At 40.0% G+C, this 1,103,543-nt stretch overlaps 6 protein-coding genes, 7 long non-coding RNA genes, 4 other non-coding genes and 1 pseudogene across 31 annotated transcripts; 9 read left to right on the forward strand and 9 right to left on the reverse strand.

The window, feature by feature from the left end:
* The first annotated feature begins 7,300 nt into the window (after positions 1-7,300).
* Positions 7,301-37,446, forward strand: LOC129654039 (uncharacterized). Its single transcript, XR_008715353.1, has 3 exons — positions 7,301-7,409; positions 7,646-7,743; positions 37,348-37,446. It is a non-coding gene; the product is annotated as an uncharacterized LOC129654039 (long non-coding RNA).
* Positions 11,023-11,124, forward strand: LOC129654355 (U6 spliceosomal RNA). Its single transcript, XR_008715440.1, has one exon. It is a non-coding gene; the product is annotated as a U6 spliceosomal RNA (small nuclear RNA).
* Positions 37,447-43,362: 5,916 nt separating the features above from the next.
* RABGAP1L (RAB GTPase activating protein 1 like) lies at positions 43,363-785,928 on the forward strand. 13 transcript variants are annotated; one of them, XM_055582716.1, is made up of 26 exons: positions 43,383-43,607; positions 127,673-127,843; positions 129,445-129,637; positions 140,782-140,992; positions 145,694-145,868; positions 152,868-153,025; positions 154,979-155,089; positions 185,184-185,250; positions 190,605-190,707; positions 194,213-194,379; positions 219,425-219,566; positions 253,438-253,531; positions 264,883-265,033; positions 474,262-474,375; positions 501,880-501,954; positions 520,943-521,068; positions 523,385-523,528; positions 575,560-575,601; positions 630,241-630,369; positions 748,611-748,703; positions 759,366-759,476; positions 769,373-769,477; positions 771,824-771,907; positions 775,296-775,367; positions 779,021-779,218; positions 780,529-785,928. In XM_055582716.1, exons 2-26 carry the CDS (start codon positions 127,706-127,708, stop codon positions 780,679-780,681), a joined length of 3,156 nt encoding a protein of 1,051 aa, XP_055438691.1. In that variant the 5' UTR covers positions 43,383-43,607; positions 127,673-127,705; the 3' UTR covers positions 780,682-785,928. The 13 variants fall into 13 exon arrangements, with proteins under 13 accessions (XP_055438694.1, XP_055438695.1, XP_055438693.1 ...); XM_055582717.1 differs by lacking the exon at positions 43,383-43,607 and adding an exon at positions 68,550-68,672; XM_055582718.1 differs by lacking the exon at positions 630,241-630,369 and having other exon boundaries at positions 43,382-43,607.
* GPR52 (G protein-coupled receptor 52) lies at positions 308,427-312,155 on the forward strand. Its single transcript, XM_055582729.1, has one exon. The coding sequence runs from the start codon at positions 308,576-308,578 to the stop codon at positions 309,659-309,661; it is 1,086 nt and encodes a 361-aa protein (XP_055438704.1). The 5' UTR covers positions 308,427-308,575; the 3' UTR covers positions 309,662-312,155.
* On the reverse strand, positions 348,832-348,903 carry TRNAC-ACA (transfer RNA cysteine (anticodon ACA)). The gene has a single exon. It is a non-coding gene; the product is annotated as a tRNA-Cys (tRNA).
* On the forward strand, positions 664,265-664,336 carry TRNAC-ACA (transfer RNA cysteine (anticodon ACA)). The gene has a single exon. It is a non-coding gene; the product is annotated as a tRNA-Cys (tRNA).
* On the reverse strand, positions 672,133-672,204 carry TRNAG-ACC (transfer RNA glycine (anticodon ACC)). Its single transcript has one exon. It is a non-coding gene; the product is annotated as a tRNA-Gly (tRNA).
* LOC129653239 (uncharacterized) lies at positions 675,569-685,642 on the reverse strand. Its single transcript, XR_008714996.1, has 3 exons — positions 685,531-685,642; positions 684,614-684,793; positions 675,569-676,317 (listed from the first exon to the last, which is right to left on the reverse strand). It is a non-coding gene; the product is annotated as an uncharacterized LOC129653239 (long non-coding RNA).
* LOC129653506 (replication protein A 32 kDa subunit-like) lies at positions 689,058-740,858 on the forward strand (annotated as a pseudogene).
* Positions 745,248-746,787, reverse strand: LOC129653240 (uncharacterized). The gene is made up of 3 exons (XR_008714997.1): positions 746,602-746,787; positions 746,257-746,353; positions 745,248-745,433 (listed from the first exon to the last, which is right to left on the reverse strand). It is a non-coding gene; the product is annotated as an uncharacterized LOC129653240 (long non-coding RNA).
* LOC129653241 (uncharacterized) lies at positions 767,830-793,376 on the reverse strand. Its single transcript, XR_008714998.1, has 3 exons — positions 793,261-793,376; positions 768,917-769,189; positions 767,830-768,048 (listed from the first exon to the last, which is right to left on the reverse strand). It is a non-coding gene; the product is annotated as an uncharacterized LOC129653241 (long non-coding RNA).
* On the forward strand, positions 790,988-804,354 carry CACYBP (calcyclin binding protein). Of its 2 annotated transcripts, none has more exons than XM_055582732.1 (6): positions 790,988-791,130; positions 797,797-798,016; positions 800,559-800,655; positions 800,885-800,984; positions 802,243-802,340; positions 803,789-804,354. In XM_055582732.1, the coding sequence occupies exons 1-6, from the start codon at positions 791,116-791,118 to the stop codon at positions 803,943-803,945; spliced, it is 687 nt and encodes a 228-aa protein (XP_055438707.1). In that variant the 5' UTR covers positions 790,988-791,115; the 3' UTR covers positions 803,946-804,354. The 2 variants fall into 2 exon arrangements, with proteins under 2 accessions (XP_055438707.1, XP_055438706.1); XM_055582731.1 differs by lacking the exon at positions 790,988-791,130 and adding an exon at positions 793,501-793,713.
* A 6,222-nt stretch (positions 804,355-810,576) lies between these two features.
* MRPS14 (mitochondrial ribosomal protein S14) lies at positions 810,577-862,550 on the reverse strand. Its single transcript, XM_055582733.1, has 4 exons — positions 862,546-862,550; positions 827,380-827,434; positions 815,260-815,418; positions 810,577-810,933 (listed from the first exon to the last, which is right to left on the reverse strand). The coding sequence occupies exons 2-4, from the start codon at positions 827,422-827,424 to the stop codon at positions 810,751-810,753; spliced, it is 387 nt and encodes a 128-aa protein (XP_055438708.1). The 5' UTR covers positions 827,425-827,434; positions 862,546-862,550; the 3' UTR covers positions 810,577-810,750.
* LOC129653242 (uncharacterized) lies at positions 827,155-830,180 on the forward strand. The gene is made up of 3 exons (XR_008714999.1): positions 827,155-827,284; positions 829,228-829,548; positions 829,946-830,180. It is a non-coding gene; the product is annotated as an uncharacterized LOC129653242 (long non-coding RNA).
* A 14,072-nt stretch (positions 862,551-876,622) lies between the features above and the next one.
* TNN (tenascin N) lies at positions 876,623-961,880 on the forward strand. Its single transcript, XM_055582734.1, has 23 exons — positions 876,623-876,693; positions 888,279-888,719; positions 890,152-890,526; positions 891,855-892,118; positions 896,605-896,790; positions 898,089-898,178; positions 908,869-909,132; positions 913,991-914,254; positions 917,267-917,530; positions 919,393-919,656; positions 921,430-921,693; positions 925,842-926,105; positions 928,691-928,821; positions 929,816-929,948; positions 930,611-930,762; positions 936,066-936,162; positions 937,080-937,247; positions 944,282-944,445; positions 947,233-949,633; positions 956,043-956,194; positions 958,603-958,660; positions 959,768-959,875; positions 961,741-961,880. The coding sequence occupies exons 2-19, from the start codon at positions 888,314-888,316 to the stop codon at positions 947,371-947,373; spliced, it is 3,891 nt and encodes a 1,296-aa protein (XP_055438709.1). The 5' UTR covers positions 876,623-876,693; positions 888,279-888,313; the 3' UTR covers positions 947,374-949,633; positions 956,043-956,194; positions 958,603-958,660; positions 959,768-959,875; positions 961,741-961,880.
* Positions 898,757-902,076, reverse strand: LOC129653247 (uncharacterized). The gene is made up of 3 exons (XR_008715002.1): positions 901,974-902,076; positions 900,634-900,833; positions 898,757-898,988 (listed from the first exon to the last, which is right to left on the reverse strand). It is a non-coding gene; the product is annotated as an uncharacterized LOC129653247 (long non-coding RNA).
* Positions 949,179-952,468, reverse strand: LOC129653246 (uncharacterized). 2 transcript variants are annotated; one of them, XR_008715000.1, is made up of 3 exons: positions 952,151-952,468; positions 950,796-951,539; positions 949,179-949,805 (listed from the first exon to the last, which is right to left on the reverse strand). It is a non-coding gene; the product is annotated as an uncharacterized LOC129653246 (long non-coding RNA). The 2 variants fall into 2 exon arrangements; XR_008715001.1 differs by lacking the exon at positions 949,179-949,805 and having other exon boundaries at positions 951,494-951,814.
* KIAA0040 (KIAA0040 ortholog) lies at positions 958,544-962,678 on the reverse strand. Its single transcript, XM_055582735.1, has one exon. The coding sequence runs from the start codon at positions 961,887-961,889 to the stop codon at positions 961,587-961,589; it is 303 nt and encodes a 100-aa protein (XP_055438710.1). The 5' UTR covers positions 961,890-962,678; the 3' UTR covers positions 958,544-961,586.
* Positions 962,679-1,103,543: the final 140,865 nt, after the last annotated feature.

Here is a 1,103,543-nt window from a genome sequence, read left to right on the forward strand (position 1 = left end):
GTTCCTCTCAGTGAGGACTCTATTTAATATTCAAAATAGTAACAGGAAGGAGGACCTGAATGGGAAAAAAGAATGTTGTGACCTAGTTCTAAACATAAACTATTAGATCATCTAAATATCTAGGGATCTTCCTGTAGCAGGTTATTTGGCTCTTTGGAGCATGGAAATTTTCTCAAAGACCAGAGAAAAACTTCCAAATTCAGAGGGACTTTCCAGGCAGGGTGAAAGCGAGCAGGGACATATGAGATAATCTAGTTAAAAAGCCATTATTTGATAGCTTAAAATGCCTCTGACAGCTATTTGAGCAACAATGGCTCTAGCATCTCTGATTTCAGGAAGTTCTGTTATTAATGCATGTATGAATGTTTAACCAAATTGTATGACCTCTCTCTTCTTTCCTTTTTTAAGAATGGGGACTCTTGTAGTCTACATGAGTAAGAATAGGGTTTTCTGGAGAACTCTTGAGCACTGTTTTCACTTCCCTTGTAAGTTGAATGATCATGCAATTTATCTCCCAGATTGAGATGAGATTTTTTTAAATTAAATTATTTATTATTTTTAGTTGCACTGGATCTTCATTGCTGTACATGGGCTTTCTCTAGTTGCAGCAAGCAGGGGCTACTCTCTAGTTCCAGTGGGCAGGATTCTCGTTGCAGTGGCTTCTCTTGTTGTGGAGCACAGGCTCTAGGGCATGCAGGCTTCAGTAGTTGGGGCACACACAGGCTTTCTCCACAGTATGTGGGATCTTCCCGGACCAGGGTTGGAACCTACATTGGCAGGTGGATTCTTATCCACTGACCAGGCAAGTCTGGATGTTGTTTTCTTTAGTAATGTAATCTTTTTTAAGTAATCTTTTCTATTTGGAAAAACCTCATACTCACAGAGATTTAATTTACTGGATAAATCTTTCATAACCTCTCCATTTGATAAAATGTCCCAAGCTTGAGCCATTTATTTTTAAGTAGCATACTTGAGGCCTCACCTTGGTATTAAGTGTTGCTTAATTCCCACATGCTGGGAAGTTTGGGAGTGGTGGTAAAAGGGAATGAGAGTCTTGTTTTCATGCCAATGGAGCATATGGAGTCTACTGTTCAGATGACCTTTTTTACATTTCCACAGTATGTTTGTAGGCATGCTGATTTTATTAGTTCAGGGACTGATTAAATTACTCATGGAACCTCTCCCCACTCTTCTTGTTCTTTTTTAAAAAATTAATTAATTTATTTGGTGGCATCGGGTCTTAGTTGCATCACACAGAATCTTCATTGCCTTGCTTAGTTGCCCTGTGGCATGTGGGATCTTAGTTCTCTAACCAGGGCTCAAACCCACAACCCCTGCAGTGGAAGTGAGCAGTCCTAACCACTAGACTGCTAGGGAAGTCCCACAACCCAGTTTAAAAATGGGCAAAAGATCTGACCAGACACCTCACCAAAGAAGATATACATATGATAAGCATGTGTGAAGAGATGCTCAACATTATGTCACTAGGGCACCACAAATTAAAACAACAGTGATTTCCTACTACATATCCATTGGAGTGGCTAAAATTCCAAATACTGTCAACACCAAATGCTGACAAGGATGTGGAACAATCGGAACTCTCATTTATGTCTGATGGGAATACAAACTAGTACAGCCCCTTTGGAAGACAGTCTAGTAGTTTGTTAAAAAGTAAACATAATCTTACCATCTAATTCAGAAACATTGCCCTAGGTATTTACCCAGATAAGTTGAAAATTCATGTCCACACAAAAACATATATACAAATGTTTATAGCAGCTTTATTCATAACTGCTACTACTTGGAAGCAACCAAGATGTTCTTTGCTAGGTGAGTGGATAAACAAACTGTAGTACATCCATACAGTGGATTATGTTGTAGTGATAAAAAGACATAAGCTATCAAGTCACAAAAAGATATGAAAAACCTTAAATGTTGTTTCACATTGTTAAGTGAAAGAAGTGTGTATAAAAAGCCTGCATACTGTATAATATCAACAATATGACATTCTTGAAAAGGCTAAACTGCGGAGACAGTAATATGATCAGTAGTTGTAAGTGATTTGAAGAGAGGGAAAAAAGAAGGATCGAATAGGTGATGCAAGGGTATTTTATGGTGCCGAAACTATTTTGTATGACACTATAGCGCTGGATACATGACACTGCATTTTACAAAACAAACAAACAAAAAACCTGTACAACACAAAGAATGAACCGTAGAGGAAACCATGGACTTTAATAGCATATCAATATCGATTCATCAATTGTAACAATGTACTCCACTCATGCAAGAGGTTAAGAACAGGAGAAACTGTCGGAGGGTAGAAAAGGGTATTTGGGAACTCTGTATTTTCTGTGTAATTTTTCTGTAAGCTTATAACTGCTCTAAAAATGAAGTTTATTCATAAAAAACAGGTATTAATTTTTAACTAATAGTACAGCCTAAATCAATATTGTAGAAGGAAATATGTCATTGATTAGTTATGCTTCACCCTACCCATATTTTAATGGGTCTTCATTTTTTGTGTGGAGCAACATGCCATTTTTTTCTCTTCATAAGCTCCTACTGGAACAAGAGGAGAGCTATGTTAGCTTTTGATGGTGTCTCTCTGATGATTCTGGTTTGGATTAAATTCCTTTAATTCAGTAGTCTCCCAGTAAAAAAAATAAATGGGAGTTTCTCAGTAAAAGGGAGCACATACACCTAATTTTGCTCCTTCCCGAAACTTCAGTAAAACTAGGTTTTAAAAAAATATAAGGCCATAAACTGACAAGCTAGAAAACAGGAGAATAAACAAAATTAATGACATTTTGTCTGCTATGAAGCAGACAGGTACAGATTGGTGGTTACTGAGAGGAGTCCAGAGAAAGTAGCTTACTAAACTAGCAGGAGGAAAGCCAAGAACTAAACTGACTTGTCCTGCAGAAATGCTTAAAATGCCAGGAATTAGCAAGACTAGGTATCTCTTTAAATGGAAATAAAAGTAGGGGGAATTTTTTAAAAGGAATGTTAGTTGAAAGATAATAAAATACACAGCTAGATTTTATTTCTCAGTCCACGCTACTGATTTATTATCTACTCCCTGCCCCCCACAAAAGACTATAGACTTTTTCTTTGGAGAGGGTAAAACAGAGAGGTCTCCGGTCTGACTGTCATCAGTCACAGTTGAATGTTGAATACTGTACCAAGCATGGGAGAATGTGAGTGCATGCTGACTGCTGAATCCTAAGTCCTCTCACTAGCTTCTCAGGTGGCTCAGTGGTAAAGAACCTGCCTGCCAATACAGGAGACATAAGAGACACAGGTTTGATCCCTGGGTTGGGAAGATCCCTTAGAGGAGGAAATGGCAACCCACTCCAGTATTCTTGCCAGGAGAATCCCATGGTCAGAGGAGCCTGGTGGGCTACAGTCCATAAGGTCGCAAAGAATCAGGCATGACTGAGTGTCTGAGCAAGTACTCTTACGACAGTTGACTCCAAAATACCAGCAATCAGGCCTAGACCTTCTAGGCAAGAAATTGGAAGATCCTTCTCTGAGAATCACAGTGCATAAATAAAGCTAAAGATAATACTTCAGGGATTCCTCAATAAACAAAAAACAACTCAGCCATATCATTTCACACTAAAACTTGAAATTGACATATGCTCAAAGCTTTCAATCAGCTTTCAGTGTCCTACATGAGCAAACAATCAATTTAATACCAGAAGTTGAAGAAATCATAAAACAGATAAAAATAAAAATGAATATTTAAAAAGGAAAAGAAAAAAAAAGTTGAGATAGCAACTAGGCAAGGAGAAAAAAAACTTAAATAAAAGAGATGTTATATTCATGAAACAAGATGCTACATAAAAACAATATTCAGACAGCAAAAATTATTCTTTGAAATGAAAGTCATGGTAGCATGAAAAACTCAACAGAAAGCTTGGAAGATCCAATTGAGGAGATATTTCAGAAAGCAGAGCAAAAAGAGCAAGAGGTAGAAAATAAGAGAGGGGGCAAAAATCCAGAGAACAAGTCCAAGAGGTCTTACAAATGAATAATAGGAGTTCCTGACAGAAAGAAATAAGAAAACAATTGGAAAGGAATTAATAAGGTAATTTACAAAAATTTCCTAGAACTGAAAGCCATGAGTTTTCAGATTGAAGAATCTTACTTGGGTATATATGATCAAGGATGGGAAAAAAAGACCCCCACCCAGACACATGACCATGGATTTTCACTGGGGAAAAAGGTAGGATCCTACAAACTTCCAAAAAAAGAGGACAGACGTTTCATACCAACAATCAAGAATCAGAATGTCTTTTGCTTTTTCAAAAGCAATATTAGAAGCAGAAAGCAACAGTGAAATGGCCTCACAATCATGAAGGAAAATTATTTCCGACCTAGAATTCTATACTCAGTACGCAAGTAGAAGGGGGAAAAGGCATTTTCAGACATGCAAGGTCTCAAAAAACTTATTTTCCATGTATATATCCTTTCTCATGAACTTAATGAAGGTTGTGTTCCAATCAGGACATCTTCATAGGACAGGAGTGAAGGATTCTCCAAGGTGTTTGCCAAGGGAGATCTTAGGACCATAGCTGTGCAACAAGTCCGAGCTGGAGTAGGTCAGAGGCTGGGGATAGAAATATTTAGGAAGATGAAACTGATAGTATACATTAATGAATTTAAGTACCTGACTGATTGTTTGATTGAATTAGGGATTAGAATATTAACTAAACTTACATAGAAGTTATCAACTCTAGAGAAAGCAAAATATTTTGCAAAAATGGCCCTAGTTGACCACTGTTCTGAAAGCATATATAATAATAATAGAAACAGTATACATTTATCTAATCACTATATTGGGATGATGAGGAATGGGAACTCATCATGATTGCGTGTGTATCTGTTTAATTGTGATGGAGTGAGGGAAGACTCTTGATAAAAGTGAAAGAGGAGAGTGAAAAAGCTGGCTTAAAACTCAACATTCAAAAAAACCTAAGATCATGGCATCAGATCCTGTCACTTAATGGCAAATAGATTTGGAAACAATGGAAACAGTGACGCAGTTTATGTTTCTGGGCTCCAAAAATCACTGCAGATGGTGTCTGCAGCCATGAAATTCAAAGACCACTTGCTTATTGGAAGAAAAGCTATGACCAACCTAGACAGCATATTAAAAAGCAGAGACATTACTTTACCAACAAAAGTCCACATAGTCAAAACTATGGTTTTTTCAGTAGTCATGTATGGATGTGAGAGTTGGACCATGAAGAAATCTAAGTGCCAAAGAATTGATGCTTTTGAACTGTGGTGTTGGAGAAGACTCTCGAGAGTCCCTTGGACTGCAAGGAGATCCAACCAGTCAATCCTAAAGGAAATCAGTTCTGAATATTCATTGGAAGGACTGATGTTGAAGCTGAAACTCCAATACTTTGGCCACCTGATGCAAAGAGCCAACTCATTAGAAAAGACCCTGATGCTGGGAAAGATTGAGGGCAGGAGGAGAAGGGGATGACAGAAGATGAGACGGTTGAATGGTATCACCGACTCGATGGACTTGAGTTTGAGCAAGCTCCAGGAGTTGATGATGGACAGGGAAGCCTGGCGTGCTGCAGTCCATGGGGTCTCACAGAGTCAGACACGACGAATGACTGAATTGAACTGAATGAAAATAACAGAGAATCCCTACAACAGAAAGAACATGGTATAGCAATAGTGAAAGTGAAATCCACTCAGTCATATTCGACTCTTTGAGACTCCATGGGCTGTAGCCCACCAGGCTCCTCTGATCCCAGCAAGAAAATTGGAGTGGGTAGCCTTTTCCTTCTCCAGGCGATCTTCCCAACCCAGGGATCAAACCCAGATCTCTTGCACTGCAGGTTGATTCTTTACTGTCTGAGCTACCAGCAATCCAAGTGTGTTATTTGCAGTATGGAAGTTCATATGAAGAAAATCACAAAGAGTTGAGAGTTACTGTCTTTGGAAACAGAGAAATGATAGGTGGAAGGACTTAGGACTCTTCTCTGTTTTAAATATCCTGTAAAACTTACTGACTTTTATAAAAGAAAGACAAAAATTTAATTGATAATCATATTTCATAAAAATTATTTAGAACACTGCAATAGGAATTATTATTTTTTTTTAACCATGCCTTGAACATGGTGAATGGTCTCAATTGTATTTTTGTTTTGTTTTGCTTTTATCCGTAGATAATTTTACTGTTAAAGAGTCATACAGACAATGCACAAAACAGATGTACATTTTAATGAATTATGTTTATATATATGCCTGTGTTCAATTGTATTTTAAATTGAGTCTTTTATTTATTTATTTGGTTGTCCCGGGTCTTTGTTGCAGCATGCAGGATCTTTAGCTGTGGCCTGGGAACTCTTAGTTGCAGCATGTGGGATCTAGTTCCCTGACCAGGGATTGAACCTGGGCTCCCTGCAGTAGGAGGATGGAATCTTAGTGACTGGATCACCAGGGAAGACCCTGAACTGAATCTTTTAAAAATGTGTCAGAAGTTATTGTAGCAAGTCATTACTAGGCTGTGATATCCTTGTGATCAGGGATTATTTCTTATACATCTTTATAGTTCTTTCAGGACATAGTGTGGCATCACCTGCATTCTACTCGTATTAATGTGTAGGGTTTTGCGTGTCTCAGCCTCATGAAGAAGTAAGTCAAATTCCGTCATATTCTTAGGTATTAACAATCCTGAATTGAATATTTAACTCTACAAATAGGATCTACTCTCGTCAGCACTGTGAATCTAAGCTCTGCCTCACAATCAAGAAATCAACCAACAAAAAGTTTTCATCATGAGCAAGACAGATCACATAGTTCTTTATTAACTATATCACATTCTCTATGAAAAGAATCTGAGAGCTCGCCCAAGGTCACCCAGAGAAATAGGCAGTACCAGCTCTGCAAATCAAACCAATTGCTTAAGCCAAACTTCTGTGATAAACACACTTAAAGTAGGTGTGAGAGAAAAGTCAGAAGGGTTTATCCCACTTGAGATTAACAGGCAGTGTAGTTTGTCTTCAACTAAAGTGCTGATGGATAAAAGGCAAAATCTGGTGTGTAAATTCTGCTTTCACTATGTTGAAAGGGGATTAAAAATAGAAAGGAATTCTATTTAGGTTTAGACAGCAAAGGCTAAGATATAGAAAGGACTTTTGTAAAGGAGTGGGATTGAGATATTCTTCCCCTACCCAAGAGCCCCAGTTATGAAGCTGCCAGAATAAGCCTCTTGCCTGCTTGCTTATATTTCTGGTATCTTGATTAATCACATGGCTGTCCTATATCAGCAATTTTTAATCTATAAATTCACAGCTCCAGAGAGTTAATGTGAGATTATCCAGACACTGTTCAAAGGGCCAGCTATCAAGGAAACAAAGGAGCCTCTTCATTGGGGGCATGTGAGTACTTTTCTAGTCCTTAGGCACTTGGTAATTTCACAAAGTAGATATGGTATATTTGTCAAGCAAATCTCTTTCAACAGATTCTCCTCCTCCCCATTTGTTCTTCTCAGTATAAATGGAGTTTACATTCTATACTTCCATTAGGGGGCAATTATTTTAAGTAGAATCATTCTGCTACTATTTCCTGTATTAATGGTTGTCTCTTGTATGCAATCTTATCTTGGACATCTTAGGTTAAAAAAAAGAAAAAACCACAGAAGAGCATCCCCAGGACTTCAGAGACTATAAATATAATTCAGAAAGCTTTTGAAAAAATGGAGTTTAGGAAACGGTAAGTGTAAGAAAACTGAATTAATAATTACCACTTAAAAATCTACCATGCAGAAGATAACTATAAATGTGAAAGGATTTATCTATTAGCTTCTATAATTTTAAATTTATTTTCAGAGACATATTTTCCAGATAAAATAAAAGGAAGCATTCTGCATTTTTAGCACTAAATCCTGAAAGAGTCATTCAATAATAACACTTTGCACTTATTGTTCTATACTTTTAAAAATCTTTTTCTCATATATATTTTGAAATAGTATAGATATTACTATCATTTATAGATCAAAGAAACTGACATGTGAGAATTTAAGTGATATTCTCAAGAATGCACAATTACACCATGAAAGGCAGGACCAGGCTCTGAGTCTGTTGTTTTGTTGTTTATAATCAGTAAAAACTGTATCTTTGATCTATTATGGGCATTTTCACTTTTTTAGTTCAGTATATGAAGATAAGACAACAAAATTTTAATGGGTTTGTTCCAGGTCATTCTGCAAGAGAAATGAACAGCTACGAAAAGTACACAAGCGCTGATTTGAAATTCTTTGCTCAAGTCACTTAACCACAACAAATGTAAGAGTGAAGGCCAAAGAGTTACGCAGAACACATTGTCCATTACTGTTCTTAACATTTGTCCTTGATAAAAGTTTTCCATTCAAATCCATTTCTCCTTGGCAAATATTTGTCTTCTCTAGAAATATTAAAAATATTAAAAACAAAAGAGAGAAAAGATTTCTCCTGAGAAAATAATGAAAAGGGAACAATCCATTGTGGTGGATAAAAAGCAGAGGATTAAACTTTTTACAACCTAAATATAGGATTATTTTTGTCATATAGTTATAAAATTTTTAGCAAACATAAACTACTGTGTGATCAGGTAATTAATATTGTGTGATCAGGTAATCAGGTAATAGTATTACAGTGACATGTTGTTAGTCTGACTTTTAAAACTTAATTTAAATCAAAGAAACTACAATGTCAGCAGGAGCATCCATATCCTTACTGTGTTTGGAGTGCTCTTGGTTCTGAGCGGAAGGGAAGGCCAGAGGGGCCAGAGAAGGGAGGGGCAGCTCTTCCCTCAACTGTTGGTCATCAGGCTGCAGTGCCTCTCTCACCCACTGAATCACAGCCCGGAGACTCACAGCATTCGCATTATTGTGACAGCCATGAACCCATTGCTCACAGCCCCCTTCTGCTTCATCCTTGGTCACCCTGACCTTTGGTTCTGAGTCGTGTTCTGGCCAAAGCACGACGACGAGTGTTTAGGGGTGGGTGCATAAGAGCGGGTTAGGGGGAAGGGATGGAATGAACTTTTTCTGCATTTTGTATTGTATGTTTTCTTTAACATGTAACCAATCAGAATCCTGTCAATATAGTCAGCCAATTGATCGACAAAAAAAAAAAAAAGACAAATGATTGCCTTAGTGTCCTCAAGTAATGTTAGAGAGTTAAAAATAGTAATCATTTGGATTCTGTAGGGGAACTGGTCATTATCTGGGTCACCTGCACTGCTTTCCTCTATCTAGAGAATTCCTCACTGTGTAAGCCTTGGTGGTAAGCAAAGAGGTCTCCCATAGTGGAAGATGTCAAATAATCTTTCTCTGTCTTCCTTGCAGCTAGGGTAAAGGCATATGACCCATGACCCAGGCTTTTCAATCAGATATCTCTGCTGGACTTTTGACTCAAACCTGAAGATATAAGCAACCATCTCTCTCTCTTAATCTCCTGGCAGGAAAGATTACTGCAATCTACCATTTCCGGTGTAGAGGTAGCCAAATGGCAGACTGTGTGGTCTAGCCTGATGTCCCTGGCACTGGCTGGGGGGGTGCGGGGGGAACCCTAGTCTCACAGCTTGCATAGCTCTTACCCAGTCTTAGCATGGAAAGCTCTGAATCTCTGGAAATCATTCGACCCCAGAAAAACCAGGATGGTTGGTTATCCTAGCCAGCTCCTTCATCAGATCAGTTCTGTGGGTGGTTTATCCCTACTGCTGGACTTCAAGCTTAGTTTTTCAAGCATTCCTAGCAATTCTGTGAGGCACTCAATATCATTTTCAAAAATTATGGAAGTATAACCCAATATCCTGGAGAAGGCAATGGCACCCCACTCCAGTACTCTTGCCTGGAAAATCCCATGGACGGAGGAACCTGGTAGGCTGCAGTCCATGGGGTCGCTGAGGGTCAGACACGACTGAGCGACTTCACTTTCACTTTTCAGTTTCCTGCATTGGAGAAGGAAATGGCAACCCACTCCAGTGTTCTTGCCTGGAGAATCCCAGGGATGGGGGAGCCTGGTGGGCTGCTGTCTATGGGGTCACACAGAGTTGGACAAAACTGAAGTGACTTAGCAGCAGCAGCAACCCAATATCCTTTTAATCCACTATTGATCTGCTTAAATCAGTGAGAATTGGTTTCTAACTACTGCTACTGAGAACCTTGGCTAAAACAGACACTTTTGTGTATAGTTTGGAAACCTGCATTTCATGATGACCTATGAATCACACTGCTTTGATATAGCTTATATGGGCTTCCCTGGGTGGCTCAGGTGGTAAAGAATCTGCCTGTGATGCAGGATACCCAGGCCTGACCCCTGGGTCAGGAAGATCCCCTGGAGAAGGAAATGGCAACCCACTCCAGTATTCTTGCCTGGAAAGTCCCATGGACAGAGGAGCCTAGTGGGCTACAGTCCATGGGGTTGCAGAGTCCGACACGACTGAGGGACTAACAACACAACATAAGGGTATTACAGGTGCTGTTTGATGTTAACATTTTGAAAGGTGCTATAAAAGCATCTGTATGATGGTTCTTACTGTATATTTGAAATCTTGAGATATTTCTGATGGTTGAAGACTATTGTGAACCATTTTTCCTTGGTCATGAGATAAACACAGACAGAAGTAAAGCTGCTGACAGAAAATATTTGAATTTCCCCACTCCATCTCATCCTATATCCCCCAATTTATGAAAGTGTAGTTCTCCAGATGAAGAATTTTTTAAGCCAGAAAAATAGAATAAAATGATGACCTAAAAAAATCTTTGCTGAATTAATCAAGTCTGGAGCATGTATACAAGTTCTTCATTGTTTTTCCTGAAAGTTAGACTTTCCTCCTGAAAGTTAGACTCTTGAACACATGCAATTCTTATTCAGCTTCATCTTCTGGACATCCTCACACTCCTGCATTTTTGGAGTGAATGAAAAAAATGATTTTTTTCGTTTTTGGAGAGAAAACCTTGAGTGAAAATACTTCTGTTCATAAAGTAGTCGTTAAAATGTTATTATAGTGCTTACTTTGGCAACATTTACACTAAAATTGGAATGATATAGAGAAGATTAGAATAGCCCCTGTGTGAGGAAGCAAATTTGTGAAGCATTCCACATTTTTTAGACTTATCACAGTAACCATTTCAATGAATATAATTACTATGATGTACAGCTGAAATGAATGATATTGTATATTGATTATGCTTTAATTATTAAAATATTGTTACATAAATAGTACATCTTTATTAAAGAAAAATAGAAAATATCAGAAGATAGAATAGGTATCCATAATCCTGTCACTGCTAACATTTTGGGCTTTTTTGGGGGTAAGCATTCATGTCTATAGTTATAAATTTAAAAAAATTTGAAGTCAAACTATACAATTTCAGAACCTACTTTATTATTAGCATTATGAATTTCTTCCCAGGTATATGCATATAGGTGTAATTTTAAATGACTGCACACTTAATGGATAGAAATATCATCACATTCATTAATTAACTCTTGGACGTTTTCAGCTTTGTAAACAATACTATTAAAATTTTATATCTGGCCTTAAACATTCATGCTAAGTTGCTGCAGTCGTGTCCGACTCTGCAACCCTATGGACTGTATCGCTTCTGTTTATTTCCCCAAAATAAATATTAGAAGTAAAATTCTACATCAGATGCTCGGCTCATTTTTGAGATTTTTCTTATATTTTGCTTCCCAGAAAAGTCATACCTTTTATGCTCCCTCTAGCCACCTGTGAGACTATACAGTTCTACCCTTAACAACCCTGAGCATTATTGTTTTTTTTTTATTTTTTATTAACTTGATAAAGACATTATCTCATTGTTATTGATTACTAGTGAGGCTAAATATTTTAATGTATTTTTTTGGCCTGTTTTCCTTCTTTTTAAAATTATCTGCTCTTAAAAACATGATCTGAAAGGATACACGCACCCCGATGTTCACTGTGGCACTGTTTACAATAGCCAAGACATGTAAGCAGCCTAAATGTCCATCAACAGAGGAATGAATAAAGAAAATGTGGTACATATATACAATGGACTATTGCTCAGTCATTAAAATGAATAAAATAATGCCATTTGCAGAAACATGGATGGACCTAGAGTTTGTCATGCTGAGTGAAGTAAGTCAGAGAAGGAGAAATATTGTATGACATCACTTACCTGTGGAATCTAAAAAGAAATTATACAAATAAACTTACACAGACTCACAGACTTAGAGAACGGACTTAAGATTGCTGGGGGGAAGGTTGTAGGGAAGGATAGTTAAGGAGTTTGTATGGACGTGTACACACTGCTATATTTAAAATGGGTAACCAGGAAGAACCTACTGTATAGCACAGGGAACTCTACTCAATATTATGTGCCAGCCTGGATGGGAGGGGAATTTGGGGGAGAATAGATACATGTAAATGTATGGTTGAGGTCCTTTGCTGACCTCCTGAAACTATCACAACATTGCTAATCAGTTATATTCCAATAAAAAATAAAAACTTTAAAAAAGTGTTTGCTCCTGTCAAGGTACCTGTTTTCTTCAACATGAATGTATGAGATTAACTACTTCATTATGTCATGAAATGCAAAGAAGTAAACTCAGATTCTGAAAATTTATCACCCCCTCCAAGAAATGTCATGATTTGCTTTGTCACCATTATCTACCTATTTGATTTTCACAAATTATTTCCTCCCCGAATTAGGTTTCTGGTTGATTTTCACCCTTTTATTCCCTTTTCAAGAAGTCCTTAGATTTTTAAAATTTATTTTCTCTTATCCCATGAAGTACCATAATAATATTACACTATTTTAAATACAGGTGTTTAGGAGTTTATGCCTTGCAGAGGAGGAAGTCAAGTAGGTGGTACCAAAATGCAATTAATCTAATCCATTTTCTCTTTTTATTTTTATTGAAGCATTGTTGATTTACATTGTCATTAATTCCTGTTATACAACAAAGTGATTTGTGTGTGTGTGTGTGTGTGTGTGTGTATTCTTTTTAAAATATCCTTTTCCATTATGGTTTATCATAGGATATATTTTAAATTGGAGGACAATTGCCTTACGATGTTGTGTTAGCTTCTGCTGCACAACAATGTGAATCAGCTATAAGGATACATATGTCCCCTCCCTCAAGCCTCCCTCCCACCCATCCCTCCATTTTCTCTTTAGGTTAAAAATATTGTTTCCCTTTCAAAAAGAAAGAACATCTTTTGTATCCTGTCTTCTGAGGGACATATAAACTATTAAGTAAAATATTTACAACGCCGGCCTTTGTCACAAGGTGGGAGTTAAGAGAGGTGTAATCAGTATCTTTGCAGCAGGATTTGCTGTCTGTTTCCCAACTACTTCACTGTTTTTTTGCTGACCCTCATGTCCACTGTTGCCTCAAAATCTATCATCACCCACTTCTAAAGCCTACCTGGTGGGCGTTGCTGGAGGCTGTTGATATCTGTCACATCAGAGAGAGGAGAGTGGGTGAGAAACTCTGCAGGGGATCTTGGTTGGCTTCTATTTAGTGCTATTTTTAACTCTCTGAAGTCAATGCTGATGGCTTTAGACATTTGCTTCATCCCAGTGCAGTCACTCACTGTTTCTTTGGCTCACACCTTAGTGCCTTCTCCCAAACTACACCCTGTGCTTACAGTGACCATATGCTGTCTTCTACTGGAGAGTCCCAATTTCAAATATTCTGTCATATTGCCAAATCAGATGTCCGACCATATGCTTCATTTTCTCTGGGGAAATATATTCACCTATCTATGCATCAGTTTCCTAAAAACTCTGCTCATCAAGATTTCTTTTTTTCTCTTTCCTATTTAAAGTTATGGAGGTGTGATAACACATTTACAGAAGACTAGGAAAATACAGAACAAAGTTACATATACTTGGTTTTGCTAGACAGTTTATGGAAAATGTTATTAATCCAAAATGCAGCTCAGATGTCTTCTCCTATGGGAAGCATTCCTTCAGCGCCCTCCTTCCTTAGATGTCACTCATATGTGCTCTCAGAGTTCTCTATTCATCCTCTTCAGGGCACAACCCAAACCTCAGATTTCCCTTGCCCACTCATTGGAATCACCTTCCTTAGTATACTTAGGAAAATGAAGGGTAAGAGGAGTTGCACCACATCCATTATGGATTCACCCACCTGCACTCTGTTGCTCAGAAAGGCATTCTCTGTCCAGTCAGAAAACACTCTTCATTTTTCTGCTGCTAATGGTTTGTTTGAATTGTAGATTATAGTTCACAACCTCCTTTCCTCTCCTGATAGTCTATAGATCTGAGTATCTCCCAGCAACATGTTTCCCCACCTTGAATATTTCAGTCTAGAATCAGTTCAGTCACTCAGTCATGTTCGACTCTTTGCTACCCCATGGGCTGCAGCACACCAGGCTTCACTGTCTATCACCAGCTCCCAGAGCTTGCTCAAATTCACGTCCATCAAGTCGGTGGTGCCATCCAACCATCTCATCCTCTGTTGTCCCCTTCTCCTCTGACCTTCAATCTTTCCCAGCATCAGGGTCTTTTCAAATGAGTCAGTTCTTTGCATCAAGTGGCAAAAGTATGAGTTTCAGCCTCAGCATCAGTTCTTCCAATGAATATTCAGGACTGATTTCTTATAGGATGGACTGGTTGGATCTCCTTGCAGTCCAAGGGACTCTCAAGAGTCTTTTCCAACACCACAATTCAAAACCATCAACACTTTGACACTCAGTTTTCTTTATAGTCCAACTCTCACATCCATACCTGACTACTGGAAAAATCATAGCTTCGACTAGACGGACCTGTGTCAGCAAAGTAATGTTTCTGCTTTTTAATATGCTGTCTAGGTTGGTCATAGCTTTTCTTCCAAGGAGCAAGTATCTTTTAATTTAATGGCTGCAGTCACCATCTGCAGTGATTTTGGAGCTCCCCAAAACAAAGTCTGTCATTATTTCCATTGTTTCCCCATCTGTTTCCCATGAAGTGATGGGACCAGATGCCATGATGGGACCAGTCTAGAATAATACCATGGAAAAGGCATGGGGGTTCCAGGTGTACTTTCTATTCTAAGTCCAGCTGCATAGTCTAGTATCTAGAAAGAGCTTTGTTATTCTAAGGATTTAGTAGACAATCATCAAATCAGGCACACAAACACACATTGATCTGCCAAGGACAAACGTCAGTTTCCAGAGTGGTACCAACAAGAAGGAAAAGAAACATTTTCATAATTTTCCTACATAACACAACTCTCACACACAATGAACTTAGAATTTAAATTATAATGCAGAACAGTCTTAGCTCTTTTATTCATCTTTTTTCCTCTCCTGCTTTTTTAAAAAATTGAACTACAGTTGATTTACAATGTTTCAGGTGTACAACAGTGTTTTATATATATATGTGTATATATACACTTTTTAATATTCTTTTCCATTATAGGCTATTACAAGATTTGAATATAGTTGTCAGTGCTATACAGTATATTCTTGTTATTTATCTATTGTGTATATAGTACTGTCTATGTCTTAATCTCATATTCCTAATTTATCTCTCCATCCCTTTCCTTTTCGTGACCATAAGTTTGTTTTCTATGTCTGTAAATCTATTTCTGTTTTGCAAATAAGTTCATTTGTATTAATTTTAGATTCCACATATACATATTTGTTTTTCACTGTCTGACTTCTTATTGCATTTAATATGTTAGTTTCTAGGTCCATCTATGTTGCTGCAAATGGCAATATTTCATCATTTTTATGGCTGAATAGTATTCATATGCGTGTGTGAGTGCTTAGTTGCTTCAGTCGTGTCCAATTCTGTGCGACCCTATGGACTGTAGCCCTCCAGGCTCTTCAGTCTATGGGGATTCTCCAGGCAAGAATGCTGGAATGGGTTGCCATGCTCTCCTCCAGGGGATCTTCCAGAACCAAGGATAGAACCCACATCTCTTTTGTCTCCTACATTGGCAGGCAGGCTCTTTACCACCAGTGTCGCCTGGGAAGCACACAACAATGTACATAAATTTCAAAATAATTATGCTGAAAGCAAGAAGCCAGACAAAAAAAGAGTGTATGATTATATTTTTTAAAAATTCTAAAAAATACAAGCAATACTTGTATTTTATGTATTTTATACTTGGAATTATGTATTTTACAAACATAATTTGTGAATTACAAACATAATCCTATATTGTTGTTGTTCAGTTGCTAAGTGATGTCCAACTCTTTGGGACACCATGGACTGCAGCATGCCAGGCTCCCATGTCCTTCACTATCTCCTGGAGTTGGCTCAGATGCATGTCCATTGAGTCGGTGATGCTATCCAACCATCTCATCCTCTGCCTGCCCTTCTCTTTTATCTTCTATCTTTCCCAGTATCAGGTTTTTTCCCAAAAAGTCAGCTCTTCACATCAGATGGCTATAGTATTGGAGTTTCAGCTCTAGCATCAGTCCTTCCAATGAATATTCAGGGTGGATTTCCTTTAGGATTGACTGGTTTGATCTCCCTGCTGTCCAATGGACTCTTGAGAGTCTTTTGCAACACCACAGTCCAAAAACATCAGTTCTTCAGAGCCCAGCCTTCCTTAGGGTTCAAATCTTCCATCCGTATGTGACTACTGGAAAAACCATAGCTTTGACTATATAGACCTTTGTCAGCAAAGTGATGTCTCTGCTTTTTAATGTACTGTCTAGGTTGGTCATAGCTTTCCTTCCAAGTAGCAAGCATCTTTTAATTTCATAGCTGCTGTCACCATCCACAGTGATTTTGGAGCCCAGCAAAATAAAATCTGTCACTGCTCCTACTTTTACCCTTCTATTTGCCATGAAGTGATGGGATCGGATGCCATGATTTTAGTTTTTTGAATGTTGAGTTTTAAGCCAGTCTTTTCACTCTCCTCTTTTACCCCTCAAGAGGTTCTTTAGTTCTTCTTCAATTTCTGCCCCTGGAGTGGTATCCTTTGCATATCTGAGGTTGTTAATATTTCTCCTGGAAATACTGATTCCAGCTTGTGATTTATCCAGCCTGGCATTTTGCATGATGTCCTCTGCATATAAGTTAAATAAACAGGGTGACGATATACAGCCTTGATGTACTCCTTTCCCGATTTTGAACCAGTCAGTTGTTCTATTGTTGCTTCTTTTCCTGCATTCAAGTTTCTCAGGAGACAGGGAAGATGGTCTGTTATTACCATCTTTTTAAGAATCTATTTCACTGTGATCCACACAATAAAAGGCTTTAGCAACATAGTGAATAAAGCAGAAGTAGATGTTTTTCTGGAATTCCCTTGGTTTCTCTATGATCCAGCAAATGTTAGCAATTTGATTTCTGTTTCCTCTGCCTTTTCTAAACCCAGCTTGTTCATCTGGAAGTTATTGGTTCATGTACTGCTGAAGCCTAACTTGACGGATTTTGAGCATAACTTTTACTAGCATGTGAAATAAGCGTAATTGCCTGGTAGTTTGAACATTATTTTGCACTGCCCTTCTTTGAGATTGGAATGAAAACTGACCTTTACCAGTCCTGTGGCCACTGCTGAGTTTTCCAAATTTACTGACATATTGAGTCAGAAAGTAAATTAGAGGTTGCCTAGGACAGAAAGCTGGAGAAGGCAATGGCAACCCACTCCAGTACTCTTGCCTGGAAAATCCCATGGGCGGAGGAGCCTGGTAGGCTGCAGTCCATGGGGTCGCGAAGAGTCCGACACGACTGAGCGACTTCACTTTCACTTTTCACTTTCATGCATTGGAGAAGGAAATGGCAATGCACTCCAGTGTTCTTGTCTGGAGAATCCCAGGGACAGGGGGAGCCTGGTGGGCTGCCATCTATGGAGTTGCACAGAGTCGGACACGACTGAAGCGACTTAGCAGCAACAGCAGCAGCAGCAGGACAGAAAGCAAATTAGAGGTTGCCTCGGTCAGAAGCCTGAGAAGGCAATGGCAACCCACTCCAATAATCTTGCCTGGAAAATTCCATGGATGGAGGAGCCTGGCAGGCTCAGTCCATGGGGTCGCTAAGAGTCGGGCACGACTGACTTCACTTTCACTTTTCACTTTCATGCATTGGAGAAGGAAATGGCAACCCACTCCATTGGGTTCTTGCCTGGAGAATCCCAGGGACGGGGGAGCCTGGTGGGCTGCCGTCTATGGGGTCGCACAGAGTGGGACACGACTGAAGCGACTTAGCAGCAGCAGGTCAGAAGCAGACAGGAAGAGATAAGAGGGAGGGATTAAAAAGAGGCATGAGAAAACTTGGGGTGATGGATATTCATTATTTTGATCATGGTAATATTTTCACAAATAATTTCATAAATACATATGTCAAGAGGTATCAAATTGTACACTTAAATATGTACAATTCATTCTGTGTCATTTCAATCTCAAAAAAGCTATTAAATTTTGGAGGAAAAAGAGTGAAAGGAGGCTGTCTCCATGCCCTAACAATGGCCTAAACGTCTTTTTTACCCCATAATTGAAGAGCAAGGCATGGGGCTTTCAATTCAGGTGGCCAGGCTTGGACCAGGTATCTGGTCAAGGCTTCTGATGATGCCCTGGATCTCTTTAGAGGAACTGTTTTTTGGGGGCCAACTGAGATTCTTCACTGTGACTTTAAGTGGTGCTGCCTCTTACTCCTTACTAACCTCTCATTTGCTACTTTAAAGCAAAGATAAGAATGGATGGGTTGAGACTTCTGGTTCTCTGCAGATGAGAAAAGGATGATTAATTGATTACACTGAATAGAGTCTGTGTTCTTTAAGACTGAAAATTTTTTTTGCTTTTTATTGAAATTTATTTTTGGTTGGAGGATAATTTATTTACAGTGTTGTGTTGGTTTCTGCCATACTACAACATGAGTTGGCTGTAAGTATAAATATGTCCCCTTCCTCTTGAACCTCCTTCCCACCCCGCACCCCATCCTACCCCTCTAGGTTGTCAGAGAGCACCAGGTTGAGCTCCCTGTGTTCTACAACAACTTCCCATCAGCTATCTATTTTATATATGGTAATGTACACATTTCAATGCTACTCTCTCAATTCGTCCCACCCTCTTCTTCCCCCTCTGTATTCACAAGTCTCTTCTTTAAGTCTACATCTCTATTCCTGCCCTGCAAATAGGCTAATTAGTACCATTTTTCTCGATTCTATATATGTGTTAATACACAGTATTTGTTTTTCCCTTTCTAAGTTACTTCACTCTGTACAACAGGCTCTAGTTTCATCTACCTCATTGAAACTGACTCAAATCCATTCCTTTTCATGACTGAGTAACATTCAATTGTATATATGTACCACAACTTCTTTATTCATTCATCTGTCGATGGACATCTAGGTTACTTCCATATTCTAGCTATTGTAAATAGTGCTTCAGTGAATACTGGGGTACATGTGTCTTTTGGGATTATGGTTTTCTCAGGGTATATGCCCAGTAGTGGGATCGTTGGGTCATATGGTAGTTTTACTCCTAGTTTTTAAATCTCCATACTGTTGTCCATAGTGGCTATATCAGTTTACATTCCCACAAACAGTGCAAGAGGGTTCCCTTTTCTCCACAGTCTCTCCAGCTCTTATTGTTTGTAGATGTTTTCTTGATGGCCATTCTGACTAGTGTGAGGTGATGCCTCATTGTAGTTTTAATTTGTGTTTCTCTAATAATGAGCAAGCAGAAGATATTAAGAAGAGGTAGCAAGAATACACAGAAGAACTGTACAAAAAAGATTTTCCTAACCCAGATAATCACGAAGGTGTGATCACTCCCACTCACCTAGGGCCGGACATCCTGGAATGTGAAGTCAGGTGGGCCTTAGGAAGCATCACTACGAACAAAGCTAGTGGAGGTGATGGGATTCCAGTTGAGCTATTTCAAATTCTAAAAGATGATGCTGTGAAAGTGCTGCATTAAATATGTCAGCAAATTTGGAAAACTCAGGAGTGGCCACAGGACTGGAAAAGGTCACTTTTCATTCCAATCCCAAAGAAAGGTAATGCCAAAGAATGTTCAAACTACCACACAATTGCATTCATCTCACACACTAGTAAAGTAATGCTCAAAATTCTCCAAGCCAGGCTTCAGCAATGTTTGAACCATGAACTTCCAGATATTCAAGCTGGTTTTAGAAAAGGCAGAGGAACCAGAGATCAAATTGCCAACATCCACTGGATCATAGAAAAAGCAAGAGAGTTCCAGAAAAACATCTATTTCTGCTTTATTGACTATGCCAAAGCCTTTGACTGTGTGGATCACAATAAATTGTGAAAAATTCTTCAAGAGATGGGAATACCAGACCACCTGACCTGCCTCTTGAGAAACAAGTCAAGAAGCAACAATTAGAACTGGACATGGAACAACAGACTGGTTCCGAATAGGAAAAGGAGTACATCAAGGCTGTATATTGTCACCCTGCTTATTTAACTTATATGCAGAGTACATTATGAGAAATGCTGGGCTGGAGGAAGCACAAGCTGGAATCAAGATTGCCGGGAGAAATATCAATAACCTCAGTATGCAGATGACACCACCCTTAAGGCAGAAAGTGAAGAAGAACCAAAGAGCCTCTTGATGAAAGTGAAAAAGGAGAGTGAAAAAGTTGGCTTAAAACTCAACATTCAGAAAACTAAGATCATGGCATCTGGTCCCATCACTTCATGGCAAATAGATGGGGAAACAGTGGAAACCGTGGCTGACTTTATTTTCCTGGGCTCCAAAATCACTGCGGATGGTGATTGCAGCCATGAAATTAAAAGACACTTACTCCTTGGAAGGAAAGTTATGACCAACCTAGTCAGCATATTAAAAAGCAGAGATATTATTTTGCCAACAAAGGTCCATCTAGTCAAGGCTGTGGTTTTTCCAGTAATCATGTATGGATGTGAGAACTGGACTATAAAGAAAGCTGAGCGCTGAAGAATTGATGCTTTTGAACTGTGATGTTGGAGAAGACTCTTGAGAGTCCCTTGGACTGCAAGGAGATCCAACCAGTCCATCGTAAAGGAGATCAGTCCTGGGTGTTCTTTGGAGGGACTGATGCTAAAGCTGAAACTCCAATACTTTGGCTACCTGATGTGGAGAGCTGACTCACTTGAAAAGACCCTGATGCTAGGAAAGATTGAGGACAGGAGGAGAAGGGGACGACAGAGGATGAGATGGTTGGATGGCATCACTGACACAATGGACATGGGTTTGGGTGGACTCCAGGAGTTGGTGATGGACAGGGAGGCCTGGTGTGCTGCGGTTCATGGGGTCACAAAGAGTCGGACACGACTGAGTGGCTGAACTGAACTGAACTGAATAATGAGCAATGGTGAGCATAAGATTGAATTTTTTATTTTATTAAAAAATTTTTTATTTAGAGACCCAAATTTATTTTAGTATTTTGGCCACACTGCCTGTCACGTAGGATCTTAGTTCCCCTACCGAGGATTGAATCTGCACCCCTTGCATTGGAAATGCAGAATCTTTTATTTTTATTTGTTTAATAAGCATTTAGTGAGCACCTACTAAACGCAAGATGTTGTGGACATATTTACTGAGCAAGTTCCTCACATCTTGAATGAGGGCCTCATGATTTTCTGTGAACAGTACAATGTGGTAGAAGTAATATTGAATGCCATTTCGTAGCCTTCACCTTAAAGGACCTGGCTTGCCTCTACTTTCAGTCTTACATAACCTTCATAGTCCATGGGCTAAGCCCGGGCTAGTCTGTGGGAGGATGAGAGACTAGTTTAGTCTAGTCTGCTAGAGGATGCGGGCTCAACTACCCCTATTCCCTAAACTGACAGCTTTTTTAAGTGCCTGAAGTAGGACCTCTGAGCTGCTGGGCTCTTGACTGCAGAGACGTGAATGAATCAAACTGAACCAGAAGACTTAACATGTTTAAGCCCAGCCCAGACTTCTGACCCATAAAACCATGAGTTCAAGAATTGTTTTAAGTCTTACACACACACACATACACACACACACGGTTCCTATTCTGATTACTAGTGCTCGAGTGACTCAGTCAAGTTATTTAACCTGACTGTGCCTCCATTTCCTGATTTTAAAAATGATTGTAAAACATACCTGCCACATAGGATTATAGTTATAATTAAATGAGATGGCACTTGTAAAGTGCCTTACAGAGTGCTGGGCACATAGTATGTATTCAGAATTTGGTGGCAGTGTTTTTATTTTGTGTGTGTGGGGGAATGATTTTTCACATCAGGACCCATATTTTACTCATCTCTGTTTCTCCAACACCTGGCACAGGCTTTTCTTCATAAGAGGAATTGAGTTAAAATTGTGACTATTTAGGGAACTGTAGTAAGTTCAGTGAATATTCTGAGGGTGCTAAGTTGGTTCCGTTGTGTCCGACTCTTTGCAACTCCATGAACTGTAGCCCATCAGGCTCTCCAGGGATTGAACCTGTGTCTCCTGCACCTCTTGCATCGTCAGGCAGGCTCTTTGCCACTAGCGCCACCTGGGGCTAGTACCCTATAGTCACCTGGGGCTTCCCTTGTGGTTCAGCTGGTAAAGAATGTGGGAGATCTGGGTTCGATCCCTGGGTTGGGAAGATCCCCTGGAGAAGGGAAAAGCTACCCCCCCCAGTATTCTGACCTGGAGAATTCCACGGACTGTATAGTCCATGGGGTTGTAAAGAGTTGGACACGACTGAATGATTTTGACTTCACTTCACTTCACTATAGTTACCTAGGGCTTCCCTGTAGCTCAGTTGGTAAAGAATCCACCTACAATGCAGGAGACCCCAGTTTGATTCCTGGGTCAGGGAGATCCCCTGGAGAAGGAAATGGCAACCCACTCTAGTATTCTTGCCTGGAGAATCCCATGAACAGAGGAGCTTGGAAGGCTACAGTCCATGGGGTTGCAATGAAGGAGGAAACAGAACAGGCTCTGTCTTGAAAGCAGGACTTCATCTTGGGCCGGACTGTGGACTTTGAGCTGTATGCCTAGTATGACATACCAATTGGAAAACCAGGCCCCTGGAAGGAAGAGCCCCAGGGCTCTCCATCGCCTAAAAGAATACCCTAATTATCTGTGTAACCGAATAGATCATACATTCTATTATGCTTATTGGGGTATGACCACAAGCCTATTGATAATTGTCTACTGTTAACTACCTAGGCTTAAGGCATATGAATCACGGGTTAACTTTGATTGTATTTTTCTTTTTCCTTTGTTCAGACTAGTTTCAGGGAATTTGGGGAGGTGGGTTTGGGCACCTACGCTTAGGATATATAAGGTTTTCACAAAAACTGGTTGGGGACCTTGGCTAAGAGAAAACTATGCCTTGGGCGCGCTGGTGTAATAAACTGCACTCTACTATCTGCATGCATTGTCCTCCTGAGGGAGGCTACAACAGCAAGAGTTGGACACAACTTAGCAACTAAATCACTGGTGGTTCCTGCAATGCAGGGGATGTAGGTTCCCAGATCTATGGTCTGGGAACTAAGATACCACATGCTGTGGGGCTACCAAGGCTGCCGCTGCAACTAAGAGCTGATACAGCCAAACAAACAAAATAAATAAATAAATGCAGACAAACAAACAAAAAAATTTTTTTATCTTCATTTCATTGAAACTCAGGACTGATACTGAATTGCTCAGTTCTTATCTTCTTGACCTATCAGCGGCATTCAAAACCAGCTGATCATTCCTTTACCTTTGAAACATTATCTTCATTTGGCTCTACGTACACGTGCTTGGTGATGGACAGGGAAGCTTGGTGTGCTGCACTCCATGGGGTCAGAAAGAGTCGGACACGACTGAGTAACTGAAACTCACTGAACACCACACTTAATCTGATTTCTCTTCTACTTCTCTAACCACCTGCAGTTTCCTTTTGAGAATTCACCTTTATTTCTTCAGCCTTTAAATATTGAACTGCTCTAGGGATCGGTCCTTGGTTCTTTTCTCTATTTCTATTCCCTCTCTTGGTGATCTAATTAAGTCTATGGCTTTAAATATTGTCCCTGTATACTGGCAATCCCAAATTTATATCTCTGCTTCTCTCCTGAACTCCAGTTTCATAAATCCAACTTTGTATATCTAAGTGCCTCTTTGACATCTGTATTTGGTTATTTAACAGGCACCTGGAACTTATTGCATCCAAAAATTAAGTCCTGATTCTGTCCACTCCTATGTACTCCTAAATTTTTCCCTATCTCAGAATATAATGATTCCATCTTTCTAGTCCCCTTTTCTGTTAGAAGAACCTAAAACGCAATTCTCCTGGTGTATTTTTCCAATGCTCTGCTTCATATTACACATAGCAGCCAGGGGTAAAGAGGAAGAGATAAGTTGTGACAGTACAACAGTTCTCAGAAGTTGCCAATCTCGGCTTGAGCCCATTCATGACCCCCTGCCTCTGCAGCAATTCTCCAGTCCTAATTTGCTTTTCTTTCTGGTCATTCTAGGTGATAGGACAGATACTATGATAAACTATTAGCCTTAAGGTGCTATTTGTCAACAAAGTGTTTGTCCTTAAAAATCTTCCCTTTATTAGTGGACTTCACTGCTGGTATCTTACGTTGTGGTTCAGTTGCCAAGTCACGTCCGGCTCTTTCTGACCCTATGGACTGCAGCACATCAGGCTTTCCTGTCCCTCACCATCTCCCGGAGTTTGCACAAGTTCATGTCCATTAAATTGATGACGCCATCCAACCATCTCATCCTCTGTCACCATCTTCTGTCTTCAATCTTTCCCAGCGTCAGGGTCTTTTCCAGCATTAAGTGGCCAAACTATTAGAGCTTCAGTTTCAGCATCAGTCCTTCCAGTGAGTATTCAGGTATCTTATAAGGAACCACTTTTCCTTGCTGAATTATTTCAGGATAATATGTACATATTAACAGAAACCTTCAGTGTCTTAAATTCAAAGCAATAATGTTAGCTACTGTAACCTGACCAGTGGAGAATATATTATTAGGCAAGATACTCTTTCGGTATCAGTCAGGGATATTGTACTTGGCCATCTACTTACATTTCTCATAGATGAATTCTCCCTCTCATAGGAGGTAATTCTGACTCAAAAGTATCATTTTAACATTTTTCTATCTTCTTTTCTTCTTAAGAGTCTTATATGTAAGGAGCCTAATTCTCTTTCCAGAAGAGTATTCCTGAATGAAACATAGTCTCTTCCCTTTTTTGTAGATTTATCTACAGTCTGGAAGATCACTCAAAAGAGGAGTTTATTGGCATGGATTGGCTCACATTGTGTAAAGTTTAAAGATTATTTTCCATCTGATTTCTTGTCTAATTCCATTTCTATCCTAATTCTAATACTATTCTTATCCTAATTCTATTACTATTATTACTATTGTATCATTACCACCACTGCCTTTCATCCCTACCATGAACTGGTAACACATCTTTACAAACCAATTTATTGTATAGTTTCCTAACAGAGTCTCTGACTCTATATTCTTTCCTCTGATTCATTATGCATTCCTCTATTTAAAAGAAACCCTGATTTATAGAATCTGAACTACTTTTTCTTCCTTTAATTCTTTCACTTTTGCTTTGTATAAAACTTTAAAATTTTCAAGGAGTTTTCATATTTATTATATTGCCTAATTCTTATAATAACCCTGTAAAGTATTATTAACCTTCCTTTAACAGACAAGGCAACAACACGTAGAGAAACTATTCCTTAAGAAAATCACAGGAAATGTATATCAGATCTGTGATTCAAGTCCAGATCTTTATTTTTTTAAATGATAGTTGATGTACAATATCATATAAGTTATAGGTGTGCATGCATGCATGCTCAGTTGCTTCAGTCGTGTCCAACTCTTTGTAATCCTAAGGACTGTAGCCCACCAGGCCCCTCTGTCCTTAGGATTCTCCAGGCAAGAATACTGGAGTGGGACACTATTCCCTTCTCCAAAGTTATAGGTGTACAATATAGTGATTCACAATTTCTAAAGGTTTTCCTCTGTTTATAGTTATTATAAAATATTGGCTATATTCTCTGCATTGTACATTATACACCCAGATCTTCTTATTCCAACTTGTGCATTTAAAAAAATAGAGATGCTCTTTTATTTGGCCCAAACTGACTCATTCAAATTCTCCCTTCTGGGAAATTGGAAATGGATCACAGAGACTTGATAAATTACTGGAGACTAGTGCTTGGAGACAGAGAAGGCAATGGCACCCCACTCCAGTACTCTTGCCTGGAAAATCCCATGGATGGAGGAGCCTGGTAGGCTGCAGTCCATGGGGTCACTAAGAGTCGGACACTACTGAGCGACTTCACTTTCACTTTTCAGTTTCCTGCATTGGAGAAGGAAATGGCAACCCACTCCAGTGTTCTTGCCTGGAGAATCCCAGGGACGGGGGAGCCTGGGGGGCTGCTGTCTATGGGGTCGCACAGAGTCGGACACGACCGAAGCGACTTAGCAGCAGCAGCAGCAGTGCTTGGAGCTGGGGTGGTTTTTTCCCTATGTGTGTCTTTTTTCTTTTTTTAAAACCTTTTGTATTGGGATATAGCCGATCCTATGTGCATACTCTGATGTTTACCTCTTGGAGGCTTCAGACTGACTCACCAGGGTGGAGAGAAAGAGAAAAGACATAGACAGTGAAAACTAGTAGTGAAGGAAAGATTAATCTTGGTTCTTAACTTTCTTCTTCCTGGTTCCATAAACTTGTCTGGCCCAGATCCACTTTGTACCCATTCTTGAATCTGTGAAAAATTCTTTTTAAACAAATTCTACTTTAAATTTTATCAGTGGATTTTTGCTCTTGCTACCAAATGATATCTAAAACATGTTATTCTTGGGAGCTCCCTAGTGGTCTAGTGGTTAGGATTTGGCACTTTCACAGCTGAGGCCTGGGTTCAATCCCTTGTCAGGGAATTGAGATCCTGTATGCCATGTGGTGTGGCCAAAAAAACCCAAAAGACAAAAACTAAAGGAAATAAAATAACCAAAATAAAATAATATTCTTTCCACTCATTTCCCCCTCCTTATCTCCATGTCTTTGCTCACCCATGCTTTCTGCAGGGAAATCTTTCTTATTCTAGTCTCTGTCTTTCAAAATTCTGCCATCTTCAAGTTCAAATACCGCATCTCCACATCTTCCTTAATAACTTCTTTGTTCATTCCTGGAATGAACAATCACTCTGTATAACTATAGATGCAATGTATATAAACAATATAACACTCATCACAGACTGCTTTATGGACTTATGTGTGTGTGTGTCTCATCTGGCCTACTGTTGAGGAAACCTCTTGAGGGCAGAAAGCATAGTATATTAATTTCCGTGTCCCCCCACTGAGCCAACACAAGGCAGTTGTTCAAGTAGTTGTAAGAGAATATACAATGGATGACTGTGCAAAGACCTTGACCCACCCAGTTCCAAAAGGGACTGAGGCCTAAGGCACATCTGCATGTCCAAAGTGGAGCCATCTGTGATACACACATAACTATTCTCACAAAGTCAATACTAATGGATTTTCTTATTGGCTTATATTGTTTGGAGTGAGATAATAAAATTACTAAAGTAATAGCCATGTAAACTGTTGGTGCCTCAGGACAGAACAGAGGTGAGATGAGTCAAAACAGTTAATAGCTTTCTAGATGCAAAGAGAAAAGTTTTAGCCCAGAATTTCCTAAACTGCATTCAGTTCTGAAATAAGAAACAATAGCTATTTATTACAGAGCTCATGGTTGTATAGTGAAAATACTGATGATTACAGAAATATTGACTTCTGAATTTATTTAGCATTTGTATCTTTTGCACACACAAATAATATTATCTCCAAAAGTGGCTGTCAATTATAGTTAAGAAGATAATATTTTTATCTATCATGACACATATACATTTGGAAAACTATTTTATAATGGTTTAAATTTTTAGTAAAATGCATTTTTAAACATTATATAGCTAATATTGTTTAAACTCTTTCATGAGATGGTTTATACTGTGAGAGTCACACCCTCAACACTCTTTTCTCTCCTTTGGTATTTGCTTGCAGAGCTCCAAGCCTCCCTACCTACTTAGTGCCTGCACCTAATCAGCTAGAGAAAAAAAAATCATGCTGACAGGACTCACTTTAGAATTATGGCCTCAAGTTTCAAGTGGGTTCTCAGCATTATCCAGCCATTCTTTACATTTCTCTAGTCATTTGTCTCTCCCACTCTTCCAGATGATGCCATTCCCCTCAAGCATCTTCCTCCCTTCTCCCTCTCAGCAGATGACCTTGCTTTTTATTTCTGAGTAAAAAGCATCAGTCAGAAGAGAATTTTTACAGTCTCTCACCATTAATTCCACCCCCCTACTTGCATTTCACCTTCCCTCCTATTATGAAGACCGAACTGTTCCTGTTTCTGTCCGAATCCAAACTTTCCTCCTGTGCTTTGGGTTCTAGCTCCTTTTGCTCATTCAAGAATTTTGCTCTTAAAACGATCCCATCTGTTTCCTGTATCACCCTCCCCCCACTACTTCATGGGATTGTTAACACTAATGGGGTGACCCAAGAACGAAAGAGCAGATAAAAACCAAGGAGGGTCTTGGAATGCAGGAACAGAAAAACCAGACCCTTACTGTCCTTCCCTCCCCCATGTTGTAACTATTAATGGAACAGTATAACCAGTCTCTCCTCCTACCCCACAGGGAGAAGGTATTTGCCCTACTCTTCCCCCACCCAGTATACATGCCTCATCCAATCAGCAAATGACCTGCAAGACCCTGATCCCACTCCTCGTACCCTGGGTATAAAAGTGGACTAAGGACATCTGTTCAACATCAGTTCTCCCTTGGGTTGACCTGTTGTTCTAACAGTGTCTCCCACTCTAATAACCTTTATTTCCCTCTCATTCTGTCTCATGTCTGGAAATTCTTTTCCAACTCACACCCAGACCATGACAACCAACATACAAATATATTTAGTATCTCAATTAATAAAAGAAGCCCTCTCAATCTCACAATCTTCTTTAGCCACTGTCCCATTTCTCTACTCCTCTTTACAGAAAAACTCAAAAGAATTTTTTATATGTGCTGTCCCATATCATTAACTCTCATTCTATCTTGAATTTACTCCAGTTACATTTTTTCCCTCACCATTTCACTGGTAATACTCTCATCAAGTATACCTTTGCTCTCCATATGACTAAACCCAATGATAAATTCTTCATCATGCTTCACCTTTTAGTAGTATTCAATGGAGTACATTGAATAAGGGAAATCATAATGGAAATCAGTCCTGAATATTCATTGGAAAGACTGATACTGAAGCTGAAAATCCAATATTTTGGCCACCTGATGTGAAGAACTGACTCATTGGAAAAGATCCTGATTCTGGGAAAGATTGAAGGCAGGAGGAGAAGGGGATGACAGAGGATGAGATGGTTGGATGGCATCACTGACTCAATGGACATGAGTTTGAGCAAGCTTCAGGAGTTGGTGATGGACAGGGAAGTCTGGCGTGCTGCAGTCCATGGGGTCACAAAGAGTCGGACACAACTGAGCGACTGATCTGAACTGCATGGAATATATCTTTTTGGATTTTGGAACACATTCTACATTGGCTTCCAAGAAATTTTACTCTCCTGGTTTTCCCCCATCTCTGGCTCCTTCTTTGCAGTCTGCTTTATTTGTTCCTCCTCATTATTTTGACAATAAATGTCAAAGTTGGAGATCCCCCAAGGCTTATTTCTCCTCTATTCTCATTCTCTAAGAGATCTCACCAGTTTTGTGGCTTTGCAAACTATATATATGACTAAGCCTCTTTCTTTTACTTCCTCTACCTTCCCAAAGCCATTAGGTAAGACAGAGTAAGGCTGGCATTAAGTATGAGATGAGAAGAATCACAGCTCAGAGAAGGGTTTCAGGACCATCTGGGAAAGGAGAGTGCCTTATAAGAGGACTGCCTAGAATGGATAGTCCTAGCCTGATCCAAGTGAGGAGGACATGCATGAGGAAGCAAAGCCTCAGCAATATGAGGAGAAGCTTTATATTGTAGGAGCAGACAGGTATGAGTGTCAGAACCTGAATGGGTGAGGAGGAAATCTATGCAGAAAAGGGAGTGGGGTGACCCTGGAAGATCTGTTACTTATAGGGGAGTTGATTACATAAGTTAATATATTAAAAAGTTGGGACCAGGTTTCCCACTATCAGATGGAAAAAAAAGAAAACTACAATATTGTGGTGTCGGATTATTGTTGGAAGTATTTGTGTGAATTTGTGGTTATATCCAGATAAATTATATTTATTATAGATGGATAGATATAAAGAGATAAAAAATAAATATAGAACTAAAGGTGTGTTTTTGTATCTCTATATCTATATCTCTGTCCACTGAAAGGGCCTGGGAGAAAAAACATTTCAATACAATTGAGCACATCTATTCCCCAGATTTTGGCTTCTAAATACCATTTCCCACAAAAGTAACCAGGATTCTTGGAGAAGTAGCTGGTTCCAGTCCTGGGGCAGCAACAGTACAAGATAAGTTTAGAACATCTAGGTGAACCAGAAAGCAAAGTGTTCCAGGAATGAGGGGGTATGTTGAAGAATCTAGCCTGAAGGGTCTACATGGGCAAACCTGGCACATTTTGAGCATTAAATTAAATATTGATGGAAATAGACTATAACCCATTAAATATTATAAGAAACCATGAGTCAATATATGAAAAACTTTGACTAAGAAAGAAGGGGAGGAATTTGAAGTAATTTTTTTATCCTCAAAAGGTAGAGTTTCAGGGGTAAGTAAAAGTTGTTATATTTTATTCAGGTTAGAGAAAAAAGTAATAAGGAAATCATGCCAGAGAAACAAGTCTACTACATGCCTACATGTTTTCTTCTTTCTGTTTACCCATTTAGAAGAAAAGGAAAGTGTTTGGATAAGAGAAAGTTAAAATATGTAGAAGCAGCAACACATATATCTAAAAGGAATTTTGATTCTTAAAGAGGTGTTTGATTTTAAAGAGGACAGCCAAACGTGTATTCTGAAAGATTTTTTTTACTCTGAGATGAAGAATGCAGGGTTTGTTAGAGGAAGGTTTCTTAGTTCTGAAAGTATTCATGATGGAGTAGGGAAGAGGATGTAGTAATTCAAAGAAACTATTGATAAAAGTTACTGATCAGAGAGAAAAATACCAAAATTTACTTTGAACTGAATGACTAGTCCATTCTGAAGATCAGCCCTGGGATTTCTTTGGAGGGAATGATGCTAAAGCTGAAACTCCAGTACTTTGGCCACCTCATGCGATGAGTTGACTCATTGGAAAAGACTCTGATGCTGGCAGGGATTGGGGGCAGGAGGAGAAGGGGACGACAGAGGATGAGATGGCTGGATGGCATCACTGACTTGATGGACGTGAGTCTCAGTGAACTCCGGGAGTTGGTGATGGACAGGGAGGCCTGGTGTGCTGCGATTCATGGGGTCGCCAAGAGTCGAACACGACTGAGCAACTGATCTGATCTGAATGACTACTCTGGTATTCCTGTTGTTCTAATAAAGGATTTTAATTTTTTAAAGCATAATTATTTGGAAAATATGCTAGTTTTCTCTTGGTTAAATAATTCTGTGAAAAACCTGGCTTTTTGAATCCTGAAGCTATAACAAATGTAACAGGAAGTTAAATAGGAAATTGTGAGTAAAGCACTCCAGTGCAACAGGTGTGATTCTTCAGGGTGAAGTACCAGACCACCAAGCAGAAATTTCAAACAAATTTCCACTGATTAGACAGTTCTTAAAAACCACAAGGGTCAAACTGATGGATAGTAGGACTGAATTTGCGAAGAGGCCTTCTTTAGAAAAAGCCATGCTGTGTACCCTAGGCTCTTTCACAAAGGTGAAGGAGGAAAGGATGCTTGCCCTTTCACCTTCAGCCTAGTGAGTGTGGACTCTTACAGGATTATTCAGAGAAGAGTGGTACGAAGGATGGAGTATAAAGGACGTAGGTCTGACTCCTCCCTCGTAAAATCTAGATGGCTAGAAAGAGATGGCCTGGCAGGCTCTTTGTTATTGAAGAGGATATACTCAATAGTACTGGGATCTGGCTTCTCTGGTAGCTCTGGCGGTAAAGAATCTGCCTGCTATGCAGGACACCCAGGTTTGATCCCTGGGTCAGGAAGATCCCCCTGGAGAAGGAAATGGCAACCCACTCCAGTATTCTTACCTGGGAAATCCCATGGACAGAGGAGCCTAGCGGGCTACAGTCCATGAGGGTGCAAAGAGTCGGACACAACTGAATGACTAACACACTTCAAACACAGTGGGATCAGTAAACTACAGTTTGAAGGATGAAGGATGCAAAAAGCTTTCCACAGAGCAGATGTGGGCTACACAGGGGAGAAAGAATCAGTCCAGAGATCTTTTTGACTCCCTATTCAAGAAAGCTGACTAAAATGTCAACTGGGCTTTAACAGAAAGAACCAAATGATGTAGATGTCCAAGAAATCTGAGGATGAGGGATAAGTGGCAGCAAGAATAGAGTATATGCCCAGTGTCAGGAGTTGCTGACAGAGTTGTAGCTTGTTTGACCAACCATGCAAATCCCTGAAGACAGAGGATCAGTTTTAAACAGCTGCTAGTCCTAGAGAATACAAAATCATCTCACTACAGTAAGACCTTTCTGTTCCCTGTTTCCTATTTGCTCCTTGTACTCCAACCCAGAGGGTCAAGAACAGCAACTACTTAATAGGAAGAAGGTAAGCGGGAAAGATGAAGCAGCTGACCACATTTCTTTTCTCTAATGCTTTCCCTTTTAAATGTCAAATTGAGGCTGATTTTTGTGATTTTAAAGTGATCATAAGATAAGTGAGCAGAAAGGTCATGAGACATGCTGGAATTTTCTTCTTAGTGGCAGAGGGAAAAAATCAAAGAGAATAGTTATGTTTTGACTATATTTCACAAGTCATACCATCTCAGGGTAACTAGTATACAGATTTTCCATGTACAGTTAGTGGAAACCTTTCAGAACTTGCAAGTTCAGGTCTTCGGAGGAAATAAGCATTGCAAATCCAGATTCATAAATTAAAAAAACGTACAACTCCTGTGTTAGTTTTATTCACCAGTCACTGCAGCGGAATCCTGAGATAAATGAGTATAGAATACTCAAACCTTACAGAAGAAATAAATGTAAAATTTGAATGAAAAAATTCAACCTTCCTAAGACAGGGAGAAAATTCAGTGTCCTTTCAGTAAAAAGAATATCAAACCCAAATGTACTTAAATCATACATTTTAGCTATGGTTATTGAGATAAAATAATTACTGAAATTCTTATCCAGCCTTCCTGTATCAGCTATCATAAGTATGATGCATCTGAATAAAGAATTCCCATTTTAAAGGAATTAGAGTATTATGAAACTATTTTAACTCTCTATTCTAAAATCATGTGAATCAATGAAGGAGGATTACCTGAAAATGACTTAAGCATTATAGCAATGTTTCGATTTAGGTTCAGCTGCAGTGAGTAAAACCAAAGTTAAAAAAAATAATAATGGATTAAATATACAAGGTTTTATTCTGTATAAATGAACTGAAGAAAAGCATTTCTAAGACAAATGTGTGAATGTGTTATTTAATTATTCATACAATAAACATTTACTAAATGTTTAGGTACTAGGTGAAAAAAGACATGATTTTTGTCTTCCAAGAGATAGAATCTCAGTTCAGTCAGTTCAGTCGCTCAGTCATGTCTGACTCTTTGTGACCCCATGAATCGCAGCACGCCAGGTCTCCCTGTCCATGACCAAGTCCTGGAGTTTACTCAAACTCATGTCCATTGAATCGGTGATGCCATCCAACCATCTCATCCTCTGTCATCCCCTTCTCCCGCCTTCAATTTTTCAGGGTCTTTTCCAATGAGTCAGTTCTTCACATCAGGTGGCCAAAGTATTGGAGTTTCAGCTTCAGTATCAGTCCTTCTAATGAATATTCAGGGATGATTTTCTTTAGGGTTGACTGGTTGGATCTTCTTGCTGTCCAAGGGACTCTCAAGAGTCTTTTCCAACACCATAGTTCCAAAGTATCAATTCTTTGGCGCTCAGCTTTCTTTATAGTCCAACTGTCACATCCATACATGAGTAGAATCTAGTGGAGATAAATAGTCATGAAAAAATTCAAAGATAAGAAAGTGTTATAGCTGCTGTAAGTAAATGTGTACCAGACATTGTGGGGGTACAGAAGAGAGATATTAATTCTATAAAAGAATTTAAAAGGTATGTATCCAAAGTAAGGCACAAAGTGATAATGGAATTTAACTAAAAATTATTATGCAATTTTAAGTATACTGAAAGACATAGAAAATGACATAATGAACATCCAGTCATCACCAGTTATCTTATAAGATATTGTGAATATGATTATAGGATATACTTTTTTAGAAAAATAATCCTCAAACCTGGATTTTGGTGTGAAATTTAAAATTATTAGTAATAATATATACAGGTATAAATATCATAGATAAATGATCTTCCACAAAAAGTTATTGTCATCAAATCAGGAAATTAAAGGGAAGTGAGAATCTTCCTGAAATTGGGGAAATTTTAGAGAAAGTGTTAGGAATCTTTTAGTATGCTGCTGCTGCTGCTGCTGCTAAGTCGCTTCAGTCGTGTCTGACTCTGTGCGACCCCATGGACTGCAGTCTACCAGGCTTCTCCGTCCATGGGATTCTCCAGGCAAGAACATTGGAGTGGATTGTCATTTCCTTCTCCAATGGATGAAAGTGAAAAATGAAAGTGAAGCCGCTCAGTCGTGTCCGACTTTTAGCGACCCCATGGACTGTAGCCCAGCAGGCTCCTCCATCCATGGGATTTTCCAGGCGAGAGTACTGGAGTGGGGTGCCATTGCCTTCTCCAAATCTTTTAGTATATTCTAAAGCAAAAGTGTCTTTTGATAAGTCTCAATTACTTTAATGTTAGATAGACTCTTATAGAACTTTGACATAAATCTTTTTTGCTTCAAATTTTCAGCTTATTTTTTAACGTGGCAGAGGGAAAAGGGAGTAAGTGAATGTCTTGGGGGAGGGGTGGGAGGTGGTGGAGAGGGCAGATTTCTCTCCACCAGAAGAGGAAAGTGGTAATTTTCCTCCCTTTACCATGAAAGTATTTGTAATTTTTGAAGTTGATTTCCTGCAAAACATATGTATTTAAGAAATATATCTTATATGTCCAAAATCTAAATTCTAGGCCTGTGGCAAGTACTTCAAAGGAATGTGGGGTCACTGCCAAAGCTGTTTGCCTGCCTGGTGCTGGGAATTCATTGAGGAGCAAAAACTCTGCTAAAATGGCTGACACCACATCAACACATCACTCTTTGTATAGCTTCTTTTTTTAAAAAAAGATTTCTTTATTTAGGCTGTGCTGGATCTTCGTTGTTGTGTGTGGGCTTTCTCTAGTTGCAGCCAGCGGGGCTTCTCTTGTTGCAGAGCCTGGGCTCTAGGTGTGCTGGCTTCAGTAGTTGTGGTGCTTAGGCTTAGTTGCTCTGCAGCATGTGCCATCTTCCCAGACCAGGGATCAAACCCGTGTCCCCTGCATTGCAAGACAGATTCCTAACCACTAGACTACCAGAGAAGCTCTGTATAGTTTCTTTACATTGTTAAAAAATAAGAATTTCTTTCCAATATGTGTTATGTTGCTTCAGTCGTGTCGAACTCTTTGCAACCCTATGGACTGTAGACCACCTGGCTCCTCTGTTCATGGGATTCTGTAGGCAAGAATACTGGAGTGGGTTGCCATGCTCTCCTCCAGGGAATCTTCCCCACCCAGGGATCAAACCCATGCCTCTTAGGTCTCCTGCATTGGCAGGCAGGTTCTTTACCACTAGCACCACCTGGGAAGCTAAAAGGGAGTTTTTTTCAATAGTTTTCAAAAACTTTGTTAAAAAATCAATCAAATTCATATTAAAATGGTGAGGTCAAAAGTCAGCTGATAAAGGAAGACACTCTTTTTTGTTATTTTAGTCACTAAGTCCCATCTTGACTCTTTTGCAACTCCTTACCTTTCCAAAAGGGCTTCTCTGGTGGTACTAGTGGTAAAGAACCTGCCTGCCAATACAGGAGACATAGAGATGGGGATTCGATCCCTGGGTGGGGAAGATTCCCTGGAGGAGGGCATGGCAACTCACTCCATTACTCTTGCATGGAGAATCCCACGGACAGAGGAGCCTGGTGGGCTACAGTCCATAGGGTTGCACAGAGTCGGACACAGCTGAAGTGACTTAACACACATGCAGCTTTCTAAAAATACACTAATGCTAGATAATAATGTAAAAAATTGAAAAAAAATATGTTGTCAATTTCAGTATGTTTTGAAAGCAAGAATGGGGAAATTGTCAGATTCTAGAAAAAGGGAAACAGAAAAATGGATTATTAAACTCTACTCAATGCTCTGTAATGGCCTATATGAGAAAAGAATCTAAAAAAGAGTGGATATATGTCTATGTGTAAGAGATTCACTTTGCTGTACACCTGAAACTAACAAGACATTGTAAATCAACTACCATAACATTTTTTGAGAAAAGAAAAACGAAGTATTAGAGCAAGCTGAAGCCACAGGCTCACATGGGTACTGGAGCTGGAAGCATGCCATGAGAAGGCTAAAAAGCAGCTACTGATATCTCACAATTGAGTGACTGAACTGATACGTGGATAGGGAGGATTAATCTCAAATAATTCTGTTGAGGGAAAGAAGCAACATCAAATAGAATACATATTGTGTGGTTCTTATTTATAGAAAACTCTAGAAAATGCAGACTAGTCTAGAATGACAGCAATGCCTGAGGTGCCTGAGGACGGGGGAGAACTTACAAAGAGGCACAAGGAAACTTTTTTGGGTGATAAATATATTTGATCTCTTTACTGTTGTGATGGTTTCACAGGTGTATACATATGTTGGAACTTGTCAAATTGTACATGGTACATACGTAGAATTCACTTTGGCAATTAAACCACTTGAAGCTCTTAAAGCAGCTTCCCGGGTGGTGCTAGTAGCAAAGAACCCACCTGTCAATGGAGGAGACATATGAGTCACGGGTTCAGTCCCTGGGTCGGGAAGATCCCCTGGAGGAGGGTTTGGCAACCCACTCCAGTATTTTTGCCTGGAGAATTCCATGGACAGAGGAACCTGGCGGGCTACAGTCCATAGCATCGCAGAGTCAGACATGACTGAAGTGACTTAGCATGCATGCATGAAGCTTTTATAAACAAGCAAAGAAAATCAAAATTCAAGCAATTTAAACATATTCTCCTTCCTAATTTTATTTATGCAATACATTTGTTGAGGAACTTGGTGGTTTGTCCCATAAATTCTCCCACATTCTGGATTTTGTTGATTGCAAAAAAAAAAAAAAAAAAGAAAATTTCTTACCTTTTAGAACTGTATAATGAAGTATATACATATATTTATTGTATTTTTTTTAATAGGTAAAATCCATATGAGGGATAGGGAAGAGAAGATTGGCCATATGGTGATAATTGTTTAAGCTGAATGCTTGGACATGACGACAAAATACTATTCTGTCTACTTTTTATGTGTTTAAACATTTTTGTAATAAAATGTCAAAATAAAACAAATCCTGAGCTTCGTCCCAGAGTTACTGAATCTCTCTGGGGCTGAGTATAGAAGTCTGCATTTAAAAAATAAACTCCCAAGGTGATTTTGTTATACATGAAAGAGGAAGGCTGCCTCAGACCAAAGAAAAGGACTCTGAGGGGAAGATGAATTTCAGACACCTGCCACAAGGTATGGGAAAAGTTTTGGTAAGTGTCCTTTTTATTTCTTATTGAATCACAAAAGTAGTACATCAGCATTCTTCTTCAGAGAAATATCTATGATTCTGCTTGTCTTTTCTACTGCTGAGGAAATTTTCTGATTCCTATATACATATTGTTTGATTTTGCTCTTAGTCTTATAAGGGTGATTTAACAGGTTTGGTTTATCACGTATAGGCTTGGGCTTCCCATATGGCACTAATGGTAAAGAACCCGCCTGCCAATGCAGGAGACGTAAGAGACACAGATTTCATCCCTGAGTCAGGAAGATACCCTGGAGAGAGGGTATGGCAACCCTCTCCAGTAGTCTTGCCTGGAGAAACCCATGGACTGAGGGGCCTTGCAGTTTATGGTCCATAGGGTCTCACAGAGTTGGACATGACTGAAGCAACTCAGCTCAGAGTGGCAAAATTGTGAGGCTTACACGAGCACCATCATGTAGGCTTAGTATGACTTGCGTGAGTTAGTCTGATGAAGCCTACATGATGGTGCTCATGAATTATTCTGAATTTTGGGCTTCCCAGGTGGTGCTAGTGGTAAAGAACCCACCTGCCGATGCAGGAGATGTAAGAGATGTGAGTTCGATCCCTGGATCAGGAAGATCCCCTGGAGGAAGGCATGGCAACCCCTGGAAAATCCCGTGGACAGAGGGGACTGGCGGGCTACTGTCCATAGGGTAACCAAAAATTGGACACTACTGAAGCTGCTTAGCACGCAGGCACGTGCAATCTGAATTTCAGCTCCACATAGAACTGTGAAATATAAAAATTTGTCTTCTACAATATATCTATGGTCTCTTTTTTTAAAAACATTTTTTTCATTTGGCCGCATCAGGTCTTAGTTGTGGCATGTGGGATATTCTATCTTACCTGTGGCATGTGCAAGCTTTTCCTGTGGCTTGCAGAATCTTCTGGTCACAGCTAGATGTAGGATCTAGCTCCTTGACCAGGAGTCAAATGCAGGCCCTCTGCATTGGCAGTGTGGAGTCACCAGGGTCACCACCACTGGGTCACCAGGGAATAAGTCCCAACAATATATAGTCTCTTCTATCACATCTTTCTCTGTTGAGTCTTTCCTTCCTCAGGTTCCCATTGTCTCTTTTTCTATCTTTCCAATAGTAAAAAACTGCTCCAAACTCATATGATAAACTCATTTACACAAAATTACTGATACTCTTCTCAGTGAAAGCTGATTTAAACAGGGCAGAGGATTGAAGTCACGGTTTTTTTTTTTTTTTTTTTTTTTAATGTAGTGATGGATTCTAAGGGATGAGGTTACCTAGTCAGGGAAAGATTTGGGGGATGGTGGTGGTGAAGTTCCTTTCAAGACCCTGTAGAATTTTATCAAGTAGGTTGTTACCTATTCATCCCATTGGAAGTATATTCTTAGAAGTGTCAAATAATGCAACTATGGCTTTTTCTTCTGTAACATGCATGGAAAATTTAGCTTTGGCTGCAAGTAACAAAAAGCCAAATTCAAACTTTCTTAAATAGATAAGGAAATTTATTGGCTTAGGTAAGTTACTAAATGCAGAGGAAGGTTGTCGATTTCATTCTGGGTTCAAGCTTGTGTGTCATGTCTCAGCTTCAGGCTGGCTTCACTTACGGCAGCAAACTGGCTATAGTAACTATGGGATTCACATTCATCCATCACACTCAGCAAAGAGAGACAGAGAAAGAAAGGTGAGAGGGCACTATTCTTCTCCCAACACAAGCTCAGGCCTTCTTTATACTGGACCAATTTAAATCTGTGTTAGCATCGATCACTGACAGAATCAGGTGAAGACCTGATTAGACTGATTGTGTGCCTCAGTCAGGGTCTACACTTGGAGCTGGGCCTATTCCCATTCAAATCATTAGCTGCCTTATAATTGCAAAGGGCTGGAAATGCACATGTGGGTGGGAATCAATCAATAATACTCATCATAAAAACAAGATAATATTCCACCTCGACTTCCCTGGTGGTACAGGGGATAAGAATCCACCTGCCAATGCAGGGGACATGGGTTAGATTTCTGGTCTGGAAATACCCCACATGCTTTGGAGCAACTAAAGCCCATGTGCTGCAACTACTGAAGCCCATATGCCTAGAGCCTGTGCTGCATAACAAGAGAAGACACTGCAATGAGAGGCCCATTCACCGAAACGAAGAGTAGCTCGCGCTCACTGCAACTAGAGAAAGACTGGGTGCAGCAATGAAGACCCAGTGCAACCAAAAGACAATGAATAAATAAATAAAGCTATAAGAAGATTATAAGACCTTATTTTTTTTAAAAAAAATTCCACCTGCTTAAATACTATAGTTTAAACTCTTCCATTTTTGTTCAACATTGAACTTCTTCCCAGTTTTCGATATTCTGATATTTAAAATTGGGAACTGCAGACCCACATGGAAGAAACAGGGCAATGTGAGGTACAATAAGGAATGCAGAGACTTTGGAAAAGAGACAATACGTGTTCTGTAGCTTTTTGTCCGCATGTGAAACTGTAGTCCCACTATTTCCAAATTTTCTACTTTTTAAAAAGGCGGCTGAAAAGAATGTGGAATCTTCTGGCTTTGAACTTTGGCTAACTTTTTAAGCACCATGCACGCTAAACAAAATACATCTGTGGGTTAGATCTGGATCTAGGCCACTGGTTTCATGTTATGAATCATGTTAGAACATTTTATAACACCTTCCCTCAAAGTGAGAGCCTCAGTCCTCTTATGAACCAGGGCTGCTGGTGTATGCTTAACGCTAAGAAAGCCACAGTGGGGAGACAAGTGAGCAGTACTCATTTTGTGAAGAACGCTTTGTTACTAGTTCTCTGGCATATACTTAGAGCTGTTTTTCTGGTAGTGAGGATGCGTTTGTATCAAATCACCTTCACTGTCTCTTATCTGTGTTCTCTTGTGACTCGCCTCTTATCTAGGTTCTCTTGTGACATCTCTTATCCAAATTCTATTGTGAGGAACAGCTCAGTTTTATAGAATGACTCCTCGTGATTAAGAGGTGTAACATGTGGCTATGGGACAGAGTACTTTTCCTTGTAGCAAGCTGGCACATCAATGACTTAGCTGTTATGCTCCACTTTAATAGGACAATTAACTAGCAACAGCCAATGGTAGACATTCTTATGCTGCCAAAGACTTGTGGTACTGAATATGGGAACACTAGGAACCAAAAGGCCTCTTGATGAAAGTGAAAGAGGAGAGTGAAAAAGTTGGCTTAAAGCTCAACATTCAGAAAACTAAAATCATGGCATCCGGTCCCATCACTTCATGGGAAATAGATGGGGAAATAGTGGAAACAGTGTCAGACTTTATTTTTTGGGGCTCCAAAATCACTGCAGATGGTGACTGCAGCCATGAAATTAAAAGATGCTTACTCCTTGGAAGGAAAGTTATGACCAACCTAGATAGCATATTCAAAAGCAGAGGCCTTACTTTGCCAACAAAGGTCCGTCTAGTCAAGGCTATGGTTCACCAGTGGTCATGTATGGATGTGAGAGTTGGATTGTGAAGAAAGCTGAGTGCTGAAGAATTGATGCTTTTGAACTGTGGTGTTGGAGAAGACTCTTGAGAGTCCCTTGGAATGCAAGGAGATCCAACCAGTCCATTCTGAAGGAGATCAGCCCTGGGATTTCTTTGGAAGGAATGATGCTAAAGCTGAAACTCCAGTACTCTGGCTACCTCATGTGAAGAGTTGACTCATTGGAAAAGACCCTGATGCTGGGAGGGATTGGGGGCAGGAGGAGAAGGGGACGACAGAGGATGAGATGGCTGGATGGCATCACTGAGTCGATGGACATGAGTTTGAGTGAACTCTGGGAGTTGGTGATGGAAAGGGAGGCCTGGTGTGCTGCGATTCATGGGGTCGGTCGCAAAGAGTCGGACATGACTGAGCGACTGAGCTGAACTGAACTGAAACTTATTTTGAACTTATGATTTAAAACTTTTAGTTCCTTTTTTGGGGGGTCCATTTCTTAGCAAGTGCTGATAATTGTCATGGTGTTGCCCTTTTTGTCAGAAAGCTTTTTTCCAGTTAGCAGATATCAGAAAGCAGAAACCATGTCATTGTCACCTGTTGACATCCTTGTGCCCAGTGTAAGTTTACTAGTATTTTATTTAGTAGAGGCTCAGTACATACTTGTTGGCGTCTTTATTAATAGATACAGATGATTTGGGTTATTCTGACCTTAACCTTATTAAATACCAAAAGTTCAGCATTTACTGGGTCAGGCTCAGAGTTAGGTAGTCTCTTGGAATACATAGGTTAAAGGATTTCCTAGGAAGACGCCCAGCACCTAGGGGAAATATTAAACAAATGTAATACTGTTGGTCTGTCCCAGCATCTATGAAAGTGAAAGTCCCTCAGTCCTGTCCCTTGGTCCTGTTCGACTCTTTGCGACCCCATGGACTATACAGCGTATAGTCCACTATACCATACATGGAATTCCCCAGGCCAGAATACTGGAGTGGGTAGCCTTTCCCTTCTTCAGGGGATCTTCCTGACCCAGGAATCGAACCAGGGTCTCCTGCATTGCAGGTGGATTCTTTACCGAGCTATCAGGGAAGCCCCCTAGCATCTATAGACATTTAAATTAGGGATTTCTCAAGGTAGCTTTTGGATCCAGGTGGGGAAATGAGTGCAGAAGAATTTAAGCAGGAGAGAGAATTTTAAACTAAAGAAGTCACTTTAGAGTGGAAATCACGGGACACATCTAACTCCTCCTGCGATGTCTTCACTTATTTATACAATAACATTTATGGAGTACTTTCTCTGAAGTCAGATGCTCTGCTAGGCACGTTGGAAGATAAAAATGAAGCAGAGCCTCAAAAGATTCTTTAATGGGCTAAAGTATCACACAAATTTACCCAGATAAAGCTGAATATATTCGGTGCCACAAACCTTTAGAAACAAAGTGCTAAGGAAATTCAGAAAAATTCCTGGTCTTTTTTTGTTTTTGCCTGTAAGATCTAGGAAGAAGGATATCCACAGTTTAAGGATCAGTACAGTATTAGTCGATGAAAGAGTTGGCTTATTTTTATCTCTGCTAGTTTGTACCCCCAAATTTATTACCCCACAGGATAAAAAGGTGCAAATAAGGGTAAGTTTTTTTCATAAATACATAATAGTGCTTCCCGTTTAATTCCCACTGGTTATTTTCTTAATCTTTCCTGCGTCCCACAGAAGGAACCTTTATAAGCCCACAAGACACCTTGAAAGAGGCACAGAAAAGAGTAACTGACGAGAGAAGTTAGAATTCTTTAAGGTGACTTCCTTGAGGAGTACTGGGCATTAAGAATGACAGTATACGTAAATTAGATTTATGAACAAGAACACAATAGCCCCAAAGTAAGAATTATCTAAGAGATCAGTAATCGCTGGGCAAGGCTTCAACCCAACTCGCTCGGAGATTGGGGTCGCCCTAGCGAACCCGCGCGGCTGGGCTCCCGGCATGGGTAAGCTCTGGGAAGTTCTGAAGCACCGCGAGCGTCTCTAGCCCCTTCCCGGGTCCCTACTCTTCACAGTCTAGGTGGGCCAGGTCTTCACTCACAGAAGTTAACCCAAACACCGCCAGGCGGGGACGTGTACGCGCGTGCGCGCCCGCCGCTCAGGGCAGAGAAGGAGCCTCCGCCGTCAGGAGCGCGCACGCCGCGCCGAGGGGCCCGGACGTGCGCGCTCCCGACACGTCACCACCACCACCACAACCTCCTCCTCCCCGACCCGCCCCCTCCCTCGTCTCTTCCTGCCGGGCGGTCCTCCTCCCCTCCTCTCTCCGCTCCCTCCGCCCTGTTCCCTCCGCCCTCCCAGGGCTTCGGCGGCGGCAGAGTGAACGGGACGGGCCGGGCCGCAGAACGCTGGGCGGCGGGTGCGACGCGGGCGCCTGGCAGAGTTGTTCCGGTCCTTCCCGCGGAGACGAGAGGAGGTGAGGCGAGGGCGGCTTCGTAGGGGCCGGCGGGCGCACCAGCGGCCCGGGGCCGCGGGCTGGGCTGGGGGTGTTGGCGCCGGGGCTGCGCCTGGGGAGGGTAGCTGTGGGGGCCGGGCCGGGACGGGATGCGAGAGGACCGCGGGAGGAAGGCTCGGGACTGTCGGTGGCTCCGCGGACATCGGGGGTTCTCCCGGGCGGCCGCTCCTCGCGGCCGGGGCGGGCCGGCGGGCGGGCGGGGTCGGCGCCCCTCACCTGGGGGCGGGGGTGGTGACTTGGGCGCTCGCCTCCAGATGTGCCCTCCTGACACTGCCGCCGGCTGCTGCCGGGGTCGCCGTCCCAGCAGCCCCACGTCCGGGGGTGGGGGTGGGCGTGTGGGGAGGGTATTTTCTTACCCACGTTCAGGCATCTGTTCGTGACCGCGTCTCGCCCTCGCGCTCCCCCTGTCTCCGCCAGGCACTTTGCTCCGCTCCTGCTGTTGATGCTTGTGGTTTTGCTGGCTGGGATGGGCTGCGTACTGGGCAGATCTCTACCTGTAAAGAATGCCCCGCTTCAAAGTTGACCGCCTGGCCATGCCAAACATCCCTCCTCCAGGTCGTGGGTGTTCAGTGTCCTGATAACTGAGTCAAAGTTTCTGAGACTGGACTAGTACTTTGCACTGGTCGCCAGCGGTGCAGGGCTGGGCAGTGCGTCAGCATGTGGAAAGGGGCCACTGGCCAGCGGGGAGGTGTTCGGGTGCTAGGGAACTGGACCGATAGGATTGTTGCTGATCCCAGGGCAGTGTGTCCAGGTGCTTGTGTATTGTCCCTGTACTTCTTAGATAGGGTCAGTTTAGAAAACGTACCGAAATTTACGTGGTCACTTGTAGAAATGAGAGTTTCATGTAAGTGAGGAGAAATACCAACCTTATTTTGCTGATGGTAAGGACAGCTTTCACTTGCCTGATAGATTTCAACGCTGACTGGAAACTTGATTTCAAGGTCTGCAGTTCTGGTGCTGGAAGGTTTAGGGATTTAAAAAAATACATTTAAATTTTCTTGCATGTACTGGGGAGATAGATAGTTGCTTTTTATAATTCTGGAAACACTGTATCACGGAAACCTGACTTTTCTCATAATAGTGTTTATGTGTGGCTTCCGCTGCACTTCAGTAGAATATCTGAATTTGTAGAATGATGGCAGAAGATACATGAAGTTTGCTTGTGGTAAAATTGGAAGTGGATTTTTGCCCATGGAAAATACTGGTCCACAAGTTGCCAGTATTGGAAAACTGGCCTGTGATTCATTATCTCAACAGAGTCCCATGTGAAACTGACAATGAAACTGCAAAGGAGAAAGACCAGGTGAATTTAATGTATACATTATCTTCAAATTGTATTAAATGCTTTTTTAGTTGGGGAGTTAGTTGAGACTGAGACTGGAGTCTTCAATCAGGTCAAAGTGTGCCCTGATATTTTGTATTGACAGGTCATCTGGGGAGAAGTGATGTAGTTGGTCAGTCTTTATATGTGAATGTGTTACATAGCCTACATTATATTCTAGGAAGCTGGAAACAAAGTAGTAGGTCCCAGTACTATTGGGACATAGTGAATATACCAACTGACATAAAAGGCATGAAAGGTGTAAATGTGTGACTTTTTTTTTTTTTTTTTGACCTGAGTTATTTGATGGTGATTTTTATATATTATAGTTGAAATGTTCTGTGAATTTTTGTGCCCTTGCTAATTGTTTCATAATTCAGATAATTTTCTTTTCACCTTAGTGGTTATTATGGTGTTTTAAAACTTGAGTAACAGAATTTTATTGGGTATGTGAAACAGTTTTTATGTTTTATCAGCTCACCAGTTCTAAATTTGTGATTTCTAAAAACTTAAAATTTTCTTTGCCTTAACCCAAAGTTGAGCTCTTTCAGTTAGTGTATATTTATTTGAACTCAGATGATACAGCATTGAAGCTCAAAGTCTTTTTACCCATTCTTTTGGAGGAATCAAAAGAAGGAATTCTCTTGTGCCAAGTTAAAATATTGTGAATGGGAGCTAACAAGGCTTTGAGAGATTAGCTTTGAAGAGAGTAGTAGCTAAGTAGCAAAACTTTCTTGTTTTGAGGGTGTAGAAATTGGTCTGAATTCTAGCCTGCTGTTGTCTTGAAGTGGTGTGGGGTCTTAATGGCTGAAGAGAGGATGTTTGGAGGATGGAGATACTGTAGGCTATGGGATTCCCAGGCACAGAGTTTCTTTTTGCTGTGTCTCACAAGTTTTAATGAGTTGCTACATGTGCATAGCTCTTGTATGTGTGTTTGTGTGTTTTCAGTTGCTCAGTTGTGTCCCACTTTTTGCCACCCTATGGACTATAGCCCTGTAGACTTCTCTGTCCATGGGATTTCCCAGGCAAGAATACTGGAGTGGGTTGCCATTTCCTCTTTTAGGGACTCTCCCTGACCCAGGGATCAAACCCATGTTTCCTGCATTGCAGGTGGATCTTCACTGCTGAGCCACCAGGGAAACCGAGGTATAGCGCTTACTTTCTATTCATAGGTCAGCCAGTGGACCTGAGCATGACCAGCAGCCCCAGGCTATTCCAGTCTCTGGTACAGCCTCTTATAGAGATGGTCTTATGAGCATTTGGCACCACAGACAGTGGAGGCAAAGAAAATACTGACTAGAGCCAGAGTATGGTAAAACACTCAGTTTTAAAGGCAAAGTTTAATATTGTGACCATGAAGAAAGACATTGCTTGACTTGACTCTTGGCTTTTCAAAGAATCAGACATGACTGAGCGACTGAACTGAATAATTTTCACTTGATGGTCAATATTTGAAATTGGGTAGAAGTACCTAGCAGTGGACCCTAATAAGGAATAGTTAATGGAATTAAGCAGGATTTGTCTCAACATTCTCTTTTTCATACTTCATTTACTTTCCATATTGTACTCATGCAACAGATAGGATACTACAATTGAGTATTGCCAGTTTGTGTTCATGCTGACTTCTATTTTTCATCTTTTGTGTTTTTTGGTGTAATTTTTGGGATTTTCCTGGGAAACTTCTCTGCATATATTCAGTTGATTTGGAGTTAGATTTGAGTTAACATTATTAGCCTGCTTGAAATTCTGAGCCTCCTTGTTTTCTAAATAACCTTAAAAATAGAAAACACAATTCTTTATAAACACTCAGGAAAAATCTGGTTACAGACTGTGTTGTTGTGATAGACATAGTACAGCCCAAAATATATTCAGTAAACTTTACTTCTCACCCAGTTTAGTAAGCTTAAGTAAGAATAAAATAAGAAAGTATGTTTTTCAATAAAAGCCTGATTTTCCGAATATCAAGTCTAACAACTGTTTGCTGTGCTATTTTTCCCCTTGCCTATTCTAAATTCAACAAGTACTACATGTCTCTAGTCCCTGGCAAAAACTTAATTTTAGTAGTAGGGGATTCTCAGTAATGGAAGTCTATTGAGGGATGCAGGCTTATGCTGGAGAATTTAACAGGGAAACATCAGGGATGGAAATTCACCTTTTTATAGCTCTGGTTTTCTTTGTACCCAGGTTCTAAGCAAGGGCTTCCCTGGTGGCTCAGTAGTAAAGAATCCGCCTGCAGTGCAGGAAATGCGGGTTAAATTCCTGGGTAGAGAAGATCCCCTGGAGAAGGAAATGGCTACCCATTCCAATATTCCTGCCTGGGAAACCCCATGGACTGAGGGGCCTGGCAGGCTACAGTCCATGGATTGCAAAGAGTTGGACAGAACTGAGCAACTGAACAAAAACAAGGTTCTTAGTTGGGTGGGTGAAGGGCACATATTCGCAGTTACATGGACCTTTTTTCCTCCTAAGATTTCCTTCTCCTTTCATCCTGTCTCTCCTAACCCTTTGCTGAATGAGCCATTGCAACTAGTAGGAGGATGTTGTAGCCCTTGGTTGTAACTGAACAAAGGCTGAGAACCTTGGTCTTTTGCTAATACTTCCTAAGCCAAATTTTCCTTTCCTGTAATTTGCCTTCTGGTGATGCCAGTAGGGATCTCTCATTTTTGAAGAGACATATAAATTTTGATGTTGAGATTACATATGTAACTAAGAGCGCAATTTATTGCATTGTGTACACATGGAAGAGGACTAGGAGATTGTTTAGCTGAACATTTATGAACGGTTTTGACTGTGACTCGCAGTAAGAAATACATTTTATACCGATTCAACATGCACGTGCGTGCGCGCACACACACACACACACAAACACACGAAGTTGAAAGAAAATTTTGGTGAAGTAATACTTGTCATTTTAGGCCTTTGCTGGAGCTGGCTTATCAGTTGACTTGTAAGAGTAGTTATGCCTCTCTTTCCACCCAGGTGCATGTGTAGCTTGAAATTGGCTTTGGTGGGAGTATTTACACCAGGGACATCAACAGATGTTACAATTCAGAGCTTTTCTCTCTCCTTTGGATAGCCAGTTAAACATTCACAGTGTACCACTTCACTGCCTACAACATACTTTGATATTTTCTATTTTATTTCATTTTATTAAAAAGATAATGCTGGGTTTTGATGCCAAAATTGATTTTACAGCCTGATAATGGATAACCGTCTATGGTTAAAAACTGGCTTAGTCCACCTTCTTGACTGTGGATGAATACACTAAAAAATTGAAGTTCAAGGTCATATAGCTAGTCATTAGCAAAGCGGGGTCTGTGGACTCCTAATCTGGAGTTCTATCTAGTGGATTTATCTCTTTTCCTAATCCATGGAACTCAGAGAGTTTAATATGTGTAAGACGTGTTAAGCAGTTTGAACAGAGATGAATAAGGCATGAACCTTGACCCTGAGGCTTTATGCTTGTGTGGGAGATTAAATATGGAAATGAAGATAATGTAAGGCAGAGAGTAATATGTAGCAAAGAGATAAAGATAAGGAGGTACAAGTTAGAGAGAGGAGGGAGGGATTACCTTTAGTTGTAAGGATATGGGAAGAGGTGACATTTAAACCATGCTTTGAAGAATGGGTAGGATTTGGACATGTGGAAATAGGACGCATAGTAAATAGAGAAAGGTCTTTCTGGGCCAGGGTGATCAAAGGTATAGAGTGAAAGAGCTAGGCAAGAAAGAGTCAGTACCAAATGGTGAAGAGCTTTGAATGGCAGTTTTCCTTTCTGTTTTTCAGCTTATCTTTCACTTTTGTCTCTGCAGTCATTTGGTACTCACTTCTTAACGTTCAGTAAGCTCTGTATGCTTTGCTCCTGACTTGACTATGACCCAGAGAGCACTTAAGTATCCTTAGAGTAAAAGCTGAGGGAAAAATTATTAGTGTAAGAGAAGCAAAGTTGAGTATACCAATCCTAAAACTGTTGGAAAGAAAGGGAAAACATTTTCTTTGTAAGGAGATACCATTATTTTTTGTTTTGCCAAATAGACAGCATCAGATTGGCTGTAGCAGGAAGCAGTTTTGAAAGTCTTTTTAAAGCACCTTCTAAAATGTGCTTTCTAAATGACTGGGTCTTAATTTGGAGGCAGGTTTGGCTTAGGCAGAAAGGCAGTTGATACAGATCCACAGCTGAGCTGACTAGTTTTCAGAATTTAGGACAGCAAAGCAGGGTATTCATACCACAGCCAGTTGTGAAGACTTGCTAGATTCTTTACTCAAGTAGTTACTTTGATTTCAGCATTTATGTCTTTGACAACCTATATGATGGGGGATGTTTTGAAGTCCTGGATGGAGCTTGCTTTGTTCTATAGGGGAATTAGATGGCTGGAAATGAAGACAAATGACAGTATGTTGTGTCTGTTAATGAAACTGATTGTCAAGATTTTCTGCCTGTTGAAGATTTCATACTCACTGCTTCTAATTAAAATGATGCACAGTCAATTTGAAGAAGCTTTACTTCTCTTTGACCTACCAGTTCTATAAAGTAAAAGCCCTTTTAGATTGTTGCCCAGGTAACACATACAGACTGCTGGAAGTGTGTGGAAAATTTTGGTAATCTTGGTAATGAAGTTGCTATAGTAAAAAAAAAAAACTTCTTGGTAATAAGTTGGGCTACTTCTGGATAGTTGATAAGGAATTCTGAGGTTGAGATTTGGTTCCAAAATAAATATGAATGAATGTCTTTGCCATACTGTTTTCCTCATTTAAAGTTCTGATATGTATATTGTCCTGTTACTGTAGGTTTTAGCAGTTTCGCATGAACTGCTTCACAAGATAACACATCCCAAATAGCATGATAAGAGTTTAGAGGCAGCATGCTTCAGATACCTCACACCACTTGAATGGTGCAGCTAATCATGTCAGCACAGAGGTGGTTTTTTTTTTTTTTAACATGTTTTTACAAATTGAGTTGATTAAAATTTTCTACCATCAGTTTTTTTGTGTGTATGTGGTACACAGTGTCCTTAATTTAAACTATGCAAACATTTTCCTAAACACGTACACATTGATGTGTATGTATAACACACACTGCTGCTGCTGCTAAGTCACTTCAGTCGTGTCCGACTCTGTGCGACCCCATAGACCACCAGTTGTTGGAATTTTTGGTGAGAATACAGTCAACCTGGTAAATGACTAAAAGTAAGTGATTTGGCTCTTTGAAGACTGTCTCTTAAGTCACAAATATAAGAGCCATGCATACCCAGTGGGTTTTTTTTTTCTTTGTATGCCACATTTCCAGGAAAGTAGCACATTTTACAAGTCAAGCATAGAATTCATTGGTATCAGTGAAGGAGTTCCGAATTTCACCCTTACCTGTGTTTTACGTGCACCTCTGTTCTGCCCTCATTATCAGCAGTAGGAAACATTGTATTATGCGCTCAGACACGCAGTTTGCGACCCCATGGACTGTATAGCTTACTAGGCTCTTCTTTCCATGGGATTTCCCAGGCAGTAATATTGGAGTGGGTTGCCATTTCCTCCTCTAAGGGAATCTTCCTGACCTAGGGATTGAACCCGTTTTCCTGCATTGGGAGGCAGATTCTTTACCGTTGAGTCACCAGAGAAGCCAGGCAAAATTACAGGACCTAAAAAATCAAACTTCCACCAGAGGGGATGCAAATAACAAACACTATTTTTAGAGAAAATACAAACTTGTGGTTTTTCAGTTTTGAAGGTTTAAGAGAAATGTAACGCTAGTTTTTGATAAACAATGTTGAATGTTTATTCTGTGCTTCAAGATGTACTTTGTCATTTTTGAGCCCCATTTCTAAGAGCATTGTATAAATGCGAATGTTTGTTAGAGTGGTTATTAGGTATTTCCTTCAATAGTTTCTCTTTAGTAAATTTATCTTGATAAGACACTTGGGATGAATTATATCTTTGTTTAGTGAGAAGTCAACCTCTGAAGGGAGACTATACATATACTGGCAGATGATATGGTTTCTTAGGTTGTTTTATAGTAATTTTGTTGTCTCAGCAGCTAATAGCCATCAGACCTTAATCATTTATTATTTTATTTCCACAGAGATCTCTCATGGGCTGTATTCCTTCATTTAAAATCTCTGTCTCATATTTTGCCCTACTGTTAGTGGTCAGGTTTGGACTAATGTTAAAGACTTTGTCCTAGTCTTTCCATGCAAAGATGTTGCTTATCAAGTTGGTACTAAATAGTAATTTAGTTAATGTCCTCTTTCCTGCATCTATTTTTCTCTCTTAATATTCTAGAATCTTCTTTTAACACTAACCCAAGCTTCCTGGTAAACTGAATGGGAAAAATGAAGTTAGATGTTATTATTCAAATCTTTGGACCACCTGTTTGCTAGTACTACTGAACCTATAAAAATTTTTTTGCATAAGTTTGTTTGTTGTTCAGTTGCTAAGTCATATCCAACTTTTTGTGACCCCCATGGACTACAGCATGCCAGGCTCCCATGTCCTTCACTATCTCTCAGAGTTTGCTCAGATTCATGTCTTTTGAATTGGTGATGCTATCTAACCATCTCATCTTCTGCATGAGTTAGGCAGCTTAATTTTTCAGTAATGAGTCTAGGCCTCTAATTATGTATTTATTTTATTTAATTTTTAAATTGAAGAATAGTTGATTTAAAAAATGCTGGTTTCAGGTGTACAGCAGAGTGATTATATCTATAATCACTCTGATTATAGATATAATCAGAGTGTGTGTGTGTGTGTGTATATATATATAATCAGATTATATATATATAAAATCAGAGTGTATATATATATATACACACACACACATACACACACACAAACACACAAAAGATCTTCATGACCCAGATAATCACGATGGTGTGATCACTCACCTAGACCAGACATCCTGGAATGGGAAGTCAAGTGGGCCTTAGGAAGCATCACTACGAATAAAGCTAGTGGAGGTGATGAAATTCCAGTTGAGCTGTTTCAAATCCTAAAAGATGATGCTGTGAAAGTGCTGCACGCAATATGCTAGCACATTTGGAAAACTCAGCAGTGGCCACAGGACTGGAAAAGGTCAGTTTTCATTCCAGTCCCAAAGAAAGGCAATGCCAAAGAATGCTCAAACTACCACACAATTGCACTCATATCACACGCTAGCAAAGTAATGCCCAAAATTCTCTAAGCCAGGCTTCAGCAATATGTGGACCGTGAACTTCCAGATGTTCAAGCTGGTTTTAGAAAAGGCAGAGGAACCTGAGATCAAATTGCCAACATCCGCTGGATCATCAAAAAAGCAAGAGAGTTCCAGAAAAACATCTATTGCTGCTTTATTGACTATGCCAAAGCCTTTGACTGTGTGGATCACAATAAACTGTGGAAAATGCTTCAAGAGATGGGAATACCAGACCACCTGATCTGCCTCTTGAAAAACCTGTATGCAGGTCAGGAAGCAACAGTTAGAACTGGACATGGAACATCAGACTGGTTCCAAATAGGAAAAGGAGTACATCAAGGCTGTATATTGTCACCCTGCTTATTTAACTTATATGCAGAGTACATCATGAGAAACGCTGGGCTGGAGGAAGCACAGGCTGGAGGAAGCACAAGCTGGAATCAAGGTTGCTGGGAGAAATATCAATAACCTCAGATATGCAGATAATACCACCCTTATGGCAGAAAGTGAAGAAGAACTAAAGAGCCTCTTGATGAAAGTGAAAGTGGAGAGTGATAAAGTTGGCTTAAAGCTCAACATTCAGAAAACTAAGATCATGGCATCCAGTCCCATCACTTCATGGCATATGGATGGGGAAACAGTGGAAACAGTGGCTGACTTTATTTTTTTTCTGGGCTGCAAAATCGCTGCAGATGGTGATTGTAGCCATGAAATTAAAAGACGCTTACTCCTTGGAAGGAAAGTTATGACCAACCAAGATAGCATATTCAAAAGCAGAGACATTACTTTGTCAACAAAGGTCCATCTAGTCAAGGCTATGGTTTTTCCAGTGGTCATGTATGGATGTGAGAGTTGGACTATAAAGAAAGCTGAGTGCCGAAGAATTGATTCTTTTGAACTGTGGTGTTGGAGAAGACTCGTGAGAGTCCTTTGGACTGCAAGGAGATCCAACCAGTCCATCCTAAAGGAGATCAGTCCTGGGTGTTCATTGGAGGGACTGTGTTGAAGCTGAAACTTCAATACTTTGGTCACCTGATATGAAGAGCTGACTTATTTGAAAGACCCTGATGCTGGGAAAGATTGAAGGCAGGAGAAGGGGATGACAGAGAATGAAATGGTTGGATGGCATCACCAACTCAATGGACATGGGTTTGGGTGGACTCTGGGACTTGGTGATGGACAGGAAGGCCTGGCGTGCTGCGGTTCATGGGGTTGCAAAGAGTTGGACATCACTGAGTGACTGAACTGAAGTGAACACGCATATAAATGTATATATAATTTTTGATTATTTTCAATTATAGGTTATTATAAGACATTGAATATAATTCCCAGTACTATATATTAAGTCCTAGTTGATTATTTTCTGTATGCTATGCTAAGTCACTTCAGTCGTGTCCGACTCTGTGCGACCCCATAGATGGCAGCCCACCAGGCTCCCCCGTCCCTGGGATTCTCCAGGCAAGAACACTGGAGTGGGCTGCCATTTCCTTCTCCAGTACATGAAAGTGAAAAGTGAAAGTGAAGTTGCTCAGTGTCCGACTGTTAGCGACCCCATGGATTGCAGCCTAACAGGCTCCTCAGTCCATGGGATTTTCTAGGCAAGAGTACTGGAGTGGGGTGCCATTGCCTTCTCCGTATTTTCTGTATAGTAGTGTGTATATGTTAATACCAAACACTCAATTTATCCCTCCCACCCTCTTTTTCCCCTTTGGTAACCATAAGTTTCCTCTGCCTGTGAGTCTATTTCTGTTCTGTAAATAAGTTCATTTGTATCACTTTTTAGATTCCACATATAATATTTGATATCATATGATATTTGTCTTTCTCTGGAATAATTCACTTAGTATGATAATCACTAGGTCCATCTGTGTTGCTGCAAATGGCATTATTTCATTCTTTTTTATGGCTGAGTAATATTCCATTGTATATATGTACACCACATCTTCTTTATCCATTCATCTGACAGTGGATACTTAGGTTGCTTCCATGACTTGGTTTTTTTTTTTTTTTTTTTTTTATTCATGCTCAGCTTTATTTTATTTATTTATTTATTTATTTTTTTTTTTTTAATTTTATTTTATTTTTAAACTTTACATAACTGTATTAGATTTGCCAAATATCAAAATGAATCCGCCACAGGTATACATGTGTTCCCCATCCTGAACCCTCCTCCCTCCTCCCTCCCCATTCCATCCCTCTGGGTCGTCCCAGTGCACCAGCCCCAAGCATCCAGTATCGTGCATCGAACCTGGACTGGCAACTCATTTCATACATGATATTTACATGTTTCAATGCCATTCTCCCAAATCTTCCCACCCTCTCCCTCTCCCACAGAGTCCATAAGACTGTTCTATACATCAGTGTCTCTTTTGCTGTCTCGTACACAGGGTTATTGTTACCATCTTTCTAAATTCCATATATATGTGTTAGTATACTGTATTGGTGTTTTTCTTTCTGGCTTACTTCACTCTGTATAATAGGCTCCAGTTTCATCCACCTCATTAGAACTGATTCAAATGTATTCTTTTTAATGGCTGAATAATACTCCATTGTGTATATGTACCACAGCTTTCTTATCCATTCATCTGCTGATGGACATCTAGGTTGCTTCCATGTCCTGGCTATTATAAACAGTGCTGCGATGAACATTGGGGTACTCGTGTCTCTTTCCCTTCTGGTTTTCTCAGTGTGTATGCCCAGCAGTGGGATTGCTGGATCATAAGGCATGTCTATTTCCAGTTTTTTAAGGAATCTCCACACTGTTCTCCATAGTGGCTGCACTAGTTTGCATTCCCACCAACAGTGTAAGAGGGTTCCCTTTTCTCCACACCCTCTCCAGCATTTATTACTTGTAGACTTTTGGATTGCAGCCATTCTGACTGGCGTGAAATGGTACCTCATAGTGGTTTTGATTTGCATTTCTCTGATAATGAGTGATGTTGAGCATCTTTTCATGTGTTTGTTAGCCATCTTTATGTCTTCTTTGGAGAAATGTCTATTTAGTTCTTTGGCCCATTTTTTGATTGGGTCATTTATTTTTCTGGAGTTGAGCTGTAGGAGTTGCTTGTATATTCTCGAGATTAGTTGTTTGTCAGTTGCTTCATTTGCTATTATCTTCTCCCATTCTGAAGGCTGTCTTTTCACCTTGCTAATAGTTTCCTTTGATGTGCAGAAGCTTTTAAGGTTAATTAGGTCCCATTTGTTTATTTTTGCTTTTATTCCCAATATTCTGGGAGGTGGGTCATAGAGGATCCTGCTGTGATGTATGTCAGAGAGTGTTTTGCCTATGTTCTCCTCTAGGAGTTTTATAGTTTCTGGTCTTACGTTTAGATCTTTAATCCATTTTGAGTTTATTTTTGTGTATGGTGTTAGAAAGTGTTCTAGTTTCATTCTTTTACAAGTGGTTGACCAGAGTTCCCAGCACCACTTGTTAAAGAGATTGTCTTTAATCCATTGTATATTCTTGCCTCCTTTGTCGAAGATAAGGTGTCCATATGTGCGTGGATTTATCTCTGGGCTTTCTATTTTGTTCCATTGATCTATATTTCTGTCTTTGTGCCAGTACCATACTGTCTTGATAACTGTGGCTTTGTAGTAGAGCCTGAAGTCAGGTAGGTTGATTCCTCCAGTTCCATTCTTCTTTCTCAAGATCGCTTTGGCTATTCGAGGTTTTTTGTTTTTCCATACAAATTGTGAAATTATTTGTTCTAGCTCTGTGAAGAATGCTGTTGGTAGCTTGATAGGGATTGCATTGAATCTATAGATTGCTTTGGGTAGTATACTCATTTTCACTACATTGATTCTTCCAATCCATGAACATGGTATATTTCTCCATCTGTTAGTGTCCTCTTTGATTTCTTTCACCAGTGTTTTATAGTTTTCTATATATAGGTCTTTAGATTCTTTAGGTAGATATATTCCTAAGTATTTTATTCTTTCCGTTGCAATGGTGAATGGAATTGTTTCCTTAATTTCTCTTTCTGTTTTCTCATTATTAGTGTATAGGAATGCAAGGGATTTCTGTGTGTTGATTTTATATCCTGCAACTTTACTATAGTCATTGATTAGTTCTAGTAATTTTCTGGTGGAGTCTTTAGGGTTTTCTATGTAGAGGATCATGTCATCTGCAAACAGTGAGAGCTTTACTTCTTCTTTTCCAATTTGGATTCCTTTTGTTTCTTTTTCTGCTCTGATTGCTGTGGCCAAAACTTCCAAAACTATGTTGAATAGTAATGGTGAAAGTGGGCACCCTTGTCTTGTTCCTGACTTTAGAGGAAATGCTTTCAATTTTTCACCATTGAGGATAATGTTTGCTGTGGGTTTGTCATATATAGCTTTGATTATGTTGAGGTAGGTTCCTTCTATTCCTGCTTTCTGGAGAGTTTTGATCATAAATGGATGTTGAATTTTGTCAAAGGCTTTCTCTGCATCTATTGAGATAATCATATGGTTTTTATTTTTCAATTTGTTAATGTGGTGTATTACATTGATTGATTTGCGGATATTGAAGAATCCTTGCATCCCTGGGATAAAGCCCACTTGGTCATGGTGTATGATCTTTTTAATGTGTTGTTGGATTCTGATTGCTAATATTTTGTTAAGGATTTTTGCATCTATGTTCATCAGTGATATTGGCCTGTAGTTTTCTTTTTTTGTGGGATCTTTGTCAGGTTTTGGTATTAGGGTGATGGTGGCCTCATAGAATGAGTTTGGAAGTTTACCATCCTCTGCAATTTTCTGGAAGAGTTTGAGCAGGATAGGTGTTAGCTCTTCTCTAAATTTTTGGTAGAATTCAGCTGTGAAGCCGTCTGGACCTGGGCTTTTGTTTGCTGGAAGATTTTTGATTACAGTTTCAATTTCCGTGCTTGTGATGGGTCTGTTAAGATTTTCTATTTCTTCCTGATCGAGTTTTGGAAAGTTGTACTTTTCTAAGAATTTGTCCATTTCTTCCACGTTGTCCATTTTATTGGCATATAATTGTTGATAGTAGTCTCTTATGATCCTTTGTATTTCTGTGTTGTCTGTTGTGATCTCTCCATTTTCATTTCTAATTTTATTGATTTGATTTTTCTCCCTTTGTTTCTTGATGAGTCTGGCTAATGGTTTGTCAATTTTATTTATCCTTTCAAAGAACCAGCTTTTGGTTTTGTTGATTTTTGCTATGATCTCTTTTGTTTCTTTTGCATTTATTTCTGCTCTAATTTTTAAGATTTCTTTCCTTCTACTAACCCTGGGGTTCTTCATTTCTTCCTTTTCTAGTTGCTTTAGGTGTAGAGTTAGGTTGTTTATTTGACTTTTTTCTTGTTTCTTGAGGTGTGCCTGTATTGCTATGAACTTTCCCCTTAGGACTGCTTTTACCGTGTCCCACAGGTTTTGGGTTGTTGTGTTTTCATTTTCATTCGTTTCTATGCAAATTTTGATTTCTTTTTTGATTTCTTCTGTGATTTGTTGGTTATTCAGCAGCGTGTTGTTCAGCCTCCATATGTTGGATTTTTTAATAGTTTTTCTCCTGTAATTGAGATCTAATCTTACTGCATTGTGGTCAGAAAAGATGCTTGGAATGATTTCTATTTTTTTGAATTTACCAAGGCTAGCTTTATGGCCCAGGATGTGATCTATCCTGGAGAAGGTTCCATGTGCACTTGAGAAGAAGGTGAAATTCATTGTTTTGGGATGAAATGTCCTATAGATATCAATTAGGTCTAACTGGTCTATTGTATCGTTTAAAGTTTGTGTTTCCTTGTTAATTTTCTGTTTAGTTGATCTATCCATAGGTGTGAGTGGGGTATTAAAGTCTCCCACTATTATTGTGTTATTGTTAATTTCTTCTTTCATACTTGTTAGCATTTGTCTTACATACTGTGGTGCTCCCGTGTTGGGTGCATATATATTTATAATTGTTATATCTTCTTCTTGGATTGATCCTTTGATCATTATGTAGTGACCATCTTTGCATGACTTGGTTTTTATAAATAGTGCTGCTATGAACAGTAGGGTGTTCTAATTTTTTTAAAATTTTGATGTGCATTTTATATTTCTTGTTGGCACTGTCAATAGTTTTGATAGGTGAAACAGGTTTCTCCCCTTGCACTTGATTTCACAAACAATAAAATAGCAATCTCTACTATATGAAGATACCAGATAAAGGTTTTAAAGGATAATCCAATAATAGTAGTTCATAGAAGCTAGTTCATTTAGCAGTTGATGTGATGCTTCTCATTTTACTTGTAAGTTTCATTATGTTTACATGCTAGTCATGGTGGAACTTTATTATTATGTGCCATTGAGAATTTATTTTTCTAGATAGAGAACTTTAGTAATTTTTATACTTGTGAAAATTTAATTTGGAAGAAGAGCATGATAGTAGATTTTATAAATTATGGTTGGTCAAAGTGAATGGAAAAAAACATGTGCTTTAAGCCACAAATTACTGAAAACATTTTTTGGTTTTGTGGAAGACAAGGTAGGTAGAGCCTAAGAGCTCAATTCTCGATGTAGTGTTGCAGTGAAATTCTGAGAGCGTAAGTGATTTGCCACAGTTTTTCCTCTTTGCATAATAATAATAACAAAAACATTATTGAGTGTGAATGGGTTAGTTATTCTATAAGATAATGTTCATTATCTAGTTAATCTTCACAATAACTACTTGTAGGTACTGTTACAGTGTCCAGTTTGCAGGTGAAGGAACAGGCTTAGAGAAGGTCATAACTTATGATTACGCAGCTCATAAAAGGCAAGTCTCTTTCGCTACTAAATTACCTCATAGCAACTCTCAACTGCTACTCTATATTGATGATTTCTTTAAATGGGGTTGATGATACTTGCCTTGAGTGTTTCGTAGGGTAATTATGAGAACCTAAAAAGGTAAGATTTACAACAGGAAACCTATAAATGTGCCTGGTGTTTTCATTTTACTGGGAAATTTTTTGAGAAGCCAAAGAAGTCTTTGAAATAGATAAGCACATATGTTACTTTTAATCACTAAAATAAGTCGAACCATAAAATAAATCGAGCAAACAGATTTTGATAGGCTGCTATCTGAACAGCAGAAGACATGTTTTGTGTGGGTCCAGATGATCAGTGAGTGAAAGGCAAGTGGAGGCAGAAATGTAGGGATGTATTGAGTAGAAAGTGGATTGGATCATCTCTAGCAACCTGAATTCTTTCTGCAGTGAGGAGGAGTATTAAATAACATTAGATGACCTCAGAGATGCTTCCAACAGCAAGATCTATGAGTGTTTGTAATGGGTGACTTTTATTTTATTCTTGTACCTCAAAATAGCTAGATATACCCCCAAATGTTTTTATTTTAGCTTTGATAATTAACAATCACTGTTCTTTAAATGTCAGTTTATTTATTTATTTTTTTTGCACTGAGGGTGGAAAAATATATTATGGTTGCCTGGAGAGAATATGTATTTTGCTTTCTTCCCTACAAGATAAACAGATTTTTTTGAGGGTGCAGTGGGTAAAACAGCTTAATAGTATATTGTTGCTTGCTTGCACTGAATACTTTTTTGTGATTTTCCCTCAAATTTAGATTTCATAAGTGTGTATTTCCACATGAAAGTTAACATTATGAGTATGAAACGTCGTTTTTATTGTATGGGGTGTTACAGTTTTATGGCTCTTTATACAGTTGGTTTCATTCTCTGACACTGTTTTATTCAGCAGGCATTTGTAAGGCAAGGAAAGGATTCAATGCTTGAGAAGCAGAGATAAGAGACGGTTAAGGAAATGACAGTCATATTGGAGAAACATACAAGTACAGTGGGGTGTAGCCAGGATGGGGGCAGTGTCGGATGTGTCTTACAGGGAAGCTTCAGAGGGTTCTGTAACCTGGTCTGAGTTGAGTTTAAAGAAGGTGAGAGAGGCCTCTTAGAGGTATGAAAATTTTAAGTTGTAACTCTTTACTTGGGTAGACCCAGTAGTTCCTCATCTTCTTTCTGAAACATGCAGAAACCCCCAAATGGATGTCATTTTTTATAAGTAAGTAATTAAAAATAAAGCTCTCACTGAGAACTTACTTTTATTTTATATATGATGCTGTGGTTTCTAAAGTAGCAGATTAAAAAGAATAATATAGAATTGAAATGGTGTCATAAATATACATACTGTAATAACAGATTGCTGACATTGATAGCAAGGAAGAAATAGGAAAAACTAAAAAAAAAAAAAAAAAAAAAAGAAATGGGAAAAACTATACACACACACACACACACACACCCCCCAACTCTAAAAACCATAGATAGTAAAGGAAAACAGCCTTGCACACCCATTTAGCTTTGGGTATCTGTTGTATTTCTAGTAGTATATATAGAATAATAATGAAAGTTTGTCATGTTCTCTTTTACAAGAAAAGGCTAAATATATGGTCTGTATAGTTCATTTATGAAAACATTAAAGTTTTTTCTTAGGAAGATTTAAAAATATGAAATAGTGTGAAAACCAGAGGGTAAACTCTTACGTCAGTTATCAAATTGTTTATCTTGAGTGATTGATTTCCAAAGGGCTTTGAATAATCTTAGATTTAGTTTTTTTCTTATATATGACACATCTTTGTTGTTGTCTAGTTGCTCAGTCATGTCTGACCCTTTTTGCAACCCCTCTGTCCAGGCTCCTCTGTGCATGGAATTCTCCAGGCAAGAGTAGGTTGCCATTCCCTTCCCCAGGGGATCTTCCCAACCCACATATTGAACCCACGTCTCCTGCATTGCAGGCGGATTCTTTACTGCTGAGCCACCGGGGAAGCCCATATGACACATACTGCATATTTTATGGAATATTAGACATAGTTCAGACAGTAAAGAGTCTGCCTTCAATGCAGGAGACCCAAGTTTGATCCCTGGGTTGGGAACATCCCCTGCCAGAGGGCATGGCAACCCACTCCAGTATTCTTGCCTGGAAAATTCCATGGATGGAGGAGTCTGGCGGGCTATAGTCCACAGGGTCGCAAAGAGTTGGACACAACTGAGAGACTTCTCTTTCTTTTACTTTCAGACATAGTTCAGCACAGTCTTTGCTGTGTAACATTGGCTAGAAATTATTTGCTTATATTGTTCATTTGCTAAGTCCTGTGTGACTCTTCGGAGAAGGCAGTGGCACCCCACTCCAGGACTCTTGCCTGGAAAATCCCATAGGCGGAGGAGCCTGGTGGGCTGCAATCCATGGGGTTGCAAAGAGTCGGACACGACTGAGTGACTTCACTTTCACTTTTCACTTTCATGCATTGGAGAAGGAAATGGCAACCCACTCCAGCGTTCTTGCCTGGAGAATCCCAGGGACAGGGGAGCCTGGTGGGCTGCTGTCTGTGGGGTCGCACAGAGTCGGACACGACTGAAGTGACTTAGCAGCAGCAGTGTGACTCTTCTGTGACCCCATGAACTATAGCCCACCAGGCTCCTCTTCCATGGGTTCTCCAGGCAACAGTACTGGAGTGGGTTGCCATTTCCTTCTCCAGGTATTTGCTTATATAAAATATCAAACTTAGGATTCTTGACCATTTGGGTATCAAGTCCTTTTGAGAGTATGGACCAGGTTGTCTTTCTCTTCTGGATGACTTATAGTTGTCTCTCTCAGTCTAGACGCTATCATCTTGAAAGCCTTCACTGAGATTGTAGACTGTTAGAAATCTGTTAGATATCTCTTATCTGTGTTTTTGAAGCATCTTATTTTCCTCCCTGTTGTGATACTAATAACATTGCATTGTACCTTGTCTGTTTCTACTTTAGACTACAGTATAGGCATTTTGAGAACAAAAGCTATTTTGTCTAGGGCTCTGGAATTGGGTCTCCTCTCGATTTGAATCTTGGCTGTGTGTGGCATTGGGGAAATTATCTGTAAAGTGGGGATAATCGTAGTACATAGAGTTATTTATCTTGAATATGTTAATGAATGTAGAGGATAAATAACACAGTTTCTGGCATATTGTTTAGTTCTCATGTTTCCTCCTTTTTTTTTCTTACTGTGTCTGGCATTTACTTTTAAATGCTTTTAAAAGTATTACTACAGTAGTACTTTTAAGGTGGTTTTGTAAACTGTGTTAGAGCTCATTTGGATCTATCATTAAATGAAATTTTCTTAAAATGAATAATAAATAGTATATAAAAAATACAGTCTTTGAGCTAGATATCAGCAAGTCATGTGGTCTCCAAATTTCATTATCAGCCTGAAAAACTTTCTCCAGGCCTTGTCAAGCATGTAATTATTGTGATGGCAGTGGATTTCAAGTAGGTGGGCCTGGTGCTCTGTCTGTGGTGACCTGGAGGATGGGGGTAGGGAAAGAGGAGGGAAGCTCAAGAGGGAGGTGATATATATGTATATAATTATGGCTCATTTGTGGTGTTGTATGGCAGAAACCAGTACAACACTGTAAAGCAGTTTTCTTCCAATTTAAAAATAAAAAATAAAGATGCTTTTGAATATAAAAAAATTAAGTAGGTGGAAAAGATTGTAGAGTTCCTTTTTCTGAATTTGCTGCTTTCTGACTTTGTTCACTTGTCTTGGTGGCTGTGCCTCTTACAATGCCATCATCTTGGCCTTGTTACTGATCTGTTTCTTGGAAGGAAAGAACCCTGTGTCTGACAAACTTACTAGCTGTGTGACCCTGGGTAAGTAACCTTACTTCTGGGTTTATATATATGTATAATGAAGTAATAATAATACCTCATGACTCTGAAATTTTAGAAATAGGTGCCTGGTGTGTAGAAGGTGCTTCGTAGATGGTAGGTATTCTTAGCTCTCTTTTCAAGCCAGAATCCTTGGTATTCCTTCTTTATTAGTAATTTTGTTTGACAGCAGCAAACCAAGAAATAGGGTGAAGGAGAGCTGGATCACCAGGGGAATGAAAGCAGAGATTTTGCACCAGCACTCTTGACCTCAGATGGGAGATGGGTGGGAAGGGCCTGTAGCTTTATGTGAAGGAGGGTGGGCGAAACCTGATTGGATCAGATGTAGCATAACGTCTGTAGTCTGGCCTAAACCCTCATCAGCTGGTTGGGTGGTTTTTAATTTAATTAAAATTTAAAAGTTTGGTTTATTTTTTAGTTATTAAAATGCTTACAATACTAAACTACTTACTTGATTACAGAATGATTTTTCAGTGAGCTGAGCACAACTTATTCAAGGCTTATGGACTATAGAGCTGTTCCTCTGTGATAGTGTGTTAAGACATTTCTAGAAACGAAGTGTCCCCCACCCTGCCTCCCCCCACCTATCCTTTACCCGCTTAGTGCCACAAGTTGTTGAGATCTATATGACTGCTACTCCTGTTGGGATCTGTCATTTCATTACATCTCTCTGTTGTTTGCAAGGCGTCATGTTAAGTGCTGTGGAGGAATGTAAAGAAGTAAAACCATGTATTTCAGGAAATTGATTGCAATGGGGAAAATGATACATACATGTATTAAAAATAACTAATTTTTAAAAAAGCAGAATTATTAACTAAAACATCTTATTTTCTGAGCCCAATATCCCTAGGGTCATTTAAGGTAAATAGTTTTGCTGGAAAAAAAGTCTTAGGCTGTTGTTATGCAAGTGTCAAACTTGCATAGAAAAGTTGGAAACTGAAGTTTCTGACTAATGTTGATTTTTCCATCTTATTTGTGAATCTTTATTAGCATTATCTTGTACTGATTCCTTCACTAATATCTTCTAACAATTTAAAAAATTATTTGTCACCTTCAAATGTGATAATTGAAAAGTTGGTTAATTATTCTGTGTCTTTCAAAGCAGAATAAGTTAAATCATCATGATTTAGATGTTTTCCTATGGTAGTATTTTATCTTAGTTTGTGTCATTTGCAGCAGATCATCAAGTTAGTGCTGTATTTATTATTAAATCTAGTATAAATGTAGTATCTTTACTGCAGAATGGTGCACATTTAGATCAAAAGAAGCACTGCCACTCTCCCTGTCACCTCCAGCTGTGCCTTGACTAACATTTGGATATAAAGGAATCTAATCAGATTGCTCTCTCCTTTGATTTTCCTGTTGCTGACTTCTGTCATTCAGATCTCTGCTTAAAAAAATTTTTTTGAGTGTTTCCTGAACCACCTAATCTGAAGTGGTTCTTGATGCTCTTGGCTTGCTCTGCCATGTTGCCCTATGTATTTTCATGCAGAATACTTATCCCTGTCATAGAAACTTTCTTCTTTCCTTTCTCCCCCCTCTCCCTTTCTTTACTCCTTCCTTCCTTTCTTCCATTCTCCAGTAGCTTGTATGCTCTTTGAGAGCAAGGACTTAACTGGTTTTTATCACTTCTGTTATCTCTAGAGCTTCAAATAATTCACTCAATAAAGTTTTGTTACTGTAGAATGAAACAGACATTCTTTCCCCTAAGTAGCTTTATGACTGTCTTGAAAGTTCATTTTACTTCATTATGCCTTGGTTTCTTCCATTGCAAAATGGGTGGGGGATGGGAGAGGAAAGAGATTGAATTAGATTATTTCTAAAATCTCTGCTGTTAGCTTGTGGTGAGCTTTGAGTCCTGCTCTAATGGTGTTGATGAAGTTGGGCTTAGCTACTTAATTATTTTCTTACTCTTCTCTTGAAACCAGTAGTGCATATTTATATTTGTAAGATTACTGACAGCATTGGTGAGTTAACTCTGATTGTAGACTCAGTTTTTTGGTGTATATAGATTATTAAAGAGATTAGATCTGCAACATGATTTCTGTTTTGATCAAATTAGGTTCTGTGGCATATCCAAGTATTAAGTTGAACTGATCTTTCTGGTATTTACTCTAAATATCAGGAAATTTTCATATCAGATCAGTCACTCAGTCGTGTCCGACTCTTTGCGACCCCATGAATCGCAGCACCCCAGGCCTCCCTGTCCATCACCAACTCCTGGAGTTCACTGAGACTCAGTCCATCGAGTCAGTGATGCCATCCAGCCATCGCATCCTCTGGCGTCCCCTTCTCCTCCTGCCCCCAATCCCTCCCAGCATCAGAGTCTTTTCCAATGAGTCAACTCTTCGCATGAGGTGGCCAGAGTACTGGAGTTTCAGCTTTAGCATCATTCCCTCCAAAGAAATCCCAGGGTTGATCTCCTTCAGAATGGACTGGTTGGATCTCCTTGCAGTCCAAGGGACTCTCAAGAGTCTTCTCCAACACCACAGTTCAAAAGCATCAATTCTTCAGTGCTCAGCCTTCTTCACAGTCCAACTCTCACATCCATACATGACCACAGGAAAAACCATAGCCTTGACTAGACGAAACTTTGTTGGCAAAGTAATGTCTCTGCTTTTGAATATGCTATCTAGGTTGGTCATAACTTTCCTTCCAAGGAGTAAGCGTCTTTTAATTTCATGGCTGCAGTCACCATCTGTAGTGATTTTGGAGCCCCGAAAAATAAAGTCTGACACTGTTTCCACTGTTTCCCCATCTATTTCCCATGAAATGGTGGGACCGGATGCCATGATCTTCGTTTTCTGAATGTTGAGCTTTAAGCCAACTTTTCCACTCTCCACTTTCACTTTCATCAAGAGGCTTTTGAATTCCTCTTCACTTTCTGCCATAAGGGTGGTGTCATCTGCATATCTGAGGTGATTGATATTTCTCCCCGCAATCTTGATTCCAGCTTGTGTTTCTTCCAGCCCAGCGTTTCTCATGATGTACTCTGCATATAAGTTAAATAAACAGGGTGACAATATACAGCCTTGACGAACTCCTTTTCCTATTTGGAACCAGTCTGTTGTTCCATGTCCAGTTCTAACTGTTGCTTCCTGACCTGCATACAAATTTCTCAAGAGGCAGATCAGGTGGTCTGGTATTCCCATCTCTTGAAGAATTTTCCACAGTTTATTGTGATCCACACAGTCAAAGGCTTTGGCATAGTCAATAAAGCAGCAATAGATGTTTTTCTGGAACTCTCTTGCTTTTTTGATGATCCAGCGGATGTTGGCAATTTGATCTCTGGTTCCTCTGCCTTTTCTAAAACCAGCTTGAACATCAGGAAGTTCACGGTTCACATATTGCTGAAGCCTGGCTTGGAGAATTTTGAGCATTACTTTACTAGTGTGTGATATGAGTGCAATTGTGTGGTAGTTTGAACATTCTTTGGCATTGCCTTTCTTTGGTATTGGAATGAAAACTGACCTTTTCCAGTCCTATGGCCACTGCTGAGTTTTCCAAATGTGCTGGCATATTGAGTGCAGCACTTTCACAGCATCATCTTTTAGGATTTGGAATAGCTCAACTGAAATTCCATCACCTCCACTAGCTTTGTTCGTAGTGATGCTTTCTAAGGCCCACTTGACTTCACATTCCAGGATGTCTGGCTCTAGGTCAGTGAATACACCATCGTGATTATCTGGGTCGTGAAGATCTTTTTTGTACAGTTCTTCTGTTTTAGTCATCTCTTTTAATTAATTTCATTTATGAGAGTTATGATTTCTATGAAATGAACTTTGAGATAATATACATATAAATAAAATGAAAGTTTACATTAAAAGTAACTTGTAGTAATTTCTGGAAGGCAATTGGAAATGTAGATATAAACTAGTTTTTACTTTGGTGCATGTGACTAGAATTTTAGACAGTGGGCTATTTTAGTCTTCATTTGTGAATTTTTTTTATATTGAACAAAAACATTTTTGAAATGGGTAAAGGAAAAGAGCAGACAGTCAATATTAGAGTATATACAACCTGTAAGCAACTGTTAGAAGAATGTGTGATCTTCTCAGTAATCAAAGAAATGCTGACTAAAACAAAATGGAATACTTCTTTATACTTATTTCAGATTTTTTCAAAAACAGTTATATGTAATTCTGGTTAGATATTAGTAAAGCAGGCGTATTCAGATAGTGCTACTGGATTGCAATTTGGTAGGATGTATCTAGAATTTTTAGACTATTCATAATTGTTTTATAAATCTCATCAGTAGCTTTCCTTCTGAGAATATCCTAAAGAAATAACTACAGAAGAAAAAAGGCAAAGATAAGAAACAGGTGTTTGCAGGAGACTAATATTATAGTAGTGGCTTATTGGAAGCAACTTAAATTTTCAACAGTAGGAGACTTTATGGTACACTTATTGCAAGAACCATTATGTAGCATAAAAATAACTAGAAAGACTATCATTTTAAGGAAGAGTGAATGTAACCATTTAAAATTATAAGAAAAATATCAGGAAAGCACTAAAATGCCAACTGTATTTGCTCAATAGTATTATGGATCTTTTTTTCCCCCTAAATTTGTGTAACTTTTATAATGAAAAAAGCATAAGTAAAATCAGATTTTGCTAGCAATGATAAATTTGTTAGTATAACTAGGGTTGCCAGATTTAACAAATAAAAATATGTACACTATTTGGGATGTATATTCCAAATACAATAAAATTATTTTTCTGAGAGTCAACATTAAACTGAGTGCCTTATGTTTTATCTGACAACCCTAAGTGTAACACATTTTGGTTATAGTTGAATGTTGTTGAGAAATGTTGGGACACTCTACCTCCCAAATAATTCCAACAATTGTTTTTAATTTAGTTAAAAACTAGAATTATTTAGCTAGGAAAATTACTCTTATGGTCTAATTTTTTTTCAGAACTTTTTTGACTGATGCTTGAAGGAAGTATGCTTCAGTGTTTGGCAGGAGTAATTAAAAACTCATGTTTACTTAACAAAAACACAATACTGGATACTGCTTTTTTACCTTCGATAGAAGGATGATTTGTTGAGTTAACATTTTTTTAGTTTTAGAAATAACAGCATTTCTGGATTTCCCTGATGATCCAGTGGTTAGGACTCCATATTTTCACCGCCAGCGGCCTGGGTTTGATCCCTGGTTGAGGTCCCGCAAATCAGTAGCTGTGGTGAAGGAAAAAAAAGGCATTTCTGCAGTGAAACATCTTTCTGCATATATCTGGAAAGGTCTTTCCCTATCAGAGACTTATTGATATAATGTTTGAGAGGTCAAGGAAATGAGAATAAGGAGGGAAGTTGAAATAGGATTGTAACTACTCTGCTTTGAAAACTGGAACTTTTAAGTTTCATATTTGAAGTGAAAATAAAATGCACTTGTAAGAAGTTCTGACAGTTTTCTAAATCTTAAGTAATCCTCCCACAGAATAACATGTCAGGACTTTTTGGATTGAAAAAGATGCAATTTTGGGGTCCAACTGAAGATAAATCATATGAAAATGAAGATCAATTTAGTAATTATTGTTGATACAGTTAATATATCCAATCAGGGGCTTTGATATACTAGGTACTAATAACAGAGATACCCTGCCATCATAGATTTTATAGTTTAGGGAGGAGTTAGGCAATTACTGTGCTCTGTGATAAGTATAGTGATAGGCCATTTGAGCTGCAGGGCTAGCTCAGAGGAGGGGCACCTTAGCCAGAGGAGAGATTCTACAATCAGAAGGAGTAGGAGTTAGCCAGGGAAGATGATGTGCGAGTCCTGGAGATTGAGAGCAGATATGAAGGTCCAGAAGCAGGGAAGAACATAGCAGATCTGAAGAGTGAAAGAAGTAAGTGGACAGCAGTGTATTTGAAGGAACGGGGAGAGCACGTGGTGAACACATGAGGCTTAAAGGTAAGCAAGGGCCAGGTGATGGTGGGTCTTACAGATCATTTAAGATGAGGGCTTTATTCTAAGAATGCTGTGCTGTGTTTAGTTGCTCAGTCATGTCTGACTCTTTGTGAACCCATGGACTGTAGCCTGCCATGCCCATGGGGGTTCTCCAGGCCAGAATACTGGAGTGGGTTGTCGTGCTCTCCCCAGGGGATCTTCCCAACCCAGGGATTGAACCCAGGTCTCCTGCACTGTGGGTGGATTCTTTCTTTTTTTTTCATTTCATACATGATATTTTACATGTTTCAATGCCATTCTCCCAAATCTTCCCACCCTCTCCCTCTCCCACAGAGTCCATAAGACTGTTCTATACATCAGTGTCTCTTTTGCTGTCTCGTACACAGGGTTATTGTTACCCTCTTTCTAAATTCCATATATATGCGTTAGTATACTGTATTGGTGTTTTTCTTTCTGGCTTACTTCACTCTGTATAATAGGCTCCAGTTTCATCCACCTTATTAGAACTGATTCAAATGTATTCTTTTTAATGGCTGAGTAATACTCCATTGTGTGTATGTACCACAGCTTTCTTATCCATTCATCTGCTGATGGACATCTAGGTTGCTTCCATGTCCTGGCTATTATAAACAGTGCTGCGATGAACATTGGGGTACACGTGTCTCTTTCCCTTCTGATTCCCTCAGTGTGTATGCCCAGCAATGGGATTGCTGGATCATAAGGCAGTTCTATTTCCAGTTTTTTAAGGAATCTCCACACTGTTCTCCATAGTGGCTGTACTAGTTTGCATTCCCACCAACAGTGTAAGAGGGTTCCCTTTTCTCCACACCCTGTCCAGCATTTATTACTTGTAGACTTTTGGATCGCAGCCATTCTGACTGGTGTGAAATGGTACCTCATAGTGGTTTTGATTTGCATTTCTCTGACAATGAGTGATGTTGAGCATCTTTTCATGTGTTTGTTAGCCATCTGTATGTCTTCTTTGGTGAAATGTCTATTTAGTTCTTTGGCCCATTTTTTGATTGGGTCATTTATTTTTCTTGAGTTGAGCTGTAGGAGTTGCTTGTATATTCTCGAGATTAGTTGTTTGTCAGTTGCTTCATTTGCTATTATCTTCTCCCATTCTGAAGGCTGTCTTTTCACCTTGCTAATAGTTTCCTTTGATGTGCAGAAGCTTTTAAGGTTAATTAGGTCCCATTTGTTTATTTTTGCTTTTATTTCCAATATTCTGGGAGGTGGGTCATAGAGGATCCTGCTGTGATGTATGTCAGAGAGTGTTTTGCCTATGTTCTCCTCTAGGAGTTTTATAGTTTCTGGTCTTATGTTGAGATCTTTAATCCATTTTGAGTTTATTTTGGTGTATGGTGTTAGAAAGTGTTCTAGTTTCATTCTTTTACAAGTGGTTGACCAGATTTCCCAGCACCACTTGTTAAAGAGATTGTCTTTAATCCATTGTATATTCTTGCCTCCTTTGTCAAAGATAAGGTGTCCATATGTGTGTGGATTTATCTCTGGGCTTTCTACTTTGTTCCATTGATCTATATTTCTGTCTTTGTGCCAGTACCATACTGTCTTGATAACTGTGGCTTTGTAGTAGAGCCTGAAGTCAGGTAGGTTGATTCCTCCAGTTCCATTCTTCTTTCTCAAGATCACTTTGGCTATTCGAGGTTTTTTGTATTTCCATACAAATTGTGAAATTATTTGTTCTAGCTCTATGAAGAATACTGTTGGTAGCTTGATAGGGATTGCATTGAATCTATAGATTGCTTTGGGTAGTATACTCATTTTCACTATATTGATTCTTCCAATCCATGTACATGGCATATTTCTCCCATCTGTTAGTGTCCTCTTTGATTTCTTTCACCAGTGTTTTATAGTTTTCTATATATAGGTCTTTAGTTTCTTTAGGTAGATATATTCCTAAGTATTTTATTCTTTCCATTGCAATGGTGAATGGAATCGTTTTCTTAATTTCTCTTTGTGTTTTCTCATTATTAGTGTATAGGAATGCAAGGGATTTCTGTGTGTTGATTTTATATCCTGCAACTTTACTATAGTCATTGATTAGTTCTAGTAATTTTCTGGTGGAGTCTTTAGGGTTTTCTATGTAGAGGATCATGTCATCTGCAAACAGTGAGAGCTTTACTTCTTCTTTTCCAATTTGGATTCCTTTTGTTTCTTTTTCTGCTCTGATTGCTGTGGCCAAAACTTCCAAAACTATGTTGAATAGTAATGGTGAAAGTGGGCACCCTTGTCTTGTTCCTGACTTTAGAGGAGGTGGATTCTTTACCATCTGAGACACACATTAGATTTTGTTCTAGAGAGATTATTTTGGCATGGGTGTGTAGAGTTGATTTGGAGAGAAGTAGGCTAGAGTATGGAATACAATTTAGAAAATTGTTACAGTAATCCAGGTAACTGAAGTAGGATGGGAGCAGTGAAGCTTAAGTTTTTATGAGACAAAATCATTGGGACTTTTGATATGTTTGATTTAGGAGTGAGAGAGGAGTCATAATTCTTGGGCAGGTTTACCAAGAGGGATTAGAGGAGGAGCAGTGTTTTGGGGGAAGAAAATATGAGCTCAAAGTTTGACATTGTAGATGTCTGTAGGCAGCTTGACAAATGGTATAAAATGTGAGAAAGATGTCTGGGTTTGAAATGTACTAATTGAGATTAAGTGGGTAGAGTTGAAGAGACTCGGAATAGAACCCTGAGGAGCTCCCTTTAAAAAAATGTGATTGTTTCGAAAATCTTAGATTTTATTTGTTTTTCTTCCGTTTGTGCTTACTGTATTTACTTTGTTTTTACATGTCTTTCCTCTGTTAGATTATAAGCCCCTTAGGGGCAGGACCATGTCTCTTTTGTTTACCTCTGTATGCACAGTGCTTGGCACATAGTATACACTTGATAAATATTTGTGAAATGAATAATTTTCCCTATTACTTTTGTTCCTCATTTGAGTCTTTAGTTGTGGGCATTTATTTCTGGGATCTCTGTTATATTGTATGATCAGTTTGTCCCCTTTCAGTCAGTATCATGCTGTCCAGTCACCCAGTCATGTCCGACTCTTTGTGACCCCATGGATTGCAGCTCTCCAGGCCTCCCTGTCCCTCACCATCTCCCAGAGTTGGCCCAAGTTCCTGTTCATTGCATTGTTGATGTAGCCAGCCATCTCATCCTCTGACATCTTCTTCTCCTGCCCTAGATCTTTCCCAGCATCAGGGACTTTTCCAGTGAGTCGTCTGTTCGCATCAGATGACCAAAATACTGGTGCTTCAGCATCAGTCCTTCCAGTGAATATTTGGGGTTGATCTCCTTTAAGATTGACTGGTTTGATTTCCTTGCTGTTCAAGGGACTTTCAGGAGTCTTCTCTAGCACCACAGTTTGAAGGCCTCAATTCTTTGGTGTTCTGCCTTCTTGACGGCCCAGCTTTCACAGTCAGTGTCATATAGGTATGTTTTCTTTTAACTTTTCACTATGGAAAATTTGAAATTCATGAGAAAGAAAATAGTTTACTTAATATCCACATAGTAATCTAAATTATGTTTCTCATTTTTGCTTAATCTCTTTTTTTGGGTGTAGCACTGCAAGTTACAGAAACTGGTTTATTTTTATCCCTAATTACTTGAATGTATCTCTCAAAAGTAAGAACATTTTCTTATATAACTATAATCACATTATCACATTATCATACCTAACTAAATTAACAATTTCTTAATATCATCAGAAACCCAGCCTGAATTAAAATTTTGCCAGTTATACCCAAAATGTTTGTGTTAGTTTGCTAGAGCTGCATAACCAAATACCACATACCAGGTGGCTTAAAGGACAGGATTTATTTTCTCAGAGTTTGGAGACTGTAAATCCAAAATCAGTGTATTGCTTCTGAGGATCTCTCCATGGCTTGCAGGTGGCTGCTTCTCTGTGTGTCCTCACGTGGTCTCTTCTCTCTGCGTGCATCCCTGGTGTTTCTGTGTGTCTGAATTTCCTGCTTACAAGGGCACCAGTCAGATTAGATTAGGACCCACCCTAATGGCCTCCTTTTAACTTACCTTTTTAAAGGCCCTATCTCCAAAAATAGTCACATTCTGAGGTACTGGGGGTTAGGGCTTCAAGATATGTATAATTTTTTTTGTGGTGGGAGTGGGGGCCACAATTCAGTCCTAAACAATGTCTTTTATACTGCTGGCTTGTTCAAAGCAGGATTTAATCAAGGACTATGCAGTTGCATTTAGTTGTAAATTTCTTGCTGCTGCTACGTCGCTTCAGTCGTGTCCGACTCTGTGCGACCCCATAGATGGCAGCCCACCAGGCTCCCCTGTCCCTGGGATTCTCCAGGCAAGAACACTGGAGTGGTTGCCATTCTCCAGTGCTTAAAAGTGAAAAGTGAAAGTGAAGTCGCTCAGTCGTGTCCGACTCTTCACAACCCCATGTACTGCAGCCTACCAGGCTCCTCCATCTATGGGATTTTCCAGGCAAGAGTACTGGAGTGGGGTGCCATTGCCTTCTCCCCACATACACTTTAACCTACATACATCTCCCCACTTTGCCCCTTTTCTTCTCTTGACAATACAGACATCTAGCCAACTGTCCTGTAAGATATTCCATGTTTTGAATTTGTCTGACTTATTTCATTGTTTCCTGTTTCCTATAAGCTGAAAGCTAGATCTGAAGAAGGTTTATTTAAGCTAAAACATTTTGGGCACCGGTATTTATGGTTTGTGCTGTATGGGTCATAATGGTTGTGTCTGGAGGCACATGTCTCATTGTCCTACTCTTAGTGATGCTGAGATTGATCACTGGGTAAAGTGGTAACAGAATTGAGTTGTTCTGTTAAAAGTTTATTTTTTTCCTTATCACTAAGAAGTTATCTGTGATACAGCACTGTAAGTATTATATGGTTTTGATCGTTGCAATTTAGGGTAGTGTGGTTGCTTGAGTGCCATCAATAAGGGTTGAATAGTGAATATTTCTCATTTTTTGCTTTCCAGCATTTGAACCCCTTGCCTGTATTTGGCAAATTTTCCCAATTTATGAGGCAGAGCCATCTTTTTACTAGAGAAGCTGAAAATGTTAGGTGCTTTACTCCCAGGCCCCTTTTCATTTAGGGCATGGATACATACCTGGGTTCTATCAGTCAAATACCTATATCCAGTTTTGGACTAGAAGCTTGTAATATAAAGATGACCCTGGGAACAAATCCCTTCCATTGAGGGTTGGTAGCAGTAGCCACTATCTTGTTTAGTTTAAGAAGCAGCAGGGGCACTGATTCTAAGTGTGGCATCCACCCAGTGTCTAGACTGTCGGTAATGTGGGCGGTACGAGCTCTCACATCTGTGCCAGTGGCAGCGGTGTCGTCACTGGAAAGGTTGAGGCTTACTTTCAGACATAGCCTCGGCTGTGTGGCCTTTTACAAGTCCAGTTCCTTGCTTTTCTGAAGATATATTTTAATAAATTCCATTTCTGCTTTGGTAGCTATAATTTCTTTTTCTTCTTAATAACTAGGAAATCTTACTGGGAGAAACACTTTGAGGGGATAATTTAGGTCAGAAGTTGGACCCAGTGTCATCTTAGATCCTCTTTTAATCTGTAGTTACGTTTGCCTACCCATTCTTGGTTTATAAAAGTCATTTTATATTTGTCTTTATTTCCTTTTTTCTTGTTCTTTGAAATACAATTTGCCACCGTTGTTAAGTTTTAGAAGTATTCATTGCAAAAGCATTCATTTTATGCCCACTGTGAGCCTGAGCTGGAAAAACAAGATGAATAGTAATCTGCCCTTGAGGAAGATAAGAGGTGTTAATCTTGAGAGAGGTTCAGATAAAGTGCATTGGCAGTTCAAGTAGGAAGAAATTGTTTGCATTAGGAGGGGTAGGAGATGATGAAAGAGGTATGATTTGAGCTCAGTTTTGGAGGCATGGTAGTGTCTAGGTATAGCCAGATGAGAGAGAAGGGGGCTTTAGGTAAAGGGAGTAGCATGACCAGAGGTAAGATGTTGAATGTGTATATGGGGATATTTATTCAATTAGGAAGCAAAATTGATAATTTAGAATGCTTATTTGTTCATTAACAATAATGGTAAGAAATCCATTGCATGTTGACATAAATGACATACATTTTATTGGAAAGTATTTCTAAAAACAATTTAGTGAGAAAGCATGGTTTTGCATTTTGTGAGTTCCTTTAATGTCTGCCTTAGTAGATGACAGATTCTTGTATCTGCTGCTGCATTCACTTCACGGTAGTATGTTGTTTGGGTTGAAGTATTTGAAGAGAGTCTGGCCATTTTCCTTTACTTTTAGCCACCACTCATCGTGGGGCAAGGAGTGAGGAGCTGAGAGTGCAGGTGTTTGAAGATGATCTCTGCGTACTATTTAACCAGAATTAGATAAACAGTGAAGATTTTGTGGAGAACGTGAGATTTGAGATGAGGTTGTAGGCATTAGATAAACAGGAGGAAATAGAAAGGCATTATTGTTGGGGTCAAATAGTATAAACAAAGTTATGAAAAATTAAATGTCTCAGGATCAAAAGATTGAAACAATTGCCTTGATTTCAAAAGGTAGATCAAAAGTAAAAGTGATCTTCATGTCCTGGGATATGATAAACTCTGGAGGATAATGGAAAGGCCGTGGTACGATTAGTTGGCTCGTAATGCTGGCGAGTAATAGTGGCTTGCCATTTACTGTGTGCTTTCTATGTGTCAATTCCTGATCTAAGTTTAACACATGTATTCATACATGCAAATAACCAGAGAAGGTTGGTATTATTATTATTATCATCATTTTGCATATGAGAAACCTGAGGCACAGAGAAATTATGCTACTCACCTGAGGTCTGACTATTAGTAAATTGCAGAATTGGGATTTAAACTCAGACAACTGGATTCCAAGGCCTATTCTTTTATGGAGCACACTAAATTGCTTCTTAAATATTAAAAAATAAGTTTATATAACAAGGATGGTACTAGCTTCTGAAGGAATATTGAAACTGAGGAATTTAAACTTGTACAGAATCTGTAAATGTTTGTTTTTTTCAGTTTAATTTATTAGAAATTTTTATTTCAAAATATTTATTGGATATGTTAGCCGTTGCGGTGAGGGTGTAAGCATGAATGTGGCAGAGCCTGCTAATTTTTCCTCAACAGCTGTCTGTCCTTTCTTCTGAAGTAATATCTTCTTAAGCTGGGCTCATGGTCATTGATAATAATGACTACATCTCCCAGCCCTTTTTGAAAGCTGGCATGGTCATATAACCAAGTTCAGGCCCTTGGAATGTAAGTAGAAGTACTGTTGGAACTTGGCTTAAGTGATAGATGGTATGTATCCTTTGTTCTCTCTCTCTTTTTTTTCTTTTGATTTGGGCCTTTCCTCAGTCTTACAGCCTGTAAAATGCCAAAGGGAAAAGTGTTAAAAAAGAACAGAATCTCTTTGAATGGAAATTCTTATAAAGGATTTCATAGGAGCTGTCCACGATGTCAAGTGAGGGAGAAAACTCTATGTCATAGGAATTAAAATTTGGTAGCACAGTAAGAAAACCAAAGATGTGTGGAAAACTTTATTAGAAGTACTCAGTTGGTGAATTTGAACATGCTGATCCTGGAGCAGCTAACATCCTTACTCGCAACCTGGCATTCTTAGAAATTTCGAACTCCTAAAGATGCTTGGCCAGAAAGGGCCATGATTATCTATTCGTTTGAAATGTAAGTAAAGCTTGGGCAAAAAGTGGCAACACGACTCAAGTTACACAGGCAGCCCTGCTTTATTTTTTTTCTTTTAACCTCATGATACTATTATTTCTATTTCTTTAAAATATTTGAATAGATGATTTTTCAGAGAAGTTTTAGGTTCCTAGCAAATTTGAGCAGAAAGTACAGTTTCCATAGACCTCTCCTGCCATATCCTCCATGCAGAGCCTACTTCACTGTCAGCATCAGACATCAGAGTGGTACATTTGTTACCATTGATGAACTTAGGTTATACATAATCATCCCCAAAGTCCATAGTGTACATTGGAATCCACTTTTAGTGTTGTACAGTTTATGAGTGTGCATGTATAGCAACATATATCTGCCACTATAGTATCATACAGAATAGTTTTACTGCCCTAAAAATCCCCCATGTTCTGCTTTTTCATCCTCCATCCCACCTGACCACCACTTATTTTTCTTCTGCCATCAGTAATTTTGTATTTTCTCGAATGTTGCATAGTTGGAATCTTACAGTAAGTAGTCTTTTCACATTTGCTTCTTTCACTTAGTATTATGAATTTGAAGTACTTCCATGTCTTGATTGTTGTTGTTCAGTTACTCAGTCATGGTTACTCAGTCATGTCTGAATGGACTGCAGCATACCAGGTTTCCCTGTCCTTCACTGTCTCCCAGAGTTTGCTCAAACTCATGTCCATTGAGTCTATGATGCCATCCAACCATCTCATCCTCTGTTTCCCCCTCCTCCTCCTGCCCTCAATCTTTCCCAGCATCAGGGTTTTTTCCAATGAGTCCATTCATTGCATCAGGTGGCCAGAGTATTGGAGTTTCAGCTTTAGCATCAGTCCTTCCAATGAGTATTCAGGACTGATTTCCTTTGGGATGGACTGGTTGGATCTCCTTGCAGTCCAAGGGACTCTCAAGAGTCTTCTCCAACACCACAGTTTGAAAGCATCAATTCTTCAGTGCTCAACCTTCTTTATGGTCCAACTCTCACCTCTGTACATGTCTACTGGAAAAACCATAGCTTTGACTAGATGGACCTTTGTCAGAAGAGTGATGTCTCTGGTTTTTAATATGCTGTCTCTTTTTAGCACTTACTAATAGTCCATTGTCTAGATTATTTATGAATTCATCTACTGTAGGAATCTTGGTTACTTATACATTTCTGTAAATATAAATAAAGCTGTTGCAAATATACATGTGCAGGTTTTGTGTGGACATACCTTTTTGGTTCCTTTGAGTAAATAACAAGGAGTGTGATCACTGGATCATATGGCTAGTTTTGTGAGAAACCACCAAATTGTCTTCTGGAATGACCATATCATTTAGTATTCCTGCCGGAAATGACTGAATTTCTGTTACATCATGTTCTTGTCGGCAGTTGGTGTTGTCAGTATTCTGGATTTCAGTCCTTCTAATAGGTGTATAGAGGTATTTTATTGTTTCAGTTTGCATTTCCCTGATGACTTAGATGTGGAGCATCTTTTTATGTATTTATTTGCTATCTGTTAAGTTCTTTGAGATAATCTATTTTACCCCACTTTTTAAATGAAGTTGTTCATTTTCCTGTTATGCTATTATTTTCACGCCTTTCTCTTTCTTAGGGAAGTCCCTTAGAATCAGACTGTTAAAATCCTGCTTCCATCATTTAATCACTGTGGTTTTGTGAAAGTTAAAATAAGCTCTTGTGCCTCAGGTTCCTTTTTGGTAAAAGAAGGGTTATAATGTGTGATGGTTAAATAAGTTGATATATATAATATAAAAAGGGCTTGGAGTAGGGCTTGACCTGTGTTAGTATATAGTATTTATTATCCCATCATTTCATATAATTGTTATCAGTCACTGCTCTTTACCACATTCCCTCTAGAAAATTTCTGTTAAACTTATTCACACTAACTTGTGTATGATTTTTAGGAATATTTATATTTTCAGTCTTAATTGAATTTTAAAAATCACGTTGGTACCATATGAGCATTTTCTCTTGGTAAAATGTTTAATAAATACACAAATATATCTAGTTAAAAATAAAGTTTCCTGGCATGTAACACCTCTTCCCCTTACTTCCTCTCCTCTTTCCAGATGCCAAGTACTGTTCACAGTTAATAGTAGATTGAGGCTGAGCAGATAGGCCTATGGTGTTCCATCTTAAACATATTTTAAAATCTGAAGTCTCCTGGCAGCTGTTCTAATCTAGAGTCTCTTGTAGTAGAGAAGTTTCACGAAGCCCTGCAGTGTTAATCTCTTGTACTCTCCTCAGGATTTATTTATAGATCCAGTACCCTGAGTATGATCTACTGCTCTTTGTTTACTTCTTCAGTTTGTGGTCGTCAGGGTATTTCGTTTCTCATCCTGGCAGTTGTATGCTAAGAATTCCCAGCTTATTTAAGAAGATGCTCAGCCTTAGCGGTGTGGAAGTTGATCCCACAGTCACTCAAGGTTGGGGTGGAGTTATGGTGGCAATCTTGGCCTGCTCACGTTGACATTTTCTGTATAAAGCAGTGATTCTTGACTGCTTAGGATTCATGATGGGCTCCACTGAAACGTGATTGTAGAAATAGGAGGCATCAGGAGGGATGTGTCAGTGCTCTGGGCCATCCACCTGTTAGTGATCTGAGAAATGAAAGGAGACCTGGAGATGCCTTACAGTCTTTTAGCTCTAGCTTCAGAGCTTACTGGCTAGCTGCTGTTCACTAAGAAAATATCCAGCTGAGAGGCAGAAAATTGTATGCAGTTTGCTTTGAAAACTATGGTGCTTAAAAGTACTTGAAGGGTAATTTAGAATTTTATTTGTTTTAGGTTTTACTTATTGAAATGAATTTTTAAAAAGATGTAAAATTGTACATTCAAATAATTATTTCCTGAAAATTTCCACCTTTATTTTAAAATCCTGGGTAGTATGTAATCATTGTAATATATTTAAGAGTACAAGTAAAAAGTGAAATCTCCTCATTCATTGTTTACTAAATACACACATTTAAAAATAAAAGAAATGAGCTTGCAATGGATAGTGTATTTTGGATATTTTTCTGTGACAATTATTTGGCAGCATAATACTACATAACTTATGGAACTGTTTCCTTACTGTTGGATAGAATCTGGATCTCCCTTGCTTTCCTGGTGGCTCAGTGGTAATGAATCTGCCTGCAGTACAGGAGATGTGTTTTGGTCCCTGGGTCGGAAAGATCCCCTGGAGAAGGAAATGGCAACCCACTCCAGTATTTTTGCCTTGGAGAATCCCCATGGACAGAGGAGCTTGGTGGGCTACAATCCATGGGGTCACAAGAGTCAGACACGACTTAGAGACTACACCACCACCTCCAATGAAAGCAAATCTAGTGTTCTTGTCATTGTATTTTCTGGTATTAATGGATATTTATCTAGGACAGATTTTTACAGGTGGAAAACAGTGTACCTTTACTTTAAAATTAAAAAAAATTTCAGTAGAATTAAATGTTGACCTCTGTAAAGCTCAAACTCGTTTTGGTAGAGATGAAAAGTGTACATTTAATAATGAAAAATGTTTATCAAATAGACTATTGCAGGTAAAAACTCCCAAGGAAATTTCTACATAGTTGAGTTTCAGGTAGATGAAGATGTGAGGATAATCTCACAAAACAATGGCTAATACTTTTTCATTGTCATTAAAATTAAGAAGAAAAGATTTCTGAAAGACTTGGTGATGTTTTGGCAAGACGTTAAATCAGTTTAAGCTGCTTCCTAGTGAGAGATGTAATAATGATAGTTGATGTTTTGATATAAAAGTGATGGATTCATATGGTTAAAATTTAAGCAGTTTCAGAATGTCCGTATCTTCTGCATAGAGCCCTGCTCCCATTCCACCCTAACCTTCAGAAGAACAACTGAGTTCGTTTATGCAGAGGGTGATTTCCCAATTTGTCATTACATTTCCATGTCCTTTTTTTCCCTTGAGGTACAGTTGATATTCAATATTAGGTAAATTATATGTTTCAGGTGTACAACATAGTTTCACAATTTTTAAAGGTTCTACTCCATTTATAATTATTATAAAATAATGGCTATATTCCCCATGTTATGCAGTATATCCATGTACCTTATTTATTTTATACATAGCATTATAGTTCATACTTCTTAATCGACTGCTCTTTTCTTGTCTTTCCCTTCTTCCCTTCCACTATTGGTAACCATTAGTTTGTTCTCTATATCTATGTGTCTGGGTGTTTTTTTTTTTTTTTTTTATTCACTAGTTTGTTTTATACTTTGGATTCCACTTGTGATACCATACAGTGTTTGTCTTTTCTCTGACTTATTTCACTTAGCATAATGCTCCCCAAGTCCACCCATGTTGCTGCAAATGGTAGCATTTCATTCTTTTTGTGGCTGAGTATCGCTCCATTGTGTATACCACCTCTCCTTTATCCATTCATCTATTGATGGACACTTAGATTGTTTCTGTATCTTGGCAATTGTAAATAATGCATCTATGAACATTGGAGGTCATGTATCTTTTCTGATTAGTGAGTTGCTTTTTTCTGATACATACCCAGGAGTGGAATTTCTGGGTCACATGGTAGTTCTATTTTTAGTTTTTTGAGAAACCTCTATACCCTTTTCCACAGTGGCTGTACCAATTTACTTTCCCACCAACAGTGTAGAAGGGTTCTCTTTTCTCCACATCCTCACCAACATTTGTAATTTGTGATCTTTTTGCATATCCATGTACTTCTAGTCTCCTTTGTTGTTAACCACTTTATTGCTCAGCTGTAGCTCTGCTAATGTGAATGTGTAAAGGGAAAGGGAGGAGTGTGATCATGTCTGGTAGATGATGGATTATTTGAAAAAGTTGTTCAAAATAGGGAATCATGCAAACATAACACAAATACCTTTTAACATGTTAAGTGGAAATCTATTTGTACCTTTATTTACCAAGCTTTTGATGTAGGGCCAAGGCCTTCTGGCATTCTGTATATTGGTCTTTCTTGCATACACCTCACCTATAATGCTTCATTTTAGATTTTTTTAGTGCGCCTAGAGTAAAGCCTTAAACCCTTAAATGTGGTACAAAGCTGTATACAATCTTGTCCCTTACCAGATTCTAAGAAATCTACTCTTCCTTTGGTTTTCTGTGATCAAGTTAGGCTGACTCTTCAATTTCTGAAACCTGCCTTAGAACTTTCCCACATGCTGCTCCCATAATCTGAAATGATCTTTTCTTCAAATCGTTGAATGTGAAATCTTAATCTCAAGTGTCCTGTTTTTAGAGAGGCATCCTTAGTGTTCCAGTCTAAAGCGGGATTACCCCCAACCCCTGCCACCACTAATATCACCTGACTCTTTTCCTTCATTCTACTTGCAGCATTTGATGAGTATAGATCTGTGGGTTTATTCGTTGAATTTCTGCCTTTTCACAAAACTAAAGACTACAAAAGGCAAGGGTTTTATGTGTTAGACTTGTCATAGCCTATGCTTAGAACAGTGTATGGATATAAGAAGAAGCTTAAATATTTGTTGACTTAATTAATCAAATATTTATTAATTGTGTTTTTGTCAGTACTCTAGGGGCATTAATAAAATGCCACTTAGTCACCGTATTGGTAGCCTGTAGTATATTTTTAAATGGAAATGTGTACATTCAGGTATGCATCATGTTTAATAAAATATATGACATTAAAATTTTCAGATGGTAATATTAGAACATGCAAATTTTCTACTAAATTAAATAGAACCCTTTTTAAAACATGGGAGAAAATGTTGCTTATCTTTTTGAAATTAGTTACTCATTCATTTTTCATTGACACTATCTTGAGAATTCTGATCATCTTTGAAAACCTAGAAAGATCATAGGCATTGTAGCCTTTTTTTCCCACCGAAGTAATTAAAGTTTTCTTTGAGACTCTGCATAATGTAGTTATACTTGCCCTCTGGAGAACCAAATAGGTTTAAAGAATAGCACTAGAAGTAAGTCGAGCATGGGCAATTAAAGCTAAACAAACACACTGCAATTCTGATTTGTTATATCTTAAGATCTGTTGTCCTTAATAAGATGTCCTGGGATGAACAGAATGACAGTCATCATTTGTAAAGGTTTTTAATCATAGTTTTGTTTTTGCAGGACCAGAAATTTTCTGATTTGAAAGGGTATACTTTATATAAAAGAACTGTGTGCAGTAAGTGTTCAGCTTTTGTTTTTATATTAAGTCTATGGAATGTAGTTTCTTGACTATGGGTGAGTGGATTAATATTTCAAATCCCATTATAGTGGTAAAGTGGATTTGGGTTAGGTATTTGTATAGGTTGTCTAATGTGATTAACATATTAAAAGATTCTGTGTTGACATGATCTTGCTAGAGAAATTATTTGGTCTTTGAAATGTGTCAGTTTACCCCAACAAATGTGAGGTGGTGTACTATGTTCTTGACATTTTCCTAGGAGTTCTAAATAAAAGACAAATAGACATATGGTTGCTGTCCAGGAGGAATTAGTTGTAATTGATGAGGTAGACACATAAGTTATTATGTGATTGATAAATGCTTAAGTAAGAATATAAAGTCATGTAAAATGCTGTATAAACACTGTAGAGGGAGTGATCTACTCTTTCTGGAAAGGTTGTTAGGCAGGCAGATCAAACTGTTGGGATTTTACCCTCCCAAATTTGTATAAAATAGGGCTTCTTAAACTACCTGAAAAGAACCTCACAGAGGAGAGTACGACTACCCTTTGAATATACCTCAGAGCAACTTGGAAATTTCTTAAATTCTGTTTTATATTAAGAAGTCATGTGAATGTTGCCTTCTATTGCATACTGATTATATAAATGTAGTACTATTTCACTCTCAGAAGAGAAAAAAAAATCCTGCGGGTCTATTAATTTTGGAAGACTGGGGTGAATGAAGAGGACTGACACCGTGTCTGAGACACCTTCATTGTCTTAGTGTATCCCCAGCACGCCTCAGTTTGTGCCTGAGGGTGTATGTATACTGATTGAGAAAAAACAGATTGGTCAGTCAGATCATGGAGCATTGCATTCTCCTTTCTCATTTCCTTCCCACAATCCTGTTGCTTTCTTTCTCTTTTCCTTTACTCTGTTCTTATAATTGCTTGGTATGCCGTGATCATTTTGCTTACTGCCCGGCAGGTCTTTATCAGCCAGTGAATAGAGAACATTGCTACAAGATGTTTGGGGGTATAACCAAGGGTGTTCCTAGAATAACAGAGAAAAGCTGAGTCAAGAGCATTCATTGTACACGAGGAAAGGGTCGGATTTGGCTCATAAGAGTTAGCACAAGTCTAGGAAGGCAAGTATATTAATAAGGGAATGATGGGCCAGACTATAAAGTTTGGGATTAGAAGATACAAGTTCAGTTTCATAGCAACAACAAAGCGGGTGGTGTTGACTTAGTTTTTTCCCAAAGTGGTCAGGGTATTAGACCAAATGGTCTAAAGATTTCATAAATTAAGTACATATTCAAAGATAGATTATCTGTGAAACTTTGTAGTTCAGTATCAAAAGGAATTATGTTACTGGTTTATTTTGTAGATGATAATATCCCTCCCTGTGGTTCTCTTGATGTTAGTGTGTTTCATTAATGACAGCTGCTTGATCTCTAACTTCCTCTGTTTCTTACTATGGTGCACATGTCAGTTGGAGTTTCAGGAAGGTCTGTTGAAGTCACTTCTCCACATTTCCAGGCTCTTAATTCATTGAGAACAGAAACGAGGAGCCAAGTGAAGTGAAAGGGTTAGTTGCTCAGTTGTGTCCAATTCTATGTGACCTCATGGACTGTAGCCTGCCAGGTTCCTCTGTCCATGGGATTTCCCAGGCAAGAATACTGGAGTGGGTTGCCATTTCCTTCTCCAGGGGTTCTTCCCAACCCAGGATCTAACTCACATCTCCTGCATTGCAGGCGGACTCTTTACCATCTGAGCCACCAGGGAATCCCAAATGTGGGAAAAAATTGTTGAGCTTTAGTACTAGTAAGGATGAATTGTGAAATGTAGTAAGGATTCTAGTATTGTATTCTTCCTTGCAAGAAGTGAAAGCCCCCACACAGAAGTAAGAGAACAGAAGAATAGTTCCCCCGCCCCCCAGTGCAATGAATCATGACATCTGCCACAGCCACAGTTCATTCAGATGGAAACTTTGGTCAGGGAACTAGGCAGGCATGTTTTTAATTTGGTTACTTCCCAGACCAACACCAGGCACCCAACCTATGGGCCATCCTTGCAGGAGACACACTGCTATAAAGTGAGATTGATTTGGTTGCTTTGAATCTGGTCTCTGTGTTTGATTAGCTGTATTAACTAGAACAAATTGTTTAATCATTTGAATGTATTTCTTCATTTATAAGGTGGGAGTGCAATTAGTTCAGTGACTGTTGTGAACATAAACAACAAAAAGATAACTAAAATGCCGAATACTGTTTGGTTCATAGTAAGCATTTAGTAAATAATAGTAATAAAATGGTAACTGTTATTTATTTTCAACAGACTAGACCCTGAATGTTTAAGTCTTTAAAAATTACAACTACCACATTAAATACACAGTATGTGATACTTGTTACATTCTAAATTGTACTGTTAATAGACATGTATGCCTTCAAATTAATATTGCTTCTTTGGCTTATTCATTTCATCAAAGCAAAGGTTATTATTTTTATGCTGAAATACCCTTATACTGCAGAGTTCACTGAATATTACATAGACAACTAGGTATAAGTTTTCATTTTCTTGTCAGAATGAAATCTCAGTAATATTTTCCACATTTTGAGGGAAGGGTCAACCACACATTCATGAACACTTGCTTATCTTAACTGTCTTGTGTCATTTGAAGTAGGAGCTTTAATTTCAGACATGTTGATATTTTGTAAGAAAGGTATTATTTATATTAGTGTGTAGCAACACACCCCAAAAGTATTGACTGGCCTTAAACTTTATATGAATGCCTTGCACATAATTATTGTTTAATAAATATTTGTTGACTGGCCTATTGTACATTCATTTTCTCAGATACTCAGATTAAGGGAGATCCTAAAGTACTTCATTAAGATTTGGATATGTATAACAGGGTAAATCGGAGAAGGCAGTGGCAACCCACTCCAGTGCTCTTGCCTGGAAAATCCCATGGACAGAGGAGCCTGGTGGGCTGCAGTCCATGGGGTCACTAAGAGTCAGACACGACTGAGCGACTTCACTTTCACTTTTCACTTTCATGCATTGGAGAAGGAAATGGCAACCCACTCCAGTGTTCTTGCCTGGAGAATCCCAGGGACGGGGGAGCCTGTTGGGCTTCCGTCTATGGGGTCACACAGAGTTGGACACGACTGAAGTGACTTAGCAGCAGTAGCAGCAGCAACAGGGTAAATGGGCTTCCCAAGTGGCTCAGTGGTAAAGAATCTGCCTACCAGTCAGGAGATAGGGCGTTTGATCCCTAGGTCGGGAGGATCTTCTGGAAGTGGAAATGGCAACTCACTCTGCCAGGATAGTCCTATGGACAGAGGAGGCCTGTGGCCTACAGTCCATGGGGTCGCGAAGAGTCAGACATGACTGAGCATTCATACAAGCAAGCAACAGGTTAAAGAGTCCCTGTATCTATGGAATGAGATAAGGTTAAAACATAGTTGTATACAGTCTGTATGATGTGAGAAGTTGTAACAAGGGCTGGGATTCCTGGTACTAAATTATGTTGTTCTTTGGCTGAAGAAGTCAGGAGCTTTTCTCAGAGTAATTACTGTTTACTGATTTGGTTTTAAAAATATATGTGAAGAAGACCATTTAAGACATGGACTTTGCTGAGTTTTCTTAATTGCCTGCATTAAACTTTTCCCTGCTTCTCTCCCATCCTCCTCTCTCCATCCACCAACACCCTCCCCCTCCGGCCCCCGCCCCTAGTAGTTAACTCTGCATTGGAAGTATGCTAATCTTAAATTTTTCTTATTTAAAAGGTAGAAACTACTTCATATTGGATCTGAATTGAAAGGACAGCGGTCCCCCCAGGGGATTTTTAATCGTTACTGGTTAGAAACCAGAAAGTGAAGAGATAGGCACCAGAAGTTAGTATTTACTCTGTGGGAAAATGCCTTTAACTGCAATTAGATGAGGATATCATTTTCATAGAAGCCAACCTTGGTCTACTGTGATGCTCTTCGATGTCTTCTCTGCCGAGGTAGGCTTGGTCCCTGGCTACTCCTTATTGTTAGGGCATGCATGAACTTTTGTACATGTGTGAGTTCATCTCTGTGTGACCTGGAGTTTGAAATACTGTTGTACTTTTGTGAAGCAAGGAGGAGTCTGAGAATTTTTTTCTCTCAAAGTGCAATATGTAATTACTAGGTAGCTATATCTAAAACATAATAGATTAAGATTTACTTCAGATGTAGTGTTTGAGTTTTATTTCTGGATATGTCAAATGTGAGTTTTATTTCTGTGTTTCTCTAGCTGTTTATTTTCCTCATTCTCTTGATAGAACACACTGAAATATGTTCTTGGCTTACAGAAGTTTGATGTATTTTTACAAGACTATGACAAGTTGTAAAAGACCCCATCCTTCCATATTTTAAGCTTTCATTTTCTGGTTTGTCATATCAGGTGTTACTGAATTTGTATGCTTAGTACTCTTATAAAAAAGCTAGTGATATTTAGCATATCAGGTACAAGTTACTTAAACAACACATATAAATAAAAAATAAAGTCAGGGACAGAAAATTTCAGGCCCTGAGATGGGCTTTGACTAGTGGGAGGAAAGTTATTCACTGCTATTTGGGGGAAAAAAAGGAAGTGAAGTTCAGATGTCAAGTTAACTACTCTGGTTTCTTTGTTGATTTTTCTTGGAAACAGCTTCCCATTTGTAGAAATTGATTTAGAGGTGGTAATTTTGAAATCAGATATATGAGTTTTTATCTGAATTCCTTTGTTCAGAAGCAGGAGAGAATCCCTGCCTCATTTTTTACCTTTAGGGAAAAAATATAACAAATAACATTTAGCTATGTGTTAAAAATATAAGCTGGAGAATTTAAGGGGAGGGGGGACCTTTGACTTCTCACTTTGAGTATTGGCTTGCAATTGTTAAATTCCCAAGTGTAAACTTTGGGAATCAAGAGGGGATTGCCTGAATAAAGTAGCATTACTGTGTTTATGACTATGTGTTCACTGTCTGGGCCTATTAGGAATAGTCAATTTTTATTTTGTATTTATAACCTATGATATATTTTTTTTTATGGTAGAAATACTTGTTCATTTCTCTATTATCTCATCTGTGACTGGATTAAGTAGATGCAAAGAAAATACTGGTTAAACTGAACTCTAATCTCCTAACAATGTAGTAAAATAAAAATGCCTTTGGGCAAGCAGAGTTATCTTCCCAACTTAACTAATAAGTAAGTGAGACTGTCATGTTGGAGGATCTGTACCCACTGTTAACTTATTAATTGGTAGAATTAGGGTGAACACTTCGTTTATTTGTACTTGCTCCATGCTTTTAGATGGAGTGCTTTTTTATATATGAAGTTTTGATGGTGACTTTAAAATGTAACAGTAGTCAAACTTTGGGAACCAATTAGATCACTATACTCACTTCTTTAAAGTATTTTATAACTTCCTGGTGGAATTGGTTTTGGTATTGAAATTTAGCTTAGTATAACTAACTGGAACTTTTCTTTTATATCTTTGATTTCATCTCATGTTTGTAAAAATTAGTATAGAGTTGAAAATTGTTATCCTAATGATTGAAGTTGTGAAAGCCTTATTTGAATTCAGATAAGACTGATTTTTGTTTTGTTTAAGTTTACAGAGAAGCTGCATGCTTTGTGACTTGCAGCTGTAAGAGCCAGTATTAAGTGGAGCTGTTTAAATTCCTCTCTCAGCAGTCCTCACTCTTTTGGGCACCAGGGACTGGTTTTGTGGAAGTTAGTTTTCCCAGGCCTGGGGGTGTGCGGGACGGTTTCAGGATGATTTGAGCGCATTACATTTATTGTGCACTTTTTTTCTTTTATTATTACCTCCACCTCAGATCATCAGGCATTAGAACCCAGAGGTTGGGGACCCCTGCTGTAGATGAATGCTTCCATTTGTGAACCTGTTACACGGAAGTAGTGCTTTCCATCTAATTCTTATGCTTCAAAATAGTCTCATTTTGATTTTCTGTCAAGTTCCATAAGTGGGTTGGATAAATGGTTTGCTCCAAGAGTCTAAATAGTATTTTTGGAGAGTAGGGAGAATTACATGAAAGTGCTGAGATTTTTGTTTATTTTTAAAGAGATCATATAATCCCCAAAGCATATGTGGCAGTGGAGAAGCTGCAAGGATCTTCTGTGTTGTTGCCGGTATCAGGGCCTAAAAGAGCCCGCAGGTTTGATTCATCCTCCAGCTTAGAGTGCTGAGTATATAATGGACTTCCGGTAAATGCTTGAATTAATGAATCTCTGTCATGCACATAAAATACTTTAGGCAAGTATTTAATGATTTTTTCTTCCAGTTTGGGGAGATCATTTTCAGAAATTGTGACATATCCTGTTTGTTCCATTTTTTTCAAAATTGGAAAGACATGACCATTTATAGAAGTTTTTAATTTTTATCTGGTTTCCATGTTCTTGTACTTTTTCATTGTTAACCAATTAATCATTTAAGTGTTTCTTAAATAATTCAGATATGGAATGACTAGTTTCTTATTTCCAAGATTTTTCCTACTCTCAAATATATAAGATTGCTCTGCCCTTCCCCCTCTTTCTTCATCTAGATACATCTCTGGTAATAAATTCCCTAGATTTTAAGGTATGAAATAATTTGAGAGTGATACTTTGGAGGAGAATTGAGTTTCCATCTCATTTTCATTGCTTACTGGTTGTGTGGTTCCTAGATGAGTTACTTAATTCCTTTTTAATACCAATTAACTAATTAATTGACTCTTGGCAAAGCAACTGAAAAATAGTCTAATAGTAAATGCTAATAATCAATCCAGCCGAACTATTTTAAAATACTAAAAGATGATGCTCTTAAAGTTCTGCACTCAGTATGCCAGCAAATTTGGAAAACCCAGCAGTGGCCGCAGAACTGGAAAATGTCAGTTTTCATTCCAGTTCCAAAGAAGGGTAGTGTAAAAGAATGTTCAAACTACCACACAATTGCACTCATTTCACGAGCTAGCAAGGTCATACTCAAAATCCTTCAAGCTAGGCTTCAATAGTACATGAACTGAGAACTTCCAGATGTACAAGCTGGCTTTAGAAAAGGCAGGGGAACCAGAGATCCAGTTGCCAACGTCTGTTGGATCATAGAAAATTCCATCAAGAAAATTCCAGAAAAATATCTACTTCTGCTTCATTGACTATGCTGAAGCCTTTGACTGGGTAGATCACAACAAACTATGGAAGATTCTTGAAAAGATGGGAATGTCAGACCCCTTACCTGTCTCCTGAGAAACCTGTATGCAGGCCAAGAAGCAATAGTTAGAACTGGACATGAAACAACAGACTGGTTCCAAATTGGGAAAGGAGTATGTCAAGGCTGTAGATTGTCACCCTACTTATTTAACTTATATGCAGAGTACATCATATGAAATGGTGTATATGAATAGGTACAGCCTGGATGAAGCACAAGCTGGAATCAAGATTGCTGGGAGAAATATCAGTAACCTCAGATACACAGATGACTTCATTCTTAAGGCAGAAGGTGAAGAAACACTAAAGAGCCTCTTGATGAAAGTGAAAGAGGAGGGTGAAAAAGCTGGTTTAAAACTCAGCATTCAAAAAACTAAGATCATGGCATCCGATCCCATCACTTCATGGCAAATAGATAGGGAAACAGTGGAAACAGTGGCTGACTTTATTTTTTTGGGCTCCAAAATCACTGTGGATGGTGACTGCAGCCATGAAATTAAAAGGTGCTTGTTCCTTGGAAGAAGAGCTAGGACAAACCTAGCCATGTATTAAAAAGCAGAGATATCACTTTGCCAAGAAAGGTCCGTATAATCAAAGCTTATGATTTTTCCAGTAGTCATGTACCATGTGAAAGTTGGACCATAAAGAGAGCTGAGTGCCGAAGAATTGATGCTTTTGAACTGAGGTGTTTGAGAAGACTCTTAAGAATCCTTGGACTGCAAGGAGATCAAACCAGTCAATCCTAAAGGAAATCAGTCCTGAATATTTGTTGGAAGGACTGATTTGGCCACCTGATGTGAACAACTGACTCATTGGAAAAAACCCTGATGCTGGGAAAGATTGAAGGAAGGAGGAGAAGGGGACAACAGAGGATGAGATGGTGGATGACATCACCGACTCAATAAACATGAGTTTGAGCACACTCTGGGAGATAGTGAAGGACAGGGAAGCCTAGTGTGCTGTAGTTCATGGGGTCACAAGGAGTTGGACAGGACTGAGTGACAGAATGACAAAAATGCTAATAATAACGATTTGTTTCTAACTATTATGTTAATTAAAGGAAAAGCAGAGTTAATCATGCAGATTTAGAATGTATTCATAGTTGAGGATGAGGGGATATTGCACAATTGATAAAATTGTGGCAACATAGTAAGGATATTGTTAATGTATTGAGGACTTTCTAAATTTGTCTTCTAGATTTAAGTTACTTTTTCTGTTAAACATACCATCTTAAAATTCATTGAAATGGTGAAGTAAAAGGCTGTTTTAGTCGAGGAATAGTAGTTGCTGAACTTTTAGAAATCTAGAGTTTGTTTAGTTGTTCTTGGAGGTTCTTGTGAGAAAGAAAAAGAAAAGTATGTAACACAGTGCCTGCTAAGTAATGAGCTTAATGATTGGCAGCAAATACGTGTGTGTGTGTAGTGGTTAAGGATGTGGTCTCTCTGTTCGAACTGTCGTACTAGTCTTGTGACCTAGGGTGTCATTTAGCATCCTGTTGTTTCTTCATTTATAAAAATAGATTAATGTTAGTTCTATCTCATGTTTTTGGGGTTACATGAAATGGAGTGTAAAGTGCATAGGACAAAATAAGCACTCAGTAAATGTTAGATGTTATTACTGTATATATTTCTTTTGAGAGGCATCATTTCATAGTGGAAAAAGCAGAATCTTTGGGGTCTGGTTAAGTTGGTTTTGAGTTTTGCCTCAGCTGTATACTAACTGTGTCCTTGGGCAAATTACTTAATAAATATTCTTTTCCTGTTTTCATATTTATAAAACGAGACTAATAGGTACTTTGTAGAGTTTTTGGAAGTATTACAAATACACAGATACTCAGTGAATGGTAATTATCATAGGCATGATGTCTGTAATTCAGGCCAGTAGTATTTTCTTGGGTTGGCAATGTGAGCCAGCTGGATAGATTTTTCCCTGACACTGATGGCTTTCTGAATTGAGTACTTAGTCTATAATGAAGTCAATTATGCCTTTTCTATAACAATACAATTTTATAATAACAGTTTAGTATTTACTTATTTATAATATTTTGAAATGAAATACAAATTATGTATATTATATTTTATTTCTTGGGGTTTCTCTTATTTTTTTTTTTTTTTGTAGAACAGAGGTAAAAGCAACACCACTTTGGGCTCAGGATAAAGAAATGCCATTCTGACTTCCCCTAGATGGCTTTTGCCCTGTGTGTCCTGGAAAAGAGAAATCCTGCTTATGTGGGGTTGTTTCTGGGCTTTTGGAGGCTTTAAAGAAGTGACAGTTATCTGTTTGAGGTAGACAGCCTAGAACTTGTCTTGCCCAGAACACAGAACTCCTAAATCAGAAGTGGCAGGTGTCTTTTCTTTATTGTCACATTCTTTGTTGTATGAACAGAGCTGTAGCTGTCAGTGGGATCAGGCAGCCCAGCTCCCAGCTTAGGTCTGCAAAGGTATGAACATTTTTCCCACAAGAGAGGATCCAGCTATTAGAATTTACAGAGCATCAGTGACTAATGTGGAAAAAAAACAACAAAAAAACAGTGATCAGCTACTCTAAACTGAAACTGTAGCAGACTCTCACAAGGTTCTCACACATAGAAACTGTTTATGGAGAATGTTAACAAAGGATTTACATGTCCGTTCAGATATTCAAATCTTGGGGCTTCTTAGGGTGACTAAATATATACTTATGCCCTTTTCCCCCTTTTTTGAGAAGATACATCTTGGAACATATAGAAATCTATGGCTTAATAGTAGATTCTTGCAAAACACAAAATTTCTTATGAATAACAGTCATTTATGTATATTTTCCTTATCTTGGGAGGTTTTGCATATAAATGTCAATTTGACACAAAATTTTTGTTTTTGAGATGTAATTTACCATTTTTTTTTAATTTTTAATTTTTTTAAATAGTCTTTTTTTTTAATTTTATTTTATTTTTAAACTTTACATAACTGTATTAGTTTTGCCAAATATCAAAGTGAATCATGCCGCCACAGGTATACATGTGTTCCCCATCCTGAACCCTCCTCCCACCTCCCTCCCCATTCCATCCCTCTGGGTCGTCCCAGTGCACCAGCCCCAAGCATCCAGTATCGTGCATCGAACCTGGACTGGCAACTCGTTTCATACATGATATTTTACATGTTTCAATGCCATTCTCCCAAATCTTCCCACCCTCTCCCTCTCTCACAGAGTCCATAAGACTGTTCTATACATCAGTGTCTCTTTTGCTGTCTCGTACACAGGGTTATTGTTACCCTCTTTCTAAATTCCATATATATGCGTTAGTATACTGTATTGGTGTTTCTCTTTCTGGCTTACTTCACTCTGTATAATAGGCTCCAGTTTCATCCACCTCATTAGAACTGATTCAAATGTATTCTTTTTAATGGCTGAATAATACTCCATTGTGTATATGTACCACAGCTTTCTTATCCATTCATCTGCTGATGGACATCTAGGTTGCTTCCATGTCCTGGCTATTATAAACAGTGCTGCGATGAACATTGGGGTACATGTGTCTCTTTCCCTTCTGGTTTCCTCAGTGTGTATGCCCAGCAGTGGGATTGCTGGGTCATAAGGCAGTTCTATTTCCAGTTTTTTAAGGAATCTCCACACTGTTCTCCATAGTGGCTGTACTAGTTTGCATTCCCACCAACAGTGTAAGAGGGTTCCCTTTTCTCCACACCCTCTCCAGCATTTATTACTTGTAGACTTTTGGATCGCAGCCATTCTGACTGGTGTGAAATGGTACCTCATAGTGGTTTTGATTTGCATTTCTCTGATAATGAGTGATGTTGAGCATCTTTTCATGTGTTTGTGAGCCATCTGTATGTCTTCTTTGGAGAAATGTCTATTTAGTTCTTTGGCCCATTTTTTGATTGGGTCATTTATTTTTCTGGAGTTGAGCTGTAGGAGTTGCTTGTATATTCTCGAGATTAGTTGTTTGTCAGTTGCTTCATTTGCTATTATCTTCTCCCATTCTGAAGGCTGTCTTTTCACCTTGCTAATAGTTTCCTTTGATGTGCAGAAGCTTTTAAGGTTAATTAGGTCCCATTTGTTTATTTTTGCTTTTATTTCCAATATTCTGGGAGGTGGGTCATAGAGGATCCTGCTGTGATGTATGTCAGAGAGTGTTTTGCCTATGTTCTCCTCTAGGAGTTTTATAGTTTCTGGTCTTACGTTGAGATCTTTAATCCATTTTGAGTTTATTTTGGTGTATGGTGTTAGAAAGTGTTCTAGTTTCATTCTTTTGCAAGTGGTTGACCAGATTTCCCAGCACCACTTGTTAAAGAGATTGTCTTTAATCCATTGTATATTCTTGCCTCCTTTGTCAAAGATAAGGTGTCCATATGTGCGTGGATTTACCTCTGGGCTTTCTATTTTGTTCCATTGATCTATATGTCTGTCTTTGTGCCAGTACCATACTGTCTTGATAACTGTGGCTTTGTAGTGGAGCCTGAAGTCAGGTAGTTTGATTCCTCCAGTTCCATTCTTCTTTCTCAAGATCGCTTTGGCTATTTGAGTTTTTTTTGTATTTCCATACAAATTGTGAAATTATTTGTTCTAGCTCTGTGAAGAATGCTGTTGGTAGCTTGATAGGGATTGCATTGAATCTGTAGATTGCTTTGGGTAGTATACTCATTTTCACTATATTGATTCTTCCAATCCATGAACATGGTATATTTCTCCATCTGTTAGTGTCCTCTTTGATTTCTTTCACCAGTGTTTTATAGTTTTCTATATATAGGTCTTTAGTTTCTTTAGGTAGATATATTCCTAAGTATTTTATTCTTTCCGTTGCAATGGTGAATGGAATTGTTTCCTTAATTTCTCTTTGTGTTTTCTCATTATTAGTGTATAGGAATGCAAGGGATTTCTGTGTGTTGATTTTATATCCTGCAACTTTACTATAGTCATTGATTAGTTCTAGTAATTTTCTGGTGGAGTCTTTAGGGTTTTCTATGTAGAGGATCATGTCATCTGCAAACAGTGAGAGCTTTACTTCTTCTTTTCCAATTTGGATTCCTTTTGTTTCTTTTTCTGCTCTGATTGCTGTGGCCAAAACTTCCAAAACTATGTTGAATAGTAATGGTGAAAGTGGGCATCCTTGTCTTGTTCCTGACTTTAGAGGAAATGCTTTCAATTTTTCACCATTGAGGATAATGTTTGCTGTGGGTTTGTCATATATAGCTTTGATTATGTTGAGATATGTTCCTTCTATTCCTGCTTTCTGGAGAGTTTTTATCATAAATGGATGTTGAATTTTGTCAAAGGCTTTCTCTGCATCTATTGAGATAATCATATGGTTTTTATTTTTCAATTTGTTAATGTGGTGTATTACATTGATTGATTTGCGGATATTGAAGAATCCTTGCATCCCTGGGATAAAGCCCACTTGGTCATGGTGTATGATCTTTTTAATGTTGGATTCTGATTGCTAGAATTTTGTTAAGGATTTTTGCATCTATGTTCATCAGTGATATTGGCCTGTAGTTTTCTTTTTTTGTGGCATCTTTCTCAGGTTTTAGTATTAGGGTGATGGTGGCCTCATAGAATGAGTTTGGAAGTTTACCATCCTCTGCAATTTTCTGGAAGAGTTTGAGCAGGATAGGTGTTAGCTCTTCTCTGAATTTTTGGTAGAATTCAGCTGTGAAGCCGTCTGGACCTGGGCTTTTGTTTGCTGGAAGATTTTTGATTACAGTTTCAATTTCCGTGCTTGTGATGGGTCTGTTAAGATTTTCTATTTCTTCCTGGTCGAGTTTTGGAAAGTTGTACTTTTCAAAGAATTTGTCCATTTCTTCCTCGTTGTCCATTTTATTGGCATATAATTGTTGATAGTAGTCTCTTATGATCCTTTGTATTTCTGTGTTGTCTGTTGTGATCTCTCCATTTTCATTTCTAATTTTATTGATTTGACTTTTCTCCCTTTGTTTCTTGATGAGTCTGGCTAATGGTTTGTCAATTTTATTTATCCTTTCAAAAAACCAGCTTTTGGTTTTGTTGATTTTTGCTATGATCTCTTTTGTTTCTTTTGCATTTATTTCTGCTCTAAGTTTTAAGATTTCTTTCCTTCTGCTAACCCTGGGGTTCTTCATTTCTGCCTTTTCTAGTTGCTTTAGGTGTAGAGTTAGGTTATTTATTTGACTTTTTTCTTGTTTCTTGAGGTGTGCCTGTATTGAACTTTCCCCTTAGGACTGCTTTTACCGTGTCCCACAGGTTTTGGGTTGTTGTGTTTTCATTTTCATTCGTTTCTATGCAAATTTTGATTTCTTTTTAGATTTCTTCTGTGATTTGTTGGTTATTCAGCAGCGTGTTGTTCATCCTCCATATGTTGGAATTTTTAATAGTTTTTCTCTTGTAATTGAGATCTAATCTTACTGCATTGTGGTCAGAAAAGATGCTTGGAATGATTTCTATTTTTTTGAATTTACCAAGGCTAGCTTTATGGCCCAGGATGTGATCTATCCTGGAGAAGGTTCCATGTGCGCTTGAGAAAAAGGTGAAATTCATTGTTTTGGGATGAAATGTCCTATAGATATCAATTAGGTCTAACTGGTCTATTGTATCGTTTAAAGTTTGTGTTTCCTTGTTAATTTTCTGTTTAGTTGATCTATCCATAGGTGTGAGTGGGGTATTAAAGTCTCCCACTATTATTGTGTTATTGTTAATTTCTCCTTTCATACTTGTTAGCATTTGTCTTACGTACTGCGGTGCTCCCATGTTGGGTGCATATATATTTATAATTGTTATTAATTTACCATTTTAAAGTGTACAGTTGGGTGGTTTTTAGTATATTTACAAGATTGTGCACCATTATCTGTTTGCATGTAGAGTATACATTTTAAAGAAATACATCTTTTCCCATAGTTTGATGAATTTACTTATGATTTTCTTTTCTACCTTAAGAAAAACTTGTTTTGTCTTTCAGTTTATCTCTTTTAAATTCTTTGAAGCTTTGTTTTGTTTTAGTTTAGAGGGATTGATCATCTGGTTTTTTCACGTGAGTTACTGTTGTTGTTCAGTTGCTAAGTCATGTCTGACCCCTTGAGACCCCATGGAGTGTAGTACACCATGCTCTTCTGTCCTCCATTATCTCCCATAGCTTGCTCAAATTCATGTCCATTGAGGCGTTGATGCTATTTAACCATTTCACCCTCTGCTGTCTCCTTTTCCTATTGCCTTCAGTCTTTCCCAGCATCAGTCTTTTCCAGTGAGTTGGCTCTTTGCATCAGATGGCCAAATATTGGAGCTTCAGCTTCAGCAACAATCCTTCCAGTGAATATTCAGGGTTGACTTCCTTTAGGATTGACTGTTTTGATCTCCTTGCTGTCCAGGGGACTCTCAAAAGTCTTCTCCAGCACCAGAAATTCAAAAGCATCAATTCTTCAATGCTCAGTCTTCTTTTTGGTCCAACTGTCACATCCATACATGACTACTGGAAAAACCATAGCTTTGACTAAATGGGCCTTTGTCGGTAAAGTGATGTCTCTGGCTTTTAATATGCTGTCTAGGTTTGTCATAATTTTCTATCCAGATAGCAAGTGTCTTTTAATTTCATGGCTGCAGTCACTGTCCACAGTGATTTTGAAGAAAAAATCTGTCCCTGTTTCCACTTTTCCCCCTTCTATTTGCCATGAAGTGATGGGACTGGATGCCATGATCTTTGTTTTTTAAATGTTGAGTTTTAAGCCAGTTTTTTCACTTTCCTTTTTGACCCTCATTAAGAGGTTTTTTAATTCCTTTTCAGTTTCTGCCATTAGAGTGGTATCATCTGCATATCTGAGGTTGTTGATATTTCTCCTGGCAGTTGAATCCAGCTTGTGATTCATCCAGCCTGGCATTTTACATGATGTACTCTACATATAAATTAAATAAGCAGGGTGACAATATATAGCCTTGTCATACTTCTTTTACAATTTTGAAACAGTTACTTGTTCCATGTCTGGTTCTGTTACTTCTTGACCTGCATACAGATTTCTCAGGAAACAGGTAAGTTGGTCTGGTATTCCCGTTTCTTTAAGAATTTTCCACAGTTTGTTGTGATCCACACAGTCAAAGACTTTCGTGTAGTCAGTGAAGCAGAAGTAAATGTTTTTCTGAAACTCCTTTGTTTTCTCCATGATCTGATGAATGTTGGTAGTTTGTTCTCTGGTTCCTCTGGCTCTTTGAGACCCAGCTTGTACATCATTAAATTCTAACAGCTGGATCTTCTTGAGGAAAATTTTTTACCAGTTTCAAGAAGTCCTCAAATATTTCTTTCTGTATCACTTTCATTTTTATTCTATTTCAGAGAAGATGTGGAGAAGGCAAAGGCACCCCACTCCAGTACTCTTGCCTGGAAAATCCCATGGATGGAGGAGCCTGGTAGGCTGCAGTCCATGGGGTCGCTAAGAGACGGACACAACTGAGCAACTTCCCTTTCACTTTTCACTTTCATGCATTGGAGAAGGAAATGGCAACCCACTCCAGTGTTCTTGCCTGGAGAATCCCAGGGACGGTGGAGCCTGGTGGGTTGCCATCTATGGGGTTGCACAGAGTCGGACACGACTGAAGCAAGTTAGCAGCAGGGAAGATGAAATCAATGTCATTTTGGATGACTTTGCCACAAAGCTGAATAATTTTTTTTTTTGACGATGGAACATTTGTTTCATTACTTAATTATTCACTCCTTCCTCCTGCATGAGTAGTTAAGTTTTAATATAAGCATTATTTTTCATAGACCAACTAGAGATGATCAATTTTCTTCCTAGAGAAGCTATACCTCTCTTTCCATCTGGCCAATTTCAGTAAGATTTGTACGGGCTTTATAATTTTCTAGGACATTTACTTTCCCTAGACAATGAAAATGTGCATTTAAATTTTTCATACAAGTAGAAAGAGATCAATACATATAGAATTTAGCTTTATCTATTTAATTTGTCTAGCCTATTATATGTCTTTTTCCTTTTCATACTGTTCATGGGGTTCTCAAGGCAAAAACATTGAAGTGGTTTGCCATTCTCTTCTCCGGTGGACCACATTTTGTCAGAACCCTCCACCATGACCTGTCCGTCTTGGGTGGCCCTGCATGGCATGGCTCATAGTTTTATTGAGTTAGACAAGGGTGTGGTCCATGTGATCAGTTCGATTAGTTTTCTGTAATTGTGGTTTTCATTCTGTCTGCCCTCTGATGGATAAGGATAAGAGGCTTATGGAAGGTTCCTGATGGAAACTGGGTCTTGTTCTGATGAGGGCCATGCTCAGTAAATCTTTAATCCAGTTTTTAATGTCACATGACTCTGATGCTGGGAAAGATTGAAGGCAGGAGGAGAAGGGGACAACAGAGGATGAGATGGTTGGATCGTATCACCGACTCAATGGACATGAATTAGAGCAAGCTCCGGGAGTTGGTGATGGACAGGGAAGCCTGTTGTGCTGCAGTCCATGAGGTCGCAAAGAGTCGGACATGACTGAGCAACTGAACTGAGCTGATTGGCACTTTCAGTCCTCATAACAACCCAGTGATGCTGGTGTTACATCATGACTTGAGAGACACAAAAACTGAGATGCAGAAAGGTTTAGTACTTAGTTTGAGATCACATTAAGCTGAGGAACCAGAATTCAAACCCAGGCAGTCTCTGGCTTTAGAGTGCAGGCACTTACCCACCATCCCAAAGCTTATTTTGTTAAGTTTCACAAGAGCTTCTTTCTAAAATTTTGATGTAGATTATTTTGTTAAGTTTCATAAGAACTTCTTTTTAAAATTTTGATGTAATTTGATCAAACTGGTAAATCAACTTGGAGAGAACTGACATCTTTACAGTCTGTAGTTAGTTACCTAATGGTCTATTTTCTGAATTCTACTCTCCTGAAACATTGTTTCTATTTGTTGGCTTTTTTCTTTTTTGGGTCTTCAGTAGAGTTTACTAGTATTTTTTGTAGGTCTGTATATGTAAGAAGTTTATATTGGGCATTTATTTTTTTGATCCTTATGAATGGGTTCCTCCCCACCTCCTTTTTGACATAGAGTGATTAAAGGCAGGAGGAAAAGAGGACGACAGATGAGATGGTTGGATGGCATCACTGGTTCAGTGGACATGAGTTTGAGCAAACTACAGCAGATGGTGAAGGACAGGGAAGCCTGGTGTGCTGCAGTGCATGAGATCACAAAGAGTCGGACACAACTGAGCGACTGAACAACAAATGAGATACAGCTGGCCTATAAGAAACCTATTGAATTAATATATGTTATGCCTGACAGTCTTGCTTAATAATACAAGCAATACTGATTATCTGCTATCTTCACAGAGAATATATGTCTGAAAATGTTTAAAAATTAAATGTCTAATCGGAACATGATTGATTTATGTGTGTGTGGCGGGTAGTGGTGAATATATTCTATTTATACTTAGCTAAGAAAGTGTGAAATATTTAGATAACAGGCTGAGGAAAATCCTGTAGCTAGTTGAAATTCTTTCCAGAAACTCAGGGTCCCTGGGTTAGGAGGGAGGCCCACTAACTTTCTTAGTACCTGATTGGCCAGGGAGTCTTTGGATGGGACCACACACTTGTCCGTGGTAGTGTGTGGGGGGTGGGCACACTCGAAGGGCACTGCTGCAGAGGAGATCTGACCTTCTTCCTCTGGGGCAGATCTTGTCACCAGAGAACAGGAAATAATCTTTGCCTTGTGGATATAAATTACTGAATTTAGCATAAGAAAGGTAGGCTGAGAGTGTCAAAATTGTGAAATGTGTGAAAATAGAGAAATATCAAAATAACAACAGCTTGCACTATTTTGTGTATTTAATGTCCTAAGAGCTGTTATTTTTTTGGAAATCTTTTACTAGTTTTAATAATTTTTCAGTTGACACTTTCAGATTGTGGCTGTTTGTGCAATAATATTACTGTAAAGGTATTGTGGAACAAAACCAGCAAGATTTTGATATGTAGTAGTCTCATTTTCACATTTTAAACAATCTGTGATGGTAGCTGTAATGTGTTTTTTGGTCCAAGTGTTTAGTGATTTTTAATTTTGTTAATTTAGTACATATTTGGTGTTTACCATGTGTTAGGCAGTCTTAGGTACTTGATGTTTTTATATGTGTTCTTATGTAGGTGGTAGCGAACAGTCTGGTATTCCTAGAATGTGAAACACATATAGTACATCTTACTCTTTGGCAAATTAACAGAGTAAGCTGTCATGAATAACAGTTTCTGTTCCCGATGGGAAAATTTTATACCTTTTTGTACTTAATCCATTAGGTCTTTATTTCCAGTTACTGGAATGTGAATTAAAAACTGATAAACATTTATCTGTACATGAGCATGATGGGTAGCTTGCATCTTGATATTAGGAAATATTTTACTAGAGTAGGTTTAATCAGCTGAGGAGATTGTTGGAACTGCTGCCAGTGTTATAAGGTATGTTTTGAAGAATGCAATTTTATTATATCCAGTTTATATTACCTTAATAGTTGTAAGATTAAATTTTTTTTGTTTACTTGCTCTTTCTGGGATTGAGATAGTATTTTTGTTTCCTGCTATATTTGTTTTCTAGTCAAGTTGGTCCTTTTATTTCTTTTTCTTTTTTTTTTTGACCATGCCTTGCGGCATGCAGAATCTTAGTTCCCTGACCAGGGATTGAACCTGCACTTACTGCACTGGGAGTGTGGAGTCTGAATCACTGAACCGATAGTTGTATTTCTCTGGGGTCGCACAGAGTCGGACACGACTAAAGCGACTTAGCAGCAGCAGCAGTAATTATGCTGCAGTGTTATTTGGTACATAAAATTTCAACCATGTTCTGTTGTCCTTGATAAATATAGTTTGCATTTATATAAATGACCTTTTTGGAATATAGTGCACTGCCTTTTATCTTGGAAAAATATGAAGACTTTTCATTATGTTCCTGTTCTGTCCAAGTCATCCATACATATCTGAAGTCACTGTGACTATCACTTTGAATCTCATTTTTCTTTGAAGGCGGGCCTAACTTTAGTGACTAATTTTTGTTTTAGTCTGCTTGTCATTATGGTGGTTTATAGAAACTATTGTTTAGTTTTGACATATACTTTAGTCTTTCATCATTTATTTATTTCATTTATTATTTAGGTGCCACTAATGTGTTAGATGCTAAAGGTGATATAGGCTTTTGTTTTTGTGTTTTTGTTTTTTTAAAACTTACTCTCCACGTTATTCTTACTTTGCCTTTTTTCTCACAATTTCCAAACATATGCAAAATCAGGGCAAATGATGTAAGTGTTCCTATGACTTTTTACCAATTTAGCAATGTTAAAATGATCACAATCTAGTTTCCCCTGTGCTTATCTCAGATTATATGAAATAAATCTCAATTATCATATCAGTTAATTAATAAGTATTTCACTATGTATTGCTAAAGGCTCCCTCCGATTGATTCCACATATTGACACTCTCAAAAATATCAACAGTAGCTTCTTAATATGACTGACTCTCCAGTAAGTGTTGTCATTTTTGTTGCATAAATGGGAAATTCGGTGAGGAGGTCTCTAACATTTTAATTTACTTTGTCTTCTGGTTATTTCATTAAATCATAAACCCTTGGAAGTACTATGTAATGTCAAGAATGTGTGCTGGTTAGTTACCCAGTAAAAGAGACCAGCAGTGCTCTTATCATGTCCCTTTAGAGATGAAGTCCTGATCAGGCTGGAAGGCATTACAGGGCTCTTTGGGTTTTAGGAACTTTGTGTTTATTCATCTTGGACATTCATTTATTCAGCAAATATTTACCTTTCTGCTACAAGCCAGACATTCTTCTAGGTGTTTGGGCTACATCAATGAATAAAAGAAAGATCGTTGCCTTTGAAGATGCTATTAATACATTCTAGTGTATCAGTAAATATAATACAAAAGTGAAATTGATTGTATGTTAGAAAATAAGTGTTCTGGGAAAAGAGTAAGAGTAGGACAAAGGGGTATGGAAGTTGGTGATGGGGAAACAGGTGGGGAACTGTTATTAAAGTTATGAATAGGGCTTCTGTGTTACCTCAGCTGGTAAAGTAAAGAGTCCACCTGCAATGCAGGAGACCCTGGTTCAGCTCCTGGGTTGGGAAGATCCCCTGGAGGAGGGTATGGCAACCCACTCCAGTATTCTTGCCTGGAGAATCCCCGTGGACAAAGGAGCCTGATGGGCTGCAGTCCATGTGTCTCAAAGAGTCAGACATGACTGAGCGATTAAGCACAGCGCAGCACATGAACAGGGGACTAAAAGTGTTAGTCAAGCAGACATTTGGGAGAAGAGTGTTCTGTTTTGAAACAATCAAAGTATGTACGTCAGGAGTTTTTGAGAGAAAGTCAGTTCAGTCTCTCAGTCAGGAGAAAGTAAGGAGCTCATTTAGGTGGAGTTGAGGCAACCAGGCAGAGAATTGTAGGGAATAAGTCACAAAGGTAAAGTAAGATGAGGTGAGGAAAGTAATGAGGAGGCATAAGTTTGTAGCACAGGCATGTAATGGCATTGAAACTTATTTGGCTTTTGTATGAGTGAAATGGAGGAGTGATTGGAGGGTTCAGAGGACAGGTAAGAACTACATTAAAGGGATCATTCTGCTTGCTTTTGAAAATAGACCATAGAGGAGCAAGTAAAGAAACAGGGAAATGAGTTAGGAGGCTTTTAGAATAATCTAGATAATAGATGATGGTAAAACTGGATAGTGGCAGGGGAAGTAATGAGAAATGGATGATTTCTGGATGTGATTTAAAGGGAGAACCAAGGGAATTTGCTGACAGTGTAGCTGTAAAGTCAAAGGGAGCGAGTGAGGGAAAAAGATTGATTGGTGAAGGAGATAAAAAGGAGTATCGTGACTCTAATATTGGCTGGAGTAACTAGAAGGATGGAGTTGCCATCAGTCAAGATGAGAAAGTCTGTAGGAGGGTGGTGTGGGATGACTTGGTAAGGTTGGTGGGGGAAAGTTCGGAAGTATGATTTTTGAATGTGTTGAGTTTGGAATGTCTCTTAGATACTTGGTATGCCTGTCAAATAATACATGTTCAGCATTAGCAACAACAGCGAAAGGTTCTTAAAAAATTAACTGGATTCTGTGTGAATGACATTGAAGACCATGAGGCTGTAACACTCCATTCTTTACCTACAGTATGGTAGGTACAAGTCTGTTGTGGCTTGTAACCTAGGATTCAAAGACATGACAAATACCAAGATGGATATGTGGGTTTAGGATGGTGAGAAACCATCAAATATTGGGTTTCTGATGGTTTGTATTTTGTCGCATTTTTCCTGTTTAAAATATCAGAAAACATTTGAAAAACATCCTTCATGTAGGATATTCAATAGAAATGGTTATGAAGCCATTGAATAATTTACTCTTCTAATGATATAACATATCACTGGGTTTTGTTTGCTTTGTGAGAGTGAAAACTTGTCAAATAGAAACCAGTACTAGAACACTTTTTATTTTGACTTCTTTTTCCATTGAACAGTGAAAACTGTTTTTAGTTTATAGTTTCAACTCAGCAAGACCCTCTTCCCCTTTGCTTTTGTAGATACATGACATATAATTTCATAGAAACTGTTTTCTTATGAAATTTAATATTTAGGAAATATTAGCTTCTTCAGATTATTCTTGGTATTTTACTTTTGTGCAACAGAATTTGGACATGCTTTTTTTTTTTTTAGTATTTCAGAACTTTTTTTTTTTCACATTTCTTAACTTTCCCCATAAGCATCCCGCTGAGTCATTTTACTGAAGAAATTAGGAAGTAGTATTATATATTATCCCTTTGTTAGAAATTCTAAAATGAAGGAAAAATGGCTTTTCTTGAAACCTAATCTGAGGGATTTTCATGAATTTTAGCTCTTTTATGTGGATCAGTAATTCTGTAGAACTAAGCATATACAAATACATACACAGATACAAACATTCATTCACACTGTATGCCAAGAAGCTTTTGTGTGCTGTACATTTAAATTTCTTCTCATGAGCAGGAAGGTGTTAAGTCAGTCATCTTAGAAATACTCAGTGTTCTGGTATACCCAGAAGGACCTGTGCTTCCAAGACAGAAGTCAGGTCTTTGTTTATGGGCTCTAATGGGGGGGGGGGGGAATGAAAACACTTTTTACTTAATTTCCTAATTTGTGTTGATGCTTGGGCAATGTCTTCTTGGGCAATTACTGAGTCTCCCCTGACTGCTGAGCTTGTAAGGATCAAATAGTTGAAGAGAGCAACAGGGAAACCCTTATTATTCTCCTTAGCTTCAGAAACCATGTCTGGTTGTTCAGTTCATGAAGTTTTGGTTGCTACTTTGAATCTCTCCATGTTAGAACTAATAAATTGATAATGACCATATCTTCTGTTAACTTAGTGCCAGTTATATGGGAAATAAACAGTAAATATTAATTCACTACTTTCCTCTCTTAATTCTGCTTATTGTTACCAAATTCTGCTTCAGTTCAGTTCAGTTCAGTCACTCAGTTGTGTCTGACTCTTTGCGACCCTATGAATCGCAGCACGCCAGGCCTCCCTGTCCATCACCAACTCCCGGAGTTCACTCAGACTCACATCCATCAAGTCAGTGATGCCATCCAGCCATCTCATCCTCTGTCGTCTTCTTCACCTCCTGCCCCCAATCCCTCCCAGCATCAGGGTCTTTTCCAGTGAGTCAACTCTTCGCATGAGGTGGCCAAAGTACTGGAGTTTCAGCTTTCGCATCGTTCCTTCCAAAGAAATCCCAGGGCTGATCTCCTTCAGAATGGACTGGTTGGATCTCCTTGCAGTCCAAGGGACCCTCAAGAGTCTTCTCCAACACCACAGTTCAAAAGCATCAATTCTTCAGCCCTCAGCTTTCTTCACAGTCCAACTCTCACATCCATACATGACCACTGGAAAAACCATAGCCTTGACTAGATGGACCTTTGTTGGCAAAGTAATGTCTCTGCTTTTGAATATGCTATCTAGGTTGGTCATAACTTTCCTTCCAAGGAGTAAGCGTCTTTTAATTTCATGGCTGCAGTCACCATCTGCAGTGATTTTGGAGCCCCAAAAAATAAAGTCTGACACTGTTTCCCCATCTATTTCCCATGAAGTGATGGGACCAGATGCCATGATCTTCGTTTTCTGAATGTTGAGCTGTAAGCCAACTTTTTCACTCTCTTCTTTCACTCTCATCAAGAGGCTTTTTAGTTCCTCTTCACTTTCTGCCATAAGGGTGGTGTCATCTGCATATCTGAGGTTATTGAGATTTCTCCCGGCAAATTCTGCTTAGTTATGCCAAATTGGGGGATTTGGTATACTTTCTAGAGTATATTATGTGAAGGCAGAAGGGATAATAAGATGAAAATGTTTGCAGTACTCAAACAGAGCAGGACCCTATGTGCTTTGTCCTCTCATGTTCTCTGCTTGCCTTTTGTCTTTAGCCAAAGAATGAATTTAGCCAGAGTAAGTTTAATCAAAGAAGTGAGAACATGCAGAAACAAAGGAAAGCAAACAAAGGAGACCAAATAATAATAATCACTAAACATAGTTAAGGACCTTTAGTTCCTTCTCAGGGGCTATAGATAATATTCTGAGCCATATCCTATGAGCTGTGTTGTAGATATTGAAATCCCCACCAGGTGGAAGAAGTTAACTATGTGATGACCAGACTGTAGCCATGACATAAACTGCCACAGTTCTGAGAACTGGCTTCAAGAAATGGAAACAAACCAACCCTGGAACTGAAGATTATCCGTACTTAAAACAATCAAGATGATGCTGGTCAGACCACTGATGACCAATTTCAAGATGCTTATCAGCTCTGACTGTGCTTTTTCTGGATGTAGCCCCCTCCCTCAGCCTATAAAAGCTCTAATCTGCCTTTGGACAGAGTCCCCCATCCCTTCTTATTTGCTGGCATCCAAGATAAAGCAGACTTTTCTTTCCTCCAGCCTCACCTCTTCATTGGCTTTGTTGGCGAGCAGCTGGACCCCACTTTGGGTTATAGAAGGCAATGGCATCCCACTCCAGTACTCTTGCCTGGAGAATCCCATGGGCGGAGGAGACTGGTGGGCTGCAGTCCATGGGGTCGCTAAGAGTCAGACACGACTGAGCGACTTCACTTTCACTTTTCACTTTCATGCATTGGAGAAGGAAATGGCAACCCACTCCAGTGTTCTTGCCTGGAGAATCCCAGGGACAGGGGAGCCTGGGGGGCTGCCGTCTCTGGGGTCGCACAGAGTCGGACACAACTGAAGCGACTTAGCAGCGGCAGTGTAATAGTTTCCAAGTCTTGGAAAGGTAGTTTGCTAGTAAATAGATTTCTTAACAGAGGATTTCTAAATTCTACTTCTGACTCTCTAACTTTTTAGAGAAGTTACTTAATTTCTCTGTGCCTCAACCTTTTCATCTATATTCTCTTTCTTCTTCATCTACAGATATATTCAGAAAATAAATGATGTGTACATTTTTTAGAGCGAGGTCAGTTAGTCAAACCTCCTATTTTCCAGATAAACCAGCATGTTCACAGAAGTGGGATAGATGCCTTTCCCATGAACACAGTGGGGCAGAAAGAACTCAAGATTGTTGACTGTGTTTTGTATTTTTGTGCAGCAGCATACAACATATGAAGTATTAGATGGTTTTATTAGACAAGCGGAGGAAGGGGACTGTAGTTAAGTGGACTCCCTAGTGTAGTCTGTCATGTGATGGATTTTTTCCTCTTGACCATATGTCTGTACTTGCTGGGCATAAAGCTGGCTATTGGTCTTAAGCCAAGTTTCTGGAATAATGACTGAATTGCTTAGCTGACAATCCTTGGTTTTCCAGGCAAAAAGTGACTGTATACTGCATATAACTTCATAAACTTTATTCTTGAATAGATTGCATATATAGTTGTGGTGGAAAAGCCAAGAGGAAAATCTAGAGTTAAAGTTAGTCTTCATTAGAATTTTTATTGTATTTATTTTCAGAATATTTTTCATTTGTATTATTGCCTAAGAGATATTGCTGAATAGGCTTTTCTTTTTTTTTTTTTTTTTTTTTTTTTTTTTAGATTTTTTTTTTTTTTTAATTTTATTTTATTTTTAAACTTTACATAACTGTATTAGATTTGCCAAATATCAAAATGAATCCGCCACAGGTATACATGTGCTCCCCATCCTGAACCCTCCTCCCTCCTCCCTCCCCATTCCATCCCTCTGGGTCATCCCAGTGCACCAGCCCCAAGCATCCAGCATCGTGCATCGAACCTGGACTGGCAACTCATTTCATACATTTTCTAAACTGCAATATAATGCATGGGTCAAAGTTTTACACAACTGAGTATACTTAAGGTTGAATGTTAGTATTAAAAGGATAGACTATTGACGTGCATTGTAATTCAGTGGAATATAAAGGAAAATTATAGAGACCACCAGATTTTTTTAGGCAATAGTTTAAGAAGTATATCAGTCTCGTCTTGGAGATTAACTTATTAGTTGCAGTGATAGCTTTAGCTGATTTGTATTTGAAGATAGTATAATAATGCTGAAGGAATGTAAATATAGTAAGTCTCTGAATTAGCTATTACTCTGGTAATGCTGTGTAACAATGCTGGAGTATTTGGCTTATGACAAACATTTAGTTTTTAATGCATGTTCTATGAGTCTGTGAGGGAGACTCTTCAGGCTATAGATTGGATTCAGGTCTTTTCATGTTGTATTTTGGATTCACTAATTTCCTGGTACATATTCTCCTTACGATAAATGACAGAAATTCAGGAAACCAAGTCAAAAAACTCAAGTACCTTTGAAGTCTCAGGTTTTGTTTATTGATATTCATTGACCAAAGCAAATTACATGGCTAAGCCCAAACCTACTTGGGCAGGGAAATATTTTGCTTCACTTACTCCAATTGGGGATGTTAAAGAATCAACACGGTAAGGGGCATAAATGTACAATTCTGTAATAGGGAGGAAGTAAAAAGTTGGTAACAGTAATGTGATCTACTTCAATCACTCCACACATCTCACCTCCCTAATATAAATTCTTAGGTTAAAATTTTTTTCCTCTATTGCAGTCTGTTTTTATGACATAGGAATATTAAATATATAGCAGTAATCATAATGTGCCAACCATTTAAAATTCCTCTTTGTCCTATTTTGATGGCTTCCTATTTTGGTTATAAAACATTCTTCTATTGCCTTTTAAATCATGCTTTGACTATAAGTACTTGTATTATCTTTTTTTCTTAGAATTATCTCAAGTAAGTGTTTTTATCTACTTTTTCCTTTCTTTCATTTCTTTCACTGTACCATTTATCTGGGAATTATTGTCAGCTTTTCAGATTCTCTTCTTCACTTATATTTCTTTTCCCACAAATATTACTATATGAAACCATATGGCCATCTTCAGCCTATTGAAATATATCTTGTACATCTTATTGCTAGCATATAATTATGTTAGGACTTAGTTAGATGCCATACGACAGAAATGCAATTTAAGCATGCTTATTCAAAAAGAATTTATAAGAAGTGTTAAGTCTCTCAGTCGTGTCTGACTCTCTGCAACCTCATGTACTATAGCCCAGTAGGCGCCTCTGTCCATGGGATTTTCCAGGCAAGAATACTGGAGTAGGTGCCATTTCCTTCTCCATTTATAGGAAGGGAGATGGGTTAATTGGTCTAGTTTGGATTCAGTGTTCACCTTGAGATCTGTTTGGCCACAGGGTTGAGGTTTCTATAAAATACATGTAATTTGAGTAGAGGGAAAGCTTGTTTTCAGAAAAAAAGATTTGGAGAGTATTGCTGGACAAATAGAAATAGGTATCCACTAAAGTGATATGAATTAATAAGGTCCCTCTGTGCCTTGAATCAGAGGCAGGGACACACATACATACACTATTGGTGTGGCCCTTGCCTGATAACTAAAATAGCAGATGGACTGGTTAGTAAACAGAGGTCATGGTAGTTTTTTCTAGGACTAACTTAATTCTTCAAAGCACAGAGGAATTATGGTTGGTAAATGATGTTTTAAATTATTCATGTCTGTTTTCTTTCTGTAAATTAAGACTATTTCCTGTTTCCACTGTTTTAATGGATCTACTATAGTCATTCTAATTTTCATGTCTGGTTATCTCCCAGCTTACCAGTTTTGACTCACACTCATATTTTCAGTTTCCTATTTTAGTTCAAGAGTCGCTTGAAAATGAATAGGTACAAGCCCTCAATCTTAAAGCAAGAAGAAGTAGGCTAACAACCACATTTGGCACAGAAAGAAATTGGACCATGTGTACCACACCATGATTTTATAGTTCTGAATGTGTTTGGTTATTTTGGGAAGAAGATAGCTTCCAGTTAGGCTTTGCTGAATGTTGTACTGTTTATTGTACATGTGAAGACTGTAGTTTTAGGTCTCCAAGTGAGGTGTTAATATAGATATATTGCTCATTTGACAAAAATTATATGGTATTAAAGGAAGAAAAGCTGTTTCACTTAATAGAATTTCTAGAATTACTATGAGCTTGATGCTTTTGAACTGTGGTGTTGGAGAAGACTCTTGAGAGTCCCTTGGACTGCAAGGAGATCCAACCAGTCCATTCTGAAGGAGATCAGCCCTGGGATTTCTTTGGAAGGAACGATGCGAAAGCTGAAACTCCAGTACTTTGGCCACCTCATGCAGAGTTGACTCATTGGAAAAGACTCTGATGCTGGGAGGGATTGGGGGCAGAAGGAGAAGGGGACGACAGAGGATGAGATGGCTGGATGGCATCACTGACTCGATGGACGTGAGTCTAAGTGAACTCCGGGAGTTGGTGATGGACAGGGAAGCCTGGCGTGCTGCAATTCATGGGGTCGCAAAGAGTCGGACATGACTGAGCGACTGAACTGAACTGAACTGAACTGATGCTCAGTGGTTTCCAAGTCTTGGCGACCACATTGACTGTAGCCTACCAGACTCCTCCGTCCATGGGATTCTCCAGGCAAGAATACTGGCATGGGTTCCTCTTCCAGGGGATCCTCCCAACCCAGGGATCGAACTCGTGTCTCTTATATCTCCTGTATTGGCAGGTAGATTCTTTACCATTAGTGCTACCTGGGAAGCTCAGAATTACCATAGGTGTGGGGGAAATGTGTGTTTAAGTCATTTAAGTCAGTCAGTTTATAGAACATTTTTGGGTTTAGAGCAGGGGAGAAAAAGATGGATAGAAGAAACAGTAGACTTTCTGTAGCACTGCTTAGTTTTCTTATTCTCATATACCATTAAAATGCCCTGCTGCTGCTGCTGCTGCTAAGTCACTTCAGTTGTGTCCGACTCTGTGTGACCCCATAGACGGCAGCCCACCAGGCTCCTCTGTCCATGGGATTCTCCAGGCAAGAACACTGGAGTGGGTTGCCATTTCCTCCTCCAGTGCATGAAAGTGAAAAGTCAAAGTGAAGTCGCTCAGTCGTGTCTGACTCTTAACGACCCCATGGACTGCAGCTTACCAGGCTCCTCTGTCCATGGGATTTTCCAGGCAAGAGTACTGGAGTGGGGTGCCATTGCCTTATCCAGAATGCCCTAAAAATAAAAATAAAAATGTTTATGCCTAGACTATAGTTCCCAGTGTTGGTGTCTTTGTTTTTGTTTTCCTTCTTCTGTGCCTGAAGAGATATAAAAATCCTTTGTCAGGTTTTGCGTTATAATTTTGGGGTTATAATAGGCCAGACTTTTAACAAAATGCATTTTAAAAGCAGCTTTGCTTTTGTGTATTGCTGTTTTACATGCTGAGTTGAAATGGATGTATTAGTCTTGAGTTCATAGAACAGTGAAGGTCCATGTTATTTAAAAGACTGAAAATTTTCCAACTGCTATTTCTTCTGATTTGATGTGATAGCAAATCACCATATATAAAGAAAAAGTAACATTTTGCTTAGTGTTTATTCTGCTGCATAATAGTAGACTTAGTAGGTTATATTTTGAATTGACTTGTTGGAATGGAATTCTTCTGCACTTTATGTAGAATGAGAATCTTAAGATTAAGTGACATTAGAATCCATTCAGTACAACTTCCTATCTGATGCATGAGTCTAGCCTGCTATATCCAAAATAATTGACTTGTTTGTTAAACAGATGTTTATTGAGTCTGTAGTATGTATAGGTACTGTGCTGGGGATGTGTTGGTGAATAAAATGAAACTAGATATGGTTCCTGTCCTTGTGTCGATAGGTGAGTGCTAAAGATGTTTATTCAGTCTTAACAAGTTATTTTTTGAATCTACGTATTTAAATAGGAAAGAATCAACATCTTAGCAATACTAAGTTTTCTGATCTATGAACATTGAGTATCTTTTCATCTTTTAGATCTTCTTTAATTTCTTTCGTTAGTGTTTTGTAGGTTTCTACTTACGAACAGATCCTACAGGTATTTTGATAGATTTTTTACATAATTATTTCATTTGTTTGGTGTTATTGTAAATGGTATTGCTTTTTAAAAAATGAAAAATTCAGATTCTTTATTGTTTGTATGTAGGGAAGAGATTGACTTTTGTATATTGCTCTTGTATCCTGTGACTTCTGTACTCACTCATTTTGGATAGATTTTTGGGATTTTCTGCATAGATAAATATGTAATCTGTGAATAAAGACAGTTTTATTTCTTCCTTTTCAATCTTCATAGCTTTTATTTCTTATGATGTTATGTAATTTGTTAATAAAGACAGTTTTATTTCTTAATGTTAATCAGAGGTGAGAGAGAGGGGATATCATTACACGGTTCCCAGTCTTAAAGGAAAGTGTCCAATCTCTTCGGTCTCTCACAGTTAAGTATGATGTTAGCTGCAGGTTTTTTTTTTTTTTGTAGATACTCGGTACCAAGTTGAGGCAGTTCCATCAATTGCTGGTTCACTGAGAGTTTTTATAATGAATGGATGTTGCATTCATGATAGTGATTTTACTTTTGCTTATTGATTAATTTTTGAGCCCATCTTGCATACCTAAGGTATAATTCTTTTTAAACGTTGTTGAATATGATTTTATAATATTTTATCTATAGTTTTCTTGTCTTGTACTCTGGTGTTAGTTTTTAATATTAGGTCAATTCTGGCCTCATAGAATAAGTTAGAAGGTATTCCTATATTCTGGACAAGATTATGGAGAATTGATACTGTTTCCTCCTTAAATCTTTGGAATTGCCAATGAAGCCATTTATGTCCAGTGCTTTCTCTTTTGGAAGCTTATTAATTATTTTTGGTTAAATTTATTTAAAGATATAGAGCTGTTCAGGTTATCTATTTTTTCTGGTGTGAAGTTTGGTACTTTTATGTCCTTCAAGGAACTGTTCCATTTCATCTAAGTTACCAAATTTGTGGGCATAGAATTGTTGGTAATATTTGTTTATTATCCTGTTGATATCCAGGGATTGGTAGTGATGACCTTTCATTTTTGATATTGCTAGTTTGTGTATTCTCTTTTTCTTGTTTAGCCTGGCTAGACCTTTTATCAATTTAATCTATATTATTTATCTTTTTAAAGAACCATCTTTTGATTGTTAAATGTTTCTGTATTGCTTTTCTACTTCAATTTCATTGATTTCTGTTTATTATTTTTTATATGCTCCCCCTCTTTTTTTTTAGTTTCCTAAGGTTTCTAAGGAAGAGTAAGTTTTCAGATGTTTTTTAGATTTTAGATGTTTTTTCTTTCCTAGATGTATGCATTCAGTGCAACAAATTTCTAAGTACTGCTTTCACTATATCCCACAACTTTTAATGTGTTATATTTTCATTTTTGTTTAGTTAAAAGTATTTAAAATCTTTCCTTGTTTCGTCTTTGACTCATGGTTACTTAGGCATATGTTATTTAATTTCCAAATATTTGGGAATTTCTGGGCTATCTGTTCTTGATTTCTAGTTTAATTATATTATGAGTTTGATCATATTTGTATAGTTGCCGAAGAATTGATGCCTTTGAACTGTGGTGTTGGAGAAGACTCTTGAGAGTCCCTTGGACTGCAAGGAGATCCAACCAGTCCATTCTAAAGGAGATCAGTCCTGGGTGTTCATTGGAAGGACTGATGCTAAAGCTGAAACTCCAGTACTTTGGCCACCTCATGCGAAGAGTTGACTCATTGGAAAAGACCCTGATGCTGGGAGGCATTGTGGGCAGGAGGAGAAGGGGATGACAGAAGATAAGATGGCTGGATGGCATCACCGACTCGATGGACATGAGTCTGAGTGAACTCCGGAAGTTGGTGATGGACAGGGAGGCCTGGCGTGCTGCAATTCATGGGGTCGCAAAGAGTTGGACATGACTGAGCGACTGAACTGAACTGAATTTTTAAAAATTTACCAAGGAGTGTTTTATGGTCCAAGAATATGGTCTCCCTTGGTGAATGTTCCCTGTAAGAAAGTACATCCTTCTCTTTTTAGATTAGTATTTTATAAACATCAATTACATCAGGTTGACTAATAATGCTGTTTAGGTCATGTATTTCTTGCTTAATTTTCTGTCTGCTTGATCTGTCAGTTTCAGATAGAGGTGTTGAAATATCCAACTATAATAGTAGATTTTTCTGTTTCTCCTTTCAAGTTCTACCAGTTTTTGCCTCAAGTAATTTGATGCCCTCTTGTTACATGCATACTCAATGCAGATTGTTATATTTTCTCAGAGAATTGACCCTCTTATTATTTTATAATACTCCTCTTTATCTCTGATAATCTTTCTAGTTCTGAAGTCCTCTTTGTCTAAAATCAATGTAGTTATTTCAACATTTTCTTTTTTGAACGTTAGAAATTTCTTTATTATTACTTATTATTAAGTACCAACTAAATATGAAAAAATTTGAAGCCACCCTTCCACAACCCACTGTCCACTCCCACACTCAAGTCCCATACTTAGCTTCCGGCAGTTTGTCAAAATTAGTATTTAAGTGTTCCTTCCAGCTTATGGCTCTAGAAGCTCTTACTTGCTGTCTTTCTCTTGCTTGTCCCAGATTTGAAATGGCAGTTTGTCCTGTGACCTCAGTTTTCTGATGGATCCAAGGAAGCTTTGCTTTTTGGTTTGTCCAGCCTTTTCTTCTTGTGTAAGGAAGAAAGTGATAATGTCCATGCTCTTTAGCTGGTAACAGAAGTTTAATAATTTGTCTTTTTATTATTGACTTGTAAGAGTTCCTCATTTAATCTGGATAATCAACTATTGTAAATATTTTCTCATCCTGTGGATTTTACTTTTTCATGGTGTCATTTTCAGTGCATTTAAAATTTCAATGTATTTAACTGATATTCTTTTAACTGTTGAACTATTTTTTTCTTCTTTCACGTATGCTTTTACTGTTGTATCAGAAACCATCCTTAATCCAAGGACATGAAGATTTACTCCTATGTTTTATGCTAAGAGTTTTATAGTTTTAGTTCTTATATTTAGGTCTACAATCCATTTTGAATTGAGTTTTGTGTATGGTGTGAGGTTGGGGTCCAACTTCATTCTTTTGCATTTTGATATCTAATTTTCCCAACACTATTTATTGAAAAGACTATCCTATCCCTGTTTAAATCTTATTACTTGCTGGTGGAAATATTTTAAGTATTGACTTTTCATTCTTTGCACGTCAAAGTATTGCCTTTCATTGTGTTTGTGTGCAAATTTGATAAGCATGTTGTCTCTATATTGAGGTTCAAAGCAATCTTCAATCCTTTAAGGTATTAGTTGTTGTTCAGTCGCCAAGTTGTGTCTGATTCTTTGTGACCCTGTGGACTGCAACATGCCAGGCTTCCCTGTCCCTCAACATCTCTTGGATTTTGCCCAAGTTCATGTCCATTGAACCAGTGATGCCATCCAACCGTCTCATCCTCTGTCACCCTCTTCTGCCTTCAGTCTTTACCAGCATCACAGTCTTTTCCAAAAAATTGGCTATTTGCATCAGGTGGCCAAAGTATTGGAGCTTCAGCTTCAGCATCAGTCTTTCCAATGAATATTCAGCATTGATTTCCCTTAAGATTGACTGGTTTGATCTCCTTGCACTCCAAGGGACTCTCAAGAGTCACCACAGTTTGAAAGTATCAATTCTTTGGCACTCTGCCTTCTTTATAGTCCAGCTCTCACATCTGTACATGACTACTGGAAAGACCATCGCCTTGACTATCCAGGCCTTTTTGCGGCAAAATGATGTCTTTGCTTTTAACACTCTGTCTAGGTTTGTCATAGCTTTCCTGCCATGAAGCAGCCATCTTCTAATTTCATGTCTGCAGTCACCATCTGCCATTTTAGAGTCCAAGAAGAGGAAATCTGTCACTGCTTCCACCTTTTCCCTTCTCTTTGCCATGAAGTGATGGGGCCGGATGCCATGATCTTAGTTGTTTCAATAATGAGTATTAAACCATTTAAAAATTTTCCTCCTTCACCCTGCCTTAGTAGTGAAGGTACTAGTATTACTAGTACCTTCACTACTAAGATAGGAGTAGTACTTGGCAAACTTATAAAAGTATCTTTAAGACCCTTCAAGGTAGGGTTGTGATGGTTGTATTAAAAGCTGTCTTAATTTTGAGTAGAATGAGAGGTGCCAGGCTATGTTTGGAAGAGGTCACAAAATTACATATGATAAACTATTAGTTTTCCTGTTAGCATGACAGAATATCTGACATTCCCTTGGGATAAAGAAAACCTGTATTAAAAATGGACATCTTATTTGAATAAGTAACCACAATGCACATTAGTATTGAGTTACATGCTAATTTAGAATTAACTGTTAGTTTAACTGTCAACCACTAGACCATTCAGGTATGACCTAAATCAAATCCCTTATGGTTATACAGTGGAAGTGAGAAATAGATTTAAGGGACTAGATCTGATAGACAGAGTGCCTGATGAACTATGGACGGAAGTTCCTGACATTGTATAGGAGACAGGGATCAAGACAAAGAAATGCAAAAAGGCAAAATGGCTGTCTGAGGAGGCGTTACAAATAGCTGTGAAAAGAAGAGAAGCGAAAAGCAAAGGAGAAAAGGAAAGATATACCCATATGAATGCAGAGTTCCGTAGAATAGCAAGGAGAGATAAAAAGCCTTCCTCAGTGATCAATGCAAAGAAATAGAGGAAAGCAATAGAATGGGAAAAACTAGAGATCTCTTCAAGAAAATCAGAGATACCAAGGGAACATTTCATGCAAAGATGGGCTCAATAAAGGACAGAAATGGTATGGATCAAACAGAAGCAGAAGATATTAAGAAGAGGTGGCAAGAATATACTGAAGAACTGTACAAAAAAGATCTTCATGACCCAGATAATCACGATGGTGTGATCACTCACCTAGAGCCAGACATCCTGGAATGGGAAGTCAAGTGGGCCTTAGGATGAACAAAGCTGGTGGAGGTGATGGAATACCAGTTGAGCTATTTCAAATCCTGGAAGATGTTGCTGTGAAAGTGCTGCACTCAATATGCCAGCACATTTGGAAAACTCAGCAGTAGCCACAGGACTAGAAAAGGTCAGTTTTCATAACAATCCCAAAGAAAGGCAATGCCAACGAATGCTGAAACTACTGCACAATTGCACTCATCTCACACGCTAGTAAAGTAATGCTCAAAATTCTCCAAGCCAGGCTTCAGCAATACGTGAACCGTGAAATTCCAGATGTTCAAGCTGGTTTTAGAAAAGGCAGAGGAACCTGAGATCAAATTGCCAACATCCTCTGGATCAACAAAAAAGTAAGAGAGTTCCAGAAAAACATCTATTTCTGCTTTATTGACTATGCCAAAGCCTTTGACTGTGTGGATCACAATAAACTGTGGAAAATTCTTCAAGAGATGGGAATACCAGACCACCTGACCTGCCTCTTGAGAAACCTGTATGCAGGTCAGGAAGCAACAGTTAGAACTGGACATGGAACAACAGTCTGGTTCCAAATAGGAAAAGGAGTACGGCAAGGCTGTATATTGTCACCCTGCTTATTTAACTTATATGCAGAATACATCATGAGAAACGCTGGGCTGGTGGAAGCACAAGCTGGAATCAAGATTGCCGGGAGAAATATCAATAACCTCAGATATGCAGATGACTCCACCGTTACGGCAGAAAGTGAAAAAGAACTAAAGAGCTTCTTGATGAAAGTGAAAGAGGAGAGTGAAAAAGTTGGCTTAAAGCTCAACATTCAGAAAACTAAGATCATGGCATCCGGTCCCATCACTTCATGGCAAATAGATGGGGAAACAGTGGCTGATTTTATTTTTTGGGGCTGCAAAATCACTGCAGATGGTGATTGCAGCCATGAAATTAAAAGACGCTTACTCCTTGGAAGGAAAGTTATGACCAACCTAGATAGCATATTCAAAAGCAGAGACATTACTTTGTCAACAAAGGTTCATCTAGTCAAAGCTATGGTTTTTCCAGTGGTCATGTATGGATGTGAGAGTTGGACTGTAAAGAAAGCTGAGTGCATAAAAATTGATTCTTTTGAACTGTGGTGTTGGAGAAGACTCTTGAGAGTCCCTCGGACTGCAAGGACATCCTACGAGTCCATCCTAAAGGAGATCAGTCCTGGGGTTCATTGGAAGGACCGATGTTAAAGCTGAAACTCCAATACTTTGGCCATCTGATACAAAGAGCTGACTCATTTGAAAAGACCCTGATGCTGGGAAAGATTGAAGGCAGGAGGAGCATGGGATGAGAGAGGATAAGATGGTTGGACGGCACCACCAACTCAATGGACCTGAGTTTAGGTGGACTCCGGGAGTTGGTGATGGACGGGGAGGCCTGGCATACTGCGGTTCATGGGGTCGCAAAGAGTCGGACACGACTGAGCAACTGAACTGAACTGAAGAAGAATCCTTTGGGGGGAGACACAGTTGGAATTGGGGAGGGGGTATATTTAGATAGCCTTTGTGGCAGGGGTGACCTCAGGCTCTCTGCTTTTCTATCTATATTTCATTTCATACCAAGTATAGTTGACCTTTGAACAACATGGGTTTGAACTGTCTGAGTCTACATATACATAGATTTTTTTCAATAAATACTACAATACTATGCAGTCTGGTTGGTTGAAGCCACAGATGACAAATTGAGGATATGGAATGTCAATTATGATACTTGAGCATCTGTGGATTCAGGTGTCTGTGGTAGGTCCTAGAATCAATTCTCCATGAATACTGAGGGACAACTGTATTCGTACCTATACTTATTATTTTGAAGCTATCATGACCTCCTTTCTGTTTCTCAGTAAGCCTTCTCTTAGTGGCAACCCACTCCACTACTTGTGCCTGGAAAATCCCATGGATGGAGGATCCTGTTAGGCTACAGTCCATGGGGTTGCAAAGAGTCAGACACGAATGAGCGACTTCTCTCTCTCATTTCAGTTCAGTCATCTCTGACTCTTGTGACCCCACGGACTGCAGCATGCCCAGGCTTCCCTGTCTATCACCAACTCCCAGAGCTTGCTCAGACTCACGTCCATTGAGTCGGTGATGCCATCCAGCCATCTCATCCTCTGTCGTTCCCTTCTCCTCCTGCTTTCAATCTTTCCCAGCCTTAGGGTCTTTCCCAGTGAGTCCATTCTTCACATCAGGTGGCCAAAGTATTGGAGCTTCAGCTTTAGCATCAATCCTTCCAATGAATATTCAAGGTTGATTTCTTTTCGGATTGACTGGTTTGATCTCCTTGAAGTCCAAGGACTCTCAAAAATCTTCTCCAGCACTGCAGTTCAAAGCACAATTTTTCACTGATTAGCCTTCTTTTTGGTCCAACTCTTACATCATACATGACTACTGGGAAAACCATAGCTTTGACTACATGGACCTTTGTTGGCAAAGTAATGTCTCTTCTTTTTAATATGCTGTCTAGGTTTGTCATTGTTTTTCTCCCAAGGAGCAAGCGTCTTTTATAAAAATTTCACGGCTGCAGTCACCATCTGCAGTGATTTTGGAGCCCAAGAAAATCAAGTTTCTCACTGTTTCCATTGTTTCCTCATCTGTTTGCCATGAAGTGATGGGACCAGATGCCATGATCTTAGTTTTCTGAATGTTGAGTTTTAAGCCAGCTTTTTCACTTTCCTCTTTCACCTTCATCAAGAGGCTGTTTAGTTCCTCTTCACTTTCTGCCATAAGGGTGGAGTCATCTGCATATCTGAGGTTATTGATAATTTCTCCTGGCAATCTTGATTCCAGCTTGTGCTTCCACCAGCCTAGCGTTTCTCATGATGTACTCTGCATATAAGTTAAATAAGCAGGGTGACAATATACAGCCTTGACGTACTCCTTTCGCAGTTTGGAACCAGTCTGTTGTTCCATGTCCAGTTCTAACTGTTGCTTCCTGACCTGCATACAGATTTCTCAGGAGGCAGGTCAGGTGATCTGGTATTCCCATCTCTTGAAGAATTTTCCACAGTTTGTTGTAATCCACACGGTCAAAGGCTTTGGCATAGTCAATAAAGCAGAAGTAGATGTTTTTGTGTGATTTTCTTTTTCTATGATCTAACAGATGTTGGCAATTTGATCTCTGGTTCCTATGCCTTTTCTAAATCCAGTTTAAACATCTGGAAGTTCTTGGTTCATGTACTATTGAAGCCTGCTGCTGCTAAGTCAGTTCAGTCGTGTCCAACTGGGTGAGACCCCATAGACAGCTAGCTTGGAGAATTTTGAGCATTACTTTGCTACTACTCATGTGAGATGAGTGCAGTTGTGTCTGTGGACACACACTCCTGGAGGGCACAGACAAAACCTTGTGTGCACCACGACCCATGAGAAAGGAGCAGTGACCCCACTAGAAACTAAGCCAGCCTTCTCTTACATCTTGGTTTTTGATTGGATTGGCCAAGAAGATTGTTCGAAATATCATCTGGAAAAATCCTAACAAACTTCTTGTCCAACTCAGTATTTGCTGTTTCTTCTACATGAAGTTCTTTCTCCCCAGTTCTTTCCATGATTTGCTCATCATTATTAAATCCAAATGTCGATTGAATCCATATTGCCTCCTGCCTTCTCAGCATCTTTTCCAGTGCTTATTCCAATAGATGATCCTAATTTACTTTCTTCTGTATTATTTAACACATCTGTAAGAATGTTAGGTCTAAGAAAATTGGGCCTACATTCATCTCAGTAACTATTTAGTCTCTAGTTCCCATTATGATTTCTGTCACGTAGTAGGGACTCATTAAATATTTGTTGAGTCTATGAATGGCAGGTGATACCTTTAGGAGTCAGCCATATGAAGGCAGGGAATAAGTGCTAAGACCTAAAGTGGGAAGGAACTTCCCATGACTAAAGAGCTGTAATGAAAAAGTGACAGATGCAAGGGTGTGTCAGGCATTTAAGTCATGGCAGGGAGTTTGGATTTTATTTGAATTTTAGTGAAAATATTTTAGTCTGGAGCTTTAATGTAATCCAACTTAGCTTTCCAGAAGATTTCTTTGGCTGCTCAGTTAGTAGATCAGGGAGGAGAAGACTGGAAGAATGAGATGGGTTGCTGCTGCTGCTAAGTCTCTTCAGTCATGTCCGACTCTGTGCGACCCCATAGACGGCAGCCCACCAGGCTCCGCTGTCCCTGGGATTCTCCAGGCAAGAACACTGGAGTGGGTTGCCATTTCCTTTTCCAATGCAGGAAAGTGAAAAGTGAAAGTGACGTCGCTGGAGACTGTTATAATAGGTTAGATCATGGCTTGGATTAGGTTTGTAAAATGGATGTAGAGAGATAGATGTGGGATTTATTTTGAAAGTGAGATTGACATGACTTGGTAATGAGAGGAATGAAGAAGCAGAGATGACTCAAGGATGATAACCAGATTTTTTTGTTTGTGCAACTTAGTAGAAGGTGGTGTTCTTCAGAAATGGGAAATCTGAATAAGAAACAATTTTGGAGGAGACATTAGGAATTCCACTTGGGTCACATTTTAAGATACTGATAGAATTCCACATGGAAATATCAAAGAGTTGGATTCAAAATCAGGAATTAGAGGAGACATTTGGGTTGGGATAGAAATTTGGGAGACTTTCAGTATATAGATGCTATTTAAATCCTTGGCAATAAGAGTGAGTGGCAAAGAATCAGAGAAAAAAGCTCAGAATTTGGGGAATTTCCAGCATTTAAATGTCAAGTAGAAGAGTGGCAACTGAAAAGGATTTGAAGAAGGATTGGCCATAGAAAGAACACCTGAAGTGTATAATGTCTTGACAATCAAGCTTTCATGGGGCAGCTGGAAGGGTAAAAACTTGCTGCTAATACATACTGCATTTTCAGAAACATATAATATGCAAGGGCGCTAGTGGTAAAGTCCCCGCCTGCCAATGCAGGAAACGTGAGACATGGGTTCGATCCCTGGGTCAGGAAGATAACCTGGAAATGGCAGCCCGCCCCAGTGTTGTTGCCTGGAGAATCCCATGGACAGAGGGAACCTAGCGGGTTACAGTCTATAGGGTTGCAAAGAGTCGGACACAACTAAAGCGACTTAGCACACACACATAATATGCAAAATGAGAAAAACCTTTTAGAGGACAGATGAATATGCTTGAAGGGTTTTAAAAAAGAAGTATGTTTACATGCCTAGCAGAAATAAATGAGAGGTAGGCCTTGTAGTTGGCAGTAATTATTCTTTGTTTTGATGTTATTAGAAACTTTGATTTTTTCAATAATGTTAGGAAGTAGTTTTTTCAACTGTGACTTGAAGGAAAAAGTAATTTTTTTTCCTCCTTTTTTGATGAGAGTAATGGTATTAGTGTCACCTACTGGCAAAATGAGATATTGCAGCCTTTTTTTTTTTTTTTTTAATGAGGAAGTGAACAAAATAACCTAATTAGAAAGAGAAAAAGAACATTTCTGGGGGAATTTTTGGCATGGGTCAGACTTAGCATGGTTATGAGGTCCTACATTCTTCAGCACTGGTCTACTTGTCCGCTGAGAGGGCTCAAACCTTGTGCGCACCAGGACCCAGAGACCCCCACAGAGACTGAGCCAGAATTGTGTTTGAGTGTCTCTTGTGAAATTACGGGTCAGCAGTGGCCTGCCTCAGGGGCAGGGGTTCTGGGTGCAGCTGACCTGGGTATGGCATAAGCCTTCTTGGAGGAGGTCTCCATTAACCCCATCATAGAGCCCCCAGAACTTACATAGGACTGGGGAAGCAGACTCTTGGAGGGCACAAACAGAACCTTGTGTGCTCCAGGACCCAGGAGAGAGGAGCAGTGACCCTGCAAAAGACTGACCCAGACTTGCGCATGAGTGTCCAGGGGTCTCTGACAGAGGCATGGGTCGACAGTAGCCTGCTGCAGGGTCAGGGGCACTGAGTGCAGCAGTGCCAGCATGGGACCTTTCAAAGGAGGTCCCCATTATCTTCATTACCTCCACCATAGTTTGGCCTCAGGTCAAACAACAGCGAGGGAACACAGCCCTGCCCATCAACAAAATTTGATTAAAGATTTATTGAGCATGGCCCATCAGAACGAGACCCAGTTTCTCCCTCAATCTGTCTCTCCCATCAGGAAGTGTCCATAAGCCTCTTATCCTTATCAATCAGAGGGCAGACAGAATGGAAACCACAATCACAGAAAACTAACCAAACTAATCACAGAGATCACAGCCTTGTCTAGCTCAGTGAAACTGTGAGCCATGCCGTGTAGGGCCACCCAAGATGGATGGATCATCTTGGAGAGTTCTTACAAAACGTGGTCCACTGAAGAAGGGAATGGCAAACCACTTCAATATTCTTGCCTTGAGAACCCCATGAGCAGTATGAAAAGGCAAGAAGATAGGACACTGAAAGATGAACACCCCAGATAGGTAGGTGCCCAAAATGCTACTGGAGAAGAGTGGAGAAATAACTCCAGAAAGAATGAAGAAACGGAGCCAAAGCAAAAACAACACCCAGTTGTGATGTGACGGGTAATGGAAGTAAAGTCTGATGTTATAAAGAGCAGTATTGCATAGGAACCTGGAATGTTAGGTCCATGAATCAAGGCAAATTGGAAGTGGTCAAACAGGTGATGGCAAGAGTGAACATTGACATTTTAGGAATCAGTGAACTAAAATGGACTGGAATGGGTGAATTTAACTCAGATGACCATTCTATCTACTACTGTGGGCAAGAATCCCTTAGAAGAAATGGAATAGCCATCATAGTCAACAAAAGAGTCCAAATGCAGTACTTGAATGCAATCTCAAAAGCGACAGAATGATCTCTGTTTGTTTCCAAGGCAAACCATTCAATATCACGGTAATCCAAGTCTGTGCCCTGGCCAGTAATGCTGAAGAAGCTGAAGTTGAATGGTTCTATGAAGACTACAAGACCTTCTAGAACTAACCCCCTCAAAAGATGTCCTTTTCATTATAGGGGACTGGAATGCAAAAGTAGGAAGTCAAGAGATACCTGGAGTAACAGGCAAATTTGGCCTTGGAGTACAAGATGAAGCAGGTCAAAGGCTAACAGAGTTATGCCAAGAAAACGCACTGGTCATAGCAAACACCCTCTTCCAACAACACAAGAGAAGACTCTACACATGGACATCACCAGATGGTCAATACTGAAGTCAGAATGATTTTATTCTTTGCAGCCAAAGATGGAGAAGCTCTATACAGTGAGCAAAAACAAGACCGGAAGCTGACTGTGGCTCAGATCATGAACTTATTGCTAAATTCAGACTTCAATTGAAGAAAGTAGGGAAAACCATTAGACCATTCAGGTATGACCTAAATCAAATCCCTTATGATTATACAGTGGAAGTGACATAGAATCAAAGGATTAGATCTGATAGACAGAGTGCCTGAAGAACTATGGACAGAGGTCCGTGACATTGTACAGGAGGCAGGGGATCAAGACCATCCCCAAGAAAAAGAAATGCAAAAAGGTAAAATGATTGCCTGAGGAGGCCTTATAAATAGCTGAGAAAAGAAGAGACGTGAAAGGCAAAGGAAAAAGCAAAGATATATCCATTTAAATGCAGCATTCCAAAGAATATCAAGGAGAGATAAGAAAGCCTTCCTCAGTGACCAATGCAAAGAAATAGAGGAAAACAATAGAATGGGAAAGACTAGAGATCTCTTCAAGAAAATTAGAGGTGCCAAGGGAACATTTCATGCAAAGATGGGCTCAATAAAGGACAGAAATGGTATGGACCTAACAGAAGCAGAAGATATTAAGAAGAGGTGGCAAGAATACACAAAAGAACTATACAAAAAAGATCTTCATGACTCAGATAACCATGATGGTGTGATCACTCACCTAGAGCCAGACATCTTGGAATACGAAGTCAAGTGGACCTTAAGAAGCATCACTACAAACAAAGCTAGTGGAGGTGATGGAATTCCAGTTGAGCTGTTTCAAATCCTAAAAGATACTGTGAAAGCGTTGCACTCAATATGCCAGCAAGTTTGGAAAACTCAGCAGTGGCCACAGGACTGGAAAAGGTCAGTTTTCATTCCAGTTCCAAAGAAAGGTAATGCCAAAGAATGTTCAAACTATCACTATCACACAGTTGCACTTATCTCAGATGCTAGCAAAGTAATACTCAAAATTCTCCAAGCCAGGCTTCAACCGTATGTGAACTGTGAACTTCCAGATGTTCAAGCTGGTTTTAGATAAGGCTGAGGGACCAGAGATCAAATTGTCAACATCTGCTGGATCATCACAAAAGCAAGAGAGTTCCAGAAAAAAATCTGCTTTATTGACTACGCCACAGCCTTTGACTGTGTGGATCACCACAAACTGTGGAAAATTCTGAAAGAGATGGGAATACTAGACCACCTGACCTGCCTCTTGAGAAACCTGTATGCAGGTCAGAAAGCAACAGTTAGAACTGGACATGGAACAACAGTCTGGTTCCAAATAGGAAAAGGAGTACATCAAGGCTGTATATTGTCACCCTGCTTATATAACTTATACGCAGAGTACATCATGAGAAACGCTAGGCTGGAGGAAGCACAAGCTGGAATCAAGATTGCCAGGAGAAATATCAATAACCTCAGATATGCAGATGACTCCACCCTTATGGCAGAAAATGAAGAAGAACTAAAGAGCCTCTTGATGAAAGTGAAAGAGGAGAGTGATGGCATCCGGTCCCATCATTTCGTGGCAATAGAAGGGGAAATAGTGGAAACAGTGGCTGACTTTATTTTTTTGGGTTGCAGAATCACTGCAGATGGTGACTGCAGCCATGAAATTAAAAGACTCTTACTCCTTGGAAGGAAAGTTATGACCAACCTAGACAGCATATTCAAAAGAGAGACATTACTTTGTCGACAAAGGTCCGTCTAGTCAAGGCTACGGTTTTTCCAGTAGTCCTGTATGAATGTGAGAGTTGGACTATAAAGAAAGCTGAGTGCAGAAAAATTTATGCTTTTGAACTGTGGTGTTGTAGAAGAGTCTTGAGAGTTTTTGGACTGCAAGGAAATCAAACCAGTCAATCCTCAAGGAAATCAATCCTGAATATTCATTGGAAGGACTGATGTTGAAGCTGAAACTTCAATACTTTGGCCACCTGATGCGAAGAACTGAGTCATTGGGAAAGACCCTGATGCCGGGAAAAATTAAAGGCATCACTGATTCGATGGACATGAGTTTTGAGTAAAGTTCAGGAGTTGGTGATGGATAGGGAAGCCTGGTGTGCTGCAGTCCATGGGGTTGGAAAGAGTTGGGTACGACTGAGCAACTATACTAAACTGAACTTGTCTTACCTCCCTGTCTTATTATCCCCTTTGTCACTGAGCAGATTGTTTAACATAAGGTTCCTTTTTTAAATCTTCCTGCTTTCAGCTCAAATATTTCCCTTTCAGAGAGTCTTTTCCTACTACCTCCCTTAAAGTCGTCTGTATACTTCTCCTTACAGCTCCTCTTTGTTATATTAGGCTGTTGTGTTTTCTTCATAGCCTGTTGAATGATTTGGGATTTCCTTCCTTCCTTGCTTGCTTGTTTCCTCACGAGCTGTAAGCTCCAGGAGAGGAGGCATCTTGTTTGTCTTATTCACTCATGTAGCCCCAAATGTTGAGTATAGTGACTCTTACGTAGTGTACATGTTCAGTTTAATTTACTTGTGTGAATATTTGGATTTCTGGAAGTGATAGAGAATGTTGAGTTTCTATGGTGTGAAGTGAAAGTGAGTCGCTCAGTTGTGTCCGACTCTTTGTGACTCCATGGACTTTACAGTCCATAGAGTTTTCTAGGCCAGAATATTGGAGTGGGTAGCCTTTTCCTTCTCCAGAGGATCTTCTCAACCCAGGGATTGAACCCAGGTCTCTCACATTGCAGGCAGATTCTTTACCAGCTGAGCCACCAGGGAAACCCAAGAATACTGGAGTGGGTAGCCTATCCCTTCTCCAGCGGATCTTCCTGACTCAGGAATCAAACCGGGGTCTCCTATATTGTAGGTGGTTTCTTTACCAGCTGAGCTACTAGAGATCTATATAGAAAACAGTATTGAGATCTATATATAGAACATGGTATTTGAATACTGCTGCATGAGTGCAGTATAAAGCTTTGCTCCCCTTGGCACCCCCGCCCCCACTCCCCATTTTCTGCTTCCTATAGATAAGTGGTTTTGTGTTTGGAAAGGAAAAGATACATGGCTTAGAATGTTGAATTCTGTATTAATCAGTCAACTTAAGTGACACAGAAAAAATATTTTAAGGTACAATACTTATTAGTGTGAGGAGATAAGTTATGCAGACATTTGGATTTGGTTATAAAGTCACCAGTGAATGTATTTTTGTTTGTGTGTGAATTTGTACATACTTCTAGCTTATTTCTTATTTGTTTTCTATATTTATTAAAAATAGGACAAAAAGTATTTCTCAGAGAAATATAGAGAGTGCCTTATAGTAGTAAATCCTTTTAGTTGAGATGGGCAGTTTTATGCTGTTGTTCAGGGAACAATATGGTTCTTTTAGTCTGGAAACTCAGGGTACATCTCTATTATGTGGCCCAGTCCAAGAAGGTAGACTCCCTAGTTTTGAGATGATTATCTAGCCAGCAGAATTCTTTGCCTGAACCATGTTTAAAGGCCCCCCAAAAATTGATCCAGGTACTCAATAGTTCATGTTTTTATTCACCAGTTTTTTTCTTAATCTTTGTGGTTTTGACCAGGTGGATGTGCAAAGAGAAGTTTGCAGAACTGAAATGGAGGTCAGAGCTTCATTACAGAAGGTTAGTGGGTCATCGGATTCTGTGACTACACTCAACAGTGAAGAATTTGTTTTGGTTCCTCAGCATGGAGGTGATACTTCTACAAAAGATGATGAAAAACCTGAACTGAAGGTATTTTTTCCTTTTCTACAAATGATATTATTTTAAATTATTCTTTTTAACTAGGTGCAACTTATCTTAGGAAGTGTATACAATCCAAAGTTTTTTCTTAAGTACTCACTTTGAGAATAGAATCAATGTTTGATTTATCCAGAGACTTAATTGTTAGGTTTGTTATTTTTAAAGTTTTTTATTTTTGGTTGTTTATCTTTTAGAATTCAGAAAGAAGAAATAGGAGGGAAAAAAGAAGAGAAAGGATAATTGGCAAGTTAGACTTAATGTTTAAATCTTACAGCAGTTTAATTTATCTGGATACTTTTGTCTCTCTTACTGCTGCTGGGTTTTAAAAATTGCTTATATAAATATGTAGTTATGTATTACTTTCACTTGAGAGACTTTGCTTTATGATTTTTATGCTTTAAGTCAGCTTGTAGCATTCATCTGTGTGATTAACACTTGTCTGAATATTTAAGTATATGTTTTGTAATTTTAGTCATTGAGTTTTTATTTAGATGTCCTTTTTATTTTTCATTTTTATGTTGCATTTTTGTTAGGCAGCATAACGTTTGAGTTATCAAAAAAAAGTCTTTCTTTGAAGCTGTGTACCAATTCAAGTATGTATTTGATATATATATTTTTTTATTGCAAACAGATATATGTATGGTGTTTGACCAAATGAAAACTGTTTTCTTATTTATAAATAAAACCAAACAAACCCAGGTATATATCTATGGGAATTGCATAACCACCTTCTAGATATAGGGAGAAAGAAATTAGCCTAAAATGCTGTATATTATTTATGACTTGTATTTAGTATTACAAAGTTATGATACAAAGGCATGTTAGTATGTTAATCTAATAAAATACCAATCTAATAAAAAATTTTATATCTAATTTGTAAAAATTAGATGATTAAGTACTCATTTTACATTATGTTGAGGATATATAGTTTTATAATTTCATTAAAATAGTCAATAGATTCCTTTAAATTTATTGAAATATCTATATTTAAATAAATAGCTATTTAAATTCATTTAACTCTTTCACAATGTGCTTAAGACATTTATTTACTTATGCTTGGTGTGTCTCACTTGGCTTTTAAGAAAAAGGTCAGCCAACTTAAATATAAGGAAATTACCGATACTCCTTGGCCGCTCAAGCAAAATTTGTAAAGAAATCACAAACATATGTATGTTGTGATAACATAAAATATGACCTTTTAAATGATATTAACACTATTTATTGTCTGTGTAAACCTATCAATTTTTCTCTTTAAAACACATAAGTTTAGGATTACTTGATTTTTAGGATGTGTTACTGAAAGGTAAAAAAAAGAAAGAAAAAACAAAAATCTCTGTAAGTAAGCTCCTAGACCAAATATAGTTGGAAACTGCCTTGGGTGTTTCTGGAGAATCCTTTTCTGAAACTAATAGTCCTCTATTGTTTTTTGTTTTTTAAACTCAGAATTTTCTGTTATATCTCATGAAATTAGGTACAACTAATTCTTGGTATTCAGTAACTATTTTTAAATTTAAATATGTTCTAGAAATGCAGTATTTTGTAGTAGTAGAACCATATTATGATTGAAAGGAATTGTTTTCCTTTGTCTGTAGATAGTTTCTAATGGTGATGAACAACTGGAAAAAGCCATGGAAGAGATTTTGAGAGATTCGGAGAAGGGGCAAAGCAGCCTTCCTGTTGATTGTCCAAGTTCCAGTGAGATTTCAGACCATTCATTTGGAAATATTTCAGCCAGGCAAACAAATAAGCCATCTCTTCAGTTAATTTTGGATCCATCAAATACAGGTACTGTATTGAACTCCTGGAAACTGTAAGAGAAAAACTGATGATGAAAATTTTATTAGCTTAATTTTCTAAGATCAAGGCCACCAACTTTACAGTTCTGGTCGAGAGTTCCCACTTTGGTTCTTAAGCTTCTGTTTGTATCTCTACCTGTAAGATCAGTCTCAGTGTTGCTTGAGAACTGATACTATGTTGGGGTACTCACTTTACTATGGTACTCAGTTTACCCATTAATTTTAACCATGAAATTAAAAGATGCTTGCTCCTTGGAAGGAAACTGTGACAAAACTAGACAGCGTATTAAAAAGCAGAGATGTCACTTTAACAACAAAGGTCTGTATAGTCAAAACTATGGTTTTTCTAGTAGTCATGTAGGGGTGTGAGAGTTGGACCATATAGAAGTTTGAACTCTGAAGAATTGATGCTTCAAATTGTGGTGCTGGAGAAGATTCTTGAGAGTCCCTTGGACTGCATGGAGATCAAACCAGTCGATCCTAAAGGAAATTAACCCTGAACGTTCATTGTAAAGACTGATGCTGAAATTGAAGCTCTAATGCTTTGGCCACCTGATGCAAAAAGCCAAGTCATTGGAAAAGACCCTGATGCTGGGAAAGATCGAAGGCAGAAGGAGAAGTGGGTGGCAGAGGATGAGAAGATTGGGAAGTATCACCGACTCAGTGGGCATGAATTTGAGCAAATTCCAGGAGATAGTGGAGGACAGGGGAGCCTGGTGTCCTGCAGCCCATGGGTTCACAGAGTTGGACATGGCTTAGTGACTGAACAATGACTTGGAGTATAGTAGATCTTCAGTAAATGTTTAACAAATGAATAAATTCTTGGGTATCAAAGAATAATTAATATACACATTCTTTTATATGCTGTGCCTTCTTATTCAGTTTAAATACAGTTATTTTAAATTATAATTTGTGAAAATTCTAAGTAAAATAGCATATCAACTCCATCAGAGTAATAATACTGTAAAAGTGTTTATTACAGTATAATAAATGATAAATACATGCATGAATAAGTAGAATTTGTAGTAGGAATACCAGCCTTATAAGTGAAAATGATTTTGGATCAGGAAAAGGCAAACCCACCTCAACCCAGCCCCTACTGGTTTAAACACTGGAGGTGTGGTTTGATCTGGGCTCTGGTAATATTTCTTTGTAAACTACTCAGCTTTGATCTTCTCCATGTCATGGCTAGTTAGCAGCAGAAATTGATAAGTGAGGGTAAATGATTTGTTTATACCTGGTGGTTGAGAGAAAGGCTCTGGTGTTTTAACCATGGAACAAAAAATTGTGAATTTTACTCTGATTGGACCAACTGAATAATTTTGTTGTGGTCAAGGGAATGACATGAATCAGTACATGCTGGTCTTGGTTATATTCAGATTCCTCACTAAGTCACTCTGCAGAAGAGATAGCATCCCAATTGATTTAAGGCCGTGTGATCCATTTCTGCAGAGAAGGCAATGGCAACCCACTCCAATACTCTTGCCTGGAAAATCTTATGGGCAGAGGAGCCTGGTAGGCTGCAGTCCATGGGGTTGTGAAGAGTCAAACACGACTGAGTGATGGGGTCGCTAAGAGTTGGACACGACTGAGCGACTTCACTTTCACTTTTCAGTTTCATGCATTGGAGAAGGAAATGGCAACCCACTCCAGTGTTCTTGCCTGGAGAATCCCAGGGACGGGGGAGCCTGGTGGGCTGCTATCTATGGGGTTGCACAGAGCTGGACACAACTGAAGCGACTTAGCAGCAGCAGCAGCAGATCCATTTCTGAATGTTTATGTAGGCTAAATGTAAATCTAGGCCAAAGTGCGACAAGCTAGCTTGTGCCTCCTGCAGTGTGAGGACACAGCGAAGAGATGCTGTCTAGAAAGTGAGCTCTCATGAGACAACCATCTGCCAGAGCCTCAGTTGTGGACTTCCCAGCATCCAGAGCTGCGAGAAATAAATGTCTGTTTGTAAGCCACCCATGTGGTATTTTGGTATATAGTAGCCTGAAAGAACTAAAAGGAGACTTTTCAGCTGCCTCTTCATAGTTGCAGTTTTTAAGAGAATTCTTGTGGTCAGTTTAAAATAACCCGTAACTTCAACGGTAAGGAACTACCTGGAAAGTATCTATATTTAAATGGGCTGAAGTGAATATTAAAGATATGTAATTTGCCAGTGATAAAATTGAATAGATAAATGCTTTTGTTTAAACATCGTCAGTTTAACTCATTGGTTAACTTTTTGGTTTTTGTCATTTGATGATCGTATATCCTGGCTACTTGGATTCAGCTGTACAGGGAATTTTTGCTAATTTTCGGCAATTTACTAAAATACTGTTTGGTTACATAATGAGTCTTCTCTTTCATGCTCTTTGTTACTCTTTGCATCTTTCTGCTGAGGAAGGGATAATAGAATTGAAGAAGAATGACTTGTATAAAACTGAATTTATATTTATAAGGATATTAGCTTATTGCAGTGGTGTGTGATTTTACTAGGTCTAAAAGTATTGGCTTGCTAAAAAATATTTGCCTCCTTAACCCAGGATTTCCACTCGTCATGCGTTTTTGTCTACATGGTGGCTGCAGTTATGATACATTTAGTTGTGGATAGAATAGGATCCAGGTGGTGTCCAGAGATGTGTGTTTGCCATTACTTGGTTGTTAAAAGGATCACTAACTCTAAAAAATTTCATTTATTTACTGATCGATTTGTTTGGTGTATTATTGAGTGTTTAGTCTTTTAGGGACTGTTACAAGTGCTGGGAATAGAAAGAGGATAGAACAATTCTTTCCCTTGAAGAGCTGATACTCTTTATAATTAAGAGCAGAATATACTTCATTTTGCTTTTAATTCATTCTATTTTAGACCTTTTTTAGAGATTAAGACATATTTGGAGCTCAGATTAAGACATATTTGGAGCCCAAGAATATTTGGGCAAGTTATTCAACTTCTCTAATGGTAAGTTATCTCATCTGTAAAGTAGAGATAAAATAGAAACCATTTCATAGGGATTTAGAAGCTTAAATGATACCATCGGTATCATCCATAGAAAGTATTTTGTATTAATAAAATGTGTGGCACAAAGTGAGTACCAAGTTAAATGTTTGTCATCATCAATAGTTCTAGAAATCTTGAACCTCAAAGTAAAATTGCACACAATTTTAAGTCTGAGCCCAATAGTTATGCTTAAAACGGGCCCTGGGCAGGGTGTAGGCCCTTTCTCTCCACTGATGTACCTAACCCCTGTAATTCTGTGGCGCAGTCAGTGTTCTTTGAATAGTTGTTTTCTTTGAGTACTGTAAAGATGTTGTTCTGCTGTCTTCTTTTCTCTATAGTTTCTGATGAGAAATCTGAGTCATTTGAATCATTTGTTGTTCCCTTGTTTGTAACATGCTGTTTTTCTATGTCTACTTTTAATATTTCATTTTCCAGCAGTTTGATTATATGGGGATGATTTTCTTCGAATTTATCTTTATTGATGTTTATTGAGATTTTTGAATCTGTAAATTTACATCTTTTATGAAATTCGGAAGTTTTTTTTGTGCATAGTCTTTTCCCCTAAGACAACAAAAATGTTATATTTTCTTACAATTCCTAAGACTCTTCATTGTTTCCCAATCTTTTTTCTCTCTTCTTTAGTTTAGAAAATTTCTGTTGATCTGTGCTCTAGTTTACTGACTCTTAGTTCTGTTACCTCCTTGCTTTTGAGCCCATCCAGTGAATTTTTAATTTTAGATATTCTCTCTCTCGGGTTTTAAGTTTACCTTGTTCCTTTTTATATTTTCTGTTCCTTAGCTGCAGATTTTAATATTTTCATTCATTCTGAATTTTTTCACCTTTATGCCACAGAGCATGGTTATAATACCAGTTTTAAAGTTTTTTTCTGATGCTTCCAGCAACTGCATCTTTTGGGGATCGGTATCTGTTGATTGCTTTTTCCTCTTGACAGTTGGTCACCTTTGTTTGATTTTTTTTGTTGTTGTTGTTAAATAATGCAATTTTCCCCCAGACTTTCTGATTCTTACATTTGAGATTGTGTTTCCAGGTAAAAATCCTCTGAAGAATGTTGATTTTATTTTAGCAGGCAATCCAGTTGGTTGCATCCAGACTGCAAGTTCTGTCTTGCTTTTTGGTTCCAAAGTCAGTCAATTCTAAAACCTTTGCTATGCTTCTTTGGTCTGTTCCACACATGTATAGCATAGTGGTGAACCCCAAGATTTATGTTAGTTCATACACAGAATTAGGGGATTGCCTACTCCAACTGTCCTCCTCACGGTTTCCCCCATACTCTTTGGCTTCTTGGGGCCCATTTTCCTTCTTCCCCTAAGTAGAAAGATGGATTTCTTACTTAGAATTTTTGTTACTTTGTACTGTTATGTGGTCTTGTATGACTAGAGTCAACTTTAGGACAGGGTGGTGAGAGAAAAGAAAGAAAAAAATAGCAGAGGCCTCCTTTTTCTTTTTTGAACCACAAGATCCTTGCCCCTTGCTTGGGTATTTTAACTACTGAGAGGTTTCCTTTCTTCTCCCTGGAGTTGTAGATGCTCCATTTTCTCCCCCAGTCCTCCCCACCCCCCACCCCCCCACCCCATGCTCCCCCAACACACACACACACACACACACACACACACACAGTCCTCCCCACCCCATGCTCCCCCAACACACACACACACACACACACACACACACACACACACACACACACACAGTGGTGCAGCTCTATCATTGGGGCTGGCCTTGTGGTAGAACTGGGAGAGAAGAAAGAGAGAGAGAGAGAAAAATGGTATAACTCCCCAAACACTCTGTGGTTTACAAGGACTCCTTTTTCTGTTTGTTTTGGCCAGATATTGGATTTCTCTCACAGTTTTGTTGCTCACTGCACAGTTCTGCAACTTGGGCTGCCCTTAGATCAAATACGAGATATAAAGGATGAAAAAATATAAAAGGAAATTCAGTACTATACTGGTAGTCCTTCAGGTTTAGACTTCTCTTTCCAATTTGTCTATGGTTATTTGCTTTTTAAAAAAAAACAAAACAAAAACAGTCCTTAAGGTAGTAACTTTTTATATTCTGCCCAGTGTTTTCAGTTATCAGATAGAAGCTATAATAGACTTGTTACTTTGGCTTGACTGACTCAGTGTGAGGGTCTTCAGTTCTGCTAGTTTTTGCTTCAGGTGTTTTGAAGCTCTGGTATGAGGGTCATAGCCACTTTTTAAATTACATTTTTCTTATAAATTGACCTTTTGTTATTGTGAAATGTCTGTTTTTCTCCTGTTACTGTTCATTGTTTTGAAGTCTGATTTTTCTGGTACTGATATACCCATTCTGGTTTTCTTCATATACCCATTCTTTCTTTTTCTTTACATGGTGTATCTGTTTGCATGGTATATCTAAATTATTTCCTCTCTCCCTCCTTTCCTTCCTTCCTCTTTCTTTCATCTTTATGGAAATCTTGGTGGCTGAAGTGTAGGTAATAAATTGGAGAAAAGAAGAACTGAAAGTTACTGCTATAATAATTTGGATAATGAGTATGGAGCCAAAGAAAAGTAGGATGGATTCAAGAGTTATTCGAGATATGAATAGTTGAATAGACATCTAATGAATTCAATTTTAGACATACTAACTTATAAGATTTCCAAATGGATATACCCAGCAGTCTGTTGTATTTTAAAGAAGTTAAACAATAAGAAAAAAGTCATATTTATGACTTTTGGTGCTCTTCAGTTTCCCTCTAGTTTCATTTTTCTTTAACATTCTTATTATGTTCCTTACAATATAAGGAACTTCTTTTAACATTTGTATTTTCTTATGCAAATTAGAATTAGTTATATTCACCAAGAGAATACTTCATTTTAGCTCTTGCATTTTTTGGCTCTGGAATTTCTTTTGGTTCTTTTTTTCCTGCCTTCCATTTTTCTCCTTTTGTTAGGTGCTTTTCTTTAATTCCTCTACCATATTTATAATAGTTATTTTAAAAGGTCTTATCTACTGATTTGCCATCTGTTGTTTTTGGATCCATTGGTGTATTGTTTTTGTATTTGAAGTATACAGAGTTTCATGAATCTGTGCATTACACAGATTTTATAAAATATTTATTTCTTTAGAAAGCTTTTCCTGCACCTTGCCTCTTTTGTAGGACTCCAGTTACACATAAATTAGACCATTTGAACTACTTGATCTACCATGTTCATCAGTCACTGAAGCATAGTTTTACCAGTGGCTCTTGCGTGTAATTGTTTTGCATAAGTACTTGCTCGGTTAACAAAATTCATTCTGTGCACACACACACATAACATATTAACATTCAGCCTTAAATTGTATTTGTAGATTTTTCTTTCTTTTTTTTTATATTGTATTTATAGTTTTTTGTCTCTTTTGAAATACAGTACACTGAACTGATTCAAAGCTGGGAGAAACATGCTTCAGTGATTGAAGAACATGGTAGATAAAATACTTCATTTTGAATGGCTTTAGTTTTTGAATAGAAAAAAAAGTGGTGAAGGGTGCATGATTTAGTATAATATTTGAAAGTTGGGGTGGGGAGGTTGAGAATGGCTTTTATGAATTATATATTAATATCCTGTAAGTATAATCTTGCTAATGAGAATTAGAGCATGCCACAAGGATCTAGTTTGGGTGAGACAGGCATGCTTAATATTGTACAGCATGGATATGGGTAACAGGAAGAGTTGGAGACTAGCTGAATGGGGTTTTTAGGTGCGGATGGGGAGGGTGCGGAGGGGAAGCTTTATACTACCTGATACATGCAGATGAATGCTCTCTAACCACAGTTGGGACTTTGCTATGTGCATCCTCTGCTAGAATTAAAGTGGATTAAAAAAAAAAAAAAGAATTGGGGGAGCAGTCATAGGATAATTCATCAAAATAATTACCTTGAGGAAAAAATTTTCATTGGGGTACTTACATAGTTTGTAGAAGCCAGCAAGCCAGGATGGAACAAAATAAGGAGTTTGACTTTTGTTGATACTAGTGTGAGATGAAATATCTTAACATTGTTGATTTTTGCTTAGGAAATTAGGCTGATTAATAAATTTGATGTTATTTTCATTATTTTTTGGCACTTTTACACTGTCTTGGTATAGTTTTTCTCTTCAATATTTTATATCATTTGAACTCTGTATTTTTGACTTTTTAAAATACGAAGTTTAGACTTTTTTCCCTTTCCTTTAAAGAAGTTATAGATAAGTAAGATAATACTTTGAGAGATCTGCAGTACAAAATGGCCAATTCCAGAACTCATAAGATATAGGATAAATATTAAAATAAATGAAAACATAGAGAGACCTAAATTTTTTAAAACTTGAAAACATTCGCTGGATCATTGAAAAAGCAAGAGAGTTCCAGAAAAACATCTATTTCTGCTTTACTGACTATGCCAAAGCCTTTGACTGTGTGGATCATAATAAACTAGATCACAATAAAATAAAAAAGAAAGAAAATTCCGAAAGAGATGGGAATACCAGACCACCTGACCTGCCTCTTGAGAAACCTGTATGCAGGTCAGGAAGCAACAGATAGAACTGGACATGGAACAACAGACTGATTCCAAATAGGAAAAGGAGTACGTCAAGGCTGTATATTGTCACCCTGCTTATTTAACTTATATGCAGAGTACATCATGAGAAACGCTGGGCTGGTGGAAGCACAAGCTGGAATCAAGATTGCGGGGAGAAATATCAATAACCTCAGATATGCAGATGACACCAACCTTTATGGCAGAAAGCGAAGAAGAACTAAAGAGCCTCTTGATGAAAGTGAAAAAGGAGAGTGAAAAAGCTGGCTTAAAGCTCAACATTCAGAAAACTAAGATCATGGCATCTGGTCCCATCACTTTATGGCAAATAGATAGGGAACAGTGGAAACAGTGGCTGACTTTATCTTTTTGAGTTGAAAAATCACTGCAGATGGTGATTGCAGCCATGAAATGAAAAGACGGTTACTCCTTGGAAGAAAAGTTATGACCAACCTAGACAGCATATTCAAAAGCAAAGATGTTATTTTGCCAACAAAAGTCCGTCTAGTCAAGGCTATGGTTTTTCCAGTAGTCATGTATGGATGTGAGAGTTGGTCTATAAAGAAAGCTGAGTGGTGAAGAATTGATGCTTTTGGTTTTTTTTTTATTATTATAATTTTTTTTTTTTTACTTTACAATATTGTATTAGTTTTGCCATACATCACCATGAATCTGCCACAGGTGTACACGTGTTCCCCATCCTGAATCCCCCTCCCACCTCCCTCCCCACACCATCCCTCTGGGTCATCCCAGTGCACCAGTCCCAAGCTTCCTGTATCCTGCATTGAACCTGGACTGGCAATTCGTTTCTTATATTATACACGTTTTATTTATTTTTTTTTAATTTTATTTTATTTTTAAACTTTACATAATTGTATTAGTTTTGCCAAATATCAAAATGAATCCGCCACAGGTATACATGTGCTCCCCATCCTGAACCCTCCTCCCTCCTCCCTCCCCATTCCATCCCTCTGGGTCGTCCCAGTGCACCAGCCCCAAGCATCCAGTATCGTGCATCGAACCTAGACTGGCAACTCGTTTCATACATGATATTTTACATGTTTCAATGCCATTCTCCCAAATCTTCCCACCCTCTCCCTCTCTCATAGAGTCCATAAGACTGTTCTATACATCAATGTCTCTTTTGCTGTCTCGTACACAGGGTTATTGTTACCATCTTTCTAAATTCCATATATATGCGTTAGTATACTGTATCGGTGTTGCTGTCTCGCATACAGGGTTGTCGTTAACCATCTTTCTAAATTCCATATATATGCGTCGCTGCTGCTAAGTCACTTCAGTTGTGTCCGACTCTGTGTGACCCCATAGATGGCAGCCCACCAGGCTCCCCCGTCCCTGGGATTCTCCAGGCAAGAACACTGGAGTGGGTTGCCATTTCCTTCTCCAATGCATGAAAGTGAAAAGTGAAAGTGAAGTCGCTCAGTCGTGTCTGACTCCTAGCGACCCCATGGACTGCAGCCTACCAGGCTCCTCCGTCCATGGGATTTTCTAGGCAAGAGTACTGGAGTGGGGTGCCATTGCCTTCCCCGATATATGCTTAGTATACTGTATTGGTGTTTTTCTTTCTGGTTTACTTCACTCTGTATAATAGGCTCCAGTTTCATCCACCTCATTAGAACTGATTCAAATGTGTTCTTTTTAATGGCTGAGTAATACTCCATTGTGTATATGTACTACAGCTTTCTTATCCATTCATCTGCTGATGGACATCTAGGTTGCTTCCATGTCCTGGCTATTATAAACATACAGATGGCTAACAAACACATGAAAAGATGCTCAACATCACTCATTATCAGAGAAATGCAAATCAAAACCACAATGAGGTACCATTTCATGCCAGTCAGAATGGCTGCGATCCAGAAGTCTACAAGCAATAAATGCTGGAGAGGGTGTGGAGAAAAGGGAACCAACCCTCTTACACAGTTGGTGGGAATGCAAACTAGTACAGCCACTATGGAGAACAGTGTGGAGATTCCTTAAAAAACTAGAAATAGAACTGCCATATGACCCAGCAATCCCACTGCTGGGCATACACACCAAGGAAACCAGAATTGAAAGAGACATGTGTACAGTAATGTTTATCGCAGAATTGATGCTTTTGAACTGTGGTGTTGGAGAAGACTCTTGAGAGTCCCTTGGACTGCAAGGAGATCCAACCAGTCCATCCTAAAGGAGATCAGTCCTGGGTGTTCATTGGAAGGACTGATGTTGAGGATGAAACTCCAATACTTTGGCCACCTGATGCGAAGAGCTGACTCACTGGAAAAGATCCTGATGCTTGGAAAGATTGAGTGCAAGAGGAGAAGGGGATGACAGAGGATGAGACAGTTGGATGGCATCACCGACTCAATGGACATGGGTTTGGGTGGACTCCAGGAGTTGGTGATGGACAGGGAGGCCTGGAATGCTGTGGTTCATGGGGTTGCAAAGAGTCGGACACGACTGAGTGACTGAACTGAACTGAACTGAATTAATTTGTTTTAATTGGAGGACAGTTACTTTATAATTTTGTGATGGTTTTTGCCATACATTGACATTAATCAGCCACTGGTGCACATGTGTCCCCCATCCTGAACACCCCTCCTATCTCCCTCCCCACTCATCCCTCTGGGTTGTCCCAGAGCACTGCTTTGAGTGCCCTGCTTCATGCATCGAACTTGCACTGGTCATCTGTTTTACATATGGTAATATACATGTTTCAATGCTATTCTCTGAAATCATCCCGCTCCTGCATTCTCCCATAGAATCCAAAAGTCTGTTCTTTACATCTGTGTCTCTTTCGCTGCCTTGCATATAGAGTCGTTACTGTCTTTCTAAATTCCATATATCTCTGTTAATATACAGTATTTATGTTTCTCTTTCTGACTTATTTCACTCTGTATAATAGGCTCCAGTTTCATCCAGCTCATTAGAACTGACTCAAATGTGTTCTTTTTTTTAACAGCTAAGTAATATCCCTTTGTGTATATGTATCACAACTTCCTTATCCATTTGTCTGCTAATAGACATCTAGGTTACTTCCATGTCATAGCTATTGTAAACAGTGCTGCACTGAACATTGGGGTACATCTGTCTCTTTCAATTCTGGTTTCTTTGTGTGTATGCCCAGCAGTGCGATTGCTAGGTCGTATGGCAGTTCTATTCCCAGTTTTTTTAAGGAATCTCCACATTGTTCTCCATAGTGGCTGTACCATTCTCACCCTTTTCTCCACACTCTCTCCAGCATTTATTGTTTGCAGACTTTTTGATGGTGGCCATTCTGACTGGCATGAGAGGATACCTCACTGTGGTTTTGATTTGCATTTCTCTAATAATGAGTGATGTTGAACATCTTTTCATGAGTTTATTAGCCATTTGTATGTCTTCTTTGGAGAAATGTCTGTTTAGGTCTTTTGCCCACATTTTGATTGGGTGGGTTGTTTTTCTTGTATTGAACTACACGAACTGCTTGTATATTTTGGTTATTAATTCTTTGTCAGTTGGAGACCTAAATTTTATTTGCAATTTTTTCATTTGTTTTTGGGCAATAGGTGAAATTATACTGGGAAGTTTTACATTAACTTTTGGGTGTTTCTTTTTTTTCTTCCCTCAGAAATTTCTACACCCAGACCATCTTCTCTAAGTGAAATACCTGAAGAGGATAGTGTTTTATTTCACAAACTGACCTATTTAGGATGTATGAAGGTTTCATCCCCACGTAATGAAGTGGAAGCTTTACGGGCAATGGCAACTATGAAATCTGCCAGTCAGCACCCGTTTCCTGTTACTCTGTATGTGCCAAATGTTCCAGAAGGTTCTGTGAGGTAAGCTCTAATCTTTTTTTACTGCCCTTAGACATGTATGAAGTTTTTTTTTGGATAGTGGTGATAATATTTTATCATAATTGAGGCCTTGGACTTACTTTGAATTCACTTTTACTCTGTAGCTGTGCAAGGCAAACATGTTTAGGTTTAGACTGTATTCCTTATTTGCTTGGGGTATTTGTAAATTTGCTTGGAATACTATAAATGCACCTATAACTAAAAATACCTATGATTTGTGTATCACCTTGTCATTTAACAGTGATTCAGAAAACAACTGTTTCCTAGATTTTAAGCTCTTTACATCAGACTGGAAAGAAGCAAAATGGCTTTTTCTCATATGCTTTGCTGGGAGTAATTTTTAATGTCATCTGAATCTTGAATTTCTTTTTTCTTTTTTTGGCCTGGTTATATTTATTTGTTTTGCATAGTATCTGGAATGAATTCATCACATTATTAGTTGGAGAGAATTATGGCCAGCATATGTGGTGTGTTGTGCTCTGTGGGTATGTAAATACAACCCATTTATTTTATTTGGGCTTCCCCTGGTTCCAAATAGGAAAAGGAGTACGTCAAGGCTGTATATTGTCACCCTGCTTATTTAACTTATATGCAGAGTACATCATGAGAAACGCTGGACTGGAAGAAACACAAGCTGGAATCAAAATTGCTGGGCGAAATATCAATAACCTCAGATATGCAGATGACACCACCCTTATGGCAGAAAGTGAAGAGGAACTCAAAAGCCTCGATGAAAGTGAAAGTGGAGAGTGAAAAAGTTGGCTTAAAGCTCAACATTCAGAAAACGAAGATCATGGCATCCGGTCCCATCACTTCATGGGAAATAGATGGGGAAACAGTGGAAACAGTGTCAGACTTTATTTTTTTGGGCTCTAAAATCACTGCAGATGGTGATTGCAGCCATGAAATTAAAAGATGCTTACTCTTGGAAGGAAAGTTATGACCAACCTAGATAGCATATTCAAAAGCAGAGACATTACTTTGCCAACAAAGGTCCGTCTAGTCAAGGCTATGGTTTTTCCTGTGGTCATGTATGGATGTGAGAGTTGGACTGTGAAGAAGGCTGAGTGTAGAAGAATTTATGCTTTTGAACTGTGGTGTTGGAGAAGACTCTTGAGAGTCCCTTGGACTGCAAGGAGATCCAACCAGTCCATCCTGAAGGAGATCAGCCCTGGGATTTCTTTGGAGGGAATGATGCTGAAGCTGAAACTCCAGTACTTTGGCCACCTCATGCGAAGAGGTGACTCATTGGAAAAGACCCTGATGCTGGGAGGGATTGGGGGCAGGAGGAGAAGGGGACGCCAGAGGATGAGATGGCTGGATGGCATCACTGACTCGATGGACGTGAGTCTGAGCGAACTCCTGGAGTTGGTGATGGACAGGGAGGCCTGGCGTGCTGCGATTCATGGGGTCCCAAAGAATCGGACACGACTGAGCGACTGAACTGAACTGGTGACTCAGACAGTAAAGAATCTGCCTGCAATGCAGGAGACCCATGTTTGATCGCTGGGTTGGAAGGATATCCCCTGGAGAAAGGAATGGCTGCCCAATCGAGTATTCTTGCCTAGAGAGTTCCACGGACAGAGGAGCCTGACAGGCTCCAGTCCATGGGGTTGCAAAACAGTTGGACACGACTGAATGACTAACACTTTATTTATTATTTGTATTAGAGTATAATTGCTTTGCAATGTTGTGTTTGTTTCTGCTGAACAGCAAAATGAATCAGCTATATGTTGAACCTTGAATTTCTTTAAATGTAAATCAGATACTGTTTTCCTACATTCAGCTTATCAGTGTCCTCCAGTCACACTTGTGATTATTTTTGAAGTTCTTCTTACCATGTCTGGCCCTTATGATCTGCTTTGACCTGATCGTCTCTCCCACCCTCTCTGTTCTCTCGCTTCTGTCACTACATGTACTTCATTCATTCGCTCTCTTCCTGTCATAGTAGCCTTTTTGTCCTTTCTCAAAGGTAGTCATGAATCCTGCCTCAGGACCTATCAGTTAGGAGTCCTCCCATGGGGCTTTTGTTTGGTCTCTTTACTTTGCCCAAACAAGCTTTCCTTGGTTTTCCAGTGACTCACTTCTCTCCAGTTTCACCTCAAGAAACCTTTTGTTGAAAGAAGTCTTTTTTTTTCTCCCTGTTTTTCTTAATAAGGTTTACTTTTGAGAGTGATTTTAGGTTCACAGCAAAATTGAGCAGAAAGTACAGAGATTGACCATATCCCGGATAGGCACCCCATCTTCCCCAAACACACACTTCCCTCACCATCAACGTCCTCTTCCATGTGGTACATCTGTTACAGTTGATGAAACTACACTGACATATTTTAGAAAGTCCATAGTTTACATTAGGGTTCCCTCTTGGTGGTGTACATGCTGTGAGTTTGGACAAATATATCATGACATGTATCCAGCATTAGAGTATCATGTAGAGTACTTTCACTGTCCTGAAAATCGTGCCTTCTGCCAGTTCAGTTGTCCCTTCCTGCAGCTCCTGGCAACCGCTAATCTTTTTACTATCACCATAGCTTTTGCATTTTCCAGTAAATTATATAATTGAAATCATGTAATAAATAGCCTTTTCAGATTGGCCTCTTTTACTTAATATTAGACATTTAACTTTCTTTTATTTTTTTTTATTTCATTTTTTTAAATTTTATTTTATTTTTAAACTTTACATAATTGTATTAGTTTTGCCAAATATCAAAATGAATCCGCCACAGGTATACATGTGTTCCCCATCCTGAACCCTCCTCCCTCCCCCCTCCCCATTCCATCCCTCTGGGTCGTCCCAGTGCACCAGCCCCAAGCATCCAGTATCGTGCATCGAACCTGGACTGGAAACTGGTTTCATACATGATATTTTACATGTTTCAATGCTATTCTCCCAAATCTTCCCACCCTCTCCCTCTCCCACAGAGTCCATAAGACTGTTCTATACATCAGTGTCTCTTTTGCTGTCTCTAACTTTCTTACATGAATTTTTGTGGCTTGGTAGCTCGTTTCTTTTTAGTGCTGAATAATGTGCTATTGTCTGGGTGTACCACAATTTATTTATCCATTGGCCTATGGAAGGATGTTGCGATTGCATCCAAGTTTTGGTGATTATGGATAAAGCTTCTGTAAACATCTGTGTGCAGGGTTTTAACTCATTTGAATAATACCAAGGAATGTAATTGCTAGATCATACAGTATGATTAGTTTTGTAAGAAACTGTCAAACTGTCAAAATAAACCTCCTTTGATCTTATCATAACCATCCTTCTTTGTTTTCACTGGGCCTTTTTCCCTTCAAAGAACTTTTCTTTGCCTTGATATTACATATTTATTTGTTTGTTTATTGTTTCTCTTCCTCGCTAGAATGTCAGTTCCATGGAAGCAGGTTATTGGTATTTCTTCCTGCTGCAGCTTCATTGCCTGGAGCAGTTTTGGTCCATAGCAGGTTTTTAGTAAATATTTGTTGAATGAACCCATAAATGAATGAAGTCTAGGAAATTAGGTTAAATGTATCTTCAGTTCAGTTCAGTCACTCAGTCGTGTCTGACTCTTTGTGACCCCATGGACTGCAGTACACCAGGCTTCCCTGTCCATCTCCTTCCCTGTCCAACTCCCGGAGTTTACTCAAACTCATGTCCATCAAGTCAGTGATGCCATCCAACCATCTCATCCTCTGTCGTCCCCTTCTCCTCCCACCTTCAATCATTCCCAGCATCAGGGTCTTTTCAAATGAGTCAGTTCTTCGCATCAGGTGGCCAAAGTATTGGCCTATACTATTCTCTGAAGGCTGATTTAAATCTTTTTCAAAACTGTTCTGATTTGCCTCATTCTCTGAAGTTGAAAATGTGGGAAAAGCACTAAGTACCACAATAATAGCAATACAAATTTACAAGATTTTGGTAAAAATGCTTTCATTTTTCAGGAAAGGGTTTTGTAGATGGACTGTTTGTATAATATCTCTTATAAGTGTCAAAATGCCTTTCACTGTTATCTGTTGAATTTCACAGTGCCAAACATGCCTTAACAAAGATTTAGTGTTTTGATTTGCCTCTCTATTCCTAATGGGTACCCCTTAGTTTTACCACTTGAAATCCTGAAGTAGTCTTGAGGTTTTGGATCAATCCACAACCTTAGGATTTAAACAGGGAAAGTCAGAGAAATATTTGAAAAGTTCCACAAACTCCTTTTACCTCTTAAATTTCATTAAGTTCATCTTTGGAACCACTCTGACCTTTTTAGGGTAAGAGAGGTCTTTGTTGAACAATGAATGACCTGGGACTAGATAAACTTACAGGTATTGCTTTAAATAGAAATGAGCTCTCCAGGGATGGTTTGTTCTGTTTTTTTCTGGGTGTTTCTTTTGCTATAACAGAAGAAGTGTAGTATTTAGGGATGGGCGACATTAATTTTACCAGGCAGAGTATCCTTGGCTTTGAGATGAAGTGAATTGGATCATGGGACACAAAAGTGAAGTAGTTGTGAAAAGAAGGTAAAGAATTTATGTGTGTGTGTATATAATAAAAATATGAAGATAATTTGTTTTCTTGGATTATTATTCAGTTCAGTTTATTAGTACCAGTTTATTTTTGTGATTTTAAGATAATTGTATGTTACTGCCCTAGTAAAACTGCCTTTGTTCTTTGCTAGTTAATATTTAATCTCATTTCTCATAACTGTTTTGCAGAATCATAGACCAATCCAACAATATGGAGATAGCATCTTTTCCAATTTATAAGGTATTGTTCTGTGCACGTGGCCATGATGGGACAACAGAGAGCAATTGCTTTGCATTTACAGAGAGTTCCCATGGTTCTGAAGAATTCCAGATACATGTCTTCTCCTGTGAAATTAAAGAAGCAGTAAGTATAATATTTTGTAGCAATTTGCTATTGAGATGACTCAGTATTTGATTTGAGTCGCACAGAGTCAGACACGACTGAAGTGACTTAGCAGCAGCAGCATAGTTGAAATCAAATCAACTATTTGATTTCACTGTCAAATAATTTAGTATGTATGACCATATATCATATTACATAATAAGTTTGGAGTATCTTTCTAAATAGAAAGTTAATATTTGTGATGGCATAGAATGAAATATGGAAATTTAAATCTGGTTACTCTGTGCTCTGAAGTGGTACTCCGAGTTTAACATATGTAATAGAAAAATCCCACTTGATGAGCTGTCCTCCCATCCCACCATGGTGGTAATTGCTCAGGCTTAGAAGGGAAGAGTACTTTTGCCCCTCTTTTATTGTTTTGCCCTGGTTGTTCTCTGTGACTTTAAAAAATGTCTATAACAATACCTGTTTCTCTACTGAGCCTTCCACTTAGATATTGCACTGAGATTGTGTTATAGATCTCTGTGGTTTTCACTTGTGATCATTTACTGTGTGCAGTTGTTCAGAGGCTGGGTTTTGTTCTATAAAACTGTTTTAATTGTAAATGCAAATGCTCCTATTCAGCAGAACTGTTTGAAGATGCCAATGAGTGCCTCACACTAATGATTAAATGTTAGTTTATTTTTAGACTCAGAGTCAAATGGCTGTTATGTATATACATGGGGAAATTGCTTTCTTTTTGGTATCTATTGAATTCTTAAATTAAAAATAAGTTGCACTTTTAGAACTTTGGTAATTATACAGCAATTTTAGAGGCATTAATAAGTGGGTTTGGATGGACAAATCTCAGTTGTGTTTGCTTTTGGAAATATAAGTTGTCAACAGAAAATGCTAAAAGCAGCAGTTACTCTGTTTTCTCTTTACTGTGAAATGTAAATAAACCATTGTATGAACAGGAGTTCTGAGAGTTTATTTCTGGCCACAACATGGGAACTCATAGAAATGTATATTTCTGTGTGTCTGATACTAAGCATGAGCAGTATGTCACTTGTTATGCCCTGGTGATCGATTCTATTTACACTGAAACAAACATGTACAGACATAGAAGTTCTCTGTCAGAGCTGTGCCCATGTGAGGAGTTCACATTTGTTTTGTTTGTTTGTTTGTTTTAGGCAGTTCTAAATCTATCTAAAATAGTTCTGTTTTATCCATGTGTGTATGTTGCATGTATATAAATATATATAAACGTGTATACATAAATATATAAATAGAGATACATATATCAATACATATACCAGTATGTATACATATATGCATGTACTGACTGCTTGGCCAAGTGTTTGATAGAGTGAATGAGTACAAGTGTGTCTGGTACATAGGAGACAGTGAATATAAATATGTTGAAAGAATGTATGTGTGTTTGTGAATTAGGGAGTCTATTTCTGATCCTTACAACTCCACTACAGAGGTGGGGAAGCAGATGGTAGAATTCTGGCATTTCATGTTGGCAACCATCATTTAACATGCCTGTGTGGATTCTGGATAATTGGCACTCAACAATTAAAAAAATGAACTTTGAAGAATTGGAGAACCTGCTTCTTGGAGAGGCAGAAACACTGCTGTGGAAGGAAATTGAAAGGCACCTGGTTGCAAGCATTTTTCATAACTGTGATGGTATGAAACTCTCTTTTTGAATTATAGCATCCACTTGTTTATGTGGGGGGTTATTTGTCATCTTGAGAGCTTTAACAGTGGGTAAGCAGTGGATAAAATAGTGGAGGGGATTCTCGGCCTATTTTGGCTATAGTATTAAATACTATATTTCTAGAGAGGGTTGGAGAAGGCAATGGCACCCCACTCCAGTACTTTCGCCTAGAAAATCCCATGGACAGAGGAGCCTGGTAGGCTGCAGTCCATGGGGTCGCTAGAGTCAGACACGACTGAGCGACTTCACTTTCACTTTTCACTTTCATGCATTGGAGAAGGAAATGGCAACCCACTCCAGTGTTCTTGCCTGGAGAATCCCAGTGATGGGGAGCCTGGTGGGCTGCCGTCTATGGGGTCGCACAGAGTCGGACACAACTGAAGCGACTTAGCAGCAGCAGCAGCAGCAGCGAGGGTATTTGGTACCTGTAGATTGTGAGAAAGTGATGTTCATGTATTTAGTTTTTTTGAGTAAGTTTTTCAAAGTGTTACATTCTGGGACATTGGTGGTAAAATTGTTTGGAGGAAAATACTTGACAGTCGTCATTCAATTTTATTATGAGTGATCATTTCTAAATACAAATAACCCAGTATAGACATAGGGCTTATGCCAGGCACTATGTTAAATACTTACTTGATACTCATAACATCTCCATAACAGAGATAGTATTTATTTAGACTAGCGATCTTACACTTCTCTTTGCCTGGAGCAGTCATAGATTATGCCTGTTGTCTAAGTATATTATTAAAGCCTCTATTTTATTCTCAAAAGTGTTCTGGTTTGGGTGATAAATTGGTTACCATTTCCGTATCCCAAGTCTAACAGAATAGATAATAAAGCTGGTTTTCAGAGGAAGTATATGATTCTGAAGACCCACGTATTTTTCAGTAACAACTTTCCTGTTACTTTATTATAAAAAGTAAATGTAGATTTTTACCTTTCAGTTATGCTTTATAAAGGGATATCTTGGTCATTCCAGCAACCTTTGGGTTTTACTCATGCCTTTTATAGAAGGTGTCTGATACCTTCCTCTCTCCTCTCAAAAAATAATGACTTGCCTTTTGTCGCATTTACTGGTTGTCTGATTATCTGGTTCCCAGAAGTTTCTTGTTCTATGGTGAAGGGACAACATTAGTTCTTAGTATATGGGCCCCTCTTAATGGGTACAGACAATTGGCAAAGATAGCTCTGGAACAGACAACAGATGTTCTTACTGCTTAAATATGTACCATGCACAATGTCGCTAATTTGTTTTCCATTGTTTGCAGAGTCCCTGGATGAGATTTGAAGAAGTTTGTCAGTTAAAAGCAAGAAGACAACTTCTAAACAGAAAGTTGCAGCACGGCTGCCACTACCATTTGTCACTGTGATATGCTTTTATTTCACCATAAAATTCCACAAGCAGCAGATAACCAGCCGTGGTAGAGGGGAAGCCCAGTGTGGGTGATGGCTTTTTTGGACCTATGACATGAGAATTAGGGGTTCCCACAGGAGAGTTAGGATGTATTTGATCTGTTACCCTGGGTATTCTTCTGAGGGACTCTGCTGGAGTGGATGTTAATTGTCTTTGGCAAAAGAGTTGGGGGATCCAGCCAGAAGTATCTTAATGCTGATGATCTTTGTACAGGGAACATTCTGGTGAAGAATTGCAGACAAAGCATAGTATCAGAAAGCATAGTAAAAAAAGCCATAGAGGCACTTATTCTTGTTGAATCTTTATGGATGTATTATACAAAGCTATTTTTAACGATACAGTTAAAAGTCTTAGTTGACTCTTTTAAGAATTTATTTCTACTAGTCAGTGTAACTGTTTCCTTCAAATCAGATTTTTCTGTTCGGATGTTATACTTACTAGCAGTTCTCAGTGTTGTATTTTAGAAGCAAGTTGTTATCATCTTCTGTTAAAGGCATTCAGCTGTATTTTATGATAAATACCAAGAATATCATTAAGAAGATCTTTATTCTTAATGCTCTGGTTTTTCTTGGGATTGCTGATACACCACTACATAAAAGAAACCATAATTCTTTGGGAAAATATTGTTTCTAAACATATATTTATTGAGATGGTATTTTAGCAAAATACCTTATTTTAGAAATTAATTTGGAAGTTGTTAGTGTTTTTCTCAAATAAGTTGATTTTTATTATTAAAAAATTTCTTGTTTGATAATGCCTTTTTTTTGTTCCTTTTATTAGTATATTTGAGCAAGTTTTAAAAAATTTTAACACATACCTTTCTGGGTATTCTTTTATAGGTATTCTTTTATAGGATTTTTCTACATTTATTTTTTGGGTGAACATTTTCTTGATACTTGTTTTTAAAAGAAGTGATTCTCTTTCACCATTTTTAGTGAAAGGGCTTTATTTTAGAAGAATTGGCTGTGTTATTTAAGTAAATATTTTGTCTAATAGTATTTCTTGAACTGTTAACATGTACTACATATTTGAAAATTTGGAAACTACTGAAATACCAAAGAAAGGTTACTCAGAATTCCACCAGAATTAAGATTTTGGTGTATCTCCTTTCCACGTATCTACCTGTGCCCTTTTCCCCAACTCTTCAAAAACAACAGCTACCACTCCAAGAGATACTTTTGTGTTTAACCAGTGCTTTCTATAGGAACTGCCTCCTGGGGGAAAATTGTACTGTATTATTTGTTAATAAACCTTTTGACATCTGCAAAGAAAATGCCTGTTCTAGATTTTGTGTGTGTGTGTGTATTTAATAGTGTGATGCATATAGAATATTTTCCATGGTATTATGTCTTAAATTTTCTTTTCATGATGAGATCAGTTACCCAATTTGTTCCAATAACTATAGATACTGATAATCATTGTCTTTTAAGCCACTCTACCTTACCCATTCTTGGATCATCCTTCCAGCTTATTCACAGACTCTAGAAGTCACAAATGATTTTAACCTTGTTGGAAATAGCAACTTCTAAGACATAGTCAGGATTAAATGCAGGAGTGGATTAAATTGTTGTTAATGTACTGTTGAGCCCTTCCTTCAAAAACAGCAAGTTGTAGTCTTATTCCACTCCCTCTACTCCCATCATTCTCTGCTACTCTGGCTCCACCACATATACTTAGGTTTTTAAAAAAGAAATTCCTGACCCTTGCCCATGCTTTAGAATTTGCCAAATTCTTTGACTTTTTTTTGGTGTAGACTCAAACGGCAGGCTTGCTGATAGCTCTGATACAAAGAAAATGAAATGACTATAGGAGAGAATAATAAATATGGTTAGGTTCAACTCTACTAATGTATCAAAAATCATAGGTATTCTGTTTTCACATAAAATGTTTTCTTAAAAATATGTTTAAAATTTGTTTTCTTAAAAATAGATAAAGTAAATAATAGACTTCACATTGTATTTGAAGTTAGGAACTGGGGAGTACTCAACTGAAAAAGTTTAAAGCGCATATTTACACTTTACCTAGGCATATTCTTTAGTGACTTATTTCCAGCATATTCTTTGATTCTGTTGTCCTTAACACTTAAATTATTGTGCTAAGTGAATTAAAGATCCAGTTGAGACTGAACATGTCTGCTTTTGTGTTACCTAATGATTCCTTGCCACTCACCCCAAGCACATTCAACTTAACCTGTGCTGAAACTTAAGCTCCATGTTCATTGTTGTATCCCTTGCCCCTAAAACATATACTTAATACACAGAAGACACTAAAAGAACATTGGCTTAATTGTATAAAATTTGAAGTATAAAGTTTTTATTAATATCCTTTAATTTTACTTTTTATATAAAATAATAATAGCATTAACATTTTACAAGCAGTGTTATACAAATATGATGCTGTTGCTGAAGCTCAACTTTGGGATGACAGGCAGCATTCTTATACAGTTAAAATGTATAAGTCAGTTAATTTAGATAACTATTGATTTGGGCCTGGAAAGGCAGTTAGGATAATCATTCAGTACTTAGGTGTAAGTGTGGCTGCTGGAAGTTTTTGAAGTTTGTGATGGAGTGTGTGTATGAGATAAGGTAGGATATAAGAATGTAGCAAAAATAGAAAATTGAGGAAAGACCTCCATACTTTAAGAAGTTCTGTTAATGAGAGTTCTCTTACTTCCAGTGAATTATAAAATATTATAATCTTAGACTAATACCAAGAATAATTTGAATTCACTTTATCCAAAGTAAAGGGTTTGTTAATATTCAGAGAAGTCTCTTTACTAGTACCTTCCAGTGTGAGATTTTGAAAATGTTACTTTTGTTTAAATCATTCTTATTTCATCTTGTTTTTATTTGTTCAATGCGTGGGTGACCTGAGAGATTTCAAAGGTCTTTTGTGCTTCAAGAATACAAATTTGAGATGATATGGTACTTCTTTTGGAACCAAGGAAGATAATAACCTCTGGAAGATCGTGAGATTTAGAGTGCTCCTCCATATTAGGGGAGGGGAGTAAGTCATTTATAATATATATATGCATATTTATATATCAAGTAATCACCAGGGTGGCTTAATACTAATAAATAAAAACGTTTCAGATTCATTCATTTTGTGACACATTTATATAGCAACAGCATTGGGAAACAACACTGGAAGCTCTTTAAATCATGTTGCCATGTTTTGTTTCATTTTGCAAAGAACAGAGTTTATTGTATGGCTCAGGATCTAGCCCTCTGAAGCTGAGGGAAGTGAAAGGAGAAATTGACAACTTGGGCTAAAACCTCATTTGTGTGTGTTCACCGGGAAGATTTAGATGCCAGCATCATTCTAGTAATTGTCTTAGGATTCATTCTTTGCAATATAGTATCTTATGAGTCCTAGAAACATCTATAAGTACATGCAACTTCGTTTGTGACTTTAAACATCTTTATTATGCTGTTTATTAAATGCCAGATTGAAAGAAACAAACTACAGTTGACCCTTGAACAGTGTGCTGGGGAGGTGGAGTGTATTAGGGGCACTGACCTTCTGCCCAGTCAAAAATTCATGTGTAATTTATAGTTGGCCCTCCATATTAGTGGTTCCTCCTTATCCACTGTTCCACATCTGCCGATTCAACCCACCATGGGTCATGTAGTACTGTAGTATTTAGTGTTGAAAAAGTGTAAGTAGACCTAGGCACTTTAAACCCGTGTTGTTCAAGGGTCAGCTGTGTGTGTCTGTGTGTGTGTATACACTATATGTTACAAACTCACTCTCTCTCTCTATATGTATTCATGCTTACCCTATATCTACTTTGTCTATTAGGAACATTGTGACCTTGAGAAATTACAGATTCAAGAATTAGAGGTGATCAAAATGCAGTTAAAATCTTTGTCTAATATTATTTCCACTTTTATTCTTTTAGGTAAGCAGAATTTTATATAGTTTCTGTACAGCTTTCAAACGTTCTTCTAGACAAGTATCTGATGTTAAAGACTCGGTTATTCCTACCCCCGACAGTGATGTGTTTACCTTCAGTGTCTCCTTGGAGGTAAAAGAAGATGATGGAAAAGGAAACTTTAGGTGAGATTATCTGAAAAAAATAAAAATTAGTATTGTGTCTGAAATATAATATTGACTAATATATAGGTTCCAGAAACTGTACACTGTTGTTATAAAGCTTTAGGATGATACAGAAAAACTTCATTGGTGGATGCATGGTTCACTTTTGTCAGGCTTTTCAGATAGTTTATGTAAATTATTTTCTTGATATTTTAAAATACTGATATACTTACTATAGAAAAATTAGTAAGTAAAATTAGAATAAAATTTTTTGGTCTTTTCAGCAATAATCACTTTAATTATTAAAAATAATTTTTAATATAAAAATTTAAAAATTATTTTGTCAAAATTATTAAAAATAAATTTTATTTTATCACAATTTTATCAAAAATATTTGATACTAGGGTGTACTTTTTAAACTTCGTATTTTATATTGGAGTACAGTTGATTAACAATGCTGTAATAGTTTCAGGTGTACAGCTAATTATCTGTATACAAGTCTGTATTCTTTTTCAAATTCTTCTTCCATTTAGATTTTTACAGAATATTGAGCAATGTTCCTTGTGCTATACAGTAGGTCCTTGTTGGTTATTTTAAACATAGTATGTACAATCCCTACTATCCCTCCCCCTCCACCTCCGGAGTGTATTTTTTACAGTTATATATATATATATATATGTAGTTTTTTTACTTTTAACTTCATGTAAGAATTTTTCCATTAAAATGTTTTTATTTATTCATTTATTTTTAAATACTTATTTGGTTGCATCATGTGGGATCTTGTCTTATGGGCTCAGTAGTTGCTGTATGTCTGCTCTCTAGTTGTGGCATGCAGGTTTAATTGCTCCATGGCATGTGGGATCCTAGTTCCCAGACTAGGGATCAAACTTGTGTTCCCTGTATTACAAGGTGGGTTTTTAACCACTGGACCACCAGGGAAGTCCCTAAAATATTTTTAATTAGAATTGTTTTTAATAGTTGTCAGTAGTATTTTGTATGATTTGACCATCATTTAATTATTTCCTTCTGTTGTATATTTGGAATGTTGTTCTTTAGTTCAAAAATAGGCAGATAATAAGAAATAGTTACACTGTTATTGATCACCTATGTGCCTTTACTTTGCCTTTGTTTCTGACAATAATTATTAGGTAGGTATTTTATCTTTTTTTTTTTTTAAGTTATAGAAATTGAGACTTAGGCCAAATAAGTTAGTGAAAGTATTTTTCCTTTTCAAATAAGACAGCTTATATTACAAACACTTACTGTTTTAATGGACTGATTCTTAAGAATTGTCAGTCTGGCCTAGGCTAGAATGTAACTTGGCTTGATCTATTTCTCTTTGTTCATCTTTTATTTGTGTTTTCTTGGATTTGTCACAGTCATCTAATTCTGGATGTTTAAAAGCAAGCTCTTTTTCTCACTTGTTTTGCCTTGGATTTAACTGTGTTAAAAGCATTCATAACCATATAACCAGCTAAACCAGCAATATAACAGTCTTAAAATTAAATAAACCGTGTTCCCAAATTTGTTAAAATTTAAAAACTAAAATTTGAAATGATATAATTTAAAAAGTTTTGATTTAAAACAAACTTACGGTTACAAGGGGGAAAGTGAGGGGAAATGAATCAATTGGGAGAATTGGGGTTGGCATATACACACTGCTATATGTTAAAAAGACAACTAATTAGAACCTATGGTATAGCAAGCACAAGGCACTCTACTCAGTACTCTGTAATGACCTATATGGGAAAAGAATCCAGAAAAGAGTGGATATATGTATGTGTATAACTGATTTACTTGCTGTACACCTGAAACTGATACAACCAAAGTTTGTATTTACTTTGTGTCAAGGTGAAAGTTTTATATATCTTAATAAGGTTGTTAAATACTCTTGTTTCATTCTAACCTTGAAATAGATGACCTTTTTATTGTTTTTAATTATTGATCATTTCTGTTCTTTTTTGCATTTTTCAGTCCTGTGCCTAAGGATCGAGATAAATTTTATTTCAAATTAAAACAAGGAATAGAGAAGAAGGTTGTGATTACAGTGCAGCAACTTTCTAACAAAGAATTAGCTATTGAAAGGTAAGCAGCTTGCTCCTACATACTATCAAAAACTTGTATTGACATTGTTATTGTTTCAAGAGACATACTATTGAATCTCTGCTGTATTACTGACTGTGGCTTTTCACCATGTTTCAGTTTCTCCATTTAAAAGTGAGAATGACAATAATAATGTTTTCCCCACTTAAATAAGTTAGATGTAACTGGTTCATTGAAAATCTCAATTGATGGGGGTAAATAAACATGAAATGGCTTTATTTTTTCAGTAGTAACTGTTTGAATCCAATTTGGGCTTTTTCTTGCTCTTCCTTATTTACATATAGGACAGACACCTTCCCTTCTCAATCATTTTTGATTATTAAAAAGTCCATTTATTTACTGAGATTTTAGAATCTTTAAGAGATTTGTGTTTTAAATATATAAACACACCCATACATACATACACATGGGTGTGCATGCATTTCTATATTTATTTCTGTGTTTAATTTTTGTTAGCAGTAGATACAGCAATGCGTTAAACTTTTTATTTGGAAAAAAATTTCAATTACAGAAGAGTTAAAACAATAAAACTAGTACAGAGAATACATGTATATTCAGACTACTAATAACGTTTTATCCCATTTGCTTTCCAAACATTTTCTTAGTCTATGTCTCAATCTTTCCTTCCCTACACACACTCATACACACACACACACACACACACCCACACACACCAAAAAACATGATTGCTTTCTGAACAATTGAAGAGTAAGTTGTATATACCATGATGCTTTTTCCCTATCTACTTCGTTAGGAAATGTGTCTTTCCTAGGAAAACTACCGGTAGGGCTATCTCTTATTTAACCACATTACATGTATCATCTTCAGTAAACTTATTTTCCATATAATACTTTTTATGTAACCTTCTATTTGATTTTGCCAGTGAACCCAGTAATGTCCTTTCCCACCCATCCAGTTTGAGATTCACGTTAGGGTCAGATACTGCGTTTAGCTGCCGTATGTCTTTAGGTTTCTTTAATTTTGAAAGATTTCCAGAGTCTGTCTTAAAACATGGACATTATTGAAGAATACATCTCTTTTCCCTATTTTTAATATGACATTGCTCAGTTTGGATTTATCTAATATTTCCTCATGATTAGATGCAGATAATTTATTGCTGCATAGATGATTTCTCTCCTTCACAGTGTATCACATGTGGAGGCTCTTGATAACCATCTGTCCCTTTCTGGTGATGGTAATTTTTGATTTCCAGCCAAGATGTCTGATTTCTCCACTGTAATTCCTCCCCCCACTCCCCTGCTTTGTAACTGCTAAGCAGTTTTTTGGGAGATCGAGGAAAATATCTTGCTTCTCATCAAAATTTCCTCTTTGGTTTTGCTTCTCATTAAATCAAAATTTTCTCTTTGGTTTAGCTTTCATTCATAATTCTTGTCTGATCCAATCTTTATCATGATGAATGCAAAGTGGTAATTTTCCATCTTTTGCATTTTCTCTAGGCAGCCCTTGACATTTCTCCTGTAAGCCAGACCTCTCCCTTTTTGTTTTTCCATTTATTACTGTTTGTTTTTGATATTCACTCTTGAATTCCCTCTCTCCTGAAATAGTTCATGATTCACTGTAGTGTTTAATTATCTAGGTGCTCAAATTGTCCCAGAATTTGCCAGGAGCCCAGTCAAACCCCTTGTCTTTGAAAAATGCCCTGAGTACTTTCCTTCTGGTGTAATAAAAGGCATTTCTCTTTGGCATAAAAAAGGGCATTAACCAGTTTGTAGTATATGAATAACACAGGCAAAGAAGTGTTAGGTGTTGGATAATTTAACTTTAAAAAAAATAGTAGTTACAAATATTGAAGTTTTATGATTAAATGATATGTTATGCCTGTACTATAGAGGCCTGTACTATGCTTGTATATAAAGCAGTCCTTCCGTTTACCAATGAGAAGCTCCAAGATGGATTAATTTGAATATAGAAACCTTGGTGAATATAGGTGAAATAGTTGAATGCCTATTTATGTTTTCATTGTTAACTTAAACATTTATACATACATTTAAAATATATTTCACATAATAATTACTTAGAAATGTTGCCTTTGCCCATATTCTCATATTCATAAGACAGCTTAATTCAGGCTCTTCTCAATAATCTTTGACATTAATGCCTTCATCATTACTTAGCTACTTTTTGAGTAACTTTAAGGCATTTTTCCAGAGCATAGTATCTCAACTTCTGCCTAAGTTGTTTGAGATGAAGCACTTTTTGAATGATATATATTGCTTTCATTAGAAATTTTACCTAAACCAGATGTACCCATTTGTATAACAGTAGAATAGTTAAAAAAATTCATTCCATGTATAACTACTTAATATATTGCTTTTATTTTAACATAATTAATGTAGATGGTAATGTCTAACAACCATGTGTTCATATACTCAGCAATAATTACCAAATTTGTTGTTTTTTTTTGGTTCTTTTTTCACACATTCTGTCAGATGACCTCTAAACATCCAAACTAAACCTGACTGAGATTGCTTCTGCTAATGGGACTTGCCCAAGCAATACTTTGTTTAACACAGCAGACATAACTTCCTGTGGCATGGGGTGTTTTTTAAATACTTGAATTTCCCCTTTTTAAAAAAAAAAAAAAAAAAGAAACCCTTGCTTTTTATTGGATTATATTTGTGTTTAAATCACAAAATGTGAATAGTGGAATTTAAGGTGATCCAGTAGGTGGCAGTCTTGTCAAGGGAATTCTTAACCTCTGAATTTTAAGCACTGCTGTCGACAGAGTTTATTTGTAGTATAAAGACATCTGTGTTAAAGTAAATACTTCAAATCACGTAATTTTGGCTTACCTTCTGAGATGGAAAGTGATTTATCATTTTTAAAAACAACTTCTTCTTATGTGAAATTTACAACATACACAAAAGTAAAAGAATAATATATTGGACCCCAGTGCACCCATCACCCATTCTGGATGCTAATTTGCAATATTTTGGGTTTTAAAAATGTTAATTTTTATTATGAAAAATTTATTTATCCTTGAATTCAAGTTCAAGGATTCCTTCAGTTCAGTTCAGTTCAGTTGCTCAGTCATGTCCGACTCTTTACAACCACGTGAACCGTAGCACGCCAGGCCTCCCTGCCCATCACCGACTGCCAGAGTCTACCCAAACTAATGTCCATTGAGTTGGTGATGCCATCCAACCATTTCATCCTCTCGTCCCCTTCTCCTCCTGCCTTCAATCTTTCCGAGCATCAGGGTCTTTTCAAATGATTCCGCCCTTCGCATCAGGTGGCCAAAGTATCGGAGTTTCAGCTTCAACATCAGTCCTTCCAATGAACACCTTTAGGATGGACTGGTTGGATCTCCTTGCAGTCCAAGGGACTCTCAAGATTCTTCTCTGACACCGCAGTTGAAAAGCATCAATTCTTTGGTGTTCAGCTTTCTTGATAGTCCAACTCTCACATCCATACATGACTACTGGAAAAACCATAGCCTTGACTAGACAGACCGTTGTTGGCAAAGTAATGTCTCTGCTTTTGAATATGCTATCTAGGTTGGTCATAACTTTCCTTCCAAGAAGTAAGTGTCTTTTCATTTCATGGCTGCAATCACCATCTGCAGTGATTTTGGAGCCCAGAAAAATAAAGTCTGTCACTGTTTCCACTGTTTCCCCATCTATCTGCCATGAAGTGGTGGGACTGGATGCCACGATCTTAATTTTCTGAATGTTGAGCTTTAAGTCAACTTTTTCACTCTCCTCTTTCATCAAGAGGCTCTTTAGTTCTTTTTTGCTTTCTGCCATAAGGGTGGTGTCATCTGCATATCTGAGGTTATTGATATTTCTCCTGGCAATCTTGATTCCAGCTTGTGCTTCTTAACAGCCCAGCAATTCTCTGCATATAAGTTAAATAAGCAAGGTGACAATATATAGCCTTGATGTACAAGGATTCCTTATGTGTAGATAATTGTATATACCGTTTGGTCTTGACTGCTTTGTAGGCAAGTTCAGTTCAGTTTAGTTGCTCAGTCGTGTCCGACTCTTTGTGACACCATGAACCGCAGCACGCCAGGCCTCCCTGTCCATCACCAATTCCCAGAGTCCACCCAAACCCATGTCCATTGAGTCGGTAATGCCATCCAACCATCTCATCCTCTGTTGTCCCCTTCTCCTCCTAGAGTTTTTCAAATGAGTCAGCTCTTTGCATTAGGTGGCCAAAGTATTGGAGTTTCAGCTTCAACATCAGTCCTTCCAATGAACACCCAGGACTGATCTCTGTTAGGATGGACTGGTTGGATCTCCTTGCAGTCCAAGGGACTCTCAAGAGTCTTCTCCAACACTACAGTTCACAAGCAAGTACTTGTAGGCAAGTACTGTGTAATTTATCCCCGAATCTCCAGTATCTAGCACCATGCTAGGAACCAGTGCTTTATAGTTACTTAGTCCTTCCTTAGAACTTTCTCTGTGCTGAGCACTGTTCTAGATGTTGCCTATGAGGTGGAGATCCTATTGTCTTCATTGTACGGTTAGGGCAACTGAGGCTAGAGAGGTTAAATAGCTTTCTCGAGGTCATACAATCAAATATCAACTACCACATAAATATTCTTACTCTGGTCTTTTTAAACACTTGTTGAGTAGGTGAATAAAAAGTATGTAAAGATTTTATAAAGTTAGAGCATTGACTAAATTCACTGTAATTTGTAGAGAGTAATAGAACGTTGTACCTGATAGACTCCTAACTTGTTTAGAGGATATGTGAAAACTGTTCTCATGTTTTGAAGATTTGTTGTGTTCGTGTTCTTTTGCTTTTTTCAAACACTCATGTTAGATTTTACATATTAAGCTTGATTTAGGAATTGGACATAAGAAAAAAAATATTAACAGGCAACATTTATTGACTTACTGTAATGGCCATTGTAAAATTTAATTGTCATAACAGCATGTGAGAGCGATAATTATAATTATTACCCTATTTTTTTTTTTTTCAGAAGATGAAACAGAAGCTTAATGAAATTAAGTAACTCAGTCAGTTGGCCAGAAACTAATAGAGCCAGGGTTTAAGCCAAGCCATTTAACTTCTGAGTATATACTTTTAAAGACTGTACCCAATTAAATTTTGTTTATATGCTAAATTTAAAATTAAACCAATTAGAAAATAAATGGATTGGTATTCTTTGGTGTATTTCCAGTGGAATTTGAAAGGGAGAGTTTACCTGGGGCATTCAAGTGATTGCTCAGTGATTTCAAACCCCCGGGACACCTTGCCCTGGGAGAAAAGCTGATTTGTTTAGGAGAAGACCAACAATAACAGCTGAGGGGTGAAAGCAAGATGATTGTAATCTGAAATGTGTGAGATGAGCAGCCTAAGCCTAATTATTGAGAGGTTCCAGTTAAAATGTCGAAGCAAATCCAGTCAGGTCAAGCTCTTCTGGTGTTTCCAAAGTGGAGATGGCAATCTTCTCCAGCTGATATTTTCATGGATTTCTGTCTCACTATGTGTAGAAATACTGCAGAAGATTTTCTTTTTACCCTGAAATTGATATGGATTTTAAAGCTTTGTCTAGTATTTGAAATACACTATATACACGATAAGTAGGGTTATCGTATAGTACCCACTTTGATGCTTTGATGGATTTGTTGGTTATGCTACTGCTGCTGCTAAGTCGCTTTAGTCATGTCAGACTCTGTGCGACCTCATAGATGGCAGCCCACCAGGGTCCTCTGTCCCTGGGATTTTCCAGGCAAGAATACTGGAGTGGGTTGCCATTTCCTTCTCCATTGCATGCATGCATGCATGCTAAGTTGCTTCAGTTGTGTCTGACTCTGTGCGACCCCATGGATAGCAGCCCACCAGGCTCCTCTGTCCACAGGATTCTCTAGGCAAGAATACTGGAGTGGGTTGCCATTTCCTTCTCCGTTGGTTATGCTAGATAGCCAAAAAGTGAGTGGGAAAAATTTCAGTTTTTGTTGTATTTGTTTTATGACTAGTTGATTTTTGCTAAGTATTACTTCTTAATTTGTAATAAAATGATTCAGGAAAAGTAATACCATACACATTTGGAAAACTGGCCTCTTCACACTTCCTAAACAAGAAGTAGAGTTGTAATGATGGTAATTTCAGACTTTGTGGAAGGTTAGTTGGGGAGAGATTTTGGCTTCATGGTTTTATGTCTGTCAGATCACTTTGTTCCCAGAGGTCTGCCCTGATGTTTGATGTGTGAGTCAGAATGAAGTATTGATATAGCAAGCAAAGTGTAATTACTAGATTTGTTGTAAGTATGCAGCTTCATTTGTACTGAGTAACATAAGCCATTACTGCTAGGTAGAAAAAATTTCCATGGGTTACTTGTATCTGATCCTAATTTGGGAGAGTACAATCATTACACATACATTTATACACACACACACACACACACACACACACACACACACACACACACATATAAAACACATCACTACTAGACGGCAGTTTGATCATTTGTAGAGTGATTCAGAGATGTGCCTGTTTTGATAATAAATTGTTTCAGTTTTTAATTTGTGCTTGCTGGCTTAATGCAAAAACTATATAATGAGAAGTTGACGTAACTATTGTACAATACACAAACTAGAAAATTGACATTGGTACAGTCTATAGATCTCTGTTGGAGCTCTTTTTGAATACTTTTGTAAATCATAGTATACTTCTATAATAGAATGATAATTTCTTGTTTTTCCAGTGGTAAAAGACTTTTACTTAGCTTTATTTAACTTAAGGTAACTGATCAAGATAGTTGTGGACAAAGAGGCTACCAGGTCCTAGCAGAGAAGAGCTCCAGATTGTTCAAATGCAGTAATTTTTTTGAAAATTGAAATGTATTTGACATATCACATTGTGTAAACTTAAGGTGTATAACATGTTGATTTGATGTTTATATATTGTAATATGATTGCAGTTGTAGCATTAGTCCCTCTGTCACATCACATGATTATCAGTTATTTCTTTGTGATTGGAATGATTAAGATCTAGTCTCTTAACAGTGTTGTCTGTATTAACTATACTGTGTGTTAGATCTTCAAGGCTTATTTACCTCTGGTTACAGGTTTGTACTCCGAAACAACATCTCTCCTATTCCCCCACTCCCCAGTAACCACCAGTTTACTCTCTGTTTTTACGAGTTTGACTTGTTTAGATTCTTCATATAAGTGATATCATGCTGTTCTGTCTGTCTCTATCTGGCTTAATGTCACTAGCATAATGTCCTCAAGATCCACTTTTATTGTTGCAAATGGTGAGATTTCATTCTTTCTCATAGTTGAATAATATTCCATTGTACACCCTTTCTTTAAAAAAATTAATTTATTTATTGATTTATTTTTGGCTGTGCTGGATCTTCGTTGCCATGCAGTCTTTTCTGTAGTTGCAGGAAGCGGGGGCTACTCTGTAGTTGTGGTACGCAGGCTTTTCATTGCAGTGGCTTCTTGTTGGGCTCTAGGTCATGTGGACTTGTGTAGTTGTGGTCATGGGCTCAGTAGCTGCAACTTCTGGGCTCTAGAGCACAGGCTCAATAGTTGTGCCTGGGCTTAGTTGCTCCATGTCATGTGGGATCTTCGCAGACCAGGGATCGAACCTGAGTCTCCTGCATTGCAGGTGGATTCTTTATCTATGAGCCAGCAGGGAAACCCATATGCCACATCCTTTTTATGTATTTGTTGCTGGACACTTAGGTTGTTTCCATATCATGGCTATTGTGAATAATGCTGCAATAAACACAAGTGCATTTATCTCTTAGATATCCTGTTTTCATTTCCTTTGAGTATATACCCAGAAGTGGAATTGCTGAATCATATAGTAGACCTAGTGAAAGGTTGTTGTTGAATCACGCGAAGACACCAGGATTCTTGGCCCCCGGAAGAGAAGAATTCAATCCGGGGCCAGAGACAAGGCTTGATCGCTCAGAGCTTTTGTGTAATAAAGTTTTGTTAAGGTATAAAGGAGATAGAGAAAGCTTCTGACATAGGCACCAGAAGGGGGCAGAAAGAGTACCCGCTTGCTAGTGTTAAAAATGAAGTTATATAATCCAAAGAATATCTGGAGGTTGTAAAGACCTCATCAGACCTACTCCCATAATTTACATTTTAAGGTAACACTGTCCTCAGGCAAGATACATCCTTGTAAAGACCAGGTCTACTCCCATAATTAACATTTTAAGATAACAGAAGGTTGAATCCAAAGACTGTCCTTAGGCAGGATACATTATTGTTATATAATCCTAAGGAATGTGTAGAAAGAAAAAAAAGTTTGTCCTTTCTTCCTCCTTGAGAATTCCAGACCCCTCTTTCCTTGGGGACCCCTAGACTCCCTATCAACCTGCCTAGGAACTGACTCTCTCACTAGTTTTAACTCTTTGAGCCACCTTCATTTTGTTTTCCATGTTGTCTGTACCAAGATCCACTTTTATTGTTGAGTGTATCTGTACCAAGATTTATCTTGAGTGGATCTGTACCAATTTGCATTCTTGATTTACATTAGGAAAAGAAATTTGACTTATGATGTGGATATTAAGTAATTAGAAGAGATGATATATTTTAACTGTATCCTCCCTTCAGTCACTAAGTCATGTTTGACTCTTTGTGCCCCATGAACTGCACGCCAGGCTTCCCTGTCCTTCACTATCTCCTGGAGTTTGCTCAAACTCAATGTCCATTGAGTCACTGATGCCATCCGGCCATCTCATCCTCTGTCACCCCCTTTTCCTCTAGCCCTCAATACTTCCCAGCATCAGGATCTTTTCTAATGAGTCTGCTGTTCACATCAGGTGGCCAAAGTATTTGAGTTTCAGCTTCAGTATCGGTCTTTCCAATGAATATTCAGGGTTGATTTCCTTTAGGGTTGACTGGTTTGATCTCCTTGCTGTCCAAGGGACTCTCAAGAGTCTTCTCCAAGACCACAGTTCGATAGCATTAATTCTTTGGCCCTCAGCCTTCTTTATGGTCCAACTCTCACATTTGTACGTGACTACTGGAAAAACCATAGCTCTGACTATATGGACCTTTCTTGACAAAGTGATGTATCTAGTTTTTAATATACTGTCTAGGTTTGTCATAGTTATTCTTCCAAGAAGCAAGTGTCTTTTAATTTTGTGGCTGCAGTCACTGTCCACATTGATTTTGGAGCCCAAGAAAATGAAATCTGACAATTTCCATTTGCCATGAAGTGATAGGACCGGATTTCATGATCTTCATTTTTTGAATGTTGAGTTTTAAGCCAGCGTTTCACTCTCTTCTTCTAGCTTCATTTCTTCACCTTCATCAAGAGTCTCTTTAGTTCCTCTTCACTTTCTGCCATCGAAGTGGTATCATCTGCATATCTGAGGTTGTTGATGTTTTCCCCAACAATCTTGATTCCAGCTTGTGAGTCATCCAGCCCAGCATTTTGTATGATGTACTCTGCATATCAGTTAAATAAACAGGGTGACAATATACAACCTTGGCGTACTCCTTTCCCAATTTTGAACTAGTCTGTTGTTCCCTGTGGTTCTAACTGTTGCTTCTTGAACTGCATATAGGTTTCTCAGGAGGCAGGTAAGGTGGTCTGGTATTCCCATCTCTTTAAGGATTTTCCAGTTTGTTGTGATCCACACAGTGAAAAACTTTAGCATAGGCAATGAAGCAGAAGTAGATTTTTTTTTTTTTTTTGAATTCCCTTGCTTTTTCTGTGATCCAGCATGTGTTGGCAATTTGATCTCTGGGTCCTTTGCCTTTTTTAAGTCCAGCTTGTACATCTGAAAGTTCTTGGTTCACATTCCAATTCTACCCTCATACTTGATCTGGAGGGGAACGGCTACCCACTCCAGTATTCTAGCCTAGAGAATTCCACCGACAGAGGCCTCGCAAACTACAGTCCATGGACTCGCAAAGAGTTGGCCACAACTGAGCAACTGTCACTTCTTCACTTGATCTTCATTAGTCCAATTTTACGCATTTATTTTTTGCAGCAAGTACAGTATTAAATTCCTGGAGGAGGAAATGGCAATCCACTCCAGTAACCTGGCAGGGAAAATCCCATGGACAGAGATGCCTGGTGGTCTCCAGTCCATGGGGTCATAAGTAGTTGGATATGACTGAGCCACTGAACACACACAATATTAAATTGTGCCAATAGAGGGTGCTGCAGAGATACCCTGAGGAAGGGACTTGTGTTCTCTTGGTTCTGATGTGTTGTGATTGCTCCCTGCTCTTGCTACCAGTGGTGGTGTGCTCCAGCTGTGGACACAGTTCGAGCATTCCCTCTGCGAACTCATGGTCTAGGTCCTAGCTCAGTGAGGTCTTCCTCAGTGGTCTTCCAGAAACAGACACAGGCTCTGCCTCTGAGCTGCCTCCAGGAGTCCTGATTTTCTTTGTTCACCTGCCTGCTGACATTGGCTGCCTGCACCCTAGAGGATGTTTCCTGTTTCCTTGTGGTCCTGCTTTCCCGCGCAGTCCATAAAGCTTCTTTGTTATCCACTGGTCTACAGTCATACCTTCTACAGTGAGATCAGACTGCCAGCTTTAGGGAGAGGATCTTCTTTCTTGATTTGCTCTTCTTTGGGTTTCTCTTCCTCAGCCTTAGGATAGTTTTAAAAATAATCTTTGTAGTCACTCTCTTATTATATACAATTTTTTTTTATTAATATTTCCCTGTTCAGATTATTTTTGTGCTCTCTCCCCTATTTGGACTTAAACTGACAGTAACTAATTGAACTAGTATCTAACGAAATTAGCCAGTCTGGTAGATAAAGTTCCTGTTACATTTCTGGGGGAAAAATGTTTATTTTAGATAGTCTTTTTTTTTTTTTTTTTTTTTTCATCTCCCAAACTCCTTTTATTGGGAAACTATTGAAGAATGTCCTCTACCAAAAAATGAGGTTTTGAATTAAATAAATACATATATGGGGTCCAGGATTCAGAATATTCCATGCAAGACAGAATCAGAATGAGTCCTGAGGGTGACAGTAATGGGGACCCAGGCCAAGAGAACAGTGAACCCACATTTTTAGAGCAGTCTTCAGAAGTGATTTCCTCAAGAAGACAAATTTAACGCAACACCCACATTACCAAAACATTTGTAAAAGAGATTTACATAATTAAGAAAGTGTTTGAATTTGAATTACTGTTAAGTACATAGAAAAATTAAGCCAATATAAAAACACTGTAAAATCATTTCGCTCCAGGGAAAACAAAGTGCAGTGGAAAATACTAATAATAGTATACTATATGGTTCACCTACCCCACTCCAGTACTCTTGCCTGGAAAATCCCATGGACGGAGGAGCCTGGAAGGCCGCAGTCCATGGGGTCGCTGGGGGTCAGACACAACTGAGTGACTTCACTTTCACGCATTGGAGAAGGAAATGGCAACCCCCTCCAGTGTTCTTGCCTGGAGAATCCCAGGGTTGGGGGAGCCTGGTGGGCTGCCGTCTATGGGGTCGCACAGAGTCGGACACGATTGCAGTGACTTAGCAGCAGCAGGAAATAGATGCCGTGTTGTTGTTTAGTCGATCAGTTGTGTCCAATTCTTTTGTGACCCCATGGACTGTAGCCCGCCAGGCTTCTCTGTCCATGGAATTTCCCAGGCATGAATACTGGAGTGAATTGCTATACATAGTCTTTTTAACTGATAGTCTTTTTTTGCTGTTCAAATAAAAACGTGTAATTTAACCCCAGACCTTTAGAAAATACAGTACAAACAGGTCAGAGTTCATTAAAGTCAAAGTTAAATGGAATCATTTCTTATCTCAAATTGTGATTAAAAAAAACTTTTTATTTTTTAATGGGTTATAGCTGGATTAACAATGTTGTGATAGTTTTAGGTGAATAGCAAAGGGAGTCAGCCATACATATACATGTATCCATTCTCTCCCAAACTCTCCTCCCATCCAGGCTGCCACAAAGCACTGAGCTGAGTTCCCTGTACTGTACGTTAGGTTATCTATTTTAAATATAGAAGTGTGTACATGTCCATCCCCAATTCCCTAACTATCCCTTCTCCCCATCCTTCTCCCAACAACTCTAAGTTTGTTTTCTAAGTCTGTGGGATCGTCCTGGATGAGGGATCAAACCCATGTTTCCTGCATTGGTAGGCAGATTCTTTACCACTGAGCCAGCAGGGAAGACAAAAAAATTATCTTTTTATTTACTCTTTTTTGGCAAAGGAAGGTACTAAAGTGTGTTATTTTGCCTGCTAAGAAACAGCTAAAAAAAGGCAGCAGGGCTTCTTGCTAGTCTTCTTAATGCTTTTCTATTTGACCCTTTTGTATGACTTTTTTTGGGGAGAGGAGCTGAGGGAGCTATTGTACCTATGGATACAATTATTTTATATCACTTAGTAAATATTGTTTAATTACTAATATTTTGTTCTTATTTGTAATGGCAACATAGTTTTTCTTTTTTTTGAAAGATTTTGGTTTATTTGAAAGGAAGCAGGAAGAAGAACTACATAAAATGTTCTTTTTATTTAGTAGGAGTTTAGGCAATAATTAACAAACGTGAAAGAAGTTTTCTGTGTGGAATACTGTATTTGTGCTCTAATTATTAACTTGATTTTATCTCTTTTTAATACATTTTACTAAGTTTAGTCATCCTTTTTCAGTTCAGTTCAGTTCAGTTGCTCAGTCGTGTCCGACTCTTTGCGACCTGATGAACCACAGCACGCCAGGCCTCCCTGTCCATCACCAACTCCCGGAGCCTACCCAAACTTATGTCTATCGAGTCGGTGATACCATCCAGCTATCTCATCCTCTGTTGACCCTTTTTCCTTCTGCCTTCAATCTTTCCCAGCATCAGGGTCTTTTCAAATGAGTCAGCTCTTTGTTATCAGGTGGCCATTGGAGTTTCAACTTTAGCATTAGTCCTTCCAATGAACACTCAGAACTGATCTCCTTTAGGATGGACTGGTTAGATCTCCTTGCAGTCCAAGGGATTCTCAAGAGTCTTCTCCAACACTATAGTTGAAAAGCATCAATTCTTCAGCACTCAGCTTTCTTTATAGTCCAACTCTCACACCCATACATGACTACTGGAAAAGCCATAGCTTTGACTAGATGGAACCTTTGTTGGCAAAGTAATGTCTCTACTTTTGAATATGCTATCTAGGTTGCTCTTAACTTTCCTTCCAAGGAGCAAGCATCTTAATTTCATGGCTGCAATCACAATCTGCAGTGATTTTGGAGTCCCCAAAAATAAAGTCAGCCAGTTTCCACTGTTTCCCCATCTACTTCCCATGAAGTGATGGGACTGGATGCCCTGATCTTCATTTTCTGAAGGTTGAGCTTTAAGCCAGCTTTTTCACTCTCCTCTTTCACTTTCATCAAGAGGCTCTTTAGTTCTTCTTCATTTTCTGCCATAACGGTGGTGTCATCTGCATATCTGAGATAATTGATATTTCTCCTGGCAATCTTGATTCCAGCCTGTGCTTCCTCCAGCCCAGCATTTCTCATGATGTACTCTGCATATAAGTTAAATAAGCAGGGTGACAATATACAGCCTTGACGTACTCCTTTTCCTATTTGGAACCAGTCTGTTGTTCCATGTCCAGTTCTATCTGTTGCTTCCTGACCTGCATACAGGTTTCTCAAGAGCAGGTCAGGTGGTCTGGTATTCCCATCTCTTGAAGAATTTTCCACAGTTGATTGTGATCCACACAGTCAAAGGCCTTTGGCATAGTCAATAAAGCAGCAATAGATGTTTTTCTTGAACTCTCTTGCTTTTTTGATGATCCAGCGGATGTTGGCAATTTGATCTCTGGTTCCTGTAACTTTTCGAAAGCCAGCTTGAACATCAGGAAGTTCACGGTTCACATATTCTTGAAGCCTGGCTTCTCACGTTATTTTTTAAATTGTTCTTTACCTGTTTTCTTTAAGGTTTATATGTTTAGGTAAATTATTCTATTTCTCACTGTACATAGAAAATTCTTATCCTTTTGATAACTAGTTAGAGCCTCATATAGCTTGATTCAGCTGTTTTAAGTCAAATTGAGGTTCTGATGAATCCAAATTATTTTACGTGCAGATCATGTTGTTTAGTATTAATTTTTTTTTTTTTTTGCTTCAAATATAAATACCAAAATAGGACTGTGTAGGAAAGAGTTAACAAAGGAGGACTGAAGCTACTGTTCCTGAAAGTTCTGCTCGTAGGGTTGGTTCTTGCCTGGCAATTGGAAACCTGGCTTTGGGGTGGTTTCCACCATTCTTAGAACTGAGACTAGTGGCTTATTATGCCACTTAGTACAAACAATGTGGTTTGCCCTAGGCTCCCGCTTTCCTTATGGAATCTGGAATTTTGGTCTATGCTAGGCAAAGGATGCCTGTGTGATTAGTCTTGAGAAAAACAGACTCTTGTCTGTGAGTGTGTCACATATGTGACATGTGTCATTTCTCTAATGTCCCAAGTTGTTGCTGGGAGAAGGGTGTCCTCTCTGTGACTCCCCAGGGAGAATACTCTTGGAGTTTGTGCCTAGTTTCTTCTGAACTTCACCCTGTGTGCCTTTTCCCTTTGCCGATTTTCCTTTGTATTTGTTCACTCTTCTATGTCCTGAGCCTAAGTACAACTCTATGCTGAGTCCTGTGAATCCTCGTAGCAAGTCATCAAACCTTGAGTGGTGTTGAAGACTCTGACAGAAGAGCATTTTGTTGTGACTAGTTTTTCATCCAGAAATCACATTTAAGATAACTATTTCTGTGTGTGTGTGTGTGGCTTTTATTGATTACAGAAAATGAGTATTTGCCTCATTGAAGGTCTCTTTATGAGGATACAAAATAGCTTTTCTGCACCTTGTCTTCAGAGGAGCAGTAAGAGTTGATGATAATATACAGTAAATATATATGAGTTTATAGTTTTGGAAACTTGGCACCAGATAATGTCTTCAGACATCCAGAATAAGTTTTTCTTGATGCACTTCAAGTAGAACCTCCTCCACACTCATGTTCTATTCCCCTTTCATCTGCCCATCAGAAATAGAGGATACTCAGAACTCCTCGTTACTCTAATCATACTGCCCCTTCCTTGTCTTGTGTACCAGAAGGAGTAAAGCACGGTACTCCTGAGTGCTGCATTCTCTTTCCAGGAGCCTTTTTCCTACACTGAACCTTCAGCATTGCTGAAATGATTCTTTGCCGGTTTCTTGCAGGCTTTGTAGAAGTCCTGGGTTTTCCATCAGTACTCAGATTCTGATTCCCATATGACTCTGCATATCCCCTCATCTGACTCCTGTCTGCACCCTAGCTCAGTTTCCTAAATGATTTAATTGTTCTGGAACTTAAAATCTGTTGTCAGCACAATTCCTTTTATTCCTTAATATCATTTCTGATTGTTCCATTCACTTTGTACAACCTGACTTTTGCCAGAGTCCACCACTTGCCTTATAGTCCTTTCAGATGATGGCTAATTCCTTTCTTGCCACCTCTTGGTATCTCTGTATTGAATGTGGGGAAGTGTCTTTATTGCATGCCCTTGCTGCTCTTGGGCAGAGGATGCATATGTGATTAGTCTTAAGAAAAACAAACTCTTGTCTGTGAGTGTGTCACATATGTGACATGTATCATTTCTCACATGTCCCACTTCATTGCTGGGAAAGTGTGTGCTCTGTGTGACTTCCCAGGGAGAGTACTCTTGGAGTTCGTGCCTAAGATTCCTCTCTTGCCACCCGTTGGTATCTCTGTATCGAAGGTGGGGAAATATCTTTCTTGCATGCCCTTGCTTCTTTTAGACCATGTTTCTCTTTTCTTCTAGAAAACTCCCAGCTTCCAAGTTCATGCTATCAGATTTTAGCATCTGCTAACCTCTCTTGTTGTGGTTATCCACAAGTCCTTGGAATTCCTGTCAGACTTTGAAGATTTTAGCTCCCGACTTCTTGTCATCCTCTAATTAGTAAGCTTGTCTTAATTTGGAAGTTTTAATATCCATGCAGATGATTATTCTAATAACCTCTTAGCTTCTTAGTTTTTTGACCTCTTTTTGTCCAAAGATCTTGTCTTTCTCCCTACCCTAACCACCTATTTCTATGGTCATTCTTTAGAATTTGTCATGACCTATAACTGTACTCCCTTCATAATCTCAATTTTAAGTATCCTATTCACTACCTCTTATTACTGTAAGTCACTTCTGTTTTCTTAATACCATTAATTTTCTAATTAATGTTACTGTTAGTCTATGGTTGGTCCCATCAACCCATACATTTGTTTTAGTGTCCCTTACCCCCTCACTTCATGTTTTTACTTACCTCCTTCCCAACTTAGATTCTGTTATTTATCTGTACAAATTATTACTTCATATACTTCCACAAACTCCTTTACTCTCTTTCTCATCTTCCTACATGCCTGGCATATTCCCAGCTCAAGTTAATTCCAGCTTTCTGCACCTTTGTACCAACACCAGTGGTATAAATGAATGCTACTGGAGAAGAAACAAGACAAAACTGTATATAAATGTGCTGATTGACCATAACCTTAGGTATACCTTAGTGTTGATAGCATTCCTATTTCATTTTACTAGACAAGCTGTTAATCTCTTTCCTAGATAATTTTACACCTTCTCATTAAACCTCCATCATATCTTCTACTGTGTTTATTTTCAGCCAGTGATCTTTTAAGGCAATAGAAGCAGTAAGAATAGATAGAACTTTAGATATTCCCATCACTTTGTCTACCAGTCTTTCTCTTCTGTATTATAGATTCTGCTTTCTCTCTTATTACTGTGGATGAAATGTCCATGTTCCTATGGTCAACTTCCAACTTGTACACTAGATTTTTAATCCATTTTGCCTTCTTGATGATGTGATTATACTCTTTCTGCTACCACACTCACTCCTGAGGTTAACTCATCCAATCTCATTCCTTTAAACATATCTGTAAAATAGGTAACTTCCAACTTTTCATCTTTCACCTGAGGTCTCAGACCTCTAGGTTCCTCATTCATGTATCCTGCAACTTTACTTCTTTGGTGTCTCAAAGTCACTGTGCTCAAAGTCTAGACCCCCTACCCTGTCACAAACCTGTCCCTCCTGTAGTCTCCCCCAGCATTATGATTTATAGTCTGATCTTTCCAGTTACTCAGGCTGAAAACTTGGAGTCATCCTTGACTTCTTTTTCTTTCCCTGCACATCTGATTCATCAGTAAATTATATCTTCTCTACTTCCAACTATATAAAGAAAGATAAAACTCTCAAGGAAAGGGATAAAGAAAAATACGTGAATAGACATAGGTGAAAGAAAATGTCTATAAAAGAAAAATAATTAGAAGAAAAGGAAAAAGGAGCAGGAACTCCAGGTGGAATCACTAGTATTTTATTTTGTTAAAAAGTAAACTTGCTTATAGGGCTTCCCAGGTGGCACAGTGGAAAAGAATCCACCTGCCAATGTAGAAGACAGAAGAGAGACAGATTTGATCCCTGGGTCAGAAAGATTCCCTGGAGAAGGAAATGACAACCCACTCCAGTATTATTGCCTGGAAGATTCAATGGACAGAGGAGCCTGGAGGGCCACAGTCCATGGGGTTGCAAAGAGTTGGATGCAACTGAGCATGCATTTTAACCTGCTTATGCCTTAAACTCTCTCATCAAATTGAATTTATAATTTTTTTGTTGTTGTTTGGCTCAACTCCAGCTTCATTTGCTTTATGTTATGAAAGAGAAAATGGGCCCTTGTTAACCAGCAGTATAGGGAGAAAATGTTATTTTTCTTTGTTTTTGATGTTTTAAAATTATAGTTATGCTCAATTCTAAAAATATTTGTAGTTTGGCTTTTGATTATTTTGATGTGTAAACCTGATACATGCAAAAGCCCAAATGTATCACTACCCAAATTTCCCATATTACTGCTATTGAATAATAAAGCAAAATAATTGATTTACTAAATGTTTTTAACAGTGATTAAGCCAAGTTTTAGATTTTGATTGTTGTAATAATTTTTAATATTATATATATATATTTTTTAAATTTTGTTTTATTTTTAAACTTTACAAAATTGTATTAGTTTTGCCAAATATCAAAGTGAATCCTCCACAGGTATACATGTGTTCCCCATCCTGAACCCTCCTCCCTCCTCCCTCCCCATTCCATCCCTCTGGGTCGTCCCAGTGCACTAGCCCCAAGCATCCAGTATCGTGCATTGAACCTGGACTGGCAACTTGTTTCATACATGATATTTTACATGTTTCAATGCCATTCTCCCAAATCTTTCCACCCTCTCCCTCTCCCACAGAGTCCATAAGACTGTTCTATACATCAGTGTCTCTTTTGCTGTCTCGTACACAGGGTTATTGTTACCCTCTTTCTAAATTCCATATATATGCGTTAGTATACTGTATTGGTGTTTTTCTTTCTGGCTTACTTCACTCTGTATAATAGGCTCCAGTTTCATCCACCTCATTAGAACTGATTCAAATGTATTCTTTTTAATGGCTGAATAATACTCCATTGTGTATATGTACCACAGCTTTCTTATCCATTCATCTGCTGATGGACATCTAGGTTGCTTCCATGTCCTGGCTATTATAAACAGTGCTGCGATGAGCATTGGGGTACACGTGTCTCTTTCCCTTCTGGTTTCCTCAGTATGTATGCCCAGCAGTGGGATTGCTGGATCATAAGGCAGATCTATTTCCAGTTTTTTAAGGAATCTCCACACTGTTCTCCATAGTGGCTGTACTAGTTTGCATTCCCACCAACAGTGTAAGAGGGTTCCCTTTTCTCCACACCCTCTCCAGCATTTATTACTTGTAGACTTTTGGATTGCAGCCATTCTGACTGGTGTGAAATGGTACCTCATAGTGGTTTTGACTTGCATTTCTCTGATAATGAGTGATGTTGAGCATCTTTTCATGTGTTTGTTAGCTTAGCCATCTGTATGTCTTCTTTGGAGAAATGTCTATTTAGTTCTTTGGCCCATTTTTTGATTGGGTCATTTATTTTTCTGGAGTTGAGCTGTAGGAGTTGCTTGTATATTCTCGAGATTAGTTGTTTGTCAGTTGCTTCATTTGCTATTATCTTCTCCCATTCTGAAGGCTGTCTTTTCACCTTGCTAATAGTTTCCTTTGATGTGCAGAAGCTTTTAAGGTTAATTAGGTCCCATTTGTTTATTTTTGCTTTTATTTCCAATATTCTGGGAGGTGGGTCATAGAGGATCCTGCTGTGATGTATGTCAGAGAGTGTTTTGCCTATGTTCTCCTCTAGGAGTTTTATAGTTTCTGGTCTTAAGTTTAGATATTTTTTACTATAGCTAATTTCTCATTTTTTAATTTGAAGAGAGTTAGTAAAAAGTATTCATATTTGAATCATGGTTCTGCATTTCAAATTTTTATCCATTATTAAAGTTAATGGGACATTATTGTCCAAGGAAGGTGTGGAGGTTGTTGTATTTTCTTGAAGCTTATCAACTGACACTTTTTTCAGTAATGGACCTAAAGATACTATCTGTTCTTTCATAACTTTCCTATAGGTTAAATTCTCTGCACTTGTAGCAGATTTAAGACAATCCTAAGCATCTATTAATTGTTTTTTTTTCATAGTAATTAGTCTTAGTGTTCTAAAAATGTTTGGGGAACAAATAAAATTTCCTACCTGATGAATGAAAAGAAAAAAATAACCAACTTTTAAATCTCTCTTGCTGATGAGTATAATTCCTAATGATGAAACTTACTCTTTCTGTTATGGAAGGCACTGAAGCAAGCAAGATTTTTAAAGTTCACATCTATGGAATCCCCTCATCTGGGTTTGAAACCCTGCTCTACAGTGACTTGATCAAATTATTTAACTTCTCTGTGCTTCAGTTTCTAGTTTGTAAATTGTGAATGATACCTCTTAAGAATGTTGGAAGGATAAAATTAGGTGATACTTGTTAAGTATTTGAAATAGTCCCTGAAACAAACAAATGCTTGCTATGCTGCTAATACTGTACTATTGGTATTGGTGGTACTAATAGTACTACTACAGTCATGCTCTTTTCTGAGACTGCTGGTGCTTTGTGAGGGATAACCGGAAATCAGAATAGCCTGCAGAATCAGAGCAAACTACCCCTGTGAGAAGGCAAAACGTTGGTTATATTTATGTATAACCTGTGTGTATATGCATGCAGTCTTTGTTCTGCAGATATAATATGCATGGATTTATGTTACCATGGTTTAATTAAAGAATACCAGTCCCCCAGCCACATGGTTCAGATTTTTGTTAACCATGGTATATTAATTGTGAGTAATTGCATAAAATGTAGACTTTGCTGTTAGCTTTTCAGTTCACAGTCACTACATAAATGCTTATCCAGTGACGGTTAACATCACTTCTTTCAGAGTATGTTGATGATTGGTTATGGTGTATCTGTTATTTAGTTCACTCATAGACAGCAAAGTGTATTGTTGTTTTGCCTCCTTAGTCTCTCAATGATAAACCCATGTAACATTTTACAATAATGAATAATTGAAAGAGGTAGCCAACAAAGATGAATGCAGCAAACCAATGAAAAGTGATAATATTGAAAATGAAATTGCATGTTATCTTAGAAGATTTGAAAATGGTGACTGCAGTAAATCAACTATACTTCAATAAAAAATTAAAAAAAAAAAAGAAAATGATGACAGCAAAATAGAGATAGGATGAGTCCTAGCTCTGCATGAAGCTACAGTATGAAGCATATTGAAAAAGTCTGATAAACAACAAAGACATGATAAAGGCATTTCAACATTTTTTTAGTTTAAATTTCACTAGAAATAGAAAGCTTCTTATGATTGAAATGGAGTGTTTATTTTTATGCTGGATTGAAGACTGTGGTAAAAAATAAAATCCAGGTTTTGCTAGTCTTCATGCCACAGTTTTGCAGTTAGTTGCAACACTGGAATAAAAGGTAATTATAAGAAACTGGAGATCATACAATTTCTTTAGCTGAGTTTTGGAAGAGATATGACGTGAAGGCATACAACTAAAAACATTCACACATCCTGACAGGAAGTAACAGTGAGTTGTATTTGTGTAGTGTGGCAAAACGTTCACTGCACCGTACAGATAACTTGGCAGGATTTGAGTAGGGCATAAGTGGAGTTATGGAAGAAATAGCTGACTGTGGGAAGGTTAACTCTAGGTTTACACTAGGTATACAGCCAGAGGAGCTTAGTGAAGATGAACTTACCAACATAAATAAGGCAAGTCGTTTGATGAGAAGGATGAATGTCCTGGGAAGTCAAACCAGCAAAAACATCATGTTAAAGGAGCTCTTAGAGATGTAAAAGTGCAAAGGATAAAATACTGGAAGCTCATTCAAAGTTAGAATGGAGGATGACTGTTTGCCAAGCATAGGAAAAAAAAGCTTATTCTGTGTTGTTTATCACAAGAGCAGAAAGCAAACACTGTTTTGTTGTTGTTCACTCACTAAGTTATGTCTTGACTCTTTGTGACCCCATGGACTGCAGCATGCCAGGCCTCCCTGTCCCTCACCATCTTTGGAGTTTGCCCACGTTCATGTCCATTGAGTCAGTAATGCTATCCAGCCATCTCATCCTTTGCCACCTTCTTCTCCTTTTGCCTTCAGTCTTTCCCAGCATCAGGGTCTTTTCCATGTAAACACCGTTTAAACTATACTTAATAACTTTTCCAAAGAAATAAAATATTTCAGTGTTGAGTATTTCTAAGTGCTTTAAAATATAAAGTACTAAATAATAGTTTTACGTTTTAAAAAATTTCCCTATGTATTTGTAACTGATGAGAGTTTTTAAAGTTTAGAAAATATTTACAGGTCACAGGACAGTCATGTTTCCCATTGTTTATAAGATCACAATGCAGTTTCAGCTTGTATGGTTATTTTTATGGTTCCACACTGCTGTGTATAGTGAGGAATGCCTGTATATCTTTCTCTACCTGATAACTTTAATAAGGGAAAAAATAATTCCAACAATTCTTATATAGAAGACTTTCCAATATCTTTTTTGCTTTAAATTCTATAAGATGGCTAGGATTCCAATTTTATGAAATTATGTAGTTTTTGGAGTTTTTGTGTATTCTAAAAATAATGATTTAATTACAGCTTTTCTTCTTTGTTGTAGTTCTGTTCATTCTGTCTGTCATACTGTCACTTTCTCATTTTTAATAGCACAAGTTTAGTCTAGTAAGAGACAGTGTTCTTTAACCGATACTGGTCAGTTCCCTGCCTCTTTTCCTTTTCTTTTCCTCCTTTTCATCCATGGTCTTCATGGAGATATGTAGAATTATGATTTTTATAGATTAAAAAAGTAAAATAGTTTCCTATTGCAGGACATTAACATATAATCCTTTTTTCCGCCCTCCTTTTCTCCATCAAATAAGCCTAAAACCATACAAGATATGCAGTTTTTGGTGTTTGTATGGATGCTTTGGTTGATTGGTTTAGTCACTTACTGGTTTGTGACCCCATGGACTGTAGTTTACCAGGCTCCTCCTGTCCATGGGATTTCCCAGGCAAAAATACTGGAGTGACTTGCCATTTCATTCTCCAGGGAATCTTCCCTGCCCAGGGATTGAACCCAGGTCACCTACATTGACAGATTCTTTACCACTGAGCCAACAAGGAAGCCCATATAGATACTAACTTAGTATTAAAAGCTGTGTCAAGCTCTGTTTCGAGTAAAAGACTGGCTGGGCAGTGTGGAAGGTCAAACTTCACTTCTTAATAATACTGGCAGTTATTGTTTAGTCGCTTAGTCATGGCTGACTCTGGGACAGCATGGACTGCAGCATGCAAGGCTTCCCTGTCCTTCACCATCTCTTGGAGCTTGCTCAAACTCATGTCCATTGAGTTGGTGATGCCATCCAACCATCTCATCCTCTGTCATCCCCTTCTCCTCCTGCCTTCAATCTTTCCCAGCATTAGGATCTTTTCCAGTGAGTCAGCTTTTCGCATCAGGTGGCCCAAGTATTGGATCTTCAGCTTCAACACTTCCAATGAATATTCAGGGTTGATTTCCTTTAGGACTGACTGGTTTGATCTCTTTGCTGTCCAAGGGACTCTCAAGAGTCTTCTCCAACACCACAGTTCGAAAGCATCAGTTCTTTGATGCTCAGCCTTTTTTATTGTCCAGCTCTCACATCCATACATGGAAAAACCATAGCTTTGACTATAAGGACCTTTGAAGGCAAAGTGGTGTCACTGCTTTTTAATACGCTGTCTAGGTTTGTCATTGCTTTTCTTCCAAGAAACAAGTGTCTTTTAATTTCATGACTGCAGTCACCTTCCACAGTGATTTTTGGAGCCCAAGAAAATAAAGTCTGTCACTGTTTACATTGTTTCCACATCTATTTGCTGTGAAGTGATGGAACTGGATGCTCTGATCTTTGTTTTTTGAATGTTGATTTTCAAGCCAGGTTTTTCACTCTCTTTTTTCACTTTCATCAAGAGGCTGTTTAATTCCTCCTTTCTGCCATAATGGTGGGGTCATCTGCATATCAGAGATTATTGATATTTCTCCTGGCAGTCTACAGAAATGGTATGGACCTAACAGAAGCAGAAGATATTAAGAAAAAGTGGCAAGAATACACAGAAGAACTATACAAAAAAGGCCTTCATGACCCAGATAATCACGATGATGTGATCACTTTCCTAGAGCCAGACATCTTGGAATGGGAAGTCAAGTGGGCCTTAGGAAGCTTCACTATGAACAAAGCTAGTGGAGGTGATGGAATTCCAGTTGAGCTATTTCAAATCCTAAAAGATGATGCTTTGAAAATGCTGCACTCCATATGCCAGCAAATTTGGAAAATGCAACAGTGGCCACAGGAGTGGAAAAGGTCACTTTTCATTCAAATCCCAAGGAAAGGCAATGCCAAAGAATGCTCAAATTACTGCACAGTTGCACTCATCTCACATGCTAGTAAAGTAATGTTGAAAATTCTCCAAGCCAGTCTTCAGCAGTATGTGAACCATGAATTTCCAGATCTTGAAGCTGGATTTATAAAGGGCAGAGGAACCAGAGATCAAATTGCCAACATCCATTGGATCATCAAAAAAGCAAGAGAGTTCCAGAAAAACATCTATTTCTGCTTTATTGACTATGCCAAAGCCCTTGACTGTGTGGATCACAACAAACTGTGGAAAATCCTGAAAGAGATTGGATTACCAGACCACCTGACCTGCCTCCTGAGAAATCTGTGTGCAGGTCAGGAAGCAACAGTTAGAACTGGACATGGAACAACAGACTGTTTCCAAACTGGGAAAGGAGTATGTCAAGGCTGTATATTGTCACCCTGCTTGTCTAACTTATTGCAGAGTACATCATGAGAAATGCTGGGCTGGATGAAGGAATCAAGATTGCCGGGAGAAATATCAATAACCTCAGATACGCAGATGACACCACTGTTATGGCATAAAGTGAAGAGGAATTAAGGAGCCTCTTGATGAAAGTGAAAGAGGAGAGTGAAAAAGTTGGCTTAAAGCTCAACATTCAGAAAACTAAGATCGTGACATCCGGTCCCATCACTTCATGGGAAATAGATGGGGAAACAGTGGAAACAGTGACAGAGTTTATTTTGGGGGGCTCCAAAATCAACTGCAAATGGTGATTGCAGCCATGAAATTAAAAGACACTTACTCCTTAGAAAAAAGCTGTGAACAACCTAGAGAACATATTAAAAAGCAGAGACATTGCTTTGCCACCAAAGGTCCATCTAGTTAAAGCTATGGTTTTTCTAGTAGTCATGTATGGATATGAGAATTGGACTATAAAAAAAGCTGAGCACTGAAAAATTGATGCTTCTGAACTGTGGTGTTGGAGAAAACTCTTGAGAGTCCCTTGGATTGCAAGGAAATCCAACCAGTCGATCCTATAGGAAATATGTTATGAATATTCATTGCAAGGACTGATGCTGAAGCTGAAACTCCAACAGTTTGGCCATCTGATGTGAAAAATGGACTCACTGGAAAAGACCATGATGCTGGGAAAGATTCAAGGTGGGAGGAGAAGGGGTCGACAGAGGATGAGGTGGTTGGATGGCATCACGGACTCAATGGACATGAATTTGAGCAAGCTCCTGGAGTTGGTGATGATCAGGAAAGCATGAGTCCGTGGGTCGCAAAGAGTTGAACACAACTGAGCAGCTGAACTGGAACTGAACCTGGCAGTCTTAATTCCAGCTTGTGATCCATTGAGCCCGGTATCTCCATGTTGTAATGTGCATATAAGTAAAATAAGCAGGGTGACCATATACAGCCTTGACGTACCCCTTTCCCAAATTTGAACCAGTCCATTGTTCCATATAATGTATAATTGGCAACTACTCTGTAGTTTGTGGAGAAGGAAATGGCAACCCACTCCAGTGTTCTTGCTTGGAGAATCCCACGGATGGTGGAGCCTGGTGGGCTGCCATCTATGGGGTCGCACAGAGTCGGACACGACTGAAGCGACTTAGCAGCAGCGGCAGCAGCTATAGTTTGCAGTGTCCTTTCCCCATGAGACTTTTTCATTTTAACTGTATATTAACATAGTGAAACTATAAGCAGGTATATTTGTGTTTCAGAAATGTGGAAAGTGAGGCTTTGAAGTGTGTGACATGCCCAGGATCACACCAGGAATTTATAATTTTTTTCTGATACGCAAAAGGAGAGGGGGCAGCAGAGGATGAAATGGTTGGATAGCATCCCCTACTCAATGGACGTTATTTGAGCAAACTCCAGGAGATGGTGAAGGTCAGAAGAGCCTGGCATACTGCAGTCCATGGGATTGAAAAGAATTGGTCATGACTTAGCAGTTGAACAACAATGACTAATAGGCCAGAAAGGGACAAATTATAACATTAAGTGACTATGCAGTTTTGGAGTCAGAGTCATGGCCTACTAGTTATGTGGTTTGAACAAATCACTTGTACTTTCTGGAAACCAGTTTTGTCATTTGTTGTATAGAGATTGTTTTTAAAATGTGGATGCAACAGTATAATAAATGCCTGAAAGCATTCAATAAACAGCTGCTATAATATGGTAATTATTAATATGATAACACTATCATCTTATTCTCAGGAGGTTTGATTTCAAATTTTGGGTCAATAAATAATGTTGGATGTGTCTTCTCTGTGCTTTGTGCTCTGTACTAACAGCTATCATAGAACTTACCATACAGGTTGTAATTGTCTGTTATTTTCCTCCCATACTAGATTGTGAGCTCCTTGAAAAAAATAGGTGTAATAGCAGTTTGCTTAAAACATTATTTATAGAGTTAATAAGAGAAGGTTGAATGCTTTGAATTCCCTAGTGAAGCACTTAATATTCACATTAGGTGTTTGTGGTACTAATAATATCTAATTACTGAGATGTTATTCCTAATAGACCCAGCTTGTCTCCATAGGAATCATGTTGTGCTTTAATGAAATATAATTTTGGAAATGACTATTATAGCTTGATAGAAAACAATTATGCAGTTTTAATGCTGGAAGAATCCTTAGAGTTCATGTGTTGTACCTCTCCTATTTTGTAGAAGAGGAAGCAGAGGCCCAAGGGGATAGGTGCTTTCACTAAGGTCACACTGTTGTCACTTCGTGTTGACAAACAGTGAAGTGAAAGTTGCTCAGTCGTGTCTGACTCTTTGCGACCCCATGGACTATACAGTCTATGGAATTCTTCAGGACAGAATACTGGGGTGGGTATCTTTCCTTTCTCCAGGGGATCTTCCCAACCCAGGGTAGAACTCAGGTCTCCCACATTGCAAGTGGGTTCTTTACCAGCTGAGCCGCAAGGGAAGCCCAAGGATACTGGAGTGGGTATCCTATCCCTTCTCCAGGGGCTCTTCCCGACCCAGGAATCGGAACTGGGGTCTCCTGCATTGCAGGATGATTCTTTACCAACTGAGCTATCAGGGAATCCTGACAAACAGTATAAAACTTTAATTTTTAAAACAAGCAAAAGAAAAGCAGGGACAGTACTTTTTAAACCCTTAGTATTGGTTCCTGAAGGGGCTGAGATTAGAGATGAAGGAGAAATTCCCTACACACTTTGGTATTCTTTAGCTTTTTACAGTGACTATATGATAGTTTTGTAACTTAAATGAAAGTGAAGATTGCTCAGTCGTGTCCAACTCTTTGTGACCCCGTGGACTATACAGTCCATGGTATTCTCTGGGCCAGAATGCTGGAGTAGATAGCCTTTCCCCTATCCAGGGGATCTTCCCAACCCAGAATCGAACCCAGGTCTCCCGCTTTGAAGGCAGATTCTTTACCAGCTGAGCTACAAGGAAAGCCCTTTGTAACTTAAAAATGGTATAATTAGGACTTTGTTGGTGATCCAGTGAGTAAAACTCTGTGCTTCCAATGCAGGGGGCCCGGGTTTGATCCCTCATCAGGGAACTAGATCCCACATGCCACAAGTAAGATCCATCACAACCAAATAAAAAAATAAATAAGTAAATAAATAAACCAACCCCAAATCCTGTAATAGAAGAAATAAAACACCCATGAGAGATGCAAGCTGAAGCAAAATATGTAGAGAACGTGAGCCATGTCTTTGTCCTCATTGATCTGATGTTTTAGTTGGAGAAACTAAATTGTTTTAAATTAATTAATTTATTTTAATTGGAGGATAATTGCTTCACAATATTGTGATGGTTTTTGCCATACATCAACATGAATTGGCCACAGGGATACATCTGTCCCCCCATCCTGAACTCCCCTTCCTCCTCCCTCCCCACTCCATCCTCTGGGTTGTCTCAGAGCACCAGCTTTGGGTGCCCTGCTTCATACATCATACTTGTGCTGGTCATCTATTTTACATATGGTAATGTACATGTTTCAATACTATTCTCTCAAATATCCCACCCTTGCCTACTCCCACTGAGTATAAAAGTCTGTTCTTTACATCTGTGTCTCCTTTGCTGCCCTGCTTGTAGGATTGTCATTACCGTCTTTCTAAATTCCATCGGTTCAGTTCAGTTCAGTCGCTCAGACGTGTCTGACGCTTTGTGACCCCAAGGACTGCAGCATGCCAGGCTTCTCTGTGTATCATCAACTCCTGGAGCTTGCTCAAACTTCATGTCCATCGAGTCAGTGATGCCATCCAACCATCTCATCCTCTGTTTTCTGCTTCTCCTCCTGCCCCTAATCCCTCCCAGCATCAGGGTCTTTTCCAATGACTCAGTTTGTCGCATCAAGTGGCCAGAGTATTGGAGTTTCAGCTTCAGCATCAGTCCTTCCAAAGAATATTCAGGACTGATTTCCTTTAGGATGGACTAGTTGGATGTCCTTGCAGTCCAAGGGACTCTCAGGAGTCTTCTCCAACACCACGGTTCAAAAGCATCATTTCTTTGGTGCTAAGCTTTCTTTATAGTCCAACTCTCACACCTACACATGACTACTGGAAAAAAACTATTCCATATACATGCATACAGTATTTGTCTTTCTCTTTCTGACTCACTTCACTCTGTATGATAGGCACCAGTTTCATCCATCTCATTAGAACTGACTCAAATGCATTCCTTTTTATAGCTGAGGAATATTCCATTGTGCATTTATACCACAACTTCTTTATCCTCTCGTCTGTTGATGGACATCTATGTTACTTCCATGTCCTAGCTGTTGTGAACAGTGCTTCAGTGAACATTGGGGTACATTTGTCTCCTTCAATTCTGGTTTTCCCAGGGTGTATGCCCAGCAGTGGGATTGCTGGGTCGTGTAGCAGTTCTATTCTCAGTTTTTAAAGGAATCTCCACTCTGTTTTCCATAGTTATAAAGAATTTAAGGAACAGTTAGAAATAGTACAATGAAGTAGCTGATTAATTAATATTTAATTTGTATAGACAGTGTTTGTTATGTGAGTTCGAAGTTCATAGCAATGTATAGGAAGCATATTAAAATTAAGAGTATTAGGTTATAATTATCTCTATTTTAGTTGATTATATTTTGCTCACAATAGTGTGTTTGGAATGTTTTCCTCAAAGCTTACTGACTTTGTTGTATCTTTATTATATACTTGATCATTTTTACATGACTTCTGGAAGGTATCCTCAAATATTTACAGGAAGTAAATATTGTTTTACCACTTACTAAGCTCATATTTTCATAGGACCACTCTCTGTCTTGTTTATGGAAGGAAAAACCCTGCCACTGGAAAAGTAAACCTTTGGAAAACAAGGATCAGATTTAGTATTGACTGCTCAGCTGCCATTATTTTGAAATTTAAAAAATCTTACATTTAGTTTGTTTATATTCTTTACTCCTTTTATAAAATGCTCCGTAGTGTATTTTTAACATTTGGAAAGCTGTAATAGAAACTACTCTATTCTAGTAAGTGTGGGTATACATTGTTGGCAGAGAGAGGCTCACTGTGGATAGATCACATTGCCTCTTGAGTACAAGAGGTATGTAATAGCCATATGAGTTTAAGTAAATTAACTTTTCTGGAGTTTACGTTTGCTAACAATAAAGAAAAAATAATAATACCATAACAAATATAAAGAACTGTTAGGTGTAATTGAATTTTATAGTTGATGAAAACCCTTTACAAATAAAGTGATAGTGTTAATTGGATTCCTAAAATTTCCTTAGTATCAGGAGGCACAGAATAAGTATTTAATAATATATTATATTCTGGATAGTATCTTCACTAGTATAATAGCATTTTTTAGTAATGAGTTTCATATAACTTTTTTTTTTCAAACTGAAGATACAGTATTGATAGTCTGCTCAGTGAACATGCCTGTGGGGGGCCAGGTGATTGCCTGTATTAACGTGGCTTGATGCAGAGAGTACAGTGTTTCATTCTAATTTTTTAAAGTTTTCTTACTTTTAATTTAATTAGGTTAGTTGATCTTGATCAGTATGTTTGGAATAACTCTAAGGCAAACAATCTCTAATTTTTACCTAGAAAGTAGTTCATGTCTCAGTACTGTATTTTGTTTCAGTTAACAATTTGTGGCTATTTTTATCACAGTTTCTGTTCATTGGTCATCTTTCAGAAGCAGAAATAGAGATCTGGGAATTTAAATAATTTATTTCTGTGTGATTTTATTATGTATCTTGATGGATTCTTATTTGTGGTGTTTCTCTAAAATGTTATTTTTAAGTATAGAGCTAGACAGATTGTATAGTTACTATTAAAAGGCTTTTGCTCACTGGGCTTCTATATATTCTTGATACCTCATTTCTTCTTTTTTTCCCCCCAATATTTTCAGATGTTTTGGAATGTTATTAAGCCCAGGTCGAAACGTGAAGAACAGTGACATGCATTTACTGGATATGGTAATGAAAATCTTTAGCACCTTAACCAAGTATAGATGATAGTTATTTTATGTTCTTAAAGTATATTCTATTTTGAAATCTTGTCATTTTGTCAAAATTCTAACTTTCAGCCGTGTGATAGTAGTCATTTAATTTGGAACCCCATACTTAAAATTTCTAATGAGGGAGAAACTTAGGAGTTAAAAAATTTTGTAGAAAGAATCACATGCAAGTTGAAAGCAGATAAAAGGATAGTGTTATGAAAAAGTTCATCTACTCATCTGTTTGACTTCTTAGGAAAATATCCTTTCTTTGAGCCAAAAATAACAAGTACATGATTATAACAGGCATATCCAAAGTGGATATGGTTCCTTTCATTTATTTTAATGCAGTGTTATTGATATTAATTTGAGTATTATGATGGATGCATTTGTTTTCTTTAAAGCATTTCCTTTTCTGAATTTTTCCTTCTTGATTACCTTTCATTAGCCAAAGTATATTTATTGTGGGAGTGGTATTCATTTAAGGAATGCCCTTGAAGGTTAATATATATTCAAGAGTTGGTTTTTGATGTAAAAATGGCAAGCCATCTTAACTTTTAAACAAATACCTGTTAATAGTGTAGTTAATGAAAACATCCAGTTCATGGTTTAGAAGTGTTGTAAGAAATAGTTATTTTAGTATAAGTATAAAGTTCTTTACTTAAATGAGATTTTTTTTTTTTTTTAGGTAGCACTACATGTTCTCCTTTCAGCTGTATTTTGCAAATGTCATTTAAATATCACAAATTATATCAACTTTTTCTTTATTTCATGATAATTGATTTTTTAGTGGTAGCAGGATAGTTTATTCAGCATTTTTGAGCACCTAATTGTATGCCAAGTATTGTGTGGGGTACTGGCATTATAGGTATGGTAATAAAGTTCTAACGTCTTTGGGTTCATAGTCTTGTGATGGAAACAGATCTTTAAATCTGTAATGATATCATTGGGTTAAATGCTCTCATAGAGTTGGTGCAGTGAGCCACAGAAATAGCGAGGAAGCATTGCTTGGGTAGGTAAGGTAAGCACAACCAGTTACATTTAGCTATTGGTTAAACAGATTAGCTATTGGTTCATCTCTCTTCCATCCATTTTTACAGCATATCAGTAATGCAGGTGGTTTTGCTTAAGGCAAGACATAACATTTTGGAGCCCTGAAAATTCTGTGAGGAGGTAGTTTCAAGGACATTAAATACTTATCAGGTCCTAGACTCTAATTAGTAATGATCTTGCAGAGTTTAAAAGATTAAGATGAATCACTGGCAGAGTTGTAGAGACCTGGCCTGAGCTTCTGATCCCCCCTCACTTGTAGTGCATCCCTCCACCTTGAAGAGGCCATACTGAAATCAAAGGCTTGTCAGCACTGAAGCTCCTGGAGGGAGCAGTGGGCTTACCAGTGCAACAAATAGTTGATCAAGTTGGAGGGTTTGTATGTACAGTTAACAGCAGTTGTGATTTGTTGTTACCCAATGTTGTTAATCTTTGTGGTATCTTAATATGCAGTTATTGAGCTTTAACCAGACTACATCTAATAAAAATGAACTCATTACCTTATAGTGAAGACTGTGGGACAGTTGTGGTTATTACAGGTTACACCTTTGTAATCACCTGAAATCATATTCCTTGTAACTTTGCCTCATGTGTCTTAGTTCTGCCCTCTAAAGCAAGATATTAATACTTCTATGACATATCCAAGTATGTGAACTCTTTGAAAACAGATTTCCCCTTGTACTTTATTCTGATAAACTTTGAAAAAGGGTACAATTGAACTTCAGAATTCATGAGGCTTTTCTGTTTGACTTGAATAATTTTTGAGCAGTGCATACTTTGTTCCCTGAATGCTAAGTGAGCAGGATGAGCTGAGACTTTTCTATACATTTTAAATTTTGTTTAATATAAAAGATACATGAAAAAGAAAGCTATATAAACAAAATATATTTTTAGTCAGCTGAATTACTTATATATATTATGCATAGTATATAAACAAAATCACATATAAATAAAATTAATTAAGTTCTTTTGGGGAGGTGCAGATAATGGACTCTGAATTTTCTCCCAGTAGTGAGAGTAGTTTTGAAGATACTTGTAGTGTAGGAATAAGGAAATGAGAATTTTTGATTTATAACCATCAGTACCTAGGAAAAGCTGAACAGGAAAGTACCAAAAAGAGGTGAAAACTGAGTAGAGTCAGATTTCATGGAACTGGAACACAACTTATAATCCTAGAGATGCCTCAGAAAGTTTGTGAAAGAAGTGAAAGAAAGTGAAGTTGCTCAGTCGAGTCTGACTCTTTGTGACCCCATGGACTGTAGCCTACCAGGTTCCTCTGTCCATAGGGATTTTCCAGGCAAGAGTACTGGAGTGGGTTGCCATTTCCTTCTCCAGGGGATCGTCCCGACCCAGGGATTGAACCTGCGTCTCCCGCGTTATAGGCAGATGCTTTTACTGTCTGAGCCACCAGGGAAGTCCAGAAAGTTTGTGGATCTTCATAATTAACTATTGAGACACTAGACCAGTAGTTGGACTCACAGGAATAAAATTTACATTGTAATCTAACACACTTATAAATGTTAAAAAAGCTGAAGTAAAATTTTTATGAAATAATTCTTAAATTATGAAATTTAAGAAATAGTGAAATTTATGAAATAATTCATGTTTGATGAAATCTGTTATTTTTTTCTTCTACTTGATTAAAAAGTGTGATCATAATCCACTAACTTGATTTTATGATCCACAAATGGGTCACAAACTGCTGTTTGGAAATCGTTAGCCTGTCAGCTCCATTAAGTCAGGACCATTCTCTTGTTTTCTTTGCTGGATACTCACAGGCATAGAGCGTAACTCATAGTAGGCTCATATTTGCTTAAGGAATGAATGGATTAGCGAGAACTTATGTTCCTTTGTTTCTTTGTGTGTTGTCTCCTTCTCCTGATAACATCTGTGTGCTTTACCCTGCTGTCCCTACTTGACCTCATAGCTTCGGCTTACTCATAACTTGACAGTAGTTCATTCACGGCTTTGTATGTGATTCTTCAGCTTATGTTCCATTGCAAAGTGCCATATTCTGTTTCTATTTCCTGGTTTATTTTCTTAAGAGGAGGGCATCTGGTGGTTCCAGCCTGGCCTCTTCGGGGCAGAGGTGTTTGTTGTCCAGATGTCTTTTCCCTGATGTCCCTGATCTTGTCAGCCTTCTTGGGGGAGGGAAGGCCTGCAGAGGAGCTCGGAAAGAACTCTAAAGCAAAGATTGTGAAAGTCTCTTCATAAGGGGATGGGAGCAAGCCAGACTATGTAATAGAAATATCAAGTACAATAACAGAAGTGACTCGAGGAGAAACTTTTATTGAAGGCTTTTAATGTATGAGACAGTATTTTTGTGGTTGTGAAGACTAAAAAGAAATAAAAATATGTTTGATTTGGTTAGGCTGTTTTGCTTACAGGGAACAAAGATTCACTTAGAGCACCTGAAGAACAAGAGGTACTTGACCTTGATGAAATTAGACCTGAACCTGAACAGTGGTCTCTGTCTGGTCTCTTTCTGTCTGCTTCCCCGCCCCGCATGGGCTTGCTCTTTCAGTGAGCCTCTTTCTTAGGAGCTGCCCCTGTTCTCACAGCCTCTGGTGCTCTGCTCCCTTTTCTCTTTCTGCACCACCTTCTCTCTCCTCCTCCCTTTCTCCCTCCATTGCCCGCCTCTTTCCTTTTTTCCCTGTCCTTGCCTTTTCCCTCCTTGTCCTTTCTCTCCCTCTCTGTCTCTTCTCTGCCCTCTCTCTAGGTTCCCCACTCTCTCTGCCCCTTCAACTCACCTCCTTTGTATGTGCCTTTGTTTTTTTGACTACATGATTCATTATTTTTAAGGATTTTTTTTTGTTTTCTCCGTTTCTTGCTTAACACTTTAGCAGTTTCCTAATACTCTGCTGTTCTTTATATATTTACCCCTACCTTAAATTCAGTTATAACTTCATTTTGCATGTGATCTGTCATTTTTGTATCAAAACCTTTCAGCCCCACTGCTGACTGCCCACTTTCTTTGGTATTTGTTAATTGAAAGAAAGAATTTGATTGGTCTAGCTCATTTTTTGGACTCAAGCATAGCATAAGCTCTTGTCCAGAAATGAACTAGATATTTTGGGGTCAGGTGCTCATTCTTGCTTTGAATGGGAGTCTAATTAGACAGTAGAGAGAGAGGATAGGCACATGGAAGGGAGGGAGACAGGGAAAGAGAATGAATATGAATATATAAGTGCGTTGGAGGTACTGAGTGGATTTCCTTTACATGGTCTTGAGTGTTTTTCTCCTCTGCTTTATAGTCTAATCAGTGAACTATCACCAGTACACTAGAAAAATGTACATACTAATTACCACCTGACTGAAATAGTTTCATAAGGATTCAGAGAAGCATCTCTGTGTGGGAAATACTGAAAAAAAACTTTTTTGTCTTTTAGCCTGAACTTTTTAGCGCTCTCCATTCATAATATGAGGAAATTGGTACAGAAAATTGAAAGTATTGTAGATAATAATATTCTTTTGCAAATGCTCTATTTGTATACTGTGTGCTTTTCTCCCTTGGGACAGCCTTTAAGCTCCTCCACACCACATACACATACATATACACAACTGCATGTGGCCTTGCTTTCACTATAGAAGTTTCTGCTTTAGTGAGACTCAAGATCAGGCTTGGTAAAAGTCTTAAGGGGTGGAGGAAGTGAAGAGGAAGAAGAGAAGAGAAGCAGAGAATGGAAGAAGGAGAATAAATATAAGGGTAGAGGAAGATAGTTAACAATCTTGGGTATAGATACAAACCAGTATTAGTCTCCTAATACTGATTTATGATTGTAAGAAAGTGTCTGTATATCTGGCATATAGACAATAGAAAAGTATTAACTTTAAAGGTGTTAATTGTGACAAAGGTAATTAGTTATTTTAAGAATATATTAAAAATTAGAACATTAGAAGAAAAATTTTAATATTTTCCTGTGATTAGCTTAATTCTCACTTCATATATCCTTGTATGTCTGGGTATGTGAGATTTTGACAACCAGCATAAGATAAAGTTAAATAAAACTTCATACCAATACTGTGTTTTTGTGAGTCAACATCTAAGGGCATACCTTTTATCTTAGAGTATGTGTCTCTAAATAGAAATGCTGGAGAAAGCTGCAGGAGAATTTAATATTTAAAGAAATGCTTCTGTAGAGTGAAAAAAATTTACCAAGAAAATAAATGCCCTGAGTGTAAATTCAAATTTAATTAATTGAATTGCTTAAAGTAAGATGTAAATTAAAATGATGATTTTGGGAGTGTAAATATTCTCAGTGATTTCTGTTTGAAATGTCATAGGAATCCATGGGAAAGAGCTGTGATGGGAGAGCTTATGTTATCACTGGCATGTGGAACCCCAATGCACCAATATTTCTGGCACTTAATGAAGAAACCCCAAAAGGTGACTTTTCCTAAAAGATTACTCAATATTTATTATAAAATTTGCACTATGGACAATATTGTTTTTGCCATGTTTAAAAAATATTCTGGTACTTATTTTAAATGGAGTTATTCTTCTTTTCATACTTTATGTATCAGTGGGGATAACCTCCACTATTCAGAAGAAAGCCCTCCAAGGATATGTGGATTAATTTTATTACATTATTTAGGAAAGTATTTGGGCTTAGTGTTTCATGTGTCATAATAGCGTTGTTTTATTTGTAGGGGAAAAGACAGAATATGAAAAAAATGATGAAAGAAAATTCTGGAATTTTTGCATATCTTTGATATCTATTTTAACTTTTTTTCTTTATATTACAGATTACTTTTATATATATATAAATAAATATATATATGTATATATTTTAAATTTACTAATTGTTTATTCCAGTCTTTTGACGTTTGGGAATTTAGTAATGTATATTTAAGATTTAAGATTTCATTTGTGGCAAATACTTTTTTTCAAGCTTTTTATTTTTTCATTTTGTTAATATATCTAGTGTTAAACAGAATTTACACATGATAAATAGGCTCATTTTTCATTTTCTCATTGTTTTTATTTTTATTCCTGCTTTATCTAGATATCTGTTCATTGCCATGTGGTTTTTTGATGTTTTCTTCTCTACTGTCTGCCTTTAAACTAAAATTTAGTTTCCTCTCATGGAGTTATAGTGAAAGTTGTTGAGTTGTGTCCGGCTCTTTTGAGACCCCATGGACTGTACTGTCCGTGGAATTCTCCAGGCCAGAATACTGGAGTGGGTAGCTATTCCCTTCTCCAGGGGATCATCCCAACCCAGGGATTGAACCCAGGTTTCCTGCATTGCAGGCAGATTTTTTACCCGCTGAGCCACCAGGGAAGCCCAAGAATACTGGAGTGGGTAGCTTATCTTTCTCCAGAGGATCTTCCCAATCCAGGGGTCGAACCAGGGTCTCCTGCATTGCAGATGGATTCTTTACCAACTGAGCTACCAGGGAAGCCCTTCATGAGTTATAATCTTCTACTAAATGCTTTACTGTGATTCAACACAATAATTTATATTGAGAAAATATGGATCAGTTTGCTTGATCTTCAGTTTTATACTATTTACTTTATATCCACAATAGACTTTTGGTTAAAGACAGGAGCATTAGTGAATATGGATATGGAAAGATATTAATGAAGAACAGTAAATTATAATTATTCTTGAATTTAACAGGAGTATTTACCACTTCCATAAATTGCATGCATTTGATCACACATCAAGCTATTTCAAAATGAGGGCTAAAAAGAGAAAAATAATGATGACTATGTAAAATTTAGGTTTTCATATATTAGGAATAAATAATCTTTACACCCACAGTTTGTTATTTCTGGATACAGACTTGTGAATATCAGTCTATAAACTCCTTCCTTTTAATCATTCAGAAAATCAACATGAAAATGGAAAAATAAGCCAGCTGATAATTTTAATGAATAAAATACAGAAATTTCAAACAATAACTTATAAAAGCAGTTTTTATCTGTTTTTAATGTAACACAGTTCAGTTTCATTTTGTATTTTAACACCTATTTGGTTGTCAATTAAAAATAATATATTTAAAAATTTATTCAATTAAACTATATAATTCTATATCAAAATAACATCCTGATACAGTGTTGAGAGAATCTCAGTTTCTCTTGACTTGGCATATAGAATTGTACATTTAGTACAAATGTAATACATCTTTTGTTGAGTTTAATTATATTAATAGAAGTATAGTTGATGATTTTAAATGTTGTATAATGGTTAAAAAGAAATTATTGAAGGTTTCTTCTAATGGTAGGCTTGATTATTTGAACTTTCCTTTTAACTGAGAACTGACAATTGCAGATGAAATATATTTTTAAATTTTAAAATAATTTAAAAATAATGCAGTTATATGGAATAATGAAACCACAGGTTCAAAAAGCCCAATGAATTTCAAAAGGGTAAATCAAGTCCATATCAGCCTATTATCAGTTCAGTTCAGTCGGTGAGTTGTGTCCAACTCTTTGCGACCCCATGGACTGCAGCACATCAGGGTTCCCTGTCTATCACCAACTCCCAGTTGTCCATCAACCTATCATAGTGAAACTAAAGAAAACCAATAGACCCTGGCCTAGAAGATTCTAGATTAAAATTTAAAGGCGGCTGTAGCAAGTAAGAGTTTTAAATGGTAGCTGAAATGTTCACTTACAATAGTATACTGTTGTTGTCTAAAAAAGCACTTGCCAGGGCTCTGATATATATTATATATATATTTATAGTGTGTGCTCAGGCTCAAAGTTGTGTCCAGCTCTTTGCGACCCTGTGAACTGTAGCCTGCCAGGCTCCTCTCTGTCCATGGGATTTCGCAGGCATGAATGCTGGAGTATATTTTTATATATATATATATATATATATATAGAGAGAGAGAGAGAGAGAGAGTATATATAGAGTATTTTGTATGCTATATATAGAGTATAGGCTTTCCTTGTGGCTCAGCTGGTAAAGAATCCGCCTGCAATGTCAGAGACCTGGGTTTGATCCCTATGTTGGGAAGATCCCCTGGAGAAGTGGAAGGCTACCCACTCCAGTATTCTGGCCTGGAGAATTCCATGAACTGTATAGTCCATGGGGGTCACAAAGAGTCAGACACAACTGAGAGACTTTCACTATATAGAGAGTATATATTTGAAAATTTCATATATTTGTAGTGTATATATACTATAAATATTATATGTATATTTGTAATATATTTATAGTATGTATAAATATACTGTGTGTATACATGGAGTATATACAGAGAATATTTTATACGTTACGTATGCAGAGAGTGTGTATATATATATATATATATATATAAAATATGAAAATTACACAGAGCTATTTCATTAGAGCTTTGGTCAGTGATTTTCCTGAGAATAAATATATATTATGGACAATGTGGGTATTAACAAATCCCCAGAGACTTCCCTTAAAGCATACAACATTGAATCATTTTAATAAAAATTTTGCAAGCAAATTGAACAAAGTGAAGGTTGAGTGTCTCTTCTGATTTGACATTCCTTCCCATGCAATTCATCAAACAAACGTAATAATTTCTAGTATCTTTTTTTTTATTGAATGAAGGGCAAATTTTTGTGATTTTTCTATTTCTAGTGTTTTTTGTTTGTTTTGTTGGGGGGCAACCTGAAAGATAGTTTTAGTGTAAAAGATATTCGAAATTTTTATTTTTTATATTAAGGGCCTGATTTTGGGAAGGAAAAATTAAAATCGTCAGAGAAGAATTAGTCTTTTCATTAAGATGGGATTAGGAGAATTGAGAAATGTACTTGGGAAACTTGATTACTTTTGTCAATCTATGTGTCAGTAAAACACTTAAACTTAGAGGGTAACATGAGTGTAAAGAACCTAAGTTCTTTAACTTTGTTTTCTCAATCAAGTAGTAATAAAATTAGCATAAAACACAGAACATTTCTACTGCAGATAAACGAGTATACATGACCGTGGCAGTGGATATGGTAGTCACAGAGGTGGTGGAGCCAGTCCGCTTTCTCCTGGAGACAGTAGTACGTGTGTACCCTGCAAATGAGCGATTTTGGTATTTCAGCAGAAAAACTTTCACGGAGACTTTCTTCATGAGGTTAAAACAGGTAAGATCTTTTTGTTCTTTACATATATTGTTTTCTACTATTTTTTCTTTAATGCCAGTGTAATTCCTTAAATAGCAATAAAAAGCAGTAAAATTCTTCAGATAATCAAATGATATTTAGAGTTAACAATAGAGTATTTGTAAAATGCATATGTAAGATTCAGTTCAGTCGCTCTCTCGTGTCCAACTCTTTGTGACGCTGTGGACTGCAGTACGCCAGGCCTTCCTGTCCATCACCAACTCCTGGAGATTTCTCAAATTCATATCCATCCAGTCGGTGCTTCCATCCAATCATCTCATACTCTGTTGTCCCTTTCTCCTGCTGCCTTCAATCTTTCCTAGCATCAGGGTCTTTTCCAGTGAGTCAGTTCTTCGCATCAGGTGGCCAAAGTATTGGAGCTTCCGCTTCAGCATCAGTCCTTCCAGTGAATATGTAAGATTAATGTCAGTTGAAAAAAACAGCTAGTAAAATTATATAGAAATTTGTTTTAGAAACATGTAATGGTACCTGTAAATAATAAACATACTTAATAGAAATATTAAATCATCAAAAACTTTTCTTTTATATATGATTCAGTTCAGTTCAGTCGCTCGGTCGTGTCCAACTCTTTGCGCTCCATGAACTGCAGCACGCCAGGCCTCCTTGTCCATCACTAACTTCTGGAGTTCATCCAAACGCATGTCCATCGACTGGGTGATGCCATGCAACCATCTCATCCTCTGTCATCCCCTTCTCCTCCTGCCCTTAATCTTTCCCAGTATCAGGGTTTTTGCCAATGAGTCAGCTCTTCGCGTCAGGTGGCCAAAGTATTGGAGTTTCAGCTTCAACATCAGTCTTTCCAATGAACACCCAGGACTGATCTCCTTTAGAATGGACTGGTTGGATCTCCTTGCAGTCCAAGGGACTCTCAAGAGTCTTCTCCAACACCACAGTTCAAAAGCATCAATTCTTTGGTGCTCAGCTTTCATTATAGTCCAACTCTCACATCCATACATGACCACTGGAAGAACCATAGCCTTGACTAGACAGACCTTTGTTGGCAAAGTAATGTCTCCGCTTTTTAATATGCTGTCTAGGTTGGTCATAACCTTCCTTCCAAGGAGTAAGCGTCTTTTAATTTCATGGCTGCAATCACCATCTGCAGTGATTTTGGAGCCCCAAAAAATAAAGTCTGACACTGTTTCCACTGTTTCCCCATCTATTTCCCATGAAGTGATGGGACTGGATGCCATGATCTTCGTTTTCTGAATGTTGAGCTTTAAGCCAACTTTTTCACTCTTCTCTTTCATCAAGAGGCTCTTTAATTCTTCTTCACTTTCTGCCATAAGGGTGGTGTCATCTGTAGATCTGAGGTTATTGATATTTCTCCCAGCGATCTTGATTCCAGCCTGTGCTTCCTCCAGCCCAGCATTTCTCGTGATGTACTCTGCATATAAGTTAAATAAGCAGGGTGACAATATACAGCCTTGATGTACTCCTTTTCCTATTTGGAACCAGTCTGTTGTTCCATGTCCAGTTCTAACTATTGCTTCCTGACCTGCATATAGGTTTCTCAAGAGGCAGGTCAGGTGGTCTGGTATTCCCATCTGTTAAAGAATTTTCCACAGTTTATTGTAATCCACACAGTCAAAGGCATATAAAACCAAAAAGAAAGAGCACAGAAATCTATCTATAGAAAGTAATAGTGAAAAAGTTTCCAAGTAATAACTGATTGTTATAGTTCTTTTTACGTATGTAATATTATATGAATGTGTTGTTTGACTTATCAGTAAGGTTATACAGTTATTTTCGGAGAAGGAAGTGGCAACCCACTCCGGTGTTCTTGCCTGGAGAATCCCAGGGACGGGGGAGCCTGGTGGGCTGCCATCTATGGGGTCGCACAGTGTCGGACACGACTGAAGCGACTTAGCAGCAGCAGCAGCAGCATATAGTGATTTTAATATTAGATGAACAAAATTAGGGTTTCTGTGAAATTCTTAAGTTCTTAAGCAGTGTTAGTATGTAAAACACCCTTTTTGTAAATGAAGGGAGAACGTTACTGTGGAATATAATTTGAATTCTAACAGTATCTATTGTATGAAATCAGAATGAAATATTCTATTTGAGTGATAGGAATTTCTCATATCCTGTTTAGTGCTCCCTCTCTCCCAAATTTAAAAATGTTTGTTGCTTCATATACTGTAATATGCAAAAAGTAATGTAAAAGCAAGCATCAGTGCAGTGAACAAATACAGAAACCACTTAACCATTTTCATATTACAAAAACTTATCATTGCTCAGTTAGGCTTCATATGCTATACACATACATCTAATTATGTAAATATATAAATTCCAATACTCCTGTTTATCTTGCAAGAGTACTGGAATTTATATTTACATAAAAATAAAGAATATATGAGTGGATTATTATTATTAAGTGTTATTTTTATATTTTTTAAAATTGCTGATATTGAGTGACTAAGTCATAAGTACCATAAGATTTCTTAGTAATTAGAAAAATAGTATTTGAGGCAAAAAAAAAAACAAAACTATTTGACGTCATTTCATATGAATTAAAAAGATTAAATTAGACTCACTTGTGGTACTCAGCTCCATTAAATGTGAAACTGATTTAAATTAATGTAAAATAAGAAGATGGTTTCTAACTTTGTACTTGGTCGCTCAATTGTGTCTTAGTTTTTTGACCACATGGACTGTAGCCCGTCAGGCTTCTCTGTCTGTGGCATTTCACAGACAAAAATACTGGTATGTGTTGCCATTTCCTACTCCAGGGGATCTTCCCAACCCAGGGATCGAATCCATGTCTCTTACATTGGGAGGTGGATTCTTTACCACTGCACTACTTGGGAAGCCCTTCTGACTTTGAAAAGTGAAAGAAAGTGAAAGCGTTAGTTGCTCAGTTGTTGTCTGACTCTCTGAGACTCCATGGAGTGTAGCCCACCAGGCTCCTATGTCCCTGGAATTCTCCAGGCAAGAATAATGGAGTGGGTTGCCATGCCCTTCTCCAGGAGATCTTCCTGACCCAGGAATCGAACCCAGGTCTCCTGAGTTGCAGGCAGATTCTGACCAGTGGTATAATTTAATTTCTGTAGTAGATGCTATGTTACTCTGTTTATTATTATTTTTATTTCCTCTTGAGTCATTTTTTGGTGATCCTTGTAATCTTCAGTTTAATCAAGGATATTTAATTTATTGCTTAAAATATTCCCTTTTTATTTTTAATGTCTTTAGAATCTCTATGATCTGCTTTTATTTCTGATACTGTTAATTTATATATTCTCCCTTGTGTTTCTTTAATCAGCCTACCTTGAAGTATATTGATTTTATTGATTTTCAGTTTTCCCCATGGAACCAAATTTGGGGCACATTCATTTCTCTATTGTTTTTATGTTTTTTCTTCTGTTGATTCCTTTTGTTTTCTTTTTTATTTCCTTTTTTTGTTCTTTGGATTTAACTTGTTTGTCTAGTTTCTTCATATGAAGATTTTGAAAAACATTTTTTTACTAATATCTTTTTTCCCTAAAATCTTTTAATTTTTAAGATTATAATTTCCTTCTAACTTCTGCTTTAGCTGTACCCATAAAAACTCGATCTTTTGTGTGCTCATAAATTTGAAATGTATATTCTGATTTCCCATGTTATTTCTTTCGTGACATGTGAGTTCTTTAGAAATACGTTGTTTAATTTCCAGATATATGCAAAATTTTTAGATATCTTTCTTAATCTGATTTTTAATTTCATTTTGAACAGAGAACATACTCTGAGATTTGAATCTTTTTAAGTTGTTGAGACTTACTTATCCAAGACATGGCCTATTTTGGTGAATGTTCCAAGAGTATTTGTAGGGAACATGTATTCTGCATTTGTCGGGTGGAGTATTCTATAAATGTCAACTGTGTTACCTTCTATGATGAGGTTTTTCTGTGTTTTCTGCTCCATATTCTGTATATTCAAGGAGATCTCTCCAATCTTGTTGGAAAGAACAATAGCAACTTCCCTGACTGTTACTATGAGCAATAATGAATGCAACCATCATTTAAAGAGAGTGTCCTACATGGTGTACCTCCTCAGTACAACTCTGTTGAGTTGAAGTGTAGTGTTAGTTGCTCAGTTGTGTCTGACTCTTTGTGACCCCATGGACTGTAGCCCGCCACTGTTGAGGTGTAAGTAGCTTTATTAACCCCATTTTTTAGATAAACTGTTAGGCACAGGAGGGTTGTTATTAGGTGATAGATCGGGAATTAAGCCTAAGCAGTTTGCCCTAAAACTTATCCTTCTGAAATGTTTATGAGAAATGGAAAATATGCTAGCTGTAACACTAAAACTAGTATTTTTTTCCTGAAAAATTTTCCATATGAGCAGTGATCATTTTTGTTGTATTTCACTTGTCTTCCTTTGTATCATCTTTGTTGACATCACTGATTAGATTAGGTATATAGTATATGAAGACGTTATAAGAAAATGTAAGGATTTGTAACATTGGAAACCTTGGAAGTGCAGCGACTGATTCTTTTTCTAAGAAAACGGGCTCTTAGCTGCTGAAACTTCTTTTTTGTATAATGCTGATCTGAGAAGAGCACTCTGCTTACATGGAGTCACTTGAAAATGGTTTGCCAAAAAGATCTCTTGCTCTAAAAGCCTTTTTTTTGCTAATGAACATCCCATATTTTACTATTGGATGCTTATTCCACTGTCTTAAAGCTTTGCTGCCTGTTACCAGGAAATAGGCCTTAGTAACTTTTACCAGTCTTATTGACCTCATTGTTAATGAGTTTAATAAGATGCTCTCCTTCAGCTAGGTTTTAGTAGGGGTCAAGATCCAGAAATCAAGAGGGCATTCATGCTTGATATGAAGTGTTACTAAACTAAGAGGGTCAAAGGCCTGTATCATAATAAGTAAAATTAGTTTGCTGGGATACCACTATTCATTTTAGAAATGATTTTCAGTGCTTTGTTTATTAAATATTTATTGAGTACCTTTAGCATGATAGTGTTTGGGATAAGTGAATGAATAATACATGTTCTCTTGTCTTTAAAGAGTGAAGAATGTAATGGTAAAAAGATTACCCTACTAGATGATTCATGCAACAGTGGAAGTGTATGCACAGTGCAGAAGTGACACTCACTAATCATACCTGTCAACTTGGATTGGAGTCAGGTTCCTAGGATTGAATCCCAGCTTCCCCCCATTTCCTAGATATTTAGCCTTAGGCAAGATGCTCCTCATCTCCGAAGTGGGGATTTTTGTTATACCACCTCAGATTTGTGTAAAGAAAACTCTGTTTCCTTTACTACTGTTCCCACCACTTCATTTCTGATACTAGACAGGTGGGTGTTTTTCCTATACCAATTAATTCTCCAACGTGAACCCAACTGGATGGCCTTCAGTTCAGTGATGACAGTACCTGGAGTTAGCATGGACCTCACAGTTTAAGGGCTCAGTCCCACAAAACTGTTCCCCTCCTCCTTACTTCAGATACCAACTGCAGGTTCAGGTTGTCACCTGTGTTTCTGACCAACCAGCTGTAATTTGGAGGTTCCCACAACCTCCCCCTCAGGTTTGATCATTTGCTAGAATGACTCACAGAACTCAGGAAAACAGTTTGCTTAATAGATTACCAGGGTATTAGAAAAGGATACAACTCTGGAACAGCCAGCTAGCAGAGATGCATAGTGCAAGGTATCGGGGATATACAGTCTTGCCACCCTCTACCTCCACTTGTTTACCAACCCAGAAGTTCTCTGAACAGCTAAGTTAGGGGTTTTTTGGATGCTTCATTCTGTAGGCACAATTGAGTAAATCATTGACTGTTAGCTTAACTCAAGCACCAGTCCGTTTCCCCTCCCTGCAGGCTGGTGGAGCGGGGCTGAAAGTTCCAACCCTCAAATCAGTGTGATAGATTCCCCTGGCATCCACCTGCTCTGTTCCCAGCCCGCATGTCCTTAGGGGCTTTCTAGAAGTTACCTCATGAACATAAATTCAGCTGTAGTTGAAAGAAGCTCACTAGAAATAACAAAAAATGCTCATTTTACCTTTATTGCTCTGGAACTATTTCATGGTTCAAGATTTTTTTTCTTTTGGTGGCACCTTGCAGCATGTGGGATCTTAGTTTTCTGACCAGGGATCAAGCCCATGCCCTCTGCAGTGGAAGTATGGAGTCTTAACCACTGGACCACCAGGGGATTCCCTGGAACTATTTCAGAAAATGGATAAAAACCAAATATTGTAACAACAGTTGTTTCTTTCACCTTTATTGCTATGGTGCTGTTTCAGGAGCCAGGATGAAGACCAAAATATGTATTTCTTATTATATACAATATCACAGCTCTCATGGTGATTAAATATGAATTAATGTAAGGCCCATTAGGACAGTACTTATCACCTGTTACATGCTCAATAAGTGTTAGCTATTATTGTTATTAATATTAATTAATACTTCTTGTCTTCTATTTCGTCTGTATTCTTTTTGAACAGATTCTTTTGTATTTTAAGCCTAAAATAAATGAATGAATAAATTAACCAATAAATGAATAACTAACTCTTGTAGAAAGGTCAAGATTTTGAATTGTGGTAAGACAGAGAAAGGCATTTTAGTCAGAGACAATAGTTGAGTCAGTTCATACAGCTCTGATGCAACATGATATGTTGAAGATCTTTAGGAGATTAGATATTGCTATATTGCTGAAGCATCAGTGGGCATGGTGGGTAATTATTCTGAATAGGTAGGTTGTTGCTATGCTTAGTACTTTATCCTCAAGTTAGGAGAATTTTAAGCTCTGAATGACAATATGTTTATAATTGGCAAAGTTCAGTCTGACAGTGGTGAAAAGGATATTGACACTGGAGGCAATGCATATGAGGTAGGAAGGCTGTTGTGGCCAAGATGCGAAATGATGAATGCTTGAAGAAAGGCGATGGCAGTGGGGATAATTGTTGTTCAGTCACTAAGTCATGTCTGCCTTTTTGTGACCCCGTGGACTGCAGCACGCCAGGCCTTCCTATCCCTCACTATCTCCTGGAGTTTGCCCAGGTTCATGTCCATTGAGTCGGTGATGCCATTCAACCTGTCCTCTGTTGTCCCCTTCTCGTCCTGCCCTCATCCTTTCCCAGCATCAGGGTCTTTTCCAGTGAGTTGGCTCTTCACGTCAGGAGACTGAAGTACTGGAGCTTCAGCTTCAGCTTCAGTCCTTCCAGTGAATATTCAGGGTTGATTTCCTTTAGGATGGACTAGTTTGAGCTCCTTGTTGTCCAAGGGACTCTTGAAGAGTCTTCTCTAGCACCACAGTTCAAAAGCATTAGTTCTTCAGTGCGCAACCTTCTTTATGGTCTGCCTCTCACATCCATATATGACTACTGGAAAAACCATAGCTTTGGCTATATAGACCTTTGTCAGAAAAGTGATGTCTCTGCTTTTTAATAATGCTGTCTAGGTTTGTTGTCACTTTTCTTCCAAGGAGCAACCATCTTTTTCATGGCTGCAGTCACTGTCCACAGTGATTTTGGAGCCTAGGAAAATAAAATCTGCTGTTGTTTCCATTTCTCCCCCATCTCTTTGCCATGAAATGATGGAACTGGATACCATGATCTTAGTTTTTTGAATGTTGAGTTTTAAGCCAGCTTTTCACTTTTGTCTTTCACCTTCATCAAGAGACTCTTTAGTTCTTCTTTGCTTTCTGCCATTCAAGTGGTATCATCTGCATATTTGAGGTGTTGATATTTCTCCTGGCAATCTTGATTCCAGCTTGTGATTCATCTGGCCTGGTATTTTGCAGTGGGGTATTAGAAAAGATGAATTTGAGAGACTTTAGGGAAGTAAGAATCAAGATCTGGTGTTTGATTTGATGCGAGGTTGAGAGAAAGCAAAACCTAGGATTACTTCTAAGTGACTGGGTGGTTGTTGATCGTTTTGATTGAAATAGACTTTCAAGGAGAAGTGTTCCCAGGCTCATGAGGAAAGCTAGCAGAGGTTTAGACATGCTAAATTTCACATTTCAAAGGGATGTTTAGGTTTAGTAAGCAGTCAGATATTGGTATCCTACACTTGGGAAATAGATTTTAAAAGTGGTTAATGCTTGAGAATTGTGAATAGGAGTAGGTGAAATTACCCCAAGACCAAATGTTGAAAGAGGAGACATTTAAAAGATTGGTATAGGAAGAGGATTGAGCAAAGTGAATATAGAAGAATAAGCACAGATCTTGGGGTAAAATCACGAGTGTGAGGCCAGGAAAAGCAAGGGGGGGAGATTGTTTTCAGCAGGAGAGAAGGCCTGCAGCATTAGGTACTGCAGGGAGGTTAGATTGGGATATGATTGGTAGATAAGAGATAAAGATCTTAGACTATAAAACCTGAACAACTTGAGAGGAGTATTGGGGCAGAAGTCAGACTGCAGTTGATTGAGGAGTGAGTGGGAGACAAGATGTTTTCATACTTCACCCCCTTAACTGGGAACAGAGAGAGGCTGGGTACAAATCCCAAATATTATGATACATTTTACTTTGCTTTAAATACAAAGTAAAAATTTTTAGAAAATTCACTTCAGTTCAGTCCTCCTGTTGGACTCTTTGGGACCCCATGAACTGCAGCATGACAGGCTTCCCTGTCCATCACCAACTCCTGGAGTCCACCCAAACCCATGTCCATTGAGTCAGTGGTGCCATACAACCATCTCATCCTCTGTTGTCCCCTTCTTCTCCTGCCCTCAATCTTTCCCAGCATCAGGGTCTTTTCTAATGAATTAGCTCTTTGCATCAGGTGGCCAAAGTATTGGAGTTTCAGCTTCAGCATCAGTGTTTCCAATGAACACCCAGGACTGATCTCCTTTAGGATGGACTGGTTGGATCTCCTTGCAGTCCAAGGGACTCTCAAGAGTCTTCTCCAACACCACAGTTCAAAAGCATCAATTCTTTGGTGCTCAGCTTTTGTTATAGTCCAACTCTCACATCCATACATGACCACTGGAAAAACCATAGCCTTGACTAGATGGACTTTTCTTGGCAAAGTAATGTCTCTGCTTTTGAATATGCTATCTAGATTGGTCATAATTTTCCTTCCAAGGAGTAAGCGTCTTTTAATTTCACGGGTGCAATCACCATCTGCAGTGATTTTGGAACCCAGAAAAATAAAGTCAGCCACTGTTTCCCTATCTATTTGCCATGAAGTGATGGGACCGAATGCCATGATCTTAGTTTTCTGATTGTTGAGCTTTTAAGCCAGCTTTTTCACTCTTTCACTTCAATCAAGAGGCTCTTTAGTTCTTCACTTTCTGTCATAAGGGTGGTGTCATCTGCATATCTGCTGCTGCTATTGCTGCTAAGTCACGTCAGTCGTGTCCAACTCTGTGCGACCCCATGGACGGCAGCCTGCCAGGCTCCTGTCCCTGGGATTCTCCAGGCAAGAATACTGGAGTGGGTTGCCATTTCTTTCTCCAGTGCATGAAAGTGAAAAAGTGAAAGTGAAGTCGCTCAGTCGTATCTTACTGTTTGCGACCCCATGGACTGTAGCCTACCAGGCTCCTCCGTCCATGGGATTTCCCAGGCAAGAGTACCAGAGTGGGTTGCCATTTCCTTCTCCTGCATATCTGAGGTTATTGATATTTCTCCTGGCAATCTTGATTCCAGCCCGGCATTTCTCATGATGTACTCTGCATATAAGTTAAATAAGCAGGGTGACAATATACAGCCTTGCCGTACTCCTTTTCCTATTTGGAACCAGTCTGTTGTTCCATGTCCAGTTCTAACTGTTCCTTCCTGACCTGCATACAGGTTTCTCAAGAGGCAGGTCAGGTGGTCTGGTATTCCCATCTCTTTCAGAATTTTCCACAGTTTATTTTGATCTACACAGTCAAAGGCTTTGGTATAGTGAATAAAGCAGAAATAGATGTTTTTCTGGAACTCTCTTGCTTTTTTGATGATCCAGCAGATGTTGGCAATTTGATTTAAAAAATTTTTTTTTTTTTTTAAAATTCAGTCTTTTTTTCTGTTTTTTTTTCTGGATTTGGAAGTCTAGCCCTCTGCTAGTGATTTTGCTGAGTGAATACCTCATCAAAATATGGATGCAAGTGCCAAAAACTTTTTGTTGCCAACATTTAGAGGAATGACATAGCAGATACTGTAAAAGTGAACTCATTTCTTTCTGCTGAAATGCTATAGTTAAGAAATTATGTAGAAACTGTAAATTAGTAGATAAAAAAACATTCTTGAAGTCTAATAGAAAACTTAGTGATTGTAGTCAACAATCTAGTGGGCCCTTTTTCCATGGGTTCCTCAGGGGTGGATTCAACCAATGTTTAGTTGGTCTTTGGATTAGTCCATGGTTCAGTTCCTGGTTGGTTGAATCTGTGGATGCAGAACTTGCTGATACGCAGGGCCAACTGTACTATATCATTTTATTTGAGGTATGTGAGCATCTGTAGATTTCAGTGTCCACAGTGAGGTCCTGAATCCAGTCTTTCCATAGATACTAAGGGTTGATTGTACTGTACTATAAATTTTAAAAGTTGTTAAGGGATTAGATCATAATTATTCTTACCACAGGAAAGAAATGATAACGATGTGAGGTGTTGGCTTATGTGGTAATTTTACAGTGGTAATCGTATTGCAGTATATAAATATATCAAGTCAACACATTATACACATTACACAATGTTATATATCAATTATATCTCATTAAAATAGAAATTATGCATCACTTGGTATTTTCTTTTTTTAAAAACAATTATTAATTATGGGAGGACTTCCAAAACAGCTGGTAGCAAAATGAGAATTTTGGAAGGTTCTAATGCTTAAAATATTATCTGCTTATTACTGTGACATTTCAGAGTGATTTTTTAATGACAGGTTTTTTTTTTTTTTTTTTTTTTTTTGGTTTGCTTTTGTTTTTGTGTTTTTTCAGCCACACCACGCTGCCTGTGGGATTTTAGTTCCCCAGCCAGGGATTGAACCCAGGCCCTCAACAGTAAGAGTGTGGGGTCCCAACCACTGGGCCGCCAGGGAATTCCCTTAAATGACAGTTTTAAAATACCCCAAAATAGAATTCATAATGAATTGAAGATACTCGTGTCTTTTAACTATGGTGACATCACCTGCTGCTACATTAATAAATTGCTTAAGAAGTAATTTGATGAATTATTTTTTCTTTTTTTTCTTATTACTAAAAGTAAATGCTGTGCATTCCATCATCCATAAAGTGTTTATTGGCAGGATTCTTTCATAAGAAGGTTATCAGAATATAACCTTTGTAGTACTATTTTTGTTTTGTTTTATACTTGTTAAAATCATTGAATAATTTTATGTTCTGCTGGTCCTATTTTGCTTAAAGAAAGAACTATAAGACATTCAGCTGTTACCATTTACTTTCAGGTTTGGTTTGTATTGTGCTATAGAGTGTATCTTAATATGAGAGTACATCAAAGGAAATAGAATAAAGGAAGTTTTCATTCTGGGTACTGAAATGAGAATAGATTGTTTATTATAGGCCTTCATTGAAAACTTGAATTTATTTATTCTGAAAAGGATTTATTCTGAAAATTTGTTGTTGTTCAGTCACTAAGTCATGTCTGACTCTTTGTGACTCCATGAACTGCAGCACATCAGATTTCCCTGTCCTTCACTATTTCCTGGAGTTTGCTCAAACTCCAGTCCATTCATTCGGTGATGCCATCCAACCATCTCATCCTCTTGTTGTCTCCTTCTCCTCCTGCCTTCAATCTTTTCCATTATCAAGGTCTTAAAAATTAGTGTTTTTAAGGTCTGAAAAATTAGTATTTTCAGGTACGAAAAATTAGTATTTTAAGTTTTGAAATTGTAAGCCAGAGAGGAGAGACTCCTTAAACATATATGTACTCTTTTTCTGGACATGGAACAACAGACTGGTTCCAGATAGGAAAAGGAGTACGGCAAGGCTGTATATTGTCACCCTGCTTATTTAACTTATATGCAGAGTACATCATGAGAAATGCTGGACTGGAAGAAGCACAAGCTGGAATCAAGATTGCTGGAAGAAATACCAATAACCTCAGATATGCAGATGACACCACCCTTATGGCAGAAAGTGAAGAGGAACTAAAAAGCCTCTTGATGAAAGTGAAAGAGGAGAGTGAAAAAGTTGGCTTAAAGCTCAACATTCAGAAAACGAAGATCATGGCATCCAGTCCCATCACTTCATGGGAAATAGTGGAAACAGTGTCAGACTTTATTTTTATTTTTTTGGGCTTCAAAATCAGTGCAGATGGTGACTGCAGCCATGAAATTAAAAGACACTTACTCCTTGGAAGGAAAGTTATGACCAACCTAGATAGCATATTCAAAAGCAGAGACATTACTTTGCCAACAAAGGTCCATCTAGTCAAGGCTATGGTTTTTCCTGTGGTCATGTATGGATGTGAGAGTTGGACTGTGAAGAAGGCTGAGCACCGAAGAATTGATGCTTTTGAACTGTGGTGTTGGAGAAGACTCTTGAGAGTCCCTTGGACTGCAAGGAGATCCAACCAGTCCATTCTGAAGGGGATCGGCCCTGGGATTTCTTTGGAAGGAATGACGCTAAAGCTGAAACTCCAGTACTTTGGCCACCTCATGCGAAGAGTTGACTCATTGGAAAAGACTCTGATGCTGGGAGGGATTGGGGGCAGGAGGAGAAGGGGACGACGGAGGATGAGATGGCTGGATGGCATCACTGACTCGATGGATGTGAGTCTGAGTGAACTCCGGGAGTTGGTGATGGACAGAGAGGCCTGGCGTGCTGCGATTCATGGGGTCGCAAAGAGTCGGACACAACTGTGCGACTGAACTGACTGACTGACTCTTTTGCAATGCATTTAAAAAGTAATAAGCCAGTTGTGAAGCAAAGCTGGTAAGCACCGTGACTTGGGTTCATTTCATTAAGTACTAGTACCTGTCCCTTGTCTTTCATTTGTGTGGAGTTTAAGAAATCACACATTACCGAGGCCATGTTATCAAGTGGCCTATTAGTGAGGAATAAATGATCCTTTTATCTAAAGATTTATATTTCTTTTAGTGTGTTGAAAATTTAATAAAAACAAAAGGCTTCTCACTTGGAGAATAATGTGACAAGGGTCTGATGGTGAACTAGCAACCTAATTGATATTTAAATAAGGAAATTTTGCTTATTTCATAGTCAAATATATTTTCTTAAGGTATAGATAATATTCTTGCACTTAAGACTATGTTATTGCTCTTAAAATACTAGTTGTTTGAAATGTTGAAATGAAATTATTTTCTCTGTTCGGAGATAATTGATTTGTTGCCAGTAATGGTGTGCAACATTCTTAGCTGTGTTGTCCTTCTTAAAAGTATTTTCTACTTTGCGCTGGTACCAAAATTTCGTAAAAATTGATAACAGTTAAGTTATATTAGGGATAAAAGTGTGAAAGCATATGGAGATAGGAGCTTGGAAAAAGCAGCACTTCAGTGAATTCAGTAATCTTTTATTTCATAAGTTAGAAATATATATAAATAAGATAGTTTCAAGAAAAATAGCTGATTAGGTGAAGTTATTGTAAAATAGAGCTCGGTTCTCAAGGGGTCAGCTGAGTCAGCAGCACTGAAAACATGTAGGAGGTGGTTCTTAAATCCTTGCTTCATTTGTAGATTTATGGTAAACTATAAAGAGCAATCGGAGGCAATTATAGACAAAAAACTGTGTTACGAAGAAAGAGATATTTGTATTCATTTTAAAGGTAATCTTAAGAAATGTTATTTACATTAGGTTAATTCAGGAAATGCAAAACATTTTGAGGCCAGTACAACATACTTTAATGTAGCTTGACATTTCTTGAAATACAAAACATATGTTGTAGAATTAGTAAGGTTTAAGTAATTTAACGGAGAAGGCGATAGCACCCCACTCCAGTGCTCTTGCCTGGAAAATCCCATGGACGGAGGAGCCTGGTGGGCTGCAGTCTATGGGGTCGCGAAGAGTCAGACATGACTGAAGTGACTTAGCAGCAGCAGCAGCAAATAATTTAAATTGAGATTTCTGTAAGCACATCTGATTATTATGATGAACAAATTTTCTGGAAAAGGGTTGCTGATTATTATGGAGATTTTTAAACTCTTAATAATAATAACAAATTAAGTTATGTTTAGTTTTTGGAGCATCTGACCTTAAATGACATAGTGAAATTTACATTTGATTGAGAAGGGGTCACTTATTCTGGTATAGAGATGTAGTGTATATCATATATGTTGGATTTAGTACATGAAATGTTTTGAATTTTTATATGAAATAAGTGTGACAGATAAAGCTTTTTCTCAGTAAATAGTTAAAAAAAATAAACCTATTGGGTGTCCCTTTATGTCTGGAAGCCTTGGTTTTCTTATTATAAACTAATAATGTGGGTTAGTAGTATTACTGAATTTTTTTCTAAAATTCTGTGACATTTGGATTAGTGAATTTTTAGTACAAATAATTTCATGACTGTTGTAGTCAAGTTAATTCAAAGTTAATTTATAATATCTATTCTAGTGGCACAGTGAGAATAAGATATTTCAAATAACAACCTTATCCCCAAAGGAACTTTGTGTCACCTCCTATTAATAAGGAAATGTATAAAAATTGCCATTTTACTTGGAGCGTTGTGATAAATACTAGATAAAAATAATGTACAGAATTCTGTGGGGTTTAGAAAAGGGAGGGACCATAGCAGTAGAATGAAAGAAAGTGGTGGTTAAAAGAAGCCCCTTTGAGGATCTTTGTGAGTCACGTTCTGTGATCACAGTAGAGAAGGAATATTTTAAGGGTGGACAAAATTTCTCTTCTTCCCTTTTACGTTCTTTGGCTGGTCTACTACGTAAATAAATATAAGACGGATTAATAGGAGGAAAATTTAATTATGTGCTTGTGGGAGCCCTAGAAAGATATGAAGACTCAAAAGGCAGCTGGTAATTGAAGCTTGTATTCCATCCTGAGCCAGGGAAAGGGGAGGGATCTGGGAATGCAAAGAGGAGGAAGGTCATTCACAGGAAGTGGGAGGAGATATTTGGGGAATTAAAAAAAAAAAAACAACAGGTAGTCCTGTTATGAAGATAAGTTTCTTAAATAAAAGGATATCCCTCTTAGCAGCTTTCTCCCTTTCTTATGTAAATTTAGGCAATTGAGGGAGAGGTAGAAGAGCTTTCAAGAATCTGCTGAGTTTTGATCGCACTTAGCTCAAAATAGTAATCCTTATGCTTGTTAATGAACTCATGTTTAGCTGCTTGCCTCTCAGTAGCCAATACTCATTGTTGGGAAAGGAAATATTGCTTTAATAAGAAGACTGGCAACTGGGGAGAAGATGGACTCATGTCCAAGAACCATCTCCTATGATTCTGCTTTGTTGTTGCTCAGTCCCTCAGTCATGTCTGACTCTTTGAGACCCCATGGACTGAAGCCACTCCAGTCTTCCCTGTCCTTTGGCATCTCCTGAAGCTTGCTCACACTCATGTCCATTGAGTCGGTGATGCTCATCCTCTGTCATCCCCTTCTCCTCCTGCCTTCAGTCTTTCCCAGCATCAGGATCTTTTCCAGTGAGTCAGCTCTTTGAATCAGGTGACCAAAGTATTGGAGCTTCAACTTCAGCATCAGTCTTTTCAATGAATATTCTGGTCTGCTTTCCTTTAGGATTGACTGGTTTGATCTCCTTGCAGTCCAAGGGACTCTCAAGAGTCTTTTCCAATATCACAGTTCAAAAGCATCAATTCTTTGGCGCTCAGCTTTCTTTATAGTCCAACTCTCACATCCATACTTGACTACTGGAAAAACCATTTTTTTGACTAGATGGTAATTCTTGATAAGAATTAAAGTGACATGAGATAGATTAAAGGAAGAAAATAAAAAGTTTAATAGCACATGTACATCAGGGCTTCCCAGGTGTTGTTAGTGGTAAAGAATTTGCCTGCCAATGCAGGAGACATAAAAGATGTGGGTTTGATCCCTGCACTGTAAAGATCCTCTGGAGGAGGGCATTGCAACCCACCTCAGTATTCTTGCTTGGAGAATCCCATGGACAGAGGAGCCTGGTGGGCTACAGTCTATAGGGTTACAAAGAGTCGGACATGACTAAGCAACTTAGCACACAGCATATACATTGGAGAGACCCAGGAAAACTGAGTAATTCACCAAAATGGCCAAATCCCTCAACTTAAATACCATCTTCAGTTGAAGACAAAAGAGCATGTTGGGCGGAGTGTTTTTGGAAAAAGATGTAGTTCATATGGATCTAGGAAAGCAAATGTTTGGTAAACAGATGTTTGCTGGGCTACGCAGTGACAGTGGGATAGAGGGGACTCTGAAATCTAGGCCCTACTGAGTTTCCCCATCACACCTAGCCCATATCCTTTGCAGGTTGTTGTAGCTGTGTTCCAGGAACAGGCCTGCTATCTAAGTTTAGGCAGTGAGGGGGAAGGTCAAAGCTTTTTCCTGAGTCTTTTGGGCCTTGATTGGTTCCAACTCTAAATAATCTAAATTCCAAAGAGACATTTTGGGGTGGTAAATTTTGCTGGCCTACAAGGGGAAGTTATAGAGAAATGAGAAGCAGAGTCATAATATTCAAGAGATAAGACTGGAGATCACTGTTAAGGAGAGAGGAAAAGCTTCTTTCTTGATAAGCTGTTCTCCAGAGGCCACCATCCTGTTTTGTGTTTTTAGTTGACATCGTTTAGAGGGAGGAGGCTTGCCTGAAGAAAAGGGTAGATTTTAGGGCATGACAAGAGTTCATCATAGCTCTCAGAAGCTCCTGTGGCTTGACCCTTATTAAAAGGAAGGGAGCCATCTCTTCTTTATTCTCTAGGAGAGCATGATCCAGGCTGGAGGTGGAAGTAGCTGCACTTTCTTAAATCTTGTCCTAGCTCAGGCCTCCTTTAGGCTTGTTTTGGGCTCTGGGCTAAAAACAGGTTTAATGTTAAAATAACTATTTTTTGCCCTCCTCCCAGATCTCTTCTTTGCTTTCAGGTGCCTTAACATTCTTTTCACATGGAGGTAAAGCCTTTTATCAGTTACTAGAGTTAAAAAGCATAAGAGGAAGTTTCCCTTTTGAAGATGCATGTTGATTTAAACCTATTTAAATATGATCAGTTAGGGGAGGGATCAGTTGGGAATTTGTGATTAGCTGATGCTAGTACATATAAACTAGATAAAAAGCAAAGAATTACTATATAGCACAGGCTTTCCTTGTGGCTCAGCTGGTAAAGAATCTGCCTACAATGCAAGAGACCTGGATTTGATCCCTGGGTTGGAAAATCCCCTGGAGAAGGGAAAGGCTACCCACTCCAGTATTCTGGCCTGGAGAATTCCATGGACTGTATAGTCCATGGGGTTGCAAAGAGTTGGACACAACTGAGTGACTTTCACTTCACTTCACTGTATAGCACGGGGAACTATATTCAATATTTTGTAATAACCTACAATGGAAAGAATCTGAAAAAGAATATGTATACTTGTATATATCACATATATACATGTATATATACTCATATGTGCATAAAACTGAATCACTTTGCTGTATATGTGAAACATATAAATCAACTATACTACTGAAAGAATACAATCTGTTAATAAATTACTAAGACTATGTCATGTGAAGGATGTTATTGTGGTAGCTATTTTGCAATATATAGAGTGTATCAAATTATTATCATGTACAGCTTAAATTTGGTGCATTTTTCTAAGTTGTACAGTTAATATGCATAGGATTCTTTGCTATATTTATTATCCATTTGATTTCATGAAATATATAGTGATACCCATGCTTTTGTTCCTGGTATTGATAATTTGTATCTTCTTTCTTTTTTGTTTTATGAATTTAGCTAGAGGTTTATCAATTTATTGATCTTTGTAAAGAAACTACCTTTTGGCTTCATTGATTTAAAATTTTTTGTGTCCTCAGTTTTATTGATTTGTGCTGTTATCTTTATTATTATTATTTTATTTCTGTTTGCTTTATTTTGCACTTCTTTTCCTCATTTCTTAAGGTGCGTGTTTAGATTATTGATTTCTGGATGGCTCATTTGAAATACATATATTTATATCTCTAAATCCTAGATGTATCCCACTAATTTTCACTTGTTGTATTTTCATTTTTGTTCAGTTCAAAATATTTTCTACTTTGAGTTTTCCTCTTTGATCCATGGAGTGTTTCAGTTCAGTTCAGTTGCTCAGTCGTGTCCCACTCTTTGCAACACCATGAATTGCAGCACGCCAGGCCTCCCTGTCCATCACCACCTCCCGGAGTTCACTGAGACTCACGTCCATCGAGTCAGTGATGCCATCCAGCCATCTCATCCTCTGTCATCCCCTTCTCCTCCTGCCCCCAATCCCTCCCAGCATCAGAGTCTTTTCCAATGAGTCAGCTCTTCACATGAGGTGGCCAAAGTACTGGAGTTTCAGCTTTAGCGTCATTCCTTCCAAAGAACACCCAGGGCTGATCTCCTTCAGAATGGACTGGTTGGATCTCCTTGCAGTCCAAGGGACTCTCAAGAGTCTTCTCCAACACCACACTTCAAAAGCATCAATTCTTCGGCGCTCAGCCTTCTTCACAGTCCAACTCTCACATCCATACATGACCACAGGAAAAACCATAGCCTTGACTAGACGGACCTTTGTTGGTAAAGTAATGTCTTTACTTTTGAATATGCTATCTAGGTTGGTCATAACTTTTCTTCCAAGGAGTAAGCGTCTTTTAATTTCATGGCTGCAGTCACCATCTGTAGTGATTTTGGAGCCCCGAAAAATAAAGTCTGACACTGTTTCCACTGTTTCCCCATCTATTTCCCATGAAGTGGTGGGACCGGATGCCATGATCTTTGTTTTCTGAATGTTGAGCTTTAAGCCAACTTTTTCACTCTCTCTTTCACTTTCATCAAGAGGCTTTTTAGTTCCTCTTCACTTTCTGCCATAAGGGTGGTGTCATCTGCATATCTGAGGTTATTGATATTTCTCCCGGCAATCTTGATTCCAGCTTGTGCTTCGTCCAGCCCAGCGTTTCTCATGATGTACTCTGCATATAAGTTAAATAAGCAGGTTGACAATATACAGCCTTGCCATACTCCTTTTCCTATTTGGATCCAGTCTGTTGATCCATGTCCATTTCTAACTGTTGCTTCCTGACCTGCATACAGATTTCTCAAGAGACAGTTCAGGTGGTCTGGTATTCCCATCTCTTGAAGAATTTTCCACAGTTTATTGTGATCCACACAGTCAAAGGCTTTGGCATAGTCAATAAAGCAGAAATAGATGTTTTTCTGGAGCTCTCTAGCTTTTTCCATGATCCAGTGGATGTTGGCATCCAGAAGGACCCCATGCCCGAAGGGCGGTGGCCAAGAGGAGTTACCCCACGTCCGAGGTCATGGAGTGTTTAGAAGTGTGTTATTTCCAAGTATCTGGGGATTTTCCAGACATATTTCTGGTGTTGATTTTCAGTTTAATTATATGATGGTCACTAAACATTATTTAGTTAAGTCTAAAAAGATTTCTAAAGTTTGTTTTATAACCAGGACATGGTTTGTTTTGGTGAATGTTCCATGTGCATTTGAAAAGAATGTGTATTCTTCTGTTATTGAATGGAGTGATGTATCATATCAGATCCTATTGTTGATGATGTACAGTTCTTCTAAACATTGCTAAATTTTCATATACTTCTTTTCATTTCTGTGAGAGGAGTGTTGATGTTTCCAATTGTAAATGTGGATTTGTCCATCTCTTCATTTCTGTGAATTTTTTTCTTCATATATTTGAGAGCCTGTTGTTAGCTACATACGTTTATAAGATTCTTATATGTTCTTGTTGACTAGATCTTTTTAACCTAGTGTAGTGTCCTTTATGGGAGAAGGCAATGGCACCCCACTCCAGTACTCTTGCCTGGAAAATCCCATGGGCGGAGGAGCCTGGTAGGCTGCAGTCCATGGGGTCGCGAAGAGTCAGACACGACTGAGTGACTTCACTTTGACTTTTCACTTTCATGCATTGGAGAAGGAAATGGCAACCCACTCCAGTGTTCTTGCCTGGAGAATCCAGGGACGGGGGAGTCTGGTGGGCTGCTGTCTCTGGGGTCGCACAGAGTTGGACACGACTGAAGCGACTTAGCAACAGCAGCAGCAGTATCCTTTATACCTAGTGATTTGTTTTTTCTTGCTTGGTAGTCAACTTTGTCTTTTATTCATATAGTCTCTCCAGCTTTCTTTTGATAGGTGTTTTCATGGTATATCTTCTAACCTCATTTTACTTTCAACTTTCCTATGTCACTGTATTAAAAGTGGGTTTTTTGGTAGACAGATTATAATTGTGTCTTGTTTTCAACATAACCTGAGAATTATGTTTTTCAATTGTTACATTTAGGCAATTTATATTTAGCATAACTATTGATATGTTTACATATAAGTTTACCATTTTAATATTTATTCTGTGCTTGTTTCTTTTTATACATTTCTTTGTTTTTCCTTTGCTGCCATCTTTCAGATTATTTGAATGTTTGATTACTGTTTTCTTTTTCTTGTAATTAATTTATTTTTTAACTGAAGGATAATTGCTTTACAGAATTTTGTTGTTTCCTGTCAAACCTCAACATAAATCAGCTATAGGTATACATATATCCTCTCCCTTTTGAACCTCCCTCCCATCTTCCTCCCCATCCCACCCCTCTAGGTTGATACTGAGCCCCTGTTTGAGTTTCTTGAAACATACAGAAAATTCCCCTTGGCTATCTATTTTATATATAGTAATGTAAGTTTCTATGTTACTCTTTCCCTACATCTCACCCTCTCCACCCCTCTCCCCATGTCCATAAATCTGTTCTCTATATCTGTTTCTTCATTGCTGCCCTGCAAATAAATTCTTTGGTGCCATTTTTCTAGTTTCTGTATATATATGTGTTAGTATATGATATTTATCTTTCTCTTTCTGACTCACTTCACTCTATAATAGGCTCTAGGTTTATCCACCTGTTAGAACTGACTCACATGAGTTCCTTTTTATGGCTGGTTAGTATTCCATTGTGTATATGTACCACAACTTCTTTATCCATTCATCTGTTGATGGACATCTAGGTTGCTTCCATGTTCTAGCTATTGTAAATAGTGCTGCAATGAGCAATGAGATACATGTGCCTTTTTCAATTTTGATTTCCTCAGGGTTTATGCCTGGGAGTGGGATTGCTGGATTGTATGGTGGTTTTAGTCCTAGTTTTTTAAGGAATCTCTATACAGTCTTCCATAGTGGCTGTTATCTATTTACATTCCCACCAACAGTGCAAGAGCATTCCCTTTTCTGCACACACACTCCAGCATTTATTATTTGTACACTTTTTGATGATGGCCATTCTGACCAGTGTGAGGTGATACCTCATTGTAGTTTTGATTTGCATTTCTCTCATAATGAGCAATGTTGAGCATCTTTTCGTGTGTTTGTTGGCAGATGGCTAACAAAGGTCGCATTTCTTCTTTAGAGAAATGTCTGTTTAGGTCTTTTTCCCACTTTTTAATTGGGTTGTTTGTTTTTCTGGTATTGAATTGTATAAGCTGCTTGTGTATTTTGAGAATTAATCCCCTGTCATTATTTCATTTGTTATTATTTTCTTCCATTCTGAATGTTGTCTTTTAACCTTGCTTACAGTTTCCTTTGCTATGTAAAAGTTTTTAAGTTTAATCAGGTCCCACTTGTTTACTTTTGTTTTTATTTCCGTTACTCTAGGAGGTGGGTCATATAGGATCTTGCTTTGATTTATGTCATTGAGTATTCTCCCTATGTTTTCTTCTAAGAGTTTTGTAGTTTCTTGTCTCACATTTAGGTCTTTAATCCATTTCTAGTTTATCTTTGTGTATGGTGTTAGGAAGTGGTCTAATTTCGTTCTTTTACATGTAGCTGTCCAGTTTTCCCAGCACCATTTATTGAAGAGGCTGTCTTTGCCCCATTGTATATTCTTGCCTCCTTTGTCAAAAATAAGGTACCCATAGGTGTGTGGGTTTATTTCTGGGCTTTCTATCCTGTTCCATTGGTCTATATTTCTGTTTTTGTGCCAGTACCATACTGTCTTGATGACTGTAGCTTTGTAGTGTAATTTGATGACAGGAAAGTTGATTTCTCCAGCTCCATTGTTTAGGATCAGAATCAGGGTAGTTGATGGCTAGGGCAGCAGGAAATACAGTTCTCTAGAAGGGTATGGCTATCAGTATTGGCCAATACACTACAGTATTCTTGCCTGGAGAACCCCCCTGACAGAGAAGCCTGGCAGGCCATAGTCTACAGGGTCGCAAAGAGTTGGACACAGCAGAAGACCCCCCGCATGCATAGATGCAAGACTTTTTTTTTTTGCCTGTGGCAGCTGTGTCCCAGTGAGGGTTGAGGGTGAAGGTGGCATGGCTGTTTGGGTCATGGGGACCCTGGTGGCGCCAAGTGCGCAGGGACATGGACTGCCTCAGCCGCAGGAGTTATGGCCCTATCAGTGTCTTTTTTGGAGCCTCTGGTAGCTGGTGATCAGAAGGCCTCTTTGGCTAGTGTTTCTCCGTAGTTCCACCCATTCAGGCACTTAGAGGGCTCCTGTGCCTGGGGTCCTTTTCTGTTGTTCAGTTTGTCAAGCATATAGAGAGTCCCTCCTGGCTGGGCTCCTACCCTGTAGTTTGGTGTGTCAGGCACTTGATGGGCCAGGCTCTGTACTGTTCTGCTGCTGATGCTGGCCTATGGGGAGAGAGAGGCTATGGTGATGACTCCATGCCCTATGCTTGACTCAGCAGTATGGCCTTGCTTCCATGGCTTCCTGGCTTTTCTCCACAGGCATTTCCCACCACAGTCTCCTCCCTCACATCCCCTTGGTCCATCTCTCCAGTCAAGAGCAGCCCTGCCCTGTGATTGCTCCACAATCCCTAAGCTCCAGCTCCCAGCTGCTGCCCCTTCTAGGGGACCTGCATCCTTGTCTGGGGTATGTATGGCTGCAGCAAGAACTGTCTAATTCTCATTCCATTTAGGCTGCCACAGATCAGCTATTTCACTCTCAGCCTTAAATGTTTCTCCTCTGACTCAGGCAATTGCCTTGATGTGGAGATCGGACCGCTGCTTCACTTCCCCCACCCACCAAGGGCAGGTCCAGTCCTTGTAACACTCCTGTTTTTCTTCCTAGTTCTTCCATCCTCCCGAGTTTTGCGTGATTCTACATATTCTTCTCCGCTGCTCAGCTACTCCTGTCTGCTCTCAGCTGGTGGTCTGCATGCACTTCTGTGTCTGAAGGTGTATTCCTGACGTATCCATGGAGAGAGATATACTCCATGTCTACCTACTTCTCTGCCATCTTGTTTTCTAGTATTTCATTTTTATTGTATTTCTTTATATAACTAGTTAGTTGTTGCTTTAGGGATTGAGATCTTTGTTTCCTGAATATAGTAGAATTACAAAAAAAAAAAGTTTGATTTAAACCTAACCATGTAATTTTTCATGGCTGTCTTCTTTTTTTCCCATGTTTAATGCAGTGGACATTTTTACCTTTTATTATTTGCTAAATGGCTTGAAAATGGGCCTGAAATTTGATTTATTGTTCAGAAGAAATTCTTGAAAAGAATGAATAATTAAAGTAGTTATGTTTTTGTAATTTAAATGAATTACAGTACAGGTAGATATTTGAGATAATTATACCTCTATATGTGCCTATACTATTCTTATTTTGTGTTCTTTAGAGTGTAGTAAAATGGTGTAAAAACTGAGATAATAATAGTAATAAAAATTTATTCCCGTCATTCTAATTTCATGTTCTAAGTATTATTATATTTAATCTCCTTAATAAATGAGATGGTTTATTTTGGTTTTATTGATAAGAGGTAATGTGCCTCAGCAAAGTATTTTGTCCAAGACCACACTCTTAACTTGTAGTGAAATTTGAATTCAGACTCAGGTCTATTTGACTTTAAAATTCATGTTTTACCATTAGTCTAATCATTGATTCCACAGATATTTTTGAATACTTACTATGTGTCAGGTACCATATTGTTTCTGATTGAAAGTCAACATGATCTCTGCCCATATAATACTTCCTCTGTTGTGGATGAGATAGCCATTAAACAAATATAATAAAAATATAATGTGTAGTTATAGTAAATGCATTGAGGGAGAAGGAAAAGTTGTGATGAGAACCAAATACATGGGAATGTAGATTCTCTGTAGAAGTAACATTGAGGGCAGGAGGAGAAGGAGGTGACAGAGGAGGAGACGGTTGGATGGCATCACTAACTCAATGGACATGAGTTTGAGCAAATTTTGGGAGATGGTGAAGGACAGGGAAGCCTGGCATGCAGCAGTGCATGGGGTCACAAATAGTTGGACACGACAAAGCCAGTGAACAACATCAACAGAAGTAACATTAAGAAATAAGGATCCAATATTGATGGTAGTTAGCAAAGAGTAGGAGGAAAAGCTGTATCGTCAGAGAGAAAAAGATATCCCAAGGCGTTGGGCGGGTGAAAGAAGAAAAAGTTCTCAGAACTGAAACAAGGCCAGAGTGGCTGAAGAATAGTATTGTAACAGTCTTTGAATATGAGATGAGGCTCATGAGAGAGGCAAGGTTCAGTTTATCTAAGACTTTGTAGGCCATGCTAAGTTGGTTAATTAATGATTGCCTTGGAAATTTTCCTCCTTAAAAAAAGGCCATTTAGAATGTAAGCCATTTGTAAGATGAAAACTACCTACTTTCATGAATTAGTTGATGGATATAGCTGGTATCTCTTTATCTCAGAGCAAGGTAGTCAATCCTAAGAATCCAGCATCACTTGCTTATCTGTCTGCCCTGGAATCTGTGGTGTCTTAGGTTTTCCTGATAAAAGAAATTGAGATTTTTTTCCCAATGGTTAATAGGTTTTATTGTATTGGTTAAAATAATACTAAAAGAACCATACATTTAGAAAGTAATGTGAACATTGCACTTGAAAGGTTTTTCTCAACTTCAGACATGCTGTAGATCAAACATGACCTGCTGCTCTTCTTCATTTTAGCTCTTTTTAATGACCATTGAAATACACCATCTTTCAGTGTTTCCTTCAAATTTCTAATGTTTAAACACATTTTTATATCTTTCTCAGTCTGAGGGAAAAGGCCATACCAATGCTGGGGATGCAATATATGAGGTGGTGAGTCTACAGCGAGAGTCTGAGAAGGAGGATCCAGTCACTCCTACTAGTGGAGGGGGTCCATTGTCACCCCAGGAGGATGAAGCAGAAGAGGGTAAGAAATGAAACTTACTCAGTTTCTTCTCTTTACATAGCTGCTTTACTTGTATCCTCACAGATGTGTGTGTGTGTGCGTGCATGCATCTCTCTCTAAGTGGTAGGGGGAGGAGTGGTGTTTCTTCATAGTCTCTGCTACTTTTAGACTAGATTCTACTAGATGCAGAAGAGAATTTGGTCCCTTTAGTTCCTTGGTTGTGTACTCCTAAGTGCAACTTACACAATTATTTATATTTGATAGCTTAACTTTGCTGTCTTGCATGTTTGAAGTGTTTAATGAGAAGTTTCAAATTCTCCTAAGCATTTTTAGAATTTCAGTGGTTAATGTCATGTCCTACTCCTCATTTGACATAATTCAGTTTTGATTTGTTTATTGTTGTTGCCTTATCACTTACCATTCACTTTTTTGAAACACTAGCAGTTATCTGCTTTGTTTACTGCATGAATCCTGCTGAAAGTTGCTAACCAACCTCATGAGAGTCATACTTCATTTGGCTCTGTGCTGAGTACTTTTTATAGAAACTAGAGCTAAATGATGGATCTTTACTTTTAACCTTTATATTATCTGCTTATAGGATAGGGTTTATTAAAAGAAAGTTTCTTTATATCATCTTTGCCATCTGTTTATCCTTCTTGTCAAGACTCTATTCAAATCTGCTGCCCTTTCTAATATTGGGTTATTTGTCTTCTTGTTGATTTTTAAGCTTTCTTTAAATACACTGGTAAAGGTCCTTTACCTGGAGGAGGAAATGCCAACCTACTCCAGTATTTTTGACTGGAAAATCCCTATGGACAGAAGAGCCTGGCAGGCTGTATAGTCCATTGGGTCGCCAAGAGTTGGACACGACTGAAGCGATTTAACACATACAAGGTCCTTTATTGGATGTGTTTTACAGATATTTTCTTCCACTCTGTAGTTTGCCTTTTCACTTTCTGAACAATGTCTTTTGAGAAACGAAAGATTAATTTTTGTGGAGTTGAATTTGTCAATTTCTTTCTTCTTTTTTTTTTTTGCTGTGCCCTGTGTCTTGTGGGACCTTAGTTCTCTGACTAGGGATTGAACCTGGACTGCCCACAGTAGAAGTGCAGAGTCCTAACCACTGAACTGCCAGGGAATTCCCTGTCAGGTTTTTTTTTTATTTTTTTTTTCATTAATGATGTGTCTGTGAACCATTTAAATTTTTACATGTAGTTGGAAGTAGAGTTCTGTTTGTTTTTTCACTCAGAAAACATTTATTATCTCATGGTTTCTGTGAGTCATGAATTATGCTTGTCTGATCAGTTGTGGCTTCATGTTTATTATGGAGAGTCAGATATTATTTGGGGGATTTAGTTATTTGAAGGTGACATTGATGGGGCTGAAAGCTTGAGGAAGCTTCCAGGGGGCTGATTCATCATAGCTGCCAAAATGATGCTGGCAATTGGCCAAGATACTTCACTTTCTCTCCACATAGGCCTCCCACTAGTGCTGCTTGGGTGTCTGTGTGGTACAATGGTGAGCTCTCCCCGGACAGCAGTCCAGGGAACTAAGGTGGAGGTTGCAATGCCTTTTATATCTTAGCCTTGGAGTCACAGAATATCACTTCCATAGTATTCATCTGCTTTGTGGTATACAGTGTAGTTGCTATTTAATAGACTTACCATGCATTTTGTCTGACATATTATTACTCCATGCCATTCAAGTCTTGGGAGGGTATTTTTTGATCCAGTGAAAATTTAGGGCTCATGAGGTTTGAAAGTTGTGTAGATGTGCAGTGTAAGGGAAGAGCCATTTACTTATGGAAAATAACATAATTAGAAAACTGATATATTTAGAAGTAAATGGCAAACTAAATGATCCCAATTTTGACTTGTTATTAATCAGCAAAATGTTTGGAGACATTCACTGGCAGGATCTGAAAGTACTGTACGAAATATTCGAAGGCCATCATTTTCTAGTCTTAGCAAGAGAGCTGACTTGCGCTCCAAATTCATTTTTGATGCAGCCCTTTTGACAAAGTTCGTTCTGCGCAGGTGTGTCAAAGTGGCTGCCTCAGCATATAAGGAACGAGGGGCAGAAGAGATGTGAGAATATTCCGGTGGTAAAAGCAACGAGGCTTATAGCTGAATTGGATGTCATGGGCAGCAGAAAAAAGAGAAGGGAAGGGACAGAATCATAGATTAAATCTAGGTTTCTAGGTTAGTGACTGGATGATGTTGATGCCAGCAAACAAGATAGGAATACCTGGGAAGAGTGGGTGTGGGGTTGGGGTATGATACATTCAGTTTCAGATAGTGATGGATTTGAACTCACTGTGGAACATTGAAGTACAGCTATTTTTCAGTGATTAGAAATGGTATTATATTGTGAGAGAAGTTTTAAAAATTGGAGATAAAGGTTTGAGGGTCATCAGTGTGAAGCAATGATAACTGGCTGAAATTTCTTTGAGAGAAAATGTGGGAGGGGTGGGTTAACAGTAGAGTTTTGAGAGATCACTAACATTTCAGGGTCGATGCAGGAAGAGAAAGTCAACTAAAAGAGCTGCAGAAGAAATGATCAGAACAGTAGGAGGAGAACTAAAACAAGGTAGTAATGGACCAAGGAGTGGAGATTCAAAAGGAGAAAATGGTGTTGCAGTATTGACAAACGGAGCAAGGAGATTGAGTATAATAAGGAACAAGATTGTTCATTGGATTCGGTAAATCTGAGAGGCTACTGGGTACCTCTGCAGGTCATTTTAATAAAGTTGGAAAAGAAGCCTTCTTATACTGGACTGAGGAATGACTAGAGGTGAGAAAGGGATGTTTTAAATACTTTTCAGACTATTTTTTCAAGAAAGTCAATAGAGAAGAAGAGGAAAGAGCCTGGACTTTAAAACATTGAGTTGCATGTGGCCACAAAAGGGCATTTTTAGGGTGTAAGAGATTTGAGCTCATCTGTAGCAGGGAAGGGAAAGCTAAAAATAGTTACCCACCCAACACTTAAGGGTGCAGTTTCCTAGCAGGCTTCCTGTGTCTTTACAAATGCTGTTTACTCTGCTTAGAGACTTTTTCTACTTAAGGCCACCTGAGTAAGCTCTTCAACAAAGACATGTTAACAGTCAAAAGAAAATAGTGATTTTAGTATACAGGCAGTTTCCATACTTAGCAATGTTTAAAAATATTTTCTATGATATTTTTTAATTGGTTGCTCAGGCAAATTATGTTTAAAATGTATTCAATGCAGGAATGGCTTGAGTGAGAAGCTTGACAAATCTGCTTATGAAAAAGCAGTCATAAATATCAATAAAATGGTCAAAAAACGGGCAGTGAAGGACTTGAGAAGGTGATCAAATTGTATAAAAATATGGAGAAAGCATTTATTCAAGAAAAACCACTGAGCCTTGAGTGAGAACTGTGAATGGTGTTTTAGTACTTGAGGCATCTCCTGTTCTGCTCATTCCCACCACTGGCTTATTATCATGGTGGTTTTGCTAGGATGGGGCGAGCTGTGAAAACTGGTAGCTTTGCTTTCACCCCTGGAAGGGACTCACTCGATTTGGAGCAAATGTAGAAAAAGCACAAATCTCTGGAACATTATTGGAAACAATAGTGATTTTTTTTTTAATGGCGAAAGAATGTGAAGACCAGTGTTTTATGTAGAATGATGTAATTCTGGTTGGGAAAGAAGAAATCTCCTTCCAAAGGAGATTTAAGGAATGACTGGGCCTTGTTAGTTCTGTGTATCACTGGTGGTCTGGGAGGCTGTGTATACATGCAAGGCTGCACACACACTCAGGCAGATTAGGGAGGGTCCTAGCTATTCACAGATATATGCTGGACACGAGGCCTTGCACGTGTACAGCGGTTTTGCTTCTTTTCTGTTCTACGAAGAGAACGTGTTCCAGGTGGAGTAAATGGCCGAAGGCTCATCTTCCCTGTAGGCTTCCCCTGTGAGCAAGTGGCAGCTCCTGGGCTCTGAATCTCAGAATGCAGAATCTACCCTCTCTCTGGTACTATCATTTCTTGGACTGGATTATTGCAGTACCTCCTAACGGGTCTCCTGCATTCCACCCTTGTTCACTCCCCCTTTGTCTGTGGTTCTGCACTAGCCATAGTCACCGTTTTGAAATTTGTCAGATTACATTTCTTCTCTTCTAAAAATCCTCCATTGGCTTTTCATTTTGCTTGCCAAAGTTCTTTACCATGGTTTACAAGGTCGTATGTGATTTTACTTTCTGATTTTAACCTTTCTGACCTCATTTGCTGTCACTTTCAGCCCCACAAATTCCACCCTTGTCCTTTGCTCTCCTTCACAGTTCAGTTCAGTTCAGTTGCTCAGTTGTGTCCGAATCTTTGCAACCCTGTGAACTGTAGCACGCCAGGCCTCCCTGTCCATCACCAACTCCAGGAGGCTACACAAACTTATGTCCCTTGAGTCGGTGATGCCATCCAACCATCTCATCCTCTGTCGTCCCCTTCTCTTCCTGCCCTCAATCTTTCCCAGCATCAGGGTCTTTTCAAATGAATCAGCTCTTCACATCAGGTGGCCAAAGTATTGGAGTTTTTCAGCTTCAACATCAGTCCTTCCAGTGAACACCCAGAATCTCTTTTAGGATTGGCCAGTTTGATTTCCTTGCAGTCCAAGACTCTCAGGAGTCTTCTCAAACACCACAGTTCAAAGGCATCAATTCTTCAGTGCTCAGCTTTCGTTATAGTTCAATTCTCACATCCATACATGACTACTGGAAAAACCATAGCCTTGACTAGACGTACTTTTGTTGACAAAGTAATATCTCTGCTTTTGAATATGCTGTCTAGGTTGGTCATAACTTTCCTTCCAAGGAGTAAGCATCTTTTAATTTCACGGCTGCAAACACCATCTGCAGTGATTTTGGAGCCCCCCAAAATAAAGTCAGCCACTGTTTCCACTGTTTGCCCATCTATTTTCCATGAAGTGATGGGACTGGATACTGTGAACGTAGTTTTCTGGATGTTGAGCTTTAAGCCAACTTTTTCACTCTCCTCTTTCACTTTCATCAATAGGCTCTTTAGTAGTACTTCACTTTCTGTGTGCTTCACAGACACTGCTATAATCTGCCTCTGGGCTGTCGCACTTGCTGTTCCCCCTGGAAGGACACCTTGTTTCCTGGATTGCCAAATGGGTCTCTCCTTCCTCTTTAATAAGTACCACCTTCTCAGTGAGATTTTTGCCTTCTGAGTAAATAGCATGAATAATAATAAATGAAGGAATAAATAAAAGTAAATATATTTATCACAAAAATTACAGAATAAATTAATATGTTTTCTTTTACATTGCTTCAAGATGATTTCATACTGAGAAAGACTAGAAAAACAGAAGTGACATTTCTGAAATTGCACTTGAAAAATGAAAACATAAATAAAATTTTCAATTTCTTATTCTTATATATGGTTTGAATAAGAACAAGTCATCAGATTTCTATTTTTCCCTAAAAATTTTTACTTCTGTTCTTAACAAGTTTTCACTGTTTGAGATGTCAGCTTGTCTTTTGAAAATCTATTAGCCATCACCCATATTAAAAAAGCTACAGAAATCACAGAGTAGGAAGTAATAGTTTCTTTTATAGATTAGACATTTCATACATTTTTCAATACACTTTATTATTAGTTCTATAATTGACATTTCTGTCAACGCAGATATCAAAAGTTAGAGCTGGAGGTGGAATAGAAATGTTTTCCTGCTGGGGGGATTTGGAGTATTCTTTTATTTAATTATTTTCAGCAATTTGCCTGTCAAAGCAAAAGTGGAAGTTCAAGTCACTAAATTGTCTTACCTTAGCCTGTAATTTAACTAAAAAGGGATGCAGACTTTAAAGGACTAAGATTGCTCTTAATTTCCTGGGATAGATCTAAAGTAAAATGAATTAAAGTATCTTTGCATATTTTTCAAATGCTGTTCGAAAAATGAAGTGTGGTAAAGGGAATTAATTTGAATGCAAGGAATCTTTGCAGAAAGTTAGGTCCATCAATGCAACTGCCATAGGGATTATTTTTAAACAACCTTGTCACCTTTGTATACTCCTTCATGTTCTGAATTGCTCCTGCTTTTGAAACTTGAGGTACACTTGATTGTGCTTCATTTGGTTTTCAAGCTGACTTTCTGTTTGTTGACCTCAGACTTGTATTTAGTTACTTATAACATGGATGGTAAATTATAAGAAGACAATAGATGGCAAATACAGGGTGATTTCCTTTAAGACACATGCCCAAGTAATTGTAAAAGACCAGATTCACAGTAATATGAGGCAAGCTTCACACTTGCTTGTAAACTAAATTTTACTGTAATCTGCGTTTTTTATTTTGTATTTAGATTGGTTAAATGCTATCTAGACTAAAATTATGCCCTTTGATCTGAGTGACTGGTAGCTAATACCACTTATAATTCATTTTGTTTGCAGAGCAAAACAGTCTCAAACTCAACTAGAAGTTTATTTTCTTTTAATTTCTTAATTCATAGTCTGATTAAAGATTATAGGCAGCTTTTACTGTAGAAATCAGTTTGCAAATGAGATTTCTTTATATTTGAATGAAAATACAATGGAGAATATAGAAAAGAAATGAGTTTTTTTTTTTTTTTAAGAAATACAGTGATCAAAAAAAAAAAAGAAAGAAATACAGTGATCATACTAGGGTTTCCCTGATAGTTCAGTTGGTAAAGAATCCACTTGCAATGCAGGAGATCCTGGTTCAATTCCTGGATCGGGAAGGTCTGCTGGAGAAGGGATAGGCTACCCCCTCCAGTATTCTTGGGCTTCCCTTGTGATTCAGCTGGTAAAGAATCTGCCCGCATTGTCGGAGACCTGGGTTTGATCCCTGGGTTGGGAAGATCACCTGGAGAAGGGAAAGACTACCCACTCCAGTATTCTGGCCTGGAGCATTCCATGGACTGTATGCTGCTGCTGCTGCTAAGTCACTTCAGTTGTGTCCGACTCTGTGTGAGCCCATAGATGGCATCCCACCAGGCTCGCCCGTCCCTGGGATTCTCCAGGCAAGAACACTGGAGTGGGTTGCCATTTCCTTCTCCAATGCAGGAAAGTGAAAAGTCAAAGTGAAGTCGCTCAGTCGTTCCCGACTCTTAGCGACCCCATGGACTGCAGCCTACCAGGCTCCTCCATCCATGGGATTTTCCAGGCAAGAGTACTGGAGTGGGTTGCCACATAGTTCTGGACTATGCTGGAGAATTCCATGGACTGGTGTCACAAAGAGTCAGACATGACTGAGTGACTTTCACTTTCAGTGATCATATTGCACTTACTTATGGTAGGTGCTGATTAAAGAAGTGCTTCTCAGGTTTTAAGTGTGTGTGTGTATTACCTGGAGATCTTGTTCAAATGAAGTCTTACTTAAAAAAAAACTCTATCAGATGCCATTGCTCCTGGTCATACTGTACTCTGAGTAGCAAGAATTTAAATTGCCTACACATATTAATTTGTTTATTCCTCATATCAACCCCATAAGGTCAATACTGTTATTATATTCATTTTACAGATGAGAAAATATGAGAAAATAATACTGGCATGCTAGATACTATTTATTTTCCACTCAGGTACTTTTTATGTTTATAAAATTGATGTGTGCACTTCTGTGTATATGTGAGAGAGGAAAGAAAGGGCTTCATCATGTTGTTGTCTGATTCTTGAATCTGTTTAAACAAATGAAAGTTATCAAAAATGCATTTGATAAGGGATGGTATTTGAGAGAAAGTAGAGTATATTAGTTAGTTTTATATTGCTCCATAATAAGTTATTTCAAAAATATAGTGTCTTAAAGTAACACCCTTTTATTATCTCACATGGATCACAAGTGTGGCTCTGGATTAGCTGGGTCCTGTCTTCATGGTTTCCTGAGGCTGCAGTCAGAGTTTTGGCTGGGGCTTTGGTCTTATCTGAAACTTGGGGTTCTCTTCAGAGCTCGCAGAATTCATTTCATTGTTGTTATAGTACTCATAGGGGCTTGATTCAAGGCCAGCAGCAAAAGGCCCAGGCCCTCCATTTTTTTTTTTAATGATAGTTCTTGGTTTTGTTTTAATTTTTTTTTGGCCACATGGTGCATCTTGTAGGATCTTACTTCCCTGACCAGGGATTGAACCCATGCCCTCGGCAGTGAAAAACATGGAGTCCTAACCACTGGACAGGCACGGAGGTCCTCCAAAGTCTTTTTTAAGAGTTTACCTGATTAGGTTAGGCCCCTCTTGGGTAGCCTCCCCTTGATTAACTTAAAGCCAAAGTGGTTAGGGACTTCATATCTGCAGAATCCCTTCAGCTTTGCCATGTAACACAACGTTGTCACAGCTGTGACATCTGTCTTATTCATATGTCCCACTCACATTCAAGAGTAGGGATTATATAGGGTGTTTATACCAGGAGGCAGGAATGTTAGTGGTCATTTTAGAACTGGCTGTAACAGAGAGTTATGTACCAGAAATGAAGGAAACTATCCTTTTTCAAGCATCTGTTATATATTGATAACCACCACTTTTGCATACACATTACCTCACTTATTACCATAACCATGCAAGATAATTACCGTTACTCCTATTATTTTCAAGTTTGTATCTTGTTTCTCCTGTTAGACGAGGTCCTGTTAAAGGTATACATACATGCAGTATTAGGTAAACAAAAAATGATCCAGACAATTTCAAAACAGTACATGATGAATTTCCAAATGAATTATAAGAACATTGATTGCTGTAGGTCTCTAGTGTCTTTTATTGAGCAATTTCCATTACATGTGGCATCCTCACCATCTCTGCCTTTTGAAACCAGGGTTCAGCTATCAACTTAAATGTTTTTCTCATGATTGCTGTATTTGTCCCCAGTCAGAAGTGATCTCCTGTTCCCTGGCTGCAGAATTCCACTATATTACACATCTTTAGTGTCATTTATGGTATTCCATATTAAATTATAGTTCCATGTGTCTTCTCTCCCCCTTGTGACTGTAAATTCCAGTGAGAAGCTCAGATTCTTATTCATCTTAGTGGGTTGTCAGTTAGTTCCACACAGTGGGTCTCCCGTAAATACTAGTTTTAATTCATTTTCAAATGACCACACCTGGGAAAGTCTGAAAGAGTTAGTGGATTTGGAAGAGTAGAAAGGAAGAAGCGTAGCATTCTGATGTATGTGAAAGCGGAAAGTACAGACATGAGCAGAATCTTCAGTATGCCCAGGAGACAGTGAGTGTGAGGTCAGAGAGAGATTGAGAGCAGGCCTTCCTTGGAGAAAGTGAGTAGAAACATTGAACAGTATAGACTTTGTATAAAGCAGCAGAGAGTCTTAGAAGGATTTTGAGCTTGGTCATGGCCTGAGTGAAGGTTTGAGTTAGATAGATTAAGCTGTCAGTATATTATGGAAAATGAAGTTAAGAATAGTGAAGAATCTATGATATATATGTCTAATTCGAGGACATAAAGCCTGAACTAGGATGCTGGTCCTGTAAATAGAAAATGACCAATTTTAGAGAAATAATGGGCAGGGAAATGTGACTGCATCACACCTGTCTTTAATTGCCATATTCAAAGGCTCAGGGCTAGGTTAGTTCACCCTGGAAGAGAGCATATTTTTATGTTAATTAATTTCACCCATTAATTAATTTAAGAAATATTTGTGTTGTTGTTCAGTTGCCAAGTTGTGTCCAACTCTGCACCCCATGAACCGCAGCATGCTAGGCCTCTCTGTGCTCCACTGTCTCCTGGAGGATGCTCAGACTCATGTCCATTGAGTCAATGATGCCATCCAACCTTCTGATCCTCTGTTGCCTGCTTCTCCTCCTGCCTTCAGTCTTTCCCAACATCAGGGTCATTTTCAATGAGTCAGCTCTTTACATCAGGTAGCTGAAGTATTAGAGCTTCAGCTTCAGCATCAACCCTTTCAGTGAAGGTTCAGGATTGATTTCCTTTAGAATTGACTGGTTTGATGATCTTGCAGTCTGAGGGACTCTCAAGAGTTTTCTCCAGCATCACAGTTTGAAAGCATTAATTCTTTGGCGCTCAGACTTATTTATGGTCCAACTCTCACATCCTTACATGACTACTGGGAAAACCATAGCTTTGACTATACAGACGTTTGGTGGCAAAGTGATGTCTCTGCTTTTTAATACTCTGTCTAGTTTGTCATGGATTTTCTTCCAGGGAACAAGCGTCTTTTAATTTCACAGCTGCAGTCACCATTTGCTGATTTTGGAGCCCAAGAAAATAAAATCTGTCACTGTTTCCACTCTGTCCCCATCTATTTTCCATAAAGTGATGAGACTGGATGCCATGATCTTCGTTTTTTGAGTGTTGCATATTAAGCTGGCTTTTTCACTCTCATCAAAAGGCTCTTTAGTTTCTCTTTGCTTTCTGTCATCGAGTGGTATCATTAGATATTAAATATGCAGAAGTATTATCTGCATATCTGAGGTTGTTGATATTTCTCCCAGCAATCTTGATTCCAACTTGTGAGTCAGCCAGCCTGGCATTTCAAATGATGCACTCTGCATATAAGTTAAATAAGCAGGGTGACAATATTCAGCCTTGACATACTCCTTTTCCAATGTAGAACTAGTCTGCTGTTCCATGTCTGGTTCTAGCTGTTGCTTTTTGACCAGTGTTCAGGTTTTTCAGGAGACAAGTAAGGTGGTCTGACATTTCGTTCAGTTCTGTCACTCAGTCGTGTCCGACTATCTGTGACCGCATAGACTGCAGCACACCATGCTTCCCTGTCCATCACCAACTCCTGAAGCTTGCTCAAACTCATATCCATTGAGTTGGTGATGCCATCCAGCCATCTCATCCTCTGTTATCTCCTTCTCCTCCTGCCTTCAATATTTCCAAGCTACTGGAAAAACCATAGCTTTGACTAGATGGACCTTTGCTGGCAAGTGATGTCTCTGCTTTTGAATATACTGTCTAGGTTAGTCATAGTTTTTTTCCAAGGAGCAAGCATCTTTTAATTTCACGGCTGCAGTAGCCATCTGCAGTGATTTTGGAGACCAACAAAATAAAGTCTGTTACTGTTTCCGTTGTTTCGCCATCAATTTGCCATTTCCAGCAGTCATGTGTGGATGTGAGAGTTGGACTGTGAAGAAAGCTGAGCGCCGAAGAGTTGATGCTTTTGAACTGTGGTGTTGGAGAAGACTCTTGAGAGTCCCTTGGACTGCAAGGAGATCCAACCAGTCCATTCTAAAGGAGATCAGCCCTGGGTGTTCTTTGGAAGGACAGATGCTAAAGCTGAAACGCTAGTACTTTGTCCACCTCATGTGAAGAGCTGACTCATTGGAAAAGATTCTGATGCTGGGAGGGATTGGGGGCGGGAGGAAAAGGGGACGACAGAGGATGAGATGGCTGGATGGCATCACCGACTCGATGGATGTGAGTTTGAGTGAACTCCGGGAGATGGTGATGGACAGGGAGGCCTGGCGTGCTGTGATTCATGGGGTCGCAAAGAGTCGAACACGACTGAGCGACTGAACTGAACTGAACTGATGGGACCAGATGCCATGATCTTAGTGTTTTGAATGTTGAGTTTTAAGCCAGCTTTTTCACTTAAGCCAGCTCTCCTTTTTCACTTTCATCAAGAGGCTCCTTAGTTCCTCTTCACCTTATGATATAAGGGTGGTGTCATCTGTGTATCTGAGGTTATTGGTATTTCTCCCAGCAATCTTGATTCCAGCTTGTGCTTCATCCAGCTCAGCATTTAGCATGATGTATTCTGCATATGTTAGATAAGCAGGGTGACAATATACAGCCTTGATGTACTCCTTCCCCAGTTTGGAACCAGTCTGTTGTCCCATGTCCAGTTCTAACTGTTGCTTCTTGACCTGCATACACATTTCTCAGGAGGCAAGTCAGGTGGTCTGGTATTCCTATCTCTTTCAGAATTTTCCACAGTTTATTGTGATCCACACAGTCAAAGGCTTTGGCGTAATCAATAAATCAGAAGTAGATTTTTTTCTGTAACTCTCTTGCTTTTTCTGTGATCCAGTGAATGATGGCAGTTTGCTCTCTGGTTCATCTGCGTTTTCTAAATCCAGCTTGAAACTTAAAGTTCACAGTTCATGTACTGTTGAGCCTGGCTTGGAGAATTTTGAGCATTACTTTGCTCGCATGCATAGTGCAATTGTGTGGTAGTTTGAACATTTTTTGGCATTGCCTTTCTTTGGGATTGGAATGAAAACTGACCTTTTCCAATTCTGTGGACACTTCTGAGTTTTCCAAATTTGCTGGCCTATTGAATGCAGCACTTTTATAGCATCATCTTTTAGGATTTGAAATAGCTCAGCTGGAATACCATCACCTCCACTAGCATTGTTTGTAGTGACACTTCCTAAGGTCCACTTGACTTCACATTCCAGGATGTCTGGCTCTAGGTGAGTGATCACACCGTTGTGGTTATCATGAAAGTCTTTTTTGTATAGTTCTTCTGTTTATTCTGGCCACCTCTTCTTAATGTCTTCTGCTTCTGTTAGGTTCATTTCATTTCTGTCTGTTATTGTGCCCATCTTTGCATGAAATGTTCCCTTGGTATCTCTAATTTTCTTGAAGAGATCTCTAGTCTTTCCCATTCTATTATTTTTCTCTATTTCTTTGCATTGATCACTGAGGAAGGCTTTCTTATCTCCTTGCTATTCTTTGGAACCCTGAATTCAGATGCTTATATCTCTCCTTTTCTCCCTTGCCTTTTGCTCCTCTTCTCTTCTCAGCTGTTTGTAAGGCCTCCTCAGACCATTTCTTTTTCTTGGGGATGGTCTTTATCATGAACCTCTGCCCTTAGCTCTTCAGTCACCTCGTCTATCAGATCTAATCCCTTGAATTTATTTGTCACTTCCACTGTGTAATTGTAAGGGGTTTGATTTAGCTCATACCTGAATGGTCTAGTGGTTTTTTCCTACTTTCTTCAATTTAAGTCTGAATTTGGCAATAAGGAGTTGATCTGAGCCACAGTCAGCCCCCAGTCTTGTTTTTGCTGACTGTATGGAGCGTCTCCATGTTTGGCTGAAAAGAAAATAATCAATCTGATTTTGGTATTGACCATCTGTTAATGTCCATGTGTAGAGTCTTCTTTTGTGTTGTTGGAAGAGGGTGTTTGCTATGACCAGTGCATTCTCTTGGCAAAACTCTGTTAGCCTTTGCCCTGCTTCACTTTGTACTCTAAGTTCAAACTTGCCTGGTACTCTAGGTATCTCTTGGACTTCCTGCTTTTGCAATCTATTCCCCATGTTGAAAAACACATCTTTTGTATGAGTTTGTGTGTGTCTGTGTGTCTGTGTGTGTGTGTACACCTAGATATTTTAGCAATAAGCTTGGTTCTGAGAGTGACAAAAATTCCTTTAATGTTACTTATGTTTTAGGTGGGAATAAACATTTTGAATCATTGCAGGAATTAAGTAATAGTATGACACTTCACAGTGTGTATTGCATTTACCTAATCAAGAGTACAATACTCATATAAGCTTATTAGTATCGTTTGGATTTCTGACCTTTTCCTATACAAATAACTGGTGGTGTTTCAGAGAACAGTGCGATCTAACCATGGGATGACTGAGTGTGATTGGGTTCCATATCAACTGAACTCAAGCATTTAATTTCGTCCCCTGTGATTTGTATTTCATTTAGAAATCTAAATACAAACTTACAGTGTTTGTTTCATGAGTAAGATCTGTCAAGGTCTAATCTTATTTCACCTCAATCGTACAGTAATCTTTATATTTTAAAATACCTCCAAAGAGTGAAAATCTGTACCATTCAGTATAAGTAAACTGTATCGTCATGTGTCTAAGCTGCGTGTCTTTTTATGCAGTTTTGAACAGTAATTAACCTTTCAGTTAACAAAGAATATGTTTTAATTCACTTCCTGCAATGTTATTGTGCCTGGGAAGTTTATTATTCTATCTTTAACTTGTGGATTTTCACTGAAATCTGGTGTTTCAATTTGTTTTAAGTGATAAGATTCTTGGAACTGGCAGCTCAAAATCTGATTCTAACATGTTCAATGTGTATGGGAATGATTTCTATTATATTTGAATTGTAAAATAGTCTTTTATATTACTGTAAGTATACCCTTATTCTTTAATGAAATTAATGGCTTTGGAAAATGTAGTTTTGGGCATTTAAAAGATTCTTTCAGCTTTAAGATTTTGAAGCAAATAAGAATGAATAGTTATTCTGAAAGGGCGAACTGTAGCCTACTGGCAAATCTGGTCCACAACTTATTTTTTTCTTATATGGCTTCTGGGCAAAGAATAGTTCTTAGATTTTTAAAGGATTGTAATAACAACTTCCCCCAGTCCCCCATCCCACCACCCCCGCCCCCAAAAGTAAAAGGAAACAGTAACAACATGTGAGTTAAAAATACTGTTTGGCCCTTTACAGAAAAATTGGCCAATCCAAATAGTCAAAGCATATTTGTGAACAGTTTTAAGTATACTTTATGTAATTTCTGAAACTGTGGAATGTTTTGGTATTACTGTAATGTCTTTTGTGTACAAAAATGGGGCCACAGTATAGTTGATGTTCCTTTTTGTTATATTTTATTACATAATAAATGCCCTTTTTATTAGTGTTCCAAAATAAGCTGTTGTTATAAGACTTTTGCTATGTACAGTGTATTAAAGTTTAAGTGTATTTCTGGTAGAAAGTATCAAAAAAAATAAATTATTTTTTTTCTTTTTGCATTTTGAAATGACCTTACGGAGAGCAAAAGAAATTTCATGATTTAACTTCGTTCTTAATACAAAATATATTTGAGAGGAAATAGAAAATGCAAGGAAAAAAAGCAGTACTGCTAGAGTTAGTGTTTGCATCATATAGGTGTGATGGCAAGCACCCATCCTCGCGTTTAGTAACTTCAGTGTGCCTGCAGTTGGTTAATATTCAAGGTACAGTTGTACTTGTGGTTGTTTTGGCATGTCTGAAATACATATTTAATTCAAACTGTTATAAATGGGTAATCTAATAGAAAAGAATACATCTTAAGATCATAAAAATCTTTTTATATTGATCCAGGGAGGATTGTTCTTCAAGGTTAATACAGTGCAGAATCTCTGATAAGAAAATCAGACTCTTAGACATTTTATTCAAAAGTATATAAATCCATTGCATGAAACTTTTTTAACCTTATAGAAAATATAAATTGTGAATATAGTATATATGAGTTGTGGATTTTTATATGGTATGTTTTTGTTAATTTTTTTTCTTTTTGTGTTGTGTGCTTTTAGAAAAGTGTTAATTAGATAAATGTTTTATTTTAAAATACTGTGATTTAGTTATTAAACTTCTATAGGTTTGGTTTTTCTTGGTGTCCCTTTTTTATTCTTTTGGTGTTCTGTTTTTATGCTCCTGTCAAATTTGGTTCATTTAGTACTTTGTAGATACACTGTTTATATTATCTGAAACATTTTTAATGTAAAAATATGCAGTCAAGCATTAAGTGATCATGGTCACTTTTCTTTCGTTCCAACTTATTTGGACTGTAGTCCGCCAGGCTCCTCCGTCCATGGAATTCTCCAGGGAAGAATACTGAAGTAGGTAGCCATTTCCTTTTCCAGGGGATCTTCCCAATCCAGACATCAAACCTGGGTGTCCTGCATTGCAGGCAGATTCTTTACAATCTGAGGCATCAGAGAAGCCTCTAACTTATTTAAAATATTTATTTCACAAGTTAGAAAATTAATTTTGAATTAACTAGTATTCCCACAGAAACTTATCCTTAGTTCTTCCTTAATTAGTGCTATTTTCATGTCAGTCAGATGAGCATACAGCTGTCCTTTATCATTTTAAACTTCAGTGTGATAACTTCATTTTTCCCAACCCCCTGTAAATTCTGCTGAATGCCATCTAATGTGTTACTTCATTGTTGCTTTCATGTCTCAAACTTCTTGAAAGGTGAATGTTAAAATTAATTTATAATGCTTAGAGAGATTGTCCAAATGCTACTTTTGCAATTTCCCTATCAATACTTTCTATAAATATTATAGAATAGGATGAGAATGGACAGGAAAAAGTATTAGGAAATAAGAGGGAGATTGAGTTCTATAAAATCTGATTATGCAGATTGCTCGATATAGCACCAAGGCTAGTGCTGCATCATTTGGGTGAAAATTTGAGCACTTACTCATGTTTCTTATCATATTATTCAGAGTTCACGTTACATAGAAAGATGTTTTTCTTTGAAATCGCAGAAGTTTAACTGAAATGGGATTCCCCACCTTCATTAAGACTTCCTTTTCATACTTAATTCATAGAATAATTGAGAACTGAGGGAAAATCTCACGTATTTATGTGCACAGCAATCATATACTAAATAGAGTTTATACTGGTACTTTTTAAAAAATTGGAAGCCCTAATTTATTCCTATAAATGTCATTGTTGATAGTAGGGCTGACCTTTATAGAGTGGCTAAATGAACTTTGTACTTGAAGGGTCAGTGCTACTGGCTAAATTCAGCACAGTTTTGGTAGAAATCTGACTTTATCTTTCTAGTAACATTTTTGGTGTAATTATATTTTCCAAAGTGGTTCAGTCAAGCATGTGTTTGAAAAGGTGGTTTTGATCCAGCGTACTAAGGGAGATAAGAGTATTTATTCCTGGTGGCTTCAGCTTAATATGATACCAATAACATTTTAAATGGTAGTGTAATAAAGAGAGGAGATTGGTTAGAAACAGGCTAGAAATCTTAAAACAATTACTGTTGTTGACAAATGATGACGCAAATGTAATAGAAAAACCCCCAAGTGAATTTGAGATAAACTTATAATAGCATGTTCTATTTTCCCTTGCAAATACTATTGATATGTTTGTCATTTCAATTTAACCACGCACGTGAATCAACTAAAATGGGTTTTGGCTGAGATAATCATTTACTTAATCAAATCTTTAAGACATTTATATAAATTAACAGTGTGACTGAAAAATTTTCTGTGTAAAGCTAATCATTGATTTATGATTTGGGAAGATAATCATCTTTGTATTAAAAAACGAATACAAAAATACACGAAATTTTCTCTCTCTTTTTCATATTTAAAAATTTTAAATAAATGTAAAACAGACTTCTATTGCCCACCAATACTAATTCTCAAGAGAAATCATTTAAGGAGTTTATGTATTCGTTTCTAAAAGGAACATTGTGTATATCATGTTTGGCAACTCTATTTTCTTTTATTAAACAATCTCTTATGAACACTTCATTAAACCGTTTTTCACTATTTAAAGTTCCATAGTATTTTGTGGCATGGGTATAGCATAACTTACTTTTCCATTTCTCTTTTGAAGGTTCTAAAAGCAATTACCATTTTTATTTTTTGCTATTACAGCTGTTATAAGGAATAGTGTTCTTTGTATATACTCTGACGCACAATCTGGTTTTTGATAGGTAATGCTAAATTGTTTTCTAGAAAGACTGCAAATGTTTTCCCCTTCCAATAGTGTATCTGAGCACCCTTCACCTCTTCCCTTCACCAACAGGAGATATTATTGGTTTTAAAATATTTACCATTCTTACTGGCATCTCATTTTGTTTACATTTCCCTGATTATAAATGAATTGAGCATGTCTTATATGCTTGTTAGGCTAATACATTTGAATTTTGTTAGCACCTATGTGATTGTTAAATCTAATATAAACTGCTTTTCCTATCAAAGATTTAGTATTTCATAATAGCTGTAGTCAAATTCTCAAAATCTTGTTTGGTTTATGTGCCTGCATATTTGTCTAAAGGGAAATGGGAAAGAAAGTAAGCATTATTATTGTGGTAGTGTCAGGGGAGAGTCATGGAAAACTGTTGCTTCTTTCACACGCACTCCTTTTGCATTTTTATCTGTTAAGAGGTGTATATTGTTTTGGGATCCCGTCAAACTATGGATATACGGATCAAAACCACTCTATTTGAAGGGAAAGAATTTTTGCTTTCCCTTTGGATTCTGTCCCTCCCAGATGTTTATTGAGTGTCTATACTCTGTTGGGACTGTGGTCACTTTAGTTGACGTCATCTTTATATCTTAATACTTTTGACAAACTGAAGTGTCTCCTGATTACACTAGAGATCTTTCTCCAGAACGTTTAAATTTCTTCAGTCAGTTGAAGCACGATGAGGATGTCTTCATCTAACACAAATACATTTTGATATGGTCTGTTACCACCACAGCAGGTAAAGCAAGTGCTATCACCCCCTTCTCCTGCCCTCAATCTTTTTCTCCAGCATCAGGGTCTTTTACAATAGTTGTCTCTTCTCATCAGGTGAACAAAGTATTGAAGCTTCAGCATCAGTCCTTCAGTGAATAGCAGGGTTGATTTCCTTTAGGATTGACTGGTTTGATCTCCTTGCTCTCCAAGGGACTCTCAAGAGTCTTCTCCAGCACCACAGTTCGAAAGCATCAGTTATTTGGTGCTCAGGCTTCTTTATGATCCAACTCTCACATCCATACACAACTGCTGGAAAAACCATAACTTTGACTATACAGACTTTTGTTGGCAAAGTAGAATGCCCTTAACACTTGGTAGGTAGACTGGTCTTTGGAAACAGATTGAGTAACCAATTCACAAGGCAGTTAATTCTGTTTTCTAGTTACTAATAATAATGAGCGATCAATGCAAAGAAACAAAGGAAAACAATAGAATGGGAAAGACTAGAGATCTCTTCAAGAAAATTAGAGATACCAAGGGAACACTTCATGCAAAGATGGGCTCAGTAAAGGACAGAAATGGTATGGACCTAACAGAAGCAGAAGATATTAAGAAGAGGTGGCAAGAATACACAGAAGAACTGTACAAAAAAGATCTTCACAACCCAGATAATCACAATGGTGTGATCACTCACCTAGAGCCAGACATCCTGGAATGGGTAGTCAAGTGGGCCTTAGGAAGCTTCACTATGAACAAAGCTAGTGGAGGTGATGGAATTCCAGTTGAGCTATTTCAAATCCTGAAAGATGATGCTGTGAAAGTGCTGCACTGAGACCCTGAGATTAAGTGACAGTGGCTGGACCAGAATGTGATCTGATTACCTTATAATACTTTATAATTGCATTTGTAAACAGTTAACTCCTTTAAGTGAAACAAGACTGAGAGTTTATTAACTATTTGTAGAAAGCTTATGGAACTAATTCATATGCCATTTTCTTTAGCAGCAGTTAGTATCTGAAAAGAAAGGACTTAATTTTTCAGTTGGAGAAATTATGGCTTTTGTTACACCAGGGGGTGTTGTGTTTTAATGCTTTGAATATGGCATTGGGAGTTGAGTGACTCAGATCTCTTATAATGACAGGAGGAAAGCTGAGCTTTCTGAAAACTTAATGTTAAAAATTTCACCCTGCCTTGAATATTTGGGTTCGAGTAAATATTTGTAAAGTGTATGTCAGCAGAAGATCTACGTAATACAGTACTATGAGTATTTTCATTACATTGTAAATAGAGATAGGCAAATTACTCAATAAAAATTCTAAGTTACCCATTTGAATACATTAAAATTTTTTTAGTAATATTTAAATAATAAAACAGAAGTTTGGCTTTAGATAATTAAAGCTTTAATTTTTCTTTTCTCTTTTTACAAAAACCACAAACAAATTTTACATCAGAGAAATAAGGGTATTAGATTTTTTTATGTCTCTTCAGAATTGCCCAGCTATAACCTGCTTAGTCCTCCTAATCATCTCTCTTCTCATACCTTTATGACTCTCTAGTGTTAGTTTTCTCTTCCTTGCTTCTGTCATTCTCAATCTTTGCTCTGTCCTGCTTATCTTTCCTTTTCAGTTTCCATTCTTTCATCCTTCTTGCATTCTAAGTTGCTTCAGTTGTATCCGACTCTTTGGGACCCTATGGACCAGACTTCTCTGTCTATGGGATTCTCCAGGTAGGAATACTGGAGTGGGTTGCCATTTCCTTCTCCAGGGAATGTTCCCAGCTCAGGGACTGAACCCGCATCTCTTTTGTCTTCTGCACTGGCAGGTGGATTCTTGACCACTAGTGCCACCTGGGAAGCCCAGTGTGATTTTTTAGCAGTAAGTTTTCAGAAAGCTCCAGTTGGTAAAGAATTTGCCTGCAATGCAGTAGATCTGGTTTCGATCCATAGGTTGGGAAGATCCCCTGGAGAAGGGAAAGGCTACCCACTCCAGTATTCTGGCCTGGAGAATTCCATGTCCGACAAAGAGTCAGACATGGGTGTATGACTTGCAGTTTCACTTTTCAGAAAGCTCAGCTTTCTTCCAGGCATTATAAGAGATCTGGGTCACTCAACTCCCAATGCCCTATTGATCCTTCTCATATTCAGTTATATTTAGAGCTTGCTATAATCTAGGCATATATTAAGTGCTGTATCAAATGCTTAAGATCCATTCCTGTCTTCCTGGAGCTTACAGTCCAGAGATGGAAAGAGATGTGTAAAATAAATGCAAGATATTAAAGGTACAGACACTCAGATAAAGACAAGTTAGTTGAATTCTAAGAGAATTTGGATACTTCTTGAAGACTTTGTACCTATGATCATTTCCAAAGTAAGATTTCTGTTGAGTATTTATGTCATGTTATGGTTAAGGGATTAAAACTTCATAATTTAAGAAACCTTGAGCTTCATTCTTACTACTTTTTTTTTGAAAATAGTGTGCTGTTTTGCATAAGTAGAATAATATGCCTTAATCATAGAATGATGCAACAAATTTCCATTTCTTTCACTATGACTATCAACTGGATTTTAAGGGCAGAGATGCAGAGACTTTGTAGCTTGATTTTAATGAAGTGACTGACCTTCACGTGAGTCACATTTTATATGTTGGCCTTTACTACATTTTTTTTTAGGAAAAGAAATATAAATATAAATATACACATAAATATACTTATAAAAGAATTAACTTGTCAGTTCTTATGTGATGCTTTCAAATTCAATTAATATATGTAGATCAGTAATTCTCAATATATAGAAGTGCCTTGTTACTTTAGCAGTGTATGTTCTAAGTTGAGAATTCACTGTGTTGAAAAAAATTCATGAGAATGGGCTACATACATGAATGATACAGAGGTAGAAAGAATTGCGAATCATTGATCATGGAAAATCACCTGTTCTGAGATTCAGTGGCCCTCAGTCCAAGTGGCAATACATGGAAGACTCTGACTTCTGCAGTGCAGTTTCATTTTCCTTCTCATTCACCTAAAAAGTATACAGAGCAGCTGATCTTCTCTCATTCACAATGCAAACCACAGGTACATTTGGTACTTGCTGATGATGTCTGTTTTGAAGAGTCTGTACTATAGACTGAAAAATGTAGATAATTGATATTCAGGATGTTCCCTCGAAAGAAAACTAATAATTTATTTTTTAAAGTTTTTCAAGTGTGATTCCTGGTTCAGTTGCAATGGTTAGAAAGCCATCTATAACTCAGATTTGTTTTTGGTAATTTTTATCAAAGTTGTAAAAGTTTAATAAACTTTTAGTGGGCACCCACAGCTTTGCTCATTGCTGTGGACACAAAAATAAGATGTGACTATTACCACTGAGGAGCTTATAGTCTGGTTGAAGAAAAAGACCCATAAATAGATAATTTTAGTAAAATGCAGTAAATTCAGTACAGTCATCCCTGGGTGTCTGGGAGGGATTGGTTACAGGACTCCCTGTTGATACCAAAATCATTAGATGCTCAGGTGCCCTTACAGATGGTCCATGGTTGTTTGAATCTATGGATGCAGATCCTACGGATCAGGGGGGCCAGCTTTAGTAAGATGAGAACAGGGCATAATGTGAGCTGACTAAAAGGAACTTGGTTTGGCCTGAAAATTCAGGGAAGACATTTTGAAAATTATGCCTCTGAGTTCAGTCTTGATTAATGCTATTATTTAGCTGGAAATGTTTGGACACTACCATAAGGGAACCCTTCCAAGCAGAGGAAAACTTGAGGTATGGGAAACCACATTTTGTATGCAATAAAATATACATTCTTCATCTGTAAGGGTGGGAAATGAGATTAGAGAGAATACAGAGGTTGAATAATGGAGAGCCTTTTATGTCATGCCAATTTTGTATTTTCTGATTTAATCAAAGATTGGTATAAGAGATATTTTACAGTTGTGTTAAAAGTGTCTTTTTGGAAATGATTTATTTTATTCAGGGTATTTTTTGTATAAAAGATTTAGGCGATAAATTGGTTACACAGTTTAGGAAAATGTATGTCTATTAATCATGTAACCCTTAATTTTTTTTTTCCATATTTGTGCTGCCCCCTTCCTCACCCTTTATTTTGAGCAGGGTAAGGCTTAGTTTTTCATTTACCTATTGCTTTAGCTTAAGTGTTCTGATCTAAGGCATGTTTACTACCCTATTCCAACCACTGACTTTTCTGTTCCTGTTTCTGTTATAGCCCATATTTTGCTTTCCTCTCATGTGTCTGTGTCCAAGTACTTATTTTCTCCTAGAACATAAATTCCTCAAAGTTAGGAGGCATGTCTCTTTCATCTTCTTAAGTTCGGTCACGTAGTGAGTACTTAGTAAATATTTGAATGAATGAATAGGTAATCAATTTTTGCTTCATTTTACTTGCACTATTTTTAACTTCTGTCTAAAATTTTTTTTTTTGGTAGATGAATAGAGTAGATATGAATGGTATGGTATACAAATGTACTAGAGGTATGGGCTTCATGTATCTAATCTCTAAAATCATCAGTTTCTTAATGCATGAAGAGGGACACGGTATACTAATAGCTGCCATTTATTGAACGTTTAGAATATTCTAAGTATTTAAAGCTTTCTCTCTAATCGACCTTTCTTAGTGTTATTGTGTATGTTATTCTTTGTTTGAAAGGTACTTTGATCAAAACTTCTGCTGTCTGCATTTTCCTTATCATTTAGATCTCGGTTCAGGCTCAAGTATTACTCCTTCAGATAATCTTATAGCTGAAGTAGGCCCTTTCCTCTCTCTCTTAATTTTTCCTGGAAGGGATTTTGTTATATATTGAGGTAGTGTTATTCTTTCCATCATCATGCTCTAATGGCACTTCGTATGCACCACTATTAGTAATTTTTAAAATGCTTTCTTATAAATATGGTCTTTTAAATTAATTTCTGTCACCTTCTAGAGTGTGAGTTCCTAAGGGGCAGATGGTGTTTTATTATTTTTGGAGCTCCCAATGCCTACCATGTATCAAGTGTTAGGTAAATATTGTTTAATGAGTGGGAATTTCTTAGAAATATTCGATTCAGAGACAAAAAAAACGTATTCTTGTTTTTAAAATCTGTTAATGGAAGTTATAATTGGTGATATAGGGGTTGATAAATGTGCAGGAAAAGAGTTAACATAACAAACTTCAGACTTCTGTCCTTAGAAGAGCCTGTTTGCAAGGTTGGCCTTTGGCTGCTATTGGTAAACTTAGATTTTAGGAGGGTTGCCACATTCCCTAACTGAGAAGAGTGATTAACTGTGCCTGAATTGTTTGTACTACAGTATGGTTTATCCTGAACACCTGCTTTTCTTCTGGCTTCTGAAATTTTGGTACATGCTCAGCATAGGGTACTTATGACCAGCCTCAGAAAAAACTTCAGGCACAGAGTCTCTGATGGGCTTCCCTGGTAGATAGTGTTTAACACATGGTGTCACAGCTCATTACTGGAGGGATAGAGTGTGCTTCCCTGGTGGCTCAGATGGTAAAGAATCTGCCTGCGATGTGGGAAACCTGGGTTCAGTCCCTGGGTTGGGAAGATTCCCTGGAAGAGGGCATGGCAACCCACTCCAGTAGCCTTGCCTGGAGAATCCCCATGGACAAAGGAGCCTGGCGGGCTACAGTTCATGGGGTCGAAAAGAGTTGGACACGGCTGAATGACTAAGCACTGAGCACCTGGAAAGGATTCCACTGGGAGAGGACTCCTGAAAGTTTCTGCTTCCTTTCTGCTAGACTTCACCCAGTGTGCCTTTTCCCTTTGCTGATTTTTCTTTGTATCCTTTCACTGTCACTAGTAAATCATGTGTTACAAGTAACTATATGCTGATTTCTGTGAGTCCTCCTAGGGGATCATTGAACCTGGAGTTGATCTTGAAAACCTCTGAAATAATAGGATAGATAAATTTTTTGCTACTTCTAATTGGGAAGAAGATAGTAGATGATAAATAAATAAGAAAAATGTAAAGAACTAATGATGTTTGATTGGTTTGGGTAGCTGCTTTAGATTAGGTGGTCAGCAAAAATTCCTCTGAGGAGGTGACATTTAAATTGAGATCTGAATGACAAGAGAAAGTCAGCCATTGGAGGATGCGAAAGGGCATTTCAGGAGGGAGGAAGGTGGTACAGAGTCTCAGATGTGAAAGTATGCCTGATGATTTTGAAGAAGTGAAAGGGAGGACAGATGACCAAAGGGCAGGGGACAAGCAACTTAGGAGTACAACAGATGTGGATGGGTAGCCAGGGAGACATCATGTTACTTCCTGTAAGCCACAGTGAGGGCTTTCTCTTTTTGAAGACTTTGAAGGGTTGTAAGCTGGAGAGACAAAGATTTGGTTCATGATTTCAAAATGCCACAGCAGCTGGATACATGTAGAATGGAGTTTAGTAGAGCATGGATAGAATCAGGAAGATCATTTATGAGACCCTCATTGTAAGATCTGTCAAAATGTTAGAGGTTAGTTAGAGTTATATTTGGAAAGGGAGAAAAGTAGATAGATTTGAGATAACATATTGGAGGTGGTGTGCACAGGGTTGGGTAATTAAATGTAGGTGATCAGGGTAAAAGAACAACTTGTAGATTTTCAGTTTGAGCAACTGGATAGATAGTGATATCATTTATGAAAACACTGAAGAGGAACCAGTCCAACCAGTCCATCTTAAAGGAGATCAGTCCGGGGTGTTCATTGGAAGGACTGATGCTGAAGCTGAAACTCTAATACTTTGCTCACCTGATGCGAAGAACTGACTCATTTGAAAAGATCCTGATGCTGGGAAAGATTAAAGGCAGGAGGAGAAGGGGATGGCAGAGGATGAGATGGTTGGATGGCATCACTGACTCAATGGCCATGAGTTTGAGTAAACTCTGGGAGTTGGCGATGGACAGGGAGGCCTGGCAACTGTATTCCATGGGGTTGCAAAGAGTCGGATATGACTGAGTGACTGAACTGAACTGAGCTGAAGAGGGATAGGAAATCAGGCAAATAAAAGTATTTGTTTTCTTTGGAGAAATGTATACTTAGGTCTTCTGTCCATTTTTTTTTAGGTTGTTTGTTTTTTTGCTAATGAGCAGCATGGTCTGTTGGTAAATTCTGGAGACTAGTCTCTTGTTGGTTGCATCATTTGCAAATATTTTCTCCCATTCTGTCAGTTGTCTTTTCATTCTGTCTTTGGTTTCCTTTGATGTGCAAACCCTTTTGAGTTTAACTAGTTCCTATTTGTTTATTTTTGTTTTTATTTCCACTGCTCTAGGAGATGGCTCAGAAAAGATATTGCTGCAATTTATGATGTCAAAGAGCATTCTGCCTATGTTTTCCTCTAAGAGTTTATAGTATCTGGTCTTATGTTTATGTTTCATAACCATTTTGAGTTTATTTTTGTGCATGGTGTTAAAGAATGTTCTAATTTAATTTTTTAAATATATAGATGTCCAGTTTTCCCAGCACCATTTATTGAAGAGACTTTTTTTTTCTCCATTGTATAGTCTGCCTCCTTTGTCATGAATTAATTGAACATGGGTGTGTAGGTTTATTTCTGGGCTTTACATCCTGTCCCATTGATTTGTATTTCTGTTTTTGTGCCAGCACCATAATGTTTGGATGACTGTAGCTTTGTAGTATAGTCTGAAGTCAAAGAGCCTGATTCTTCTAGATCTTATTTTCTTTAAGATTGCTTTGATTGTCTGTGGTCTTTTGTGTCTCTATAGAAATGTTGCCAGCCAAATCGCCCAGTACTTTGATAGGGAGGAATACAGTGATGACTATAACACAGTTTCTGACAAAAGTGAGTAAGTTAGTCTAGAAAGGAAGGCAGACAAGTATTTAGGACATCACAGGAAGATGTGTGATCATGAGCCACACAGAATGTTAGCAGGCCCAACAGATGGAACTTAAATTCCAAAACCTTGAGTTTTTCTCAAAAGTCCATTATTTACTATTGTTTTCACAAATATTTTTTTTCCAACTTTTGAATTTTAAAATCCTTGTCTGTATGAGATCATCTATACTGGAGTGGGTTGCCGTGCCCTCCTCCAGGGGATCTTCCCAACCCAGGGATCGAACCCAGGTCTCCTGCATTGCAGGCGGATTCTTTATCATCTGAACCACCAGGAAAGCCCATATTAAAAGCTAACCCAAGTCTATTTTTTCAATTTCTGCTTTTCCCCCTATTGTGTTCTATACTTGGCAATCTCTTCATATACTTAATATGCTTTCTCTTAAAGAGAACCATTTCTTCCACATTTTGTCACCTCTCCTTATTTGGTTACACTTATCCATTTCTCTTTCTCCTTCCGTCCTTCTCTTCCTCTCCTCATACATACACACAGAGAGACATGTGTGTATATATGTACACACTCATGTATGTGTTCATAAGTGTGCACATATATATGTTATTTATATACACACACACACATATATACAGATAGATGGATGGTTATTCAGTCTTCATCATGTCTAGTTATCTAATTTTCTCAGTAACTGAACTGAATTTATATTTGGAATTATAGTCTCTCAATGGAATATATAAACCCAGCTGCAGACATGAACCTAATTTCACTGTTACTTCAACTGCCTGATTTCATATGGCTTCTTTGGCTAGTTTTGTGGGCATTTCCCCTTCCTTTCTTATTTATTTGTGAGTATTTTCTCTTTCAGTTACACTCTTGGTTGAAGAGGGTCGTCTGCTCAGAGGACTCTTGAGTATGTTGTATACCACATGGTAGATGTCAGTGAGTTCTCTTTCTACCACAAGTTAGATTTGACCTAGCCTGATGAATTCTTTCTTCTCTTGCTACCCTTTGTTTCTAATGATCTCTAACTCTTGCTTAATTTTTCCCTCTAATTGAATAGCTGCCTTAAAAAAGTCATTCTTTGAATGTGTTTTAAAACAATTTTTTATTAAATCGTATGTTCTTTTTAAAAAATCTGCCAGATGCTATTTTCCTCTTTTACCACCTCAGCTTATTTTGCAAAGGGTCATAGATAATACATTCAGATAGACATTACTCAAATTTCTTATTCTAGGACTATGCTAACCTCTACAAATACATTGTTTTATACACTAAATATCTACAGTTTTTTGTATGTCACTCATACACACATACAGTTTTAAAATTAGGAAAATTTAAGTAAAATTGAAATGCATATCCAAAGAACTGAAATTCAAAGTGTAAATACATAACTGAATAAATTCTAAGTCATTAATATCCCAGAAAAATGTAAAATGTAACAGTTTAACATTGCTAATTGTCCTTCATGTCAGGTGTATTGGTTGCCCTAGTTCTTTTGGGTGTGGTTGACAGGTTTCAGCAAATAATGATACATTTTTATTAATCACTTACGCTTAAGAACTACAGGTATTATTAATTTTAAACTTGTAATTAGATTCAGAATGACAGTGATGATAATTAAGTTGGAAAGAAGCAAGCAATTTGTGGTCTCTACCTTGAATCTTTTCTCTATCGTAAATCAACTTGCTTTGGACAGTGGGAAATGTTAGAATATTTCAGAAACCAAGGAATGTATTTTCTTTTACATTAATGATTTACATTTGCATATAAGCTTCTATGTAAAACAAGTATATTCTGACTCTGTGATGTGAAAAGTGAGAGCTTATATTATATTCAAAGTCATTAAAATGTGGCTATAGGGTTTGGCCATCAAAATGACATTCTTTACAACTAATTAATCAATGTGGCAGTAGTGGTAAAGAATCCACATGCCAGTGCAGAAGACAAAAGAGACGTGGGTTTGATTCTTGGGTTGGGAATATCCCTTGGAGAAGGAGATGGTGACCCACTCCAGTATTCTTGCCTGGAGATTTCCATGGACAGAGGAGCCTGGCGGATTACAGTCCATAGGGTCTCAAAAAGTCGGACATGACCAAAGTGACTTAGCAGGCAACAGACAATCAAAATGAATCACTTTTTTTACTACTCCAGGCTGGCAGGTGTCATTTTACAGACCTGTTTCTACCCATTTTGCACAGTTAGTAAAATTTTCAGTTTTTTTCTCCCCAGTGTGTTTAGAAGAAAGTTTTTAGCAACCTGTGATTGCCTGTATTTCTTTCAACAAATATTTATTACTTATTAAGAAAGACTAAAATTAAGGGGGAAAATATCTGAAAACCCTCAGTAGCCACATTTTATCTGTGCATACTTTTCAGCTTTGTATTTTATGAGTAATTCTTTTTTTTTTTTTTTTTTGAGTAATTCTTTAGTAGAAAAGAAAACGAGATTTTTGTGCTTATTTGTCCCTAATTTTGTTATTTATTTTTAACTTTATTTGAAAAAAAGTATTTTGTATATCTGTGTCTGTACTTTTTTTCCTTTTATGATGTTTGTTGATACTAGTTCTGAAAACTTCCTTTTATGATTAGGATGAAAAACATCACTAATAGAAACACAATTCTTTTTCAAAGCAGGGAATGGTGCCAAAGTTAAGAAACTAAATTATTTTGATCACAGCATCATACATATTTATTTTGTTTGATCTAAAAATTTACATCAATTATAATTTCTTTTGGCATTGTACGGTTGGTTTCTGCTCTCTGCATACTAGAAATCCGTGGATAAGACAGAACAAACCTGAAATCCTTTTTAAGTTACTTTTAAGTGCTTTGAAGGTAGGCAACTAAGGGCTCAATAACAATAAGAATAAAAATGATAGCTACACTTGAGTGCTATTGTGTGCCAGGCACCCTGTGTAGCACTTCAAATACATTTTCATTTAGTTTTTACAATGCTACCTGATTGATATTTCCATTTCACTGATGTTTAAAGAAAGTAGTAGTCCTACAGTCTGAATCCAGTGACATCTGAAATGCTCTTCATGGTCCTGCTTTCTAAAGGACACCAGTAACTGCAGGGAAATTGAAATTGATGAGGAAAATGTTCATGATAAGGAAGTGAAATTATGCATATTAAGAAGAGTCTCTACCAAATCCTGCTGTGTAAATTAAGCAGAGTCGGTCAGAGACCTCTCCTAAAGTTACACTTTATAGAGGAAGATGAAACTATTACCTACAAATTCCCTCAACTAACTCTCTTAACATTGTCATATTTCTCCAAAGCCTCCCATGCAGTCAAATTAGGAATTGTCCTCCTCTTCAATCAGTACTCTGAAACCTGGGCAATTTCTTGTCTTTACGGAAAAATTGCCTGATTTCTCATCTTTCTTGCTCCAGGGTTTTCCTTCCCAATTGCCTTGTATGTATGAAGGTATTCTCAAAATAAAGCAACAACAAAGTAATCCTTCCATTCATTCCACAGTCCAGTGTTATGTGCTGAGTTTACTATATAAAGGCAAATAAGATACAATCCCAGCCCTGGCAGAGCTTGGACTTCAAGAAAAGGACATGAATGTTACAGATATTAAATATATGACTAAATAATGTAAACAGGCATGGTTTTTAAAAAATTTATTATTTTTGACTGCACTGGGTCTTCATTGCTGCACATAGACTTTCACTAGTCACAGTGAGTGAGGGCTACTTTCCAATTGCTGTGCACGGGCTCCTCATTGTGGTGGCTTCTCTTGTTGGGTTCCAGGGCAGGCAGGGTTCAGTAGTTGGTGGTGTGTGGGCTTAATTGCCCCACCGCATGTGGAATCTTGAGCAGGGATTGAACCCATGTTCCTTGCATTGGCAGGCAAATTCCTAAACCACTGAACCACCAGGGAGTCCAACAGGCATGTTTTCATGGAAGTCTTAAAGATATTATTGTAGGAGTCTGTTTTGTTCGTTTGTTTATTCAGTCACTCAGTCATGTCCGACTCTTTGTGACCCTTTGGACGATAGCCAACCGGGCTCCTCTGTGCATGGGATTGCCCAGACAAAAATACTGGAGCAGATTGCCATTTCCTTCTCCAGGGGATCTTCCCAACCCAGAGAACAAACCCCCATCTCCTTGGTCTCTTGCATTGCACGTGGATTCTTTACCCATTGAGCCTTTGGGGAAGCCCCCTAACTTACTTGACTAAATCCTACTTTTCATCCAAATATTTGGCTCCCGGCCTTCTGTTGTCTCTGCCTTAATTGTTCATCAGGGGTCTGGTTTTACTTCAGTGTGCCCATTTTCTTTCCTTCTCCTTGGAATTCTCCATTGCTAATCTAGTTGCTTACAGTTCTGATTTCCTTTTTTGGTGCACAGTAACTTGGGAGAGTGTCAAGAAGACAAGACATTGTTGTTATCATTCATGGTTTTATGACATAGCAGTAGGGGTTTGTAATAATAAAATAGGTTTTTGTTTCATATATATAGCACAGGGGTCATTTAAAAAATTAAAATCCTTTCCCTGTGCTTTTTATAATTATACATAACTTATTTTAAAAAGATAAAAGTATTACAGAAATATAAAACTTAGAACTGAAAGATGTATTCCCTGAATATTTATTGAGTGCCTACTATGTGATAAGATACTGTTAGTTATTGAAACGTAATTGCTGTTAATAGTTTGGTGTCTATTCTTACAGCTATTTTTAAAGATCTTTGTAATCATATAAGGAATAATATTTACTAAAATAAAACCATACTTAAAATTACTCTCTTATTTTTTTTTATCACAATATATTTTGGATGATTTTCATGTTAGCCTATAAAGATTCACCAATTCTTTTAAACTGCTAGATAGTATTTTGACTGGATAGACCATAATTTAGTTAATAAAACTCCTGTTGATAGATTCCTGATAGTTTTCAGTTTCTTATTTTCACAAACAATGATACAATTAAAATAGTTTTCCATATTTTTTTTTTTTTTTGCATATCTGTTTCTGGATCATAAATTTCTAGAAGTGAAGTTACTAGACCAAATGGTATATGCATTTTAGAATCTTAATAAATTAAAGATTGCTTGTTTAAGTATCAACCTTCCTGTTTCCTGTTTTATCAGCACCAGATATTATTACTCTTTATACTATCTGCCAGTCTAATTGATGAATATGTTTCATTGTTTTAATTTGCATTGAAAAATTATTAATGAGATAGGGCTTTCTTTTTTAGCTAGTTGTATTTTATGTATTTTGCCCTGTACTGTGTTCATGTCCTGGGGTCAATTTTATGTTGGACTGCTCTTTATTTTGATATGTTACACAAAATAGTCCATCATATATTAGATTTTTTTTTTTTGCTAAATATGTACTGTAAATATAGTTTTAAAAAAATATATACTGTACCTTCATAGAAGTTTTAAAATTATAGGTAGTCATATTTCTTATTCTCTCTTAAAGCATCTTGGTTTTGTTTCATGCTTAGGGATTCCTTTCACAGCAAGAATAATGAGTCCAAAAGATTCTCAATATCAGTAGTACCTTTTGAGTTTTTTCATATTCAAGGTTAGTGATGTCCATCGGTGTTTGTTTCCTTGTTTCTTTTATTGTGTTCTTAGATTTTGATCTCCCAACTTAGCAGGTACAACTTCATCAAATAATTTGGCACTTTGGTGTATTATTATTTACTGTGTGACAACTTAGAGTATAATGTGGGATCATCTTGGACCCTGCTTAATTGAATATCAACTTATAAATGCTTATGTTTGGTACTAATTAATAAGAAGGGTGACCGGAAGTCTGTTTGCTTGAGATAGTGTAAGTTTAACCTGTTTTTTAGTGTTATTTTTAATAGTGTCCCTTTTCACTGCTGATGTTAAACAAACAAAACCAGCCAGTTATTTTACCAGCAGAATAAGTTTATTTTGTAATAGGAGAGAATTGCAATTTGAAACAAGCAAACAACAGTAAACGATAGGCGTATCTGGAGATTGGAGGAGAGGGGCTTGCTTTTATAGCGAAAAGGAGGAAATTGGGGAGGGCTACAGGGGTTCTTCACTGACAGTAGGTGGCTAGCAGCTTGACCTTGCTGGGTTGGGAGGAAATCTTCCTTCCTGTTAGTGCCTGTAAGCTGCCACGAATGATACATGTGTGAGAATTGCCCCTTCAGGGTTTCCTGACTTCATTTTAAATGAGATTTCCTTTATTCATTTTTATATTACTCTCAGAAGTGCCTCATTTTAGTTAAAAAATTATAAGGACTATAAAGCATAGTTTTTCATGTTAGGCTATTTTAATATTAAGGCTTCAGTTGTTTCTGTTTACTTTATTCCTCCAATACTTAGTAATACTTCATTTGCTTTAGCTTTAAAAGAAACAGAACCTCTCACTTCTATGTGAGGTATTTCTAGAGCAGTGATGTTAGCATATAGCCTCTTAACCTTCATTACCAATGTCCAGAATAATACTTGCTTTTAGAATAAAATGTCCATCATCGTTCTTGTTGATCTGATGTTGTCCTAAAGATGATAAAGCATTTGTTTGTGTGTGTGTATATAGTTTGTTTATATTTTGCTAAATATGTAATAAAATCTTTTCAGGTGCATATAAGCACATCTTTTAAACCTCACCAAATAAATCTTTATTTATCACATTAATTTTTGGTGTTGAATATATCTACTGATATGAACGAGTTTCTGCTTGGATCACTGGATTTGTCGCATGCTAAGCAATATTGTTTTTAGCACAGATCCCTGTGAGATTCACTTAATGCCAATCCCTATTGTACTGTAAGAGCATTGGTGAAACCTTGGTACTTGCTATCAGCCAGACAGATTTTTATCTAGCTTATTTTATCATTCAATCAGTACTTCTCCAGCCTTTTCTTAGGTAGCACTGTGTCAAAAGCTTTTGTTATAATGTAGGTGAATTGTGCCCATTACATTTCCTTTCTCTACCAAGTCTGTTACCATTCAAAAGATTTATAGAATTTAGAGTTAACTTATTTTCACTACTGATTGTAAACTATAACTCAAGCTGTCTTATTCTTTCTAAAACTATTACTTTACATTTTGCGATGTTTTATGAAGTTGTCATTTTAAAAGATGAAAGTTTCATCTCCAGGAGACACTGGAGACATGGATTTGATCCTTGGGTTGAGAAAGGTCCCCTGGAGCAGGAAATGGCAACCCACTCTAGTATGCATGTCTGTAGAATCCCATGGACAGTCAAAAAAAACTTGTACTTTTCAATATGTCTTAAAAATTTTTTTTTTAGATTTCTGGTTGTGTATTTGTATCATAAATGTTTCTCAGTGTTATATATTGATATATATGTCTGATTCTTTAGTATTTATTTCTCATCAAATATTAGTATTAGTAACTATAATATAAAATGTATAAATGATTTTAATAAAATATAAGAGCTTCCCAGGTGGTGCAGTGGTAAAGAATCTGCCTGCAATGCGGGAGACACTGAAGACGTGGATTTGATCCCTGGGTTGAGAAAGATAGCCTGGAGCAGGAAATGGCAACCCACTCTAGTATGCTTGTCTGTAGAATCCCACAGACAGCAGAGCCTGGTGGCCCTCAGTCCATAGGGTCTCAAAGAGTAGGACACAACTGAGCGACTGAATACACACACACAATATTTGAGAATACTAAACTGATGAACACTAATTAGGAATTTCTAACCATGTTACCATTAAGCTTTTAAATTTTACTTCCTTTGGGTAAAGATATTTGTTTATAGGTGTTTTCAGTTTCATACCATGTAAACTGTGGACAAGAATTTTAATAAAAACTTTGTGCTTTGAAAATATTTATTTTGGCACTGAAATAAAACATATTATTGAAGTTTATACTGTTATTTTTGCAGTGGTGTAATGTAAGCAGAAGTATTTGTTTTATTAGAAACAGTCATGCTTCTTGTTTTATAACACATAAATATAGAATGTACTATATAATATAATCTTTGTTGTTCTTGTGTTTCTTCTGCAGAGAGTGATAATGAACTCTCAAGTGGAACAGGTGATGTGTCTAAGGATTGTCCTGAGAAGATCCTATATTCTTGGGGAGAATTGCTAGGAAGATGGTAAAAATTTATTTTTCTTACTGAAAATTTCATATTTACATGATTGTAAATCTGTTGTATTAATTAAAACAGAATTGTGACATAATGGATAAATGTTTCTGTTAGCACCCAGTGGAAATTTTGGAATGAACACGGAAGTAGAAAAAAATATAATAAACATAATAAAGACAATTCCCAACAAATATTTTAAAGGTGAAGTTGCTATTATGGGGACTTGCCTGATAGTCAAGTTGGTAATCCAGGGGCTCAGATTCACTCCCTGGTGAGGGAACTTCATCCCTCATGCTGCAATTAAGAGTTCGCATGCCACAACCAGAGATTCTCAGTGCCGCAGCAAAGACCAGGCACAGCCAAACAAACAAATAAAAGTAAATACTAATAAAAAATTTTCTTGGAAAATAACTTTTAAAAAAAGAAATTGCCTTTATGATGCTTTTAATTATTTAGAAGGTAATTTTGGAGTTGGAAGAAATTAGCTAGTTAGGACATAACTGCATGGGTTGATGAGGTCTGTACCAAACTCATGGGCCTTATGTATAAAGCGGAGTTCCAAATGGAGTACGAATTCTAAAGTAGAGTTGATGGGATTCCTCAGCTACCATTCAGTGTACATTTTTTCAGGAATATCTTTCTACATTATATTTTTTGTAGTGGACTTCAACCAACTTGTTTATAGAATCTTAGGGAACTGTTTTAAAGAACTCAGATAACTGGTTTTTAGACCTGTAGAAAACTTGCTGAATTTTTTACAGTTGAAGTATTTTTATTTTTACTTGTCTTAATTGTAGTTGTGTCATGACAGTTTATGTGAAAATGATGACATTTGCCTAATTGAGAGAAGTTTATTTCTATTACACAAGAATTGACAAAGTTTTAAAATTGCTCTTGGCATATCTTTTTTAATGTTAATGTTTTTGTGGGTTTAAAACATTTCAGTGAGTCTTAGGAATATTAGCTAGGGACTTAGAAGAAGATATTTTTGTGGTTCAGTTAGGTAGAGCACCTATTGTGTTTCATTTTGTGCTTTGGGGGGAAATTTTTTTTATGAGGAGACAGCCTGTATTATCAAGGTGCTTTTAAATAAAATATAGTTGAAAGTATTTTGAACTTACTGTGAAACAATGAGATCACTATATTAAAATAAATGATATTTTTTATGGATAAAATCAGAACTCAGATAATGAAATGTGTTATTAGAAAGATATAAAGGAAGAGTAATACTAATTTTAAATTATCAGAAAAAATAAAGATATTATGGAAAAGATAATGGAAAACAGACTAAAAATTCAGTGATGGAGGTCTTCATATGAGATTAGAGTTAAGGTGTTTTGAAATACTACATAAAAAAGTGAGCAAACAAAGATTGAGAGAAAAGGAGAGAAAGAGGGCCAGGGAGAGAGGAATTGAGCAAATGTTTGTGATAGAAATTTGGGAAGATCCCCTGAAGAAGGAAATGACTACTCACTCCAGTATTCTTTCTTGGAGTATTCCATGGACAGGGGGCCTGACAGGCTGCAGTCCATGGGGACACAGAGTCGGACATGACTGGGCAACTAACACACTTATGATAGAAAGACTTGAAAACACCAAACTGAAAGTGGCAGCAAGGTTTTTTTTATGTGTTGAATATATTCAGAATGGTAATGCTGATGTCTTGCATGTTAAATAATTTAAGGAATTTAAGGAATTCGGGTAGAATTATTTCTGGAAGACTGTTTCTGGTTTTGAATTGAATCAAAGTTGTTGAGATTCTTCAAGACTAGGAGAACACTGTGCTGACCCTGAACAGTTAGATGTAAGTCAACTTTTGTGACAGAAAGATTTTCTAACCAAAACACTAAGGGAACTTTGAGATAAAAATTGAGTATTGGTTTACTATATATAAATAAAACTACCTTCAGACTATTCATTTACCTTTGTTAGACTTTCAGAAAATTGGTACAGATTTAATAGGCACTTTGGTTGTATTCTTCATGACTATCCTTATTATCAAGGTGGGAAAACATGTTCTTAATCCATGATCTCTCAACCTAGCTGAACATCAGCAGAATGACCCCCAAAATATCTAAACTCGGAAAACATGAAGAATTCAAATTGCTAAGCATGAACATAAATAGCTTCTTTTCTTTTCACATCAGTATAATGTTCAACTTTTTCCACTAATGAAAAAACCTGGTGAAAGCATATACAAATCAGAACAAAATATGTGCTCTTGCTTTTCCTAGTGATCTTTAATCTATCTCTTTTCTTGAAACTTCATGTATCTTGATTAACTTAAAGTGAGACCTCGGTTGACATATAGGTCTTACCATGAATGAGGGAAGGACAAATCCCCAACTTCACTTGATGTTTCCCATCTTTTAGTTTCAGTTCTAAGTATTCCTTTTTCTGAGAAGACCTTTTAAAGTGGGTCAAGTTGCTGCCCTCACATTCTCATATCTTCTAGCCACCTACTTCCACTTCTTCTCTATCAGTTGGGGCAATTGGAATTGCCCCAATTCCATAAGTGACCACTGAGTATCATTCAATGGCTTTTCTTCTCACTTCTTGATTTCTCTGCTGTTTTTGTCAGAAATGGTAGCTCCTCTTTGAAATTCTTTCCTAGACAATCTTAAAAATAGAGAAAGTTCTTATATGCCCGAACAGTTGCAAGAAAAGATCCCTCTTCGAAGGTAACTAGATGAATATACAACTGCTTTATGATGCTGTTAAATCAGTGAGACTGTTTGCCTTTTAAAAAAGCATTCTTTAGCTTAGCCGTATTAGTTGTTCATGTTAATTTAGTCTCATAAATCTATTCTTTTATCTAAAATTACTGAATACCTTGTATATAACAGGCACTGCACTAGGTGCTTGGGATATATAAGTAAAGAAGACAGAGATTCCTTCCCTTGTGGAACTTACATTCATGCATTACAAACTTCTCAGTTACTATTTGTTTAGCACATCTGGTTTATATGTGACTTTTTGAATCATTTGATACCTATATTGCTTCTAGTGCTGAGTTCAACACTTGTCGTAATTAGATGCCTGCTTCTAAGTCTCCTGATAGGTATAGTTAATGTTGTATTAAAGCAATGACTGTATGCAGTTATATTTTTATTAGAAATACTGAAACAATGACTATTTTTATAAATTGTCCTTTTGTTTTGGATCTTCTCTGGTCATAGATATATACTATAGCTTTTGGCTTGGTATCCATTGATATCAGTATCTCTTAAATACAGGGTGCTGTATACACTATAATTAATTACTGTATCATTACCAGAATAATCAGTAATTTAAAGCTGTTAATCATGTTGTATTATGAACGACCCAGTTCTTTTTAAATGTCAGTGTGTAAGTTAGCTCAACTGATGAAGAACCAACCTGCAATGCAGGATACCCTGGTTCAATTCCTGGGTGGGGACGATTCCCTGGAGAAGGGATAGGCTACCCTGGTGGCTCAGAGGTTAAAGCATCTTCCTGGAATGCAGGAGACCCAGGTTTGATCCTTGGGTTGGGAAGATTCCCTGGAGAAGGAAATGGAAACCCACTCCAGTACTCTTGCTTGGAGAATCCCATGGAGGGAGGAGCCTGGTAGGCTACAGTCCATGGGGTCACAAAGAGTTGGACATGACTGAGTGACTTCACGACACGACACAACACGACACAACCCACTCCAGTGTTCTAGGGCTTCCCTGTTGGCTGAGATGGTAAAGAATCCGTCTGCAATGCGGGAGACCTGGATTTGATCCGTGGGTTGGGAACATCCCCTGTAGAAAGGAATGGCTGTCCACTCCAGTATTCTTGCCTGGAGAATTCCATGGACAGAGGAGCCTGGCAGGCTACAGTCCATGGGGTTGCAAAGAGTTGGACACAAGTGAGCCACTTTCACTTCACTATGAAGATAAATAGTGCCTGGGTTTTTAAGAGAGGAGGAAAGACTTTTTTGTTATGCCTGGCCGAATAGACGAGGGCCAGCTAGAATATTGGTTGAGTTGAATCATATTACAGTAAAAGGTGTACTAGGGACTGTTGACTATTAACCTGAAGGTGTGTGTTTGCATGTGTATGTGTGTATGTATGCCTGTGTAAGAAGAGATAGTTCAGATTCAGAATCTTATATAATTGATTATGCAGAGTAATTTGAGCCAATATGATATTTAATCAAGCTGTTTTCCTCTTCATTTTGCCTGCTGTATTGGAAATACATTACCATGTAATAGGATGAGTGGAAGTTAGTAGGTCATTACAGAGGTTGTAGAATGAGTAGAATTGGTGGCAGTGGAGATCGGAGTGCAAGGATTTTGGAGAGGTTGGGAAAATAAAATGCATTAGATTTCTTGATAAATTAGTAATAAATTATGGGATAGAGAGTAATGTGAACATTAACATCTAGGTTTCTAATTTGGTTGAATTGTGGTGACAATCACTGAGGTAGGACACCCTGGAAAACGATCAGGTTTAGGGAGAAAGAATATGAGTTCAAATTTGAATATATTGATTTCTGGAGCTCAGAATTTGTGGGGAAGGGTAATAATGCCCAGAGATGAGAGAGTGGAGAGAATTAGATCATTGAGGGAGAGTGGAGAGATTGACAGCTTGAAACATTTTAATAGAGGAGAACAATCAGCAGTTGGGTTTGTGAGGAGGGAAAAGAGAGTGCTTTGTCACTGATGCCAAGGAAACAAAATGGTCAGCAGTGGAAGGACTGAAAAATGTCTCTGGAATTTAGTGGCATGGAGAGAGGTCATGCATTACTTATATAAAAGAGAGAAGCCATGCTGAAATGAGCTGAGGAATGAGTGTGAGGGAAGAAATAGAGATAATGTACAGTCATCGTTACGGAAATTTGATGTGCAAAGTGGGAAGACAATATGACATCTGGAGTGTTGTGTGGGGTTGAATAAAAAGGTTTCTTTTATATGGGACATATTTATTGGAGTTTTAATAGCTGTAGATACACAGTGCTGGCATTGAGCTCTGTATAACATGTTCAGTTCAGTTCAGTCACTCTGTTGTGTCCGACTCTTTGTGACCCTATGGACCACAGCATAGGCCTCCCTGTCGATCATCAACTCCTGGAGTTCACCCAAACTCATGTCCATTGAGTCAGTGATGCCATCCAGCCATCTCATCCTCTGTCGTCCCCTGTTCCTCCTGCCCTCAATCTTTCCCAGCATCAAGGTCTTTTCAAATGAGTCAGTTCTTTGCATCAGGTGGCCAAAGTATTGGAGTTTCAGCTTCAACATCAGTTCTTCCAATGAACACCCAGGACTGATCTTTAGGATGGACTGGATGGATCTCCTTGCAGTCCAGGGGACTCTCAAGAGTCTTCTCCAACACCACAGTTCAAAAGCATCAATTCTTCGGCACTCAGCCTTCTTCACAGTCCAACCCTCACATCCATACATGACTACTGGAAAAACCATAGCCTTGACTAGACAGACCTTTGTTGACAAAGTAGTGTCTCTTCTTTTTAATATGCTGTCTAGGTTGGTCATAACTTTCCTTCCAAGGAGTAAGCGTCTTTTAATTTCATGGCTGCAATCACCATCTGCAGTGATCTTGGAGCCCCAAAGAATAAAGTCAGCCACTGTTTCCACTGTTTCCCCATCTATTTGCCATGCAGTGATGGGACCAGATGCCATGATCTTCGTTTTCTGGATGTTGAGCTTTAAGCCAATTTTTCACTCTCCTCTTTCACTTTCATCAAGAGACTCTTAAGTTCTTCTTCACTTTCTGCCATAAGGGTGGTTTCATCTGCATATCTGAGGTTATTGATATTTCTCTTGGCAATCTTGATTCCACCTTGTGCTTCTTCCAGCAGTTTTCATTCCAATCCCAAAGAAAGGCAAAGCCAAAGAATGCCCAAACTACTGCACAATTGCACTCACCTCATACGCTAGTAAAGTAATGCTCAAAATTCGCCAAGCCAGGCTTCAGCAATATGTGAACTGTGAACTTCCTGATGTTCAAGCTGGTTTTAGAAAAGGCAGAGGAACCAGAGATCAAATTGCCAACATCCACTGGATCATTGAAAAAGCAAGAGAGTTCCAGAAAAACATCTATTTCTGCTTTACTGACTATGCCAAAGCCTTTGACTGTGTGGATCACAATCAACTGTGGAAAATTCTTCAAGAGATGGGAATACCAGACCACCTGATCTGCCTCTTGAGAAATCTGTATGCAGGTCAGGAAGCAACAGTTAGAACTGGACATGGAACATCAGACTGGTTCCAAATAGGAAAAGGAGTACATCAAGGCTGTATATTGTCACCCTGTTTATTTAACTTATATGCAGAGTACATCATGGGAAACGCTGGACTGGAAGAAACACAAGCTGGAATCAAGATTGCCGGGAGAAATATCAATAACCTCAGATATGCAGATGACACCACCCTTATGGCAGAAAGTGAAGAGGAACTCAAAAGCCTCTTGATGAGGTGAAAGTGGAGAGTGAAAAAATTGGCTTAAAGCTCAACATTCAGAAAACGAAGATCATGGCATCCAGTCCCATCACTTCATGGGAAATAGATGGGGAAACAGTGGAAACAGTGTCAGACTTTATTTTTTGGGGCTCCAAAATCAGTGCAGATGGTGACTGCAGCCATGAAATTAAAAGACGCTTACTCCTTGGAAGGAAAGTTATGACCAACCTAGATAGCATATTCAAAAGCAGAGACATTACTTTGCCAACAAAGGTTCGTCTAGTCAAGGCTATGGTTTTTCCTGTGGTCATGTATGGATGTGAGAGTTGGACTCTGAAGAAGGCTGAGCGCCAAAGAATTGATGCTTTTGAACTGTGGTGTTGGAGAAGACTCTTGAGAGTCCCTTGGACTGCAAGGAGATCCAACCAGTCCATTCTCAAGGAGATCAGCCCTGGGATTTCTTTGGAAGGAGTGATGCTAAAGCTGAAACTCCAGTACTTTGGCCACCTCATGTGAAGAGTTGACTCATTGGAAAAGACTCTGATGCTGGGAGGGATTGGGGGCAGGAGGAGAAGGGGACGCCAGAGGATGAGATGGCTGGATGGCATCACTGACTCGATGGACGTGAGTCTGAGTGAACTCCGGGAGTTGGTGATGGACAAGGAGGCCTGGCGTGCTGCGATTCATGGGGTCGCAAACAGTCGGACACGACTGAGCGACTGATCTGATCTGACTCTGCATATAAGTTAAATAAGCAGGGTGACAATATACAGCCTTGACGTACTCCTATCCTGATTTGGAACCAGTCTGTTGTTCCATGTCCAGTTCTAACTGTTGCTTCCTGACCTGTATACAGGTTTCTCAAGAGGCAGGTCAGGTGGTCTGGTATTCCCATCTCTTTCAGAATTTTCCATAGTTTATTGTGATTCACACAAAGGCTTTGGCATAGTCAGTAAAGCAGAAATAGATGTTTTTCTGGAACTCTCTTGCTTTTTGTATGATCCAGCTCATGTCAGCAATTTGACCTCTGCTTTCTCTGACTTTCCTAAAACCAGCTTGAACATCTGCAAGTTCACGGTTCACGTATAACCATGTAGTACATGTAGTATATTAAACATGTAATATATTTAATTACTCTGAATTACTCTTTTATTATTCATTATGGAACTCATAATTCAGAATACTTTGCATTTAATTTCATGAGAAATGAGCTTAGCCCTTGGCACACTGTTGTTTTTAGTTAGTTTTATTTTATACTAAGAGTTCAGAAACTCACCTTGGCCTCAAATCATTTATGTTTTTCCTATTTAAAAGTATGTTGTTGCTGTTGTTGTTTAGTCACCCAGTCATGTCCGACTCTTTGCAACCCCATGGTCCGTAGCATGCAAGGCCTCCCTGTCCCTCACCATCTCCTGAAGTTTGCCTGAGTTCATGTCCATTGCATCAGTGATGAGACTCAAATAATAAAATTACAAAAATGATCCTTTTATGAAACTGCTCCTGCCTCTCTTTGGTGCACCATTCTTTTGCTAATTTTAAATGCAGTTGGAGATTGAAGAATAAGCAGCTGGAAGGAAACCCATGTGTCATATAGTTTACTCAGGTGTAAGTCTCATCAGGAACAGTTAATAATCTTTCTACCTGACATATTTTTTTAAAACAACTCTTTTTTTTAATTCTTTCATTTTTTGTGGGGTCTGTGCTAAGTCTCGGAGAAGGCAATGGCACCCCACTCCAGTACTCTTGGCTGGAAAATCCCATGGACGGAGGGGCCTGGTAGGCTGCAGTCCCTGGGGTCGCTAGGAGTTGGACACGACTGAGCGACCTCACTTTCACTTTTCACTTTCATGCATTGGAGAAGGAAATGGCAACCCACTCCAGTGTTCTTGCCTGGAGAATCCCAGGGACGGGGAGCCTGGCGGGCTGCCATCTATGGGGTCGCACAGAGTTGGATATGACTGAAGCGACTTAGCAGCAGTGCTAAGTCTCATTGCTGTAAGGGCTTTTCTCTAGTTGAGGTGAGCGGGAGCTGCTCTCTAGTTATGGTGTGCAGGACATAACATTGTAACATTGTTATGTTATGACATAACATTGTTGTAGCCTCTTTTGTTATGGAGCGTGGTCTCTAGAGCACAGGCTCAGTAATTGTGGCAGGTGGGCTTAGTTGCTCAGTGGCATATGAGATCTTCCCAGACCATGGATCTAACCCTTGTATCCTGCATTGATAGGCAGATTTTTTTTACCACTGAATCACCAAGGAAGCCTCTACTTGACGTATTTTAAGGAGCATATTTGGCTATGGTGTTTTTCCAAATTAATTTATTTTTTAATTGAAGTCCACTGGAGAAATTTAAAGACTTGAAATGACTTTTTTTGTGTGTATGATTATAAAAGGATTCAAGATCATTGTAAATGTTTCAAACAGTATAGAAAAATAAAAGGAATACTTTCTCTTAATTCTATTACATAAATATTTTGGTGTTCATTCTTCCATATTTTTTCCCTATGCATGTCAAAAGCAGGTTTCAAAATAGTATGTGTTAAGGAGAGAGTGTGAGAGAGAGAATGCGTTTTTAAAATAATACCATATATGCTATTTTGAAACCTGCTTTTTTCACTTAGCAGCATAATTAAGGTTCTTTAATGGTGCCATGGCGTGTTAAATCGTGTAAGCTCTACCTCTTTTTACTCTGTTTTGCTTCAAGCCTGTCAGTATCATCAGCTTAGGTTCTCTAACTCAGCAATATAAAAGTTTTCCCTTAAGAGGCTGAAAGAAAGCAGAATGGTCACACATTTGATGGTTTATTATAGATATTAATGGGATGAGTTTACTTGAACTTGCAAGTTACAGAAATTGTTACAGTTTTTCTGAGATAGTTGGGTTATGAGAGTATGGGGAAAGCTTGGAACATATTTTCAAATGAAGGACATGCCAAAACTGAGGTCTGGGCTGCATTTGGAAGAGTGTAAAGATAAAGAAGTTGGTAAAGTAGGCAGGAGGCCAATTTCAGAAAATAGACATATGGTTTCTATGACTTCACAGGTTCAGAACCTGAAGCCAAAACCTGGGATGTTAGACCAAACCACAGTGCATCTTTAAAGTTTGGATGGTTACGTTAGGTAAGAGATTAAAGGTGAGCAGCAAATAAAAGTAGAGATAAAGTCTGAACAAAAAGGTGTGGAACATAGCCCCAGGTTCAAGCTAGGCATAGGCTGGGAACTACAATTCAGTTTTGGTTCAGTTGGGCAGGTTATCAGAGTCACATACCTGCTACGTGATCACTGGCTTCATGACAATGTATTTGTCTTTGTTCAGGTTCTAAGCACCCTTCAGTTCAGTTCAGTTCAGTCGCTCGGTCGTGTCCGACTCTTTGCGACCCCATGAATCACAGCACGCCAGGCCTCCCTATCCATCACCGACTCCCGGAGTTCACTCAGACTCACATCCATCGAGTCGGTGATGCCATCCAGCCATCTCATCCTCTGGCGTCCCCTTTTCCTCCTGCCCCCAATCCCTCCCAGCATCAGAGTCTTTTCCAATGAGTCAATTCTTCGCATGAGGTGGCCAAAGTACTGGAGTTTCAGCTTTAGCATCATTCTTTCCAAAGAACACTCAGGGCTGATCTGCTTTAGAATGGACTGGTTGGATCTTGCAGTCCAAGGGACTCTCAAGAGTCTTCTCCAACACCACAGTTCAAAAGCATCTTTTTTTCAGCACTCAGCCTTCTTCACAGTCCAACTCTCACATCCATACATGACCACAGGAAAAACCATAGCCTTGACTAGAGGGACCTTTGTTGGCAAAGTAGTGTTTCTGCTTTTGAATATGCTATCTAGGTTGGTCATAACTTTCCTTCCAAGGAGTAAGCGTCTTTTAATTTCATGGCTGCAGTCACCATCTGCTGTGATTTTGGAGCCCCCAAAAATAAAGTCTGACACTGTTTCCACTGTTACCCAGTCTATTTCCCATGAAGTGATGGGACCAGATGCCATGATCTTAGTTTTCTCAATGTTGAGCTTTAAGCCAACTTTTTCACTCTTCTGTTTCACTTTCATCAGGACGCTTTTTAGTTCCTCTTCACTTTCTGCCACAAGGGTGGTGTCATCTGCATATCTGAGGTTATTGATATTTCTCCCAGCAATCTTGATTCCAGCTTGTGCTTCATCCAGCCTGGCATCTCACATGATGTACTCTGCATATAAGTTAAATAAGTAGGGTGACAGTATACAGCCTTGACGTACTCCTTTTCCTATTTGGAACCAGTCTGTTGTTCCATGTCCAGTTCTAACTATTGCTTCCTGACCTGCATACAGGTTTCTCAAGAGGCTGGTCAGGTGGTCTGGTATTTCCATCTCTTTCAGAATTTTCCACAGTTTATTGTGATCCATGGGTAAAGCTGCTAAGTCTATGTGGCTGGGGAATTGAATAGGTCTTATGAGGTTTGTAGGAAAGGGCTAGTTTCTTCCTTTTGCAAGCACTTTGGATCAGGATTTAGAGGTATAGTCAAGGTGTTAATAGGTCTCTTTTCTGATCCACTCTCAGCATCCCTAGCCCCCAGTCCTTGCTGCACACACCGTACATTCATCTCAGGGGATTCAAATGGCTCTTTTTATGCCTTGAAATGCTGCCTGAGAATATACAGTTAACACATTCATTATTATGAGTAAGTTCTTCTAATGTTTAAAAAGTAAATGAGAGGAAGGAGGGTGGGATAACGTGGTTCACTAATAAGCAAGATGCAGTCAAGAAAAAAAGTTGAAGATGTTACTAAACTTAAACACTACTAATATTATTTCATGCCGCTTCCTTCCATTTGCCTCCTGATTCAGTCTTACACTTTAAAAAAAAAAATATAAACTCACTAATATATTTTCCATAACAGCAGCAGATCAGTAGTGGTGAAGGGAGTATGAATGGTTTATTTTCTGTTTTCTCAGGCACAGTAACCTTGGTGCACGACCAAAAGGACTGTCCACTCTGGTGAAGAATGGTGTTCCTGAAGCATTGAGGGCAGAGGTATGGCAATTATTAGCAGGCTGCCATGACAACCAAGCGATGCTGGATAGGTACCGACTTCTTATCACAAAGGTAGGAGCTCTTTTCATGTTATTCTCATGTGACAATATATTAAGTAAATCCTGTTTTCATAGCTCCAATAAGTCATAAATGCTTTGAACTTTTTGAAAAGCTATACTGCATTGTTCGGTGACTTTGCCTTTTGTTCTGAACACTTGTTGAATAGTGATAAACAATGGACTGTAGTCATCTATGAACACTTAATGCCTTGGCTTTCATTTTTTTCGTTTTAGTGATTGTTATAACTATTTACTACGTCGGAATATACTTATATTTCAAATACTTTCAATTAACCTTTCTTACTGTGTGAGATTTATATACAGTTGTACACAGTATAATTGTACTCTAGTATAATTTTAAAGTCAAATTAACTTGAAATTATGACTGTTTGTGCTTATGTAACCTTACACGTAGATGATGTGGATAGTTGCCCAGATCCTTATCCTGTCAGGAGCCTCTGGTTCCAATGTAAATTCCTCTGCTTATGTCCAAAAAACTGATTTTAGAACATGCGTAATCTTGGCTCCTAGGCTTTCTTCTTAGGTCTTACCTCCCAATTTCTTAATCTAGTCTAAATCATGGATTTTAAAATAATGATAACTTTTTTTAAAAAATAAAATCTCTATTCATAAAGGAATTTTTTTGTTCAGTAAGACTTTACTCCTCAGGCTACATCAGCTTTTAAAATTCTTCAGCCCCTCTAATTCCTTCTCCCCTCCCTTACCTCTTTGCCTCCAATCCTTCCACAGATATTTTCTGAGTTCCTAGTATATTCAGTCACTGCTCAATTCATATATTAAACAACCCTTTATACCATTTGTAATTAGTATTTTCTTTTTTTTTTTTTTTTTTTTTAATTTTATTTTATTTTTAAACTTTACATAACTGTATTAGATTTGCCAAATATCAAAATGAATCCGCCACAGGTATACATGTGTTCCCCATCCTGAACCCTCCTCCCTCCTCCCTCCCCATTCCATCCCTCTGGGTCGTCCCAGTGCACCAGCCCCAAGCATCCAGTATCGTGCATCGAACCTGGACTGGCAACTCATTTCATACATGATATTTACATGTTTCAATGCCATTCTCCCAAATCTTCCCACCCTCTCCCTCTCCCACAGAGTCCATAAGACTGTTCTATACATCAGTGTCTCTTTTGCTGTCTCGTACACAGGGTTATTGTTACCATCTTTCTAAATTCCATATATATGCGTTAGTATACTGTATTGGTGTTTTTCTTTCTGGCTTACTTCACTCTGTATAATAGGCTCCAGTTTCATCCACCTCATTAGAACTGATTCAAATGTATTCTTTTTAATGGCTGAATAATACTCCATTGTGTATATGTGTAGTGGGATGTTCAGGATAATCCGTTGATGTTGGGGGCAGAGATATCTAAAGTTCCATTTGCAATTTTAAATTTGCAAATACAAAATGATGTTAAGCTATGCTCATATTTGCTATGCTTTGGTACCTTACTAAGTCCTTGGGGCTAATGGCCACTTATCCCTTGTGGTTCAGGAGTGAGGTGGGGGAAGAAGGGACTTGCACACTTTGGAATCAAATAACAGTGGTGCCCACACTCATGTATTCACTTTTAGAATATTAAGTTTTCTTGCAGTTTGCATGCATTAGGTTAGGTGGATTTACAGGTTATCTAGTTCTAATCTTCATAGGATAGATGAATGGTTTACAAAGATTGATGTCACAGGATGCTACATATCAAGATATTAAAAAAGAGAAACACACTACTCTTTTCCTTCAGTCAAAAACTAATATTATGATAATGGATGACAAAGCAACTACTTTGGGAAATAAATTCATGTTATAGAAACGGATGTTTGAAACATTTGGCAATTTGAACATCACTGTGATTTTTGTGATTGAAAACTGCATGTCTGTGTTATAAAAAAACTCTTACCATTTTCTTTCTTTGAAATCTGGAATCATAAATTTCAAGAACATTTAAATCTTACGCAAGTAGTTGCAGGAAATTTGAGACTGATTGTTAGAAATATAAAAATTCACTGCCTTCTGATTTATTAAGAACACTTTGAGAAAATGAGGAATCGCCTAGCTCTATTTCATCAAAATGGTTGATGGGTGGGACTGAAACAGGTGATGCGCCTCTGCTCTGTGTTAGTGTTTTCCAGATATGATCATGATTAAAATCATGAATCAAAAACCTGATTTGGGAATGCTTTCAAACTGTCATTTCATAAATTGCTTGACAAACATATTAAAAGATAAGGAGTCATAATGTATGATTCTGTCCATATGAAATGTTCAGAATCGATATGTCTATAGAGACCGAAAATAGACAACTATTTGTCAGGGTATGGAGGAGGGGAGGAATTGGGAGTGACTGCTAACAGGTTTGAGGTTCCGTTTTGGGATGATGGAAATATTCTGGCATTAGATGTGATGGTTTCTCACCATTGTGAATATACTAAAAACTAGTGAATTGTACACTTTGGTGAATATTATGTCATATAAAGTTTATCTTCATAGAAAAGTTACAGAAAATAGAAAAATTAAATGACCCATATTTTATATTGAATAGTATTTTTGTAGTATTTTTGTTAAGCAAACATTTTTCATTTAAAAAAATCTTTTTTATAGTCTGTTTCTATGCTTTATAGTATTTTTATTAGTACAGTAGCACTTGTGAATAATAAACATAAATAATAAATATACATATATTGGAAGTTTATGCTCAGACATTTTTATTAATGATACCCATCAGAGCAAAAATGTCCAGAGACCATAACTCTTGGCATCAAATCACTTTTTCCTGTGAGTAAGAAATTGTATACTTTTAATGACTGTTTATGGGGTAGCAGCTACTGTCATATTCCTTTCTTCGCTAAGAGGCTTTGTTAATTCATACCTTTTAAGATTTCAAACTTTGAGAGAAAAATGAAAATAGTCTGACACAATGATGTTTATAAACTCCAGACTATATAGTATATGTTTTTATATGTGATAAAAGCTTTACTAAGCATATACTTATACACATATACTAAGCACCATGGTGGTTTTGAATATACAGTTTTCAGGAAGAAGATCCAAGAGACAGAATGACATAAATGTTTTCATTGAATAAAATATTCCCAGACTCCTTTCACTCTGGAATTCTGACAGTGGTTTACTTTCTGCCTGAGAAGACTGGAGGGAGGAAAAAGCCATATTGTTTTTCTTTGGCAGTAGTAGGCAGATGCCTGGCCTTTGCCACTTGTGAGATTTTCATCTGCTCTGGACATTCCCTTATGAATCTCCCGCCTTCATTCTGTGTTCCTTTTCCCTGCAGTTTCCTATCTTGATTAGCAGCGGCAACCTCCTGATTCTTTGGGCTGTAGTTGTGGCAGACCTAAAAGCTAGCAGTGATGTTCCCAATCTTTTGGTCTTCCAGTGTTTAAGGACCTAAGTCCTTGTATTAATCCATTTTGAAGTGTTTAACAGGTTCTGTGTCCCTGACTGAACTCTGATATATTTGGTCTATGCTTGTCACCTTGTTGTCTCAAATGACTTCTCTGCATTGTATTGTGTCCAGTTAAGAGGAAAGGAAAGACAAAACCATCCAAACTTGAGGTTAAAGGAATAGTCCTCCATACTGCCAAGTTCTGCCCAATATTTCTGAAATCAGCTGCAAGGTTAGGGATCCCCAGTGCCATTCTCACTTCATACTAGTTGGCTACAAATTTGGGGGTCCCCATAGACTCCTGCAATTCATGGGGTCGCAAAGAGTCGGACACGACTGAGCAACTGAACTGAACTGAACTGAATAGACTCCCCCAGGCATGTAGCAAAGTGTTATACTTATGATTACAAGTTTTTTTTTTTAATAGAAAAAAGATATACATCAGATATAAATTAGAGTCAGCCAAAGGAAGAGATACATTGGAAAGAATCTGCAACTGCAAGGGTTCCGAGGAAGCTTACATTGTCCTCAGGGACACCTTAACTTCCCAGCATCAATCTATAGTAGTATGCATCACCAACCCAGGCATTTCAGCAAGCTTTGGTGTCCAGAATTTTTATTGGGGTTTCTTTATATATATAGTTAGAGACTTCCCTGTTGGCTCAGATGGTAAAAGCATCTGCCTACAATGCAGGAGATCGGGGTTCAATCCTTGGGTTGGGAAGATCCCTTGGAGAAGGAAATGGCAACCCACTCCAGTATTCTTACCTGAAAAATCCCATGGACAGAGGAGCCTAGCAGGCTACAGTCCATGGGGTCTCAAAGAGTCGGACATGACTGAGCGACTTCACTTGACTATATATATAGTTAATCTTTATATATATGAAAGTGAAAGTGAAGTCGCTCAGTTGTGCCCGACTCTTTGCAACCCCATGGATGGTAGCCTGCACCAAGCTCCTCCATCCATGGGATTTTCAAGGCAAGAGTACTGGAGTGGTTTGGCATTTCCTTCTCCAGGGAATCTTACCAACCCAGGGATTGAACCCAGGTCTCTCACGTTGTAGACAGATGCTTTACCGTCTGAGCCACCTTTATATATATAGTTAATCATATATATGGGTGATTGATTGAATCATTGCCAACCATTTGGTTGAACTAAGTTTTTAGTCTTCTTCTTTCCACTGAGATTGCTTTGAAATCACCTGGCTCAACAACCCTATCCTCTAATTTCATGGTTGGTCTTTCTGGCTTGGCCAGCTCCCATGCTTAGTCCTCTTCTTAGAATAAACTATCTATGGTCTTCCATGAGTCACCCAAAATGTAAGCATAAATTGTAAGAGGTGATTGGTGGGTCCCACCGTGAATGACAAAGATGCCTCTGTCATTTGGGAAATTCCAAGTGTTGAAAGGTTACCTTCCATGAGCCTGAACTTTCCTTGAATCTAGAACTCTTTGGCATATCTGGACCAGGTGTGTCACCCTTATAAAGAGCTTTTCCTTAAACCCCCAGACAACAACTTCCACTTAATTTCTTTGACCAGGATTCTGTTACATGACTGTCTCCATGGAAAGCTGGGAAATATTTTTTTTAAATGGTATGTTGTGGCTCCTCTTCATCCACTGAAATATGAGTTTATTAATAAGAAAGAGAGACTTGATACTAGGTAGACATCTGCCTTTCTCTGCAACACCTGCCTATTGATAGTGACAGTGATTGAGCTTTGTTGTGGAATAATTTATAATGAACTAATGGCACCCCACTCCAGTACTCTTGCCTGGAAAATCCATGGACAGAGGAGCCTGGTAGGCTGCAGTCCATGGGGTCACTAAGAGTCGGGAACGACTGAGCGACTTCACTTTCACTTTTCACTTTCATGCATTGGAGAAGGAAATGGCAACCCACTCCAGTATTCTTGCCTGGAGAATCCCAGGGACGGGGGAGCCTGGTGGGCTGCTGTCTCTGGGGTCGCACAGAGTTGGACACGACTGAAGCGACTTAGCAGCAGCAGCAGCAGCAAGCTTAGTAGCTTATTTTAGGACAGCAAATGTTTACTAATCGCCATTTGAGATTGACTAATAATGTATAATTTAAAGATAGTATAATAAATATTTTCACCTTTGGTTTATAAATCAATGACCACATAAAATTTTTAATGTTATTAATATTTCTATCATTAACAATGCCATTTATAAAAAGCATTTTAATATAAACAATGTAGAAATGTGTGGCTCTGATCATGTGCCTTTATTCAGACTCTCAAGTCATAACATTTCTGTGAGAGGAAGTACAGTGGTATATTTAACTTCATTGTCTTCCTTGCTTGATAGCCAAACATAATAAAAATAAGATGAATAATGACAGTATTGTTCTTTCTCTGTGCTTTCGGGTAGAAATCAGACAGCAAATGCTTGTAGCCAAGAACATTAAGAATGCACTTTGGTGGTGAATGCATATGAGCTTAGGAGATGCTCAAGAGAAAGAACATGAATACCTAGAGGATTTTCAGTAAAAAGTGCCTGCGTGTTTAGTCCAAAGCTGGTAGTATTTTCTTTTGGTCCCATTAATCTCTCCTCTCTTATTAAGGTAATGGCAAGAATTCAAGGTCAGTTAATGAACTGGTTCAGCTTGAACAAATAAACTTGCTAAAATCACTCCCAAATATATCAAATAATATAAGGAAGAAGGAAAAGGTGATTGGGCTCTTAGGAGAAAAACTAGTCTGTTTAACATTTCATCCTTTGGTAGTCGTGTGCTGGTTCACTCTTTGAAAAAACAAATCACATTCTGAAGCATTCTTTTCAGGTGAGATGGCATATAGCCAGCAGACTGGATCAGCCTGTCATCTGCTTTGTGTAATCATCAGTACAATACATTAAAGAATAGTATCCCTTGCTCACTCAAGCTTGTACTTCCTGTTTCATAGACATACTATTCCTACTCTTTATTACTTACTTTCTGTTCTTCATTGTAATACCTGACTAAGCCCTGAAAATATGCTTGATTTTGTGACTCCATCATATTAGCATATCAACCTTTGCCTTGGGGGAGGGAGCTGTCACAGTGCGCTTTTAGTCGATTAAAGCACTTTGCAAGCCTTTTTGACTGATAGGAAAAAGACTTTAGGGACCAAAGTTTTAAAAAGGATGGAAAACTCTAGACAGATTTAAGGTGAACCAGGACGGGAGCTGCAGACTAACTGGTAACCTTAATCTGGAGCTGAGGACCAAACAGAACAAGCCAGATGAGCTGATCCATCTAAATCATGGAGAAATTATGTTAACTCCAGTGCCAGGATCAGGGAACTATTAGGTACAACTTGCCTTGGTGAAAGCTATAACTCCACTTTGGGAGAAAATGGTGCTCACTCTGGAGGGAGGATGAGATGGTTGGATGACATCACCAGCTCAATGGACATAGTCTGAGCGCACTCCAGGAGATCGCGAAGGAAGGGAAGCCTGGCGTGCTGCAGTCCATGGGGTCACAAAGTCAGACACGACAGCGACTGAACAATTGGAGGGAGACCATGGGTTCAGATTTCAAGCTCTGCTGGTTACTAGCTCGTGACCTTGGGCAAATTCCTTAATTATCCTTCATCTCATTTATAAAGTGGTCTTAATAATACATATTGTATAGAATTGGGAGGATTGAATAAGATAATAAGGTAGTTTACATAAAGCATTCAGAGTATGCCTAATACATGGTAAGCACGCGTTAGTGATAGGGGATGAGAAAAATTATAAAGCAGTGTATGTTTCAATGTTAAATGAGTAGCATGGAAAAGAAGGAAATATGGAGATTACTATGGGTTTGTGATATCTGTGCAGATTAAGGACATTCTCCTGAGCAATAAAGAGAAAGAAGGAAAATGAAATATGTGTAACACTTTTATGTACTTGTGCCACTGATTCATCCTTTAATTTATTAAACATGCAGGTGTTTTCTCTGTGAAGAGTAACACTGGTATCTTATCTAGTAGAAATGCACAGTCCAGCGGGGGAGTCAGTCTGGAAGGCAGAGGAACGGTGATGACATGGTTAAGTTCTGTGACAGAGATATGAACAAGGTGATAGGGGAGCACGGAGACTGCAGGAGCCAACTCTTTTGCCCAGGGGCCAAGAACAGGAGGGTGTGTTTAGGCTTAGGCAATGCCATACCCAAAGACACAGAGTTGTGAAAAGTTGTGCCATGGTCAGAGGCTGTAGGAAATTCAGTATGAGCCACAGGGCACTCTTCACCATCAACTTTAGGTCAGCAAGGACTGTGAATGGATTTGCTCACTGCTGTAATCTTAACACTAGGACTGCCCTCTAGCAGATGCTAAAACATACTTGTTGAGAGAACCAGTGGAAAGTGTGATGGATATTATGTCTAGTGCTTTCATATGCTCTTTCCAGGTAAACCTGACAACTTCAGCGATGGCAGTCCCATTTTTATCATCGATGAGATGGGAGGTTCAGAGAGTTTGAGAGACCCACAGTTACTAAATAGAAAAGTTAGTATGTGAATCCATAAAGTAGAAAAGTCTAAAATAGATGTGAAGGGGATAGGGCATTCTTATGTTTTGTCTTTTAAAGATCCTTTGGAAGGGAAAACTCTTTCTCTGTATTTTCTCCATCATTAATCATTAAGGGTAATAAAAGGTTAAAGAAATACAAGCAGTATTGTCCCCTTTTCTCTACTTTATGCTAATCATTGTATGGAAATGAGATTTTAGTTTACTTGAGGAATTCTGTTTATAGCAAAAAACATGTATAAACTTTCCATATGATAGAAAATTTCTAACAGTACTTTATAGAATCAGTAATAGAAAAGCTGAAATCACCTAACTTCAAGCCGTCCCTTTTCAAGTGGGTGTTCACACATCTTTCCTAAAGTTGATGTGAGGCTTCAACCACTGTTTGCTGCTACATGGTTTCTGCCAGAGGCTGAGGACGCCGACACTGTTGATGGATCAGTGGCAGACTTGTACCACATACTTCTGAAAGTATAGTTTCTTTATTGCTTATCATTGAGATTTCTTGTTATTTCTATTAAATTAGCATTCTTCATAATATTGAGGTGATCTGAAAGGGCAATGGAAGAATTGTAACCTTGCTGCTCCTTATAGAAACAAAAAGAATTTAGAGCTTCAAAGATTAGGATTAAATCTTTTTAAAAAGAATATTTAATTTTGGTTACAGCGGATCTTTGTTGCTGGGTGCAGCTTTCTCTGGTTGTGGTGAGCTGGGGCTACTCTTCGTTGTGGTGCACGGGCTTCTCACTGTGGTGGCTCCTCTTGTGGCGGAGCTCAGGCTCTAGGTGTGTAGGCTTTAGTACTTGCAGCTTACAAGTTCAATAGTTGTGGTGCATGGGCTTAGTTGCTGCACAGTACGTGGGATCTTCCCAGACCAGGGATTGAACCTGTGTCCCCTGCATTGGCAGGCAGATTCTTGTCCATTGTACCACCAGGGAAGTCCAGAATTAAATCTTAATTGCTGGCTTTAGGAGCCCCTGAGTATGACAGGGTAAGAGTATAAGAAAATGACAACATTTTCACACATTATGAGACATCTGACATACGGAAGATTGTGTGTGTTTTAGGGCAATCTGCATTTTATGTAGCTTTACAGAAATGTATGTACAATTTTTGTAATTACATGGCATGTGTGGTATAGTTTATCGTCTGATTACTGCTTATATAACATAGCAAGTATTAGACTGTAATTCTCTCCTTTTTTGTAGAAGTGATCTAATTGATAACATTCATGCTTTATATTTTGTTAAAATAAGCTTTTAATTGATAAGCTTTCAGAAGTAATGTTATCATAAGCCATTTCCTTCTCTCAATTAAATTTTCTTTTTTCCAAATGAATCTTTTCTTTAAGAAGTGTTTGTATATATATGTGCACACACACAATTTCTTTTTAAAGGATTTAAATTCTAGTGCTAGATTGACCTGAATGTGAGTCTCACCCCTGCCATGTATTAACTTGTGATCTTGAGAAGTTATCTCAACTTTCTAAGCCTTAGCTTCATCATTTGTAAAGCACAGATAATAGTAGTACCTACTAGAATTGTTGTGGGAATTAAGTAAAATGATAAAGTGCATGGTGTATAGTGTGTATTTAAGATACAAATGTATGATATTAGTAATAATGGACATTTGTATCAGTGTATACTGCTACTTTAGTGTTAGTCAACTTCCAGTCACATGGTTTTCATGAGAGCATATGATGTGAACAGTAGCTGATAGAATTAAGCATTAATCTTTTTAGAAGTATGAAAAAATCAGATTTGTCTTTTTTTTTTTTCCTTCTGGCTAGTGAATATCATAGAATGTTTGATCCTTAAACTTGGCTTTATAATGCTTATATGAATTATTATTTAGTCATTATGCATATTCAAGTACATAATAAAGTTAAATGATATTCTCTAAAAATCACTACTAATGGCTATATGATGTAATCAAGACTGCAAGGCAGATAAAGTGTCATTCACTTATTAATTCACTCATTCAGTAACTCATTATTGAGCATCTTTTATGGGCCACACCCTGTGCAGTTTCTAAGCCTGTGTAGACAAAAGGGGCTCACAGCTTTGAGGAGCATGGCCTAGGGAAAGCCAGACCTATATGCAGATAGATCAAATATATAATGATACAGGTTATAACAGGTATTTTAACCAAGTGTGTGGAATATGAAAGAGGTAGTGGCAGTTCTGCTTGGGTGAGTCAGGGAAGACTTCATGGGGAAGTTGATGCCTGAGATGGGAATTTGACATGTCTGAGTGGGATGGGGAGGGAGTAGTCTACATGATGATTCAGGTGCCCTTTGGTGACTTAGCTTGGATTATCCTGGAAGCCTTAGGAAGTGAAGTCAGTGTGTTCCTTCCTTCCCTCACTTCCACCAGTTGGCTAACTGCATCCACTACTTATGGGTCAGTGTTTGTTCCCTGGTAAATGAAAAGAACATAATACAAGTTTATTCTTCTTAGAATAAGTATGTGAAGTGAAAAACCTTAGAAAATATGTCATATCAAAGTGGATATTTATATTTAATTAATGTACCTAGAGTTGATGTAATCATCATAATTGGTTGATGTACCTAGAGTTGAAGTAATAGAATTTGAACAAGTAATTTTACAGTATCTATTCGGTAAATGAGTACCTACTGTGTGTCAGGTACTGTGCTAGGATGGTAATGCACATTCATTTTTAAATCAGTGAACTGAAAAATACCATCTACTGGCTAAGTACAAAACAGTAAAACTTGCAAAGAAGAAGTCTAATTTGACATAGTACAGAGAGCATATGCTTAAACCTCTATCAGCAAGTAAAAAGGGCAAAGTTGTAAGTAGTTGGTAGTTTGGTAGTTGCTGCCAAAAAATATTTTTTGGAATATAAATAAAAAACAGCAGTAAGAGTGGCCTGTTTTAAGATTCTGCAAGTTCTCTGCTTTCTTGAGCATTGTATGGACAGATAAAGCTTTACTGTGTTTATTCTTGTCAGGTTATTGATACTGCTCAGAGTAAAGCCTGTCTTCTCTCTGTTCTCCAGTGTATTATTGTAGCAGATGGCTTTTAATAAAACATGTAGCTAAAGAAAAAATTTTACCCTATTTTAGTGGAATGTACTGTAGTTATAATTACTGGACAGTCTCAAGAGGGAATGTTTAAATTGGTTTTTTTTAATGATCAAATGAAATTTAGTGAATATTTGAAAAGTGAAATTAGGAATCAGTTACATTTTATTTTCAGTTTCCCCAACTAAAGTAAACTTTGTATGTCATTTAACCAGGTAGATATTTGCTTTTTCTTTACGTGGCTTAATTTTTAAAAATTCAATGCTGCATGTTAGTCAAATAACATTCACCACTAGTTTCGTTGAGAGGCAGGGCATTGCTTAATTACATAGCTGTTCTGTTGTCTGTCATCACCTTGTCTGTTTGTAGGAAATGAGCTTTTTGATAGAATGGGGTTACTCCTGCTGAGTCTGTACCATTGGTATTATAAAAGTCACAGAGTCTTGTACGGGTATATTACTGATATTGCCATAAAATTTATACAAACTTCTCCAGAAAATTTATAATTCTTTAAAATTTATTAACCAAAAAAATAAGGGGAGCAAGAACACTAAAGAATACCCACTGTGTTGTAATGAAATGACTTGAACATGTACATACTGGAAGGTCTATATTAAAGGAAACTTAAGAATTATTGAGATTCTTTAAGAAAATGTACCTTTTATTTTCTTTTGCATGATAAGGGTGATGGTTTCTTAATACATAATTATACCTTTGCTTGTTATTTATAGGATAAATTTTATTAAATTTTCTTTGTTCTCATTACCTGAGATCTTTAATTTTCTATCATATCAATATGGACAACCACATGTATAAAAACTATGATGATATTTGTGAATCTGAGACGTCAGAATTTTCCCCCCAGCATCGATTGATATGTTTCTATAAAAAGTTAAAAATATATTCTTAATTGTTTTCATCTACTTAAGTGATAATGTTCTAGTACTGAGTATTGTTTTTGTTATTCTTTAAACATAGTAAATAGTTTTGAGGTAAATTAAAGGAAAAGATGATTTTCTAATGAATTAGAGTAGGAGAGAAGGTGATGGCACCCCACTCCAGTACTCTTGCCTAGAAAATCCCATGGATGGAGGAGCCTGGTAGGCTGCAGTCCATGGGGTCGCTAGGAGTCAGACACGACTGAGTGACTTCACTTTCACTTGTCACTTTCATGCATTGGAGAAGGAAATGGCAACCCACTCCAGGGTTCTTGCCTGGAGAATCCCAGGGACGGGGGAGCCTGGTGGGCTGCCATCTCTGGGGTTGCACAGAGTCGGACACGACTGAAGTGACTTAGCAGCAGCAGCAGCATACTGTTTTGAGAGAAGACTTTTGGGCTATTGCTGAGCATGGATTCAGTGGCATAAAAGCTGTATTTATAGCTATAGAATTAAGGATAAGAGGAAGGCACTAATATTTTTCTTAAATCTCATAATTTTCAAGAGGCTGAGGTTATAATGTGATTCCTGGGTCCCAGTTTTATAATAACTGTGTTGGACTTCAGAGAAGGCAATGGCACCCCACTCCAGTACTCTTGCCTGGAAAATCCCATGGATGGAGGAGCCTGGTAGGCTCCAGTCCATGGGGTCGCTAAGAGTCGGGCACGACTGAGTGACTTCACTTTCACTTTTCACTTTCATGCATTGGAGAAGGAAATGGCAACCCACTCCAGTATTCTTGCCTGGAGAATCCCAGGGACAGAGGAGCCTAGTGGGCTGCCCTCTATGGGATCGCACAGAGTCGGACACGACTGAGGCGACTTAGCAGCAGCAGCAGTGTTGGACTTATCTGCATACATTTCTAGAGCATATTTATATTTTATTGGATAATATAGTGTAATAAGTTTTCTCCAGGGTTTTTCTTTGGCTTTGATTTACTTTTCCATTCAAATTTGTGCTTAGATAAGTTTAATTCCCTGGTGACTCAGACAGTAAAGAATCCTCCTGCAGTGAGGGAGGCCTAGGTTCGATCCCTGGGTTAGGAAAATCCCCGGAGGAGGGCATGGCAACCCACTCCAGTATTCTTGTCTGGAGAATCCCCATGGACAGAGGAGCCTAGTGGGCTATGGGGTTACAAAGAGTCCTGGGGTTGCATGGGGTTGTAAAGAGTCGGACATGATTGAGCGACTAAGCACAGCACATGTTTACTATTAATTAGTGCCAAGGTTAAAAAAAAAAATGAAAGTGGATATCCATGAGGCAGGCACAAAGATCCCCCCTCCTCCAGCATATTATGTATTTCTGCTTGTATTTTAGTGACAGTTTTATTTGCAACTTCTTGCTTGATTACTTCATGACCTTCTCAGTATCTTCTCTTTCTATGTCTCTTTATACTTTATATTTCTTTGTCTCTCCATCATATATTTCATTCTTTTTTATTACCTGCCTTCCTTTCTTAACTGTCATAATGTAGTTCTGAAAAGTGGGATTTTTAAAAATTTGTTGTTTTTTATTTGCTGGGTTTCATGTTACCAGTGCATTTCTCAGATTAGGCTGCTTTTTACTTACATGGCTTTTAGTTGATTTTTAAACTAACAAGACAGTAGATTGTGTCGTCATACAGAAGCTGTCATTTTGTTGTTCTCTGTATTCCCAGAGCCTGGCATTAGTTCTTACTAAATATTTGTTGAATATCTATATGAATTAAATGCTTTAGGTTAGTACTTCATGATTTGAATAAAAAAAGTAGGAGTTAATGGCTGTGACATTGTATGTAAAGAATTGGATTAGAAATTATGAGTGTTGGGTTTTTTTAAATAGAACATTTCAAGTTATAGATCAGAGCTGATTAATTGAAGCCTCACTTTTTTCGTCACATTTAATGAGTAGCTTTTAGGGACCAGACACAAGACTAGTCCTTGAAAAGTTGTCTTTTTAATTTATTCTTTCTTGTTATCATTACTTCTTTCCAGATTATGTAGTCTATATGTAATTTCTGATATGCATACAAAGACCTGAACATTTGACATCGACTATGTCTCTTACTGCAGACTCAATCCTAGTTCCTATTTCCTTTTTTCATCAAATAGGAAAAAAATAAGCAAATAAGCAAACCCAGAAGAAACACTGAGTAAATTTAAGCTTATCATAGCCTTAGAAAAGTTCAGTTTCTTTGTGAAATTTCTTGAACTGCTTCAAGAAAATACTAGGTAAATGCCATGTTGGGGATACTCTTGATGCTGCAAAATTTTTTTAGATTTAAAGCTTTAATGTACAGACTGGCTTTTGTCTTAATATATTCATTTCATAGAGTGTTTCAAACTAAATATTGTAATTAATTCAATATGTTGCAATTTTGAAAGAATAGTTATACCATAACAATTAAATATGATTCTTATTTGTTGCCTTTTTTCTCTATGTTAAATCTTTATTTTTTATAGTATCACAATTTATCGATTATACTTCTATTAAGCACACAAAAGACTTTAATTTTTTACATACAAACTTTTTTTATCCCTATGAATGGCAAAGAAAAGTGAAAGTGAATGCCTCTCAGTTGTGTCTGCTCTTGCCACCCCATGTACTATAATGTAGTAGGTAGCCTTTTCCTTCTCCAGGGCATGTAGGTAAAAGTTGCTCAGAACTTTAAAATTTTTGGATTGGAATATTATAGGTATGCACATTTTCTTCTACAAGAGAGAGCTTTACTTGTTACTACTGTCAGAATAATTCAATCACTTCTACCCTTTAAGAGGATGATCTCTGACATGTTTAAAAAAGCTACTTAATCTTTTAATAGATGACTAATTTTTTGACGACAGCATCATGAAACGTTTACCTTGACACCTGTAAAAATGATGTGAAAAGGAATAATTTCATTGAACTCTTGAACCTTCAGTCCGTGTTTGAAAAAGTATAATTAGTAATTTTTAATTGAATGCTTATGTTAATTTTTTTACCCTCTTTCTAGTTGGTACTTAGGTACACTAAGTAAGGTTCTGTCTTTTCATACAAATTATTTAATCAAAGTCTCTGAGGCTCTCTTGCTTTACTTTCTAGGGACCTCAAATCTTTACTTTTGTTGTTCACTTGTTAAGTCATGTCCGACTCTTTGCGACCCCATGGACTGCAGCACACCAGGCTTTCTGGTCCTACACTATCTCCTGGAGTCTGCTCAAACTCATCCTTTGAATCAGTGATGCTATCCAGCCATCCCATCCTCTGTTGCCCCCTTCTCTTCTTGCCCTCAATCTTTCCCAGCATCAGGGTCTTGTCCAATGAATTAGTTTTTCGCATCAGGTGGCCAAAATATTGGAGCTTCTACTTCAGCATCAGTCCTTCCAATGAATATTCAGGATTGATTTCCTTTAGGATTGACTGGTTGGATCTCCTTGCAGTCCAAGAGACCCTCAAGAGTCTTCTCCAACCCCACAGCAAAAGCATCAATCCTTCAGCACTCAGCCTTCTTTTTGGTCCAACTCTCACATCCATACATGATTACTGGAAAAACCACAGCTTTGACTAGAAGGACCTTTGTCAGTGATGTCTCCGTTTTTTAATACACTGTCTAGATTTGTCATAGTTTTTCTTCCAAGGAGCAAGTGATTTTTAATTTTGTGGCTACAGTCATTGTCCACAGTGATTTTGGAGCCCAAAGAAATAAAATCTATCACTATTTCCACTTTTTTCCCATCTGTTTGTCATGAAGTGATGAGATCAGATGCCTTGATTTTCATTTTTTAAGTGTTAAGACAGCTTTTTCACTGTCCTCTTTCACATTCATCAAGAGGCTCTTTAGTTCCTCTTAGCTTTCTGCCATTAAAGTATTATCTCCATATCTGAGGTTGTTGATATTTCTCCTGGCAATCTTGATCCTAGATTGTGAACCATGCAGCCCAGCATTTTGCATGATGTACTCTCCATATAAATTAAATAAGCAGGGTGACAGTATACCACCTTGATGTACACCTTTCCCAATTTTGAACCAGTCGGTTGTTCTCTGTCCAGTTCTAACTGTTGCTGCTTGTCTTGCCTATAGGTTTCTTAGGAGACAGGTAAGGTGGTCTGGTATTCCCATCTCATTCTAGGCCCCACATCAGACTTCCCAACCTGGAGATCTGACAGAGGAACTGGGAATACCCCGGGAATCTAACTTTGAAGGACAGCAGGATTTGATTTCAGAACTTCCACAGGACTGAGGGAAACAGAGATTCTTAGAGGGCACAGATAAAATCTTGTGTGTACCAGTACCCAGAGGAAAGGAGCAGTCACCCCACAAGAGACTGAGCTAGACCTGCCTGTGAGTGTTTGAGGATCTCCTGTGGAGGTCTGGGTCAACTGTGGCCTGCTGAAGGGACACAGGCCATGGCAGCAGCAGTCCTGTGAGGTGGATGTTGGCATAAGTCCTTTTTGGAGGTTGCCAGTAGCCCTATAATTGAGCCTGCAGACTCTAGGACTAAGCAGCTAACAGGCCAAACAACTAACAGGGAGGGAGCATAGCCCCACCCATCAGCAGACAGTTGGATTAAAGATTTACTGAGCATAACTCAGTCCTCCAGAGCAAGACCCAGTTTTCCCCAGTGTGTCCCTCCTATCAGGAAGGTAGAACTATAATCCCACAGCCTCCAGAATGAAAACCACAATCACAGAAAGCTAACCAAAGTGATTGGATGGATCATAACCTTGTGTAACTCTAGGAAGCTGTGAACCATGCTGTTCAGGGCCACCCATGCTGGCTGGGTCATGGTGGAGAGTTCTGACAAATTGTCACTGGAAAAGGGATTGGCAAATCACTTAAGTATTCTTGCCTGGAGAACCCCACGATCTTTACTTTGATGGGTTTCAAAGATCAAGTATGTGCAAAGATGATTTGCATATGTTTACAAAATTTCTGTCTCATTTAGATCAACTATAGAGTTGATCATGCAGTCAAAAAGGTAATTGATCTTTATTACATACTACTGAAAATCAAGATTTTCTAAGTAAATAAAGTTATTTGAGAACCTTAAGGAAGTGAAGGAATTCCCCTAGATAATCTACATGTTCTTTTTTTTTTTTTTTTCCCCTTTTGGGTCTGATGATAACACCTCTCCATGTAGCTATAGTTTTTCCAACTCACTTTTTGTGAGAGAAGGTCCTTTCCCAGCTGATCAGAAAACAGGTTGAGCTTGATCCTAGAGAAAAGATGATACTTAGTAGTACCGTGAGGAGAATTGTTCATCCCAGTGGCACAGTGTAGTCTTACATTAAGTGTTCTGGGACTAATTAATCAGGAAACTACTCTAATTAAAAGGGAAACTGCTCATCAGCTGCCTGCTCAGCTGTAGACTTATAGCTACTTGCTCTCTGGGTTCTAGCAACGTTCTTTAACTGCTTATGTCTCCTACGGGAAAGGGGTAATTTAAGAATTTCTAGCAGATTGTTTTGTGGTAATAAACTTTGGTATTTGATGGACTTGTTTTCAGATATAAATTTACATAATAGCAATAATTCTGGAGTTAGAATATTTTGGCTGACCTGCAAGGCTTTCTAACTTATAATCTTGTCATCTTACCATGTTTTCTAAAACCCGGAATAAACCATGCTATATGAAAAGTATCATAGTAGATAACTTTTGGGTTTGTATATGCATATGTGCCCAGTCTTGTCTGACTCTTTGCGACTCTATGGACTGTAGCCCTCCAGGCACTTCTGTCCATGGGATTCTCCAAGCAAGGATACTTGGAGTGGGTTTTCATTTCCTTCTCCAGGGGTTCTTCCATACCCAAGGATAGAACCTGGGTCTCCTGTAACTCCTGCCTTGTCAGGCGGATTCTTTTACCACTGAACCATATGGGAAGCCCCGGGTTTGCATATAGATACATATAAGCAAATATATATATATATATATATATATATATATAATGTACAAGATCAAAATAAACATAAATATCTAACAACAATTAGTGAATTTATCTATTTAAGTCATACTGGATTTTCTGTTACTTAACATTCTCTCTTACCTGAAGTCATCTTAGAGAATTACTGTATACAAGAAAGTACTTAACAAGGGTATGTGTTTTATGTATGTGTTATATGTCTTGTTTCCTAGGCCTTTTTATGTTTGTGATGATTATTATATACAGCTAATCAGTTATTTCTTAATTTACCAAATCATAATTGATAAGGGACTACTAATGAGAACTTTATCATTTTTCCTGATGTTGCTTTTGTTAATTTTACTCCCTGTCTTTTGATATTTGTCCTAATACACATATGGGGGTTTATTAGTTTCTAAAATCAGCAGATATTTGGAAGAATTAGGAAGATAAGGGCAGGAAAGCTATCCTTAGTGAGGGCTAGAATTGTAACTTACTCTTCCTTGTATCCTTACCAGCCTCCCATTCCCACCCATTGGCACATGGTAGAGTCAGAGCATACTTTTGTAAAGTTGATTTGAATTGCAGCCTTATGGCAATCAATTTATTCTGTGCAATTATTTCAAATTGGTTGTAGTTCAAGATGGTAAATCTTACACAGATGTTTGCTGATACAACACAATCTAATACTTACAAACCTCATGGCATGCTTAGCCAGGGCAAACATAGTCTCAAGAATGAAGGTGTAATTGCTTTTTAAAGGTAGATGCAACTGGGACGACCCAGAGGGATGGAATGGGGAGGGAGGAGGGAGGAGGGTTCAGGATGGGGAACACATGTATACCTGTGGCGGATTCATTTTGATATTTGGCAAATCTAATACAGTTATGTAAAGTTTAAAAATAAAATAAAATTAAAAAAAAAAAAAAAAGAAAAAAAAAAAAATAAAGGTAGATGCATTTCTTTTAGACCTGTAGTTTGTTTAAACAAAGAGAGAAAAGTTATTAACCTCAGAATGTCACTCACCTATATTGTATGTGATGTGTCTGATGGGAGCAAGTCAGTGTCTTGAACAAGAACAGTATTAAAGCCAGAAGCCATAGCTTTATTCATATCTGGTCTTATTTTTGTTTGGGGTTTTCTTTGAACTTTAGGTAGGTGGATTTGTGTTAATTTGAATAACTGATTTACTCAGATGTTCACATTATTTGAAGTAGTCTGATGTGTTTAATACATTAATTAAAAAATTGATTTAGAAACATTTGTTAATTTATCTTTGTGACTTATCTATGGAATAGATTGATTTCAAGTAATAGTATTACAACTTAATGCAGAAGTCTAAACATTTAAATATTCAGCCCAAAGTCAAAGGTGTGTCCAAATTGGAAGTAAAAACTGGACTTACCTTAATTTATCTGTAATTTATAACTCTCTTCTTAATGTTCTGCATTGAACATTGCTTGGAGCATATAAACACAGAGAATATTTCTTCTTTATATGGTGATAAAACTATAAGCCTATCAAAGTTCTCATCAATAGATAAATACTTCCTGAGACTAAATGCTAAGAAGCAACTTGCCGGCTTTCCAGAGCTGAGCTTTTGAATGCTGAGGCATGACAGCACGTATGTGGAACTCATTTTGTTTGCTCTCTGGGCTGCTCGCCAGTATTGCTACCTACCCTCCTAGGTGTACACATGGCTGTGGATGAAAACTGTGCCTCACTCAGAATGATGCTGCTCCAAATCAGGCACGCAAGTCACTTACTGTTCTTAGGTAAAAGGTCAGATTTAGATTTAGCAAGGGAGTAGGTATTATTCCCACTTGTATTGTTTGTGGATCTCTCCCAAGAATAATTTTATTACCGTTTAAAGAGAGATTCTCTTGGTGTTAAATTCTATCCAGTTTGTACCAAATTTGTTGGTGTCTTAAGTCACTGAAAATTCTTGAGTATAGGGTCCTCTGGTGGCACATTAATACTTTGCTGCTGCTGCTGCTGCGTCGCTTCAGTCTTGTCCGACTCTGTGTGACCCCGTAGACGGAAGCCCACCAGGCTCCCCCGTCCCTCGGATTCTCCAGGCAAGAATACTGGAGTGGGTTGCCATTTCCTTCTCCAATGCATGAAAGTGAAAAGTGAAAGTGAAGTCGCTCAGTCGTGTCCAACTCTTAGCGACCCTATGGACTGCAGCCCACCAGGCTCCTCCGTCCATGGGATTCTCCAGGCAAGGGTACTGGAGTGGGGTACCATTGGAGAATAGTTATAATTAAGTTATGATTATGTCTTTTTATTTTGGAGATAGAGAAGTCCTTTAACAATGCTTGCAGCAGTGAAGCATCCTTTAAAAACAAGAGAAGCCCGTGTCTTGTCTTCCTAATTTTAAAGGTTAAGAACCATATGATGCTCCAGGGGCACCCCAAAGAGTCTTTAAAGAGTGTTTAGTGTTAGTTGCTCAGTCGTGTCCAACTCTTTGCAACCCCATGGACTACAGCCCACCAGTCTCCTCTGTCCATGGGGTTCACCAGGCAAGAATACTGGAGTGGGTTGGCATTCCCTTCTCTAGAGGATCTTCCTGACCAAGGGATTAAACCCTGGTCTCCTGCATTATAGGCAGATTCTTTACCATCTGAGCTAAGAGTGTTTGCTAAGTCACTTCAGTTGTCCCATGGAAATATGTCAGTGAAACTAAATGCCAGCATTATGTCACTTTGATCCTATGTAGAGTATAAACTTTGAATATAATCTGAGATGCCAATTCCATATCCCTCTGCAAGTTTTGATTTAATCATTAAACACCGAGTCATACCTTGAAAATCTGTTTTTGGTTTGTTTGCTTTCAGTTTTAACTTCAACCATTGGTTTTTTTTCTTTTGTCAGAAACATTACCTAAGACAGACATCTGCATTTAATGGGCATTCAGAGCACCTGTCACTCTTGTTAAAACACAGATTCTGGTTCAGTAGGTCTGGGATGGGGATTGTGATTATCATTTCTAACAACCCATCAGATGATGCCAACACCAGTACTTGTCCATGAACCACAGTTTGACTAGGAAAGATCTGGGTCCTAGACCTTAAATACCTTAAACACCGTAAAATGTTTCTGAAGTATTTTTAAAATGATTATTAGCTCAGAGAATGGGTGTAATTATTTCTGGCTTATTGTAGTTAAGAAAGATAAATATATTAAAAGGTCACAGTGTAGTTTACTGTTTAATATAAAATAGTTAATTGTTTATAATCATAGATAGCCTTCATTAATAAAGAGTTTACAGATGGACAGATGAGTCAGTATAATTTAAAAAGTAAAATAGTTATACAGTAGTTCCTTGTCAAAAGAATACTATGTAAAGAAACATAAAATGGGTTAAACATAGTTGCCTTATAAGGTTTACATTTTTTACTTAATTTATGCTTTATATAACAAACAAGTCATGTGATACTTGGCTTTTACTTGATGGGAAAGAAGAAAGGAAAGTCAGAGAATCAGAGAAGTAGAAGATAATTCTTTTGAACAGTTTTTCTCTCCTGGATTTTGGCTGTCCACTTTCATTTTTGATTCAGGCTGCTTCTTTAATGCTCAAATTGTGTGGAGTCTTTTCGGTTTTCCTCTTAAGCCTATTGAACAAGAATTAAATTTTACTTCCATTAATCTTCATTCTGTGCTACTCAACCCATCACATTTAAAACCATAGTACATTTTACTTCCTGGGAACATAAGTCCCATTCCCATTCTTTCCCATTCCTTTGGGTTATATGGGAAGAGAGTCCTTTAGTGAAAGAGCAAACCACATTAATTTTAAATATTCTATCACAGAGATAGTAGCTTAACACAGAATTTAAGGTTATTGGATGGCTTTTTTTTTTTTTTTTCTTTTTGAAATTGGGTGAATATGTAGCCAGAGAGATACTGTGACAAAACAGTCCTCTGGGAAAACCTAGCCAGTGCCTTTGCTGTGAAAGTGAAATGATGCATATTATTATTTAGAGACCATTAGGTTGAATGTTACTAATTTAATTTGTGGGAGTGCTTTTTAACTGACTCTCATCATTCAAGACTTTTTAGCTAAATACCCAAGAAGATTTTTAAAATAGCTTTTGATTTTCATTTCTAATATACCTTTCATCTCTCCCTTTTATGCTGCTTAGCTTTGTCAGAATATCTAATGTGGATTCAGAATTTGGGTGTGAAGCATATATAATTTTTTTTTGGAGGGGGGAGCGGAAGATTTTCAAGGAAAATATTCTTTTTTTTTTTTTTTGCAAATTTTACCAAAGCATATAATGATGTGAACATATTTCTGGGGCCCTTCCAGAACAGAATGAAGCTTAAGCTAAGCTTTATCTTCTGCCAGTATCTCCAGCTGAGAAAATACTTTGTACTTTTTTCCTGTCGAAGTATAGACCAGTGTAGTTGGAAAGAGCCTACTTAGGATTCAAACATGGACTTCCTTCATCTTTGTTATTGTTAGAGTCCTAGGTACATCTTTTTCCAAGACGACAACAGTAACTTTCTTGATGGTCTTCCCACTTCCATTTTTTCATACACCACCAACTTACCTACAGCCTGTTTTCCATATTATGGCCAGAAAAGGCTTTTAAAAAAAGCTTACATTGATGCTTTTAGGATAAAGAACAAAATCCAGATTTTTATTACTGTTTTCAGTGTTCTTCATTCATCCTTGAAGATTCACGTTTTCTCTCTGCTCTCATTTCCCTTGAACCTGAAGTAATTTCTTTAGTATTTGTTATGGCATATATCTGCTGGTAACAGCATAGTTTTCCACTGTCTGAAAGTACCTTTATTTTGGCTTTATTCTTGAAGGATTCTGTCTCTGGATATGGACAGAGTAGCCTGGTGGGCTGCAGTCCATGGGGTCGCAAAAGAATCAGATATGACTTGGCGACTAAGCAGCAACAACCACAGACTATTGGGGTTGATGGTTTTTTCTTTCAGCATTCGAGGAATGTTGTTTACCATCCTTGGCTTCCATAATTCCTGATGAAAGTAAATGATCATTTCAGAGTCAATTTCATAGGCATGTGACCTGTGCAGCTGCAGAGGGCCCCATATTTAGAAAGGATCTGTGATTGGTTACATTTTCTGCTGTTGCTTGAAATCCTTAATAGTTTGGAACAATGAGTCTTGAATATTCATTTTACACTGACGCCCGCAAATTATATAGCTGGTCCCGCATCATTTGTATAATCATCATTCATATCCCCAGTGTGTAATACATTGTCTTTCTTGGGCTACTTTCAAGATAATTCTCTTTAACTTTAGTTTTCAACAGTTTGACTACAATAGGCATGGTTTTCTTCATGTTAATCCTGCATTGGGTCATAAATCCATAAATTTATGTCTTTCATCAGATTTGGAGAAATTGTGAACATTTTAAAAAATATCTCGTTTTTTCCCAATTCTTTCCTCTACTCAATTCAGTTCAGTCGCTCAGTCGTGTCCGACTCTTTGCGACCCCATGGACTGCAGCACGCCAGGCGTTCCTGTCCATCACCAACTCCCGGAGTTCACCCAGACTCATGTCCATCGAGTCAGTGATGCCATCCAGCCATCTCATCCTCTTTCGTCCCCTTCTGCTCTTGCCCCCAATCCCTCCCAGTATCAGAGTCTTTTCCAATGAGTCAGCTCTTCGCATGAGGTGGCCAAAGTACTGGAGTTTCAGCTTTAGCATCATTCCTTCCAAAGAAATCCCAGGGCTGATCTCTTTCAGAATGGACTGGTTGGATCTCCTTGCAGTCCAAGGGACTCTCAAGAGTCTGCTCCAACACCACAGTTCAAAAGTATCAATTCTTCAGCGCTCAGCCTTCTTCATAGTCCAACTCTCACATCCATACGTGACCACAGGAAAAACCATAGCCTTGACTAGACGGACCTTTGTTGGCAAAGTAATGTCTCTGCTTTTGAATATGCTATCTAGGTTGGTCATAACTTTCCTTCCAAGGAGTAAGCGTCTTTTAATTTCATGGCTGCAGTCACCATCTGCACTGATTTTGGAGCCCCCAAAAATAAAGTCTGACACTGTTTCTACTGTTTCCCCATCTATTTCCCATGAAGTGATGGGACCAGATGCCATAATCTTCGTTTTCTGAATGCTGAGCTTTAAGCCAACTTTTTCACACTCCACTTTCACTTTTATCAAGAGGCTTTTTAGTTCCTCTTCATGAGGGTGGTGTCATCTGCATATCTGAGGTTATTGATATTTCTCCCGGCAATCTTGATTCCAGCTTGTGTTTCTTCCAGTCCAGCGTTTCTCATGATGTACTCTGCATTTAAGTTAAATAAGCAGGGTGACAATATACAGCCTTGACATACTCCTTTCCCAGTTTTTTCTCATGGTTTGGAGGCTGGGAATTCCAAAATCATGGCATCGGCAGGTTCAGTGTCTGATGAAGGCCCGTTTCCTGGGGGAGCTTTCATAGATGGTACCTTCTTGCACACATGGTGGAAGGGGCAGGCTTTCTTGGACATAATTATAATCACTTCCCAAAGTCCCCATTTCCTAATATTTCAAAATTCAGGTTTCAAGGTATGAATTTTGTTGTGACATCAGGATTAAGTTCATAGAAATAGCCTTTCATAGTTTATAAGATTTTTTTATATAGTTTCTAATTTTATCCTTATTGAAAGCCTCATATAATATTAAATTAGGCCAGTAATGATTCTCCCCACTTTATGGATGTGGAAATAGAGGCCAAATGGAAGTTATATGAAGTAGTTGGTCAGGTATCCATTCTTCTGAGTAAAATCTTCTTTAAAATATTTTCTTTTAAATATTATTAGTGAAAAAAATGATATTTTAACATACTTTAGAATTGTTTTCTCAGAATGTTTTATAAATATTTTATCAATATTTCAGCTGACCATCTGGGATAAGCAAAACAATTGGTGTATTATTCTATTTTCAAATGAGAAATCAAAGATACAGGAACTTATTTGTAGGGATATATAGTACATACTGATAATTATAAGATCTGAAGCTATAACCTAGATCTCTAACACTAAGTTTGGGGTCCATTCTTCTATACCACACTATCATCTTTTGCTTATAGGTGACTGTGCCCCTATAGAATATATACTTATATCACCAACGTTTCTCCATAATATCTTTAGTATCATTCTCCATAGTATCATTGTGGGAAGCACTTACACTTTATTAAATTGACAATAATGGAAACAAATATTTTGGCATTATCTCCTCCTGTCTTTTGGACTTTTCTTTATTCTCTTCTGGAAAAGTTACTATGAATAAAATTGCATTTTAAAAAAATCTCAGAATGAGCTGCATAGTATTTCCAAAATGCTATGTACCTGTACTTTAAATTTTGAGTCAACTAGTGAAAAAACATTTAAAGACTTCTGGGCCAATGGGGCAATTTGCTGCTGCTGCTGCTGCTAAGTCACTTCAGTCATGTCTGACTCTGTGCGACCCCAGAGATGGCAGCCCACCAGGCTCCCCCATCCCTGGGATTCTCCAGGCAAGAACACTGGAGTGGGTTGCCATTTCCTTCTCCAGTGCATGAAAGTGAAAATTGAAAGTAAAGTCGCTCAGTCATGCCCGACTCTTAGCGACCCCATGGACTGCAGCCTACCAGGCTCCTCCATCCATGGGATTTTCCAGGCAAGAGAACTGGAGTGGGGTGCCATTGCCTTCTCCGAATGGGGCTATTTAAATGCTAAGTAATATGCCTTGGAATTAAATGCATTATAAATATTTATATTTAATAATTTTTCTAAAGTTCCCTTTTGGAAGTCTTGAACATACCTTTCTTTGTTTGCTCCTTTCTTTCCTCCTCTCCCTCCTTCCTTTTTTTCCTCTCTCCTTCCTAGGATAGACTACTATTCTGTAAAAGCTATATTCTGTCTTCTGCCAAGCCCTCATGTCTAATTTTGAAACAACTTCTGTAGGTAATTTAAGTACAGAAGGCAGACTAAGTGTTCATTTTACTTTTGATTTATATGTGACATCTGTTTAGAACTAAACTTTCTCTCTTTTCAGAAACAGGAAAAAAATTATTTTGGGATATGTAGGCCAAAGGCAAATCTGAGAAATAAGCATCCTTGTTCCTAAAGGAAAAGTTACTTCAGTTTATAAGAAAAGATGCATTTGACCAAAACCAGAGGATTTCAAAAAGAAAGCATTGGTATAGTAGGCTTTCAAGAAGTATGATGAATGAATAAAAATGTGTGTCTACATTTTTGTGGCCTTCCTAGAATATAGGATTTATCTTTTTCTTTCTGACCCACTGCCAAAGAGAGGTTGTTAAGATTTCTGTGTTCAATTGTTTTGGCCTAGAGCAGGATGTGCTTATGGTGTGAAAGTAATAACCTCTATGTGTCTTCCTCTCAGACTTCATGCCCTTTGGGTAAGTAGAGATACTGCCTCAGAGTTTAACTTCTGTTGCTTTTGCATTCTCAACCTGTTCAGTTCAGTCACTCAGTTGTGTCTGACTCTTTGTGACCCCAAGGACTGCAACATGCCAGGCTTCCCTGTCCATCACCAACTCATGTAGCTTACTTAGACTCATGTCCATCAAGTCGGTGATGCCGTCCAACCATCTCATCCTCTGTCATCCCCTTCTCCTCCTGCCTTCAATCTTTCCCAGCATCAGGGTCTTTTCCAGTGAGTCAGTTCTTCGCATCATGTAGCCAAAGTATTGGAGTTTCAGATTCATCATCAGTCCTTCCACTGAATATTCAGGACTGATTTCTCCAAGTAATAAGCTGCAGATTTAACCTTCATTTATTTCCTCAAGTCCATGTCATTTCTGTGTTTCTTCAGTTATTAAACTCTTTTTGATTGTGGTAAAATACACATTTTACTGACTTCTAGAAATGTTTTATCATATACTTTTCAGACTTTAATGTAAGTCATCTCAGTCAAGTGTACTCAACCATATTTTAAATAACTAATAACTATTTTAGATCAAAATTTCTGGAAAAAGGTGCTGACTAATGTAAACCATATTCAAGACACTATAGAAGGGAATGGCAACCCACTCCAGTATTCTTGCCTGGAAAATTCCATGGACAGAGGAGCCTGGAAAGCTACAGTCCATGTGGTTGCAAAGAGTCAGACACGACTGAGCAACCAACACAAAATCTCCTTGAAATCACACTCTTTCTGAAATGTGTTACTGTTACTCTGAAATAAAAACAGGAATAAATTCCAGACTTTATTGCATTTCATTGGCATATATATTGTCATTTATGGCACACTTTTATGTCCTATCTATGCCCATGATTAGTGCTTTATTGGCATTATTATTGTTCTAAAATTGTGGTATACAATGGAATGCAAGCTTTTGTGGAATTAAAATAAGCCAACAATAGGATTATGATTTAACATTTAGAACAGAATGGTTAGATCATCCTTGTCGGTCAATGTAATCAAATAACGGGCATTTCCACCTTTCCCCACCCTTTTTCTTTTTTTCTGTTTCAGTTGGTAAGGGACATTGTTACATACTGAGTATTATTTGAGATGCTTAGGTTATCAGCCACAGCATTGGGAATCTTTTTGTCATGCTGAGGTTTTTTGTTTGAATTTGTTATGGCATTTGCTGTAAATAGGATTTGACCTGTATAATCAAGATATACTGTAGTATGTTATTTCTTATTAGTAGTTTTCTTTGGCTTTCATGTCTACAGTCTTTGTGTTCTATCTAGCCCATGCTTATTCTTAATAGGAAATGTTTGGATGTAAAAATTTCAAGGCTCTCAAGAACTCTAAAAAAGGATCTAGTGTTTTTTGTGCATGCTTCATATGTTAAGTATCTCACTTTATATAAATGAGATATGTTAGGCATTTGGGACTGGGAGAAGTCAAGGGGTTTCCTTTATATCATGCAGTACATAAGTGAACTAAAACTTTCTTCTCTCATTTCCAGTAGCATTTGACTAAGACATGAAGAGCATTCACAATACTGTGTTCAGAATTCTCCACAGAGTTGAATTCTTGTGAAAAGCCCCCCAAATATAAGGAGCAAATTAGATATAACCTAATATTTTTTATTTTTAATAGATTAAGAAAGTAAATAAAGCAAAATGGAAGCAAGCACTTTAGTCTGATTGTCCTTTTCACAGTTTTATGTTAATGATGGGGTGTAGACCAATGTTTTCCATAAATGTAGTTAATCCTCATGTTCCCTAGTAATTGACATTTTCCTCTTGATACTGCTTGTGTTAGTTAAACTCATTTTATGCAAGGTTGAAATTGATAAATGTAAAGACATTCCATAAATACTGGGTAAGTTGTCTTTTCCAAAACTTTTCTAATATCCACTTTGTGTGCAGCAAAAACCTTAATTGTAGTAGTACCATTCCATACATCTAGTTTATTAGGAAGCTCAAAGGGTTAGAATTATATTTATAATTAACTTTCATCTCCTTAGAGGGAGGAAACTTTATTGGTGGAATAACATTTATTATTGTAATTGTTATTGCTTGAAAGGTTTAATTTTACTGTACATTGCAATCACTTATCCACCATCCTTCTCATGAAGTTCTATAAAGAATACTTTGTATTTAATACCTTTGCTCTTAAATAACACCAATAATTTAATTTTCCTTTGGGGTATATAGCTGTTTCCAGCCTACTCAGTGTCATGTCAGGGCATAAAATCATCTTGACGGAAAGTTCTAAATTATAAATAGTCTCATAATGACATTCAGCTTGGGCGATACATTTATAAAAGGAGTTATTAAGGAAAATGTCATTCTAACCCGTTACTATAACTAGAATCCTTCACACTTTTGCAGCCATCTTTTGGTACAAAAATTTGGTAAGATTTGCATATGTAAGCATTTAAACAGGATTATTAAATTTATAAATTTAAAGACATACAAGAGATGTTGGATAAATGGTTTCCTGAAATTTTCTAAAACTTTTCTCTCACAAATACATCTTAATCATATTTTTTCCCTGTCACAATCGCTGAAAGACTGGAGTATTAAGACTCCAAGGTTTTGATATTATTCAAATAGCATAAGCACAGGAAGTATATTGATAAAAGAAAAAATATACATGGTCAAAATGTATATGAGAAAAGAAAAAAGAATCAGGTTGATTTATCTCAATTGTTATAAGCAACTTCATAATATTGGGTATTGAGTAAAATTCTGTAAACACTTTTTTTTCTAGTGTAAATGTTGATTATTAAGTACTTAGGATTAGTGTTCTGACTTCTAAATACCCAGTTAATTCTACCCTACTGGCACGTTTAAATCTTATGAGAATCTACTTTTAATCCAAAGCATAGTTTTCTTTAAACAAAACTACATTTTTTTTCAAAAAAATCTGTAACTTTTAAATGTATTTCTATAAATCATCTTTATATTTTATACTGCTTGTGTATCAGGCTATTTCAGCACCTGAAGGTAGGGATAGTTAAGAGACAGTGAATGGGAAAACCAGAGGGTTGTAGCATTTTAATGTGAGTTCATGTACAGCTACGCTTTTCAAGGTTAACCTTTTTACACTTGTCCTGTAAACATCTAAAGCATTGCTGAGTTGAAGCTGGCTTTGTGAAGGTGTCAGTGTTAGATTAATAAGGCATTTAATCACACACACACACGCTGTGTGTGTGCTCAGTGGTAAAGAATCTGCCTGCCAATGCAGGAGACTCAGGTTTGATCCCCAGGTTGGTAAGATCCCTTAGAGAAGGAGATGGCAATCCACTCTAGTATTCTTGTCTGGGAAATCTCATGGACAGAAGAGCCTGGCAGGCTATAGTCAATGAGGTCTCAAAGAATTAGACATGACTTTGTGACTAAAAACAAAATACACGACTCTGTGACTAAAAACAACAAAATATATAAATAAATCCATCCATACATATGTGTGTGTGTGTAATGAATGTCTATAAATACATAGCCATTCATTTTACTTAAAGTCCTATCCCTCAGCTCAGGAGTTTGTAAACATTGTTGCTTGGCTGTACTTAGGGGGCCCCAAATTACCCAACCACCCTGCTAATCCCTACTTCAATCTTCTAATTCAGTTTTTAATCACGTTTTCTTCTTTGATCTCAAATCCTTCTCAGTAGAGACATTTTCTTACAAGCTTCTGCCAGTTTAGCAACATTTATTCCTCGTAGTCATGTCTTGAAAACAGTGTAATAGGTTTATTCTTCCCTGTCTCAGTTTCTTTCTCTTGAAAGTGATTTCTGTCAGAGGTTCAGTATTCTGAGATGTTCTCTATGCTACCTAATCACTTTAGCCACTTAGCTTTGATACTGCCTGGTGAAAAAGTTGTGCTGGAAAATGTAGGTCAATTCGTTTGATTTCTCATTTTCCTCATTCCCCCATAACATGACCCAAGGATAAAGAGACAGTATAATGTTTTTAGCTTTCTTTTGAAAAGCTTTATATGGATGAGTTTAAGCTACCATAATTTCTGATATTTTAAGAGAATTCTGCCGTTTGTTCTAGATTAAAATTAGTTGCTCAGTTGTGTCTGACTCTTTGCAACCCCATGGACTCTTTGCAACCTGCTAGATTAGACTCCACACTTACAAAATAATTTTTATGTTGATATTTAGCAAGAGGGGAATGCAAATCAATTAATTTGATTTATTTAGAAAATACTATTACCTAAGGAAAAGGCAACCCACTCCAATATTCTTGCCTGGGAAATCCCATGGACAGAGGACCCTGGTGGGCTACAGTCCATGGGGTCGCAAAGAGTCGGACATGACTGAGCAACTAACACTTTCTGTAATATGCCAGGCACTGTGCTTGCCACTCAGAGTAACAGTGGTGAAAGATGTTTTCAGAGGAGCTTATAACCTAGTGAAGAAGAGGGTTCAATATACTTAACCTTTTTTTGGTTGGTGAATTAAATTGACAAGTAAATAATTTTTTGTTCCTACAACAGAATCTTAATGACCTTAATACATCCCTGGTCTGAGGGTTTTCATGTCACTCCTTTCTGTGAACTTTTTCTCTTTCATCATATTTTTAATGTGATCTTGAGTAAGCCATAAAATACATTTATAAAGTCAGCAATAATGTCTGTTGATAAAGCATTTTGAGATCTTTGGGAGTGGGGAGTTCTGGATCAACAGAAATATTATCCTTTCAACAAACTTGTTCTGAGTATATATGATTGAAGCACTGTGTACCAGGCTTAAAGAAAAATGAGATGATAGTGTAGGACTAGGAGCTGACAGTACAGTGTATGGGATGGAAATATATCACATTGTATTTCCAGAATATTCATTTTGAAGACTATGCCACACCATTTTATGGGGAGAGAAGTCCTCAACAGTCCCCTTTTACCAGTGTTGACTATAAATATCATTTCATTATTACCTCAATGTGAACCATATGTGATATAAATATAAACTCTTTATACTTTTATTTCTGATGACCATAATAAATCTAACAGAAACAAGCTGTAAAATCAATAAAAATGCACACTTACCATATTAATTTAATGTTACGGATGAGGTTATTTTCCTGAAACTGAACTGCTGGTCACAGTTTGCCTGTGATCCTGACAGTTATAGTACAGATTTTCTTTGAGTTTGGCATGCGTATGGGGCCATGTGCCCTCAGATGACTCAGTTTTCCCAACACACTCTTCTGACCCACTGGAAAACTTCCTTGTACAGTGTGGTGTTAGGTCATATAACCTTTCTTTGGTACATCATTTACATATTAAACCTCTTTATGTTCTGATTTCTCAGCCTGCACAAAGTAAGAACTACTTGGCTCCAAAACAGTGGTAAACACTTGGACAAATGTTGGCACCAGTGTTGTGTAACAATACTTCATTATGAGATAGCCATCAGATGATCAGAATCCACTTCTAGTAAAGCCTTTAAGATAGTTGTGGAAGTAAAAACTGAAAATTAAAAGATACTATTGAATACTCATGGGATCCAAAAGATAACTCTTAAAGATTCGTTGGACTCCAGTTTGAGAAATATTATAAAATGTGTAATGTATACATACACATAGACACTATATATTTGGCATAAATGAATAGAAGTCTAACAACTGTTATACAAGTCACAATATAGGCACTGTGTGGAAATAACTTACTACATTTTTAAATCAAGTTAACTGTTGAATAATTTATTTTGTACATACAATCTAAGCACTTAATACAACTCTATGACTTTAAATTGGGTTTTTTTCCTGGTGTTTTTGAGCGTTTGTATTTTTTTCATAAAAATTATAAAAATAAGATTTTGTTGGATGATACTAATAAACATGGATTCAGAATAAAGCAAGTTATTACAAATCATTCATATAAGGGATCATATCATTTATTTTTAATAAAAAGCAATAGAATTGTATTGGCCTCAGGATCAAAATAGTACCAGTTATCACTAGTCATTCTCTTTACTGGGTAAGGTAGATAAGGAAATGTTTCTGTGTGTGTGTGCGCATGTATTATATGTAACAGGAGGCTTTACTAATCCACAGTCACACCAACAATCCCTTTCTAGGTCTAAGATATTCCTATTTCCCACTGAGCCAAGTCTGAACTTCTCAAGTCTTCATCAGTAGCTCACAGGATAAATCACTGCTTGTTTAAAAATAAGCTGATGGTTTTAGGGTGAAAATACTAAAATGCAGATGGATACAGATAAAACAAGGGAATCAAGAAGTCTATTCCCAGCCAGTTCTCTTCAGTCCATAAATGCTGGAGTTAGCACCAAATGTTACTGTATTTGTTATCTTGGTCATTAGTTATCAAAAAGGAACATACAAAGCTATGAGAATAAAGATGTGTCTTGATAAATCTGCAGTTTTAATTTCTTAATCTGAGCTTCTCTGGGAACAGACAAGAAATTTATGTTACCTCATGGTTTAAATTCTTCAAGGATCCTACCACTGATTAGAGGACCTTTATGAATTTTCTCTTGATAATTTCATTATATTCCATCATTGCACTGTACATTTCAATGGTGGTGACTTGTTTTAGTTCTTCTGTACTATACTGTGAACTCTATGAAAAAAAGTCCTAGAACCTTGCGTAATACCAAGTATGCAACAGGACTTCAATAAATTTTTAAATTAATTGAGCTAATTAGATGAATCTGAGCAAAGCACTTTGGCAATGGGTAAGTTTCCTGCATTTTTAGTGTTTTCTAGAGCAGAACAGTGAAGCCTAGAGGTTAGAAACGAGTTAGAAAATCAGAAACTCCAGGTTTTGTGCCAACTCTGTATGCTGCTGCTGCTGCTAAGTCTCTTGAGTCGTGTCCAACTCTGTGCAACCCCAAAGACGGCAACCCACCAGGCTCCCCCGTCCCTGGGGTTCTCCAAGCAAGAACACTGGAGTGGCTTGCCATTTCCTTCTCCAATGTGTGAAAGTGAAAGTGAAGTCGCTCAGTCGTGTCCGACTCTAGCGACCCCATGGGCTGCAGCCCACCAGGCTCCTCCGTCCATGGGATTTTCCAGGCAAGAGTACTGGAGTGGGGTGCCATTGCCTTCTCCAAGCCAACTCTGTATAGTTGAATTCAATTCAACACACATTTATTGAGGAATCATTTTCTGCTGTTCATGAAGTTTGGTAACTCGTATGGTTAGCAAAGCCACATTGTTTAATATGTATAGAATAGTGAGAGACATGTAAGGAATATAAGAAATACTTCAACTATTATGCCTAAGTTTGTGTGTGTGTGTGTGTTTAATTTGGACTCCAGAGACAACTTGTAAAGACAAGAGCATGAGTACTTCAAATTTTCTTTTGAAAACTGAGTCATAGATGTTGCATTTCAAGCCAAGTAAAGGTTTGATTATTTTATACTTCATGGCTTTTTAAAATTCCAGTTGCTATAACAACTTTGATATTTCTTTATTATTTTTAGCACTTCAGTTGCCATAACAATAAGATATCTTAAAAAATAGCAATTTTCTTTTATAAGGGAAAAATCTCTTTCAATTAAAAATGAATTTGAATCAACATTTCTTTCCTATAATGTGAACCCATTATTTAAAATGAAATTGTGCTGTTCTATTTTCATATAATTTTAACAGACTTTCCTCGGAAATGTTTTAAGGTTTAACTTTTCTTTCTGTGTTTTTATTGTACAAAAATTAAAGGGAGGTGACTGTATTGAGCCCATTCTGAGAGACAGTATTAATACTTTATGGGATTTCATTGATATAAAAATTAAATTTCCAAATTTGTTGTTATATGAAGTAAGAAAAGAACATGAATGATCGATAGCTCTTATGTGAATGTTGTAAGAAAGCTTGGAATTTCCTTTTTTCCTGTGTTGTTTTTCAGTGTATTTATTATGTCTATTGCCATATTAAAATAGGGACCACTTCACTTACCTGGAAGTAACTGACAGTGCAGACCTGAGCTATGACGCTTTTATTCATAGAGCAGTACTTCTGTTTACTGTTGGAGGAAAAAGTTCTTATAAACTTAGTTTCTGATATTTAATCCTCTAGAAAATTAAAGACAGAAAGTTAAAAGAGGAAGGAAGAATACTGCTGTATTTATATATAAAAATATAGGGAGCTATGTATTCTTTTCTGTGCAAATAGAGTCAGAATATATAGGGATGCATATATACAATTTATATAGTCTCTTATAGGTACCTAATTGCTCATAAAAATTAGTTTCTCTTGACTCAGTATACATGTATATTGAATCCAAATTTTGATTTGTGTTATGAGATAGTATTCTAATTGACATTAACAGTGATGATTCCAGCCTACTAGGCAAAAATTAAAGTATGTTCAGAATTCTGAATAAGTGGATGATACATCTTATAAAGATGTAAATGTAAAATTGTATAAAGTAAAACAAAATTTAAAAAATTTAAAAAGAAATATTTGGGAATTGCAGGATCCTTGTAACTGAGATTTTTATGGACCAGGGTTTGGTAATTTTTATATTACTGTGTTGCTAATCACATGAATTTTCTAAGATGTGTGGTCAGGTTCAGATAATGTATATTTTAAGAATATATTTTTAATGTATATTATATTTTAATGTATATTTAATGTATATTTTAAAAATATATATTTTTTAAAAGGACTGTTGAGAGAGATGGCAACTCAAAAGAAAAGTGAGAGTATTGTTTTAATTCTGTAATCTCAGCAGGTTACTGTGGGCATGGTTTCTTGAGGAGAAATGACTAAACAAAAAGCCTGTTTATAGTGACGAATATGTTTAACTTCATTATCAGTGAGAATTGAGTGAACTGCCCTTACGTGCTTTTTCAGGTTTACTTTAATTCCTAATTTTCATAACCGACTTTAAAAAAGTTAACTATTATCTCAGTTTTACATATGGAAACTGAGATAAATGAAGAAAATGACGTAGCTAAGGCCTTAACGGCTATTAAGTGCTGTAGCCAGTGCGAACCTAAATCTGGCTGATTCTAAAGCCTGTATTTTCTTCTCTAAGTCACAGTCTTCAAACTAAATAGATGTTTATTAAAAATAATAACATAACTTGGAGAAATGTGAGGGAAGATCATCCTGTACATGGTTTTATTTTATTGCTCTGCATACTGCTTTTGACCAATTAATTTGATTTTAATTATATATTTGAGCGTTCTCCCCACTGAGTTAAACATGCACATAAATTAGTATTTTGTTTGTCCATTTTCCTTTGTGACTGACTGCAAATACTGGATTGTCGCAAAGGTCTTGCTTTCTCAGCCAGCTGTCTCAGATCCCAGCTAGCTAGGGCAGTCTCAGAGTGTTGTATAACTGGCATTTAATAAGAAGCCTTTTCTCGCTCAGTGTCTCACTTGCATCTGGACTGTTGTGTCTATGAGTACAAACAGTGAGCAGTGAGTCAGGTATGATGATTGAGAGAGTGTGAAAGTAGACACGGGCTGAATGTACTTATTCTGTCCAGCAGTTTCTGTTCTTTCAGATATTTCAGTAGCCTATTTATTCTTAATGGGACATTGCTTCGGAGAATTCTGGTGTTTTTCTTTTTCAACATCAATGTATATGATTTCCTGGCATTGCCTTTAAATGCACTCAAGTAATTTAGGTCTCTAATTTGATGGCTTTGCACCAAAATGGGAGCACTTGAAAAAAGCAAGTGTAATCATCTTTATCATTCTCTTCAGCTGTAACTTACATACACAGTAAACACACACACACACACACACCCCTCAGCAGCCATGTTCTGATTTCTTTCATCAAAGTTTTTCCTGTTGCAGAATTTCATTGTATGGGCAGTTTTGGGCTCTATTCTTTTAAGTCATCTGTTTGCTTATCTTTATGCCAGTCTTAATTATTGTGGCTTTATAATAAGTTTTGAAATCAGGTTGTGCCAGTCCTCCAAATTTTTTTCTAATCCTTCTCTTAGATTGTTTTTGCTGTCCTAGGTCCTTTGTGTTTATATATAAATTTTAGAATCAACTTCTTAGTTCTACCAAAACCTACTTGGATTTGAATTGGAATAGAGAAGGCAATGGCACCCCACTCCAGTACTCTTGCCTGGAAAATCCCATGGGCGGAGGAGCCTGGTAGGCTGCAGTCCATGGGGTCGCTAAAAGTCGGACACGACTGAGCGACTTCACTTTCACTTTCACGCATTGGAGAAGGAAATGGCAACCCACTCCAGTGTTCTTACCTGGAGACTGCCAGGGATGGGGGAGCCTGGTGGGCTGCCGTCTATGGGGTCGCAGAGTCGGATTGAGAAAAATTAATATTTGTAACAATATTGAGTCTTCTAATTTGTAAAGATTATATATCTCTCCATTTACTTAGGACCTTTTATTTTTTTTCAGTGACATTTCGTATTTTTTAGGGTAGAGGACACATGTGTCTTTTGTTAAATTTATTCATATTTTCTGTGTTTTGATGCTGTTGTAAATAGCTTGTTGTTTAAAATTTTATTTGCTGTTCCAAGTGTATAGAAATGCAATGATTTTTGTATATTAACCTTGTTTCTGAAAAAAGTTACTCATTAGTTCTGATGGGCTTTTGGGGTAGAATTTTGGGGGTCTTTCGTACATATACAGTCATGTCTTTCTTTTCCTTTATCACTAAACTATTTGTCATGCCTGTTGTATTGGTTGAGACTTCCAGAATATTGTGCGTGGACGTGGTGAGAGCAGACATCTTTGCCTTGTTTCCAGTTTTAAAAGAAAAGCATTTACTCTTTCACTGTTAAGCATTATGTTAGCTGTGATCTTTCCCATATAGTGTCTTTGTTAGTTTGAGGAAATTTTTTTCTGTATTACCACTAATATTTGTTAAATATTTTTAATAGATAATAACTTGCCTCATAATAAAGTGAATTTGATCTATAAGCTTGTTTTCTGCTCTTGAAGGATCACAAAATCAGTGGATTCTAAGATGTCCCACTTTATATTCATTTTTTTTTCTCTTGGTGCTTAGACCAAGTTGCTTTGATACTACATTTGATAGTACATTTAAAATACATTGATACTGTATTTTGTAGCATTTTTTAATTCTTAAAATGATAATAATCATTATCTCTTCCTAGATAGGATTTTTCAAAGTGGCAGTCAAGTATGCATATTGAATTGGATTTAGGTAGAGGTATAGATGAATAATGGGCTTCCCTGATAGCTCAGGTGGTAAAGAATCAGTCTGCAATGCAGGAGATCCTGGTTCGATTCCTGGGTCAGGAAGATCCACTGGAGAAGGGATAAGCTACCCCACTCCAGTATTCTGGCCTGGAGAATTCCATGGACTGTATATGGTTTCTTTCAAAGCACAGTGGTTTGAAAAAAGCCCCTATAGCCTATGGGGTTGCAAAGCATCGGACTCGACTGAACAACTTTAATAAATAAATAAATGAATAATATTGCCCTTAATTTGAATATATTAGGATTATATATATATACACAATACATAATTATATATTAGGATTTTATATATATATATCTGAATTAACTAAAAAAAGAAACTACGATGTCATAATCAGCAGCAGGTACAAATACCCTGTGGCAAGTAGGGAACATAGCAAATACGTGTGGGATGAGGAAAGGGTGGAGTGGGGGCAGGTAGAGCCAGTTTGGTGGTGGTGCTGCTGGTTTAATCACTAAGTCGTGTCCAACTCTTGTGACCCAATGGGCTCAGGCTCTCAGGCTCCTCCGTTTATAGGATTTTCCAGGGAAGAATACTGGAGTGGGTTGCCATTTCCTTCTCTAGGAGCCTAATTAGCTAATCCTAAATAACAGAAAAGAGAAGTTAAATTGAATAGATACACAGAGATCAGATTTTGTAGGACCTGTTAGAATTGTATACTAAGGGCTGTATGAAATGGCTGAAGCATTTCAGTGAGCATGGTACCATCTAGTTTGCATTTTGAAAAGAATATTCTGTCTGTTTTGCCCATAGTGGTTTGAAAAGAGGCCACCGACCACTCGGGAAGACCAGATTGAAAGCCTCTGTAGTAGTCCACACACACGATGATGGCTAGCTGGCTTAGGATAGTGATGGTGAGGTGGAGAAAAGTTAATAGGTGGGGAGGAATAGTTGAAGAAATAAGTAAATTCTGAGTCCATACACCTTTTTGTATTTTTTAAAAATAAGCTTAAAAATACTTTTTACATTATCATCTGTTTTTTTCCCCCCACAGTATTGGTTTTGCATTTCTCCTTGATAATCATTGCCTATTGTTTATGCTGTTTACCACCAGTGGCTAATGGTTCTCTCTTCTTTTGCTGTTTAACCCCGATTGAGTAGTTGCTTAGATGTCTAATGAAATATTGATTCATATTTGAATTTTATATGTGCAAAGGTTGAACATATAAAACATATATAAGGTATGAATTAAAAATTAAACATCTGTGATGTATCATCTCAAGAAGTTCTAACTTTTAGCTGTTAGAAGTAATTCTGAAGTAATCCCAAATAATGATTCCTCTTAGATATTTCCCAGCCAGTGTTCATAAGTTGAAAGGAAAGGGGGGTGGTTGATAATGACTTATAAGAATGGCAGTAATAAAACATCTAATGACCCTTAAAATGAAGAGAATTATGCATAATATAAAAACAGTGCTTTATGTAATGAGCTGTGTAAATATATGCTATTAGTGCTGTTGTTATTAGAGCTTCACTTTATAAATTAGTTTCTCTTATAATCAGTTCAGAAAAAAAGAATAGAAGGGAAAGAAAGTGAGGGGCTAGTAGTAAGAGTCAGTCTCAGAAAAGAAGAAAATTACCTTGTCAGAACTCCTGAAGCTGGTTTTTGAAGTTGGTAGAAGAAAAGAAGGAAGCTTGGTGGGTCAAATCTATTGCTCCTTGAACTCTCCCTCCCATATTATCATATACCTTTGAATGCATGTACAACTAGGGATTATTTATATTTTTCTTAGATGTAAGTCTCTACCAGTGATTATTTGTTGGAAATAAATGGGTCAAAGTGATCTAGTATTTGAATATCTGTAAGTGACATTTTGGTCATTTCTCTGATTTTTTAAAAATATTATGATTCAAAACTTGAAAAATAATGTATAGTGTATACTTTTAAAATGATTTTTTAAAGATTTTTTTTTAGATGAAGCCACTTTAATAATTAGTAATATTTTATTTCTCAGTGTTTTCGTCAGAAACCTTCATATTTAACTCTTTATGTGGAATGTAGGACCTGTCTACGGTCATGAATATTTATCATCTATAATTTTTATTTTGAATATTTATTATTATTGTGAAAGAAAGTTTTAGTTAAGCCAAATCTTGTTTGCTTTTCATGGTTTTATGTGTCCCTAAAAGTCAGAATGCTTCCCTGTATAATAGAACTTTTCTAGTTTTTATATTAATTTCTCATTTAAATGCTTTCTTCTGCAATCACCCTCTGTGCTTTCCCAGTCTTTTAACCTTCTTGAGGCTTTCAGTGACTAGGTCAGCGATCTCTCTTGGTAAATGTCACATTGCACTTGAAAGTACGTGGGTTATTTTCAAATAGCTTTTGATACTGCTTTCTAACATAATTCCACAGAGATAACAGAACACACTTTGTATAATTGCAGTACCTTTAGACCATAAAATTTTTGCACCTTGTTTTATGTCGCTAGATATGTTCCAGTGTCTTCTGGTTTATCGTCTATGGGAACTTTTTTACCTTGCTATTGTGTGAAAATTGTATATATCTCAATTATGTTGAATAGGTTCATACTGCTTTTCAGATCTACTATATACTTCTGCTTTCTAATTTCTTCTGTTAATTTTTGATAGTTTGATATTGAAATGCCAATTAAAAATTTTATTTATCTACTTAAAAATAGTTGTAATATAGAGTAGAACTGTATGTGACTTTTGTCTGTCTTTTCCAAGTCTCTGGTAAATGTGTTGTCATACTTTCATAATTTAAAAATATTTACAAAATTTACTTTCAAATCTCAGTATGGTACTCTTTCTAAGATTGTTATTCTAACTTATTTTATAAATTTTTCTGGTAATGAGAAATGTGATTTCTTAATTTCACCTAACCTCATGAAGATTTTAGCAATGATACGGTCTTCCTGAAAGTTAAAAATTAAGGAAAAAATAGGGTCCTGTGGTTTAGAAATCATTTTTGAAATCCAAAAATAATTGTTCTTAGACATTTTCTCAATAGCTGCTCTAAGTGGAAAACAAAGACAATGAGGGAGGGGTTCATCAAAATGGTTTTAAGAATGACAATTTTGACCTGTTTCCTTCCTAGTTTCATGACTGTTAGTAAGCAAATTATACTTACTTTCTCTAGGTACCCACTCTCTTCCTTTGGAAGATGATAATGATGGGTATCTACTTTATATGGATTTAGTATTTTTACTGAGAAAAAAATGTAAAGCATATAGCATAATGTTTGGCACATAGAATATGCTCTAAATGTTGGTTATCCGTTTTCATCTTAAATTTCCTGATTCAATTCTGAAATAATGTATAAGTTAATTCTAAATCACTTTTAAGAAAGTTGCTGACCCTGTAAGAAATATTTTTAAAGTTGGGAATGTTTGTCTATAGTAAGTCAAAATAAGTGGAAATGGTTTTAAACATCCATTATATAAATGAGCTTATAAATTAGCTTTCCTGTGACATGGGTATGAGTAGCTCAAGAAATATATGAAAAAGTTCTTTGACTCTTTAATTCTTTTTTCTATTAGGATAAAAAGTGAACTAAGCAGTCATTCTGTTTATTTCTAATGTCTACTTTTCTGAGGTAATATTTGACCTTAAATAGTCCAGCAAGTAGATTTTAGTATAGAGGTATTAGTTCCAGTGCTTTGTACAGTTAAATACATCAGATTCAGCAGTTTAGTGTGGGTGTGGCAGAGGTTGGAAAGATTATAAAGTAACTTCTATTAATCAAAATATAATATATTTTAGAGAGTAAAAATAGTTGCTCTGTCACTTGAGTTCATGAAGACTTAGATGATTTTTAATAATTAATAAGTTTTTTCTGCCAATGAGCATTAGATTACTGCTGACTTTTTAGTGTCATAGTACCTTGTGGTAGTTTCTCTACAGGGTTTAAAGGTGCATCCTAGGGTCTTTTTCCTGTCCTGCTCATAGAAAATAATCTTTACACATGCTATAAGGACAATACCTCTAGACATTCATACATGTCATTAATATGTTATAAGGGTCGGTCAGTTCCATTGTCTTCTTTTGTCAATCTTGATCGGAGCTTGCCGAGTTTAAGTCTATAAGCCTGCATGTGCCTGGCAACTGTTACCTAGTGACAGTTTCAGCTGCAGTGGCCATTGGCTGTGCTGTTGATTGGGGCAGGAGGACCGAGTCACCTTTCTGATGGTGAGTTCTTCTGCATCAGCTCAGGGTGAGGAGGAGGAGGAGCAGGGCTTCGGCTCAGGTGCAGGCAGTGATACTGAGAGATTGTGAAGAATATACTGACAGCATCTCGGTAACTGCATCACAGTAAATTGGACTTCTGAATCAAGCAGCCCAGCCTAGCAGCTGATAAAGAATGAATGTAGGTGAGAAGCATTGTTTTATTCCTGTAACAAGAAAACTACTTTGTGATAAGTGAAACTAGGAATGTACAAGGAGGAATATCCTGTGGATATTATTATGAAAGAAGAAAGACTTCCCTGGATGACCTGGTGGTGCACAAGAAAATAACTTTGAGAAGAATGCTTTCTATTAAGCTCCTGCATTGTTCCTGAAGGAAATGTTTTTATTTCTAATGCATGTTATTTCTTCAAAAGGTATGATAACAAAGACTGACAGGAGAGTCTCTGAAATGCCTGTACTTTAAAAAAGACTTTTGACAAATGCTAACCTGGTATCAGAATGACCTTGGAAGCCTTTTGGATGGATTTTATCCTGCCAATCTTTCAGTATTTCAAACTCTAGGATTTAAACTCATCTCGATGCTTTAGAAGTATTTTAAAACAAGAACGTCTTATAACCTACCTAATGGCCCCTGTACTAATTGAGCACTTGCTCAAAATAGAGTACAGAAATAGAAGAGACATTTTCTTAACATATGGCTGCTATAGAACTGCAAATATAACAGACAAGGTAATATTTTACTTTGAGAAGATTTAGTCAAACTAATGCTTTAATGTATTAATCATTTAAAGAAAACAGAAAAGATACAGCAATATAGACTATAAAGCCTACTAGAAATACCTAAATAATAAATAATAGAAGCATTTCTAGTCAGAAGTTCAGAGCATATAGGAAAGTTTCTATTGTCTAAATTTTATATATATTTACATATATTCGTGAGAGAGAGAGGTGTGGTTGCAAAGGTGAGAATTAACTTTGAGCTATATATTTTATGATCATGCTCCATTATAAGGAAGGTGGCGTATCAGATAATGAAGGTTATTTTCAGTTGTTGATGCTGAAATTAATAGCAAAAATGATTTTGTTTTCCTTTTGAAAAGGAAAAGATATAAATTACAGTCCTGGTGGTAGCATCATTAACTGTAATGGACTAAAACTGTTTTCATCTGAATGCTTAAAAAAATGCATGCAGAATTAAAACTTTCAGAAGTTTGTTTTTCTATTTTTTCAGTGTTGACCCATTGTGTATTATCTTCCTTATTGGAAGGATGCTTTTTTCTTCCTCTCATGAGAGTTATAGGGCAGTCTGGAGTCTGTTACCTCTCTTCTGCTCCTTTGTGCCCCAATAGAGATGAATCTTTTAGAATTAATCTTGTTGGAGAAGGGGATTCTTAGCTTTTGAGATAAGAGAGAGAGAAATGGATCATAAAGTTGACCCACCAGTATCAAACTCTGAACTGAACCTAAAGACACTATTTAGCCCAATGAACTTTTTCTTAGCTTTCCAACCAAATTTGTGATTTTAATTAAGTTCTAAAATTTGAATCCATTTCTCCTGACAGATGAAACAGGAAGCCTGAGACTATTTAGGACTTTTTTTTTCCTCCTCGTTCTTCCTAGTTGATCCCTAAGAAACTACCTTTCTGAAGAGAACTAATGGCCCACAAGAGCTTTTCTTCCTTGGCAATTGCTTCTTTCCTTTTACAGATTTAATTTTTCATAGTGCAAGATATTATTAAGAAGTCCATTTTCTCTAGAAGTGCCTTGTGTCTGCAAAAAGTTGTTTGAAAGCATCAGAGGAAGCTAATTGGTGACCTGTTTTTCACCTCCTTTCTAGCTTATTCCTCTTCCTTCCCCCCCAAAGCTGAGGTGTGTTACTGCTGCACCGAGGCTGATGAAGAGACTTGAGTACTCCCCGGGATGCTCAGCTGTGACAGAAGCACTGCCACTGTCTGCCGAAGCTGACGCTGAGACACTCCTGGGCAGAGTTTAGCAGATGCTAGGCAGGGCACCTGCTTGCTGTAGCTAGGGCTGCAGGTCCTTTTAATTCCAAGCCATGAATGATTCCAGGTGGACTGAATGGAGGATCCTCAACACGAGCAGTGGCATTTTGAATATGTCTGAACGTCACTCCTGCCCACTTGGATTTGGCCACTACGGTGCGGTGGACGTATGCATCTTCGAGACAGTTGTCATTGTCTTGCTGACATTTCTCATCATTGCTGGGAATTTAACGGTCATCTTTGTTTTTCACTGTGCTCCACTTTTACACCACTATACGACCAGCTATTTCATTCAAACAATGGCATATGCTGATCTTTTTGTTGGAGTTAGCTGCTTGGTTCCTACTCTCTCACTTCTCCACTACTCCACAGGTATCCACGAGTCACTGACTTGCCAGGTTTTTGGATATATCATCTCAGTACTGAAAAGTGTTTCTATGGCATGTCTTGCTTGCATCAGTGTGGATCGCTATCTTGCCATCACCAAGCCTCTGTCCTACAATCAACTGGTCACCCCATGTCGCCTGAGAATTTGCATTATTTTAATCTGGATCTACTCTTGCCTAATTTTCTTGCCTTCCTTTTTTGGCTGGGGGAAACCTGGTTACCACGGTGACATTTTTGAATGGTGTGCCACCTCTTGGCTCACCAGTGCCTATTTTACTGGCTTTATTGTTTGTTTACTTTATGCCCCGGCTGCCTTGGTTGTCTGCTTCACTTACTTCCACATTTTCAAAATTTGCCGGCAGCACACCAAAGAGATAAATGACCGGAGGGCCCGATTCCCGAGCCATGAAGCGGCTGCCTCCGGAGACGCCGGGCATAGCCCTGATCGTCGCTACGCCATGGTTTTGTTCCGGATAACCAGTGTGTTTTACATGCTGTGGCTCCCTTATATCATCTACTTTCTTCTAGAAAGCTCCCGGGTCTTGGACAATCCAACACTGTCCTTCCTAACCACCTGGCTGGCTATAAGTAATAGTTTTTGCAACTGTGTTATATACAGCCTCTCCAACAGTGTTTTCCGGCTAGGCCTCCGAAGACTGTCTGAGACAATGTGTACATCTTGTATGTGTGTCAAGGATAAGGAAGCACGAGACCCCAAACCTAGGAAACGGGCTAATTCCTGCTCCATTTGAAGAAAACTCCACAGTAAATCACATGTAATCTGACAGTAGTTTTGGATTGTATCCTTGCTTCATCTGGAAATTTGCCACTAGAGAAATATTTACTTGAATAGTTGACTATGAGAGGAAGGGACTAAAAGTTTCTTTTTTTTCTTTTTTTCTTTTTCATGGGGGAAAAAAACCCTAAAGATATGTAGAGGGTAATCTCATGAGATAATTGTGGTGTGTGAGTATAAATATGCAGTACTAGGAAAAGTGAAGCTCTGAGGATGGAAAAGTACCTCAGATCTTCCACAGGGCATAAGCGAAGCCCCTGGCGTTTTGTCTCTCTCTCTCTTTCTGACTGGACTCTCTCCTCTGTCTCTGCCTCTCATTCTCTTTCTCTCTGTCTCTCTCACTCTCTTCTGTGTTTGTGGAATTACTTACATAAATTGCCCTTTATAGAAAAAAGCTACATATTATATATGTGGTAAAGTATAACCTTTTGCATCAAAGTGTACTTCTAAACTCACTAATCTGCAGTCCTTAAAAGGTCCCTCCATGGAGGATGCATAGCAAGCATTATATTTTATTACCTGCCACACAACCCTTTTGCTTGTGTTTTTATATCCGTAGCACAAATTTCTGCAGTGAAGAAATAGTTTTTTCGTTTGTTTGTTTCTTCTGGGTAAATGTATGCTCCCTCTGCCTTTCTAACAGCCTGCTATTATTTTTCCTCCATTTTTCTTTATCTGCATCCTTTGGTACCTTAAGCCAGAAGTGTCTTAGCTAATGAAAGAATCTATTATATAAAAGTCATAATGTTGAATGGCTTATTCCTTCTAAAAAAGTATTCTATATATTGTTTAAGATATTGTGTTAAGTATTTTTTAATGGGTTTGGGAAACATTTTTATTTAGTTGCTTTTGAAATAATACGTGTGCCCAAAGTGGTGTCCTTTCTGGGGGGGCCTATAGTTAAGCTTTGTTTTTCTTTAAGATAATTCACAATGCAAATGCAGAGGACTCACTTAGAAGTGGGGTATTGCTCCTAAAGCTGCTTGGTGTGTTCCACCTTTTTTTTTTAAAGAGTAAAATATTAGCCTTTTTATGTTAGGTCTGCAAAGCTTACTGTTGTGGTCCACTAATTATTTGTATGATAATGCATTTTCACATACTATATTTTTTACAACAAAGAACATGTAAATTACATTATGTGATCTGTGCCTAATGTCTTCTTAGCACACTATATAGATCACTGTTGCTTAAATCATCAACATTGGACACAAATATATAAAAACTTCTTTTAATAGAAAAATACTTTTGTTAGTTGTTAATTAGGTGTTTCTATTAGACCAAGCTTCATTCCTAGTGATGCTGAGAATAAAGTATACTTAATTATCAAATAACAGGTAAGAACTGTCAATATTTTCTTTTGTAATGATCTGTTTTCCTATTCAGAGATAAATTAACTTATTTTTTTGTGTGCTATATGGAGTTGTGTAATAAATTGTCAGGGGTTTAGATGTAGCAAAATGGCATTTGAGAAATTAATAGTGAAGCAGGTGTAAGTGCTAAAACATCTAAATCTTACTTTTTTTTTTTTTTACCATAAGTCTCCTGTCAGATATTTTAAAATTTATATCAAACTACTGAGTATTCTCAGCATTTTTGATTATTTTATGAAATGCATATAGTGAAATGTGCCTATGACTCTTCAAATTGGAAGCCAACAATGTTTGCACACTGGTGGTTTGACTTAAAGGTCCTTTAGTAAAAGAAATGTCATTGTTTTATTGAGGTTGTTCTGAACCCATGTATATTTTTAAACATGTAAGAAAGGTTTAAAATAAAGAATAAAACAGTATTCTACATATTCAAAATCAGACTTTGCTTCAGTTGCTTCAGTTTAATAAAACATTTAGAATAAGAGGTTACTGTTGGGAAATCAAAAATTTATTTCACATTTTTGTGGTTTGGGTTTTTTACGTTGATTCTCATTCCGTTTGCCAGTGACATCTTGGATAAGTTGAAATGTGCCTTTGAGTTCAGACCAGTTTAAGGAAAATAAAGTTTGAGGAAACATAATACTAACTTTCAAGTTGACTGATATAAATAGAACCTTCAACATTGTGTGTGTTATTTGGGAATCAGATGTTGATTCCTTTAGTTTGGTATGTAAGTATAGTTAGAAAAGACTTCATACATCCTTTGTAATAAAAACCTGAGGCTGTGTTTGTGGCATTTTTTCTTTTTTGCTTTTCCTCATGCTAATAATTCCTCATGTTAATAATTATATGCCAGGCACTGTGAAGTTTTACGTATGTGATAACTTTTAATTCTCACTGCAACCCTTGGAGATAGCTACTGTTTTTATCCCCATACTAAAGATGGGAAAGCCAAAGAAAAATGATTTATCCAAGGTCGGTCTCTCGGTCAGTGGTAGAGGTTCGTCCACACTCACATAACCATTTTGCTACCCTGCCTTTTCCCCTCAAAGCCTTCAAACCTTGTACCTCTGTCTTTACCTTTTCCCTGCAAAGCTTGTTTGAGTTTTTTTTTTTTTCCCCTCACCTAAATCTTTGCTTCAGTTCTTTCCTTGTGATATCTTTTCCCTTGATCTTAAAACTCTCTTTTATTAAAGTAGCAATCTGATAAGCCCACACTTAGTGCTTTAGTCTTTAATCAAACTGAAACCTTGGGGCATGACATTCCCTTGATAGTCCTTTTGTTCATTTCTGTTAAGTTTTCATTGCATATCTTTTCCAAGTCTCTATAAATTTCTTAGTGATTTTTTTGAAGACAAAGGGTGGAGAAGGAAAGCTTTGTTATAGGCTGAAAGGAAAGCCTCTAGAAGGCAAGTCCTTGGTTTAGATTCTTCACTTATATTAAAGTTTTGTGGGCAACGCCAGGATAAGCCAGTTAACTTCCTTTTGATATAATATGTGTTTTGTTATAAGATAATATTTATTTTGAAACTATTCTGCCTTTTTAAGATGAATATGTTTTAAGAATGGAAAGCATAACCATCATTCTTACCACTATACTGTATTCTGTGGTAATTATCCAATTTGGTTATAGATGGCAGCCAAACAATGATGCTGTAGTCTATTTCTAAAGGTTCTGTTATCTGTGGAGTTGTTTCTAAGGTTATATAATGTCATAAGGCTTTGTAACCTACGAGTTTGTGAAGCCTGGACTGAAACCATAGCCCTTATAAGCTGTTTAGCCCTAAGTAGGATTCTAAATGTTCCAAGTCTTCAGTTTTCTCATCTGGATCAGAAAGATCCAGAGACTTGTACCTTCCTAGTAGGCTGGATTTAAAGATTAAATGAGATAAAGCAGTCTCTGTATTCAGCATGGCTGAATACAAAGTGTTCGAATTGTGGTAGCTGCTGTTTTATTGTCTTTGTGGCTGCCATATTTATTGCTATCACAAGTTAAAGATTACTGATTCTGATAAGGAAGTTGTATTTTATAACAATTTAGAGTTATATAAAATGATATATTTTTTTTTTGGGCCGAATCTGTTAAACTGGAATTTGGCCTAAACCCAGGCTTCCCTCATAGCTCAGGTGGTAAAGAATCTGCCTGCAGTGCAGGAGACCCGGGTTTGATTCCTGGGTTGGGAAGATCCCCTGGAGAAGGAAATGGCAACCCACTCCAGTTTTCTTGCCTGAAGAATCACATGGACAGAGGAACCTGGCTGCTTCAGTCGATGGGGTCACAAGAGTCGGACATGACTTAGCGACTAAACCACCAGATTTTTTTAAATGTAGAAAGCTTCCTTAATTTCTGAAAGCTCTTTTCCCAGAAATAGTTGTTCATAAAGACATCATTGGAGATGAAAGGTATCCAGCAAGCAGACGATGAAATGAGACAGTATGACTCTGAGATTAACCTACATCCCTGGTGGCTTAGCTGGCAAAGAATCTGCCTACAATGCGGGAGATCTGGGTTTGATCCCTGGGTTGGAAAGATCTCCTGGAGAAGGAAATGGCAACCTGCTGCAGTATTCTTGCCTGGAGAATTACATTGACAGGGAGCCTGGTGGGCTACAGTCCATAGGGTCGCAAAAGAGTTGGACACGACTGAGCGACTAACACTTTATTGAATATAGTAAATACAAAAATTGTATTAGTTATATATTTAAAACAACATACTTAAACATTTTTCTTTCATCAGATTGGCAGTAGTAGGAAAGCATTGTTGAGTACCTTGCCATTTGTCTTTGCATTTTAGTTTTCCTTGTATACTAACGTGGAATTTAAGGTATTTTGTCATAAACGTATTACCGGGAAGAAACAAAGATTATAAGTAGAGTTGCTCTCTTTATATCATTCATTATATAAAATTAGAAATGAAGTTGTTGCCTTAAATTAAATGACTTTCCTCTGTCTCTCCCTACCCTGGAAGGTAATCATTAGATGTGAAAAAGATATAAATGTGTGATAAGCAGAGGAAATTAAGATGTGGGGAATTTGCTTGTGTAATGTGCTGAGCATAGCATCCTTTCTGTCCAGGAAGGACCGTCACAGTGCACAGGAGCCTTTGTTACTGAGTTGATGCTCTGTTCTGATGTGTAGGGTCCAACAGTTGCTCCTTTCCCTGAGTAAAACTTTAAGATTAGGAAGGATGTGTAGAAAGTTTTAAATCAACAACCAAGTATGTGGACATTGAGGAGAAATGCTTTAAAGAGAAAAAAATAATCCTCCTTTCAGTGTTTCTTATAAATGTAAGTTTTATCCAGTGCTAGTTTTGCTCTATAATTTAAAATATTTTACCTTTATTTAATAGTGCAAACAATTCTTTTAAAATATTAAAAATAATGTGATTAGGTTTTCCTTCTTTATTAATATTCTGTTTAAAAATTTTTTATAGTGAACCTTTACTTCTTTTATAATTGGAAAATTGTCTTAAGTGTGCTGTTTAAAAACTATTTTGATGTTTCACAGTAGATTTGTTGATTTTACAGGTAACATTAGCAAATTTTGTATCAATACAATTTTCATTTAAACACAATTTATGTAGTTTCTGACTTGTATAATATTTGTTATTACATGTAAAATTTTCAGAGACATTTGATGCCTTTCTGTTTGTGATAGTAGATGTTCTTGATATAATTTTGCTTCAGCACAATCATTTTTAAGTGTTATTTGCTGAATCTAAAATGTATCTCTGTTACCTACCACATTTTTTTTAATGCACCATTTTAAAAAAATGCACCATTAATGCGTTTTAAAATGCATTTTTCACATCTTTAAATAACAGAAGGATGACCTTGCATTAGGGAAGTAGAGTCCAGCTTATGTGTTAGCTGCCTATTTCACAGATAGGCAAGATTCTGTTTTTTAGCACCCCCATTCCCAAAGATCATATCTGTAACTTTTTAATGATAACTTTTATTTTATTTTCACATAATGATTCCCTAGTACGGTGAAGAAAATCAGAGTAATAAATTCAGCTGGAGATGGTTATGTCTGATGGGTGTTTAAGGCATATGTGATATCAGTATCTTCACTGTCATAAATAGAATCAGATTAATTGTGGAGATTGTAACATTTCAAAATATGCAGGTGATAAGTATCAAGAAGCAACATAATGAATAGTGATAGAATTTATTGGATGGAATTATTTCCTTAAATTCTAAAATTTCCCCAAATGCTCCTTTATGCAAAATAAATCACGTTTCTCTTTGAGTTTAGAAATCTGACTCCAGTTTTATTTTATGTTCTCTACTTAAGCAAGTGGAAATGATGTTGATGCTGGTTAAAACTACTCAAATATACTCTATAAATTCAAAGTGATGACATTATTTTCAGTGGAAGGCCCACACATTAAAAAAAATCAAGGACAAAGTTATATAGTCTGTTCTTTAAAATTCAAAATGTATCTTTGAATTCAGTGCAGACTGTAGCAAGAAATGACCTGTGCATTTGTCTCAGGTTATGCCTGACAGGAGCAAGTGTTCATGTATATACTCTGTGTAACATACAGTTTTAAAACATTTACTTATATTCCTAATAAAGTCTGAAGTTTAATATAGGTATTTTTAGAGTATACATTTTATAATAACAAATAGCTTCTTCACAATTATTTCATTTACTCCTCCACAGGTTTTGTAATTAAAAATGGTATTTGTAAAATTGATACTATATAAATGATAGGTTTTGCCAAGGTTAAAAGATAATTTGTGAACAATAGGTTAAAAAAATCCTAAAGTTCTTGTTTTAATATTTTAACAAGTTAAATTGTATTTGGATTTTTCTTGTGATTATTTTGGCAAGAAAAAGGTTCAAAATTCTGTCTTTAGAATTCCTTGCCAATTGCAAATTATAATTTCTTATTTGTAAGAAAACAACTTCTGTGTAATGTATATCTAGGTTTTTATGAAATGTTCTTGCCATAAATTAGATTTTCAAATTTAAGGAAAATTACAAATAAATATGCATTTAACTTCTTGCTCTCCAAGATCTCAAAACATTACTGGATTTTAGGTATATTTACTTGGAGATAACTGTGGAAAAGTACATTTTGAAGATTTATATTTAGAATGTATTATTATTAAATGGGTCTTGTAATGGCTTCTGTTATTTCAGTCATCAGCATGACTTATCAGCTCTATCTTCTCAGTTTCTATATGTGATTTAATACTTAAAATTGAACAAAAAATTTAAGTTTATTAGAGGGCTATACCTTGATATACTTTTATAGACTTTGAAGTCCAGAACATCTTGTGGTAGCATTTATTTATGGGACAAGATAAAAAGGTGTGTGCATGTGGATATATGTGTATTTGTTATAATGTTCAACTCTTTTGCAACCCCATGGACTGTAGCCCACCAGACTCCTCTGTCCATGGGAATCCCAGGTGAGAATACTGGAATGGGTTGCCATTACCTTCTCCAGGGGATCTTCCTGATCCAGGGATCAAAACCCATGTCTCCTGCATTGGCAGGCAGATTCTTTACCATTGAGCCACCAGGGAAGCACCTGTTACAGGCTGAGAAAAAATTCCTCTGCTTTCAATTTGCAGTCATTGCAGAGTGTTTACTTTTGCTATAGTTAAAGGTACATATATTTTTTAAATAGAAAACTTATTAGGATTTGAGGTAACATTCTTTGTTGAGATTACCAGTGATGTCTTAGTTTGGGAATGTTAATATGGAATATATTCAAATGATTCTGTGTGCATAGAGGAGATTGGAGACAACTACTTGCCTCTCCTGTCATATGTGTTAAGAAATTAAGTTTTGAAAAAGCTTAAAATGCTTTTGAACATGTATAATGCCCTTGGCATTATGAATTAAATGTATTCTAAAAGCTTCTGTGAGTAAACCCTATCTCATTTTACATGTAGAAATCTGAGATAAGATTTTTAAGTGACCCTCACAAGATCACATAGCCAGACAAAGATATTACTGACCATATACCTTGTGCAGCAACGTTTTTGCCTGTGATAAAGTTCTTGAATAATGTATTTATGGATGGCTGGTCGTTAAGGGATCTGACCCTTTTTCATTGAGTAGAAAATGAGGACTGACTTAGTTAATACAGGAAAAATTCCATATGAAGTTTTAATTGTATATTGAAGGTGGGATTTTGAGGTCATGGAAAATTTTAATGAGATGTATTCTCAGCACTGCTAATTTCTTAAAGAAATTTCTTATCCATAGAGGGTTATAAAATTTACCTATCTTTTAAAAAAATGCAACAGTTTAAAAACATCTGCTGAATTTATTGAGAGATATGTAGACTGAATTGAGCAGTGTTTGGAGAAGGCAATGGCACCCCACTCCAGTACTCCTGCCTGGAAAATCCCATGGATGGAGGAGCCTGGAAGACTGCGGTCCACTGGGTCGCTGAGGGTTGGACACAACTGAGCGACTTTACTTTCACTTTTCACTTTCATGCATTGGAGAAGGAAATGGCAACCCACTCCAATGTTCTTGCCTGGAGAATCCCAGGGACGGGGGAGCCTGGTGGGCTGCCATCTATGGGGTTACACAGAGTCGGACACGACTGAAGTGACTTAGCAGCAGCAGCAGCAGTTATATATTTTAAAACTATAACCTTAATGATGATGATGTTGTTCAGTCACTAAATCATGTCCAGCTTTTTGTGACTCCATGGACTGCAGTACGTCAGGCTTCCCTGTACTTCAGTATCTCTTGGAGTTTGTTCAAACTCACATCCATTGAGTTGATCATGCCATCCATCCATCTTGTCCTCTGTTGCCCCCTTCTCCTTAATGATGAAGAATTGTCAAAAACACTGGTACATATATATATATATATATATATATATATCTGCTTTTGAAAAGTAAACATGTCATAGCTGTTCACTTTATGTTCTGAATATTCTTTATAATGGATTTGCAGTGTTGTTGAAGTCATAATAGGATGTTTTTTTCTGAACCTAATGATAGAAAAGGTCTTGACATTTCTGGCTACCGTGCTTTATGAAGTGCTGTGTTGTGTATAGTCTAAAAAATTGTACTCAGGGAATCAGAGAGAGCAGTCTGAATTAGTGATATTTTTACATAAAACCCTGTTAATGTATAATTCAATTTTCTTTCAGTGAAATAATATGGTTATAGAAAAATTAAAGGAACTCTAATTAGGCTAACACAGGATTGCCTTATAAATGTCCTTGGATGAACTGTTTCCTTAGTTTCTAGTGTATGCATCAACTGAATATAACTTAATTCTACTGAATTGTTTGAAAAGTTTGTTGTCTTAAACATTTAAGGTTTTTGTGAAAATTTTGATCATTTAACTTATGGTACCCATTAAAAAGATTTTCAAGATGAGTCATTGCAAAATTCAAATTATTGAAATCTGAATTAGCTGGATATGTTTGCATTTTTGTATCAATAAATCAGGACAGTAAATATTTTTTTATGTTTTATGTGACATAAATTGCGGTTCTGCAGATACTCCTGGATGCTTTTAAGTCCAGAGAGTAATTTATTGAATTGTGGGAAACAGGCTAAGGGGAAGACTATCTAATTTCTAGAATTTGAGGGAGAGATTGCAAAACAATTTTAGGAGAAATGGAATATACTGAAGAATTAGAGAACTTGATGCATTTTAAAGATGGCAGGTTAGTTGCTAAGTTATGTCCAACTCTTGAAACCCCATGAACTGTAGCCCGCCAGGCTGTCAGTCCATTGAATTTTCCAGGCAAGGATACTGGAGTGGGTTGCCAATTTTAAAGATGAATTGACCTAAATATTTAGCTATGTGTTTGGATGCTTTAGTCTCAGAGGATACCTTGGGATATTTGAAAATTTATTAAAGTGAAAGGGAAGGAAATGTTCAGTGTTCAGCATAGTACAAAAGTGTCGTTGAGTTTAATTAGGTCCCATTTGTTTATTTTTGTTTTTATTTCCATTATTCTGGGAGACAAAGTGAATAGTATCTTGATGCGATTTATGTCAGAGAGTGTTCTGCCTATGTTTTCCTCTAAAAGTTTTTTAATGTCCAGTCTCACATTTAGGTCTTTAATCCATTTTGAGCTTATTTTTGTGTCAGGTGTTAAAGAATGATCTAATTTCACTTATTTACATGTAGCTGTCCAGTTTTGCCAGCACCATTTGTTGAAGAGGCTGTCTTTCCAACATTTGTCATGGATTAGTTGACCATAGGTACATGGGTTCATTTCTGGATTTTCTGTCCTGTTCCATTGATCTATATTTCTATTTTTCTGCCAGTATCATACTGTTTTCATGATTGTAGCTTTGTAGTACAATCTGAAGTTGGGGAGTCTTGATTTCTCCAGCTCCATTTTTCATTCCCAGGATTGCTTTGGCTATTTGGGGTGCTCTGTGTTTCCATAAAAATGGTAAAAATTTTCTTCTAGTTCTGTGAAAAATGCCATTGGTAATTTGATAGGAATTACATTGACTCCATAGATTGCTTTGAGGAGTATAGTCATTTTCACAATATTAATTCTTCAGATCCAAGAACATAATATATGTATCCATCTGTTTGTGTCATCTTTGATTTCTTTTCATCAGTGTCTTGTAGTTTTCTGCCTGCGGATCTTTTGTCTACTAAGATAAGTTTATTCCTAGGTATTTTACTCTTTTTGTTGCAATGGTGAATGGGATTGTTTCCTTAATTTTTCTTTTGGATTTTTTGTTGCTAGTGTATAGGAATACAAGGGATTTCTGTGTATTAATTTTATATCCTGCCACTTTACAGATTTCATTGATTAACTCTGGTGATTTTCTGGTGGTATCTTTAGGGTTTTCTATGTATAGTATCATGTTGTCTGCGAATAGTGTTTAATTTCTTCTTTTCCAATCTGGATTTCTTTTTCTTCTCTGATAGCCCTGCTGGGACTTTCAAAACTATGTTGAATAATAGTCTGCCTCTTCTAGTTCTCATTGCTTCAACATAGCTAATTCCCCTTTTTCATCCTCAGTCAGAATTCATTTTAGTTTTTATTTTTGATCTTTGAACAAGTATTATTCCTTAAGGAAATATGTGTGTGTTAGTTTCTCAGTTGTGTCCGACTCTTTGTGACCCCATAGGGTATAGCCCACCAGGCTCTTCCTTCTGTCCATGGGATTTTCTAGGCAAGAATACTGGAATGGGTTGCCATTTCTTTCTCCAGAGGATCTTCCTTACACAGGGATCGAACCCGGGTCTCCTGGATTGCAGGCAAACTCTTTATGTCTGAGCCAGCAGGAAATATAAGGAGTATTTAAAAGGATATAAAAGAGAGTAAATCACCCATAATTCTATATAATATTAACACATAGATATAAAAACTCATTTGTTTCCCCCTGCCCTGTCATTTTCTACCATGAACCAGGATTTTTTCTATGTAAAGGGTTTTTAATGTAGTTATTTATATCTTAAGCAGTTTTCTATGTTATTGCATACTCTTTATGAACATTTTATAAATAAGCTTTCGTATTTTGTATTATTTTGTTTGAATTTTTAAGAAAGATAAATACTTAATATTATTAAAATGATTATTTATACATGGTAACAAATTTCCTAAAAGAAGAGAGCCAGTTTACCTTCATGCTAACAACTATCAGCCTACCTTTAGGGCTTCCCTGGTGGTTCAAATAGTAATGAATCTACCTGCTTCACCACAGACTTTCCAGCAGCAATTCTACATTAACAAGTAATTTAAGAGAATTGATTTTCACTTTATCTCCTCTGAGCCCCTGAAAGAGGTTGCTTTGTTTAATGTGTTTTTTGTGGTATTTATCTTCCATGCACTGAAAAACAACACGAAAACCCTTAAAACTGGGATGGGTCTGCTGAGCCTGATTTAAACTATGGTACTCAAATTCTTTCCTTCTTTTCTTTCTTTCTTTTTTTTTTGGTGGGAAGCATGTTGTGTGTGTCACACAGCCACCTATATTAGAGTTTGAGAAAGACTTAGAACATTTTCCCTCTTGTATACTTCTGCCTCTGTTATAGCTGTGGGGGAGGATCTTTTCTCAGGCAGACACGTTGGAGGCCTGTGTCTTTGGGGGTGGACCTTAAGACATAAGCTGTTAATGGTTGAGAACCCCAGGCCTGGTTTTGATACTTGGGATTTTTCTAACCTTCAGAACCATCATTCCCACAGTGGTGACTGGAGCTGTGGTAAGCAAGTGAGAGGCTTTGCCACTCTGGAGCTGTGACACCTGGTATGAATGTCTAAGGAGCCAGGGAATGCTTATAAGTCCAGCTTTTCTCCCCATTCTTTTACAGTGCCCTGGTTCCTCAGAGCGCTTGGTACATGGTGGCTCCTCGATTCTTTGTTGAGCTGAATGTAAAGGGCTCTCTATTATAGTACGTCATTTATTTGTTGAGTTGAATAATTTGGCTTAACTGTATTTTGAGGTCTTATCACTTTTCTCCTCAACCCAGTTAAGGGTACAGTGGGACTGAAGATTACTTCAAAATCCTTTCCCTCTGCCTTTCTAGTAGAGTATACCTGAAGGAGCTATGGAAAGAGTATTTAGAAGAAATGAAAGATTATTTAAGTTTTATTTAATATAGCTATCTACCTAATTGAATTCTTCCTTCCAAAACCCACATTAAGTGGACATTTAGGCTTCAAACATGTGTTTTAAAGGAGGGTGAATGATCTTTGGGGTAGCTTTGAATTTTAGATAATTTTTTTATTTATACGCAACTTGAATGAATGTCTTCCTGATTTCTTTTCCTTGTGATTATATGGAAAAAATTAAAACTTCTATTTTACCCAAGAACTTTGTATATATGTTAGTAGAACCATTGTGCCTGTCTCCAGTCTTCTTTTAGTCTTGAACTGTTCCTTGCAAAATATGGTTTTAGAGCTCGTCACCAGCTTTGCCATGAATGTGCTGTAATATATTCTTCTTTAAATGGATAAATATGATTTTCTATATGTGATATGACCAGTAACAGAGGAGAATTGTGCTATTATTTACTCTCGGTTTGTATACAGTATGCTTTTTATTTAGCACAGAAGTAAATTAGGAATCTTTGATAGTTATATCTTACCATTTAATATATGGGTTTATATTAATTATATAATATATATTAATTTAATTATATATTATATTAATATATGAGTTTATTTTCAATAAACCCTGAAGTCTTTTTCATACCTACTTAATTATAAGTTCCTTCTTCCTACATGTATAGTAGCTTGTGTTATTTTTTTCCCCTTCCTCTTTTTAAAAATTTTATTTATTTTTTAGTTGAAGGTATCTCATGGACAGAGTAGCCTGGTGGGCTATATATCCCATGGGGTTGCAAAGAGTTGGACACACATGAGCAAGTAAAACACACAATTGCTTTACAGAATTTTGTTGGTTTCTGCCAACATGAATATGGATTAGCCATAGGTATACATATGTTGTGTTGTTTTTTAAAAACATAATCCTAGACCATCTTATCTCACTTAATTTCATTTTGTTAGAATCAGCTCAGTTGTTGAAGCCTTTTTGTTACTTCACTGTATCTTCCAATACATTCATTAAGCTTTTGCCATCTGCATATGTGATAAGCATCTTTAATGTGTAAATCAATGTTTAGTAATCAAAGAGTCTCAAACTGTCTTTATCATTGATCCTGAGATCATCCTCAGGCTTGGTGTTCTATTGGAAGAACTCATAAGATTTAGTAAATTGTACTCATGGTTAAGGTTTATTAGCAAAAGGATATAAAGCAAAATGAGCAAAGGAACTCAGACAGAAGGTTATAAGAGTCCTCTCCCAGTGGAGTCACATAGTATGCACTTAATTCCTCCAGTGAGTTGTGACAACATGTGCAAAATGTCTATTAATGAAACTAATTAAAGACTCAATTCTCAGGGATTTTACCCAGGGCTGGTCATGTAGGCATTCTCTCCTTGCACCTACCAAAGTTCCAGACTCCCAGAGGAAAACATATTTAACTTAAACCATATTATTTGTACACACAGTCTAGGCATAATGAGTTCTTTATCATTTAGGGGAAGTTTTATATGATTGTAGGGAACTGTTTATCTGCCATGTTCCTAGAAGCTAGCCAAAGGACAACCTTACAAGGAGGCTGTTCAAAGGGTAAGTAGTCTTAGGCTAGCTATATTAACTTTTTTTACACATTATGTTATGTTGATATTTACTTATATAAATGTCACACACATACATATATACATATAGTATAAATGTTTTAGGATAGCGATAGAGTATAGTTTCCTACAGTATACACCAAGGGAGGCATTCAGTTCTTTTTATGCTCATAGAAGTAACTGAATATAGGCCTCTTCAATTAGGTTAGACCTTTTTTTTAAAATTTTTTATAGCAGTAGACATTTTATTTGAAATACACCTTTCCTTACTACTTATTTTCATTTCTTCTAAACAACAGTTTAGTGATGTAGTATTTTGATAAGAATTTGCCTCTCCTTTCTATTCCTGATTACTAATTGCAATATACTTACTAATTTTGTAGTTTCCAGTCTTCCAATTGGGGCTAAATTACAAAGATGCTCTACAGTTTTTAAAACCTAGTTTTCCTGTAATTTTTTTTAATCATTATGTTAACCTTGTTTATGATTAAGTAAGATTGAGAAAAGAATTAACAATAACAACAACAAAAATCACATTTTGGGAAAAAAACAACTAGATCTTTATAATTAAATTTCATTGATTATAATGTCTCAATTTGATCCAGAAAGATACTATTTTAGAACATTGGAGCATGTATGGAAATGCAGAAACCTTTTTTCACCATTTGAGAAGTACTTAATTTGATATAATACAGATAGATATTTTGGACTTGTTAGAAGATAATATGTTATTTTCTAAACTTATGTGTTGAACTACAAATTCAGGAAAAAAGTGTTTTAAGTCCTTCTGCTTATCTGTTTAGCAAATCAAAGTATAATTTAATACTTGCTATTTTAAATAGAAATTTAAATTATTAATTATTTGATAGCATTTGCTAAAAGAAAATTTACCATTTGTATTCCATAACTACATTTAAAATGTAGAAAGATTTTAATACAAATATCTTTACTGTTTGGAATATACTTTGCAGGGGGATTTTTAAGAATGCATTTTGGTGCAGGTTTTTACAAAGATGGAATGACCTTTGGGATTTTTAAGTGAACTTCTGCTAAGTCACTTCAGTTGTGTCCGACTCTGTGCGACCCCATAGATGGCAGCCCACCAGGCTCCCCCGTCCCTGGGATTCTCAAGGCAAGAACACTGGAGTGGGTTGTCATTTCCTTCTCCAACGAATGAAAAGTGAAAGTGAAGTCGCTCAGTCGTGTCCGACTCTTCACGACCCCATGGACTGCAGCCTACCAGGTTCCTCCATCCATGGGATTTTCCAGGCAAGAGTACTGGAGTGGGGTGCCATTGCCTTTTCCCAAGGACAAATGAACAGTTAGTTGGCCTTTAAAAATGGCCCTTCCAGAGCTATAATTTTGATGTTCTCCCTTTCTTTAATTTATTGCTCTCTTTGAATATTTCTGCAGAAAGCTCATCCATTCTCAGGGCTTGAAGTACAATTCTTTGACAAATATTTTCAAATGATGCTCTCCAAATCTGGCCTTCTACCTTTATCTTGTCACACATATTTTGCCTTTTTATTCTGGATTTCTCATAAAATTTTAAACCCAAACAATTACAAAAGGAATTCATTGTTGCCAACTGGTTCCTTATACTACCATCTCCTTTTGTTGTGTTTTGTTTTCTTATTAATTTCATTGGTACCTTCCTAGTGTCTTCCTAGACCTCCAGCTCACAACTCTGAATTTAGTAAATGCTCATTGGACAAAAGTCTATCATAACTTTTTCTTCTCCCTCACTTTCCATTTCATTCAGAATCCAATTTGTATTGATTTTTTTCTATACTGTCTTTCAAGATACCATCTCTGAGTAATGACTTAGATCACTTTCTTTCAGTCTTCATGTATCATCTTATTATATTCTTAATGTACTCTAAATCATAGATTTAAGTTAACTGATAACTTATGGGCGCAACCTCCTACCCCTAGGAATTGTTTTGTGGCCAGTAAGATTGCCCTTTCCATTGTTAGACAGCTGTATGACTTAGAAGATGTTTCTTAATTATGAGCCCAAATCTTTTTTTCTTGAAATGTCTATCATTTAATCCTATGTCATCTTTCAGGGACTTCCCTGGTGGCTCACTCGGTAAGGTGTCTGCCTACAATGTCAGAGACCCGGGTTCAGTCCCTGGGTCGGGAAGATCCTCTGGAGAAGGAAATGGCAACCCACTCCAGTACTCTTTCCTGGAAAATCCCATGGACGGAGGAGCCTGGTAGGCTACAGTCCATGGGGTCATAAAGAGTCGTACACGACTGGTGACTAAACTTTTACTTTCATCTTTCTGCAGAAAACAGAAATAGGTCTTCTCGTTTTTTGATATAGGTCTTTTGATATGTGATAACTGCACTTATATCTTCCTCCTCTTCCCAGATTAAATGTCTTTATTTCCCTGCACTTTGCTCATTTGTTCATTCAATAGATATTTATTGAGTACCCCTTAGGTGCAAGTCGGTTTGAAATACTTGGAATATAGTGGTGATTAGGAATAACTAACTCTCTTCTCTCATAGGGCTTCTGTGCAAATAGAGGTAAACAAAAAGTATTCCAAGTTAAGACTTTGTAAGGTAATTTTGGATTATAATAAATGTCATGAAGAAAATAAAACAAGGTAGCTCAGCTGGTAAAGAATCCACCTGCAATGCAGGAGACCCCAGTTTGATTCCTGGGTTGAAAAGTTCCCCTGGAGAAGGGATGGGCTACCCACTGCAGTATTTGGGAGCTTCCCTGGTGGCTCAGATGGTAAATAATCTGCCTGCAATGCAGGAGACCTGGGTTTGATCCCTGGGTTGGGAAGATCCTGGAGAAGGGAATGGCTACCAACTCCAGCATTCTTGCCTGGAGAATCCCCCTAGACAGAGGAGCCTGGTGGGCTACATTTGCAGGATCGCAAAGAATCAGACATGACTGAGCAAGTAAGCACAGCATAGCACAGGGATTGGTTTATTCGTAGCAGTAATGCCTTGTTTCACCAACTATAGTTTCAAATGAATTGGTAATTCCATTTTACAGAAAAAAAAAAAAAATATATATATATATATATATACACCAAATATATCCCAGATATACTTAGCTGTTTCAACAACAGAGTCATCCTAAGTTTATAGTGAATTTTTTAAGGTCTGTCATTTTAAACTATTTGTCAACCAGATTTTTCATATTCGGAACTTGGAAAGTTAATTTATTGAGCTTAATTGCAGGGCTTTAAAGTCATCCCTGTAAAATTTAATCTTACTAGTTTTTCCTTCTAGTTTTATCTGATATTTTTGAATCTTGTTATAGATTGAAAAGCTTACGTTTTCTGTTGTCCTTCAAGTCAGCAGTCATGATGTAAACAGAATACCAAGAACAGAACTTAACTATAAAGGTTCCTTCTAAATGCTTTATTCAATTAGCACTTTTTGAGCATAGATGTGTATCTGTCTCTTAACTCTGCCCAATATCTAGTTCCTATTGTATCTATTGTTAAGATATAATTCACATTTTTTCCTTATTGTCATTTCATGAGATGTTTGCTAATGAGAGTGAAGCATAGTCATTCAGTCATTCCAGAGTCAAACCAATCTGGGTTTTAGTTTTTCATTTTGTCTCATTATCTGTGTAGTACTGGGCATGTTACCTAACCTCTCTGAACCTTGATTAATAACCTGCTTCATGGGAGTACATACAATAATGAATATAAATCACCTGTCATGATGCCTGGATATGAGAGCGTCCAGTAATGTTAGCAACAGCAGCTGTCATCATTGTTGTCAGCCCTACAGAAATTAAATATGTTCTGTCTCAGGTTTTCCTAATCGAAACCGGTTAAATGCACATGCATGTATACAAAGAAAACACAGTTAAGTTGTTGATATTTTTTTTTCCAGGGGTGAACACAGTGAAACATCTTTGTTTCTTAAATTTTATAAGCCATAGAAGGCAATGGCACCCCACTCCAGTACTCTTGCCTGGAAAATCCCATGGACAGAGGACCCTGGTGGGCCACAGTCCATGGGGTCGCTAAGAGTCGGACACGACTGAGCGACTTCACTTTCTTTCACTTTCATGCGTTGGAGAAGGAAATGGCAACCCACTCCAGTGTTCTTGCCTGGAGAATCCCAGGGACGAGGGAGCCTGGTGGGCTGCCGTCTCTGTGGTCGCACAGAGTCGGACACGACTGAAGCGACTTAGTAGCAGTAGTAGCTGCCTAGAATTTTACTAGATGAAGCATAGAAAGAACTTAGTATATCTGAAATCTGTATATTTGTATTGACAGCTTAAACTTTGTCTTTCGTCTAGTCATCATCTTTCTGCTGGTCCACAATTTCTCAAAGATTAATCTGATCTTTTAATAGCTACCTTAATTTTTCTTTGTTCAAGCCTAGTTGAAAGTGAGACATGGGCATGGGATGCTGAAACTAAAATTGCACGTTGCGGATGGAATGGGGAGGGAGGAGGGAGGAGGGTTCAGGATGGGGAACACATGTATATCTGTGGCGGATTCATTTTGATATTTGGCAAAACTAATACAATTATGTAAAGTTTAAAAATAAAATAAAATTAAAAAAAATGAAAATATAGAAAAAAAAATTGCACGTTGCTTGGATATTTCACTTAGCCATGGATCTCATCTTTTTAAACACAGAAAATAAAATTATAGCAGGGAGCATAACATTGTAAAGTAACTTTGTAAATCAACACTTCAATAAAAACTATATTGAGGATGAGAAATAATACTTATAACACAGCTACTCTGTAACAAGCATTATGAAAATGTCTTCATGTATATTATTTTATTCAACTATTTAGTAAGTCTGTTTCACAGGCAGGTATATCAAGCCTTGAAATTTAAATGCCTACATCATCTCATATCTATTAAGTAGCAGAATCTACAGAATTTAAATCCAGTTTTGTCTGACTCCAAAACCGTTTCCTTCCAACTCCAATAGATGCTGCCTCTCTGTTTCCCCCTTTATTTAGTGGTTAACCTGAAGCTGCTGTTCCTTCCTTTTGTTTGTCATCTCTCCTTGGGAACCTAATAGAGGGTTGCTGTAGAGGAGATTTTCAAAGTCAGAGAATTGAGGAGAATCATGACTAAAGTTGGCAAATTTTCCTCGATAAGAAAATGTTAGCATTTTATAAATACTGTAAAATCATGGAATCTTAAGAGTTAGAAGAGACTTTTTTGGTCATGTGTTTTGTTTTCTGGCATTTCACAGTTACAAATGTCAGATATGTATATTATAAAGTGGTTATTTTAATGTTTTTGTGTCTGAAATATTTTGATTGTCATTTAAGGTCAGCTTTTCTCTTCCTTTCTGATATTTCTCTACAATGCATGTATTTTAAAAGTTTTTTCTGTGTTTCGGGGCTTCCCTGGTGTCTCAGCTGGTAAAGAATCTGTCCCCAGTGTGGGAGACCAGGGTTCGATCTTTGGGTTGGGAATATCCCCTGGAGAAGGGAACGGCTGCCCACTCCAGTATTCTGGCCTGGAGAATTCCATGGACTGTATAGTCCAGGGGATCTCAAAGGGTTGGACACGATGGAGCGACTTTCCATTTTCACTCACTCACTCTGTGTTTCTAAATCTAAAGGTTACATAAAGATACATATGAATAAGGATAAATGAATAGAAATTTTAGTATTCATATTTTGTGTGTGAGAGATACCATCGTGCTCCAGTTTATCTAATGACTTAATGATGACATTCTGTAAAAGAGTTTATACATCAAAAAAATAAGTAGACTGATTTTATATTAAATAATTCTGCTTTGTATGTGTGTGTGGGGTACATCAGAGCTTCTATTAGTAGTTTATTTCATCTTTTTGTCAGCCATATTTATAAAAATTATATTGTAATTTTTAATTAAAAATTAAATTTGCAATTTGATTTTAAACATAAAAAATTACTTTAAAATATTAAAATGCAAATAGTCATTATCCTTATGCTCTTTTACCATCTTTTGCTCTTTTACCATCTTTTACCTTATGCTCTTTTACCATCTTTTCACCTCTAGCTTTTGTAAAAAAGCAATTCAATGCACAAGAAGTTGTATTTGCAATCACACAGAGTTAGAACAAGTTGGGCTCCCCCCTTAACAATCATTTGGGCCATTACCTCCAGCTTTATTGATATATAATTTTATTGAGATATAATTGACAAAATTGTATCCATTTAAAATGTGCTTTAGTTTTTTATGAGAATTCATCCTGATTGTTATTCAAAGATGGATTCACATTCTACATTGGTTTTATAATCTTCTAGTGTTATAGCAGAGTATACACTTACTATTTTGAATTTAAACAGGTATTATTGATGAGGTAAAATATATGATGGAATTGACATATATTTGGTATAAATATTACACAGTGAATTTCAAATAGTGGTTAGTTTTTTAGGCTACCATTGGACATTGGACATTAAAGAATCTAAAAAAAAATTAAAAACCCAGAGGAGAAGGACTGGACATTGACATATGTATGTAAAAATCATTCCAGTTTCCTCTTTCTAGAACCTTCCATCCCAGAGGGACAGGGACTTTCTCACATTCATCACTGTATTCCTGTCACCCAGAGTAGCACCCTACATGTGATAGGTGTTCAACAGGTATTTGTAGGCAATCTATCTTGGATTTCTAAGTGAGCACTATACAAAAATGAGAGTATTTTTGCTTTTGAGTAGATTATACTGAGAATCATTTTGGAGCTTTTCTTGAACATTTCTAAGAATGTATGATTGTTTCCCCAGAATTTCTAGATGCTACTAGCAAAGTGCTTTATACAAAAGCTAAGAACAGGGCATATGTATTTGAGGTAACTGTACCAAACAAATGCTTGTGTGTGTTTATGCTCATGTCTTTTTAACTGATATTAGAAAAATGACAGTTGTAACCGTGTAAGAGCCTCTCATAAATTGCTGATTGCCAGATAAGTGCTGCTTTGATTTATTGTCCTCAATGCTGCTGCTAAGTCGCTTCATTCGTGTCCAACTCTGTGCGACCCCATAGACGGCAGCCCACCAGGCTCCCCCATCCCTGGGATTCTCCAGGCAAGAACGCTGGAGTGGGTTGCCATTTCCTCCTCCAGTGCATGAAAGTGAAAAGTGAAAGTGAAGTCGCTCAGTCGTGCCCGACTCTAGGGACCCCATGGACTGCAGCCTACCAGGCTCCTCCGTCCATGGGATTTTCTAGGCAAAAGTACTGGAGTGGGGTGCCATTGCCTTCTCCGTTTGTCCTCAATAGTAGGCTCAATATGTTCGTGTATATATAATTTTACGTGAATACATTGGTGATAAGGGGTATTATTTTGGTTACCAAATATCAGAAAGTTGTGTTGCCTATATCTTTCTAGCAAAGATGTCTTTACTACTTTCTAATGAATGAGGTCTTTTCTGATGTGAATTAATCACTGATCTAGCATTTTGCAGAAGTGTAGGCTATGAACAGTTTCCATCAGATTTTCTGATAGTGCTTACTAGAACTGAGCATAACCTGAAACCACCTTAGATCCACTGCATCAGAGTATTTGGTATGTAGGTCTCTGGAACCTGATTTTTTTTTTTAATTAAATTTAGTTGATTTACAATGTTGTGTTAGTTTCAGGTGTACAGCATAGTGATTCATTTATACTTATACATATATTCATTCTTTTTCAGGTTCTTTTCCTATATAAGTTATTAGAGAATATTGAGTAGAGTTCCTTGTGCTATACAGTAGATCCTTTTAATCTGCTGCTTTATATATAGCAGTGTGCGTATGTCAATCCTGTTCTCCCGATTTACACTTCCTTCTTCCTCCCCCAGCCCCCCACTGCTGGTAACCATGTTTGTTTTCTATATATATGTGTATGTGTGTGTGTGTGTGTGTGTGTGTGTGTGTGTGTGTGACTCTGTTTTGTAAATAAGTTCATTTGTGCCATTTTTTTTTTTAGATTCCATGTATTGGCAATATCATATGATATTTGTCTTTCTCTGTCTGACTTCATACAGTATGACAATCTCTAGGTCCACCTGTATTGCTGCAATGGCATTATTTCATTCTTTTCATGGCTGAGTAATTTCTTTCCATTGTGTGTATGTACCATGTTGTCTTCATCCATTCCTTCGTTAATGGACATTTAGGTTGCTTTCATGTCTTGGCTATTGTAAATACTGCTGCAGTGAACGTTGGGGTGAGTGTATTTTTCAAATTTGGTTTTCTCCAGTATATGCCCAGGAGGGTGATTGCTAGGTCATATGTTAGCTCTGGTTGTAGTTTTCTAAGATATTTATCTTTCTCTGCCTGACTGACTTCACTTAATGTAATAATCTCTAGGTTCATCTATGTTGTTGCAGATGGCAATATTTCATTCTTTTTTATGGCTGAGTAACATTTCATCATTTATATATATTCCTAGTATATGCCCAGGAGTAGGATTACTGGATCATATAGTAGCTCTATTTTTCGTTTTTTAAGGAACCGCCATACTATTCTCCATAGTGATTGTGCCAGTTTACCTTCCCACCATAGGTGTAGAAACGTTCCCTTTTCTCTGCAGCTCTCCAACTTTTATTGTTTATAGACTTTTTGATGATGACTGCTGTGAGCTGATAACCTCATTTTAGTTTTGATTTACATTTCTCTAATAATTAGCAATGTTGAGCATCTTTTCATGTGCTGTTTTGGAACCTGAATTTTTAACTAAGTATTTCTTCTGCACTCAAAAGATTGAGAGTCACTGTATTAAATATTGCTGAAAGTGTCTGCCCAGGGGAGAGGCTAGATCTTAGAGGCTCTGCAGAAAGAACTCCTCGTCATAAATGCTCTGTCCCACTGAAGCTCCAAACTAATCAGTTTTAAGACACTGATTATTTCAGTGTGAGTTGGAACCAAACATACACTGTTTTCTAAACCCTTTGGACTGGAACAGAACAGGTACATCACAATTGTTCACTAGACCAATACTGAAAGGAAACAAATTTCACTCAGTTCCAATTTCTGACAGCATCCTGGGAAGTGGCTCAGCTGTCTTCACTGGGGATTGTCATTGCCAGACAGACCTTACTTACCCTCCTGAAGCCCAGGAGGGCCAGGTACTATAGAACTAAGCTGCCTTGAGAAGAAAAAACAAGCTCTGATTATTTCACAGCTACAAGAGCAGAGTTCTCAGTGGTACTGAGAACTTTTGCCTAAACATGCCTTGTGTGTTTGATTATTTCTTGACAATGGTTGCATGATCAAGTTCTCTCTATGACCATGACCCACCTTCATGGTCTTACTGGTTGCACAAAATGACTACTGCATTTGGCAGGTACCTACCAAAATGTCCTGGCTCAGCATGACCCTCTTTCACAGAGTGGATTGATACACTTTTTTTTTTTTTTTTAAACCTCTCTTTCATCAACTAGGAATTGATTCTGAATTTCACAGATTAAGTTTGGTACTTTTTTTTTTTAATCCCCTCAAGACTCAGTTAAAAAATGTAAATTGACATATGCACAATCTATGTAAACTTAGTTATATTGCTAAAGTAAATGGTAATGCTGCTACCTTTTATATGCAAAGGTGTTGATTAATTTTCCAGAAGTAAAGGCAGATTTTTAGTTTTATGTCCGTGTTATAATGCCTGACCCTCCCTTGCGTTCAAGGGAATTCTAGAATGTAATGTTCAGGGAACAAAACATACCAGTTGTCATAAATTAAACCACTGACTTCATTGACATTGTGTGCTAGCCAAGTTAACTGAAAGTTGGGTTTTGCATTTCTATTTTATTTTTCTAGTCAGGAGTTAAGAGGGCTGACACTATGTATTAAGCTTCTATAATTCCACTGAAGTAACTGATTAGCATAGTGGTTTGCAGAAATTTAGAAAAAACTCTTGATGTATTGATACTGATTATGTTTCAATAGAAGCACATTTTAGCCACTTTTCATGAATTTCTTTGAGAAGGATTCACTAGGATTTAAAAAATTTATCCCTTTTTATTTTGTCTTTAAATTCAGTTATACTTAGCACTTCGCTGGTTTTTTTGGCTGAAGCTCCTTTCTGTTTGAATGTGATTATTGCATTGATGGTGTATTAGTTATTTTAAAGAAGTAACATTCCTTTCTAGTTCAGTTTAAAAAGTTAAGAGTAAGACAGCGATATGAAGATACAAAATTGAGTGGCTTGGGGATACAAAATTGATATTAAGACAATGTTTACCTTCTTTAATAGGGAAGGAAGGTAAAATATTCAGCTTGCTTTCAAACACTCAAGTATACTTATTAGGGAGTAATTTGTTTACGAAGATGATACTTTCTTCATATATTAGAAATTTTGCAAATTGGACAATACCATAGAAAAGTAGATACTTATTAGAATTTAACACTAGGCAATTAATATTTTTAAAAGAGCTTGAACATATCCAAATCAGAACTAAATACTCTTTCAATTAACTTCCAAAGTAAATCCCATTCAGATGTCAGATACTGACTGGTCAAAGCCACCAGGTTAAAGTACTTGTTTTGTATACCATTGGTGTTGGAGATCCCTGCTTGGTGACTACAGTCCTCCCAGAAAGCTTAATCTGGCTGCAGAATGCAGAATTTATTACAGAAGTCAGAGAGACCAGATACGGGACTGTTATGTTCTCAAAGTTTAACACACATACACCCCAAATCCATGTGTTCAAACTATTAACACCCGGTGTGACTATATTTAGAAATAAACCTGTGAGAAAGTGGTAAAGGTTAAGTGGGGATATAAGGGTGAGGCCCTAATATGATACAGCTAGTCCTCTTATAAGAAGAGGAAGAGATAGCAGAGTGCTCTCCTGTCTGCTGTGTGAAGGCACTCCAGGAAGGTAACTGTCTGCAGACCAGGAAGGGAACTCTCAACAGGAATTGGTCAGCACCTTGATCTTGAACTTCCTGGCCTCCAGAACTGTGAGAAATAAATTTCTGCTGTTTCAGCCACTTCATCTGTAGTATTTTGTTGGGAAGTCAGAGCAGAATGAGAGAGACTGTTGTCATAATCTGAGCTTGAGGTGATCAGGAGAGTGGTAACTGGAAAGAAATCAAGGAGATTGGTCTGGTGGAAATGGAAAGAAAGTAATATTATAAAAAAAGAGAGTCTGCAGGACCTTGTGGCTGACCACATATAAGGGGCAAAGGATGAGGTTAGAGATTGCTGATGAGTCTTCAAGTGGATCATTTATCCACTTTTCCTACAGTGGGCAGAAGTGTTATCATGGTGAGAGTTCCTAAGACCACTGCCAGTTTGGGGATTTGCTATAAGGACTCACAGGATTCTGCATATAGTCACATTCATGGCTATGATTTATTACAGTAAAAGGGATACAAGCGTATTAGCAAGAGGAAAAGGCACAAAGTCTGAAGGAAACCGGGTACAAGCTTCCAAGAGTCCAAGTCCAAGTCTCAGCTGAGTTCTCCAAGACGGGCTCACCTGAGCCTAGAAGTTCAGAGTTTTTTATTGAGTCACATAGACATACTTTATCTGGTGTGTACAGAAATTCCCGATTCCTAGAAGGAAAGTAGGTGTTCAGTATAAAATGTGTGTCTGTACAAATAGTTTAGGTATACTTATCAGTTAGAGTGGTGGGACCCCTCTCCAAATTCAAGTTCCCAGATGCCAGCAAATGGCCAGCCTTGTAAGCTGGCCCTTCTAAGGACAGCAGTCTCAGGCTTGCTATGTTAACTGATTTTTGTACTGTAATATTTTAAACTAGAGAGAGAAAATTACATTTATGTCTTTCTGTTTTCATTAACAAAGTTTATATATAATAAGAACCAGAGAAAATTACATTTATGTCATTCTGTTTTCATTAACAACGTTTATATATAATAGGAGCCGATTTTAACCCATCATTGTCCTCAGTTGGTCATACATATTATAAGGATACTTTTGAAAAGTAGGAGGAGGAAAAAACAAATTTGAGTACAGTGAAATATTGCCATATATTTAAAGTCAAAGCATGGAGCAATATTTTAGGTTGTATCTGCTTATATAGTAAGAATATCTTTACAGTACCTTTAGTAATAAATAACTGCTGCTGCTGCTAAGTCGCTCAGTCGTGTCTGACTCTGTGCGACCCCATAGACGGCAGCCCATCAGGCTCCCCTGTCCCTGGGATTCTCCAGGCAAGAACACTGGAGTGGGTTGCCATTTCCTTCTCCAATGCATGAAAGTGAAAAGTGAAAGTGAAGTCACTCAGTCGTGTCCAACTCTTAGCAACCCCATGGACTGCAGCCTACCAGGCTCCTCCATCCATGGGATTTTCCAGGCAAGAGTACTGGAGTGGGGTGCCATTGCCTTCTCCTAGACAGGTACAAAGAGGTATGGCCACTTTATAATAAATGTCTGTGTTCTTTATCTACATTTCTATTAGAGTGTTTTCTTCATTATCAGTTAGCAAAAGAATTCCTTATGAGGTAGAAATATTAACCACATCATATATTGTTACCTTCTCTCCCCACCCCTGCCAGAATATTATTAAGTCAAAGAACTGAAATCTCTGCAAAAGAAATGACAAACTGATTTATTCCCTGCAAAAAATGAGTGCAGTAAACAAAGTTGGTTAGTCATGTGTCTTTCTTTCTTCAGCATTCTCTTTCATCTATAACCTTCCAGTCATAAAATTGTGTTTCCTACCCATGACAGGGGCAAAAACTATGGTATAGGAATATTCACATGGTTTTTCTGATGCTACCGTATCAGCATTCTCCCCATTGTTTGTATATTCAAGAGCCCAGTTGGTATTAGCTACCTTATTTGATGATGTCCACTTCTGCCGCCTGGTAGGCCACTGCTGTTTGGTGTTTGTGCTGTGAGTTCTGTCCCTTGACAACATAGGACCTCTGTGAAGCATGCTGGTGTGCAGAATTCCTCATATGCCAAGTGGTGTTGTTTTCTCTGGGGTTCTGCAGAAGCAGGCTGTATTCTCTGTTATTTAGTAAAGCCAGCTCTCTCCCCGCTGCCCCGCCCTTGCCACCAAAGCCTTCCCACCTTGTACTCTCAGAGTCTCAAACATACGTTTTGATCAACATCTTGTTTTCTTTTTCTTGGTATGGCATCTGCCATCTGGAACTGGGGGACAAATCCCAGTTAGAACTTGGAGGTGAACTTCGCATAGGCTCAAGAGCCTCCAGGAAACAAGACGCCTTGATGATGTTTTCCCTTCTTACAGTATCTGCGGCCCTTTTTCCCCTTAGGTTGATTTCTTACTTTAGAGGCTCCTTAGCAAGTAATTGAGATAGTCTCCTGGCAGACTAGACTTGCTTTCAGGTAAGCATAATTTGGCATGTATAATTCCACAGTGCTAAAGTGTCTTAAATTTTTAAACTTTCTCTTGGCATTGTAGAATTATATATGCCATATTATGCTTACCTCAAAGCATGTCTAGTCTGCCAGGAGACTGGATGTAGAATTCAGACTAAAGGTTGTCAGGGGATAAGGTAGGGGAGGGATAAGTTGGTAGATTGGGACTGACATATACACACTGCTGCTGCTGCTAAGTCCCTTCAGTCGTGTCCGACTCTGTGCGACCCCAGAGACAGCAGCCCACCAGGCTCCCCCATCCCTGGGATTCTCCAGACAAGAACACTGGAGTGGGTTGCCATTTCCTTCTCCGATGCATGAAAGTGAAAAGTGAAAGTGAAGTCGCACACTACTATATATAAAATAGATATCTAATAAGAACCTGCTATATAGCACAGGGAATTCTGCTCAGTACTCTGTAATGGCCTATATGGGAAAATAATCTAAAAAAACCCAAGAGTGAGTATATTTATAACTGATTCACTTTGCTGTACACCTGAAACTAACACAACATTGTAGATCAACTATACTCCAATAAAAATTTAAAAAACAACAACAACAACTTTCTTTTAAAGCCAGTAAAACCTCCTTTAGATGTGTATACAGAACTTATGATGGCTGAGCTGCTCTATGTGAAGCAGGTTGAGGAGACCTGCAGTCAGCCATTCCCCTGAGGCTCCTGCCTAGAATGTTACAGGTTCTTGGCAATTTCTCATCTCTAACTCCCTTGTTTTACAGACAAGAAAATGAATGCACATGAAATTAATCCATATCAACCAGTTCTTTTAGGGCCTTACCAAACTTTCTTTAGACAGTCTTTGACTAACCCCATTTTCCTGTTTGTGGGGCATGGTGGAGTGGAATTAGCTGTCCCTCTGACATTTTACATACATTTATCTTGTAATGGTTATCGTTTTTTCTTTTATACTTAAATGTTTATACTGTCAGCCTCACAGTCCCTAAGCTCAGAGAATCTATTTTTAAAAAATTAATTTTAGATCCTCATTACATCCTAATGTAATCCTGTCATATATTAAGTAATTAATGTTACATTAAAATGAAGAAATTTATTCAGTACTTTTCTTGGAAATTATGTACTCACTTTGTAAAGTATCATTTTGCATTTGTTGATATTTTAATTTCTTATGGGTATTCTGTTAGTTTATGTGAGCTACCTCTATTCTTCAACTGGATTACCACTCTTTTCAAACCTTCTATGTCAACCCCCACCATAACACTCAGTATAAGAGAAGCGTTTTGATAAACCCAAAAGACTCTGATAAAAAGATGTCAATGTCATGGTACTTTGCTTTATTCCCATGTTCTTATTGTTTTTGCTAAGTCGCGTCAGTTGTGTTCGACTCTGTGCAACTCCATAGACGGCAGCCCACCAGGCTCCGCCGTCCCTGGGATTCTCCAGGCAAGAACACTGGAGTGGGTTGCCATTGCCTTTTCCAATGCATGAAAGTGAAAAGGGAAAGTGAAGTTGCTCAGTCGTGTCTGACTCTTCACAACCCCATGGACTGCAGCCTTCCAGGCTCCTCCGTCCATGGAATTTTCCAGGCAAGAGTACTGGAGTGGGGTGTCATTGTTGCTTATTGTTTAGTTGTTTCCAGCTCTTTTGTGACTCCGTGGACTGTAGCCCACCATACTTCTCTGTCCATGGGATTCTCCAGGTAGAAATACTAGATTGGGTTCCCATTCCCTTATCCAGGGGATCTTCCCAACCCAGGGATCGAACCTGCATCTCCTGTATCCGTGTTGGGGGGGGGGGTGGTGTTCCTTACCTTTGAGCCACCTTGGGAAGCCCTTTCCCTTCTTAGTTCCTCTTAAAATATTTCACACGTTGACAAGTAACAGTTAAGAGTGATTCTTCTTTTCATGAGACCAGCGGTTAGAGAGGCCGTGTATAACTGCAGTAACCTGGATGCTATCTATAACTGCAGTAACCTGGATGCTATCTGAGGTCTATCACCATTAACTTTTGACCATGGCCATCAGGTGGTGCTAGTGGTAAGGAACCTGGCAATGCATAGAAGACGGGTTCCACTCCTGGGTCAGGAAGATCTGCTGAAAGAGGGCATGGCAATCCACTCCAGTATTCTTCCTGGAGATTCCCACAGACAGAGGAGCCTGACAGGCTACAGTCCATGGGGTCACAAAGAGTTGGACATGACTGAAGCAACTGAGCACATGTTACTTAACCTCTGTGACCCCTAATTCTGTCATCTATAAAACAGGGAAAATAATATCTATCATATTGTAATAAGTAAATGAAATAACACATGAAGTGTCTAGGAGTACCATGTTTGCCATAGTTAATGAATATTTAAAATGATAGTTGCTGTCATATTCAAGCAGGTAAAATGAACCTACTAGTTGAGTAGTGTTTAAACTTTAATGTGAGTACAAATCACCTGGGGATCTTGTTAAATTGCAGGTTCATAAACAGGTCTGAGGTGGTACCTGAGATCTTCATTTCTGATAAACTCTTAGGTAATGCTGGTGCTCTGATATGGAGATCACACTTGAAATAACAAATGTGCTAGATTATTTGAGATTCCCATTGTGCGTTTTTTTCTATTTTTATATGTTGAATGGTTGGTTGGATTATCTTTTTCAGTCATTGTGTGTCTTGTTGGATATTGTTACTGTATTTTTTGTTCAATTTTTTTCAACTTTATATTGAAGTTTAGCAAATTAGCAATGTTGTAATAGTTTCAGATGGACAGCAAAAGTACTCAGACATATATATACATGTATCTGTTGTCCCCCAAACTCCCCTTACATCCAGGCTGCCGCATAACATTGAGAAGAGTTCTTTGTGCTATGCAGTAGGTCCTTGTGGGTTATCCATTTTAAATATAGCAGTGTGTACCTGTCCATCCCAGACTCCCTAACTATTCTTTCTGTCCATGCTTTCCCCCTTTTAATCATAAGTTCATGTTCTAAGTCTGTTTCTGTTTTATAAATAAGTTGGTTTGTATCATTTATTTTTAGATTCGGCCTATTAGGTATGCCATATGATATTTTTTCTTCTTTGATTTCATTCAGTATGACAAAAAAGTACAATGGAGATAAGACAGATTCCTCAATAAATGGTGCTGGGAAAACTGGACAGCTACTTGTGAAAGAATGAAACTAGAAAATTTCCTAACACCATGGAAAAAATAAACTCAAAATGGATTTAAGGCTTAAATTAAATGTAAGGCCAGAAATTATAAAGCTTTTAGAGGAAAACAAGCAGTACACTCTTTGACATAAATCATAGCAAGGTCCTCTTTGACCTACTTTATAGAATAATGGAAATAAAAACAAAAAGTTTGCAGTGCTGAGTATCAAGAAGTTAAGGGCAGACATTTAAGGTAAATGTGATGATCCTGTCTATTTTTTGAAATTTTGAATTTGAAAAGATATCAATCAAGGACTTCTAGCACATCAAGTGCTAGGCAGATCAAGTCTGTTGCTCTAAATGCATTACTTTCAGGTCAAGAAATTACAGATGTAAACCTAAATACCCCATGTAAGATGAACTTTATAAATCTTCCTAATTGAAACTGAAAGAGCACCAGGTTGGGAGTCATGTGTGCATGCTAAGTCCCCTCCGTTGTTTTAGACTCTTGGCGACTCTGTGGACTGTAACCACCAGGCTCCTCTCTCCGTGGGAGTCTCCAGGCAAGAATACTGGAGTGGGTTGCCATGCCCTCCTCCAGGGGCTCTTCCCGACCTAGGGATGAAACCCAGGTCTCTTATGTGTCCTGCATTGGTAGGCGGGTTCTTTACCACTGGCACCATGTCAGGAAGAATTCTGGCTTGGGGTCCAACAAAGTTTAGCAGAAGAACCTTGGAAAGGTCAGAATTAATTCTAATTTTTTATGCATTTATGATACTTGGTAAGAAAACTTTTCAACAAAGCTCCCAGTCTTCCGTGTAAGAAAAGATCTCACCTACAAGAATTTTCTAATCTTCAGTATTCTGAATTTAAATTTAAAACTGTTGAGTACTCTTAAAGATTAGTTAATTATGCCTATACTATTTTTATTTTAGTTATATTCATTTTGTTAATAAAATTTAAATAAAATTTGGAGAAATATACTGACCAATCAAATATTTCAGCTGTTTCACCAAAATTTGAATACATGTTAATAAAAATATAAATTAAAGGAAATATAAACAGTTTAAAAACTAACTATTTTCAGGTTATTTTTCTTCTCATATGTACAAATCTATCTATTGATGTAAAAGGCAAACACAAGAGATTTATGAATTTCTTAATATTGTAAAATAGTCTTCTGCTGCTGTGTGCAACTTTTGCAAACACCATGCTCATTTGCAAGTACCTCCAGAACCATAAATTAAAACATCAAGCAAGAGAATGGCCCTTGGCACTCTTGGGAAATGATACGTGGTTAAGCAGGGATTTATTGCATTCATGATGTCTGAGAGGAAGGATTTGACAAGTTAATTAATTTGTCTTTTCTCTTACCTAAGTGCTTTCATCGCTCAAATCTTCCCAAAGCTCCAGAGCAAAATCTGTCTTTGTCTTCCGCAGCAGAGTAGCCTGCACATCTTCAGGGCATTCTGACATAATCTCCTTATATTTTGAGGAGGAAGGATAAGAGATGGAGAGATGCATTTCCTTGGGGCTAAAGGAGTATTACTTGTGAGAGTAGATGTTCAGGGTTAGGGTCACACTGTGTCAGCCATGAGCCCCAGATCCAAGTGGCGGAAGGCATCCCAATGTTCATCAGTAGATTTGGTTTGGGCTATTGGCGATACTAGGATCCTTTGCAACACAGGGTCTGTGGTAGTGTCTCATCTTTCCTGGACCTGAAGTTGGTACTGTTTGAGTACCAGAGGTGCAGGAGCAGAACTGGATGTGCTGAGATACCAAAGCTGTGCATGTGGTCTCTGCCAGATGACTGTAATGAAAGTATTATTATTAAAGATCAAATGCAGAAGTTATTGCTAGGTAGACTTCTTTCACAAATCTTTCCCGCTAATCTATATGTATGAATGGCAGCCAAACTTTGGAAATGTATGAACAAATAGCATCACAAGCTAAAATTATGCTGTTCATAAGCAAATAACCTCCACTGAGCTACTAAGCATCTTGTGGAGTGATTTCCTTGGCTGTAGGCATTGCTGTGCTGTTTACATATAGTAATTATCATTGTCTAAGAGATGGCAAGAGTGAATGTCGACATTCTAGGAATCAGCGAACTGAAATGGACTGGAATGGGTGAATTTAACTCAGATGACCATTATATCTACTACTGCGGGCAGGAATCCCTCAGAAGAAATGGAGTGGCCACCATGGTCAACAAAAGAGTCCGAAATACAGTACTTGGATGCAATCTCAAAAACGACAGAATGATCTCTGTTCATTTCCAAGGCAAACCATTCAATATCACAGTAATCCAAGTCTATGCCCCAACCAGTAACGCTAAAGAAGCTGAAGTTGAACAGTTCTATGAAGAACTACAAGACCTTTTAGAACTAACACCCAAAAAAGATGTCCTTTTCATTATAGGGGACTGGAATGCAAAAGTAGGAAGTCAAGAAACACCTGGAGTAACAGGCAAATTTGGCCTTGGAATACGGAATGAAGCAGGGCAAAGACTAATAGAGTTTTGCCAAGAAAATGCACTGGTCATAACAAACACACTCTTCCAACAACACAAGAGAAGACTCTATACGTGGACATCACCAGATGGTCAACACCGAAATCAGATTGATTATATTCTTTGCAGCCAAAGATGGAGAAGCTCTATACAGTCAGCAAAAACAAGACCAGGAGCTGACTGTGGCTCAGACCATGAGCTCCTTATTGCCAAATTCAGACTTAAATTGAAGAAAGTAGGGAAAACCACTAGACCATTCAGGTATGACCTAAATCAAATCCCTTATGATTATACAGTGGAAGTGAGAAATAGATTTAAGGGCCTAGATCTGATCGATAGAGTGCCTGATTAACTATGTAATGAGGTTCGTGACATTGTACAGGAGACAGGGATCAAGACCATCCCCATGGAAAAGAAATGCAAAAAAGCGAAATGGCTGTCTGGGGAGGCCTTACAAATAGCTGTGAAAAGAAGAGAAGTGAAAAGCAAAGGAGAAAAGGAAAGATATAAGCATCTGAATGCAGAGTTCCAAAGAATAGCAAGAAGAGATAAGAAAGCCTTCTTCAGTGATCAATGCAAAGAAATAGAGGAAAACAACAGAATGGGAAAGACTAGGGATCTCTTCAAGAACATCAGAGATACCAAAGGAACATTTCATGCAAAGATGAGCTCGATAAAGGACAGAAATGGTATGGACCTAACAGAAGCAGAAGATATTAAGAAGAGATGGCAAGAATACACAGAAGAACTGTACAAAAAAGATCTTCACGACCCAGAAAATCACGATGGTGTGATCACTCACCTAGAGCCAGACATCCTGGAATGTGAAGTCAAGTGGGCCTTAGAAAGCATCACTACGAACAAAGCTAGTGGAGGTGATGGAATTTCAGTTGAGCTATTCCAAATCCTGAAAGATGATGCTGTGAAAGTGCTGCACTCAATAGGCCAGCACATTTGGAAAACTCAGCAGTGGCCACAGGACTGGAAAAGGTCAGTTTTCATTCCAATCCCAAAGAAAGGCAATGCCAAAGAATGCTCAAACTACCGCACAATTGCACTCATCTCACACGCTAGTAAAGTAATGCTCAAAATTCTCCAAGCCAGGCTTCAGCAATACGTGAACCGTGAACTTCCTGATGTTCAAGCTGGTTTTAGAAAAGGCAGAGGAACCAGAGATCAAATTGCCAACATCCGCTGGATCATCAAAAAAGCAAGAGAGTTCCATAAAAACATCTATTTCTGCTTTATTGACTATGCCAAAGCCTTTGACTGTGTGGATCACAATAAACTGTGGACAATCCTGAAAGAGATGGGAATACCAGACCACCTGACCTGCCTCTTGAGAAATCTGTATGCAGGTCAGGAAGCAACAGTTAGAACTGGACATGGAACAACAGACTGGTTCCAAATAGGAAAAGGAGTTCGTCAAGGCTGTATATTGTCACCCTGTTTATTTAACTTATATGCAGAGTACATCATGAGAAACGCTGGACTGGAAGAAACACAAACTGGAATCAAGATTGCCGGGAGAAATACCAATAACCTCAGATATGCAGATGACACCACCCTATGGCAGAAAGTGAAGAGGAACTCAAAAGCCTCTTGATGAAGTGAAAGTGGAGAGTGAAAAAGTTGGCTTAAAGCTCAACATTCAGAAAACCAAGATCATGGCATCCGGTCCCACCACTTCATGGGAAATAGATGGGGAAACAGTGGAAACAGTGTCAGACTTTATTTTTGGGGGCTCCAAAATCACTGCAGATGGTGACTGCAGCCATGAAATTAAAAGACGCTTACTCCTTGGAAGGAAAGTTATGACCAACCTAGATAGAATGTTCAAAAGCAGAGACATTTCTTTGCCAACAAAGGTCCATCTAGTCAAGGCTATGGTTTTTCCTGTGGTCATGTATGGATGTGAGAGTTGGACTGTGAAGAAGGCTGAGCGCCGAAGAATTGATGCTTTTGAACTGTGGTGTTGGAGAAGACTCTTGAGAGTCCCTTGGACTGCAAGGAGATCCAACCAGTCCATTCTGAAGGAGATCAGCCCTGGGATTTCTTTGGAGGGAATGATGCTGAAGCTGAAACTCCAGTACTTTGGCCACCTCATGCGAAGAGTTGACTCATTGGAAAAGACTCTGATGCTGGGAGGGATTGGGGGCAGGAGGAGAAGGGGACGACGGAGGATGAGATGGCTGGATGGCATCGCTGACTTGATGGACGTGAGTCTGAGTGAGCTCTGGGAGTTGGTGATGGACAGGGAGGCCTGGCGTGCTGTGATTCATGGGGTCGCAAAGAGTCGGACACGACTGAGTGAGTGATCTGATCTGATCTGAACATTTAGGTAAGACTTCTGAGCAATGAACTAAAACATTGTTAGTATAGCAGGTAGAAAAGGGTATAATGTGACTTTGGAATTTAGTGTTGATTCTGGATCAATATGTGACAGCAGTTTCACTTGATTTTCTGGTATTTGCTTCCTGTAACATGTAACATTGTTTTCAAATTCAGTTCTAAGTTATTAAGATGGAGCAAAGGTAGTAGACATTTTGATACATTTCTTTCTCTAAGGCTTCCCTGATGGCTCAGTGATAGAAGAATCTGCCTGTAATGCAGGAGATGGGGGTCTGCGGGTTCAATCTCTGGGGCAGGAAGATCCCTTGGAGAAGGAAATGGCAACCACTGCAGTATTCTTGCCTGGGAAATCCCATGGACAGAAGGAGCCTCCAGGCTACACTCCATGGGGCTGCCAAAGGGTTAGACAAGACTTAGCGACAAGACAGCAACAACATACAACAGGGACCCTGACATAATGCATGAAAATAGCAAAATTATGTTTTATTATCATTTGACATTTACTTTGTACTTGACTCTACATAAAACTTAACTCTTATTGTACCCACATTACTAAAATTTTTAGCAAATGCTATGAAATAATTTAGTGCTTAAATGGGGGGAAAACAACAGAATGGGAAAGACTAGAAATCTCTTGAAGAAAATTAGAGATACCAAGGGAACATTTCATGCAAGATGGGCTCAATAAAGGACAGAAATGGTATGGACCTAACAGAAGCAGAAGATATTAAGAAGAGGTGAAAAGAGTACACAGAAAAACTGTGCAAAAAAGATCTTCACGACCAAGATAATCACGATGGTGTGATCACTCACCTAGAGCCAGACATCCTGGAATGTGAAGTCAAGGGGGCCTTAGGAAGCATCACTACGAACAAAGCTAGTGGAGGTGATGGAATTCCAGTTGAGCTATTTCAAATCCTGAAAGATGATGCTGTGAAAACCAATACAATATTGTAAAGTAAAAAAAATAATAATTAAAAAAAAAAAGTGCTGCACTGAATATGTCAGCAAATTTGGAAAACTCAGCAGTGGCCACAGGACTGGAAAGGGTCAGTTTTCATTCCAATACCAAAGAAAGGCAATGCCAAAGAATGCTCAAACTACCGCACAATTGCACTCATCTCACACGCTAGTAAAGTAATGCTCAAAATTCTCCAAGCCAGGCTTTAGCAATACGTGAACTGTAAACTTCCAGATGTTCAAGCTGGTTTTAGAAAAGGCAGAGGAACCAGAGATCAAATTGCCAACATCCGCTGGATCATCAAAAAAGCAAGAGAGTTCCATAAAAACATCTATTTCTGCTTTATTGACTATGCCAAAGCCTTTGACTGTGTGGATCACAATAAACTGTGGACAATTCTGAAAGAGATGGGAATACCAGACCACCTGACCTGCCTCTTGAGAAATCTGTATGCAGGTCAGGAAGCAACAGTTAGAACTGGACATGGAACAACAGACTGGTTCCAAATAGGAAAAGGAGTTCGTCAAGGCTGTATATTGTCACCCTGTTTATTTAACTTATATGCAGAGTACATCATGAGAAACGCTGGACTGGAAGAAACACAAACTGGAATCAAGATTGCCGGGAGAAATATCAATAACCTCAGATATGCAGATGACACCACCCTTATGGCAGAAAGTGAAGAGGAACTCAAAAGCCTCTTGATGAAGTGAAAGTGGAGAGTGAAAAAGTTGGCTTAAAGCTCAACATTCAGAAAACGAAGATCATGGCATCTGGTCCCACCACTTCATGGGAAATAGATGGGGAAACAGTGGAAACAGTGTCAGACTTTATTTTTGGGCTCCAAAATCACTGCAGATGGTGATTGCAGCCATGAAATTAAAAGACGCTCCCTCCTTGGAAGGAAAGTTATGACCAACCTAGATAGCATATTCAAAAGCAGAGACATCATTTTGCCGGCAAAGGTCCATCTAGTCAAGGCTATGGTTTTTCCAGTAGTCGTGTATGGATGTGAGAGTTGGACTGTGAAGAAGGCTGAGCACCAAAGAAATGATGCTTTTGAACTGTGGTGTTGGAGAAGACTCTTGAGAGTCCCTTGGACTACAAGGAGATCCAATCAGTCCATTCTAAAGGAGATCAGTCCTGGGTGTTCTTTGGAAGGAATGATGCTAAAGCTGAAACTCCAATACTTTGGCCACCTCATGTGAAGAGTTGACTCATTGGAAAAGACTCTGATACTGGGAGGAATTGAGGGCAGCAGGAGAAGGGGATGACAGAGGATGAGATGGCTGGATGGCATCACCGACTCGACGGACCTAAGTTTGAGTGAACTCCGGGAGTTGGTGATGGACAGGGAGGCCTGGCATGCTGCAATTCATGGGGTCGCAAAGAGTTGGACATGACTGACCGACTGAACTGAACTCAACTGAAGCACTAACTGATTTCAGAGCACTTCCTAAAAATCTTAGTAATGTGGGTACAGTAAGAGTAAGTTTGGAGACTTCCCTGGTGGTCCAGTGGCTAAGACATCTTGTTCTCAACACAGGGGCTCAGGTTCGGTCCCTGCCAGGGAACTAGATCCCACATGCTTTAACAAAGAGCCTGCATGCTACAGCTAAGACCCTGACCAGCCAAATAAATAAGTGATTTTTTTTAAAGAGTAAGTTTTATGTAGAGTCAAGTACAAAGTAAATGTCAGATTATAATAATTATAATTTTATCATTATTAAGTACTTAAATGAGTGCTCGGAGATCATTTTTCCAAAGATACTTTTTAAAGTATTTATATCAAACCTGCATAGTACATTTTATAATAAGCTGCATATGTAGATAGTATTGCCATAGTTGAGTGGTAATATTGTCCTTACCTAGCAATAAATTTTATAACTAACTTAATATGCTTCTGTGATTCAGAAAATAAGTTGTCATTTCTTTGTAGTGTTATGGCAGCATGATATTTTGTCAAGTAGCACAAAATGCATCTAGAATATGCACATTAATTCTTGTTTTTCCTGTCTAGTTTTCAAGTGTATCTTTCTGGACTTTAGTCCTGTCTCTAATTTGTGCCCTACTATGTTTAAAAAAAGGTTCTAAGAGAGCTGTCTCTTAACATTCTGTTTCTGATTCTTTTCATCAAATCTTTTTATTCAGTAAGAAATTGTACCCCAACCAGAAATGCATCCGTACATGGGAAAACAACTTTTAGAATGTGCTGAATTTAATGAATAAGGTTTTGCTTATTCTTTATATAAGTTGAAGTTGGGGACCAGGACAACTCACAAACCCACAAACCATTGCTGCTTATCCAGTCTCTCCTTTTCAGCTTTTGTCTGTTCTCAGTTGTATTTTGAATGACTTCTGTCTTCCATGATTAATAAAATGCTTGGTAGAAGGGAATGGAGAGGATATTATCACGAACATTTAAAAATTCAGTGAAACATACTCAGAATCATCCCTCAGTGATTTCAGCAAGGCTTTAGTTTTGATTGCCTTTTTCACTATAAAGTTTATTTTGGGTGTTTACCATAGTATCCCTAATATACTCTGCTGTTTACTGATGAGAAGTGCCCCAGGACACCTGCCTTCAAGAATAATACTGCTCTAGACAGTACAGCTGTCTAGAGCAGTATTATTAAAGTACACCTCGGGCTTTAATGTAAATATGAATCACCTGGGGAGCTCACCTGGAGCAAATTTTGATTCAGCAGAACTGGAACAGGGCTGAGATCTGCATTTCTAGCAAATTCCCTGGTGTTTCTACTGCTCCTGATCTAGAGATCATACCTTGAAAGTGTAGGTTATATGTGTATGTCCAGTGCTTCTTAATGCATGTACGAAGTGTCACAGGAATAGCTTGTTCTTAGGCAGAGGTTCTCAAACTTGAGCATGCGCCAGAATCTTGTGGGAGGATGTTTGCAAAAAGTTGGGCTCCGCCTCTCTGAGTTCATTTTGGTGGGGCTTTGTAGCCCAGAAATCTGCAATTTTCAAACCTTCTCAGATTTTGGTGCAGGTAGTTTAAGACCACACTTTGAGAAATAGTACTTTAAAATTTGAAGATGCTATGGAAATTCTCAAACCTTTCTGGAATGACAGCTTTTTAAGACAGAGATGCAACCAAAAGCCCATCTGAAAGGTGGGCTTAAAATGCCAATGTAGAATTTGGTTAATGAGGAAGCAGTGGTATGTTTTTGTATGTTTATCTGTCTAGCTGATTACCTCAGGCAGAAGGTTCTTAATTTATTATAGTACATCAGTGGTGAAGATCATAGCTTTCTTTACTTCCTACTCAGCCCTGAAAGTGAAAGTGAAGTCACTCAGTCGTGTTCGACTCATTGTGAACCCTTGGACTGTAGCCTACCAGGCTCCTCTGTCCATGAGATTTTCCAGGCAAGGGTACTGGAGTGGGTTGCCATTTCCTTCTCCAGGGGATCTTCCCAACCCAGGGATTGAACCCAGGCCTCCTGCATTGTAGGCAGACGCTTTACCATCTGAGCCACCAGGGAAGTTAGACTTAGCTCTAAAGGGGTCTTAAATTGGATAGTTGGTTAGAGGTAATAGGTGGGTGGGTAGGTATATTAAATGATGGTGAATGGTTGCCAGTATTCGTTTTGCTCCTGGATATTCTGACCAGGATATTTACTCTGTCTGGAGTACATTTATATCTCTAATTTTGCTATCATATATACCTAGTGTCACAAGTCTAGCCTGTTCTATATATAAAATATAGAATTAGTTTTCACGTTAAAAAATAGGAATTCAGATAACTAACGAGTTATTTGTAATTTTAGTTTAAGGCAGCAGTTAAAATTTAAAAGTATGTCACTCAAAGTGAATTTTTAAAAATGACATCGTTTCATAACTTTAAAATCAGTTCTTCATCTGTTCAAGTCTCTGTTTTAAGGAAGTGGGTGGTATTTATATAATACTTAATTGATTCTATATAGATTATTTAAAACAAAAGGGAGTTACACAGAGGTTGCAGAAACAGTGAGTGCCATTTAGAATACTCTGATCAGCAAACTGTGTAATGTTAACCAAAGTGATTTTGAAGGTTTATTTAGGATTAATCCATTATATGGTTAAATTTGTTATCTCATTTATTCCTTAATTTGCATGTGATTTTGCAATTCAGAAACCTTAAGCAAACAGAGGTGTACCCAACAATGAACTACAGGATGAATTGAAATAAAGCATATTGTAACCAAGACCAGCCCTGGACAGAAACGTGGGATGAGTGAGCCATGATTACATTTTTCCTCTTCTGCTCCTCTGTGCTAAAGAGCAAACTCCTTTGTGCCACTTCTGGATGGTTTTGTTCCACTGCCACAGTCTCCTCCGAGGTCTCTTCTGCCCTTGAGAATTTCAAGGTGTAGAGCAGAGGCAGTTTTGAAAACCATCATGACCTAGTACAGTAAGTGCTGTGTGAGAAGGAGATCTATCACATAGAGTACTTTATGATCACAGAGATTAATTCTGCTTGAAGGGAAAGGGGAGAAAAAGATAGACAAATGTGAGCATATAAACTGCATGACCTTTTTGAGATACCTTTCTGTTGTGAATTTTCTGGTTTATTAATAACCTAAGAACTGTGCTTTACTATCCGTAGTATTCGTACCTCTTGACATGAAGGTCATAAATATTGGGGAGGAAAAACATCTACTAGTTTTTAAAGCAGAGCAAAAAAAATTTCATTGTATGTTAAGAAGTAATTTTATTGAAATTTGAGTACAAATTTTGCGTTAATATTCTCCAACGTGGGTCAGTTGTTAATGCATAGAAAGGCATTATACTTTTCTAGATAGTCCTTTGTATATTCCAGCAGCTCTGAGTTAAGAGGCATATGAATGGAGAAGTGTGAAACCTATTTAAATTCTATCACATTTTTAAGAGCAGTTGATTTCAAATTAAGATGAAATTGAGGATATTTTTTTGTATGAAAGTAGAAAGTGTGTGTTTTAGACCCATTGTCAAATTGTCTTCATCCTCACAACTAACATATTCCAAGTTTCTATAGGCGTAGCTCAAGTTAATCATAATAACATTACTCTGTGTTGTTTAGTTGTTAAGTCATGTCCAACTCTTTGTGACCCCATGAACTACAACATGCCAGGCTTCCCTGTCCTTCACTAACTCCTGGGGTTTGCTCAAACTCATGTCCATTGAGTTGGTGATGCTTTGTTATCCTCTACCACCCTCTTCTCTTTTTGCCTTCAGTCTTTCCCCAGGATCAGGGTCTTTTCCAATGAGTTGGCTCTTTGCATCAGTTGGCCAAAGTACTGGAGCTTCAGCTTCAGCATCAGTCCTCCAATGAATATTCAGGGTTGATTTCCTTTACGATTGACTGGTTTGATCTCCTTGCTGTCCACAGGACTCTCGAGAGTCTTCTCTAGCACCAAAGTTTGAAAGCATCAATTCTTCGGTGCTCAGCCTTCTTGATGGTCCAACTCTCACATCCATATGTGATTACTAGAAGAACCATAACTATACAGACCTTTGTTGGCAAAGTGATGTCTTTGCTTTTTAATACACTGTCTAGGTTTGTCATAGCTTTCCTTCCAAGAAACAAGCATCTTATAATTTCATGGCTGTAGTCACAATCTGCAGTGATTTTGGAGCCCAAGAAAATTAAGTCTGTCACTGTTTCCATTGTTTCCCCATCTATTTGCCATGAAGTGACGGGGGACCGGATGCCATGATCTTAGTTTTCTAATGTTGAGTTTTAAGCCAGCTTTTTCACTCTCCTCTTTCATCCTCATCAAGAGGCTTTTTAGTTCTTCACTTTCTGCTGTTAGGATGGTATCATCTGCATATCTGAGGTTATTGATATTTCTCCTGGCAATCTTGATTCCTGCTTGTGACTCATCCAGCCTGGCATTTTGCATGATGTACACTGCATATAAGTTAAATAAGCAGGGTGACAATATACATTACTGTAGCAAAGTATAGTTATAGGCATGTTTCTTATTAAAATGATGTTTGCAGTTTTACTATATTGTTGTATATAAATTAGGGAGAAGTTTTATATTGCTTAAAAGTAACTCAATTACAGTTTTGATGTTTTTTTAATACCTAGAGCTGTGCTGTCCAATACAATAGCCATTGGCCACATGTGGCTATTTAAATTTAAATTAATTGAAATTAAGTAAAATGTAAAATTCAGTTTTAAATGTTGAAAAACATTTCAGTTTCTCAATAATCACACATGGCTAGCAACTACTTGATCGAATAGCAAAGATACAGAATATTTCTGTCACTCTCTTAGATAGCATTGGTCTACACTTTTGAGTATATGCTGTGTGTGGAATTGTTAGGATATGCATATTGTATCAGGATTAGCTTCACTTTTGTTGTTTAGTCATTAAGTTGTGTCTGACTGTTTTGGGACCCCCTATGGTCTGTAGCCCACTAGGCTCCTCTATCCATGGGATTTTGTGGGCAAGAATACTAGAGTGAGTTGCCATTTTCTTCTCCAGGGAATCTTCCTGACCCATGGATCAAACTCACATCTCCTGCATTGGCAGGTAGATTCTTTACCACTGAGCCACTTGGGAAGCCAAGAGAGGATGGGAAATGTCTTTTAGCTGGGCAGCTATGTGTTTCTTTGAGAGGACTTGCTGTTGTCAAGTTCCTCAGAAGAACCAATGACAAATTAGGTTTAATATTTAGAAATTAATTTAAATGAATAATTTTTCTATGAATAAAACTCATTTGTAGTGTCTTCTAAACCCTAGCGGGGCAATAAGAAGCAAATATTACTTCATTTAACTGAGGCAGAGAGATCATTCAGACATCATAAATTTAATTAAATAATCCCTATTGTGCCTATTTTTTATGTTCCTAGAGTTCAGTACTGAGCTTTTTTTTTAAAGTAATAGTTTATCAGATTATCTGGGAAATATTATTTTATTGAGTTAAGGCTTCAGTTGTGTGAGATTTTGCTCAGATATATAACCAGAACTGTCCAAATTAAACTTTTTTGAGGTTATTGAAATGAGCAAATTAATCAGAGATGATCATTTTCAGAAGAATAGTATTCTTCATTTTATAATTTAATATTTTCTAAGATTTTGTCTATGTTTGTTAATAGGTAGTATAATATACAGTTGATTTCACTGAAAAATGAAAAATTGCCAGTAATATTTTCACTATTTATTGTTTTTCTTTATGTATTTTGTGCTGTTGGAATCAAAATTTTCTTTTTGCCTTTTTCTTAATTTTTCTTTGTTTCACTATTACTGGTGCTTTCAGTAATTCACTTTTTAAATGTCTATCTGCAGCGTCAGGAAATTTAGAAAAGAGTATGAGAAAATATCATAGTGAAGAGAGCACATTCAACTGCCATTCTGCTTTTTGATCACTGGTTCTTGCATGACAGATCTTGATCACCACTATTCTTGTCATTCCTTCGGGGCTAGTGTTGTTCCATGTCTCGTGGGGGATGTAGAAACAGACCAGAGTCATCTTAGAACATGCCGTAGGCTTGTGTTTTAAGTCAAATGTAGTTCCTTAGTGCTACGCAATTAAATATTTAATTGTATTCTTAAGGGCTTTTTTTGTTTTTGTTTTTAAACAGAGGCATTAAAAGACTACATTATCAGAAGGAGATAGACATAAAATAGCTATGACTTATACTGTAAAAATGGGCTTCCCTAGTGGCTCAGATGGTAAAGAATATGCCTGCAATACAGGAGACCTGGTTTTAGTCACTGGGTTGGGAAGATCCGCTGGAGGAGGGCATGGCAACGCACTCCAGTATGCTTGCTTGGAAAATCCCCATGGACAGAGGGACCTGGCAGGCTACAGTCCACGGGGTCGCAAAGAGTTGGACACGACTGAGTGACTAAGCACTGCACAGCATATGGCTTGGTTTATGTCCAGTCATTGGTTTCTTCCTCTTGGCATACTATGTACTACTGAACCTTTTACTATGTCTTCTCAACCTTCTTTTTAAAAATATTTTGCTGTTTGAAACTAGGTTTATCAAAAGAATCATTTACATTTGCACCAGCCCACTTCTGTAAGAGCTGCAACCTGGCTCCTGCCACCAGCACTTGGCTGAATGCTCATTTGAAGTTCACCAATCATCCACTAATTAAAACTCCAGTGACTTCTCTGTCTTTGCATTCCTTTATCTCTGCAACATTTTAATAATTTTTGACCATTCTCTCCTTGGAATTTTCCATTCCCATTGCATCCCATTGAGTGTTCTTCACTCCATCCTATTGAGACTTGTTACACATGTCTTTCTCTTTCTTTTTTTTAAAATCTTCCTTCTGTTTAGTCACACAAAGCCACCACCTGAAATAGCCCCCATTCTCCTCTCTACCTGTTCTGTGGATCTTACCTGTGCTTTCAGACCTACTTTATATTTCATTCTCCCTTAAGCTTTTAAAAGTGTTCTTTCTCATTTCTGTAGTCACCTAGTTACTACTTAGAGTACTCTTAGGATGCATTTTTTTCCCTTGACAGTGTGATATTTGTGTGTGTACAAATTTTTAAATCTACCCTAGCAGATAAAAATCGCAGAAGTATAAAGGCCACCACTGCAACTTCTCAATGCTGTGTTAAATATTCATTGAGTGTGCTGTGGTAGGCAGAGTAATGACTCCCCAGTCATTCTGAATTCCCAGAACCTCTGAATATGTTGGGTTACATGGCAAAGGAGAGTTAAGGTAACAGATGAAATTAAAGTTGTAATCAGTTAACTTTAAAATACAGAGCGATTATCCTGGATTATACTAGTGGGCTCAATATAATCATAAGAGTCCTTAAAAATGCAAAAGGGAGGCAGCAAAGAGATTTAGAGTGATGCAGACTTGATTAACCCTTAATTTAAAGATGGAGGAAGAGAGCCAAAAGCAAGGGATGTGAATGGCCCTTTAAAAATCAGGAAAACAGATTTCTCTTCTTGGAGACTCCAGCAGGAATTCAGTCCTGTCAGCCCTTGATTTCATCCCAGGGAGACCTGTGTCAGATTTACCTACTGAACTGTAAGATGTACATATTATGAAAATTCAGAGGCAGTGGGATAAGAAAAATGGGAAAATAAGTAAAACAGTTATTTGAAGACTTAATTCCTTCTCAGAGAGTTTATCAATTTGACAATAATTACTTTTTGATTGTTTTTCAAAGGAATTGTGTGTAAGGTCATCCTAAGATAAAGAGCCCTTATATGAAGTATTGATTTCCTTTTATTTGGGCTTTATAATTTGAAAAAGAAAACAGACCCTTGCCCCTTGAATGGGGCAGCTGATAATAGAAGCTGTAAAATGACAAAACTAAAACAACTTAGTAATAAATTTGATGTCCTTTGTTGAAGGGAGAACGATCCCTTCAAAATGAGTACAATGTCTTACAAACAGTAGATCTTTGTTCTGGAAGGATTTGGGGCAAAAGCAAGTTTTATAGAGGCAAGTCAGAAGTAGGGCATGATTGACTAAGAGGTCAGGGACTTCCTTATTAGGCAAGCAGGTCCTAGTTTCTAGGGTAAGGTAAGTTAGCTAAAGCTGAGTTGGCGGATTGCAATTAGTGTATGTTAGATTTCCTTGACAGTGAGGTGTTTCCTGTACGTGTATGCTGACTTAAGTTTAGACATGTGATGAGGACTGGGCCAATGGGTGGCCTCCATTTTGAGGGTCCTGATATATGCATTAACTTTGTCAGAGTTCAGTAAATTTTAATTGAATGAATGACTAAGTAGAATTGAGGAGTGAAGGGAGAATGTTTTCATTACATTTACCTGAGAAGTGAAGTACTTTTAGTTTCTCAAAAGCCCTGCCTTCTACCTCCCTACCCTACCCTATGCCTCTCCTCTCTTATATAGATAATTTTTCCTTTATTGGAGCCTTCTTCCTCTTTCCCTTTGAATAAGTCCTAGTGACCCTTAAAGTCCTACTTTACGTGTGAAAACTTTTTAGGAGGGGTCCTAAATTCCTTCACCACTATTTACCCCTCCTGCTCTTCCATACTGGTCAGGTGTTGGGCAGATGAACCTGCTCTGCGGCCCCACTGCATCTTGTACTTCCAGCTTAGCCTTAATTCACTGCAATATTATTACCCATTTAATTCTTTCTCATTGTCATTGTCAGAGACTGTCTTTTTTTTTTTTTTTCTCACTGTTGAATTCCCAGAGCCTGGCATAATGTGTATTTGAGAAATATTTATTGAATGACATGCGTGAAATATAGTAACAATCTCAAATGTGCCCAAAATAGCACACATAATAAGTGTATAAAGTATCATTTTCAAGTTTATTTACTTATCTGTTGAAGTTCATAACCCACTGAACATTAAACTTAATAATAATTTTATAGGCAGAATGCAGTCTATAGCAATAAAATCTACTTTTATTTTTAAATATGACATTGAAATCTATTCAGACTTCAGACTTGACATTTAATCTCAAAGCCTGATCTATTTCATCTTTATATTTGAATTTAAGTATTTCTTGGAAGTTACCATTTTGCACTTAGTCATTCTTTTTTAAGAAATAATTTTATTTTTCTGTGACTTTTTCCCACTGGAGTCTAGCATTTTTAAGAGCATATATTTAGAATATTGCTTGTGTATAAGAATTTTTAGAGAAAAAATGGCATTGATCTGTTTCTTGCCTTTTGAAAATAATACTCTGTTGGAGGCTTAGAAGGGTTTAGGTCAAATTAAGTGGACTTACGTCTGCTGATGCTGTCCTGCAGATAAAGCCACAGCCACCTTCAGCTGGGTTGCTTTTGTGTTGATGTACTGTTTTTCCCTTGGGCCAGTGGATGCTGTTCTTGTAAGATAAGAATGTGATAGGAAAGGAAATTCGCTCTGTGTTGTTCCTATTTAAAGCACTGTGGAACTGGCTGGTAGACTGTGACACAGTTCATTTAATCTTCTGTTGAAGTATTATTGTTGTTTTCCTGGAGGAAAAAGTACCTCTGAGATAATTTCTACCAAGTAGTTATAATTTGCAAGAGATTGTATGGTTTTTTTGCGTGATATGAAATGATTCTCTAGAGATTTGGGCTTGTTTGTATAAGGTTTTAGAATCTTAACTTCTCGATTGTTTCAATTCCAGTTTAAATGATTAAAGTTAATAAAGCTAATTTTTCCCTCTGTTTTCCTTTAAAATTTCCCTCTGAAATTTTAAGTTGGCCATTAGAAAGAATTCCTAGCAGCCAAAATCTTTGGTCTTTTATGATGCCATTTTAAACTACTGTTAGAAGATACGCGTTGCCAGAGGAAGTTGCTCACTTCTGCGAAGCCCATGGGACTCTCCAGCATGAGTTGTAAGGTTGTGGTGAGTGTTTGCCCAAGTCTTTGAAACTCAGTCTTTCCACCCTGTGAGTGTTTGGTGAAAACTGGTTTCCCTCTGAAATGTATGCCATGAAATGTCATCGTTCCAGTTTACCTTCTTTCAATGTCGCAAACTCATGGGATGGAAATATGAAAGTTGGTCTAGTTCCCAGGGCGATGTGAAGAATCTTTTGGGGCTATTAAAAGTATATATTTGTTCCAAGTATTCCCTTGTTCCTGTCCTTCCAGGCCTTCCCCCATCAGTCCATGGAACCATTTACATGCATTGTTTATTTCAGGATGAGGCTAGATGCAGCCTCAATAAAGGAATCATTTGCTCAGCTTTGAGTTTTATTTTCAATAAATTATGTTCTTAATGTGAAATACATGTATGATAGCAAAATCCAAAAGGTACAAAAGGATATCAGATCAGATCAGATCAGTCGCTCAGTCATGTCCGACTCTTTGCGACCCCATGAATCGCAGCACGCCAGGCCTCCCTGTCCATCACCAACTCCCGGAGTTCACTGAGACTCACGTCCATTGAGTCAGTGATGCCATCCAGCCATCTCATCTTCTGTCGTCCCCTGCTCCTCCTGCTCCCAATCCCTCCCAGCATCAGAGTCGTTTCCAGTGAGTCAACTCTTCGCATGAGGTGGCCAAAGTACTGGAGTTTCAGCTTTAGCATCATTCCCTCCAAAGAAATCCCAGGGCTGATCTCCCTCAGAATGGACTGGTTGGATCTCCTTGCAGTCTAAGGGACTCTCAAGAGTCTTCTCCAACGCCACAGTTCAAAAGAATCAATTCTTCGGCGCTCAGCCTTCTTCACAGTCCAACTCTCACATCCATACATGACCACAGGAAAAACCATAGCCTTGACTAGATGAACCTTTGTTGGCAAAGTAATGTCTCTGCTTTTCAATATGCTATCTAGGTTGGTCATAACTTTCCTTCCAAGGAGGGAGTGTCTTTTAATTTCATGGCTGCAGTCACCATCTGTAGTGATTTTGGAGCCCAAAAAAATAAAGTCTGACACTGTTTCCACTGTATCCCCATCTATTTCCCATGAAGTGATGGGACCAGATGCCATGATCTTCGTTTTCTGAATGTTGAGCTTTAAGCCAACTTTTTCACTCTCCACTTTCACTTCATCAAGAGGCTTTTGAGTTCCTCTTCACTTTCTGCCATAAGGGTGGTGTCATCTGCATATCTGAGGTTATTGATATTTCTCCCGGCAATCTTGATTCCAGTTTGTGTTTCTTCCAGTCCAGCGTTTCTCATGATGTACTCTGCATATAAGTTAAATAAACAGGGTGACAATATACAGCCTTGACGAACTCCTTTTCCTATTTGGAACCAGTCTGTTGTTCCATGTCCAGTTCTAACTGTTGCTTCCTGACCTGCATACAGATTTCTCAAGAGGCAGGTCAGGTGGTCTGGTATTCCCATCTCTTTCAGAATTGTCCACAGTTTATTGTGATCCACACAGTCAAAGGCTTTGGCATAGTCAATAAAGCAGAAATAGATGTTTTTCTGGAACTCTCTTGCTTTTTTGATGATCCAGCGGATGTTGGCAATTTGATCTCTGGTTCCTCTGCCTTTTCTAAAACCAGCTTGAACATCAGGAAGTTCACGGTTCACATATTGCTGAAGCCTGGCTTGGAGAGTTTTGAGCATTACTTTACTAGTGTGTGAGATGAGTGCAATTGTGCCGTAGTTTGAGCATTCTTTGGCATTGCCTTTCTTTGGGATTGGAATGAAAACTGACCTTTTCCAGTCCTGTGGCCACTGCTGAGTTTTCCAAATGTGCTGGCCTATTGAGTGCAGCACTTTCACAGCATCATCTTTCAGGATTTGGAATAGCTCAACTGAAATTCCATCACCTCCACTAACTTTGTTCGTAGTGATGCTTTCTAAGGCCCACTTGACTTCACATTCCAGGATGTCTGGCTCTAGGTCAGTGATCACACCATCATGATTATCTGGGTCGTGAAGATCTTTTTTGTACAGTTCTTCTGTGTATTCTTGCCATCTCTTCTTAATATCTTCTGCTTCTGTTAGGTCCATACCATTTCTGTCCTTTATCGAGCTCATCTTTGCATGAAATGTTCCTTTGGTATCTCTGATGTTCTTGAAGAGATCCCTAGTCTTTCCCATTCTGTTGTTTTCCTCTATTTCTTTGCATTGATCACTGAAGAAGGCTTTCTTATCTCTTCTTGCTATTCTTTGGAACTCTGCATTCAGATGCTTATATCTTTCCTTTTCTCCTTTGCTTTTCGCTTCTCTTCTTTTCACAGCTATTTGTAAGGCCTCCCCAGACAGCCATTTTGCTTTTTTACATTTCTTTTATACAAAAGGATATAAGTTTATATAAATCCTCTTCCCCTACTTTCTCCCTAACTGGCCTCCACCCTTTCTCTCCCATTCAGTTTTGTATACACAAAAGGTACATAGTTTACACTCTTGTACACCTAGATTTTTTCACATAATATCTCTTGCTGCCGTTCCATATCAGTATGTATGAAACTACTTCATTCTTACCAGCTATAGTAGCCATATCCAATTGGTCGACAGTTCAATTCCTAATCTTCTGCTTTTACAAATAATGCTACAGTGAATAATTCTGACCATACATCATTTTACATATATATCAGTTTATCAGTATGATAAATTCTTAGGCTAATTACTGGATCAAAGTTCAATGTTTTGAATTTTAAATTAATTTTTGTATGTATACCAAGTCAGGATATTCTGGATTTTATGAGAGAAATAACGATGTTAAATTCTAGAAACTCTAGTGTATAAAGACAAAATTTGAAAATGTATACATAATTTAGCTATAAGCGTATATGTATACACATATATATGGTATATAAAGGATTTAGGATGATGTATTTGTAGAAGGAAATGGCATCCCACTCCAGTATTCTTGTCTGGAGAATCCCATGGGCAGAGGAGCCTGGTGGGGTCCATGGGGTCACCAGAGAGTTGGACACGACTGAGCGATTAAACAACAAAATAGGCAATTTCTGCCAGACCAGAAGAAGAAATCTTTTCCAGGGCAAAGAATAGCCATAGTGTATTCATTCCCCTACCTACCTTTTCAGAGGCTGAAAGTCACAGTAGAAGATACGGAGATATGATGATGATGATAAGAATAATCTGTTGTCTTCAGGAGAGAATCTAAGAACAGCAAGATTGCCTGAAAAAACTGACTCTGTAGTAATAGAGAAATTCTAAGAGTGCTGGTCAGCTGGCCAAAGCCTTTAAACAGAAAGCCTGGATGCTGCAGAGTATCTGGACCTCAAAACCAGAGGGTCTCAAGCCCATAGGCTATAGCAGTATTCAAGGGTGTAAGCCAAAAATTGGCCAGATCTCACTAGACACAAGCATAGGACACACAGTGATTAGGTAGAATGGCAGATGTCTAAGGGGAAGCCAGTCAGTTGCCTGAGCTACATACAGCACATGAATTACCATGCCATAAGATAATTCAATCTCCTCCTTTTAACTAGCTGCCATCCCAAGAAAGAAAAGAGGGTTGGGGAAATTCCTTAAAGAGGTTGAACTTGTAATTGAATGACACAAGAAAGTTAAGGAACGTCTAAGTAGAATTTGAAGTTAGAGTTCACCCTCAACCAAGGACGTTGCATTGGGTCACTCCTTGCATTTTTGTCTTCAGCCCTTGCTTAACACCACTGTACATTATGTAAATTGTTTGTCTTCTTGTGCTCCCTTCCTCCTACCCCTTTGATCCATTGGTTTTCTGGGCTCTCTGTGTTGTATGAATTCTCTTTCCCTCCTTTTATAACCTGGAGGCTTCCTGGTGCACTGCTTTCTGGTTCTCTGAGCCTGTTTTTTATGCACCCTCCCCCTCTTGCCCTTTTGTCATTGGCAGCTTCTTGCAGATTCCCTTGCTCTTTTTTCCTCTCTCTTTCAGTCCGACAAAGACTTGCTTATAAAGATCAGCAGCCTTGTCATTTGAACAGAAGATTCCAAGAACCCTCTGTAGGTTGGCTGTTGATTTGCTTGACTGAAAAAACTGATTAGCCACTTCATCTCTGGTTGAGTATCTCTGTTAATGTCAGAGAGTTGCACATTACATTATTAGTGAAAGTGAAGTCGCTCAGTCGTGTCTGACTCTTTTGCCACCCCATGGACTGTAGCCTACCAGGCTCCTCTGTCCATGGGATTTTCCAGACAATAGTACTGGAGTGGATTGCTATTTCCTTCTCCAGGGGATCTTCCCGACTCAGGGATGGAACCCAGGTCTCCCTCATTGTAGACAGACACTTTACCATCTGAGCCACCAGGGAAGTCAGCTCTGGCCTATACATTAATTTCATTTCTGATATCTGTCTCAGAGGCTATAACTACACAGTGGTCATTGCAGTATCTCCCAGAAGGGAAAATAAAATCCCTGAAAGCATGTTACCTTACAGGCTTGATTTATTTCAAGTGCCTGTAAGTTTTATGGATAAGTTACTCTTATCACATTTGGAAAGCTAGTTTTATATTTTTATTCCTTACCTTTAAAGTTCTAAACCATGCTTAGTAAAGATGGCATAATTTAGCCCATTTTGTTTATTTAGCTTTGAACTAATTAATTTGTATTCTTTGTTTTGTATTGAAATATGGTAATTGAGCAAGTGAGAGTATAATGATTCAGCTAAGAAAGGGTGAGGTTATGTATGAATTTACATAGAAACCTATTTATAGGAATATGTGTACTTTTAGGGCTTACCTGGTAGCTCAGATGGTAAAGAATCTGCTTACAGTTTGGGAGACCTGGGTTTGATTCCTGGGTTGGGAAGATCCCATGGAGAAGGGAATGGCAACCCACTCCCGTATTCTTGCCTGGAGAATCCCATGGACAGAAGAGCCTGGTGGACTACACTCTATGGGGCCCCAAAGAGTCAGACACAACTCAGTGACTTTAACTTCACATGTAATAGTCACATGATGTTGGTTGGGTATATCATTTATAAAGAGAGCTTATTTAAATCAAATATATTTTATAATCTTTCTTTTAATAATTTCCTGATATCATGGTATAGACTCTAGTAAATCTGATCAGTAGGTCAAGAGTAATTGATCCTATGGATATGAAGAATAAGCATTTTAACAGAAACAAAATTTTAATTGTGACTATTTAGCATTGGTTTCTCCTCATAGAGGCTAAGAATTGGCTCTTTGATCTCTATTATCTTATCCCAGACCATGAAATAAATTTGATATAATGTTTTTAATTGATGTCTATATATTTTATCACTTCAAGAAGTCTCTCAGTATGAGTTGATGATGTGCTATAGATTTTTATTGCAGCAAGAGTGTTTCTTTATATTCTGAATTCCTTTTGGGCAGTATTAGGAATTCATAAATGGAATGTGTTTTCTACACATTAATAAGTTGTAATTATTCACTCAGAGTTGTTTTTCTTTCAATCTTATGAAAGGCCAAAATATCACAATACAACATGCAGAGTAGAACTGGGAAAAAATTAAAAATGAGTTCCTTTATGTAAGATCAATTATCACATATACCACATTATGATCCAGGAAATGGCTTAGATTAGAATGTAGTTCATATATTCTTGATGAAATCTTACAGCACATAGAAACTCAAGTTTAAAAACCTGGTTATATTTTTATGGGAATCAATATTTTTTTTTTTTTTTGGGAATCAATATTAAAAAGGAATAGCATAGTATAATCATTATAATCATCAAAGGTTTTAAAATTAGTGTACACAGTTGGTATGACTTAGAACATTCAGGGATGCTAGAGGTATATATTAGTATAAGAAGGAGTACCATGTGAGTGATTGCTTTGTTAGTTATTTGTATGAGGTCAGTTGTTCAGTTGCTAAAGTCAGGTCCAACTCTTTGCAGCCCCATGAACTGCAGAATGCCAGGCTTCCCTGTCCTTCACTGTCTCCTGGGAGTTTGCTCAAACTCATGTCCATTGAGTCAGTGATGCCATGCACCCCCTTCTCCTCTTGCCCTCAGTCTTTCCCAGCAACAGGGCCTTTTGAAGTGAGTTGGCTCTTCACATCAGGTGGCCAAAGTTTTGGAGCATCAGATCTTCCAGTGAATATTCAGGGTTGATTTCCTTTAGAATTGACTGGTTTCATCTCCTCGCTGTCCAAGGGACTCGCAAGAGTCTTCTCCAACACCACTGTTTGAAAACATCAATTCTTTGGGGCTCAGCCTTCCTTATGGTCAGTACTTACATAATTATAAGTGGTGAGATTATTTTCTCTTACACAGAATTAGAAAGCTTATAGGTATCGAGATACGTGTATTCTTTTGTGGGTTTTGGCGTCAAACATACTTTGGCTTGAGAGTTCCAGCTCCAATCACCGTGACTTTGGGCTACCACTCTGAGTCTTAGTGTCCTTGGCTCTAACGGCAGTAATTACTTCATCTAATTCTTGTGAAGATGAAATGATAACGTTTACATGAAGAGTTTAACACAGTGCCTGGCACATATTGAGACTCAGTAAATGGTAGCTGCTCCTAGCAGTAGAGGGCAGCAGTGACAGTTTTGTTTAGTATAAGAAATTAAAAGCTGAAACATGTATTACCTGTCAGTTTATTGGCTTTCTCTGTCTTTTAAATCTCTATTCCTAAAACTTTTTTAAAGTTTATGTATTTAATACAAAATTTTAGACCCTTATAACTTCTATACTGTTGAGAGTTACAGTCGTATAATTACAAAATTTTGTAGCTGGAAGGAAGTTTTAGGATCTTTTAGTCCAAACCTCTTATTTTACAAGTGAGAAAATGATGTCCAGAGAGGTTAAGTGATTTACCCAGTGTAAATAGGTTGTGGTAAGTTTCCTTATAAGTGGAACAGTGTTCATTTTACTATTACTTCCTGATGCTTATGTACCATTCAGTTCAGGTATTAGTGGGTTCTGTTACTATGGCTGACTCATTTGAACCCTTACTGTGTACTGCATACTATACTAAATGCCCAGATACAAAGATGAGGAATATAGAGTTCTAATATGCAAACATTCATAGAGAAAGGAACTGATAGACAGTCAGGACAATGTGGTAAGTATTATGAAAGTGAGGTGCACTTAAAGTGGAAGGAGAGAAACTTAGGTGCATAAAGTACCTGTGGGACAGGTAGCTCACATGCATTGTCACTTAATGATCACATAACCTTCTGATGCGGGTATTACTATCCATAGTTTTGTTTCTTGGCAAAGTACAGTCTCTGGTTGAGAAGGAGCTAGGAGGTACAATAGCTCTGAATCCCAGTGAAAAAACTCAGTGTTAATCAAGACTTGGGACTTCTATAAAAGATTTGCTCAGTATGGTGTTGTGGTTAAATGGGAGTGATGAATCTTTGTGATGTCACATTTTTTATTTGCAGCTAAAATTAAATACCAAGTTGCTTTTTCCTAATTTGTTTTCTATAAGCCTGTTGCCATAATTGAATGGAAGACATGCCTGACTTCTTAGAAGAGCAACTTTGGGAAAGACACAGAAACTTCTGTGTCCTTTTGAGATTCTACATTTTCTAAACTGCTTGGTCTTTTCACCTTATTACTTATTTTTCTCCCTATACCTCCATTAAAATTTTTTTAGTTGCTCTTTGGATGGGTACATAAGGCACTATGAGACGATTTAGTTATTCAGTGTCAACTGTAAGTAGTCATTATTGTTGATTATTTAAAATAAAAACTTTGGGGAGAGCAACTATATACTAACAATTAGGATACTTACTTAAAGTATTTCTATTGCATAATAATTTCTTTTTTGTAGGTGTTTCTAAAACACGTGGTTGCTCTGATTTCCAAGAAGATTTTCAGCAGCAAAAAAAACACATCGATTTAGAAAATATTTATTATATATGCCCCCTTTTTGAGGAGCATACCATTTGGAATTCTTAGAATATCTAATAATTTTTTCTTAACTTAATTTTGAGCAATAATGGAGCAGTTTAGAAAATATTCTAAGTTTTTCTTAATCTAAAATTCTGCTATTTCACTGGAACACTGATTACCTTTGAGTACTATTAATTGATATAAAGATGTGTTTCATGTACAGAAACTGAAAATTATAAGTAGAAAATTATGTTGGTAAAAATGTGCCTCAAAACTTGCTACTTTTCATAATTATTGAAATGTAATTTCAAATAAGTTTCATCATACAGTGAACTTTTTATAAATGAGGTACATAGAAAAGTTCATGTAATTAATATAAGCAGCTAAAATGCCACACAGAATATTAGCAACTGGACTTACACAGTGAGGAAATTGAAGGATTCCTCTCTGGGGAAACTGACCTTTCCAAAGAAAAGTCTCCTAAAGAACCGGCCAGCTACCTGGTCCATCTCAGTGCCACGTGCATATTGCATCGTTCACTAACAGCTGTTTTAAGCCGTGGGGTTGGTTGAGGGGTGCACATGCTATTTAGATGTGTGTATGTAAATACAGGAAGAACTAGCTCAAAGTAAAATGATTTCCTCAGGAGAATAAAATAGGACAAAACACTGCAGATTTTCACTTTATCCTAAGGGTACTATTTTAAAATCATGTACATTCATTGCTTTGATAAAAAGTTTAAGAATATAGTGGTCAGAATTATGTTTGTTGACAATAGTGTTGCCATGTTATACTGGTGCTTCCATTGTATTACTAAAGATATGCTGAATTCACATACTTAAACAAAAGGCATTGTTGTTTAGTTGCTAAGTCATGTCTGACTTTTGTGACGCCATGAACTATAGCTTGCCAGGCTCCTCTTTCCCAGGCAAGAATACTGGAGTGGGTAGCCATTTCCTTCTCCAGGGGATCTTCCTGACCTAGGGATCAAACTCGTGTCTCCTGCATTGGCAGGCACATTCTTTATTACTGAGCCACCGGGGAAGTCCCAAACAAAAGGCATACCATGGGAAATATTAATCTGTAAACACAAAAGTTATGAGTACCTTCTAGCATTCTTTTCTACCAATTTTTATTATCTGTTTTTAAGGGTCAACTGTAGTAGGTAATTGATACTGATAGGTTATTTTCATCTCTTACTTTAATGTTATCTTACTTTAATGTTATTTGTAGTTTCAAAACTTCTATGCAGCAACTTCTTTATACTCTAGCTAGAATCAAGAAGCTGAAACAAAGAAGAAAAGAAAACCAAAAACCAAACCCAAACTGATTTACTCTCATAGCACATTCTTGTGGGGGTGGTGATAGTAAAGAACAAAACAAACAAACAAAAAAGCACTTGAGGGGAAAAATATGCAAGAGTTGCAGTAGCCTTGATGATCCGTAGTCTAATGAATTGGTTCAAATTGAATCAGATGAGTAAACACTGTAACCTAATGGTAGATACGAAGATGTCTCTGAATTTTGTTTTACTGTTAAGTATCTTTAATATACCATATTTTGTACTCACCAAATAGAGCCATTGCTCATGTAGTTAGAGATTCTTTAAAGGCAGAAACCACACTTTATTCCGTAGCTGTATTCTTTACAACATAGTGATGCCAATAAAGGCATGCTCTATCTTGAATGAATTTTCACTGCTTATGAAATAGTATGTTGTATCTGCATTTCAAAAGAATTTTAAAGTTGTAAGTACATTAAAATTTTTATGAATATTATGACATCTTGAATAAATAACATTTCTTTTTCCTGATTCATTATATACATTTGTGCTAGTGACAATAAGGACTCTGCCATTTTCCACTCTGTTGGAAGAGGAACCCATATCTTCCCCACACCACACCAGCTATATGTTCCTATAAAACAAGGCCCAGGATCCCCTATCTACTATTTTTTCCCTAAATTTCACCACCCTGGCAGAAAATATTTTTACAGTTTTCTGCAGGGCTTTCAATGTGCCTTGAAATATATTTCAGTTCAGTTCAGTTCAGTCACTCAGTCATGTCTGACTCTTTGCGACCTCATGGACTGCAGCATGACAGGCCTCCCTGTCCATCACCAACTCCCGGAATTTACTCAAACTCATGTCCATTGAGTCGTTGATGCCATCCAACCATCTCATCCTCTGTTGTCCCCTTCTTCTCTGGCCTTCAATCCTTCCCAGCATCAGGGTGTTTTCCAGTGAGTCAGTTCTTTGCATCAGGTGGCCAAAGTAATGAGTTTCAGCTTCAACATCAGTCCTTCCAATGAATATTCAGGACTAATTTCCTTTAGGATGGACTGGTTGGATCTCCTTGCAGTCCAAGGGACTCTCAAGAGTCTTCTCCAACTCCACAGTTCAGAATTATCAATTCTTCAGCGCTCAGCTTTCTTTATAGTCTAACTCTCACATCTACACATGACTACTGGAAAAAGCATAACTTTGACTAGACAGACCTTTGTTGGCAAAGTAATGTCTCTGCTTTAGAATATCTTATCTAGGTTGGTCATAACTTTCCCTCCAAGGAGCAAGTGTCTTTTAATTTCATGGCTGCAGTCACCATCTGCAGTGATTTTGGAGCCCCCCAAAATAAAATCCATCACTGTTTCCACTGTTTCCCCATCTGTATATTTAGTAAATCTTTTATGTACTTTTGTTTCACAGTCCTTTGCTTTTTCTCTGAATCAATACAATTATGCCCTTTACTTTGCTATTGAATCTCAAGGTTATTTTCTTAATATAGTTTTTCATCTTTTCTGCAATGTTCTCGGAAGAATCTTGATTGCTTTTTAGCTAAATGGTACCATAACCAGAGAAAAAGTGGTTAAGATCCGATGACATATGATGAATTGGCATGTCATTTGCAATTGTGTATTTGACCCAACTGTCTCTTTGAGGGAGATGTTCTCTCCTGGGAGGGCTAGAGAAATTGTTACAGCTTCATTCCTCATAAAAGTTGTTCATAGGAATGTGTCTGTGAGAAAAATCTAGTCTGAGTATTTCTCAAGGAAATGATTGTCCTTTCTGAACAAATGTCACATATTTTTATATGAAGAAATACTTTCTTCTCACCCTAGAGATAATGTTATTAAGCACATTATATGAATCGAAAGAACTGTGACTGATACACAAGCAGTGCCTGTTGTATTGCTTCAGTGTAACATGCACGTGCTGTTTAGTTGTGTTCATTTTGTTAGGAATGAAAAAAGAGCACATTTGTGTTTAATTAAATCGGAGTGCTATAGTATTATACCATCTTTTAAGAACTGCTGGCAAATTTTAAATGTTCAAAGCACTATATAAATAGGGGTGAGGAGAGTCTATTCAAGGCAAGGTAATTAGAACATCTTTGGCTAGAAAATCTCTGAGTAAAAATAGCTAGTCTCAGTGTTGAAAAAAGATAATTAAAGCTTGAAGAATAATGATGAAAACCTTTTGCTCGGATACTCTCTCTTTATTTTAGGTTTAATGCCTTGCATTCAAAATGGTGAACCCTACCTAGAAATCTCTATGTAATCAAAACTGGCCCAGTGGGTACTACAGAGTAAGATAAATTATAATACCTTATATCATATCCCTGCTGAAGGAGGAAAATGCATGTGGCTCAGTAACGTTAACAGCTTATATAAATTAAAAGCATTCATCTTGCGCCTCTTTTGTCATATTTCAACTCTGTATATGATTGTATATATGATCCCCTAACCCCTACTTCCTCCTTTTTCATCCTTTTTCCTCAGGTAATGTACAAGAATGCATTAATTTTTTAATGCTCTTAACTCCCTGACAAAGAATTTATCACCCCTTTTTCTCAAACCTTAAACACAGTCATCTTTCAGTCAGTCCTTCCACCACCCCCTACCCCTGTAATCCATTCCTTTGAAGTACTTCATATTTCTACTTTTGAACCCATTGCAATGATTCCCAAATATATATTTCTGGACTCCAGAAGCTATGTTGCCAGGATAGCTATACTTGAAATATGGTGACATCTCAAATTAAGTGTCTTAAAAGTCAAGAGTCATTCTCTATTCTCTCTAACCCTCTACCCTCTGCTACACACAGTGTTCATTGTCTTACTTCATGGCATGGTTAGTCATGCTTGACAGCTTTTAAAGTTTTTTATATTCAGTGAGACGCATGTCCACTCTACTTACATAACTGCCCTCACCTAATTTATTTCCTCCGTTCTATTTTTTCTACCCATTGCTGAGGTTAAGGTCCATACATCATCTTACTGAGAAAGTAGCAATTGTAGCTATTGGTCTTCACATCGTTTCCTCCTCCCCAACTTAAGTCCATTCTATCCGCCGTTCGTAGCTCTGGTCTTCCTTAAGCTCTCACTTGATAATGCCATTACCCTGTTTAAAAATTTCCCCTGGGTTTTTTTTTAATTAATTTATTTTAATTGGAGGCTAATTACTTTACAATATTGTATTGGTTTTGCCATACATCAATATGAATCTGCCACAGGTATACACGTGTTCCCAATCCTGAACCCTGCTCCCACCTCCCTCCCCATACCATCCCTCCAGGTCATCCCGGTGCACCAGCCCCAAGCATCCAGTATCATGCATCGAACCTGGACTGGTGATTCGTTTCTTATATGATATTTTACATGTTTCAATGCCATTCTCCCAAATCATTCACCCTCTCCCTCTCCCACAGAGTCCAAAAGACTGTTCTATACATCTGTGTCTTTTTTGCTGTCTTACATACAAGGGTTTTTCAGATCAGATCAGTCACTGAGTCGTGTCCAACTCTTTGTGACCCCATGAATCGCAGCACGCCAGGCCTCCCTGTCCATCACCAACTCCCGGAGTTCACCCAGACTCACGTCCATTGAGTCAGTGATGCCATCCAGCCATCTCATCCTCTGTCGTCCCCTTCTCCTCTTGCCCCCAATCTCTGCCAGCATCAGAGTCTTTTCCAATGAGTCAACTCTTCACATGAGGTGGCCAAAGTACTGGAGTTTCAGCTTTAGCATCATTCCTTCCAAAGAAATCCCAGGGCTGATCTCCTTCAGAATGGACTGGTTGGATCTCCTTGCAGTCCAAGGGACTCTCAAGAGTCTTCTCCAACACCACAGTTCAAAAGCATCAATTCTTGGGTGCTTAGCCTTCTTCACAGTCCAACTCTCACATCCATACATGACCACAGGAAAAACCATAGACTTGACTAGACGAACCTTTGTTGGCAAAGTAATGTCTCTGCTTTTGAATATGCTATCTAGGTTGGTCATAACTTTCCTTCCAAGTGCATCTTAAATATAACCTAAGATGATAATTTTCAACCTCACTTGCAAAACCTATCTCAATCTAGTTTTTTAACCTCTTTTTCCACATGTCAAACGCAATGAAGTTTTTCCCTCAAATATTTTACATTCTTTTCCACTCCTGTGTCTTTTCATATCATTATGTATGCTTCATGAGTGCAGTGATTTTCTTTGCAGCTGTTTTATTCAGAGTTCTGTCCTCAGCTCCTAAGACAATGCCTGGCACATAGGAGGTACTCAGTAAATATTGATTGAATGAATAGACAAATGAATGAAAGGAGGAATTGGGAGCTACCTTTCATGGGATTTAGCTATTCTTTTCTGAATTTGCAGAGATTCTGAGTAAAAGTCCTATATCGTTTCGGTGAATTCCCTTTGCCTATGCTAACTTAAGTGGATCATGTTCCTTCTAATCAAACGATCCTTGACCAAGACAGCGTAATAAAGTTAGGAAACACTATTTCAGAATTTGGATAAAGGAACTTGGTTTGGAGACCTCAGGACTCCTGTGGCTCTTCTCACCTTTGCCTTCACAAAGTATAAACAGACAAAATTTTACCCCCAAGGTCAGGTATCCCACAATCCAAGTTTGTGTTGAAAGAGGAAACACCTGCATTTCAGTGAAACTCCTCATTGAATGGTTGCAGGGTTTCCCCATAACTCTATATGCCATGTTTTGTTTACATGAGAACAAAGAAATTTGTCATGTTATTAATTATAAAGCTTACCATAGCTCAACAGACTATTCTGTTAGGATGCTAATTCAGGACATTAATTAGTTGATTTTCAAAGTACACTAATTTGGTTGATGGTCAAACCACAATAGAAACAATACCATGTATCAGTATCCACAGATTTTCTTTCTTATTAAATGACCGAAACTTTAGGCAGAAGGAGGAGCAGAATCTTAGTGAAAATGTTTTGTCAAAACTTTGAAGTTTTAACTAGTAATCATGACTTCAGGGACTCCACATTCCTAACCTGTTATAGAATTCTTATTTGGATAAAAATTTAGAGCATCACTTAGAGGCACACAGCACACGAAAGTCAGCCACATGGTTTTGGTTGTATGCAGGGATGGGAGAGAAAAGGGACCACATAGATTTCAAGCACAAAGTCAACAGAGTTATAATGTAAAGAAAGCTACAGATTAAAGGAGAATGAAACCTGTTTCTTTACGAGCAAAACACTGTGGCAGTGGTGCATGTTTTCAGTGAAAATAGTTTATGACTAATTTTCTTTAGTCATAAAAGAAAGCTACAGATTAAAGGAGAATGAAACCTGTTTCTTTACGAGCAAAACACTGTGGCAGTGGTGCATGTTTTCAGTGAAAATAGTTTATGACTAATTTTCTTTAGTCATAAAAGAATCCAGGAGGCTCACATGTAATGCTACATGTGTACAGTTGAAGTAAGCCTGCTCTTAAAAGCACAAATTGTAGAACACTGGAACTAAAATAAATTAAGCCATAATTTCCACCTAAGAAAAATTAGAATTTCATGCATTTTTTTTCATGGTTCCTGGAATAATTTTAGGTATACTGAGCATGCATCCTTCCATTTGATTATATGTTCTGACTCTCCATCAAGTTCCCTGGTTAATTTCTCTCCTCCTGGACTCTTCAATAGCATGTGGCTTATTTACACAACTAATCATGTTGTGAAGTATATTACAATGTTTTTTAATGAACAGTAAGCCAATATTAATTTTAATTAATAAGAACAAAGGATTTCTCCATGTGTTTATTCATAGCACAAGTATGTTCTTGAGAAGATGAACCTTAACCATTTGGGACAAATATTTCTTGCCTAGTACTCTAGTCATGGTAATAGCTAATAGCTGGCATTATTCTTGGAGACAGCAGTAATGGTAGTAGTATCACTTTCACGTCTTCCATTCTAGTTACTGATTTCTAGCAAACCTGTTCTGTATTTTCCAACTACCACTGCATGTAACTTTTGAAATGTATGATAGTACATATTCTAGCCGATTTTACTGTAATGTGGAAGACAGAGAATAGAGATATAGAAGTGCATGCTTAAGATGTATACCTGTGGCGGATTCATTTTGATTTTTGGCAAAACTAATACAATTATGTAAAGTTTAAAAATAAAATGAAAAAAAAAAAAAAGACTGTACTAGATTTTAGATTATACTCTAAAACATTTGCTACTTGGAAGCACAAGGGACAACTGAAACTTATTATTATTATTTTATATATATATATATATAAATAAGGGCTTTCCTGGTGTCTTAGATGGTAAAAAGCATCTGCCTACAGTGTAGTAGACCTGGGTTTGATCCCTGGGTCAGAAAATTCGCCTGGAGAAGGGAAAGGCTACCCACTCCAGTATTCTTGCTTGGAGAATTCCATGGACGGAGGAGCCTGTTGGGCTACAGTTCATGGGGTCACATCGAGTCAGACATGACTGAGCTACTGACACACACCGTGTATAAAAATCATGTTTCAGAGCATAATGACCACACTGTAAGCCTCCAGTTTTTCTCTAACCCTCTCTCAATTTGCCTGTTGTAGCAGACCAGGAATTCAAAATGAGGTAGCCAGGTAAATTAGAATCTTTGTATGACTCACCTGGTGTATTGGAGAGGCCTCTGTGACAGTGGCGCTAATGTACTCTTTTCTGGAGCCCACATTGCTGAAGACATTGCTTTAGGGTAGATTGTGCTGCTCAGAGAATCAGATCAGATCAGATCAGTCGCTCAGTCATGTCCGACTCTTTGCGACCCCATGAATCGCAGCACGCCAGGCCTCCCTGTCCATCACCAACTCCCGGAGTTCACTGAGACTCACGTCCATTGAGTCAGTGATGCCATCCAGCCATCTCATCCTCTGTCGTCCCCTTCTCCTCCTGACCCCAATCCCTCCCAGCATCAGGGTCTTTTCCAATGAGTCAACTCTTCGCATGAGGTGGCCAAAGTACTGGAGTTTCAGCTTTAGCATCAGTCCTTCCAAAGAAATCCCAGGGCTGATCTCCTAATATTTAAACATGTACATGTATAAAATATATTATTCAGGATGGTTATGTTTTAAGTCAGAGGTGTATGTAGTACTAGTTTTCTTGATCCTGCTAACATTCTGCACCTATAGTGACATTATTGTCGAATCGCTCAATCATGCTTGACTCTTTTGGAACCCAAAATTTCCAGGCAAGAATGCTGGAATGAGTTGCCATTTCCTTCTCCAGGGGATCTTCCTGATCCAAGGATCAAACCCACTTCTGCTCTGCAGGCAAATTCTTTACTGCTAAGCCAGAGGGGAAGTGTAATGGCATTAAGGCAGTGGAATTAAGTCTCCCTGATAGTCACAGTCTTCCTTGAGAATGACTTCTGCCATAGCACTGCTAGAGAGTCATGCAAATACCTTAAAGGAAGGCTTCGTGACAGCTGTTAATATTATAATCAAACTATACTTTCATTTCCATTTTAATAGTTCATATAAGGCCCAGATAGTTAACATTCATTAAGTACTTACAAAGCAATGATTCTACATCATCCCTCAGTAATATTTCTCAATATATTTTAAGTATTATATCCTTTTATCCAGTTTAAAATATATTTAGTATTCAGTAGATCCTTGACTAACTAAAAAATAAACGTTGAACCTAGTAGCTATTATCAGTTGCCACTCATCTAGGAAAGCATGTGATATAGGCTAAGATGTATTACTGGTATCATGTTTTTAACTAGTGTAAAAAAATTTAAAATTTTTAATAGCTTGTCTATTTTGATAGGGAATTTCTCCTAATAGTGTACTGAAGTTATCTAAAATTATTGATTTTACTTATTTAAAATTATCTACAGTAGTATTTAGGACAAATAACTCAGGTATGTAATAGTCTATATTTTAAGCAGTCTTCATATGAAAAATTGTAAAACTAAACTAACACATTTTTATCAATTTGTATATGTGTTTTTTGGGATGATGCATAGTGTGATGAAAATCAAAAGGAGAGAGACTCTTAAAATGATAACAGTGAATGCTTATATCCATTTAAAGATGAAGTTTCAGCTACCAGAGCAGGAAACTGTAGGTAAAATCTGAAATGAATGAATCAAGAAATAGCTGTATAAGCTTATGACTATTTAAGTACAGTGCTAATTATTATTAAAGGAAAAACAGTTGATTCTCGGAAGAGAAATCTTATGAAAAGAGGAAACAGGCTGTTTTGTGCTACTTGACTTTTAAATCATGAAATTGCTGCTACATTTTAAGCTGAAAGAGGGGAGGAGATTCTCTTTTTTGTTGGTGGAGTTCATTTGCCACCTTTCAAATCTAAGAATTTTAGGCTGGGGTAGAAGCCAGTCTGTAAGAAAATGTGAAATGGAAAGAAAGTGGAGTAGCAGCCATAGCTAGCTCCTTCCAGAAGCCTGATCTTACGTTTAAGACTGTGAGATAGAGGAGGGTAAGTTATAAATCATGGAGTTTACAGATTTTTATTATGTAATATAATGATATCTGCTTGTTTAAACATTACACTCTCAGTTGTTTAAATTGATGCAGTAAGTGGCTAAAACCTCTGTATAAGAAGTTGAAGGCAGAACCTTCAATCCCAGAGCTTCAAAGGTTTGGTAGTGAGTCTTTTTTTCCTCAGATAATTTTTCTTTTATTTTGTATTTTTTAAATACTAATCTTGATTTTTTGAGCAAGATGGTAATTTTTTTTTCTTTTCTTTCTTTTTTTTTTTTTTTTTAAAAACAAGGCACTCATTCTGTTTAATCACAGTTTTTTCCTGACGTATTTTTGATTGGATCCACATTTGTAACCCAGATCTTGAGAATCTCATTTGTTTGTCTGTTGTAGCTGTTCTCAATAGTTGAGTGTCAGGACTGCTTTATACACTTAAAAAATTGTAGAGGACCACAAAAAGTTTTTGTTTATATAGGTCTTAGCTATTCATATTTGCCATATTAGAAATGAAAGACTGAAACATTTAAAAAAATTTTAATAATTTATCTAAAATAACATTTAAAAGCTCATTATATGTTGTTATAGCATTTTTAATGAAAAATAATTTTTATAGCATAAAAATAATGAAGCAAAAACAGTAACAGTGTTTTACATCTTTGAAAATCTCTAATATCTGGCCTAATGTAAGACACTTAGGATCTCAGATCTTCTTTGCATTCACTTTGTTACATGTCATGTGGCCGCTGGAAAACTCTACTGTACACTTACAGAGTGAAAAAGGTAAATAGCATCTTAGTATTAGCAGGAAAATAGTTTAGACCTTGAGGACCCTCTAAAAGGGGCTTGAGCCTCCTCTTCACCAGGTTAAATGTTGATACTCTCGGCCTGTTGCCCTCTTCACCCACCAGCTAATTAGCACATGTGTGTGTGCCAAGCTGTTGGCATGAAGCTGTGATTGCTTCATGCTTTTCAGTTATTTACTCCAGTTGTTTTTGGTAAAAAATTTCCTTTCCCTTAACCCTTTTGTCCTTTCTTCTTTCTCTTTGTAAAGGGAGGCTTAAATTCCAGGATTCTCTCTCTATTCTTAAACCCACGCTCAGATAGAAATGAAAGGAATTAAATTCTGGACTGGGTGACAAGAGGGGCCTTAGGTATTCCCCTCCACTGGCTGTTCTGCAAGTTTTTTTGAATGTGTACTCTGGGGTTTCCAGGGTGGTTCACTGGTTAAAAAAAAAAAAAAAAATCCACCTGCCAAGCAGGAAACATGGGTTCAATCCCTGGGTTGGGAATACCCCTGGAAGAGGAAATGGCAACCTGCTTCATTATTTTTGCTTGGGAGATCCCCATGGACAGAGGAACATGGCAGGCTGCAGTCCATGCGGTTGCAATGAATCAGACATGACTGAGTGAATAAATAAGAGCAGCAGTAAAATATATTTGAGCACACAGTTTTAATTTTTGTAAATTTACTTATTTAGAAGTTATATACATATCCTACTGCACTCATATATTTATATATTTATGAGTTACATATGTATGCACTCATATGTTATAAAATGTACATAAGTATAAATAAAATAGATTAAAATAATTGTGGAAAGTTTGAGTTCTTTCTCCATCTAAGTAGATTATGCCACATACCCCACTATAGTCTTTCCCTCACTTTGAAGGCCCAGTCTGCTGTGGCTTAAACCACAAAAGAAAGGGATGAGGAGATGTTACCTTTGAGGTTATTTTCTTTATCTGATCGACTGGAGAAGAATCTATGAAGCGAGTGAAAGACAGAACATAGATAGAGATGAGTGAAAAGTCGTATGTTCAGGATTTACACTGACAAGCAGGAGGAACAATTTCTAACTATCCAGCAAATAGAACAGATTTTGAGATATGAAGTGAAGAAGAGGGAAGTATAGAGAATTGCAGTTTTTAGTAGAGGTGAGATTATCTGCCAAGACTAAAAGTAGGTAAGATGGGGTTTGGAGTTGAAGACAGCAGCAAAAATTTTAAATGACCATCATGGGAAATGTGAACTTGCTTCAGTAGACACAAGAAACGACAACATGGATTACTCAGCTATAACAAAAACCTCACAGCAGTTACTGAGACTTACATTTGTTTTAGCCCCAAGAAGCATGGTTTGGTCACTTTTTTTTTTTTTTTTCTTAATCAGTGCTTAGCATCTATGGAAATGAGAGTAAAGAAACTGACAGTAAAGACAATGGAATAAAAATTTTTCAAGGTTGGAAACTTGTAAGTTTTGCATAGCAGAATTTCCAGAGGAGAAGGAATAGAGGGTGCTATTGAAGACTCATTTGAAATGGTTGCAGATGAAACTGGGTAGAGAGGTAAGTGAAACCAAAAGTGTTTTGATAAATTAATGGGAGATTAAGATGAGTTTTTACAGGAGTGAGGAATCAGATAGAGGGAAGAGAGTTGAGGGCTATAGTGTTCAGAGTCTGGGATACAGAGAAGGTCATAGTTATTAGTAGTAGAGTATTAATGGTAGGTATTTGGAGTAGGTGGAAATAAGACCACTGGAAGTTCAGGAAGTGCTAGTGGTCAGTGTGACTTTTAAGGTCACTTCTGGGCAGAGGGAATAGGACAAAGACCAACCTTTAAACCTGTCAGGTCTGTGGAGCAGGGTTATTAGGGTGGGAATATATATAGAAGTAGGAATTGGTAGAAAAGTTTATGGCTAGGAGTTGGAAGAACAGTCGTCTGTAATTGGCAAAGAAGAACTGAGGAGTGGAGGGTGACACAAATAATTTGTGTTGGAGAGATTGAGAAGGAAAGCCAGATTGTTAAAGGAACAATCAATGAAAACTTGAAGAGCAGGAGAGTTAACTCATTATTCTCCAGAGTTCAGTGAGAGTACTGTCAGAATGGTCTGGGGAAGAGTAGAGTGGGTACAAGTAATGTTAAGTGTTTGGCAGAATGTGCCAAGGATGATAAATAAAATAACAAACAGGAAGGAATTGAGTGAAAACCAGTGTACCCTTGGCAAATTTGACCAACTGGAGCTTTTGTCGTTGGAGACACGTGCAAAAGTAACCAAGTCCATGTGTCTAGATGCAGTGTGAGTTTCCCGGACAGAGCCTCTGCAAACTTTGCTTTGTAGGACCTGAGGTTCTCACTGTGAAAATTAGCTGATGTAGTGTTCCAGGGAACCAGTTTATAGATACTCCTTTTCTGAAAATCAGCTCACCAGTATATATTAAATTTTGTAGTATTACTAGAAAGGACTAGTTGTATGCAGACTTATAACCAGTAGCCTAATCTGATTCATCTCCTCACACCAATTCATCCTCTACCCATAGTATCTGAATTTCTTATTACACCTATATCTATATGATTGTAGGTACTCCATGTTCCTTGAAGATTTTACCCATTAACCCTTTCTTCCCTATGCAGATGACTGACTTATTCTGTTACGTCTGAGTTCTCACCTACTCTAATAAAGAATGTTGCTTATGAAGTACATTATCATTTAACATTCATGCATGCCATCTCTTTGAATAAATTTCTTTGATTTATTTCCTAATATTTCTATTTGTTTTCTAATGCTTCTTCCCTTGTTTCACCGTCTGCTCTAAAGCTCATTTTGTTGAGAAAGTGTTTTCTGCCTCCCCACCTCTAGGTACTTGAATCAAGGTTGATAACCAGCAGAGGAAGCCTGGCTGGGAGGCAGGTTGTTACTCAGCACCCCTGTTTCTCAGGGGTGCACCTTGACTTGGCATTGTGCCACCCACCAGTCCAAGGGGAGGGGTGCTTTTTCCTAATGTGCACAAAGGCACTTGATGGACTAACAGGGCCATGATTAGCCATTCCATAAAAGCTATATTTACTGAATAACAATGAGAAAAAGAATCACTAACCAGCAACGAGCACTTGGTTAAATGATGGTGTTGTGCTAAACCCACTGAAGATTTTTTTCATTTTTATCTCAAAATAATCCTGTGAAGTAGATAATCTAGACGAATGGACAAATACCAAGACCAAGTCAAATTCTTCTGAAATACCCATTACTTTTGCAAAGTAAAATTATCTGCTCCTTTAATAAGATAAAATCTTGAAATCAGTTAGAAGGTACTTGAGTTATTCTAGTTTTGAAAAGTGTGTGTGTGAGAGAGAGAGAGAGTGTGTGTGTGTGTGTGTGTGAGAGAGAAATGCTTTATGCCTTCTTGAATCCTCAAAACAACCGTATGAATTAACTGTTATAATTACGCTCATAGATGAAACTGAGGCTTAATAAGTTTAAATAGCCCTAGTAAGGGACAGCAGAGAAGGCAATGGCACCCCACTCCAGTACTCTTGCCTGGAAAATCCCATGGATGGAGGAGCCTGGTAAGCTGCAGTCCATGGGATCACTGAGAGTCTGACACAACTGAGTGACTTCACTTTCACTTTCATGCATTGGAGAAGGAAATGGCAACCCACTCCAGTGTTCTTGCCTAGAGAATCCCAGGGACAGGGGAGCCTGGTGGGCTGCCGCCTATGGGGTCACACAGAGTCGGACATGACTGAAGTGACTTAGCAGCAGCAGCAGTAAGGGACAGAGCTGAGATTTGAACCCAGTATTTGAACAGTAATTTTTAAAAAATAATAGATGCTGTAAGATGATTATTAATATAGTTATTTATTCAACTGTTAGCTCATAATTCCTTTAAAATGTGCAGCTAATGATTTATTTTAAAACGAGACCTATTGGAAGACCCTGGCAATTTCACTAAGATGAAGATTTCAGATGCACATTTGGGTAATATTTCACTGAAGTATATAACATTATTATCATTAGTGCTATATTATAAGAATGCAATCTAAATTTAACATGATATTAAAATAGGTTTTCTTATGTTGGATTAAGCATGGGAAATATTTACTTTATTTCAAATATGTTTTATAGGGGGAGATGTAGAAGCAGGACTTGGCTGAATAGGACCCATTAAAAGTAATTTGAAAGAAATACTGATATCTTCTTTGTGATATTTTAATGTCTTTGAAAATACCTGTAAGAGCGTCCATTTTTATTTCTAAGAGAGCCATAAATTCTCTTCTGGCAAGTGACTATAAAACGTTACCAATCTATAGTGAACAAGTAATACCCTTCCAGTTCTAGGGAACTACTGATACAACTTTTAGCAAGGCAAGTTTTTTTAAAGAGTCTTAATCCATAGAAATACATACTGTAGAAATACATGGTAACAGTCAGTCAGGGCTGTATTTGTTAAACTTCAGTTCAGTTCAGTCGCTCAGTCGTGTCCGACTCTTTGTGACCCCATGAATCACAGCACACCAGGCCTCCCTGTCCATCACCAACTCCCAGAGTTCACCCAGACTCACGGTCCATCAAGTCAGTGATGCCATCCAGCCATCTCATCCTCTGTCGTCCCCTTCTCCTCCTGCCCCCAATCCCTCACAGCATCAGAGTCTTTTCCAATGAGTCAGCTCTTCGCATGAGGTGGCCAAAGTACTGGAGTTTCAACTTTAGCATCATTCCTTCCAAAGAAATCCCAGGGCTGATCTCCTTCAGAATGGACTGGTTGGATCTCCTTGCAGTCCAAGGGACTCTCAAGAGTCTTCTCCAACACCACAGTTCAAAAGCATCAATTCTTCGGCGCTCAGCCTTCTTCACAGTCCAACTCTCACATCCATACATGACCACAGGAAAAGCCATAGCCTTGACTAGACGGACCTTTGTTGGCAAAGTAATGTCTCTGCTTTTGAATATGCTATCTATGTTGGACATAACTTTACTTTCAAGGAGTAAGCGTCTTTTAATTTCATGGCTGCAGTCACCATCTGCAGTGATTTTGTTAAACTTATTAGGAAGTAAAAAAATTTAGCTAAGCCACTATAAATGCTGTGTGGTTATAGTAGACTTCCAGATGGCACTTCAGTCATCTCACTAAGTTTATTTCTCTCATGAAGCAAAGTGTTCCACCCCTAAGGAATATTTCATGGTCTTACATGTATTATATTGTAATTTCTAATTGCCTTTTTTTTAAAATTTAATTTAATTTTTTAACTTTACAATATTGTATTAGTTTTGCCAAAAGTGACTTTTTTATATTATTTTTGCATCGACATAATGCTTTATATTTGATATTTGCTAGCATCAATCAGTTAAGAATATTACTGATTTTTTGCACATGGAACCTTCTCCAGGATAGATCACATCCTGGGCCATAAAGCTAGCCTTGGTAAATTCAAAAAAATAGAAATCATTCCAAGCATCTTTTCTGACCACAATGCAGTAAGATTAGATCTCAATTACAGGAGAAAAACTATTAAAAAATCCAACATATGGAGGCTGAACAACACGCTGCTGAATAACCAACAAATCACAGAAGAAATCAAAAAAGAAATCAAAATTTGCATAGAAACGAATGAAAATGAAAACACAACAACCCAAAACCTGTGGGACACGGTAAAAGCAGTCCTAAGGGGAAAGTTCATAGCAATACAGGCACACCTCAAGAAACAAGAAAAAAGTCAAATAAATAACCTAACTCTACACCTAAAGCAACTAGAAAAGGAAGAAATGAAGAACCCCAGGGTTAGTAGAAGGAAAGAAATCTTAAAAATTAGAGCAGAAATAAATGCAAAAGAAACAAAAGAGACCATAGCAAAAATCAACAAAACCAAAAGCTGGTTCTTTGAAAGGATAAATAAAATTGACAAACCATTAGCCAGACTCATCAAGAAACAAAGGGAGAAAAATCAAATCAATAAAATTAGAAATGAAAATGGAGAGATCACAACAGACAACACAGAAATACAAAGGATCATAAGAGACTACTATCAACAATTATATGCCAATAAAATGGACAACGAGGAAGAAATGGACAAATTCTTAGAAAAGTACAACTTTCCAAAACTCGACCAGGAAGAAATAGAAAATCTTAACAGACCCATCACAAGCACGGAAATTGAAACTGTAATCAAAAATCTTCCAGCAAACAAAAGCCCAGGTCCAGACGGCTTCACAGCTGAATTCTACCAAAAATTTAGAGAAGAGCTAACACCTATCCTGCTCAAACTCTTCCAGAAAATTGCAGAGGATGGTAAACTTCCCAACTCATTCTATGAGGCCACCATCACCCTAATACCAAAACCTGACAAAGATGCCACAAAAAAAGAAAACTACAGGCCAATATCACTGATGAACATAGATGCAAAAATCCTTAACAAAATTCTAGCAATCAGAATCCAACAACACATTAAAAAGATCATACACCATGACCAAGTGGGCTTTATCCCAGGGATGCAAGGATTCTTCAATATCCGCAAATCAATCAATGTAATACACCACATTAACAAATTGAAAAATAAAAACCATATGATTATCTCAATAGATGCAGAGAAAGCCTTTGACAAAATTCAACATCCATTTATGATAAAAACTCTCCAGAAAGCAGGAATAGAAGGAACATACCTCAACATAATAAAAGCTATATATGACAAACCCACAGCAAACATTATCCTCAATGGTGAAAAATTGAAAGCATTTCCTCTAAAGTCAGGAACAAGACAAGGGTGCCCACTTTCACCATTACTATTCAACATAGTTTTGGAAGTTTCGGCCACAGCAATCAGAACAGAAAAAGAAATAAAAGGAATCCAAATTGGAAAAGAAGAAGTAAAGCTCTCACTATTTGCAGATGACTTGATCCTCTACATAGAAAACCCTAAAGACTCCACCAGAAAATTACTAGAACTAATCAATGACTATAGTAAAGTTGCAGGATATAAAATCAACACCCAGAAATCCCTTGCATTCCTATACACTAATAATGAGAAAACAGAAAGAGAAATTAAGGAAACAATTCCATTCACCATTGCAACGGAAAGAATAAAATACTTAGGAATGTATCTACCTAAAGAAACTAAAGACCTATATATAGAAAACTATAAAACACTGGTGAAAGAAATCAAAGAGGACACTAACAGATAGAGAAATATACCATGTTCATGGATTGGAACAATCAATATAGTGAAAATGAGCATACTACCCAAAGCAATCTATAGATTCAATGCAATCCCTATCAAGCTACCAACGGTATTCTTCACAGAGCTAGAACAAATAATTTCACAATTTGTATGGAAATACAAAAAACCTCGAATAGCCAAAGCGATCTTGAGAAAGAAGAATGGAACTGGAGGAATCAACCTACCTGACTTCAGGCTCTACTACAAAGCCACAGTTATCAAGACAGTATGGTACTGGCACAAAGACAGACATATAGATCAATGGAACAAAGTAGAAAGCCCAGAGATAAATCCACACACATATGGACACCTTATCTTTGACAAAGGAGGCAAGAATATACAATGGATTAAAGACAATCTCTTTAACAAGTGGTGCTGGGAAATCTGGTCAACCACTTGCAAAAGAATGAAACTAGAACACTTTCTAACACCATACACCAAAATAAACTCAAAATGGATTAAAGATCTCAACGTAAGACCAGAAACTATAAAACTCCTAGAGGAGAACATAGGCAAAACACTCTCTGACATACATCACAGCAGGATCCTCTATGACCCACCTCCCAGAATATTGGATATAAAAGCAAAAATAAACAAATGGGACCTAATTAACCTTAAAAGCTTCTGCACATCAAAGGAAACTATTAGCAAGGTGAAAAGACAGCCTTCAGAATGGGAGAAGATAATAGCAGATGAAGCAACTGACAAACAACCAGTCTCGAGAATATACAAGCAACTCCTACAGCTCAACTCCAGAAAAATAAATGACCCAATCAAAAAATGGGCCAAAGAACTAAACAGACATTTCTCCAAAGAAGACATACAGATAGCTCACAAACACATGAAAAGATGCTCAACATCACTCATTATCAGAGAAATGCAAATCAAAACCACTATGAGGTACCATTTCACACCAGTCAGAATGGCTGTGATCCAAAAGTCTACAAGCAATAAATGTTGGAGAGGGTGTGGAGAAAACGGAACCCTCTTACACTGTTGGTGGGAATGCAAACTAGTACAGCCACTATGGAGAACAGTGTGGAGATTCCTTAAAAAACTGGAAATAGACCTGCCTTATGATCCAGCAATCCCACTGCTAGGCATACACACTGAGGAAACCAGAAGGGAAAGACCCCAATGTTCATCGCAGCACTGTTTATAATAGCCAGGACATGGAAGCAACCTAGATGTCCATCAACAGATGAATGGATAAGAAAGCAGTGGTACATATACACAATGGAGTATTACTCAGCCATTAAAAAGAATATATTCGAATCAGTTCTAATGAGGTGGATGAAACTGGAGCCTATTATACAGAGTGAAGTAAGCCAGAAAGAAAAACACCAATACAGTATACTAACGCATATATATGGAATTTAGAAAGATGGTAACAATAACCCTGTGTACGAGACAGCAAAAGAGACACTGATGTATAGAACAGTCTTATGACTCTGTGAGAGAGGGAGAGGGTGGGAAGATTTGGGAGAATGGCATTGAAACATGTAAAATATGTATGAAACGAGTTGCCAGTCCAGGTTGGATGCACGATACTGGATGCTTGGGGCTGGTGCACTGGGACGACCCAGAGGGATGGAATGGGGAGGGAGGAGGGAGGAGGGTTCAGGATGGGGAACACATGTATACCTGTGGCAGATTCATTTTGATATTTGGCAAAACTAATACAGTTATGTAAAGTTTAAAAATAAAATAAAATTAAAAAAAAAAGAATATTACTGATTTTTTGAATGTGAAAGCTAGGAAGTGATTGTAGGTAAAAATTTTTAGAGGGTGAAATCATTTTATCTTGAAAAACTTTGGTACAGATATTGATATTATTAGGCCAGTGATAGTCAGTCCTAACTGTATATTAAATCCACGTGGGGAGTTAAAAACAAATAAACAAAACATACCAAAACAAAACGAAAGCAATCTGTTCTGTTCTCATCTCATCTTAGGCATTAAATATACATTTAATTCTGTCAAGTTGCATAGCTCTAGGGACACTATTCATATTGTGTTCTGTGCCTCCTGGAGTTGGCTGTTAATGATGTAAGTAAGCTAACGGCTTCAGTAATTAATGATACAAGAATATTAGGGTTACTAATATAGGAATATACAATATGACTGTTGCCCTATATACATTCCTCTTCAGTTACAGTATCCAAATGACTTCTTTGACAGTCATTCTCTATTTTAAAATAGGTCGAATGTATGTAATTGCAAGGTTGAGGAAAGGTCTATATCTTACAGTGGCTAAGGATTCAGAACATCCCAAAAGAAATATAGGGAGCTGTGTTGAAATGAAAATTTGCATAGTGTTTCAGCCTGGTGGCTCAGATAGTGAAGAATCCGCCTGCAGCGTGGGAAACCTGGGTTTGATCCCTGGATTGGGAAGATCACCTGGAGAAGGGAACAACTACCCACTCCAGTATTCTGACCTGGGTGAGGATGACATAGAGAGAAGCCTGAGTGAGAATCACACAGAGATGGGGTTGCAAGTACTTCAAAAAGTCAGACACGACTGAGCAACTTTGACTCACTCACTCAGAACTGAGAGTAAGGAAGGATCAGGCACAGCAAAAGTGCTTTTTTTTTTTTTTTTTTTTCAAAAGGGCTTTTTTATCATTAAAGAGCTTATCTCTTTAAAACAGAACAGGAGAATAACCATGATTATAGAAAGAAATGCTTCATTAAACATCATTAGTATAAAAACTACATAGGTCAACTATGGAGCCTCTAACTTGACAAACATATATTGCTAACTGTACTTAGGTTCTTTACATTTTAATTAGTCTTCAGTGATGTAAAATCAGTGGGCTCCAACAATAGTTTGGTTTCAAACTCATTTACAAGGCTGAGGCAAAATGTGGCTTTAGGGTGTCTCCACACCATTGTGTACGCTTTATTGTGGTGAATATCAAAATAGCAGTTAATTATAGTAGTACCATTTCTGTTCTTCACTTCATTATCTCTGTCTTGCACTATTATTTTCTGTTGCTGCTGGCAATACAGCATCAGGCCTGGCTCCAGTGAAGTGTGAACACAATGCCAGCACTGCATTCAGCACAAGAATAGAAAGGCAGATGGCAGATTTTACTATTTATAGTTGGAGCCAATTTGCCTGAGGTGAGCCCTGCTGAAATGGTTCTTATCAAGAATGTTTTCATGTATTAAAGGGATAAAGAAATGAAAGCCAAATAAAAGACTCAGTCCCCAGGACTCTGAGAGCAAAACTCCTGCTATAGATTGGAAAGCAATTCTAAATATTGATTAGACATTTATGAACTGGAAAATTATATAGTTTTCTCCCTATTCTCAAAGACTTCAGGTCGGCAGCATGCTTCATGGCAGAACTTGAAGAATTTATTTTCCAGTGAAGTTATGTTGCCATAGCAACTTGATGTAGAGTGAATTTTAATTATTAAGAATAAAATAGGTTTATGATAACTAATACCATCAAATATATTATTTAAACTATGACTGTCTTATTTTCTGTCATCATTTCTTGACTACCATAGGAAAAAAGACAAAATAACTGCTTTGCATTTTATTCTATGTATTGTTTTAAAGATTGATTACTTAAGACACTGGTAAATACATTATCAGTTAGTAATAACTGATAAAAACTGTTGAAAAAGATTTTATATTCCGAATTCAAATCATATGTGAATTATCTAGGTTTTTTTTATGTTCAGTTCAGTTGAGTCGCTCAGTCGTGTCTGACTCGACTCTTTGCGACCCCATGAATGGCAGCACGCCAGGCCTCCCTGTCCATCACCAACTCCTGAGTTTACCCAAACTCATGTCCATTGAGTCGGTGATGCCATCCAGCCATCTCATCTTCTGTCGTCCCCTTCTCCTCCTGCCCCCAATTCCTCCCAGCATCAGGGTCTTTTCCAATGAGTCAACTCTTCGCATGAGGTGGTCAAAGTATTGAAGTTTCAGCCTCAACATCAGTCCTTCCAATGAACACCCCGGACTGATCTCCTTTAGGATGGAATGGTTGGATCTCCTTGCAGTCCAAGGAACTCTCAAGAGTCTTCTCCAGCACCACAGTTCAAAAGCATCAGTTCTTCAGCTCTCACCTTTCTTCACAATCCAACTCTCACATCCATACATGACCACCGGGAAAACCATAGCCTTGACTAGACGGACCTTTGTTGGCAAAGTAATGTCTCTGCTTTTGAATATGCTATCTAGGTTGGTCATAACTTTCCTTCCAAGGAGTAAGCATCTTTTAATTTCATGGCTGCAGTCACCATCTGCAATGATTTTGGAGCTCCCCAAAATAAAGTCTGACACTATTTCCACTGTTTCCCCATCTATTTCCCATGAAGTGATGGGACCAGATGCCATGATCTTATTTTTCTGAATGTTGAGCTTTAAGCCAACTTTTTCATTCTCCTCTTTCACTTTCATCAAGAGGCTTTATAGTTCCTCTTCACTTTCTGCCATAAGGGTGGTGTCATCTGCATATCTGAGGTTATTGATATTTCTCCCAGCAATCTTGATTCCAGCTTGTGCTTCTTCCAGCCCAGCGTTTCTCATGATGTACTCTGCATAGAAGTTAAATAAGCAGGGTGACAATACACAGCCTTGACATACTCCTTTCCCTATTCAGAACCAGTCTGTTGTTCCATGTCTAGTTCTAACTGTTGCTTCCTGACCTGCATATAGGTTTCTCAAGAGGCAGGTCAGGTGGTCTGGTATTCCCATCTCTTTCAGGATTTTCTTATGTAGGCATCTGATTTAAAGTGTTTTATTATCAAGAACATAATGTGTTTAAAGCTAGAAAAACCTATTACTGAATTTAAAATTTAGGTGGCCTAGATTATCTGAAATATAAGCAGTGGCAGATAAAATGTATATTCCACAGAAAATAAAGAGCCTTTATTATAGGTTTAAAAAATTCATTTGATTCAATCATAAAAAATATTTTAGCTGAATGTATTATAATTTAGCACATTATTTAGTCACATTATATATTCTGCCAGAACATCTATCTATTTTAAATCATGGTAAAATATTTGTCATACTAGTTTAGTGGTTTTATTGAAATAAAATAACCAGTGGTCATACTCAGAAAGAAGGAGCTTATAGAAAGCTAGATTTGGAAAGAGATAGCTGCAGTCTAAATTTAATTTCTTGCTTAGTGAATTTTCTATTCATTATTGAAATGTAGTATAAAAAAAATTGAAAGGATTTCTGGTTAGACCTGACACTTTAAACATACACTGACAGCTCATGTCCTTCCCAAAGCCCCTCTAAAAGGAAACTAAAGGGGCTTAAAAAATAAACTCAAAAAGACAAAGAAAATGGGAGATAAGTTACAAAATTTGAAAGATGAAAAGCAGATGCATGAGTGCAAACTAACTTAGCAGATCTGAGAAAATGCAATTATAAATTGGCAGAGGAGAAAACTGAGAAAACTGATTTATTTACCAGGAATTCATACTACTCAGAGTTGGAAACACTGGGTACCTCTGGAAATGGGAGTTAAAATGGGGTTAAAAACAAGAGAACTGATTTAAAAACCTGTTTAAGCAGTTGGTTTCCAAGATTCTGTCCTCCTCACCATATAGCTGGGTTATCGTGCCTGTCCTACATGGCAGGAGTCTAAAGTCAGCTTTTCTGTAAAGGGTAAAATAAAGGCACCAGGACCGAACACCACAACAGTAAAAGGCAGAAGACAGGTGGGTACTCTGTTGAAATCAGGGATAATAAATGAAAATTTTGCATGTTGAATATTGAGACTTCCAATCTTCTCTGTCAGCCCACATGATGTAGGTAATCAGACATATATTGTCAGAGCAAGAGACCGGAAGAATTTTTTCTAGTGAATGTAAGAAGTCCAAGAAGGAAAGACTTATATATAAATTCTTTGGGGGTTCCCCAAAGACATGGCTTAGTCATATCATTCTTCAGTGAGCACTGTTGTCAGCAAGCCCCATCCATCCTACTGACCTCTCATTCAGCTCTTTATGCCCTGCTCTTCCCCACCCCCAGGCTTTGTTGAGCTGTAGTTGACCTGTAGCATTATGTAAGTTTAAGGTGTAAAATGTGATGATTTGATGGACATTATATATATTGTGACATGATTATCACAGTGAGGTTAGTTACCAATTCCATTACATCACACTACTAACGTTTTTAATGGTGAAGAATTTAAGATTTCTCTCTTAGCAACTTTAGAGTATAATGATAGAATATTGGTAACTATAGTCACCATGCTGCACATTAATTCTCTATAACTTATCTATTTTCTATAATAAATGGAAATTTGTATCTTTTGACTAACATCTCCATTTTCCCCATTTCCCAGCCTCTGGCAAACACCATTCCACTCTGCTTTTATGAATTGGACTTCTTTAGTTTCCACATATGAGTAAAGTCATACAGTATTTGTCTTTGTTGTTCTGACCTATTTTACTTAGCATAATGGCCCCAAGATCCATTCATGTTGTCTCAAATGACAGGATTGCTATAATAATCCATTGTGCATTGTGTCTGTATCAGTCTTCTTTATCCATTCATCCATCAGCGGACACTTAGGTTGATTCCATCGCTTGGTTATTGTGAGTATTGCTTCAGTAACACTGCAGTAAACATAGGAATGCAGATACTTCTTTAGGGTTACAATTTCATTTTCTTCAGGCATATACAGAAGTGGACTTGCTGGCTCTTCTGGTAGTTCTGTCTCTCTCTCTCTTTTTTTTTTTTTTTTTTTTGAGGAACCTCCATACTGTTTTCCGTAGTAGCTGTACCAATTTAACAATCCCACCAACAGTATACAATGGTTCTCTTTTCTCCACATTCTTGCCAACACTTATCTCTTTTCTTTTTGATAAAACCATTCTAATAAGTGATATCTCATTTTAAAATTTTGATGGTGGTTTTGATTTGCATTTCCCTGAGGATTAATGTTATTGGGCATTATTTCATATTCCTATTAGCCATTTTTATATCTTCTTTGGGAAAATGTCTACTCAAGCCTTCTGCCCATTTTTTAAATGGATCTTTTTTTTTTTTTTTTTTTAAACCATCTGTATGTCTTCTTTGGAAAATGTCTATTAAGTTCCCCTTCCCTGGTTGGCTGTTTCTCTGATGTTGAGTTGTATAAGCTCCTTATTTTGGATGTTAACCCCTTATCAGATATGTATTTTGTGAATATTTTCTCCTATTCTACAGGTTGCCTTTTCATGTTGTTGATTTTTTCTTCTTTCTTTGTACAAAATCTTCAGTTTGATATAATCCTGCTTTTTTATTTTTTGTTACTTGTGTTTTTGGTATCATATTCAAAAGAAATTGCCAACACCAATGTCACTGGATTTTTACCACTGTTTTCTTCTAGGATTTTTGTGACTTCAGGTCTTACATTTAAGTCTTTAGTCCATTTTGACTTAGTTTTTGTGAGTGGTGTATGATAGGGGTCCAATTTCATCTTTGTGTGTGTGTGGGCATGCACTTTTGCTAGTGTCATTTATTGAAGGGACCATCTTTTCCCCATTGGGTATTCTAGGGTCCTTTATGAAATATTAGCTGGCTGTATATTCATGGGTTTATTTCTGGTCCTGAATTCTGTTCCATTGGTATGGGTGTCTCTTTTTATGTCATTACCACTGTTTTAATTACTGTAGCTTCATAATATAGTTTGAAATTAGGAAGTGTGATGCCTCTATTTTGTATTTTTTTTTTTTTTTTTTTGCTGTTAGGATTGATTTATCTATTTGAAGTCTTCTCTGTTTCAGTACAGATTTTTTTTTTCTTCTATTTTTATGAAAAATGTTTTGGAATTTGATAGGGATTGCAATGAGTCTATGGGACTTCCCTTGTGGCTCAGCTGGTAAAGAATCCACCAGCAATGAATCTATAGATGACTTTGAGTAGTATGGACATTTTAACAACAATATTTATTTTTCTGATCCATGGACATGGCATATTTTTTCAGTTATATGTCTTTTTCAATTTCTTTCATCAATATATTATAGTTTTCAGTGTACAGATCTTTCACCTCCTAACTATCTTATAGGTTTGAAATGACAAATTGGGTTGCTTAAAAAAATTTTTTTCAGATAGTTCATTGTTGGCATACGTTCAACTGATTTTTATGTATCAATTTTGTATCCTGAAACTTTACTGAATTTGTTTAATTATTCTGTTTTTGTGGTGAATTCTTTAGGATTTTCTATATATATAGGATCATGTTACCTGCAAATGGAGACACTTCTTTCTGATTTGAATTTTTTTTTCTTGCTGAATTGGTCCATTAGGACTTCAGTACTATGTTGTATTAGTAGTGTTGAGATTGGATATCTTTGTCTTGTTCCCGATCTTAAAGGAAAAGATTTCAACTTTTTACTACTGGTATGATTTTAGCTATGGACTTGTCACATATGGCCTTTATTTATATTGAGTTATGTATACAGTTTGTTGAGAGGAAATAAACAAACTTCATCATGACAAATTCATCCTTATCATGAAAGGATGTTTAAATTTTCGAGTGCTTTCTCTGCACCTATTAAGACATCATGTGGTTTTTAGATTTTATTCTTTTAACATGTGTATCACATTCATTTATATATGTATATTTGTGTATATTTCTGAGACCTTCTTTATGGATATGCCTATTTGACAGTCTTGTTCCCTCTTCTGGTGGAATTCTTAAACTTGTGTAACTACTTTTGACCCTACAAAGCTGTACTGGGTGCTAAGAACCTCTTGTTGGCTTACTTTCCCTAGAGCAGTGCTGACCATGTGAGTCTGCGTGGCTTTTCCCAGTCCCGTAGAGGTGGGCCAGTTTTCTTCACATGCACGCTCGTAGCCTGTTGCATTGGGGTTGTGCACATGGAGCTGGCGTCAAGGTGGGAGTGTGTGTGGTTGAGGTGCAGAGAAAATTTGGGTTGTCAACTGGGGACCAGTTGATGGAATCCACCAGTGAGGCATCCACAGCGGTTCATGGACCACTTTCCTAATAGAATCTGTGATGCATTTGTACGATTTACATCCCATTAATGCCCTCTGAGAGCCTCAGCTGCTCTTCTCCCAGCTGTTTACCACTCCCCAGTCATGCAGTACCTCCCATGGATCTTATGGATGAGGCAAGAAAGATGTGAGTCTTTTGGCACTGTTCTGCAGAGCTGGGGAAGCCAGTGCTCTGTTATTAAATACCACTAGGTAGTAGAAGGAAGCATTTAACTTAAAAAAAAAAAAAAAAAAAAAAGACCAAACCAATCAGATAAAAAACCACTTGGAGAACATGGAAAATGTGCAGAGAAAAGAGCAAACATGAAAGTAGAATAAACTAAAATTAATATCTTGAGATGTAAGAGATAGATAAAATAGTATATTCATACACACACATATATGTTCCTATAAGTAGGAACATTCAGGGAATTAAAATGAGCAAAGAGATTTTTTTTTTTAAAAGCAAAATTAAAAAATTATTGTATAAAGAGTTATAAAATGAAGTTGAGGAAGTCCCCCAGCAAATATTCATAAATACAAAGAGGTAGAAAACAGAGTAGATATTTTAATAGAATTAGGTCATAGGATTAAGAATAACAAACTTGCCATAGACAATAACATGAGTGAATCTGAAAGTGCAATTATTGAGTGAAAGAAACCAGTCACAACTGTATAATGCATGTGTCTATTTATATGAATTTCAAGAATAATGAAAACTATGGTCATGAGTAGAATAGTGGCTAGCAATCAGAGGTGGGTATAGTACAGGATGGTTATTAATAGGAATGTGTCTTCCTAGATTTTATACCTTGAATGTAAATGTAAAAATCTTCTGGCCTGCATGCTTTTCTGTACTTTGTATAAGTTAATTCTGTAAAAAATAGAGGAAAAATATCAGATAGTCTAAGAGGTCCATACTTGAATAGTAAGAGGTCTAGGAGAAGGGCTTTCCCGGCAGTCCAGTGTAAAGACTTCATGCTTCCACTATAAGGAGTACAGGCTCAGTCTCTGGTTAGGGAACTAAGATCCCACATGCCATGATGTGGGGCAGAGCCAAAACAAAAATCAACCAACCAATGGATCAGTCTTACTTTTTGAAAGAATTTTAGAAGATAAAAAAAGAGAACAGGAAATAAAGAATTCACAAACATGTTCATGAGTTTCCAGAATGATAGAAAACACCAGATGTCCAGCATATTGGATAAAAAGGTGGAAGAAGGCAATGGAACAACACTTTCAAATATATGAGGGATAATTCCAACCTAGAATTCTATACCCAGCAAAAATTAACAAATAAGAACACAGATTAATAACATTTTAAGATGTGCTAGGTCTCCATTCGTCCTTTCTCAAGCTGCTGTGAAATGTTCACCATGAAAGTACGCAAAAACAAAGAGAAAGATGTAAGATATTGCAGATAGAAGATCTACCATGAAAGAGTGGTACAGAGAACCCTCTGGTTGAGGAAAAGGAAAATTTTAACCTGATAGCTGAATAGGAGGTCTGTTGAGCAGCCAATTCAAATCAGAATTCAGAAGGATCTGGGAGATTTTTTTTTTTTCAAGATGATAAAGTTGATAAAATATTGAGAGTATTTGCATCTACTGAGAAGAGATTTATAAAATTAGGAAAGAGTTTTGGGTATGTAGAAAATTAAATAAAGAAACAGGACAACTATGAACTCTGGGGCTGGGAGAAACAATATGGAAAAGGAAAAAGAAAAGAGATAGTTTATTGTATGATTCAGCTATGAATAGAGTATGTAAGTACATAACTAATAATAGAAATGTCCTATGTAGATGGTACACTGTGAAGCATCAAAAAGTAGTGAAAGACAAACTCCTCAACATGGATACCAAAAGCATGATGTGGCACGAGGAAAGCAAATTTAGGAATACAGGCCACTTGATACCAACTCTATCAAGTGTTGGTATGTTATGAGTTGTTTCTAAAACCTCATAAAAAACTATAGAGAATAATGTAAATATCCGTATATCCACAACCAAGCTTAAGAAGTTAAGTATTACAAATGTAATGGATGACCCTCTCTGGTGTCATCTTTCTTCCTTTTTGCCTAAAGGTAATAACTGTTTAGAAAAAGTTTACATCTGTCATTCCTGTGTATGTCTTTATATCTGTCCCTGAATAGTATTTAGCAGTTTGAATGCTTTTAAACTTTGTGTGTTGGTGGTATACTATATGTTTTCTTCTGCCGTTTACTGTTAAGTTTAAAAAAAGAATTTATATGATTTCATAAAAGGAATAAAAATAAGGATCTTAAAGGCTAAAACAAGCCTTTTGGAAAGATGATGGGGAAAGGGAGAAGAGATAAACCTTAGATTATTTTTTCAAAAGTTTCTGAGCCATGAATTTGATCATTCCTCTTGTAAGTGCTCTTAGGAAATGCCCCAAGAAATAACTAGGAATCATTTATATATCTGGAAGGAAGGAGGGTGTCTCCCTGAAAGAGTATTCTCAAAGCTTGATGAGCTTATGAAAGCTCAAAATACTGGGCTACACCACCAGAATTTCTTTTTCAATTGGAATAGGGCCCAAGATTTTGCCTTTTTTTTTTTTTTTTTTTTTTAAATTAAGTTCCCAGGTGATGCTTCTCTGTTGCTTAACTGAGCTGGTAAGAGAGTGCCCTGAGCTGCCAAGTTTTGGAGTAGCAATTACAACAACTAGCCAAAAATGAGTTAAGCCAGGGAAAGAGTATGATTGGCCAGGGGGCCTGAGTCCTTGAGTGCAACTCCTTTAACACATTGCAGTGCTTTGGCTGTGCATCATATCTGGTATTGAGAATGTGACTTTCTTCATTTTTCCTGGTAAAGCATTTTCTAGATCTGCCCAAAGGCAATCACAAAGCATACATGAATTTTTAACCAGGAGTTGGATTCTTCAGTGCTGATGTTGTTGACTTGGAAACCACACTTGGAGAACTAATGATCTAAATTCTAAAGTATAGCAGTGCTCTTTCGTCTGCCACTCATCAGCTCATGCCTACTTAATATATTCATCACGTTGAATTGTCACATTTTCAAAGTAATACTCATGCATCATTTTAAGACAGCTTTCAACCATTTGTTGACTAGTAAATATTAGCCGTGTTACTAAGTAATCATGTGAAATGTTTGTAATATGATTAAACTCTAAACCTTACTGTGCTTGAAATTATATGTAAACTCCCACAGTTGAAAATTAAAGTGGTTTGAATCCCAATTTGTAAAGCCATAGTCCTTTGTCTTAAATAGAGTTTTCTTTTCTTTTGCATTGTAACAGTGTAGTCCTTAAGAGTTCAGGGTCTGAAGCCAGATTGCCTCAGTTCTTGCAGCTTTACATCTTTCTAGTTTGGACAAGTTATTTGCCCTCACTGAGTTTCAGATCTATAAAATGGTAATAATAATAGCACCTACCTCATAGGGTTGTTGTGAGAGTTACGACATGTAAAGCACAAAGAACAGTGCCTGGCTCCTGGTAAACACATAATTGACATTAACAGCCATTATTAAAACGGCTATCACCATCAATCTCTTTCCCTTTGAGAGGACTTTTGTGTCACATTGAGTATTTTGTTTCATAAAAAATGAATCATTTGTCATAAACAGGTACTTCGCTACTTTTTTTTTCTAAAAGCTACTAGCTGTACTTTGGTGAACTGTGGATAATATTTAGTCTTTTGCAGTGTTGTGTCCTATTGCAGGACACAAAATCAGATCTTTAATTACAAGGTAAAGAGTAAAATCTAAGTATTAGGTTTGAAAGTGAATGGTGGTTTTTATTGCAGTTTGTTTCAAGGTATGTCTGCCATATTGTATCTTTTATTCTCTTAATCCACTTGGACAAGGTAATTTTTGAAATGATTTCAAAATGATTTTCTTCTAATTTTGGTATATTGCATTATAAGGCACATAGGAAAAGAATTTGTGTCCCGCTGAGCAGTTCTTTTTATTTCTAATAAACATATGATTATATTTGATTAATTTACTTGCTGAAGTTTTGGGGTTTGCTGCCCTTGCCCAAGTTAACTGTACCATATTTTTTTGAATATGGAAAATTTTTTGGATTTGATGTTATGGAATCCATATGGATGAAACTTTTCTGCCATGGCCAAAGATCGTAATAATCCCAGGAGATGAAAGTAGATGAATTTAGGGTAAAGATGTTTTTGTTTCAGTAATAAAACTTTTGGGATTCTTGATAAGATTCCAAAGTATTCAGATCCAAAAGGTGGAAGCAATGACTAGAGTATCTTAAAATAAAAATACAGTGAAATGGACTGCAGTTATTGTTGTTTAAAAACTCCAAGAGACATCAAGATAAAGTCTGTCTAGAAAATGAAAACTAAATAATGATAAAGTGAAAGAGAGTGAAAAAGTTGGCTTAAAGCTCAATATCCAGAAAACTAAGATCATGGGATCCGGTCCCATCATTTCATGGAAAATAGATGGGGAAACAGTGTCAGACTTTATTTTTGGGGGGAGCTCCAAAATCACTGCAGATGGTGATTGCAGCCATGAAATTAAAAGACACTTACTCCTTGGAAGGAAGGTTATGACTAACCTAGACAGCATATTAAAAAGCAGAGTCATTACTTTGTCAACAAAGGTCCGTCTAGTCAAGGCTATGGTTTTTCCAGCGGTCATGTATGGATGTGAGAGTCGGACTATAAAAAAAGCTGAGCGCCGAAGAATTGATGCTTTTGAACTGTGGTGTTGGAGAAAACTCTTGAGAGTCCCTTGGACTGCAAGGAGATCCAACCAGTCCATCCTAAAGGAGATCAGTGCTGGGTGTCCATCGGAAACACTGATGCTGAAGCTGAAACTGCAATACTTTGGCTACCTGATGTGAAGAGCTGACTCATTTGTAATGACCCTGATGCTGGGAAAGATTGAGGGCAGGAGAAGGGGACCACAGAGGATGAGATGGTTGGATGGCCTCACCGACACAATGGACATGTGTTTGGGTGTCCTTTGGGAGTTGGTGATGGACAGGAAGGCCTGGTGTGCTGCAGTTCATGGGGTCACAAAGAGTTGGACATGACTGAGCGACTGAACTGAACTGAAGTAATATATGAAACTTTAGCTGTGGAGAGAAGTTAAGTGATTTGCCCAAGGTCACACAGGTGGTGTGACAGGTCTCCATTCTTTATACTAGCAAAGAGGAAACAAGATCTTTGGTTGCTGTGGCCTTTAAACTGTAATCCTCTACTAGTCTCTTTGGAGTTAGGATCCTGGATTTTCAAGTTTTGATAGTGTTTTCATTTGTTCAGAAGGAACTAGATTCAGTAAATGGCAAATACTAAGCATCCAAACCAGAGTCTCCAGATAAAATAGATAATTTTTGGTTAAAATTGAATTTCAAATAACGACTCATAGTTTTTTAGCATGTGTATGTCCCCAGTATTGCATTGCATACATATGCTAAAAAATTATTTACCATTTATTTGAAATTCACCTTTAATTGAGTATCTTTTAATTTGGTAAATCTGCCAGCTCTGCTCATAAAGGTGGCCTAAGGAATCTTTGGGAAAGTTCTGAGGAGGCTGTTCACTGTCAAAGAGTACTGTTATTCCTTGAGCATTGTGCAGGATGGCCCTGCCTGCCTTTTTTTGATCCATGGTACAATTTTTCCCCCTTTCCTATTTGCTAGCTACATGCTCAGTCATGTCCAACTCTTTTGTGACACCATGGACTGGGGCCCACCATACTCTCTGTCCGTGGGATTTCCCAGGCAGGAATACTGGAGTGGATTGCCATTTCCTTTTCCAGGGAGTCTTCCCGACCCAGGGATTGAACCTGCATCTCCTACTTCTCCTGCATTGGCAGGCGGATTCTTTACCTCTGCACCATCTAGGAAGCCCGTTTATAAGCTCAGATTCCTTATATTTATGTATATATAATTGTTCTTTATAATTAATATATAAATACTTATGTATGTGTGAATAAAAAAACTGGAGACTCTAATTTTTGCTTTTTTTTTTTTTTTAAACTAAGTTCCCTAAATTATGCTTCTTTTTCTGGCTTCATATTTATTATAAGCATCTAACTTTTGTAAACCATAGTTCCATCCTCATTCCCCACTAGGCATATTCTTACTAGACTCTAATTATTTCTCTATCCTTTTGGGGAAAAAGAGGTGCTAGTGTGTTAAATCTCTTGAGTTTTTGCCATGATTGTGTTTTTACAAATGATGTGAGAAATAAGCAAGAATGAATTGGTTACTTAAATACTTTAAAAGAAACTTACGATTTCATTGGGTCATTTAGGGATTAAAGGAAATAATTAATCATTAATAGGTACATGTGGGCTTCCCTGGTGACTCAGTCAGTAAAGAATCTGCCTAGAGTGCAAGAGACCCGGGTTCAATCCCTGGGTTGGGACAATCCCTGGTGAAGGAAATGGAAACCCACTCCAGTATTCTTGCGTGGAGAATCCCATGGGCAGAGGAGCCTGGTGGGCTACCACCCATGGAGTTGCAAGAGTCACACACAACGGAGTGACTAAATCACCACACCATGTATAGGTAGAAAATGGAAATATTAGATTATGAGTTTCAAAAAAATGAAGTAAAAAAATGAAATTAATGAGCATAAAACTAAAAATAATCAATACACACAGAATAATTATCTCCATAATTTATAGTACCAATTAAAATTATATTTGAAACTTTTGATTAGAAAGCAATAAGAGCAGGCATTATTGTTAGAAAAAGGTATATGCATCGATATAATCTGGAGGATATAAGTCAGTATGCTTACATTTGTGAGTAGTGTGGAAATAGACTAAACATTGTCCATCCATTGTCATGGATCCTGGCATTCTTTTTTTTTTTTTTTTTTAAATTTTATTTTATTTAACTTTACAATATTGTATTGGTTTTGCCATATATCAAAATGAATCTGCCACAGGTATACATGTGTTCCCCATCCTGAACCCTCCTCCCTCCTCCCTCCCCATACCATCCCTCTGGGTCGTCCCAGTGCACCAGCCCCAAGCATTCAGTATTTAGCATCGAACCTGGACTGGCGACTCGTTTCATATATGCTTATTAGGTATTTGATCTTAAAGTTGGACAGTTCTAAGGAGACGGTTTACTAGCTTTCTTTGTGATGAAGTTTCAAATATACATGAATTTGGTTTTTCCTCTGTAGAGTTTTTATTTTCACTTGGATTTAAACATTGCTTGAGTCTGGATCCAGAATTGGATTTTATTAAGTTTAATAAATTTTACTAAATTTATTAAAAAAATTTATTGTTTTTCAGATGTTAAAAAGAACTAGGCATAAACACACACAGAGAAATGCTTATTCGTTATCCCTTATAATTTAATTGTATTCAGTTTTGCTAGTCTCTTTGGATAAGTGTGTCCATGTGTGTATCTTTCAAAGGTTTTAAGATGTCTTAGTTTTGTCCGTTGCTTTTAGTAGATCATTACCTTTGTGTATTCCAGTAGACCAAGTGTTTGTGTAAAAATGGGGTCATGATCCTTGGATTTCAAGCTTTCATGGTTATTATATGAAATTATGCTTAAATTTTGCTTTCTCACCTTTGGGACTTCGGAACTTTAAAATGCCACTTTCCTGACATGAATGAATGATATTCATTCTAAGAGCACTACTGTGTAGTTAGCACTATTCTAGTTTACCTTGAATTTTCTAAATTAATATTTAGATGTGTTTCATCTCCATAGGATGTAATGTTTATCATGTCTTTCCTCTGTTGCACATATGTCAAAACTAAACAAAAGCAAGCAAAATTTCTATGAGAGCCCTATTTATATACAAATTCCTAGGTTTTTTCAGGATTGTACCCAGTCATTTTTTTTAAAGAAAATCTCCTCTACATATCTTAGGATTTTGGAATGGTCCATGAGGCCCAGAACTTTGCAAGTCCAGATTGTTAGGATCTAAGAGAACTAGTTGCTCTGTGCATTGTAGACTTCCCTGGTGGCTCATCATCTGCCTGCAGTGCAGGTAGACCCAGGTTTGATCCCTGGATCGGGAAGATCTCCTGGAGAGGAAAATGGCTACCTGATATTCTGAATATCTATTCTGATATTCTTACCTGGAGAAGTCTGTGGACAGAGGAGCCTGGGGGGCTACAGTCTAGAGGGACGGTAAGTGTTGGATACGACAGTGATTAACACGGCAGTTAATAAATGATTTGCCAGAGAAAGTTTGTCTATAGTCTGAGTAATGACTGTTAAGAGAGGACGGTAGAAGATGTACTTGGTGCCTGTTAGCTGTTGAGAATCCTTTTGGAAGAACAGAGGTGTTTAGTTCAGTGGGAACATCTTAGGTGTTCTTAGTTACAATTTTGTAGCCCTCCACTTCCCAATTTCTTCAACCTTTGTCTTTCTTGAAAACTGTGTTTTCCTAGTTACGGGGATGTACTTCGTTTTAAGAAACATGCATTTCCTAAATGATTAAGGATTAATTCCAGAGGAAAAAATATTCATTGTGATTATGAAAAGTGCTCTGACAATAGGCTTTCATTTTTCAGAATTGCTTCTCTGGTTTTCATTGAACTAAAATATTTCAATTTTGCCATGGACTTAGTAGAAATATTGAGAATCTTTTAAAATTAAATCAGATGTGTATAATTTTCTAAGCATCAAAAAGATTCTTGAAAAATTCGTCTTTTTATACTTCATTTGTTGTAGTGTCTGCGTGTGGTAGGCAGTTAATGAATATTGTTAAATGAACATGATAGCCTCGTATTAATGGAATTTATAAAGGCTGAAATAATGTGCATGTGTGTTTTCTGTAGAAAATCTTGTCCTTATTTCACCTCAGGTTTTTATCATGACATTTTTTTCTTCTTTGCTAATATCCTTTCATCAGTATTTTAATTATTGATGAGGTCTGCACTTGGAGAATTTATTCAAATGGATAATTTCAGTGTCAGAGCAAATTTAATATATGGCCTGGAAATTTCTCAGTGTTTATATCACTTTCTTTAAAGGTGCAATTTGAGAATGAAAAACTCCAAAGCAAAAATAATCTTAACTTTCTGCAACTCTATAGGAGTGTGTGTGTGTGTATGTTTCTGTATATGTATTCAAAGGTTGAGAAAGAAGGAGAGAAGAGGAAAGGGTGTGGGGATACAGAGACAGGAAGAGTTTTCATGTGACTTCTATGAAACTGTGATATATCTCTAGGATGACTGACAATGATAGGTTGACTATGGGAATAAGTAAACCTTTTTACTTTAAAAAAAAAAAACTAGTTTTCATCAAAACAAGCATTCATAGGTTAACAAATGGCAACTTTTAGTTCAAACTGATAAATGCTTTTAGATAATAGAGTAAGTCAATGACTAGAAGAGGGAAAAACTATAGATATCTTTTGGGAAAAGGTATGTATTATATTAGAAATGTTTTATAGTCACTTTAAGGAAATTTGCTAACATTTAGCAAAAATGTTGTTATTTGTTTTGAGCAGAAGGTAGAGTATCTGAATTATTGCCTGGTATGGTTGTACACTGCTGCTGCTGCTGCTAAGTCGCTTCAGTCGTGTCCAACTCTGTGCGACCCCCTCCAGGCAAGAACGCTGGAGTGGGTTGCCATTTCCTTCTCCAATGCATGAAAGTGAAAAGTGAAAGTGAAGTCCCTCAGTCGTGTCTGACTCTTCGCAACCCCATGGACTGCAGCCTACCAGGCTCCTCCGTCCATGGGAGTTTCCAGGCAAGAGTACTGGAGTGGGTTGCCATTGCCTTCTCCAATGGTTGTACACTAAGATCTTTTAAATAATTTACATTTTTCTCTTAATAGGGAAAAAAAGGCTTAGATGCTACATGTTTATTTTCCACTTTAAAATAATTTTCTTTGTTGATATAAGAAGGAATAGATATAAAGGCAGGGAGATTTTTAAATTGTAGAACATAAAAAGATATTGAAATATTATCTTTCTGCTTCTGAAGTTGACTTTTTAACCTAAAAGGCCACAATCGCATTTATTAATTTCTTTGAAATAGAGTTGCCTTTCCTTTCTCCCTCAAGAAACCATAAAGATAATTTCAGAAATGCATTTCCAGCTGAGCTTTTGTATTTTGTCAGTTCTTCTGTGATTTTGATGAAGTTTCAATTAAAAATAGACTATAAACTTCTATGTGGGAAGCAGCTGAATGAGTTGCTATGACAGTTCATATTATGAGGTTGAACCAAGTGCAAAGTAGCTTAATAAGATTTGAGAAACATGGAGCTATATCAGTGCTAACAAGCACCCTTCTTTAACCTGGGGTGGGTGTAAAGGCATATGTCTTCCTCTCAGAGGACAAAAGGCTAATTAGGGAGTCATTGGAGCCTGTAGCCCTGAACACACTGCTTCTAAGAACCTGTCTTCCTAAGGAACACCCCTCTTTCCCATTTGAGATTATGTGTAAAAGATTTTGGGGATCCAGTCATTTCTATATGGCTGTCTCCCCATTCCTCAGCAGAGGTGCTTAATAAGTGCTACATAGCATGAGCAACTCTTGAACTTCCTGATTCTAAATCAAGGATATTTAGATTTTTCCTTTCTTTATGGAATTTTCTAAGCCAGATTCTGCTATTTCATATACTATTTATTTATCAGTAGATTTCTGGAGTATTGCAAAGTATATCTGTGTGCCTACAAAGAAATTTTAATATTTCATTATTAATGTGCCATTGGACATTAAGCTTAGATATTGGGCAGGAAAGCAAACAGCATTTTAACTGGATCTCTATTTTTATAGAAGATTTCCATTTATAGAACATTGGCAATTAAAAATGAGGAAAATAAAAGAGAAAAAAGTTGGCAGCTGTATTTCCATGAGGAGATGGCTAATGAAATTCATTTGGATAATGAAAATCCAGCTATCAGAAAGCATATATGTATCACATTTATTTCCACATTTTTAGATAGAGCTGTGGTTAGATGAAATGGAAAGATTTCATTCTCCTACTGATAAAGTGTTGGTTGTTCAGAGCGAAAACAGTCAAAACCAGAGATGGAGAGCCACAGGTTTCATATGAGAAATAGGAAATCTCTTTAATTTTCCTAAATTTCAGGAAAAAGCTCAATTCTTCATGGGGGAAGTAGGGCCACCATTCTAACTAATCATGTATGTTTTGTGTATGCTCTGCTCTGCTTATAATCTGCTCTTTTACTTTCACTTAATAAATCATTATACATGTATTTTCCATGCCATTAAACATTAAATATTTTCCATAATATAATGTTTAAGGAGTTTATGTAATATTTTTTGGTAAGGGTTTTATTGTATATATTAAACTTTTCCTATTGTTGAGTGATCACACCATCATGGTGTGATCCAGATAACCACAATGGTGTGATCACTCACCTAGAGCCAGACATCCTGGAGCGTGAAGTCAGGTGGGCCTTAGGAAGCATCACTATGAACAAAGCTGGTGGAGGTGATGGAATTCCAGCTGAGCTATTTCAAATCCTAAAAATGATGCTGTTAAAGTGCTGCACTCAACATGCCAGCAATTTGGAAAGCTCAGCAGTGGCCACAGGACTGGAAAAGGTCAGTTTTCATTCCACTCCCAAAGAAGAGCAATGCCAAAGAATGTTCAAACTACCACACAATTGCACTCATCTCACACACTAGCAAAGTAATGCTCAAAATCCTCCAAGCCAGGCTCCAACAGTAGGTGAACCGAGAACTTCAAAATGTTTAAGCTGGGTTTAGAAAAGGCAGAGGAACCAGAGATCAAATTGTCAACATTAGATGGATCATAGAAAAAGTGAGAGTTTGAGAAAAACATCTGCTCATTAACTATGCTAAAGCCTTTGACTCTGTGGATAACAACAAACTGTGGAAAATTCTTAAAGAGATTTGAATACCAGACCACCTTACCTGCCTCCTGAGAAGCCTGTCTGCAGGTCAAGAAGCAACAGTTAGAACTGGACATGGAACAATAGACTGGTTCCAAATTGGGAAAGGAGTATATCAAGGCTGTATATTGTCATCCTGCTTATTTAACTTATATGCAGAGTACATGATGTGAAATGCCGGGCTGGATGAAGCACAAGCTGGAATCAAGATTGCCGGGAGAAATATCAATAACCTCAAATATGCAGATGATACCACTCTTACGGCAGAAAGTGAAGAGGAACTACAGAGTCTCTTGATGAAGGTGAAAGAGGAGAGTGAAACAGTTGGCTTAAAACTCAGCATTAAAAAACTAAGATCATGGCATCCAGTCCCATCATTTCATGGCAAATATTTGGAAAAACAATGGAAACAGTGGCAGACTTTATTTTTGGGGGTTCCAAAATCACCACAGATGGTTACTGCAGCTGTGAAATTAAAAGATGCTTGCTCCTTCAAAGAAAAGCTATGACCAACCTCAACAGCATATTAAAAAGCAGAGATATTACTTTGGCAACAAAGGTTTATATAGTCAAGGCTATGGTTTTTCCAGTAGTCATGTATGGATGTGAGAGTTGGACCATAAACAAGGCTGAGCGCCGAAGAATTGATGGTTTTGAACTGTGGTATTGGAGAAAAATTCTTGAGATCACCTTTGACTTCAAGATCAAACGAGTCCATCCTAAAGGAAATCAATCCTGAATATTTGTTGGAAAGACAGATACTGATGCTGAAGCTCCAGTACTTTGACCACTTCATGTGAAGAGCTCACTCAGAAAGACCCTGATGCTCAGCAAGACTGATGGCAGGAGGAGAAGGGGATGACAGAGGATGAGATGGTTGGATGGCATTACCAACTCATTGGATATGAGTTTGAGCAAGCTCCCGGAGATGTTGAAGGTCAGGAAAGTCTGGTGTGCTGCAGTCCATGGGGTCGCAAAGAGTCGGACACAACTGAGGGACTGAACGACAACATCACTGATTATTTCTTATAGAATTTTAATATTATACCATGATGTACAAAGAATCCTCTTTTCCTTTGTGAAGTACTATATGCTGCCTTGGTACAATGACATGTAAAGAAAATATTTCTGTTTTCCCCTCATTTTAAATACCTGATGTTGAAGAAAAATTAGTTTCAGAAGTCCACATTAAGTAGTCCAGTTAGTAAACTTCTCTTCTTGACCGCTTTCTTAGACAGCTTTCTTGACGAGGCTAGTAGCACTGAATGGGACACTCATACTTAGTTTTTATTTATTTTTAGAAGGTTGCTTGCAACTTTGCCTATTTGTTCTACCACCAGCATTAATCACATCACTAGAGCAGGTTTCTGTCTTTGCTTCCTCCCTTTTTCCGTATGCTGAGCTCTATGAAAGTTGTCTTGCTTCTCTTCTATGCCTCATTGGCAGCAAGTTTTCTGTTTGTTTGTTTTTCCCTGATGATTCAGGAAGGGAAATAAGTAGGGAAGGAAGGAATGAAAGGACGGTTATTTCTTGCAGACTTCTCAATCTTAAAACCTGTGATAATAAAATTTAACTTGAAGAGAAACATTTTCCCCAGAGTTTATTTATAAATTTAATTCAAGCTCATTAAAGCATTCCTATGTTTTAAGTATTTATGACCCTTATTGTTGAGGTGTTTTTCTGAAGTATTTTAAAAATATTTTTATTAAAAGATTCAATTGAAAATAAACCTGTTGTGACCCTTAAATTTTGAATATTATAATATTATTTGGAGATACAGATATTAATAGATTTACAGGTGGCATACCATTACTCCATTAAGAAATGTTGCTTTAAAACCAGTACATCTAAACTAATATCTTAAAAGTATGTAAATATAAAATTTATATTCACTTTCAAATAAAGCTCCTTGGTTCACTAAGTCCAGAGCAAGCCCTATAATATAGCAGCGGTTGTCTTTGCTGTCCCTACATTACATGCACAGGATAATTCTCCCAACCTCCGTGAACGAGCTCCTGCTCTGTACACATCAGTGCATGTGGCTGCTCTAACTAAGCAGTGGTTAGGGAGGTGGTTAGCAATATCAGAAGGACAATCAAGTGGTTACTGCCAAGAACTCTTCAAATTTGTTTTGAAAGAGTAGGAAGGGTGGTTGAAGGTTTCTCCCAGGCTACCATAGCACACTTTACCTCGGCTGAGAAAACATTCTCATTTCTGATTAAATCTTTGTGAAGGGACAGGATTCTCAAGTCAAATGGATAGGCAAGTTCCTTCCCTCTGTGAAAGGAATATATGAATAATTATGATGTGATTTCATCTGTTGCTTCTATAATTATTTAGTCAGCAGACATTTACTGAATACTTACTAGATGCCAGAAGTTGTACAAAGTATTATGAATACATCTGTATCCCAGGGCAGTCCCTGATTTGGTATGAATTGAGGTGAGGAATACACAAATAGGAAAACTGTCAATTTGGTATAATAAATGCTGAGCCAACAGTGTGCAGTATTCTGTGGAAGTTTGTAGGATGGACACCTAAATCAAATCTGGGCAGAAGGATAAAGAAGGGATGACAGCCATTACCTTACCCCTAATAACTACCCCACCCATTTCCTCCTTGCAGTTTTGCCCATAACTGCCATGTTTTAGACCTTCCTACTTAAATGATTAAAATCTTGTACAGTGTTTGCCAAATATTTGTGACTTAGAACTTTGAACAGCCAATGAAGGAGAAGGGAGCCTAGTTATTGAGTAGAGAGGAGGAGGGTGGTACTGCCTTAGAGCACAACCCTAATGATCTGGCACCATGTGAGTTTTACATGTTTTTCTATATTATTTATGATCACTGTGCAAAGTATGGTTCTATTGCATGTGTAAAGAACTTTTAAGGGGCACAAAAAGTTGTTCTTGTTTCCACCACTCCAGATCTTCTAGTAAAATTACATTTTAAGAAATACCTTCAGTGAATATCCAGTGACTTCACATACCCCAGGCACAATATCATTCAACAAGTATGCAGCCAGTTAGTTACTCTCATCCCTAGTTAATCTTCTAAAACTTTTGCCAGAGCAGTTTCCTTGAAGCTTGCAATCTGTTATGTTATTTCCTTGTTCTTCTTAGTTTAGAAGAAAGCTCAATTCCTTAGCCTGCTTGAAAATGCCCTCTCTAGTCTGCATAAGGGCTTTCCTGGTGACTCAGTGGTAAGGAATACACTTTTCAATGCAGGAAGCGAGGGTTCGATCCCTGGGTCAGGAAGATCCCCCGTAGAAGGAAATGGCAACCCACTCCAGTATTCTTGCCTGGGAAATCCCATCGACAAAGGAGCCTCACGGGCTATAGTCCATAGGGGTCACAAATCGGTCAGGATTTAGTGACTAAACAACAGCACAATCTGCATCAAGCCTTCTTTCCCTCTCTCAGATCTTATTGTTTTCTTCTCTGTAGGTCCCATGGTGCAGCTTCCTCTGAGCTGTTCTTTGGGAAAATCATTTCTTTGTTTATGATTATATAATGCTTCTATCTGGAATGCAGTTTTCTGTACCTTTCTGTGTGAATATTTTAACTGTTCTTAAAGTGAAGTGAAGTGAAGTCGCTCAGTCGTGTCCGACTCTTTGTGATCCCATGGACTGTAGCCTACCAGGCTCCTCTGTCCATTGAATTCTCCAGGCAAGAATACTGGAGTGGGTTGCCATTTCCTTCTCCAGGGAATCTTCCTGACCCAGGGATTGAACCCAGGTCTCCTGCATTGCAGGCAGGAGACGCTTTACCGTCTGAGCTACCAGGGAACGTTCAGTTCAAACGCTAAGTCACTTTGAAAATTTTCCCTGTCTTTCAGCCTGAAAGTGATTTTTCCTGTTTTGGTTTCTTTGTGCATATCATAGAGTTGTTGTTTTTTTTTTTTTTTACTAGTAGTTGCCTTATTCTTGCCTTATGGTTCTTCATACAACTGTCTTTTTCTATAAGATTATTAGCTAAGAATGATTTTTCTTATGTTTTCCCAAACCTTATGTTGTCTGCCATGTATCCTCTATAGTGTATGACCCACAAATGTCTACTGAAGGATGACCTCACAGACTCACCACTGAATTTTCTATGAGTTAGTTATTTTTTACCCACAAAGTGGGTGTAATGATATTTCTCACTGCATTATAAAATTATTTATCGAAGTATAACCTTATAGACATACTACTAATCTATGACTTTTGTATTCTATTCCTAGTGCTGCCGTTTACTCTTTGAATTGCAGCCTGACATTTAATTTTTCTGTGACTTAGTTTTTTTTTACCCACAAAGTGGGTGTAATGATATTTCACTCGGTGTTGTAAAATTATGTTATTTATCAAAGAACTACTTTGAACTCCCTGGGAGGAAAATGGTCAAATTTACAGAAAAAAGTAAGAGGATTTTGCCTTTGAAATATGAAAATTTTGCACACAATTTACAGATAATTTTTTGAAATATCAAATAATCTAGAAATCAGTTCAGTTCAGTCACCAAGTCATGTCCAACTCTTTGTGACCCCATGAATTGCAGCACGCCAGGCCTCCCTGTCCATCACCAACTCCCGGAGGACACTCAAACTTACATCCATCGAGTTGGTGATGCCATCCAGCCATCTCATCCTCTGTCGTCCCCTTCTCCTCCTGCCCCCAATCCCTCCCAGCATCAGAATCTTTTCCAATGAGTCAAGTCTTAGCATGAGGTGGCTAAAGTACTGGAGTTTCAGCTTTAGCATCACTCCTTCCAAAGAATACCCAGGACTGATCTCCTTTAGAATGCACTGGTTGGATCTCCTTGTAGTCCAAGGGACTCTCAAGAGTCTTCTCCAACACCACAGTTCAAAACCATCAATTCTTTGGCACTCAGCTTTCTTCACAGTCCAACTCTCACATCCATACACGACCACTGGAAAAACCATAGCCTTGACTAGATGGACCTTTGTTGGCAAAGTAATGTCTCTGCTTTTGAATATGCTATCTAGGTTGGACATAAATTTCCTTCCAAGGAGTAAGTGTCTTTTAATTTCATGGCTGCAATCACCATCTGCAGTGATTTTGGAGCCCAAAAGTATAAAGTCTGCCACTGTTTCCACTGTTTCCCCATCTATTTGTCATGAAGTGATGGGACCGGATGCCATGATCTTAGTTTTCTGAATGTTGAAATACAGAGTCATTAATAGTGCATGTGTATGTATGTGTACACATTTGTACATGTTACAAGCTCATTTAAAATGTGATACCAATAACAGAGCACAGTAAACTTGTCTGCTAAATTTTTAGCAGGCTGAAATTGTCACAGAAAAATATATTGCTTTAGTGTAGTGGTTGAGAGTCTGGGCTCTGACAGTAGAATGCCTTGGTTTAAATTAATTTTTAGCCTTCTGTGACCTTGGGTAAGTTATTTGACTTTTTAATCCTTTGGTTTCCTCATTTATAAATCAGATTAATAACTTCTTTTAGTTAAAGTATCATTTTTAAGAATAAGTTAACGCTGACACATAGGAAATACATGTTAAAGTAAGGTAAGGTGAAGTCGCTCAGTCGTGTCCGACTCTGCGACCCCACGGACTGTAGCCTACCAGGCTCTTCCATCCATGGGATTTTCCAAGCAAGAGTACTGGAATGGGTATGTTGGTTATTATTATTATGATCTTTTCATGGAAAAATCAAACGTAGTGTGCCTTAGTTGGCAGTCAGGCTGAGGTAGCTTAGCATTAGATAAGCCTGGGTTTTAATTCTTGTTCTTCTTGTGCTTCATGTATAATTTTGTGGAAGTTACCTAATTTTTTCCAATTAGATTTTTTTAGAATTAGGTGAAAGAATACCTGTAAAATGTTTAACATATTGTTTGGTGCATGGCAGTTTTTAACAAACATTGTCAGTTGGTTTTTTGTTCAATCCCTGGGTCGGGAAGGAGAAGGAAATGATAACCCACTCCAGTATTCTTGCCTAGGAAATGCTATGGACAGAGGAGCCTAGCGGTCTACCGTTCATGGGGTCGCAAAGAGTCGGACAAGAATGAGTGACTGAACAACAAGATGTTCTGCCTTTGTCTCAGTCACACAGGCTGCTTCATTCTGTGCGGTATTTACTTTAGCATAAAAACAAACAAACAAACAAAAAACAACTTCTAAGTAGAAAAGAGTTGCTGTTGTAAAGAGAAAAAAAATCTTAAAAAAGAATAGATCTAAGTATACCTATAAAGAAAACAAGGCTCTTCTAGACCTATCCTGAAAACGTTTTTGTTTACTATGAGATTGGATCTTCCACTGACTCTCCTGAGTGTTAGGAAAAATGCCCTTGAACTGCTCTAAGGTTGGATCTGGTGTCAATTCTGGTGAAATAAGAAGCCAGAAAAAAAATCTGCTTCTTTCATTCCATGATCCCCAAAATGAGGAAGGAGTATACTGTATAACCCAGAGGGAAAGGGGACATGTAAGACAATCTATTTACACTTATTTTATCTAAGAATATTTACTATATAGGTTGACAGTAATGCACATAGCAAATGTACTAAGTATAAATATATTAAGGTGGAGCTCAGATGTTCATGCACCCACTCACATACACGCACACACACACACTCTCTACAGTAAGCTCTCAAGTCTCGCTAAATAAAGTAGGAGTTCTAGAATAAACAAAGTTTAGACATTTGCTGGTAGTATAATTTGGGTGTTACTCAGTTATCTAAATTCATCAGATCTCTGATTTCCTGTAATGTGCCATCCATAATATGGGGAATAAGAACTTTGCTCTCAGTCCTTTTCTATAGTTGATTCTTTTAAAGATGCCTCTTTTGGTAAAGGTGAGGTGGAATATTTAGAGTCACTAAAATTGTTTCACAAAAATTGAGGAAAACGACTGTTAAGCCAATTTGTCTGATTATGTTTTTCTTCAGTTGCCTCTGTTGGATTAAGATAAAGCAGTTAAGTGAAAAAGCCAGTAGATGTTCATTAAATCACTTTTGAAAATTGAGTTTTAACACTGTGATTTAAAGTTAAACAGACTTAGATTCAGGTCCTTGCTCTCGGTTGTGCTAGCAGTCGTGCTTCTTTGTGGGAAAAGCTGAGAGTGAAATAAGTAGCTTCCTCCTAGACTGACTGTAAATAGTCAGTCCATGCACAGTGTCTGCCGCAGAGCAAGCCCTCAGGAAATGCCAGTGTTCATTATTGTTATGGTGGTAGAGGTGGTGAAAGGAGTAAACGCTTCTTTTTTTTCTCCCTTCTGATTTATTTATTTATTTTGACATGTAGTTATTTATAATATTGTGTAAGTTTCAAGACTACAACAAAGTGAGTCAGTTTTATATATATATATATATATATATATATATATATATATATTCTTTTTAGATGTTTTTCCCATTATAAATCATTACAAGATATTGAATATAGTTTCCTGTGCTATACTTTGGGTCCCTGTTGTTTGCCTATCTTGTATATAGTCGTGTGTTTATATTCATTCCAAACTCCTAATTTTTCTCTCCCTCCAACTCCTGCAAACCCCTTTCATAACCATAAGTTTGTTTTATATGTTTGAGTTTCATCTTCTGTTTTGTTAATAAGTTCATTTATATTATTTTTTTAGTTTCTGCATGTAAGTCTTTCTCTGTCTGCTCTGAGTTACTTAATATGATAATCACTAGGTTCATCCATGTTGCTGCTAATGGCATTATTTCATTTGTTTTTATGACTAATATTCCTCTGTGTGTGTGTGTGTGTGTATAAATATACACATTACATCTTCTGAAATAACCATTTGTTATACTATAGAGCTTGATTAAAAGAACAAAAATTGCAGGTAAACTAAGGAGAAGGCAATGACACCCCACTCCAGTACTCTTGCCTGGAAAATCCCATGGACGGAGGAGCCCAGTGGGCTGCTGTCCGTGGGGTCGCTAAGAGTCGGACACAACTGAGCGACTTCACTTTCACTTTTCACTTTCATGCATTGGAGAAGGAAATGGCAACCCACTCCAGTGTTCTTGCCTAGAGAATCCCAGGGACGGGAGAGCCTGGTGGGCTGCCGTCTATGGGGTCGCACAGAGTCGGACACGATTGAAGTGACTTAGCAGCAGCAGAGCTTGATTAACTTTAAAAGAACAAAAATTGCAGGTAAACTAAGCAGTTTTAGAGACGGAGAATTTATCTGCAAAGTTTGAATATGTAGTCATAGTATTTAAGCTGACCTCTGATCCATCAATTGATTGCATACTGTATTTGTTTCTTTTTATTAAAGAGGTTATGTGTAGGGGATAATGAAGGTCATGGGTATTTGTGTTTATTTTTGGCTCTGTTGGGTGTTCATCGCTGCATGAGGGCTTTCCCTAGTTGCAGCAAGCGGGGGCTACTCTCTAGTTGCAGGGCTCAGACCTCTCATTGCAGTGGCTTCACTAGTTATACAGCAGAGGCTCTAGGATGCGTGACTTTCAGTAGTTGTAACATGTGCGCTCACTAGCTGCAGCTACCAGACTCTAGAGCACAGGCTCAATATTTGTGGTACACAGCCTTAGTTGCCCCCGCTGCATGCGGGATCCTCCTGGAGCAGGGACCAAACTCGTGTCCTCTCCGTTGGCAGATGGATTCTGAACCACTGGACCACCAGGGAAGTCTAATACTATATTATATTTGAAAAGGATCATATTTATGTTGTCTTTCAGCAAGGTTAAATTTACTTCCACATTGGGAAAAACAGTTTACCTAATCAAAGATGATCTTACAGTCTTGGTTAGGTTCTGTGAAGGTCTCTGTGACATCCTGTCACCAATTATCATTTAACATTACATGAGATGTTCTAATGTCTCACTTTTTTTTGTTCCAGCTCTTTCCTTGAACCTTAATTGTACAAATATGTCCTGAGACACTAGCTTCTTAAGAGACTTGATGCCTGTTAAATTCATCAGTGTTTCTTGACAGCTTGACATGAGCGCTGCTCACTTTGTGAGGGAGCTTAGAGTTTAGAAGTAACTATGGATAATTTCCCCGGTTGATGTCACAAATGTTCACTTTAGAACCTGTATGAATAATCTTTCAGGGTGAAGGTAATTCATGGAAAGCATTATCTACAGAATGAAGTCAAACAATCTAGGATTTAAAAATTTTGCCATATAATGTTAATTAAATTGTTTTACCTTCTTAATGTACTTGTTTGTAAAATTACAGTTTCTGTTGTTGAAGTACTTCATACTCCTTAGTTTAAAAGTCCTGTTCATCAGTATTCTTAGGACTATGAGTAGAAATATTGAAGAAACTCTGAGCTTGTTTATTTATAAATGTATCATGTTATATGCTTAGTATTAGAGATAATTATAGGAATAACCTGATTTTCTCATTCTCTTTTACAAATTAAGCTATCCTCTTAAGTTTCTCAGACGAGTAAAACCTCTACTCTTCATCTGTTTCTGAGATACACTTTCATCACTTCCAAATAGATTTGCAGGAGTATTGGTATGCCACTTATCTTCCAATATTTCAGCCCATGGCTTGAGTTCCCTGATTTTGCTTAACTAATTTATCTTGGTTGGAAAGCTCAATTACTACTACAACTCCATGTTCTGTCTCCTTGTCACCTTTCTCATTTTTAAGTTTAACATTCACTAACTACTTGCTGTTATTTTTGCTGCATATGTTTAAATAACACTAAAAGAATGCCTGAATCTCCAGTTGATATTTTACAAGTTTAGTTAGAAAGTGTCCAAAAGGTTTAAAAAATAGTTTAAAGTGTCAACACTGACCTAGATTGAAAAAAGAAAACCATACAACTATAAAAATATATTTCAGTTCAGTTCAGTCACTCAGTTCTATCTGGCTCTTAGTGACCCCATGGACTGCAGCACGCCAGGCTTCCTTGTCTATCACCAACCTCTGGAGTTTGCTCAAATTCCTGTCCCTCGAGTTGGTGATGCCATCCAAGCATCTCATCTTCTGTCATCCCCTTCTCCTGCCTTCAATCTTTCCCAGGATCAGGGTCTTTTCTTAGGAGTCAGTTCTTCACATCAGGTGACCAAAGTATTGGAGTTTCAGCTTCAGCATCAGTCCTTCCAATGAATATTTAGCATTGATTTCCTTTAGGATTGATTGGTTTGATCTTCTTGCAGTCCAAGGGACTCTCAAGAGTCTTCTCCAGTACCACAGTTCAAAAGCATCAATTCTTTGATGCTCAGCTTTTTTTATAGTTCAACTCTCACATCCATACATGACTACTGGAAAAACCATAGCTTCAACTAGATAGACCTTTGTTGGCAAAGTAATGTCTCTGCTTTTTAATACACTGTCTAGGTTTGTCATAGCTTTTCTTTAAAAGAAAAGAGTCTTTTAATTTAATGGCTGCAGTTACCATCTGCAGTGATTTTGGAGCCCAAGAAAATAAAGCCTATCACTGTTTCCATTGTTTCCCCATCTATTTACCATGGGATGATGGGGCCAGTTGCCTTGATCTTAGTTTTCTGAATGTTAAGTTTTAAGCCAACTTTTCAGTCTCCTCTTTCACTTTCATGAAGAGGCTCTTAAGGTCTTCACTTTCTGCCCTAAGGGTGATGTCGTCTGCATATCTGAGGTTACTGATATTTCTTCTGGCAATCTTGATTCAGCTTGTGCTTTATCCAGCCCGGTGTTTAGCATGATGTACTCCTGCATATAAGTTAAATAAGTAGGGTGACAATATACAGCCTTGGTGTACTCCTGAAAGGTTGTAGCTGAACCGTGAAAAGATGCCAGGATTCTTGGCCTCTGGAAGAGAAGATTTCAATCCGGGGCCAGAGATGAGGCTTGATCGCTCAGAGCTTTTGTGTAATGAAGTTTTATTAAAGTATGAAAGAGACAGAGAAAGCTTCTGATATAGACATCAGAAGAGGGCAGAAAGAGTACCTCCTTGCTAGTGTTGGCAATGGAGTTATATACCTTTTAATTAGTTATTACAATGAATCAAAAGAATGTCTCAAGTTTGTGAAAATTTTACCAGACCTACTTCCACAATTTACATTTTAGGATAACAAGATTAGAATTTAACAATAGAAAGATCCTCTAGACCCACTCCCATAATATACATTCTAAGATATCAGGATTAGTCAGAAGGTTTTCAGGAAGGAGAAACTGCCCTCCAGCAGTACATTGTTGTTGTATAATCCCTAGCACAGAGTTTAAGCTGAGTTGTGTAATTGACTAAGACTAAGGAATGTAGAGGGACAAAAAGTTTGTCCTTTTCTCCTCTTTGAGAATTCCAGACCCCCAATCTCCACTTCGAGAGCCCCCGACCCCTTTCTCCTCCTTGGGGACCCTGAACTTCTTATCAATCTGCCTAGGAATTGACTCTCTCACTCCTTTCCCAATTTGGAACCAGTCTGTTGTTCCATGTCTGGTTCTATTTTTGCCTTTTGAGCTGCACAGATTTCTCAGGAGGCAGGTAAGGTGGTCTGGAATTCCCATCTCTTTAAGAGTTTTCCACAGTTTGTTGTGATCCACATAATCAAATTTGGGTTTTGGAGTAGTCAATAAAGCTGAAATAGATGATTTTCTGGAAGTCTCTTGCTTTTTCTATGATCCAGCTGATGTTGGCAATTTGATTTGTTAAAAATGTCTTAATACTGTGCTTATATGATGAAGATTTTAAAATTCAGTGATTGATTCCTCAGATATTAATAATATAGAAGCATGTTGTTTAGCATGTGTGAAGCCATTTTTTCAGTGTACATGAACCCCTGTCTTTGATTCTCCTGTGAACAGTTAAGCAAAAAACTAGGTTATTGCCCCCCAATCCATCTGTTTATCACCAACTCTGCGTGTGTTAGTTGCTTAGCTGTGTCCGACTCTTTGCAACCCCATCAACTACAGCCTACCAGGCCCCTCTGTCCATGGGATTCTCCAGACAAGAACACTGGAGTGGGTTGACATTTCCTTCTCCAAAAGGAACTATAGAAAGAAAGAAAGTGATGTCCCTCAGTTGTGTCCGACTCCTTGTGACCCCATGGACTGTATCCTACCAGGCTCCTCCATCCATGGAATTTTCCAGGCAGGAGTTCTGGAGTGGGTTGCCATTTCCTTCTCCAGTCACCAGCTCTACAATGGAAGTAAAGCCAAAAGCTACTGTGTAAGCAGCTTTTGCTAATATCTCAGCCTACTGTACCTCACTTTTCTTAAACGTATAACTTTATGTGTGTGTACATTTGTTGTTGTTCAGTTGCTCAGTCATGCCTTACTCTTTGTGACCCCATGGACCACAGCATGCCAGGCTTCCCTGTCCTTCACTATCTCCTGGAGTTTGCTCAAACTCATGTCCATTGAGTCAATGATGCCATTCAGCCACCTCATCCTCTGTTGACCCCTTCTCCTCCTGCCCTCAATCTTTCCCAGCATTAGGGTCTTTTCCAGTGAGTCAGCTCTTTGCATCAGGTGGCCAAAGTATTGGAACTTCAGCAGCATCAGCAGCTCCAAGTAGTTCTCAAAAGCAGATAGAAGTGGCAGCCTTATTTCCATAGGGTGGTGCATTGTTTTGACTGTATTTTCTTTGTAGTGATAATTATAGGAAGTAAAGCTCTACATTTTTTTGGTGTTTGGAGGTTGCTGGCGTGGTTGCTGGAGATGCTTTGTGGAGTAAGAATGCTTTCGAAGGGGAAAATGGATTTAAATATTGTGATGCAGTCCTCTATAGGTATTCAAACCTTGAATGCTTGTGAAGAGGAAAGCAAGTTTGTACAAACTTGGTCACCGTTCTCAGATAAAGTTTAGAATTATGCAGAGATGAAGTGAAAGCTCTCAATGTTTTGGTAATAGCTCTTGAGATCTCAAGAAATGGAAAAACCTGCAGAAGCAAAACCATTGAAAAGCCAAGCCACCTTGTTCCTGAATCCCTAAAACCAAGAATAATTCCAGAAGCTTAGGTTTTTTTCCTATAAATAGTGTAGAGGAATTAGCCTTGCCATTAAGTAGGAATTGAGCACTATACCAGTCTGAAACTCTTGAGACCAAAACTAGCCAGAGACCAAGCTCTGCTTTACTTTACAATCCCTTTCTCTATCCTCCCCTGACCTTTGTTTTAAGAAGTACTCTTATAATAATTGAGGGATCTCATTTTTAATATTTCTCCTGGATCTGTTATATTTAAACTAATTGCCTTCCTGTAGTCATTACTTTCTGGAGAAGGCAATGGCACCCCACTCCAGTACTCTTGCCTGGAAAATCCCACGGATGAAGGAGCCTGGTAGGCTGCAGTCCACAGGGTCGCTAAGAGTCAGACATGACTGAGCGACTTCACTTTCCCTTTTCACTTTCATGCATTGGAGAAGGAAATGGCAACCCACTCCAGTGTTCTTGCCTGGAGAATCCCAGGGACGGGGGAGCCTGGTGGGCTGCCGTCTATGGGGTCGCACAGAGTCAGACACGACTGAAGCGACTTAGCAGCAGCAGCAGCAGCAGAGTGACATCAGCAAATGGCAGACTGGGAGGTTCCAGTGCTCAGCCCCTCCACAGAAACAATGAAAACAGTGAATAAGCAACTGCATATTGATGAAGATATGATGGCTTAAAGCAGGGGAGCTGCAGAACGCAGAAACTGAGAATCCTGCACGAAAAAGCACAGATAGCATTTTGCCTGTGTCACCTCAGCCCCTTGGTCTGGCCTTCTCCCACAAAGAAAAGAACAGTAGGGCCCTAGCGATCCTCATCACCGCTGTAGACGCTGGTGGCTCTCACCGTGGAGGACCTATGCAGTCTTCCTTAACCCTGAACTCAGCTGCCAGAGCTTCCAGAGTCCCATGTTGCTGTGCTCCCCTGCCACACAAACAAATGAGTCATTGCTGTCTCTACCCTCTCCCAGGAGGAGGACCAGTTAGCCGCACCAGACCCTGACTCCACAGTCGCTCAACATGTGCCCACACCTTCAACACCAGCACTACCACTGCAGCAGGTGTTTCTGTTCCCCAGTCCCAGGCACTGTGGTCACTCTGTGTCCCCAAGCCCACACCTTGGACACTGATGCCACTGTCAGTGAGTGTGCTTGTGTTTTCATCTCAGGAACTGTAGTTGTTCTACAGGATCTGAGCTCCTGGCTGCTCCCTGTGCATTCCATGCCCCAGTCATGTATGCCATTACTGGCACAAGCGCCCCAGATCCTACTGATGAAGTAAAGAGGCCTACATGCCACACTCAGTGCCAAGAAAGATTGCTTTGGCCAATACTTCCCCAGAATGGGAAGCAAATGAATAAGAGGATGTCAGAAGCCTTTACCACCAAGGATCCAACAGCTCTTACCCTGAATAGCCAAAGCAGTCTTGAGAAATAGTAACAAAGTGGGAGGAATCACACTTCCTTATTACAAAATATATTGCAAATCTACCTTAATCAAGACAGTATGCTACTGGCACAGGAAAAGGTGGATAGGCCAGTGGAACAGAATAGAGAGTCAAGTTAAAAATTTGCACTCTTTTGGTCAACCAGTCTTTGACAGTGGTGCCAACACAGAATTGGAAAAGGATCATCTAATCAATAAATGGTGTTGAAAAAATGAGTATGCACATGCAGAAAAATGGAGTTGGATTCTTGTATATAAAAGTGTTAGTCACTCAGTTGTGTCTGAGTGACTGTAGCTTGCCAGGATCCTGTGTCCATGAATTTCCCAGGCAAGAATACTTGAGTAGGTTGCCATTTCCTTCTCCAGGGGATCTTCCTGACCCAGGGATCAAACCAGTGTCTCCTGCATTGGCAGGCAGACTTCTTATATCACACTATATATAAAAATCAACTTACAATTGGTTAAAACTCCTAGGGGAAAGCTTCGAGGGGTGGGGGAGGCGTGGTGAGCACCTTGAAATTGGTCTAGGCAGTGATTTTTTTGGATATGACACCAAAAGCACAGGCAACAGAAGCAAAATAGACAAGTTAGATTACATCAAAGTATAAAACTACACAGGAAAGGAAGCAGTTGACAAAATGAAAAGGCAACCTGCAAATTGGAGAAAATATTTGCAATCCATATAAGGGGTTAATGTCCAAACTATATAAGGAGCTCATAAAGCTCAACAGCAAAAAACAAAAAACAAACAAACAAAAAAAACAAATAATCTGTTACAAATGAGCAAAGGACTTCAGCAGATACTTTTCTCAAAGACTTACAAATGGCTAGCAGGTACATGAAAAGATCCCCAGCTTCACAAAATGCAAATCAAAGCCACAGTGAGGTATCATCTCACACCATTTAGAATGGCTATTATCAGAAAGACAAAACAAGTGATCAGAAAGATGTGGGAATAAAGAAACCCTATTCACTGTTTGTTGTAATGTAAATTACCAATGTAAATTGGTACAGTTGTTAGAGAAAAAGTATGGAAATTTCTCAGTAAAAATATAACTATATACCCAAAGGAAATCAAATCATAAACTGGAGAGAGAGCTGTACTCCCAAGGTCATTTCACTATTATTCATAATAGCCAAGATATAGAAACAACCTAAGCCTTCACTGTCAGATGAGTGAAGAAAGTTTTAAAATATATACATCACTCTATACATATATGAAGGAAGTCCTGTCATTTGTCATATCATAGATGAACCTGAAGGGTGTTACAATAATTGAAATAAGCCAGATGCAAAAACACAAACATGGCATGATCTCATTTCAATTAAAATCTAAAATAGTCAGAATCATAGAAGCAGAGAGTAGAATGGTGGTTTCCAGGGCCTGGGAAAAGTAGGAAATTTGATAATGTTAGTTAACAGGTATAAAGTTTCAATTATGCGAGATGAGTAAGTTCTGGAGATCTAATGTAGTGCAATGTGACTATAGTTAACAATTCTTTATTACATAATTGAAAATTGCTAGATGGGTGGCTCTTAAGTGTTCTCACCATAGAAAAAGAAAATTGTGCTAACTATTGAAAAGATGAATATGTTAATTTTCTTGAATGTGGTGATTATGTAACAATTGTAGTTTCCAAGGCCAGCATACAGGAAATTGTATATGCACATTAAATCATCAAGTTGTACACCTTAAATATATACAAACCTTAAATATATGCAAACCCTATTTATCAAATATATCTAAACAGTTAAAAAAAAAAAGGAAAGAAAATTAATGAAACAAAATACTGATTTCTTGAAAGGATCATTATTGGTAAACCTCTGGCAAGACTGTAAAAACAAATTTAGAAAGATAAAACACAAATTGCCTGTATCAGGAGTGAAAAATAAGATATCAGCACAGATCCTGCACACATTAAAAACACAGCAAGAGAATACTTTAAACAACTTTATACCCATAAATGGATAATTTAGAAGAAAAAACCCAATTCTTTGAAAACCACATACTACCAGAACTCAGCTAAGGTGGAATAATCTGAATATCTCTTTATCCATTAAATAAGTTAGACTTGTAATTTAAAAGGTTCTGAAAAGGAAACCTCCAGTTCTGGATGTTTCACTGGAGAATTCTACCAAACATTTGAAGAATTAATGCCAGTTTTACACAGTTTCTTCTAGGAAAGTGGAGGGAACACCTACTGGGTCATATTTGAAGCTAATACTACTTTGATATTGAAAATAGACAAGGCAATATAGAAAAAAAAAAAAAAAAGCATAGACCATTATTTCTCACTTGCTTAGATACAGAGATCCTCAACAGGAATCATAGAACCGCAGGTAATTACAACTAGTGTTCCTCCTTATAGAAAGTAGCAGAATTCGTCACTTAAATGAAAATATTATTTCAGTGCCCTTTTAACGATAGCCTCAAAATTCAATTGATTTATAATCAAATTCAACAGGTTTTTATTGTTTCATTTTGTTCTCTTCATTTATATCCCTAATATTTTCAAGTATAATTGCTTTTACAAATTGAACCAAATCCTCATTTTTATAAATTGAGGCTCCCATTTATCTTTTCTGAAATAGTTTTGCACCTTTTCTTTATTTTTCTATATTTTTTTGTAGTATTCAGTCTGCTTCATCTGAAGTTCTCTTCCTTTTTAAAGAAGGTATCTAAAATGTTGCAATATGTTCATGATTAGGTTAAACCTTCGTCTTTTTGATCTGGTAAAACTGAAATCGGTTTGAGTTATAGTAATCTGTTAAATGGCTTCCCTGGGTGGTTCAGCAGTAAATAATCCACCTGCCAAGCTGGAGACCTGGGTTCTGTCCCTAGGTTGAGAAGATCCTCTGGAGAAAGAAATGGCAACCAACTCTATTTTTCTTGCCTGGGAAATCCCATGGACAGAGGAGCCTAGCAGGCTACAGTCCATGGGGTCACAAAGAGTCGAACATGACTTAGTAACACCACCAAGGTACTAAATTCCCATGACATTTGTACGTGAACTCCTTGACATTTTATGATGGTAGGTTTTCAAAAAGCAGTACATTTACATGGCAGTCAAATATGGAATGGCATGTACCATAGGAGGAAATGCTTAATTTGATTTATACACTGTGATTCCTGTCTTTAAAAAGACACCTTGTACTTGTTTGAAAATAATTTTTTCAGTTTTGAGCATAGTACATTCCTAGAAATTTAACATTTTCCCTCAGAAGTGATGATTCTCTGAAAATAAAATGTTTTAAGGGGGTGGGGGTGTCATATATCTTACCATGGATATTATCTGTTTTAAAGGAAGAAAATAAGTCTTTAAGTTTATTTGGCGACATGACTCTTTGCTTTTTGGTGCTTAATAACTCTTGAGGTCGTAATAAACAGTAGTAGTTGCATAACCCTTTTCACAGTGTTGTATTTTGCTTACACTTGTAGTTTCCAAGGCCAGCATGTAGGAAATTGTTTATTGCTCCTTAATTAGGTTTCCAGCAGTTAGAAGAAGCAAGAGGGTGCCTGGCTTATGGCATTGCAGTATGTCCTGTTAGGCTTCCCTTGGCTGTAGTTAAAGACAAAAGAGAAAACAGCAAGCATTCTTTTACTTTATACCTTTTACTTTCTCTATATATGAGAACTCTTTATTTAGAGTTAAGCATTGGGAATAATATGAACATTAAATAAGTGGAGTATATATTTAGATCCTTTTTTAAAAGATTGTAATTATGCCAAGGTATAAATTATCTTTCATATTCAATTGTAACTGTTTTCCATTGCTGCTTAACTCACCCTTGAGTAATATCTACATTCATCAAGCTTTAAAATGCTCCATAATATGTTAGTAATGTAGGTAGGATACCCTTCAATAGCTTTATGGCAAAAGCCCTTGTACTACAGAATCATGTAAATACTGAATGTTTATCAAGTAGCTGGTTTAATTATATGTTAAAGTTTTTAAGTATGTTTAGGGATTCATGCAACAAACATTCATTGACCATCTATTATGTGCCAAGAAGAAAAATGCAAGTTGTGTTCCTTTAATGTTTAATGAGATTAGTGAAGGTATAAGTAGTATTTACATAGGAAAACAACTCATAATCTATGCCAGTAAATTATCAGTTGGCTCTCAGTTTGCAGAGACATTTTAAGAAAGAGGAAAATTTCACTTTTGGTCTATAGTAGATGTCAGTCCATCAGTCAGTTCAGTCGTGTCCGCCTCTTTGCGACCCTGTGAATTGCAGCACGCCAGGCCTCCCTGTCCATTACCAACTCCCGGAGTTCACTCAGACTCATGTCCATCGAGTCGGTGATGCCATCCAGCCATCTCATCCTCTGTCCAAGGTGATGTAATCTATGAAGGTGAAGATGATTTTGATAAGGGAAGGTGCATTGTGGTAGAGAAGCAAGAACAAATTGCAGGAATGGTAAGACAATGACTTGTACTCAACAAATGTAGATCATTCAATAAGAGTGTAGGAGTCACTGTAGAAGGTCAAATGAATTGCCAGAATGGGGAGGCATGGGGTCCTGGATGGTGGAAGCCTGTGCATTTAGAGTATACTCTGAGAATGAAATAATGAAAGCAGCGTTTTCTTTTGACTGGGAAAAAAAAAAAATAATGTCCTTCTATATGTCCATTGTAGAAGAACTAGAAAGGGCTTCCCAGGTGATGCGGTTGGTTAAAGAATCTGCGTGCCAGTACATGAGACACAAGAGATGTGAGTTCAGTCCCTGGGTTGGGAAGATCCTCTGGAGAAGGGCAGGACAGTCCACTTCAGTATTCTTGCCTGGAAAATCCCATGGATAGAGGAACCTGGCAGGCTCTAGTCTATGGGGTCACAAAGAGTTGGACCCAACTGAGCATGTGCACACATACATAGAATTACAGTGATAGCAAAAAGTAGAAAATAAACATGAAATGGAGGTTTTTAGAAATACTAATTTGGTGATATCCAGGATGGATGAAATAAGGGCAGTAATGACTGAAGACAGGAAACCAAGGATACTATTTCCATGGTCCTCTTTCTCTCACTCCTCACTGTGTACCCTTCTTTTTAGCATACCCTTCAACTGGCTCAGTTCAGTTCAATTCAGTCACTCAGTTGTGACCCCATGAATTGCAGCATGCCAGGCCTTCCTGTCCATCACCAACTCCCAGAGTTCACTCAAACTCAAGTCCATCAAGTTGGTGATGCCATCCAGCCATCTCATCCTCTGTCGTCCCCTTCTCCTCCTACCCCCAATCCCTCCCAGCATCACAGTCTTTTCCAATGAGTCAGCTCTTCGCGTGAGGTGGCCAAAGAACTTGAGTTTCAGCTTTAGCATCATTCCTTCCAAAGAACACCCAGGGCTGATCTCCTTTAGAATGGACTGGTTGGATCTCCTTGCAGTCCAAGGGACTCTCAAGAGTCTTCTCCAACACCACAGTTCAAAAAGCATCAATTCTTCGGCGCTCAACTTTCTTCACAGTCCAACTCTCACATCCCTACATGACTACTGGAAAAACCATAGCCTTGACTAGACAGACCTTTGTTGGCAAACTAATGTCTCTGCTTTTTAATATGCTGTCTAGGTTGGTCATAACTTTCCTCCCAAGGAGTAAGCATCTTTTAATTTCATGGCTGCAGTCACCATCTGCAGTGATTGTGGCAAAAGCTTGAAATATGAATCAGAGCCTGATAAGAATTCAATCTGAATAGAACTTTGATACTAGGTTTAAAAGTTTGAAATAAAAGGAAACACTGCACGTTAAGTTTCTTTGTTGGGTTCTGAGGAAGTTCTTTACTGAGGGCTCGAGAAATTTGGAATTATTTGTAGATGGATGAAGTAAGCTCAGCTTTGAGAGCACTTTTCTGCTAGTCAGCGGTTGTATTTTTATAAACCTACAAGTAGCATTGCTTCTGGTATGAAAGAGGAGTCTGGAGATTTGTACCAATGAGTTAGGGGCGTTTTTGTAAAGGGAGTTTTGTGTCTCTGAATTCTTCAGCCATTCAAAGATTGAACACATCAAGGAATCTTTATCACTGAAAGTCAGCTATAGGATCATAAAGGCAGGATCATATCTCATGTGTATACACTCTTAAATGACATAGATTCTTTGGCAAGTACATAAATACTGCATCGGGACTAAATTACATCCATGTTGTATCTAGAAAGTCAATGGAAATGACTTGTGCCGGACCCTTTGCAGTTGCCCATAGCAAATGATGCTGAGTTGCCCATGATTTCCCTAAGTACTTCAGGAAAAGTTAGCCCAGGCTGAAGCTCGGGGTTCTCTAGTGAATTTTTCAGGGTGATGGCCAGAATAGTATCTTTAGTTTGAAAATTGCCAACAGTTTGGAAATTGCTGAAATTATTGTAAATGCCTTGATTGAAGCTTGGTGGCATGGTATTCATCTGCTGCATCCAACTATCACTTCTGTTTATTTGATAGACATGTGTATCTCTTGCTTAGATGCCAGTTCTTGCCTAAACCAGTGATACACTGTATACCAGAAGACTGTCCTTCAGGAATTCTTCTCTTCACTTCTGTGACCTTATTTCGAACCCCTTCATTCCAGTCTACCACTTTGGGGACCTGTACCTCCATCATGGCCTTGGTATAAAACTAGGTACTTGTGTCCTGCTAAACAGTTCCTGTCTAGATTAGGTCAGAGGCTGTACTTGAATTACATCATCTTACTGCCCTCTCGGTCATATATGAAGACAGTCGGCCCAAGCTAGGATCCCCATGGTTCCTTTTTCTTTATGCCAAGCTCAGATGAACTGGAAATGTTGCCTCAGAATTCTAAGCTTCTCCCTGTAGAAATATGGTGCAAGTTTTTAAGGGCTAGGTTCTCTTATTCCCTGGTGTCTCAGACAGTAAAGCGTCTGCCCGCAATGTGGGAGACCCAGGTTCAATCCCTGGGTCGGGAAGATCCCCTGGAGAAGGAAAAGGCAACCCACTCCAGTACTCTTGCCTAGAAAATTCCATGGATGGAGGAGCCTGGTGGGTCGCAAAGAGTCAGACACGACTGAGTGACTTCACTCACTTACTCATTCTCCTTTGCTTCAGGATATACACACTGGAGAAAGAGGATTGCTCTTCCAGGAGGGCTGGCTACTTTCTGACTGAGAAAGATCATGGGCCCCTGGGAAGCAAATAGACCACAGCAATTTGGGGTCAGAGAACAGACCCAGTGCTATGAACCTTAGCTGGCTTCCTCAGAAGAAAGAGCACTCAGTTCAAAGAGTTACACTGCAACCTTTTGCGACCACTTCCACCTAAAGATGGAGAAGGCAATGGCAACCCACTCCAGTATGCTTGCCTGGAAAATTCCATGGATGGAGGAGCCTGGAGGGCTGCAGTCCACAGGGTAGCGAAGAGTCGGACAAATGATGCGACTTAGCAGCAGCAGCAGCAGCCACCTAAAGAAAGATATAAGGATAACATTCTCCTCTCTCCTTAGAGTTTTCTCCAAAAAATTGAAAGAGAAAAATTTATGTCATGTAAAGACAGTCAAGGACAGTTTACTCCTGCCACTCTTTGAGGCTGTGATAATGTCTAAAAAATCTGTGTTAATCTTCCTACTGTTCAGTTGCATTGTGACCTCCTTTTTCACAGCAAAGGTCCACCCTAGAGCTGCAAGCCGGCCACCCTGGTGCTTTCTGTAAAGGCTGTGATGTTTTGCCTCAGCCTAAGGGAACTCCTTATGCTGTTTTATAGTTTTACTGCCAGATGAAGTTAAAATTTCCATCGAATCAAGTCTATATATAGCTTAATCAGTTTGCTTCTTTACCTCATATAACCTTGTCTCACTTTCAAGGTTTGCTAAGAGTTCCCCTAGAGAGAGACAGATTCTGTCTGTGACATCTATCATTCTGTTGACCTCCATGGTTGATTAGGCTGATCTTTTTGAACAAAGGAGAAACAATTGTTGGTAGAAGTAGCAAATAAATGCTCAAGTTATATTTAGAGATGCTATTCTTAAGTTTTGTTTTAAACCATAATATGTCTCTTAAACCACTGTGCTGCTGCTTACCCATAATTTCCTAATATTTATCATCCCTGATAGCAGAACATTACCGTGGTACCATGGTGTTGGGAAATAAACTCCTGGAGAAGGAAATGGCAACCACTGTGCTTGCCCGGAAATCCCATGGACAGAGAAGTCTGGTGGGCTACAGTTCATGGGGTCGCACAATTCAGACACGACTCAGCGAATATAAACAACAACCACCACCCATTGGTGTATTGTTTGAGGCGATAATGAAATTGGGTGAGAAAGCAGAATTAAGGGAAGGTGAATCTATGAACTTATAACCTAGGCAGGTGTTTTCTTTTGGTTTTATTTCTCAGTCATTGTGAGTCTCCATTTCTGAACAAATGAAGGTGTTTTTCCCTCAGAGAATTTGACGGAAGGAATCTGAAGACAGCAGCCTAGCTCTCTGCTGACAGTGAAAGACGGACTAACCCATTCAGAAATGGGTCACTTAGTCATCTTTTCAAACTATGCTTTTGTTACCTAATTAAGAATTCACTGAAATTTTTAAAATCACATGTTTCATCATTTGTTTTATACTCCAAAAGTTTCATTTTATAATTTATTATTATTTTAAAATTTTAATTTATTCTCAAATTGTTCTAATATGTTTTTGAAGGAAGTACTATATTTTCTCTTGCTCAGTATTGTCATTAACACAGAAGTCTTAGAACTTTTATCGATATATGGCAAAGCATTGATATAAAAATTTCAAGTTCACTGTCTCAACAAAAAGAGCTTAGAAAATCAAATACTGGCATAAACAAACAAACACACACACATCAAACTTTTACTTTGTTAAAAAAAATTGCCAGAAATTGCAAATTCGAATTATTTAATACTGAGTGCAAGAGACCTAGACCTGATATAACTGTACTGTCATGGGGCTTTTCCACGTCTTTGATAATTCAGGATAGATTGTCTTCCTCTGTGCTGGAGACCAAACTCTTCTGGGCTGATAACATATCAAGAATATACTTAAAGCAGGCTCTGAATTGAAATACTACTTTTTAGTTTATATGTCTCTAGTTTAAAGATGGTAGGAGTCCATTTTCTTATACTATTGAGTAGGATTGAAGAGGAAAGGTAAAATTGGATTGAAGAAATAATTTCATTTGAAATCTAGCAGTATTTCATGTCTTTCTAAACTGGTCAGTTTTTCTGCTTCTAGTTCTGGTGAAATCATTTTGATGAGAGCTAGAGTTGATAGAGCCAGAAGTATGACCTGGGAGGCTCCTGTGGGTGCTTAATTCTGCCAAAGTCCACAAACACCAGTGGTTCTGGAACTGTGAGAATGGAGTTGTCATATGTGTTCAAAACGATTTCCTTTGATGGAAGCTATATTTTAGGACAGTTGTTGTCCCATTTAAGTTTCAGTGGAGGCAATACTCTGGACTTTCTTTCTTCCATATTCCCTGATTCTGCAGACTGAAACTAAAGTACATTTCCATTACCATCAAAAATGTGCCTCAGTATAGTGTTCATTGTAGTTCTATGTATTCAGTTCTAAGAAAGGAATTTAAGAACCGTGCTTTGAAAGGAATATTGGGACTGATAGGCGACTCTGTAAATGAGTCAACAGAAAATAGGAGGGGAGAATCTGCTGTCTGAGTTATGTATAAATTGTGATGATTCTCTCCTAGAATATTTTTGAAAATTGATTTGACATTTCTAAATTTCCTTTGTACTGTACCTCCCAGAGTTGAATCTTATTTTTTTTTAATTTCCTGAGGTATTTTTTAAAATTAATTAATTTATTTTAATTGGAGGCTAATTACTTTATAATTACATTGTACTTTGTTATACATTGACATGAATCAGCCACAGGTGTGAATGTGTTACCCTGTCCCGAACCCCCCTTGCACCTCCCTCCCCATCCCATCCCTCTGGGTTGTTCTGGTGCACCGGCTTTGAGTGCCTTGTTTCATGTATCAAACTTGGACTGGTGATCTATTTCACATAAGATAATGTGCATGTTTCAATGCTGTTCTCTCAAATCATCCCACCATCACCGTCTCCTGACAGTCCAAACATCTGTTCTTTACATCTGTGTCTCTTCTTCTGTCTTGCATATAGGGTCATTGTTACCATCTTTCTAAATTCCATATATGTGCATTAATATACTGTATTAGTGTTTTTCTTTCTGACTTACTTCACTCTGTATAATAGGCTCCAGTTTCATCTACCTCATTAGAACTGACTCAAATGCATTCTTTTTTATAGCTGAGTAACAGTCCATTGTGTGTATGTACCACAACTTTCTTATCCATTCGTCTGCTGATGGACATCTAGGTTGCCTCCATGTCCTAGTTATTGTAAACAGTGCTGCGATGAATACTGGGGTACACATGTCTCTTTCAGTCCTGGTTACTTCGGTGTATATGCCCAGCAATGGGATTGCTGGGTCATATGGCAGTTCTATTTCCAGTTTTTAAGGAATCTCCACACTGTTCTCCATAGTGGCTGTACTAGTTTGCATTCCCATCAACAGTGAAAGAGGGCTCCCTTTTCTCTACAACCTCTGCAGCATTTATTATTTGTAGACTTTTTGAGGGCAGCCAATTCAACAAGACCTAAAATATGGAATTCAGTGTTTTTATTAATAGCTTTATATTTTGACAATACAATTATAAAGGCATTTTTTCAAGTTTTGATCTGTTATAAGCATGTCTTAAAATCCTATAAAGTAAGGGGGGATGAACCCAGGTTTTAGGATGTGAGTGTGAGTTTTTGCTCTGATATATAATTGGCTTTGTGAACTGATTTGTATCATTTAGCTTCTCTGAATATTATTTTTCTTCTGTAGAAAATCAGATAAATGTGCCTACTTTATCTTCTTTACAGGGTTATTTCAGGACCAAATAGAAAAGCTGTTTTAAGACAGATAGAAAAGATTATTTATATAAATTATTGTTCTTGAAATCAAAGTTCTTCAACCTCAGCACTATTAGCATTTTGGATAGGATAATTCTTTGTTGTAGGGACTGTCCTGTGTAATATAGGATATTTAGTAGCATCCCTGACCTCTGCCTATTAGATGACAGTAACAATCCCCTACTTGTGACAGCCCCAATTGTCTCTAGATATTGCTCTTGGGGGAAAAAAATCACCCCTTGCTGAGAATCACTGTCTGAACCAGAGAAATTATTTTAAGCAATGTGCTTCTAGTACTTCAGTTGTTCTAACTTTGCCATATTAAAGCTTTTGTTTATGTATATATTGTTTTTATTTAGAGTTGGAATGAGCAAACTAAGACCCTTAAGCAGAATCTGGCCTTCTACTTGTTTCGCAGTAAACTTTGAAATTTATCATTTACATAATATCTGTGGCTGTTTTTGTGCTACAGAGAAGAGATGAATAATTCTTACAGAGGTGTTTGAGCCACAAGCCTAAAATGTTTTCACTCTGGCCTTTTACCGAAAAAAAATTTGTATGCTCCTTATTTCACAGTGTTTTTAGAGTGTTTTAACAGAATGCTTTTTTCCTTGTACTGAACCATGAAGGCTAAGACTTAAAATTGTTTGGTTTATGTAAAGGTTTTGGTGAAAAAATATTTTTCAGTTTGTACAAGCATGTAAATTAGGTATAAAATTAAATTTAACAAACAGTTATTGCATATATCTATGCTGACTGCTATATGGACATACAATACAGCATATTCAGAGAGCAAAAACTTTAGAGCTAGGCTCTTTTGGCTCAAATCCTGGCTCTGCTCTTCTGTGGGATTTAGAACAAGTGACTCAACCTCTCTGTGCCTCAGTTTCTCATCCATGAAATGAAAATATGAGGAATAAGTAAATTAACATATGCAAAACATGCAGAACACTGTTTGGCATCTAATAAGCACAATACTTATTACTGTGATAGCAAAGGTTTCCAAAAATCAACCCAGTTTATATTTAGCCTCTAAGATTCTTTACCTAGCATTGCAGTTTAAAGATATGCATGTGTAGTACTAGTTGTTTTAAAAATAAGGGCAAATAATTTTACTTAATTTATTTCTTCTCCCTAATATCACGATCCTCAGTGACACAGAATGTACATGGTCTGGTCTGCTCAATTTACAGAAATGGATGAATAGGGGAAACTTGTTGAACTGGCATCTAGCCAGGCTACTTGTTTAATTCCAGCCAGAGAATTGTTTTAAGACAAACCCACACAAACGTTGTCACCCCAGGTCTTGCCACTGGTAGAAAATGAATTAAGTCTAAAAACCACAATAGCTTTTTGCAAATGTTTATCACTTTCGGTGCCCTGCCTGGCATGCTTGTTCCAGCTCATATAAAGCTCTGCCCTGTCTCCCTCAGAGTTTAGGAACCACAGGCACAAGCCTCCCTGGCTTCCTAGAAGTACGTATTTTAATACAGTTTTCTATTTATGGAGTATCATTTTGCCCTGAAGCACAACAGTGATTACAGATGATCTTATTAGTCCTCTTGCAAAATGTTTAACAGTTACAGTTTTCCTTATTTTCTAGATAGAAAACTAAACAGGAGGTCAATTATACCAAGAAGAATTTTTTTCCCATTTTTTCCCCCCTTGAACATAATGATTATGTCAAGTTGCCATATATACTATGACTGATCAGCTAGCAACTCTTTTTTGAACTCCTCTGTGTGTGAGCTGCTGCTGCTGCTAAGTCGCTTCACTTGTGTCCGACTCTGTGCGACCCCATAGACGGCAGCCCACCAGGCCCTGCCTTCCCTGGGATTCTCCAGGCAAGAACACTGGAGTGGGTTGCCATTTCCTCCTCCAATGCATGAAAGTGAAAAGTGAAAGTGAAGTCACTCAGTCATGTCAGACTCTTAGCGACCCCATGGACTGCAGCCTACCAGGCTCCTCCGTCCATGGGATTTTCCAGGCAAGAATACTGGAGTGGATTGCCATTGCCTTCTCTGTATGTGAGAGATGACGCTAAATAATATAAAATTTGAAAGAAAATATAAGGCCTGGATCTTGCCCTCAAATGGTTTACTGTATATGAAAAGATCACAATACATTTATAATTGTTTTAATAGCAACATGAATCTGTACAATATTCTAAAAGTATTCCAAGAAATGCTACATAATGTTTTCATAGTAATTATCAAGTGAGCTGTAGAGACAATAAGTATTTTACATTCAGAGAAAAGGCTGTTTGTAATTGATCATAGTGTATTTGTCCTGAATTCCACAAACATTATGGCCTTCTAAGTATGAGACACTGTACTACAAATTTGGGACATAAACAAGATAGTGTTTTTCCTCTGGGCCTTATAATTTGATGAGAGACTTTTTTTTTTTACTATAGACAGGAATATAGTAAATACTTTAATAAAGATTGTGAAAATATAAAGGGTAGAGGGAATGCTTGGGAATCCATGTTTTTAAGTATATTCTAAAATAATCCTTTTCCTCTTCTACCTAAATAACTTGCCATGTAGAGCATTTATCAAATGTTTTGCTTTTTTGAAAAGAGATTTTCATTTTTAAAATAATGTGCACATATGCACTATTCATTACCTCAGTGAAGAAAGCAGAGATGAGAACTGCTTGCTTCTCATTGCTGCTGCGAAGTTGCTTCAGTCATGTCCGACTCTGTGCGACCCCATGGACTGCAGCCTACCAGGCTTCTCTGTCCATGGGATTCTCCAGGCAAGAACACTGGAGTGGGTTGCCATTTCCTTCTCCAATGCATGAAAGTGGAAAGTGAAAGTGAAGTCACTCAGTCGTGTCTGACTCTTAGCGACCCCATGGACTGCAGCTTACCAGGCTCCTCTGTCCACAGGATTTTCCAGGCAAGAGTACCAGAGTGGGGTGCCATTGCCTTCTCCCTGCTTCTCATTAGACAGACATATATTAAACAGAATAAAAACTTCAGAGCTCCATGTTATATAAACTTTACCTATTTGTAGTATTTTTATAGTGGCTTCACATATCTGAGTTTATTTGATTCACACAGTTGGCAAGGTTAAGCAGTTAGTTTTCCTCATCTTTATTTTTCAGGTGTGGAAACTGAGGCTCCCAGAGATTGTGCTTTATTAACTCTAGGTGACATGACCAGCAAGTGAATCCCAGGAGATGTAGAATCCAAGTCTCCTAAGTGCATGTCTGCCCTCTTTCTGCTTGGCAATAACAGTTAAGATTTATTGATCATTTAGGATGCGTTGGCCACTCGGCCAGGTACTTTGCACATGTCTCATTGTTTAACCCCCACAACAGCCTGTGAGATGACTACCATTATTACCATCATTTTGCAGGTAAGGATAGTGAAGCATAGGTAAGTAGCCTGCTCAGAGACATATTTGGCAAAGTATCTTGTAGGCATTACACTCAACTCTGTTAGATGCTGACATTCTCCTATTCTGCCGTGTTTTACTGTCTTCCAGCTTAGTTGAAATGTCTCAGATCCCTTGGGCAATAGAGACAGATATAATTCAAAGTATCTTCAGAGAGGAAAAATGATCTTTCATTGATTCAAAAAAATATTTTTTTTGAGTACTTACTGATTACATGCATCTGAAACCTCTTCCTTGAGGCATTCACAATCTGACTGGGAAGGTAGATAAAGTATCATTGGCTTTTTCATGTGTTACATGCTTAGCTGGAACTTTACAGAGGATGTTATGAGAATAGAGAGGAAGTTATGATTCTCGTCTTAGGGCATCGAGAAATGCTTCCTGGAAGAAATGGTACCTGAATGAAGGGTGAGTGAATTTTGCTGGAGACTCTGTGGCACTCTGCTATGGGAAAGACTTCTGAAAGAATAACTCCTATTTTCAATCCCGAGGAAGAACTTTAGAATAATGATACATTTTCAGTGGTGACAATACTGGTCTCTGTTCCTGGAATCCTTTAGATATTATTAACTATAAGACTACTTTTCTAGGATTCATCCATTGGAGAGGAGGGTAGACAATTCAAGAGCTCACCATAGTCTCTTTGAATCCTGTCTCTTGTGGGAAAGGTTCTGAAAGCTGTTTACAAATGCTGGTCCCGAAGTCCTTCCCCTATCTCTTCCTCATGCTCTTTCTTTCCACGGTCCAGTTTTCCTGTGGTTATGCTTCTGGGCTTCTCTTCTTCCCAGGAACTCCACCTGCCAAAGACTCTGGTTGGATTTCAGGCACCTAAAATGTCTTGGAACTTTTTGCTGGGTTAGAAGTATCAACTTCCGAGAAGTTAAATATATATGGAATTATTGAGGAATCTCTCATTTAATATGTTTAGAACTCTCTAGAACTTATAGGAGGCAAAACTGTTTTAAAAGTGGTAGATCAGGTAAAAAGGTAGAGCCACCTTGAACTCCTGCAGGGATTAACTGTCTTCTACTTCCCCCAAAAACCATACAAGTTTCTAACCACCCGCCAACTCCCCTGCCCCACCAAAAGTTATTTCTGAGCTCATGTTCATCCTTTTGAGCCCTTTAGTCTTTTCCCCACAGAGTATCAGATATTTGCCATAACTTCAGTTGAATGATTGTATTTGAAGTGACAAGAAGCATGTGTCATAGGATATGTAGGCAATGTGCCATGAAGTGAAGGGATAGTCATGGTTAGTGGGAAGATATTAGGAGGAATGGGTTTTGGGTATATGAGGTGTCTGAGGCCAACTCAGGCAACAGGAGCATAAAAGAGCTAGAATCAGTTATTGTCTAACCTAGCACATATTTTCCACTCTTGAGACACATGTCATGAAACATGGTCTTTCTCTATTATCTCCCTGCTTCCAGTCTGTGTAATGAATGTGTCCAGCTATGTTGTGGACACACTACACCACCTCCTCCCAATGGAGGAGTTTTGCTTCCTTAAATTTTAATGATCACCAAGCTCACTGTAGGATTCTCTCACTACTTGGAATCTAGCTAATTGCCTTTGTTTTTTTGACTGATTGCTTTCCTCTTATGACCTGTCTAATATCTCTTGGCTTCTACTTTCCTTCTGTTCCCCCTTGAATTCTTTTTTGTATGTTAATATTCAGTTGATTGTCATAATATCTGTAAAGGATTCATTGTCTGGATTTGACACAGTTTAGAATGTTTCTGTGTATAACTTCTGAAGATAAATCTCTAATATCAGGCAAAGCTGGGCTACATTATAACTTAAGCATCAGCTGCAACTCAAAAGAAATTCTACCTAAGTCTTGTTTCCCTTTGTTCCCCATGTCCCACTTGCTTTGTTTTGAGATTCGGGCATGGGTCTGGAAGATCTGCAGGAGAAGGGATAGGCTACCTACTCCAGTATTCTTGGGCTTCCCTTGTGGCTCAGCTGGTAAAGAATGTGCCTGCAATGTGGGAGACCTGGGTTTGATCCCTGGTTTGGGAACATCCCCTGGAGAAGGGAAAGGCAACCTACTCCAGTATTCTGGCCTGGAGAATTCCATGGACTGTATAGCCCATGGGGTTTCAAGGAGTCAGACACAATTGAGTGACTTTCACTTCTTTTGGTCAAAGGTTGTTAGTAACAGAAAGTGCTATTGTGGTGGGGGTGGGGGGCGAGTGGAAGATGAGATGCTTCAGGAACCTGATAGATCAATTCACTTCTTGAAAAGTTTAGTGATGATTTGGCTGATTTTCAGTGGTATTCTTTTCCTCATATATATAAGATATAACCTTTTGATTGTTTCATAAATTTAAAATAATCCTAAATTGTTCCTCAGATATGTAGGTATGAATAATCTTATGGTATACCATTATATTAACAATTCTTCATTTCTAATTAGGATTCTTAACTCCCTTTAGAATTCATTCCAAGAAATACAAAGATATCTCAGTGATATTTCCAGTTATTAAATGTCCAGTTGATGTATACTTTAGCCTTTATTGCATTCTTTTTCCTCTGGTATGAAGCTTTTAGTATTTCCATGGTTGTTAATCACTTGTACCTTCAATAGAAGTCAAACAAAGAGCAAGAAGAGAAATTCCATGTTTCTGCCCTTGTCAGTCGGAGAAGACAATGGCACCCCACTCCAGTACTCTTGCCTGGGAAATCCCATGGACAGAGGAGCCTGGTAGGCTACAGTCCATGGGGTCCCTGCGAGTCGGACATGACTGAGTGACTTCAGTTTCACTTTTCACTTTCCTGCATTGGAGAAGGAAATGGCAACCCACTCCAGTGTTCTTGCCTGGAGAATCCCAGGGACCGGGGCGCCTGGTGGGCTGCCGTCTATGGGGTCGCACAGAGTCGGACACGACTGACGCGACTTAGCAGCCGCAGCAGCAGCAGCAGCCCTTGTCAGTAATGGTAAAGGGGATGAGCCTGAGTGATGAGAGGTGGGGGAGAGTTTGGCTAGAGAGCCAGTAGTCTCACTTGAGACAAGGTTTTGGAGCGTCTTCATTAGAAGGGGTTCAGGTCACTTTCTTAAAGGACAGATGCTACCTTTGTTTCTTTTCCCATCATGGTCATTGCTGGGTGGGTAATAATCGGTTACCTCACCTGAGTTATGGTCTTCAAATACTCCCCTTTTAGTTTAGAGGGTGTGTTGAATCATGTGGGGGGAAAGCTGGAGGAGGAAGGCTGCGGGTGGTAATCAGTGTTCACCCTGCTCTGATTTACTTACTCCTTAGGCCCTGAGGTTCTCTGTTGCTCCAGCAGTTCAGAGTTGGCGCTCCTGCCTCAGGGGCTCAGGCCTGATCTCAGCGCAGCTGCCAGTCTCAGACGCCTGGGAACCCATGATTTACTCTCTTGGATGAGTGTAGTATCATGGATGATGTTTTGAGGCATTTTTCAAGGTTGTGTGATTCAGTAACTTACAAATGTGAGGCAGCTCTCAGTGTCAGATTTCTAGTTATTAAAATAGTATTGCTTTTCTTCTTCATGTATTATATTTCCCATTTGTAAAATGGAGATTGTAGAATTTCCCTTGAATCCTGATGAAATCATTGCAAAGATTACTTGTGTATTTGTGTCTTTGAGAGGCTTTGAATATTCTATTTAATTAAGCAAAATTTTATTGAGCACCTTGTTTGTGTATGTGTGTGTGCACAAAAATTTTTCTAAAAATACTGTTGATCACATTGGGAAAGCGAGACTTGGTTTTGGATTTACTGTTCAGGTATTTCATGGAAATGGACATTTTCATCTTCTGTCTGCCACAAATTTTAAAGAACATGAACCAACCATGTAAAAATACCCTAGTGCCTCCTGGCCCTAGAAGGTTTTCATCAGCCTTCAAGAGTCTGTGAAGTGTGACTGTCCAATAATGTGCATGATATTTTTTATTGTGGTAAAATATATAAAACATAGTATATAAAAATACATAAAACATAATATATAAAACAAATATATGAATATTTATATAATACATAAAAATATATAAAACATAATATATAAAAATATATAAAAACAATATATAAAACAAAATATATAAAGAACATAATATTTATCATTTTAAACCTTCAGAAGTAGACAACTGTCTTGTCATTAAATCCGTTCACAGTGTTGTATAAACTTTACCACTATCTATACTCAGAATCTTTTCATCATTCCCAATAAAAACTCCATACTTTTGAAATAGTAGGTCTCCTTTTCCCCTGCCCCCGTCCCTTAGTAACCTCTCTTGTACTTCTTGTCTCTGTGAATTTGCCTATTCTAAGTACCTCATGTAAAGGAATCTTAAAATATTTGTCCTTCTGTATCTAACTTATTTCACAAAACATAATATTTTCAATGTCTATCCATGTTGTAGAATGTATCAAAATCCATTCCTTTTTATGGCTGAATAATATTCCACTATGAAAGTATGCCACATTTTCTCTTGTGTGTGATATTTTAATATGTTTAATGGTTATATTGTTTTATAGTATAAGGCTCTATATGATTAAATATCTAAGAAAGAGTTGTGAAACTGAAAGCGTTAGTTGATTCAATTCAGTTCAGTCGCTCAGTCGTGTCTGACTCTTTGCGACCCCATGAATTGCAGCACGCCAGGCCCCCCTGTCCATCACCATCTCTTGGAGTTCACTCAAACTCATGTCCATCGGGTCGGTGATGCCATCCAGCCATCTGTCCCCTTTTCCTCCTGCCCCCAATCCCTCCCAGCATCACAGTCTTTTCCAATGAGTCAACTCTTCGCATGAGGTGGCCAAAGTACTGGAGTTTCAGCTTTAGCATCATTCCTTCCAAAGAACACCCAGGGCTGATCTCCTTTAGAATGGACTGGTTGGATCTCCTTGTAGTCCAAGGGACTCTCAACAGTCTTCTCCAACACCAGAGTTCAAAAGCATCAATTCTTCGGCGCTCAGCTTTCTTCACAGTCCAACTCTCACATCCATACATGACCACTAGAAAAACCATAGCCTTGACTAAACGGACCTTTGTTGGCAAAGTAATGTCTCTGCTGTTCAATATGCCATCTAGGTTGGTCATAACTTTTCTTCCAAGGAGTAAGTGTCTTTTTATTTCATGGCTGAAATCACCATCTGCAGTGATTTTGGAGCCCCCAAAATAAAGTCTGACACTGTTTCCCTATCTATTTCCCATGAAGTGATGGGACCAGATGCCATGATCTTCATTTTCTGAATGTTGAGCTTTAAGCCAACTTTTCACTCTCCTCTTTCACTTTCATCAAGAGGCTTTTGAGTTCCTCTTCACTTTCTGCCTTAAGGGTGGTGTCATCTGCATATCTGAGGTTATTGATATTTCTCCTGGCAATCTTGATTCCAGCTTGTGCTTCTTCTAGGCCAGCTTAGTCATGTCCTATTCTTTGTAACCCCATGGACTGTAGCCCACTAGGCTCCTCTGTCCATGGAATTCTCTAGGCAAGAATACTAGAGTGGCTTGCCATTTCCTTCTCCAGGGGATCTTCCGATCCAGGGATTGAACCCAGGTCTGCTGCATTGCAGGCAGATTCTTTACTATCTGATCCACCAGGGAAGCCAAAAAAAGGGTTACGGGAAGAATATATTTTGTCAGAGAGGAGATAAGGTGTAGAAGATAAATGAATGGCAGTATGGTTTAGTGGTGAAATGCACAAGATCTGCATCCAGGGGACCTGGGTTGGAATCCTGGCTTCGACATCTACTAGCTATGAGAACTTGGGCAAGTTGTTTAGCCTGTCTCAACCTCATTTTCTCATTATAAAATGGGGACTGTTACAGTCTAACTCACAGTGTTGTTGTCAGGGTTAAATGAGTTAGTGTATGGTGCTGAGAATTGAATGCTGTCATATATAATAGTATAAGTGTGATTTTGGTGTTTATTATCTTTATTATTATAATTACTATAATTATTCTTACATTACACTTGATAAGGGGTCATGGAAGAGATCAGAAATGCGCTAGACCTTAATGTGATGTGATTAGAAGAATTTTAAGATGACTCAGGTGTGTACAGAGAATGCAGTTGGTAGGTTTGTGCAAGACACCTGTCACACAGTGGTTAAATGAACAGCTCTGAAGTCCAACAAGACCTCTGTTCAAATCACAGCCGTGTCATATACTTACTGTGTAACTTTGGGTATAAACTTTCTAAGCTTTAGTTGTAATTTATAATGTGGGGATAATAATGGTGATAACCTCACAGGATTATTAGGAGGGTTAAAAGAGAGTTAGCACAGACATAGAGAATAGACTTGTGTTTGCCAAGGGGAAGGGAGATTGGGGAAGGATGAAGTGGGAGGTTGAGGTTAGCAAGTGCAAACTATTATATATAAGATGGATAAACAGCAAGGTCCTACTGGGACCCCTATTCAGTATAGGAATCTATATTCAGTATTCTGTGATAGACCATAATGGAAAAGAATATTTTAAAAGATTGTGTGTGTGTGTGTGTGTGTGTGTATAACTGGATCACTTTGCTGTATGGCAGAAATTAACATAACATTGTAAATCAACTATATTTTTAAAAAAGGAGAGAGTTCATGAGAAACCATAGCACATTATCTGGCAATGACAAAAACTCAAAAAGTGATATAGCCTCTATTAATTTAGTACTTTTGATTATTATCAGGTTTGTAGTTGTTACCATTAGTATTGTCTACATTGGATCATAGTGGGGATATTGTTGAAAAGGTGTTGAAGAGATAAGGAAAGAGGAGTTTTAGAGGTTATTGCATAGATTTAGGAGATTTTTTGCACATGAATTTAGACAGTAACATGCACTAAAGTTTTCTTTGAGAAAGAATATCTCTGTGTGTGTGTGTGTGTGTGTGTGTGTGTGTGTGTGTGTGTGTGTTAGGGACATTAGAAAGAGGAGGGGCCTTGCTGAAAGCAGTGACTTGAGAGGATCAATCTGTTTATTCCATGTTGATAATATGGGGTTCAGGAAAGATCAATAAACTAAAGGGAACAAAACAGTTTCTAAAATTTTTAGCAATTGAAAGAAAATCAGTAAGCAAAAGAAAATATCTGAAGAAAAATAATTATTTACTTTCTTGAGGATTATGTGCCAGACAGTATGGTAACCCTTCTATGTTGATTATTACTATTTCACATTCACAGTAACTTTATAATAGGAGGTTCTATTATCTTTTTCATTTTAAACATGAGACATCAGTGACATAAAGCATTTAAGATCACAAGATAGTGTGGTAGAGACAGCTGAGTACCCCAATATCTGTTTTCGCCTACTCACAGTAATAACAGCTCCAGCAAGTCATGGGGCCTACATTTTCTAACCTCCCTTGTAGTTAAGAGGGCTTCCCTGGTGGCTCAGAGGTTAAAGCGTCTGCCCGCAATGCAGGAGACCTGGGTTCGATCCCTGGGTCAGGAAGATCCCCTGGAGAAGGAAATGGCAACCCACTCCAGTATTCTTGCCTGGAGAATCCCATGGATGGAGGAGCCTGGTGGGCTACAGTCCACGGGTTGCAAAGAGTTGGACACGACTGAGCGACTTCACTTGTAGTTAAGTGTGACTTGTTCATTCACTAAGTCATGTCTGACTCTTGGCAACCCCATGGACTGCAGCATGCCAGGCTTCCCTGTCCTTCACTATCTCCTGGAGTTTGCTCAAACTCATGTCCATTCAGTTGGTGATGCATCCAACCACTCATCCTCTGTTGCTCCCTTCTCCTCCTTCCCACAATCTTTCCCAGCATCAGTCTTTTCCAGTGAGTTGGCTCTTCACATCAGGTGACCACAGTATTGGAGCTTCAACTTCAGTATCAGTCCTTCCAATGAATATTCAGTGTTGATATCCTCTAGGAGGGACTGGTTGGATCTCCTTGCTGCCCAAGAGTCTCTCAAGAGTCTTCTCCAGCACCACAGTTCGAAAGCATCAGTTCTTCAGCACTCAGCCTTCTTTATGGTCCAACTCTCACTTCTGTACATGACTACTGGAAAAACCATAGCTTTGATTATATGGACCTTTGTCAGCAAAGTGATGTCTTTGCTTTTTAATATGCTGTCTAGGTTTGTCATAGGTTTCTCTGATGGCTCGGATGGTAAAGAGCCTGCCTGCAATGCAGATGACCTGGGTTTGATCCCTGGGTCAGGAAGATCCCTTGGAGAAGGAAACGGCAACCCACTCCAATATTCTTACCTAGAAAATCCCATGGACGGAGAAGCCTGGCAGTCTACACCCCATGGGATTGCAGAGTTGAACACAACTGAGCGAGACACACACATACACACACACACACACACACACAGTTTGTCATAGCTTTTCTTCCAGATAGCAGGTATCTTTAAATTTCATGGCTGCAGTCACCATCCACAGTGATTTTGGAGCCCAAGAAAATAAAATCTGCCACTGTTTCCATTTTTTCCCATCTGTTTACCATTGTGGCAAAAGAAAAAAATTGTTGTGGGTAATTTTGATGAACTTTCTTAAGAGATACTTGGCTTGCATCATCTACACCTTCTCCTTCCCTTCTCTACTCCTCCTTTCTTTTGTCGTAAGCATGTGACAGTTGATGCAGGGCTAATCCAACCAGAGCTGCACCTTAGAAGGATAAAGCAGAAAGCTGGAAGGAACTAGGACCTGTGGGCCTTGGAAAGCAGAACGTGTACATCAGCCCTGAACGGCCAATCTTTGAGCATTTACATAAAAGCGATAAATAAACTTCTGTCAAGGGTTTCCTATTATTTTTTTTCAGCCAACAGAATTCTCACTAACAAAGATCATGAGGGAAGAGCTAGGAGTTGGACCTGACCACTGACTAGGGAGCCTGTTGTAACCACTCTGTACACTGCCTCATTGTATTCTTTACTTTGGCAACCATCAAATGTCTGCTGGATTTTGTAAGGAATTGTTAAAAACTAACTGCTGTTGCAGAGCAGAAAGCCAATTTTATCCATGTTAGGCATTTGTCCAGAAATGGTTTTAGGAATCTAGCAATGTTTTCTCTCAGCCAACTAGAGAAACTTAAAAGCTTTTCTACTTCTACCTCCTTATAGATAATATTTCTTACATTTCTCTTTCCTTTGTATTAATGTGTGTAATCTGGAGAAAGCACCCTCCCACAAAAGGAAAGAAATTGAAGAGTATTTTGTTTAATTATCAAGAGCAACAATTTGTAAATGGTTTTTGGAAAACTGATACCTATCTTTGAGCTAAGAATCAATTGTAGTTGTTATTGTGAAAAAATAAATAAATTCTATAAAATCATTGCTAGAAAGTGAATGTGCTCTTAGGTGCTACAGAATTATTATTTTATGATTCTTATTTTGAACAATTACTAAATGATGTTGGAATTGTATCAGTTGATCATTTGCTGATAGATAATCCTGAAGTGTTAACTAGAACTAATGAAAGATTACCAATGTTACATGTTCATAGAAATTCTCAACTTGAAATGCTTTCTAAAGCAAATAATTCAGTTGTTGTCATTGCTTATAGAAGTATCACAGTGGTTGGATAGCTTTGGGCTGGTTTTTGGATATACTGAGTTTTATTTTCACTCTGAACAGATTGAATGAACACAGAGCTTTGTATCTTAGAGACCACTGGATAAGAATTGTATTTAATAATCAGTGGCAATAAAATGCTTTCTTTGAGGATCTCAAGATCTTATAGTCTTTCTAAGTAATATATATACCAGAGCTCTTTGGATAAGAGCTTCTTATACAGTCTAAATTTGAATTCTGTGGAGTCTGAAAAGGACATTACAATTTTGAAATATCCCAAATTTATTAAGCATTATGTAATTTCAGTATAGGGAACAAAATGAATTATCACCTGTATTTACATTGTTTCAGCATGTCTCCACTTTAGCTCCTAACAGAAATACTTGTTTTTATTTATAAGATTAGTCTCAGTTACTTAATTTTTGAGTTATCCTGCATTGTTTTTCAGGAACAGCTTGCAAGTTAAAAAAATGAAGAAATTTTGATGTTGTATTTTGGACAAGATTTTGCTCTTTTGGGACTATAATAGTTTACAGTTAAGCATTTTAAAGCACATACCCTGCTAAATCAAAGTGAGGTCTATCTAGGAGGTTTATATGTGCATTTGAGGTAATATGGTGAACTGGACAGAGCATGGACTGTGAACTCTCCCAATCCTCATGCCATCTTAGAGCTTGACCTTTGCAAAATAGGTAATATAATAGCTCTCCAACTTGTAGAAAAGACTGAATGAGATAACATGTGAAATTTCCTTTTAAACCTTAATGTTAGATGTTGTTAAACCTAGCCTGTATTTATGTAGCATCTTAAAATTTTCTATAAAGTCTCTAACCATTGTGTTTTAAATATACTAAAGTCAGAACATACAGTTTTTAAAGGCCTTATGTGGTGGTTTAATTGCTAAATCATACCAACTCTTTGCGACCCCATGGACTGTAGCCCACCAGGCTGTCTCTGTCTCCATGGGGTTCTCCAGGCAAGAATACTGGAGTGGGTAGCCGTTTCCTTCTCCAGGGCATCTTCCCCATGCAGGGATTGAACCCAGTCTTCCACATCACAGGCAGATTCTTTACCATCTCACCCACCAGGGAAACAAGACTCAGAATGGCCACACTTGGTTGAAGCTTGCTGTACTGATTGGGTAGCAAAGTTTAAGGCAGAACAATCAGTTGAAGATCTCGCACTGTTGAGTTGTAAAACAAATGGTAGTTTTCTACTTTTAGTAATTGTTGTACAGAATGGGAGCAAGTTGGAACTGGGAGAAACCTTGGTAATTATTTTGGCCAATTCCTTCATTTTGTGGCTAAGTAAACTGAGATCCTGAGATAAACTGATTTTTTAAAAGCCATTTAAGTAAGCAATGTCAGAAAGGAAGAAACTCTTGAATCCCAGGCCACTGCCCATTTCACTTTGCCATTATTTTAAAAAATCATTGATTTAGTATACCCAAAACTTCTATTTTTTTTTTTTTTTGGCCATACTCCGTGACATGCGGGATTTTAGTTCCCCAACCAGGGATCGAACCCGCTTGCTCTGCATTGGAAATGTGGAGTCTTAACTACTGGATCACCAGGAAAGTCCTAGTATATGCAAAACTTTTAAGATCATTTTCTAGCGTCAAGGGCCATTTGAAATTCAAATTCAGAAGATATTATCATTCAAAGTAGCTGATAGTTTTCTGTTTTTGATCATATAATATGGTTATGTAAGAACAGATCCTTGCTTTTAGGATTAAAAATATAATAATTACTGAGTACCAATTTTATGCTAAGTACTGGCATCTATTCTTTTAAAAAACTTATTCTTAAGGGAGTTGATCTGTCACCTCCCTGTGATACGGTAAACTTTTGTCTTACAATTATTTTTTTTTTCCTTCTTGCTTTTGAAACATAGGTAGAAATGATAAGAAGTGGCCACTGTTGGTCTCAAACTTGTTTTGCTTCTTTTACCATAATAAACTCTTGAATGCAAACAAACAACAAGAAAACATATGAGGGTAATAAGTGCTCTACAGAGAAAAGTTTAGCAAACGATGAAACCGAACTTAGTAAAGACCTCATTAATTTAAACCCTTTAAGGATTGTGAAACAGCTCCTGAAACGAAATTTGCTTTTGCTTCCAGAATTCTTTCTTCATTGCCTATGACTAATAACGTGAGCCAGGTTAGAAAGGGAATGTTTTAAACGGTTAAGAGAACAGAATGTTTCTGAGCCACCTTCAGTAGTAGGGCATCCTGATTAACGCAGAGAAGAGGCGTGCTAATTACAGCCAGCCTTATCTGGTCATTACAGCAGGTCCCCTAGGACCTTGCTGTTACTGAGTGGAATTTGAAAGTAAGAAATTTGCTTTCTCTGTAATTATTCTGTAATTAAGAATTGTACAAATTTAAATCTTTTTCTCATGATATTACCCTCATTAACTGACTTTAAGCAAATAACCATAAAAGTCCTGATATGTAGTACAAAATAGATACTGATGTTTGATAAAGCAAGATGGTGCTTGTTAGAACTCATCATCCTTTCTAGTTTTCCACAGTACCGTTTTGATGAGAAAGTTTAAAATCTCTTTTACATTTTATAATTGATTCATGTGGTAAGGTTCTTACTGATCTTGTTCTTAATGAAAATAACAACCTTCTTAGATCTCAGGACTTATCTTTTCATTTTTTGATGGAGCAAAGAATAAAGAAATTCTTTTCTCCTATTGATGTGAAGACTGAAGCCTTAAACAGAAAGGAAGTATCATCAGTTTCATTTTTCAGAGAATATAGCTGATATTTTAATTGTGTCAGTTTTGCTTTCCCACATGTACAACATGTCACATATTGAAATAGTATGGTAATTTTATTACTTAGAAAAAGATGTTATGTTGTTGTTATTATTATTACTGTTATTATTACAGGTATTTATGTGGCATAAATGCCACATAACTGTTGAAATCTTCTAAACAGCTGATTGGCTGTTGTACTGTTTAATGTATGGTCATTTCCCCCCATAATATTTAAATACCACGAACAAGTGTAAATAGCCTAAGGGTTATACTTCATTATTCGTACCTGAGAAGGCAGTCAAACTTTTTTCATTAGGTGAAAGGAAGGGTGGGATGAATTCTCCTAGCTTGTTTCGACCTCTCTTTAGAGTTTTTACGGATGTGATAATGTGAAAATATTTGGTACGTGGCTTGTTCCCCACCTCCCTTCTCTGAACCTTGATGCAATATCACTTTGATGTCTGTTATGCCCAGAAACATAGTTAAAACACCTTGTTAACACTCTAATAACACACAAGTGAAGAAATAGAAGATTTAAATTGCATAACACTTGACTGTATTTCCTCCATCATGCCACTGGGAAGTACTGTCCCTCACCTGTATTCTTTAGAGTCAGCCTCAATCTCCTTGTTTTAGTTCTTACTTAGATTTGTGACATTTGATAATAAGTATTCTTTCTTGAAAGTTTCTCCTTTTATGTCCTTACCACTATTCTCTTGTACTTTCTATTATTTGTGCAGTAGGTCTGGTAGGTCTTGGGATTTAAGTGGTGAACAAAGACACATTCCCTGCCCTCAAAGAGGTTCCAGTCTAAAGAAGGAAATGGGTCAGTGCTTTTATCCATCAGAGTCCTTCTAACCTGAGATTTTTCCCTCTCTCCTCGGCTTCCTTCCCCTCTCCTCTCATCCCCTCCCTGTTCTCCCCATCCTCGTTTAGATAAACACACACACTCACACTCATACCCATATGCTCCTGTGCTTTTGAATCTTTAAGACACAGCTCAACTATTAGACAAATGCACGCACAAATTCTTTTTAACACAAAGTCTAAATTCTAATCTTGCCCTGCCATTTTCTAGCCATGTAACTGAGCTCTGGAGATTTTGTTTTCTCATCTTTTAATGTAGTTTAGTAATTATCTGTGCTTCTCGCTAGATTGCTATGCGCAATAAATGAGTAGGAATGTATAGGAAATTCTTAGTAAATTACAAACATTATAATAAAGTAAAGTGGTTTTATCTCTTTCAGTTGGCTTTCTCCCTTACTATCATCCTGGCTGTCTTCTTTTTCAAAGGTCCCTACAGTAAGTTGTTTTTGCCCTAAACGTAGTGTGTTTATTGGACAAAATACAGCTATTAATCTAATCAGAAAATATATAGATTCTTTGTGGCTATAAACTATTTTCAAGTCATTTAAAAACCAACCATTACAACCAGAATTTAATCTGTTTAACACATAAATAAAGCTGTTTCATAAGACCCTGAAACAGATTTATGCTAAGTAGTCTTATAAAATGAAAATGCTGTAGCATCAAATATTAATATTTTGCTAGCAGCAGGCAGCCCAAATGTTAATGGCTGGTATGCATTTGAAGGCCTACTTAACTGTGAGTTTTATTAGGACCATTTCTCAGAGCTAGAGTTATAAATGGGCTTTATAAATGAGAAATTAGCCTCCCCTCTAGGGAGCAGCAGGTTCTTTGAAATCTTAATTAACCAATCACATTGAGCTTCTCTTTTTTCAGTTTCCAACATTTGGTTAAATGCTGAAGAAAACATTATCTGGTGGGAAACAGCTTAAATAATGGGAACACCATTCTTTTGTATGTTGAAATATATGTAAGCATAAAAAGAAAAATGGGCAAAATAAAAACATGGCTCATATATGCCTTTTTGGCTGTTTTCTTTTGTCCACTGTATCTAAAAATCAAACTGTAATATTAGGAAACTTCTTTTAAAATGTTAGAAATAAATATTAAAAAGCATAAACTATTCTGTCTTTATAATAATAATAATTACTTACGATAGGACTTTTGAAGTACCACATTATTTTCTTCCACATAGAAGGTCACAAATTGAGGCAATTTGTGTAAAGAAAGTTAATTTTTTTGTAATGAATAATCAATGAGTTTACTGTACTTGTCATTTCCAAAAAAGAGTGCTTTAATAATAAGAAGTTTATGAAATAGAGCTTGCATTTTATTTAGCAAAGTCTCTTTATTTGTGATTTTGCTTGAACCTTGAAGAAGAGTTGGACTTTAGCCATGCCCTTACGTGTAATTACCAACATTTTATTTCTTTCTGTCCTTCTGCTTGATTAATACATATTACATACATATTAATACATCCACATTCTTGACCCCAGGAATCAAACTGGGATCTTCTGCATTGCAGGTGGATTCTTTAGCAGCTGAGCTACCTGGGAAGCCCCAATGTAACATCACAATCTGTTAATTTATTTGTTAGATTTCTTTAGAAAGAGTTAAAAATGTTAATACCAGTGTTCTATAACTTTTTTCATTAGAGATTTTAGTAAACCTTAAGACTATAAATATAGAAATTTACAAATTTTAGGGGCTTCTCAAGGCAATGGCACCCCACTCCATACTCTTGCCTGGAAAATCCCATGGACGGAGGAGCCTGGTGGGCTGCAGACCATGGGGTCGCGAAGAGTCGGACACGACTGAGTGACTTCACTTTCACTTTTCACTTTCATGCATTGGAGAAGGAAATGGCAACCCCCTCCAGTGTTCTTGCCTGGAGAATCCCAGGGACGGGGGAGCCTGGTGGGCCGCCATCTATGGGGTCGCACAGAGTCGGACACCACTGAAGCGACTTAGCAGCAGCAGCAGCTGGTGGCTCAGATGGTAAAGAATCTGCCTGCAATGCAAGTAGACCCAGATTTGATCCTTGTGTCAAGAAGATCCCTTGGAGAAGGGAATGGCTACTTACTCTAGTATTCTTGCCTGGAGAATTCCATGACAGAGGAGTCTGGTGGGCTATAGTCCATGGGGTCACAAAGGGGTGGACACTACTGATCAACTAATACTTTTACTTCATAAATTTTAAGAAAAGCCCTCCTCAGCTCCCTACAGTTATTTCTTTATTCTTATGCCTTCCCTTAGTCTTAGTTCCACAGATTTCACGTGCTATTCCCACGTAATAATGGCAATACTTGCATACTTTACTTTGATAACTATTTCTCCTTGAATTCACCCAGTTACTCTTTAATTATTTTACATCTGTCTTCCTGAATTTTTCCTCTCAAAGATCTTCAGCGTTTAGAACTAGTTGTCCTATTGTCCTGATTCTTAAGGGTCGGTTCTCAGCTGACATAACACTTCTTGCCCTGCCAAGATATAGCTTTCCTTTGGTGTTAGGTTCTCCCACTCCAGTTTTATTGAACTGCAGTTGGTGTATAACATTAGCTTAAGGTGGACAGTGTAATGATTTGAAGTGTGCGTATATTGTGAAATGATTGCCATGATACTGTAACATCTATTACCTCATGTAATTATATTTTTTTTCTTGTGATAAGTTTTCAAGAGCTATTTATTCTCTTACCAGCTTTCAAGTACATTGTACAGTATTTAACCATGGCAACCATGTAGTATATTACATCCCCAGAACTTATTAATCTTAATATTGGAAATATGTACTTTTCCTCACCTTTACCCATCCCACCAACTTTAGGAACCATAGATGTATTATCTGTTTCTATGAGGGTTTTTTTTAAGTTTCTACATATATGTGAAATCATATAATATTTTTCTTTATCTGACTTATTTCACTTAGCATAATTCTCTAAAGATCCATCTATGGTTTTTTTGCAAATGGCAGAATTTCCTCCTTTTTATGGCTGAAAAATATTCCATTGTATGTATAGGCACACACACACGTGTCACATTTTCTTTATCTGTTCATTCAATGATGATCACTTAGTTTTTTCCATGTCTTGGCTATTGTAAATCATGCTGCAGTAAACATGGGGTTGCAGGTATCTCCTCAAGATAATGACTTTGTTTCCCTCAGATATGTACACAGAAGTGGTAACTTTAACAAAATTTAAGTAAATTGATGCATTTTAAAGTGATGTCTGGAAAGCATCACTGATAGTGGAGTAAACATATCTAGGTGAAAATTTAGTAACTTTTTAACTGAATTTCCTTTTCTAGAGGCAGAACATCATATTTTCTGATGTTCGTTCTTCTGTGTTATTTCACATGAATACATCAACCAGTATAATCTTCCTTAAAAATTTAAAAGAGGAACTTATACAGTGAGTTGGTTTTGCGATCAGTTTACCTTCCCTTAGACTTATTATTGTTCCCTGGAAATTGTCTTGTTCTATATGATTTCCATACATACACATATTTGGATTTCCAATATTAACTATTGAAAGAAGAGATACGGATATAACACCATTGTTTAAGTCACTCAAATTTCTGGAAATAAAATATGGAGTCATTTCCCAACATGCTAAGTGTTTTGTTTTCAAATTTAGCAAACATTATGCCTTCTAACTTCCAGTACATTTGCATAGTTATCATACTTAACGTTTAAAACAGTCTTGTGAGATGAGAAATATGTTTTGGGTGAAAAGAATAGCATGCATGTGCAAAGAAATGTGATGATAATGTAGTATGACATATTAAAAGAGAACTTTTAATGCTAACCTGTGAGAGAGAGTTTGCAGACTGGAAGACAAGGAAGCTAGATGGTAGGTCAGGAAAGATGATAGGGGCATGGAGTGCCAAAGGAGTGCAAAGGGGTTTAGGCTTTATTCTTTGGGCCGGCGGTCTTTGATGGATTTTAGTGTTTTGCTATGCTATGCTAAGTCGCTTCAGTCATGTCTGACTCTGTGCGATCCCATAGACGGCAGCCCACCAGGCTCCCCTGTCCCTGGGATTCTCCAGGCAAGAACACTGGAGTGGGTTGCCATTTCCTTCTCCAATGCATGAAAGTGAAAAGTGAAAGTGAAGTCGCTCAGTCGTCTCCGACTCTTAGCGACCCTGTGGACTGCAGCCTACCAGGCTCCTCCATCCATGGGATTTTCCAGGCAAGAGTACTGGAGTGGGGTGCCATAATACTCTGAAATTACGCACAAGAGTGTGTACATGTATGTTTTATGTGTTAGTGTACACATGCACATATCCTGGGGGTAGTTTTAATCAGTTACTCTAGTCACAAAGTTAAATATCACTACAAAAATATGAAAAGGCCATGTAGAGATTTTAATTATACTTTGATGGCAACAGGAAAAATTGTTTGTTTTCTTTTAAGAAGAATCATTTGAGCAGCAAGACCAAAGGTTGGTAGAGAGGTTAAAAGATTATAATAAAACTCCACCTCATATTATATTTAAAAATTACCTCAAAATAGATGAAAGATCTTAAAGTAAAAGCTAAAACTATAAAACACTTAGGAGAAAACACAGGGGTAGATCTTCATGACATTTGATTTGACAAGGGTTTTTTAGATACAAAGCTAAAAGCACAAGTAACAGAAGAAAAAATGATACATTTGACTTTATCAAATTTTAAAACTTTTATAACACACCCACCAGCACCATGATAGTTCCAACTATGACAATCAAAGATCAAAAAGTGGGTGCTAACCCAGTCCCTGGAATCCTCACCCTTTCCCTGGAAATACTTGAAATAAAACTCCCATTCACTAGCCTATGAAATTGCCCAGCCCGTAAAAACTAACCACGCCATGTTTCGATGATGCTCTCTCCTGCTGAGATGGTCCACATTCTGTCTGTGGAGTGTGTTTCTCTCTAAGTAAATCTACTGTTTCTCTAAGTAAATCTACTCCTTACCTACCTATCAAAAACAAACAAACAAACAAACCACCCAGAACACTTATACATCAAAGGACATTACCAAAAAGGTGAAAAGACAACCCATAACGGAGGAAAACATTTGCAAATCATGTATCTGGTAAGGATCTAGTATCCAGAATCTATAAAGAACACTTTGAACTCAGTCATAAAATGACATCCCAAGTGAGAAATGGCTAAAAGATTTGAATCAATTATTTCTCCAAAGAAGACACACAAATGGCCAACTAGCATGTGAAAAGATACCCCAGATCATTTACTATAAGAGAAATGCAAGTCAAAGACACAGTGAGGTACTGCTTCATACCCATTGCTGCTGCTGCTAAGTCGCTTCAGTCGTGTCCGACTCTGTGCGACCCCATAGACGGCAGTCTACCAGGCTCCCCTGTCCCTGGGATTCTCCAGGCAAGAACGTTGGAGTGGGTTGCCATTTCCTTCTCCAATGCATGAAAGTTAAAAGTAAAAGTGAAGTCACTCAGTCATGTCTGACTCTTCGCAACCCCCTAGACTACAGCCTGCCAGGCTCCTAAGTCCATGGGATTTTCCAGGCAAGCGTACTGGAGTTGGGTGCCATTGCCTTCTCCTCATACCCATTAGGATGGTTATAATCAAAAGTTAAGTTTGGAGAAATTGAATCCTTCATACACTGCTGGTGGGAATTTTAAAATGGTGTAGCTGCTTTGTTGGAACTGATTGGCAGTTCTCAAAAGGCTAGGTAGAGAACTGCCATATGACCTAGCCATTTCACTTCTAGGTATATATTCAAGAGAACTGAGAATATGTTCACACAAAAATTTGTACTCACATGTTCATAGCAGTATTCTTTACAATAGCCAAAAAGTAGAAACATCCCACATGTCTGTAAAGTAAGGGCTGGATAAATAAAATATAGTATATCCATGAATGTAGTATATCCATACAGTGGAATATTATTCAGGAATAAAAAGGAATGAAGTATTGGTACATGGTTCAGGGTTGATCTTTGAAGATACTAAGTGAAAGAAACCAGTCACAAAAAGACCACATATTGTATTATTCTGTTAATATGATTATGTTAATATTATTCTGTTAATATGTTCAGAACAGGCTGATATATAGAAACATAAAGCAGAGGTTGCCTTCTGCTAAGAGGGATGAGGCTAATACAGTGTGATGACTAAATGGCATGAGGTTTAATTACGGCATATGAAGATGTTCTAAACTTAGATTGTAGTGACGATCACATATACTAAACACCATTGTGTATACTGTACATATACTAAACACCATTGAATTGTGTGTTTTAAATGGTGAATTTTTTTTTTTTGGTAAGTCAGTTGTGTTCAAAAAATTATTTTCAAGGGGAAAGAAGGTTATAATATCCTAGAAAGAGGAAGCTCAGTTACTAAAGTAATACTGAAAGATACTGAAATAAGGAGCAATAGTAATGAAATACATGATGGTGATGGATTTGAGGGTCAGTTATGAGAAAGAAAAGATAGGGCTTTGTGATTGGTTTTGACAGAAAGTCATATGGGAGGACACATCTGTGAGGACTCCTAGATTTTTACTTTGAGGCACTAAATACAGAGTGGTACCATTCATCACAAGGGGGAGGGAATATGAGAGAGGCAAAGATGCTGAATAATGGTCCCATCACTTCATGGCAAATAGATGGGGAAACAATGGAAACAGTGACAGACTTTACTTTGCTGGGCTCCAAAATCACTGCAGATGGTGACTACAGCCATGAAATTAAAAAACACTTGCTCCTTCGAAGAAAAGCTATTACCAACCTCAATGGCATATTAAAAAGGAGAGACATTATTTTGCCAACAAAGATCCGATTAGTCAAAGCTGTGGTTTTCCCAGTAGTCATGTATGGACGTGAGAGCTGGACCATAAAGAAGGCTGAGCATTGAAAAATTGATGGTTTTGAACTGTGGTGTTGGAGAAGACTCTTGAGAGTCCCTTGGACAGCAAAGAGATCAAACCAGTCAATCCTAAAGGAAATCAATCCTGAATATTCATTGGAAGGACTGATGCTGAAGCTGAAGCTCCAGTCCTTTGGTCACCTGATGTGAAGAGTCAAATCATTAGAAAAGACCCTGATGCTGGGAAAGATTGAAGGCAGGAGAAGGGGACAACAGAGGATGAGATGGCTGGATGGCATCACCGACTCAATGGACCTGAGTTTGAGCAAGCTCTGTGAGTTGGTGATGGACAGGGAAGCCTGGCGTGCTGCAGTCCATTAGGTCACAGAGAGTCGGGCACCACTGAGCAACTGAAAAACAGCAGCGAAGATATTGAGATACTTTTGGGAAAAGATGCTGCCTTTGTTTTTTCACACACTGAGTTTGAGGTACCTGTAGGGCAACCAGGTGGAGATGCTCAGTAGGCAATTTAAAATGTAGGTCTGAAGCCTGGAGACATAATTTGAGAATCATTCATGAATGGCTTAAAGGTGAGGCCTTATATGTAAATACAAAATCAAAAGGATAGTGTTGGTTAAAAAGGAAAAAGGTTGAAAATATGAAGTTTATATAAGTTATATGAAGTTTTGCTGGCAAAAGAGGCTGAGAAACTGTAAAGAGAGGAGAGGACTATCAGATAAGTGGTATTCAGGAGCCTGTCAGGGAGGAGGTTCAAGAAAAAAGAAATGGATTATAAAATAAATAAGTCCTGGAGATGTAACATACAGCGTGGTGACTATAGTTAATAACAGTAAATTGTACATTTAAGGATCACTAAGAGAGTAGATCTTAACGGTTCTCATCCTACACACACAAAAGGAAGGAACATTTAGCTTTCTCAAATGCTGTCTACTTCACACAGTGTGAACACTGACAAATAGCCTTTGTGCTTGACAATTTAAAGGTCATCGCAACCTCTAAGCAGTTTCAGTGGAGTGTTGAGGGCAGAATCCATAAGGTGTTTGAAGGAGGGTGTCTTTGAAGATAAGATAGAGTTCAGTTTGTTACAGAGAGACTTACTTTCCTTAAGTCTTTTCTGTCTTAATGCTAGAACTTTTTCCTTTAAGCATTTCTAACCCATGGTGCATCATTGTTTAAAAATTATGTGTCTTTTTAATCCATTGTTGGTCTTTCTTTTTCATAACCAAAAATAGCATTGCAAAGTACAGCATCTGTATTATACACATTGAAAGTGAAAAAAATGAAAGTCGGTTAGTTGTGTCCAACTCTTTGCACCCCTATGGACTGTGTCCATGGAATTCTCCAGGCCAGAATACTGGAGTGAGTAGCCTTTCCCTTCTCCAGGGATCTTCCCAACCCAGGTCTCCTGCATTGCAGGTGGATTCTTTACCAGCTGAGCCACAAGGGAAGCCCAAGAATACTGGAGTGGGTAGCCTATCCCTTCTCCAGTGGATCTTCTTGCCCCAGGAATCGAACCGAAGTCGCCTGCATTGGAGGCAGATTCTTTACTATCTGAGCTATCAGGATAGCTGATATTTTGAAGTCTCAAATTATGTAAATCTCTAATTCCTTACACAAAAAGGATTTATATCAAATTCTATTTATAAAGTCCTGTCACTAGTGCATTAAGTTACATATTTCCCAAATGCTTTTATTTTTTTAAATTATTTATTTAATTGGAGGCTAATTACTTTACAATATTGTAGTTGTTTTTGCCATACATTGACATGAATCAGGCATGGGTGTACATGTTTTCCCCATCCTGAACTCCCCTCCCACCTCCCTCCCCATCCCATCCATCAGGGTCATCCCAGTGCTCCAGCCCTGAGCACCCTGTCTCATGCATCGAACTTGGACTGGCAGTCTGTTTCACATATGATAATATACATGTTTCAGTGCTATTCTCTTCAAGTCACCCCACCCTCGCCTTCTCCCACAGAGTCCAAAAGACTGTTCTTTACATCTGTGTCTCTTTTGCTGTCTCGCGTATAGGTTCCCAAATGCTTTTAAAAGGAAATAGCCATTCAGAAAAAATGAGGGGACTTCCGTGACCGTCCAGTAGTTAAGACTCCGCCCTTCTACTGCAGGGGCACAGGTTCTGTCCCTAGTCAGGGAACCCCATGTGCCTGTTCAGTGTGGTAGGAAAAAAAAAAGAAAATGTACAAGTGGTTTTTTTTTTGTTTTTTTTTTTTTAAGAAAAAAATGAACTTGTCTTGCTCAGTGAAGAATGTATATCATCTAGCTTACCAGCTGTGTTTTGTTCTGTAGCTGTTTGAAGGTAGTTGATCTTAATACAACCATATGGATTGAAGCTAGGATTTTTATATCTTTATCCCAGTATCCATGTTTTAGAGCCCATATTTGGCAACTCTGTCTCATGATTGCCCTAAAAATTCCTTTTCAAAGGAGTTAAATGCTCTCTTCTTTCTTGCTTATTTGTGTCTCATAAATATTAAACAGTATCAGGGCTCCTTGAAATCCTAGTGTGTTCTAAGGCAGTGGTAGTCAAACATTTTTGACCGTCCCCATATATAGATCTGTTTGTCTGTCGGAAGCAGAAGTTTTCAGAACATTTGGAGCAGTGGTAAAGAATCTGCCTGCCCATGCAGGAGACACAAGAGACATGGGTTCAATCCCTGCATCGGGAAGATTCTCTGGAGTAGGAAATGGGAACCCTCTCCAGTATTCTTGCCTGGAAAATTCCATGAACAGAGGAGCCTGACGAGGTACAGTCCATGGGTTCCCAAAGAATTGTATATGAGTGAGCATGGTTGCTCCTCCACACTGAATATCAAATCATTATCATGATTCAGAAATGGAGATTTGAAGTTCCCATGGCTTACAGAGAAATGCCAAGAATTGCCATATTTTCACTAACTCCCAGTCTTTTCACCGTAACTCTATCTGAGAAGTTTTGGGTATAATCTGGTTGCCTGGTAGCATCCGAAAGCTTCAGCAGTTACCCAGCTTCCAGGTGCTAAAATTACTGCCCTCATGCTATAGGAAAAAAGCAAAAGGATTTCTGACTTAATGATACCCGCCATGAGTTGAATACCTATTATGTGCCAAGTACTATGATTGGCATATATAATATCTAATCTTAAAAAAAAATTCTGAAATTTAGAATTAGCATAATTGTTTTGTTGGAGAAGTAGTGAGGATGAAGAAAACAAAGGTTAGAGACATTAAGTAACTGGTCCAAGATTATATACTTTTCAGTTGGCTTTAAAACCTAAATTTTTAAAAATTAAATTATTTTTTAATTGGTGGAAAATTGCTTTCTGTTTTGTGTTGGTTTCTGCTGTACAACAACATGAATCAGTCATAATTTTATTAATATATATCCCTTCCCTCCTGAGTCTCTCTCTTGAGGTCATCACAGAGGGCCAGACTGGGCTCCCTGTGTTACTTAGCAAATTCCCACTAACTGTATTACACATAATAGTGTATTTACGTCAATGCTACTTTCTCAGTTTGTCCTGCTCTCACCTTCCCATTGGAAGGACTGATGCTAAAGCTCCAATACTTTGGCCATCTCATGCAAAGAGCTGACTCATTGGGAAAGACTCTGGTGCTGGGAAAGTTTAAAGGTAGGAAGAGAAGGGACTGACAGGATGGGATGATTGTATGGCATCATTGACACAATGGAATGAGTTTGAGCAAACTCTGGGAGGTAGTGAAGGACAGGGAAGCCTGGCGTGCTGCAGCCTGTGGAGTCACAAAGAGTTGGACGTGACTTAGCAACTGAACAAGAATATCTTCCCCTGCTGTGTCCACAAGTCTGTTCTCCTATATATTCCATATATATATGATACTTATTTTTATTTTTCTGACTTACTTCACTGTGTATTACAGGCTCTAGGTTCATCCACCTCTGACTCAAATTTGTTTCTTTTTGTGGCTTAGTAATGTTCCGTTGTATAAATGTACCACAACTTCTTTATCCATTCATCTGTCAGTGGATATCTAGATTGCTTCTGTGTTCTGACTGTTGTAAATAGTACTGCAATTTGAGGTACATGTGTCTTTTAGAGTTGTGGTTTTTCTCAGGGTATATGCTCAGTAATGGGATATATGATAAGGAATCTGAATGCAGTGCAGGAGACCTAGGTTTGATCCCTGGGTTGAGAAGATCCCCTGGAGAAGGGAATGGCAACCCACTCCAGTATTCTTGCCTGGAGAATTCCATGGACAGAGGAGCTTGGCAGGCTATAGTTCATGGGGTCACAAAGAGTCAGACACAACTGAGTGATTAACATGGTAGATTTACTCCTAGTTTTTAAAGGAATCTCCATACTCTTCTCTACAGTTGCTGCATCAGTTTACATTCCCACCAGCTGTGCAGGTGGGTTCCTTTTTCTCTACATCCTCTCCAGCATTTATTGTTCATAGATTTTTTTTTTTTTATGTTGGCCATGCTGACTGGTGTGGGGTGAATCTTCTTTATAGTTTTGATTTACATTTCTCTAATAATAAGCAATGTTGAGCACCTTTTCATGTGTTTATTGGCCATCTGTATGTCTTCTTTGGATAAATGTCTGTTTTGGTCTTCTTCCCCCTTCTGCCCCCCTTTTTTTTTTTTAATTGAATCGTCTGTTTTTCTGATACTGAGCTATATGAGCTGCTTATATATTTTGGAAATTAATTCTTGGGCAGTTACTTGGTTTGCAGTTATTTTTGCCCATTTTGAGGGGTTGTGTTTTCATCTTGTTTACAGTTTCCTTTGCTGTGTAAAAACTTTTAAGTTGTATTAGATCCCATTTAGTTTTGTTTTTATTTCTATTACTCTGGGAGGTAGGTCAGAGAATCTTGCTGTGAATTATGTCAAAGAGTGTATTACTTATGTTTTCCTTTAAGAGCTTGATAGTTTCTGATGTTAAAGTCCTTAATCCTTTACAGTTTCTTTGTGTATGGTGTTAGGAAGTGTTCTAATTTCATTCTTTTACATGTAGCCATCCAGTTTTTCCAGCATCACTTATTGAAGAAGCTGTCTTTCCTCCATTGTGTATTCTTGCCTCCTTTGTCAAAGATAAGGTGCGCATAGGTGCATTGTAGTGAAGCGAATGAACCCAAAGCCTCTTACACAGAATGAAGTAAGTCAGAAAGCGAAAAACCGGTATCATATATTAACACATATGTATGGAACCTAGAAAACTGGTATTGAAGAAACTAGTAGAAAATAGACTTGTGGACACAGAAGCGGAAGGTGAGGATAGAACAAATTGAGAAAGTAGCATTGACATATATATACACTCAAATAGTGGGAAGTTGCTGAATAACACGAGGAACCCAGTCTGGTGCTCTGTGATGACTTTTAGGGGTGGAATATGGGGAGGGAACACCCCACTCCAGTACTCTTGCCTGGAAAATCCCATGGATGGAGGAGCCTGGTAGGCTGCAGTCCATGGGGTCGCAAAGAGTCGGACACGACTGAGCGACCTCACTTTGACTTTTCACTTTCATGCATTGGAGAAGGAAATGGCAACCCACTCCAGTGTTCTTGCCTGGAGAATCCCAGGGACGGGGGAGCCTGGTGGGCTGCCGTCTATGGGGCCGCACAGAGTCGGACACGACTGAAGTGACTTAGCAGCAGCAGCAGCAGCATGGGGAGGGAAGGGAGGGATGGGAGATAAAATTATGACTGATTCACATTGTTGTATGGCAGAAACAACACAAAACTGTAAAGCAATTTTGTACCAATTAAAAAATAAAATTAAAAAAAAATTAAGTCTATCTTATCTGAAAAAAGAATATTTAAGAAATGGATGCTAACATTTATTTACTTAAAATTTTTTTTTTAATTTTATTTTATTTTTAAACTTTACATAACTGTATTAGATTTGCCAAATATCAAAATGAATCCGCCACAGGTACACATGTGTTCCCCATCCCGAACCCTCCTCCCTCCCCCCTCCCCATTCCATCCCTCTGGGTCGTCCCAGTGCACCAGCCCTTCTCCAGGGACTCTTTAATTAAAAAATCATTTAAAATATGAAACCCATAAATTTTCATTTTTCCTGAATTGGAGTTCTATGTAAAAGTTGCTTGTCCCCGGGCCACCATACCCACCAAGCCTTTCAAGTTGTTCTGATACTTCTTCATATCAATATTTGGTATGTAAATATCAGGGGCAATATATTGTCCTTTGATAAGGCAGAGTAGAGTACTAAAAACTCAGGTGCAGGCTTATGTCATTCTGCTAATTTTAAAGCCATTTTCTTCTTAGACCAGAAACGTTTTTCAGATGTTAATTGATCATGTTTTATTTGGCATTTGAACAGAGTAGAGACAATGTTGACTAAGTAAACATTCTGAGCATCTTTGTCTTCTATTCACTGAGAAGAATCTTTATCTGTTCCCTGCCTTCATGTCTTCAGGGACCTCAGATCAATCCGCTATATCTTAATTTGATCTTATTTTCCAGGTCATCAATTCAGTTTTTCTGTGCCTCACAGGCTTGGTATTCACACTAATAATGGTGTCTGTCCATTGTTATCTAGATGTCCTCATTTTCCTCTCAGTCTTTTATAGTTTTGAACAGATCTTTCTAATTCTATTCATATCAATATCTGTGGCTTTTAACTAATATTTTCTCAATGTTTAAGTAAATTTAATACAGCTTTTTTGAGAAGTCAAATGTGACTGGTTTCTATCAAATATGGTACCTTCCTGGGTCAGGAAGATCCACTGGAGAAGGGATAGGCTACCCGCTCCAGTATTCTTGGGCTTTCTTTGTGGCTCAGCTGGTAAAGAATGTACCTGCAATGTGGGAGACCTGCGTTTGATCCCTGGGTTGGGAAGAGTCCCTGGAGAAGGGAAAGGCTACCCACTTCAGTATTCTGGCCTGGAGAATTCCATGAACACAGTCCATGGGGTCACAAAGAGTTGGACACAACTGAGCGACTTTCACTTTCACTCGACCAAGTATTTAAAAGCAACTTGAACAGAATAATATGAGAGCAGTACTCAGAAAATGATCTGCCAAGTACTGTGACAATAGTCATCTGGATAAGACCGCCAGAATTAGCAAAAATATAAATATAGGATGCCCAGTTAAATTTTAATTTCAGATATAAAAATAATGTTTTCAAGTAAGTCAGTCCTATGCAATATGAAATCATAAGCAATTGAACTGGGCATCCTGTATTGTATGTGGGAACCCAAAAGCTGGGCCAGAGCACAGTAGTTTCTAACCCTTTTGGAATTATGAAATTTTAAAACAACTAAAGCTCACATTATAGTTGAGCACATTGGATTCAATACATTTTTTTATATGACACTGATTTTTGTACTAGTCGCCCTATTTAATCACGCAGTAAAATACAATAAAAAAGCTAACAAGTCAGGAGTTCTGCTCATGAAGTATTGTTGAGCCCTCCTCCCCTCCAGTGTCATTCTCTGCTGCTCCTCCCCTTTGCCCACATGGCCTTGATCTCTCTGGGGGTAATTGCATAGTGGTATTGTGATATCTGCTTTCAAGGTTAAAGCCAGACCACTTTTTTTTTTTTTTTTGCCTCATTTACCTCATCCCATCTCCATCTCTTTCCTTACATTTAGAAGTTGTAGATATTCCTCCAGTGGCAAATGCAGAGGTGTCCTCTTGACTGATACCTAGGTTCAGAGTGCTTTATCTTTGTTGTTTAAAGAATCAAAATCCTTCCCCTCTCTGTGGTGCTTAGATTTGCTGTGTTTGTGACAGTGTCATGGTCCTACTGTTCCCGTCATGTTTCAGGGCTGTGTTATTTACCATTGTGATCTTGAACACATTATCACAGCCGTAGCACGAAATGCCAGCTCAGTGGCTTCTTAGGCAATTGCAGCAAACACTATCTTCATAAAGCATTTCAGCCTCTGCTAGGTTGAAGATAGATTTAAGTAAAATGTGTGCTTTCTGATGATCATGATAAATCTGTGTACAGACTTCTTTGATTCTCTTCTGTATATCAGGAAGTTAGCATTATGAACTAAAATGTGATGACTTACTCCAGAGTTACCTCCAAGTAGCCCGTGACAAAGCAGGGTTTTGAATGAGACTATTTCTTGTTCGTAAAAATGTTAACCATGGATTTGGTGATGATAGATAACATCCTTCCTTATGGTGGTTTTTTATCATTCTTGTTCCCAGGGAGCTCAAAGCATTTCACAGGGCAGATATGAGTGACCAAGCACAGAAAATTTACCCCAGCCTAGTTTTCATTTGTGGCTCAGTGTGGGACATGACCCACCCTTTACTTAAGTAGAAATACAAGCTCTTTCTTTATTCTCTGCCCTTTTGCTTTGGTTGACCATTTTCTTGTGTCATAGAATCATTTATTACACAGGTATTTTTGTTTAGCCCCTACTGCATAGGGTACTGTATGGGTTACTATAAAGGACCATCTTTAGTGGCCAGGAGCTTAGCGGAGATAAAATGTCTTACCCCAAGGCAATATATAGTAAGTTTTAGTTAAGTCTATAGAAGTTGGTATTATCAGAGCATAAAGGAAGAGGGTATTATTTTAATTTTGGATCATCAAGAATGTACCAGGGAAGAAATCTGATATGATCCTTTATAAATGGACAGGATTTCAGAAGGGGAAAATGTGGGAAGTAGGGTCATCCAAGAGAGAGGAAAGTACACAAAAGCATTAAAACTTGAAAGAACAGTGAAACTTAGGGACATGAGATGTGATTCAGATGGAATAGAGTAAGGATTTGTTTCTATTAGAGGATAGCAGGCGGGACCATACTGTAGATGGGTTTGAGTGCTGCTGCTGCTGCTGCTAAGTCACTTCATTCGTGTCCAACTCTGTGTGACCCCATAGACGGCAGCCCACCAGGCTCCCCCATCCCTGGGATTCTCCAGGCAAGAATACTGGAGTGGGTTGCCATTTCCTTCTCCATGGCAGAAAAGTGAAAAATGAAAATGAAGCCGCTCAGTCATGTCCGACTCCTAGCGACCCCATAGACTTCAGCCTACCAGGCTCCTCCATCCATGGGATTTTCCAGGCAAGAGTACTGGAGTGGCTTGCCATTGCCTTCTCCGGGATTTGAATGCTACCTAGGAGTAAAACAGTGCTTTATCACTTAGTATATAAAATGGATAAGCAATAAAGACCTACTATATAGCACAGGGGACTACAGCCAATATGAATCATTTTGTTCTGTGTCTGAAACTAATACAATATTGCAAATCAACTGTACTTCAATTTAAAAAAAAAACTATGCATTGCCAAAAAATAAACAGTAAAACATTTGTGATACTATGGAAATACAATGACAACAAAACAACAATGCAGTGCTTTAGGCAAATTAACCTAAGTATTGCACAGCCTGATTGAAAGAGAGAACATTTGTGGGTGATTTAGAGCCCATGGAAAGAGCCTGAGCTTAAAGCGATAATGTCCTGAACTATGGTGATGGTGCCAGAAAAAATATATGTTCTGCCTGACCTAAATGATGCTTGGTTTCTCCGAGGAATAATATTATTTTCATATTATGAACTAGTTACAAATTGTACCTAAGTACCTTGCAAGATTGGAACCATTATGTGTATATAACTTACCAAACACTTAAAGCTCTGGAAAATAAAAGACCTTTTATTTGTAGTTTTGTTGTTCTGCTCAGTCGCTCAGTTATGTCCGCCTGTTTGCAACCCCATGGACTGTAGCCCATCAGGCTCCTTTGTCCATGAGATTTTCTAGGCAAGAATACTGGAGTGAGTTGCTGTGAGTTGTTTAGCTGGAGTGAGTTTCCTCCTCCAGGGGATTTTCCGGACCCAGGGATCAAACCTGGGTCTCTGAGCCTCCTGCATCGACAGGCAGATTGTTTGCCACTGAGCCAGAACTAAGCCTAAATAAAAAAGCAGCGCTGGACAAACACCTGGGAAGAAACCTTTCAGCTCCCATAGCACTGAGTCAAGTCGAAGTAACTTCCACAAATGTCCATTTAATAAATGAGAAATAAATGGAGTTACTTTTAAAATTTCTTAATGTTTATAGAAGTTGCACTTTCTTTCCCTTCATTAGAAATTCAGACTTTAGTTTTTTAGTTTATTTATTTTTCAGTTGAAGGATAATCGCGTTACAGAATTTTGTTGGTTTCTGGCATTTTGTTGGATGATGCCAAACATCAACATGAATCAGCCATATGTAATGTATGTCCCCTCCCTCTTAAACATACCTCCCATCTCCCTACCCATTAGCCCTCTAGATTGTCACAGAGTCCCACCCTGAGTTCCTTGAGTCACACAGCAAATTCCTGTTGACTATCTGTTTTATATATGGTAATGTAAGTTACTCTTACATGTTATTCTCTCCATCCATCTCACCCTCTCCTTCCTCCCCCACCCACTGAGTCCATAAGTCTGTTCTCTATATATGTGTCTTGATTGCTGCCCTGCAGAAAATTTCATCAGTACCATCTTTCTAGACTCCATATATATGCATTGGTATACGATATTTTTCTTTCTCAGAAATTCAGATTTTAGAAATCCTGTCTTAGCAACTTGGGTCTATTAGGAACAAATTACATAAAAATATGTGGGCAGTATAGCATTTAAATCAGAAACAAACATATGTTGATTAAAGCAGAGGAGATGGTGGTGGTTCAGAAGATGACAACCAATGAAAGAGGACAGCCAAAGCACTCTTTCTTTTTCACTGTTTCTCTCTCTACTCTTTCATGCTACTGTTATAGAACTTAAATAGCTAGCAGCTCGAAAGATGAAAAAATTCTCATTTTATGAGTATCATATTCTTATGAGATAGAATAGAAGGTGTTAGTCTTTCTGAAGGATCCTAAAATCGAAGAAGAGAGGATCTGTGTCTTCCTTTGATTGAATTAATACTAATAAAGAAACTGAACCTATTAAATACTCTAATCCAGAGTTACAGTGAATAGGAAACAGTTTCCTGATTGTTGTCTAATGTTGATCTAAGTCTAATACTTCAAGCTATTTTATTGAGAAAGAGTTAACTATAAAGGATACTTCAGATTTCTAAAACATCATACTTAATGTAATTTGCTTCTAACAGGGTTTTGAACACATTAATTATGTAATTCATTTCCTTTCGCTTTTAAAGTAAAAAGACTAATATTTAAAAAAAATGCAGCACTTGAATGTGTCTTTAATCTTTGATGAATTGTCATATAAAATGAAGTAAAACTCAGTGAGAAAACTCCAGATAGCTTTTCATAATGATGATTTTTGGCAATTGCAATAGTGTTAGAATTTCTAACTTCTATTTTAAGATAGATCCATTTTGATTTTTTGTAGTTTATATAATATCTGTAATTATTTTCATGTGTCTCCTTTGATAGTAGGCGCAAGAACATTTTGGTATGCATTTAGCTGTGAATTTTTGGTTTGGATGTTTGTGACTCCTTATCTTTGGTTTTGGTGCAAATTATTTCCTTTTGTCACTGCTCTTGACTAAATGAGGTTAGAAGAGAATTGAAAACTCAGATTTAAAATTATATAACTTGAGTCTCTTCATCATAAAGCACACACACACATATATATAAATATATGCTTCCCGTGCCTGCTTCCCTTTTATGATTCATTCAGCACCCATTTATGAAGCACCTACTAAAGTCTCAGGCCACCAGGGAAACAAAGACAAGTAAGAACTGATTGTCTACCTTGAGGTGCCACTCAAATGGGGATATTCAGACATGGGTACCAATTAATTAGAAAAGCAGAGTGGAAGACTGGAGGACAAATTGATTTAGGGAGAAAAAGAGGGGAGACTTCTAGAATAACTCTTTCCATGTCAGCTCAGGCATGGAAACTCATTCCACTGAGAATCAGAATATAGGAAATTCTGAATTGAATGTTTGGCTTGTTTTAGATGTGGATTGGTAAGTCTGTTAGACCAGTAGTTCCCAAATAACAGTTAGTGGACTTTAGCTCAAGGACAGATAGATCTTTGTTAAAAATACAGATTGTCTGGAAGTGCTTAGAAATATTAGTAGATTATATCTAGGTGAAAGCTGGGTATTTAGCTTCAGAAATACATTATCAGATGATTCTGATAACCAGTAAGATTTGGCCTCTACTTTAGTAAAGATCCAGGAGAGAGAAGACAGATGGTAGTTGAAGTTACAGAGATGGATGTGATTTCCCAGGGAGAGCATGGAGAGTGAGCACAGAACAATGCTAAGGATGTAACACCATCAGATAAGGAGTAGGCAGAGGAGGAATCAGCAAAGAAACTAAAAAAGGAATATACTGTGTCAAGGAGCTGGAATATATTTACCTAGACCTTCCAAGTCTTAGAATAGTAATGCTCATCTGTGAGTCCATATAGAGAGAAGCAGTGCAGAATAAGTCTTTAGTTTCTACTCATTATTTGGCATTATTCCAAAAAGGATTAATCAGATTTCAAATGTACCATGTTGTAAAAAGGATTATACTACTTCCAGAGAAATCTGGAAAAATTGACCCTCTTGAACAGAGAATTATGAATACAATATCAGAAAAGAAAGTTGCTATATTAACCAGAATATGTAAAATAAAAAAAATACCTTATTGTACACTTTCTAGATTGAATTAGAATATTTAATTATTGAAGTGACCTTTGTTATTGAGAACTACAAGTTTTATAGTCTGTCAGGAACAAATTGTTCTGTTCTAGCCCCTTCCTATTTATTTTTATTATTGTTGTAATCAGTGCATCTTCTAGTCCTGCTGCTGCTGCTGCTAAGTCGCTTCAGTCGTGTCCGACTCTGTGCGACCCCATAGATGGCAGCCCACGAGGCTCCCCCGTCCCTGGGATTCTCCAGGCAAGAACACTGGAGTGGGTTGCCATTTCCTTCTCCAATGCATGAAAGTGAAAAGTGAAAGTGAAGTCGCTGAGTCTTGTCCGACTCTTAGCGACCCCATGAACTGCGGCCCACCAGGCTCCTCCGTCCATGGGATTTTCCAGGCAAGAGTACTGGAGTGGGGTGCCATTGCTTCTAGTCCTACTTGAGTAAAATCTTATGTTAATGGAAGCATGTACTGTTACAAAAAGGAATAAAATGGCAATTATGTAACCTGATTTAATACAAAAATGGACTTTTTCAAAACCCACACTCCAGTATAGAGTAACTTTATTGATCATAAAGGATTTTAAAAATATGCATATTATTGACATTTACTTAGAGTTGTTTTTATAGTTTGGGCTTCCCAGGTGGTGTTAGTGGTAAAGAACTCACCTGCCAATGCAGGAGATATAAAAAACTCAGGTTTGATCCCTGGGTCGGGATATCTCATGGTGAAGGGAATGCCTATTCACTCCATTATTCTTGCTTGGAGAATCCCATGGACAAAGGAGCCTGTCAGGCTACAGTCCATGGGCTTGCAAAGAATCAGACACGACTGAAGCAGCTTAGCATGTACTGTTTACTTACACTCACTCTCCTGTGAAGTTCCAGATGATCCTTTATACAAGTTATAGGATCATATCCATAGTTGTGTGACCTATTTTTAATTTAATGGGCTTTACTGATTACATAGAGGTTTTTGAGAAACTCAATGAACAGATGGCAACATTTGAGGTTCTACATTAAAAGTGAGTTTTTGAAAAGTCATCTGAATTGACACGGTATTGGAAGACTATTTTATTGTGAATAATATGTTGTCAAAGACTAAAAGGAAGGCAATGATTCATATCCTTGAATAGGGAAAATTTACTGGTGAGAATACAACAATGAAAACTTTTATTTGTTGATGGCCTACTTGTCAGAATTTAACCAGTTTCAAAGTAAAGAGAGGGAACATAATCCACCCAAGACAGCCCTTGCTTCTAACACTAATTGTGTCAAGGTGTTAACCAAAATCACCCTCAGGTTCAGTAATTCACTAGAAACAATTGCAAAACTCCATGAAAGCTGTAATACTAATGTGTGTGTGTGCTTAGTCTCTCAGTCGTGTCTGAATCCTTGGAACCCTGTGGACTGCAGCCTGCCCGGCTCCTCTGTGCTGACATCATATTACAGCTACAGCATACAGATTAAAGCTTGCCAAGGGATGAAGGATGTTGGGCAGACTCCATGAGAAGTGCCAAGCATGGTGCTTCCTTTGTCCTTTCCCAATGGAGTCATGGACCATGTAGTTTCCTGACATCAGTATGTGAACATGTGCTGGGAGTATTGCCAGTTAGCAAAGCTTACTTGAATCTTGTCCAGAGTTTTTATAGCGGATTGTTCATGTAATGTTTATATGACTGACCTTTAGCCTCCAGCTTCTCCAAAGATAGAACTAATACTCTGTGCTTCAAAAACCCCATGATGAGTCACATTGCTAGGCTATTGGGTGGTCATGCCCACGTGCAAACAAAGACTTCCTGTTAGACTTGGTATCACAGGGGCCTAGAGATCACCTCCTAGAGTCCAATGGCAAAAGCCAGTCCTTTTTTTGGGTAAGGTTACTCTTCACTACACAGCAGTTCTGCAGATGAGGCTCAGCTGAAACAAGAGTTCACAAAACTGACTACAGAGACCATAGCAAATGAAATAACTCCTTGTTGTTTGCAAGGTTAAGTTAAAACATCTTCATTCAAGATTAACTTTTCATAGTTTAAATCCCACTCACCTTGCCCTTTTATAAATTTCCTTCGCTAGTCAGAATCATATTTCCTGGGCATGCCAAGTGCTTTCCTGCTTTGCAGCTTCTACTCACACCACACTTGTCAGTGTGTTCTTCTGAGATCATTTAGCTTTGTTGAGACTGTCTTGTCCACAATGCTCAGCCTAGTCTCCATCTCCTGTAGAAGGTGACTTTTCACCATTTGATCCCTTCTATAATCACTTTCATTGGAAAAGACTCTGATGCTGGGAGGGATGGGGGGCAAGAGGAGAAGGGGACGATAGAGGATGAGATGGCTGGATGGCATCACTGACTCGATGGACATGAGTCTGAGTGAACTCCAGGAGTTGGTGATGGACAGGGAGGCCTGGCGTGCTGCGATTCATGGGATCGCAAAGAGTTGGACACGACTGAGCTACTGATCTGATCTGATCTGATCTGATAATCACTTTCTTTACTGAATTCCTGTAGCCAACATTACTCATATCATTTACTTGGCTGTTAGCATATGTTTCCTTCCATTTTGTCTTTACAAGTAAATCTTAACCTCTAGCAATTTAGGGACATTATGGACTATGTCTTATACCTTTCTGATCCTGTAGATCCTAATACAATGTCTCACCCATAATGTTAAATAAATATTTGAATGGTAAGCTTTCATATAGACACATGTAACTAGGAACACATTATTCAAATATATTAACTGAAACATCTCATAACAGTAATCTCATTTATCCTAACAAATTTCTGAGGTAGCCAGGTTAATCCAGGAGAGTATCAGAGTGATGTTTAAGAATTCATTGAAGACATCTGCAAACATAAAGGTCAGCAAAATGCTGGAGAATGTTCAGAAAAGTATGGGCATCGTGCTCTACCTCAGGGCCTTTCCTACAAAGCTTTTTCTTTAAATATTTGAATTCTTACTCAGAGAAGCAAAACCACTCTACCTGAAATACCATCCCATTCCTCACTGTATCTTGTTTTATTTTTTATAGTAGTTTTCACTAAACAATATTATATACTTGTTTATGTATTTCCTCTATCGAAAGAATGCAAACTCTATAGGGGAGGGACATTGACTTGCTAACAGTGATATCCTCTGCTCCTAAAGCAGTGTCTGATTCTTAGCAGGTACTCAGAAAAGTAGATGTTGAATACATAAACAGATTTGAACTATGCAGCAAATAAAAAGCTTAATTTTTAATGTATATTCAATTTTTATGTTGTCAATTCAAGACAATTAATTGAGAAGCAAAGAGACGCATCTAACATGATTGAAGGAATGATAGAATGTTTTACAAATTATTAAAATATTCAACCTATTACAACAATAACTAGTATGTATGAGGTCAAAGTAAATACAATGATAAAATAATGATTAGGTGAAAATAGGCATATTTATCAAATGCTGGTTATCAGAGGCATTCTTTAAAGTTTTATAGAAAAATGAAAGTTATTCTTACACAATGGTTAGTAAATATATAGCCCTTAAAACTTTTATTTATCTTAAAAGAGTTTAAAGGACTGTTTTGATAAATTTTATAATTAATGATTTAAATAATTTATTTAAATATTTAAACAATAATTATAATAATCTAACTTTGGAAAATACTAGCATATTTTCCAATCTGAACTAACAGAGTTCAGTTATTGTGCTTCATTTTAACCAGAGTTGCAGAATTTATCATTGCCCATTGATACGAGTTTCCAAGACTGTCAAGTACACCAGTTGAACCTTTATTTTGAGACAGTGAGTGGTCAGCAGTCCTGGGAATGAGGGCATACCCAAATATGGCCATAGATGCATTTGGAGTCTAAAAGTAACCCCAGATATTCATCATGGAGAGGTACCTGACTTGGATTCCCTAGGATTTCAGGGAAATCCAGGCTGTTCTCATAGACTACAGTGCTTCTTAGTCTTCTAGTCCCCAAGAAATGCTTTATTCTAATCACATAATTCCCGCTGCACTCCCCGCAGTCCCTTCAAGATTAAGATATTCGTTATGGATATTGACTGGTCTTATGAAGACAGTACTTCCTGTCCCCTCACTTTACCCCTGCTCTTTGTTCTCACTGTTGCTACTTCCCCTAAGAGATTTTCTTCTAGTTGAAGCCAGAATACGGCTTATATTTTTGACCTTTGTGTCAGGCTTTGATTCTGAGACATCTGGCAGCATGTTTGTGCAGTTCCCAGGAAGCAGCTTGCTAACAATATGGTTAAGTTGTCATTTACTTCTTTGCTTCCATATTACCCTGCTGATGCTGAGACTGCCCCTGCCCATATTCAAGAAATGAAGGCTGACAGTGATCCAGCCTTTTTGTGTTACTGTTTCTAGCTCATGATTTTAGTAGCATGTTTGAAACTAGAATGAACTTTTTATGTTTTCTCCTTTCATCTCTGCCTCTTTGGAATTTTGGCAAACATCAAGGCAAGTAAATCAGAGCCACCACTGCAAACCCATCTGCTTTCAGGGACATGTGAGCTGACTAGTTTGTGATGTTTCTCCACAGATCTAGCTCCAGTATAGAACTAAAGGAGGATCCCTGTGGAGTTAGAATAGAAGGCACGTTTTAAGGTCAATTTTTTTTCTTAGGCCCTGAATCATTTATCTGCTGACAGCTTGTGGCTATCTATGCTTGGTCTACATTGGCATCTCTAATAATACAAGTTGACATGGTACTTAAAAGTTGAAATGAAAAGTGAAAATTCACTTCTAGTTTGGATTTGACAATAGAGATTCATAAGAAAAGGTGCAGCGAGAGTTGTAAAAATGTAGCAAATCAGAGTACAGCCAAAGGTGTTTGTTTATCAGGACATTACCTTTTCACTTCATCTGGTGCTAAAGTCACATGTGACAACACTCATCCTCACTAGAATACTTTTCCAGTTGTTGACAGCCTAGAAATTGTTCCATAAAAAATAGTAAGGTATGGTCATCCAAACCTGTCTTCCTAATATTGTTGACACTTCAATGCTGTATTCATTTCTTTCTCACAACAAGTAAGTGAATGATGATTGTCTTCAAAGAAGAATTGAGAGGATTAGAAAGATGTCAGAATATATACAATATACTGGAAGAAAACTTATGTAATCCTCTTGATAACAGGCTGTAAATTGTCTCCACTTAAAATGATCAAGAGTTAATTGAGATACTTATCATACCTCTTAGCAATGGCTTTAAACTGATCTTCAACAAGCTGAATTATATATCCTTTGTCAGGCCATGGATTTTATCACACTAGAGATTGATGTATTGTTAAAGATAAGTTTTATTTTATGACTTAGCAGTTTGGAAATGAAAGAAAATCCTTAAAGGATAAACTCAATAGAAATTTCATTTCTGTGTTGTGGTAGTATCAAGGGAGTGTGGTTCAAGGAAGAAAGAAAAGACTTTCTTCCAAACCTCTCGCTACTGTTTCTGCTCTGAGTCAGCTTATATGTGTGGCCCAAGCTGATGCCTCCTTAGGCAGGATAGAAGATGATCTTATGGACTTTGCCTACCAGTGATTTTCTTGATGGTGATGGTTCAGCAGGGAGACTTGTATTAGAAACGGTGGCATTTGTTCTGTCCCTAACCGTGACTTCAACCCCTCGCTGATCCTCAGATGCTGAATTCTGAAGTAAAGAATGAAAATGGTAACTGTTCTGGCAAATTTAGCTTCTGCTGTACTCTGTGCTTGCCAGTCTCCTTTCAGGGTATATTTTTTTCTTCCATGAATATATGCAAAGCTGGAGCCAGAGTGTTCACACTGGCGTTAGTGGCCCCAGCATTGCATATTGGGTTAAACATCACTTTATCTAAATAATTGTTCACTTTTGCTTTTCATCATGGACTAATGGAAACCAGGATAATATCAGACATAATATACATAAGATGCCTGATAGAAAATTTAGAAGAGGGTGTATATGCATTAGTGCATCATCATGCTGAAAGCTCAAAGGAAATTGGTTTCATAATCACAATGTTTATGATATCTGAAGAAAAACAGTGATTTATTTCATTATTTAAAGTGTACAAATACAGAAGGATGTCTAAAAATAAATTCACCACAATTTTAAACAGCTGAACATGATCCTTAATGAGAAGAAGGAATAATTATTATTTTTTAAATTTATTTCTTTAATGAGTATTCTCAGATTTAGGGACTTCACTGGTGGCTCACTGATTAAACCTGCCTGCCAGTGTAGGAGATGGTGGGTTTGATCCCTGGGTCAGGATGATCCCTTGGAGGAGGAAATGGCAACCCACTCCAGTATTCTTGCCTAGAGAATCCCATGAATCAGGGAGCTTGGCAGGCTACAGTCCATGGAGTCACAAAGAGTCAGACACAACTTAGCAACTACACAGATTAATGTGTTCACTTGATAATAGGCAGTGTGTTAAGCACTTTAAACACATTATCTTATTCTAAACAACATGAATTTGGTATGACCATCCCATTTTAAAGATGAGGAAACTGAGTTTAGTGAGATTAAATAACTTGTCTGAGCTTCTATAGCTGTTACGTGAAGTAGCAGGAAATAGACCCAATGAGTTTGACTGGGCCCAGGGCCACTAAGCCACCATATTGGACTGAAGATCGGAATGGGACATACATCCACGGGAAAGTAAATTGTGGGTAAAGTTGTGAGTCTCTAGATACTGGTGAATTCGCCACCTGTCAGGAAGTGAATTCTTCCCTCTTGTCATACTAAGAGTAATTGTAAGGACTTGAGACTGTTTATGGGGCCCCTCCAAGAACATGACCTCATATCAATTTTGGTTGTGCTTATAAAATGTTTTTGGCCATATTTTAAGAGAGATTTTCACATGAAACTTTTTAACTCTAGATATTTGGATGGTCAGTTACTTGGCTTCTTTTTTGTCCTCTGTTCATTTTATTTGTTTCTTATAATTGGAATAAGTTTAAAAAAGGGATGAATATTGAAGAGAAAAATCATTTTGTCCTCCTTTTGCAGTGTTAGGTTTAGTGATTCCCTGACTCAAATAATTTAATGATTGAGTGGATAAATTCGGGGGATTAGATGTGGATTCCTGAGTATATAACATTCCTATTCTTAACAGTATGGGTAATTGGAAGATGATTAACTTCAGCTTTTGCTTTGAAAACACTATTATTTTCTCTAGCAATTTCATTCATAATAGTCTGTAAACAGAGTCTAGTGTACTTCTTCAGAGAAGGCAATGGCACCCCACTCCAGTATTCTTGCCTGGAAAATCCCATGGACAGAGGAGCCTGCTGGGCTACAGTCCATGGGGTCTCGAAGAGTCGGACACGACTGAGCGACTTCACTTTCCCTTTTCACTTTCATGCATTGGAGAAGGAAATGGCAACCCACTCCAATGTTCTTGCCTGGAGAATCCCAGGGATGGGGGAGCCTGGTGGGCTGCTGTCTATGGGGTCGCACAGAGTCAGACACGACTGACGCGACTTAGCAGCAGCAGCAGCAGCAGCAGCAGTATACTTCTTAGGGCTTCCCTGATAGCTTAGTTGGTAAAGAATCCGCCTGCAGTGCAGGGGACCCCAGTTCGATTCCTGGGTTGGGAAGATTCTCTGGAGAAGGGATAGGCTACCCACTCCAGTATTCTTGGGCTTCCCTTGTAGCTCAGCTGGTACAGAATCTGCCTGCAATGTGGGTGACCTGGGTTGGGAAGATCCTCTGGAGAAGGGAAAGGCAACCCACTCCAGTAATTCTGGCCTGGAGAACTCCTTTGGGGTTGCAAAGAGTTGGACATGACTGAGTGACTTTCACTTCACTTCAGTGTACTTCTTAACCTTCACTTAAATGAAAGGCATCACTGAATAATGTAGGTAAAAATAGCTTGTTTAGTTTATAAAGTGAAGTTCCAGAAATTGTTCCCTTAGTCAACTGAGAGCAATATGTAGGAAGAAAACTCTAGAAACACATATGTAGAAAGCTTTTAAAAGTAATCATAGTAAGGTAAAGTTTATTAAGTGCAGAAAAGTCTATGATTTTTAATGGTTTATCCTTAACATCCTATGGAAAACTCTGAGCAAGCTTTCTGCCCAACCCAATATTTTCATTTGATTTTGCCCCTTTACTTTTTAAAACAAACAAGGAAGGTTCAACTATTCATAGAAAAAATTGACAATATTATGCAGAGTTATAGCCTAGAAATTTTTGATAAATTTCTCTTTCTCTGAATCAGACTGTTGGCACCATTTAACATAGCATGATACCAACAGAGTAGGCAGTTTCTAGGGAATATAGTCCAATGATTTCTTTCCCACAGCATCTCAGAAAGTGAAAAGTAAGTTATCCTGAGAAGCAGTCGACACATGTTAGCCCCTAAAATAGTTCAACTTGGGAGGAGTAACATTTTCATTGGCTGTTTTTTTCAAAGAGTTTGTCAGTGGAGACTTACTGAAAAGAAAACCCACTGATGGAGGAAATCTGGACAGTGAAAACTTATCTGCCCGGTACCAGATTCCCCTGCTTAGACTCAGCATCAGACCAGATAAATCATTCATTTTGTAATATATTTCCATATATACATTGCCTTTATATTTACCTTGTTCTATATCCCCATTTTGCCCCAATAGTCTGTACCATTAGAAACTACATTGGCCATGATAAATGTAAACTTTCTATGTATTCTTTTATTTATGGTATGGTAATTTTTTGAAAGTTTCATTTTTATTTGTCTTTAGCATTCCATTCCTATAAGCCATCAGAATTTCCTCTGGACTGATTTATAATATGTTTGGTGTTTGCTGGTAGATTTGGAATGTTTCAGTTTTAGTTGTTTCTCCACATGATATATGATCTAATTACCACCCAGCATGATATAGCAGCTGAAATGAAAAAGGCAGCAAGAGAAGGCACTGGCTTAACTTTAGAGCTCATCAGCTACTCCTCCTTATATACTTTTCGGCTAGAAAAGAAAGAGAAATAGCATTTATTAAAGTAACTCATATATTAAACATTTTTTTCTTTTTCTTAATTTTCACTGAAAGAGGGGATTTGTTCAAATATGGAAACAAGATATTAAACAACACTTTTAATTTGCATTAGGAATCATTGATACTTCTTTAATTGTGGAGAATATTTTCATTATTGGGGTTGCTAGAAATAGTCTCATTCTATTTTCTTGACATTTAAACATATAAAACAAACATTGAGAAGAATAAAATCAAGTGAATGATTAATCATTTTTTTAAAGCTTAGAACTTACTCAGTTTTGAACTTTTAGATCCTAAATCTGTCTGGAAAAGAAAAGCCTCTGGATTTATATTTAAAGTGTATGTCATCTTAGGATGCTAGTTTGGGGGCTTTTTATTTTCTGAAGCAAATGAGTTGGGTAATTTACCTATTGGGAGGAAAGATTGATAATATTTTGTATTTTTTAAATGACTATGGTCTGAGTTTTCACATATCAGATTCTCTAAAAAGTCAGATAATATTTGGTTTGGGGCAGATGTGGAGAAACACAGACACTATCATTGTTTGGATTATGTGTGGTACAACAACTCTGAAGGGAAAGTACCTTAAATGGAAATGCATATATCCAGTATCCTAGCAATTCCACCTCTAGGAATCTGTCTTGAACATGTATGTATGGAAATATTCCTAGTGATAATATTTGTGATATAAATAGAAAAAATACAAAACATCAGTGATAAGAAAATGTTAAATAAATTGTGGTATGTCTATATCCAGATGTATCTCATTCTTTTTAATAGTTGCTCTTAAAGAGAATGAAATACATTTACATGTAGCAATAAAAAATATTCTATCAGTTATCCTGTTAAGTGAAAAGAGCAGAGAGCTTATGTCTATTTGTGGGTGTATGCAACTTCCCTCTCTCCTCTCCCCCTCACATAAATATGGATTCACACATCTAGAGATAAATGGGTGGAAAGATACAAAAGAAACTGTCGCTGGTATTTATAATATCTCTGGTGAATGGGACTAGGCATCTGGGAAGGAAGGCATGTTTTTTTGTCTTTTTTTTTAATGGAGGAAGTGGCAAATATTTTTTGTGCTGTTTGAAATGTTTTAACATGTACATACTATTTTTCATAATTAAGAAAATTTAAATTAATGACCAACTCTACTGTTTTTAGGACTCAGCCCAGGAGAGTGTTATTACTCGAGATATTCATCGTACATTTCCTGCACACGATTACTTCAAAGATACTGGAGGAGATGGCCAAGAATCTCTCTACAAGATCTGCAAGGTAGGGCCCTCTGCCTTATTTTTTTCTAACTTATTTTTCAGGGCTATATTCTAAGAACGCATCTTAAAGTTTTTTCGATTTTCTTTCTGTCTGCATTTCTTATTTGCCTTGTGCCATTGTTTGTCCTTGACACTAACACCACCAGATCCTCCATACTGAGTCCTGAAGGTGACTTTTGGGCTGCGTGCTCTGTACCTTCTTGTGGGGAGGGGCGGGGGTGGCATCGTCTGACTTCAGTTTGGCTTTGATGCTAACAGGAAAGGCACTGAAAGGTCCTCTTAGGCTACTGCAGTGAAGGCTCAGAGGATTCTCGATGACTCTGTCTGCCTGACAAGATAATGTGGCAGTTGTTGCAGTTTTTGACAGCAGGCAAAAGGAGGAAACAGGCTGGCACCTGTTTTGGATACTGGCAGGTTCTCTGATACTGTTGATATCCTCTGAGTTCTGTCACATCTTTGTGCAGTTTTTAATGTCCCGTTTTGAAATCTTTCTTCTCTCTCATTATTAGTAGACCTGGAAGAAAACTGTTACCTGATTTTCAGTAAATAGGCCTTGCTTAAATTAAAAAAAAAAAAAAAGACTTTATTAGTGGAGAATAGTTATCAGATTATTCATTTCTCAAAGTTCTGTTAGAAATGCAGAATAACTTTTCAAATCATTGTATATCATTAACTTGTATTGTCCATGCTAATTGAGGCTAGAGACTCAAAATTGCAAAATTTCCATTAAAAAAAGTTTTGCCCTTTATCCTCAAAGTTAAAATGTCCTACAAAGTGGGGTGCGTATATTCAGTATTTGTCCTTAGCTGCCATTCCAGTAGAGATGGTTAATGAATAGTGAGCTACACAAAAATCTTGTAATAATATGGAAAAACAACAAACACCATGGCTAATTTTCAAGCCAGATTACACGTTTCTGAATTATCAAATTTAGCCTTTAGTTAAGTATTAAGTAGCAGAGATTAGTAAGTAGATAGTCAGAAATACACTCACATATCAATATCATTTTATATTTACTTTTTTAAAAAAATGACACTTATAAAAGAAGTGCTTACATGTGCTAATCAAGTAGGATTGATGTTCTGCAAATGTTACACTTTGATTAAAATCCTTCTTGCATGTTTGTGTTTTAGCCTTCTACCTACTCCTATCTTGTCTTTTTTTTTCCCCTCATTTCTTTTCTTTTGATGTAGCCATATTGGAGGATTATAAATGTACACACTGATCAGAAGTCTATTTTTATATGAATATATCATTTAGAGCTAGAAATATATTACTAACTTAAAGTCTGACAGTGTACTGATTTCTGGAAGGTGATATGACATCTAGTCTTTAAAATGCCCCAAAACATCAAATACCACAAAAAATGTATCTTATTCATTATATGCTTGTAAAAACGAAGTGTAATTATTAAGATTTTTTTCTACCAGTTTTGAAATTTTACAAGCTAGTGTCTGGCTTGTATCAGGAAGATATAAAAACTTATCTAGTCTCTTAAGTTATTCAGAAAGATCTGGTTTATGGTATATGGAGCACCGTTTTTCTCCTAGACTTTAGTATATTTTCAGCCATTCAGTAACTTTTCTTGCAATTTGTCTCTGATTGAATGTAGAAACTTGTTTCACATATCTGAAACAGATGGCTCGATGTGCTCGCAGCCTTTACCTCACAATTTTGCTCCATTGTAGTGAACCAGTATTTGCCTCCTTATGTAAGATTTAGAGGGGAAACATCCAAAACACTACTAAACACAAAGATAAAAGCTAAATAGTTGGTACATTTAAGTAGTTGATACCCCTTGCTTTTGTATTACGGATAATAATCCAGCCTTGAATTCACTAGAAAGTATTTGGTATACATTCCCACAGCTTGTGTAGCCATTTTAGATTATCAGGGTGTGTTTTGTAATATGATTACACAGTTTTAAACTCTTCCTGAGTAAAAAAATGTTATGAAAGTGTAGCTCTAAGATACATTATAATTGCTAAGTAGCTTAAATCGCACTGAATTTCATGAAAATGTGGAAAACCAAAAAAAAAATTATATTGAAAACGTTTCAGAATTCAAGATAGTAAATAAAAGTTCCTACGGCTTTTAATATTGTACTAAAATATATATTACCCAAATATAACTTTTCAACTGTCTTTGATGATGGAGGAGAGGAGAGATGAATATATGAGAAAATGTTGGAGAAACCAAAATTTGCTGGGGTCCTGCCTTGTGGACCACTTAGTTTGTAACTGACACAATTCCTTTTCCTCTTGAGCTGCTGTGATTTAGTAGTCCAGTTCTCTTGCAGGAAAACCTGTGATGGTGGTGATAATCACAAATAGTTTAGATTAAATATTCTTCTCAAGTTTGTACATCCACTTTGCTTTTTGTATTCAGTTTGAGCCATATGAGCTCTATCCTGCCATGTATGACTTTGAAGGTCACTGAGTATGATGTACCTATTCTATCATTTTTATTTCTAGAATAGTATCTAACATCATACCTCACAGTCTCAGCAATATAACTGAGTTTCCATTCTGGATACTTTGCACAAAGCTGAATAAGCATTAATAAAACCTTGGCATTAAATCAGCTATTTAGTTACATAATCTGTAAATTAGGACAGTTTTGCTTCTTAAGCCATTCTTATTGTTTTCTTTCCTTAATAAGTTTTGTCCTATTGCACTGACCTGAACCTCTATTATAGTGTTAAAATGAAGTAATGATAGTAGACATCCTTGTCTCACTCTTGATTGTAAAGGAAATGCATTTAATGATTTACCACTAAGAATGGTGGTATTCACATAAGCAACACATTTATAGACTTTTTTTTTCACACAATACCTTCCAGGTGTTATAATAAATTCAAATTTGCAGAGTACTTTCACATATATCACCTCATTTATTTCTTTTTTTTTTTAATTTTATTTTTAAACTTTACAATAATGTATTAGTTTCGCCAAACATCGAAATGAATCCACCACAGGTATACTGTGTTCCCCATCCTGAACCCTCCTCCCTCCTCCCTCCCCATACCCTCCCTCTGGGTCGTCCCAGTGCACCAGCCCCAAGCAACCAGTATCGTGCATCGGAACCTGGACTGGCGACTCGTTTCATACATGATATTATACATGTTTCAATGCCATTCTCCCAAATCTCCCCACCCTCTCCCTCTCCACAGAGTCCATAAGACTGATCTATACATCAGTGTCTCTTTTGCTGTCTCATACACAGGGTTATTGTTACCATCTTTCTAAATACCATATATATGCGTTAGTATACTGTATTGGTGTTTTTCTTTCTGGCTTACTTCACTCTGTATAATAGGCTCCAGTTTCATCCACCTCATTAGAACTGATTCAAATGTATTCTTTTTAATGGCTGAGTAATACTCCATTGTGTATATGTACCACAGTTTTCTTATCCATTCATCTGCTGATGGGCATCTAGGTTGCTTCCATGTCCTGGCTATTATAAACAGTGCTGCGATGAACATTGGGGTACACGTGTCTCTCTCCCTTCTGGTTTCCTCAGTGTGTATGCCCAGCAGTGGGATTGCTGGATCATAAGGCAGTTCTATTTCCAGTTTTTTAAGGAATCTCCACACTGTTCTCCATAGTGGCTGTAATAGTTTGCATTCCCACCAACAGTGTAAGAGGGTTCCCTTTTCTCCACACCCTCTCCAGCATTTATTGCTTGTAGACTTTTGGATCGCAGCTATTCTGACTGGCGTGAAATGTTAACACCTCATCAATGAAATCTGTTCTAGAAATGTAATATGCTGTGCTCTTAAATTGATAGAGAAATTATTAAGAGAACTTAAGTTAGAGTAAGTGTAGAAATCGACTCTAGTTTCAAGGATACAGTCTGACTTTGTAGTTAAAAAGTTTTCAGTGACTCTGATGAAATGAGGAATGATCTGAACTGTCAGATTAGAGGGAATACTGGTAAAAACTCACTGTCATGTTTTAATGGCCCTGTCAATTTTAGTGTTTGACTCTTAATATCTTTTTCAGAGTAGGAGGAAATTGAAAAGGTTCAAAGATTCTTCCGTTGTCATAAATTTATGTGTGGAAGTGGAACTGAAAGTATAATAGGATTCATAAGATTCTAGAAAAAAGAAGGTTTTGACACCCTTCCCCTCCTTTCTCTCTCCTCTCCCTGCCTTTCTCCCTTCTCTCCCTCCTTTCTTTCCTATTAATTATGTCAATAACATATTTTAAAATAGTGTCCTTTAAAGGAGGAAGAAGATACAGTCTCCCCAAGTATCTTTAGCACTTTTTTAATTTACATATGATGTAAATCTGGTTTTAGTTGGGAGACAGTTTGGCATAGTTTAAAGGACTAAACTTAAGAGATCCGGTTCTGGTCTTACTTCTCCTATAGGCAGATTTAAGACTTTGGGAAAATCACTTCTTAAATTCCCTCCTCAGTAAGAGTGTGGGGTGTGATAAGATTATTCTTATTACAGTTTGCTTGAGTTTTTTTTTTTTTTTTTCTGAAATATGACATATTGAATGAGGAATCAGTTACTAATAATTCCTATATTAGGTCCCAGCTCTGTTTGTCAATACCAGGACTATAAATGGGTGTGATTTTACTTTGAAATCCTTACCTTGCTTTCTGTTACTGTGTTTGGGAGTGTGTTTCATGCACGCATGACATGTAGTACATTTAGTGATTTACTTCTAGATATACATCTCTTTATAAGACCTAAGACAAGTCAGTCATAGTAATTAGCTAAAACATTGTTCACAACAGATTAGACTGAAGTGACTCTTGTGCAGTTTAATTTGAGGCATGTTGCTTTTTCAAATTTTCTGATTCCAGCAAACTGATTTATATAAAAGAGGCTACTGCTGTGAATTAAAGTAAGGGATTGAGCATATTACAGAGAAATCATACCTCTGTTCATCTGGGTTAATAATTGGATAGAATAATGGTTTATAGAAGGACAAAAATAAATGTAACCCCTGTTGCAGCAAATATTTTTCTCAAAAATGAGGTTGTATTTAATGTAAGAACTAAAGCATTTCAGGAGTTATTTTGATACCAAAATGATGAGTGGTCTGATACATGATTTTTACAGAATACAAATGATTACTGACTCTTGTGAAAGTAGATACAGTTCTGTATTATTTATATTGTTTTCTTGATTTATGGGGGGGTTGATTGAAGATTGAGGGCAGGAGGAGAAGGGGACGACAGAGGATGAGATGGTTGGATGGCATCACCGACTCGATGGACATGGGTTTGGGTGGACTCTGGGAGTTGGTGATGGACAGGGAGGCCTGGCGTGCTGCGGTTTATGGGGTCGCAAAGAGTCGGACATGACTGAGCGACTGAACTGAACTGTGACCAGGGATGAGTTGTTACAGGATTGATAGTACTTTCAATACAGTTTTGTACCTATTTGACTACTTGTAATGCATCTCCCTTCCTTGGGGTTACTGAATGATTCCTAGTTTGAAGGACATTTTCTGAACACATTATAACCTACTATCATCCTTCCTCTAATCTATTAAATTCTTGATTAATGTTGTTTTATTTTTCAATTCTCAGTTCAGTTCAGTCACTCAGTCGTGTCCGACTCTTTGCGACCCCATGAATCGCAGCACGCCAGGCCTCCCTGTCCATCACCAACCCCCGGAATTCACTCAGACTCATGTCCATCGAGTCAGTGATGCCATCCAGCCATCTCATCCACTGTCGCCCCCTTCTCCTCCTGCCCCCAATCCCTCCCAGCATCAGAGTCTTTTCCAATGAGTCAGCTCTTCGCATGAGGTGGCCAAAGTACTGGAGTTTCAGCTTTAGCATCATTCCTTCCAAAGAAATCCCAGGGCTGATCTCCTTCAGAATGGACTGGTTGGATCTCCTTGCAGTCCAAGGGACTTTCAGTTCTAGAATTTCCATTTGATTTTTTTAAAAGTAGATTCTAGTTCCTTGGTTAAATTACTTTTTTCCCCCTTTCATTTTCTTGAACAGATTAATCACAGTTATTTTAAAGTCCAAGTCTGATAAAATCTAGTATCTGATCACCTATGAATGTATTGTGGCTCAGCTGGTAAAGAATTGGCCTGCAATGTGGGAGACCTGGGTTCAATCCCTGGTTTGGGAAGATGCCCTGGAGAAGGGAAAGGCAACCCACTCCAGTATTCTGGCCTGGAGAATTCCATGGACTGTATTGTCCATAGGGTCACAAAGAGTCGGACATAACTGAGCGACTTTCACTTTTACTTTACATGAATGTATTGCTATTTTCTCTTGATTTTTATTTATTCACTCATGTTTTTTGCCTGCTCAATCATATTTAATAGAATTCTGGGTCTTGTGTATGAAAAAGTATAAAGGCTTTGGATGATGTTATTTTATTCCGAGCAGATTCAGTATTCCTCTGTTAAGAAGATGGAGTATGCCGTATCCCTTTGAGTCAGTTTTGACTTTATTTTTTTGCTTGGAAGGTTAGGATCTTCCAGGATCTTAACTAAAAGTCTGAGATATTTCCTGGAGACCTTCCTCTTTGATTGGCCCTACCTTTAATTTTTGTGTACCTGATAGTGTACAACCACTGAAAATCTCTGCTGAACTATTCTTAGTATTATTATAGGCACTTTCCCACAAATTTCCCCTTCTATAAGGTATTACATATCTCCTGTGAGGAAATATGAGAGATCAAACCTTTATAATGTATTCCTTAAACTTTTCAGTAGACATATTGCTAGTTATTAGTTTCAGAGTTTCTGGAGGAGGGGGAAACTCACTGATGATCTTGTTTACAGGGGGATAGTAGATTATCATATTGCTAAGACTTAATCTTTCAGAGTAAGAGCTTGTTTAATTTTCCCCCCTCCTTTAAATCAGTCATTTCAAATTTTAGAAGAATTGGCTATTTCTGCTTCTTTTATGGAAGGACAGTTATGTTTGTAGCTATTCAGAACATCAGGTGCATGCTTACACATATACATACACATAAAAAAAATCTTTGCAACCTAAAGTTGAAAAGCTTCACTTGTGTGTATGGTTGGGGGTTAACTTCATGCTTAGCTTTTGCATAAATATTTTTAAAATATTTTTTATATTTGTTAGTATCATTAAAGTCATACATTAAGGATGTTTGGATATTTTTTCTCTTTAATACACATTAATAGGATAGACTTTGTATGAGTCAGAGCTCAACTGGGAAGACATACTGTTATTTTAAATATGGAGTTTTCTTCTGAAACTGTAGCAGTGAAAAGGTCAGGTTTGTGAAGCTGGAGTTCTGGAAAGAGAAGGAGAGATTTGTAATGCTCTTGAGAGCGTCTGAAGAGGTTTTTAAAATTTCTTTATATGCATAAGCACATAAGAGCTTTTCTTGAAATAGCTTTGTAGTTTCTGTGGAGCCTGTAGTCTTTCAACTGAAAGGCTAATTGAAGCCGTCACACCATTATTAGAATAAAGAAGAGAAATGGTGGGATTATGAGGATAATAAAAATGTATAAAATTAGAATACAGGGATTAGAGTATATCCTAAGGGTTTGATTATAGTCACTCTTTTAAGAAAACATTACTCTTTGAGGAAAAGGAGAAAAGTAAGGTTACTTTTTAAACTAGAAAAGGAAAAAACAAAACTAGCCTGCAAAGACATACACAAAGAACCTTCAAATAAAGTGGTAATCGTGGTACCTCCTGAATTTATGATTTTTCTCACAATAGAGGTGTGTTTCTATACCAGATTCAGATGCCTTAAATATCCTAAGTAATAAACTCTTCAGTTATTTCTGAGTTAGTTAGCTGTAGAACTATGGGCACTTCCTTCCTGTTTACCAATTGCTATGCAGTTGGCAATGTCTTTATAACTCTGAAGCCTCCTCCTTAACCAGACCTCTTCTCACATGTCTTAAAGACCTTGGAAGGGTGTGAATCTGAATTGCTCTCCTCCTCCTTCCCATCTGTCCAATTCTTAGTTGCCCACTTCCCTTGTGAAGCTTGTCCTACCCACTTCTACCCACAGTGATTTAGAGATTAAAAATACTCTCGCACAATTTAGGTTATTATGGATTATATTTTGAACATTATCTGATTAGTTTCATTTATGTCTTTTCTGCAGTGTGTTCAGTCTTGGAGGGAAGAGGCTGTCTCTGACATTTTCTTTTTCTTTGTCCCTGCTTGCTGAGTGCAGTCAGTACTGGTTATCTGGTGTTAATATAGTTGACTCAGCATTCTTGACTTGATGCAGCTGACTGTGTTATTCCATGTCCTGTAGTAAGCCTATCATCCAAACAGGATTAAATATGTAAAAAATGTATTAGGGGAAGTGTTTGTAAGAGAAAATGGGAAGGAAGCTGGGTGAGCCATGCTGGTCTGACTCCAAAAGAAGAGAGGAAGGGAAGAGGGTCAGATGGAAGTGTCTTGGATGTGGTGCACTTTTAAGGAAAGTTTGGCAAAGCCACTGGGGTGGCCTGTGAGCGCCCACTTTTCCCAGAAGCTGGCCTGCCTTTGGGTTCTTGCTGTGCTCAGTCATTAATTGGGAGCAGCCCATGGCAAGTGTGATCTTGATGCAACCGCTTGGGACCCTTGGTCAATATGTTCCCTGATGTTGGAGATCTGAGAGGTGCATTTTCATGGTCACCACACTGATATTTCAGATGAAAATTTAATGTACATAGACTCTGAAAAAGCTCTCTATTTCTACCGTTTCCTTCTGCAGTTTTATTCATAACAAGTATTCAGGTTAAACTTCTTCAGAACATGGCTGCTGCTTTTCTTTATTTTGTAGAGTTCCTTCCTCCTTTTGATGCCCTTTATGTGCCATTTTTTAAAAATCAAGAGTATAAACCCTCCGAGTAACTTACCATAATCACACGGTAGTTTCTTATAACAAGGACATAAAAATTTTTTTTAAGGATATGACAGTTTACTTTACATTTCCTTAAAAACAAAAGGGTATATCAGTTCACTTTTAAGTTGTTGCCAGGGTTTTTTTTTAAAGTGTTATATAAAAGGAAACTTAAATCTAGGAATCTTGCCAGCTATGTTAGATAAGAAAATTGCTTTGTGAGTGAATATTTGTGAGACATCTAGCCTTCTGCATTTATCGTCACCAGTGTTTAGATGGTTTCATATTGCTGAATCTATTTTTGGAGCTTATGTTGATATTCCCTTCTTATCAGCATATAGGAAAAACTTAATAATCTTTTTTTGAGCTCCAAGTTTTTATTATTAGAATCAAGGCAAAAATGATCCTGTCAAATTTATTTATATATATGTATGCTTATTTCTATATTTCTCTATATTTTTTAAACAATCTCAAACTTAGAAGAAAGTTGCAGGTAAGAATTTTATTTTCCTGTACTCTTTGAGAGTGATTCTCCAACATGATGCGACATCACTCCCAAATACGTTAGGATGTTTTCTAACAAGCAAGAATATTCTCCCACATGACTTGAATACAGCATCCAAGTCAGAAAAGTAAACACTGCTATATTGCTACCACTTAAGCCTCAGTCTTTATTAAGGTTTCACTAATTATTTAAATATTATCCTATATAGAGAAGGAATCTAGTTTACAATCACATATTTCCTTCGATTATCTTGCCTTCTTGATTTCCTTCTGTCTAGAACAATTTCTCACTCCTTCCTTCACTTTATTGACCTGAAGATTACAGACCAGTCATTTTTTAGAATGTCCCTCAATTTCACTTGCCTGTTTTTTCCTCATGGTTAGATTTAGGTTGTACGTTTTTGGCAGAAATAACACAGAAGGAATTCTCTGCTCTAACTTCTTTCTCCCAGGTAGCACACAGGTATGGGTGCTTCTCCATTTTTACCTTGATTGTATGAATAAGATACTGTTTACCAGGCTTCTCTGATATGAAGTTACTCTTTTTGCCTTTGTAATTGATAAGTATTTTGTGTGACATAATTTGTAGCTATGTAAATATCTCATTCCTTATCAGACTTTCCATTTATTTATTACTTACTGTAGTCACTTGGACTCATGAATCTTCATTTTATTCAGGGGATTATATTCTCTCACTTGCATTATTTCTTTTGGTGCTCAGATTGTCCCTAATTAGAAAGCAGGAGACTTTTAAGACCTTCAAGTGATAGATGTACTCTGTCATTCTTAGAGCATTGCCTTTCTTTCTGCTTCAAAAAGATGTCCCAAGATTTTTTTCTCTGCCCTAGTTCTACAATTAGCCATTTCTTCAAGGAGCCCTGTTTTCTTTAGTCAAAAATGGTAAGAAACCAAGATCTGCTAGGTGTATTCATTGCTTTGGGATGTCATTTCTCACAAGGCACCACAGTGAACAGGGCTGGGAAATATAAATACACACATAGACATACATAAGCATGTGTATGCACACAAACATACATATTTATTGAGATATAATTCACATCCCATAAAATTCACCCCTTTGAATAAGTGAACCAAGTTAGTGGTTTTTTAGTATATTTAAGAGGTTATGAAAACATCACCACTATTTGATTCTAGAGCGTTTCCTTCACTCCAAAAAAAAATCCTGTATCCATTACAAGTCTCTCCTCATCATCGCTGCTCTCAGCCCTTGACAGTCATTGAACTTTCTGTCTCTATGGGTTTGCCAGCTTTTATTGTTGTTTGTTAATATAGTTTGGTTGGTAACTTCTATGCATTAATTCCGTGAAGTCTATATTTTTTGTCATTTGTGGCCACTGAAGTCTCCACTTGGTGATTAGCTAGTGTTTAGACAGAGATTTCCTTCAATGCCTGTAACCATCAGCTCCTCAGTCTTTCCCGTGGGGCTGTGTGTGTGTATTTAGGTGTGTCTTCAGTACTCAGTCAGTCAGTCAGTTGACTTTCTACTTGCGCAGAATCTCATGGATAGCCAGAGGCAAGATTTTAAAACTGCCTCAGGCCTTTCCTAAAGCATACAGAAAGCTTTGGGCATCTCTAAAACCTTACTCATAGGTATGGCCCTATAAACTCTCAGAAATATATCTGAGTCTTTCATAACCCTTATGGACATCTTGTTTCCAAGCTTTACCTTTAAGCCTTTTGATTAGTCTCTTGTCTTCTCCAACTTTCATCTATCACCTTAGGCATTGGCCATGTTTAACTTGTCTGTAATTGTTTTTGACAAATGCCCCTGGGGAAAAGGCTTTCATCCTGAGTGAACCTTGCAGGTAGACTCTTTGGGGAATTAATAGACAGGTCAAATAATGATTATTTTCTGGGAGTGGGTCTTTACAGGAAGCTCTAGTCCCATTTTGCTCCCTCTGGTGGCTGCCAAGCTGCTTGTTTTCACTGCAGAATGCAAGCTGTTAGTTTTCAAGGTCGTCGTGTTGCTATGGAGCAGAGGATGGAACCATGGCAAGTTAAAAATATCACAGAGTTCCTCGCTCTTACCAAAATTCAGTTGCTTTTCAGTAATAAATGTCCCTCAGGCTGCTGCAAACCTTTGTTCAATATCCAGAGCTCTGAAAAAGTTGATTATAACAGTTTCTGCCATTTTTTTGTTGTTAAGGAGAAGCACATTTTTGGAGATCCTTACTTTGCCTTTTTTTTTTTGCTGATGTATACTGCCCACATTTGTTTTTATATCGGTTTATATGTGTTGAAAACCATGAATTCATAGAAGTACTTCCAACTTCAGTCCAACACCAGAGGATTAATTCTAGTGTCCTGCACCTGTAATTCCCTTCTCTGACAATGAGAAACCCAGCTCCCATTATCCTTAAAATATTAATCCATTAGATCAACATTGCTGTGTGTGACCAATCTCCCCTTGCTGCTGTCACAGAGTGTCTCTTGCACAGAGAGCCTCTTTACCATAGTCAGGCTCTAACGCCTGTGCCAGAATGTCACCCCGCATGTACTCACCTTGTCAGCCACCACTTCCCCACATGGATGGTGTTGTCTTCCTGGTTCAGTTCAGTCGCTCAGTCGTGTCTGACTCTTTGCGACCCCATGAATCACAGCACGCCAGGCCTCCCTGTCTATCACCAACTCCCGGAGTTCACCCAAACTCATGTCCATCGAGTCGGTAATGCCATCCAGCCATCTCATCCTCTGTCGTCCCCTTCTCCTCCTGCCCCCAATCCCTCCCAGCATCAGGGTCTTTTCCAATGAGTCAACTCTTCGCATGAGGTGGCCAAAGTATTGGAGTTTCAGCTTCAGCATCAGTCCTTCCAATGAACACCCAGGGCTGATCTCCTTTAGGATAGACTGGTTGGGTCTACTTGCAGTCCAAGGGACTCTCAAGAGTCTTCTCCAACACCACAGTTCAAAAGAATCAATTTTTCGGTGCTCAGCGTTCTGCACAGTCCAACTCTTGCATCCATACATGACCACTGGAAAAACCATAGCCTTGACTAGACGGACTTTAGTTGGCAAAGTAATGTCTCTGCTTTTGAATATGCTATCTAGGTTGGTCATAACTTTCCTTCCAAGGAGTAAGTGTCTTTTAATTTCATGGCTGCAGTCACCATCTGCAGTGATTTTGGAGCCCAGAAATCCTGGTTAGGGTCTGATATTCCATACCCGCTTACCCTTCTCTGTGTCTTTCTCTCCCTAATGGCATCAGGAAGGAAATGGGTAGAATAATGATGTTTTACAGATGAATTGTATTATCCTTTCTGTCTTTCCTGAGTTTTACTTGTGTGAGTTTATGAAGATATATTAGACTTACATTGGCATATCTGGCTTCAAAGAGTGAAAAAAAAAAAAGGCACAACTTACATAACTAAACCAGAGAAGGCAATGGCACCCCACTCCAGTACTCTTGCCTGGAAAATCCCATGGATGGGGGAGCCTGGTAGGCTGCAGTACATGGGGTCGCAAAGAGTCAGACACGACTGAGTGACTTCACTTTCAGTTTTCACTTTCATGCATTGGAGAAGGAAATGGCAACCCATTCCAGTGTTCTTGCCTGGAGAATCCCAGGGACGGGGAGCCTGGTTGGGCTGCCGTCTATGGTGTCGCACAGAGTCGGACACGACTGAAGTGACTTAGCACATATCTAAACAAACTTGTGAGTTTTTTGAGGGGAGGCATCTATAGAAAACTGATCATTCTCAAGAAGTCAGTGAACCTAAGAATCCATAAGAATTTTAGTAGTAAGACCCCTTTCAGATAGATTCACATTCATTCTGAAGATGGCTCAAATGAGATATTTGGGAAAAGGGCATAATAATCTTTCTTGATGTCAGCTTGTTGTTGCTGTCATTTATTCAGCACTTCACTGTGTACCGGGCACTCTGTTTAATTCTCAGATAAACTTACACGGTTTCTATATTTACCTTTGTGTTATAGATGAAAACATCTGTTCCACTTTATCACAAAAGTCCTCAGAAGATTTGTCTACACTTGCTGTAACCAATTCTTCTTCTCCATCTCTGTCTTAAACTTATATCAGTGAGGATTTCACCTGTATCACTGCTCTGAAAATGGTCTGGTCAGAAAACAAATGTATTCCAAACAGAAAGAATCATCATAGTCTTTTCTGTCTCAGTTAGTACTAACTGCAGGTACTCAGCTAGAAACCTTGAATCATCCTTGACTGTCCTTTCTTTCTCTTACACTACTTGTTAAAAAGTAGCAACCATTCCCTACCCATCAGGGGCAGCAGCCCCAGGATTTCAACCCACTGCATGGTTTGTAGATGTTGGGGTTACTAAGAAAGATACAACTCACACAGGCATTGGAAGGAGCAATGCATTACTCTCACAGAAAAGAGAGAGCAAAGCAGGCTTCAGCAGTGAGTGTCAGCCCCCTGTGGTGAACGAGTCCCACCTGTGCTGTTGCAGGAGGTGGTCTGTGCTGCAGGGATGGGCCACGTTCCATCTTCACTGAGACTGTAGATAATAATGGTGGTGTTGGTCAGGTGCCATATGACACACACACTTTAGCAGAACAATGAAATACACATCAAGCTAGAAAAGGAAAAGATACTCCCAAACAAGACAGTAAGGTCAGCACAAGCTGTGAGGGCCCCTTATTTCCACATGTGGAAACGTTCCAGGCCTATGGTGCTTTTACAACCACACAAAGGTCAACAGGCCGTGCATGACTTCCTTTTCCAATACCACATACCTGTCCTTTAGAAAGCCTTTTTGGCTCTGTCTTCAGAATATACGCAGCACCTGACTGTTTAATCACTATCTCCACTGCAGATACCCTGGTCTAAGCTATAATTATTTTCCTGATCTTTCTGCTTCCAATGGCTTTCTATACTATTCATTGTAAAAACCAAAGTCTTTGTAGTGGTTTACAGGGCTGTAATTTCATGTATTAGTATTCTTTCCATCCTGCATTTTGCACCAGCCATACATGCCAGCTTTGCTCACACACTGGAGTCCTTGCACTGGCTATCCCCTCTGCTTGGAACAATCTTCTCCCAGAGATCTTTGTGGCTTGCTGTTTCACTTCTCTAGACTTCTTGCTCAGAGATATTTGTGGCTTTCTGTTTCACCTCTCTAGACTTCTTGCTCAGAGATCTTTGTGGCTTGCTGTTTCACCTCTCTAGACTTCTTGCTCAAGTGTTAACTTTCTTGGTGTGGCTTGCCCTAACCACCTGGCTTAAAATTATAATCTCCTCTTGACCCAGCACTACTTAGCCCTTTTCCCTGCTTTACTTTTTCCCACTGCACTTAATAATTTCAAACATACATGTGTGTATCTTTGTTCCTATGTTGGTATTTATTTATTTAGGCTGTTATATTTTTCTACTAAGAAGGCTTATTTTATGAGAGCAAAAATTTTTGGCCTTTTTGTTCACTGCTTAGATCGCGTTTTCACATAGTAGATGCTCAATAAATATTTTTTGCCTCAAAAGAATTGAAACTTAGGGAATTGAAATAATTCTGGTAAATGGTAGAGCTGCAATTTGAAATATTTGGCATTCAGATCCACTAGTAGAAAACTTTTGATTAAGCTTTTTCTAACCCAGCAATGCAAAGAAATAGAGGAAAACAACAGAATGGGAAAGACTAGAGAGCTCTTCAGGAAAATCAGAGATACCAAAGGAACATTTCATGCAAAGATGGGCTCGATAAAGGACAGAAATGGTATGGACCTAACAGAAGCAGAAGATATTAAGAAGAGATGGCAAGAATACACAGAAGAACTGTACAAAAAAGATCTTCACTACCCAGATAATCACCATGGTGTGATCACTGACCTAGGGCCAGACATCCTGGAATGTGAAGTCAAGTGGGCCTTAGAAAGCATCACTACGAACAAAGCTAGTGGAGGTGATAGGATTCCAGTTGAGCTATTTCAAATCCTGAAAGATAATGCTGTGAAAGTGTTGCACTCAATATGTCAGCACATTTGGAAAACTCAGCAGTGGCCACAGGACTGGAAAAGATCAGTTTTCATTCCAATCCCAAAGAAAGGCAATGCCAAAGAATGCTCAAACTACGGCACAATTGCACTCATCTCACATGCTAGTAAAGTAATGCTCAAAATTCTCCAAGCCAGGCTTCAGCAATATGTGAACCGTGAACTTCCTGATGTTCAAGCTGGTTTTAGAAAAGGCAGAGGAACCAGAGATCAAATTGCCAACATCCGCTGGATCATGGAAAAAGCAAGAGAGTTCCAGAAAAGCATCTATTTCTGCTTTATTGACTATGCCAAAGCCTTTGACTGTGTGGATCACAATAAACTGTGGAAAATTCTGAAAGAGATGGGAATACCAGACCACCTGACCTGCCTCTTGAGAAATTTGTATGCAGGTCAGGAAGCAACAGTTAGAACTGGACATGGAACAACAGACTGGTTCCAGATAGGAAAAGGAGTACGTCAAGGCTGTATATTGTCACCCTGTTTATTTAACTTATATGCAGAGTACATCATGAGAAACACTGGACTGGAAGAAGCACAAGCTGGCATCAAGATTGCCGGGAGAAATATCAATAACCTCAGATATGCAGATGACACCACCCTTATGGCAGAAAGTGAAGAGGAACTAAAAAGCCTCTTGATGAAAGTGAAAGAGGAGAGTGAAAAAGTTGGCTTAAAGCTCAACATTCAGAAAACGAAGATCATGGCATCTGGTCCCATCACTTCATGGGAAATAGATGGGGAAACAGTGGAAAGTGTCAGACTTTATTTTTTTGGGCTCCAAAATCACTGCAGATGGTGACTGAAGCCATGAAATTAAAAGACACTTGCTCCTTGGAAGGAAAGTTATGACCAACCTAGATAGCATATTCAAAAGCAGAGACATTACTTTGCCAACAAAGGTCCGTCTAGTCAAGGCTATGGTTTTTCCTGTGGTCATGTATGGATGTGAGAGTTGGACTGTGAGGAAGGCTGAGTGCCGAAGAATTGATACTTTTGAACTGTGGTGTTGGAGAAGACTCTTGAGAGTCCCTTGGACTGCAAGGAGATCCAACCAGTCCATTCTGAAGGAGATCAGCCCTGGGATTTCTTTGGAAGGAATGATGCTAAAGCTGAAACTCCAGTACTTTGGCCACCTCATGCGAAGAGTTGACTCATTGGAAAAGACTCTGATACTGGGAGGGATTGGGGGCAAGAGGAGAAGGGGACGACAGAGGATGAGATGGCTGGATGGCATCACTGACTCGATGGACGTGAGTCTCAGTGAACTCTGGGAGTTGGTGATGGACAGGGAGGCCTGGCGTGCTGCAATTCATGGGGTCGCAAAGAGTTGGACACGACTGAGCGACTGATCTGATCTGAACCCAGCAATCAATGATTTTAGAGTTATTGTCCTGGTCACTGTAGTTAGGGACTAATTTTATGATTCCAGCTAATCTGATAACCTAACTATATTATGTTCATGGTAAAACGCATGCTGAGTTTCACAGAAAATAGTGGTTAATGAGGGGTTCATTGGACTACTGATACTGAATAGTAAAGAAACAAATAAAAATATGTCAGTGATAATATTTTAAAGGTTTGCATGAAAAGGAATATGATCAGGAAATTGAGTACTGAAAATTTTTAATAAAATATTGATTTATAATCAAATTTTAAAACTTCAAATTGTATGTGGGGCTACATTCACATTAAGTTTTCATTTACTTGATTGTTCTAATGTTTGCGGTCCTTCATAAAACTAATAATTTATTGTTCCAATCAATAACAATATTTGTTTTATTAATTAAAAATGCTTTGTATTGATTAACTTTTTGTATACTTATCCAGAAATAAAGAAGTTCAACTTAATTTTGGATATGCCTGTGTGTTTTTACGTGTGTGTGTCCAAAAAGATATGTAACTTCAAGAAGATATGTAGACATGGATAAATATAGTTATCAAGACACACATACACAGAGTTGATCCTCATTATTCATAGATTCCATATTTTCAGATTCACCTCCTTGCTACGATTTGTTTGTAACCTCAAAATTGATACTTTTGGTGCTTTTGTAGTCATTACTGATGTGCCTGTGCACAATGTCTGAGTTGCTTGATGAGTGAATACCTGCCGAGTCCAGATGCAGCTAGGTAACACTCTGCCTTCTTGCCTCAGCTTTCATACTACACACCAGTGTCTTTTTTGCAGTGTAGTTAGTACCTTGTTTTTGTGCTTTTCGTGATTTTGTTGTTGGTGATATTGCTGTTTAAAGTGTTCCCCACGTGTTGTGCTGAAGTGCGACCTGTTTTGCTAAGCATCAGAAGGCTGTGATGTGCCTTGTGGAGGAAATACATGTGTTAGATCAACTTCATACAGGCGTGAGCGAAACGCTGTTGGCTGTGATTTCACCATTAATGAGTCAATAAATATTTTAAAAGGTGTATTTAAGTAGAAACACATGTAACACAAGGTTGTATATTGATCAGTTGCTGAAAGTGTTGTGACCAGAGGCTTGCAGAAGCCTAAGACACTGTATCCCCTAGGGATAGGAATTGAGTATATGCTCGATTCAGTGTTTGAAGAAACTTCATGGAGCATAATTAGGGTAAGTAATGAGAATCAGCCATACATGTACAGTTTTCTCTGAGAAAAGCAGTTTTCATTAGTTGTCTGTTTTACTATTTGAATCATTATATTAAACTCCAGCTCAGTGTGTCTTTCATAAATTTATATTCTAGAGATGTCACCCAAATTGAAATCTTAACATAAACCAGTGCTGTGTTCCATTCAGTGAAATGGAATGTTACTTAATTAAATTTTAAAAATTATGAAACGTCATATTTTTAAAATTTATCAAATTTTTAAAATTATGAAATATTTTTAAATATATTCAAATTTTAAAATTATGAAATGTATCATACATTCAAATGAGTAAACATAATTTGTATTTATGATTTTGAAAAATCAATAATAGAAGTAGCATCCCTGTACATACAATTTAGGAAATATATCATTATCAATATCTTTGAATATTCCTAGGTGTTCTTCTCAGATTCAGTGTTCCCTCACCAAAGTCAACCACTGTCCTAAACTTTGTGTTAGCATTCCTCCTCTTTAGCTAAAGCTCTCTCTGTGATTTGTTTCTGAACATTCATTGATTACATAGCAAAAAGAAAACTTTGTGTTTTATCATTAGGTCTTTCTTTTGCTCATGTGAACTGTACCACATATGTCAACAGTCACTGAGATCTAGAGACTGTATACCGACAGTAGCTCAGGCCTTGGGCTCTGAAGCAGGTCTTAGTTTGAAGACTGGAGCTGCCTGAGTCTGGCCTGCTGCTTACTAACTGGGTGACCTTGTACAAGTTGTTTACTTTTACTTTCCCTCAGTTTTTCCTTCTATAAAATGGGGATATTAAGAGTGCTTAACTCAGAGCGTTGTTGTAAGGGTTAAATAAATTACTTACATATCCCAGGTAGCTTAGCTGGTAAAGAATCCTCCTGCAATACAGGAGACCCCAGTTTGATTCCTGGGTTGGGACGATCCCCTGGAGAAGGGATAGGCTACCCACTCCAGTGTTCTTGGGCTTCCCTGGTAGCTCAGATGGTAAAAAATCTGCCTGCAATGCAGGAGACCTGGGTTGAATCGCTGGGTTGGGAAGACCCCTGGAGGAGGGCATGGCAACCCACTCCAGTATTCTTGCTTGGAGAATCCCCATGGACAGAGGAGCCTGGTAGGCTGCAGTCCATGGGCTTGCAAAGAGTTGGATACGACTGAGCATCTAAGCACCACAACACAAATATCTGGAAAAATAGTAGTTATTAATAAATGTTACTGGTTATTTGTTAGAAAAATTAATGCTGAAGAATTATTTGAAAAGCCACTTATATTCTTATGCTATATTAAGTAATCTTTTCTTTAAATGTTATTCTACTTTTAGACAACCATGTGTTTTAATGATTCTTGTCACTTTGTGACCTCTTTTCATTTAGCTTATTGTAGCATTACTTAAAATAGTATTTCTTCGGTATCTCTTTTTTTGTCTCAGATTGTGTGAGATCAGATCTCTTTTTAGTTTGTAAGTGAATTTATTCTACATATTTTATATTTGGATTTTTCTCCCTAGCATACTCATTTAAGGGCTACTGAGCAATAATTCAGAGGCTGATTTGTTTATCTGTTTGTTTTGGTCTCGTGTTGGCAGAAGTTCATTGTAGTGATAGACTTAACAGTTTATCTAATATTAATAAATGAAAAATGGCTTTACATAAATGTCAAGCTCCTATTAAAGTAGGGATATCTGAGTTAGTATTTCCTGTTCTCAGAGCTATATTAAATTGTGAGACAATTCAATATTTAGGTTAGAGTTTAGAGAAACACTTAACATGGCATGGTTAAAACCAATAAACTTAACTTCTGTCTATTGATAGCCAGTAAGTCAGCAACTACATCAGTACTTTAGTAGTATTGAGAAGCTGAATGGGACTGTATTTTAGAGGTTTAATTCCTTTTTGCATGCCCACATAGCAGCCTTTCTGTTTTGTTAAAGAGAATCTTCTGATTTCATTCTTCCTGTGAGTCTGAATTTCCTTCATCTTTATCTGTAAGTGTGATTGTTTAATAAAATCATGCAGTATGTTCCGCATTTCTGAGACAAAAGAGAAACACCATTCTATATTTTCTGTATCAATCTGATAAAGACATGTGAGTGAGAGTGTTTGGGGAGTAACAGTTTGTGGATAAGGCTTTAGACAATCTAGCTCTAAGACTAAAAACTTTCCTTAAGGATTTTAAAATAAGAACAGTAATGGTTATTGTGTATTTTGGATTGACAAAGAAAGTCTCACTACCCTTGGAAAATTATTTTCAAAGTTAGCATCTCTATCTACATAACAGTTACTAACAACGCAAAAAAAAAAAAAAATCAAGTATTTTCCATATTTTTTTCTATTAATTTTTAAGAATTTATTTTTAATTGGAGGATAATTAACTTTAAAATGTTGTGTTGGTTTTTGCCATACCATAGCGTGAAACAGCCATAAGTATATATATATCTCCTTCCTCTTGAGCCTCTCTGCCACTCCACTCCCCCATCCCATTCCTCTAGGTCATCACTGAGCACCAGGCTGAGCTCCTTGAGTTATACAGCAACTTCCCACTAGCTAGCTCTTTCACGCATGGTAGTATATATATTCCAATGCTGCTGGTGCTGCTGCTGCTAAGTCCCTTCAGTCGTGTCCGACTCTGTGCGACCCCATAGATGGCAGCCCAGTAGGCTCCGCCGTCCCTGGGATTCTCCAGGCAAGAACACTGGAGTGGGTTGCCATTTCCTTCTCCAATGCTACTCTCTCAATTTTTCCCAACCTCTCCTTCCTCCACCATACTAATTTTAATAAGGAGAACTTAAATTATATGTGCGTGTTAGCACCAACATGATTAAGCTTTAACAACTATCTGTGTTTTCATGTCTAAGTTTTAGCTTGTAGTCAGTATGTTAATAAACATGCATATTACATAAAGAAATTAAAACTTCTCCTTCCCTAAACCCAGAAGTTATGGACTGAAAAATATTAAGCTGTCCTTGATCAGACTGTCTTTTCTTTTTTCTTGAGAGTATGCAATGTGATTTTCCCTGTCTATTGAACGCCAAGGCAAATCAGAAGATGGACCCTCTTATCTTACGTGGATCCAAACACATAAATGTCTAAGAAGAATAATTCTGCACACAGTCTAAGTGAATGTCTTAGCCTGTTACTATTACAGGAACACCACTCACTGAGGGGCTTAAACAACAAACATTTACTACTCAGAGTCCTTGAGGCGGGGAAGCCTTGGTCGCGGTGCTGGCAGTTTTCAGTGTCTGGTGAGGACTCACTTCCTGGTTCATAGATGGCCATCTCCTTGCTGTGTCCACAAGTGGCAGAAGAAGTATGGGAGTGCTCTTGAATCTTCTTCATAAGAACAGTAATACCATTCATGAGAGCTCTACCTCAGGGCCTAATCAACTCTAAATGGTTCCACCTCGAAATAACCATTACTTTGGGGATTCAACATATGAATTCTGAGAGAACACAGTCTCCGACAGTGATATAATAAAGGTATAATGTATATAGGCTCTGTATTTGAGAAGATTTGGGTTCAGATCCTGGATTTAACTGTTTGACCTTGCCCAGGTTAATTACCTTCTCTCAATATCACTTTTGTCATCTCACAGGCTTTGTGAGGATTGATTGAGAATGTGGGAAAGCATTTAGTACAGTGTCTGACATCGTCTGCCTTTGACCATGCAGCATGCCTATAAAATCTCAGTATTCTTCCTTCAAGAATGTGAGACCAAGCTTGCAGCAATTCAGGTCACATCCTCTTCTTTAAGACTAAGACAGTAGCACCTTGTCTAAGATGCTTCCCTTGCCTTTATCTCCATTCCTTGCAGTATGGCTTGGTTACGCACCCTTTCCCTCTGGTTGGAACTCATCTCACTGTGTACTTTCTCATTGTATGTGCTGAGTTCTTCTATAAGATTCTGAGCTGAGGAACATGGACCATATATTTTCATCCTTGTGTCTACCTCAGCACAATGTTTGATTATATAATAGATACTCAGTAAATAGTGACTTGCTGACTGAAAATATAAAATTCCCTTGGGACCCCAGCCAGAAGAGTAGTCTGTAGTCCAAATCAGAGTGAAGAGAGTATAGGAACAACATTTTCCCCCTGAAAGTTACAAAGTATTTTCAAATACACAGAAAAGCTCAAAGAATTGTACAGTGAACATCCATAAATCTATCACCTAGATTCTATAATTGATATTTTATTACCTCTTTTATCAGATGTCTCTATCCATCTACTCTTGTGTTCACTTAATTAATCCATCTTAATACTTTAAAGTATCTTGGAGTATTAAAGGTGCTGGTTTAGGCATTTGGGGTAGGTCAGGCCTTGGGCTGTGGCAGTCTGCTTGTGGTCTGAGGCCCAGAAGGCTTCTGAAGCACTGGAGCAGGCACTGGAGTGGTCTTCAGGAAGCTGGCCAGCCTCCCATGCAGTTTACAAACCACACTCTGAGTCCTGCTTCAGGAGCAAGCAAATGTGCGCATGCTTCTCACAAGTGGAGTCCAGTCTTCACACAGCCCTCCTGGTAGTCCCGTTGTCCCTCCAACTAGCCACTGGGCTCATCTTCCCTGTGTTGGTCCCCAGGGTTGGGGCACCAGTATGTGGCTCAAACCATTCACTCCCTGGGAGGATCTCTTTCCCGTATAATTTCCATTTTCCTCTGAGTCTGCTCCCAGGGGCACAGGTCTGATCACTTCTCTTCCCTTCCTACTTGATTCTGTGTGGATCTTTCTTACAGTCTTGGTTGTACAGTAGTCTTTCTACCAATCTCCAGTTAGTTTTCAGTGAGAACTGTCCCACATATAGGTGTATTTTTGATGTGTTCGTGGGAGAGGTGAGAATCCTCCATCGTCATCTCCTCTCCACTTGGGCATGTTCCCAATCACCATTCATAGATATTTCTCTGTGATGTATCTTTTCAGATCTTCAGTACGTTTTTAAATTGTTTTTTTTTGATATCAAGTTAGAGGAGTTCTTTATATATTCTGTTCAAGACTTTGTTTAGATACATTTGCAAATATTTTCCCAGTCCATAGTTTACCTGTTTTCTTAATGGTATCTTTTTATCAGTGTTGTTGTTGTTTAGTCACCCAGTCATGTCCAACTCTTTGCAACCCCATGGACTGCAGCACACCAGGCCTCCCTGCCCCTCATCATCTCCTGAAGTTTGTCCAAGTTCATGTTGATTGCATCAGTGATGCCATCCAGCCATCTCATCCTCTGATACCCTCTTCTCCTTCTGCCTTTAATCTTTCCCAGCATCAGGGACTTTTCCAGTGAGTCATCTGTTCTCATCAGATGACCAAAATCCTGGAGCTTCAGCTTCAGTCCTTCCAGTGAATATTCAGGGTTGATCTCCCTTAAAACTCACTAGTTTGATCTCCTTGCTGTCCAAGGGACTTTCAGGAGTTTTCTCCAGCACCACAGTTCAAAGGCATCAATTCTTTAGCATTCTGCTTCTTTTTGGTCCAGCTCTCACAACCATATGTGACCACTGGAAAGACCATAACCTTGACTGTATGGACCTTTGTCAGCAGAGTCATGTCTCTGGTTTTCGTTTTCTAAATTTTGCTAATGTCTATTGTATTCATTTATTTTTTTTAATAGTTAATAACTTCTGTGCCCTGGCTAAGAAACCTTTGCCTTTACCAGGTTACAAAGATGTTCTGTCTTTTCCCTGAGTAGCTTTATAATTTTACTTTTATATTTAGGAGTATATTATATCTAGAATTAATTTTTTCATATGAAATAAAGTTAGGGATAAAGGTTCATTAATTTCCCCCATATGGATTCCAATTGTTTGAGCACATTTGTTGAAACAATGTCTATAGATTTACATTTTTACATATGTAAAAATTTCTCCTTTCCTCACTGTTATCTTGGTAACCTTGTTGCCATTAAATGACTATATGAGGGTGGCTCTACTTCTAGACTTCTTATTCTGTTTTATTTATTAGTCTATACTTGTATCAGTTTTACATTGTCTTGGATATTGTACTTTTACACTAGGTGTGGTAAAGGCTTCTCTTCTGTTACTTTTTCCCTAGCATTTCTACTCTTGCTTTCTAGCTGTTACAGTCATCCTAGTCTGTTCTCTGATTCTTCAAGCCAGTAAGTCTATAGTTTAATATCCAAGTTTTATTCTTCCATCGTGGCACCACTGGCACATGGGCTCCAGCAAAAGCCATAAAGAATGAGAATTTTACCCAGTGTCATTACCTTCTTCCAAGTTTATTCTCCCTTCCAGTTTCTTCCTCCTGCTTTTTGCTCAGTGCTTTCAGATAGTTGTTTTATACATTTTGTCTGTATATAGATTAAATTTGTTACCAGACGGAAGGTTGGTTCAATTACCTCCTCCATTATAGTAGTGCTATTCAGTTGGTTTCTGAAAGTCAGTTTGAGCAGGCATCTGGCCAGAGAAGCAGTTACAGTGAGAAGTGGGACAAGGTGGTATGGTGCTAAAGAGAGGCAAGTTTCAAATGGAGGGAATGGATTTGGTTCCGCTCAGTTAGAGAAGGCTTAGACTAAACCCAAAGAGTGCTTGGAAGAACTCCAAGGGAAAGAACGTACTAGAACATTGTGTTTTTCAAACTGTGAATCATAAAATCGATTTAGTAGGTGGCCTCTGAAAAGTCATTTTTGTTGCTAACCTAATCCAAAGCCATAACACAATTAGAAAGTAAGATCGATACACTGCTGATATGTACTTTTATCCTAAGCTTTCCAGTTAGAGACTAGTTTATGGGGTCTCAATGAATTCATCCCTCCTCTGGTGGACTCTGGACCCTTGTTTTATGTTGGACTTCTCTTGTAACACAAATGTGCATGTACATAGCACACTTCTCAGTAACTGTTAAATATATAAAGATGGATCAAACATTTGTCAAAATTATGTCAGGGCTGATGAAGAATGATTGACTTTAGAAATCCCCAGTTTTAAGGAATCCTCAGCTTAGACTATCTTTTATGGGAAAGGGAAGCCTTGGTGATATATGTGACATGATGTCTTATCAAGAAATCTCAGAGTTCCTTGTTCATGGAAAAAGAAGTAATGGAGAGCCATCAGGGATGCACTAAATAAGGACAGTATTAGAACCTCTCCCCTCTTTCTTTGTTAATTGTTCCTTTTCTTTTCTCTCTATAATCCTTCTACACACACACACACACACACACACACACACACAAACACACACCCCAACCCACCCCGATCCATAAGCTCTGGGTAAAAGTACAAATAAGGACTCATAAATAAAACTATATAAATCAAAGAAAAATAAGTAAAAGGATGGTAATCCATCTTTCAGTTTTTATAATTAGACTGAGCTTGGAAAACTGGTTATAATGAAGAAAAGCTTCTTTAAAATTCATTAGGAAATGATTCGGTGATCTAATTTTTCTCTCATTAGATGAGGGCATGATAATATCACCATTGGCAGAAGGTTAAAAGATAACAACAGTTCCTCAAAAGGCACCATTAAAACAATAAAAAGGCAGACCATGCACTGGGAGAAAATATCGGTAATACATATGTCAGATAATGATTCTGTCAACAGAATGTATAAAGAGTTTTCATGAATCGACAGTGATAAGATAAGCAACTGAATTAAACAAATGAACAAGAACTCAAAGAGATATCCTCAAAAGAAGGTGTATCAGTTGCCTAAAAACACATTATAATACATTCTGTGTCATCATTAGCCATCAGAGAGATTTAAGTCAAAAGCACAGGAATTAATAAAAGGAAAAAGACTGGCAATATAAAGTATTGACAAGAATATGAGCAATGAGTACTCTTCTATTTTGCTGATGTGGAGGCAATAACTGAAAATCACTTTGCAAAATAATCTGGCAATATCTTAGAAAGTTAAACATACACTTAGCATTTGAACCTTGAACCTCCACTCCTAGGTATTTACCCAAGGGAAATGAAAACCTATATACACAAAAAGCCTTGTGTATACAAACCAGCTTTAGTTTGTACTAGCCCCAGTCTGGGGGGAAAAAAACCCATATGTTCATCAGTGGGAGACTGGATAGACCAAGTGTGGTATATTTGTACAGTGGAATACTACTCAGTAGTGAAAGTGGATGACTTACTGATGCGTTCAACAACATTGAAGACTCTCAGAAACATTATGCTGAGTGAAGGAAGTCAGACACAAAAGAGTATATATTAATCCATTTATATGAAATTCTTCTAAAAATGCAAAGCTAATAATTGTGAAAAAATCAGCTCACTGGTAGCCTAGGGTGGAGGTGGTTTGACTTCAGAGAGTCATGAGGGACATTCTAGAATGCTATAAACATTCTATAATGATGGAGTTACATGAATGACTCAACTTATTTAAGGAACTGTGAAATTAAAAGGTATGCATTTCATTGAATATATGCTATATTTCAATAAAGATTTTTTAATAATAAAAAAGAATTCAAGTCCTTATACTCTGACTACCTTGGCATATGGGAGATATGATAACTGTTCCTGTTTATCTTTGATAATCATTGCCCTGGACAGAGAGAATTTTTATACTTATAAAATCACAGTGCATTGTATTATATTAAGTACATTAAATGGAGATGCCTTCACTAAAATGAAGCACCACAGATAGGATACATGGAATGGGGTACATGTCCAGGATTTAAACAGCACAATTGGGGTTGTTTGTATTTTAAAAATAAATGGGGGAGCACCTGAATTATTTTTTTGTTGTTGTGCTAAACCAGGGGTCAGTAAACTGTAGGTATAGCCCACACTGTCTACCTTTGTACTACCCTGGAATCATAAATGGTTTTTATATTGTAAAGGGTTATATGAGAAAAGAAAAACAGTGTACAACAGATATGTAAGTGTCCCTCAGAGTCAGAGAACATGTAGAGGCTAGAGAGGGTGATCTGAGGGGGGAGTCTATTAGGTTATGATATCTGTACTACAAGGTTCCCCCATATAGTGCATTAGTGGGTGATTTTGGGGGAGAGTCTATTAGGTTATGGTGTCTGTACTACAGGGTTCCCCCATATAGTGCATTAGTGGGTGATTTTAGGGGAGAGTCTATTAGGTTATGGTGTCTGTACTACAGGGTTCCCCCATATAGTACATTAGTGGGTGTTTTGGGGGGACAGTCTATTAGGTTATGATATCTGTACTACAAGGTTCCCCCATATAGTGCATTAGTGGGTGATTTTGGGGGAGCGTGTATTAGGTTATGGTGTCTGTATTACAGGGTTCCCCCATATAGTGCATTAGAATTCCAGCATCAACTGTAGAAGCCTTCTACCCTCCTCCACCTTTTGCACTTGCCTCCCATAGTCTTGTCTGCCTGACCACAAACCATAATGGATCTTTAAAAATTAATTTAGGTGCTCTGAGCATGTTTTTATTCCAGATTCTAAAGATGAATCTGGGGATAATGGGCCATCTAGAATTGCTTTAGGAAATGTGCAGCCTCTTTGAAGGATTCCACTGTGCTAATGGCTTGCACATTCAAGATGAGGGATCAGTGAAATTGTGGTGGACAGGCCAGGGATAAGAACAAGTGGCAGCTTGATGTGAACTAGCACTTAGGTTAAAATCTGTGAATGTTTATAATATTTCTTTCCTCTCATCTTTTTCTAGGCCTACTCTGTCTATGACGAAGACATTGGGTACTGTCAAGGACAGTCTTTTCTTGCTGCTGTATTGCTGCTGCATGTAAGTAATTTTCCATGTAATAAATGGCATGGTACTGCCAAATTCATTTTATTTTCTGCTTTTTTTTTCCCCCTCCCTTCCTATTCTCCATTTACTTGATGGAGATTACACATGGCATATCTTTTTAAACCTGTACTTTTGGTGAGAAAATAAGAGATCTGATGTCAAGAACAGGACAGTTAGTTTCTCAATAGAATTAATTTTGCGGGCTGGTAGGGAATACATTGCCTATTTGGAGTTATTTTTAACTAGAACCCACTAGGATTGAGGAAGTCCAGGTATCTGCCCAAATGTGAGCAGGACCAGGAGCGTCATGAAGGAATGTGACAAGGAAGTCTTTTACCTCTTCTGTGATTTATTTTTGTACATTCTCTTTCCTCTTAGTCACCTTCATTTGACAGAACATTTATTGAGGATCAGTTGTCAGTACTGGGCTAAGACGTGGGATTACAAATATGAATAATTTATTGTTTGTGTTCTCAAAGGCCTTATGGGCTGGAATGGGGCACAGGTAATGTAGACACATACCTATTATTTTAATTCTTTCTCTGTATCTGCATTGTTTTTGTGATGGTCACTATAGAAGACTTACGGTGTGCTAGGTGAAAGCAATGCAGAGAGTAAGAGGAGAGCGGAGAGCTTTCAGAAAGGACTTTCTAGAGGAGGTGGTAGCTTTGCCAAGACATAAATGAGGCTGGGGGGTGGAGACAAGATGGATAAGAGAAGGAGTAGAGATTGCTACGTGAGCAAATGTATGGCAAAACAAAGGGCACAATATATAAAGGGAACAGTGAATAACAGTTTCTGTATCATAGCTGTAGAAGGTGAATGGAGAGAAAGAGATGTAAGATGAACATGGTCACATGGGCAGGGAAAAAATTATAAAGACTTCTTAAGATCAAGAAATGTAGGCTTTATAGAGCTTTGTTCTGTACCTAATGAGGAGCCACAGTCAGTTTGAAGCAAGGGAATGACAATCAGATGTTCATTTCAGATAAATTCGTATATCCACGTAGAGGATGGAACTGAAAAGAAGCATGTAATAGCAGAGATACCCGTTAGGAAATATCAGTCTAAATGAAAGATATTGAGACTTAGAGAAAAAGAAAGAATGAAACATTTTTCTGGAGGCAAAATTGGTAGGTTTCATGGATGGATTGACAAAGGAAGGGTCAAAAGTAGCATGTCTTGTTTCATTGCTTAAGCAACTGGGTAAATTATGGTATTTTGAGCTGAGGTAGAAAACACATCCATTGAGATTGAATGGAAGAAAAAAGGTTAGGAGTTGATGATTAATTTAGTTTTAAATTTGGAAAGGGAGGGTATTTGAGGGCCATCTGAGTAGCTGTTCAGCAGCCAGCTGTATACTGGAGACTGACTCTGGGGAGAAATCAAAGCTGAAATGATGAGAGTGGATCAGATCATTTCAGAAAAATAAGTAGAAGAAGAAAAACAGAATAGAACCCAGGAATGCCAGTTATTTAAAGAGCTAATGAGGAAGAGGGATCTTTGAAGAGTTTCTTGATTTTCAGCAGAGAAGCAGCATTGTATAATGTCAGATGCAGCAAAGAGAACAAAGTTTAAAACAAAAGGATTTTTTTTTACGGTTTGTATTCTGAAAATGAAGAACAATTATAGTAGATTCATGGTCCTAATTCTGATCATTTGACTTTAATGAAAAAAATAACATACTGTTGTTCTACTGTGATTATTCACTCTAACTTTGATTTCAGTTTCTTTCTCTGTGGTTATCATCTATTTATGGTCTTTTGATATTCTCTTACTGTCCTTTTTTTGTCATTTCCACACACACAGACCACATTCTTGAGATTTCCTGTGATAATCAAGTACTTTATAGTCATAAATTCTTGGGCCCTTAGTTCTGTCACGCGAGTGTATGTTCCTCGGCTCTTTGTCTCGTCACAACAAAGATTTGGAGTGACGGACATTAAAGCCCTCTCGGTGTGTCACAGTTCTCAGGTCTTAGATAGACTGTGTTATAGCTCTCAGGTCTCAAATGGACCATGTTATAGCTCTTAGACAAATCAGTGTTACAGCTTAGTGTTACAGCTCTATTTTATTTAGAAGATAGCAGGAAAATCCATCTTCGAGGTGTGAGGGCACGTCGATCCAAAGACACAAGGAGAAGAGTGCCCCAGCACGCAGGAGAGAGAGAGAGAGAGAGAAAGCGGGCGCGCGAGCGAGCGAGCGAGCTTTGGCTCTTCTATTTATATGTTTATCTCTCCCTGGGCCTGTCCTTTGTAAATTGGGCCAGCCGGGAGTGTTTGTTTTACCTGAGGTCCTCACTCTGGTCCTCGGACCTTCTTTTGTTTTATTTTCGCGGGCTTTTCCCTTCCTTGTCTTTTAGCCACCCCCATTTTGGACTCCTTTTCCCTATTCTACCTACCTAACAGTTCTATTACTAACGCCACCTAGTAGATCTAGAATAGTCAGGTCCCTACACAAGGGACTGGAGACTGTAAGCAGTGATGGGTGTTTTCACCAAGGTTCAAAACATCATTTTTCTAAAAGGAGTTTTCATGATCACTCTGATGAGAAGCTGGTGTTCAGGCCACAGATAGTGAAGCTTGGTCTTCTACAAAGTAATTTTTGAATATGTCGCAGTTTAGCATTTTAGACCTGTAGCCCTGTGAAACACATTATATCTATTAAACCTCAATGAGAAGAATATCACTTTAGGAAATCTGTTCTGAGACTTAACAGAAGTTTAGTTAACTGTAAGTTCATGTTTACTTGGACACATTTTCTCCCTGAAAAAAAGAGAGTGATTCAGATAGCTAAGAAACTCAAATAACCCAGATTTTTTTTTTTTTTTTTTACATATCTACTCTTCTATTATAAGGGTCATGGAAAGTCAGCTATTGTAAACATATTCAACAAAATTGCCTCCAAAGTGTGTCACAAGATGAATAGAAATGTAGTCTAGTTTCTACACTTTCTCCTTTAATAGAAGTACACAGTTGTTGTCATTGCTTATAAAAATAGCTGGAAATATAGAAATGCCTTCGGAATCCTGGAGGAAAGATAAACTGATAATCAATGTTAGTGAAAAACAGATTAGATTGTAATTTTATTGAAAATATATGTGATAATTCTATTAATCAGCATATTTCATTGACAGACCAATATATCCATTAACCAATTTGAATAAGAGAAGCTAACTATAATTTTTTCTTTTCTGTATTTCGTGTTGTCCCCATGGTTGAAATAGGTAGAAGAATACAGTCTAGCTTAAACAATTCATCAAATACACTATCTCGGATTCCAGGGAGATATGTTATTAGGGCCTTACTGACTAATTTTTTATCAGTTACATAAGCAATGGCTTCTTTTTGCTGCCAGATAGCCTTTGGCAGCTCCATATTAATCATTGTCAGAAGCGGCTTCTTTCTGGGATGCTATCTTCCTCACCCATGGTCATTTATATTTCACGTTCACTGCCTAAGAGGAAAGAAAGACCAAAAATGAAAGTCGGTTTAAGAACAAAAATTTAGAATTTTAAAGTTTTTCAATGTATGAATAGTTTTAAGAAATAAATATCTTTTCCTGGTGCTTGGAAATTTTCAGATGCTTTGATAATATTCTTTGTAGCTTGCAGTAAAGCACTGGAAGAATTAAATGTTTATCACATAGATGCTGTTACATCCATTGATGGAATTATAAGAAATTTATCATTTATAGTTCAAAAAAGCTGTTCCAGCGCAGATTGCTTGTAATCATTATAGTGTTTGCCTTTAAATTTAAATATGCAATAATTATCACTAATATCATTATTAGTATAATAAATAATATCTTTTTGTATATTCATTTATTCTAAATACTATATAAAGTATTTTGGATAATTTTTAACACCAATATATTTCTTTCACAAATTTATTGTCAAGCAGCTTTAAAGTTTTTTTTAATCAAACATATACTTTTTTAGACTTTCAGAAGATTATGCTCCTTTTTAAGGTTAAATCACTGTGTGTGTGTGTATATATATATACACACACACTAATATCAGCGTGTATGGAAGCTTTCCAACTGCAAAAAAGAATTATTTTGGGATAAGCCAGAATGTTTAAATGTATTGCATTTTTTCAAAAACTGTAACTAGGCACAACTCCTTTGGAAACCAGTTTTGCTTTATCTGATAAAGATATGCATACCAGTCAATTCCACTCTTAGTATATACTTTAGTCAAATTTAAGAACCTGTACACTGGTGGCTTAGTTGGTAAAGAATCTGCCTGCATTGTGGGAGACCTGGGTTTGATCTCTGGGTTGGGAAGATCCCCTGGAGAAGAAAATGGCTACCCACTCAAGTATTCTTGCCTGGAGAATTCCATGGACAGAGGAGCCTGGCTGGACACAGTCCATGAGGTTGCAAAGAGTAGGACACAACGGAGTAATTAACACTTTCACTACTTTTACACTAGAATCATGTATTAAAATAGGATCATAATTACAGTTTATACTACAGGATCAGTGTTTATAATGATCACACAACTCAAATGCCCATTATTATAATGTCTAATAGTCTAATATTACTATTGTAATTAGATATCAAAATGGATAAATTGTGGTATATTCGTATTGTGGAACACTATACAGCAATGAAAGGAATGTTTTGCACTACATGCCTGCATGCATACTAAGTCACTTCAGTCATGTCTTACTCTTTGTGACCCCATGGGCTGTAGCCCACCAGGCTTTTCTTCCCATGGGATTCTCCAGGCAAGAATACCAGGGTGGGTTGCTATGCCCTCCTCCAGGGGATCTTTTGACCCAGAGATCAAACCCACATCTCTTAAATCTCCTACACTGGCAGACTCTTTATCATTAGCACCACCTGGGAAATTCCTATACTACATGGGCTATTGTGAATGAATCATACAAGCATAAAGTTTAGTAAGAAAGCAAATTATTGGTATCATTTGGTATGATTCCATTTAGTATAATTCAATAATGACAAAAGTAAACTCTGTTTTCTTAGGATGCTATGTAGATGGAAAATACAGATAATACCAATGAAGTCAATATAGTTAAAGTCAGGATCATGGCCTTCCAGGAGAAACTGGGAGTCATGACTGGAAGGGGACACGGAGGGATCTTCAGGAGTAAACAGTGTTCTAGCTCCTAACCTGTTTATATTCCTTAATCATTTATTCTATAAAGTATAATCTTAACTTTTATGTATTTTTCTGTGTGCTACATTTAAAAATAATATAAGATTTTAAAATTACAAATCTTGTAATGTTCCCACCCCCCCCCAAAAAAAAGTTTCGGGTAAGATTTAACCAATGAACTTAAGAAATGAGAAGCAGAGCTACTTCTTAGTTTTCCTGAACATAAAGATTCTACAAAGTCCGAGGTAACCAAACAGAGGCTTCCTAGTGTCTTTATATGCTTATTTAAGTAAACTATTTGTGCCATGATTTTTTAGGAATCTTTCTGCTACATGTGACATAACATGAACTCAAAGTAGTTTAAATTTAAAAGGAAATATATTGGCTCACATAACTGGGAAGTCCAGAGCAGAGATGATTTTGATATGCTTGATATTCCAGAGTTCATATTTTGTTATCAGAAATCTGCATCTCTGTATCTCTGTTGTGCTTCAAGTTTATTGCCTTAACTTATAAAGGCAGGACACAAAGTAGGCAGTTTGCAAGTTGGCCTGGCTTCATATCTTTTCAGTTTTACAGCTTCATTTAGAAGGCATCATGTTTATCTTTTGCTATAGCTCCTGTACTTAAAACAAACAAGCAAGCAAAACCCCTGGAGGATTCTGGCTGGCCTGCCCTTGGGAGTCTGCCATTCTTGAGTTGGTTACTGAGGTCAGGAAGTTCAAGTGTTCTGATAGGCCTGGCCCAGGTCTTAAGTTCACCTCTGTGCTGGTAATGATCTGGATCAGCTCTTCCTGAAAAATGAAATGGTGTTCCTGTAAGAAAGGAGCTTTTGACATCAGATGATAGGAAAGTAGAATACTAGACAGATACATCCCATTATCTTATAGTGATTCTTTGATATAAGAGTTTGAGTTTATTTTTAATAAGCCCTTCTTTACTTCCAAATCACCTTTTCCTTATAAACCTAAGAGATTTTTCCTGTTCTCTGTTAATTTTTGCATCAGTGCTTCAAGAGTCTTTCCTCAGCATCTTCTCCCTGTGTCCTGTAAATACAATCAAGGCATTTTGCCTTAAGAAAAAAAATCCTCTTTTGATCCTCCCATTTAGCTCTCTCAGATTTCTTTGTCCTTTCAAAGCCGAATTCCTTCAAAGGATTATAAAAACCACAGCTATGAATTTAAATTGTGGGTTAATACCTTTCAAGTTACATGACCTTGGGGAAGTTCCCTGAGATTGAAGAATCAGTTTCTTCATTTATAATATAAAGTGAAAATAATATTATCATCCTCCTTGGGTTTCTATGAATGTTGACTACCATGCATTATAAGTGTAATTTTATTTTGTATCTGGCACAAAAAGAGAATAGCCATGGGGTTAAGTCCAGACTTCATGTAATAGATGTATGCTGCTGCTAAGTCGCTTCAGTTGTGTCCGACTCTGTGCGACCCCATAGACGGCAGCCCACCAGGCTCGCCCATCCATGGGATTTTCCAGGCAAGAGTAGTGGAGTGGGGTGCCATTGCCTTCTCCAATAGATGTATAGTTATTGGCAAATCACTTAACTTCCTTGAACCTCGCTAGTCTAATATTTAAAATGTGGAACTTATACCTACTTTTGTGAGGTTTAATGGGGTCATGAATGAATGAATGTAGCAATGCTGTTCTTTCTAAAGCTAATAATTATTTACCCAGCCAGTTTTCTTTTGGACCCTAGTTTATATCGAGCATGCAAAGCAAACTAATAGGTGGAACAGCATGTTTTAAGACTTACAAATAGCCATTAAATTTAAATGTATTTGGCATGTATTTGATTTAAAAGGAAAATAAACACTCAGAAGTTTTCATCTATTTGCTTTTCAACTTGTAAACAGAAAATGAAAACTCATTAATTTATGATTGTCGGAATAGTCTCTAACATTCACCTTTGTTGAAGAAAACAAAAAAATCAGTGGAATATTCATTAACTTCATGGAAAAAAGGTAGATTGACTACAAAAAGACATGAAAACACATAATGTGAAATAAAAACTTAGTTTTATCCTAAACAGTTATTTAAGATTTTCAACATATAATTTTACTTCAAAAAAATCTTGATGTATGTCACTTCAGGTGAGTCGTAAATACTTTTGAAGTACTTAGCATGCTTTGTTTTGTGGTTGATTGCAGAGAGAAGCAGGAGTTCCTAGGTGGCACAGTGGTAAAGAATCCGCCTGCCAGTGCAGGAGACACAAGTGACATGAGTTCGAACCCTGGGTTGGATAGATCCTCTGAGTAGGAAATGGCAGCCCACTCCAGTATTCTTGCCTGGAGAATTCCATGGACAGAGGAGCCTGGTGGACTATACAGTCCATGGGGTCACAGAGAGTCGGACATAACTGAGCACATAGAGAGAAGCAGTGAAGCTTAAAGACTGGCTCCATTCAGTGATAACCTCTGTTAGTACAGATGGCACATCATTATCAGCATTTGTTAATAAACAGTGATTACATCATGCTTGATTCTCAGATTGTGCACGTGAGGCAGGTATTTAGTTTTGTATTTCATAGAGCTGTGGATGACATTTTGATATCTTAAACATTTTGATATAAGCTTTTAATATTTATCTCATCATTTCCTCAGAAAAGCAATATTGTTTCCATGACAAAGCTCCTGTACACAGCAAAGATGGATATTCACTACTAGAGACACACTGTGCTCCAATTTCTAATATCTGATTTTAAAATATATTGTTCAATGATTTATTTTATTTTTTTTTGAGAAACAAATGGTTGTCTTTTTTTTTTAATTTTATTTTATTTTTAAACTTTACAAAATTGTATTAGTTATGCCAAATATCATAATGAATCCGCCACAGGTCTTCATGTGTTCCCCATCCTGAACCCTCCTCCCTCCTCCCTCCTAGTGCACTGGGACGACCCAGAGGGATGGCAATGATTTATTTTTATTGTAAGTTAGACAAATCAACTGCATATCAATGATAAATTAGATTGTCTAGTTCACTGTAATAAGTTAAATGCTTCACTGGTGGCTTAGCAGAAAGGATCCACATGCAAAGCAGGAGATGCAGGTTCAATCCCTGGGTCAGGAAGATTCCCTGGAGAAGGAAATGGCAACCCACTCCAGTATTCTTGCCTGGAAAATCCTATGGACAGAGGAGCTTAGCAGGCTACAGTTCATGGGGTCGCAAAAGAGTCTGACACAACTTAGCAGCTAAACGACAACAACAACAGTAAGTTAAAGAGTCATTTTAATGCTTTTTTAAAAATAGATGGATGCCTCAATGCTACTTAGTGGGGGAACCCACTCTTACAGTAAAATGAAGTTTGCTAGTGCAGCTCCAGATTGATTTTCAGATCTTGACTGATTTTTAAAATGAATTGCGATATAAGCTAAATGGCTTCCCTGGTGGCTCAGGGGGTAAAGTGTCTGCCTACAATGCGGGAGACCCGGCTTCGATCACTGGGTCAGGAAGGTCCTCTGGAGAAGGAAATGGCAACCCACTCTAGTACTCTTGCCTGGAAAATCCCATGGACTGAGAAGCCTGGTAGGCTGTAGTCCATGGGGTCATAAACAGTCGGACACGACTGAGCGACTTCACTTTCATAAGCTAAATAGCCAATACAAAATACAGATAATACAAAAGTTTCTTACATTTATCATTTACTATAATACTGAAATCCAGTACTAATATAGTTACATTTGGGTGCCCCTTGCTTCGACTTTCACACTGATCCTTTTCTACATTTTTGCTGACTTTTACCTTCACAGTTGCCAACTGATTGCCCTGTGTGAGTGACATGCCTTCATTGATTAAGGCATATTTATTCAGAGTTTTATTAAAATTATCTTAAATAAATATCAAATACTTGGGATTTATTTAGCTCTCTGTGCTAAGAGCTTTGGGGGATACAAAGTTACAGCAGTACCCAGCAGTTTAGTGAGTGAGAGTGAAAGTCGCTCAGTCGTGTCCAACTCTTTGTGACCCCATGGACTCTACAGTCCTTGGAATTCCCCAGGGCAGAATACTGGAGTGGGTAGCCGTTTCCTTCTCCAGGGGATCTTCCCAACCTAGGGATGGAATCCAGGTCTCCCGAATTGCAGGTGGATTCTTTACCAGCTGACCCACAAGGGGAGCCCCTCTTGCTCATCATGGGATATAAATATGCATACCTGAGGGTACATGCAGGTTTTTACATTCGCAAGGGGCTGAGTGCACAATAGTAGTGGTTAATTTTCATGTGTCACTTATATATCAGGGAAGGTCTAAGAGCTATACATCTATCTCATTCAGTCCTCAGAACGAAGTAGATTGTCATGATCCCTGCTTTACAGAAGAGAAATTTGACACCTGGGGAGGTAGCATGCCCAAGGTTACAACTAGGATTGGTATTTGAACCTAGGTCATCTGAATCCAGCAGTTAGTGGGGGCATAGAAATTACTACATGCCACAAAGAGCTTTGGGATTAAGACGAAGTTAGAAATGATCTCATCAGCTAAAGTGAATAACAGAGATTTTATGTTCCAAGTGCCATATATGATCAGCCTTAAAAGAAAGTAAAATTTCAAAGACACAGCTGTGCTATATAATAAACCCCAACCCAGACATTACCCTGATTGTGTGCCTTAATTCCTAGGGGAGCCTGGACACTGTAGGCTGTCACTGTTTTTGTAATAAAAAGGGTGAGGAACAGAAAGGGGGCATTCTTCTCATGGATCATTCTTCTCAGTGATACATAAGAAGTGCTCTTATTTACATGAAAAGAAACACATTTTGCTACTTCCTTTGTGAGAGCATATATTTCTGGAAGCCATTTTAACAGTAGAAAGCACTTTAGTAGTAATTTCCTTTCTTTTGATTTAATCTCTTTTAGCTTCATATACCTTACCTCTACAATGGGAGTAGTAAATATTTCCTGCATAGTAAAACTGATGAGTGAGTTAAATGAGATTATACATATAAAAAAAAAAGAAAATAAATTTACTTTTGTAATTTTACCTGGATAAAAAGTTTTACCCATTTCATTTTAATTCTTTTGTGTACCTACCTATAAAAGCACTATGATAGTTGTTGATGTGTAAGACATAGTTTCTGTGTTCATGGAGGGAAAGACCCCTCCTTGGTCCCCTACCGCATGCCTGTGTTGTCCCTCACGTACATCTCCTTTATCCTTGCACGCATGCTAAGTTGCTTCAGTCGTGTCTGACTCTATGCGATCTTATGGACTGTAGCCTGCTAGGCTCCTCTGTCCGTGAGATTCTCCATGCAAGAATACTGGAGTGGGTTGCCATACCCTCCTCCAGGGGATCTTCCACACCCAGGGATCAAACCTATGTTTCTTGTGTCTCCTGAATTGGCAGGCAGGTTCTTTACCACTAGCTTTATCCTTACAGCAGCCCAAAGTGAGAACCCAAGGTGGACATCCAGCTCCCCCAGTGTTGCAAGATGCTTTCTAGGAGGGCTACTTTGCTCTACCTAATAGAGATCAGTAGGGGAATTGGCAGGGCTTGACCAGAAGAGATCAGATAGTGACAGAGAAGAGGGTCTTTGCAGCCCACATTACTGCTTTCAGTGGCATTCAATGAGATTTCCCAGCCCATAGCTCTGACCATGTGTAGAGCCAAGCCAGTGACCTCATCTGGTCAGAGATACTGGTTGGCAGTTTGTTTGATGTAGATCATCAGTCAATGAGCTATACTGGCCATGGAGCTTGTTCTACTGCTCTGGCCAGGCAGGGAAGCAAATTCACAGGCCCCATACAATTGCTGGTTTAGGCTCCAGTCCTGATCTTCTAGGAAGTTTGGCCAGAGAAACAGAGCAAGCTGCCGATTGCATCTTACAGCCCTGCTCAGAGAGAGAGCGAAGTCAGCAACCTTGCCCAACTATTGGGCACAGCCTGTCCCACTGTATAACCAGGTAGCCCGAAGGGTCACTCTGGGCAGCCTCAAAGCCCAGCCTTTAGTACCATCAAGCTATGGAGCCCAGCCAGTCTAACCACTGGTGCCACCCTGCCAAGGAACATAGTCTGTGACTGTGCCCATCCAGAGGCGATTGCAAAGCCCAGCTAGTGACCATTTTGACCATGGTGCACAGCCAGCAGCCCCACCCGAAGAAGAGGTTTATCCAGACTTATTATAAGTCTGTTTAGTCTCTTACAGAAACACTGAAGGCCAAGAAAGTGTGAGATGATATATTCAACATAGTGAAAGAAAAAAATATCAACCGAGAATACTAGGCTTGGCAAAGCTGAACTTTGTAAATGAAATAGAGATAAATGTGTTCCCCAACAAACAAAAGCGGAGGGAGTTCAGCATCACTAGTCCTGCCTTTCAGGAAAAATTAAAGGGCATCATTAAGCTGAAATAAAGGGATGCTGATTTAACATCATAAAAACATGAATTGTAAAATTCACTTGTAATGATAAATACACCTGAATATCCATTGAAAGGACTGATGCTGAAGCTCAAGCTCCAATACTTTGGCCACCTGATGCAAAGAGCCGACTCACTGGAAAAGACCCTGATGCTGGGAAAGATTGAAGGCAAAAGGAGGAGACGGTGGGAGAGAATGAGATGGTTAGATAGCATCACCGACTCAGTGGACATGAATTTGAGCAAACTCCGGGAGATAATGAAGGACAAGGAAGTATGGCGTGCTGCAGTCGATTGGGTCACAGAGTCCGACATAACTTAGTGACTGAGCAACAACAATGATGAATACATAGTCAGAGTCAGATTTTCTAATGTGTACTGGTAAAACATAATTCACTTACAGCTCTTTTTAAAAAGTGTAAAACAAATACCATAACTATAGTAATTTTTATCACATATTTTAAAAAAAGGATGTAAATTGTGACATCAATAACTGAAGTGTGAAGTGAGAAGAAACATTAAGTATGAAGTTTCTATACGCTATCAAAGTTAAGTTGTTATCAACTTAAAATAGGATGTCATAAGATATTTTATATAAGGCTCATATTAACCATAAAGCAAAACCAACAGTATATACACAAAAGAGAATCAAAGCATGCTATTACAAAGAGTCAGCAAAGCACAAAGAAAGACTGCAAGAGCAGAAGCAAGGGTCAAAGAATTCACAAAGAGAAACACAGTTAACAAAATGTTAATAATGAATCCTTGTTTATCAGTATTAATTTAAATGAAAATGGATAAATTATCCCAAAAGACATGGAGTGACTGATTGGAAAAAGAAAAAAAAAAGGCAGAATCCAATAATATGCTGCCCAAAGAGACTCACTTTAGCCTTAAGGATACACATAGACTGAGATTGAAGGGATAGAACTAAAGTATTTTAAACAAATGGTAACCAAAAGAAAGTACAGGTAGCTATGCTTATATCATACAAAATAGACTTTAAGCTAAAAATGTTCAAAAGAGATAAAGATAAACACAATTGCATACCTTTAGCTAAATTAATCAAAGAGAACACAAATAAATGAGATTATTAAAAAAGAGGGGACATTACAACTGATACTACAGAAATATAAAGGATAACAAGAGACTACTTTGAAAAGCAATACACCAACAAATTGGATAGCCTAGAAAAAAAAAGAATAAATTTCTAGCAATACACAAGACTCAAGAAATAGAAAGTCTGAATAGATCAGCAGCAAGTAAGGAGACTGAATCAGGAATCAAAACTTCCTCAACAAAGAAAACCCCAGGACCAGATGATTTTAGCTGCATACCACCAAACATTAAAACCAAACATTTAAAGAAATAGTACGAATCCTTCTCAAACTCTTCCCAAAAAGTTGGAGAGGAGAAAAAACTCTCAAATTCATTTTAAGAAGGCAAGCTTTACTTTAATATCAAAACCAGAGAAGGTTACTACAAGAAAACTATAAGCCAATATCCCTAATAAATATAGTTCAGAAGTTCTTTTTTTTTTTATTTTATTTTATTTTTAAACTTAACTGTATTAGATTTGCCAAATATCAAAATGAAGTTCTTAACAATATACCAGCAAACTGAATTGAACAAAACATTAAAAGGATCATACACCATGTTCCAATGGGGATCATGGAAAAAGCAAGAGAGTTCCAGAAAAACATCTACTTCTGCTTTATTGACCATGCCAAAGCTTTAAACTATGTCTATCACAACAAACTCTGGAAAATTCTTAAAGAGATGGAAAGACCAGACTGCCTGACCTGTGTCTTGGGAAATCTGTATGCAGGTCAGGAAGCAACAGTTAGAACTGGACATGAAAAAACAGACTGGTTCTGAATAGGGAAAGGAGTATGTCAAGGCTGTGTATTGTTACCCTGCTTATTTAACTTACTGCAGAATACATCATGAGAAATGCTGGGCTGGATGAAGCACAAGCTGGAATCAAGATTGCTGGGAGAAATATCAATAACCTCAGATATGCAGGTGACACCACCCTTATGGCAGAAAGTGAAGAACTAAAGAGCCTCTTGATGAAAGTGAAAGAGGAGAGTGAAACAGTTGGCTTAAAACTCAACATTCAGGAAACTAAAATCATGGCATCTGGTCCCATCACTTTATGGGGAATCAATGGGGAAACAGTGGAAACAGTGACAGACTTTATTTTTTGGGGTTCCAAAATCACTGCAGATGGTGATTGCAGCCATGAAATTAAAAGACCCTTGCTCCTTGAAAGAAAATCTATGACCAACCTAGACAGCATATTTAAAAGCAGAGACATTACTTTGCCAACAAAGGTCCATCTAGTCAAAGCCTTGGTTTTTCCAGTAGTCATGTATGGATGTGAGAGTTGGACTATAAAGAAAGTTGAGTGTTGAAGAATTGATACCTTTGAACTGTAGTGTTGGAGAAGACTCTTGAGGGTCCCTTGGACTGCAAGGAGATCCAACTAGTCCATCCTAAAGGAAATGAGTCCTGAATATTCATTGGAAGGACTGATGCTAAAGCTGAAACTCCAGTACTTTGGCCATCTGATGTGAAGAACTGACTCATTAGAAAAGACCCTGATGCTGGGAAAGATTGAGGGCCAGAGGAGAAGGGAACGGCAGAGGATGAGATGGTTGGATGGCATCACCAACTGAATGGACATGAGTTTGAGTAAACTCTGGGAGTTGGTGATGGCCAGGGAGGCCTGGCGTGCTGCAGTCCATGGGGTCGCAAAGCGTCGGATACGACTGAGCGACTGAACTGAACTGAACTGATGCAAGGATAGGTCAACAAATGGAAATCATAAAAGTTATGTGTCACATTAGTAGAGTGAAAGATAAAAATCATATGATTATTTCAATAGGTGCAGAAAAGCTTTTGACAAAATTCAACATCCGTTCATGAGAAAATCTCTCAACATAATGGATATAGAAGACATGTACCTAAACATAATGAAGGCTGTATGTGATAAGCCAACAGCTGACATCATACTCACTGGTGATAGGTTGAAAACTTTTCCTCTGGACATACAGGTGGCCATCCTGTACATTAAAAGGTGCTCAACATCATTAATCGTTATGTATGTGTATGTGAAAATTGCTCAGTTGTGTCTGACTCTTTGCAACCCCATGGACTGTAGCCTACCAGGCTCCTCTGTCCATGGGATTTTTCCAGGCAAGAATGCTAGAATGAATTGCCATTTCCTTCTCCAGGGGATCTTCCCAACCCAGGGGTTAAACCCAGGTCTCTCACATTGCAGGCAGAGTCTTTATGTTAATCATTAATGAAGTGCAAATCAAATCACAGTGCTAGCTATCATCAGAAACACAACAATTAATAAGTGTTGGTGCAAATATGGGGAAAATGTTTCCCTTGTACCCTATGGGTGAGAATGGGAACTGGTTCAGGCCCTGTGGAAAACAGAAGGGAGGTTACTCACAAAGTGAAAAATAGAACTAACATGTGATCCAGTGATTATACTTCTGAGTATTTATCCAAAGGAAACAAACAAACTCATAAAGATACCTTCACACCACATTCATTGCAGCATTAGTTACAATAATGAAGACATAGAGACAGAGATGAGATAGCTGGATGGCATCACCGACTCGAGGAACGTGAGTTTGAGTGAACTCCGGGAGTTGGTGATGGACAGGGAGGCCTGGCGTGCTGCGATTCATGGGGTAGCAAAGAGTCGGACACGACTGAGCTACTGAACTTAAGTGTCTACTGAGTGATGGGGAGATAAGAGAGACTATGGTATACACATAGAGTAGAACAGTATTCAGCCATAAAAAGGAAATCCTTTCGTTGTGACAATATGAATGAATCTGGAGGGCTTTATGCTAAGTGAAATAAGTCAGTCAGAGAACGACATGTTTGCTGTCACTTACATGCAGAAACTTTTTTTAAAAAAAGAGAAGTTACAAAAACAGAGTAGGTAGGTAGTTGCCAGGTGTGGGGGATGGAAGAAATGGGTGAGTATGGTGAAAGGGTATAAACTTCCAGTCACTAGATTAATAAGTTCACGGGATGTAAGGTACAGCATGGTAAATATAGTTAACAATATTACATATTTGAAAATTGCTCACCACAAAAAAACTCAAAAATTCTCACAATAAAAAACAAAAATAATATCTATGTGAGGTGATATGGATATAATTATACATACATTTATATATATGTAGAAATATATAAATCAGAAAAACCCATCATTTTGTGCATCTTAAACTTACACGCTCTTGTACATCAATTACATCGCAATAAAACTTGGAAAAATTTAATGATATAAACTTACATTATATAACATTAAAAACAGAAAAGTTGTAAATACTGAAAATGAATTAATAATTATTTTGCCATATTCTACTGTTGCTTAGACTCTTGAGTCTGTTTATTGTCTGTTTTGTCTGATGGAAATGACATGTAATGATGTGCTTCTCAACTCCAATTTATTTATATTTTCTATATTTAATGAGTTTTGGTAAAATCCAGCCATTGCTAATGCTAGGTTCCTATCTCCCAACTTATTATTAGAATTTTTAATATTATATTTATTTACATTGCAAAATTTTAATTTATTGTTGTTTTTCCTGCCATCATGAAGCCACTAGTGGCTACAAGTGATTATTGTTTATTATTTCCAAAATATATTTTTATCATGTATCTTATGTTTTACAATATCATCAAATCTCATCTCAGCCTTCACTCCCTGTTGTTGACATTTTACTGACATATATTTCATGAACATGCATTGTCTTACCCTTCAAAAGCAAAATACCATTATAAGTCTATGTGTGAACTTCCTTTTTTCTCTGTGGTGTAAATGTCCATGAGTATTTGTTGTTTAGCTATATTTTATACATTATTAGGTATTCTCATTTTTTACATCTTTGAGATTTTTACTAAATTTTGAGTGCATACCCTACTTTCTGCTTTAATAATGAATATATTAATTGAAGAGAGAGAAATACCAGGGGAAGCTTTAATTGAAGATGCTAAACAGATCCCATTTCATCTTTAAACTATAAAGAGAAGTTGAATTTCCACTTTCCAAAGGATTATACATATTTCCTATTACTTTCTTACTCGTTTTGTTAGCGAGCCTTTTCTGTTTTCACAGGGATTCATTTTTAGTCAGTTTCATGATAAGGCAGTATCTGAGATCCCATAAGAGCTTATTATATCTGACCTTAGTCTTCACAGATAGTCAGTATTGATTCTATCCCAGCTGGACTGATATTTTATAGGTTTAGTCTATGACTTTCATGTGACCCATGAACTAACTAAAAATCAAAACCTTGACTGTATTGCTGAAGCTAGACCTGAAGGATACTAACTCCAAGGCTATCCACCTCCCAACAAATCCAGATTTTTTTTTTTTAATAAAGGTTATTAAGGATTTCTTTTCAGGGATCAAGTTCAAAGTTGATATGTATGTGTGAGAGGGACAGTTACATGGGGAAGGTGGAGGAGAGAGAGGGGAAAGGGGGCCAAGAGATAAAAGACAGAGATGCTTTCAGGGATAGAGGAAGAGAGAAGGAGTATGGAATGAATGAATATGAATGACCTTAAGCTCCATACCTAAAAGCACAGTAGAAATTTACGTCTCTTGTCATGTTTGTGAATAGTTTATTCTGATCTAGCTCATACTCAGCCACCCCTCTGTTTGCACTGTAACTGTAGTGGCATCTCACTCCTCTTTCCACACATCCAGCCTCCCCTACTCCAGAACTTCTGTGTCTATATCAAACTCAGGTTGACTTGCCTATTTCCTTGTCCTTTGGGACAACACTCTACTTTCGCCTCTGTATCCAGGGCCTAGAACAGTGCATGATCTCATATGTTAAGAGATTGCATATATGAATGCTGAAGGGCATTTAAACATTTGCTTTAATGGTTGTACCACATTCAAGGAAATAAGATGAGATAGCAGATGGTAAAATATTCAACTAACCATCACTCAGAAAGAAGGAGAGATTAAGTGAATTAATTTCTCCAGGGCTGGTTACAGTTATCTTACTTGCAGCTTTTTTGTATAGCCATTTTAGTAGAGATCTGAGAGAAGACGAAGAGGTTTAGAATGTGGTAATAAGAGAAGTACTGTGACTGTATAAGTGCACGTTAGTCTCAACTGAAGCTTCAGTGCAGAATTGGTAAAGGGGTAGAAAATATAGTGTGCTTACCTTCCAGATAACTGCAAATAAACTGAAAGATGTCTGCTGATTTGAACAGCTGGGGTCAAAGCCAAGCCCCCCAACTCATAGATAAAAAAAGAAATACGCAAATATTTAGAGAAGCAAAATGACAAGAGCTAACTGTAATTATTTAACTTTAGGAGATTCTAACTAACTCACATATTTCATGGTTTATAGTAGAAAACAGAAGTGGCCAATTTGTGTAGGGACTCCGATAAACAGTTCCATTTCTAAGTGGGTGAATAGAACCCTACTTGATTCAGTTATACAGGCAGGAAGTTAGTCTAACAGATGTGTCAGATACCATAAACAGCCAAGGTCAGACTTTGAAAGAAATGACATTTAAACTAAATGTTTACATAATAGGTACATCCTACAACCTTGAGTAAGGACAACTTTTTCTGTTTGCTTGGTACAGATTCTAGAATATTGAATATGTCCCTCTCTAAATTCTTTCAGCTTTATACTATAATTTAGAGATCTGTTCTTTTGATTTTAGACTTTTTTCTCTGTTAAGATAAAAATATCTCTGGAAAGGTATATCAAATTTTGTCATTTAAATCTTAATGAGAGAAGCTCATAAGCTTCTGAAACAGCTGAAAAATGTTTTTTATAGTGAGAAAAATAAGCAACATCAATAAAATTCTGGGAGGACAATATCATACTACCTATCAAAATTAAAAACATTCTATCCTTTGGGCCAGCAATCCCTCTTTTGGGAACATTATTGAGAGCGGAAAGCAAATATACACAGCAGTGTATTTAGAATGCTATCTTTTATGTAGGAAAGGGAAAATAAAATAAGTACAATTCTTTTATTTGCATAAATAAACTGACAGGATACACAAGAAATTATTAAGAGTAGTTTTGGGATTATGCAGAAGAGGTGGGAGGCAGACACAGGGGTTAGTGGTTATAAGGATAGAGAGGAGTGGGACTTTTTTTTAACCTTCATATACTTTTACACTGTTTTGATTTTTTGGATATCATCTGACTGTATTACTTATTTTTAAGATGGTTTAATGAGTAAATGAAAGGATGATTAAAATTAACAAAAGAGGGAAATTCATCTCAAATGAGGGAGCTCAAAACTTGGAGCATATATTTTACCTATGTCTCTGCAGAATGCTGGCTCTGAAGAATTTCATTCCCAAGTGACCTTAAACCACTGATCCAGGGGTCTAATAACATGCAGGAATGTTTCTGACATTCTGGTCACATGCCATTCAGTCATGTTCTATATGTGTATGTTTTCCTGTAGATGCCAGAAGAACAAGCATTCTGTGTTTTGGTGAAAATCATGTATGACTATGGTTTACGAGACCTCTACAAAAACAACTTTGAAGATCTTCACTGTAAATTCTATCAGTTGGAGAGACTCATGCAGGTAAATAAATACTAGAAACTTTTATCACTAAGGGATTTGTTAAGTTACAGAAAAATTCTAAAATTAAATAATAATGGTTTATGAAAATCTAGTGGAAAGTTACAGGAAATGTAAATGGATTTGATTTTGACCAATGTCTACAGTGGTCTTAATATCATAAAATATTTAATTATTTGATGGTTTATAAACTATTTTTATAAAAAAAGTCTTCCATTTAAATATTCAACATTAAAAAACTTCTAAGCATGAATATGGTGAGTTAAGTTAATGAAGAGGGTTCCCAGTATTATTTGTAAAGAAATGATATTTTCATAATAAAAACTGAAATACTTAATATTTTTCTCAGTGTTTCCTAGCACCAGTACTATATTTAGGTTTACAAGTAAGGAACACTTTAAAGAAATAGATATTGATAAAATTAAAAACCACATAAAATATTGTAATATAAGCACATATTTTAAATGTTTTTCTCTGTAATTTCCAGATCTCAAACAATTTGTTACTATTTCATAATTTGTATGATTATATGTATGAGAAATAGGTATTCTTTTATATATATATCATAAAATAGATTGTGAGCAAGAGCAAAATTGTTGTCTGGTGCTGTTAAAGGAATTATTGAGTAGCTTTCAAAGTTTACCTGAGGTTGTACGAAAAGAAAGTGAAATCACTCAGTTGTGTCCGACTCTTTGCAACCCTGTGGATTGTAGCCTACCAGGCTCCTCCATCCATGGGATTTTCAAGGCAAGAGTATTGGAGTGGGTTGCCATTTCCTTCTCCAGGGGATCTTCCAGACCCAGGGATTGAACCTGGGTCTCTTATATCGTAGGCAGACACTTTACTGTCTGAGCTACCAGGGAAGCTGAGGTTGTACAATAAATCTTAAATTTGTAATGACTCCATGAAGCATGTTTATATGGCTTTCTCTGTATGAAGTATTGGGAACCCAAGAGAAATGTGAAGAAAATACATGAATGGATTGATTCCATAGTTGGGGGAAGTAAAGTGGCTGGGGAGGAAGATTAGTGGGATGTGGTGGTAGAGGCTACTGGTAGGAGTTAATGGACATGAGCTGTCAGATCCCCAGTTGTCTAAAGGGGAAGAGAAGCCAAAGTCAAACTGAACAGGAGGAAGGCAGAGAGTTTGCCCTGAGGTTAAGGACAGCTTTATTGAGAGAAGGGAATGCAGAAAGGTATAAGAGCTTAACTGTGAAGAAGAAATAAAGGGGGAGGAGGATGTCAGAAAGAACTGTAAGCACCAACGACACATGGGCACTGAGGGGGAAAAAGACCGTGTGGAAGAATCTGCTTATCTATGGACAGTAAGGGCAATAGGCTGTTTTACAGAAATTTAATTCTTCCAAGTAAATGTTTGGTATTCTTCACTGTTTCACCTTTCATTTACAAAAGTTCGTATTTTTTATCAAAGATCAATTATTCTTTAGAGTTTTGAGAGTCAAATAAAAGCACTTGATAAATGAATAGCTAGCTCATGGTATTATGAAGAAACCAAACGCATTTTCTGTTAGCACTTTTTGTTTGTTAATGACTCTTCAATACCCCATTAAAAATACCTAATGGGCACATAGGGGTGTTTTTCAAAAAGCATCTTGTATATGAAAAGAAAACTAAAGTCGGCTTTTATGTATCTTTGCCTTTGTCTTTCAGTTATTGGAATAGCTATGCTAATGCTTTTTACTTTGCTTTTCATGCTTTTTAAAAGCATTTACTTGTATACTTTGGGGGGAAAGAGCTAGCATAAAGCTTTTCTTTTTAGGAGATATCCCATTTCATACATGATATACTAGTACATTTTCTATCCTTAATCATTCTTAATATGTTGAAACTAGATTGTTAAAAGTATGATTATCTTTTGGGCTTCAGTACCATAATGGACTGAAGTAATACCATACAACCTAAATGACATTGATATTCAATGGTCTTCAAAGAGAAGGTGCATTGTTTTCCTGGCTGGTTAGGCGTGAGCCCTGAACGGGAATGCTGGGACTTGACCGTGCAGTCACAGCACTCGCTGGACTGCAGGCGTTCTCTCATTGCAGGCGCTTCCCAAGAAACAGGAAGAGTCAAGTGAGCAAGAGCTGATCTTTGTTATTTGTTCAAAACAAGTCTGTCTTGTCCTTGGTCACATCCCCAGTTCTCATGTCCTGTCATCACTTCTGTGTAGTTACATAAAGTTCAGTGAATATTGTAGTAAATTGAGAGTCATCATAGCCAGCTCGTCATAAATCACAGCTGTGGCAGAAAATAGAGCATCCTCAAGTGTTCCTCCCCCTCAATTTTCCACTTTGACTTTCAGGAGCAGTTACCGGACCTGCACAACCATTTTACTGATCTGAACCTAGAAGCGCATATGTACGCATCCCAGTGGTTTCTCACTCTTTTTACTGCCAAGTTCCCACTCTGCATGGTCTTCCACATCATTGACTTACTGCTTTCTGAGGTAGAGTGAATCCCATCTCTCATATTTTAGCCAAAATAGAAAATAGTCTCTACTTAAAATGGTTCCAGTTTTCTTCATTTCCTTTTTTCCTTAAAAAAAGAACATTAAGCCAGAAATACTGACCAAAAGGTTCTATTTGAATTTTCAGTCAAGACTACTTTAATTTTATTATTTGTGAGAAATTAAAATACTAGGCATATATAATTTCTACAAAGTAAAATACGGTAATGAAATTTGTATCATTACATTCACAATAAGCCTGTATCTGTATAATTATGCATTACTAATATAAAGGATCTTTTAAGTTAAATTAATGAAATCAGGATCGAGTATTTTTAATGGTAGTGTAATTATACTCCAAGAGTGAATATAAATGAAAATTTTATGGTAATTAAATTCTCAAGTCATAAGGTATCTCTTCCTGTATGTTATTTGAGACTCTTGCCAGCTAACTGAGAAGTGATAAACTAAAGCTTCTATACCATATTTTTTAGACAGAGTATTTCAGAAATTTGTTTGCCGAATTCCTTAGGTATCTATATTGTTTCTTTTTTGTTTGTTTTTAGTTCCATAGGTGTCTGTATTTATTTACTTTACTCTTTTTTTTTTAATTTTATAACTAAATACATTTTTATTTTTATTTTTTTAAATTTTTCTAGTCAATTTATTCAACCTGTTTAAAGAAGATTTCTCTGATATATTTGCTTGGAATGCAAATTACCACCATGGGTTGCTGTCGCTCTGTACATGGTGGGAAAAGGAAAATGGTGTGGGTTTTTCCTCTTTAGCCTACATATTTTATTTTTGTTTTAATTTTATTTTATTTAACTTTACAATATTATATTGGTTTTGCCATATATCAAAATGAATCTGCCACAGGTATACATGTGTTCCCCATCCTGAACCCTCCTCCCTCCTCCCTCCCCATACCATCCCTCTGGGTCGTCCCAATGCACCAGCCCCAAGCATCCAGTATTGTGCATCCAACCTGGACTGGTGACTCGTTTCATATATGATATTATACGTATTTCAATGCCATTCTCCCAAATCATCCCACCCTCTCCCTCTCCCACAGAGTCCAAAAGACTGTTCTATACTTGAAAGATGTAAGTAATATTACACACACATGTATCATCTACTGCCCATCAAAATGTTTAATAGTCTTTGCAGTGATAAAAAGTTGCTGGATAAGAACTTTTTTATTGAGAGTATAAATATATTTAAAAATATAACTGTCTTAATGTAAAAAGCTGGAGTAATCAAAAGTGTAAGCCTAATGTAATCTATACAGTTTTGTATTACAGTATTACATTTTTAGATAAAGCTTTATAACTTCCTTAAAAAAATTCTAACCATTTTAATCACCCCAGAAACTAGAAATTTAATTATAAAAATAAGATTAAAAAGATAAAACATATAATCTACATAAAGCATAATTGTCATTTTCAAACCTGCTATAGCAGTAACCACGTTATAGGCAAACATGGCTGGGTTTTGCTCTTCAAAGGTTCTAGGCAGCAGTTGCACAATATATAAAGGTTGCGGCGCATTTTATAAACACAAGATTTTAAAACATTTGTAATCTATTTTGATATAGAAAAGTTGAGTGACTCACTGAGAGTCACAGAATAAATTCTCAAATTCAGAATAGTATAACAGCCAGAGAACCTGGTTGATGAAACATTTAATTCTCCTATTTATTTTACTTACAAATTAGTTTCTAAAATGCCTATTTAAATTAAGCCTAAAGGAAGAATGCAAAATTAGGAGCTAAAACCTTATTCAGAGTCAAAATGATGTGAGCACAATATACATAAAACAAATTAAACATTTGTGCTAAAAATTCTGCTTTGCTTGATTGTCCAAATTGGTGTGGTAAATAAACAATTCTGGCTCTTTTAATTCAGTTTAATGCTCTTTGAAAGTAAAAGCAAATTCATTGAGTTCTGTAATCTTAAAACAGATTGATACTAAAAGTTTTGTTAAGTAAATATGCCTATATCTTACTCATTGCAACTGAGCTGAATTTAGTATTTCATGGTATTTATAAAAACAGAATAGTATAGGTATGACATTTTAATAGTTTTATCTTTATATATAGTAAGAGCTTGCAAATACTATCATTGTTTCATTTTTGTTGCTGATATTATCTAAATATATAGCAGATTGGTTTTATGGTGTTCATTATAGAAAAGAGAATGAAATTAACATGCTTAATCATACCAGTAAAATTGGATTTCTTGAGTCAGTTTTGGTAGAGTAATAACACTGGAATAGTGACTTTGTGAAATTGTCTCTTCCTGAATGGTGTGATTCCTAACATTGGAGCTCTGTCCACAGGACTTCTGGAACGCAGATTTCATAATTCCTCAGGAAGTTTCATCTTGAAGAGACCTGAATTTCTAATATCAGTTACTAAGGAAGTTAGCAATATTTATGGTAGGGTAAAGAAAAGAAAATTTATAAGCCTTCATCAGTTGTCCACTGTGATTCAGAATCATAATCACAGCACTGATGATTAATTAATTTTGATGCTCATTAAAATTAATAAGAGCATCAGAGGTGTTACTTTCTCTTCCCTTAAATGTGTATTCTGCAGCTGTTCAAGGAGGTTGCCTAGCTTTCTAAAATATGGAATTGCTTGTAAACACAGCATTGTGGAAACCAGGGAAATAAATGATAACATTCCTTAACACAGTAAAATAGCCTTTCAAAATAGAGTTTATTGGGAACGATATTGTAGTATGCTTCAGGACATTTGTTCTTTCCACTAACTCATCTTTGTCAGAGGATTAATTTACAAAGGAAATTTTTAGATAAACTTTTATTTCCTGCTTGTCTGTGTTTTCTCTTTGCCCCTTTCCTTCTTGTGGTTAATAAAATATTTATATCAAAGCCATTCTTTCATATGGGATCAAATATTCTAAAAGAAGAAACGGCAACATAGTCTTAATTAGAAACATCCACAGATATTACTGTCATATTCTCTCTTTAAAAAAAACAATTTAAATATTGATGGTTATGAATTAATATTGAGTTACAAGTGGAAGGCTTGGAAATTCTCAGATGGAAAAGTGTTAAGCTTTTGGAGTTCTTTATTCTGTACAGCTCTGCAAAGTATTTTGCCCAAAGATTCTATTGCAAAATGAGAAAGACATTGAGCTTAAAATTTTACTCTTAGAAAGCATATTGTCATTTCATGTTTTCCCAAGTTAAATGCTTTTAAAGATTTCTTCATTCATCTTAAGATTAAGAACATGAAGTTAAGTAGCAAAAGAGGGAAGAATTTTAGTAGACTTTGTCAATGAATCTGGAATTAGGAAAAACTCCTAGTAAATAATGGTTTTATTTAAAATATTGACTTACTACAAGCAATAAATGCTGGAGAGGGTGTGGAAAAAAGGGAACCCTCTTACACTGGTGGTGGGAATGCAAACTATTACAGCCACTATGGAGAACAGTGTGGAGATTCCTTAAAAAACTGGAAATAGAACTGCCTTATGATCCAGCAGTCCCACTGCTGGGCATACATACTGAGGAAACCAGAATTGAAAGAGACACGTGTACCCCAATGTTCATCGCAGCACTGTTTATAATAGCCAGGACATGGAAGCAACCTAGATGTCCATCAACAGATGAATGGATAAGAAAGCTGTGGTACATATACACAATGGAGTATTACTCAGCCATTAAAAAGAATACATTTGAATCAGTTCCAATGAGGTGGATGAAACTGGAGCCTATTATACAGAGTGAAGTAAGCCAGAAAGAAAAACACCAATACAGTATACTAACGCATATATATGGAATTTAGAAAGTTGGTAACAATGGCCCTGTATATGAGACAGCAAAAGAGACACTGATGTATAGAGCAGTCTTTTGGACTCTGTGGGAGAGGGAGAGGGTGGGATGATTTGGGAGAATGGCATTGAAATACGTATAATATCATACATGGAACGAGTCACCAGTCCAGGTTGGATGCACGATACTAGATGCTTGGGGCTGGTGCACTGGGACAACCCAGAGGGATGGTATGGGGAGGGAGGAGGGAGGAGGGTTCAGGATGGGGAACACATGTATACCTGTGGCGGATTCATTTCGATATTTGGCAAAACCAATACAATATTGTAAAGTTTAAAAATAAAATTAAAAAAATTAAATTAAAAATAAAATAAAATAAAATATTGACTTAAAGTTGAATATATGGTAAATTGGGTCAATTTCTTTTTTTTTTGGTGAAGATGGATGGCTACACGATTTGAAACTGGAGTTGAAAATACATATTCTTATATTCAGATAAATGGAAGAACTCTGTAGATTGACATTTAGCCAATAGTTGAAAAAAAATTAAGAACAAAATCTTCTATGTTTATTATATACCTCTGTTTATATGGAGGGATAAGAAGAAGGCTAAAAGTATTAATATAGTGTAAATACTGTTCTGTTAACCCACCAAGAATAAAACACAGTGATTTTTAACAAAGCAAATGTACTAATGTAACACATACCCAAATTAAAGGAGAACACTGTCTGTATTTCATAAGCCCTCCTTGCCACCACTCAGTCATTGCTCCTCTGATGAGTAATGTGGTCTTGACTTTCAATACCATAGATTAGTTTTAATTGTTTGAAGTTTGTTTAAGTGGACTCATACAGTATGAACTCTTTTTCATTCATCATATTGTTTGTGAGATTCATCCTATAGTGCCCCTAGGCATTGCTTATTTGTTCCATTGTGTGACTATACTACAGTTTATTTATTCTTTCATTCTATTGTTGATGGGCATTTGGGTCATTTCCAGATTAGGAATATTATGAGTAGTGTTGCTGTGAACATTCTTGAACTTGTCTTTTGATAAACGTGTATACACTTCAGTGGGTACACAGCTAGGAGTGAAATTTCTGGGTCAAGACATACGTAAGCTAGGGTTTTTGTAGACGCTACCAAACAGTTTTTCAAAGTATCTTAAGCATCGCTTTTTGAGTTGTTTTTATTCAGCAAAAATCTTCCTTGTGAACAGGTGCAGATTTTTGTTTCATTTTCTTTTGTTTTTGTTTTTTTTTTTTAGTGGGCAGGTCCTGGATCAGATTAGTGTTCATGAGCATGAATCAAAATGAAACTCATTCACTTAATCTCTAATGCTGCATACAAATAAGAACTGAGAGCTGGGTCTAAGACCTGAATCACTTTTGTACTTATATGAGGGAAGTTACCCTGGTGGGGAAAATTCAGCAATGTATTCAATTACAGAAGAAGCGCTTCTTCTGGGAAGAAGAGACAGCTTAACATTGGAGTTGAGAAAGTTGGTTTTTAAGTTAATCCTTCCTATATCACTTTACCAATATATGTATTAGTTTCTTTCTCTGTGAAATGAAGCTAACAATATCTAGCTCCTGGGTTTATTTTAAGGATTAACGGCAATTATGAATATAAAGTGCCTGGCACGCTGTCTCCTATGTAGTAAATATTCACGTAGTAATACTGCCCTCCATTCTGCTCCATCCACCTGTACTATCCTTTTAGTTGCTTCTCCGTTTGTTCTATAACTAGCTGACTTCAGGGATTCTTAAGAGGGCTTTAACTAGCTGTTGTTTCTTTCTTACCTTTCTAAACATCTTTGTTTTCCCCTCAGTGGAGGTGCTTCTTTGCTAAAACCAAAATTTTAGCCATTGTCCCTAATAGAATGTTTATTCTGTTTCTTTTTGACTAGGGTGATTCAGTTAGTTTTCCAAAAGTGTTTTTTCTTCCATGGTCTTTCAAAAGATATAAGGAAAACAGTGTTTCTTTTAGTCTTGACAAGATAACTGACAGCTGGTGTTTGAAGTTGACTCTTCCCAGATAGTTCAGTTTTTAGAGTATCAAATACATTCAGATTTATATAGTAACTTGGTATTTCATGAAATTTAAGGAAATCATTGACCCTTCAAATTGGGATATTTTTCCTGCCTCTCCTTTCTTAGGGTGATGAGGAGAAAAAAATGAGGAGAAAAAAAAATGACAGTATGGGATATATGATTAAATACCAAAAAGTGTAATCCCCCTTTCAAAGCACTTTTCTGAAGCTGTTATCTGAAGAATAGATTCATTATATATCCTTACTCTTTGCCTCCACCTTCCTCCCTCAAATAGTGATACATTGAGTTTTTAATTGATACATATATATGTGTGTGTGTGTGTGTGTGTGTGTGTGTATATATATAAAACATTGTGTAAGCTTGACCTAAATCAAATCCCTTACAGTTATACAGTGGAAGTGACAAATAGATTCAAGGGATTAGATCTGATAGAGTGCCTGAAGAACTGTGGACAGAGTGTTGTGACATTGAACAGGAGGCAGTGATCAAGACTATCCCCAAGAAAAAGATATGCAAAAAGGCAAAATGGCTCTCTGATGAGGCCTTACAAATAGCTGAGAAAAGAAGAGAAGCTAAAGGCAAGGGAGAAAAGAAAAGATACACGCATCTGAATGCAGAGTTCCAAAGAATAGCAGGGAGAGCTAAGAAAGCCTTCCTCAGTGATCAATGAAAAGAAATAGATGAAAACAATAGAATGGGAAAGATGAGTGATCGCTTCAAGAAAATTAGAGATACCAAGGGAACATTACATGCAAAGATGAGCACAATAAAGGACAGAAATAATATGGACCTAACAGAAGCAGAAGATATTAAGAAGAGTTGGCAACAATACATAGAAGAACTATACCAAAAAGAACTTCATGACTCAGATAACCACGATGGTGTGATCACTTACCTAGAGCCAGACATCCTGGAATGCCAAGTCAAATGGGCCTTAGGAAACATCACTACAAACAAAGCTAGTAGAGGTGATAGAATTCCAGTTGAGCTATTTCAAATCCTGAAAGATGATTCAGTGGAAGTGCTTCACTCACTATACCAGCAAATTTGGAAAACTCAGTAGTGGCCACAGGACTGGAAAAGATCAGTTTTCATTCCAATCCCAAAGAAAGTCAATGCCAAAGAATGCTCAAACTGCTGCACAATTGCACTCATCTCACATGCTAGCAAAGTAATGCTCAAAATTCCTCAAGCCAGGTTTCAACAATACATGAAGCATGAAATTCCAGATGTTCAAGCTGGTTTTACAAAAGGCAGAGGAACTAAAGATCAAGTTGCCAACATCTGCTTGATCATCAGAAAAGCAAGAGAGTTCCAGCAAAGCATCTACTTCTGGTTTATTGACCACATCAAAGTCTTTGACTGTGTGGATCACTACAAACTGTGGAAAATTCTGAAAGAGATGGGAATACCAGACCACCTGACCTGCCTCCTGAGAAATCTGTATGCAGGTCAAGAAGCAACAGTTAGAACTGGACATGAAAAACAGACTGGTTCCAAATTGGGAAAGGAGTACGTCAAAGCTGCATATTGTCACCCTGCTAATTTAATTATATGCAGAGTACATCATGCGAAATGCTGGGCTAGATGAAGCACAAGCTGGAATCAAGATTGCTGGAAGAAATATCAATAACCTCAGATATGCAGATGACACCACCCTTATGGCAGAAAGTGAAGAACTAAAGAGCCTCTTGATGAAAGTGAAAGAGGAGAATGAAAAAGTTGGTCGAAAATTCAACATTCAGAAAACGATGATCATGGCATCTGGTCCCATCACTTCATGGCAAATAGATGGGGAAACAATGGAACAGTGAGAGACTTTTTTTTTTGGGGGGGGGGGGTCGGGGGTGGGGAGTTCCAAAATCACTCCAAATGGTGACTGCAGCCATGAAATTAAAAGATGCTGCTCCTTGGAAGAAAAGTTATGACCAACCTAGACAGCATATTCAGAAGCAGAGACAGTAGTTTGCCAACAAAGGTCCATATAGTCAAAGCTGTGGTTTTTTCCAGTAGTCATGTATGGATGTGAGAGTTGGACCATAAAGAAAGCTGAGCACCGAAGAATTGATGTTTTTGAACTGTGGTGTTAGAGAAGACTCTTGAGGGTCCCTTGGACTGTGAGGAGGTCAAGCCAGTCCATCCTAAAGGAAATCAGTCCTGAATATTCATTGGAAGGACTGATGCTGAAGCTGAAACTCCAATATTTTGGCCACCTGATTCAAAGAACTGACTCACTGGAAAGAACCCTGGTACTGGGAAAGATTGAAGGCAGGAGGAGAAGGGTACGACCGAGGATGAGATGGTTGGCTGGTATCACTGACTCGATGGACATGAGTTTGAGTAAATTCCGGGAGTTGGTGATGGACAGGGAGGCCTGGCATGCTGCAGTCTAGGGATGCAAAGAGTCTGACAGGACTGAGGGACTGAACTGAAGTGAATTGAAGGTTGTATCATTATGTATCACACCATGTTAATTTGATACATTTATGTATTGTGGTATGATTACTACAGAAGTACTAATATCTTCAACAAGTAACATGTTGAATTTAAAGCACATTACAAAGAGCTGATATAAGGAAAATTAAGAACAAAAACAAAATTTTCTGAAAATTTTAGTAGTAATTGGTCATGAAATGAAACAAATACTTGGACTAGCCAGTAAAAACTCTATAGGCTACTTTTATGTTTTACTTATCAATAGAAAATCTGAGGACTAGAAAAAGAACTCTCTTTAATATCTTGTTTCTGGGTGCTAATGTCTTTCCCACTTTCTAGGGTCTTTATGGTTCTCACATCAGTTGTCTTATAGCTTTTTCTTGTGTTTTTGTTAATTTTGACATTACAAAAAGAGGCAGGAACCTCCAGTTAAAAAATGGTGGAACAACTATCTCTACTTCCTGTGACTTTGAGAGGAATATTCATTCATTCATTCATTTAAAAAACATTTTTTAACACCTACTAAATACTTGGTATCATTCAAGTTCACGGATATAACAGTAAAGAAAAAACAGATAAAACTCTTACCCTTATTAATTTTGTTATCTTTGGAAGAGGCAAGCAATAAACAGATGACTAAGTAGAATTATAGTATATCAGAGGTGTTAAATGCTATGGAGAAAGAGAAAGAAGAGAAATGTGGCAGACCTTAATCAGGTCTTTTGACTCTTGTAGAGAATTTAGGTTTTAGTGGACCGAGAAACCACTGGAGAGGTTATGTCTTATCCCGAGCACCAGTTACACTGTTGAAAAAAGATATGGGAAGAGTTCAAAGAGGGGAGTGGGAGACCAGTTGGAGGCAATTGTGGTAGTCTCGGTTGTCTGGATTAGCGGCAGTGAGGGTGGTTAAAAGCGGTTGAATTCTGGACAGCTTTCAAAAGTAGTGCTGATGGATGTGCTGATGGAGCATCTGGTGTAAGTTTATTGATTACATGTTTTCATTTGGTGTAGGGGGGAGAGGAAAAGGGTGGCTGATTGTGCGGCCTCTATGCTCCAGGGAGCATCTTGGAGACAGATGATGCTGTGGAGTGAAAGGGAAAGTTACTGCTACGTGCTTTGTTCTCAAAGTGCTTGGATTACAGTTCCTCTGCAGTGTTTGTTCTAGAAGCAGGTTTTTGTGCCCCTGGGAATATGTAAGGTCAATCTTTAAATAAGAACTAGAGAGTGTGGGATAATTATGAAAGATGATCAACGGGGGAACATACATGTTAAACCTAGTACTTTAAAATACAAAAATACATTTACTCCTAAAAATAGAAGTGGTATTTTGCTTCAGTAAAATCAGACTCACAAAGACTTTATATACCTTGAACCTGTTCAGTAACCCACAGTATTTGTGTGTTTAGTTCTCATAATCAGAACAAAAATCACTGACTTTAAGTTGTAGGGTGACATTTTTTTTCCCAATAAAAATCTTTCAGTTCAACTTGAATCGGAATAACTAAAGTTACTTCATACTATTTTTGGTTGCAGAAACACTTGTAGAAGTTAAATGTACCTACATGGATTGATTGAATAAAATAAACATAGTCTATTATTTTTATGGGGCTTCCCTGGTAGCTCAGATGGTAAAGTGTCTGCCTATAATGCGGGAGACCCGGGTTCGATCCCTGGGTTGGGAAGATCCCCAGAGAAGGAAATGGCAACCCACTCCAGTATTTTTGCCTGGAAAATCCCATGGACTGAGGAGCCTGGTAGGCTACAGTCCATGGGGTCGCAAAGAGTCAGATATGACTGAGTGACTTCACTTTCACTTTTCACTTTCATTATTTTTAATATTAAATATTCAAAACATACTTACAGAGATAAAAAACAAACTTATGGTTACCAAAGGGGAAGGGTTGTCGGGAGAGGGATAAATTAGGAGTTTGGAATTAACATGTACCCACTAGTATGTATAAAATAGGTAATCAACCAGGACCTACATTATAGCACAGGGAAGTCTAGTCACTCTTCTATATTAACGTGTATGGGAAAAGAATCTGAAAAAGAATAGGTTCATGTGTAACTGAATCACTTTGCTGTACGCCTAAAACTAATACAACATTGTAAATCAACTATATTCCGGTATAAAATAAAAATTAAAAAAAAAATAATAAGGACTTCCTGGTAGTCCAGTGGCTAAGACTCCATGCTGCCAATGCAGGGGGCCTGGGATCAGTGCTTGGTCGGGGAACTAGATCCCCCTTGCTACAACCAAAGATCCCACATGTCATAATTCAAGATCCTGAGTGCTGCAACTCAGACCTGGCACAGCCAAATAAACAAACAAAAATTAAAAAGTAATAATAAAACTTACTAAAAATCATTAAGACATATAGTGAACTCCTGTGTATCTACCTCTCTGGTTAAGAAATAAAACAATACCAACAATATTAGCTTTGTATATTATTACCTCTTCCTGATCACACACACTCCCTTTTCCCTGTTTCAGAGGGACCATTCAGTGTTTATCATTCTCATGTATGTCTTTATGTATGCTTTGTGTGTGTGTGTGTGTGTGTGTGTGTGTGTGTGTGTATATATATACATGCATATATCTGAGCAATTTACAATTATTTGGAAAACATTGTACTCACTGGTTTCTCAAGTCCATTTTCAAGATATGTTTTCAAAGGAAAATATGTCTTTATACTCAGTTGTTGTTCAGTCACTCTGCTGCTGCTGCTGCTGCTAAGTCGCTTCAGTCGTGTCCGACTCTGTGCGACCCCATAGACGGCAGCCCACCAGGCTTCCCCGTCCCTGGGATTCTCCAGGCAAGAACACTAGAGTGGGTTGCCATTTCCTTCTCCAATGCATGAAAGTGAAAAGTGAAAGTGAAATCGCTCAGTTGTGTCCAACTCTTGGGACCCCATGGACTGCAGCACACCAGGCTTCCCTGTCCACCACCAACTCCCAGAGCTTGCTCAAACTCATGGCCATCGAGTCAGTGATGCCATCCAGCCATCTCATCCTCTGTCGTCCTCTTCTCATCCCACCTTCAATCTTTCCAGCATCAGGGTCTTTTCTGTTAAGTAGGTTCTTCTCATCAGGTAGCCACAGTATTGGAATTTCAACTTCAGCATCAGTCCTTCCAATGAATATTCAGGACTGATTTCCTTTAGGATTGACTGGTTTGTTCTCCTTGCAGTCCAAGGGACTCTCAAGAGTCTTCTCCAACAACACAGTTCAAAAGCATTTCTTCAATGTTCAGCCTTCTTTATGGTCCATCTCTCGCATCCATAATGAGTACTGGAAAAACCACAGCTTTGACTATATGGACCTTTGTTGGCAAAGTGATGTCTCTGCTTTTGAATATGCTGTCTAGGTTGGTCATAACTTTTCTTCCAAGGAGCAGCATCTTTTAATTTCATGGCTGCAGTCACCATCTGCAATGATTGTGGAGCCCAAGAAAATAAAGTCTCTCACTGTTTCCATTGTTTCCCCATCTATTTGCTATGAAATGATGGGACCAGATAGTTTGATCTTCATTTTTTGAATGTTCGGTTTTAAGTCAGCCTTTTTACTCTCCTCTATCATCTTTATCAAGAAGCTCTTTAGTTCCTCTTCACTTTCTGCCATAAAGGTGGTATTATCTGCATATTTGAGGTTATTGATATTTCTCCCAGAATCAAGCAGTCTTGATTCTGGCTTGTTCTTCATCCAGCCCAGTATTTCACATGATATACTATGCATATAAGTTAAAAAAGCAGAATGACAATATATACAGCTTTGATGTACTCCTTTCCCAATTTAGAACCAGTCCATTGTTCCATGGCTGGTTCTAACTGTTGCTTCTTGACTACTCAGTTTCATATCCTGACCTCCTAACTCATGTTAACACTTGACTTTCTTTTATCCTGTGATTCTCCACAGCATCAAGAAATTTTCATAAAACTAATATCAGGTCATGTCACTGAAGCAAAACCCTGCAGTGATTTCCCACTAAATAAAACTTATATTATTTCACTTGGTCTGAAATCTTCCCTTCCTTTCTCCCCAGTGGCATCCCTGGGTCAGTCTTGCCCTTATTCACTATACTTCAACACTGACCACCTTTTAGTTTCTGAAACACTTAAGATCTTTTCAGGTTGAAAACATTCATGTAATCTTTACCTTCTGCCTAGAATGTATTCTTAATCTATGTGCCCACTCCTTCAGATCTAAGTTTGAATGTTTCTTTCTCTAAGAAGCTTTCTGTGATCACTCATTCTTAAGTAATGCATCCTTTTACCTTCTCTGGTGGAACCCTGTAAGTTGGTGGTTGTTTATTTATTTATTGTGTATTACTTTTCAAATACCTATTTCTGTCAGTGGATTACACATTTCTGAAAAGAGGAGCCATGTCTCTTTTGTGTTTTACTGTATACCTAGTCAACTTGTAGACACACGTGAAATATCTGTTGAAAAAGAGTAGGAATAAAGAATGCAGAAGATTATTTTTACTGTCCTCATGTAGATATTTTTATGAAATCCTATGGGCTGAAATATAAGACTTCTTTTGAGTCTTTAAGAGAAAAAAATAAGTTAATATATTTAGGAATCCTTTCTCTTTTAGTTAAGATATTTTAAGAATCAGAAACTTAGACATAGCAGCTTAAACACAGTAAAATGTTGTTATTTAGTCACTCAGTTGAGTCTGCTTTTGTGACCCCATGTACTATAGCCCACCAGAATCCTCTGTCCGTGGGATTTCCCAGGCAAGAGTACTGGAGTGGGTCGCCATTTCCTTCTCCAGGGGTTTTTCCTGACCCAGAGATTGAAAACACATCTCCTGCATTAGCTTTACCACTGTGTCATCAGGGAATTATTATAAATATAGAGGGAACCCAGAAAAATATGAGCAAGTAGACCTCAGGAAGGACACGTGACACACAGACTCCAGCCACTCGTCTGTATTGAGGTCTTGCTCTTTATGAATTAGATGTTCCCCCTTTTTTCCTGACCTATATATTTGTACCTTTACTTGTACAGGGCCTAAAATATCTCAGAAAATTCTTCCATCACCTTTCGGCTCTAAGATTAACCTCTTGGCACTGTCTTTATATTTTTAAGATAACACTCTTCAGGGATAACGTAATTGGTCCTGCTCATGTTTCAAATCAGCCTGCAGATTAATGAGTCAGATATATGTGTCTCCTTAGGCTAGTTGTCCATCTTTTGTGCAGTATTTTGTGATAGGGGTAGCCATTGGGGGAAGTCACATGACCTACAGCACACTCAGCAGGTACTCTGCATGGAAGCAGATTTTCTGAGAAGGGTCATTGGTGGGTCTGGAAAATCAAAATATTTCTGAGTATATACTTCATGGACTGAAATTATTTAGTGTTAACTGCTTTAAAATTTGGCATTTGATATTTATTAAATAAATATTTACTCTCAAAACTATATTATCAATCTCAAAATAATATCTCAAAAATGTATTATCCAGCCATAGATATTTATTTAATTAGAATGAGGAGTAGCAGTTTTAATATAGAGTTTAATCTTAAAAATTATGGTCCTCAGAGTTGAAGTGGTAGCAGTATTCCAAATCATTTTCGTGGTTTATTTTTTCAAACAGGGTTTGAGTAAAGGCAGCATGTAATGTCAGTCTGTGTAAATTATTTTCATAATTATGTGCAAAGCAATATGAAATATTTGAATGCTTCCCATTGTCTGAAAATTGGATTGTGAAAGCATCTTCTAACTAATACAAGTTTAAAGACCTCCATTGCTATTATTCATAACAGTCTGATTTATAAATTATTTAGATTGTACAATAGAGAAGAAACTGTCATATATGTCAACTGGAAGTAGATAGGAAATGAGACCTTCCTTTGGAGAGTAGTTCCTTGTTTTTACCATTCAGTTTTATTCATACCCAGTTTTTACTGATAAACTTTAAGCTTTCCTTTTTAAGTCTCAAAGATTTGAGCATGGCATACTGGCAGACTTTTCTGGAAATTGATTCTGGGCCACACATTTCTTAAAGTTTTATATCCCTGGTCCTACTGATTCTTACCTTCTCCAAACAAACTGCTGCCCTTCATCTTCATCATATGACTGGCCAACTTAGAAATAGTTTTTTTGATAGACTGACTATTATTGTCCAAATAAACCATCATCTTTGTCTCTCATAAGAAATCCCCATTATCTACTTTCATTTAAAGACTGAGTTCTGTCACTTCTCAACATTAGTTGAGGTATCTCAGTCCAAGAATTTGTTGCTCTTGTATTTCAATTGCTCCTTCTGTGGTCTAGCAGGATTTCATCATGAAATGGCTTCTTCTGATGCTCTGGTATTCTTCTCTATCTTCCCTTTTCAGGTACTTTAGCATCAGCATCCATTATTTGGCATTTTTAACCAAATAATGATTTGACTTTTACATTATTTACCCAGAGCAATTGTATCTAGACATACAGTAATCAGCTACCACTACTGTAATAGCTAATTGCATTAGTTATAAAAGAAGCATAAAAGAACATTCTGGTCTCTTGCTTTTTAGGTTGTCTCATCAGGGTTTTCAGATGCTCTTATTTTCTAAGAAGTCCACTTGACATTTTGCTTATTATCCATGTCCTCGTAATATATCCCATTTTGCCCTTCTTTGTGAGAAATACTGCCAGAAAAATTTCCTCAGTTGAACAGAACAATTTCCTGCATGTTTGACTCATTGACCTATTGACCTATTGCAGCTTGGGCTGTGTCATTATCTGGTAGTTGTTTCTGACTCATAGCACTTAGTGGTCATGGTCTAATTGTTCTCCAACTTCCCAGTGAAGTAGGTGCATAGTGCTTCTGACTAGTCCTCTTGTTTATGCTAATTGGCAGACAGGCAAGAGTCCATTTTGTCCATAAGAATCTTTACTACCGAGAAAAATTAGTGCATTCTCAGTATTCAGAATCTGTCTTCCTGTAAATCGATTGAAAGGAATATTTATTAATATTATTATATGACTCTTTGTAAAAAGATGAATGATAGATATCCAGTAGTCCTGATAAAATCTCTAAGTGTTCTTTTTTCTGTTCAGCAGAGGAAAGCACATTATTGTCTCATTGTCTAATAATAAACTTTTAACTTGAAATATAAACAGCTTAAAAATAAGTGACTGGGTTGAAGCTAATAGTGCTAAACACATTCAGAGACAGTGAGCCTATCTTGAAATACATAAAATCATCAGGCTTCTGCAAAACAGGTCACCTTTGGTAGATATAACTCTGCCTATTCACCTATCTCGGAGAAGGCAATGGCACCCCACTCCAGTACTCTTGCCTAGAAAATCCCATGGACGGAGGAGCCTGGTAGGCTGCAGTCCATGGGGTCGCTAAGAGTCAGACACGACTGAAGCAACTTAGCAGCAGCATTCACCTATGTAGAAATATGATCCAGTTCTTGCCCCAGATATTATTTTTCTCCCAAAATCAGTTTAGTTGTTTTCTGTTTATGTCCAATAGTGCATTGCCTGAAATTTTATAAATATTCATTGTTCTGTGAGAATTTTTTTTTAATATCAGAAGAGCATGATGACATAGTACAATAGTGAAAGTCTGTTAGCTAATTAATTATAGTATAGATGCATAGATTAATGGATTAGAATTGAGAGTTCACAAATATACATTTTTGGGTAGTTGATTTTGACAAGGATGTCAAGACAATTCAACAAGAAAATAATGTCTTTCCAACAAAGTTGCTGGAATGACTGGAGAGAGAGAGAGAGATATATATATATATAAAGAAATTGTACCCCCTGCCTCATATATCTTTAAGAATTAACTCAAAAACATCAATCATAGGCCTGAATGTAAGAGTTAAAACTATGAAAGTCTTAGAAGAAAATTTAACTGTAAATCTTTATGACCTTGGATTAGGCAATGGTTTCTTACATATGACATTGAAAGCACAAGCAACAAAAGAATAAAGACAAGAGAGTTCATCAAAATTTAAAATTTTTGTGTTTCAAAGGACACTATCAAGAAAGTGGGAAAAAAAAAACCCAGAGAATGGGAGAGAATATTTGTAAATCCCATGTCTGATAAGGGCTTTGTATCTGGAATACAAAAGGAACTGTTGCAACTTAATGAATAAAGGGGTTCAGTTCAGTTCAGTCGCTCAGTTGTGTCCAACTCTTTGCGACCCCATGGACTACAGCACGCCAGGCTTCCCTGTCCATCACCAACTCCCGGAGCTTGCTCAAATTCATGTCCATTGAGTCAGTGTTGCCATTCAAGCATCTCATCCATTTGGCTAAGATCAAGTATAATAAAAGAGTGATCAGATCAGATCAGATCAGTCGCTCAGTCGTGTCCGACTCTTTGTGACCCCATGAATCGCAGCACGCCAGGCCTCCCTGTCCATCACCAACTGAGACTCACGTCCATTGAGTCAGTGATGCCATCCAGCCAACTCATCCTCTGTCGTCCCCTTCTCCCGAGCGATAGCCACTTTAAAAGTGGACGGTAGTCATGTGTAGATGTGAAAGTTGAACCATAAAGAAAGCTGAGCGGTGCAGAATTGATGCTTTTGAACTGTGGTGTTGGAGAAGACTTTTGCGAGTCCCTTGGACTTCAAGAAGATCCAACCAGTCCATCCTAAAGGAGATCAGTCCTGAGTGTTCATTGGAAGGACTGATGTTGACGCTGAAACTCTAATGCTTTGGCCACCTGATGAAAAGAACTGACTCATTTGAAAAGACCCTGATGCTGGGAAAGATTGAGGGCAGGAGGAGAAGGGGATGACAGAGAATGAGATGGTTGGATGGTATCACCAACTCAACGGACATGAGTTTGGGTAAACTTCGGGAATTGGTGATGGACAGGGAGGCCTGGCGTGCTGCAGTCCATGGGGTCGCAAAGAGTCAGACTCGACTGAGCGACTGAACTGAACTGAAAGAATCTGGATAGACAATTCCCCAAAGAAGATATGCAGATTGTCAATAAGCACATTAAGAGATCTTTGACATCATGAGTCACCAGGAAAAAGCAAACTAAAAGCACATACTTCATGCTCTCTAGAATAGTTATAATAAAAAAGTTGGACAAAAACCAGCATTAGGATGTGAAGACACTGGAACCCTCATAAATTACTGATGAGAATGTAAAGTATTATAGTTACTTTGAAAAGCAGTTTGGAAATTACTCAAAAAGTTAAAAATAGAGTTACCATACTACCCAACAATTCAACTTCTGTATATGCACCCAAAAGAACTAAAAACATAAATTTACAAAAAAAAAATACCCCCATAAAAAAAAACCTTGTATACTAATGGTCATGTCAGCATTATTCATAATAACTAAAAAGTGGAAACAAAACAAATGTCCAACACCTGAATTATGAAGAAACGAAATATGGTATACACATGTAGTGGAATGTTATTCAGCCATAGAAGGCCTGATGTGCTGATACATCCTAGATAAATCTTGAAAATATTGTACTAAGTTAAAGGATCCAGACAGAATGAGCACATATTGTATGATTTCATTTATATGCAAATCCATGGAGACAAAATGTAGATTAGTAGTTGCCAGGAGCTTGGGGAAGAGAGATTGGGTATAAAAGGTTTCTTTTTAGGGTGATGAAATGTTCTGAAATTAGATAATTGAGATAGTTGTACAATCATGTGAATATACTCAAAACTACTGATTTGAACACCTTTAAAGGCTGAATGTTATGGTACTTGAATTATATCTCAAAGAAATAATTTGGAAGAGGGGTGGGGCGAGGTTGTTAATCACACAAATTCTGTAGCCCCATCTGAGACTCAAGATTCTTGAAAGTTATGACCCTAGAAATTTATGAATTTAACAAATGTTTCTAGATTTTAAAATTCTCTGAAGTTTAAGGAATGCTCATTTAATACTTTTATGTGCTTGTATTTTGAAATGTGTTTGGGCTAAAGGTTATATACTTGTTGATCATTCTAATCGTCAGTAGCAACAATAGTGGAGAGTTATGGGAGAGCTGCCTTCTGTCCCATATGGGAGCTATTGAATGGTGCACTGTCCTTTTTCTGGAAGTTGAAAAGAGTGAGATGGAGAGGCATGAGAATAGTGCACTTTTTCATTTCTTAGAATTCATTACTTTGGCAAATTCTAGGAAGTAAAATAATAGTCCAAGGTAATGAATTCAGAGAAACACAAAGGTTAAGGGAAATATCCAGCAATGTTTATGTGGTTGCTGTATTTTCAGATTGATTCTAGGGGTGAGAACCTCGTTCTGTTGATTTTCTTCAAGGCTATTTTGGTCATCTGTTACTATGGGCCTATCAACAAAGCCAAGTTGACAGAAAACAGATGTGTATTTTAACAGCTAAACTTCCTCAGAACTGATATCTGGATCAGTTTTGTTTCATGACAGTGCTGCAGCAGGACAAATTATGATTAAAAGTAGGCAGGTATTTTATTTCATAAAGGTTTAGGTGAAGAGTAAGATGGAACCTTTTAAAGTTAGCAGTTGCCAAGTAAGGAATGAAATGAGTCTGCATTTTATTTTCAATGTGGACGATTTGTGAGGCTTATTCAGACTTTCACTTTCACAAAGTCAGAAAATGATATATGATCGTTAATAATATGTTTATATATACTAAACTCAAAAATCTCTTTGAAAATCTAAAATTTCTCCTTCTTAAAAAGTTTCAAAGCTTTTTAAAAGTCCGATTCACAAATAACTTTTTTTCTTTTTTACAAAGAGAAGTGTGACTTGATACTCAGTTCTTTGTGGTTGATACCAGGCACTCTTACTCTGACGAAGCCTATTTCTTTGTTTAATAGTAGAAATAGTTAACCAAGCTTAAAAGATTCTACACTTACATAAGTGGCTTATTAGAATGGTTTTCTTATATGTTAGCCCAGTAGCATACGGAGATAAATGCACTGATCAATTAGGGTATGAGAGCATGACTGTAAATGGCTTTCCCATTTCTTTTTAGGTCATGCTCCTTCAGTACTATTAAATGACAAACAGGAGTTGTTTATGCCATAACCTGAAGGAGAGGGAATTTTTTTTTCTCAAAATATAGAACATATAATACTTGCTTATACTTGTGTACAAATTGATTCAGATTGAATCCTAAGCCGACATTTACTGAAGTCTGGTTTAGGCCAGTAATAGTAATTGATGATGGAGACAAAGAACTAACAGATATTTTTTTAAGGAGGCAGGTTGAGGTGACTGCATACCAGAAGGACTCTTCTGTTATGTTGAACCATACGTGTATGTCATTTTTGTAAATCAAAAGGCATTGAATATTGACAGTTTCCTGTGGTTCAAGCTAATATTATATCGACACTAGTGATATATTAGGGATGAGCTCCTAAGAAAAGGAAAACCTGATCCAAACTGGAGGGAGGTCCACTGCTCAAGCTCAGGATTGCTGGGCCATAACTGTCACTGTTGGTGTAATGAATGAAGTCGTCTGTGATGTCTCTTTGACATATTTACTGTTTATCATGTGTCTGACAGTTTCACAAACGCAAAGCTTCTGTATAGTTGCATATCATATATTTAAAATTCAGTTTTAAATTTTTTATTTTGCTCCACAGTAGAGCCAGAGCTGTTTTAATGTAAATGTTTTTTCCTGAAAATGTTTAAGTTAAAACTGTTTGTCCAAAGAGATGTAGCATATTTGTTTTGGCTTTTCTTTCGCTCACACATAACTCACTGTTACCTCGGATTTGGTGTCTGCAGTTTGGGAAGCACAGTTATATAAATGGGAAGCCACTGAAACTTTTAAATCAGGGTAATGGTATGATGAAATAGATGTTTTCAAAAGGTAATCCTGGGAGAGCCAGAATAGTTGTGTGATGTCAACTGACACATATTCATTGAGAATTCAGCATTAAGAGTGAATACTGATGTTGAAGATCATGGCTTTTACAGATTTATCCTCTAGTACTTACACCTTTTATCTTTTGCAGTAAACCTACATTTATGAGTATGTGGTGTAATGTCAAATTGTCTAATGGTCCTACATTGTTGTGGACTAACGGGGGAGGGAACACATTATATGTTGTATGCAAAAATTTTAATTAGATTTTTATAGCCTTTTTTGATATATTTTCTTATATTTGGAGGGACAGGAGTTCATAGAATACATTGGTGTGTTGCATCATTTCAACAGGGTAACTAGATATTTTTAAAGTTGGGTTATTAAAGGTTTATAAGAGAGTCTAAATGGATTCATCAGTTAATTTGCTTTCAAAGGCATTGAAAAAGAGTGAAAAGTAGGCAGCTCTCATCCCAAACATGAATGTGAGACAGACTGGTACTTAAAGCAGTTAGGAGGATGCCAGGAAAGCAAAAACAGGGGCAGCATATGCTTCCAAGTTGTTTTGAAGTGAAGCTTTGTCTTTTGTCTCTAGAACAACAATAAACAGTAAATTCAACATTTAGAGGACCAGAGATACTCACTAAAGGGAAATGTTGTATTCATTCATCCAATCATCCATTTATTTAAAAATATTGAATCTCTAATATATTCCAACAGTGCATTAGACCTAACACATATCATGGTTGATAGAACAGATTTATTTTTCTATCCATGGAGCTAACAAGCTAATGAGCAGACAAATAATAAATAAATACAAAACATATGTGATTACACATTTTGATGAATGCTATAATGGGAAATGCTATAAAGGGAAAGTACAAGCTGCCTCAAGATTTCTGTAATAAGTAAACCTATTTTAGATTAGGGTCTCAGGAGTAACCTCTCTGAGTATGTGACATTTAGAGCTGAGATCTGAGAGATGAGCCGAGAATTCTCAGCGATGGGTGGGGAAGGTCCATGTGGGAGGCTTTTGAGTGGGAGAAAATTGAAGAAAGGCAGAACTGGTAGATCACAGAGAGCAGTTGGCCAAGAGGTGGGTGGGCCCCAATGATAACAGAGCTTGGCAGCCATGTCGAGGAGGACCTGGGATTTCATTCCAAGTGCAGGGAGGAGCCAGTGAAGATCTATAAGATGGAATTGTGTGGTCTGATTTAATTGTTTTAGAGATGAGTATGGCTGTGACCAACTAAACCACAACAGTGGCTGCTGTGAATGCATTGAAGGGGAACAAGAAGACCAGGGAGACAGGTTAGGGACTGGTGCCCATAGAACCTGGTAGTTAGTTGAAAGTGGCAACAGAGGAGATGAAGGGCAGTGGGTGGATTCATACAGAATTCATACAGAAAAGAGAGAATGGTTGTTGTTAAGGGCATGGTTAAGGATTGGAAGACTTGATGAATTCTTACAACTCAATGAGAAAAGATGAGATAGGGTAGAATAGGGTTGAACTGAATGAGAAACGAATGACTACCTAGAGCCAAGAGCATGGTTTTAAGTGAATTTTCATTTTTTTTAAAATCATTGTTTGGATCCAAAGAACTTTTATGATTGAAGGGCAAAACTATTTATAAGTTAAACCCTTGAGAAGTATTACTGCTGTGTTTCACTCAGGAAAAATACCTGAGACGATGAAAAACATCACCCTCTTCCCAAAGCATTACATACATAGTTTAAAGATTGAGAAAGGAAAATATTGTGGGAAAATTTCTGATGAGTTCTTGGGTATTTTTTTTTTTAACTTCTGAAGACATGACCTCCGGTTTTGACCAATCCCTGCAAGTTTTTGGTTTGGAAAAAGAGATTTAGTGGAATTTAGTCTTACAAATTGGAAGTATCAATAATATATAACCTTCTATATCACTTTTATTTTTGCCTTTAAGCTTTCATTTTCATTCTATAACTGTTACAGAAACTGTGCCTATAGAATCTGTTTTCTGTCTTTGTAAAAATATAGTCCAGGTGCTTGATGTTTCCAGGAATGAAATAGTATCTGAAGTAATGTCTATTTGCTTGCTGGGTTGCTGGTCAAAGAAGGAAAGGACTCACTCACACTCTGTGTTTGGCTTTTAGCATGCCTCTCAGATTCTTATTGTGTTTTGGGACAATACTTGGGAGCATTTGGAGTCAAAGAAAAGAATTATGATGTGGTTTGGTGGCAAAAAATGTAATTCTTTGTGATGTGTAGTTGACAATACCACAGATTATTGATTAAAATCTCTTTTGAAGATACAGTAATGATTTTATGATCTTAAATTGTATATTAGATTTGTTCTTTTAATAATTTAGCGATTTGAATTTTCCCTTTGAATGTTTATTCTCCCAGAAACCTTTCTTGAGTTGGGAGTTTTTATGTTAAGAGCTCTATTTTTAAGTTGATTTGCAGTGGACTTTTTACAATGTAGGATACCTCTTTCCTCTTTTGTATCCTCTCCCAAGTTTTCATCAGCAAAACTGGATCAAAAGTAACTTCCTCATCTAAAGTGAATCTTCAAAATGAAGTCTTAAATTATCTGTCACTATTACAAAGCTAATTAGAAAATTTGAGTTATTTTAAAAAGATATCAATTTTGACAGCTTTGACCTTTCTGACATTTTTTTTTTGTCATTCTTTTCACTGATGCATGGTGCCATCTGCTGTTTGTGGGAAGTACGTTAATATTTTGAATCACAAGGCAGAATAAGTATATAATGTCTAGAAGAAAAATGTAAAAATAAGTGAAACGGAAAAATCCAAGAGTATGACCTGTTTGAAACTTTGAGGCCTGTGATTTGTTTGCTTATTTTTGTGTAAAATCATTTTTAATTAATCTATTTTATTATTTATTAAAATATCATATTAAACTGGTAGAAGCATAGCTTCATAAAAACTGTCTCCTTTTAGAGAATTTGATTAATTCAGATAAGAAAGTTTAAAGCAGCAATTCTACTAACCATGAGATAACTATTATTAACATTTCAAATCACTTTTAAAGTCTGGTTGTCTCTAATAATTACTTGAATCACAGATTTTATACTCATTGTCTTAATTTTGCTTTGTTGCTCACATCTTAGGTTTCCTTTAAGAGTTGCACATTTCTTGGTCCAGAGTAAGTAATCGATAAACCTTTGTTTGTTGGTTGACTGAGCTTCACTTGGTTTGTGACTACCCTTGGCACCTTTTCCTAGATTCTTCTCCTAGTAATTGGTTTAGAAGCAGTTTAGGACTCGGAGGGAGAAAGACCTGGTTCCCCAGACAGACACTGCTGCTCCCAGGCTGTGCGGCCTCAGACAAAGCTTTTCACTTCTCAGCAACTTTTTCTTCTCTGTAAAAAGAAGATAATACTGTTCATCTTTTAGGGTTTTTGGTGAGGATTAAATGAGGCAGTACTTCTTGCATGCCTGGCACAATCCTTTCTTTTCATTAAAATGTTATTATGTTCAAATCAGTGCATTTCTTTTTTACCTTATTTTAAAGACACCTTTGTCAAGAGTCAGATTTTGTTATTATAAGATCATAAGCTCCTCCAACTGGAAGGAACTTTAGCAATTGGGTCTCAAATTTTATTATGCATTTGAATCACCCGGTGATCCTGTTTAACTGCTAATTCAAATTCCAGTTCGTGGTTGTGGGATATAGAACCTGAGAGTCTGCACATCTAACTCACTCTTAGGTGATGCTGAACTGCCTGCACCAAGCACATGTTGTGTATCAAGGCTTTAGAGAGCAGCAAACAAATGAAACCCCTGGCAAAGTTCTCGTGTTTTCTTTTACACAGTTAATCTCCTGTACCAACCATCAGAAGTGCATTTCTTTGTAGGGAAGGAAAGGAATCCAGTCTCTCCAGAAGACATTGCAGACTAATGTCTTAACTCTTCACTCTCAAAAGTAACAGTGTTTAGAGAATGACATGCAAGACCTAGTCATTTATTGCCTAAGCACTCTAACCTCCAGATACTTGGTTGGAACTAATTCAAAATGCAAGGACAAGTTTTATTTCTATTTGTAACTTGTTACCCATTTAGATTGTCTTTAAAATTTTACAGCATGAAATAATGAAAAGCTAACCAGATTAGTTACAAAAACTCAGAATATAAATTCTTTTTTTAATTTTTTTAAATTTTATTTTATTTAACTTTACAATATTGTATTGGTTTTGCCATATATCAAAATGAATCTGCCACAGGTATACATGTGTTCCCCATCCTGAACCCTCCTCCCTCCCCATACCATCCTTCTGGGTCGTTCCAGTGCACCAGCCCCAAGCATCCAGTATCGTGCATCGAACCTGGACTGGCGACTCGTGTCATATATGATATTATATATATTTCATTGCCATTCTCCCAAATCATTCCACCCTCTCCCTCTCCCACAGAGTCCAAAAGACTGTTCTATACATCAGTGTCTCTTTTGCTGTCTCGTATACAGGGTTATTGTTACCATCTTTCTAAATTCCATATATATGCATTAGTATACTGTATTGGTGTTTTTCTTTCTGGCTTACTTCACTCTGTATAATAGGCTCCAGTTTCATCCACCTCATTAGAACTGATTCTAATTCTATAACTTTTACTTGACTGAAATAAGACTTTTGGGGGGATGCATGGAATACACAGTGCTTCTCTCTGGATGTTTGAACTTTGTCCCACACTAATTGATTGTATTTAAACCTGAGTCCTCAGTGCACATGTGTGTTCACTGGGACATAGTGTCTGTCCATATAGACAGGAAGGGCTTTACTTGTACCCAGGCATAGAGTTGTTCACACCTGAGCAGTCATCCAGCCCAGTCGCACAGTTTCACAGTCCTAAAGGAAATGAAAGTGGGCATAAAATAAATTCAGCTTTGGAACATATGAATTTGGTTTAAAATGTAAAAATTATTGCCTAGAGAATAATTTAATGGACAGAACGGTTTTTTCCAAATTCAGTTGGAAGTGGAAAACAGCATTACCCTTTTTGCCTACCTCTCTTGAGGGTGTCTCTAAGAACAACCTCTTTTTTTTTTTAAGGACATTCTACTTTTATCTAGTGCACCTCACTGCCCTCAGAAGCATTGCTCTGAGACAGCTAAAAGGTCATGAGGGCCGCTAGGAATTGTATAGACAATTTTCATTGTCATTCTGTTTGCACACAAGTAGATATCCCTCTCGGAGACGGCAATGGCACCCCATTTTCCAGTACTGCCTGGAAAATCCCATGGACGGAGGAGCCTGGTGGGCCGCAGTCCATGGGGTCGCTAAGAGTCAGACACGACTGAGCGACTTCACTTTCACTTTTCACTTTCGTGCATTGGAGAAGGAAATGGCAACCCACTCCAGTGTTCTTGCCTGGAGAATCCCAGGGACGGGGAGCCTGGTGGGCTGCCGTCTGTGGGGTCACACAGAGTCGGACATGACTGAAGTGACTTAGCAGCAGCAGATATCCCTCTAAAATGAGTGCGCATCCTATTGTTTGGGCTTCCCAGGTGGCACTAGTGGTAAAGAACCTGCCTTCCAGTGCAGGAGACATAATAGATGCAGGTTTGATTCCTGGGTCGGGAAGATCCCCTGGAGGAGGGCATGGCAACCCACTCCAGTATTCTTGCCTGGGAAATCCCATGGACAGAGGACTCTGGTGGGCCACCATCCAAGGGGTCACAGAGAGTTGGTGCTTCTGTTTAGAGTTTAGTCGGTCCTATTGTTTAGTCTCGAAAAGGAACTTTATACTTTGCTAACTTCTTCAGGTTTTTTAGTTCCCTTTCTTTTCTCAACATTTTTGAGGAATAGATTACAATGCTATTTTGATAAATATTTTTTTTTCCAGTGACTAATCCAGGAAACAAAACAAAGCAAACTGAAACTTTATACACTAGTTCAGTTCAGTTCAGTCACTCAGTCGTGTCCAACTCTTTGTGACCCCATGAACCGCAGCACGCCAGGCCTCCCTGTCCATCACCAACTCCCGGACTACTCTTGCCTGGAAAATCCCATGGACGGAGGTAGCCTGGTAGGCTGCAGTTCATGGGGTCGCTAAGAGTCGGACATGACTGAGTGACTTCACTTTCACTTTTCACTTTCATGCATTGGAGGAGGAAATGGCAACCCACTCCAGTGTTCTTGCCTGGAGAATCCCAGGGACGGTGGGGCCTGGTAGCTGCCGTCTGTGGGGTCGCACAGAGTCGGACACGACTGAAGTGACTTAGCAGCAGCAGCAGCAGCAGCAGCATGTCCATCGAGTCAGTGATGCCATCCAACCATCTCATCCTCTGTCATCCCTTTCTCCTCCTGCCCTCAATCTTTCCCAGCTGTTCAAATGAGTCAGCTCTTCACATCAGGTGGCCAAAGTATTGGAGTTTCAGCATCAACATCAGTCCTAACAATGAACACCCAGGACTGGTTGGATCTCCTTGCAGTCCAAGGGACTCTCAAGAGTCTTCTCCAACACCACAGTTCAGAAGCATCAATTCTTCTGTGCTCAGCTTTCTTTATAGTCCACCTCTCACATCCATACAGGACCACAGGAAAAACCATAGCCTTGACTAGACGGACCTTTGTTGACAAAGTAATGTCTGTGCTTTTTAATATGCTGTCTAGGTTGGTCATAACTTTCTTTCTGAGGAGTAAACATCTTTTATTTTTATGGCTGCAGTCACCATCTGCAGTGATTTTGGAGCCCAGAAAAATAAAGTCAGCCACTGTTTCCCCATCTATTTCCCATGAAGTGGGGGGACCGGATGCCATGATCTTAGTTTTCTGAATGTTGAACTTTAAGGCAACTTTTTCACTCTCCTCTTTCACTTTCATCAAGATGCTCTTTAAACCTGCAACCTAAGACTTTTTCTTTTTCATGCTTTTCCTGACTATCTAGCTTTACTTTTATTCATAAACTCACCCGCCATTTACATTTGTAAGATGTCTGGAAACTCCTCCAGTCTCAGAAAGGCTAGATTCTACAGGCATATTCTGTAAATGAGGCTTGGTTCTCAGATGTTGGCCCTGATAATATTGATGTATTTTTTGTTACATATCCTAGTGACCCAGAGCTTAAAAGACAGACATATCTCTAGAAATCAATCTATTCTTTATTTGAAACCAGAAATCAGATGTTTCTATTGTATTTAAAGTTTAAAGAATCACGGATTGTTCACCTTGGAAAATACTCTGTTGGTAATTGAAGCCAAGAGCCCTTATTTAAAAAGAAGGGGACTCGTGTAAGTATGACAGGACAAGCTGTAAGATCCATGGCTGATCCTCAAGTTCAATGCAGGAGAAAGCAGTTTGGTTAGGAATTAAATTGAATACTTTGAGTATACTAGGCAATTCTTCAAAAGCTGTCTGTACTCTTTGGACCAATGCTACAGTATACTACCTAATTTTTTTTTTTAACTAGGAAATGTTATAAAAGCCTTGAAGAGAGTTCATAGGTAAACAGTGAAACAATTTACAATAGTACATATGAAGACAGATTGAAGGAATTAAGAATATCTAAACTTGAAAAGGGTGCCTTCAGAAGTATCTCAGTGACATGGAAAACTGCAACCAGGTGTTTTCCATTTCCTTTGCAGACAGAACAAAAGGAAGTAAATGTATACTATAGTAAAAGGAGCAGCAGTTAGATGTGAAGCAGACCCACACAATGAAGCCAGTAAACACTGCAATAGAAGGGATGTTCAGCTTCCTGGTCGTCTTCCTCAAATTCTCTGGTTATTATCAGTATCTGTTTCCTGTGGTTGAGATTTGACATCTCAAGGCTTGAGTGCAGGCACGTCCAGAGATCGGCCTCAGCCCAGTGACCCTGCACCGTCTAATAGTGACTGTTACAGGCAAGACGGCAGCCTAATCGCGGCAAATTCCCTAGATCATCAGTGCAACCAAGCTCTTTTATTAACACGACTTTTAAAAACTGCAACTAGCCATTAAGGAATAAATACTCAAAAACTAAATTAGTCAGCTTCATTATTTTCTAAGAAGCAAAAGCTATAAACATCTCTCTTCTCTATTCATTTTTCAAGTCTATTAATCCTTTGATCTCTTTCTCCTAAAGTACTAGCTATTTATATTTCCTAGTGATCTAAGCTTTTCCTGTTAAGACTGAGTCTTTGATATGATCAAATTGATTGGGAGAAAGGAGAAAAAAATTTTTCGAGAAGTTATACAAGAAGTGTATAGGTCAGCTTTGATCAAAATAGGGAGCAAATTCCTTAAGATCTTGAATAAATGAAATTCCATATATAAATTCTGGGAAGTCCAGTCTCGTAGACTACCATAATACTGTGTTCAGATATGTAGTGCTGAACTGTGTGTCAGGCATTGTTCTAAGTGCTTCGCATTGACTCCTCATAACAGCCCTCTGAGGTAAGTCACTGTTTATGAGGAAACTGAGGCAGAGATAGTTTGTAAGGCACTTCTCTAAGTCAGTCAGTTAGGAGGAATTGAAGGGTTGATTCAGACTTAAGAAGGCTAAGTCTAGAGTCCATCTCAAACCCCTGATACCCTACTGCCTTTTATGTCTTTCATGGAGCCCAAGTATCTCTTGAACTGATAGTAAGGAAGACCAAGTTCTGGACAGTTGCAGGAGTCAGGGAGAGCCAGCCAGGGTGGAGCACCTGGCCCCACCCCCACCCCACCAGCTCAGTCTTCTTTGCTCACTCACACTTTCCGTCTCCACCCTCTGGAATCCCAGGCAGTTCCAGAGTGCACTCTGCCTCTTTGTTTCTCTCAGCCCCTGGGGTCCATGCTGTTGGCTTTCAGTGTCTTCCTCTCAGAACTCCTGACCAGTGTGAGTTTATTCCTCGAAATCTGTTCAAGCATCCACTGCTTTGTGAAGCCTTTCCCAGTTTATGCAACTGGAACTCGTGTTTCTACCTTCGGACTCCCCTGTGTTGTCATGTACCTACCTCTCTTGCTGTAGTTCTCTTCATTCATTTGACAGCTGTTTATTGAGCACTACTATGTGATCACTCACGACGGTGTGATCACTCACCTAGAGCCAGACATCCTGGAATGTGAAGTCAAGTGGGCCTTAGAAAGCATCACTACGAACAAAGCTAGTGGAGGTGATGGAATTCCAGTTGAGCTATTTCAAATCCTGAAAGATGATTCTGTGGAAGTGCTGCACTCAATATGCCAACAAATTTGGAAAACTCAGCAGTGGCCACAGGACTGGAAAAGGTCAGTTTTCATTCCAATCCCAAAGAAAGGCAGTGCCAAAGAATGCTCAAACTACTGCACAATTGCACTCATCTCACATGCTAGTAAAGTAATGCTCAAAATTCTCCAAGCCAGGCTTCAGCAATACGTGAACCGTGAACTCCCAGATGTTCAAGCTGGTTTTAGAAAAGGCAGAGGAACCAGAGATCAAATTGCCAGCATCCGCTGGATCATGGAAAAAGCAAGAGAGTTCCAGAAAAACATCTATTTCTGCTTTATTGACTATGCCAAAGCCTTTGACTGTGTGGATCACAAGAAACTGGAAAATTCTTCAAGAGATGGGAATACCAGACCACCTGATCTGCCTCTTGAGAAATTTGTATGCAGGTCAGGAAGCAACAGTTAGAACTGGACATGGAACAACAGACTGGTTCCAGATAGGAAAAGGAGTACGTCAAGGCTGTATATTGTCACCCTCCTTCTTTAACTTATACGCAGAGTACATCATGAGAAACTCTGGACTGGAAGAAGCACAAGCTGGAATCAAGATTGCCGGGAGAAACATCAATCACCTCAGGTATGCAGATGATACCACCCTTATGGCAGAAAGTGAAGAGGAACTAAAAAGCCTCTTGATGAAAGTGAAAGAAGAGAGTGAAAAAGTTGGCTTAAAGGTCAACATTCAGAAAACGAAGATAATGGCATCTGGTCCCATCACTTCATGGGAAATAGATGGGGAAACAGTGGAAACAGTGTCAGACTTTATTTTTCTGGGCTCCAAAATCACTGCAGATGGTGACTGCAGCCATGAAATTAAAAGACGCTTACTCCTTGGAAGAAAAGTTATGACCAACCTAGATAGCATATTAAAAAGCAGAGACATTAATTTGCCAACAAAGGTCCATCTAGTCAAGGCTATGGTTTTTCCTGTGGTCATGTATCGATGTGAGAGTTGGACTGTGAAGAAAGCTGAGTGCTGAAGAATTGATGCTTTTGAATTGTGATGTTGGAGAAGACTCTTGAGAGTCCCTTGGACTGCAAGGAGATCCAACCAGTCCATTCTGAAGGAGATCAGCCCTGGGATTTCTTTGGAAGGAATAATGCTAAAGCTGAAACTCCAGTACTTTGGCCACCTCATGCGAAGAGTTGACTTATTGGAAAAGACTGTGATGCTGGGAGGGATTGGGGGCAGGAGGAGAAGGGGACGACAGAGGATGAGATGGCTGGGTGGCATCACTGACTTGATGGACGTGAGTCCGAGTGAACTCCGGGAGTTGGTGATGGACAGGGAGGCCTGGTGTGCTGCGATTCATGGGGTCGCAAAGAGTCGGACACGACTGAGCGACTGAACTGAACTAAACTGATGTGCCAAGTACTGTTCTAAATGAAAAAATCAGTCAGTCCAAACTTCTGAATTAATGAAGCTATCAAAGTTAAGGGGAAAAAAAATAGGATTTTGAGCAGTGGTTTTATCTAATGTCTCTTTTAAAAGGGTCCCTTTTAACATAGTGGCTGCTGTTTTGACAATAGACTAGAGGGCCAACAGGTAGAAATAGGGAAACCAGAAGGCTATAGCACTAATCCACATCAAGAGGGGATGGTAGCTAGGGATAGAGTGGGAGCAGTAGAGATAGTAAGAAATAGGTGAATTGTGGATATATATTGAATGTAGATTCTATAAGATTTGCTGATGGATTGATTGGGGGTTGTGAGAGAAATAGAAGATAATTCTCAAGGTTTTTGTCTGAACAACTGGAAGAATGCAGTTGCATGACAACTGGGGTTGCAAAGATTGGAGGGAAACAGGTTTGTGGGTAAAATAGAGAGTTCAGATTCAGACATGACAGAGATTCCCACATGGACATGCAAATAGAGATCTTGAGGTAGCTGGATAAATGAGTCTTGAGTTTAAAGGAGAAAGCAGTACATAGTATGTGTTTAAACAGGATTTGATGGGGTCACCTAGGGAGTGAGTGTCAGTAAAGGAGGATCAAATACGGAAGCTATGGCACCCAGCATTTGATGAGAAAATATGAAGAATCCTGCAAAGGAGACTGTAGTGGTCAGCTTGATAGGGGATATTTTCATGCCTTTCTTAGAGCATGCAGTGTTCAAGGGCAGAGCTATGGCTTATTTCTTTATAGTTCCTAATACAGTTGTTGGTAAGTGTTAGTACATTGAAAGAAGGAATAGCTCTTAGTAGGAACACAAAGTGTGACTATAGAGATCTCAGGTGCGTGCTCAGTTGCTTCAGTCCTGTCCAGTTCTTTGTGATTCTATGGACTATAGCCCATCAGGCTCCTCTGTCCATGGGATTCTCCAGGCAAGAATACTGGAGTGGGTTGCCGTGAGATCTCAGGAGAGGGTAGTATTCAGAATGGAAAGCAGGTCCAGTAAAGTTTTCAAAGCCTCACCCAAATAGGTAGGATTTGGAAGCAGGACCTCATTTCCAAAGAGGGGATTAGGAACAATAAGGTCCCTGCCCTAAAAAAGCCTGGAAAATTGAGCAAGTTCTCAGGTAAAAATTATAGAACCAGAGGTCAAATAGACAAAGGTAAAAATTCGGAACAAAGGTCAAATAGACAAAGGTAAAAAGTCAGAACCAGAACTCAATAGGAGATAAAAACTTGCTCTGCACCTCCCGGAGTAATGGAAATAAAAGTAAAAAATAAACAAATGGGGCCTAATTAAACTTAAAAGCTTTTGCACAACAAAGGAAACTATAAGCAAGGTGAAAAGACAGCCTTCAGAATGGGAGAAAATAATAGCAAATGAAGCAACTGACAAAGAATTAATCTCAAAAATATACAAGCAGCTTCTGCAGCTCAGTTCCAGAAAAAAAATGACCCAATCAAAAAATGGGCCCAAGAACTAAACAGAAATTTCTTCAAAGAAAACATACAGATGGCTAACAAACACGTGAAAAGATGCTCAATGTCACTCATTATCAGAGAAATGCAAATCAGAACCACAATGAGGTACCATCTCACACCAGTCAGAATGGCTGCTATCAAAAAGTCTACAAACAATAAATGCTGGAGAGGGTGCGGAGAAAAGGGAACCCTCTTACACTGTTGGTGGGAATGCGAACTAGTACAGCCACTATGGAGAACAGTGTGGAGATTCCTTAAAAAACTGGAAATAGAACTGCCTTATGACCCAGCAATCCCACTGCTGGGCATACACACCCAGGAAACCGGAATTGAAAGAGACACGTGTACCCTGTTGTTAATCGCAGCACTGTTTATAATAGCCAGGACATGGAACCAACCTAGATGTCCATCAGCAGACAAATGGATAAGAAAGCTGTGGTACATATACACAATGGAGAATTACTCACCCATTAAAAAGAATACATTTGAATCATTTCTAATGAGGTGGATGAAACTGGAGCCTATTATACAGAGTGAAGTAAGTCAGAAAGAAAAACACCAATACAGTATACTAACACATATATATGGAATTTAGAAAGATGGTAACAATGACCCTATATGTGAGACAGCAAAAGAGACACAGATGTAAAGAACAGTCTTTTGGACTCTGTGGGAGAAGGCGAGGGTGCGATGATTTGAGAGAATAGCATTGAAATGTTTATATTATCATATGTGAAATAGATCGCCAGTCCAGGTTCGATGCATGAGACAGGGTGCTCAGGGCTGCTGCACTGGGATGACCCTGAGGGATGGAATGGGGAGGGAGGTGGGAGGGGGGTTCAGGATGGGGAACATATGTATACCCATGGCTGATTCATGTCAATGTATGGCAAAACCACTACAATATTGTAAAGTAATTAGCCTCCAATTAAAATAGATAAATTAATTTTTTAAAAAAACTTGGTCTTAAGAGAAAGTCAAAGGACATCTATTATAAATGAGACACAAGATGAGATGAGCTAGGGTCAAAGCTATCTTCATGCTCAACCTATTGAATACTGAATTGTAGAAGTCCTTACCTTTCTGTGTGACTGAGACCTTGCACTAAAACCAGTAAGAATCAGTACACTAAGAATCAGTCTTCCAGGGTGGCACTCAGGAAGTGAACTTACCAGACCCCCTGCTTTGTTATTTTTAACCTGTGTTCCCCATTTTATTATTGAAGAATCTTACAGAGAGGTTGAGACACTTGCCTAAGCTCTGAAACTTTCGGTTTACAGGAGTAATGAATTCTACAGTGAATTTCCAGATTGTTTAATAGGAGTAATTTACTGTGTTTAAATGGGAATGAATTTCACAGAATTAATTTCTGGAATTTCTCCCTATAATTATAGAACTTTTGCAACATCTCCTGTATTCTTGGGCTTCCCTGATGGCTCAGCAGGTAAAAAATCCACCTGCAAAGCAGGAGATGCACCAGAGATGGATTCAGTCCCTGAATCAGTAAGATCTCCTGGAGGAGGAAAATGGCAGGCCACTCCATATTTTTACCTAGAAAACCCCATAGACAGAGGAGCCTGGGGGGCTATAGTCCACGGGGTTGCAAAGAGTTGGACACTCCTGAGCGACTGACACACTCACTGTATTCCTATTGCTGCAGTGTCTTTTATTAATTAGGTCCCTTTGTTTTATTATAGCTCTTACTTTTAACTTGCTTTTTTGTTGTTCTTTTGTCATTCAGTAGATCTTCAGACCAAACTAACTGAACTAATTCTACTGTTTTTTCCTAAATGGAAATATCTCCTCCTCACCATGGCAGGTCAATCTGTGATTTCTTGTATCGTGTATATTTCTTGACGTGAGGCCAGGATTTCTTAGAAAAGAACTTCCAGTGTAAGTGATTCAACTATCTGCCTCCTTTAGATATATATCTTTCTTTTGGTCAGTTCTTAATAAAGGAAAAAGCTCCTCATCCATTTTATAGCTGGCATAATTGTGAATGACCTGAATTATATCCTGCTGCTGCTGCTAAGTTGCTTCAGTCATGTCCAACTCTGTGCGACCCCAGAGATGGCAGCCCACCAGGCTCCCCCGTCCCTGGGATTCTCCAGGCAAGAACACTGGAGTGAGTTGCCATTTCCTGCTCCAGAATTATATCCTAGAGCAATCAAATGACTATTCTTCATGGTACCTGAAGTCCTCAGTATTTGTTCCATGGTTGCTAATTTCTAACAAAAAATGATACATAAATGATAGTATGATACATAAATCATAGTACTTAATTGAAGTTGTACTGGAAGCTAATTTACTTTTTGCTTTCTAAAAAGTGGATAATTATTATGGCTCATGGGTCAGAGGTTGTAGATTTTACATATCCCTGATGTATGAATGGATAAGTAGAAAAGGGAAAATTGTACTTTATTAAGGATGCTGTGGAAAAAATGCTTGACAGGAAACGTCATAAAGCTATAGAAAATAGGACCTTTGCCAACTTCTAACTGTTTAGTATTCAAGGAAAATCAGTGCTCATCAGAATATTTTGTTATGTTTGAGAATCTGTCATTTCTGTTTTGTTTTGTAAACATTTTTAGCTTCAAGATTAAGTTTTCATATTGCAGTAAAAAATTACTACTATTTTCAAAAGCATGTGATTGTCTCTTCTAGTAAGGAATGTGATTTCTGGTCAAGCAAATAATATATATTTATGTTAAAATTTGGGGCACATTTGTAATTGATGAGCAAATGTTGACTTTCATTGGAATTTTTAAAGGAAATGATATTAATAACTTGTTTTCTCTGAAATCTTTTCTATTACTAGTTCCACAAAATTAACTTGCTAAATTTAAATTTTCTTCTTAGTTTTTCATTATGTGCTGTTCTTTTTTCACCATTAATCTGCCAAATTTTATTACTTTAAAATTTTGCTGTTGGCATTTTTATTGTGCTGAACTGAGTTTATTGTATTTCCTGTAGATTCAAAAATAGACAGTTGTATATAGTTTCCTATAAAATAGAATAATACCACCTGTATATAAATATGTACACATATATACATGGAGATAAATCACTGAAGACATTTGTGAAATTGGACAAGTAACTATTTTCAACAATATTCAAAGTGGCCACTTAATATATTTTTCTACTGATAAAAGATGGGGCATATAGATTAGCCTGCAATGGATCCTAATGTTTATGTTTTTATTAATCATTTATCAGATATGCATCATATCTCTCCTTTATTTCTGCATTCATTTAAATAAAAAGTCAGATATTTTCCATTATAAAATTCACCCATGCAAAAGACTGTGAGTTTTTGATGCATTGTTTTCTATACATTATGTTTTAGTTTCAATTCATATTATATAGAATTATATTTATATTTTATAATGTAGTATGCTTTTTAGAATTTGCCATATATTTATTTTTAAATACATAAAACTTAACTTATCTTGATATTTTAAGAACATGAGTTTTTTTGCTTCAGTTCAGTTGCTCAGTCGTGTCTGATTCTTTGTGACCCCATGAACCGCAGCACACCAGCCCTCCCTGTCCATCACCAACTCCCGGAGTCCACCCAAACCCATGTCCATTGAGTCAGTGATGCCATCCAACCATCTCATCCTTTGTTGTCCCCTTCTCCTCTTGCCTCAATCTTTCCCAGCATCAGAGTCTTTTCCAATGAGTCAGCTCTTCCCATCGGGTGGCCAAAGTATTGGAGTTTCAGCTTCAGCATCAGTCCTTCCAATGAATATTCAGGACTGAGTTCCTTTAGGATGGACTGGTTGGACCTCCTTGCAGTCCAAGGGACTCTCAAGAGTCTTCTCCAACACCACAGTTCAAAAGTATCAATTCTTCTGCGCTCAGCTTTCTTTATAGTCCACCTCTCATATCCATACATGACCACTGGAAAAACCATAGCCTTGACTAGATGGACCTTTGTTGACGAAGTAATGTCTCTGCTTTTTAATATGCTGTCTCGGTTGGTCATAACTTTCCTTCCAAGGAGTAAGCGTCTTTTAATTTCATGGCTGCAATCACCCTCTGCAGTGATTTTGGAGCCCAGAAAAATAAAGTCTGACACTGTTTCCACTGTTTCCCCATCTATTTGTCATGAAGTGATAGGACCGGATGCCATGATCTTAGTTTTCTGAATGTTGAGCTTTAAGCCAACTTTTTCACTCTCCTCTTTCACTTTCATCAAGAGGCTCCTTAGTTCTTCTTCATTTTCTGTCATAACGTGGTGTCATCTGCATATCTGAGGTGATTGATATTTCTCCCGGCAATCTTGATTCCAGCTTGTGCTTCCTCCAGCCCAGTGTTTCTCATGATGTACTCTGCGATGTACTCTGCATATAAGTTAAATAAGCAGGGTGACAATATACAGCCTTGACATACTCCTTTTCCTATTTGGAACCAGTCTGTTGTTCCATGTCCAGTTCTATCTGTTGCTTCCTGACCTTCATACAGATTTCTCAAGAGGTAGATCAGATAGTCTGGTATTCCCATCTCTTTGAGAATTGTCCACAGTTTCTTGTGATCCACACAGTCAAAGGCTTTGGCATAGTCAATAAAGCAGAAATAGATGTTTTTCTGGTTCATGTACTATTGAAGCCTGGCTTGGAGAATTTTAAGCATTACTTTACTAGCATGTGAGATGAGTGCAATTGTGTGGTAGTTTGAGCATTCTTTAGCACTGCCTTTCTTTGGGATTGGAATGAAAACTGACCTTTTCCAGTCCTGAGGCCACCGCTGAGTTTTCCAAATTTGCTGGCATATTGAATGCAGCACTTTCACAGCATCATCTTTCAGGATTTGAAAGAGCTCAACTGGAATTCCGTCACCTCCACTAGCTTTGTTCGTAGTGATCCTTCCTAGCTCAACTGGAATTCCATCACCTCCACTAGCTTTGTTCGTAGTGATCCTTCCTAAGGCCCATTTGACTTCAAATTCCAAGATGTCTGGCTCTAGGTGAGTGATCACACCATCATGATTATCTGGTTCATGAAGATGTTTTTTGTACAGTTCCTCTGTGTATTCTTGCCACCTCTTCTTAATATCTTCTGCTTCTGTTAGCTCCCTACCATTTCTCTCCTTTATTTAGCCCATTTTTGCATGAAATGTTCCCTTAGTATCTCTAATTTTATTGAAGAGATCTCTAGTCTTTCCCATTCTGTTGTTTTCCTCTATTTCTTTGCATTGATCGCTGAGCAAGGCTTTCTTTCTTTCTTTTTTTTTTTTTTGCATAGTTCAAGTAAAATCTGGTGTATTGATTTACTCATTGTAGAAGCATTGACCCTCTATTCTTAGTGGATTATTACCTACATTAATGTGCTTGAAAGGACCATTCAGTAGAGAATTGAATATGTTCCAGTTTTTTATAACACATGATTGGTATTAATAGATTCCAGAGATTATTTAATATCTTCATTTATTTGATCACAAGTTCTAAAAAGCTATACTGAGCTCCATATCAGTGTTATTTTTTAAAGATATATTTGTTGCTTCTATTTCTACCATCATCTTCAGCTAGATTCCATACCTCTTAATTAAATAATGCTACAGTGCAGCACACAATATTTTCAGTGACATTTAATATCAGGATTTGACTGAGAACTTTCCACATGTGACCTTTAGAAACATTTTAAATGATATGAAATAGCTATAAGCAGACTCTAAAGCATCTTAAGACGTGCTTGTTAGAGGCATTGTGCTATGGTTCCCACCCTTGGCTACATATTATAATTACCTGACCCCCACTCAGACCAATAAAATTAGACCTGGGAGTGTTAGGAAAGCTCCCCAGGTGATTCTAATGAGCAGTTATCTTGCTAACTTTAGGTAATGCTCTGTTCTCAGTCTGAATTCATGTTAGAGACTCTTGGCAAGTTCTTAAAAATAGAAGTGGGCAGGTTCTAACCTAGAGAAATTGTTACTGAGGTGGAACTCCTGCATCTTTGGGTCATAAAAGTAGCACAGGTGATTCTAATGAAAATCCTGGCTTGAGAACTACTCATCTAATGACAAAAGAACTACATCAGAAGGAAACTTAACCATTCCAGTTCTAATTCTGTGAATTAAGATAAATCACCTATTATGTTTGAGGTTCCTTTGTAAAATAGAGGTATTACCATTAGCTTATATAGCACCAGGTATTGTTCCAGTTGAATGAAGCAGTGTACTCAGAAGTTCTTTGTGATAAAGCCTCTATGAGATGGTAGCAATGAGAGCTTACCATGTAGTGGCTTCTGTAAAGCGGTACATATAGTTTATTTCTAAGTCCTGTGTTGTTTTTGGCAGAAAGAAGCTACATCTATCTCTGAAGCAGAAAGAAATTTGGGTTCCTTGGCTATCTCCAGGGTATATTACCCTGGTTTTTAAAGTTTGCCCTACATTCTTTATTCAGACCAGGCTACTAGTGGCTCTCGGTCATAGGAGACCAGCAGTGGAGAGGAAGATGGAGCTGCCCCATCTAGAGATTTGAAAACATTTGTGAATTCCTGTAATTAGTAACATTCTTCTTATACCTCCACAGAGACATGGTGGGCAGCCATGGAGTTGTTTACCTGATTTAACTTTTCATTCTCTTTTCCAGTGCTTTCCTCCTGTATCTCTTCCACCTCTACTGTCCCTAGTGTTTAAGCATCACCAACATTTACCCATATACTGAGTGAGGACAGAAGAAAGAGAAAGGGTCTCCAAAGATGAATACACTCATTAGTGGTTTCCCACCATGACACAAACCTCAGGACTTCAGCTATGGAGGGGTAAGAGTCACCTGTGCAGGGCATTCCCTGGTGTGTTAGTCTAGATGCAACTTACCACTGGATTCATCAATCAAGCAAAATTACATGCAGTTTCTTGAGGCTTTTAAATCCTCTCCACAGTATATTTGACTGAAAATTCTTATTTTGTTTCATTTCTTGACATGACTCTGCATTGCAATTACTTAAAATATCATTTCTTACTTATCTCTGAAGACGGTGATTACTCTCTGATTGGTTTTGTTTTCCTGATGCACTATACTGTAGTTTTCAGATTTGTAAAGAGATGGTGAACCTTCTGGGACAGAAAAAGATGAACTATAACATCCTATAATTTAGTGTTACTATCGAAGAGCTTACTTTTTTAATATTTAAGGAGGAACTGAGTGTAACATGTTTATCTCTTCAAATAACCTGAAAAGGAGGCTCAGCAACCAAAAAAAATAAAAAATAAAAAATATGTAGTTAATGTCAAGAAATTTTAGGAAGAAATTAGTTTGAAGAACATTTCATGAATTTTAATTCTCATCAAAGATTTTTCCCTTGATCCTGACAACCCTATTTATGTCATCCATTTATTCAGCTAATTCTGAGTACCTGCTCTGTTCTAGGTAGGGTCCTAAGTGATGGAAATATACCAGTAAAGACAGGCAGGTTTCTACCCTCTTGTAACTTACAAGGAAATAGAGACTGGTGAATGAGTAATTACCTATCAACATTCAAAGGAGATCAGCCCTGGGATTTCTTTGGAAGGAATGATGCTAAAGCTGAAACTCCAGTACTTTGGCCACCTCATGCGAAGAATTGACTCATTGGAAAAGACTCTGATGCTGGGAGGGATTGGGGGCAAGAGGAGAAGAAGACGACAGAGGATGAGATGGCTGGGTGGCATCACTGACTCGATGGACGTGAGTTTAAGTGAACTCCAGGAGTTGGTGATGGACAGGGAGGCCTGGCGTGCTGCGATTCATGGGGTCGCAGAGTCAGACACGACTGAGCGACTGATCTGATCTGAGACTGAATGCTGTGATGTGGAGAGCATAGGTGTTTTGAAAGAGCTCTATTGAGGGGTGCCTAACCTAGCAGTGGAAAGCCAGAAACCCTCCCAGAGGAATTGGCATCTAATCCCAGACCTAAACAAGGAGAACAGTAATTAAGAGAAGATGGGAGAGTGTTCCAGGTAGAGAAAAACACCATACAGTAAAGCCCAGGGGTTCAGGGCATGGTCTGATATGGGGGAATATCTTAAAAACCTATTTTTCATCTCCCCATGGCTGTTAGATCACTAAGGAGGGTGGGATATAAGGGGAGTTGGGTACCACCAGTGAAACCCATAACAAGCAGCAGGGGGCAGAGTGCCATTCCCTCCTGACATGGTAGGTGATGCGGTAGCAGCCCGTGAGAGCCTTATCAAAGAGGACTTTATAGTCTACCAGTAGGTCTAATGGAGAAGGCAATGGCACCCCACTCCAGCACTCTTGCCTGAAAAATCCCATGGACGGAGGAGCCTGGTGGGCTGCAGTCCATGGGGTCGCAAAGAGTCGGACACAACTGAGCGACTTCCCTTTCTTTTTTTTTTTTTTTTACTTCCCTTTCACTTTTCACTTTCCTGCATTGGAGAAGGAAATGGCAACCCACTCCAATGTTCTTGTCTGGAGAATCCCAGGGACGGGGAGCCTGGTGGGCTGCCGTTTATGGGGTCGCATAGAGTTGGACACGACTGAAGCGACTTAGCAGCAGCAGCAGTAGGTCTAAAGCTTCTTACTGGGAGTACCTAGATTAGCACTGTAAAGGGAAACACCTGTTTTTCCCTCCTGTTATAGGGAAAAAAATCTCAGTTAAGTGTATCTCCTATGTTTCTTCTCTGTGTGTTTCCTTTGCTCGCACACTGCTAACACACTCACATGGAACACTTCTGACACTTTTAGTCTGCCAATGTGTGGCTGTTTTTTCCCACACCAAGCATTGCCCTGCAGCACCACTTGGGTGTCCCACAGTTTACCTCAATTCCAACACCATCTACCTGGATATAGTGTCAGGTCCCACAGGTTAAAGTCTTGCTCCCCCAACACTGTGCTCCCACCCTAAATTGCACCCAGATTACAGGTGCAAGTAGTAGCTCCCCCAGGTCACCCACAATTCTGTCCATTTTGTCTGGACATCAGAGGCTCCCTTGACCCCCTTCTCAAGTTCAATTAATTTGCTAGAGAGGCTCACAGAACTCAGGAAAACATTTACTTACCTTTGCCAGTTTATTGAAGAGTATGATAAAGGATACAAATAACAGCCAGTTGAAGAGATGCATTAGACAAGGTCTGAGGGGGTCCTGAGCACAGTGTCCCCATGGAGTTGGGGTGCATTACTCTCCCAGAGCAGATGTGTTCGTCAACCTAGGAACTTTCCAAATCCCATACTACTGGGATTTTTATGAAGGATTCATAACATAGGCTTAATTGATCATTAACTTTATTTTCAACCCTTCTCCCTACTCAGGAGGGTGTGAAGTAGACCCGGAAATTCCAAGCTCCAATCTTGGCTTGGTCTTTCAGTGACCAGGCCTCATCCAGGAGCCATCCAGGAACCCACCCACAGTTGCTTCACTAGAACAAAAGACACTTGTATCACTCCAGAAATTACAGAGGTTTCAAGAATCCTGTGTCACGAACTGGGGTCAAAGACCAAGTAGTAGAACAGAGATGCTCCCAGTGTTCTTATCACTTTGGAAATTACAAGGGTTTCTGGAGCTCTGTGCCAGAGGCCAATATGTATTTTCTGTTGTCTCAGAAGCATATATTTAGTGCCGCTCAAGTTGGTATATTAATATATACCTTTAGTAATAAACTGATACACTCTCACATATCTCTTAGCTACTGGTCTTCTGGAACCATGTTTAGTCTGAAGATGCAGTATTAAAATATCTCCATTGTTAATTCAGCTAACTTTTAAAATATCTTCTCACTTTAAATTAATAGCTTCAGATTTGAGGGAAGTGTATAGTGTACCATGGTCCTTTCAAACACTGTCTCTGCAGACAGACTGTCTGTCTTGAATCCTAGCTTCAATGATTTATGTGTGATCTTGAGTGAATTAATGAACCTTCAGCAGTGTGTTTCAATTTCTATATCACTTACACATCTATATCCCTCTCATCTCTTACCTTTTTTTAGTTTAAAAGAAAGGTGAAGGTATAGGTACAAGAATTCTGATAGAATTCATATATACTTTCTGGCTTCTGGGTGAGTTGGCCCAATGGAAATTAGCAGGAGATAGGAGGAAGGAAAGAATCAAGATCAGCTGGTAGTTAGGAATTGGTGAGGATACTTTGTCCTTATGAAGGGCATCAGTAATACCCCTGCAGCATGGGATGGTTGACAGATAACTGTAGCTAGAAGACAACATAATCCAAGGCTCATCATGACTTAAGGGGATTTGAGGAGAACAAAGGGTGATTGCCAGAGTTCATTGCCAATAGGGCATCTTTATAGAAACTACAACAAGTTTTCCAAGCCATACTTCTCCTTTTTTTGCCCAGGGACAATGTTGTCTGTTCACATTTTTATCTCATATTCTTTTCCTATCCTTGGAAGAGGATAACTTATCCATCCTTGTAAACTTAAAAATGCTAGTATATAGTAAACAGTTCTCAGAGTGCCTGGCACACAGATTTGATGAATACTTGTCAAAAAACTGTGATTTATTTCTCTTATTTTACATGCTTTGTTTTTGAAAGGTTTATTTATTTCAGATGTCACTAACTTCTAAGTGTTCTTCCCAGAGTCATGCATAATTAAGGACTCAGACTTTGTAGATATACCACTTTTCAGTCATTGTTGTTCAGTTGCTCAGTCACGTCTGACTCTTTGTGACCCCATGGACTACAGCACACCAGGCTTCCTGGTCCCTCACTATCTCCCTGAGTTTGCTTAAACTCATGTCCATTGAATCTGTGATGCCATCCAACTATCTCATCCTCCTGTAGTCCCCTACTCCTCCTGCCCTCCGTCTTTCCCAGCATCCGGGTCTGTTCCAGTGAGTCAGCTCTTCCCATCAGGTGGCCAAGGTATTGGAGCTTCACCTTCAGCATCAGTCCTTCCAATGAATATTCAGGGTTGATTTCCTTTAGGATTGACTGGTTTGATCTCCTTGCTGTCCAAGGGACTCTCAAGAGTCTTCTCCAGCACCAGTTTGAAAGCATCAATTCTTCGGCATTCAGCCTTATTTATGGTCCAACTCTCACATCCATACATGACTGCTGAAAAAACCATGGATTTGACTACACAGATCTTGTTGGCAAAGTGATATCTTTGCTTTTCAGTACATTGTTTAGGTTTGTCATAGCTTTTCCTCCAAGAAGCAAGTGTCTTTTAGTTTCATGGCTGCAGTCACCATCCACGCTGATTTTGGAGCCCAGGAAAATAGTCTGCCACTGTTTCCATTGTTTCCCCATTTATTTACCATTAAGTGATGGAACCAGATGCCATGATCTTAGTTTTTTGAATGTTGAGTTCACTGAAAAAACGAATCCCTTGTGGCCCAGGAATTGGTTGACTTACCTGGTGGTCCAGTGGTTGAGAATCCACTGGATTCTGTCTTCTAATGCAGGGGACGCAGGTTCTATCCCTGGTCTGCAAACTAGGATCGTATGTGTGGCAGGCCAACTGAGCTCGCAGGCCGCAAGGAGAGAGAAGCCCATGTACCACAAGGAAAGATCCTGTATGCTGCAACTAAGACCTGAGGCAGCCAGAACTAAAGTAAATAGATAGAATATTAAAAACAAACAGATCTAAGTCAAGCAAAGACAATCACCCATGACTAAACTGACACATTCATGTTACATTTACTTCTCGTCCCTCCCCTTTCTCGAACTCTTCTTCACCACTCGACTTAGGAAAAAATTAACAAATAATTCTATAACAAAAAAGGAGGATATTTAATAAAACTGGGGGAAGGAAGGGTGACAATCCTCCAAGTTTTTTCGTATTTTATATTATTTTAGTGAATTAGTTGTAGACATAAGGGAGGACTTAGCCATGAGAGTTTTAACACATTAGGACTTAAATGAATCTGTATGTAAAGCTTCTATGAAAGTCTCAGAAATCTTTTTTTTTTTTGGTAAAGCTGTTTTTGGTTTTCAATGCTACAATCCTGCCCTCTAGCGGGCAACCAGAAACATACCAAAAGCCAGAACATCGCATCATTTTACTTAACTACCCCATCAAAGTCCATTGTTTAGTCATTCTAAAAAAATTGAACTTGTAAACTACTTATAATACAAGAAGCACAGAATAAAGCAAAATACTTTTTTGGCTAACATTTACAGTGTTCTTGCTATAGGATCTATATTTAAGAGCAGCCAGTACTCTTGCCTGGAAAATCCCATGGACGGAGGAGCCTGGTGGGCTGCAGTCCATGGGGTCGCTAATCGGACACGACTGAGCTACTTCACTTTCACTTTTCACTTTCATGCGCTGGAGGAGGAAATGGCAACCCACTCCAGCGTTCTTGCCTGGGGAATCCCAGGGACGGCGGGGCGTGGTGGGCTGCTGTCTATGGGGTCGCACAGAGTCGGACACAACTGAAGTGACTTAGCAGCAGCAGCATTTACTTCTTTGTATTTGTGTGGTAATTATCTGTCACTTTCTCTTTTCTGTGGGGGAAGAAAAGAATTTCATGCATATCACAGAAGTAAGAAATTTTATCAAAGAGAAGCCAAAGGGATTCTTTCTGGTTACCTGATGTTACAAACTATGCCAAATCTGAATGACTTTAAAACAATAATTTTGGAGCAAGACATTATTGATATTATGTCGCTTCTTGATAAAATGGGCTGACACAGCATTGAATCTGGGGTATTTGTGCTAAGAATACATAATCTAAGCTTAATCATAAAGAAACATCAGACAGATAAAATTGAGGGGCATTCTACAAAATAACTGGCCAGTACTCTTGACAAGAGTCAAGTTTGTGAAAGATAAAGACTGAAAACTATCCCAGGAGAAAAACTAAAGAGACATGACAACTAAATTCAATGTATGATCAGGATTAGATCCTGGACCAGGAAAAAAATTGTTAGTGGGACACTTAACAAAATTTGAACACAACTTTCTTGATTTTGGTGGTTGTAGTATGGTTTTGTAAGCTGTTAACATTTGATGAAGCTGGGTGAAGTTTGAGCAGAAAACTCTTGACACTATTTTTGCAAATTTTTTCCAAGTTAGAAATTATTTCAAAGTGAAAGTTTTTTTAAAAATTGAGAATGTCTATTTATTTTATTAACAATTTCATAACTAGGGGATTTGGGAAGACTATCTGTGTGCTTCATCTCTGATCCACTTGGCATCAGCTCGGGCACCTGAGACTGGAGGATTCACTTTCAAGATGACATCTTCACTCACCAGGGTGTTCCTTGGCCTCTTTCTGTGCATGGCATGTGTCCTGCACGTTCTTTCCTCTGTGTTCAGCCTCTTAGAGCATGGGAGTCTAAGTGTAATGGTACTTCTTACTTGATGACTGGCTTCCAAGAGGGCACTCCAAGAAATAGGATATAGAAGCCATCAATCAGTGTCTTACAAGACCTGAGCACAGAATATTGGTATAGTTTCACTTCTATCGTATTCTGTTGGTCAAAGCAGTAATATAGTCTCACCAGATTCAAAAGGAAAGGACCAAGACTCTGCCTCTCAATGGGAAAAGTGTCTGAGAATTATGACCACCTTTCATTCATAACAGATATTTCACCAAAATCTCACTGGCTTTGCAATAGAGATGGAATTTGTGAAAAAAAAAAAAAAAAAAAAAAGGGATGGGCATTTTTTTGTCCAACATACATAAATTCTAATCCTGGCTTTACCATTTACTAACAGTGTGATGTCTATGGTCCTCAATTTCCTTATCTCTAAAATTGTGGCGGTAACATAAATGCCCTAGAGTATTGAGAGAACTAGTGAAAACAATATATAAAATGTAAGATATGGCAGGCAATAAATATGCAAGCCTAATAATAATTGCTGCTGCTGCTGCTAAGTCACTTCAGTCGTGTCCAACTCTGTGCGACCCCATAGACGGCAGCCTACCAGGCTCCCCCATCCCTGGGATTCTCCAGGCAAGAACACTGGAGTGGGTTGCCATTTCCTCCTCCAATGCGTGAAAGTGAAAAGTGAAAGTGAAGTCGCTCAGTCGTGTCCGACTCTTAGCGACCCCATGGACTGCAGCCTACCAGGCTCCTCCGCCCATGGGATTTTCCAGGCAAGAGTACTGCAGTGGGATGCCATTGCCTTCTCCGAATAATAATTGCTAGCGTTTATTGAATACTTAATAAGCGCTCAGTTCATTTAATATGCTTTCTAAATGGTGTCTCAGTGAGTTGTTGCCCCTTCCTGGAGTGACGTGTCCCACATTGGATGGCTCAAAAAGAGCAGCACCCATTTTCTCCAGCTTCAGTTGTGTTCGTCCTTGAGTCTGCTCCGTTTACCTATCTGATCATTTTTCACTGCCTTGTTGCTTGGATCTCCATTTCCACATACTGTTTATTTCCCATTTATGCTGCTCCTTAAGGACCCAAGTGCTGATGCACATTTGGCACTTTTTTGACACTGCCTTCTCCGCGTTTGTTCTCAGTGCTGTCAGTGTGGTTCTTGACAGCTTCTCACACAATCTGTCAGCCCCTCTGAGCCCGCGATTGCCTGCTCATCAGAGCCAAGACACTCGTGTCTTTGTTTCCGTGAGTGCTCTGCTGTCAGCCTTCCTTTATACAGGGTGGTGGGTGCTCAGTTGTTGGCCTACCCAGGAACACGATGATCTGCACTTTGGAGCAATTATTTAATCTGAGGCAATTACTTGTAGGTGTTCTTTAAAGGGAAGATTTTTCCAGGCTGTGACTAAATTTTGATACAGCAGCTTCCCAGGCAGTTAAGGAACTACTTCATACCCAGAAGGTTGTCGCTCAGTCTGTTGTCACTGGATAAAGGTGGTGACCCTTTATTTTCGAAGCAAGCTGAGTTTCTATTGCTTCACGTCCTGCAAGCAGTCAGATGATTTTTGTGTTTTTAATATGGAGACAAATAATAAAATTTGGTTTTGATAGAGGTCACCTATTATTAGTCTTTCTCCTCCTTACTCTCAAAATATCAGTTCAGTTCAGTTGCTCAGTCATGTCCTACTCTTCGCGACCCCATGAATCGCAGCACGCCAGGCCTCCCTGTCCATCACCAACGCCCGGAGTTCACTCAGACTCACGTCCATCGAGTCAGTGATTCCATCTCATCGTCTGTCGTCCCCTTCTCCTCCTGCCCCCAATCCCTCCCAGCATCGGAGTCTTTTCCAATGAGTCAACTCTTTGCATGAGGTGGCCAAAGTACTGGAGTTTCAGCTTCAGCATCATTCCCTCCAAGGAAATCCCAGGGCTGATCTCCTTCAGAATGGACTGGTTGGATCTCCTTGCAGTCCAAGGGACTCTCAAGAGTCTTCTCCAACAACACAGTTCAAAAGCATCAATTCTTCGGCGCTCAGCCTTCTTCACAGTCCAACTCTCACATCCATACATGACCACAGGAAAAACCATAGCCTTGACTTAGACGGACCTTTGTTGGCAAAGTAATGTCTCTGCTTTTGAATATGCTATCTAGGTTGGTCATAACTTTGCTTCCAAGGAGCAAGCGTTTTTTAATTTCATGGCTGCAGTCACCATCTGCAGTGATTTTGGAGCCCAGAAAAATAAAGTCTGACACTGTTTCCACTGTTTCCCCATCTATTTCCCATGAAGTGATGGGACCGGATGCCATGATCTTCGTTTTCTGAATATTGAGCTTTAAGCCAACTTTTTCACTCTCTTCTTTCACTTTCATCAAGAGGCTTTTGAGTTCCTCTTCACTTTCTGCCATAAGGATGGTGTCATCTGCATATCTGAGGTTATTGATATTTCTCCCTGCAATCTTGATTACAGCTTGTGCTTCTTCCAGTCCAGCGTTTCTCATGAACTCTCAAAAAGTTCATGAGAAAAGTATATTTAAAGGCAAGTATACTCTCAAAATGCACTTGCCTTTTAATAGGAAGAATCACTCTAATCCTTTAAGAATTAGAAGCCACATTAAATAATACTCAGCTAAGGTATTCATTCATTCATTCAGCCATCTTCTCTTAACAGTGGTTATGAGTATGACTTCTAGACTTATACTGTATAGGTTAAAATCCACTAAAGAGCTGTATGACCTTAGGAAATATAATTTGACTTCTCTAAATCTAATTTTTTTGTGGGTAAAATGGAATTTCAGGTTGTTGTGGGACTAAGTAAGGACATGTTTATGGTGTAATTAATTTAGATCTTGACATGTAGGAAATAGTCAATGGATATTGACTCGTTTATTATCTTGCCCTTGGAGTTGGACTTTGCATATAAATGGCAAGTAGCCATGACAGTGTATTTACCTATTATTTTCACTCTTAATAATTCTTTAAATACCTTAGCCCTTTCAATCCTATTAGGAACGCTTATTTATCCCTCAGTGAAAAACAAATTGTTATAGATTACATATTTCTGAAGAGGGAGGCATCTTGAAAGTGTACGACATCTTTTCTTTAAAAAAATTTTTTTTAATATATTTCAGCTTAATTAGACAAATGTTGGACCATGTAAGAGTAAGTGGGCAATGAAATAATGGAGCATTTAGTTCATTTGGTGGCTTGGAAGAGTGAATGGTTGCTTACAGTGTACTTCATTGTTGGCTAGCAGGCTGAGGACCAGAGCTTCCACTGACATTGTCATCTTAAAAGAAACCTACTTGTGCTGCCTGAATGCTGGCCTATGGAAGTTACTATCATTTAATGATACCTCTAATTATATTCCTAAATGGGAATAAGTCTTATCTAAAAGAGAAAAATAGATAATTTAAAATATCTAACTAAAGTTGCCTTTTTTATTCTATTAGGAAATCAGGATAGATTTTGTAGTGAAATAAAGAACTTGGCAGAATAGCATGTTTTTTTCTAATTTCCAGCAATCTAGAGGTATGGAAATATTGTGTCTTTGTATAGTCTGGTCACAGTATTCTACTTCAGTTTAAAGCTTATGAAGTCTTTACTTTTCTTCATTTTTTATGATAACATCTAGGGTTTCACATAAGCAGGTACATTATGAACTTAGTTAAATAATTTATTTGTACAAAATTTTCTAATAAATGAAAGTTACCTCTTTAGCTGCCCAAACTTAAAAAAACTACTTTTTATTTAAAACACAGACTATGCTTTCTTCTTAAGCACAGTGTTTCAAATATAACATAAGCATTCATTAATATTTCTGAGATTATCACAGTAAACTAATGTTAGCTCTTGAAGGGCTATTGACATCATTAGATGAGCCCAGATAGCTATATATATTTTTTAACGTTTACCTTCTATCAAGTACAATGTTTTGATTCTGGTAACTGTCTCTATAGGCTATGTCCCTAATCCCATCTAGCACATACTTTGTCTTTTAGCTTGCTACTTCTGATACCTATAAACAATAAAATCATGTTGTTTAGTTGCTTTAGTCGTACTGACTCTTTGAGACCCCATGGACCGTAGCCTGCCAGGCTCCTCTGTTCATGGGATTCTTTGGTAAGAATACTGGGGTGGATTGCCATTTCCTTCTCCAGAGGATCTTCCTGACCCAGGGATCAAACCCAGGTCTCCTGCATTGCAGGCAGATTCTTTACTAATTCTAAGTGTAAGTGAAATTAAAATTTAAATCAGTTTTTTCCTTGCTATTAGCAAGAGCTGTTTTGGTTATTTACAGATCTTTTTTTCCCTAAATTCTTCTTTGTGTGTTCCATAGCTCAGTTGTCCAATAGTTTGAGATCATTGAAGAAAATGTTACTTACTATTATTTGATGGTGACTCTACAAATTGGTCTAGTTGGGTCCATATGGAAAGGAACAAATCCCAGAAAACTTGGAGATACCTAGTATAGTTTAATCATTTGGTCATCAAATAAGCACTTATTATATATTTTACACCAACACTGTGAGGTGAAAATGCCATTAGACTACTCATTTGGAAGGCTTTGGAGAATGATCCTAGCCTGCAACTACTAAATGCATATATAACTTAGGTAATCAAGTTCATACTCTGAAAAATGAGAATCCTAATACAGGTTGCTATATGGATCCCTAGGTTTCACTCTTTCTGTGAAAGCATGGAGGTGGGGAAAATGTTTGGCAGGAAGGTCAAGAGCATAGCAAAGTTGGCTGAACATGGAGTGGAATACTCTGAAGGGGTCTGGGAAGGAGATGGAAGGGTGGGAGACGGGCTTAGGAGGAAGGCCAGAGGTTTATGGGGATTAGAGAAGTAGAGACAAGAGGTGCTTACATAGTAACAGTGATTGAAAAAAAAAAACAAAAAAACAAAAAAACAAAAAACTAAGAATCAGAGACACTGTGAATTTGGTCTTCATGGAAGGTTGATCAGCACAGCACTCCGGTTGGAGTATGCCTAGTGGTTGTGGTGTGGGAGATGGAGGGAATGTGAAGCAGGGCCTACAAGTAGGCAGCAGCTAGAGGGCGAGGATCCAAATTTAGATTAGGAAAGCAAATTCTGCTTAATTGTAACCCAAGTTGTTTTAAAATTATTATTTTTGTTATTGTTATAGTACTATCTCTGTATTTTTTCTGCTGCTGCTGCGTCACTTCAGTCGTGTCCAACTCTGTGTGACCCCATAGACGGCAGCCTACCAGGCTCTGCTGTCCCTGGGATTCTCCAGGCGAGAACACTGGAGTGGGTTGCCATTTCCTTCTCCAGTGCATGGAAGTGAAAAGTGAAGGTAAAGTCGCTCAGTCGTGTCAGACTCTTAGCGACCCCATGGACTGCAGCCTACCAGGCTCCTCCGTCCATGGGATTTTCCAGGCAAGAGTACTGGAGTGGGGTGCCATTGCCTTCTCCAGTATTTTTTTTTCTAATGGTGATCAAAACTAGTCTAGAATCATTGCTTGGTGTGGTAATGAATTCTTTGTCAATTTGATTTTGTCTCCTGGCCTGATTATGCATTTTGCTGCTTTGGTTTCTTAAAGAATTAACTCAGTACATTCAAAACTTTCAACCAAATATTTTGTGTTTATCATTCATCTCTTCTGCCATTACATCATGTATTCGGTAGTTGAATGTGAGAGAGTCTCATATTATAATGGGAATATACTCTAATTACCTAGTCCTAATCCTTGCTTCTGATTTTGGAGATAGTAAAAGGATGGTTCATTAGGAATTCTTTGCATAGCGCATCTAGTACAATTCCATGTCCAAAAGGTAGTTTAGATTATACCTGTGACCAAGCTGAAGAGGGCATGCCACATAGTTATGGGAAGATACGGACTTAAGGGAAATATCAGCTCAAATTTGAAAGGTCTTTTTTCTCGTGATTGATGACTTGCATGGCAAAGAAACAGCATATTCTGTGGCAGTTTTGTTTCTGCCTCTGTCATCTTGAGCATTTAAGATTCCTTTCTCTTGACTTCTATATCTCAACATCTCACTCAGAGTCAAAATTCAGCTCCAGGTATGGCTTCTTAGCAAGCTGTTTAATTTTTTTTATTCCTGAAGAAATGTTGCTCTGGTTTTCAGGAAGAAAAAGACAAGGAAGTCTAGGAGATAGCTACGAATTACAACCTCTAGTTGTACAAATACTTCTTGAAAACAAACACTAAAACCACAGAACAATTAGAATGGTAGGTAGTAGAAATCCAGTGTGAAGCTTACAGCTCCCCTCACATAGTCTGCCTCGGTTACCAGAAACACCTTTTGTTTTCTGTTTTGTTTTCGACAGGCAGTGTAACCACATAACACAGCTAGGACTTGGAAATTTCACTTAATGATTTTAGACTTCAGTGTCACTGCAATTTTGATCAAGGAACTTGACTTTTCCGGGCCTTGAACCAGAAATAGACTGGAGAAAAGTAATTTACTGTAAAAACAATAATTTTATGTGAGCACCAGTTAAAAAGGACCTAAAATTTATAATAAGCCTCTCAGAGAAGAAAAATACCTTTAAAAAAATCTCATTTAATTATTATTGTATGTGGAAATGAAAACAATCAGATTTTATTAATGATATGTGGAGGTCTTGGGAAAATAACAAAATAATGATAGATGTGATTATTGATTTTGACTCTCTTTTTCTGTTTCAGGGTTTGAACATAATCTTTCATGTAGCCTTGGCTCTCCTAAAGGTAAGTCCGTTTTTGTGTTTAACCAAACTACCTTATCTCTCTGCCCTTGGCACTGAGCATCATTCAGTTTACAACCTTTGACTCATTCTAGATTCTTGAACACAAAAAACGACTTCTCTGAGGAACTCTGCTCTTCTCTCCTCCCATCTTTTGTTGTTGTGTATTTTAAGTTTGATTTTCTTATAATCCATTTAATCTTGCTATCATAACACTCTTTTCAGTAGCATATAAAAATATTTCCATTCATTCGAGTTGGATGATATGAGAAAAAGTTAAAACCTGTTCTCTGTCAAAATGATGCCAGCTTTTTTCTTAAAATGCTTCTTACCATAATAACATCTCTAAAGGTAGCTAAACATATAATTGAATTATTAGAAAGCTTCTGTAATATGCTGACTAAAAAAGAAACTGCTACTTGCAATTTGCAGTTCTTTCTCTGATAGCTAGAAATTTATATGACATGTCAGAATTCAATTATAATTACCTCTTTGGATTTTATATCAACATATCAATGCAACTTTTAAAGTGTGGTAACAGCAAGACATTTGCTGCAGAGTTGATGAAAATAACCTGATTGGTTTTTGTCCTTTGGTTAAAAATGAAGTTCTATTATTGAGGGTGAAAATTGCCTTGTTTATAAAAAGATGCAGGCTCACCCTTTTCCTAGTAAAATGTAGTTGTTAAAATTGCAGACACTGGACTCAGATAGATTTGGTTCTAATTTCAGCTCTAGTGTATGACCTTGGGCAAATTACTCATAGTGCTCAGACCCTGAGTTTTGAGATAATAATGAAAACTAATCCGTAGGATTGCTAAATAATAGGATTCATAAAATCCCTTAACATAATGGAAAGTTGTATTGCCTAATAAATGGTAGCTGTCATTATTGTGATTACTGTTATTTTCATGAAGTTACTCAGAATTTATTACTAGATTCCCCATAAGTCTTCCACATTTCCCCAAAGATCGTAACTTAAAGCTTCAGAGAACCTCTTGATATTTTAGGAGAGCTTTCCTGCTTAACTATTAAATACTTTTATGAAAGCAAAGGCATCACATTACATGGGCCTTATATAACTCAAGACATGGCTACTGCTCCTTATCTCTTATTCTGTTAAAATGTACATACAGTGTACTTCATATTTTTCATTTTGAGTTTAGATATGAACAATTCATTTGACAAAGTTACTTTAGGAGTTCTTGTTTGAATTTTGGCGCTGACCCCACATAGAATCAGTACACATAGGCTGTACCTAAGTATACTTAACTGATCTGACTACTCCTGCCTAGAAAAAGAATACCCCAAAACACATCTGACAGTGATTAATTTTTAGCTTCTAATCTGTCAGATAAAAGAATGTAAACTTGTTTATATAAAAATAATAAACTTAGGGATAGTTGAAGTGCTAATGAACCTAGCCTAACCAATTTTCAGTATAGCTGCAGAGGGATTTCTCTCTATTTCTTATGATGAGGGGAATCAGAAAGGTAAGTAACATTACTTGAGCACTTACTTAACATTACTTGAGCACTCAGTGCTAACACTTGAGCATTGAGTGTTAGCATAGATCATCTCATTAGCATATATTAAATATCCAGATGTTATTTGTAGAAAACCATAAACTGTATCAGAGAAAACCATTTAATAATTCTCTCCCTCAGCTGATAATTGATAGAACCAAGGCCCCAGATTGTTTGAAATCTTTTGACTTAGCAAAGGTATAGCTGAATTAATAACATTTTTAAACAACATAAACATAGGTCAATGTCTCTGTTGCTCAGTATGATTTGTAACATCTGTTTTCTGAATGGGAGCTATTTCCTTTTGGGTTAGAAACAGCCTGCTGCTGCTGCTGCTAAGTCGCTTCAGTCGTGTCCGACTCTGTGCGACTCCATAGACGGCAGCCCACGAGGCTCCTCTGTCCCTGGGATTCTCCAGGCAAGAACACTGGAGTGGGTTGCCATTTCCTTCTCCAGTGCATGAAAGTGAAAAGTGAAAGTGAAGTCGCTGAGTCTTGTCTGACTCTTATCGACCCCATGGACTGCAGCCCACCAGGCTCCTCTGTCCATGGGATTTTCCAGGCAAGAGTGCTGGAGTGGGGTGCCATTGCCTTCTCCGAGAAACAGTCTACCAGGTGGCTAGAAAGCTACTCAGCTAAAACAATGATTCCTTACAGTAGCATCATTAAATTATTTAGGCTGTTGGCAGAATCCATTAGGTAGGCTAGGTATATTCCTAAAAATCTAATTTAGTGATTATATGATACATTCAGTAGTCATAGCATAGTACATTATAATAGATGGGAGATGATCAGTGAGAATTAATCTGAGTGACTTCATATTGGCAGAGAAAACTTCTAATCAGAATAGATTCTTTGCTTTCTGACAAGGATTAAAAGTAAACGGCAGAACGTTTCCCTCCACCCTGACCACAAGCATAGAAACATTACAGAGCTGAAGCCCATTTATAACCCTACCTTAGAGGAAACCATAATAAAAATTTATTATAAAATCTTTCTCCCATGCTTTAGTCTATTGAATATGTAAGCATGTATCACCTACCTACATGCACTCATATACATATACATGTGTATATAAATAAATATGTTTTAATATGGGTTTGAGGGTTACAGATAAGATGATGGGGAGGTAGTAAGTACATCTTGAAGTACAATGTGAAAGGATGAACATATATTTATTTTCTTTTAAAAATTCTGTTAAACAAGACTTTTCATATAATATTATAAATATCCTTCTGTGTTATAATACACATGTAGTGGTTAAAAGCACAGGATCAGACTGGTTGAGTTTAAATCCCATCTTACACAATTTGTCCAGTCATCTTAGGTAAATTACAGTTTCCTCATCTTTAAAATGGGAATATTGGTAATACCTCTTCCATAGGATTGTTGTGAAGTTTAATGAGGTAATATATGATTGGTGCCTGTAACTTAGTAAGCACTACAGTCACCCAGGAGCTATTATTACACATAGAACTTCCTTAGACTTTTAAATGACTGCTTATTTTTCTATTGTATATATCATAATTTATTTAACCAATTTTATATTTAACTTTTATAGACATTAAAATTGTTTTTAGACTTCCCTGTTAAACAAAGCTGTAACAAACATCCTTAAATTCCATTTTTGCCTATGGTATCTTTAGGATAAATTCCTAAGAATGTAATTGTTGGTCAAACTGTAATCACATTTTAATTTTTGATCCATATTGCAAAACTGCTTTCTGTTAGCAACCATACTCTTGAAAAATCAGAATTTCTAGATTCGTACCTTTATAGATCCTTGAAGCAGGCAGAAAAACAAAGCAACTTAAAAAGTAATTATTATAATGATTTTCAAATTGCCAACATCCACTGGATCATGGAAAAAGCAAAAGAGTTCCAGAAAAACATCTATTTCTGCTTTATTGACTGTGCCAAAGCCTTTGACTGTGTGGATCACAATAAACTGTGGAAAATTCTTCAAGAGATGGAAATACCAGACCACCTGATCTGCCTCTTGAGAAATCTGTATGCAGGTCAGGCAGCAACAGTTAGAATTGAACATGGAACAACAGACTGGCTCCAAATAGGAAAAGGAGTCCATCAAGGTTGTATATTGTCACCCTGCTTATTTAACTTATATGCAGAGTACATCATGAGAAACGCTGGACTGGAAGAAACACAAACTGGAATCAAGATTGCCGGGAGAAATATCAATCACCTCAGATATGCAGATGACACCACCCTTATGGCAGAAAGTGAAGAGGAACTCAAAAGCCTCTTGATGAGAGTGAAAGTGGAGAGTGAAAAAGTTGGCTTAAAGCTCAACATTCAGAAAACGAAGATCATGGCATCTGGTCCCATCACTTCATGGGAAATAGATGGGGAAACAGTGGAAAGTGTCAGACTTTATTTTGGGGGGCTCCAAAATCACTGCAGATGGTGATTGCAGCCATGAAATTAAAAGATGCTTACTCCTTGGAAGAAAAGTTATGACCAACCTAGATAGCATTTTCAAAAGCAGAGACATTACTTTGCCAACAAAGGTCCATCTAGTCAAGGCTATGGTTTTTCCTGTGGTCATGTATGGATGTGAGAGTTGGACTGTGAAGAAGGCTGAGCGCCGAAGAATTGATGCTTTTGAACTGTGTTGTTGGAGAAGACTCTTGAGAGTCCCTTGGACTGCAAGGAGATCCAACCAGTCCATTCTGAAGGAGATCAGCCCTGGGATTTCTTTGGAGGGACTGATGCTGAAGCTGAAACTCCAGTACTTTGGCCACCTCATGCGAAGAGCTGACTCATTGGAAAAGACTCTGATGCTGGGAGGGATTGGGGGCAGGAGGAGAAGGGGAAGACAGAGGATGAGATGGCTGGATGGCATCACTGACTCGATGGACATGAGTCTGAGTGAACTCCGGGAGTTGGTAATGGACAGGGAGGCCTGGCATGCTGGCATTCATGGGGTCGCAAAGAGCGACTGAGCGACTGAACTGAACTGAACAGAAACAAATGAAATGCCTCAGTTTTGAAGACTCCAATGTTATGTACTTTCATTTGGAAATATCTGGAATGTTTTTAGGGAAGTCAGTTGAGTCTGGTTAAATTTTAGAAGACTGAGCCTTGTCTTGTAGGGGCTGTGTATATTATATAAAAGTTATTAAGTATACCTTTTATATTATTGGCTTTTCAATGGTCTTTACTATGGTATGTTTCCTTACCATGCTATTGTAGCTTTTTTGATCAAGTCATTAATGAAATCTAGTTGACATCTTTTCTATTTTTTATCTAACTTGATCTCTCGATAGTTCTCAAAACAGCATTAGCATAGTACTTGCTTTTCTTTCTAATCTTCTTCTGCCTCCTGAGAACAGATCCCATCTTCAACAGTTTATCCAGTGATCTTAGGTAACTTTTTGGCGTCCCTGGTGGCTCAGATGGCAAAGAATATGCATGCAATGCAGGAGACCCAGGTTCAATCCCTGGGTTGGGAAGATCCCCTGGAGAAGGAAGTGGCAAACCACTCCAGTATTCTTGCCTGGAGAATTCCATGGACAGAGGAACCTGACAGGCTATACAGTCCATGGGGTCATGAAGAGTCAGACATAACTGAGCAACTAATAGTAACATTTTAGGTAACTTAATTTCCCCTATCTTTAAAATGGGGATATTAGTAACATGCATCACATAGGATTGTTGTTAGAGTCTAATGAGTTTATATATGATTGGTGCCTATAACTTAGTAAGTACTACAGTACATCTGTATGCTATTATTACACGTAGAAATTCTCCTCTCTCTACCCCTGTAAAGAATCCGCCTGCAATGCAGGAGACATGGAGACGTGGGTTCTAGCCCTGGGTTGGGAAGATCCCCTGACAGAGAAAATGGCAACCCACTCCAGTAAACTTGCCTGGAAAATTCCATGGACAGAGTAGCCTGGCAGGCTACGGCCCATGGGGTTGCAAAAAAGTTGGCCATGACTGAGTGACTAAACAACAATTGACTTACTGTCATTTTGTTAAATTTTTCGGGTCATTTTTGCAGCTCCTCTCTGTTCTGTTCTTTTCTTTCTCTTTTCCCTTGATTTTTTGGTGATTTTCTTTAGTATTAGATTTCTTTCTCATTTTCTTCTGTGTATTTATTAATAATATAAGTTTCTTCTTTGTGGTTACTATGAGGTTTGCATACAACATCCTATATATGTATAGTCTCCATACGTATTATATTTTTAATGACACATTTTATACCTTTTAGTTTACTATGTATATCTTAATTATTGTACTTTAATTTTATTTAATAATTTTGTCTCAGCCTTTGTATATGCTACCTAAGTGACTGATCCACTACCTTTAGTATTTATTTGCCTTTAGATTGATTTTTAATTTTATATGTTCTCATTATTAATTACCCCTTTTTAAGTTTAGAGAGGTCCCTTTAACATCTCTAATAAGGCCAATTCAGTGGTGATGAATTCCTTTAGCTTTTGCTTATCTGGAAAACTCGTAATATATCTCCTTAATTCTGAATAGTAACTTTGCCAGTAGAGAATTCTTGGTTGGCAGGTTGTTGGTGTGTGTGTGTGTTTGTTTTTTTCCCAGCATTTTTAATATGTTATGTCACTCCTTTATGGCATGTAAAGTTTCTGATGAAAAAATTCTACTGATGGCCTTATGGGGTTTTCCTTAAGTAATTAATGACTTTTCTCATGCTGATTTTTAGGAGTCTCTGTTTATCCTTAACTTTTACTATTTTGACCATAATGAGTCTCAGTGTGTTTCTCTTTGGATTCATCCTGTTTAGAACTCTCAGGGCTTCCTGGGTCTAGATGACTGTTTCCTTCCCCAGATTAGAGAAGGTTTCAGCCATTATTTCATCAAGTAATCCTTCTGGCTTATTCTTTCTTCTCATGTGACTGTTATTCCACTTGATCTTGTACCAGAGGCCGCTAACATTTCCTCACGTCTTTTAATTCTTTGTTTATTTTGCTGCTCTGTGGGGTGTTTTCCATTGCTCTTTTAGTGTGGTGATTTGTGCTTACGTTTATTTATCTGTTCTGCTGTTGAACCCTTTTAGTGTGTTTTTCAGTTGACTGTAATTTCTGTTTGAGTCTTTCTTGTATTTTGTTTCTTTGTTGAATTCTCTCTATGTTCTTCCATTCTTCTCTCAAGATCAATGAGCATCTTTAAGATCATTATTTTGAACTCTTTATCAGGTAGCTTGCTTATCTCCATTTCATTAAGGTCTTTTTTTCTGGAGGTTTGCCACATTCTTTGGTCAGGAACACAGACCTCCGTCTCCTCACTTTGCCTGTCTCTCTGTGTTTGTCTGTATGTATAGGTAAAATGGCTGTCTCCCTCAGTCTTGAAAGAGTGGTGTTGGGAAGATGTTCCCTGTGGCCTAGAAACGCAGTCTCCTGTGGTCACTAGAGCCAGGCCTTCTGTGGGTATCTGTCATGAGGGCTGCATGCACCCACTGCTTATGAAAAGGCTGAGATGCTGTGAGGGGAGAATGATAAATTGATAAATGATAAAATGATAAATTTTTTCCAGTTTAGCTTGTGTGATTCTGATTTGGATATCAAACAGAATCTACGTGCTGAACTGAAACATCTCTTTCTTTAACCAAACTTCTCTCATGTCAGTAGCCTACTGCAGTAAGCCTGATTTTTGTATCATGGAATTGTCTTTCCAGAAATCTGTCTGGTATTTCATAGGAGAAATAATCTTTTGTATTTCATATTTTGGCCTCCTCCTAAACCTTCCAGGTTGCCCTGCTGTCAGTAGGCTGGGAGCTCTCTAATAAGCCATGCCCTGTGTGTCTCAACCTGCTTCCTTATCCAGTACCCTTCTACAGCTGAAGTTTTAACCTCTTCCTAGTACTCTTGCCTGGAAAATCCCATGGATGGAGGAGCCTAGTAGGCTGCAGTCCATGGGGTCACTAAGAGTTGGACACGACTGAGCGACTTCACTTTCACTTTTCACTTTCATGCATTGGAGAAGGAAATGGCAACCCACTCCAGTGTTCTTGCCTGGAGAATCCCAGGGACGGGGAAGCCTGGTGGGCTGCCGTCTATGGAGTCGCACAGAGTCGGACACGACTGAAGTGACTTAGCAGCAGCATACCATTGTAGGACATCCTTGTTTCCTCACCTGTAATAACCTGTCATTTTGTAATCTTCCACTTGTTATCTACCAACTCGTCTACCATTCCCTCTGGGAGTGGACCCAGTAAAACACATTGTATACTAATAACATTCGTTCATTTATGTGTTCATTCAGCAAATGATTTTTGAACACCTGCTGTGAGCCAGACACTGTGCTTAATGATATGGATACAACAGTGGACACACAGTCCCTTTCCTTAAGTGGTTTGAAGTAGTGTCTGACAGTCCTCTTAATGTATGGAAGCAAATCTCTTTTTCTTGCTTTTCCTTCTCCTCCTTCAAAGAAAAAAAAAAATCTTCCCACCAATTTTCACTAAGAGACTATCCCAATTTATTTTAGTTATATCAGAGTATTGTGAGTCCCTTCAGCAATAGATCACTGATTGAATCGACATGAACGTGGGTGAACTTTTAGAGATAGTGAGAGACAAGGAGGCCTGGTGTGCTATAGTCAATGGAGTTGCAAAGAGTCAGACACAACTTGGTGACTAAACAACAACAACAATAGAACTCAGTGATTATTAATCATTAGTGTACTTTGGAACCACCTAAATCCCAAGTAATTTGTTTAAATGGAACATTTCCAAATTCTTCCTCTCAGCCATACCCCTATCCTCTAGATCTGATGCAGGCAGTTCCAGAACCAGGGTGGTAAGAAGTACATGCGTGCTTAGTTGCTTCAGTCGTGTCTGACTCTGCGACCCCATGGACCATGGCCTGCCAGATATTGAGTTATTAATGTATAGAGCAAACTCTACATCAGAATCTCCTGTAACTAGTTAGCTTTAAACATTTTCTGATCCTGAGTTGTATAGAACAGTTTCATTTGAACATCAAGGGACCCTAAGCATCAGTATTTTTAAAAACTCCCCCAGACACCCCTCTGTGCTGCTAAGCATCAACTACATGGTGATCAAACATTCAAAATTAAATTATCTAAAAGTGATAGTGAGGGATGAAAGAAAACACATGAGGAAGGAAGAGGAAAAGAAAACACATGTGCAATTAAAGGAAACATTCACAGTCACACTTAGAAAATGAATGGTCCTTATTTTCATTGTTAGCAGTTGCTAATGTGTCTGTTCTGTCTCCATGCTCCTCCATCGCAATTCCCATCTGTAGGATTGTAGCATCTGCTCAGTGGGGCCATGAGAATTACTGGTAGGTTCCTGAGGAGTATATTATCAGTTCAGTTCAGTCGCTCAGTTGTGTCCGACTCTTTGCAACCCCATGAATCACAGCACACCAGGCCTCCCTGTCCATCACCAACACCCGGAGTTCACTCAAACTCATGTCCATCGAGTAGGTGATGCCATCCAGCCATCTCATCCTCTGTCGTCCCCTTTTCCTCCTGCCCCTAATCCCTCCCAGCATCAGAGTCTTTTCCAATGAGTCAGCTGTTCGCATGAGGTGGCCAAAGTACTGGAGTTTCAGCTTTAGCATCATTCCTTTCAAAGAACACCCAGGGCTGATCTCCTTTAGAATGGACTGGTTGGATCTTCTTGCAGTCCAAGTGACTGTCAAGAGTCTTCTCCAACACCACAGTTCAAAAGCATCAATTCTTCGGCACCCAGCTTTCTTTATAGTCCAACATTCACATCCATACATGACCACTGGAAAAACCATAGCCTTGACTAGATGGACCTTTGTTGGCAAAGTAATGTCTTTGCTTTTTAATACGCTGTCTAGGTTGGTCATAACTTTTCTTCCAAGGAGTAAGCGTCTTTTAATTTCATGGCTGCAATCACTGTCTGCAGTGATTTTGGAGCCCCCCAAAATAAAGTCTGACACTTTCCACTGTTTCCCCATCTATTTCCCATGAAGTGGTGGGACCAGATGCCATGATCTTAGTTTTCTGAATGTTGAGCTTTAAGCCAACTTTTTCACTCTCCTCTTTCACTCTCATCAAGAGGCTTTTTAGTTCCTCTTCACTTTCTGCCATAAGGGTGGTGTCGTCTGCATATTTGAGGTTATTGATATTTCTCCCGGCAATCTTGATTCCAGCTTGTGTTTCTTCCAGTCCAGCGTTTCTCATGATGTACTCTGCATGTAAGTTAAATAAGCAGGGTGACAGTATACAGCCTTGAAGGACTCCTTTTCCTATTTGGAACCAGTCTGTTGTTCCAAGTCCAGTTCTAACTGTTGCCTCCTGACCTGCATTAGGTTTCTCAAGAGGCAGGTCAGGTGGTCTGGTATTCCCATCTCTTGAAGAATTTTCCACAGTTTATTGTGATCCACATAGTCAAAGGCTTTGGCATAGCCAGTAAAGCAGAAATAGATGTTTTTCTGGAACTCTCTGGCTTTTTCGATGATCCAGCGGATGTTGGCAATTTGATCTCTGGTTCCTCTGCCTTTTCTAAAGCCAGCTTGAACATCAGGAAGTTCACGGTTCACGTATTGCTGAAGCCTGGCTTGGAGAATTTTGAGCATTACTTTACTAGAGTGTGAGATGAGTGCAATTGTGTGGTAGTTTGAACATTCTTTGGCATTGCCTTTCTTTGGGATTGGAATGAAAACTGACCTTTTCCAGTCCTGAGGCCACTGCTGAGTTTTCCAAATTTGCTGGCATATTGAGTGCAGCACTTTCACGGCATCATCTTCCAGGATTTGAAATAGTTCAACTGGAGTTCCATCACCTCCACTAGCTTTGTTCATAGTGATGCTTTCTAAGGCCCTCTTGACTTCACATTCCGAGATGTCTGGCTCTAAGTGAGTGATCATACCATCGTGATTATCTTGGTCATGAAGATCTTTTTTGTACAGTTCTTCTGTGTATTCTTTCCACCTCTTCTTAATATCTTCTGCTTCTTTTAGGTCCATACCATTTCTGTCCTTTATCGAGCCCATCTTTGCATGAAATGTTCCCTTGGTATCTCTGATTTTCTTGAAGAGATCTCTAGTCTTTCCCATTCTGTTGTTTTCCTCTGTTTCTTTGCATTGATCGTTGAAGAAGGCTTTCTTATCTCTTCTTGCTATTCTTTGGAACTCTGCATTCAGATGCTTATATCTTTCCTTTTCTCCTTTGCTTTTCGCTTCTCTTCTTTTCACAGCTATTTGTAAGGCCTCCCCAGACAGCCATTTTGCATTTTTTCATTTCTTTTCCATGGGGATGGTCTTGATCCCTGTCTCCTATACAATGTCACGAACCTCATTCCATAGTTCATCAGGCACTCTATCAGATCTAGTCCCTTAAATCTATTTCTCACTTCCACTGTGTAATCATAGGGATTTGATTTAGATCATACCTGAATGGTCTAGTGGTTTTCCCTACTTTCTTCATTTTAAGTCTGAATTTGGCAATAAGGAGTTCATGACTGAGCCACAGTCAGCTCCTGGTCTTGTTTTTGCTGACTGTGTAGAGCTTCTCCATCTTTGGCTGCAAAGAATATAATCAATCTGATTTTGGTGTTGACCATCTGGTGATGTCCATGTGTAGAGTCTTCTCTTGTGTTTTTGGAGTATATTATAGGAGCTCCTTTTAAAGGGAGACAGAAGAAGTACCCGGGTTGAGGTGTGGATTGTGCTTCAGCTAATTTGTGTTGGATTATCAAGATTGTTGCTTGAACCATAAAACCTAATTTATAAAGCAAAGCTCATCTACTGTTAGTATCTTCAAATCAAGAAGAGAGTCTTAATAGAAAACCCCCAAAGTCTAAAATTTGGCCTTGTTCATGTATCTGGAGAAAACCATAATTTGAAAAAAAAAATACATGCACCCCAATGTTCATTTCATTTATTATACAAATAGCCAAATATATTATACAGATTTACAGAGGTCAAACATGGAAGCAACCTAAGTATTAATTGACAGATGAATGGATAAAGAAAATGTAGAATATATGTGTGTGTGTATACACACATACACATAATGGACTATTGCTCAGCCATAGAAAGAAAATAATACCACTTGTAGCAATATGGATGGACCTAGAGATATCATACTAAGTGAAGACAGACAGATTTGGCAAAACTAATACAGTTATGTAAAGTTTAAAAATAAAATAAAATTAAAAAAAAAAAGAAAAAAAAAAGCATCAAAAAAAAAAAAAAAAAAAAAAGAGCCTCTTGATGAAAGTGAAAGGGGATAGTGAAAGCTCAACATTCAGAAAACTAAGATCTTGGAATCCAGTCCTATCACTTCATGGCAAATAGATGGGGAAACAATGGAAACAGTGTGAGACTTTATTTTCTTGGGCTCCAAAATCACTCCAGATGGTGACTGCAGCCATGAAATTAAAAGACGCTTGCTCCTTGGAAGAAAAGCTATAACCAACCTAGGCAGCATATTAAAAAGCAGAGGCATTACTTTGCCAACAAAGGTCCGTCTAGTCACAGCTATGTTTTTCCAGTAGTCATGTATGGATGTGAGAGTTGGACTATAAAGAAAGCTGAGCACCAAAGAATTGATGCTTTTGAACTGTGGTGTTGGAGAAGACTCTTGAGAGTCCCTTGGACTGCAAGGAGATCCAACCAGTCCATCATAAAGAAAATCAGTCCTGAATATTCATTGGAAGGATTGATGCTAAAGCTGAAACTCCAATACTTTGGCCACCTGATGCGAAGAAGTGACTTATTTGAAAAGACTCTTATGCTCGGAAAGATTGAAAGCAGAAGGAGAAGGGGATGACAGAGGATAAGATGGTTGAATGGCATCACCAACTTGATGGACATGAGTTTGAGCAAGCTTTGAGAGTTGGCACTGGTCAGGAAAGCCTGGTGTGCTGCATTCTGTGGGGTCACAAAGAGTCGGACATGACTGAGTGACTGAACTGAACTGAATTGACATGTGAAATTAAAAAAAAAAGACTCACAGATGTAGAAAATAAACTTATGGTTACCAAAGGCGAAATGGGGGAGGCGCAGAGATAAATTAGGAGTTTGGGATTAAAATATGCACACTACTATATATAAAACTAGTATATATAAAATAGATAAACAACAGGGACCTACTGTGGATTATAGGGAACTATACTCAATATCTTGTAATAATATATAATGGAAGAGAATGTTAAAAAAGAATACATACATATATATATGCTTAAGTGAATCATCTTGCTATATACATGAAAACTAATACAACATTGTAAGTCAACTATATTTCAATAAAAATTTACAAAATAGAAGCACAAATTACCAATAAACTTTTTTTTTAAAGTAGGGAGTTCCCGAGAACTCTCTGATGTAACCCATAAATAAAGTAAAATAAAATAGGGCCTTGGTTATTTCAAAGTAAAAAGGTCAGTTTTTATTCAGCACTGTGCTGGCTGGTTAAGTATTCCTTTGACCTTTCAAAATGCAGTTCCCCTTTTCCTTTCTGTTGACGCCAGAAAGAAGGATCAATTCATATTCCAGAGGCTCTCTCCTTGCGGGACCATATTTGAATACCACACAGGGTTAGAAAACATGAAGTGAAGAGCAAAACAACTTGAAAATAGAAAATGGATTTTAGTTCTCTCTAGTCTTTGGGTTACCAACTTGGGTTAAAAAAAAAAAATTGTTTCTGAGGTTGAAGTTGGTGACCTAATGAAGGACTGAAATTAAGGCTGTAGTTTCTGCAGCGGCTATTTAGGTTACAAAACCAGAAGATAAAGACCTGAAAATATGAAGTAATGGGTTTGCAATGGTTTTTACACCTTTAGTTAATTAGTTTTGTAACTTTCATGAAGGAATGCCTGTTGCCCTGTAGGTGGCAGCAAAACACTGCTGTTTTTGAAATAGAAACTTAATAATAGAACTGAACTGACTTGCAATTCGGTGACATTGCTATTCCTTTGTATTGGTTTCCCCTTCCAACATAATTTGTTGTGTGAGTGTTTAGTTTGTTTTTAATTTTTTCTGTACTGTATTTCATTTTGCAGATAGATTGGTTTAGTATGCTATCCAGTGAATGCTAAAACTGCTAACAAACACAAATTTGGGCTTCTAACTAATACAAGATAATCAAGGAATTTTAAAGTTTTAGAGTCTTATAAATAGTACATTTAATGGATGAGGGATTTATATCAGAAAAAATATATCATCATCAGTCAGTTCAGTTCAGTTCAGTCACTCAGTCGTGGCCGACTCTTTGTGACCCTATGAATCGCAGCACACCAGGCCTCCCTGTCCATCACCAACTCCCAGAGTTCACTCAAACTCACGTCCATTGAGTCAGTGATGCCATCCAACCATCTCATCCTCTGTCATCCGTTTCTCCTCCTGCCTCCAATCCCTCCCAGCATCAGGGTCTTTTCCAATGAGTCAGCTCTTTGCATGAGGTGGCCTAAGTATTGGAGTTTCAGCTTCAGCATCAGTCCTTCCAGTGAACACCCAGGACCGATCTCCTTTAGAATGGACTGGTTGGATCTCCTTGCAGTCCAAAGGACTCTCAAGAGTCTTCTCCAATACCACAGTTCAAAAGCATCAATTCTTCGGCCCTCAGCTTTCTTCGCAGTCCAACTCTCACATCCATACATGACCACTGGAAAAACCATAGCCTTGAGTAGATGGACCTTTGTTGGGAAAGTAATTTCTCTGCTTTTCAGTATGTTATCTAGGTTGGTCATAACTTTCCTTCTGAGGAGTAAGTGTCTTTTAATTTCATGGCTGCAATCACCATCTGCAGTGATTTTGGAGCCCCCCAAAATAAAGTCTGACGCTATTTCCACTGTTTCCCCATCTATCTGCCGTGAAGTGATGGGACCAGATGCCATGATCTTAGTTTTCTGAATGTTGAGCTTTAAGCCAACTTTTTCACTCTCCTCTTTCACTTTCATCAAGAGGCTTTTTAATTCCTCTTCACTTTCTGCCATAAGGGTGGTGTCATCTGCATACCTGAGGTTATTGATATTTCTCCTGGCAATCTTGATTCCAGCTTATGCTTCTTCCAGCCCAACGTTTCTCATGATGTACTCTGCAAGTAAGTTAAATAAGCAGGGTGACAATATACAGCCATGACGGACTCCTTTTCCTATTTGGAACCAGTCTGTTGTTCCATGTCCAGTTCTAACTTTTGCTTCCTGACCTGCATATAGATTTCTCAAGAGCCAGGTCAGGTGGTCTGGTATTCCCATCTCTTGAAGAATTTTCTAGTTTCTTGTGATCCACACAGTCAAAGGCTTTGACATAGTCAGTAAAGCAGAAATAAATGTGTTTCTGGAACTCTCTTGCTTTTTCAATGATCCAGCAGATGTTGGCAATTTGATCTCTGGTTCCTCTGCCTTTTCTAAAACCAGCTTGAACATCTGGGAGTTCACGGTTCACGTATTGCTGAAGCCTGGCTTGGAGAATTTTGAACATCACTTTACTAGCATGTGAGATGAGTGCAATTGTGCAGTAGTTTGCGCATTCTTTGGCATTGCCTTTCTTTGGGATTGGAATGAAAACTGACCTTTTCCAGTCTTGTGGCCACTGCTGAGTTTTCCAAATTTGCTGGCATATTGAGTGCAGCACTTTCACGGCATCATCTTTCAGGATTTGAAATAGCTCAACTGGAATTCCATGGAGAAATTCCATGACCTCCACTAGCTTTGTTCATAGTGATGCTTTCTAAGGCCCTCTTAACTTTACATTCCAGGATGTCTGGCTCTAGGTGAGTGATCACACAATCACTGATCACCATCGTGATTTTCTTGGTGAAGATCTTTTTTGTACAGTTCTTCTGTGTATTCTTGCCACCTCTTCTTTTATCTTCTGCTTCTGTTAGGTCCATACCATTTCTGTCCTTTATTGAGCCCATTTTTGCATGAAATGTTCCCTTGGTATCTCTAATTTTCTTGAAGACATCTCTAGTCTTTCCCATTCTGCTGTTTTCCTCTATTTCTTTGCACTGATCTCTGAGGAAGGCTTTCTTATCTCTTCTTGCTTTGGAACTCTGCATTCAGATGCTTATATCTTTCCTTTTCTCCTTTGCTTTCTGCTTCTCTTTTTTTCACAGCTATTTGTAAGGCTTCCCAAGACAGCCATTTTGCTTTTTTGCATTTCTTTTCCATGGGGATGGTCTTGATCCCTGTCTCATGTACAGTGTAGTACTATGTATATATTGTGTAGCACAGCAAATTTCTCGAGGTGATTTCTCATTATTTCTCAGGAGACGGTCCACACTCCCAGGGAGGAAGGATGGTTGATTAAATGTGCTGCGTTCCCAGTTGTCAGTAATTAATATGACCTTGTTGTATCCTAGGAAATATGGGCTCACTTGACAGAAGTAAGAACAATAAAATTCAGTGTCCTTCTATGAGTACTTTTAGCACACTCAAGCCGTCTTTTCTTTTACTTAAAAAAAGGATCTCTCTCCATCTTCATCCTCTGCTGTGCTTCTGCCTTTAACGAACGTGTGCTCTGCCTTCATTCCAAAGCTAACTTGCCACTTGCAGTCTTGGTGCCAGGTTTCCTGTCTCCTTTTGGAGAAGCTGTGGTGCTTGGTTAGGTCACCTCTCCAACGGACATTCCGTGAGTGCCTACTGCTGACAGGTCCAGGGTCAGGTGGAGCATCCAGAGACGACAGTGTGTGTCCTCAGGGTGTCCTAAGTCTAATGAAGATGGCAGATGAATGGACTGGTATCATTCAGCATGCTTGTCCTGGGGCTTTAAAGGGGAGCTTCGGGAGCCTAAAGGCAGGGCTCCATGTTCGTTCCAGGGGAACCAGGAAAGATTTTCCAAAGATGACTGAATTTTGAGGCGAGCATTTAGGCAGCATGAGCAGCGTGTAAAAGAGGCATGAGGAGGAAGGGCTGAGGCAGGTTCTTTGCTCTGGTGCATTTGAGGGTGATGCATGGGATGAGGTCTGAAGGGCTTTGATTGCATTTGTGCTATCCATTTAATGTGGGTCTTAATCAAATCATCTAATCTTTCTAACACTTAATTTCCTTATTTACAGGTAAGGGTATAAGAAAATACTGTTTATAAGGCTCTAAATTTTGTCTTGCTGACTGCTAATCTTTGGTATATGTATATATATATATGTGTGTGTATAAGTGAATGTGTCTTTACCCATATCTGTGTATATACATATACAACCGCTATATATGCTATACACAATCATCTCAGTCCTTTAGTGAATAGATAGGAATCATTACCACATTTGTTGTTTAACCCTTTGGCTGAAGTTGATGTTTGTCTCTCTTACAAAAAAGAGTTTTGAGAGCAATATAATAAAGTTAGATGCAAAATAATAATCAATTATAATTAGGAATGAATACCAACAAATTGTTTATAATCTTACTTAAAAGTCCCTTTTAGCAGCATCCTTGAATGTGAACAGTTCATTTGTACTAAACCAGTGAAGTGTCACTGTATGCATGTGTAAATGTGAGGGCGTATGTTTAGTGCATCAGTTCAGTCGCTCAGTCGTGTCTGACTCTTTGTGACCCCATGAACTGCAGCACACCAGGCCTCCCTGTCCATCACCAACTCCCAGAGCCTACCCAAACTCATGTCCATTGAGTCGGTGATGCCATCCAACCATCTCATCCTCTGTCGTCCCCTTCTCCTGCCCTCAATCTTTCCCAGCATCAGGGTCTTTTCAAATGAGTCAGGATACACCTCTGTATTTCCATTATTCTCACCAGGTGTTTCCAGACACCCAAGTAAAATGTTGGATCCATATTTTAACAAGTCTAATGACTGTCATCTGAAATTCTCTAATTGTACATTTATCATTTATGATGAACTCTTAAATTCACTTTAAAACTAAATAATAAAGTTAATTGTTACACACTTATCATTTGTAAAGCACTTAAAATATACTTGATGCTATACTTTTAAACTAATCTTTATGACCTTTAATTTTTTTTCTTTTTAAAAAAAAATTTCATTTATTTATTTTTGACTGTGCTGGGTCTTCGTTGCTGCACAGGCTTTTTTCTAGTTTTGCCGAGTGGGAGCTACTCTGGTTGTAGTACATGGGCTTCTCATCGCAGTGGCCTCACTTATTGCAGAGCACAGGCTCTAGGGTGTGCAGACTTCAGTAGCTGTGGCACGTGGGCTCGGTAGTTGCAGTTCCCAGGCTCTAGAGCACAGGTTCAGTAGTTGTGGTACACGGGCTTACTTGCTCTGTGGCATGTGGGATCTTTTCAGACCAGGGATCAAACCTGTGTCTCCTGCGTTGGCAGGCAGATTCTTTATCACTGAGCCACCAGGGAAGCCCAATTTCTTTTCTTTTTTAAAAAATTCTAGTAAAATATACATAACATAAAGTTGGCCGCTTGTACTGTTTCTAAGCATGTAGTTCAGTGACGTTCATATATTCACACTATTGTGCAGTCGTCATTACTGTCCATTTCCAGAGCTTTCTCATCTTCCCAAGTTGTAACTCTGAGCCCATTAATTACTCCCTATTTCTCCCTGCCCCAATCAGCTAGCAGCCACCATTCTACTATTTCTCTACAAATGTGGCTACTTTAGGTATCCCATATAAGTAGAATTATACAGTATATGTCTTCTTGTAACTGGCTTATTTCACTTATCATAATGTATAACCTTTTATTTCAATAGTGATCTTACAAAGATTGTTGAGTCCATATCCTCATTTACAGATGCAGAAACAAAGGCTTTGAGAAATTGAATAACTTGGCTCAAGTTATTCCTTTAGGTGAATGACACACCAGCCTCAGAACTGGGCCTGTCTTAAACTATTGAATTAATTCTTAATCATTAAACTATAGATGTGTAGGTATTTTACACTTTACAGTTACCCTATGAAGAAGAGATTATCACTCCCATTTGATACTCAATCCCAGAGCTCCCACCCCAAATTCCATGCTTTTTCACATTGCATAGCAGGGGATTCTTATATTGTAGTAAAATCAACTTCCATTTCTCAAATCCATGTTGACATTGTACTATGAATGAAAAAGTTTTCTATCCGTATTGTTTGAAGACTAAGTAGGGGTGGAAGAGTTTTCCTCGACCCTCATAGAATCCATGCCTGGATCTGAATACTAAATTGACAAAGACAGATTACCAGAAGAAAGCTTACAAATGTATTTAATATGTTTTACATGACATAGGAGCCTTCAAAAGAAAGTGAAGACCTGAAGAACCAGGTAAACTTGAGTGTTTTCATGCTAGGTTTCATGAAAAGTGAACAGTTATGAAAAAGTATGATTAACTGAGAAAAATATTGTAAGACCTGTTTGTCTGAATTCTTTGCAGCATCTTTCTCTCTGGGAGATAAAGATGTTTTTCCTTCCAGGTGTAGAAGGGTACCTCTCACATGAGGGTGTTATGTTCTGCTTCAGAGGAACAAGATGGGGGAAGGTCTGGGGGAGGGTGGGAAAAGGCCACTTTCTCAGACTCCTTCAGCTTAAAGTATTCAGCATTCCAAGATGCCGTATTTTGGGGTAGTGTGTTTTGAACTCCCTCAACTGCATGTTTAAAGACAGTCATCCCAATTTTGAAACGTCACTGGTTGAATAGGACAGAAACAGAGCCAGGGAAACTAGGAGCAATTGTTATGTCAACAAATAATTGAATTTAGGCTAATGAAAACCAACTAGTTACCAAGAATGATCATGAGGGCTTCCTTGGTTGTTGAGTGGTTAAGAATCCACCTTCCAGTGTAAGGGATGTGGGTTCAATTCCTGGTCGGGGGCCTGAGATCCCACATGCTGTATCTAAGCCTACTAGCCGCAACTAGAGAGCTTGCCTGCCACAACAAAGACCCAGCACAGCCATATAAATAAATATTTTTTTAAAAAAAAGAAGAAGAATGGTCATGAAATTAAAATATTCTCTGCTGTTGACTGGCTAGAATAATATTTGATTCCTAAACTCAGCCTATCCATTTCTTCTTTCATGGCCATTAAGATGTATAGAGTCATCCCTGAATGCTGTTTAATGCCCTACTCAAACTCTGTTTCACTCTGACCAATCATTGTGTGTGGGCTGGTCATAGGGAGATACTATCAAGAGATTTTGTGAGAGGATGTCACTGCCCAATAAGTTTTTATCACCCTTTTTATCTGCAAGAGTTGTTGGCATTGCTTTTCAGCATGAAATAGACTAATTTTGTTCATTAACGTGCTGACAGGGTTGATGACTCACTGTGGAAATTGATAGATATTATCACAACAGGAGAATCAGTCAGAGGAGATTCAAGTGAAGCATACAAAAATTTGATACTTGGTTTATGCAGGTTGAGAAAAGGTTAAAATATACTCTCTTTACTAGAAATACACTCACCAAAAACTTCATAGTCTTGGTCTTTTTTCTCCTTTGCTGTTTTCCTTTGACTAAGGAAATCTGGGTTTGGCATAGCCAAATGAATTTATAACAAAATCATTTACTTGTGGCCTACGTAACTTTGATTAATTAGGTTGTAGGCTAAGCTGCTATTTAGAAAGCAGAAGAGCACATGAAAGAGAAACCATGAAAAATATGGTGGTTTAAATAAGATAGTTTATTTCTCTCACACATACATACCAGTCCAAAAAGAGAAAGACTGGCCCAGAAAGGCAGGCAACCCAGCTCTATAGATGACTCAGATAATGTTACAGCTCTACTGTCTCCTAGGATGTTGTTCTCATATACATGGATAAAACTAGATCAATGCCATATCCAAGTTCCAATTCAGAGAGAGGGGGAAATTTTAAGCAAATGAAGAAGAATTTTTATTTTAAGCAAATAGTGAGTAATTTGAATACATTACTTTTGCTCATGTTCCAATGACAAAATGTTTGTCCACGCCACACTGAGCTGCAAGGGAACAAAGAAATACAGTCTGTACCACAGCAGCCACATGTCCTGGTAAAGCAGTTATGTCTGTGGAAGAAGGGGGAAATGTTCTAGAGAACAGTTAACAAAGTCAATCAGAGTTTGCCTGCCCTTTGGCCATTCAGTGTCTGTGATCACCTTTTTTCCCACACGTAGACACTCCCTCCCTCCCTCCCAAGCAAGGCATTCAAAGGCCCCCATTCAGTTACTTTATCTGCTCAGAGTCAAGGGTCCCTGGGTGAGGCACAGTCCTGTCTGTCAGGTCTGGGATGGTTCCTCACAGTCCAGTGACAAGGTATCTTTTTCATCTCACATCCAGTGTGCAGACGTGATAGGGAAAAGTCTAAGTGCAACAAAAACTCTCATTTTGAAAAGGGAGGAATGGGAAACACACTGTAATCAGTGGTCCACAGAAACATCCAAGGTTCCCTCCTCCAGCAGTTAGAGAAGCCTTCCTGGTTAGCCCATCTGGCTGCCCACTGGTTCTCATCTCCAACAGCCATGCCATTATCCACTGTCCTCTGTGATGACATCTAAGTTAGTGTTCGAGAATACACCCTCCTTGGGGATTGTACAGTTTTCATAGGTGACCTTCTCGTGGAGATTTGGAAGCCTGAGAGTTGTTGTAGTGATCAAATAAATAAGCTGGTTTTATTTAGGCCAGCCTTTGGGAAATTAATCTCCTCAGTATTTTTGTAGGCTTTGGGATTTTTGCTTCCAGTCAGTTCATTATGAGTAAACTCATAAAAACCCAAATCTTTCTTTTAAACATAATTAAGTCTTGTAGTATTTGTTTGTTTGTTTTTAGTGGTCCATCCTCATCTTACCCCATTTTATTAATGGTTTCAGGGAGGCCAGCTCTAAAACCACAAGTTTGGGTGGGAAGGCAACATCCTTCATTTGATCTTTGCCTCTTGACTGTCTCCATATTTTGGCTGAGAAGTCTTAATGAGAGATACTTATGAAAAAATATAGACCCTGTGTATCCTTCTATTGGGGGGACAGGCTAGAGTTTCCAACTCTGAGGCGTCAGATCACTGTACTCGGTCAGTTCAGTGTATAGACCCCTTTCCATCCACTTTCTCTAGAGTGACAGGTGGCACTTCTCCAGTGAAGACAAAATGTCTCCAGACAGTACCAGTGTCCCCTGGGGAGCAAGATCACCCATGGTTGTGAAATGTTGCTTTATAACATCTTAGAATCACCTTTATGTATATGGCCAAAGCAGAATTTGATCCATAGTGAAGAGAAAAACCAACTGATCAAGATGTGCCCAGGTGTTATAATTAGCAGTGACATTAACATGGTAATTATGACTTTATTTCGTATGTTCAAAAAGTTAAGCAAAGAAATTGAAGATATTAAAAAATAGACCCAAATTGAATATCAGGAGATAAAAATGACCATGTTTAATAGAATTATGAAATAGTAAATGAGATTAATGGTAGATGTGATATTATAGAAGAAAAGATTAATGAACTTAAAGACATAACAGGTCAGGAGCCGGAAGTCCGTCCTGGATGGCTTCGGGGGCGGCCTCTGCGTGGAGCTGATCGCAGGGGCCGCTGGCCTTCCCGCGCCCGCTGGTTCCCTCATGGTGCGGGCCGCGGCCGCCAGTCTGCGCTCGGATCAGCGGCGCTGAGGCGCCGGGGCAGCACGCGACATGTCGTCGGGCCTCCGCGCTGCCGTCTTCCCGCGTTGGAAGCGCCACATCTCGGAGGAGCTGACGCGCCGGACCGGCTGCAGAGGCAGGCGTTCGAGGAGATCATCCTGCAGTATAACAAGTTGCTGGAAAAGTCAGATCTTTATTCAGTGCTGGCCCATAAGCTACAAGCCGAAAAGCATGACGTACCAAACAGGCATGAGATAAGCTCCAGCTTTCCTGAATCACCCACCCACAGTCTGATCACCTACTTCTGGTTCTGAGGTAGTCTGCACACACCTGCAGACTCTCCCGAACTCGTCGACTCTCAAGGTGGCCTGAACTCAGTCCATGGCTTCAGATGTATTTGTTTGCTGACAGCGTCTCTGTGTCAGCCTCCAGCTTGGACCTCTTTACTTGAAGTCAGGCTCTAATAAATGTGCCGTTTCCACTCGGTGTGCCCTCAAAAAAATAAAATAAAATAAAATAAAGACATAACAGTTGAAACTATGCAAAATTTAAAGTGAAGATGGGATTTTAAAAAGAAAGGAATAATGAATTGTTAGACACTGTAAACGCCTCCTAGGTGTGTAATTGGGGTCCCTAAAGAAGAAACAAGGGAAAAGGGGCAGAAAAACATTTGAAAAAATGATGCCTGATGTTTTCCCAAATTTGATGGAAGCTATAAAATCTACACATTCAAGTTCAGTTAAATTCCAAGCAAAAGGAACATGAAGAAAAATGCACCAAGGCATGCCATAGTCAAATTGCTCAAAATCAGTGATAAAGAGAAAATCTTTAAATTGCCAAAGAAAAAAGACATAATATCTACAAAAGAACAAAGATCAGTATTTAGCAGATTTCTCTTTAGAAACAGTGCTAGCAGTAAGACAGTAGAAGAGTTTAAACAAGAAAGGGAAACTTATTTTTAAAGAAACTGAGGCAAAATACTTCTACAGATACACAAAACCTGAATGAATTAATCACTAGCAAATACGAATTGCTGAAAATGTTAAAGGAAGTCCTTTGGCTGAGATGTGAATATATAAAACCTTTTCCTGATTAATTATCTCTAAAATATAATTCACTGTTTAAACAAAAGGAATAACTCTGTATTGTGCAGTAATTGAGATGAAGCAGATGCTCACAGACACAGTTCAGAGCTATGGTGACTTGATGTGGAGTCCAGTTCCCAGATAAGGAGCTTTGGCGATGCCACTCTCTCTCCTTGGGGTATGTGTTGCCTCCATAACTGCTCAGCTTGCTGCAAAACAAATGCTTAATGTTGATTTTGCTTTTTGACTTTTTTTTTTGTATAAATGAAAGTCCTCTTTGGATTTCTTTAGTTAGTGAAAACAGATGCTAATGTGAGTCTTTCATAAAAGTGAAGTGCTATAAGTGAACTTTCAGAAAGCACGGGGTACCTGAAATAGAATAAAAGCCAGGAGGGAAGAAATGGTAGTATGACCATTGTACAGCATGTATACTGTATGTGAAGTGTATAATATCATAAGTTAAAGAAATCCTAAGTGAAGTGAAGTGAAAGTTGCTCAGTCATGTCCAACTCTTTGTGACCCCATTGGATAGTCCATGGAATTTTCTAGGCCAGAATTACCCCCTGGAGTGGGTAACTGTTCCCTTCTCCAGAGGATCTTCCCAACCCAGGGATCAAACCCATGTCTTGCGCATTACGGGTAGAGTCTTTACCAGCTGAGCCACAAGGGAAACCCTACTAAAATAACAAAACAAAGAATTACAACTAGTAAACCAACAAAAGAAATAAGATAGAACCAAAAAAAATTAATCTAAGAGAAACAGGAAGGACTTCCTTGGTGGTCCAGTGGTTAAGAATCTGCCTTCCAGTGCAAGGGACTCAGGTTCGATCCCTGGTTGGGGAACTAAGATCCCACGCGCTCTGAGGCAACCAAGTCCGGACACCACAACTACTGGGCCCTTGCACTCTGTAGTCCACATGCTGCAGCGAAGGCCCAGTGCAGACAAAATAAATAAAAAAGCAGGAAAATAAGAGGGGGAAAGAGTAGATCAAACAAACAGAAAACGCATGTCAAGATGATAAATGTTTATGCACCTAATAAAGACTTCTCAGCAGACTGACCAGGGAAAAGAACTAGAGAAGACAAAATTACCAAGAACAGAAATGAGAAAGATGATGTCACTGCAGATTTTACAAACATTAAAAAGGATAGTAAAAGATTATGAACTACTTTACGATAGTAAATTTGACAGCTTGATGAAATGGACAAATTCCTCAAAAAGTACAAACCGCCAAAGCTCCTTGACGAAGAAAGCGATCACCTGAATAGCCCTATATCTATTAAGGAGTGCTCTTTACATAATACGTTTAATTTTGAAACTTGAAATTTTTAATAACTGTAGAAATTGAAGCATGTACACATGGGTACTAGATTCCAACACGGGCTTCCCTGGTGGCTTAGTGGTAAAGAAACTGCCTGCCAGTGCAGGAAATACAGGGGATGCAAGTTCGATCCCCGGAGGAGGGAATGCCAACCCACTCTGGTATTCTTACCTGGAAAATTCCATGGACAGAGAAGCCTCTCAGGCTATAGTCCATGGGTTGCAAAGAGTCAGACACAACTGAGTGCACGTGCATGCAATTTTGTGTCTTAAGATGGAGAAGCTGCTCAGAAAAGCCGCTGGCTGAATATATGATCAGAAGATTTCATTGTTTACTTCCCACTTAGTCATAACTCTCTAGTTAGACTGATCGGGAGAAAAAAGGCATTCTGCAGAGATGGTACCATTGATTCTTCCCCAGTTTTCTACTCTTCAGGACCCTTACTTCTCCTTTGGTGGGTTCCTCTTTTTTCTCAGCTTTTAGCAATAGATTTGTCTTTGGGCCTTCTGAATTTTTGAATTGCGTAAATTCAGTTTCCAAAGAAGATAATTCCTAAATTTTGTCCTAGCTCAAGTTCCAGTTTTAAATCTTGAGCCACCTTGTATAATGTTTTCAGAGTCCCTTGACATTTCTTTTTCATTATTATCTTTATCATTATTGTGTAAAGTTTATTTTTGATTGGAGGATAATTGCTTTACAATATTGTGTTGGTTTCTGCCATACATCATCATGAGTCATTCATAGGTATACATAAGTCCCTTCTCTGTTAAACCTCCCTCCCACCCCATCTGACCCCTGTCCTGGTCATTATTCATGTGTGGGTAAGGCAGCTATGTACACACAATCTCAGGGGGCACTATTTACATAGATAATGACCTGCACATCTGTCATGTCCCTGATTGTTATTCTTTCATTGAAAGTCTTTGAGCTAAACTCTAGCACTGTATCCTGAAACCATCTTTATTTCACATATCATGTCCCTTTGCTCTGTGTATAAACAGAGCCTTCCTAGCCCCTATGTTCTAGCTTAAGTCCTACCCCCTTTAAAGAATGGTTCCTGACTCTTTCTGTATGAAATGAGCATCTATGCTATGCTAAGTCGTTTCAGTCGTGTCCGACTCTGTGCGACCCCATAGACGGCAGCCCACCAGGCTCCCCCGTCCCTGGGATTCTCCAGGCAAGAACACTGGAGTGGGTTGCCATTTCCTTCTCCAATGCATGAAAGTGAAAAGAGAAAGTGAAGTTGCTCAGTCGTGTCTGACTCTTAGCGACCCCATGGACTGCAGCCTACCAGGCTCCTCCATCCATGGGATTTTCCAGGCAAGAGTACTGGAGTGGGGTGCCATTGCCTTCTCCGGAAATGAGCATCTACTGCAATTATAAAATGCATCATTCACTCTTTTGTTTTATTTAGCTATTTCATATGTAGTTGTTCTGCATTCTCCAGTTAGACTGTTTATTTCTTAGAGATAGTCTGAAGCTTACTTTTTATCCTCCAGAGCGGTACCTGAGTTGCTGCATGTTCAGTAAGCATTCTCATTCCAGGATTGATGCACAGAGCAGCAAAGGGCCACAGGATTTACCTCATCCTTTTTGCAGTTGTTGTATTTAAGTAGATTGCACCTCGTCTAATGCAATATTTGAAGTAGTTTTGTTTTTCCCCTAAAGATCTATGCTTTGTTTTCAAGTGTTGCATTGGAGAGAAGAAAACCACACTAACCCTTGCTTCTTTTGTTTAATATTTGATTGTTTATCCAGTAAATACAGATATTTTCACATAGACTATATATGTTAAAAACTCCTTTCTTTTGAATACAAAAGTCTCATGTTTCCCAAATTAAGTATTTATAATTTAAGTAATTACACACTGATTAAAATTTCCCTCAATTAACTTTACTAGTGTCAAGTACTGCCTGGAAAATCCCATGGACGGAGGAGCCTGGTAGGCTGCAGTCCATGGGGTCGCTAGGATTCAGACACGACTGAGTGACTTCACTTTCACTTTTCACTCTCATGCATTGAAGAAGGAAATGGCAACCCACTCTAGTGTTCTTGCCTGGAGAATCCCAGGGACGGGGGAGCCTGGTGGGCTGCCGTCTCTGGGGTCGCACAGAGTCGGACACAACTGAAGCGACTTAGCAGCAGCAGTGTCAAGTACAGGGCTCAGACACTGTTGACATCCTTTTTTCCTATATTTAATAGGACTTCACTGACTCCTAAAGATTGAAAATGGAGTTCAGGTACCTTGGTCTATTCCTAAAAACCTTTTACATTCTTCACATGGGTGGCTCTCATTACCTATCTCTACTCTGGCTAAACAGAAGTAGACTCAGATTAGCCTCGTGCTCCTTGGACTTGTCTGCTTTCTGTCTGAGCATAGCCTTTTACTCTTTGTAGATCTACATGTTTTGCAGGTCAGGCTCACATCTGACCTCTGTTATCATTTACCTTCCTCTATTTTTACATTACAATCCTAAATAGAAATAACTTAAGAAATACTTAAGTTGCATTATAGCCTACTTATGTCCACTGAGGGGGGAAAAGCACAATATAAGGGTTGTGAATTAAGCTTTATTTGGGGCAAAATGAGAACTGTAGCCTGGGATACAGTCTCTCCGATAGCTCTGAGAAACTACTCTGAAGAGGTGAGGGAGGAGGTCGGTACATAGGAGATTTTGGTGAAGAGGGGGTACATAAAGTCAAGTACAGTTTTGGCAGAAGTTTACTGCTAGTCACAGGAAGGTTACTGCTAGTCACGAGGAACAGCTGTGTCTGTTAATGATTTTAGTGCTTTTCTAGATATGAGAGGATGCAAGAAATCGGTCTCATAAAATCTCCTGAAAATAATCTAACCATCTGAAGGCCTGTTCTGTCAGTTTTCCCCAGAGCACAGAGTGCTGCATTCCCTGTCTCCGCCCTGAACTCCTTTCAGGGTGTGTTGAAGGTCATTGATTGCAGTGGCTATTGACTTCATTCTTGTAGAACCAGACGGCAGGCAACAATTTTTAGTTGGCATTTGCTAAAGCGAGTGCTTTTAAATACCTGCTTCACTTAACTGCCTTTTAAAGAACTTGAGGGGAGCGCTTTGAAATAAGCTTGTTCATTTGTTACTGTTCCCTGGGTGAGCTCCGCATGTCTGTGTCAGTGGCACTTTGCATCATGGGCAGGATTACACTTTTTGTGGGTATTCTAGATGGGAGTGGGACGTTTGGGAATATCAGATAAGAAATCTAAATGCTTTCCTAGTGCTTTCTGAGTTAGCTCTTCTCTAAATGACTTCAATCATTAAACTAAGGTTTTTCCTAATAAGTGAACTATTCAAGTAGAATTACAATTCACATTCAAATGTATGTTAATCCTCAGTTTTATATTAGTGCCATCATTCTCTGTTGATAATTGAGGGGAGAATGCATATCTTTGCATCTTTAGTATTTTTCTCTTTTTTTGAGCAACTATAGATTTTGACTACTTTTATTCTGTTCTTTCACTTTAGTGCTCTTGGTCCATTTATTGTATTTACCTTGTCTTAGGTTTCTTTTCTTTCTTTGACATCACCTCAATGTCACCAATTTGAGATTTCTCCTCTTGTGGTAGGTTGTGGTAGGAAGTGGGAGAGGCTGACCCTGGCAGGTGTGGGATTGGTAGTGGGGGTGTCATCTACCCAGAGGTGGTATTATTATACTAGAAAGGTAGAGGGGTGAGCAGATGAACTGAAGGGAGTAACTGAAACAAGCTTGGGCCATTAGGTAAGGCTGGCCTAAAGTGATTTCTAGGAACCTGGGTACAAAGGCAAAAATAGACAGACCTGCTAGGATGCCAGTGAAATACAGGTAAAGGAAGGCAGCCCAGAGATGGAGGAGAAGGGGGAGGAGAGGATGAAGGAGTGGGAGCAGAGTGGGTGTTGGTCTCCTACTAGGCTTCTACATAATCTCCAAACATTTGACTGGGTGAACCGACTCCATTTTAAAGGATGAACCTTAAAAGAAGCTACCAGTCAATTTATTTCAACTGTTTTATTTAACATGCCCTTTCCCAATATATTTTGCACATTAAACTTCAAACAAAAACATAACTTCTGGACTTCCGTTTGTGTCCATCCTGCAAAGTATGTAGATTTGTCCATTGATGTACCTCCAGGGAACTAGTCAGCCTGATGACTGAGCCCCCTCCTTCCCCCAATTAAGCTTGTTTCTGAAGAAACTACCAAATAAGCATGAGCATAGCACTAAGGAATACTGAGTTTTATTTATTTTCTTATGATATTTACACTGTTTTATCATGTATTTTCCTCTCTTCTTTTAGAAATCCTTAAATTCTTCTTTTAGAAATCCTGCTTTCACTTTGACGAATTTCAGTGTCTTACAATGGAGAAGGAAATGGCAATCCACTTGAGTATTCTTGCCTGGAAAATCTCATGGACAGAGAGAGGAGCCTGGAGGGCTGCAGTCCATGTTGTCACAGAGTTGAATACGACTGAAGCAACTTAGTATGCAGCAATGTCTTACAGATACAGAGGTTCAGTAAAAGAGATACATACATACCATCCTCTAGTTTAACACATGTCTTTAAAAATTAAGCTCATATTTTAACATATTCATAGTTCACTTCTTCATTTGAGATTCAGTCATTCATTCATTTCCTCAACATTTACTTAAATGATCTGTGACCACAGTGACTAGGAGTTGTTGGGTAGTGCAGACGCAATACTGAGTATGTTGTAGTCAATCTCCAGGGGAAGCAGAGGAGACAGACAAGTGTACAAATATGGTCCTGAACAAATGGGACAGGATACAAAGGTGGAGGAGGGAGGTAATGACAAAGATAACTTGAAAGGGAAAGTGACATTTGAGTTTGGAGAGATTAGCAAGAGAAGACAAGGAGTGATATTTTAGGTAAAGAGAACTGTATATGTAAGGAACAGAAACATCATGATATGTAATACATTTGAGAAGAACCTTCATGAGAACGTTGAACATGAGGTGTTAAGGTAACAAATGTAACTGGAAGGGTAGAATAGGTCTAGATTGTCTGAAAGATGTGTTATGGTTAGGGTTGTGTGCTAACATTTGAACCTGTGCCAGACGGTACCCTTAAACAGGTATAGAGTTGGATAGGACATTTTGCAAGATAATTTTGGAGACAGTGAGAGAGACTGAAATGTAAAGAGATTGGTAATAATATGGAGACTAATTAGAACACGGTTAAGGGGAGAAATAATGAAGGCTTCTTTAACCAAGGCTGAAATGATGGAGATGGGAAGGAAGTGGCAAACTGCGTGGTGTCTTCCAGGTGCCCTCAGGGAGACGAGGCGAGATGCTGACACAGCGCTAGGCTCTGCTTTCTCTCTCTCTCTCTATCATTCCTCCAGAAACTTCCCTGTCATGTTTGTTCTTGAATGTGAAGGAAAGGAGCTGCGTATGAAGTGTTCTTTGTTTTTGTAGAGAAGGCAGCTTAGTTACTGGACCTTACATTCTCACTTCCTGCTCATTTAGTGATAACCAGGGTGTCCCTAGACAATTGAATAGTGCTCCTGGATCAGCTTCTGCTTAGTTCAGCTTAATATATTGTGGTTTGAACTGCATTAATAATCAGACTTTCAGAGAAAGTAACCAAACCAATTGATCTTTTAACCAACTTTGTACCTCAAAGTCAGCAACTTTTAAGAGAGACAGTGTTCATATATCATGGGTGTTTTCTCTGTAGTGTGCCTTTTCCCCTGACTTGGTAAGGAATATTTTCTCTGACAGTTTTGTATCAGCAAGTTATATAAAGGAGGACATAATAAGCTACATGTATTTGGAAAGTTACACAAAGATAACGAAGAGCTGTTTTTTCTTCATGATGCTTCTCATATTCAAGCATGGCTCTGTTTCCATGACAACCACACCAGTCCAGGCTCTCATTTTCTCGCATTTGGCATTCTGCAAGAGCTTTATAACTTGTCTGCCTTTGATGTCTTCCTCTCTTAAACTCCCTTGCCCTTTGCTACTAGATTAGTTGTTCTAAAAATTGTCTTCACTGTATCTTCACCTATCTGTTGTCTGCTATAAGCACATTCTCTAGCATTTCATTTTCATCATAATCAAGCCTCAGATGTACCTACTGCCTCAACTGTGCCCACAGGGCGTGTTACCACACGCTGTCGTGTGGACATCCTAATTGTCCCACTCACGAGGTAAGATCTCTGCCATAAAGTCTATGATGCCGTTGAGGGTAGAGAACACATTATGTGCTGGTTTTGTCATCTGTCTAGTACCTAGCACAACTCTGAGACCATGGTATACACACAGAGAATGGAATATTTCCTCTTTCAGCCCTTGCCCTTGGGTTCATTTATTCCTTTCTATCCCCACTGGGCTTAAGGGCTACTTCTGATTGTTTTGTGTTCAACTTCCTTCTCTTTCTTAAAGTAGTCAACAGTTATATAGCATATATTATCCACAGCTTGCAGGACACTTTAAAAACCATTATGATATCTTTGTTTTTAAATATAGAAATCTCTCCTTTACCAAAAACCACAGTGACTCAGCTATTTGCATGTCTAAAATGGTTTCTGCATTTTTCTGTGGCCAGTCTTTATGATGGTTATAGATTAATAGTAGGCTTTTTGGAGACATAACATTTGTTAATTAATCATGGTATTGCTGTAGTTAACCAGGTAGACCAATTTAGTTGGAGTATCTATCATCTCTTTCTTTAATGTGTATAAACATAGGTTTGGGGGGAAAAGACAACTTGACATTCACAAAGGATACATTTAAAGATGCTCTTAAATTTCCTAATTTTTTAATACCTCTATTTTTTTTTATTCAGTTTATTAATAAAATTGAGATAAAGTAACCATCTTGCCCTGAGAACATATAATAACTGAGAAGAATGAGACTATAAGCTAAGGTTACTCACCATCTGCTACATGGGAGTAACTAAATTCATTCCTTAGCCAACTCATAAGGTGCTATGTTGTGGCCTCATGGGGTCTCTCAGAGAGCTGAAGCAATAAATATTAAATCTATAAATGTCAAAGAGTCACTTTCGTTGACTCTTGGTTGCTAAACAAAAGAGAGATTCAAAAGGCCCTGTGAAATAACAATCTTCTAAAGTAAAAATGAGTGAATGAATAAAAAGAAGCTAAGAAAAGAACCTTATTTTATGGTTATATTTTTCTAATAGCTTGTCAATCAAGATAATTTAAAAGCTCTCTCTCTTCTCCCCTGTGAGCTTTGCCATGGTACTTTCTAGTTGCAGAGAAAGATGATACATAAGAAAGGAATAAACAATTTCAAATAGTAATAAATGTTATGAAAGAAATAATACAGAGGAATCTAAGTGTTACTACTATCTGCCACTAGATAATCTGGTAAGAAAAGTCCTCTAGGAGCAAAATAACATTTGAGTCAAATGTTGCCGTGGAACCAACCATATGTAAATTGGAGGCAACAGCAAGTGCAAAAGCCTTGAGGCAGGAAAAGCTTTATATGTTCGAAACAGAAAGGAGGCTACTGTGACTGGAGCCCAGTGAGTGAGTGAGCAAGATGTAAAGAGGATGGAGTTGTGGTCAGAGATTCAGGCAGGGGCTGAATCAGTAGAGACCTATAAAGAACAGAAATACATTGGCATTTGAGTAACATGGAAAGCCAGTGTAAGTTTTAATCAGGAAGAAATTGGATGTGATTTATGGTTTTAAGACATTGTTTTGATTGAGGAATTCTAGTGTGTGGAATGTAGATTGAAAAGAGGCAAGAACAGAAACAAAGAGACTAATTAAGATGTTATTTCAAGCCCAATCAGGAAATGATGGTGCCTTAGATCAAGGTAGTGACAATTAAGATGGAAAAAGAGGACAGATTTCAGATAGTTTTGTGGATAGGGCTGACAGGACTTACAGATAAATTGGGTTTAAAAGGCAGAAGGGAAGTGAAAAATTAAGGATGTTGCAGAGATGGGGCAAACTGATTTTTCAAACCACGAGCAAATCCTTTATTTTAGCAGTGATGATACTACAACATATTATGAGAATGAAGTGAGGTCATGCGTGGAAGCAGATGATACAAGGTCTGGCCCACAGTAGGAACTTACAAGGTTTTAGTTTTTACCCTCACCTTGGTATATTTTTATTAGGAGCTTATAGTCTCACAGTACTATTTATTTTAGTCACCAGATTTCAAAAGTGTATGATTAGAATATCCATTGGCGAGTGTGATGTGAGATTCAGTCATTCGTCAACTCAGTAAGTGTTCCCTGAGCTCCTTCTATAGGCAGTTACTCTACTGAGTGCTGGAACATACTGGCGAGGGAAACTAATGCAGTTCTGGAACTTTTCTGTCTGGCAGGGGTTGAGATTTCCCTAACAGGATAATTATACAATTAGTTATTAAATTACATCTGGGATGATTAAGAAGACTATCCAAGTATACTGTGAGAACAGTTCTTCATAATTTCCATGTGTGTTAGTTGCTCAGTCGTGTCCAACTCTTTGCAAATCCGTGGACTGTAGCCCACTAGGCTCCTTGTCCATGGGATTCTCCAGGCCAGAATACTGGAGTGGGTAGCCATTCCCTTCTCCAGGGCATCTTCCCAACCCAGGGATTGAACCTGGGTCTCCTGCATTGCAGCTAGATTCTCTTCATAACTTCAGTAGTTCCCTAATTTACTTCATTTATTCCCTCGTTTCATCTTGCATATGACTACCAGTGATTCCTAAACCCATCCATTGGCTCCATATTCTATTTCCCACAGCCTATGGAACATCTCCAACAGATTGCCACATATTCCTCACTACCGATTTCATTCTCCATACTTTGTCCCCAGTACTTTCCCTATCGATTAATGTTTTTACCAGCATCCCAGTTTACCAAGCTAGAAACAAACATTAGCAACTTCATAGTATTACTATGGAAAGTGGGACTCAAAGAGGTTAACCTTCCTAAAGTCATGCAACTAATTGGACTTGAAATTGTGGTTTTAAAGCCAGGTCTCTCTGATATCTCAGCTTTTGTTTTCTCTGTGACAACAGTTTGCAGGATTGTTATAATTTTTAAAGAAAAAATAATGGAGGAAAACATTCTAGAAAGAGGGAATAACCCTTTATAAGTCTCAGATGGACTTCCTGGTGGTCCAGTGGTTAAGACTCTGCTGTTCAGATGCAGTGGGCATGGGTTCGATCCTTGGTCAAGGAACTAAGACCCACATGCTATGTGGTACAACCAAAAGAAATTAAAAGGCTCAGAAATATTAAAGCATCAATGTCTCTATCCAGAGAAATGCTTATCTATCCCTCCCATGAATAATATTTTTTTGTCCACTTCGAATGCTGAACCATTTCAACAAATAGTTATAGACTAGCCACTGTGTCTCAAGAAATTGCCTCTATTAAGTTTTTAGGACAAAAAGAAGGCTAATAGACGATACCTATCTCTAAGTGTTTCAGTAGGGGAGAAGGGCCCTAAGTGTTGATTATGATACTTAAAGTAGCAGCTTATTGAAGTATAAGACTAGAAGTGTTATGAGAGAGATAGCAAAGTTGGAAAGAGACCAAGCAGAAAGGCCATGCACCCCAACCCCAGGATCGAGGGAGGGTTCCTGCCGGAGGTAATACAAGAGTTGACTTTTAACAAATTAGGAAAAGGTAAGTGAAACTAGAGGGGAAGCACAGCTCAAGAAAAGGAGAGAGCAAGAACAAAGATATTAAGGTATGCAGTTACCTGCTGTGTAGAGGGAGGGTGACTTCAAGTAACTTGAGTATCACAGATTATAGAAGTCCCAGCATGTCATACTAAGGCTGAACTCAAATCAGAAGCGTTGGGAATGAAGAAGAGAGGATAATTTTGAGAGATGATGAGGAGATTAAATCAACCAGACTTGAATGATGGGTTGAGTGGGAGAAGTGGAGTTTAAAAGAGGACTCTAGGATGACCCCCAGGTGTCTGCTAGGGTGATTGGGTAGATGAGGATACTGTTCACTAGGATGGGAAATGTAAGAGGAGGACCTGCACTGGGGAAGAAATGGTGACCTTGGACATGCCAGGATTAATTTGCACGAGAGGCTGAGTTTGTCCAGGAAGAAGAGATACATAGACTGGGAGCTCTGGAGAGAGGGCTGATCTCAGGATTGGGTTGTCCAGTAGTCCAAAAAAAAAAAAGGTATGGGTAAGATCACCAGGGTACAGTGTACATAAGTTTTTGTTTTTGTCATTTCTTTTAGAACCAAGACATGTTAGTCAGTAATTTACCTCCAATTAAAATAAATAAATAAAAAGTTTAAAATGCCACATTGGTAACTCTATGTGACTGTGACTATGAAAATCCTGTAGTTTCCACTGGACTAACTTGACTAGCCTCTAGGATCTAGCCTCCACCTCCTTCTTTGTTTCAAATAACTCAAACTAGACTTAAAATACTTATATATCAGATGTGTAAATTATAGTTGCAGGTGCCATTTAGTTGCTACATGGTCTTGAGCAAGTCACTTTACTTCTTTTTGAAGCTCAGATGCTTCCTTTGTAAAAATGGGTGTGTGTGTGCTTAGTCGCTGAGTTGTGTCCGATTCTTTGTGACCCCATGGACTGTAGTCCGCCAGGCTCCTCTGTCCATGGGGATTCTCCAGGCAAGAATACTGAAGAGGGTTGCCATGCCCTCCTCCAGGGGATCTTCCCAACTCAGGGATCAAACCCAGGTCTCCCACATTGCAGGTGGATTCTTTACCTTCAGAGCCACCAGGGAAGCCCAAAATGGGTGTACTTGGTTGTTAAGATTAATTGCAGTAATACATACTGTAAGGCCTTGGCATAATTCATGGCTGTTGCGTGTGTGCCAATTCACTTTAGTCGTGTCCAACTCTGTGCAACTCTATGAACTGTAGCCTGCCAGTCCATGGGATTCTGCAAGCAAGAATACTGGAGTGGGTTGCCATTCCCTCCTCAGGGGATCTTCCCAACCCAAAGATTGAACTTGCATCTCTTGTGTCTCCCGTATTGACAGGCAAGTTCTTTACCACTAGCACCACCTGTGAAGCCCAATTCATGGCTGTTATAGGCTCCAAATAAATGGTAACTATTATTATTTATACTTTCAGTCACTTAAATGTTTATCAAGAATTTGTGATGTGTAAGTTGTTTTGTTAGGATTTGCTTGAAACAAATATGTGTGTGAGGCAGGGGAAGGAGCCCACCAAGCAGGAAAGACCCTCACACACTTGTTCATTTGTTACCGTATTCCTGCAAGACAGCTTGTGGCAACACTCAGGTATACAGGGCTGAATGCGCAAGGGAGGTGGAGAGAAAGCCAGTCACCTTCAGTGAAAGTAAAGGAAAAAATCACTTCCACTCTCACCAGCTTGCTACTTCTGAAATTCTACTGAATCCATTCAAAGTCATGAGTGGAAAGAAGGGAAGAGGGAACTAGCGTAGTTTATTAGCATCCTGATTTCAGAACATGGACTTAGCTGTTCCAAAAAAAAAAAAATTGAATGTCCTCATCTTGACATATTCATTTTGTGGAAACAAATTCACTTGCTAATACATGAGCTGACCCATATAACTCCTCCACTGAAAATATTATTTTTCACAGTGACAGCTGTTAAACTACACCTAGCATTCTATGTAACACAAAGATTCCAGAGATAGAAAATTTAATAGAAACTGGAGATGGACCATGAGAAGGAGGAAGAGGCAATTCACAGCTTATCAAGATGAATATAGCACCTCATTATTTTCAACAACAATGACAAAACAGAAAAAAAGTAAAATGCTGGTCTAGCTTGAGATCATCAAGGAACAGTCTAGATTCAATGTGTCATCATTTTAATCTCTATTTAAAATTAAAAAAACAGACCTTTGGGGTTTTCCTGGTGATCCAGTGGTTAAGAACTTGCCTGCCGATGCAGGGGACACGTATTGCATCCCTGGTCTGGGAAGATCCCACATACCATGAGAAACAGTCTGTGAGCCACAACTACTGAACCCACAGGAGGCAACTACTGAGGCCCGCACTCATAGAGTCTGTGCTCCACAACAAGAGAAGCCACTGCAATGAGAACGCACTGCAACTAGAGAGTTGCCCCCACTCACCACAACTAGAGGAAACCTGCGCCAGAGGCAAAGACCCAGTGCAGCCAGAGATAAATCATTACGTTGGTGCAAAAGTAATCATGGCTTTTACACTGTTGAAATTTGCCATTTGATATTGAAGTACATTCTTAACTAAATGTGGTTATGTTATACATCATTTTAACATGCATTTGTCACTTTGTGTTTTTTGGCTAATGACTTATTATTTGCTGTGTGTTTTGTATTTATTTTAAACTATAGAAATGATATTAGACAAAAAGCAGATTTGAGTGATTTTCTTATTTGAGTTCAAAATGGGTCATAAAGCAGCAGAGACAACTCGCAATATCAACAATGTATTTGGCCCAGAAACTGCTAACAAATGTATAGTGCAGTGGTGCTTTAAGAAGTTTTGCAAAGGAGATGAGAGCCTTGAAGATGAGGAGTGTAGTAGCCGGCCATCAGAAGTTGACAATGATTAATTGAGAGCAATCATCAAAGCTAATCCTCTTACAACTATTAATACACAAGAAGTTGCCAAAGAACTCAGCATCAAACATTCTGCTGTCATTCAGCATTTGAAGCAAATTAAAAGGTGATAAAGCTTGATAAGTGGGTGCCTTATGAGCTGACCACAAATCAAAAAAATCATAGTTTTTGTTGTCTTCTCTTAATCTACACAACAGTGAACCATTTCTCAATGAGACTGAGAGGTGTGACAAAAAATGGATTGTATACGACAACCAGTGACGACCAACTCAGTGGCTGAACCGAGAAGAAGCTCCAAAGCACTTCCTAAAGCCAAACTTTTACCAAAAAATGGTCATGGTCACTGTTTGGTGATCTGCTGCCCGTCTGATCCACTTCAGCTTTCTGAATCCTGGCAAAACCATTACATCTGAGAAGTGTGCTCAGCAAATGAATGAGATGCACTGAACACTACAATGTCTGCAACTGGCATTGGTCAACAGAAAGGGCCCAATTCTTCTCCATGACAATGCCCGAGTGCATATCACACAACCAACACGAGGTTGGTTTATTAAAAGATAAACGGATTGAGCTAGGAAGTTTTGCCTCATCCACCATATTCGTCTGACCTCTTGCTGACTCAAGCATATTGACAACTTCACAGGGAAGAGGCTTCCACAACCAGCAGGAGACAGAAGACGTTTTCCAAGAGTTCACGGAATCCCAAAGGATGCATTCTTACACCACAGGAATAAACAAACTTATTTCTTGTTGACAAAAATGTGTTGATTGTAATGCTACCTATTTTGATTAATAAAGATGTGTTTGAGCCTGGTTATTATAATGACTTAAAATTCATGGCCCAAAACCACAATTACATTTGCACCAACCTATTAATTAATTAAATAATTAATTTTTAAAAAATCAGACCTCTGCTACCATTTATGCCTTCTGCTTCAATTTGAAAATAAAGATGAGCCTCACACAAACTGTCCAGAGGAGGGAATGAATGAACCAAGTTAGCTTCCATTTTCAAGCTCATCACTAACGTGGCTTCAAAAAAGCTGCTTTTATGTAGACACTGTGGCCTAGCTCCCAAGGGTGTAGCTTCTCTGTATGATTGAAGAAGAGAGTGCTTCTCAGTTCAAAACTAGAAGGCAGATGTGCTTTATTATCACAAGTGTGTGTGTTTAGAAGTGTCTATTATCAAGGCGGACTTCTGGAAGCCTCCTCTCAACTCAAATTTAAGTCTCTTAGGTTCATTCATATCAGATGGCAGGACCAGGCTTCAGACCAGTTCCATTAAAATGGTGGAGCACAGTCTTCCTTCTGAGAGGTTTTTTGTTTTTTGTTTTTTTTTAACGGGCTCCATTACCGAAAGAGAGCAAGTTACAGAGCAGGAAATGCTAGGTTCTCTGCAGTGCAGTGGGGCTCTGGCTTCCTGGCTGTCCTTCAGGCATGTTTTAAGATTGTGAGCAAGTCACTTACCTGCCACCTCAGTCTTTTCATCAGTAGGATGGACGTGTGTGTTAGACTTTGATGTTTCTAGGGTCTAAAAACATTGCATTATTTTATGATTCTGTTAATCATAAAATCATTATTTCATGATTCTAGAGTTATCAAGTATATTAGTGTGGGTAATACTTTATTGAGAAACACTGTCCAACAAAATCATCTCCTTGGAGCAGAAGGTAGGACTGTGAACAGTCTAGAATGGTCCAGAAACCAGCTCATAGGAGACCCAGTTATCAACAAGGATAATTAGCTTGAAGAAAAGGAAACTGACTGTGTTTAGATATTTTCACTAACATCGCATGGAAAAAAATCCTGTATCCTGTATTATTATAAAATACATGATCCAGCTGAGTGCCTGGAAGTTTCAGGTTTCTCACTTACCATAAGTGGTCCTTTTTAAACAAATATAAAGGTCCAGTAATACAAATAGGCAGTCTTTTGAGCTAACTGCCAACAAAGATAAGGAAACAGAGCAAAATGACCAACTCCCAAAGAGACTGTAGAAGTTCTTGCATTAATAAATTATGACTTCTCTTAAATCTGATCACAAGAGTAGGTAACAAGGTAATAGTGATACTGCCATGACTATTCAGAACATTACTGAATTGCTTTTGGTGGGGAAAAATTCTCTCTTCTACTAAAAAAGTAAAACAAAACAAAAAAACTCCTTTAAGATAGCTATGCTTAAAATGTCACAAGAATCTAAACATTCCTAGAAAACTAGGTAAGTCTGTAATATTTTACAAGGATCTTTTTTCTTCTTTGAGTTCCAATAATCTTGTAAGCTGAAGTACCCATACCAGCCATGATATTAGTTAATTATGTATTTTCTTATTTTGAACTCTAATTCCTCAGTGTGTGAGTCCCAGCTACAAGATAAAGAGACTCATTTCCCTGTGATCCAAGTTGTATACTTGGTCTCGTTACGTTTCATTTTAGCCTTTTCTTCAAATAGCTTGAATAATCCATAAAGACAGAAGCAGCCTCTGATGTTCTTTCTACCTCCAGAAGCACAAGGAACAGTGCTAAACAGAACGAAGACTTGAATGGCAGAGTGAGTTGTGGAGTTTTTACAGTTCCAAGATACCATACTGCTGCTGCTAAGTCACTTCAGTCGTGTCCGACTCTGTGCGATCCCACAGACGGCAGCCCACCAGGCTCCCCACTCCCTGGGATTCTCCAAGCAAGAACACTGGAGTGGGTTGCCATTTCCTTCTCCAATGCATGAAAGTGAAAAGTCAAAGTCAAGTCGCTCAGTCGTGTCCGACTCTTCACGACCCCATGGACTGCAGCCTACCAGGCTCCTCTGTCCATGGGATTTTCCAGGCAAGGGTACTGGACTGGGGTGCCATTGCCTTCTCCGAGATACCATACTACTTGATACTATTTATTTATTTTTGTTGGATCTTAAAAAAAAAAACAAAAAACATGAAAGTGTTAGTCACTCAGTCGTGTCCGACTCGTCCCAACCCCATGGACTATAGACCGCCAGGCTCCTCTGTCCATGGAATTCTCCAGGCAAGAATACTAGAGTGGGTAGTATCCATTCTTGTTGGATCTTAGGAACTTGCCAAACTGTTGAGGCCTCAGCTTTTTAAAGTAGTCTAGAAGACAAAAAAGAAATAGAGAATTGAGTTTTTGAAGTTTTACCTGTCCTAGTTGAGGAGAGCATGGATTCTTTCGCTACTTATTATTCGCCGTCTAAATCTCAACTAAAGAGGCAGTTGGTCTTACAGGAGCATCTCTCATCAGTATTTGGGTAACTGTCTGTTAAAACATCCAGAGCCTTTTGTCTTTCTAGACTCTAACCCAGGTGAAGACGATGCATTTTACATTTGCTGTCCTCTTTTCTTGACTTTCTAGAAAGAATGAAAGAAATTCTAGGGTTATTTGGTGCCCACCCTGTGTTAGGCACTAGGAGATAATTCCTTTCTATACATCAACTTATTAAATTTTCAGAGTGACTTGACTAGGTAGGGGATACTTCCTTTTCACAGAGGCCCAGAGAGTAGTAAGTACCTCACTCGTGTCATTCAGTTAGTAAATGTGACTAATGGATGATATTTATAAGCAATGCCCTGCTTTGCTCTTAGAGATCTGTTTAATTCTCATTACTCTTATATTTGGATCCAGGCCAATCCCACGAGTCTAAACCCAGTTCTGTCTGTATCTGTTGCAGACAATGGAGACATGACTAGATCACCACACTCAGTGTGTTCCTCCTCCTCTTACCCTGCTTTTCCTTTGTGTTTGAATGCCTTCTTGATTTGAAGCTCCTGCAGATTGGGAAGTGTTTTCCTTTTTTCACCTTTGTAACCACACAATTGCACTCATCTCACACTCTAGTAAAGTAATGCTCAAAATTCTCCAAGCCAGGCTTCAGCAATACGTGAACCGTGAACTTCCTGATGTTCAAGCTGGTTTTAGAAAAGGCAGAGGAACCAGAGATCAAATTGCCAACATCCGCTGGATCATCGAAAAAGCAAGAGAGTTCCAGAAAAACATCTATTTCTGCTTTATTGACTATGCCAAAGCCTTTGACTGTGTGGATCACAATCAACTGTGGAAAATTCTGAAAGAGATGGGAATACCAGACCACCTGATCTGCCTCTTGAGAAATTTGTATGCAGGTCAGGAAGCAACAGTTAGAACCAGACATGGAACAACAGACTGGTTCCAAATAGGAAAAGGAGTTCATCAAGGCTGTCACCCTGTTTATTGTCACCCTGTTTATTTAGCTTATATGCAGAGTACATCATGAGAAACGCTGGACTGGAAGAAACACAAGTGGGAATCAAGATTGCCGGGAGAAATATCAATAACCTCAGATATGCGGATGACACCACCCTTATGGCAGAAAGTAAAGAGGAACTCAAAAGCCTCTTGATGAAAGTGAAAGTGGAGAGTGAAAAAGTTGGCTTAAAGCTCAACATTCAGAAAACGAAGATCATGGCATCCGGTCCCACCACTTCATGGGAAATAGATGGGGAAACAGTGGAAACAGTGTCAGACTTTATTTTTCTGGGCTCCAAAATCACTACAGATGGTGACTACAGCCATGAAATTAAAAGACGCTTACTCCTTGGAAGGAAAGTTATGACCAACCTAGATAGCATATTCAAAAGCAGAGACATGACTTTGCCAACAAAGGTTCGTCTAGTCAAGCCTATGGTTTTTCCTGTGGTCATGTATGGATGTGAGAGTTGGACTGTGAAGAAGGCTGAGTGCCGAAGAATTGATGCTTTTGAACTGTAGTGTTGGAGAAGACTCTTGAGAGTCCCTTGGACTGCAAGGAGATCCAACCAGTCCATTCTGAAGGAGCTCAGCCCTGGGATTTCTTTGGAAGGAATGATGCTAAAGCTGAAACTCCAATCCTTTGGCCACCTCATTCGAAGAGTTGACTCATTGGAAAAGCCCCTGATGCTGGGAGGGATTGGGGGCAGAAGGAGAAGGGGACGACAGAGGATGAGATGGCTGGATGGCATCACTGACTCGATGGATGTGAGTCTCAGTGAACTCTGGGAGTTGGTGATGGACAGGGAGGCCTGGCGTGCTGCGGTTCATGGGGTCGCAAAGAGTCGGACACGACTGAGCTACTGATCTGATCTGATCTGAACCCCTGAAGTAACTGTGCACTCAGCGTTCTTAATTACAGTTCCGTAAATTAAGTCAAGTATGCTTTTCATTTTACAATGGAAATCTATTTATGTCCTGCACATGGCCACAGTCAGTGGAGTGGCTCAGGAAGCGCACTCAAGCCCAGAGCTCTAATTAGGACGGCACCACCATGCACCTGCTTCCAGCGCTCCAGCATGAGGCTGCTGTTCTTTAGACGATGGCTTTGGGACCGCTGCCTGGCCCTCTTTACCTCTCTCTCACTCTACCTCATAGGATGACTTGTCCACATTTCCCATATTATCTTCAGTTTGCTGTTGAACTTACTTTGCAGAATTTTCTAAAAAATCTCGTAGTGTAAGGAAATATGAGAAATCATGTATTATTAACTGGTTAATGCAGAAGAGTTGCTTTTCTATCATTAGTTTCATTTTTGGCCTACTATATAACTCAAAAATTTGTCTTTCAAAAGTTTACTGTATTTATTGCTGAATCTGATGAGCGATAAATAGTTTACTTGGGGAGTTGGGGAGGCATAAGGGGAAATGCTCACTGAGATTACTCACTCTTCTAGGGCTTCAGAAATCACTAGTTACATTCTTTCTTTTTACCAAGTGATAATGTACAATAATTACTTTACCTGATACTGATCAACAGCCTATTCTTAAGGGGCAACCAACCTGAAAACAGTGAGATCATTGGCAGACAGCAGACACCTGCCAGGCTTGGTGGGCCTTCTGTACCACATCTTCCCACCTGGCATTTGATATCACCACCTTTGCCCTTTCCACCAACTTTGCCATGTTCTGGGTCCATGGCAGTGTTGTGGTCACTCAGTGCTGTAGCTCCCTCCTCATCTTCATCCTTACTCTCTACTGGCCTGTCCGGGGAATGAAGCCCTAGGACCTAGTTCCGACCAGGAGCTTCACCTTCTCCACCCACCACTGTTGCCAGTTCTGCACCTTCTGGTTCAGGATCTTGCTTCAGGGGCCAGTAGGAGCAGTCAGCTAGACCTGCCCCCATGTCCTCTGGCTCCTTCCTCTAATCCCCTGTGCCTTTGGTAGGGCCCCAGTGTAACCCCAGTTCCTCAGCCTGATTGGAGGAGGTGTGACCTGCTGTAAATACTTCTGCCATCCCAACAGGAGTCACCCAGAGCCCCAGGCTGACTGCGCCTTTTCCCTCTTCAAGAATAATAGGTACATTAGGGGAAGAATGATGAAGAGATTGGGAAAACTGAAACATATTACCACCTGTTTGTTGTGCCTTTTACGCAGCATCTTGTTAAATGTACCTACGTGTTTGAAGTGTAACCTGGTTTGCTCATTAAAATATCATATTTAATTATTGCACTTAATATTTAGTACCTATATTTTTAACTTCTTTTGTGTGCATCAGAGCCAAACCCTAGAGTTCCAAAGTCTTTTGATTACTTTTTTACTTCTTTTTTACCAGAGTTCTTTTGGACAATAAATTTTTTGTTTCTGGTTTATATAAATTTAAAATAATGCTTTTGCTAGTGTTCTTTGAGACCAAGTCACATACATGGGAGCAACTCCCCTATCCTTTAAAAAAAAAAGTTGATAATAAAAAAAAATCCTTTAAGCTAAGGAGTCACTGAATTCTTCCTTCTTGTTCAAGTCAAAATAAATGTGAAGCTACTAAGGCAGTGCTCTTCACACATAACACAGTCTTTTCAAACAAAAGCTCATGCAGAACTCCACTATGTAAAGAAGATAAAAATGGAGCTGTTTCTTATGTGTGGAGGTGGGGGTGTATTTGTTTTGATGGGGGGTAGTTAGGGATATGAGAAGCCCATAGCCTCTTCCTTCTTTCCTCCTTCTGGCTGAACCAACTGCCATCCTGGGTAACCTATCAGACATTTTCTTCAAATCCTTAGCGATCTGAAATATATATATATATATATTTTTTCTAATGGCTTTGATAATTTTACATTATAATCTGTATATTTTTTGAGAAATAATTTTTGGAAGAAATAGAAGGGTTGACAGCAATATATACATATCTTATTTAAGATATTTTGTTCATTAATACTTTACATGTTTAACCAAATTAATGTTCTCCTGAAGTTTTGGAAAAAGAAATGAAACAATATTCTGTTAAGGCAACATTTCCCTTAATCTTCAGTTCTGTAATTAATGTATTTTGGTAATCACGATCACAGAGATGATCGTGTTTTGTGTCAATAAATGAGATCCGTAACTCTTATTTGTCAGATTAAGAAACTAAGACTGAGAAGGAACTTGCCCTGGCTCTCTGAGCCCCATTACTCTGTACCATGCTACAGTTTTGTATGGAGAAGCTGGTCTGGTATTCATGACCAACTCCAGAGATTTAGCACCAAGATTCTGGGTATGTGTTAGTTAATTGTTAGGATAAAGTTAAGAAACTACACTGAGTGGGGATCTTGTCCTTTTGCCTTGATTTTGTGACAACTGATCATTCACACCAAGGAAATTAATGTAAAACTGCAATACTGAGATTGTAAAATTTTAAACTATGGATAACTCTCAGTTATCTTATTACAAGGCAGGACTAGACCAGAAGATATTAAAACAATGTTTAGAACTATTAACTGAGTGTTTATCAAAGTCTTTAGGTTAGGAAAGTTATTTCTACTTTGAGAATCTCAACTTTAATAGTTCCTTAAAGGTATGCTTTTATTATGATGTAGGTTATGCTTTATCATATTGTATATTTATAAAAATCTTCATTTTCACTGTGTTGTACACCTGAAACTTATATAATATTTTATATCAACCATACCTTGATACAAAAAATTTTTTTTAAATCTCCCTTTTAGTTACAGCTAGCCTTCCCAGAATGCTGAGTTACTTTTGCATATCCTAGCACTGCAAAAAGTCATTACTGCATAAACACTCCAACTTGAGGGTGTGTCATTTCTTGGCTGCTCGGTCCTTGCTCTTCTGTCCATACTTTGTCATCTTCCCCTAAGCCTCTATAAGAAATTTCAGTGATCTAACGAGGATTGGAGCCTCCCACTTTAAATATGTGGTATAAAATCAGACTGGTATCCATCATTATTAGAAAGCAGGAATAAGTAAAGGTCAGTCTTTTAGCCGGCAGGCTGTCTGATTTTTCTGTGAGCATCACATGTTGGGAGAAGCTAGTTCATCTGTCTGTGGGTTTAGGATTCAACAGCATAAGCTGTCAGCCTAACACTGATTGAAGGTGGACTGGGAGGGGAAGTGCATCTGCCCAACGGCTCGCCATTGGCTTCCTATTACAGCATTCTCCCCCGAGACACAGTCTGCATGCTCATTCACCTACCTCCTTCTCTTCCCTCCCCTTCCTTCCCTACCCCTTCATTACTGATTCACAGCGAGAGGCAGCAGCAGCAGCAACAGCAGCGCTGCTTGTCACGAACCAAGGATTGCAATGAGCTCATCCTTTTCTCCTTGCAGCTTCACAACTGCCCTGGCTTCCTGGCTACCGCTGCTGCTGTCTCTTCTTTCTCTCTCTGTCTCTCACACACACACACACCGTCTCACACACACATATGCACAGCACACACTCACACACTCTCTCATGCTAGACCCTTCTAAGCATCTTGTCCATTTTTACACATGTATGTGAACTCTCCTGCATCACTCTTGGCCATTTTCTTGCGTTTGATTGCTTTTGCCATTTTTTGTTGTTATTGTTGTTTTTAATTTAGCTCAGCATTTGATTTCATTTCCAGTCTACTCTGGGGCTCTCTCACAGTGGATAATTTAACCAAAATGTTTTTCTCGTGGAGACGTTAGCTGGCAATTCCCACCACAGACTGGTTTGTGCGTGCTCCCGGGGAGACCGAAGCCTGGCTCCCCTCCCACCGCAGTTCTCAAAATTGTGGATAAGAGATCCCGCTTTCTCATTCTGGATACCTACTTACTGCTCATGGAAGAAGGGGTGCCCTGCCCAGCCCCAGCTGCTAAGCTCACAGCTCCCGTCAAAAAGTCCCAGGACATGCACGACGAGAGGAGCAAGCTGGTGAATGAGTATGCGTGTCGAGTGCTGGAACTTCTGGGGATGGGGCATCGTCTGTTTGTGCCTCGGCTTCTGGCGGTGAGACTGTTTTTCATTGAACTTCATTTGTAGAGAATCTGCCACCCTCTGTGAGAATTCCTTGTATCCCCGGAAGAGGCTTGTGGTCTCCTATTTCCTTCCCCACTCTACCGGGAAGGAAGTGCTGAGTGGCCACTGCCCTGGGGCTCTGTCCGAGCCTGGTCCACGCCACTCCTTAATTGACTGGAGGAGATATGGCTCTCCTCTCTGAGCCCACATCAGTGGCATTATCTCTCTGGCAGCAAAAAATAAAAAGGTCTTATGGCTGGCCAGGCTCAGCAATAAAGCAGGATACCCAAGTGCTTAGTGGAGGCATTCTGTTATTTATGTCTTCAAAGGGTTAAATTTTACAACAGACATTATTGTGACTTATCTAGACTATGTGTGGTTTCCTTTCTAACCTCTCTATTTGATGTCCAGTTTGATTGTTTTAGTAGGAAATTTTATTCCCTAAAAATCATTGATTAGGAAATTACAGATTTCTCTCCTGGAATGTTTGAACTGTTTATCTGGAACCAGCTTAGGGCTGTTGGGTCTGTGCTGAGTCTGGGAAGTCTGATTTGTTGTTTTTTTTTAAAATTTAATTTCCTGAGGATGAGAAAAAAAAATCACTCTTCCTCACTTCCTATCAAGGGTTAAAATTAAATACCCACAACCACTGGTGCAGGGTTCTTTTTAGCAGTTTGAGAACTATACCTAGCAACTGTTCTATAATATAATTGGTCTACAGTAGTCCTATACCATTATTTGGTAATTGGGCAAGAATAATTTCGTTCTGTCTATTTTAAACAATGGAGTTTAATACCATTCTAGACTGTTCCTTCATTTGGTTCTCTCATATTTGAGTCTTTTCAGAAGTACAAGATTGACTTGACTGAATTTAACTCTCTCTCACACATATCTCCCTCTAGTATAGTTCATCTTTGTTTATACTTATCTTTACAAATATTAACTCAGTCTTAATGTATCTATTTGCAAATAAATAGGATCTCTCCTATATCGTCATAACAGACATGTTAGGTAGCTGTGCACATAAGGGGTTTCTCACCCTGAAGAAAGTCTTATTTATCACTGCAAGGTGAAGTTGGATGCAGTGACCAGCATACAATTATAGGGAAGGGGGTGGTATTTTTTGAGAAATACAGTTCCTTTGTAATTTAAGAAAGAAGAGCTCAAAATATATGTTTCAATGCCCAGGTGAGGTCATCAGTGCTCACTTGAATTTTGTTTCCCTGAGTCACATTTTTTTTTTCTTAATAAAGGAAAAAACTGAAGAATCATGATTCTATTAAAAAGGATTTTTTTTTTAAACAGTGAAATAAAAAGCATTTTAGGAGCTTTGACACTGAGAAGTGCTAAAATATATTTCAACAAATGATCTGCTTCTCTTTAAGGAATCAGTTTTTTATCTAATGCATTTCTATATCCTTACAGACTGCTTAACTTTGTGTCTCATAGGCTTCCACTGATAACTTTACAGTGATCTGGTACTGCCTTTCTTTGGCATTTACATTTTTAGCATTTTGAAGGGAAACATAAAATCAATAACAGGAAATATATCTCATACCTACATCTTCATCAGGGATGACTTTAAACTGCCTGTAGTGTAGAATGATTGTCAACAGTAAAAGCTGTAATCTTTACAAGGTTCACGTCTGTGGGGGGCTCATAGATATCTATATGTTGGAACTGTACAAAGTTGGCTCGGTTGCCAAATTAGGTACCCAAGTAGGTACAGCCCTCATGTTATTCTGGGCTCGAACATTGCATGTCATAGAGCCACTTGCAGTCTATGTGAAAAGTGTATGCTGAGTTATCTGTAGGGCCATTTGGAAATCTCTGACTTTGTTACACAGCTTAAAAGATTGTTGATAGAATTAGGGTACTCTACATTCTGAGAAATCACATCACATGCCCTTTAATGAGCAATATGGCTATGAATTGGGATCAGCTATACAATGGGTTATTGCTCAAAGTTTAGTGTATACCAGGGGGATGTCCAGTTGTTCAGCCTTGTGTTATTGGACTGCCTAATGATATGGGATCTATGGTTAATCTGCCCAGGGGGGTCCTAAGAGGAATCCTGCCACATGCAATGTTGTAATCTTTCCATTACCAGTGAGGGAAGGAACTGAAGTTTAGGTTTTTAGTCATGTTTTCAATATGACTATGTAGGGGGCTGCTGCTGCTGCTGCTGCTGCTGCTAAGTTGCTTCAGTCGTGTCCGACTCTGTGCGACCCCATAGACGGCAGCCTACCAGGCTCCCCTGTCGCTGGGATTCTCCAGACAAGAACACTGGAGTGGGTTCCCATTTCCTTCTCCATTGCATGAAAGTGAAAAATGAAAGTGAAGTCGCTCAGTCATGTCCGACCTGTGCGATCCCATAGACAGCAGCCCACCAGGCTCCCCCGTCCCTGGGATTCTCCAGGCAAGAACACTACAAATCCTGTTTTGCATTTAAGATCCAAGTAGTATTTTTTTCATATGAGGCCAGTTACTTTTATTAATGAAACAGATCAAATTAAATGAAGATTTACCAAGACAGTGTTGTGGATTTGAACTCTGAGCCTTATATTTTGTTCCCTGAGGCACAGAGGGACCATCAAACTATAGGAACACCAAGCACATTTGGAATTTTTGCTTATGGTCCCTCAAAGGTACACTTAGTAAAGAATAATTTCCCTTTAATAAATCAAGTACCAGTGTTCCACTTTAGATATTACCACAAGACGTAGATTCTGTGTGTAGACCCACCAAGCATACGTTTCTTTGGTGAAATTAAAATACCAAAGCAAGGGATTCAGGTATCCTAGATACCAGCTAAGCAATGTCCTCTTCTAAAGCCCTCACTTCCAAATGATTCTCAGACCTCCAGAAACTTTGCTCAATGGAATGGAAATCCTGTTAGACTCTATGCCTCAAGGAAGAAAAAGCCATTTGTGGTGAATATAGTGAAGGTGAGAAAGAGAACTGTGCGTACATTTTTTTCCCCCAATAATCCTCTAAAATAAGCAAATCTAGATTTTGCTGCTGATAGAGGCCTTTAAAGAAAGATTTGTCTTTGGAGAACAGTGAGAGGTTTGGAATAGAAGCATCTGGAGCTAACACTCAAATGTTAGAACTGTTCATTACCACCCACCCTGCCTTCTTCTCTCTCTCTCTTGTTTTTTTAATCACTTGAAAATGTGATACTCTTGCACTGAATTTTTCAGTGGGAAAAACACTCCCAAAATGGTATTAACAGTGGCACACAGCCAGAGTTCATACTCCTCTGTAAGTGTGTGAAATTTGGAGAAAGAGGAGAGAAGCTTTTACTCATGTTCAAAATCTTCCTGTCCTCCTAGATTTTTTTTTCTTTTTTTATATGACATGGGAAATGATTATCAGATCATTATATAACATGTCAGTGTTGGCTATAGTTTCAGTACTGCTACTCTGGGCCCTGTGCATGGTGAAACTGGAGGACTCTCAGGCCGAGGATTGACATACATCTATAGCCAAATGCTCCCGCTGTCCCTCCAGTAGCCATTTAAGGTTTAATTTTGATCAGATTTCTAATGCTGTCAAACTGTAACCTAGTTGTGTTTTTTTTTAATTTGTAAACTTCCTTAAAACATTAATTTTAAGGAAAGAATGAAAAAGCAGATGAGAACATTTTTCTCCCATTTTTACCTGTTGTTGATTGCTGCAAGGATTGATTACTCACTGAAGAGAGACTATATTGGATTGGTCAAAAGGTTCATCCAGGTTTTTCCATAAACCCAAACAATCCTTTTGGCCAACTCAGTAACTCTTAAAAGAAGTTAAAGACTCAAGTATAAAGGTTGCCATGTTGGGACTTCGCTGATGGTCCACTGGCTCAGACTCCATGATCCCAATGCAGGGGACCTGGGTGTTCAGGGAACTAGATCTCCCATGCCACAGCTAAAGATGCCACATGCCACAATGAAGATCGAAGATGCTGCATGCCACAGCTAAGACCCAGCACAGCCAGATAAACAAATAAAGATTGTTTTTCGTTCATTTGGTAGTGTCCAACTCTTTGCAATCCCATGGGCTGAAGCCCACGTATACTTCTGATCAGTTCAGTTCACTTGCACAATTGTATCCGACTCCTTTGTGACTCCATGAATCCAAGCACGCCAGGCCTCCCTGTCCATCACCAACTCCCAGAGTTCACTGAGACTCACGTCCATCGAGTCAGTGATGCCATCCAGCCATCTCATCCTCTGTCGTCCCCTTCTCCTTCTGCCCCCAATCCCTCCCAGCATCAGGGTATTTTCCAACGAGTCAGCTTCGCATGAGGTGGCCAAAGTATTGGAGTTTCAGCTTTAGCATCAGTCCTTCCAGTGAACACCCAGGACTGATCTCCTTTAGAATGGACTGGTTGGATCTCCTTGCAGTCCAAGGGACTCTAAAGAGTCTTCTTCAATACCACAGTTGAAAAGCATCAATTCTTTGGCACTCAGCTTTCTTCACAGTCCAACTTTCACATCCATACATGACCACAGGAAAAACCATAGCCTTGACTAGCCGGACCTTTGTTGGCAAAGTAATGTCTCTGCTTTTGAATATGCTATCTAGGTTGGTCATAACTTTCCTTCCAAGAAGTAAGCGTCTTTCAATTCATGGTTGCAATCACCATCTGGAGTGACTTTGGAGCCCCCAAAAATAAAGTCTGACACTGTTTCCACTGTTTACGCATCTATTTGCCATGAAGTGATGGGACCAGATGCCATGATCTTCGTTTTCTGAATGTTGAGCTTTAAGCCAACTTTTTCACTCTCCTCTTTCACTTCATCAAGAGGCTTTTTAGTTCCCCTTCACTTTCTGCCATAAGGGTAGTGTCATCTGCATATCTGAGGTTACTGATATTTCTCCTGGCAACCTTGATTCCAGCTTGTTCTTCTTCCAGCCCAGCGTTTCTCATGATGTACTCTGCATATAAGTTAAATAAACAGGGTGACAATATACAGCCTTGACGTACTCCTTTTCCTATTTGGAACCAGTCTGTTGTTCCATGTCCAGTTCTAACTGTTGCTTCCTGACCTGCATACAGATCTCAAGAGGCAGGTCAGGTGGTCTGGTATTCTCATCTCTTTCAGAATTTCCCACAGTTTATTGTGATCCACACAGTCAAAGGCTTTGGCATAGTCAATAAAGCAGAAACAGATGTGTTTCTGGAACTCTCTTTCTTTTTCGATGATCCAGCGGGTGTTGGCAATTTGATCTCTGGTTCCTCTGCCTTTTCTAAAACCAGCTTGAACATCTGGAAGTTCACAGTTCACGTATTCCTGAAGCCTGGCTTGGAGAATTTTGAGCATTACTTTACTAGCATGTGATATGAGTGCAGTTGTGTGGTAGTTTGAGCATTCTTTGGCATTGCCTTTCTTTGGGATTGGAATGAAAACTGACCTTTTCCAGTCCTCTGGCCACTGCTGAGTTTTCTAGATTTGCTGGCATATTGAGTGCAGCACTTTCACAGCATCATCTTTTAGGATTTGAAATAGCTCAACTGGGATTCTATAACCTCCACTATCTTTGTTCATAGTGATGCTTTCTGAGGCCCACTTGACTTCACATTCCAGGATGTCTGGCTCTCGGTGAGTGATCATACCATCGTGATTATCTGGGTTGTGAAAATACATCTGATACCCCGCCGAAATATAAAAATCAATTTGTCTCTCAAAATAAGTCCTGCATCTCCTTTCTAATTTGCATCTGATAATCTTTTGACTTTTTAATAGTGGGTATGCTTAAAGTAAGCTTCCCTGGTGGCTCAGATGATAAAGAATCTGCCTATAATGCAGGAGACATGGTTCAATCCCTGGGTCAGGAAAAGCCCCTGGAGAAGGGGATGGCTACCAGTATCTTCTCCAGTATCTTGCCTGGAGAATCCCATGGACAGAGTAGCCTGGCGAGCTATAGTCCATGGGGTTGCAAAGAGTCGGACACAAATGAGCAACTCACACTTTCAGGCAGTCTGGAGCTTCGCTAACACCAGTGGTGTCTTGAAAAGGGCAGTCACAGAGAACTCTGAATTCTGGTTTCCAGAGACTTCATCTGAGTTGGGTTGTATCTTTCTTCTTTTGTATCATCTCAGAAGCTGGACTTGAAACTAGGCCTTGGGCAGTATTAGAAAATTAGGTGACCATGCTGCCTGCAGGCGATAGACTGTTCCACACCATTTTGGTCATCTGTAGGTAACTAGAGGTTAGTTGTACTGTCAATAGAAAAGGTGCGCTTAGAGGTTTTGAATGATGAAGAAAGCTACCAGTCCTGTTTCCCTACAAACTCTATAAGCAGTCTGTCTTGAATTTTCCCAACAGTTACCAAAGAGATAATCATCAGAACCGGTGTTACAGGTGAAATAGGATGTGGTATGTCTGGTATAACTGGTAGGTGGATGCTTTCTCGATAATTCAGCAGTTGATATTTCAGTTGAAGAGGCCCACTTTTAGGCTGAATTTGTTTCCAGTAACTGCCTTTCCCAGTTAAGGTGAGTTGATAGCACTTTATCCTGCTAAATATTCTCTCCACTACTTATTGCCACCATCTTTCAGTATCTATGAGGGAGGAAATAAGTCTGAGGTGTACTGAAGCTTGTTTTTTCCCTTGGCACTGTTAGCCTGGCTCTATTTTCTGATTACTAGTTTACGAATCTAAACTTGGGCCAACCTAGTCCTCTGTGAAAATGCCTGCTGTGTGAATTAATATTTTATTTTACATGTTTCTATTTAAAAGAGAAGCAAAGGGGAGAAAAAATTATATAGAGAGAGTGAAAGAGAGATGAAAGGAGGATTCATTCAGTTATTCAGTAAATTTTAGTTGAGTACCTCCTATAATCTAGGCATTAGTCTTATCACTGTGAATACAGTAAAGAACAAGACAGATAAGTCCCCTTTCTTTAGGATGAAAGCAAATGAAAAACTAGAAAACGACTGGATGAAGAATGACTTGATGGGCTAGGAGGAAGAATTTAAATGCTCAGAAAAGGTCTAACTCAAATCTTATATTTGTGCTTATATATTATAGATATATATATATATCTAAATCACAAAGTTATTATCATAATGAAGATGAGGGAGAAGAATATTCCAGACAGAGATAACAGGCAGTAGCCTTCAGTTAGGAATGAACTCAGTGTGTACAAAAAAAAAAAAAACCCAAACAAACCAGAAAGAAGGCTAGTGTACTTGGAGCTTGAGACCAAGAAGAGAGATGCAATTCATTTTGTTGAAGGGGAAGGCAGGGCCCCAGATCATAAAGGGTCTTGCAGGTAATGGTAATGGTTTTGGATTTTATTCTGAGCACAGTAGGAACCATTGGAGAACTTTACACAGAAGAGCAGCATGATCTGAAAAAGTATCTAGCTGCTGTAAGGAGAGGGAGAAAGAGGGAGACCAGTTGGAAAGTTACTGAATGACTCAGCTGAGAAACAACAATGGCTTAGACCAGGGTGGTGGTGATGACAACTCATTATGAGCAGAATTCCTCTGACTTCCTCTGTCTTTCAATGTAGTTGTTAATCAGTTTTACATTTGAATTTAAATAAAGTAAAATTTGAACTTGCATGTAGTTCTGTGATTTCTAGCTACCATATTTTTTTGTTTTAATCATTTTCTTTCTGCCATTTTTGACAATTAAGTGCTGACTCTTAACACCTAGTTTCTTTTAGACTTGGCCTATTTCAGTGTACCCAGTATGCCTCAGTCTCATGATTTGTATCTCAGCATTTGCCAATGATTACAGGTAGTTGTTTATTAAAACATTTATTGCCTTTCTTGTTATAAGATCTTTCCCACAGGAAATACAGCAAAATATAAAGAAGAAGAAGAAAAAACTATAACCTCACTCTTCACCATTTTCTTTTATTTCCTTTCAGTCTTTTTTCTGTGCGTGCATATATTTTCTGTGCATGCATATAAGTAGTTGTTATTTCTTAAGTAAATTTTGCAAAAGTAGCTTTCCTAAGAAGTTCAGTAGTTAAGTGGTTTGCTTAATTTACTTTTTTTTAAAGTCTTTAAGATATGGAACAATATCTTATTTGCTATTGTCATTAATTGAAAAGTCATCCTCTCATTAGGTGTTTGTTATGTAACTCTTCTGTGCTTTAATTGTACTGTCTGTGTCTTCCCAGCTTGGGGGTAAAAAAAAAAATCCTTAAAATGCCCACCAAGTTAAAATCACAGATGTGTCCCAGAGTTCAAATTTTTTCCTTTTTCTGGCGTTTTTTTTTTTTTTTTCCCCAGAGCCATAATGTGGTTAGCTTTGCCAGGGTCCATCATTCTAATCTAGAGGTTATGTAAATTAAATGTTAGCTTGTTAATTAATTCCATTGTCACTTCTAGGATTTATGGTGACTTATTTCAGCTTATATAAAGCGGTTAGAAATCTCTTCCTAAAAGTTTTTGGACCTCACCTAGATCTTGGCCAATAAAAGTTACATTCAGGAAAATAGAAATTGCTTTTGCAATGTATTTGTTATGAATGTAGGTTAAAATGTAATGGACGATTCTTGGTGATTGTTTTGTAGACCTCAAAGGAAGATCTTCTGCAGGCTGATTTTGAAGGCGCCTTAAAGTTCTTCAGAGTCCAACTTCCAAAGAGATACAGGGCAGAGGAAAATGCAAGAAGGCTAATGGAGCAGGCTTGCAACATTAAGGTAAGATAATAAAGGTGGAACCTGAATGCAGAGTAACATGGCAAATTATGGAAAACCCTCTGTTTGTTGCTGGATTCTGACTGTGTTGAAGGCGATGTGGTATCTGACCTAGTCTCTCTCAGACATTTTTGTCAAGGTGGTCTGTATCTGTAGTGGCTGTATCTTCTAGTAGGACTTAGAGTGAGCCTTGGCTGGTTCGGATCGTAACAAGAGGAAGACAAACATTGATCTTACAAGTGGGCCTCTAGAGGAGCCTGCTCTGATAGTGGTTTCCACAGCAGCAGATTTAGTATTTAGATTTTGCCATCTATTTTAAGATCATTTAGGGCCAAGCAAGAAACGCACCCTTCCCACCAGTTTCCTGTTGGCTTGGGGATCTGTCAGAGGAGGATTTCTAGGTGAATCAGTTTCTGGAGTTGAAAGGGGTTACATGGCTCCGGCTCCATCAGGTCTATCCATGGGCTTTTTGTGCTTAACTCTTACTGGATTTTAAGTTGGGTAAAGTCATTCTCATTTTCAGTAGATGTTCTTGATTTGGAGTGTAATGCTTTCCAGTGAATACCTGTGTCTATTGAGGAGTTTCCTGTTAGATGTCCCATTGGTTTTTTCTGCTTCCTGCTGCTATGCAGATAATGAATGTATAGTATACAGGACTTATGGTGGTGGTATTTGTTCCTACCTACTTATATTTTGAAATTCATGGCTATGCTTAGTGGCCATCTCTGATGGTAGATGTTTGTCCATGGGTTTTTGGTTTGCTACCTAATTTCTCTCTGGTTTTTGTTCTGTTTTGTTGTTTGATGTGAATTATTTAATCCAGTTGTTATTTTTTGATGTGGGGGCAAAAATAGTACTTAGAAAAACTAGGTGAAAGAATCAAATAAGTTTTAGAGGTGTTTGTTGATGATCATAGCCAGAAAGTTGATAATTTCCTAATACAGAAAAATTATACAATCGAGTTTTATAATAATGTTAATTAATTTTGGGGCTTCTTTTATATTTATAATTAATCCAGTAATTCACCAGAGTCCATCATATTACTAATTTGTTTCTGTTCCTTTACAGAACTAAGTTAAATAAGCTTGATTGTGAGTTTGACAAAACTAAGCTAAATAAATTTGATTATGAGTTAAAGAAAAGAAAAGCACCCTGGTTAGGCCATGCTTTCCTTTCTTTAAGGGGCTTTGAAAGCTCTGTCTTGATCTGCCCATTTCCATCCCACACCTAACAGATATATATGGCTATATTTCTCCTTATCACATGTCTGATAAAACTAAACACATTTTATAAATAACTTGAAATAGAAATCCCTATCTAGAGAATTGTGGTCAAGGTGAGATAGCACTTTTTACAGGTTTTTTAAATCTATATTTGTTTTTTGGGCAGGGCTGAGTCTTTGTTGTGATGCAGGCTCTCCAGTTGCAGTGCCTGGGCTTAGTTGCCCTGCAGCCTGTGGGGTCTTAGTTCCCTGACCAGGGATTGAACCCACATCCCCTGCACTGGAAGAAAGATTCTTAACCACTGGGGTAGTAGCAAGATAGTACATTCAAAAAAAAAATTTGGAACCAATTTACTGATGTAAATTCTTGTACCTTTGGCATATTCTAGGAAATCTTCCTAACCTAACCATGACAAAAATATAAATTTGTTTTCTGAACAAAGATCCCAGGTCTTGTAGACTTTACATTCTTACAGAAGGAAACAGACAGCAGTAACCAATGAACATAATAAATAATATACTTAATATGTCAGAAGGTGATAAATAGCTATGAAAAGAGAAAAAGTAGGGCAAAATAAGCGAGATTGGGTTGATGGGGAGAAGAAGCATTACAGTTGTTAGATAGAGTAGATCTCATTGAAGGTAAAGAGATGAGTTAGTCATGGAGATGTCTAGGGGAGGAGCACTACAGCAGAGGCAACAGCTAATTCAAAATCCCCGAGGCTGGCTCATGCCAAGTAAAGTTAAGGAACAGCAAGAAGACCAGTGTAGAGCTGGAAAGAAGGGAAGGGGAAAACAAGGGCAATAGGAGAGGAAGTTAGAGAGCTCTAAGGCCACTGTAAGGGCATAGGCTTTGCTTTGTATGAAGTGAGGAGCCCTTACAGAATTTTGAGTGGAAGAGTAATAAGATCTGTCTGAGGTTTTGGAGGATCACAGTGCCTACTGTGTTGAAAACAGACAAGAGGAAGGTAAGAGTAGAAGTAGGGAGATCAGATGTGGGTTTGCAGTAATCCTGGTGAGAAATGATAGACTGACCAGGGTGATCATAATGGGGAGAGACAAAGAGTGGAAGTGGTTGGAACCTGGACATATTCTGAAAGAGAACCGACAGGACTTCATTGTGTATCAGACATGGGTGTGAGAGGAAAAAAGGAGCCAAAGTGATTCTACAGATTTGGGATGAAGCAATTATAAGATACAGTAGCCATTGGCTTATTAGGCTCATGACTGAAAATGTGCTTTGACATAGACTTCCCTTTAGCAAAATGCCCAGTGTAACACATTTTTTTTTTTTTTTTTGGTGTCGTTAGACTTGTGTTTGAATTTTAAGTTATTTTAAACTAGATTCTAACTGTTCAAAAATAACAAGTCAATGTTGAATGTAAGTAATTTAGGAGAAAAAGATTACATTGTCTTTCAAATGAACTCTGTATTCAAAGAGATCATTTTCCAAAGGTATTAAGAAAGATAGACCTCTAAAGTCTTCATCCTGAAACGAAAGCTTTTAAACCCTTTATGACTGTTCTATTTGACTAAGATCAGATGACTAAGCAGAAGCCACGTTTGTCTGTAAAGGTTGAAAATACATTCCATTGGTCATGGTGACTGAATTTTGTGGGTGGTAGGTTTGAAAGATAGGCTTCATCCAGTTGGTTGTTCCCGAGCTGCTAGAAGGAAGTACTATAACCTGGGGCAATGCTGTAGGGACCTATTAAAATAAAACATTCATTTCTAAGAATAAGAAAGTAGAGAGTTAAGAGGTACAGGTAAAAGTTTTCAAGGGAAATCTCGAATGATGGGGAAATCACTGAAAACAAAAAACCCAGGAAAGTGATTTTAAAATATGAAATATAACAGGGAAAGACTTTTGCCCAGTATAATTTTGAAGCTCCTCCGAGGATGGAGGAAACTAACAGTTGTCAAGCCAGAAACATGAGATCTGAGAGACACTGAAACATAAAATGTCAGAAAACAAGTTCAAAATATGACCTGAATGGATTGTTCCCGGGATGAAAGTGCTGTGTGCAACCACAGTGATTTATTTGCACATGAACAAATAGATAAGAATTCTTTAAAAAATAATACTAGGTTATTTTGTTTTGTGTATTTTGTTAGTTTTTTGTGTTTTCTAAGGAGAGTACCTTTTTCTTAGATACAGTACCCACAGGGTTGTTTGGTTGTTAGTTGGTCAGTCACTGTTGTATGTGACTCTTTCCAACCCCATGGACTGTAGCCCACCAGGCTCCTCTGTCCATGGGGTTTTCCAGGCAAGAATATTGAAGTGGGTAACCATTTCCTTTTCCAGCGGGTCTTCCCAGATTAGGGATCAAACCCATAGCTCCTGCCTTAGCAGGCAGATTCTTACCACCGAGCCACCAGGGAAGCCCACCTACAGGAACACCATTTTAATTTATAACATGATTGTGAGGTGGAAGCCCACCTACAGGAACACCATTTTAATTTATAACATGATTGTGAGGTGGATGTGAGGTTTAGTTGAAAGAAGGAAGGCATAAATAGTACAGTATTCAGGGTTTGTGCTGGGACTAGAAGGTAGATCTCCAACATGAAAATTTAAGATTGTTAACCAACACCTGCATTTTGAAATAGCCTTTATATCAAGACCTTAAACATTCATACATACTCGCACATATATACCTGCAGTGATACTTATCCTTATGTATGAAGCACTCTGATGTTTTTTCTTCTACTGTATTATATTCTAATTCATTTTAAACTTCTCTCCTTCTCCTTCCAAATCCCCAAACCAAAAAGCTAGTCACAACGCACTAAATGGATTTCATAGCAGCTTACAGTTTTGAAAAAGAACTCAGGCCTGTTCCACTACTGCTCCCTCCTCCCCTGCCCCCATTCTGATTGACTGCAACTGTGAGAGGTTGTGGAGGGTGAGGTGTTACACTGAATAATGAAAGTGGGAGTCTGGTAAGGATGTGAGTCATCGTGCCATCTTTATAGCAGCATATGCGGGCAACTGGAAATGTTAGGAAATAATGGACAGACCAAAGCTCCATATTAGATGGAACATTTAAAGAAAAAGGCAGCTACAGTATGGAATAGGCAAAAAAGTTGAACTCATGATTTCTTATCCACAACCTGTGTAAGATTAAGAAAAGAATTTCTGTTGAAAGTAATCCATTTTTTAAAATTTTAATTATTTGTATAGTATTTGTATATGATCATATAGTCTTTGAATGGACATGTTCTCTTTTAATTACCCTTCAAAATGAATCTGTCTTCTAATTCAAAGAAACTGGGTAACCAGTAATTTCAGTCAACTGACTGGTTTTAAAATAAACGCAACAGTTATAGGTAAAAAATAACTTGTGAGCTCTGTGTGTTGATAAGAGGATTTATTGATAAAGCACATTGGATTGGATAAATAACTTGATTCTTCTGAAACCTGTGTGATACTAAATATCAGGAATATTTTTGGTGGTTTTTTTTTTTTAATTTACTAACATGACTTTAAATCATTCTGATATTTCTTCTGTTCCTTATGATCCAGCGAGGCTAAAATGAGAAAATATGTTTACCCATCAGACTTTACTTTGAAAAATCATTTAGTTACTAATATATGAATATCTTACACTTTCACAAGAAGGCAAATTTTGTTGAATATCATTATTCAGTTGTTAGCTTATAGTTTAAAATTTTGCTATGGAGAGCTTCTTAAACTTGGATCTTGGCTTCATGGACTCTGAGTCACTAGAAATTTGAATTTCTTTATATAACCTTCTAAGCATCCTGTGTTTCCTAGTGAGACAATATATAGCCTTTATTGGATTCTTAAAGGCAACTCAGTGACTCAAAGAAGTTAACTTTTGTGTTGTGGGATCATCTTAAACATATTAAGAAAATAGATATTTCTTTACAGCATAAGAATTTATAACTGTACCTATACATATTCAAATATATATATATCAGTTCAGTCCCTTGATTGTGTCCGACTCTTTGCAACCCCATGGGCATGTAGACTTCCCTGTTCATCACCGACGCCCAAAGCTTGCTCAAACTCTTGTCCATTGAGTCGATGATGCCATCCAACTGTCTCATCCTCTGTCATCCCCTTCTCCTCCTGCCTTCAGTCTTTCCCAGCATCAGGGTCTTTTTCCAATGAGTCAGTTCTTCGCATCAGGTGGCCAAAGTATTGGAGCTTCAGCTTCACATCAGTCTTCCCAGTGAATATTCAGGACTGATTTCCTTAGGATTGACTGGTTTGATCTCCTTGCAGTCCACATATACATATAACCTTTATAATTATTCCTGTGTTTTTTTTTTTTTTTGCATACTTTTATTCAACATTAGTCACATATTGTATTAGGTTAAATTGATTAAATTACCATTCTCTTTGGTCAAATGCATGCTAAGTTGCTTCAGTTGTATCTGACTCTGTGTAGCCCTCTGGACTGTAGCCTGCCAAGATCTTCTCTCCGTGGGATCTTCTAGGCAAGAATACTGAAATGGGTTGCCATATCCTTCTTCAGGGGATCTTCCCAACCCAAGTTCAAACCTGTGTCTCCTATATCTCCTGAACTGGCAGGTGGCTTCTTTACCATTGGCGCCATTTGGTCAAAAACTGCCAGTTATTCAACATTGTATATGACTTAATTCAATATTTCATGCCTCCTTATGTTTCAAATAGACTATTTATGTGATGATGACATATTAAAAATTAGGCTTTTTTAAACGTAGAGGCGTTTATTTAGTGGTCATGGCTCTGATAAAAACAAAAAGATGGAAAAAAAAAAAGATGAGTTAGAAGAATAAAATATAACGGAAGTCAGAGTATTATTATACGTTAGTCCTATGGCTGTGAAAACCTTTCCTGAGGATTAGTCTCCAAAAGCTGGGGAGCACGTCTTTTTTTCTCCAGTTAACTTTTGTTTGGAACAGTGTTACAAGTGCCACAGTTATGATGAACCCTGTTAGCAGTAAAGTTCATCATATCATTCAAAATATTCTTTTGGTAGATCTTCATAATAAAATGTTTGAAAAAGTAAAATAGCCTATATTACTTGAATTTTATTGGTAAAATAAGTTGAACGATATTAAAACTGCAGTCTGACATTAAACTGAAAGAAGGAGATTAGAGGGAAAAGGTCATTTACTGAATAACTACTATGTGCCAGGAGCTATGCAAGAAGACTTCTCAGAGTAATTAAGAGTTAAGGTGAGACCTAAGGATTAGCAGGAATTAAGGAGTACATCGGGGGCTTCCCTGGTGGCTTAGATGGTAAAGAATCCACCTGCAATGCAGGAGACCTCTGTTTGATCCTTGAGTTGGGAAGATCCCCTTGGGGAGGGCATGGCAACCCACTCCAGTATTCCTGCCTGGAGAATCCCATGGACAGAGGAACCTGGTGGGTTACAGTCCATGGGGTCACAAAGAGTTGGACATGTCTGGTGACTAAGCACCAGAGAAGGCAATGGCACCACACTCCAGTACTCTTGCCTGGAAAATCCCATGGATGGAGGAGCCTGGTGGGCTACAGTCCATGGGGTCGCTAAGAGTAGGACACGACTGAGCCACTTCACTTTCACTTTCATGCATTGGAGAAGGAAATGGCAACCCACTCCAGTGTTCTTGCCTGGAGAATCCCAGGGACGGGGGAGCCTGGTGGGCTGCCGTCTATGGGGTTGCACAGAGTCGGACACAACTGAAGCAACTTAGCAGCAGCAGTGACTAAGCACAGCACAGCACAGCAAGGAGTACAGGGTGGCAGGGGGAGGGAGGTTCCATGCAGAGAATATGCAGAGGCTCAGAGGTAATAAGAATAGATTGAGTTGTCCAAAACCTAAATGAATTTCCTCACTAGAAAATAGAGTTTGAGGAGGGAGGGAATGAGAGGAGTAGATGGAAGACTAGAGAGATAAGCGGGGGCCAGACAGCTGGTACAGAGCCATGTAATCCTGTAATCCAATGGTAAGCAGCTTGGATTTTATCCTGGGGGGAGGGGAATGGATTGAAGTTTTAAATAGGAGACATAAATGATCAGATTTACGTTTTAGAAAGGCTTTTCTGGCTGGTGTGTGGAAAATGGATTAAAATGGATAAGATTAGATATTGGTAACAGACCAATTCAAGAGTGGTTGCATTAATCCAGTTAATAAGTGACCAGACTAGTATTAAAGAGATGTGGACAGATTCCAGAAATGTTCATGAGATAGAATCAACAGATTCTAGTGATTAAATGAGCGCTTAGGGCAGAAAAGGAGAGTCAGTAATGACTCTAAGGATTCTTACTTAGGCAACTTGGTAGTAGTCACTTTATGAAGGCAAGCAAAGAACAGACTACAAGAATGGAGGATAATGAGTTAAGTGTGGGACATGCTAAGCTCGTGGAATATAGCCACAATCTCAAATCCAAGTACATAAAACTATCCAATAGGCAGCAGATATGGAGTGGAAGTCAGATCTGAGCTGAAAGTAGGCATTTGGATGTCATCAGTATTTGAACTATGGGAGTTGGTGAATTTTCAGAGGAGCAGAGAGAAGGGTTGAGGATAGATTCATTAACATATAAGAGAGGCACTGAGGCATAGAAGCTAGTGAGACTGGAAAGGCAACACTCAGAATAGTGTGAAGTGTGAAAGCTAAGGGAAAAGGTATATTTTCAAGAAGGAAGAAGTTGAACAACTAACCAGGATCCTTAGAGTTCACGTAAGATACTGAGAGTAGAAGTGGATGTCGTGCAACAGTTAATGATAAAGAGGTGCTTTAGTGACAGCAGTTCAGTGCAGTGATGATGTATAACAGCCAATGATGCAAGGAATAAATGGGAGGTGAGTCAATGGAAAAGGGAAGATGAGACAACTTCTTCTAAGGAGTTCAGCTTAGGGAGATAACAGAGGATGACAGCCAGCAAGGCAGAGCATAAGTACAAGAGATGTGAGGTTGAGATGAATTTTTGGAGGATGGGGAAGATGGCTTTAAATGCTTAAAACTCCCACAATGAATCAATGTCTTCATATAGTATCTACTACATACCAGGCACTGTGCTAGGCCCAGGGAATGCAAAGTTGAACAAAAGCAGAAAAACTCCCAGAACTCAAGGAGTTTATATTGTGCAGAAGATATTAATTAATCATGCCTTAATAGATATACAATTACGAAGTGAGACAAATGCTCAGAAGGGATATAATAAAGATATATGAAGAGCAGAGAGCAAAGGAACCTGACTTTGACCCAGGGGATTAGGTAAAGCTTTCTTGCACTGAAATGATAAAGCACTTCAGACTGAAGAAAATGTGTGGACGCTGTGGGGTGGGAGTGTGGTATGTTTAAGAAATAGGAGATGGCTCAAGGAATGATGACAGTTGGTATCCAGGGGCCAGACCATTCATCTTCAAATAAGAAGGAAAGGTCCACAAGAGAAAAAGCTAAAGATTCGGTATATATCAACAGAGACAGACCTCAGATAAAAGAATGTACTTTTTTTCCATTAGAGCAGGAGGGACTGAGTAGATGGGGAATAAAGGCAAATGTGCAGGTTAGAGAAGGGAAGGGAAGGACGAAAGAAATTGAATTCTCATATTCCATTTAAAGGTTTCTCTTATTTCTGTTAAGCAGCATCCAGAATCAAGGGGATGTAGTAGAGCTAGAGATCTAAAGAATACAGACAAACTTTTAGATATTGTAGAGAATGGAAGAACTAACTGAGAAAACACAAAAGAATTCTTGGGCTGAATTGTTGGAGATCATGAATTCATAATGGCAAAAACCTGCAACTTTTTTTTGGAGTTTCTCTAGAAACACCCACCAATCCAAATGTATACCTGAAGAAAGCGATTAGTTTCACTTATAGCTGAGGTTTCCCACCATCAGACAAAAGAAGGGCAGTGCAACCTGGGCAGTGGAGCACTAATAAGTCAGACCTTTGGGGGCATGAGAGGGAGGAGTAAAGGGAGGATCTCTGATCTGTAGCTTTTGCCAGTTTCCAGGTAGAATACTTCCACCATGGCCAATTTCAAGGTACCAGTGACTTAACAACTGGCACACAATTTCTATTAACAGTCATTTCTGTTGGACTGGTAGCTTCTAACACCAGCACACCATGGGGTCAGAGAGATAAGGCTCATAGCAGGAGAGTGGTTAACATGATAGAAAATGGAATAGAACCAGTGAGAGAGAGAGAGTGACAGATAGGGATTGAGAGACTGTAGGACAAGGGGGTGAGGGAGAGGGACAAAGAACTGAACTCTAAGAATGCGGAGAGTGGTGGCCGAAGACATTAAAAGTCTTATTGGTGATTACCCAAGAGAAATGCATCTTTTCTCCAAAACTACTTTTATTTTAAGGACAGTTTAGTGACATTAGACGATAATACTGACCTGTGCTCAGAATTTTCAGTTGGTAGCTCAGGCTATGATTTTTCTAGTAGTAATGTACAAATGTGAGAGTTGGACCCATAAAGAAGGCCGAGCACCGAAGAATTGATGCTTTTGAACTGTGGTGTTGGAGAAGACTCTTGAGAGTCCCTTGGACTGCAAGGCGATCAAACCAGTCAATCCTAAAGGAAATCAACCCTGAATATTCATTGGAAGGACTGATGCTGAAGGTGAAGCTCCAATACTTTGGTCACCTGATGCGAAGAGCCGACTCATTGGAAAAGACCCTGATGCTGGAAAAGATTGAGGGCAGGAGGAGAAGGGGACGACAGAGGACGAGATGATTGGATGGCATCACCGACTCAATGGATATGAATTTGAGCAAGCTCTGGGAGATGGTGAAGGACAGGGAAGTCAGGCGTGCTGCAATCCATGGGGTCTCTAAGAGTTGGATACGACTGAGCTACTGAACAACAAAAGCTCAGGTTTCTTAGCAGCAGCAAAATCACACCAGTTGCTAAATATTTTGCCATCCATGGCTAGTTCATACAGTTTGCTTCTCTCTGTCCTAATGAAATTACCACCATCACTACCATTTTACTCTAATTGTAGAGATTTAAAATGCATTGTAAGAGGAATAAACAAAAAGGGCAGAGACTGTAAGAGTAAGGGAAATGAGAGTAAGAGGAGGGCTCTAGTGGCTAAAAACAAAGTCCTACCCTAGCATCTTCCTCTTTCACACCAAAATCATCTTCCTAACCCTGCTAGAGAGGGGGCCACCACTGGCCATATGTTACCATGGTAACTACCTGCCTCCAAAAACTTGAAGCTCTTAGTTACCTATATATTATACTATGATGGACCATTATCCATTCTCCCAAAGTGGGTTAATACAATTTGATCTTGCCTCTCACAAATCATGCTTGCCTCTCACAAATCATGCTTTTCATGGACTAGAGGTAAATTCATTTATCTGGAGATTTAATTTTTCCCTCTAAGAACTCCATATCTGTAACCATGGTTTTGAAGTTAACTGTTTGAAAATAACTATAAAGAACATTTGTATTAAAAGCAATTTACCTCTAATTTCTTCATGCCGTTTGCTATTTCTTTCTGGCAGTTGTTGCTGTGTATAAACAAGAATGTAATCTCCCACATAGAGGCTTTTTCTGAATTAGCAATGAGGCCACACAGAGGCTTTTGTTGACTCCATGAATCTAAAAGACACACCGTTATGTGCATTGTGGAAAGGGCTCGTGTTTGATGGAACCATATCTCGTGTTCCTTTCCTGTAGAGACCACTCACAGCCACAGTTTGGACTATTCGGTTTCAACTGTCATAGTGTTCTGCCAGATTAGTGTTAGTTTTGTTATAGGCTACAATGATGTGATCATTAACAAATAGTGAAGGAGTTTTGATATCACAACATTTGCCTCACTTTTCCTTTGAAGCTTCTATTAACATTGATAACCCTCAGTGTGCCTTAAGATTGGGGGAATTGTTTCATTTTCCTCCAAACAGGGATTAATAAAATTTGATTCTGCCTCTCACAAAGCACACATTGTAGGGACGAGCAGAACATGCATTAATGTTCACCATGCTCTGAAACAGTTCATAGCAGGTAGAGAAAACAGGCCAGAGCTCCAGATGCCTAAGCCTCAGCCGCCCTTCATCTTTAGAAATCTCTGCTCTTCTGGCCATTCCTAATCATTTGTATCCTTCGTTGCTTCCGCTGTTTTATTCTACCATCATATCTGCTTCTGCCTTTCATTCTCTTTCAGTTTATTAAGGAGAAACCATGTAAACACTTTTAAATTAACTTGATGGGTGAACCTGGATATTGCATGATGAACTGATCTATAAAAATCATTTCATTGTCCTAGTCCAAGAAAAGTAAGATAAATGGATATAAATGGATATAAAAATTGATTTTTATGTGGGCATCTCTTTTTTCAGAAACAGAAATACTAAATCATAAGAATACTTGCATCTCAAACTTGGTACAGTGTCCCTAGAGCTCTCCACATACATTAACAACAAAAAAGGACACTTCAGAACTACTCTTTCAACTAGAAGTTTCCCCCCTCTCAAACGTTTAAGTATTCTTTTTCCCTGCAGCTAATTCAGTCTCAGCAGTCTTCTAAAGACTTAGTAAGACAAATGGTTATGCTCTTAAGTGAGAGTTTCCATATTTCATATAACTTTCTGCAGTGCTTCGCCAATTATCCAGTTGTTGTGATTTATGTTTATCTGTGTAGGAGAATAAAGTTAGAACTCCTCTTCCTTCTCTCGAAGAAGTGGTAATAAATAACTTTCCCATAGCTATTTACAGTGAGAGGCACATCTCTTTGTTTTCCTTTGTTGAATTTGTTACAGTATTGCTTCTGTTCTATGTTTTGGTTTCCTGGCCATGAGGCATGTGGGATCCTAGGTCCCCAAACAGGGATGGAACCCGTACCCCACTCCCCTCACCATTGTAAAGTGAAATCTCAACCACTGGACTGCCAGGGAAGTCCCCCTCTTTGATTTTTTTTTTTTAAACTACTTGAATTCATGTTGAGATTATATTTAAAGTATGCTTCACAGTTTGTGTTTGGGGATCTGATTTAGACAAGAAAATAAATGTACTTCTCTGTGCCCCTGTTGCTGCTCATTGATAATAATTTAAGTTTTTTTTTTTTTAGGTAGCAATAAAAATAAATTATAAATGTCTTAGGTGTTTAAAATAGGTTAGCTAGGAAAGCTGAGCCATTGGAACTTGGGGGTGTTTCAAACACTTCAACTAAAGCTGTGTTAGACGCCAGTGCCTCTCCTCTGGGGTGCATAAAGTATAATTATATTTACTTAGTTATTCATATTCTTGTTTCATGAACTCATGGATCCATTTAGCATTTAGCTGGGAAATGACCAAATCTAATTATTTAATAATACTCTGGAGAGCTTACTTATTTTACTATTACACCTTTTTCTCCCTCTCCCTGCTCAACCGTGAAAAGTTCTTTTCTTTTTAAATGAAACATATCAATGAGAATAGCAAACCAAAAAAGATAATGGAGATTTTTTAAGTGTTATTCACATATCACCAACTGTTTGTCAGGCTTTCTGAAGCTCCACTTAAAGGCAGACAAACTTCTAAGGGGAAAATTATATACCTTGATATAGTTGTTGTGCTGTGCTGCGCTTAGTCACTCAGTTGTGTCCAACTCTTTGTGACCCCAGGGACCATAGCCCTCCAGGCTCCTCTGTCTGTGGGGATTCTCCAGGCAAGAATACTGGAGCAGGTTGTCATGTCCTCCTCCAGGGGATCTGCCCAACCCAGGGATCGAACCCAAGTCTCCCGCATTGCGGGCAGATTCTTTACCTTCTGAGCCACCAGGGAAGCCCTCTGTAGTTGCTAGTTGTGATTAAATGGGACACTCCTTTCTCATAGTCAGTTCCTCTAGTCTGGAGACATTTTATTGCTGCCACCTGTGGAAGCGATTTCTTTCATCTGGAATGTTTAGCCTCTTCCTTTTCTGTGCCTGTACCACTTTCTACCTAAATTTCTGTAATATGTGATTCAAATGGTTTTATCATCAGCATCATCACTCTTATCATCATTATTATGTGAGGGAATCTTGGCATACAAACCACCTGAAGAGGTGGTAAAACTTACCACGACATACCATTTGTCATGACTGAACGAGACAGAGTGTTCCATCTCGTTGTTCAGGTTGGGGGAAGCTTCAGTCACTCGGTTTGGCACAGGCTCAGTGCTTTCAGCAGTGTGTTCTTGGCAGTCTTTCATTCATTCTCCTTGCCAGGCACTACATTATCCTCTATTATCCTCTGTCCTTAGGGTCACTGTACTTTTTATTAGCTCTTACTACCTATTGAAGTTGTTCACTAAGTTGGTTCCTAACCAACAGTACTGTTTTTTCTGGGTCTCATGTCTGTCCCCCAGTTTCATGCCTGTGGTAGTTTGGTAGAGCTGCTATAATAAAATACCACAGATTGTGTGGCTTAAACAGCAGAAATTTATTTTCTCACGGTTCTGGAAGCTAGAAGTTCAAGATCAAGTTGTTGGCAGTTTGGCTTCTTCTGAGGCCTCTCTCCTCACCTTGGAGATGGCTTTCTTCTCTCTGTGTCCTCACATGGTCATTCTGCTGCCTGTGTTACCCGTGTCCTTACCTCCTCTTCTTACAAGGATACCTTCCCTAGTGGCTCAGACGCTAAAGAATCTGCCCGCAATGTGGGTGTACCTGGGTTCAATCCCTGGGTCGGGAAGATGCCCTGGAGAAGGGAATGGCAACTGTCTCCAGTGTTCTTGCCTGGAAAATTCCATGGACAGAGGAATCTGGTGAGCTACAGTCCATGGAGTTGCAAAGAGTTGGACATGACTGAGCAACTAACACTACTACTATACTACTACAAGGATACCAGTACTGGGAATTAGGGCTCAACATGTGAATTTTGAAAACATACAGTTCAACTCCTAGCAGTGTCTTTCTCATAGTCAGCAGAATGCTAATTTTTCTGAAAATGTTCCCTTCTTAACTTGAACTGTATCTCCAGCATCTGATGACACATGACAGTTTCCTGTGTTTGTCAGTGTACCCAAGTTCTCCCATTTTCTCCTAAATTCTCAGATTTTCTAAAATATCCTATTTTTCTTCACTGTCATCAGCCCACTTGGCTGGCAAGGAATTTCCTCTGGCATGCATGTTAGCTTAATTTATCTTGTATCCCCTGTTCTGGTGTGGTCTACATGCATTAACTTGCGTATACTCCTGTCTCTGTGCTGTGTGCTGTGCTTAGTTGCTCAGTTGTATCCGACTCTGAGGCCACCATCTGTCCATGGGAATTCTCCAGGCAAGAATACTGGAGTGAGTTGCCATGCCCTCCTCCAGGGGATCTTCCTGCATTGCAGGTGGGTTCTTTACTGTCTGAGCCACCAGGGAAGCTCAGTCCTGTCTCTATATAGTATCATATCTTATTCAAACCATAAGCTCCCCCAATTCCCATCAGTTCCTAAAGGAGAGGCTGTGAGTTGTACAAGTAAATAAGTTACATCTTAGCAGGATGCCCAGTGATAGAAGAAAATCTCTATTCTGTTGTAATAGAATGAGTATTTTAAGCAACACCATGATTTGGATACTGTTTAAGACCAAAGGATTTAGTTTATTTCTAAAATCATTTATATACAACCTTTTATTCAAAAATGAAAGTAAAGTGGAAGTAGTCGTTCAGCAGTGTCCAAATCTTTGCGACCCCATGGACTATATAGCCTGCCAGGCTCCTCTGTCTCCAGAATTCTCCAGGCAAGAATTCTGGAGTGGGTTGCCATTCCCTCCTCCAAGAGATCTGCCTGACCCCAGGATCGAACCTGGGTCTCCTGCATTGCAGGCAGATTCTTTAGCATCTGAGCCACCAAGGAAGCCCTTATTCAAAAAATATTTCATGAAATTTTAGGATGGCTTCCCAAGTGGCTCTAGTGGTAAAGAATTCACCTCCAGTGCAGGAGACACAGGAGATGTGGGTCAATCCCTCGATTGGGAAGATCCCCTGGAGGAGGGCATGGCAACGTTCTCCAGTATTCTTGCTTGGAGAATTCCATGGACTGAGGAGCCTGGTGGGTTACAGTCCAAAGGATCACAGAGTCAGACACAGCTGAGCGACTAAACATGCAGGGTTGTAGACATTACTCTTGTAAGGGAAAATTTTGGGATTAAATGGTTTTTTTTGACATGGTAGGATCTTAGAACCTTCAGAATTTGTAGTTATAGGCCCCTGACATTGCTTGTCTGGACTATTGTAGCTGCCTCAGACTGACTAACTGGCCTCTCTGGCTTCAACATTTTATTTTTTAATTGAAAGATAATCACTTTAAAGAATTTTGTTGGTTTCTGCCAAACATCAACATAAGTCAGCCACAGTTATACATATGTCCCCTCTGTCTTGAAGCTCCCTCCCCATCCCACCCTTCCAGGGTGTTACAGAGCCCCTGTTAGAGTTCCCTGAGTCATACAGCAGATTCCCATTGGCTGTCTGCTTTACATATGGTAGTGTAAGTTTCCATGTAGTTTCTTTTACTTTTCTTTTCCATGTAGTTTCTGGAGTTTCTTTTACTCACTACCACCAGAGTTTTCTGCCTGGAAAACCAACCTCATCTTACCGCTCCTCACTTCAGGGAGCACTGCTGGCTCTCAGCTTGGCACGCATCCCCAGGTTTCACATCAATATGCCGTATGTTTTCCCGACCTCGTCACATCTTGTCTCTTCTACCTGGAACTTGTTATGACTATCCTGAGAAAGTTACTCGATTTCCTTGAGTATGAGTTTTCTCATTATGAAATAAAGCTGCTGCTGCTGCTGCTGCTAAGTTGCTTCAGTCATGTCCAACTCTGTGTGACCCCGTAGACGGCAGCCCATCAGGCTCCACCGTCCCTGGGATTCTCCAGGCAAGAACACTGGAGTTGGGTGCCATTGCCTTCTCCGTGAAATAAAGCTAATACCTACTAAACAAAAATGAAGAATTAATAAAGCTAAACATTTCTATGAAGCACTGGCTAAATGATTTATCCAATCCTTTTGCAGTTATGAGGTCAAGCAAACCCCTATCATCCTTTCATACCCAGAACTGACATCACGCCTTCTGGGAGCCTAGGCTGCTGTTTAATTCTGGCAGTTCCTCCACTAGAGCACCACAGTTGGAGTTAAGAGTGTGGTTTTCTGAAGCCATGTGGTTAGAGTTAAACCTTGGCTTCTCTATTTCATTTTATCTGGCGTTACCTGTACCTCAGTTATCTCTTCGGTAAAATGAGGATTATATTGTCTGTATAATAGGATTACTGTGAGGATGAAGTGGGATAATATATGTAAGAAACTTAGCAAATACTGTGCATCATTAGTATACAAAAAATGTTCATCGTTATTACTGTAATCGGTTTGAGTCAGTTTCTCCCATTGTGAGTTCCTCAAGGGTTTTTCTCTACCTTGCTACTCTCTAGATGCTTTGGGCTGGTTCAATGCCTAGCATAAAAGCTGGATCACTCATTAAATCACTCATTAGTCACTCATTAAATATTTATTCAGTTAACATAGCCTATTCATTCCAGATGAGGAATATTGGGCTTTAAATCCTCTCTGAAAATACTTGGGAAATAGAAAAACCCTCCTGTGTCCCACTGAAAAATATTCCAGGTTTCTTCCTATAGAAAAGTGGAGTATCTAAATTTCTTGGTCTGAATGCAGCTTTAAGAAGGATGTCCATCATATTGTATAGATTACAGGGATCATGTAATATAAATTGGTGAATTTTCCACCTTTCAATACCTTTAAGACTTAGATAGACTACATAGAAGGTCAGCTTTCTTCCCTGATGCTTAGGTAACCAAATGCTCTTCCTTAACTATGCAAGATTTCAGATTATTAGTCAATAATTTTAGAATTCTAAAAGTTTTTTCAAGTCTTATTTGCATAAACCTCTTGGTTGTCTGTGGTCAAAACAACTGTTGAAAGAACTGAAGCCAAGGTGTATATACCACAACCTTTTGAAATAGGGTAGACATGGGACTTCCCTGGTGGGTCATTGGTTAAGACATTGAGCTTCCACTGCGAAGGGTTTGATCCCTCGTTGGGGAACTAAGATCCCACATGCTATGTGGCAAAAAAAAAAATTAAATAGGGTAGACAGTCAAATTTAATAGAGTTTATAATCAAAAGACTGCTAATACGGATCCCAAATGACAGACTAGTCTGTTCCTTCTTACATAAGAAGTTATAGTCATGTTTTGTGTTTTTTATGAAAAAATACTCTTTTTACATATTTCATAATTATTAATTATATTTTATTCTTCATGAATTGAAGTCAGGGAGTATCAACAATATAGCTGCATGTTTATGCTCCGCATTGATCTATTGCTGAATAGCAAGTCATCCCCGAACTTATTGGCTTACAACAACAAAATTTCCCACAATTCTGTGAGTTGACTGGCTGGTTCTGCTGCTGTTATCTCTGGATTCATTCATGTGGTAGCATTCAGCTGGTGGGATAGCTCAGAGTAGGGTCTCCCTTTCCAGATGGTTTTTCATCCTGGGCTGCTGCTCAGCATTGTGGTCTCAGATTTCCAGGAAGGCAAGACCCAGTGCACAAGCACCTTTCAGGCATCTGCTTGTGTTACATTTGTCAGCGTCACATTGACCAAAGCAAAGCACATGGAGAGCACTCCACAGGGAAGATGATGCCAGGAGACGTGACTGATTGGGAGCCTGTCTTGTAACAATCTACTACACACACTTGGGATAAATTTGTGTTTCAGTACATAAAAACAAACCAACCACCCCCCACATTAACTTTGTTTCTGATGAGAGGACTGAGTTTGATGTGGAGAGACTTCCTTTCCATTTAATGTATTTACTTTCATTTATTAATACTTTTTATTTAATTATATCTGTATCCTTTTGTGCAATTTCTTTTACCATAGGCTGATATTGCTTCTTCAATTGAAAAAAAAAAAAAAAACTTTTTCCATAAACCATTATCAGTTTGGGTTCCCTGATGGCAGAAGTAATAGTTGCTTTTGAATTGTTAATGAAACTTGAGTAGAGATACTCTGATTACAAAGAAAATTCAGTCTGTGATATTAATTTTATTATACATGAGAAAAGTTCACAGGAAACTTAAAATTCTTCAGGTTTACTGTGACGTAGCTACCAATAATTTATAGGGGATTTGAAATAAATATTCTGTTTTATTTTCAGGATATTTTGGTTTTATTTCAGTTGTACTATGTGTTATCTATCCAACATGTTGACCAGAAAGAATGGTTTAGATGGCATAAGTCACTGGGAAGAGAGGAATGCATTTGCCAAAATGAATGTGAACACCTTCATAAGACAATCACACACAGGTATATTGCAATCAAAGATTTAGAGACAAATCTGAATCTCCTAAAATACCTACTTTTTTGGCCAAAGTAGAGCAGCAACTCGCCCTTAAATTCACATACTCTGATGAGAAAATTAAGGTTGACTATTGACATTGGTTTTTCAAGATAAATGTCTAACATTATTTTTTCCGAGGGTAGGATGAGTTCACCCTATTTTAAAGAAAGGACAATCTGATACTTTCTCTGACACAGAGCAATGAAAATATGGTGGAACCAAATGAAAGTTTGCCACAAGATACCAGCCTAGCTATTCTGTGCTTTGTCGTGGCGGATTCTTTCTTTGGATCTAACGTATTTGTTTTAATTCAGCTCAGGGTTTGGCTGTGGTCATCTGATCCCAACAGATGTAACTTTAGACTTCTAACATGGATGATGTAGTTAAACTCATCTTAATGTAAGTTTTTCATGGTGGACCATGCATAGATTGTCTCCAGGAGTAACTGAAAAAGAGCTAGTTTCCTATCTAGAGAAGAGGGTAAAAGTGTGAAAGTGAGTGTAACATCACAAGATCGAAGCTCTAATGACTTTGTTTTTGATGGATCCAGGATCTGGGGAGTAGGGGAATGGACACCAGAGAAGAGACTGTGTAATATATTCCCAGTATTGGGAGGGAAATGCCATTGAAAAATGAAGGAAGACAAAAGAAAGTGGGGGAAAGATCTAGTACTTTCTCTTTTGAAAAATCGGATCCCCTAGTAGAGTACAGAAGGTGTCCCCAACCTCCGAGTATCTAATGCTTGATGGTCTGAGATGGAGCTGATGGAATAATAGTAGAAGTAAAGTGCGCAGTAAATGTGATGCGTTGGAATTGTCCCCATACCAGCTCCCTCCTCTGCCCCACCCTTCCGGTCTGTGGAAAAATTGTCTTCCACGAAACCTGTCCCTGGGGACCAAAAGATTGGAGGCCAGAGTACAGCATTTATCAGGAAAACTGCTGCAGGAGACAGATCTTGCCTTTACTGCCCAGAGATACTTGCTGCTGTGAAGAAGTGCGCAACTTAATCTTGCCTATTGGCTGATGTTCCCTACTGTTTTCTATTAACTGAGCCCCAAATCAGATCCAAAGACATCCTCCCCAGAGAGTAGGTGGATGGATGGTATAAACTAAGTGCTTGCTATGGGCTTGTGGCCTGAGGAGATGGCAGGCCTGTCTCAGGCTCTCCCTACCACCGTGTTGATAATATCCGTGTGCTGGCACTGGGTACCCACGCAGCCCGCTCCTCCCTGCCTCCCTCGCTGATGTCCCTGTGTGCTCCTGCATCTTGCTGGAACATCAACAGCCCAAGTCCCTTTCAACTGCTTGCTGCTCCTACTTATTTCCCCCTCTCATTCTGTGTAACTTCCTTTTTTCCTTTGAAGGAACCATTGATTAGCATTAACTTTGAAATGAGAGAAGCCATAACAATGACACCTTCCTTCCTTGGATGCCTGGCATGTTTATCATTTAATCATCACCTTAACATCATGAAATGCGCTTACTGATCTGATTGTACAGATAGAAAACAGGTGCAGAAAACAGTGGCCTCTAACAAAGGCCACTTGGTCAGTAAGTAACAGAGCAGAAATTTGACTCCAGGCAGTCTGGTTCCACAGTCTGTGCTTGACTATCATCGCTCGTATGCTTTGTTTTATATTAATCTTATACTACATAACTTTTGAAGGCAGTCATTTTAGAAGTTGTTTACTGTTGCCAGTATTTATTGGTCACTTACAGGATGTAAGACTCTTCTGACTCACTATGATTGCATTCAATTGCACCTATTCATTCTTTTGCTTAATAGGTATTTTTAAATTTCTTGTGTACCTTCTGTGTCCCAATCCTGCATTAGTCTTTCTATTCAGTAATAATCACAACAGACAAGACTTCTGTCCTGACGCTCACAGGATAATGGAACAGGTGGAATAACCCAAAAATAAAGTATGATCAAGCGCTGTAATAAAGGTTTCAAAAGGAAAGAGAAGTTTGTTACAAGAGAGAAAATAGTAAGAAGATAGTTTAGACTGAGGAATGCAGATCAAGGAAAACTTGTGACATTTTCTGCTGAAGCTGTAAAAGATTAACAGCGCTAACCAGCTGTAGAGGAGTAGTAAAGTATGCTATAGAAGGTCTTTTGTTTCTGGCGAAAGAGTGGACTAGATGTCAGTATAAACTCTTCTGATACAGAACATCTAAAACTTCTGGATAAAATAGTTGAAGTATATTTTTAAATGTGTGGCTGAGTGGGGAAATAAGGAAGAATTTTAGGTGCCAGAAATTCTGTGAAAACCTGAATTCTGAGATACAAGTAAATTCTAAACCTATATTTTGTTCTTTGGGCCTTTGCTAATCCTTGGTGGCCTAGATTTAGACTTTAGCAGGCCTTGTGCAGAAGACAAAGTCAAACCAAGTCTTCTGTGTCATGGGTGAGTCAGGGAAAAGCCCATCCCCTCCTTACACCTCTTCTTCAGAGGGAGACAGTTGGGAGAAGCACCCATCTTGGCCTTGGTTCTTGAGTGAGTGAGGGTCATACACATCAGTCACATTCTTCTATGTGAAAAGATATTTCATGGTAAAGGAAAATGAATTTCATTATTAAAAAAAATACAAGCAAACCAAAAAACAAACAAACAGCCATTTTCTGGGCAGAGGAAAGGCTGTGTGGGAAGGCCCTTATGGAAAAAGGTACCTGACCTTTTCAGGGAACTAAAAAGCTGGTGTAGACTGAGCAAAATAAGTGCTGACAAATGAGGTTGTTAATGAAACCTGGGACCAGATCCTTGCTTGTCCTCAAAGGCTTTGGCTTGGATTTTGGATTTTATCCTAAGTATAATGCAAATCTTTTGGAGAGTTTTCAAGAGATTATCTGATTTATGTAAGAAAGAATAGATTAGAGAAAATATAAAAGTAAAGAATTCTTCTAAAGGCAAAAGCAGAGAAAAACTACAGTAATAATAAAGAGATGAGACATGGATTTGACTTGGATTAGGGACAACTGGAAGGCATTGATGGGTTCAGGATGTATTTTGAAAGTAAACCTGCTGATGAATTGGATGGTGAGTAGAATATGCAAGGCTGTCCCCAAGCATCTGTCTTGAATAACTAGTTGTCCAGAGGTCTTTTTCTGAATTGAGGAAGTCAGGAAGAGATAGGAAGAGGGAAGATCATGAGTTTGGCTTTAGAAATGTTGAGTTTTAGGAATGCTAAGTTTGACAAGTAAATGCAAGTGGAGACAGTACCACTATTCGATATACTAGAACTTTGTTATTCAGTTGCTAAGTCGTGTTCAACTCTTTGCAACCCTATGGACTGTAGCACACCAGGCTCCTCTGTCCTCTACTATCTCCCCGAGTTTGCTCAAACTCATGTCCTTGAGTCAGTGATGCTATCTAACCATCTCCTCCTCTGCCTCCCTGTTCTCCAAGATACTTAAAATATGTTTATATAGTTGAACTCATATTCGAATAAGCCATCCCTAGAATGCAAGAACTGAATATATTTGCATATGAAGTATAATATTTTGGGAAAGACACTGTCAGAAATTGACTGATTGTTCACCAAACCTGTTCTCTTTTCTTCCTGCTGATACAGCTTGAACTGCATTTCCCAGCCTCCTGTGCAATTGCATGTAGTCATTTGAATGGGTCTGGGCAGAGGAATGAGAGTACAAGTGGTATACATTTTTATGTTTCTTTCTGGCTGTTTGAAGAAAAAAAAAAAAAAACCTTCCATACAGCTTCTGTGCTGTCTGCACTTTTGCCAACTGATACACTCAAATGCCTTTGGAAACCACATATTGAAGATGATAGAATCTCTTCCTAAATGATGACATAGTTCAGAAAACCCCCAATCATACCCTCCTGCTTACTGAACTCTACATGAACAAAAAAATACACTGCTTTTATTTTAAATTACCAAGATTCTGTAATTTAGCCACTAGCTTCCTTCATGGCCCAGACAGTAAAGAATCCACCTGCAGGGCAGGAGACCTGGGTTAGATCCCTGGTTTGGGAAGATCCCCTGGAGGAGGGCATGGCAACCCACTTCAGTATTCTTGCCTGGAAAATTTCATGGACAGCAGAGCTTGGAAGGCTACAGTCCATGGAGTCACGAGAGTCGGACACAACTGAGCAACTAAGCATAGCATCATGTTAAAAGATACTGATTTTCTTTCAAGGTGGCATCAAGGACCTAATTTCTTGTTCATTCTTTTTTTTTTTTCTCTCATTTTTCTTCTGTGTATATTTGATATCATATGTAACTAGGCAGTTTGAAGGTTAGGATGTTAGAAGGTTTATATAGGGAGTAAGGGAATTTGAGAAGCTTGAGGTATGAGAGAGGAGCTGAAGGTTATAAATGCCTCCTGTTCTCCATATAAGATAATTATCACTCCTCCTCTGTCTAGCCAAGTAATTAATTTCAAAGATTTACACTCCTGTAGCCACTTTATCCCACCCACTGATAGCACCCTCTTTGCAAAACAGAGTTGATAAAGACCATGATCACCTCTGCTTTACCTCATTTGGTATTTACAAAATCAGATTCACACATTGGGATGCAAGAAAGTCATAAGTTAAAACTGAGAAACATCTTGTCTTCCTTTATACCTCTAATAATAGATGCCACAGGATCTCTCATGGTGAACACTTCAGGGAGAGATGCAAAATGTATCAGAATGTGTGTACCTGTCTCATAGGACACACTGAAATCAGAATACACCCCTCTGAATCTTTGGCTGTTGGATTAGCCTGATAAGACGTTCTCTTACATCATTTTCTCATAATTTATCTATCAGTCTATTTGCTTTTCTGGACCTTCATGACTCCTTCCCTCTAGGGAAGTGAAAATCACTCAGTTGTGTCCCACTTTTTGTGACCCCATGGACTATACAGTTCATGGAATTCTCCAGGCAAGAATACTGGAGTAGGTAGCCTTTCCCTTCCCCATGGGATCTTCCCAACCCAGGGATCGAACCCAGGTCTCCTGTATTGCAGATGGATTCTTTACCATCTGAGCCCCAAGGGGAAGCGCCCCCACCACCCACCAAGGGCAGGTAGGAGGTAAATCCAGTTCCATATTCTGATCACCCAGCATAATACCTGGTGTATTATAAGTGCTTAGTAACTCCTTGGTTAAAAACCAAATGAAACTTTGCTAGTTAACAAACATTGTAAATCAACTGTACTCCAATAAAAAATAATTTAAAAAAAAAGAAAAAAGTTAAAAAAAAAAACAAAAACACAAAAACTGTTGCATTTTTAAGAGTTATGTCTATATTTTGGACACAATTTCTTTATTGGATGTATGTTTTGCATTTCCCCCCCAACATGCGCATTATTTATAAAAATCTGGAAGTAGAAACAAGCAAATGTCCATCAACTGATGAATACAGAAAAAAATTGTAGAATATCTGTACAACATAATTCATGTCCATAATAGTAAAAGAATACCTAATGAATGATTTGTATCTGGCTGATAGGAAAAGTGTTCCTAGTGGTGTGCATTATATGGATTATTCACTGTAGAGAATTTCCTTTTAACTACATCAGTAATGTACCTTTAAGATACAGGTCACTGTATGGCCATAGAAGGTATTTTTATGAAAAACATTATGATTATTTTTTTGTATAAGAAATTTATCAAAATTTGCATTCTCTTTGTTTATGAATATATCTTCAATTTGTAAAAAAAAAAGTCAGATTATACATAATTGAGTTTATAGTTTTGCAAGAATCAGGCAAATTGCACGTATAGGGACAGGTTGGGCACATGTGCCTACAGGAGCTTTAAGGAATACGTTATGGCTCTGTTGGTAATTGCCTCCTCTTCAGTTCTAGTGGCATATGGCTAGGCTTGGGCAAACAGATGTTTGTACCCAAACAGGCACTTACTGTGTCAGCTCAGGTGTTAAGCCAGGCTGAAGTTTACAGCTGTGCCCTGCTTGAAATTCTAAAGCCATAGCAGTTTATACTCTGAGTCTGGTGTACCTCTCATCTAGAATATGGCATTGTTGATTTCTGGAATCATTTTCTTTCCCAGTCTATGAGCTGATGATAAAACCTATTCTCGTAGGGATTGTAAGCAAAGTGAAATTCAGTCCTGAATTGTCATAAGTGAAATGAAAAGCTTTCATTTATGTGGTATTAGATGACAGAAATGTGATTATAAGTAAGCCCTAGTTTCTTTTAGGCACACTGGCGCTGAGCTATAGTGGGTCCTTTACAGAAGTCGGTACGTTGATCACCTCGGTTCCTTGGACTACTAGCAGTAGGTACTACTTGATATAACCCTTTTCCCAGGAATTTCTGGCTGGCTAGACTAAATTCTCATGCCTTTGATGTTACAGTATATGGACTCTTATCTTGGTAGTGATTACAGTTAAGTATAAAAGAAAATCTAAAATTCTATAAAATAATCATTTCTTTATGACTTCCAAGAAGCATTTTGATTATCAGAACTGAGGAAAGCTTACTGCAATAGGCAGGCCCAAGCTAGGAGTATCTGTATACCCACAGGCCTTTTCTCAGGACTCCTACCTGTAGCCTCTTCCCGAAGATGTCAGCTCTAGGCATTGCGTGCAGGTGGCCATGCTCTGTATTGCTAGACCTTACCACCTACATTTGACGTAGAGCAATCAGAAAAAATAAATGCTAAAACAGGCTGTGTGGAGGCTGATCCATTAGAAGACCTAGCACCAGTGCTTTACCTTACTGATGATGGTGACCTAGTAGGCTGGTCACATCCTCTGCCAGAAAAGTGTATACTTGAGGTAGAGAGATTTATTTGATAGGAACAGAAGTCAAATGCTTAACTAGAACAAAGGTAGACAGAGATGATATGAGTCAGTAAGAAGCCATGAGTAAGCAAGAGTGATGAATAAGTGAAAGCTAAGTCATATAACTTCTTTTTTTAATTGTCTGTGTGGGAGATACAGAGATTTTACTTAACATCTGTAGGCAAAGAGCATGATCAGTAGGTTATTGTTGCCAAAGACACAAGGAACTAACCAAATGCTTACACACTTGCCTGAGCAACTTGAAATTCTCAATCTGTGTTCCAGTACTTCTCATGAGGCCTGCTTAAGCAGCTTTCCATGACTTACTATGAGGCCTAGCCGTGTGACATGCTTTTATTCCATATTTTCCCATGAAACATTACAATAGTATTCCCGCTCATACTCCTCTCTTACACACACACACACACACACACACATAAATATATATAAATATAAATATATATGTATACACACACACACACACACACACACACACTATATACAGCCACCCACAGTTACTTGGGATACCTGATTGAGTCTCTGTGCCTTGTAGCCAAAGGATCCTAAATGACACACCTGCTCTACAGGTTCAGCTTTTATTACTTTGGCTCCACAGCCAAGGCAAGGACTGAAGAACAATAGCAGTTTTATGCCCAATGAAGAGGGCACAGACTTTGAACAGGAAAAGGCAACCCTGATGTGATACAGGGAGGGACCAGAGAAAGGTAGGTAACATTAATGACTTGAAACATGGCTTTAGAGGTGACTATGTGGAAATGTATATTAGCAAAAAAGTGTAAGAATATTATTATTATTTCTTCTTTTCTTCTACTAAAGTATGAGTTTCTGAAGCATTCATGGCAGTGTGCCTCTCTAATGCCTAGAAGAGGGCCTTGCATGTAGTAGGTGAAACACTAAATTGAGCACATAATGGCCCAGCTATTGATTTGTCTTAAAGTTTAGTATTTGCTTTGAATTGACTGGTAATATATATATATATATATATATATATATATACATATATATATACACACACACACACACACTTTCAGGCAGACTAAACTAAGCCAAAGAGAGAAATGTAAGTTAGAAGTGAGAGTAGAATTTCCAGAAGTTTCTGGGAGAGGTAGAGATAGTGTAGAATAGCCTAGAAACCATGGGAGGAATTTCAGAAAGCTGGATAAGAAACTACCTTCCCCATTCACAAGGCTAAGGAGTGGAACATACTGTTGTCAGAAACACCTGTAGAACACAGGACAGCAAAGCCTTTCACCAGAGAGCATGACTTAGAGCATGATAGCAGAGGAGAACTGGCAAAAACAAATTCTAGATTCTGGTTTTTCAGTGACAGAATATCAGGGCGTCAGTGCACTAGGAGAAACAAAAGAAGAAACATGAGCCTCATCTTCAAGGGAAGGAGGAGGTATACACATCGCCAAACCAAAGGATGTGATGGAGAACACATAAACGCAGTTGAAGAAAGATGCCTGCAGCTGCCAATCTCAGAAGAAAGCGAAAGAACTCTCTGAGGGACAATCCAGGAATGCCCAGTTTAGACTGATGGGACAGGGCACGTGGACAGCAGCAGGAGCGTCCTTGGCCCTGGCTGGGCATGAAGAAGAAGCTGGGCAATGGCCTCAGTGAAGAATCACCCAGGCAAGGCTGAAGAGAAAAACAAAAGCTTACTGGGAAAACACGAACAAAAAAGTAGGAATCACATCTTTAATATAAGGCAATGTTAGAGTTAGAGGAGAAAGCTTTAAATAAGGCGCAGAGGGGTGATTCATAGCAGCAGTGTGCTACTGTCATCTCTGAAACAGAAACAGGAAGTGGGAAATACGGAGAGAAATATGTGATGGTAGGAGGCTTTAATTCACTCCTCTTGGTTAGTGAGACCAGGTGGCCAAAAACCCAAGAAAATGAAAACCCAAATAAAGATAATAAATGAACTAAGTCTTTATTATTAATATGTGTCACTTTGTGTCCTAAAAGCTAAGAACAGACCTTTCATACTGCTGAATAAAAACAAAATACACTGTAAAGAAAATATCAATGAATTTCAAAAGGCAAAACAAATACATATAGCATTCTCTAATCACACTGCAATAAAACTAGAAATTAACATAATTAGAAATTGTTAAAATTTTTTATTTAAACAACTCTTGGATCATAGAGGAAATCATACAGGTTATAGAAAATCCAGGAGGAAAAGCACTGTATGTCAGAACTTATGGAACAGCTAAAAGTAGGATTCAGAAGCACCTATCTTAATGAAGAAAGAAAACAGCTGAATTAAATCTCTAACTCAAGAAGTTAGAAAAATAATCAATAAAACAGACATTAAAAAGCAGAAAGTCAGAATAACGATAGAAGTTAATGAAGAAGAAAATTAATCAGACTAGTAAATAAAAGAGCTGGTTCTTTTTAAAAAAATTAATTAAATAGATAAATCTTTAGCTAACCTAATAAAATTGAAATGTGGGTGGGGAAGAGAATATAGAATGAGAAATAATAATGGGGAAAGTATAGAAACTAGAAAGAATAAGAGAATTATAAGAAAATATTTTGCTCAGTCCTGCACAGATTAACTTGAGAACCTGGAAGGCATGAATGCTTTTCTAGGAAAACAGAAATAATCAATACTAATCTCAGATTATTAGTCAAATCATTAATCATCAGAAAATCTAAACTGACTATTTATCACAGAATAACTCCCCCCGCCCACCCCCCGCCCCAACCCTCTCAGGAAGAGCTTGAGTGAGGCCAGGGTGATGTAACAGGGGACTGCTAATAACCTTTCAGGACCACATCAGACCAGAGTTCCCAGATAACATGTGCTTTAGCAAACATGGAGATTTCTCACAGGAGACCTGGGAAACTAGTAAAAAGTTGATGTTCTTGGGGATCAGAACTGGGACTAAGGGACAGTATGAGAAGGATGTCTTGCTTCTTGTGTACTTTTATTATTTTATACCATTTGCAAATGTTTCTTACTCAAGTGTGAGGAATTTAGAATACCTTTGTTTCACATTGGACAAGTTCACAACACCCTTTGGCTTTTTTTTTTTTTTTTTGCCTTAATTTTTTTGCTAGACAGAACTTCTTTCTTTTTTTTTTTTTTAATATTTATTTATTTATTTGGTTGTGCTGGGTCTTAGTTGAGGCATGTGTTATCTAGTTCCCTGACCAGGGATTGAATCTGGGCCCCCTGCATTGGGAGCCCAGAGTTTTAGCCACTGGACTACCAGGGAAGTCCTAGACAGAATTTCTTAAATGCCCTTCAGAGATGTCCCAACCAAATTCCTGGAACCTGAGAATGTGATGAGATATGGCTTCTCTGATTAGATTTTCTTATATGTCACAGTTGACCAGAAAAGAGGGATATTTTCCTGATTTATCTGAGTGGGCCTGATCTCATCAAACGAGCCTCAGATGCAGAGAGCTTTCTTTGGCTGATGGCAGAAGGGAAGTCAGGGAGGGAGGAATTATGAGAAGGACTCCATACACAACTACTGCTTTGAAGTTGGAAGGGACCATGGGAGAAGGGAGACAGACAGCTTTGAGGAGCTGAGGGCAGCCCCCCAGCCAACGGCTGGCAAGGAAACAGGACTTCATCCATACAACCTCATCCATAGTTCCACAAGGAATTGTGTTCTGCCAACAACCTGCAAGAGCTTGAAGGCAGATTCTTCCCCAGAGCTCCCAGATGAGAGGCCAGCCCAGTAGGCATCTTGATTTCAACCTTATGAGACCCCAGGCAAAGCCCAGCAGAACCCACCCAGGGTCCTGACCTTCAGAGTTGTGAGATAGTAAATGAAAGCTGCTTTCAGCTGCTAAGTCTGTGGTAATTTGTTATATAGTAATAGAAAACAAGTAGAGTAAAATTGCATTTTAAAACCTTCATACAGGAATCTGCAAAGATGGTACAGATGAGCCTGCTTGCAGGGCAGGAATAGAGACACAGACGTAGAGAACAGGCCTGGGGACACGGGGGGCAGGGAGCTGGAGAGGGTGGGACGGATTGAGAGCGTGGCACTGACATACACACACCACTAGGTGTAAAATGCATGGTGGAAAGCTACTGTAGGGAACGCAGCTCAGCTCGGTGCTCTGCGATGACCTAGCGGGGTGGGATAGGGGAGTGGGACGGAGGTTCGAGAGGGAGGGGATATATGTATTCATACAGCTGATTCGTGTTGTTGTACAGCCAGAACCAACAGAACATTGTAAAGCAATTGTACTCTAATAAAAAAAAATTTTAAAACACAGCCTCCATACCTGTGGGGCTTTATGAAGACTTAGAGGTGGGAGCATCTTTTCTCCTCTCTGGATGTGGCGGGATCGTGCAGATCAGCCTCAGAGCCCCCAGCACAGAGACCACATATAGAGTCGGGCTGCATGACTCCTATGAGGTGCCATAAGTAAAACATACTCTGCTGTATTTTCATTATTTTCTCTAATTGTGTTGAAGTCCAATTTTCTTATTCTTTTTAGTCAGCGACTCAGTGTATAGGATGATAATTTTATTATCTTAATGAGAATAAAATTTTTATAGCTGTCTTGTTCCTCTCTCCCCCCATTCAGATTATAGTCTTGAAAGCGATTTTGGGGGCATTTCCATTTTAAATAATCTTTTCTGTTTTCAGTGAAGAAATTGGGATTTTTTTCTTTAGATACTTTAGGAAATTAACTCCTACCTTTCTAAAAATTCTTTGTTTATGTGACCTGGGTTTTAAATTTGTCATTAGAGCAACTGCTAATCATGAAAGTGCAATCCAATGACACTACAATGCTTTTTTGACTAGTTTTTCTAGAGTCTTACTTGAGTTGCTCCATGCATGCCATGCTCTGTCACCTAAGTCATGTCCAACTCTTTGCCACCCCATGGACTGTAGCCCACCAGGCTCCTCTGTCCGTGGGAATTTCCAGGCAAGAATACTGGAGTGGGTTGCCATTTCCTTCTCCAGGGAATCTTCCCAACCCAGGGATCGAACCTGTGTCTCCTGCTTTGCAGGCAGATTCTTTACTGCTGCGCCACCCCGTTTTGTTCTAATGGCAGTTTTACCTGAGACTGAATAAAAATTGTTTGCCTTTTAAATTGCCAGACACTAGAAGTTATCTTTCAATTAATTATTTGAGTTTAGTGGTGTGGGAATCAGATATCTTATTTAATTCATTGGACTTTCATAAACTTTGCCTTGAAATGTCAACTCTGAGAACCACAGAAGAGAAGAATATCTGTTCAGGTCTGTAAAGAGCTTAGGAAGATTCGAGATTGCTTCTGTGGTCTCCATCACTTCAGCTTCTGAGTAGAAAATACAGTCACAAGCAAGTCAGTGTCAAGAGCGCAGCATGATCAACAGATTCAATAACACGTACAATGTCTAATTCTGAGTCTTAATGTCATTTCTTTTTGGTCAGTTACGTTGTCCAATTTTTCTTTCCCAGCCTGTTCCAGGGGCTTGTCAATAGTGTGCTGAGGTCAGAGAATGCTTCTGCCTCTAATATAACATCTCTGGGCAATGTGTTATAAAAAGATTTATCTATAATAAATGTGAAACCCAGGAGGAAAAATTTAAACAACTGATTTTAATGACTGTACAGGGTGTGCCCAGCAGACAGAACAAACAGTTTCTATTTTGCTTTAATAATGAAATTTCTTTAAAGACGGTATTGGTCATTTTTAGCAGAAATGTTTTGTTTTTCATAAGGGAATGAAGTTAAATATTTTTGTTTTCTCATGAGATGTTTCTAAAAGGAAGAGAATGATATTATTGTTAATTCTGTAGTAGATGGAAGCTTTCAGAGCAGCCGCACTAATTATATTAATGCTCAGTGCCAAAACATATAAAATAGCCCTCACTGACTGGTGTCTGAATTATGGAAAGGTAAGAACTTGCATAATCGAAGAACACCAGGCTCCTCCGTCCATGGGATTTTCCAGGCAAGAGTACCGGAGTGGGTTGCCATTTCCTTCTCCAATTTGAAAGAAAACAGAGTGCTTTTCTTGAAGTCCAGTAATCTTTTTATCTAATCAAACTACTTTATCTTCTTTATAAACCATACTTTACAGTTACTGATTTAAAAGAAATTCCCTCTAGTGGAAAATCTGATCTCAGAATTGTGCATAATTTAGGGGGTCCACACTCCCAGGTCTCAACTCAAAGGCTAGCTTTGCTCCAGAGTCCAAGCCTGGCTCTGGTAGACTGTTTTCAAAGACTCTTGATGATCTCTGCTAAATGTTCATTTAGGAATGGTACAGATCACCCTAAAATCTTGGTTGACTTGCTCCTGAGGTCAGGGTTTTCCTCTGGCATGTTACCTTCCAAATAATGCTTCTACTAGGCTAAATATAAAAAATTAGTTTGCCATCTGAACCCTCCACCTAATAATATGTGTCAGAGGTGTGCTGATGGGTGATGAATTTGCTAGCCCCCAAAGAGAAAGAAACGTGTGGGAATGAGGCTTTGAGAAGTATTGTAAGCTGCACATGGTAAATCCAGCATCCACACATTATAGTTTGCCTTCAGTAATTTGGACCTCCTCAGCTTTGGGGCAACAGTGCATACACGTGGTATCCACACATTATAGTTTGCCTTCAGTAATTTGGACCTCCTCAGCTTTGGGGCAATAGTGCATACACGTGGTATAAGATAAGCTTATTTAACAGAGTTCCATCAAGTAAATATAAAAATCTCAATTTTCTTATGGTAATAATACTGACCTTACATTTTTGTTTTTATTTTTTGTTCAGTGGTTTCAGGAATGAATTGCTTGGTAGGAAATCAAGCAATACACTTCCCAGCCTGATATTATGTATGTATTGAGGCTAAAGAGTATTGTACAGAGGAGTGCCCTTTTTCATAAAACATTAGGGGTAGAGAGGGTGGAGCCTTTCCATGTTTTAATAGCAAAGACCTCTCATTGTAAAAAATGAGATTATCCCTTTAGAAACCATATAAATTACTGAAGGGAAATATGACCAAGAATATGTTTTGGTTAAATAGATGCCAGATGCCCATTTCACTAGATGATTACTATTCTAAATATTTTTCCATTAGCTAGTTTCAACTCAGGAAATAGATTAGACCCTTAATGGCCTAAGCAACCAGGAAATGTACAATATATTTATAGATTTCACCAGTGAATTTGAAATAAAACTTGTCTATTAAAACTTCTGATTGCAATACTCAATGTAAATTTTTTTAGTGCTTTTTAAAATATTTTCTCTTGAGTTCAGTTCAGTCACTCAGTCGTGTCCGACTCTTTGTGATCCCATGAACTGCAGCATGCCAGGCCTCCTTATCTATCACCAACTGCTGGAGTCCACCCAAACCCATGTCCATTGAGTCGGTGATGCTATCCAACCATCTCATCCTCTGTTGTCCCCTTCTCCTCCTGCCCTCAATCTTTCCCAGCATCAGGGTCTTTTCATATGAGTCAGCTCTTCACATTGGGGGCCAAAGTATTGGAGTTTCAGCTTCAACATCAGTCCTTCCAATGAACACCCAGGACTGATCTCCTTTAGGATGGACTGGTTGGATCTCCTTGCAGTCCAAGGGACTCTCAAAAGTCTTCTCCAACACCACAGTCAAAAGCATCAATTCTGCAGTGCTCAGCTTTCTTTATAGTCCAACTCTCACATCCATACTTGACTACTGGAAAAACCGTAGCCTTGACTAGATGGACCTTTGTTGACAAAGTAATGTCTCTGCTTTTTAATATGCTATCTAGGTTTAATATGCTTCCTTCCAAGGAGTAAGTGTCTTTTAATTTCATGGCTGCAGTCACCATCTGCAGTGATTTAGGAGCCCCAAAAAATAAAGTCAGCCACTGTTTCCACTGTTTCCCCATCTATTTGCCATGAAGTGATGGGACCGGATGCCATGATCTTAGTTTTCTGAATGTTGACCTTTAAGCCAACTTTTTCACTCTCCTCTTTCACTTTCATCAAGAGGCTCTTTAGTTCTTCTTCACTTTCTGCCATAAGGGTGGCGTCATCTGCATATCTGAGGTTATTGATATTTCTCCCAGCAATCTTGATTCCAGCTTGTCTTCCCCCAGCCCAGCATTTCTCATAATGTACTCTGCATATAAGTTAAACAAGCAGGGTGACAGTATACAGCTTTCACGTACTCCTTTTCCTATTCTCTCTTATCCCAACCCTTTTAAAAGTCTCATATTCTCAGTAAAGAGAAGAAGTTACCTAAAATCATATTTTGAGGAAAGCTTAAGTTTATATTAAGTGCTGGGAGTCAATTCCTGCTGAGCCTAGATCCTATGTTTTAGTAGTAGAAACTAATCCATTTCTGGTCTAGTATTGGACATCTGTAGCAGTCTAAGAGGGCAGCTACCATGGGCCATTCTGATGGCCCTGTTCAGGCCTAGAGCTTCTCCAGTCCAAAAGGCACTGGAGGAAGCTTATCTTCACCTTATTTAGCCCTTAGAGTTTAGCTGTGCTCAGTGAAAGACTGGGAGTGAGTGTATCCTGTACATAGAACAAAGGCAAGACAGGCTTTGGCTTCCATTAGGGCTCAGGCGGTAAAAGCGTCTGCCTGCAATATGGGAGATCTGGGTTTGATCCCTGGGTCCTGAAGATCCTCTGGAGAAGGAAATGGCAACACACTCCAGTACTCTTAGGGGTTCCCTTGTGGCTCAGACGGTAAAGCGTCTGCCTACAATGCAGGCGACCCAGGTTCGATCCCTGGGTTGGGAAGTTCCCCTGGAGAAGGAAATGGCAACACACTCAGTATTCTTGCCTGGAAAAGCCCATGGACAGAGGAGCCGTTAGGCTACAGTCCATGGGGTCACAAAGAGTCGGACACGGTTGAGCAACTTCACTTCACTTCCCTTCCAGTACTCTTGCCTGGAAAATCCCGTGGACTGAGGAGCCTAGCAGGCCACAGTCCATGGGGTCGCGGAGAGTCGGACACAACTGAGCGACTTCACTTTGACTTTTCAGGGCCCTTGCTTAACAGTCAGGAGGGCTGATTACCACCTTAACTTCACCACTGAATAGCTTTATTGGGGGCCTTTGACATAAGCAGTTAAGTTAGAGGACCCCAGAGGCCCGGTACAGCTCTTAAAGCATACGAATCTAAATTCCACCTGTGATTTCATGGAATCTTGAAGTAAGCATTCTATTCCCCTTCAGTGGGCACTGTTTTCTGCACCTGGTAAAGAAAGACACAGGCTCTTGAGAGTGAGTGAAAAGAAAGGCTCAAATCAAAGACATTTTAAACAAAATGAGATTGAAAGGTATTTGTTTATTTTTTTATGGGAAATGAGGGATTAATCCATGGATTTTCATTGTGTATAGAAGTTTCTTTCATTGTCTTCCTACAGTATTTTAATAGCCTGAATTCCTTGAGTTTTTCTTTCTGGTACCCCAGATGTTTAACACTGTCTTCTGTATGTAGGAAAAACAATAACTATGTGTTCTCTTGAATTTCGCTAAAGTACCACTTAAAAAAGTAAAGTGTAAACTGCCTTTTAGTATTTGCATTAAGTCAGTTTTTCATGATTGACTGATGCTTATTCAGTGACCCATTTTTATTTGTTTGTACTAACAAGAGCATAGCTTTCATAAATGGACAGTTCAAATGAAAAGATAATTTGTATTATTGAAACTGAGCAGGAGACTCTGGGGCTCCAGGCCACGGACCCTTTCTCTGTCCCCTGTTTCTTGTTTGTAAGGTATAGACTCCAGCTTCCATGACCTTCCCTCAGTCCCAAAGGGAAGATTCAAACAGTTGCTAATCAGAGAAAGAAGGGAGTGAAGACACAAAGGAGGCGACCACCTGAGGCCAAATCCAAGAAGCCAGAGAAGCTCATCGGGAGAGGTCAGATTAAAGGAGTGCAGGCCCTGCACACACCCTGATACTTATTAGCAACTCTGCCCTGGAATCATTGCTATAAAACTCCTCAGGAAAACCTCCCTGTTGGGACACATAGTTTTAGAGGCATGAGCCTGCTGTGTCCCCCTTTGCCTGGCAAAGCAATAAATCTGTTCTTTCCTATTTCACCCAAAACATTGTCTCCAAGATTAGATTTGGCACCGGTGCACAGAGGCTGAGTTTTTGGCATCCCTCTTAATTTTAAAATATTATGTAGCCCTATTCGCATCCATATGCTCTCAGATTAGACTGACCAATTACATATTGGAATACCTGGACCAATTTAAAATACAACTTAAGGGATTTCCTTGAGTCCAGTGGCTGGGACTCCACGCTTTCACTGCTGAGGGCATAGGTTCTATTCCTGGTCGGGGAATGGAACCCCGCAGGCTACATGGTACGTGCAGTGTAGGAGAAAGAAATGAAATAAAATGCAACTTAAAACTCATACAGAGGCGGCAAAGGTTCACCACTACATTTTATAGGATTTGCTTTTATTTTTCTATTTTATGTATTATATTTTTAAGTAAAATACCTTTAGATTAAAAAGCCCCAGGAAAAAGACATGAAAAAACCTTTCCAAATTTAAGTTTAAAACACCACACTCTTCCTCCAACCCTGCACCCCACCTAATAGCAGCAAATCAAGTTAATCAAGTAGTATAAACCAAAAAGAATGGAGACTCTATCCATCTGGTTTTACAGATCTTCACCAGCAGCAGTTTCCCCTCGATGGTATTGTCAGTCAAAAGTTCTTGTACCCAACACACAGTGAGACCAGACAGACCAAAATATCAGAGTTTGGAGCCTGAACAGTTTATTACAGGGCCAAGTGAAAAGAACGAGTGCTCTTGCTCAAAAAATCCTGAACTCTCTGATGGTTTTTGGGGAAAAGTTTTTGTAGGAAAAATTTGGGCTGAGGGTTGCAAGTGTGTGACCTTCTTCTGATCTGTTGGTGATCAAGTAACAGAATGGTGTTGGAGGAATCTTGTACTCTGCCTGAAGTTACCATCCTCTATCTGAGTGGGGGCCTTAATTCCAGCAGAAGAACACAAAGGTATTGTTATATATATCCCTTGAAGACCCTGATGCTGGGAAAGATTAAGGGCAGGAGGAGAAGGGGGCGACAGAAGATGAGATGGTTGGATGGCATCAGCAACTCAGTGGACTTCAGTTTGAGCAAACTCCTGGAGATAGTAAAGGACAGAGAAGCCTGGCATGCTGCAGTTCATGGGCTTGCAAAGAGACACGACTGAGTGACTGAACCACAGCAACAGTCCCTTGATAAGGAGCAGAACCCTTCTTTATCAGTGTGCTCTTATTTCTTGACCACTCCTCTTCTGTTTGTGCATTCCTCTTGCTGGCTCATACAGTAAAGTGTCTGCCTGCAATCCAGGAGACTTGGGTTCAATCCCTGGGTTGGGAAGATCCCCTGGAGAAGGAAATGGCAAACCACTCCAGTTTTCCTGCCTGGAAAATCCCATGGATGGAGGAGCCATGTGTCCATGGGGTTGCAGAGTTGTACATGACTGAGCGACTTCACTGTTAGTGAGTAACTGTTTGAATCTGCCCTTTGGAAATGAGAGAAGGTCTAGGAGGCTGAAACCTTTTTCCTACACACAAGAAAAAGCGAACACAGAAAGCATTTGTACTGGAGGGGCCCCACAGGCTCCTGCTAGGTTTCAGTAGGAAGCACTGATCTTATCAAACCTCTATAACTACATCCATCATCTCTCTAGCTCTTGTTCTGTATAGATCCCAGAGGCTGAGGTCTACAGTTTGTCAGACTTAGTTTGCTATACCCTGCCACACTCCATTAAAGAATTACTTTTTTCCCACTTGGCATTGTTTCTTCTTCCTTCTTATACCACTTTCTCACTTTGATCTTCTTCTCATTTTTAAAATGTAATTTGTTCTTACTTTTTTAGTTACCTAAGTCCTAGGCTTTGGTTTCCTCATCTTGTTGCAGGAAGGGGAACCCCTTTCAGGATGTGAAATGGGCTCTTATCTAACACTAAGAAATGAATTATCTGAGGAGACACATGTACTGACAAAGCAAGAGACTTCATTGGGAAGGAGTGCCCAGGCCAAGAGCAGCAGGTGAGAGAACCCAGGAGAACTGCTCTGCCACACGGCTCACAGTCTTGGGTATTATGGTGATGGGGTTAGTTCCCAGGTTGTCTCTGATCAGTCACTGTGACTCAGGTCCTTCCCTGGTGGTGCGTGCATCACCCAGCCAAGATGGATTCCAACGAGGATGCAGGGAGCTTGGTGGGACTTATGGACTGCGTCTCCTCTCTCCCTTTGGCCTTTCCTGAATTATTCTAGTTGTCGGCATTTTGTTATTTCTGTGTTCCTTACCAGGACCTCCTTTTGTAAGATAACTCATGCAAGTGGTTCCTCTCATGCCTGGCCGGGGCTGGTGGTTTCAGTCAGTGGGTTCCCTAACAATGTATAAATCAGGAACTAGATTTATAGTCAGTGCCAATACTCCGTGAATTCATAGTGATATGTACTTATGAATAAATAAAATTGTTACCATTTTGATGATAAATATATCAACAAATTATTTGTTGGAAATGAGGGTGGGGAGAAAAACCTTTCTTCTACCCTCTCAGGTTTGGTTTCTTGGGAACTGTGAATTAAACTGACAAAAGTCATATATTTCTTCATTGATGTTAATATTTTTACGTGATTGGAAACTTCACAGAAAAGAAGTGAAAAACCAAAGAAGCATTTGGACCTGGGGACCACTTGGCTTCCCATGGCACAGTGGTAAAGAATCCTCTTGAGAATGCAGCAGACACAAGAGATGTGGGTTCGATCCCTTACTTGGGAAGATCCCTGGAGTAGGAAATGGCAACCCACTCCAGTATTCTTGCCAGGATAATTCGTGAGCAGAGGAGCCTGGTAGGCTACAGTCCATGTGATCACAGAGAGTTGGACACGACTGAGCAATTGAGCATGTACACCCACAGCACAAGAAATTGTGACAAGACAGGAAAAGGGGACTGGCGCTTCTAGGAAGGTGAATTGTGGGAAGATGACTAGAAAATGTGAGGAAAGCATGGTAGATAAGGGCTGTAGAGGAGACACATTTACTGAAGGAAAATTCCTTTGCAAAAGAGAAATGTATGTCCTGCCTTTGGGCTTCCCAGGTGGCACAGTGGAAAAAAGTTACCTGCCAATGCAGGAGGTGTGGGTTTAATCCTTGAAGATCCCCTGGAGGAGGAAATGGCAACCGATTCCAGCGTACTTACCAGGAAAATCCTGTGACAGAGGAGTCTGGTGGCTACAGTCCATGGGGTCACAGTCGAACACAGCTGAGCATGCAGGCACATGCCCTTCTTTTTGGCAGATAGGGGGAGGACAGGAGCTCCTCCTATGTCTGCTGTTTCTCAGCTGCCTTCAGCTCTAAATAATCCTTAAGTCACATCAGCATATTTGGGGTAGTATATTCTGACCACCTTCAGAAACGTAAGAATCTGAAAACCATTCAGAACCTTGTGTCTCTGAAATTAATTAATTCTACTGTAGGGAAGGAATCAATAATTGTCCCTCAATCCTTTGAGGTTCTTGGTTGAGACACCTCCTATAATAAAACACAGATTCATGGGATAAAAACAAATAGGAGTTTGATAACATGCACACATCCTGTATACATGGGAGATATCCAGGAAAACAGAGCAACTTCCCGACATTGCCCAAGAAACCATCTTTGATAGCTTTTCCAGCTAGAGACAAAAAATGTTTAGGAGGACAGTCATTTATGGGAGGAAAAGCACAGTAAACAGGGACAACGTTATTGTGCAGAGCTTAAGTGCTTACCTTCTCCAGTAATGAGAGTTTCTAGAAATTTAGAATCATCCTTCTCTTCCTGGTACAGACAGAGACTATAAGTGTCTCTTACAAAAGGGTAGCTTTTACTTGGTTTTCAGATCTTTTCCTATGTCTGCTATTTTCTTAAAATTAATAACTCTAAAATTATCATTATGCCAAAGAGACATTTTTAGGGTGAATATTCTGTTCCCTTTTGCAACTTTATAAAACTGATTGATGACATTGAATAATACATATTTCAACCTGTAACTTAATTAATACTGATATATAAACAGTACCTATAACAATGAGGTACTCACAGGTGATTTTTTATTTTCCAATTTTAAGAATATTTAGTATCAAAATATCAAGTTGTATATATTAAGTACATTTTTGTCAATTATACCTCAGTAAGGACTCCATTAAGGAGAAGGCAATGGCACCCCACTCCAGTACTCTTGCCTGGAAAATCCCATGGATGGAGGAGCCTGGTGGGCTACAGTCCATGGGGTCCCTGCGAGTTGGACACGACTGAATGACTTCACTTTCACTTTTCACTTTCATGCATTGGAGAAGGAAATGGCAACCCACTCCAGTGTTCTTGCCTGGAGAATCCCAGGGATGGGGAGCCTGGTGGGCTGCTGTCTATGGGGTCGCACAGAATCAGACACGACTGAAGCAACTTAGCAGCAGCAAGGACTCCAAGGAGATCCAACCAGTCCATCCTAAAGGAGATCAGTCCTGGGTGTTCATTGGAAGGACTGATGCTGAAGCTGAAACTCCAGTACTTTGGCCACCTCACACGAAGAGCTGACTCATTGGAAAAGACCCTGATGCTGGGAGGGATTGGGGGCAGGAGGAAAAGGGGATGACGGAGGAGGAGATGGCTGGATGGCATCACCAACTCGATGGACATGAGTTTGAGTGAACTCTGGGAGTTGGTGATGGACAGGGAGGCCTGGTGTGCTGTGGTTCATGGGGTCACAAAGAGTTGGACACAACCGAGTGACTGAACTGAACTGAACTGAACTGAAGGCTGAAAAATGGGCTTCCCTCATAGCTCAGTTGGTAAAGAATCTGCCTGCAATGCAGGAGACCTGGGTTTGATTCTTCAGTTGGGAAGATCCCCTGGAGCAGAAAATGGCAACCCACTCCAGTATTCTTGCCTGGAGAATCTCATGGACAGAGGAGCCTGGCATGGTGTCGCAAGAGTTGAACATGACTTAGCGACTAAACCACCACCAAGGCTGAAAAACAAAAAGAATATTTAAATGTTCTGGTTGTAATCTCTGAGGCAAAGACTTTGTCAAAGCGAAAGAAAATTTATCACAGTATGAATCAGTGGCTTATTTTTTGCGATATTTATGAGGCAACATCGTTTGAGTTGAAACTAGAAATTATTTTCAAAAGTCTGATGGTTAGAAGTAAATTTGCAATCAAAAATAATCCCTCTCTTAATTTACTATGTGTTCAGGTTTCCCAACTCAGGTCAGTTTTCACTTCCAGGGGACATTTGGCAATGTTTGGAAAATCTGTCCCAGCCTTAGGGGAGGGGCGCTACTGGCTTCTAGTGTGTAGAGGCCAGTAATGGTACAAAGTATCTTAGGACAACTCCATGCAGCAAAAAGTTATCCATCTCAAAATGTTACTAATACCAAGGTTGAGAAACTTTTCTGTATGTGACTGTGACTCAGGCTGAGTTCTGCAATTTGATGTGTCTATTCATGTTTAATTCTAGTAGGTCTTAAAGATAAAATAATGGTCGTTAAAAATGTTACATCTCAGGTGCTTCCCTCGTGGTCCAGTGGTTAAGACACTGTGCTTCCACTGCAGGGGACATGAATTTGATCCCTGGTTGAGGATCTAAGATCCCACATGCCGCAAGGCCAAAAAAATATAAATAAATAGAATAATTTCTTTTAAAAAAAGAAAGGAAAGAGGCTGTATGAGATTAGATCTTCACAGTGGATTCTTGATTTTGGTCTGAGGCAATATTATTACTATGGTAAAACAAAAAGAGAAAGCATTTAAAAGATCCTAGTAACTGGTACTAAGGGTCCCATCTGAGAAGGTTTAAAGACTGAGTAATGATTCTTACATAGATAAGCCTTGTATCCTCAAAGTGGAGTCATGGACTGTTAAGCTAAAGTGGATTTGACCAATCATTTAGTCCAATGCTGTTGCTTTAAAATAAAATAAGAAGCTGTGTATCTAAGCTCATATGGTGTTTTGGTTGCAGAGCCAAAACAAGTCGTGATTACAGTCGAGGCACAAGGCACTTCCTTCTCCTCCATGAAGATAGTCATCACATTTGCAGGTTCTTTTCATTGGCTCATTTAAGTTGACCCTCACTAGCCTCTGCATCAAGGTTTGTTCATTGTGGACTTTAAGAAAACTCAGTGAGGAACTGATTTTGTGAATAAGGGAATTGGCAGTTGCAGCCCTATAGCATTTACATAATTGCAGCATGATATTAAAAATGGTAGGGTAAATGATAGAACTGGAATTCTACTTACTATCCTCTTTCCCAACAATAGTTGGATTTCTACAGTTATTTTCCCTTCAGTCATTTGCCTCTTTCCTTTTTTAAAGAAGTTTCCATTATTATACCTAATAGATTCAATAGTATTCATCTTTACTCATTGCGTTGCTATAGTGAAAAGAAGAAAGTGTTAGTCACTCAGTCATGTCTAACTGTTTGTGACCCCATGGACTGTACCCCTCCCAGGCTCTTCTGTCCATGGAATTCTCTAGGCCAGAATACTGGAGTGAGTTGCTGTGCCCTTTTGCAGGGGATCTTCCCCACCCAGGGATCGAACCTGGGTCTCCCGCATGGTAGGCAGGTTCTTTACCAACTGAGCCACCAGGGAAGCCAAGATCTGTTTTTTTCTTTTTTTTTTTTTTTAAAAAAAAGGTTTTTCCAAAATGGTGATGTTAAAGAACAGAATTTTCAGAGATCTTAACAATTTAAGTAGCATCATGAAGTGGTAGCTTTACTAAAATGCCATGTCACAACCAGATACATTTTTTTTTTTAAGTGTAAACCAGGCATGTGACATATCTGAAAACTGGGAATTTGAAGAAATATTGTTGGAGAAAGAGATCTATAGAGATCACCATTAGTGATAGTAATTAGAGTATATCCTGATCTAATTTGAGATTTTCAAAATAATTAGGCTGTTGAGTGTAGAGGTCAATATAATCGTTACTGTTTCAATAAAATTAAAATATTAATGTGCTGAAGTAGCATCTCATTTGGTACCAGTGGAAAACAAAATGTTTAACCATTATTGCAAAAAGCACTAAACTTCTGTTACTGCCTGATTAGCTGGTTAATGTGTTTTCCTTTATACTTTTCAAATGCTGTTCTCTAATTTTTTGTTCAAGTTTTTTTTTCCTGAAAACATGCTAATTTCATGTGCTTTAGCCCTACAGAAGAGAATGTTGCTTAGCAACCACCAAAATAACTGATAAGCCTATATCTTGTAAAGCCTTAAAAGACTTATTTGTCTTAAATATATGTGTTTCTTTATTGGGGTGGCTTAGACGGTAAAGAATCTGCCCACAATGTGGGAGACCTGAGTTTGATCCTTGGGTCAGGAAGATCCCCTGGCAACCTACTCCAATATTTCTGCCTGGGAAATTCCATGGACAGAGGAGCCTGGTGGGCTACAGTCCATGGGGCTGCAAAGAGCCTGACACAGCTGAGTGACTAACACTTTATTGATCATTAAAATCAAAAGGAGGTTTGTTTCACTTTGAATTTCTTCCAACTTCTGCTTTTATTGGTTAATTTATAGATGTTGCATGTTTTGTAACAAAAACAAAACATATAGTATATTTAACATGGATGTCTCTTTTCTCCCATCAACCTCTTAACATTACCTTGTGTTCATCATTTGCTTTAGTTATTCTTTTCTGATAGGATGGCCTATCAGTGATACTGCTAACTAAAGAAATGTTTTCTAATTCATTGGATATAGAATTCTACAATATTGGTTTTTAATGCTAAGAAGCTAATATATTAAGTACATTAAGGTTTTAAGAGAGGGAAATGCTTAAAGATTCAGTTGAAGTGGTTGATATTACATATAGTGATTTTATTTTTGGTTATTTGACCCAGAAGTACCTCAGAAGAGTCATCTGAGCTAAGGTCTTAGATTGGGAGGTGGTGCTGCCACATTCAGTCTCCGGTCAGACTCGCCACTTAGCCTTGGCATGTTCACTTGTCAGAGGTTTAAGTCTTCCCACTATGGCATACAGAGCTTTGCCATTGTTACTCGGTTGTGTCTGATTCTGTGAGACCTCATAGGCTGCAGCACACCAGTCCTCTACTGTCTCCTGGAGTTTGCTCAAGTCATGTCCATTGAATTAGTGATGCTATCCTATCATCTCATCCTTTGCTGCCTTCTTCTCCTTTTGCCTTCAGTCTTTCCCAGCGTGAGGGTCTTTTCCAGTGAGTTGGCTCTTGGCATCAGGTGGCCAAAGTGTTGGAGCTTCAGCTTCAGCATCAGTCCTGCCAATGAATATTCAGGGTTGATTTCTTTTAGGATTGACTGGTTTGAACTTCTTGCAGTCCAAGGGACTCTCAAGAGTCTTCTCCTGCACCACAATTAGAAAGCATCCTTCCATTTTAGTTCACTGATTCCTAAAATATCAATGCTGACTCAATTTACCTTGATTCATGGACCTAATAGTTCAGGTTCCTAGGCAATATTGTTCTTTACCGCATCAGACTTTGCTTTCACTGCCAGTTCACCGTCAGACACATCTACAAGTGAGCATGGTTTCTGCTTTGGCCCAGCCTCTTCGTTCTTTCTGGAGCTATTTCTCTGCTCTTCCCTGGTAGCATATTGGACACTTTCTGACTTGGGGAAGTCATCTTCTGATGCCATATCTTTTTTCTTTTCTATACTGTTTATGGGTTTTTGAGGTGAGAATACTCAAGTGGTTTGCCGTTCCCTTCTCCAGTGGACCATGTTTTGTCAGAATTCTCCACCATGACCTGTCCATTTTGGGTGGTCCCTCAGAGCATGGCTCATTATTTCATTAAGTTACACAAAGCTATGATCCCCATGATGATTTTGGTTAGCTTTCTGTGATTGTGGGTTTATTTCTGGAGGCTGTGGGATTGTAGTTCTTGTTTCTTCTGTCTGTCCTCTAATGGATGAGATTAATAGGCTTATGCAAGCTTTCTGATGCAAGGGACTGGCTGAGGGGAAAACTGGGTCTTGCTCTGGTGGGCAGGCCATGCTCAGTAAATATTTAATCCAGTTTTCTGCTGATGGGTAGGGCTGTGGTCCCTCCCTGTTAGTTGTTTGGCCTATGGCGGCCCTTTCCTGGAGTCTACAGGCTCTTTGATAGGCTAAAGGCAACCTCTAAGAGGACTTATGCCAACGTGTGCTTCCCAGGACTGCTGCCGCCAGTGCTGTCCCCTCAGCAGGCCACTGCTGACTCACACCTCTGCAGGAGACCCTCACTCACTCACAGATATGGCTCAGTCTCTTGGGGGGTCACACTGATACATAAGATGCATATGTGCCAGAGTCAAACAGTTTAGGACAAAAAAATAATCTTTTAAGAGAGGTATGTGTGAAAGAGGGACTTCCCAGGTGGTACTAGTGGTAAAGAAGCCGCCTGCCAGTTCAGGAGACGTAAGAGTTGCAGGTTTGATCCCTATGTTGGGAAGATCCCCTGGAGAAGGAAAGGGCAACTCACTCCAGTATTCTTACCTGGAGAATCCCAGGGACAGAAGAGCCTGACAGACTACAGTCCATAGAGTCACAAAGAGTTGGATATGACTACAGCGACTTAGCTATGTGAGAGAGAGAGAGAGAGACAAAGAGAAAAACGAAGATAGAGAAGAATGGTGAGGACAATAAGAAAATGTTATGGTTGAAGTTTAAAAACTCTTTGAACCTTAACATGTTAGTTTTAAGACCAGCTTTTTACTAAGTAAATAGTAAGTTATCAAAAGTAAGTAAGACCAGCGTACTTACTTATACTAAGACAGTTTTTCTAGAGGAAAAGAAAAAAAATTTACAAGATCACTAATAGTGACTAAAATAGTTAATAAAAGTAGACACTTATTAATGCTTCAGTTCTGTTTTTCCAAGCACAGATAATGGGTGATTTATTTTATCCTTTATAAAGTTTAATGCCAGAACTCTTTGCTTAACATGAAGTTTATTTAGCCTGCTTTATGAACCAGTTTTCTTGTAAACTCTATTTTAGGCAGCTCTCCTTTATACGTGGGAATAGAAATGTGAAAATTGGATAAACATTTGATAACTGAAATTTATATAAAATGAGACTTGTATTTATTTTAACTCTTAATTTTAACTTATTCCCATAGCCTAGCTATTTGATATAGATGATAAAAAATAACAGCCACCAATTAAAGTCACTAATTAGAGTTTTCCCTCGTTCCCTGTTTTTGCACTCCTTGAAAGAGAAATGCAAGTAGTGAAAAGACAAAGAACTAGTCGGCCATCAGAAGAGGCAAAAGACACTATAAACATAAATTAAAGTTGTCCACCAGCCAGTAAAAAAGATTTGTATCCAGTTTTACTGTCTGACCATTTATTCAGATTTGCTTGTTTAGAAACATAATTTCAACCAGTTAACTTTTTGTTTCACCATTATCTCAATTTTAGTTAAACATTGGTCTAAAAATATGTCATAATCTCATATTATATTGCACAATTAAAATTCTCCCTAAATGTATGCTAAGTTTAATATAAAACAACAATTCCATAGCAGTTTGAATATTTAAAATTTGTATTTAAGAACACACTGAGGATTTTAATACAGGATAATAAGGACAACATAATAAGGAATGTGGGCTTCCCAGATGGCACATTGGCCAACACAGGAGACTCAGGAGAGGCGGACTTGATCCCTGGGTCAGAAAGATCCCCTGGAGTAGGAAATGGCAACCCACTCCAGTATTCTTGCCTGGAAAATTCCATGGACAGAGAAGCCTGGACAGAGAAGAAGTCCAAGGGGTCACAGAGGGTCGGACACAACTGAGCAACTTAGCATGCATGCAATAAAGAATGCATAGCCACACATTCTAGAAATTAATGTCTGCTTGTTTTGCCTCTGATTCTTTATGTATCAGGTTAACTAGTAAACTACCTAACATAGTTAAACTAGGCCTTCCTCACCTAAATATATGAAGCTTTACTTAGATCTCAGTGAACATTTAAAATAAGGAAGATGTTTTGCAGAATATGTATATCCTTAGGCCTGAAGGTGGTTGTCGTATTAGAATCAGTGACTGAAAATGAAACTTTTAGTCAGCTATGCAGGCCCTAATATTCCATCTTAACTTCCTGCTTAGTTTGAAGAGGAATTAAAGCATAAAGATTTTAGCTATTTTTATGATCTTTATGATTTTAGAGAGAGAATCTCTATGATGACACTTGCTAACACTTCTTAAGCCTGAAATGATCACTTTTTTGGAAAAAATTTTAGATGGAATATAAAAAGTAAATTCTTATCAAAATGAATAAAATTAGAATGCTTTGGACATTGACACTGCTGCTACTTATGACTACTGTTAAAAAATTAACAATACCTTTTTATTATTTTACTATCAGCCAATTAAGCAATTCACTGTTGCTCTTAACACAAAGAAAAAGCTAATTTTTAACATCGTAAAAGCCACCATTGACAGTTCAAAGAGTGCTGTCTCAGTTCACGTGATATTTTTTGTTGTAGCAGACTCTTAGTATGTACATTGCAGTTGTCAGTAGTTTGCCTCCGGTCTTTTCTTTTTCTTTAATTTGCAAATGCCTAGTAATAAATATTATTAGATGCAATGAGTTTTTAGTTCATATTTTCAATATACAGTGATATAATATTAAAAACAAAATATTTAAAACATTTAATATAATATTTAAAACAAAAGAGAAGAGAAATACAGAATCTCACTTTAGAAATTTTAAAGTTTCTATTTCAGGATCTCCAAGTTGAACTGTTTTTCTTCTGTTAAATTCATGTTATGAAGAACTTGTTGTAGGTGGAGAAAAAACAAAAAAGCATGAAAAAAAACCCCCAACACCCAGAGCCTTTGTAATCATGTATATCAGTTTTAATAATGGTTCTGATTTACTACTGGTAAGACCTCAAATAAACTCTTAGGGCAGTGGTTTCCCTTTCTGCAAACTGGGGATAATAAAACCAGTCAAATAGTATTGCCGTTAAAACTAAAAGAAATACAAAATAGTTAAAGTCCCCCCCCCCACCCCTAGCACAACAACTGTTAAATATGTGTTATTTTTCCTCTCCTTCCACCTTCACCCCTAATCAAATTCAGTTGATATCTTTGAACCGAAGTAGATTACAGATTTATTGGTCAGTTCTAAGCTTGTAGATAAGCTGTTATTCTAAACTATTGCATAGGATATTTCTTTTGACTCTAAGATACAAATGAATGCTGGAAAATCTTATTATAATACAATTATGAAGAAAGATTATGTATTTGCACATGATAGCCCATTGTAACTGTTTTCTTGATCAGGTTTTAACAGATGGATATCGTTATACAACAAATGCTCTCTTTGTTCCCTGTTCTTGTCACAATTGCTCCATTTAATAAAAGGTAATTGATTAGGCTCTGTTTGCACTGTAGTCAGGAAACTGGAGAGGGAAGCTAACTGTAAGAGGTCCCCTCCCACCCCATTATCAATCTTTTACCTCCACTAACCTGCTTCAATTATTTCTGACAGCAGGATTTGTGTAAATTACCAAATCACTCCCAAACAAAGCAACATCTAGAAAGATTAATTGTGTTGGGAAAACAGGTACAGGATTGAAGTTCTGTGACATTTTTTATTTCTCCCTCCTGAATTTTTTATTAACTGGACAAAAAAAAAAAGAAATGGAGGTACTGACTGCCCTCATACACTGAGAACAGCCCCCGCCTCATTTCTAAAGGTTATATTCCATCTTCTTCTCCGTTTTTGACAGATGATCTTACCCCTCCAGCCTTTTCTCTTTTTTCTTTTTTGGCCACATGGCATGACTTGCAGAATTTCAATTCCCTGACTAGAGATTAAACCCAGGCCATAGCAGAGAAAGTGCTGAATCCTGACCACTAGACCACCAGGGAACTCCCCATCATTTTTACTAATGTTGATAATAATAGCAACTGTCACTAATCAGATACTTTATGGAGCCTGGCGGCTTAGTGAGGACTTTTATGTGCATTATTTTATTCCTCACAACATTGGTACTATTATCATTTTCTCATTTTATGGATGAGAAGACCAATAGTGAGACAGCCTGTGGAACTTGCTCATGGTCAAAAAGCTAGTATGTGGCAAAGTATTGTATCAAACCCGGGTATTTTGAACCCTGGAGTCTACGTGTTAACCATTATACTGTGCTTTCTCTAATGACCTAATGACACACACACAAAAAGTGGAGGCTAGAAAGACAAAAACCCTGTAGTCTGCACAGTCTGCCCTTGGCCTACATACCTTGTATTCCAAATTTGTTGACCTGAGATTAGAAACCTACCACAGGCTGATTCAAAACTGCCTTTGAAACCTTATTTCCTACTGTATCTAAACATCAGTTCATCACTCTGACCAGGCTAATTTTATTTTTTCTCTTAAAAAAATTACTTTTCTTATGAAAACTAATCCATTTTTTTCCCCATGAAGACTTCCCTGTCTGCAGAAGGACTTAATTCTATTATAATCCTAATGTGACTTGACAAATACAGTGCATTGTATTGTGTGACCTGAAGTGTGTGAGTGTGAAGGAGATCCCAGCATGGGAGGAGCAATGGTGTCTGGCTCAGGGTTGATTCTCCCTGCATGTTTGCTTACTTCCCCTATCTTACTTTAGTCGTGAAGGGCACGGTACGCATTTTGCAGCCAGACAGGCTGGTTTTGGAATCCTGTCAATTACATTTCTGACTGTTGAGAACAGAGTCAAATCCCTAAACTTCTCCACACTTTAGTTACTTCATCTATAAAGCAAGGATATTTGTAGTACCTAGTTCATTGACTTATGTGAAGATTAAATGAGAGTCTGCATCTAGGGCAGAGTGAGTACTTGTTAAACACTAGCTATTATAGAAGAATTTTAGGGTAAGTTGTTGTTCAGTCGCTCAGTCATGTCTGACTCTGCAACCCCATGGACTGCAGCACACCAGGCTTCCCTGTCCTTCACTATCTCCCAGAGCTTGCTCAAACTCATGTGCATTGGATCAGTGATGCCATCCAGTCATCTCGTCCTCTGTCGTCCCCTTCTCCTCCAGTCATTATTATAACTAGTTATATTTTACTATATTACAAATCTATAAGCCCATCTCATGCATGTTGTAGGCATTCCGTAAATGCTGCTGTTTTTATTTTTATTGATATAATTCACATACCATGAAATTCTTCTAGCTTTAACTGCAGAATTTTAGCCAAGTCCACGGCTTCATGCTTCAGTGTATGACCTACTACAGGGATCTGAGGGGCTCATTTGGAAGGGAGTTATCCAGGTTGGGTCACCAGCCCTACAGGAAGAACTTGAGACAAATGAACACTTGAATGAAAAGGAGCTTACAGTTCATTGTTCCCTAAAGCTACCTTCTGACCTTGTGAAAAAAAGGAATCTGAAACATACTCCGTGTGGAATGGTTTGATTTAGTGGTCAGTAAAACTTTTAAAAAGTTACTCAAATGCTTTAGAAATTAAGGTGAAGGAATTTGTAATTACAATTCAGTTGTATATTCTGCTCAAAATGAGACAAGATGCAGCATTACTTGTATTCCTGGATTGTGTTTGAAATCATCTTCACTGAGGGTGATATTAATAGCAAACAGCAGTGAATGCTTTCAGTTCAGTTCAGTCACTCAGTCGTGCCCAGCTCTTTGCAACCCCATGGACTGCAGCACACCAGGCTTCCCTGTCCCATCACCAACTCCTGGAACTTACTCAAACTCATGTCCATCGAGTTGGCGATGCCATCCAACCATCTCATCCTCCTTCGTCCCCTTCTCCCCCTGCCTTCAATCTTTCCCAGCATCAGGGTCTCTTCCAGTGAGTCAGTTCTTCGCATCAGGTGGCCAAAGTATTGGAGTTTCAGCTTCAGCATCAGTCCTTCCAGTGAATATTAAGGACTGATATTTCCTTTAGGGTTGACTGGTTATATCTCCTTGCAGTCCAAGGGACTCTCAAGAGTCTTCTCCAACACCACAGTTCAAAAGCATCAATTCTTCGGTGCTCAGCTTTCTTTATAGTCCAACTACTTTCACGCATTGGAGAAGGAAATGGCATCCCACTCCAGTGTTCTTGCCTGGAGAATCCCAGGGACAGGGGAGCCTGGTGGGGTGCCGTCTATGGGTTCGCACAGAGTCGGACACGACTGAAGTGACTTAGCAGCAGCAGCAGCAGCAGCACATCCGTACATGACTACTGGAAAAACCATAGCTTTGACTATATGGACCTTTGTTGGCAAAGAAATGTCTCTGTTTTTTAATATGCTGTCTAGGTTGGTCATAGCTTTTCTTCCAAGGAGCAAGTGTCTTTTAATTTCATGGCTGCAATCACCATCTGCAGTGATTTTGGAGCCCCAAAGAATAAAAGTCTGCCACTGTTTCTGCTGTTTCCTCATCTATTTGCCATAAAGTGATGGGACTGGATGCTATGATCTTAGTTTTCTGAATGCTGAGTTTTAAGCCAATTTTTTCACTCTCCTCTTGCATCAAGAGGCTCTTTAATTCTTCTTCGCTTTCTGCTATAAGTGTGGTGTCACCTGCATATCTGAGGTTATTGGTATTTCTCCTGGCAATCTTGATTCCAGCCCAGCATTTTTCATGATGTACTCTACATATAAGTTAAATAAGCAGAGTGACAATATACAGCCTTGACATACTTCTTTCCAGATTTGGAACCAATCTGTTGTTCCATGTCCCATTCTAAGTGTTGCTTCTTGACCTGTGTACAGATTTCTCAGGAGGCAGGTCAGATGGTCTGGTATTCCTATCTCTTTAAGAATTTTCCATAGTTTGTTGTGATCCACACAGTCAAAGGCTTTGGTGTAGTCAATAAAACAGAAGTAGATGTTTTTCTGGAACTCTTTTGCTTTTTTGATGATCCAGAAGATGTTGGCAATTTGATCTCTGGTTCCTCAGCCTTTTCTCAATCCAGCTTGAACATCTGGAAGTTCATGGTTCACATACTGTTGAAGCCTGGCTTGGAGAATTTTGAGCATTACTTTGCTAGTGTGCTACTTTGCTAGCATTGCTTTGCTAGCATTATTTTTCTAGTGTGCCAGTTTGCTACAGTTACCACATAATTGCACTCATGTCACACACTAGCAAAGTAGTGGTCAAAATCTCCAAGCCAGGCTTCAACAGTGAATGCTTAGGAGCACTTGAAATTCTTATTTTTGGTTAGGTAAAATTTAAGTGAATATGTTAAGAAACAAAATTCAAGTGAGTACATTGTAAAGATCTCACTGACTTTATTCAACAATTCACGCATGGGAAGCAGCCAGTCTAGCAGATAGAATGGCGCTCTGAGGAGTTGTACTTTTATAGGCAGGACGGAGCAGAACCCAGAAAGTTACACTAGACAGAAAAGTGGAGTGGTTACTGCAAGATCACTTTCCCTTAGGGGAAAGTCACCTGCTCTGCCAGGCAGATTACGTAACTTGTGCTGATCAGGTGCTTCCTGGTTTAAGATTTTATTTCTGGGAGAGTAGAAACTGTAGCAGTCTTTGGTGACATGGGGCTTTAGCATAAGGGACTCCATGTTGGACCTGTTTTGTTTTTAATAGTTAGCTGTGGGTTTTAGAGTTACAAATGTGGTAGAAAGCTGACTTGTTAAAGCTTACAGCTACTCTTTCATAGTCTGGAATGTACCTCACCATCATTCTTTGCAGTGAGATGCAAATGAAGAAGTAAAACACCCAGTATAATAGTTAAGCAAGTATTTGTGTCCCACTGGTTTTTGTTTTCTTAGTTTAACTCTAGGGATTTTTTTTTTTAATAATCTGTGTTTTCTGAGGTTTTGAATTTGCCTAGCAATTACTGGCAAAGATAAGAAAGATAATGAGCTGAACGGTTGGAATTTGACACAAGAATAATGGTTTTCTTTATTTACATTTGCATGATTTTGAAAAGAACCAAGATTTCTTTTATTTATCTTCTACTTCTTGTTCTTTTCCCTTTGTAAAACTCAGTATGTTACTGGACTATTCTGAAATCCAAAATCTTCTGAAAAGTTTTCTTCTATTGATACTTCTGTGGTTTCTCTCTCATTTTATCTCTTGTTCCTCCACTGAGAGCACTTAGGTTTTAGTAATGTGCACTCCTACATGTAAAGAGAAACCTTGGAATATTGCTTTTCTGTGATTAAGAAAGGGTAGAATTTTGTCTTTCTTAGAGTTCTTTACCTCTGTGTCAATTCCATGAACAATTTTGCTACAGTCCATTAAAACTGAGTTGTGTATACTCCATGAATATTTATATTGAATTGAACCTATTATATTATTAATTGAATCTATGAAGATGTTTATAGATTCTATAAACATAGAATTTATATTCAGTTCAGTTCAGTTCAGTCGCTCAGTCGTGTCCGACTCTTTGTGACCCCATGAATCGCAGCACGCCAGGCCTCCCTATCCATCACCAACTCCCAGAGTTCACCCAGACTCACGTCCATCAAGTCAGTGATGCCGTCCAGCCATCTCATCCTCTGTCGTCCCCTTCTCCTCCTGCCCTCAATCCCTCCCAGCATCAGTGTCTTTTCCAATGGGTCAACTCTTTGCATGAGGTGGCCAAAGTACTGGAGTTTCAGCTTTAGCATCGTTCCTTCCAAAGAAATCCCAGGGCTGATCTCCTTCAGAATGGACTGGTTGGATCTCCTTGCAGTCCAAGGAACTCTCAAGAGTCTTCTCCAACACCACAGTTCAAAAGCATCAATTCTTCGGCACTCAGCCTTCTTCACAGTCCAACTCTCACATCCATACATGACCACAGGAAAAACCATAGCCTTGACTAGATGATATTACTGAAATCTACATTACTGAATGATTAGACGAACCCCTGGGGAAGAAAAAAACTGTCTCTACCAGGCTTTGTCAGTACGTGGTGGGGGCACAGGAGACCTTTCTGTCCTCTAGGCCATATTTTTGTCCTGGTGGTTTTGTCTTCTATCTTATCCTGATTTTATGGCTGTTGTGATGAGAATGTTCAACAGGTAGAACCTGAGGCATGGGAGAAAGGGTCTTTAAAGCCACTCTTGTGAGGTGAGATAATTTTTTAATGATGTGTGTTCATTTTTTAAATGTATTTATTTGCTGCTTTGATGGTGGATAACAAAATACTGCTACCATAATTAAACTACTTTACTTTGCTGCATTTGGGGAGAACACAGAAATACAAAATGTTCACATCTTATTCAGGCTTCTCTTGATTTTTGTTTTGGCTTTTACTAAATTTGTCTCTTGAGAATAGATGTTCTCTGAAGGCCAGGAATGGTTTATTAGACTCACACTCATTTAGTGTGACCCAGTTATATTTTTGTTAAATAGGAATAATCCCAGAAAAATGGCCATTGGAACAAAATCAGCTAACAGAGTAAAATCTGTAAAAAATTTTAAAACAGCATTCAAAAATCATTGGAGATATTTATTAATATTTGTTTTTTTTATCTTAATGAGATCTAGAAGCCTTTTGAAAATTATTTTATAGCCAGTTTGGCTTCTGAATAGAAAGACTATAAAGAGTAACTAATAAAAAGTGAAGCAGCTGTCCCCAAATCTTTTAAAAGCAAAAGAGTTGATATTAGAAAATCCAATTTAGGGTACAAAGTAGACAGCATTTGTTGGGACACATTATAGCAACCGTGGGGGGTACTTTCCTAACATTTGGGATTAATGTTACCCTTTGTGTTTCATTCTGATAGAGATTAAAAAGGTATTCTCACCTTCAAATCCTCCAATAAGCCTATTTACTGGAGCAGAAAAGGACACACTGCTTTTGACTCTGAGCACACTGAGCGCACAGGAAAACCTCTCATCTATTCCGTCCCTCTCAATTTACATGACCACGAGGAAATTGAAACCTTGGGAGGTTAAGTGACTTGCCCTGGGACAGACAGCTAGCTCGTTCCTGCTGGAACTGGAGCCCCTCTATTGGTTACCATGAATGCTTTATTTTCTGCTGCTCATTTAATACACAATCCTCGCCTGGTAAATTTTAGCAGCAACTGGTGCTGTCGGCAGTATACTCCTTGATCGCAGGTAATCCCCCCAACCCCATACCTTTCTTTCAGTGGAGCTGAGTGGTGTGAAGTCAGTGACTGCAGAAGCTCAGGTGGGAACCATCCGGGGAGATCCGTGGGTCTCAACTCACTGGGGAAAAGGCAGATGAGTCAGAAAGATGTCTTGCCAGGCAGTGAAGTACTGTATGTAAACATGGCTGTGTGCAGGGACTCCTGAAGTCTGAAAGGGGGTAACAGCTGTTTAGTTCTGAGACTGGAGAAAAGAATCTTTAGGAAAAGAGGAAAAGGTAGTATAAAGACAGTTTTTTAAAAAATAGATCATTGGTTTGCTAAAAATTTTTTTTAATTGAAGAATAAGTGCTTTACAGAATTTTGGTTTCTGGCAAACATTAACATGAATCAGCCATAGAAGTATGCTTTTTTGGTGGGGACCACAGATATACGTTTAACCGTATGAAAAAAGGACATTTAAATTTTTGTTTCCCAGACTGTAAAGTCTGGAGGAACATTTAAGGGTGACAGAAAATGAAGGATACACACAAAACTTACAGAGCCCTTGCTCTAGAAAGCGTATGCAGCGTGGCTGTTGGAGAAGACCTCTTGGATTAAGGCACAAACTGTTACAGATAATTCTAAGGCACTCTGGCTAATTAGAACAGTATTTTGAAGATAATAAATCAGGAGCTTTGTAAAAATACCTAATTGTTTACCTAATAACCCACGTGGAGCTCTAAAAGGACTTAATTATTTGAAGTGCTTAGCTTTTTCGTCATTTTAAAACCGTCTTTACAGCCTTTGATTATGTTTCTAAAACTGTTTTGCACTCCTATAGCCCCAATGCCTTAACGGTTTTATGACTTTATAACACAGTACCTAAAACGATTTAATACTGTTTTCCCTGGTCCTTTCTTTTTTTTTTTTTTCTTGGTTATGAGCGTTCTTAACCAAGAAGATTACCTATTGTTAAACCGAATGTGTTCTCCCAGGCTGCACAGGCAACTGCTCAAATGCAGTCATAATTCTTGTTTGCCCCTGGGCGGTTGCCAGCAGGGAATAAGGCATTATGGGAAGTGGTTTCTTTACCTTCCACAACAGGTGTCTTTGTCAGCGCACCTGATTCAGATACCATTGTGGAAGCACTGAGTCACTGGAGCCAAGGAAAATATGAAAGCCAGAGGAATTGCTTTCACAGCTAGAAAGTGGTCCTGCGAGATAAATCGGAAGCCTTCTGGTGCTAGTAAATGCACGAAGGGAGTCACAGTATCTTTTCAAGTACTTCTGAAAAGATAAAAAGGAATTAAAAAGGTATGAACTGCCTGATGCTTTAGAATACCTCATCTCCTGATGATCATTTAATCTTTACCTGGTTAGTCAGTGTTGAGTGCGGGAAGAATTTTTAAGAAAAATAATGCTTTAAAAGGCACAACTGCCTTGTAGGGGAAAAAAAAATGAAGTGAAAATGCTTTACCAGCTCCAGCATGGGTCAAACACAGTTTGAAGCTGTTTTAATCTTGAGGATTTATTTAAAGCATTGCATTTTCTGTTTAAATAAGCCTATTAGTCTTGCTTCTGTTTCCTGGCAGTAAGGTGTTTCAGCCCTTCTGTGTATGTGAGAGTGTGTGTGTGCGTGTGTGTGTTTTGTGTGCATGTGTTTGTAATCCAGAATGCTATGGTAGCTGCAAAACTCTTCTAATCACATTTAAATAGAACAGGGTACTATTTAAGTAATCATATTCATCTAGGTGGAAATACTTTTAAAAGACAAGGAAAAATAGGCACTAGAAATTTCATTCCAAGTCTTGTTTTCTGAAAAACAAGCAAACTAAATAACATAATACTGCTATGGGTAATTAGGACTGAACATTGTATTTGATTAAAGATAAACATTCCCAGTTGATTTCTGATTCTAACAAATATTTCTCATAGTATTGCACTGTCATACTCTAGAAAAAGCAGAGAAGATAATAGCTTAATTAGAAATACTGGCAAAACAACTTCGGGAGGAGCTTTATCTGCCCTCCTCCCTTTTTATTTGCTTAATACTTTCCCCATGGAATTAGCCTACATTATATTTCCTGGTGATTTAGGCAACCTTGTAATGATAATTTGGACAGTTTTCACATTTTTCATCAGGGCACATTGAGGTTCATTTACTGTCTTCAGCTTTACTTAAAAAGACGCTTCTCATAGCTAAGGCACCAATAGTTCATTACTATCTGCTGATTTGGGTAATTAAAAGAAATCTCTAAGCTTAAAAGTAGACAAAGAGAACTTTTATCATGGGAGAATAATAATCAGTTTAGAAATGACAATCTTGTGTTGTTTTCAGAATAACAGTGGAAAACTAAATTCTCTCAAAATCAAGAATTCTGTTTAAAATATTTGTTGCTTTTTTAGTGGGAGAAGAGGAAATGGTTATTAACTGATATTGCAGTCTGTTTCATTTTTATATTTTGGTACTTTTTGTTTTTAACAGAAATACTCAGAGGGGAAAAGGAACCTTTTTTTGTTTTTCACACTTCTTGAGATAATTTTTAATTACACCAAGAATTCGATAAACTCTGAAAAATTAAATGTTGCCATCTATTTATTTTCTGTGAATGTGAAAAAAATAAGCAGTAAGAAAATCTACATCTTCTCCAAGAAGACAAATCTTGATATAAGTAATACTGAAGTAAGAAGATAAACTTAAAAAAAATTCTGATTATCAAGAACATAACATCAATTTTTGTGGTTTTGGGTTTCCTTTTTTTCATTTTTGCTCTAGGATATTTCCAGTTAGGAGAGTTTTTTGAAGTTTAAAGAAGATTTCCAAAAACTAAATTTTCCAGCTGCTTTGTTAAGAATGCAGAAGGTGTTTATAGTATATACTTCCTCCGTAGATAAGAGACCTCGCTCAGTTTTCTACTGGGGGTGAATTGCTAGACAAGCCTATGATAGCAGCTGCCTTTTTTTTCCCTCCCCTGGATTTTTGACACTCCACCCCCTCAAACTCAGGTGGGTGTGTGCATTGGCACCAAGCTGCAATAGGATTTTCCCCTGGATAGTCTGGTCTGGAGCTGGGACAGCAGCTGCTGCTGTGGAAAGACCAGCTGGCAAGATGATGGAAGAAATCTCCATTATGGTAGCCTATGACGCCCATGTTTTCAGCCAGCTGCACGACGAAGACTTCCTCACTAGTCTGGTGGCCATCAGCAAGCCCAGGTCTATGGTAGGTGGGGCCTTGCACATTCCTCTGGGGCTGTTATTTCTTTTCTAATATGATAGTTGTACTCATGTAGCAGTTGAGGCATAACTTCCTGGGAATTAAAATAGAAGTATTGCTGTTGGCATTGTTACAGCTGCACCAAGGTCTACAGGTTTTCATGGTTTTATTTATAAAACTAAACACTATTATACCTTAGTAGTACATTTAAAGTATCCCAGGAATAAAACTTAGGTTAATGGTTTCTTATGTAGTGAGGTTGAAAGAAGTTTTATAGTGCCAAACATAATATTCTCTCATGTGTTTGCCTTGTATGTACATATATGGTTATTAGGTGAGGGATACCTACATTTACACATATATAATTCAGTATTTCTGAAGTGGAGCATTTTTACCAGTGGGCCATAACAGAGACATTAAGAATTGAGCTATCTAAAAATCAAATAACTTTTGGAGTCTTTACATTATTACTAGGAACTATTATAAGTATTATTTTAGTTAGGATTTAAATTTGTAATTTTTTTTTAAACCATTCTCCAAGAGTCTTAGTTTGCATGTCCTGGCATAATAGAAAAACAAAGTCCTTGCAAATGTTTGTTGTTTCTTCTCTGTAGATGTCATCCTTATATCAGTCATTGATCCATATCTTTTAAACATACTTTTCTGACTGTTGTCATAGTGACCTCTTCTATTCAGTAGTACTCATCATAAGCAACAGAATGAACAAGTATAATAACGATTATCTTACTAGTTGTTTTTGTTTAGTCACTAAGTTGTGTTTGACTCTTGTGACCCCATGGACTATAGCCCGCCAGGCTCCTCTGTCCATAGGATTTCCCAGGCAGAAATACTGGAGTGGGTTGCCATTTCCTCCTCCGGGGGTCTCCCGACGCAGGGATCGAACCCATGTCTCCTGTGTCTCCTGATTTGCAGGTGGATTCTTTTACCATTGAACCACCATCTTTCTAGTATGAAACTATAATTCTCTAAGACATAGGAACCTGAATGCAATGTGGCAATTTCTTCAAAGAATATATTGTAATAAAAAAAAAAAAGGTGGAAGGGGAATTCATAGGTTAATTTTCAAAGACTTAAGGGTAGTATCAGCTTGATGCAGTATACTGACCTTGTTTCGGTGTACTGATGACACCATAATAAAATCTGTAAGGTAATCAGGGAAAATTTGACCACTAATTAGATAGTTAGTAATATTGGGAAATACTCAATTTTGTGTGTGAAGTAATATTTTGATTGTGTTTAAAGTGATTTAGAGGGATGTATGGATATAGTTAATGATGATAAACAAGATAAGGTAAGGATAGTTAATGTCTGCAAAGATTCAGAATGGTCCAATAGAGAGGTTGGTGATGTGGGTAAAACTAAATGAATAGGTGTTGATAATTGAAACAGAAAAGTAGTACATAGGAATTCATTATACTTTCTCCTTTCGTAAATGTTTTATAGCTACAGTTTAAAAGAATCAGCTAGACCAAAAAAGCAAAACAAATACAAAACCATAATATACTTTTTAAAGTGTTCATTAGTACAGAAATATCCAGCATATTACATTCTTTTCCTGTTTAATATACATAATTTCTATTTTTATAATTAAATATATTATATGGAGATTATTGCCAATCCTTAGTTAACCATAAATATGTATATATACCAAGTCAGGATAGGTTAATTCACAGTTATGAATAATCTTTAAGCTTTGTTTTAGCCATTAATTTAAAAATAATCCATCATGAACACTTATCCAAAAAATTCAGAATTCTGTTTTGCTTTTTTCTAATGGTCCTATCAAGGTCCTTTTAAGGGATCTGACATGAGTCTTCAAAAATGTGTAGGAAATTTCCAGACTAAAGGGGAGAGGAACAAAAACAGAGATGTAAAGTAACCCAGTGTAGACAGAAGATTCAGAAGAGGTAGGCAGTGACCAGGTCATGGGGAGCCACATATGCTCAATAAATTCAAGACATCTGGGGTGTGTGCTTATACATGTACAGAGAGGAAGAGAGAAAATGAATGAATGAGTGAATATTGATGTGCTTACCAGGAAACACTCTTCCATATTCTGCATGTTGATATATATTATGCCTTGATGCAATTCCAGCTCCCCCAAAGAGGATTTAGCCCATGGAAAATCTCAGAGGCATGATAAAGACACAAAATATAGCTCTATACACCGAACTTTTAAATAGTATAAATGTCAGGATGTTAAATTAATTACAGAATGTTCTAGAGATTCTTAGTTCTCTTTATTGGGTTTGAAATTTGAAAGAGTTTATTTACTGGTATCATCTTTTGGAGGTGATAGTTTGGTTTTAGTTTGTCTGGGAAAGTTATACTAAAATTGTGGTAAGATAAAATATTTATCATTTGCTTTTGATTCCATATTGAGTTTTCTGCTTTGTCCAAGATGAACCCTTTAAAAAATTGTATGAAAGAGATAAATACTCAGATTTTCCGCAGTATAAAATAAATTGCTTCTCAATGTGATTTATTACTGCACTGCAAAGCAAATTATAGTCTTGCTAACATTTAAAATCCCTTGAGTTTAAGTTGACTATTATAAGGGTATTTAGAAACTTTCCTAGTACAGGATTAATTAATATCTTTCTGTAATTGGACTTTGTTTCATAATGAGAGTTATCTTGATTTCTTAAATGGTAGTAATGCCATTAGGTACAGTGGTTTTTGTGTGGACACTGAATCTTTTCTTGTTCATAAGTAACTCTGTGGCTTTTGTGACATCTTTGATGGAGACACATAGTGAAAAATACATCTCACGACATTGTACACACCAGACTGAAAGAAAATTTGACTAAACCATTCTTACTGTTGCTACATGTGATGTATTCAGTTTTTTTTTTCTACTCTGTTATATATATGGCTGCATCCTATTGAGTCTTTAAAAATGAACGATAATGAAGAAAATGACAGATCCCTTTATATAGGCCCTTTTGATAAAACAGATAAGAAAAAAGGATAAGGAAGTCAAGCACAATCTCGCTTATCATCCAGATCATTCATACATACACAACATAAGGTTATGCAGATCAATACTGTATTTGCTAAGATAAGCTAAACAAAAGCCTAGAACTTGTAAATTACAGCATAAATAAGTTGGTATGTAAGGTGAAAATTCAGTCTAATCAAAATGACTCAGAAGCATTGAGAAAGCTGCCTCATTGGACACAGTATTCTTGCCTTTCCTTAAATCCAACAGCTTACTTTTCCTCTTGTTGTTCATTGGCTGAAATTAACTCTTTCATTTTGAGACAAAATTGTACCCATTTCCTCATCTCCCTTTTACTGCAAGGTGCTCACACAAGGAATAATAACAACTGAAGGAGAGACTCTAAAGTTTTCCTCAGGCAGAGCCTTCTGTCTCCTAGTGGAATCACCAGCGTTCCTCTCTCTCCACGTCCACCGTTTCTAATTATCTTTATACCTGACTAGTGTAAATAAAGGAAAAAGATCACATCTGTTACATTTGTTATGCATTCCAGAAGGAAGCTTTGAATATGTATTTAAATTCAGAATGTATGATTTAATGTTTAAACATGAGTAAAAATAACCAGTGCATACTCTGTCAAGCTTGAATATTTCAGGTTAAATGTTAACTTATGTTCTGGTGAATTATTTCAACTTTTTAATCTATAACAAAGGGAACGTTGCTTTAGCCAGTATGTAATATTGTAAACATTTTGGGATTACTGCAATATGCTGGGTATGAATAGAATATCCTTTACCCAAAGATCTCATAATAAAGTAAAAGAGACAAGCAAAATCAATATTTATGGGGATGATATTTACTGTTATAGGATAGAATGAAGTGGAGAATAGTTATTCAGTGGAGGCAGAATTCCAAAGGGGATGGAAGCAATTAACTGAAGCTTTGAAGGCTGATAAGGTGTTTGCCAGTGAGTAGAAAGTAGTAGGGCCTATCTGAGCAGGGTGAAAACAGCTTGTGCAAAGGCCGAGGGATTAACTGTTTCAGAGGCTTTAAGGTTATAAGGTTCCCAGTTCAAGTTTTACATCTGCTGCTTACTGGCAAATTACTTAGTTTCTCTAAGCATCTGAATGAGGGATATAGTAGCATTACATTACTTGGTTATTTCAAGGATTAAATGAAAGCACTTAGCAGTGAAAGCTCTAATCGTCTCCCCTTGTAACTGCCTGAAGAAAGCCTGAAGGATGAGTATGGTGAGTAGATAAAGTGTCATAGGGATGTGGAAGAAAGTGTTGTTGTTGTTTAGTTAAGTCGTGTCCGACTCTTTGCGACCCCGTGGACTATAGCCTGCCAGGTTCCTCTGCCCATGAGTTTTCCCAGGAGAGAATATTGGAGTGGGTTACCATTTCCTTCTCCGGGGGATTTTCCTGACTCACGGATTGAACCCACATCTCCTGCATTGGCAGGCAATTCTTTACCACTGAACCACTAGGAAGGCCCATGGAAGAAGGCAAGGGGTAGACAAATGTACTAGTTGGGTTGCCCTAGCGAATTGCTTTGTTTGGTAGGGGGTCACTATCAGGGTATCAGTCTTACAGAAAACTTGAAGTCTATTGCCATGAATATGGTATAGAGCAGTGGTCCCCAACCTTCTTGGCACCAGGGACCGGTTTTATGAGACAGGGTGTAGGGGATGGTTTGGGGGTGGTTCAAGTACATTGCATTTATTGTGTACTTCATTTCTGTTATTATTACATCAGCTCCACTTCAGATCATCAAGCTTTAGATCCCAGAGGCTGGGGACCCCGCTGTAGAAGAGCTTAGGTTTGAGCCTCAGGATGGTGAGAAGGCAATGTGGCATTAATTGGAGGGATTTATATGGGTGAGACCATCTGTTGAGTAGATGTATCGATTATTGCAGGAATGGGCAGTAACAGACTGACAGGCGCCACATTGCTCATGGAAAAAAAATTTAAAGGTCATTACACATGTTAAAAGAATTGACAGGAGTCTGGACTTCTTGACATTTTGGCAGCAACAGTGTAAATAAATAAATTCGCTCAGGCACGATGCTCAGTTCTTGTAGTGGATAGGTACAGTAGAATTACTTAGGAGGCAGCACCAGCTGATCTATTCAAGAAGAGTAAATGACTGAGATAAATTGTAAATTACTGTCATGTAAACTTTCCACCTTATAAAATTAAAATTGGAAAGAGTGTTACTATGTCAGCTTGAATAGGAAAGTTGGATATCAAGACATGTAATGGAGAAAAGATGGCCCATTTTGGCTTTATCGTGTTCCACATCTAGAAATTCTAGATCACAGCATCACTGTAAGAGACTTGGTTGTTTGGTGGTTTGTCCATTAAAAAAAGCTTTTTACCCAGACTAACACATGTTTATACTGGATTAGCACTGGATATAATATTCTTAACAGACACATACCAACGTAGCAGCACTGTGCCAGGGAAAGGAGGGAGGTCTTCAGGGAGCTACAGTTTCTCTGTTGTATAACTGGGAGATGAGGGAGAGCTTTCTGAAATGACTTCTTCCTTACCAGGTTGGCACATAAATTTCATCTCACATGCCAAAATAAAAAGAAAAAAACTCAGAGCAATTCCTTGTCCCAGAGATGGAGAAAACAATGAAATCAGTTATTTCTCAGTCTTCATTCTGTATACAAAAATATTGATTAGAATAAAGCTATTGACTCATCCATATTTTGTAATGTTATTATCTGAATACTTTACATTCTGATTGTTATTTCAGTGAACGTATTTTGGTAGTACTTCATCAACTTCAGTTTAGCAAGGAAGCCATTTCCTCCCTTATTTGGTTTATCAGTTTTGGTATAAGCTGAGATTCTTACAGTTGCAAGTAATAAAATCTTGAGCTACCTTAAACAAGAAGCAGAATTTATCATGTGGGCACCAGGGGATGTTCCTTTAAACACAAGAGCAGGAGTTCAGCATAGCCAGTAGTGGCAAACATTTTCGATTATCTCTTGCCATCTAATGAGCTTGTCTCTTTGCATCTATTTTATCTCTTTCCCCAAGTTCTGTGCTTTTTCATTCCCTTGGCAGAATATAGTCGTCATACAGCATTCAGATTTATAGTTATGTCATTTGCAGAGTTAAGTTGTTACCCATGAATCACAACTCTACATTCTTCAGAGAGAATCTGAGTGACGGGGGAGGTAACATAGTCTAGAGTTGAGCCCAGGAGCCAGAGTGTCTGGATCAAATCCCACTTCTTCACCAATTAGCTCATTTACTTGGAGCAGGTTACTTGACCTCTCTGAGTTTCCTTTCTCTCATCTGTGAATTGGAAGTATGTTAGAGGTACCTTATAGGATTAAATCAGTTAATAAATTAAAGCATTTAAGAATACCCAGCACATAATAAGAGGTATATGTGTATGTTAAAGTGAAGGTGAAGTCGCTTAGTCGTGTCGACTCTTTGCTACCCCGTGGACTGTAGCCCACCAGGTTCCTCTGTCTGTGGGATTTTCCAGGCAAGAATACTAGAGCGGGTTGCCATTTCCTTCTCCAGGGGATCTTCCCAACCCAGGGATCGAACCCAGGTCTCTCCTGCATTGCAGGCCGATGCTTTAACCTCTGAGACACCAGGGAAGTATGTGTATGCTGCTGCTGCTAAATCGCTTCAGTCGTGTCCGACTCTGTGCGACCCCATAGATGGCAGCCCACCAGGCTCCCCCGTCCCTGGGATTCTCCAGGCAAGAACACTGGAGTGGGTTGCCATTTCCTTCTCCAATGCATGAAAGTGAAAAAATAAAGTGAAGTCGCTCAGTCGTGTCCGACTCCTAGTGACCCCATGGACTGCAGCCCACCAGGCCACTCTGTCCGTGGGATTTTCCAGGCAAGAGTACTGGAGTGGGGTGCCATTGCCTTCTCCGGAAGTATGTGTATAGATTAATATAATTCCAAACTGATTCTCCTTTACACAGTCTTGAAATAAGAGATTAACATTTAGCAGGACTTTATAAATTCACTTTCTAAAGCTCACTTAGGTTGTTTTGCTATTAAATATGAAATGATTGAACCAGTTGCTATGACAGTTGTTAGAGCTCTTCTGCATTTAATCCTGTTTCAGATGTTGAGAAGTTATCTTCTATACTTGATTCTGGGAATAGGGTTGATTTGTGAGTTAACTCAAAATATCTTTTTTGGAGGTGTTTTAGGAGCAACTGACATGAAACATATAATACCTAAAGTTTTTGTTTTGTAAAATCATAGCTTGTCCACAATGACTGAAAAATAATATTCTAGTTTTTTATTTGTTTTAGCACCCATATTTGCATTCAGTTTAATATTTAATAAAAAATATTCATTGATCTACTCCTGTGTGCTGTGCTGTATTTTTAGCCCTGGGAATCTAGGTGTGACGTAGATAGTAGAAAGACCTATATCAATTGCAAATCTTATATTATTTGGAGAAGTAAGACACAAATGTTAGCTAATAATAACACTTGTCAGCCAGTGATAAGTATTATGCAGAGACTTGAAATGGAATGATGTAATTAAATTGTTTAATTGGAGGCTTTATGTTGGGTAATCAGTGAGTGCCTCACTGGTGTCTTTTGAGATCTGAATGCCATCCAAGGGAAAATAAGGAAAAAAAGAGTGGCTTAGGCAGAGGAAACCTCTGAGAGAAAGGCCCAAAGTGGTACAGAGCTTGATATGTTAACAAATACTACAGTAGATTATTGCCTACATTCATAATTTTAATTTCAGAGGTTAGTATCAGAGGTTCAGAAAAATATAGATATTTTTCCATCTAAGGTCAAGGACATTGTATTCTGTCCACAATTTCCTAACATAACATTTTCTTAAAAAAATTGTTTTTTTAGGCCCCCCTGCACTGCATGTGCCATCTTAGTTCCCTGACGGGATCGAGTCCATGGCCCCTACAGTGGACATGCGGCATCTTAACCGCTGCACTGCCATGGAAGTCCCCACTAACATAACATCTAACTTACATTTTCTGAGACATAAAGGCTTGAGGTAACTTCTCCTTTCCTTATGACTGCCTTGGAGAAATCTGACTGTGCCTGGCAGTTTCTCTCTTCTCCTCCTCTGTTGTTCAGTTGCTCAGTCATGTCCAGCTCTTTGTGACCCCATGGATTGCAGCATGCCAGGCTTTTCTGTCCTTCACTATCTCCCAGAGTTTGCTCAAATTCACGTCCATTGAGTCGATGATGCCACCCAACCATCTCATCTTCTGTCGCCCCCGTTCTCCTCCTGCCCTCAATCTTTCCAAGCTTATGGGTCTTTTCCAACGAGCCTGCTCTTAAAAATACTTGTGAAACTTGTGTGATTGTTTGACTAGTTTCTTACTAACCCATAACCTCCATGAGAACAGGGCTATGTCTGTTTTTGTTTACCACTATATCTCTAGCTCAGCATTGTGCCTGGTGCTTTATATGCTCTCTGTACATATTTAATCAATAGTATTGGGGGGAAAAAGAAGCACCGCATATGTGTAATCATGGTCTGCAGTGGATAATGTTTGTAATGATTCAGTTCAGTCACTCAGTCATGTCCAACTCTTTGTAACCCCGTGGACTGCAGGACGCCAGGCTTCCCTGTCCATCACCAACTACTGGAGCTTGCCCAAACATGTCCATTGAGTAAATGATGCCATCCAACCATCTCGTCCTCTGTCTTCCCCTTCTCCTCCTGCCCTCAATCTTTCCTAGCATCAGGGTCTTTTCCAGTGAATTAATTCTTCGCATCAGGTGGCCAAAGTATTGGAGCTTCAGCTTCAGCATCAGTCCTTCCAATGAATATTTAGGACTGATTTCTTTTATGATTGACTGGTTTGATCTCCTTGCAGTCCAGGGGACTCTCAAGATGATTGGATACCATCATAAATATCTGTACACATAAGATAGCAAATGTTATTTCAAAATCTTTTTATCCTTAGACCTTCATACTAAATTTTTATAAAATTTACTGTAGAATTAATTAGTTTAGAGTCTAGTTGAATGGGCTTCCCTGGTAGCTCAGATGGTAAAGAATCCGCCTGCAATGCAGGAGACCTTGGGTTCGATCCCCAGGTTGGGAAGATCCCCTGGAGAAGGGAACGGCAACCCACTCCAGTATTCTTGCTTGGGGAATTCCATGGACAGAGAAATCTGGCAGGCTGCAGTCCATGGGGTCACAAAGAGTCAGACACGATTGAGCGACTTTCACACAAACACTACTTGAATACTTAAATATTAGTTTTTCACTGTCTAAAAAAATAATGCAGTGCTTATTTCTTTAGCTTATTCGGTGGTTCATTGAACATGCATACCTCCCACGGGCAGTGCACCATGTTAACCTTTAAGGTATCTTCAAAGAGATAACAGTCTAATCTGGAAGAGAGCCTTTCCTTGGTGTGCCTGTCACATCGTGTACCTGGGGCCTCACTGAAATGAATATTCTATCTGCTTCCCGGAGTTGGACCTTGCAGGTTGTTTTCATTTCTCTTCACTTGGCACAGAATATCTGCAGTCTGGTGTTGTAATGAATGAATAAAGGAGTTGATGGAAAAGACAGTATGGGAAATAGAGATACTATCAAAAGATGTGAACACTTTTTAGCACTTTGATTTTTAAACTTTTACAGTTTTACCTTTTTAATAAGTAGTACAATCACATGGTTTAAAATTTCAATATATATAAAATAGAGTCCAGTGAAATTGTTCCTGTTGTCCCAGTGGTGTTCTTTTTCAGAAATATTTTATGCAGATACAGGCAAATTGGTGTGTGTTCCTCCCCTCTCTTTTTACAGAAATTTTGGCATCCCATTCATGTTCTGTACTGTGCTTTTCCATATGTGTTAGAAATTCTTCTATGCCAGTACATCAAGGATTCCTTATGCAGTTGATAGATGCATAGTATTTCACTGTATGGAATTCTGTAATATGTTTAACCAGCTCCCAATGTATGTGTGTTTAGAGTTGTTCCCAGTATTTTGCTACTACAAACTGGTGCGGTAAATAACCTTTTGTATGTCATTTCACAAAAGTGTTAGAATATCCATATATCTAGTTCCTGGGGGTGGAATTGCTGGGTTGAAGGGTATGTGCATTTTGTAATTTTGATATATAAGCTAAATTGCTGTCCTTCAAAGATGTATCGTTTCACCCACCAGCAGTGTATATCTGTGCCCCTTTAAAGGTGAAAACTTTTGATTAACATTCTAAAGAAAAAATGGAAAAATTTCAGGTGGCTATATGGAGAAGAAGGATGTTACAGGTGAAGAGAAGAGCACTTTGAGAAGCACACAGGAGAAATAGCATGTCTGGGAATTTTATCCTGTTTGATCTAGCTAGAATATGAGAATATGAGAGGAAGGCCAGGTAGTGGTAAGAAAATAGGTGTTGGTCATGGAGGGTTTTGTGTGTAATGCTAAGGGATCGATATTTGAGTTCTATAGATGAAGGTTTTGAGTAGGAAAATGATGTACTAAAGTTGATTAATACATATTACAGAAAGAATAGCTGTTTGTATCATTTATTTAAAGAGAAGCATACCAAATAGCTCTATTTCCTAAAGATCTTACAACTTAGTCTTTTTTTTAATTGTTAATGAGTAAAATAATGTTGATTATACATGAAAATTTGGAAAAAAATATATAAATAAAAAATAAAAGGCAGAAATTACTAATAATTTTACCACTCAGAAATTCTCTCTATCCAAAGAACTCCCGTGGTCCTTAAAACAATGAAAGAGAATCAATATATGTATTAGGTTAGAAAAGACAGTGATTTCCAAAGATAACCACTTGTTAAGAGATTGTGATTTCTCCCAGAAAGGAAGAAAAGAAAAAAGGATAATTTACAGCAGAGTTGTTAATGTAAGCATATAAAGTGAAGGCCTTATCTTAAACATATAGGTGCCTATTAGAGACAAAGAACCATTTTTGTTTTCTTTAAAGACCTTTGTTGTTTTTCAGTCACTCAGTCTTTTCTGACTCTTTGCGACCCCATGGACTGCAGCATGCCAGGCTTCCCTGTCCTTCACTCTCCCAGAGCTTGTTCAAACTTATATCCATTGAGAAGGTGGTGCCATCCAACCATCTCATCCTCTGTCATCCCCTTTGCCTCCTACCTTCAATCTTTCCCAGCATCAGGGTCTTTTCTAGTGAGTTGGCTCTTCACATCAGGTGATCAAAGTATGGGAGCTGCAGCATCAGTCCTTCCAATGAATATTCAGGACTGATTTCTTTTATGATTGACTGGTTGGATCTCCTTGCAGTCCAAGGGACTCTCAAGAGTCTTCTCCAACACCTTACTACAAACCTTTAAGTAGATCCTGATTGCATGTACTGTTTTTCCTGTTTATGACGTTTCATTGGCAGGTACTTCTCTAATTAGGATCTCAGCAATTATCAGCCATGCAAAATGTCTGCTAAGTTTCAGAAAGCTGGAGTGCACTGTTCATACTCAGGAGTTCTCTTATGGAATAATCCTAGTAGTTTTAGTAACCAGGTGTTCCTTTTGTAGGGTCCATTGAAACAGTTTGTGGCAGATCCTTTCCAGGCTGTTCTTTGAAAACAGGATTTGAGAACATCATCTCCGAGTCACTGTTGTTCTCTTTAAATGCATGTGTCCTGCCAGTGTGTGCTTCACAAGCACATTAAAGTACCTTCAAATAATTTTCCCCTCCTTGATTAGATCCTAAGAATTATGAGGGGAAGAGGAGGAAGGTCCTAGGTGCATTTACTGAACTATCTGTTGGAGAACTCCAAACTGGTAGATTGTGACAATAATTTTGGTGTTTTGGGATTCAACATATCCCAAGATAGTGGTAAAACTCATACAGTATGTGATAAATGCTGCAATCAGCAAAATCGCTTAATTGTTAAAAGGTGACTTTTGGTTAGAAGTCCAAAAGCTCTGAAGTACCCTCTAACCTAACAGTCACGATTGCATTAATTTGACTTCTTCATGTGAAATGATCATTTTTATTGCTCCTGCCTAAAAGGTGCAAATTGCTTTCTCTCTTGGGTGTAGGCTGTTGAGCTTTCTTCTTATTAAAGAGACAGGAAATGTATCTTCTGTTTAAAGGATCAATGTCATCTGTAAATGTGTACTCTAATTTGTCATTGACTTGAACTCTTCAAAGAAGATATGAAAAACAAGGGATAGCTTAGCACTCAAGACTCTTGCTCATGGATGAAATGTTTTCAAGGACCAGCCTTTCCAGTGATGGAAGGGTGCAGAGAGGATATGAGAGAAGACTGGAGTACATCAGAATATATTTTGTCTCTAACCAAGATGGCCATGACAGAGTTGGCTGGACTCACGAGTTCCTTTTTCTCCTCCACTTTCTTCAGGAAGTGAGTATTCTTTATAATCATTGATGGCAATGGAACTTAGCACACTGCATTTGATGCGAGAAGGTTGAGACTGTACCCAGGGGAGAAAAGAGATCATTTGTTAACAGACACTTGCCAAGACACAAGGACTTTTTTTCAAACCCTACCAGGTCAAAACATGGTAGATATTCTACAAAATTGGGCAAATAAATAATTGGAATAACTGAGCAAAAACTATTCATTTCTGTTAATTAGAAATAAGAGAAACTGTCCTGTGAACTTTCCAGAATTAAGAATACTGAAAATATTTAAAGGGTATACAAATTTGAAGTGATATTGATATCCTACAGTAAATTACCATGCCTCCCCTAAGCAATCTTCAAGGGGAAAACAGAAATAAGAACTATGTAAAATAAAGGTACTAATTCCATCTGGAGTGAAATGAAGGCATTCAGCCTACTCAATCTTTCAAACTATATAGAAGTTTTTTTATATATTGAACATGATATAAAATGACTGTGAATTCATGCTGAACAATTTCACTCACCAGTGACCTATTTAGACCAAACCCATAGGATTCAGCTTGCTTCTGGCTGCAGGAGCCAGGGCCCAGCTGTGCAGGATAAGTGTGGCATTTGACTGGGTGACCACAGCACTGCTGACGTTGGACTGATCCACCTTTTTCTAAGCACCTCTACAGCCCAGCTGCTTGTATAGATCCTCGGTCTTCCCCAGCTTTAGAGAATTTTTCACAGGACAGTAAGGTACGTGTCTTCAGTACCCCTACAAGGGGAAGGAATTAATTTCCTTTCTTGACTATGCACTGATTTCATGTTAGGAGACTTAGAGTAAGAATAGAAAATTGGTAGACTCACAAATTAAGATCAAAGGGATTGACATAATAAGGAACGTAAGGCTCAGGGTCCACAAGTTCTATAGTATTATAGCAAGTTCTATAGTATTATATTTCATCTTCTTTTATTATTTATTTGTTTTTAATTGAAGGATAATTGCTTTACAGAGTTTTGTTTTCTGTCAAACCTCAACATGAATCAGCCATAGGTATACATATATCCTGAGTTTCATCTTAATAGTGATAAAATGATTCAATAAAAAGAATCACATTATTTTAAAACTTTATTTAATTCAATTAACTCATTATTTTTTTTTTAAGTCATTTAACCTTCACAACAAAACTGTAGGCTTATTTTACAGATGGTCAAGCTGAAGCAGGGGTTCAGAAGATAACTCAAGGATACACTGCAGGAAAGTAGCAAAGTCAGAATTTGAATACAGGCTCCCTGGCTCTGGGACAGTGTTCTTAATTATTATTCAAAATGCATGGCGTTAAAAAAAAAAAGATAAAATGTTTTATTTGCATTCAAAACAAAATACATGGCATTATGCTTTGTTCTCACTCATTAGTTATTATACTATAAGTATAATACTATACTTATAGTTATTATATGTTATTGTATAATCTTGAGATTATATATCCCTTTGATTATCAGAATCCTGAACTTTTCTACACCTAAACAGTTTCTAAGGAAGATGGTAAGTTAGACGTTAAATCTATAATTAGAGTTTCTTTAATTTCTTGAAGGTGAATGATTGCTCTAACAGTGATCGGCCCTGTTGTTATTTACTGTCTTTCGGGTATGTGGATATTTAGGTAAACATGCTTACTTAAATTCTAAAAGCTCCATGTTTGACTCTGAGTTCTATACATGCAAAGGTTCTTCCTGTAGCAAGCATGCTTACAATGAATAAGTAAAGCAGTTAATAGTTTTGTTTGTTTTGAATTTCCCTGTGGAGAAGGCATATGCTAACAAGAAAGTTATTGTTTGAATGTGGAACTGCTGCCGTCTTACTTGAATCTCACTTTTCAGTCTTATTTATTCAAATACATCTGTGAACTTATTGTTGTAATGGAAAAAAAAAAAACTTTGATAGTCCAGAAACTGGCACTTTAGAAGAAGATTGGACAGGTACAAAGATGGCTTATACTAAAAATTATCTTAAATGAAGGATACTTAATTATACAAAGGCAGCCAAAAATGTCAAATGTATAGAGGGCCCAGCGTGGATAGCTAGCCTTTTGGTTGACAGACTCAGGACCCAGAAAAGTCTAGCTGAAACAGTGTGTCCATGAAGCATAGTAGGGCAAAGAGTAATATGTGGGATTCAAATCCAGAAGAATTGTGTGTAGCATAGCATGTTAATAGCATTTTATAGATATTTTTTGTTATTAAAAGCTAACTTAAGTCTTAGTATTAATAAAATTAAATTTTTATTAACTATGTCCTTTGCACCCAGTAATACTAGTGGAGTTAGTGCTAAGCTTACAGAAGAGAGCAAGGTAAAATGGGGTTCCTACCTCCACGGGATTTATAGTCTAATAGGCGAAATAGATGTTAAACAATAATCAAAAAACGTTATGAATTTTATGAAGAGAGGGGAAGACCTGAGTCCTAAGGGAATTTTTAGGGAGATTTAGTCCAAATCAGAGGAACTGGGCTCTGCGGGAACACAGAGGGAGAAATGATCTAAGTTAGGTATCAGGGACCTGAGGGACAAGGAGGGTTTAACCATCTGAAAAGAATGAGGGGAAGGGGTCGGGTGTTCCAGCAAGAGCAGCAAGTGTATCCTAAGTTTCAGGAGTGAGCAGGAAAACTTAAAGAAATGGAGCAGAGACTGCTGGGTGAGGGAAGCAAAGAATGGCTCAAAGTTAGGCTAGAGAAGAGAGCAGCCTTTAATAGCCATGTTAAGGAAACTGGACTTCACGTGCAGGGCGATGGAATGCTGTTTCAAGGTTTTAAGCAGGGAAGATCTCAATTTTATGGCACTTGTCAGAAACACTAAGCTAATGATTTAAACGTGGCAATGCATTTGACCTTTCTGCTTCTGAATTTTCTCATCTTTAGAGTGAGAGTCTTGGGTTAACCATTTCAGATCAAAGATCTCTAATGTGCATGTAAATCTTCTGAAAAGTATCATGTCTAGGAAGAAGTAACACAGTATTTTTCATCTGTTCCGCTCTGATTCTATTTTTCTTCCTTTCAGATTTAAATATAAGTTTTGCTATAGAGCATATTTTAGTATTTTAGAGTACAGAAAGTACTCTAATGATTCCTCTGATGTGGTTGTTTTTTTTCCCTAAAATAGAATTTTGTCATCAGAAAGGTAATATAGATGTATTATGGAAAAAATTTTAAATGTGGAAAATAATGAGAAGGAAATAATAGTGATGGATACCGTGATACTAAAATACTTGGAATATAGCTAGAATGAAGGGTACAGGCTGGTATTGTCGTCGTCGTTCAGTTATCCTGCCATGTCCAACTCTTTGCAACTGCATGGACTACAGCATGCCAGGCCTCCCTGAACCTCACCATCTCCTGGATAGGCACTGGTTTGAAATCTTATCAAAAGGGAAATTCCACTGCTGGGATAGCAGAACATTGGAGGTCCAATAATAGTCTTCAGATTTCTGAAGGACTATTGTGTGGAAGTTGGAATAAAAGGCAGAATCATGGTTAATGAGTAAAGGCTGCTAGAGATCCAGATTTCAACTCAGAAATGGGAGAAACAAAATTAACGATTAGAACTTTCACCAGAAGGTTAGTAAGTTCTTCTGAATGTCTGTAAGTGTTCAAGTAAAGTGCTACGTGTGTTTAAACAGTATATAGTCACCTAGGGATAATACTGAGGACATCCCAGCATCAGCTAGGAAGTTAAACTATATGAACTTGGACTCCACAATCAAGGCTTTTATTTTCGAATCTTAATTCATTACATATTTTGAGGAACACATAACTGACTTGAATAATTTAATACTTGTTAAAGGAAGAAAAGTAATTTAAGCTACTAGGTGTCTTGACTTTGAAGCGATGCTGCAAGTTTTAAACTGATTTTTAGGTATGTCATTTTTTGGTATACAGTTCAGTGGCATTGGTTATATTCACCACTATTTATTTCCAAAGCAGTTTCACCCACCTCCCCCCACAACCCTGATTACAGAAACTCTGTCCAGTAAGCAGTTCTTCCCTATTGCCCTGCTTTCTTCTAACCCCTCGTCACCTCTCATCTACTTTGTGAAATGCTTATTCTAGGTATATCATACAAGTGGAATCATAGAATGTTTGTCCTCATGTCTGGCTTATTTTACTTACTGTAATGCTTTTGCGGTTCATCCACGCGGTATCATATTAGAACTTCATTCCTTTTTATAACTGAAGACAGCTTGTTACATGTGTATACTATATGAGCACATTCTGTTTCTCTTTTCATCTGTTGTTGGGCATGTGGATTGTTCCCTTATTTTGGCTGTTGTGAATAATGATACAGTGAACACGGGTGTACAATTATCTGTTTGAGTCTTTGTTTTTGATTCTTTTCAGTATATACCTAGGGGTGGAATTGCTTCAGTTGGTAAAGAATCCCCCTGAAATGCAGGAGGCCCCGGTTCAATTCCTGGATTGAGACGATCTGTTGGAAAAGGGATAGGCTACCTACTCCAGTATTCTTGGCTTGTGGCTCAGCTGGTAAAGAATCCACCTGCAATGCAGGAGACCTGGGTTCTATCCCTGAGTTGGGAAGATCCTCTGGAGAAGGGAAAGACTACCCACTCAAGAATTCCATGGGCATCCATGGGGTCACCAAGAGTTGGACATGATTGAGCAACTTTCATTTTCACTTTCACTTTCAAGTTAAATATAGAATTATCCTACCGGGGAATCACCACAGTGCTTTCCATGGGGCCTGAACAACTTTGCATTCCCACCAGCAGTGTAGAAAAGTTCTAATTTCTCTACTGCCTCACTAACATTCTTAACACTTTTCTGACTTTTTATTTTTGTTTTTATTCTAGCCATCCTCATGGATATGAAGTGGCTATCTCGTTGTGGTTCTAATTTGCATTTCCTTATGATGACTAATGATGTTGAGCATTTTTCATTTGTGCTTATTAGCCATTTATGTATCTGGAGAAATGTCTACTCAACTCCTTTGCCCATTTTTAACTGCATCAGTTCAGTTCAGTTGCTCAGTCATGTCCAACTCTTTGTGACCCCATGAACCGCAGCATGCCCGGCCTCCTTGTCCATCACCAACTCCCATAGTTTACCCAAACTCCATGTGCATTGAGAAGGTTATGCCATCCAACCATCTCATCCCCTTCTCCTCCTGCCCTCAATCTTTTGCAGCATTAGGGTCTTTTCAAATGAGTCAGGTCTTCACATCAGGTAGCCAAAGTATTGGAGTTTCAGCTTCAGCATTAGTCCTTCCAATGAACACCCAGGACTGATCTCCTTTAGGATGGACTGGTTGGATCTCCTTGCAGTCCAAGGGACTCTCAAGAGTCTTCTCCAACACCACAGTTCAAAAGCATCAATTCTTCAGTGCTCAGCTTTCTTTATAGTCCAACTCTCACATCCATACATGACTACTGGAAAAACCAAAGCCTTGACTAGATGAACCTTTGTTGGCAAAGTAATGTCTCTGCTTTCGAATATGCTATCTAGGTTGGTCATAACTTTCCTTCCAAGGAGTAAGCATCTTTTAATTTCATGGCTGCAGTCACCATCTGCAGTGATTTTGGAGCCCCAAAAAATAAAGTCTGACAGTTTCCACTGTTTCCCTATCTATTTCCCATGAAGTGATGGGACCAGATGCCATGATCTTCGTTTTCTGAATGTTGAGCTTTAAGCCAACTTTTTCACTCTCCACTTTTCACTTTCATCAAGAGGCTTTTTAGTTTCTCTTCACTTTCCGCCATAAGGGTGGTGTCATCTGCATATCTGAGGTTATTGATATTTCTCCCGGCAATCTTGATTCTAGCTTGTGTTTCTTCCAGCCCAGCGTTTCTCATGGTGTACTCTGCAAGTAAGTTAAATAAGCAGGGTGACAATACACAGCCTTGACATACTCCTTTTCCTATTTGGAACTGGTCTGTTGTTCCATGTCCAGTTCTAACTGTTGCTTCCTGACCTGCATACAGATTTCTCAAGAGGCAGATCAGGGGGTCTGGTATTCCCATCTCTTTCAGAACTTTCCACAGTTTATTGTGATCCACACAGTCAAAGGCTTTGGCATAGTCAATAAAGCAGAAATAGATGTTTTTCTGGAACTCTCTTGCTTTGTCCATGATCCATCAGATATTGGCAATTTGATCTCTAGTTCCTCTGCCTTTTCTAAAACCAGCTTGAACATCTGGAAGTTCACGGTTCACATATTGCTGAAGCCTGGCTTGGAGAATTTTGAGCATTACTTTACTAGTGTGTGAGATGAGTGCAATTGTGCAGTAGTTTGAGCATTCTTTGGCATTTCCTTTCTTTGGGATTGGAATGAAAACTGACCTTTTCCAGTCCTGTGGCCACTGCTGAGTTTTCAAAATTTGCTGGCATATTTTTACTTGACATAAAACATCATAAAATTCATGAAAACATCTGTTTAAGAGAGTGTTTATGTAATTTAATAAGAGTGCAAACTGTTCAGTTGAATACGTGCAGAATTACACATGTAGATAATACATAGTTGTTGCTCAGTCATATCCAATTCTTTGTGACCCCATGGACTGTAACCCACCAGACTCCTCTATCCATGGAATTTTCCAGGCAAGAATACTGGAGTGGATTGCCATTTCCTACTCCAAGGGATCTTCCTGACCCAGGGATTGAACTTGCATCTCCTGTGTCTCCTGCATTGCAAGCAGATTCTTTACCCACTGAGTCATGCAGAATAACATGGTAGCTAAATTGAATGAAAATTTGTAGGAGTTGTTTTGTTTCCTTCTCTAAGCTTTATCTTTCTGTGAAAAGATTCCAATTTACTTATGAAAGATGTTTTGAAATTTTTAACTTAATGCTTACAGAATCTGAGAATGTGCTTGTAAGACTAGCAGTAAATTTTGTGAGCATATTATCTGCTTAGTAATGACATCATCTGTCTTATTAGATTTCAAAATGTTGAAAATAGCTCATTCAAATACTCCTATTATGTGATTGAATGATTACTTATTGTTATAAAAATCAAAGCTCCCTTGTTACTCCTATGATTCTTTACAACTGCTGAATATAGAGACACATGATTAAACAGAAAGATCCTTACTGCTTCCAGGTATTAGGCTATGCTTGCCTTGGTGGTGTAGAAAGGAGATAGAGGTGACTCTGGAGATAGTGATTTTTAAACTCCTCCAGAACTAGGATGGGTTTTAGTCCAGATATCCCAGTTTTCTCCCTGGAGCTTCTGTGTTACTGCTAACTAGACTCAGAATAATACAACAAGCCCTGGTCAGTTAGGGAATGTCGTCTTATTGCTCTGTTTCTGGAATTGTTATTCACAGTGGCTCCTACCCTTGGCAGACCTGATTTTGTTTTGTAGTCAAATGAGTTGAATAGATAAGATTTGACTTTTACTTCTGAACATTTAAAGTCCAAATTGAGCTGGGTAATATGCATTTATGTTTTCACAAACTCACTGTTTGATAAAATAAAAACATAAAAAATTGATCAATGGCATTATCCATGGCTGGCAGGTGTTAATGACATACAAGCCATATGTTCCATATCCACACGAGACAGATGATTGTGTTCTGTTCTATAGATTTTACTGCTTTTCTCTGCCAGTGGAAGTGGTTTAGTTGCTCAGTCGTGTCTGACCCCCTGGACTGTAGCCCGCCAGGCTCTTCTGTCCATTGGATTTTCCAGGCAAGAATACTGGAGTGGGTTGCCATTTCCTTCTCCAGGGGATCTTCCTGATTCAGGGATCAAACCCAGGTTTCCTGCACTGCAGGCAGATTTTTTACCAACTGAGTTACCAGGGGAGCACTTTTCTCTGCCAATAGCCTCTCAAATTTGTCTCACAAAAGTGGGCCAGGTAAGAGAATATGAACATACTAGCTCACATCCATTGTCTTGGAAAAGTAGCCCAAAGAATTGGATACTTGTTTTATCCTTATACAAGCTGGAGCTGTGCATTTTTAAGTATCAAGGGTGTGTACCATGCCTTATTACAGGAAATACGTAAAAGCCAAATATGTGGTCTTTGATCTCAAGAATTTTCAGTGTCTTCAGAAAAGAACACACCCACATCTAGAAATGTCTTAAAAGAAAAGTGTAGATAAGTGTAGATGAGTTGGACACAAACTGAATCTGTTTTTGACAGTGCCAGCTGTGTCTAATCAGATAAGTTTATTATGGAAATATGTATCAGTCTAAAAGATAAGTCATGTCAGGTTGTTGAAATTAACTGTGAATTCATTCTCGTCTAGATTTTCAAGAAAGAAATCCTTTAACAATAAGATTTATCTCATATGTTTATAGCCTGTATGTTTTCAAGTTTTTTAACCTAGAAAACAGTGAAAATTAATATGTGCCATTCTAATGGCAGCAACTCCTTACTGCTGTCATTTGCATTGTTATCTGGTATACCCAGTAAACAGCACAATAATTGAAAGTTTAATTTATGAACTCTTAGGTCTCTGTTGTATATGACACAGATTCTACCTTGCCTCTAAGTAGAGGTGTCTATTCATAGTCCACTTTGCATGCTTGTTTATTAGGGCCATGTGATGAAGTCATATAACTATAAGGATTTTGATTGTTTCCCTCACAGGTTTTGACATGCTCGTCATTGCCATGTGAGTAAGATAGGAACGCTAAACATTGTGTTTCTAGAAATAAAAGGTTTGTCCCTGTGGAATGTCAGAATAGGCAGCTTCTGTCTTGCCTGAAGAACATAGCTATTTTTGTGTTATAATCTTCCTGATAATGTAAATATGTTTACCAAACTCTCACTTTGTGAAAATTCTACAAAGCTTATTAACTTCTGTAGGGTTAATAACTGCCTCTCACTTTCAGCTCTCTCCTAGTTGATTACCTGTCAGCATTCTAAGTCAGGTGGCAGGTAAGAAAATACCTGGCTTCTTTCTACGAATGAGCTGTCTGCAAAAGGTTTCTTTTTGTAATATTTATCTTAAAGTTTTATTGGAGAACTACAGGGGGAAAGGAAAAGGAAGGAAATGGCAACCCACTCCAGTGTTCTTACCTGGAGAATCCTGGGGACCAGGGAGCCTGGTGGGCTGCCGTCTATGGGGTTGCACAGAGTCGGACACGACTGAAGCGACTTAGTAGCAGCAGCAGCAGCAGCACAGGGGGAAAAAAAAGACAATTTTTTCTTTGGTCCTATTTAAATGCCAGTGATTATATGAAATGAAAGACTACTGATTCCTTGTTTTAGAAAATAAATGTTGACACCTAAAAGATAGAAGCAAGTTAGAAAGCTTTCATGACTTTCTGGAATGTTCTTTCAACACATATCCTTCATATATATACTAGTGTCCAGGATAGATTTCCCACCATATTTATCTACAGTTGGAAACAGAATTCGTTGCATACATTTTTCTGTAATTAGATAAGAATGTTCTTATTGCTGATCTGCAAACAGTTCATAAAGATAGCTGTTGCCTAAGATACTTCACAGTTAACAAATGTTGAGTGGTGAACTCCATTCTTCATTTTCTAAAATGTAATGGTAGTATCCTAAAAACCCAGTGACTTTCTCACATACAGTCCATGATTGTGAGATCCAAGGCTAGAAGGACGTAGGTAGCTCTGCCATCCTCACAAGCTACTTCCATCTCTTGAGTCTAAGGAGTTGTTAGAGCCTTTGCCATCTCATGGCCAATAGGAGAAAGGAAAGCTACCAGGGCTTCCCTGGTAGCTCACCTGGTAAAGAATCCACCTGCAATGCAGGAGACCCTGGTTCAGTTCTTGGGTTGGAAAGATGCCCTGGAGACTGGATAGGCTACCCACTCCAGTATAAGTGGGCTTCTCTGGTGGCTCAGACAGTAAAGAATCCATCTGCAATATGGGAGACCTGGGTTAGAGACCTGGGTTGGGAAGATCCCCTGGAGAAAGGAGAAAGGAAGGAGAGGACAAACCCCTTCCCTTTTAAGAGCAGTAGTACAAAACAGAGTGCATAACCTTTGCTTACAGTCAGAGTTAGTCATATGGCCTCCCAAGCTGTGGGAAAGGCTGGGACAGATAATCGTTTTCTTTTTCTTGGCTCGCTGTCTCTCTTAGAAAAAAATTTTTTATCTTATATTGAAGTATAGTTGATTTACAATGTTGTGTTAGTTTTATGTGTACAGCAAAGTGAATCAGTTATGCATATGCATGTATCTTTTCTTTTATATATAGAAAAAATAATCAACAAGGACCTACTGTATAGCACAGGGAACTCTACTCAGTATTCTGTAATAATCTATATGGGAAAAGAATCTGAAAAAGACAATCTGTAGATGGGAGCCCAGTTGAAACTCAGGAAGGGTAATTATTTATAGACTTATGCATCTGTCACCTCATCAAGTTTTAGAATATTCTTGTCACCCCAAAATTACCCTCATCATCATTTGCAGTCAATCCCTATCTCATCCCCAGACATGGTAATTTGGAATGTACTTTCTATGTTTATGGATTTACATTCTGTTAATTTTATATCAATGGAATTAAACAATTGATAGCTTTTTACCTTGCGTCTTTCACTTAGCCTGATGATTTTGAAGTTCATCTCTGCTTTGTTCCTTTTTGTCACATAATAGTATTCCATTGTATGTGTATCCCATATTTTATTTACCCATAGTTGGATGCTAAACTAGTTGTGTACTAGTTGGTTGACTTTTTTTACTTGCTTCAGTTTTTAGCTACTGTAAGTAATGTTCCTATGAACATTCATATACAACTTTTTGTGTGAACATATGTTTTCATTTCTCTTCTGTGGGTGCCTAGGAGCAGTTGCTGAGTTGCATGGTAAGCCTGTGTTTCATTTTTAAAGAAACTGCTAAACCGTTTTGCAAAGTGACTCTTAACATTTTACATTCCCACTAGTAGTTTCTGAGGATTCTAATTTCTCCATTTCTTCAATAGCATTTAATATTGTTAGTTTTTTTCGTTATAGACCATTCCAGTGGGTATGTAGTAGTAGTTCATTGGAAGTTTTTGTTTACATTTTCCTAATTATGTTGAGCATCTTTGCATGTCCTTATTAGCCATTTGTATTTCTTCTTTGATAAAGTGACTGTTCAAATATTTTGCCCATTTTTTAATTAGGTTTTTTTGTCTTCTTGAGTTGTGAGAGTTCTTTATATGTTCTGGGTATGTCCTTTATCAAATAAATGATTTATATATATTTTCTCTCAATCTATGACTTTTCTTTTTTGCTTCCTTAATGATGCCTTTTGAAGAGCAAGAGTTTTTAATTTACCATTTTTATTATTTTATAGATTATGCTTTGGGTGTTATATCTTTAAAATCTTTGCCCAATCTAACAAGAAGATTTTTTTCCAAGGTTTTCTTTGGAATGTTTCAGTTTTGGCTCTCATATTTAGGTCTATCTTCTATTTTCCTTTTGTTTTGGGGGTGCGAGGAGGTATGTTGTGAGATAAGAGTTTATGTACATTTTTTTTTTCAACATAGGGGTATCCATTGTCTCAGCACCATTTGTTGAAAAAACTATTGCATTTCCTTAGCAAACTTGTCAAAAGTCAGTTCAGTTCAATGGCTCAGTCATGTCCGACTTTTTGAGACCCCATGAACCTCAGCACACCAGGCCTCCCTGTCCAAACAACTCCCGGAGTTTACCCAAACTCATGTCCATTGAGTCGGTGATGCCATCCAACCATCTCATCCTCTGGTGTCCCCTTCTCCTCCTGCCCTCAATCTTTCCCAGCATTGGGGTCTTTTCAAATGAGTCAGCTCTTCGCATCAGGTGGCCAAAGTATTGGAGTTTCACCTTCAACATCAGTCCTTCCAATGAACTCCCAGGACTGATCTCCCCTAGGGTGGACTGGTTGGATCTCCCTGCAGTCTAAGGGACTCTTGAGTCTCCTTCAATACCACAATTCAAAAGCATCAATTCTTCAGCACTCAGCTTTCTTTATAATAAGTCCAACTCTCACATCCATACATGACTACTGGAAAAACCATAGCCTTGACTAGATGGACCTTTGTTGGCAAAGTAATGTCGCTGCTTTTGAATATGCTGTCCAGGTTGGTCATAACTTTCCTTCCAACGAGTAAACGTCCTTTTAATTTCATGGTTGCAATCACCATCTGCAGTGATTTTTGGAGCCCCCCAAAATAAAGTCTGTCACTGTTTCCACTGTTTCCCCATCTATTTGCCATGAAGTGACGGGACCGGATGCCATAATCTTAGTTTTCTGAATGTTGAGCTTTAAGCCAACTTTTTCACTCTCCTCTTTCACTTTCATCAAGAGGCTTTTCAGGTCCTCTTCACTTTCTGCCATAAGGGTGGTATAATCTGCATATCTGAACTGATTGATATTTCTCCCGGCAATCTTGATTCCAGCTTGTGTTTCCTCCAGTCCAGCGTTTCTCATGATGTACTCTGCATATAAGTTAAATGAGCAGGGTGACAGTATACAGCCTTGACGGACTCCTTTTCCTATTTGGAACCAGTCTGTTGTTCCATGTCCAGTTCTAACTTTTGCTTCCTGACCTGCATATAGGTTTCTCAAGAAGCAGGTCAGGTGGTCTGGTATTCCCATCTCTTTCAGAATTTTCCACAGTTTATTGTGACCCACACAGTCAAAGGCTTTGGCATAGTCAATAAAGCAGAAATAGATGTGTTTCTGGAACTCTCTTGCTTTTTCGATGATCCAGCGGATGTTGACAATTTGATCTCTGGTTCCTCTGCCTTTTCTAAAACCAGCTTGAACATCTGGGAGTTCATGGTTCATGTATTGCTGAAGCCTGACTTGGAGAATTTTGAGCATTACTTTACTAGTGTGTGAGATGTGTACAATTGTGCGGTAGTTTGAGCATTCTTTGGCATTGCCTTTCTTTGGGATTGGAATGAAAACTGACCTTTTCCAGTCCTGTGGCCACTGCTGAGTTTTCCAAATGTGCTGGCATATTGAGTGCAGCACTTTCACAGCATCATCTTCCAGGATTTGAAATACCTCAACTGGAATTCCATCACCTCCACTAGCTTTGTTCATAGTGATGCTTCCTAAGGCCCCCTTGACTTCACATTCCAGGATGTCTGGCTCTAGGTCAGTGATCACACCATCGTGATTATCTGGGTCGTGAAGATCTTTTTTGTACAGTTCTGTGTATTCTTTCCACCTCTTCTTAATATCTTCTGCTTCTGTTCGGTCCATACCATTTCTGTCCTTTATTGAGCCCATCTTTGTCAAAACTCAATTGACTGTAAATGTAAACGTTTGTTTCTGGACTCCCAATTCTGTTCTGTTGATCTTTGTTTATTTTTGGCTAGATTTTTAAGGCTTTCACAGTTATATATCTGACCTTATCTTTTTGCTTTGTCATCAAGTCTAGACAATGATGGGACTTAAAATGACCTCGTAACACTTAAACATCACTGAAAAGAGTAATACAGGAGCTAAGGAAAGTTTTATATGTTCGTAGGTTAAATGCAAGTTCAGAAAGCAAAAAAGGTCAAAACCTTTTACAAAATAAGAAATTATAGTCACGAAATTGTAGTACTTGTTGTATGAAAATACAAGTTAACCAACAGACCTTGACCAACAGTGGCTTAAATAAGGAAAATTTTCATTTTTCTTTCAGTTTGAATATGCACAGTCCAAACTGGATGTAGAGGCTGCATTGAGGTGTCTCTACTGTTGAAATAAACTATTGACATTAATACGGGTAACAGATGTTATTTTCAGTAGTTAAGTGTTGTTTTGAGGCACTCTGCCCTCCGATTATTAAAGCTACTTTTTTCCTTGGCAGGTTCTTCAGATCCTGGCTCTTTTTCTCAGCACTGCTTTCTCATCACGAACTTCTAAGAACATGACCTACTCCTGTACCAGGAGAGAAATAATTCTGAATAAGGGCCAGGCTTTTGGTCATTGTGAGATTTCATCTGGAGAGGTCTCCTCCAGCTGAAAAATCTAATGACAACATTATTTCTAAAACTAGAACACATGCATGTTATTCACATCTCAAAAACACTAAAACTTGTTTCCTGGTAAAGGAATTCAATATAGTTGTTACAGTGCGGGCTCTGTCTGGGTTCACATCCTTTCTGCATCCCTTTAGGCAAACAACTTAACTGTGCTGTGTACTTCAGTTTTCTGTTCTGTAAAATGTGAACAGTAATAGAGTGTATCTGTAAAATTGTGAGAATTAGATAGGATGAAACAATGCTATATGCTTATAACAGCATATGGCACTTAGGAAAGGCTCAGTTAATGCTAGTCATTACTGTTACCTATTAGGTATTTGGATATTAGAGAAAACTGAAATAACCTTTAAGGCTGATGGTTTGTGTGAAGCATAGTAGATATTCAGTGAATGTTTGTTGGATAATAGTTAAAAATATATGAAGTGCCTTTTTTGAAGGCATGGAGCCTTTATTGAAGAGATAACTAGTTTTCAAAGACAGTGAATAGACAGATTTTAAAGAGTTGGTTTGTGTTAAATGTATAGTACATCACCATGATTTTCATGATGCTGAATTCTGCTAGAACCTTCCCAGTGAACAGGGGCTCAAAGTCTTACCCTTAGTACCATGTCTGCATAAATGATACATAGTCAAATTACACAATAGTGTTAATCATTTGAGTATATTCTACAATGAACAAAGATTTAGAAGTCAGTTGTTTGATTATAGACTTTGTCACCTCTCAAGTTTCGTCAAGAAAATATTTAGTCAAAACTTACGTTGTCAAATGGTTCCACTGGGAGATGCAAACAAACACCTGAGTCAGAGGCACCTAAGGCTTCTGAGGGCTTCACTCTTCAACTAAGTCCAGTCTGTTTCATAAGGTACAAAATACTACAGAAATCTGGGAAAGGGGAAAAAGCACCTTTTGTTTCATAATCAGGAGGGATTACTTTATGAAAGAAATGGCATTTATGGGGAGGCTATAAATAATGACCTTGCTTCCTACTTTCCAGAAAATTTAGGGTAAGCAGATTCTGCTTAGATACATTTTTGTACCCCAAACTTACCTAGCTTATTTTCTCCAGGCTTTGGAAAAGATTTGTCTTCCTGCTGTTGTTCCATATTACTTCTTTCAGCCTTGCTCCCAATCTGATCCCTTCCCATCTGCCCCAGAGTCTCACACCACATGATAATCTCACTTGACATAACAGTTTCAACTTCTCCTCTGGTGACTCTTTCTTTAAACCTGGGACATGTTATCTTTCTCAGAGTAAAAACAAACAAACAAACAAACAAACAAACCCAGAAAATTCTTGGGTCTCTTTGTACAGATAATCACCTTTGTCTCCCTTCCCCTTAAAGACAAAGTTTATAAATAAAGGGATTATACGTGTCTCAACTTTTTCTACATAGTTAAAAACACTGTTATTCATTATGAACTACAGTTGACCCTGGAACAGCACGGAGGTTAGAGGCACCTGAAACTCTGTGCAGCTGAGAATCCATATATTTCTTACAGACAGTCCTCCATTTGTGTGGTTCCTCCATAGCCATGGTTCTGCATCCATGGATTCAACCAGCATGGACCATGGAGTGCTATAGTGTTTACTATTGAAAAAACAGTCTGCTTATAAGTGGTCCTGCACAGTTCAAATCCATGTTTAAGAGTCAGAAATATTTCAAAAACAGAATTATAGAATAAATAGCCATGTATTTGTGCCCCAGATAATAAATAGCAATTTTTTGTCATACTTGAGATCATATTTTAAGAAATAAAACAATGTAAAAAATGTAAATGAGTTAAGCACTCATTTACTTTCCCACTATCCTCCCTTCTAAAGGTTCTACTGCCCTAAAATTAGTGTGTATTCATCCCATTAACTTTGTAATACTGTTAATACGTTATATTTAATAAGAGCTAGTAGTTATGTGGCACTTACTATGTACCAGGAACTTTTCTAATCACTTGTCATATTTCACTTTAGTCAAGGTGCCACAAAGAAGCAGGACCAATAGCATTTAGAGAGAGCAGGAGAACATTTTATTTTAAGGAAGTGTCTTACTAATGTGGAAACTGGCAGGTGTTAAATCTGAAGGGCAGGCTGGCAGGCTGGAAAATGAGGCTAGAGTTGATTGTTGAATTTAGAGTTCGAATTCTGCAGGCAGCAGGCTGGAAACTTGAGCGGGATTTCTGTGTTTCCATCTTGAGAATGTTTCTTCTTTCAAGAAACCTAGGTCTTTACCCTTAAGGCCTTCAGCTGATTGCACGAGGACCCCTACATTGAGAGTAATCTGCTCCACTCAAAGTATACTGATTTCAATGTTAATGTTAATTTCATAACAGCATCTGCGTTGGTGTTTGACCAAACTCTTGGGCACTGCAGCATTCCAGACTGACACATAACCTTATGCATCTCCTGTACTAACTGCTTTCATCCTCATACCTGGCATACAGTTATTGTTCTCATTTTTAGATGAGACTGAGGTACAGATAGATAAGGGATTTGCTGAAGATCACGCCAGTACCAGGTGGTTGAACCAGGATTCCAGCCCAGGAGAACTAACTTTAGAATCTCTGTACTTTATACTGTGCCACTTCTTCATAAATAATAAACACTATATTTTATGTGGCTTCCCCAGTGGCTCAGACAGTGAAGAATCTGCCTGCAGTGCAGGAGACCTGGGTTCGATCCCTTGGTTGGGAAGTTTCCCTGGAGGAGAGCATGGCAGCCCACCCCAGTATTCTTGTTTTATATGTCTTTAAATTTTATGTAAATGATTTTATACTATACCTACCCTTTTTAAGCTTGCTTTTCCACTCAGTATTGGTTTTGAGATGTGCCTGTTTTATTACATATACATCTACTAGCAGTCCGTTGTATGACTATAAATCTGTAACATTCCTTTATTTATAAACATTGAGTTATTTCTAGTTTCTGCTGTTTAAATAATCCTCCCCTAGACATTCTTTTTATGGCCATATCCCACAGCATGTAGAACTTCCCTACCAGGGACCGAACCCACACCCCCTGCAAGTGGAAGAGCGGAGACTTAACCAATGGACTGCCAGGAAAGTCTTCCCCTAGACATTTTTGTACATATATATCTTTGTATATTTGATCAAGAGTTTTTTGAAGGTGTATACTGCAAAATGGAGTTGTTAGTCCGTACGACATGTACAACTTCAGCTTTCAGTATTGCCAGCTTGTTCTCAAAAGTGATTATTCCAGTATACACTCCAGCAGCATTATCTGAGTTCCTGTTTACCCACATCATCATGTGTACTTGGTATCTTTAGATTTTCTAGTTTTTTGCTAGTTTTATATCTGTGAGTGAAATGGTAGCTCTGTACGTCTTAAACTTGCACAATGTTTTATGTCAGCTATATCTCACTTAAAGCTGGACAAGGAGAAGAAAGGGGGAAAAACAGATATCTCCTTGTGGTTTCCTTATTTTGCTGATGACTGGTGAGATGGTGCCTCTTTTAATGTGTTAATGGCTTTTTCTTTGAGTTGCCTATTCATATCATTTGCTCATTTACTTATGGGTTGTCTGTTTTTCTACTTGCTTATATAGGTATTTATATATTAATCCTTTGTGGGTTATACTTGTTATACACATCTTTCAGTTTTTTCTTACCTATGCACTTTGTGGCATGTTTCAGTTTACCAAAGTTTTTAATTTTAATGAGTTAGACTTATCTTCATTCAGTTATTTACTGAGAACTTGTTATGTGTCAGACACTGTACTACTCTGGGAATATGATAGTAAATAAAGAAGACAATGTGAAACTTACATTTATGTAACAACAGGTAATAAACACAATAAGTAAAACTATACAGTGTATTATAAGATGATATGTAATACGGGAAAAGTAGAGCAAGGTCAGGGGAGATCAGTAGCTCTGGCAGGGGGCACAGAGTTAAATGGAGAGATTGGGGTGGATTTCACTGTAAAGGTACATTTGAACAAAGCCTTGGCTGTGGCAAGGGAGTGATCCACAGGGCTGTATAGAAGAAAAGGTGTTGAAGGGAGAGCAGACAGCCAGTGAGAAGACTGAGGCAGGAGTATGCCTAGTGCACTAGAGAACTGTAGAGACTGAAGCATAGTGACCTAAGAGGGGAGTGGAGGGGACCACAAAAAGAGAGGGGAGAGAGCCAAATGGGCTAAGCCACACGTAGACATGTTCCTTCTGTTTTCTTATGATTTGTGCTTTTGGCTTTTTATTTTAAATTTCTTCCTTACTCAGAGGTCTAGGTGATGATGATGAAGATAGGTAATATTTATTAAGTACTTAACTGTGTGCCAGGAACTTTTTAAAAACTGATTTTATAGATTTATGGAGATGATAGTTCTATATGTAAATTTTAAACATTTACTAATATTTGTTTTTCTTATTTATGTATTTAGTTCATCTGTACAAATTAATTTTTTTTCTGCAGTGTGAGGTAGAGAACCTAGTTTTTCCCCTCTCTTTTTAATGTTATCAGTTCTTTCTTTGTGCATCTATCTAGATGATTTTATAATTTGTCTCTTTTAATCGATTGTTAATTACAGTAATATTTCTTATCTAATACTATTAATATTTTGAATAATTAGTAAGATCACATGGTTTAAAATCCAGGATATAAGACTGCACTTGTCTTCTAAACCAGCTCTTCCTTCTCACTTCTCTGTGCCAAAGAATGGTATCATCCAGCCAAAAAACTTTGGAGTTGGTGTAGGCAATGTTCACATCTGCTCAGTGACCAAGTTGTGTTCATTTTTAACTTCTTAACATTTGTCCTCACCTCTTCATTCCTTTCTCATCACTTAATCATTCTCCAAACTTCTACTAGAGCATGGCATTCCTTTGTTTAAAATGCTTCAGTGATTCCCTAATTCATAGAATCTAGAAGTCTGAACTCCTTACTCTGCCCTACCAGGTCCCTCAGGATCTGGCCTTTTCCAGTCTTTACACCCCACTTATGGTTGGTTCCCTGAGAACCGGTCCTTCTGGGGGGCCTTTCTCAGTTTATTCCTCTTAGTTCAGCTGTTCAGCACTTATTTTTCTAGGTCCAAGACTTCCTGTCTCTGTGATACTTGTCCTGACTTGTACCCCATACAGATCTTGGTTAATCTATTGTCACTTTATGGTCTTTATTCACGTATGTATTGGATGGAGGAACGAAGGAACAGACAGGCAATAATTGAGATGCAAGAGAAAGATTATACAGAAAGAAAATGATATAAGCAAAAAAGCCTATAAATATTTCAACTTTGGCTGTTAATTTCATTATTTACCTAGAGCCCTGAGTAGAACCTTATGGAAGTCCAGAAATGTTTGCAATGATTGTCTAATGATTGACTGAAATAAATTCTTTCCATCTCTAAATATTTTGTAACTTTGTTGCCATTTTTCTTTTTCTGTAATCTTTTTTCTGTAATTTCTCTCCCTCCTTTTTGGAGATTTTTTAAAAAATTCATTTATACATTGGATTGATAAATATTTATTGAGTACCTGCTGTGTACATAGTCCGTGCCAATGCTGGAACTAAGTAAAGCCCCATCCTGGAGAATCAGTCTTGTTGGTAGGGGATCAGTTCAGTTCAGTTCAGTTGCTCAGTCACGTCCAACTCTTTGCGACCCCACAGACTGCAGCACACCGGGCTTCCCTGTCCATCACCAGTTCTCGGAGCTTACTCCAACTCATGTCCATCGAGTCAGTGATGCCATCCAACCATCTCATCCTCTGTTCTTCCCTTCTCCTCCCGCCTTCAATCTTTCCCAGCATCAGGGTCTTTTCAAATGAGTCAGTTCTTCATATCCGGTGGCCAAAGTATTGGGAGTTTTAGCTTCAGCATCAGTCCTTCCAATGAATATTCAGGACTGATCTCCTTTAGGGTTGACTGGTTATATCTCCTTGCAGGCCAAGGGACTCTCAAGAGTCTTTTCCAAAACCACAGTTCAAAAGCATCAATTCTTCAATGTTCAGCTTTCTTTATAGTCTAACTCTCACATCCATTCATGACTACTAGAAAAACCATAGCTTTGACTAGACGGACCTTTGTTGGCAAAGTAATGTCTCTGCTTTTGAATATGCTGTCTAAGTTGGTCATAGCTTTTCTTCCAAGGAGCAAGCGTCTTTTAATTTCATGGCTGCAGTCCCCATCTGCGGTGATTTTGGAGCCCAGAAAAATAAAGTCTGACACTGTTTCCATTCTTTCCCTATCTATTTGCCATGAAGTGATGGGACCAGACGCCACGATCTTAATTTTCTGAATGTTGAGTTTTAGGCCAGTTTTTTCACTCTCCTCTTTCACTTTCATTAAGAGGCTCTTTAGCTCTTCTTTGCTTTCTGCTATAAGGGTGGTGTCATCTGTGTATCTGAGGTTATTGATATTTCTCCTGGCAATCTTGATTCCAGCTTGTGCTTCATCCACCCTGGTATTTCACATGATGTACTCTGCATAAAACTAAATAAGCAGGGTGATAATATACAGACCTGACATACTTCTTTCCAGATTTGGAACCAGTCTGTTGTTCCATGTCCCATTCTAATTTTTGGTTCTTGACCTGCAATCAGATTTCTCAGGAGGCAGGTATGGTGGTCTGGTATTCCCATTCCTTTAAGAATTTTCCCAATTTGTTGTGATCCACACAGTCAAAGGCTTTGGTGTAGTCAATAAAACAAAAGTAGATGTTTTTCTGGAACTCTTGCTTTTTCAATGATCCAATGGATGTTGGCAATTTGCTTTCTGGTTCCTCTGCCTTTTCTAAGTTTGGTAGGGGATACAGACTTGTAAACAAATATAGCAGTGCTTTTGCATAGTTATCCTACTACTTTCCTCATTTTTCCACTGTGACCCCTACCTTGTTAAGGAAGTTTGCTGCTCAGTGGGTTTTTAACAGTTGTGTTTGGCAAGCAAGAGCATGAATGGAAGTGATTGAGGATGGAGTACTGGGAAGAAATTGTCTGAGAAGCCACTTTCCTCTTTTAGTTACTGCTCTCTTCCTGTTCCCCACTATCAGTATTGAAGAAAGATTCTGTTCTTCAGACTTGTTAAGAAAAATATGACTAAGCTTTTGTACTTTGGTCAGATTAGAAATTAGAAATGTAAATTCCTACTGATGATAGAGCAAAAATTCAATGAGCTTGATTTTGTACTTGTCAAGTGATAATTTACTTGGTACTTATTTTCTTCATTTTCCATGTTGAGAAGGAGATAAGAAAAAATGTGTCTCAAAGAACTATGATTCAGAATTTGAAATAGAATGAAATCCATTTATAATGGTGTCATTTACAACATGTGCACTAGGAAATAGGACAAAGTTACTTTATAAATCTTTTTGTCTAACTTTTATTAAACGCTTGCCCCATGGTATATCTAAACGTGGACGAAAATGGGCTATGTTATATTTGGGGCTTGCTACAGCTGTTAAATCAGAGAAGGCAATGGCACCCCACTCTAGTACTCTTGCCTGGAAAATCCCATGGATGGAGGAGCCTGGTAGGCTGCAGTCCATGGGGTCGCTAAGAGTCGGACATGACTGAGCGACTTTACTTTCCCTTTTCACTTTCATGCATTGGAGAAGGACATGGCAACCCACTCCAGTGTTCTTGCCTGGAGAATCCCAGGGACAGGGGAGCCTGGTGGGCTGCCGTCTATGGGGTCGCACAGAGTCAGACACGACTGAAGCGACTTAGCAGTAGCAGCAGCAGTAGCACAGCTGTTAAATAAGGCTTCCCTGGTGGCTAACACAGTAAAGAATCTGCCTGCAATGCAGGAGACCCAGGTTCAATCCCTGAGTTGGGAAGATTCCCTGGAGAAGGGAATGGCAACCCATTCCAGTATTCTTACCTGGAGAATTCCATGGACAGAGCAACAGGTGAGCTACAGTCCTTGGGGTCACAAAGAGTCAGACACGACTGAGTGAGCACACATGCATAGGTGTTAGATATCTCTATAACCTGAAACTATCACAAAATTGTTAATCAGTGTGGCTCAGACGGTAAGGCGTCCGCCTGCAATGCGGAAGACCCAGGTTCAATCCCTGGGTCGGGAAGATCCCCTGGAGAAGGAAATGGCACCCCACTCCAGTACTCTTGCCTGGAAAACTCCATGGACGGAGGAGCCTGGTAGGCTACAGTCCATGGGGTTGCAAAGAATCAGACATGACTGAGTGACTTCACTTCTTCTTATACACCAATACAAAATGTTTTTGTATTAAAAAATTTTTTTTAAATCTCTCATTGTAACTTTAAGTGATTAGAACATCAAGGATAGAATTAGATTTCTAAACCAGTGTTTTAAATGGAAAGGACCTAAATCCAGACCAAATTTCACTGTGTCATTGCCATAATTATACACAAGAACTTTAATAATGGATGCATTAAAATATCTTTTTATTATGGAAATTTTTGTTGTTCACAAGTTTTTTTTAAAGTATAGTTGATTTACAGTTTTAGTTTGAGGTGTACAGCATAGTGATTCAGTATTTTCATAGATTATATGACATTAAAAGTTATTACAAGATAATGGCTATAATTTCTTGTGCTATACAATATATCCTTGTTAGTTACATATTTCATACATAATAGTTTGTGTCTGTTAATCACATACCCCTAATTGGTCCCTCCTTCTTCCCCTCTCCCCGCTGGTAAGCACAAGTTTATTTTTTATGCCTGAATCTGCTTGTTTTGCATATATATTAATTTGTATTATGGAAATTATTAAATACACACAAAACTGGAGAGAAGAGAACCATTAATATTCATGTATCATCACCCAGCTTCAGTAACCATCAGTCTCCCACTTTTCTTTATTTCATTTCTCCTCTACTTTTTTTGCTGGGGTATTAAAAATTTCAGATATATTATTTCATTCATCAGTATTTAAGTATACATCTTAAAAGATAAGAGCTTTAAAACTGTAACCAAATATTGATAAGCATTCCTGCTAAATTTAACGGTAATCTGATGATACATTTTTGAAGTTCAGGTGAATATGAAGCCACCGAAGTCCAAGTAAAGGAATTTATCGGTTTCAGTTTATCAAATGGGGAATAGTTCGTTCTTTTTTTAGACCCTCAATTTCAGTGAGGTTTTGTTGTTCCAGTTTGGGTTTCACTGGAAACATTTTGAAAAATCATACCTTCATCATCCCCTCTCTTAAAGGAGAGAGATAAAATAAGCAATATGGATGCTTTTAATACCTAATTTTATTTGTTTTCAGGGTACTCCACAGTATACATGTACCTCCTCCAGACCAGGCTCTGGGTAGTGGGAATGAATATATGTGTCCAGTGAAACTCAGTGTTTTCTTATGTGATGAACATTTCCTATTTCTTTTTAAGAAGAAAGCTGATGGAATGTCTTTTGCATTATATTTAAAGAATAAAATTCAGAATCCCCAATGCTAATGGTAAGATTGATATTTTAATACTCTCGTTCTAAGCCTAGCTTCGAATGCTTTGAATAAGGGAAGTCATTTCTTATGGCTTCAAACAGTTAATGCTTTTTTCACTGATCCTCTTTCAGGGATTTTCTTTGTGAAGCTTTTGAAGCCTAATAGAAGCCAGTGCTTTGAGCCAAATCAAAGCTTGCTTCAGCCCTGGCAAGACATATTTTTTTAAAAAAAGAGAGAGATTAGGGAAGACAGCTATTGTCATGTGTTTGACTCAGCTATACTGAACCAGAATTAGTTATCTCAGCCAATGGGAGTTTTTAAGTGGGAAGGAGGAAGGCGGGGAATTTTCGTATCCATATAACATATATAGCTCTGCACTGCTCTTTGCCTCAATATGCTAAAGATTCTGATGAATTGGTAAACTAGCCATCTCAAGTTGTAAAATAAATGGGTAGTAACTTTAGATGTCTATTTACTACTTGCATAACAGTCCCCTGGCACTGTAAGAAGTCAGAAATGACTCCTGTTTTATAACAGAAGGTTTTGATAATATTTAACATAAAAAACCCATGTTGATACATTGGTTCTGATCACTTCCTGGTTGAGCATACAACCAAATGGCAGAAATACCGTCTGGAAGGCTGCATGTGATGGTCTCTTCTGTTGACACTGTCTGCCTCCCATTTTGTGTCCAGGTGTATGTAGGTTTTTGAGATTTGCCTACTAAGTGTTAAATTAAGACTTTAAGCTTCTAGCTGCTTTTAATAAAGCCACTTTCCTTGGACTTCCCTGATGACTCAGACGGTAATGAATCCGCCTGCGATGCTGGAGACCTGGGTTCAGTCCCTAGGTTGGGAAGATCCCCTGAAGAAGGGAATCGCTACCCACTCCAGTATTCCAGCCTGGAGAATTCCATGGACTGTATAGTCCATGGTGTCGCAAAGAGCTGGACACAACAAAGCAGCTTTCACTTCTTCACTTCCCTTCAGCTTTCCTTAGGACTGATCATGTTCCTTGGGGATGCCATGGTTTGCCTGTCCAGTGCAGTTCTGAGCTATCCATGCTCCAATTCTATTGTTCATTGTGCTCTGAATGATAGATGAGCAGGAAGATAGTAAACCAGATAGAACTGGTAAACTATAAAGGACCCAGAGAAATCCTCTGGTACTCCTCTTTCTCCAAGTAGGATTGTATCAGAACAAGTCTGCAAAGTCCATCCTTTTCTTTAATATTTCAAATTATTCACTTAATTAAAGAAATTTTTTTAAAGGTAAACTCTAAGCCAGGCACTGTGTTCAGCTGTTTGGTCTATCTTTGACATTTGTAACCTTGATACTTTTGAAGATTACAAGCTAAGTTATTCAATAGAATGTCTCTCAGTTCAAGTTTGTCTATTGGTCCTGATGGTGCCTCACGATTAGATTTAGGGTATACATTTTGACCAGACTATCCTAGATATGACATTTTTTTTTCCTTTTTTATTTTCAGTGCATGGAATCATTCATTGCAGCACACAGGCTTCTCTGTAGTTGTGGCACAGAGGGCTCAGTAGTTGTAGCACATGGGCTCAGTTGCCCAGTGGTACATGAGATGTTTTTCCCTGACCAGGGATCGAACCTGAATCCCCTGCATTGGAAGGCAGATTCTTAACCACTGGATAACCAAGGAAGTCCCTGGAGCACGATTTTGATTTGTCCAATTCCTGGTGATGCTCACTTTGCTCATTTGACTAATGGTGGTTCCTACCAGGTTCTCCATGTAAAGTTCTGTTCTCCTACATAACGAATAAGGTTTTTGTGGAGAAGGCTTTAAAATGCTATAAATATCCCTTTCCTAATCAACATAATTTAAATAATTTAATTCACGTCTATATGGACTTGTGATTTCCTGTTATTTTGTTCCTGTAACTATTCATTTTAATGCTCAAATATCCCTTTGGGGACCATTAGGAGCTCCTCCTAGATGATGTCTGTGTCCTGTGACATGTTCCCATTTTTCTCTGAGCAAAACTTGGTTTTGGAACAGCAAGATATTCCAGGCTCTTTTTGTGCTTTCGTGGCCCTGACCTTGAAATCACGTATTTAAGAAGCCCTTGTTCACTTTAGTAGAGAGTGATATTTAGAAACCAAGATCTCTGCAATAGAGGTACACCACCAGGGAAATGTCATTGCTTCTAGGCCCCCTGAGCAGATGCAGCTAGGGAATACACACTACACATGCACACATGCACACACACGCGCACACACACACACACACGTGAAAACTCCGACTTTGCACCATTACCTCCACTTTGAAGCCAAACTACAGGGCTCATTCTAGTTCTTTTTTCATTAATATTTTTATGAAATGTTTTTATTGAAATACAGTTCACTTACAGTATGTTAATTTCTGCGGTATAGCAAAAGTGATTCAGTTATATATATGTACACTCTGTTGTATATTATTTTCCATTATGGTTTATCTTAGTGTATTGAATATAATTCTCTGTGCTATACAGTAGGACCTTGCTGTTTATTCTCTATATAGAAGCTTGCATCTGCTAACTCCAGCCTCCCTCCGCATCCCTCACTCAACCCTCTCCCCTTCGGCCACCACCAGTCTGTTCTCTGTGTCTGTGAGTGTTCATTTGTGTGATGTTTTAGGTTCATGTGTGTCATATTTTAGATTCCATTTACAAACAGAATGGTATTTCTCTTTCTGACTTACTTCACTTAGTGTGATAATCTCTAGTTGCATCCATATTGTTGCAAATGACATTATTTCATTCTCTTTATGGTTGAGTAATATTCCATTATGTATATGTACCAGATCTGCTTTATCCATTCATCTGTTGATGGACATTTAGGGTGTTGCCATGTCTTGGCTATTGTGAATAGGGCTGCTATGAACATAGGGTTTCTTTCCATTGTTACAACTACTTTCTTTGACATTGAGCAACCTGGATCCTTAACTTGTTCCATCAATCCCTTTGTATGCACAAGGCTGTTATTTCTGCTGCTCCTGCTTCCCCGACATTGTGAGGCTGCCTTCTTCATTCTGCTCTTATGGATGTCTTCCACTTGGGTTGCAGCACACCCACACTAGGCTGCCTCACTGTGTAAATGCCCTCCTCACCCTTCCTGGGCTCTGATGTCCCACACAAGGTCATCCCCTTGCATGGTTAATCCTCCTCACCTTTTTTTGGCCCAGTCTACCTGCAGAAGGCCATCCTGCACTCTGTTTTCATGGCTTGACTACAAAAGGAGATTGGGTGGATTGCTGAGTACTCAAGGATGTACCCTAATGAGCAGAAACTAGGGCAGAGGTTCTCCACGTGTGTTCTCTAGACTAGGTCCATCAGCATCACCTGGCAACTTGTTAGGGATGCACAATTTCAGGGCTTGCCTCAGGCTTGATGAATCAGAGGCTCTGGAAACAGGGCCATGAAATGTGTGCTTTAAAACACCCTCCAGGAGATTCTGATGCGCACTTGTGTTTGAGACCCACTGTCCTGGGGAAGACAGATTTTTCTACTCGGTATTCCAGTCTTCATTGAGGTTGTCTCTTGAATAATGAAGATTCCCTGGTTGTCACATGTGCTTGGGGACCATTTTTAGGGTTTTGGAGCCATCCGAACACTTCTGGTCTTGCATCAGGGTCAGACTGAAGTATCTATCCAGATCAACTCACAGTCTGTGGAAAATTATAAAGTTGTAGAAGAATTAAACTCTTCTTTGTCTTCTTGGTTTAGAAACGTTTTCTGTTAAAGCCTAACAGAAACAGTTAAAGCAGGGATCAGCAATGGTAACAGTTACAAAGCAGTGGAATTGGTACATTTTTTTTTTTAAATGTCATATATAAGAAAGTGCAATTAATGAACTGTTTCTCTCCTATACTAGCTATGTTTTCTGTAGTCATCAAAAGTGTGCCATGCAAACCTTGTGCACTGTTGTGGAAACTTAAATTGGTATAATCACTGTGAAAACCTCTCTTTTTTCCCTTGAATGACCAAAAATATTTATACTAGAAAACAGAGCATGATTGATTCAGTGTTGTGACCTTCACCTCACGGGATTATCAGGGAATCTGTTCTTTGTTTAGATTCCTGGGCTAGATATTATATCCTTTAGCTTTTCTGTCAGCAAAAAGGGATAATTATGACAAAGTACCTGAAGTAAAGATTTTTTCAATTCATATTAAAAGTTCCCTTAAATTAAAACTTACTCCCTTCTTAAAAGGTGATTGATGTTTCTGATTTTTATTTTTCTTTGTTCTCAAGGAAGACCTTTACTACTGTTCTCAAAAAAATTTTGTAAATATTTCTGGGTTCTCTGTTTTGTGTTCATATGAGTAAGTTTTAAGAATAGGTGTAATACCTTTGACTTTTTTTGCACTAAAAACAATAGATACATAAATACATACCTACTTCTGCTTACAAAGTCTAAGAGATGAAGTAAATCACTTAATTTGAACTTTGGCTTAATTTTGGCTTGTCCTTACATATTTGCATTTATAAATAATCTCTTGAAAATGTATCACAAGAAATCATTAGCTTTGAAAAAGGAAATTTGAGAAACCTAATTTCTCATAAAGGCCAAAGGAATTATGGTTTTTAGCAAGAAAAGAGCCATTTGGATTAAGTTAAAGCATGCTTTAGCTTATCAAATTTAATAGTAGGTCCTATCTATGCTATGAACCTGTATCACCATATACTTTACATAAGTATCAAAGTGCTTTATAAAACTATCTTAAATATTATGTTAGCCAATAGAAATTTGCTCATGAAAATAGAAAAAGCATTTATGCAGAATTGGGAACTACCAGAATTTATTAATAACTTTGGGCCTATATTTATACATTCACCTTGGGTCACTTTCATTTTTTCAACTACTGACCTGCATTTTATAGGGTATGTTATCTGTTACATTATAAATAACATTCACAAAGTCTCAGGACAACCCTCATGAATATCAAGATCTATAGTAATGAGGGCTGGGGAAAGAGAACTCCATGTATTTTTTTATAAGATTAATTTTAAAATAGTAATATCTCATTCAAAAATAGATACTTGGCAGTTAGAAACTCAATCTCATTCATAACTGTGTTACTAGCACCTGGAGCTAGATGATAAGAAGGTTCTCAATATGTACTTCTTGATGTAAATGAAATTAAACTACGTGAATCAACAGTGAAAACCAGTTAGTTATCTTAACTTGGAACTCTGCTATAGTTTATTCTTATATCCTGTTTTTGGAACTATCACCTTGAAGATTATGGTAAGAATAAGAAGCCCATGTAGGCCCCAAAGGTCTGTTATAATATTCCCACTTACCTTGCTGGCTAATGCTTTTGACACTATTCTGTTGAATTGTATTAGGCAGTGTTCAGATTTTGTATTTGCCTGAGGCATGTGTGAGTGGAAGCCGTTATAGGGAACAATTGGGAACAAAGAGTGAAAAGGTACCTCAGAGATAAAATTGAGTCACTGACATATAAAACAAAAAGAATTCTTTTTTTTTTCCTTTGTCAGCCTTCACATATATTTTAAAAGATTGTGTTCATTAATCTGAAATAATCTGAATTGAAGAAGCTATTTCCCCTTGAGCTAAAAGCTTATAACACAGATTTTTATCTGTAAGTCACTTAGAGTGAAAAAGTTGGCTTAAAGCTCAACATTCAGAAAACTAAGATCATGGCATCTGGTCCCATAACTTCATGGCAAATAGATGGGGAAACAGTGAAAACAGTGTCAGACTTTATTTTGGGGGGCTCCAAAATCACGGCAGATGGTGATTGCAGCCATGAAATTAAAAGACACTTACTCCTTGGAAGGAAAGTTATGACCAACCTAGATAGCATATTCAAAAGCAGAGACATTACTTTGCCAACAAAGGTCCATCTAGTCAAAGCTATGGTTTTTCCAGTGGTCATGTATGGATGTGAGAGTTGGACTATGAAGAAAGATGAGTGCCAAAGAATTGATGCTTTTGAACTGTGGTGTTGGAGAAGACTCTTGAGAGTCCCTTGGACTGCAAGGAGATCCAACCAGTCTATTCTAAAGGAGATCAGTCCTGGGTGTTCTTTGGAAGGACTAATGCTAAAGCTGAAACTCCAGTACTTGGGCCACCTCATGTGAAGAGTTGACTTATTGGAGAAGACTCTGATGCTGGGAGGGATTGGGGGCAGGATGAGAAGGGGACGACAGAGGATGAGATGGCTGGATGGCATTACGAACTCAATGGACGTGGGTTTGGGTGAACTCCAGGAGTTGGTGATGGACAGGGAGGCCTGGCGTGCTGCTGTTCATGGGGTCGCAAAGAGTTGGACATGACTGAGCGACTGAACTGAACTGAACTGAACAGTAGGGTAGGACTGTAAGAGCTACAGAGGGGGGTAAGATTAAGGAGGAAATAGCTCATTACGGCTTATTTCTCTCCTCATTCCATAAAGGAAGCAGAAAGAAAGTGCTATAAGCAAAAGGCATGGAGCTAAAAACATGGGCCTACTAACTGTGCCACGCAGTTATGTTTGTCTGGGTGAGGACCTAGGAGCCTGGTGTATGGCGCCTGCAGAGCATGCTGGAAAGAATACCCCGGAGCCAGGTCATTAGAAGGTCTAGGTCATTGCCAAATTGATGAATGTGTGAATTATTTTGGTAGTTGCTAGTTGTGTGACCATATTTTCTGAACTAAACACTGGGCACGTGGGCTTAGCAGATGTTTGTAACCATTCTGAATATGAGAAGCAATCTGGAATACCAAAGAACATAGAATGATGCCGGGAGCCGGCATATTGCATATTGAGTGCATATTGCATATTGCATATTGAGTGCAGCACTTTCCACAGCATCATCTTTCAGGATCTGGAATAGCTCAACTAGAATTCTATCACTGCCGGGAGCAGGAGCTCCGCCCATGGCAAAGGTCATGAGAAAGGAGGCTCGGCATACGCAAAGGCAGGATCGAGCCTCAGGAGTCCCCCTGGAAATTCTCGAGCATCTACCCCCAAAACCAGAGTCTGCCTACTTTCTGCTTTGTGCTTTGACCTACACCTCTGACTTTACGGGGGGCTGTCCCCCACTACCTCTCTGAAAAAAGAGTTAGCTTACAGCTCCAGTTAATAATTCCTGGGTGTGACAGTGTTTAACCTACAAACTCCTTTGGAAATCCTCTAGCCTGCCTGAATAGGTTTTTCCGGCCACATGTGATTGTTCAGAGCCTCCCAACTGTGAGAGGCAGGAGATGTTCTAAACTGTCTAAACACAGATTCCTTTGAGTAGTTAAAAGATTGATTAGAAATTGTATTGGTGAAGGGTTTTTCACTTATTGGGCCAATGTTTGCTGCTAAGTCTCCATACTCCTTACCTACTGTGTCCTTGGCAGTGTATTGATTGATATAATGGGTGTATAGAAATGTAAGTAGTAGCCTCAATGTTTGTAACATTGGACCCTTGAGTTAATTCTTTTCTTGATTGAGCCCACCTCACCTTTGCCCTATAGGAATGCAGCTTTGTCCAATGCTTTTTTGGAGGCTGGTGCCTGACTTTGGAATAATCACCTTTAGAGAAAAATAAGTTTCTTAAAATGTTAACAGGCCTCCTGGCCAGAAGATGATGTAAATCACCTGAACTTTTGCATATGATAAGTTTGAAAGCCTGGCTTCGATTAGGACCAGGAACTGCTGTCCTTGCATGACTCCACCCCTTCCCCCATTATCCTCTATGCATAACTTAAGGTATAAAAACTACTTTGGAAAATAAAGTGCGGGCCTTGTTCACCGAAACTTGGTCTCCCCATGTCTCTCTCTCTCTCAAACTCGGGCTGAGTCTCCATCTGGAGCGTGGAACCTGCCATGCTTGCTAATTATGCCTGGGCTTCTAAGATCCGACCGGGGAGGCCTCAGTGTCTCCTCTCCTTCGGGAGAATGGAAGGACGCCTGCGGCCTACGTAAGTGGTGCAAACTTCTTGTCTTGAAGTTTTATTGGTCTCCCGCATAAACCAAGCTACTCAGCCTCTTTTCTCCACTGAATTTTCCTACTGAGCTATCCTCATTCTATTACTCTTTATATCCTTAATTAACATTTAATTAAGCAGTTGTTTCCTGATCCTCGCCTACGCCATGTCTCCTTCGAATACCCTGGATCAGCCGGGGCTGGACCCCGGCAGAATACTAAATTTTTTAATTGTTTTGGTAGCTTATAGGACTTAGAAGGTAGAATATTTGACATCAGAACTACCTTAAAAAAAGTCCGGTCCCAGAAATGATAAGAAGGCAGTGAGTTTGAGTGAACTCCGGGAGTTGGTGATGGACAGGGAGGCCTGGCGTGCTGCAATTCATGGGGTCGCAAAGAGTCGGACATGACTGAGTGACTGAACTGAACTGAAAGCCCTTAAAAGTAGAGAGGAATTGGGCAGTCTTTTTAGCAAGTTCTGGTTTGTCCTTTCCAATCACAGTAGCAAATATATATATATATACACATACGTACACACACATGTATGAATATATGGGTATACCTCTCCATTTGAACTCCAACCAAAGAGATTTGAATACAGTACTATAGAATTCTTTGCAAATGCCTAAGTCAAGATCTTTCACCAACATCATTGGACTCAGGGTTCCATCTCTAGGTGTAGCTGACAATCTTCACATAATTTTGTGTAATAAAATATAATTAAACATTTTTAAAAGCTAAATTAGATCCCTCCTCTCCTTGTCCTTTTCTCTCTCCTCCTCCTTTTCTCTCTCCTCCCTGAGTGTAATTAGTTGTTCCACACTTTTCCACGTCCACCATTTGGAAGAAGTTTGTGACATCCCAGTGACTTGATGAATACACTCTTCATTTCACTGCCTTTCCTATTGCAGTCATTTGTCTTAAAATGATATATGATATTAGAATTATGAAAGACAGCAACAGACTAAGCCTCAAAACATCCCTTTGAGTGTTCTTCCTCATGCTAGTTATATAGTCAGTTTCCCCCTTGTAAATTATTATAGTGAGGAATTTATTAGGGAAAACATCATTTAAAAATTTTAACAGCTGCTATAAACTGTCATTTGCAGTGCTCAGCTGACATTCAAACAGCTGCAATCTATGAGTGAGCTTTAACTTTCAGCTGCTGGAGGTCTTTCAATTCCTGTTCCCATGGAAATGAGGAGGGCTGGATGGGTGGAAGGGAAGTGAGGGCTGACTTACACATTTCCCCATACATTATTTTTCTTGCCTCCTCACAATTTCCATGGAAATGAGAGCGTAAGTGCCACTCCACCCCAAGCTTTGGAGAGCAATCGTTCATGTATAAACAACAGTGGACGGACCTTAAACAGGCATATAAAAAACTAATCTTAACCTTTCTTCCACCTGTGCAGCCAAGCCTACTTGCAAACATATTCTTATTTGATCTATTTTCCTGTTTAAAATGATTTCTTTTAGTTAACTTTTAGAAAGTTAGTTTGATATTAGCTTTTTTCAAAGTGAGAATTGTCTTAGACATACTGTCAGATATACATATATATCTGTCCTGCCTGTATTAAGCATTTAGTATGCATGATGTTTTTACTAATGTCTTTCCCCCCAAGATTACAGAAATGAAGTTCAGTTTATGAAACAGCATCTAATTGCATAGCATAAAAAGTTTCCTCAAATAGTCTCATTCTTATGCACTACTTTAGAAATTGCCCCACAGAGCAGAGCTAATTATTGGCTCTGTCAAACATATCAAGGAAAACTGCCATTTTTAATTGGTTATCACAGTCTTCTCATTTAGGTAACAGAAATATCCTATGTTAAGTGAATTTCTGTATCTTTCTATGTATCAGCTATCTGTCATTGTGTCTCCTATAATACCCATACTCAAGGAAAATATATAGGCACAGTTTTTATCTCTTTTTTTATTGCAATATTTTGACTACTTAACACAGTCCTTGTGAACCCTGAGACATGAAGAATGTGCTTAACCTAACAAATCTGCGTTAAGCATCTACTGAGTATTCAGCTTTTTGTTTCAATTAAAGCAGGAGATACCAAGTTTAAATAAGGCAGTTGTTTGTTTGTTTGTTTGTTTTTACCATAAGGCATCCTAATTGGATTAAGAAAATTCATGCCCAGGAAAAACTAATTATAGCCATATGTGATTGTTAAATAAGTTGTATAGACTAGTTTGAAAGAAGTTTTAGGAGGGAAGGGTTCTCTTGGCCTGACCAAAATGAGCAAGGAAGACTTGCTTTAAAGGCCTCTCTATTATTGGTTTTAATGGTCCTTCCTTTGTATTTCTACTGTCTCCTTTTATTTTTTTGTAATTTATTATTTTTTAATTTATTAATTTTATGGGTGCACCATGCAGCTTGTAGGATCTTAGCTCCCCAACCAGGGATCAAACCCAGGCCCTCTTCAGTGAAAGCGTGAAATCCTAACCATTGGACCGCCAGGAAAGTCCTGTACTGCCGCCATCTAATGAAGGCCTTTCCTCCTGAACTGTTTTCATAACTTTATAAGTATTTTTTCAGTTGTCACCTTCCTCCTTTCTTTATCCGCCTTTCTAGTTTAGCGTAGACACCATTTCCAGTGAACATTCTTACTAGCACATTTATGATCTTTCTGTGTTTTAAAACCTCACTGACTTCTTATCATTTCTGGGACCGGACTTTTTTTTTTTTTTTTAAGGTAGTTCTGATGTCAAATATTCTACCTTCTAAGTCCTATAAGCTACCAAAACAATTAAAAAATTTAGTATTCTATGTTCTTTCGTATTCCAGATTGCTTCTCATATTCAGAATGGTTACAAACATCTGCTAAGCCCACGTGCCCAGTTTTTAGTTCAGAAAATATGGTCACACAACTAGCAACTACCAAAATAATTCACACATTCATCAATTTGGCAATGACCTAGACCTTCTAATGACCTGGTTCCAGGGTATTCTTTCCAGCCTGCTTTGCAGGCGCCATACACCAGGCTCCTAGGTCCTCACCCAGACAAACATAACTGCGTGGCACAGTTAGTAGGCCCATGTTTTTAGCTCCATGCCTTTTGCTTACAGCACTTTCTTTCTGCTTCCTTTATGGAATGAGGAGAGAAATAAGCCGTAATGAGCTGTTTCCTCCTTAATCTTACCACTCTCTGTAGCTCTTACAGTCCCGCCCTACTGTTAGACTCTGCAATTTAAATGAAGACCCTACAGCCTACACAGTGTGATGTGTGTTAGTTTTAGTCTATACCTTGGACTTGATTAATATTTGAAGCACCCTGATATGGGAATGGAGAAGGAAATGGCAACCCACTCCAGTATTCTTGCCTGGAGAATCCCAGGGACAGAGGAGCCTAGTGGGCTGCCGTCTATGGGGTCACACAGAGTTGGACACGACTGAAGCAACTTAGCAGTAGCAGCAGATATGGGAATGGTAGTTGGTTGGCATTAGAAAAACGCCAATCAGGAGATAACTACTATAAATTCAACTTACTTATATTTAAATCTACACTAGAGGGTTTTCTCGGAGAAGGCAATGGCAACCCACTCCAGTACGCTTGCCTGGAAAATCCCATGGACAGAGGAGCCTGGTAGGCTGCAGTCCATGAGGTCACAAAGAGTAAGACGCAACTGAGCGACTTCACTTTCACTTTTCACTTTCATGCATTGAAGAAGGAAATGGCAACCCACTCTAGTGTTCTTGCCTGGAAAATCCCAGGAATGGCGGAGCCTGGTGAACCACCGTCTGTGGGGTCACACAGAGTCGGACACAACTGAAGCAACTTAGCAACAGCAGCGGCAGAGGGTTTTCTAATTAGCATAAAGGATGTCAAATAATTTTTCATTGGATTGGCTAGAAATACTATATGTAGGCCCCTCTGGCCTTGTATAGATTGCATGTAAGATTCTGGCAAGCTAGCAGTCTTAACACCTGCAGGATGGCACCTGCAGCCGAACATGCTGGGCTTGTTGACTACTACCTAACAACTGATGCTTCCTGCTTGGTAGAAAGGTAGTAGGGAGAAGACTTACAGCGGTGATTATCTCCAGTCCTTGGAGGCTATTGATGCCTACCAAAAAGAAAGAAAAGAAAAATGCTGATGAAGATAAAAAGAAAAATCCTGACACTTATAGAAAAGAAAAGTGAAAGTGTTAGTCACTCAGTTGTGTCTTGCTTTTTGTGACACCATGGACTATAGCCCACCTGGATCTTCTGTCCATGGAATTCTCCAGGCAAGAATACTAGAGTGGGTTGCCATTCCCTTCTCCAGGGGATCTTCCTGACCCAGGAATTAAACCCAGGTCTCCTGCCTTATAGGCAGATTCTTTACCATCTGAGCCAGCAGGGAAGCCCAATGCTTTTAGGTGGTCAATAGCAAAACCTCCCCGAGGACAATGCCTTCTTACATACTAGCTCCATTTTAAAGTTTGTCCTAAATTTCCTTGTAGATTTGTGAAAATATTCTCCTTTAAACTGTAATAGCAGGAGTCTCAAATTTAAATTATGGCATTAATCAAATTCTGTAGATTATTGTATTTCTTTTTTTATTGTAAGTTTCTTGATGAAAGGATTGTGTCATAGCTATCTTTGTATCCCATGTAGCATCTGGCATAGTGCCTTGTACACAGTAGATATTTGTTGAGTGAATGAGCACATACACACACTTCCCAATTCTATGAGGAACAGAACTAGCTTTGGGTCATGGGGCCACTGAGAGCCAATGTGTGAGTTCCCAGAGTTCCACGAATTCAGATTTAGAGTCCTCAAGGAGTCAGTAGTAATTGTCCTTGTCTGTAACTGTACCAGCTCTGGTTGTCCCATCAGTACAAAGACACACTGGAACTGTCATCAGCAGTAGAGGGAGGTAGCATTGTCTGTATCATCTTCAGAAATCCACACCTAAATGTATCTGTTTCTCTTTCTTTTTTTTTTTTTTTTAATGTTATTTATTTCGTTTATTTGGCTGTGCTGGGTGTTAGTTGTGGCATATCAGTCTAGTTCCCTGACCAGGGATCGAACCAGGCACCCTGAATTGGGAGTGCAGAGTCCCAGTCACTAAACCACCAGAGAAGTTCCCATCCTGTTGCTGTTTCTGCCAACTCTGGCTCTAGAAGCTACAGTTGGAAAAATCTTTAGAAAAATTATTTTTTCTTGTTTTTTATCTCTTAGCCAATTTGAGGCAGTGTATATAGCTAATCAAGTATATAAAAAGGTTAAAGTGACAACAGAAGACCAGGGAAAAGAAATTAAAAAGGCATAAGAATAACATATAAACATAAAACAGCAAAATAAAATGTTTTTAAAATGATAACATCATATACTAGTTCAAAGCCAGGACTTCAGATCCAGACTGCCCTGATTAGAATGAATAGCCACCTGGCTAGCTCTGTGACCTCCGGCAAGTTATTTAACCTTCCTGACTCTGTTTCCTCCTCTGTAAAGTGAGGGAAATTAATAGCACCTACCTCACAGATGTGAGGCGAAAATAAATTAATACAAGTAGAGTGCCTGGCATATAAGGAAGTGATACAGCCCAATCTTTGCTCTAAAGGCAGAGGAATGCTAATTTCAGTCCATTTGAAGTCCTTCTGTCTGTGTTTATACATTGTGCCTCAAATGAGTGATCTTCATGCCTTGAGTCTCCCACAAATTGGTGCTTATAGTCTCTTGTGGAACTTACCACATTCTACCCTAAATTATGCAATTATTTGTAAGCTGCTTAGAAGCAAAGACTGTCTTCTTTGTCTTCCTATTAGCACCCAGAAGAGTGCTTACATAATAGTCTGACTTACACAACGGCTCTTCAGTAACTCTTTGTGGAGCTGTGCAGGAAACAGCAGTAGGTTGGTCTGTGAGGTTGGTCCCTGGAGGCCCTGTACCTTGGGCTGGTGCCCGTGGACCTCTCACACCTCTTCAGCCTCAGCTAGCCATTTCTCTCCTCACTGTGCTCCAGCGGGCCTTCAGTCCCTCCAGCTGGCTTCATGGGCATGTGCCCTGCACGACTGCGTTTGGTTTAATGCTGTACTCTCACCTTGAAATTCTCACTTTTTGAACAGGCGGCCTTGATTTTTATTTTGTGTTGGTCCTGGCAAATTATGTAGCTGAGCGTGCTCTTTGCCATCCTATGCCCATCATTCCCTCTGCTGGGAGCACGCTCCCTCCCTACTCTTCACTGGCTGACTTAACTTTTTGTTAAATTGTATTATTTATTTATGGCTCCACTGGATGCAGGGCTTTTCTAGTTGCTCCAAGCAGGGGCTACTCTCTAGTTGTGGTGCTCAGGCTTCTCACTGTGGTGGTTTCTCTTGTTGGTGAGCAGGGGCTCTAGGGTGAGAGGGCTTCAGTAGTTGGGGCGCAAGGGCTTAGTTGCTCCATGGCATGGACATGTGGGAGCATCACAGACCAGGGCTTCAACCCGTGTTCCATGCATTGGCAAGCAGATTATTAATCACTGGACCACCAGGGAAGTCCCTGACTTAACTCTTCACTTCTCTTCAGCTTTGTTGTCATTCCACAGAGAAGCAATCAAAATTTAGAACCCTGTCCACTTTTATCCCCTAACCTTAACTTCTCCCTAACAGTGCTCACCTTATGTAAGTGCGCTCTTTATTTCAGTTGTGTGATCATTTCTTTGAAGACTTCCTCCCCACCAGACTGAGCACCTGGAGGGGCCGCACTGAGCATTTGTTCTTGGCTGGCTTTGCCTGCAACACTGTAGGTTATCAGTATCTATCTGTGGAGTGAAGGAGCAAATGGGAGGTTTTTAAAAATGCAAAGGAGGGATGAGTTTTTCTTCCCATGTTAAACAGTTGGTATATAAAAATGGCAGTGCAAGATGGGAGGGAGGTTCAAGAGGGAGGGGTTATATATATATACCTATGGCTGACTCATGTTGAGGTTTGACAGAAAACAACAAAATTCTGTAAAGCAATTATCCTTCAATAAAAAAATAAATTCAGAAAGAAAAAAAATGGCAGTGCGATTATCATGCATTGAGTACTCCTGCTGATGATTTGTAGCCAGTTTGACTTCCTTCCTTCCAGGGACTACCTCTAAGGTAGGTGACTACAGTAAAGGTTTCCGATTTCTCTCGCTTTCCCACTGCTTTCCTTTTCAGATAGTAGGGTATGGTAAAGGTGAATCTGAAGACAGACATACTCAGCCTGTTTTATACAACTGCTGTTTGGCATGTGTGTGTGTGTGTGTGTGTGTGTTTAATGTGGACCGTTTTTTAAAGTCTTTGTTGAATCTGTTACAGTATTGCTTCAGTTTTATGTTTTGATGTTTTTGGCCCCGAGGCATGTGGGATCTTAGCTGTAGGATCAGGAAGCCATGCCCCTGCATTGGAAGGCAGTCTTAACCACTGGACTGACAGGCAGGTCCCAGCATATTAGTCTTGAATTAAATTTTGTGTAGCATAAATATCTATAGCCTCCTGCCTACAGTGAATATTTTCAGCAAGAATGTGTATTTACTTCTGACCTAATTGCCAATGGCAACTGACATAAAAATACCGCTTCGGGGTTCTCAGCATCTGCAGTGCAAAGGCCAGCACTATTCCAGTGAGCGTAGCATTTGATGGTAATAAAGAACAGTGTCCTACATAGCTCTGCTATCATTCTTCCCCTCCTGTCTCATTGTCTAGTTTTAAATAAGCTTAATTAGCTCACTCTGAATACATAGCTGTATCAGCTTTCTGTGGCCCAGTTTGGGGACTACAGCTGGTTAATCTGCTCCCTGGAATCAGACCAATACCATTCCACATGTGACCAGATTTAGTGTATTACATACTACCTTACAGTCTTAATTTTTAGCACTGGGTAGCATTCAGTTATTTTTCAAATGCTACAATAAACATTTTCAGTGATATATTTCTCACCAAAATCTAAGAGAAAATAGAATTTCTATAATTCAGTTTAAAATTGAAGTTAACCAATATAGTGAGATAAGGATTTGTGTTGCTTTAAAGAAAAATAGGCTAAATGTCTTTTTTCTCCTTCAGATACAAAAATAATCTGAGAAAAAGACTTAAAAACTAATAGGAATGGTTGTAACCCTGTTGCAACTGTTGCATGTGGGTGAAAAAAAGAACCTGTCTTTTTTTTTTTTTTTGACAAATCTGTACATGCAGCAGGAGGAACAGAAAGAAACAAATAAGAGAACAGTATATAGAGAAGGGCGTTCTCAGTGAAACTGTAGGCCTCAAAAACTGTTCCATCTAAGCTCTGACTGATTCCAATACCTTAAGGTAATTTGCTTTAAGCTGTAAATCTCTTGAGTTGTTTATGCCTCAGTGCTTTTTTCAGAAGGCTGGGAGAGGAGGAAAATATATCATTTCAATCTGTCCCCTCTTGAGACTTTATGGAATTTTAAGCAGGCTTCTCTCAGAGTGAAACTCCCAGCTCAGTCACCTCAGGGTCTATTTGACCTTCCCTTTTTTTTCCTAGCTTGCCCAGAAAGTTCAGGGTGAACGTGTTTATAGTTTTCTGAAGGCGGCTACACACAGTCCCCTGGGGGCTTTGGATCTCCGACAGCTTCCCAGGCCGAAAAGAAATCCAGAGCTCGAGCTCAGCACATTGTACCCTGTACCATATCTCAGCTGCTTTCTGTTACTCTGGCTGATGAGGTATTCAGAATTGGAAATGTTGAGATTTCACAGGTCACTATTGTGGGGATTATCAGAAATGCAGAGAAGGCTGCAACCAACATTGTTTACAAGACAGATGACGTAACAGCTGCACCCATGGATGTTCGCCAGTGGGCTGACACAGATGACGCCAGTGGTGAAAACACTGTGGTCCCTCCAGAAACATATGTGAAAGTGGCTGGTCATCTGAGATCTTTCCAGAACAAGAAAAGCCTGGTAGCCTTTAAGATCATGCCCCTGGAGGATATGAATGAGTTCACCACACGTATTCTGGAAGTAGTCAATGCACACATGATGCTGAGCAAGTCGAACAACCAGCCTTCACAGGGAGAGCGCCTATCAGCAATCCAGGAATGGCTGAAGCTGGGAACTTCGGTGGGAATAACTTCATACCAGCAAATGGCCTCACTGTGGCCCAGAACCAGGTGCTGAATTTGATCAAGGCTTGCCCAAGACCTGAAGGATTGAACTTTCAGGATCTCAAGAACCAACTCCAACACATGTCCGTAGCCTCAATCAAGGTAGCTGTGGATTTTCTAAGCAACGAGGGACACATCTGTTCCACCGTGGATGATGATCATTTTAAATCCACAGATGCAGAATAACTGGATCTAATTGGGTTCCCCAGATATTTTCCAGTTGGACCTTTTTTTGCAGCCTCTTGTCTCCAGCTGTGCATATAATCTACTTCTAGGAAGTAGATTTCATCTATAAAAGATCTCAACTGACATCCTTTTGAAACTTACTACTACTCTTCTGTGTTTTTGATGGGCTTCCCTGGTAGCTCAGATGGTAAAGCATCTGCCTACAATGCGGGAGACCCGGGTTCGATCCCTGGGTCAGGAAGATCCCCTGGAGAAGGAAACGGCAACCCACTCCAGTATTCATGCCTGGAAAATCCCATGGACCGAGGAGCCTGGTGGGCTACAATCCATGCAGTCGCAAAGAGTCGGACACGACTGAGCGACTTCTGTGAGTCTGTGTGAAGGTGTTGATAGTTCTGCTTTGTGCTGGTTAAGATGGCACATATCCTAGGTTCACTATCTCCCAGTCAGCTGTTAAAATAGAGCATCTCCGTCATCCTGCAGTTGCTTCACTCAGCTAGCTGCAGCAGGTGGCTGATACAGCTTAGCAAGGCTCTTGGGTTTGAGAGCCTTGTGTGCTGGGTGGATGACAGACACATAACATACTGCAATGAAGGCTTTACCTTTGGTGTCGGAAAGGCACTTTACCTTGGGGTTGGTGATTACTTTGGTCCCTCTGCGTGTCACTTAGTCTTCCTCAGTCTGCTCAACTTACTGAATGGACATAATAAACCCAGCCCAAATGTGACTGCTGGGTTTTTGGCCTGTGCATCTTGTTGAGGGTGAACCATGGAAGAGCAAGTTGGGGTGTAGGGGATGGGTTGTGTCTCCTGATTGAAAACATCTCAAATATGAAACATCCAAAATACATGAAATTCACAGTGGATTATGTAGATTGAGCTCAGTAGAAGTCTTGGGCTGGGTACTATAAATTTGGAAGTTGTCAAAACATGAATAATAAAGAAATTACCTCCAGGTATTATTTATTGATAGGAAAGCTCTAGAGCAGAAGTGCCAAGAAGTTCCATATAAATAGTACATAGATTAGATTTATAGACCTGGAGATGAGAAATTAGAAATGAACAGATAAGCAGTTTCTATAAAATGCCGTGTCTCTTAGAGTTGCTACAGTGCTGGGGCCAGACAGATTATATTAGAACATGGTAAAGAAAGTAGAAATCAATATTTCAGAAGCTTTCATAGATACTCTGATGGGCACACTACATTCAGGAGTAAGCCACAAATGCCGGAAAGTGACTCACATCATACAATTATTCATGAGTGAGAACAGGAGCCTGTCACAGGAGTGTGCACCATTAGGCTTGAGTAATTGGGGAAGCTGAGCACGCCTGACGAAATGAAAGAATGTGCAGCATTGTCGACCATGTGTGAATTCAGGAAAAGTGTGTCGAGTAATTTGATGTCTATAAACATTGGGAGTTACGTTAGAATTACAGCAGGAGATGAATACATTTCTTGGCCTCACCCCTTAAATCACTGTATTCCTTAAGTATTGGAGTACAGCTAATGTTAGCAGAGGCTCGGGGCTGGGGTGGTGGTGGGGGGTAGGTGAAATGGGTGAAAGGGGGTCAAAAGGTACAAACTTCCAGCTGTAAATAAATAAGTCACAGGGATGTAACGTACAGCATGGTGTCCATAGTTAATACTGTATAGCATATTTGAAAGTTACTGAGAGAAGAGATCTTAAAAGTTCTCATCACAAGATGAAGTGAGAGTAACAGTAGAGACGGATGTTAACTAGACTGAATTTGGTGATCATTTTGCAGTGTGTACAGATATCAAATCGTACATCTTGAAACTGATAGCATGTCATATGTCAGTTATACCTCAATAAAAATGAATGCAGTGAATAATCATTTATAGGCTCTTATGTTCTCTGAAGGTTTCCCCTGGTTGTTGTTCAGTCACTCAGTTGTGTCCGACTCTTTGCGACCCGGTGGACTGCAGCACGCCAAGCTTCCCCATCCTTCACCATCTCCCGGAGCTTGCTCAAACTCATGTCCATTGAGTCGGTGATGCCATCCAGCCATCTCATCCTCTGTCATCCCCTTCTCCTGCCTTCAATCTTTCCCAGCATCAGAGTCTTTTCCAATGAGTCAACTCTTCGCATGAGGTGGCCAAAGTGCTGGAGTTTCAGCTTTAGCATCATTCCTTCCAAAGAACACTCAGGACTAATCTCCTTTAGAATGGACTGGTTGGATCTCCTTGCAGTCCAAGGGACTCTCAAGAGTCTTCTCCAAGTACCCTGGGGTGGAGAGGTGGGGGGGTGAGGAAATTAACTGTTTCCCTCCTCCTAGTACTAAAAACTCAAAAAGAGTCAGGGCAGCTTCTTTGGCTGAACACCATGAGGAGGGTGAAGTGAAGCCTGAAGGACATGCCCCCTCTTCTCAGATGTCTTCTCTTGATTTCTTCCCAGTTATTTCATTCTAAGTCCTTTAGGTTTCTGCGAACTTACTATTAGAATTTTGGTTGCCACTGATCCACTTTCTGTTCACAGATCTTGATGGAAGTGACTCAATTAAAAATTCTCAGTCTGAGCACTGGCCCCCCATAACCAAGAAATGTGGTGCTATACTACTTTTTTTATGTTTTTCTCTATCCAGTGATTAATATATTAAATTAGAATCATTGATGTTTAGTTTAAGAAATTATCTGAAGTAAGAGCAGTAGTACATAATAGTTAATACCTTTGGCCTGTTATTTTTTAGGCACTCAGACCTCTGACAGTCAGGAAAATATTGACTAGATCTTATCAGCCTTTTTAAAACATAGTGATTTACTTTGCCAGCATTTGTATAGATTAGTAAATAGTTTTGTATTTGTTTTTGAAATAAAGAAGCAGATTCATCAAGCCAAAAATAAATGCCTCTTACAAGTGAGTGGCCCCTTGTTAAAAATTAGCAAAGGGAAGTACAGGAATGTTTGATTGGCAAGGAAGTTTACATAAACCAGTCATAATGAAAAATCCTTATTGAGGTGCTCTCCCCCTTACCCCAGCAAATTTCTTCTTGATCACCCTTGTACCCTTATGAACATCTGCTGTTGGACTTATGAAACTATATGGTAATTAGACACATAATTAGCACTATGTCTAGCCTGTCAACTTCTCAAGAAGCTTTGCCTCAGTCATCTGGTCCCAGGCAGTAGATCCAAGTGGTCGAAGAGGACAGAGTTTGCAGGCAGACTGCCAGGATCCCATTTCTGACTCCATTTAACCAGCTATGTGATGTTGGGCAAGTTACCTCTCTTGGGCAAATACTCTCCAAGTATTACTTGGATTTTATTTGTAAAATAAATTTTTTTTAGTTTATCTTAATTGTTGGGAGGCTTAAATATAGTTTTCTAATATAGAGTTTTCTAAATTATACCTCTAAAACTATTAGGAAAGTCTCTGGCATGAAGGCATTTCATGTTTTTCTTAATACTGATTACTACTGATCAAAGGCCTTCCCTGGTGGTCCAGTGGTAAAGAATCTGCCTGCAATACAAGAAATGTGTGTTCTATCGTTGGGTCAGGAAGATCCCCTGGAGAAAAAAATGGCAACCCATTCTAGTATTCTTGCCTGGGAAATCCCATGGACAGAGGTATTCAAAATAATGTAATAAAAATATGAAGTGAGGTGATAACCTAGATGGGCATGATTAGTGAAGTAAAGATTATTAAGACAAATTCACCTAAAATTAATTGATATACAAAAAAAACTTGTATATACATATGTATGTTTTCTATCAGAGTTATATAAAAACAGGAAATCAGTGCTTTAAATAAAAAGGACAGAGAGCATGGGAAGTGGAGAATGTTGAACATACAGTAGTTGCTCCAAGATTTCAGTTACCCTGCTGCTGCTGCTGCTGCTGCTGCTGCTAAGTCGCTTCAGTCATGTCTGACTCTGTGCGACCCCATAGACGGCAGCCCACCAGGCTCCCCTGTCCCTGGGATTCTCCAGGCAAGAACACTGGAGTGGGTTGCCATGTCCTTCTCCAATGCATGAAAGTGAAAAGGGAAAGTGAAGTTGCTGAGTCGTGTCCGACTCTTAGCGACCCCATGGACTGCAGCCTACCAGGCTCTTCCATCCATGGGATTTTCCAGGCAAGAGTACTGGAATGGGTTGCCATTGCCTTCTCCGTCAGTTACCCTAGTCAGCTGCAATCCTGCTGCTGCTGCTAAGTCGCTTCAGTCGTGTCCGACTCTGTGCGACCCCATAAACGGCAGTCCACCAGGCTCCCCCATCCCTGGGATTCTCCAGGCAAGAACACTGGAGTGGGTTGCCATTTCCTTCTCCAATGCATGAAAGTGAAAAGTGAAAGTGAAGTCGCTTAGTAGTGTCCGACTCTTTGCGACCCCATGGACTGCAGCCCACCAGGCTCCTTCGTCCATGGGGTTTTTTCCTAGGCAAGAGTACTGGAGTGGGGTGCCATCGCCTTCTCTGGCAATCCTAAAATACTAAATGGAAAATTCCAGAAATGAACAAGTGAAAAATTCATAAGTTTTAAATTTTGAGCTGTTCTGATTAGGGTCCACTATCCTGCTGCAGTCCTCCCAGGATGTGAATCATCCCCTTGCCCAGTGTATCCACACTGTGTTCCCACCAGGAGTCACTTAATAGCCACCTTGGTTATCAAATCAGCAGTCTGGTATCACAGTGCTTGTGTCCAAGTAACCCTTTTATTACAGCGTGTGATGATTGTTCCATAATTATTACTGTTACTGTTTCTCTGTATAGGAAAAAATAGAGTGTATGTAGGGTTTGGTCCTGTCTGCAGTCTGACAACCGGTGTGGATGAGAGGGAACTACTGTATTCTTATTCATTCTTCACCTTCTGTATCTCCTACTGAGGCCAGCTTGATTAACCTTGAGAAAGAGTAAAGCAAGTTAGTAATTACAGTCATTCCTCAGTATCCATAGAGAATTAGTTCCAGGACTCCCCATAGATACCAAACTCCATGAATACTCAAGTCCCTTACACAAAATCGCATAGTATTTGCATATAACCTACACATATGCTTCCCTATACTTTAAATCTCATTGTTCAAGTGCACAATTACATTAAATTTATGTAACTTAAGGGAAAAGATACCTATACTACTCTTGAGATAGTAGGTTGTTTAAATTTTAATAATTCTTAATGACTTTCTGTGTTTTTAATTAAAACTACTTACCGAAGAGGTTTTTTAATATTACATTCCCTAAAATACAATCAGTTTTTTCAGTTTCTAAAACCACAACTGTCTATTTTCTTTGATTATCTCATAAATGACAGGAGTTTCATATCAGCTCTCCTTCCTCCTCCACCTTTTTTTCCCTTTTTACTTTGTGCCAATCACAGGTGGATGCTCAATATCACCCCACAGCACAAGATAAATAAGCCTGGAAGGTTTCCTAGCAACATATTGTTCTGGGAACCTGCTCTATTTTCCTGAACAAGATGAAGCCAAACATCCTAGAATCTCAGCCAGATGGGAAAGGATTAGCTTACTGAGGGGTGTTTAATGCATTTTTTAAATATTTCACTTTGAAATGAACCTCTTAACATAAGTAACAAGATTGACTTTTAAAAGGACACTCTTTTACATGTTAACAAAAAACCCTCAGTCATAAATAGTTTCAATTGAAAAAAAAAACAGTTTTAGAAGAAATTCTCTAGAGACAAGCTTATAATATGTAATTGACTTACTGGTGAATGAATCCATTTCAGAACCATGTAGAAAATGCTTCCTCCTAAGACTGATGTTCCTGGGCTTCCCAGGTGGCACTAGTGGTAAAGAACCCACCTGCTAGTGCAGAAGACAAAAGAGACTTGGGTTGGATCCTTGGGTTGGGAAGATCCCCTGGAGGAGGGCATGGTAACCAACCCACTCCAGTATTTTTGCCTGGAGAATCCCCATGAACAGAGGGACCTGGCGGGCTACAGTCTGTAGGGTACAAGACAGACATGACTGAAGCAACTTAGCCCGTGTGCAAGACTGATGTTCAACCTGGTACCCAGTGGTACCAGTGTCAGCTACACAAAAATATTTACGTATTGTATAATACTTCCTTCTCATCTTGTGGGTAAGTGGCTGCTGGAGTAGGCTTCCTCCTCCTCACAAGTCCTTTCACTTCTCCCCTTGACCCCGCCTCCTAGGGACATCGGGGAAACCCCTCTCGCTGCTTAAAACACTGGGACTTCTTCCTTTTTCTCCCCAGCTTCAGGCAACTGCAGTTCCAGTGATTTGCCACTTCATCTTGAGAATCTGTTTTTGGTTTTCAGAGTTTATGATAAGTACAGAGAAAAGAAAACTGGATAAAATTGTCCCTCTCAAAGTCAAGAAAAATAATGTTGTTGCTGTTTTGTTAGTACATGATCAGTTATATTTTCCTCATTGTTTTTCAGTGATCTTAAGGCCGTACTGTTGGCAGGTGGCATTTTTCTGCCTTGCACTCACGTTGGTCACAGTGTTTTGTTGAAGGTCTCTGGAGATGGAGTAGTAAAGATTAGAGTTTCTTATGCCAGTATTCAGTAATGGTTTTGCAATTCAGTTAACATGCTTGAAAGCATCCTTTCTTCTTGTCTTCCTGGGTAGGCAGTCCCCATCAGCCAAATGAATATTGTCGTCATATTGTTGAATGATTTGCACTACCTGATGGGCTTGGACTGTGTGAAACTTCCCAGTTGTGATGAAAAGCAGATAATTCCAGCACTCACAGTGTGCCTGGATGGGAAGAACAAAATAATTAGAATAACCTAGTGTCTTTGCTTTTTATTTAACAAATTCTCTGGCCAAATACGAGAGAATTGAAACAATCCTTATCCCAGGATACCATAAGTTTATTTTATTTTCCTTCTGCTGCTTTCCATCCTCTCTTTCACCCTCTCACACACATATTTACATGTTTTCTAAATGCCAGGTTTTGAACTTGACAAAAAGCAATCTGTTGAGGGCCTCCTAGGGGCCAATTACTTTGGTAGATGTCATGATGGAGGCTGAGGAGCATCAACACATGGTCTTTGCCTTCACTCAGTCCCCAAGAATTTAGCCAAGTAACACACTTGTTTTCATTTTAAAACTTTAGCTTCATGTTAGGACCTAAACATTAAGGGGAGATTTTGATGTTTAAAGGAATTCTGTAAATTTTGATTGATGAAGAATAACCTAAAAGTAGACTTAGTCTATTATATAAAATATATGACAGATTCTAATGGATTAATTTTTATAATATTTTCTAGAAACACTGTTTTTAAAAATCCCATGAACCAGGCATTACTTTAGATACTTTATGTCATTTAATTCTCTTGACAACTGTTATGAAATAGAAATCGTTTGCCTACCAGTTCTAGAATCTGCTTTCTCTCCAGTATATAGGTTCCATTAAAATTTTTTCTTTGTTGCTCAGTCTTTTTATAAAATAATAATTATGATTTTTAACATGGCAGAAGAATGAATTTTACTTTAAGAAAAGCAGTTAACAGAAGCAATAGCACTGTTAGGTACGTTAACAAGAAAAAGGGATGCTATGTCAGCAGTGCTATGGAACAGACAAGGGCCAACTACAACTTATTTTGGTAAATAAAGTTTTGTTGGAACATGACCACACTCATTTGTTTGCATATCACCTATCTGCAGTTTTTGTGTAGTAACAACAGTGGAGTTGTACCCTAGACCGTATGGCCCACATAGCCTAAAATATACACTATGTGGACCTTTACAGAAAAACTTTAAAAGTGCAAGTGTTAGTCACTCAGTCATGTCCGACACTTTGGACTGTAGCCTGCCAGGCTCCTCTGTCCATGGAATCCTCCAGGCAGGAACACTGAAGTGGGTAGCCATTCCCTTCTCCAAGGGATCTTTCCAACCCAGGGGTCGAACCCAGGTGTCCCGAATTACGGGCAGATTCTTTACCATCTGAGCCACCAGGGAGTCTAGATTTCCACCCTACATTGAGTCAGGTGTCCTCCTTTAGAAAGCCAGAGACTTCATTGGGAAATACATCAGAAAATGGTTTCCTAAATGATTTTTTTCTAACATGGTTTTCCTCTCAACCCTGCAGGTACCGACCAAGAAGCTAAAGAAATATGAGAAAGAATATCAGACAATGCGAGAGAGTCAGCTGCAGCAGGAAGACCCAATGGATAGATACAAGGTATGGGAGACACAGGGCACCTATTTGAGCCAATATCCTCTTTCCCCTAGAGCCGCAACTGGGGGACATTCGTTCCCTGTATTCCTTCTTGATTGATGTTAACTGTGACTTTGCTCAATGTCCAGGTATGTTTACATCTCAGGAGACTCCTGAGTAGCCAAACATAATATTTCTTTTCTTTCAGTTTGTATATTTGTAGGTGACTTCACCTGTTGCATTTATACTGGGAGTCTTCATAAGAAGCTGAAAGAAAGGGAAAAAGAAAAGAGAGAAAGTGGCTATCAACTACTTTCAAAAATGAGAAAAAAGAAAAATGGCAAAGTATGGTTTTAGCTGTGCACGGTACATCCACAAAGACTGTTAGAAGGCGAACTGTTCCAGGACTGGCCCGATAATGTTTCAGACTCACCCCTGTCTGGAGCCAATGTTAAAGATACAAACTCATTCAAAAGTAAAGAATAAAAACCACAAAGGTATATTGAGCATAGTCATGGTGTTTGTCGCAACATTTATTTCCACGAACAAGTTTATAAAAAACAGTGACATTTTACAGAGTGCAGTTCCAAAATCAAAATGATTCAGTTTAATATCCCAGCTAGTTGCAGTATTTTTAAAAAACTAGGCTGGTTATAAAGATGTCCTCAATGGTAATTACCAACAGTTTCCATAAAACAGTGTTGGGGAAATACTGACCCCACCCTTACTTTTTTCTGACTGAAATATTAGTGTCTCTCTTCAGCATGTTTTGATTCTTCAGATTCCTACAGACATATAATGATTCCCTCTCCACATCAGTACATTAGGATAAGAGAATACTGCATTCATACACTGAGTCCCAGCGAAGCTGAAACAACTTGCCCCAAAAAGTACAGTGATGACATCATTAATTAAACCACTCACTGTGAGATGACTTCCACTTCTGTAACTAGAGTTGCTTTTATGTAGTCAGAGAGCTGGACACAGGCCACTGCAGTCATGCAGTCTATCTTGTTTCTGTTGCTGAACTGAACAGCATGGAACGCTGACATAAGGGAGTGGTGGAAGGCATGTATGGATTCTGTAGTCAGATCTGAGTTCAAAACCTGAATTTCTGAAAAAGGGACAGGATTTGGAGTCCAAGTTGGGGATTTTAACCCCCATGCCACTGTTCAGCATCTTAGACTGATTACTGGACCTCTTCCCCATCTGTAAAACGTGTAGTGTACACGTTTCCTTGAAGGATTGTTGCGAAGATGAGGTACGTTGTATGCAAAGTACCCAGCACATAGTTGGTGTTCAGTAAATGGTTGTTATTAGCCTTATTAGGCCTGCTGCCTCTAATTACCCAATTATTACTAGAATACTATCCCCTTAATTTGTGTCTGCCCCACCAGTCCCTCACTTATCTTTCTCCTAATTCTCCCAAGTATTGTTAACCTAATAATCTAACATCTGTGTGTTTCTCCCTTTGTTTATAAAACTGGCTGACAGTAGAATCCCACTGCTATGCAGAACTGTTACCATATAAAGTACTCATAGTTGGAAGCTAATTTCTACGCCTCAATAAAACCAATTTTAATGTAGCTTATGTAGCATGCTGCTGTAGAAAGCTTTGAAGTAGTAATTAAAAAATATTTTTAAGAATCCAAAATAAAACTCTCCTGCTGCTTGCATCATTCTGATTTTCTTATTGCTGCCATCATTCTGAGTGAAGTCTGGGAAGGGTGCTTTAAATAGAAGACAGGGGAATGAAAGACTAAAATTGTGTATTCAAATTCAGTCTGGAACTGAACTTGTTATTGTTTCTTATATCCTTTTTGTGTCAAAGCAGGTACGTATAAGTGAATAGTACAATGTGTATTATAATTTTTTTTTTAAAGTGACTATCATACATATACTATTGATGTGTATAATTTTTACTGAGGAATCAAAGTAGAATTAAAGTTTTTTTTTGGCGTTTGTTTTGAACACAGGTACTACTTTTTGGCTTAAATGCTCTATTTATGTATATAAGATATCCTCTATAGCTATTTTTGTATTATTGTAATAACTTTCTAATGCATCATTCAGCTAATATTCCTATACCCTTTTAATAATGTCTAAAAATTTGTACTGGAGATAAACTTGGTAAAGTTATCACATTATAATTACATTTTCAAGGTGACAATTGAGCGCATGGTTTTCACCCATCAGGAGATTTGTTCTTTCAGATAGTCAATATCTAGTTTAAGAAGCTAATTACAGTTGTATTCATTAACTTAGGAAAGTATCTTGGAAAATACATTTTAGCATCTTATAAATTTAATCCTGTCAAGAGTAAGATTTATGCCCTGGGTATAGGCACTTTATAATTCACTGTTCATGTCCAGGGACTGGGAACCTAGATATGAAAATTCTCAAGAATAACTTGGGGAAGATCTTTGAAAGCATTGAGTCAGAACTTACACAGTTCACTAACAATCCCTCCTCAACAGTTAGGATCTGTAGTGTTTAAAATGCCTTGTTTGCCCCCTAGCTTAATTCAGGAGAATTAAGAAGGTTGTGTCGATTTAAAAAAAAAGACCCAGAAATGTCATACCTTATGATATTCCAAGATATTTTTTTTCAGCTTGATACTGTTTCTCTTGGGCATGGTGGGGTACTAAAAGAGCTGTCTCAGGGAAACCAGACATGGATTTAAAGATCCAACAATGTAGAGATAACTCTCAGCGCTTACATTCTTGCTGTGTCTATCTAAACATGTGTTTTGTGTCTATTTTTATGACATATGAAAATATCTACTCTTGAGGTTATGTCAGGGTACTTACCTGTACCTAACACTTGATGAAATGGTGTCGGTATAAATTTAAATTTTGGAACCCTAAGCACAAGCAAATGTTCTGGAATTTGATAATGGTGACAGTTGTACAACTTTGAGAATGTAGAAAAACCACTGAATTGTACATTTTAGAAAGGTGAATTTTTGATATGTGAATTATATCCCCCCCCCCACACACAAAAACCTGCCAAGCTAAATGTCCCAAGAGAATTAACATCTGCCTGCCGTGTTTTTTTCATAAGCCTCAGTCATACCAGAGGTACCTGTGCAGAAACCATACTTAAAGGAGGGAGACCTCTGTCAGAATTAGAGTTAATCAATAACTATAGATCCTATATGTACTCATATTTATAAGGGAAAGGCCAGCCAACAAAAGTGGATGATGGATTCATCTTTATATGTGTGTGTGTGTGTTTATATACATATATGTATGCACATAGTAAAACCTATAAATAGGTAATGCATATATAAGCACAGTGCCTGTGCTACCTGATCTTGAAATGTTTGTATTTGAAGCTCAGTGAGCTCTATAATGACTGCTTACAGCCTGTGGTGTAATTTTTCTGTTTTATCTTCATGACTAGATTCCAAGATACAGAAAGGAAACTTTATTGGAAGAAGAATGCAAAGTATTTATTATAAGCCTCTTTTATTATCCGTCTTAACTTTGACCTGGCCAGATTTGTGCAGTGATTTTTATTTGCTCTGATGATTTGGTTTGCATATTTATAAATTTTGGATTAAGTGAAATACAAGATAAAGAGTTCTCTGTAGAAATACATCATGTATACTTTCATCTTTGTATAAATCCCCAGAAAACAAACATTCATGGATATGTACAGCTGTTTTAGTCATTTTAAAAAATTAGTAGCCAAGCACCTAATAGGTGGTTATCAATTTCAGAAGTTAAAATATTATTTTTTATTTTAAGATGATGAACTGTTTTCATTTGGGGGAAGTTAGTTTTCTAATGATATAATAATTAATGGCAATTTTAGAGAACTATAGCCTTCATCTGTCTTTAGAAGATGATATGCTTTTCTTGTTTAATTAAAGAAAGAACTACTTGTACAAATGTGAGTTAAGCCTTCAAAAAGCACAGCTAATTAATTAAATTCAGTGAATTTCCCAAAGTGTAATGAAGGTTATATTATTACCTATTCTAGTTGGGCAAATCCTAGAAAGAATCAGGAATGTTTAAAACTCTCTTGGGTTTGGGAGACAGTATTATAAATATGTAGTTTCTAATTGAAGGATCTTATCTATATTCAGTATAATTAAATTTAGAATGTTTAACTTCTTTCTTGAGGTTAGACATAGGACTTTTTTTTTTTTAACTAAAATGTAATTCAAACAGAAAGAAAATGATTCCTGTAATTTCACAGAAGGTTCTACTTGCTCATACTAATTTTTATAGAGCAGTTGTCCCTGCATGTAATTTAAAATTAAGCTGTTTAATTATAAATAGTACAAACAAAGTTTTCTAAATAAAACTTAATTTGTACTTGTATTATTTGCTATCCTTACATATCTAAGGAAATAATTTACAACAGTGATCATATTTTGTTTTTAAATTATGCTAAAGTTTAAATAATACTAATCATATCTGGAAAAAATGATCCTCACCCCCGCCCCATTTTGTTTTGTTTTGTTTTCGTATTGGACCCTTCCTTACTCATAGAAGTCAAGAAAGTGAATCCATCTTTGAAAAATGTTTTTCATCCAGTGAAAATAAACATACTTTATTATTTTTCACATCACAGAAATGTTACTGGCTTTTGGAAATATTTGTTATGAAATCACATGCTTTTAATGAACAGTGATAGTCAAGAGGAGGGTTTCTATCTGTGACAAGTTAATTCTAAACCTCGGATGCTGCCACTCTTCCTCTTTGCTCTTGGCTAACTCATGCACTCACTGCTGTAGGATGGTGGAGAAGGCAAGCCTGAGCTCTCTTGATGCTTCTGGAGCCACTTAGTAAGAAGGAGCAGGTGGTTTCTGATGATTTCTGATGATTGAAACTCAATCACCTTGTCTGCTGGTTGAGTTATACTTAACACTCAGGGGAGATATAAAGGTTATGCATATTAAGAATCTCTCAGTATGTTTATCAATGGTCTTTAGAATTAATGCTCCAAAATTTTTCTTCAATTTTTAGTACATCTTGTTTCCTGTTAAAGGAGGATGACTGGAAAATTACATCACACTCCTGTTTCTACATCATCTGTAACCCATTTGCTTTTTAAAAATTTGATTTATACGCTAGAGTAGTAGAGAGATTTATAAACCATATGGCCTGTGGGCCAAATATGGCCCACTGCCTGTTTTTGTAAATAAAGTTTAATTGGAACATAGCCCCATGCTTATTATCTATCACTGTTTTTACACAACAATGGCAGAGTTGAGTAGCTGCAACAAAGACCATATGGCCTACAGAGCCTAAAATATTTACTGTTTGGGCATTTACATTAAAAGTTTGCTGACCCTGTGCTAGAGTATAATCTAAGATGGTTCTTAAATGCTAAAAGAAATTCAGTCTGGTTTGCCAACTGCCAGTTAGTTACTACTGACAAGATTTTCTCTTTAGTTTGACATTTAAAATTGTTTAAATTTCCACCAGAAAGATAAAACTGGCTGTGTTGGGTGAAGGAAGAGCATGAAATGATTTCAGATATCCAGATTTGCTTTCTCAAATCTCTTCTACAATGTAGACATTTAAACATTTTTGTCTGTAGGCATTTGTCTTTGAATGTCAAAAAACTGTTTGATGAAATTTGAATTTGATGACTATCAAGGTTTTTGAAAGAGGCACCCAGAAGAAGAAAGGTGAGAGTTGAGTGTGTTGTTGCTAATAAAATTGCCCTGGGTCTTTTAGGGAAACATTTTCTCTGGACCCTGGAATGTCTTTAAAATCATGTGCCAACAATTCATTATAGCAGCAGATAGGACACCCAAAATACCGAGCTAGAGTTTATAAAGCCGCCTCCTTCTCCATCATTTTTTCCTTTAAGGCTGAGTTTATTTTCTTCTGATTGCCGGTTCACATTTCTCTGGTTTCTCATCTTGGGAAAAAATCACCTTCACCATTCCTTATACTGCTTCATCCAAACTCCAATCCCCAGACACCAAGGAGACCTGGGACCTCCGTTTTTCTTTTGCATTTCCCTGCCCAACAATATAATTCTGTTGCCTGAAGATGAAATATTTTGCAAGGTTGCTGGCTTTGTCATGCCTGAAGATGAAATATTTTGCAAGGTTTCTGGCCTCATGATTGAAGGAAGTTCCTTCCACCCAGTTCTTAACAACACAGTGTAAACAACTCACGCCCTAGTTGCAAATAGTTCCATGGACAGCGTTTGCATCAGTCACTCGGACTGCAAATAGCAGTGTGGAGAGGGAGGAGTTTAGTGTATCACTCTTCGCTCCCATTGGCTGCCTCAAGTATAATTTCTTCCATCAAACGTTAGCTGTCCTGGAGAGAGCATAGAGTAAATGACACTCTAAGGAAAAGCAACAGAGCAAAATAGCGTTACCAAGTGTCTGTTTTTTGTTATCACCATTTCCTAATTGTATTAGTAGGTGTGCAATTTCATTGGATATTCTTTTTTTTTTTTTCAATTGTCTTTGTACCTATGATTGAAAACGATAGTTGGTCTGTGACTTTTGAGGAGGTAAGTTTTTTTGTCTGTGTGTGTCTGTAACATCAGCGTCTGTCTCTCCGAAAAATGCAGTATCCTCCTCCCCCAAGATACTAATCCAGTTTTCCTGGCTACACATCTCCTATGCAGGAGGGGACGAAACTAAGGAGAAAAGTTGCTCTCTGCTTTTTGTGCAAATGTTGTTAATTGTGTGACATGGAGGAGGTTTCCAAGAGTGTGATGTGAATTTGTAGGGTTATGTAAGCATTATCTCCTGTAGTCTTTTCCAAAAGGCAAGGGAAGCAATTTGCCTGTGTTGTCTATGGGCTCTGAGCGGTCAGCACATCTGCTCGGGCAGACGTGTGGCATGTGAGCTTTTCTGCCCTGGCTGAGGTTAGGGGGCCACTTCCAGTCCACTTCTGGTGGACGCCCTTGCCAACATTTCAGAATGAACCAGGCAACATTACTACCTTTCCCAAAGCTAACCTATCTTCTTTAGTATAAAGGCAAACTGTTTCTTGAATCAGTCAGTTCTAAAAACAGTTCTGACTCCTCAGAAAGGCTGGAAGAGACAGCCAAGTCATGTCATCTCTCTTTAACCCATGGTAAGTGTGGGCAGGTTCTTCTTCATGGAAAATCTCCATCTGACCACCCCCAGGTTCATACTTTGGAGGACGATACTGCATTTTTGGCCCCAGAGCTTGCTTCCCCATGTGTCTGTGAGTGCAGAGCAGGAGTCCACACTCCCCACCGTGCTGCTTGCTTTGCAGACACTGAACTGAAGCTTCTTGCTAGAGCAAAAGCCAGTAGGCTTGCCCCCTAGGCTATTTGGCTTTTTAGGGACCCTCGTGCGTGCGTGCTCAGTCGTGTCCGACTCTTTGCAACCCCAGGAACCACGTAGCCCACCACGTTCCTCTGTCCATGGGATTATCCAGGCAACACTACTGGAGTGGGTTACCATTTCCTCCTCCAGGGGACCTTCCTGACCCAGGGATCCAGCACACATCTCCTGCTTTGGCAGGCAGATTCTTTACCACTGAGCCACCTGGGAAGCCTAACAGACCCTCAGACACCCATAATTTCTCCCAGATCTTCCCCTTACCATCCCACCCCCTGAGCACTGTGTCAGAGGTTCGAATGTGACAACCATGGTAATAGCAAATGACCAGTCAAGTTCCAGCTGCGCTCATACCTCTTTCTTATATGACATAACCCATCAGATATTTATCTCTGATCAATAGTGAAGTAGCTACCTGGTGCGTTTTTTAAGTCCTTTGAACAAAGTGTGTGTCCACTAGTATTGGATTGTATGCCTTTCAAGTGAAGTGAAAGTCGCTCAGTCGTATCTGACTCTTTGTGACCCCCTGGACTATAGTCCATAGAATTCTCCAGGACAGAATACTGGAGTGGGTAGCCTTTCCTTTCCTCAAGGGATCTTCCCAACCCAGGGATTGAACCCAGGTCTCCCACATTGCAGGTAGATTCTTTACCAGATGAGTCACAAAGGAAGCCCAGAATACTGGAAGGGGTAACCTATCCCTCCTCCAGCGGATCTTCCCACCCCAGGAATCGAACCGGGGTCTCCTGCATTGCAGGCAGATTCTTTACCAACTGAACTATGAGGGAAACCCCTCACCTGGAGGTAATTTTAACTTGGTTCTAAGCCTCTGACATGTAATGTGAAAAACTGGTAGCTGCAGCCTTTCCACTTGTGCCAAATGAATGTGATGTGAATAAATAGTCGAGGGAGCTCTGTGCCTTGGAGACCTCCAGGTTCAACTTCAGGAGAAACAGGACACTTGGGAATAGGTATTCAAGTCATCTTACAATGGTCTCTTTTGAGGGGATTTATCAAGAAATGAGAAAAATCTTTTCCTGGCCTGAAGCAGTCTGCCTTGTGAAATATGTTATGATGCAATTGTGCTGGATATTGCTGCTTCTTCCTGACAAGGAGGGAGTTTATTGGAAAAGTTTCTGAACCGTATTTTTTTTTAATCTAAGTTTCCACCCAGTATGTAAGTTGTTCCCACAAGAAGGGGTCATAGTTTGATGGATCAGAATGAAAGACTAATCTCTATCCCCTGCTAAAATTTGGATGACTTCAGCACAGATTGAAAGATTCAAGTGTAGACACATACAGTATTTGATGGGTATAATTTTCCCCTACAAATATGTACACTATCTTTTCAGGAATATATCTTGGGGAAGAGTTCCTGGAAAGGTGGCAGTTTTGAGGGGTTCCATTGTACCTTGGTCACAGAGAAGCACCCGTTACAGTTTTACATGCTTCTATTAGGAGTAAACTTTAAAAAAGTTCTTGTTTTGGCATTTTATCCTCTCCAATGAAATTGATATTCTGAATTACTTTTTATTTTTTAATAACTTTTTAAACACATGTATTATAAATTTATTGTAGACAACTTGGAAACATTAACAAAAAAAGACATCAATAAAAATAATCCACTATCCACAGTTAATATTATTTGAGTTGTTATAAAAATGGGATTTTCTAGTTACTTGTCTAATTTTTTCCCCATAAGATAGCATACAGGCTACCCCAGTGGCTCCATGGTAAAGAGTCCACCTGCCAATGCAGGAGAAGCGGGTTCGATCCCTGGGTCGGGAGGATCCCCTGGAGAAGGAAATGGCAACCTGCTCCAGTATTCTTGCCTGGGAAATCCCATGGACAGAGGAGCCTGGCAGGCTACAGTCCATGGGGTCACAAAGGAGTCAGACAGCACTTAGAGACTAAAGAACACATTAATACCTACAAAGGTGGCATACACGTTTCTCCTTTCGTTCTGTATTTTTTACTTATGTGTTAATACTGTATTGGGATTGTTTTTCTCTTTTTCAGTAGCTCTCTTTTTAAAAAATGTTTTGAGTGTTCCCAGCTATTCCAGTCTGTGTTTTCCAAAAGAAAAGACAGGAATGGGCCCTGTTGACTGAGTGTAGTTAGAGTGCGAGTTTGTTCTTTGGCTTCTCTGCTGGCCCTGTTTTTGGATCGTCTGCCTCCATGAAGAGTCTCAGGCTTTGCCCTTACCGTCCGTTTCTTAGCCCGTTTCTAAAAGACAAAAAGAAAAAAATTAGGTTTTCTCATTTTCAAGTCCAGGTTGTTCTATAGAAGATAAAATACACTCCCTGCCCCTCCCTCTCCTCTGCCCCTCTGCCCCCAACCCCAGGCTGATACACTGCCTTCTAGGGCGTAGCTTCGTCTTCTGGTTGTGCAACACCGCTTTGTCTTGAGTTTTTGCCGTGCTTGCAGAAAACGCTGTTAGGAGTGTAAATCTGAAAAACAGGAAGGTCTCATCACATTGATGTCTTTCCTGTCAGCTCTCTTTTGAATCATCTGTAACTGCTAACAATAGCAAAGATGGCACTTTTGATACTTTGAAATGGAGGACATTAAATTGCTCTTGGAAAAATAGAGTGAATGTACACAGTATATAATGACTGGTTAAGGGGAGTCCATGCTTCATAAGAATGAGTGACTTGCTTCTTTCATCATATAGCTATTTCACATTTTTTTCTGGGAGTTCAAGGGGAAAAACAACCAACTCAGCCATTTATTTTACCCAGAATCTTTTAATTTGAAGTTTTTTTTTTTAAAGCAAAACAAACTTTGAGACATTATCATAAGGACTGTTGCTCATACCAACAAAGAAATTGGCCTTCAGAAAAGTAAATGCATTCATATCCAAAAAAAATGAAAATATCAGTTGATAGCAAAACAGACCAAACTGTGTATCTTAAATATACTCAATTAAAGGGGAAAAACATTTCAGAGAAATGCCTAGTGGTTTACCCAATTTCATCCCTACTGTCTTGCAGTTTTCTTTATGGTCCAGGGTGGGATTATTATGCATGTTTCCAGCAAAGACTTGCCTGTGTCTGTGTTCTGGGTCTCTGAAAATCTCACAGGATTGGGGGTGGCTTTGGAAAGTTTGCTTTTCGTGGCATGGTTTTTATGATGAAGCCCTGTCTGGGGGGCTGAAGGGGTTGTAAGTTTCACTGGGTAGAGTTCTGCAGCTGCACCGCTCGCTTAACCCACCGTTGTTTCCCAGACAGCAGTCCTGCCTTCCTGTGCCACTCGCGCCTTCTCCTTCTGACACTTTCAAAAGTTCACTTTGTTGTTTTTGTCGCTTGTCTTTCCTTACCAGTTCTCTTGGTGTCGATAGTATGTCCAGGCACTAATGCCCACCTCTGGCTGTTGCTCTTTTTCTGCAGAGGGAGAACCGGAGACTACAGGAGGCCAGCATGAGGTTGGAACAAGAGAATGATGACCTTGCTCATGAACTAGTAACCAGCAAGATTGCTCTGCGAAATGACTTGGATCAAGTAAGCCTGGTTTCACTAGGTAGAAATAAGACTGTGGTGACCTTCAGGGCAAGGACCAAGTTGCTCTCAGAGCAGTCCCACCAGGGCTTGCTCTGTGCTTGATGCTGAGTCAGCTGCTTGATGGGAGAATGGGTGGGTGGCATGCAAGAGAGTGGCAGGTGGGAGGGGACTGTTATACTCCTTGGAGATGGTGAAAAACACAAGCCTTTAGGGTTTTGGTCATTTTCAAACAGCATGTGTAAGATACTTAAAAAAAAAAGCTCTAAGCTTTTCTGGTGTCTCTCCTCTTAATCTCTTGTTGTTTTAGTCACTAAGTGGTGTCTGACTCTTTCACAACCCCATGGACTGTAGCCTGCCAGGCTCTTTGATCCATGGCATTTCCCAAGCAGGAATACCAGAGTGAGTTGCCGTTTCCTTCTCTGGGGGATCTTCCCTACCCAGGGATTGAACCCACATCTCTTGCATTGGCAGGTGGATTCTTCATCACCGAGCCAGCAGGGATGCCCTCTTAATCTCTTCTTTTCCTAAGCCAAGGAGTTACAGCATCATTACCTGAGACTATCAGTCACCAGGAGTATATTAATGCCACTCTAACATTTATAGTTACTATACTTTTTGCTCCAAGATTTCACATACAGTAAACATGAGGATTTTATATGAACCATGTACGTTGAGATATGCGTATTGGTGGACTGACAGGCATCCTAGGGGCAGACAGCCAGGACTGCCTGGGTGTCAGTCCTGGCATCACCACTCACTAATCACATGACCCAGGGCCATCCTTAACCTGCCTGTAGGTTTCAAAAAGTGTTTCCCTCATAGGAAAGATGTGAGAAACAAATGAAGTAAAGCACTACAGTAGTATGTGTTCAATAAGCATCAGCTGTGGCTAGGAAACCCTTAAATTCTTTAACTTCCTCATCCTTTCCAACAGTACTCATAGCTTTAGGACTTCTTGTTTTTCCATTGCTAGTGTCTTTGGAAATAATTGGCAATATAGAAGGAATCTTGCACAGTTTTAAAATCATCATACTATTTTCTAACTTTTAAAATGTGATTATTCCCAGTGGGGTCAAAAAGTTGAAACTTAGAATGGCTGAATTTGCTTTAAAAAAAAAGAGAGACTTTACCTGTACTCTAACTATGCATTGGCAATATTTAAAATACAAATCCATTAATAATATAAAATGTGATTGGATATATAAATGTGATTGGAAGGTTTTTTTTTTAATGTTTGAAAATGGTCCCTGCCACAACTCCTTTTCCCATATAAACAGCTAATTTTGCAGCTTAGAAGTTTTAACCACAGTAAGTTGTTGGTGTTCATGTTGTTGTTATTGTTCAGTCACTAAGTCGTGTCCAACTGTTTGTGACCCCATGGACTGCCGTGCACTGTCCTTCACTATCTCCTGGAGTTTGCTCAAACACATGTCCATTGGGTCAGTGATGCTATCTAACCATGTCATTTCCTGCTGCCCCCTTCTCTTCCTGCCTTCAATCTTTGCCAGCCTTAGAGTCTTTGCCAGTGAGTCAGCTCTTTGAATCAGGTGGCCAAATTATTGGAGCTTCAGCTCTAGCATCAGTCCTTCCAGTGAATATTCAGGGTTTGTTTCCTTTAGGATTGACCACAGCAGGATGGGAGATAAAAACCACTGTTAAGAAAAGTGCTGAAAGTGGAGAGGAGGAAGCTGAAGGAGTCAGCACTAACTGGAGTTTCAAAATAAAACAGAAACTGTGCTGCTTGGGACAGGATGTAGAAGGTAGAAGCAGCAGCCCTGTCAGGGGTGGGGATTGCCTTTTGGACCACAAACTGCATCAGCCAGCTCATCTGCAAGCTGTCAGAGGTGAAATGAAAAATGTGTGACTAAGAGTAAGAACCAGAGAAGGCAGAAGGGTCCCATTCAACAGGGCCATTGACCCAGCATGACCTTGACTGTTTTACTTCTATCATAAGTAAGACCATTGTGGTGACTCAGTACTATAAGGAAATTTTTGGCTCCATATTAACTTTGCAGATGACCTTGACCGACACTTAATTCTGCCATTTTGAATATTCTATCCATTAATAGTTTTCTTAAGATGGCTAGCTGAATGAAAAAGTTTACACTAAATCTGTTGTGGTAATCATTCCACGATGTATGTAATTCAGGTCATTTTTTTATATACCTTAAACTTACACAGCACTGTATGTCACCTCTATCTCAATAAATCTAAAAGAAAAAAAAGTTTTAAGTAGTTAGACTTCATAGGGATGCAGTGAAACGAGTTAGAGTTGTAAATTGGAAGTTTTATGGGAAATGTATCGCTATATGTTGAGGGACAGCAAAGAGTCGGACACGACTGAGCAACTGAACTGACTGACTGACTGAGCCTTTAAAAAGCAAAAAAATAATGAAGTTAAATATTTACTAAGTTCCTACTATGCACCAAGCACTTTATTTAGCAATTTATAAGCATCATCTCATTTAATTTTCCTAATGACTCTGTTAAGCAGGTAATCTTCCATTTTATAAATGAGGCAACTGGCATATCTACCATTACTTGGAAAGCTATCCTATAAAAATAGAGACTTACATGAAAATATATAAACGCAAAGTTGTTTACTGCAGTGTTACTTACAAGAATGAAAACGTGAAATAAAGTATATGTCCAATAGAAAGAAAGGATGAAGGCGCATCTGTAAAATATATTTTTGGAATAATTTTTAAAAACAATGCGAAGATAATGATATAATATTTTTAAAAGAGTAAATTTATCTGTGTATAATGTTTACATCTAAATTGCAAGGGATATACGCTGGCCTAGGGCCAACCTGGAGGAAAGGAAAGGAGGCTGGACTCTACCTTGTGACAGGAAAAAGGCCAACAGGGAAATAGAAATATATCAAAATGTTGCTACAAGAGGAACTTACCTGGGGGCTCAGTGGATAAGAATCCACATTCAGGGAACACAGACTTGACCTTTGGTCCAGGAAAATTCCACATGCCGAGGAACAGCTAAGCCTGTGTGTCACAACTGCTGAACCTGTGCTACAGGAGCCCATGTGCTGCGCCAGTTGAAACCCTCACATCTAGAGCCCTGTGCAATAAGAGAAGCTACCACAATGAGAAGCCCGTGCACTGCAAAGAAGAGTATCCTCCCCATTCCCCACAACTAGAGAAAAGCCTGATGCCACCAAAAATGTTGGCTTTCTCTGACTACTGAGGCCTAATAAAAAATCAGAGACAAGAGTCTGGGGGAACTAGAAAGGTGAATTTAATCCTCAGGTGGAGGAAGGGAGACACAGCAGACACATGCCTCAAAAATTGTGCCCCACTTCCATGAGGAATCTGTGCTGTGCTTAGTCACTCAGTCTTGTCCGACTCTTTGCGACCACATGGACTAGCCTGCCAGGCTCCTCTGTTGTTGGGGATTCTCCAGGGAAGAATACTGGAGTGGGTTGCCATGCCCTCCTCCAGGGGACCTTCCCAACCCAGGGGTCGAACCCAGGTCAGTGGAACCCAGGTCTCTCGCATTGCAGGTGGATTCTTTACCATCTGAGCCACTAGGGAAGCCTGTGAGGGATCTGGAGGATTCTACAGATGAGGGCTTGCTCTCAGGGGTCGGAGATGAGGAACAAAAGTGTAAAGATCTTGTATTCTTCCTCTTGCATTGTTTCAAAAACAGTTGCAGACTAGCCTCAGCCTGTTAATTGGGTCTGGCAGTCCCATAGCCTAGTAGTTGACTCCATTGTCTTTTGTGTATTGTACCGTGGCCTTCTTTTATAATGCAAAAAGAGACAAAATAACATGGAGTGCTCTGCAAAGAGAGTGCTGTAAAGGTGAGCACCAGTTACAGGATGTAATTAGCATAGAGTTAAAGGATAGTAGGTGCAGAATGCGGCTCCTGCAGAGCCAGGGGGCAAAAACAAGCTTAGTTATAGGCTACAAATTCGGACCCATTAAAATAAAAACTAGCAGTGATTAGGCCTGCTCACTGTTCTCTCCATCTTCTTTGTTCTCAGGAAAGAAAAGTAAGACTCATTCTTCTTTTTTCCCTTTTCATTGCAACAAGCCTAAGTGCAGCAATGAAGACCCAAGGCACCCAAAAATAAAAATAAAGAACAAATTAATATTTGAAAACTCTAAAAAATGTTGCTGTTAGATATCTCTGGGTGATAAGAGTAAGTCTAATTTTTATATTCATTTTTATACTTTTTTCAATTTTTTAATCTTTTCTAAGACCTTAAATTACTTAAGTACCTTTGGTTAGAGGCTTCCCTGGTGTCTCAGACAGTAAAGAATCTGCCTGTAATGTGGGAGACCCAGGTTCAATCCCTGGGTCAGGAAGATCCATCCCCTGGAGAAGGAAATGGCAACCCACTCCAATATTCTTGTTTGGACAATCTCATGGACAAAGAAGACTGGCAGGCTACAGCCCATAGGGTTGCAAAGAGTTGGGCACGACTAATATTTTTACCCTTGGTTAAGCAATAATATGCCTTATAATGTTAATGATCAGAAAAATATATTATTTAAAAAATTATTTCTCCACCCCCAAAAAATTCATTTTGTAGATTAGTCTGGAAAAGTTGCTAGGGTCCTCCTGAAACAATTAATTATTGAGTACCTAAGGATCTCTTGGAGCTACTAGATCGGTCCCAAAAGAAAAGATTCCTTCATCTATTCCTTCTCTTTATTTCCCCCTTTCATGCCTGTCATTCTCTTTTTAAAACAGTAGTTAAGACCTGGCCCCTCTGCCTTTTGAAGCTTATTATCTAGATGAAAGAATGAAATTGCTGTGTCATTGAATTGCTAATTCAAAACTTGCTATCTCCTCCTAAAATCTGATCCTGCAGTTTCTGCCCCAGAGGGGTTTATTGAAAAGCTGTCCCTGCAATTTAGGCACCTGGCCCCTCCAGACTTTGAGGAAGGGCATTAGCTTGAGCCTTTGCCTGCCTTTACCCAGTTTGCCCAGTACTTTTTCATTCCCAGCTTAATCAAAATCAAATCTCTTAATTCAGATAGCAGAACATTGGCAAAACTCAACATTCAGAAAATGAAGATCATGGCATCCGGTCCCATCACTGCAGATGGTTACTGCAGCCATAAAATTAAAAGACGCTTACTCCTTGGAAGGAAAGTTATGACCAACCTAGATAGCATATTCAAAAGCAGAGACATTACTTTGCCAACAAAGGTCCATCTTGTCAAGGCTATGGTTTTTCCTGTGGTCATGTATGGATGTGAGAGTTGGACTGTGAAGAAGGCTGAGCGCCGAAGAATTGATGCTTTTGAACTGTGGTGTTGGAGAAGACTCTTGAGAGTCCCTTGCACTGCAAGGAGATCCAACCAGTCCATTCTCAAGGAGATCAGCCCTGGGATTTCTTTGGGAGGAATGATGCTAAAGCTGGAACTCCAGTACTTTGGCCACCTCATGTGAAGAGTTGACTCATTGGAAAAGACTGTGATGCTGGGAGGGATTGGGGGCAAGAGGAGAAGGGGACGACAGTGGATGAGATGGCTGGATGGCATCACTGACTCGATGGACGTGAGTCTGAGTGAACTCCAGGAGTTGGTGATGGACAGGGAGGCCTGGCGTGCTGCGATTCATGGGGTTGCAAAGAGTCGGACACAACTGAGTGACTGAACTGAACTGAAACAAGCATGAAAGCAGATTGTATTTGAGACAATATGTAAACCAAACAAACACTAATTAGGTAATCAGGTAGTTAAAAAAACACATTCTTTCCTACCCATGTCATTTTAGAGCTGGCTTCAGGGGGAGGCCTTACAAATAGCTGTGAAAAGAAGAGAAGCAAAAAGCAAAGGAGAAAAGGAAAGATATAAGCATCTGAATGCAGAGTTCCAAAGAATAGCAAGAAGAGATAAGAAAGCCTTCCTCAGCGATCAATGCAAAGAAATAGAGGAAAACAACAGAATGGGAAAGACTAGAGATCTTTTCAAGAAAATTAGAGATACCAAGGGAATATTTCATGGAAAGATGGGCTCAATAAAGGACAGAAATGGTATGGACCTAACAGAAGCAGAAGATATCAAGAAGAGGTGGCAAGAATACACAGAAGAACTGTACAAAAAAGATCTTCACTACCCAGATAATCACGATGGTGTGATCACTGACCTAGAGCCAGACATCCTGGAATTTGAAGTCAAGTGGGCCTTAGAAAGCATCACTATGAACAAAGCTAGTGGAGGTGATGGAATTCCAGTTGAACTATTTCAAATCCTGAAAGATGATGCTGTGAAAGTGCTGCACTCAATATGCCAGCAAATTTGGAAAACTCAGCAGTGGCCACAGGACTGGAAAAGGTCAGTTTTCATTCCAATCCCAAAGAAAGGCAATGCCAAAGAATGCTCAAACTACCGCACAATTGCACTCATCTCACACGCTAGTAAAGTAATGCTCAAAATTCTCCAAGCCAGGCTTCAGCAATACGTGAACCATGAACCTCCAGATGTTCAAGCTGGTTTTAGAAAAGGCAGAGGAACCAGAGATCAAATTGCCAACATCTGCTGGATCATGGAAAAAGCAAGAGAGTTCCAGAAAAGCATCTATTTCTGCTTTATTGACTATGCCAAAGCCTTTGACTGTGTGGATCACAATAAACTGTGGAAAATTCTGAAAGAGATGGGAATACCAGACCACCTGACCTGCCTCTTGAGAAACCTATATGCAGGTCAGGAAGCAACAGTTAGAACTGGACATGGAACAACAGACTGGTTCCAAATAGGAAAAGGAGTCTGTCAAGGCTGTATATTGTCACCCTGTTTGTTTAACTTATATGCAGTGTACATCATGAGGAACGCTGGACTGGAAGAAACACAAGCTGGAATCAAGATTGCCAGGAGAAACATCAATCACCTCAGATATGCAGATGATACCACCCTTATGACAGAAAGTGAAGAGGACCTAAAAAGCCTCTTGATGAAAGTGAAAGTGAAAAAGTTGGCTTAAAGCTCAACATTCAGAAAACAAAGATGATGGCATCCGGTCCCATCACTTCATGGGAAATAGATGGGGAACCAGTGGAAACAGTGTCAGACTTTATTTTGGGGGGCTCCAAAATCACTGCAGATGGTGACTGCAGCCATGAAATTAAAAGACGCTTACTCCTTGGAAGGAAAGTTATGACCAACCTAGATAGCATATTCAAAAGCAGAGACATTACTTTGCCAACTAAGGTCTGTCTAGTCAAGGCTATGGTTTTTCCTGTGGTCATGTATGGATGTGAGAGTTGGACTGTGAAGAAGGCTGAGCACCGAAGAATTGATGCTTTTGAACTGTGGTGTTGGAGAAGACTCTTGAGAGTCCCTTGGACTGCAAGGAGATCCAACCAGTCCATTCTGAAGGAGATCAGCCCTGGGATTTCTTTGGGTGGAATGATGCTAAAGCTGAAACTCCAGTACTTTGGCCACCTCATGTGAAGAGTTGACTCATTGGAAAAGACTGTGATGCTGGGAAGGATTGGGGTCAGGAGGAGAAGGAGACGACAGTGGATGAGATGGCTGGATGGCATCACTGACTCGATGGACATGAGTCTGAGTGAACTCCGGGAGTTGGTGATGGACAGGGAGGCCTGGCATGCTGCGATTCATAGGGTCACGAAGCATCGGACACGACTGAGCGACTGAACTGAACTGAACTCAGGCTCCCTGGGCACCAGCAGCTCTTCATGTTTCTCTCTGACAGAGCCTTCTTTCTTGACAACTTGCCCCCGACCCTCTGGACCCCTTCAGTAAGGACTTCTCAGTGATCAGAAATGAAAAAAAGATACATCTCCAGTTCAGTTTTGGTTACCTGCTCTCAGGCCCTTCCTGTTCTTTCTGTTCTGGAGGAACAAAAACAAGAGTCACAACCAGTGCTTTCCCAATACAGACTGGGCCCAGGTCCCTTCTAACCACAGGGAGTTCGTGTTGAACCAAACGCTGCATATGACAAGCGACACATTCTTTTGTTCTGTTTTCAAGTAAACAGTTGCCTTGGTCAGTCCTTTGAGAAATCATTTCTGAAAGAGTCCCATCCCTAATGTTAGAGCGGAGCCTTCTGAGTTGATTCATGTTGTAATCACAGATCAAGTGCCTGTCTCTCTCATTTATATGTCATCAATTCAGTTCAGATCAGTTGCTCAGGTCGTGTCCGATTCTGCAACCCCATGAACTACAGCACACCAGGCCTCCCTGTGCATTACCAACTCCCGGAGTTGACTCAAACTCATGTCCATTGAGTGGGTGATGCCATCCAGCCATCTCATCCTCTGTCGTCGTTACTTTGTGGGTAACTTGTCATCTGGTTTGCAGCTCTAGAATTCTCAGTTTTAAGTGTCCATAGTCAGTATCAATCATCTAGTATCTTACAATTTATTAAAACTTAACTTGCAGTATACACGTTGCTTTTTTTGAGGCCCACCTCTACTTTTAGGATGTGTTTTTTGCCATGTAGATTTTCTTCCTGAAACCTAATGTATCAGAACAAATTTCAGAGTCTTCAGAAGGGAATTTTTCACTTTAACTACCCGGCAGTTCCAAGTCATCTGAAAACAGCTATGAGCACTGGGCTGTGGGGACATCAGGAACTGGAAGACAGAACCGAGAAGCTGGAAGGTAGTTTCTCTGCCAGGACCCAGCAGACTGTGCTGGCCCGGCCATCTGGACACGTGGGAGACACGGCGAGACACAGACAGAGGGCCTCCGGGCCAGTTCTCACAGTGACTTAGCGTTTTGCTGCTGTCAGCCGGGGATGGCTGCTTCAAAGAGCTGCCTGTCTTCAGTGCCTGTAGTTTTCTCTGCTGAACTCATCCTGTGGCCCCCTCCCCCAAGTCTGCTTCTCCGATAACTCAGAGAACCACGTCCATTCACTCAATAAACACTTAGGGAGCATGAGCTCTGTTCTGGTCCTGGGCTTGGTGCTGGGGTGTAGTGATAAGCACAGGAAAGAGGGCTCCTGCCTCCTAGAGCTTGCAGCCAAGTGGGCAAGGCACACACATCACACACACAGTTTGTCACTGTAGATCGTGGCAAGTGCTACCAGGGGAAATATGAGTTTAGATGAGGGTGGGGAACCGATTTGGATGGGCTGAGTGGGACGGGGCTCAGGCCACCCTGTGCTGCAGAAGTGAGCTTGAAGCTGAGGTAAGGGTCAGGTAAGGGCCCTAATGTGTAAACCAGGCAGACACACGTTAACTAAGTTAAATGTACACACACACAGTGCTTTCACAGTGAATTTTGGCTCTGTATCCAAATTAAGAGCAGAGCACTCTCTGAGTTTTCTTGGCTGTTCTGGAAATACGGTCTTGTGTGCCTGGATTCCTGGTCCTTGCTTCATTGTGCCTCTGGGCTGTCCCTGTTACGGGTTTTTGGTCTTCATTTGTCCTTACTGTGCTCACTGCTTTCTGAGTAGCCTGATGGGCCAGGTTCCCCCCGCTGATCTTTAAACTTTCTCACCTGACTGGTTCACAGATCAGCCTGTCTGCTCCTCCTCTCTGGCTCTGCCCCACACGTCACCAGGTAGAAGCTTCCCAGGGAGGCTCCAGCCCTTCATCCTGTCCTACCACAGCCTCAGAGTCTGTGCTGTTAGGGCTGCTGGAAATGCGGAAGAAACACTTAGAAGGAGCATGGCCTTCCATGCCTTTCACATCCGAATTCAGATTGTGACGCTGATCTTAGATGTGTGTCCCAGTCCGGTTTTTTGATCTCTTCAAAGCTTGCTATCATTACCTGGAAAATAATTTTTGCTATGAGGATTAGAGATAACGTGTGCCGAGCATGTGGTACCTAGTTGGCATTCATTGAAAGCAACCACCCCGACCCCCGACCCCTGGGTGAGCTGGGGATGTTGTCCCAGAAAGTATGTACATGCTTTCTTCACCTTCTTCATGACTAATGCGCTCTGGTTTGCAGGCAGAAGACAAGGCAGACGTGCTGAATAAGGAGCTTCTCTTGACCAAACAGAGGCTGGTGGAGACCGAAGAAGAGAAGAGGAAGCAGGAGGAAGAGACGGCTCAGGTAACAGGCCTGGCGGGGTGGGGTGGGTAACTAGTCTTTACGCAGGTGCATTGGTTCCTGGACTTGATTAATACTATAAACAGGAAGTCAAGTTGTTGTTATTGTTGTTGTTCAGTCGCTCAGTCACGTCCAACTCTTTGCGACCCCATGGACTATAGCACACCAGGCTTCCCTGTCCCTCACTCTCTCCCAGAGCTTGCTCAAAATCGTGTCCATTGAGTCGGTGATGCCATCCAGCCATCTCATCCTTTTGTCGTCCCCTTCTCCTCCTGCCTTCAATCTTTCCCAGCATCAGTTAAATATGAAGTAAAGTTAAATTTGTTCTAAATCAAGGCTGGTGCTGAAGCAGTACATGTGAGTAGCACTGAGTCATTTCTCCTGAAGGGTGTTAGGAGAGGTGGCAGCATTTCCACCCTGGAACAGCTTTCAGGAATTTGCCTTCACTGAGATGTCTAGCAAGAGTGTCAAGTCTTCTCCAAGTTTAAGAACTTGGAATTATGACCCAAGAGCTGTGACAAATCTGTAAATTTCGTGTCACATCTCCAAGATGACTGGCTTCTCTGAAGTCATTTATGAGGATCATTAAGCCAGATGCCTACAGAGATCTCTGCTGAGATTTGCCTCCATCAGTCACGCTTCATTTTCTGGATTGATGACTTTGAAAAAGGAACACCAACATTTCTGTTCCTGGCAGAACTCTCAAATCGAATTCTCTGAGGGAATAGAAAGAAACCCTTGGGAACCAGCTTTGAAGTTAGCTCCCTCCTGTCTTCATGTGAGTGGTGAGGATGATCAGCTGGAAGACACGCCATTGCCCAGGAGCCCCAGAGGTGATGGGTGATAGTTGACAGCTGGAATCAGAGCTTCCGGCTTCTGTAAGGAAGAGCAGGCTGTTTCACCAGTGGTCTCCATCTCCGTCTGTCCCAGCCAGGCGCAATTAGCTCAGTTATTTTAATGAGTTTCATTCGGAGACATCAATAATAATAAATATAAAACAGAACACAAAGCATTTCAAAGACCTCCTTCCAAGCAACCAGCAAAAGTTCCAGTAAAGTCACTAATGAAGGGATGTGTTATTTAGCATCTTCCGGAATTTATAAAAAGTATTCCATGATTTCCATTTTTTCCCCTAAATAATGAAATGTTTTGGCAATTACGGTGGACCAGGAATTTTTTTTTAACATAATCAAAAATATTTAGGGGCTGATTATTGGTTTGATCTTGGCATTTTGATGGGTTTTACTCTTTTCTTTATTTCCTGCTTTTTGAGGGCCTACTTCAGTACTTTAGGTAAAGAATAAAGCTATTAACAAAGGAATTTAATCCATGATTTTCCTTTTGTGTGTGTGTGTCCTATTTTAATTATGGTTCCCTTGTGACTATGGTTCCCAAGTGTGATCATTCTCATTTGTCAAATGAGTTAACTACAACTTAGAGAAACTGAATGAACTTACTCAAAGCCTCTCAGCTACCTAAGTTGACCCTGAGTCAGTGGAACCTTATGGCAGAAGGGACAAAGGGCATGGTTGATGTCCTTGAATTATGGAAGATGAACGGAGACCAATAAAAACAAATAAGTTTGAATCAGTGTAACCTACAAATGCTCTTAAAATTTTAGAATGTAGCAAATATGAAGAAACTCCCAGATCTTCTAATGAGAAGTTCAGCTATCAATTGCAGTAACTTGTGAATTTGGAAGTACCAAGTATCCTCCATTCATATTTTGGGATGCTGCAAAGCAGAATTCATCAGTTGTTTTCTGATTGTGTACTTGCAGATTAACCAGGGTTGGTTTTCGTTTGGTCATCTTGGGAGAATTGAATTCTTTCCCTTTTATCTGGTGACATCTGAGCCTTTTCATTGCTCTAACCTTCTTATTGAGCTGCCAAGCTACAGAAATAACTGTGGTTTTAGGTTCAGCATTCATAATTCAGTACTTCTGTGACTGTAACAAGTACTGCATCGTATGTCACTTTAACTTCTAAAGTCAGTGGTTCTTTAGTCCACACCTCCATTTCTGACTCCAGTCCCAAAAGCCTCTTGTTTCTACCTCCAGAGAGGTAACAACAGTGTCAATATGAGATGAGAAAGAAGGCCTAAAATGTTTTTTCAGTAGTCTGTGACAGAGCATCAGGAGTACATGCAGTGTTTGCCTGATGTTTTTTGTTTTAGACTCAGGAGAATAAAGATAGCTTCTGAACGGACCCTTACTCGACAGCTGTTCACCTTGTTGTTGACTTGGAATCAGGCAAGTCAATATCCATATGACACTTGAATGTGGATATTGGTGGAAATGTGTAAAGATTTTGATTGAGTCTTGATGTTTCTCATTCTTACTCTTTATAGCTAAAAGAAGTCTTCAGGAAACAGCTAGAGAAGGCGGAATATGAAATCAAGAAGACTACAGCTATCATTGCCGAGTATAAACAGGTAATGTACCCCTGTGGGCTTCATCACTGTAGAAGTATTTGTTTCACTTTTTTCTTTGAGGAAATTTTGTTTGTTTGTTTGTAGAGTTTCCAGAACAGTCGCCACACTGCACAGATTATATTTGTTGGCTCATTTTCTCCTCTGAAACAGACAGTGGTTAGACATACTTGCTGATAACATGGGAAGTTTAATTGAGCAAAACAATCTGTTGGTTGTTTTCAATGTTTGATAGATTTAGAGGAATGAGAAATCTTATTACCATTGGGATCCTGCCTCTGCCTTACTCAGAAGCTAATTTCCAGTAGATCACATTTGCCAAGCACTAGAATTTAGTGTTTGTGCAGCTAGGAGATCCGTGCGTCCTTTGCTATCACCGTAGAGAACACGGGAGCTCTTTTCTGCACCTGCCTGTGTGGCTTTACCCAACAGGGGCTAGTGCCTAGCAGGAAACCTCTTGTGAACCTTTAAATGATCTTTTAATGGGCGGGGGTGGGGGGTGGAGGCAGGGGCTGTTCTCCTTGAGGACGTTTCTGATCTCATCACCAGACAGGGTCTCAGAAAGCCTCCATTCCAGCTCCAGTGGTCCCTGATGGTTAGGCTGGGGCACAGCCAGGAATCCGCTTGTTGTCACAAGACCCTGACTCGACTGTTCCAGCTTTCCCAAATTATTAAGGCACCATATGCCACCTACTTATCCAGAAATTTCCTTAGGGTCTCCTGTTTCACAAAGAAGCTAGAAGTCTAAGTCTTACTTTTTTAAAAAGTGGTTTTTTGCTTGTAAATAAAATGTATGTCCCTTGTGGAAGTGCAGAAAAACACAAAGAAAACAAGCCTCCCTTAATCTTTCCAACTAGAAAGAATCACTTAATACACTGAGTATGCTTTGTTGCTATTGATATATAAATAAAAACGTCAGTCATATTGTTCATGCTTTTGGAGGAAAACTAGTTCATTTGTTATTATGAATATCTTTCCACAAGGATTCCCCCCTTTCTTGGAGGATTGCTTAGAACTAAGGCCTCAGAGCTATCTTACTCTGTTTTATAATCTGTTTATATCTATATGCTTATTTATCTATACATATATATAATCAATATATGTTTATTTAATGCCTGCTGCACGTGAGGCTTGGTACTTTGGAGGAATAAAAGAGAAATTGATTCAGTTTCTCTTCTTTGGAAGCTGATCTTGTAATAGGTAAAACTTGGCCATAATTAAGAGGAGAGGGAATTATATATGGGAGATAAGGAATCCCTTCCTGGAGAAGGAAGTGATTTGAGTTGTGCTTCAAAGATAAGGTGAGGTTCAGGCATCTGGAGATGAAGAAGGAAAGGCTGGAAAGGTTGGAAAAGCATGTGCAAAGGCATGGGAAGTTGGTTAGCCACAGTTTTGTTTAGCAAGAGTTTCAAGTACAGGCAAGAAAAGCAAAGATGAGTTGGGGCTGAGTTCAGGGAACGTCTTCAGGGACAGCCTGAGGAGTTTGTATTTCATTCTGTTTGTAGCAGGACAGTGGCATGACTGGGAACATGGATCTGGCACTACTCGGTCCCAGGGAGAACTGTGGAAGCAAGTGGAGAGATGCACAGGCAGAGAAGGACACAGAGCAGCCAGAGGCCAACAGCAGAGGCTAACTGAGACAAAACAGGGTCCTGAGCTACAGTAGATAGCAGTGGAAATGGAGAAACAAGAAATACAAGAGAGTTAATAAGGACATTTTGAATTTGGATAACCAGGAGAAGGACTGGTTAGACATTAAGCAGTACGAGGAACATCAAAGACCACGTGCTTGTCATCACTGCAGATGCATTTTTTCCATCACATTAGGCCATAGGTGGCCTCCATATGCAGCACTTTTCAAAGAGCAGTCCTTGGGACGATTCTTGAATATTATCTGGCAAGCACTTCAAGCAACAGGCCCATCTCTTTTAAAATAATTAAACATATAATCCACATGCATTCTATAGTTGGAATTGGCTACTGTTGGCTATATTTCAGAAGGTTTGGGCTTATTTAAAATGGCTTATGGTTTGCCAGAATTGCTATAGAGATCGCTTCCTTTTAACATCAGCCAGTACAGTCCTGCCTATTGTTTCCAGGCCTGGATCTGGAGAAACTGGAGACTGAACTCAGCAAGTTCTGATCTCTGAAACTATAGCCTGGGATTTTTGTAAGTGTCTGTTTTGATAATAGAGGTAGACCTTTTATGTTTTTAGCCCAAACTGCACTTGAAAATTTGACATCCCTTAAATGTTTTATTCCATTTTTTTTCCAAAATAAAAAGATTCTTACTTCACTCGGGCTTAGTAATACTTGACCTTCAGTTCTATATGTATATATATATAGTATATATAGGGCTTCCTAGGTGGCACAATGGTAAAGAATCCACCTGGCAATGCAGGAGATGCAAGAGACACAGCTTCAATCCCTGGATTGGGCAGATCCCCTGGAGGAGGAACCCACTGCAGTATTCTTGCTTGAAAAATTCCATGGACAGAGGAGCCTGGCAGGCTACAGTCCATGGGGCCGCAAAGAGTCAGACATGACTGAGACACTGAGCACAGATATATATATATATATATATAGATATATATATATATATATATCAGTGTACACACACACACACACAATTTGGGGGACTTTGAAAGCACTTATTTCTCTCTGTTCCCTGTACTTGTTAGCACCTTGTTTCAGAATAATGAGATGTTTTTTAATGGCCCTATACTAAACCTTTATGTAAATTTTCTTTCCCAGTGATTATCACAACACAGTACTTTTCAGTCATGAAGAAACTGAGGCTTAGAAAGATGAGTGAATATACCCAAGGACACCATGCTAGGAAGTCATAGAGCTAGACTTCCAGGCATTTCATTTTATTCTGTGTTGCCAAACCTCTTGTTTAAAGTTTTAAGTCTCTATTATTTTCTGGTCATTTTAACTTTTAAAAAATTCACTCTGCCACTTCCTAAAGAAACTTGTGATTGAAAACAGCAACTCTTTGTGTTGTAGCAGACAGGAGACATTTCTGGTTCAGAATTATTTTCATCAGACTCCTAGAATAGTACCTTGGCCAAAGTAGACAGTCAGCAAGATTCTACAGATTGATTCCAAAGTGAGGACAGGAATTCTCTGGAACCAGTCACGAAAGCTAGTGACAGACATAAATCAAACTTATCCCCTGTGTTTTTTCTACTGACTGAGATAGAAATGTGCTTACATACAGAACAGGCTTAGGCTTTCTGCTGCTCATTGTGGGAATGACTGGCAAATTTGCAAAATTTCTTCTAGTGTCAGAGATGCTGGAGTGATATATGGGTGAATGAACAGCTATGTGCACATGCTACGTGAGTCGTTGTACTTTCCAATAAAGCAGCTCTTTTCTTTCTCTTAGATCTGTTCCCAGTTGAGTACCCGACTGGAGAAACAGCAAGCAGCCAGCAAGGAGGAGCTGGAAGTGGTAAAGGTGAGAAAGAATGAAACAGTTCTGTCATACAGTGTCTTCCCAATTCATGTCATCTTAAGTGAGTCCCTGATCCCAATATATGATGACAAGCCACAGGCAGGACAGCCTGTAAATACAGCCCCACCCCACCTTTGTTACAAAGGATTTAGGAATTATGGAGAATAGGATTCGTCTCTGGACTGGGATGTGGGCCAGATGAAAGCCCATAAACCTTGTGGGCTGTCAGAGACAGGTAACAGGAAAAGAGGTTAGATTTCAGCCTTGGCACACGAGGCCCCTGAGCTTTCTTGCATGTTGGCAACCTGGGAACCCTCAGAAGCCGGCATCCCAACTGTGCCTGGATTGATGTGACTTCAGTGTGCAGCCCAGGAGGATCATCCCATTAATCTCTTAAACAGTAGACGCCGTGGGCAATATAGAACTCAGCTGGAGGTGGATTCTTCCACCAGTGATTTAGAGATGTAAAGGAAACCCGTAGCATTTATAGGGATTTCCTGGTGGCTCAAACAGTAAAGAATCTGCCTGCAATGCAGGAGACCCGAGTTCTAATCCCTGGGTCAGGAAGATTCCCTTGGGGAAGGGAATGGCAACCCACTTCAGGATTCTTGCCTAGAGAATTCCATGGACAGAGGAGCCTGGTGGGCTACAGTCTATGGAGTCAGAGAGTCACATTTATTTATATGCTGCCCCCTCGTGGTAGAACTCCTTGTATTTCTTTTCTGTTTGAAAAAAGCAGTAGCTTATTCTACAGAGCCAGGAGTAAACTAAGTGGATTGGTGTTCTTTAAGCAGCAGCATTGGCACAGCCCACTCTTGGGACCAGTGTTATAGAAACCTGATGCAATTCAATTTGAATATATTCAGGTTTATACAGTACTAGGAAGTAAATGCATTCTAGGCACTTTCGCATATCATTTAACAACTTGACAAGTTATTTAACCTTGGCTCAGACAGTAAAGAATCCACCTGCAATGTGGGAGGTGTGCGTTTGATCCCTGGTTAGGAAGATCCCCTGGAGGAGGGCATGGCAACCCACTCCAGTACTCTTGCCTGGAGAATCCCCATGGACAGAGGAGCCTGGTGGGCTACAGTCCATGTGGTTGCAAAGAGTCGGCCATGACTCAGTGACTAAGCACAGCTTTATTTTGTGTTCTGTAAACTAGAGATATTACCTACCTCATAAGGTCATTTTGAAGATTAAATAAGATGATGTATATTAAGTGCTTAGTCTAGAACTTGGCACACAGTAAATACTCAGTGAATACATATTTTATAAATTATAACCTGAAAATCTGAGACATGAGAACTAAAAAATCTGAACCTTGCTCTGGAAAGGTGACTTTTGGGGCTTTGGGCCTGGGAGACATGCTTGGACATACCAGAGAAAGAATTTAATGACCAGTGGAATGAAGAAGCAGCTAATGAAAAGATGACACCAAAGCCTTTAGGCCTACATGGTGGGGTCGTGCGTGGTGACCCAAGTGTGAGCACGGTTGCTTTGTGTGTGTGTGTGTGTGTGAAGAGAGGAGCATGGTTATGGTTAGGGACATCCTGAGCTTGTAACAGTAGGACATCAAAATAGAAATGTTCTACAATATCCCTTATCTCTAAATTTTTTGAAGATATTTTAAGAAAACAGCAGTTCTGTTGATGCTATTGTTCAGTGCTCTCTGCTTGATTGACAGTCCAGGCATATAACCTAGTGACTTTTATCATCTTGAACAATAACGACCATCTTTCCTTAAAGTTGAACAAAAGGACATATCTTGAGTTGGCCAAAAAATTCATTTGGGTACTTCTACACCATCTTATGGAATAACCCAAATGAACTTTTTGGCCAGCCCAATACTTGTTTGTTGCTAGGGTAGACCTAGGTTACTCATAATGACCTTCCTTGTCTAAGTAGGCAAATTTACTTGTACTCTTTAAGCTTCTTCATTTGTAAATGGGGATGATAATAGTACCTAATCATATGGTCAGATCAGATCAGATCAGATCAGTTGCTCAGTCGTGTCCGACTCTTTGCGACCCCATGAATTGCAGCATGCTAGGCCTCCCTGACCATCACCAACTCCCGGAGTTCACTCAGACTCACGTCCATCGAGTCAGTGATGCCATCCAGCCATCTCATCCTTTGTCATCCCCTTCTCCTCTTGCCCCCAATCCCTCCCAGCATCACAGTCTTTTCCAATGAGTCAACTCTTCGCATGAGGTGGCCAAAGTACTGGAGTTTCAGCTTTAGCATCATTCCACCCAAAGAAATCCCAGGGCTGATCTCCTTGAGAATGGACTGGTTGGATCTCCTTGCAGTCCAAGGGACTCTCAAGAGTCTTCTCCAACACCACAGTTCAAAAGCATCAATTCTTCGGCGCTCAGCCTTCACAGTCCAACTCTCACATCCATACATGACCACAGGAAAAACCATAGTCTTGACTAGCCGGACCTTTGTTGGCAAAGTAACGTCTCTGCTTTTGAATATGCTATCTAGGTTGGTCATAACTTTCCTTCCAAGGAGTAAGTGTCTTTTAATTTCATGGCTGCAGTCACCATCTGTAGTGATTTTGGAGCCCCCCAAAATAAAGTCTGACACTGTTTCCACTGTTTCCCCATCTGTTTCCCATGAAGTGATGGGACCGGATGCCATCATCTTTATTTTCTGAATGTTTTTCACTCTCTACTTTCACTTTCATCAAGAGGCTTTTAGTTCCTCTTCACTTTCTGCCATAAGGGCAGTGTCATCTGCATATCTGAGGTTATTGAGATTTCTCCTGGCAATCTTGATTCCAGTTTGTGTTTCTTCCAGTCCAGCATTTCTCATGATGTACTCTGCATATAAGTTAAATAAACAGGGTGACAATATACAGCCTTGACAAACTCCTTTTCCTATTTGGAACCAGTCTGTTGTTCCATGTCCAGTTCTAACTGTTGCTTCCTGACCTGCATACAAATTTCTCAAGAGGCAGATCAGGTGGTCTGGTATTCCCATCTCTTTCAGAATCTTCCACAGTTTATTGTGATCCACACAGTCAAAGGCTTTGGCATAGTCAATAAAGCAGAAATAGATGCTTTTCTGGAACTCTCTTGCTTTTTCCCTGATCCAGCAGATGTTGGCAATTTGATCTCTGGTTCCTCTGCCTTTTCTAAAACCAGCTTGAACATCAGGAAGTTCACGTTTCACATATTGCTGAAGCCTGGCTTGGAGAATTTTGAGCATTACTTTACTAGCATGTGAGATGAGTGCAATTGTGCCGTAGTTTGAGCATTCTTTGGCATTGCCTTTCTCAATCATATGGTAGCTCTAGGGTTAAATGAGGAAATTAATGCATGTAGACTGTATGCCATGGGCTTGGCATCCAGTAAGGATAATGGGAGAATAAAATTTCTAGAACACATACAAGAAAATGCTATAACACTTCCTATCTCCAGAGTTTTTCTATAGTTACTTTAAGAAAAAGTAGCACCTATCTTCGATAGTTGGGTTTTGTGCTGATTATAACCATTTTGGTCATAGCCCAAGAAAAATACTTTCATAAATGGGCCTTCATTTGATGACCAGAAGCAGTGTCCAAAGAAAAATCATATCACAATGTCTCAGAACATGATATATGCTATGAAGTACAGTTCAATACTGGTTATCTCTTTTGGATATTTCAGGGTAAAATGATGGCATGTAAACACTGCAGTGACATTTTCAGCAAGGAGGGCGCTTTGAAAGTAGCGGCCATAAGCAGAGAGGACCAGGGGATTGAATCGGATGATGAGAAGGACTCTCTTAAGAAGCAACTGAGGGAGATGGAGCTGGAATTGGCACAAACCAAACTGCAGCTGGTGGAGGCCAAGTGTAAAATCCAGGTTGGTGATTTGGTAAAAGACCAATAAGAAAAAAATAAAAGTCAGTGGTCCAAGATATTCTAGTATTAAAGCTCAGAATCATGGAATGTTATACCATATATGATGAATACATTTTCTGCCCACTAATGAGTTGTATTTTACGTCACTTTTAAACACTGATAGAAACCAGTCAATCCTAAAGGAAATCAGCCCTGAATATTCATTGGAAGGACTGAAGCTAAAACTGAAGCTCTAAGACTTTGGCCACCTGATGTAAAGAGCCAGCTCATTGGAAAAGACCCTGATGCTGGGAAAGATTGAGGGCAGGAGGAGAAGGGGACGACAGAGGATGAAACGGTTGGATGGCATCACCAACTCAATGGATATGAGTTTGAGCAAGCTCTAGGAGATAGTGAAGGACAGGGAAGCCTGGCATGCTGCCGTCTGTGGGGTTGCAAAGAGTCGTGTTGCAAAGAGTCGGACACAACTGAGCAACTAAACAAAAATAAACACGTAATTTTAAATTTTTAATAATTAAATTTCACACACACACACGGGAACTTAAGCATATGCCTTTTTAGTTTACCCTGAGATTTTTTTTGCCTCAATGGTCCTTTCTCATTGAACTTGGTCACTTAGCTGATGCTTAGAGATGAAAAGCCAAACCCCTTCTGCTATCCTTGCCCTAACAGTTGAACGTTGGCCGACAGCCATTCTTTTCTTTGGAGTCCCTTTTCATCTTTACCTGATTTTGCCAAATCCCTTTCCCCATAATCTCGTTCCACTTTGGAGGATATCAGAATTAGGAAAACAATCCTGGCTTCTGATGGACTGTTGCCATTTCCTTCTATCAGTGATCTTCACCCTCACTGCGTCCTGCCATGGCATCCGCTGCACCACACTAATGATCCTGAACTTTCTGCACCAGACCTTGTACATTCTCAGGGCCACAGGCTGTGTGTTGGGACCAGAACTCATTCATGCTTACACTATCAGTAAAACTTCTTTCCATCCATATGCTTATGTTTACCTGTGGTTTTAAACATCTTCTCTCAGGTTGCAGCCTAAATTGGACCTAAATTGCAAGGGGGAGGAAAGGGTAAAATGAGGTTTCCTGTCACTGATCAGAGAAAGCACAGATTCTGGGTTTTAGTGGTAACTCTTTTAGCTCTACATTTTTTTTTTTCCTGCATTCAGAAGCCAACTAAATCTCACCTGGGTGTGTAGGAAGAAAACTACGGCTATGTGGATTCCAAAAAGCTGCACTCTGATTTTAATTTTGCAGAGAGAAAACATTTATATAACTCAGATGACTTTCTTTCTTTAATTAGGAACTTGAACATCAGAGAGGAGCCCTTATGAATGAAATCCAAGCTGCAAAAAACTCTTGGTTTAGCAAAACCCTGAACTCTATCAAAACGGCCACGGGCACGCAGCCGCTGCAGCCGCCACAGGCCACCCAGCCCCCCAAGGAGAGCACATAGTTCCAGCCTCACCCGAACACAGGAGCACAACGATCAAAGCGACGGAAACCCAGGAAGAATCCTGGTGTCCCTTTGAAAGGAAGGGAAGGAGGCCAGAAAGCAAGCCAGGATCTTTCAGTAGCTCTCAATCTTTCTCGTATGACACTTTTCAAAGGGATGTTATTTAAACTAACCTGATTTATGTTGAATACCTGTGTTCGTGCTTCATGGAAGGCCGTGTTCCGATCCATCATAGTATTATTACACATTATTTTATATGCCTGATATCTGGTTGGAAACAAGTAATTCAGAGCTAAATGCTTTTTATTTAGAATTATTCATAATTATTTTTATCTTACATGAAAATGGAGATGTCTTTTATTCCAAGGTTGAATTGATAGGAAGATATTTGTCACAGCAAAAAAAAAAAAAGATTGAAACCTAAACCTCATAACTTTTCAGGACTTCTTCAGATAAAGCACACTGTGGGGCCAGCCACGACCACTGTCAGGTTTCCTCCTGAAAGTGATTCCCTGGACAGCGATAATCCTATCTGAAGGAAAGAACAGATCTGGGGTTGGACAGTTCCCAAAGAGAATTAGTTTATTTTTATTTTCTGTGGGGTACATCTGGAAATTAAGTGCCAAGAACCATGGAATAAGATAGGCTATTGAGAACACACACTAGATAAAAAAGAACTGAGTTTTTATAAATGCAGGATAAAATAAATCACTTTGGTCCTGGTCTTCTAACAGGTCCTTTTCAGAATCCCACAGGAGAATCGCGAGTTCCTAAGCAAGCATACAGTTGTGCCTTCTGGCAAATGTGAAGTCAGAAGTGGATATTACGAGTTTCATCTTTAGGAGACCTTTACCAGAGAAGCCTGAAAGGCCCAGGAACAGTTACTGTGCTTAGAATGGAATGTAGAACCAGGGACAGAGTATTCGTTTAATGTTGACATATACTTTGCGAAGGAAACACTAATATACTGTAACTTTGTTAAAGTTATGAAATGGGAAATAGAGGTCAGCTTCATATCACCTTAATTTAATACTAGGCCCCTTTTTCTGAGTTCTGTAGCTTCCTAAAAATGTGCCCTTGGTACCCCTAGATGAAGAGATGCAAATGCATTTGTAACATTTTCAATTGCATATAAAACCTTTATAGAAATACTTATCTCATGGAAAGGCAAAGCTATTGTGTAAAAGTTGATGGAAATATTTTTTTCAATTATATTTAACATGTCTTTATAAATAGTCTTTGCAGGAAATCCTTTGGTAAGGGAAAAACCAATTTTCCCATTTTTTAAGCTGTTTTGGAGGCCTTCGGTCCTTTTACGTCAACCAAACTACTGTTGTCTGTGTACAGTAACATTTATTGATGCTCATCCTTGGCTTCACTGTTGAACATATTCTTTGCAGAGGATCTTAAACCCTCTAGTGGCAGAGGGACTCTCATCTGCGCATACGTTTCAGTTAAAAGTGACACACTCTTGGAAGTAAAAATCATGTAAGAGCCATCTCAAGTCCAGAAGCATGCACTACAGGTTGCTCACGGTGGATCCTCTCCTCTAAAATAATCATTAAGCTCTAAAAAGTGAAGTTCCCCTCATCGGTAAGTGTTCTTCTATCATCTGTAGCCTATAAAATTGATGTGGTTGTTTGCTATCCTTCATTACACTCATCAAATAATACTTTTCTTACAGAATTCCCTTTTTTTTGTCCTGACATCTTTCATCATAGTTTTCATTTCCTTTCACCCCAAAGGAAAATAACTCAGCATTCTGAGTATCTGTGTTGACTTTAACATTCCATTTGTGGTGGTTTAGAAAAGTTAATATTTTTTTTGTAAAATATAATGGCTAGAAAATTGCACCTTGGTACTTGTTTTTGTAAATCATTTAGTAAAATTTGTTAGCTTTCCTGGTACTTTATGCTTTGATCCCAAGAAGCCTTGTACAAGTTGCCTTATCAGATGGCTAGCTAAATTAAGGATGTTCTTTTGTGTTTTGTGAATCTCATAATTCTACTGTACAGAGCTCTTTTTACATTTCACAGAATGCCTAAATTGCATAATTTTCCTTAAATGGTAGTTGAGAGAGAACTAGCTCCAGGTTCACTTCTTACCTGTAGACCTGGCTCAGTTTTATACTCCCTAACATTTGTTTCTTTAAACAAAATCACCAGGTACAAACATTGTAAACATTTAATTGGTTGCATTTTAACAGATTATAATGGTCATCTATAGATTTTTTTTCCTCCTCCAGTTCCACTTCATACTTGGGTGTGTGTATTAGTATCACAGTCTAAACTGTCCCTCACTACAATGCCTTTGGGTGAGTAGCAATAGCAAACACAGAAAGAAAGAAAATGCAAAAGCTGGTATATATTATTCATACAGTGTTACAGTAGCACTGTCCCAGACCGCATGCCTTCACCATATATTGTTTAAAAACTCATGCATTCCAGCATTAAGTATCTGCTAGTTTTAATTTCGGAGAAGGCAATGGCACCCCACTCCAGTACTCTTGCCTGAAGGATCCCATGGACGGAGGAGCCTGGTAGGCTGCAGTCCATGGGATCGCTGAGGGTCAGACACGACTGCACGACTGAGCGACTTCACTTTCACTTTTCCCTTTCATGCATTGGAGAAGGCAATGGCAACCCACTCCAGTGTGCTTTCCTGGAGAATCCCAGGGATGGGGGAGCCTGGTGGGCTGCCATCTCTGGGGTCGCACAGAGTCAGACACAACTGATGTGACTTAGCAGTAGTAGCAGTTTTAATTTATCTTAACTTGAAGTATATTTGAGAATTCATACTCTTTTGGTTTTAGAAAGAGGTTGACCAGCTCAAATATCCAGGAAAACTTCAAATATTTTAGTGTTTTTCATCTTTTCCTTGGATACATTGTATAAAACATTCCTCCAAAAATCCAACATTTGCAGCATTCTGAAAAGTGAAGAGTTCTCCTTTCATTAAATTTTTCAATATCAGAGAATGAAGTTCAATTTGATAATTCAGTCATTAGCTTTTATATCTTGAGAATCTTTAACACATTCCTTAGAGCTGAAAGAAACCAAGTTGAATTTTGCAGTGCATATGTTTTCTAGCTTCCCACATCCTGAGCCATGGCACAATTTGGTTATATTTAGTTACATATAATTTAATGCAAAGAAATTCTCCGTTACTGTGTATGAGTGCCTATCAGAAACACTAATAGGAATGTCACGTAGGCCTATGGCCTATCTTTCCATGCAACCAATAATTCTCTTTCCCTCTCCCAACTATTAAGTTCGTGGTTTGTTCTTCACTGGCTTTCTTTAATTTCGATAATAAAGTAGAAAAGTAATCTTTGTACTGATGTTGGGATATTTAATAGTATTTATCTGGTTTCATTGTTTTCAAAACTTTCATCCTCTTATACCATGTATTAATATTTATGTTTCTCAAACCCTTACTCCATTTTCCTAAAATACTTTCCAGTTGATAACGAGTGGCTTCATTTCCTAGCTGAAGTGAGAGAAACAAGAGAATACACCATTTAGGGCACAAGAGATGAAAGATCCTTAAAGGAACTGATTCATTTCTGAGGATAAGAATCACATATGTAACTAATGTAAGGGATTGAGTTTTCTTTTTCTTTAGTTGAGATCAGTCTACTAATTATTCTGGTAAGGTGGTTGTCCAATTTCATGATCGTATTAGGGAAAAAGAAGCTTTTAAAAAGTGAAATGTTTTATCTTTCTGGCACAGAACACTTTTAATTACTTAGTAAGATGATTCTGTTGTATAACTTACTCTTAAAAAAAAAATTCTTCTTCTCTTGCTTCAAGTATAGGTAAACGAGAGCATGAACTATTGTTTGATTTGAATGCTGTGAGACTTGTGTGTGTGTGTGTGATTGGTGATTGGTATAACTTTACATGGCTTATCCCTGCCTCTTTGGTATACCCTGGTACCATCCAACTGAATATGCACACAGTGATCAGATACAGAAGGCCAGACCCAGCTCAGTGGCCTGTGTTTCCTACTACCAGATACAAAACTCTTGCCCTCTAGTTGCCATGCTGATGGTCACACTGAACTGGAACTGCTCCAGAACATCTTCCTGTCTCATCGTGGCTTCCATGTAACACAGGCAGAGCCCTTAGGGATTTTCTTATCTTTCAAGAGCTACCGACATGAAAACTTGCATGTGGGCTGCACCTCAATAGGAGATGATCATCTTGAGTTGTAAGGAGAAAAGTGGATGTTCATGAGTAGCTTAGCGACTATAGGCAGCTTTCAGACATTCCTGTCTTAGCTTCCATCTAAAAGACTACATGTCGAGCTTATCTACAAGTGTGTTTGCTCCCTGCTATAAAAACATCTTCATCAACGTGTCCCACTCTCCCTGCCTCCACCCCTGGCTTTTTGTTAGTGGTATTCTGGAAACTTAAAAAAAAATCATTGAGTAGAAAATGAATAGTTTAAGTTACTTTCCTTTTTCATTGGCAATAAATTAACATGTAAAATCTTTTCTGTTGAAATGTAACTTTTAATAACTATATATTATATATGGAATAAAATATAGGGAACTGAATGATAAGGACATAAATTCATCAAGACTCTGGTATCATGAAAGCACAAGAATAAAGCCTGGAATTGGTCCCAGAATCCAAGATCGTAATAGCCTTTGCGTCAGTTTCTCTATTTTTGGTATTCTGCATAATGTATGGATCCTTAGTTCAAATAAGAAAGAAAGTTTCTCAGTCAGCCTCACTTCATTTCTTTCAACTCCTACCTTTCCCTTGCTGAGGAGGTAGTAGAAATTCTATGCTATCTGTTTTTACGAATTCTATGATTTTGCCCATGGCTTCTCCAATGTAAACAGGTTCCAGAATAAAAGTGTTGATTAGCTCAAACAGTGCTAATTGACTACGAAAGAAATTAGTGAGCAGCCTCTCTCCTCTATCAACACTGACCAATTAGATGTTTCCATTATTCCATGTATTATGTATAGTACACTCTATAAATGTAAATGTAATGCTTGTTAAGAAAAGTGCAATTTATTGTACATTGTCCCAACAAATGTTTACTTTTATAATTGTTATGAACTTGAATTGGATTAATATCTTGTTTTCATGTGTGAATGAAGCCTTGTGAAATAAACAAATGCAACCGAGAAGGTAGCAAGGTGACTGTTTTTGTGAGCCAGTGATGTTCTCAATGCTTTGTGTTGCCCCTTTGGCCCCATTAAGCAGTAATAAACATTTGTTCTAAAATCTATCTATGTCTTTTTGATTTTTTTTCTAGTTGACTTTATTCTGAATCATCTGAACCCGGTGTTGGTGAAAAGCTTCTTATCTGATACTAGACTCTAGTCACTATAGCAAGGAGAAATAAATAGGAGTTTGCCCTGCAAAATGATATCCTGTACAGCAGGCACAGCCAGGTGCCCTATATGCCTCTCTATAGAGATTCCTTGGTTGCAAGTAACAAACTCTCTCAAGCTAGCCTAATAATAATAAGGTAGGTAATTAAAAGGGGAAAAGTATATTTAGCTCATAATACCAAAGGCCAAAGTGTTGGGCCTGAAGAGGCACAGGGACCAGGGGCTGGAATGCCATCAGGAATGTGAGCAGTTGTTCTCATAATCACTCTTCTGCTTGACAGGTGATGCTTTGGTGGTGCTGCTGCTGCTGTCTCTGAAAAGAGGCACCCCCTGCTTCAAAGTGTGTAATCTCCAAGTTTATATGCCCTGTCTTCAAGTGACCGGCAGAGATGGACTGGCATCTCAGTGTCCCAATTCAAAATCTTGCAACAATCTGATTGGCTACTATTGGATTGGGTGGCTGCTGCTCGTCTTTCAGAGTACAACCCAGTGGGTGACATCATGTAATTCATGCAGAACTTTGAAAACTCCATAGGCTCTCCTGAAGTGGAGGCAGGGTACAGAGAATTGTGATTTGCACTGGGTTCTAATTTGCATTTTGTTTTGGGTGTTCCTGGAGCCAAATGAAAGCCAGATTAGTCAGCTCCTCTTAGAATTCAGCATGTATTAAAAAAATATTAATCAGAGATTGTAAAATTAGCTTGTGTCCCGAACCCAGACTACAGACATCTTTTGTTTGGCCCATGTAGCAATGAAAACAATGAGAAATTTTACATAAAAAGTAAAACTGTCAAATTATCTAGAAAATATCTACTGAACTTGGCAGTTACAAGGTCATGAATGGTCCTGTCATGAAAAGTAAGTGGAACTCGCTGTTCATTATTGATTAAAGGTCCTAGAAGTTACCTGTTAACCTGTAGGTTTTGTCCAGGAGGGACGCAAATCCCATTTTCTTTCCAGTGGAATAGATGACTCCAAAAGTTAGATATAGTTTCACTACTCTGTAGGACAGTAAGTAGTTTGTGTCTAACTTTGCAACCTTACACTAATATTCCATTGTTAAATTGTCTATAAATACTTAGCGGTGCAAATGCACTTTTTGACAGTTTTAACAAGGCACTGGTTCCCTCACTGGTTTATGCAGTGAGTTGTATAAAATATTTGTTAATACTCATTTTTTACTTGCATGAGAATCAATTTCACCTTTTTGAAATTATGCTTTTAACAAAACTTTTGAGCACTGTCAAAGGGACACTCAGAGCAAAATCTGTTAAGATTTTTTTGATGTGGACCATTTTTAAAGTCTTTATTCAATCTGTTACAATACTGCTTTTGTTTTATGTTTTGATTTTTTTGGCTGTGAGGCCTGGGATCTTATTCCCCCCTACCAGGGACTGAACCAGCACCCCCTGCATTGGAAGGCAAAGTCTTAACTGCTGTACCACTAGGGAAGTCCAGAATCAAATCTTTTGAAAGTTTACTTGCAAAGAAAGTTTGTGAGGAAGTTCAGGCTTTAGAAGAACAAGCTTGCCAGATAGAAATTACAAGAATTTATAGAAAGAAACTACACAATTTCCAAGGATAGAGTCTATAATTAGTTTGTTCATGGTTCTAACACTACTATCCATATTTTTAGACATCAGCATTGCAAAAATCAGATCCAAAGTGTTTGATTTTAGGGAGTCTAATTTTAGAGGAAAGGCTCAGGTTCCCGAGTTTCATTTATTTGAGGGACTAGAACTGGACACCGTGACCCTGATGTGTGTGTCATTGATGATAGTCTGGCTTTATCTCAGGACACAACGTTCACTTTCTTCCCCTTGATTTGGGATCTCAATGGCACCCCACTCCAGTACTCTTGCCTGGAAAATCCCATGGACGGAGGAGCCTGGTAGGCTGCAGTCCATGGGGTCGCTAAGAGTCAGACACGACTGAGCGACTTCACTTTAATTTTCACTTTCATGCATTGGAGAAGGAAATGGCAACCCACTCCAGTGTTCTTGCCTGGAGAATCCCAGGGACAGCGGGGCCTGGTGGGCTGCCGTCTGTGGGGTCGCACAGAGTCGGACACGACTGAAGTGACTTAGCAGCAGCAGCAGCAGTACCATTCAGGTATCAGATCAGATTAGTCGCTCAGTCATGTCTGACTCTTTGCGACCCCATGAATCACACACAGCACAGGCCTCCCTGTCCATCACCAACTCCCGGAGTTCACTGAGACTGACGTCCATCGAGTCAGTGATGCCATCCAACCATCTCATCCTCTGTCTTTGCATTTGCATTCAGGTATGACCTAAGTCAAATCCCTTATGATTATACACTGGAAGTGAGAAATAGATTTAAGGGCCTAGATCTGATAGATAGAGTGCCTGATGAACTATGGAATGAGGTTGGAGACATTGTACAGGAGACAGGGATCAAGACCATCCCCATGGAAAAGAAATGCAAAAAAGCAAAATGGCTGTCTGGGGAGGCCTTACAAATAGCTGTGAAAAGAAGAGAAGTGAAAAGCAAAGGAGAAAAGGAAAGATATAAGCATCTGAATGCAGAGTTCCAAAGAATAGCGAGAAGAGATACGAAAGCCACCTTCAGCGATCAATGCAAAGAAATAGAGGAAAACGATAGAATGGGAAAGACTAGAGATCTTTTCAAGAAAATTAGAGATACCAAGGGAACATTTCATGCAAAGATGGGCTCGATAAAGGACAGAAATGGTATGGACCTAACAGAAGCAGAAGATATTAAGAAGAGATGGCAAGAATACACAGAAGAACTGTACAAAAAAGATCTTCATGACCCAGATAATCACGATGGTGTGATCACTGACCTAGAGCCAGACATCCTGGAATGTGAAGTCAAGTGGGCCTTAGAAAGCATCACTACGAACAAAGCTAGTGGAGGTGATGGAATTCCAGTTGAGCTATTTCAAATCCTGAAAGATGATGCTGTGAAAGTGCTGCACTCAATATGCCAGCAAATTTGGAAAACTCAGCAGCGGCCACAGGACTGGAAAAAGTCAGTTTTCATTCCAATCCCAAAGAAAGGCAATGCCAAAGAATGCTCAAACTACCGCACAATTGCACTCATCTCACACGCTAGTAAAGTCATGCTCAAAATTCTCCAAGCCAGGCTTCAGCAATATGTGAACCGTGAACTTCCAGATGTTCAAGCTGGTTTTAGAAAAGGCAGAGGAACCAGGGATCAAATTGCCAATATCCGCTGGATCATGGAAAAAGTAAGAGAGTTCCAGAAAAACATCTATTTCTGCTTTATTGACCATGCCAAAGCCTTTGACTGTGTGGATCACAATAAACTGTGGAAAATTCTGAAAGAGATGGGAATACCAGACCACCTGATCTGCCTCTTGAGAAATTTGTATGCAGGTCAGGAAGCAACAGTTAGAACTGGACATGGAACAACAGACTGGTTCCAGATAGGAAAAGGAGTACGTCAAGGCTGTATATTGTCACCCTGCTTATTTAACTTATATGCAGAGTACATCATGAGAAACACTGGACTGCAAGAAACACAAGCTGGAATCAAGATTCCCGGGAGAAATATCAATAACCTCAGATATGCAGATGATACCACCCTTATGGCAGAAAGTGAAGAGGAACTAAAAAGCCTCTTGATGAAAGTGAAAGAGGAGAGTGAAAAAGTTGGCTTAAAGCTCAACAGTCAGAAAACGAAGATCATGGCATCCGGTCCCATCACTTCATGGGAAATGGATGGGGAACCACTAGAAACAGTGTCAGACTTTATTTTTGGGGGGCTCCCAAATCACTGCATATGGTGACTGCAGTCATGAAATTAAAAGACGCTTACTCCTTGGAAGCCAAGTTATGACCAACCTAGATAGCATATTCAAAAGCAGAGATATTACTTTGCCAACAAAGGTCCGTCTAGTCAAGGCTATGGTTTTTCCAGTGGTCATGTATGGATGTGAGAGTTGGACTGTGAAGAAAGCTGAGTGCCGAAGAATTGATGCTTTTGAACTGTGGTGTTGGAGAAGACTCTTGAGAGTCCCTTGGACGGCAAGGAGATCCAACCAGTCCATTCTGAAGGAGATCAGCCCTGGGATTTCTTTGGAAGGAATGATGCTAAAGCTGAAACTCCAGTACTTTGCCTACCTCATGCGAAGAGTTGACTCATTGGAAAAGACTGTGATGCTGGGAGGGATTGGGGGCAGGAGGAGAAGGGGACGACAGAGGATGAGATGGCTGGATGGCATCATTGACTTGATGGACTTGAGTCTGGGTGAACTCCGGGAGTTGGTGATGGACAGGGAGGCCTGGCAATTCATGGGGTCGCAAAGAGTCTGACACGACTGAACTACTGAAGTGAACTGAACTGAACTGACCTGACCTGTACCCAGTTACTCCTGATGGCAGCAGTGCAAGGGGTCAGTTTGCTTCTACATTATACATGGAAGGGCAGTTATACAACTGGAGAGAAGCAGCACTAAGTATCTGTTGACTCTTAAAAATGGGAAATTCTAAGTTGTTTTATGCGCTGGCAGAAAAGGAAGAGAGAAAAAGCTCTGTGATGATCTGGAGGAAAAGCATTCCAGACTGAAAGCAAGCACAGAGCACAGACCTGGAAGTGAGAACAAACTCAGTGGATTCAGGAGTGACAAAAATGCCAGTGTTTTTAATCAGGGAGAGGGGAGCTGGTGAGAGATGAGTTCCCAGAGATAAAGGAACTCAACAGTGAGATTTAAGATCATGCAGAACAGTCTAGGTTGTGTAAGGAGTTTGGACTTTATTCATTTGAAAAGATTACCTTGGCTACTCTGGAAAACTAACTGTAAAGGCACAGTGGGTAAGCAAAGAAACCAGCTAAGTGGCTAACAGTCCAAAGTACTAACACCTTGGCCTTGGGTGGTAGCAGTGGAGGTTGTTAAGAAGTGGTTTTATTTTCAACATACTTTGAAGATAAAGCCACCAAGACTTGGCAGAGGATGGGATGTAGGACTGAAATTGAAGGCTCAAGTATGACTCCTTGGCCTGAGCCACAAAGAGAATGAGGTGACCATTCACAGAGCTGGAGAATAACTGGAAAAGCTGATCTGGGGTGTGAGGATGAGAAATCCAGAGGTATGTTGTTGTTTTTCGGTTGTTTTGGTTTTCAGACAAGCTGAATTTGACGTGCTTATCAGACATCCAAGCAGAGGCAGAGCCTGGAGCTCCGAGGAGTGGTGGAACTGAGCAGTAATGTCTGAGTCACTGGTAACTGGTGGTATTTAAAACTGTGACCTTAGGCTATCTGGTGGGAGAATTTGCCCCAGGTGCATAATCGAGCAAATTTAAAAATCACTGGGTTAGGTCAATTTCTCACACAGTGAAATTGGATATTTATTCCTAGTTAATTAAGTACCTAAAGAATTCCTGGTTTCCAGTTAGACTTTTTTGTTTCGGCTGTGCTGCAGGGCTTGTAGGATCTTAGTTCCCCGACCAGGGATTGAACCCAGGCCCAGCAGTTAAAGACAAGTCCTAACTATTGGGCATTAGGGAATTCCCTAGACGCATTAAAAAACAAACAAACAAACGAGATATAACTAAAAAAAAAAAAAAAAAAACCAACAAACCCACAGATCTTAGGAGTTCTATGAATTCTGACAATGGCATGTATCAGTGTTTCTATCATCCAGGGAAAATTCCCTCCTGGGCCTACTTAAATATACCTTTTAGTTAACTATATCGCTTCCCTAGTGGATCAAACAGTAAAGAATCTGCCTGCAATGCAGGAGATCCTGGGGTTCCATCCCTGGGCCGGGAAGATCCCCGGAGAAGGGAATAGCAATCTACTCCAGTATTCTCGCGTGGAGAATTCCACGGTCGGGGAGCCTGGCGGGCTACAGCTCACTAGAACATACAAAAGAAAACGCAAATCACAGTAGAGTGAAATTTCTACAAAGTGAACACATCTGTAACCGGCATCCACAGCAAGAAAACAAAATACTGTTTGAACCGCAAAAGCCCCCTCGTGGTTCCTTTCTGTCATTGTCTCCTGCTTAAGGAAAAACTAATACGATTTTTAATGTCTCGCAGTTTTAGACTTCGTTTAAAAGGAACCAAACGATAGGACTTCCTCCTGGCTTCTTTTCCTTTAACATCAGGTTTGAAATTCGTGCACGTTGTGCATACCTGTCATTTGTTTTTGTACTGCCCTTCACATTCTTGACCATAATGGTCCGCCTGCTTTTTATACTCCTTTTCCTCCTTTGACTTGCAGATTCTAATCTCTACCTCGGACGACATTATAAAGCCGAATGCGGGCTATTTGACTTCTCAGAGGTTATTGTTTATGTTTTCGACGGGCTGCCAAAAGCTATAATAATCTGAAAAGAGGGTTTCTTAAGGGTCTTAGGAAGCGAGATAACGGGAGCTGTTAACAGGAGCAGAACGCATCCCCAGGAAAGCTTGGCTCACATTTTCTACGGTCGATGTTGTTCAGTCGCTAAGTCGATATCTATGGTCTACAGGCTCACTTAAACCGACTCCAAACCTGGGTGACAACTAAATTCCCAGAATGGTCGGTGAGGACTCCACGGGAAGTGCTTCCGCGGTGTACGGAGGGCAGGGGGGAAAAAAGAGAGTCGCTCAGTCATGTCCGACTCTTTGCAACCCCATGAACTATTACAGCCCGTCAAGCTCCTCTGTGCACGGGGTTTTCCAGGCAAGAATACTGGAGTGGGTTGCGGGGCCGCAACCGCTGGGCCCACGGAGATACCCATATATTACTACGCTTACTACCCGAGCCGCGACGCGGGTCCGGGTCACGTGCAACCCGTCCTCCTCTCCTGGTCCGTAGTGACGTCACCACGTCGTACACGCTAAATCGTGACGTCTACAGGTGCAGCTGTATTACTGGCCCCGCCGCGCTAATGGGTCCGGTCACGTGGTCCACCTCCTCTCGCGGTCCGTGATGACGTAACCACGTTGTACACACTAAGTCGTGCCGTCTCCAGAGCGCCAGAACGTAGTGAAAATTAAAACTATTCTCTTCAGGACTCTGCAGTTAACGTTCTCGTTCCTTCTCATATCAATATAAATAGGTTTCCTTTTCTCCCCCTTTTTTCCCTGGCCTCGTAGAAGTTCACAAATTAGTCTTACACAAAATGGCCGCTTCGATGGCCCCGGGACCTAGAGCGCACGGAAACAACCGACTCTGTCAACTTCCGGTTTGGACCCCGCAGATTTCCGGGGTTGGGTTATGGTTATTACCTTACGGAAGGCAGCAGTTCCGAGCTGCGACTGCGCGGGCGGGACAAACGGGGTCAAAGTATACTCCGTAGAGTTCCCGGGCTGGGAGGTGGAGGTGTTACTCTTCTCGAACTGCCGGTTTGATCGCGAGAGTTGAGTGTTGCTAAGAGACGAGATGGCTGGGGCGGGGCCAGGAGAGGCGAGGCGGAGCCGAGCCCGGTAGGCGGTGTTTGAGGCTGGCTGGGCGGTGGCGAAGGACTCGCGAAGGTTCCAGAGGCGCCGCGTGCGGGAGGCGGGCCGAGATTTCGCGCAGGGTCAGGTGTGCTCGCTGGCCGTGTCCGCCGCTACTCGTGTCGGTGTTGTCTGCGCTCGCGGTGAGAGCGCTCGGTGCCGCGTTTCACGTTCTCCGTCCTACGCCCCTGCAGCCCGGGCCTTGCCTGACGCAGCCCGATCATGTCTTCAGCTTTGGAAGAGGTAAGGAGTTCGGCCCCATCTTCCTCGCTCGGCCTTGCTAGAGCTTTCCGCTCCGTCTCCCGCCCGTTTCCCGTGCCGAGCTGCCCTTCGGCCGCCGGCGGCACCTGCCAGTCGGGCCGCCCGCCTGCGTCCTCGGATTCCCGCCCTTGCCGCCTAGCCTCCCACCCGCCCAACTGCAGCGGCCTCGGTGCCGAGCCGGCCGCTGCGGGCCTCAGGGCCTCCGCTTCCCCCCGGAAAGTTGCTTTCCGACGCCTCCACGGCTCGGTGTGGGTGAGCGGGAGATGTGGTTCCAGGTGGCAGGTAGGTGCGGTGGTGGACCTGAGGGCTGGTCACCTTCACGTTATCCTCAGGCTCCTCCGCTCGCGTTACACTAGCCTGAGGACGTGAAGCTTCGTTAAATTACAGCTGATTGCAAAAACTGTTGTTCCATGGTAGAGGGCGGTTGGAAATGGGAAATTTTCGGTCCTAGCACTTAAATCTCTTAGTCATGTTTTCTCTGCACGGACTTTGGACAAGTTACGGTTCTTCTATGGGCCACAGTAGTATCCATTTCAGAGTCGTAAAGACCAAGAGTTCTAAATGTTGAAAACAGCAATCTGCCATAGGCGTTTTCAAAATTAAATAAATTGGCAAGTTAGTTGTAACTTAGTAGTGGTAAATATTTTTTTCTCTTTTAAGCCCTGTAAACTGAACAAAGGCAGTATTTGTGGAGACTGCGCAGTTACAGAACGGGAATCATAAACTTGATTTGCTCTTTTTCTGACTTAAGATGTCAATACTGTTATCCACAGTAAAGTGTTGAGTATCCACTGACTAGATTTGTTCTTTGGAAATCTAATGGTTAATATGAACAAGACTGGGAAATCTCACAATTGACTTTCGTGAATCTGAAAATTTGCTTTAAGTGAAGAAAACGCGCATGTGTGTGTTATTCTAGATAACTTGCCACAAGTTTGTTACGTTAAATATAGGCCTTGTTATGTTAAATATAGGCCTTATGGTACCATGTGCCCTGAGGAAAGAGTCTCTGAAGTGGCTTTTTTGTGTTTCAGTCGCTCAGTCCTGTCCGACTCTTCGCGACCCAATGGACTGCAGCATGCCAGGCTCCCCTGTCCATCACCAACTCCTGGAGCTTGCTCAGACTCATGTCCATCGAGTCGGTGATGCCATCCAACGATCTCGTCTTCTGTTGTCCCCTTTCTTACCCTCAGTCTTTCCCAGCATCAGGGTCTTTTCCAATGAGTCAGTTCTTCACATCAGGTGGCCAAAGTATTGGAGCTTCAGCTTCAGTCCTTCCAATGAATATTCAGGATTGATTTTCTTTAGGATTGACTGATCTTGCAGTGCAAGGGACTCTGAAGATTTTCTTCTCCAACACCACCATTGGAAAGCAACAGTTCTTCAGTGCTAAGCCTTCTTTATAGTCCATAAAGAAGTGGCTTTACAGTCCTACATATGGATAGTTCTGTACTAGTCATCTTCAAAGTAGGGAGCTTTCAAATTGCAGTGTATACATTTAGGGACAGTTTGGATTTTTGGTTGTGTTTGAGATGAAATTCACAGGTTTTAGCCATTTTCAAGTGCACAGTGCAGTGCTTTTTAGTGTGTTCACAGTGCTGTGCAGTCATCAGCACTGTATAATTTTTCAACCCTCAGAGAAATCTGTCAAGCAGCCATGAAGCAGTCACTTCCCATTACTCCTCCCGCCAGCCCCACCAGTCTAGTTGTCTCTCTATGGATTTGCCTGTTCTGAGCATTTCATAAAAGTGGAATGTTACAGTATATGACCGTTTTGCTTTTTGGCTTCTTTTACTTAGCATAATGTTTTCAAGTTCATTCCTTGGTGAAGCATGTATTTCTTTATATGGCTGAATAGTATTCTTTTGTTTGGATATACCACATTTTCTTTACTCATAAGTTGATAGACACTTGGATGATTTTCACTCTTTGGGCCCCTAGAAGAGTGTTGCCCTGAATACTTGTGTACGCCTTTATATGTGGCTATATGGTTTTCAAATCTCTAGGTATATATCTGGGAGTGGAATTTTAGGGTCGTGTGGTAACTAAGAAACTGCTGAACTCCTTTCCAAAGTGCACCATTTCACATTGCCACAAACTGTGTGTGGAGGTTTCAGTTTCTACACGTCCTCAACTACACTTGTTTGCTGGATTTTGTTGTTAGTCATCCTAGTGGGTGTGAGGTGGATTTCATATGTTTGCTTAATGATGTTAAGCATCCTTTCCTGCGCTTGGTGGCCGTTTGTATATCTTTGGAGAAATGTCTACAACAAGTCCTTTGCCTGTTTCAAGGCACTTTGGTTTTAATGCTTCCTAGTGAAGAATTTGGAAATAAAGTATGTTTATGAATAGGGATAAAAGGGAGATGTGATTTTGCATAAGGAAAACAAATGAATACCTAGACAAATTAGGTAAGAAATGCTGTATCTAAGGTATGTGTACAGGAAAAGTCCCAAGGGATCAATTTTACTGGTCATATCTCTGCAAATAACAGAGAACTGAGGAATTACCTTAAACAGGCCTGCTGTAAGTTGCTTCAGACTTTGAGTGGATATCTTATTTTTGTAGTACTATAGAGTTTGGCTGTAGAAGGGCTTAGGAATCTCTTGCATAATTCTCAGTTTCTTTTTCTCCTAGAAAAAGGATTCCTATTTCAGTCAAGAAGTAAAACCTCTTGTTTAGACTATACATTTTCATTTGTTAAGTCCTTACTCTGAAAACAGAATATACTCATTGTGCATTTTAATTTTTTTGTCATCTTTTTATTATGATGTGAATTTTTAAAACCATGATAACAGAAAAGATTGATTTGAACTAAAAGGAACTTGGTACTATGCTTAAAAGAGGAGCTTGCAATTTTTGTCTTAGTAACATGAATTTTGGGAGGCGGTGATGGAATTTGTACAGGAGACTGGGCACAATTGGACTTTTTATACCAAGTTAACGGTTACAGATAGGTGAAACAAGCGCATCTGAGTTAAATGAGATAAAAGACCTGGGGTAAAAGGCATTTATACGGAACATGCAAAAAGTTTTTGCATTTTCTAAGGCTCATAAACACTTTCAAGCTGTTCTTTGGGTATATACCAAGTTACCAAGCATTTAAATATTTTTATATTGAACCTTACATGATCTCTGGCTATAATGTCAGTCTTCCTGTCAAATTGCTAGTATCAAGTGAGAATGTAAAGTCATTTTAACAAAAATGAATCCCTTGTTTATAAAGATCTCATGTATTTGCAGTAGGTCAGAAGATAAGTGGGAAAAAGTTTTTAAGCCCATTATTTTTTAATAGTGTCTTGGTCTCTCTAGAAAGAGATAGAAATAGACCTGGGTAGGCCGTGTATTGGCGCGAGAAGAATGAGCAGGTGCATTCGCGGTGGTCGGGAGTGTGCTGGGTTTGCCCAGGTCCCCTACTGTGCGACCACGTCCCAGACTTGTGATGGTAAAATTAACCAGGAGCGTTAGAATCAGACAGCTTATTAGAAGAAATATGTCTTTTTTTATCTTTTGTCTTAAAATAGTAAGCTTTTTTATTTATACTATTTGGGGTGGGAAGATCATTGAGGACCAATCATTGATGAAACGTAGAGAATTACCTCAGTGGAGTAGCTGTATCATTTCACCATGCTTATCATGTACTCATTTATTTTAATATTTAAAAAATTCCTAGTATCTGATGACAGGATTGCATGTTACAGTGAAATCCATGAATCCCTTTTTGTTGAATTTATTCATCTTATCAGGAAATATTTATAAATCACAAACGTATCTTGTAAATACAATTTTTAAAACAAAGGCAGATAGCAGACAGTCTACCAAACTGGAAAAATCTGGCTTGATTACCTATTGTTAATTCCAAGTTTTCCTTTTTAAAAGAAAGGGACCTTGAGTTATTTACAATTCAGTAGGCTGAAGGAAAGACTCCTAGTTGCTACCAATCCTAGACGATTTAAGTGACCCTCTTATTCTTAGCTCTTAGTTCAATAAGTTGAAATGATCAATATGTGCAATATCAGACTATCTTTTTTTATCATATCTAATTTATCTTTTATTTTAACACAGCTCCAGAAAGATCTAGAAGAGGTGAAGGTGCTGCTGGAAAAAGCCACTAGGAAAAGAGTACGTGATGCACTGACAGCTGAAAAATCCAAGATTGAGACAGAAATGAAGAATAAGATGCAGCAGAAATCACAGAGGAAAGCAGAACTTACAGAAAATGAGAAGCCAGCTGCTGTGGTTGCTCCTATTACAACAGGATATACAGTGAAAATCAGTAATTATGGTATGACTTGTCCCTCACATCACATCCAGCTCTTTCTGCCTCTGAGGAGGCCTGTTCTTCAGTAGTGACTAACAAAATCATTTTTGAAAAGTTTTGAGTGAGTGTTTTGGTCATTCGAAATAGAGGACCGGTCAGCTCTTATTTAATAAGATGGTTTTTAAGAGATTAAAAAGGAACCTATTCTGAAATATATTCAGTATATGTGGACTCAGCTTTGTATCTGTGTGTATTTATCAAAGAAAATTTGGATAATAGGAAAAAAACATGAAGGAGAAAATAATAGTAATTCTACTATTCAGAGATACTCTAGTAATAACCGTAATACTGTTTAGAATACAATATTTTATAAGGGATATAATGCATGTCCCAAAAAAACACATGTACAATTAACATTTTTAAACTAAAGTGGAAAAGCATTAATCAATACTTGTTTATTTTACCACAAAATTGTAAGCATTCAGTATTTCCAACTCATTGGTAATAGTGATATATTGATATATGTTAGCTTGCTATGTATTTAAACTTTTTTCTTGTGTGTATGTGTATATACACTTTTTTTTTAGATTTGCTGAATTTTCATATGTATCTTTTTTACTGGAGTATAGTTGCTTTACAGTGTTGTATTAGTTTCTGTTGTATGGCAAAGTGAATCAGCTATGGGTATACTTACGTTCCCTCTTTTTTGGATTTCCTTCCCATTTAGGTCACCACAGAGCACTGAGTCGAGTTCCCTGTACTACGTAGTCAGTTCTTACACTTGTTTTATACACAGTAGTGTATATGTGTAAATCCCAATCCATCCCACCACCCCCGCCCCATTCCCCCTTGGAATCTGTGTGTGTTCTCTATGTCTGTGTGTCTTATTTTTACTTTGCAGATAAGTTCACCTATACCGTTCTCTTTCTGACTCACTTCACTCTAAGACAATCTCTAGGTCCATTCACATCTCTGCAAATGGCACAGTTTCATTCCTTTTTATGCTGAGTAATATTGCATTGTATGTATGTACCACATCTTCTTTATTCATTCCTCTAGATGGACATCTAGGTTCCTTCCCTGTCCTGGCTGTTATAGTGCATCAGTGAACATTGGAACGCATGTGTCTTTTGAATTATGGTTTTCTCTGGGTTTGTGCCCAGAAGCGAGACTGCTGGATCATACAGTAATTCTGTCTTTACTTTCTTAAGGAAACTCCAGACTGCTCTCCACTGCGACTACACCAATTTACATTCCCACCTACAGTGGAGGAGGGTTCCCTTTGCTCCATACCTTTTCCAGCATTTGTTGTTTGTAGATTTTTTGATGAGGGCTAGTTTCATATATATGGACAGCTTTTTGTCTTCCTGTTTCCTATTTCACTTTGCCAAACCACCACCCATATTAACTGAGGAAGGGAATCCAGTTAAATTCAAAAAACATTTCTGAGCATCTAATATCTTGTATTGTACTTGGACTTGTGAATACAAAACAGTGAGCAAGACCCAGTCCCTGCTCATGGTGTGGTTGGGACATATACACCTGGTACCATAACAATGTCATAATACCATTTTTCCTCAGTTGACTGTAGACTTTTATTTTGGAAGCAGTACAGCTTGAAGTCTGAGTAATGAGCTCTCATGAAGGCAGGAATAATCTTTTTTTCTTTGTGCTCTCAATATCTAGCACGTAGTAAGTACTTAATAAATATTTGCTTAACCGAATAAAGCTTTATTAAGTATTATGAGACTATAGCTGATAAAATAACTCTGCTGGAAGGTAAGAGTCAGGGAGAATTAGAAGAAACATCTCAGTTTAAAAGGTGCGTTCAGCACTTGTGAAGAAAAGAGAATTGTATGAGCAAAGGACATAGAGATATGAAGGTCATCATGTGTTTTGAGTATTGTCATAGCAAAAAGCAGTTTAAATGCTGTGTTTAAGTGATGTGCTGCAGTACTGTAGGAAATATGCTAAGTACTTCTTTGACTATAGAAAACTGGCCTGAAGGTGGTAGGGCTGTGGCATCTTAACTAGAAATCTAGGTTTGTGTTTGGGGAGAAACTTGTCGGTGGGGAGGATGGGTTGAATGGATGGGAACAAACTAAATGAAATTCTCCAGAACCGTCTAGCACATTTTTTTTTTAAACACTACATTTCTATTATACTGGACCAGGTAAGAAAATGTCATATATATATAGTATATAATAAATACATAAAAATGTATTTTGTTATGTAATATGCTTTTTATATGATGTTTGTGTGTTTTCTGTAAACCCTCTAGGTTAGAGACTAAATAGTTTGATAATATATACTGAAATAACATTTTTTAGATGTTGTTAGTCAAATTTGGTGTATTTGGATGAATTTGACTCTAAATTTATATTCTGCTTTATCAGGGAAAGGGATTGAGGAAGCTAGGATTGCATTTGTTGAACTGCTTAGAGAAGTGGATATGATTATGGAATTAGATAATTATCTGAATTTTTTTTATGAACTAGATGCATTTGCTGTTCCAGAGATAGTATCAGGTTTTACTTCTGTTGTTTTCTGTTGTTATTGTTACCAGGATGGGACCAGTCAGATAAGTTTGTGAAAATCTACATTACCTTACCTGGAGTTCATCAAGTGCCTGCTGAGAGTGTGCAGGTGAATTTCACAGAGAGGTGAGTTCTCACAGTGGAGAAGATTGCTTTATAATGGGTCCTTTCCTTTGCAGTTTCTAAAATTCTGCTTGAGTATTAATTATCCTTTATATCCGCTTTAAAAGTTGAGTCTTCTGCTCTGAGATGGCCAAATGTACATCCTAAAATAGGACTGTGGCTTTTTTCCACAGGAACTGATTATCACCTTTTATAGAACCAGAAAGATAATGTACTTACTATTGTGTTGTAGGTCATTTGATCTTTTGGTAAAGAACCTAAATGGGAAGAGTTACTCCATGATTGTGAACAATCTCTTGAAACCCATCTCTGTGGAAGGCAGTTCAAAAAAGGTAAGTTTACGTTTTTGGTCATAATACTGTGAAATCTTATGAAATGAAGATGAACTGGAATTAACTTATCCTGCTGCTTGTTTTTTAAATAAAGTTTTATTTGGACATAGCCATGCTCACCTGTGTACGTGTTGTCTGTGGCTGCTTTTGTGCTACAATGGCAAGTTTAAGCAGCTACAGTATACCATGTGGCCCACAAAGCCTGAAATGTTAAATTTATCTAGTAGCTCTTTACAGAAAGAGTTTGCCAGCTCCTGCTCTAGAAAAGTAGATTATAAAAATAATGCATTAAAATCAGGAGGGTATTGAACAAACAAAATAGTTAGAATGAGACTTGGGTTTTAATGCCAGGTTTATCACTTGCTGTGACCTTTGGCAGCTCACTTCATCACTTTGTACCTCAGTTTTCTCATTTGTACAATGGGAATAAAATTTGTTTCACAAAATTGAAATAAAGTGTCTTTGAAAATGTTTTTCACTGATTCATATAATCTCTACCTAATTTAAATAAACTTGAATGCCTCTGGTATATAGACGTGACATTCTGCTGTGTTTACATAGTTATGAAGCAGCTGAAAGGTAACATTAGAATATAGTTTAATGATTAGCTTATGACTCCCTGCTCCTTTCTTTGTCCACTAATGGCATAGTTGAAGGTAGTACTCAAAGAACTCCTAGAGTCATATGAATATTTGTTGAAAGGGTTATATATTCTTGCTCTTTTTGCATATTCACCTTCCAAACTCCTTAACCAATACTGCCTGACATGATTTTCTGCATGACTCTGACTGCTCTTACCATATTATTCTGTCCTTCAGTCATCAAAATCCAGCATTCCTCCTCATTTTCAAATAACCAAAATCATCCCTTCTTGGAGCCTTTCTCCTTGCCATGTCAACTGCCTGGAAGGCCCTCTTTTGCTGGATCTTGGGCCACAGCTCAAATTTCACCTCAGAAAGGCCTTCCGAGTGAAGTTCCTTCCCTAGTCCCCATTAATATCCTCTTTAATCTCCCGCAGTCCCATTAATACCCTCTTTTGATAGCACCTAGTATTTGAAGGTATTCCAGTTTTACTTGTATATGATTTCGTTTCTCCATAAGTCTTCAGACTCCAGCCTATTTATAAAACTATTACTAATACCTAAACAGGTCTTGTACATAACAGTAACTCAAGTAATTGAGTAAATAATTATATTCTGAATATTCATGCTTATCACCATGTGTTCTAAGTTGTACCTGTTTTCTACTTTTTTCCTAGGTCAAGACAGATACAGTTCTGATCTTATGTAGAAAGAAAGCAGAAAACACGCGGTGGGACTACCTGACTCAGGTTGAAAAAGAATGCAAAGAGAAGGAGTGAGTCTGTTCTCATTTATTTGAGAATTATAATGTATTTTTTACTGGGATTATAGATTTTCATTGATAGTAGTCTGTAATTTGTATTATATTTGTATTATAGTCTATAATTTGACCACTTACCTTATGTCCTCTGACTGACCAGCCCATGTCTGCTTCCAGCTTGTCAGAGGGCACCAGAAGGGGGCATGTGTCTAGTAGGTTGCTTCTTAAGGAGGTCTTTGACTTGTGGTTGGTTGTTTTTGCCAGTTCTTAACCCCGGGCTGTGGTGCTTCTATACAGGTAACTGCTCCTTCCTGGGAGACTGCATTTCAGTAGTTACAGAGTAGCCCAGATACCCATATACAGTTTTTGAGTTCCACAAGTTTCTGCTATATAATTAGAATTTCACTATCACTGGTGGGCTTCCCTCATAGCTCAGTTGGTAAAGAATCTGCCTGCAATGCAGGAGACCTGGGTTCAATTCCTGGGTCAGGAAGATCCCCGGAGAAGGAAATGGCAATCCACTCCAGTATTATTGCTTGGAAAATTCCATGGACAAAGGAGCCTGGTGGGCTACTGTCCATGGGGTCGCAAGAGTTGGACACGACTGAGCGACTAAACCACCACCACCATCACTGGTACAGAGTGAAAAAGAGAATATTTTTATCCTACTTAGTAATGGCTATTCTGAAAAACATTTTTATTCAGAGCTGCTTCTATTCTAGGTTAAACATTCCTCTGTTCTCCTGCAGTGGTAATGTGCTAACGTTGCGCCAGTTAGCCATCGACATCTCTTACTCCCCCTTCCCACAGCCACTGGGTATTTGGGTTGTGGTTGGCTAAGGTTAGGCATTATCTGTGGAATTGCTTTTAAATCTAGAATGGGTCACCTGAATATAGGAACCTGTCTTACTGTTACTGTATCCCAAGAATCTGGCATTTAATGAGGTGAGTGGAAAAGTTAACAGGCCCAGTTTGCACACTGATTAAACTAGAAGTGTGCTTTTATACCACCAAGCCCAAGACTCTTGTATTTCAGTCTTAAGAGGAAGGCTTTTCTAATTAAAATATATATGTGCTTCAGTATGTGTCTATGTGTTATAATGTATGTTTATTTTTCTCTCAATGAAATTTTCATAATACATGAGGAAACATGGTTTTAAAACATTAAAACAGTTCAGAAAGGTTAACGATTACCTTTTCTGCTAAAACTCCAAGAAATGCCAGGGTCCCAAGATAACAACCCCTTACCGTTTTTGATGACATTCTTTGATGAGCTAGCTGTGGGTGTATATTGTCTTAGATAAATTCGTGCATGTTTTGATTCTTTCTTTTAGGATACTGTCTGGCTCTTATCTCGTGTACTTCCTACAGCCTAATTAGTCTCTCTGTACTTAGTAATCATAAGGTATAAAATGTTATATATATATTCCTCCACTATTTATTGTGTATTTTTTTTTTAATAGAAAGCCCTCCTATGACACTGAAACAGATCCTAGTGAGGGATTAATGAATGTTCTAAAGAAAATTTATGAAGATGGAGATGATGATATGAAGCGAACCATTAATAAAGCCTGGGTGGAATCAAGAGAGAAGCAAGCCAAAGGAGATACAGACTTCTGAGACTTTAAAGTCTTTTGGGAACTGTGATGTGGAAAAATGATGTTTCCAATAAGGAAATGTTGCTGAGCTGCACAAATAAATCTGACATATAACTACTTACACAGCCTTCTTCTAAGTAAAGGCAATGAATTCTCCACTTCCTGCTGGAGGATTTATTTAAGTAAAATATGCTTATTAAACACTTCCCCAATGGATGGTTTTTTTAGTAACCAGGCCATTTTATTCAAGAAGAGTAATGTTGTATTCTGGTGTGAAATGTAAAAAAGCAAATCTTGCCTAATGAAAATGCCACATTGTGTGTATTGTTCAGCTCAGAGGTAGAAAACAAAGTTCGTGCTTGCCTTTCAGTTCCTAACATCAGCTCCCACCAGTGTAAGAATAAAAATAAAGCCTGAATTTTTACATAAAATGCAAATTTGTACCTGTGTTTTAAGATTGTTATAGAGGTTGATTGCTTTACTCCCACAGCTTAAGTAATGCACATAGCATGTATCACAATGGCCTAATCTAATCACAAATATTTTTCTCCAAGCTTAAATATATTTATGAATAAATTAGAACTAAATCAAAACATAACAAACACATTTGTATGGTACTAATAAGGATTTTTGCTATGGATCAGATAGATGGCTTATAAAAACAGTAACCCTAGAGCAAAACTAAATGTGCACACCCATGCATTTTATGCTCAGAAACGTTAGTAAAGCTCTTCTGTCCAAGAGTATGTTAGAAATGTCAGGTTTTTAGGGGTATTGTTTATTTAAAGGTTATTATTCCTCCTAAAATGACAAGAGCAAGATGCATAACGCCCCACAATAACCAAAAACATTGAAAGAATTCTAAAATTATTAACAGTTTCTTAGAAAAAGGAATGTAAAGTGACCTTTAACATACAAAAGTTCCTTGTTCAGAAGAGAAATAATTTTAAAACAGTCTAAAACATACTGACTGTTACGGTATGGGGCAATACATATATGGTAATGGATTAAAAAGGTTGAGAAGCTTAAAACTAGTATAGAGGAATACTTTTGGTAGTATTTACCAGAATTATATATGTATGTATCCTCTCACAGTTCTACTAGGCTCTTTCCCAAAGATAACACTGGCAAAAATTTGGAGTGATACTGAGGTATACACACGATTGGAGACACCCGAATGTGAACTCATAGGGGGATGGGTGAGTAAACTAGTACTTTGAAACATCTACACAGAAAGTACTGATAGTCACCAAAAAATGAAGATTGTTTCCATATACTGATATACAGTGATCAACCAGGATACAGTAAGTGGAAAAGCAAAGTGCAGAACTTTGTTTCTGTTAAACCTACCTTAGTGTCGGCCAGGGTGAGAAATATGAATATGTAAAATATATATATATATATTTGCATATAAATAGACAATGGAAGAAAAAATTCAAAACTAATAAAAATGGCCACCAATAGGGAAAGAAAAGAGATGGGATGGGAGCAATCCTGTGAATGTACCTTTTTCCATTGTTTTGACCACCTAAAATTTAAGAATTTAAAACCTAAAAACCTGGGGACAGATCAAGATGGCAGAGGAAAAGTATGTGGAACTCACCTCATACAAATAGAGCAAAAATACACCCACCTAAAGAATAATTCTCACCAAATGCCCACTGAACACTGGTGACAGATCTCATAGAACCAAAGTGGCAAGAAATAGCGCCACGTAGCTGGGTAGGACGAAACTGACCAGTTTCCTCACCCTGGGATCCTTCACCAGCTGAAAGGTTAGCCTCAGGCGCAAGGAGGGTGGGGAGGGTGCAACACCCAGCTTGTGGCAGGCAGGGCAGAAAGATCAGCATGGAGGGTCATGCCACCTCTGCGCTTCCTAGCCCAAGCGAAGGGAATTGTATTTTATAAAAACCTGTAAGGGAGAAGAATCTGAAAAAATAACAGATATGTGTATGTATAGCTGAATCACTGTGGTACACCTGAAACATTATTGAATAACTCAACTACATTTCAATTAAATCATGATCAAAACAAAATACCTTAGGAATGAACTTGGCTCAGCTGGTAAAGAGCCCTCAACGCAAGAGACATGGGTTTGATCCCAGGTTGGAAAGATTGCCTGGTGAAGGCAGTATTCTGGCCTGGAGAACTCCATGGACTGTATAGTCCGTGGGATCGCAAAGAGTCGGACAGGACTGAGTGACTTTGACTTCACTTCAGGAATGAATCTAATCAAGAAGGTGAAATACATGCTGAAAACTATAATAAAACACTGATAAAGGATATAGAAGGTGGTTCAAAGAAACAAAAACATGCCATGTTGTTGGATTAGAAGAACTAGTTAAAATGGCCATACTACCCAAAGCAATATACAGGTTTAATGCAATCAATGTACCCATGACATTTTTCACAGAACTAGAACAAGTAATCCTAAAACTTACATAGAACCACAGAAGATCCAGAACTATCAATGCAATCCTTAGGAGGAAAAACAAAGCTGGAAGCATAACCCTCCTAGACTTCAGACAGTACTACAAAGCCACCCTAGGCAAAATAGTATGGTGTTGGCACAAAAACAGACATGGATCAGTGGAAGGGAACAGAAAGTCCAAAAATAAACCCACAAACCTGTGGTCAGTTATCTTCGATAAAGGAGGCAAGACTATATAATGGAGAAAAAGCCTCTTATGCAATTGGTGGTGGGAACGCTGAACAGTTGCATGTAAATCCAGACTTATTTCAGGAAATAAGTTCCTTACAGAAAAATGACAGCTAATGCAGAAAAATCATGGAATGTAGAAAATCATTAATTGAAACAGAGGTCAGGGTAACAACCACCAGTGAAATGCTAAAATCATTAATGACACCCCTTCAAATGCAGGGGTGATGCTGCCCCTCCTGAATCCACTGAACTTAAATCAGGAGGCAAGGGATGAGACTGCCAGCAAAGAGAACAGTGGAAGCAAAGGCATCAAACAGTGAAACTGGCCACGTCAAGTATCAGAACTAAGAAGCACACAACAAAGGCCGTATCAAGGAAGGCATCACATATGTGAAGGAGCTAACACTTAAATACCAGCTGTCAGAGTTTTAAGCAAAGGAATGGAATGAGAGTTCGCTCTACAGACAAATGACTGTAGAGCAAAAGTTGGACAACCAGATATGAGCCTTCTGATGTAATGGAACAGGATACACAGCATCCATTCCTAAAATATTAAACCTGAATCTGGTCAAGCTACTGGATGTAAATACCACTTTATAGGAATAGACTAAGTTAAAGGACACATAAAGACGCAAACAGCCAAATGTTGACATTCTATAGGACCAATAACCTGGCTCCTCCAGCAAATGAATTACATGAAGAAAAAAGGGAGTAGAGATGGAAAAAAAAAAAAAATGTGAACAGTACCTGAACCTGATTCAAAGGAAAAGGTAGGTTATCATCAGTGATATGCCAGAAGTCAGCAGCTTTCATGTTCTCCTTATGATCTGTAATCAGTAAAGTCACTCAGTCATGTCCAGCTCTTTGCAACCCCACGGACTGCAGCACTCCAGGCTTCCCTGACCAGCATCAACTCCCGGAGCTTGCTCAAATCCATGTCCATCAAGTCGGTGATGCCATCCAACCATCTCATCCTCTGTCATCCCCTTCTCCTCCTGCCTTCAGTCTTTCCCAGCATCAGGGTCTTTTCCAGTGACTCAGTTCTTTGCATCAGGTGGCCAGAGTACTGGAGTTTCAGCTTCAACATCAGTCCTTCCAATGAACATTCAAACTGATTTCCTTTAGGATTAATGGTTTGATCTCCTCGCAGTCGAAGGGACTCTCAAGAGTCTTCTCCAAAGCCACAGTTCAAATACGTCAATTCTTTGGTGCTCAGCTTTCTTTATAGTCCAACTCTCACATCCATACATGACTACTGGAAAAACCATAGCCTTGACTAGATGGACCTTTGTTGGCAAAGTAATGTCTCTGTCTAGGTTGGTCATAGCTTTTCTTCCAAGGAGCTAGCGTCTTTTAATGGCTGCAGTCACCATCTGCAGTGATTTTGGAGCTCCCCAAAACAGTCTGTCACTGTTTCCATCGTTTCCCCATCTATTTACCTGAAGTGATGGGACTGGATGCCACGATAATAGTTTTTAATGTTGAGTTTTAAGCCAGCTTTTGCACCCTCCTCTTTCACTTTCATCAAGAAGCTCTTCAGTTCCTCTTCACTTTCTGCTATAAGGGTGGTGTCATCTGCATATCTGAGGTTAATGATATTTCTCCCAGCAATCTTGATTCCAGCTTGTGCTTCGTCCAGCCCAGCCATTTCACATGATATATTCTGTATGTAAGTTAAATAAGCAGGGTGACAATATACAGCCTTGACGTACTCCTTTCCTAATTTGGAACCAGTCTGTTGTCCCATGTCCAGTTCTAACTGTTGCTTCTTGACCTGCATACAGATTTCTCAGGAGGCAGATAAGGTGGTCTAGTATTCCCATCTCTTTAAGAATTTTCCAGTTTGTTGTGATCTACAAAGACTTTGGTGTAATCAATAAAGCAGAAGTAGATATTTTCCTGAAATTCTCTTGCCTTTTCAATGATGCAACGGATGTTGGCAATTTGATCTCCAGTTACTCTGCCTTTCCTAAATCCAGCTTGAACATCTGGAAATTCACAGTTCACATACTGTTGAAGCCTGGTTTGGAGAATTTTGAGCATTACTTTGCTAGCGTGTGAGATGAGTGCAGTTGTGCAGTAGTTTGAATATTTTTTGGCATTGACCTTTGGGATTGGAATGAAAACTGACCTTTTCCAGTCCTGTGGCCACTGCTGAGTTTTCCAAATTTGCTGGCATATTGAGTGCAGCACTTTCACAGCATCATCTTTTAGGATTTGAAATAGCTCAACTGGAATTCCATCACCTCCACTAGCTTTGTTCATAGTGATGGTTCCTAAGGCCCACTTGACTTAGCATTCCAGGATCTAGGTGAGTGGCTCTAGGTGAGTGATCACACCATCATGGTTATCTGGGTCATCAAAGATCTTTTTTTGTATAGTTCTTCTGTGTATTCTTGCCACCTCTTCTTAATATCTTCTGCTTTTGTTAGGTCCATACCATTTCTGTCCTTTATTGAGCCCATCTTTGCATGAAATGTTCCCTTGGTATCTTCAAGTTTCTTGAAGAGATCACTCATCTTTCCCATTCTATTGTTTTCCTCTATTTCTTTGCACTGATCACTGAGGAAGGGTTTCTTATCTCTCTTTGCTATTCTTTGGAACTCTGCATTCAAATGGGTGTATCTTTCCTTTTCTCCTTTGTCTTTCAAGTCTCTTCTTTTCTCAGCTATTTGTAAGGCCTCGTCAGACAGCCATTTTGCCTTTTTGCATTTCTTTTTCTTGGGGACGGTCTTGATCCTCCTGTACAATGTCACAAACCTCCTTCCAGTGGTTCTTCAGGTACTCTAACAGGCACCTAATCCCCTGAATCTATGTGTCACTTCCACTGTATAATTCTAAAGGATTTGATTTAGGTCATACCTGAATGGTCTAGTGGTCTCCCCTACTTTCTTCAATTTAAGTCTGAATTTGGCAGTAAGGAGTTCATGATCTGAGCCACAGTCAGCTCCAGGTCTTGTTTTTGTTGACTGTATAGAACATCTTTGGCTGCAAAGAATATAATCAATCTGATTTTGGTATCAACCATCTGGTGATGTCCATGTGTAGTCTTCTCTTGTGTTATTGGAAGAGGGTGCAGCCAAATAAAAAAGCTGTCTCCTTTTCTACTTTGCTAATACTACTACCTTAGTTCAGGCCCTTGTCATTCTGAACAATTAAGATATCCTCCTAGCTTGTAGCCTTTTCCTTTCACGGCCACCCACCACCACACAACTGTCATTCCTTTGCTTAAAACTCTGACAGCTGGTATTTAAGTCTTAGCTCCTCACATGTGATGCCTTCCTTGATACAGCCTTTGTTGTGTGCTTCTTAGTTCTGATATGTTGAAGTGACCACAGTTTCACTGTTTGATGCCTTTGCTTTCACTGTTTTCTCTGCAGACAGTCTCATCCCTTGCCTCCTGATTTAAGTTCAGGTGTCAGCTCCAGGAACATCTTCTAGACGGATGTTAGGTAAGTGCTTCTGTACTACCCCATGGGTATGTTATCACTGGCTGATGACATCATCGAGTTACTGCAAAAGAAAACTTTTTCTCACTTTATTCATTTCTGTTACAGATGAAATAAATATCAATACAGCAAATACATACCATTCCAGCAGGACTTTTCCTCCTGGGATAGGTTTTGAGGCCTTAAAGAGGCACATTTTGTTCTAAGGGCTCTTGAAGATGGAGCAAGAAAACAAGTAGTGATTCTCTTTTGGTTCAGCCATCACACAAAGAGGTCGAGCATTAGTTAGATAATCCAGAACATCACATTTACCTTCCAATGTACTGTCTGTCTTCACAATCAACTAAAAGTAAAGTGAGCTGTGCAGATCTGGGTAGCCAGCCCAGGATTAAAGATTGCCACACATGAGCTACATGTCAACGAGCTGGAGGAACAATAAGACAATACTGCTGGATGAAGTAATGCTCTTTAAAAAAATTCAGGAACACTTACATGTTGCTAAAGGATTAAACTTGAAGGAAAAGACAAGCATACAGAACATATTTTCACAAACTTTTTTTTTTTTTTATTACTCTTTGCACTATGCTTGGGAACAATGTTTAGAAAAATATTATTCACTGACAGAACACTCAAATAAAAATCAGGTTTTTATCTATTACAAAAGTCTCTTCTTGCCTAAATGGTTTTCCTGCAAGGTCATTAGGTTCTGGAGCTGATCACCATATTGCTCGCTGGATCCCAGACAGTTGTCCATGATCAGCTAAGTGACGGAAGACAATACGGCTGAGCCTCCAGCGCCGCTTTACGCCTCGTGGACGGGACGTCATGACACATCGATTTCTGATTCTAACGGGGCAGCTATCCCGGGGAAGGGCAGCAATTTCTTCATCAGCCACCTCCTAAGGGAAGTCAACGTTATTTACACGGATCACATGCCTTTATTTATTCTAGATGATGAGTCAATGCTCAGAGGAGGAGAACACAAAAGGCTAGATTCTTTAATGCAGCCAAGTTTGGCAAAAGAGCCCTGGATACCATGATGAATTTTACTGAGTAGAAACAAACAGGCCAGAAAGAAACATGATAGAATTGTTTGACATACTTGCAATGTAATTTTTCAAAATTAAATTGAAACCTAACATAACCAAGAATCCACAAACTAAGTGTAAAGCTCAAAAAGCTTTCACCAATAGAAAACAGCTGTGTAACCAGCAACTAGACTAAGAAACAGTATCAGTACCCAAGACTTCCCTCTCCTTCCTTTTGGTCACTGACCTCCTGGCTAACATTCTCATTTCTCATTTGGAAAATACATGAATGCATTTCTGTTGTCTCCCCAAATGATTTTCCCAGCTTCACTGATAAAATTTATATATAACACTGTGTAAGTTTAAGATGTACAATGTGATGTTGTGATACATGTATATATTGTGAAAAATAATTACCACAATAAGGTTAACACCTCTATCACCTCACATAATTACCTTGTGTTGTGAGAGAAAACTGAAGATTTACTCTTTAAGCAACTTTCAAATATGTAATACAGTACTGCTAACTATGGTCCACATGCTGTACTTACTTAACCCCAGAACTTATTCACCTTATAACTGGAAGTTTGTACCCTTTGGCCAGCACCTCCCCATTACCCCTAATCCCCAGGCTCTGGTAACCACCATTCTACTGTTCCTATGAATTTGGTTTTTCAGACTCTAAATATAAGTGAGATCATACAGTATTTGTCTTTCTGACTTACTTCACTTAGCATAATGCCCTCAAGGTACATCTATGTTATTGCAAAGGGCAAGATTTCTTTTTTTAATGGCTAAACAGTATCATACTCTGAGCTTCCCAAGTGGCTCAGGTGGTAAAGAATCTGCCTGCCATGTGGGAGACCCAGGTTCAATCCCTGGGTAGGGAAGATCCTCAGGAGGGCATGGCAAACCGCTCCAGTATTCTTGCTGGAGAATCCCATGGACAGAGGAGCCTGGTGGGCTACAGTCCGCGGGGTTGCAAAGTCAACATGACTGAGCACACATGCAGTATCGCACTACCGTACTCTGTGCCGCTCTGTGCATGCAAATCACATTCCTGGAGTGGCACGTTCACCCGCTGATGGACAGTCAGGCTGCTTCCATGCCCTGGCTACTGTGGATAATACTGGAGTGAACACGGGGATGCAGCTCTCTCTTCATTCCTATCTAGTGATTTCATTTCCTTCAGGTTTATACTCAGAGATGGAATTGCTGGATCATACATGGTAGTTCTAATCTTTAATATTTTGAAGAGCCTCCTAACTATTTTCCACAGTGCTTGTACCAATTTACATTCCCACCAGCAGTGCACAGGGTTCTTTTCTCCACATCTTCACCAACACTTCTCTCATCTTTTGGACAGCAGCCATTCTGACAGGTGTGAGGTGATAGCTCTTTGTAGTTTTTGTTTGCATTTCCTTGATTAGTTGAGCATCTTTTCATGTACCTGTTGGTCACTTGTGTCTCTCTTGGAAAAATGTCTATTCAGGTTCTCTGCTATTTTTTAATCACTTTTTTTGGGGGGGTGCTATTGAGTTGTATGACTTCCTTATATTTGGGGGATATTGAAAAAAACTGACGGAGAAAAATCAAAGACGAAAATAAATGAAGTGATATACTTAAAAAAAAAAAAGAAAGAACAATAAAATTATATAAAACATGATTAAGTCAATGAATGGTAAATAGTAAGAGCTACAAAAGGAAGTGAACAGGAGAAATGATTGGGCTGGTAGAATGAAGTAAAGTTTTATGGAGCTAGAACATGAAGAACAGCTACAAATTGTTTACATGTGTATGAACATAAAAGATTTAAGGCAGTGTAAAAATGAGGAAACTAGGCAAAGGGAAAATGAAACAAAAGAGCATTCTGTGAGAGACTATAAATTCATTAGCACTGGGACAGAAATTCACCTTGTAAGCTAGTTGGCAGGCAAGAAAGAGCCATGTAAGTTCCCAGGATCAAGAGAAGCTCTGCACAGCTATTGATGGTTCTCAAACCAGAGACTCTTCATGGAGGTCTTCATAAATTTGTCCTCCCTAACATCTTAAGCTTGGTTTCTCAGGAGCCACTTCTTATTACTGCCTAGATATAGGCAAGTAGCTTAATGTCATTACAATAAAAGCTATAACAGAGTGGTCCAAGGCACTCCGTTCTCTACTTCACTTCAGTTCAGTCGCTCAGTCGTGTCCGACGCTTCGTGACCCCATGAATTGCAGCACGCCAGGCTTCCCTGTCCATCCCCATCCCCAACTCCCGGAGTTCACCCAGACTCACGTCCATCGAGTCAGTGATGCCATCCAGCCATCTCATCCTCTGTCGTCCCCTTCTCCTCCTGCCCCCAATCCCTCCCAGCATCACAGTCTTTTCCAGTGAGTCAACTCTTTGCATGAGGTGGCCAAAGTACTGGAGTTTCAGCTTTAGCATCATTCCACCCAAAGAAATCCCAGGGCTGATCTCCTTCAGAATGGACTGGTTGGATCTCCTTGCAGTCCAAGGGACTCTCAAGAGTCTTCTCCAACACCACAGTTCAAAAGCATCAATTCTTCAGCGCTCAGCTTTCTTCACAGTCCAACCCTCACATCCATATGTGACCACAGGAAAAACCATAGGCTTGACTAGACGGACCTTTGTTGGCAAAGTAATGTCTCTGCTTTTGAACATGCTATCTAGGTTGGTCATAACTTTCCTTCCAAGGAGTAAGCATCTTTTAATTTCATGGCTGCAGTCACCATCTGCAGTGATTTTGGAGCCCAGAAAAATAAAGTCTGACACTATTTCCACTGTTTCCCCATCTATTTCCCATGAAGTGATGGGACCAGATGCTGTGATCTTCGTTTTCTGACTGTTGAGCTTTAAGCCAACTTTTTCACTCTCCTCTTTCACTTTCATCAAGAGGCTTTTTAGTTCCTCTTCACTTTCTGCCATAAGGGTGGTGTCATCTGCATATCTGAGGTTATTGATATTTCTCCCAGCAATCTTGATTCCAGCTTGTGCTTCTTCCAGCCCAGCGTTTCTCATGATGTACTCTGCATATAAGTTAAATAAGCAGGGTGACAATATACAGCCTTGATGTACTCCTTTTCCTATTTGGAACCGGTCTGTTGTTCCATGTCCAGTTCTAACTGTTGCTTCCTGACCTACATACAGATTTCTCAAGAGGCAGGTCAGGTGGTCTGGTATTCCCATCTCTTTCAGAATTTTCCACAGTTTATTGTGATCCACATAGTCAAAGGCTTTGGCATAGTCAATAAAGCAGAAATAGATGTTTTTCTGGAACTCTCTTGCTTTTTCCATGATCCAGCGGATGTTGACAATTCGATCTCTGGTTCCTCTGCCTTTTCTAAAACCAGCTTGAACATCAGGAAGTTCACGGTTCACGTATTGCTGAAGCCTGGCTTGGAGAATTTTGAGCATTACTTTACTAGCGTGTGAGATGAGTGCAATTGTGCGGTAGTTTGAGCATTCTTTGGCATTGCCTTTCTTTGGGATTGGAATGAAAACTGACCTTTTCCAGTCCTGTGGCCACTGCTGAGTTTTCTAAGTTTTCTGCTTATCTGGCTGAATTTAGATAAGATTTAAAAAGAATCCATGATAATGAAAAACCTGTATATTATTCTCCAAATTTATATGAATGAAATAATTTTTACTCTAAGCTTCTGATAAGATTAATGGCCTTGAGTATGAGTTATAGACTCTGATAAGACTCTTGAATGCAGGTATTTTATGCTAACAGTTAAGCACAGGACTTATGCTTCAGGAAGCCTGAGCTGACATTCTCTTTTTCAAGTTAAAGAGTATGACAAGAAGTCAAACCTATATGGAAGGCCACCTCATGGGTAAAGAAATTCAAAAGCAGGCTTAGGGATGGCTTTGGATGAGGAATAGTGTAGGTCATGTACTGGGCACGCTGAAAGACTGGGTAGAACTGGAGAGACACCATAGGTCAAATAACTCCAATTTCTGTGTGGTCACCATGCCTCAGTACTTTCTAAGTATCACCTAATGAAATGGTTGAAAGGCTAGTTCAGAATGAATAATTTTTTTATTTGAAACTAATCAAAAGTTTCAATGGTATTTGTTTATGTTGACCAAGAAAACAAGATTCTAGCCTCCACAAAGTACACTAAATTACAACAGTATGAAGTGATTTGAGTTAACAATTTTATGGCAGATACTCATCTTAATTAGCTAACCTGAAGGTGTTTTGGAAGAATAGTATTCTTCCTGAGAGAATTGATCCGTAGCCTCTCATCTGCATACTCGTAGGCCATTTTTCTTCTCTTTACATCACGCAGCATTCTCCAGTCGACATAGTAACTTCGAGCTTGGCCTGAAGCTGATGAAGGAACCACCTAAAAGAGACAAGGAATAAGTGAAGGAGAGTCAGACCCAGGGTTTGCCAGAGGATCAAAACCCAACTCCACCCACCAGGGGACAGTCACCAGCCTCTCAAAGAGAGAAAACCACTGTTTCGCAACCCACACAATAATCTGCAAATTCAGGCTAGACACTACCCTGGGACTACCTGGCCCCTGGCCCTTGGTGAGTGAACACTGCTGGGATGCAAAAGATGTCTCCTACAGAGGAACACTTCTCCAAAGTCGAGAAACGTAACCAACCTACCACATACATAAAATACAAACAGCACTTGAGATAAAACAAGGTGACAGAGAAATATATATGAGGCAAAGGAACAAGATAAAACCTGGTAAGAAAAACTAAGTGATGTGGAGGTAGGCAATCTACCCAAGAAACACTTCAGAGTAATGACTGTAAAGACGATCAAAGGACTTGGCAGGAGCACAGATGCAGAGAGCAAGAAATTATAAGCTTTCAAAAAAGAATTAGAAAATACAAAGAACAATGAAACAGAATTAAAGAATGCAATAACCAAAATGAAGGATATCTCACACACTAGTAAAGTAATGCTCATATTCTCCAAGCCAGGCTTCAGCAATATGTGAACCGTGAACTTCCAGATGTTCAAGCTGGTTTTAGAAAAGGCAGAGGAACCAGAGATCAAATTGCCAACATCTGCTGGATCATGGAAAAAGCAAGAGAGTTCCAGAAAAACATCTATTTCTGCTTTATTGACTATGCCAAAGCCTTTGACTGTGTGGATCACAATAAACTGTGGAAAATTCTGAAAGAGATGGGAATACCAGAGCACCTGACCTGCCTCTTGAGAAATCTGTATGCAGGTCAGGAAGCAACAGTTAGAACTGGACATGGAACAACAGACTGGTTCCAAATAGGAAAAGGAGTACGTCAAGGCTGTATATTGTCACCCTGCTTATTTAACTTATATGCAGAGTACATCATGAGAAACGCTGGGCTGGAAGAAGCACAAGCTGGAATCAAGATTGCTGGGAGAAATATCAATAACCTCAGATATGCAGATGACACCACCCTTATGGCAGAAAGTGAAGAGGAACTAAAAAGCCTCTTGATGAAAGTGAAAGAGGAGAGTGAAAAAGTTGGCTTAAAACTCAACATTCAGAAAACTAAGGTCATGGCATCTGGTCCCATCACTTAATGGGAAATAAGATGGGGAACCAGTGGAAACAGTGTCAGACTTTATTTTGGGGGGCTCTAAAATCACTGCAGATGGTGACTGCAGCCATGAAATTAAAAGACGCTTACTCCTTGGAAGGAGAGTTATGACCAACCTATATACTATATATAGAAAAATCAAAAAGATGCCACTAGAAAGCTACTATGGCTCATCAATGAACTAGATAAAGCTGCAGGATAGAAAATTAATACGCAGAAATCTGTTGCATTTCTCTACACTAACTATAAAAAATCTGGAGGAGAATTAAGAAAATAACCCCATTTATCATTGCATTAAAGAGAATAAAATGCCACCCTTGTGGCTCAGATAGTAAAGACTCTGCCTGCAATGTGAGAGACCTGGGTTCAATCCCTGGGTTCGGAAGATGCCCTGGAGAAGGGACAGGCTACCCACTCCAGTATTCTGGCCTGGAGAAGTCCACGGACTGTATAGTTCATGGGGTCACAAAGAGTCGGACACAACTGAGCCACTTTCGGTTCACTTCACATCTACCTAGGGCTTCCCTGGTGACTCAGTGGTAAAGAACCTACCTGCCAATGCAGGAGACATGGGTTCAATTCCACCATCAGGAATAGCCTCTGGAGAAGGAAACAGCATCCCACTCCAGTATTCTTGCCTGGGAAATCCCATGGACAGAGGAGCCTGGTGGGCTACAGTCCATGGGGTCTCTAAAGGGTTGGACACAACTTAGCAACAACAATAAAACCTACCAAAAGAGGCAACAACCCGTACTCCAAAAACTGTAAGAACTTGATGAAACAAGGCACAACACATGGAAATATATACCATGTTCTTGGATTGGAAGAATCAATATTGTGAAAATTACCAATACTACCCCAGGCAATCTATAGACTCAATGCAACCCCTGTCAAATTATGAGTGGTATTTTTTACAAACTAAAACAAAATTTTTTTTATTTGTATGGAATTATAAAAGACGGAATAGCCAAAGTAATCTTGAGAAAGAAAAATGGAGATAGAGGAAATCAGGCTCCTTGGCTGCTGACAATACTGCAAAGCTACAGTAATCTACAGAATATGGTCCTGGCACCAAAACAGATCAACAGAACAGGACAGAAAGTCCAGCAGTAAATCCCTGCACTAGGGTGAATTCATCCACAACAAAGAATATACAATGGAGAAAAGACAATCCATCCAGGAAATGGTCCTGGGAAAAGTGCACCACTACATTTTCCTAGAAGAAAACACAGGCAGAACAGTCTTTGACATAAATTGCAGCAATATGTTTTTGGACCCATCTCCTAGAATAATGGAAATAAAAACAAACTAAACAAATGGAACCAAGTCAAACTTATAAAGTTTTGCACAACAAAGGAAACCTATAAACAAAATCAAAAGACAACTCATGGACTGGGAGAAAACATTCACAAATGATGTTACTGACAAGGGCTTGATTTCCAAAATACACAAACAGCACATGCAGCTCACTACCATAAAAACTAACAGCCCAATTAAAAAATGGGCAGAAGATTTAAATGTACATTTCTCCAGAGAAGACATACAAATGGCCAAAAGGCACACAAAAGGAAGCTCAACGTGATTAATTCTCAGAGAAATGCAAATCTAAACTACAATGAGTTATCACCTGATATCAGTCAGGATGGCCATCAGCAAGAAGCCTATAAATAGTAAATGCTGGAGAGAATGTGGAGAAAAGGGAACCCTCCTATACTGATGGGTCAGAATGTTAACTGGTACAGCCACTATGGAGAACAGCATGCAGTTTCCTTAAAAATTTAAAAACAGAATTACCAGCAATACGATCCAGCAATTCCACTCCAGGGCATACACCTGAAGAAAACCCTAATTCAGAAAGATACATCCACCCCAGTGTTCACTGCCGCACTATTTACAATAGCCAGGATATGGACACAACCTAAGTGTCAATCACAGATGTATAATAAAGATATGGGGTATATACACACACAATGGAATATTACTCAGCCATAAAAAATGAAACAATGCCATTTGCAGCAACATGGATGGATCTAGAGATTATATTAAGGGAAGCAAATCAAAGATTCATGATATCACATAAATGGAATTTTAAAAAAATGATACAAATCAACTTATTTACAAAATAGAAATGGACTCACAGATATAGAAAACAAACTTACGATCATCAGAGTGGAAGGGGGGAAGAAGAGATAAATTGGAGAGTGTGGGATTAACAGATACACATTAGCATGTATAAAACAATAAGAATTAGGGGTGGCGGCAGGGAGGAGCTACCCCACGCCCCCACACCCGAGGCAAGGGTCAGCATCCGGGAAGAGCTACCCCATCTGAGGCCAAGGGCAGCGGCCGGGAGGACCAACCTCAGGCCTGAGGCCAGGGGCGGCGGCCTGGAGGACCAACCCCACGCCCAAGGAGTGGTGGCTGCGCAGGCGCAGGAGGGCCTAGGGGAGCTATCCCACATTGAAGGTCAGGAAGGGCGGCGGTGAGGAGATACCCCTCGTCCAAGGTAAGGAGCAGCAGCTGCGCTTTGCTGGAGCAGCTGTGAAAAGATACCCCACGCCCAAGGTAAGAGAAACCCAAGTAAGATGGTAGGTGTTCCAAGAGGGCATCAGAGGGCAGACACACTGAAACCATACTCACAGAAAACTAGTCAATCTAATCACACTAGGACCACAGCCTTGTCTAACTCAATGAAACTAAGCCTTGCCCGTGGGGCAACCAAGACGGGCAGGTCATGGTGGAGAGATCTGACAGAATGTGGTCCACTGGAGAAGGGAATGGCAAACCACTTCAGTATTCTTGCCTTGAGAACCCCATGAACAGTATGAAAAGGCAAAATGATAGGATACTGGAAGAGGAACTCCCCAGGTCAGTAGGTGCCCAATATGCTACTGGAGATCAGTGGAGAAATAACTCCAGAAAGAATGAAGGGATGGAGCCAAAGCAAAAAGAATACCCAGCTGTGGATGTGACTGGTGATAGAAGCAAAGTCCAATGCTGTAAAGAGCAATATTGCATAGGAACCTGGAATGTCAGGTCCATGAATCGAGGCAAATTGGAAGTGGTCAAACGAGATGGCAAGAGTGAATGTCGACATTCTAGGAATCAGCGAACTGAGATGGACTGGAATGGGTGAATTTAACTCAGATGACCATTATATCTACTACTGCGGGCAGGAATCTCTCAGAAGAAATAGAGTAGTCCTCATGGTCAACAACAGTCTGAAATGCAGTACTTGGATGCAATCTCAAAAATGACAGAATGATCTCTGTTCGTTTCCAAGGCAAACCATTCAATATCACAGTAATCCAAGTCTATGCCCCAACCAGCAACGCTGAAGAAGCTGCAGTTGAACGGTTCTATGAAGATCTGCAAGACTTTTTAGAACTAACACCCAAAAAAGATGTCCTTTTCATTATAGGGGACTGGAATGCAAAAGCAGGAAGTCAAGAAACACCTGGAGTAACAGGCAAATTTGGCCTTGGAATACGGAATGAAGCAGGGCAAAGACTAATAGAGTTTTGCCAAGAAAATGCACTGGTCATAGCAAACACCCTCTTCCAACAACACAAGAGAAGACTCTACACATGGACATCACCAGATGGTCAACACCGAAATCAGACTGATTATATTCTTTGCAGCCAAAGATGGAGAAGCTCTATACAGTCAGCAAAAACAAGACCAGGAGCTGACTGTGGCTCAGATCATGAACTTCTTATTGCCAAATTCAGACTGTAATTGAAGAAAGTAGGGAAAACCACTAGACCATTCAGGTATGACCTAAATCAAATCCCTTATGATTATACAGTGGAAGTGAGAAATAGATTTAAAGGCCTAGATCTGATAGATAGAGTGCCTGATGAACTATGGAATGAGGTCGTGACACTGTACAGGAGACAGGGATCAAGACCATCCCCATGGAAAAGAAATGCAAAAAAGCAAAATGGCTGTCTGGGGAGGCCTCACAAATAGCTGTGAAAAGAAGAGAAGCAAAAAGCAAAGGAGAAAAGGAAAGATATAAGCATCTGAATGCAGAGTTCCAAAGAATAGCAAGAAGAGATAAGAAAGCCTTCTTCAGAAATCAATGCAAAGAAATAGAGGAAAACAATAGAATGGGAAAGACTAGAGATCTCTTCAAGAAAATTAGAGATACCAAGGGAACATTTCATGCAAAGATGGGCTCAATAAAGGACAGAAAAGGTATGGACCTAACAGAAGCAGAAGATATCAAGAAGAGGTGGCAAGAATACACAGAAGAACTGTACAAAAAAGATCTTCATGACCGAGATAATCACGATGGTATGATCACTGACCTAGAGCCAGACATCCTGGAATGTGAAGTCAAGTGGGCCTTAGAAAGTATCACTATGAACAAAGCTAGTGGAAGTGATGGAATTCCAGTTGAGCTATTTCAAATCCTGAAAGATGATGCTGTGAAAGTGCTGCACTCAATATGCCAGCAAATTTGGAAAACTCAGCAGTGGCCACAGGACTGGAAAAAGTCAGTTTTCATTCCAATCCCAAAGAAAGGCAATGCCAAAGAATGCTCAAACTACCACACAATTGCACTCATCTCACATGCTAGTAAAGTAATGCTCAAAATTCTCCAAGCCAGGCTTCAGCAATACGTGAACCGTGAACTTCCAGATGTTCAAGCTGGTTTTAGAAAAGGCAGAGGAACCAGAGATCAAATTGCCAACATCCGCTGGATCATCGAAAAAGCAAGAGAGTTCCAGAAAAACATCTATTTCTGCTTTATTGGCTATGCCAAAGCCTTTGGCTGTGTGGATCACAATAAACTGTGGAAAATTCTGAAAGAGATGGGAATACCAGACCACCTGACCTGCCTCTTGAGAAATCTGTATGTAGGTCAGGAAGCAACAGTTAGAACTGGACATGGAACAACAGACTGGTTGCAAATAGGAAAAGGAGTACATCAAGGCTGTATATTATCACCCTGCTTATTTAACTTATATGCAGAGTACATCATGAGAAATGCTGGACTGGAAGAAACACAAGCTGGAATCAAGATTGCTGGGAGAAATATCAATAACCTCAGATATGCAGATGACACCACCCTTATGGCAGAAAGTGAAGAGGAACTCAAAAGCCTCTTGATGAAAGTGAAAGAGGAGAGTGAAAAAGTTGGCTTAAAGCTCAACATTCAGAAAATGAAGATCATGGCATCTGGTCCCATCACTTCATGGGAAATAGATGGGGAAACAGTGGAAACAGTGTCAGACTTTATTTTGGGGGGGCTCCAAAATCACTGCAGATGGTGACTGCAGCCATGAAATTAAAAGATGCTTACTCCTTGGAAGGAAAGTTATGACCAACCTAGACAGCATATTCAAAAGCAGAGACATTACTTTGCCAACAGAGGTCCGTCTAGTCAAGCCTATGGTTTTTCCTGTGGTCACATATGGATGTGAGAATTGGACTGTGAAGAAGGCTGAGTGCAGAAGAATTGATGCTTTTGAACTGTGGTGTTGGAGAAGACTCTTGAGAGTCCCTTGGACTGCAAGGAGATCCAACCAGTCCATTCTGAAGGAGATCAGCCCTGGGATTTCTTTGGAAGGAGTGATGCTAAAGCTGAAACTCCAGTACTTTGGCCACCTCATGCGAAGAGTTGACTCACTGGAAAAGACTCTGATGCTGGGAGGGATTGGGGACAGGAGAAGAAGGGGACAACAGAGGATGAGATGGCTGGATGGCATCACTGACTTGATGGACGTGAGTCTGAGTAAACTCCGGGAGTTGGTGATGGACAGGGAGGCCTGGCGTGCTACAATTAATGGGGTCGCAAAGAGTCGGACAGGATTGAGTGACTAAACTGAACTGAACAGGCAAGTATATTCAGTATCTTGTAATAACCTATAATGGAAAAGAATTAAGAAAAAGAACACACACACACCACCAAATATAAGCATACTGTAAATCAACTACAGTTCAATAAAAAAATAAAAAAAGACACAAAGCGGATTCATCCTCCCACCTCATCGCTTATCTGCCCAGTGACCATACCCCCACCCCAGAGGTATCCAGTTATTAATTTCTTTTCTGTAGCCTTCCAGAGATTTTTGCCTATAAAATACACATATGTATTCCCTCTCCCATGTTTCTTCTCCTACCCATTTTTTTCACATTTAACAATAGATTTTAGAGCTCTTTCTATATCCATGTTTAAAAGCTTCCACATTGTTTTAGGTTGCATAATATTCCACTATATGGAAGTGACAAGGTTCAGGAGATACTATCTCAAAATAGGGCTTCTCTGGCATACTGTTTATTTCAAGCAAAAGGAATCTGAGAAACAGCAGATGCAAGAAGGACTTTCTGACCTTCCCCTGAAACAGGTCATAAGACCCTCACATGAGAGGGTCCCTCCGTATACCCAGGGCATAAAGCAGCATGCTTATCTCTGGAGCCTGAGGAGCACTGAGAAGAATCTGAATAACTGGCCATGCTAAGTTTCCTTTAGTTTTCTATACATAGCTCATGCCTTTAGTCCTACCACATTTTCCCATAACTTACTGGGCTTCATTAATCCTAGCACAAAACCCACTTAGGTTTAAGTCCTTTGGTTCTTCTTTCCTTATGAAAACTCCTGTGTTGGGTAAAACTTACAAATTTGTATGCTTTTCTCTTGCTATTGACACAAGGGCCCCGGCTGAGAACTTTTTTCCTCCCCACAGATGCATCATGATTTATTATCCTGAGACCTACTGGTGGACAACTAGACCATACCTCACCAGTTATCATTATCAACAATGCTACAGTGAATAATGTCTTATGTAAATCATTTCATATGTATTTATATATATCAGCAGGGTAAAGTCCTGGAAGCAGAACTGCTGGGTCAATGGGTACTTTGAAATTGTCACTCAAAACTCATTTCTTAGAGGGTTCCTCGTTGTCGCATGTTTACATGGTGATAGCCAATAGTTCTAACAGTACACTCAGAGTACAGGCCATTAGAAACTCAAGTCTTTCCCAAACCAGAGCAGATATTACCTGTTCATTAAAGTACAGCTGTGGAAGATGATGATGGCTTCTTATAACTGCTGTTTTAGAAAAAACACATGTACAGCATGATACAGAACATAAAGCTGAAAATGAGACTACTAGACTAGAAAGATAACCTTTTTTCAACCTGTCAACAAAAGATAACTGCCTTCAATGCTCAAAGTCTCAAGGGGAAATACAACTCTAAAATCATCTTTTAGAAATAAGATAGCATGTATCAAATCGATATTGAAATTTCATTCATGACTGAGTCAAATGAGTACCATGGTCACAGTGGCTGGAAATAAGCGTCATGGAAAGAGGGCTCAGGCAAGGCATGGAAGGACTGACAGAATTCTGATGCAGTTAGGAAGCAGGGGAAGGGAAAGAAGGTGAAGTTTTTCCAAACCAAATGAGGAAATGGACAAGATTAGAGTGGTAAGGGCCAAGGAGGTCATTCTGGCTGAAAAACAATTCACCTGAAGGGGCAATGCAGTGTCTGCTGTTACCTATGAAACTAAAAGCAAAAGAGAATTAAAAACCAAAATGAAATATTTTCCCCTTCTTTTCCAGACTATCCCTAATCAGTGTTCTATCATCTCCTAACAGGTTTCTATTTAAGAAAAAACAAGAAACTTTTTATTCTTTCTGTGCTTTTTTTTTTTCTGACTATAAAGGCAATACACTCTTAAAATAAACATTTACTGGTCTCTTACATTAATTTCTTCTGTAATAGTTTATGTCCTTTGCCCACATTTCTATTATATTGTATTTTCTTGCCAGTTTATAACAGTGCTTTACATGTTAAGATTGCTTCTATTCTGTTCTGTACATATCCTAACCTACCCCTCTCTCTCACCCCTCTTCATCTCCTAAAACTATTCCATTGGACTTTCTTCAACTCATGGTCTACCATCATCAATATCTTCTAAATTCTCAACTTCTCTTAACAACTCCTCCAGATATTTGCTCAATACATTCCCCTATAGCTCTTTTTCTCCCATGACGGGGAGGAAGCTTTCTTGCTCTTTACTGCAGCTTCCAGACTGTCCCTCCTTCCTGAGAGGAAGCTGTGACTCTTGTGCCACGGGGTTAACCTTCCACCACTGCAGCCATCTACCACAGCCCCCACCATTCCCTTTCATTTTTCACTGTCAGTCCTGGCTGTCACTCCTTCTGTCTTAATTCCTGATGATCTCAACACAAGTGAAATCATACCCCGATCTCTCCATTCCTCGAACTCTTTTCCTCCAGTCATTTTGTCCTCCACTCCTCTTTTCCTATTTACTTCCATGCTGGACCTCTTTTATTCCCAGGAGGTGAAAGTTTTCTATTATCCAATTGTGTGTATCTCATACTCTATCACTTCTTTCTAGCATGTTTCTTCTAACACCCTAATAAGAGCCCCTCTGGAGCTTTTAATCCGTCGCTCCTACCAGCTTTTCACCTGTCTCTCAGCTGTTGACTTCCTGTCTCCCGCTTGTGTCCTTGGTTGCTGTCGTGTCCGACTCTTTGCCACCGCATGGACTGTAGCCCGCCAGGCTGCTCTGTCCATGGGGATTCTCCATGCAAGAATACTGGAATGGGTTGCCCATGCCCTCCTCCAGGGGATCTTCCCGACCCAGAGATCAAACTCAGGTCTCCCACAATGCACACGGATTCTTTACAGTCTCAGCCACCTGAATTCCATGGTCTGTAAACACAATACTGTCTTTCATACACCCTCAACTCCCTGATCCCTCTTTCACTTCACCTCATTGGCTCTAATCCTTGCCACTATTCTTGATGTACTCTTGACTATTTTACACCATCTCTTCTTTCTTTAAATCCCTGACACCTGCTCCCACATCCCCATGTTTAGCTGATAACTTCACTTTCTCTTTAAATACGAAATCAAAAGCATCTATAATCAGATATATAGAATAGACTTGTGGTTGCCAAGGGGGAGGGGGCATGGGGAAGGGCTGGATAAGGCGTTTGGAATTGGCAGATGCAAACTATTATATATAGAATGGAAAAACAACAAGGTCCTACTGTATAGCACAGGGAACTAAATTCAGTATCCTGTAATAAACCATAATGGAAAAGAATATGAAAAAATATGTGCAACTGAATCACTTACGTTAATAAATTAACATAACATTCTAAATCAACTCGACTTCAACAAAATAAATTTTTTAAAAAGCATCTGCAATCATATGCACTACATTCCCTCCTACTATTAAAGATCTGCTCTAATACAGTAGCCACTAACCGCACATGACTAGTGAGGCCTTGAAAAGTAACTAGAAGAATGCAATTCTAAATTTTATTTAATTTTAATTAATGAAAAAAAATCTAAACTTAAGCAAGGCAAACAATAAAAAGTTTTAGTTTTGATAGGACTACATTTTCCTTCTTAATCGTGAAAAATTTAAGAATCCAAACTAAGATGTACTCAAGTGTAAAATACAAACCTGATTTTGAAGATTTAGCATGAAAAAAAGAATGCAAGATCTCACACATCACATTTATAGATTACATGTTGAAATACAATATTTTTGATAAACGTATTTAAAATATTTTAATAAAATTAATTTCATCTGCTAATTACTTTTTTACATGTGGCTACTCGAAAACTGTAAGTTACAAATGTGGTTGGTATTTTATTTCTATTAGACAACGCCATTACAGAGTAACTGTTCATGTTCTGAAGACCAAATAATCTAACACTAAACTGATCACCTCTTGCCTACACAAGCTACAGCTTCAGCAATTCTTCCCTCTCCTACATTATTTATTTTCCCCCCCTCTACAGAATCTTTCCCTTTGACACAGAAACACGCACTGACTTCTGTCACGCTAAAAATAAAAAACACCACAAAACACCCACTCTTAACCCACCTCCTCTTCAGCTATTGACCCAATTTTTTGTTCCTTTTTGCAGCAAAACGTCTTCAAAGGTTCGTCTACGTGTGTAGTCTGTTTGCAGTTTGCAGGAAAGATAGAATATATTTCTTTCCTCCCATTCTGTCTCTAATACTTTCACCCCCACCACACCATCGAAACTGCTATACTGCAGGTTCCAACAATTTCCACGCTGCTAAACCCAACAGAGGGGCTACCAGGTGGCGCAGTGGTAAAGAATCCAATGAAGGAGTCCTTTACCAATGAAGGAGTCCCAAGAGACGCCAGTTTGAATTCCTGGGTCGGGAAGGTCTCCTGGAGGAGGGCGCGACAACCCACTCCAGTATTCTTGCCTGGAGAATCCAATGGACAGAGGAGTCCGGCGGGCTACAGTGTATGGGGTCGCAAAGAGTCAGAAGCGATTGAGCAGGCACGCACGCAAACCAAACAAGCAATTATCGGCCCTCTTTTAATTGACTTTAACCCGAGTTCCCCACTCGCTGCTCCTGGAGTGCTTTCAGGCCACCACGCTCTCCTCCCTCGTTCTGTTCAAGTCTCCTTTGCTCGGCTTTCTTTTAACTTTGGGAGGTTTGGGGGGCCTCATTTTTCAGACACCTTCTGTCTCCACCTACACTCGTAAAGTGGAGTCAGTCTGCAGGCTTTCAACTCCAGTCAGCTCTAAGTTTACAAATAACCCAATTTACATTTGCAGCTCGGCCCTCCCCGGAATCAAGCCGGAGGAAGGAAGTGGAGAGAGAGAGAACCCTGGAACAGGTCTGCACTGGGCGCTCCTGGTGGCAGAACAGTGGAGGACCTGTGGGTTTGGTAGTTCAAAGAAGGGGAGGAGGGTATAACGGCGCGGGCCAGACCTGCCGGACGATCCGCAGCAGACAGCCGAGCATGGAGGTAGCCATCTTGTTGACCGCAAATGTCAAACCGCTGCAACTTTATTAACACTGCCGCAGACAGCGAGGACACGAGGGGCGGGACCTGGGCCGCAGGGGGCGGGTCTTTAGCGTTCGGGAAGAAGGGGATAATTAATTGGATTAGCGTTCTCGCGGTATTCAACGGAATTTGGGCAAAATAACAATCTGGAAGCTTAGCTGTGATACTGATAGTGGACTGTGTCGCTCTTCACCTGTTCCTCCCTTCTTGAGCGGTTTACACACCCTCTTAAATTACCTTTGTCCTCATTCACCTCCTTTTCTTCCACCCTTTCTTACTTATCTGTTCACTGTCACCAATGTCTCTCTTTCAATTCTCGCTCAACCTGCTTCTCCTGTATCCTCCATTAGTTTAGGATGCTGCTTGCTAGAAGCCCACAGTTACGGCCAGTTCTTCCTCTGTCCAGTTCTTCCTTCTTCGTCCCTCGTGTCAATTTTGCAGATCTCTCTTTTCTCTCAGCTATAATGGTCATATAATCATGTTGGTAATGGCAATGCTGTAGTTCCATGTATATGTCTAGGACTTAAAAATATATATTTTAAAATATGTGTATTAGAATTTTAGGTGAAAAGCACTTAAAACATCCCCCCCCCCCCACCCCGGAGTGGGGGTTGGGTAGCGCGGAGCTTTGCCATTTTGTTAAAACTGCTGTTTTCAGTCTGTAGTACAAGGAACTTTCAGTTCATGTTTATAACAAAAGTCCTTGGGTCTGGAATGAACCTTTTGTGGAGCTCCTTTGTATAGCAAGCAAGGCCAGTACCACCCACCTGCTGTCCTCCCAAGACGAGTATCAGGGAGTATATGTTAGCTTGTCAAAGCTAGTATATTAATAGATGTGTTGATTTATTAATCGATGTCCCTGTGTGCCATTTACCTCTACATTATTGGACAGGAGTCTTCTGGAAAGGGAAGTTGAGGGCTGACTCCTTTCTTTAGAGGTTCAAGATTTTTGGAACATGGCTTATGATCTGGGGAGGGATTGACTGAGGCCAGCTGGCAGGAAAGACCAGCATGAGCTCTTATTAGGGTAGAATCAGAGAATTCCTGGACCAGTGTCAAGCAGGCATCTAATCCTAACTCTGCTGCTGCTACTGCTGCTAAGTCACTTCAGTTGTGTCCGACTCTGTGCGACCCCATAGATGGCAGCCCACCAGGCTCCCCTGTCCCTGGGATTCTCCAGGCAAGAACACTGGAGTGGGTTGCCATTTCCTTCTCCAATGCATGAAAGTGAAAGTTTAGTCGCTCAGTCGTGCCGACCCTCAGCGACCCCATGGACTGCAGCCTTCCAGGCTCCTCCATCCATGGGATTTTCCAGGCAAGAGTAGTAGAGTGGGGTGCCATTGCCTTCTCCGAATCCTAACTCGAGCGCATTTGATAACCTTTCTTTTCTCTCCCCACAGCTGAGGGTTATCTTCTGCAATTGGAATATGGAAGAACCGTTGTATTCTATTACAAGTTAATCACTAAAGGGATGCTACCTATAGGCTTAAATTATACATAATGGATGGTTTAGCTGTAAATAACCTTCCTGCCAATGCAGGAGACTTGTGTTCCATCCTTGGATTGGGAAGATGCCCTGGAGGAGGAAATGCAACCCACTCCAGTATTCTTGCCTGGAAAAAATATCCCATGGACAGAGGAGCCTGGCAGGCTACAGTCCATGGGATTGCACAGAGGTGGACAGGACTGCATAACTAAGCACACAGGCACATTTCTGGGAACCCTGTCTTTCGGATAATGAGAATTAAGTTAAGAAAAAAAACTTTATTTAGTTCACAGGAAACGTCCTGACCAGGCCTCTCTGTGAATGACTGAAGGAAGGAAGAAATTAACACATCCACTCTGGAATCTGGCTGGAGCCAAGACAACCCCCTCCTGTTTTAGTATAAAAGAAGCCTAAATTGTAACTTCAGGAAGATAGCTCTTTGGGGCACTAGTTTCCATCTTCTCCGTCTGCTAACTTTCTGAATAAGGTCACTGTTCCTTGTCCCAGTAACTTATCTCTTGATTTATTGTCCTGTTGTCTGGTGAGCAGTATGAACTTGGACTCAGTGATGTTGCCAAAATAGTAACACAATCAGCTAACAAAATAGGTGAGTCAATTTTATATGCAGCAGTCTTTTGCTTTCTTTCTGTAAAATTCATTCTGACAGCATCTTTAAACAGCTTTGTAACTTTTTAAAAAACTGTGGTAAAATATACATAGCTTAAAATTTACCATCTTAACTATTTTTATGTGTACAGTTGAATGGCATTAAGTACATTCACATTGTTGTACAAACATCATCGCTGTAGATCTTCAGAATATTTTTATCTTCCCAGACCAAAACTCTTTCCCCATTAATCAGTAACTTCCCATTACCCCTGCACCCTAGACTCTGGCAACCACCATTCTGCTTTCTGTCTCTGTAAGTTTGACTACTCTATGTACCTTACATAAGTGGAATCATACGCCTATTCTTTTGTGTCTGGCTTCTTAATATCCTCAAGGTTCATCCACGTTGCAGCATGCTTCAATACTTCCTCAGTTTTTATGACTGAATAATACTCCATTGTATGGATGTTACAGCATATTGTTTCTCTGTTCATCTGTTGATAGTCATTTACTTTGCTTCCACCTTTTGGCTATTGTGAATGCTTCTGTAGATATGTATGTATTTATGATATCTTAAATATGAGCCATGCCATGTAGGGCCACCCAAGACAGATGGGTCATGGTGGAGAGTTCTAACAAAATGTGGTCCACTAGAGAAGGAAATGGCAAACCACTTCAATATCCTTGCCTTGAGAACTCCATGAACAGTATGAAAAAGCAAAAAGATAGGACACTGAAAGATGAACTCCCCAGGTCAGTAGGTGCTCAATATGCTACTGGAGATCAGTAGAAAATAACTCCAGAAAAAATGAAGAGATGGAGCCAAAGTGAAAACAATACCCAGCTGTGGATGTGACTTGAGATAGAAAAAAGTCCAATGCTGTAAAGAGCGATATTGCATAGGCTCCTGGAATGTTACATCTGTGAATCAAGGCAAATTGGAAGTGGTCAAACAGGAAATGGCAAATGTGAACATTGATGTTTTAGGAATCAGTGAACTAAAATGGACGGGAATGGGTGAATTTGACTCAGATGACCATTATATCTACTACTGTGGGCAAGAATCCCTTAGAAGAAATGGAGTAGCCCTCACAGTCAACAAGAGAGTCTGAAATGCAGTACTTGGATGCAGTCTCAAAAATGACAGAATGACCGCTGTGTGTTTCCAAGGCAAACCATTCAATATCACAGTAATCCAAATCTGTGCCCGGACCAGTAATGCTGAAGAAGCTGAAGTTGAATGATTCTATGAAGACCTACAAGACCTTCTAGAACTAACACCCAAAAAAGATGTCCCTTTCATTATAGAGGACTGCAATGCAAAAGTAGGAAGTCAAGAAACACCTGGAGTAACAGGCAAATTTGGCCTTGGAGTACAAAATGAAGCAGGGCAAAAGCTAATAGAGTTTTGCCAAGAGAACGTACTGGTCATAACAAACATCCTATTCCAACAAAACAAGAGAAGACTCTACACATGGACATCACCAGATGGTCAATACTGAAATCAGATTGATTATATTCTTTGCAGCCAAAGGTGGAGAAGCTGTATACAGTAAGCAAAAACAAGACTGGGAGCTGACTGTGGCTCAGATCATGAACTCCTTATTGACAAATTCAGACTGAAATTGAAGAAAGTAGGGAAAACCACTAGACCATTCAGGTATGACCTAAATCAAAGCCCTTATGATTATGTAGTGTAAGTGAGAAATAGATTCAAGGGATTAGATTTATAGAGTGCCTGAAGAACTATAGACAGAGGTTCATGACACTGTACAGGAGGCAGTGATCAAGACCATCCCCAAGAAAAAGAAATGCAAAAGGCAAAATGATAGTCTGAAGAGGCTTTACAAATAGCTGTAAATAGATGTAATAGATGGACAGGGAGGCCTGGCATGCTGCAGTCCATGGGGTGGCAAAGAGTCAGACACGACTGAGCGACTGAACTGAACTGAACTGAATGATATCTTAAATAGTATTACTGTGTTATTAGCCTCTTTTTCTTTAGAAGAGATTAAAGCTATGCTCCCTGGCTATTTGACAAAAAGTGGGGAAGGCTGTTGACCTTACGGTTCTGGAATTCTAAGATCAGGAGAACCATCATCATTCATTCATTTATTCCTTCAGTTCAGTTCAGTTCAGTTGCTCAGTTGTGTCTGATCTTTGTAACCCCGTGAACTGCAGCATGCCAGGACTCCCTGTTCATTACTAACTCCCAGAGTTTACTCAAACTCATGTCTATTGAGTTGGTGATGTCATCCAACCGTCTCATCCTCTGTTGTCCCCTTCTCCTCCTGCCTTCAATCTTTCCCAGAATCAGGGTCTTTTCAAATGAGTCAATTCTTCGCATCAGGTTGCCAAAGTATTGGAGTTTCAGCTTCAGCATCAGTCCTTCCAATGAATACCCAGGACTGATCTCCTTTAGGATGGACTGGTTGGATCTCCTTGCAGTCCAAGGGACTCTCAAGAGTCTTCTCCAAAACCACAGTTCAAAAGCATCAATTCTTTGGCACTCAGCTTTCTTTATAGTCCAACTCTCACATCCATACATGACTACTGGAAAAACCCATGGCTTTGACTAGATGGACCTTTGTTGACCAAGTAATGTCTCTGCTTTTGAATATGCTGTCTGGGTTGGTCATAGCTTTTCTTCCAAGGAGCTAGCATCTTTTAATTTCATGGCTCCAGTCACCATCTGCAGTGATTTTGGAGCCCAAGAAAATAAAGTCTGACACTGTTTCCACTGTTTCCCCATCTATTTGCCATGAAGTGATGGGACCAGATGCCATGATCTTAGTTTTCTGAATGTTGGGTTTTAAGCCAACTTTTTCACTCTCCTCTTTCATTTTCATCAAGAGGCTCTTTAGTTCTTCACTTTCTGCCATAAGGGTGCTGTCATCTGCATATCTGAGGTTATTGAGATTTCTCCTGGCAATCTTGATTCCAGCTTGTGCTTCTTCCAGCCCAGCGTTTCTTGTGATGTACTCTGCATGTAAGTTAAATAAGCAGGGTGACAATATACAGCCTTGATGTACTCCTTTTCCTATTTGGAACCAGTCTGTTGTTCCATGTCCAGTTCTAACTGTTGCTTCCTCACTGCATACAGATTTCTCAAGAGGCAGGTCAGGTGGTCTGGTATTCCCATCTCTTGAAGAGTTTTCCTCAGTTTGTTGTGCTCCATGCAGTCAAAGGCTTTGGCATAGTCAATAAAGCAGAAATAGATGTTTTTCTGGAACTTCTTGCTTTTTTGATGATCCAGCGGATGTTGGCAATTTCATCTCTGGCAATTTGATCCTCTGCCTTTCATAAATCCAGCTTGAACATCTGGAAGTTCATGGTTCATGTACTGCTGAAGCCTGGCTTGGAGAAATTTGAGCATTACTTTACTAGCATGTGAGATGAGTGCAATTGTGTGGTATTTTGAACATTCAAAATAAACATTCAAAAAGAATTTGAACATTCTTTGGCATTGCCTTTCTTTGGGATTGGAATGAAAACTGACCTTTTCCAATCCTGTGACCACTGCTGAGTTTTCCAAATTTGCCGGCATATTGATTGTAGCACTTTCACAGCGTCATCTTTTAGGATTTGAAATAGCTCAACTGGAATTCCATCACCTCCACTAGCTTTGTTAATTGTGATGCTTCCTAAGGCCCACTTGACTTCACATTCCAGGATGTCTGGCTCTAGGTGAATGATCATACCATTTGATCATCTGGGTCATGAAGATCTTTTTTGTATAGTTCTTCTGTGTACTCTTGCCACTTCTTCTTAGTATTTTCTGCTTCCATTAGATCTATACCATTTCTGTCCTTTATTGAGCCCATCTTTGCATGAAATGTTCCCTTGGTATCTCTAATTTTCTTGAAGAGATCGCTAGTCTTTCCCATTCTATTGTTTTCCTCTATTTCTTTGCACTGATCACTGAAGAAGGCTCTCTTATCTTTCCTTGCTGTTCTTTGGAACTCTGCATTCAAATGAGTGTATCTTTCCTTTTCTCCTTTGCTTTTCATTTTGCTTCTTTTCACAGCATTCATTCAACAAACGTGTATTAAATGTCTATCATGTACTATGGTATATGTGTGTGAGGTAGGATGACAGAAAAAAAAACCCCTGTCAGTCTGATGCAATTCAGCATGATAAATTTAGATGTAGTTGAAGATACCCACTATTGCCACTTTTATTGCCTTTGTTTTTTTCCATATAGTCTTTCCTTTAGAAAAGACTTAAAAATTATTTTTGGAGACAGAGATGTATAGAACAGTCTTTTGGATTCTGTGGGAGAGGGAGGAGGGGATGATTTGGGAGAATGGCATTGAAACATGTATAATATCATTTAAGAAACAAATCATCAGTCCAGGTTTGATGCAGGATACAGGATGCTTGGGGCTGATGCACTGGGATGACCCAGAGGGATGGTACGGGGAGGGAGGTGGGAGGGGGGTTCAGGATGGGGAACACATGTACACCTGTGGTGGATTCATGTTGATGTATGGCAAAACCAATACAAATTGTAAAGTAATTAGCCTCCAATTAAAATAAATAAATTTAAATTAAAAAAAGTTTAAAAAATTACTTTTGGAGTAAAAAGTTTAAAATTTAATTGTTAAATGTTTTGAGGTTTGTTTGTGAGAGACTGTATTAGCTGCTGTTTGATTCTGTAAAATAACAAGAATCATTGTACGTATGATGAAATTGAGGCACAGAGAGGTTAGACGACTTGCTGGGCTCGTGGAGCTCGTCCCAGGCCGGGTCTATGACTGTGATCCTCACTCAACAATGGGGAAGCAACAGTTCAAGGACAAAGCCTGCAGCACTGTCATGGGATCCTTACTTATCACCTTATCGGTTGGTTAAAGTATAGACTGTGGCATTTCAATCCAAGCCCTCAATGCAAATTTTCTTAAAATAATACTAAAATTTATATAAAAGAACAAGTGGGATTGGAAAGAGATAGAAAGCTATGAAACTTTCAAAGAGGAAAATAATGAATAGTCTTGCTCTATCAGATGTTAAAATGCCATATATTATAAAGCCATAGTGATTAGACTAGTGTGATACTGATAAAAAAAACACAACAGACCAGTAAATAAACTAGCTTAGATAGGTCAGAAAGAAACACAAATGTAATTACAATTTGTTATATATTAAAGGAAGCATAAAAATCACTGAATGAGTGATACTGGAAAAACTGTTAAAGAATAACTGGGAAAAACTTTTAATTATATATTTACCACTTACCATTGGTCAAAATAAATTTTAGCTAAAGAGTTAAATGCTCACAAAGCCTTAAAATAGAAAAAAAGACAGGTGAACATATTTTTAAACTTAAATCTCAGTAGATAATTCTCCAAATGTCTAATAAGAAGTATCCATTCTCATTAGTTTCTAAGAGAATGCAAATTAAAACGATGACAATTCAATCTTGCAAATTAACAAAGGTTAAAAAAAAGTTCAGTGTTGTTATCTGTGTGGGGAAATGGGGAATTTCATATCCTAGAGGTAGAAATATAAATTGGTATAACTTCTCTACAAAATAATTTAGCAAGAGCCTATTCCAAGTTGTTATCTATTGACCCAGTTATACTATTTTTAGGAATCTATCCCAAAGAAATACTGAGTAACTCTAAAATTTATATACAAGGACACATACCCTGGGATTATTTATAATATGGACAAATTAATAACTTAAAAGTCTAGCAGTAGGGGGAGAGTTAAATGAACTAAGAAATAACATGTTATAATTCTAGTTTTTAAAAAAATCTGATGGGTTCCAAAATTTTAAATGTATATTTAAAGATACAGGAATGTTTATAGGTTAGATACGCAAATATACAGGTAGATAGAAGAAAGGTGAAGAAGGAAGTATACTTGAATACTAATAGGTGAGTGGCCAGATTACTGGTTACATTTATGTTCGAAAAATGTTTTCAGTTTCCTTATGATGTACACAAAATGTTGATTTAAAAATGTCAACCTGTCCTTGTTTTTTATGCCTCTATTATTTCACCCAAAATATTTGAAAAATGTGTTTCTCAGAGGGAAAGGCCATGATATGATCCCAATTAGGGGATAGGCTGTGCTAACCCTTGGGGACAGGCACAGTAAGAATCCAGGGATGCCCTCAGTTCAGTTCAGTTCAGTCACTCAGTCATGTCCGACTCTTTGCGACCCCATGAATCACAGCACGCCAGGCCTCCCTGTCCATCACCAACTCCCAGAGTCCACTCAAACTCACATCCATTGAGTCAGTGATGCCATCCAGCCATCTCATCCTCTGTCGTCCCCTTCTCCTCCTGCCCCCAATCCCTCCCAGCATCAGAGTCTTTTCCAATGAGTCAGCTCTTTGCATGAGGTGGCCAAAGTACTGGAGTTTCAGCTTTAGCATCATTCCTTCCAAAGAACACCCAGGACTGATCTCCTTTAGAGTGGACTGGTTGGATCTCCTTGCAGTCCAAGGGACTCTCAAGAGTCTTCTCCAACACCACAGTTCAAAAGCATCAATTCTTTGGCGATCAGCCTTCTTCACAGTCCAACTCTCACATCCATACATGACCACTGGAAAAACCATAGCCTTGACTAGCCGGACCTTTGTTGGCAAAGTAATGTCTCTGCTTTTGAATATGCTATCTAGGTTGGTCATAACTTTCCTTCCAAGGAGTGAGCGTCTTTTAATTTCATGGCTGCAATCACCATCTGCCATGATTTTGGAGCCCCCCAAAATAAAGTCTAACACTGTTTCCACTATTTCCCCATCTATTTCCCATGAAGTGATGGGACCAGATGCCATGATCTTCGTTTTCTGACTGTTGAGCTTTAAGCCAACTTTTTCACTCTCCTCTTTCTGCCCTACTCCTTCCTATTTAGTTCCAATCATTCAGTCATTCACTGCCCCTTTGGCCTTCATTTTTCTGACTCCTTAGTGTCTACCATCAAATAAGTTGCTCCTTTGGCATTTAGTCTATACCTAATATGGGACTGATCATTTCCTTTGCCTTTCTGTTTTTTTTTTGGGGGGGGGGGTGGGCAAGGATTATTTAATTATTCTTTTTGTTGTTGTTTAGTTGCTAAGTTGTGTCTGACTCTTTGTGGCCCCATGGACTGTAGCCTGTCAGGCTCCTCTGTTCAGTGGGATTTCCCAGGCAAGAATACTGGAGTGGGTTTCCATTTCCTTCTCCAAGGGATCTTCCAACCCAGGGATCTCCTTCATTGGCAGGCAGATTCTTTACCACCGAGCAATCAAGGAAGACCCAAGTATTCCTTTTTATTGCTTTGTAATTGATAAATAACAGGCTTAACTTGACTGTAGCCTTGGGAGTTGCAGAATCAGAACATTGACCTTGGTTTATGCCTGTGCCTAGAGACCTTATCTGGCTCAGGCTGACTCAGCAACTTCCTAGGACCTGAACACTCTGCCCGCTTCACCCCCGCAGTGCTTTGCCATTCACGATGCTCTCCTAGAGCGGCCTCCAGGGCCAGGGAAAGCTGGATATGGTTTGACTCCAAGAACCAGACTTCTTGGGGCTTTCAGTGGTCTGTATATAGGGAAGGGCAAGAGGAGCAACAAAGAGAAAGAAAGTGGGAGTGAAAGAAAAGACAGTGTTGGAGGTTGGAGGGAGAAAGGCACACACAGACATACATACACACACAACCATTTTCAACCCAGGCTCTGATATGGTGTGTATGGATAGTCTAACTTTATTAAACACCACCAGCTGAATAGTAGTCCTACTGGCCTACCAGCTTGACTGTGGAGTGCAATGGCCTCAGCACTTCTCTAAGCAGGTGCTTGCAGCTCTGCCTGCTGGAGCTGCATGCTATGCATGGGATTGAACACAAGGTGGCAGTAGTAGCACATTGGAGCGCCAAGGTCTGCCAGCAAACTGGAAATGCGTGCAGCGCGCGCACACACACACAAACACATTCACTGCCAGCAAACTGGAAACACACACACACCTGTTCTCCAAATACAATGATGACATGTTATCTATCATCAGATAGGACCTGTGTTTACAATTGAGTTTGCCTCTTTTGTTTTGTTTTGCCTCCAAGATCCCTTGGAGAAGGGAATGGCTACCCATTCCAGTATGCTTGCCTGGAGAATTCCACGGACAGAGGAGCCTGGTGGGCTACCGTCCATGGAGTTGCAAAGAGTCAGACACGACTGAGCGACTAACACTTGCCTCTTTTGTAGGACTCAACGACTGGACAGGCCACATGATTTGTAGGGCTCAGTGCAAAATAAAAATGTAGGGCCCGTTGTTCATAAAGGAGGAAAAAGCTGCAGTTAACCTTAGTGAAATGTAAAGTGGAGCTCAGGAGCAGTGAGACAGCACCTCACACGGGCTTACCTCGGGCACCTCTCACCTCTTGGCCTGGGACGTCCCTGAGGTTGACATGGGACACCGGAGGAACCGGGGGATAGCTCAGCTCTCACGGGTGCATGACCACCAACTGCAGGACAGTAGATGCCCGTGGGACACCCTGAACCAACAGGTGATGGAAGACTGTGACTAACATGCTTCGTGTGACTCCTGGAAGCTATAAGCGATAGGGAAGTCCTTTCAGCAACGTGGTAATGCATCTTTGTGCTGCCTTTTCCCTCTTTCTCGATCACCATCCTCACTCCTCACTCCTGCTCACCAGGGTTGCTGGCCAAACCAACTACTTGCACATAAACCTCTATCGAAGAATCTGCTTTTGCAGGTGGTGGAGGAGTAGGGGGAACTCAGGCTGAGACAAAAATATCCCATCCAACAGATCATTCAAATCTTGTTGATTCTACTTCTTTTTCATTTTTATTATTTTATTATTATTATTATTTTTTGCCTCACCGTGTGGCATGTGGGATCTTAAGTCTCCCGACTAGGGATTGAACCCACACCCCTTGCAATGGAAGTGCTGAGTCTTAACCCCTGGACTGCCAGGAAAGTACTGGCAGTCATTCTGCTGCTGATCATCCTTTTATTTTCTCCCGTCCTACTCCTGCTCCTCTTGGTCAGATCCTCTTTATCTCCACCTGAACTGGATTCGTAACTGCTCTTTTTGCCTCCTTTTTTTTAAAAAACAAAAAACTTAACCCACCTCCTTTTGGTGAAATGCAAATAGCTCCTGCCATATCAACAAACAGGAAATGTCACAGCCGTCCTCGATTTCGGGCCTCCGAAAGTGAATGAGGGCTCCCAAAACTGAGATCCAGTGGACGCTGCCACACCCCATGGTGATTGCTGAGGAGCTGGGGGAATGCAAGAAGCAGCCATCTGCCACTTGGGCCGCTCCTTAAGGTGAACAAAGAAACAGGATTGGCTCCAGATAGCTGAGGTGCATATGAAAGGAATGAATTCATGGAGCCCAGAGGCTTGCATCTTCCAACACACAGAATGCTAAATTCCTTAACTTGTATCTGATCTTTGATATTCAGATTGCCTATTGCCTGTGTTGCAAACTTGTATATAGCCTGACTTCCCCTCCTGCCTCCTTGGAGCAGATTTCTCAGAGCTACTGATATGTTGTCTTCTGGCCTTGGAGCCCTAAACATTCCCACCAAATAATTCTCTACTTTCAGATCATCATTGTATTTTTTAGTCGACATTTCCCCCCAAAACCTCCCTGCTTTTCTGCTGCCAGAGTAAACTTTCTCACACATTACGACTCACTTTTGGTAGCTTGCTTTCTCTTATAAAATAAAGTCCAGCCCTCTGCAGCAGCGCCCTTTCCATCCCTCCAGGCACCTCTAACCACAATGGATAATCCCCTTTCCAACGTTCCCCTTGGTGGCCTTTTCTCAAAAAGATTTTATTTTAGGCAGCCTTTCCACCCAGTTCAATTTAGTTCACTAAGTGCTTAATTGAACTCCAAGAACACCATAGTTTCTGTCATCTAAGGAGGTGAGGAGCAGATGACAAGATGGGTGGGTGGGGAAAGATACTTCAAGTTACTGGGGTTAGCACTGTATCTGTCATGTGTCAACACAATCCCACGAAAAGGTTTTTGGCTAAGCCACCCCAGTGGAGGAGACTGAAAATACTTTTTCACCAGGCCAAAACCACTGCTGGAACTTTGCTAGGGAGATAGGAAAATTTGCGTTTGTAGAACTTGAGATCTTGTGTATCAACCAGGTTCTGAGAGGGGGTAAATGTATCCTTTTTATTTTTACATTAATCATAAAGACTGGTCTCTAAATGAAGGTGATGTGATTAATATCTTGCACATTTTAAATCAGTGGCGGCGGATATCATCCCCAACTTACAAAAATGTGTTACATTCTCTTCCCAAGCAGTTCCAAGGAGATGCTCATTTTCTGAGTCTCATTTTCCATATCTTCCTGATACTGGGGACTTGGAATTGCTGATTTTTCACCTCTCTTGTTCTGCCAGCAGGCTAGGTACGGTGTACAAGTTGGCACTGCCTAAGGAGGCGATGACCTGATTCTGGGCCCCTCGTTTTGCCAAGCCTGGCTGCCTGGCTCGCAGCTATACTGCTTTCCTTTAATTCTGCTATGATCCAGAGATGTCAAGTAAGTTGGTGCTTGAGAAAGAAATGGTTCCAGATAATCTCATTTAACCAGTGAGGCACAGCTCAGCAGGACACTCACTGCCAATCCGTCCGTCCAGCTCCCAGGATTCATAATCCCAGTCATGGCCTTCGTATCTGTGTGCAGAGGAAACTGCTGTCAAGTCCTCTTTCTATTTTAGCTACCTACCTCTTTCTCTCAAGCTAATTCCCCATTCTAAGGACCTGGTTTACTTTCCCTCATTGTATTCATTTCCTGTGGCTGCCAGAACAAATTGCTCCAGACTGGGTGACTTAAAACAGTAGAAACTTATTCTCCCAGGGTCTGGAGGCCAGAAGTCCAAAATCAAATGTCAGGGGGTCCCACTCCCTCCAAAGACCCTAGGGGAGGCTCCTTTCTCTTCCAGCTTCTGGTAGCACCTGGCCTTCCTTGGCTTGTGGCATCATTATTCCAACCTCTGCTCCTCACTTCCCCTGCCCCTCCTCGCTCTGTCTTCGCATTCTTTTCTGCCTCTTATAAGAACATTTTCATTTGAATGTTTGCCATTTGGATGATCTCATCTCAGTCTTACCTTAATAACATCTGGAAAGACCGCATTTTCAAATACAGTCATATTCTGGGTTGTGGATTCACATGAATATTGGGGGTGGGTTAGTGAGGACACTATTCAACCCACTACACACACCAGCTTTGTCAAGATGCCATTGCAGCGGGTCTACTGCTAATGCTCTTTCCAGCCTCATTTCCAAGGTCCTCTTTTCCTATCTGACTCCATTAGGAGTGACTAATAATATGTGCGCGCAATATTCACCCATTCTGAATTTCTAAAGAGATATCCAAGGGTAAACACATATTTACTAGAATTTCTCATGGTGTAAAGTCAAGGTTAGGGACGATGGGACTGATATACTCATATACAGCTCTTTCAGTAACATACTTGGTTGACATATTTCCCCCAGCTGTCTATATATATATATATATGAAAAATGCAAATACTATAAATATCTATAATATCTAAATATACTATGTATATTATTAATATAATTAATACAATTATTAATTTGTATTATTTTCCTCTACTTTTAAATTTTTTTCATGACTTTTTAAAAATCACTTTTTTTAAAAAAATTATTTTTAATTGAAGGATAATTGCTTTACAATATTGCTTTGGTTTCTGCCATACACCAACATGAATTAGCCACAGATATACATATGTCCCTTCCCTCGTGAACCTCCCTTCCAGCTCCCACCCCTTTCCGTCCCTCTAGGTTGTTACAGAGCCCTGGTTTGAGTTCCCTAAGTCAGCAACACATTTCCATTGGCTATCTATTTTACATATAATAGTGTATCTGCTTCCATGCTCTTCTCTCCATTTCGTCTCACCCTTTTCTTCTTCTCCTCCATCCATGTCCATAGTCTGTTTCCTATGTCAAATTTGTTTTTAATTGGTAGATAATTGCTTTACAGAGTTGTGTTGGTTTCTGCCGTACACAATACGAATCAGTCATAATTACTTATATTCCCTCCCTCATGAGCCTCCCTTCCCTCTCCCATCCCTCCCTTCCAGGTCGTCCCAGAGTGCAAGGCTGGGCTCCCTGTGTTATACAGAAGCTTCCCACAAGTTATCTGTTTTACACATGCTAGGGTGTACATGTCGATGCTACTTTCTCAATTCCTCCTACTCTCTCTGTCCCCCGCTGTGTACATAAGTCTTTTCTCTGCGTCTCCATCTCCATTTCTTCCCTATAAATAGGTTCAACAATACTATTTTTTCCAATCCCACATGAAAGAAAGAAAGTGACTGTGAAAGTCACTCAGTCATGTCCGACTCTGTGTGGCCCCATGGGCTATAGCCATGGACTGAATATATATATGCATATATATTCCAGTTATATGTATTCTTTTCAGATCCTTTTCCATTATAGTCTACTACAAGATATTCAATATAATTTCTGTGCTATACAGTAGGACCTTGTTTTTTTTTTTTTTAACCTATTCTGCATATAGTAGTGTATATCTGTTAATCCCAAACTTCTAATTTATCTCTCCCCTTCCCATTTGGTAACCATAAGTTTGTTTTCTGTGTCTGTGAATCTGTTTCTGTTTTGTAATTTCCGTTTCTAAAATAAATCAGGACAAAGTTTAAATTCACCCAGTTTGCCTGACAACTGATAAACTCAGCAGAAGACAAGCATATCCAGGAACATTTTTCTTAGTCTGACCATGTTAGCCTGGAGGTAGGGGGTGGGGAAAAACTTAAGGATTATGGGTTTCTGGGAGAAAGCCATGGAGAGGGCTGTTGGACAGACATGTAAAGTGTACTTTACAGGGATGTAAAGTGCCTGCTCTCCTCTTGCTTCTTCGCAGGCCTCAGCACAGACCAGGGTCGTGAGGACACAATACGCACTTCCACTCTGGGGCTGCTGGGTGGTCTGCAGGGTCGTACCACGCATCTTCTCCAAAAAACGGGGCCTCTGCCTTGTTGCTGGCATCAACAGGACTTGCCCTGTGATTTGCAGAGGTTTTCTACCCTTGAAATCTCATTAACTTCTGATTCTTTGGTATTTTTGTCCCTACAGCTACTAAAAGCAGTGTATTTCAGCTAGGTTGCTAGTATTTTGCCTTTTCATTTGGATTTGAAATGTAGAAAACCTAGGAAGAGAAGAAAGGGGAAAAAAAGAAAAAGAGGAAACAATGTGAAAAAAAGAAGCTGCTTTCCTATCAGCTGTTTATTCCCCCAACTCAAACTCTACCAAGAACATTGCAAAAGAAAACGGGTGTGACCTTGTCCCTGAAACCGCACGGAACATTTTGCTTTAGCTGGGGCCACAAGCAGCCAGACGGATAGCATCTTGGAAGTCCCTGAGTTGGATCCAAAACCTCATAGTGTAAGTGTAGACTTCCCTCTGGTAGGAGGAGAAGGAGGCACCCCCACAGCTGGAGAGGCAGGAGTGAGCAACAGAATCAGCTTGATGATCAAGAGGACCATGACCAGGGGGAAAAGGTGAGGGGAGGGATAAATTGGGAGATCGGGATTAACGTATGTGCTGTGCTTAGTGGCTCAGTCGTGCCTGACTTTGTGACCCCATGGATTGTAGCCTGCCAGGCTCCTCTGTCCATGGGGATTCTCCAGGCAAGAATGCTGGAGTGAGTTGTCATGCCCTCCTCCAAGGGCTCTTCCCAACCCAGGGATTGAACCCAGGTCTCCCTCATTGCAGGTGGATTCTTTACCAGCTGAGCCACAAGGGAAGCCCTGAACCACAAGGGAAATCACAAGGGAGCTACCAGGGAAGCCCACTACTAAATACAAAATTTACTGGATTGAGTTTGGCTTGCTGGACATCTGCTTTCAGGGTTTCACTTAGGGTTTTGTTTTTCTCTTTCTTAGGTATCATTCATGGTGATGAAGCATCCTTGATTTCTCTGCTCAGGAAAGAGAAGAGAGGGAAAAAAGTACAATGGTAATTACCAAAATTCCTACACCTCCACAGGATTCAAGCTGTATGGCCAGTAGTATCCTATATAGCACTGAGAAATGTAGTGTGCACGCTTAGTCACTTCAGTGGTGTTCGACTCTTTGCGACCTCATGGACTGTAGCCCAGGCTTCTCTGTCCATGTGATTTTCCAGGCAAGCGTACTAGAGTGGGTTGTCATTTCCTCCTCCATTGAATCTTCCCAACCCAAGGATTGAATCTGCGTCTCCTGTGGTTCCTGAATTACAGGCGGGTTCTTTACCTCTGAGCCACCAGGGAAGCTACAAGCCACCTGGGAGATGTAGTGTATATTCCCTAAAAAACACATGAAGAACATGTGTGTGCTTATTTGTTCAGTCGTGTCCAACTCTTTGTGACCCCATGGATTGTAGCCTGCCAGGCTCCTCTGTCGGTGGAATTCCCCAGGCAAGAATACTAGAGTGGGTTGCCATTCCCTTCTCCAGGGAATCTTCCTGACCCAGGGATTGCACCCAGGTCTCCTGCCTTATAGGCAGATTCTTTACCATCTGAACTTCCAGGGAAGCCCACATGAAGAACATAAACTGCCATCCATTCATTTACTTCTTTCATAGAATCACAGGGTAGTACTTCATTAATATGGATTCCCTTCTACTACAGGGAGAGCTAGTCTGTCCTTCCCTCTAGAAATGTACACTCCAGAGGCCAGTGATGGTGATGAGTCTGTTTTGTTCAATTCTATATCCCCATCTTCTAGAACAGTCCCTGGCACGTAGTATGCATTCAATAAATATTTGAATGAATAGAATTCAGGTTATATTTGGTATATCCTTACAGACTTTGTTAATCCGCAGAGAATAGACTTGTCCTCTCATATATTTGAAGTCTGTCTTTGAGAATGATTCAGGCTGAGTGTCTCCCGTTCTGATGTGATCTGGGATTCAGTACAAAACCTCAGCCTCATACTTCCAGTAACCACAGGGTCTGCTTCTGGAAGAGAAGGGGCATTTGTAGCATGAAGGGGAGTGACAACCCAGTAGGAAAAGCTGATGTAATGACGATGGAAGGACAGGCCCGCACACGTGGCCACGTCATTGTAGAATACAGTTGTGACAGAAGCCTTTTATAGGATTCTCTTTCTTCTTTTTGCTTCGTTTAGTTTTCCTTCACCCCTCTATTGTAATAGGTTGGGTTTTAATGTTCATTTTAATACAGAGGAACAATTAAAGAGGATTAGCACCAACTAGTCACTGTCATATTTAGATTAATTAATCTTGGTGATAATTGTTTTCTCTGAGGAGATTCAGACTTCTCAGGTAGAGACATGAATTGTTTTCATCTTGTAGTGCTCTAATGAGTCCCAGAGATCATCAGCTCCATTTTTCAGATGGTGACAGCGAAGCATGAACACTGACCTGAGGGCAGGAAAGCCAGTCCTACCCTGGTGGTCCTTTATCCTGGTCCCCAGGCCCTGCTGAGCATCTACTGCCAGAAAGCAGTAGGCCCTTGGCTCATCACTATCATCTGATTGAGAGAATGATGTGCTTTGCGATTCTAATATTATCTTGTTTTCTGTGGCTTATTTTTATTTTTACCACTGGAATAAAAGCCCAGAGAAAAGTGATAATCTATAAATTTTCTTGAATTTCAGATCAGATCAGATCAGTCGCTCAGTCGTGTCTGACTCTATGAGACCCCATGAATCGCAGCACGCCAGGCCTCCCTGTCCATCACCAACTCCCGGAGTTCACTCAGACTCACGTCCATCGAGTCAGTGATGCCATCCAGCCATCTCATCCTCTGTCATCCCCTTCTCCTCCTGCCCCCAATCCCTCCCAGCATCAGAGTCTTTTCCAATGAGTCAACTCTTCACATGAGGTGGCCAAAGTACTGGAGTTTCAGCTTCAGCATCATTCCTTCCAAAGAAATCCCAAGGCTGATCTCCTTCAGAATGGACTGGTTGGATCTCCTTGCAGTCCAACCTTCTAATTTCTACAGGGAAACAGAAGGAAGTAGGGAAGAGGAACTTGTGGATATTATATAGCTTTAAAAGTTTTTCAAATAATTAGGCAACTCTGGCCTGTACACTGGGGCAAGCTCAAGATTCTTTTGCCTTTAGGTTTTGGTCCTGAGGGTGGGATGCAGTAGAAGCTGCAGGCTTGGAACCGGATGGCACTGACTCCACCATCTACTGTCTTTGGGACCTTCCCCTGGTTATGTGACCTCTCTGTGTGTCGACTGAAGTCCTCACTTCTAACAATACCCACGTCTTTGGGTTATTGAAAATGAAACGATTCAGCACACTTCATACTTAAAGCCCTTAAAATAGCATCTGGATCTTTGTGTTCAGTAAATGTTCCATGATGATTATGATAATGATGATTTCCCTTTTTACCATTGGCCATGGTATCCTCCCCTCCAATACTGCCTCATATCATAAGATAGCAATTTCTGTATCTGATTGACATCCAGTTTATTGGACCTTACCTCAAAATGAAACTCTGGGCATTGCCAGCAAAGGCACAGAAAAATAAGAAAGCAAAGGAATAGTTAGAAAGATACAAATATAAAAAGTAACTAATCCTTGTGTTCACACAACAACCTTTTTATTATCAGTCATATGCAAAATGCTCTGCAGGACCTTGGGGAATACAGATTATGCACATGTACATGTGTGCACATGTGGGAACACACACACGCATGTGTGCACACAATGTTATTTCTGCATTCAAAGCACCTATACTTGTCTTCTTCAGAAGGCTTTGCTGGGGACCCCAGACAGGATTAGGGCTGCTCCTCTGTGGGTTCCTAGCACCCTGGACCTGTAACATTCACCATGTTAGCAGACCTTTAGGAGTCTGTTTGTCTGGAATACTGTGAGCTCCGTGAGTGCAAGAACCTTAGGATGCATGGTGCTCTGTGTGTTTGCTGGACGGGACAGGACTGGGTAGAACTAGCAGAGATTGTCTCTTTGGTATATATCTTTCTCTTTTACCCCGGTTTTAACATCATACCCTTAGTCCTAGACCTCACTTTTAGGCCTAATTATTATTCTTGATCCCTTCTTGGTTCCTCTTTATCTGTGAATTTCCGTCTGGCTTTTTTGCCTCTTCAATTTCACTGGACACATTGGGCCTCACCACTGAGCCCAGAGCTTCCCTGGTGGCTCAGATTGTAAAGGATGCCTGCAATGCTGGAGACTGGGGTTCAGTCCTTGGTTGGGAAGGTCCCTGGAGAAGGAAATGGCTACCCACTCCAGTATTCTTCCCTGGAGAATTCCATGGACAGGAGTCTGGCAGGCTATGGTCCATGGGGTCGCAAAGAGTCGGATACGACTCAATGACTAATACTTTTACTTTTTCACTTCCACTAAACCAAGAGTAAGGAGGGGCCTGTCTTCTCCAACAAGACACATCGTCTCAATTTTTTAAAAATTGAAGTATGGTTGATCTACAATATTGTGTTAGTTTCAGGTATACAACAAAGTGATTCAATTACAGATTTTTTTTCAGATTATATTGCATTATAGGTTATTGCAAGAAACTGAATATAGTTCAATATCTTACACTACAGTAAATCCTTGTTGCTTATCTATTTTGTGTATAGTAGTTTTAATTTATATTATTTTTAGATTCCACATAAAAGTGATATCATACACTATTTGGTCTTTGTCTGACTTACTTCCCTAAGTATAAAATTCTCTAGGTCCATCCATGTTGCTGCAAATGGCAGTGTTTCTTTCTTTTTGTGACTGAGCAATATTCCACTATTATATTTCACAATATTCTGTATATATACCACATCTTCTTAAGCCAATCATCTATTGATGATGGGGCTTGGATTGTTTCCATGTCTTGGCTGTTATAAATAGTACTGCTATGAACTTTGGAGTGGAGAAGGCAATGGCACCCCACTCCAGTACTCTTGCCTGGAAAATCCCATGGATGGAGGAGCCTGGAAGGCTGCAGTCCATGGGGTCCCTGAGGGTCTGACATGACTGAGCGACTTCACTTTCACTTTTCACTTTCATGCATTGGAGAAGGAAATGGCAACCCACTCCAGTGTTCTTGCCTGGAGAATCCCAGAGACGGGGGGAGCCTGGTGGGCTGCTGTCTATGGGGTTGCACAGAGTTGGACACGACTGAAGTGACTTAGCAGCAGCAGAACTTTGGGGTGCATGTATTTTTTTGAATTCATTTTCTTTTTTGGGATATATATCCAGGAGTGGGATTGCTGGATCATAAGGTGGCTCTGTTTTTTAGCTCTTTAGTATGGAAATTTTTAGATTTTAGATTTAGTATGGAAACCTCCTTACTGTTTTCCATGTTGGCTGCACCAATTTACATGCTCACCAACAGTGTGGGAGGGGTCCCCTTTCCCCACACCCTCTCCAGCATTTATCGTTTGTAAACTTTTTGATGATGGCCATTCTGACTGGTGTGAGATGATATCTCATTGCAGTTTTGATTTGCATTTCTCTAATAATTAGCATTGTGGAACATCTTTTACATCTTTTCGTGTGTCTCTTGGCCATCTGCACGTCTTCCTTAGAGGAATGTCTGATTAGGTCTTCTGCCCATGTTTTGATTGGGTTGTCTTGCTGTTGAGTTGTATGAGCTGTGTGCATAGTTTGGATATTAACCCCTTGTTGGTCGCATTGTTTGAAAATATTTTCTCCCATCTTTGTTTTGTTGATGGTTTCCTTTGCTGTGAGTTTCTAAGTTGGATTGGGTCCCATTTGCTTATTTTTACTCTGTTTATTTTGCTCCACAGGGCACATCTTGAGGACAACTAGAGGGATCAGCCACAAGCTCCTTGTGCTTCAGTACATCAGCTACTTAGACTCTGGCTTTTGTATCCTTCAGAGATGGCCTCTCTCCTTAAAAGATTTCTCTGCCTTTTCACTCCCCTTCCCCTAGACATGAAACTGGGGACTGGAGGGAGAGTTGATCAAAAGATTGGATCAAAGAACCTCCCATTCAACTGGCTTTGCCTTGCTCTTTCTTCCCTATTCTCCCCAACCAGGCTCTGGAGCACAGAGTTCTCAGGGCCAGCCCATTTCCCCAAGGGCATCAGTCCTGTCCAGCTCATCTTCCAGTCAAGTGTCTGCAGCCTCTGGCTTCTGTCAGAGGCTGGAACCTTGGGGCTTTCTGAAAGCAACCGCACAGTGTGTGTCTGCGAAGTGTTTATGTCAAGTTCAGTCTCCTGCAGACGTTCACAAACACGCTGCCAGTTACTAACCATCATTGGTACTCTTTCCTTTGGTCTGAATTGCTGTGTATTTTTCCAGTCCACACAGAGAGGTACATCCTCCTGTGACATGCATGCTCCCTAATACATGCTGACCCCCAAGGCATCCACCCAGGAGCCTTCCTGAACATTCAGGTTCACAGGCTCACCATGCACCCCAGTGCCTTTTGCAAAGATGCAGCTCACCTCTCTCCCTCTTTGGTTATGTTTAGTCAGATCCTTAGTCTGTGATTGTTTTTGAAGCTTAGCTTTCAACCTCTCCCCAAGCTGCAGTGGTATGGTAGAAGGTACAGCTGCCAGGGTTTAGAAGAGTCCTGGTGCCTGTCTTCCCCTTGCCTCAGGCCATCTTCCTTTTCTTCTGGAACATTATAATGGAAATGAGGACAGACATTTTTCTGCACTTGTCTAATGGCTCTTTCTGGAACATAAACTAACACATGGCCCGTGTGGCGCCAAAGAGGTTCATCGCAGAAGCTACTGGATGAGCTGTGGTTGCTTTTGGAGTTGGCTAGACCAGAAGAATTCCTGGGGGATATTTTTTGTCCTTCATCTTTGCTGAGGGCCTGGCTATAAGAACCAAACAAAAATAACGATGGTCTTTGGAAGTCTGGGTTTTACTCTTCAGCTTATTCAAGTCAGTGGTGACTTGAGTTAGATGACATAGAGTTTGATAAGAAATATATTGTTAATGGGCCACTCTCTACTTTCCATCTCCAAGTTGACTGTATGGATCAAGATTTTGGACCCTTGACCCACCAGTGTTTCTCAGTTTCCCTGCAGGGCTAGGAGGCTCAGTCAGGTACAGCCAGAACATATACATGGTCATCACCACTGATCACGAAGGTTCTGGATGAAGAGTCAACTTCTTTGCCTAGTATTCAGGGACCTCCAAAATCTGGCCCCTACGTACCACGCCAGTGTATTACTTCTTTGTCTGAACTCTTGCTTTGATCAAAATGGCACTCCTTGTTTCATGTAATCTGATATACTTACTCCTCAGAATCCCTCTCAATCTCCTCTTAGGGCATCTCTTCCTCTGTAAATATCAGTTTCTCCCGGGTTTTGATGTTGGTGTTTTTCTGCCCTTCTCACTGTATGCCTGTTCTCATTTACCTGATGGGTTCAACTATCACTACTAAGTCTGCATGTCTGTCTTTGTCCAGCATCTGCTCATAAATTCTAGACCCTTATAATCTCATTAGGTAGCTTGGATATCTCAATGAACACCTCAAACTCAACATATCCAAAACCTAATTAACATTTCTCCACAAGCTTGATTCACCTGTATCTCCTGCCTAAGAGAATAATTCCCTAGCTAAGATAAGCAATTCCCCCTGCATCTTCCCTATCCTTACTTTTCATCCAAAATTGGAACTTTTGATGCTTCCCCCAACAAATGCCTTTTCCATCTCAGGAAACTGTATCATCATACATCCAACTGCTCAAGACCAGAACTCTTGAGACCTTCTTGGTAGTTCTCTTTCCATCATACTCACATATAATTGATCAGTGAACCTTATAAATCCTACCTCCAAAATAGTCTCCAAACTATTGCTTCTTGTTGAATGAATCCAAAAGGAAATCATTAGGTTCTCCAGATTTGACACTTTAACAGCGTCATGGGCTAGTTCTTCTCTTCTTCCTCTTCATCACTCTCTCCTCTCTTTAGTTTAGGCACTGTTTATCCTTGTCGATTATCACAATCATCTCCTTACTAATCTGCCTGTCTCCAGTCTTACATCCTTTATAGATAGAGCTGATCATTCCAGCAACATTTATGGAGTGACCAGTGTGCTTGGGAAGAAGCTGTGGACAAGATGAGTATGATGCATGCCCTATGGGGTTTACAGTCTGGTGAGAAAGATGAACATCAGGCCCACACGTGTAGCTATATCAAGTGGTGGGAGACACTCCCAGGGGCTGAGAGTGTCAAACATGCACACCTAACCTAGCCTTAGGGGCCAGGCAAGTCTTTTCAGTGAAAAATAGTTTCAACTGAAAACTAAGGAGTGAAGAGGCAGCAAGCAGGTGAAGAAAAAGAAAGCAAGAGCAAAGGAAGTATATCCTAATGAGAAAAACATCAGATGACAAATGTGTGATGCATTTCTTCCACATTGTTAGCAGCTTGATCTCTATCTTCTTTTTCTAAATATTTTTTCTGATAAAAAAGTTGTACACACTTATTGTGAGATATTTGGAAAATACCGAAAGATTTAGAAAAGAAAATAATGTTTATTCACAATCTCACCATCCAAAGATGAGCAGTGATTACAGTGCAATGCATTTCCTTTCAATTGTGTCTTTGCACATATGCATTTTCAGGATGACCTTACACTAAAAATCTCATCATATTATTTCCTGTCTTAGGAACAATCAGTGGCTCCTCGCTGTCTAGAAGCCCAAGGGCCTAGCCCAATGCTTATAATAAATATTTGCTGAGTGGATGACTAAATGCATGAGTCAGTGAGTAAATAAAAATATGCCTCCTCACCTCCACGTTCTCTTCCTCTTTTTTCATTACCTGTTTGATGAAGTCTTGTCTTGGGGTTTGACTCTATCCAAAGCCTTCTTCAAAGGTCAATCCTTATCTTTTTTTCAAAAATTTATCATTTTTATTGAGTTATCATCGATTTACCTCCTTATTATATTAGAATATTATATTAGTTACAGGTGTATAGAATAGTGATTCAAAATTTTTGTAGATTAAGCTCCACTTACAGTTATTCTAAAGTCTTGCCTATATTCTCTGCATTGTATAATAAACCTTGTAGCTTATTTATTTTATACATAGCAGTCTGTACCTCTTAATGACAAAGCGTGCCTGTAAGCACAGATGGTGTTGCTTCTCAGGTCCTTGTTGTTGTGTTGTTCAGTTGTCGCTAAGCAGTGTCTGGCTCTTTGTGACCCCATGGGCTGAAACACACCAGGCCTCCCTGTCTCTCACTGTCTCCCACAGTTTGCCCAAGTTCACATCCCACTGAGTCGGTGATGCTATCCAACCATCTCATTCTCTGCCACCCTCTTCTCCTTTTGCCTTCAATGTTTCCCAGCATCAGGGTCTTTTCCAATGAGTCAGCTATTTGCATCAGGTGGCCAAAATATTGGAGTATCTTAGGTCCTTGGCACAGAGAAGGCAATGGCACCCCACTCCAGTACTCTTGGCTGGAAAATCCCATGGATGGAGGAACCTGGTAGGCTGCAGTCCATGGGGTCGCTAAGAGTTGGGCACGACTGAGCGACTTTACTTTCACTTTTCACTTTCATGCATTGGAGAAGGAAATGGCAACCCACTCCAGTGCTCTTGCCTGGAGAATCCCAGGGACACAGGAGCCTGGTGGGCTGCCGTCTATGGCGTCACACAGAGTTGGACATGACTGAAGTGACTTAGCAGCAGCAGTAGCAGGTCCTTCAGTTCAGTTCAGTTCAGTCGCTCAGTCGTGTCCGACTCTTTGCGACCCCATGAATCGCAGCACGCCAGGCCTCCCTGTCCATCACCAACTCCTGGAGTTCACTCAGACTCACATCCATCGAGTCAGGGATGCCATCCAGCCATTTCATCCTCTGTCATCCCCTTCTCCTCCTGCCCCCAATCCCTCCCAGCATCAGAGTCTTTTCCAATGAGCCAACTCTTCGTGTGAGGTGGCCAAAGTACTGGAGTTTCAGCTTTAGCATCATTCCTTCCAAAGAAATCCAAGGCTGATCTCCTTCAGAATGAAGTGGTTGGATCTCCTTGCAGTCCAAGGGACTCTCAAGAGTCTTCTCCAACACCACAGTTCAAAAGCATCAATTCTTTGGCACTCAGCTTTCTTCACAGTCCAACTCTCACATCCATACATGTCCACAGGAAAAACCATGGCCTTGACTAGATGGACCTTTGTTGGCAAAGTAATGTCTCTGCTTTTGAATATGCTATCTAGGTTGGTCATAACTTTCCTTCCAAGGAGTAAGTGTCTTTTAATTTCATGGCTGCAGTCACCATCTGCAGTGATTTTGGAGCCCAGAAAAATAAAGTCTGACACTTTCCACTGTTTCCCCATCTATTTCCCATGAAGTGATGGGACCGGATGCCATGACCTTAGTTTTCTGAATGTTGAGTTTTAAGCCAACTTTTTCACTCTCCTCTTTCACTTTCATCAAGAGGCTTTTGAGTTCCTCTTCACTTTCTGCCATAAGGGTGGTGTCATCTGCATATCTGAGGTTATTGATATTTCTCCCGGCAATCTTGATTCCAGCTTGTGTGTCTTCCAGCCCAGCGTTTCTCATGATGTACTCTGCATAGAAGTTAAATAAGCAAGGTGACAATATACAGCCTTGACGTACTCCTTTTCCTATTTGGAACCAGTCTGTTGTTCCATGTCCGTTCTAACTGTTGCTTCCTGAGGTGCATACACATTTCTCAAGAGACAGGTCAGGTGGTCTGGTATTCCCATCTTTTTCAGAATTTTCCACAGTTGATTGCGATCCACACAGTCAAAGGCTTTGGCATAGTCAATAAAGCAGAAATAGATGTTTTTCTGGAACTCTCTTGCTTTTTCAATGATCCAGCGGATGTTGGCAATTTGATCTCTGGTTCCTCTGCCTTTTCTAAAACCAGCTTGAACATCAGGAAGTTCACGGTTCACGTATTGCTGAAGCCTGGCTTGGAGAATTTTGAGCATTACTTTACTAGCGTGTGAGATGAGTGCAATTGTGCGGTAGTTTGAGCATTCTTTGGCATTGCCTTTCTTTGGGATTGGAATGAAAACTGACCTTTTCCAGTCCTGTGGCCATTGCTGAGTTTTCCAAATTTGCTGGCATATTGAGTGCAGCCCTTTTACAGCATCATCTTTCAGGATTTGAAATAGCTCAACTAGAATTCTATCACCTCCACTAGCTTTGTTCGTAGTGATGCCTTCTAAGGCCCACCTGACTTCACATTCCAGGATGTCTGGCTCTAGGTGAGTGATCACATCATCGTGATTATCTGGGTCATGAAGATCTTTTTTGTACAGTTCTTCTGTGTATTCTTTCCACCTCTTCTTAATATCTTCTGCTTCTGTTAGGTCCATACCATTTCTGTCCTTTATTGAGCCCATCTTTGCAGGTCCTTAGCACAGGTTAACTGCCTTTGATTTACCTTAGAAGCCTTTCATGGCAAAGTTGTTGACAACTCAGCATCATTCCTCCCCTTCTATACTCCACCCTTATCTCAGGGGTTGGAAGCCTGAGAACCACACTCTCCAGAGTCCTTTACTTCCATTGTTTCTTGTTGGATTTCACTAATGAGAGGCATTCCTCTGAGATCGGGCATGAGAAAGAGAGGCAGCTGTGTTTTCAGCTGCTTCTCTGACTGTGGAAGCACCTTTTGCTTCCTATGTGAAAGCAGTGGTGCTCCCCTGAACATCCCCAGTGGCTGAGTGGTACCCGTCCTGAAAATTTGCTCCTGGAGTACCTCCCTTGGTACTGGAGGCAGCTGGGATCATCAGTGGTGGTTTCCCAAGGTCCTGTAAGCTCCTGATTTTCTCAAGGATGGAAGCAAATGTGAGAGCTGGCCTTTACTCTTTTGCCCCTTCCCCTCACCTTCTGTGTTTGGGCTTCTGTTTTTCTGACCAAAGCCTCACTGAACTCCCCTGTGAGTCACAGTACGGTGCCCCTTTTTATTCTCCTAACCTGCTCAGTGTGGGACCTGGCTTAGTTCCTCAATACATGCTGGCTACCGCTGAGAATGACAGTAACACCTGATCCTTCATCGTCGTATGCAAAACATCTTACTTAGTGGACACAGTTGCATTTGTTTAGTGATTTAACTTTCTCCTTTATAGCAACTAATTGAGGGTGTGTGCTTAGACATTGGAGAAGGAAATGGCAACCACTCCAGTATTCTTGCCTGGGAAATTCCATGGACAGAAGAGCCTGGTGGGCTGCAGTTCCTGGAGTCACAGAGTCGGACACGACTGAGTGTCTAACACACACTACACTTAAACATATGCACATGTTAAACATACGACAGAAATGCGTTATAAGACAGGTGACTCAGCTCCCCGAGGCTAACACCTCGCATTGTAGCACATTGCGACTGCGTGAAGTACCCACTAATATTTATTAACTATCTATGGCATGTCTAGGGCCTGCATTAGGCCTAACTGTGGGGTGCATGCAGGGGAAAATTTAAACAAGCTTGTGTCTATCTGTTAAGTGCCTGTGTGTACCAGGCACGGTGCTAGAGCAGCAGCTGTTTGCCCTTCCTGAACCTACAGTCTAGCAATCTCATTGCTTAATGGTGTCGACAAAAATAATCAATAAGCAGTCAGTAGTAAGAATAGAAAAAGAATTTCATTTGAACCAAACTAAGGAGCAGCCCAAACGCCAGTTTCTCAGATTACTCTGAGAAGTATGCTCTGGAGAAGCAGAGTTTTCAGCACAGCTGTTTTTTTTTTTTTAATTAATTAATTAATTTTAATTGGAGGCTAATTACTTTACAATATTGTAGTGGGTTTTGCCATACATTGACATGAATCAGCCATGGGTGTACATGTGTTCTCCATCCTGAACCCCTCTCCCACCTCCCTCCCCATTCAGCACAGCTTTATGTCTTGGCAGGGCTAAGAATATTAAAGCCAGGGATACATTTCTTCAAGATTTCAGAAAAACATGCCAGCACGTAGAGTATGGCCTTGGTGCCTGCGAGGGATGTCTTATCACTGAAAGAGGAGCAGCATCAGGAAGAGGGGCATTTAATCTGGATTTCTAGCAGACAGTCTTTACTCCTGGTCAATGTGTCCTTTTCTTTAGTAATTAAGGCATCTGTATGTTTCATAGGCCACAAACAGGCTGTTTTAGTTAGTGTAAACTTCAAGTTAACTCATGTGTAAGCCAGAATGACTTCCCTATATCTCAGTATGTGACATTTTCTTTGATCAATGGGCATTACTGAAAAGAGATGAGGCCTGTCACTCACTATTCCCACCCCCCCTCCCTGTGACCTTGGCATGAATGTCATCAAGATTACCAGCCCTGCTAACCCCCAGTACAGCACTGGAGTTTCTTGAAGATGTGGCTGCAAACCGGCTCTGTCCAGAGTGAGCCAGCATCTCTATGGTCAGGTTTGGTTTGGTCCTTCCTGGACTGCTTGCTTCTTGCTTAGTATTTCATTCATTGTGGAAAGCTAGTTTGAAAGCCAGTGGCATTCAACCCTAAATACTAGAAGAAAAGGCAAGGAGAGTAGTAATATAGTTTCTACCAGGCAGGGTTGGATAAACTTTAACAAGTGAACTAGAGCTGTGTTCTGTGCCATGCCACAGGGTGAAACACAGGGGATAGGGTAACACTTAAACACCATATTTTGAGATGTTTATGGAAAAAGAAAAAACAAACCCACTAAGCAAATGAATGGCAGTGCAAAGGTGGCTGTCCCCTTGGCTTAGCTAATGTTTATTGAGTGTTTACTATATGCTAGGCACTGTTCCCAATAAGTTACATCAATGATTCATTTATCCCACCCCCCAACCCCCATGTGAGAAGGTGCTAGGGATTTTCCAGGTGGTGCTAGTGGTAAAAAACCCACCTGTCAATTCAGGTTAGACATAATAGATGCAGGTTTGATCCTGGGTTGGGAAGATCCCCTGGAGGAGGGCATGGCAACCCACTCGAGTATTCTTGCCTGGAGAATCCCATGAATGGAGGAGCCTGGCAGGCTGCAGTCCATGGGGTTGCACAGAGTCAGACACCACCTAAGCGACTTACTAGGTAAGCATGATGAAGTGCCACTGTGATTCCCATCTGAGAAGTCAGACAATTGGGGCAGGAGAGAGGAAGTGCTTTGCCCAAGACCATTTAAGCAAGTGGAGTGTGAACCTGGGTAGTTTGATTAAAATAAGGGGAAACATCAAGTCCCCATCCTTTGGAATTTCTCCTGGTTTCATCTGAGTTAGTATGAATCTGGATGCCCAGAGAGAAGTGGTATTTTTAAAAATTACTTATTTATTTATTTTATTTTGGGTTGCACTGGGTCTTCATTGCTTCATGGGCTTTCTCTAGTTGCAACCAACTGGGGCTTCTCTTGGTCGCGGTGCACAAGCTTCTCATTCCTGTGGCTTCTCTTGTTGGAGAGCATAGGCTCGAGGGCGTGGGCTTCAGTAGTTGTGGCATATGGGCTCAGTTGCTCCGAGGCTTGTGGAATCTTCCTGGATCAGGGATCAGACCCATGTCCTCTGCATTGGCAGGTGGGTTCCTATCCACTGTACCACCAAGGAAGCCTGAGAAGTGGTATTTTTTAAAGGAAGCTGTAAAGGGGGTGTGTTTCCCATGACTGTCAGGATCTGAGAAGATGAACACTCGGGCCCCAACAGTCATATTTGTTCCTCGGACCTAGACTTTTGTCTTAAAATGTGAATGTGCCATCTGATCGATAATCAGCCATCAGCATCTCATGTGAATCTCCACATGACTTCACTTTATTTTTAAGACACAAAGCTCAGAACAGATAGGTTGTACTGAAGGAAGAAGAGTGAGAAGGAGCTAGAAAAAGAGGGGGCAGGAGAGGGATTTATCAAGCTTGTGTTACAGGATGTCAGGTAGCAAAACTCCTTCATAAAAATGTTCAGTGCATCCTTGCAATTGGAGAAGTAACACCTTGAAGATCAAAATCAACACAAGGACACCAGCTTTCAGTGCTTCTGTTCCGTCATATCAAAAATTATAAGGGCAGGAAAGAAGGAAGTTAAACAGTCACTGTTTATTAATACATGATATGACTATTTACATAAAACCTCTAAAAATCTATGGAAAAACTACTGGAATTAAAAGAGAATGAAAAAAAAAATGAAGTACCTTAGAGTAAATCTAATAAAAGATCTATAAGATCACTATGGAGAAAATTGTAAAACTTTCTTAAGGAAGATCCAGATAAATGGTGAGAGGGCTTATCTCTGTAGACAAGAAAACTCAGGGTTGTGATTCTTTCAAAATTCCCTGTATTAGTTTTTTAGGGTTACTATAACAATACCATAGACTGGGTGGCTTAAACAACAGAGAATTTTTTTTTTTTCCATAGTTCTGGAGACTAGAACAGATCAAGTTGTCAACAGGTTTGGTTTCTTCTGAGACCTCTCTCCTTGGCTTGCAGACTGTCATTTTTTCTCTGTGTCTTCATATGGTCATGATGTCTGTGTCATAATCTCCTCTTCTTAGAAGGACACCAGTCATATTGGGTTAGGGTCTACCTGTGACCTACCTATATTTAACTTTACCTCTTTAAAGAATCTATCTCCAAATACACATTGGAGGTACTGGGTGTAAACACTTCAACATATAAAATTTAAAAGGAAAATTTTTAGCTTATAACTTTCTTTAAGTCAGTCTACAAATTGAAGACTACCCCAATAAAATCCCAGCAAGCCTTTTCATGGAACTTGACCTTCTGAATCTAAGTTTATATAAAACAACAAAGGTCTTATATAGACTAATTTTTTTTTTTTGGAAGAGAAGAATGAGATGGTAGGGAATGCCTGATTAGATATTAAAACATAAAATTATAATAATCAAGGCAGGGAATACTGGATAGGAATAAACAAATCAAGGAAACAGAATAGAGAACTGAGAAGCAAACCCACACACATATGAAACTTTAATAAATTAGAGATGACATAGCATATTAGAGGGGCTAACATGGCCTATTAAATAAATGATGTTTTAACAACTAGGTATCTACATAGAAAAAGAAAATAAAATTGGATGCTTTCTTTTACCCTGGGTATCAGATCAGATCAGATCAGTTGCTCAGTCATGTCTGATTCTTTGCGACCCCAAGAATCACAGCACGCCAGGCCTCCCTGTCCATCACCAACTCCTGGAGTTCACTCAGACTCATGTCCATCAAGTCAGTGATGCCATCCAGCCATCTCATCCTCTGTCGTCCCCTTCTCCTCTTGCCTCCAAGCCCTCCCAGCATCAGAGTCTTTTCCAATGAATCAACTCTTCGCATGAGGTGGCCAAAGTACTGGAGTTTCAGCTTTAGCATCATTCCTTCCAAAGAAACCCAGGGCTGATCTCCTTCAGAATGGACTGGTTGGATCTCCTTGCAGTCCAAGGGACTCTCAAGAGTCTTCTCTAACACCACAGTTCAAAAGCATCAATTCTTCGGTGCTCAGCCTTCTTCACAGTCCAACTCTCACATCCATACATGACCACAGGAAAAACCATAGCCTTGACTAGATGGACCTTTGTTGGCAAAGTAATGTCTCTGCTTTTGAATATGCTATCTAGGTTGGTCATAACTTTCCTTCCAAGGAGTAAGCATCTTTTAATTTCATGGCTGCAGTCATCATCTGTAGTGATTTTGGAGCCCAGAAAAATAAAGTCTGACACTGTTTCTACTGTTTCCCCATCTATTTCCCATGAAGTGATGGGACCAGATGCCATGATCTTTGTTTTCTGAATGTTGAGCTTTAAGCCAACTTTTTCACTCTCCACTTTCACTTTCATCAAGAGGCTTTTGAGTTCCTCTTCACTTTCTGCCATAAGAGTGGTGTCATCTGCATATCTGAGGTTATTGATATTTCTCCTGGCAATCTTGATTCCAGCTTGTGTTTCTTCCAGTCCAGCGTTTCTCATGATGTACTCTGCACATAAGTTAAATAAGCAGGGTGACAATATACAGCCTTGACGCACTCCTTTTCCTATTTGGAACCAGTCTGTTGTTCCAAGTCCAGTTCTAACTGTTGCTTCCTGACCTGCATACAAATTTCTCAAGAGGCAGGTCAGGTGGTCCGGTATTCCCATCTCTTTCAGAATTTTCCACAGTTTATTGTGATCCACACAGTCAAAGGCTTTGGCATAGTCAATAAAGCAGAAATAGATGTTTTTCTGGAACTCTCTTGCTTTTTCCATGATCCAGTGGATGTTGGCAATTTGATCTCTGGTTCCTCTGCCTTTTCTAAAACCAGCTTGAACATCAGGAAGTTCATGGTTCATGTATTGCTGAAGTCTGGCTTGGAGAATTTTGAGCATTACTTTACTAGCGTGTGAGATGAGTGCAATTGTGTGGTAGTTTGAGCATTCTTTGGCATTGCCTTTCTTTGGGATTGGAATGAAAACTGACCTTTTCCAGTCCTGTGGCCATTGCTGAGTTTTCCAAATGTGCTGGCATATTGAGTGCAGCACTTTCACAGCATCATTTTTCAGGATTTGGAATAGCTCAACTGGAATTCTATCACCTCCACTAGCTTTGTTTGTAGTGATGCTTTCTAAGGCCCACTTGACTTCACATTCCAGGATGTCTGGCTCTAGGTCAGTGGTCACACCATCGTGATTATCTGGGTCATGAAGATCTTTTTTGTACAGTTCTTCTGTGTATTCTTGCCACCTCTTCTTAATATCTTCTGCTTCTGTTAGGTCCATACCATTTCTGTCCTTTATCGAGCCCATCTTTGCATGAAATGTTCCTTTGGTATCTCTGATTTTCTTGAAGAGATCTCTAGTCTTTCTCATTCTGTTGTATTCCTCTATTTCTTTGCATTGATCGCTGAAGAAGGCTTTCTTATCTCTTCTTGCTCTTCTTTGGAACTCTGCATTCAGATGTTTATTTCTTTCCTTTTCTCCTTTGCTTTTTGCTTCTCTTCTTTTCACAGCTATTTGTAAGGCCTCCCCAGACAGCCATTTTGCTTTTTTGCATTTCTTTTCCATGGGGATGGTCTTGATCCCTGTCTCCTGTACAGTGTCACGACCTCATTCCATAGTTCATCAGGCACTCTATCTATCAGATCTAGGCCCTTAAATCTATTTCTCACTTCCACTGTATAATCATAAGGGATTTGATTTAGGTCATACCTGAATGGTCTAGTGGTTTTCCCTACTTTCTTCAATTTAAGTCTGAATTTGGCAATAAGGAGTTCATGATCTGAGCCACAGTCAGCTCCCGGTCTTGTTTTTGCTGACTGTACAGAGCTTCTCCATCTTTGACTGCAAAGAATATAATCAGTCTGATTTTGGTGTTGACCCTCTGGTGATGTCCATGTGTAGAGTCTTCTCTTGTGTTGTTGGAAGAGGGTGTTTGCTATGACCAGTGCATTTTCTTGGCAAAACTCTATTAGTCTTTGCCCGGCTTCATTCCGTATTCCAAGGCCAAATTTGCCTGTTACTCCAGGTGTTTCTTGACTTCCTACTTTTGCATTCCAGTCCCCTATAATGAAAAGGACATCTTTTTTGGGTGTTAGTTCTAAAAGGTCTTGTAGGTCTTCATAGAACTGTTCAACTTCAGCTTCTTCAGCATTACTGGTTGGGGCATAGACTTGGATTACTGTGATATTGAATGGTTTGCCTTGGAAACGAACAGAGATCATTCTGTCGTTTTTGAGATTGCATCCAAGTATTGCATTTTGGACTCTTTTGTTGACCATGATGGCTACTCCATTTCTTCTGAGGGATTCCTGCCCGCAGTAGTAGATATAATGGTCATCTGAGTTAAATTCACCCATTCCAGTCCATTTTAGTTCGCTGATTCCTAGAATGTCGACATTCACTCTGGCCATCTCTTGTTTGACCACTTCCAATTTGCCTCGATTCATGGACCTGACATTCCAGGTTCCTATGCAATATTGCTCTTTACAGCATCAGACCTTGCTTCTATCACCAGTCACATCCACAGCTGGGTATTCTTTTTGCTTTGGCTCCATCCCTTCATTCTTTCTGGAGTTATTTCTCCACTGATCTCCAGTAGCATATTGGGCACCTACTGACCTGGGGAGTTCCTCTTTCAGTATCCTATCATTTTGCCTTTTCATACTGTTCATGGGGTTCTCAAGGCAAGAATACTGAAGTGGTTTGCCATTCCATTCTCCAGTGGACCACATTCTGTCAGATCTCTCCACCATGACCCGCCCGTCTTGGGTTGCCCCACAGGAATGGCTTAGTTTCATTGAGTTAGACAAGGCTGTGGTCCTAGTGTGATTAGATTGACTAGTTTTCTGTGAGTACAGTTTCACTAAAACATAAATTCTGGGTATACTACTGATAGAAATATAAATGTGTTAAGCAAAACTTTGATACCTTTATAGGAAAATATAGGTGCCTATCTATTTACCTCAAGATAGAGAAATAGTTCTTAAGTCATTGAAACAACAAATCATAAAGGGAAAGGCTGATACATTTGAACAAATTAAAATGAAAAACGTCTGCACAGAAAAATACCAGGAAAAATAGTTAAAAGAGAAGCACAAATAAGAAGAAAATAGTGTTAGTGCAATAATGCCAAGAATTAAGATCTAGGAAACATAAAGGACTACAAATCAATAAGAAAATACACAAAATCCAGGACAGTTCCCAGAAGCGGAAACAAATAATAACTGGAAAAAAAAAAGGAAAAAATACTCAACCTTAGTATTGATTAGGAAAATAATAAATAGATACAACAGATACTATTTCACTCATGCCAGGTTGCCCATAATGTAAAAAATTAAAGTAATTCTATTTCAAGAGTAGGAGAGTCATATACTCCTGGGTAGAATAGAAATAGGTATAACTATTCCAGAGAATAATTTAGCCATATTTAGTAAAGTTGAAGATGTGTGCTTCAGGGTCTAAAACTTTTTCCCATGTATAGAAGAGACCTGTAAGGATTATTAAGCATAGCATTATTTATAACTTCAAGTAATTGGAATTACCCTAATCACCTAATCATTAACAGCAAAGTGGGTAGATTTTTGTGGTGTATTCATACAATGCAGGTAACAACAGAAATAAGTGGACCAGAGTGACATGTATCAACATTGTGGCAGATCGATCCTAGGCAGACAAGATCCCAATAATCCCCATGTACTGGTGTCCACATCTTTGTGTAGCCCCCTCCCCTGGAATGCAGGCAGAACCTGTACCTTTATTCTAATCAATGCACTATGGTAAAATCAACAAGAGAAATCTTATACATTATATAATTCCATTTTAGCAGACTAGAGTAAGAGATTTACTGACCTTGCAAAGAAGCCAGCTGCTATAAGGTGACCTGCCTAGGGAGAGGGCCACATGGCAGGGAAGTAGATGTTCTCTAAAAAATCCAGTGCTCTCAACCACACGAACTCAAGGAAAAGAATTATGCCCAAAACAGAATGAGCTTAGTAGCAGATTCTTCCCCAGTCAGGCCTTCAAATGAGAATGCAGCATAGTCAACACCTTGATTGCAACCTCATGAAACCCTGAGCAGAGGACTCAGTTAAGCTATGTCTGGACTCTGGGTCCATAGAAACTATGAGATAATGAGTGCTGTTTTAAGCTATTACATTTGGGGTAGTTTGTTACACAGCAATAGAAAAATAATACAGAGAGTTCCCTGATGGTCTAGTGGTTAGGATTCCATGCTTTCATTGTCATGGCCCAGGTTCAATCCCTGGTTGGGGAACTGAGATCCTACAAGATGTGTGGCACAGGAAAAATAAAAAATTAATACAAACATGGATAAAAGCAATTAAAAAAATATTATCCAAACATGGATAACATTAATAGATATAAAGCAAGTTTCAGAAAGAGACATACAATATATATGATGCCATTTGCATAAAGCTTAAAAGCACACAAACAAATTTTGTATACTGTTTTTAGGCTTACATATAGACATGTATAGTAAAAGTATAAAGACAGGCAACTGGAATAATTGTCTCAATTTCAGGAAGATGTTTCTCTCTTGGAGATAGGGCAATATGATCAGAGAGGCACATGCAGACACTTTAACAGTGTTTATATAGCTTTATTTCATAAGCTAGGTAGAGGTTTAAGAGTGCTTGCAATATTCTTCTGGAGAAAGGAATGGCACCCACTCCAATATTCTTGCCTGGAGAATCCCATGGACAGAGGAGCATAGCAGGCTACAGTCCATGGGGTTGCAAAGAGTCAGACACTACTGACTGACTAACACACATAATACTCTATACCTTTCTGTATATCTGAAATATCCCATAATTCAAAACAAATTATCTTCAACTTTAGGTTCCAGTGGGGATGACTTGTGTTGATAATGAATTTTGCCCACTTTCCCAAACCTGTAATTGGGAAGAGAGTGGGAAAAAGAAGAGCCTTATAGAGCCTGCATGGGGATGGATATGGGATAACAGAGATGGAAGGAGATGGGAGGAGAGGTGGCCAGAGGGATAAGTCTACAGAGGTACCCTCAGTCACCAGGGAGCTATGCATAGACTCATCTCCCAGAGACCACAGATGGGCTTAAATGGGTGACCTCAGCAGTTCCATAGTAAGACCTTATCATTAGCTGTGGCTTTGCCCTTGCTTGCAATGGAATAGCTACCACAGAGCAGCCTTGCTGTAATCCTACACTCTGAGAGAACAGCAATTAAAAAAAAAAAATAAAATAAATGAAAATGCTGGCAATTAGGTGATTAGGGAGAATCAAAGTTGCGTTAAAAATAAAAATAAAAACCATAAAACGGAAGTCTGAACAGCCTGGCCTTAGAAGGAAAATTTGAGATAGGAGGCTATGACTCAGTTTGTAGAGCAGCTGATTGAATTTTCCTATCATATTTCAGCAGTTAGTCATCTTCAGGGAGGGACAGTGGGGTCTTTCTCTTCTTTGATTTATAGTCATGAATTTTGGGAGATATTACGATACCTTGGTTGTATAAAGGAGCATTCAAGCCCCAGGAGGACAGAGAGAGGAATTTCCAGTGGTATGCTGGTAACACTGAACACTTGGTTCTCCAGAAAGAGAAAGCTCCTTGCTGATTTCCATGCTATAAATACTCAGTGATTTTTAAGCCACTAATGTGATGTCATTGAGTGTGGACCTGGGAAGAGTTAGGAAGCTCTCAAAATCCTGTACGTGCTGGTTTCAATATACAACTGAAATTTCCATCCTATTAGGGTGGCGAGAAGCCCTGGCTGGAGAAGGACTACTATCAGCGAGGAGACTCCATATGTATGGCTTCTCCTGTCTCCCTCCCAATCCAAAGATGTTGAGATTTTATCATTCCACTTAGAATGTAAAAGCATTCCCTCTGTTGTTGTTGTTTAGCCTCTCCTTTATGTCCGACTCTTCCGCAACCGCATGAACTGTAGCCCGTCAGCATCCTCTGTCCATGGGATCTTCCCAAACCAGGGATGGAACACAAGTCTCCTGCATTGGCAGGCAGGTTCTTTACCATAGAGCCACCAGGGAAGCCCACTTCCTTTATAACCAACAGTTTTAGAGGATAAGGATATATTATATACATTAATACCAAAATTCTATTCTTTTTTTCAGTAAAGCAGTAGAGATGAGCTACCCTCCCTGAGGAAGCCAGGGACTCAGTCCTGGGATGAAGTTCAACCTATGTACCATAATTTTTCCATCATCGTCAGCCTAGAGAGTAGGTCTCCTTGTAGATCTCAAGGAAGCTCAGATGAGGCTGAGTTTGGGAACTCCCCTTGGAGAATGTCAGGTCCCTGGGTCACTGTGCTCAGTTTTACAGTCCCCTTAAAGTTTTGCAGTTTAAGGGCATTTTCTGTAAAAAGTCAGGAGGTCTGTATTACTTAGAATGATCTGAATACAAGTAACAAAGCACCCTGGCCCAATTGCTTAAAACAATGAAGAAATATACTGTCTCAGATCAAGAGAAGTCCCAAGGTAGGAAAGCTCCCAGGTGGGCTCAGGGTTTAAGAAATGTCATTAAGGACTCAGATTCCTCTCACAGTTCTGCTCTGTCATACTTTGTCCCGTTTAGCTCCTTCATAGTTATAAGATGGCTGCCATATTCCAGGCAAGCATGGCCACAGCCACGGAAAGGAGAAGGACCCATTCTTTTCATACATAAAAATTTTTTCAGAAGCCCCATTTGACAGAAGTAGATCAAAATTTTTTTCCTAAATCAACCTATTTCATAGAGACTGAAAATCACTATGATTAGCTTAGAATAAATCAGGATTTAACCATGAGTCACACAGGAGAGAGGAACAGACAAAATCGTAGTCCCACTTGAGAGGCACCTATCATCCCAAAGGTTCTTTCACCGCTCCGAATCTAAGACTGTTGCCTTTTACAGGTAAGTTTGGTCCTTCTGGCTGATTGGAGAGAGCCACTTGAATCAGACCAATCAACTCAATCAGAAACAAATTATGCTCTGTTTATGCAATGGATTAACCTTAAGATCAGTTTACCAAAAAGTATTTGTTAAGGACCCAGTGGGAACTGGCACTTGAAAGTCACAACTATTAGGCACTGGGCCCAGTGACCTGTGGATGTGAACAACTGGATTGAGAACTTCTAATCAACTGACAGAATAAACATAAATTTCTTCCAGGTGAGCAGAGGTAAAACTCAAAAAATACATGACTATGATTTTTTAATATGGGTACCAAGACAATTTATTCAGGGAAAAAAAATCTTTCTAATAAATGGTGTTAAGACAACTGGATATCCACATGCAAAAGAATAAAGTTGGACCCCTACCTCCCGACATATACTAAAGTTAACTCAAAATGGATCATTGACCTAGATATAAGAGCCTAAGCTATAAAAAACTTAGATGAAAACTTGTAAATCTCATGATCAGAGATTAGTCAATGGTTTCTTACATATGATACCTAAAGCAGCAGCAGTGAAAGAAAAAAAGAATAAATTTGACTTCATCAAAATTAAAAATTTTTGTGCTTCAAAGTACACCATCAAGAAAGTGAAAAGACAATCCAAAGAATGGAAGAAAATATTTGCAAATCATTTATTTATTAAGGGTCTAATGTCCAGAATATATAATGAACCCTTTCAATACAACAATAAAAAATGAATAATTAATTTAAAGATGGGCAAAGGATTTGAATAGACATTTCTCCAAAGAAGATATACAAGTGGCCAATAAGCGGATAAAAAAATGCTCAACATTATTAATTATTGATAAAATGCAAATCAAAACCTCAAGATATTTCTTCACACACACTGAAAGTAAAAGTCGCTCAGTCATGTTTGACTCTTTGCGACCCCATTGACTATACAGTCCATGAAATTCTCCAGGCCAGAATACTGGAGTGGGTGGCCATTCCATTCTCCAGGTGATCTTCCCAATCCAGGGATAAAACCCAGATCTCCTGCATTGCAGGCGGATTCTTTACCAGCTTAGCTACCAGGGAAGCTCCAAAGGGGACGCTGTGACTGCATGGACTGGGAATTGAATCTGGGCCTCCCACATGGCAGGTGGGAATTCTACCACTGAACCACTCATGCACCAGTCATCACACACACTGGGATGACTATAATTAAGAAAGACAGACAACAAACAAGCGTTGGAGAGGACACAAAGAAATTGGAACTCTTAGACACAGCTAGTGGGAAAGTAAAATGGTGTAGCCACTTTGGAAATCATTTGACAGTTCCTCAAAAAGTTAAACATAATAAAGTTACCATATGGCCCAGAAATCAATTCCATACCTAGGTGAATATCAAGAGAAATGAAAACATGTATCTGCATAAAAACCTGTGCACAAATGTTCCTAGTAGTAATATTCATTATAGGCAAAAAGTGGACATGACTCAAGTTTCCATCAATGGATGAATGGATAAAATGTAGTATATCCATATGACGGAATATTATTTGGCCAGGAAAAGGAATGAAGTACTGATGCATTCTATATGAACGTTAAAAACACTATGGTAAGTGAAAGAAATCAGTCACAAAGTTCATATACTGTAGGATTTCATTTATTTTAAATGTCTAGAATAGATGAGATCAGTGAGACTGCGGGTAGATTAGGGGCTCCCACAGGCTTGGCGAAGGAGAAATGAGAAGTGACTAGTGGGGGTTTGTTTTTAGGTTGAAGAAAATGTTCTCAAAGTAAATACTGTTAATGATTACACAATCAGATGAATATGCTAAGAACCACTGAATTGTATATTTTAAAAGAACAAATTCTATAGTATTTGAGTTACATTACAATAAGAATATTTATAGGACTACCTCAGGCCTTGGTGTGTGGGGGGGTAAAATCAGACCAAAACATCAGTGGACTAATAAACATTGAAATTTCTAAAATTATTTTATGATTCTGAAATGTATACATTCCATTTTATCTCCTTCTGCGTCTTTGGTCCAAATGAATTCTTGTGCAGACCAGTGGTTCTCAACCTTGGCTGCATATTTTAGAATCACCATTGGAACTTTCAGAAAATCTAATTCATTGGCCCAACCCATGGCCAGTTAAATCAGAGTCTCTGGTTTCCCTCCCCAACACCTCTGGCATTTTATTTTATTAAAAACTCCCTGGTTATTCCCATGTGCTGTCAAGACAGAAATTAAACAGTAGATAAAGATCTGAGCAGAACTGCTTCATATTTTGAGATGGTTCTTTAGCTAATTCTTTCCCCTCCCTTGGATTTATTGAGATACAATTAATATACATTAAAATTGATCCTTTTAAAGAATATGATTCAATGAATATTGACAAATCTATATAGTCCTTTGACAGCCAAGGTATAGAACATTTTCATTACTGCCCCCAATGCCTTTGTTTCCCTTTGTAATCAGTCCTTTCCCCCGTGTATTAGATGCATATATTAGAATACTATGCAGCATAAAAAGCAGGTCCTTGAAAGTGCATAAAAAAATTGGGAAAAAATTTACTATATAAAACTGAGCAAAAAGTATATAATGTAATCTTGTTTAATCTTTTTTATCCATATCCATAGGTGCGGATATGGACGTTTCTTCATATATGTATACATCTGTAGAAAAAAAATCAGTTGTTATCTCTGGCTGTGGAAATTATAGTAATTAAATTCAGTTAATTTTCTTCTTTACATTTTTATGCATGTTCTAGTTAGTCTATAATTATGTTATGTTTATAATGAAAATAATAATGATATCTACAAAACAGTGATCTGTGGGCAAGGGATGCATGAAGAGCCTCATAAAGACCAAACTGCCATCCCCTTCAAGGTTCCAGGTCCCTTGCTACAAGTCGGACATGACTGAAGCGACTTAGCAGCAGCAGCAGCAGCTACAAATCTAGCCTTCTGACCCCACACATTTCAGGTCATCAGCTCATTACAAATGTTATAGCGAAAAGAAATTAATAAGAAGATATCGACTTCTACTGAGATAGATATCACAGAATATTGACCCAGAGAAGAAAATACTGATGAAAGAAGAACCAAGGTCTCCCATTGCCTTGAAGAGAGTAATAAACCCTCCTGTTTGCTGAATGCCATATTCTGTTTATTTTGCAAGCACCTGTGCATTTAAAAATCAAAGAGGCCATATCCCCGTAAACACTACTAGAATTTGAAATCAGAGTCTACCACGAAGGGAATGGGTCCCTGTGGGTATGGTGCTGCTGCTGCTGCTAAGTCGCTTCAGTCGTGTCCGATTCTGTGCGACCTCATAGACGGCAGCCCACCAGGCTCCTCCACCCATGGGATTCTCCAGGCAAGAACACTGGAGTGGGGTGCCATTGCCTTCTCCAATGCAGGAAAATGAAAAGTGAAAGTGAAGTCACTCAGTCATGTCCGACCTTCAGTGACCCCATGGACTGCAGCCTTCCAGGCTCCTCCATCCATGGGATTTTCCAGGCAAGAGTACTGGAGTGGGGTGCCATTGCCTTTTCCCCCTGTGGGTATAGAATAGATAAAAACTTAGAGTGGCGACACAGCGAGCAAGTGAGCGGAGATGAGATCTTGACAGTGGAGGTCTGTTCAGTTTGTGTTTTAGTTCCTTTAGATTCAGCAGAATCTTAATTAAAGATACTAAGACATATCTTCCAACCAGCTCAAACCAGACCCAGACCAGCTAAAACCAGCTCCAGGTCTCCAAACTAGACACAAGTGATTTGGGTTCCTCCATAGCCAGCACACTGGTGTTCTGTGTTTTGTGTGATTTCTTAGGACAAATAAAATTGGATATGACCGCAGTTGGAATGCTTTTTCCTACATCTTTCTCAAATAAAAGAAGATGATATAATAGCATGTTGGTTGAACCACCATTTGAACAAGCAACTTTTCTTTTTCCAGGTTGTTCTGGGATGGGTTACATTTATTTGGACAGAATAATGGGTTGAAATTAGTTTCAAGTTAAACTATTCCCCTAGTTTGGGTATAGGCTCCATATGATTTTTCCATTGTTGCATGGCAAACCTCTCCAAAATACAGTGACTTAAAATAATGACTTATTTGTTCATAATTCTGTGGGTTGGCAGTTTGGAGTAGACTGAGGCCAGGATGGCTCACATAGTATTGGCTGGGCTCATTCAAATGTCTGCGGCTTCAGCGAGGCTTGGAGAGGCCTCTTTTTCCTGTGCTCCTTCTTCATTGGAAGGCATTTGTTTTCCAAGATGGTGAGAGTAGAAGCTTCAAGGCCACTTGAGGCTCAAGCTCAGGTTCATAGTGACACTTAGCCTCAATCTTTCAGGCAAAGGAAATCACAAAGGTAAGTCGGGTTCAAGTAGTGGGGACATAAATTCAGTCCCTTGCAGGGAGAAGCTGCAAAGAATCTATGGCCATTTAGGGACTTCCCTGGTGGTCCAGCGGTTAAGACTTTGCCTTTCAATGCAAGGGGTTTGGGTACAATCCCTGGTCAGAGAACTAAGATCCCGTATGCCTTGGGCCCAAAAATCAAAACATAAAATGGAAGCAATACTGTACCAAATTCAATAAAGATTCAGTTCAGTTCAGTCTCTCAGTCGTGTCTGAGTGGGCCGATCTTTGCGACCCCATGGACTACAGCACGCCAGGCTTCCCTGTCTGTCACTGACTCCCGGAGCTTACTCAAACTCATGTTCATTGAGTTGGTGATGCCATCCAACCATCTCATCCGCTGTCGTCCCCTTCTCCTCCTGCCTTCAAACTTTCCCAGCATCAGGGTCTTTTCCAATGAGTCAGTTCTTCGCATAACGTGGCCAAAGTATTGGAGTTTCAGTTTCAACATCAGTCCTTCCAATGATTATTTAGGACTAATTTCCTTTAGGATTGACTGGTTTCATCTCCTTGCAATCCAAGGGACTCTCAAGAGTCTTCTCCAACACCACAGTTCAAAAGCATCAATTCTTCAGCGCCCAGCTTTCTTTATGGTCCAACTCTCACATCCCATACATGACTACTGGAAAAACTATAGCTTTGACTAGATGGACTTTTGTTGGCAAAATAATGTCTCTGCTTTTTAATATACTGTCTAGGTTGGTCATAGCTTTTCTTCCAAGGAGCAAGCATCTTTTAATTTCATAGTTGCAGTCACCATCTTCAGTGATTTTGGAGTCCAAAAAAATAAAGTCTCTCACTGTTTCCATTATTTCCCCATCTATTTGCCATGAAGTGATGGGATTGGTTGCCACGATCTTAGTTTTCTTAATGTTGAGCTTTAAGCCAACTTTTTCACTCTCCTCTTTCACTTTTATCAAGAGGCTCTTTAGCTCTTTTTCGCTTTCTGCCGCAAAGGTGGTGTCATCTGCATATCTGAGGTTATTGATATTTCTCCCTGCAATCTTGATTCCAGCTTGTGCTTCATCCAGCCCAGCATTTTTCATGATGTACTCTGCATATAAGTTAAATAAGCAGGGTGACAATATATATAGCCTTGACATACTCATTTCCCGATTTGGAACCAGTCTATTGTTCCATGTCCAATTCTAATTGTTGCTTCTTGACCTGCATACAGATTTCTCACGAGGCAGATCAGGGGGTCTGGTATTCCCATCTATTTCAGAATTTTCCACACAGTTTGTTTGATCCACACAGTCAAAAGCTTTGACATAGTCAATAAAGCAGAAATAGATGTTTTTCTGGAACTCTCTTGCTTTTTTTGATGATCCAGCGGATGTTGACAATTTGATCTCTGGTTCCTCTGCCTTTCCTAAATCTAGCTTGAACATCTGGAAGTTCATGGTTCATGTACTGTTGAAGCCTGGCTTGGAGAACTTTTAGCATTACTTTGCTAGCATGTGAGATGAGTGCAACTGTGCGGTAGTTTGAAGATTCTTTGGCACTGCCCTTCTTTGGGATTGGAATGAAAACTGACTTTTCCAGTCCTGTGGTTACTGCTGAGTGTATGTGCTGGCATATTGAGTGTAGCACTTTCACAGCATCATCTCTTAGGATTTGAAAAACTCAACTGGAATTCCATCACCTCACTAGCTTTGTTCATAGTGATGGTTTCTAAAGCCCCCTTGACTTCGCATTCCAGGATGTCTGGCTCTAGGTAAGTGATCACACCTTCATGGCTATTGGGTCATGAAGATATTTTTTGTATAGTTCTGTGTATTCTTGCCACCTCTTCTAATGTCTTCTGCTTCTGTTAGGTCCATACCATTTCTGTCCTTTATTGTGCCCATCTTTGCATGAAATGTTTCCTTGGTATCTCTAATTTTCTTGAGAGATCTCTAGTCTTTCCCATTCTGTTGTTTTCCTCTATTTCTTTGCACTGATCATTGAGGAAGGCTTTCTTATCTCTCCTTGCTATTCTTTGGAACTCTACATTCAAATGAATGTATCTTTCCTTTTCTCCTTACCTTTACCGTCTCTTCTTTTGTCAGCTATTTGTAAGGCCTCCTCAGAAAACCATTTTGCCTTTTTGCATTTCTTTTTCCTGTGGATGGTCTTGATCACTGCCTCCTCTACAATGTCATGAACCTCTGTCCATAGTTCTTCAGGCACTCTGTCTATCAGATCTAATCCACTGAATCAATTTGTCACTTTCTCTGTATAATCATAAGGAATTTGATTTAGGTCATACCTGAGTGGTCTAGTGGTTTTCCCTACTTTCTTCAATTTAAGTCTGTACTTAGCAATAAGGAGTTCATAATCTGAGCCACAGTCAGCCCCTGGTCTTGTATTTGCTGACTGTATAGAGCTTCTCCATCTTTGGCCACAAAGAATAAAATAAATCTGATTTTGGTAATGACCATCTGGTGATGTCCATGTGTAGAGTCTTCTCTTGTGTTGGAAGAGGGTGTTTGCCATGACCAGTGCGTTCTCTTGGCAAAACTCTGTTAGCCTTTGTCCTGCTTCATTGTGTACTCCAAGGCCAAATTTGCCTGTTACTCCAGGTATCTCTTGACTTCCTACTTTTGCATTCTAGTCTCCTATAATGAAAAGGACATCTTTTTTGGGTGTTTGTTCTAGAAGGTCTTGTAGGTCTTCATAGAACCATTCAGCGTCAGCTTCTTCAGTATTACTGATCAGGGCATAAACTTGGATCACTGTGATATTGAATGGTTTGCCTTGGAAATGAACAGAGATCATTCTGTCATGTTTTGAGATTGCATCCAAATACATGTATCGGACTCTTTTGTTGACTATGAGGGCTACTCCATTTCTTCTAAGGGATTCTTGCCTGCAGTAGTAAATATAGTGGTCATCTGAGTTAAATTCACCCGTTCGAGTCCATTTTAGTTCACTGATTCCTAAAATGTCGATGTTCACTCTTGCCATTTCCTGTTTGACCACTTCCAGTTTGCCTTGATTCATGGACCTAACCTTCCAGATTCCTATGCAGTATTGCTCTTTACAGCATCAGACTTTTCTTCCATCACCAGTCACATCTACAACTGGGTGTTGTTTTTGCTTTGGCTCTGTCTATTCTTTCTGGAGTTAGTTCTTCACTGATCTCCAATAGCATACTGGGTACCACTGACCTGGGGAGTTCATCTTTCAGTGTCCTATCTTTTTGCCATTTCATACAGTTCATGGGGTTCTCAAGGCAGGAATACTGAAATGGTTTGCCATTCTCTTCTCCAGTGGACCACAGTTTGTCAGAACTCTCCACCATGACCTGTCTGTCTTGGAAGGCCCTACAAGGCATGGCTCATAATTTCATTGAGTTAGACAAGGCTGTGGTCCATAAATTTAAATATATGGTGTGAAGTGAAAGTCACCCAATCACATTTGACTCTTTGCGACCTCATGGTCTATACAGTCCATGGAATTCTCCAAGCCAGAATACTGGAGTGGGTAGCCTTTCCCTTCTCCAGGGGATCTTCCCAACCCAGGGATCAAACATTGTAGGTGGATTCTTTACCAGCTGAACCACAAGGGAAGTCCCAATAAAGATTTAAAAATATTAAAAAAAAAGAATTTAAAATCTGCCATGGAGTCCCAACCTGAAGGCCATGCAGTGCTGCTCAAGGAACAGAAAGCTTTGGAAACTGATTTACTTGTCTGTAAGTTATGGCCCGTCCCTGGCTGTGGTGATTTCTTCCTAGGGTTTTCTATCTCTCTCTCTTTACGTTCTTAGTGGCATGTCAATAAATCACTTTTCTATCAAGAAATTAACAGAGAAATGTAGAATCCTGTGGAATGCTCTCAGTTCTAAGAAGCAAAATCCTGACTCAAGAAAGTGCTGAAGTAGAAAACTTGTGTGCTAAGTTGCATCTGGCTCTTTGCAACCCACGGACTATAGCCCCCCAGGCTTCTCTGTCCATGGGATTTTCCAGGCAAGAATACTGGAGTGGGTTGCCATTTCCTTCTCCAGAGGATCTTCCTGACTCAGGGACTGAACCAGTGTCTCTTGCATCTCTTGCATTGGCAGGTGGGTTCTTTACCCACTGAACCACCTGGGAGGCCTAAAGAAAAACTTGAGGGGCAATTAATTCAGCAGCTTAGTAATGTCATTAAAAAACCCAGATTCCTGCTATCTTTCTGCTTGGCCATCTCTGAAAGATTTTCTTTGTCTTTGGCTAAGACTCCTTACATTTGGTTGCAAGGTGTCTGACACAGTCTCAGGCTTTATATAAAGATGGGATAATGTTTGTCTCCTCTCTGAGTCATTTATTTATTTTTTTTTAGTTAGGACCTTTCCCTGAAGTCCCATCAGTAGCCTCTCCTTACAACTCACTGATCCCTAAAGCATTGCATGTTCTTGTCTGAACCAGTCAGTAGTAAGGACCGTGGAATTACCCTGGTTAGTTTAGGTAAATCAGAACCCACTTCCTGGAGCATGGAATGGGTTTATACACCCCTGAAGCCCAAGATCAGGAGAAGGCAAGTGGCTATTTAAGTAAAATTGGGGTTCTCATGGGCAAGAGGAAGGGCAAGGGGGTTGGGGAGGCAGACAAAACAGTGCCTTCCACCATTCATTAGGCCTGGATAGGTTTGGGGAATTTGCTTTGTCCTTGGGCATCTCAAGGAATAAATCTGTCATGCTGGAAAATTTAAAGTAATGCATTATGTACTTGGCAATACCATAGGTAGTGAGGGTAAAAGAAGAAAACTAAGTCCTTATTCTCCAGGAGCTCTTATTGAAATTAATGAACCTCTGCATAAACTCATAGAGAAGTCAACCAGCACTATGGATCTCGAAATGAGGGCTACTGAGAAGAAATCCTGTAATATGAATGCCAATGGAAGTCACCTTTCTTAGAGTTAAATAAAATCAGCTCCAACCTCCATCTGACAATCTGTGGGAACTGCCCCTGTTCCCATGACTGATTCTGTCCATCCTGTCATGGACAGGGTGAAAGTGCTTATGGCTTGTGGTTAGGGTCTTATGTCTGGTTCTGGATTCTTGCTTCCTCTGAACTCCATTGCTCTATGTCTTACATCTTGTGACAGTTTCCTTCTCTTTTTGCAGCGTTGATCCCATGTGGGACCTGACTCCTCTCCTTTGATTGTTTTTCCTCCTTCTTCAGGCTAGTCAAAAATACACACACACACACACACACACACATATTGTTTTTCAGGTTCTTTTCCATTACAGGGTTATTACAAGATTTTGAATACAGTTCCTGTGCTATGTGGTAGGTCCTTGTTGTTTATCTATTTTATAAATAGTTGCCTGTATCTGTTAATCACAAATTCCTAATTTATCCCTTCCTCCCTCCCCTGAAGCCAACAATTATTGAACCACCATTGTGTCCCTGTGATTAGTCAAAATTCTTTACATGTATCAACTCATTTAATCTTCACCATAATCACATAATTCTTGTTTAGAGATAAATAAGCAGAGGCAGGAAGAGGTTAAGTCAAAGTTCATCTGCCAGTAACAGACACAAGCTTCAGATACACTCAGTCTGGCTCTGGACGCACCTTCACACTTCTGGGAGCAGCTCCCTGATCCCACATCTCTTCTGTCCTCTTCCTTCTCCTGCTCTCTCTCCAACAACATTTGATGACTATGGAGCTGAACTAAAACATGTGGGCTCGTTCCATTATGTTGTAGATCTGTGCTCCAGAATCCACCTCAAGCAGGGCAGGAGAGGGGTGGAGGGTAGGGCTGTGACCTATTGGAACAGCTGGTTCATAGAAAGGGTAAAGGCCTGGCCATTCGATGGCAAAAGGGGAAGGGTAGATGAAAGGGCACCACTGTGCCTTCCTGGTGATGGGGGTCTTCTGTGCTGGTGAGTGGGAGGCCTCTGGGAAGGGCTGGGGGTAAGAATGGGCTGTGAAGTGGACCCTCTGGGTCTGCTATTGTGCTCAGGTGTCCTCAGAAACCCACCACTCCCAGCTGTGAACTGATGGAGGGAGAGGGGGAGGGAGTCACAGAGGTTCTGTCCCTGAGGTCTCCACTTGTTTCTTTCTATGCTTGAGGTCTTCTCCTATTTTAAAAATGGTAGGCAATAAATCCCAGAGTGCCAGAAACAGCAAAAAAAGAGAGACTCGCTGAATGTACTTTCAAACCCTGAGACCCCGCTCTTGGCCAGGAGACATGCAAACTCTTTTAATAACCTTATTCTGGACCTACTTAAATGGAAACAGCCTCCAGTATTTTTAGCTGCTGTGTAACTGAAGTAAAAACAAAGGGGGGAAATTTTGTATATATTTTTTCCTTTCCTGGTTAGAATAAGAAAGACTTGTTCATTATCTCTTAACTGAGTTTTTGCTGGGAAGAGAAGGGAACACCCAAGAGTCCCTCTTGGCTCCTCCCCTGGCCTGGATGGGATTTAAACCCAGAGAGGACAGCTGAGGGAATTAGAGAACGAGGGACAAGCACCAAGGTCTGCAGCCCCAGAGGCCTGGCTTCCAGGTAGCAGAAGTATTGGAAGTGGTACCCCGCAGCCTCCAAGGTAAGAGCACCAATCTCTGATGATTCTACCTGTGGGGGGAGGATGGTGGCCAGGTGCAAATGAATTCATGGGCTTCACTTCCCGATCCTAAATATCCAGAGTAATTGGTCTCCTGTCAACTCCATGAGGTGATATTTATTTCCAATTAGGAAATACTATTTCCTAATAATATTTCCCAGGACCTGAGTAACATGTCCCTAACCAATAGTATACTTGATTCCCCAACTGAGCTAAGCACAATCTTCTTACCTGGCCAGATGCAGTCTGTATTGTAGGGAAATTTCCACATGGAATAATAGATTTTTATATTAAATGTTTCTTTTAAGTCTAGTATGTTCTCATCTCTATTCTTTTGTTGGCTTTACAATGTCAAAGACTTCTCTGTTTTTGCAATTTATCTGCTATATCTCACTTTTAAAAATTCTAAAATGGAGCTTTCATTTTAGTTGTGATCAGGAAACCATTATAACTTTTTTCTTTTCTGGATTTTGTATATTCCAATAAAGATGATGTTTGTGAATGAACTTGAAGAGCTTTGAAGTTTATTCAAATATTTAATTTGATCAGTTTTGATTCTTATTGTAAGAGGACAATGTCTTTTCTCGAAATCTTCATGATATTACCCTCATAATGCCACAAAGGAAACATTTTGAAACTGTTCAAGGAATAATGTGGTGGGTTAGTTTTGGGAGATGTTTTCATTTATGTATCTATTTTTATGTTTGGGAGAGAGCTAGGAGAAGGAGAGAGAAAGAATGAGTGAGAACAAACACTTAAAAGCACAAAACTGAGTTGCCTATATAAGCATTAAGAAAAGAGCAAGTCCTAACATAAAAATGAGAAACTGCCCAAATCTGGACATAGGTTAACCACAGTGCCCAAAGTCCAGTGGTTCTTGGAGAAGCTGAAGTATTACTAAGGTATCAGGTGACACCTGCTCAGCCAAGACTATAGATTGGTGGCTGGCTGAGCACAGAGACTACATGGAAAAAACTCAGTGCTTTTTGGCATTTGGACATTTGTTGGAGACTCAGAATCAAGGCTAGAGTGTTGGGAGAAGGAACTTAGGAAGGAATAAAGAGTACTAGCATCGTATTATTTTCCCAGGGAGGAGGGAAAAAACCACCTGACATTCTTTCATGCAATTCTGAATCCTGCTATGTCCCCAAGTTTGTGGGCTGCAGTTGACTCCTGGAAGAGAGAAAATAGGACAGCATGACTTGAAATCATCTTGTGGCTTCTGGTTTCCATCCCAGTCCTCGTCTGTGGTTTGAAATGAAGGGTAGACTGAGGTCTGTTCCCAAGAAGATGCCAGAGGAAATCGTGCCCAGACCCAGTGGAAACTCTTGTCCACCCAGTGCTCATTCCAGAGCCTTGGCTCCTATAAGGTCTGGATACAGACATGAGATCATGGTTGAGGTTCTGTAGCAGTATCTGGAGTCGCCAGAATGCAAGCCGATGAAGCTGAGATCTCAGATCTGAGATTTCAGGGGCTTTTCTGGGTTTCAGCACAGTAGACTCACTGTTAATGACAATCAGCCACCATCTGAATATGTGCTGCTGGTCTCAAAGAGAGATCCAGTGAGTGTGGGTGGAGCAGTGCAAATCCTTGGAAATTAACAAGGAAAGGCCTCTCCTCTTTGATAGAAGGCTGGAGCTTTCAAGTTATTTCAATATGTGGAAAACCACATGCTAAACTAAAGAAAGGAATTGCAACTTTTTCATGATGTGTCTCTCTTCCTTATTATTCAGCTGCAAGTATAGTTTCTCATCAGACGCCCCTCAGGACCATAGGGAATAAGGTTAATTTTGTATAAGGTAATATTTAGTCATTCTGGAGCCTGGGTGTTTGGTTTGATGTGGTTCGAGGTCTCTGAATTTTTGCTCTTGTGCCCATTTTGTCTTCCCCTCATGCATGAGCCTGTGCATTCCCTTGAAAGCAAAATGAAGGTCTTTTTGTGTGTGTGTGACCTTCCTGGGGGATAAATAAATATCTTTGCTGGAGCTTCTAAACATTCTTAGTATAGAGGCTGGCACATAATAAGTGCTTAGAAAATGGTAGCCACTTTCTCATCACCCATGTGAGTCTTTGCAGGGTGGATTAAGATTCAGTTGATAGAGACTTCCCTGGTGGTCCAGAGTTTAAGAATCTGCCTTGTCACGCCCAAGACCTAGCTTCAATCCCTGGTTAGGGAACCAAGATTCCACATGCCTTGGGGCAACTAAGTCTGTGTGCCGCAACTACTGAGCCTATGCACCACAGTGAAAGGTTTATGATGTAATGAATATCTTGAGTGCCCTAAGACCTGATGCAATCAAATAAAAAAAAAACGTTAAAGAGAGATTCCGTTGATAGAACAAAACAATCACACGAGCAATCTAAGAAAAAGTGATTGAGTGCTGAGGCTGGGTCAGGAATGCCATCCTTTATCTTTTCCAGCCTATGGCACATAGGCAGACTTGATAGAGTTCTTTGTGAGAAGGGGTATTGCATGGCAGTGTGAGGTCTTCACAAGGATTTCTTGGCCACTCACTGGGTGTATTCCACTGAACTAGCAGAGTGGTTGAGTTGAGGGAACTGAGGTCTGAAATGTGACCGTATTAAGCCTTATCACATAAAATCAATTTTTCATCCTCACTCACAACTTGCTGACTCATGTCCTATGGAGAATGGCTGTGCAGAGTTCAACGTCACAAAGACTAGAAATGAAAATGCTCATATACACTTGGTTTGTCTAAAGAGTGACCCAGATGGAAACAGTACGACCTTGGGCATCATTTGTTGTTGTTTAGTTGCTAAGTCGTGTCTGACTCTTTTGCAACCCCATGGATCGCAGCCCACCAGGCTCCTCTGTCCATGGGATTTCCCAGGCAAGAATACTGAAGTGTCTTGTAATTTTCTTCTCTAGGGGAATCTTCCTGATCCAGGAAGTGAACCCACGTCTCCTGCTTTGGCAGGAGAATTCTTTACGACTGAGCCACCAGGGAAGGCCTTGTGTATCATAGGTGTTTGCAACCTGCAGGAGAAAAAGATACAGAGGTGAAACTCCTTACATAAGGTTTCCAGGCCAGGGTGAGTTGAGCCACAGCAAGTACTCAGTTGCATGAGAACTTGTTCTCCTAGACTGAATGTTTGAGTTAAAAGACCCTCGAGGCACTCAGGGTCTTTAGAGTTAAAAGACCCTGAGTTAACAGATCACTGGTGAATATGCCAGAGGGAGTTTGGGAGAGGAGTAAATTTTCCAGGGAACTTTTGTGACATCGCGACATCCCTAGCTACCCACCTCCTTCACTTTCCTTCCTAGCTCAGTGATATTCACCCTTTCATTTGGTGACAGAATATCTTTTGAAGTGATTCCACCCTGAAATCCAAGATAATACAGTTTTTCTAAAACCCAAAGCAGTGCTCTTATTTGCTGTGGTTAACTGTAAGGGCAAGATGAGGTAATAAGGGAACCAGAGAAAGCCCTAAATTTAAATAGATCTGTAATGGTAGCTAAGAAATTGACCACTACTCTCTTTGATCTAAGTAGTATATTTTATTCCTGCCCTTCTTTGGAGAAAATGAAGTGACATAAAGACCACCAGCCCTAGGATTGGAGAGGACCATCTGGGATCAGAGTCCATCCTTCTCCTCTGGCCAAAGACTTGGTTGATAATTACCCCTACAGACAGACGTCTTGGTCTGCTTTGTGTTTCCTAGGAAGAGAGCTTTCCAGCCTCTCAAGATAACTGACCAGAATTTAACCTCTTTATGGGACAAACAATAATTTATCTTTCCAGGGGTTTATCTTTGGTACTGCTCAGAAAAAATTTGTGTTTAACTGAGCACTCGGTATGACTTGGGCTTCTTTTATTTTGGAGAATCCCTCTCTTAAACATTTCAGGAAGGCGGACATTTGGTCTCTTTTTCACATGTAGTAATCTTATTGGATTTTTTCCATTTGATGCAATAATTATAGCAGAGAAATGAAGAACACGGATATGGGGAGTGGACAGACCTGGTCTTGATCCCAGCTTGGGATATATTCCTTAGCTCAGATGGTAAAGAATCCACCTACAATGCAGGAGACCTGGGTTCAATTTCTGGGTTGGGAAGATCCCCTGGATAAGGAAATGGCAACCCACTCCAGTCTTCTTGCCTGGGAAATCCCATGGACAGAGAAGCCTGGTGGGCTTTAGTCCATGGTGTCGCTAAAGAGTCAGACACGACTGAGCGACTAATACACTTGCTTCTTATTAGCTCTGTGTCCTTAGGCAACTTACTTAACCTCTCTGAGCACCTGTAACAAAGAATGACATCCATTGACTACCAGGATTTTGGGGAGTAAATGAGAATCCTGTCTCATCATTAAGCATGTGACACAGTACCCATCATCTAATAAACACACAAGCAAAAACACACCAGCAAAAACCCAGTGGCTATTCTTATTTACACAAAATATTACTTTGGCCAGGACTGTGCTGTAAGGCTGTGAATATGGAGAAATTCAACAGTCACGGCCACTGTCATCCCTGAGCTTACAGGGATGTCTGGGGTAGGAACTCACATACAGATCGGGGAGCTCTCAGTGTTTAGTTGGAAATGAAAGCCACAAGGGTAGATGTGGCTGCCAAAAGAGAATGAAATAAAGCATAAATGTAGAGCCCAGTGACATCAGTTTAGCCTCAGGGCTGAACTAGGGGGACCATCCATCCAGTTCATCGTCAGCAGGATACACCTCAAAGAGCCTTTCTCAGAACAGCAATAGGAGGCAGCATTTGTCCTGAGTTTTAATGCACACTGCTCCTATTTCTCCCCATCACCCACCGCCCCTCCTGAAGTCAGAATTAAATAAAGGTTCAGTCAATGAGGGGCTTCCCAGGTGGCACTAGTGGTAATAAACCTCCTGCCATTGCAGGAGATGCAAGAGACTCGGGTTCGATCCCTGGGTTGGGACAGATTTCCCCCGCAGCCACTCCAGTATTCTTGCCTGGAGAATCCCCATGGACAGAGGAGCCTGGTGGGCTACAGTCCATAGATTTGCAAAGACATGACTGAAGTGACTTAGCATGTGCCGCATGCACGTCAGTCAATGAAACTGATCCTTGAGGACGCCTGGTTTCCTGCGTGCGTTTTCCCTGCGCTCCTACAGCCTTTGCCGATATATTCCTACAGCAGTTACTCTTCTCTCCACGGAAAACTGTTCCCCACAGGATAATCATCCCCATTCAGAAACTTGCCCTGCATTTTTCTGGGTGACGTGTACTGCCCTCGCTGTCTCCTCCCTGTCCTCGCAGAGCTCTGTCTGTGGTCACCGTTCATAAAAGAGTGGGTGAAGTCATCCCTTTCTTCCCCTGAGCCCCCTGCCACGTGTCAGAGAGAGAGCCAGAAGGCATCTCCTCCCACCCATTACCCTTGACAGAAGAGCTAGGTTGAGGACTCCGCCATTCTCATCATCTTTTGAGAAATACCCCTGCCTAGGAAAATCTGCTGAAACGGCAATGGCAACCCACTCCAGTACTCTTGCCTGGAAAATCCCATGGACGGAGGGGCCCGGTGGGCTGCAGTCCATGGGGTCACACAGAGTCGGACACAACTGAAGCGACTTAGCAGCAGCAGCAGCAGGAAAATCTGACCTCAATGTGTGGCATCCAAGAGGCTGTAATTAGCAAGGACATCTTGCTACAACTCAGAGGGATGGGTGACAGTGAACACTCCTACAAGGGCTTCTGGGATTTCCCCTATTCCAGGCTTCAAAGACAAACATGGAGAGACTGGGTGGGCTATGCCCAGTCCTGCTGCGGTTTATGACAAGAGTCCATGGATTTTTTTGCATTTGTTCAGAACTTCTTCAGAAAACCATCTGCACTCCATTTATATTTTGGAGAATAGCAAGCCATGGGCTGGGGGTAGGGGGGTAGTTGGATAACAGCAGTGGGCAGAGAGGTCTGAAGCCTGCTTTTTAGCTCTATTTTTGCCTGGGAAGCAGAGATTTGACAGTGGAAACTTGTGTGCAGCCTGTACCTAGAAAGTGCTTTTTCAGATCTATCTGTGTGGTAACTGGTGATGGCAGAGCACCCAGAAGTTAATGGCTCAGTTAGTGGACACTGTGCACCTGGGTTCCAGTCTACGATCTTGCAGTTTCCTTGCACAATCACGGGGCACATTGCTTGTTGCCTCTGAGCCTCAGTTTCCATCCTAGGGAAGTAAGCAGAGAATGTGTGTGTGACTGGTTTATCACTCAGCTGAACTTTGGAAGACAGTAACGATGAAATACAGTCATTTTTATCCTACACCTACCTTCCAAATCACTCTACTGGTGCTCCTCACCTTCTCCATCTTCTCACAAAGATCTCCAGCAGATTCCAGAGCTCTGTTGGTCATTTTGGGGTTTGGAAGAGAACCCCTTTTGTGAAAGGCAGGTCCATTCCCATATCAGAGTCTTGGTCTCCCACCCAAGCTGCAGCTTTTCTTTTCACTCAGTTTAGGGTGATGTTGGAATCCAAAGATGAGTGAGCGGGTGGGGGTGGGGGGGGTCACATTTGGCCTGGTAAGTTGCTTTCCTTCTTCCATCTCCCCCACTCCAACTAGCACATTGCTCACTGAGGCAGGGTCGGGGGTCAGAAGAGAAGGGAAAAGGCATTTCGTTAAGCAAGGGCTGTTATAGTTCCCTCTGGTTATCAGACGCCTTGTTAAGGCAGCTGCTCCCAGAGCTGGTTCCACCTGCCCCCTCTTTTCTTCAGACCATCCCCATTTTACCCTCTGAGCACCTCCTCTGGTAGTTCACCCCCTGGAGTGAGCTGTGGCGGGTGCATCTCAACTCTGGCCCCTGCTGCATCATTTTTGTGGCATGAACTTCACCTGTGGAAGGACTTACATACCTTGTCTCCCCAAACTCTGGGGTGCAAGCCCTCCCACTGTGGCTTCCCTCTAATGTCTGCTATGCAGCCCGTTCCAAGAAAACTCACGTCTCTGAATTCCTCCAGGCAAGGGGCAGGTACTGTATTCACTTCTTATTCACCCCCAAATTCCCCACCCCCAGAAACTCTCCAGTAGAACAGCGTTCTCTAAAATGTTTGGGGACTTATTAACCAACTGTCTAAATCAGCTGATGACAAGAAATGTCTTACTGACCATTCCATTACCTCTGCAAGCTGTTGGGTCCAGTTCCTGGAAGGTAATAAGTGATCAGAAGAGGTGTGCTATTACTATTATTAATAATACATGCTTTGGATAATATTAATAGAAAGAGCCAAGATGGAGTGAGTGTGGCAAAGGGGTAACATGAAGAAGAGCTTTCCTTTGGGGCTCTTCTGGTTAGTTCACAATGGTGGCACAATCTTTGGGTACAACATATAGGACATTTGTTCAAAGGAGGGGATTGCATAGAAATGGTGTATACTGAACTCATCCGTTATTTGTATCAGAATGTCGCATCAATGAAGAACAAGCACAGGCTTGCAATCAGATACACCTAAATGAGAATCCTGTCTGTGTTGCCTACTAGTTGAGCAGCTCCTGGTAAGTGAGCTTACTTTCAACACCTGGTTCTTCACCCAGGGTAAGGAGAATAACACCAATCTTACATGAGGATTAATGCATCTGGTCAATGCTTTGCATGTAGCAGCAACTTGACAAATAACATTTACTGTTGTAATGTTATGATTTTTTAAATAATAATTCTGCCAGGGTCCTTCAGCATTTATTTCCTCCACTTTCTGATACGAAATAAATGGTGACTATTAAGAATTAAAGATTTTATACAGTATTAGAATTTGGCTTAATGACTAGGGAGTTTCCTTTTTTTCTGCCCAGAAGTAGTCTGCCCAGGTCAATTCTTTTGATAGTGTTCCTCTGATTTCAACTATTGATGTGGAGGAGAGGCAGTATCAGATGAGGACACATGGGGGTTTCCTAGGATTCTAGCAGCTTCCCTAGTGGCTCAGAGCTTCCCTGGTGGCTCAGACAGTAAAGAATCTGCCTGCAATGTGGGAGACCTGGGTTCGATCCCTGGATCAGGAAGATCCCCTGGAGAAGGAAATGGCAACCCACTCCAGTATTCTTGCCTGGAGAATCCCGTGGACAGAGGAGCCTGGAAGGCTACAGTCCATGGGGTTATAAAGAGTTGGAGACGACTGAGTGACTAACACTTTCATTAGCAGTATTCTAGTTCTTTTAAAAAATTTTTTAATCGACAAAAATATTACAGTAGTTTCAGGTGTACAGTGTAGTAATTTTATATTTCATAGGTTACACCTCATATGAAGTTATAAAATAGTGACTATATTTCCTTGCTGTACATTATATCCTTGTAACATTCATTTTATACCTAGTAGTATGTACCTCTTAATCCACTTCACTTCATTTGCCTCTCTCCCACCTCATTCCTCTTTGATAACCACTAATTTTCTCTCTCTATCTGTGAGTCTGTTTCTCTTTTATTTATTCATTTATTTTTAAGATTCCACATATTAGTGAAGACATAGAGTATTTATTTTTCTCTGTTTGACATTTCACTAAGCATAATATCTTCCAGGTCCACAGTATTCTAGTTCTTAATTTGGATGGTGGTTCCATGACTGTTGCCTTTAAAACAGTTCATTGTGTGTGTGTTCAGTTGCTAACTCATGTCTGACTCTTTGCAACCACAAGGACTATAGCCTGTCAGGCTCCTCTGTCCATAGTATTCTCCAGGCAAGAATACTAGAGTGGGTTGCCATTTCCTCCTCCAGGAGATCTTCCTAACCCAGGGATCAAACCTGTGTCTCCTGCATTGGCAGGTGGATTCTTTACCACTGAGCCACTGGGAAGCCCATAACAGTTCATTCAGTTCAGTTCAGTTCAGTTCAATTCAGTTGCTCAGTCATGTCTGACTCTTTGCGACCCCATGAATCGCAGCACGCCAGGCCTCCCTGTCCATCACCAACTCCCGGAGTTCATTCAGACTCACGTCCATCGAGTCAGTGATGCCATCCAGCCATCTCATCCTCTGTTGTCCCCTTCTCCAACTATTCAATTTATGTTGTATATTCTTTTCAATATCACCCTTCCAATAAAAGAGATGAGAAAAAAGGAAGTCATACTGAGTAGCTGATTAAAAATAAAACCTCAAAATAATTATTGAGGCCTTACTATGTGCTTGGCAGGGCTTTCAGGTGTCTCATGGGGTAAAGAATCCCCCTGCTACCGAGGAGATGTGGGTTCCGTCTCTAGGTCTAGAAGATCCCCTGGAGGAGGGAATGACAACCCACTCCAGTATTCTTGCCTGGGAAATCCTATGGACAGGGGAGCCTGGTGGACTATAGTCCATAGTGATAGCTTATGGTGAATGATGTCGGATTCATGATCTCTGAAGAAGATTTAGCTTCGGGACCAGGGACTGGGCTTGATCACGCAAGAGCTTTTGTGTAGCAGAGTTTTATTAAAGTATAACAAGGGACAGAGAAAGCTTCTGACATAGACATCACAAGGGGGATGGAGATTGCCCCACTTGCTAGTCTTAGCAAGTGAGCTATATACTTTTTAACTGGTTATTACAATAAATCAAAAGAATGTCTCAAGGTTGTAAAGGTCTTATTAGATCCACTCCCACAATATACATTTTAAGATGACAGGATTAGCCAGAAGGTTCTCAAGAAGGAGACACATGTCCTCAAGCAGGATACATTGTTATATACAGAATTTAAGGAAAAACATATCCTTGAGCAAGATGAATTCTTTTGTTGTGGAATCATCAGTTCTGCGCTTAAAGAAAAAAAGTTTGTCCTTTTCTCCTCCTCGAGAACTCCAGACCCCTTTCTCCTCCTTGGGGACCCCCAGACTTCTTATCAGCCTACCTAGGAATCGGCTCTCTCAGCAGGGTCATGAAGAGTCAGACACAGCTGAAGTGCCTGAGCGTGCACACATGTGCCTGGCATGGTGCTAAGTGCCTTCCACGTACAATGCAGTCAAGCAGCCACTGCTCTTCCCACGTGACAACTGAGGAGGCTAAAGCTCAGTTGGTGATGGACAGGGAAGCCTGGCGTGCTGCAGTCCATAGGGTCGCAAAGAGTCAGACGTGACTGAGCGACTGAACTGAACTGAACTTGCAGGGATAGACACTTAGGACCCGCTCCATTTGTCCTTTCAATACATAGGAGCTGCCTCGCACACAGAGAGGCAGACCCTGAGCTTGCCTGGGACATAGCCACCGGGAAAGGACTAGGCTTCCTGACTTCTCCGGTCTCTAGTACAAATGCTTGTGAGTCTTGAGTTGGTCATAGGAGTCCATTGTCAGGACGCAGCTCTGCAGACTGGTTTCTGGATGACAGCTTGACTGAGAGATGTACTGGTTGGTGACTGAGCACCTGTGAGTCAATATGAGGTACAAACCAGGTCCTTGGCATCTGCCCTGACTCGGCTTGTTAGTGATCAAGAATGTGCCATCCCAGATGGGGGCCAGGGGCCCCAGGAGAGATGGGGTCCTCCTGCACACAGATGGTGCCAGAGGTCTACACTTTCTGTGGGCAGCAGAGGTGGAACCTAACAGCCAGCTCTGGTCCAGGTGGCCTGACTTACTAATCACCTGAGCACCAGAGGAGTTGGAGGCTGACTGAACTCCTCAGCATGTGGGGCTCTGTGTTCCTGTCTTGGGGGCGGTCCCTGAGAGTACTTGGCTCTGGGTCCTGGCCTTAAAAGGCTTAGGCTTGTGTGGATACAGGTTGCATCCAAGAGTAATTAAAAGACAAGAATCACTGCTAAGAGATGCTCAGAGGGACACATACCCTGCTCTGAATGTTCCACAGAAGGAGAGCTAATTTCCAGCTGAGGTGAGGGAGGGGGTGTGAGAGAAGACTTTGTGGAGAGTTATTTTTGATTAGAAATTCTGCTCTTTTGCTCACTTGTGGGCAGAGGTGGTGAGTGGAACACTCGCCTGAGTGGCTGAGAACAGGTTCTGCCCTTTCTGGCCGTGGTACCCAGGTTAACACACTCTATCCCATGAGCCTCTGCCTCCTCATCTTCACGAGGCAGCACGATGTCTCGGTACCAGAACGGACTCTGGTGTCAGATTTCTCGGGTTCATATTCTGCCACTCTCAGCCATGTGTGCCTGTGGGCAAGTCATTTAAGGTAGCTGTGCCTCAGTTTTCCTGTCTCTAAAATGGGGATAACCATATATTCCATGAAGGGTTGTTGTGACGATTGAATGAAATAATAAATGTAGAATGTTTAGAATAGTGCCTGGTACACAACTTGTGTTCCACATACAGCTACAATTGTTAGTGTTGTCAGGATAGATTAGGGTGAGCAAAGCTTGGCACAAAGTATGCCCTGACTTCAAGAAGTTGTTCTTGTTATTATTAAAGTGCAGGTGAAATACAGAATTAGAAATGAAGAGGAGGGCCTCCCAGGGAGTAGGAACAGTGTCAGCAAAGCAGGAGGCAGGAATGTGCAATGTATGAAGGAGGAACAAAAAAATTATCTAATTTGAGCCCTCAGGAGATAAAGGATGAATTTTTTTTGCTGGTTTCTCAGCTTCCCGTGGACCCTGAGAATCCATTAAAAAGGCCAATTTCCATCAGCAGATGTCCCTGGCTTTCTTTTGCATGTTCTTCTGGATGCAGGCTTCCAGGAGCATCAGTTCCCCGTCTCCCCAAGGATGGGTCTCCAGGGGAGGTTCTGCTTCCCCCTGGTGTTCCTGCTGGGCTCTGTGCTCTTGGTGACCTCGGCCCCAGCCACTCTCGAGTCTTCTGGATGCAGCGAGAAGGAGCAACAGGTTACCGTCAGCCACACCTACAAGATCGACGTGCCCAAGTCTGCCTTGGTCCAGGTGGAGGCTGACCCCCAGCCCCTTCGTGGTGATGGAACCTCTCTCCTGGCCCCAGAGGAGACCGAGGAACAGAATATCGTCTTCAGGCACAACATTCGCCTGCAGACGCCACAGAAGGACTGTGAGCTGGCAGGCAGCCTGCGGGACCTCCTGGTCCGGGTGAAGAAGCTGGAGGAGGAGATGGCGGAGGTGAAGGAGCGGTGCACCGCAGAGCGCTGCTGCCCGGGAGCCGCTGGTGAGCGCACCACCTGGTATCCATTCAACAAACTCTGAAAGAGCACCTCAGGTGTTCTACAGGCTCGTGAGCACCCTGCCTCTCACTCTGGGTTTTCTCTAAGGGGGATGTTATCTGGTACTAGCTCTAGCCTGAGCAGGGAGGGACCAGCAACTCTTAAAGTGAGTCTGGACTGTTGGGTCAGTGCTTTCAGAAGAGACTGCTTCTGGGCGCCGGTTTACCTGTGGATCCAACCTCTATTTCCCTTTATAAGGGAAAGCCACAGGTTGACGAGGAAAGAAGACTGACGGCTTGGAGCTAGACAGGATTGAGTTCAAATCTCAGTCCTGCCATTCTTCAGTGTGTGACTTTGGGCAAATTCCTCATTTCCTCAACTGTCCGTTGAGGAGAGTTCTATCAGCTAGTCTAGCTCTGAGAACTATAGATGATGTACAGAAGATTTCTTGGCCCATTATTCAGCAAACTGTTCGTTAGTAATGAAGTACTACAATTTGACTTTACAAATAGTGAGCACTTCCATCACATTTTTTTTCCCCAACATAAACTGCTCATATTATTTTCCGAAGAATAATAATCAGTGATACTTTGGCATACATTTTAATGCTGGAAGAAATTGCTACCATTAAGAGCGCCTCCTGTAGGCCAGACGCAGAACTAGACACGGAGGACGCTGCGGGCGAATAAAATGGCAATAAAAGAGCATGAAATTGTCCCTGAGCAATTTCAAACTTTTGACCAAAAGTCAAAAGTTTTTACGAAGGAAAGAGGATGTTCTGGGAATCAGGAGCTGGGGCTGGTGAGCAGACCAGGAGGACTGGCCCACCCTCCAACTGCCTCTTGCTGTCTGGGATTAGAGAAGGGAGCCTGGTTAACCCTTCTCCCATCTGTTATCCCCATAATGAGACCGGGCTGTTTTATAGCTTCTGCAGGTCCACCTTTCAGGCTTCAACTTCAGCTCATTTCCTAAGGACTCAGACTTGCTAGGTTCAGCTCCTCCAATCAAGACAAACTCCCACCCAGCCTAACTCTCTCCTGCCCACCCCAGGAGCTCTGCCCCTTAGTATAACCTGGCCCACTGATACCTAGGTTGGAGCATTTAAGGCGCTTTCATAGAAAAGTACTAAATAATTAGCCTCTTTTATGGGTTGGTGTTGGGGGAACCAAGTGAAGTCACAGGAGTGCTTGGGATGGAAAGGGAAGGGCTAGGGTGGTACCTGTGACTTTTCAGGCATAAAGTATAGATTTCGCAGGTTCAAGTCTGGCCCATGGTGGAAAGGGCAGGCTCCTAGTCTTCCCTATAGACCCTACCTTCCTCTACAGAAGGACTCTTGCAGAATTCTGAAATCATCTGCTCTCAGGGTCCCCAGGGATGGAAATTCCCCATTCACAAGCCCTCCAGGCCCCGCTGACTGTTCCCCTCTCTCTCCGGCAGGTCTAAGCCGCCACTGCAGTGGCCACGGGACCTTTTCCCTGGACACGTGCAGCTGCCACTGCGAGCATGGCTGGGAGGGCGCCTACTGCGAGCGGCTCGCCTGTCCCGGTGCCTGCAGTGGCCACGGGCGCTGCGTGGACGGCCGCTGCGTGTGCGAGCCGCCCTACGTGGGCGCCGACTGCGCCTACCCCGCCTGCCCTGAGAACTGCAGTGGGCACGGCGAATGCGTGCGTGGCGTATGCCAGTGCCACGAGGACTTCATATCGGAGGACTGCAGCGAGCGGCGCTGCCCCGGCGACTGCAGCGGCCACGGCTTCTGTGACACGGGCGAGTGTTACTGCGAGGAGGGCTTCACCGGCCTCGACTGCGCCCAGGGTGAGAGCGGAGATGCGCCTGGGCCTGCCTCTCTTCTGACCCGGCCCCCATGGTCCAGGCACCCTTTAACCATAGTTTACATTTTGTCCTAAGTAGGGCACCCCACCTTTATTTAGTCTACTCCAGAATCCCCTGGGGAGAAGGCAATGGCAACCCACTCCAGTACTCTTGCCTGGAAAATCCCATGGATGGAGGAGCCTGGAAGGCTGCAGTCCATGGGGTCGCTAAGAGTCAGACACGACTGAGCGACTTCACTTTGACTTTTCACTTCCATGCATTGGAGGAGGAAATGGCAACCCACTCCAGTGTTCTTGCCTGGAGAATCCCATGGACAGAGGAGCCTGGTGGGCTGCCGTCTCTGGGGTCACACAGAGTCGGACACAACTGAAGCGACGCAGCAGCAGCAGCAGCAGCAGGAGTCTTACGTGATCTAGTGTGTGTGTGTGTGTGTGTGTGGGTGTGGGTGCTACTGAATGAAGTCTTGTAGACCCTGCTCCGGCCCTGGCCCTGCTGAGGATCTCTGCCTGGCTGGGGGAGGGTTGCAGTTCTAGCTGCCAATAACAAAACTTAAGCTGAGATCCCTATAGCACAAGCTTTATTCAGTGGTCAAAGAATGGAGAAGAGGGAACTAAGTGCACAGGTCAACTTCTGGCCCACCTAGCAAGAGAGATTTAATTTTGAAGAGTAAAAACAAAGGAAGGAGGAGTGAGGTTAATGATGGGGAGCTGTGTACATTAGTCTACCTGAGAAGGAACAGTGCTTTTTCAAAGGAGTGGGGTGCCACTCTCTTTTTATCATTTTTTTGACTCCTAATGTCCCAGTCAAGGCTGCTGGTAGGCATGTCCTTTAATATGCCACTATAGAAATTCAGGGTAGAGTGAGACTCAGGGTCTGTTGGAGGTCATATTCACCATCTTGGTCCCAGCTGGTTCTCTCTCCCTCTCTTTCTCTCTCTCTTTTTTTTTGTACCTTTTTTTCTCATCTCTGGACTGTTTAAAGATTAATGTTAACTTCTGCTAAAGGCATAGGTTGAAAGGTTTTGAACTAAGACTTGGAGCATCACTGGCAACATAGGGGGTCAATATTAACTTCTAACTAGATAGTAACTTCCGGGGGTCCACCATGGTGCCTTACCCAGGCTGTGTATCCTCCACACCCACCATCATAGTGTTAAGCAGTGGATTGGCCATAAAGTTCATTTGGGTTTGTCCAGGTACTATGATTTGGCCAACCCAATATAAAGTAGGTGCTCAAGGAATACGTTTTGGCTATGGATCCCCACCCCTGTTCCCTCACTGTCTCCACCCCTGTTCCTATTCTGTGTGCAGTGGTTGCCCCCCAAGGACTGCAGCTGCTCAAGAGCACGGAGGATTCCCTGCTGGTGAGCTGGGAACCCTCCAGCCAGGTGGACCACTACCTCCTCAGCTACTACCCACTGGGGAAGGAGCTCTCTGTGAAGCAGATCAAAGTGCCCAAGGAGCAGCACCGCTACGAGATCCTTGGTTTGCTGCCTGGAACCAAGTACATTGTGACCCTGCGCAACGTGAAGAAAGAGATTTTCAGCAGCCCACAGCATTTACTGGCCACCACAGGTGAGGAAGCAGCCAGGTTTCCCAGGAGAGGTCCTGCTCTATACATCTTCTTCCATTGTCCCCACAAGTACCCTTCTACTACTCAGGCCATTACTCTGGTTTGGAGTTTGTAAAACACAGCTGCTGCAATCCTAGGTTCTGAAGAAAAGTCTCCATTCTTATTCCCCTCGCGCTGCTCCTCCAAGCCAGTGATGGAGCCTACTGGATTGGGAATTACAGGCTCTTCTCCATTTCCTGAGATTGTTATTCATCAGTTGCTCAGTTGAGTCTGACTCTTAGCAACCCCATGGACTGCAGCACACCAGGCTTCCCTGTCCTTCACCATCTACCAGAGTTTGCTCAAATTCATGTCCCTTGACTTGATGATGCCATCCAACCATCTCATCCTCTGCCATCCTCTTCTCCTCCTGCCCTCAATCTTTCCCAGCATCAGGGTCTTTTCCAGTGAGTCAGCTTTTCATATCAGGTGGCCAGAGTAATGGAGCTTCAGCTTCAGCATCAGCCCTTCCAATGAATATTCAGGATTGATTTCCTTTAGGATTGACTGGTCTGATCTCCTTGCTGTCCAAGGGACTCTCAAGAGTCTTCTCTGGTTGCCCTGGCACCCATGTACAAGCAGCCATGGAGGACACCTGCATCCTCATGCCCTCACTGAGCCTCTGAACAAGGTCAAGTTCGTATGATTGGGGGTCTGCTGAGGCCACCTGTATCAGTTAGATTCATCTTAGCAGGAAAGAGAGGGAACAAATGGGGCAGCTTAGAAAGTTTAGTGAAGAGGTTATTTATAAAGGTATAGGTAGGGTTTGGATGATGAAATACTCCAGGACTAGCGTCAGTGGGGATCCACCCCAGTCTGAAGGGACAGGGGATGGAAGTTGGTACTGGGACCCAGAAAGAGCTTTAGGAGATGGCTGCCTGTTGAAGTGCCTTTGGTAGAGGAACACAGGCAGTCCACTGTGTCCTCATCAGGAGGCAGTGAAGGAGAACAATTGCCCAAACTCTCTGTCTGCCCTCTGGTCTTCTGGTGACTCTCACTGGCTGCACATGACCAGAAATCAGAGGGCCAGGGAACCCAGCTAATACATGTCATAGAGGTCATAATCTGGGATACAGAACAGGAAGGCAGATGGATCTGGAGGGACAGAATCTCTAGGGCACCACTAAATGCTACCAAGATGTTTGGAAGGACAAGCATCACTGCTTATTCTTTAGAAATTATTCATTCCTATGAAAGTACCTGAGACAGCCTAGATCTTCAAGGGTTCAAATTCATTCCTTTTCTCAGCATACTTTATTGAACATTTACTTGAACATTGCCAGGCACTGTCCTGGGCTTCCCTTGTGGCTCAACTGGTAAAGAATCTGCCTGCAATGTGGGAGACCTGGGTTTGATCCCTGGTTTGGGAAGATCCCCTGGAGAAGGGAAAGGCTACCCACTCCAGTATTCTGGCCTGGAGAATTCCATGGAGTCTAGGGTCCATAGTCCATGGGGTTGCAAAGAGTTGGACACGACTGAATGACTTGAAAAAAAACAAAAAGTCACTGTTCTAGGTATGATAAAAATGAGCTGCCTCTATTTTTCCCTAAACTCTCAAGGAAAGTCCAGGGAGATCCAGGTGGATGGGCCTTTGGAATGCAGTGTCTTTGCAGAAATATCTGGCTGCCTGTCCATTTTGGTGGTAAGAATAGAAAAGGGTAGGGGTAGCTCAGTGTTTGAAAGAGCATGAAGGACTTATCCTGTTTGGGAGGACAGTTTGTGATTGCCATCGTCAATGCCCTCTAGCCAAAGACCTCTCAGAACACCCCTGTCGTTGAACAAGTTGGGTTTATTGATTGTTGCCTCACAGGAGTGCACACAGTGAGGGACCATGGGTGTCTCAGGAAGACAGTGTTTGAGGGGTCTGGTGTAGGATTTGGGCTTGTATTAGGTGATCTGAGAGAAGAGTTAGGGAAGCAGGGATTTACTTTCGATTGCATACTGTCATGAACTGGGGATAATCCTGTGATTGGTATCTTAGTGAATCTTATCTAGAAAGAGGGCAGACTCAGTTCAGTTCAGTTCAGTTGCTCAGTCGTGTCCGACTCTTTGTGACCCCATGAATTGCAGCACGCCAGGCCTCCCTGTCCATCACCAACTCCTGGAGTTCACTCAAACTCAGACTAGAGGGCAGACTAGAGGGAGGCTAAAACTGTCATTGGTTTAAAAAAAAAGGGAGGGGCAACAGTCACTCATATTAGTCAGGAGGGAGGATATTTAGTCATTTTTGTGATTTGGGCAATGTTTGGTTCATGTTTTGCCTGTGTGCAGACATGATCTTGGAATGGTCTTGTTTCATCTTAATTTGCTGCTGATGTCCTGTGAAATTGTATTTATTTATTTAGGCTGCTCCTGGTCTTGGTTGTGGCACTAAGGATCTTCGTTGTGGCATGCATGTGGGATCTAGTTTCCTGACAAGGGATGGAACCTGGGTCCCAGCATTGGGAGCACAGAGTTTTACCCACTGAACCACCAGGGAAGTCCCTGTGAAATTGCGTATGTTCAATGGGAGAACACAGAGGCCCACCTGTGAGAGTCAAGCCAGCCCCCTGCTGTTGGGCTGCTTTTCTCTTTCTGTTTTTGTCTGACTGCCCCTGTCTTCAGCCAGGACAGTGCCCACAGTCTCTCAATGAAGAGCAGAGACATCAGTTCTGAAAGTCTTAGCAATCCCTCCTGGTTTCTTGCCCTGGGGACTTGTAAAATCCTGCAAAGACGACTAATCCTGCAAAGTCGTCTAATCTAATTCAAGTGAAACCCTTTCTGGTTTGTTCCTCTGGGGAACCTCAGCCTGAGAGACACTTATCCCCATGCTCACCTTGCGCTCTTTCATGAAGCTCCTGCTTTTTCGCTTGTGAGCCACGTGGTGGCCCTTCTGTAACCCTTGGGTCTTTTCATTATTCACCTCTTGACCTGTTGTTCCCTCAAGGAATTGCCGTCTTTGAGGGAAGAACCTGGAGGCTGGCAGGTGAAAGGCAGAGCTTGGGAGGGAGTGCTTCAGGGAAAAGGCTCCGTGAAGCTCTTTATCCATAACAGAGAGATTCAGAAACATTCAGAGCCACAGGCCTTGAGATTTCGCCCCTTGACCGATGCACAAATTCTCTGTTCTGTGTCCTTGACAAAGGGTCAGTCAGCCTGGTGGGAACACCTTCAGAACCAAGGCACAGGAGGTGAGGAGTTGGGGCAAGGCTGAGAGTCTAGGGCTTTTCTTTCCTGTTCCAAACTTCAGGCCAGGTGACACTGGCCTGGGAGGTGGCCATTGGAATTCAAAGCACTCCCAGGGACCCCAGATCCCTCTCCAACATCAGCACTCAAAAGTCCTTCCCACAGAACCACACCAGCAATCTGTTCCTCGGTAACAGGCATCATATTTTCATTTTCTTCTGAGTGGATGGGTGAACATTTAGCCATTAATACTTCGTGTGGCAGTGGTATGGTTTAGTTGCTCAGTCATGTCCAACTCTTGCAACCCCATGGACTGTAACCTGCTTAGCTCCTCTGTCCATGGAATTTCCCAGGCAAGAATACTGGAGTGGGTGTCCCATTTCCTTCTCCAGGGGATCTTCCCGACCCAGGGATTGAACTCCAGTCTCCTGCATTGCACTGGAGAAGGAAAGGGCCATCCACTCTGTATTCTTGCCTGGAAAATCCCATGGACAGAGGAGCCTGATGGGCTATAGTCCATGGGGTTGCAAAGAGTCGGACACAACTTAATGACTGAACTCCTGCATTGCAGGTGGATTCTTTACTGACTGAGCCAGCAGAGCATGAAGAACTATGCACAGTTACTTTCTTCCTTCACGGGATCAATAGGTAGAGCCGCTGAGGATATTAGGTATCTGGGAGAGGTGCTAAAATTTGGTAGAAGGTGCAGGAAGAATCCTTCAAAGGACCAAGTTAAAATTCTGCTACTTTACAGTTTTGCCTATGGGTAAATCTTACAGGAGAATTTGAGAGAAGGGGAAGCAACTGTAATCTGGGAGATGAGGAAGGAGCTGGTTGTATTACCAGTGTTGCATTCCAGGAAATTTGAAATATATTTCCCAAACTCTACATGGCCTTGAGAGTCTTGTCATGGGGCTGCGTCTCTGAAGAGCTGAAGAGCGAATGTTCGGTTCAGAGCAGTGTAACTGCCCCCAACGCCGAGCGTGTTGATGGCTGGCCTCGGAGTTGAGGTTCGGGGCTTGGCCATGGCAATGTGGACGGGGAGGGTTGCTTGGCATCTGATGGGCTGGGATAGGGAAGAAGTTTTCCTGGAAGACAGTCTGTCCTCCATGGACAGTGTGAAAACCAACAGTTACGTGTTAGGACACATTTTAAGGACATGTCCTGGGGCTGCAGCCTGCATTCAGAGTGTCCAGAATGAGAGCTGACCTGGTAGCCAACGGCCTGTTACAGACAGGAGCCCTGGTCTTCACCGCTTTCTCTTGCCCTCCCTGACCCCTGCACTAGATCTCGCTGTGCCTGGCACTGCCTGGGTGACGGATGAGACGGAGAATTCCCTTGACGTGGAATGGGAGAACCCCCTGACCGAGGTGGACTACTACAAGTTGCAGTATGGCCCCCTGACAGGGCAGGAGGTGGCCGAGGTCACCGTGCCCAAGAGCGGTGACCCTAAGAGCCGATATGACATCACGGGTAAGAGCCAGCACTGGGGATGCGAGATGCTTGGTGTGGATGCTGAGGTGGGGACTGTGTGAGCAGTGGGGACCAGTAGCTACAGCACTCAGCTGTGCACAGAGGATTCTGAGGCCTCGAGAATCACCTGAACCCTGACTCCGGGAGCTCACAGAGGTCAGCCCACTCTGAGGGGCCTGAAGACTCTGCTCCAGCATCCCAGGGCTGACTCCAGAATCTCGGAGCACCCGGGTAGCAGATTACACATCTGAAATGTTCTTCCAAGTCAGCTAACCCCTTGGAAGCCTCTGTGTCTCAGAGGGGATTTGATGGCAGACAGGCTTTCTTTTTGGAAGAATGGAGTGTGTGTGTATATGTGTGTGTGTGTGTGTGTGGTGTGGGAGAGAGAGAGACATTGAGAAATTGGTTGAACTTGGTTTGTTCAGCATCATATGTGGAAGGAGTTGAGCTAGGCGGCCAGAAGTGGGGCATTCCTCATCCCAGGTGACTGAGCAAACACTGGAAGACTGGAAATCAGATGGCTGCAAACACAATGGGGCCATGCAGGGCTGGGTAGTGTTTTGTGGCACCTGAGGCTTGCACAGTTTTCAGGACCCTCTTTAAGAAAAGTAACACATAAGCATGAATGCCCGCGCACATGGCCTTGGAAGGGGCTGGTGCAAGTGAGGGGCCCTGAGGCTTACCAGCTCCTTGGTACGTCCTCCTCTGGGGCTTTGTCCTGCCCTCCACCCTCTGATTTCTGTCTTGAGAGGTCATCTTAGGGTTCTCAATGTTTTGTGCCTCATACATGCTACCATTTGCCTGCATTTTGTCACCAAAGTCTGAATTTTTGTGCCACAAGGAACAAGCATTCAGGTGGCTGCTACAGAGAAACAACAAAAATTAAGAACAAAAAAGAAACAGAAAAGGCCAAGTAAAGTGAAGACAAAAGAGAAAATAAAGAGGAAGAAGTTAAGTGAATGATTACAATGGGAAGGAAAGAAACTTTTGAGGGGAAATGATTGTCAGGAGCAGAAAAACATTTGGGCTATAAATACAATTGGGAGATGTGTGCTTAATGGCCCAAGGAAGAAACCAGAGCCTCATCAGATTCATCTCATCCATTCTGGCCCGTAAGCTCCTCAGTGATGCCTCATGTTCCACTGGTCCTGCAGCTCTTTAGCTGCCTTAGGTAGACTGTAGTCTTGAGGGGAGACGCACAGCCTCACCCCTCGCCCTGCCGAATCCCCGGAAGAGCAGTGCTGGGGCTCCAGGGTCCAGAGCCTGTACTCAACCCGGCACTGGCTGCTTGTTTCCAGGTCTGCAGCCGGGGACGGAATATAAGATCACAGTCATCCCCATGAGGGGAGACCTCGAGGGCAAGCCGATTCTTCTGAATGGCAGGACAGGTAAGAACCACGTGGAGGCACTGTGAATGCATCCCATGCTCGCATTCTGCTATATTCTTGGCTGACTCCTCTTTGGATAAAAACTCTGTACTTCTGTGTATAGAGACAGCCAGTCTCTCTGTGTACTGACGTTTCTGGCGGAGGGGCGCGGGGCAGGAGAGGGGAAGCAAACTTCTTCTATCTCACATTTTTCTTGCTGTTGAAAATCTCCACCTGGCTCTTGGAGTCAAGGGGATAGGCTATTTCCAACACCTTTCTGCTTATTTTAATAGCTTCAATCACTGACTTCTTTCCAAGGCATTTATTATCTTGGACTTAGGCACACAGCTCCACAGTACCCAAGACAGGTGATTTATAACTTTTTGCTTGTCATTTCGGTGTTTTTTCATGACAAACACACTCAGGGAGTTTGCTTTAAAATGTCAAGAGATATTAAAGACTTTCGCAGGGGAGTAGCAATAGATTTAGCATCTGTGGATTAAGAAAATATATGATGACAAATGTTGCTATGAATCAGTAATATTTGACAGTAAGTTTGTAATTTATTAATCAGAAAAGAATTTGAAATCATGGTAGTTTTATATGCAAGATGTCCTATGTAATTTTTAGTTTTTAGACAGTGCTTGAGCCCGTATTGAATTGTGAGCCTCGTGCAAACACTCTGTGCTCCTGCCAAGTCACGTTGGGAGGCTGTGAGCTTGATGCCGCTGGGTAAAGGCTAATCCTTGGAGCCGGCAAAGAAGGGATATTTGAATTTGGAGACTTTCTTGAAAAGTTTTGTAGTTCTTTTCAATTCAGTCCTGGCAGTAGCTGGTTGGGGTGGTGAGAATGAGAGTGAGATGGTGCAAGAATTGAATTCACCGTTTCAGTTGCCTAACAGATTGCATAGCTGGGATGTGAAGGAATTATATAGTTGGACAATCACAAAGAATAAAAAATACATTAATTTTTTAACCATACAGAGTATACTGTGCAGCCTGCATGAACGGTGGACTAGTGAGTCACCATCAGTGAGTTGGAAAATGGCAGGTCTTTCCTTGCTTCTAGAGGCTTTTTCTTTAGCTGTGAATTAATTGAGAGCTTACCATGCCCCAGGCATTATACTAACTGTGCACTGCTCATGAATTATCTCATTTAGTTCTGATTATGATCCTGTGTGGTAGGTCTTATTATTATGTCTAAGTCACATATGAGACAGCTGAGGCTTAGAGAAATTAAGCTTAAGATTGCCCAGCTTGGAAGTGACAGGGCTGGGTCTGGAACCCCGGATGTCCACTTTGGTGGATGCAAAACTAAAAGGGCACCTACATTTATTTCCCTGTTCATTGTGAAATTGAAAGTTTCTGTCATTCAGTTGTGTCTTTTGTGACCCCATGGACTGTAGCCCACCAGGCTCCTCTGTCCGTGGAATTCTCCAGACATGAATACTGGAGTGGGCTGTCCTTCCCTTCCCCAAGGGATCTTCATGACCCAGAGATTGAACCTGGTTCTCCGGCACTGCAGGCAGATTCTCTATCGTCTGAGCCACCAGGGAATTTCTGGTTAATTTTCATACTCTTTACTCCCTGACTAAAAAAATTCTGTGACTTCTCATTGTCTTGGGTAAGATAGAGTCCTTTTATCTTGGCTTTTGTGGGCCCATCCAACCTGGGCCACTGTCGTGCTCAGAATTTCCCACCAGGAAGCCTTCCTGCAACTGGACTCTTCTTGGGGTTCCCTAACACAGAAGACTTCTCTCTACCTCGTGGGTTTGTTCGTGTTGTTACCCCTGCCTGGAAAATTCTCTACTGTTATCTCTAGCTGTCAATTAAGTCAGTTCAACGAGCATTAATTGCCGAGTATCATTGGGTCCTAGAGACATGGTTCCTTTAGATATATAGATGACGAGCCCTGGTCCCTGCCCTTCAAGGGCTCACAGCAGTAACATCACACATCCCTCCAGGGTCAGCCCCTACACTGGCCGCTCCACTGAGGCCTTCTAGGACCATGTTAAATGGCAACCATCTTTGCCCCTGAATTTCTAGAGCATTTAATTACAAATGGCCTTGAATTGCCAATTAAACTTTCAAGTGTATTATCCTAGCTAGAACATGAGTGTTCAATAAATATTTTTATTGCTTATTATATTCTAAAAGCAGGATGGGATATTTTATTGGATTGCAAATAAATTTGTATTATGTACCTTATTAAGATGACCAAAAAAGACACAATTATTTCTAAGGTCAGGAAACACTCTCACACCTGGCTAGACTGTTAGTTAATGTAAGAGGGAGGGGAAGAATCTCTCTTTTCTCCAGATGTTTTGCATTCCATGCGATGGAAAAACACACTGGAATATAAGAATGGCATATGCCTGTACAGGGTGGAGCTGGCACAGTTCAGATATTTTTCATTTAACGAATCACTCAGCGGAACTCAGACCATGGAAGAGAAAGTGTCGACTGAAAAATCTTACCCTGTTAACATGCTCAAAGTGCAGTGAAAAGCACCTCTAAAAACCTCAGGACCAGGTCAGCTTCTGGAGAAGCACACGTCAGCCAGGCCAGTGTCTCCAGGGAGAAGTGTTCCCAAACTTCCCCATCAGACCCTCACAGCTGCATCACATCAGATGACCAGAGAGGCAGGCCCCTCAGACCAGGAGAGGTGACGCTCCATCTGTAACATGGAAAGTTGGACTGCATGAGTTTCAAATTCCTTCTCTTACTTTTTTATGTTTATGATTTTGTAATAACGTCTGTAATTCATGCCTTTCCATAGTGAGTCTGAAACAAAGGACCCCTTGCTTTTTCATAATCTCACGTGTTCCCAGGCACATTAGAACATACAGTCTAGCGTATTCACTTGTTAACACTTTTCTCAGAACTTTTCCCTTGAGACTATGCTATGAAATAAGTTTTGGCAACTCTTACTATCCTTTTCACTTGTCATTGCTTCCCAAACACAGTGCTTCATTTGAAATGGCCCAGCCCCTAAAACTTTCCTTCTCTGGCTCCTTTTTGTTTCAAGATGAGCTCCCGTATCATTCAGAACTCCTGTCTCTCACAGCCACCTCACACCTATACCTTGTAGCTGAAAAATAATGAGAATCTCTAGCCTTTGAGGCCCCACTGTGTTCTAGGTACCGAGGGGCTTCATGAACATTATCTTTGGTCCTTCTACTAACATTGCAAGCATTGTTATTCCCATTTTACAGATGAGAATGTTGAGGCCTACAAAGTTTAGGAGATTCAGAGTAAAGTAGTGAATGACATTTGAGTTTAGGGTTGCTTTCCAGAAGCAAAGTTAGAGGAGGACAGCATGAAGATGGATTGATCTCTGTGAGCACATTCTCTACATATGATATCTTTTGAATAATTTTATTGCCACAATGAACAGCAGTGGAGGAGACCTGAGAAAACATAGCTACTATAGTTCTGTACTGAAGAGGTACTATACATATCTCTTCAGTGAACTCACCTTCAGAACAGTGGTGTAGGCCCTGTCCCTGTCCCTGCCCTCAAGCCCATGTCTCCATAGATTTTAGGCCCTGACTGTGCCATTTTCCACATGCCAGCTGGGTGGCTCACATGCAGCTGTTGTGAATGGAGAAGGCTGTCCCTAAGCCTGTGGCCATGGGTTGGAGTGTGGACCTGTGCTGTTGAGGGTATCAGCATAGACCCAGGATAGCTGTAACCCTACCCAACCGTGTGGGGGAATCTTGTCATAAAGCAGCAAAACCTGTCCTTGCGTGCTAGAACTCCTTACTAGCCTTTTCTGTATCCCCAGTTTTGTAGATCTCTCTGAAATGGGGCTCACCTTTATTTGAGTGTGTGTGTGCTAAGTCACTTCAGTCGTGTCCGACTCTTTGCGACCCTGTGGACCACAGCCTGCCAAGCTCCTCTGTCCATGGGCTTCTCCAGGCAAGAATACTGGAATGGGTTGCCATGTTCTCCTCCAGGGGATCTTCTCAACCTAGGAATCGAACCCACATCTCTTATGTTTCCTGCACTGGCAGGCAGGTTCTTTACCATTGGCGCCACCTAATACATGCACTCAAAAGTGAATCTCTCCTATCAAGCCTCATAACTCTTGTCTTAGATGTCTCTCACCTCCCATGGCCCCGAGAAAGTTCCCACCAGGGCTGCTAGTGTCCAGCAGGTGGGAGATTGCAGCCTGAGGAGGAAGCTGGGGCCAGGGCAGGAGGGCCCATCTCCCAGTTGAGCCGCGGCTGTGACTCATCTCAGATTTGGCCAGCTGCAGCAGGCTACTAAAAGGCTTTGTTCCATGGAAAAGACTGTTTATGATCCCCATATTCGTTCTTGGCAGAGAGGGAGGTCTTGGTCCTGCTAAGCTGGCCCCTTCCAGTGACGTAGTGCATTGTGGGGGGTCCTATCACTGAGGCTTTCCTCCTACATCTGTATCTTGGCATCCGATTCCCATCCTGAAATTTATCAAGGAGAGGAGCAGCTCATTAAAGAGCCTCTTAAACACTTAAGTTGTTGTTGCTGTTAGGGAGTTGAGAGAAAGGGGGCGGGGAGTCCCGAGTTCCAGGCTAGCCCGGCCTCTCACTGACTTTATGAGTTTGGAGAAGTCACATGTCCTCTCTGAGCGAGGTCTCTGTAACTCTGACATGCTATGATTCTATTTTGCCTCCTACCTTCTCACTCTTCATAGCCGAGATGGCTTTTTCCTGGTTCTTCTCTGTTCCTGGGGGTGCTGGGACTGTTGGGAGGAGGAGGAGGAGCCTCAGGGCTGTGTGTCAAAATAAGGTCTTGTGCCAGAAATCTGTACTTCCCTGGATCGGTTCCCATAAACCTTGGTGGTAGCTTAGCCCTGTTCACCCAAGTGGGACAGAGGCAGTCTAACACGTCTCTTTAGGACTGTCCTTAATCCACAGGCAGTGATGGAAAGACAATATTCAGTTTCTTTTTCTTTCTATTTTTTTTAGAAGAAGATTTCCTTTATCTTTCTTTCTTTTTTTTTTTTGACTTATCATAATTTTATTATATGTAAAGGCAAGCCTGCCCTCATTACTGTTTATGTTAAAAAACATTTTATCAGAGTATAGTTGCTTTACAATGTTGTATTAGTTTCTGCTGTATAGCACAGTGAATCAGTTATATATATGCAAAATGGTACAGATGAACCTATTTGCAAAGCAGAAATAGAGACACAGTCGTTGAGAACAAGTGTATGGACGCCAAGCGGGAAAAGAAGAGGTGGGATGAATTGGGAGATTGGGATTGACATGTATAATATACATGACTATGTATAAAATAGTAAACTAGCGAGAATCTCCTTGATGCTCTGTGGTTATCTAGATAGAAAGGAAATCCAAAAATGAGGGGATATATGGAAACATTCAGTTTCTTCTTTGAGGGTCATTCTCTAATCTTTCTGATCTGTTTCCCAGATATTAGAGTATTGTAGTGGCTGCCACAGAGATAAATTGGTGTGTAATCCTAGAGGTAGCCCCTTGTCTCATGATTATTCCTTATGTGCTTTTTTTTTCTCTAATAAGAGGTGTGTTACATAAGCTCACTTTTTGCAAATGACCTGTAAAACTATAATGTGTTGAAAAAGCCAGGTGCCATTGATTGACCACATACTACATGCCAGGTGCTTTTTATATATTATTCTATCAAACTTGATTATACAAACATAAGGCTTCCTCCATCCAACCATGTGGATATGATGGATCTTGACAGGGCTGCACACGCAGGCAGCCCTCTCCCTACAACGCCGTGGGCCTGGGCTGAGGGTCCTGGCAGCTATAGTGACAAGTACTGATCCGGGGCAGGGGGAGGTGGTGAGAGGCCTGGGGGTTATACAGATGTGGGAGAGGATGGGGGCCAGGGACTTCAAGAGGCAGGACTCTCTGGGTGTTCCCCATCCTCACTTTGCCAGTCAAAGTGTCCCCACTCCCAGTTTAGCACTGATTTCCCCAAAGTGACATATCACCATTGGAGGCTCTCTTCATATCCTCCCTGACATGTGCAGAATCATGCTTTGCACAGAAAGGGGCAATGGGGTGAGGAGGAAGCCCTCTCCCTCAGGGTACACACTTTCTCCTGAGCATCCTCGTAGAGCCTGCTTGAGCCTCCAGAGGCCCAGGACTAGGCTCTTCTGGTGTCTGTGTTCTGAACGCACTGCCCTTTCATCCCAAGAGACCCACTTTGCCAGTGGGTGTGAGATACACCCAGCCCCAGTCTCCCAGAGGTGACAGCCTGGGACCATGTCCTCTTTCTAGTTGCCCCTCCAAGTTCCAATCCACCAGTGCTGCTGGATTTCAGGTCGCAAGAAATTTTCAGATCATATTTTATTTTATTTGCAACTGATTATTATCATTTTAGCAGTGGGCTTCCCTAGTGGCTCAGATGGTAAAGAATCTGCCTGCAGTATGGGAAACCCGGGTTTGATTCCTGGGTTGGAAAGATCCCCTGGAGAAGGGACTGGCAACCCACTCCAGTATTCTTGCCTGGAGAATCCCATGGACAGAGGAGCCTGGTGGGCTATGGTCCATGGGGTTGTAAAGAGTTGGACATGACTGAGCGACTAACACTTTCACTTTTTTTGCATTCTTAGTAGTAGTCATAGTTCTGTAAGAAGAGGCTGATGGGGGCCTTTCCTGGTGGTCCAGCAGTTAAGAATCGGTCTTGCAATGCCAGGGACATGGGTTCAATCCCTGGTGGGGGAACTAAGACTTCACTTGCCTCAGAGCAACTGAGCCTGCGTGTGCAATGATTGAACCTGTGCCACAACTAGAGAGTCTGCCTGAAATGCTGCATAACACAATGAAGGTCCTGTGTGCTACAACCAAGGCTGGATGCAGCTAAACAAATAAATACTAAAAGAAGAAGAAGAAGTAGAGGCCAATGGTAGTGGTATAAGGTGGAAATTTGTAGTCTTAGGTAGATGGGACTGGATTCAAATCTTGACTCTACCAGTTACCAGTTAATAAGTCCAAAAGCAAACCTTTGGTTCCATTCCTCTCCTCGACCTCTTCTGGAGACTCTACCCTCCCTCGTATCTCCCCATCTCTTGTGTTTCCTGCCTAGAGAGGTTCCTTTAGCATTTGTTGTAATACCAGTACCAAAGATCTCCCCATCTCTGTAAATGTCGCCACTTGCTGCAAATTGCTCAAGACCCAAACCAAGTCATTATAGTCATGTCAGATTCCCGAGCGGACTCTGGCAGCTCTGTCTTTCAGTCTCCCCAGTCCTCTTTCATCTGCCACAGTTGTCCATGTTCCTGTCATCTCACACATTAACTGTTGTAGTGGCCTCCTAGGGGACTCCGCTCTTGACCTGCGATAGTCTGTACTCTCTCCAGCAGCCAGAGGGATCCTTTTATAACATGTCAGATCATACTATTCTTTGAGCCACCGCCCCCCTCTGCCACCCCCAGAAGCTTCTCATCTCATTCTGTGCAAAAGCCAAGTTGTTACAATGACTTTTAAAGGCATCCCCTTGCCTCCTTAGCCTCACTTTCAGCCACTCAACCCCCTCTCCTACTCTGTCCTGATGCCCTGGCCTACTGCTGTTCCCCGAATACATGGAGCAGGGCCTTTGAACTCGCTGCTACCTTTGCCTGAAGTGAGGTCTCCCAGATTGTCCATGGCCCGATGCCTCATTTCACTTTGCTCTTTGCTCAGATATTACCTTCTCACTGGCCTTCCTTCTAAAATCCCAAGCATCTTTCTTCTCTCACTTTCTAATTCCTTTACCTTGCCCTATTGGGCTTCCTAACACTATCTCCACTTGTTCATTGTTTGGCTCTTCCAAGAGAAAGTAAGCTCCCTGGTCGAGGGTCTTTATTCTCTTCATTGCTTATATTAGTTCACCAGGGCTGCTATAACCAAGTACCAAAACCTGGGTGGCTTAAAACAAATTGAGTGTCTCTCGATTGTGGAGGCTGGAAGTTCTGAAATCAAGGTGTCAGCAGGGCCACATTTTCTCCAACAGCTCAAGGGGAGGATCCTTTCTTGTCCCTTCCAGCCTCTGGGGTTTGTTGGCAATCTTTGTTTTGTTTTGTTTTTTAGCTTTTTTGTTTGTATTGGAGTACAGTCTATCAACAATATTGTGATAGTTTCAGGTGGACAACAAGGGGACTCAGTCGTACACATACATGTATCCATTCTCCCCCGAACTCTCTTCCCATTCAGGCTGCCACATAACATTGAGCAGAGTTCCCTGTGCTATACAGTAGGTCCTTGTTGGTTATCCATTTTAAATATAGCAGTGTGTACATGTCCATATCAAACTCCCTAACTATCCCTTCTCCCCATCCTCCCCTCTGGCAACCATAAGTTTGCTCTCTAAGTCTGGGAATCTGTTTTTGTTTTGTAAATAAGTTCATTTGTATCATGGCTTTTTACGATTCCATTATATAAGGGATATCATATGATATTTCTCTTTCTCTGACTTACTGAGAAGTCATTCTCTAGGTTCAGCCATGTTGCTGCAAATAGCATTATTTCATTCTTTTTACTGGCTGAGTAGTGTTCCATTGCGTGTGTGTATATGGATACATACTAATATATATCTTCTTTACCCGTTCCTCCATTGATGGACCTTTAGGCTGCTTCTGTGTCTTGGCTCTTGTGAACAGAGCTGCAGCGAACACTGGGGTGCCCATTCACATGCCTGTCTCCTCCTTGAGGGCCTTCATCTTGTCTTCCATTTGAATGTGTCTGTGTCCAAATTTCCCCCTTTTATAAGGATCGGTTCCACCACCATAAAGACCTCATTTTAACCCTATATCTCTAGACCTCTAAATGAAGTCACATTTTGAGGTGCTGGGGTTTAGTACTTAGATTTATCTTTTTGGTAAGGGGACACAATTTAACTCATACCACTGCTGAGTCTCTGGCTCCAAGTAGACACTCAATGATTGTTTAAAGAAGGAATCAGGATCTACCATTTACTGTCTGTGTAGTTTGGGCAATTTATCTAATCTCTCTGAGTCTTGCATATAATTAGTGATCTCAAAATGGTAACCATTATTAATTTGCAAACTAGTACATGGAGAACCTGGTAAATGCCTTATGTTGTTACTATGAGGTCTGATAAAGTCATGAATTAAAAGCACCTGGCACTTAGTATGTGGTTAATAAATGGCAGTTGATTTATTAAATAAAATATGCACTGTTGGTGATAGAATGTATTTCATTTCCTTGCACACAAAACACAGCCACTGTGCTCAAGAAAAGCGCACTGATGTCAAAGAACACAGCTATGTAAAGTTGTAGCTTCTCTGCTGGAAAATCCTTGGCTAAGAGAACTAGAGCAGGATGAGGAAGAAGAAAAATGCTCAGCTTTCCCTTCTGTGTGTCTTCACCCAGAAGGATACCAGTCTATATGTAAGGCGGGGTCTTGGGGCAAGCATCTTTATCAGTGACCTTGATGGGTGCACTCAGATGAATCACTTATTAAGTTTGCAAATGGTAAGAACCTGGAAAGGAAAGTGGGCATCTTGGATGAAAGACTACATTATAAATGGAATCTGTAAGATAAAATATAATGAGGATAAATGGTGGACATGTATGATATGCAAAAATTGGGAAGATGTGGTTTAATGTGGAGATCCTCAACATTTGATGTACATCAGAATCACCTGTGCAGTTTTGTGTATCTGTTTTTTAAATAGAGATGTGAGGGCATATCTCAGACCTTCTGAAGTAGACCCTCTGGTGGTGGTACTTAGTAGGTGTCCTTGGTTGACAAAGGTTGAAAACCCCTGGGGTAACTGGGACAAGTATGAAGAAAAGAGGAATTTTCTGAGGCTCTGGGCTGAGGCTGTTATTGAGGGGTAACGTGTCTGTGACATTTTGTTCTGGGTTAGTCCTTCTAGAATATGAAGTCTACATGAAGAGGGATTTTTGACTGTCCTGTTAATCGGCAATTCCTGAGAGCCATTACATTCCATGGCATGGAATGGATGCTCAGTGAATTGTTGAATAAATGAACTGAGTTCTGGGAATTTTTCTATGAAAAGGGAAAGACAAGAACACATCTAGATGTAAATGCCAATTCTAGAAACTAAGTGGGAAGTTGGTAATATAAGTTTATAATACAATATAATAGATTTTAATTTACAAGTGCATAAATTAGAGAGGTGAAGCTGTTTTGATTAGGGGAGAAGTAGGAAGAGACCAGGCCTCCCTGGTGACTCAGATGGTAAAGAATCCACCTACAATGCTGGAGACCCTGAGTTGGGAAGATCCCCTGAAGGAGGGCATGGCAACCCTCTCCAGTATTCTTGCCTGGAGAATCCCCATGGACAGAGGAGCCTGGCGGGCTACAGTCTATGGGGTCACAAAGAGTCGGATATGACTGAGTGACTAAGTACAGCACAGTATAGGAAGAGACCATCCACCTGCTGAATGGTCCCTGGGAAGAGGAATTAGATGTATTCTCCATGCCCACCAAGGGTAGACATCCTTGAAGGAGTAGCCACTTCAAGCGGCCACACTTGGAAGAGCTTTCTCTAATGTGTTCAGCAGTCTGAAAATGGATATCCATCAGGAAGACTTTTCTCAGCTTAGGGTTCAAGCAGAGGCCAGTTGTCCCCTGTCATAGATGACGGAGAGTCTTGCATTGCACAGACTATGGAACCAGGTCATCCAGAAGAATGCAATCTTGAAACATTTGTAACCTTGACCAGCCAAAGGTCTTCTCTAATTTTTCTTTCTTGTGTTATGTTTATGAAGAAATTGATAGTCCAACCAATGTGGTCACCGACCGAGTGACTGAAGACACAGTGGAGGTCTCCTGGGAGCCAGTCCGGGCAGTCATTGATAAGTACATGGTGCGCTACATCTCCGCTGACGGGGAGACCAAGGACACGGCGGTGCCCAGGGAGCAGAACAGCACTGTCCTGACAGGCCTGAGGCCGGGGGAGGCCTATGAAGTCTACGTGTGGGCTGAGAGGGGCAACCAGGGGAGCAAGAAGGCGGACACCACGGCCCTCACAGGTAACAGGAGAAGGGGAGTCGTCTCTCATTCTTATTCTCTCCCATCTCTAAATAAACAGACTTCCTCACGGCAGGGAGAAGATTGATTCTTGAATTAGGAGACCAAATCCCACCTAACACCAGCTCTTTTGTTTGCATGTGTGGGGCAGGGGGTTGCCAAAGCAATTTTAAATTTCTTAATTATGAATTTTTCCCCTTTTTAACCTCAAGCAAAAGAGACCATCCTTTTAATTTGAATCAGAAGTGGGTTGAAATTCCACATGCGACTCCCTAGAGCAGAGGAACACTTTCTAATTTTCATTTTTTTTTTGGATATGAAAACTCAAAACATTTGGCTGACAGTGAATTTGAATGCTTATCTCAGCTTGCAGTGACGCACAGGCACTGTGTGTGTACTTGGGAGCTGTCTTTCAGACCATGAAAATGGTTTGCCTCCTGAGTCAACATTTACCAAATGTACCAATTCTAACTTTATGCTTTCTGAAACTATAAGGGCTCCCTCACTCCATCCCGTCATTCTGCTCAGCTGGGGCCTGCAGGTGTCCTGAGGCTGTGTGGGAATGTATATCCCAGACATTCCTTCTGCTTAAACCCTCCTCTGGCATCGACTTTGAATTCAGAGAAGCCTAATCCTGGAGTCCACTGACATCCCACACTCATGACAGGAATCCTAGAAAAGTATTCACCTATTGATAGACTTCTGTTTTGGACAGTCTCTTAGTGTCAAGATGCTCAGAGAAGCTGATAATCAGTTAGGAATATGGTTTCAGAAGCTTGACTATCCAAGTTTTAATCTCAGCTCTACCATTTATTAGCCGAGAGATTTGGGGCAACTTATTTCACTTCCGTCCCTCAGATTCTTGTCTCTTAGATGGGGCATGTGACTCTCTGCATCATTGGGTTAGTGTGAGGATCACATGAATTAATCCATGTAAGTACCTGACATAGAGGAGGTGGTGGTGTAGTTGCTAAGTTGTATCCAACTCTGGGACCACAGGGACTGTAGCCCTCCAGGCTCTTCTGTCCATGGGATTCTCCAGGCAAGAATCATGGAATGGGTTGCCATTTCCTTCTCCTGACCTAGGAATTGAACCCAGGTCTCCTGCATTGCAGGCAGATTCTTTACCAACTGAGCTACAAGGGAAGTCCCTACCTGACATAGAGAGTGCTACATAAATCATAGTCGTGCTTATTTCTTGAAATGTGTCTTAGTCTGCTTGGGCTGCTATAGCAAAACACCATGGGCTGGTTGGCTTAAACAACAGAACCTTATTTCCTACAGTTCTGGAGCCTGGAAATTCCCATGATCTGGGTGCCAGATGATTCATTTATTGGTGAGGGCTCTCTTCTCGACTTACAGATGCTTCCTTCATCTTTACATGCTGGAGAGGGGAGGTTCTGGTCTCCTGTTTTTCTCAGAGAGACATTAATCCCACCATGGGAGCCCCATCCTTATGATCTCATCTAAAGCTCATTCCCTCCCAAGGGTCCCTCCTCCAAATACCATCAAATGAGGGGTTAGATCTTCGACATATACATTTTGAAAAGACACAAACATTCAGTGCACAGAAATGTTAATCCGCATTTGACCTGGAAGCATTTCATGGTCCATAGCCTCCTGAGGCTACATGGTCTTTGTCTCCTCCAGGGGAAGAAGCAGCTGGCAGTAAGGGTGGTGAGATCTAGATTTGTTTAAAGTCAGGGTCAGAAAACCTTCTACAGAAGGCCAGAGAGTAAATATTTTCAGCTTTGGGGACCACACAGTCTCTGGTGGTCTACTCCACTCTGCCACTGAAATGAGAAAACAGCCATAGATAGTATGTAAATGAACTGGCATGACTGTGTTCTAATAACACTTGATTTATGTAATTAGGCAGTGGGTCAGATTTGGCCGATGGACTGACCGTAGATTACCAGATCCTGGGTTATATTACACGTGGCCTTCCATTTACCAGGATTTTGGGTGTTGTGAATAGAACACGTGGGTCAACCTTTTAAGAAAACATTTATTTATTATTTATTTTTGACGGTGCTGGATCTTCCTTGCTGTGCACGGGTTTTCCCTAGTTGTGGCGAGTGGCGCTAGAGGGGCTACTCTGGTTGTGGTTGCACGGGCTCCTCGTTGAGGTGGCCTCTCTGGTTGAGCAGCACAGGCTCTAGGCTCGTGGGCTCAAGTCGTTGTGGTGCACGGGCTTCATTTCCCTGTAGCATGTGGGAGCTTCCCGGACCAAGGACTGAACCCATGTCCCCTGCGTTGGCAGGTGATTCTTAACCACTGGACCACCAGGGAAGTCCCTGGGTCAACCTTTTTAAGACAGTGAAAGTTGTAATAAAGAAGAGGTTTCCCTGCTCACAGGTGAGGGCGGTGTGAATAAGTACCACAGATTAGAGGAGCTACTGGTGCGGTGCTGCCGGGGGTGTCAGTCATGGAGCCGGGCTCTGGGGATACAGAGGTAGAAGACACAGTTTGTGCTCATACGTTGCTCACAGTCCTCTGGGAAGAGAAGACAAGTGAAAAAGATAAAGTGCAGTGACTTATGTTGTGTTAGCATAACCCTGGAACTATGGGAGTCTGAAAAAAGGTAGGGGTGAGAGGAGTCATGGCAGCCCACAGGCGGAGGTGACGCCTGAAGAGTCTAGAAGGATGGGCGGCTGTTAGCAGTGGGAGCAGCCCATGCAGAGAAGGACAGGGAGGCCTGGAGCGCTGCAACCCATGGGGTCGCAAAGAGCCAGACACGACTGAGCGACTGAACAGCCAAGGTATGGGAATATGACGGGCTGGTTTTCATGGCTTAACATCAGCTTATCTTGGTAATGTTATCTTTAGTGGTGTTTATGGTGGGTGGGTCAGTGTGAGGGGTGGAGTGTGGAAAGATGAGGCTGGGATGGAGAAGGCAGCTCCGAATCCCAGAATAAATTGTCCTTTCATGTCAGCTGTTGGTGGTACATTCCGAGCTCCTGTGCTCCTTCTGGCATGTTCTCCCTTGTCTGTGTATCACACCGAGCTGGCCTGGCCACATTGGCAAGTTATGGTGTACAGGTCTGAAATAAAGCTGTTGTCACAGAAAGCTCAGCCTTTCAAGGAAGTGGTTTTTGAAACAGGAGAGTAAAGGCATGCTAATCATTACACCCGATTCCTTAGATTTTTGACTTTTTAAGGGTTTACGTTTTGAGGAGAAAGTGATATTTCATACCTTAAGTGACATTCGTAATAGCAAAGAGCTCATATTTAAGATTTACTATGCAATATCTCATTTACCATTCATCTTAAACAGAGGTAGGTACTGATATTTCCTTCTTTGTAGAGACAAGGAGACCAAGACTTAAGTTGTACAGTTTGTTCTAAGTTGGCAACCAGGAACTAGTGGAACCCAGGTTTCAACTCAGTTTAACTGCATAGAAACTCAGACAAGTAGGATTATTTTTATCCACCTAGACATCAAATACATTCACTTTAAAAGTCTCCCAGTTCTCTGGCCTCAGACATAATGTTTTATATGGAAAGAACTGACAGCTTCTACTTATTGGATATTTTTCTTCCAAAAGAAAATATTAGATCTGATGCAAAGATTTATTGAAGTGTAACTGCTTTCCAGTATAAGGAGTCAGGAACTAAAAGAGCACATTATGTAAATCCAGGGTAATGGAGAAATGTGTATATGAAGACAAAATCTTTTTATCCAAAGGCAACTTGTAGAGAAAAGTTTATAGAGTTGAGACTCAATATAGGCTTTGTCTGTAAACCTTACTTTTCATTAAACGCAAATGGCTCATTCTTGGAAATTTCAGACCACTTGCTTAATTAAACCCTTAAGTTATCCCAAGTATTGGCATATAACACACTCTGAAATTTGTTGAGGTCGCCATTTTGGTTGTTTGTGTGCTGGCCTTTGACAAATTAGTGAGTTCGCGAATGGTACACTTTTTCATCTCTTAAAGAAATTGACAGCCCCCAGAACCTGGTGACCGAGCAGGTGACGGAGAACATGGCCACCGTCTCCTGGGCCCCGGTGCAGGCCATCATCGACAGGTACCTGGTGCGCTACACCTCTGCTGATGGAGACACCAGGGAGGTTCCGGTGGGGAAGGAGCAGAGCAGCACCGTCCTGACGGGCCTGAGGCCAGGCGTGGAGTACACGGTCCATGTGTGGGCCCAGAAGGGGGACCGGGAGAGCAGGAAGGCCGACACCAAGGCCCCGACAGGTAATAAGAGAAAGATGGTCAATGGAGATTGAAGTTTGAGGGTGTGGATTTGGGTGTGCATGGTGACAAAAGATGTGTCTTGAGTTGAGAGACTTTGCAAAGCAGAGACTGAAAGCTCAAATGAGACAGTGAGTTCTAGTGGTGATCTCATCGTGCTGCCCTTCCTGATGTGACAGCTACTCATGGAGCCACTCAGCCGCCTAGAAGGCAGAAGGGAAGCTGTGCAGTGGCTGTGTTTTTAGCAGACTCAGTCAAGATACTGATAGGATCTGGTCATTGCAATGATTATGATAGTACTTCTATAACGATTGCTTGGGAAGTAGTCCTTGAAAGAATGGTAAATTAGATATCCCAAAATCATGCCAGATACTTAATGGATTGTTTTGATGTGCCATAATGTTGCTAAGAAGACATTGTTCCTCCCACATTTTAGAGAGTTGGAAGCTAAAGAAGTATGTCAGCTTTATAATGAAGAGTCCTTTGATGTGGAGAACCAGGGGTTACTTTCTCCCTTGACTCCCACCAGGGAATCTGGGATGGGAAAGCCATTGTCTTGTGCTAAGAGGGCTCTAGGAGATAAAAATCTCTGTGATGGGGTGATGGGTATCTCTTATGTTGCTTCAAGGCTTAGTCTTTCCCAAATGTTTTCTTAAAGAAATCGACAGCCCCCAAAACCTGGTGACCGAGCAGGTGACGGAGAACACGGCCACCGTCTCCTGGGCGCCAGTGCAGGCCGTCATCGACAGGTACCTGGTGAGCTACACCTCTGCTGACGGAGACACCAGGGAGGTTCCGGTGGGGAAGGAGCAGAGCAGCACCGTCCTGACGGGCCTGAGGCCGGGCGTGGAGTACACAGTCCACGTGTGGGCCCAGAAGGGGGACCGGGAGAGCAGGAAGGCCGACACCAAGGCCCCGACAGGTAATGGAGCACGTATTGGTACTATGTCACTGCTAAACTCGTGGTCTGTCTAGGTTGGTTTTCCTTCTCTCACCTTAACAGAAAGAGAGGCTTAAGGATGAGCAGGCTGTATCCTTGCGTAGGAAATTGTGTACCCCTTTCTTCCATGGTGTGGCTTCTCTTAGAATGTGTAGCTTGTCCTGTTTGATTAAAGACCAAAGTTTAGGCTTTCAACACTGACGTTCCTGCTCACGGTCATTTGTCTATCTGTGCACCTGCTTTGTTGTTTACACCTAAAACCTTCCCCTTCATAAGGGATAAATATAAAGAAAGCACAAGTAATGACCGTGCTGAGGGATGGGCTGATCCGAAACCAAATTTCTTCCTTCCTCACCAGTTTAAAGCCTTTCCACAGTGCTTATTTTTGTTTCTGCCCTTTGGATGAACATTTTTGGAAGAAATGATGGTGTTTTATTGGTTCAGAATAAGCAAATGTCTAAGTCACTTTAAGCCCCCAATATGTTTCATCTTAATAATTAAGATATCTACATCCAAGTAATTGTACATACTTTATTGAAAGTTAAACCTGCTCTTCTTCACCAGCTTGGGCCATTCGTGGGCGGACTGCCTGCCACGGAAGTGGGTGTGCTTGGCTTCTCTTATATTTCTCTTCTGTTCTTCAAGCACTGTTCTTCCAGAGTGCTAGCTAGACTTTCTGACCCATTAATGTTTTGTGTGTGGGAGTTCAGGGGTCAGCAGGAGGAGAGGTGAGAGATCTCACTTGACAGTAACAGTCACAGCTGGCTTGAGTCTGTCAATGGTGCCCAACAAGGATTAAAACCAACTTTTCCTTCATGGAACACTTCCTTGGGTTCTTCAGAGACAGCTCATCTGTCCTCTTCCCTCAACTCTTTCACAGGAGTGATCTTGTGGGCACCTGTACCTCTATTACTGGTCTCCCACTCCTCTTCCTCTGCTCACACATCTGGGGGTGCCCACCACTGCCCTTCTGGTGGGGTCTCTTCACCCCTCTGGGTGATTCCCTTCCATAGCTTCTAAAGTAACCCCAGGTGGGCTATCCTTGCCTTGGTCCACATCTGGTCCATGTGGAACACACATGCACCCTTTGTCCACGCAGCCAGATATATTTTTTTTTTTTTCTTTTCCCAACGTTGCAGCGTCTCCTTTCTCTGCAGCAAGGCAACCAGCAGTTTTTTCACATCTCAGATATTTTATGCACAGGTCAGACACCAGCCCATGGTGTTCCCTAAGCTTTGGTCATGTTTTCTCAACCTGGGCACTGTTGATAATTCTTTGTTGCAGGGGTCTGTCTTGTACACTGTAGCATGTTTAGGAGCATCTCTGACCTGTACCCATTTGGGGCCAGGAGCCTCCCTATCCCACACTGAACTGATCTCACCCCTGGTTGAGAACTTTTGCTCTAGAGTATACCTGTGCAGGTCAGCAAGGGATCCTATTGCAACTGTTTACTCGAGGCTTGGCCCTCACCCATGGGACTCTCCGTGTAACTCTTTTCAAAGAAATCCACTCTGTAAGTCCCACCTCTTTGTGCTCTCCAACCTCATTCATAGTCTGTAGTTGGTTGATCAATCAAAGGCCACAAAACTGTTGTACCCACCTTGGCTTTGGGCCCTCAGGTTGGAATGTAGATACTTATGTTCTTGGGGTCAGGCCTAAGCCGAGATAAGGATGGTCCCACTTGAACATATGATTGTAAGTCTATGATAAGACCTTAGGGTAATGGCTTTTGCAATCAACTATAGGCATATCTCCAAGATATTGTGTTTGTTTCCACATTACTGCAATAAAGTGAACATCACAATAAAGAAAGTCACATGAATTTCTTGTTTGCCAGTGCATATAAAAGTTACATTTACACTGTGCTGTAGTCTATGAAATGTAAATAGCATAATGCCTAAAAAATGTATATACTTTAATTAAAAATACTTTTTTGCTAAAAATGCTCATCATTATGTGAACCTTCAGCAAATTGTAGTACCATTGAAGCTCACTCACCACAGATCACCAAAACCAATATAATAAGAATGAAAAAGTTTGAAATATTATGAGCATTACCAAAATGTGGTGCAAAGACATAGAGTGAGAAAATGCTGTTGGCAAATGCAAAATGGTGCCAATAACTTGCTGTGTGCAGGATTGCCACAGACTTTTGATTTGTGAAAAGTGTAATATCTATGATGCACAATAGAGAGAAGCACAATAAAACTAGGTATGCCTGTATGTGGAACAGAGAAGTGCTCTTATTCTCTTGGTGAATACATTTTTGAATACATTATCTATGTGCAGTATGGAGAAATATAATCTTGTACATTTGTAAAATGTCAACAAACTGCTATCATTTAAAATAGCTTGTGGTCACTGGACATGCACTCTGTGCCAGAAACTGTTATAAAGGGCATGTTATTAAGTCCTATGATACCCAACTCTACAGAATATGTACTCATGTTATCTCCCTATGCCTTTTTTTCCCCATAAACACTGATAACCATATTATAGTCAAGACCCCTTTCTACATGACGTTTGTTGGTCTTGGTTTTCAGAGCTACCCTGGAGAGATGTACAATAACTATTGAACACCCCCGTTTTACAGATGCAGAGAAGTGAAGTGAATTGCCCAGGGTCACAAAGCAAGTTAATAATTTATGAGATTAGATGCATGCATGGACCAGTAGGGCTCAAAGGTACATGAGACCATACAACCTGAAGGCAAGATTTACAGATCAAGAAACTGAGGTCCAGCCAGAGACAGCTGGGTTGTCCAGGGCCACGGCTCTCCTGACTCCGGGTCTACTGCTCATTCTGCTGTTCTGTACTTCCTCCTTGAAAATCCTCAAGTCTGGATGTATAAAGAGATCTATGTCCATGAAACAGCTGAAACCTGACATATGAGATAGGAAAATTATGAGAATAGGAAACTACCCCACCCCAAGCAACGTGGCCACAAGATTTCACTCTGTGAATAGTGTTTATTGATCAGCATCTTCCTTTCAGACATTGACAGCCCCCAAAACCTGGTGACTGAGCAGGTGACGGAGAACACGGCCACCGTCTCCTGGGCCCCAGTGCAGGCCGTCATCGACAGGTACCTGGTGCGCTATACCTCTGCTGATGGAGACACCAGGGAGGTTCCGGTGGGGAAGGAGCAGACCAGCACCGTCCTGACGGGTCTGAGGCCGGGCGTGGAGTACACGGTCCACGTGTGGGCCCAGAAGGGGGACCGGGAGAGCAGGAAGGCTGACACCAAGGCCCCGACAGGTAAGGGAGCACTGCTGTTTAGAAATGGAAGCCCTGACGTGCTAAAGTCAATGGCTGGTCAAGTTTTGTGTTCCTGAGCTGACAGTGGCAGAATTGATGATTTCTGGAAGCCCAGGAGGGTAGACTTCTGCCAAACCACATACCATCCCTCACTTCCTTTTTACACATTACATCAAAATAAGGGGCTCACATTTGGCCTCATACTTTTATCTTGCAAAGATAAATGGTGATTGGTTTTATCTATCCACTGTCCCTCCAACTGTGAATTTACTTTGTGATCAATCATTAAATATTTCTTCTTGAAAGAAAGAAGCCACATGTTAGGATCTGTGAGGTAAGTACCTTAGGAAAATGACTTGCGCTGCGATCTCTTCGGAACAAGGAAGTCTTATTGCTTTCTTAGTGGAGAAATTCTCTTTTGATTGCTGTGTACTCCATTCTGAGGATCCTAAGATTGCACTTTTAAATAGTAACGGTTCATAATTTTTAACGCTCTTTCATCTCTGTTTCTCATTTTTTAAGAACAGACTTATTGAGTTATAATTTACATACTATAAAGTCCACTTTTTATAGTGTGTGTGATTCAGTGGTTTTTAGTATATACAGAATTGAGCAGCCATCATCACTGTCTAATTCAGAATATTTTCATCACTCCTAAAACAAACCCCAGACATTAGCAGTTGTTCCCCAGCACTGCTTCCTCCAGCCTTAGGAAGCTACATACTTTCTGTCTGTAGAGAGTTCGTTATTCTGGACATTTCATATAAATAGATTCATAGAATATGTGGCCCTTTGTGGCTGACTTCATTCACTAAGCATAATATTTTCAAGGTTCATCCATGTTGTAGCTTGTGTCCATACATTTTATTGCCGAATAATATTTCATTGCTTCTGCTAAGTGGCTTCAGTCGTGTCCGACTCTGTGCGACCCCATAGACGGCAGCCCACCAGGCTCCACCATCCCTGGGATTCTCCAGGCAAGAACACTGGAGTGGGTTGCCATTTCCTTCTCCAATATTTCATTACATGGATCTAATTCATTCTGTTTATCCGTTTGTCAGTTGATGAGCATTTGGGTTGTTTCCACTTTGGGGCTATGGTGAATAATGATGCTGTGAGCATTTATGAACGAATTTTTGTGTGGGCATATGTTTTCCATTCTTTTGGCTATATACCTAGGAGTGGAATTCCTGGGTCATATGGTACCTCTATGTTTAACTGTTTGAGGAGCTGCCAAATTGTTTCCAGAGCAGTGGCACTATTTTACATTCCTACCAGCAATGAATGAGAATTATATTCTTCATTTCATTGGTACTCAGAGGAATTCATTGAGATGGGTAGAGCAGGAATCAATACCCCCATTTTACAGTTGAGAAACCTCAAATACAGAGACGTGAATGATTTCGACAAGTCACAAAGTTAGCTGATGATTCATGGAATATTCATGGAATATTATGGTACCTTAAAATCTATTTGGCAAGGCCCACATTTTACAAATGAGGGATGGAGACCCAGCCAGGGGTGGCACAGTTGTGCAGGGCCGCTGCTGGCTGATGACCGAGCTGGACCTAGAGCCCAGGTCTGCTGGCTCCAGCCCGTAGCTCCTCCTGGTGGTCCTCCCCTCTGCCTCCTGGGCTGGGATTGGAATGGAGCTCTTCTGACTCTGGATCTGGTGCCCATTCTGCTGTCCTGTGCCACCTGCTTGATGATCCAAGAGTCCAGCTGTGGTGAGAAGACCTACGTCCATGAACAACTAAAAATCCACACAGGAGACAGGAAAACCATAAGAATGGAGACTGCCTCACCCCAAGGAACATGGTCTCACTCTCTGGTGCTTGCTAATAGTGTACTTTACCTTTTAGACATCGACAGCCCCAAAAACCTGGTGACCGAGCAGGTGACGGAGAACACAGCCACCATCTCCTGGGACCCGGTGCAGGCCGTCATCGACAGGTACCTGGTGCGCTACACCTCTGCTGACAGAGACACCAGGGAGGTTCCGGTGGGGAAGGAGCAGAGCAGCACCATCCTGACGGGCCTGAGGCCGGGCGTGGAGTACACGGTCCACGTGTGGGCCCAGAAGGGGGACCGAGAGAGCAGGAAGGCCGACACCAAGGCCCCGACAGGTAACAGAGCACTGTTCTTTGGGAATGTAAGGCCTGTCATGCTAAGGCTATGCCTCATCTAGTTTTGGTTTCCTGAACTGAAAACTGGCAGAGCTGATGATTTATGGAAGAGCAGGATGGTGTTCCATCATAATGTACTGCATGTTCCATCTCTCATTTCCCTTTAACTGGTTTCTTTACAAGTCAGGGCCACCTGGCAGCCTCCAAGCTACAAGTCTGCTGTGATTGATGGTCAGGTCCTGCCAGTGCTGGACCTTCCGAGTGTGTGAGTCTTCTGTTCAGTATCAAGGCTCTCCTGTTGAATTTGTGATTGGAAACAGAAAATGAAAATCAAATGCCATGAATATTAACTGTAATGTGTTCAAAACTCAACTTCAAAAAGTAGACTTTATATCTACCAAAGTGAATAGTTGTATGTGGTTTGCTTTACTACAATGAGATATTTGAGGATAAGGATAATTTCTATGTTATGTTCTGGCTTCCCTGGTGGCTCAGTGGTAAAGAATCCACCTGCAATGCGGGAGCTGCAGGTTCGACCCCTGGGTCAGGAAGACCCCCTGGAGGATGGCAAGGCAACCCACTCCAGTATTCTTGCCTGGAGGATCCCATGGACAGAGGAGCCTGGCAGGCTATAGTCCATGGGGTCACAAAGAGTCAGACATGGCTGAAGTGACTTAGCACACACACACACATGTGCATGGGTTTATGTCTGAACTTTTTATAGTTGATTTATAATATTGTGTTATTTTCAGGTATAACTTCTAGGTTATATTCTCATCTTATTGTGAAAGAGGTGTATGATTATATTTCTGTACTGTGATTTAGCCAGCAAACCAGCATTACAAGTGAATCTATGATCTGCTAAAGCATATTAAAACTGGATTTTAATTTTGCCGATTCATTTAACAACATATGTTGAGCATTTTCCATGGGCCCTTCTCCCTCCTAGGCAGTGGGAACCCCAAGGGAAGTAGAACATAGCCCTCTTCCTCTGGGAGTTTATATTGGCATCTGGCTAGTAGAATCATCTTGTATGAACTGAGAGGTCTTTGTTGACATGATGCTAGAAACAAAATTTTTAGCTACTGCGGTGTTGGAGAAGACTCTTGAGAGTCCCTTGGACTGCAAGGAGATCCAACCAGTCCATACTAAAGGAGATCAGTCCTGGGTGTTCATTGGAAGGACTGATGTTGAAGCTGAAACTTCAATACTTTGGCCACATGATGCGAAGAGCTGACTCATTTGGAAAGACCCTGATGCTGTGAAAGATTGAGGGCAGGAGGAGAAGGGGATGACAGAGGATGAGATGGTTGGATGGCATCACTGACTCAAAGGACATGGGTTTGGGTGGACTCTGGGAGTTGGTGATAGACAGGGAGGCCTGGCTTGCTGCGGCTCATGGGGTCGCAAAGAGTCAGACACGACTGAGTGACTGAACTGAACTGAACTGAGCAGAGACCATGTCTTCTTCAACTGAACCCTGCAAACTGTCTAGTCCCATGCCTTGTATATAGTGGGCATTTGACATATGCCTAATGAATGAAGAAAGAAATTTGTCTTGCTAAACTCTTGGTAGAGGTAATAGTACAGACACTCGGGTTTTGGTCTACTGTGCTTTCTCCTTGAGGAGTCAAAGTCTTTATGGGGAAAAAAGACATATGTCCATGATGCAGTTAGAGCATGCAAGATGGAAATCCCATGAAACATGAAAGGATGTCACTCCAAGCAAGGTGACTGTGATTTTCTCCACATTGATTGTTGTTTTCTTTTCAGACATTGACAGCCCCCAAAACCTGGTGACCAAGCAGGTGACAGAGAACACGGCCACTGTCTCCTGGGACCCGGTGCAGGCCGTCATCGACAGGTACCTGGTGCGCTACACCTCTGCTGATGGAGACACCAGGGAGGTTCCCGTGGGGAAGGAGCAGAGCAGCACTGTCCTGACGGGCCTGAGGCCGGGCGTGGAGTACACGGTCCATGTGTGGGCCCAGAAGGGGGACCGGGAGAGCAGGAAGGCCGACACCAAGGCCCTGACAGGTAACAGGAGGGACAAGAAAAGCAAACCAGGGTTTTTCACTGTGGGCCGATCTACTGCTGCTGAATTATGGCACTGCTGCTTTTGTGGCCCATGTCCTCAGGGACTGTGGATTATTTTAGGAGTTTATAGTAAAAAACCAAACAAACAAAACAACAAATTCCATTCACCTAAAGAAAGAACAAGGCATAATAATGGGTTCAGTACTGAGCAATCCCATGAATGTCTTAAAACTGTTTTCCAAAGCCTGTGTTTTTAATGACGATGCTTCTCAGCTATAGGAAATTATAGGGAATAAGATAGAGCCAATATAAAATTCTTGAAACCACTGCATTAAAGTACTGTTTTGTAGCAAGCTATTTGATTTTATTTTTTACTTAATAGGTGGTGTTTAGATTAAAGGAACAAATGTAACTTTTGGCAGTTGAAGGTCAGCGTTCATTTCAACATGAAGCTAAATTTTAATAAACATTTTCTAAGTGCCAGGCCTGGTATATAGTAGTAAACAAAATAAATATGATTCCTATTGTCTTGAAGTCCAGTGGGAAAGACAGATAGTCAACAAGCAAATGCATTTATAACTATAAATTATAAGTTTTGTGAAGGGGATGAACATGGTATATGTGTAGAGAATAACAGGGCAGGGATGAAATGGGGGAGTAGTAGATAACACAGGAAGCTCAACCTGGTGCTCTGTGACAACCTAGAGGGGTGGGATGGGATGGGAAGAGGTAGGGAGGTTCAAGAGGGAGGGAGTATATGTATACCTATGGCTGATTCATGTTGATGTACTGCAGAAACCAACACAACATTGTGAAGCAATTATCCTCCAATTAAAAATAAATTAAAAAAAAAGATGCACATTGACAGAAACACCCAAATAACAGTGGCTTAAACAAGAAAGACATTTATTTCTCTCTTGTGGAATGGTCAGAGCTTAAGGGGCCAAGGCTGATATGATAGCTCCATGGTTCAGGAGACCCAGGCTCCTTCCATATTGTTACTCAGCCATTCCTAGGGAGTTTTCCCAGAAAAACCCAAATGAACTTCTTGGCCAGTCCAATACATGGTCATCACCCATCCTCACTCCAGGCAGTGGAAAGGGGCGTGGGAAAGGGGAGAGATGCCTGCACTGCACATGTCACTCCTCACATTCCCCCGGCTAGACTGGACACAGGGTCCCTCACCACAAGGGGAACTGGGAAATGGGGTCTTTAGCTTGATGGCCATGTGTCCAGCTTACACTTCTGTTATACTGTCCCATCCAATACAGTGGCCACTAGCAACATGTGGCTAATTAAATTTTAACTAACAGTAATTTAAAAATTACTTTCTCCTTGAAAGAAAAGCTATGACCAAACTAGACAGCATATTAAAAAGCAGTCATTACTTCACTGACAAAGGTCCATCCAGTCAAAGCTATGGTTTTTCCAGTAGTCATGTATGGATGTGAGATTGGACCATAAAGAAAGCTGAGCACTGAAGAATTGATGGTTTTGAACTGTGGTGTTGGAGAAGACTCTTGAGAGTCTGTTGGACTGCAAAGAGATCAAACCAGTCAATCCTAAAGGAAGTCAGTCCTGAATATTCATTGGAAGGACTGATGTTGAAGCTGAATCTCCAATACTTTGGCCACCTGATGTGAAGAACTGACTCATTGGAAAAGACCCTGATGCTGGGAAAGATTGAAGGTGGGAGGAGAAGATTGAAGGTGGGACGACAGAGGATGAGATGGTTGGATGGCATCACTGATTCAATGGACATGACTTTGAGCAAGCTCCAGGAGTTGGTGATGGACAGGGAAGCCTGGCGTGCTGCAGTCCATGGGGTCGCAAAGAGTCGGACACGACTGAGCGATTGAACTGAACTGAACTGAATTTAAAAATGATTTCCTCAGTTGCACTAGCCACATTTCCAATGGTCAGTAGCCACGTGTGACTAACATATAGATTCTACACTATTCCCATCATTGCAGAGAGATCTCTTGGACAGCGTGCTTGTAGAGGAAGGGCAGAAGGGGGTTGGGCAAAACTAGCCATCTTGGGCAGAGGGAAGAACAAATGTGTGGCCCTGATTTGGAATAGCATGAGATGGTTGAAGAACTTGAAAGGAGGCTGGTGTCGCTGGAGCATAGAGGCGGGGAGAGAAAGTGGCATGAGATGATGGGGGCAGGGGGAAAGGTCAGGTCATACAGGACCACCCAGTGCCTCAAAGAGGGAGCATGCTATATCTATTAGGAGAAGAATGGAATGAGGTAAGGTCATTCAGGCCACAGTGAGGAGGATAAATGGAAGAGATGACAGGAGTAGAGGGGGAAGATTTGTCAAGTTGGTAGGGAGAGATGAACAAGAATGGTGGCAATAGGGATGAGAAAAGAGGACATCAGGGCACGTATTTTGGACGTATCAATGACAGTGTTTGTTGATGGATGAGATGTGGAGCAGGAAGAAAGTAAGGAACCAAGTATGACATCTGTTTCTGACTTGAGCAACATGGACAATTGGGGCATCTTCTGAGCAATAAACAGATTTGAGGAGGAACATTAAGACTTTTAAATGCTTAAGCTTGAGGTACTCATGGGATTTCTTGCTTAACTGAGAGACTTATTTATTGATTCCACAAGTATTTATTGAGTGTTTAATACATGCTAGGTGCTGTGGTGGATATGCTCTCGTAGATACAAGTCAGGGACTCAGAATTGTTAGAAACACAGGGGCTCAGAATTGACAGGCACTGCGAAGCTGTGAGCATCTGGCTGGTGTTTAAAGCTATGGAGGGACTTCCCTGTTGGTCCAGGGTTGAGAATCCACCTTCCAAAGCAGGGGATGCAGGTTCAATTCCCAGTCAGGGAACTGAGATTTCACATGCTGGGGGGCAGCTACTGAGCACCTCAACTAGAAAGCCCACGTGCCACACCTAGAGAGAAGCCCATGTGCTACAACAGAAGATCCTGCATGCTTCAATGAAGATCCCACGTGCTATGACTAAGACCTGACACAGCCCTAAGAAAATGATTAGAATATTAATAAAGCTGTGGACATGGCTGAGATCACCTGTAGACAGAGGAAGAGAGGGCACCTCAGGTTCCCCTACGTTTTCAGGTTGCTGATGGAAATCAGAGAGGAGAAGGCAGTTAAGAGAAACCCAGTGGAGTGTATAGTCATGAAAGCCAAGGGCTGAGAGTGTTTTGAGACAGGGGTAGTGGCTCAGCTCTACCAAATGCTGCTCAAAGGTCGAGCAAGGTGAGGATGACAGGTGTCCACCGAATTTGGCAAGATGAGGTTGTTGGTGACCTAGCAGTTATAGTGATGTGCTGTATAAAATGCTAAACTTCACTGAGCTGAGGAGTGAACAGAAGGTGGGATATACAGGCAGGTTCTCCTGAGAAGTCTGCCGGTTAAGGAGAGCAGAGGGATGGGAGAGCCTAGAGCTTGTTTGTCTGGGAATGACGGGAGATGGGGAGAGACTGATGGCACAGGTGAGAGAGGGCAGATGAAAGGGAGCAAAGTCCTTGAGAAGGTGAAAAGGCTCAAAATTTAGGAGGAAGAAGGTCTAGGTTTTTGTCTAGTTTTTTTTTTTTGTTTGTTTGTTTGTTTACTTTAGGCCATGCCACACAGCATGTGGGATCCCAGCTCCCTGACCAGGGATCAAACCCATGCCCCCTGAATTGGCAACATAAAGTCTCAACCACTGGACCACCAGGGAAGTCCCCAGAGTCCAAGTTTTAATGCAAGAAAACAGCAGGCTCTTGGACAAGTCTTTTCATTTCTCTAGATCTCCCTTCTCCTCCCCTTTTATGAAAGGGAAGTAGTTTGAAAGATGTAACTTCTCAGCTCTCAAATTCTGTGGAACAAAATAGCTATATACCATGGAGATAGCAAAAGAGGTCCCTTCAGCTGCCATTTGGGTCGCTTGTCTTGTTGCTCAGGAGATTTTTAAAAAAATTTTTTATGGGAGCTAGAAGGACAAAAAATTTCCATGTTGATAAACTTGGAGAAGATCAAATTCCTTTCAGTTTTAATATAACATTTTTCCAGTGGTTTGTTTCTCCTGGAAAAATGCTTTCAGTGGAATTGTATTGTTAATAAAAGTAACATGAATGGTGATGTGTTCCTTTGGCCCTAAAATTCAGCATTTCCTTTTTAAAAAGAAATTGACAGCCCCCAGAACCTGGTGACCGAGCAGGTGACGGAGAACAAGGCCACCGTCTCCTGGGCCCCGGTGCAGGCCGTCATCGACAGGTACCTGGTGCACTACACCTCTGCTGATGGAGACACCAGGGAGGTTCCGGTGGGGAAGGAGAAGACCAGCACCGTCCTGACGGGCCTGAGGCCGGGCGTGGAGTACACGGTCCACGTGTGGGCCCAGAAGGGGGACCAGGAGAGCAGGAAGGCCGACACCAAGGCCCTGACAGGTACTGTGAGGGGTGGGGGACACGAGCCCTTCACACCCAACAGGAGATTGCCTTCCTCCACATCTAGTCTGAGGAGGGGAGCAGGGAACACAGTGCTGCCCCTGAGGGCGTTCTTCAGAGTGCTTCCCTTTTCACCCTTCCGAGGTAATGCATTGACAAGACAGTTTAGGAAGGGAGTAGTGTGAAGGAAGCCTGTGTGGAAGGGGGCCTCCCTCACACCCCCCTTCACCCAGCGCAGCTCCCGGGCTCTCCGTCCTGACCTGAGGACCTGGCTGGGCCTCCGCTCCAGTTGGGGAAGAGGCGGGCGAGGAGCCCTTTCTGCCTCCATCTCCACGCTGGGGGCAGTGGTGGAGCATCCTCCTTCTCTCACTGTCCCTCTCCAGTTGGCCACCAAAGGGGCCTGACTCTATTTTGTGTGCGTGATGAGGCCTCCCAGGGGCCTGACAGGATCACGCAGCCCACCCTGACGTCCTCGGGTCTCTTTGGACAGCCTGGGCAGAGCCTGGCCATCCCCTGTGCGGCCACAGTATTACCATGTGTGGCCACTGGAATGAGAGGTGCCTTGAATGTATTCATTATTTTTATCAGTTACAGTTAACGGACGTTTTTAGTAAAAAAGTAATACATGCTTATAATGAAAATTTTCAAACTAAACAAAGGTGTGTAGAAAGAAAAACTCTTCCACATCCAAGGCTCCCTGATACCCAGGACTTCTCTCCTGGGGTAACCAACATCTTCCTCCTTCCTTCTCCCTCTCCCTCCCTTCCTCCATCCCCCATTTCCCCCCACCCCAACCCCCAGTCTCCCTCCCTCTTCCTCTCTCCTCCATTCCTCTCTCTCTCTCTCTTCTTTGTCTTCTCTTTGTTTCACTTTCCCCATTTAAAAAAAAATTTTTTTTTTTGGCTGCACTGTGCAGTGTGTGAGATCTTAGTTCCCTGACCAGGGATCAAACCTGCACCCCTTGTAGTGGAAGCTCAGAGTCTTAACCACCGAATCACCAGAGAAGCCCCCTCCCCATTTTTAAAGACAAAAATATTTCATCTTTCTACTTCATAGAAATGTAGAAATAACTAAGACAGACATCTCAGGTTCATAACCTGGGGATGGGTGGGCAAAGGGGTGGCAGAAGCCAGCCCAAGATATTTCCATAGTTAAGGTTTTCCTTTGATTTTGAAACCAGGAAATTCAGTTTTCCCACGTGATGGATGGAATAAAATCCAGACCAGATGTTATGCTTTAGAAAGCCACACCACGCTGATATTCCAGAAACTCAAAATTTGTCAAAACATCCTAATTCGAAACAACAGCTGCCTGATTTCTATTAAAATACTGCATTTCAGTTCTCAGCTGAAATGCTACTGGGTAGAAAATAGCCTGGAGACATCTTTTTTGGAAACTTCTAAATTAAAATCACCCTCTATGATAATGATTTTTCAAAATGGAAATTTCCATTCATATCTTGTTTGCTTAAAAAAAAAGTGAGCTGTCTGACCAATTACTGTGGTGTTGACTAGAATTTTTGCTGAGATGTAGTCTTCATGCTTTCCTCTGGTGTTTGAGTGCAGAAGTGCGTGGGGATGAGAAGACATCTCTGCTTTTCCTCCATCTCCACTGCCCTGTCTCCCTTTCTCTCCTCTTTTGTACAAGCATCTCCCCTGCTTCCCCATTTTGTACGGGGTATGCCTCTAAGGCTGCACGCTTAGTTACCTAAGACACAGAGCTTTATATTTCTGTACCAACTTAATTTCTATTATAAGTTCCCGTTCTGTTTGTTAGTTGGAAATCTCAGTAAATTTAGAGTCATGCTCCTTCCTCAGGGCTGAGTGTGAGGTTTCAGGTGATTTTCCAAGGCCAGGCATGGGGTCCCATCCGGTTTTTCGGTCATCTTTCTGGGCAGGCGTTTTTACTGAGTGCCCCTGGTTTCTGTATGCAGGGGCCTTTCAGATCTGTTTGCCTTTGCTACTCCCAAACTCAGAGTGCCATTTACCACATCATATATATATTGTTGCTGCATTGGGTCTTAGTCCTTCCTTGCCACTTTGGGAGCCCTGCCATCTCCAGGACTTTGCTGACTGAGGTTGCTCATACTCACCACTCTCTGCGGCTTCCCTGGTGGTTCAGTCAGTAAAGAATCTGCCTGCAGTGCAGGAGACCTGGGCTTGATCCCTGGGTCAGGAAGAACCCCTGGAGAAGGAAATGGCAACCCACTCCAGTATTCTTGCCTGGAGAATCCCATCCCATGGACAGAGGCGCCTGGTGGGCTACAGTTTATGGGGTCACAAGAGTCAGACATGACTGAGTGACTAAACCATCACCACCACAACTCTCTGCAGATCTGCTGGGGAAGTGGGAGCCCAGGTTCACTCCCTCTGAAACTCACCCCTTAACCCTCTTGTCCTCCATGGGTTTATACTTTTAGAAAAATAAATCCTAAAGACCTTATGGCAAAGAGGAATGGAACCTGCTACTTGCTTGATAGGAAGAAGAAAATGGGAGTGTGTAGGTAGAGAATATAAGCGGAAATCTCAAAAATTACCTCTTCTCATTACCTTAGTAATAATAATTACTTGATGTTTTATATACAGACATTGACCCTCCCCAAAACCTTCATCCTTCTGCTGTAACCCAGTCCAGTGGGGTATTGACCTGGACACCCCCCTTTGCTGAGATCGATGGCTATATTCTGACCTACCAGTTCCCAGATGGCACTGTCAAGGTACTGGACACTCGTCTTTTCTCTTCTGCCCCAGCCTCCATGTACAGCAACTCACTGGGGCCGACCAATAGCTGGTCCATGGCAACCTGCTTATGAATGTGTTGATCCCTACTGATCACTTGCTGTATGAAAGGGAGAATGCTAAACGTGGTCATTTGTGAACAGTGTATGTGTGGTCTCATTTTATGGGACTAACCTTCATGCCTGCTCCTTCCTAGCTGCCTGTCACATATCCGCTGGCCACACATCTGTCCCATGTTACTTCCCCAGTAAATGTTAGCTCCACGAGGACAGGGAATTTTTGTCTGCTTTGCCTCGCCTTGTGTCTAAAGTGTTTGGAACTTAGCACATGGTTGGTGTTCAATAAATATTTATTTAATGAATTTGATTAACCTTATTTCAAGAGTCATACCTCTCACCTGGAATTAGAAAGCCAGCATATTTTTGTGACTTGTCCCAGTGGAAAGTTAGTATTCTCTTTCCTTGAAAGAAAAAAGGGAGGAAGGAAAAAAGGAAGGGCACCTTGATTTGTTCATTATCTCAGTGGTAAAGCTGCCACTATAAGCCTAGGGAGAAAGGTTATTGAAAACCCAGCTATCTCCCTGCCTCAGAGATCAGTGGCCAGCTTCACCTCGCCCATTACTTTCTCATCTTGGTGTTGCTAGCCTGTTGCTACCAGTAGTGGCTGTTGTTGGTGCCCCAGCTTGTATCTGGAGGGCAGGAGACCTCATGTGTACTCCCCTCGAGGGTGCTCCCCTGGTGGCAGTTTGAGGGGCTGGTTCCCAGCTAGACCTCCCAGAAGTGCTGAATCTCCATGGCAAAGCCCTAAAAAGAAGCGACTAGAACCTACTGGGATTCTGGGTTACCACTGAGCTCTCAAAAAGACAAAACTCTGCCCTCCCAAGGAGCTTCTGTCATTAGCACCAGGGAGTGCTGTTGACACCGAGGTGCTGCGGGTGATGAGTGAATATCTACTGTCTTCTTTGTTTGGTAGGAGGTGCAGCTTCGAAGAGGGGACCAGAGGTTTGAGTTGCAAGGCCTTGAGCAGGGTGTCACCCTGCCTGTCTCCTTGGTTGCCTTTAAGGGTGATCGCCGGAGCAGGAGTGTATCTACCAACCTTTCCACAGGTAATGTGACCTCATGCACTCTGAATTAGACTGCAGTGCAGGACAAGCATGGGACAAGCCAGAAAATGTGTCCAAGGAAGAGCGAGTGGAGACAGGGCTCTGGATTTCTCTAGACAAGGGGAAATGGAAGTGGGGTTATGAATTCAGAAGAAATCCATCCCATGGTAAAGAGATGAAGGAAGGGAGTGAAGTGGAGTATTGTCTGGTGGAGGGGAAGAGGTGGGGGTTTGGTCAGAGGAGGAAGTGATGTGAACTTGACCTTATTTGGTGGCACCAGTGGTAAAGAACCCCCCTGCCAATGCAGGAGACGTAAGAGATGTGAGTTCAGTCTCTGGGTTGGAAAGATCTACTGGAGGAGGACATGGCCAACCCACTCCAGTATTCTTGCCTGGGGAATCCCACAGACAGAGGAGCCTGGCGGCTTGCGGTGCATAGGGTCGCAGAGTTGGACACTGAAGTAATTTAGCACACACTAGTACATTTGAGGGGTTTGATGAGAGCAGGGTGAGTGAGAAAAATAAGACGTGAGTGAAGAGTTGGAAGATACAAAATAGTAGGAGGTTCCAAAATAATTTCTAAACAAAATAAATGATCTTAAAATACGGGACTCCCCTCCTCCCTTGCCTTTCTCCTAACAACGCTGTCCTTCTGCTTGGTTCCAGTTGGTGCCCGTTTTCCACACCCTTCGGACTGCAGTCAAGTTCAGCAGAACAGTAACGTCGCCAGTGGCCTCTACACCATCTACCTACATGGGGATGCCAGCCGGCCCCTGCAGGTGTACTGTGACATGGACACAGATGGAGGCGGCTGGATTGTGAGTCACACAGAGCCCTAGGCAGCTCTATTTCTTCTTCATCCATGGGAGAAAGATGCTTTGGTGCCTTGCAGCTATTTTCAGAGAACAGAGAACTGTAAGAACAGAGCCCGAGGTACTTGATTCCTGGGATAGAGCAGGCTTGGTTACATTCAGGCTGATGTTTGGGAAGGCTTGTGGGTTTATCACCATCTATTAATACTAATGGCCTCTTTACATCAGTTGCCTACATTTTACTCTCTGCAAAGCACACTCATAAACATGACCTTCACATATAAGCTATAGAATTAGAGAGATTATTGCTCATACTTTATAGACGGGTAGATTGAAGCCCAAAAGGAGAAGTGCTCTGACCAAGTCACATGTCATTCAGTTGATCAGTCATGTCCGACTCTTTGTGACCCCATGGATTACAGCATGCTAGGCTTCCCTGTCCTTCACCATCCTCTGGAGTTTGCTCAAACTCATGTCTACTGAGTTGGTCACATGAGTTAATAACAAAGTTGGGACCAGATTCTAGGATTCCAGCCTCCTGGGTCATTGGTTTTCCCAGTGGGTCATCTCAGGTCATCCAAGATGGAAACACATGGCCTCTTTGGGGGCTCAGTCCTCTGAATTTTGGAGCCTATTGCCCAAGCTCTGCATCCTGGCTCCACAGTACAGAAGCAGGGCCTTTGGAACTTTGACACGAAAGGCTAAACCCTGAAAGAGGGAAACTTGCAATGTTCTGATCATCTCACATCTGTGTGGAGGTTTTATTCTCTGTGGGCCATTAAACCGCATGGTACCTTCTTTGATTGCATCTGCTGATCCAATTATACGATGAGCTGCTTTTGAGACTTTCAATCTGATCTTTCCACCTCTCCTTACCCCCTTCTCCCTGTGCCTGAACAGTGAGAGGCTCTCACTGCTCCAAACCAGCCTGCAGCCTGACCTGCTGTGCTTCCACCACTTGCTGTGGGAAGGAGAAAGCATGATCTCATAGAGCTCAGACTATGTTCCTTTACACATTCGCTCAGGGCCTGTGGAACCAAAGACACTCGGGCAGCTGCAGATAAAATGATACCATCTGATAAGCAGCAAAGAGGAAAACTTATTATCCACACAGCTGCATCTGATGGCCAAAAGGCAGAAATGGATCAGATGGGGGACATTCCTGATTAATTTGTAAAAATAATGGAACAGAGTATCACATGGAGGCCATCTACCTGACTAGACTCATAGGGCTGCACCTGCTGTTCTCATCAGCACCATTGTACCTCTGTGCTTCTGTCCCTTCAAGCTTGAAGCCAGTTCCCTGCCTTTGTCCCTGTAGTCACCCGTTGGCAGGATGTCTGTACTGTCCAGTGTGGTCTTTTTGTTGTTTCTTTGTTTGCTTTTGGGGGTGGACGGTGGTGTGCTGCATGGCATATGGGATCTTAGTTCCCCAATAAGGGATGGAACCCATGCTTCTGGCTTTGGAAGTGCAGTATCTTGACCAATGGACCTCCAGGGAAGTCCCTGTTGATGTGGCCTTTTTAAAGCCAGCTTCACCCAGGCAAAGAGATGTGTGTCTAGGACAATTTTTTGAAAGAGACCTGTTGCTAGTCTGTCTGCCTGGGAGTATCCATGATTCTTTCCCACTAATATTTATTGAGTGCCTACTATGTGTCGGGTACTGTTTTGTATACTTAGGAACCAGCAGTGGACCAAATAGACAAAAATCCCTGACCTCAAGGAGCTTGCCTTTTACATCTTGCCCACACAAGTGGCCTTTGCCAGAACACAGAGGTCAGTTTCAGAAATAACTCTGGGTTCCCACCAATGCCAGTGCCCCATCCCCTCCCTAGTCTTGTTTTCTCACCCAGGTTCCTGAAGAAACTACATGAACTGAGACCCTGTAGGGTTCTCCTCGAAGCTACTACATTCCAGAAAATATGTGGGGTCCTGCAAACCTCTCCACTGAATCTTTTACTGGCAATTTCCATGTTTTGGGGTGTTCAAAAGTCTTCTGTCACTGAAAGATGATCATAGTATATTATCCTTATAAACTGAGCTTCTCGAATCCTTTTAAGGAAATTCTTCTCCACTCAGGCAGCAAGAACACAATTTGATTAACTTGGGTTAGCCAGAACTCTGCCCTGAGGTAACTGAGGCTACAGGTGGGAAGCTGGAATGGAGACTATTAAGGAACACTTAAGTGTCTCAAATATTTCCATTTCTGTTTCCCATCTTGCAAGTCCTAAGAACTACATGAGAGGCTCTTTCCACAGGCATCTAAGTGAGATTTTCATTTTTTCCTTCTGATTTAGTCATTTAGGACTGAAAGTTCTAGAGTACAACAAAGCTCTGTTGTTAGAATCAAAGATTTTTTTCTCCTTTGAGATTTATTTGGCAAGGGGTTTCTGTTATCCCAAATAGTTCATTATAAGGTATTTTCACCTCATAGAAGGGAATGGACTAGATTCTCAGTGAGTCAATTAAGGCTGCCTGATCAAGATGTATAAATGATCCCTGTGGGTCAGTTCATTTGAAATCTGACATTATAAAATGCAAGACAACACATTTACTGAGATATAATAATCACTTATTATATCTGTATGAGCCAGACTCTGGCCTTTATGATTTATCATGATTCATGACCATGCCTTGATTTAAGATAATGACAAATAAGCTATTAACATCTTGATCTCATAGTTTAGAGAAGTGAGGCTAGTCAAGGCTAACTGACTTGCCCAAGTAGACAGCTAGTAAGTATAGAGCTGGATCTAAATACTGATGCAAAGAGCATCAGAACCTTTTTTTTCCCCCCCCAATTTCCCTAGCCATGCTGAAGCATTAGTACAATAAACAAATAAACAAACAAAAAAATGCTTTGGCACTATGTTCATTGATTGGAGATAGAGACCAAATGCTTTTGTAAAGCCTCTGTCCTAGGAGAATGGGATCAGATTTGAGCCTGACCTTACACAGGAACTCACTACATTAGTGGGAATAGAATTTGATGCAGTGTGTATGGAACCAAATGGTGATGCCCTACGGTTTCATTGTTCATGATCCAGGAGTCCCAAGTGCCATGATAGGAAATGAACAGCCTCAGAATCTTAAGGCATGCTCTTTAAACAGTAGACTCCACACAGCTGGTATTTTCAGACTTCCTCAGGGAAAGATGAGGCAGTGTTTTATCTTTGCATCAGCCACCGAATAGTTGGCTGTGTGACTCTTTGATTTTCTACACTTTCTCATCTGTAAAATGGCATTGTATATTCTTGCCCTGGAGTCAGCCTTTAAAAATGCTCAACGAGCACTTGTTACATAGATCAGTAAGTGAAAAAAGAAATCAAGGAAGCCAGGGAAGGAAGGTGATGTCTCTACAAGAGGGACACATAAGAAGAGGGGAAAGGGAACAACAGTGTTAGTGAGTGTGAGTACAGTTGTTCATCGTGAGCATCCCTAAGTTCTGCTCACGGCTCTCTACCCTTCACACACCCTGTCTCACGAGTCCTCCTAGCACCTCTAGGGGCAGACACCTCCTTCCCGCTTCCAACCCTGTTGGACAACAAGTTGACTGACGCTCAGGAACAGAAATGACTGAGTCACCAACCCCCTGCCAGGATCCCCACCCTTCATTCAGTGCCCCCCAGGCCAGCAGACAGGGACTGATGCTTTAGGAGTTGGCGGTGAGCTCTGGGCACTGTTGTGGGCAACCCGCTCTTTCCTCCCTCCCTGTATCTTCCCAGGGAAAAATGTATCAAGAATGCTCAAATATTAGGAGGTCTACCTCACCAAATTCCAGATGAAGTGGTTGACTTCAAGGCACATGGTGTGAAGCATGGTGGAAAAGAGGGGGATTGGATTTTGTGTTGGGGCTTCTGCTTTTGAAGGAGCACAAAGGACAGAAGGTAGAGAGGAAGATGCCACTCCATTCTTAGGGAGTTCCAGACTCCTGTGTGTGGTTAGCTAGGATGGCGTCTAGCTTGGCTGCCAAGGCCAGGAGGAATTAGAAGTGCAAAAGCATACATACATACATAGGTGTGTTTAGCCTTTAGATGCTTTTCAGGTTTACTTCACAGAAAAGAATCGAGTGATTCTGACCACCCCTGCCTCCCTCCCCCAGATGGAGGGATTTTTGAAAAGAAAGCAGCCCATACTCTCATGAAACAGCCCCAACTGTGTCTCCATGTTGTCCCTTCTCACTCACTCTTCAGCTGAAACTGGTTGGCTTTCTGCCCTCATCACTCACTAGCACAGCCTTTGCTCAAGTCACCGGTGCTTCTGTGTCACCAGAGTCTGTGGGCAGTTTGGGCATCACGCTCCCTGACTTCTCACCAGCACTTGACACTGTCGGGCACACTTTCCTCTGGTGGCCTTTCTGATTCCGCATTTTCCCGGTTGTATTTCACATCACCAGCTGCTCCTCTTTGTCCTCCATGAGCTCAGCCTGTGGTGTGTGGCTCTTAAATCTTGGGATCCACAAGGCTTCATTCTAGGCCACTTGCTCCTTTCAGTCCTGTTTTGGTCTCATCCTTCCAATGGCTTCATCTCCCTTTCTGTGTCCTGATGGCTTTCCATGTTAGGATGGAATGGGCTAAGCCGTAGTAGCAAACTAACACCTAATTCCAGTGATTTAACCCATAAAAGGCTTTTTTCTCACATGTGCAAAGTCACTACTAAGTGGTGACTCAGGGATTCAGGCTGATTCCAGCTCATGGTTCTGCCCTGTTGACATGTGGCCTTCACCAATGCACCGTGGCCTGGGGCAATGGGGGAGAGAGTGGGGAGACCCCCACCCCACACTCTGTGCTCCCACTTTTAGTCCTGTTGCTGGAACAAGTCACATGGTTCCAACTTAACTGCAAGAAAGGCTAAAACAAAAAGTCTCTTTGTGTCCTGGAGGAGAGGAGAGTGAAATTGGACTTGGTGAGTGCCAACACTATCTCAGACACATGCTCACCTTTTAAGTCCAGCCTGGCCCTCTCCTGAGAGCTCTGGCCCTTACATTCAGCAGCTCCTGTGGCTGACTCACTCACCAGGTCCCCAAATGAGTGATGTTGCCCCCATGGAAACTGTCCTCCCTCAGAGCCCCTTTCTCAGCAATCAGCAGAATGAATTCCCATCAGCACTGGGAGCCCAGAACTCGAAAGGCAGTCTTGACATCCTCCTCTCTCTCAGTTCCACTTCGGTCCATCACCACCCCCATCAATTTCACCTCCTGGCCACTTCTGTCCATCTTCAGGGCAGCCCCCAGCATGCCATGCTGTCCTCTCTCATTCAGCCACGTCTGTCCACGTGTGTCAGAGAGAAACACCAGTCTCCCTCTTCAGGTCTTCCAGAGGAGGAACACCGGGCAGCTGGATTTCTTCAAGCGCTGGCGGACCTACGTGGAAGGCTTCGGCGACCCCATGAAGGAGTTCTGGCTTGGTATGGTCTTTGAGCATCCCTGAAGGCTGGGGTGTGGAGGGGAGATTCCTCCCTAAGAAGCTGATCAGGCATCTTGAGGGAGCTCCCCGCATTCAGGAAGGGCTCCAGGTGACAGGGGCACTGAGGAAGCTGCCCACCAGGGTGTCGGTGGGGCTGGGTCACTGGGAAGGTTCTCGTGTGCACTGAGTGTGTGGGAGGGTGGGACTGTCACATGTGGGCTTTTTGCTGCATCTGAGCCCCACACAATCTGCCTGCAGCTTGAACTTCTCAGAAGCCACAGGAGGAGAGCAGTTATTGATTGATTGGGATTCTGGGCTCTCACTGGGCAGTCACACAGGTTCCCTGGAATTCTGTGAGGAATGCCAGTCATTGTGGCATTGTTTTCTCCCTTTTCCTTCTGCTCTTTTCTGGAGCAGATGTTTGTGGAGAATGGAATAGCCAGAAGCATCAATTGGGAAATGAAGAATTAGAAACTCATCACGTTGATTTGCAGCATCTGATAGAGTAGATGAGTTTTGTGGTTTGCTTGGTTCAAAAATCGCATCAGTGACCTTGGAGTCAGTGGTTGATCTCCTTTCCTGCTTGGTGAGATAAGTGGATGATAAGTAGGAATGCTCCTGCTTGAGAGAGAAGGAGTCAGTGGGGGCAGATTCATCCCATGATTACCTGCCCTCCACCCCCGCTCCCTCCCAGAGGGCATGGTTTCCACACTCAGAAGCATGACTGTGCCAAAGACATAATGGGTTGAGAAAACAGGCACCCCCTCCCCCAGAAGAGAAGGAATAGGGAAAACCCTCCCATTATCACAGGAGGAAAAGGCCAAGGCACCTTTGGGGGACTGAAAGTCTCAGATGCAAACGGTGGGTGCTCACACACACAGGGCAGATGATTACCAGAATTCTGTTCCTTGTTCTTAGGACTTGACAAGCTACACAACCTCACCATGGGCACACCCACCCGCTATGAGGTGAGAGTGGATTTACAGACTGCCAACGAATCTGCCTATGCCGTGTACGACTCCTTCCAGGTGGCCTCCAGCAAGGAGCGGTACAGGCTTACAGTCGGGAAATACAGAGGCACGGCGGGTAAGACAAAATGTGTCCTTCCTGCTGGGGTCTCCTGCCTGGTGTGTCTTGAGGCTGGGTCGGCCACCTGCCTTGGACTTGGGGGATGGAATATTGTTTTATGAAGGTGAATTGTCCTCATTGAACAGTTGAGGCCCTGCTCCCTGTAGGGGGTTAAACAGAATCATCAAAGCAATCTTTGACCATAAAATCAGAACTTGTGTATGTTACACACTGATCCCCCACCAGTAAAATTCTTCCTCTTCTACTGCCCCAATTCAGGCTGTTGTACATTAGCTGATGAACCCACATTCTGAGAGATTTCACGGTGTCTGCCCACCTCTTATTAGGCTTCAGCAGTGTGGCTGCCACTCTTGCACAGCGGTGCCTGTGTGTGTGTGTTATTTAAATTTATTGTGGTACTTTGCCATAAATAAAGACAGAAGAACTAAAGTGCTGATTCACACAATAAGAAGTCTAGGTCTCATTAACTCCACACAACTATGACAACACAGAAATTAACAGTTCAGCTGAAAGGAGGGGAACGGTAGCCTCAATTAGCGTCTCACTGGATTTAAGCCAGTTGGTGGTGTGTTAAGTCATGAAAGGAAAAGAACAAAATTAAGCAGCTGATGAAATACTGGAAATATGACACTGAGCATTTTCTTCAAGATGCAAGGTGTGGTTACTGTTTTAATACTATACTTTAAACCTATATTTATCGTCTTTAAACCCTAGCAAGTAAGTCTAGTGTTTGACTTAGCATGTTTTTGACTTTGTTGGGGCTATGTAGGAATGTGTGTGTGTGTGTGTGTTAGTCACTCAGTCGTGTCCAGCTCTTTGGGACCCCAGTGACTGTGTCACACCAGGCTTCCCTGTCCTTTACTATCTCCCAGAGTTTGCTCAAACTCATGTCTACTGAGTTGATGATGCCATCCAACCATCTCATCTTCTGTCGTCCCCTTCTTCTCCTGCCCTCAATCTTTCCCAGCATCAGGGTCTTTTCCAATGGGTTGGCTTTTCGCATCAGGTGGCCAAAGCTTCAGCTTCAGCATCAGTCCTTCCAGTGAATATTCAGGGTTAATATAAAAAACGTGGAAGTCAGGCATAGCAAAAAGCCAGTTAAAATACAATTGGGAAACACAGATGGGTATTTAGTTGAGTCTAAGGATATTAATCGAATGAGAGGGATTACAAGACACCCTTTTGTAAGAGTGAGTGCACTGCCTCTCACCCTCTTCCACCAACTGTAGCTGATCAGATTGCATTCCAGCCAGAGGGGAAGGGCTGTGCACACTGCAGTCTCTCTTAGACATGTCAGTGAAAAACAAGAAAGACATGGAAGTTTTATTCCAGCCAACCCGAGGATTATAACCCAGGTGGCAGTCTTTCAGAAAACTCAGAGGACTGTCTCTCCTGTTAGAGGTCAGAGCACAGTTAGATGAGTTTTTGAGATAGAGGGTTATAAGTCCGTCAAATGATGCATCATTGACAGTTTACAAAGTCCAGATCTACACCGCATACAAAGTATTGGATCACAGGTTCATGATTCATGGTGGCTCCTTGAGGATATTAAGAGGGAGTATCGTTTCCTAAAGAGGTCTGGTTAACACAGATGCGTGGTACACACTAAAGGGGAAGAACGAGGCCCAAATGGGCCCTGTATCTTGCCAGAAAATATGAATTTTATTTCATCAGACCCCTCGGGCCTCCTCCTGTTCTAGCTCAGCCCACATGGTTAAATATCTGGCCATCCTTTTTCTTCCCAGTTCCCTGTTCAGTCCTGACCATAGTGATCAGTCAGCTTTCCTTTCTCAGGCTGAAAAAGCCCAGTCTTCAGAGACTCCACTCATGGCAGCTTCTACAGATAAGATATGGGGTTGGGCTGGTTCCCTTTGGCACTTGTGCCCACATCCCTCCCTGAACCCACTCCCCTCATGGGCCTTCTGCTGGGGACCTCGCTCAAGCCTGCCCTCCCAGGCTACCTCGTCCCCCTCCCTCTAGTATTCAAATGTCCCTTCTCTGAGGTCTATCCTAATCAGTAAATGACCTGATGCTAATGGGAAAATGAGTGAAAAGGAGTCAACATCTTTGTGAATTACTGTGATTCTCCTCCCGGGGACTGTATTTGCATTTTAACTGCGATTAGGGGCTAATTCCCATTCTAAGGTTGTGCAGGCCAACAAGTGCTGGTCAGTGGAGGATGTATTTTTTAATAGGAAGCCTTGAGAGACTCAGAATTCATGCAGCATTTAGGCAGCGGTCTAATCTTCCCCTGTGTGCTATATCATTCTTACTCTTAAATTCTAAATTATAGTGGTGGGGTTAGTGGAGTTTGAGCTTTCCTTATATGTGCTGATTGGTCCCCAAGGAGGATTTTGAAATTTAGCAAGCTTCTGGCTGCTTATGTCCTAGATGATAAGGTACTGTTTAGAGGACATGGCATTCCGATAGAAAGCGAACATTATGATATCTCCAGGCATGGGCCAGCTCTCCCCAGCTTTTAACCCTGTTGTCACTCTTTTTGGAACTAGAGATGTACAGCTCTGGTGGATAAGTGAGGTTTTAGACTCTTTCCCTACTCAGACTGTCCAGGTGGACCCTCAACTTTTGCTTCTACTGAAGTCAAATCAAGAAGCTGCAAAATAGAGATAGAGACACAGATGTAGAGAACAGATATATGGACACCAAAGCGGGAGGGAGGGGAGGGATGAACTGGGAGATTGGAATCGACATATCCACACTGTGATACTATGTATAAAATAGATGACTAGGGAGAACCTGCTGTATAGCTCAGGGAACCCTACTCAGATATATGTGTATGTGTAGCTGATTCACTTCGCTGGACAGGAGAAACTAACACAACCTCGTAAAGCAGCTATTGTGCTAAATAGGGCTTCCCAGGAGGCGCTAGTGGTAAAAAGCCTGCCTGCCAGTGCAGAAGGCATAAGAGACACGGGTTCGATCCCTGGGTCAGGAAGATCCCCTGGAGAAGGACATGGCAACCCACTCCAGTATTCTTGCCTGGAGAATCCCATGGACAGAGGAGCCTGGCAGGCTACAGTCCACAGGGTCTCAAAGATTCGGACATGACTGAAGCATATGTGTTGCTGATTCACTTTGTTGTACAGTTGAAACTAAAACAACATTGTAATGCAGCTATACCCCAATAAAAATTAATTTAAAAAAATCCAGCACATTATTCCTCCTTGAAGGAAACTCCAGCAAGGTAATGCCAGGTCAATTGACTTTCTGATTCTTGGAGTGAGACAGGTAGGACATTCTATGAGCTCTACCTTCAGGATGCCGCTGTTCATTAATTTTGAGATTATATTGAAAACATAAATAGGCAGACATTTAGGGTGGTGCAGAAGGATTTCTGTGGGCTAACTAGCCACTTATAGCTGATTTCAGAGACTTAGAGCTGCTCGAGAAGGGATGGTTCACCCTCTACGGACACTTAGAAGTGTGATGAGGAACTCAGCCAGCGTTCAGTGAGCTGGGGCCAGGGTTGCCAGATACCCACAGTGAAAAATTGTTCCACCCCAAATGCCAGTGCCTTCCTGGCTTTGAAGTGAATTTTTTAAGTACTGGCACTTAAAGAAGGAAAACATCGTTGAGCACATGAACAAAAGGGAAAGCTGGAGGTGACACAAATCACACTTTCATCAGCCCATTCTTGGTCTCCGAGTGGAAGACGCTCAAGGTCCAGACACGTGATCCTGCACCTGCGTGTCATTCACAGGGGATGTGATGCTAACAGCTTCTGGCCTGAGACGGCTTAGCTGCCTGGCTCATCTTTCCTATCTCAGGAAGTACGAGAGGAGAAGAGTTGGTTCCAGAGTGATTTTTATATATATTTATATTTTAAATATTTTGTTTATTTTTATTTATTTTTGGCTGTACTGGGTCTTCATTGCTGTGCATGGGCTTTCTCTAGTTGTAGCGAGTGGGGTCTACTCTTTAGTTTTGGTACACAGGCTTCTCATTGTGGTGGCTTCTCTCATTGTGGAACACGGGCTCTAGGGCTTCAGTAGTTGCAGAGCATGGGTTCTGGATCATGGGCTCAGTAGTTTTGGCACATGGGCTTAGTTGCCCTGCAGCACGTGGGGGCTTTCCGGACCATGGATCGGACCTGTGTCCCTTGCAATGGCAGGCGGATTCTTAACCACTGGACCCAGTAGGGACCCCCCTGGCCACCCCTCCGCCCCAAGAGATATTTTGATGAGATGGGTGCTGACCATCTCAGCAGCCCCACCTGGGCTTGGGTTCAGACCTCTTACGGGCTTGCCACTGACTCCTCCCACCCAAGGCCATTACATTAGAAGTGGGGCACTTATCTCTCATCAGCGTTTTCTCCTAAAACTCCCAGAGAACCGCCATTGACTTTTCTGCTTTATTTTCCTTGGGGAGATAAGCTTAATACATCAGAACACTGTCTTAGCTAGGGCCTGATGACCAAAGAAAACTTAGTTTTTGATTTATGAGAGCACTCACTATCTACATTTGGAACATTAGTGTGGCTTCAATCTCTGAAGCCAGAAGGTAGATAATCCATCATGGATTGGGGGTAGGGGGGTACTCTCACATTCAGGCCATAGCCTGCTTCACTTTTCTTTATCCCAGCACCCAAGGTTAGATAGCCACAAGGAGATCTTTAAGAAACAGCTTCTGCACAGGTGCTTAGAAAACAGCTCTTGGAACTTACTTGCAAGTTAGGTAAACTGTGCTCATTAAAAGTGTTACTAAGGGAGCCATTGTGCGGTATTTTGAACTGTAGGAAACTATCTGCAGAAAATCTAAGGAGATGAAGAAATGTCTGTGAATGAAGGGACAGTTTGCTCTTCTTTCATTGGAGAAAATTAACAGGGGAAGAGGTTTTGCTGTGTCTCAGAAAAGACCCTGATGCTGGGAAAAATTTAAGGGAGGAGGAGGAGGGGACAACAGGGTGAAATGGTTGGATGGCATCACCAACTCAATGGACACGAGTTTGCGCAAGCTCCGGGAGATGGTGAAGGACAGGAAGCCTGATGTGCTGCAGTCCATGTGGTCACAAAGTGTTGGACACAACTGAGTGACTGAACAACAACATAGGTGGACATGAGGGCTACCCGGGTGGCCTACTAGAATCCACCTACCAGTGCAAGAGACATGGGTTTGATCCCTGGGTTGGGAGGATCCCCTGGAGAAGGAAATGGCAACCCATTCCAATACTCTTGCCTGGAGAATCCCATGGACAGAGGAGCCTGGCAGGCTATATATTGTCCCTGGGGTTACCAAGGAGTTGGACACGACTTAGAGACTAAACAACATGGTGGACATGAAAGGGCCACCGTCTGAGCTCCCAAATGAGAAAGACAAACTGGGACCTTCCCTTTACACCGTTTTGTCAACTCTTTATGTATCTACCCCAGCCACCCGCAACTAAGAGCAAGGACCACTGTTGGCATTCCCAGAGCCTGGGCCATGGCAGGTGTATCTGATGTTTCCTGAATAAATGAATGAGGTTGCAGGACAAAAGTTCTCAAGCTTCAGCTGGGGTCTGAAGGGCTTGTCAAAGCACAGACTGCAGGGTACCACCCTGGAGTTTCTGGTTCTGTAGGACTGGGGTGGGCCTGAGAACATGAATTTCTAACCAGTTCCCAGGTGATACAGATGCTGCTGGCCCAGGGACTGAACTTTGAGAACCATTGTTGTAGATGGTCAGAGAGAGCTCATTCTTGCTGGCATAATTAAAGCCTGCTGTTGAAATAAGGAAACCGCAGATGCATTGGTGGCTCAGAAAGAACCCTGGACTTGGGGTCTCAGGTCGGAGCTTTGAGTTCTGGCTCTGCTGCCAGTGGACTGAGCGACTGTGGCAAGTCCCTAGAACAAACTCTGTGAGTTTCCTTCCTCATGGGACTAAGAGCTGCCTGACCCACCCCTCAGGCTTGTCAGGAGCATCAGATGAGAATGTACATGTGGAGGTGATCCGTAACTTGGAAATCAGATTAAATGGAAGTATTGTTATCACAGGAACAGACTTGATTAAGCTTGGGATTTATATGAGCCCTTATTGCCGTTTATGAGCTGAATTAAAAAGTAAACTTGTAAAAGAATGACAAATGTGATGGGGAAATAGTGAAACACAAGTCAAGTAATTAAGGCAGGTTTCTAGACAGTTTGTAATGAGCACTTAATTGTACCTGTGTGCCCAGAAGGGCTCTAGAAGTTCAGGTGTGTGTGTTAAGAGGGTTAAGAAGGGGACTCTTCCTCAGGAGTGGGATTGCGCTGGGCTTTGAGGAATGGTGAGGACTTGGACTGATGAAGGGTAGAGAGAAGCAGATAAGCAGAGGCATGGACGATGGACTCATCTGCCCTACGCATTCAGTGCCTTTGGGGACAGCAGGCTATGAGGTTGTACAGAAGGAACAGCCAAGGTACAAGCCTGCAAAGCCAGGAGGAGTGATTCATTCCTCGTGGGAGGAAGTAGATCTGAGATGATGAAAAAGGATACTTATTAAGCTTCAGAAGAACTGGGAAGCCTGTTGTGTTGACACAGGCCTGGAGAGGTGAGAAGACCCCAGGGTGGCAGCCATGGGGGACAGGGGTGTATTGGAGTGATCTGCAGAAGGAAGGGCTGGATCATTGGCCGGGGAGGGGGGCAACAGGATTATCAAAGGTGGCTCAGGAGTGCCCAGTCTGGGCCACTGGGGGGATACTGAAGCAGAGATAGCGCATGGGACGGGGGTCAGTTGTGTGAGGTCGGTCTGGTACTATGAGGAATGTCGAGGAGTTCGGTTCTGGATGTTTGGATATTTTACTGTGAAGCCTCTAAGTGGAAATGCTATTCAAGCTATTGGAAAAACAGGCCTGAAGTTTGAGTGACAAGCAAGGAAAGAGAACCAGTTCGTTCGTGTTGTGTGCTCATCTTGGCTATTTTAAGAAAAGTGTGACTCCTTGTGGCATAACCAACTGCACCTCTGGCATTTTTGTGCCCGGAGGTTTTCCTTCCGGGTTCTCTCTCAGGCCAGAGGAGGGTCCCACCCACCTCTGCCACCTCTGCTTGCCTGCAGGGGACGCGCTTACTTACCACAACGGATGGAAGTTTACAACCTTTGACCGAGACAACGACATCGCCCTCAGCAACTGTGCCCTGACGCATCACGGCGGCTGGTGGTACAAGAACTGCCACTTGGCCAACCCCAATGGCAGATACGGGGAGACCAAGCACAGTGAGGTAGGTGACAGGTGAACTTCTTTTTCGTCCCAGTGAAAGTGTTAGTCATTCATTTGTGTCTGACGCTTTGCGACCCCCGGGGACTGCAGCCCACCAGGCTCCTCTGTCCATGAAATTCTCCAGGCAAGAATACTGGAGTGGGTTGCTATTTTCGTCTCCAGGAGATCTTCCTAACCCAGGGATCAAACCCACATCTCTTTCATCTCCTGCATTGGCAGGCAGGTTCTTCACCACTAGCTCCACCCATATGCTGTTTCTGGAGTGACACCCTCCAGCTGGTGTGCTGCCCCTCTCCTTCGGAGGCCGACAGTCAGAGCAGTGGGGCTCCTTCTCCAGGCTCTGTGGCCTTGTGGTCTAGGTCCTTCCTGCCCACCTGCTGCAGCCCCCCACTCTCTGCATTCCCACCAGTGCTGCGCCCTTCCTCAGTGTCAGGCAGGACTCAGGCCGCCCACTGCTTAACAGAGATGGTATGCATCACACATCATCCTGCTTTACAAATTCACATGTGGACACTCTCTCCGTCAGCCTGAACTGCTGTAAGAAAATAGTAGAGACTCAGGGGCTTAAACAGCAGGCATTCATTTCTCATGGTTCTGGGGTATGCAAAGTCCAAGTTCCAAGCAGATTCAGTTTCTGACGGGAGGTCTTTCTGGCTTGTGGATGGCCGCCTTTTCACTGCATCCTCACACAGTAGAGGCAGAGAGCTCGCTCGCAAGTGAGCTCTGGTCTGTCCTCTTCTCCTAAGAGCACTGATCCTACCGTGGGTGACCTACCGTGGGTCATCTAACCCTAGTTACCTCCCGAAGGCTCCACTTGCGAGTACCATCACTTGCGAATACCATCACACTGGTGGTTAGGGCTTCATTGTATACATTTTGGGGGGTTGGGAGGGTACACAAACATTTTATCCATAACAGACACATCAGAATTCTATCCAGTTGTTCTTCCAGTTAAAAGTGAAAATTTAAAGTGTTAGTCACTCGGTCGTGTCTGACTCTTTGTGATCCCAGGTTCCTCTGTCCATGGAATCCTCCATGCCAGAGTACTGGAGTGGGTAGCCATTCCCTTCTCCAGGGGATCTTCCCGACTCAGGAGTCAAACCCGGATCTCCTGCCTTGCAGGTGGATTCTTTACCATCTGAGTCACCAGGGAAGCCCTTCTTCCAGTTAAACCAGAGCTATTTTTCTCTGTCCTTTGATCACAGGGAACACAGTTTTCTGCTTTAGGTAAGACCCATAGGGTCACATAGAGTTGGAAACGACTGAAGTGACTTAGCATACACACACACCCTTGGATCCACTTCACCCTAGAGCCACCCAAAGTCTGCTCAGAGCGTTGTGCTAAACCGGTTTCTCCACTTCAGGAGTGTAAACACAGGCTCCTCACCCCTCCCTTGCTCTAAAACTTTCCTACCAGTGATTTCTCAGACTCTCATGCCCGGAGAACATCATCTTGACTCCTCCCCAGCAACTAGGCATCTCCTGCTTGCTCCCTCACAGCTTCTTGAAAATTGCATCTTTGTTCCTACTCATCATTAATCCATCCCACTTTATGAAATTTCCCCTCCTTAGGTTTCTAATTTCCTACCCTGGATCTTGATCCTAGCCTTCAGGAAGCCACCTCTCCCCAGAACTCACCTTATACCAATATGACTGTAAATAGTAATACATCTAAAGTCCAGGTACATTCTGATTCCGTTGGTCCTCACCAGGCAGTAGGGACTCCCCATCTTTACGTGATTTTTCAAAGGGAAGAAGTTTGCGCTTAGGGGAGCCAAGGAGGGTGGGCCCGTGAATCCTGGAGGCTGCATGTGGACTGACTCAGGGAAGCTGTGATCAGAGATGAGATATTTGAAATGAGCAGCCAGCGTGCCCTAAACCATCCCCATATTTGCTAATAAAAGACATTCATCTGGTTAATGTGCTTTTCACAGTCTGCACAGCATTTAGCTTCTTGTTTATTATTTACCTCACAAATTAAAATACATAAAATTGGTCACTTGGGCTCTTTATTGGCCAGGTTGCAAGGTTATTAAGTGAATTAAATATTATTGTGCTCACCAGTCAAAAGTCATAATGCGAAATTTAGTTTTCAGCAGGCTATTCGTTACCCCAGAGCTAATATCTGTACAGTGTAAATTGAAAATGATTTTACACAATTGGCCAATTAATATGTTTATTTTTGTCTTTAATTTTTTGTAAAGGAAAAGAGTGAAGCAAATCACTCTGAATTTAATCACTGCTGGCCAGGTTGACCCCGTGTTGTCTTTGCAGCTGCTCTGGCTTCACCCCGCTCCTGGGCTTACACCCCCATCCTTCAACCCCAGGGGGCTTCCCAGTCCTCAGCCTGTCTAACCTCAGCTGCCCAGCAGAGGGCACACACTCCCAGATTCCTCTCTCACTTCCTTTATAAGTATCCCAGTCTCCTTTTCTGTCCCTTGTGCAGAGAGGTGTGGGCTTCACAGGTGGCACAGTGGTAAAGAACCCACTTGCCAATGCAGGAGTCTTGGGTTCGATCCCTGGGTTGGGAAGATCCCCTGGAGAAGGAGATGGCAACCCACTCCACTATCCTTGCCTGGGAAATCCTGTGGAGAGAGGGGCCTGGTGGACTGCAGTCCATGGGCTTGTGAAAGCCTTGGACACGACTGAGTGACTAAAGAACAACAAAGTAGAGAGGGAGTGGTTTCCCCGGTAGAGAAGCACTCTTTGGTGCCGTAACCCACTCCACTCTCCCAAGTGCCTCTTCTTGGCTTGTTTATTTGTTGGCTTATTTATTTATTTAATATAGGGGGTGAACTGGGAGCCGTGGAAGGGACATGAATTCTCCATTCCTTTTGTGGAGTTGAAAATCCGACCTCATGGCTACAGCGGGGAGCATGTCCTGAGCAGAAAGAAGCGAATGCTGGGAGAAAATTCGAGAACGTTCTGACGGCCCCTTTGTCTACATACGGCACAAGAGGAGACCAGCCCAGGGTTGGGGCCATCCGTGTAAGCGTCGGGTGGGGTGGGTAGTGATGACTGGCTAATGGAAGTTTGAAGAATGCTCATAGCCCCTGGCTTCTGAGATGGCTGGATAACCTGCAGGACAAAGCATGTCACCAAGCTCTCAGTCATGCAGCTTACTTCCCTGTCACCTGCATTTTGCCCACGTATATTGGGGGCCTGAAAATCCATACAAAAGTAGCTGCACAGTGTGTATGGGAGAGACAGCACTGAAGCTGCAAGGTTTTCTGTTCTGTCTTCAGTAACAAATATATGGGGTTAGGGGAAAAAAAAGTGAAGAATCATCTAGTACTCCACTAATTGGAAATCTCAAAATTGGTGTGTGTGTGTATATATGTATATACACATAGTTCTACTAATACAAATCTGTCTAAAAAGAAGCACCAAAGAGGGGTTTCTCTTTGATGACAAGGGGCTGATGGTAGCCTGAAACTTACCTTCCATTACCCCTGGATTTGGGGGGAAAAAGGCATAAATCTTCCCCTTTTAAAAAAAATTGCCGATGTTATTCAAGGGAACTAGAAGAGACAAAGAGAGAGTTGAATTTTGCTAAGTTCTGACTGGTATCCGGCATGCTGGAAACCCCAGCTTCCATATTACTGCTATTTTGAAGTGCCCCCTACCAGCCATCTGCATAATCATTTTTGTAGATCCACATATGTTGTGAATAAATTCTCACTTATTTCAACCTTGAATAGTTTGACTCTCTTGGTAATTGGGTCCTCCCAAAGACTCTTCTTTGTCACTCCTTCATAACACAAGTCCTCTGCCTTCCCTCCTCTCCCCTACCGCCTATTCTGTTGGACCCCTGGGTTTTCTGAAAGTGCTCAAGTACCAGATGCTTATTGTCTGAATGGACACTTGGCAAGGTCAGATACTTTTGTCTTATTTTCCTATCACTCTGGAAGGTTTTTGTGTAGCAAAGTCAGTAACCATCGAAAAAAGTCAAATTCCTATTCAAGAAAAAAAAAAATAAATAAACCACTGATTTTAAAAAATCTGCTGTGTGTTATTTTCCCCACATAAGTGCACTTGAATTCTAAATTTAACCTAAGTGCAAGCAAAGGTACAATTTGAGCGTTATAATGGAATTTGGTTGGCCATGACCTCTTGCTGTTGTGATGGTAAATAGTGGTATTTGGAACCAGGAGGAGTGAGTGAGTGAGGAGGAAGACAAATACCCTACAAGCTGCAACTCTCCTTCAGGATTGGGAGTCCTTTATTACCTCGGGTTCTCCAGGTTTTAACCTCTGGCCAAATGCCAAGCCATACTTTTGGAATAGTGTTTGTCAACCTTGAAAATGTTCAGCATCCCCTTGGCTCCTTTTACACATGCACTGAGCAATGCCCTAGCAACTGCTCAGCCTGATAAAGGGCAGTCTGGATGAAGTCCTGTGTAGGTGTTGGGGCTCATAGTTTAAAAACAAGCTTGCACCTTGTTCATTGATTCAAGGAGACTTTAAGGCTCTGCCTGCTTACCAGGCAGCGTGAGGTGAGCTCACAGAGCGGAGCGAGCCAGTTCTTGCTCTGCTAGAGTGGGTGTGCTGTCATGCATTCATTCCTTCATTCATTCAACAAATACTGATTACTCCCTATTACATGCTGGTCTACTCTAAGTCCTACTGCTCTAGAAGTGAACCAAACGCAAGATTCCTGTCCTTGTGCTGATATTCTATCGGTGGAGGCTGATAATTAATAGACAACAGATATCCATACAATTTCCAGAAGTGATAAGTGCCATGAAAGAAAATTACAGTAGGATCAAGAGATGGAGGTGGAGATTGGTGGCAGTACTGGGGGACTCCATAAGCCTCTCTGAGGAGCAGATATTTGTAGAAACCGACTAGATGTCTTTAGTCCTGATCCAGCTTCCTTAGGGCCAGAGCAGGAGCTCATTTCCTTGTCGGTTTTAAAGGTCCCTTTGTGCAGCCTCTCAGTCCCAAGGCCTCTCATCTCCTGTTTGCAGGTAGAGTCTCCACCTTGCTGATGCAGGAGCCCTGTGTGCACCCCAGTGGGTGCAGCCTTTTTAGAAAAGGAAAGCCACCTTTGCAAAGCGGATCAAACGCCGGGATGATTCAGAGTTGGGGGGTGGAGTGCCTGGTGGGTGGTCTTCCCAAATTGAATCAGGCTTCTCAGATGTGCCTGGGGAAGAGGACTGCTGTGCTCCAGCCCTTCTGACTCTGCAGGTCTGGGCTGGGGCTGCTGATGAACGGGTGACTGCTGTCTTAGTAGCTTTGGCAAAGGGGGCCACTCGCTGATGGGCTGTTTGCTCAGGAGGCGTCTGACATGGTAGCCAGAGAACTTGTGGGAAACTGGAGTGGTTTCTTGCATTCTTTCACCTGTAGGGTTCTTGCTGCCCTGAAAGGACAGGGCAGAGAAAACCTCAGTTGACTCCTCAAGGATTCCACTGGGGCAGAGAAGGAAGTTGGTGGGGGTAGGGCCAGGGAGCTCATTTTCAAAGGATGTTTGCCTGACGAAGGAGAACATTCCAGACCTAAACCTCTGTGCCTAACCTCATTTTAACGTGACCAACTCTGGGAGCTCCTTCTCTGGCAGCTGAATATAAGCCCCAGAATAGATTTCTGGGTAGACCTGCGTTTCCGAGGGTCAGACACTTTTCTTAGAGTCAGATTATGAGCCACCAGCATTTTGAAGCTTCAGGGACAATTCCTACTGGTTAGGACAAACCAAATAAAATAATTCTAAAGGAAACCAATCCTGAATATTCATTGGAAGGACTGATGCTGAAGCTGAAACTGTAATATTTTGGCCACTTGATGCGAAGAGCTGACTCTTTGGAAAAGACCCTGATGCTGGGCAAAATGGAAAGCAGGAGAAGGGGGTGACAGAGGATGAACGGTTGGATGGCATCATCGACTCAGGGGACATGAGTTGGAGCAAACTCAGGGAGATAGTGCAGGGCAGGGAGCCTGGCATGCTGCAGTCCATGGGGTCACAAAGTGTTGGACATGACTGAGCAACTGAAGAACAGCAAGAAACGAAAGCTGTCATAGAAGGGACATGCAGCATAGCCAGGCACTAGGGTAGAAGTGAGGACAGAGTATCACAAACAGTTGATTAAGTCTCTTGAGCGGTTTCCTGTTCCATGGGAGATGCTAGCCAAGCCCTGAGTGATAAGCAGAACACAGCCCCTGCCTGCGATGTGGTGGAGACAGGTATGGCGACGCCCAGTGGGCACTACGATGGACAGAGTGCTGTGAGCAGAGCGGGGTGCCCCAGGAAGTGTTGCGGCTGTGGTGTCAGCATCACATCTGGAAGAACAAATCTGGATTCGCCAGGGACAGGCGAAAGGCTGGGGGCAGGCAGGGCACCTTGGGATGAGGTTACCTGATGGTGAAAGTGAGAATGGACGGAGTGTTGTGTGTTTCAGGGAGGAAGATGGTTTCTTGGTAGGGTGAGGAGTGGTTGGTGGGGAGCCATGCTGGAGAGACAGGCAGGAACTCATCTCAGCCATGTGAGCACGGTGGTCTCAGCTGGCACCGTGGTCCCAGCTGTCACTGATCATCAGAATCAGCTGGAGCTGTCACGTAACCAGACCCTACTTCACCCCGAGATGCCGCTTCTATGGGTCTCAGCTGAGTCCTGTGCAGCTGTGCTTTCTGAAGCTTCAGGGGCTTCTGACATGCAACTGGGGCTGAGAACCACAGCTAAGATGAAAAAGTTTGGGAGGGGCAGTGGAGAACACTGAGGGTGTTTAAACCTTGGACTGACACTTGTAGTGAGACTTATGTTTTGGAAGCATCAGTCTGGTGACAGCATAGAGAATGGAAGGAGGCATGGAAGGAAGTAGAGATTCACAGACAGTGAAGGGTTATTGCAATAGGCAATGGGTATGGGCTTCTTGCGGGGCTCAGTGGTAAAGAATCCGCCTGCAATGCAGGAGACAAAAGAGATGCAGTTTCGATCCCTGGGTTGAGAAGATCCCCTGGAAAAGGGCATGGCAGCCCACTCCAGTATTCTTGCCTGGAGAATCCCCATGGACAGAGGAGCCAGGTGGGTTATAGTCCATGGAGTCGCAGAGAGTCGGACATGAGTGCAGCAACTAAGCACGCAGGCACTGACTTTCTTGGCCTGAGGCAGAAATGGTGGGAAACAGCAGAGCACAGATCAGTAATATTAGTACAAGGAAGGGTTAACAGGATTTGAGGGGGCTGGGTGGTAAATGAGGGGAGGGCTCCTTTCATGGCAGAGTTTAAAACTGGTTGTTCTTGACAGTAGCTTCCTCTGGGAAGAGGGTCCCCACGTTTCAGGTTGTCGCATGATGTCCAGAGTTCTGCTTTGGGGAATTCCCTGGCGGTCCAGTGGTTAGGGCTCTGCGCTTCATTGCTGAGGACCTGGGTTCAATCCTTGGTTGATTCCACAAGCCGAGTGACCAAAAAAAAAAATCTGCTTTTAAATTTGGAATTCTTAGGGATTCAAGGATCATTAAAGCCAGAAAACGCTGAAGGAGTGAGGGAGAAAGAAAAAAAAAAAATGACCCAAGGTATTATGATCAAAGAGATGCCCTGAAGGAAAAGACCAGGTGTGTTGTATGAGGAGAGGGAGGCTGTGTTCGGGGTGGAGTGTCCCGGTGGGGCTACAGCAAGGGAGTGGAAAAGCAAGTATAAATAATGAAATGCTCTCGGCGAAACGTAGCCATTTACAGGAGAAAGTCTTCCGCTAAAAATATTTCCAAGTCATACCCTTAAGCCCTTCACCGGGGCAGCGGAGAGGATCGGGAGGTTTCTGTCAATAAAGAGTGCAGATCAATCAATACGTTTGGAGCCCGCGGCCCGGCTCAGGGGCGCGCTGTTCCCGGCCAGGCCAGCAGATGGCAGTGTGGTCCTACCGGGAACCTCTAGCCTCAAAGCTCCTTTCCTCTCCTATAGCGAGGGAAGTTCTGCGAGTCCTCACGTTTCTTCCTTCCCGGGTAAATTCATCTGGAGAGTCAGCCTGTGGGGTACGACTCACCATCCAGCATGGCTTGGTGGTTGCACGGGCAGTGTTGCCGCGCAAAACAGGTAACTGAGAAACTAATCCACTGCCACCCCCTTTTTCATCTTAGCCGCTGTTCTCAGCCCCCAGTTGCATGTTAGAAGCCCCTGGAGCCCTTTTGAAGAGATTGCCTGGTGAGCTGGGAACTGTCTCCCCCAACCTGGTCTACTGGGCTGGTGGTCCGGCAAGGGGATGGAGGGGCGCCCCTGGAAGGGGTTTTAGGCAGTTCCTAAAGCACAGCTGAATCTACTTCCCAATAGGCCTTGTGTTAGTTTCTACGGGGGAAATGGGAAATGGGTTGAGATCTAATTCCAATGGTATACAAAGGAGTTAGGTTCTCAGGTTAGCCCATAAAAGCCTGTTCATTCTATAATGCAGATTGCAGTGCACTTTTAATGACCGAAGTAGAAAACAAAGGTATTGTAGTATTGCAATTTAAAAAGAAAAAAAAAATGAATGAAACAATTACTTATTTTGGCAAGTGAAGAAAATTAGGTTTGATGAGAGAAGGATAAGGAGGCCAATGAGGCTGGCTGTGTGTTCTGTGCTGGTCTCAACCTATCAATAACCAATGTTTTGGTTGGACTGGCTTTTGTGATTCTTATCTTAAGACACCCTTCAGCAATAACTATTAGGAAACTTTGAAAAAAATGAAGGTTTATTTCTTACAAGGCCTGGCAATTACACTACATACTTGGGGCTGCATAGTGAGGTTGTGGGGGGGAGAAAACAGCCCGAGAGAGAGTGAGCTTAGGGTTCTGCTTTTATTGGGGTCCATGGTGGGGGCCTAGGATTTTGAGGGATCAGTCTTTCCTGGTGAATTTAAAGTGCAGGAAAAGAAAAAAAATCAAGTGGCCCAAATAGTCAATCACTGAAATCACCCAGGATCTCTAAAACAAGGGCACCACAGTGGGGGGAGGCGGCCCAGGTCTTTGTCTAGTTGTGTGTGTTTGCAGTGTGTTTATCCTGCATAGTGGTCTTTGAAGTGGGTGCTTCTGCAATCCAAGCTTAAGTCAGGCACTTGGATGACAAAAAAAAAAAAAAAAAAAAAAAGAACTCTCAGGGTTCACACTGCACGGTGGACCACCTGAAGGAGACATTACGGAATGTCTGAAGACTTGTGGGCAGAGCCCTTTATTGGAGTTGTTATTGGAGTTTTTGACCTATAGGGGGTGCTGTTGCCAGTTAACAGTCTCTTAGGAGCCCAGATCAGTGGAATGGATCTCATTGCCCTGTGTTCCCCAGGGGCCCTAGGGCAGGAGTCTGAGGGTTTTGGTTTGGGCAAGTTGCTCACTTTGGGTCTCACTTTCATCTTTTATAAAATGGGAATGATTTACTCACAATGTCAGTTGCTGCAAAAGTCACATGAGGTGATGGAAGTGCCTTTATGAGGTAGAAAGCACTCTGGTAGGATAGAGGCCTTGCATCTTCAGTCTCCATAATTTCACTCAAAATTTTGGGATTTTTTTTTTTTTTTCCTGATAAAGATGTGTGCCAAGTTGCTTCAGTCGTGTCCGACTATTTGCAACCCCATGAACTGTAGTGTGTCAGGCTCCTCTGTTCATGGGATTCTCCAGGCAAGAATGCTGGAGTGGGTTGCCATTTCCTCGTCCAGAGGATCTTCCTGACCCAGGATCGTACTTGCATCTCTTTTGTCTTCTGCATTGGCAGGCTGCTGCTGCTGCTGCATCACTTCAGTTGTGTCCAACTCTGTGCGACCCCATAGGCGGCAGCCCACTAGGCTCCTCTGTCCCTGGGATTCTCCAGGCAAGACTACTGGAGTGGGTTGCCATTTCCTTCCCCACTGCATGAAAGTGAAAAGTGAAAGTGAAGTCACTCAGTCGTGTCCAACTCTTATCGACCCCATGGACTGCAGCCTACCAGGCTCCTCTGTCCATGGGTTTTCCAGGCAAGAGTACTGGAGTGGGTTGCTGTTGCCTTCTCCACATTGGCAGGCGGGTTCTTTTATAAAGGTGTATCTCTAGCCAACACTAAGGTATATTTGCTATGAATAGGCACCAATAGGATTATTATGGCTTGCTCACAGATGGAAGAAAGAGAAAGGGCAGAGTGAGAAAGAAAGGTTAAGGAAAAGAAAAGGAGAATCTGTCTACGTTTCACAAAAGGTTTCCTTGGGGATGTTATGAATTGAGGTCTTAGCAGTAGAAGACCAGCAGATGAAGCATGGGGGTATGCACACCCCCAGAGCAGCATTTCCCAAATGGTGTTCCTTGGAACCCTTGCTCCTCCAGATGTGCTAAAAGATGAGATTTCATGGTCAAATAAGCTTGAGAAAACTCTGAGTTTAGCAGAGTCACACCCATTTCTTTATTCCAGTACCCATTAGACTTTTTAATATGATACTTGCAGATTCCAAGAAAGAGGGGGAAAGACATAATATGTAGCACTTTGAAAACTTGTTTGACTATAGGATGATTTTGGTTTCTGAATGTCTAGATAATATTTCTCAAGGTATGGTTCAGAGACCACTGTCATCTACCTAGTGTGCTTGTTAGAACAGCAGGTTGTCTGGTCTGATCCAAGATATAATAAATCCAGTGGAAGGGCAAAGAGGAAGTGGGGATTGGCACTTGTAAAAAAAAAAAAAAACCAAAACCAAAACACCAAGTGATTCTTTTTCTTTTTTCCCTTAATCAGTGCATTTATGTAGTGTCTAGTATGCACTAAGGCTCCACGCTAGGTATTGGAGATACATGGTGAATAAGTTGCAATTCTGGCCTCATAAAGACTAACTCTAATATAGAGCATGGAGAGCTGGGGATGTAGGAAGAGTGTAGTCTGATCTTGTTGTGATGGGGAAGACTTGAGTGGTTAGGGAAGCTTTCCTAGGCAGTGATGTAAAGTCTGGAAGACTTCACGGAAAAAAGTTTGTAACAGCAATTAAGATTGTGAAAATCCCTTATCTGGCAAATGAGTGTGGCATTGTGATTGTCCCATGAAACCCAGAGAATTTTTAGCACATTTCATCTGAGGATCAGCGACGTAGCTGGATTGATATTCTAAGAGAAGCGCTGCTGCTGCTGCTGCTGCTAAGTTGCTTCAGTCGTGTCCGATTCTGTGCGACCCCAGAGACAGCAGCCTACCAGCTAGAGAAGCGCTGTTGTAAGGTGAAAAACGCATTGACACAAACTCTCTCCTGATCTGGTCACCAGGGGCGCTGTCACCCCAGGGTGGCTTAGTTGTGGGCAGAGGGGCTTGACACGAGGAAGGATATCTCCTTAAGAAGTTCACCAGTCACATCCTATAAATTGGGAGCCCTTATTCAAGGAGTATTGATAGTACTGTAAACAGTGCAGTATGTGGTGAAACGAGGGAACTTATTACACCAACAGGAACAGAAAATGTCCATTATTTTCAATTCCTATCTCCTTTGACCTGTCTGCACCATTTAATTCCACGGACTCTGGCTTTCTTCTTGGACGTCTCTTTTCCTTTGACTTCTAGGACACAAGTCTCTCATGATCTTCCTTCTGTCCTTAATAATAAGAAACATTTACTGAGCACTTACAGTAAGCCAGGCTCTGCGCTAAACGGTTTGTATGCATTATCTCATTTAATCCTCTCATCCCTCTGATATAGATACTGACTGGCATTAATTCTACTCAGAGATTAAGTCTGGCATGTACATTACACAACTGTGGGAGCTGGAGTTAGCCTCGGAATCAGGACAACCCAGTCTTCGCCTCCCACACTGATGGTGGTCCTCACCAGGCTAAGCCTTCAGGCTTCAGGTGATGTAAACAGTACCTTCTTTTTCCTGTTTCCTCCTCTGCAGCTAGCTCTCTTCCGGGTGATAGTTTCAGGGTGACCCCTGCCCCCAACCTGACTTGACATGAGCTTTGAAACTTCCCTCTTAGAAAGCAGTGACCAACTGTACTAGAATGGTCTCTTGTCTCGTCTGTTCCCACAGCCAGGCTGTGAGCCCCCCTAAATGCCTTTATATTGTGGCCACCTGGTGTGCTTGGCACATACTAGAGTCAAAAATGTAAATGGAACAAATAGCCTCCAGAGGGAGTTATTAATAGATAGTTGCATACATAGCCCTTACTGCATGAAATATCACAGGTATTTCAAAGGTTCCTTTGAACCTCTGGCAGAGACTGCAAGTGGTGATAAAGGCATTCTTCTTTTCAGTTTTGTAATCCCATGACTTCGAATTTAGGAATCGTACTAAGGGCAGAGGGCAAGGGGCCAGTGGAGAGCGTTCCGGTGAGCTGAGAATGCTCACAGCGTTGTGCACATGTCCATTCATATCCCAAACGTCAGGGCTGAGCCTGGACAGGTGGAGCTGATGATGTTGAGCTCTGGCATCCACCCAGGTGTGCAGCAGTGCCTCCCCCTCCAGATGCGGTCTGGGCAACATTCCCTCCATGAGGGTGGAAAGTTTTAAAGTCCTGGAGGGAAGAACAGAGAGCTGAGTGAAAGGTCTCTGTCCTCAGTTGGTTGTAGAATATGTGTGATAGGGAAGGAAACCCAGGAATAGACTGCAACTAGAGGAATATCTTCCCTGGTGGCTCAGATGGTAAAGAATCTACCTGTAATGTGGGAGACCTGGGTTTGATCCCCGGGTTGGGAAGATCCCCTGGGGAAGGGAATGGCTCCCCACTCCAGTATTCTTGCCTGTAAAAGCCCATGATTTTAAAATCACAAAGAGTTGGACACAACTGAGTGACTGAACAACAACAACAAATTCCCATGGACAGAGGAGCCTGGCCAGCTATAGTCCACGGGCCACAAAGAGTTGGATATGACTGAGTGACTACACTTTCACTTTTCATAGGGATATCAGCCCGCCGTGGGGAAGATGAAGTGCAGGCCCGCCCTGGCCCTTGAAGTGGTTAGCATGGTGTTTTGCTAGTGTGTCTGACTGCTCCCCCTACAAGCTTTTAGGCCCACGTTCTCCAGGACGGTGGCCACCAGCTGTGGGCAGCTGTTGAGCAACTGAAATGTGGCTGATGTAAGTCAGCTACTGGACCTTTAGCTTTATTATTTTAATTAATTAGCTGTATACTGCTAATGGTACTATATTGGGCAGGGAGTGGACATTTCCATCATTCCTAGTTCTGTTGGACAGCACTGCTCTAGATGGTTTTTGCTCTAATGACAGCTTAGCATCATCAAGGGAGGACTCAGGAACATTTAACTCATTACATTTTTAAAAATGTTAATCACATCGTATGCATTAATTTTTTGTTGCACTGGGTCTTCGTAGCTGCACACCAGCTTTCTCTAGTTATGGAGAGCAAGGGCTATGCTAGTTTGGTGCACGGTCTCCTCACTGTGGTGGCTTCTCTTGCTGGGGAGCACGGGCTCTAGGCATGTGGGCTTCAGTAATGGTAGTACACGGGCTCAGTCGTTGGGGCACGCAGGCTTCAGCAGTTATGGTGCATGGTCTTAGTTGCTTCCTGGCATGTGGAATCTTCCTGGACCAGGGACCGAACCTGTGTCCCTTGCATTGGCAGATGGATTCTTATCCACTGTACCACCAGGGAAGTCCTCATTGCATTTCTTAACCAATGCAAGGCTACGGCCAACTTGAAAAAAAGATACACATTTATTCATTCATACACATGTCTGTCTATCTCTTTATGTATAAAGTCTACCTACTATGATCTATTTATCTGTCTATAGATACCTACCTGTCTATCTCCCTTGCTGCTACTATAGAGACTTTTGATCTCTCCTCTTCCCAGCACCAGATTTAACTCAGGAGTCTATTTTTACTTAGTTTTTTCTATTTTTCCCCTTTTCCTTTAAGAGGACACTGATTGACCTCATCGATGGGAATGTTCTCTAAGTGTTGCCAAGGAATATGAGTGTGTTTTTCTGCATCTGGCATCTCTGAGGGTGTCTAGTCTCCAAGGTGTCTGCTCTGCAGGCAATGGGGTGTGAGTTCACCCCTGGTCCTTGGACCTCTGACTCTGCTGGTAGGGGGAAGATAATGCCCAGGGATGGCTGGGCCTTTGGTGTCCCAGAGGGAGTCACCCCATCCATCATTCTGGGTGAACTCTGGAGAGGGTAGTCTCTAATGTTAAGAAAATAATTAACTGATTTCCATAAGTAAGAAGGTTACACATGGCTTTTTAGTTTCAAAGTATTTTATTTAAATAAAATCTGTTGGTGCATTTAAATTTTCCAGGAAGAAAAATACTGACAAATGCTATACAACATGGACCATTTATATTCTTCTTGAAAAGGTGACTGCCTTTTCTCTATATCTTCCCCTCCTCCCACCGCCCCCCAAAAACCCCAAAGCGAATCCACTGAGCAATTGGGAGAAAGACCTCTTCTGATTGTTCAGAAGTCCTGGGCCTGGGGGCTCCTCCCCAAGCCTGGGCTGGTCTAGGAGGCCTCTTCTTTGCCATCCCTTTTGTCCTCTGTTAGCCTAACCCCACCCCCACAAGATGAGCCAGGCAGGCTCCAGTCCTAAAGGACCCCTGGCTGCCAGTGGTAGTTCTGGGACAGAGAGTGGGAAGGAGAAGTGAAGATGGAGAGGAATGGAGCCAGGGTGCTGCCTAGAGACAGAGAGAGGGGAATGGGAGAAGAAAACGGGAGAGGAGGATGACAATAAAGTGGGAAGAAAAGGCAGTGGAATCCAATAATTGCTTTTTGTTTCTTTGACACACACACTTATTCAGCAAAGTCTGAGGGCCTCTCACTCACTGGACACTGTTCTGGGTGCTCCAGTGAAGGCTGTTGAGGAGGCTGGATGGGATAAGAGAGAAGCTTCTTTCAAGCATTTGGCTGTCGAAACCTGGGTTATGGAAGCAAATGAGAAGCGTGTTTCTGGGTGTTCACACCTGGAGGTGGAGCAGATACATTCAGATAGGAGATGGTGGGGCATGGCACCTGGAGATACAGGCCTTGTCCTGGGTGATGATGATGGACTGCTGTCTTAGTTCAGACTAGCAGCTGGTTGCCATGGCAACTATGGTACTTTTGTGGTTCCGTGATCCCGGAGATCAGTGCTCCTAGATTGTATCTGACACGTCTCAGCCGTCAGCCTCTACGTCTCCCCCAAGTCATCCATTTGAGGGGGGTGCTGAGAGTTGGAGACAGAATAAGCAACTCAGCCTGCTGGGTGGTGGGAGGTGTGGGGAGATGAGAAGTCATTCCGGGAGGTGAAGGGGAAGGCCAGATGCTCCAGGACAAGGGGACAGAGCATCAGAGGGTACTTCTTTTGCTGGTCAAAGCAGTTTATGCCTGAGAGGCCTGAGTGCCTGGGGTATTTAGGCTCACTTAGGGCAAGAAGGGGGAACAGGGCCGGTTTGAAAATAAAAGCAGGCCTGCAATATGCTTCACAGGCTGTTCCGTTAGAAGATCTCACTGCAGAAGTCGCCAGCAGGCACCTCGCCTCCACAGGACTAGACCTGGACTTTACCTGAAAGGCGGGTGACCACCAGCTGCCTCAAGTGAGCAAACAGGACATTTTCCGTGAAACAATGTTAGAGAATTTAGCTTTTGCTTCTATAAATATCATAGCTTAGCTACATTATTAATGAAATTGCAATTTCACCATCATTTAGAACAGTTTCAGTCGGAAAATATTTCAAGAGAGCTACCCTGCAGATATGCAAATGAACCTTGAGAGCACAACCTGCTCCCACGGGAATTATCCATCTTTGTGCTGTGGTCACAAGACAATCAAAATACCACCCAGTTCACCCTGTGAGTGGATTAATTCAGCCTCCCAAACTTGGCCCAGAATGTGGGGAGACGCTCTGCTCAACTAACTATGGACCCAGCTTACATGTCCTTATGGATCTCAGGGCACACTTGTCAACCCAAACCTTGGCCCTGCATGCACCCTCCTCCTTCAGAATTCAATACCCAACTTCCACCTGTTGCAGCAATTAATGGGCTCACTTGGAAGAGACGGTCACTTGGGGACTTGGTGAGGTATTACAAGTTTACCCTTAATAGCATCACATATCTGACAGCATCCACAGACAGTTGTGAGCACCGACTGTGTGCAAGGCACTAGCCTGAGCTTCAAGATAAATATTAATAAATCTCTATATAGCTTCATCCTACTTTCATTTAAACTCTGTAACTTCTGCACCCTGTCTGCAACATGCCATGCCTCCATGATAACTTTATGTAATTGTTTCCAGTGTGCCTTCTGTGAAACTGTACCAGTGATTGTCTTAATTCCTTCCCCACTGAAAACCTCTGGGTTCATAGGAGATCCCTAGCTCAGGGGTAGCATCCTGTTTCCATCTGTGAAACATACATTGCACAGGTACACAACGGCAGTCCACTGAAGTGGACGGCATAAACCTGGCCATGAAGATGGCCAGAGGCCATTTGTTCTTGCTTGGAGGAGGGAGGCTTGCTGGGGGTAGCATCTCAAAGAGAAGTCTTGGATACCATTAAACACCCATCAGTGGTGATGAGTTGTAAGACGATAGCTTTTGATTTTTCAACTTTTCCTCCCAGGTGAGAGGCCAGAAGCACGGGAACTTGGTGTGTCTTTATCAATATATAGGAATGGGGGTATACCAGATGGCTGGAATGTCCAGCTATGAAGATTTCCAGTAAAAGGCTATGTAGGGACAGGAACAGGAGAGCATTCATTTCTACCCTGAGTGGTGTATGGCATTGACAGCATGTAGGCTTCTCTTGTTATATAATTGTGCATGTGGGCCTGGATCTGCCAGGCCTTCCTATGAGATGTTTTTCCAAGAGCAGACAATGAACTCTCTCGTTTAGGGCCTTGCTCAAAGTAGACATTCAGTGACCATTTGATGAACAGAATATACTTGCTTGGGTACCTGTGGTGTCGTGCATGTGTGCATTTGGGAGATATGTCAAGAAATATGGATAAATGTTCCTTGTGCTTTTGCATATGGAATGTGCCATAGATGGGTGGAAGGCATGCCTGAGTCTGCAGTAAAGAGCATTGCTATTGGACACATAGATGCTGAGAAAGCGCCCAAGACTTGTTCACGTGCTTCCCGGGAAGGCCTGCCCCGAGGGACACTCAGTCTGAGGTTTGCTCCTTGGTTGGGTAGTTCCTCTGTGAGCATGAGAGCATCACTGCAGGGGTTTCTGCTCCCCACATTGGGTGTGGTTGGAAGGCAGCTCAGCCCCCAAAGCAGGACACCTCTGCCCCCTGCCTAGCTAGACAGGCAGGGATGGCCTCTTTTCCATCTGGAGAAGCTTGGGCTGGGCAGAGATCCAGAGGTCTTCTTCAGCCTGCTTCTTCTTTTTCTTCTTCTTCTTCCCCTTGTTTTGCTCCGGCTGTCTGCCGTTTTCACCTGGCCGGTTCCAGCAGCAGTGGCAGCAGATGAAGAGGAAGGTGATGATCACCAGGAGGGGCAGCCCCAGGAGGATGCCTAGACAGATGCTGTTGAAGAGGCCCTCCTGGTGTTTGGTGGAGATGACGTCCCAGACGGCACTGAAGAACATGCTGATCTTCTCCATGGTGCCTGGCTAGGCTGGGCCAGAGGAGCCCCTTAGCCCACCCGCAAGGGCAGGATGTGAGAGGATGCAGGCTTGCCCACTTGGAACTTAGCCCTCTTCCAGCTCTGGGTTTGGGCAGGCCACAGATAGCACCTAAAGAGAGAACAGTGGATCATTTAAGAGAGACGCCATGGGGACGGTCTATAATTTTTAATAACATCATTGATTTTAGGCTCAGGAAATGGGAGGAAATCAAAGAGTTCCAGAGCTCACTGAAATTGTATTGAGCCTCAATAAACAAGATAAATGCATGCATTTAGTCAGTTATGTTATTAACTAATTCTCACTATGTACACACTATACAGGGCTTAGGATATGACAGTCAATAAGATGTCAGACCTGGCACGTAGGCAGTGCTCCACGATGGTTAGATAAATCAATGTGTGCATCCCACACTGTTCTGGTTACAGGTTTGGCTCTCCGGACCCTCTACAGAAGTAGTTCTCCACCTTTCTTCATTTCAGCCTACCTGAGAAATGATGAACACATACTCCCCACAGGACAGCTCCATATCTGACCTTCCATGAACACAACTTGTCATTTTTAACACTAATGAAAGCTTAAGCACAAGATAGAATGTCCAAGAGTTGCTGGCTGTCGTGGTGGCCCTGGACCTCCCCAGGCTAAGAGGTCATCCGTCCTCATCCTGTTTCACTCCTGCTTTTCTCACAGTCCCTTCATGCTTTCTTCCTGGTCCCATGTCTCCTCCCTCTTTACATTCCACTTTCGGACCTGGCAAGGACTCATTGTGCTGTGGGTGAGAAACCAGGTCTTTCTGTTTCTACCTTTAAATATTCCCAAGTCTCCTTCCCTGCCTGTTCCTCTCTTTGCAGTAAAAAGAGTTTTGCAGGCTGATCAGTGATGGTGCCTAGAAACTGGGAGGCAGTCCCTGGCTGCCTCCCTCCTCCTATCCTGAGCCCAAGCTTGCAGCTGGGCAGTTCTGGTTGCTTCTCCAGAGTGGTCCCTCTTCCTATGGTACGTTCTCCAACTCTCCACATGTATCTCAGGCCTCAGCTCACAAGTGTAAGATCTTAGAGGCACCTTCAGTTCTGGAATCCACAGGTTCTTGGGTCTAAACAAGACTTGGAGGACAGGCATGAGTCAAAGGAATTTAAGAGACCTCTTGGCATTAAACATTGTTCAGGAGCCAAAGATCGAAAAGTCATTGATTTTCAGGCTGGAGAGCTTAGGCATCATCCTGACCAGCTGTCTCACTTAAAGATGCAGAAGCTGAGGCCCAGAGTGGTGGGGTGACCTGTCTGTGAGGTGACATACAAGCACATGTGTGCTTCTCATCACACACAAAGCTGTGATGAACACCCAGACCTCTGAACAATGGGTTCACTCTCCAAGGCTGCCGGGCAAGCAGAAAAACTAAGGATGGTAACATTACTTTATATTTTACTTGATATTTTTCTAAGCCACCTTCATGTGAATTATATCTTTTAAGTGAGCAACTGGATGGTGCATTGTGAGTGGAGGGACGCACCAGGGGGGACCTAGGTCCAGAGTCATTCTGAAATTCAGGCTTCACTGGATTGTCCTGCACTGGAGCATAAGTGCGTGTGTTATACATCTGGGTGGTGTGTTACACACACTGTCCCAGCAGTTGTGCTTGGAGGTCTCATTCCTTGGATAACACACACTCTTGGTGTCCCAGTTACCCAGTGCTCATGTGTCCATCCAAGCCCCACCCAGGATCTCTATCTTGGTCTGCAGGCATGTGGCCCCACCCCCTCATAACATTATTTATACCGTTTATCCGGTCGTATAAGTTGGCACCTCCTTCTGTGCCATTGGGCCCAAGGAGCCTGACATCATGTTATACGGTGGCGCTCATGGGACTCCCCTGGTGGTCCAGTGGTTAAGAATCCATCTTGCAATGCAGAGGACATGGGTTTGATCCCTGGTCTGGGAACCTTAACATACTATATGCTGCAGGGCAACTAAGCCCATGTGCTTCAGAGTCCACGCATTCTGGAGTCCACGCACCACAACGAAAGATCCCACATGATGCAGTAAGACCTGACGCAGCTGAGTAAATAAATACATATTAAATAAATAAAATTATTTTTTAAAAGATGGCACTTATTACATGCTGGGCACTGTTCTAAGCACCTTATGCCTGTTGACTCTCTTGGACTTTATCACAAGCTTATGCAGCAGGTACAGTTATTCCTCCCATCCTACAGCCAAAGAGATGCAGGCACAGGTCACATGGTGTGTGAGCAGCAGAGCTGGCCCTGAGGATTCTGGGAAGCTTGGCTCCAGATCCCCAAGGGCTGAGCCATTCATAGCGTGGCTCTGGGCCTCTGATTTCTTCATGTGGAATTAACCCATTTTTGGCAAGTAGCCCAGGGTTTATAGAATCCTCTGCCATCCCCCAGATCAACTGAAACATTTATCCCAGTCAACATTTATCCTGGTCTGCTGTAGAAAGAGACTACAAAGAAATTTATTTCCCATTGTCAGATACCTCACAAATGCATGAAGATACATACAATAAAAATCCAGTCCTGCCCAAGGGGAGGTTTATAGAAAGCATACTGGCATCTGAACTTAAACTCAACGTGCAACAAAGATGAGCATCCCGAGAAGTTATGTGTCCTCGCTGGAGGCTTTGCCTGAGCCCCTCCAGTGTCTGAAACATCACATGCCATGGACCTACCTGCACGACATCAAGTGCACAGGTTCTTTACAGTAGGAAGACTTTGGGTGCCTTTCTCTAAGCCGATCCTTCCTACACATACAGTTTTGAGAACCAATGGCTCCTTGCACTGATTTCTGTGATTCAAATTAGACAGCAGCAGACCACACTTACTGACAAGCTTTCTTGTGCTGAGGTCCTTCTGGTCTCTGTGGGGAGCATATGTGAATCAGGGCCCACTCTGGGTTCGGCCAGAGAGAGAAGGTCGTGGAGCTCCTGGAGAACAGTAAGGCAATATTCATGAGAGTAGAGCCACTTAACCTTGAGAGACTAGTAGGCTCTTGACAGATGTGTGAAAAAGATGTCAAAGATCCCAGGCAGAGAAACTTCTAGAACATCAGCAGGAGAACAGGGGACCTTGTGATGCGCCTGGAGCTCAGGGTGGGAGAGTGAAGGACCGTAGGCCGTGGCCAGGTTAGAGAGGACCCTCACAGGGTGTGTTTCTTTGCAGGGAGGGGCTCTATAACGGGCTTCCCAGGTGGTGCCATTGGTAGAGTCCTGCCAGTTTTAGGAGATGCAAGAGATACCAGTTCGATCTCTGGGTTGGGAAGAACCCCAGAGAAGGAAATGGCAACCCACTCCAGTATTCTTGCCTGGAGAATCCCATGGTCAGAGCCCTGGTGGGCTACAGCCCTTGGGGTCACAAAGAGTCAGACATGACTGAGCACATACTAGGAAGATGTTATGATCAGAGCTGCCCTTCAGGGAAAGATAAGAGGGTCTGGAAAGCTCTGGAAGATGTTTTAAGAGAGCACTTCAGTCATTTAGCAAATATTTATTGAACACCTGATATGTACCACAAACTGTGTTTGGTATTGAGGATTCAGGAATGAATGACAAAGATATAGTTTTTGATATCATGGAGCCTCCTACATTTCACGGGACTTAGTATCATCAAGGGATCATGTCAATAGATAAGAAGAAGAAGCAAATTCCAGCTTAGGTTGCTTAGTTGGATAAAATAAAAGCATGCCTTTGAATTATGTCTTTATTTCAACATTCCAGGCCCTCCCACCCCTCCCAACTTTGGCTCAAACTCATCCATCCCATGGCACCTAAAATAGCCATGTGAATAAACAGATTTCTTTTCAAGCAAAAGCTAAGTCAATAATTAGCTTCTAGATTCCTAAAGGTACTTATTTGAGTCTACTCTCCATATGGCCAAAGAGAATATTCATTAACACTTGGGAACCCTGTCTGGGGAAAATTCGATTAAAAGGTATTCTTTACATTTTTTAATCTAAGAATTCTCTTCTAGGCAACCCCCACCCCCCAGGTTACTTGCTGAGCTCTGCTAATCTATAGCATTTCATTAGTATTTATGAGCTTTGCATTATTAGCATTTACAGGAAACAATCAAATATCTCCTTGATGGTATGAATTAAAAAAGTCAGAGCTTCTGTGGAATGTTTTTTGCAAAAGGAGCCACACTTCAGCCTAGAAATGCCCTCTGGGAGACCCCATCCTTTTGTCAGCTCTCAAGTGTTGCTGACACTGAAAAATAATTCATCTCTTCTCGTAAAATGGACAATAGGTGCTAACCAATGTTGATTGTGGTTGTGGGGGTGGGTGTGAGGAGACAGAAGAGGGGAGAAGTTTCTTTCAGTTTTCCTGAAACCAAGTAGTATTCATCTCTATGTCCTCCTTAGTATTTAGCTGAGAGAGAGTCATTCATTCATTCTTCCCACAAACTTCTGTCTGCCTGCATGTGAGGTATTGATGGCGAACAGAGATCCTGGAGCCGGAAGACCTGGGGGTTTGAGTCCTGGGTTAACTCTTGTGACCTTGGCCAGTTACCAAACGCTAGCTACAAAATGCAGTTAATAAGCTTCCCTTGTAATGAGGTTGTGAAGATTAAGAGCTCAATGTGTTTAATGCATTTTGTAAACTGTACAACACTATGAAACATAATCTACAAAGTAGTGAGTGAACTCCAGATAACAATGGACTAATTCTAGCCTTGAGCTTTTCTTCCCCATCTCTCACCTCTAGCCTAATCTTCATGGCCAAAGAACCATGGACCCCTACTCCATTCAAATGAAAAGGGCATCACAGTGACCTCCCTGCTTAGGGCTGGTCAGCAGTTCTGAGGCTGTAATTCTAGACTCTGGCTTTCAGCAACAGGAATGGAGAAGGGTCATTGGGGAACATCTGATAGTGTCTGGAGGACTCTTGAGCTCATAAAACGAGGCCGGGAGAGAGCACCTAGTCCCCTGTAGCCCCCAGCCTCTCTCCAGACTTCGGAACCCCTGGAAATGTACAGGGATGGCTCCTGCCACAGGGATGACTGGTCCATCCCTGACATCCAAGAGCTGCTCCAGAGTCATGTCCAAGGCTAGCCCACAGACTGCTGTTTCTTCTGGAACTCCCCAAGAAAGGGGCAGGGCATTCTCCTTTGCACCAGCCTCTTGTTATTTCTATTAGGTGAAATAATACATGTAAAGCTGGAGAATGGGGTCTGTTGGGTAGCAAATGCTTTCTAGAAATGTTAATGATAAGGATAATAAGGGCAGCCAACTGAAATCCCTGAGACCTTCTCCAGAGTGCTTTCCATATGGTTTAAATCTTTGGCCTTCTTATAACGGGTAGGGTGAAGCAGGAGGGTCAGGTCTTTCTCAGAACCTTAAAAGATTCCTCTGCTGCAGCTGTAGACTCCTGAGTATGTGTGGGGGCCATCTCATCATTGTAACCTGGGGCCAAAGGGACAGAGACCTTGCCTTGGGCCTTTCTTCGCTTGTTCCATTGAGCCCGTACCTTGTGTTGCGGTGATCACTGTGCTTGCGTTATCTCCTCACCCATGGATCTCAGGTGATGGCAGGATCTCAGGAGGGCAGCCCTAGTCTCCTCTCTGGCCTCTGACTCTGGCCATGCTGGCTTCCTGCGAGTCACCAAGGGGGTTAAAGATTCAAGTGCCTGAATTACACTCCTGGAGATTTTGATTCAGTAGGTCTAGGAAACACCCAGAAATTTATGTTTGTAACAAACAACCCAAGTGTTTATGGACAGTTATCAGGTTCAAAAACTGCTGAATGAGCAGGCTGAGGTGATGACCCTTTTCTATACGCTCAGGAGCCATGTGCTGAATGAGAGAATGGATGGATCATGGGCGAGGAGAGGTGGGGAAGAGGTTCACCTTCATATGCAGCAGCACTGAGGCCTACTGCGGGCAGCCTCCTTGGGTGTCACTTCTTGCTCTTGTGTAGTCAAGGCATCTGGGCCAGAGCTGCTTTCCTGAAGGTCATTGTTGTTGTTCATTCTCCAAGTCATGTCCAACTCTTTGTGACCCCTTGGACTGCAGCACACCAGGCTTCCCTGTCCTTCACTCTCTCCCTGAGTTTGCTTATGTCCATTGAGTCAGTGATGCCATCCAACCATCTCATCCTCTGTTACTGCCTTCTCCTCTTGCCCTCAATCTTTCCCAGCATCAGGGTCTTTTCCAGTGAATCAGCTCTTCCCATCAGGTGGCCAAAGTATTGGAGTTTCAGCTTCAGCATCAGTCCTTCCAATGAACATTCAGGGTTGATATCCTTTAGGATGGACTGGTTGGATCTCCTTGCAGTCCAAGGGACTCTCAAGAGTCTTCTCCAACACCACAGTTCAAAAGCATAAATTCTTCGGTGCTCAGTTTTCTTTATAGTCCAACTCTCACATCCATACTTGACTATTGGAAAAACCATAGCTTTGACTAGACCAACCTTTGTTGGTAAAGTGATGTCTGCTTTTGAATATGCTGTCTAGGTTGGTCATAACTTTTCTTCCAAGGAGCAAGCGTCTTTTAATTTCTTGGCTGCAGTCACCGTTCTTAGTGATTTTTGAGGTCATAGTTCAATGCAATAGACATTCACAGAACACCCACTGTGTTTGACCCTGTGCACTCAGACCCTGAGCTCCTTCCTGTCTTGTAAGGAGGAGAGACAGAAATAGCAGAAGCACAAGGTGATGAGTCCTGTGGTCAAGCTCTGTGTTTAAGGGCATGAGAGAAGCACTGGGGAAGGAGTAAGCCTGCTGGCCTGGAGGGGATTAAGGGAAAGAGATGCAAAGGAAATGACAATCAGGATGGTATCTGCTCATCCCTTCTGTGACTACTTAGGCAGCACCTACTACATACCAGGAAGTGGGTTGAGTCCTGGGTATCCAGGAAATAGGCAGGATCAGTCCTTGTCCCTCTCATACTCAAAGTCCAATGTGGGAAGCAAAGAAGCCCGAAGACTGGTGTGTAAGTGTAACACAGAAAGTGCTACAAAGGAGAAGTCTGGGATGCTAAGAAAATGAGTGATGTCCATCAGGGAGGCTGGGGCAGGCGCTGGGCAAGGATGGCTTTGCTAAGGTCTGAATGACAAGAAAACCACAGCAATCATGTGGTCAAGGTGTCTGAGAAGTCTCAAAACTTAGACTAAACTTATCTAAAGCACTTTCAAGTAATATATGTGGTGTGTTTATCTTCAACTCTCCAATACCTTTTCAGATGAAGTGCCTCTAAATTTCAAGCAATGAGTTCAATTGTTAACACTCGATGAAGTGTCCCCCCTCCCCAAAGTCTGGAAACACAGGAAATAATGTGTTCACTGTGCTTTGTTTTTGCAGATGAACAATTGGACCCGTTGCTTTCCCTGAAAAGGCCCTGAAAGGACAGTGTGGCTGGGTGTAGCAGCAGGGTGTGTGGAGGGTGGTGGGGGGACAGGAAGCCCTTGAGGCAGGTGGCCCTGCACCCGTTGGGCTGGCTAAGCCACATCAATGGCTGGTGTGTGCGAAAGGGCCATGGAGTTTCAAGCAAGGAGGGAATAGGCTAGACCTGTGTTTTATAAAGAACATTGTCATGGCGTGAGAGAACAGATTGCCGAGAATGGGAGCAGGAAGAGATGATTATAACTGGTGCGGGAAAATGGCACCCGGATGAGGCTGAGGGTGGTGATGGCGGGTGGGACACGTGGCCTGACTTGGGTGTTCTTCGGCCGACGCAGTAGCGGAACTGTCAGCCCGAGGGACATGAGGACTGTCTCTGGGCTGTGCTCTGCTCCTTGTCTTCTAACCCTAGTCTCCTCTCTGGTGTTCAACTCTGCTATATATATATATATATATATATGTTGTTTTTTTTTTTCTAAAATAGTAATCCCATCCAACAGGCTCTAAGACTCCCACCATCTCTCCTGGGGGTATAAAGGATCTTATTCAGCCCTAGGGCTCTGTACCCTGCCTGCCCAAACCTTGCCCAGCTCTCAGATCCACCCTGCAATCCTTTGTAGAATCCCTTTGGTTATGACAATATCACACATTTCAGAAACCAAGGCTCTCTGACAGCGAGGGCATGGCTGGAACCTCAGTCAGCAGTTATTAACTCTGCCGCTCTGGGTATATATTTTCTTCACAGTTCTCACCTTGCTAACCTGGCACGCTCAGATGCCCTCTAATAGATGTAAGTACTGTTTTGTACAAAAAGTGTCAGATCCCAGAAAATAATCTGCTAGTGGAATGTGACTTTATGACTTAAACCTGGCTCAAGGCATGATGAAATAGAGATCTGTATTTCCCCCAATTTAATTAATTGCTTTAAGTAACTAGTCCAGGTTGGAGCCTCTTCCTCCATCCTGCAGAGTATGCATATATGGTGTGGAACTGGATATTGAGTATTAGAGGAAAATTGATAATATTTTCCTTCAAAATAAATGTTATAATTATGGTTGCAATTTTGAACAAAAGCACAAATAGGTCATCAATACAGAAATGATTAAGGCACTATGGTTATTAAAAATAATGAAGTGATGCTTTGTCAGACAGACATCCTGAGTTGGAAGAATCCAGAGACGGGTCATGTGGTTGAGTTCCTTCACTTTAGTGATGAGGAATCTGGGACCAGAAGAGGCTGTGTCTTGCTGGAGGTCAGACAGTTGACAGTTGGTGAGATCAGGACCAGAACCAATGTCTTCTGACTCCCAGCATCTCCCCCCACCCCAGTCAGGTATCCCATATAGAAGTCCTGGCAGGTAAGACTGAGACAGCAGTTGACAAGATGTACACCATGTCCTCATCCTGGGCTCAGGACAGCCTATGCCTCTCAGCCCCCTGACACCTCTGGAGATGTGTGACTGAGTTCTGGGCAAGAAGTGTGGACCTGGGTCCTGAAGTCTCTCTTGAGGTCCTTCACGTTCTCTCTCTGCTTGCTCACTGGCTGGCCAACGCACAGGGCCCAGGGAAGGACTCCAGGGCCCCTGGGACAGCAGAGGTGGGAGATGTTCCTGAATGGCTGCTAGCGGAGCACCTTGCTGACTACAGCGAACAGTGGAAGAGAAAGAAACCTTTGCGGGGGGAAGCCACTAAGATTTAAGAATTATTTGACATAGCAATTAACCCATCCTGACTCATACAGGTGACAAAAAGCTAACATTAGTAATGATTATAACAAATATGTGATCCATTTAACAGGTCTCTTGTGTGCAGCTTCCACCCAAGAGGGGTTTAGCTAAGTGCTCCAGAGTGCAGGTTACTGGACCAAATAGCCTCGGTTCAAATCCTGACTGCTACCCACTGTTTATCCCATTGGGCAGGTTACTCAGCTTCTCCCTCTACGGCTCACTTTCTTCATAGTAAAATGAAGCTGATAATAATAGGCTGTTGTGAAAACAAGTGAGTCAGTAAAGGTAAAACCTCTTGGTACCACGCCTGGCAACAGACACATGTGCCCTTATTATCTAACCCAGATGAATAGGCCAGCCGAAGAAACACCCCTGACTCCTCAGCGGATGCTCATTTTGTTTGCCTTTTTAGAGCTTGGGATGGTTCTGGAGCCATGACTTTGATTCTTTGTTGCTATTGTTGTTTAGTCACTAAGTTGTGTTTGACTCCTTTGCAACATCAGGGACTATAGCCCACCAGGCTTCTCTGTCCCTGGGATTCTCCAGGCAAGAATACTGAGTGGGTTGCCATTTCCTTCTCTAGGGGATCTTCCCAACCCAGAGATCAAACCCATATCTCCTGCATTGGCAGGTGGATTCTTTACCACCAAGCCACCAGGGAAGGCCTGTTATGTCCTCTTACTGTGTTATTATTTGAAAGCTACCTTTTCATGGGGGAGTGTGTGAGCCTCCTACCCAATCTCTACTTGCCTGGGTGCCACCATTCTTTAGCTCTCCTTTAAAAGGCATTTTTTCCTCCTTCCCCTAGTTTTCCTGTAGTAAGGGGGCTCTTAACTCCATTCCATTCATCATTCTTTTTCAAAGCAACCAATTCAGAATTAAAATACAGAATATGATACCATCTCTGGGGACCTCATATCCCTGGGCAGAGTGTGACATAAGCCTCTGTCCTCCCCCAAAACCAGACTGTCTTTCTGTTGCTCTCCCCTCTTCTTCCTTCTAAATTCCATGAACTTCTAGTGCATGTCAATGCTGCCCTAGGCACTGCGTGCAGATGTAGTCAGGAATGATGCAGGTATGGTAAAGGGACTTGTTTTCAGCGGGGAGAAGGTGGATGGTAAACAGGTATACAAACACGGAAACCCAGAGATGCTATTGATGCTGTAAACGACACAGTCAGCACGGCCTCTGAGGAGGTGACTTTGAGTTGATGTGCACAGGTGGGAACAGCAGGGTGAAGGCCCGGACATGGGGGAGAGCTTGGCACAGTCTAGGAGGGAGTTGGAGCCTGGGAGCACCAAAGGTGACCAGGGAGTTCTGGCGGCATGAGCATAGAAGGCAGAGGGTGGCGGAGCAGATTGAAGGATCCGGAGGAGCAGAGGCACCCTCCTCTTCACCTGCCTTGCCACTGCATTTGTCCGAGCCCTCAGACTGGTCTCTAGTTTTTCCTTTCTTCAGTTCATCTCCTAAAATTAGAATGGGGTCATGCTCCCCCGCTCAGCCCACCTTTGGCTCTTCGTCAATGGTACGATCATCCTGACTGCTTAGCAAGGGGAACAAAGTGCTTGTGAGCTGGTGGTTCCTGTTCCCACCCCAGCCTCGTCTCCCCCACTGCCTCCATGGCCACATTCCCTCAGGTTCTCCCAAGCATCCTGCTCTCTCGCACTGCCACATGCTCTGTTCCACCTGCCTGGAGTGGCTTCTCACCTCTCCCCTCGGTGCATTCACAGGGGGACTCCTTGTCCTTCCAGACTCCACTGGGAGATCTTCTGTAACTGTCAGGCCTCTGCCCAAAAACCTCCCCAAACCCATTTCTTTCTCTTCTGAGCTCTCCTGGAGCCAATAACCCACCATCACAGCCCTTGTCTGACTATATTGTAATTATTTGTTTTCTTTGAAAAATTAGAAGTCAGAACAGCACAAAGAATTATACACACACACACACAGATATATAGTATATGTCTATGTTGAAGAGCTAACCACTATCCCAAAATATGACCTTAATTGGACACAGCATTTTTGCAGATGTATCAATAAATTAGTTAAGATGAGTCATACTGGAGTAAAGTGGGTCTATAATCCAATATGACTGGTTTCCTTATGAAAAGGGGAAATTGGACATAAATAAAGGTGGATTTGCGCAGAGGAAGACAGCATGAAGAGACACTGAGAGAAGATGGCCATTGACAAGCCGAGGAGAGGGGCCTGGAACAGATCCTCTCTTCATGGCTTTCAGAAGGACCCAATCCTCCCAACACCTTGATCACAGATTTCTAGCCCCCAGAACCGTGAGGCAACCCACTTGGGTTGTTTAAAGTGCCCAGCTTGCGGTGGTTCATCACAGTAGCCCCAGGAGACTCATGTACGCCCCCTGACTTCACAGCACTCCCACCCCTCAGCACTCCCATGTCCTCTCTCTCTAAAACATATCCCATATGTGTCCACTTCTCTCCATGTCGTGGCTAAGTTGTCATCACCCCTCACCTGGATTACTGCTCAGCTTCCTAACCATTCTTTCTGGTTCTACTCTTCTTTGTTTATGGCCTCTTCTCCCCATATGAGCCAGATCACGTTGCCCCCACCCATCATGACTTCCCAATGCCTGTGGAGTCAAATTGACTCCTTGCCATACCCTAGACATGCCTCCATCAGCTGGCTCTGCCTCTGTCTCTACTCTTGTCTTGCACTCCCCTCCTCACTCACCATGCCCTGGACACACCTACTTCAGAGTTGTCCACCCTGCAGGAACTTGTTAATTCCTTCAGTCCATTTTCTCTGAGATCTTGGCATGATCAACAGCTTCATAACATGCAGAGCTCCACACAAAGGCATTTCTACTTACTGTAACCTCAGATGTTAGCGCAACAGGAAGCCTTGGTTAACCAAGTCATCCGAGAAGCCAAGCCCCCAGTGAATCTCTACAACACCATCCTGTCTTACAGCCCTGGTAGTTCTTCCTACTCTGAAATTTCCCATTCACGTGCAGTGCTCTTGTCACTGTGGCGTATGCATTTATGGACTGTCTGCCTGCTCTGCTAAATGAGTTCAGTGAGAACTGGGGCCTTGCCTGTTTTATTCTGTTTAGATGCCCAGAGTTGAACATGTCCCTGAATGAATGAATGAATGAATGAAATGCTGATTAACTCAAGAGATCTTGAAAAAATTGTAAATTAGTCAATCCAGGTTTTGGAGGAGAGAGCCGGGGTAATGAAAGGCATAGAAAAGAGGCCATCAGTCACATCTGTGGTCAGACTCTGATGACAATTACCCACCATTTAGCCCACTATCCAGACAGATCCCTAGCCAAGAAACTCTTTTAAGGAGGAAATAATGATCAAGAAACTCCCATATCACTGAAAGCAGTAGGGAGTGGGGAGTATGCTTTATCAGGTCCCAAATAATCATCTACCTTCCTTTTGGTCTGTTACAAATTGCTCATCGTGGCTGTGACTTTCTGATAACAAGGGATCCTTCCCTAATTACTATATGCTCTATTTCAGGTTCAGCAGAAAAGAAAATTAAAAAGCTCCATTTCACTCCAGGTTCAAATGAGTCGATCTTTCAATCAATCAAGTATTAATTAAGCTATGCTAGGAAATACAGCAGAGGAAAAAGACCTTCTCTCTACTCAAAGATGATGCATGGAAAAGAATTAGAGAATGATTTAAGGACAATGAAAAGAGTTTAAAAGGGTTTTCTTCTGGGCTTTCTTTGACTTTCTGTTATGGATGGCCTAAAATCTCTAGCCACTTTATTCTCCTTTACTCTTTCTCCCTCTCTCTTCCTTTCCTTTCTCTCCTCCCTTCCCTAATTACATTGTCTCCCAAGGCTGCATGTCATAGACTCTGACAATAATTAGTTGTTTTCAGTCACTCTTAGGAATAAACACTAAAAATTGTGTCTCTCTGATACTCTGAAAATTCCAACAGTGCTAAATGTGATTGAATACAATATCCCCAGCCTGTTAGCAAGTTATAGACTTCCTCGTATTTATGTCCCTAGATCATCAAGGAAACTTAAGTTTTCTTCTCCTCAACCAAAAAACAATGCAGTCAGGACTTTTGCCTCCTTCCCTAACACCAGCTTGGAGTCTGGGCAACAACCACTTAAGCGCTTTGAGTTTAGTTTTCTCTTCTGTAAACACAGATATTAGCTATTAGCACATTTCTCAGAAGGCGAGGTGTTTTTTCCACTGTACTACATTGTTTTATTCCTTATACCCCCCAGAGTGCCTGGCAGACAGTGTGCTGAAAGTATTTGTTGAATGGATGAATGAATGAATGAGTGAGTGAATGAACAATATGTATAAAGATAATGTGTGTAAAGCATGTTGCCTAAGTACACTTCACACAGTGGGTGCCTTAAAATTGCCTTGAAAACCATATAGCACTCTATTTATTATACTACTCATTGTGTGAAAGGTAAAAACAGCCCTTCATTACAGAATTCATAGAGTTTTTGCAGAGTTTGATCACTTTTACTGTGAACTGGTTTAAGAAGTTAATCAGCCGATCCTAGGAATCAAGGCAGACTCATTTGCCTTTCCCCTGCTCTCTCATTAATTTTATTTCCATTCATTCTTAGCTGCTGCCCCTCTTTGAGCCCTCCTGATATCCAGGATCTAGTTTCTTAGGGCTACCTTGTCTTGTCCATCGCTATCAACTTTCTCCTCTTCATTTCAGCTAGAATGCTCACTTGTTTTCCTTTGACTATCCTCTTTTAACACAGAGACCTCAGAGGCCAAAGCCTCAAAAACAGAGGGTTGGCATAATGTCTTATTACCTTTCACAGGAACAGGGAATGATCTGTTGAATCCAAAAGCCACCATTGGTTGTGTTCTTACTAAGTGCCCAACTCTGTGTGTGTAATCAAGGCTCAACAGACATGACCTCATTCAAGAATGCAGGAGGTGAGTCTTTTAAATCCCCATTATACAGATAAGGAAACTGAGGCTATCAGAGACTAAGTAATTTGCCCAAGGCCATGGAGCTACTTTTCACTGTGTTCATAGGGTTCTTGAGGCAATAATACGGAAGTGGTTTGCAATATCCTTCTCCAGTGGAGCACGTTTTGTCAGGCCCTGACTAACAGGGACATGCCCTCCAACCGCTCCATGTCAGCCAGACGACATGTAGTCATGTATGGATGTGAGAGCTGGACCATAAAGAAGGCTGATTGCCGAAGAATTGATGCTTTTGAACTGTGGTGCTGGAGTAGACTCTTGAGAGTCCCTTGGACTTCAAGGAGATCAAACCAGTCGACCCTAAAGGTAATCAACCCTGAATAGTCATTGGAAGCACTGATGCTGAAGCTGGAGTTCCAGTACTTTGGCCACCTGATGGGAAGAGCTCCCTGGAAAAGACCCTGATGCTGGGAAAAACTGAGGGTGAGAGGGACGGGGGCAACAGAGGATTAAATGGTTGGATAGCATCACAGACTCAATGGACATGAGTTTGAGCAAATTCCAGGAGACAGTGAAGGACAAGGAAGTCTGGTGTATAGTTTGATCACTTTTCCTGTGAACGGACAAAACTTGTAGTTCATGGGGTCACAAAGAGCTGGACATGACCGAGCAACTGAACAACAATAATGGAGCTACTAAAGTGCAGAAGACCCTGCTGTAAATGTTATTCTCTAGAACTGCCATTCTCCAGATGACTTCAGTCTCTGCACCCTCTGTTCTAGGATGAAGGGGTATTCACCAGTCATTCACCTGTCAAGCATTTGAAAGCCTGGCATGTGTGCCACACTCTGTGGACACACCCTTGATGAACTAAGACACCCCCTGTGACCCTAAGGGGCTCACATTTTAATAGGACCAGAAATATAAGAGAAGTGTAATATGTCACACGTGACAGTGGCTGCTGGGGACCTAAAGGCATAAAACTCCTTAGAGTGCTCACTGACAGCCCAGGAGCTATATCCAACCCTTAGGCACTTCTATTTTATTTTATTTTTTCCCCCTCTGATTTCATATACAATTCTCATTCTTTAGTGAGTCCTAAAATTGGTCTACACTAACCTCCCATATCTGCTGGAGCATTAGAAGGACTGATGTTCCCCTAAACTGTACCCCAGTCCCCACCCTGCAGGCTTCACCCAGTCCTGACACCTACCTGGTCCCTGGAGGCATATTAGACTTGGTAACCCCAGGACCACACACTCCCTCCAGAACAGGGACTACACTGCCTGTTCTTCGCGCTGTCATCTGTGTAGCCGGAAGCCAGGCAGGGGGCTTGCAAAAGAGATGACGAAAGGCAAGCCTTACTTTCCAGCTGTCAACCTCCAATTTGATGGATTGATCTTGGTTTCTGGCTAATTAAACAAATGATAAGGATGAGGGATGTTTGCAAGAGGAATGAATACATATCCAAATGTCCCAAGCAGAATATAAAAGGCTGGCAGAGGGGTGCGGTGGAAAGAATATTAAGAGGAACCAGTTCTAGTTCTGGGTTCACTTGTCCTCCAAGCTTCTGACCTTGGGCAAATCAGTTAAGCTTTCTGAGCCCCCCTTTCATTTGAGAACTGCAGCTATGAGCCATCTCAGATATCTGTCAAGACTTGTGAACAATAGACAAGGTACGTCAAAGAACACTGCGAAAACTGCAGTCTAAATGCAAGGTAGGGGCATGTTAGAGGATTGTATTCAAAAGCTGAATTACAGCTAAAATTAGAACCCTGACTTCCCTTCTTGATGCAGCCCTCCACCCTAAATCTCCTCCCAAAACCCCCTCACCTTCCCTCCATCCTCATCCCAGGTCTTCTATGAATCATAGTCATTAAGGGCCACGTTTCCAATTTGGAGAATTTATGGGCACACACTCTGACACCAATCAGACTTGTGTTTGCCGTCTGTATATATCCAATCTGACCACATCCTGGTATTAGTGCTAATAAAACCTGTAGCCATGGTTACAGTGACATACCTGGGTTATACTGTTCTTATTTTCACTCTTCCAAACTATTGGGTAAAAAATTTTGGAGCCAATTTTGGTGGGTGTGGTAAAGTGCCGAAGTACAGTTTTATTTTTGGAAAGTGTGAGCTGAGGCTCTGAGGTCATCTTGGAGTTAGAAGCGGCTGGGGAGGGGCAGTGCGTTCTCTGGTCCCCAAATAAAGGGGACATAGTCTGTGCCTGACTCCAGTAACTGAAGTTTAACGTCATATCTGCTTAGAGGGAAGCTATGTTTTTAGAAAAAGCAAGAAGACAGCCAAGCACTTGTGTGATTCAGGGTCTCCCACAGGTGGTAATTAAAAAATAGACTCTGAATTTAAAGTTGCATCACTCTCTTTAATATTAGAGAACTCAGAGTACGGCAAACTTTGCAGCAATAGCTGAATGACTGACTTATTTATTTTCCTCAGTGGTGGCGGGGGAGAGGTTTATAAGCTGGAATAGTTGAAAACTAATGGGGTGGCAAAAATATACAATTATGCAACTCAGAAGCAATACAGATACAATTTTATTTTCCTTTCCATTTTCTCCCTTCATTTAATGTTAACAAAAGTTCAGGGCAATTAAAAGCTGAACGCTACCTTACTATAATATTAAGGCTTAAAATGTAAAGGCCAAGTCATAGAGGGAGTGAGCAGAAATATTCTCATTCCAGTCATAACTCACCCCTGTGGAATGCACAGTGTGGAAACAGTTCAGGTTCATCAGACTTTGGGCCACAGAGGGTGGGTAGGGCGGAGAAGTCGATGTTACTGGTGGATGAATCTTCACTTCCTGTCTGTGTGCATTTACATCTGTATCCCCAACATCGAGTGTGGATATAGATGTATTTTAACCGTTTTGATAAATAACTGTTGGTGAACGTAGAAGATATATACGAATGTGCTAAAACATTGATGGAGCACCCAGCCAGGCAAGTAACACCCCTTTTTTTGCCTCAATACCCTCTTTCTTTGATATAGGTGACATTTTCTCACTCTTATCAACTGCTGTTTTAGGTGCTTCTGTGCAAATAGATTGCTACCCCTAAGTCCTGTTCTAGAGGAATTCTGGAACTGCCACTGGCTTTGCTTTATCCCTGATACCCTCAGTTCGCCTGCCTTTGCCCCCCCAGCCCATATCAATATCTTTTCTTCTCCACCCTTGAAATGACTTTCCCAAAGGAGGCTGCAGGCATTGCCCATGAGTGATTTGGGAGTATGGATGGAAGAAACTGCTTAAGCTGGGGATTGTGGGGGTAGGGGAGTTCCTCACAGATACTAAAGAGTACACACAAACACACACACACTCTTCCCTCAGCCCTACCCCATCCTCCCTATCCACCACTTCTGCTCCATCCTTGCCTGGAGACCTCAAAGTATTATGGAAAACATTTTGGAAAGCATATGGGGCCAATGGGAGGTAGGGGAGATGGTGGGAGAGGCCAGGGAACTCTGATTTTCTCTCCCAGCAGGCTCTACACCAGCCTTAAGCTTTATCTTTCCTTAGCAGCCCTATGTATGTATATATATTTTATCAGCCCAGTGTATGTATGTATATATATTTTATCAGACCAACCCTCAAAGTATCAGTATCTTGAAGAAATAAGACACTGGGTGGGAACATTTTGATAGGGCAAAACGGTCAGGACGTGTAGTCCTTCTCCTGCTGGCTGGAAGGCAGGAGAGGGTCCCAGAGATGGGAGTTGGCTTGGAGCAGCCAGAGAAGGGCCTGGGAGTGCCCTTGAAGTGAGTGCTCTGCTCTACTCCTCAGTGGACAGTTTATGAGGCTCTAGACCCCTAGGCCTGGCTTTGAATAATATATGGTTTTATTTGTTTATACTCTTGTAGATTTTCATACAAGCTGAATTCTTGGCTAAAAGATAGCCTGGGAACATAGGGGAAGTTCATGGCGGTATGAGAAGCCAGTTCAAACTCTTACCTGTGACTTAACGTGTGTCCTCAGGAAGCTCATTCAGTTGCTTGGGGCCTCGGTTTCTTTTTCTCCCAAATGGGGGAAATCTGGGAAGAAACACAAGAAAGTGATGGCATGGTCCACCTCTGCAGAAGGGCACCGGGCACGGGGCTGCGGGGAGGCAGGCTGCTGGCACAGTTCTGAAGGCTGACTGTACGCAGGCACTTTCCAAAGTCAACCACCGCCTGGAAGTGGGCACCTGCCTGGGTCCTTGTGTCAGAGCAGCAGAGGGTGTGAATGTGCACCTAGGCTGTTCTTAAGAGTCACGACTGGTGTTACTCCAGGCTGATGTAGGGACAGGGCAGCAGCCATCACCCCTCAGTTCTCCCAGGTAGTCACAGGGGCCCGAAGTTCTTGGAGAACTGGCTGACATGCTGGGAGGTCTTCCTACCTCTAACCCCGAATGGATGGATGGGTGGACCCCACCCCGACCCCACCCCAACCAGTGAGGCTCCTCTTTCCCCTCGTGGTGCCAGTGCCGTGGTGCTAGGTAGCCTGGATCCTCCGTGTGCCCAAATGACCCCAGATTTCCAAGGGCTGGTCAAGCATGTCCACCCTGCCGGGCAGGTTCTGATAAACACATTCCATCCTTCGCAAGAGGCAAGAGTCGGTGGGGCCAAGCTGCTTAGTGTGAGCAGAAGGAGCAGAAACTGCAGGGGTGGCTGCCCTCTGACTTACTGCCGGGGGCGTGGGCGGGGGTGGGGAGGTTTGTATATAACATTCGAGAGCCTCCCTAAAGTTGTTTACTGGGTCACTAAAATAAAAATAATTCTGCAAACATCCTGTTCTTTGTCTATGAGGAGGCTAATAGTACTAATAGTGATGATTTGCATCAATGAAATATGCCATTCCAATTATTTTTCTGGTAGTTGCATATGGATTTCATTCCAAGAAATGTTAGTTAAGTATCTGCTGTGTGATCAACATGGTGCTGAGGGGGAAAAGAGAAGTGTATGATCTGGTTCACAGCCTAGGATTTCTTTTTTTTTTTTTAACTTTTAATTTTGTATTGGGGTATAGCCAATTAACAGTTGTGATCGTTCCGGGTGAATAGCACAGCGACTCAGACATACATACACATGGATCTATTCTCTCCCAAACTCCCCTCCCATCCCTGCTGCCACATAACAATGAGCAGAGTTAGGAGAGTTTCTTAATGAAACTTAGAATATGGTAAGTTCTGCCAGGCGACAGTGCAGGTTCCTGAATCCCAAGCCTCGGGTTCCCCATCTCTCAGACGGCAAGATAATAACTCCACCGACCCCACTCACCATCCAGTGTTGTTGTGAAAGTCAAGTTATCTATACATGAGAGTCTTGATAAACTGATAATGTTTAATTTTCAAAAATAATACAAGCAATTAAAGTCTAAGATAAATATCAGAAAGTGCCAAAATGCATGCACAGTTAGAAAGGAGAGTGATGGTTGTTGGCTTAGGTTTTAAGGAAGAGGCAGCCTGGAGGAGATGGAGGTTGTGTAGGGTCCCTGTACTGGGTGTAATCACATTGAGGGTTGGACATTCGAGAGAGAAGGGAAGCTAGGCTGAGCTGGATGGGATGGGAAAGCAAGAGCTGGGGTACGGAGGCCAGCACGTGCAGAGTTTGGGACTGGGAAGGCAGTGAAGAAACCTCTTGAGGAAGGTGGGTGAGATTTCAGGGGGCTTGGAAGGCTCAGCAGAGGTTTGGTGTAACAGGAAAGCCCTGAATGTTGGTGAGCAGGAGGGACGTAGCAATGTCAATGTTTCATTCTCTCACCTGATCCCTCTGGTAATTCAAAGTATGCCTTGGCCACAGCAGGATTAAGGGCCACCCTGGGCTCATGGGCAGTCTGCCCTAACCAGCCAGGCTTGGTAATCACAAATATTACAATTAAAAAAATAACTTTTATTAATAGCGTACTTTCTCCCTTAGACAATATCCGATTATGAACTGAAATGAAATATCACCAAACCAATCAGAAAGAAACTGTGATTTATTTCCTGATCCCTTAGGAAGGGAGGCAGAGGGGAGGGGGGAAAAAAAACCGTGGTGCAATCACTTCTCCAGTCTTAAAACTGATGCCTGAATGGGTTTGAATTTATTTATGACTGGGGAAAGTCCTAGCCTAGACCCTGCACTTATAACTCATTTTAATTTTTTAACAACTTCTTTTCTGCAAACATTTCTTCATTAAATCCACTGTAATGTGAGAAGGGAAGGGATTTCTTGCCCTATTTCACAGATGAATAAACTAAAGAACAGAAATGGGTGTTCAAAATTTGTTTAAAATTGCAAAGCTGGTCAGTGGCCAAGGGCAGACCAGGTTCTAGTTTTTCCATTTCCCAGCGTGATACTCTCCTTGCTGTATTAACTCCCAAAAAGCTACAGGAGAGGAACCCACAATGGCAACCAGTCACTCTTCCAGTTTATAAAACCTTCCATTTCTCAGACTCCCTGAGATATGTGGGCCTTCCTGCTTTGGGGCCTCACGAAAGCATCTTTATCTCAAATCCCCCCAACTCTCCCCCAATACCACCTCAACCAGTACTCCCCAGTCTCCGGGTCCCTATGTGTTTAGTCTCAGCTGAAACAGCAGCCCCTTAGGAAGCCTCCCACGACCTCATTAGAGCTCCTGCCCTGTACCCCATCACTGTTCCTGTACCGTCACCACAACCCACTTTAGACTCACTGTTTATTTAATCATCTTGTTTCCTTTCTAGACAGAATGTATTCCCACCTGTTCTGTTCTTGGAAAAATATTTGATGGGACATGTTCTTGGAAAATATTTGCACCTGTTTTGTTCTTGGAAAATATTTGTTGAATTAGAGAATGACCATATTTATAGATGAGGAAACTGAAGTTCACTGAAATTCAATGAGTTGCCCAAGGTCTCACAGCCAATCATGGCAGACATGGCAGTTCTTCTGCCCCTAAATATCCAGGGCTCATTCGCTGGTTTCTGGGTTCGCACCCAGCATTGTGGCCACACAGAAGATACTCAGGAAAAGAAAAAAAGAAAATCTACCAATTGGAATTTCAGCATTTGGGGTTTGGAGAATTCATTCAACCTGGGCTCAGATGCCAGATAGCCGGGGGCATTCCAGACTGCAGGCACACTCTGCAGGCCTTTTTTGGTGACTGGCTACTTTTGGATCTCCAATGAGGCTGTCAGTGCCAAAAAGCAGAAATGCCAGCAGTGAGACCTGACTTCCAAAGATCGCTGGCCTCAAATGGATATGGGCCTTTGCCTCACAGGATGCCATATTGAATATTATAAATCACACGAGAGTGAGGCTATTGCCATGCTTTTGGAAAGCCCCAGTTGGCTGTGTTCCTGACACATTTTGCTGTCAGGAATTGCTAACATTGCATTTGGTAATTCTCAGACGCCAAGTCAACGGAGTAGCGAAAGTGTGTGTTACATTCAGCGTCTCAGTGCCTCACTGGTATTACTGCAAAAGTTCTCCCTGTTTTTTTTTCCTCAGAAAGAGGAACTCCTTTGGCTGGCTTTTTTCTTCCTTCCCTGAGCCTGGGTAGTCGACACAATTGAGTCCAAGGAGGCCAAGGAACTGCCCTTTCCCCTCTCTACGGCCCACAGTTCAATACAATGCACATCCGTTGAGAACCTACTGTGCGCACAAGGAGCTTCTTTTTTCTAAGGCTCTCCCAGCTAATCTGCCTAACAAGATGTGAAACTTGCTGCCAACCTCCTGGGTAAGGGATTCCAAACTAAAGACACAGAGTGTGAATCAAGGAATTTATTTTTTGCCTGGGAAATGGATGAGCACAGGGGAACAGTGAAGCATGGCTAGTTAAATGTCCCAAGGGAAATGCAAGCACATGGTTATGGGAGCAGCACGAAGGAAGCTGTTCATTCCAATGAGGGAATCTAGGCAAGGCTTCGAGCAGGGTAGGATTTGAAATGGCACCTGCCGGGAGAATGGGATGATTAAATGCAGTGAGGATGAGAATTAAGGGATTCCAGGCTGTTCAAGAAAGCACAGCTGGCTCAGAGAAAGAAGCCAATCAAGGTGGCCCAGGCACCGGGCCCAGATCTGGAGAGTTTGAATCTGCCACTGTTACCATGGCAACAAACAGCTCACTCTCCCAGCCAGCTGCTCTAATCCATGGCATTCCAGGCAACAGCTCGGCCCAAGGTGAGGGTTCCTAAAGCTGTGGCCTGAGGAGAAGAGATACTACTGGGAGACTTGCTCTCCCTCTTCACCTCCTTCCTTATTCTGACTTGAATGTCCAAGGACAGAGCAGGGGTAACAAGATGATGCACTGGGCCAAGGACCTGCCCAGGGGTTGTTTTTCATGTTTAACCATGAAAGCAGATTATTGCGTGAGAAAATCTGAGTGGCTAGTCAGTTTTCTGCCTCCTTCCCTCTCAACTCCAAACATGCTTTATTTCTTTGTATATTCTTAAATGTGTAGATAATCCCAAATTCCAATCTGGGGCCATGAGGGTAACCAAAGTCAGTTCCAGCTGGCCTAAGATCAAAGAGATTGCTCCAAATGGCAACCCATTCCAGTATTCTTGCTGGGAAATCCCATGGACAGAGGAGCCTGGCAGGCTACAGCCCATGGAGTCGAAGAGTCGGACACAACTGAGCAGTTAAACAACAACAACAACTCTTTCATACACACACACACACACACACACACACACTCACTCACTCAGTTAGCCTACCCATGTAACAGTACTATTAACATTTAGCCCAAGGTTGGTGGAAACCAAATGAGTTTTTTGTGTAAGAAGGGCAACCTGAGATCACAGGCTGCGAGCTGGAAGCCTGTGAGGTAGATGTGGTCAGTGAAGAGAGGTCGGTTGAGACACAACTTCCAGCGAGTCCTGTAGGGATTCCCACACTACCTGTGTTACTCTCTCAGGTGGACCAGCTTGGGTCAAAGGCTGTTTGCCCTCCTCCATTCACTAGCTGTCTGACCTAGGAAAGTCCCTCTACCCCTCTGTCCCTTAGATATAAAAGAATAATCAGAATAGACCCTCTGCCATTGAATTGTTACGGAAATCAGATGAGTTGAATCATCTTTGTCATGTGGCTAAAGCAGCGCCTGGCCCACATTCCATAAATGTTAGTTTTATCTGTCAGGCCCCGTGGGTGTTGAGCTTGTGACCCCTGATGTAATCCAGCAGTGGGGAGTTCAAGGATGCAGAAGGGACCACAGTGATTGATGACTCCCGTGTGTAGTATGGCAAGATGCCTTTGGGTGTCCTGGGCAGAGCCCAGGAGGAATGCTTTGGCCTATAAAACTAGAGCAAACTCTGACCTATGTGTACTGAACAGCCCTCAGCAGACAGGGCAAGAAAAAGGAGAATTTGGTGACCTGGGGACTTTTTCTGGAATCACAGTTACATAGAGATCATCACAGTTGAACATTTCTGTCCCTCTTCTACCTACCTCCCTGACAATGAATGTAAGATACTGTGGATACTTACGTAGTCTTCCTATTGTATACTTGTGGTACAGATGCTGTTCATATCCACTTTTCCACTTGATGTAGACTATTTGAGAGGTTTTTCCTCTAGGAATCCCCCATGCCTAGTTCAGTGTTGGTACATAGTAGATGCTCAATAAATGCTTGTCGATTGGTTAGTGAACCAACTGAACGGTTATGGGTTTGAGAGAGCTGAGAGTGTCTGTGTGAGGCTATATGTTACCTCCTCCAGGTCAGGGTGCCCACAGTCATCGCTGGGAACCTGAACCCTAATATCTCCATGAGCTTTGGAGTGGCCTCGGCAGGGCCAGGTCAAGGTGCTATAACACGGTAGGGCTGCAGCAGTGGAGGGGACCAGGACTGGGGCCTGTGCAGAACAAGAAGACCTTGCTTTCAGAGTTGGGGAGGAACCCAGAGTAGCAGCTTATGACTTAGGTAAGTTGAGCCTGTGAAGAACAAGAAGACCTTAGCTAAGTTGAGCCTGAAGAGCCAGCCAAGCAGGGGTGAAGCAGATGTTGGGGATGCCGCGAGTGGCACAGTCCAGAGCCTGGGTGGTGGGCAAGGAAACGGTGGCACCTGCAAGCAGAGATCCCAGGACAGGCTCTAAGTCCCAGGGTTGGGGGAGGCTGTTTCTTCCACCTCTAGATGAGGGGGCATGACTGCGGCTGGGCTGGGCTGGGCTGGGCAGCTTCCTAGGAATAGGCAGAAGGTCCCTGCAGGTGGGACCTGTGCCTGGTTTTGGTTTTTAAATTCCCCCACAGCCTCCAGGATAGTGTTTGACACACATAAAGACTTTAAAGAAATATGTATGAGAAAAAAATGAAGCCAGAGGGACTTCCTGGTGGTCCAGGGGTTAAGAAAGCTGCCTGCCAGTGCAGAGGACACAGGATCGATCCCTAGTCTGGGAAGATCTGGTCTGGGGCAACTAAGCCCATGCATCACAACTACTGAGCCTGCGCTCTAGAGTCTATGAGCTGCAACTACTAACTGGAGCCCAGGCTCCACAACAAAAGAAGCCACAGCAATGAGAAGTCTGCGCACTGCAAAGAATTGCCTCTTCTCACCACAACAAGAGAAAGCCCATATATCAAAGAGGACCCAGCGTGGCCCAACGTAAATAAATAAATAAAATGCAACCAGAGCCAGGCTGGGACAGCTTCTGCCTTCTAAAGCAAGGCCAGCAGGGCTCCCAAGAGTTTTTACAACTCTCCTTTTGTAAGAGAGGGGCTGAATGTGAACCAGGGAAGGTAAGTGAGGGCCGATTCTCACCAAAAACCCCTGGGAAAGAGGAGCAGGAATTATCCACCTGGGAGAGTCGAGATCTTTCCACCAGGCTGCTGCTGCTTGTCCCTGCAGGCTGAGGTGAACTGCCTCAGATATGAGATAGCCATGAGTTTGGAGGTCTTGATGCAATAACTCAACCCTGAGATGAAGTGGAGAACTTAGAGTTTCAGAAAGTGGTTTAGCAGTTCATTCCGTGTCTGTTCCAGGATCCCAGGCACCTCTACAGACTCCTCACCTGGGCACAGTGAAGATGTTTTCACAGCCTTGCCCCTCTCCCCACCCTGCTCCCTGCCTTCTCTTGCCTCCTGATGTTTTCAGACTGAGAGAACAAAGAAAGCTGTTCTAGGCGTCTCCTCACCTCCTTTCCCTCATACCTGGGCCACAGCTGCTTATTTCTTTCTTTATTTTGGCTGGGTCTTCGCTGCTGCTCAGCCTGTTCTCTAGTTGTGGCAAGTGGGGTCTACTCCCTGGTTGTGGTGTGTGGACTTCTTGTTGTGGTGGCTTCTCGTGTCGTGGAGCACAGGCTCTGGAGCACAGGCTCAGAAGTTGTGGTGCACAGGCTTAGTTGCTCTGCAGAATGTGGAATCTTTCCATACTGGGGGTGGAACCCATGTCTTCTGCATGGGCAGGTGGATTCTTGACCACTGAGCCACCAGGGAAGCCCCCACAGCTGTTTCAAGAAAGCAAATGAGTGGAGTCTCAGGCATTGCAGTCCTGCAGCAGCATGACAGGGCCTGGAAGTTCCATCTGCAGAAGCACATGTGTTTATTAACCTGTGTGTAATGAGCAGCTACTGTGTGCCAGACACTGGGCACAAGGAATGAGGAACTGGTGGTGCCAAAGGAGGATGGGCGAGGGTCCAGCCTCACCAAGTGGCACAAAAGATCATTTATATAAATGAAATAATAACAGGAACTTAGATTTTGTCTCCTCTGGTAAGTCTGTCACCTAAGAGCTGGGCTAAGTGTATTTCCTCCCTATTGTCACACCTGTCATAGCACTGGTCACACTGTATTATAACTGCGTCTTTATCCATCTGCCAAAGCGGACCGTAACAGAACAGCTTCTGATTCATCATTGGTGGCAGTTGCAGTTTCTTTATAGGAGAGGCTTATCAATAACACTCTGGAGCCAGAGGAAGAGAACTTAACTCTTGGTAGAGGCCTCAGTTTTCCTCCTATGTCAAATAGGTATTATAGTTGGACTATGAGGATTAAGTGAGAGCAAGGATATGACTTTCTTAATGCAATGCCTGGCACATAAACAGTCCTCCAGAAATGCTGCTGGTGTTACCTTTTGCTCACTACTTAACCGCACCAAGAAGGATTTGTAGTTTACCCAAATATTTTCTTTTTTTATAATTTATTTATTTTTTGACTGTGCTGGGCTTTCGTTGCTGCACGCAGGCTTTCTCTGGTTGCAGAGAGTGGGGGCTATCCTCTAGCTGTGGTACACAGGCTTCTCATTGCAGCGGTTTCTCTTGTTGCAGAGCACAGGTTCTAGGTGCACAGGCTTCAGTAGCTGTGGCGTGTGGGCTCAGTAGTGGCAGCTCATGGGCTCTAGAGCATGGGTTCAGTAGTCGTGGTGCACAGGCTTAGTTGCTCTGTGGCATGTGGAATCTTCCTGGACTCGGAATCGAACCTATGTCTCCTGCATTGGCAGGTGGATTCTTAATCACTGCACCACCAGGGAAGTCCCCCAGATATTTTCTATCTCAAGCATCCAAATAACTCTGCATCTCTAGGACAACAAGAAGCAGAGTTTAATATCTTTCCTTAAAGCATAAGATCAAAGGCAACAAACAAGGGACCAGGTGTGGGAAAGCATGCCACTTCATATGCCTCTTATCCTCAAGAAAGGAAGTGAATTTACATCTGCTGATTAAAATGCTAGAGAAAACAGTTTGATGGTTCCTCAAAAAGTTACACATAGAGTTACCCAGTGATCTAAAAATTCTACTCCTAGGTATCTACCCAGAACAATTGAAAATAGGTACTCAAACAAGTCCTTGTACTTACATGTTCATAACAGCACTATTCACAATAACCAAAAGGTAGAAACAACCCAAGCGTTTATCAACAGATGAACAGTTAAACAAATTATAGTAAATACACAGAATGAATAATTATTCAGCCACAAAGAGCACGAAGCACCAGGAAAAGCTAAAACGTGAATGAACCTTCAAAACATTAAGCTAAATGAAAGAAGCCAGACACAAAAGGGCAGACATTTATAGGAACTATCAGAACAGATAAATCCATAAATGCAGATTGCCAGGAGCTGGGAAGAGGGAGCAATAAGGGGTAACTGCTTAATGGGTCTGGGGTTTATTTTGCAATGACAAAAATATTTTGGAACTAGAGGTGGTGATGCTATTAATACAACATTATGAATGTACTATGGGCTTCCCTTGTGGCTCAGATGGTAAAGAATCCTCCAGCAATGCCAGAGACCCAGGTTCAATCCCTGGGTCAGGAAGATCCCCTGGAGAAGGAAATGGCTACCCACTCCAGTATTCTTGCCAGGAAAATTCCATGGACAGAGGAGCCTGCTGGGCTACAGTCCATGGAATCACAAGAGTCAGACATGACTGAGCAACTAAAACTTTCAATCAATCCCTTTTGTGAATGTACTAAATGCCACTGAATTGTTCACATTAAAATGATTTTCTGTAATGTGAATTTCACTTCCATAAAAAAATGGGAGGAGATAATACAAAATTTCTTGAAAGCTGATAGATGATAATGGAAAACAATGGTATAGTTTCTATTATTAAGGTTTAAGAAGTATAACATTGTTGATTTGATTATCTTTTTGGTGTGTATGTATTCATTCCCTCCAGTACCAAATACCGAATGACCACATACCTCAGTGGTTGAAGTATTCCTTCTTGAAAGAATAATTTATTTTTTTAAAACATCTGAAGACTTATTCCTGGAAAATGTCAGTCAGGAGCATCAGACCTTCTTCCCCACGTGTCACATGCCCTGTGACCGTGTCCCTTCCTCTTGTCCCAGAGAAGGTGGGGGAAATGCAGTATTTCTACCTGAACATGAGATATTCTTTCCACACCCTGCTGTGGAAACCTGTGTTATCCATCCACTGAAGACACAGTAAAACTCAGCTCTTTCCTCAGAGGGGTCAATAATATCTCCCTGCAAAACTGCATGGACACAGTAGTTGGACAGCAGCGAGTGTCCTAAGGCACCCGGCACATCGTTGCTTTTCTCTTGAGCCAGAGAAGGCGTCGGGCCAAACATCCTGCAGGGAAGGCTCTGAGTTTCTCTTCTGGAAACCAGGAGCACTCTGAGCAAGCAGGTCATGTCTGGGTGGTACGCTGTTCCTGTGTCTTCCCCTCTCCCTGGGAAGTCTCATTATGGGATAGGGTGGGTCACTCACGTAATGAGTCTGGAGGTTTTCATCTAGGCCATGTGGCTGTCACTGCTCTGGCAACTGCCGCTTGGCAGACTGTGGGCCTTGGGCAGGAGGGGATGTTTCAGGTCAGGACTGGAATGTGGAATGAGGGAGGTGAAGGTGGGAGCCATCAGTCAAGAATCAGAAAGGAGCCCGACAGATGAGGTGCATCTGCAGGGCTGGCCCTGACAGTGGCGTGTTCTCTTCCAGCCCCACTGCTTCTCCCCAGCAGAACATAAACAACCATGATATGCTTGATGTGCTGGTAGAGCAGCCTGGTGGGGGTGGGGGGAGGGAGCAGCGGCTGTCACTTTTGTATGCCTCAAAGTCTTAGCACCACAATTCAACCAATAGCTATGGAGAGCCTAGTGTGCACACTGCAGATCTGTGACAGCAAGAAAAGTTGGGTGGACATGTGTTTACTCCCTGTCCCTGATCGCTGGGAAAGTCACTGTGACCCCAGCTCCTGAGGGATTTTGGGCCAGTGTGCCTGAGAGGCTCCCTGGAGCCGTGGACTGCTATGGAGCCTTTACAGCAGAGGGGCTTTTGAAAGCCGGTGCTTTGTCCCTTTGGTGGATCTGCAGAGGGACCTAGGATCAGAAATTTTGAAAGGACACAGCCCCAGGATCTCAGAGGCTCCGGGCTCGTGTGCAGCTTTCCTCTTATTTAAGGTGGCCACAGTCACATCTCATTTAGGTTAAGACCCAGCATGTGCACTGCATGCCATTCTGCTCCCATGACACTAAAGCTAATTGAATGTCCCAGTTTCCCCTGCCTAATTCTCTGCTCTAAACCCTTGCCTCCACACCCATCTCTAAACCTATGTACCCCCAACTTTTGACAATAGAAGACTAAAAGTATTAATATTATTATGTCCAACTATCCTTATTGCTGAGGGCTTCCCTGGTGGCTCAGCTGGTAAAAAATCTGCCTGCAATGCAGGAGACCTGAGTTCAATCTCTGGGTTGGGAAGGTCCCCTGGAGAAGGGAAAGGCTCCCCACTCCAGTATTCTGGCCTGGAGAATTCCATGAACTGTATAGTCCATGGGGTCACAAAGAACTGGACACAACTGAGCGATTTTACATCCTTATTGCTATTATATTTTTCCCTCTCTCCTGCCAATTGTCTTTTCTAACTTGCCTGGAAAACTAAACGAAGTTGTAGATGGGCTTTCCTTAAGCTTACCCAGCTTGAAATCAGGGTTGTATTTAAGAAGAATAAAAGTCTACTGAAAAACATCCCAAGAGGAATGAGTTATAGACAGTTGAGAGCAAGGCTTGCTCTTTGTTAAAAAGAGAAAGACAGTTGAGAGTCTGCAATGACTTACAAATCTTCAGTTCTGATCAAGAAACATGGCTGTGATTAGGTTTCCTTTCATTTCTTAGCAACAAATTCCATGGAGCAGTTTGCTTACAAGCGTGGGAGGAAGCCTCTTCCCAGGGCTAGGATTCGGGTCGGACGCTACCACAGTCCCTTGGGAGTTACCCTCAGAAAGGAATCCTGTGTTTGGGTGGAGTTTGGGAGCTCAGCTACCCTTGCCTGGTCTCCCACTCACGTCCCCAGGTGGTGCTCTGCTCAGATGGCTCGGGCTGATGCTGGGGACATGTCGGAAACCTGAGCTGCTCGGTATCCCTGGGGACTGTCTATCCAAAACTGTGCTGCAGATTTTCCTTCCACTGTTTTGTCTCTTCTGTGCCTGTGATGAGTCTCATGAGTTCCTGTGATTCACTTACAGCCTTTCCACTGAACAGTGAGTTGACTATCATTTTGACGTGTAATGATGACCCAAAAATGAAATACCCATGTGTATTTCCAGTGGGTCTGGAAATAGTTTTCATGACAAGTTTCATGAAACACTAATAAATAGGTTTAATAATTCAAAAAGACATATGTACCTCAATGTTTATTGTAGCACTATATACAATAGCCAGGACATGGAAGCAACCTAGATATTCATCAACAGAGGAAGGGATAATGAAGTTGTGGTACATATATACAATGGAATATTACTCAGCCATAAAAAGGAGTGAATGTGAATCAGTTGAATTGAGGTGGATGAACTTAGAGTCTGTTATACAGAGTGAAGTAAGTCAGAAAGAGAAAAACAAATATCGTCTATTAAGGCATATATATGGAATCTAGAAAAATGGTACTGATGAACCTATTTGCAGGGCAAGAATGGAGATACAGACATAGAGACTTGTGGACACAGTGGGGGAGGAGAGGGTGGGATGCATTGAGAGTAACACTGACATATATACACTCCTATGTGTAAAACAGATACAGGAAACTGCTATGTAACACAGGGAGCTCAACCTGGGACCTAGAGGGATGGGATGGCGGTGGTGGGACAGAGGCTCAAGAAGGAGGGGATAGATACTTTTGGCTGATTCGCATTGTTGTATGGCAGAAACCAACACAACATCGCAAAGCAGTTATCCTCTAATTTAAAAAAAAAGATTAAGAAAAAAACAAAAAACCCAAACAAACCAGATTTTAGTTCATTAAGGCACCCAGTATTGTATCCTTTCTTGAGGGAATCTCTGGGAATTCTTAAGAACAGTTTGAGGCTTGACACTGATGAAACAGAAGGCTGGGGTGTGGTAGAGAGACTACTGTAAAGGAGGAGTGTGTGTGTATGTGTACTAGGTCGCTTCAGTTGTGTCCAACTCTGTGAGACCCAGGCAAGAATACTGGAGTGGGGTGCCATGCTCTCCTCCAGGGGATCTTCCTGACCCAGGGATTGAACCTGCATCTCTTATGTCTAACCTGCATTGGCAGGTGGCTTCTTTACCACTAGCACCACCTGAGAAGCCCCTTAAAGGAGGGGCTGCTCCTGGTTATCCCCAGGGTTACTCCCAGGGGCCACTGGGGGGAGGATTCAGCCTTTAAGTACAATCTTCCCACTTCTCCGCTCTGCCAGCCTCTGAGTGCCTGCCTGTGCCCCCGTGTGTGAGGCACAGAGGCCCAGGTGATAGAAACCCCAGAGAGTGTTCACTGTTCGAGGACTTGGATGCTGGTTCCCCCATTAGCCAGCTGTTGACCCCAGCACACACTTCCCTCTCTTGAACCTTAGTTTGCTCATCTGTGAAGTGAGGGGGAGGGGCTGGCTCATCTCTAAAGTGTTTTTCCATTTGAAGTCTCTGAGTCTGTGGTTACTTCCTTTTCTTCATTCAACAACCAGCCCCTATAAGAAGTCTGTTTATTTGAAAGTTCTAATGTTGGCATAAAACTTGAGCTTCACTAGGTTGGAATATGTCAGGCTTCTCTGGCTGGGAGACAGGAAAACCACAGAGACATCTAAGCCATTGAAAATGCTCGGATTCAGGGCTACTGCTGGTTCAACCAGCACACTGATGAGGATTACAGAAAAAAAAAGTGTCCCTTTTGGGTGGCCTCGGCTGCAAATGGGGTTGGTCTGTGCCTTAGTAAGCGGAATCCTGGCTGCTTTAGCCCTATGAGCTTCCAGGCGCTCTTGGTCCGTGTACAACCTGCATTCGCTTTAGGAGACCATTCACTTCTTTAATCACGTTAGGTAAGGAGTAAAAAGAGAAGCAGATACCCATCACTGCTCTGATGGAAGGAGAGTTCTATAATTATGGCCTTCAAATATTGGGCCTATGATACTGCCCAAGTCCTACACCTACACAGCCCATCTGATTTGGTGACTTCAAGGGGAAAGATTAGTAATAATAATAAAAGCCCCTTACATTTTTATAGAACTGACAATTTATATAGCACATTAAATGTACTTTCTTTTTCAATTTGATTCTGATCCTAACTATTGCCCTGGTGAGACATAATTATCCCCAATTTAAATGTAAAGGAAATGAAGCTGAGATATTCAAAGACTTGTGCAAGGGCAGCTAATAAGTGGTCAAGGCAAGAATTGAACTCATGTCTGTTTAGTTCCAAGTTCAAGGTGTTTTTTTTCTTCTGTACTAGCTCACATAAAATCCTGATCTGGGCATTGGCAGCCAGACCTAAAGGACCACTCTACAGAGGTTTAGAATTTATCTGAGAAAGTTGTCCTTCTTGTTTTAATGAAGGTAGGACTCTCCCACACAAGTGCCATGCCTTGACTTGGGGTATGAGTTCTGGGGAGATCTCCTGCAGATCTTACAATTCAACTAAAGTATTCACTTCTCATGTCGGAGAGTGATTCCTGGGGATTGCTTGTTGGTTAAATGCATCCTCACCACCTGTGTGTTGTTAACCCAGGGTTCTCACCAACATTTTAGGTATCATCCTGCAAGATAGCTGGGGGAAACCATGGTCGTCTCATGGGAGTCATATGGAAGTCAGTGTGTGATATGAAAATAAGATCTGTAGGCCATTACTGACCAGTCCAAGACCCTTCAGAGTCAAGCGATCTCACTGACAGTGTAATACAGTCCTGTTTATTTTCCTTCAACACTGCTTTTCTGCACAGCATCTGAGATAGTCGCATCAGAGCAACCTCTATGTCTCCTTGGGTTCCAGACCTGTGTACCCACTGCCTCCCATACATCTACACCCAGGCATCTCCTGAGTGCATCCAACTTAAACGTGTCTGAAGTGTTCATTGTTTTCTCCCAAACTCTGCTTCCCAAGTCCACTCCTCCTTCAGTTCACGTGGTTTCCATTACAAGCATCACAATGCACCTTCCCATGCCCAGCTCAACACCTTATAATCCTCCGTTCCATTCATTCCTCCTTAGCCACATTTACTTGGTCTCCAGGTACCTCTGACTCTACTTCCTAAACCACCAAAAGTCCATGCCCCTTTTCTCAGTTCCCTCTGCCGTTCTCTTAGCTGAGGTCCTCCTTATTTCTGTTCCTTATCTCTCCAACCCGGCTTCCACCTGGCCATTAGTTCTCTCTCCAAACACAGATCTGACCATACTCTTTCCCTGTTTAAAAAACGAATGCCCACTGCCACAGGAAAGAGCTCATCATTCCTTGCATAGTAGTGTAATCTGCATTACCTGCAGCTCCCCCAACCTACCACTGAGTTTGCAGATACTCTTTCCTCTGTCTGGAATACCCTTTTCCTGGGAATGCCTAATCATTTTCAACACCTGCTCATCCATCACTTCTGCAGGTAACCCCTGGGGGAGTTATTCACTCCCCCTTTGCATTGTTTCAGTATCCCATAGCTATGGCTATGATGATGGATACTATTCTTTTTATTTAAACTTTATTGTTTATTATTTTTGGCTGCCCCGGCTCTCTGTTGCCGGGTGAGGGCTTTCCTAGTGACAGCAAGTGGGGGTACTGTCTAGTTGCAGTGTGCCAGCTTCTTGCTGTGGTGGTTTCTCTTGTTGGGACTCTTGCACCCTAGAGCACAGGCTCAGTGGTTGTGGCACATAGGCTTAGCTGCCCCATGGCATGTGGAATCTTCCCAGACCAGAGATCAAACCCGTGTTCCCTGCATTGTCAGGCGGATTCTTATCCACTGTACCACTGGGGGTAACTATATTTTGTTTCCCTGTCTCATTTACCAGATTTCATGTCCTCAGACGGAGAAGGCAATGGCAATCCACTCCAGTACTCTTGCCTGGAAAATCCCATGGACGGAGGAGCCTGGTGGGCTGCAGTCCATGGGGTCGCTAAGAGTCGGACATGACTGAGCGTCTTCACTTTCACTTTTCACTTTCATGCATTGGAGAAGGAAATGGCAACCCACTCCAGTGTTCTTGCCTGGAGAATCCCAGGGACGGGGGAGCCTCGTGGGCTGCCGTCTATGGGGTCGCACAGAGTTGGGCACGACTGAAGTGATTTAGCAGCAGCAGCAGCAGCATGTCCTCAGATGCAAAAACTGTACCATTATCTTTGGACCCCCAGGCCCTGGCATATGGCCTACACGCAGTGAGCACAGTAACTCTGAATGAATGGATGGGTGTACATCTCTCTTTGATGAAATCAGTAACTCAGCTTGTTGCGTGTTCATTAATGAAATCAGTAACTCAGCTTGTGTGTTCATTATTCTCTTGGGGTTAGTATTCAGGGGAGAGGGTGGAAAACATCCTTTCTCTACTCCTCAGGTTTGTTGTTGTTTAGTCTCTAAGTCATGTCCAACTCTTTTTTGACCCCATGGACTATAGCCTGCCAGGCTCCTCTGTCCATGGGATTTCCCAGGTGAGAATACTGGGGTGGGTTGCCATTTCCTTCTCCAGGAGATCTTTCTGACCCAAGTATTGAACCCATGTCTCCTGCATTGGCAAGTGCATTCTTTACCACTGATCCACCAGGGAGGGGCTTCCCAGGTGGTGCTAGTGGTAAAGAACCCACTTGCTAATGCAGGAGGCATGAGAGATGCAGGTTCAATCCCTGGGTCAGGAAGATCCCCTGCAGTCGGAAATGGCAAACCCACTCCAGGAGCCTGGTGGGCTACAGTCCATGGGGTTGCAAAGAGTCAAATACTACTGAAGCGACTTAGCGCGCGCACACACACACACACACACACACACACATGCATGAGCCACCAGGGAAGCCCATTCCATGGGTTAAATATTAACAAAGTTTGAAGGCTGGAGAAACATTTAGTTTTCAATGCATTTCTTTCCTAAAATTATATCTGGATGGGGATGGGGAACCAGAATCTCAGATGAAATGAAAGACTTGATCAGATTTTTCAATACGTCTGCCTCCCCAGCCCAGCATTGGGCAACAGGTAGACACATCAGGCCAGGAGGTTGATGGTGACATCTTTGCTGAAGTCTGTAGGTGGAACTTGGAAACCATTAGAAATGAGGTTAGGAACAGCCTAGCATCAGTGCTATCTTCAAATCCTGTTCCATATAAATCAAGGCTCTTCCCTTAGCCAGCGGGACTTCAGATTACCTTCAGGTTCTTACGCACTTGAGCTGAGTGAATAAAATGCAACAGCTTTGGGAGAAAAGTGCTTCTCAGAGGCTTAAGGGTACCACCCTTCCTCATTCAACAGAATTCTTGCAGCAAGTGGACTGCCAGTGTTCTCTGAGAAATTAAAGCCGTGCTTGTCTGCTTCAGTTTCCCTTTCGGTTGGGCAAGACTGGTGTTCCCACAAGCTAACGTTTATAGTTTATTTAACTCTATTACATAATGTATTCCTGTGAAGCTCTTCAAAACACTAGGGAACCAGGTCTCATTGTGTCCTCATTCAAGGGTGGGGAGGGGAGTAGGAGCGGGACCCTTGAGAGAGGCAGAGAAGTTAGTTAGGTAGCAGTCTGGGTCACAGCAAATCCCCTGAGGCTCAGGAAATAGCAGAAAGGCTCCCATTCCAGCCCTGGCTCCAGGCCGTATTTTCCTTGTGGCCAGTTTCTTAGACCCCTTGAAAATTCGGCTTCGCCTAGACCAATTTAGAAACCTGTGAGCCAGGGATGCTTTTTGGAGGGTCTCAGGTCTTGACTTCTTCCGTGGCAAACTGAATATCCTTCTGTCCCTTTCAAGCCGCTCCTGCCGGCAGCTGTTGTCAACTAGTCTGAGAACTCCACCCCAGACGCGGCTAGGAACCCATGTGGACTCAGCCCAGAAGCAGATGTAAGACTGCTGAGAATCCTTGCAAAGCGGGCTTGGGGGAACCCTGGAAGTGAGGGGCAAGAAGCTGTTTGGAAACGATCTTCAAATTTCACTGATCTCTGGGGTTGGACATCCTTCTAGAGGCAAAGAGTAGGAAGTCCCCTTGCCAACGGAAGGCAACTTAAAAAGTATTTAAACACACACACAAGAGAGACAACAACCACACAAACTCTTGAGACTCACCTTTGAGTCCCACCAGAGGGCTTCTTGCAGGCGCGGTCGCCCGGGGATCCGCCGGGTGCCGCCCCAGCGAAGGCGGCCGAGGTCCCGGGTGTCTCCTCGGAAGCCCCTGCGGGTCCCGCGCGGTCCTGGCCCGGAGGGGAGGGTCAGCGGGGGCCGCCCTGCGCCGCGCGTACCTGCCGCCGGTGGCGAGAAAGGCGCCCTCTATGTCCCCTGCCCTCCCGCGGGCGGACGCTTCGCATTTTTGAGGTTTCACTCCACTCCGTCGTCCTGTCCCTGATGTCAGAGTCTCGACTTCCTGAATCAGACTCGCTACCCCTCGCGCGTCTTGGGCTCGGCCCACACCCTCCACCCCGGGCCCGGGCCCGCGGAGGACTGGTGCCCTTGGACTTGGGCGCACACGGGCCCGGACGTGCCCTCCTGCCCGGGCTTCCCGCCGGCTACCCCCGTCCCCGCCCCGCCCTTACGTGTCGGTGCCCCGGCCGTCCCGGAACACGCCTCCTGCAGGACACAGCCGCTCCCCTGCCTGCCTGCGGAACCAACCAGTCCCTGAGTGGCTTTCAGGGGCGCAACAAAGTTCCCGGAGACCTGAGACCTATTTGGGAGGGAAAGTGGGCTTAAGTGAAAACAGCCCAGCCCTTCCAAATGGAGCAGCCTTTTCGGAGAGAGGGTGGGAGGTGTTGGAGAGGGAGCCCATGGGGCAGATTGGGTGAAGGTTCTAGTGCCGTCACTGGACGGAGTCCAGTGACCACACGGCCCCTGGTCAGCACTGTGTGTTTGGTAGGGTACACGCAACACCTTGGAGAAGCCTTTGCACGGCCGTAAGAAGCAGTGTGTGCTCCAGCAGGAGCTGTCAGAAGCAGAGATGGAGGGGGAAATGCCTTCACAGAGGTCTCAGAGTTGCTTCCCCTCTCCTCCTCAGTATTGCCCTGCATCCACTCTTTATTTGGATCTAGTGGGTCAGGTGTCCAGCACCTGGGAAGCTAGGAAATGAAAGAGCTGCCCACCATGTGGGAAGGACTCCAGACCCAAAGTTTCTGATGACTCAGGGCAGGGAGCTCAGTGTTTCCCTGGTGTTGTGTGTGTGAGAAGCCTGGCCCTGGAGTGTCCAAGGGTCCTTCCATGTCATGGACCTGAGATGCTGCCCTCTTGACTCTTTCTGCCAGGTGCCCAGGGGCCAGGTGCTGAGCGTGTCTTGCCCTCCACCTCCTGTGCTTGAGTGCTGGTGTCCTTTGGCCTCTGCGGGTGGGTGTTAAAAATGACTAGTGCTGCCAGCTGTTTCCATGGAGGAATGAGAGATCTGTTTCTGTCAGCGCCGGAGAAACCAAATGGCTCTGAGTTGAAAGACCAAAGAGAAAACCCAGCACTCCCATCAGAAATGCCAAGGATCATTAAGGAAATTTTCGAGAGAGAAAGAAAAGTTGTCCTCCAGTGGAAGGAAATTAGATAAGACCTCCTTGCCAGAAACTTGGGTGGAGAAAACTCAGTCTGGATTTGAACAAGAAGAGGGGGAAGGTGGGTTCCAGAAGCAGGTGGGCTAACAGGTGGTCAGGTAGGGCCAGCAGAGATTGGACGATTGGGCTGGAGAGATTGCTTAGAAGGGTCAGGATGAAGAGCTTCTCTTAGCAGATGTGCTAACCAAGGTGGGAAACACTCACTCTGTAACCTCACTGAGTTTCAGCTGTCTACCTATGTATTAATAGAACTGGTTCCTCTGACACTCTTGAGCTGAAAGCCAGAGTCTAACAGAGCCCTGAGCAAGGGATGGGGACGGGGCAGGGGTGGAATGAGGCCTTGAGTGCTGGCCTGAGGATTTGGGAATGGAGGTTTCCTTTCATGCTAAGGACATGGCAGTATGCCAGGAGCTTGGCACATACCGTATCACTCGGCCTTTTGTAACACAGTTGTGAGATGTAGTATCATCCTCATTTTACAGATGAGAATCTGAGGTTCAGAGTAGCTCAGTAACTTCAGCACAGTCAGGTAACTCATACGTGGTGGAACCCAGATTAGAGTCTGTTCCCACTCCCTCCAGCCATCCTTTTACTACTATATCATCAAGTAGAGGAGGAAAGCCCCTTCTGTGAAGGAATCCCACATGTGAGCAAGGGTCATATTCAGGCCTGGAATGAACTCTATTGAGGAAGGAGTACAGAAGATGCTTTCCTGGAAAGCTGGAGCAATGTTACACATTGGTTCTGGCCTACATGACCATTTTTAGGGTTGCTTTTAGAGGAGAGGACAGAAAGCAACTAAACAAGAGAAACTGAGGCAATTGACTTGAGCCTAGGGCTTTATGGTCATGGCTATCAATGGTGGAAGGAAAATCCCAGGCCTAACCATAAGGTGCACTTCTCAGGTGGTGCTAGTGGTAAAAGAACCCACCTGCCAGGGCAGGAGACATGAGACGTGGGTTCGATCCCTGTGTCAGGAAGATCCCCTGGAGGAGGGCATGGCAACCAACTCCAGTGTTCTTGCCTGGAGAATCCCATAGACAGAGGAGTCTGGTGGGCATAGAGTCAGACACGACTGAAGCCACTTACACAAATCCGTAAGTTGTATCTCTGTAATGTCACGATAAGTGAGACTGCTTTCTCTGCCATCTCTTCTGTGGCAGAGAAAGCAGTGGGCAAAAAGGCAGATTTGCTCACGGTATTTTGCAAGTCTTCCAAGTCTGTGGAGGGACTGGCATTACGAGGAAGATGCAATTATGGTAGAAGTGAAGGAGTGGGCGACTGACCAGGATGTTCTCACTCTGGGTGGATGACGCAGTCCTTACAAAACAGCAGGTTAGAGCACCACCTACTGATTTATTCTCTTGGCAGTGAAATCCCAGGTCTGATGACCTCATAGATGGCCACAAGCCACCACGGTGCTGTTACATTTTCTTAATCCTCATTATTTTTCATGTTTTTGGTAAAGATTTTTGAGAGTGGTCAAGAGGTTCAGTTCAGTTCAGTTCAGTCGCTCAGTCGTGTCCAACTCTTTGCGACCCCATGAATTGCAGCACGCCAGGCTTCCCTGTCCATCACCAACTCCCGGAGTTCACCCAGCCTCACGTCCATCAAATCAGTGATGCCATCCAGCCATCTCATCCTCTGTCGTCCTCTTCTCCTCCTGCCCCCAATCCCTCCCAGCATCAGTCTTTTCCAGTGAGTCAGCTCTTTCCATGAGGTGGCCAAAGTACTGGAGTTTCAGCTTTACCATCATTCCTTCCAAAGAAATCCCAGGGCTGATCTCCTTCAGAATGGACTGGTTGGATCTCCTTGCAGTCCAAGGGACTCTCAAGAGTCTTCTCCAACACCACAGTTCAAAAGCATCAGTTTTTTGGCGCTCAGCCTTCTTCACAGTCCAACTCTCACATCCATACATGACCACAGGAAAAACCATAGCTTTGACTAGACGAACCTTTGTTGGCAAAGTAATGTCTCTGCTTTTGAAAATGCTATCTAGGTTGGTTATAACTTTCCTTCCAAGGAATAAGCGTCTTTTAATTTCATGGCTGCTGTCACCATCTGCAGTGATTTTGGAGCCCAAAAAAATAAAGTCTGACACTGTTTCCACTGTTTCCCCATCTATTTCCCATGAAGTGATGGGACCAGATGCCATGATCTTTGTTTTCTGAATGTTGAGCTTTAAGCCAACTTTTTCACTCTCTACTTTCACTTTCATCAAGAGGCTTTTGAGTTCCTCTTCACTTTCTGCCATAAGGGTGGTGTCATCTGCATATCTGAGGTTATTGATATTTCTCCCGGCAATCTTGATCCCAGCTTGTGTTTCTTCCAGTCCAGCATTTCTCATGGTGTACTCTGTGTATAAGTTAAATAAGCAGGGTGACAATATACAGCCTTGACGTACTCCTTTTCCTATTTGGAACCAGTCTGTTGTTCCATGTCCAGTTCTAACTGTTGCGTCCTGACCTGCATACAGATTTCTCAAGAGGCAGGTCAGGCGGTCTGGTATTCCCATCTCTTTCAGAATTTTCCACAGTTTATTGACTCCAAATGGAGTGGAACAGAGCCTTCAGTTCAGTTCAGTTCAGTTCAGTCGCTCAGTTGTGTCTGACTCTTTGAGACCCCATGAACTGCAGCACGCTGGGCCTCCCTGTCCATCACCAACTCCCGGAGTTCACTCAAACTCATGTCCATCGAGTCGGTGATGCCATCCAACCATCTCATCCTCTGCCATCCCCTTCTCCTCCTGCCCCCAATCCCTCCCAGCATCAGAGTCTTTTCCAATGAGTCAACTCTTTGCATGAAGTGGCCAAAGTATTGGAGTTTCAGCTTTAGCATTGTTCCTTCCAAAGAACACCCAGGACTGATCTCCTTTAGAATGGACTGGTTGGATCTCCTTACAGTCCAAGAGACTCTCAAGAGTCTTCTCCAACACCACAGTTCAAAAGCATCAATTCTTCGGTGCTCAGCTTTCTTCACAGTCCAACTCTCACATCCATACATGACTACTGGAAAAACCATAGCCTTGACTAGACGGGCCTTTGTTGGCAAAGTAATGTCTCTGCTTTTGAATATGCTATCTAGATTGGTTATAACTTTCCTTCCAAGGAATAAGCGTCTTTTAATTTCATGGCTGCAGTCACCATCTGCAGTGATTTTGGAGCCCAAAAAAATAAAGTCTGACACTGTTTCCGCTGGTTCCCCATCTATTTCCCATAAAGTGATGGGACTGGATGCCATGATCTTCGTTTTCTGAATGTTGAGCTTTAAGCCAACTTTTTCACTCTCTACTTTCACTTTCATCAAGAGGCTTTTGAGTTCCTCTTCACTTTCTGCCATAAGGGTGGTGTCATCTGCATATCTGAGGTTATTGATATTTCTCCCGGGAATCTTGATTCCAGCTTGTGCTTCTTCCAGCCCAGCGTTTCTCATGAGGTACTCTGCATATAAATTAAATAAGTAGGGTGACAATATACAGTCTTGACGTACTCCTTTTCCTATATGGAACCAGTCTGTTGTTCCATGTCCAGTTCTAACTGTTGCTTCCTGACCTGCATACAGGTTTCTCAAGAGGCAGGTCAGGTGGTCTGGTATTCCCATCTCTTTCAGAATTTTCCACAGTTTATTGTGATCCACATAGTCAAAGGCTTTGGCATAGCCTTAACATCTAATTAAAAAAAAAAAAAAAAAGAAGCCAAACTAAGCTGGTTTGTGAACAGAGACTGGAGATTTGAGTGACTACCCCATGCTAACTCTAGCACCTGCTAAGCTCTGGTTTCACATCATTATGTTGGGGACAGAAATTGTTGCCTCTCTCAGAGGGTTGTGAAAATCAAGGCAGGAGGGCTTTGGGGGTAGGGGGTGGTATTTAGTACAGAACCATAGTCTGCTGTGAAGGCCAGGTCTGCCACACTTGCTTTTCTTTCTTGATGATGCCCTGGATCAGATGGTTGACTTGCACTATTGGCTTGAAACTACCCACCTTGTGCTGCCTGCAGACAAGTCCTTTCAGTCCAGAAGCCGTGTCAAATATAATGTGTTTGCACCCAGGACAGTGCTGCCCCCAAATGGGCCTGTTCTTCAGGGAAAGTGAAAGAAAGTGAAAGTGAAATTGCTTAGTCATGTCCGACCGCGACACCATGGACTAGTCTATGGAATTCTCCAGGCCAGAATACTGGAGTGGGTAGCCTTTCCCTTCTTCAGGACATCTTCCCCACACAGGGATACAAACCCAGGTCTCCCACACTGCAGGCAGAGTCTTTACCAACTGAGCCACAAGGGAAGTCCATTTTTCAGGGAAGGAAAATATTAAACTGAGGACATTATCTTACTCTCACCTTAGCCTGGGCTATATTTGTGCCTGCAACTCTTGGACAAGGATCTCAAAGCATACCCAGGCTACAGAAAGTACTGGATCAGCAGCCTGGATTCCCTAAGGCACCCATTGGAAGTCAGAAGTGTGATTGACAAGATGCAGGCTGTTGGGGGAAATGGTCAGCCTATAAATGGTGCGGGTCGGATGAGCACAGACTTGTTCACCAGATCCTGAAACTCAGCAGCACTGTGAAACCACGAGGGAGGCAAGTTCAGGACAAGTCGGCGGAAATACTACACTATGCAGCAGGTCATGAATTTATGGGATGGATTATCTCCCAGAGGTGGTACAGGCTGGCAACATAAATGTATTCCAGAGGGGTTTGGAATAGACCTGTGAATGGCAGAGCCCTAAAAGAGTGCTGGAAGAAGCCGATATTGACTCCATGTGCTCGGGAGTTCAGGGTGGCCTAACAGGCCCTGAACATGGGGTCTTTGTGGACAGGAGCCCTGGCCTGGATTTGAGCCAATGGACATGCTCAATTCTACAGTCTCCGTGGCCTTTGCTTCACGAAGGTAGCAAAACCTCATTCTTTTTGCCTTAGCCAAATATGTAATGCAGATGCTTTCTTTTATTTTTAGTCTCATGCATGTTCAGTTTTAGCAGGTTATCCTAAAAACAGCGAGTTTTCCAGCTAAATTATAATCATTCTGAGAAAGTATTTCCTTGCCCTGCCTCCACCATCCCCTCACTCCAGCCCACCCCTTGTAGCCTTTTTTTAAATGCATTGCTTTTTCATTTTGGCTTTGGATTTCTAAGCAGATTTTGAGAGCCTGTTTTCATATCGGTTATTATATTTATCTCTTGCAATTAGATTTCCATTCCCTAAACTGTCTAATTCTGACATAAATTACTCTAATTATGAAAGCTCCTAAAAAGAGCAGTGACAATATACTTTTCTGGGGAGCGCTTTTCCACACAGCATCCAGAGCATCTTCAACGCTGTATCTTGGATGCCAGGAGGGAAAAATATTACTTTTATGACTGTAGCTCTAAACCTGGGCATTGGGGGAAGTTGAGGAAGCTCTTAAATGTCTCCTCTGGCAATCCCCAGGTCTCCCCTCACACCCGTGTCCATCTGCTCCATGTGTGCTGTGCTTTCTCGAGCTCTCCTGTAGTCCTAGAGATGGAGCCCCCGCTTCCAGCAGTGAGGCTGGCAAACAGGTGGTGCTGGCTTGGAAGTCCGTTTGTTTATACCTCTGGGGCATGCAGGGGCTCAGTTTTCATTTTCAGCTTCTGCCTCCCGGCTTGGTGTCTTGAATGCTGTTTCCCCAGTGCCATCTCTGGAGTGTTCTTCCTCGGGATTCATCATTGGCTTAGTGCTCACATAAACAAAAGGCCTTGGGATTCCATTTGTCTGGCAGGTCTTAGGGTAGAAGGAGAGCCCCACAGAGCTCTCATTTTGCTTCTCTCTGTGGCTCCCGTTGTCTCCTGCTCTCGGTTACTGGTCAATTTATTGAGTGAGTCCACTGTGGGGGTTTCACACAGTGTTTCCATGGCCGAGGTAAAGTATTTCTTGTCACTTTGTCAGCTAGGAAACCCCAGCTCCCCGTTCCCAAGCATATTCATTTTGGAAAAAGTTTCTGTGAAGACTAGAATTGTTTATTCCTTTTGCCCCGAGGGTCCACAAAGTAACTGTGCCTTTGAAATTTGCTTCCCTAACTAGTTCAGTGACTCAGAACAACATTGCTGCAAACAAACTTCCTTTCCCTGGGCTGGCTCTTTCATAACAGGTAAAAGGAAGGGCTGACAAAAATCATCAAGTAATAATGTAGCCTTCATCTGCTAAGTTGCAGAAATACACTCACCTTCGCCTTCTGTTTTAACTGCCTTTGACTTCTGTTCCCCATGAGCCAGGCAACTGATGTATATTGCTTTTAAATTTTCAGTACTCTAAGGTACTGTTCTACCTATCTATAGTTAAGGGGGCTGAGGTTTGGAAAAGTTTTAATGTTGTCAGAGATCAGGTAAATTATGGAAGGCAGAAATTCCAAGTAATAGAAACACATTTATTCAGCATTCATTCTCTCCCAGTACTGTGGAAAACCTGAGATATATAAAAATGAATGAGAGTCTAGTCCGGGGGAGCTTACACTAGAGTCAGGTTTCCACCTAGAAACCGCTCAATTCAGAGCTCTGCAGCTACTCTCCTTAGTTTAACTGGACAGATTTGGGAAGAAAACCTGTCTCCTGGGACACAGTCAAATTAACTGATTCTGGGATGATAAAGACAACAACAATAATACCGGAATTACATGTAAATTTCAGTTTACAAAGACATTTCAAATGTATTATTTAACTTTCCTGTGGTCATGTATGGGTGTGAGAATTGGACTGTGAAGATGGCTGAGTGCTGAAGAATTGATGCTTTTGAACTGTGGTGTTGGAGAAGACTCTTGAGAGTCCCTTGGACTGCAAGGAGATCCAACCAGTCCATTCTGAAGGAGATCAGCCCTGGGATTTCTTTGGAAGGAATGATGGTAAAGCTGAAACTCCAGTACTTTGGCCATCTCATGCGAAGAGTTGACTCATTGGAAAAGACTCTGGTGCTGGGAGGGATTGGGGGCAGGAGGAGAAGAGGACGCCAGAGGATGAGATGGCTGGATGGCATCACTGATTCGATGGACGTGAATCTGAGTGAACTCCGGGAGTTGATGATGGACAGGGAGGCCTGGCGTGCTGCGATTCATGGGGTCGCAAAGAGTTGGACACGACTGAGCGACTGAACTGAACTGAACTGAACATTTGTTAGGAGGTCAGAGTAGATGAGAGGCTGGGGCTTCAAGAGGCTGGTTGCCCACAATGGCTGCACAACTGGGCCAGAACTAAGGTGTTCTGGCTCCTAGACCAGAACACCTATCCTGTTGTCTGCAAGATGAATGATACCTTCATTCAGGAACATCTCTTGGTGGGGTATAAACAAACAGCTATCTGAAAATATCTAGAAGCAAAGTCTAAATGGATGAACTCAAACAGTATCTGAATATCAGCCTTAGAGGGAATTCCTGCACTTAAAAAAACATGGGCTACAAAAGTGCTTCTCATACTTTCCCACCAGAGTATTCCTCCAAAGGGGAATATTTTTGTTTTAGGAAGACATGACTGATGCTGAAGCTGAAGCGCTAATACTTTGGCTGCCTGATACAAAGAGCTGACTCATTGGAAGAGACCCTGATGCTGGGAAAGATTGAAGGCAAAAGGAGAAGAGGGCAGCAGAGGATGAGATGGTTGGATAGCATCACCAACTCTGTGGACATGAATTTGAGCAAACCCTGGGAAATAGTGAAGGACAGAGAAGCCTGGAGTGATGCTGTCTTTGGAGTAGCAAAGAGTTGGACACAGCAACAACAGGAAGACATTATTTAATATTTTTTGACTTATACACTTGACATACTTTTCCATATTCCTCCAGGGTTGTGGGCACCCTAGTTTGAAAAGCATAGGATCAGATGGTATTCAAAACTTATTTATTAGAGCTGTGTTCTAACTCTTCAAACTATGCTTTAACCAACTGCACTAATAAATACACCCAATGGAATTGCACTCATCCATCCATCCACTAGCAAATATTGATGGAGAATCTACAGTAACCTCTGCATTGTGCTAGGTGGGCACCATGATACGGTCCTTAAGGAATTTACATCTAATGTAGAACTGACCCATGCTATAATTAACAGATAGTAAAAAACTGCTTATAATAAAGTGCCCAACTTTAAGCTAGTAAGGGCTGGAGCAGTCAAGGAAACCTTTATGATAGAGGTGGGTTGGCCAGAATCTAGGCAGTGCAGAAGAATTTAAAGATGGAGAAAGAGTGAAAGGGAGCTAAATTGGGTACAACATGAAGGAATAAACATTGTAGAGCTTTTTTGTAAGTAACATTATTTATTTGATTATCCTTTCCTAATCTCTCTCTATCTCTGAAAAGTATGGAAAGACTCAAAAGTATGAAGGAGAAAAACAAAGTATCATCCATAAACCTGGTGACCAAATATAACCAATATTACATTTTGATATAGATTCTTCCAGTCTTTTAGATGGAGATTAGAATTTGTATATCAGTTGTTAGAGTCACTGCAGATTTTGAACAATGAACTGACTGCTCTCAAAGTTAATCTGGTGACCTTTTGTGGTTTATTAGAGTGTGGAAAGGCTGGGAGACTTAACTTCAGCCTGGTAGGAGGCCTCTATGCACTCTAACTCCTGCCTTTAAAATGGAGTAACTGGTTGTCTTGATCCTTGGAGACCTCTCCATTATTGAAGCAATTGGAGCAGAGGCTGGGTGACAACCTGGCAGAGATACTGTAGAAGGGATTGTTATAGCTGGTGAGAGGGTTCAGTAGCCCATATGATCTCTTCCAGCCCCAAGATTCCAGGACTTACATTGTTAGCTGTCGAAATTTACAGTAAAATAGATTATGATACTGTCTTTTTTTCTTGTAATTTGCTTTGCTCAGTAATGTCATATCCCTGGGTTGGGTAAAATGATAAATGTTATTGGTAGGTAGAAACTGACTATTTTTGAGATGGTGGGCTTAAGTTCTTTTATATTTTAGTCCTGCTATGTCCTCTTACCGTCTTATTATTTGAGAGCCATGCTTTTATGGGAGGGGAGGGGGCTTCCCTGATGGCTCAGTGGTAAAGAACTTGCTTGCCAACACAGGAGATGAAGGTTCAATTCCTGGGTTGGAAAGATCCCCTGGAGAAGGAAATGGCAATTCACTCTGGTATTATTTTTTTTAATTTAATTTAATTTAATTGGAGGCTAACTACTTTACAATATTGTAGTGGTTTTGCCATACACTGGCATGAGTCAGCCATGGGTATATATGTGTTCCACCATTCTGAACCCCCATCCACCTCCCTCTCCACCCCATTCCTCTGGGTTGTCCCAGAGCACCAGCTTTGGGTACCCTGCTTCATGCATCGAATTTGCACTGGTCATCTATTTTACATATGGTAATATACATGTTTCAATGCTATTCTCTCATATCATCCCACCCTTGCCTTCTCCCACATAGTCCAAAAGTCTGTTCTTTACATCTGTGTCTCTTTTGCTGCCACTCTGGTATTCTTGCCTGGGAAATCCCATGGACAGAAAGGAACCTGTTGGGCTACAGTCCATGGGGTTGCAAAAGAGTTGGACACAATTTAATGACTAAACAACAACTTTCATGGAGGGTGTTTGAGGAGAAACTTCCATTTACCTAATCTCTACTTGTTTGGGTGCCACCATATTCTCTGAAAAGATCTTAACTCTCCAGGAATGAGGTAGAAGCCAGTCCTCTGTGTTCCTATTGTGTTCCTTGTAAGTACCCAAAGCATTGCATTCTTTCCTTCCTCAGTATGCTTCAGGGTCTGCAATTCTGTATCCTCAGAAAGACTGAACATATAGTTGGGACCGTGCAGGCAAAGGGCCACGAGGGCTTCCCTGGTGGCTCAGTGGTGGAGAGTCCCCCTGCCAATGCAGGTTTGATCCCTGACCTGGGAAGATCCTACATGCCACAGAGCAACTAAACCCATGTGCCACAACTATTGAGCCTGTGCTCTAGAGCTGGGGAACTGCAACTACTGAATGAAGCCTGCACAGCCTAGAGCCCATGCTCCACAACAAGAGAAACCACCGCAATGAGAAGCCCAAGCACCTCAACTACAGAGTTGCCCCTGCTCTTTGCAACTAGAGAAAAGTCTGCCACGAAGACCCAGTGCAGCCAAGGAGAAATAAATAAAATTACATATAAAAAAGAAAAGGGCTATGACAAGAGGGGAAAAGAACATAATTCAAGATGCCATGGGCTCAGGTACTGTATGGCTAAGGAGGTGCTTCTGAAGTCACAGGTGCATGCTTGTCCTAAAGCCACTGTGACATTTATAAGGAGAGGTCCCTCCTCTCTGGTGGCTTGGAACTCCCTCCTCATAAAACCCAATCCTGTGCCAGGCAAACAGAGAAGAGGACCCACAGCTCCCTTTACTCCCCACCTTCAACATTAGCATTGTTCTTTCTCAAGCTCCCGATATTGCTGCTGCTGGCAGGAGAAAACATTACACGTTTATTGGGAATTCTGGACCCCAGTGTGTTTAAACCTGGAAGATGCTGGATCCAAGTTTCTGTGAGATTCACAAAGGTTCCCACTAGAGTCTAAGTAAAGGGGAGAAAGGTCTCTGGTTGTTTAGTCACTAAGTTGTGTCTGACTCTTTTGCATCCCCATGGATTGTAGCCCGCCAGGCTCCTCTATCTATGGGATTTCTTGGGCAAGAATATTGGAGTGGGTTGCTGTTTCCTTCTCCAGGGGATCTTCCTGACCCAGGAATCAAACCCATGTCTCCCGCATTGGCAGGCAGATTCTTTACCACTGAGCCACCTGGGAAACCCAGAAAGGTCTCTTCTTGCTAGCTTATCTTCCACTCCTCTGATGGTATCACTCGGTGACATGGTTTTTAGTAGCTCTCTAAAAACCATGTAGGCAAAAAGATGATTTATTTCTATATATGGTCCGGAGAGAGCCCAGTCGTGTTCTGACTTCCTGGTTGTCGTTCTCCAGTTTTCCAGACCTGCAGACTCCACAGACTTCCAGGCTGGACGTGGGTTCTTCGGCCTGTGTGTAATTAGCTTCAGTGGAAAATTTGGCTCCCAGCATGACTGTCCCTGGTTGTCCTCATCCCCCACCCCTCCCCCCTTGCCTCTCCTCCCTCAGAAGGCTGCAGCTAAAGAGCAAATAATGAAGCTCTCACAGCTGCAGCCCAGCTAAAAATAGAAAGTTTGTTTATTTTCATGTTCATGAAGTCCTTTTCCTGCTGTTGCTGTTGTTAGGAGCCTGAATCCCAGGCGGGAATGGGAAGGCCTCTGTGTGCTGGTCACTGGCCAAGGGAATTCTGTCCTATGTTGGGGGCTCAGAGCTTGTCTGAGGTCAGAGGAAGAGGTGATCTGTTTTCTTTTTCAAGCCTCTCTTTTCCTAACACCTGCTGTCCAGAATTTGGGGTGTGGGTGTCTTGATTTTTTTTGGATGATCTGCATGATTGTACTTCCCTTTCAGATACCTCCTCCCTTTCTGTTGTGATCTGCTCAGAGGAGGGTTATGGGCAGGGGAAAGGACACTGGGCTAAGAGGCAAGAAACCTGAATGTTCTTCCTTGCTCTGTGACCTTAAGCGAGTCACAGCCTCTCTGACCCTTGGTTTCCTCATCTGTAAAACAGGGATAGTGATATATGCCCAGAGATCAAGTGTAACAACAGATAGAAAATAACTTTGGAAAATCAAAGATATCTGAGAATGGATTGTTTTCTACTTTCTAAATAAATGGGGGTTTTTCAAGTGTGCTGAAAGGATAGATATTCCCTTGTATTGAGGGGCTTTTGAGTCTCCTCCCCGCAAAAGGAAGAGTGGAAGGGCAACAAGAGAATAGTACCTGGGAAGGTATGTTTTGATCATATTTCCTAGGAGATCTGCGAAAAACAAACTCATGTTGAAATATCTGAGAGGTAATTTGACTAGAGGACTTTCCAGATGGCTCAGTGGTAAAGAATCCAGCTGCCAATGCAGAAGACTTGGGTTTGATCCCTGGGTCAGGAAGATCCCCTGGAGAAGGAAATGGCAACCCACTCCGGTAATCTTGCCTGGAGAATCCCATGGACAGAGGAGACTGGTGGGCTACAGTCCATGGGGTCGCAAAAGGTCGGACACAACTTAGTGACTAAACAACAGCAACAACAGACTAGAAGAAAGGGTTCTGAATTAGGGTTTGGGAAATTGAGGGAGGGGATTCTTCAGTGTTCTGTTAACTTGCTCTGGGCCTTGGAGCAGTGTTTATATTGTCATGTATCTTATCTCCCTTCTCAGGTGGTAGAACCATTATTAGTTATTAGAAGTTGACCTTCCCACCTGGAAGGGATCTCCATGTGCTCAGGCCTCTAGATACCTTGGTTTATACCACACACGTAGGATTTGTTTGACATGTCCAATTTGTAACATGCCCAGGGCTTGTAAGAGTCCAGCATCCTGGACTGTCATCATTGGCACTTTCCCATCTAAGATCCTAACACTTGAGGCTGAACGATGGATCCGCCTTTGACTCCCTTGGGGCCACCTGTGACTGTTGTGTTTGCTTGTTTTCTGTGGAGAAGCCTGGCATGCTCAGCACTCGCCCTGGGGCCTGGGTCACATCAGGTCCCTGTATCTTACAGGCTTCTCGTTGTAAGCAACAGCTTTGGCTGACTGAACCAGAAAAGGAATTTATTTATATTAAATTTTAATTAATTAAATTGTAATGAAAAAATAAGGTGTCTGCGACTTATATCAAAAGTCAAAGGTTTAGTTGCTCAGGCATGTTCGACTCTTTGTGAGCCCATGGACTGTAGCCCCCCAGGCTCCTCTGTCCGTAGGATTTCCCAGGCAAGAATACCGGAGTGGGTTGCCATTCCCTTCTCCAGGAGATCTTCCCGACCCAGGGATCAAACCCAGGTCTCCCGCGTTGCAGGGGGACTCTTAACCACTGAGCCACCAGGAAGCCCTCACTTTAAAAAATTCTCTCACTGAACTTAGCATTTCCCTCAGTTATAAATATAGACAACAAATCAGATATCTGTGACTTTATCACCTTTAGAATTCATAGGTATGTTCAAGTCACATTTCAGTTATTGCCGGCATTCCAGAATATTATTTATGCTCATACTACTCTGGGCAACAGCAGTTATTAGACTTGCCATTAGATTTATTTAATGTACGAATGAAATTCACACTTATTATGCTATCATATATTTGTTTTACAAAAAATATTCAAACTATATTTTAATATAGCTGGTTTCCCGTGTATTTCATTGTGTACATTTCAAAACATTCTTTATATACGTCATAGGCTTCATCAGACCTCCAAAGGGCTCCATGGCACCAGAAGCCCTAAGCTTATTAGCCAGCTCACGGCAGGCTCAGCTATATAATTTGTAGGATGCAGTGCAAAATGAAAATGTGAGGCCTCTTGGTGAAACATTTGAAGGATCAGAAGGTGGGAAGCTGACCATTTAACTAAACCCAGGGTCAGTAAGCTGAGCCTGGGGCCCTGTGTGACTATAGACTGCTGACCTGTGAAGTAGACTCTGGTTCAAAGAATTTTCAGAAAGGTCAGAGGGCCAGCCCCTGGGGCTCCTAGGCCAGGGAAAACAGCCCAATTGTGTTGAAGAACTGGTCTGGTGAAGACCCATGGCAGCTTCTTCTCAGCCCAGACACTGCCATTGTCCCCGCCACACTAACAGTGGGTGCTGGAAACTGTCCTGGGTCTGCTGTCACTGCTATGTCAGTAAGCTGGATGAGCTGTTCCCACAGCAGATGGGATTCTGTGTGATCCCTGTTCTTTCGTATGACTAGTTTCCAATTTGGCATCTGGACTAGGTTCATTTGGTACAGTCTAGTTCAAGGCTAGCCCTTCTGTTGCACAGGAGGCCAGTCAGCAAATACCTATCATCGCCAGCTCCATAGAGGGGAGAACAGTTCTGCCTCACAGGGAGAGGGACGCACCCAATGAAGGGGATTCAGATACTGAGTGGTCAAAAAGCATGAGAATTGTCCTTGATGGTACCCACATACCTGATGGGTACCTTGGCCACTTATTTTTTAAAAATATCTATTCATTTATTTGGCTGCCTCCAGCCTTAGTTGTGAGGGCTTCCTGGTGGCTCTGTGGTAAACAGTCTGCCTGCCGTGTGGGAGATCTGGGTTCGATTCCTGGGTTGGGAAGATCCCCTTGAGAAGGGAAAGTCTACCCACTCCAGTATTCTTGCCTGGGAAATCCCATGGACAGAGGAGCCTGGGGGGCTACAGTCCATGGATTGCAAAGAGTTGGACATGAAAAGAGGGGCCTTAGTTGTAGTGCATGAGATCTTCGTGTGTCATGTTGGATCTTTTGTTGCAGCGTGCAGACTCTACTTGTGGGTCCCAGAGTGTTCTGGCTCAGTAGTTGCCCCACACAGGCTTAGCTGCTCCATGACATGTGGGATCCTAGTTCTCCAACCAGGGTTTAAACCCACTATCCTTGCATTGGGAGGCAGATTCTTAATCACTGGACCACCAGGGAAGTCCCTTGACCTCTTCTGAAGAAAGCTGATGGGCTGGCAGAGCATGTGGTTACCTGTAGGTAGATGAGGCTGCAGGGGAGAGAAGACATCCTAAAACGTTTTCAGTTTCTGGGACATTTGGATGTTTTCTAGGATCCATAAGGCAGAATATTTGGAATAGAGATTACTCAAGCAAATTCACAACCTATGGACATAGGATGTAAAAACTTGGGACTTTCACCAAATAGTCTCTAACTGTAAGACCAGACAATACCAGGAAGAACGGGTAGATTCTACACTGTCGCACAATGACAAAGTCTAGTTAATTTGAGTTTCCTTGAAGCAAAAGACAGTGAGTCAGTGCAGACATATTAAAAGTTGGGCCAAGCCAAGAGCAGCAAAGGCTGCTCTAGAAATGACCCACCTTGTGGCTTGCACAGTGCCACTCTACGGGGCAAGGTTGAGCCCCCCAGTTTCAGCTCATGACTCATTTATTCCCTTCTCACTCTTACTGAAAAAGTAAATTAGTTAAGAAAGTGGTAGGCTTTTCTGTCTCCGTATCCCCCCACAGTGATGGATGGGCTGTTCTTTAAAAAGTAGAGCAGGGACAGAGCTGCCTCCAGAGAGTTTTAATAGGAGCTCAGCAGAGTACGAGTGCTTGTAGAGGTGGGGCTGAGACACCACAGCTCACTGTCCAGGTGCCAAGCCATCCAGCAGGCTCTCCAAGGCCAAGAACATGGGGAGCCCTCCTACCAAGATATAGGAGCCATCCTTCCACCCCTAGAGACTGACAGGAGTTGCCAGTGAGGATGTCCTGAGAAGGTGCAAAGGAAAATGACACTTCCATGCAGCTCCTGATATGTGCAGAGTGCTCTACATCCTTTGCGTGCTTAATTCCCCATGGGGATGCTTGAAAGAGAGGTCATGATCTCCATTTCACAGACTGGAGAGCCCACATTCTGGCACTCCCAGTTCCCCTTGCCTTCCAACATGTTATCTGGAGCAGACACAGAGTTGGCCACCATCTTTTGGTTAATCTCTAGTAAAACTCTGGAGATTTTTTTCCTTTTAATATACTTTTTGCTGGGGAGAGGGAATAGGAATCCCCATATCTCTCACTCACCAAAGTTTCTTTGGGAAAGAAATCTTGACTTACTATTTTTTGCTAATTCAAAAATAACTTTTTGAATGAATTCTGGAATAGTTTTAGATTTATAGGCAAGTTACAAAGAAAATACAGAGATCGTATATATCTTTCATTCAGTTTTCCCTAGTGCTGATATCTAATGTAACTGTGGTACATTTAGAAATTAGCATTAGTATGTTATTAAATGGGTTGGCCACAAAGTTCATTCAAGTTTTTCTGCAACAACTTTTGGAAAAACCTAAAGAAACTTTTTGGCCAACTCAATATTAATAATTGAACTATAGACTCTTTGAATTTCACCAATACACCCACTAATGTTCCCCCCACCCCATTTTTTTTTTCTGTTTTTGGATCCAATTTAGGATACCACATTGATTTTGGGAAACCTTGAATTTTAACAGAACTTTCAGATTGCCAGTAGAGTGTTTGACATAGGATTAAAAATGATTTTGTGTTTTCCCTCATTTTTCAAAATTCAGAAGGGATTTGAACATTAAGTGCTCTTTAAAGTGCTTCAACAAACTCTTGGCTGCTTCTCTGAGATGCTAATATCAAACAAGCAGAAGTGGTTTCAGGATTTTGGTTTAAAGATGCTCCAAAAATGAAAAATACTGGAGTCTTCGATTGGAAATTTGGGATATCCAAGTCTGTTTCTTTCCCCCAAGTTCTAAGTACTAAAAAATAGGATAACTTTTCACACAGACCTCTACCTCACATCTTCCTGTGGAGTCATATGAATTTGGCTTCGGAGTCCTGCTTTGTGTGGAGGGCAAAAAGAACAAAAGTAGACGAGGGTATGGTATGAACTCGATTATGCAGTTGGTTTTCCTGGGTTACTCCATCCATTGTTCATAGTGTCAGGCTTATGCTGGCAACATTCCAAGTCATGGAGTGTCGTATTATATTTGTCTGGGCTTCAGCTTATCGATTGGGCGTCCTTGCTAATATAGTTTGTTTTCTGTTGAAATGGAACTAAAAGTGGGATTATAGTTAGGCACTCTTGACTCTATGACAGGATGTGGTCTGCTGGGCCAGTCTCCTATTGCTTTTGGAAATCTGTGAGATTTCAGGAGTTAAGCTACTAGTGTGTGTGTACTTGTGGGGTCCTTGTCACAGTTAAGTGGAACTGAGATCTCACAGAATAGGTTGGATATCAGAGTCATTTATAAGGCTTCATGGGATAGATATAGTATAATTGTAAAGGCTTAATGGATAATTTAGCTTCCTATTCCCAGTCTTTATCCACTGTTATATAAAGATATGGGTATATTATTATTGTTGTTATTCAGTTGCTCAGTTGTGTCCAACTCTTTGAGACCCCATGGACTGCAGCGCACCAGGCTTCCCTGTCCATCACCAATTCCCGGAGCTTGCTCAAATTCATGTCCATTGAGTTGGTAATGCCATCCATCCATCTTGTCCTCTGTCATCCCCTTCTCCTCGTGTCCTCAATCTTTCCTAGCGTCAGGGTCTTTTCTAGTGAGTCGGTTCTTCACGTCAGGTGGCCAAAGTATTGGAGTTCAGTTTCAGCATCAGTCCTTCTAATGAATATTCAGGATTGATTTCTTTTAGGAGTGACTGGTTTGGTCTCTTTGCAGTCCAAGGGACTCTCAAGAGTCTTCTCCAATACCATTGTTCCAAAGCATCAGTTCTTCATCACTCAGCCTCCTTTATGGTCCAACTCTCATATTCATACATGATTACTGGAAAAGCCATAGCTTTGACCAGACGGACCTTTGTTGGCAAAGTAATGTCTTTGCTTTTGAATATGCTGTCTAGGTTGGTCATAGCTTTTCTTCCAAGGAGCAAGCATCTTTTAATTTCATAGCTGCAGTCATCATTTGCAGTGATTTTGGAGCCCAAGAAAATAAAGTCCATTACTGTTTCCATTGTTTACCCATTTATTTGCCATGAAGTGATGGGACCAGATGCCATGATCTTCATTTTTTGAATGTGGATTTTTAAGCCAGCTTTTTCACTCTCTTCTTTCACTTTTATCAAGAGGCTCTTTAGTTCCTCTTCACTTTCTGCCATAAGGGTGGTGTCATCTGCATATCTGAGGTTATTGATATTTCTCCCAGTAATGTTGATTCCATCTTGTGCTTCATCCAGACTGGCATTTCACATGATGTACTCTGCATATGTTAAATAAGCAGGGTGACAATATACAGTCTTGACATACTCCTTTCCTAATTTGGAACCAGTCTGTTGTTCCATGTCTGATTCTAACTGTTGCTTCTTGACCTGCATACAAGTTTGGCAGGAGGCAGGTAAGGTGTCTGGTATTCCCATCTCTTGAAGAGTTTCCCACAGTTTGTTGTGATCCACACAATCAAAGGCTTTAGCATAATCAATGAAGCAGAAGTAAGTATTTTCTGGAACTCTCTTGCTTTTTCTATGATCCAACAGATGTTGGCAATTTAAACCTGGTCCCTCTGCCTCTTCTAAAACCAGCTTGAACATCAGGAAGTTCTTGGTTCATGTACTGTTAAAGCCTGGCTTGGAGAATTTTGAGCATTACTTTGCTAGCATGTGAGATGAGTGCAATTGTGCGGTAGTTTGAACATTCTTTGGTATTGCCCTTCTTTGGTATTGGAATGAAAACTGATCTTTTCCAGTCCATGGCCATTACTGAGTTTTCCATATTTGCTGGTATATTGAGTGCAACACTTTCACAGCATCATCTTTTAGGATTTGAAATAGCTCAGCTGGAATTCCATCACCTCCACTAGCTTTATTCATAGTGATGCTTCCTAAGGCCCACTTGACTTCACACTCTGGGATGTCTGGCTTTAGGTGAGTGATCACACCATCGTGGTTATCTGGGACAGTAAGATCTTTTTTGTATAGTTCTGTGTCTTCTTGCCATCTCTTCTTAATATCTTCTGCTTCTGTTAGGTCCATACCAGTTCTGTCCTTTATTGTGCCCATCTTTGCATGAAATGTTCCCTTGGTATCTCTAATTTTCTTGAAGAGATCTCTAGTCTTTTGCATAATTCTAAGTGCTTAATTGATCATTTAGATCCCTATTCTCAGTCTTTATCCATTATTATATAAAGATGTGGGTATATTACCATCCATATAACTCTAGGGCTTCTCAAGTGGCTCAGTGGTAAAGAATCCCACTGCCGATGCAGGAGCTGCAGGAGACATGGGTTAGATCCCTACATTGGGATGATCCCCTGGAGAAGGAAATAGCAACCCGCTCTGGTAGTCTTGTAGTGGCTCAGAAGGTAAAGAATTTGCCTGCAATGCAGGAGACCCAGGTTCAATTCTGGATTGGGAAGATCCCCTGGAAAAAGGAATGGCAATCTACTCTAGTATTCTTGGCTGAAGAATCCCATGGACAGAGGAGACTGCTTGGATACAATCCATAGGATCACAAAGAGTCAGACACAACTGAATGACTTTCACTTTCACTTTCCAGTGTCTTGCCTGGAGAATTCCAAGGACAGAGGAGCCTGGTGGGCTACAGTTCATGGGGTTGCAAAGAGTCAGACACAACTGAGTGACTGAGTGTGCACGCATGAATGCACATATGACTCTATCCATCTCCCCTTATGGCCCACCTAACTCTTAGGGCTTTACTTTTAGAATAGTCATAATTGCTAATATTTGTTGAGCATTTACTATGTGTTAGGAAGTCTGCCATACTCATTGCATGCTTCTGTTTTGTGTAATTTCCCACAATTCTATGTGGTAATTACCATTATTAAGTTTACATTTTGGATGAGAAAAATTCAGTTAAACTTAATTTCATCCAAGGTCACATGGCTAGGAAGTAGTGAACCCAGGACACAGATCTGTCTAACTCCAAATCCAGTGTTCTCATAACCACCTTGCCACACTGAGCCAGGAGATGTGGATAGCTGGTAAATACACAGACATTTTTCCAGGCAATGACTCCCTCCCTACTCCCTGTTTAAGCAAAGAAGATTGTTCAAGTTCCAGAAATCAATCATATACATCACTTATTGAATTTTTCCTACTTGTAGAGTTCTGTGCTTGATACAGTGGGCATGGAGAGGTTAAAAGAAAATTAACAGAGCACCAGAGTAGAAACAGTCTAGCAGACCCGAGTTTCCACCCCAGCACCATCACCGAGTGGCTTGGCTACCCCATTAAACTTCTTTGGGCAGCAAATAATTTCTTTGTAAAGTGAGCGGGTGGGATCAGATGAACTCAGAGGCCTCTGCCAGTTCTCTGTCCCCCACCTTTGCACCAGACATGGTACGTAGAATAAATGCCAGATGCCATCTCTGGCCTCAAGGATCACGAGACAGAAACCTTTAAACACGTGAAACAATTAGAGGACAGTGGAGATGGAAATTGTCTACCTTGGGCTATAAGTAATCACTGGACGTGCACTTACTTGAATCTCTTACGACTCATCAGTTTTAGGAATTAAAGACATAGGTCATAATTTGTGCCCTTAATAAGTGCACAAATTAGTTGGGAAACAGGACATAAGCACCTAGAGCAATGACTAATACAAGAAATTAGGTAATTAAGTGCTAAATTGTGATGTGCAGTCATTGTATGATGGTGGTTAAACCACATTTACTGAGTTCTTAGTTGAGTGTGCAAGAGTTAAGGTATACCTCCCAAAGGTCCCTCAATAGTCAAGATAAATAATTATTTAATGCAATATTTAAAAAAATTTAAAAAATGTGAAAAATTAATGCCCAACATAAAATATCAAGATTTTAAAAAAGACAGGCTCGGTAGTACTGATTTTTCCTTTTGCCTCAGGCTCAAGTACAGCTGGAGCTTCCCCGACGGCTCAGAGGGTAAAGAATCCACCGGCAATGCAGGAGACACAGGAGACGCGGGTTTGATCCCTGAGTTATGAAGATCCCCTGGAGGAAGAAATGACAACCGACTCCAATATTCTTTCCTGAAAAATCCTGTGGACAGAGGAGCCTGGTGGGCTATCGTCCAAAGAGTCAGACATGACTGAGGGACTGAGCACACAAGTAGAACTCAGCAAAGCACTGCAAACTAGTGACTACTTATTGCTTTCTGTTCCTTGTTTTATTTAATGCTCACAATGATCTTTATGATTAGATTTTACTGTTAGCATCATGTTAAGGATGAGGAAGCTGAGGCTTGGAGAAGTGGTAAAGGGCAGGGATGGAACTTGAACCCAGGTCTCTGGCTTTATAATTCAGGCTTTGAAACACTGCCTATGTGTTCTTATAAATATGCAGACAGAGCTCACTGCCCTAGTAGAAGGCTGTACCCAGTGTTGCTGAGCTGAGGGGCAGGCTCTTCCTGGGGCAACTCTGTGGTCCTCCTGGCTGGGTGCCCAGTGCAGCTGCATTTCTCACACCTGTTGCCTACTGGCTGCTGGCACCCTTGGGTGCCTCCTCTTTCTCTACCTGCTTTGAGGGTTCCTTCAGGCTGGAAAGCCCTTTGGAAGGTGGCACGTCACCTAATTTCATCCAGAAGTAGGAAATACAGAGTGAAGTCCATCCAAATTGTGCTTTCTGCCTGATCCCACCAAAGAAAAGTTTCTCTAGTGTTTAGCAAGATCTCAGCAAAGGAAGCCATGCTGAACTCAGAACCTATATCAGAAGTGTTTGTCATCTCAGGCCTCATCTGCAGCACCCAGCTCTGTTTCCGGGCAGGAAATGAAACCACAGAGGTCAAGGCAAATATTGATTTTCAAGTCACTGCTCTAGGGACAGCAATCATTTTCTTACTGATTTACTTCTAGTGCACATTTGCCCAAAACGAGGGGCAAAAACACTGATCAGATGGTCCCATGGGGCATTTCATATGAACTGTGCTGTTTGGGTCAAGGATTCACCTACGTGCCTTTGGGACTAGGGGTTAGACTTCTGCTGTCCAGGGCAAGTGGTTATTGCTATAGATAGTGGCTTGGGATAACTGGATGTGGTAAAAAGAGAAGTCAGAATTGTGAACTGTCAGAATAGGACTTTGGAGGTTATTTGATCCAGATCTTCATTTTGCAAGGGAGGGATTAGAAACTTAAAAAAATTATGTGACCTTTGGAAAGGAGACATAACCCTTCTGTAGCAGACCTGGGACACAAAATTGGGTAGATAACATTTTGAAGTGACAATTTTAATGCAAGCATAGAGCCATTTTGATGGTGCCTAAAAGCACTATTTTTAACAGTACAAGGGATGCTTCAACCTCCCCTTATCTCAGGTTCAGTGGGAAAACATACTGAGATCACTTAGTGATGCCTGCTGTGGACATAGCAGCTCTTTCTGTAGCCTAAATAAGATGATCTGTAATGGCTCAAAACCCTAGGGTGCCAAGAGTCTCTCCACAAATTGGCACATCTTGTCTTTAAAAATTTTTTTCTTGATGGCAAACTTTTTATTTTTATATTGCAAAATAACCTAAGGCTTAGGTTTCACAATGTACAGGACTGATTCATGTACTACTCACAGTTCTAGCATATTTTTGACAATTCGAGAATGTTGATTTCTCCAGGATGTTGGGTTATTTTGTTGGGCCATTGAGATGCCCATGCTGGGAAGCTGTGTCCCTCGATCCTTCAGTCTCTCTTCCTTTGCATTCCTCCAGGATCTTCATCACTGGTGGGTGGCCTCTCGCATATAAATTTAGCAACCTACGAGGAGTAAGGCATAGGTGACTGAGGACCATTTAACAACCTCTACATGTTCAGTTTAAAAATGTTAGGCAGACTGATGAATTCATGGCATAGGGAGTGTAAGTTCACGGTACATGCATCAACAAAATTGGAATAATTATTTGCTGCCAATTTCACAAAGATAGGAAGATATGTATATACTATGCATGTGAGATAGTATATATATATGTACACTATGTATGACTTATAAAAGTCCCAATTCTCAGGAAGCTGTTGCAATTCCCTGAGTTCACTTGCATCTTTAGTCTTTGGACCTTCATCCAGGGGTTTCCCTGCTTGGCTTGCCTTTACCATCAGTTGGCATGAAAAGCATATTATCTTTTAAGGTCTAGCTCAGTTGTTGCTACCTCTGAGGAATAGTTCCTTAATCCTGCAGGTTAAATGGACCATTGCTTTCTTTGTGCCTCCATGGTCCTTGTATATACCCCAAGTATAGCCAGTCACTCTCCACTTGTGGTTCAGACGGTAAAGCGTCTGTCTACAGTGTGGGAGACCTGGGTTCGATCCCTAGGTTGGGAAGATCCCCTGGAGAAGGAAATGGCAATCCACTCCAGTACTCTTGCCTGGAAAATCCCATGGACAGAGGAGCCTGGTAGGCTACAGTCCATGGGGTCGCAAAGAGTCGGACACGACTGAGCGACTTCACTTTATGCCTACCTCTGCTCTTGAGGACAGGAATCTGGATCCGTCATCTTAGTGTCCCTGAGCCCAGCATGGTACCAGGAATGCAGTAAAGCTCAATAAACATTTGTTACATAAACCATGTCTTTGAGATGATGATGTTCCAGGAAGTGTTTGTTTGAATCGGTGCTTCAGTCATGGGTGTGTAGGATGTTTAGGTCTCCCGCTCCCTGGGTCATGTAGAAGAAGGTAGCCACAGTTGTGAATACACACACACCCCCCTAAATATGTGAAATATTTTTGCTTCCAGTTTAGCAATTTTGCCAATGAGATGCCAGCATTTTGGGTACTCTGCCTCTCGGTATTCATATAAACTTGTGGCTGTAAAAGAAAACCTGATTTTTTTCCTAAATGATTTCCAGTTTCCTTTACTGTGGCTTATAAAAATAAAATACTTATTGAAGTATAGTCATTATCCTGTGCTGATTCCAAATTACCTTTTTATGCTGTTATCTCTTTCCATCTCTGTGATTTTTATGATCTGACAATGCATTTGCCAGTCAACAAGTATTGACTGAGAGCCCTGCAGGGTTTCTAACATAACATTTTTTACATGTATCATACTTTTCTTGGGTATTCTCTTGGCATTATAACTTTAGTTTTTAATACAGTTTAAATGAGAAAAAATACTTCGCCTGAAGGTATTTTGAAATTCATAATCCAGAGATTGGTGCCTTTGATGGGGAGAGAAATGATCATAATTTATTGGCCTACTGTGTGCCAGGCATTGTGATCCACGATTTACATATCTTATTTAATTCTCATACCTGCCCCATGGCTAAGTGGTCTGATATTGCATTTTACAGCCATGGAAACAAATTAGGTGACAGACTAGGGTCTGTCAAACAAATTAGGGTCAAGCCAGGCTTGAACTCAGGCCTATTTGAAGCAACAACCCTTGCTCCTTCCCATGCATTATTTCCTTACTACATTAAACTGCTTTAAAGGCAAGTGTTTGGAATGATTGCAATGGAAAGTAGATTGTAAATTCCTTCAGGCTGGGACTGTGCATAAAACTGAAATGTGCTGTTTGATGATTTGCTGTGTCTTTGTGTCTCTTCGTGACAGATAGGACTCACACTGGGATTCTTCTCTGAGTAGCTGGAAATGACGCGTTGATTTCTCACCGTTCCTTCTCCCATTGGTACTAAAGAACAATTCAAAGGACCTGACGCTAAACTTACTAATAAAAGCTGTACAGTGATGTTCATGATTCCAACCACATATTCGTTCTTCCCTGTGTGTGCTGCTACTACACAGGGCTCTTCCTTCTGAGTTGTAGGGTTTTGTATATTTTTCTGTTCTTCTCTCTCTCTCTTTGTAAAAGGTCCTGGAGTGAAGTTAAAAAGTAACCTACGTTGTATAATTTACAAGGTATTTCAAGGTCATTCATTCATTTGTTCAGTCCATAGGTTGGACACCTTGTTTATCAATCAACATGAACTCTGATGTGTCTAAAGCGTGAAAAATGTGCCATCCCCAACCCTGAGGCACTCTCAGGCAAGCATGCACACTGTCCTGTGAACACAAGTCTTAGGGACTTTAGGAGAATAAGGAATGAAGTATTTGGGCGTGGGGGTGGGGAGGATGAGAAAAAGGGAGAACAAAAAGCCCCAAGAAAGCAGAAGTCATGTGAGCTGGATAGTCAGCTGTTCCACAAACATACTTTTTAAATTGGGGTAGAGTGGCATAACAATGTTGTGTTAGTTTCTGCTGTACAGTGTACATACATATATCCCCTCCGTCTTAGACAGTCCCTTCCGCTACTCCCCCATCTCGTGCCTCTAGGTTACCACAGAGTATCAAACCGAACTCCCTGTGCTACACAGCTGGTTCCCACTAGCTAGCTATCTTGTACATGGTGGTGTATATATGTCAGTCCTGATCTCCTAGTTTATCCCACCCCCTTTCCCCCCATCCATGTCCGCTCGACTATTCTCTACATCTGCATCTCTATTCCTGCCCTGCAAATAGGTTCACCTGTGCCATTTTCCTAGATTCCACATCTATGCGTTAATGTACAATATTTGTTTTGTCGACAGACGTCTAGGTTGCTTCCATGTCCTGGCTACTATGCTAGCGCCTCAGTGAACGTTGGGGTACACGTGTCTTTTTCAATTATCAACCTAAAGCGTTTTTATATGACAGGCCTTTGGAAAGCCATGCAAAGATTTTTCAACAAGGGAATGACATCATCAAAATGGCATTTGAGTATATTTTTATCAATGTTATAAATGGAAGTCAATGTTAGAGACATTACTTTGCCGACAAAAGTCCTCTAGTCAAAGCTATGGTTTTTCCAGTAGTCATGTATGGATGTGAGAGTTGGACTATAAAGAAAGCTGAGTGCCAAAGAATTGGTGCTTTTGAACTCTGATGTTGGAGAAGACTTTTGAGAGGCCCTTGGACTGCAAGGAGATCCAACCAGTCCATTCTAAAGGAGACCAGTCCTGAATATTCATTGGAAGGACTGATGCTGAAGCTGAAACTGTAATACTTTGGCCACCTGATTCGAAGAACTGAGTCATTGGAAAAGACCCTGATGCTGGGAAAGATTGAAGACAGGAGGAAAAGACAATGACAGAGGATGAGATGGTTGGATGGTATCACCAACTTGATGAATGTGAGTTTGAATAAGCTCGAGGAGTTGATGAAGGACAGGGAAGCCTGGTGTGCTGCAGTTCATGGGGTCATAAAGAGTTGGACATGACTGAGAGACTGAACTGAAATATTAGAAAGAGAAAATTTGACATTATTTTTCATGTGTATTACTAAAGATGTTATAAAGCATTTATAATTATACAGTAAAATGAAAAAAATTATTGCAAATGAATAGAATTCTTAATTTTTTAATTTTTAGATAATTATAGATTCACATATAGTTATAAGAAATAATACAGACTCCACATATCCTTTACCCGGTTTCTCCAATGATATTATCTTATAAAACTAGAACACATTTTCACAACCAGGGTATTGAAATTGATAGCTAAGATAAAGAACATTTCTACCACCACAAGAATCCCTCATGTTGCCCTTTTATAGCCACACTTCTCTCTCCTGCTCACTTCTTAATCCCTGGAAATTTATCATTTTTTCCTATTTTGAGTGGTGCTTTTGATGTCAAGTCTAAAAATTCTTTGCCTAGCACTAGATTCTAAAGATTTTCTCCCATTTTTCTAAAAGTTTATAGTTTTGTGTTTTACATTTAAGTTTATGATCCATTTGGAGTTAAACTTGAGGTATAAAATTTAGGTCAAATTTCCTTTTTTTTGCCTATGGAGACCATAAAGAAGGCTGAACACTGAAGAGTTGATCCTTTTGAGCTGTGGTGTTGGAGAAGACTCTTGAGAGTCTCTTGGACTGGGGGGAGATCAAACCAGTCAATCCTAAAGGAAACCAGTCCTAAATATTCATTGGAAGGACTGATGCTGAAGCTGAAGCTCCAATACTTTGGGCACCTGATGCAAAGAGCCAACTCATTAGAAAAGACCCCGATGCTGGGGAAGGTTGAAGGCAGGAGAAGAAGGGATGACCGAGGAGGAGATAGTTGGATGGGATCACTGACTCAATGGACATGAGTTTGAGCATGAGATGGTAAAGGACAGGGAAGTCTGGCTTGCTGCAGTCCATGGGGCCACAAAGAGTTGGACACAACTGAGTGACTGAACAACAGCAATAACAAACCAATTACATCAGCATCCTTTATTGAAAAATTCCTCTGTTGAATTGCTTTTGCATATTTGTCAGAAATCAGTTGGGCACACTTGTGTGGGCCTGTATCTGGGTTCTCTATCCTACCCATCGATCTGAGAGTCTATCTCTCCACTGGTGTCACAGTCTTAGTGAATGTAGCTACATCATAAGTCTTGGAATAGAGTAGATTGGTTCCTTCTACTTTAATCCTTTATTTCAAAATGGTTTTAGTGGGACTTCCCTGGTGGTCCAGTGGTTAAGACTCCATTCTCCCAATGCAGGAAGCCCTGGAGATCCCACATGCCACAGCTAAGACCCAGTGCTGCACCACCCTAAGCCTCCCCAAAAAAGTATCTTTAGCTATTCAAGTTCTTTTACCTTTCTAAATTAATTTTAGAAGAATCTTCATATCTATAAAAAGTCTTGTCCATATACTGACAGGAATTGTGTTAAACCTGTGTAACAATTTGGGGAGAATTGACATCTTTATGAGTTTGAGTCTTCTAATCCATAAACATGATATGTTTATTTAGATCTTCTTTGATTTTCTTAAGTAGCATTGTGTAGTTTTCAGCATACAAGTCCTGTACATGTTTCATTAGGTTTGCACCCATTTGTTTTACATGTGTGATTGTAAACAGTTTTGTATTTTTAATTAAGATGGCTATGCATTTAGTGCTGCTGCGGCTGCTAAGTTGCTTCAGTTGTGTCCGACTTTGTGCGACCCCATAGACAGCAGCCCACCAGGCTCCCCCGTCCCTGGGATTCTCCAGGCAAGAACACTGGAGTGGGTTGCCATTTCCTTCTCCAAATGCATTTAGTGCTAGTCTATATAAAAACAATGGGTTTTTGCACATTTATCTTAAACCCTGTAACCTTTCTAAATTCACTTATTTGTTCTAGGAGTTTTGACTATACGGACTTTTGTCAGCAAAGTGATGTGTCTGCTTCTTAATACATTGTGTAAGTTTGTCATAGCTTTCCTTCCAAGCAGCAAGTGTCTTTTAATTTCATGGCTGCAATCACCATCTGTAGTGATTTTGGAGCCCAGGAAAATAAAATCTATCACTGTTTCCATTGTTTCCCCTTCTATTTGTCATGAAGTGATGGGATGGGATGCCATGATCTTAGTTTTTTGAATATTGAGTTTTAAGCCAGCTTTTTCATTCTCCTCTTTCACTTTCATCAAGAGGTTCTTTAGTTCCTCTTCATTTTCTGCCATAAGGGTGGTGTCATCTGCATATCTGAGGTTATTGATGTTTCTCCCAGCAGTCTTGATTCCAGCTTGTGATTCATCCAGTTTGGCATTTGTCATGATGTTCTCTCCATATAAGTTAAATAAGCAGGGTGACAATATATAGCCTTGACACACTCCTTTCCCAATTTGGAACCAGTCTGTTGTTCCATGTCTGGTTCTAACAGTTGCTTCTTAACCAGCATACAGGTTTCACAGGAGGCAGGTAAGGTGGTCTGGTATTCCCATCTCTTTAAGAATTTTCCAGTTTATTGTCATCCACACAGTCAAAGGCTTTAGTGTAGTCAATGAAACAGAAATAGATTTTTTTTCTGGAATCCCCTTGCTTTCTCTATGACCCAATAAATGTAGGTAATCTGATCTTTGGTTCCTTTGTCTTTTCTAAATCCAGCTTGTACATCTGGAATTTCTTGGTTAACATACATGTCATCTAGAAATAGGGACATTTTGTTTCATATTTTAATGTTTTATCATCTGTATACCTTTTATTTCCTTTGCATTATTGCACTGGCTAAAAATTTTGGCCCTATGTTGAGTAAGAGTGATGAGGGAAGACATCCTTGCCTTGTTTTAGATCTTAGGGGAAAACCATTTAGAGTTTCATCACTGAGTATAATGTTAGCTGTAGGTTTTTATAGATTCTTTTTATCACATTGGGGTAGTTCCTTCTATTCCTATTTTTCTGAGACTTTGTTTCATGAATGAATACTGAATTTTGTCAAAATTTTTTTCAGCACCAGTTAATATAATCATGTGATTTTCTTTATTTGATTTGTAGACTAGTGGATTACAATTGCTTTTCAAGTACTGAACCAGCTTTGCATCCCTGAAATAAACCCCACTTGTGTCATGGTATATAATTCTTTTTTCATATTGGTGAATTCTACTTGTTAATATTTTGTTAAGTATTTTTGTGTCTAAACTCACAAGGGATATTGGTCTATAGCTTTCTTTTTAGGTACTATTTTTGTCTGGTTTTGGTATCAAGTAATACTAGTTACATAAAATGAGTGGGGGAAAGTTCCCTCTTCTAGTTTCTGGAAGAGATTGTGTAGAATAGGTGTTAATTCTTCATTAAATATTTGATAGAATTCCCCAGTGAAACCATATGGTCCTAGAGATTTCTCTTTGGGGAGTTTTTAAGTTAAAAATCCAACTTCCTTAATAGTTATGTGGTTATTTAAATTATCTATTTAATATTGGGTGAATTGTGGTAGTTTTTATTTTGCAAGTGAAATTTCAAAATTTTTCAAAGAGAACTTCAAAATTTTTCAAGTTTTTGTTTTTATTTTTCATTATCCATTTGTCAAATGTAGGTCTGTAGGGTTGTTTGTAGTATTCACTTATATTCCTTTTAAGATCTGCAGAGTTTATAGCAATACCCACTGTTTATAGCAATACCATTCCCAATATTGGTAATTCGTGTCCTCTCTGTCCTTCTTTCTCTCTCTCTTCCCCTTTTTGTCAGTCTTGATATGGTATTGCCAATTTTGTCTTTTCAAAGATTCTATTTTTTGTTTCATTGATTTTTCTATGTTATCAGTTTCATTGATTTCTGCTTGTATCATTGTTATTTCTTTCTTTTTACTTTGGGTTTGCTTTTCATTTTCTAGATTCTTGATTATTTGGGAGCTTGGATTATTTATTTGAGACTTCTCATTTCTAACATATGCATTTAGTGTTATAAATTTACCTTTCAATCCTGATTTACCCATGTTTCACAAATTTTGATATGTTATATTTGTATTTTCTTCCATTCTGATAAGTTTAAAAAATTTCCTTCAGACTTCTTTAACCATGGATTATTTAGAAGTGTGTTGTTAAAGTGTCCAAGAGTTTGGAGATATTCCTGTTATCGTTCTGTTATTGATTTTCAGTTTGAGTTCCCAAAACATATACTGCATAATTTAAATTATTTTACATTTGTTGAGATATGTCTTATGGCCCAGTCTATGGTGTTTCCTGGTATATGTTTTGTGGGCAATTGAAAGGAACATGTATTCTGCTGTTGTTAAGTGGAATATCCTATAAATGTTGATTATTACTGTTGGTTGATGATGGATTCCTCTGTATCTTTGGTGACTTTACATCTGGTTATTCTAACAATCGTTGAGGGCAGTGTGAGGTCTTCAACTATAATTGTAGATTTATCTATTTCTTCTTTCAATTCTATCTGTTTTGTCTTCACATATTTTGCAGCCCCATTGTTTGGTGCATACACATTTAGAATTACTATGTCTTCTTGGTGGGTTGACCCTTCCCCTGTTATAGAACATCTCCCTCTGGATCTGGTAATTTTCTTGCTTTGAAATCTACTTTATCTAATATTAATATAGTCATTCCTGCTTCCTTTTTATTAATGTTTGCATTATATACCTCTTTCTACCCTTTTACTTTTATCCTGCTTATACTGTCATGTTTAAAGTGAATTTCTTATAGACAGTATATCGTTGGGTCATGTTTTTTAATCCACTCTCCCAATACTGTCTTTTAATTGATGTATTTTGATCATATATATTTAATATAGGCTTCCTTGTGGCTCAGCTGGTAAAGAATTGCCTAATGTGGGAGACCTGGGTTTAATCCCTGGGTTAGGAAGATCCCCTGGAGAAAGGAAAGGCTACACTCTCCAGTATTCTGGCCTGGAGAATTCCATGAACTGGAATATAGTCCATGGGGTCGCAAAGAGTCGAACACAGCTGAGTGACTTTTGCTTTCACATTTAATGTAATTATTAGTGAGGTTGAAATATGCCATTTCCTTTTCCCCTTATTCTTCTCATTTTTTTTCATTTCTGTTTTATTTTTCTTGTCTTCCTGTGGATTACTTAAATATTCTTTAGAATTGCGTTTGGTTTATAGTATTTTTGAGTGTATTTCTTTGTATAGCTATTTAAATAGTTGTTCTGGGAATTACATAATAAAAGTTTTATTTACGTGTGTGTGTGTGTGTGTGTGTGTATATATAGATAGATATTGGAGAAGGCAATGGCACCCCACTCCAGTACTCTTGCCTGGAAAATCCCATGGACGGAGGAGCCTGGTAGGCTGCAGTCCATGGGGTCGCTAAGAGTCTGACATGACTGAGCGACTTCACTTTCACTTTCCACTTTCATGCATTGGAGAAGGAAATGGCAACCCACTCCAGTGTTCTTGCCTGGAGAATCCCAGGGAAGGGGGAGCCTGGTGGGCTGCCCTCTATGGGGTTGCACAGAGTCAGACACGACTGACGCGACGTAGCAGCAGCAGCAGCAGCAGATATATATATATATATATATATATATATATATCTTATCACAGTCTATTGGTATTATGAATTTACCAGCTTGAGTGAAATAATAAAAGCTTTACCTCCCTTATATCCCATTACTTCCCCATTTATTATATAATAGTCTTAAATTTCCCTCTACATATACTTAGAATCATATCAGAAAGTGTTGTCATTTTTGCTTCAACCATCAAAAATAATTTAGAAACTCAAGAAGAGAAAGCCTATTATATGTACCTATATTTTTGCTTACATATTTCTTTTTTTCCCTCTTTTCTTTTATTTTTCCTTTTCTATTTAGAAAACTTCCTCTAGCTAGTCTCTCAGGGGAGGTCTTCTGGCGACAAATCATCTTAGTTTTCCTTCATTTGAAAATATCTTGATTTCTCCTTTATTCCTAGATAAATTTTTTGCTAGGTAGGATTCTGGGTTTACAACTCTTTTCTTTCAGCACTTGAAAAATATTGTAAAATATTTTTACTTGAGAAAAAATTCTGACCTCTCTGGTTTCTAATGAGAAATCCACTGTCATTCAAATTGTTTTTCCCCTATAGGCAAGGTGTCTTTCCATGACTTTTTCAAGTTTTTTTTTCTTTGTCTTGATTTTCAGAAGTTTAATTATGATACATCTGGACATGGATTTCTTTGTATATAACCTGTTTGGGGTTTGCTGCTGCTGCTGCTGCTGCTACGTCGCGTCAGTCGTGTCTGACTCTGTGTGACCCCACAGACGGCAGCCCACCAGGCTCCCCCGTCCCTGGGATTCTCCAGGCAAGAACACTGGAGTGGGTTGCCATTTCCTTCTCCAATGCATGAAAGTGAAAAGGGAAAGTGAAGTCGCTCAGTTGTGAGCTCTGACTCCTAGCGACCCCATGGACCGCAGCCTACCAGGCTCCTCCACCCATGGGATTTTCCAGGCAAGAGTACTGTGGGGTTTGCTAAGCTTCTTTAATCTATATATATCTCTTGTCAAATTTGGGAGGTTTTCAGCCGTTATTTCTTTGAGTATTTCTTCAGCTCCACCTTCTCTCTCCTTTACAACTGCCTTGATGTGAATATTAGAACTCTTGTTATGGTTCCACAAGTCTCTGAGTCACCATTAATTTTTTAATTAAAATTTGTATAATTAAAAAATTTTAAATTAATTTATTTTTACTTTGCTTTTTACTTTTGGTGGCTGCTTGTAGGCTTTCTCTAGTCGTGGTGAGCAGGGGCTACTTTTCCTTGTGGTGCACAGGCTTCATTGCTTGACTTCTCGTGCTCTAGGGCTTCTATCGTTGTGGTGCATGGGCTTAGTTGCTCCAAGGCATGTGGAATCTTCCCAGACCAGGCATCAAACCCATGTGCCCTGCACTGGCAGGTGGATTCTTCTGCCAAGGGAAGTCCACCATTATTTTTTTTTCCAATCTATTTTCCCTGTTGTTCAGATTGAGCCATGCCTATTGTTCTATCTTTCAGCTCACTGTTGAGTCCATCCACTGAGCGTTTATTTTGGTTATTGTTTTTTAGTTCTAGTTTCCATTTAGTTCTTCTTTATATCTTTTATTTCTTTGTTGGCACTTTCTACTTTTTTGCTGAGACTATGTTTTTTCTTTGTTTAATGCATGTTCTTAATTGTTCATTGAAGCACTTTTAACGTGGCTGCTTTAAAATCTTTGTCAGATTATTCTAACGTCTTTTTAATCTCAGTGTTGGCATCTATCAATTGTCTTTTCCAGTTCAGTTTGAGATTTTTCTGGTTGTTGGTATGAAAAGTGATTTTTAATTGACATTGTTTTTATTTATTTATTTTGTTGTGGATTTCCCAGGTGGCACGGTGGTAAAGAATCCACCTGCCAATGCAGGAGAGGAGGGTTCAGTCCCTGAGTTGGGAAGGTCCCATGGAGGAAGAAATGGCATCCCACTCCAGTATTCTTGCCTGGACGATCCCATGGATGGAGAGGAGACTGGCAGGCCACAGTAGATGGGGTCACAAAGAGTGGGACACAGTTGAGTGACTGAGCACACATGCACATTAATTTTTTTGTACCTCTCTGTCAGGAGAAGGGGAGGCATTGCTCCATCACCGCAAAATAGAAGCAGACATCCAAGTTATCCACTTGTTCTCTCTTGACAGCTGACCCCGAGGGAGTTGCTCGGGGTGGAGGTGAGATTCCAGCTCCCCATGTGGTCTCCACTGACTCTGCAGTTAGAGTGACCTTGCTGCCACTGGCTATTGGTGAAAGTCCTGACTCTCCAGTAGGCTGCCTCTGACAGAACCGGAGAGGGGACTGAGGGACAGGGGCTCTTCGTTATTGCTTCATGGGGTACAAGTTCGAGCTGTCGGTGTGTTCTCCACTGAACCGTGGCCTGGGGGGAGCTCATTACCGGTGGTGAGGATGAAAGTCTGGCCACCCTACATGACCTTCCCTGACACCACTGAGGGTGTTGAAGCACCTAATTACAGTCTTAGGCACGCGGGGATGTCTAGGCTCCCACTTGAAATTTGCTGTGGGTGGCATGGGTGGGAATGGGGCCACAGATGTTTTCTATGGGGTTTGGCTGGAGTAGAGTTGTTATAGTCTAAAAAGTATAGTCTATAGTTGTTTCTGTCTGCTAGGCTGCCCTTGTCCTATTTCTTTGTCTAGAGAGAGAAGGCTTTTGTTGGGGCTTGTTTTATCTGTCTGTTAGTATTTCTGGGCTGCTGGGTTGTTCAGCTTTAAGTCTGGGATGCACGAGGCAAAAAGAAAACCCAGGAACTCATCACTCTGCCATTCCTTGGGTTCTGAAGTCTCTTGTCAGTCTGCCTTCTTCTCTTTGTTTCAGAGACTTATCTCTTTTTTTATGTATAATGTCCAGGATTTTTAGAGAAAGAAATAGCTATATCTAAATATGTCTACTCAATCTTCCTTGAAAAAGTATTGACTGTATTTTAAATAAACCTGAAATGTAATATGATTTTCCTTGAACTTTAATTAAATATTTTAAAGTGTTTGTATGAAAATAAAACCATTTACAGTTTAGCACTCAGCATTCTTCTAGTTACCAGTAAAAATGCTGATACCCTGCTTCAACCATATACACAAATTTAAGGGTGATATGGTTTGTTTAATATTGCATAATGTTCCTCAGCTGCTACCTGCATCTGTTGCAAATACTGTGATCATTTGTGATTACTTCTGGAACCTTAAATTAGAATATAAAGAGACAGAAGAAAGCAGACACCTGGCACTTGCTAGGAAACAATCATTTGGTATGTAAGAAGTATCGCGTTTATGCCAAGAGGAAGAGTTTGACAAGCTAATCTGTCTCTTCTCTTATACTTCAGTGCTTCTGTCGCTTGAATCCTCCCTGTGGTTCAATATCTGCAGGACAAAACCCACAGACATTCGTGGCATCCAGACCCAGCCGCCTTCTGTTTTGAGGACATGGGCAGGAGATGTGAAGTATTCTCTAGGGCCATGAAGGGTGCTGGAAGCAAGAGTGGATCTTTGGGATTGTGGGTCATTCTGCACCACCTCTGAGCACCAGATGCCAAGTGACAGAACTGTTCACATGATCATCTCTGTGTGTGTTTACGTCTACTGTGAGATATGTGCGTGCATGCTAAGTCGCTTCAGTGGTGTCCAACTCTTTGTGACCCTGTGGGCCATAGCCCACCAGGCTTCTCCGTCCATAGGATTTTCCAGGCATGGATACTGGAGTGGGTTGTCGTGCCCTCCTCAAGGTGACCTTCCCAACCCAGGAATTGAACCCATGTCTCTTACGTCTCCTGCATTGGCAGGCAGGTTCTTTATCACTAGCGCTACCTGGGAAGAACTGTGAGATACGGGAGCCCTTCTAACACTTAGGTCCAGGCCAGGGGCCCTCTTGCCTGGAGCTTAAGTATAATATTGTCTTCCACAGGGCAAGTTCAGTTAAGACTTTTAAACCATTTGCCACATTCTAGAGATCTTCTTTCTCATCTGTTTCCTCATAATCTAGTGTAAGACTATTAACAATGTAAATGAGGCAAAACTAAACATTTCCACATTCATTTGAGAATTAATGTGAGGTAAACACAGATCAGGAGATGGTGAGCATTCTTTCTCTATAATTTATGATATAATTTTAATGGCACTGCACAGCTCTGTCTACATGTAGAGACACTGTGGGCAGACATGATGTTTCTCCTTCTGAATTATGGGGGAAAGAGATGAAGGTTTCTTTCTTTTTTTTTTTTTTACAGTTAATTTCATTTTTTTTTCTAACTAGAGTCAAACACTTGATATGATAATTAAAAATACATCAAGTCATCCAGAACCGTAGCAGCTGTATGTTTGGTTAGATGGTGGGATAATTGCCAACCCTTATCCTCAATTTTCAGACTTAAATCTCTTTCCCATTTTGCTTTAATTGGCTCTAGGCTTCCATCCATCCTTAACTTTGGGTTCATTTGTTGCAGTTGTTTTATCTGTGCTAAGTTGTTCTCCAGTGAATACAATAAATCTATGTATCTGATTCATCTTTGTTTTTATGGTTAATATTTTAAGATTATAAAACCAGACTCTTCAGAATGTGAAATGCAGGAGTAAGTGTCTGCATTTCAGAATCACTTTATCGATGTCTCTGAAAAGGCATTAGCTGTTAGGCACTAGCTTATTGAATCACATTTACAAAAATTCTCTGTAAAAAATAAGAATTTGTATTTTCATTTTCCCTGCTCTTAACTCCTGTTGATTTTTTTTTTTTTTTTACAACTCTCATAGCAGCTATTTTGGAAAAGTTACTTTAAAAAAAAAATAATGATTTATTCTCTTTCCCAAACTGCCAATTAAATAGTGACCTGGTTTAAGGCTAGCTTATCATCTGAGGCTGCATTGTTGCTACAGAGCTCTGCTCTCTAGCTACCTGATAAATGGCTAAAACCTTTGGGGGGAATATCTTATTAAAGTTATAAACCCTCTCCTGAGAAAAAGGCAGAGTTGCATATAGTTTTAGGGATTCGTGGATGTTCTGAACTTCTGCCTAGCTTCCTAAGGGGTTCCTTAGACCCCAGGTTAAGCCTTTTGATTTAGACCACTTGGTGGCAAAGGCAACTGGTAAAGTCAAAACATTATTTACACAATTTACAGAGTGCTGATGCTGTTTAGGGTGGGGGAAGGGAAGGAAATAAGGAGGGGGAGGGGTGCAAGATCCAAGGAAGTAAGTCTGTTTCTTTAGCCATGAATGGAACTGCAAGCTCTCAGCCCAAAAAATAGCAGGCTGCAAACGCTACAAATAATGGAGTGAGCTTGCAGAATGAAATGGAAGAAATTTCTTTTGCTTCCTTATGAATTACAATTTCATTGGCAAAACAGAGCAAAAGCACCATTTAAAGCAAGTGTCTTCTGAAGCTGGCCCTGCTAAAAGAGCCCAGTGGTTTCACTTCCATGGCACACCTAGATTGGCTTTGGATGCGAAGCAGGGGAGGGAACTCCAGTGCTCTGAGTGGGGGAATCCCTGGGGGAGAGAGGGAGAGAGGGAGCCAAGGCGATTCACATTCAGGCATGGCCTGTGAGAAATCCCTAGAGGATGTTCAAGAAATGGGACAGCTGGTATCAGATGTTAGGTCGTTTGCTGTGTGGTGAGAAAATGTAACCCATTCCTCATGACCTACAAACCGTCAATAAACATTCAGTTAACGTCTGATGCTTGTAAAAATGATTGCTTTTGGGTGAGAGGACAGGGTTGGGAGGAAAAAGTGCAGAATTATGGAGAGCAGAAAATGAGAATTCAGTAAGGGCAGGAAATTGGAGCCAGAGGTGAGAGAAGGATATAGGTTCCCTTGCAATTTGCAGAAATCTCAAGGCAGGCAGTAGATTTTTTCCCCCTAGGATATAAAATGGGGGTTTGAACCAAATAGATCTATATTTTAAGAAGCATAGTAACCCCCTTGACCTCTCAGTAACATCTATCTGGAGAGGTTACATTTCTGTTAATAGAGCATCTTTAGATTCATTCACATTGTCTGTTCCCTGATCCTGGGTTCACAGGTGTGGTGGGGTTTCCTGCAGGGCTGGCAGGTGCGGGCCTTCTTAGTCTCCTGAGGCTGGCAGGTGCCTGAGAAGGAGGAAGGGACTGAGGGAAAGTGCGAGGAGTCTTTGAGTTCATCTGGGGAGGGAGGGATTACCACAGCTCTGAGAGTCAAAGGACTGTGCTGGTGGGCCCTTATCATTTGCAAAGCGTTTGCAGAGCTTCGTTACAAGCTTCCGAGCTCAGTTATATCTAGTTCCCAGGGGTGAGGGGCCCAGGGGTGTCACTCTCCTCTTTTCTGGAGGAGAGGTCCTACAGGAGCCTGCTGGCCTGAGACGTACCCTGGTCTCTCTCTCACAGGACCCTGGGGCAGGGGAGGAGCCGGGGAGGGGCTGTGATCACCCCCTCTTTTTGTTCAGTTGTTGACTGACACTTCAGGCTCTGGGAAAAAAATCTGATATGCTGACTGGTACCATCTCAGAAAAGAAAATGAGTTCACCCACCTCCCTTGCTGATTAGTGTGCCTTGTGTTCTAATTGACTCTGCACAGGAATTCCTTCCTGAGGAAATCTTCCATGCTCAGTGAATGGACTCTGGGGCCTGGCGGGGAGAGGGGGCAGGAAAGGGGAGGGGGCAGGCTGCGTGGTTGCCATAAAAGGCAGAGTCAGGGAAGCAGGGCCTGGAGGTAAGGCTGACTAGGGGCTGATTTGTTTCATTTGCTCACAGCGACCTGCATTCCCAGCCCTTTCCTCTAAGAATTTCAGATAATGTGGTCTCTGGAGACGCAGGATGTCTTCTTTTAGGGTGGTTGAGGCCGCACCTTTGGGTGGTGGTGATACTGCCTGATATTTCATCAGGGGTCCTTGCAGGCCTGGAGAGGGGCGTGGAGGTGTGGGGGAGAGGCAGTGGGGGCCGTGTTGATGACTCAGCACTGGCCCACGCACTGGGACATCATAAAGGGCTCGTTTTATAGGCAGTGATTCATTCAGCAAGTATTTGCTGGATGCAGGTAATGTGCCAGGTGCTGGGGAGGCGGGGATGAAAATGTGTAGCCCCTGCCATCGTGCAGCTTCTCGTGGTTTCTGTTTCAGCTGCTGCTGCTAAGTCACTTCAGTCTGTTCCGACTCTGTGTGACTCCAGAGACGGCAGCCCACCAGGCTCCCCCATCCCTGGGATTCTCCAGGCAAGAACACTGCAGTGGGTTGCCATTGCCTTCTCCAATGCATGAAAGTGAAAAGTGAAAGTGAAGTCGCTCAGTCGTGTCCGACTCTTAGCGACCCCATGGACTGCAGCCCACCAGGCTCCTCCGTCCATGGGATTTTCCAGGCAAGAGTACTGGAGTGGGGTGCCATTGGTGGGTCCCAAGTTCTAGCAGCGGCTTATAAGGCCCCACAGGACAGGCCCTGGTCATCCCTTTACTCTGTGCTCCCTCTCAATGGCCCAGCCACTCTTGGCTGTTCTTGCAAGGCATCAGCCACATTCCCACGTTAGGTCCTTTGCACTGGCTGTCCCCTCTGCTTGAAAGTTTCTCCTCCCTCACCTCCTTCATGTTCCACTTAATGTCACCGCATTTGGACCCCAGTATTAAAAGCGCCAAAGCCCTCTTCCCAGTACTCCCGATCTCCCTTCCCTTCTTCCACATTTCCTTTCTAAAGCATTTCTCTCTCTCCACCATACCATATGACTGACGTATTTATTATGCTTTTATTATTTGTTACGTTTTCACCAGCTAGAATATAAACCCTGTGAGGACAGAAATTGCCGATGCCTCCCAATTCTATTGAATGAATTAATCAAATTACAATAGGCTTATTGGAAGGCTTCCCTGGTGGCTCAGATGGTAAAGAATCTGCCTGCAATGTGGGAGATCTGAGTTCAATCCCTGAGTTGGAAAGATCCTCAGGAGGAGGGCACGACTACCCACTCCAGTATTCTTGCCTGGAGAATCCCCATGGACAGAGGAGCGTGATGGGCTACAGTCCATGGGGTCACAAAGAGTTGGACACAATTGAGTTACTAAGCAGCAGCAGCACCAGGCTTATTGGAAAGTCATCCTGCCCATCCCTCTACTTATGCCAGGCCTTTCTTGGCCTTTATGTGAGCCGAGTTCTCCCACCCAGCTCTCCCATCTCACTCTTGGCATTGTATCAGGAGATTCGTCAGGTCCTCTAAGCAAGCTTGGCCACGTGAGGCCCCTCCTTCTGGTGATGCCTGCTGCTGCTGGTGCTAAGTCGCTTCAGTCGTGTCTGACTCTGTGCGACCCCATAGACAACAGTCCACCAGGCTCCCCCATCCGTGGGATTCTCCAGGCAAGAACACTGGAGTGGGTTGCCATTTCCTTCTCCAACTGGTGATGCCTATGCTATGCTAAGTCACTTCAGTCGTGTCCGACTCTGTGCGACCCCATAGACGGCAGCCTACCAGGCTCCCCCGTCCCTGGGATTCTCCAGGCAAGAACACTGGAGTGGGTTGCCATTGCCTTCTCCAATGCATGAAAGTGAAAAGTGAAAGTGAAGTCTCTCAGTCGCGTCCGACTCTTAGCGACCCCATGGACTGCAGCCTAAGGAGGGGCAATATAGCCAAGTGGAAGAGGCGACACACTGCTGTTCTGGTAAGTGCTTCCAGAAACTTAATTGTTGCAGCTTTGAGATACTTTAACCAAGGAAGTTCTTGAGAGAAGCCTTTGCATATTGTTTTGGAGATCCAAATCAGTTCTTCGAAATATGATCTAAACCTCATCCATCTGTTCAGTTCTACTTCTCTTTTAAGAGATTTTCTGGCCATCAGCCATCACCACTGTTGATATCAGCTGTCATGGTCTGAGTCCCCACCCTGCATGTTTCAGTAATTCTGTCCCTTCCCCTAGTTTTTCTGAAAATCATCAAGGAGTTCCCCGCACATCCCTCAAGTCATCCAGGCTTCTTCCAGCTCTGTTTGACTTCAGTTTGCCCTGTTCATTACCTTGGGCTTGTTGTAACCACATCTATAGTGCTCCCTGTGATCTAGTCCTCCAAACAAGAACACAGGCTGGACTTGATTGCTCCAAAACAGCTCATTGAAAGCTATAGCTATTTGATAGAATTTTCCAAAGGACCTGATACTGCCACAAGAAAATTATAACCCAGAAAAGGGAAGCTTAATGCTCAAGGTCAATCATCAGTGCTTCTAGAGTCCATGGTCATGCTTCTTCATGTTTGGAGGCTCCCTCATCACCACCTCCCTCCTTAGACTCCAGCCTGCTATGGTGTTCCAGGTCTCATTTATCTCCTTTGCAAAAGCTTTTCCTCTTGACAGTCCTTCTTCCCCTGAATTTGAGTCCCTAACCCCAACTCTGAAGTCAGCTCAACTGTCCCACTGGCTTTTTATATGTTATTCCTAAGAGTCAAATGTGTACCCAACTTTGGGTCTTGTGTTTGGTGTTTTCCCACCTGGCAGGCTCTTCCATCACTCTCCATGTGCTGCACTCCTCATCTTTCAGGCCTCAGCCCACAGGAGGGAGGACACGTTCATGGTGAAACTTCCCTGATCTCTCAGTCTCCAGAGTACTCTTACTCTTCCTCCTTGGTATATTTTCTTCCTGGTCCCTAGCATTGCCTGCAAGGATCCTTTTTACCCCTGCTCTGCACATGGTTACTTGCCCTCCTCAAGCCTGTTTCTATGTCTTCAACATAAAATAGAATGCAGTCTCCCCAGAAGCTGGATTCTCAACTGTCTTGTCCGAGATTTAACTTGTATCTGCAGGATTATTTGTCCTGCCAGATAGCAGCTTGAGATGACTGACTTCATCTCACACAGATTCTATCCAGGTTTTCTTGGAGGGAGGAGCTGGGAAGACTAGGACCTTCAGGGGCAAAAAGGTGAGAGAGGAGAGATTCCTTTTCTGTGTTAAGGGAAGGATGGGGGGGTCAGAGAGCCTCTCAAAGAGGGAAAACCCCTACTTCTCTCCCTGATGGGAGGCTGGCAAGACTTTGAAGGGGATGGCACTCCTAGGTGGGCAAGACCCTGGCTCCAGGGGGAATGGGCTTGCAGTCCCCCACAGTCCCCATCTAAAGCTGCAGGAAAGTCACAGGGAGGTTAGATTTCAAGGGGAGGTGCAGTCACCAGTGTGCACTGGAGGCGCCTCACCAATATTTTGAGCTCATAAACATCCCTCGGGTCCTTTGCATAGCCTTAAGATATGGGAATGAGGAATGACTGGGTTGAATTTCCCACTAGACTGGAGGGTAAAGGACTCTGAGTCAAATTCAAAATACATAAATCCATATGACATTTCCGGAACAATCAAGTTTGTGGACCAATACTCCTCTCTATTCCTTGATATTTTGTTTTTGCCAAAGTGGGAAAGACAGGTGGGAAGGATTTAGGGGACAAATTTAACTCCCAGCCTCACACTAGCACAGGCTTCTCATCCTAGGGGTCCTTTGGAGGTTCTTGGGTGCCTTCTTGTCATCCTTTGACAGCATCTCCCAGATATTTGTCTTGGTTTCAGCCCTGCACCCCCACACAAAGTGAGTTGCTCCCCAACTGTGTTCCCTAGGAGTTTGCAATCACAGCGTTTGCCACATGTGTGGTTAAGGTGTCAGAGATCTCTTATGGTCCAGATGCAGGACAATCAGTGCTAAATTTATAGCATCTTTTGCCTGTGTCCTCAACACCACTGGCTTGCGAAGGGGAATCCCTCCGCTCTTCTGGCTCAGTCCTTTTTTGGAAGAGAGGAAAACCCTTCCTGAACCTTTTCATGCTGTAAACACCCTTCTCCTGCCCAATCTCCCTGTCCCTCAACCCTCCCTAGAGAATGACCTGCAGAGAAGGAAACCAGCTGGCTCGAGGCTGGAGGACAGGATGAGACTTAGTGTGGAAGAATGTTCCACCAAGGGGAGCCAGCTGCTCGAGGTGGTATTGCTGTTACCCTCCAGGAAGCAGCATTTCTCTCTGACCATTTAAAGGGGCAGGTGCACCATCCATGTCACACGCTCTCCACCCTTCTGGCTCCATCCACAGAAATCCCAGACCACCTGGGAGTTAAGGCTGCAGAACTTAGCGTGGGTGTGGGATCGCCCCTGTGCTGGAAGGTTGCCTGCTTCCCAAGGGAGGTGAGCGTACATAGCACAGGGCAAAAATTCCCAACTCTCTCTCTCTGAGGGCTGGCAAAATATAAAATACACAATCTGCTTGAGCAGCAGAGGGAAAATATCCCCAGGTTGATTCTTGTTTGTGCCTTCACCACATCTCACCTTTCTTATCTCACCCCTTCTACTTGGACAAGTGAAGGAGACATGGAGAGAAGAAGGGAGGGAGCAGGAGAGAGAAAGAGGGAGGGGCGTTGGGGAGAGAGAGAGAAGCAAGGATTGGAGGGGAACCCAGAGGCTGGGTTTGAAAGTGGCTTGGCCAGGAAATAGGGATGAGATTAGGAGGGTGCTGTCAAGGGCACCTGTATAACTGCTGGAGGGAGACCTGAGGCCTGGTCATATCAGTCACGAATTATCATAAAGGGTGTACTGCATCCACCCCTGGAATTCAGACATGTCTGGGCATCTCTGGGAAATTGGTCCAGTGATCCAGTCAGGGGCTCAGGAGCCTCCCAGAAGGTTCCTTGTCCTGTGGAAGCTGGGACCAAGCACCGCCATCTTGGTCTGGTAACAGGGTACTGGGTTTCTAAGGAGTGAAGTGATGAAGTGAACCCAGCTCTGTCATGCAAACCTGTCCAAGCCCTGGGACAGGGCTACCCTAGGGAAGAGGGAACCGGCTGCAAGAAGACATGCAGAGCTCTTGTAAACGCCACAAGACCCTGGGCAGGCGCATCCTGCTTTAGGAGTCTGAGAAACTGGTCACCCTATGTAGGGGGAGGGGAAATGTGCTCGTCCACATCTTGCCATTGGGCACTGATGTCTGGTGGGACGTGGAGGATGCTATGGGAAGTGCTTCACCAGAGCCACATGGCAGCTGGTCCACATGTTGGTAGATCACATGTAAGACAGCCCCTCAGGGTGCCAGCAAACAGTCAGTGGAACTTGGCACGGTGGGCCCCTGGGATTTTACATCAACAGAATGACAACAGCTACAGAAATAATTCCACCTTGCATTTAAATACTGGGATAGACTTCACAGAAAGTTTCACATACATGTTCTGATTTGCTTCTCACAGCTTCCCACAGTTAGAAGCAAGTGTAATAATCCTCTTAAGTGCCAAGAGGGGTTGCACTCCCAAGCTCAAGGCCACTCCAGGATCCTTAGAAGATATCCAAGGGCCCAGGGTGGGCTGTTCCTTGTGTAGACACTTCAGAAGCTAAGTCAAGATATGAGTATTGCCTGGGGGCCTCTTCACTACTAAGGGTTCTAAACAGGAAACAAAAGAGTAAGAATGGAGAAAAATTTTTTTCTTTATTACTGATAGAGGCTAAGTTGGAAGATGCCGCTTATAATGAGAATCAACTGATCCTGCTAACAAGGGCAGAGTTGGACAGACTTAGCTACCCTGCCATAGTTGCAGCTGGACATTTTTTCAGGTAAGACTTAGAGCATGAAAAGGCAGAAAGGAATGGGAAGAAGACAAAGAAGGTGGTTTTTCCAAGTAACTCACCAACCAGCTGAGTGAGGCATAGTGGATTGAGGGTCAGCTGTCCCTCCATGTGGAAGAAATATTAAGGCTTGGAAAAAAGTGTTCCTGTATGAATAATTATACTTGAATAGACATGCCATATCCACTGGGGCCAGGCCTTCTGTACTAGCAAGAGTTGCTTGGTTTTCCAGCCTGTCCAGAGTTGGTTGCTGTATTAGTGGAGGTTCTCTAGGGAAACCCTGAAATCAGTAGTGTGTGTGTAAGTGTACACGTGGGTTTCCCAGGTGGCTCAGTGGTAAAGAATCTGCCTGCAATGCAGAAGACGCAGTTTTGATCCCTGGGTCGGGAAGATCCCCTGGAGAAGGAAATCCTGACCCTCTCCAGTATTCTTGCCTGGGAGATTCCATGGACAGAGGAGCCTGGCAGGCTGCAGTTCATGAGGTTGCAAAAGACTTGGCCAAACGACTCTGTGACTAAACAAAAAGAAAACCATCTGACATCTGTGAAACCAATGCCTGAACCATGACACTTTAATTTTTTTTTTTTTTTGTATTGAAAAGCATAAGAATGATTTTCATCTTGATTCAGTAAGTAGCAAACAAGTGTCGAGTGTATGCTAGGTCCTGTATCTTGGGGGACACAAAGGGAATGACATGTAATGTTTGTTTTCTGGGAGCTCAAGGTTAAGTGGAGAGTGGCAAAACATAATATGATGCGTGCAATTAAGAAGATATAGGCAAATTACTATTATGGTTCAAGGTAGGATTAATTCTGACTCAGGTCTGAAGAAGACTCTGCAGAAAAGGAGATGTTTAAATTGCACCCTGAAGAATAAACAGACTTTTGACAAGCAGAGATCAAGGCAAAGGATCTTCTAGGCTGTGATGTATTTGAGGAATGTTGCTAAGTCTGGTCTTGTTGGAGTATTCTGGGTGTATGTGTGTGTGGGCTGGGGTTGGGGAGAGGGTGGGAGGTGACTGTAGGGGGTTGCTAGGGGCTAGAGGGCAGGGAGAAAAAGGAAAGATAGGTTATGTTAGTAAAGGCACCAAATGCTAGAGACAAGACTTCATACAGAAGGTCGTAGGAGGTCATAGGAGGCTGTTGAATACTTTAAAGGAGAGAGATGACTTTAGAAAAATCCTGGCAGTGCATTTGGATTGAAAGATGCTCTGCAGCTGGTGTGAGAGTCTTGGTGGGAGCTGGAGAGGGCAGAACCATTGCAGAGGTGATGGCAATGGGTGCGAGGGGACGCATCTGAGACCTGTTGAAGCAGGACCTGATGCCACAAATAGGTTTGCCTGCTGTGGGAGGAAGTCAATCACGTGCTGACCTGCGAGTCTCTATTTTCACAGGACATGCTTCCTGGGTCAGAGGCTCTTCTGTGTCTCCTGCCTCCCTCTGGGCTGGAGGTTCTTTGGAAGCACAGAGTCAGGCTTCTCATCTTTGTCCCCCTCAGCCTGCAGCTCAGAGCTCTGACCACATGAAGGTAATATATAAATGTCTGTGGCAGTGAAGTGACCCCAGGAGGATAGGCTGCGGCATGCAAATTCACAGGAGAGGTTCTATTTGTTGCTCTGTGGGTGTGATGCCTGGTACCTGAAGTGAAACTCTCTCTTTAAAGAACACATGTGGCGCCAGGGAACTTGTGTGGGAATCCCCGCCTGACATCCCTGAATGGTCACCTCATGGGGCCCCTTGAACAGTTGTGGGAGCCCTGATCAATAACAGGACGTGGAGGTGGGTCCTGCCACTGTCCTGTCCTGGGCAGGGGAAACACTTCAACTCCGAGGTCAGGCTGGTCAGGATGCCTGCTGTGAGGTTGGCAGGCCCTGGCTATTCACCGGCCTAGGAATCACCACCTAGGACCATCGCAGGAGCCACAAGAGCACCCAGAAGTTGTCTGTGGTTGTGGGTTCCCAGGGTCACCCACGGGGGCACTTGCTGGCAGGGTGAGAGATCTGGTGAGGGATGTGAATATTCTTCTTTAATTTACTTTTTTTTCTTTTTTGGAAAAAAAGTGATGCATGTTCATTGTAGGAAATATAAAGACAGGCAAATTGATAAATAAAATGACCCATTTCTTTAACAGTAAAGGTAGCCAGTGCCACATTTTTATGATGTAAGGCAGTCTATTCTCTCTTTATATGGCATTACCTTATCACATATATGGTGTACCATGCACTATACCATGTATATATCCATTCTCAAACATGTGGTTCTCTTGATTTCCTCAGCTAATCACTAGGGTCCTCATCTGTCCTTATATTCAGGAAGTGCAGGAACTCATCTTAAGGCCCCTCCCTCTCCCACCGTCCGTTAAGACCAAGGGCTCATTCAGTCCAAAGAGATCCAGAGATACCTTCAAACACCGGGAGATGACGAGGTGGTGTCTGATTGGTCCTCTGCAGCTTGTTTTTCTCGCTGCTGCGTGGCTCCACTGTTAACAACCATTTATAGCTCTGTGATGTCTTCACAGATGTAGACTCTTATCACTACCATTTCACTGAGGAGCCTCATGCTTGGGCTCTGAAGTCACAGCTCTCTAAGCCATGGGCCCTAGAACTGCAGTGTGAGGACTCACTTGTGCTCAGCCCCTGTTCTCCCAGAACTGGCCAAGCCCCATGAACCTCGGGCTCCTGGGATGAGCTAGAGACCCGAGCGTGGCATCTTTGCCCTTCCTGTTTTGGGGATCTTTGGAATCTCCTCCTGCCAATGAAACATGGTGAGGGCTACCAATTTTCCTCCTAATTTTAAATCTTAAAGGAAACATGTAGGGGTCCAGGTTACTTCCTTCTTAGAAGATCCTGGGGTTCCTTAGGCAAATTGATCCTTCTCTGCCCAGAAACTAGTTCTACCTACCAAGGAATATTGATCAGGCTTCAAAAAAACGTAATTACTTTGTTCTCCAAGGAACATGTCACAGAATTCAGATTTCCTTCAAGATGGCAAATATGACAAACTCAGTGGATATCTGTATGATTGTTGTTTGATCTGGCTGCCTAGACAGAGAACCAACAGGCAACCCTGGCACATGGTTACATGAAGCTTTCCTTTGGGACCCAATTTTATTAAATCCACTCATCTCCCACCTGAGAGCTGTCCAATAGCTGTGGCAACCCTCCTACATCAGGGGGCACTGATGGAGTACCCTGATGGAGTTCAAACTACCACACAATTGCACTCGTCTCACACACTAGCAAAGTAATACTCAAAATTCTCCAAGCCAGGGTTCAATAGTACGTGAACCATGAGCTTCCAGATGTTGAAGCTGAATTTAGAAAAGGCAGAGGAACCAGAGATCAAATTGCCAATATCTTGTGGATCATCAAAAAAAAAAAAAACAAGAGAGTTCCAGAAAAATATCTACTTCTGCTTTATTGACTATGCTAAAGTCTTTGACTGTGTGGATCACAATAAACTGTGGAAAATTCTGAAAGAGATGGGAATACCAGACCACCTGACCTACCTCCTGAGAAATCCGTATGCAGGTTAAGAAGCAACAATTAGAACTGGACATGGAACAACAGATTGGTTCCAAATTGGGAAAGGAGTATGTCAAGGTTGTATATTGTCACCCTGCTTATTTAACTTATATGCAGAGTACATCATGCAAAATGCTGGGCCGGATGAAGCGCAAGCTAGAATCAAGATTGCCGGGAGAAATATCAATAACCTCAGATATGCAGAGGTTACACCACCCTATGGCAGAAAGTGAGGAAGAACTAAAGAGCCTTTTGATGAAAGTGAAAGAGGAGAGTGAAAAATCTGTCTTAAAACTCAACATTCAGAAAACTAAGATCATGGCATCTGGTCCCATCAGTTCATGGCAGATAGATGGGGAAACAGTGAGAGACTTTATGTTTTGGGGCTCCAAAATCACTGCAGATGGTGACTGCTGCCATGAAATTAAAAGGCACTCCTTGGAAGAAAAGCTATGACCAACCTAGACAGCATTTTCAAAAGCAGAGACATTACTTTACTGACAAAGGTCCATCTAGTCAAAGCTATGGTTTTTCCAGTAGTCATGTATAGAGGTGAGAGTTGGACTATAAAGAAAGTTGAATGCTGAAGAATTGATGCTTTGAACTGTGGTGTTGGAGAAGACTCTTGAGAGTCCCTTGGACAGCAAGGAGATCCAACCAGTCCATCCTAAAGGAAATCAGTCCTGAATATTCTTTGAAAGGACTGATGCTGAAGCTGAAACTCCAATACTTTAGCCACCTGATGGGAAGAGGTGACTCATTGGAAAAGACCCTGATGCTGGGAAAGATTGAAGGCAGGAGAAGAAGGGGACGACAGAGGATGAGATGGTTGGATGGCATCACCAACTAAATGGACATGAGTTTGAGTAAACTCCGGGAGTTGTTAATGGACAGGAAGGCCTGGCGTGCTGCAGTCCGTGGGTTCACAGAGTCACACATGACTGAGCAACTGAACTGAACTGATGGAGTACCCAGCTCAGCATTTTTAATCATCAGTTTAAAAAATGAAAATGCTTCCAAATCTCAGAGCTGAGGAACTGGATCTGAATAATAATTATGTGTGTGTAATTGAGACACTCTTCCTTCAAATCACATCCCATGTCTTATCATGTCCTCCCACTCAAGTTCGAGCTACTCTCACTGCTCTTCTAGACAGGTGTGGTCTCTCAACTCTTCTCTCTGCTTCCACGTGGTCCCCTCTAGAGTCTGTTTCTCACGTGGCAGGCCAGAGTGCGCTGCTCGCAGTTCCCCAGTACCTTCCCACAGCATGCTAGAAGAATATCCACTCTCTCCGCTTTGGTGTGAAGGCTCCACCCCGTGAACCCGGCGCACCTGCCCAGCCTCCCCTCCCCCTCCTCTCCAGCCACAGTGCCTTTTCGCTCTACCGTGAATAGCCCCAACCTCTTTCTTCCTCAGGACCTTTACATGTGCTTTCTGTTCCTCCTGGAACATTCTTCCTCTGTTTTTCCATTCAGTCCCCTCCCTTGATTCATTCAAGTCTTTGCTCAAAAGTCACTTTTTCAGAGAGGTCTTTAAAAATAGACACTGCTCCCTACCACACCCCACCTCCCTTCATCCTGCTCCATCTCTGGATCTCATGTGGTTTTTCTTCATAATTCTTACTATGAAGCCCTCATTTTTATATCTTACTGATTTGTTTTCTTATTTCTTGCCTGGTTTCCTGGCCAAAGTTCCTTCAGAGCAGGAAGTCCCATGTCTGCCCTTTCTATACGGAATCCATTGGCCCTAGAACAGCACTTGGCACACAAGAGATGCTTCATAGATGTGTGTCTTACAAATGCCCAGAAACTAGTTCTTTGAGCGCAGGGAGGCTCAAAGCACCAGAATGGCTCTAGGGTGGGAAGATGAGATTTATGGAGATAGAACATAAGTAGTGAAATGGTTTGTCTGCATGGAGGACACTAAGCCCAGGGATGCACATTTACAGACACAGACACCAGCAATGAAATGGTAGACAGAAATATAGTTATATTTCTTTCCTGAAACTAAAAACTGATTTGGGTCTGTGCTCAGCAGAATCTGCTCTACCTTTGGGTGTTCTGGTTCTACAGGGCTAAGTTAGTCTTTGCCAACTGCATAGGCAGACTCTTTAGGAGAAATTAGTCTGTGAGAAAGAAGTCTTGTTTCTTTCTTTTCTTATTTTGATTTTGGAATAGAGTTGCTTTACACTGCTGTGTCAGTTTCTGCTATATAGCAAAGTGAATCAGCTATATGTGCATGTGTGTGTGTATCTATATATAGTTATTTTGTTCAGTGGCTCAGTCATGTCTGACTCTTTGTGATCCCATGGACTGCAGCACGCCTGGCTTCCCTGTCCTTCACTGTTTCCCGGAGTGTGCTCAAACTCATGTCTGCTGAGTCGATGGTGCCATTTAACCATCTCATCCTTTGTCGCCCCCTTTTCTTCCTGCCCTCAATCTTTCCCAGCATGAGGGTATATATCCCTTGTTTTTCTGGATCTCCTTCCCATTTAGATCACCACGGAGCACTGAGCAGAGTTAGTTCCCTGTGCTGTATAGCAGTCTCATTAGTCATCTATTTTATACATAGGAGTGTATATATGTCAATCCCACTCTCCCAATTCATCCCCAGTCTGGTTTCTGGGTGACCTACCTTGCTTAGTGGAGCCTCCTGAAGGGCTCTAACTTTTTGGATTTAAAAACAGGCTTGGTAAGAAATTTGAATAGGTTTTAACCAGATAATTTTGTCCAATGTGACACTGGCTGGGGTCATTCACTTGTCTGTAGCCAGCTGATATCTAACATGGGCTGGAAAGACTTTGAAGGCTTCACTCACATGCCTGGTTTCTTGGTCCTGCTCTTCGTGTGGCTGCCTGGGCTTCCTCACAGCATGGTGGCCTCCAGCTATTTGGAGGGAGCAGCAGTCCCAGCACTGCGTTCTAATTGTGACTCTGTTACTTACTAGCTTTGGAACCCTGGGCAAATCATTTCAATTCTCTCAGCTTAAACTTCCTCATCTGTGAAACGAGGATGATAATACATGTCTTAGAACATTGCTGTGGGGATTTAAAGTGACACATGTATCCCAGGAAAATAGAATCCCAGAACTCCAGGATCCAGGCATTTGCAAGGACAGAGAGAGAATAGCTTTTCTTTTCCTTTCCTTTCTACTTATGGGACAGTGATCTTAGACCAGATGTGTGATCTGGTGCTCGTGCAAGAAAAATTGCTATTTCAAAGCTCTGATGATTCTTTGTGTTGTTTGGGAGTAGAGCCCAGGGTGGAAGCTCACATAAAGAGCCCTCTGCGGTTGTTGAAGGCAATGTACAGGGGAGTGAGGCAGAGCACCAAGGGGACCGGGAAATACCCTGTGTAATAACACAAGAGAACATGTGTGTTTCCCGGCCCTGGAATGCAAAGGAAAGAGATAAGGGAAGGCTCACAAGGGGAGGTTGAGATCCCAGATGCGTGGAGGGTTAGCAAGAGATGCTGTCTGGCCTGATGTGTGATATTCCACTTCAGTCTGCTCTCTGATCGGTGACTGCCTCCATGAACACAGACTTTCGGGAAAAGCTTTCTGTCAGTGCTGTGTGGAGGCCTAAGGAGAAGGGGCCATGTCCACTCAACACTGGAAAAGGAGAGAGGACAGCATCTCAGGAGGTGGATGGTGAAAGAGGCCAAGAAATGAGTGGATAACAGGAGTCTGAAGAGTTGCCTCCACCTGGGAAATTCTGGAAAAGATAACTAGATCTCTCTAACTTAGTATGGCTAGGTACAAGCTCAGACTGTTACACTGGGGGAAGCTGAGCCAGGAAGCTCGTAGAGTTGGGGATATTCTGGTTATGTACATAAAAAACTAGACCCACAGATGACTTCCCTTCATTGGTGACTTCTCTTACACGGCATTCTAGTAACTTGCTAAGGGAAATAAAGCTTGGCCTGACAACTGCCATTCATACCCAGGTCTAAGTCTAAGGTCTTCAGTTTTACACCATTCAGCCTTTCCTTCAAGTACTGTATATTTGTGACTTTTTTTCTTTTTTTAGAATTCTAGAGCTAAATTAAAGACACAGTGGCAGCTTATAGCTAAGTTGAATGGTGACTCACTCTAGGTCACCAGAGGCAAGGCAGGGCATTCTTAGGGCTGGCTGAGGATTGCCCAAGTACACTTTCACTTGAGGTCAAGTCTCCAGTGATTAGCAGGCTCTAAAGTCCTTCTCTGTTCCAGCTATTTTAAAATCTTGTTTATATGCTAATCTTACTCCATCCTTAGCTGACCTTCTACCATCTGTCAGGTAAATAAGTGACCATAATAGGAAAATAACCCAGAAATGTAAATGAAAAAAGACAGAGTGTGAGTGAGCAGAAACCAGCTTAGCAGAAACATAAATTCCTGTTCAGAGCCACCTTGTCTAGTATCTAAGCTCACACCTTTATTTTTTATTTACTCTGGCATGAGAAGGTTTTCTTGCATTAGTAATGATACTGTTAATGTTTTATAGGATGTGTTAATAGAAGTCATGGTCACATTGAAATCTTTCTTCATTAGATGGAGAACTCTTAGACTTATTGCCATGTCCCCTAAGTTTAAGCCAGACTACTTTCTACCCCTACCAAGGACTGGAGAATTCTCTGAGTGTGTTTAACTCCCTTCCTACTGTTAACATACACTATTCTATGTCCCTAAAGAGGTTTCAGAAAAGTCCTCAACCTTCTTGTCTTAACTGACACCCGGGATCTCCTCAAAATCTCAACTTCCTCTGCAATCCCCACTCACAGAGGCTGCTCATCCTTCGATATTCCATGCTGCAACCTCCCAGGAAAATAGTTGCACTTCTCCTGACTCTTACCTCACATTTTAAGGTTAATTCCTTTCCTTGTGCTCTTAATCCTGTTGCTTCCTGCCTTTTCTGGGACTTCACCACATCATTCATCCCCCTCCATCCTGTCTCTTCTACTTCTCTCTATCAACTTGCTCAAGTTACTTCTGATATCAGAAGCTTCCTTTGAATCCACATCTTCTTGCTCTCAACAACCTCTTCTTCCTTACTCATGCAGACTCTTTAGGGTAGGCTGGATTTTGTCTCTACTTCTTCATGTCCCCTCCCCCCCTCCTTTTTTTTTTTTTTTTAATATCTTTCAACTTCCATCATTTCATTAAAATGATCAAGTTAAAATGATTGAACTATTTCAAATCCTAAAAGATGATGCTGTGAAAGTGCTGCACTCAATATGCCAGCAAATTTGGAAAACTCAGCAGTGGCCACAGTACTGGAAAAGGTCAGTTTTCATCCCAATCCCAAAGAAAGGCAATGCCAAAGAATGCTCAAAGTGCCGCACAATTGCACTCATCTCACACACTAGCAAAGTAATGCTCAAAATTGTCCAAGCCAGGCTTCAACAGTATGTGAACTGTGAACTTCCAGATGTTCAAGCTGGATTTAGAAAAGGCAGAGGAACCAGAGATCAAATTGCCAACATCCACTGGATTATCAAAAAAGCAAGAGAGTTCCAGAAAAGCATCTGCTTTATTGACTATGCTAAAGCCTTTGACTGTGTGGATCACAATAAACTGTGGAAAATTCTGAAAGAGATGGGAATACCAGACCACCTGACCTACCTCCTGAGAAATCTGTATGCAGGTCAAGAAGCAACAATTAGAACTGGACATGGAACAACAGATGGGTTCCAAATCAGGAAAGGAGTATGTCAAGGCTGTATATTGTCACCCTGCATCATGAGAAACACTGGGCTGGATGAAGCACAAGCTGGAATCAAGATTGTTGGGAGAAAATATCAATAACCTTAGATATGCAGATAATATCACCATTATGGCAGAAAACGAAGAAGAACTAAAGAGCCTCTAGATGAAAGTGAAAGAGGAGAGTGAAAAGGTTGACTTAAAACTCAACTTTCAGAAAACTAAGATCATGGCCTCTGGTCCCATCTTCATGGAAAATAGATGGGGAAACAATGGAAACAGTGAGAGACTTTATTTTTTTTTTTGGCTTCAACATCACTGCAGATGGTGACTGCTGCCATGAAATTAAAAGACACCTACTGACCAACTTAGGCAGCGTATTCAAAAGCAGAGACATTACTTTGCTGATAAAGGTCTGTCTATTTAAAGCTATGGTTTTTCTGGTAGTCATGTATGGATGTGAGAGTTGGACTATAAAGAAAGTGGCTGCTGCTGCTAAGTTGCTTCAGTCGTGTCTGACTCTGTGCAACACCAGAGACGGCAGCCCACCAGGGTCCCCCGTCCCTGGGATTCTCCAGGCAAGAACACTGGAGTGGGTTGCCATTGCCTTCTCCAATGCATGAAAGTGAAAAGTGAAAGTGAAGTCGCTCAGTCATGTCCGACTCATAGCGACCCCATGGACAGCAGCCTACCAGGCTTCTCCGTCCATGGGATTTTCCAGGCAAGAGTACTGGAGTGGGTTGCCATTGCCTTCTCCGAAAGAAAGCTGAGTGCTGAAGAATTGATGCTTTTGAACTGTGGTAGGGGAGAAGACTCTTAAAAGTCCCTTGGACAGCAAGGAGATCCAACCAGTCCATCCTAAAGGAAATCAGTCCTGAATATTCATTGAAAGGACTGATGCTGAAGCTGAAACTCCCATACTTTGGCCACCTGATGCGAAGAACTGACTCACTGGAAAAGACACTGATGCTGGGAAAGATCGAAGGTAAGAGTAAAAGGGGACGACAGAGGATGAGTTGGTTAGATGGCATCATCGACTCAATGGACATGAGTTTGAGTAAACTCTGGGAGTTGGTGATGCACAGGGAAGCCTGGCATGCTGCAGTCCATGGGGTCACAAAGAGTTGGACACGACTGAGCGACTGAACTGAAAATGACCAGTGGCCTCTTAACCACTATATCCAATGAGATGTTTAAGATCTTGTGTTTTGCTGTACTTCTATTGCATTTGATGTGGGCTTTTGAATTTCTTCCGTCTTGGCTTTCATGTAGTCTCACTCTTCTGGTTCTTCTTTGTGACACTTCCTCTGGATCTCCTGTGGATGGACACTCCTCTCTCTTCTTGCCCTTTGTATTTCAGTGTTCCTTAAAGGTTTCATCACTAGTTCAGCTCCCTTTTCATTTTACATAGTTCTTAGAGTCAGTGCACCCATTTTTATGGTTTACACTATCACCTTGCTGCTGATAATTCCTAAATCTCAGACTTCTTACCTGACTTTCAGATCCTTCTGTTGAATTGACTTGCTGGAAGCCTACACTGGGGTGGTACTTAGACCCATCAAACCTGACACGACTGTGCTGAAGTCATCATCTTTCTTGCCAAACTTCCTCCTATGTTCTTTAGCTGGATTGGTGGCCCGACCATTTATTATACTAGTCACTTAAGACATTTTAGGGCCATCTTGAACATCTTCCTTTCTTCGCTTCTCATTCAATCTCCCTCCAAATGTGGCTTTGCCTCCCATAGAGTTCTCTTCCTGTCCCATCCCCCAGCCACTTCTCAACTCTCTCCTAATCACAGCAATGATTCCTAACTGCTCTTCCTACAGCCATTGTTTATACCTCCTCCAGCTCATCTTCCAGACCTGGCAGATGATTGGACTTTATAATTAAGTTTGACTATAATATGCCCTTGACTGAATTCTGTCCGTGGTTCCCCAGTTTTTATTTACAGGATGAAGTGCACATTTCTTAACATAGCACGCACTGTTCATGAGCGACCCCTGCTGGCTTCTCCAGGCTTATTGCTGGTGTCCTCCTCACAATAAGTTGTTTTTGTTCCCTAGGCATGGCATGTTATTCCTGAACACGTGCGCTCACACACACACAAACACACCCACACCACCTTCTCTAAGTTGAATGTCATTTCTTTATTCTATCCGAAGACTGCCATTTCTACCATTACAGGGTGTGTGTGTGTGTGTGTGTGTGCGCTTAGTTGTTCAGTCGTGTCAGACTCTGCGACCCCATGGACTGCAACACACCAGGCTTCCCTGTCCTTCACTCAGAGTTTGCTCAAACTCATGTCTATTTAGTCGGGAGGCTATGCAACCATCTCATCCTCTGTCGCCCCCTTCTGGAGCAGGTTACCATTTCCTCCTCCAGAAAATCTTCCTGATAAAGGGATGGAAGAACCCAGGTCTCCTGCACTGGCTGGCGGATTCTTTACCACTGAGCTACTGGGAAGCCCACCACTACAGCTCACCACATCATGTTGTGATTTTCAGTTTTTTGACCGACAAGAGCAGTGTTTTAATACCTGCGTGGCCATGACCAGGCCCTAGTAGGTATTTCTAGCTTATACTACAGATTGCTTAGTATTTATTGAATGAATGAAGGGATGAGTAAACATATTCTCTAAGGAGTTAGTCTTCTGGATCCTGGGCCTCTCTGTAGCTTCAATTCAGAACATGAAGAGTGAACTAACAACTGTGCCTGCAGATACCCCTGGGACCAACTTGTCACTGTTCCTGTATTTTACATCCTACTGTAATTCTCAAGTTGTTTTGTCGCTGCTTTTGTGTTTGAGTAATAGGAGGGTTTCTCCACGGATCTACATGCTGGAAACAGTAAAACCAACTTACAATTCTGGAATTACTTGCATAAAATTAACATATACATAAATAATACAGAAATAAATAAATCAATGTACAGGTTACCTCAGAACATATTGGTTGCTAATTTTCTTTCTTTCTTTTTTTTTTTTCTATACCTCCTTATTCTCCTACTCAGTTGCTGGGTGGGAAGAGAGGAAATTCCTTGTCAAGAGAGGAAATTCTTGGAGCTGGAGGAGGGTGAGAGGCACTGCAAACCTTTCTTCTTCCTGGATTTTATAGAGTATTGAGTTAGGAGGAGTATCTTCTAGTTTAAAAATGTTTGTCTCTCTGTGTCTCCTACTCTTCCACAACCATCCTCCTCCCTACAGCCCCCGATACCCACCTGGGACCCACCACCCACACCCCGCCCCCTCCGGCCTGAACATTTGTGAAAATTTTAGAGCAAAGTTAGTCCTGGGCAAACTGAGGGAGATGTGAATTTGGATGCACTGGTCTGTGTTCTTTCCCTCCTTGCAACAAGAAAGGGAAACTAATTTCCCTCCCATCAGCAAAATTAGTAGCAGAATTTCAGGCCAGAGAGGGGAAAATGTATGAGGTAGGCAGACCTTTTGTTGATTAATGTCTTCAGACCACATTACAGAAGCAATTGCTTACTTGACCTATTAATCAAGAGAGGGAAACATTTGTCTTTGAGCACTAAGCGTTAAGATTCTTCAGACTTCCTGTATATTCCTTAGCTTCTTCCAATCACAAAGATTGCTCAAAGAAAACTGAGGGGCAGGGGCGGTAGTGATAAAATTATAGTGTTTTTTTTGGTACCCAGGAAATTCTAAATGCAGGCTGGTCCTGAGGTTGCGAGACAATTCTAAACTGAGAAATACAGCGTGTGAGGACAAGGACAGCAAGGGACACTTGCTAATAAGTGGCAGGCTCTGTTCTTCCTCTTGTCATATGCTGTAGAAACATGAATCATGACCACATCTTTCCAGATCAGGGAGGGCCTCACAGTGCCCCACAGATGCTCCCATGCCTGCTAACATACGCCTCGTCAGAAGGCCTGAGTGTGACTCTGAGCTGTCCAAATGCTCCTTCTCTATTTTGCGGGCACTGAAATGGAAAAAAAAAAAGAAAAAAGAACACCAAGAATGGCCTGCAATGGAACCTAGGACTCTTAGGCTGCATTTCTTTAGCTACTTGATACAAAATAAAAGAAGTTGGAAGGATGCTAATGGACATTTCATGGATGCAGGTATTGATAGACAAACATGGATTGTGGATACATGAGATTTTCTCTTATATTTCAGGGTAGGAGACAGTGAGGGATGGAGTGGGAAATCTGAGGGCATATTCCTCCTTCTCCGTTCTTCCATGTTATCCTCAGCCTGCTCAAGAGATACCAGAAAGATGCAAACATAGAGGTATATTTCATCTAAAAAAAATTATTTTGTTTTTGGTTTTAGTTAGTTATGATCCTTCAAATAGGATGATCTTGTAAAAAGTGTTCAAAATATAGAGGAACCACAGAGTATGACCCACAAAATTCTTCATTTAGGAGATCCACAGATTTTAAAATAATTGATCAAGCTTCCCAGTTCATTTTATGAAGCAATCATAATTTTAATCTCCAGATCTTCACTGAGAACTAAACTAAAATAAAAAGTTTAGATTATCTGTATTTATAAATATAGGTATGTTAGGACTTTCCTGGTGGCTCAGAAAGTAAAGAATCTGCCTGTAATGCAGGAGACCCAGGTTTGATCCCTGGGTTGGGAAGATTCCCTGGAGTAGGAAATGGCAACACACTTCAGTATTCTTGCCTGGAGAATTCCATGACAGAGGAGCCTGGCAGGCTACAGTCCATGGGGTTGCAAAGAGTCAAACACAATAAATAAAAGTAGAGGAATAAAATAAAAAAAAAAATATAGGTAGACGAATTTTAAATAAAATATTATTAGTTAGACTAGTTTGCAAATTCAGCTGATGGAGTCATAAAAGGGGGATAAAAAGGAAGAGGTGAATAAAAGATCCTAAAGAGAAGCTCTATTCATGTCATTATTTGGACCAGAGAAAGTCCTGGTGAATTAAATACATCAAGGGATGAAAAATAAGAAGGCTGCAGAATACAATGAAGCTATGTTGTCAAAATAATACATAGTAGTAGGTAACAGAAGTGAATTTGTAACCCAAATACTGATATATTTTTATGTCTACCATCCTATATGAAAATGAAAGCTGGTTGAACTAAGTATGAAAATGAATCAGTAGCATTTAAGGGTAGTGTGGTACAGTTTTAGTAATTAAAAGACTGGAGATCCAATCCAACTCAGTTACTAATTTGCCATGAGACCTTAGAGAAGTCACTTGACTTCATTGTGAAATGAGGTAGTTGATTTAAATCAGCACTTCTCAAACTTTGATATGCATATGAATCACCCAAGAATCTTGTTTAATGTGGACTCTGGTTCAGTAGGTCTAGGGCTGGCCTGAGAGCCTGCATTTCTAAAAAGCCTCTAGCAGCCAGTGTTGCTAATCTGCAGACCATGCTTTGAGTAGCAAGATGATCGCTATGTCTCTTCCAGTTCAATTGGACATGGCTTTATGATATGCTCTCTCACAGCTAAAAGCTTTCTGAATTATAGGAGTGAAGGTAAACCAGAACCAATGTAGTCAATAAGAACAAATTGAATGATGTGGGCATACCATTAGGATGAACCTAGCAGTGAAGTTTGACTCGGTGAGTAAGAGAGACACAGCCAAGTTATAATCAGAGAATGAATCCCAGTCTGAAAGATGTGACCAGAGAGAGAAAGAGCCATGGAGAGAGGTAGCCAAGAATCTTGTGAGAGGTAAAAGTGCTTGATGAAACAGCTCTCATGTTGCAAAGAAACAAAAGTGGTCAAATTACTGTTAGTTCCCTCTGAGTCTCCTCAGCTTCACTGGGATCACTGTGATCCCTGACACCCACTTCCTCATCCAATAGGTTCACTGAGATGAAAAGACAGTGGGTTCAATGTGTACGTTACAGTGAATTCTGAAAATACCCTCAGATGCTGGCTGACAGACATCCTGGTCTGTGGCTCAGGGTCAGGCACCAGGAGGGGAGGACTCACAAAACATGTTTCAGGTTTGTTTGAGACCTGGGGCGGAGAGGGAAGTCATGGGGAGGACCCAGCAAGAGGAACACTCAACATGCCTTCAAAACCAGAAATCTCCCCTATTGTATTTATTCATTGGAAAATGACTTCAGCTTAATGGCAATAATGATTTAGTAAGCCATTTATAGTAAGAAAAATTCCAAGAAGTAGATAGAGGCAGGCATTGTTAATTGCTGCTGCTGCTGCTGCTAAGTCGCTTCAGTCGTGTCCGACTCTGTGCGACCCCATAGACAGCAGCCCACCAGGCTCCCCCGTCCCTGGGATTCTCCAGGCAAGACCACTGAAGTGTGTTGCCATTTCCTTTTCCAATGCATGAAAGTGAAAGATGAAAGTGAAGCCGCTCAGTCGTATCCAACTCTTAGTGACCCCATGGACTGTAGCCCACCAGGCTCCTCCATCCATGGGATTTTCCAGGCAAGAATACTGGAGTGCGGTGCCATCGCTTTCTCCCATTGTTAACTAGTATGACAAAGAAAGAAGTCAATATTAGAAAGGTTACGACCATCCACTAGTTCATAGAACTCAGGTCTCTTTACTTCCAGTCAGTGGAGTTCCCTCTACAGTGTTGTATGTCTAGCACCACACATATTTAATCATATTGCACTTTGACATTTCTCTCATACTCTGGTCGGAGAAGGCGATGGCACCCCACTCCAGTACTCTTGCCTGGAAAATGCCACGAACGGAGGAGTCTGGTAGGCTGCAGTCCATGGGGTCGCGAAGAGTTGGACATGACTGAGTGACTTCCCTTTCACTTTTCACTTTAATGCATTGGAGAAGGAAATGGCAACCCACTCCAGTGTTCTTGCCTGGAGAATCCCAGGGACGGAGGAGCCTGGTGGGCTGCCATCTATAGGGTCACACAGAGTCGGACACGACTGAAGTGACTTAGCAACATACTCTGGTAGCCTTATATATCAATTATAGTTAGAAAATTACCAGATGTTTTGTTTCAGTATTTGATAGCAGAATGTTTTAGAAAATGGTCTGCCATATTGATGGAGTGACACCTGGTCCCAATCCCAGAGCATTATTCTGTTCTTCTTTGCTGACAAATTTTATTTACTTTTCTCTGAGAATCCATTTTGTTCAGCAGAGACTGGGCACTTTCCTAGCCTTACTGCACTGAATCTTGACTGATAATCCCATCAAGATGGTGCCACTTGGCAAGTGATAGGCAAGTTAAGCTAGGGCATATGATGAAATTATGACCAATGAAGTGTGAAGGGCAGTTGCCTCTGCTTTTTAAAAAGGGACATGTAATAGAGATAGTCATTTTTCTGTGTCTGGACTTTGTCTAAACAGGTGATGCCTAAGATTGTGGTAGCATTTTAAAACCATGAGGGGAAGACATTTGACCTAATAGAGATAGTAAAGAAGAAAAGTGGAAAAAATCTGGGTTCTTGATGTCACTGAAGCACTGAATCAATTGCCCTTTTTTTGGATTTTTAGCTGAGATTTCTTTTATTTTCAGCTATAAGCACTTTAATGCATATGGAGAGAATGGAGTAATTCTGTAACAATTGTCATCAAATGACCAGATGGGAAAACAATGGAAACAGTGACAGGCTTCATTTTTATGGCCTCCAAAAATCAGTGCAGAAGGTGACTGCAGCCATGAAAAAAAAAAGACACTTGCTCCTTGGAAGAAAAGTTATGATCAACCTAGACAGCATATTCAAAAGCAGAGACATTATTTTGCCAGCAAAGATCCGTCTGGTCAAAGCTATGGTTTTTCCAGTAGTCAAGTATGGATGTGAGAGTTGGACTATAAAGAAAGCTGAGCACTGAAGAATTGATGCTTTTGAATTGTGGTGGGGGAGAAGACTCTTGAGAATCCCTTGGACTGCAAGGAGATCCAACGAGTTCATCCTAAGGGAAATCAGTCTTGAATATTCGTTGGAAGGATTGATGATGAAGCTGAAACTGTAATACTTTGGCCACCTGATGTGAAGAACTGGCTCATTGGAAAAGACTCTGATGCTGGGAAAGACTGAAGGTGGGAGAAGAAGGGGACGACAGAGGATGAGATGATTGGATGGCATCACCGACTCAACGGGCATGAGTTTGGGTAAACTCTGGGAGATGGTGATGGACAGGGAGGCCTGGTGCGCTGCATTCCATGGGGTTGCAAAGAGTCAGACACAACTGAGCGACTGAACTGAACTGAACTGACCAGAGTTGGAATTTCAGCTGTGTCACCAACTAGCTTTGCGGCAATGGACAATGACTTTCTCTACGAGAGCCTAATTCCATGTAAACATGGAGATAAAATATTTCTGAAGTATTTCACAAGCTGTAATGTAAACTGTGGAAGCACCTGAGACTTGTTGCTGTTATTATTGCTGTCATCTTTATTAATGTTATGTGATGTAAATAATAACAGCATCATAATCAGACTCCATTATAAGCAATCTGCAATGAGAACGTGTAGAAGTGTTTCGCTCTTTTTAAAAAAATCACTGCATCCTGAGATATTTGTACTTTCCTTTTCTTGCCTTTCTCTTAAGGGGAAAAAGCCAAGCTGTTCCTGTTAGGGGTAGGGGCCTTAATGGATTAGGAAGTTACATCTCAGGGTTAGCAAAAGGATGCTTATCAGACTGCTTTGGGACTAACGCTCCATGAGCATGTTTCCAGGGATTTCAATGCATATGTGGGGCTACAACACACACCAGGTAATTTTTCTCTTCACTTTCCTTCTCATTAAGAAGTGAAAAGCTCCACAAATTTCAAGTGAAAGGTCATGTCTCTTATGTATGGAAGAGAAATAAATCTGGGAGTCTGTTTTGTATTATGAGAATACTAGTTACCCAAGTAGAAGTTTGCCTTCTTCCATTCCATTGTTCCCATCCTCCCCCAAATCTCTGCCCCAACAAAATCACTTTTTTGGTGATTTACTATGTTTATTTTAATTTCATATTAGTTACTGTACAATATTATAAAAGTTTCGCAATATGGTGATTCACAATTTTGAAAGGTTATACTTTATTTATAGTTATAAAATATTGGCTATATTCCCTGTGTTATACAGTATATCCTTGTAGTTTATTTTGTACCTAATGGTTTGTGCCTCTTACTCCTCTACCCCTTTTTTGCCCCTCCTCTCTTCCCTCTCCCTGGGGTAACCACTGGTTTGTCGTTTACATTGTATTTACTAGTTTGTTGTGGTTTTTAGATTCCAAATATAAGTGACATCATATGGTATTTGACTTTCTCTGAATGACTTATTTCACTTAGCATAATGTCCTCCAAGTCCATCTATGTTGCTATGAATGGCAACATTTTGTTCTTTTTATGGCTGAGTAGGATTCCATTGAGTGTGTGTGTGTGTGTGTGTGTGTGTGTGTATATATATATATATATATATATATATATATATATATATAGTAAGTAATGCTGCTATGAACACTGGGGTGTGGGAATCTTCTAGAATTAGTGTTTTTGGTTTTCTTCAGATATATACCCAGGAGTGGAATTGCTGGGTCATATGGTAGTTCTGTTTTTAATTTTTTGAGAAACTTTCATATTGTTTTCAATAGAATCTGTACCAATTCCACTCCAGTGTTCTTGCCTAGAGAATCCCAGGGACGGGGGAGCCTGGTGGGCTTCCATCTGTGGGGTCGCACAGAGTCGGACACGACTGATGTGACTTAGCAGCAGCAGCAGCAGCAGTGTACTAGGATTCCTGTTTGTCCACATCCTCGTTGACATTTGTTATTGACAAATGTTGACAGGCGGATTCTTTACCATTGAGCCACCAGGGGAGCCCATTGGTAATATTGTTGATATCATTGGTGATATTGGCCTGTAAGTTTCTTTCTTGTGTGATATCTTTGTCTGCTTTTGGTATCAGAGTCATGGTGGCCTTGCAGAATGAGTTTGGAAGTTTTCTTTCCTCTGCAATTTTTTTTGAATAGTTTCAGAAGGAGGTGTTACCTCTTCTCTAAATGTTTGGTAGAACCCACCTGTGAAGCCACCTGGTCCTGGACTTTTGTTTGTTGGGAGTTTTAAAATTACTGGTTTAATTTCATTTTTGGTAATTTTTCTGTTTCTTCCTATTTCAGGCTTGGGAGATTGTACCTTTCTCAGAATTTGTCCATTTCTTCTAGGTTGTCCATTTTATCAGCATACCAGCAAAATCACTTTTTAAGCAGTCCTCAAACACTGAAAGAGAGGCTTGGTTTATAGCTTTAGTCATTTTATTCTCCTTTTTTTTAACAAGAGTAAGGGCCAGAGAAGCTCTGCATTTTGTGTGTATTTATGTTGGAGATGACCTTTTGTTTCTGTTTGAAAATAGTAATGTGATTCTGATGAGTATGTCAGCTGGGGGGGCACTTTCAGAAATGTTTGCTATTGAAACTCTGGAGAGGAGAGGAACTAGGCTTGGATGCTTGTAATGAGGAGGAGTAACCCATGGGATGGTTGCTTGGCCCAGTTCCAGCACAGAACCCACTATTTTTCATGGAAGGTCAAGAAATTAGGAGTTACGCCTATGGACATCTGCCTGGAGTGGTATTACCAAATTGGTGTTTCTCCTCTGGAGGTTCAGTTTCAAATTTAATTAGCTAGCTAATGATAGTAAATTACTATAATTAATTGATGAATGCTAAAGTGCTTTGACTAAAAAGCAGTATGCATAATTTTGAGGGCAGTTAATTTCTTGTCTAACTTTGAGAACTAATCTAGGAGAGAGACTTTTATTATAATAATAATAATAATATTTTTCATGGTTTGCACTGAAACTCCTGGTCTGGAACCCTGCCTTAGGGAAGCATCTCATATAGTCTCTCATTTTCCACTTAGTTAAAAGAAATGTTCTTTTGCCAGAGGTATCCCTGGAGGAAGAAGGCCTTGTGAGAGACCCATTAGTATGTCTTTAAAGCCCAGTGGGTAAGAACAGAAAAGTAAATAAGCAGATATTATCCAGGAAGATAAATGCTGTGGTGAGCAGATATCCAGGGAGCTATAGGGTCACAGGAAAGTGTCTGAGAAGTGTGCTGGTGGAGGTGAGAGCTCCTAGTGAAGGATGAACAGGAGTTCCTCGGCAGAGGTGGGGGAAGGGGGTGTCAGAAAGCTAATCTAGCAGGGAGAGTAACATGAAAATGTGTGTATGTGTATGTGTGAGAGAAAAAGCACATTTGAAGAACTACAAGTAGAGTGGCTTTGGAAGAGCAGCAAGAGGTATAATTAAAAGGGTAGGGGCTTTTACTTAAGGAAGGTAAATTGAACAGATACGTTATATTTCCCCCTGACAAAATTAAAAGATGTTTTAAAAGATGACAATGGGATTTTTATAAATATATAAACCATAAGAACAACAGGGAAAACAAACAGGGAAAACACAAGCGTAACAAAACTTTAGGAGCTAGATAATAGATGGAAGAGTGGTAATTGATCAACATACTAGAGAAAGTGGAACCCTAGTGTTAAGTACGGAGAAGGCTCTCCAGTACTCTTGCCTGGAAAATCCCATGGACGGAGGAGCCTGGTAGGCTGCAGTCCATGGGGTTGCTACAAGTCGGACACGACTGAGCGACTTCACTTTCACTTTTCACTTTCATGCATTGGAGAAGGAAATGGCAACCCACTCCAGTGTTCTTGCCTGGAGAATCCCAGGGACGGGGGAGCCTGGTGGGCTGCCGTCTATGGGGTTGCACAGAGTCGGACACGACTGAAGCGACTTAGCAGCAGCAGCAGCAGCAGTGTTAAGTAAGCAGTGGGGACAACTATGAATAAATAGGAAGCCAATCTGAATCACAGATTGTCCCCCAAAGTCTCAGGAATCAAAGGTAACAGACTCTGGAAGTAGAAGTAAAGGAGGATAGAAAATGAGGAGAAGTGGTTCAATTTACTTTAAAGAGTTAGACCCCCCACATCATCTCCCTGTCTATATAAGAAAATGACTTCCCACTTCCACTCTGACAGAAGACTAGAGAGTTGTTCTCTCTAGAGGATAAAATGGACGCCACATTGAATCAAGTATGGGAATATCGTATTGAAAATACAGTGAGTTAGTAAAAGTTGACATACTGAGATTGAGACATCCTCAGTCTTCAGCTTTTACCAGGCTCTCAGAATTTTGAAAACCACATCTTCATCCTTCAAGAAAGAGATGAAAAGAGCCTTCTCTGAAAATATGACCAACCCAAGAAAAATGATCTAAAGATACTGACATAAGGGCTTCTGCAGGGAGCCTGGTGAGATATCAACAATGAAGTTTATCTATACGCAGTTTCTTTAATGAAGTAAAATTGATAAGAGGCCTAATACACCAAGGATGTTTACATAAATGGACAAGAGTTTGGAGCTGAATTAGTGATGATTACATGAAAAAAAGAATTAAGGCTTTGTTTACAGAAATCTAAGTGAATAAACAAACAAGAAAAAGACCACAATTATTTCCAGGGAAAACAGAAAATTGTTCAGGAAAGGAAAGGTCATTAGAGCATATTATACGGCTCAGTTATTAAATGTGTTTACATAGTTATAATAATATAAATAGAATATCCTACAAAAATTCTAAATTGTAAGTAAGATGGATGGAAAGTGTATGTTGGGAACAGGAGTGTGTGTGAGAGACAACATCCCATCTTTATTTTCCATAGTAGTTAATGGATTATGTCTAAAGATAGAAAAATCAGGAAGCAGTAATATAGTGACATTCTTCATCAAACTAAGAAACACAGGAGAAGAGGAATTATGAGAGAAGGCAACAGATTTGTTATTGACACGTGGTATCTGTGAAACAGCCAAGTGGAGTTGCCTCCTAAGCAGCTGGCTCTAGGGGTCCAGTGCTATCCAGTTTCAGTAAAGGTTCTTGGAGAGAATTAAGCCCGACAGGATATGATTTGAGTAACTGTTTTCTCAGTTCTCATCCAGGATGGTTGATACCTACTCCCATTCTAGATACATAGAAGTTAATTAATTACATACAATGGATACATGAGAGCTTCTTGCCCTTATAGAAGTTAACTGAGAAGGGCTGGGTGGTATGGTGGGAAATGAGAGTTTGGAGTCCTTGCTAGAGGAGTAGATTAAATTGGCAAAGGACCAAGATCACCACTGCTGCTGCTGCTGCTGCTAAGTTGCTTCAGTCGTGTCCGACTCTGTGCGACCCCATAGACGGAAGCCCACCAGGCTCCCTCGTCCCTGGGATTCTCCAGGCAAGAACACTGGAGTGGGTTGCCATTTCCTTCTCCAATGCATGAAAGTGAAAAGTGAAAGTGAAGTCACTCAGTCGTGTCCAGCTCTTAGCGATCCCATGGACTGCAGCCCATCAGGCTCCTCCGTCCATGGGATTTTCCAGGCAAGAGTACTGGAGTGGGGTGCCATCACCTTCTCTGAGATCACCACTAGAGGACATTAACAGGTTTGGGATGGACAGAGCAAGTGATGGCTGCTAGGAGACTAAGAAAGAGGAACTAGAATGGAAATAAGAAGAAATTCAGAAACTAAAAAAATAAGAGATTTGAAGAATCAGGTACATGGGAGGTGATAAAAGTTGTGGAAAGATTAAGTAAAATAAGGGTTATGAGGGGGCTGTTGATTTTACCCATAAGGAAGTTGTTAGTGACCTTAGTTGGAGCAGTTTTATTGGAGTAGGTGGTGTTCAGAAGCCAGATTGCAGTGTGCTTGGAGCCTAGGAATCAGAGTCGGACACGACTGAGCAACTTCACTTTCACTTTTCACTTTCATGCATTGGAGAAGGAAATGGCAACCCACTCCAGTGTTCTTGCCTGGAGAATCCCAGGGACGGGGGAGCCTGGTGGGCTGCAGTCCATGGGGTCGCGGAGTCGGACACGACTGAGTGACTGCACTTTCACTTTTCACTTTCATGCATTGGAGAAGGAAATGGCAACCCACTCCAGTGTTCTTGCCTGGAGAATCCCAGGGACGGGGGAGCCTGGTGGGCTGCCGTCTATGGAGTCACACAGAGTCGGACACGACTGAAGCGACTTAGCAGCAGCAGCAACCCAAGCTAAAACTCTATTCATGCTCCAAGTCATATCCCCTAGGAGGGAGCTATGTGTTCACCCTGGAGACCACTTAGACACACAACATTGGGTTTCTACAATGACTTTATGAGAATATTTCTAGGGATTCATGGGCCCTGGCCAATCCTGTTACTGCACTTCTTTAGTTGTTTTTATGTTTTTAAAATGTGAAACCTTAAATGGGAGGAAGTGCTGAAACTGACCAGGGGAAGAGTGTGTTGAATTACCTTGTCCTTCAAGTAATTTCCCAGCATGAGCCAAGAACTCTTCAACTGGAAAGGTAAAAATTTTCCTGCAATATGAATGGGTTTGTCAGTGTGTAACTGAAATCTCTGGTGATATAGCATTTCTGCTCCAGTACCCTCCCTCCCTCTCACTCTTCCTTACTTCCTCCCTTCCTCCCTCCCTTCCTCTCTCCTTCTCTTCCTCTCTCCCTCCCTACCAATATTTACCATTATCCTTGGAGTTACAGAGATAAAACCAGAGAGTGGATATGGATTGTGCTCTTAAGATTACAACAGCAGCAAAGGAATGATTTGTGCGTCCAAATAGGACCGGTACAAGATCAGTTCAGTCACTCAGTCACGTCTGACTCTTTACAACCCCATGGACTACAGCACGTCCATCACCAACTCCCAGAACTTACTCAAACTCAGGTCCATCGAGTCAGTGATGCCATCCAATCATCTCATCCTCTGTCGTCCCTTCTCATCCCACCTTCAATCTTTCCCAGCATCAGGGTTTTTTCCAATGAGTCAGTTCTTCACATCAGGTGGCCAAAGTATTGGAGTTTCAGCTTCAGCGTCAGTCCTTCCAATGAATATTCAGGACTGATTTCCTTTAAGATTGACTGGTTTGATGTTGTGTATACAGCCAGATGGCCTATTGGCCTCTGGAACTCTTCTCCCTCTGGTCAGTTAGGAGATGCTCTTTCTCTTCTGACTAGCTCTTTCAGATGAGATTTGGACAGCAGACCTATTGAACCTCAGTGATGTTGTCTTTCTTTGCCCCACAGCCCATGTTTTCCCCGAGTGGACAGTTCATCTAGGAGGGGTTTGGCTTCTGCCTGGTGTCAGGTTTCATATCATACTTTGCTTTTCCAAATCCCAGGCTCATTCCACCACTAACCTCCGTTTTCCCTTTGTCTTACTGTTGGATTCCCAGAATACCAGGGCTGTTCTTGGGCAGCTGTTTTAGGGTCATTGAATATTTCCTGGCAGTTGAAAAGTTCCTTAAACATGCTCAGGTCTCCCAAGAACTTCTTAGGGAAGACATAGCTTAACTTCACCACACTGAGCTGACCAGCTGTGTGCATTTCCGTTAGGGGAAGGGTAGGAGAAGGGATGCATTTTCATTTCAGTATTGTGGAAACCAATAGAATTTTCTTTAAAAATACAAGCTGTACAGAGAAGTGTTGAAGGGCTACTTGGAGTTGGTGTGATGAGGTGGACATACAAAAATACATGAGAGGTTAGGGTTGGAACATTCAAACCTGAGTCATTTCCAGAAGCTCCATAGGTGTGAGTGAGTTTGGCTCTTTAAATAACATGCTCTTATAGCTTGCTGCAGTCTTAGCTGTTTGTGGCTAAGTCTCTGATACTCTTCATCTTGCTGTAAAATTTGTAATAGGTAGAGGGGATGGTCGGAGAAGGCAATGGCACCCCACTCCAGTACTCTTGCCTGGAGAATGCCATGGACGGAGGAGCCTGCTGGGCTGCAGTCCATGGGGTCACAAAGAGCTGGACACGACTGAGCGTCTTCACTTTCACTTTTCACTTTCATGCATTGGAGAAGGCAATGGCAACCCACTCCGGTGTTCTTGCCTGGAGAATCCCAGGGACGGGGGAGCCTGGTGGGCTGCCGTCTGTGGGGTCACACAGAGTCGGACATGACTGAAGTGACTTAGCAGCAGCAGCAGAGGGGATGGTAAGTGTATATTGTGAGAAGATGGGAGAACAAAGTATAATTGAATGTGAAGAAAGAGAGGTGTAGGGAATGGAACCACTTGGGAGGAGAGGCTGTTTGTCATTAATTTTGGCTTCCTACCCACCCTCCCTCCCCACTTTAGCTTTGAGACATTCTCTACCTGGGCAGAGCACAAAGTCTTCCACTCTGTAGAAGCCAGGTAGTACTCACCATTCCAGCTTTCCTTATAGCTAGACCATGGGCTGGAGAAGGCAATGGCACCCCACTCCAGTACTCTTGCCTGGAAAATCCCATGGATGAAGGAGCCTGGTAGGCTGCTGTCCATGGGGTCGCCACGAGTCAGACACAACTGAGCAACTTCACTTTCACTTTTCACTTTCGTGCATTGGAGAAGGAAATGGCAACCCACTCCAGTGTTCTTGCCTGGAGAATCCCAGGGACGAGGGAGCCTGGTGGGCTGCCATCTATGGGGTTGCACAGAGTCAGACATGACTGAAGCAACTTAGCAGCAGCAGCAGCAGCAGACCATGGTCATATGACTAACGATTCATGAGTTGGATTCACCCAGGGTGGACTTTGACTTGGAAGCTATGAATCCAAAAGACCGTTGGCTGTGTAGACACCATCTTGGCGAGGCTAATGGTGCCAGTGGAAGCTAGATCCAGTTTCCAGAGTCCATGGTGGTAACAGTTTTAGCCCAGCCACAGTGTCCAGGATCAGGGTCGTCAGTGGAAGAAGCAATTGGTCTGTGTTCAGGAGAAGCAACAATTAAGTCTGCACAGGATCAATTCTACAAAAGAATTTTGGGTGCTTTTCTGGAATGGGTGACATTTAAGTCTAATTCTGATCCTCCTGGAGCCTCCATGGGCAACTCAATGTCTTTTTTGTTTTTAAACATTTTATTTGGTATTTGGGTACAGCTGATTAACAATGCTATGATAGTTTCAGGTGAATTCAGTATTTTTTCAGTATCATTATTCCCTTTCTGCTTCAATCATCCAGCTTGCAACTATGAACCTTGACACCCAAACAAGCAAAATTGCAGGAGTAGCAATACTCATATCAGATAAAATAGACTTTAAAACAAAGACTGTGAAAAGAGACAAAGATGGTCACTACATAATGATCAAAGGATCAATCCAAGAAGAAGATATAACAATTATAAATATATATGCACCCAGCACGGGAGCACCGCAGTATGTAAGACAAATGCTAACAAGTATGAAAGGAGAAATTAACAATAACACAATAATAGTGGGAGACTTTAATACCCCACTCACACCTATGGATAGATCAACTAAACAGAAAATTAACAAGGAAACACAAACTTTAAATGATACAATAGACCAGTTAGACCTAATTGATATCTATAGGACATTTCATCCCAAAACAATGAATTTCACCTTTTTCTCAAGCGCACATGTAACCTTCTCCAGGATAGATCACATCCTGGGCCATAAAGCTAGCCTTGGTAAATTCAAAAAAATAGAAATCATTCCAAGCATCTTTTCTGACCACAATGCAGTAAGATTAGATCTCAATTACAGGAGAAAAACTATTAAAAATTCCAACATATGGAGGCTGAACAACATGCTGCTGAATAACCAACAAATCACAGAAGAAATCAAAAAATAAATCAAAATTTGCATAGAAACGAATGAAAATGAAAACACAACAACCCAAAACCTGGGGGACACAGTAAAAGCAGTCCTAAGGGGAAAGTTCATAGCAATACAGGCACACCTCAAGAAACAAGAAAAAAGTCAAATAAATAACCTAACTCTACACCTAAAGCAACTAGAAAAGGAAGAAATAAGAACCCCAGGGTTAGTAGAAGGAAAGAAATCTTAAAACTTAGAGCAGAAATAAATGCAAAAGAAACAAAAGAGATCATAGCAAAAATCAACAATACCAAAAGCTGGTTTTTTGAAAGGATAAATAAAATTGACAAACCATTAGCCAGACTCATCAAGAAACAAAGGGAGAAAAATCAAATCAATAAAATTAGAAATGAAAATGGAGAGATCACAACAGACAACACAGAAATACAAAGGATCATAAGAGACTACTATCAACAATTATATGCCAATAAAATGGACAACGTGGAAGAAATGGACAAATTCTTAGAAAAGTACAACTTTCCAAAACTCGACCAGAAAGAAATAGAAAATCTTAACAGACCCATCACAAGCACGGAAATTGAAACTGTAATCAAAAATCTTCCAGCAAACAAAAGCCCAGGTCCAGACGGCTTCACAGCTGAATTCTACCAAAAATTTAGAGAAGAGCTAACACCTATCCTGCTCAAACTCTTCCAGAAAATTGCAGAGGATGGTAAACTTCCAAACTCATTCTATGAGGCCACCATCACCCTAATACCAAAACCTGACAAAGATGCCACAAAAAAAGAAACCTACAGGCCAATATCACTGATGAACATAGATGCAAAAATCCTTAACAAAATTCTAGCAATCAGAATCCAACAACACATTAAAAAGATCATACACCATGACCAAGTGGGCTTTATCCCAGGGATGCAAGGATTCTTCAATATCCGCAAATCAATCAATGTAATACACCACATTAACAAATTGAAAAATAAAAACCATATGATTATCTCAATAGATGCAGAGAAAGCCTTTGACAAAATTCAACATCCATTTATGATAAAAACTCTCCAGAAAGCAGGAATAGAAGGGACATACCTCAACATAATAAAAGCTATATATGACAAACCCACAGCAAACATTATCCTCAATGGTGAAAAATTGAAAGCATTTCCTCTAAAGTCAGGAACAAGACAAGGGTGCCCACTTTCACCATTACTATTCAACATAGTTTTGGAAGTTTTGGCCACAGCAATCAGAGCAGAAAAAGAAATAAAAGGAATCCAAATTGGAAAAGAAGAAGTAAAGCTCTCACTGTTTGCAGATGACATGATCCTCTACATAGAAAACCCTAAAGACTCCACCAGAAAATTACTAGAACTAATCAATGACTATAGTAAAGTTGCAGGATATAAAATCAACACACAGAAATCCCTTGCATTCCTATACACTAATAATGAGAAAACAGAAAGAGAAATTAAGGAAACAATTCTATTCACCATTGCAACGGAAAGAATAAAATACTTAGGAATATATCTACCTAAAGAAACTAAAGACCTATATATAGAAAACTATAAAACACTGGTGAAAGAAATCAAAGAGGACACTAACAGATGGAGTAATATACCATGTTCATGGATTGGAACAATCAATGTAGTGAAAATGAGTATACTACCCAAAGCAATCTATAGATTCAATGCAATCCCTATCAAGCTACCAACAGTATTCTTCACAGAGCTAGAACAAATAATTTCACAATTTGTATGGAAATACAAAAAACCTCGAATAGCCAAAGCGATCTTGAGAAAGAAGAATGGAACTGGAGGAATCAACCTACCTGACTTCAGGCTCTACTACAAAGCCACAGTTATCAAGACAGTATGGTACTGGCACAAAGACAGAAATATAGATCAATGGAACAAAATAGAAAGCCCAGAGATAAATCCACGCACATATGGACACCTTATCTTTGACAAAGGAGGCAAGAATATACAATGGATTAAAGACAATCTCTTTAACAAGTGGTGCTGGGAAATCTGGTCAACCACTTGTTAAAGAATGAAACTAGAACACTTTCTAACACCATACACAAAAATAAACTCAAAATGGATTAAAGATCTAAACGTAAGACCAGAAACTATAAAACTCCTAGAGGAGAACATAGGCAAAACACTCTCTGACATACATCACAGCAGGATCCTCTATGACCCACTTCCCAGAATATTGGAAATAAAAGCAAAAATAAACAAATGGGACCTAATTAACCTTAAAAGCTTCTGCACATCAAAGGAAACTATTAGCAAGGTGAAAAGACAGCCTTCAGAATGGGAGAAGATAATAGCAAATGAAGCAACTGACAAACAACTAATCTCGAGAATATACAAGCAACTCCTACAGCTCAACTCCAGAAAAATAAATGACCCAATCAAAAAATGGGCCAAAGAACTAAATAGACATTTCTCCAAAGAAGACATCCAGATGGCTAACAAACACATGAAAAGATGCTCAACATCACTCATTATCAGAGAAATGCAAATCAAAACCACTATGAGGTACCATTTCACACCAGTCAGAATGGCTGCGATCCAAAAGTCTACAAGTAATAAATGCTGGAGAGGGTGTGGAGAAAAGGGAACCCTCTTACACTGTTGGTGGGAATGCAAACTAGTACAGCCACTATGGAGAACAGTGTGGAGATTCCTTAAAAAACTGGAAATAGAACTGCCTTATGATCCAGCAATCCCACTGCTGGGCATACACACTGAGGAAACCAGAAGGGAAAGAGACACGTGTACCCCAATGTTCATCACAGCACTGTTTATAATAGCCAGGACATGGAAGCAACCTAGATGTCCATCAGCAGATGAATGGATAAGAAAGCTATGGTACATATACACAATGGAGTATTACTCAGCCATTAAAAAGAATACATTTGAATCAGTTCTAATGAGGTGGATGAAACTGGAGCCTATTATACAGAGTGAAGTAAGCCAGAAAGAAAAACACCAATACAGTATACTAACGCATATATATGGAATTTAGAAAAATGGTAACAATAACCCTGTGTACGAGACAGCGAAAGAGACACTGATGTATAGAACAGTCTTATGGACTCTGTGAGAGAGGGAGAGGGTGGGAAGATTTGGGAGAATGGCATTGAAACATGTAAAATATCATGTATGAAACGAGTTGCCAGTCCAGGTTCGATGCACGATACTGGATGCTTGGGGCTGGTGCACTGGGACGACCCAGAGGGATGGAATGGGGAGGGAGGAGGGAGGAGGGTTCAGGATGGGGAACACATGTATACCTGTGGTGGATTCATTTTGATATTTGGCAAAACTAATACAATTATGTAAAGTTTAAAAAAAAACCAAGCAAAATTTATTTTTTTGAGGCAAAAATAGTTTATTATGATACAGTTTATGTTAAGTTAAAAGTTAAAGTGAAGTCACTCAGTCATGTCTGACTCTTTGCAGCCCCATGGACTGTAGCCTACCAGGCTCCTCTGTCCATGGGATTTTCCAGGCAAGAATACTGGAGTAGGTTGCCATTTCTTTTTCCAGGGGGTCTTCCCGACTCAGGGATTGAACCCAGGTCTCCTGTATTGCAGGCAGATGCTTTACCCTCTAAGCCACCAGGGAAGTCCTTAAGTTTAGAGTGCCGAAACCCGGGATATATATATAAATATTTACAGTAGAAATGATTAGCTCAGTTCAGTTCAGTCACTCAGTCGTGTCTGACTCTTTGTGACCCTATGGACTGCAGCACACCAGGCTTCCCTGTCCATCACCAACTCCTGGAGCCTACTCAAACTCAAGTCCATCACGTCAGTGATACCATGGAAATCTAGCATGTCACACAAAGGAATAAACATTTTGACAAAGTAACACTTCAGCTGTAATGAACAGTTGATCAGAAATTTTTTACTGTTTAGTTTGAGGCTCTTTTTAAAAAACAAAACAAAATTTAGAGGACAGAAGATTTGAAAAGACAAAGAAAAGGCACCCATAATCCTGTCACTTTAACACAACCATGATGATTCCTAAGTTCTCCTCTGGACAAGTTCCCAGAGTGTTTCCATGGAACACTAGATAGGCAGAAAAAAAAAAAGTTTTCATCAAATGATTTTGGAAATTTGGAATATGTTTGGATGATACCGTTCTCTTTACTTCAATGTATAACTTCTCAGAATATGTAAGTACAGTTACAGATGATTCAAGAAAGAGACAGACAAGTATATTCCCCACTCCCTGTGACACTGCAAGGGTCTTGAGGAATATATGCTGCAAAATGCCGCCCTGTGCTCTTTCCTCACATGCAAGTGATACACACAGAGGTAGTCACAGGGCAATTTCGTGCCCTGCTTTCTTCTAAATTGTATCACAGGGGCTTGGAGGGCAAGACTTTGCATGGAAGAAGCTTCTCTCCTTTTGCCTCTGGGGTCTCTAGGTATGAACCTGAGATCACGCAGCACATTAGAAGGTGGGAACCGCCTCCTCTAGCTTGTGACTTATGTCTGCTCATGTGTATTCAGGTAGAATCAGTTTGTCAGCACTTGAAAGTAGGGTCAAGACCGTCTAATCCTGAAATAAACTGGATTTATTTGGGCATTTCCAACTCACTAAACTGCATATCCAACTTCCCATTCACTCCCCAGACCTAAGGGTGAGACCTGGTGCAGTGACTTGACATAAACTATAAAGGACAAAAGAAAATCTGATTTTCCTCAAAGGAAGAAACTCCAAGTGCAACCGACTGACTGCAGCCGGGTTTGTCATGCAAATGACTCAGTGTGTCCTTGTTGCTCCCAATTATGCTCACTGTGGAAAGGGCTGAGATTTAAGAAAACTGAACTCAGAGGAAAGAAAAATAATGGCTCATCCATGCAGCAATGGCTGTTTAAGAAAAAAGAGGAAAAAAACCCCTCTTTTCACTTTATTATTTTTTTACACCTGCTGAGCTGGCCCCAGGAAATATGACACTCACTGATAGCTCTATCTCAACTGTGCTACATAACTCTGCTGGTTAGAACATGGTGCTGAGAAAGGCACAGGCATGAATCTCCATTTGAATTTATATTCAATGAGGGTGGAGACTTGGTTTTTTCACTTCTGTATCCTCAGGATGTAGATTAGATGCACTATAAATATTTGTAGAATTAATGAAATCTGTCTCCTCATAGAAGAGCTAGTTCTGCTGGATCCACAGACAGAGGTTGAACCTCTAATCCCCACTAGCCTGAAATATCTAGTTTGGTATATATTATTAAAAAAGGCAATTATCATCATATTTCTCTAAGTTCCCTTTGAAAAATTGTCAAGGTACAGATCTCCACATTGTCCTGTTTAGTAGGAATTCACTCTGAATTATTTCCTTGCTACAGACCTGCACATTTAGAAAATATATAGCTCTGCTTCTGGTAATATAATGACTAGGTATCTGGAACAATCTTCCTGCTAATAATTATGAAAAATGTTAGTTAATGTATATTTTTAAATCTTCTTAAAAGCATTGAAGAACTGGTAAAATATAGCAGCAAGGATTTATCCATCCAACATCTAAGGGAAGGCAGGAAGCTAGAGAAGTAAGCAAAGTTTTTACCCCGAGGGCTGTTGCTGAACCTAATGAACTTGTGCTTCAATTTTCAGTTTTTTAGGACAAATGCCTGGTATGCGTGTGTGTGTGTGAGAGAGAGAGAGAGAGAAAGAGAAAGAGAGAGAGAGATTAGGGAGCAGGGAGAAAGCAAACTCCAGTGACTGTTCCCAATCCTGGAACCCCAATAGGTCACATGCTAAGTGTCAGTGTGAGCCAGAATGAAACCCAGCTGTGCCCCTTCCACACACAGAAAATTTCAAGGTAAGACGCCTAAGCATCAGACAAAGCAGGTAATAGTAGTAATGGTGGAACAATGGAGTTTAGTGCCTAAGTCACGTCTGACTCTTGCAACCCCATGGCCTATGGACTGTAGCCCTCCAGTCTTCTCTGTCCCTGGGATTTCCCAGGCAAAATACTGGAGAGGGTTGCCATTTCCTTCTCCAGGGGATCTTCCCAACCCAGGGAAAAAACCTGTGTCTCCTGCATTGCAAGCAGATTCTTTACACCCAGGAAGCCCTCATAGTAGTAATAATAATAATATTAACAATTCTTTCGATGATTAAAAATTTAAGCTGACATTTGTGTGGACATGTAAATCAAATTCACATGACCCAGGTGGTAAGAAAAACTTCACATCAGATTTTAAGATATTTCCAGAATGGCAATGCCCCAACCATCTGGTAAAAATAAGCACAAAGCCTCTCTGAGGGAAACTGCTTCCATCCAAGGCCTCAAGAATTCTCCTCCCTCCACAAAGGAAAAGGAGCAGCTAACAATGAATAATTACTAAATATGTGAACAGAAGAAATAGATCTGTATAGACATTAGTCAGTCAGTTCAGTCACTCAGTCATGTCCGACTCTTTGCCACCCCATAGACTTCAACACGCCAGGCTTCTCTGTCCATCATCAACTCCTGGAGCTTGCTCAAACTCATGTCCATCAGGTTGGTGATGCCATCCAACCATCTCATCCACATTGTCATCTTCTCCCGCCTTCAATCTTTCTCGGTATCAGGGTCTTTTCCAATGAGTCGGTTCTTTGCATCAGGTGGGCAAAGTACTGGAGTTTCAGCTTCAGCATCGGTTCTTCCAATGAATATTCAGTACTGATTTTCTTTAGGATGGACTGGTTGGATCTCCTTGCAGTCCAAGGGACTCTCAAGAGTCTTCTCCAACACCACAGTTCAAAAGCATCAATTCCTCGGCGCTCAGCTTTATTTATAGTCCAACTCTCACATCCATACATGACCACTGGAAAAACCATAGCTTTGACCAGACGGACTTTTGTTGGCAAAGTAATGCCTCTGCTTTTGAATATGCTATCTAGGTTGGTCATAACTTTCCTTCCAAGGAGTAAGTGTCTTTTAATTTCATGGCTGCAGTCACCATCTGCAGTGACTTTGGAACACCCAAAATTAAAATCTGTTACTGTTTCCATTGTTTCCCCATCTATTTGCCATGAAGTGATGGGACAAGATGCCGTGATCTTAGTTTTCTGAATGTTGAGCTTTAAGCCAACTTTTTCACTCTACTCTTTCACTTTCATCAAGAGGCTTTTTAGTTCCTCTTTACTTCCTGCCATAGGGTGGTTTCATCTGCATATCTGAGGTTATTAATATTTTTCCCAGCAATCTTGATTCCAGCTTGTGCTTCTTCCAGCCCAGCATTTCTCATGATGTACTCTGCATATAAATTAAATAAGTAGGGTGACAATATACAGCCTTGATGTACTCCTTTCCCGATTTGGAACCAGCCTGTTGTACCATGTCCAGTTCTAACTGTTGCTTCTAGACCTGCATACAGATTTCTCAAGAGGGAGGTCAGGTGGTCTGGTATTCCTATCTCTTGAAGAATTTTCCACAGTTTGTTGTGATCCACACAGTCAAAGGCTTTGACATAGTCAATAAAGCAAAAGTAGATGTTTTTTTCTGGGACTCTCTTGCTTTTTCTATGATCCAGCAGATTTTGGCAATTTGATCTCTGGTTCCTCTGCCTTTTCTAAAACCAGCTTGAACACCTGGAAGTTCACGATTCACATACTGTTGAAGCCTGGCTTGGAGAATTTTGAGCATTATTTTGCTAGTGTGTGACATGAGTGCAATTGTGCAGTAGTTTGAACATTCTTTGGCATTGCCTTTCTTTGGGATTGGAATGAAAACTGACCTTTTTCAGTCCTGTGGCCATTGCTGAGTTTTCCAGATTTGCTGGCATATTTAGTGCAGCACTTTCACTGCATCATCTTTTAGGATTTGAAATAGCTCAACTGGAATTCCATCACCTCCACTACTTTGTTCTTGGTGATGCTTCCTAAGGCCCACTTGACTTCACATTCCAGGATGTCTGACTCTAGATGAGTGACCACACCATCATGGTTATCTGGGTCATGAAGATCTGTTTTGTATAGTTTTTCTGTGTATTCTTGCCACCTCTTCTTAATATCTTCTGCTTTTGTTAGGCCCATATCATTTCTGTCCTTTATTGTGCTCATCTTTGTATAAACTGTTCCCTTGTTATCTCTAATTTTCTTGAAGAGATCTCTAGTCTTTCCCATTCTATTGTTTTCCTTTATTTCTTTGCATTGATCACTGAGGAAGGCTTTCTTATCTCTCCTTGCTATTCTTTGGAACTCTGCATACAAATGGATATATCTTTTCTCCTTTGCCTTTAGCTTTGCTTCTTTTCACAGCTATTTGTAAGGCCTCACCAGAGGCCTAAATTCCTTTTTCTTCGAGATGGTCTTGATCACTACTTCCTGTACCATGTCAGGAACCTCTGTCCATAGTTCTTCAGGCACTCTGTCTGTCAGATCTAATACCTTGAATCTATTTCTCACTTCTACTGTATAATCATAAGGGATTTGATTTAGGTCATACCCGAATGGCCTGGTGGTTTTCCCTACTTTCTTCAATTTCAGTCTGAATTTGGCAATAAGGAGTTCACCATCTGAGCCACAATCAGCTCCCAGTCTTGTTTTTGCTGCCTGTATAGAGCTTCTCCATCTTTAGCTGCAAAGAATATAATCAGTCTGATTTTAGTATTGACCATCTGATGATGTCCATGTGTAGAGTCTTCTCTTGTTGTTGGAAGAGGGTGTTTGCTATAACCAGTGTGTTCTCTTGGCAAAACTCTGTTAGCCTTTGACATGCTTCATTTTGTACTCCAAGGCCAAATCTGCCTGTTACCCCAGGTAGCTCTTGACTTCCTACTTTTGCGTTCCAGTCCCTTATAATGAAGAGGACATTTTTTTTTTGGGTGTTAGTTCTAGAAGGTCTTGTAGGTCTTCATAGAACTGTTCAACTTCAGCTTCTTCAGCATTACTGGTTGGGGCATAGATGGGGATTACTGTGATATTGAATGGTTTGCCTTGGAAACGAACAGAGATCATTCTGTAATTTTTGAGATTGCATAGACATCAGATACTGCAATTATCAATCTCATGATCCAAAATAAATGATTATCTTACTTAAAGAATTAAAAGACAAGTTTAAAATGTCCGTAGAAAACACAAAACTAATGAGGGTCTAAGCAGATGTTAAAATCTAAATTGAGGCATATTATGAATTTAAGTGGTTTATTTGAGCAAAAATCTACTCAAATCAGGCAGTGCCAAACTGAAAATGGTTAGGAGCATTCTGCCAAGAGGAGCAGGAGAAAGACTTCTACAGAGAAAGTGGGTAAAAAGAAAGGAAATTATTTGATTGACTACAGCTTAAAGCCTAACTGGCTGTTTGTGACGGGTTGTTCTTAGTGTTTTGATTTCAGAACCTTGAGGCTTTTTACAGGTTTAGATTTTGGTTTGATTCCATAGGTTGCCATGTCATTAAAGCCACCTCAGTGTCATGAACTCCTTGTGTAATTAATTTAATGCAGATTTGAAGAAAAGCCAGATATGATTTATTGAAATGAAAATTATAATAATACAAATTGAAAACCAATGAATGAGTTTAACAAAAAATTAGATGGAGGTGAAGAGAGAATGGGTGAACTAGAAGATAGGTCAGATAAGTTATTTAGAATGTAGAGACACACAAGATGGAAAATGTGCCAGAGATCTCCAGAGACTTAGAACACAAAATATAAATATCTACCAAAAATGCTAACTGGTGTTCGGAGGAGTGGTGAGAATGGGACAGGGAAAGTGTTCAGAGAGAGAGGAGCTGGGAATTTTTGATAACTGTTAAGGACATCAACTATATTTTTAAACTGAAGTGCAGTTGATTTACATTCCTGTATTTGTTTTGGGGTGTACAACACAGTGATTCAATATTTTTATGAAATAAACTCTATTTAAAGGTATCACATACACAAAAGAAGATGAAAATACACAGATTCAACAATTCTCACAAATCCTAGAAAGAGAAAAAATAAATGTGCATCTGGGCACATCACAGTGAAACTTCAGGACATGAACAACAAAGATAAATCTGAAGAGGGTACATTAACCAGAAGGTAAAATATATATTACCTTTAAAGAACAATAGAAAGTTGAGTTTTTCAGAAGAAATAATAGAAACCCAGAATCAGATCTTCAGGGTGCTGAGGGAAAAAAAAACAAAACAAAACACTAACCTGGAATTCTGTACCCAGAGAAAATATATTTCAAGGATAAGAATAAAATTAAAAAACCCCAAAACCAAGAAAACTTGCTGCCAGGGGAACCGCTCAAAAGGAAATTCTAAAGGATGAACTGCATGCAAAAAGAAAGCAATCCCAGATGGAAGGCTTACAGTCAAAGAAGAAATGAAGAGTGAGAGGATGTTAAATACATGGGTAAATTTAAATCCTCATAAATAATACCAATAACATCTTGTGTAGGGTTTTACTTTTTTAAATATGATGAAAGTATGGCACCCCACTCCAGTACTCTTGCCTGGAAAATCCCATAGATGGAGGAGCCTGGAAGCCTGCAGTCCATGGGGTCGCTGAGGGTCGGACATGACTGAGCGACTTCACTTTCACTTTTCACTTTCATGCATTGGAGAAGGAAATGGCAACCCACTCCAGTGTTCTTGCCTGGAGAATCCCAGGGAGGGGGCATCCTGGTGGGCTGCCATCTAAGGGGTCGCACAGAGTCAGACAGGACTGAAGTGACTCAGCAGCAGCAAATTACTTTAATTGAAATGGTAAATCTAGAGGATGATAAATGGTATTAAGGTGTTATAAAATATTTGTATTGTCTAGATGAAGAGTAAAGATATTGTTTAAATTTAGACTTTGATGAGGGTTAGGGGAGAAACATAATACAACATGTAGAAAGCACAAAATAAAGTGGAATGCATACAGAAATATATCAGTAATCTCATTAAATGTAAAAGGAATAAGTGAAAATATACAAAGAACACTTAAAATTCAATGATAAGAAAAATCAGTTAAAAAATCGGCAAAAGATCTGAATGAATACCTAAACAATGAATTTAGTTGGCGAATAAGCATATGAAAAAGATCCTCAATATTTTGTCATTCAGTTCAGTTCAGTTCAGTTGCTCAGTCATGTCCGACTCTGCGACCCCATGAATCGCAGCACGCCAGGCCTCCCTGTCCATCACCAACTCCTGGAGTTCACTCAAACTCATGTCCGTCGAGTCGGTGATGCCATCCAGCCATCTCATCTTCTGTCGTCCCCTTCTCCTCCTGCCCCCAATCCCTCCCAGCATCAGAGTCTTTTCCAATGAGTCAACTCTTCACACGAGGTGGCCAAAGTATTGTAGTTTCAGCTTTACCATCATTCCTTCCAATGAACACCTAGGACTGATTTCATTTAGAGTGGACTGGTTGGATCTCCTTGCAGTCCAAGGGACTCTCAAGAGTCTTCTCCAACACCACAGTTCAAAAGCATCAATTCTTCGGTGCTCAGCTTTCTTCACAGTCCAACTCTCACATCCATACGTGGCCACTGGAAAAACCATAGCCTTGACTAGATGGACCTTTGTTGGCAAAGTAATGTCTCTGCTTTTTAATATGATGTTTAAGTTGATCATAACTTTCCTTTCAAGGGGTAAGTGTCTTTTAATTTCATGGCTGCAGTCACCATCTGCAGTGATTTTGGAGCCCCCAAAAATAAAGTCTGACACTGTTTCCACTGTTTCCCCATCTATTTGCCATGAAGTGATGGGACTGGATGCCATGATCTTCGTTTTCTGAATGTTGAGCTTTAAGCCAACTTTTTCACTCTCCTTTTTCACTTTCATCAAGAGGCTTTTTTTTTTTTTTTTTCATCAAGAGGCTTTTGAGTTCCTCTTCACTTTCTGCCATAAGGGTGGTGTCACGTGCATATCTGAGGTTATTGATATTTCTCCCGGCAATCTTGATTCCAGCTTGTGCTTTTTCCAGCCCTGCGTTTCTTATGATGTACTCTGCGTATAAGTTAAATAAGCAGGGTGACAATATACAGCCTTGATGTACTCCTTTTCCTATTTGGAACCAGTCTGTTGTTCCATGTCCGGTTCTAACTGTTGCTTCCTCACCTGCATACAAGTTTCTAAAGAGGCAGGTCAGGTGGTCTGGTATTCCCGTCTGTTTCAGAATTTTCCTCAGTTTATTGTGATCCACACAGTCAAAGGCTTTGGCATAGTCAATAAAGCAGAAATAGATGTTTTTATGGAACTCTCTTGCTTTTTCAATTATCCAGCAGATGTTGGCAGTTTGATCTCTGGTTCCTCTGTCTTTTCTAAAACCAGCTTGAACATCTGGAAGTTCACTGTTCATGTATTGCTGAAGCCTGGCTTGGAGAATTTTGAGCAAAGTGTGTTTTAGGGGATTTCAAATTAGAGCAACAATGAGATATAACCACATATATCAATGAAAATGACCAAATCCAAAGATATTGACAATATCATATACTAGCTAAGATGCAGAGGAACAGGAGCTCTCATTAATTGCTGGGAATGAAAATGGTACAGCCAATTTGGAAGACAGTTGGGCAGTTTCTAAAGAAGTTAAATATTTACCATATTATAGCAGTCACATTCCTATGTATTCACCAATTGAGTTAAAAACTTTTGTCTATTACCCAACAGTGAAAGCAACGGGAATGTGCCTCAGTAGGTGAATGTATAAAATGTACATATGGTACATCCATGCAATAGAATATTATTAATATTTAGTAATACAAATAAATATTGTACAAATAAACACTGCTACATAAAAGAACTCAGTCTTAGAAGGCTACATACTGTATGATTCTAAGTATATGACACCCTGCTTATTTAACTTATATGCAGAGTACATCATGAGAAATGCTGGGTTGGATAAAGCACAAGCTGCAATCAAGATTGCCAGGAGAAATATCAATAACCTCAGATATGCAGATGACACCACCCTTATGGCAGAAAGTGAAGAAGAACTAAAAAGGCTCTTGATGAAAATAAAGAGGAGAGTGAAAAAATTGGCTTAAAGTTCAACATTCAGAAAACGAAGATCATGGCATCTGGTCCCATCACTTCATGGCAAATAGATGGGTAAACAGTGGAAACAGTGGCTAACTTTTGGAGAAGAAAATGGCAACCCACACCAGTATTCTTGCCTGGAGAATCCTGTGGACAGAGGAGCCTGGTGTGCTGCCGTCTATAGGGTTGCACAGAGTCGAACATGACTGAAGCGACTTAGCATGCATGCATGCATTGGAGAAGGAAATGGCAACCCACTCCAGTGTTCTTGCCTGAAGAATCCCAGGGACAGAGGAACCTGGTGGGCTGCCAGAGTTGGACACGACTATGGGGTGGGTCGCACAGAGTTGGACACGACTGAAACGACTTAGCAGCAGCAGTGGCTAACTTTATTTTTCTGGGCTCCAAAATCACTGCAGATGGTGACTGCAGCCATGAAATTAAAAGATGCTTACTCCGTGGAAGGAAAGTTATGACCAGCCTAGACAGCATATTCAAAAGCAGAGACATTACTTTGCCAACAAAGGTCCATCTGGTCAAGGCTATGGTTTTTCCAGTGGTCATGTATGGATGTGAGAGTTGGACTATGAAGAAAGCTGAGCGCCGAAGAATTGATGCTTTTGAACTGTGGTGTTGGAGAAGACTCTTGAGAGTCCCTTGGACTGCAAGGAGATCCAACCAACCCAACCTAAAGGAGATCAGTCCTGGGTGTTCACTGGAAGGGATGATATTGAAGCTGAAACTCCAATACTTTGGCCACCTGATGCAAAGAGCTGACTCATTGGAAAAGACCCTGATGCTGGGAAAGATTGAGGGCAGGAGAAGGGGGCGACAGAGCATGAGATATTTGGATGGCATCACCAATTCAATGGACATGAGTTTGGGTAAACTCCAGGAGTCGGTGATGGACAGGGAGGCCTGAGGTGCTGCAGTCCATGGGGTCGCAAAGAGTTGGACACAACTGAACAACTGAACTGAACTGAACTATAAGACTTTTGAAAAAGGTAGAACTCTTGGAACCAGTAAAAAGATCAGTGGTTGACAAGGGATTGGGAGGAGAGTGAGAGAATAGGTGAGGCCCAGAGAATTTTTTAGGTAAATGAAACTATCTGTAGGACACTGAAAGGGTGGATAAATAACCTTGTTCATTTATCAAAACCCGTAGAACTTATAACATAAGAACTGAACTTCAATGCATGCAAATTAAAAAAAAAATTATTTCGGAGCCTGGGGGATCCCAGGAAAGAATCCAAACTATGGCAATAGAATCTATATCACAGGGGTACTTAAAAAGATTTCATTGAACAGGATGGAGGGCTTCCCTGGTGGCTCAGATGGTAAAGAATCTTCCCACAGTGCAGGAGACCTGGGATCAATTCTTGGGATGGGAAGATCCCTTGGAGGAGGAAATGGCAACCCACTCCTGTATTCTTGCCCAGAGAATCCCAAGGACAGAGGAGACTGGGGGGTTACAGTCCATGGGATTGCAGAGTCGGAAGTAACTCAGCACACACAAACAAGACACTGGAAAATGTGCTGACCTAAGTCACTTTGGAAATGAGTGGAATCTATAAGGCAAAAGCAACTGAACATAAGTATTTTAGTTGATAAAGTTGCTTCCCATGGAGATACATGTTAGAAATTCTGATACTGCTCTATGTGCGTGCTGGAATTGAAGAATTAAGTAAATGACAGCAGATGGTAGGAGCCTAGTTTCTCACTGTTGGAATGGGAATTTACCGGTAAGCTTAGGGACGAGGCTAGAATCAGTCACTTGGTAATGAGTTGGAGACATGAAAAAGAACTCATTTCTAACCTAATATAAAAACAAATGGTGACATACCATTAATACCTGTTGATATACACCCATATATAATGTATTTCTTTGTTTTATCAGCTGAAAGGGCTTAAAAGAAGTGACACCTCAGTAGTAGTGAGCATACCTAGTGCCCAGATTTGGTTTGTAATGCTGTTAATCTGATAAAAGGAACCAGACCCCTTGGAGAAATGGCTGGGGCATGAAATATACAAGGTCAGCCATCAGCCATGGACATCTTACAGTGCCGTAAAGAAAGGAAATGCTAAAAAAGAAATGGACAAGCAAGCAGACACCTCATACTGATGCAGGCAGATCAAAGGGGCCATTGAGTCAACCCAAAGAGCCCCTGTGGCCAAAGCTGGAGCAATTCAAGCAAGAAATAAAGTAATATTGGTTTATATGCCAAACTAGAAACGAATATCCACGAGTCTGTATTGATATAAATAAATAAATGGAGTAGAAAGAGAGATTTCTCCTCTGTGGAAACATTTCAAGTATATTACATACATAGTCTGAGCTCAAGGAGGTGACACATGAGTTTCTACTCCTTAAGCATGGGTGGCACATAGTAACTTCCTTCCAAAGACTAGAGTATGGGGGGTGGGGGTGGGGAAGACTAACTTTACAATAGAGAAACCTGATAAAAATGATCTCAGTCAAGTGATCAAGGTCAATATCAACAGTGATAATACATGTTGATAGCATGTACACTTGATCTGACGTGATGAAAATGGCACTTTATCTCTATGGTATTCCTCTCCAAAACATGTCAGTTAATAATGATGTATCAATATTGGTTCATCAAGGAGAGCAAGTGTCCTGTATGAATGTAAAAACATTAACAGTAGGGGAAACTGGATGTGGGAAATATGAAAACTCTCTGAAGAATCTTTGCAATTTTTCTATAAATCTAAAACTGTTCTTATAAATCTAAAACTGTTCTTATAAATAAAGGATATCAATAACAAAAAGGAATAAATGCCACAGTTAAGAGAAAGAAAGATGATCTGATTTGGTGAAATACAAAATTAACTATGTGCTATTAATAAAAGAAACATATAAAAAGATGTAGAAAGAATGCACAGAAAAAAAATAAGTGAAAAAAGATGTATCAGACAAAATCTAACCAAAAGGAAGCTGGTGCAATTACTTTTTCCCCAAGTTTATTTATTTCTGGCTGTGCTCGGTCCTCAGAGTGGTGCATGGGCTTTCTCTGGTTGCAGAGCACAGGCTCTAGGGCCAGTGGACTCAGTAATTGTGGTGTGCAGGCTCTCCAGTTGTGCTGCGTGCGTGGGCTCCAGAGCACGCAGGCTTAGTTGCTCTGTGGCATGTGGGATCTTAGTTCCCCAACCAGGGATCAAACCCTCACCATCTGCACTGGAAGGTGGGTTCTTAACCACTGGACCACCAGGGAAGTCCCCAAGTGCAATTATTTGAAAATCAGAAAATATAGACCTTAAGGCCAAATTTTTTCTAGTGATAGGGAGGACCACTTCAATTAAAAAGTTTAATTCTCCAAAAAGATATAATTTAAAATCATGTGTACCTTAGTAACAAAACTTCTAGATCTCTAACCAAGTAATGATAACTACAAGGGGAAAAGAAAATCTACAATCACAGTGGGTCATTTTAATACTCTTTTTCAGTAATTATTGAACAAGCAGATAAAAAACATCAGTAGGAATATAGAATATTTGAACAACATGATGAAAAAAAACTTGATTTAATGGATATGTATAATTGACTTGACTGGGAAATACATTTTTTTCAAAATTCACAGAATATTTACAAAAATTTGTCTGTATGCTGAGCCATAAAGCAAAACCTAACAAATTTTAAAAGGCTGAATAACATAGATTGGGTATTCTCAGCTCAATCCAATTAGGAAGGAATCAATGATAAAATGGTAATTTAAAAAGTATGTTTAGAATTGGAATGCACACTGCTAAATAATCAGTTCAAATAAGAAATGTTTAGAGAAATTACAGATTAATTTAAATGGAATGATAATAAAAAATACTGCCAATTAAAATGTGTGCGATGAAGTTAAAGCAGTACTTTGAGAGTTTATACTTCAAATGCCAACATAAGCATAAAGAAAGGCCAATCAAATTTAACAGTGTATAAAAATGACAAAGTCAAGTTTATCTCAATAAAGCAAGGTTTTAACATTAGAAAATTAAATTTGTTTTAATATTACTAGATGAATGGAGGGAAATCATGCAATAATTTTATAGATACAGAAAAATGTGGTCCATTTATTATAATTGCTCAGAAACTTGGAACTAGAAAGGAATTATTTAATTTAATGAAGGGTTTTGGCAGAAGTAGGGGAAGAGAACTAGAAAAAGCATGATCTAAAATGGTGAAACATCAAAAGCTTTGTCTTTGAGCTAAAGAATAAGAGTACCGTCATCTGTTGCCTCAGCATTACTCTAGTTTAGCCAGTGAAATAAAGCAGGGAAAAAAAGAATAGAAGATACAAAGTTTGAATCAAAAGAAACATTTCATTATTCAAAATATCACTTTATTTATAAAACTCCTATAACATCCAAGGAGAAGTTATTAGAATTAATGAATTTATTAAGATTATTAGAGGGCTTCTCTTATTGCTCAGTTGGTAAAGAATCTGCCTGCAATGCAGGAGATCCAGGTTTGATTCCTGGGTCAGGATGATCCCCTTGAGAAGGAAATGGCAACCCATTCCCATATTCTTGCCTGGAGAATCCTGTGGATAGAGGAGTCTGGTGGGCTATAGTCCATGAGGGCACAAGATTCGGCCATGACTTAGCAACTAAACCGCCAAGATTATTAGATAATAAATTAATGTGAAAAATTCAATGATATTTCTCTGTATCAGCAACAGACAGCTTGACATTTTTACAAGGTTCTGGGAAATACTGTTGGGAGATCCTCCTCCAGGAGTCTTTCATATGCCTGCATGTTTTATTGGATATGTCAAGAGCTCATGGTCCTGACAACTCTTACATGACTCTGATCGTAAGGTTGTTTTGGCACTGAGAGTTCTTGAGGGATGAAATAATGTCTTCTTCTGGGACAAAGAGCAAGCTTGCTTATTGCTCGCAATAAAATAATCGGTTTCTCATGCTCAGTGATCCTTAACCATAAAGCAAACCCACTACGTGGACAGATTCGGAACATCTGGGCTCCTTTGTGGGACTTGAATTAAGGAAAACCAATGCATATGCTTCTTACTGGGAGTAATAAGAGTTTTCTTTTCTGCAGAAGTCTCCTGTCTTCTGCCAGCATTCGTGAAACAATAATAGGCCAACATTAGTTTGTAAATACAGTGAAATCAAATCTCAAAGCCAAAATGTAGCTGGCAGGAAATCTAGTGACAGATGTGTAAGACCTCTTAGAAGAAAATTATAATCCTTTACTGAGAGACATTAAAGAAGACACGGTAAATTGAGAGATATTCTGTGTTCACTGATGAGATGATTCAACCTGTGAGGAGGCCTGTTTTTCCAAATTAATGTGTAGGATCAATATAATGTCAAGAAAAATACCAAAATTTTTTGGTGGAAATTAACAAACTGATTCTAAAATTTATTTGGAAGTTCAAAAAGACAGGAATAGTCAAACTCTATCGAAGAAAAGGAATAAGGTAAGAGGTCTTGCTCTACAGATATCAAGTTATTTTAAAGCCAGAATAATTGAGATGATGTGGTATTGGGCCTGGGATAGTAAAAAAGAAAGGTGGCATTGAAGATCAGTGGGCAAGGATAGACTTTTAAATACATAGTACTGGGAAGATTTTTATTCATATGGAAAAAAAGGAAAATATGTCCCTGCCCATATCATATATTGTGTTGAGCTATAGAAAACTATTATCTTACAGGCCCAAAACAGTCAAATAAGGCAACTTCATATAATTCTACCTAATAAAAAATTCTAGGTAGGTTAAAAAGCTAAATGTAAAAGATAAAACCACAAATACCACAAGAGAATATATTCATGTCTCAAAAAACAAGACCAACAAACCCTGACCACTAAGTGAAAGATTGATAAACCCGATTACATTGAAATCAGAAACTCTATCAAAGACACCATAAAAGGGTGGAAAAACAAGCAACTGAGTGAAAAAAGATATTTGAAGTACACACATAACTGACAAATGCTTTCTATCTAGAATACATAAAAATAACTTCTAAGATCAATAGGAAAATGACATAGTAGAAAACATAACTATAATAGAAAAACCACTCAATGAGTTATGTAGATATTTCAAATTTGATGTATTCTATTACAGAAAATCAAACAATCACATCTTTAAACATCACCACCAATCTCATCAGCAATTTTCTTAAGTTTCTTGAAGCTATCAAGCTTAGCATGGTGGATACAAGTTTTTCAAAATTCTAATTTTCTCTTGAGAGCTCAATTTTTTATCACTAGCTGCAAATACTGTCAATTGTTTTCCTCAAAATGACAGGCTCACTTGGCTCATTTTTAAGAAAAGTTCTGCCAAAGTCTGAAAATCTGTAGTTAGTCTGTCAGTTGTTCTTTCAAGTAAAAATGGCATTCCATGAAAATAAAAAAACCAACTGGTTCAGCTGGTGACTCAAACAATTGCATAAATTCTTCTCTTTGAGATAATTATTGTACTTGGGTATGCCACAAAAGTCCTTTAAGAATTCTCCCCATTTAGCCACACAGAATTAAAAAGACATGCACCGAAGATCAAGATGCAATAAAATTAATAATTTTTATTTTTTTCATCAAGGACATTCTTAAGGGAAAATGACTTTTTTTTTTTTTTTTTAGTGCTAGTTAAAAATACTGCTATGAGTCTAGTTAGTTGCCATTGCCTTGATTTGTCCTGAGGTGCCTGAAGTTTTACCATGATTGATGCAAATGTCAATGTAATGAAAAAGGTAAATTTTATCTTATTATTCTTATAAAGGAGTTTGGATTTTTAGGGTACCCTGAAAACGGACCCTGTGGACTACAGTTTTTGACAACAGCTGCTCTAGCTGGGTTAATTTCCCAATGTCATCACAAAGCAATAATATAAATGCCTAGATAGTATATTAAAAAGCTGAGACATCACTTTGCCTAAGAAGGTTCATATAGTCAAAGTTATGGCTTTTCCAGTAGTCATGTGTGGATGTGAGAGTTGGACCACAGAGAAGGCTGAGTGCCAAAGAATTAATGCTTATGAACCGTGGTGCTGGAGAAGACTCTTGAGAGTCCCTTGGACAGCAAGGAGATTAAACCAGTCAATCCTAAAGGAAATCAACCCTGAATATTCATTGGAAGGACTAATGATGAAGCTGAAGCTCCAGTACTCCAATACCTGATGCAAAGAATCGACTCATTGGAAAAAACCCTGATTGTGGGAAAGATTGAAGGCAAAAGGAGAAAGGGTGGCAGAGGATGAGATGGTTGAATGGTATCACTGACTCAATGGACTTGGGTTTGAGCAAACTCCAGAAGATATAGGAAAGTCTGGCATGCTTCAATCCATGGGGTAGCGATTAGTTGGAGATGACTGAGCTACTGAACAACAACAAACATCTAGAATTTAGTTTTCTGGTTAACTTTTCCTTTCATATATATATATATATATATATATATATATATATATATATATGGTCTCTTGGGACCATTCTGGATGAGCTAGGATCGAGGATATGTTGATGGGGGCTATCTGATGGAACTCTTTTGACATTATCCATTTAAGTATGCAACCAACATGACTTTGAGGATGGTTGTGGTGAAGGTCAAAGTTGGAAAGAGGCAATTTCAACTTCTCTTAATTTGTTTTTTCAAAACTGGAAGTTATTGGTAGGTATTCTTTAGACTGAGTCAAAAATTTCCTGGGGCCTACATACCATGAACCTACTTACTGTATTTTATAGGTTAAGATTCTTTTAGTATCAAATAACAGAAAACCCAACTGAAACTGTCTGAAACAAAAAAGAGGATGTTTTCACAAATCTAGGTCAGACTGGATTCTGAAGCTTAACTATGTAATCAGAACCCAGTTTCTTTCAGCATCTCTGTTTAGCCTCATGTGGTGTTAGGTTCATTTTGAACCTGACATTTTTCATGAAAAGAAATAGGATACACTGGTTCTAAGTGTTTCACCCATAAACCCCAAAATTTAGAGGCAGTGGGAGTTTTATTCTTGGAACCTGCTAAAAAATGTTTGTCTCAATCTTCTGGAACTAATTTGGGACTTTGTTCACCTTGAACCACTAACTGTGGGCTGGGATAGGATTTTCTTGCTTGGCTTGGGCCTGAACCACTGTGCCCTGTCCTCAGAGGGGTGGTTTTCAAAGGGCAGGGCATGATTTTGCCCCCAGGGGACAGTTTTGTTTGTCAAAACTCGGGTGTGTGTGCATGTGTGTGCAGCTGGTATCTAGTGGGTAGAGACCAGGGCTGGGCTTCCCAGGTGGTGCTAGGGGTAAAGAACCCATCTGCCAATGCAGGAGGCATTAGAGACATGAGTTCCATCCCTGGGTCAGGAAGATCCCCTGGAGGAGGATATGGCAACCCACTCCAGCATTCTTACCTGGAGAATCCCAATAGACAGAGGAGCCTGGCAGGCTACAGTCCATGGGGTGACAAAGAGTCGGACACAACTGAATGACTAACACTTTCATTTTCACCATGATATAAAGCCCACGAGGGCAGATATTTTTCTCTTTTGTTCTCTGCTATATCCCCAGTGCATAGACCAATGCCTGAAACACACCGAGTTCTCCATATATTTGTGCAATGAACAAAATGAATCCATGTCTGCAGCTTTAGTTATTCTCAGTATCCTTCTTGATATCATGATATGTGTTCAGGACCAGCTCTACAATTTACTGGACTTTCTGAAAAATGAAAATGTGAATCACTTTGTTCAGAATTTCAAGATGATAACCGCAGAACATTAGAGCAGTGGGGCTCTTCTAAGTGTGGGGCCTTGTGTGACTGTGTAGGTCACATGTCCATGAAGCTTGCCCTGTATGTGATCCCCAGATGTCTCTGACTCATGCCCTTCCTTTAACTTCAGACCTGTACATGCAGCTGCCCTCTTACTTGGATATCTCAGAGTGCCTCTATCTGACATGTGAAATGGAGTTTCCTGCCTTCGGTTCTTACCTAGTGCCTGCGACTTCCTGCATGGCCACTGTCCATAGAGTCATGCCACCGAGAATCTTACAGGCCATCTTGTGACCTCTGTGTTGCTCATCCACGTGTTCGAGTTCTGTCGATTTACGCCCTAAACATCTCTTGACTATGCTTATCTCCCCAACTCTGCTAAAACAACTTGAGCCCAAGCTTATCTTGATTTCTCATCTGAACCACTCCTGACTTGCCCCCTGGGCACATCTTGTGCATCCCCTAGTCATTTGTATGACAGCCAGAGTCAATTCTTTTAAATGCATGTATGATCATCTCTCCTTTTTAGAATCTGCTCACTCATCTAGTGGCTTCCCACTACTCTTAAATTGGGTCAGAATTCACGTGTGTCTAGCAAGGCCCTGTCTGATGAGGTCCTGCCCTCCTTCATGGGTGCTTCTGTATTACCCACTCACCATCCATCTGCGCTCGAGTGGCCCTGGCTTTCTATCAGTTCTTTGCACAGTGAGGACAGACAGGGGGTGTTCAGTGACTCTTTGTTGAGTGAGTGAATGAATGAATGTACAAACAAATGAAAAATGAGTGAATGGATTCTCTAGGTCAGGAATACTTGAGGGGCTCAGATGAGAAGCTATATTGAAGGACATGTCTTCCTCCCTGCCCTGTGGGGCCTTTTTGGCAGCGGGCTCTCTGTGTGGGGAGAAATGCTCTTGCTTTCAGTATGCAGTACTGTGCCTTGATGAGGCTTCCCTGCTGGCTCAGACGGTAAAGAATCTGCCTACAATTTGGAAACCTGGGTTCGATCCCTGGGTCGGGAGGATCCCCTGGAGAAGGGAAAGGCAACCCACTCCAGTATTCTTGCCTGGAGAATCCCATGGACAGAAGAGCCTGGCAGGCTGCAGTCCATGGGGTTGCAAAGAGCTGGACACAACTGAATGACTAACACTTTCATGTCACACTTTCACCATGCCTTGATGGGGGAAAACAGCAGCAGAGGGGCTTTAGTGCCCAGCACATCTGTCTAGTCCATGTGACACTACCAGAGTGAAAACACTGGCTTGATGAACCGCAAATTTGTCTATGCCCCTGGGTGTAAGTGGGAGCTGAGGACTCATGTGAAGGTGATAATTTCTGTTCCTCTTCTTTTCTTAGGTCAGGACCTGGGACAGATGAATAGCTCTGAAGGTGGCTATGAGCCTTTTTCCCCCTGTAGCACCAGGCAGAATCAGAGCTGGGTTGTGACAAGCTATGGTCCCAATGTCATAGCTGGAGGGGGACAGATGAGTGCTCAGCTCTGGAGTGGGGACAGGGCCTTCTCTGAGAGACCAAGCTTCTGTCAGTAGGAAGTTTGGGGTCCCTTCTGAGGAGCAGAAGGGCTTCCCAGGTGGCTCAGTGGTAAAGAATCTGCCTGCCAAAGCAAGAGACACAGATTCCATTGCTGGGTTGGGAAAATCCCCTGGAGAAGGGAATGGCAACCACTCTAGCATTCTTCCCTGGAGAATCCCATGCACAAAGGGGCCTGGTGGGCTACAATCCATGGAGTCTCAGAGTCAGACACAACTGAGCAACTGAGCACATACACACTGAGGAGCAGAAAAAGACACTCTTTCTTATGTGGGGCTTAGCAAATTTGGAGGGCAAGCCTGGGTTGAGATATGTGCATCCAGAACAATGGCCCTTTCAAATGACTATTCTTCAAACGTGTTTCATATTCATGTAGAAGTGAGGGTAAGGATCTGAGCCTCATATCGGGAGAATATAAGAGGGCCGATGGCAGTGTTTGGGCTCTCTGTCCCTTGAGTATCTGGGCTGTAGCCCCAGATGCCGCACTTAACAAAACTGAAGCCCGCAGTTCCTCAGAAGCCAGACCAGAGCCCTCACAGTAGAAGTTGTCATCTGTGCTGGTGAAGCGTCCCCTCTGGGGGCCTAACGCCTGAGCCCAGCAGACTTCAACCACAACCAGGTGTGGTCTGTGAGGAGTTTTGATAAATACAGATCTAAGGGAGGATCTCACCCACGAATCTGAAAGAGGGCTGTTAAGAGTCTCTGGTGGCTGCCAGGGTCTCTCTGGTTCTGATTCAGTGTCCCAGGGAAGGGTCTGGTTGGGGGATGAGCTGGAACCAGGCTGTCCTTAGACAGTAGCTCTGAACCATACTGGATTGGCTTTCAACACTGCCTGTTCCCCCTCAACTCTCTTCACCAAGAGTCATTGGTGGGCAGACCTCCGCTAGGCCTGCTTTGTTCCACTCTTGTGTCCTCTGTTCCTTGTTCTCTGGCTTCTCATCTTTTTGCCCCCTCCTGTTCTCAGGTAACCATTGGCTGACCCATGATAGCAAGCTGAGGCTCTTATTTTGCCCAGGGGATTTTTTAAGGCAATAAGTTGCTTTAGGGAACTAGGTTGGTGAAATTTTAGCTCATAACACTGCTGGGAAGGTAGTTGTGGTTTAAGCATGATTTTCAACATTTTTATACCTTCACCAGGTTAGCACATTTGCAGTAGTGAGAACACTTACTTGAAAACATTTTCTGCGCATTTTAATGTCTGCCTCTCACGGTAGTCTGTGAAGTAGGAAGTATGGCTACTCTTGTTCCCATTTTAGAGATGAAGACATTAAGCTTCAGAGAGGCAAAAGGACTTACCCTGGGGAGTGTTACCAGTAAGTGGTAGAAATGGTTCCATTACATATACCTCTGACCAAATATCCAGGATTCTTTTCTCTGTTCCTCAAATAAGTCTCAGAGTGTGCTATTTTAGAGCTCTATTTGAACTTTAGCATAATTAATGTTGTTTACTGAATCTCTTTTGTAGACATGAAATAGGATTAATTTGATTCAGTGTTCATCAATTCTGTATTGAGTCCCTACAGAGGGCTGGGTTGAATTTTAGGAATAGAAATGGAAAACCCAGCCTCATCCCCCAAGGAGCTCACAGATGAGGGGAATACTCTTCTCTCTGGTACTTTCCCAACCACCCCGCCTCCCCCGCCCCCCCTCACCCCGCCCAAGCCTTTGGAAAGAAAATATGCTCTCTCCAGTCCACCAAACTAGAGGACTGACTCTTCCGAGGGGTTTAGTCTTGGAAGAGAAAGAAATGGTCTAGAAATCTGATAAAGCCAGACCCCAATCAGAGAGGGTCTGCTCTCATTGATCTGGAAGAAAATTCTGTGGTGGAAAGACCGTGATGGAAGGCATCACGTCTCTTATGGTACCAAGGTGTGAATCCCACATTTTCCTCCCTTGCTGTGAGCTCTGTGGCTGTGCACATCCCTACAGGAAAGGGATCTCATCAGAAGTTTTTGAGAGACTGAACCAGACCTGTCCCATCTGACCAAGAGAGCTGTCCATCACACTGGCATGTGGATCCTCTCCTGATCCCAAATAACCTTTATAGGTAACATAACTTTACAGATGATCTACTATGGTAATGTATTTTTCTAAGCACAAAACTAGGCCAAGTGGCCCCACAGGCATGGCTGGGACACTAGGAAAGAAAAATCAGCCTGGTGACTCCTCTGAAAAATGGCATCTCTCCCTGCATCCCCCTTCCTGTTGTGGAAGAGCTTGTTTGGGCGGGTGAGCTGGGGAAAGGGGTTTAATGATAGGTGTGCTTCTCTGTCACGTGTTGCAGTAGATTTGTTTCACGGACAGCTATCTATTTTCCCGTTTTGCTCCATTTCTATTTTTGTGACCCAATTAAAAAGTTCTCCCTGGTTGGGGGTCTGGTTAGCTTGTTGCTTTCCCCAGCATCACAGAGGACCCTCTTAGGCAAGTAACTTGGATGTGCACATTCTCCTGGGGAACACAGGCACTGATGTTGGTCCTCCTTGCTTATTGGATCAGAATCCTGGACCTAAGTAGAGTTTTCTGGCTCCAGTCTTTGTTACCCAACTCTCCCTTGATTTCTCTTTTCTTAAGCAACCTTCAGGACATATGAAATTGTGCAGTATCTAGGGATCTTAGACAATCGATACCATTTATTATTGTCCATCAGATGAAGCAACAGAGCCAAAGGTCTAATTTCCCAGTGACCCTAGGTTTGAAACTTAATTGATTCCTGGAGAGCCATGACAAATGGAACCATTTGTAAGTCAAACTCTCATTTTCAGTAAGCACCATCTGATAAATTCTACTTTCTGCCTTGGAATCTAATCTTATATCGCAAAAGTACCCAGAGTAATTCCAACAAAATGAAACTAAAAAAAGCACAGATATATGCTTTTCAAACTTTTATAAATTATATAAAAAGAAATTCAATAGAAAAGCTACAGCAGCGTTCAGTTTGGGCGACTCTTTTGTCTTTTGGACTGACAGGGACCGGCTGAAGCTTCTGAAAAGGTTGCTTCAGTGAGGTTGGTTATTGAAGTCATCTTCTTTTGTGATGTCTCCTTAGACAGTGGTTGTTATTTTGCTCCTGAGGGGGCATTTGGCAATGTCTGCAGGTATTTTTGGCCGGTGGGGGGGTGATCCAACTGGAGTTTGGTGAGTAGAGACCAGTGACACTGTTAAATATTCTACAATGTGTAAGACAGACAGTTTCCTGCAACAAAGAATTATCTTGCCAAAATGTCCATTGTACTGCTGTATTGAAACCCTGGCCTCTAGCAAGCATGGTAATTCAAACTCAGTTAAAATTCAATCATTTCTTGGGTGGGGGACAGAAATGGTGAAAAGTAGATTTACATAAATGTCTCTCAGAGTCTCTAAAGGGTACAAGGTGGGGCTGGGGGAGGGGGAGGGCAGGTGGTTGCACCTTGACCTCCTTGGTGATCCCTCTCTCATTTAAGTCAGTAAGTCAGCTGAGTTGCCTTTAAAAGCAATCCAGGCTGTCATTGCTGCTCATTGTTTCAGGGTAGCTTTGGTTGTAAATATGAGTTTTGGTTATTACTCTGTGGGTTTTATTTTTGTGGGGCAGAAAAGTCATAAAAAGTGAGTGTGGGTCACAAATCACACCAGGTATTGCTTGCACCCAGAGGTAATTTACGCATTCCCTCAGAGTTCTCTCTGTTTTCCTTGGATCTTTAAATTTCCTGTACAGCTAGCATATTGAATTTTCATAATTGCCACTGCATTTCTTGTAATTTATACTCATTTCCCAGAAACCTCTAAAGGGCTTATTGTTTGTCAGGAAGAGCAGACCCAAAGCTTTTACACAAGCTATGAATGTGTGTTTAGTGGTCATCTCTGGGCATAGCGATTTTTATGCAAGGCATTAAAGGCCATCCACATCCCAAAGCACCAGAACAACATCTTCTGATGCCATCCCCCCCGACCCCCTGCCTCCCAAGAAAGAATGTATAGGAATCAGTCATTTGAGAAGGTTCTGTTGGCTTTTTGGATTCAAGTATTTCCCTGATTGCCACATTTCTTAGTGCCTGAAGTGTTTTAAATATGTCTGAGTTAAAAAAGCAGACCAAAGAAACCAATTGTCGATATTGAAAGGACAACCCTCATCCTAGCTGATTGAATTCTTTTACTGTACATCTCTTTCCAGTTCCTCATGAACACATAAATACAAATTTGGAAAACTTGCTCTATTTAATTTTGAAAGTTTTGAAGCAAGGCTCTTTACTCACATATGTATGGAATATTAATTGGGGAATAGGGAGTTTGGTATCAGTGGATGGAAATAGAAAGAGGCAAAAAGAAGCTAAAGTTCTGACAGTGGGAGGCAGCCCTTTAATCTCTGCACGTCCAGGGCCAGTGCCCCTGGGTCTGGTCCATAGCAGGTGCTCACTGCACGCAGATGGTGAGATGATGGAAGAGGAGTATGAGATGCAATTACGTGTGGACTTATGAGTCCGCTGCATGTTCCTTGAAATCCTGTATTAATATGTCAGCAAATTTGGAAAACTCAGCAGTGGCCACAGTTTTCATTCCAATCCCTAAGAAAGGCAATGCCAAAGAACGCTCAGACTATTGCACAATTGCACTCGTCTCACACACTAGCAAAGTAATTCTCAAAATTCTCCAAGCCAGGCTTCAGCAATACGTGAACAGCGAACTTCCAGATGCTCAAGCTGGTTTTAGAAAAGACAGAGGAACCAGAGATCAAATTGCCAACATTCGCTGGATCATCGAAAAAACAAGAGAGTTCCAGAAAAACATCTATTTTTGCTTTATTGACTATGCCAAAGCCCTTGACTGTGTGGATCACAATAAACTGTGGAAAATTCTGGAAGAGATAGGAATACCAGACCACCTGATCTGCCTCTTGAGAAACCTGTATGCAGGTAAGGAAGCAACAGTTAGAACTGGACATGGAACAACAGACTGGTTTCAAATAGGAAAAGGAGTACATCAAGGCTGTATACTGTCACCCTGCTTATTTAACTTCTATGCAGAGTACATCATGAGAAATGCTGGGCTGGAAGAAGCACAAGCTGGAATCAAGATTGCCAGGAGAAATATCAATAACCTCAGATATGCAGATGACACCACCCTTATGGCAGAAAGTAAAGAGGAACTAAAAAGCCTCTTGATGAAAGTGAAAGAGAAGAGTGAAAAAGTTGGCTTAAATCTCAACATTCAGAAAACAAAGATCATGGCATCCGGTCCCATCACTTTATGGCAAATAGATAGGGAAACAGTGGAAACAGTGGCTGACTATTTTTTTGGGCTCCAAAATCACTGCAGAGCCATGAAATTAAAAGACGCTTACTCCTTGAAAGGAAAGTTGTGACCAACCTAGACATATTAAAAAGCAGAGATATAACTTTGTCAACAAAGGTCTGTCTAGTCAAGGCTATGGTTTTTCCAGTAGTCATGTATGGATGTGAGAGTTGGACTATAAAGAAAGCTGAGTGCCGAAGAATTGATGCTTTTGAACTGTGGTGTTGGAGAAGACTCTTGAGAGTCCCTTGGACTGCAAGGAGATCCAATCAGTCCATCCTAAAGGAAATCAGTCCTGGGTGTTCATTGGAAGGACTGATGTCAAAGCTGAAACTCGAATATTTTGGCCACCTGATGCAAAGAGCTGACTCATTTGAAAAGACCTTGATATTGGGAAAGATTGAAGGCAGGAGGAGAAGGGGACGACAGAGGATGAGATGGTTAGATGGCTTCAGCGACTCAGTGGACATGAGTTTGGGTAAACTCTGGGAGTTGGTGATGGTCAGGGAGGCCTGGCATGCTGCAGTTAATGGGGTTGCAAAGAGTCGGACACGACTGAATGACTGAACTGAACTGAACTGAAATCCTGGGCAATGGAGACTCTTGTACATTTCACATGGGAGGTGAGATATGGACCCCTTGGGCTCTTACTCTAACCTGATGTGCCTTACTGCTGCCTGGCAAAGAGATCACTGCTGGGTTCATTAGCGGGGAGAAGATGCTTCTGGGTTTAGGTCATGTTTTTGGTAATTGCACCGATTACTAATGTTGCCAACATTTCTCTTGCTTAATAACCCACTTTTAAATTTCACCCGTGGCAGTTCTTCATCCCCACAACACAGCAGTGATTAAATCTGTGTTCAGATGATTGTCAATGTACCCAGAGGTCTTAAGCAATGAGTGAATTATGCTCATTTAAGCTAGAACATAGCTTTGCATTCAGCCTCTTCAGGAATAAATACAAATTCTTGAGATGCCTTTGATTTCCACTGTATCCCTTTATCCCTATATCTCTTTAGTCTCCTTTTCCCAGATAACATTCAGAATGAGATTTCATGGATGGGTTTTATCCAAATACTATAAAGATCCCTCCTCTGGTAACATAATTCTGACATATGGATTTGGGGAGTGGCTTATTTAAAATAGGACCCAGAAATGTGGCTTATTTAAAAAGGGGCCTCTCTTGTCTGATATTATAGAAATCTGATTTTTAGGAAATGAGACACAGGGAAAGGCTAAGAAAAGTGCTCTGCCCTCTCTGTGTAGGGCGTCTGCCTTCCTGCATCTGTGCTCAGTTGTGCCTAACTCTTTGGGACCCTTGGACGGTAACCCACCAGACTCTTCTGCCAATGGAATTTCCCAGGCAAGAATACTGGAGTGGGTTGCCACCATCCAGGGGAAATTGTCATGTGACTGGAAGCTGGGATTTTGTCCCTGTTTCTCACATGGCCCCAGGGTTGAGGACAGGCCTGCTGGTACCTGGAAAAGGCTAGGAGAAATAAACATTAAAAAAAAAAATTATTATTATTTCCAAGGCTGGGAATCTGTCCCCCTTTTAAAGTACACTCTGTGTCTCCCTTTTAATATGGAGATGTGGAGAAAAGCCTCTGCCTGTTGGCCTTGGGATCTCACAGTGCTCTGTCTGTCCCTGTGAGCAACTCTGTCGCCACACCCCTGCCCAGAGCCCCAGGGAGCCAGGCCAACGTGAATACTCACCACTCTTGGTCCTGTTCACACAGGTTGCGCTGTTTCATGCCCTCGGACTCTCCTTCTAACTGCTCCCTCCTTGTCTTTCCTTTGGCGAATTCCTGTTGTCCTACTGTCCTACTGTCCTACTGTCCCAGGTAGACCTCCCTGGGGCAGTTCCCTCCATGCCCCTTCCCTCTCCAGCTGGGGAGGAACCTATCTGGGTTTATGGCACCTACGCGCTATCACAGTCTTCTCTGTATTTCCTGGCTCTGTGTGCCTGCAGAACTGAACTGGATGGAAGTTTTCCTCATGACCCTGCTCCTGGGGCTGTTACCTGTCTTGTTGTGGTTTAGTTGCTAAGTCGCATCCAGCTCTTTTTCGACCCCATGGACTGCAGCCAGCCAGTCTGTCTATGTGATTTCCCAGGCAAGAATACTGGAGTGGGTTGCCTTCTCCAGGGGATCTTCCCCACCTAGGGATCAGACCCACGTCTCCTGCATTGGCAGGAGGATTCTTTACCACAGAGCCACCAGGGGAAGTCCTGTTACTCGGCTGGGTCTCACCTAATGTTACCTGGAGATTAGAGTTGATCTGACCCTGGGCACCTGGTCTGTTCTCAAGGGAGAGACAGGGAAAATGTTATTCTAGGTGACAAGTCTGAGAAGCAGGAGCTGGAGACTGACTGAGCCTAAGGTAGGCAGCTCAGCAGGCTGTGCCTGTTAGACATTCTCCATTGGTGCCCATAGATGGCACTAGAGCCTCGGTGATCTGGCTACCACTGGGCACTCCAGGCTTGAAGGAACTGGACAATGAGTCAGTCTTTGTGGCTGATCAAGAACTCAAAATCATAGACAGGACCAGTCTGGGTGATGCTGGGACATCCAGCAGAGGCTGTCACCCAGCAGTGACCTTTCCTGATGGAAAACACAAAAGGCGAGATGGAGAATTCAGAGAGAGTGGGAGATGCGAAGGAAGAGAGAGAAAGATGAAGAAAGAAGAGAGGAGGAGAAGGAAGTGGAGAGAAGAAGGAGAGGATAGAAATAACGAGGATATGATGAGAGAATGGGAAAACAGGAGGCAAGGGACACAGATGGAGTAGCAAGGCACTGAGTGTGAGATCAGCCTGGCTATGTTACTGTGATTTATAATAAATGTATATTTGTCTTCATCCACCTTTCCTGCTTACCATTCCCCAAACCCTTGGGATTTCCTGAAAGTTGAGAAGTGATAAAGTTGTCTGGTTAGGTGAATGAGGTGACATTTGGAAACACCTAAGGATGGGGGCTCGGAGAAGGCAATGGCACCCCACTCCAGTACTCTTGCCTGGAAAATCCCATGAGTGGAGGAGCCTGGTAGGCCGCAGTCCATGGGATCGTGAAGAGTCGGACACAACTGAGCAACTTCACTTTCACTTTTCACTTTCATGCATTGGAGAAGGAAATGGCAACCCATTCCAGTGTTCTTGCCTGGAGAATCCCAGGGACAGGGGAGCCTGGTGGGCTGCCATCTATGGGGTCGCACAGAGTTGGACACGACTGAAGCGATGCAGCAGCAGCAGCAGCAAGGATGGGGGCTAGTTGCCAGGAGAACCAACTACCTGATTAGACAGTTGGAACTTTCAGCCCACCCCCGGACCTCCAGGGAAGAAAGAGAGAGAGACTGGAGGTTGGAATAATCACCAAATGGCCAATGATTTAATCAATCACATAATACCTGATAAAAACCTAAAAGGACAGGGTTCAGAGAGCTTCCAGGTTGATGAACAGGTAGAGCTGTTCCTGAGATATATCCTGTTACAACAGACCAATGATCCACTGAGGAAAATGATTCTCTGAATTCTATGAGTGATGCTGGCAAATCAGTCACCGGAACCTCCAGTTTGTAGCCCATTGGTCAGAAGCACGGGTAGCAATCTGGGCTTGTGACTGGGGTCTGAAGTGGAGGGGGGTCCTGTGAGACTGAGCCCTTTACCTGATTCTCTTTTTTTCCACACCAAGCGATTTGCAGGATCTTAGTTCCCTGACCAGGGATCGAACCTTGGAGCCTGGCAGTGGAAGCCTGACATCCTAACCACTGGCCCACCAGGGAAGGCACCTGTACTCACAGTGTTTGAGAATCATTTGTTGGTGTGGGGGAGCACCCCCCCAACCCACACACAATGGAACTGGGTCTAGCAACCCTTCCACCACCCAAGATGGTGATTCTGGGAAGATGCTTTGGTGAAAGTGATGGGTGAGCCTGAGGGGTTGGGGATGGGGCCTGGGCAGAGGCAAAGCCAGCCTCCTGGGAAGAAAGGTGTGTCTCCAGGATTCCCCACAGGACTCCACAAAAGCATGTCATTCCTTCAGGATCTTTTATTAACGTATAGAAAATGTGTTTTAAAAAAGGAACTATACAGAGGCTAAAAGCAACCAGGACTAAAAATACTAGTTAACAATGGTTAACAAGCAGAGATTCCAGTCTTTGAGCTACAGTGCCATGGAAGGATGGGGGAAGTTGGTTTGTCCTCTCCTTTCCTCTGTCTGTTTTTATTTTTATTTTAGCTCATTTAACGCCTAAGGAGTATGTACTCCATGTGTTCTTGTTTTTTTCCTTTCTTCCATCTAGTCTTTCTAGTCTTTAAGTAAATGCTTTTCCAGGCACAGTGTAGCTACAAAGTGAGTAAATCGATCTTTGTTATTTTTTACCTGAAAAGGCTGTTAAAGGTTAAAACAACAAAATCAAATTTGGAGGGATTGGGGGATTTGGTGTTTGTGATTTCTCAGAACAACAGTCTAGAGACCATTGGGGTGGGTTCCAGCTGCCGAGCCCCAGGTAACAGCTCCTTCAAGATCACGGTGACTTGCTTAGGGTAGCTGGGAATTCCTAGGGCCTGGAGTGTTTTTGAGGTTGGAATGATAGGAAGGGGGAGTCTGTGTGTTAACAGTAGCTCGTATGGATTCTGAACCTTGCTCTGTGTAGCTGTGGTGTGAGTTCAGCAACAGAGAGGGCACGGGTGGGGACAGAGGGTTGGCAGGGCAGCACTTCCCTGGCTGACATTTTTTTGTAAGCCATGATGTCTGCTGCGTCTAACACAGAGATGTCACTGCTGCCCAAGCAGCCCCAACATGGGAGAGGACCAGGATGCAGAGATCTCTCCCAGGACATCTATTCCTTACATATGAATGTTGTTCAAATAAGAGAAAGGGGCTCGTGTCTGGAGTTCGGGCCAGGCAGTGAAAAATACAAGTTGCCAAGTACTGATTTCCCTGTAAATCCCCCAAAGTAGCCAAGAGAGCTGAGATTATAGCCACAGTCCTCTGAGCCCCTCTGCCCACTGGGAGGGGAAAGCAGGTAGGGAGACGGGTAAAGAAATCAGGGAATAAACAAAAGTAATTTGTCTCCTGCCTTTTTCTAGCCTCATTCCTCAAAAATTTCCACTGATTTGTCCCTGCAAGGAACCATGAAGGTCCTAGTAACCCTGAGAGTTTGGAAGGAGGGAGCCCAAATCAGTGTTTAACTTATAGGCTTTAGCCTAAACATTCTCAGCATTTCTGCATTTGATACCAACTGCATTGGTTTGAATACATGAATAATACAATCCTTCCTCTCCCAAATTCAAGAGTAAAGCTGACAGTCTAAGAGCGTATGCCATGCTTATTCCGGGGTATCCCCCTTCTCAATCCTGGCCTCGTCTCCTGCCTCAGTTTGAGAAAAATGACCCTGGAATTTCCCCCTCTTCTAACGTTGGCTGAGACAGAGGCTTCATATTCTCCAAGGAGTGGGGTGGGGGAAACAGTGTTTGTGTTCTGGTTCTTATCTTCTCCTCCC

Source organism: Bubalus kerabau, chromosome 5 (genome assembly GCF_029407905.1).
Source record: "Bubalus kerabau isolate K-KA32 ecotype Philippines breed swamp buffalo chromosome 5, PCC_UOA_SB_1v2, whole genome shotgun sequence".
Classification (NCBI taxonomy): Eukaryota; Metazoa; Chordata; class Mammalia; order Artiodactyla; family Bovidae; genus Bubalus; species Bubalus kerabau.

Excerpts from the sequence above, each read along its gene's own strand:
- TNN (XM_055582734.1), top strand. The coding sequence starts at position 888,314 with ATGGGTCTCCAGGGGAGGTTCTGCTTCCCCCTGGTGTTCCTGCTGGGC. Across the intron at positions 928,822-929,815 it reads TCCCAGATGGCACTGTCAAG|GAGGTGCAGCTTCGAAGAGG; the intron begins GTACTGGACACT and ends TTTGTTTGGTAG. Across the intron at positions 944,446-947,232 it reads GGGAGACCAAGCACAGTGAG|GGGGTGAACTGGGAGCCGTG; the intron begins GTAGGTGACAGG and ends TATTTAATATAG.
- RABGAP1L (XM_055582716.1), top strand. The coding sequence starts at position 127,706 with ATGGAGGTCAGAGCTTCATTACAGAAGGTTAGTGGGTCATCGGATTCT. Across the intron at positions 253,532-264,882 it reads GGAGAATTGCTAGGAAGATG|GCACAGTAACCTTGGTGCAC; the intron begins GTAAAAATTTAT and ends CTGTTTTCTCAG. Across the intron at positions 759,477-769,372 it reads TGCGAAATGACTTGGATCAA|GCAGAAGACAAGGCAGACGT; the intron begins GTAAGCCTGGTT and ends TCTGGTTTGCAG.
- CACYBP (XM_055582731.1), top strand. The coding sequence starts at position 793,693 with ATGTCTTCAGCTTTGGAAGAG. Across the intron at positions 793,714-797,796 it reads TGTCTTCAGCTTTGGAAGAG|CTCCAGAAAGATCTAGAAGA; the intron begins GTAAGGAGTTCG and ends ATTTTAACACAG. Across the intron at positions 800,985-802,242 it reads TGGAAGGCAGTTCAAAAAAG|GTCAAGACAGATACAGTTCT; the intron begins GTAAGTTTACGT and ends CTTTTTTCCTAG.
- MRPS14 (XM_055582733.1), bottom strand. The coding sequence starts at position 827,424 with ATGGCTACCTCCATGCTCGGCTGTCTGCTGCGGATCGTCCGGCAG. Across the intron at positions 815,419-827,379 it reads TGCTGCGGATCGTCCGGCAG|GTGGTTCCTTCATCAGCTTC; the intron begins GTCTGGCCCGCG and ends TGTCTCTTTTAG. Across the intron at positions 810,934-815,259 it reads TTCTTCCAAAACACCTTCAG|GAGGTGGCTGATGAAGAAAT; the intron begins GTTAGCTAATTA and ends GACTTCCCTTAG.
- KIAA0040 (XM_055582735.1), bottom strand. The coding sequence starts at position 961,889 with ATGGAGAAGATCAGCATGTTCTTCAGTGCCGTCTGGGACGTCATCTCC.
- GPR52 (XM_055582729.1), top strand. The coding sequence starts at position 308,576 with ATGAATGATTCCAGGTGGACTGAATGGAGGATCCTCAACACGAGCAGT.